General features: G+C 40.4%; 1 protein-coding gene across 4 annotated transcripts; it reads left to right on the top strand.

The window, feature by feature from the left end:
- The first annotated feature begins 58,251 nt into the window (after positions 1–58,251).
- Positions 58,252–935,373, top strand: NRG3 (neuregulin 3). 4 transcript variants are annotated; one of them, XM_074958727.1, is made up of 10 exons: positions 58,252–59,817; positions 423,945–424,074; positions 724,513–724,586; positions 809,970–809,996; positions 891,919–892,021; positions 897,564–897,690; positions 908,872–908,999; positions 923,081–923,251; positions 925,953–926,027; positions 932,213–932,311. In XM_074958727.1, the coding sequence occupies exons 1-10, from the start codon at positions 59,109–59,111 to the stop codon at positions 932,235–932,237; spliced, it is 1,569 nt and encodes a 522-aa protein (XP_074814828.1). In that variant the 5' UTR covers positions 58,252–59,108; the 3' UTR covers positions 932,238–932,311. The 4 variants fall into 4 exon arrangements, with proteins under 4 accessions (XP_074814828.1, XP_074814826.1, XP_074814827.1 ...); XM_074958725.1 differs by lacking the exons at positions 925,953–926,027; positions 932,213–932,311 and adding an exon at positions 934,671–935,373 and having other exon boundaries at positions 58,255–59,817; XM_074958726.1 differs by lacking the exons at positions 925,953–926,027; positions 932,213–932,311 and adding an exon at positions 934,671–935,373 and having other exon boundaries at positions 58,255–59,817; positions 809,973–809,996.
- Positions 935,374–1,153,433: the final 218,060 nt, after the last annotated feature.

Consider the following 1,153,433-nt stretch of genomic DNA (forward strand, 5'->3'; position numbering starts at 1 on the left):
TATCGCTCCACCTCATCAAATCTCCTCCTCTTTTCAAAGCTTATCTGAAAACATGTGTCTCTTGAAGGGTTCTCTTTTTCTGCCTCCAATGGTTATTTTAATGTTGCAACTGTATGGTTTAGTCCAAAGCATTTTGGTAAACAGTTTGTACATTGTTAAAAAAAATATGGTTTTACTGTACTTTATTAAGAGGTCACAGTTCTTCACTGGTAGCCCTTATGAATGAAATCACAAGTGGGTTAGATTTAGCCATCAAAGTGTCACTACGAATTGACAAAGTAAAGAATAGATAAATGTAAAAGAATATTAATGATGGATTATTTAACTAAACCTTTCTCTGTGATTGGAGAGAGTTGACAACTCCTTTTTATTATTTCTCTTCCCTTCTTATGAGGCATAAAAAGAAAAGAATATTGCCACCTGAGATGAAAATGACTTTCTATTGAGCAATATATAAAAGCCATTTAAATGCAATCATCCCACTACTGAAACATAATTTAAACACAAATGGAGGGACTTGTTTTGGGGAGTAATCTGTGCCATAGGAATAAAGGTGAATATAGAATATTATATGTAATATTGTAGTATTTGCATAAATATTTTAAATATATCAGGAGTTGAATATTTCAGGCCAAATTCTTATCTTATCTTTAATTTCTATGGAGGTACTCTGGTTCATGGAGCCCCATCAGTAACTTAAAGGGACAGCTCCTCAGATGCTGTAAACCAGTGTTCCCATTCTGAAGAGGAATGACTGTGGGCGACAGCTGTACAGCAACCTGGGAGGATAGAAGAATTATAGGGCACCTGACTAAGAGACTACAAAAGTGAAAACATGGGCTGCAGAATGAGAACATGAAATCCAGAGAGTAAATGGGATTGGATGGAATGAAATAGGACAAGTTTTTTAAAAGAGAACATCTGCTTTGGTTGAAACTTGGAGGGTCTGTACTAATTTATATATTACATGTACTGGAGTGAAGTATGGTAGCAAGTAGATACAGAATAGCTGTTGGCTAGAGTTCAGTTTTGAGCCTGAATCAGGACTAGGGCTCATGTTCAAATTCATATGCATCAAAATCTCTTGAGCTTATGATAGAATGTCTACCCTTTTGGATGCCTTTGTTTTATTTTTAGCAGCTACAAATTATCCCCTTCTGCTTTCAGATCTGATGTGGAATCAGTCTTACAGCTAGGCGTGGTCTACAGTACAGAAGTTAGGTTGATGCAAGGCATCTTATGTCGACTTAGCTCTGTCTACACTAAAATGTTGCTACTGATGACATAACTTGCCCACCACACCGACTACTTAACTCCACCTCTGCAAGAGGCATAGCACTTAGGGATGCACAGTGTCAGTGTAGATGCTGCATTACTTATGTCGACTTTAGTGGCCTCCAGGAGATATCCCACAATGCTACATCATGACTGCACTGGTCAGGGTTTAGAACTCAGTTGCCCAGCAGCCACGTATACAGGAACATGCCCCCTCTCCTTTTGAAGCCCTGAAAATTTTTGAAATTCCATTTCCTGTTTGCTCAGCATGGAGATCTCACCTAGCAACTGCCCAGCTGACCATGCCAGCTTCATGCTGCAGGCACGCTCCTGTCTATGCCTCAGTATGAGGATGACATCTGCCAGGGGAGAAAGTCACTGATGAGACTTAAGATGGCTGAAGAGTCCAATTCATGCTTTACAGGTTTTTCTGTATATGTGACAGGTGGTTGCCTGGAAAGAGCACAACTGCTCCTGCCTGGAATAGAAAGGGAACTCCTGGATCTGAGGGGAAAAGAGGCCATAAAAGCACAGCTCTAATCTAGCCATAGAAATATTGATATCTACAAGGCAATCACTGGGCCATGGAGGAAAAGAGCTACATGAGGGACCACAGCAGTGTCGCATGAAAGGCAAGGAGCTGCAGCAGACATACTAGTAGAAGGCAAGGGAGGCTAACAGTCGCTCTGGTGTGGAGCCAGAGAATACCACTTTTACAAAAAGCCGCATATGATCCTCAGCGGCAACCTCACCACCACGGGCCCCATAGATACTTTGGAGGAATCGGTCATGAGCCCCCAGCATGAACCCTGAGGACAAAATGTTGGCTGAGAAAGAGGAGGCGGCAATGGGAGAATGCAGTGAGCCAGGACCTCTTTTTGGTGCCTGAGCAGTCGAGCCAGTCCCTACGAGTAAGTCTGATATAGGGGAAGGAAGCTCTGGTAAATATGCAGTTTGCTTTGATATTGCAGGGACTTGTGTTCATTTACTCTTTTTTCCTTCATGCAAGAAGAGGTCGTGAAATAATCAATAGAGGTATATATGCTATCTGCTTCTTATTCCCCTGTACAGTTAGGCAGAGGTGGCCCTGCAGAACACTTTGTTTATGCACACTGGGATGTCCTGTGAATTCTCTATAAGAGATCTTAAGGAAGCTTTCCTGAAGGTAGTCTGCAAACCTTAGCCAAAGGTTTTGGGGAAAGCTGCCTTATTTTGTCCACTGCGGTAGGACACTTTCCCATGCCAATCAGCAGTCACCATTGCAGCATATGTGCTAGCAGCATACAGACCCGGTCTGCAGCCAGACACGTGCAGGAGCTGTTCCCTTTCAGCCTCTGTTACCCTCAGGAGTCAGATAACCGCTAAAATCGCCACTGCCTGTGGAAAACAGCCGATATTCAGTTTGTTCAATTGCCCTATCTGCATATACTCATGCCTGAGAGTCTCCCACCTTTATTGTCCAACTCGCCCCTCCCTACCTCCCAGGCCATACTCATCATAGCTTGAACTGTCACTGTTCTCTATCCGATGAAGTGAGCTGTAGCTCACGAAAGCTTATGCTCTAATAAATTGCTTAGTCTCTAAGGTGCCACAAGTCCTCCTTTTTCTTTTTGCAAATACAGACTAACACGGCTGCTACTCTGAAAACTGTTCTCTATGAATCCCAAGGAGAAGTGAGAATGTAGTGCTTGTAACTTTGTGTGTATCAAAGGAAGTGAATACACTCACAATAGTACCTCTGCATTTGCAACTGGAAATGTGGCCTTGAGGTTCTCTCCATCCACACCAGCAAAGTGGCTCAGCCAGATAAGGAGCAGAAAGAAAAGGATGTAGGACGATATGCTCCAAGAGATCCTGCAAGCCTCTGGTGCTGTGGATACCAAGCACAGGACTTGGAGAATCACCCTTATGGATAGGGATAATGTGGAGAGGAGAAAAGTGCAGGAAAAAAAGAGTGACATGCAGCAGGAAATGATAGTGCTTCTCAAGCAGCAAACAGATATGCTGGAGTCTCTTATTGACCTTTAGGTTCAACAGACCCATGCTTGCCTCCTTCTGTAGCCCATAGAGAACTACATTCTGGGACCTCCTTACACACGCATTACTTGTTGTGTCCAAGACAGCTGCCCTACCCTACCGCTCCATCTCAGGGGAGAGTACAGACAATCACAGCTGCACATACACAGACCTGTGAGAGACATGGTTGGTGTATGTGTTTGTGAAATCAAAATGATTGTTTTTTGCCCCTGAAAGGTTCTTTTTCCTGTACTTATAAAGTTTCATTCAGTTACAAATGTCTGTTTGCATTGGTTTAGAATAAAAGTCTGTGAAAGGAAACTTAATTCATCTTCATTAGTTCTCAACACATGGTGGCTGGGCTGAAATCATTCACAGATAATAGCAATAGATGCATTTGCAGTTTTATACCACCCCACAGACAGCACTCATCATATGGTTCAAACAAGGGTACAAAAAAACAATACCAGGCACACCACAGTACAGCAAAACACATTACTGTTGCTCATTATTAAAATGGCCTTTTGAAGCCTCCCTGAGCCATATAGCGCTCTGAGCTCTTATAGCCCTGGTAGCTGGGCAGCTCAAAGTCAGCAGACAACAATTGCTCCTGCACCCTAGCAAAAACTTCTCCCCCTTGGCTTCACAGTTGTTATGAAGCGCATAACAGTCAGCAATAGCCATAGGGATGATTTTTTTTCCCCACTGATGTCTAATCTTCATTCTGCAGCTGCTGAGCCTTTAGTCGAAGCGCTCTTTGCTGCTGTCAAGATGGCTGGTGTATGACTTCATGAGCCATGGGAGGCAGGGGTAGGCTGGATCTCCCAGGATCAATACTGGCATTTCAACATCCCCAGTGGTAACCCTCTGGAAATAAAGTCTCTGCTTGCAACTTTCTGAACAGGCCTCCGCTCTTAAAAATGCGTGCATCATGTACCCTCCCTGACCATCCCACGTTGATGTCAGTAAAACGTCCCTGGTGACGCTTGCAATATCATAGAAAAGTAACCCTTTCTTTTGCTGTACTCTGTGTAAGGCAAGGTGGTCTGGTGCTGAACTAGAGATCTGCATGCCATCTATTGCCCCTCTTTGGGAACCCCATTGCTGCAAAACCATCCACATTGCCCAGAGTCACAATCTTTCGAAGCAGGATGCGATTATTGGCCCTTCATGCTTGCATCACAGCAACCCCCACAGTGAATTTCCCAACTCCAAATTGATTCCTGATTTATCGGAAGCAATCTGGCATTGCAAGCTTCCACGCAGCAATCACCACTCGCTTCTCCACTGTAGGTGCAGCTCTTGTTTTGCTGTAATTGTGCTGGATGGCTGGAGCCAGCTCTGTGTACAGTCCCAGGAATCTGGCCTTGCACATCCAAATGTGCTGCAGCCACTGCTAGTCATGCCATACCTGCATAATGATAAAAAGAAAAGGAGGACTTGTGGCACCTTAGAGACTAACAAATTTATTAGAGCATAAGCTTTCGTGAGCATCTGATGAAGTGAGCTGTAGCTCACGAAAGCTTATGCTCTAATAAATTTGTTAGTCTCTAAGGTGCCACAAGTACTCCTTTTTCTTTTTATGGATACAGACTAACACGGCTGCTACTCTGAAACCTGCATAATGATGTGATCCAACCAGTCAATGTTTGTTTCTTGGACCCAGAACCAGTGATCCAGCATCTGCAGCTGTTCCACAACCGCCACCAACAACCTTGAATTGTTTCTTTCCATGTCACACAGCAAGTTAGTCTGTAAGGAATCCTATTTCCTGAAGCTTCTCTGGTGTGTCTAGAAATACTGCAGGATCAGGTGCATTGAGTTCATCACACTCATCACAGTAGTGCAGAGCTGTGCAGGATTCAGGCGTCTCACAGAGATGGCGGACACGCAGGCTTCTGGGGCTTGTTGAAAAGAGGTGTGAAACATTATGGGATATAGATAAAATTTATGAGATGGAGAAAACTACATCACGGGAGATTGAAACCATGTTCCCAGTCAACCCTGTGTGACTCAGCTGGTCCCATGAGGCATTGCAAATCCTTTCCCAAAACACCCTGTGATAGATGGTGGCATGTTGCACAGTTGGATACCTATCCACAGTGCACAGCTCCCTGCATCAATGCAAGAGCTGCTAGTGAGGACATGCACCACCAACAGAGTAGTGTGGACATGCAAAAATGATTTAATTACTGTGGCAGCTGTACATCGACATAACTTAGGTCAATTTAATTTTCTAGTGTAGACAAGCCCCTAGAATCTATCCACCCAATTTTAAAAAAAACAAACAAACAATCAACGTGGGGTAATCTCTAGCAGTTATTCTTTAAAAGACACAGGTTTGAGACTGCAACTGAAATGAGGGGCTAGAGTCAGAGTATATAATACTTGTTTACTGAACCTTAGTATGTTTGTATATTTATATTTTTTTAAAAGCTTACACACACTGCATAACTCAGTTAAATTCTATTACTTAAGATTACAAAGAACTCCATATAATTGTGGATTGGAACAAATGCTCGAAGGATTTCCTAGTGCAAAGTGCATAATGTACTGGATTGGGCATGTTCATTTTTATTCATGCACTGCCTTCCATAAGATGGAATGTCACATCTGTTCATAGGTGTAAGACTGGCCCACATTACACCTTATTACATTGCTAATTGATCTTTTCCTTTGGCTCAACTAGAAGGTGCTGGAGCCGAAGGTCATGAATTTCATAACTGTATTCAACCATTCAGTTGTGTGGCCATGGAAGTATAATACGAGTAAGAAAAGCATTTGTTTATGTTCACATGTGCTGTTTTAGAAAAAACATGTCTCAAACAGGTAAAGGAGTGTGTGTGTGTGTGTGTGTGTGTGTGTAGGTACGCACACACGGTGGTTGGGGGAAGTAGCAAAGACTGGATATCTTCCCAGCGGGACAGTTTTCCTACATTTCAGCTGACTATGTGCCATAACCCACCCTGTTTCTGTGACTGACTGGTATTTGAACCTATGTCATATAACTTTCCAGGGAGGAAAAGCTCACTGCAGTCCTTTGTACAACATAATCCTTGTAATCATCCCGTCAGTCCCTCAGGATCTTTTAAAAGCTCGTTGTGTTTTTTCTTTTTTATCAAAAGCAGGTTTTGTCCAGCTTCTAAACTTTTATCTGTTGAATCATCTGGATCAATACCTGGGAAGGAGGGAGAACAAGAATGAAAATGTCAAGATCAAACTGTTGTCCATCTCTCCACTACCTCCCCCTGAATTCTGGTTGGATGGACACAGCCAAATTGTTGAGTAGGCTTAAATCCTAGATCAATCCTTCAAAACTGCAGAATATGCATCTGCTTCTACTCATATGGGACTTCATAATGTTTTTAATTTTAATTCAAGTATCTGATCGAACTTTATCAGGTTCAGGAATATTAAAGGCTAAGCTAAATCACTTCTAATACTTTTAAAGTAACTTAAAATAACTCAGTAGATAACTCAGTTTTTAATGGCAATAACAAAAATTAAATTAGTTTTAGTCATGGAACTGCAGCAAGATTTAACTCATGGTAACACTTTCTGTCCAGTGTGAATCCAGTTTTAGATCAGAATTAATTACTGTATTATCTTCTAATACAGCAAGCTCTAAAAGACCAAAATCTTCCATAATTTAGACCTTTGACACATCTTCAATTTCTGCTGTCTGTTACACTGGTGTAACTGAGGGAGGAATTTGGTCCCTTGAACTAACAAAACCCCTTTATATGCATTCTTAGCATGCACTAGATAAAGGACCAATCCTGCAAGATGCTGAGCACCCTCAATGCTTACTGAAGTCACTGGGACAGATCTCTGTCTGAAATAAATGGGAATAACTCTTTTCACTTCCATGAAGCTATGTCAGTTTATACCATTTGAGGACCTGACTCAGTGAGAGGGTAGGGAGCTCAGTATCTTACAGGATCAGGTCTATAATGCAATTTATATCAATGTTGTAATTTATATTATTTCCACATTCATGTCTCTTACAAAAAATGATAAAGAAAAAATGTGTAACTGAACACACACTGGGTTACAGAATTAACTGTACAGTAGATAGAAAGCATCTTGCTGTTAAAGCACATCATATTTTATATAATAGATATCAAATTATGTTTTAAACAATATAGTGTCTAGAGTTCAAACCAACAAAAGAAAAGGCTAGCATATTTAAGGCTGACACTGCATCTCCTCCCTTCAGCATAGAGTGATTATTACAGAACATAAAGTATGTAAACTCACTCACACATTGGAATCCTGTCTGTCTATTTACTAGAGATTGGGTTTCTTCACTTCAATAGCATCTTCCTAGACTGTTGAGAGAACTTGTTGCTCACTGCCTAAAAATTTACTGTATTTAAGGCTAATATAAGCATATTAAGGATTGGCTAAATGGATAGTGAAGGATTTTAAAGGCATATATATACCCATTTAAGCACATGTTTAGACATGTGGTATTTTTCACAATAGCCTGCGATGGTTCCTAAAAAGCTGTGAGCCAGTCATCCATAAACTAAGAACTGTTTGTTTCATCTGGAGGCATTGCTTGTGCTTTTTATACACTTTCCAACCAAAATTTCAGAAGGACTTTTTAAAACACTTTAGGGAGTCCTTTAAAAAGACATGTAGAATAGCCTCTTTGAAGTATTACATTATGTTCTCCTTCTCTTTTATAGTGGAAGGATGTTTTACTTGAGGTACCTTGAAATGAATGTTCCCCTGGAGGTATTTACCTGCAAGCTTAGGACTTGTCTACACTGATATCCCTCTCATCTAACATGTCAGGGTTGCAGGAAATTTTGCAAAGAAATTCTTTTTGCAAAGAAATTCAAAAAAATTTTTAAAATTTATGAAAACAACTTTTGGGTAATCTTCCTGGACTGATGTAGTATACAAAAGCCCTGTATAGAATAAATCCTAACCTGCAGAAAATGATTTGTAAAACCTTAAATAATATAAATGTCCTGGCTGGGTATTCTGACAAAGAGAAGGATACTTCTGAATATGGGACACACAATTCCATGTGATTAAGCAGATGTTGTACTTTAATGGGAATATTTTAATTGTATAGTGAAACCTACATGTTTTTGATGTTCCTTCCAGAAGTGGTACCATGTGCATAAGAGAGTAATTTCAGAGATGGAGTGACAAATAAGCAGTTGCCAGATTACTAATATGACAATTCTTAGCTGCTCGGATAAAGATGAGTAACAGTCACCTGTCCTTACCCCTTGCCAAAAATCTGTGTTTGGCAGTACATTTCATTTTGATTCTTTGGCTTTATGTGTTTCTTGAACTAATTCAGAGGTTCTCACTCCAAGGTGCAGGGCTCCTGAGGGAGTACCAGATGAGATTAGGTGGGATGTAGGACAATGAGGAGCTATGTGCAGATAGAGGAGAGCAACATTTGGGGTGAGGGAGGAGGCGGAGAATGCTTCAAGTTGTGGAATCCACTGACTCCTTCATGCAAATGTGGTGCTATAGATGAATGATGGGTACCTCTTCCATACTGCTAAGGGTGATCCCTCTAGCCTTGCTCCTAGTTTACACACACTAGTAAAGATAAGCATGAGTATAGGTTCAGGATTGGAGCCTAATATAGTTGGCAACAGGTGCAGCTCAGGCATATCGTGTTTTAAGGCTTAGGAAGCAACTTCCTGACCTAAGCTTTTTTTTGCCTCTCCTCTAACATGCTGCCCAGCTGTAAAAGCATGTATCCCTGCTTCACAGAACTATCAATGGATGCCTTGAACAACATGTGGGCTTCTGGTGAGCTGAAGAAACAAGCAGGGGGAGAGGAACATATGAGTGAAACAAAATGGAAAGTAGCAGGGGGAAATCCAGAGCCTTGTGAAGAATGGAGATGGAAAAAGAGGCAAGAACAAGAGAGAATGAAGAGAAACACATAGAAATGGAGCAACTAACTCATTTGTGTTGCAAAGGAAAATGGGTGTGTATGAGAAGGGAGGGTAGAGAGATCTGTCCATCACACGGTTAGGAACTACAGCTCTAATCTTTAACATCATGATGATCGTGCAATGCGCTTTCGGTTTGTCACAAATTGTATAGTGTTCCAGTTTATATTTAAAGACAGTAATTCAAAACTCTACATTCTCATTCTTTACAAAAAAATCCTGTGGCAAAGTTACCAGGATTTATTAAAGCCAATGGGTGATAGGGATTTTCTCAGTATGCCACTATTAGATTCCTGCAGAGACTAACCATGCTCAGTCAAAGCCATAATACATTTGCTCTTTAAAGACATGGTTTTTCTTTTTATATTATTCTACCTGTGAAATCCATGTCAAAAACAAGAATTTTTGATTCCTCTCTCCTTATACCATTTTATTTGGTAGGTTAAAGTAAAGTAGATGGTCAATTTGTAGCTATTTTAAACCAATGGGACACTGAATGGAACTATTTTGCTTTTGTAGGTCTAGAGTTTACCAGTTGGACTGTTCATGCACCCCAGGCTACTGCTTTGTGTAGTTTTCAGTTTGTTTTTATTTTATTTTTGTTTTTTTCCAAGATGCTTTTGCATAAACCTAGGCCGAAGTGATGGACTGATCCTGGAGGATAAGACTTTGTATTTTTTATGTCAGAGTTTTGCGGTTACAGAAGAGCTCTGAAAAATGTTGCAGCAACAATGGCATATTCAATTCACTGCTTTCTGGTCTCTTTGGTAGAATCTATAGGAGGGATGCTTTTTTGAAAAACTCGTATTTCCTTTCTGACCGTCACATTCCTATCACAAATTGGGCTTTCCTACAGGGGCAGAACAAAAGCATTCTGTCACATTTTCTCTTTCTGTTGCCATGTATTGTTCACCCAAGCTTCTACTTTAGGGGCAAATCCATCTCCCACCCTTAGTTCTGAGAGTACCTTGACCTAGGTGCTTTGCATTGCTGTCCTAAGGAATCCTCCCCCTCAAGCAGTGTTGTGGAAGCGGAGGTGCTACATGGAGGTAACTCCTCGCTAATGGATGGAGTAGGCCCTGTCTTAGTACCTTCCCGCAGTGGTGTGGAAGGGACAAAAGAATCCATGTAGTGCCAGATCTTCTGGCCCCACCAATGCATTCCCAACCTCCCTAACATGCTGTAGTACAGGGAAAACCTCCGAGTATGGTATTTACCTCGCTGAGGGCATGCAGCCTCTTTCTTTCCCTCCTCTATTGTCCAGGGGAACCTAACTGATGCCACTGCCGGATGACCCTACATACACTAAGGAAGAAGAAACAGGATTTTTAGCTTAATGTGGGTCCTTCTAAACTGTGGCTCACAGCATCCTGAAACATGACCAGTGACTGTTCTGTTCTATCCGTATGAGGATTAAGCGTGTTTTTATTGTTGATAATGATAAATTACTTGCTATTTAGCTTTATCTGTCATGATAGATATAAGAAGAAGCCAGTAGAATGGCTGCGATCATCCATTTTTTAAATTTATGCAAGTATCTAAATGTAGATGCCAATATAAGGTATAGCCTCAAGCATGTGGCCTAGGTATTATCACAGCCTTCTTTGTTCTAAAGTCTGGACACCCAGGCCTTAGAGACTCACCTCATTTTCCTTTCCCTTTGATACTTCTTTCCCCTGGCCGGGCTGGCCTTACCATGAGGTGAACTGAGAAGGCCGCCTCAGGTGCCAGACTGTGTGTGGGGGGCGCCACTAGGACCCAGAGTGTAGAAAATTGTGTCTGCTGCTGGTGCATATGTATTCTCTCTGCTCTAGACGCACAGAGATGGTGGAGTGCTGTGCTGGAGGAAGGAGGGCAGAAGAGACATAACAGGCAGGCAGGAAAAAAATGAATAACAGAAAGCAGCAGGAGCTGCAGGGAGAGAGAAGAGGAGGAGCAGCAGCCTCTTATGTACCTCTCTAGCACCCCCAGGAGCCTGGACTGATTAACACCAGCTTCTCAGGGAGCTTCCTGTTTCCTGCTGCGTCCCTGAACCCACTTGAGGAGAACAGGCAGTCAACTGAAGTAGTAGGAGCCAGTTAAGCCCTTAAGATGCTGATATCTTCGCTCACTCAGGCCCTGCTTCCAGCCTGCTTATTTGTCCCCTTCAACTGAGTGTTGAGAGCCCCTCCAGCTGGCACAGAACAGCAGTCATGAGTGAAAGAAGAAAATGCCCTGGGGCAGCATTCAGAAAAAGAAAGAAAGCAAAGGAAACTTTTCTATCTAAGCAGGAAGGAGCTCTCCTGAGATATAGAGACACAAATGTTCACGGTGAGCCTTCTGGCCAGTCAGGATGTCAGTGGTGAGGAGATGCCTGATCAATCAGAGTGCAGGTGACCTGGCAGCTACTGCAGCATCCATATCTCCATCTCAAATGGATGTAACCATGCACATTCCTGAAGAAAAGTGTAGATCGGAGAAGAGTGTGGTAGAGGTGCAAAAAACTGCTGCTGCTGAGTTTAGTTCCTTAAGCCTAGAAGATCCAGGACTGTGGACCCACTTGAGCAGTAGCCTGAGGGACTTCCTTGTACTGCATGGGCCAGAGCAAGAGAAAAACTTCATGTTCCCCAAAGACAATGAAAATAGAAGTTTCCATCCAACACATTACTGGTGTGAAATCCCCAATGGTGACAAAGTGGCGAGGCCATGGCTTATGTACTCAAAAACCCAGAATGCTGCATACTGTTTTTGTTGCAAAATCTTCCAGGCTAATGTTCCAGCCACATTGAGTTCTACAGGAACAAAGGACTGGAAAGATCTGGCTAGAAATCTGGCATGCCATGAGAAGGCAGCAAATCACCAGAGAGCATTCCATAGGTGAAAAGAGCTTGAGATGAGACTAAGATTAAAGGCCACCATAGATATTCAACATCAAGAGAAGATTGCATCAGAGTCTTTTTACTGGCAAATGTTCTGAAAAGGCTCATTTGCCACTGTGAGAATGCTTGCTCCCCAAAACCTAGCACTGCGTGGCACTTCAGATCAGCTGTATGTGCCAAAAAATGGAAACTTCCTTAAAATTGTGGTGCTGATGGCTGAGTTTGATGCTGTACTCCAGGAGCATCTAAGAGTCACCACCCAAGAAATGTACACACACCACTACCTTGGAAAAACAATTCAAAATGAGATCATACAGTTATGGTAACAAAAGTCAAACAGAAGATTGTGGCAGATCTGAAGCCAGCAAGATATTCTCTGTTGTTCTGGACTGCACACCTGACATTAGCCATATGGAACAAATTACTTTAATGGTGTGTTTTGTAACAACAACAGAGCCTAGTGCAAATGTCCCTGCAATGGTGACTGTCAGAGCATTTTCTAGAATTTATTGACGATACTACAAGAGCTGGTATGACAAATGTGCTGCTTAAAAAGCTTGAAGATACGGGAATTGCGATAGCTGACATAAGAGGTCAGGTCTATGATTATCGTGCCAACGTGAGAGGAAAGAACAGAGGAATGCAGACATGGATCCGAGAGTTAAACCCTCGAGCTTTTTTTGTCCCATGCAGTTCTCATTCATTGAACTTGGTGGTCAGTGATGCAGCATCAGCTTCTAGTGAGGCTGCTGAATTTTTTTAATGTAATTCAAAGCATCTATGTATTTTTCATTCATCGGTGGCAAATTTTGAAGCAACATCTGGGAACATCCTCTCTGACACTGAAACCACTGAGTGCCACATGATGGGAAAGTCGAGTTGAGGCAATAAAGCCTATCATACACCAAATTGGGAAGATAGAAGATGCCATAGTTGCCATTATGGAGGATAATGCTAGGACAGGAACTGTTCGTGGGAGAACAGTGGTAGAGGGAAATGGAATCACCAGAAACATACATAACTTCAAATTTCTGTGTGGCTTAGTGTTGTGGCATGACATAGTGTTTGAAATAAATGTTGTAAGCAAGAGACTCCAAGGTTTTGACCTTGATATATCTGGAGCAATGGAACAACTGGACAAAGCAAAGTCATACCGACAGTCTTACCGGTCAGATGAGGGATTTCAAAACATTCTTAAGAGTGCACAGAAGTTAGCAGAAGAACTTCACACTGAAGCTATTTTCCACCCATTCAAGAATACAAGAGTCACCGAAGAAGACGACGTTTTGATTATGAGGCACAGGATAATCCCATAAGAGACTCCAAACAACAATTCAAAGTTGAATTCTTTAACCAGGTGCTAGATTGGGCAACACTCAGCTGAAGAACATTTCATGCAGCTCAGGGAACACAGCAGTATATTTGGGATGTTGTATGATATTCCAAAACTCCTCACTATACCTGAAGAAGACTTACACCAGCAATGCAGGGCACTAGAGACAGTGTTGACACATGACGACATGCGCGATATTGATGCGAGTGATTTAGGTGATGAACTGAAAGCCTTTTCAAGATACATTTCAGCAGGATCAACTCCAAAGGCTGTTCTGGAATATATGTGCACAAATAAGATGACCACACTCTTTCCAAATGCTTTTGTTGCTCAGCGCATACTTCTAATGCTTCCTGTAACGGTTGCCAGTGGAGAACACAGCTTCTCCAAGCTGAAGTTAATAAAAACACATCTATGCTCCACAACGACACAGGAGAGGCTGGTTGGCCTTGCAACCATCTCAGTAGAGCATGAGCTGGCCCAGACTGTGTACCTTCAGCAGGAAGCAGTTCAAATCTTTGCAACCTAGAAGGTACGGAAAGCACCACTTTGATTATTCAAACAGATAAAAATGCCAGTGTTTACTATGCAGAGAAGAAAAGTTACATTTGCTGTTCAGGTATTTGAAAGTGAAGTGTTACTTAAAATTTTTGAACAAGGCATTTTACTTTGTTAGTTCTCCTTTATTGGGGTAGGTAGCAGAGTGGTACCATGAGAGGAATAGAACAGGAAGAAGGCAGAACTGAGACCTTTCAAAGTTTTGGCCCAAGCGAGGGGAAATGGGGGCGTCACTTGAGCTCCCTGCCTCAAGTGCCAAAATGATGTGGGCCGGCCCTGTCCCTGGTAATACTTTGACTCAATCTTTTGTTTATACTGTATTATAAGAAAGTAGACAATGGCCAGAAACCTTGAGTTGTGATCTCTTATGTTATGGAACATAACACAAAATTTCACCATCATAGAGCCTGGCCTAAAAACACCAACTTTAGAAAGAGAAAATGGACAAACAGCCTTCTGCTAATTTGGTTTGGTGCTTTTGGTTCATATTGGCCTAAGTAGAAGCTCCTTTTCCCTGTTGCAGTTAAGGCGATAAACAGGTGAATTATACGGAACAACCCTTTCTTAAGCAAACAGTCCCACTGATTGTACTAAACCAAATAATTTTGTTTCCCTTTGGTACCCAAAGGGGCTGAATTTTTAGCAACTTTCATGGACTCAAAAATGTTTTAGTTAATTTTGATTATCTAATAACAGTATTAAAGGAATTTTGGATAGTGCATAAGGATGTTATGGTCTCATTCTTCATTGCATTACTCCACTTTTATGCTGGTGCAACTGCATTGAAATTAATGGGTCAGATCCTCAATTGATATAAATCAATGTGATTCCATTTATTTCTGTGGAGCTGCACCAATTCACCCATCCCAGGATCTGAAGAGTTATGCTATATAAAGCAGTATAGAAATTGGACCTTCTGGAGTGAAACTGTGGCCTTTGGGAGTTCTGCCATTGACTTCATTGGGGCCAGGATTTCACCCCATCTCTGTTAGGCATGCTTAACTTTCTCCCACTATTATTGTTTCACTGGTATTGTAGCTAGAGAAAGATTAATGAGGTGGCTATGGGGGTCGCGGGGCGGAACTAACACTTCTCATAAAAATCACTGATTTCATATTTTCCTTGGTATATCCATGGCTACGCAAATCTCCAAGGGGAAAGTTATTGCTTCTGCAAGCCAAGTTTGACACTCCAGGTTTCTCTATCCATCATATTCCTAGCAAAACTAGGAACATATGTTCTACGTTCTTCCATTACAATGATCTTTTAGGTTTCCCAGACTCCCAGTAAAGGATCTTTGTCTGGAAAAGTGTAATGTATCCCAGATGCAGATCTGTTTATTTTAGTGTTGGCAATAGGTTTGCTCTCTCTTATTGTATTTGTACAAGGTATTTGAAAGACTGCCCTTGATTGTAGTATTATTCATTATAGTAATATTAATATTCATATTTAGGTTCATATGGAAGCTTCTCTTTATGTAGAAGCTCAACATGGGTATGTGAACAGATTATTTTCTAGGATGTATTGAAGCCTCTTCATTTTAGGATTAGCTCTTGATTGCTGGGATGGTGGTATAAGCATTTCCTGTCTTTTTTTCTTGTTCTGATATTGTAGCATTGCTGCACTGACTCCCCCCCAGTGTTTAACAAACCGTGTTGGGGGGTGTAGTGGATGGTCACCCTGCTCTGGCCCTGAAGGGGCTAAAAGCAGCCCTGGAGAGGGCTGCAGCTGGGAAAAGCTGAGTGCGTAGCTGACCTCAGCTGTGGCCAGCTCAATCAGGGCCCAGCTGGCCCTTACAAGAGGGCTGTGGGCCAGAAGCAGGGAAGTTTCACTCTAGCCCTGGAGTGGGAAGGGCTAGATGCCTAAGAGGAAGGTACCTGAAGTGGAGCAGTGCTGGGGAAGGGCAAAGGGAGCTGGGGAGCTCCAGCCTGGTAAACCCCCAGGCTGAAGGCCTTGTTTAAGGCCAAAAGGTACTGAGCCTGTAGAGGGGCAGCCTGGGGATAGGCAGAGGCAGCTGGTCCTAACCTCTTGCCAATGATGAGTGGCCATTACACTGCAGTCTGCCCCAGTGAGCGGGGGCTAAATGATGACTGGCAGTAGCCACTGAGGCAAGGTGGGTTTAGAGGGTTGGGGGTTCCCCTGGGGGGGTTCCTCATAATCATTCAGACATTGTTAACGTACTTGTTTCTCAGAGAGTTTCCTCTGGGGGTCTGTCATATGTGGAAAATACACCTAAATGTTAATCAAATGTATCAAAACTTTGTTACATTTCAGGTTTTAGACAAATGTTCAGGTCAGTTTTAAGTTCTGGTACCTTGATATTATGATGATCGCATTTGAAATATCTAAGACAGGTAGGTAATTTGGGGCAGATTCTTGGATGGTGTAAATTCGCATATCTGCATTGAAGTCTACAGAGCTATCCTGAGTATCTGACCCTTCACATTTGATCCCAGCCATTTCACCAATCCCTAGAGAAAATATCAGTTTTCCCATGCTAATACTATACCAAAATTTTTATTCATACCTAGCCCCACGGAATAATAACTCTTCTATATACAGTGTTGTCATAAATATAAAGGGAAGGGTAAACCCCTTTAAAATCCCTCCTGGCCAGAGGAAAAATCCTCTCACCTGTAAAGGATTAAGAAGCTAAAGGTAACCTCGCTGGCACCTGACCAAAATGACCAATGAGGAGACAAGATACTTTCAAAAGCTGGGAGGAGGGAGAAAAGCAAAGGGTCTGTGTCTGTCTATATGCTGCTTTTGCCAGGGACAGAACAGGAATGGAGTCTTAGAACTTTTAGTAAGTAATCTAACTAGGTGTGTGTTAGATTATAATTTCTTTAAATGGCTGAGAAAAGAACTGTGCTGAATAGAATGACTATCCCTGTCTGTGTGTCTTTTTTGTAACTTAAGGTTTTGCCTAGAGGGATTCTCTATGTTTTGAATCTAATTACCCTGTAAGGTATCTACCATCCTGATTTTACAGGGGTGATTCCTTTACTTCTATTAAAAGTCTTCTTGTAAGAAAACTGAATGCTTTTTCATTGTTCTCAGATCCAAGGGTTTGGGTCTGTGGTCACCTATGCAAATTGGTGAGGATTTTTACCAAACCTTCCCCAGGAAGTGGGGTGCAAGGGTTGGGAGGATTTTGGGGGGAAAGACGTGTCCAAACTACGTTTCCCAGTAAACCCAGTTAGAGTTTGGTGGTGGCAGTGGAAATCCAGGGGCAAAGGATAAAATTAATTTGTACCTTGGGGAAGTTTTAACCTAAGCTGGTAAAAGTAAGCTTAGGAGGTTTTCATGCAGGTCCCCACATCTGTACCCTAGAGTTCAGAGTGGGGAAGGAAACTTGACAAGTGTGATTTAGAATACAGAAGTAAAACACAGCAATGTTGTACAAGAAAGTTGTATTCATTTGGGTTTGCTACTAATTTTGTCTTAATTGTGAACATTCTGAAAAGTTAGTATCACACATGGATCCATTTCTCTAAAGGTCTGCGTGTGTATTTGTTTGTCTCTTAACATTTGTCCAGGGTAGGGAATTTGCCTATAGCATTGTATTTCAATCAAACTCTGGAAATCATGACTCCAGAGCAGCGTTTCCCAAACTGTGTTCCATGGAACACTGGTGTTCCGCACGATGTGAATAGGTGTTCTGTGAAAGAATCGTAATTTTAAAAAAGGGTCTTTAAATTTTTTTTTATTTTAAATTTGGCATATTTGAAGCGTAGGTTACAACTCTCTTTGAATGATTATAATTTAACATAAAACTTTTTCCGTCATTATTCCTAATATTAAGCGAATTTGTGATAGAAAAATGCAGAAACACCAATCCCATTAAATCCAAATTTGTATTTCTGTTTATAAAATAGATTTTCCTAGTAAAAATCTAATTTGTTTGGTATTTGTGTATATATAAAAACAGGTTTTTTTTAAAGTAGAACACTGTTTGTTTTTAATTTTGACTCTTGCACTTGATTTTTGTACTACTTTATACGCGCTTTCCAGTTAGAAATTGTTAGTTCAAGTTATTTTAAGTTTGTATTTTTGCTTTGTTTTATAAAATAAAATATATTTGAGCATAAATAACGCAATTTTTTATTTGAAAACCAAATTACTACAAAATAATATAAGTGTTCCGTAATAGGCTAAAAAGTGTTCCGTGGCCAAAAAAGTTTGGGAAATGCTGCTCTAGAGCAGCTTCTCCTTTTACATCCAGCTCTATGCCATTTAGATGAAGCCTGCCCAACTTTATAGGGTTCTGGGATGTACAACAAGATGGCTTGGTTCTTAATCTAAAATCATCTAACTCGGTGCATTTTAGATTGTATCGCAAGCCATCTGTTCAGAAAAGTTTTAATCTGTCAATGAAAGGTATAGAAATCAAGAGGATTTTAATAGCCAGTTGTGAAGCAGAACAGTGAAACCTTCAACTATTTTATTTCATAAATGACTATTTTAAATAGCCTATTATGTTTCTGGTGACTTACCCCAGAAAAAAGAAATGAGGATAAGTTGCTTTAATTTGACAGGTATGTATTATGAATTCACCAACCTGGCTCTAAAGAAAAGCCCTGCACTATACAATCTGGCCTGACTAGGCTGTGGGTGCAGTGAAATGTGTTGATTCTAATTTGTCAAAACTGTCTGTACTGTCTTAGGCGCCTGGCTCACTTGTCACTGGACTTCAATGTTGGTGTTTAACAAAGCATTTGTCAGTACCATAGCTCTGGATTTTCTTTAAACCAATTATACAATGACGTTCCTGGAGATGGAATACATAATGTTGCATGCATGAAGGCTCTACTATGTAAGCAAACAGGATTGATATGGAATAGCTAATCCATAAGAATATCTCTTCAAAAGGGCACAAGAGCTTTTCTTTTCTTTTTCCTACTAATGCATAACGCAGCACACTTCAAAGGTATGATGAGCATGTGAGTGCTTTTTCCACGGAGCAACTTTTCACATCTTAAAAGTGGTTTACAAACCTATGGTCCAAATGTGCAATTATTAGAATTTAATGAAGCAGCAAATAATTGCTATGTAAATATCAAACATTGTACTGCAGCTTTTAAGAATGAACAGGGAAGTAATAAATACAAATCTATTTCACCATTACTTAACCTCAAATATTCAGTTGGCCTATATCAAACAAACTGTATGCTCTTTTAAATTCAAAACACTTCTACTGAAGCAATGCATATTTTTATCACATTCTGATCTGTGATATTAAGTTGCATATATCACTGCATATATTGTTTAATCAGCTAATTTATATGTGTATGCATGAGCAGCAGTGGCTTTTGAAGATACAAGGGGATGCAACTATACATCTCCAAGAGTGTAACTGGGAGGGAGAATACAAAGGAATGCTCCCACAGACCTTGTGTGTTAACTTTCTTGACACATTTAGATTTTAAAAAGTATACTGGTGCATCTTCTTTTCCAGGTGCGGTAGGCTTGTTAAACTTCCCATCTCTGGTGGTGCTTTCCTGTCATCCACCCTGGATTTGTCTTCTTCAGCTGTGCTGGAAAGAATTGTTTTCTTTGAGGAAGCAGGGCTGTATTTAGATTTATAAGGGAAGGGTATATGTCATTCCCTTGCTAATGTCACTCAAACAACCCTTCCCTTGTTGGGGAGGAGGGGAGAAATTGTACTGCAATACAAAAAAAAAATCCTCTCTATCAAATCAAGTCCATTATGTAATATGTTGTATAAATGTCTATTGGTAAGTAAAACTGTATGAACATATGTATTTAAGTTGAGTGGGGGGACTTTCCTTTATCACATGAAATTCCATTCAGGTTTAGCTGAGGTATATACAATTAAAAATTACAACTTTTCTTCTCTCACTTGCATTTCTCAGAAAAAGTATGGTATCCTGCCTGTAAATGTTCTTATACAGTCTTTAATTACATGACATTATTTTTTTCCCCACAGCCTACTGCTTTATGCACAAATTGGACACAAGATAGCTATTATAAATCTACCATTTCTTAATTTTTGAGTGCTTGACTTTACAACCCAAATAACTTTCTTTGTTTGTATTTTTTAGTGTGTTCTCTCTCTCCTCTCTCTCTCTCTCTCTTTATAGTACAATTGATCCTTGCCAAATATAGTAATATAATGGGAATTAACCTACTCATTTGAATTAGCTTGTTGAAGACGTTGTCATTCATTATATTTTGGAAAGCTTTACTTTAGCAAAACACTGCAGGGAACAGAAGAAACAAGTTTATTTTTAATATCAAGAATTTCCTTCTACCTTGTTGGCGTATCACCTGCTAAAATGACAGCACAGAACATTTTCTGCCAGCTAGCAACAGGTTTTTGAAGCTTGTTGCCATTCTCTGTGCAGTACACGAATTGGTCTTTCTCCAGCTGTCAGTTTTTATTAGCCATTTCAATTCACTTTGCTTGCTCAGGGTCTTTTTTTTTTTTTCTTCCCCATTTTAGTTTTGACACTGGTCTGATTCTATTTTAAAATCACACCAAACTGTGAACTGTAGTTGCCAGTTACACTTGAAAGAAAAGATGTTAACTGTACAATGTGTGATACTGATTTATACTGTGATGGATTACAAATGGGTATATGAGTTTTTTCAAAACATGCCTTCTGTTTTATGATGCACAGAATTTCAGAAAAAAGTTCCCTGAGCATTAGTTTTACAGTGAATTCCAGCTCACCTAAAACTAAAATAAATAAAAAGGAAGCAAATTGCAGGGAAATATGCAAGAGGTATAATAATGCTGGCAGGCAACACTACAAAAAACAACTTAATGAATGTTCTTTTGAACATAGTAATAGGTGTCAGTTACACCTCTCTTCAGGAAAATTCTTCCTTCATTGTTCCTGTGTAACACTTGTTAATATAATAATTTTCCAAATTCAAAGCAGAAAGAATCTCTGATGCCAGAGGCTTCTTATGTTTCATTCTTGCACTATCAGCCATACTGAGTGAGTTACATGTTGTGACTTAGGTAACTAAAGTTTGACTGGGCAGGTAATTTAATTAACTCTATCTCCCTTTATTAACCAGAGCCAGCAGCTTGCAAAAGATCCCTGGGTGCAGTTTTTCACAGCCATAGCTATGCTGCATGCTATGACCTCTCAGACTTCACGTTCAAAGCGATGATAAAACGCCTGATCCTTCAGTTCCAAAATCACAGGCCCGTACTGTGTTAGAGCCTACTGCCCACAGCTGAGGGGTTCTCATTCCAACCAGAAGAGGATAGTCTGCTCATGGTATTAAGGCACTGAACTAGGATGTGGGAGAGTGATTTCAGTTCCCAGATCTACCACAGACTTCCCAGGTGACCTGAGATAATTAGTAAATCTCTCCGTGCCTCAGTTCCCCTTCTGTAAAATAGAGATTAAATACTGCCTAACTTCCATAGTCAGTCTGCTTTGTTTATTTAGATTATAAATTCTTTAGATTGTAAATTTTCTGACTAAGTATATGTACAGCACCTTAGCACAGTAGAACTTTGTTCTTGGTTGAGGCACTACTGTAATATAAATACTAATAATATACACACAGGCCAGTACAGTAGAAGCTGATTCAGCAATCTTCAGTGGTGTCTTCATTTGGAATCCGCTATTCATCTCCATGCTAGTTTCCAAGATCCCACCTTCAGTGTTGCCCACTCTTGCAATTTTATTGCCTGTCTTGTAATTGGTGCTTTTCTTAAAGCTCCTGGAGACGTGATCCTGTGAGAATCACCTTTCATTTTAAAAAGTACATTTCTAGTCCTCATGGTTGTGAAGAAAAGCTTGAAAATAGGAGCTGAGTGCACCCAAAAGACTCAAATTCAAATGTGAATAAAAAGTACCCAAAATGTATTTTTTTAATATCATTTTCAAGTGTATCTCGTGATTGGGGAGGAGAGTTTGCAGACGTAGAGTTATATAATGACTTTTTAAAATGCTCAGAGTTAACAACTGCTGACTTACCCCTCCTATATGGCCTGATCTCTACTCCAATCTGATCACTCACCTTCTTTTCGTCACCCATCCCATCCTTCCAAAGCGTTGCCATAGAACGCACACATTTGAAACAACTTTCTTGAATCTCTGCATTTGAGTCCATGTTAGTCTCACCACCTCAAGGCTCATCTCCTTTCTCTGACCTGTGACTCTTAATTCTCTCCCTAGTAAGGCAATCATAGGCCACCCTATTTCTAGGGGTTCAGTTGTTTTTACCAGATGTTTTTCTTAAATTTTATTTTTCTGTTATCATATTTACAGGGGCAGATGTAAGAATGAAAGGTCCAGGACAGCAAATGTAGGCAAGTCCTCTGTGTGGAAGAGGAGAGCCGAGAAGCAGATGGGAACTAGGTGAGTAATGGAGCAGAACCTTGATACCTGTTTCAGCTGGCTTGCCGTTCCAGGTGAGAAACTGGAACCCCACGTGCATGTTGCAATTTGGCAAGAAAGTCTCCTCTTCACCTGCATTGAAGAGGGACTTCACGGACTCCACACACAGACACAGAATCTAGGAGTGGATGCACGTATAGCCTGGAAAACATTGTTCTTTTCACCACAGTGGTTCCAGGGGAGGAAAGGAGAAAAGCAGAGAAAGAAGCTGCTGTAACTCTCTTCCCAGCCATACAGTTGGGAAGGAGGCAGGAAGAGGATTTGCAGAAGCAACACGTTCTCTTTAGCAGTCTGTAACAGCCCCCAGAAGGGGTTGAAGAGCTGCCTTGGAACAAGGGAATTTGGCAGTTGCTCATGCGATGGAGGGGACTGGAGAGGTTTGGGAGTAGGGAGGAGTAGCATGAGCAGCACGGCTTCAGAGAGGAGGTGTTCTATGTTCAAGAGACTGTAGCTTTGCAGGAATGCTCAACTTTATTTTACCCAGAGGGAGTGGGTCTGGCTGGCAAATGTCAACCTTGCTACTTGTTAGATCTGCCAGAAAGTGTGTGGGGGTGGGGCGGGGGTGAACTGAGTAACTCAGAGGTGCTGGTGAAACATAAAATCTAGGAATGTTGGTAGCTACAACTGGGAATCACTATATACAAACCTTCTGACTAAGAACTTTTCAGGACTTTTTGAAACTTCTTTGTTTCCCTGAGGAGATGTTGGAACAAGAGGTGCACACACTCCCGCTCATCCAGACGTATGCTGTACAATCATACTTACCCAGGAACCTGCAATGAAAGTCTGGCATACACATACAGGTGTTCTGGGAAGAAATCTGTCTAGGTGTCCAGGTTCCAGTCAGTTGACATGGGCCAGGGTTACAAAACATTAAATCCCTGCCATGCTGACCCAAATGGCAATTAAGCATCCACAGTAACACCGACTTGTGTGTAGGAAGTACCTAGCACAGTGGGGCCCTGATCAATGACTGGGGCTCCTAGGCTTTACCCAGCCACCCACACGTTCAAGGTGTGTGTATCCTCCCCTGCCCTCCCACTTAAGCAGCCTTGAATAGCACTAAGAATAAACAGGAAGAATATTGCATGATTTATCTACATATAAACAGTAGATGGTGCTCTACCATTCATTCCAAGAACTTACTCTCTTGTTTTTTCATGAGAGGATGGATTCAACTTCCTTCTTACAGTGGGCAGGCTAGTGTAATGATAAACAACATAATCAATTATCTGCTCAGTTATTTACATCTTTCGTTTAGATTTCTGCATGCTGACCAGATAATGGTCTGCTGAACCACTTTCCACCTTTTCCATGCTGTAAGGGGGGGGGGGGGGAAAGACCAAGAAAAAACAGACTTTGTTGCGGTTAGAACAAGGTTCTGAATTTTATTTTCATTTATGGTTTCCAAAACCAATAAAACTAGTATTGCAGACTCCTGAGTCAAGAGCTTTCAAGAGAGAAGAAATTAGTGTCTGTTTTCTTCAAGATTTAAACAACCGAAGAAATGCTGATTAGGCTTTGTTTCTGTGGTGTTTAGCAACAGTAGTATCCGGTGACTGGTTATAGTAGTTCAATTATCCATTCAGGATATGTCCCTATGGGTTCTGTTTCATAGTGTGGCCTTTTTTCATACTGAATGTGTTCCTGTGAACTGCAACTGCACAAGATTTAAATAAACTGAAGAGTAGCAATCACAGCCCTGTTAAGTAGCTATGTACGTAAGTGTGCTTAGACTTCCACTTAAAATCGATTGCTTTGCTTTAGCTATGGAATAGAATAGAAAACTGTAATTAGTGATTCATACGATTTGGAAGTTTTCAAAGCTTTGGATAAACATTCAGTACTTCCCATACACGTATCTAACTTCATAATAAAATTGTGCAAATGTTTTGGTTTGCACAAATGGGGTGCAAACCTCATGAAAAACTTTTGAAACACTTGCAGTTTCCATTTGGACTGGGAATACTTTACAGTATCATGGCCTTCCCATTTCCGTTTCCTGCCACAACCAGACAGTTCAGAGGCTTGTGAAAATGAAGGAAAAGGAAAACCAAATATTTTAGAAATCTTGGCAAAGGTCTAGCTACATACTTACTTACTTTATCCAAATGGATTCTCCTACGCTAAGATAATTAGTAAAACGATAGTCCAGTCATCTAATTCCCAATTCTTACCTATATTAGAAGCTGACATTAATATACTTTTTTAGGATTAGAGGGAATCCCAACTGAGTTCTTTCCCTGCTTTGTGCTAAAGTTTTTGTCCACAATATTTTTCTCTAAATAATCATTTTACTATCTTTAAAACTATCTAGTTTTGATTTCCTTACTGCTGCATGGGCTGATTCCTGTAGTCCTTACTTAGTCATTCCTTAGATCTCTTGTTAATATTTGATATTTGTATTATGCTACATGTTGAGGCCTGATTGTGCTAGATCTTTCAGGACAGACAAAGAGAGGTAGATTTAAAAATTTAAACAATTTTCCTGGAGGGTTACAGTGTAACATTACTTCATTCTTTCGAATCCAGACTACACATGAACCCAAAAGAAGAGAGAAAAAACCAGCCTGTTCCCTAAAACAGAGGCACAACTCACTTCATCTAACTCAGGCTGGTTGGCTGGCTGTGCGGACATACTCTGAGTCTGCTTGCAAGCTTTGCTACAGAGCCCCCTATTCTTCAGGTAGAACCAGGGAACCCACTACCCTTAGAGCAATGGCTTGCAGATCTAACAGTCCTCAATACGCCACATTAGACCTATATGTGTGTATATATATATTATAGTTTAAGGGTTGACTTGATCAGTCTGTTTAAGTACATACTTTAGAGAACACACATTTAATAATGGGCTCTTCAATCTAGCAGAAAAAGGTATTACATGATCCAATGGCTGTAAGTTGAAGCTAGACAAATTCACACTGAAAATAGGGTATACATTTTTGAGAGGGTAGTTAACCATTGGAACAATTGACCAAGGGTTCTGGTGGATTCTCCATCACTTACAAGTTTTAAATCAAGATTGGATGTTTTTCTAAACAATTCTAGGAATTTTGGTGAAGTTCTATGGCCTGTGTTAAACACAAGATCAGACTAGATGATCACAGTGATCCCTTCTGGCCTTGGAATCTACGAATATAGGCTGTACCTACCTGCAATGTAAATCAAGTTCACTGCTTTCCCCCATCAATTCTTTATTACTTCCTTTTAAAAAAAAAAATCTGATTTCAGTTCTGAAACACTTGTTAATTCACACTTATGATCCTTACTGCAACATAACTTTCCAGCTTTTCCTCACATTTCATTGGATCTTCCTGATAAGCCTTCTGAAACAGATGTCACATCGGTTTTCTTTGGTCCATCATTTATTTTGTTGTTTCCAGTGAGTTTTTAAACTTTAAAATGAGAGACAAAGATGTAATGCTAACCAGCAATTACTGCTTCAAACCCACTTGACAAGTGGTAATTCAATTTCTTAGTCAACACAGCGTGTTCATGTTATTGAGAGAGAGAGATCCTTATTTTAATGAAGGGAGTTTTAACCATGTATATCATTCGTGGTATGGCATGTGGGATATTTGTGCTAGAACTTCAACCCATCAAATTGATAATATATTGAATACTGTAAATGGGTGTCTGTTGTTGGGAAAACTGTAGCAGTAAGCCTTTAAAATTGAATTATCACATTGCTTTCACATTCTTTTTTTCATTTAATATTGTTTGCTTATTTTGCTTCATGTACAGAGATGTGCCAACATAAACAATACAACCCCTCCTTCACCACTGAAAAATCAGATTCATGATGAAGTTATCTCCGATTTTTCATGAAGTGAAAAGATTTTTTTTCCCCAGACAAGAAATGAAAACATTGAAAATTCCCTGTGACATTGCAAGTGCATGGAAATTCAGGCCTGTGCTCAGGAGGTGGAATTTCACAACTCTTGCAATGAATAACTGCTTTTTCTGGCAGAAATGGCAAATGTTTCACCCTGGAGCAACTTCACAAATGCCCATGAAAATATCAGTTTTCACACATGAATACTCTCAAAGTAAAAACTGGCAGATTAGTTTCAGAGTGCTAGTGGGCTGATGAACCAAACTGAAGCCACATATGGAAACATAATATGTTTTGTTGTTGGGTGGATAGAGAGGAGAATCTTTTAGACCACATTATTTTTCCAACTATCTGAATTGTAGATCAAGCCTCGACTTAAAGTGAATAACATAATTTATCTGCAAGAGTCTTTAAATAATTCAGTACCTAGAGTGAATGATGCTAATTGTTTCAACTGTGCCTGGGCTAAAAGTACAGCTTTACATCCAAAGTTCCATTGTTGTTAAACATGTCAGGAATGAAACCCCTATGTTTCACAATCAAAAGGGGATGGGGGATGAGAAAGCATTCTTTTCCTGTGTGAAGTATTGGGCTGCAATGTTTCAAACTGGAAAATGATCTTCAACAAAGTAGGAAAAAAGTCTTGGCGTGAAACCCTGTTCTCTCTAAAGTCACCTGGAGTCCTGTTATGTCCAGTAGGGCTAAGATTTTACACTGGAGCCTGAGCCTTCACCTAGAGCTGGGTGGAGAAAGGTAATTCCACTTCGTGGAGAAATTAAATATTTCAAAATTTGGTTTTATTTTGATTTGTAACAAAATCTAAACATTTTGACATTCTCTGCAAAAGGGAATGGAATCCTGTCTCCAGGGCAGTTCACCTGGTGGGCTACCCCAGAGCTGTGGATTCTTAAAGCCCTGGTTCCCTGACTCCAATGCAGTCTGTGTGGCAACCATGCAGGTTTCTGATGGAACCCTGGCTGGGTTCAGTCTGAATGTGGTTGAAATTGAACCATTTCTGCAAAATATTTGGATTTTTTTTTTAAATCTTGATTGACTAGAAACCATTTGATCAAGATTTTGTTAAGCTGGATGTTTTCTCTTATTCAGAAAACAAATATTCTCTAAAGAGTCTCATTTACTCTGATGTGCACAAGCCTTTCTGACCAATCCAATCACATGCACACAGACACCTACATGCAAGTGCCTGTCAAGATCAAGAGTGACAGTAGCTTCCTTAAAGGTTTTTTTCTGTGAGACGGATGAGCATTTTTAAGAAGCTGTCTGGCTACTCAGAGGGCTGCGTAGAGATGTGCTAGTCCATCCCTCCAATAGATTTAAACATGAGGGTTTGTCTCTATTCTTTCTATTTTGTATTGACTCTCACCCCCTCCCCACAAGAATCACAAGTGCTCCCCATTCTCTCCTTGCATTGCTCACTGTAGATCAGATTAATTTCTGAGAGCTTTTATATAGTTATATTATGCTGCTATACAAGGTTTTCTCTTCCCCCAAATTGCCAATACTTAATTACCCACCACTGCCTCTGATGTGCTTCAAGTGGCTTTTGTTTAATATAAAGCAGTTGAAAATCTTAGTGTACCTGTCCTGTTCAACAGTAATAATGTCATCAAGCAAAAGCTATTGATTAAAAGTATCATTAGGGCCCAATCCTGCTCCCAATGAAATTATTTTAAAATTACGTTCACTACACTGTATATGGTTGGTCTGAAAAATAAAACTGTGTCTGTTTTTAGACTGTCACAGTTCTCGCTGAGAAAGCAAGTCCAGTATTTATGAGGCTCCCAGTTCCCTAGTCAAGATTTATGAAAGTATGATACTGGGGGGAAAAAAACACGTAGCAAGAGTAAAAATTATGACTTTAACTTCAGTTTTCCAAAAGACTGAGCAAAAGAAACTATTGGATCTGATTCTCCTCTCTCATCAATCTTATACTAGTGTGATTCCTTTGGCTTCAGTAGAATTACTCTTGATTTACACCAGTGTTACTGAGAGGCGAACTCTACTCCCTGTCTGACAACAGTGATGTAGTGCATAATGTTGTCATAATTATTGTTTGTTTTATAGTTGTGCCTAGAAGCCCCACGAAGATGGGTATCACATTCTGCTAGGCATTATATATAATACAGTCCCCACTCTGATGAGTTTATAATCCAGGTAGACAAGTTGTTTTTTTTTAATAAGAGGGGAGGGGGAATTATTACTCCCCCTTTTTACACCTGTGGCTCTGAGGCACAAAGATTAAAGAGTTGTGCTCAAACTCAAATAGCAATGCTGTGCCAGAGCTCAGAATGGAACTCAAATTTCCTAATTCCTTGTCCAATGCCTCAACAATAAGCCATCTTCCTCCCATTTTGTGCTTAAGTGCTCTCCTCCTTCAGGAAAATCTGTGGAGTGGGGGTGGGGAAAACCAGGAAATTCTGGGAGAGCCCATAAGGTACCCTTGTGGCAGGAGGGGTGTTTACCTGATTGTGAGGGGAGCAGTAAGTCCATTTCTGAAGACACTAGGGAACTGGCACAAAGGGACACCATCCCCCAATGCCAATTTCAAGATGGTGGTTTCCCTGGGAAGGCCATTGACTGGCACTCTGCATTGTCTTTCCAAGCAGGCAGCAGTTGCAGGGGGGAATTGATACAGCTTCTAGTAGCATTAACTGAAGTACCTGGATTTCCACTGCAAATCTGCCACTGTTTGTTGTATTTGAAGGGAGTATATTCATCTAAAGCAGTTATTTCCTGGCATCATCACCAGAAGGTCAGCTCATCCTCCCCAAAGCTCACAAAGGCCCATCCAACCATTGTTGAGAGCAAGACACTCCTATGGATTTGGGAAGAGAAAGCATGTCTGTGAGCTGCAATTCTCGCCTCTCCTGTGGATTTCCAGGTATTCCTGTCTGTTCCTTACTCTTGGCCTTACATTCATGTCATGGTTTTTGTTTGTTTTGGTTTTCTTTTTGCCCCATAACATTTCCCATACAATATCTTATGGGGATGAGATGTCAGATGAAACTGAGTCAACTGATTTAAACTAAAGAGCCATCTCTAAAATAAAATCTAAAATCAGAGCTTCACCTCAGATGGTTTATCTTGCCCCTTGAGCTCCTTGTGTATATCTCTCATTTTTTATCAAAAAATATAATTGGGTCCAAGTAAATAAATAAAGCGCAGGTCCAAATACAATATTAGGTGGTTTAAATCAACTTTCTTCAAAGCCCTAACTTGGCCTGAACACTATCAGTGGGATTTTCTAAAACACTAAGTATTGGCCCACCTCTGCTCAATGGTCACTGACTTCAGTGCTTCTGTGGAGGCAAAGTTAGGCTAATGCCCAGTGCTCTAAAAAAAATATATATATATACACCAACCTACTACACCATCCTAAAGGTAACACAGAGCCTTAGCTGGCGTCTTGTACCATAAGAACTGTACTGATTTACATCTGCTGAGGAACTAGCCCTAAATCTTCCTAAATCCATCTGTGAGATACATGATAGAAATGGAGATTTCTCTCCATTTCCATGTAAAAATGGTTCTTCCATGTTCATGAAAGGGATATGAAATAGTTACACTTCCCATGCACACAAAGTGCAAAGTTTCTGGAGAAGAAAACATTATTTGGTCAAAACGAAGGGTATGTTTCATCATTACACCTCTTCTCTAGATTTTTTGATTGTAAAGCTAAGCAAAATATAGGTGATGTAAAGGTGCTAAAGTGATGAATGGAACATATGAATATATAGCCACAGACATCTGTCGGAACAAAGGTTACAAAACTAATGGTGATGGAGAACTTTAAGTGGGTGCTATCTAGTTCAAAGGAGTCAATCTTATTCTGTAAAAAGGGCCACCTTGTGAGCTAAATCCTCACCTAGGTTAAATCTGCTTATCTCCATTGAAGTCAGTGGACTGGTTTACATCAGCTGAGCATCTGGCTCAGTATTTTAAAGTATTGTATACAGTGTTTGTGTTTGGTTCCAGGATATTAGACAAGGTGGATAATGTAATGTCTTTTATTGGACCAACTTCTGCTACTGAAAGAGACAAGCTTTCACGCTTACATAGGTCTGAAGAAGAGCTCAGTGTAATCTTGAAAGTTTGTCTCTCTCACCAACAAAAGCTGGTCCAATAAAAGATATTACTTCACCCACCTTGTCTCTCTATGTTAAATTAGGGTATGTGGGCTAAATCTACAAGGTTAGGGCCACAGATGTCCTTCTAAACAATGGTATTTACACTAATAATAATGGGAGGCTTGCACAAAGGTGGATAGAGAGTAGAATATGACCATTATGTAGTTTCTAAACTGAATGGGGGGGACGGGAGAAGGGTGGAAATATCCTGACACTTCCAATACAAAGGCTATTTATGACCACTTGTGCGTCGTTACTCAGTTTTTCACACAGATGCAGTAATCTTATGCACAAATGAGGCATACAGTTGCACTTCAAAAGATATGTAAAATCTGTGATCAATTATGACAGTTTAAACATCAGTTGAGATGGAATGGAAGGCAAGTCACACCTCACAGAACAATTGTTTGTCTGCATGCTTCAGAAAGATGGTTCACATTTGGAAACCCAAAGGAATTAAAAAAAAAAAAACCACAAAAACCTGTGCATGCTGCAAAGTCTGAGGGGTGGTCTACACAGTGCCATAGTCCACACTGGTTGCAAACTAACTTGTATGTGTGGACCCTGCTTCCACACCCTAAAAGCTTCCTAATTCATGTTAATGTAGTCCCATTTGAAACAGTACAACATTAACGTGCACCAAGAAACTTTTAGCCTGTGCCATCAGAGTCCACGCATGTCCATTAGAATTACACCCCAGCCAGAGTGAGCTAAGGCATCAAGTAGACAATCCCTCAATCTACGACAAATTAGTACCTTAAACCTGCCGGGTAAGTGTTAATACCACTTTTAATACCACTGGAGGTTATGTCTCCCTACATCTCACAAACTTGTGTTGGTAACCTGTAAGGGATAACTGTTCAGATTCCATAAGTGTGCTACAAAAACTGCAGAAAAATGTATCCATACACTCCATATCAATATGATGGAATATTTAAAAAATGCATCTCTCAGGATAGAGGGGGGAAAATCCTGGAGAAATACAGCAGAAGTGTACTTGGCATCATCCGTTGAAAAAGCACACCTCACTGAAGACCCACATGGGGAAATAGTCTGTTAGTCACTGTCAACTGTGTGATGGAGCTTTCCCCGTTCCAAATATTACAAGTTTCTTCTGCATTCTGGTACGTGTGAGTGCATGGTTAAGCATGGTGACAGCTGGAGGGATTCTGAATAGGCCTAACTGATTGCAACATCATTGTGCTCTCAGCTCATTATTCTGGCTTGTTTTGTTAGAATTATAGTGTTGGACGAAGGAATCACAAGCCTATGTGCTGATGAAATAAATGTTTGTCATAAATCTCTTGCAAGATAGAAGGCACTATCTAGACATAAAATTGTTAGCCATAGTTCCACACAGCTATATATCTGGATTATTACAAGGACATTTATCTTTATTGTTGAGCAGCTTGATTACAATTACAGGGCTAAATCCTGTGCTGCTGGTCCACAGGGAGAAAAAAAGGGTGGTTGTGCAAGTGTACAACAGAATGTGTGGGCTACTGGCCTGCAGATGGAATCATGCCATGGCTCTCAAGATGGTGTTGGCAGACATGTCTGTTTAATGTGCTAGATTGTGTTAGGTGACCACAAGTGGTTTGAAAGTAAATGGGTATAGCTGGTCGAAAAATTGGCAAGCCTGTATTCTGCTGTCCTTCAAATGTAAGCCAGCATAACAACAGCAAACACGTGGATCCCGTGGAAAAGAGGAGCAAATTCTGCAGTATTTCATTATGTAGCACCCTGTCCAATGATGGCAGGATTTAGATCTTCTATACTATCTACACACTGTAGCATATCTGGGCACTGAATTGCTATTGCATTGATGTCCAGTGTGCTAACATTTAGATGTACAGGGCCGAGCTCAGCAAACAATGAGGCATATGCAGAACTTTAGGCACATATGTCTGTACCTATTCAGGAAAGCACTCAAGCGTGAGCTTACCTTTTCACAGAGGACTACAGGACTAGTGCCATTGAAGTCCAGTGGAACTAGTCACATGTTTACATTGAGGTCACTTCCAGCATTTGACCCATTGAATGCAAATAAATTGTTCAGTAATATAGCTGGGGACACTATGGTGGATTTGACTTAGTGCATTGACCATTCAAGACTATATCTATTGATTTGCTTGGTTAGCATTTACAGCTCTCATTTTGTAAGTACCTTGACAGAAAGGAAATTATATTTTATAATGTCAGATTGGGGAAATAATGTCACAATATTTAGACAAAGTCATCAGCTAAGGGTCAAGGCTCTGGGTCCATTCTCTGTTTCTAACCATGTTGCAAGCATCACGTAATACTGTGTGTTAAAAAGATCAGAATTAAAATTGAAGGAGTCTGATTTAAATATACATAGTTTGATTTATGTTCTTCTCCTCTGGAAAAAGTGTGGAACAATGTAACTTATTATTTTGGTAAAGTGACACTTGGAGCCAAGGAATGGCTTGGAATTAATTTAACTTCTGCTTTGAAACCACATATCTGCAAAATAAGAAACCTCAAAAAATCTCTGATCAATTTTTCTGTAACTAGGGTATAGTTAGTCAAAAAATTATTTTTTTCTAACACATGGATCTGCAATTTTTCATCATGCTGACAATAAACCTAATTACTTTAGGTGTTGTAAATCATGTGACAATTTCTTTTTAACATGATTGTAATGTGTATATATGTACTCCATTTTGAACGTATCATCTTAGGGTGTTCTCCTGATAGATACACTGAACTGTTTTTAAATTCAGTGAGAGATATAGATGCATCCCCTATGCATTCAATTAATTTATGCCCAGGTATGTTTTACAATACATGCTTTTTTTCAGTCATTCAGCATTCCTTTAAGAGGTTCTATAAAAATAAATAAATAGAAGTGGAGTTTTAACAGATCAGAACTAACCATTTGTGGTCCTTTACATATTTATTCTTTGGGAATTAATTTAAATGGATTTTGCTATGGGGTTTTTTTCCAGCTCAGTCATTGCTTTATAAAACATTTCTTCATAGTTTTTAGATTCTGCAGCCTTCTGCAGTAAGAATCATGATATGACTGATTAATAGGCTAAACATTTAGAAATTTTGATTGAGTATACATAAGTTTAGCAAGAGAGCTCAACTGGATTTATATATACATTCTGCGAGTAACGGTATGATGCAGGAGTCCACTCAACTCGACTTAACAGGCTGTAAGCAATGGTGCCATGTGGGTGTCCTCCGAATCCTATACCCTATAATCGCCACTCTAATTGCAATATTTGTCATACCATTAATGTGCTTTGTGGTTTGTGCTGAGTTTGAATGGAAAAACAAGCAAATAAATAGCCAGATAAAAGTGTAAACTCAGAAGATTGCCTACTCTTTATGCTTCCATCATGCCCTCTTACACCCCATCTCCCTGTTCTCCCTCCCTTCCACCAACTCCCATATTTTTCCTAATATTCCACATTTAAATCCATTTCAAAATCAAAATTCATTGTTTCCCTCATAGATTTTAAGGCAAGAAGGGATCATACTAATCATCTAGTCTGACTTTCTACATAACACAGGTCACAATATTTCACCCACTAATTCATCCTTTTAATTTGAGTCTGCTCACTTTATTCTATAATGTTTAATGAATGTTTATTCAAGTTGATGATTGTGATCGGTTTTGAATTGCTGGTCTAGCATTCCAGGTAACGTGGTAGAAGGCAGATGGGCAACTTTATAAATACAAATTCTGGATGAGTGATTAGCACTTTCTGAAAATCGAGCCTTTCCAAGGCATCTGAAATTCGGCAATTAAAAACTGAGGCTCCCAAAATCACTAGTCATTTTCTGAAAATGTAGGCTGGAGTGGCCAACCTGTGGCTCTTCAGAAGTGAATATGCGGCTCCTCGTCTAGCACCGACTTCGGGGCTGGAGCTACAGGCGCCAACTTTCCAGTGTGCTGGGGGGTGCTCACAGCTCAACCCCTGGCTCTGCCACAGGCCCTGCCCCCACTCCACCCCTTCCTGCCCCCTCCCCTGAGTCTGCCATGCCCTCACTCTTTCCCCTCCCCCCCCCCAGCCTCCTGCACGCCATGAAACAGCTGATTGGGAGGAGTGGGGAGGGAAGGGGCGGTGCTGATCGGTGGGGCTGCTGGTGGGTGGGAGGCACTGGAAGCTGGGGGGAGCTGATGTGGGGGCTGCTGACGCATTACTGTGGCTCATTGGCAATGTACATTGGTACATTCTGGCTCCTTCTCAGGCTCAGGTTGGCTACCCCTGATGTAGGCCAATGAGACTATTTCTGATCTAGGGTGCTACTCAAGATAAGTAAGGCTGTCCATAAAATAAGTCTGCCTTTTATCCTTTTGAATGTATTTAAAAAAACTTCTAAACTTTATAGAATCTATCAAAAATGCTTTGTTTGCAATCAGAAGCTTCTAAAAACAAATGACTGTTTTCTCATACATTCCATGTGTTCTATATCTGAGCATCAGCTTCTCATAAAATTACTAAGGATTGTTTTTGTTTATTCTAAACTTGGAATATTCATGGGGCTGGGGTTGTTGTTTGGTTTGTTTGTTTTTTATTTTTTTAATCGCAAAGAAGACCCAGTGGCAAAGGCAAACATCTGTTGCAGAGCTCACTCTCATAGGTGGCTTCCAGGCCAAAAATCTTCTTATAATGAGTAAATATGACAGCACAAGAGGGATATGTTTTATTTAGTGATGATTCCCCTCATTTTAATGACTTTTTTATGAAGAAAATGACTTCCAATTAAAAACCACTTTGATTTGATAAATATTGGTATGGCATATTGTGGAGACAGAAATGTGCTACCACTCAAAGAAACATGCACTGCATGTAGGGGACACTTTCTGCAGTGTGTATTGGGCTAGAGTGAGATTTGGACTGTGTGTATCCTCATGAAAGTAAGAGGGAGAAACCTTCTACCTCTTTTACCTCAGCACATTTACCTGGATCTTGGATACAGCGGTGAAATGGTAAGTAATGCTATTCTCCAACTTATGCCTTCCTTGGATCAAGAGGGCGGATGATGGGTGGAGAAAAAATTCACCTCTCCATAATAACTGGCCAGAGTACCTGAGTCAGTGAGTGGTGAGCCATAGTTCACTGCTGGTGTAGTCCAGCAGTAGATTACTTTCCTTCAGGAGCAAGGAAGATGCAAAGGAAGGCACTGTGACTCCAGTAGTGTCTCTGAGGGCTTGACTGCTTGGCAGGGTTTAGTTTGCGCTAATTCAAGTTGGTGCACATTGAAAATGCCTCTGTACACACACCGCAAACCATTAAGGTGGGCTGACTTCCTATTTGCTGAAAATTCTGTACTCTGTTCTCAAAGAGGAGTAAATTCACTTTGAATTGAGTTAGTGTGGATTATTGTTCATGCACATGCAATGCTTCTGCATATTACTTTGGCAGTCCTCCCACTGCTATCCCATGCTGCTTTGCGTCTGTGACCAAACTGTTTGCCTGTGTGCCTGCCGTTGCTCTGGAGTCAAATTGACTGAATGTCCCCTCTCACTCTTAAAACCAGGCATGGGGCCTGGATTGTTCTGTTTGTTCCTGAATTTGACACATCAGCATTGCAGTGATATTATTGCAACAGTGTTATACCATGCCTCAAGCAGCCACTTGGAGCTGTGCAGAGATCCTTGATCTCCTGACCACCTGAGGAGAGGCAACAGTATAGCAATCTCTTGCAATGAGCCACTGTGATAAGAAACTTTTTGAGGACATTGCTAAGCAGATGGCTGAGAAGGGTCACAGCCAGGACACAGACCGGTTTCATATAAAGAGCTCAAGAACTTACAAGAAAACCAGGAAAGCAGAAACTAGTCTGGTGGTGCCCATTTGTCCTGTCCACTTGATAAGATGCTGAACAGGATTTTTGGTGGCATGGCACTACAGAATCCAACACCCTCATGGACAGTGCTTCCCCTGTTACCACCAAGCAGAAGTGGTATCCAAGGATGATGATGATTCGCTGGAGGAGTAGGACAGAAAAGAGATCTTTTCGGAACTCAAAACCCTGAAGGCAGTCATGTAAGAAGCCAACTTGATTTCAGTCCAAACCCAGACTGTGACACTAGAAGAATATCTGCTCAAGGGACCCTCGACATGAGAGTACCTTTATAATTTTATTATGCTTTACAACTATGTTAATTTCTGTCTCAGCTGCCCAATGTCTACTGCTATTTTGGGAAGATGTGAGCCATTCCAAGTCTCCAGACCCTGCCTGCCTCTCTCACTCACCAAGTGTTATCAGTCTTTTTACCAACCTTCTGGACACGTTTTTAAAATGGCAGCCAGGCTGAGTAATCAGCTTCTATCTTGAGCTGATACTCAGACCACTGACTGTTTTCAAACCCATGCCACTTAGGGCACATACCCATCTTCTTATTTCCTTTTCCCTTTCTGTATCTCTCCTGCCCACTGAACACTGTCCACCTCTGTCCCATTTTCATGCTTAAAATGGCACCCACATGGGGCAGCCTCAGCCTCATTCTTCCGCCCCCTGATGCAGCAGATTCAAATAACGAAACTATGTAGTTATGCAAAATTAATAAGTTTACTGAAAAAAGAAAAGGAGTACTTGTGGCACCTCAGAGACTAACAAACTTATTAGAGCATAAGCTTTCGTGAGCTACAGCTCACTTCATCGATGAAAGGAGCTGTAGCTCACGAAAGCTTATGCTCTAATAAATTTGTTAGTCTCTAAGGTGCCACAAGTACTCCTTTTCTTTTTACGGATACAGACTAACACGGCTGCTACTCTGAAACCTAAGTTTACTGAGAGAGTTGTTACTGGAAAAGAAAAGTTGTGGCTTGTTTTCATGTTTTACCTGAGCTAATATGTCGGCATAGGAATGGCATGTTCATGCAGACAATAAGGCTAATGCTCCCAGATGAGGTATATATACCCTGTAATAGTGTTGTAAACAGAGTTTCATACAGGAAAAGAAGATTAGGTTCAGGATTGCATAACTGCACAGCTCTAAATTACTCGGCTTATGCATATCAACTACCATTCCATCATTATTGCAGTCAAGTAGACAAAGGTGGCATAATGCCTTTTCATAGGCTTACATATTTCACAGAAAAAGACTGGGAGCCATTAAGGCTTCAAACAATCAGTGCATTCTATTTTTCTCTTCACTTTCTGCATATCTACAGGAGAGTTAAAGCAGAATCTAAGGCTCAGAGATTGCTCAGTTTTAGTATGGACACTGAGTGGCAGAAAATAACTAAGCAGCTCCTGGAGGCAATGAACAGGCAGAACGCTGCTGGAGTGCATGCTGCTGTTGGACCAGTAAACAATACAGCACTCTCAACCAGGATCCAGCCATATTCATTAGCCCCTGGATAATACAGCAAACTGAGAATATCAACAGATATTCCCCACTGTAACCCCACAATTTTGCTCCCAGATGCTTTCCCCTCCTCAGCCCTGGCACAAGGCATTGAGAAGCGGGAGCTGAGCATATTTGAACCCTCCAATGCACCTGGCAACTTTGACCCTGACACTCAACCGCAGAAGGACAAGAAGCAGAGGCAAGATCTACACTCCCTGTGAACAGGAGCCCCTCCCGCTCCTTGTTGTGTGCTGCCTCCTCCATGTGGAGATCTCACTTCTTCACTTTAAAGCTGTTTCATGTTTTAATCACTTTGAGCAAAGTTTGTAATATTTTCTAGGGGTTTTTTGTTGTATAACTTGTGCAATAAAATTAGTCAAAAAGCATTGGCAATGTATGGTACACAAAACCCACCAATTTTCAACTTAACAGCAGTGTCCTAGGTTTTTACGGAGTTATAAAAGCATACACAACATAACATACAGACTAACACCCATGACATCAACTCCCGTGTTCAAAAACCAATCTGCTCCATGGGATAGCAGCTGTGTGTGCAGCTGTACGTTTTCAGACACCAGCCTCAAAGTAAAAACAAAACCATGCCTGACGGTATTGCCCCGGCAGTTTACACATTGCAGTGGACACCTTGTTGACTGGTCTCAAAGTAGCAGCCGTGTTAGTCTGTATTCGCAAAAAGAAAAGGAGTACTTGTGGCACCTTAGAGACCAACCAATTTATTTGAGCATAAGTTTTCGTGAGCTACAGCATCCGATGAAGTGAGCTGTAGCTCATGAAAGCTTATGCTCAAATAAATTGGTTAGTCTCTAAGGTGCCACAAGTCCTCCTGTTCTTTTTGCGAATACAGGCTAACATAGCTGCTACTCTGAGACCAGAAAATATCATGTAGGTTACTAACATACTGACATTGTTAAAGTCACAAGCAAGTCAGGAAATGTGAAAGTTAAGGTCAATGCTTATAGACTTGGGTGACTAAAATGAGACAATTAGATTCATGCTCAGTCTGTACAATTGACCATTAACTTCAATGGGAGCTGAAGGTGTTCAGGACCTCTGAAACCAGGTGATTTATTTAAGTGCCAGACTTCAGGCACACAAATTTTGAAAAAAATCCGGTTCCAACAGCAAATTGGCTGCATTGTGCATCCTAGCTTTTATTTATATATTTTACAACATAATGTAGGTGCCAGAAAACTAGGAACTGAAGAGATGACAGCAGAATCTCAATTATCCAAAGGTCTTGTGGGACACTCAGGCTCTTTAAATGATTGGAGCTTTGGATGCTCAGGGAAGCCAGCTCAGCAAACTTTGAAGTCTGCACTTCAGCTCCTCTGGTCCTGAATACAGATTTCACTACTTTGCTGAGCCAGATTCCCAGATTATAGACAGCTTGACGGGAGAGGTTTCCCTTTAAAAATAGGTTCTGTTCCCCAATGGAGATGGAGGGATATATGGGTAGTGAACCAGCTTTACAAAAGTTATCCAGTTCAACAGGATTTCAGGGATGGCTGCATGTGAAAGAATTAAACCTGCTTTTAAAAAGAAATCTCTATTTTGTTCAAGCGAGGGATGCAAAACCCCAGATCGCACCCCACGTTAGGGTAGTTTGCTTTACTTTGCTAACACAGCTTTGCCTTAGAGCTATTTTGTCTGGGGATTCTTCTAACAGAGGGGACCCTTCAGTGGCTCCTGCACCCTCACTTCCATTACAGTTGATTTAGCCAGTGGATTGGCCAGGCTCCCTTATAGCCCCGTGATAGCCAGAATAGCCCTTTCAGCCATAGGCAACTAATGTAAATTGGCACAACTCTTAAGAATACAATTATATTCAGTGGTTTTTGGTTTTTCATTATTAGCTTTGCTATTTTGGGAGGGGGAAAATTGAGGATTTTTTATATACTTAAAATTTATTTCATCATAGATTTAGCATAACAGATTGTGTATCAAATAAAAACACGGTGTCCAAATGAATCAGAATACAATTTAGTTTGGTTTTCATCAGAACCATAAATCTGATCTGATTATACCAGAAGACAGGGCATCTACTGGGCCAAATTTTGCACTTAGTTCTACTACCATAAATTCAGAGTAGCTCCACTGACAGGAATTATTCTCTGTGTATTCCTGAGAACAAAATTTGGCTCATTTAATGCCTGCTCTTTAGTTTGCATTGGGATTTCTATCATATCAATGCTATATTTTTTTCTATAACTCTATTATATAGATATGTAGAGAGAGCCCGTAGTGGTTATTTATAGTGGAGACATATTCAGTGAAAAAAAATGACCCATGCTAAAAGCCGGGGGCATGTGAATCTCTGCTATCAGTGCAGTTTGAAATATAGTATTGAAATTACATCTTTATCCACGGTGTCTAACATTCACAGCCATATACATTATCTTCCCTCATGTCTTTGTGGTGAAGATTAATATAAAAGATTGCATGGACTTTAAGAAATTAGAAATAGTTATATTTTTGAAATAAAGTGTTTAAAAAATTATGCCCTTCTTTTATTTGCTAGATCCTGAGCTGAGGGTTATATATTTTCCCTGAAAGAGTTGGTGCAAATAGATCAGAAAAATACAAATATATATATATATATACATTCTTTCCTTTTTCTAGAGCAAAAATTTAAAGAATTTGCTTACAAGTTATGGATCATTAAGAAGCAAAAAGGGAGGATGGTATTGTGATAAAGGAACTGGAGTGGGAAGCATGAGGCTTGAATCCAGTTCTCAGCAGTGTGTCAGACTTCCTGGATGAGTAATTTTAAACTTTCTGTGCTCAGTTCCCATTCTGAAAAATGAAGATGGGGCTACCCCTTTCTTAGAATCATAGGACTGGAAGGGACCTTGAGACATCTTCTAGTCCAGTATCCTGCACTCAAGGCAGGACTAAATACTATATAGACCATCCCTGACAGGTGTTTATCCAACCTGATTTTAAAAATTTCCAGTGACGGAGACTCCACAACCTCCCTAGGCAATTTATTCCAGTGCTTAACCACCCTGACAGTTAGGAAGTTTTTCCTAAAGTCCAATCTAATCTGCCTTTGCTGCAATTTAATTCTGTAGCTGCTTCTCCTTTCCTCAAGGAGAAAATTTTTCTCCCTACTCCTTGTAACAACCTTCCATGTACATAAGAACAGCCATACTGGGTCAAACCCAAGGTCTATGTAGCCCGGTATCCTGTCTTCCAACAGTGGCCAATGCCAGGTGACCCAGAGGGAATGAACAGAACAGGTAATCATCAAGTGAGCCATTCCCTGTCGCTCATTCCCAGCTTCTGGAAAACAGAGGCTAGGGACACCATCCCTTCCCACCCTGGCTAATAGCCATTGATGCACATATCCTCCATGAATTTATCTAGTTCTTTTTTGAACCTTGTTGTAGTCTTGTTGTTCACAACATCCTCTGGCAAAGAGTTCCACAGGTTGACTGTGCATTATTTGAAGAAATACTTCCTTTTGTTTGTTTTAAACCTGCTGCCTATTAATTTCATTTGGTGACCCCTAGTTCTTGTGTTATGAGAAGGAGTAAGTAATACTTCCTTATTTACTTTCCTCACAGCAGTCATGACTTTATAGACCTCAGTCATATTCCCCCTTAGACGTCTCTTTTCCAAGCTGAAAAGTCCCAGTCTTATTAATCTCTCCTCATACGGAAGCCGTTTCATATCCGAATCATTTTTGTTGCCCTTTTCTGAACCTTTTCCAATTCCAGTATATATTTTATGAGATGGGGCAACCACATCTGCACTTAGTATTCAAGATGTGGGCATACCATGGATTTATATAGAGGAAGTATGATATTTTCTGTCCTATTATCTATCCCTTTCTTAATGATTCCCAACATTCTGTTTGCCTTTTTGACTGCCACTGCACATTGAGTAGATGTTTTCAGAGAACTATCCACAATAACTCCAAGATCTCTTTCTTGAGTGATAACAGCTAATTTAGACCCCATCGTTTTATATGTATAGTTGGGATTATGTTTTCAGTGTGCATTAGTTTGCATTTATCAACACTGAATTTCATCTGCCATTCTGTTGCCCAGTCTGCTAGTTTTGAGAGATCCTTCTGCAGCTCTTCACAGTCTGCCTGAGACTTAACTATCTTGAGTAGTTTTGTGTCCTCTGCAATTTTTGCCACCTCACTGTTTACCCCATTTTTCAGATCATTTATGAATATGTTGAATAGGACTGATCCCAGTACAGACCCCTGGGGAACACCACTATTTACCTCTCTCCATTCTGAAAACTGACCATTTATTCCTACCCTTTGTTTCCTATCTTTTAACCAGTTACCAATCCATGAGAGGACCTTCCCTCTCATCCCATGACAGCTTACTTTGCATAAGAGCCTTTGGTCAGTGACCTTGTCAAAGGCTTTCTGAAAATCTTAGAACGCTTATCCACTGGATCCCCCTTGTCCACATGCTTGTTGACCCCCTCAAAGAATTCTAGTAGATTGGTGAGGTATGGTTTCCCTTTACAAAAACAATGTTGACTCTTCCCCATCTATACGTCTGACCATTTTCTTCTTGAAAACTGTTATGTCCCCCCTCAGTCTTCTCTCCAGAATAAAAAAAACCAAATTTTTCAATCTTCTCTCATAGATCACATTTTCTAGACCTTTAATCATTTTTGTTGCTCTCCCCTGGACTTTATCCAATTTGTCCACATTTTTGTTGAAACATGTTGCCCAGAACTGGACACAATACTCCAGTTGAGGACTAATCAGTATGGAGTAGAGGAGAAGAATTACTTCTTGTGTCTTACTTACAATACTTCAGCTAATACATCCCAGAATTATGTTTGCTTTTTTTGCAACAATGTTACACTGTTGACTCATATTTAGCTTGTGATCCACTATGACCCCTAGATCCCTTTTTGCAGTGCTCCTTCCGAGGCAGTGATTTCTGATTTTGCATCTGTGCAACTGATTTTTCCTTCCTAAGTGCAGTATTTGTATTTATCCTTATTGTCTACCTTGTCTGAACAAGGTAATCAGACTGTCACAGCTAAATACGAGATGGAACAGATTGTTAAGCATAAGGAGTTTATGCATGTTGCAAGAAACTAATCAAAATGAAGTGGACAATTAACACCTCTGCAGTCAAAGTATAAAGGAGAGTAAGTGGATTTCAGATTGTTGTAATGAGACATGATAATCAGTCTCTACTGAGTCCATAATTTTTGTTGTCTAGCAGAGTTATACCTTTAAGTTCCCAGGCTCATCTTTTGAAAGTATTGTGCAAATTTCCTGTGAGGATGAGGACTGAAAGGCTGGATGTGGAGCGATGGTTTTGTGAAAAGCATTTGCCCAGAGGTGATAGGGTGTTTTTGTCTCTTATCATTGTTCTGTGTGAGTTTGGGAGCATAGTGATTATCCAGTTTCACCCACGTAGATGGTTTGGGGCATTTGATGCACTCTGAGGTACACCACATGGGATAGACATCTATTGGACCCATGGACCTTGAAAGGTGTGTTGAGGGGTATTGATAATCGTTGCTGTGGAGATACGGCTGTAAGGTTTGCATCTGTTGTTCTGGCAGTGTCTGGTGCTGCTTTGAGTTGGTGCATCCTGATCTGTGGAGAGCTGCCTCCTGGTGGTGAGGTTTGGTGTTGTGTGTGAAGGCAGAAGAGGGGGTTCAGGAAAGATTTTTTTTCAGGATATAGTCCCCATCGAGTATGAGTTTAAAGATAACCTGGATGGCTTCCAGTATGGGGTGATAGGCAACAACCAAGGTGCACAGTCAATTTTTTCTTTTTTTCTATTGAAGCAGATTCTCTTGGGGGAACTAGGATGGCCTATTTTATGATGTGATCTACTTCTTCCATGGAGCGCCCTTGTTTGGTGAAGGTTATTTTAAGTCTGTTTTAGGTGTGTATACTGGACTTACTCCTCAGAGCATATTCTCTGGTATCTCTGAGCCTGGCTGTAGAGAACAGATTTCTTGGTGTGCCTATGGTAGATGCTGGATCAGTGGAGATAAATGTGGTGATCCGTGAATTTCTTGTATATAGTCATCTGTAGGGTTCCATTGTTGAAGATGATCGTGGTGTCCAGGAAGCTGATGCTGGTGTGAGCGTATTCTAGACAGGGTTTGGATGGGTGGAAGTTGCTGAAGTTCATCTGTCTAGAGGCTGAAAATACCTTCTCTGGTATATCATCGTTTTCATGTTGCATTTTTTCCAGAAACTTTTCCTTGCAATGGCTTATGAAGAAGTTGGCATATTGGGGAACCAGTCTAGCTGATAAATTTTGATAAATGCAAAGTAATGCACACTGGAAAACATAATTCCACCTACCGGTACAAAATTATTGGATCTAAATTAACTGTTACCATTCAAGAAACAGAACTTGGGGTCATCATGAATAATGCTTCAAAAAACATCAGCTCAGTATGCAGCAGCATTCATAAAAGCTAACAATGTTAGGAAACATTAGGAAAGAGATAGATAATAAGACTCAAAATATCATAACACCACTATATAAATCCACGGTACGCCAACACCTTGAATACTACATGCAGTTCTGGTCACCGCATTCCAAAAAAGATATATTAGAATTGGAAAAGTACGGAGAAGGGAAACAAGTGATTTAGGGGTATGGAACAGTTTCTGTCTGAGGAGAGAATAAAAGACTGGGACTGTTCAGTTTGGAAAAGAGATGACTGAGAGGGGATGTGACAGAGGTCTATAAAATCATGAACGGTATGGAGAAAGTGAATAAGGAAATGTTGTTTACTCCTTCACATAATACAAGAACCAGGCGTCACGCAATGGAATTAAAAGGTGGCATGTTTAAAACTAACATGAGGAAGTACTACTTCACGTAGTGCACAGTCAACCTGTGGAACTCATTGCCGGGGATGCTGTAAAGGCCAAAAGTATAACTGGGTTCAAAAGTAATTAGATAAGTTCAGGGAAGATGTGTCCATCAATGACTATTAGCCAAGATACTCAGGAATGCAACCCCATGCTCTGGGTTTCCCTAAGCTTCTAACTGCTAGAAGCTGGGACTGGACCACAGGGGATGAATCATTTGATAAATTGCCCCATTCTGTTCATTTGCTCTGGTACCAGCCACTGTCAAAAGATGCACCATTGATCTGACCCAGTATGGCCATTTTAATGTTCTTACCCCTGGCTGTTCCCATAGTTTGAGCAAAATGTTCATTGTTGAATGTAAAGTTGTTATGGGGTCAGGATGAAATGGATGAGTTTGGTGATGTGTTTGAGGTGGATATCTGAGTGTTGTCCATTTTCTTGTAGGTATTTGAGGCAGGCAGTGCTGCAATCACTGAGGAATATTGGTGTATAAGTGACATCCATGGTATAAAGTATGATGTTTTAAGGGAGGGTGTTACAGAGTTTCTGGAGAAAGTTGTTTGTGAGCTGGAGAAACTTGCCCTTTGTATGGAGAGTGGTTTGAGGATGGTTTCTATGAGTCCTAATATTTCTTCAGTAAGAGTGCTTTGGTCAGCTATGATGAGCCTGCTGCGTGCCCTTGTTTGTGTCTTAGGAGGCATGTAGAAGGTTTCTGGGGTGGGTTCATGGGGAATGAGGTTGCAGAGGAAACAAACAATAGGGCTGATAGTTGCTTGCTGTAATATTGAATCTTAATGAAAACATCCCAGTTTTCTGGGGCACTACTCCATCTTTAAATCTCGGGGGTTGGGAAGCAGATCTGCAGATTGACTTCAATGAAGCAAATCGATTTACACTGGCTGAAGATCTGCCCCTGAAGCTTTTATAAATGTTGTCTTCCTCTTCCTCCTTCTCAATGCAGCTATAATATGTATTATTTATATTGCATATACCAGGAAGGCAATCCCTGCCCCCAAAGACTTTGCAGCTACAGCTCAGTTTTATGAAACGATGCAATAAGTGGCTGAGCTAGACATTTTTGGGTGAAGATAAGGTGACAGTAAAACATAAGCACTTTTTCACAGTAGGTTCTATAGACATAAGAGAAGGTTTACACAGGCCAGTTAGTTGACCAACTCTCTTCAAAACTCAAAGTTGGTCACTTTTGTAAATCTCCCGCATGGGCTTTAGGTGGGTAGCCATCTAACTACAATCTTGCAAGAACTGCCCCTCAGCATTCTTTATGAACTAACGAGTACTTTTTGAATATCACTTTAAGAGGCCTCTCTTGGTGTCTGTAAATTGAGGTTTTATCTGTACATTTCCTATCCCATGTCACTGTAGGAGGCTTAAGAACCCATTGGATTTGTAGGACTCTAGAAATCTAATATTTGTCACATGAATTGGTAAGTGTATTGCTCTCTTGCATGCAGGCCCCACTAACCTTCTGTTGCTTCATATGAACATAAATATGAGAAGATACAGTTGTACATGCCATAGACAGAGATAAGCTAAAATGCCTGTCAGCTGTGTCAAACATTCATTGGTGAATGATAGTGATTTTTGTGGCAAAAAAAGCTGTTAGGAATATGTTTCTGTGATGGCTATGGGGCAACCAACACTGTGATCTCTCCCCTAGTATCTCCCATGGCATTCTTTCCATGCAATAGGCCTCTATCTGCACTTACCCCAGAGTGGACCCCACTTTAGACTGGATCACCAGGCTACAACACTACCTATTCCTGCCATGGTTACATGGTGATGAATATTTTATACCCCTTTGCAGGGCCTCACATGCACCTCTCAGGTGCCAGGTTCTGTATCTCCACCTCTCTCAGGGTAAAACCGCATGATTCTGCCACTCTTAGACTGAATCACACAGTGGCAGCTCTTCTGTTTCCACCTGTGTTTACTCAACAGGACCAAATGTAATTGGAATCTGTAAGATGCTCCTCTATGGAAGAGGCTGTTCTGAGTCACTTTAATCAGCCGTTGGTTACATGCTCCCAAACAGATATATTGTCCATTCACACAAAGGTACATAGCAAGCAGAGAAAAGAGTTAAGGCCACAAAAGTTTTGCCTGCCTTCCTCTTGCCAAAAGCTGATCATCTCTCTCAAAGGTTACACAAGCCCAGCTGCCTCAGATACATCCTGCCGAGCCCCTTCTTCAGCTCCACAGCCCTGCTGCATTTTCTGACAGCATCTCTCTCTTGAGCAGTTGCTGACCACCCACTTCCCCTTCCTGTCTTAGGCAGGGATTTTTCAACAGTTCACTATCCTTTTGATCTCCAGCCAACCCAGGAAAGTACGCCTATTACCCTGGCTGGAACCAGGTAGACAGACACTTTCCAATTAATAGCCTGACCATTGTTCCCTTAGGGATCCTTTGAAGTCTCTCCCCAAGAAGCTATCTTCTCTCTAGTAATTGTTTCGTGTCCTGCTTTCTGTCCCTAACAGTCTCATCTAACGTCATTCCATTTAGACAGACAAAATAGTATCAAGCAGGTAAACTGAGAAACACAAGTCATTAAAAAACTAGTAGCCATCTCTCTCCTTTTCTCTGCAGTCCCTTTGAGCTGTTCCTCCACAGCCAGATCAGCTGGGTGTTCTAAATTGCCAAACCCATAAAAGGCATGCAGGCAGCAAGCCAACCTAAGGAATAGACAGATTCCCCATATTCACCTGTCGTTGAACTTTCCACAAACATCCCAGACTCTCTTGTTTAACAAGTGCTGTTTTTTTGTACACTTGAGAGGCACCAAGAGGTGAACAGCTTGGGGAATTTGAATGACAATAAAGATGTCTCTAAGCTTTAAAGATGAAAGGTCTAACTTTCCCCCCCAATTAGACTGTAAGAAAGATGGGATCATGTGGACTATTACTTCAAAAGGGTCATTCGAACATAATTTTCAGAAGAGATGGCATAAAACTATTTTTATGAAGTATGATACGGTACGCTTCTTTCATATTCTAAGAAAGGCTAAATACATCCTCAGATCATTCCATCTTTGCTGTTCTCCTGGTCTTTTAGGACCACTTCTAAAAGCTTACCTCTAAGGACATATAGCAGCAAAACCTCACACAGAACTGTATTCTGACACTTTACTCACTTTGAGTGACACCTTCTTCTCAAAGTACTGCCATTGAAATCAATAGGCTACTTGGAGAGTAAGGTATTGCTCAACATGAGTAAGGGAATGAAAATCTGGCCCATTATGGGCCAAGTTTTGCCTTCAGCTGTACAGGATCAGCTCCAGGTGTCTGCAGTAAGAATTACCCCTTCACATCAGAGAAGAAACTTGGGTAAGTGTATTCAAGATTGCTACCTTGGAGCAATTCTAGGTTGCAAATATGACATCTCCAAACTCAGTGTGTATACATGGATTTCGATTTTGATCAATGATTCTGTCACTTTGTTTAAAGTGCTCTTTAAAACTCGCATCATCAAATAAAAAAAGTGCTGTTTTAGGTTTGAATCCAGCCCAGTTTTGAAATGACAAAACAAAATGATAGTGATACTTATAACTCATTTAGTGCTTTGCATTTTAGAAACGTTAACGAATTAATTCTCACAACACCCTGAATAGGCAAGTAAGTATCATTTTACATATAGGGAAATGAAGGCAAATCAGGTAGACCAGGACCACACAGTAAGTCAGTGGCTGAGCTGGCTTGATTGCTCAGGAATTCTTGGCTTCTAGTCTGTAGTTCGCTGGAATAGGCTGGTAAAATAAAATTATTGGGTTAATGGTAAGAAAAAATCATTACCATTTAACATTTCTGCAGGGGCCTATGTGATGGTATCAGTCCTGTTCTCATTGGATTGTTATCTACATGACAAAATCAGCAGCATAGTTTGGTATGAACTGACACTTCTGTTAGGTTTCAGAGTAGCAGCCGTGTTAGTCTGTATCCGCAAAAAGAAAAGGAGTACTTGTGGCACCTTAGAGACGAACAAATTTATTTGAGCGTGAGCTTTCGTGAGCTACAGCTCACTTCATCGGAATGCAGCCGATGAAGTGAACTGTAGCTCACGAAAGCTTATGCTCAAATAAATTTGTTAGTCTCTAAGGTGCCACAAGTACTCCTTTTCTTTTTGACACTTCTGTTATCATTCTCAGCAGAGGAGCCAGTTCCTTCCTGAAGAAGGATTTAATTAGAGGAGCTGGTGAGGATGTTTGCACTCTGCCTTTCCTGTTGTCAACCTGGAACTTTTCAAGAGCATTAAATACATTCTTAAACACTATTTCAGATTACACCATTGTTACTCTTGTCCTCTCTATAACATCGTTTTTTTTATTTTCAACATATACATTTAGCTCTGTTGGCTTCCTCTGTCACCTGGCCTCTCTGATGACTTGTAAGAGAGAATACAGCCCTTATACTACTTATTTTGTGCCTATCTCACCTTTTCAACACAATTGCTAAAATCACTGTGCTGTGAGACTATGACCAAGGCCAAAGGAAGTTGCCACCCAAAATTGGTGAAAACTATAGAGAAATATTTCTATTTTAGCAAATATTTGTGAGAAATGTTCCAGTGTGGGGGACTATACCTAATTTAAGGTCAAATCCTAGGTTCTGTCGACTGGATAGTGCAAAGCTTTCTGAAGCTGCACGGCTTGCCCTGTATTTATATTGTGTTCATCACTATACTATCTAAACATTTGTGTACCATGAAGGCTCTTTCCTTCTAGGCATATTTAGAACCTGATCCAACTCCCACTGACATTTAGGACCTGATCCAACTCCGCCTGAAGTTCATGTAGAGACTTCCGTAAACTTCAGTGGAAGTTGGGTTTGGGATCCTCGTGCCTGCCAGACTGTCCAACCTTCTTTCTCCTTAGTAACTCTGACATACCCATATGTTTTGAGTGATTTCCTGGAGAAACTGAGCATGGAAAGTTTCCCTCACAGTGGATGCTGAATTCACCAACCTAATGACAACAGGGATCTCCGGCCTGACATCTCTGAAATGGAGCTGTTGTCACATAGCAAAACTCTGGGGCCCACTGGCATAAAAAAGCTGGTGCCATGGCAGTCTGGGTAGGGAAGGTCACAGACCCACGGCAAACCTACCCATCTATCTTCCAGCATGGCACACTTTGAGATTTCGTTTAATTGTGAGGGACCCTATTTCTGATCTCTCTCCCCCATGATAGCAATATGTGAATTACTGCAACATCAGTAACTTCTTCAGCTCCACCAGAGAGACCAAGATCCCCCAGCGCTTCACAGAAATGATCTTTCATTCCCTCTCACATCTGTGCAACTTGTTCCCATGTAGCTGGTGCAGATCCCCTCTGCCCTCTTTTTGCACAAGACCCAGCCACCCCCAGAACCTTATGACCTCATGCTAAACCTGTTTTGTCAGCAGCATAGCACTCATGTATCCCTTACAAACAGGATCCTGGATTTTGCCCATAATGTGTAACTGGTTTTCTTTTAAACAATTTTATGCTTTAAAATTCAAAATTAGTCTATAACTGCATGACCAACAGAAATCTGCTCAACATTTTGGCAAATTCTTATGAGATTTTTCCTCATACTCAGTGGCGTTCCTTAGATCATTAACTTCACATCACCCTCAGCTTTAAGACTCCTACCCTTTTCAAGCCTATGTTGCAGAGGGATAGAACATGCAAATGACAGTATGTGTAAAACACTGCAGATTTATTGATCCAGCAATACTGAAACTAAATATTTATGCAATAATTCAAAGAATGCAACAGTATGCAGCCAGCAGAACTGGAGATATTTAAATCTAGACTCAGATTTCCCTTCTCCAGACCTGGAAGAGGTCTAGGCATTCTCAAGGTGTATTTGTTGTGTATTCAGGTCTTGTCACTGCACAGTATCCTATGCCAGGTCATTTGTGTAGTAGCAAAGGACAGGAGGCACTTATTCATTTTCAGTACTAGACATAAAGCATCATACAGCACTTACTGCCAGGGAGGGTAGATTAGGAAATAAAAAGAAATTATGCCAAGGACTAAAGGAATGGGACAACCACAATTTCCGTTGAGTCTTGGAAGTCTAGGAAGAAAGCCTTGTTCTGGAAAACAGTCTTCCTGGAAAACTGGCTGTAAAGTGATTCATGATGCTAAATAATTTAAAATGTCTTGGCTCCAGATGAGTGGTTATTTCATAGACTTCCTCACTTAGCACTATCATCAAAAGGTCTCAATGCTTGGAAATATTTGAATTTTGGCTTAGGGCCCAATCCAAAACAGATTGCAGTCAATAGAAAGACTTACTTCCATTGATTTGCACTGTACTTTGGATCAGCCCTTTTTGGGTAAGATTTTCAACAGTTATTTTATCCCTCCCTCTTCCCCGTCTCTCACACACTCTCTAAGCAGGGCATTCACACTTCTCACAGAGAGCTCGGGACTCATAAAGTTTTGGGTAGTGTATGCATTTTAGTATGGGCTGTTGCCAAGGCTGTAGTACACACCAAGGGAATAGTTAAAAGTATTCACTATAGACCCCCATCCTGAAATCCTTATTGAGCTTTTCTGTAGGGGCCAATCCTACACCACCCAAATCAATATCAAACATCTCTTTAACTTCGATATTAAAGGAAAAGGGCGTTAGTCCTTATCAAGGCACAACTGCCATTGATATAACTGAGAATTGTTATTGAGTTAAATGTAGAATTTAGCTCAGACACATCACTGAGGGCTAGTCTACATTACCTCAACCTAACTTATGCAACTTCAGTTACATGAATAATGTATCTGAAGTTGATGTAGTTAGATTCACTTACTGCAGTGGTTACACTGTGCTGTGTCAATGGAAGAGCGTCTCCCATGGACTTCCCTTACGCTTCTCGGGGAGATGGAGTACACAAATCGATGGGAGAGTACTCTCCCATTGATTTAGCATGTCTTCACCAGACCCACTACATCAACACTTGCTGCATCGACTGCAGCAGTGCCGATCTACCGGTAAGTGTAGCCATGCCCAGAGAATTCTGTTTGGATAAAAACTGAGCAAGGTTACAAGATTTGTCATATATAGTACTACATCCCTCCAAGTGATGTATTTTGCTTTATTTTTTCATGAGAGCAGCTTCTTTTGTAATTGTTAATATAGTTCTTGTTTGTTTGGGGTTTTTTGTGAACATTATGATGTATTCCAATTAGCCATTATGAAGTATTCCAAGATAGACATTTGAACAGTATATGTGCATTGGCAAGGCTTCAGTTGTAACTATAAATATTTAGAGGCAGCTCTGGCATTTACAAACAGACCTTGAATGAATTGAAATAAATGATGGCATGCTGGCTATCTAGGGACAAAAAGCATATTTACATGTTGTAAAAGGATGGGTATATTTTACCCCCATCATTTTAGCTCTAAGATTCAGTGTTTATTTCGTAGTGTGAGATTGCAGATCTCTCTCCAATCTCTGAAATGAACTGTCACTCATTTCACACCTGTACTAAACTGACATAATGCTAACTGGCAGCGTGCTAACATCCCAAATTGCCACCAAACTAGTTAGCTCAGCAGTGGAATTCTCACTCAGATTCTACTCGCAATGCTCACCACCTGCTGCCAGGGAACCTGTCAATACAGTGCAAGGTTATAATACTGAACAAGCTAGGATTTACAGAATGTTGGGGTACACAGTGCAAGTCACGTAGAACAAACTAACAGGGCAAAGCATAGTTTGTCTGCCATAGCCAATGTCCAGTCTAAGCAGCCAGGGTGGAGAGAGAAGTAGCAGTTGGGAGCACTGAGAAATGAGATCAGTAGGGGACTAAGACTAAATGTCACATTGGAAAGGAATAGAATTATTCATAGAAATTTGAATGTGGGGGTAAGTGGCAGCTAAGAACGGAGAGATCAATTCAGGTTATGAGGGATGCATTAACTGTAGCTAGGAATGGGCCATTAGGGAGCCACGTATATTAGCTGAGATGGAGAGGAAAGTAGTGGCTAAGTGGAGAAAAGGAACAGGAATATTGAGGAACCCACTAGGCTGAGGGAAACTGCCCATAAAATTTAATGTTCACATTATTGATAGCACCAGCCATAATTTCAATGCTTTTTGTTTGTGAAACTAACTTTTGTTTACAGTAGCAGGTTGTCCACACTGTCAGAATCCAGTATGACAGAAATTTATTCTAGGAACTCATGCACTACATGTTTTCAAGAGACTTTTTCATGCTATCATAGAGAGATCCATAAAGCTGAAAAACTCAAACTCATGCTGCTCACATCATCTTGTACCATTGATGGTATTCATGAACTAAAAATAGTTTCAATTGTATCTGAAGATGTCATAAATATAAAGGGAAGGGTAACCATCTTTCTGTATACAGTGCTATAAAATCTCTCCTGGCCAGAGGCAAAGTCCTTTTACCTGTAAAGGGTTAAGAAGCTCAGGTAACTTGGCTGGCACCTGACCCAAAATGACCAATGAGGGGACAAGATACTTTCAAATCTGGAGGGGGGGGAAGGGCTTTTGTCTGTCTGTGTGATACCTTTGGCGGAACAGATCAAGGATGCAAGCCCTCCAACTCCTATAAAGTTAGTAAGTAATCTAGCTAGAAAATGCATTAGGTTTTCTTTGTTTTGGCTTGTGAAATTCGCTGTGCTGGAGGAAATGTGTATTCCTGTTTTTGTGTCTTTTTGTAACTTAAGGTTTTGCCTATGTTTTGAATCTGACTGCCTGTAAGATTATCTTCCATTCTGATCTTACAGAGTTGTTCTCTTATCTTTTTTTTTTTTTTGTCCTTCTAATAAAGTTCTGTTTTTTAAGAATCTGAGTGGGTTTTTTGGGTCTTAAAAATCCAAGGCTGGTTTGTGCTCATCTTGTTTATTCTCAAGCCTCCCCAGGAAAGGGGGTGTAAGTGCTTGGGGGCATATTTTGGGGCAGTAGGAACTCCAAGTGGGCCTTTTCCTGTTCTTTGTCTAAATCACTTGGTGGTGGCAGCATCCTGTTCAAGGACAAGGCAAAATTTGTGCTTTGGGAAAGTTTTTAACCTAAATTGGTAAAAATAAGCTTAGGGGTCTTTCATTCGGGTCCCCACATCTGTATCCTAAACTTCAGAGTGGGGAGGGAACCCTGACAGAAGAGTTGGGCCAAAAGTGGAAATACAAATCTGAATCTCTTCTACCTGTGTGTTTGTTGGATCTGAATCCTTGGATATGAAATTACCACTGTTTGCTTCTGCATTGGCTCTGCTACTAGAAGGGGATTATTTGGGAATCTACTAATCTGTTTTCTAATTTTGCGTCAGACATGGCTCAATTTCATTTGTTTTATTATTAACTATGTATATCTTTGTAGCAACCAATATGGAGGCCCATTTACAATCAAAAGAAAGAAGACAAACAGCAACAGACAACCAAAATGGCTGAGATATGTTTCCTTTTCTTAAACATCAGCCTATTTAAAATAAACAAATAAAGACTCACTCCTTTTTATTTATCCCCTCTCCCAGCGGATGTTAATCTCTCCCTCTCACTCTGAACCAAAATTTTGCCTATCCAGAATTCCTCCCCCTCTCCGCCCCGGGGCACATCGTCCACATTCCAAAGAGTCCATACAACACTTTCTCAGTAAGAGCATTTTATGTGATAAAGTCACAGGAGTCTGAGCAATCAAAGCTTGTAAAGATGTGCTGACCTTGATGTTGCCATGGTTTTTTGTTCCCTTCCCAGAGGGACTTCAGAGCTTTTTAAAGCTATTCCCCAGGAAGGTAGTGGGTTGGGGACAGATCTCCTACCCACATAGTTGGGAGGCATAGGGAAATCCTACTGAGAGCTACCTCAAAACAACTGGAGTTAAGTTCAAGGTCTCAGCCTTTATCTGATTACCTAAAAGATTCCCTAAATCTCCACGATGAAGACTGTGGTTGGCAGCTCCACTCTCAGGCAGAATGGAACTTTTCACGGTAAGGATCAAGCTCAGCTGTGCAGGAGACAGCTTTCTCAGCAGATGCTATGACATGCTGGAATGTACTCCAATGAAAACTAATGGTCATCACAAACCTCCACAGTACAAACACAATCCCAAGGTCATAACACAAGGAAGAGGCCCTGTTATAATTGTCTTTAATGTGTGCATTGTCACGCACAAACAGCTAATGCCCTTGACTGCTAAAGAAACAAATCCATTGCAGAGCTATGCAGCACCACAGGTGTCACCAATGTTCCCTTTTGCATTTTCAGCAGCTTTACAGGATGTGAAGGTGTCCCTTGGCTCAGGCAGATATCATCCTCTGTCTGCCTGTTGTGCCAAGATGTGTGCACATATGTGATCACTGCTTTCCTTTGCCTGCTGGGAACTAGGACCAGCATGAATGTGCGTGGGATCTGGCTGTCTGTATAGAATTTGTAAACCAGACATGTCCTAAGGCTACGCAGTATGGAAACAACCTCTCACGGATGTTTTGCAGTGTGCAGCAGCCAATGATTACATTAACTGCATTTGCCACACTGATATCCAGATGGGTGAAGAGGCAACAGCAACAAGCTTTCACCTACCAAATGCTCACTCCATGACATTTTGCACCTACTCACCTTGTAACTGGCTTCCCTTTTCCCATGGTCAGTAATGTTGGGGTATGTTTTCCTGTTTCACAGCAGGAACAGGTATGTGAAATTTCCCAAAATAACAGTAGGCACAGACACTATACAGAATCATATAATTTCTGGAAAATTAAGTCCTTTCTTCCCTCTTCAAGTACAATCCTGCCCTTGAATCATGAATCTTTCCAGTATTTCCCTATGTTAGTATTCATGAATCTGCCTTTGTGGTCCACTAAGCTTTGCGAAATGAGCGAATAGTAAGCTTTTCAGTTCTGTTACTCATTTTCCCCTGGGGAGGGGGCAAAGTGATAGGGTATAAGTGCCAGCAGTGGCCCACACACCATTGGGAAACCCCATGCCTCACAAGCCTGCACAACTACAACCGGGACAATAGACTTTCCAACCCCACAGTGGTTTGCAATGGACCTATAGTTGCCTGGTGTAGCCACTGGCAATAACAACCCGCTTCTAAACCAGTATAGCTTCCATGAATCAAGTGTTATGGCACCAGAGGATTGTGCAAGCTCATCAGACAGCTCCATGAAGGTCTGTTTTCTCAATTCTGAAGCTACTGCTGGTCTTCCCAGGTTTCCAAAATAATGTGATCTCACCACACGGACCTGGTTCTTACACACCAGAAGTCACAGTCCATTAATGGGCATACCATGGCAATATTGGCATTCACCATCTCTCTCTCATGCAAGTTGAATGAATTGTCATTGACCCTCAAGGTCATCCACGTTTGACATGTTAGAAATTTGTACCCAAATTCCATCCAGTATCTTGTCATTCACCTACTCCACTGCATAAGTGTGTATACTGTGATCAGGAGTAGAACCAGATCATCATCCAGTTGCTCCATGTCTTCCGTCCAGTTTTTCAGGGAATAGCAGTGGGGGCAACGTTATCAGGAACTCCCAGAGGGTGGACGATACCAACACAACACAAGAAAATGGTTCCTAGTGTGGCTCCCTGTGATGCACAGAACCCTAGTATGGTAGCGTTAATGTCACATACCTATAATGGTAATGTCACATACCTATAATGTCACATACCGTTAATGTCACATACCGTTAATGTCACATACCTATAATGGTGAACATAAGGATATGTGTGTACACAGCGTTTACATGTGTCCACCACAGCATATGTGGACTCTCAGACATGAGCAGGGGAAGCAACCAGGAGCATTTACATGATCCAGTACTTGGGGATGTGCACAGGTGGAGACATAGGCTAAACGAAATATGTAGCATTTGGATATGAATTAATACAAAGTTAAAAAAAAAAACACAGTACATAGCACAATGGTCACAACTCCAGGAGAAGGGAGAACAGATAGCCTAGAATACAGAACGAGTAGGAAGAAAGTAAATAAACCTATTAAAAGTATAATTTGTGAATTTACCGAGGATGCTAATATTAATTCTTTCAGTAGATAGGTAATTAAGAAGAATTTAGAGTTTGTGTTTTGTCTAAGGATGTGAAACAACTAAGTTGTATGTAAAAAATACAAACTTTCTACTCATAGGGACCTAGTCTTCCCCTTACTTAAAGTCAATAGCAAAACCTTCATTGACTTTAGGGGAGTAGGATCAAGCTTATATTGCTTGAAAAGCATATACTGTAAAAATTATAGGTGAAATCTTGGCCCTATTGGAGTCTATGACAAAATTTCCATTGACGTCTAAGATTTCACCCTATACTATTTCTTTTATTAGAGATCCATTGCTGAAATGCCTAATCGACAATGTCTACACTCTTATTCATGGATTAATGATTTCTTCCCATTTTCTTTCTAAATGCTTTCTCATCATCATTATTTCCTACTTAACAATTGGCTAAGAATGTGAACATTCAGATTTCTCCAAGGCCAACCTTAGCTCTACTCCACAGTGCTTTCTTATTCGGAAAGATTTGAAAAGCACATCTTCCTCATATGTCACTTCTGCTGCTTTCTCAACTGTTGTCAACCCAGGAACGTCTATCCCGAGGCAGGTGTTAAACCTCTGTTGTCCTACATGAGTGTAACAAACTACCAGACCTGTTAAATCTAGTCTTAATATTTTATTTTAAATACGACTAAAATATATCATTGGGGGGGGGAATCAAGCAAGACACTGCACAGTTTTAAGGTTTTTTTTCCTATTTCCTATATTTATTTACTGCATATATATGAATAATAAATGTTTCCCTATTTTATTTCTATTATATCTGCCAAATTAACTTCCTGTATAAATTTTCTAAACATAGTCTAATAAATGGCTAGGAAATGTCAGTGATGCATCAATACTAACAAAAATTAATAAGAGAAATACTATAAAGTAAAAGATGGTAGCAAAAGCAATATTTTCAAGAGAATTTTCTTTAAAATCTGGAATTATTGATCTAGTGAAATAAAATTACCCCTTGGTCATTAACTCTTCAACTAGCTTCATGGTTACTTTAAGGTTTTCCTACTGAGAGGATGTAAAGGACACCTTGGTCTCAGCATTGGGTTTAAACTCTCTTCTGAAGGAGTAGATCAAAGAACTGCAGTAATTTCAGTCGAGAAACTTGACAGGCAGCATCTTGATAGACCATCACTTCGTTGTCTGTTTCATCAGCGGCTGCTCTGTCTTCTGAAAGGATCATCCATTTGTTGCAATTCTCTATTAATTTCATTTTCCTTTAGGGAAACCCTCTTAAACAACTACAACCCCTTACTCCTTGCTACTTTTCAGAAATTAACAGTTTCAGGAAAGTAGCTCTTGCAAACTCCGTTTATGGTCTTTCTCTAGCAATCCCCTATAAAGGTGTCTCCACCTCCCTCATACACACACCGACTCCTGATCTCCCTCACACACGTCTCTTCTACCATGCAGCAACACACCATGATCCTATTGGATTAATACACACGCAAGATAGTTTCAGGATCTGATTGGAAAACAAACCAAAAAAAAAAGAAAACCAAAAAAACACACAACCCAAAAAAACCTAGCTTGCCATACACCTCCCGGGGGGGTTGCCTGGATCATTTATTTATCTTGTGCGCATTAAGAAACCACCATTAGGCTGTGGTGGGAGGTGCTTTACTTTCTGAGTGCCAGCCTGCCTCTTTTGCACTGCAACAGGAATACACAATCGAACTGAAGCTGCAAGCTTGGCAGGAGCCGCCTGGTGTGTGCGTGCGTGTGTGGTTGTTGGTTCTGTCTATCGATCCAGCTCTCCCTCTCGCTCTCTCTGTGTTTTCTGATATATTTTTTGCTGGCGTTTTAGATTATTTTAATGACTATTTTATTTTTTAAATCCTTGCCCGACTTTGATTGCAGCTTGGACTTAAGTGCAGCTGATCTGCTGCTTGGAGGAGAAAGAGCGAGCGAGGAAGCTCGGTCTCCTTTCCCTCCGCTCTGCCTTCGGATTGGTCTCTCTCCTAAAGTGCTGTCCAAGGGTTGGCTGCAGGGCTGCTGAATAACAGGTGCATTTTGCTGCTCCGTCGCCTCTCAGAGAAGCAGCCGAGGAATGCTGGTGCATCTGATCTGTGGATAAGAAGGAGCAAAGGGGGAGGGCGGGGGGGATCCTAACCCGACCCAGAAAGAGGCGAGCTGCCAGTGTGTAGGAATGTGGCCCGTCGTTGCTGGATCCGGATGCTTGGCATAAAAAAATTCAGGACGCTGATTCTTGTGACTTCTTAAAAACAAAGGGGGATCTGAAGAAGAAAGGAAGTGGGGAATAAAAGCGAGCAGGATGCTCCGACTGCTGCTGCTCAAGGCTGGAGCGAGCCTGGCGATTTAGCTGATTCAGCAGCTGCTGGAGGAGGTTGCATGAGGAGCCGCGGGAGGTTTCTGGGGCTGGAGACATGTCCCCTGACTGACTGACAGACTGGGGGACCGATCGCTTTCCCCTCCCTTTCTCTCTCACCTGTCCGTCCGCATGCCGCTTTCCCCAGCGGCAGCTTCTCCCTGATGCCTTGTCTTTCCCTCTGGGGTGTGAAAGGCGCCTAGGATGAGTGAAGGGGCAGCCTGCGCCTCCCCACCTGGTGCTGCTGCTGCTGAGGACGGGGCGGCGGCGGCGCCTGGGGGCCCGGACGGGGATGGGGCTCCCGACCCCCCCAGGGAGCTGCGATGTAGTGACTGCATCGTCTGGAACCGGCAGCAGACGTGGTTGTGTGTGGTGCCTCTTTTCATCGGCTTCATCGGTTTGGGGCTAAGCCTCATGCTGCTCAAGTGGATCGTGGTGGGCTCCGTCAAGGATTATGTCCCCACGGAGCTGATGGATTCCAAAGGGATTGGGCAGGACCCCTTCTTCCTCTCCAAGCCCACCACCCCGCCGAAGAGCATGGAGACCACCACCACCACCACGTCAAGGACACCCAACCGGATAAGCACCCGCTTAACCACCATGACCCGGGCACCCACCCGCTTCCCGGGGACCCGGGTCCCCATCCGGGCGAGCCCCAGATCCACCACTGTGCGCCATACAGCTGCCCCCCCTACCAGCCTCTCCACCACGGTCCCCTTCAGCACCACCATCCTGACCTCCCGTCCGCTGCCCGGGACCCCCAGTACCCAGCCAGTGCCCATCTGGCCCACTGCGGCATACGCTACCTCCTCCTATAAAATCTATGTCCACGACTCTGCTCCATCCTGGACCTTATCTCCCTTCCAGGAGTCCACCACCACCACACCAGAAACTAGCCCTAGCCCCAAATTCCGTAAGTAAAGCGAAAGCTGCCTTGCCTTTGGGCACCCCCTTTTCACCGCATCCCTACACCTGGTTTAGCTTTTGCATGGCTTCAAGAGCCAAGCTGGTGGTGTTCCTAGTTTGGATGCTAATGTCTAGTATGGTCGGCAGACAAGGGTTAGCGTGCAGTTACCGACACTGCAGAAATGCTGGAAAGCTCTTAGATTAAGTTTCTGCCTCTCTGCCCCGCACCCAGGCAAGTTCCCTGTTTGTGTGATGGATGTTCGCACGGTAGCAGTCATTTGAGGTGGAGATATCTCGCTATATTGTATAGAAAAGCAGCGGACCCTCTTTCCACACAGCTTGGTCCAAGGAAGGGCTGTTGAGAAATCAGTGGTCAGGAGGGATAAATGATGATCCAAAATTTGGTAGTGGCTCTGGAGAAAGGCGCTGGCACTGATTCTGTGGCTGCTGAGATGAAGTGAACTGGTAGACTGATGTTTGGCGCTCCTCGCATAGGGTGTGCTAAGGTGTGGGCGACAATGAGTGAGTTTCCTTTAGCCTTTCAGGTGGTCGTTTAAAAAAAAAACCTTTAAATATAAAATGGGCTCCAAAGCAATCTCCCTTTCCTTGGTGCCTGGCTGTTGAAAAGACCCTTAGCCAGCGCTCTCCGAAAAGGACATGAGCCCGCCCCATGAATATGCAGAAACGCTCAAATATGATCCAGTCTTATCTATTTGCCATCCGCCACCTCGGCAGATTACTGCCATCAATGACTAGCTCTTAAGAAAGGGGGGTGTTTAATTTCCCTGAATGATGTTTGGTGGCTGACTCTTCCCACCAGCCAGATCGCAAAGCGAAGGATTCTGGTTTAATTTGAAAATTAATTTGGCTCAGGGACCTCTCCCTGCTGCCTGTGAAGGTTATCTAGGACGAACTGCAATCTCTGCCAGCGGAACTTCTGGGCAGGGCCGTTTAGTAAAACGATTAATTATACTGTATTAGAGTCTTGTGTGTTTTCTTGGCTACAGTCTAGGAAACGAGGCGCTGTGTGTCCCCCATTAGTAGCCTCTGCTAGGCAAGTCAATTCAATTGAATGTTATCAGCTGAATCGCTTTTATAGCCCGTGGCTCCCCTTTTTGCATGCTAATCTGTGGTTGTTCCGCTGGAGGATTTGGTTAGTTAGTCATTTAAACTTTTTTTTCCCCATTACATCTATTTGCTGATAAGCCCCGGGATAAAGAGTCCATATGCACAGCAAACTGAAGCCGTGCATTGGCGAACCAGGCAGAAGAAGGGGAAATCTGAACCGGGGGGGGGTTCGAACACAGCTGTCACTAAATCAGAATGGCAAACAAGGCAATAACTCGCTTCTCCAGCCTTTGATCAAGGTAGGCGAGAGAGAACCTTCCCTTAAAGGTGCAGCTGGCAAAAGGAAGTTGGAGGTTACAACCAGGAAAACCTTTTGTGGAAGAGCTTTAGGTCTGCCACTCTGTTTCTCATTTCTGCGTATAGAGCTGTATCTGAAATATACAGGTTTTTTTTTTCTTTTCCTTTTCTCCCAAGGGTGCCAGATTTTCTTCCCATGAGCCTGTGTTCAAACCTTGTATAAGGCAACAAAGCTATATATGGCTTTTCAAACAGCATTGACTTCTGTGGGGTTGAAATGCTGCAAAGTTGGCTCAGGGCTTGTTGGAAGGGATTCTGCCAATATTTAAGTGTTACCATGCCATCTTATAATCCATTTCCAGTTCTCAGTCCCATCTTTTTGGGTCTTTAAAGAGAAATCCACTGTAATTTCCGTCCCTCCATACTGCCTCCCTACTATGCACTAAAGCGGACACAAGCCTTATTAATAAATCATGATCAGCTGGCAGGACCAGTCCAAACCAAGACAAAAAATCAACAAAATCTTGAGCTGGTCTGAACACTCACACAGATTGATAAGCAATATTTGTTCCCTTAGATTGCTAATACTAGTAGACCAGGGTGTTTCCCCTTATTAAATACCACTCCCTTGCAGGATGAAATGGAAGAAGTGCAAATCCATCAGAAATTGACCCTGTTTACGTGCATTGATAGCAGATATTATAATTAACAGAAGATTAAATAGATTACATAAAAAAGGATTTGAATTTATAGGGCATGTGGATATTTTTTAAGCCCTCAGCTTCATATAATCTTTCTCTGAGGTTGCAGTATCAACTGGGGAGAAGGAAATGTAATCTCTCTTTCATGAACTACTGACAGCGTGTGACCCTATGACCCAATATCCGCATCTTCCACTTGCTTTGATTGTGATTAACAGGTCTTGTGAGAAAAGGAACTCTGGCTCTTTTTTTTTAAAAAAAATTCAGCTTCAGTTTCCAGGTTGAGCTGCCTATTCTTTCTCTGCCCATTGCCTCAGCTGCTATTAAAATGAAAGTCATGGGTCTTGTTGTATCATGTGAATACAAATATGATATGACAAGGCTGGTGCCCTGGCTTTCAAGACAAGTGCAGACCCTTGTTTGATCCTCTGCCTTGGAAAGGCACATGTGTAGTCAGGGGTCATAGATCATTTAGCATTTCACAGTTTAAAAAAAGAGCTTTATCCAGATTGTTTTGTGTTGCATTTTATTAAACCATTTTAAGATATGATAATACTGGGCTTAGAATATGACTTTGGAAAACAGAAGGCAAGTCTGGATGTATTTGTTCAGAAAGCTGGATTTATGTCCATTTAGTGTAAGTGTTGAAAAAAAGATCTTTGGGGTGGGGGCTAGGGGATGTTCATCTGCAAAGATATCAGGAAGTCTCTCTGTTTTTGTGGATGTGCAGCATGAAAATCATTCCTGGTTCGGTTTTGCTCGCAGACAAGTTATCTATTTGCTGTTTTGAAAGTTCCTGATGAAATTCCTCCAGGTTATGACCAAGCAAAAGCTAGTTGCTTATCAGTTCACAAAAACCACACTCAATTCAGTGTTCAAAATAAAAATCAGTCATTAATCTAGAATGAGCATCTAGCTTGTGGATAAGAGGAACTGACCTCCTAACTGAAACATCCATAAGGCTTCATTTTTATTAAACATTGGTTTCATGTTTAAAGTATCATGCCCTGATTTTTTTTCAATATGCCTTTTGCTTGGTGTTCTGGGTCCTTCAGAAATCTTATTATTTATATGTTGAGATGTTGTACTTGAAATTCTTCGTGCATGGATTCAGCTATGCAATGACATGGTGCTTCCTCCTGTATCCATACACCAAGAAGCTCAGGTCAGGCAGCCCTGGCTCCTATAATGCATTATAGCCAAGAAGAGAGATGATACAGAACTCCTAATCAATACCTTTTGTGAAATCCAATTGAGAGCTTTTTTTTTTTTTTAAATTGGTGCAGACTGAAACCCAAGTATATTTTGACTTCCAAAGGTCTTAATATAGGATTATAAAACTTTTTCTGCTTTACTCAGTTATGTAAAGCATGTCCTTTATCTGCTTATTTTGCACAACATGGGTTGAAGAAACAAGCCTGGCACCTGAACTAGTGCCATCACCATTGGTTTCATTTCACAATGTATTAAGTATTTTTTTCCACATTAAGGGTGGTATTTCATAAATGGCACGGGAGGGCTTTTACCAAAGAAATTCCATGTGAAAATGCTCTCCCTGCTATGTGTAGGAGATGCCAGACCCTCATGAAATGTGATCAGCTCTTTCCATGGCTCAGAAATCTTCTACCAACACTTGACCTGATCCTTGAAACACTTACCTGTGCTCTCAACTTTATTACCATGGGTAATCCCTGAAATCAATGGGACTACCCATGGTAGTAAAGTTAAGCAGGCTCACAAGGGTTTGCAGGATCAGGATCTTACTTTATTAACCAGTTTGCAATATACTGAGAGCTGATGAACCAAAGAAAACTACAGCCTGAAAGGCAGTTGCTTCCTCTACCCCTTTTACCCACACACACACACACACACACACACTTTTGTTTTCCCCCAGCTGAAACAATCAGTAGATAAAGGGAGACTGTGGTGTAAAAATCATGAATTTAAAAACTACTTAGCCACCAACTAATAATTTGGAGTAATTAAAATTTAAGTTGATTTTTACCAATTTCTCAGCCCTTCTTGTTTTTTTGTGTTTCCATCAACTTGGAGAGTGGTATAAGACTTTAATGAAATGTTAATTTCATTTTCTATTTATACATAATTTTCATTTCTGGTAGTTATGAACTAGCACATTGTCATTGTGTCTGAGTTTGATTACTCTGCAGTGGAAGGTTTAAATAAAAATATACAAATACCAACATATTAATGTTTTTAAAATATCTTTAAATTTTGATTTTAATGATACTCAAATTATAGTTTTACACTTAAATAGACACTTAAAATTAGAAGCTATATAGAGCATTTGGTGTTACAAATCCATATAAAACAGTAATCAATTATAAAGCTTTTTGGTTTTGCCATTGAATACCGTAAGAATATGTTTATAATAGTTTTCTTATAATAATTTAAACATATATTATATTAATGGATAGTAAGTGAGCATGCAATTGTGTCCAAGTGGAGTAGTTTTAAATGGTTGCGAATTATATATATTTCCTACTATACTATACAATTCTTCTTTTTACTCAAATCTTTAACAAAGGTCGTTGGAAATATCGAGATAGAGGAAGAATGCAATAACTATTGTGCAGTACATGGAAATGGAAAACAGATGACTTATGTCCTGTAGAAATTGTTTAGATTCATAAGTCAAACTAAATATTGATTCATTTGTTTGGTTCAGGATTAGTACACTGTATTTTAACCAGCTACCCTAATTATCGAAGGAAAGGGACCTTAACGTTTCAAATTATTATGCTGCCTTTTAAGATCGAAGGACATTTTTGGGGGGGAGGGGGGCTGCAAAGCTATTCATTGGGGTGATATAATCTGTGATGTTTGGTAGAAGTAAATATTTCCTTTTTTCCCCCATAGCATAAGTCTTCTTATTAGCAACTATGCAAGGATTATATATGATATATGTTGACAATATACTGTTATAAAAGTATTGACATATCACAAAATATTACCCTAAAGTAATGATAATGGTCTGTCCTAAACCACAGAAAATAGAAATTCAAAATTAAGGCAAACAAAAAATAAATCCGTCTCTACAGACCTTATTGTGTCTAGCTGTTGCAGCACATATGTGACTTTACAGCATGTAACCCATGGTTCAAAGATCTGCTGAAATACCCAATAAACATAGGGATGGTTATGATTTGGATTCAGCTTTACTTCTGAATTCTTTAGTATTTGTTGCTTTCAGGAGATATTTAACATTACATTTACATAGTTTTGTGTTGTTTAATTTTGTTTGTTTCTCTTACCATTTATTTGAAAATAAAAAAAAAGGTCAATGAAATTACATGAAGTTATTAACAATTTGGAGACTCTTATGGATCACTCACATGAAAGACTTCACTGATTACACAATAGTGGACTGTTGAGTGAGCACAGTGGCTGTATATGTGGACAACTACCTGCACTCTGTATACCTCCTGGCATTTTTTTCTTAACTCTTCTTTTGCCATAGTTTGAACATAGACTCTTAAGACATGATCTGTCTCACACCACCCTACCCGCAACCACATACACCCATATATATATATATATATAGATATATATAGATATACACACACACACACACCCATTACATATCAGCAAAGGGCCTTCAGGGTTGTTCTGAACTCAGGGTCAGTCTATGTGAAGCAAGAAAACTGTTGCAAAAACATTGATTGTATGAAATTGTTTGTTGTGCTGCTTGTCCTTGCAAAAGAGTTGATAAAAATCATCTGTGTTTTCCTGCTTACTAAGCTAATCATGGGAGGCCTTGCTGCAGCTGCAATTGGGGGCCCAAATCATTTTACATCAAGCCCCACCTTCACAGTTTGACAGTTAATGTTTAGATGTGTTGGTAAGTATAAAAATCAGTATTTCATTACAAAGGAAATGGCATATAGTGAGTAGGTGGGAAGTAGAAAACCAAGCAAAACAGTTCATGTAATGCAATCTATGTAATTCTTATTATGCTGGTACCTGATCCTTTGAACAGTCATGTGAGAGTAACAGATGTCATATCCTGTCCCTTGGTAGGGAGGCTATTCTTTAGAATTCTTCCTTACAAAACCCTGGTGACTCTCCTTGTTTAGAACTACATTTCCCAGAATTCTATTCACTCAAGCCTCTCACACTCTTTCTCCATCCCCACCCACCCACTTACTCCTTCCTTCCTTCCTAACATCCAGCCATAGAGTGGAGTGTTTGCTCAGAAGAAGAGGTCTCTTCCAGGGTGTTCTCAGATAAGTCTGCCAAAGCAGTGAGTATGTTCACACCCAGAAATGAGAAAGAATGAACACACAGACAGAATTCAAGGTAACAAATGCAGCAGTTCAAGCACAAGTGGCAGGACAATTGTTTTTGTACTTGTTGTTTAGCAACAAGCTCCTTCTCTTAGTGAAAATAAATTCTCAGGAAAAAGAGATGGGTAGCCCTCAAAGAAAAGGGATGGGAAGATGGAAAGGAGAAGTCTTTATTCATCATTCCCACTAGAAGGTGCTTGACAAATGTTGAGTTGTATTGTGCTTTTCTAGCCTAAGCTGGGCCTGGCTGGGAAGAATGCTTTTATTCATGTCATGTTTAGATATGTTCTCAGCTTTTCTGCAAAGGCACGGAGAGATTCAACTACACACTGTGCCTACCTGTTTCCTGGGATTTCATCAGTTGCTAACTTATGCCTGACCCCCATAACAGATGGAGTCAAATTGTGTTTAAAAATACAGATTGTTAAACTTTATATAATTCTAACATGGAAACGTTTGACCAAAGCTTTAGCATTTTTAAAAGAAAGTCTTCTGCCTTCAGAAATCTAGTATTATGTATACTTTCCGTAAGATATTTGGCAGCCACGGTGCTAATAAAATAATTCAAAGACTATTTGAAATTCTATTTTTATAATTTTTATTGATTCTTTGCTCCTGATTCTCTTTGTGCAAGCTCTACCTCACCTATGAATTAGCAATCAAAAATAAAAAAACAGCAAACTGTCGAAACCCAAATTGAGCACTATTTATCTGATTTCAGATTTCATTACAATTGAAACTCAGACCAACTAAAGCACAATTCACAAAACTTAAAATTCCTGAGTTGATTTTGTGATTTTTTGCTTCAGAGTAACTGAAAGTTTTGCATGAAAATAAAATTGAAACTTTAAAACAGAGATTAGACAGGGTTCGGGAGCCTAGACACTGCAATGACAGCCTAAATAAATGAGTGAATAGGTAGATATATGGAGGTGAAGTCACACCTCTCTACCTCTGGTTTTACTGAGTTTTAAGGATTCTTTGCTCTACTGAATTTAAACTGCCTGTCTGCCTGATGTAACCCCACCCCCACTTTGTATTTTGCACTCCATGATTGGTCCACAAAACACATGAGACTGGCACTTGATCCTTGATGATATGTGTGGAAAAAGATGTTCCTAGTCTACAGAAAAACGAATTAACATTTTAAAAGCTTGTCTGAACAGATCTTTCCTAGAAGCATTTTGTAACTTTGCAGTGCAATCTGGAAAAAAATATATGCAGCCAATGATCTATGGAAATTTTGTGCTTATCTGGCAAAAATATGCTGAAGGACCTCAATTTGCAGTCTTTAACATTGAGATTGATATAGCCCCGACTCCTGCAAACGTGTTTTAACTTGACGTCTGTGAGCAGCGCAATACATTTCAAAGTTACACACACACACACACAGTAAAATGTTTGCATAAACACACTTGTCTTTAAATGTAGTTTTCTTACTTTTGGTTGTTTTTAGGCAGTTGTGAGCAATACTTAAATGTGGTTATTAGTATTCAGTTTCCATTGGTGAGGTCGTCTTTATTTTGTTTAGTGCTATATTGAAAAAAAGACTCTTTCTCTTCAAACTCCCCCCTCCCCCAATAGTTTATAGTAAACTTTCATCTTTGTGTGATGTAATTGATTAGTTCTAGACCAGTGGCTCTCAACCTTTCCAGACTACTGTGCCACTTTCAGGAGTCTGACACAAAAGTGTCACAGGATACTATTACTGAAAAATTGCTTACTTTCTCATTTTTACCATATAATTACAAAATAAATCAATTGGAATATAAATATTGTACTTAAATTTCAGTGTATAGTATATAGAGCAGTATAAACCAGTCATTGTATGAAATTTTAGTTTGTACAGACTTTGCTAGTGTGTTTTATGTAGTCTGTTTTAAAACTAGGCAAATATCTAGATGAGTTGATGTGCCCCTTTGAAGACCTCTACATACCCACAGGAGTATTTATATACTTGGTTGAGAACCACCTGTTCTAGACCACCAAGTGTCATCTTAGTTGTGGATTTTTTTGCATGTTGATTTTAACCGATACCCTCAAATCCAAGCTTGGTTCTGTATTACAATGGTAAAATACCAGGTGTATGGATGCTACTGCATGCATTTATTATTATTTTATTTTTTTTAGTGTATATCTTTCTTTGATGAGTTTGCAGGCAGAAATATGTTAATACTGACTCTTTCCAAAAGCATTATAAACATGAAATGTCTTTTGAAATTTTAAAGAGGACCCGTTCCCTTGATGCATTTTCAGATTTAAGTATTTGTTAAACCTATATCATTAAACTATATTCATATTATTTCACAACATCATTGTTGTTATAAACCTCAGGATTTTAGTTCATTGTGAACTGAGACTTGATTGCTGGTTGTTACCAGATAGAGGGGCTGTAGCACTGTGTAACAGCAAACCCATTAAATTAGTATTAATAACAAAGAGCTTCTTTTCCAGATCTGATCATTCTCACTGATGTCAGAACTTGTAAAGCAAGCCATTGACATAAGATAGAGTTATTCTGTTGGAGTGTCTTCATCGGTTTGTTTTAGTGGAATGACAAAGGTTATTTCTTATTTGGTTTGCAACTGATTTATGAAACATGCAAGGAAGCCTGGAACTGCTGTTTCTAAATATAATCAGGATCTTAATGAAATCAATTGTCATATAGTTTGTATCCAGCACTGTTACTAATCTTCAAAATTACCTGGCATTGTGCAACACTAAAATTTTACTCTTTCCCATATATGCATGCAATAAAAAAAATCCATGTGCAATTTATGATAAATGATGAAATGCTATTTCCTATAATGTACTGAAAATGGCTGACTCTTGTAAAGCGCAAGTATCTCTATTAGGTCTAAGTGACTAGATAACACTCAAAACGTTAACCATAAATAAATAAAATGAAACGTCAAATGTGTTAGTATATAAATGGGCTTAGAATTATAGCTAAAATAGCAGTAAATTATTCACTTGGTTGGTTTTGAACTGTTCAGGTAATAAATAGCCTCCAATGGAATTCTCAAACGTATTCTTGGTACAGATTTTAGGGGTGTGGGGGTGTCTGTGGGAGAGTTAATGCCCTCTTTAAATCTGTGAATGACTCTGCGGTAGAGAAACAGGATTTTTGTTTGAACCTTGTGGAGATAAGCTGCACCAAAATGTTATGGTAATTTTTTCTTCATTTAATAGTATCTGAGATAAAGGTTTTGCAAGGGCAGAGTTCAATAGGTAGGAAACTTAACTGAGTGGATTATCCTGATGAAATTTCAGTGCTACTAACTCAAGCTGGAGGTGGTTTTATAATTATTCCACTGAGTGGCTGTTTCCCCAGGTTTCTATTGTGAATGGCTTATTGCTATTACAGCATACGTTTTATAAAGGGTTTAGCAAATTTTAAAAGACCAGCTGTTTGTTCATAACACTATAGTGTAACCTTTATAAGGTACCCAACTTTTTTTTTTCTACAAAATAATTATAATCAGAGGGATGCTGAACTGACACAATGTTTTCTGATGTTAAACGCAAATGGTGTGGTGGCATAATTTTTGCACAGGAAATGTTGTCTGCCTCTACTGGCCACACATATTAGCCTACTACTGCTACCTGGTAAGGAGGTTACGCTTGTAGCTCAAACAGTAGTGTTCTGAGCTATGGAGGCAAAGACCCTGGATTCAAACCTTCCCAATGACTCATATTGAGGGTCATTATTTACAACATGTGACATACATACAAAATACAGAGGATGTTCCATATGTTTACAATCTGAAGGCTCACTTTGTCTCTTCTGTATTGATGAAATGGAGGCACACTTCCTGAATCAGCGTCGTGCCTTGTATCAATATGCTGTAGAAAAGGAATGATGCATCCCAGGTAACGGAGGTGAACGGATAGCTGTGAAGCACCTCTTACTCTTACAATAAAAATAATGAATAATAAATACCTAGAGCTTCTTATCTGTAGATCTGAAAGCGCTTTACCTTGCAGTAAGTATCATTACACCCTTTTTTGTAGATAGGGAAACTGTATGTTGAAGTGAGTATTGACAGAATATCCTTAGCACAGCTCAGGGACAACGTTGCAGAGATGTAGCTTCTGCCTGGCTCTCCTGTGTTCAATTTTACCCCTTGTTTGTGTAGGTACTGAGGAGGAGAAGGGTTACTGGTACCCTCATCTCTAAAGCACCTCATAAGGGATGGCATAATTTAGCTCTAAATGAATAGAAAGAACCACAATTTAAAAAAAAATTATTTATTTTAATGAATATGAGGCAATTGTAACATCTTGCAGAATTCTAAAGGGTTTAAGTCCTTTGCATAGCTAGATTTAGGCCAAGTATACGAGTGAGATTTAAGATCAATTTACAGTATGTTTAAGAAAGAAAATATTATGCTGGCATAATGATTGTTACTTTCATGATTTTTATTTCAAATTAGGATCATCATGTCCTCTCCATTTTAATAGACTGTTTGCTGGTTAAACTACCTGTCATGGAATGTAAGCACTCTTTGGTCAATTGCTGAAATATTGCCTGTGTCTACTGAAATTTTAGTAATTGGATATGCCACATAGCATGAAAAACTCAGTGGTTACATATGTTTTGTGAGCTTGACAGATTTAGGGTTTTGTAGCCAACTGCACCTCAGTTCCTGAGAAGTGCATATATAAATGTGAAAGTAACCCAGTTCCAGGAATTGTAGAGTAATGGCTTCTGTACTCACTTCTGGCTTGCTCACAATGTATAATTTGGAAGGATGAACAGAGATATATTCATTTCTGATGATAATTTAAAATACATTTGCCCTGACTTTAGCAGCATTCTTGGATTCTGAGCTTTGTTTCTTTTTAAAATGTACTTGTAGAAAATGAAGACGGTAAGTAGGGGTCAATATCCAACAGCCTGATAATAAAGAAATTATTATAGGAGAGAGCCTTTACGATGAGGATAAAGTGTACTGGATTACAAAAAAAAAACCCAAAAAACATTCCAATGAAGTATTTAATTTGCATACTGTGAGGTTTTTGTCAGTGTAAAAGCAGTTGTGGATTTATTAGGGGGTTTATTTGTTTGTTGTTTTTTAATGACAATCCTGCAAAGAAGATACTGAAAGATTATATCCAGGTAATTAAAAAATACATTACATTTGAACTGTTTAAGAAGAAATTATTTAAAAACAAGCTCTTAATATTCTAATGGATCCTTAATTTTTTTTCTGTTTTTTATTTCTGCTTATTATTGCTGTCTATATGGTGGCATACAGTCTTGGCCATTTTTTCTTCTGTTTTAAAAAAAACCCAAATTTATTATAATTTAGGTATAGTATATTCTGAGAGCTGTAGAATTAATATTATTTAGAAATTTCTTGATATAGCAACTTAAATTTACCCAGTACTTTACACATATAGAGAATTCTTTCCTGCCCCAAAGAATTCACATTCTAAAACAGATCAGATACACAACAGAGCAATGCACCAAAGGATGAGCTAGGAAAATATATTGGCAAAGAGAATGAGGGTCAGGATCCTTGGCAGAAGTTGGCTTTGAGAGGGGACAGGAAAGAGGGAAGACAGGAACTGGGGGATTGTCCCAAATACAGCATGCTCCTGGAAAGACGTAAGCACATGTTTAACTTTACACAGCCTTGAAGTTAAGCATGTGGATAAGTCTCTGCAGGATTGTGGCTGTGGAGGAGTGGGGAGAAGTACGAAGTGGGGCATATGAGAGAGACCCTGAGAGTGTGATCTTGTGAGATTCAGAGCAGGTCCTGTGAAGTGGGCAGCAACACCTTGCTTTCAATGGGAGTTGCAGGATGCGTTAAAGGATTCCCTTAAGGAATCAGGAGATTATAGTGTGTACAGTCTCTACGTAAAAGAATAAATGGACACAAATCAGATGTCAAGAATTATAATATTCATAAACCAGTCAGAGAACACTTCAGTCTCTCTGGTCACTCGATTATAGACCGAAAGGTCGCAATATTGCAACAAAAGAAACTTCAAAAACAGACTCCAACGAGAGACTGCTGAATTGGAATTAATTTGCAAACTGGATACAATTAACTTAGGCTTGAATAGAGACTGGGAGTGGATGTGTCATTACACAAAGTAAAACTATTTCCCCAGGTTTATTCCCCCCACCCCCGCCACTGTTCCTCAGACGTTCATGTTAACTGCTGGCAATGGCCCACCTTGATTATCACTACAAAAGGTTTTCTCCCCCCCCCCCAGCCCCGCTCGCCTGCTGGTAATAGCTCATCTTAAGTGATCACTCGCCTTACAATGTGTATAACAACACCCATTTTTTCATGTTCTGTGTGTATATAAAGCTCCTCACTGTATTTTCCACTGAATGCATCCGATGAAGTGAGCTGTAGCTCACGAAAGCTTATGCTCAAATAAATTGGTTAGTCTCTAAGGTGCCACTAGTACTCCTTTTCTTTTTGCGAATACAGACTAACACGGCTGCTACTCTGAAAAGTGTGTACTGAGAGTCTGTATGGTGAGCAGAGAGACGCCAGAGCCTGAGTGCTTTAACAGAGAATTAGAGGATGTACTCCTACTCAGACGTCCTCACAGAGGCCAGGACTTGATTCAGTTCCTCCTACAATGTATTTTGGTCCAGTCTGGTAAATGGAGGACCAAGAACTCCACAAGTTCAACTCAGCTCCACATAGAGTAAGATTGTGATGTGCATAGGCAGAGAGTGGGGTAAGTAGAAAGAAACAAGATTAGAGGTGTAGGTGGGGTGAAGATGAAGCAGTTTCAGCAACTATGAGGACAGGGTGATGTGGTCAGTGTAGTGAGAATAGAAAATGAGTTTGTATAGAAGGAAGAGTTGAGAAGAAGGGGGAGTGATGTGATGACAAAACACAGCTTGCTGCTGTTTCACTGCCGTTTCTCTTATATTCGCAGTTTTCTGTAACATGAGCCAAAAAAAATTAGCATTCTCTAACCTATTGAAGATGTTGGGTCATGCATAGAACTGATAGAACTCTGTTTGGTCTAAATAATCCTCAAATTTAAAAGTGCTTTTAATTATGTTTTGACCTTTGGCCCCAATCCTCTGTTGGTGTAAATGGGTGCAGCTCCACTAACTTCAGCGTGATTTCTCCATGCAGAGGACGGATTGTCCCCGAGGCTGCAATGCTGTCGTGAAAGACTGCTAATCACCATCAAATAAATGAAGCATTTGTAGAAGAGTCTGTAATGGCTCCCAATAAGCCACTGCCATATGTTTTTCAACTCTTTTAAAGTAAAATAATTGATTTGTCTTTCCTGATATTCATCTCAAGAAAACAAAAATGAAGGAAATAGAGTTTATGAATCCAATTTTTAAACCATAAAGTATTTGAGGCTAAACATCTAATGTACTGTATAGTTAAATTTATATAATTGATTGTACCTTCTCTTGAACAATATCCTAATGGCCAGAACTATTAGACTGGGAAATAGCATCCCAAAGGAAGTGATGGAAGTCCCATTGTTTGGGCCATTTAACACTGGACTAGAAAAATCACTTGAAAACTAGGATCGATCCTGCCTTAGTGCAGGCGTTTGAAAGAGACTGTCTCTAATTCCTGTGATACTTTTGTTTCTCCTGCAGTTAGATCAGGTTACAAGTGAGGGGCCTGATTATGCCAGCAGCAGCATGCACTCAAATCCCATTGAAATCTCTCTTATCTTTATTCTGTATTCCATTGCCACGGGCGACGTACTAATTATTGCCATTAATATTGCCGCCTTATATTTTGGAGTTACAATGTTAATATAATCACACTTATTTTAACTAAGGGCTTGTCTACACTACCGCTTAAGTTGGTGTAAGTTACATTGCTAGGGGTGTGAAAAAACCACTCCCCTGAGTGACATAACTTACATCAACTTAAAGTGGTGTCAACACTGCACTATGTCAGTGGGAAATGCTCTCCCACCGACATAGCTTCCACCTCTCATTGAGGTGGACTAATTACGTCGAGGGGAGGGCGCTCTCCTGTTGATGTAATGTATCTTTGTGGTAGTGAAGACAAGTCCCAAGGAAAAATCTGTTTGAGTAGTCATCTTGTTTGTCAAGGAAGCAGTAATGTGGGCAGCCATAGTACAACTTATGGGCCTTTGCATCAGGCCCTACATGCATTCACTAATATGCTTAGTGGTGTTTCCAATAACCAAACAATTTGCTTGTATATACCAATAAAGGTGTTAACCCTGCTTGTGTGACCTTTGGGTGGGCTAGAGTTGCCCTTCTCCGGTGCCTAAATCAACCCAACTCACATAGAAAAGCACCCAGAGACCCAGAATTCAGTCATCGAGGATTTTCAGGAAGGATTGCACAGATTCAACTCCCCAAAATCATTCCCAAAAGGAAAAAAGGAATGAACTTAATTCTTAAGTACCAACTATTTTATGTTTCAATAAGATGTTATAAATAACTTAATTTTACAACATAACATGGCTACTTTATAATGCACATACATTGTCTTCACAGTTTATATATAAACATAAATAAAACAAATCTAAAAAGCTCAGTCCCCACAGAAACACCGCAAGAAGAAACTCTGAGTTCCCAAAAGCTGCGAGGTTGATTTCACCTGAGTCTCAGAGTCTTTGGTCACCAAATCTATATAATGACAGGTTTCAGAGTAACAGCCGTGTTAGTCTGTATTCGTAAAAAGAAAAAAGAAAAGGAGTACTTGTGGCACCTTAGAGACTAACCAGTTTATTTGAGCATGAGCTTTCGTGAGCTACAGCTCACTTCATCGGATGCATAGCATATCGTGGAAACTGCAGAAGACATTATATACACACAGAGACCATGAAACAAAACTTCCTCCCACCCCACTGTCCTGCTGCTAACAGCTTATCTAAAGTGATCATCAAGGAAGGCCATTTCCAGCACAAATCCAGGTATTCTCACCCTTCCCCCCCCCCCCACACACAGACACACATACAAACTCACTCTCCTGCTGGTAATAGCCCATCCCTCTTTGAAACCTCTCTTTATAATGCGCATGATAATCAAGGTGGGTCATTTCCAGCACTAATCCAGGTTTTCTCACCACCCCCCCCCCACACACACACCCCTCCAAAAACCACACACACAAACTCACTCTCCTGCTGGCAATAGCTCATCTTACAATGTGCACAGCAATAATCCAAGTTTAACCAGAACGTCTTGGGGGGGGGGGGTTTGTAGGAAAAAAACAAGTTTCCTACAAACCCCCCCCCCCCCCAAGACGTTCTGGTTAAACTTGGATTATTGCTGTGCACATTGTAAGATGAGCTATTGCCAGCAGGAGAGTGAGTTTGTGTGTGTGGTTTTTGGAGGGGTGTGTGTGTGTGGGGGGGGGGTGGTGAGAAAACCTGGATTAGTGCTGGAAATGACCCACCTTGATTATCATGCGCATTATAAAGAGAGGTTTCAAAGAGGGATGGGCTATTACCAGCAGGAGAGTGAGTTTGTATGTGTGTCTGTGTGTGGGGGGGGGGGGAAGGGTGAGAATACCTGGATTTGTGCTGGAAATGGCCTTCCTTGATGATCACTTTAGATAAGCTGTTAGCAGCAGGACAGTGGGGTGGGAGGAAGTTTTGTTTCATGGTCTCTGTGTGTATATAATGTCTTCTGCAGTTTCCACGATATGCTATGCATCCGATGAAGTGAGCTGTAGCTCACGAAAGCTCATGCTCAAATAAACTGGTTAGTCTCTAAGGTGCCACAAGTACTCCTTTTCTTTTTTCTTTTTACAAATCTATATAGTCTGCTGAATCAAAAGCAACATCTTCTCCCCCCCCTCCCCCGGCACTTGCTTGTGGGCATCTTCAGTTGGAATCCATGCAGATTCTTTCTCTTCTGAAATCACTGTTAGCCAGTCAGCTAACTGATTAACCAACCACACATTTAAGTATATAGATTCTGAGGGGAAAAAACCCTGCAGCAGAATGCTTCAGGGTTAAGGAAAACAGACAGCTTTCTGCTCCTGGGTTCAGCTTTTCCCAGCCCACACAGGGCACATGGCATTTTGCACAGCAGCTGCCCTCACTCCTTGCTCGCCTGGAGTCTGAGTCCAGCAACATGGAACCTATTGAGCATATCCAAAACTACCACACCCAATTCCAGAAACTTCTGAGTGTGGAGAGTTAATTGTGCATCTGCCTAGCAACAATGACCCAGACACAACTCATTCCACCCCCAGATAGATCTCTTAAAGAGATCTCTCCCTAGTAGGCATGTTGATTACACTTGCCTTACTCTGGTATGCTGGATTTGCACAAAGTTGTTATTTTTAAAACCTCAAAGATGTGCATTCCATGCCCCTGCAGGTCTCTAAGAAAATATTATGAATTCTAATAATAATGGAAAGCAATCCCATACAGCAGGAAGATGGAATAGGTGATAACGCTGATCCCCTCTGTACTTCCCCATACATGTATGTGTTCTTTATGATTCCATGGTTTAGAAGGCATTAGAAAGATAGTTACCAAACTCTCTTTTGAAACTGCTGGTATAAATGATTCAATGTAGGCCTTAAAGTTAATCATGGGTGAACCTCCAAAGATGGGAAAACTTTGTATTTCGTTCCAGAAATTGTACAGGGGAGTAGGCAAACTGGTTTAGAGTAAAAAGCAGTATGGAACCTATCCTTCACTCCGAACTTCAAGTGACCCCTAGCTACACTTTAAGGTTTTAAAAGAGTTTGATAACTATCATCACTTTTTGTTTGTCATTTTATTTATTTCATGTCTCCACTTCCTAGTTTCAGCTGAAATCAGAAATGTCAATTGTGCCAAAGAACACTGTGTTTTGTTGCCCGATTTTTAGGGTTTTTTTAATATTGTTTATATAATAAAAGTTATAGGCTTGCCAGTGGATCTGATCGGAAGATAATACGGCTCTTGTCCCAGAATCAGGCTACACAGTGTCTTGCCAGGACCCTCAGGATGTTGACAAGTACACTTATGCTGAGAACAAAATACAGCCTTTAAGACTTCGATTGACATAAATGGAATAGTAGTCAAATGAAAAAGTAATCAACCTGAATTAAAAAGGAAATAATACTGTTGTGTTTTAGAGGTACATGTAGTATCATTTACTATAAAACTTCCTAGATTAGCATACTCACACTCTTCCTTAATGAACTGGTGGTAAGAGAAAAAGGACCAGCCTCGTCTCTTCTGGCTGCCAAAAGAGCCCGATTGATCCAGGTTCCTCAATTCTCGAGTGGAAGATGGAAAATTTAGGAGAAGCTAGAGAGCTAGAAAGCTATAGAAAGACCCAAGAAAACCTAACCTAAAACTAGTTTAAAAATATGGTGGTTTGCCCCTCTTGTAGAGTTTGAGAACTATGTGTCCACCTTCCATGTCCACACTTAATTTCCTCACCCACATAAAATCAGGGCTCTCTAGCATGGCATATTCATACATGTTAGTGACAATTAGCTCATTCTCACATCTGTTATTTCTGGCGTGAACTGGTTTGGTGGTGGTGATTTCCATGTTCTTTGTGGTGTTCCTGTTAAGAGGGCAAGTGGTAGGCCATGTATCTATGCCAGAGAACACAAACATATATATGCTAACTTGCTTTAGCTTATACAGGATGAGGCCTGTAGGTTCCTTGTGTTACTGCCAAAAATACAGTAACCCAAAGCTATAAATCTATTAGAATAAAACAAACCACAAACCCATAAGAAAGCATATAATAAAACAAGCAAGCAGGCCACCCTATGGGCTACAGTTCCCAACCCAGCCAGAAACTAGCATTATTGACAGTCTCACTAAACTCTTCTCCTGAACTAGCCAAACCAGTTTTGCATTCACAGGGTTTTAAAAGATTTAGTTGTTAGCAATTCACATTGTGGTAGCATCTAGAGACCTGAGCCCCAAACTAAATTTTCCTATCTTGGAGGTTCACCCATCATTAATTTTAAGGCATAAACTGAATCATTTCAGTTTCAAAAAAATATTTCAGTAATCCTCTTTTTAACACCTTTATGCCAGTATTTAATGACCATTAAATGACATAATCTACCATTTGGAATGGAGAGCCAATATTATTCTTGTTGCAGATACAATAATGAAATGAATGAGAAACAAGAAGAAATAATAAATGAATGGAACCGTAGTATTAACATTTTATTTTATTACTGTTCAAGCATCGTTATGTTGAGCACTCTACAAAAGACAGAGGAAGACATGGGCATTCTGTGTTGTGCTTGACATCTTTTACCAGTGAAGCTCAAGATTAAAATTTGTCATTGACTACGAGTAGTAGGCCATCTAGGGTCTGATCTAGCTCCCATTAAAGTCAAGGGCAAAACTCCTATTGACTTTAATGGCACATGATCAAGCCCATACTTTTCCCTAAGGCCTTCATCAGCTCCTAATGAAGTCAGTGGAAATTTGGGACTTAACCTGTGTTACACCCTGATCATGTTCCCAGTGAGGTCATTTCATATTCCAGAACATAATCCAGCATAATGTGACGCAAGACTGGAATAGTAGGTGAATTATAGGTGCATCTGCATTAGTACAGCTATATGGAAAGTTTTTTCCAGTGCTTTTATGTTATGCCTGACTCCAGGCAATGCTATAAATCCTTTATTTTAAAAAGTTTTATCATTATCTTGTCACCTCAAAATAAAACTGCTAAAAATCAATGCAAAATTGCAGAGGTAGGGAATTTTTGCTACAAGTACAGTACAACATTTAAATTCTCCTCTGCTATTATTTTCCCCTTTGAAAGTGTATTAGTTATATAATGGTGTAATACATTGGCATTACACGCCTTTTGGGTCAATGACATACACGGGTTATTTAGTGTGTTATTATTTACAAGATGACCAACCTATGCATCTTTCACGCATTCAGTAAAGAAATAAAATCACTGATTTAATCACATGGAAAAAATAATGGATTGAATATTTTAAATCAGTAATTCATATGTACTAACTAGTGTCTGATCTACTATTCAAATTTTAGACCAAAATTATCATCAAGAATGATGGGCATATAGAACTAAAGTTTATTTTGTGTTCCTGTCAGTCTACTGCCAAATAATCTAAACATCTATAGTAGAAAAACTACATAATTTTTAGGCTGAAGAGTCTACACTTTCCTATTGGCTAAACCCCTATGGAAAGAGGATTCATAAGCAGAACCAAGTCGTTCCAGTGAACTTGCAAAGTTAATAAACTTTGCAAATGTAAGACTGAAAATAGTTCATACTATGGAATTTATCACTGTGGCTATATGAAACTCTCCTAATAATCTTACTGTAGATATTTTCAGCATTTCATTAATAGAGTATATAATCTGAGTAGCTGTGAGAGTGTATTCTATATAATGTGTCTACTTGATTTATATGCCTTCGTGTTAGATTTAGAGTATGTTCTTCTCCTATATGTATTCATTGCTCTGACTGATATCATTAGTAGTTTAATGGATCCAGTGAAGGAGAAATTTAGCTTTTAGCAAGCTATCAAAATTATGAGCTGTGTTAGGCTAAAGAGCTTAAATATCCAATACACTACTGTATGGGCCATATTCTGCCACGTGCTCAATGATGATCATGGTATCAGAAACTAGTCAGATTGTTGTGCATGCAGAATGCTGAAGTTCTAGCCTGGGGTTAGCATTTTTAACTTGTGCATCTTTGTTAATGAAAGCGAATATCCACAATACTGCTGCAACTTACTCTGCCTTTTCCCTATTATTACAGTTTAAGAGTAAAAGTTATCCGTTAAAAGTTGGAGTTTACCCGTGGGATATGGTAAGTCTTGTGCAGATAATATAAATTCAAAACACCAATTCCATTGGTTCAAGCCTCAGGAAGACAGAATCAAGAAAGTACACAAGGATACAGAACAACCCATGTTCTGCCTTTTTTTTTTTTTTTTTTTTTTTTTTAGTTTTCTCTTATTTATTATTTTGATTAGAGTAGCACCAGCAATTCTGCTAGGGGTTTCTAAATATATAGAAAGGTGCAGCTCTCTCATTTTATGTAAAGTCTTGGTCTCTAAGTCTTGAATCTTCCAGTTTTTCCATTTTCTGAACTTTGCAGTTCCAGAGGCCTCTTAGGCCTCCAGCTGCACCGGAGGAGCTGCTCGCATGGGGCATTGGCTCCTGGGAGCGGCGGCCCTATGTTCTGCTCCTTTTGCTGCTGTGATATCCGGGAGAACCCTGGGGTTCCATGGATACCAATTTCTATCTTCTGTTATCCGCATCCACGGTTAGAAATTTGTATCTGCACAAGACTCTAATGCTTTGGTGTTATTTCAGCTGTTGATTTTAGTGTGCAGATGCTACATGATATTGGTGGTCTATGATAAACAGAAGGTCAGAGTAGATCATCTGGTGGTTCCTTCTGGCCTTAAACTGACTCTAGGAATCTATAGTTTTGTAAGTAGGAAATCCATAGAGTATCTGTAATATTAACATATGGATGTAGTGTATGATTGTGTGGGAAAACCCTTTAAACTAAGATCTGGTATTCTATAAATGGGTTAAAATATCTATTTTAAACAAGTTTGGCTTAATTTTGTGCAGTAATAAAAGTAAAAAATTAAGTTCCATCTTTATTAGCTATGAACTATGATCCTCAAAATACACACTATTTATAATTAAATATAATCTAAATATAATCCTAATTATAACTAAATATCCTAATTATAACCGCAAAACTGCCAGAAGTCCATTTTTTTGGCTGGAGCTAGCCCAGGTTTTACAATCCCAATCAAGCCTCAGTCCCAAGAACTGTGAAGTAGCAGTTTTTAAAGACTGAAGTTCTGGCTTTCCATTACTATAGGCTGGAGGCTGCTGCTCCCTCTTTCTGCTTCAATGCGCCTTGTTGCTGCTTGGGGGAATGAGGTTTCAGTGAGCTGGGAGACAAATGAAACAGATCATCCCAATCCTCCATTACTTTGGGAGGAGAGAGAAGCATGGGAGCTACTTTGAGGCACTGGTAGAGAGAAAGACGGATTACACACCACAACTTCCCATTGCTTGAGGGGAGAAGCTCCTGAAGATGCCAGAATGACAGCAGAGCAGAACATTGCCCCCAGACAGCTGTGTGTAAGTGGATCCTGTTGAGGAACTGTTTGAAGATGTGGCAGTTGCAGGGTCTTTTGTGGTTCCTCTTCTAGATCCAGATAAACATCCAACTTTTTTTGGATGCTTATCTGAACCCTAAACCCCGTGAGCCCTTATGATAAAGAAAATAATTCTTTGGAGTGATTGTCCAAGTGATGTGTATATATATTTTTTTAAATGCTATCAGCTGTGTAACTGGTATTACAAGTGCTGGAAATGTAATTATAAACGGAAATATTCCCCTTCCCAAACCTATACAAACAACATAATCAGATGTGTTTCTCATAAAACATTAGGCACAAGTCACGAACGAAATATTTATAGCACTGGAAATGGGGACAAACTGACAAACACAAAATCCCATGGTGTACACATTGCACAGTTGGCATATTTGAGCAAAACTAACTCTTTCTGTGAGTCTAAAAAGTTCGATTAACTATTTGACAATTATTTTTCACTTTTCTGAGCCTGGTTGCCTGGTTATAACCAAGATGCACAGTCCTAAAACCACACAACCAGAGTTCCAGTCCAATTTTGTAGACCCAAGGGATTTGAATGATGTATGTAGGCTAATTATCTGAGCTCTGGGGTGCTTGTTTGATTTCACAGAATCTTAGACATTTTTGATATTTGCATGTCACTAATTTTGTTATGACTTGGAGCCCAAACCTTTGAGGTGCTGAGCACTTCCTGTAAAGTGCAGTGCACCGTAAATGTCCAGTCAGTACATTAGTGGGGTGTAGTCCATGGGAATGAAGGCTAATCATCACCACAAGGAAGCACTCATATCTGTCAGTATGGGGTCTTTAACTTTAATTCCTAGTTCTTGACACCTTAAGACTGCAGTTGCATAGAAACAAACATTATATGGTCATCCAGTATTCAACATATTTCCTCTCATAATTAAAAAACCTTCATACAGACAAAAGAGACTGAATTTCTTTGCTCACATCAAATGGAAGACATTTACTTATTCTGTATTCTATTTCATTGGAGGAATCTATGGAGTCTGCTAGGTAAGTATGCAAGACATTTCATTTTACTCATGACAAGGGCATCTAGGGTTTATTGCCAGGTGACATACGACTTAGAGTATGTGTAAATGATACCATCTAACAAAATCTTCATTTTCTCATTCCGTTTATATCTGCAATATCATTTTTGTTCTTATTATAATTTATTTGGAAAGCTGTTCAACTGGAATAACAATGAGCATTGTATTCATGCCATTCAATAGTGAACATTGTTTTCAGTGCTCCATTCTGCTGCTTCCATTGTTACAGCTCAGTTTTAAATGTCAATGGAAACAAGTACATAGAATCCTGGGTTCTTCTGTGTCTGTGACAATGCCCACTGAAAGGGAAATATTATCCTCAAACCCCCAGGTAATCCTCTTTGTGGCAGACAAAGATGGTCTGTTCCCTTTAAGTAGTGCTGGGGACTGGAGCCAGCCAAACTAGTTTGATGGCATGGTCCCTTTAAGTACAAGTAGTTGAGGGAGTGATCACCAGACAAAACTGGGAATGGGGCCAAGTGCCTGAGTCGTGTTGTCACCCACTGAGAAGTAAAAAGCAAGGAGAGGGATCTTAGAGCGTATCAACATTAGAAATTGACCAGAATAGCTATTGCAGAATAAAATGTTCAGCAATAGCTATTCCTGAATAAAAGTCCATTTATTCTGTAATAATTAGTGCAGAAGAAATTGTTCTGGAATAAAGTTGCTTATTCCAAAATAGTGTCCACAATAGATGTGGGATAAACTATTGAGCAGTAGCCACCCCACCTCCCCCACAATACCTATTCTGACTAATTTCCTCATGTACACAAGCCCTTAGAGTCAAGAGATACCTGGAGGGAGGCTCTCGTATGGTGAATCAGGATGATGATGGGCTGGGAAAGCTTGCCTAGATTCAAACACAGCCCCAAAAGGAGGGCTCTGGAGACCATGCCTCAAGGGAAGAAAAAGATTGATTCCAGGGACTGGGGTTTAAGAAGAGACCTGAGGGAAGGTCTCTCCAGAAAGGCCCAGGGGCTGGATGGGACTAGCGGACCTTCCCTGCTTAGAGGGAACTAGGGAACCCTGAACTAAGGGAAATGCGAAGCCCTGAGGAAGGAAAGTTTGAATCTGGAATCGGTAGAAGATATTATGTTGTGAGGACTTAACTTTTCCCCTTTTGGGGCCTAATTTATTATGTTAACTTGAGGCTGTGACTGAATTTATTGTAGAACCCAGGGGGGAAATGAATTGGGTACTGTAGTGCTGCACCAGGTGTGAACTCCAGCATTGCAGCCTGAAATACTCTCCCAGCAATCTGATGCATAATGGTGGCACCTCAGAAGGGGCAGGAGGCACATGCTTTAAAGCAGCGTTTCTCGATGGCTAATCCCTGAGAGCTCCCTGACGCAGTTCAGGAAGGCAGCGAGTGGGTCCTTGGTATCAAAAAGGTTGAGAAACGCTGCAAAAAAGCATGCAATAGCCATGGTCTTTTGAAGGGCGGAGAAGACTCTGTTCTTGGGCTAACATTGTGGATCCACTCAGCCTTTTCAGCCTCCCAAAACATGGCAGAATGTCTGACTGCCTCACTTACTTGCAGTTTTCACAAAAAGATGTTTTGTTTTGAACCAGCTCTGATAGCATCTTTTCTTTTTATTTCCAAAATTCAAAAAATTCCCAGAAGTTCCACTTGCTATTGTGCCATTTGTCTCTGAGATAATTACCCTTCTCTGAGGGTCTCATGCGATGACAACTGAAGTTAGTGGAAAGATTTCATAGGACAGCTCTGCCCTTAGAGATTCACCTAATGTGAAGAGCACCTCTACGTTCATGGAGGTCTAGTCCAGTGGAATTGGCATAGCAAGCTTAATGGTGGCTTTCCTTGATGGCTGTTTTTCCCCTCTGCCACTTGCTATTTTTCCAGTTTCCATATCTCTGCTTCTCTCTTACTACATGTTGGAATTAAATGTATGGGTGATGAAAATTACAAAATAGTTTCATTGTGTCTGCGTGTGTGTGTGGGGTCACCACACACAATGGTGTGCACACACACAAAGGGAGAAAGGGATGATGAGTGCTAATGTTTGTGAGGGAGGAGGGTATTGTTTGGGGGCTTAGCCTTCTGGTTTGTTAGTGAGGATCTGCTACTGGCTTTATTTTTTTTATTGGATTAAATACATTTAAATAAATTTTTGACAAAGATCTTATAGTTCAGAGTAGTTTTTTCTACATATATTAATTGTAAATCAGATAACCCTAAATTATATTGTTCTAGCTCCTCCTCTTTTGACACCTCTATTTCTGAGAGTGCTTCATCTTCATTAGCTGGAAGGAAGAAGCAGGTCTGGGGTATATATTGTGATGTTACACTTCATATTCTTCATAGAAATATGGTTATGATATGCATGTGGCATAACTAAGATATATATTTTATGCAAGATGGCTTATGTAAGGGTATCATTGGAAAGGTTGTGATTTCCGGAATGTGATTATCCAATTTGTATGCATGTATCATTTCTGTATCTAAAGTTAGGAATATTGACTATGTAACAATTACATCTGTGTATATAATTGGGAAACACCCACCAGCCAGTAAGCAATCGGCCTTAATGGGCCATTAGAAAAAGACAATGAGTCTTCAAAGATATGGATCTCCCATCTGTCTGGAGTTCCTTTCTGTGGACATTGCAATTAAATCTGGTTTCATAGTTGCTTTGACCTGCAAGCTCAGGTGATAAGATCACCTGATACAAAATATCACCTTGGACACTGCTGGTACTTTTCCTCTGTTGGAGGATGGGGATCAAACAAAGGTCTCCCGCCTTAGGTAAATCCTTTTTAAAGCTGGGGAGGAGGTTAATCTGGTCACTCTCTCCTCCATTGCCAGACTGCTGAAAGTACCTGACAGGACAAAGGAACTAACCTGAGGGGAAAGGCAGGGGTGAGTCCAGACTGAGACAGGAGTCCAGTCTGTAAGAAGAAATAACTGGAACTCTAAGCTACAGAAACTCTGCAATTTTACGGTGAGAAAACCAGTAGGAGAACACTTCAACCTCTCTGGCCACTCAGTAAAAGACTTAACAGTAGCAATTTTGCAACAGAAAAGCTTCAAAAACAGACTCCATCGAGAAACTGCTGAGCTTGAATTAATATGTAAACTAGATACCATTAACTTGGGTTTGAATAGAGACTGGGAGTGACTGGGTCATTACACATATTGAATCTATTTCCCTAAGTTAAGTATCCTCACACTGTCTTGTCAACTGTCTAAATGGGCCATCTTGATTATCACTACAAAAGTTTTTTTTCTCCTGCTGATAATAGCTCATCTTAATTAGCCTCTTACAATTTGTATGGAATTTTCTAACTTAGAGATCTTCTTACTATATGTTCCATTCTATGCATCCGATGAAGTGGTCCGTAGCCCACGGAAGCTTATACTCTAATAAATTTGTTAGTCTCTAAGGTGCTACAAGTACTTCTGTACTTTTTTTCTTGAAACCAGTCCCTTTAAAATCCTAAGCTTAGTATGCCTGTTTTGTTTTATTTGGTCAGTAATCTGCTTTGTTCTGTTTGCTATCCCTTATAGTCACTTAACATCTGGCTTTTGTGGTTAATAAATTTGTTTTGTTTATTATTAAACCCAGTTTGTGCAATTTCTAATGGGGGGGGGCAAGAAGTTGTGCATATCTCTCTTCACATTGAGGGAGAGGGTGAATTTTTCTGCAGATCTTTTTACACAGCACAAGGCAGTATTATTTTGGGTTTATTCCCCAAAAGGGATGTACATGTGATTACTGGGTGAATCCTCTCACACAGCGCTGACTTCAGTCTGTGTCTGCAACTGTGTGTGGCCCTACCTCTGTGTGTGATGCAAGAGGCTGGAGAGCCTAATTCAGTAAAACAGGGAGAGGGAATCCAGGCTGGTGGAGCAGGAAGGGCTCAGTGAAATCTCAGTACATCAGGTGGCATCTCAGAAGGGAGGTCCAACCCATCACATATATCTCTCCAACTTACTCTGGGTGAAGAGCAGTGCACAGAAATCACTTAGTTTCTTTGCAATATCCTTAATTGATTCTTTATTGCCTGAAAGTCCAGCAGACCCTCTGATTCTCTGTGTCTTCCTCCTTCTGGTGCACTTAAATGTGTTTTATATATTGTCTTTGACTAATTGCCCTTTAAATTCCCTCTTAGAACTGATCATTTTTCCTTGCCATATTGCATGTTGCTTCCTATTTGAGTTGCTTGGATATGAAAGAATCAAATTTGGCTCAAATAACTTCTTGTACCTTGTCATTTAACCACATTCCTGTCTCCCCTTTCTTGTCCTAAGTCCCTTTTTTTCCCCTTAAAGGATGCACATAACTTCTAAGATTCAATTGCAATATCCTTAAATTGTTTATATGGTTTTTTTTTTATTTTTTAAATTTTGACTTGTCTTTTTGACTAGCTTCTCTCTTCCCCTCCTCCTTTGTATCTCCCTTTCTAAATGTCAGTGTGTTAATGATAGTTTCAAAAACAGTTCATCCTCTGAGGGTGTTAACCTTCACTGTGTTGTGGTCACTATACTTCTTGAACCCACTGCCTTGTGTTAATTCGGACTAAGTCAAAAATGATCTCCCTTCTCGTGTGCTCTAGAACTAGGTATTCCAAGAATCAATTGTTTAAGAGCTGAAAAATTGTTACTCCAAATCTTGGCCCAACATGACAAGATAGTTTAATTTTCTCATTATCGTTACTGCTTTATTATGTTTTGTTGCTTCTTTGATTTCCTTTAGAATTGTGTATTCAATGGGCCGGGTTCTCCGCTTTATCTGTATGCAGGCAATAGGGCAGGCTCTCGGAGAGATGGTCACTGCCCCCTGATGTTTCTGTCTGACCCCAGCATGTTAGAGAAGCCTGAAGGGTACTCTAAACTGCACTAGTGCTCTGACCATTCCTCCTGTCTTGAGATATTCCATGTGCTGCAGGGAGTGAGGAAGGAACCAAAACCAGTGGGGCTGAGACTCTTGCCCACTATCTTTATCTTGATCTGGAAATTGGTAGTCTGGATTGTTTATGTTGTGGGATTTGTATCGACATGTCTGTCCAATGTCTAGAATTGGCAGAATACAATTTTAATATCATTTTGATGGGTAATATCGATGTTTTATTAAGCATTTTTAAAATTTTTGATTTAAATTTTTACAGTTACTGGAAATTTATGGGGAGGGTCAGACAATTTAATGACACATTAAGAATCAAAAAGGTAAAGCATTAGACCGTTAAAACACACGTTGTCTACATTACCTATAAAAATATACATGGTAAATAGCTTTAAATCAAACGCTAAGCAGCCTTTTTCTTACTTTGCCTGTCTGTAAAATTCAGTTATTATAGATGGAAATAGTTTTTGGCCAGTTTGTGTGTGTATGGTGAAATGGCCATTTACTGATAAAAATCTAACCCTTCAGTCCTATCCATGGGTGACCATTCAGAATGTTTATCTCATTAGATTGCATGGAAGCTTTTAGTAACAGTGTTTCCCCTAGTCCCTTTCTCCTTTCAGGCAATCTATCCCTCCTGTTGTATATTTTTGGCATTGCCCCGCGTCCAAGAAATACTTATATCAAGGTGTTTTTCCTTTGACAGGCATCATAGGTGACCTGTTCTTGATTTTATGCTGCTTCCATTGCTGTGTACACATTTATAATTTTCCTATGTTTACTTAACTCTTTTATCTGTGTCACATGCTGGCTCATCCTTTAAGGGGAGTTGGGTTCAGCCTTGGCTGTAGTGGATCAGCTATTGCCCTCTCCCCCCCAAGCTGATCCCAAACATCACTTGGCCACATGGCAAGTATTCATACATTCTGCGTTGCCTAGTTTACTGCACAGCTTCCATCTTGAACAGTGTGTTGCTCATCTTCTGCTTTCTTTTGTTTATACTGAATTTTTTTACTTTGGAAATGAATACTAGTTGGACCTAAGTTTTCTCCTTAAACTGGAAAGTAAAGGTTTTATACGTTACCTAATTAATTTATTGACTGGATTTTCTTTTCTTTAGACCAGCAGTTCTCCAACTGTGGGTTGGGATCCCAAATTTTAATGGGGTCACCAGGGCTGGTGTTAGACATGCTCAGGCCCAGGGCTGAAGCAGAAGCCCAAGCCCGAAGGCTTCAGCCCTGGGTGGTGTGGCTCAGGTTTCAGCTTCAGCCCTGGGGACCAGGGCTTAGGTTATAGCCTCCACATCCAGGGCTGAAGCCCTCAGGCTTTGGCTTCAAACCCCCATCCCCGCCTGGGGCAGCAAAGCTTGGGCTTGGGCTCAGGCTTCAGCCCCCCCTTCTTGGGATCATGTAATTTTTGTTGTCACAAGGGGGTCGCAGTGTAATGAAATTTGAGAACCGCTGCTTTAGACCATTAGCAATTAATTAATTGAACCAAATCAGTGTGAATTTCAAGGGGAGATGCAGTGAGTTACAAATTATAGCCTCATTCAAAACATTGTTTCCTTTCCTCCATGAGTTATATGTACACATTTACCTCTTAGAGAAAATGGATTTTCCTAATTTTCTTTTCTTCTTCCCTTTTAGAGACTTAATGCTCTGTTTTCAAAACATCTCCTTTCCTGTTTGCTATCTTTCTACAGCTTGTTTCTTGCTCTCCACGTCTGCTCTTATTTCCTCACTGTTTTCCAGAACAGGATTTAAGCAAATGCTGCAATGATCCATGAACTACTAATTCTGAACTTTAGGATAATGATTGTCTGATACTTATTTGTAAGCATTTGGACTAATCAGAAACTTTGCTCTGTAAGTTTGCAGTGACTGCAGTTTCTTTCTAAGCAGACAACGTACTTTAAAAACAGAAAATAGATAGCACAGAAGTAGTCTTTACTTTTAAAATTATGCTATCTTATTACCTTCAAAATTCAGGAAATGTTAAAGTAATATTAACCTATTTAAAGGAGCATTAAGGAATTTTAAAGAATAAAGGGATTTTTTAATTGATATTGACCTTGTCTTGTTCTCCTTAATGTGACACGCAAGCCTTTATTGTTTTGCATGAGAACTTAAAAATTATATAGTTAAACATGTACAAGATGTTCAGTAAAACCTGTCAAGAGCAACTACTCATGGGAGTTAGCAAAAGTTGTCGTTTGTAAGAGGTAGTTTGCTGCCTTCAGAGCTGGGCGGCCAGAGAGCAGGGGGTACTGGCCAGGCGCCCAGCTCTGAAGGGAGTAAGAAAATGTGGTTGCTGGTCGTAGATGACAGGTGGTTGCTCTTCACAGTTTCTTCACACTCAGAGTAGAGGGGAAAATATTCCATGGCCTCTGCAAGTAGTCGCTTGTAACAGGTGGCCTCTCTTCAGAGGTGGTCGCTAAGGCAGGTTTTACTGTATTTATCCTTTTGGATTTAGACTTGCAGTAAGGTTTGCACTGTAAAACTTATAAAAGACAATTAACCTATGTGTAAGCGGGGGAAATGGTCCTGCTATTGTGGGGAACTTTCCTGGCTTCTGCACTACCCCGGTGAAGTGGGCTAGCGAAAGGATCTGAGTCCTCGCTCCCACTTTGTTTACCCAGAGGCCTCCCTGCCCTTGAGGACTCCCCTTCCACTCTCCTGTCTGGCAGAGTCCTTGCAACCCCGACAAGGCTGGGCCCAGGATTCCTGGGGGCCCGACTCCCAATCTTGCTGTGGTCACCTAGGACAGGGGCTCGGGTGTCCCCACTCCAGGGTACTCTCTCTGCATTGGGTACTTCCCTAACCCACTGATCATTTCATACAATTTAAAGCAAATACAAAGTTGTTTAATTAACAATTTAAAAAAAGAACAAGGAAAAATGGGAAAGGTTCAAGGAAAACACATCACCCTGCTCTGTGGCAGGGAACATTGCAAACTGTGTCTCTGGAACGTCGGAGTAGTTCACAATCTGTTCCTTGTAGGTTCCAGGCCACCTTCTCAGGCCCTGGCTGTGCTGCAGGGATGCACTGGACACTTGCAATGGTGGTGGCCACACACCTCCAGGCTTTGGGTGGTGGGACCCTTCTCCCCAGCGTCAGCCCCCCGTTGGGTTAAGATCCCCCTCCTAGCTTGGCCTGCAAGGACCGTTGGCTGGGGGTGTCTTTCTGCGCTGGGCCCTTTGCCCAAGGTCCCCCCCTTGGCTGGCCCCAGTTGCTCACCACACCTGGCTCTGTGGTTGAAGCTCTGCTCCCAGCACAGGATTTGCTCTCTCCCTGGGCTGCTTCTGTGACTCTGCTCCCAACTCTGACCTGCTTCCTGGGCTGCTTTTCTGGCCCCTTTGGATCTGGCATGGCTCTGCTTCCCAACTCCGCTTGGGACCCTGTTTTCTCCTTATCTCCACCGCACTCTGTCTGACCCAGGCAATTCCAGGTCACATGGAGGACGGGACCTCCCTGGCCTCCTGACTCCCTGATTAGCCTACCCTGTCGCATTGGCCTCTCCCCATTGTTCCTGGGGACTATCAGTCTCAGGGTCCTGATTTCCCATCGACCCTTCTCCTTTTAGTACTGGAGCTAGCCAACCAAAACACCCCCACTGAATGTTAGTAAGGGGGCAACAGTCCCCTTACATATGTAAAAATCTATTTTATTCTGCACTTTTCCTGTTAGTGCAACTAAAAGTTACTATCACAGAGAAGCATAAAGATTCAACAGTAGTCTTTCAAAATAAATTGCAGGAAAGTTAGACTTGAACTTCTTAAAGTGTCTCTTTCTATTTGATTTAAGGGTTAAGGCCATGTAGGATTAAAAACAATAGGCTTATAAATCCATATTTATGCACCTAAATAAGTAGCCTGATTTTCAGAAGTTCTGAGCACCCAGTAATTCCCACTGACATCAGTGGGATCTGTAGTGCACTCAAGCCAGTTTTTAACCAATGCTAATTTTACGTTGCAATTTTAAAAAATTTGATCCAGGTAATTTATTTAGGCCACAATTTTCACAACAGAAATTAGGGGCCTGTGTACATTTCTCCAAAGCTGCTCCCAGATTGTACTTTCAGGTTTGTAATAGATTCATTGGTAGCTGTTAATGTCTCTGAGCCACAGTTTACCTATTTGGCTTTTACATGTCAGAAACTTGGATAAAAAGTGCTATGAAAATGCACACTATTAATACTGTAATCTGTTTATCTCTTTGAGTAACTATGGGTCAGTTACTGTCTGTGTTTGACAGAAAAGCTAGTATTTTCAGAATGCTTCATTCCCAGTTATATCATCTTTTTATATAACTTGTTGATAAACTGAAAATCTTATTTTTTTGAACTGCTTTGCCATTAATCAGTTACTTCAGCAGCATCTACCTCACTGAGCAGAATGCTTTCTGAGACTTTTTATTCCTCCCTTTCTTATCTCACTGGGTCCCATGCATTGCATCATTGCAATAGTTTTAATGACCTCAAAGTGAATAATTTTTCTTCACCTCTTGCCATCTCTTTTTCATGTGGACCATAAGTTGCGTGTGTATGCACACATGCAAATCTCCTTACTGTCAGCCAACATGCACCTCAGATGCAAAACTCTCATAAGTTTTCAAACGAGCACTAACCATTCCTACCTACTGCATTTGAAAACACCAAAGGGGTCTACTAGTCTCATGATACGTGGGAGAGATGTGTATGTTTTTCCATTACTCTACAGCCATACTTCAAGACTGGTTCTATTCTGTATAGGTTCTGACACTGTGCTTGTCACCGTAGTATCTGAGCGCCTTGCCCTAGTATGTTAAGCAACATGCCTACATATCTATCATGTGGTGTTTGTTTTCTCATCCTCTCCCCAGAGGGAGAAACATATGGAGTGGAATGTCTTTTTGTGTGTGTGTTTCAAATATAAAGGTATCTGTTGCTATGTGTTAAGATTAATGGCCCCACTTCTTCTTAAGCCTTTATATATTACTCCTTTTCCTTCCCTACAGTTGTTACTTCGAGTATGTCTATGCTGCAGTTGGAGGCGTGATTTCAGCACGTGTGTGTAGGCGTACAGAAGTTAGCTTTAATCTAGCTAGTTCAGATACCAATAGCAGAGAAGCCCTGGGTACATGGTTACGCACCCAGGCTGCTGGGCACATTTCTACAGCCTGTACTGAAGCCCATGCTGTCACAGCTTCAATGCTATTAGTATCTGGTAAGCTATCTTGGGTATGCCTATGTGTGCGGCGATCACCTGATTGTGGTGTAGGTTTCATCTGAGTTCAAAGCATTTTCTGAATAATAATCAAACCACCTTCTCCCGTCATTCAATTCTGAACCCATTTGCGGAGATTGCACACTGAGGTAGTGTTGGAGAATGAGCTGGAACCCTGGTGTTCGGGCTCCCATTTCTTTACCACAAAGCACTCCCTTTTCCCCATCATAACTAGTCTCTCCCTCTGCTCCTCACATTATACCTTGGTTTGCTTGTTTGTTTTGTTCAGGGAAGGGTTGGAGAGGAATATGAAATTAGAAAATTAAGTTTGAATTTAAACTTCCTGGGGAAAATATAGATATTATTTTCTAGTTTCTGTACTACCAACATTACAATAGTCTTGGGAGAAACTCAGACAATGTACATGAAAATCCTGAAAATATAATACATTTCATACCACACAGGAAGAAAGGTCAGGCTTCATAATATTAGATAATGAAAGCATGGAAGTGAATTTTTTCATCCGTATAAAAAATTTTTGTTCATATCCTTTGGTTAGGTGTGTGTTTGGCTGGGGAAAGCTGCAAAGGTCAAAGATTGAAATGGCTTGAGATACGCATTGCCTCAGCTTCACAGAAATACAAACCAGCCTTTTTTCTTTTTTTAAACGTGCATGTAGGTCATTGCTAATTTTACAGTGGGTCATTTTTGGACAGTTTTTTTTTTTGATGGCATCTGAAGCAGATGCGAGTAGTAGATCTGCAAGTGAAATTTTGTTGACTTTCCTATACTAATAGGATTTTAAAGTTTTAGTTCCTTGTACGATCTGCAATGGATTATAGCTTGAATGTCTTTGAGATTATTGAAGACCTCATTTGATGACTAGTTTAATGCTGCTTCCAACAACAGTTTGCAGAGATTAGGATTTAAACTGAGATATCATTGGAGGATTAGCGATCGCTTTTTAAGACACTCAGTTGACAGCTAATGGATGGTCTAAATTGATAGCTCTTTTGTAGTTGTGTGTAGCTGGATAAAAACATCAATGACAAAGTGAACTTAACTTTGTTTATCCATTAATTTTGACTTTAACAGATGTCTGGATACCATAGTAACCTGCTTAATTTGTTGTCTCTGTATATCATGATCTAGGTAACCTCAATTAACACACCAATTAGTACTTTAACTCTTTTCCAGTGGTTTTCCTCATGACTACACAATGTGAATGACTCTCTTCTTGGCATGCTTGAGAAGATGGAATGCATCTTCATACATCATCAGATAAACAGAATTTAATTGTAGAATACTTTACTCCTCCCTCTGTAACAGAGCACGGATTCACCACCGCAGCACCTCCTGCTGGTTGCTCCAGGAATTTAGCTCTGTCCAGCTGTGGAGCACCCTCTACAAGTGGTGTCTCACCCGTTATCTGCTCTGCTGTGGTGTCTGGGACCCACATTGCTCCCTGGCTTGCGGCGTCCTCTTCTGGACACAGCCCTCCAGCTGTGCCCCTGCTCTATTTCCCACCCCCCATTCCGGGAGTATCAGCGGTCCTCAGTGTGCACCTGCCTTTGTGGCCAGCTGCAGCCCCAGAGTCTACCCCTTTGACTAAGGGGCAAGCCACAGTCTGTATCGGACCATGCTCCTCCACAGCCAGGTGCACTGTAAGGGGGGCAGGGACCCAGGCCCGCTCACTACGCTGGATCCCGGCCCAGGGACTCTCTGGCAGCAGCCATGTCCTGCTCTCTTCCTCTCCCCAGGGCCGTCCCTAGGCATACACAGCTGCATACGGCACCAAGAAATTTGGGGCACCAAATTGCCTCAAATTTCATGGTGCCCTAGGCAGCTGCGTGGTGCATACGTGGCAGCACCAGCTCCGGCAGCTGGCGGAGTAAAGTTGGCTGGGGCCGGGCTGCTCCGCTTCCCACTGCTGCCGGTGAGTGGGGGGATCCCTTCCCCCAAACCCCCTCCCCCGAGTGACATGGCTGGGGCAAGGGAAGCCGAGCGGCCTCCTCCCAGCCCCCCGTTAATCCCCCAGGTTTAACCACGCCAGGTTTGTGGGGCCCCCCAAAGTGCCCCTCCACAGCTCCTGCCTCTCACAGACACTGGAGGGGAGAGGCCTGGGGCCCCACACAGCCCCCTCGCGGGGGGGCTGTCTAGGGCATCCAAATGGCTAGGGGTGGCCCTGCCTCTCCCCTCTACTGCTTGTACTCCCTGGGCCAGTTCCCTTTGGCCCTGGCACTTTCTCAGCCCTTTCTTTCAGGGGTTTCAGCCTGGCAGGTATCAGGCTGGAGCTTTTTCTCTGCTCCCCTGAACCTGCCCAGCACTGTTCTATCTAAGGTAATATCCCTGGGAGCCAGTCCTCCTCCCTTGCTTGTCAGGGAGATATTCCTCTCTCTTCCATTTTGCAGCCTTTTATATAGGGCCCAGCCTGGCCCTGATTGGCTGGGTTTGGCACAGCTGCTCCAAGGGCTGCTATTAACCCTTTGTCTGCAAAAGTGGGGCAACTGCCCTACTACACACTCCCAGTTCAGACTAGCCCAAACATTGTCTTTGAAATATCTACTTTTTAATGAGTAGAACAACAACGATACTTTACACTTCAATTGAACCTTCAGATCGCAAAGCACGTTGCAAATATCCATACATTAATCCTCTCAATATACATGTCCGGTAAGTATTATTATTCCCATTTGTACGGATTGGTAAATTGAGGCACAGAGAGGTTATATGACCTGCTCAGAGTCACACAGCCACTACTGTGGCAGATCCTGTAATGAATCCTGAGATTCCAGACTCCATATAATCAGTTCTAACAGTGTTCTGGAATCTTGCAGAAGAATGTTGGCTTCCAATGGCAGGTGACAGCTCAGTTAGAATCATTCACTTTTCAAGACCATCTTTTCCTTCTTCTGCTGTTCCCTGGCAGAAATCACGTTTACCTACCTTATTCCATCCCTGACTAGCAGCCAAGATTAAGCTGACTATGAACTGAGTGAGGAGAGGAGTTGGAAATAAAGATAGCTTTACCTATCTAAACACAAAACCTTGAGAATAGCAGTAATCAAAAGTAGCATCCCAGAAAGTAGTAATTGGCACATAGGATAAATAGCATTTTAAGAGAGAGAATTCTGGAGAAGATGATATAGACATAAATTTTATAAAATGGGCAAATTAATACACAGGAAAGATGTTATAGAAAACTATGAAATAAACCATTTTACACTACATAATAATCCATTTTACGCTTTAAGTAATAATGATGAACAGTCTTATTTTCTAACCCACCAAAAGCCTCCGGGCTGCCTGTTTGTCACAAGAAACATTTTCCCTTCTATTGTGCATGAGAATGAGCTGCAGCATTTTGTTAGTAGTAATGCTACATGCTGTGTGTGGGGGGGAGGGGGTGGGGGGGCGATACTTTGATAGGTTTTCATTGAATAGTTTCACTTGTACTTTTAAAGTTCTTTTACTCATACCACAGTGTACATAATATTTCTGTACAGAATGCATGGTGGTCAACTTGAACCAGTATTCATAAGATCTGAATAATACAGTGAAATTAAATTTAAATCTACCTATTCTGTTAGAATGTGTTGTCTTCCTTCTTGCTAAGCAATTATTTTCCCTGCTGGTGCTAGACTTTCACATGATAGTACACATATTCACTTAACATTTTATTGGATGTTTAAAATAAGAAAATTTTTAGTCATCTTAAACTGGTTATAGCTAATTGTCATTTAGCTTCAACTTTTACTTATTTCTCAAAGCAAACCCAAATCCTTCATGAGATTTGGTAATCTTTCCCTACCTCACTGATATTACTATAGATGGCAGGCACTCTTTAAGAGCTTGTTGACAATAGGAGACTTTGTAGCCATTTTCTGGAAGTGATGCTGGTAAGCTACTGCTACCAGTGATGCAAGCAACTCTAGTATAGGTTGGTCTCCAGTATACGCTGCTTCGTTGGTAGAGACAGCTTAGGAGGCAGAGTGGCTCTCTACAATTTTACTGGCAGCAGAAGAATTTAGTCTGGGGTCCTCTTGCAAAAGTTTTCTTTAGATTTAAAAAATCATATGTTGGGGGGAGAAAAATAACCCTTCCCGACCCCTGCAGATGTCCGGTTGAAATCTTGAAGCATGAGAACATAAGACATAAGCCAGAAGTGAGCATTAGGACTGCTGAGCCATGACAGACTCTCTCCCGCCCATGAGCACAAGCAATTCCACCATATAGTTACCTATAATAAAGTTCACAGGCAAGATGATTAATACTAATGGGAAATGATATAAACACATAGAAAATTCCATCAAAAAGAGACCCATTTTCTGTTTCATCAAATTTGTGCCTTTTAACTTCCAACAATAGAATGCCAGCAAGTTGTCTGAGTCTGATTTTTAGATCTTTACCCAAAATCCTTTGTCAACTGCTGAAACCTGCTATAAGGCATATTTAAACAAACGGTCCAAAATCTTATATGATACAAAGTATAAAGGAATGAACAATGCAGATAAGGTGAACATACACTTGTTTGCTGCAGGGGATTTATATAAGAACATAAGAATGGCCATACTGAGTTGGACCAGTTGTCCATCTAGCCCTGTGTCCTGTCTTCCAATAGTGGCTGGTGCCAGATGCTTCAAAAGGGAATGAACAGAATAAGGTAATTTATCAACTGATCCATCCCCTGTTGCCCAGTCCCAGCTTCTGGCAGTCAGAGGTTTAGGGACACCCAGGGCATGAGGTTGCATCCCTGACCCTCTTGGCTAATAGCCATTGATAGACCTATCCTCCATGAACTTGGGTAGTTCTTTTTTGTACCCAGTTATACTTTTGGCCTTTGTAGCTTCTCCTAGCAACAAGTTCCACAGGTTGACACTTTATTGTGTGAAGAAGTACTTCCTAATGTTAGTTTTAACCCTTCTGCCTATTAATTTCATTGGGTGACCACTGATTCTTGTATTATGTGAAGAAGTAAATAACACTTCCTTTGCACCATTCATGATTTTATAGACCTTGATCATATCCCTCTCTCCCTCAGTTGTTTTCTTTTCTAAACTGAACAGTCCCAGTGTTTTAGTCTCTCCTCATATGGAAGCTGTTCGTACCCCTAATCATTTTTGCCCTTCTCTGTACTTTTTCCAATGCTAATATCTTTTCCCCCCTTGAGATGGGGAGAATAGAACTGCATGCAGTATTCAAGGTGTGTGCATACCATGGATTTATATAGTGGCAATGATGGGGTGTCCACTTTGCACAAGGCAGAGAAGGTTAAACCTGATAGGCTGCACCTGGGAGAGATCCAGGGGTTGAAAGGCTGATTGATGATAGCTCAGTTGAGAAGGAACAGGCAGGGCTGGTATAAAGCAAGGAAGTTGGCAGCAGAAAGGGGTTGCAGGAGAAGCAGGCTGTAGTCATTTCCTGGCTGAAGAGAGGTGAGTTTAGGACTATGGAATGAAGTAGTCCCTAGTTATTACCTGGGAGGAGAGAGTTTGGGCTGGTAAACCTAGAGATGGGGAGCCACAAGCTGTAGGAAGGAATCTAGGGAAATAGCAACAGGGTTTGGGAGCAAGCCAAAGTTGCCAGTAATAGGTTTCCTGGACTGGAACCCAGAGTACAGGGTTGGGCCCAGGTCACCTTACCAGCCTCTGAAGAAGTGGCACAGTCTGGGCAGTGAAGGAGAGATTGCTGTTTTGGATAGAGACCTTGTCCTCCCATTTGAGGGTATCTATAGTGACCTAGTTGGAGGGCCAGACCATGAAGAGAGGGTAGTCTGAGCCACAGAGAGAGGTTTGTGAACAAGCACCCGAAGAGAGCATTGGACCTGGGAGGAGCTAATCCCCAGAGCAGCCATTGGGAGGAGCCCTAGCAGTGAGCATACCCATTACAGTGGCATTATGATATTTTCTGTTTCGTTATTGATTGCTTTCCTAATAGGTCCTAATATAGCTTTTTTGTCCTGCAGGGTGTATTATGTTGCATAACACCTGTTGGGTTTTTTCCTACCTTCAATATTATAATGGATGACTTTAAGACCTAGACTACAGGTTAGAGTCTGCATACATTTTCTTTTATTTGCTTTGGTGTAATGCCATTGATTTAGCATCTGTTTCTTAATCTATTATTTAATTTTGTAAATAAGTGCTAGCTGGTAATCAGTTTTCTATAAATCAATTAAATATAAATGCCAGATTCAGGTGATCTTGAGTTTGGCATTTTTACCTTAAATTTACTTTATGAGCTCAATCTCTTTTGCTCTATGAGTTCCAGGGACGTCTGGATGTGCTGTCTGAGTTTGGCCCCGTATAGTGATATGCTTCATGGTGAAATTCAAGAGTTCAATGGCATATTAGCTTCTGGTTTGAACTGTCTCTCTAACAAAAACACTTAACCAGATTTGAAGTAGTTGTTAGAGTGAGGTGGTATTGTATTGTGTACGTCAAGAATGTATACACTTATTCCGAGGGCCAGAAGGAGCTGAGAGGCAGACAAGTTGAAAGTCTCTGGGTGAGGATAAAAGGGGTGGGGGAAACAAAGCGATGTCCTGGTTGGGGGTCTACAAAATCAGAAGGAGGAGGTGGATGAGGCATTTCTAGAACAAACAGAAATATCTAAAACACAAGACCTGATAGTAATGAGGAACTTTAATTGCCCATCTGTTGGGAAAGTAATACAGCAAAACAAATGTTTAATAAGTTCTTAGAACATAGTGGAAACAACTTCTTGTTTCAGAAGGTAGAGGAGGTAATTGGGAGGGTAGTCATTTTAGACTTCATTATGACTAACTGGGAGGAATTGGTTGTGCATGTGAAGGTAGAAGGCAATTTCGGGTGAAAGTGATTGTGAAATGATAGACTTCATGATTCCTAAGGAAAGGAAGGCGTGAGAGCAGCAGAATAAGGTCAATGAACTTAAAAAAAAAAGCAGACTATAACAAATTCAGAGAACTAGTAGGTAAGGTCCCACAGGAAGAAAATCTAAGGGAAAAGAGTTCATGAGAGTTGGCAGTTTCTCAGAGATGGTATTTAAGAGTGAACTAGCTAAATGAAAAGGACATAGAAGAGGCCAGTATGGGTGCATCAGGAGATCTTTAATGGAATCTTTAAGGAATCCTACAAAAATGGAAATACGAACAAAATTGCTAAGGAGGAGTGCAAAAGCATTAGGGACAAAATGAGTTACACCTAGAAAAACTTCTGTCAATGCATTGGGAGCAAGAGAAAGGTGAAGGAAACTGTAGGTCCTCATTTAGCAGGGAAGGAGAGCTAAGATGGCTGAAGTGTTTGTCTATATGGCTTCAGTCTTCTCTAAAAAAGAGAATTGTTACCGGATGTTTAGCAATTAATAGTAACAAGAGGGAAGAAACAAAAGCCAGAATGGGTCAAGAACATATTAAAGAATAGTTAGAAGTATTTAGTTCAGTAAGGTGTGGTGAAATGAATCCTAGGGTACTTAAAGAAGTAGTTGAATCACTCTCTGAACCACTAGTGATTATTTTTGAGAACTCCTGGAGGATGAGTGAGACCTCAGATTGGAGAAGGGAAAATATAGTACCTATCTTTTAAAAAAGGGGAACAAAAGCAATCTGTGGCATTAGCCCAGTCAGCCTAACTTTCACACCTGGAAAGATATTGGAACAAATTGTTGATCAGTTTAAGTACCTAGAGGATAGTAATAGCCAACATAGATTTGTCAAACAAATTACACCAAACTAATTGAATTTCCTCCTTTGACAGGCTTATGGGGGAAGGGAACCAGATAAGTCTTCAAATATCTGAAGGAATGCTATAAAGAGGATTGTGATCAGTTGTTCTGTGTCCACTGATGGTAGGACAATTAGTAATCAGATTAATCTGCAATCAGGGAGATTTAGATTTGAAATTAGGGGGAAAAAATCCAGCTATAACAATAGTTATGTGTTGGTGTAATCCACCAAGGGAGGCTGTGGAATCCCTGTCTTTGAAAATTAAGAACAGGTTTGGCAAATAGCTGTCAGGGATGGTTTAGGTATACTTGGTCCTGCCTCAGATCAGGGGGATGGACTAGATCAGGGGTGGGCAAACTTTTTGGCCCGAGGGCCACATCACGGTGGAAAACTGTATGGAAGGCCTGGTAGGTAAAGCTGTGCCCCCCAAACAGCCTGGCCCCTGCCCTCTATTCACACCCTCCCACTTCCCGTCCCCTGACTGCCCCCTCCTGGAACTCCCCACCCCAGACTGCCCCCCCCCCAAGGGATCTCACCCCCTATCCAACCCCTCCTGACTGCCCCGACCTAGCCACACCCCTGCCCCCTGACAGGCCCCCCGGGACTCCCAGGCCCTATCCAAACTCCCCTGTTCCCCAGACCGCCCCAGAACCTCTGCCCCATCCAACTGCACCCCGCCCTTAACCGCTCCCTGTCCCCTGACTGCCCCCCGGGACCTGCTACCCAACCCCCCCCCACCGCCATGCGCGGCGCCGCCTCCTTACCATGCTGCTCAGAGCAGCAATTGCTTGCAGCCCTGCTGCCCGCGTGGCTGCGGGGGAGGGGCTGGGGCTAGCTTCCCCAGCCAGGAGCTCAGGGGACTGGCAGGACGGTCCCATGGGCTGTAGTTTGCCCACCTCTGGACTAGATGATCTCTCAGGGTCTCTTACAGCCCTACCTTTCTGTGATTCTGTGCAAAATATAATCCAGTGTGATGCTGAATATTAGTAATCCGTTTCTAATTTACCTTTTTATATATCTGCATTATTATTCACAGTACAGATCTATGCAACAGTAAGATTACATTAGTTGAAATAATCAGCAGGTTATTTCTACACTTAAGGGCACATCTTCTAGAGCTGTAAATGAATTGCTTACTTGTGTTTACATTAGGTAATATTGTTTCTGTCCTTGAAGGTGAAGTTTGAGATGTGTTCCCAATAAACATCTGCAAAGCTACCGTATTATCTTCCTTCAAAGTCCTGCTTAAAACTCACCTGCCATGTTGCCTACAAAAACTTGACAATAGTTAGGCTGCTGGAGTGCTGAGACCATGGCCTATCAAGTTTACCAGTATTGTCTCCCTGTTTCCTTGTACATACCTGGTTGTTTATATCCATCTATTGTCTTATACTTGGACTGTACATTCTTTTGGGCCATGGATTTTTTTTGGTTCTGTTTGTACAGTGTCTAGCAGAATGGCATCTTGATCCTTGACTGGGACTCTGAGGTGCTATCACAGTACAAATTATTACACGTATATTTTCATTGAATGTAGAAGAAAGAAAATGGACTTGGGGAAATTTGGGGCTTATTCTTTGCTGCCTTGTCCATTGCATAGTATTTTACACCAGTGCAGTGTGTGTAAATCACTATCAAGTCAAAATGGAAGTGGTTTACTCACTTTCCAGATGTACATGACTACACCTGCGGGGGTGGAGGGGGGGGACAAGTGGAGAATTAGACCCAGAATATTACTTTAAAAGAGCCAGTTTGCAGGTCACTGATATTCTTTGTATTTAATGGAAGGGATTGTGTACAGCTATGCCAGATAGGTGGCAATTTCACCCTTCCTATGGTGCATGATCTTCTCCATTTCCATGATACCCATAATTTGGTGAGCCACTTACCATTATTAGAAACTGGATTTTCTCTATCCCTGTGCCTTTTGTAACAGCCAGCCAGGGTCAATAAAGGAAAGGCTTATATCCTCCCCTCCCCCTTTTTTGAAAAATCTTTGTTTCTAATATTATGCCACTTGTAGACATAATTATTTAATATTTACATATTAATGTGAGTGCATGTTGTTGTCCATTAAAGTATTATTTATTTTTAAAGGGTGCATTTTAAAAAAACCCCAGTGTGGGAAGACACCAGTTTCCTATTACAAAATGGAATCGAAGGTGATGGTGGTTAGGCCATTTAAAAAGTAGTAGTAATGCTAGAATAAGTATTACCTATTATCTATCAGTGATGGAACTTTTAGAAGCATTTATTTTGGCTTTAGACCATAATTCTCAGGTGTTCCTCAGTTCAAGGGATGTCACCCAATTTTAGTGTCAAATTATCAACATTCCACACACAGGTTTTTTTTGTTGGTTTGTTTTTGGGTTTGGGGGTTGTTTTTCCTGAAAACTGTTCACATCCAAAGTAAATCCTAAGCCTGAGATTAGAGGTAGAAGTTATTTCTCCTGTAGGACTGCCTATAACACTGAGTGCCTTTTATGAATTATATATACTGTGACAAAGCTCTGTCCTTGCCTCCGTGGGTCCCGCGTTTCCTGGCGGATTTAGCTAGCCTCAGATGCTCACTGTGACCCTCCACGTAACCTTTCTTTCTCTAGAGACAAGGGTCACAGTCTACTGAGCCGTTTTCATCATAAGCAAACAAAGAAGGTGAGGAGAAGTTATCCTTCCTTGCACAGTCTCTGTTGTCTCCTAGTCTCAGTGATTAATCAGGGGGCAAAGGTGCAGAGGGAGCCCAGGCCCACCCTCTACTCCAGGCTCCAGCCCAGGGACCCTAAGAGTATCAGCTATGGTAGCTGACCTTTTAGAAACATGACATGTACAATTCCCTGGGCTACTTCCCCCACAGCAGCCCTCACTTCCTCAAGCTCCACTTCACTCTTACCTCAGGGCCTCCTTCCTTGTGCCTGATATGGTATGTACTACTCATCCTCTCCAACAGCGCAACTTCCTCCCACAGCTCCTGACATGCACCCCCACCTGACTGACTGGGAGGCTTTTAACTAGTTTCAGCCAGCCCCTGATTGGCTTGAGGTGTCCCAATCAACCTAGCATTCTCCCTGCCTTCTGGAAAGTTCTTAATTGGCCCCAGGTGTCTTAATTGACCTGGAGCAGCTCTCATTTCACTTAACCTGGTACCAGGAATTTGTTTAGCCTGGAGCTAATATATCTATCTCCCACTACTTTTCTATAGCCAGCTAGCCTTGCCCCGTCACAATACATATAATTATACATACATATAATTTGGTTTCCCTTATTTTGGGTGGTGTCAGTATGTTGTGTGTACCACTTTTGGGCCTTGGTGTGTATACTCTAGCCACTTCTACAAACACTAAAAATATACAGAAGGATCAGTATCCATAAATGAAAGTCTGATCTAAATTCTTTCAAATTGGTAATCTACAAATTTAAGTCATCCAATTAGTTACAACAGCACATAATAAAACCACCACATCTCCCTCAGTCCTCTCCATCAGGAAAACCTAGGAAAAAGGATGACTCTTTAGGGCCAAGTTTGTAGGTTTGATTCCTTCTTTCTTTCTTTCTTTTTTTTTAACTGGTGGTGGTGAGGGGGAAATGCTTTAAAACCATTGTCCCAACAGATACATGTATGTCAGTCAGTGACAAATGATCCCAGTTCTTAACTTTTGTTTCTCTTGACTCCTTTAGGCTGCTCAGTATTAGTGTTGATGATATAAATTCCAGTGAGTAGAATTTTTTGTTTACATACTGAAGTCCCTCAGTGTTGGTTTTTTACCCTGAGATTAGATCCAGATCATTACCACAAAGATAGTCAAACACCCACTATCTCCTTGGCAAGCTGAAGGACAAGTTTTGTCTTCTGCAGAACGCTATGTCTTGGGATTTATGATTTCCTCCTTTCCTTCACCTCTCCCCATATGGTTTCTGATTTGCCAACATTCCTCATGATTTATCTAGTTTGCTATCTATTTTGTCAGTCCTACATTATGGATTTTCAAGACAGATACAATTGTTCATCATAAAAATATTAATAAAAATATTTCACTTAAGGTGAAATATTTATAATAGTATTCATGTGTAAGTCAGACATGACCATCAAATGATTTAATTTGAATTTTTAATAGTGAGTGTCCTCTTAGAGGCATGATGCTGCAATGAATTAAATGTGTCACTATGCCCCTGGTATTTTCCATTCTGGAGTGTTCAAGAGGCATCTACCTCATGTGTCATCTCTCTTTGAAGGGGATGAGAAAGGGTGCAAGCATCTCTCTCCTGGGGGCGAGGGAGGGGTCTCAGGCTATCACTAGCAATATCAGTGGAGTTCCTTTGAAAAATAAAAAGAGAGAGAAATAACTTTCTAATACAAACAAGTATTGTAGTCCAAGATAATTCTGTATTCAACCTCATTCTGGCAGATAGTTGAATTTATCACTGAACAAAAAATTGATGGCTGTCTGCACACAATCATGGCCTAATCTCAATCGTTATGTGAAAACAGAATATAATTCCAACCAGTAATATATATTTTACACACACATGCACACAGTTGGTGCTTTAAAAGGCCAATTTCCCAAAGCTGAAAACAATCTTGAGCAAAATTAAGTGGGAGAAAAAATGGAAACACAACAATGTGAATAATAATTAATAGTTGAAGAATGCTTTATTAGATGGGGGAAGGAGAAGAAACATCATCCTGATTAAGAGGGGAAGTGAAAGCAGTAATAAAAACAATTTAAAAAAGCAAATGGAGAAGCTGAAAAGTACAAATATGCAGTTAGGAATCACAGACAATTGATGATATGGGAAGTTAAAGCTATCCGTGAAAAACTGTGGTCTGTAGGGTTATGGACAAAAAGAAAAAATATTTAAATATATTGGGAACAAACAAAATTCTAGCAAAAGTATAGGTCCAGTGCTACATATGCATCTGCCAGATGCTTGAGGTGGGAGTGGAAATATTTGGATGAACATGAATGGTGTCCGGTGGCTGAGTCTTGCCCACGTGCTCAGGATTTAGCTGATCACCATATTTGGGGTTGGGAAGGAATTTTCCTTCAGGGCAGATTGGCAGAGGCCCTGGGGTTTTTTCGCCTTCCTCTGCAGTGTGGGGCATGGGTCACTTGCTGGAGGATTCTCTGCACCCTGAAGTCTTTAAACTACTATTTTCTGTGGCCTGCATTGTGCAGGAGGTCAGACTAGACTATATAAAGGTCCCTTCTGAACTTAAAGTCTATAATTCTATTATATTTGTAGTCTAAATGTTTCCCAAATACCTGCAGATATGAGCACCATCATGTCTGAATTCTGTACATCTCTGGTTCTGTACATTCTGGACATCTGGTTCTGATGCAGCTCAGCCTGCTTAGCTAATAGAATATAAGATTATAGCCTGAGGTAGTATGGTGATAGCTTTCACTTGAGTGGAAATAGGTTTGCATTATTCCCAAAATATGCCTTTCTTCATAACTGATGTTCTAGATGTTACAATTATATGTATCTTGCTCACTGTACTCAATTGTCTTGTCACTGTGATGTACCAGAAAGATATGAGTAAAGTGTAAAGAGACTTTTTGTATAATTCAGCTAATACTTTATCATGCAGCTCCCTAATTTCCTACTGGATAATAATAATTTGTAATGGAATTATGAATTAAGACTACAATGATTATTAGTGTTAAGATGGACAATTTAATGGCAATCCATTAATCTGAGACTTTAAATGTAATTCTTGTGTGTGTGAGAGAGAGTTAAGTGATGTCAAAAGAATCTGAGTTAAACTTTTGAAAGGAGTGCAAGGTGCATTGAAAGTCAATAGGATTTATGCACCTAAATAACACTGATACCTTTTAAAATCCTACCCTCTGGTAATAAAAGTAAAATAAAAATCCATGTATGAAGGATTGGGGTTTGTTTGTTTTTAACTTACTTAATTCACTATGCATCTCTTTGCTTATTTCTTCCATCATAACCTACATCCTCCATTACCATTTATATCACTGACTTTAAATGTGGATTTTCTGCTTAGTCAAACTGCGGACCATATGGATTGAATTCGGTCAATATCCTTACAAGTGAAAAGAGTTCAGCAATCTCTAACACTTTTATTTTGCTTCATGTTGTACCTCTAAGCCTGTTGCACTGGAACTGAATAAATGTTATCCTTGTTGAACAGTACTAAGGAAAACCTTTTTCCCTGTGTAGATTGTCTTAACAGTGATACACTGATAATGGGAGAAGGGAGTGGTTGCTGTGTTTGACAGCTGGAAGTGCGGTCTGTGTACATTAGATATGTCAGTCCCTTTCAGTTGTTACCATAGGAATACAAGATAAGACAGTACTGCTACTTTATTGAACAAGGCCCCATGCAAATTGCTTCTGTAACTAAGTGATTAGTTCGCCTTAAGGAAATAGAAGATGTTCTCCCATGCTGATGTTTCCCAGTTGCATGCACCTGCAGCTTAATCAAGCCTTATTTATTTGTTTTCTTTTTAGTTTTGCTTGACTGAAACTTGAGAGCTTGCAGATCATTCCCTTGGAAATATATAAAACTGCATATGTAAAACAGGAAATTCTGTAAACCAGTAATATTTTAAAATTGGCCCATTTGATCATAGATGCAGTGGGACCTTCCAGAAGGGACCAGACTGCAAGAATACCTGAAACTCTTTATTATAGAAACATTATGCAGCTATGTTAACTGGCTAGTTTGAGCATGCCCCTCAATATAATGTATTTCTGACATTCCACTGAAATTTCACAAAAACAACAAGGAGTACTTGTGGCACCTTAGAGACTAACAAATTTATTTGGGCATAAGCTAACGCCCACTTCATCAGATGCATGGAGTGGAAAATACAGTAGGACTATATATAAACAGTACATGAAAAGATGGGAGTTGCCTTACCAAGCGCGGGGTCGAGACAATTCAATTAAAGTGGGCTATTATCAACAGGATGAAGAATCACTTGTGCAGTGGTAACCATGGTGGCTCATTTCAAACAGTTGACAAGAAGATGAGAGTAACAGCTGGGGGAAATTAGTTTAGTTCTTGTACTTACTTTCTTGTCTTGTAGTTGTACTGACAACTTTGAGTTTGTCCAGTCTGAATGAAATAGCAGGAATTGTCAGTTTCTAAGAAAATGGTTTCCATTTATTAGATAGCTGCTGAAAACCTATGGTACTCTATCAACATGCTAAGAAATAGTTACTAGATTTGGTTTTCAAGTATTTAAAGAATAGGAGATGCTGCAAAAAGTTGTCCTCTTCTCCTTGATGTAATGAAAGGCAAAGCATAGACTATTGCTCTCGTTAAATATAGCTGTTGTGGATGATTGGGTTAATAATTGCACAATTTTAAAATAAAACATTGCAGTTAACTTTCTATAAGTAGTTTATTGAACTATGTCCACTTAATGGAAATTGTATTCCAAATTATAATATCTCTGCTCATGAGGGTGAATCTGGCCTAGTATGTCAAACACCAGCACATTTTTAAACTGGGGGCCCAATTCACAATTGTGTTGCATCAATTTTACACCATGTATCTTCTCTGATATCAATGGAGTTACAAACTTGTATAAAACTGGAGTAATGATGAATCTGCCTCTATATTTGTATTTTGGTTTAATCCAGAAGTGTAATTTAGTCCTTTTGTGTTGGGTATTACACAAATAAGATGTGGTCTGTGTAGGAGTAGATATTTTGAGCATCTTTTGTATCTCTCTGCCATTACAATGTGTGATACAGCGTATTTCATTAGATCAGTATTTTCATTGAGGCATCGTCCTAGGAAGAGTTTAAAAATCGTGAAATTCAAACTGTCATGGATGAAACTCAGACCTTAAAATGTATGATGAATAATGAGCTCAGTTGGCACTGGATTGTTGGCTGGCTGGATTCTGTTCCCCATCCTGATCTGGCACTCCCTATGGTCAGTAAGGGCTAGAAGCTCTGTGAAGCCAACACATCCAACCTATGCAGAGGGGTGGGGTGGGGGGACAAAGATCACGTCGTTTCCCAGGAATCACTCCAGCTGATTAAAGAATGAGCTCTAAAGGGAATCCCTTTCATTCCTCTGCCATAATAATGATGCCTAACATTATTGGAGTTATGGGTTTAAGTTAAAGATGGGGACACTTGACTGATGACTCAGAACCAGTAAATGTGTGGGGGAACCATTGGGGTTTATTTTTAATTTTGTGTTCTAAGCATATAGTGGCTACCTGGCTTGTGACTTCTAAAGCCATCTGATAGGCATCATATTTACGCCTTTTTCTTATACTCCCCTTCATACAGTCTGCTATACCTCTGGAGGCTCAGAGAAATAAGATATAGTACTGATTTATCCACAAGAGATTTCCTCTTGTTATATCTCCCTTCTGAGCCCCAAATGTTAAATTTTTATCATTCCTACTAACAACTGCAGTATTCCAACTGAGTTGTGAGAGTTAACTAAACTGAGCCACAGCTGAGTGACTTGTCAAAGGTGTCACAGCTCAGTTGCATAGGTGAATTTGGAACTCTGAATGTCAGACACCAAGTTGTCCCCTTTAAATGGTAGCCTCAGTATCTCCTGTGCATTCACTAAGCTCCTAGACACACTAACCAAACTGCATATAGGGCAACAGTAATTCCCAGTTTATAGGTGCTAAGTTCCAACTATTTTTTGTGTTTGTAAACTTTGCTACAACAAAAAACTGAACGATGAGACAGACTTCTTGATTGCAGGTTGCATTGTACTGCATTTGAAAGATTTAGGCCTTCATATCTGGCCAGCTGGCTTCAGAAATATGACCTCACAGTTGACCAGTATTAAAGATCAGTTGTCTATCACTGCTCCTTTGAGCAACTGCCTCTACGAAGGAGTGGAGAATAAACTGCAGTAACAATTACATTGGGGTGTTCTGGAGGTTCAGTATATTTCAGTAACCTAAATCAATTTTAGAAGCAATCTGAGAATAAATTAACTAGTTTGCTAGTTTTCAAAATATCCAGTGTAATTGACAAAAAAAAAGTCCTTGTGAGCAGTGAGCCCTAAACTCAGTTGAGTTTCAGAAGTACCATTAAGGAGGAAGAAGCCAGCTGAATTAAAACAGAAATGGAGTCAAACTTGGAGCGCCTCCTTTTTCTGGCTAATGTCTTGCCTGCCTTAGGCCCTGTGTCCCACCCAGACCCTGGTGTCCCTTTACCTCAAGGTTCTGCCCCAGCAGTACCCTCACACTCTGGGTCTCCCCTCCCAGGAGGAACCTCCAACCCTCTATCCCCACCTTGCCTCAGTGGCTACTGCCAGTCATCATCTAGCCCCCTTTCACCGGGGCAGACTGCAGTCTGCCATGGCTACTCATCATTGGCAAGGAGGTGGACCAGCTGCTTTTGCCTATCCCCGGGCTGCCCCTCTGCAGCCCTAGTACCTTTCGTAGGCCTTCAAGGCCTGCAGCCTTGGGGTTTACCAGGCTGGAGCTCCCCAGCTCCCTTTGCCAGCACTGCTCCACTTTAGGTACCTTGCTCCCAGGCACCTAGGCCCTTCTCCCTCCCAGCTAGAGAGGGAGTCCTCTCAGTTCCTGGCTCACAGCTCCTTTATGGGGCCAGGTGTGGCCTGATTGGGCTGGCCACACCTGTGGTCAGCTACTTCCTCAGCTGCTTTCACTCCTTTTCCCTGCCGCAGCCCTCTTCAGGGCTGCTTTTAACCCCTGTTCTGTGGGAGTGTGGCAGCCGCCCAACTACAGCTGGATTTCCATGTACATATGCACTTTTTGATTCCAGCTGCCAATGAGGCTAGAGTGGAAGCATGTACTGTCAACATCCCATAATAGATTTTTTTCAGCCAAATTTTGTAGACTGAAGACTTTAAATAAACATCTAGGGTGAAATTCTGGTTCCATTGAAGTCAATTGCAAAAATCCCATTGACTTCAATGGAACCAAGATTTCACTCCTGAACTCTTAGATGCTCAACGTTACATTTGAACTTTCAGTTTCATTCATTGCTAATTACCACCCTGATTGTGTATGCTAACTACGCAAAATCAGTGGCTACAGCTAGAAGTGTTCTAAAGCAGCATGTTCACTTTTCAGGTATTGCAATTATGGCTCTTTCAATATTTAAACAAAATGACTACCTTAACATCAGACCAATAAACCCTTTGATACAGAATGAAAACTGAAATACATCTTGAACAATTTTTTGCAGAAAAAGAATGGTTGTTAAACTCATTTAATTCAAAAGGTGAGACAGACAGATAATCTGGGATCCCATCCATTCAGATTCAGTTTACGGGGGAGAGAGAGAGAGAGAGAAGGGCAGCCACACTGTTATATGGTTAATACAGGAGCAGCTTGAACTGTGAGGGCCTATTCTTGTGCCGGAGATGGTAAGTCAGGACTAACTGTTCCTCTGTGGCTGGCCTCAGAGAATCCACACTTCCATTTCCAGAGTATGGATGCCAGTGGAGGGACAGAAAAGGTTTTTGAAGGCCTTTTGATTCCCTGCAGCCAGATTAGAATGTCCCATCTCTAGAGACAAGAGATTGGGTTCAGGTTCTTCAAAATTGCTTGAATGTAGTCACTGGCAGAACCTGAACCAGAACATCTGTGTGTTTTTTACTACACTGTTGCCAAATCTAGTAATGCCTGCTCTTTTTTTCTTAAAAGCCCTAACTGCTACAATTGAGAAATTTGGCTTTCATTAAACAAAAAAATAGTAAGCTTCAGGAATGTGAAATGGGTGAACCCTATGGGTTCAGGAACCAGAAGGCAAGTAAAAAGGACCTTCTATTTATTATTTTTAAATAGTTGGGGTTGGCGGTGCTCCTCCTGGTAAGTCACATTGTGTGTATTCACATTCTCTTGATGTGTCATTAGCCAAGATACAGTACAGTTGAGATATTAAACTCAAAGTGAGGGACTTTGTGAGTAAACTTAAAGTGAGGGACACTCACATTTCAAATTGAAAAAATTTAACTAAAGTACACCTCTAACCCAATATAACATGATCCAATATAACACAAATTTGGATATAACGTGGTGAAGCATTTCCCCTCCTCCCCCTTCCTCCTAGGTTTGCGCAAGCCTGGGAGGGAGGGAGGAGAAGTGGAGTGGCGGCATGCTCAGGGGAGGAGGCGGAGCGGTGGTGAGCTGGGGAGGGCCCCAGCAAATAACAGGTGGGGGGGAGGCTGGTACAGAGGAACCGCTCCCCGCTCCAGCTCACCTGTGGTCCCCCTCCCCCAAGCGCGCCACCGCTCCGCTTCTTCCCCCTCCCCCAAGCGCGCCACCGCTCCGCTTCTTCCCCCTCCCTCCCAGGCTTGCCGCACCAAACAGGTGATTTGTGTCAAGCCTTGGAGGGAGAGAGGGAGGGGGGAGAAGCTGGAGCAGGGGGCCGGAGCGGGGAGCTGCCGGTGGATGCTCTGCCCCGGAGCACCCACGGAGTCGGCGCCTATGGCGGCAGCATGTCTGGCTCCGACACGCTGCTCTGAGCGGCGTGTTAAGGGGGCTGGGCTGGGGCCGGGGGGGTTGGAGAAGGAGCAGAGGGTCTCGGGGGGGCAGTCAGGGGACAGGGAGAAGGGGGGGGTTGGATGGGTTGGGGGTTCTGAGGGGTCAGTCAGGGGGCGGGTTGGATAGGGGGCAGGGCCAGACTGTTTGGGGAGGCACCACCTTCCCTGCCCGGCCCTCCATAGCAAGTTTTATATAACGTGGTTCCACATATAACGCGGTAAGATTTTTGGCTTCAGAGGACCGCATTATATCAGGATAGAGGTGTATATAATTTCAGTCAATTTCAGTTACCAACACATTAAAAGATCAGGAGGAAAGCACATGGTATAAGAGCCTGTCTATCAGAGGATGGGGGCGGGGAAGGTTTCAGACTAGATTTAGTGAAAAAGAAAGTGGTTCTTAACTTTGCACTATTTGGGGTTGATTCCCTGAAACCGTTGCTTTATTCAGGCAACAATCTCTTTAATACTTCCAAAAGATACTTTTTCACTTAATGGATTTTTTTCATTTACATGATCAAAATACATTTCAGTGGATGTGATAGCTGAAAGATTTCTTCACCAACTAGTCACTGAATCAACAAGATGTGATGCCATTTTAGATTTAGTATTGGTAAGTAGTGAGAACTGGTTGTAGAGGAAGCACTGGTTCAAGTGATCATTAGCTTATTCAGTTTAAACTAAATGGAAGTATAAACAAAAATAGGTTTGCAACTAGGGTCCTTTATTACAAAATGGCAAGTTTTAAAAAAATTAATGGAATTCCTTAGGGAAGTGGACTGGACTGAAGAACTCAAGGATCTGTTTGTGGAGGAGTTAAAACTAAGTCAAAGTTGCAGAAGCTATCTGAAGCCTGCATTCCATGTAAGGGGAAAAATTGTAGGGAAGGGTTGCAAATCAAACTGGATGAGCAAGCATCTCAAACACATTATTAAGAGAGAGCCTACAAGGAATAGAAGATGGGATAGATCTTTTTCCCTACTTGGTCAGAAAGTGTAGGAAAAAAGTGAGAATTGCCAAAAGCCAAGCAGAGTTGAACCTTGCAAAGAAAATTTAAAACAAATTGTAAAAGGTTCTGTAGCCGTATACATAAAAAGAAAACAAGGAAAAAGTGGGACAGCTAAACATTGAGGCTGGAGTAGAGAATAAAGATAATCTAGACCTGGCCCAATAACTAAACAAATATTTTGTCTCAGTTTTTAATAAGGGTAGTGAGAAGCTAAGGGGTGGTGGCAGAACAACTAATGGAAATGAGGAGATGGAAGTAGAAATTACCAAACTGGAGGTGGAAGTCAAACTCAAACAACTTAATGGGACCAAACTGGGGGCCTAGATAATATCTATCCAAGAATACTAAAGGAACTGGCACATGAAATTGTAAGCCCAAATGCAAGGATTTTTACGGGGGTTGTAGTATCTGCAAATACCATACCTTCTAAGAAAAGGGGGGTGGGGGGGATCCAGCAAACCACAGGCCCTTTAGTTTAACTTCAATTATTTGTAAGGTCTTGGAATAAATTTTGAAAGAGAAAGTAGTTAAGGCCTTGGAGGTAAATAGTAATTGGGATAAAATACAGCATGGCCTTACAAAAAGTAGATCATGCCAGACCAACCTGATCACTGCCTTTGAGAAGATAACTGATCTTTTTTTTAAGATAAAGAAAATATAGTAGATCTAATCTACCTGGATTTCAGTAAAGCATTTGATACATTTCCACATGGAAAATTATTAGTTAAATTGGAGATGATGGGGGATTAATGAGAATTGAAAAGTGGATAAGGAACTGGTTAAAGGGGAGACTATGACGGGTCATAGTGAAAGGTGAACTGTCAGGATGGAGTGGACTTCATCTTGGTCTTGGAACCAATCTTATTTAACATTTTCTTTCATGACCTTGGCACACAAAGTGGGAGTGTGCTAATAAAATGTGTGGAGGGCAGTTGTGATGTGTTGCCAATATTTTAAAGGGCCAGAATATCATACAAGAACATCTGGTGGCTGCCATTTTCTGAGAATCACAAGGGGTGTGAAATCTGTATGCAACTAAAAGGAAGTGTTGACTAAACACTACCTAAGGATTAATGATAAGGCTAGACAGGTGTAATGAACAGTTCACATTGTTCTGCATTGTTCACTTAAATACTGTCGCTGTGCTTTGCCATAATTTAATCTACTCCTACATTTTGCCGTCCCTCTCCTAGTCTGCTTCTCTTTGCCTTTTTTGGACACTCCCACACACTGGAACAAACCTTATATCATTAAACACTAGCAAGAATATATTTTATTATACAAGCATATTGAACTTCAGTGTCAGAAAGAACTGAACTACTGAATTGTGTTTATGATTCTACATCATATGTCAGATAGAAGGAGGTGAGAACTTTAAGGAAAACTGAGAATGATGATAAACTTTGAATAATGTAGACGAACTCTATTGTAACAATATTATTCTGGAAGACAAATGTATGGCTGTTGTATCTGTAAACAAAAATTTGCCCTAGCTATGCAGTATTTCTTATGTAGGGAAAAACTGAAGGTAAAGTAGTGGGAATGCAATTAAGTTTGTTTAGCTGATTTCAAGTTTTAATTAGGTACTGGGTAACACTGATACTCATTACAGTTGATACTGGATCACAATACTTGCATTAAATTGAAAAATGCATCATACAGTTGGCTTTAGGCATTATTTTACACAAATATAAATGAAAGTAACAACATAACTGGTTTACTGACTTCCTGGCCAAAAGGTTATTTGGACGTTACTTTAGTCTACTCTGAAAAGGCCTTCAATAGACATTAAAATGATTGGAGATGATGTTGTAAAGCTTCTCATACCTAGGCTGCAAACTGTTTGAGGAAGAATAACTTCATTATGTATTTATACAGTACCTGGTGCAATGGGCCCCTGAGCCTTGATTTGGGTTCCTAGATGCTACAGTTATCAAATTATAGTCTCAAAAGAGAACAGGTATAGCATAACCATGAAGACTGAAAGTACCCTTTTCCCCTTACAGTTGGCCTATCTAGACACACTGATGGGACATTGCTGTGACGCTTGGGCTATTGTTGCCAGCAAAATAGTTGTTCAATAGATAAATAAGCACTTCAGTTCAGATTTGCTAACCTGGCACCTTTCATAAACACTAATTTTTCCCTACGAAGCAAGAGCTTCTCTCCATTCTCTATCCATAGCACTATAACTGTTATGAAAAGCCTCACATTTTTAAATAAGTTTTACCAAACAAATAATTTGCATATACTATTAACTGTGATATTCTAAACATGTTTAATTAAAATGCCTAAACCTGCTAATTAATTTCATTTCACTCCTGTAGAAAAATACATTAGAATTAAAAATTAAATACACAAATAAATGACAGGGGACAGTGCAAAGCAAAAGCTATGATCAGCTGTTGCACAGTCATTACATGACTCTGTACCCCCTGCCTTTCATGGGTTATACATTTATCTCTTTAACACTCAAAAATAGAAAGTGTATGTTACTTAAAGATGACAGTGGAAAGTGTGTGTGTCTTTCACACATCAGACTTCTAAATAATTCCCTTCTTTTTCCCTTTTGGTCAAATCGAAAATACATTTAGTTATTTTTCATTTTATCTACACAAAGCAGTTGGAGAGAGAGATTTGTCTGGGGGCATTATTTGATAGCCATGGTGTCTTTCTGGAAGACCAAAGATAATGAGAAATCCAGTGCTAAGATTTTAACTGCAGGTGTCAACAGAACATGACAGTTTGGGTACTGCTTTCAGATGTGTAATGTGTATTGACTTTTATAGAGCTGTCCTTCTTCTTTTGGATGAGGTTACACATTTCATTCTATCTTTTCTGAAACTGGGCCCCCAAGTATATGAATTTCAATGTGACAGTTATTCTCTAGCCCTGAATAAAGAACCATTCTTTCACAGGAACATCATTTAAATGCTTTATCTGGTAGAGTGCTGATCAACCCACACTGATTATTTTCAGCATCTTTTCTTTTTAAGGCATAAATGATCCACAGATTTTGAAGATCACTCCAAAGCATGTGGGGGTGTGCACGGAAATAAACAATTCTTAATAAGAAGAATATTAAGAATACAAGTAATTGCTGGTGTTTTTCTGCATTCTCAGCGTAGTTGTTGGTGGACAAATATGTATGACACACTTAATATATAATTCTGTGTATGACACAAGAAATCAGGGGCATGTACTCTGTACTTTTGTCATCAGAACAATGTGTCTGGCCACAATTAAAAATGACCCTCCATAAATTTGTATAGATGTGCTACAAGTATAATACTTAAGGCTACAAAGCAACATAGTAAACATGCATTGCCACAGAATATTAGGGGTAGTGCTCTGTAAGTAAATCTCCCCTTTCTAAAAAGTAGCAATGAAGTAGATTTAGCACAAAATTCAGCTCTCTTTTGTCTGTGTGCCTCTGAATTTCCTGTATGTTTTTTATTTTTAAACTCAAAAATTGTAAAAGTTGTAAAGGGATGAAATTACTGTGCTCAATTGTTGAGAACTCAGGATTTTTATCTTGATTCTTGTGATAGTTGATCCTTTTCTCAAAATTATCAGCTCCTGAAGTCACTTAAGTGAGACTCTCAATTCTCATATTTTTAAAGTAAGTTTCTAGCCCTCATGGGTGTGGAGAAAAGTTTGAAAATGTGTCCCGTAAAAGCTCAAACTAGAAGGCAAATTAAAAGAACCCAGAATATTCTGTCATTAAATATCTAATTATTTTTTTGGGGGGGAGGTATCCAATTGGTTTATCCAGTTACCTAGAATTGCTTCACACACACACAATCCCTTTCTATTTCCTAAAAGAAATACGAGGAACAGCTGTGCTCTTTCTACTTCTCAGCAAGAGGAAATGTTAATAATTTCCCTACTAACCCCCAGATGAGATATATGCACCATAGCAGATCATACTATTACTAATGTGACTATTACACTTGAGTAACAAGTAACGGTGCTGATCTCTACAAGCTCCTGCTTGAAGTAGGGGTGGACTAAATACTATTCCTAACAATGTCATGTACAAAATGGTAGGTGAGAGGGGTATAGACCCTTCCTGGCATTGGCAGGGAGAATGCTCTCACCTAACTAAGTATTAGAAAGACAAGAGTCGCAGGGAGCCTCAGAATAGCAAGGGGGCAAGTTTGGTGAAATAATTAATCTGAGGAGTTCTTCCTGGCATAGGTGCTGGAACTAGGGCTCTGGGGGTGTAGCTGCACCTTCAGGCTCGAAGTAGTGATAACCCACATACATGGTTTCCACCTTTAGCAGCCGCACTACAAACATTGATCCAGCACCACAGCTTCCTGGCTGAGGCTAGAAACCTGCTTGTAAGTGTTAGCTAGAGAGTCATAGATTTCAGTTCACAAGGACTCGTAGGATGTTCTAGCCTGACCTTCAGTTTAACACAGGCCTGAGAAATTCACTCAGTCATTCCTCCATCAATCCTAAAACTTCTTGTTGAACCACAATATATCTTTTTAGAAGGACATACAGGATGGGATTTGTAAAAGCTCTTAAATCATTAGGTGCATGAACTTGTTAACTTTCAGAAGAACTTGTGCTCCTAAATTAGAAGTGCTTTTGAAAATACCACCCATAGTCTTTAAAGCAAGACTTTTAAATGATGGAGATTTCAACACATCCCTTGGCCAGGTTGTGCCAGTGGTTAAATTACTTCACTGCTAAACATTTGCAGCTTGTGGCCTATAAAAGCCCTCCTTTTGACCATTTTAAACTGGCTGCCCAAAGTCATTTTTTATTATTTGTGTTTAACTAAAATCAGAAGGAAGCCTTTTTGAACTCTTAATGACCCTTACTGTGTTTTAATTTCTATTTTGTTTTACCCAGGCTTTGAAAAAGGCCAGTTATTATCAAAAAAATTGTTATAGGCGAAGTTTCACTTGCACATCACTCCATTTTTTTTATGTGAGAAACTGGGTGGTTCCTGTTTTGTGTGCTAGCATATAAGGAATATTGCCAGCTGTTGCACTCTTGAGACTTGTGTTGTATTTTCAGATGGTAATTCTCAGACACTTCAAAAACAATTTAAAATATTGAATCATCATTTGAAACTAACGATTTCCAATGCTCCAGTTAAGATTTTAATGTTTCTCTCTGCATTTTAACTTACTGCCAGGCTGTCCTGCTCCCACAGTATCTTCCATGTGTCACAGAAATATAGAACATTTGGTTTCATAATATGAATATGGGAAAATCTCTTGAGTTATTATCCTAAAGTAGGTTTATAGATTGGTACCTTACACTATGTGGATAGCTGCTTTAGATCATCATTACAAAGCCAGCAGGGGGGTAGGGGTTTCACAGCAGGCACAGACACCAATCAGCATGTTAAGTGGTTTGAGAGAAGCACTTTTTTCAGTTATGGGCATGGACATTTATTTTGTCTGCTCTAGCAATATCCCTGTATATATGGTTATGTTTACAAATGTAAAACTACATGCAGCTTGTTGAACTAATTAAGAGCTTCTGTACCATATCACTTATTTCAGGGAGCAATTCTGCATTTGTACAGAGATGGACTGTACGGACTAAAATGTTGTTTTCCATCGCTAACATCTGTGGCCTTGTGATAGCAATTTAATGTCAAGTATGTAGACTTTGAACTAATCATTTTTAAATAGTGACTAGAAAACAAACATTTTACAAGTAGTATCTTAACAGAGAAAATTAATATCTGCTCCCAAACAAGTCTATTTTTAAGGATCGCTCCCCCCCTCTAATCTTTGGGAGTAGCAGGGAAGATATCAATAAACCAAATCTGTTGCATGGAGCCTCATTGTGCTTTTGTTGTCACAGATGCTTTTTAAATCCTCAATTTAGATATTGAAGTGAACTGATGAAAACCGTGGGCCACATTGGTCCCTCATACATCCATGTATGACGCCCTCTGAAGCCAGTAGGAGCTGCATACATGTAGCAAAATCCATGCTTGTATGTTTGTTTTGTTTCCTTTAATGAGCGTTTACACCTTAAATTCAGCTTCCTCGGCAATTTGAGAGGTCTTTATTCAGCCAACCATCAAAATGATCATATCAGTCTAGCCACATAATTTTCTCTTTTCTTGAGCTGAGTCATTGCTACTCAATCTTGTGTTTTATAATGATCTGTGATGATAAAACCATTTAAACACAAGCTGCAGAGATGCAGCCTTTTAGAAAAACAAGGCTGTTGCCTCTTCCCTTTCAGATTTCAAGCACAGCTTTAATCTAGGGAGGTTTCCCCCAGATTGTAGTTGGAATGACTCTTCTTCACCCTACTACCTCACACTGTACTGATTAAATCTCTCAGGGGTGAATGCAGTCTTTCTACCCTTGTTTTGTTCTGTGGTGTTTAACCAAAGCTGCTTGTCTCCTTTCTTTTTGTCACTGCTGAAAGACTCAGTCCAGTTTTGATTTTATCATTGCCGAACTGAATCACAGAACCATTCTCCATCGGTATTGTTCCTTTTACTCAGAGGGTAACCGACTGCTCTCTCCCTTTTGCATCTCCCATCCAAGTAGTGTCCAAAGCTTGCTGCTGCTTCCTCCAAAACATTTCCAAAACTGTCCCCTGGTTCTGTTCCATTTTGATTACTGTAACTTCTCACTGCCACCCTGTCAAGGTTCCTCCCCCAGTCTGAACGCTAGGGTACAGATGTGGGGACCTGCATGAAAACCTCCTAAGCTTATCTTTACCAGCTTAGGTCAAAAAGTTCCCCAAGGTACAAAATATTCTACCCTTTGTCCTTGGATTGGCCGCTACCACCACCAAACAAATACTGGTTACTGGGGAAGAGCTGTTTGGAAACGTCTTTCCCCCCAAATACTTCCCAAAACCTTGCACCCCACTTCCTGGACAAGGTTTGGTAAAAAGCCTCACCAATTTGCCTAGGTGACTACAGACCCAGACCCTTGGATCTTAAGAACAATGAACAATCCTCCCAACACTTGCACCCCCCCCTTTCCTGGGAAATGTTGGATAAAAAGCCTCACCAATTTGCATAGGTGACCACAGACCCAAACCCTTGGATCTGAGAACAATGAAAAAACATTCAGTTTTCTGACAAGAAGACTTTTAATAGAAATAGGAGTAAATAGAAGTAAAGAAATCCCCTCTGTAAAATCAGGGTAGTAGATACCTTACAGGGTAATTAGATTCAAAACATAGAGAATCCCTCTAGGCAAAAACCTTAAGTTACAAAAAAGATACACAGACAGAAATAGTTATTCTATTCAGTACAATTCTTTTCTCAGCCATTTAAAGAAATCATAATCTAACACGTACCTAGCTAGATTACTTACTAAAAGTTCTAAGGCTCCATTCCTGGTCTATCCCCAGCAAAGGCAGCATAAAGACAGATACACAGACCCTTTGTTTCTCTCCCTCCTCACAGCTTTTGAAAGTATCTTGTCTCCTCATTGGTCATTTTGGTCAGGTGCCAGCGAGGTTACCTTTAGCTTCTTAACCCTTTACAGGTGAGAGGAGTTTTCCTCTGGCCCGGAGGGATTTTAAAGGGGTTTACCCTTCCCTTTATATTTATGACACACCCATACAAACTGTTGCCAGTAATGTCCTCTTTCTTGCCCATTGATCTAACCATGACACATGCACTTTCCTTTCTTGTTTGCATTCTACTTGTCTTAGCAGTGACCTCAGGTGTGAAGAGGGTTGATGTTAGTTGTTTTGTCCTCCTGTTTTGGATCATTTATCTCCATATGTTTTAGTGGGCATCTTGTAGCAACTACCATTTATAATTAGTGTGTTGGGACTTTTATGACAACATTCATTTTTCACTGGCTTATAACTTTGTCAAGAGTTTTTGTATAGAATATTATCAATAAGCAGGTATCCTTATTTGTGTGTGCATATGTATTATATTATTTGTAATGGGGTGCCTTGGAGCCCAAGTCATGGATCAAGAAGACCCCAATGTGCTAGGCATTGTACAAACCCAGAACAAAGAGATGGTCCCTGCTCCAAAGAAGTTGCAGTTTGTGTGTGTACACTCACAAATAATAGCTCTTTACAAAAATTGACATTTTAGTCAGTCTCAGAAGTGAAGGGTTTAAAGTGCACATCACTAACATTTAAGCACCATTAAATATCCTAGTCACTTTTTTTAAATAACTCCAGCAATAGTTTGACCATCCTCCTTTGTAAGAAATATGTCATCTATCACACTTTTGTTGATGGCTTTATAATTAATATGCCACAAAGAGCTAGCAAGCTTCTATTCAAGATCACCCAGGGGAGCCACCCTAGAAGTGTGTAAAGAAAATCACATTTTGAATATGATTTCATTGTTTAGCAATACATTAAAAACATATACATTCCAGTCATGATTGTTCAACAGCTACGTTCTCATTTGGTATCTGAAAAACTGTTCTAAAAATCTGTTAGAAGAGATTAAGGGAATTATATGGGTACTCGGTGAAAGGCCTGAATACTCTTGAAATACTCTGCCTCATCACATCAATTAAGGATGCACTGTACCTTTTTCCAGTTACAAGCTTGAACAATTCCCCTATGAGCTTACAGCCATTTGCCTAGCTCACTTTTGGTATCGTAGCTGAATGCAGCTTTTTTATCCTCAATGAACAGCAGACCAAAAAGTATGAATGTAGAGGTAATGCTGAGCTGGAATCATGAGTCAGTGGAGTTTCTGAAAAGAAAGGGAAACATTCCTAATAAGTTGGCATTGTGATTGGCATAATACATTGGCATTTTGAATTGTAGATGTCATGATCAGTGCAAACCTTTCACTGCTCCTCCTTTCCTAAAAGCCGCAGAAAAGATTTTGAGAGAGAAAATATAAATTGAGTGATAAATGTCTTTGCTAATGATAACCATAATTTTGGATGTTTCTTATTTCCTTGCATTATTTTAACATTGACCTTAATCTCTCACTAGGCTCACATAAGAATATTTGGGTGAAAATATTCACGAAAAACTCATCTGTTTTTGTCAAATTTCATATTTTTGAGTTTTTTCAGTCAGCTCTACTCACAAGTCAAGTGTACTTGAAGAATATGTTAGCTTACTTCCTGAGTGAAGCTTTTTCCATTAGTGACTCTGATGGGTACAATAGTCAACCATTCTAAAACAAGAACTCCACAGTCTTTAGTTGAGATTGACCTTGCTTTGAGGTTGTTCATTCTTAGTATTCTGAATAGAGGGTAATTTTCCCCCTTTCTAGCACCTCCTCTTCTCAATACAGATCTCTCACAGACTAACTCACTCTTCCAACAGTCGATTCTTTCCCATTCTACCCATCGCTTTCCCATCACTTTCCTGATCAATCTCCTTGCCAAGTGTTGGAACATTCACTCCCATGGTAGGCTGGTAAACTTTGTGCTCCCTTCCTCCTGTATGTGTATGCTACCAGCTCCTTCTTCCACATGGTTCCCACCACATGCTTTCATGCCACTTCTGGCCTGGTGTGAACCTCCAAAATAATTCTTCTCTTCTAGGTAGAGGATCTGATAGGGAGCCATAGATGGGGAGATACGCCCTTTTGGGAGTTCAGGCCTGGAAAATAGGAAGGGATTTCTGCAGCTGGCTTCCAGGTTTGGTCTGGATTCTTAAGTTTGTTGGGACAAAACTCTCATCAGATGTTGCCAGTTCTCTTCTTCTCTGAGCCTCTAAAGGCCCATTTCTTGATGTAATCCACTTGAAAATTATCTAGCTCTTTAATCTTTAAAAAAGAGAGAGAGCAAGCCACACTATATAATGACCCATTTAATCGGCTAAATAGGGTAGAATGTGTCTGTAAAGTAGACATTTTGGCACCAAAAACAAAAGTGTTATGACTGAAGCTCCTATCAATCAAGGGGGCATTCAGGGTGGATAAAAATCAATTATTTTTTAAATCAAAATGTTTTTTTATTTAAATTGGATTTTTTTGTAGGTTTTTTTCCTCAAAGCATTATCTAAAGATAGTTTTAATTAAGATACATTATAGCTCAAAGATCTCATCATGGAATAGGGATTATAAATTCTAATTCTACAGTATGAGACAATATATTCATGTAATGTTTAAGAAAAGTTTTTTGTAAATGAGTTCCAGTAGTTGATGGATTAGGGACCCAATCTTATGGGTTCCACAGGCTTCTGTATAGATTGTTTAGGTTAATCTTTCTATCTACCCAATGTGACCCAGTGCTCAGTTTAGAAGACACCATCAGAGATGCTTAGTTTTGCAGTTCTCAAACTGTGAATTTGTGTCTCCAGAGGTAACATGCTTGTTAACAGCAAAAATGCTTTTAAATAAATAATATATAGAGGTGAGAAATAACAGACCTCAACTCTATTGTCCCTCTGCAGGTTTGTGTACACAGAGTCAATCCCTTACCTCTCTCTCTAAAAGTGAAAAGTTTCAAAGTTCAATGAATATTAGATTGTTGGGGGCGGAACAGATCTGGACAAGGAGACGAAGTCTGGAGATAAATGTGAGAAGCAAGGAACATATGCTTGTTTTGTTAAAATATTATATGTTTGCTGTTGAAGAAAAACCAGAATACTTAACGTTGTTGTTGTTGTTTTAGTTAAATAAAACAACTTAAATGCCTGTCTGGTGATATTCTCCTCCTAATACAGCATGGCAAGAAAATCCTCCAAATATTAATGATTAACCTGTCGAATTGGAGATAGTTCACCTCCCAGTGACTTCATAAATATCTGCTTCAGTTACCTTTGGTAAATGAAATAACCAAACACACATTCATTGTCTGATTAGAGCTGTAAAACTAATCTGAAAAGTTTTCAAAATAAATCACTTCTAAAATGTATAGTGTGTACCTTCTAAAAATGAAACCTACATCTATCTCTGAGTTGTGAAGAATATGTATTAAGGTTATAACAACTAGCCATGCACTTTTATGTAGAAAACCATGATTAAATTGATTCTTCCTGACGAGTGATTTAAATCATGATTTAAATCAAATCCGCCCTGGGGGCATTACCACAGAATTTGTTCAAGTCTTAACGGTCTTCCTATCATTTCTTCAAGTTGAGTAGTGGTGCCAAAGCTAAGCAGGAATGTTGACTCAATCAGAAGGCTGTTAAACTGGAAACATTGTTAAGGGTGTATAAAGGAACTGGAAATTTATTTTAGTTTTCCTATTTAATTTTGAATCGCAAACTAACATTGCGCACATTTGCTTGTTTTTGTTATTTGGAGGGAGCTGCTTCCCCCCCTGAACTTGCAGACACATTTCTAGTTGTGATTCATTTCCTAGGGGTCCCATCCCCACCAATAATATCTCCGATGATGTGAAATTTGTTGCAAGGTCAGATTTTGAACAACCATGCTAGTGAGCATGTGTAGATGGGCTAAATTCTGTTTAAAATGGCTTTTGAAACACATTTTTGATGCTTGTTTTAACAACTACATTAGAATGTGGATCGGATCTACGTACATTAAAAATGATATATAGTACAGTTCCTTTTCCCTAAAAGTTAAGAAACGTATAGCTTCTGTTGAAGTCAGTGGGTATTATGATGGTCAGCATTTCTGAAAATTAGATTCTTTATGAATTTTACTAATGAAATTGCACAGGGGTGTCCAAAGTTTTAGTTAGCATTTTTGTTGTGATTATATGAAATACAGTGAAGCACCCTTTTTTTACAAATCTTTTTCCTTATGTGAATATTGGGAGCACTGATATAAACTGTTGAAATAGATTAAATTATTTTACAGTAAGAAATCTAGACTCCATATCTTCTGACAAAACTATAAAATGAAATGTGCACCAAGAATTATTCATTCAGAAATCAGCATTGATCTTGCATTAATATAAGATTAAAAGAGTCTTTGTTGTATGAAATTTATTGATGGGCATCTATGAACAAATGACTGTCCTCACATCTGATTCCATATCAAGATTCTGTTGGTTGTTTTAGGAAGAGGTTGGACGAAAAGTCAAGTAAGCTGCAATTTCAGTTATGATTAGAATCAGTGAGACAGAGGGATGAAAATAATTTAAATATTTATCCGTTTCATTATTTCACAGTAGTTATCCCTGAAGATGAAAGCATTCTATTTACTGCTAAATATTTAAAGTACTGAGCAGAATTCTTTGATAAAACACTTCAATGTTTTAAAATTGTAATTGGAAGCAGTCTGAGATAGTTCAGATAATCTGAAGCTCTTCAAATCTAGGTCACTGATTTGAGCCCAAAAGATCAAGTGATGACTGACCCCAAGGGCACAAAGATCCTCTTTCTAGTGGGATTTAGATCAGCCCCCTAATATCTGCTTCATCTCTTTGTATATGTTGGTGATACGAATCTGAGTTCTAATGGGGAGGTGTCCGTATCACGTTTTTGGCATTAGGTGAGAATAGAAACAAGAAATACCAGATGCTAAGCACTGTACTACCCACTCACTCCAGTTCAAAACATGTTAACAGGCCATTATGGGGGAAGCAAGCACTGATGCTTTCTGTTCTACAGATAAATAAGCAGGCTTCATTCGCCATGTGTCAATACAGCTGCTTTCAAGGGCACTACATTTACTTTAAAAAATGTTTTTTAAAAAAGTGTATGTACCAGAAATGAAATACCAACTGTTCAAGGTAACTAAAATTCCTCAGCAGGAGGTGTTCTGTCTAATCTGTTATTACCTGCCAAATTTTTAGCTGTTAAACAGATTAACCAATTCTTTCAATGGATATTTGTTGTAAGGTTTTAGAGTGTGTGTGTGCACGCACACGCATGCTCTTCTAGAACTAACCCTTTTTTAGAAGTGTGGGTTTATTCTTTGAAGACCATTAATTTTACAGTACCGAGGCTAACACATCCCCCGTAAAGGGCCTGATTCAGGAAGTCTTAACTTCAATTGGACTTAAGTATGTGCTTTCTTGAATAGAGCTGTAAGTACATGCTTAAGTTCTTTCCTGAATTGGGGTCAAAATCTCTTGATGGCTAAACACAAGTTTGACTTTTTGAGGAGCTGTGCTGATTTACACCAGGGATCTATGGTTGAAATGGATTTGCCTCTCCAGAGATTTTCTAATTTTGGACAAAGATTCTTTGGCATGCAATGAACATTGAAATCTAAAGTTTGTAACAAAAATGGGGTGGGTGTGTGTGAATTTTTCTGCCCCCATTCCTGGAAAAAATCACTCCACAAGAATAGATTAGGAATGTGCTATGTTTAAAACTATCAAATCCTTGTATAAGGAAGTGACATCATATCTGTCTGTATTCTGTGGAAGAAAGTAAGCTTGTAAAAAACTTACTAAATGTATGGCTAAATCTTCTCCTTGAGCTGTGTGCTCATAATATGGCTTATGGAGCATCTGCTATTAAATGGATATGTGCATATAATTTTTTTCAAGATGTATAAAGATGCACAGCCATATACATTACTGGAAAGTTCAAATGAACACAAACATGAATCTTTTTAAATATTTTGTATTTTGACTGGCTAGCTATTCCACCTCTTTTTTTTTTGCAGGTTGTATACAGAAGAGAATAGGAATTGTCAACAAATCAAATTACAGAACACTGAAAATGTCATAGCTGTAGTGTTCATAATCCTCATTAACAGAATATCAGTTATTAAAATTCTGATGTTGGTTTCAGTGTGACTGAGTTTGTAGTGAGAATGAAAAAAAGACATAGCCTGCTCCTGGTCTTTTGACAATGATTTTTATGAAAATTAAAAACAATACAAAAATTACTCCCTATTCATTTTGCAATCTTAAGGTTGTGATCTTAAGGTTTTCCCTGTCCTAATGATGTAATGGACAAATGGTTGAACTTAACTTTTGAGTAGTTCAGTATAAAAGGCATACATTTTGGGGGGGTGAAACTTTGAGTAAAAATATTTGTAACTCTGTCATGTATTCCGTCACTATTCCTAACCCTGTCAAACTTGCTTTATTTGCAGTATTAGTGAAACCATTGTTTTTGCACAGAAAAACATGAACACTTAAATTTTAATGTTTTCAGTGTAGAAGCCATCTTTGATCCAAAACTGGGTCACTTTTACTGGGCGGCTGGTGAAATACTCATGTCCGCACAAGCCTGGGCATTTCCAGCATTTGATGAGGAGAAGAAGAGTCAATTCATGCCGGTTGCCACAGTGGTTTTATTTATTTTTAAGACCTGTTCTCCTGGAAATGGATTAACATCATCCACAAATTTCATGTAGATTATCCAACATATCTGGTTAGAAACAAGTTTTGGTAGGTAAGAGTGCTACAAAACTTGTTCAAAGGCTCCCAGATCCATGTGACGTTCATCTGGCTTTGTTTCTTTGCAAACTTTACACTCAGGCAAGGTTCAACAAAAGTTGAACCTGCGCAGTTTCCAGTGAGGCTGGAATGATATTTATGGCTTTGCTGGATGCTTTACAACAGGGGTGGGCAAACTTTTTGGCCCAATGGCCACATCGGGCTTGCAAAACTGTACGGAGGGCCAGGTAGGGAAGGCTGTGCCTCCCCAACCAACCTTGCCCCCACCCCTTCCCACTTCCCACTCCCTGACTGCCCCCCTCAGAACTCCTGACCCATCCAACCCCCCCACCGCTCCTTGTCCCCTTACTGCCCCCCGTGACCCCACCACCTATCCACCCCCCCAGCTCCCTGATTGCCCTGACCCCATCCACATCCCTGACCCCTGACAGCCCCCCCAGAACTCCCACACCTATCCAACCCCCCCATTCCCTGACCACCACCCCCAGAACCTCCGCCCCATCCAACCACCCCCTGCTCCCTGTCTGCCCCCCCCAGGAACCCCTGCCCCTTATCCAACCCCCCCTGCTCCCTGCCCCCTTACCATGCCACTCAGAGCAGCAGGAGCTCGTAGCCACACGGCCCAGCCGGAGCCAGCCCCGCTGCCCAGAGCATTGGCAGCACAGCAAGCTGAGGCTGCGGGGGAGGGGGGACAGCAGGGAGGGTCCAGGGCTAGCCTCCCTGGCCAGGAGCTCAAGGGCTGGGCAGGATGTCCCACGGGCCGGATGTGGCCCACGGGCTGTAGTTTGCCCACCTCTGCTGTAGATGGTGGGTTGGAAGCATGGGTGGAGCAGTGCCTTCTGCCAGAAGCAGCAGCCAGGATTCTCTTTGTGAAGGGTCAGTTTCTTCCTCCACTGCTGGTGGTGCTATTGCAGTCCTCTCAATCTAGATTTGTCAGACTTGGAGGTCTCCATATGCATGTTTTCAATGAATTTTTTCCTACGTATAGATGCTCCTCAGCCTAACCACCACCTCCTGTAGCTCTCCTATCTACCTTCTGAAAGAGATTCTACCAGTAGCACATCTTATACTGCATGGTCCCATTCCCCACCAGCCTGGTTTTCTACGGTGAGGAACTGCAGGGCACAGTATCTGCCAATCCACACCAGGATCTGAGGAGAGGCATCCATGGTCAAATTCTCTGTCTGGACACAGATGTAGGTGGAGGAGACAGGAGCAATGTTGGCATTGGTGATGCGGCCTTTCTGAACCATGCTGATTTTTATTCTTTCTCCCTCCTACAAACCCCAACTCTCCTGTTTGCTAGCCCCCCTTGTTTGCTTAACATCTCTCTCTTTTTTTAAGCCCACCTATCCTAGGTCAGCCCTGCCCCCTTATTAACCTTAGCCTGCAAAGGTTTGTTATAGTAATTGTAAACTGTCATTTCAAGTGGACAGAAGTTAAATTCATTGGAAAGGTTACCATTGAATAGTCATTATGTTCATGTCATTAGTCTTCACCCAAAAAGGATTTCCCAAGGAATTGATAACTAACAATGGAATGCAATTGACCACTGCTGAAACGCAACACTACCTCAGTAGCAATGGTATCAAACACAAAAATCTTTGTTTATACCATCCGAGAACTAATGGTCTGGTCAAGAGAATGAACAGACTAGTGAAAGTTTCCAACGTACTGTTTGTTAGCAAGGCCATGGAGAGAAGCCTTATGTGAAACATTGTTTACTTACAGGACTACTCCACACTCAACAACAGGAGTTGTTTGAGCAACTAAGAGGACGCCAGGCCAATACACAACTTCCTACCTGTCAAGAGCTTACACATTTTCCTACTTCAATCAAAATTTTTAATGAAACTATTAGTGAATATGTTAAGAACAAACAGGAGAAGTACATGCAATATGTAGATTGTAAGAAATGTGCTAAATCTCATAAGTTTCAAATTAGAGATTTTGTTCACATCAAGCTGTCATACAGAGTCAAAAAAGGATGCTCAAGATATTCATATTCCTTGCAGATAACAGAAATATGAGGAGATTTTGCTGTATTAATACAGGGAAAGAAATTAAACATTTCAAGATTGTCCACAGCTCTTTAAACAGTTGATGAAGAAGAGTGCTGCTTTCCACATTGGGTTAGAATACATTGATGACCCTGATAGTGATGGACAATCTATAGTAGTAGGAATTGCTTCATTGCGTAGTCTCATTCCTGACTCTCCAGGTATTAGAAGCGTGAGACAGAGGCGACTGCCTGAAAGATGGAAATTATCAGACTCAAGTGACAATTTGGAAGTGACTATTTAAAGTTTTACAATGTTTATTGTAAAGGGGAAGAGTGTGTTGTATCTTAGTTAGGTGCAGATAGCGATCAGTTTGTGATTTACATTTGTTCATAGACATTTCCTGTAGATTTGAGTCTGTGCACTACAATTTCCCAGGATGCACTGGGGGAGGCTGAGAGGGGAGAGAAGGAAATAGGAGAAGGAAAAGAAGAATGTGAACTCCATGGAAGAGTGATGGAGATACACCTCACCTTTGCTGTTATCAAGCTCCTGAGTCGTCCTCAGAGACTCAGAAAACAATCTTGAGGGATACATAAATGTAAAGGTCCAAGATTCCTATCCCTTGTGCAGAGGTTGAAGATCAACTCCCAAACTCCCCAATAGAAACTTTATTTTACTTTGTATTGTGGTAGCTCATAGAAGACCAAATCACAGACCAACACCCCACTGTTGAAGGTTCAAAAAGAATCACCTTATTGTCATATACACCTTTTCAGAAATGTGATTATACAACATACATCCATGCAGGGAAAAATAAGATACAGCGTGTGGAATGTTTTGCATGAAGTTTATCACTTTAATTTGCTGCTGGGATTATCTAGATTCACTCAGACACTTTGTATGTGCATTCTTTTGCCAGTTTTCAGTTCTTAATTCAAAAAAGCAGCGCAAGCTCTTTTCTTTCTTTTAATACAAGGTATGAAGTTTGAAACTATCTGTCTAACCAGTGGAAGGAGGATGCGGGGGGAGGGATTTGAATTTGTAGCAGCAACAAGGAAGCTTTAGTTCTTTTCCAAGCTGTATTTTGTAATCCAAATAGGTGGTAAGCCCTGTCACTGATTATACCAATCAGCCATCAGTCAGTGCTCCCTATTTCCTATTGCTAATTAACATGTCAGGGTTTGAAGAGTTTTTGAATGCCTGTTTTCACATTTTTTTTTTCTCCGCTTTACGTGGCATTGATTTGATATTTTTGTTTGTGTTTAATACAATCTGTCCCATCATACTGAGAAATGTATTAATTAAACAAGGTAATTGAAAATCAATCAATTAGCTTAATTATGGATTGCGCCACTAAGAAATTTATCTGGATAATTTTGGAGCACAGAGTATATTGGACCAAATCATCCTCTGCATAACATCACTGAAGTCGGTATTATTATATCAGGGTAAAATTGGCACTCTCTGTCTGAAGGAGATGAATCTATTCAATCATAAATATTAGCAGAAAATAGATTGGAAGGAAAAAATGAAGGGATGAATGGGATTCAGTTGGAAGGTAAAACCCTTTTTTCTAGAAATTGAATCTGTCTATAGCATCTCAATCACAAATTGTTAGGAGCGTGTTAATCCTGCCACATTCTACTGAGTTGTATGTGATATGATTTTTCAACCTGATAAGAATAGTTTTTTTTTTTCCAATTTGCAATTGAGGTTAGGCTTGAATTATGATAGCAGAAGTGAAAGGTCAGTGATCTATCTGCTCTCCTTAAAGAAACATTTCCTAGAAGACTTAACATACTTTTGCTATTTATTGTCCTTTTAGTCTCTAAATTATGTTCCTGTTAGTTGATGATTAAAGTTAAGCAGCCTTCTGTTACTACTTTACGAGAAACAATACCATATTGTAAGAACATTGACATTCAAATCATCCTAAGTTCCCAAAATATCTCCAAGCCTTTTGGGTCAATCTACATTATGTCCTTAAACAGAATCTTTCCAAGCAAAGTTCTTCCATTTCACATTTGACTTTGAGGGGGCAACACTCAGAATCCCCTACATATATTTTCATCATTGATTACACGGGTTAATATGCCTGTTGTCCTCTCTGACCATGTTTGTTAAAGTGTCTGACTTTGGTTCCATCTTCTAAAGTGAGTCTTGTGGTGCCTTTTTTAAAGCTTTCATTATTCGCTACAAACACAAAAGGAAATGCTTTACATTAATAAAAGCTGGGCTCTTTTTGGAAGCTTTGGAGGATATTTGTGGCTTATGAATTTCTGAAACTCCCCAAAGGATCTTAAATGCAATCTTTACTTGTACCGATAAAGTTAGCAGCCTCCAGTGCTTTTGAAAAGTTGAGTTCAAGCTGAAATAAAAGAAAAGCAATAACTGCAGCTCTCTATTTATTTTTTTTTCCTTATGTTTATATATAAACGGGCCATCAACTTGTTTTAGGCTTGAAATTAGACAAAGGTTTCTAACCTTTCCCCCTCTATTCTCCCCTCTATTCGACACTGGTGAGGCCTCATCTGGAGTACTGTGTCCAGTTTTGGGCCCCACACTACAAGAAGGATGTGGATAAATTGGAGAGAGTCCAGCGAAGGGCAACAAAAATGATTAGGGGTCTAGAGCACATGACTTATGAGGAGAGGCTGAGGGAGCTGGGATTGTTTAGTCTGCAGAAGAGACGAATGAGGGGGGATTTGATAGCTGCTTTCAACTACCTGAAAGGGGGTTCCAAAGAGGATGGCTCTAGACTGTTCTCAATGGTAGCAGATGACAGAACGAGGAGTAATGGTCTCAAGTTGCAATGGGGGAGGTTTAGATTGGATATTAGGAAAAACTTTTTCACTAAGAGGGTGGTGAAACACTGGAATGCGTTACCTAGGGAGGTGGTAGAATCTCCTTCCTTAGAGGTTTTTAAGGTCAGGCTTGACAAAGCCCTGGCTGGGATGATTTAACTGGGAATTGGTCCTGCTTCGAGCAGGGGGTTGGACTAGATGACCTTCTGGGGTCCCTTCCAACCCTGATATTCTATGATTCTAACCATCACTGGAGTGACGTTCTGTAAATTGCCTCCCAAGGGAGGAGCAGTAGGAGCAAAAAACCAACCTAGCTTGAAAACTGAGCTTGATAAGTTTATGGGAGGGGATGGTATGAGACTGCCTACAATGGCATTCAGCCAATCTGTGACTGCAAATATCCCCAATGGCTGGAGATGGGATATTGGATGGAGAGGGCTCTGAGTTACTAGAGAGAATTCTTTCCCAGGTGTCTGGCTGCTGCGTCTTGCCGAAATGCTCAGGGTCCAAGTGACTGCCATATTTGGGGTTGGGAAGGAATATTCCCCTAGGTCAGATGGGCAGAGACCTGGGTTTTTTTTGTTTTTTTGTTTTTTCACCTTCCTCTGCAGCTTAGGGCACGGGTCATTTGCAAGTTTAAACTCGTGTAAATAGTGGATTGTATGTAACTTGAAGTCTTACATCATGGTTTGAGGACTTCAGTAACTCAGCCAGAGGCTGTAGCTCTACTGCAGGAATGGGTGGGCGACATTCTGTGCAGGAGGTCAGACTTGATAATCATGATGGTTCCTTCTGCCCTTGAAGTCTGAGTCTATATAAACCCATATGTGTTGTATGTAAACGTACTCCTAGTTTCCTTTTATTTACATTCCTGTGGGAAAATTTGATATTCCTAGTTCTGGAATTTTGAATTTCCATTGTTTTATTCCTAATCTCCTAATTGCCATTAGGTGTATACAAAATAACTATATTGCAGATATGCTAGATTTTGCAGAAAAGAGATAGCTTTGTGATATTTGAGGATGTACATTTGGAGGCATTATTGATCAAGTAAAAATTGTACCTGTAATCCTGTCAGGGTCAACGTGAGCTTGAGTTATCAGTCTCATAAGTACAAGTTGTTCAAGATGCTCAGGACACCTGATTTTTTTTTAAAGTAAGTTTTTTAAATTAAAATACCTTTTAATCTCCTTTTTCTCATCTTTTTCATAGGCGTTTTTTTATTTGAGCAGCCCCCTCTCTGTAGAGAAACATTCATGTGGAATAGTAATATTTTCACAGGCAAATTTTCCTCTCAAATCTGCAACTGTAGAATTCCAACATTTTTGTGAATAGGTTTGTAATAGTATGTTTTAGATCGGGGCGGGCACACTTTTTTTGGCCTGGGGGCTGCATCGGGTTTCTGAAATTGTATGGAGGGCCAGTTAGGGGAGGCTGTGCCTCCCGAAACAGCCAGACATGGCCCAGCCCCCGACACTTATCCGACCCCTCTGAGGTGTGTCTCCCCTCACCCCCCCGCTCTTGGTCCCCTGACCGCCCCTGGACCCTCCACCCCTGACTGCCCCCCCAACCCCTGCTCCCTGTCTCCTGACCGCCCCCCACTGCCCCATCCAACCCCTCCTCTCCTTCCTGACTGGCCCCCTCCCCTCCCCCTGGGACCCCTGCCCCCATTCAACCCCCCTGTTCCCTGCCCTCTGACCGCCCCAACCCCATCCACGCTCCTGACCACCCCCTAAACTCCCTTACCCTCTAGCCAACCGCTCCTGCTCCTTGCCCCCTTACCGCGCTGCCTGGAGCACTGGTGGCTGGTGGCGCGGCTGTACCAGGAGAGGCAGCACAGAGCACTGGGTCAGGCCGGGCTCTGCAGCTGCACTGCCCCAGGAGCGCGCTGACCCGCCGCCCAGAGCATTGCGCCAGCGACGCAGCAAGGTGAGGCTGCAGGGGAGGGGGGCAATGCAGGATGGTCCCTCAGGGGAGAGTCCAGCGGCTAGCCTTCCAGGCCAGGAGCTCAGGGGCAGTGCAGGATGGTCCCTCAGGCTGGATGTGGCCCACGGGCCGTAGTTTGCCCACCTCTGTTTTAGAGGGTCCATATCTGGATTACTAAACTTCTCAGATTCCAGTATTCTGCTGTGTTCTGAAAATTGCAGAGCTCCATGCTCCTGGTGTTTGTGCTCGTGAGTCTCCAAAAATACGGTGCACAATGACCAAAAACCACATTACTTATATTGTGAATCTTGAAGTCATAGACATTTGTTTCCTCTTCAAAAGGAATCACTTCTGCTCGTGGTCATAATTAAAAGTATGCCAGTAGGAAGCTACCTGGTTGCATGACTGTTTAGTCACCTTTCAGTTAAAGTAAAGATCTCAATAGTGCTCATGAGGATTTTTGACACACCCTAACGTTTTTGTTCACATATCAGTGAAATAATTGCATTCACACATGCACATTTACGATAGGCTTTTGGATTGTTTTTGTGTTTTTGTTTTCTCTCCACTTATGACAAAAGGAAAATTGATGCCCATGTCTGAGGCTTAACTAAATAAATCTTGGCACAATGCAACGAAGATCAACTGAATTGCTAACACCCAGATGACTTCCAAATCAAATGGTACTGGTACTGGTTTGTGGAGAGGGAAGCCTTTGCCAGAGTTAAAAATGAAATTTACTTTCTATGGCAAGCCAGATTCTACCCTCTCAGGAATAGGTACCTGCTCTTCTATTTAGGTCCTCAGCAGCTCCTGTGGACTTTAGAAGGTTTGCATCTGGGAGGCATGGAGCAGAAGTCACTTTTTAGAATATAGCTTAACAACTCTGCAAGGTATCTTGTTCCCTGCCTCTCAATGAATACGCAGTGGGGACAAATAAAATGAAATTCTATAGAGATTCAAAGACAAAATATATAATAGATTTTAAGGCTAGAAGGGATTATGATGATATCTAGTTTGACCTCCTAGAAGTGTAGAAAAGCATAATAAAAGTCCTCCAGACATTCTTATTCTGCCCCCAGAGTAATAGTTCAGAAGAAAATAAAACCTTGGAAACTTCAGGCAAACAAATGCACCTGTAAATTATTTAATCAGCAAACACAAATCCTGCTAGGGATTCCTCTTAGCTATACAGTGGAGATACTGGCTGTAGACTACCTTATGGCCACAGGCAATGCACAGATTATGATGTGGTTTTATAAAATCCCAATTAGGCAAATAGCATACTGATAGCAGTCATTTCCCTACTATTAATGGACCTGGTAATGGCCCTCACTCATGATACCTTACTTCACACAATGAAATCAGTGGGTCTACCTACCGCAGAGCAAAGTCTACTCATTGTAAGTAAGGGTGGCAGAATCATAGCCTAAGTGTGCCCTCAATCATACAAGAGTTCATAGCTAACATATCTACTTATGCCAGACCTAGCTTCTAATGGTGTTTTTTGTTAACTACAGCATTCTTTTAAGGTTTTTACCTTGATGTGTATTGTCACCATGAATCATAGAAATGTATGGCTGGAAGTCATCAACTCCACACAGAGCAAGTATACCTAGACCATCTCAGACAGAAATGTCTCATCTGCTTTTAAACTTCAATAACTGTGATTCTGCAACCTCCCTTAACTGTCCTTATAGTTATAAAGTTTTTCCTAATACCTAATCTAAATCTCCCTTGCTCCAGATTATTTTTTATCCAACCTTCAGTGGACATGGAGTACAATGGGTCACTGTCTTGTTTGTTACAGCCCTTAACATATTTGAAGATTTATCTAGTTACCGTTCATTGTACTTTCCTCAAGATTAAACATACCTAGTTTTTTTTATACTTTCCTCATAGTTCAGGCTTTCTAAACCTTTTATCAGTTTTGCTGCTCTCCTCTGGACTCTCACCATTTTATACATATATTTTCTACAGTGTGATGCCCACAACTGGACACCATACTCCATCTGAGATCTCACCAATGTGAAGTAGAGTGGGATAATTACTGCCCATGTCTGACATATGACACCTCTGTTAATACACCTCAGAATATTAGCCTTTTTGCAACTGCATCACATTGTTGATTCATATTCAATTTGTGACCATTCTAACCCGCATATCTTTTTCAGCAGTACTACCATCTAGTCAGTTATTCCCCATTTTGTAGTTGTGCATTTGATTCTCTTCTCACCCCCCGCTTCTTCAGTGTACTATTTTATGTTTGTCTTTATTGAATTTCATGTTGTTGAATTCGGACCAGTTATCCAATTTATTAATTTATTCCTGTTGAATTCTAATCCCATCCTCCAGAGTGCTTGCAACCCCTTCTACCTGGGTGTCATCCACAAATGTCATGGTACTCTCCACTCCTTTATTCAAATCCTTAATGAAAATATTGATTACTATTGGGCCCAGGACAGACCCCTGCGGGACCCCACTAGATACATTCCCATAGCTGGATAATGAACCATGGATGATCATTGTTTAGGTATGGTCTTTCAATCACTGTACACATTATTCCAGCACCCCTGCATTTCCCTAGTTTTGAGAATGTCATGTGGGACTGTGTCAAAAGCTTTACTAAAATCAAGATGTATCACACTGCAGGGTTCTAAAGCCCGGGCTCCAGCCCAAGCCCAGAAGTCTACACTGCAATTAAACAGCCCTGCAGCCCGAGCCCCACAAGCCTGAATCAGCTGGCACAGGCCAGCCACAGGTTTTAATTACAGTGTAGACATATCCACAATGGCTTAGAGGGGGATAGAGTACAGGAATGGGACTCAAGAGACTTTGGATCTATTCCAGGCCCTACCACTGGACTGCTGCATGGCCAATGGGCAAGTCACTTCACTGCTTTGTGCCTCAGTTTCCCTATCTGGTTACTTTCCTTGCTTTGAAAAGTCTTTTGAAGTCTACAGATAAGTGTTATAAGAGCTAGGTATTTTTATTACAATACTGCCAGGTTCACAACAATATTTTAATGATCCAGCCACCTCCCTTACTTTCCATTTCCTGGCTGGTAAGTGAGAATTGTCTCCAAACAACTTTTCTCTGTAGCTTGATATTAAAATGTTAGTGTTTTGTCACCTTTTATTTAAGATGAAAAGTTAAGCTGTTGGAGAGCCCACTGGAATTGCACTAAACAAAATACAATATGCATAAGCGGGGAACCTTACAAAATGTAGCTTTGGGGTTAATGTAAACTGTATTGTTCCTCTTTAACATGATACTTATGCTCTCTGCATTAATGTGAAAGTATAGAGCTCAACTCTGCCCTGTACACACATCTTATAGTTAGGGCAATGAAAAACTTTTCCATCCCAGTTGGTGCACCAGTAAATATTCTGGGTCAGGGAGGAAGAATGCTTCCCAGAGTGCCTGGTCATCCAGAGGCTTCAGCTTCCTGGCTTGCCCCACTGACTGATGCATATGGTCATCTGTGTCATTGTCACTGAGCTCATGGGTAGTAAAGAGGGATCACTGCCAGTGTTTAGCCAAGGATAGGAGGCTTGAGTGATCATTGTGATGCACCTTATGCAGTCACAGGAATTGCTGTCAGACCAGTGGTCCAGCTAGCCTGTCTAACAGTGACCAGCTACTTTAGAGGAAGAAAATGCTACAGTAGGCAGTTATGGGATAACCTGCTCTGATACTTCCTGAGGATACCCAGGTTATGTCTCACCTCTCTATCACTTGTGCTTAATGAGAGGAAGCCTTGTCTGTACTTGCTGTGAGTCAGTCCCTGAAACCCCTAACCTCTAGCAACACATGTACTGCCTTCCAGGCCTCCGCAGGCCTCACTCTCTCTTCAAAAGTTATTGAGAGGTGCACTACAACCCCTACGTCCTCTGAGTATCCCCCTGGAGTGCCCAGACTCTGGTCCATTGCAGACACTCAGAATTCCCACCTCCTCTGGTCCCAAAGGAACAGTACACTGCAGCATACCAGTTACATTGTTGAACACAGCTCTGCTTAATGGACAGCACTTATATTAGTTTAGAGAGAAAGCAAGTATACGTTTATTTAACAAAGAACAGAGATTTTAATGATAGCAAGCTGAAATATTGGAAATAAAGGGTTACATATAAAATAAAATTGTAACATGTATAATAGAGCTTATGACGTTGTCATAAGAGCAAAAGCTCCTCCAAAATCCCTCCAGCATATTACAACCAGGCTTGACTGTGATCTTCTGTTAGTGAAACAGGTCATACTCTCTTCTTGCTTCCTCAGTGGAGAGATCCAGAGTTTTTTCTGTGTCTCTTCAGTCCACAAATCTACTGCCTGATCTTGTAAATAGGATAACCCTGCTACTTGTGTTTTTCCTATCTAGTGTCTTCCCTGGAGACTTGGCAATCACTTGATTAGCGTTTTGTTTAAACTGTAAATGAGCGCCCATTGTGAATCATACAATACTCAAGTTACATGTAAACTGACAGGTTGATAGGTTTCTTTCAGGCAAGAGATTTTTCTTCCCATTTCTGGTGACCCAGCCCCAAGTCACAGACCTTAAGAACATAAATGTCAAGTTATATATATATACATATATCTGTTTATATTATCCATCTAGGCATTGCGCAGTGGGTATGAAGACCAGTATGACACAGACTTTCATTAGAGACCTTAGTAGTTCACCAAAGAGTGTCATATATGTAGATAACAGACCCAGAGGATCCCTGTAACCTTTATGTACCCCTGTGCGTTCTGCCGGTTGGCACCAAGAGGTCCCTGGGTCACACCTGCTCCAGGAAAAGTTTTTCTCCTAACACTCAGTAGTTGCAGATTGAAACATGAAAAACTACATCTCTTCCAAAATGCATTTTTAACAAATATTTGCTCTTATAACCCTGGATGTTGTTACCATCTGTAAAAATGTCCACTCCTTTTCAGAATACAGCTAAGCTCTTGGTCTCAGTGATATCTTGTGGCAAAATGTTCCACAGGCTAATTGTGGGGTGTGTGTGTAGAGGGGGTGTTTCAATATTTTTCCTTTTTTTTTATTTGCCCCCTTTCATTATAATGAAATCAGCACAGTTGCATTTTATGCACGTTTTGCACTTGCTTTCCTCTGATTTATGATGACTGCACAAGATGTAAAATATCAGAATTGGGCCCCGGGGACTGCAATTTTGCAAGGCCCTTCACTGGGCTATGAAACAAGGATAAAGGCTCCTTGAAGTCTGTCCTTGTGCTCCTGTATGAGCTAGGCAGAATTAGATAGATTAACATACCTATGCTGTTGTTTATTTGGATCCCTGTGTGCTTATGCAATGTAAGTGATTTTATGCATACTTCAGTTTGAGTTCCTGTTACACAACCCAAAAGCTATCGACTATATTTTGAAAAAAAGAAATGAGTAGGCAACAATCATAAGAAATACTTAGCTGTCACTGTGAAGCAGCCCTTAATGCAATATAAGCACTTTTGCTGGGCTTATTATAATTGAACATCTATCTTATTTACTGTTTAAAAGACTTGCACTCAAAGCTGTAAAGCTGGAGGTGAAAGAACTCAAATTATTCATAGATGGAGCAAGGACCTGCATGACAGGTGACTTTTTAAAAGATCCCAGCTTTGGCAGACAAGAACTACATCCCTAGCAAAATCTGGTCCTGGGACTTTGCCTGTAAATATGTATGCATGTCTTGAAGCACATCATTAATGCTGCTATGTGGGTTGCATTCCCAAATTACTCATATTTTGGTTGAAACAAAAACCAAACAAGATCCTGCCTCTGGGAATCTCTCGGAGGTGTATGCTAACCAGCAACTGTTGTTACACTTTTCAGAAAGGTGGATCTTGTGCTGCCATCAGTGCTGGCCTCTGAAGCTTTCCATGAGCATAGGACCAGAGTCATATCCTCATCTTTGCTTATGCTCTCTGGTGTTCAACATTACTTGCAGTGTCTCCCTTTTGTCCTCAGGTGATACTGGCCAAAGTGTTTGGGTTGCTTCCTGCCTGCAAATGTTGCTGCCCAGCCAAACTGGAAGAAAGAAAAGGGACAATGGTTTCATTAGGTTGCAACTTCATTCATTTAAAATATCTAGGAGCACCCATGCAGTGACAAGTTGTACAGTGCAGGTCGTCATGCTTTCCTTAATCATTTCCAAACAATCCCAACCAGGTCCCAACTATCCCATTACTGGGACCTTCCCCCATTTGAAGTGAAAAGGGCCTATAAAAGGAAGGGGGTCAGCTGCCTGCTGTTCCAGATGAAGGAGCCTCAAACACCCTTCCTCAGCTCCCTTAGAGGGGGCTATGAGAAGAAAGGGGATCAACTCCTTGCTGTATGAAACGTAGGAGCCCCAGACTTCCCTCAGCTCCCATAAGGAATGCTTTCCTTTGAATCCTCAGTCTATTTTTTCCAATAACCATATTCCTTCTATACCAAGTACCTGCACTGGACATCCACCACAAGGAGGCACTACCAAAATGTTTGGCTGCCTGCCACTTGCCCGGAGGAGAAATTAACTAGGTTCAATAAATTATTTGATAGTGTTATATAATTTAATACAGGAAGTGAGACTCTAGGAAGCAGGTTAATAAAGGGTTCTCTTGGTAGATTGCAGTGGGGAGGCTATTCAGTGTGCACTGGGTGGTGTGTGGGGGGGGGGAGGGGGAAGCATTGAGATGGTTGTGTGAGAAGAAAAGATGGACTGAAGCACCAAGGCTGAGGACATCGTCAGAAAGGAGGAGGTCTGTGTAATAGGAAACAAGGTCTGTGATCTGTAGGCAAGGGCAATTGTTAAAACTGAATGGGGAGGGCGGGGGGGAGCTAAGGCAAGGCATTTAAAGAGGGAGGTGATGTGGTCAGTGAAGAAGATCAAATTATCAGCTACAGTTTGGATGAACTTGAAGTGTTTTGGTAAGGCCAGAGTCCAGTGATAACATTTATATTTGTTTTAGGATTTTGCAAGTGCCTTTGTGTAGTATAGTTAGGAGTAAAAGTATCTTTACAACCAAATGGGAAGTGATAGTCCCTTGGAAAGGTGTGTTCTAGTTAATACTCACCACAGACTTCAGTCAAAGAACAAAGCTGAGTATTTGACAAGTTTATCTCTCTTGTTTCTGCTCTGTTTCAAAGCACAGAAAATTCTTGGTCTGTAGGGAGTGAAAGATAATATTATAGTGCAGACGTTTCCTGTAAGCACTCTTTACACGGTAATTTTAATCATTTAATTACATGGCAAGTATTATGTAGAAAACAAATGTATAGTAAATACCATATAAATTGGTGCCAGAATATACAAGAGACTTGTGCAGCCTTGGAAGAGGTTATATCTCAGACAATGTGGTTGTTTTCTCTTTGACATGACTGCTGCTATTTTGAACATTTCTGGGCATTTTGTAAAAAAAAGAGGAGGGAGAGAGGTTGTTCTTTTCTGGAGAATGTGCAGTTCTGATGCTTTTTGTGAAGACTGCCTAATGGGACAAGATGACTGTTCTCTGTACGCAGTGAAATGTTAATTTGCGTAGAGTTTAAGGCCAGGAAGGGCTAACAGATCATCTAGTCTGACCACCTGTATTTCACAGACCTTTACATTTCACCTAGCTACTCCTATGTTGAGCCCAATAACTTGTTTCACTAAACTTGCAGACTTTATCTGAAGGCATCCAGAATTCATTTGAAGACATGTGATGGAGAATCTACCGCTTCTCATAGTAGTTGGTTCCTGTGGTTTAATCATCCTTACTGTTAAAAATGTGTGCCTGATTTCTCATTTGAACTTCTGTGGCTTCAATTGCCAGCCACTGATTCTTGTTATATCTTTAGCCAATAGATTGAAGAGTGCTTAGGACATAGTATTTTCTCACCTTAAGGTATTTAGGGACCATAGTCAAGTTGCTTCTCATCATCTTTTCGATAACTGAAACTCTTTAAAATTGAGCTCTTTAAATTTCTCACTGTAAGGCATTTTCTCTCACCCTCAAATAATTTTGTGGTGCTTTTCTGCACCCACCAATTTTTCAATATTGTTTTTAAAATGTGAAGTCTAGAACTGTCCTCAGTATTGTAGTATCTATCTCACAGAGGCCTTATATGGAGGGAAAATCACCTCCCTACTGCACACTCTTCCTTTATCTTATAGATCCATGGATTGCATTTTGTCAGAGCATCACATGAGGCGCACATTTGAGTTGCTTGCCCTCTGACCTTAAATCCTTTTCAGTCACTATATAGGAATGCTATTGGAAATGACTTCCAATTTAACAAGGATTAAAATGATTAGTTTATTAATTAGGAGTTTAAAAATCAAATTTCTAATGCAATGATCTCAAAACTCCAAAGACATTTATATAATATATACAAATAAGTGTTCCTCCCATTTGTTCTTTTAACTGGGCAGGGGAGGAGAGAAGGGGGAGGTTATCATGTGGGAAGAGGAGACACATATTTTGGATTAAAAATATAGAATATTCCATGCATTCTGTAACATGCCAGAGGTTTAAAGGACTGCTAGGGTCAGTGTTTTCCAAAGCCAGTAGTTATCTGGCCAGCACACTTTCTGTACTGAAAACAAGAAGCAAAGAAAAATGCTTATGAGTAAATTTTTAAAAATATAAGTAACATTACAAGAGCCTGCTCAAAAGTCCACTCAAGTCAATGGGGGTCTTTTCATTGAGTTCAATAGGCGTTGGGTCAGGCCTTACATAAACTGCAATGGGATGTAGAGGGTTTGGAGAAAGGAAATATGAACTGTATAGCAGGAACACATCCAGTGACGACCAGCTGTGTTCTGTCTTCAGCTTTATATGGAGCTCCCCATTGATTTTATTGAAGATTCTGTATAAAAGTCAAAGGTGCAACATGGCCCACTGAGATCTACTAGGCTGGGGAATAGTTTCCCAAGGGAAATTGTGAAAACTCCATTGCTTTACCCATTTGAAACCTAGACTGGACAAAGCACTTGACAAATATACTGTTAGTAACTATGTTCCACTCACTCAGGTGGACAGGATGAATTAATAGATCTTTTTCCATTTCTAATTAATATATACAAGTGCATGTATTACACTACCTTTGGTTCATGATTTTTTTTACTATGTTGTTGTAAAGCAGATAAATATATATTCTGTGCTATCAAAATGCAATTTACAAAAACTTAATACAGTTCTCCATCTTATTCAGTATAAGCCTGTAACAAAATAAGCAATGATATCTTATATTCTCGAATAGCCTTATGGGATGACTTTGAGGGGGAATCTCTTTCTAGATCTATTGGCAATAATCTTAGCTACTATAGAGACAAGGAGGTGAAATTTCCTTATCTCATATGTTGGTTTTAAAGTGTGCATCTAATGGGCTGTGCACTGAATTACAAAGGTATGCCTGGTTTGTTTAGAAACCCATTTAGAAGTTTGTCTAGCTGTCAGACCCTGTTACTTTATTCTCACGCTTCATGAGGAACATAAAATTTCATAGCACTAGGTCATGCTTAGCCCCTGTGTGCATGGGCAAGGCACAAGACAAAACATGGCTTGGTCATAACTGCAGCCACTGCACACCTCTGAGTGTAAAGTGCTGCGGACTACCATGCCTGGATGGAAAGAGGTGATGCTGTGGCTAGTCTTCACCACTGGATGGCCTGGGAAACAGACCAGCCATGGTAGAAGTGCTTGCTGCAACCACCCAAGAAGTGACACAGTGGCCACCTGCATGCTTAGAAGCTCTGAGAGGCATTGTCTGCCTTAGGTACAATGTGTCCAATACTAGGCTGTGATTCAATGACACACTTTAGTCCCATGATGATTATTGCTGTATAAAGCCTGGTCTGGCTTTTAAGTGAATTCATCCCTTTGGAATCTGGACACCGGACATAGCTCTAATGAAATCAGTTACATTTATTATAATGTTTCCTAATATTATGGTTCAATCCTATTCTTGGTTACACTAATACGGCCCCCACTGAAATCAGTGACTCTACTTTTATGTGCATTTGAGAGGTATATGTGACCTATAGTGTCCAAAAACAAAATGTGTTGGAATAATAATAAAAAAAGTCTAGTTGCATTATGGGTTTTCCTTCAGTTTACTCTGAAGTGGCACATAATGGCCATTGGTAGAAGCAAGTTAATATTGTAATTTTAGTGTAGCGTCATTTCTGAATAATGTGGCTCAAGTATAAAAACTTCAAACCCAATTCTGCTTCACTTATGATGAGCAGTATCTTACTCAATGAGTAGTCTCAACTGGAGGACTAAAGTTATTTGGAGATTTTGGGGGCTCAACACGTCCCCAAAATTTGGCTACTAACGTAGGAGACTAAATTTAAGCTGCTTTTTTATATAATCTTGGCCTATGTGGTTGAGAACATTTCTTTTTCCTCCCCACTTTCTTCTCTATTTAATAGGATCCTGCTAGTAGTTATTTAAACTACAGGTTTCAGATTATACCCTAGTTGCTTTGGTTCTACTAAAGAGACATAAAGCTCTCTGGATGGCAGAGAATTAAAACAGCACAATAGAAGTGCCCTTGTTACACTGAATAAATTGACTTTCATATTCTAAATCATTTTTAAGGGACTAAAAATGTTTTACTTGAATTTGGTGGCTTTGAAGAGTCGTCGTTTTGTGTAGGCTTTATGATGGTACTGTATATTACTGCTGATGCCTTGCTATGACAATCTTAATATCGGTAAAATTATACTAAAGTTATTTAAGTGGTAAAGCTATTAATATTATCTGTGTGTTTCTCTACCTGGTTCTTGCAGGTTTCTGTTACGTTAGGGAATTTCATTCAGCTCTTCCTCACATTTACCCTAGTATTACACTATTGTTGTGGGGGAGGAGCTGTGGGGAGACACACTCTTGGAGCGTAGACCTTCCTTCTAAAAAAAGAAAAGGAGTACTTGTGGCACCTTAGAGACTAACAAGTTTATTTGAGCATAAGCTTTCGTGAGCTACAGCTCACTACATCGGATGCATGCAGTGGAAAATACAGTGGGGAGATTTTGTATACATAGAGAACATGAAACAATGGGTGTTACCATACACACTGTAAGGAGAGTGATCAGGTAAGGTGAGCTATTACCAGCAGGAGAGGGGGAAAAAAAAACAAACCCTTTCGTAGTGATAATCAAGGTGGGCCATTTCCAGCAATTGACAAGAACATGTGAGGAACAGTGTGGGTGGGTGGGGGAGGGAATAAACCTGGGGAAATAGTTTTACTCTGTCTAATGACACATCCACTCCCAGTCTTTAGTCAAGCCGAATAAACACTGGGAGTGGATGTGTCATTACACAAAGTAAAACTATTTCCCCAGGTTTATTTCCCCCCCCCCCCGCCACCTCCCACTGTTCTTCCCAGGTTCTTGTCAACTGCTGGAAATGGCCCACCTGGATTATCACTACGAAAGGGGTTTTTTTTTTTTTCCCTTTCCTGCTGGTAATAGCTCACCTTACCCGATCACTCTCCTTACAATGTGTATGGTAACACCCATTGTTTCATGTTCTCTATGTATACAAAATCCCCCCACTGTATTTTCCACTGCATGCATCCGATGAAGTGAGCTGTAGCTCATGAAAGCTTATGCTCAAATAAATTTGTTAGTCTCTAAGGTGCCACAAGTACTCCTTTTTCTTTTTGCGGATACAGACTAACAGGGCTGCTACTCTGAAACCTGGACACTGTAAGTGGGAAACAAAGGCAAAGATAAGGTACAGTCCAGAGAATGCCAAGGGTCCTTGCAGGAACAATTGGGAGTGGGAGAGCTATTAATTAGATAATACCCCTGATTGGTTCCAACCAGGCTGTCAAGGTTTATTCTTCCCATTCCTAAGCCTAGGCTCAAAGGGGAAAAGTAAATCATTAAAGAATTCCTGGGCCTAGAAAAAGGAGGGGCGGAGGGGTTGAGTGAATTATTGGAGGACTGACCAGGAAGTGTCAGTGAGTGCTGACAGGGATGCAAGGAGCCACAAAGAGTGAGAGACAGAGCATACTTGTTGTAGTCTAGAGAGGGAGATAACTGGGTCAAAGAAGACTACTAAAGATTATGCTGTAAGGAAGACCATGCTTGTTGGCCTTTTTTTATTTTAACCTTTGGCTCTGCATGCTATGTACCTTTTGGGTGAATAAGTCATGCTTTATTTTCAAAAAGCTGTTTGAGACATTTCAATGAGGCCCGCTCGTCACAGGCTCCTGCAGGATAAAGGGTTACAGGTGCAAAACACACTTGAGTCTGTTGGGCTAACACTGTTGGTAAACGAGGGATTCCCGATCCAGTCTGAATGGTAGGTGAATGTGGTTCCACCCAGAGAATAGTGAAGGTAGAAAATCTCATTTCCCGAAAGGGTGCATTAAGAGGAACTAAAAGTTTGCGCTGTGACCATGGCAGATGCTGTGGAAATAGTCTGTCTTCAGCATGGAGCCTGATCCTTATGAAGGATTTTCCATTTGTCTGGAGCAATGGGAAAATGATGTCTCAGAATTAGCACATCCTCTTCTGTGCTCTCTTCCCGGTGTCTTCAAAATTTCTATGTATAAAATTACAAGGCTAAAAAGAAATAATTTCCAAAACAGAATTTATATAGGATTGAGACCTACCCCTACTCATTGAGATGAGTTCTTTATAATGACTAAAAATCCCATAAACTTGTGATATTTAGATGCAAACCAACCTATGACTTAAGATCGCTTAGTTAAAATCTTGTATTGTAAAGCAGAAATTAATGTAAGCACGTATACTTTGTTGTTCTATAATAACTTGTCACATAGCTCAAATGACAGAACATTATAATGCATTATTCTTTAAATATGAGATAGACCTGAGCCACAAAGTTTAAATACAAACTTTGGGCATGGGAATGTTTAGACCCAAAGTTCCAGTTTGAGACCATCTGCGTTTTAGATTATACAAAATGAGGCTACTCTCCTTCAGCGTATTGCATAGGTGCTGGAACTAAGGGTGCAGGGGATGCTGCAGCACCCCCTGGCTTAAAATGGTTTCCATTATATACAGGATTTACAGTTTGGTTCACTGGCTCTCAGCACCCCCACTATAAAAATTGTTCCAGTACTCCTGGCAGGTAGCTTGGCAAATGTTTCACTGATTTTGTGACAGGTTTCAGAGTAGCAGCCATGTTAGTCTGTATCCGCAAAAAGAAAAGGAGTACTTGTGGCACCTTAGAGACTAACGAATTTATTTGAGCATAAGCTTTCGTGAGCTACAGCTCACTTCATCGGATGGTGAGCTATTACCAGCAGGAGAGGAAAAAAACCTTTTGTAGTGATAATCAAGGTGGACCATTTCCAGCAGTTGACAAGAACTTTTGAGAAACAGTAGGCGGGGGGAAATAAACATGGGGAAATAGTTTTACTTTGTGTAATGACACATCCACTCCGTCTTTATTCAAGCCTAATTTAATGGTGTCCAGTTTGCAAATTAATTCCAATTCAGCAGTCTCTCGTTGGAGTCTGTTTTTGAAGTTTTTTTTGTTGTAATATTGCGACTTTTAGGTCTGTAATCGAGTGACCGGAGAGATTGAAGTGTTCTCCGACTGGTTTTTGAACGTTATAATTCTTGACGTCTGATTTGTGTCCATTTAGTCTTTTCCATAGACAAACTTCAGCTCAGAGGAGTGGAAATGTCCTGAATTAATACAATCTTGAATACTGTTTATCCAACCCCTGTTAACTGAAACACCCATCTGAAAAAAACCCCAAAACAAATTTCATTGCACTGTTTAAAGCTGATGTCAGGTAGCTCATACTTCTCTAATCCTTTCCTTATAATATTTAAGAAACTGCTATTTTCCTTCTAATTCACCTCCATTCCACTAGACTAAAAGCAATATTCTGTGACAGTCACATATTCAGCTCATGCAGTCATGCTCACTCACATGTTCTGTATGAATACAGTGACAATGTACAAAAGAGAATCAATAATAGATCATTCTATTTTAACAATAGAATTGTGTTTACAAATCTGTGTTCAGTTCTTCCTTAAATCTAGGGGAAAATGATGACTAAAGTAATGTAACAATAGCATTATAAAGTGCCTTATCCAATGTGCTGATGGAGAGAGAGCACCTTCTGGAACGAGCTACTTTTATATTTTTCCATTTAATGGCTATACTGAGGGAAAGAAAGCAATGTTTATATTTAATAAAATATATTTATTTTTCAGTGTTTTCCAGTTTTCCTATTTTTGTCATTCTATATTTCAGTGTTTTGTAATCAAATAGTCTGGTGCCCTGTATATGCATTATGTAGGCAATCTTGATTTAGTAGTCAGTGGAACTCAGGATCTGGTCCAAGAGGTGCATATAGCTGAACTGCACAGTAATAGCAACCATCATGTAATTTTTTAAATTTAACATTCTTGTAAGGGGGCAAATGCCAATCCCCTACAGCTGCTTTTTGAAGTTCAATGATACCACACAAAAATGAGGAAGCTGGTTAAACAGAAATTAAAAGGAACAGTCACAAGGGTGAAATACCAGCAAGCTGAATGGAGACTAATTAAAAACTCCATAATAGACTCTCAAACTATAAGTAAACTCCAAAGAGAAAAGAAAAACAGTCAGGGGACCAAAAAAATGCCACTATAGCTAAATCAGCAGAGTGAAAGAAGCAGTTCAAAAATTGGAAGTCTCATCCTACCGAGGAAAATAGGAGCATAAACTTGGCAAGTCAAGTGTAAAAATATAACAAGACAGGCACAGAAACAAGCTGAAGAGCAACTAGCTAAAGAGACAAGACTAACAGCATTTTATTTTTTCAGTGCAGCCAAGGCAAGCAGCTTGTCAAACATTCAGTGGCCCAATGGACAATCAAGGTGCTGAAGGAACACTCCAAAAAGGCAAGTCTATTGCAAAGAAGCTAAACTATTTCTTTGCATTGGTCTTCACTGTAGAAGATATGGGAGAGATCCCTGCACCCAAGCCATTCTTTTTTAGATGACAGATCTGTTCCAGACTGAGGTATCGTTAGAGGAGGTTTTGGAGCAAATTCATAAAGTAAACTGTAATAAGTCACCAGGACCAGATGGTATTCACTCAAGAATTCTGAAGGAACTCAAACATGAAATTGCAGAACTGTGGTAGGTGACCTATTACTTAAATCAGCCTCGGCACCAGGTGACTGAAGGGTAGCTAATCTAACATTTATTATCAGACTCCTAGATAAACACAATATGTTGGGGAAGAGTCAACATGGCTTTTGCAAATGGAAATCATGACTTATCAATCTATTAGAATTGTTTGAGGGTGTCAACAAACGTGGACAAAGGTGATCCAGTTGATACTGGGTACTTGGACTTTCAGAAAGCCTTTGACAAGGTCCTTCATCTTAAGCAAGATGAAGTGCTCTTAAGCAAAGTGATTAGTCCTGGGATAAGAGGGAAGGTCCTCTCATGGATCAGTAATGATTAAAAGTCAGGAAAAAAAGGGTAGGAATAAATTATCCATTTTCAGAATGGAGAGTGGTAAATCATGGGGTCCCGCAAGGATCTGCACTGGGTTGGAAAAAGGGGTCAACAATGGGGTGGCAACATTTGAAGACGATACATAATTACTCAAGATAGTTCAGTTCAAAGTTGTCTGTGAAGAATTACAAAGAGATCTCACTAAACTGGATGACAAAATGGCAGGTGACATTCAGTGCTGATAAATGAGAAGTAATGCACATCGGAAAACATAATCCCAGCTATACATACAAAATGATGGGGTAAATTAGCTCTTGCCACTCAATAAAGAGATCTTGGAGTCATCATGGATAGTTCTCTGAAAGCATCTGCTCAGTGTCCAGCGGCAGTCAAAAAAGCTATCAAATGTTAGGGAACATTAGGAAAAGGTTAGATAATGACAGAAAATATCATAATTACATGATATAAATCCATGTTATGCCCACACTTTGAATAATGAGTGCAATTCTGGTCACCATCTTAAAAAAGATGTATTAGAATTGGAAAAGGTGTGGAGAAGAGCAATGAAAATGATTCCATGGTATGGAACAAGTTCTATATGGGAGAGATTAAAAAGACGGGGACTGTTCGCTTTGGAAAAGAGACGACTAAAGGGGGATATGATAGAGGTCTACAAAATTATGCATGTTTCTGAGAGTGTTATTTACCCCTTCACATAATACAACAATCAGGGATCACCCAATGAAATTAATAGGCAGCAGGTTTAAAACAAACAAAAGGAAGCACTTCTTCATACAATGCACAGTCAACCTGTGGAACTCATTGCCATGGGATGCTGTGAAAGTTAAAAGTATTACTGGGTTAAAAAAAAGCTAGATAAGTTCATGGAAGATAGGTCCATCAATGGCTGTTAGCCAAGATGGTCTGGGGGTGCAACCACATTCTCTGGGTGTCTCTAAACGTCTCACTGTTTGAAGCTGGGCGTGGATGACAGGATGGATCACTCAGTTATTCTGTTCATTCTCTCTGAAGCATCTACTACTGGCCACTGTCAGAGACAGGATATTAGGCTAGATGGACTGTAGGTCTGATCCAGTATGGCTGTTCTTATGTTCTAGGTTATCACATTCACTTTGACAGGGGTAGCACCATTCAGCTTGGCTTTGTCCAATAGCCCAGAACTGCCTATGAGACAGATGCAAAAAACCCTTAAAAATATGAGAGAGGTGCTAGCTGACCACATATTTTTAATTGCATTTAATCTTTTTTCACAATAATAACACATGCACACTAATCAACATGTATATAATTTTGCTATTAATGACTCTCAGAGGGTCCAAGTTCTTCTTTCCATTCACATAAAATGCAATGTAAGAGCCAAATCCTACTAGCTTTTATAGGACTAGTCCTATTGCCTTCAGTGTGAATTATTTCCTGGGTAAGGCCAGCAGGATGTGGTCCCCAAAGTAACACCACAATTAGTATTAAGTATCATGTAATATTAAATATATACCATGCTATTTTGTTTTCAAGTGGTTCTGAAGCATGTCACCCTGGCTCCTAGGCAGAAAAGGTGGATTTAGAATGAGTAGGAGGATTACTTGATCAGTTTTGATCAGCAATGTTTGTGTGTTGGGCCACAGCCCTCTCTTTCTCTGCTTGAGGAATCCCTCTCATTTGCCAGGCTACAAGGACATGAATCCCATGCTGGGTGGAATGTTGTCGCAGTGTCTAATCTGCATTATGGGCCATATCCTGGCCATTGTGCTGGCCACTTTGCATAGTTCCAGTGACATAAGGGAGTACTAAACCCAGCATATCCATCCCTATAGATGGAGGCTTCACGCTCTGTAGAGGAATTTTCAGGTGGCTTAGAGCTGCTGGAAGCAGTTCCTATTCCACCTTTTCTCTTGGCAGTATAAGTGGTAGTAGAAGAGTCTTGCTGGGGCAAAGAAAATGTAGCCAGGAACTCCTAGCATCTCAGCAATCACTCGGTAACAGGGTAAGTGGCCCCTTAAAGGTAGTAAGGACTAGTGGTCAGTCAACACCTGTTCCGTGGTGTTTTTCTTAAGTCCTGGAACTTTTGGTGCAGATGGAGACCTAGGGAAGGCAAAGCTAGGTGTTCAGAGAGGAAAATGGTCTCCGAGAAATAGTTAAGGGCCTGGGCCAGTGAGCCTTGTAGAGTAGGTGGGACAAGGCTTCCTTCTCTCACAGTCAATTGGGACAAGCTCTGAGGAGAAGGCTGTATATATTTTTGTCTCCCTCTGTTCTGAGGGAAGAGACACGTCAGGGTATGTACAGCTACCTGTGGATCTTTCTCAGCCAAGGTAGGTAAGGTAAAGAATGCTAAAAAGGTTCCAGAAGAAAGTGGCTGGGGAAGCTGAGGAGAACCCAGAAACAGCCCTCCTTCTTTGGGCCTGTACAACCTCCAAAAGCCAAAGAAAGAGTGCAGGCCAGAGAGACTTTATTTTAAGCCTGTTTGGACATAAGAAAGTAGAACCCCTATCAGGGGAATTTTGTCCTTACCTTTGGACTGTGTGGTGTTATCAAGGGGCCCTGCAAGAAAGGAAACTGAGGTTGGTAGCTGAAGAGCCATGGGGGGCTACAACCTGGCTTCCCCAAAGGTCCGTTGATACTAGACATGAGTTAAAGCAACCTTGAAGCTGGGATTGGCTGGGCATCATGCACCCTAGAACTTCTCTCTCTCTCTCTGGAAATCCAATCCCACCTCCGTGGCATCTAGGTGGAGCTATGAACTACTTTCTGAGTCAGCAGAATCCAATTAACATTTCCAGCAAGGTCTGTTCCAATGGTGAGGCGTTCAGACTAGCACTGACTGCCTGTTGCCCAATAGTCTGTGCAATATAACAACCACAACATATTCATGTTTATTGGGAATGAAGTGCAATAAACATTCATGATTTCTTTTGCATGTCACTGAACAGGGCATTGTCTAAATTATCATTATATAATGTACTCCATGACCGTATTTGAAATTGTTCGTTCATGGGATTGCTGAACTTCATTCCTTATTCGTATGTTCTGACATTTATTTTAGTCCTCCACAGTTGTGGCATCTATCTTATTTCTAATACCTATAAGGTAAATATGCTCAACAAACTACACAGAAACTCCTCAGGCATAAGAGGGAAGGTGCACGAATGTCTTGCAAATATGAAAAATCTGAAGAGAATCTTTCATTTCTTCCTCTAAAAAAACCCTTAACTATGATGCCTTTTTAGATCGTAAAAACACTTTTTTAAATACACTTTTCAGCATCATGTGGACCATAATAAATATTCCTAAATTTAAGATACATCTGGAGTAAACCTGGAGAAATGCCCAAATGCATCTGAAATACGCTTATCTTGGTTTGGGAGGGGGGCAGCTCTTAGAAACCACACCTCAAGCCTTTTAATGTATTTTAATGCTGAAAGCTTTCAAAAGAGATATGGGCTTCCCAGATAATGGATTAGTTCCATCCACAGTAATAATATAGAACAGGTTAAAAGGTCTGCTTTTTTTTGTTACTTGATATTTGTTTTTATCTTATTATTCAACTCCTTAAAGAAAGTGGTTGAGAAAATTGCATTAGAAATATTTTTTGGGGGGGGGAGTGAGGGGGAACTAACATGGCTCCTGGGGTGGGGGGGGAATGCTTTTTAATTTATTCCTAGTGTATACTGAGATATTTTGGTGACTGAAATGAACATTAAGTATAATTGTATTAACTATGTAAGCATCCTATACAATATGATGGATTAGATGTTGTTGAGACGGCTAATGATAACCATTTATCAAGCAGTATCTGAAAATAATGTCCAAGTACAATATGTGTTCAGAGTTGGTGACAGGACTTCAGGGGAGGTGGGCTCCCATTCTCCATTGGCCGTGTAAAACTCCCACTCTGAGGGTATCCCTGTGAAATTCCCCCAAATCATATTATTGGAACAAAGGGGTTCATGCCCCCAAAACCTGCCTATACCCCAAGACCTGTAGGAAACCGGGGGGGGAAGCGCTGTGTGTCTGCCCTAGTTGGTAATCCTCTCTTGTACCATACCCCCAGCTGCTAAGCACATGGGCAAAGTAATAACCAAGTCCAAAGTATATTCTCCTCCTCCTTACACTGGCGTAAATCAGGAGTAAATCTATTGAAGTCACTCTGGTTTTACACTGGTGTAACTCTACTATTTGAAAAGACTTGGACCCTCAGTTTCTATGCTGTTTATTTTAGTATATATTGCCTTATCTATAAGAATAGTTTGGACTAGATCCTTGAGCCAGGTTTTCATTGTGGCGTGTTTTTCCTCAACCATTTTATTCTTAACCAATTACAGCTAATGAGAAGATTTCCCTTCCTGTCAATGCCTTTATCCTCCGAGGTATTTAGTAAGCACAGTTTGGGGATGGCTGACACAGACATGTTTGTACTATCCACCAGAATTGCTGTTCATCTTTAACTATTAGTCACACATGATGGGGGTTGGGAGCATTCCCATTTCAGCAGGAAAAATAAAAATTGTTTGTGCTGCATGGAAGACATCTGTCTGGTTTTGTTTTTAGTCTGCGCGGGTGACTTTTTTTATGTGTGTGCTGGTGGCATGTAGGATTTGTGTAAGAAGAGTATATCAAATTGGGTCTTGCACTAACAGGTATTTTTAGCATCACTGAACAGTGTCATCCAAGTTTTGTCTGCTTTCTCCATTTCTAGGTCAATCTCCTACATGGCTTTCACTTTGAGTTTACTGTCTTTTACAGCTGTGATAAATTCAGCATACATACTGGTGATCATGTCTATTCCCTCCCACTCCTCTATTCCCTTGTAAGCCTTGTTCCTAGGAGACGCTTGTTGAGCTGCAAGGTCAAAAACCACCTGAAACATTTTGGAGATCAGAAAACTAGTTTTGAGTTTGAAAAATTAATTTGAAGTAATTTATACCCCACACTATTTTCCTTCCCATGAGTTTCATTTAAAAAAAAGAAACAAAAAAACCCTATCTTTCTTGCATGTTAAGGATAAGAAGATGGATTGGGCACCCCCTTCTGCCCAGTGCCAATGTGCACTCTAGTGTGTCTCCTTTTTAAATTATAATTTTTTTCATCTCCTCTGCTCTTTTGTTCAAACTAACTGTATTTTTGCACTATTCCATTTTTTCAACTGTATTTTTTATTCTATTGTTTCTTTTTCTCTTCCACATTTTCCCCTAAGTGACTATGCAACCAGTTTAATTTTAAACTTATCATATTCAAGTGGGTCTGAAATACAGCTGGTCAAAAGTCAGAAATCCCATTCCATGGGAAATTCCCAAATTCTGGAAAATCATCAAAATACTTTATTTTGAAATTTTTGAAACAAACTCTGAGGCTACTGGCTCAACCATGACTCCCACTCATCTCTAGCCTGGGAGCCCTGAGGTCCCTGGAGCTAAGGCAGTCCACACAGTGGGGCTTCTCTAAAGCCACAGATCCTAGAAGCCCCAGCTCCTTTGCATCCCACCAGGTGAGCTGGCAGGAAAGTAGTCAAGTTTCCAGAATCCTGCCTAAGTTTCGTAGGAAGTGCAGCAAAAGTGGAACATTTTTGCCAAACATCTGTCTTGATGAATCAGCATTTTCCAATGAAAACCTGTTTTGTTGTAAAATTCCTGATCAGTTCTAGTTTGGAATTAGCCAAAAGTAAGAACAACACATAACACCCACATCACATTTTATATACTTGCAACAAATCCAGTTTCTCCATCTTGGTTTCTAGTCCTAATGGAAGTAGCTAACAAAAACTGGCTCTACCTCAGCCTGTAACTTGTATTGGATTTGCAGGGATAGCCTAACTCTACTGTTTTTGTTTATGTTCATATTCTGTTTAATTTCTTCAGCACTCCAATGCCCAAATGCTCTGTTTAACTTGAATTCTAGGAAGGCTCTTATGACTTAAGTTCAGCAATTTGGATCCTGAGCCAAATATAGCCTTGGTGTAACTGCAGAAGTCAGTGGAGTTACGCCAGAGATGTATCTGGTTAATTGTTAGTATTTCAACAGAACTTGCTTTATTGTCTAGGTCAGGGGTTCTCACAACAAAAGTTTTGGTGGCCTTGAAGTGCGGCCACCAACTCTTGCTGGTGGCCACGCTGAAAATTTTTCCTAAAATACTTAACTTTAGGAAACACAAATGTATGTGCACATACACATGTCCAAATCATTGTAATTTGTTGAATCTTTTTGCAGACTCAATAATAAAAACATACAGTTGTCTCTCTTCTTTACAGGACCTAAACAGAATAGAAACAGAAATAAGGTGCTCTGCAGGTTCTTGTCTTTTTGTTGTTGCTTCTTTTCCTTTTTTTGGTTGCTTTTTAAAAAAGACTTGCTAGCTAGTAAGTCTGCTGCTGTGAAAAGTGATATTAACAAACATACAAATATCACTTTTCACAGCAGCAGACTTACTCAGTCCTGGCAAGCCCAGGGACAAATTAAGCCTTGGATGGGGAGGTCAGTAGGGGGAAAGTGCAGGGGGGGAATGCATGACGGGCCAGTGGAGGCAGCGGGGTGGGGAGGATGAGCCCTGCAGCTGGGAGTTGGAGGCCTATGGTCATAGCCTGCTGCCTGTCACTCCAGGGCTGGAGCCCAACCCTACACCTCCAGGAAGGTGGGGAACTCACTAGCTGCCTCCTCCTCCAGCATTTGTCTCCAGAGCGGGGCAGAGACCACTGCTTTGCCCCCTCCCCCATCACTGCCCAGGAGACCGTGGCTGCAAGAAAAGCCCTTGGTGGCTGCATGCGGCCACAGTGGCTGCATTTGAGAAACACTGGACTAGGTGGCTTTTAGTTTGACGGTGGTTTCTTCAATAACTGTCTGGTCATATACTGTACATTCATCCATTTTTGATCTATTTGCATTTGTCCAAAGGCAACAAGTGGGTGGGAGCTAGGACACTTAAGGTAAGTGTACACTGCAGCTAGGAGCATGTCTCATAGCCCAGCTAGACCAACTTACACAAGTTGGCTAAAAATAATAGTGTGGATGTTGCAGCTTGAGTGGCAGTTCTAGTTAGCCACCTGTGCTTGGCTGTCCCAAACCACCGCCCAGGCTGCAATGTCTACGCTGCTTTTTCTAGCATACTAGCTTGAGCAGAGTTAGTGTCAGTCTGTCTACCACAGTTGGGAGGCATGCTTCCGGCTGCAGTGTAGACATACCCTTGGGGTGAAACTGAGGCCCCACTGAAGTCAATGGTAATCCTTCCATTAATTTCAGTGAAGCCAGGATTAAACCCCACCTCCTGGGCCTATTTCAAATCCATGGCAATATTTCATAATATGAAGTTTTAAAATTGGGATAATTTTAGCATGAACATTGATACATTTATCCAATTAGTGTTTCATCCCCAAAATGAAGTATTCATAATTGTGTTCACCTGACTATAAGGGAAGCTAGCACTAATGTCTAAAACAAAGATCCTTAGGGAAACTTTGGAGAATATCTTAACTGAACCAAATATTGTTAGTTCATACATAGCCTAGGGAAGTAGTGAATGGAAGTTCTTATAGAATTGGATTGAGATGTTCAAAACTGACTTGGGGATTTAGACACATATAGCTCCCATAGAAATGTCTGTGAACTGTGTGTCAAAATTAGAACTGGTTGGGAATTTTTCAAAGAAATGTCTGTCAGAAAATTCAGATTCATTGAAACTGAAACTTTTTCTGAGATCATATGTTTCTGTGAAAGCTTTGTCAAGAAATAATTCTTGGATCCGGATGGCATTTCTCATCAAAACAAGAGAAAGAAAGGGAGACCTCTCATTCTAAAATAGCCAATAGCCCAGGGCCTAGGACACTCACCTGAGATGGTAGACAGGTTCAAGTTACCTGTCTACCACATCCTAGGTGAGTGCCCTAACTGCCGGGTTACTGGTGCATGCTCTTGCTAGCTTGCTCATATTTTGTCTCCCCTCTCCTTCACCCCCCAAAAAAAGAAAGGCTGAAGGTTTGAGTTCCATCCTGATGTAGAATGGGTACATTCAAAACAGCACACATGGTGAAGTTGAGTGTAATTTTTTTATAGAAGTTTATCGAACACATCATTACAGTATATACCAATCGTGGATCCTTAGAATTGAAAGAAGGTCTATGCAATTAAAGTTTTATTTGTTTTTGGTTCCTACTGTAGGCAGAATAAGTAGATTAGGATTTGATAATGAAGACATTCATGCATATGCTAGTCTTTATAGTACCATAATGTCTGCAGCAAGCAACAGTATCAGACGCTTTGCCTAAGTTATTTATTTCTTTACCATCACCGCAAGAAGTCTTTTCCTACTTTTATAATAAAAAAAACTTTTAATAAAAATAAAAAAATTAACTTTCATTGCTAACTTCTAGATGAAAAATATTTTTTCTCTATGCCACCCTTAAGCTGTTATGGCTCAAAAAGCAGGTGCCATTCTTTTTTCCAATAGAAAAAGGTTTTCAGTGTTTTAAAAACTGGTATAGAGCCAAACTCTCTCTATACATCTTCCTACAAAGTAATCTGCCAATATATCTTTGTCAAGCAATGAAATGCATGAAAGTTAAAGCAGATACTGTGACATGACTGTAGATTACTATATCTGGTCACTGATACACGCACAAGCACAAACAGTGGACTTCAGCTGTCATTATTACTGGCAGCACAAATATAGTTTGAAGACATGAAATATAATAATGGTAATAATTTCCAGAGTCCATTCTCCCATCAGAGTATAAGGATAACTTTCATGTTATATGCACGCATCAAAAGAACCCATTCCTTAGGGCCATATGGTTTTCTTAGTCTGCTGTATGTATAGCATTCCTCTGGCATCATATGAAAAGTTCCAGCAAAACATATTCTGATCAAAATAAAAGACAAATATTTGCATATAAACACTGCACAGACTGAATTCATCAGTTGCTTCTGTCAAGACAGTAATTTATAGATTAATTTTAAATCTGTTTGGAAATATTTTGTTTGTTGATTAGTTATTGGTGTAAAATCACAGTAAAGGTAAGCAAAACAATGTCAGGAAAGATCAGAGGTGAAAGTAAGCTGGTATGGGCTGGTACGGCGTACTGGTGGTAAAGTGATGGCTGGTACACAGCCGACGTTAACGTGCTGCCACTGCAGGGCCTCTGTTGGGGAGGAAGGGGGGACAAAAGGGGCAGCTGCCCTGGGGCCTGGCAATTTAGAATGGCCTGGGGCACTTGGCAGCAGCCAGAGCCCTGGGCCCTTTAAATTGTGGCTGGAGCCCCAGGCCTTTTTAAATTTGCTACTGGAGCCCTGGGCAATGTGGGCTGGGCAGTGCTGAAGGGCTGGCTGAGGGGTCTGGCCCCAGCCCTGCCCCTTCTGCCTGAGTCCCCGCCCCTTCCGGGGGCCCAGAGGCTCCCCCCCTTGCCCAGGAGCCCGGCTGACCTGCATACCGGTAAGTCTTCTAAGTTACTTTCACCCCTAGGAAAGATGTAACCCAGTGTGCGTTCAGAGGAGCATACATACTGCCTCCAGGGCCTCTGAAGGGAGTGTGATCACTGTCAGCCTTTGCCACAGTTGAAGGGGGAGAGGTGTAGCATGAACTCCTCTGGTATAGTCCTCCAGGTGGTTGCTGGTGAGATGGCCGATGCACTGAAGATTGAACCATGGAGCACCCAGATCTAAAAGCATGAGATGGTACTGCTTGAGCTAAAGCTCCATCACTGGAACAGTAACAGTTGAATTCTCTGCCTATTGGACATGGGGGAAACCTATAACACACCCTCAAACTTTGGTTACACTACTGTATAGGGGATACTGGGAAAAACTGACGCATCCCACTCTCACATCTGTCATGTGGCATTATGCGCTGCTGTTCCCAGCCTTGAGTATGGGGAGTGCAGGCAGACCCACTAATGACCAGGCTCCCTTCTGTGTATGTATACTGCTTGAGAGAAGAGCACAATAATTATGGACAGCCATACATTAATTTGTCCTAGGTCTCCACTCTGCAGTTTTATATTTAGCTTTACTTTTTTTCTCCTCAACTAATCTTCTGGATAATTTCCTACACCTCCTGATCCTGACTGGGAATGAATAGAGTTTGAAGTCTTTATTTATCGTAGCATGTGCTATCTTCTAATGTTGTCTTTAGGTGTCAACAATAGCTTACCTTTTTTCTTACTGGACAGACATGTCAAGGATTTGGTCCCTGGACAGCTGTGTGTTGCAGATACCACAAAGCTGAACTATCCACTTAAAAATGTGTATAGCATACAGATGGGAGAGCTGTCAGTGTATACCTAGAGCTGGCAACTTTATATGTACGAAAAATAATGTTAGCTTTATGTCATCCTTATAAAAGTGAAATGAAGCTGAAAGAGTGAAACACAATGACAAATGATTGTGTTACATTATTTAATAAATAAATAAATTTGTTAGTCTCTAAGGTGCCACAAGTACTCCTTTTCTTTTTGCGAATACAGACTAACACGGCTGCTACTTTGAAAACTGTCATTATTTAATATTTCTCCCTCTATTCACATTCATCACAATACTATTTTTGTTTTGTTTTTATGTGGTCACTAATGTGTGATATGATTGGAAGAGTTCCTATAGGGTGCGTGTTGCAACTGTGCACATCAGGGATCCTAACTATATAATACTTTGAATAATACTGGACTTGATCTTGGGACAAGAACTTGTCATCCTTCAAAATGGGAATTCTTAAGTAATCAATATAATTAATACATAATCTATAGATCAGGTACAGATTTCATTATCTCAGTGTAATACACATAATGTTAAATTATGTCTCATCTTAGGGCCAGATTCTGTCACCCTTACTCACCTTGAGTAGAACCTCACCCTGAGTAGTTCTACTCACTACAAAGCACTTTTCAGTATAAATAAATATGGCAAAATCTGGTTTTAGATAAGTAGAACAGTTCTTTCATTTCTGCTATTGTAACAGAAAAAAACTTGGTCCATTTTGTTAACCGTTAGATGAATTATGCATTTGCTGAGGTATCTGTAGCAGCTGTCCAGCTTAATATACTGGCTTCATAATATCATAGTGGTTCTCTTGGTCTCATAAATAAAAGGAATGATTCTGATTGTTGAATCTACTTTAAAATGGAGTATGGAAGCAATATTGGTGGTCAGCTGTATGCAGTGAATAAATTGAATGTCTGAGGTTGATATTGAGTGAAGTAAGTTTTTTGGTTTTCATAAAGAAAACACTTAGCTCCATAATAGATATATGTACTGATTTGTTTGAAAATGTTGAATTTAGAGATACTGAAGTCTCTTTGAATAACAATGAGCCTTCAGTCAACCCACCTTTTCTAACTTTGCAAAAATACTGATTTGACCAAGAAATGTCACTGCAAATTACATTACATACTTAGAGTAAACAAAAAATCTTCTACCTTCCATAGTTACTTGCTCCAAGGCCCCACTCCCTCAAACAATTAATGCACTTATTAATCATGCTCATGTGAGTTAACACATTGACTTCATTGGAGCCAGGTTTTTACCCAATGGGAATCTTGCCACTGGCTTTGGTGTGGCTAATTGTTACCCAATGATTTAAAAGGGACTCTTCATATGCTTAAAGTTAGACATGTACGTTGTTTAACAGATTCTAACCCTGAAGGTTTTTCCACATGAGTGCTCCCCCGAGCCTGCACTGAGCCTTGTTGAAATCAGGGGAGGGAGGGGCACACAGGCACTGGGGTCTAACCAGCATGGAACCACATAAGGAACAGGGCCATAGTGTAGATGCATTGGGGTATAAAGTTTTGATCCTGCAAGGTGCAGAGCACCCTCAACTCTCATTAAAGTTTGTTGGAGTCAAGGGTATTTAGTGGGTCGTATGCGTGCTCAGTACATTGTGTAACCCACACACTTCCTGGGTGTGGTGTTCTGTCTCATCGAGTGGCATTGAGACCACTTAGAGAGAGATTAATGAGACTGCTCTACAGCCTTAGCTAATAGGCATATGGTTTTTAGCTCCTGCAGTACAGGCTCATGCATTTAGCTCCAGAGGTCCCAGGTTCAATCCCAACCATGGTCTGTTGGTGTTACAATTGAAGGATTGACTAAATGGAGTCAGTTTAAAATAGCCTCTTACTCCTTACAGGACAATTTTCAAGCCGATTGAATGAACTGTAAAATGTACAATTGTCCATTAACCATTCCTTATTCTTAAAAAGAAATATATATTGCTAACATAAATTTGACTAAAGCACAATAACAAAGTATTTTTGAATTATTAAAAAGGTCTTGAACTTGAGCAAAATACCTTACTGGTACTCTAAGTGGCTTACAGAGGTTTCACCTTCAAAGAGTTAAAAATGTGAAGCTGTGCAACGAAAAAGGTTATCATTGATTTATGCTTGTTTCCTTTTTCTAAATATTACCTTTAACTAACATTTTAATACTTCTCTCTCGCGCGTGCACACACACACTTATTTCTGTTCAACCCAGCCTCTTTCTGTTTACTGAATCCAATCGATTAACATTCAGAATCATCCTCAAATCCGTATAGAAAATCCATCTTTTTCACATTCGCTACTTTAATTGGAGCAAACCTATATTTTTAAATATGTCAGTTGCTTTGGTTTGAATCATTCTCCACCTTTCCCAAACTAACCACTACAGGAGCTATAACTTGTTAATCAGCATTAAATCTGTCAAATAAAAGGCAAAGAAAAATAGGGCTGAATCCTGCCCTGAGTCTATGTACAACATTTTTGAACTTATCCCTTCATCATGCTAGGAAGACTACCTACTAACACACACCAGGATGCATACATCCCAGAGAGGACACAGTCAATTCATTAGATGGCAGATGCACACATCTTTATCTGGATGGGCAGCTAAGTTTACCCCAAAGCTCCGCCTTGTGGGAACCTGTCAGTAGGATTCCTTTGGAAGAAGATGCACTAGGAAGCAATTATGTTGTTCTTTTTTCTAGCTAGAGCTAGATTTGACCTATATTTAGGTTTGCATGCCAATGACAAAACTCCTGTTGACTTCAGTGGGGCCAGAATTTCACCCTAGGCATTTATACTCATCCCAAGGTTCAGGGCATTATTATTTATGCATATCTCACACAAGACTATGTTTGATCTTTGAGCGTCAGACCTTGTATGTACTGGCCTAGTGAAATCCTAACCCTGTTGAAGTCAATAGCATTTTGCCACTGACTTTAATAGGTCCAGAATTTCATCCAAATTTTTATATATACTAGGAAAACCATCACAATCAAATTTAATTTTGATCTACAAGTGATTTCAGTAGAATTTGAGCAGATGCTCTTTCTATGTAGCCAAAGGGAACATATTTCTTCCACAGATTCTCCTTATTTGTCTGGAATATTCATTTGGGACTGTGTACTCTCTGAGCCTTTCTTTTTTGCATTTTCATTGGTTTAGTTATAACATTGAATTCCCCCACCAAGCTGTGCAAAACAACATCAAAACTCCAACACTTTATCTCCCTCAAACTTGAGTGCTCATATTAGTCAGTCCATGTGTTTAGGTCTTCAGAAGACAAATAAATGGATTTTATTCTGAAAAGCATATTATATATAATAAAGCTGGTCTAGTAAACGATACAGTTAGGACTCAGTAATGCCAAACCTAAATGTTCAAAAATCATGCGACTGGCTAAAATGCCATGAGATTTAAAAACAAATAATATTGGGTTCAATTTATTTATCTTCTGACTTTTAAAACTTTCTTTGTAACTAAGATGGCTAGAAACAAAAACAAAGCAGCTGACAGTCTCACATAGTTACATGATTCCATATACACTAGTTAGTTGTGCTGGCTGGTGCACTCAGGGAATAGAGTCCTATCACTGCCCACTTCCTGACTTATGGAAAAGGGAGTAAATGGATGAACAGCATGTTTTACCTTTGCACACCTGGACCCAGGTTCCAAGTAGCCCATGCAGCTGTTTCACTGCACCACACAGGCATACAGATTGCATCTACCCCTTATTTTCTGTACCATCGCAAACACATTGCAACAATCAACTAATATTTTGTATTTTACCATATAGGTCATTTCCTTTTACTTTTGGCATTTCAACCAGCTGGGAAGATGACACTAGACTGGTCAGTTTCACTTCACTTCGGTTTCTAATTAATTTCTGTCTCTTCATATGACATGCTGACCCAATACTCTTTAAATAATTAAAGACAAGCTTATCATTAACTTTAACTGGGAAAGCTTTTCCATGCACAATGCCCCCATTATAATTATATGCAATAAGTGGAACTGATGATGGAGGTTAGGGTTGAGGGCTCTGATCAGCAGTTTAGGTGATACTGGGGTTTTTGGATGATTAAGAAGGAATCTGGCCAGCTTTTTTCAATGTGTTGCTTCTTTCTATTTAGCTACTATTAAATAATTACTACCTCTTGCATTAAACCTCTGATTGTTAATTGGAAATTTTAAAATACCTTTAATATGATTTGAGTAGCCAAGAACAGTTTTTACTTCTTTGCCCTGAGAATATAATTATAACTTGTTCATGTTTTACTTAAATTCTTTAGGCAAATGAATGTGTCTATTTGAAAGGTCTCATTCCTGTAACATTTTTGGTCCTGTGTGCACTGGATTTTAAACAGACTGGGAACTCTGTTTACACTTGGTTTTAGTAGTTAATACTATATATCCTTATTATTGTTAGCCTAATGCTCGAAGGCTACAGCTGAGAGCAAGGGCAATTGTGCTTGCACTGAACATACACATAGCAAATTGAACTGCTCAATGTTGTTCCAATAATTTTTATGAAAAAATGGAAAAGCCTGGAAATTCTGATGAGAAAAATCACAGAATATTTTTGTTTTGTTTTTTCAACCAGCTATAGAGTTTCTCAAGATTTGAGAGGTTTCTTTTTGGGGGATCATTGACATTTTGAAAATGCAGACAAATTTAAAAATAATTGAAACATGTTTTACAATTTTTCGGTTTCTTTTTCTACCCGTTCTAAGGGCTTAGAGTTTAAACAGGTCAGACAGATGAATGGAAGGAGAAAGGAAGTATTATCATTTTCACTTTATAGATGGGGAAAATTGAGGCACAGAGGTAATCAATCACTTGCCAAAGGTTGCACAGGAAGTGTGTGGCAGAGCTTCCCCAGAGCCACAGGCAGCTGCCACCGGAGGCTTTCACAAATTAGATTCCCCAGCACAGAATTGTTCCTGAGGAAAATTAATAAATCCCAGGCTGTATTAAATTACAGGCCGGGGGGAGCTGGCCCCAGGCCTCCATAGGGGACGGGGGCTGGCCACTTCCTGCGGCAAGTGGAGTGACCCAACCCTAACCTGCTCTGCTCCCTAGGCTCGCTGGCTTCGCGGCTGGGAGCCAAGGGAGCGGAGCAGGCTGGAGCTGGGTCACTCCACTTCCCACAGGAAGTGGCCAGCCCCCATTCCCCCATGGAGGCCTGGGGCCAGCCCCGTGGAGGCCGCAGGGGCTGCATAAGGCACCAAAATAGCTAGGGAGGGCCCTGCCTGAGCTCCTGGCCTGGGAGGCTCGCCCCCGGGCCCCCGCTGTCCTCCCTCCCCCGCAGCATCAGCTCACTCCGCTGGCGCAACGCTCTGGGCGGCCGGGCCGCCCAGTTGCAGAGCCGCAGCCTGACCCGGTGCTCTGGGCGGTGCGGCTGTAGCGCCTCCAGGCAGCGCGTTAAGGGGGTGGGGGGGAGGTTGGATAGGGGGTGTGGTCGGGGCGGTCAGAGGGTGGGGAACAGGGGCGTTGGATGGGGCGGGGGGGGGTGATCAGGAATGAGAGGAGGGGTTGGATGGGGCGGTGGGGGCAGTCAGGGGTGGGAGGTCTGGGGGTGGTCAGGGCACAGGGAATGGGGGGGTTGGATGGGGCAGGATTCCCGGGGGAGCCGTCAGGGGGCGAGAAGCGGGGGGGTTGGATAGGAGGCAAGGGCTGGGCCACGCCTGGCTGTTTGTGGAGATGCAGCCTCCCCTCACCGGGCCTCCATACAATTTTGGAAACCCGATGTGGCCCTCAGGTCGAAAAGTTTGCCTGCCCCGGATTTAGCATCATGATTCTTCTTCTTTTCAACATTACCCACTGCTGCTCTATCTTCAGCTGGCATTGTTTGAAATCCTTTGCATTTCATAACCCAAATGATGACTTTGTAATAATCCCATCACTTTCCAGAACCCCATCTTCAAACCAGTGATTCCAGCAAATCACTTTATTTGCTATCTGTCCTGTGAGTTATTTCACAAGTGAGCAATTTTGGGTGAAGGAATAAATAATGAGTATCTCTTTTTTAAAAAATCTGGAAGTATGCATAGTTTATCCTACAATTGTTTAGACTTTTTCAGAGAAAATGCATAATTGAGCATTCCCTCCTGCTCCACCCACCCTAAGACCACTCCTTCTCCTATGCAGATCTCAAAAAGCGTTCATGCATTCTTAACACTACACTAAAACGAAGGTACTGTGATATAGGTTTATCAAAATCTGCGAACTTCCACTATGTCTCTAGTATATTTACCAGTAGCAATACGAATACCAATAATCCTGAAGTCAGTTGGTTTCAGTGAGCTTTGGATCTGACTGCAGGTTGTTTGCTCAAATAAAAGTAGAAATTGTTTTAATTAAATAGGGTGCAAGGGCACCATGACATACATGTTCACAAATTACTTTTGTATAACAAGCTTTATTGCTTCTAATAGTCACCAAACCACAAACACAATTCTTCATAGTGGAGAAAATTATCTTAAAACAGGCTTTCAAGTAACTTTTGTGTAAATGTAACAACTTTTACCAAATGCTTGGAAAAGTACATATATATCTATTTAATCCATGGATGCTTTCATTTCCTTTACTAAAGAGAGCCAGGTGCCTTTGATGAACCTTTTACTGTTACAAACATCCTTTGTTTCAAGGGAACACATTTCACAGTTGTCTTTGGCTAGGGCAATGAGGTGTATATCAATGCACGGCCTTTGCACTGGTAAAGATTCTTTCAAGAATACAATTCAGTAAACGACTTCTTGATTTTTTTGAAGCTTTTTGAAGTTAGTCTTGGCACTGCACAATCTCGGTTACAGCTGAAAATTAGGTAAAACAACATAGCAATTCCTGCTACTTTTCCAGAGTCTAACATATTGATGATAGTAAACATGACTTGATAAAGTGGACAGCACATGAGTTTACATGATCTCTGGCCTTTCTGTAATTTGTGACATTTCTGGAAACCATCTAGGATAATATATAATACAACAGTCTTTAAAATTTTCTGTTGTGATGCTGTTCTTCCAGCATACACACAACAATAAAACAATTCCCAGTTGGGATGCTATCCACATCCATTCAAATTAAAAAGGAACAAGTACTGGAGTACTGTGTCCAGTTTTGGGCCCCACACTACAAGAAGGATGTGGAAAAATTGGAAAGAGTCCAGCGGAGGGCAACAAAAATGATTAGGGGACTGGAACACATGACTTATGAGGAGAGGCTGAGGGAACTGAGGATGTTTAGTCTACGGAAGAGAAAAATGAGGGGGGATTTGATAGCTGCTTTCAACTACCTGAAAGGGGGTTCCAAAGAGGATGGCTCTAGACTGTTCTCAGTGGTAGCAGATGACAGAACAAGGAGTAATGGTCTCAAGTTGCAGTGGGGGAGATTTAGGTTGGTGTAGGGAGCCAGGGTGGCTCCTCTCCGAACCAGAGGGTAAAGAGCCACCCTCTGGGCCTGAGTGGGCGGTGCCAGGCCAAGCTTCCGCCAATCCCCGGAAGGGGAAGGGTGGGGCAGGAAGTACAAAGGGCGGGGCCCTCTGCCCAGTGAAGAGAGCACCAGGGAGGGAGACAGACACAGGCTGCTCCCTCACGATCCTGCTGCTGACCCAGGCGAAGCCCTGGGCAAGGAGGAGCCTTACCGGGGGGAAGGTCTGTGGCAACCAGGGCTGCCCGCAGCGGATTATCCGGAGGAACCAGGGCTGCCCGCAGCGGATTATCCGGAGGAACCGGGGCTGCCCACAGCGGATTATCCGGAGGAACTGGAGCTGCCCACAGCGGATTATCCGGAGGAACCAGAGCTGCCTGCAGCGGATTACCCGGAGGAGATGGAGGGACCGGAGCGACCCGCCTGAGAGAGACTGGGTAGGAAGTAGCCCAGGGGCCCAACTACACCGTGGGGTGGGTGTGTTTTGTCAGCGGGTGCGGATTGCCCCGCTGACCCAGTGGCGGGACCTTCGCCTCCCGCCGCTGTCAGGGCCCTGGGCTGGAACGCAGTGGAGTTGGGTGGGCCTGCGTTCCCCTACCCCGGCGCTCCCCAGCCTGAGGGGCCCGCTACTGACTCCGGCCGGCGCTCCCCGGCCTGAGGGGCCCGCTACTGACTCCGGCCGGCACACCTCCCCGCTAATTCCCCAACACCCAGGAGGTGGGGCCGAGGCCTGCCACGGAGGCCATTGCTCTCCATCGCCCCTAGGGGCTCGGAGGACCGACCGACACCTGTCACAGTTGGATATTAGGAAAAACTTTTTCACTATGAGGGTGGTGAAACACTGGAATGCATTACCTAGGGAGGTGGTGGAATCTCCTTCCCTAGAAGTTTTTAAGATCAGGCTTGACAAAGCCCTGGCTGGGATGATTTAGTCGGGGATCAGTCCTGCTTTGAGCAGGGGGTTGGACTAGATGACATCCTGAGGTCCCTTCCAACTCTGATATTCTATGATTGTGAGGCTATCTATTCATTGAATGCTGACCATATGTTTGAACAGGCCGATCTGGACGCTTGATCTTTACAAGGAGATCAGGGAGGATTTAGATGGATGATTTCCACAGACTCATTTGGAGGCTAAAGAGACAGAGTCAACTGGGAGGTCTACCCATGTGTCTCACAGACAGTAGAATGTAGCTGTTAGTGTTGTAACGTGAATGGATGTTGTAGCATAAAGAAATAATTTTGGTTAGTCGGACACTGCAATTATGAGGGATATATCATAAAAAAAAAAGAGTGAGGTGATAAAATCACTTACCACAGTAATGTGAGACTGTACACATTGTATTGCATGCAAGATTAGTTCTATGTCATCAAATAAGGGATCTCATCTAAGCAGCTTTAGTTAGTTTCGTGTTCTATAATGATTGACGGCAAATCCTCGCACATGTCCAGTCATTATGTCAGAGATTGGGTAATCAAGATTTGCAAGCTCTGAAACAAATCCCTTTAAAAAAACAAAACTAACCGCTTTTTTCCTCTGACTAGTATAAATAAATCATTTGCATTTGTTTGGATACCCAGTTCCACTAGTTCTAATGGGAAATATCTAGACTAAAAATGGGGTTTCTCATAATGTGCAGTGTTACTCAGGAAAGCGTGCCCTTATTCATATGAGCAGGAAGTGTTGGACTATTGGGCTAAAGCTGTATATAAAAATGAGTTGTTTTAAAAAGTTGCAACACAAGGGTCTACTTATGCAGCCATTTTGCACATGGAATTCCTTTTGAAATCAGTTGTGACTTTCTACACAGTTAATTGCAAGATTAGTCTGATTTCTACAGCATCTTTAATACTATGTGGTACTGAAACAGCTGAACTGAAGAAATATATTGCACATGGAAAAATATATTAGAATAAAAACTATTTGATTATTTTTCTCTTAGAGGCTTACATTATAGATGTCCTTGTAAATACCATGATTACGAGGAGGCTTTAGATACAAATCATTTTTTAAAATGATGACTGGGCTAAACCCCGAGCAACACTTTGAAAATAGACTATAGGGGCTGTACTGTTCTACACTGGCCCCAACTCAGAATGGTTCACAGTAAAGAACCAGAAATGTTGTTGAGGACAGAGCTGGAGTTTTTCACACTGGCTCATTCCATAGAATTCTTGCCTTTCATGATATGTATCAAAATACTCTGAGTAGCACCATGTGTTCCTGTGTAGTGAGAGATCAAGATTTGGGAGTTAAGGTTGGCCTTATTTCCCTAGATCAGTAGGGTGCTTGAGGTAACACCTGTATCTTCTGTGAAGAGTGAAGAAGTATAGCATTCTTCAGGAAGAATGAATGTTACTATGATGTCAAGTGCTGATTGTGGGGCAAGTCAAATGAGTAAATGGTGAAAGTCTTGGGGTTCCAATAGGGCTAGGAAAATGCAAAATGAGAGAAATAGGGGCCTGATTTAAAGCCCTCCGTAGTTAGTGGAAAAGCTCCCATTGACTTCAACCGTCTTTGGATCAGACTCAACATCCCACTTAAGAGTGCACCCGACAAGTGATGGAGGAAAAAAATGGTGTACGCTACCAAAAAGTGTGTCTCAGAAATGGCCCTCTTAAGTAAATATACCTGACTCAGATTGGGCATTTTAGGAAATTTCTCCCTTCTAAATGCTCTGGGTGTTCTTGACAAATCTAGTGATATTGGTGATGATATAATTTGATATGAATCATGATTCATTCCTTCTACAGAAACTTTTGCCATCACTGAAATATTTATGATGTCCAATAAATACTTTCCTTCTCATTTTGACGTTGAACCCAGATAGAGGTGGTTGAAAAAAATTGAATATTTTTTCGGAAAACAAGGGACACATTTGTCATGCAAAATTTTCCTCTCCACTTTCTCCCCCCACAACCATCCTTAAGTGTAGCACATACCTACACCAACAAACAATACTACTAGATATCCTTTTAAATGTAAATGAAATGTGAATGCATGCTAGTGGATTGTATGCTATCAGATAATTATATAGTTGTATCAGGTATATATTTGTCTCCCTTTTAAAATCAGGTACTGTTGCATAGTCCAATTCAGCAGTAATTTTTCTGAAAATATTTTGGCAGATTTGTGCATGGTTTTCTACATTAGTCGTAATTTCATGGTGCTAAAATAGAAATTTCTGGGGTAAAAATGCTATGCATAGACCCTGTACCACTGTATTTCTGCTTCTGAAAAGACAGAGAGGTGAACAGAATCCATTGAAAACACAATATATGTGGGATAGTGTTACAAATCTACTTATTCTTACTGGATTTTATTGGCGAGGTCTTACTTCTGTCAAGTCAAATGTCGCTTTCCAGCTGTGCTAAGTAAACATCCCACTTAAATGATTTCAGAAACATACTTCTGTCTGAAATATTTATAACTTTTTAGCTGTTATAGTTGCAAGTAATGCCTGAAGATTATTATTACTAAAAGAGATTGGAGAGAAATTAAAAAAAAATGTTTTTCTGTTTGTTTATCCATTTGACAGCACTTTATGTCCAGTAATTGTCAGTGTTCCCTTAGTCAGTTTACCCTCTTTGTGTGAGTACATAGAGGGTAAACTGACTAGCTAAGATGAGAAGTGAGAGTAATGTGTAAAATGAGGCTTTTAAAATACAAAACTGGCCTGAGGACTCATGGGAAGATACAGCAGATACAGTTCTGAACATATTTCTTTTTTTTTTTTTTTTTTTTTTTTTGGACTAGTGGTCAAATTCCCGCACCCCCAAACAAAACAACTTATTGTAAGAATGACCTACACAGAAAAATAATATTGGGCTTGACATATTACGGTTCCTGTTTTACATGTTTATCTATGTCTGAATATAGAGTGAAATATGAAAAGCAGACTCTTAGTTGGTCATTCTATGCTGGATATATGAGGAAAAATGCTATTTTCATGCTTCATTATTATTGTGCTTTTGAACTATTGAAAGTGTAAGCTTAAAAACAAAATTAAGAACGTACCAAGCCTACTGGTTTATAGCAAATCAACCACATATCCCTTTTTTTTTTCATTATACTAATACCCATCTATAAAAAAAAGAATTTTCCTTCGGAGTTCAGATGTGGTTAATTAATATCTCTTCTCTCCTTTAGAAATCTTGCATTACCTCTGTTATTTCATTCCAATGACTTTGTCAGCAAATAATGATAATGCATTACCATTGCAGGAATGTATGTGAACGCAAATCAACAACTTTTATTGATAAATACTTTTTTTTTCTATAGTGCCATATATGATGAATGCCTTTCTACTAGTTTGACAGTATATATTTTAAATTATTGGGGGGAGAAAAATATTGTAGCATAAACTTGAGATGCCCATTTTTGTCAGGCTTCAAGTCATACTCTCTGATATTCTTAGGTGAAAGAGAATAATTCTCATTTTTGGATGGCAAAGAAAGCACTGGAAACGTCATTCTAAAATTTTTCAAAACTAGGTTTCCCGCTGTTTGAATAGTAGTGCTTTATTAGTGTCCTGCCACATCTTGCATTTTGTGCAGGCACTTGTAAAGACCCTTGAAGGCAGTCAATGAAGAAGCCAGTAAGATCTTGAAAGCGAAAGGAGGGAATAAGGTGGCAGTAGGAGAATTCCATCTAAAAGTGGGGGTGGAGCACGGGAGGCTAATAGGGAAACTGTCAGCTAACTGTATTTTAGACTTTGGCTCATTAACAAAGTTTTGCTTAAAAAAGAATGTCCTGGGGTCATCTTAAGACCATTATTAGCAGAATGCAATTATGAAGTAAAGGCTTAAGAACATAAAGGACTTAGACATTAATATTAGATCAAAGCTTACTTTTGCTATATTTTAAATGGCTTTTCCAACTACAGAGCAAGAAAAGTGTTGTGGGCACAAAGAAGGTCCGGAAATTACTTTTGATCCATATTTTGGTCCATACTATATTTTACTCAAATATGAATTAAAAAGCTCTTTAATTTGCAAAGAAGATAACTTTTGTTTGATATGCCAGTGACTGTGGACTTCAGGATTGTCTAAGCCTTGGTAAGGAGCCACGCAGTAACAGTATTTAAAATTCATTCATGTGCCGCGAAGTTTTTAAGGTACATGCTTTAAAGAAACGTACTTACTACTGACTTATTGAAATAAGTAGCCAAAACGATGCTCTTATTTTGCAATATTGCAGCACAGCCACAAATGTGTTTCATTTGTATGTTCTTTACCCAGTTTGTTAGAGGATTAATAGCTGCATGATTTGGCAAGATTTTGATGTTCAGTAAGGTTTTTAAGCACTTTTATAACATGAAGCATCAGAATAATTCCATTCACATCTCACAAACATTGGGGCTGCTCATGTGCCTCAGGGTAAGCACATATTTAAGTACCTTGAGGCCATAATGATTAAACTGTGGCCTTGTATTTGTCTCTCACATGTACAGGCAATATAGACTTATCCCAGCTTGCTCTTGGAAATCTCACAGTGGTCTCTAGTATCTTGATTATGTGATCAGGAAGTTCCGTAGTGGAGGATAGTTTCTTTGTTGGAAGGTTGGAGCTGATTTCCTATATACTAAGGGAGGTGGGGAGATCTTGTGTGTTTATTTCTTATGAACGGATGGTCACTGCTCCTGTTGTTTCGAGGTAGGAATGCTCTGGTGTCAGTCACTTGGATATGGTTGCTATTCTCATAATTTTATTTTTAATTCTAGTCCAGCTGAGCCTTTTTCTTGTGTGGGTTTGGCTGTGTTTTGTTTGCATTATGTTTTTCCTTTTTTTTTTTTTTTTTTTGCATTTGGTTTTAGGGTTACTGGTAAGGTATACACATCTTTCTTTTTTTTTCTTTCTTTTTTTTTTTTTTAAGATAACTTGAAATAAAGTATTGCCAAAATCAGCACTATTTCCCCCCCATATTATTCTGGCACAAAGATATTAACTGTTTAATGCCTGTATGTAAAAGGCCATTGGTGTTACCTCATAGTGGCGGTATGAATCTGAACTGATATTACATTAAGTAGGGTAGGAGTGGCATCATGGAATGTAACTCCCAAACATAAAACTAATTACATTACAATTTGTGGGACAAATTGTGGTTCACTTAGTACAGACAGCAGCATCTTATAAGGGAATTGCCTGGAGCCTTATTACACCTTTGTGCCAGCTACGTGCTTCATGGATAGCAGTGCATAAGAGGATGCAGGCTCCACAGACATGCTACTTCGCCCTGGTGTAGGTGGGTGTGAGGGGATGGGGTATGGCTTTGCTCCTCCTCTCGCCTCAGTCACATAGCAACCATGCAGCAATATAGATCCAGTGCCATTTACTCCTCCTCTGGATGAGTGGGGGAGTTGGGAAGGAGACTGTGACACACTCTGCCAGGCTGACATTTGTTTAGGTCAGATTGTTGTTTCACAATCTAGTTTTATGTAAATTTGTTTTATTTGTAAATTGTTTTTAAAATGACTGTTGCCATGGTAGCCAAGAATGCCAATAAACATTGACCTCTAGGCCAGCATTCCATCCTAGATCTGTATAATGGATTTTTTGCTAAGAGTAGAAAATTAGGGGTTCTCTATTCTGCAGAACACTTGGGAAGAGAATGATCATCTTGTTGCCCTGCCAATTTTTCTCCTTGTTTGTCATAAAGTTAATTATCTGGACCACAGCTGATTCATTCTACAGTGTGAGAACAATTGGGTTGAGGGATGTTTTTTCATTGGGAATATTTTTCAAATTAGATTTAAATCCAAGATTCTGACTGCATGGAATCATTAAAGGCCTGATTCTACAGGGTACTAAGCACCTTTGATTCCTCTGAGAGCCTGACTCTGATGCTATGCTTTCACTTCCAAAAATGTTGGTGTTTTTTAATGCAGGATAAGGAATGTGTGTTAACTATCTGGCTGTAAATTCCTAGCTGAGACAAGATACAGGTTGTTTTTACCATGATGCACTTCGGTAAGGTCCAGTGCAGGTGGGAGTATAATGTTCACCTCACCTAGATGTATTACGATAAAAATTACCTGTGCCTTGTCTTCACTAGGATTCTATAACAGACAGGTAACTCACGTTGTTATCTTGCTGTTTTTTCTTTAAAAATAAATAAATCTTTTTTGACAGTGAAGACACAGCCTGAGAAATGCTGAATAACTCTCATTCCCATACTTCATTGGGTGGCAGGTTCCCAGTACCTCCTACAATAGTAAACTCTAAAGGTACTATGACACTTGGCTATGATTTTAGAAAGCGTTTTCTATTCTGTTTGGTTATATACTTCTATTCTTATAATCAATAACACTGTAAAACACAATGGATGTCATTTCATTAAAGTGAACAGCTGTAACTAGCTCAGTAACAAGTGTTTCAATTACTTAAATAATTTAGAAGAATATCTGAGAGTTGAATATCTGTTCTGTTTGCATGTTAAAAATTTGAAGGCGTATTCCTCTGCAATGTCACTTCAAATTAATTACATTAGAAAAGAGCATTATCTGAAGGTGTCAGTTACTGGAATCAGCAGTGAAAAGGTTAATGGTAGCATTTAAATAGTAATGATGATGATTGTGTTTGTTTTAATAACCTATTGAGATTAATGGAGTAGAGCCGGGTGGGAAATGTTTCTCTCCATCCATGAGAATTTTTGAGATGTCAACAGATTTTTGTGTCCCCAATCAGGATGAAAAGTCAAAATCTCAAAAAATGCAATGTTGGGGCGGGAAGAGAAATTGGGTCAATCCAAAACATTTGGTTTCAATAAATTGGAAATGTTTCATTTAGATTTTGACTTTTTTATATTTTACTTTTTTTATTCTCCATTAATTTTATTTCTGAAAGAAAAGTTATTTTGAATAAAAAAAAAAACCCTCAACTTTCCATTTTGAAAATGTCAAAACGGGATGTTTTGACAATGTCATTAAAAACATTGTCTCAATTTTTTCAAAACAGGAAATATATCTAAGCCAACGCTTTCCCACCAACAGTTTTGGTATCGGTGATGTGGCTTTTTCTGACCCTCGCCCCACCAAAAAAAAAAAAAAAACCCTAAAAATTGCCAACCAGCTCTAGAGTGGAGAAACTTCACACTTTTCTCAGAATTAGTGTATCACTCAGTGAATGACGTTTTATTCCCAACCAGAAGGCCAGTCAGGATCTCAAAGTGGTTTACAAATATCGGTGAATTAAGCTTTGCAACATTCCTGTGATACAGGGAGCTCTCACTATCCTCATTTTACAGATGAGGAAACTGAAGCTTAGATAGGGTAAGACATTCTCAATGCCAAACAATAAATGCGTGACAGAGTCAGGTATGTTCTCACCAAGTCATTTTGCAGTTTGGTCCAGTTCAGAGCAAACAGGTCTTCCACAGAGCCACACTGAGGTGCAGCTGTGTAATGCTCAATTACTGCGGGATAGGCATCTTCTTGTATGTTTCCAAGTTTCTGATTTTGGTGTAAACCGCAAATTTGATCATGATTAAATCCCCAGAACTAAAGAAACATAGAAAGATATTAAGTAATTGTACAAAAAGCACAAGAAATTTTTTTCTTCAGTCTATGAAAAAAATGAGGAAGCTGTAAAGGAATCCTAGGCTGGGCTACAACTAGCAGGAAATTTAATTGTGGGCATACAGACAGATGTTTCACAGTTGTGATAGATGCAGCTTTGTGGACCACCTGGTAGTACTCCACAGGGACCTCAATTTGAGAACCACTGCAGTGAGTTAAGAATATGTGGGGCTGTCAGCCAACTGTGTGCAACGTTTCTTATGTTGTCTTTATTGACTTTTCTGATCTACTTTAACAAGCATAAAAAAGTGAAAGTGTCCTCACGAGACCATCTCCAGTATACAGTGCTATCTGAATAGCATGCAGTTTCTTACACACTTGAATGTTATTAAGTTGGGAATTTCTTCTGTGATAGAGATGACAGACCAGGTCCATTTCTGACTTAGGTCCATTTGGGTGAACCTTAACAAACTAAGAATAACAAATGAATTCTAGGACTCAGTCAATGCTAGGGATTCATGATACATTTTTGCAGTAATGTTATCTATGTCAGGTTTCCTGCATCCCAAATCCTTTTGTCAGACTTTCTTGTGTTACTTATTTGATCTACTACTTATTAGAATACCAACCACGGTAGTACTATCATTACCCTTAAAACAATGTGTTTAGTTTTGCCTTTGATATAACCTCAGTATTTGCCTTCATTACCTCAGTATTTACAGTATTCTCTAGATATTCGAGTACTGCGGATACTAAGATTAATTATCGAAGGTAAATTGTAAAGCAACTACTTAGAGGCCTTAAAGTACCCAAATCATATATATCAAGTAGAAATAAGCCACCATGCAGTAAAATAAGAGCAAGTGTATGCCTGGACTCACTACTAGCCCTACTGTAGATATGCAATATCACTGTCACAGACAGTAGTGAATATATCCAACATTCATTTACTTTTATTGATTACCTGACACAATCTACAGATCATTACTGGTGTATATGTAACCCACACTCTTTCTGGGTGTGGTGTTGCGTCCCATCTAGTGGCACCGAGACCACTTAGGGAGATAAAATGAGTCTGCTCTACAGTTTTAGCTAATAGCCAGTTGGCTTTCCATTCATGTGGTAGAGGCTCATGCACTAAGCTCCAGAGGTCCCAGGTTCAATCCCACCGGCTGGCAACTGGGGTCTGTTGATGTTACATATAGGCACTATGGTTCTTCCTTCTACACAGGAGCAGTCTCCTGACATATGAGAAGGCAATCAATGCTCATTTTCCTTCTTCACTTGACACCCTTGAAAAGCAACAATTTTAATTAGTAACTGTATTAATTGTGGTAATCCAGCATTTTAAGACCATGTCTGTGAATATTCTTCAGTAGTTTCAGAGTTTCATGTCTTCTCCATTTTGGTGAATGGAGCCAAAAATAGTTGTATTTTTCCAAAAGTTTAAGTAGTTTCTTATTGTTTCTGTGGTGATCCCTAACTGTGCAGTGTATTGAGGAGAAGAGCATGAAAAATAGATATACTGTACATAGGTGTCTGTATAGAACACTACCTTTCTGCATAGTTGCTTGCATTCCTCTCAGCAAATATTCTGAGCTGTCAGACATTAGGGTGGATCAAGCAATGAGGTGAAGGGTAAGGAAACCAGGAAGAGATGCTTTGTTCCGTCTCCTTTGTGGAGGTGGCCACATGCCCACATACGCAAATTGGAGAGTAATCCATGCTATTCAAACTAGTATTAATTATCCCGGTGCATCCTTTGAGCCCCATCAGAGGCACTGTAAAGTGAAGCTGCAGATTGCCAGACAGTGTCAGCACAATGGTAAGCCGTTGCTGAGGGTAGATTTAAAACTCTTCTGCAAAGCCAAGTGTTGGAGCCAAGGATCCCCAGGCATGTCTGGCATTTATAAGCATTCTCCTGTGCATAATGTTGCCACCATTAGTTCTTCATAGAGAAGGAGATGCTGGACTTCTCCAGTCCAGTGCACCGTTGGGGTATGTACTCCCTTCCTGTGCTGATTTTATATTCATTGGAGATCTAATCCCAAGTCTATTGAAGTAAATGGGGAAATTCCCTTTGACTTCACTGGGTGCTGGATTGGACTTTAGGGGAATATATGCGGATATGCTACTTTTTTTTAAGGAAAAAACAAAAATTATTAATGTGAAACCAATGTATTTAGTGAGCCAAATAGCACACACATTTCTGTTGGCAATGTGAAAGCATTTGTGTTGGTGAAGGCAAATTTGCACGAGATAGTGTGTAGTAAGTTTGCTCCCTTTGTGGAAGGATATAATTCAGCCCTTGAGTCTCTCAAATATGTCATCAACCTACCATGTGTGCCAATAAGAGCTTTTACTCATTTCTTTGTTAAATCAGAAATCTAAATGCTAAATCTATCACACTGTGGATTTGTAACACTGCACAGAGGACTTCAGGTTCAGAAATCAATGATGGGATTACACTTCATAAATGCAGGGTTTTTTTCATCTCTAACAAATATTATATTGATCTTCTTTTTACTTAACTTTGAGAGAATACAAATTACCATACTTCCACAACATGTGAGTGAGGATTGCAACATTCCATGGCACAATCAAAGTATCGGCTTACCATATACCTTGAATTTCATTAACAAACATACCCCATAAGCATCATTGCAAAACATTGCAATAGTTGTAGTGGTGAGTTTTGGATCAGCATTGGGATTTGTCATAGTTGAGCTAAAACTATAAATGGAAGCTGTCTTTATCTCTCATACACTGTCTCTTGGTCACACTTGGATTGCCTGAGTTAGTTTTTGATCTGAGGAATGTTTAATTTTCTCACATTAAACCAATTCTAGATATTATCAGGTGTGATAATTAGAGGAAGATCATTTTAGATGGGAGAGTCAAAGAGGTACATAGATGACTAAAAGAAGAAAGTTTTGCTCTGTTACACCCATGAAGCTTTATTGGCTTCACTGTTGGTTTCACAGTTGTAAATTAGAACATTTTTTTTCCCACAAGCTGTACAGGGACATAAATGGGGTGATCTCTGATTGTATTTTTGCAGAAGCATAGAAATCCCCCACACAGCCAGACCCACAAACACAGATCCATGAAAATTAAAGACTAAGGCCCAATCTTGCAAAGACTTTTCATGTGTTTAACTTTAGTCAGATGTTAATAGGATCATGAAAGTAAAGCTAAGCACATGTGTAAGTTTCTCTCGGACTGAGGCTACCATCTCTTATAAATGCTACTGCTATGGATATGTGCAGAGAGACATGGAAATCTGCTTTAAAAATTAAAACATTGGTCCTCAGTAAGCATTCTATTTATTATTAATAATTATCAAATTCATTTGATTTAATTCATTTAACTGTTAATTATCAACATGTTTGCTACTGTATGATCAAATAATAAATTTTAAATAAAATTGCTAATTGTTCCCATGTTTGTGCATATGCAGCGTCAGATCTTGTTCACAATTATTTTCAATTTATGAATCTTCATTGAGCAAGCAATCAGATCCAGTTGATACAGCAGAGCCAGCATTTCATCTACTGGAATCTCTTTTGGTTGTTCGCATCTTGGAACCACACATTTATTGGCCTTTAAAGTCTTGGGCCATGTTCACCATTTAATGGTGACCTTTTAAAGAGTTTTATAAGAGCATAGCCATGCTTGTTATCATTAATGGAAGCTCTATACCTTTAAACTGTGCAACGCTATGAAAAAGTGGAAGTTAGCGTTAACAAATAAATCTGGTAAATACTTTGCCTTCCTCTAGACAATTCAAGGGTATTTGCTGGGGTTGCTTCAGGAAGGTTACAGAAATCCAATACAACCGGCAGGAGCCATGTAGATTATTTGCAATCATCTATTGAAAGACACAAATTGGCATTTTCTAAATGACCACATTACTTCCTTTAGTGAAGGATGTAAGGACATTAATGAAATCGTCTTTGTATTTGCACAATCTAATCTGAACTTTTGGTCGTATCGTTTTCTAATCAATTTTGGTGTGCAGTGTGTGGAACAAAAACTCTGATTACGTTTCACAGTATGATAAGCAAAAATTCCTTTTGGCTGAAGCTAAATGCAGTTTTTTTTATCATTGTCATTATTTACAAACAGATTCAAAACTTTGGTGCTGGAGTTTTATGTGTTTGTTGCCAACAAACAAGCTGCTATATGAAAACAGCCCCAAGACATGAAGAAAAAATTGAATTGAATTTTCTATAGTAAATGTATTCATTTCTTCTCAGGAAAAGAAAATCGCTAATGATAGTGCAGCATTCAATCTAGCTTTGTAATTCTGGAAACTAAAGCGATGCTACTATCTGAAAGATCCATGTCTCTGGACATGTTCTTATCATTTCAAAACAAAGGGGAAATATGAAACAAAAACCAAACAAACACACACCAGAGCACTAACTCATAAGTGTGGGACAGACCAATCAAGACCCGAAAGTGGGTCTTAGTCATAGTTTCTCCACTGCGCGGTTTCTTGATAGAAGGAAGGGACATCTTTGTGGGGAGGCAGAAGGTTAGGAACCAAATGAGTTCCCTCAGGAATTCAAGGGAAGAGAGCAGGATAGCCATGCCCAGTTCTCCAAAGCCTATATTAAAAGGAAAGAGGGCTGCTTCTCTATGGAGAAAATTGCTCTCCACCCTCTGGTGGAGACTTCTGGATGCTACAGTGATGAGAGCCAAGTAAGAACCTGAATATAACATAACAGCTGTAGAAAGAAAAGGAGTACTTGTGGCACCTTAGAGACTAACCAATTTATTTGAGCATAAGTTTTCGTGAGCTACAGCTCACTTCATCGGATGCATACTGTGGAAACTGCAGAAGACTTCTTCTTCTGCAGTTTCCACAGTATGCATCCGATGAAGTGAGCTGTAGCTCACGAAAGCTTATGCTCAAATTGGTTAGTCTCTAAGGTGCCACAAGTACTCCTTTTTGCGAATACAGACTAACACGGCTGTTACTCTGATAACAGATGTAGGTATCCTAGTCTGCTGATTTTATTTTGAGGACTTACTTTTGAATAAGCATGTTGAGGACCTTAGTGATACTGAAAATATTTTTAAAATTCAAAAAACAAACAAAAAATCTCTCTCACATTATTGGGCCTGCCAAATCAGAAACTAATTTTAGGTATAGTTCAGATTTTTAAGCAAAGTCATTATTCGTTTACTTCCATTCTCTAATATTTATATACAGTGTTTCATGGACAGTCATGGAAGTTTCACTGTGATTTAAGATTTCATAATTTTTGGTTGGGATTGAGGTGTATTCATACAATATGTACAAATGCAATTTGTACATTGATTCTAGTTTTAACAGTTATTTCAAAAACAGCCAATGTCTTGTCTTCTATCCAGGTTGCCATTACATACTGGCTTTTCCCACGGTTGTTTCACAATGTGCAGCCTGTTTCATTTTTCTCCAGTATTAAATCTGAAATCACTGCTGCTCATAGTAACAATTTCCACTTTATATTGTTTGTTGTGTGATTCATGCTGATATAATTACAGAGGAGGGGAAAGGCCCTCTAATGATTTAAAGTAGTACCTTCCTTCAGCTGTACTGCTGGAAATCACAGCATGAAGACAACAGGGACAAATGAATGTATTCCCATTATTTCTATGGGGAACTCTGAGGCATTGCATTACAAAATAATACTATTCTTGTGAAACCTGGACATCTTGTTATCTCCTAATAAATCAGAACTTATTTACCTACTAAACAGACTAAAATATCCTATCTGAATGCTGGTCAAAGAAAAACCAAATTATGTGAACTTCAGATTTGACCTCTGCAATAATTAAGAAACATAATTATTAGGTCTGGTTCCCTGGATACCTTTACAACAGGCTTGGCAATTCCCAATATGCAAGCAGCTCTAAATCTATGACGATTGAAAGTGCATTGTTAAACCCTTTCCTAGGATATACAATGTCCAAAAGTTCCTATAAGATTTCCTTCCTGTTAGTGAAAGGTGATCTACAAAGAATTTCTGCTCCTAACAGTCTGTGTGTGTGTGTGTGTGTGTGTGTGTGTGTGTGTGTGTGTGTACTCCAGTCTTAATTCCTTCAGAACCTTCCTTTACAGGGAGATAGTAATATCACTAAGAAATGCTCACAGTTTATTTACAATCTGAGCTTCTACTATCCTCATAATTCCCTCAAGTCCTCTCTTCATTGTTCTGAAGCTTGATGGGTTGGGGAACAAATAAAGTAGAAAAGAAAGAAACCCAGCCATTCTCCCCCATTTGAGCCTCCTGCCCTCTTCACCTGCTATGCTATGTGGAAAGGAAGCGCGCGCACACACACACACACACACACACTCACACTCCCTCCACTCTTGTTATCCCAGAACATCTGCTCCCCTAAATTGATACATTTCTAAGTTCAGTGCACCTGTAGTGATTGATGTATTGTTCCCCTCTCCCTGGAGTGTGCTCCCGTAATTGGAGATATGAACAGGTCTCTAATCCCTGATTTGCCACCTCCTGACAATTTCTAGTATTGTCTTCTACCAGGGAGGTTGATTGTCCCTCTAGACTCTTGTAACTCTCTCTATATGCATGTATACACAATGCATGCAGTGTATCATCCAAGCCAACCACTTCAGCACTAGCCCAAATAACATAGACATAAGATACCATCTCCCCTACTTCAGATCAACAAATAAAGCCCCACTGTAGACCTGCACCCCAACTGTGGCTTAATTTAAATTATACTGATTTCAACTGAGGTAAAGATGTTAACTAGTGAGATTGGGAAGTGTCAGTGTTGATGATGAATTCCTGGGAAGTTGCTGTTCCCGTGATGATTTGTTTTGAAGCATTTTCTGCTCATGCTGCTTCTGTTCTCTCATATTTGTTTCTTTTTCAGCCAATTCAGTATTGTTCCACTTCCCCACCCACTGAGCACTACTGTATAAGAACATAAGAATGGCCCTACTGGCTCAGATCAGTAGTCTGTCTAGCCCAGTATCCTGTCTTCCAGCAGTGGCTGGTGCCAGATGCTTCAGAGGGAATGAACAGAACAGGGCAATTACTGAATGATCCACGCCCTGTTGTCCAGTCCTAACTCCTGGCAGTTGGAGGTTTAGGGACATGGAAGATGGGATTGCATAGGTCACCTTTACAGGACTTACCACCGTGCCTAGGGAACTACTGATTGCAAGGTTCCTTTCTTCAAAAAGGTCTGAATCTTCTATGTCATTTGAAAGTTGGGAGTTTTACACTGTAAGTTGGTGTGAGTATGCTGTCATGAGGGGTTGAGGCTGTCTGATTCCTGAGGTAAGATTCAACATACATAACGTACCTATTTGCCTGTGTAGCTTCTTGGCCTTACTCTTTGAACAGGGGTGCAGTGTTTTTGTGGTGGAGCATGTGGCATGACTTTGTGAAATGGAGAACAGGATATTGGAGAACAGCTCACAGCCACCTTCTTTCCTCTGTTTTTTTGTCACAATGTTATGAACAGTATATGAAGAGATGGCCCAGGAAAAGTAGGTTAGTGGAAAGCCAAGAGTCCCAACCCCGACCCTCAACCCTAGACTCTATTTCCAGTATGGTCTTCACTCCTTAACTGCCGTCATTAAGCATGGATGGTGAGTTTTGCTACCATATTCACCCATCAAGTTACCATGTAGAAATTGTTGGGTGTAAAAGTTGGGCAATTGATTCACAAATCCACTCAATTTTGGCTTAATCAATTTTTTGCCTTTATTTATATAATTTCAGACTGAATTGTTGTCACTTATGGCATCTGGACATATATTTATGCCAGACAAATAATAATAGGCAAGACAGAAATTGATCAGTGGGCCTGAGTTACCACATTCTGGGGCACTGGGAAATTCTTCTGCCATCAATGATAGTTATGGCTTTCTCTGATCCCTTGGTCCGGTCCTTCAGTCCTGTTCTTCCATTTCTGGTCTGGTGTATCTCCAGTTTTGGCCCATGTTCACTTAGGTCTTGTATATGTTGCTACGTTATAGATTATTTAATCTTTATCCCTTTGGCTTTTAGCATATCAACTTTTGGATTTTCGGTAACCTGTACATTATACAAGCTTAAGTTACCCAACTTCTATATTTTTCCTGCTGTTTTTGCCATTTATGGACCATGTTGTTTTTATGTCACCCTGCCTTGGGTTTTCCCAGAAAAAGTGGTTTTTGTTTTTAATCATTACATGTTTGTGTTTCTTTCACTTACGTCTTTCAACATGACATTACCATTGTTCTGTCAGCAATAATGTTTTAAGTAGATTAGCAATTCTATGTAAAGGAATTGGCAAAACCACACTTCGGCCAGCAAAGGCTTAGGCTAAGTGTTACTTCATTTGCACTCATTCACTATACATAATTACAAATCATTAAAACTATAGCTTCAAAGCTCATAATTTTACTATTTAGTGGTCCTTCATTGTATATTTCCATGTTATAAATCAGGATATGTTACTCTGTGCTATGCTCTATTAAAAACGGGAGGGGGAGATATGGAAAACATTCTGGTTCTTTAATATCAACATTACTTATCTTCTTTAAACATGGTTTTTGCATTCAAAGACTAATTTTATTTGTGAATCATTACAAAGAAACTTTATTATACATTTTCTTATGAATGCATTTTGAGAGGTGTCTCAATTTTAGGGCTTTGATATTTAGTTGCTTTGGATGGTACTTCAACAAGATGATTTTGTGTGAAATTGCTTATACACGATGCAATTTTAAAATCCAGTAACTTTGCTTTCAAGCTAAGTTAATAAACATTTAAAGTAAACTGATTGTTCTAGAGCCGGTGTTTCAATATGGAAAAACAAGGGACTACAGGATCCTATATACATGGAACTTGCTATAGTCATGATATGCTCACAGCCACCTTCTCGCCTCTGTGTATTTTTGTCACAATGTTAGAGCCTGATCTGCTGAGCAATCTCAGCTCACCTTACTGGGAAAGGGGATGTTTGCTTGACAGTAATGAGGATGAGTAAATGCATCAAGTCTCAAAACACAGAATGGTGACCTAAAAGTTTAGCTGGCCCTGTCCCATTCATCATAAGCATACTGGGAGGTGGGAAAGGCTGCCCAATTATCAAGGGGTCTTCTTTTAAAAGAATCTACTATACCAGTCATGGGGTAGGTTGAAGTCAAATTTTATTATTTCTTTTGGTTCAGGAAATTAATCAGTCTCAGTAAAGATACAGGCAAAATACACATTTCCTTTTTTGTTTCATCTTTGTATCTTATTTCACTTTTGCAGTTTTTTTTTTCCCTGTAATTTTCATCATATTGTCAAAATGCCATAATCTTCTACAGGGATTGCAGAAAACAAAGAGATGCAGAAACAAGAGAATCATTTGATAAAGCTGTGCAATAACTTTAAAATGAAAATACATTCACTTTCATAAATGATTAACAAAATTTATGGCTATGAATGCACACTCCAAATATTGTAGCCTGCTACTGAAGATCACAGCTATGGATATATTATATTAACATCTTTTTTTAATTTTTTCATTATGTTGAAGCTCGTAGTAAATTATTGGATATTCAGGGAGTGTATAAATGAGTTTTACAGAAAATTAAAACAACTTTTCCTTATAGCCAATAAGTTGCAGTAGAGTCATTGGTGGGGACAGGACTTTGTGCTTTTCAGTAATAACCTAATGCATCCATTCTTAGTATTAATTACTTTGTAACAATGATCTTGTTTGTCTTTTCAGTATCCTCACTGATTATCGACCCAGCTGACTGGATTTCAGTTGGCATATAGAAATGGGGAGAGAGATTCCATTGTTTTGCACACCTCTTCAATGTGCTGCTTCACTTTGGTTGTTAAGGGCTCTTGTGGCCCTATTGGCACGGAGGTTTTGTTTCAGGTAATGAGATGGCTTACCCATTCATTTAGTAAAAGAAAAAACCCATCAATGCAAGAGGTGTTTTGTTGAGATTAGCTTTATGAGTCAGAGTTGATCATTGTCGAGAATTCGCCTTTCACTTTATGCCTTAAAATGTCAAAAGAGTCTCATAGTAGGATGGAAATCTGTATCTGAAAATAAGCACATTCAGTATCATTTGCATGAATGGGACAATACCAGTATTGTCAACAGGCTCAAACCTATATGAGGACTGAATCAAACCATCTCACAAAGAGGCAAAATTCCTTTGGCAGTGCACTGAGGCAGTTTATGAAGTAACTGAACGGAGACACTAATGTGGAGTGTAGTCTAAAAAGTAATGGGACATAGCCCTTTAGATCAACATCTCAGCTAAACACTATCTTCATTTGGAGTCATGTTACTTTTTTCCCCATCTACATTAATAGGTTTTTGTTTGTTTGTTTGTTTTTAAAGGTAATAGCACATTGGTCATGAAACTGGAAGATCTCTCTTGCCACCCCCCTCCTCCCCAACACAGACAGGGAGGAATAGGATTGCCTGCATTGCAGTGCTTTTGACACTTGGAGAGCTGCATTAAGACAAGGGCTATAATCAAATCTCATGCTTCAGGGCTTCAGCTGGTCATCTCAGAGGTCAAGAATTTTGTTCCTCTGTTCACAAGTGGCCAGATATATTTTGAGAGTTTTTTTGTTTTGTTTTATGTTAGTGAGTTTTTCTTTGCTTCCTCTGAAGCATCAGAGATTGGCCACAGCTGGAGACAAGACACTGGACCTGGTTGATCAGTGGTCTGAGATGGTGCAGAGAATCCTGCTTTGGCTGCCTGGCATGCTCAGGGACAAACTGATCACTAGATTTGGGGTCAGGAAGGTATTTTCCTCCAGATCAGAATGGCAGGGACCTAAGTGGTTTTTCACCTTCATTTGCAGTGTGGGGGAATTGTCACAGGCTGGCCAGCCTCAGCTTTGCCTGTGACCTAGCTAGCAGCTATCCCTCAGGCTTGCTGATGACCTAGCAACTTAGTGATAAATAGTGAGCTTAGCTGAATGTGATAGTGGCTTAATTATAATAACATACCCCAGCTATGGGGAATCAGAAAGAGAGGAATACTTAGAGGTATGAAATCAGCTTAAGGCACACAACAGTTGGGTTCCCTCTCTGGGAAAGACCTGGGGAAGTCAAGCCGGAAGAGACCCCCAGGAAACAGGTTAGGCTCCTGTGGGGGAAGTCCTGAGACTGGATTTGTAAAGGGCAGGGAGATCCCTGAGGTAAACTGCCAGAGGTTTTTGGGGGTGGCGGACAGTGGAGAAATCCTTCTGGGGGAAGGAGCAGCATGGGAGGAACTCTGTAGGGCTCCTGCAAAAGCAGGAGACCGTAGAGTAGCCCAAGAGGGCCAGAAGAATCATTAGCTGGAGACATATTTGTACTTACACTTTGACTTCTGGTACCATGGAAGGAGATTGATTGATTGATTGATTTAACATGGCCAGAGGACTGGACCATAGAACAGCTAGACAGAGAATCAGGAGAATGCACTGGCTGGGAAAGGGCTCAGGAAGAGGCCACCAGAAATGGGGACCCCTTGCAATGCCACCTCCAGTCACAAGGGGGCACTATGGTGGTAAGACAAACCTTAGAAGCATGGTGACATATCTCACCTAATCAATTCCCTGCCATTGTGGGGGCCTCTGCCATTGGTGGCACCTCATACTCCCCTGTTTTTTGCCTTTGGTACACAACAGTTTAGACTATTGAGGACTGAAATGCTTTAGTTTAACTAAAGTCATTGGGCTCAATATAGGGATATTTGCCTGAAATTTAATGGCCTGTAATATGAAAGTCAAACTAGATTATCTGATGATTTCTTCTGGCCTTAAACTCTATGAAACCATTGGCATTTTTAATCTCATGATTTAAAAGCATTTAAAAAAAGAAATGAGATTATAGTCTCAATAAATAAGTTTTGAGTATAAGACCTCTCCTCTTAGGTATCTCTGAGGCACCTATCGTTGTATATAAGCTCTGACTATAAAATACGTGGGGGTTACTTATGTGAGCAAATGCTCACCAATTTAAGTGTGGACTCTGAAATGGCTCCATCAACTTTCGGGCAGGGATGGGGCCACGTATTCTGTTTAGTCAAACTCCAGTACCATTCACATTGTGGCACTGCAAGGATATTAACTAACAGTAATGCTATTTTGACAATGTAGGTATTTGACTTTTCCAGAGCATGTTGAAAATCAGCTGACTGAAGAAGACAGATGCTACTGTCTTATTTCTTTTGAGCATTGCAATTTAGGGGTTAGGAATGTAACTTTTTTTAATCTCCTTCTAATGCTGCTAGTGGTTAATTGTGTCTCCTACACACTTGTTGTGCCATACTCCCTTCCTCTCCTACAGGCCCTGTTTATCCTGTGCTCTCTACGCCCACTGCTTTTCTGTAGTTTCTGTCTGTCTTTTTTTAATTCTTTGCTGCTTTCACCTTTTCCTGTGCTATCACAGTCATGTAATCTTTCTGTCATTCTTTCGTTGCCCCTAGCACATTTCCAGTATTAACTGTGTTTTTACTTCAGTCTTGTGTGTTTACCTGAGTCACTAAAGTGGCTAGAATCTGGCATTTTTTTTAACCATTTACAAACAAAACTGATTGTTCAGCATTTTTCTAGAGAAAATACTGTTTTACACATTTTTTTATATTTTAACATTTTAAGCTTAACATTTACTAATGACTTTGATTTTGGCAAATTGTTAGCCATGCACAATTTTCTGCACTGATTTATATGTGAGTTAATCAAAATGCAGCATTGTTATCATATGGTGATAACACTCTCTCCATTCCACTAGTATATTTGGAAGATGCTAAACAGAAGCTATTAAAGTTAGACACTTTAAAATCAGCAGGTCCATATAAGTTGCATCTAAGAGTTTTTGAAGAGCTGGCTGAGGAACTCACTGGAACATTAATATTGATTTTCAATAAATATTGGAGCACTGGAAGGAAGCTCCAGAAGACTGGAAGAAAACTAATATTGTGCCAGTGTTTAAAAGGGCAAACAGGATTGTGATGGGTTGGAGCCCCCCTTCTGGGATGCCCTGATGGACTGGGGTTTCACTGAGCCCCTTCTGCTCCACCAGCCTGGATTCCCTCTCCCTGTTTTACTGAATTAGGCTCTCCAGCCTCTTGGAGCAGCACACATACAGGTAGGGCCACACACAGGTACAGACACAGACTGGTGTCAGCTGTGTGTGAGAGGATTCATCCAGTACTTGCATGTACACTCCCTTTGGAGAATAACCCCCCCAAAATACTGCCTTGCGCTGTATAGAAAGATCTGCACAGTGCAAGCTCATAAAAATTCACCCTCTCCCTCAAAGTGAAGAGAGAGATGCACAACATCTTGCCCCCCCCCCAGTTAGAAATTTCACAAACTGAGTTTAATAATAAATAAACAAATGAATTAACTATAAAAGGCAGATTTTAAGTGATTATAAGGGATAGCAAACAGAACAAAGCAGATTACTGAGCAAATAAAACAAAACATTTAAGCTTAAGATCTTAGACACTGGTTTCAAGAAGTAATTTCTCACCCTAAATGTTATTTTAGGCAAGTTGCAGAGTTTTTGTAGCTTAGAGTTCCAGTTATTTCTTCTTACAGACTAGACCCCTGTCTCAGGGTTTGGACACACTTACATTTGATAGCACTCTAACGTGCTGGCTCAGGGGTGTGAAAAATCACCCCCCCAAGCACAGCAAGTCAGAGCGCTTTAAAGCACTAGTGTAAACAGGCTCCGAGCGCTCAAAGATAATCCCCTCGTGGAGGTGGATTACCAGGAGTGCTGGGAGAGCTCTCTTACAGCGCTCGCGCACGACCACACTCACACTTCAAAGCGCTGCCGCAGGAGCACTCACACGACAGCGCTTTGAAGTTTCCAGTGTAGCCATGCCCTCAGTCTGGACTGGCCCCTGCCTTTCCCCTCAGGTTAGTTCCTTTGTCCCTTCAGGTACTTTCACAGTCTGGCAATGGAGGAGAGAGTGACCAGATTACCCTCCTCCCCATCCTTAAAAAGGATTGACCTAAGGCAGGAAACCTTTGTTTGATCCCCATCCCCCTACAGAGGAAAAGTACCAGCAGTGTTCAAGGTGGTATTTTGCATCGGGTGACATTATTACCTGATCTTGTAGTGTCACAGCTACTTCCCAGGACACCTCTCAGGAAGGAGAGAGATTAGTATCCTTACAGTCTTAAAAAGAAAAGGAGTACTTGTGGCACCTTAGAGACTAACAAATTTATTTAAGCATAAGCTTTCGTGAGCTACAGCATCTGATGAAGTGAGCTGTAGCTCACGAAAGCTTATGCTCAAATAAATTTGTTAGTCTCTAAGGTGCCACAAGTACTCCTTTTCTTTTCGCGTATACAGACTAACACGGCTGCTACTCTGAAACCTTACAGTCTTATTGTTTCTTCCTAATGGCCCATCAAGGCTGTGATGGCCGGTTGTCTGGTGTGTGTCTCCCAGATATACACCCACACACCATTGTAATTGTTACATAGTCAATATTACTAACTTTAAGATACAGAAATGATACATGCATACAAATTCGATAATAACATTCATAACCAGGAAATCATAACCTTTCCAATGATACCTTACATAAGCCATCTTGCATAAAATATATCTTAGATATGCCATATGCATAACAACCATATTTCTATGAAGAATATGGGGTGTAATGTCACAAGGACGTCCCAGGTAATTATAGGCCTGTGTTCCTGATATCGATTCTGTTACAGGACTTGATTAATAATAAACTAAAAGACGGTACTGTAATTAATGAAAATCAACATGGGTTTATGGAAAGTAGATCCCATCGAGCTAACTTGATCTCTTTTTTGATGAGATTACAAGTTTGGTTGATAAAGAGTAATAGTGTTGACATAATAGACCTATGTGAGGTGTCTGATTTGGTGCTGCATGACATTTTGATTTTAAAAAGTAGAACAATATAAAATTAACATGGCACACGTTAAATGGAGTATGAACTGGATAACTGAAAGTCTCAATGTAACGGGAATCATTATTGAGAGGTTCTATTCTGATGGGGTTCTGCAGGTTTTGGTCCTTGGCTTCATGCTATAGAACATCTTTATCAATGACCTGGAACAAAACATAAAATCATCACTGATAAAGCTTGAAGTTGACACACACAGCTGGGAGTGCAGTTGGAGGGGGAAGAAATGGAATATGCAGCAATCATTAAAGGGCTGTCCCTTCCCACTTCTATCCAGACAACAGGAGATCTCTGGAGGGCACTGTGCTTCTTTGCTGCCGAATGTGATCTGCTGTGGCAGTGAGACTGACACCAGTGCCATGATTCAGCCTTCTTAACATGAGAAGGGATTGAGATATTTTCACTCTGTCCTAGAAAGTTTCAAACCCCAAGAAGCTGATCACAATAACTCCATCAGCCCATCTTGTTGGAGATGAGTTCTGTGGATTGAGAAAATGCTTCTAATGTCACCCAGTGAAAAGTATTTCTTCTTGTGTAAATGAATACTATAATCATTCTGCATTGCTTAATAAGAAACAGATTAAAATAACCAGCATTTGACTGTATTGTTAATGAAATAACCAGATATGATGACAGACAAAATTATATTTCTACTTCCTTTTGCAGCGTTAGTGAATAGTCAGCACAAAAACCAACAATACTGTGGGGGTAATCAATTGAAGTATATTAATCTTAGCAGCAAACTTTGTAAAAGGGAAATGTATTACAGAAGTTTCTTGGTTAATTTATTTTTCCATAAATTAATATGTTAACAATCAATCTGTTATATCCCATAACAGCTGGGTAATGGGAACTGGTCTAATCATTGACAGAATGATTTTTGTTCCCTGAAAGACAATACTAATCAAAAGAGCTGTTACATGCTGACTAGGGTCCTTTCTTGGTTTGGTGAATGCACAATCAATAGCTTCAAATTTAATGTACCAAGCACACAAATGCAGCGTCAATAACATACCAGTGAAAATACTAGTTATTTTTTAAAACTTGTGTCAGAACAAATGCTTTCTGCAGTCCCCATCATCTGCCAAAAATCTATACCCTAAAAGGTACATTTTGAACATTTCTTAGTTCCTGACCTTTTAGAGAGGTAATATCAACTAAACATTGTCTAGCACACATTCAAAGGGTATTTCTCATGTGCTCTATAATGAATTACCTTATAGCAAGTCAGTCTATTCACTTGTTCTGTTCATTGCAATTTTCTATTCAATAAGCGCTACCATTAAATGACCAAATCGCTATTAAACCATATCATAGTTTGTATGAATAATCCATCCCAAATCAGTATCTTATTCTATTTATAGACCACTATAATTATGTAAGTATTTGAATAAAGGCTGCAGAGGTGACCAAATTATGGAGCACAAGCACTCTGAACAAAGGGAGTCCACAGACATTGGGCCAGATGCTCTCCTCAATTAACACTAATGGTGGAGAGCACACATCACAGACTTTGCCCAGAAAGGTCCTGCAGTGGGGAGACTACCAGTACTGAGGTATGATCCTACTGTCACCACAGAGGTTCCTTGTGTGATCTCTGTGACTAGGGGGGGATTGGGTGTGTTGTGCAGAGTTCTGCCATTTCTCAAGCCCAAGGATCCCATCAGTGCACTTAATGAGGACCCCATCAATGCAGTTAATGATGACTGCATGGGTAGAGCAGCCAACTGGTTAACTGTGTGAAATCCTTAATTCAAATTCAGGTTTAATCTCCTTTAAAATAAAAGTAGTGAACAAGGGTGTTGACTGTAAATTACTGTGTCCTTGTATTGATTTCACATCAATGGGGAAAGAGCACAGGGGTGGGCAAACTTTTTGGCCTGAGGGCCGCATCTGGGTATGGAAATTGTATGGTGGGCCATGAACGCTCATGAAATTGGGGGTTGGAGTGCGGGAGAGGGTGAGGGCTCTGGCTGGGGGGTGAGGGCTCTGGGGGGTGGCCAGAAATGAGGAGTTCAGGGTGCGCGAGTGGTGTCTAGGTTGGGGTGTGTGGTGGGGCTGAGGATGAGAGGTTGGGGGTGCAGGATGGTGCTCTGGGCTGGGATTGAGGGATTCAGAGGGCAGGTGGGGCAGGGGTGGAAGCTCTGGGGTGCGCTTACCTCAAGCAGCTCCCAGAAGCAGTGGCATGTCCCCCCTCTGGCTCCTATGCAGAGGCGCAGCCAGGCGGGTCTGTGTGCTGCCCCATCCACAGGCGCCACCCCTGCAACTCCCTTTGGCCGTGGCTCTCGGCCAATGAGAGCTACAGGAGTGGCTCTTGGGGCGGGGGCAGTGTACAGAGCCCCCTGTTGCTCCTATGCGTAGGAGCCAAAAGGGGGACAAGCTGCTGCTTTTGGGAGCTGCACAGAGCGAGTCAAGCCCCCAACCTCGCTCTGCTGCTGGAGTAGGGCAAGCCCCGCAACCCGCTCCCCAGCGGGAGCTCGAGGGCTGGATTAAAACATCTGGAGGGCCAGATGCAGTCCCCAGGCTGTAGTTTGCCCACCCCTGACCTAGCAAGAATGTGTGATGTTTTGTCCTACACCTCCAAGTGTCATAAGTCCTGTCACTCCGATACTAGCTCAGTCACGGTGAACATACTTTTAAGATGCTAGGGATATATCTCATTCAGCAGTCCTGGTTAGCAAATTGCTCAGACAAACGATAGTCCTAGTAACCATAGCAAGGGAAGACAAAAAACTGATTTTCTCTGGTGTTACTAGAACTGGCATTTCTGCACCCGTGTTCTACAGCACACTGTTGTAAATATAGCTTTCTCACTCCCGTGCCCACCTTTATTAGTGTTAAATCATATAGGAGAAGAAAGCATAGTTATTCTCCACCCAATGTTAGCTGGACAGGAGATTTTAATTGAATATCTGCATGGCTGTATTGTGGGTACTCTCCGGAAAGCACTTGTCAAGGTTAATATTGTACAAATTGGCCTTGCTTCCATCAACTCTTAATTATTCCCATATTACAAAGCATTGGAAACTTCTCAGTTGCTGCTGTTTGGCAATAGACAGTGCTAAAAAGAATTATCTTTTTTTGGCTAACTATATTAACCTATTATCTCTGCTTATCAGGCTCAAGCGAATTTTTCTACATAGTACTATTTTTCTTTGCCATTTCCATTTGATTACTGAATGAGAGTGCACATTCCAGTCAAGATAATTTCTTTATTCATTTATCTAGTTTGGATAGACTTTTATGTGATTAGTATAACTGTACATGTTTTTCTTAAGTATGTGTTCTAATTTCATGTGTGTATTAATTTCAGATGTATTTGGGGAATCTGGCAACAGGTGTTGTATCTATTGAGTGATAATGGATTGCTATCAAACATTAGATACAAGGTATTTGAGAAAGAAATGTTGTTACAGAATTGACAGCAGGGTTTTTAAATCTTTCCATGTTCCTCTGCACCACCAGCTTGTGCTGCACTTGTATGATCTTTCGTAGAGTGGATATGTGTGTGCTGTTAAAGAGGGTACAAGCAGTGCAGTTCATTATATTTCACAGAGGCCCCAATCTAAGAAAGCATTGAAGCATTTGTTCAACTTTAAGCATGTGAACAGTGCCATTAATTTCAAGTTAAGCGTGTGCTTAAGTGTTTTGCTGGATCAGAGCCAAGTGCGAGAGCTACTTTACAGACATGTAAGAAAAATCTATAGCCAGTAGAGCTGCGTACTGAAAGTACCAGTAATTTGTGGCTGAAACTTTCAGGACACCTAGGGGTATCTGGACATTGAATTTCCATTAATTTCAGGGAACTAGGTGTCCAGATCTCTTAGGCAGCTTTGAAAATCTCAGACTAGATGTTTAAGTATCTGATCTGCATGTTCAGCTAATATTGTTATTGCCTCGAGTTTAGGTGGCTAGATATCTATAGTCTATGAACTGTGCTTTTACAACAATGGGGGAAAAATCTTTAGCCTTCTACCCTTAATCAAGTCAATCACTCTGTGTCCCCATGCCCCTGGATAAATTTAATTTCCATTGAAGTTAATGGGAGTTTTGTTTGCATGTTCAATGATAGTATTTGATTTCTCACCCCTACCCCAGGCCTCTTAGTTATATTGTCTCTTGAATCCTTTAATTCTATGTGATCCAAATTTTTTTTAAAGGATAATTTATTTTCCAAAAAACTGAAGCCTACTGGATTTGAAAAGCAGAACCGAATCTTGCAGTTTAATACTTGTAGAAGAGTTCTAATTATTTTTACATGCACAACAATATTCCGGTGAAAGTGCTGTCGATACGAGAGAGATAAGTAGTGTGCCAAAACAGCGGTGACAAGTGAGAGGTTGCAGTGAAACGTTCCAACTTCCATTACAAAATAATGACCTTCTTGGCTGAGTAAAATTTTTTTAATTAAATACCAACAATTTCTAGTAATCAGTGAACCTATTAGCCATGAAATTTGATTCCCTTATCATGGACTGTTCACTTATCAAATGCAGGCAGAAATGCATGTGCATACCATTTGCAGTCTAATGTTTATAGTTTTAAAATACTATTGCAATATTTCTGTAGCTTAGGGAAAGTGTAGCATTTATTCTTCTGCAAGAGTTGCTAAATGACTAACAAGAAGAGGTAGCTAATATTTCTGTTCCTTTTTGTCAACAATCTGATGCTTCAATGAAAAATGGATTGACACTGATCTGTATTATGAGTCAGGTCAGCTGATCATCGCTAGCAATGTGCTTTCTTTCCCTCCAGTTGGATTTCTTTAATCTCCTAGTGACTTTATTAACAGGAAAACTACGCATTCGGAGAATACAGTCTGCAACAGTATTTCCAAATGCAGACAACATTTGCATGAATTGCACTACAATCTTGTTAACAATATTTTGAAAGCCATTAATAATTGGTTGTTCTGCTTTATTAGCAAATGGAAATACAAGTAATGTGGCGTTTTATGGAGCCAGAATGGTAATAAGAAAATACATTGTTGGTTTATACAATTGCAGCTTATATACTAATATTTCTAGTTTATTTTTGCTTTCTGCAAACCCAACAGGACTATTAGTTAAGGAGGCACATCTCTTAGTCCGCCTCAGAATCACTGCAAGATCTAATTGATACACGTAACTCTCATGGCAGAGTTAAACTCATGAAAACCACAAGTATTCCATTTTAAATCTCTGCTGTGAGGTTTTTACACGATTCCTAAATTTTTTCAGACATGAAACAGAGGAGTCCTGTGCATAAGTGGGTTGTTGTAAAGCCCTTCCATTGGTTAATAGAGAAGTATGGCCTGAGGCACATCTATGGTTGAGCAATTTTGGGCCTAATCCTATTCCCTTCCATTCAGTGGAAAATTTGTCATTCACCTAGATGAGAGAAAGATTCGGTCCTTTGGACATGGAGCATATTAACTATTTTGCTTGCCGTTACAATCATAAGGAGGTGTTAGGAGAAGCTGCAAATACACCCTGTACCTCTGCAGCTTTCCATACTATATTGGTTGATGTCACTCCAGCTTCTGGTATTGGAACCTTCAGTGTGTTGTAACCCCCTTTTCCCCGTCTGACTAACCTCTTTGGCCATTTGTTTTCTTGCTGCTTCTTCTTCTGCACAAGAGACTTGTTTTACCACTTCCTAGGTTTTCTTTATAATTAATTTTGCTAGCTCTTTGGTTCTCATTTGTTTTAGCCAGGCTGGTAATTTACTCATTTAATTTGCTATTCTAAACTATTTATTAACCCTATGCTTTTCTGACTCCCTTCCCTAGCCACTATGCAAACCACACTTATTCACTGCTTTCTTTTCTCCTTATACCTCCACATATTTCCCTTTATTTTCTGTTCTCCTTCACTCATCAGCTCTTCCCCCTTTTATCTGCACTCTGCCTTCACATGCTTCTTTGCCATCTCCCCCTTGCCTGTGGTGACATTTCTCTCGGTCCTGGCAGTCCTTGCACTTTCTTTGTCAGTAACAACCACACCTTTCCCTCCCACCAAATCCCATCCCTTTAATTCCATACATTAGGACTGGGTAGAAATGTCACTCTTCTCTCAGTACAGTTCTGCTTTTCCTGCTTCTTCTGCTATGCTCATGTGTTCAACTCCTTCTCCTGGCACTTACAGAACTCTGGATCTCCCTGTCTCACACAGCCTCTGCAGCTGTGCAATATTATGGTGGCTGTTCATTATTACACATGCCACACCTCAAATCATTCCCAAGGGACCATGGTGAAACATTGGATGACTCCTCTCCCATTTCTGCTGGTTCCAGGTCTTTTACACTGACCTCTGGCTCCTTTACTTTTCAATGCAAACATTCTCCCGGCTCCCTATTCTCAAAAAGCTTCCCTTCCACCTTAAGCTTTCCCTTGATCTCTTCAACTATTGCCACAACTCTGCTGTTCTCCAACTCTAAACTCAATTAACATGACAAATAACCGTTGCCTGGAGTTCCTCTCCTCCAAAATGGTTTCCACACTCTTAACATCAGTGAACCACTTTCACTAATGCTTCTAATGACCTTTTCTTGGCCATATCCTAATGTTGTACTCCTCTCTACTGTGTCTGTTTGGCTTTAGATGGTGAACTTCTTAACACAAAAAGAAAAGGAGTACTTGTGGCACCTTAGAGACTAACCAATTTATTTGAGCATGAGCTGTCGTGAGCTACAGCTCACTTCATCGGATGTATACTGTGGAAAGTATGCATCCGATGAAGTGAGCTGTAGCTCACGAAAGCTCATGCTCAAATAAATTGGTTAGTCTCTAAGGTGCCACAAGTACTCCTTTTCTTTTTGCGAATACAGACTAACACGGCTGTTACTCTGAAACCTTCTTAACACAGGCAGCTACCTCCTTTTCTCATCAGAAAGCACCTAGCACATTGTGGACACAACTGAAAATAAATAATAATGTTAACAATTTTCTCCTTTGTTTGGTTACAGTGCATTCTGCAATACACAGAGCCACGTAATTTATATTATCAAGATTCTTTTGCAGAAAACTGCAGAATGCAACAAAAAACAGTCTGTCTCAAGCCACTCCTTCCCAATCACTGCTCCTGGCATAAGGGGTGGGTTGTATGCTGCACTCCCAATTTTTCACAGCCATTGTAGCCAGAACATGATTTAGAGCCTCAAAACTGATGTAACTTCTCCCTAGGTCCGGGCAGGCTCCTAGACAATCTGAAAATATTAAAAATCTGAAGGTGCTTAAATTTACTTTTGACACCTCCTTCCACCTCATAGCAATCAGGCCCATTGGTTTGCAAATGTGGTCTATGTATCTTGTGTCTGTTAGGATTTGTTTTCTGTGTATTTTGCCTTTACATGGAGAGAAAAGTCCCCTTCCCAGGTAGAAAGGCAGCTACCAATTGAGAGTCAGACTCAGCTTGCTAGAGAAGAGAGAGACACATTCACTGTAAGCTTTGTGGTGGAATCCAACTTTTCTCCTTGCTTCTTTTTGTGGTTGATTTTTTGGGGTGGGGAAATTTCTCTAGCCTCACCATTTTTACATCCTTCTTTGCATTGCTCCCTGCCTCAAAGACTCCTGCATGATTTATAACACCTACATCACATTTAGCACCTGCTTGCTTAGAGAAAGGGGGCTTGATCTAGAGATGCAGCACCATCAATTCAAAAATAGTAGTTTGCTGTTCTAATTGACAAAGAAAAAAATACTGCAACTTGGTATCTAAGTGCAAGACAGGAATTTCTTAACTAGAACACCGTTTGCATGGGGAATGCTGCCTGCCTTCTTCTGGGTGAATGACTTTCATTTTGTTTTTCATAGCTAGCTTATTAGAGTAATTAAGGAGGAGCCTCGAGAACTAGACATCTCTTCTTATTTTTCAGCTTTGCTTTGTTTTAAGTATCAAGGGAGAATGGATTCTAGGTCAAAAAATATGTTGAATAAAATTACAGACAAGAAAAAAATAGTCTTGTATGGTAATTATATTCATGAATGCCCACTGATGCCTAATGACAACCTTTGAAAAACATTCTATTTGGAGACAGTTCTGCTGTATTTAAAGTATATGTTATGTAATCCTTCCCTACCTTCTGTATGTTTTATTATTCAATATTAAATTTCATTTACAGGATCTTTGTTGTTAAGAATGCAGCTATTCTCTCAGTCCTTAGCTTTGTTCATTATGATTAAATTAACCTGCTGTGAAGTCACAATATGAGATTGTACTCATGATATAAGCCCCATACAAGGGGTGTATGATGGTGATATCCAGAGGCTATGCAGCTATCTGAGGTGTTTGTACTATAGAAAAAGTCTCTGTTGGCATTAGCTCTTGGTTGAGCTAGATGAGGGGTCTCAGGTCCATGTTGAGACGGTTCTAGTCACCCCATCAGTCTGTGCAACTGGTACACAAGGGCTCTAGCAGTGGCCACAGGGGGCTATACAGCCTTGAGTTGGATTTCATCTCCCTACCAGCTTTGTGCTTCACTTCCATATGGCCTGATCCAAAACCCATTGAAGCCAAAGGTTGTTTTTTCCATTGACTTCAGTGAGCTCTGTATCACACTCAGAAAACCTAAGTACATAGCTTTCTGGAGGTGTAGTGAATTTTACTCTGAGTTTAGGTCATGATTCTAAAGTTACTTAAACGTGTGCCTAAAGTTAGCAACATGAATAGTGTCAAAGAAGTCATTGGTCTCAATGGGACGACAGATGCCAAAATACTTTGCTGAATCAGGGCTGTAGCAAATAGCTAATTGAAAATGTCCTGTGCATTTTCAGTTTGCAATTCTCTGACTTTCACACATTCGTTAAATCAAAACCGATCTTCTCCAGAAAACTCAAACTCCTCCTGATATCGCTAATTCCATGTCATATTTCACTTTAGAATTCCCAGCTTTTTATCCATAAAAAGGTGGTGGTGGTGGTTGTTTTTAATAATGGGGAAGATATACTTTTTTTTACACTTACTCAAAAACAGTTAAACTGGTTTGTTCAGGTTCCAATTCACCTTTAAGCAGATACTAATCCTGGAAAGTTTTGGTTGTTAAATTGAAGATTCAGGAAGTTATGAGTCACAGAAAAGAGTGGGTTAGAATGGAAACTCTTATGGAACTTTAGCATTGGCATTGCTGCAGCTTACCCCACAATCATGTATTAACAATGTATTAACATTACATAATCCACTGAAGATGAATCCACTGAAAATTTGTGGTGACTTGAACTCACCATATTAGTAAATTTTTCTTAGTAGAAACTCCGTGAAACTGTTAGTGGAATTACTGCAGGGTTCAAATGTGATTGAGGGTATATTATTCCTTATTATTTAGTATTCTATTTTCACCCTCTGAATAATCCTTCTGTTTTTATATTTAAATTATTTCCCCCCAAGGATGGTGTGTTGATGACAGGGAAATGTAGTACTATTGGACCATATTAAGTCCTAACAGGAAAATTAGAGCTGCATCTAATGAAGTCCCCAATGTAGCTTATACATTTCTGATTAATACCACCACTTTGAATTTACGGCACTGTTTAATATAATAAATCTACTCTCCTTATGAATACTAATCTTGAATGGCTAAGAATGGTCTGGAAATGCAGCGCTGAAAACTGTAAGTATAGCAGTAAATAAGGTTAGCTTGTCCTTTGTGCTTTGATTAGTGATATTGTATTGATCAAGACCTCTTCTATGTTGTGGATTGCATAGACTTGCATTTACCACATCTAAGAGTTGAAATGGTTACTGTGATGCTTGCAATATACTTAGAATCAGGAATTCACACAAATACCATAAACAAATTTTTTTTTGCCATTTATTATTTTTAAAGGTTACCAGTCCATATTGAGTGTAATGGATACATGGTTTATAAATTAACAGTTCCCTTAAAGAATAATACAAGAGAATGATGGAAATACCTTTAAACAGTGCTTAATTTGTGCCCTGGCATCTCTAGGCTTGGCAATTCATAGCCCCAAGACCTCTTTCATTATGTTAAGGAATATGGAGCTTATGTATTGAGAAAACAGCAGGAATGTTTGAAAATTTTTAATTTACACTTCAGAAATACCACATGGATTTTACTACTACTTTAAAAACAAACAAACAAAAAACATGGGCCTTTTGTTGAAAAATTCGGTGATATTCATATTTAGCTCCCTGTCCATATCACTAGAAATGGATTTGTTCTTCATCATCCTTTCCTATTGTGAATCTTAGGTTTCTCATAGTTGGGCCAAAGTGAAAAGTGAAAAACAAATCTAAATGTTGAAAAATATCATGGTGACAAGGAACAGCATGGAAAGAAATTGAAAATAACTCTAGCTGGAAAGGTGTAAACATGCTGCTAACAAAATGTATACTGCATTAGACGAAGCTATATTTGGAATGACTATCCTTTATTCCTCAAGACCACTAAATCCTAAGGACAAAATGGTGATTTGGCTTCTGACATGAAGTCATCAAACTTCAATATCAGTGATTGATTTCATCATCTTTTTTGGGAGGATTTAGAAAAAGCTAGACTCCAGATCCTGATTTAGGATTCTAAATGGATGGCCAGAGTTTCAAACATTCTGGACACCCAGCATTTCCCACTTATCCAGGTAGGAGTTGCTGAGTACTTAGCACTATGTAAATATAGCGCACTTATTTAGTTTTGTAAAGAAGGATGTTCAAGAGCATGACACACTATGGACAGGTGGGTATATACATCACCCCACCTGGGAAGAGCTCACAGTCTAAATACTAAATGAGTACTTAGATACAGGATTAAGAACCAGCACATTTTAGAAGATGGGTGTGGGATGGAAGGGGAGCAAACACAATTCAGAGGAGAAAAACATGTTTTAACATTGTTGTTTTACCTTTTATCGTCTTCCAATCTTTGCAGCTAAATCAATGGAGACATTTTTTTCCTATGATAAATAATACCAAGGATATTTGAGTACTGTAAGGACAGGCTGTATCTGAATTTAGGCCTGAGTGACTTTGGTTGGCCACATGTATAACAAGAGTTAGCATTTCTAAGAGATGCTTAAAGCAGCTTTTTGTATGTGGGCAAAGGGTTAGTAGGATAAAGGCTATATGCTTGTTCTAGCAACTACCTGACTTCTTAGTGTCATAATAAACTCAGTGTCATGAAAATGTGTGGAAATGAGTGAATGTATGACTTTGAGTAAGTCCTGAATTATATTTAAACAAGCAAGACATTTGAGTCTGGAGCCTAAAGGAGAAACTTGCCTTACCTTTCATATCACATGACAACTTAAGTCCTGTTTTCAAGAGATGTACGTTTACAGTTCATAACAAATCAGGTTACAATACCGCCACCCTAGCCTGGAACCTTCGATGTAGCTCCTAGACCAAGGCGTCAGTCAGACAGAGAAGGAGAAGTGAAGAAGAATGCTGACACCAACTAAGCCAAGCCTGAGGTGTAACGGAGAAAGAGGTATAGATCAAAGCCCCACTGCACATGGAACCGCAGACCACATCTTACCAAGAAAGATAGTAGTAAATATCAACTGTTAAGTCAGAGGTAGGACCATCCCTTGAGTTAGAGGCTTTAAAGAGAAGAAGGTCTGAAGATCCTTCTGTAGAGCAATCTGAAAATGTGTGAATCGTTCCAACGCCCACTAGAGTTTATGCTCACACAGGTGTCTCTCTCTCTTTGTATATTACTAACTATTCCTCAAAGTAGATATGAAACTCTCAAGTCTGGTAATGAAACAGTGAGGGATCCCTGGATTAAATCCATGTTCTAAAGCTGTTATAAATGTGGAATTTTAGAAATCCTCGTTTGTTCCAGATTGTCAGAAAACTACAGACATTGTATAACCTAGGGAGGGAACTATATTAGACAAACCAAGCTTAGTATCATCTTCATGAACAGCAAATCTTAATGGGAGAAGCTACCAGGAAATCAAGCTTCCTGCCAAAAGGAAGCTACCAGAAAATCATTTTGTGAGTTGTAGTTCATTAAAATCAAGATGTAGTAAAAGCTTCTGCTTTCAGCAGACTTTGAGTTAAATTAATCAAGTTAAAGGAAAATTGATTCTCCCATCAACCTTTCTGTAAAACCTTAAGAAGGATTGTTTTTCTTAACTTACTCAGTATGATTTAATTACTAATTGTAGTAAGTGGCGAGCCAGAAAAATCAAACCATTGACTTACTCATTGTATTTCAACTGTAATATCAATTTGACCATGATAATGTATTTCCTGTAAATAAAGTCAGGAGAACTAAATTCACCTAGCTAGTGGCATATTTCACTTAAACTTAAATTTGGTTTATAACTACAGTACCTGTTTAATCTTCTAATAAATGTATAAAATCCCCCACACTGAACTGGTTTATTTCCCAGATCTTTAATGCAAAGTAATCTACATAGAAGAAAAAGGTAAAATCCTTAACAGTCATTTCTGGTCCCATTCTATATTTCAGTAACTTAAAATATAGGTCTATTATTCCTACAACTCTATTCAGCACAAGAAAAGAATACAGCTTGCTAGGGAGATTAGAAACATTATCTAACCTAACAAAATGAGAGTCAACTTTAAAAACTGCAAGCTGATACATTTGGGGGAAAATAATCTGAAACACATACTCCCTGGCAGGGAGAAATATAGGAAGCTGTAAAGCTGAATGATACGATTGGACAGCATATTAGACATGAGACTGCAGTACAAAAAGGCATCATAAAAAGGCCAATATAATTTGGGTCTACATCATTCCAGAGCAAGGAGATAATAGTCTGCTGCATACTGCTCTGAGTCAACTACACCTGGAACATTGTATTAATTTCTGGGCACTGCACCAACAGACAGATATTGACAATTTGGAAGGTGTTAAGAGAAGAGCAACAAAAGGAACAGAAGTACGGAGGGACTGACTTATGATGAACAACTAAAAACTAATCTGTATAATATGAGAGAAGTTTTAAAATGTTTGGGGCAAGTCCTATCTTTTTGTTATGTGTTTATACACCTAAAACAGTCGGCTCCTGGTCCATGACTGGGGCTGTTGGATTCTATCACAGTATAAATAATAACAATAAGAGCATAACAGCAAAGAAAGAGCAAAGGTAGTCAGATTGTTTGGGGAAGGATAGGGCAACATAGCTTTCTACGAACAGTGGAAAGGTGTAATGCCAAGGGAGTATTTTATATGGAGGTATAACTACGAATAATGTGATGAAATTAAGAGAGGGGAAACACTAGGCTGAATATCAAGAAATGCTTCCAGAGAGGAAGGGGTGTTAGGCTGTTGGATAGTCTCCCTAGGATAGTGATGTATTTCCCATGATCTCTTAAGACATTTAAGATTCAAAACATTTTCTGTATGGAATGATGCATAGATACGGAGATGGACCTGTATCAACGCCCTTTCCAGCCCAAACATTTATGATAACATGATAAGTAAAATCACTACCACTGTTTGTCCTCCTCTACCACATGGCTGGTCTTCCTGTCCTTCATCATATACTTGGTAGTAGAAAAAAAATGTTATTTGTACTGCTTCCATAGTGCTGAGAGGAACCTACTATATTGCTAACTCCAATATACGTTACACCTGATTCATTAAGAAAAAATGTCAAATATAGGTGAATAGGATGTGAAAGGATTTTAGTTGAGTACAGTTCGAAAAACCGAAGATCAAAGAAGCAGTTACTGCACATTCAGCTCTCAGAAATGCTGTAGTGTTTACACATGTGTATGAAAGTGACAAAATGACAACACGACACAAAACAGAGTAGTAAAAAATACATGTTCTCCTTTTTAATTACTACAAATATATATATTTTTAAAAGGATAACCAAGAAAAACTGAAAAACTATAACACTTGGCTATAAAATAAGCCTTAGAAATTTGGGTAGCAGGGAGAAGGGAAATCATCTTAATGTCTGGATAGAACTACAATTATCTTTCAACATTCAGCCTTACTTTCAGGCTGTGAACATCATCCTCAGATGCAATGCGAGAATTGGTTTCAACTTTTTGGACTTTTTAAAAAGGATTTTCTAAGAACATAAGAACAGCCATATTGGGTTAGACCAGGGGTCAGCAACCTACAGCACGCATGCCAAAGATGGCACAGGAGCCGATTTTTAATGGAACGCTGCTGCCTGCCGGGTCCCAGCCGCCGGCCCCGCTCAGCCCGCTGCCGAACCCCGGCAGGCAGCAGTGTGCCATTAAAAATCCTTCCCGCCCCGGCCCACTCTTCTCCACCCTCTGTGCCCCCTCCCTGCAGGGGCAGGGTGAAGAAGCTTGGTCTGCGGCTGCTGCTGCAGGGCAGGCAAGCTCCCTCTTCCCCCGCCTTTTCCCCTAGCATGCTGGGTTCCTGCCCCTCCTCCTCTCCGTCCCTGCCGCTGATCCACTGATGGCCCTTGTGAGGCGGGGCAGAAGTGGAGCTGCAGCGAGCTCGCTGCTCCAGGGAGGAGGCGGAGAAGAGGTGTGGGCGGGGCCTTGGGGAAGGGGCGTGGAATCAGGGCATAACCCCTCCAGCCCCCTGCTGTGACAGGGGGCTGGGAGCACACCCGTGACCCTAGCCCACACCCCCAGTCCTCTGCCCTGACCCCTACACCCCTGCACACACACACTCCCAGGCCTGGGCCCTGACCCCTGCATCCCCCACACACCCCAGCCCTGACTCCACCGCCCCCACACATGCCCCCAGCCCTCTGTCCTCCCTCCTCACACACACCCAGCCCTCCCCACTCCATGCCCTGACTCTTGCACCCCCCACATTCCCACCCCCCACCCTGAGCACCAAACGGGAGCTCCTGCACCCCCCTCCCCACCTGCACCCCTTGCACCAAATGGGAACTGCCCAGGTAAGCACTCCACACCCAAACCTCCTGCCCCAACGGACGGAACCCCAGACCAGCAGCGGGCTGAGTGGCAGCAGGCTGCCTGCTGCTGGTCTGGGGTTCTGGCTGCCAGCCCCTTGCCAGCCGGGGTCCCAGCCGCAGGCCCTGCTCAGCCTGCTGCTAGCCTAGGTGAACGGAACCCCAGGCTGGCAGCAAGCTGAGCGGCCTGGCAGCGTAAGATCAGCATTTTAATTTAATTTTAAATGAAGCTTCTTAAACATTTTGAAAACCTTGTTTACATACGATAATAATTTAGTTATATAATATATAGACTTATAGTGAGAGAGAGACCTTCTAAAAAGGTTTAAATGCATTACTGGCACGCGAAACCTTAAATTAAAGTGAATAAATGAAGACTCAGCACACCACTTCTGAAAGGTTGCTGACCCCTGGGTTAGACCAATGGTCCATCTACCCCAGTATCCTGTCTTCCAACAGTGGCCAACGCCAGGTGCCCCAGAGAGAATGAACAGAACATGCAATCATTGAGTGATCCGTTCCCTGTCGCCCATTCCCAGCTTCTGGCAAAAAAAGAGGCTAAGGACCCTTCAGAGCATGGTTTTGCATCCATGACCATCCTGGTTAAAGGCCATTTATGGACCGATCCTCCATGAATTTATCTAGTTCTTTTTTGAACCCTGTTATAGTCTTGGGCTTCACAACATCCTTTGGCAAAGAGTTCCACAGGTTGACTGTGCATTGTGTGAAGAAATACTTCCTTTTGTTTGATTTAAACCTGTTGCCTATTCATTTAATTTGGTGACCCCTAGTTTTTGCGTTTATGAGAAGGAGTAAATAACACTTCCTTATGTGCTTTTTCCACAGCAGTCATGATTTTATAGATTTCTATCATATCCCCCGCCCCTTAGTCGCCTCTATTCCAAGCTGAAAATCCTCAGTCTTGTTAATCTCTCCTCACGTGGAAGCTGTTCCATACCCCTAATCATTTTTGTTGCCCTCTTTTTTGCAACCACCTCTTCACTCAGTATTCAGATGTGTGTACACAATGGATTTATGGAGCGGCAGTATGATATTTTCTGTTTTATTATCTAATCCTTTCCTAATGATCTCAACATTCTGTTAGCTGTTTTTGACTGATGCTGCACATTGAATGGTTCAGAGAAATATACACAGTGACTCCAAGATCTTTCTTCAGTGGTAACAGCTAATTTAGACACATTATGTTGCATTTATCAACATTAAATTTCATCTACCATTTTGTTGCCCCGTCATCTAGTTTTGCGAGGTCCTTTTGTAACTCTTCGCAGTCTGCTTTGGACTTAACTATCTTGAGTAGTTTTGTATCACCTGCAAATGTTGCCACCTGTTTCCCCCTTTTTCCAGATCATTTATGAATATGTTGAATAGGACTGGTCCCAGTACAGACCCCTGGGGGACACAACTATTTACCTCTCTCCATTGTGAAAACTGATCATTTATTCCTACCCTTTATTTCCCCTCTTTTAACAAGTTACTGATCCAGGAGAGGAACTTCCCTCTTATCCCATGACAGCTTACTTGGCTTATGAGCCTTTGGTGAGGGACCTTGTCAAAGGCTTTCTGAAAAGCTAAGTACACTATATCCACTGGATCTCCCTTGTCCACATGCTTGTTGACCCCCTAATAGATTGCTGAGGCATGATTTCCCTTTACAGAAAACAGGTTGACTCTTTCCCAACAAATGGCGTTCCTCTATGTGTCTGATAATTCCGTTCTTTACTATAGTTTCAACCAGTTTATTTGGTACTGAAGCTAGCCTTACTGGCCTGCAATTGCTGGGATCACCTTTTTTAAAAATTGGTGTCACATTAACTGTCCTCCAGTCGCCTGGTACAGAAGCTGATATTTAAATGTTAGGTTATATACCACAGTTAGTACTTCTTCAATTTCACATTTGAGTTCCTTCAGAACTCTTGGGTGAATACCATCCTGTCCTGCCGACTTATTGCTGTTTAATTTATTTAATCAATTTGTTCACAAACCACCAATAATGACACTTCAATCTAGGACAGTTCCTCAGATTTGTCACCTAAAAGAATGGCTCAGGTTTGGAAATCTCCCTCACATTCTCAGCAGGATTCCCTCTAAGCCTCGCATCTGTGCAGTTGTGCAACAGTCCATCAAGGGCCACACACTTGATTATTACAGACGCGCACATCCTCAGCAATGGCGACTTGCAGTGGCACTGGAACATTTTGAATAGTGAGGATGCTGAAAGCCAGCTCCCTTATGTTACCTATTAGCTCTGTGTTCTTGGGAACCAGGGCTCAGTACCCAGCCTGTCTGACTCACAACCCCCCCCCCCCCGGCTCTGCTTGAACCAAAGCTGATCAGAAGGAAGACTTACAAAAAGCAATGTAAAGGCAGTGGAAGACACATCTAAACCCCTCAGGACATGGGGGACAGGATTAAGGAAACTCCCCTAGCCTCATTTGCATCACAGATGGGAGGGAGGCATCTCCATTAGCATACAGAATGTAGAACAGAGATTCCAACACAAGAACCGCACTGAACGATGGACCAGAAAAGCCGGGAAGCACTGCATGCTGGGGGTTCTCTGCTCCAGCTGTTAATGAACCCACGCCTGCACACACCCTGCTCAGTAGTTATCAGACCAATTCTAGTAATAAATCCTTTATTGGTATCCAAAATACTGAAGCTGCCTAATTGCATTGTGACCTCCCTCAGAAGAACACTGCCCATAGCCAGGAATAATCAGTTCCTATTGTCGAGCCTGAACAAAACAACTTTGGTAAACTCCCTTGAGCCATCAGTTTACCCACAAACAAATCAAGATTTCTCCCTTGAACCACTGTTCTTTCCCTATAAAAACCCCTACCCATGCTCAAGTAAGTGCTCTGATGCCTGCATCCAAAATCTGCATCAGTTCCATTGGGACTTCATCTTCCCCTGACTGATCATGCTGGGGGCTCTGCCTGTCTTCAGCACTCCGGACCCTCAGCTACCACCACCTCCTGGGAATCCCGATCAATTCAAGCTTCACGGAGTGGTGAGAACCCAGCTCTTTCTCGGTATAGCCTTCTGACCCTGACTTGTGTGATCAATTATAGTTTTCTAAACCTGACGTTTTTGTAATCAATTTTAAGTTAGATTTAATAATATAATGGCGTTGTTTGTTTGGCTCCCCTTGTATGGTTATTACTTGGCAATAAATAACTTTCATGGTTAAGCTGGTTGCATCTCTCTCTCTCTGCAGCAACGCTCCTCGTACTTAAGCTAAAAGATCCCTGCAGCACCCAAAAATCCTGTGAGGTTTGCTCATCAAGTGGGTTACTACCAGAACAATTGTAACATGAAAGTGGCAATAAGGACGTGCTGAACCTGGGGCCTATGAGCGTGGCAGCTTGGAAGTGCTGCTCAACCCAGCCTGATGAATCCAGGGGCTTATAAAAGTGACGCTCAACCCAGCCTGTTCAGGCGTACTCTATTCCAGTGTGGCACCCATGGCATAGGAGGGTGACAGCTTTGAGGTGCTGTTCGACCCAGCCTACTTAGGCCAGGGACATATAAGAAGTCAGCTTAGGAGTGCTGATTAACCCGGTCCTCTCAGACTTGTGTGTGTGTGTGTGTGAGAGAGAGAGAGATTCTGGGGCTGGGAGAACCCAGCCCTGGGGAACCTAGGTCCTGCAGGATAGCTCCATTGGGAGGGGACTTGCAGAAGGAAGAAGTAGAGCTCCGCATAAGAACATAAGTGACACAAGCAGTACATTGATAGAATTACGGAACCCATCTCCCCAGAAGAGTAACCCTAATGAATGAGCATATTCCCAAAGTAATGGGCAAATCTAGTAACACTTACCCCTGTCCATGCCCTCCCAGAGCAGAGGTTGGGAGCAGGGCCGTGTCTCCAGGAGTGGGGAACCCAGACAAGGCTGGGGCCATATCTGAGGGTAGGTGTGGGGCCAGGAATGGAAATCCGGGTGTGGAGCTGGGGCATGCGGGTCAGGAGCAGAGCACGGACACGAGGCCAGCAGCTGCTGCCCTCCAACCTTCCCCTTTGTACCCACTGCCCTCCACCTTCCCTTCAGTAGCTGCTGCCCCTACCTTCCCTGCTACCCCCTGCATCCACGGCCCCTACCTGTGTCCTGTGCTTCCCCCCACCTTTCCCTCTGTAATCATGGACAGTTGCCCTCACCTAGACCCTCTGCTCCCCTTGACCATCCTCTCTGTAATCACTGCCCCCACTTGTAGTTTCTCTGCGGCCACCCTTCCTCACTATAAGTGCTGCCCCAACCTGGACCCTCTGCTCCATCTTCTCAGTTTTCCCACTCGTCTCTTTATATCCACTGCCTTCCATACCTTCCCCGCTGCCCCCCACCTTCCTCTCTATCCCCACCTGTACCCTCTCCACCTTTCTATCTATACTCACTGCCCCAACCTGTACCTTTCTTGCTGTTGTCTTCCTTCCTCTCTGACTGCCCGTACTTTCCTCTTTGTACCCTCGTCCTCCTCTGTTTCCTAGGGCCCCCAATGTCTTCCTTTCTGCCTCCACGTCATTCCCTTCTGTCCCGTCACCTGGTTCCTCCACTTGCCTCCAAATGCCTTCCATTCTGCTCTTACTTGTCCCCCCAGGATTTCACCCTCTCACCGTATCTTTCTCTTTCCCACCTGTCCGCAGAGCTTTTTTCTCTATGTAAACTACTGTCTTCTCCTTTCCTTAGATCAATGTTCCCTCTAATATTTTCCATCCATGTGCAGAATGAATGTTTTAATATCTTTCTTTTCTTCTTCCATACCTCTGGTAACTTTTAAAAATATATATTATACATAGGATTTTTGTTTCTACTGGTGGCGCACATTGGCACATTACCTCAATATTGGTGCACATAACAAAATCCATTCCACAGATGGATGGAAAAAATTAGAGGGAACATTGATCCTCAACCGTAACGACCGATGCAAAGAATTCATTTAGTTTCTCCGCAATAGCCTTACCTTCCTTGAGTGCTCCTTTAGCATCTCGATCATCCAGTGGGCCCACTAGTTGTTTAGCAGGCTTCCTGCTTCGGCGGTACTTAATTTTTTTTGTGCTGTCTCTCTTCTCTCTTCTTTCATGTTAGTTGAAATCATCCCAAAGGGGGATCTGGTGTTCAGCCAGCAAATTACTTTATTGAGGTCTCTGCTTTAAACCAAGGACGTACTGTTGGTGGCAATAGATCAGAACTGTTGGAACTGAATTAAAATTTCATTTAATACAATGTGCTGCAGAGGACTATTAGGACATTGGATTTCTTATTTTAAGCATGCCAACATTCAATGCTTGTGATTTTCTTTGACTATCACTTTGTGAATTTCACTTGACATATGGCAGGGGGTTTAGGGAGGTTGCTTTGCTACAAGCAAGCAGTACTGATATGCAAAATAAAAGGAAAATCAAATTTCCATTCTAGTTCATTGCAGTGAATTTGTTTAACGTTAACTTATCACAGTAGCCAAGTAAGTAAATTCCCCTTTAATGTCTGTTTCACTTTTCTGAAAGATGACTTGAAACACACTGACACAGTTAAAAAGAGCATTAGTTTTATTTTGTGTGCTATGCCTTTTGGGGCTGGCACAAAGAGTCCAAACAATGTTGCATGTCTCTATTTGTCTAGTATAGTCTGCATTAACTGGATCAATAAGGAAATCCATCCTTTGGGGGTTTATGCTTTTTTCCCCTAAATAATTGACAATACAAAACACTTGATTTTCTTTTCTAACCTGCAAGTCCTTTTACTGTGTGATTTTTTTTTATGCCAGTCATTTTATAGGACACATGATTTCTATCTTTATAAAAACATAAAAGGCGAAATGTGGCTTTCATGTATGTACCAACATTGATGCAGGTCCACTGAAGTCTAAGGAGTAGTATAAAAAGCAGCAGTATAACTGGGAGCAGAATTAGTCCCTCTAACAACTGAGATACTATCATAATACAAAGAGAATGCTGGATAAATTTATTTTTCCAAATGTGTAACTGTCTTATTAATATACACCACTGGATTACAGTCAGATAAAGTAGACATGCTCTTGACTTGCTAGTTTCCTATTTTTGAAGTGTATGGTGGTTCTGACCCATATATGAATAACAAAATCCAACATGAATAAATAAACTTTCTATTTTAAAAAAAAATTAAGCTTGAAACAAGATAGGAATAGAACTGAGATATGTGTGTCACAAGGTTTAGGCTGCAGTTTACTGCAAAGTACAAAACCTGTAAAAATAAGGGTTCATAATGGCAACTTTTCACAGCCTCAACTCAAGCAGCACAAACAGACCGCTACCTAAAGGATATCATTGTACCTGCTCCTCTAATTATATTATTTATTACTGTAATTACCCTCATTAAAACACCCCAGGGCTGATCCTCTTCTTAGATCCCTGAGTTCCAGTGCAGTTACTCGAGACTTGTACTGCTATAAGTGAGAGGTGACTCAGGCATTGTCCCTTTCTAACATAGAAAATACTTGAGCCTGATTCTGGTTTCATTGTACTCTATAGAAGTTTAGCTTCCAACAAAAATAGATGCTGCAGTGATTTACAGGGTATAATTGATCTAGTTATTTAGAATTATAATTGATCTAGTTATTTAGAATTATTCAACATGTTTGCTTCCCTTCTGACCACCCAAGGGGAGAATGGAGAATCAACTCCACATGAGGAATCTGCCTTCATCTATTTTGGTTTTGGAGGTGGAGGAGAGGAAGGAGAAGAAGGGGGAGAAGAATCTCCCCATTTTCCTTTTCATTCTGCAGCATGTTGAGTCAATCTGTTATTTCTTCTGAGGAAAGTCCAAGGCAGACTTCTCCAGGTTGTGAAGGCCCCGTCTCTTCACTCTGACCACATAGCTCAATTCTGTTCCAAGCCCCAGACTGTTAACGCTGGAACCTAGACATGTGTGGCAGGTGAACCCCCGTTTGGGGAGGCTAGCCTACCGGCCCCCATCCCCCCCCACCTCCTATGGCTAGAGCCCCGAGCATGCATGCGCACACACACACACCCCTTGGCCGGAGAAGCCCCAGCCACCCTGAGCTGCCTGCCGGCCTGAGTAGCAGCCTGCGACGCTGTCTGGAGCTCAGCCGTTGCCAGCTTCAGGGGAGAGGGAGGGAGGAGGGGTGGAGCATGTAACCCAGGCCATGGCCCTGCCCGAGAGGCTTACTCTTCCCTAGCCTACGATATCTGCCGCCCATGAACCTAGATTCCATTCCACCTCATGTGATCAACACAATGATTAGACCATCAGACTGGTTGAATTATACTTAAAACTATGTCACTTTATATAGATTTTGGCAAGTGTTCAGTATTCTATTTCAAAAGAGAAGAGGGTGAGTGACAGAGTAACAACTAATGGTCCCTTGTGTCTCTGATGCCCTCTAACTAGAAAGCCAGGATTCAAAAGTAAAAAGTCTGATTTGCTGTTCCTGACCATCTTATCAAAGCCCAGCCTTTCTGTTTGAGTAGAGAAGGTCCTCTGCCTAGCGTTGCCTCCATCTTGCAGCCTGATAAATTCTATGTTCAGACTATTACATCTGTAAGCGTCTGAACGTCAGCCATTTTGGACAGAGGCAACCCTGGTGTGATAGATCAGTTCAGTTTTGGATGAATCAGCCTGTCTGAACAGGTCCATCTGGAGTATTCCCATCAAAAGTTAAGTTCCAGTCCTATACTTGGGATTGCCATTACATGACATTGCTAGAAATAGGAAAATAGTCCGTCCAAGAAAGAAATACTCATACACTACAAGCCATAAATTTTAAAGAGAAATAGCCAGGTGAACTCGGAAAACAAGAAAGAAGTTGCACAGCTTATTGTACACTATTTAACATTATGAAAATAAGCAGCTTTTATAGTCACAAATATGTCAATCTTATGAAAAAAGAACTGGTAGTTGGGAAACTTTTTTTATTAGTCAAGTGAATGTATTTGATTAAGTGACGATCTGGTTAGATCCTCATTACCAGCAAAACCACTGAATCTTGAATATTGCATAGTTTGTGTATGTGCCAAGTAAAATGTTGATAAAAGTTGTTGCTGGGAAAACCCATTGAACAGTAATTGGACCTTAAACCTACCACACAGATCTTGAACATTTTCCTTCTCATAGAAGTGTAGCTCAAGAGTAATTCCATCGAGTTGCATGTGTACAATTGGCATAAAGGAAGGAAGACTGTGTATTTGGATCAGCAGATATATTGAAGAAGCATTGGTTTCTGCCAACACAGATCATCATGCTGATTTCTGCTGCATGCCCATACTGTGTAATTTCAATGGCCTCAAAGATATTTTAAGAGTATGGTAATGTTCTGCAAGCACAGTGAAAGCACATCAGTGTGAGAATGTCCTTTGTTATTACCTTAGGCCTTTAAAGTATTACAGTAAAAGCTGTGTTGTCCGACACTTTATCAATGTGATGTGGCCGTGAAAAAAGCTAATGCGGTCATGGGATGCATCAGGAGAGGTATTTCCAGTAGAGATAAGGAGGTGTTAGTACCGTTATACAAGGCACTGGTGAGACCTCACCTGGAATACTGTGTGCAGTTCTGGTCTCCCATGTTTAAGAAGGATGAATTCAAACTGGAACAGGTACAGAGAAGGGCTACTAGGATGATCCCAGGAATGGAAAACTTGTCTTAGGAAAGGAGACTCAAGGAGCTTGGCTTGTTTAGCCTAACTAAAAGAAGGTTGAGGGGAGATATGATTGTTCTCTATAAATATATCAGAGGGATAAATACTGGAGAGGGAGAGGAATTATTTAAGCTCAGTACCAATGTGGACACAAGAACAAATGTAATAAACTGGTCATTGGGAAGTTTAGACTTGAAATTAGACGAAGGTTTCTAACCATCAGAGGAGTGAAGTTTTGGAATAGCCTTCCAAGGGAAGCAGTGGGGGCAAAAGATCTATCTGGCTTTAAGATTAAACTCGATAAGTTTATGGAGGAGATGGTATGATGGGATAACATGATTTTGGTAATTTAATTGATCTTTAAATATTCATGGTAAATAGGCCCAATGGCCTGTGATGGGATGTTAGATGGGGTGGGATCTGAGTTACCCAGGAAAGAATTTTCTGTAGTATCTGGCTGGTGAATCTTGCCCATATGCTCAGGGTTTAGCTATCGCCATATTTGGGGTTGGGAAGGAATTTTCCTCCAGGGCAGATTGGAAGAGGCCCTGGAGATTTTTCACCTTCCTCTGTAGCATGGGGCACGGGTCACTTGCTGGAGGATTCTCTGCTCCTTGAAGTCTTTAAACCACAATTTGAGGACTTCAATAGCTCAGACATAGGTGAGAGGTTTGGGTGGGTGAGATTCTGTGGCCTGCGTTGTGCAGGAGGTTGGACTAGATGATCATAGTGGTCCCTTCTGACCTTAGTATCTATGAGTCTATGAAACGGAAAGCTCTATTAACCGGCATTTCTGATATCTCCCAATACAAATCTTGAATATAGTAACTGGGACTAGTGTACTGCCCAGAATGTTATGGAATTGCTCATTCTGCACTCTCCTTTAATGCAAAAGACGCAGAAGACAAGTAAGCAAGCTGGTATCAGGGTTTTATTCAGAAAAGCAGCTTCCAGGGTGTGTCATAGGGTCATTACAGATTCAGCCCAATCTCCTACATCTAGAATGATAATTGATGTTGATAAATAGGACCCTTAGGAACTGCAAGATCCTGAAGTGCCTTCTGAATCATCAAAGATAGATTAAATTATGTTCAGTATAGTTTTAGTGTTAAGTGTATTTTTAGTGATCTGGGTGTCTGCCGTGTGCTGCCCATAGTGATATGTAGTGTCATAAGATAACCTACTGTATAGAAAACTTTACCTGTATACACCTAAGTGCTTCAAGAAACCAATCGCTCTGCAGTGCAGTACTACTACTGGATTGATGAGTACCTGTATACTATTTTATACTTTATTCATTTTATTGTATTCTAATTCTTTGAAATTGGTATTCCATTGGTAAGTATAACTCTTAGTTAACTAACCGGTGCCTCTCCCCCCTTCCCCCCCTGCACCCCCAATTCCCCCAACATGCTGGATAACAAAGCTTTTACTGTATTAATAAATTATAGGAATTTCAAAATCCATGAGTGATGTGACTTTCTCCTGCGAGCTTTTATTTTACATATTAACAGTGAGCACATTGACATCCCTGTGTTTATCAGATTCTAAAAAAGATGTTTGGGGCAAATTTATTTTTTCCTCTCTCTCTCTCTCTACCTTTTTGGCATGAACACAAAACGTATTTGGCTCCTATGGGCAAGTATCTTACAATAACAAATGATCTCTTCTGTGGAGGCAAGGAGGAAGGCTGGGAATGGAGGATTAATTCTGGAGGCAGACTGGTGCTATGGGATGTCATGGGGGTGGGATGTAGAAGGAAGGCAGAATGAGTCTTTGAGGTATATCTGGTCGAGCACAATGTTGGGATTGCTAGGGAAGCAAGAGGCTTCTGTGGAGGTGTGGGGCCTGAGTGTAGGTGGGAGGAGAATGTGTGGCTAGACAGGATGCTTGGAATAGGTGAGGAGTCCTGGCTTCTATACCAAGGCATTAGCACTTGAAGGACTCCCATGGCATTGCTGCCTTGGTTCCCTGACACGTTGAAGCAGCAGCAACATGGGGAGACTGTGCTCCTCCAGCAATGCAATTTAGGCTTTTTAGCTCACTGGGCAGCATGGGAGCCTAGTATCACTGCATTCAGATGTCAGTGCCTCAAGAGCATCCCATAATGCAGCTCATTCATGTTTTGTTCAGTATCTTCATTAATGATCTGGAGGATGGCGTGGATTGCACCCTCAGCAAGTTTGCAGATGACACTAAATTGGGAGGAGAGGTAGATGTGCTGGAGGGTAGGGATAGGATACAGAGGGACCTAGACAAATTAGAGGATTGGGCCAAAAGAAATCTGATGAGGTTCAACAAGGACAAGTGCAGAGTCCTGTACTTAGGATGGAAGCATCCCACGCACCGCTACAGACTAGGGACCGAATGGCTAGGCAGCAGTTCTGCAGAAAAGGACCTAGGGGTGACAGTGGACGAGAAGCTGGATATGAGTCAACAGTGTACCCTTGTTGCCAAGAAGGCCAATGGCATTTGGGGATGTATAAGTAGGGGCATTGATAGCAGATCGAGGGACGTGATCGTTCCCCTCTATTCGACATTGGTGAGACCTCATCTGGAGTACTGTGTCCAGTTTTGGGCCCCACACAACAAGGAGGATGTGGAAAAATGGGAAAGCGTCCAGCAGAGGGCAACAAAATGATTAGGGGACTGGAACACATGACATATGAGGAGAGGCTGAGGGAACTGGGATTGTTTAGTCTGCGGAAGAGAAGAATGAGGAGGGATTTGATAGCTGCTTTCAACTACCTGAAAGGGGGTTCCAAAGAAGATGGATCTAGACTGTTCTCAGTGGTAGCAGATGACAGAACAAGGAGTAATGGTCTCAAGTTGCAGTGGGGGAGGTTTAGGTTGGATATTAGGAAAAACTTTTTCACTAGGAGGATGGTGAAGCGCTGGAATTCGTTACCTAGGGAGGTGGTGGAATCTCCTTCCTTTGAGGTTTTTAAGGTCAGGCTTGACAAAGCCCTGGCTGGGATGATTTAGTTGGGGATTGGCCCTGCTTTGAGCAGGGGGTTGGACTAGATGACCTCCTGAGGTCCCTTCCAATGCTGATATTCTATGATTCTATGTTAAAACATCCAGAGCTTCCGTACACTTCCAAGCATATATCAGGGCTTTTTTGGCAGATATCAGTGTTAAGGCTTGAGAGTGTCCACCATCTAGTGATTGCTGAAGTATTGTACTGCTGATGCTGCCTTGCTCCCAAGGAAATATTTCCTATGCCAGCAGAAAGGGAGTTGGCTATGCTAGCCGTATGCAATCCAGGGATTCTGTCCCACCTAGGAAATCCCCAGCTAGGGAGATCTGCCAGTTTTCTGGATCACTGCAGGGCTCAAAATTGAGCTACTTGTATTTTGTATCCAGATTAGATTTCCTAAATTCAAGTAATGCACCTCTTTTGTGATGACAATTCCTGTGCATAGGGCAGGCAGCTGTAACATTCCCTCTAACGGAACTTTCTTCCTTTCATGTCCTGGACAGGGTCTGTACACATTGTACACAGGTAAGATATTTGTAATATAAGCAGAACCTTGTATGCTCTTTGAGCTCTCATTTAAAAAGGTAAATATAATTCTTAACAAGTGAACAGCTATGATTTAAATATAAACATTTAATGCAATGTGCATTTAACCTTTAAAGCTTTAAATAGTCGGGGAGCCAGTTATCTAAGAAACCACCTCTCGCTGCATACCCCATAGCAACAGTCAAGACAGCCTTGTAAAACTGTTGTCATGAAAATTTACTAGCTGCAGCACAATGCCTGCTTGCAGCCCATTACCATGATTGATGCAGGGCATTCTCAGCAGAGAGACCCTTCATTTACTCCAGGGCTGGATTCCCATAGGCCTAAGAACAATCACTAGATTCTGACACAACGTGGGCAGGTATTGTGAAAGCGTCTCTTAATAACTATGCTAGTTCAACTCAGTTCTGACCTGAACTAGTCTTACATTGCCACAGCAGAGAGAACCACCTAATATGTGGAGTTGTACACAAGTGTGTGTTCCTTTGAGGAAATGGACTGATGCCTGTCAAGACTCTGATGCAGCAACAATACTAATTATTACTTGTGACTCCCAACCAGGACTGAACTGTGACTACCAAAGATGAAGTGTAAGCTACTAGTAGGTAATTGTAGGTAATCAGGTAATTGTAGTGCCATTTTTTCTCTTCACCAGATATCACATACTTCTCCATGCCTTAATTGTGTATGTCCTGGGAGTGAGTCATGAAGTGGTGGGTACTTTATAACTCCATCTTCTTTTCCATGACATTAAATATGGATGCTACAGTGACTCTTCTTTGAGGGTTATGGCAGAAGGGGCTCAGTAAGGAGAACTCTATTTTTGTTATGTTTTAATACTCAAAACATTGCTCTACTAAATATGAAATAACCAAAAGAGAAAAATGCAAAATCCTGTTGATTCTTCTTTTAAATTATGACAAAGCTAAAGTTTCATGGCATTTGTATTCCATAGTAAATACAGTCCTCTTGGGGCTCAATTGTGATACTTGAGCTAATTCTAATGAAATATGCTGGAAAGAGTAGTTTGCAGTTATTGCATTACCTAGCCCCCATTTAAAATGAATAGTGCCCTGATCAAATATGAAACAAGCTGAAGAGAAGCTGCTGTCATGTGACTTCTCTTGACAAACATTTTTACCTCTCTGAGAAAGAGCATAGGAATAATTAATTCTTTATATTTACCGGTGCTGGAAATCCAATTGATGTTCTCATAGAAGGAGCTTCAGCAGTTTATAAGCTCTGTCATCTTTCAAAGTAGAAGTCAAAGGTCAGTTCCTCTGTCTTTTTTAAATTTAATTTAATTTTATTTATTTTATTGTAGTTCTTCTACTATAATTTCAAGTTTATGGAGTCCTTAGTGGTTCAATTCAACATAGCTTCATGGAGCAATGCTTGTTTACATTCTCTGGGGATCTTGCCCGGGGTATTTTGTCTTGAACACTTACAAAAATTTTGCTGCATGCAAAATACCACAGAAGTGCATTGTTTGGTGTAAACAGACAGACAACAACAAGAGTATCTAACAGCATGTTTTGTACGCTGCTAGTGCACTGCACACAGAATGAATATATAGTTAGAGGTTGGTTTGAGTACACTGTATTCATAATGAAGAACATATTACAACCATCAAATCATGCTCTATTCAGCTATGCGTGCAAAGCCAGCATAGAAGTCTGGTTGGCATTTTTTCCCACATGATCTCTGAAAACAAAAGGTGTGTGTGTGTGTGTGGCTGTGGCTGTGTGTATAAATGTACTAATTTAATACAAGGGGAAAAACCTGCTAAAGCCATCACCTGTCCTTTTCACTGCGATGAGGAGCCATGACAGGAGTGGTGGGGTTACGGTGTGTGTTAGGGAAACAGCACAACGCACCAATCAGCCTGCCAGTCTCAGGCCATGATTTTTCAATAGAGTCATTTTACCCCATTTGTCCCAAAGGATGACTTCAGTTGGTCATTTGGCTCATGGACGGCTACCTTTTTACTAGAGCTGTTGGGGAATCTTCTGTGAGAATAACTTTTTGCAAAATCAAAATTTTTCATGGGAAAATTTCAGTTTTTCCATTTTAGTTTAAATTTTTCCATTGAGAAAATCAAAATTAAATATTTTGTTTTGAGTTGGTTCAACCTGGATCACAATATTTTGTTTTATTAAATTGGCCTGAAAAATGTAGTTTCAAATCAGTTTAAAAAAACAACTTAAACTTGATTGTTTAGTGTATGGCTTTATGGGAGTTGTAGTTCAGTCTTTCACTATATTGTATAAGCCAGGCTCTCCTGATACTCCAGGCAGCTTGAGTTTGCATTGCATTGTGGGAGATGTAAAGGAATAATGAGATCCAGTGGTTGGACTATTAAGCTAGACAAATTCAGTTGAGAAATAAGGTGCAATTTTTTCAGTGAAGGTATTGCCATCGTTTTCAATTTCTAAAATTAAGACTAGACATTGTTCTAAAAGATATGCTGTTCCTCAAATGGAGGCAATGGGTCTGAAGCAGAGATTACTAGGTGAAATTCTTTGGCCTGTGCTATGCAGGAGGGGAGACTAGATGATCATAACGATCCCTTCCAGCCTTAAAATCTATGAACTCTTTGACAGCTAAATAAATAAATAATGAGTGAGTGATACCGCCACCATCTAGCAACTAACACTATTATACTTAATGTTTCTTTTAAAAAATCAATTTTGAAAACGTTATTGCTTATGAATAGCATATTTAGATTTGAAAAGCTCATAAAGTGGCAAGGCAATCTGGCTGGTGAAGAGGCTTTTCAATTCAAATGCGTACAGTTTTTGAGATAATTGCATAGGTGGAAAATCACTTCATCTCCATTCATCCAGACAGTTTTATAAACATACAACTGTTTTCCCCAAATAGTATGACATACAGAAAATACTCATTTCGAGGTGGACACCACAGATATTTTCAGTTGAGATGGGGATGTTTTTCCGTTTTGCACTCAGTTGAGAATAAGTTAGGAGCGGCACCACATAGTCAAGATGAGTCATGTTGTAAAGTACAATTTATGTAATCATTACCCACATATGCAATACAGTATGGGCGGATGATGTTTCACAGAATTCAGTGTATCAAATGTATGAGAATGAAAACTACTGTGATAAAGTTTTTGAGGAGAAATAAATTTGCTTTAATAAGGTCCAAGGTATCTGTCATTGAAAGATGTTAATATGTCAATGGGATTTCAGTTAAAAATGGTGTAACAATTGAAGGTGCAGTCTCATTTTTGTTTGACCTGGCAATGCTCTGTACTGACAATAAAATCCAGATGATAATTAATAGTATTTAAGAGCTTCTCTAATTTATGAAAATAGCACATCATACAATAATGTCTGATTGAGTAAGTATGCATAATAAACCAGTGTAAATGTAAAAAGACAAAAGGTATAAAGTAATCAAAATAAATATCAATTAAAATAATAGTTTATATGTACCAACATTCAATTGACACAAAAAAATAAATCACCCTAAGTTTTACATACTACTGTTACACATTTGTTGCTTATAAGAATACAGGACTCAAATATAAAGGAAATGGTAAACAAACAAACAAAAAAACTCAGCAACAACAAACCAAAATTCTGCCATTTTATTTAGAAAAGTTAGTTAACACACTGATAACTGTAAACGAAGTTTTACGACTAGTGGAATCTGTGATCTCTTGTCTGACCAAGAAGGAAGGCTTTTAACCTAACTAAACTGGAAGCTGGTCACTCAAAATCCCCCATTCAATATTTGAGCCATAGGCAGAGGTGAAAGTAAGCCGGTCCAGTCCGGTACGGCGTACCGGCAAGAGCCAGTATGCCGTGCTGGACCGGACCGGCTTCCCCAGACTGGCAATTTAAAGGGCCTGGGGCTCCCCACCGCTGGAACCCCAGGCCCTTTAAATCACCACCAAGCCCCACTGCCGGAGCCCCGGGGTAGCAGCGGCAGGGGTCCGGTGGTGCTTTAAAGGGCCAGGGGCTCCGGCCGCTGCGGGGAACCCCGGGCCCTTTAAAGCACTGCTCAAGCCCTGCTGCCGGAACCCTGGGGTAGCGGTGGAAGGTCTCCGGTGGTGATTTAAAGGGCCTGGGGCTCCGGCTACTGCGGGGAGCCCCAGGCCCTTTAAAGTGCCACCCGAGCGCCGCTGCCGAAGCCCTGGGGTAGTGGTGGCAGGGCTCCGACGGTGATTTAAAGGGCTGGGGCTCCAGCCACTGTGAGGAGTCCTGGGCCCTTTAAATTGCCCTTGAGCCCCGGGGCTCCCAGCCCCCTCTGCAGCTGGTAGCTCCGGGGGTGATTTTAAGGCCCTGGGGCTCCCAGCCGCAGCCCCGGGGCCTTTAAATCTTGATTTAAAGGGCCTGGGTATTTAAAGGCCACGCCTCCTCCGGTTAAGGCCACGCCCCCATGCTCAGGACTCCGGAGTACCATTAAATCCTTTAAGTTACTTTCACCCTGGCCATAGGCCATCTAGCCCAGATAATTCATTAGATACTGTGCTATCTCCATGAAGAGTTAGAACTACCCATTATGGAAAACTGCAGGCACACTCTACTAGCCTGTTTCAAAACATCTCATGGTTTGGAATAATAATTCCTCACTTCCCAATAAGGCTGGTTGGGAAACATAAACCACTTCTTCTAAGTCATCCACAAAATCAGTGCAATCATTTGTCATCTGCTAAGTACCACTTTAACTCTTCAATGAAATAAACAAGTTGTGATAAAAGGTTCATGCACATGACAAGAACCAAACCCATAAAGAAATACTGTACCTCTGACTGTATGATAATCAGGCATTCCTATAACTGAATAACAGAATGGTTAGTGTAACAACAACAACATGCAATATAGGTGTCAGTATTGCAAACACAGCAGCATACTGAAACACATTGTCCTCATTAACACTAAACCACTGTGTGTTATGATGGAGGTGCTTAGAATGCTTCCTAACAAGGAGAATGACCCCAACTCATGCAGTTTCTTCTATATGAGGAGTAGAGCTGAGCTAAATTAGGAATTTCTGACCAAATTCTGATATTTCAAAATTGGTTTTCATTCCAAAACAGGACCGAAATTTCAAAAAAATGTGCAGAATTTTTAAATGTTTAACCATTTTTGTTTCCATCAAAACATTTTGACATTCCTGTAGTTTAAGTGTTTAGTTTTGTTTAGCTAAATTGATCTGAAATATTTCCTTAGAGTCACATCAACATTAAACTGCATGTCTTTTGCCTTATGGGAGCTTTAGATTATCATGACTGGTGGACCAAGCGCCCCAGAGGACTACATCTCCTGCAGTGCAATGCAGATCTAGTGAATGAGCTGTGTGATGCATCAGAAACGTCATTATCACTGAAGATATGAATATTTTAACCTGCTTCTTTCCAGATATAGAACAGAAATATTTCTTGACTACTACTCCCTTTTCTATAGCATGATTGACAGTTTTACAGTTGGTGATGCTTTACTAATTTGAGAGCCTACATATCATGTTCTGCAGATGTCGACCTTTCTTCTTCAATTTCCTAGTAAATAAAACAAGTTTATGTGACTAGAAAACAACTGCAGCAAAGTAGATTTTTTTTTTACTTTCCTGCAGGTCTTTAGGAACAGAAATGTGGGATGAAGCCCTTTTTTCCTAAGGAAAAAAACAAACACACATTCCCTTGATATGATATATGTTTAAATGTAACCATTTAAGAAGTATATCTATGTATGACCCGCGAAGATCCATAAATGTAAGCATGTAAGTACTACTATTTACATACTTAAAGTTAGGCATATGAGTAAGTCTTTTATAAACTCTAAGGGCTGTAGGGCCTGATTCTTCATTGCACTGCATCTTGTGTAAAGTGGGCACAGAATACTACCAAATCAGAATAATGTTTGTAGCGCTTGTCTTGAAAAACTTTTTTCTCAAGAAATATTCACAATAATGAGTAACTTCCTCAAAATTGTTGTGGTTTCTGTCAGAAAACAACAAAAACTGGCATTTTTGGAGGGCTTCGATGTTTGTTTTAAATGAAAACATGAACATTTTTGAGGAAAATGTACATTTTCTGTTAATTTTCATTTTTATAAAAACAAATTGAAAGACAAAATTTCAGACAGTTCTAGTGTTTTGCATCCACTTTGCACAGGTATATATGACTACACAAGATGCAGGACAAGGAAGAATTGCACCCTCACTTTGTTGAGGAATTAAACCTTCTTTCCACCTGTAGTGGGGCAGTTGGCCCAAACTGGGAAGAGGAAGGGTTAAAGCAGGCCAGAGGGAGCCTGTGCAGAACCCTCCAATTAGAAAAGGGCTCACTAAGCGAGCCAACGGGGAGGTTGCTTGTTGCAGCAGCCAATCAGGGCCAGCAGGGGCCATATGTAAAGGGCTGCTCAAAAGAGCAGAGGGCAGTCTCTCCCTGGCCTGCTAGGGAGATGGACTGGTGGCTTAGGAGCACAATGGCAAGAGCAGTGCTGGGCAGGGTAGCAGAGCAGAAGGAATTTCTGGCTGACTACTGCCAAACTGAGGCCCTGGAGGAAGGGTTGATAAGGTGCTAGAGCTGCCCCCACTTGCCCTGAGGGAAGTGGCCAACACAGACTGCAGTTTTCCCCTGGAGCAAGAGACGAGACTGGTGACTGCAGCAGGCCACCGAGGTGAGTGTCTGGACTACAGACTGCTGGTTCCCCCAAAAGTGAGGGAGTTGTGTGTAGAAGAGGGAGACGCAGGTCCCAGAGAGGTGGAGACAGCAAAGCGGGAGTAATGGTGAGTGAGACACCACCAGAGGAAGGTGCCCTGCGGAAGGACATGAGCTAATCCCAAAATGGGCAGCAGGAGGTGCCACGTTGGTGAGTCTCACTCTGCTACACCATGCCAGCAGGTGCCTTTGAAAATAGTGGAATCCTTTGAAATCCTGTCATGCTGGGTGGAGTGCCCAGAGTGGGTGCTGTCCAGGCATTTCCTTTTATTAATTTATTCATTTTTGAGGTTCTGCATGCACCCATCTAACACATTAAATTCTTTTTTGAACTCTGAGAAGCACTCTAATAACACATTAACTCAAACTGAACCTTGTAACAACTTCCCCAGTAAGCTGCACACTGCACATTGCAAAGAGTACATTATTACAATACTTTAGAATTATGTCTCCATTCCCCGCTTCATAGGGAGAGGGGAGGAGAAGTCAGTGAGGTTGCATGGGTGTAAGAGAGGAGAGAATTTGGCTCATAGTGCTTTGGGATCTCCCTGGATCACAAGTACATTATGAGTATAAGCTATGCTACAAAGATATCAGACTAAAAATATAGTTATGTAAATAATATATTTTGTGAGAGAAGGGACTGAGTAACTCACCTGGGGCTTCCTAGGTCACAAGTTATGATCTTTCAGATCACTGAAGAAATACAACTTAAGTGCAGTGCTTGTCTCCACTGGAATGCTCTGTTTGTTGGCAGTGAATACACCTTTTAGCTTTCCTTCATGAAAAGGCATTTTCTTTGCCTACACATAGTGTATTCCGTTTGTGCCAGATAATATATATATAATATATATTTTGTACAGTACTTTAAACTTCAGTTTTATAACCAGGCTTCCTAACAGGGCTATGACATAACTCATCAGTGTAACAGTTAGAGTGGGAAAATATCAACTGCAGTTGCCTTCAATAAACAATGCTCATATACAAGGACCTTTGTATTTAGCTTGTTATAACAATCAATGAAATGTTAAAATAACACAGTATAAATGAGTGGGATTTCCAAGGGAAAGGTCTCCAAATGTGAATATTTTCCAGCAAGTATTTTCTCCAGCTTCCTGTAGGAGGTTTAAGGTGAGTACCTTTTCATGACCCTTCAAAGACTGACTCTGAAGTGGAGACAAGGTAACCCTTTTTTTATAAATATCAAATCTCTAGATAGTCGGTGTTTGAAATGACAAAAATAAGAGCCCAATTCAATAAAAAAAGATGTCCAATCTGCCTCACTGCAAAGTCCATGCAAGAAAGGAAAAGGAAATTGATTTCTTGTGTGTGTGGCTGCTTTAGCTTGGGCTTCTCAAGCATGGACGGAGGACATACTTCTTTATTGATTTGGCTCTGAACTTCTCTAATCCTTGATAAACACAAATTGAAAGAGCCACCAGAATAGTAGTTCTAAAGATAGAGAGGAAACTACTTGATACAGTTACATTTATGAGACTCCCTTTTATTCCCTCATACTATGACTTATCCATTTGATCACAAGCATAGTAATTACACCAAGGCCCAAATATTCATATATGGCATACAGTCAAAGGGTTGTTCTTGGGGTGACTGATGCCTGCAGTATAGTGATAGCAGAGGAAGAAGTTTATAATTTAAGTGCAGAGTAAGGTTGACAGGAGTGAAGCCTTTAACAGTTCTAGAAGCTTTTTGTGTATCCAGGGAATGTTGCACTAGTTCTTACTGTGAGAAGAGTAAATGGAAAAGAACTTGGGGGGAAAAACAAAGCTTTAAGAATCATCTTGTTTTAATTTTAAGTCACATTAGGCTAGATTTACAAAGGCACTCTGTACACAGCAACTCGCATTGTTCTGCATGGGAGCAGTTTGGGTGTGGAGTGCTTTTGAAAATCTGGACGCCTCACTTAGGTGCCTAAATGGGAGCTGAGCACTTGTGGCACTGATGGGTTGATATTCAAAAGGTTTGGAACTTTAGCTCATGGAAGTGCCAAGCACCCTCAGTTCTCATTGACACCTTGCAGGAGTGGGAGCTAAACCTCTTGTAGAAAAGAATTATGGTTTCCATTTGCACTTTCACAGTTAAATAAACAGAGTCCACTTCTCCTCTCAGTTTTATCAGCTTCACAATAGTATTGGTCCTTTGTATTCAGTGAGTTGCTCCTGATTTACCTTAGTGTGTAAATGGTAGGAGAAATTGGGCCCATCTAATATATTTTTAAGCTTGTTTTGCTCAGGAGAGGAGGATACTGTGTCATTCTCCAAACCACAGTCTTCCAGGAACGCTGCTGTTCTCTCTGCATATGCTAGCAGATAAGTTGGACTTATTATTTCAACTTTATCATAAACTGGATTTACTCGTTGGTTTGAAGCAATCTAAATCACATTGTCAGCATGCTGCTTTGTACTATCGTCCTTAAAAAATCTTTATAGCTTTGCTGTACCCAGCCAAAGGCAGAGATAACGTTGAGCCATTTCTAGTAGTACGTAATTTAAAAATCAGCAGAGAATATTTCTTGCGCAGGAATCAATAAAGTATGAATATAAACTTGCCAGGTGATGAGAACATGATGCAGGGGATCAGTGAGTTGTCCTTTTATTATCAGGGACCTGAGTTCAAACCCAGACACAACAGCTCGGAAAGATTATCATGCCCCAGAGGCTTTAGTAGTCTCAAGGGAAATAAGGTAATATTGGTAAAGGACCCCAGTCTAGCTGGGTAATGTTAAACATTGTACTTATTTTTTATTTCTTCTTGGTAAAATAATCTTTGCGGAAGAGAAGCTCAGCATTCTAAGAGACAAGTCCTGCTTGTTGATCACCTTACACTCACTCCTTCCTGTCAAAGTGAAGCCCACTCCATAGTAAAGCTAATATCATTTTAGCATATTCAAGATTTTGTTTTGTTTGCATATGCTCACAAGACAGCATTTTTGCTCTTAGATGCAGTGCCAGGCAGGATTTAGTCATATGCATTAGTAATGAAGGGAATAAGGTCTGAGCAACCTTTTGCTGGAAATGGGGGCGGGAGGGGGGAGAATAGTGTGACTGGTTCCCATTTATTAGGAAAAGAGATCAACCAACACCTTTTTTTTCAGTCTACGCCAGAGCTGGTTGCTATGGGAACCCTCCTAGCAGTGACCTCCTTTAGTGCTTAAATAAACAAGCTGAAAATCTGTGGTTTAAAAAAAAAAAACTGCTTCTCTTTAAGACAAACCGGCTACAAGCTGATTCAACATTTTATCGATCCAACTCTCGGAAATGATATTAAATAAAGATTGCCTGCTGGGTGCATTTAAATATGCTGTTTTACCTCTAGGGCAAGGCCTGGGAATCCTAGCTCACTTCGCAGCTATAGTTTGAATTGCACCTCTGAAAAAGTCATGGATTAGTTTGAGACATCAGTTAAGTTATATTTTGGAATTCGCTTGTTAGAGCATAAATTGCTGCTTCTGCATTATCTTGGGTACTGCATGGTACTCGATAAGCAGTAACATCATACATCATAATTGCAATACGAAAAAAAGTGAGAAACTCGGTTTTTCATTAAAATTGGCTATTTTAGCTCAGTTGATTGCAAGAGAAATGATGCATTCTCAGTCACTTTGTACTAACCATCGATCCTTATGCTAATGTCAGCATTATTGCAGTTTTACTGAATTCCAGTTTCTTTTGTATGTAAATCTCAAGAATAACAAAATAGCAGCTATCATATTAGTTGGGAAAACACCCTCCAATGGACATGAAATGTGTCTCTCGTGGCCAGCCATGCTTTATCAAGACTTGGAATGTGGTGGATACTGCCTCAGTCTCCCCTTGTGTTATAATTTTCACCCAAAGACCTAGGGTTTACTACTTCGGAACAAACTGGTGGCCCTAGCCAGTTATTCTACCTTCAGTAGAGGCCTATAACAGATACTGCAGAGGTTGTCAGAATCAACCCCTCTGCCCAATAATGCACAATACTATACCAGGAGAGAGAAGGATTTATTCTTGATCCCAGGTAGTGATCAGCCTGATGCCTAAGGCTGATACTATATTCTCAAGCATTAAAATACTCAATGAAGTTCTTAAATGTCTATTCCGACCCGTCAAGAGAGATGCTAGTAAGAGGGACTTTGACAGAGCTGGGCTTACACACAATGTTTCCCCCCCTCCAAGCAGGTTTTTTTTTCCCACTTAAGCAGGGTTTCCCAAGCTTTGAGAGCTGCTGACCCACTTCTAGAGTAAGAATATTTTCTCATCCTCCTTCCCAAAGACCACTTACTCATGGTTGGAGCTAGAGAAGTTTTGTCATAACATGAGGTTGAACTGAGAAAATATATAGTCGTAGGTCAGTTTTGATTGACAAGCAGTAGGGATACTTCATTTTTTACTGCCACCAAAGCGAAACCAGACTTTCAGAGATACAAGTTTTAAATCTGGTGTTGTTTTAATTTTCCTTTTAAATACTGTCATGGCAACATTGATACATTGTCCTCCCCAAAGACTATGGTAGCACCACATACTTCACTGTAGAAATATGATAGATTGGATACATTCCCAAACACATGTACAACTTATGCATGGGAATCACTTCACCTGCCACTGAAATGCAAAAATCTTTCCAGTGAAACACAGCAATGATCAAAGAGGTTCCAATTCATTTGTATTTATTAAAGCGAATTATTTAAGATGTTAACCAGGACTGTCAATTAATCGCAGTTAAGTCATGTGATTAAATTTTAAAAATTAATCACAATAAAAAAAATTAATCATGATTAATCACACAGTTAAACAATAGACTACCAATTGAAATTTATTAAATGTTTTGGATGTTTTTCTACATTTTCATATGTATTGTATTCTGTGTTGTAATTCAAATCAAAGTGTGTATTTTTTATTTCAAATATTTTACCCTGTAAAATGATAAACAAAATAAATCATATGTTTCAGTTCACCTCATTCAAGTACTGTCGTGCAATCTCTTTATCATGAAAGTTGAACTTACAAATGTACAATAAAACCTGCCTTCAAAACTAAAAGAACTTAAAAATTTAGAGCCTACAAGTCCACTCAGTCCTACTTCTTGTTCAGCCGATTGCTAAGACAAATAAGTTTGTTTACTTTTACAGGCCCTCGTCGTACAATATTGCCCTCTTCTTATTTATGATGTCACCAGAAAGTGAGAACAGGCATTTACATGGCACTTTTGTAGCCAGCTTTGCGAGGTATTAACGTGCCAGATATGTTAACATTTGTGTGCCCCTTCATGCTTCGGCCACCGTTCCAGAGGACATGCTTCCATGCTGATGACACTCATTTAAAAAAAATGCGTTAATTAAATTTATGACTGAACTCCTTGGGGGAGAATGTATGTTCCCTGCTCTGTTTTACCCGCATCTGCAATATATTTCATGTTATAGCAGTCTCAGATGATGACCCAGCACATGTTGTTTGTTTTAAGAACACTTTCACTGCAGATTTGACAAAACACAAAGAAGGAACCAATGTGAGATTTCTAAAGATAGCTACAGCACTCACCCAAGGTTTAAGAATCTGAAGTGCCTTCCAAAATCTGAGAGGGATGAGGTGGGGAGAAGCATGCTTTCAGAAGTCTTAAAAGAGCAACACTCCGATGTGGAAACTAAAGAACCTGAACCACCAAAAAAGAAAGTCAACCTTCTGCTGGTGGCATCTGATTCAGATAATGAAAATGAACATGCATCAGTTTGCAGTGCTTTGGGTTGTTACCTAGCCGAACCCGTCATCAGCATGTCCCCTGAAGTGGTGGTTGAAGCATGAAGGGACATATGAATCTTTAGTGCATCTGGCACATAAATATCTTGCAATGCCGGCTACAACAGTGCCATGAGAATGCCTGTTCTCACTTTCAGGTGACATTGTGAACAAGAAGTGGGCAGCATTATCTCCTGCAAATGTAAACAAATTTGTTTGTCTGAGCGATTGGCTGAACAAGAAGTAGGACTGAGTGGACTTGCAGGCTCTAAAATTTTACATTGTTTTATTTTTGAAGGCAGGTTTTTTGTACATAATTCTACATTTGTAAGTTCAACTTTCATGATAGAGAGATTGCACGACAGTACTTGTATTAGGTGAATTGAAAAATACGATTTTGTTTGTTTTTTTTTAGAGTGCAAGTACTTGTAATAAAATATAATGTGAGCACTGTACACTTTGTATTCTGTGTTGTAATTGAAATCAATATATTTGAAAATGGAGAAAACATCCAAAAATATTTAAATAAATGTATTCTATTGTTTAACCATGCGATTAACCGTGATTAATTTTTTTATTTGCTTGACAGCACCACTTTATGCCAATAGTAGTCTGCTGACTGGAATGCTAAGGGAGAAAGTATTTCCAAAATGTAGGTGACATGATTGTTTTACATAGCATTCTCTTCCCATAGTTCAGTAACTTGTCAGAACTCTGCAAACCTATTAAAGTCTGTGTCTGTAGTCAAAAGATCTACAAATTGGAATCCTGGGATTAGTAAGGGTGACAACCTTTTTATGGGATTTGTGATGTTTCTGTCATAATTATGCACCTTCTTTGTCCACCTGAGAGCAAAATGTTTTACGGAATGTTTATAATTTTTACCTGCAAAAGCTGCCACAGCTATATGTATCAAATCAGGGGAAACAATTGTTCTATCTACATCTCAGTTGAAAGATTTGCTCTAGTTTTGTTCATTCGTACCTTTAAAAATGTAATGAAAAGCATGCACTATTAAATCAAGCCTCTACATGTCTCTGAGGCTGTGGTTCCGCTATGAGAGGCAGATACAGGATGTTGGATTCCTGCTCAGAGTCCATGCTCAAAAATGCTGGGGAGCATAGGAAAATAGGAAATGTCATACTGGATTGGACCCGAGGTCTGCCTAGTCCTGTATCTTTTCTCCAACAGTGGGTGGCAGGAGATGCTTCAGAGCAAGGTGAAATAAATTCCACAATAAAAACAGTGGTGGGATAATCTCCTCCCCACCCCCGATGGTCTCAACCTAATTCATAATAGTTAGAGATTGGTTTAAGGCCTGCTGTGTGAGATTTTATATCCCATGCAAAACTCTTTGTGTTTTGATAGCTGCTGATATGGAGCTGTGTGCCCCAGGAATCAACTCCAACCTGGTACACCATGGCCCATTACTGGATGGAATGTCACACCTACGCTGTATTCAGTTGTAACTTCCTTGCTATCTCGTGGTGAGACTGACATATTGGAAAGAAAACTTGACTTACCAGGTTTCATGTTTTGTTACAAAAGCCAAATTCAAAGGGGGTTAAAATCTCTACACATGTAGAGCTTCACAGCAGACCAGGACTCTATATGTTGAGCGAACCGAGGCTGTTTTATGCATTGAAACCAGGAGAAATTGTATCATTCCTCCACTAGTAGCAACAGCCTGAGCAGGAATTAGAGAACAATTTCAGTCACACAGATGAAGTTTGTGGGATGAAGTCCTGATGCTGACGATCAATTGGGTGGAGTGGGTTGTGATAAGAGCAGAAGAAGCACTGATCAAAGCAGAAATTGGACTAAGATGTTTTAATTTTTGGAAACTGTCCCTTGCCCCATCATTGTCAAGAAAGAAAATGCCAGCTACTTTCCTTTTTTAAGGCTATTTGGAATTTGAAAAATGAAAACAGATCAGAATATATTTTAATTGTTTTACATGAATATTGTTCAATAAGTGATGGTCTGAAGTGTTGTACTGACCTGCTTGGTGTAGGAGCTCTGTAGCTATCCTTGCATAAAGTAGTTAAATGGGTTGAAAGCCTTTTAGACAGTCAAATCACATCTTACATCAAAGCCCAATTCAAACTCTGTGTTGCGCTTTTTCATTTTATTTCATTACTGGGGTTTTCATCCTGATATCCTGACACCTTTCTGTGAATGTGGTGGCAGTTACTTTTGGGTTTGGGGATAATTCTGGATATTATATGCTCTAAATAAATTGTACATTCAATATAAATATTTATGTTCATATTCTTTTCCTCTTCCCCACCACTCCACACACACCTTTTATTCATATTGATTAGCATCTTAGTCTGCTATTAGTTACACTGACTTCAAATCATTATTGAACCTGTGTAAGGTTGAAAAGTCTGACCCATAGCTTGCACAGGTTGCTGGGACTTTTTGATTTTAGGTAAAGTAAGAAGTTATCCATCTAATTGTTCTTCTATTCTTTACTTTATCTGCACCAAGTAGAAACACTTTAACAGTGTTAAGGTTAAACAATTAAATAGGTCCCTTTATCTTTCTGGTTTGATAGGCTCTTTTATGTTCTGTTTTACTTTTTGAGTTTTAAGAGAAAATTTGTTAAGGGATAGCTTAGAAAGCAAAAACATGTTATATGAAATGTTTAATCTCTCTTCTTTCTTTGAAAAATCAGGAACTCCAAAAGAACCTGTAATACAAGTGTCAATATTTGGGCTTCCAAATTTTATAGGCTTCATCTGTAGTTGATAATTTAGTTAAATTAGGAGCATGTTTAAACTGCACACGTAAAGAAATTTAGTGAAAATGGTTAGCAACTATTCACAGTGGATAATTTGCTCATTCCATTTCTGGAAGCTCCGCTTAATTTAGAAAAGTAACAGAACTTGCAGCCACCTGCTTGTGAGTAATTGCTACCTATGCAAACTTGGATAAGCTCGAAGGTCAGAATCTCTCTTTTTATTCGTAGCATGTAAAAGAAGCCTCATCTTGTAAGGTCTATTTATGCGCTGTGGAACAAGATATCTCATTAGATGTAGGCAAGAACTGGAGCAAGTACTTGATAGGTCAGTAGGTGATATTTAATTTAAAAATATTAAACCACATATCTGGCAAAAAAAAAAAAAAGAAGTAAGGAATGTGTATTAGAGAGAGGGAAAGAAAAAAGATAGATCCATTAATCTGTTTTGAATTAAAAATGAGAAATTAAGATGTGCACAATTGTGCATCTTTTTTGTGTGCACGTAAAATTTATGTGCACAAATGCTGGATGAATGCATGAATGCCAAATTAGGTACTGGTGTATATTTGTGCATGACTGTGGGTGTCTGAATGCATAAATTGTGTGTGTAATTGTCTGTGCTTAATGTTAGGAAAAAACATAGCTCATGATATATATTTCTTTTCTTTGCAGAGGAATATGTTAATAGTTATATTTGGGGCCTGATTTTCAAAACAGTTACTTGTTGTTTTCAAAGCAACCCACACCATCAGATAGGCCAGATTATGAAAATGACACAACACTTATAAAAGGGAGTAGTGCCCCAGCAGGAATATTGTGAGGAATTCTCCCTGGGGCAGGAAGAAAAGCTCTTGGAGCTTCTAGGTGCCCAGCTCTGTTTGCCTGCTAATATACCCTCTAGCAGCATGCAGCTGTCTCCTTCCCTCATAGCTGGCTGGTTTCACTGGCCAGCATACAGGGTTGGAAGTTATGGTCCCACCCCTTCTGCCCCTTAACACACCATGATTCCTAAGGGAAGAGGGACAGGACAGTCCCTGGCTTCACAAGAAACAGGAGACTAAAATACTGTCCAGTGGAATTTTTCTTGGGAGAGGCTCCTTAGGCGCTCTCCCCTTACCAAGCATTCATGATAAGGACCAGGCACATTCTGGAACTTAGTTAAAAGTTGCTTTGCAGTTATAACTGTAATGCTTTGCAATTTTTGTGTGTGGCTTTATTGAATTTTGGTGGTGTTGAAAAAGTGGAAAATGATGCTGGGTATATGTGCCTTGGTCACAGGGATGAGGTCTTTAGAATGAGGATTGGAAGGTGAGAGAGATGTAGAAAATCTAGGAGAGAGAACATATGTGTCAGACTCATTAATTTCTGGTTTACTGCCATTCCCCACTACACCCTCTGGTATTCTGGAAGAACTTAAATGATTATAATACTCTTCTTATCGGTGAACCAGTTGGTGATGACTATAGATTTGGAGACTGATTCGTTACCTTGAGGATTGAACATGCATTTCAGTTTCCAGCTGAAATACTGATGATTTGGACGCAGCTGGAGATTTTAACAGGGGGCATGTTTCTGTTGCAATAAGGACAATGTGCAAAGTTTTCAGTTCTCTTTCACATACAGCATCAACCTCTTGCAGAGTTTGAACATCACATGCTATCTTTTCTTCATTGCTTTGGCCCCAAAAGTAACCAATTATGTTAAATATGTTGCGTTTACAGTGCAACGAGATCCTATCTGGGGTCCTTAGGCACTTCTGCTGTAGAAATAATAATCCATAATAAAGTACGTGGTGAGTCCGTCCCAGGGATTCAGCCTGACTTATCAATTAATTTTACTTGTAGTATCAATTATTCTGTTATTGGAGCAGCTGAGAACCTGCCCCTCCTGCCAGACAAATAATAATAATTTTTAAAAAAACAACAAAAAACAGAGTGAAACTAAAGAAAATGACCTCTGCCTTACCTAAAATACTAATTGCTGCTGATTTGTTATGTCAACCAGAGTTGAACTGTTAATTATTTTTTTTATTACTGTGTGTTTCATTCCTGCTGATCTTCCTAGTTACTTTCCTGGAAGCACTGAGACATTGCAAGAAGGCTTGTTCTTATTGTATTTCTAGGCTGACTGTGTAAGCAGAAAAACCAAAGCATGTGTCAAAAGAGCCTGTCCTCAGCCCAGTATTACAGACTCGGGTAACTAGGATAAGAACTGCATAAGCATCCAAGTGAACCGGGAGCTCTAGTCAGTTTGAGATTCAGTCATCACTAATAGACACACTTTGCTGTTCATAGATACCTCTTGGATTCAAAGGGGATGTCTGAAAGACAGAAGTGCTATAATCTTCACTTGCTGCTTTAACTGTTGGGAAGAAAAAATGCACTGAGCAACAGTAAGATAACAAATATTGTAAAAATCAGCTGAAAAATTTCATCCAACTCTATTCACACCTCACTCCCCCATCCTGCATGTATTGGGTACCCAAAACTTCCAGTGATCTCCCATTGCACAGATGAGGCAACTGCAACAAAAATTTCCCCAAAGTCAGAGAAGAGTCAAAATTAGAGCTAAGATTAGAATTTAGGAGTTCATGGCTCTTAGTCCTGTGCTTCCAAGCCACTTCTCTTAGGGTCTGATCTGATGTCCATTGAATTCAATGGAAAGACTCCCATAAACTTCACTGGACGTTACCAATCAGTATTCTGAGGTTTTTTTGGGTTTTGTTTTGTTGTTTTTTAAAGCAGCCAAGATTCTCAAAAAGTATTAGTGATTTTGGGTCTCAATGTGAGACTTTTATAGGTGCCTGATTATGAGAAATTTCTGACCCTTTCAAGGTGTCCCAAGTTGGGCAACCAAAATTGTTTAGAAAATCTTAGCCGATTGATTGAAAACATGTAGCTGAACTGGAATATGCGTTTACCTTTGTGCTCTTCTGGTTTTTTAGGTAAGTAATCTGTACTCCATATCCTTCTATGACAGGGTTTTGTTTTGTTATGTTTTTTAAACAATGTTGCATCCAGGGAAATTTTATGCTAGATTTACTATTTTAAGGGAATTATGGTTGGTTACTTGCAGTAATCATCCACAGATGATAAAACTGGTTGTCAATTTGAATGCCACGTAATTTTATAGAATAATTACCAACATTACCCAGGTATTAAAGGTGAGTTACCAGGAGTTATGAAATTTGAATAGTCACTAGCCTGTTGACCTAATATCAAATTTTAAATCTGATTTATCACTAGCTAACCACCCTTCTAGACCACTGATTCCAAGCTAAAAGCTTTTCAGGCTGTTTCCTTTTTAGGCTTTAAAAACTTTTTAGTCACACACAATTTCAACCTTTATAGCTGTCTCTTTTGGTTAGGAAACGATATATTTTTTTGCTTTAAAAAATGTGACAGTTAACAATACTTGTTACCATGACCAGTGCTTTTTTTTAACATGTATCTGAGTATTCATTTCTCCAAATAAACAAGCAATTATTACACAACAAAACACCTATTTACAAATATCTGTATTCCATTAACTAAAATGAAAGTGTTTACCCCCTCTTTGTTTCTCACAGGATTGATACATTTCGTACCCAAGAATTATTCTGAAATAATCCCAAGACTTTCACAATTTACAATCAGCAAATTGCCTCTGTCACCAGATTTTATTATCCTAATCTGATTATTTCAGAAAAGATAATTGCAAATCATTTTACTATGAATTAACATCTGAACTCCCATATTATTCCCAAATAATTACTCGATATTGTTCCAAAATGATATGCACTGGCTTTAAAACTGATTTCTGTGAGTTTGGAAAATTTGATATGAGGCAAGACTCTTCCCCCCTCCCCACCTCAAAAAAACAGAATGAACCGTAAGGAATTTTAGTTATTTTATTTACCTTTGCTGCAATCTGTTGCAAAGGGTGGGTACTAAGGCTGTCCCAAAGCATCACAGGAGTGTTCATTTACAAGCCTTTCTGTAATTTTTACAAAGTGCTCTGAGTTCACTTGGCCATTATGACTAAAATGGCATGTAGTCTTGAGATTTTTATGTTAGATGCACAAGCTTAATCGTTGGCAAAATACTCATGTGATCTCCCTGGTCTCCCAAACCCAATCCCCCTCTTTTGTCTGTCTCCAGGTGGTTGCCGACAGCATTCACAACCTCCACAGTGTGGGAACATACTGTGTCATGATTCCAATCTGCTTCGCAGCACATGCTGCTGTGTGCTGTGTTGCCTTCTATTCTCATTTCAGCCACATTCAGAGAACTCCCAATTGTGTTCAGTATTCCTCTCAGAGAATTAAATTCCTTTCCTAGTGGTTTAGCACCCTCTAGCAGGGTTTTGCAATGGCATTTTATTGTATTCCATCCATTTTACCCCCTACCAACCATCTCTTAAAGGGGCAATGATAGTGTGTGATCCCCATTTCCTTAGTCAATGTCAGTTCTTTCTTTATATTTAGCATCTAACCCAAATCATCCGCTCCTGAGGTCCTATCTCTATTCACAGAATTGCAACCTGCTGTGAAGCTAAAGACAACTCAGGCTTTCCCGGACTGTGTTTTGGACAGATGAATGCTAGGTCGAAAAGATAATTCAGTTTCCATGTTTATTCAGTGCTTGATTTCTTTGCTGAGATTGCCAACGATTCCACACACAATTGTGTTAGCTTTAAATAAACAAAATGGTAATGTTGTGACCCAAAGTGAAAGTAGCCTGCTCTTTTAAAAGTAAGACTGACAGATTGTTGTTTCCATACCACACAATTTAGGGGTGAAGTGTCAGCCTTAACTTCAAATATGTGGCCCTTTTATTGATTTTTGTCACCACCTTCACACTATACTTTAGTTTTTTCTCCCTCATGAATTAGTTTGGTTTACTTGCTCAAAATGAAAGAACACATTTTCCTTCCACTTCCAAGCCATTTAATCCTCTCCATTAAATTTCTTCTCTTGGGATTACGTTGTGGGTTGATAATTCTTCTTTAACTGTGACTGTTCCTAGAATGCAAAGTGACAGAGGGCACAATTAAGGAGTTGGTGTTTGCTTATTTAGAATTAAATTGTGTGTATTTTGCTTATTTTCTATTTAACAAACAATTCTGAAAATAACATGACATTTTGGATTGCACCCTTGTTTTGTGGCTTAGCACCACAACTGATGTCAGCCCAGCTCTTGAAGTACTACATTATTAACAGGTACTGCACATGAGCAACATGTCATAGATGGAGCACATAAATAAAGATTTTTCAAGCCATTGTTTTGTGTAGGTGCAGTTTAATAACAATTACTGTTTGAGGTATTTATTCAGCTTTTAAAGATAAATATTCAAAATGTTCCTTGGTTTATAACAGTTTTTTGAGACAGATTTGTTGGTTCTGTTGCTTGACCGACAAACATGTTTTGAGATCATCAGATGAAAGGAGAAATATTATAAAGTAGTTAGTGTTGTGCAGTAAATAATAATGATGTATGTGTCAGAGGCAGTAGATACTAAATCAGTCTGTGTTGGGTGAAAGGCTCAGTACACAGTTATTGTTTTCAAGACAAGTGATATCGTTTCCTTTCATACCTGGTGGTAGCAAGGCTTTGTACTTGTCCAACTGCCAAAAATCATAACAGTCAACAAAGGATTGAATTACAGTGTTCAATAGGCGAGTCAATGATCCAATTTAAATGTGTACTTGGGTAAGTGTATGAACAGCTATGACAAGTGGGTTATACACTTAAGCAGAATGTACTGTAAGTGGCTAGAAACCAAAACATCTGCATTGTTATTTTGAACCCAGTTGGTTTTACAGACACCATTTTACTCTGAATATTCACATTATGCTCTTGTTAATTCATAGCTCTGCAGCTTAATGACCTTTTTATTTATTAAACAATTTGACATGATTGAATATAAAAAGACTGGGGGCTTAAAAGAAATGCTTTGTCCTTTTGTACTGTCATTTTTATTCTCAGAAGTATGACTTATTTATACTTGTTGTTTATTGTTCCCTGTGGCTGGCTTTTGTCATGCAATGGTGAGCCCTGTGTATTCATATTGCTTTTAAAAAAACCCCAAAAAACTCTTAGAAGGAAATCAGATGCTACAATGATTGGAGGTGGTGGTGGTGGTCGTGGGGGGGGAGGGCGGGGGTTGGTCATGTAATTATCTAGTTAGATAAAGGAGAATTAATGTAAAGGCTGGATTTCCATTAATATTTCTGTGTCCTTCTGTAGCAGTAGTTTGGACTCTGTGAAAAATATGCTTGATGTTTAACAGGGTCTGATTCTGCCAATCCGTACAGTACCTGACTCAAGTGAGCATTCCCATGGACTGGGATCGGGGTTACTTATGCCAGGATGCTACTCATCATTCCCATGGACTGGGATCATGGCTGTAAATTGGGGCCCCAATTACTAGCTGTTCTACAGAGCTAGATCATCACAAGGCTATGTGGTCACATAAAACAGTAAGGGGGTATAAGGCACCCATTGACACTCTTGTGCGGGCAACCTATACCGCAGGTTAAAGTTGTGATGGTAGACAGAATTGCCTCCCCCCCTGACACCGCCCTGAGCAGAGTAGGCTGAGTAGAGCCTTGGCTTCATTAGGTATAAACTGGGTTCAAATTGCTTTGTTTCCAGACCAGGCAGGAGACTAGAATGCAGATTGCAACTCTCCAATGAACAATCTTCTTTTTGGGCTGTTCCTGGGGCAGCACAACTTGCTGCCCCTTGCTCAGGGCTGATCATAAAATGAGGGATCTAGCCTGCATTGAGGTGCCCATTCAGCAAAGCATTGAAGCACATGTGTGACCTGAAGCATGTGAGTAATCCCATCTTGCTCAGCAAAGCATTAATGCTTAATGAAGTCTCACCCTTATTTTGACATCACCGTGCACCATTCTGCCGTGACATCACTCGTTGCCCAGTCTGACAGGCTGAGAATACTTCTACACTGCAAAGAAAACCCTGCAGAAGCAAATCTCAGAATCCAAGTCAACTGACTCGTGCTTGTGAGGCTCACACAATGGGGCTAATTATAGCAGGGTAGATGTCCCGGCTCAGGCTTGAGCCTGGACTCTGAGACCTGGTTAGAGGGGAGGGTCTCAGAGCCTGGGTTCTAGCACAAGTGGGAATATCTACTCTTTTTAGCACTGTAGGGTGAGCCCCTCCCAGCCAGAGTCAGTTGACCCAGGATCTGAGGCTTATTCCCACAGGGTTGTGCTGCTTTTTATGCGTAAACATTCCCTAAGAGTCTACTGCTTGGCAGTTGCTAATAGGATAAATTGCATGAAATGATTGTAAATGGTTAATTAAACCATATGTGGCACATTCTTCCAGAAATGGCTGCCCTAACGTCAGCAAAAGAAGAAAACTCTGCTTCTGAAAAACTGCAGGTCACACAGTTTTAGTGTTCAAACACATTATTTTGCTGTTTATTGTAGCAATATTCCACATATTTTTGAACTTTTTTTGTGTTTTATAATCTTATGCATTGTTTGGAGTTTTTTTGTTGAATATTATTATTATTATTTATTACATCTTCTCTTCCTTTCTGGATGACATTAGAGAATTGGAGTAGAAGCTTTCTTAGCCCTTTTGTGAAAGAGCAGGGATGTCTGAGTCTTCATCAAATAACTTTTCTCCTCATTATTTTTCTCCAGACAAACAAAAGCAGAAGAGAAGATGTGAACTTACTCTAGCCCCATGAACCATATTTACTTAAATACAAAACTTAATTAAGCAGAGCTATTGTTTTTCCTCTCGTCCTTTTAAAAATACAAACAATTATCTAAAACATAATTATTTTAAATTATTTTAATTAAATAATTAAATTATGCCACCTTAATATTACATTAAGTCAAGGTTCCTTCATCAAACTCAACTCAGCCCTATTCCCCATCCTGTAGGTTTTATGGCATGCATTTGAAATATAAACAGAAATATATTAAATTAGATGTGAACAAGACAAATAGAATGTCACCAAGTTAAAATTTTTGTAAAAGCTTCTTTCATTTCCTTACTTATTAAACTCCCTATGTGAAAGGTTAACATTGGAATAATGAGTTTGGTTTTTTTAACAGTGCCTTTGTTTTTTTTTGTTGCTTTTTGCATTACTCCAGATTATAACAGTGTGTTCCCCGGCTACCTAGGGGCTGCAGCACTGTCTGGGTCCTTCATAGCACCACCTTCAGAGGAGGTCCCATTTCCCCATCCTTGGCATGCCACCCACAACAGAGCTTGAAAGGGGCATGGCTGACTTCCTGTCAGAATCATCTCCTGGCTGCTTTTACCTGGCATACAGGAGCCAAGCAGGGGTAATGATCTCACCTTTTGGTGTTTTATTTTTGAAGGACCATCTGGTGCACCTCAAATCTCAGCAAGTACTTTATGTAATAATAAATAGTAGTGAGATCCACCTTCCAATTACTAAAAAGATTCACTTTCTGGAATCTTCAAAATGTTCCTATCACACAATTAGAAAACTTTCTTTTAAAGTCAGGCTAGTTACTGGCTTGGTAAGTGCAATGTTTTCATTCCTTGACGTTTTCTATTATATTCAGCTGACCTTTAAACTTTTTTTTCTTCCTTTTAGTTAATATGTTGTCACCTCTCCAGCATTTGTAACTCCTAGCAGTTTAATTGGCCTAAACTGAAGAAGAATTCTAAGTGTGTGGAAACTTTCCAGAAATGAAATATTTCTGTTCCTGGGAGAGGTTCAAATTTTCCTACAGGGTACTTGCTTACTAGTTGGTAGAGATGGGCCCAGTCTCATACCCTGGATCTGGACAACCCAAACTCTGGGGCTCTTTGAAATCTGGATCTGAATTTTCTTTAAGAGTGGAATCTTAATTCCAGCTCTAAATTTTAGGATATGAATAATCTAAATTTTGCTGCTTGACCATCTTTCTGTTGATAATTTGGGGGAGGAACAAATCTTTCTTAGAAAAAAAATCAAGAATGAAACCGAGCCTTGTGTGTGCTAAAGAGAACTCCAGAATTTTCCTAGATTATCCTTCTGGAAGTGTGAGGGATTGTTTATATGTAATGAACAAGCATTTGGACTCTCAGTACTAGCAGATCTTCCAGAATTTGCTAGAAACCAAGACTATGTATACAGAGAGATCCTTTATCCCCACACTGGTTCCTGCTTTTTAACAGCGTAGCTCCATTGGCACCATCTCCTGGTTGTGGCTTTTTGTGGTACCTTTTCCCAAAGGGGGTTTGGGAAGCGGAGGGTGGGAATTAAAGACACACAATCAATTTGAATTCTTTTATATTAACTAGTATATGTAATTTTAAATAGAGGGTTTATTTATATGTATGTATGTGTATATATAGTATTTTACTTCTCCTGCCAGTTACCTATACTATAGGTAGCAGCATGGAGAGGAGAGAAGTCTCTCGGGGGCTGCTGCACATCTCTCTCCCATGCCCATGTAGATGGGGAATGAGTGGCAAAAGGCAGGGAATTAGTAAGACCTTGGCTCTACTCTGACAACATGCCAGCCAACATTGCTGTGCTGGTGCACTGGGGAACACACACTACACTAGGGGTGGTGCAGGGAATGTCCCCATCCTGGAGTAGGGGGAATCTAGGAGGCAGATTATGGTTAAATGCCTCCTGTGCTTCTCCCCAAGCTGTGAAGCAATACACAGAGCTTGTGGCAAAGTCACAATTGATCTGCACATCAATAATGCATTTTAAGGTCCTATTGGATGTTTATACACTGTCACTTATACAGAGATCCTTTTCTGCTGTATCTAGAATTTTAGAGTATGGATACTTACATTGCTGCTGTTTCCTGGAGCTAATGATTTACCATGGAAACCAAGATTTTTATCTTCATCTTATGATGAGTTTTGAAACTTTAATGATGCTACAAATGACTCATCTTTAAGAAACAACTGTAAATACTAAAAATTAATTTATTGTAGGGAAATTAAAATGGAGAATGCACTGGTGGTTCAAATGGAGAGTGCCCAGTGCACACTGTTTTCTTTGAACATTTTGTCCTCTTTTTTCCTAAAGGGCAAACCCTTCCACAAATATGCAGCTCAGATAAACAAAGAGGCTAGGGAAATAGAGTAAGGAATCTTCCGCAAGGTCATGAAGTGACACTAAGTCTAATCCACAGCTTCTAAAGCCATCCTGAGGTTCCTGTAGATTCCCTGATTCCTGTGGGAGACTGTCCGGTGGACCCATGTAGTGAGTTATCATGGATTAGGGCTCCAGGGCATACAAGAGGTGCAAATCTCACCCTCCCCCTCCCCCCCGGCTTTAAATTGAGCTGAGAACCAAGCTGCTGTTTCTTCACTGCTATTCTAACATGAATTAGCTAATGTGGGTTCGATAAAGTGTGGTTCTTAATCAGGTTTGCAGTATAGATGTACCCTAAGAATCTCCATCCTATGTGCAGTATGAGGTGAGAAATTTCTTAGTGAATTTTGGAGATAGATTCTCCTTCAGATAGCATGATGACAAATTGACATATGGCTATATTGTAGTATCCTGGCATTAAAAAAATGCCACTTTTCTAACTGAGCTATGCTGTTTCATTGCTGATTTTGAAACCTGTTATAAGCTTGTATTTTAGGGCTGTTTATATGTGATAGTTATTTGCAGACACACACGATAAAAACATTAGATACAAGTAAGTGATGTTAGCAAGCTCTATTCTCCTTGTGTTTACAAATCGAGACTGTCTAGAAAATTTTACAATTAAAATGCAGACATGAAGTTCTTCAGCTTCCACCCTTTAAATGAAATTTCAAATTCTGATAATAAAAATTGTATTCCCGTGCTCTTAATCAAATCAGCATCATTTACAACACAGGTTTATTGGCAGCTGGGGAAGATAACTGAAGAGATGTTTAAAGCAAGTGGTGAAAGTCTCCAGACTTTCCTTGTGTTTTTGGGTAGGATATGGAAGGAAGAAAAGAACCCAACCCCATGGAAGACAGACGTTTTATCGTACAATTGCCAAAGAAGGGTGATCGCACCAATTGCAGTAACTGGCAGGGAATCCCATAACTCTCAGTGCCTGGGAAAATCATGTGCAAACACCATCCTGGAAAATATCAAGAAACAAACAGACCTTCAACTTAAAGAGGAATAAGCAGGTTCTTTAGACCACTGAGATGATGTGTTGACCATTTTGCTGTTGTCCAGCTATGCTGGAAAAAGTACAGGAGACACTGGATGTGCTTTAATTAGGCTGCAACTTTGTTAAATGTCTGGGAGTACCCGGCAGATAACAGTGTATGGTGCAGGTAATTCCATAATCATTTCACTATATACCTGGGAGGCTTGCTCTGCTTGCTCTGTCCCGGCTGACTGTCAACACCTCCCTATGCAACAATGATTAATATGTCTAAATATTCGCTGCTCAATATTTTATCTTTAGTAGTACTGAGAAGGTGAACTCCCATGGGTCAGTTACCCAGCATAACCATACTTGTGACTGACCATTGGGGCACCCTCAGTGCTCTGTTGCCCCCCAGATGCCCTCGGGGCAGCAATTCTATACCACAGATTTACATTCCCTGTCAATGGATGAGTTGTAATGTCCCCAGAAATCACATACCCCTTCTTAAGGTCCCCCACCCTGTGGTGAGGGGTTTGCCCCACCTATTGCCTGTCTCCCAAACTTGAGCTCATGCTCAAACCATCCTATGTGGTTTATTTAAAACTCCCTAATCTGCACATGCAATCCTAGCATGCTGTGTGTATGCTGAATGACAACATTTAGTGTAATGAAGGCTTTCTGTGTCAGATAAACAGGATGGAACCAGAGAGAGGAGATGAGGGGACACATGAGGGAGGATGAGAGTTGGAAGGGAATAGATGTGTGGGGCTGGTGAACAGGCCAGAGAAAAACAGAAGGAAGGAGACTTTAATATTAGATCTAGGAGTCAAGAAGGAGAGGGAAATACAGGAGAAAAAGATTTTAATGTAATTTTGGTTTCCCATTTTCTCTTATCCTACTAATCAGGTCACAAATAACACACAAAGTAGGGAAAGGAGAATTGTATAGAACTCAACCTAATTTCAGTTCCTACTAATGCAGGTTTTCCATTTTTTTAACTATAATATATTAATTGTTGCATTATTGGATATGATTGCCTGAACTTTAGGTTACTCCCACTAAATATTCTTAAAACACTCTCTTTATATGATAGAAAGAAAAACAGTTGGAGAGGATATCTTGCATGACCTTTGGATACTAATTATGATTACAACACGGATGGTAACAGCAAATGTTGTTACATTTAAAGCACAGAAAGCATTTCTGTATATTTCAACCAATTCATAACTTTATCAACAAGTTTCTCTTGAGATTGGAACCTCCCATAATTGGTCTTTAGAATAGTGGTTGGTTGGTTTTGTGGTTTTTTTCCCAGATTGAGTCAAATCATTGTAGTTGTTTTACAGTTAGCTTAGCATTAACAGATAAATATATTCTTTTAAACAATATTTTATAACCCCCAGAAAACTAAAAAATGGTTAATTGTGAGAACTCTGAAGTGTACATATTCATAGTCCACGGGGAGGAATAACCATAACTTTTAATCAGCTACAGAATATCAATTGAAAGCATTTACTGTGCTTACACAAATGTCACCTGAGACTGTATGGCACACACAATTAATATGAAGTGAGAGGTGGATATTATTAACCTGCAAGTCATTTCCCTCCCTTTATTGTTGTCAAGAACATCCTTGCATAATTTATTCTGTATTTTGTCATGTGCCTTAATATTTGCTGATAAATGTGGTTAATTTCTCCTGAACAGCAGTGCATCCATACATAACTAAGCTTAACTCTACCTTACTTTGCTTTTTCAAATAGTGTCAATTTTATGTATAAAATTTGGGTTTGGGTGTGTGTGTGTACGTTTGTGTTTTTCCCCCAAATTAGAGAGATTCTGACCTCAAATCAGGAAGTATATTTGTGATTTTCTTTTCAGATTTTTAATACGTAGGAATCCATAATAAAGGAGTTAGACCAGCAGGCATACGAGGTAATCATGATATTTTTCCTATATTTAAAATAGAAAATATGATGGCTCAACAATTCTTAAATATATGTTGAGTTTTAAATGTTGCTTACTCTATTTTACAAAAGGGGCTGCTTTTATTTTGGGGGACAGAAGTGTGGGTAAAAAAAAAAGCTCATACTGAAGCACAGCATAAGCTACTTGGTTGGTTTTCCCCTTCTGTTCTATGTTGAGGTTTTATGCGTGTCATTACTGTAAGTGGAGAATACAGAGTCTAGGAAATATTTCCTAGCCACAGAGTCTAGGAAATATTTCCAAATATTTTTGAGATGCCTAGTTGTGTTTATTCCTTTGGAAGCAATGACTATATGTTGCCTGAACTCCCCCCTAATCAGCAGACTTAAAATTTGATTTCTCAGGAAACAAAACATCTGTTTAATGTAGTATTACATTTTCAGCAGGACTTTTTTGTATCCAAATATTAATTTACATATTAAATTGCTCAGAAGTCATTAATTTACTGAGCTAACATGAGAAAGTATAGTTGAAAAGAGCTTTTTGGTTTATAAGTGATACCATCAAATCTCAGTGTAGTGCTGTTTAATGGCATTATAATATATTAAAGACAAAGCATGCCAGGAAATTAGTAACTGATTGTATTAGAAACGTTAAGTCACTAGGAATATTTGCAGCATTAATTGTAGTATACTCGATAAATGTGAATTGGCAGTGTAGATAACAATGACAGTGAACCACATCAACCCAGTTCAAAGTTAGTCACCCAGGTAAATCTGAACAATAGTAATGAACCCAATGTTAATACAGCTATGAAGTACAGACTCATTATGATCTATATCGGGGGTCGGCAACCTGAAGCACGGGTGCCAAAGGCGGCACACGAGCTGATTTTTAGTGGAACTCTGCTGCCAGCCAGCGTCGTGGCTGCCAGCCCCACTCAGCCCGCTTCCGGCCTGGATGGACGGAACCCCGGGCTGAGCTGGGCCGGCGGCCGGGACCCCAGCTGGCAGCGGGCTGAGTGGCGCAGCACGCTGCTGGTCTGGGGTTCCGTCTGCCACCTGAGCTACCAGTCTGGGGTTCTGTCCACGGGCCTCTGCCAGCCGGGGTCCCAGCCATCGGTCCCGCTCAGCCCGCTGCCAGCCCGGGGTTCCGTCCATCCAGGCCAGCAGCAGGATGAGTGCGTCTGGCAGCCGGGACCCCAGACCGGCAGCATGGGTGGCAGATGGAACCCCAGACCGGCAGGTTCCGTCTGCCACCTACGCTGCCGGTCTGGGGTTCCATCCGCTGGCCCCTGCCAGCTGGGGTCCCGGCCGCTGGCACCGCTCAGCCCACTGCCAGTCTGGGGTTCCGTCGGGGGGCCCCTGTAAATGTGAAATTTATTACTGGCACGTGAAACCTTAAATTAATGAAATTTAATGAAAACTTGGCACGTCTCTTCTCAAAGGTTGCCAACCCCTGAACTATATAGATATAAACTAATTGCAAATATCATATATATAAACTGATTGAAAAAGTGATAGTAATGAAGCCTGGATTTGCTTTGATTATTCCTAAAGTCAAGACATTCAGTGCATTTTTAAAATTTAGTTTTCTGCAACTCTGTTGCAACTTCAGTAAATTAGGATATCCAAATAAATTAACCCCACTAATAAACATAACCTGCCCATCTAGTTGTAACTCATTTGCTCCTGCTTGTTTTACCTACCTCTCCTATCTGGGTGCTTCATGTGTATTACAAGAATTTATTTATTTACTTGTGCTTGGGCCTGTCACAGAGCACAGCAGGGCCCCCTTGGCTCCCGCCTCTGCTAGGTTCACAAAGTCATTTTGAGACCCTGGGGTTAGTAACCACTGGTGCAGTTTATTCACAGTCTCATTCACACCACCATTTCAGTTGACCCTTTACCGTATGCAGGCAGGCGGGAGGGAGGGAGGGAAGAGCTACCTCCCTACTTCCGCTCCCTGCCTTTTCCCTTTCTTTCTGCTCCCTCCCCTGGCTTCCTTCCTCTGAGGCTTTTATAGAGCCACAGGCTAATTAGGCGGCAGCTGTCTCTGCTTCCCCAATTAGGGCCAGGTTACCTCCAGTCAGCTCTAATTTATTCCCCTAAATGGGAGCAGCAACCCTGTCACAGGGCCAAATAATGAGTTTGATGGGTGAGCAGATTATCAATGGTAGTTCATTTTTAACTGTTGTCATGGTAAACAGAAGAAGAGTAGAGTGAAATCCTGGTCCCATTGCAGCCTATGGCAGAATTTCTGTGGGGGAAAGGATTTCACCCTAAATGTTTTTGCCTGAGTTTATGGGGCTTTGAGAGTTTACCATGTTTATCAAGACTACCAAGCACTTTGCCCATTGAAGCCACCAAGTTTCTCACATATTCACTTATCACTAATCTAGTTCTCAGACTATCTTTTAACCTTCTACGGGGAGGGAGTATGATCTGGTGATTAAAATGGAATCAGGAATTCTCGGTTCTGACTGTGCCACAAACATCCTCTGTGGCCTTTGGCAAATAACATAACCTCTCAGTTTCTTCACAGTTCTCCACATTGTTGGAGAGTTGTGAGGATTGGTTCATTAACATTTGTAATGCTTTAAGAACCTTAGATGAAAAGTGCTATAGAAAGGCAAAGTGTTGTTGTTGTAACTTGAAATGTAAAACAGTTTGCATTCATTTATTAGAATAAACATTTCCTTCAATTTCTCAATATTGTAATTTGTTATTTATTTGTACTGTCCTAGCACCTATGAGCCCCAGTCATGGACCAGGACTTTGGTAGGTGCTGTACAAATACAGAACAAAAAAGACAGTTCCTGTCCCAGGGAGCTTACAGTCCAAGTATTACACAAGAGACAACAGATGGATACAGACAGACAGAGAGGGGTACAAGGAAACAATGAGTTAATATTATTTAAGCAGATATTTCAGACAGGGTGAGGAAAGGGTGAATGCACACACAAGCAGAGTGAACAATTCGATGGTGGTAAACATTGTGCTAGTTCCACAATTTTTTTGGGTGGCAGAGGACGAAGAGGTAGGTAGGTTTATTTAGTAAGTGATCAGCTAAAGGGAAAGAATGGAGAGGAAGGGGATAACAATATCATTCCCCTTTATTTCTAATGTGGTTACAAGTCTCTGTTGTGGCTGTTGATAAAGGGATAGAATGGCTAGAAATCTTCCAGTGACTGTTCCCTAAATTCTTTGTTTAGTTTCAGTTGTTGAGTAGAAGTGCTAATCTACATGCTCTTTCAAGAGATGCACTCTTTCATGACATGTACAGGTTAATACAGAAATGTAAGGATCCTCATTACCCTAAAGTTATTGTTACTCTTACTAGTTTTGCAGGAATCAGTTGTGAAGGTAATTTCTTGGTTTGTTGAAGATTTAATTTGGTTTGTGTAATGGGAAGGATGTCTGTGCAAGTCTCAAAAGATGTCTGAATGGTGGTGGGGGAAAATCTCATAGTACCAGACAGCACACAGAATAAAGAGAAAGCATTCAGTATTGATAATACTTCTTGCAAGGCTAATTAAAAGCACTGAATCACATATAGAGCTTACAAATGCTAAATGTTTCAGGAACATTGCATTTGATTCAGTTTCTTCTGAGGCTTCATAAATAGATTTATCCTCCCAAATCACATTATTAAGAAATCTGTTTCAAGCTCAAATTATCTGTCATTTCTATATTTTTGTGCCAAATATGGAGCATCAGATATCTGGGGTCCATTAAATCCATGAAGATATATATTTTAATGAGTTTATCCCTGACAATATGTACAGGATTGGCATATCTCATTTCTGCCACACAGATTCACTAAGGAGTCCCTAGATACGTATGAATGAATAGCTCTTCAGAAGTTAGAAATAGGGATTCTGATTTTGAAGACATGGAGTCATGTGATTATTTTGTTACAATACCAATGGGAGTGAGGAACATAATCTGTATTTTAAATGATACAGCTATCAATTTTAGATGTTCTAGATTTATTTGAAGAAAATGTGATGACTTTGATCAGCCAAAGCACTAACACTCAAGCTCAAGGAATTGTTTCATCACTATACCTTGTCAACTAAAATTAGAACCAAAAGTATGGCATTTTGTCTGCAGCTTCATTATCACTGCAACATAGAAAACGAAGGGAGAGACTATTTTATCCTGTAAATCCATACTCATCATGTGAGTAAGTGTTTGAAGGATAAAATGAGCAAGTGATTTTTGTTTGTGAATAATCCAAGGAGTGCCCCCACTGGAGCACTGTTCTGTCATTTTCTCACCTTAATTTGCCAAATGTATGCCCAGGCATTAAGGAAATGTTTTCTGGAAGAGGAAGTGAGTCTTTTGTAAGATACCCTGAAGGTGATATACCAGGGTATATGTGTGAAAGTCATATTGAGCTTCTCCTGCCACTTTTCCCTGACTGACGTTTGCACTGGATGGGGCCATGTGAGTTTTGGAATACGATACTATTTACTATTACATTTTAGGACTCATTCACTTACACCACTACTTTTTAAGATTGTTACAGTGTGAGAGCCTTTTAGTTATTCTTCCTGCATGTTTCTGATGGGCAGTCATCGGAACATCTCCAAATCTATCCATTATGGAAAGTTTATAACTAAATATGGGCATAAGGCTAATTCTTTAATCAGCTATCAAAGTGCAACATCCTCAATTGGTGTCTGTCTGCATGCTTTCCCTTCTGAACATACAATAGCCCCATTGACTTAAATGGCGTTTGTCACATAATTAAAGTTAAGCATGTACGTAAGTGCCTGCCTGGATTGGGAATCCATGTATGCTTGAGGATCTGGCTTTCAAACTGGTTGTACAGACTTGTTTCTGAATGCACTATTAAGATGACCTCATTGTTGTATCATTGTGCACTTTTTTTAAAACAAATTAACCGTGTTTTTATTTGACTGCCTGAGTCTTTGCTATAAGAGAGCATCTGTCTAGATTTTTTCAGGTTATTATCTCTGATTATTAGAGACAGAGATAAAGCATTGTAAAAAGTGCTTTATTCCCCTTGCAAGGGTTAACCATCCTCACCAGGATCAGTGTGTTCCTACTGGTTAGGAAGGACCTACTATGACATTTCCTTTTACAATGAAACCTCTATATTATTCATCTGCCGGTGTGAAAAACTAATAAGGTAATCTAGAGAATTTTTTTTTCTGGATCCATGCAGCACACCTTTGTTTTGAATAGCTACTTCTTTTTGAGGAGTTATTTCTATGGCTGCTAATTTTTTTCACAATATTCCTGTAAACCACTGAAGGTAGCCTCAATTAGTGATGAACAAAAAGTTCTCTTATGGCTACATACCCAATGAGAGAATACCAGATAATGATGTTTTCATATAAACAACTGTTTCTTTATTTTTCAATGAATGAGGATGAGCAGAACTGAACAGAACAATATACACCTACCTCCTACAGACTCTTTATCCTACCTTGTTGTTAGCATGGGACTGTGAGGTCCAAGTATCTTCTAAATGGCTACAAATGGGGAGAGACCCCCTAATGTCTCATTTTCTTCAGTTAAAACTCTAATATGTAGATTTATTTGGTCATACAGTAACTGCAACTTGTAAACCCTGAAGGATCAGTTTACCTAGTCAGAATGAAGGTACTGTACTTAAGGTACTTCACAACGAAAGCATTTCTCCTACTAGAGAGAGATTATTTCCATTGTGGATAGATTACTCCTTTAAGCATCCAGTTGTTCTACCAGCCTGTTAAAAAGTTTGAACATATGTATATAGGGCTTACATCCAGAGTATTTCACAGCTTTCATTTTACGTAAATGAAGTTTATATCTTTATTATTGTCACCTCATGTGCCTTATAGCACTAGTCTACTCCAATAAGCTAATGCCACATTGGGATCTTTTCAAAATTCTGGAGCTCTCAGCTGTGAAGTTCCAGGGACCAGTAGCTGCTAAGGAGAAACACTTTACAATACAGTACTTGTGGTTGTTGCTGGGTGCAGTGCACACTACCACTGGCTTTGCCAATTGTGTTGTCAGTATAATGAAGGAAAACATTGCAGGTAACATACTGAATATAGACAGGGAGAAGAGCTATGGAGTTAAGATGGTGCCATTTTTACGAAGGCCATAACCATACATTCCTTAGAACAATGTTTTGAAGGACTAATGTAAAAGATTTTAAGTGGGTAAGAGAATTGACTGTGAGTTTAATCCTAGAATTCAGTGAACCCATGGAGTGAATTAATTGTTGAGGTATGTTTTATGAAAAGAGACTTGTAAAGCCAAATCACTGTATATTATTATTCTTTTGTTTAGCTCTATTCAGCATTCTTTACATGCAAAGGGTCTCCTCAAAGTCAATGAAACTGTTCATATTTGAAAAGGATACAGAATCAGGACTACAATTTAAGGTCTCGCTTGTCTTAAAGTATGGCCTGGAGCAGGGCGCTGTGCAAACAGCACCAACCCAGGAGTAGCCCTATGAAGAATTCTGACAAAGAAATACTCTTTCCCTGCTTTTTCCATGCCATGGTGGTGAATATGGTAATTTGCTAGTAGACTAGATTCACAACTAATTATTTCCTGCCAGCTCAGTGTTGCTGACCAGCAAGTAAGAGAGCCAAGGCTCTGCCCATTCCCCACCCACATATTGTAAGTGTGAGGGAGTAGGCAGACAGGTAGATCCTGATTACTCCTTCCTACATACCTGGACTCAAGATCTGGGTAATCTTGTATTGTGGTGTAGGAAGAGTTCTTCCTACTTGAGAGTCACAGGTTAGTTTATTAAATGTAGTGTTCTCCAACTCGAGACCCCTAAGGTTAGAACATGGAGTCTCAAGGATCAAACAAGGACACATTGCATGAACTGAAAAATGAGGATTATTTATCTAAAGTTTGGAGTTCTTAAGCAATTTAAGCTTGCAAAATGCAATCACTGAATGAATTTAATCTTTCTGTCAGTTTCTATGAATTCTCAAAACCAGTTAATATTTTTGCATATTTTTAACCAATGCACAAAAATAAAATTCCTCCTGGAGAGTGAAGATAATATCCTAATAAATGTCTCTAATATCCTGCTTTGTTCACAATATATCACTGTAATTATTAAATAGACAGAAGTGAATGCCCTAAGAAACCATCTACCATGCCCCACGCTTCACTACATCTCATAAGCCTGTCTTGTAAACTCTAATTAAAAATATATTGCAATAAAAAGAGACATGACTCAATGCTAATAAGTACCTGTTAATTTTGCTTCTTGTTTATGATGGAGCTGCTTGAATCAGAATCTGATGTAATGTCTAAACTGTTAAACACATCCAGCAGGGGGCATCCATGTTTTTTATAGATTAGAGGTATGAGAAATGAGCAGTTAACTCATATGCAATGTTATTGAGAATGGATACCATACAAGTTAACTTTATCCTTTCCTCACAATGAGAATTGGTATATGTAGATCCAAGCCTGGAGGATTGAATATCAACACTGATATATTTTGATGCCTGTGGTGTTTTATTTTGAAATATTCAAGTACTGAGTCTATTCTAAAGTGGTGATTCAGGTTAGAGAGTCACCTTGAGATTATTTACTCAGAGGAATGAAGACTGGGTGAACTGCTTAGGTAACATATTAGAGACTCGGCTGTGGAATCTGTTGGCTGTACAACCATTTAGTTTTTCTCATTTCAAATTTGCCTAAATTTGGTTAGTTATAAAGAAACTGCAACTTCTGGTGCTATAAAAATGAGGTTAGCATTTCTGGTACTGCAATTTAAGCACTGTTTTTCGCAATTGCAATCCACAGAACTTCTAAGTAGCGGTAGTTTACACGTGCACACACAAAAAATTGCCCCTGCCTTTTTTTCATCAAAACCTTTTGAAACTTAAATTTTGTGCCCAGCTCTACTTCTAAGTTCACATTTTTATGTTGTCTCACAGGTTTTTCACGTGCTATCACATCTTGTATTCCTTTCTGTTTCCTGTGAGGCTTCTGATTTGTTGCTGAGTGGGGCTGTGTATTTTTTTTTCTTTTGAATGTTAGCCGAGGCCCTCCTGTTTCCTTCATTATGATAGCTAATTTAAAAAAAAAATGCTGCCCAGTTAATCTAACTCCATATGGGAGGCTTCCTTTTATTTGTCACCAGCAAATGCTCTCGTTTTTCTGAAGGCCCTTTTAGAGTAGTCTCCAAAAATAGTATGTCAGGACTAGAGATGCGTGAATTAGCTATTAAAACCAAACCAGTCCAAATCTCAGCATGTTACGTAAATCAAAGTGAACCTGAAACTTTTATAATGTTCAAATCAGTTCGACTTCATACTCCCAAAACTCCATTTTGTTGACCTTCAAAAAGCCCTCTCTCTAACCTTCAGTGTGTTTCTCTCCGCCCCTTCTCCTACTGAATGTCTCAAACTTTAGTCTCTTTGACCTTCCTGAATAACTGTTACTGTCCCAGTTAAAACCTTGGCATAAAGTTGCTAGCCCATTGGGGTTGGTGCTGTACATATATGACAAAGACACTTTTCCTGTCTCAGAGAGCTTATGATCTAAGAAAAATAGTTTTCTCTTTATCCACTTCTTCTATGTCTATAGAACCATAATTGTAATGTTTCTGCTTCTTCTATTTATTCCTTTATAAGGAAACTTCAAAACCCAGAATAATCATTGGCCAACTGGCTAAAAGAAACCAATTAAAATAATAATTGTCATAGTGTAGTCAACTTATTAAAATATTACAGTATTATTTCCTCCACAAATTGATAAATATCTAAAGTGAAATCACAATAGTTCCAGATACAGAGCCGTTAGAAAAAGGTAAATAAGTTTGATGTTAATCATGTCTTATTTATGCTCTTTTCTATCATTTTTAATGCACCATGTTCAGAAAAATATACTTATAACTGAACAGTGTGTACATTTGTGATGAAAAATCCTCCCACAGCCTCCTTCAAAAACTCTAACACAATTAGTTTTTTGCAGCCTCCCGTGTTTACTCCCTGTTTGCTGCTGTATTGTTTTATTTTTATTTCATTGAGTCTCCACACTGGAGTCTGCACATTTGGATCGGTTTGCACCATCAGGGACGAACAAAGTTTGTAAGCTCATCCATGAATATTTTGTCCATGGTAACATGCCATGCATATAGCTGGTGGTTATATGAATAATTATGTTAAGAATTATCGTTGCATAGTTTAAAATGTTTATATCCAATATAGAGAGAGATGCTTATAACTAACTAGACTAACAAAAATCATGCAACAAGAGAGGAAGGCTGATCTTGTCTTGAACCATAGGACTTGAAGTCAAATATAGGCTCTGCTCTCCCTTTGAGCAAGTCACTTAAGCTCTTGTGCCTGTTTCTACCCTTTGTGTAAAACAGGGATAAAAATATCTATCAGATTGGGGTATTCTGCTGCTGAATTTATTAATGGCTCTATTAATCTCTTTTTGAGATTCACTGTTGAAGTTCAAAGTTAATATTTGTTCATGGATTTTAGTCCTATCTAATTATACACATTTTAAAGTTATTGCATGGTAGAAATGGGACAGCACCAAAACCTTGGCTCTGCACACCACTGGGCAATTCAGTTTGCACTCTGATGCTGATTGGGACCATTACTGTTAAACAGCAAAGGCTCCATTTAGGTCAACAGGAATGTTACCATTGTCTTCCGTAGACTGTAAGCTCTGTGGGGGAGGAACTGTCTTTTTTTCTGGGTTTGTACCTACCACAATGTGGTCCTGGTCTGTGACAGGCTCCTAGCTACTATTGTAATACAAACAAACAATAATAATCATAGAAATCATATAGGGCCAGGATTTCACCTTAAATGTTTAAAATTGGAATTTTTGGGGCTATCCTATTGTTGCTAGGAATATTCTTTCAATAACTATTGCAGTCATAGTTAAAATGCCAACAGAATCAAGCTGTGTTGTTTTTCCATGACTTTCTTTGAGAGTTCCAGTGATGACAAAGATAGTAATAAGGACTGCTGTGGATTACACTTATATTCTGTTACATTTCAGGCTACGTCTACACTACAAGCCAGGGTTGTGATCTCCTTCTTTGTGTACACAAACCCTCATTGACTTGCATCTAGCTAGCACAAGCATACATAGCACTGTAGCCACAGTAGCACGGGTAGTGGCAGTGACAGTGGCAGCATGGCTCAGTCTTGCTGAGTACAAACCCACCTGAGTACAAACACCTATGCCCTACTGCCACTACCCATGGCTACACGTATATTCATGCTAGCTCAATGAGTATGTTTACACGAGCAGGGGAATCATACCCCTGGCTCATAGTGTAGGCATAGCCTTAAATGAAAAGGTGGCAAGGATCTAGCTTCAGAAGTTAATTAAATGCTATAAACAATGTACTTCTGTTTATGACTTGAATTAAGGTCATTAGCATTCCACATGGGGAAAATATTTTGAACTTCTAAGGACAGCTGCCTAGCATACCCAGGTAGCCATGGCAATAATTGAAATCTGTCCTTCTAGAAAATTTTGTCTTTCATTTTGCTTAAACTCTTTTTTTTTTTTTTTTTTTTTTTTGCGGGGGGGTCACTATATCTGTAGCAATTGCAGCCTGAGATCTATAATGCTTTGATCTGCAGTTCATTTTGAGACAGTCTTTCTAGCATTTTGCTGGAAAATACATTAACTTATTATCTTTATATAGTCTGTTCAGTTAATTCCCTATGAGCATGTTTAGAATTAGCAGATAAAAGTGCATGAGAAGGAATTTTCTCATTCCTGTATTCCACAACTTAATGCACTGGTGGGGAGTTGTCAAAAGCTGAACTCAGATGTAACCCATGAGCCATCTGACTAATAGCAATATTGAGCTAGGACTAAGCAAATTGTTTTTGGATAGAAGATCCTAATTTAATAGAAGTTAGATTTTTCTAACTGAAAGTCAGAAATTGCTGACTTGTTAAGAAATATAAATGAATTGTATTTCATCCACAGTTCATTTGTCTTTCTACCAAGTTTACATCAAAAAAGACAAAGTATTATGTTAAATATAGATACAGTCTGACTCTGTTTCATGAATGTTATTCAGGATTATATCAGAGGAACATCGAAGACCTTTTTTATGTCTACTTATATACAAGAAGAAAGCACATTTTACTTTTGACTGACATTTTTTTTCAGAAGACTAAATAAGGGAGAACTGTGCCAAAGAAGGTTCTTTGCCCATAAGAACTTGTTACTTTAGACCCTGATCCAGTGTTTAATTTAATGCAGTACTAAGTGTGTGAAGTTAGTGAAATGAATCACCATGGGTAAAGTTAAAAATGTATTTTTTTAAAAAAGTCTTTGCACAATTGAGGCTTTAGTGCACAGCCTAGAATGGTAAAGTACAATACACATTTGAGATGGAGAGGAGGGTGGAATGGGTCATAGAAAAGAGGTGCTTTAAATAGTTTTTGAAGAGGAGAGGTTGGAGTCTGGGGGGAGGATGTTCCATGAATTGGGGGCAGTATGGGGAAGCAGAGAGACAGTCAATGTGGGGATTTAAGAAAAAGGTGAAATCTGGCCAGATGGATGGGAGTGCAGGATGATGGTGGCATACATTTGAATGGACCTGGACGAATGAGAGATGAAACGGAAGGAGGATGGTGAGTGTGAGGCTGCCATAGATAAAGCAGATAACTCTGGAATGTATTAGTGTTTTAGCAATAAGGATTGAGAGGAAGAAATGAATTTTGGAGATACTGTAAAATTGGAGATAGCAAGGTCTGGTGAATACTAGAATGTGTGCGGAAAGAAAACAGAAGCTGATATTTAGGTGATGAGAGGATGGAAGATTACAGGATGGGTAATGAAAGGATGAAACTTACAGTAAAGGAGCAGAATAGATGAAAGGATAAGAAGCTTATATTTAGAAAGTGTCAATTTTAGACATGCAGGACCAACTTTTGTGCTAACTTGCACCCTATGAAAAAAGAAAATCAAAAGGGTTGCAAGAGAGTAAGTGAGCACGGAATTTTCCCTGTTGAGTATGAAATGATGAGAAAACATCAAGAAGAAAATATCAGATAGAAATGTGGGACTGGACAGAGGGTGAGAGGTTGGGAGTGTAGAGAAAGATTTGGAAGTCCTTAGCAAAGAAGTGCAATAGTGGTGTCCCTTACAAACTTGCCAGTGTTACCTACGGAGAATAGATAAAACTACTTTGGGTATTTTCAGTATTCTTCATGAATGCTGAAAATACTGATGCTGTCTAACATTGAATACGTATTTAGTTCTCTAAGGCAACTGGCAAGTGTTTAGGAGCCATGCTGCAGTAGAGGGCACAAGAATGAATGAGTACCCCTAAGCAGTGAGAAGGCTGACCCCTGCTAGACTGCTTGTCTGTTGGGACAGTGCTAGACTACAGTCAGTTTTAGAAAATCAACCACACCCTATTAGTAGGAAGACAAAACGAGTGGGTTGGGGTGCGGGAGGAAGGTTTGGGTGTTGGGTGCGGGCTCTGGGAAGGGGCATGGGTGCTAGGTGCGGGTTCTGGGCTGGGCCAGAGGGTTGGGGTGCAGAAGGAGGTGTGGGGCATGAGGCTGGGCCAGGGATGAGCAGTTTGGGGTGCAGCAGGCAGGCTGCCCCAGGGCTGGAGCAGGGGGGCAGAGAGGAGGACTCTCCCCAGCCCTCTCCCCGCTAGCAGCAGCAAGCCCCGGGGTAGAGGGGGAGGCCCCCCCCCAGCATGACGCTCACCCAAGCCTCCCCAGGCTGCTGCTCAGGAGGTCCAGCCAGGATAAGCCCTCCCCGCCCTCAGAGTCGACTCAGAATTGCCTGCTGGGGGATGGCGGGTCTGCCGTGCACCTCCTCCCCTCCTCCCTCCATGGGTGCAGCAGTCACCTCAGCCTGCCCCCCAGTGCCGCTCCCTTGTAGCCGGTCTTGACAGTGGCCAGCGAGGGAGCCCAGGGTGGAGCTGCAGGGAGCAGCCACCCACTGCCCAGGGCAGGCAGGGACGTTCAGGGGAGGCACGCAGGGGCGGTCGGCAGGGCTGGGGGATGCTCCAGGGGAGGTGTGCGGGGCGGGGGGAAGCTCCAGGGGAGGCACACTGGGTGGCAGACAGAGCCAGGAGGGAGACCCTGGCCCGAACACTGGTGGAGCTGGGCCCCTTGGAGCCTGGGCACCATGAGCCCATATAACTTGCCGCTCCTGATTACAGATTAATAATAAATGAGAGAGCAAGAGAGATGATACACAGTACCTAAGATGAAACTTTGAGCAGCAGTCAGGAGAAGGATTACAACAGGCAGAAGGAAGAGAGAAGAAAGATACGGTCATATATACTAGTTTTTGGCAAGGGAAACAATCCTATGAGATGTGAGACTTTGTACATATAATTTCATCCACAAGTCTTATTCTATCTACTTCATTGTAACCTGGGGCATATTAGTAGAAATTAAGCAGGAAGTTGGTTTATGGCAGGCCAGAAACATCTCAAGTTCGTGCAGCTAGGGACTCAACAGTGAAATCAGACTATAAAGTAGATAAGGTTTCCATGATCTCATGAGGGTGCAATAATCTTTGTTTTGATGTATGCCTGGAGGGGAGGGGGAGCTGTATGACTTCACATCAGCTTTCTTTTTTCTTGCAAGTTTAAGAGATCAAAATAATCCTTCCTGTGTTTTTTTCATTTCTAAAACCATCTGTCTATATTAGTAACTTGTATTGCTCCCATTGCCATCGCAGCAGAACACCTCAGTCTTTAATGTGTTTGTCCTGTGAGGCTGGGAAGTGTTCTTAGCTTAATTGGAGAGATGCCAAACTGAGATGAAGGGAAATAGTGACGTGTCAGTGGTCAGACAGAAAGTCTGTGTCAGATCAAGCTACTGAACTTGGGTCTTGTGAATCCTAAACTAGCACTCTAACCTCTCGGCCGATTGGAGAGATGAGACAGTTTAATTTTCAGTTAGACTTAAAATGAGACCAGAAACTATGTTCAGGAAAGTCTTTACAAATATCCTTAGTTTTGTGGGATTCTGTTTGTTTTGATTTTATAGTAGCAATAACTATATTGTCTCAAGACGTTTCCTGGGGAATAATGAAAAACTAGGGTCAATGACAATGTGCTTATATCTTGGGCCATCAATTCCCTCATCCATTCATTAATCACCAACCAAGGCCCTGTGTCTCCATCATTATTGCTTAATGAATGTGTACCCAAGAGTTATGCAAGTTACCTAACAATAAACACAGTGGAAGCTATCCAAGCTCAAGCACGGTGAATAAGGAAATACCAATAGTTTTTTTTTTTTAATTGAAATGCTAGCAAGATTAAAGAATAACTAAAAATCCATAACAGGAAATGAAAGGGAGGACTGCAGAATTTAAATTAGACACACAAATTTGAATTTTGAGAACCATTCTATTTAATAACAGTTTTTTTTCTCCCTTGTATTCTATGCTGGAACGGGTTGAATAATGAACAAACAAATTTGTGAATAAATTACTTTAATTCAATGTGCCTTCATTTGCAGTGGGATCTTAATATTTATTTTTGAATTATTACAATGCAATTCTCTCTCTTCTACACAATTGATCTCTGACAGGTAGAAAACAAGGAACATAATTAAACATACCACAATTACAACTCGGTGTCACGAAAATATAGAACAGGGATTGGCAACCTTTGGCATGCGGCCCGCCAGGGTAAGCCTCCGGGTGGGCCAGGCTGGTTTGTTTACCTGCCGCGTCCGTAGGTTCGGCCGATCGCAGCTCCCACTGGCTGTGGTTCGCCGCTCCAGGCCAATGGGGGCTGCGGGAAGTGGCGCAGGCTGAGGGATGTGCTGGCCGCCGCTTTCTGCAGCCCCCATTGGCCTGGAGTGGCGAACCGCGGCCAGTGGGAGCTGTGATTGGCCGAACCTGCAGATGCGGCAGGTAAACAAACCGGCCCGGCCTGCCAGGGGGCTTACCCTGGTGGGCAGCATGCCAAAGGTTGCCGATCCCCGATATAGAAGATCCAAACAGTAGCCAATCAAACAAAACAAATTATAAATCTGTGGGTGTGTGATGGAGTATACAAATCCCACATTGGGCCAAATGGGTTAAAAGGCAATACTGGGACCAGGTAGCCCTGCCCCTCTGGGCCTTCTGAGCATGCTCCAGCTGAAGAAGGTTAAAAGGAGCTCAGCAGCCCAGGCAAGGGGTGATGGACAGGTTGTAGGAGAGAAGAATCTTTCTCTGGAAAGACAGACAGAAGATGGAGATTGAGAGGGGACCACGGAGCGGGGAAGGCCCAGGCAGTGCCTTCTCTTTGAGAACCAGCAGGCCTTGCAGAGACCTGCTCATTTAGACTTTTTGTGAAGCTATTGATTGTTTGAACTATAGGGACCGTGCCCCAAACTGAAGGCGCACACATGTAGGAAGTAGCCCTAAGTGGTAGACTTAGCCTTCTATAAGCAGGAATCTGCTGGTGTTATTACACAGGGCTATGGTCTGGGACCTGGTAAAGAGGGAGGGTCTGGGTGAGGGACCATGTGCCATGTAAGGACCAAGGCCCTGATGGAGGGGGAAGGCCCAAACACGCCCAGCCTGGGGTCAGGAATAAAACACTACTACCGTGACCTGACAGAAGCGAGGGGTTGGAGGTCAGGTGTAGTAACCACTAGATCACCTGGCCCTCTGAGCACCCTATCACAGGGTGTTTTGGCTTCTGCTTTCTTTCATCGGTAAAACATACATCTTGCTGGCTACGTTACAGAAGGATCTGTAATTGGTTTTCAAAGAACAACACTTACCCATGTAGTGGTGGTTTGAACAAGGGGAAGTATTATTCTTAGTGTTCAGTACATCACAGAACAATGGGCCGTATCCTGCCTTACTCATAAGAGTAGCACCAGTGATTAGCTGAGATGACCCATATGGGTAAGGCAAGTAGGATTTGGTTCAATCTATACAGCAGTTCTCTTTTTAATAAATAGTTTAGGTCTTGACAGTGTTTCAATGGAGGAAATTTTAATTATCCAATGGACTGTGATTGCTGCTTATTTGCAGTGTTTGGCCATTGGTTGATTTGATTTACCAATAATTATAGCTGACTTTAAATTTTTAACTTGTGCATGGAAAGTATCTGTTTGAGCTTTAGTATTTTGTGGGGAAGAATGTGTCAATCACTACTGATCTGTACAGCTAATACTGGATTACAAATTATTTAGGAATGAGTAGCACACCTAAACATCAGGAACACTTGAAAGAACACTTGCTTAAAATGCTAGATGTTATTTTTTAACTGAAAAATGATACTTCCTCTAACTGATATGGATTTTTGAAGATAAGAATCATTGATTTGAGTTACATAAATCAATCCTTATTTCAGTTGACTTTTGAAATTATGTGTTAGCTTTAAGTTTGGCACAAATAAACATTGATTTTTCAAGACTGGTTCAGTAGCTAGAATATTATACATAATGCAACAGTACTTGTAAATTAACACTGAAAGCAAAGGAAATCTGAAATTCTCCATTTTCCCTATATGATTATTGTATATTTAACAAGGTTATATTTTTAATTCTCAAGTGTTCTTAATAATTATAACTGAAAGCCTACCTCCTTCAATATACTTCTTTATTAAGAGGATGTAGAAAGGAGGAAGTTTAATCATTTTGATTCATAAATTCACATTGCTCTGCAATTGCAAGGGAGCAACTTTCCATAAATTATAACAATATGGGACTGGGGCAGAAGGAAGTGAACTGATGGGAGTGTGAGCAACACTCTTTGTTCTTATTGCATTGTCTTATTACCAGTACCCCATATGGTGCCTTCTACACAAGGTTTTGGTAGCATGTAAAATAAGGGCATTACTTGCTGTGGGAGAGGGAGTCAGGAAGAGCTAGAAAAGAGTCATTTTATGAAGTTTGTGCTCATTTGAAAGAAATTAATGTTATGTGGTTGACCGCTGCATATATTAATGCTTCTATATGTAGTGTTAATTCTGCTTTCTGTGACTAACAGCAATCACAGAATTAAAGGCACCTCTTCGACTGGAGGAACCAATAGCAGCATTAAAGTTGATCCGGATATACTTCTGTTGCTGGGCTGGAGGTGCAGGTAGAGGAACGTGCTATGAACAAATGTCCTGAGATTAGTTAAGTTTTATCTAGATTCCCCCTCCCATGAATTCTGAGGACAGTCTCCCTCCCATTATGCAATGACATCAACCTTCATCTTTTGAGAGCACAAGGTCACTCAGTGTGGGCTACCTGGAAATTGCACTATTTTTTGAGTCAAGAGGTTCACCTTCTGTGGCTTTTGTGATGAATATTTAAAAGATATGATGAACTGACTAGTTTTGTGTACCACTGTGCTCTATTGGTCAGAATCTGAAGTGTGCAACTGTCATAAATTCTCCTTTTGCTCAAGTGGTAGCGTCTTGTGGTTTTGGAGCAGAAAGATTTCAGTTCATTGTTCAGTCCACACAGCAATGCAAACACTAAGATACAACAATACACTTGCACTTCCATAACTTTAAGTTAACAAAGTTTTTGTGAAGGAATTACCAATGGGAAGAAGGGGGAAGCAAACAATAATTCACGTATGTGAACATGGGGGCTAAGGCTTATGGGTTGGAGACTGACTGAAAGGCTGCAAAGTGGGACTGCAAAGAAATAATCATAGCTTATTTATTTAATACTTAGCTTCCAGTGTTCCAGGTTCATCTTTCTCTGCCAGGTGTGCAATCTGTTGCTCAAAGCTACAGGAAGCTGGTAATCTAAACAAAAAAACAACTTTGAGTGCTGGACAGAGGAAGCTTGGGTTTCAATTCTATTTCCTCCCAGTTCCAAAAGCTTTAATTTTCTCTGGCTCCCCAGTTTCCTTTGCCCTGTACCCTGACCAGCTGCACTCAGGAAAGGCAGTTTCCAGTTCCTGCACCCTTTGCCTCTTATTCACTGTGCCTGGTCCATTGCTCTGTCTAGTTTTCTTCTTGCAACTACTAATGCTTAATTCACAACCGTTTCTGAAGACTTGCAATATTTTGACTCCCCAACAGTATTTTACTATTTTTATTAATTCAGATTAAATGAAAGAATTCTGAGGTGATAACTTTTTAATTATTACAGTAGAACCTCAGAGTTACGAACTGACTGGTCAGCTACACACCTCATTTATAACTGGAAGTATGCAATCAGACAGTAGTGCACGCGCACACACACAAAGCAAATACAGTACAGCATTGTGTTAAATGTGAACTACTAAAAAAATAAAGGGAAAGTTTAAAAAAAATTGTCAAGGTTTCTATGCTCATTTAATTTAAATTAAGATGGTTAAAAGCAGCATTTTTCTTCTGCATAGTAAAGTTTCAAAATTGTATAAAGTCAATGTTCAGTTGTAAACCTTTGATAGAACCATAATGTTTTGAACATAAGAACGGCCATACTGGGTCAGACCAAAGATCCATCTAGCCCAGTATCCTGTCTTTTGATAGTGGCCAATGCCAGGTGCCCCAGAGTGAATGAATAGAATAGGTAATCATCAAGCGGTCCATCCCCTGTCTCCCGTTTGTTCAGAGTTACAAACATTTTAGAGTTACAAACAACCTCCATTCCTGAGGTGTTCGTGGCTCTAAGGTTCTACTGTATTTTATTTCAGAAAAGTGGAATAATTGTATCTGTACCTTGATAGGTTACCTGATCCTTCACTGTTTACTTAAGCAAAAGAGTACAGGATTGGGTTGATATGATACACTGTAATAGGCAATCCGTTGTCTCATAGAAAATAATCTAGAGCAGGGGTCGGCAACCTTTGAGAAGTGACATGCCAAGTCTTCATTAATTTAAGGTTTTGTTTGCCAGTAATAATTTCACATTTACAGGAGCCCCCCAACGGAACCCCAGACTGGAAGCAGGCTGAGCGGTGCCGGCGGCCGGGACCCCGGCTGGCAAGGGCCAGTGGCCGGAACCCCAGACCGGCAGCACGGGCGGCAGACGGAACCCCAGACCGGTAGTGCAGGCGGCAGACGGAACCACAGACCAGCAGCGTGCTGAGCTGCTCAGCCCCCTGCCAGTCTGGGGTTCTGTCCATCCAGGCTGGCAGCAGGCTGAGCGGGGTCGGCGGCCGGGACCCTGGCTGGCAGCAGAGTGCCACTAAAAATCAGCTCGTGTGCCGCCTTTGGCACACGTGCTGCAGGTTGCCGACCTCTGGTCTGGCGTAACATGTCAAATTGTGGGTTGCTGTATTAATATTTTAAGACCCTTTTTTAGCTTTATTTTAGTTACAACACTGAACCCTCTGACGCTGCAGTATTGAAAAAGTAATATGATATGTAACACCATCACAAGCGTCAGGTAAATAGATGCAACGTTTCCTAAAGTATCTCATTATAGACCTTTGAGACCAAAGAAATATGTAGGTCTCAATCCCTTGCCACATTCACCTCTCATAACAGACTTTTTGAAAGGCACTAAACAGGGATTGGAGGAATGTGATTAACCATTCATTTCTTGGACAGAGTGCAAAACTGCAGAACAGACTCTTTGCACCAATCGTGGCAACCCGTGGTGTAAAACAGCAGTCATTGTAACACTCCGTGCTTTACATGAAATGTTAGGATCACTGAATCATATAGTGACAATTCTTATGCACCCTCCCTCCAGCCCACCTTTAAGCCTCCTTTACAATCTTCTGTTTGGGGCTGCTGCAGAAACCCATTATACACAATGTAAGGGTGAATATTTCTCCTGGCATGGCCAGTGACTCCCTCCCGTATGCTTCTTCACTATAGAACAGAGGTGGACAAACTACTGGCCCCGCGGGACCGTCCTGCCCGGCCCTTGAGCTCACAGCTCCCCCCGCTGTTCCCCTTCCCCCACAGCCTCAACTTGCTGCACCGCGCCACCAGTGCTCTGGGCAGCATGGCTGGCTCCAGCCGGGCTGCGTGGCTGCGAGCTCCTGCCGCTCTGAGCAGCATGGTAAGGGGACGGAGGGGTTGGATAAGGGTCAGGGAGTCCCAGGGGACTGGGAGCAGGGGGGGTTGGATAGGAGGTAGGGCGGTTAGGGGTGGGGGTGTGGATAGGGGTCGGGGCAGTCAGGGGACAGGGAACGGGGGGGTTGGATAGGTGAGGATAGGGATTGGGGCAGTCGTGGTCCTGGGAGGGGGCAGTCAGGGGACAAGGAGTGGAGGGGTAGTTGGATGGGTTGGGCATTCTGAAGGGGACAATCAAGGGGTGGGAAATGGGAAGGGGTAGATTGGGCGCAGGGGCCAGGCTGTTCGGGGCAGCACAGCCTTCCCTACCCGGCCCGCCATATAGTTTTGCAACCCCGATGTGGCCCTCGGGCCAAAAAGTTTGCCCACCCCTGCTATAGAACTTCAGTGGTTTAAAGGGCCTTGTTGAATCCCTTTGCAGCACAGGAGAATTTCACCCATAATGATATAACAGGTTAAAAATATTTAGGTGAGTTTGATGTATTCTAGTTGGCAGTCCTGATGAAATTCACTCTAGGGTACTTAAGGAACACGTTGAAACAATCTTGGAACACTGAAATCATTGAGAATTCATGGGGGATGGGAGAGCTATCTCTCTACAGGACTAGAGAAGGGCAAACGTAGTACCTATCCTTAAAAGGGGAAACAAATCAGACTCAGGGAATTATAGACCAGTCAGCCTAGCTTTGATACCTGGAAAGATTGGAACAAATTATTAAACAGTCAGTTTGTAAGCACCCAGAGGCTAATAGGGCTATCAGGAATAGTTAGCATGGATTTGTCAAAGAACAAATCATGCCAAACCAACCTAAGTTCCTTCTTTGACAGGGATACTGGGCTAGTGGATGGGGGAAGCGCTCTCTCTCTCTCTCTATATATATATATATATAGTGGATGGGGGAAGCTATATATATATGATATATCTTGATTTTAGTAATGCTTTTGGCATGGTCTTTTGTGACATTCTCATAAGCAAATGAGGAATATCTGGTCTAGCTGAAATAACTATAAGGTGGGTGCACAACTAGTTGAAAGACCATACTCAAATAGTTATCTCTGGTTCACTGTCAAACTGTGGGGTTGTATCTAGCAGGGTTCAACAGTGGTCTGTCCTCAACCCAGTACTAGTCAATATTTTAATTAATGACTTGGATAATAGAATGGAGAGTGTGCTTAAATATTTGTGGCTGGCTCCAAATTGGAAGGGATTGCTAGCACTTCGGAGGACAGAGTTAGAATTCAATATGACCTTGACAAACTGGAGAACTGATCTCAATGCAACAAGATGAAAATCAACAGAGATGGATGCAAAGTACTACACTTAGGAAGGAAAAATCAAATGGATAACTGCAAAATGAGGAATAAGTGGCTAGGCGGTAATACTGCTGAAAAGATATGGGGATTGTAGTGGATCACTCACTGAATATGAGCCTACAATATGATGCAGTTGCAAAAAAGGCTAATATCATTCTGAGGAGTATTAACTGGAGTGTCAGACGTGGGAGGTAATTGTCCCACTCTGTTTGCAGTGGTTAGGCCTCAGCTGGAGTACTGTGTCCAGTTCTGGGCACCACACTCCAAGAAAGATGAAGGTAAATTGGAAAGCGTCCAGAGCAGAGCAATAAAAATTATAAACCTGGCCCATGAGTAAAGGTTTCATAAACTAGGGATCCTCAGTCTTGAGGAAAGAAGTCTGAGGAAGGACTTATAGTCTTCAAGTACATTAAGGGCTGTTATAACATATGGTGATGAATGATTCTCCATGTCCTCCACGGGTAGGACAAGAAGTAATCAGCTTAATCTGCAGCAAGGGAGATTTAGGTTAGATATTAGAAAAAGCTTTCTAACTGTAAGGATAGTTAAGCACTGGAACAGGCTTCCAAGGGTTGTGGAATCCCCATCATTAGAAGCTTTTTAAGAACCAGTGACTCAAACCCCTGTCAGGGATGGTCTAGGTATACTTGGTCCTGCTTCAGCACAGGGGGCTGGACTAAATGACCTCTCGAGGTCCCTTCCACCCTAACATTTCTATGAATCTGTGTAAGGATGAAAGGTGATATCTGTGTAAATCCACTGCAGCAAAAATGTCTTGGAATAAATATTATAATCCTTTCAAAATACCATTTTTGTAGAGATGAGGTAAAAACAAGTGCAAATAATAGCTACAGCCCATAAGGTTGGAACACAGTTGCCAATACATTTCAAACCTGCTCAGTGGCTTGTGCTGCTTTTCCAACACTCAGTCTTCCAAAGCAAAGATTAGTTGTGCCAAAAGACTAGTTACTGGTAGAACTCGTTAGTTTTCATTTGAATAAATGTTAGAGTACATATTGGAGTATCCCAACTGTTTTAGAGCTTGTTCCAAATGTTGTTTTCAAAGCTTTGAACCATGTTGAGTTTCTGCAGTCTGACTGAGCCTGATGGTTGATATGAGTCACAGGTAGAAACTGGAGAGATTGTGGAAGGTAGCAGGAAGTGTGTGTGTGTGTGTGTGTGTGTGTGTCTCTCTCTCTCTCTCAAACACACACAAACTCACTTTGCTCCCCCATTATCTTAACAAGAAATAGCCCATATGTCCTTCATGAGTTAGACTATGACAAGCATGCAGGTTATTCTGACTAAAATATGTCATGCAGCCTTCTGAAGTGCTATAGTGAATGTCTTGGGTAAGCTAGAATGAGGTGATGCCAGAGCAGTCCACATCTGGAACCCTTTCCAGAAATTCTAAACTCCACAAGCTTAGAAATACTGGTATTACAGTCAAAGCATGTCTCCCTGGTTCTACTGCTGCAGCACTAGGACACACTTTAATGCTTAGGCAAAATAATAATTTTTCTTTTTTAAAAGTATTATTTCAAATTATGTTCTTCAGAAGAGAGGAGGGTTGGTCTTGTGGTTCAGGTGCAGGACTGGGGCTCGGGCAGACTTCCCATGTGACCTTGGGCATGTCATTTAATTTCTGTGAACCTCAATTACCCGACTGTCAAATTGGGATAATGATATGTCCTTCCTCCCACCCTTTCTCCGTAGTATCGATTTAGACAGTACCTTCCCTGAAGAGATTACAAGCTATTATGTGTAAAGCCTGGCATAATGAGCCCCTGATCTTGGCTATAACCTACGGCTTTGGCCTACTGACATTATTATGACTGATCAGCCAACCTTATTTGAAGAAGTAGGCTGGTTAAGGTCAGCTATGTTCTGGAGCCTGGTGAATGTCTGCTTCATGTGTGTAGAAAATTATTAGCCAAATGACTACTCTCTCTTCTTTTTGTTTGTTTGTTTGTTTGTTTAACTTATTTGAGAGAAGATAAAATAAGTCATCATGTACTATTGTATTATGATCCCAATAACCCAGTCTGAACTGTCGCATTTTTCACTTTTCAACTCAAGTGATCATAAATTTGTGACCAGTGTGATCCATTGAAGAGTGTACAGTAAGCGATACAACTACATTTTAATTCCTACTTGGTCCCTCCAATTCACCCTTGCTCTGTTAAACTTCAGTTTTCAGAATGGAGAGAAGTAAATAGTGGTGTTTCCCAGGGGTCTGTACTGGGACAAGTACTATTCAGCATATTCACAGATGATCTGGAAAAAGGGGTAAACAGTGAGATGGCAAAATTTGCAGAAGATACAAAACTACTCAAGATAGTTAAGTCCCGGGCAGACTGCGAAGAGCTAAAAGGGATCTCACAAAAGTGGGTGACTGAGCAACAAAATGGTAGATGAAAGTAAATGTTGATAAATGCAAAGTAATGCATATTGGAAAACATAATCCCAACTATCTATATAAAATTATGGGCTCTATATTAGTCGTTACTATTCAAGAGGGAGATCTTGGCATCATTGTGGATAGTTCTCTGAAAACATCCACTCAATGTGCAGCAGCAGTCAAAAAACTAACAGAATGTTGGGAATCATTAAGAAAGGGATAGATAATAGGACAGAAAATATCATGTTGCCTCTATATAAACCCATGGTATGCCCACATCTTGAATACTGCGTGCAGATGTGATCACCCCATCTCAAAAATGATATATTGGAATTAGAAAAGGTTCAGAAAAGGACACCAAAAATTATTAGGGTTATGGAACAGCTTCCATATGAGGAGAGATTAATAAGATTGGGACTTTTCAGCTTGGAAAAGAGACAGTCCTAAGGAGAGATATGATAGAGGTCTATACAATCATGTCTGATGTGGAGAGAGTAAATAAGGATGTGTTATTTACTCCTTCTCAAAACACAAGAACTAGGGGTCACCAAATGAAATTAATAGGCAGCAGGTGGAACTCTTTGCCAGAGGATGTTGTGAATGCCAAGACTATAACAGGGTTAAAAAAAGAACTAGATAAATTCATGAAGGATAGGTTCATCAACGGCTATTAGCCAGGATTGGCAGGGATGGTGTCCCTACCCTGTTTGCCAGAAGCTGGGATTGGGCGTTAGGGAATGGATCACTTGATGACTACCTGCTCTGTTAATTTCCTCTGAGTCATCTGGCATTGGCCGCTGTCAGAAGACAGGCTACTGGGCTGGATGGACATTTGGTCTGACCCAGTATGGCCATTCTTATGTTCACTAAACACTGGTGTCTTTTCCCTTATCTGACCACCACTAACAGGAATTAAACTGCAGGCTTTTGAATAACAGGATACATATATAGTAGTTCTGGCTTACTGAGGCATCTTACAGCCATGAACACTTCAGCGTTTATTGTTTTTGGTGTTAACAGTCTGATAGCATCAGTGTTCTATGGTTAGAACCTGTGAGTACTGTTGCTTGATTATTGGTTCTCATTACATGTTCTCACGGTGTAGACACAAAAGAAAGTGTAGAGTTTCTCAGAAGAGAAACTGTAGGAGAAATGTCAAACCTGAGACTGTCTCCAGACATCTGAGAATAAGTGGGACTACACAGCTAGACAAGCTGCTACTGGACAGAAAGTGTTGTTTTGTGATCCTCAGATTAGTTACTCTTTGAGTCAGTAGTATTTTCTGTACCCCTTAATATATAATTTCACCACCACAGATGGATGTATACACTGATAGAGCAGCCCAAGGATTGGACTGAGTCACAAAACAGCGAAACATGTTTCTGAAAGCAGATAAATCTAACCACATCTTCTCCCTCTTACACCTGTTTGTTCTGTCCACATGAAGGACTAAGTTTGCCTCTGATAAATGTGTCCATTCCCAAGCGACTTCAAAGAGAACCCAAGTGAGCATGAAGGACCAAATTTTGGCCTGACACTGGCAACAAATGAGTAATATTTGCTACCAACAAATATCAAGGAAGGGGAAGAAGGAGAAAATCTTTTTTGTTGATATTTTCAGTCCACTGCACTTTTCTGAATGTGGTTCATACATCAAGCATCTTCGATGGAGAGCAGATCGTTATACTTCAAAAAAATGGAGGAAAACTGGTATAATTGCACAGTGTGAGAGCTGCAATATAGACAGATGAATGCAGGGACCTAGTACTTTATTAGGACTATTAAATTAAAGTATTAAACAGACTTTAGCCTTACTATCCTTTGGACTTCTCTCTCTCCCAGTCTCACAAACAATTTATATCACTGCCTTGTATGTCAAGCACCACTAAGCTTTTATTGCTTCCCAAAACGAATGATTAGTGGATATATAGCAGAAATAAGGCCCATGAAGATTCTACATACCACTTTTAATACCACAGTATATTACTGAGAGTTCACTTTGCACTCAAGTTGTACAGATTGTGATTCTTTTTGCTTAAAGTGGAGCTTACTTTTGTATGATGCTGAATCCAAGAACTTAAAAAACCCTAAGACACCTGAAACAATCAAAGATACTAAAGAAGCTAATGCACATAAAGCTTATTACCTAGACTCTCAGATAATTAATATAAAATATTAAACAGGGAAAAAAGCATTGACTAGTGGTAAATCCACTTACCATATTTTTCTCTTAAATCAAGGTGTTAGTGAAACTGGATCTTGTCTGTGCATCGTAGTTAGGTCATACTGTCGTGCTTTTGTAAAGATGTGTGTGCATATAACAGCACATTTTTGGTGTACAGTAATAAAATGTACACTCTTTTGGAAACTTGGATAAAAAGGATTTGATGGCACTTCATGCCTAGCTCTCTTGCAACTCATCCTCATGCGACTGACAGAAATCAATGAGGGCCAATTTAATTATTACTTAGTGGCAGAAAATCATGCTTGCTGCAGATTACCCACTAAAGTTAGGATTCAGAATAGCAATTCACATTTACTACTTTTGTCCTCTAGAAGTTCATTCCTAGCTAAATCCCACAACTTTCTACTGGTTCTCACTCAGCTTTACCACCTTCCTTGGTACCTTCTCTTTTACTTTGTGACGAAACAAAGAAACAACCAACCACCTCTATTTTGTTCAAATCAAATTGTAAATTCAAATGCACAAATAGTTATGGACATCACATAGACACCATGGTTCTTGAAATCTGACAGTTACCTGGGGTGAAATCCTGGCTTCATTGCAGTCGATGGTAAAACTCCCATTTACTTCACTAGGGCCAGGATTTCACCCTAAGGGTATGTCTACACTACGAAATTAGGTCGAATTTATAGAAGTCGTTTTTTTAGAAATCGGTTTTATATATTCGAGTGTGTGTGTCCCCACAGAAAATGCTCTAAGTGCATTAAGTGCATTAACTTGGCGGAGTGCTTCCACAGTACCAAGGCTAGAGTCGACTTCCGGAGCGTTGCACTGTGGGTAGCTATCCCACAGTTCCCGCAGTCTCCGCTGTCCATTGGAATTCTGGGTTGAGATCCCAATGCCTGATGGGGCTAAAACATTGTCACGGGTGGTTCTGGGTACATATCGTCAGGCCCCCGTTCCCTCCCTCCCTCCGTGAAAGCAAGGGCAGACAATCGTTTCGCGCCTTTTTTCCTGAGTTACCTGTGCAGACGCCATTCCACGGCAAGCATGGAGCCCGCTCAGCTCACTGTCACTGTATGTCTCCTGGGTGCTGGCAGACACGGTACTACATTGCTACACAGCAGCAGCAACCCATTGCCTTGTGGCAGCAGACGGTGCAATAGGACTGGTAGCTGTCATCGTTATGTCTGAGGTGCTCCTGGTCGCCTGTGTGAGGTCAATCAGGAGCGCCTGGGCAGACATGGGCGCAGAGACTAAATTTGGAGTGACTTGATCAAGTCATTCTCTTTAGTCCTGCAGTCAGTCCTATTGAACCATCTTATGGTGAGCAGGCAGGTGATACGGATTGCTAGCAGTCCTATTGCATCATCTTCTGCCGGACAGGCAAGAGATGAGGATGGCTAGCAGTCCTATTGTACCATCTTCTGCCGAGCAGCCATGAGATGTGGATGGCATGCAGTCCTTCTGCACCGTCTGCTGCCAGCCAAAGATGTAAAAGATAGATGGAGTGTATCAAAACAAGAAATAGACCAGATTTGTTTTGTACTCATTTGCAACCCCCCCCCCCCGCCCCCCGTCTAGGGGACTCATTCCTCTAGGTCACACTGCAGTCACTCACAGAGAAGGTGCAGCGAGGTAAATCTAGCCATGTATCAATCAGAGGCCAGACTAACCTCCTTGTTCCAATAAGAATAATAACTTAGGTGCACCATTTCTTATTGGAACCCTCTGTGAAGTCCTGCTTGAAATACTCCTTGATGTAAAGCCACCCCCTTTGTTGATTTTAGGTCCCTGTAAGCCGTGTCGTCAGTCGCCCCTCCCTGCGTCAGAGCAACGGCAAACAATCATGCATCTGAGTTGAGAGTGCTGTCCAGAGCAGTCACAATGGAGCACTCTGGGATAGCTCCCAGAGGCCAATACCGTCGAATTGTGTCCACATTACCCCAAATTCGACTCGGCAAGGCCGATTTAAGCGCTAATTCACTTGTCGGGGTGGAGTAAGGAAATCGATTTTAAGAGCCCTTTAAGTCGAAATAAAGGGCTTCATCGTGTGGACAGGTGCAGGTTTACATCAATTTAACGCTGCTAAATTCGACCTAACGTCCTAGTGTAGACCAGGGCTAAGTTAGATAAAATATGATATACTGTTACAGAGGATATGCTAGGAGTTATTTTGTTTTCTAAGTCAAAATAGTGCAATTCAATGTGTTAATCAGGTTATAATCAGAGGGTACAGTTATTTCTGACATTTGGTTGCTTAATCTGCAAGAAAAAAAACTTTATATGGAAAAGTGTTGTTTGGCAGAAAGTCAGCATGAGCCAGCTAAGTTTATTTCTTTAGGTTTCTAGTATGCCTATCTCACGCTCCAGGTTCACATTCAAAAGCACAGGGTTTAACTACATTAAATCCACCTTAGACAAGCCGACTGACCTTCCTGGACCCAACACCATGTCTCTGATTATAGCAACATACCTGATATGACACAAGGGGAGGTAGTCAGGGACCAAAACACTTTTAAGTAGTGATTTTTAATTCTACATCTTGAACTTTTGCTGTGAAACACAACATGGTGCTGGTGGGAAATGTTACTTAATGGGTTGATCTTTATATCTTGTAGTATCTGCAATTTCCAAATGGTTTCAAGGTGTAGTCCAACATTGCAGAGCATGAGACAGGCTTGATGTCTATATCGCAATAGAAAGGATAAAACCTTTGTGCCAAAAGTCAATAAGGACAACATTTGGCAATGTCTGGACTTCTGGGAGCAGACAAGAATCTAACAGGACTAGCAGATCATAAACCTTAGACACTAACAATCCAACCCCACCTATCAGGGATGTAGCTAGAGGTCTGACCTTTTCCTGTAATTGTCTTGCCTCTGTATGCATTATCTTGTTCTCTTTTGGATTGAATCTTGTGCTGAGTCTCATGTAGCTAGCTCAGTGGATACAGTTGGAAAATGTTGGACCAAGGATGATTTCAGTTTAAAAAAAAATCTTAATGAACTGGCAAATGATCTTAAAGCAGGAAGGACAATGAAAGGACTACTGTCTCTATGTATATACGTTATATAATGATTTAATGAAAGGTAGTAGGTTCCAGTGGCTAGCACATTGGACTGGAGCTCTGGAGACCTGGTTTGTATTCCCAGCTCTTCCACTGACTTGCTGCGTAACCTTGAGTAAGTCACTTCACTTCTCTGTGGCTCTTTTTCACTTCTGACCCTTTTTCTGCTCTTGTCTATTTAGATTGTAAATTCTTTGGGGCAGGGCCTGTTTCATGCTAGGTGCATTTATGGTATGTAGTACAAAACCCAGGAAAGAATTTTCTGTAGTATCTGGCTGATGAATCTTGCCCATATGCTCAGGGTTTAGCTGATCGCCATATTTGGGGTCGGGAAGGAATTTTCCTCCAGGACAGATTGGAAGAGGCCCTGGAGGTTTTTTGCCTTCCTCTGTAGCATGGGGCACGGGTCACTTGCTGGAGGATTCTCTGCTCCTTGAAGTCTTTAAACTACGATTTGAGGACTTCAATAGCACAGATATAGGTGTGAGGTTTTTTGCAGGAGTGGAGGGTGAAATTCTGTGGCCTGTGTTGTGCAGGAGGTCAGACTAGATGATCATAATGGTCCCTTCTGATCTAAATATCTATGAATCTATGAAAAAACAGCATCAATGGTGGTTGGGGCCTCTCAGTGTTACCATAATACAAATAAATACTAACAATAATAGCTGTATCCGAATAGTGGGATATATGAATCCTGGAGTCATCAGTGTGCAGAGTAACTTCAAGATGGTATATTTCAGACCCAGTTCCAGAATATGGCTATGCTTGTAGAATGAAAAAGATTTCTTCTAGAATCTGGTTTAATTAAGAAAAAGGTAATTCTAAAATAACACTAGCCAAATTCAGCCGAAACCTTTCCCTCCCTACACGTGGTAGGGGTGGGGTTTCTTACCTTGGGAGACATTTGTTTATCCCAGGGGGTGTTGGAGCAGAATAGTGGTAAACACTGCTTGGTATCTTTCAGAATAAGAGATGAGCATGCCATGGAGAGAGGTAGCTTCTGCTCCCTCATGATATGCTGACCCTCAAGCATATGACTTAAGATAGAGAAGCTTGGGTAAGCTCAGGGTTGAGTCAGGAATATGCAGCAGAGCCTCTTCTTCATCTTTCCATTCCCAATCTATTTCTCCAGGTTTCTGATCCTTTGCTCCAGCTACTGGGCAGGGCAAGATAGGCCTATATAAAGATGTACATAAATAGTTCTCTACCAACATGGAGTTGTTGGTGGGTTTTTTTTGTTTGTTTGTTTGTTTTTACTTCCTAAATACTAGTAGCATTATCTTCCTTTTAAAAATCCTTTAAATCCTCCAGTGTAGTCATCCTCATCCTAACTGCTATGCTCTGTGCATTTTTGAGAGAAGATACATTAAAGTCACTTTATTCCCCCTCCTTCATCCATGAATTATTTTTGGTGCATTGTTCAGAATTATGGAATATTCTCTCTAAGATCCAATGAAATCTTTCTGCAAGAACAGTTAATGAAACTAAACTCTTTGAACTAGTATCCTTAATCTAAATAAACCTAAATACTTTGAATTACTCTCTTTTGAAGTCTGTCAACAAGTACTTTGTATGAATGAATCACAAGTAAAACGATTTTGATATTGAGTTAGAGGGAGGGGCAAAATTCTTGTATTTTATGTTGAAATACAATAGCAGCAGTATGTAGCAAAAGGCACAGTCTCAAATTGAGAGAGACACTGTGGAGAGTGCTGCAGATGCAACGTGCACATGGGAGTTCGGCACTGAGGGCAGTAAGCTGCTATATAATTAGTTTTTGGAATGAAGTATCATAAATGCAATGGGAGAACCAAAATGGAATTTTTCAAAAATGTCCAGGCTGGCAAGCTGGCCAGCCAGACTGCTAGGGAGCATGGGAACCTTGGGGGAGGGGGCGCAGAGGGGGACTGTTATATTAATTAGATGGAATATATGGACTAAAGGTGTTAAGATAATGCAATCAGTGTCGGACATGAAACTGTTAAACAAAGTCTGGGGTTTGCCATACAGAGATCTCAACCTATTAAGTACCATGGCAAACACACCCGTTAAAACCTTTTATTAAAGATACAGAAAAGAAGGAAACACAGTTAAAAGCATTTGAAATGTAAAGTATTAAATAGGGTTTTCACTTTAACAACATTGCTTGTTCCCTTTCCCTTTAGCTGGAGAGAGTCTTTAGAAGGAAAGAAAGCCCTGTTTGACAGTCTCTTCAATGGTAACTGTCCTTTTGGGGAAAAGAGAAGTTAGTTGAGATGGGACGGAGCCATTGCTGCTGCTGTTAAAGGCCAATCCCATTTCATCCCAGGTGGTAGTCAGGTTTCAGCTAGAGCCGGTGATGTCATCTCACCCCTCTCTCTGGCCCAGTCTGGTCAGGACATCTCTCCGGATCAGGACAGCAAAGGTCCCAGGAGATGATGTGAATGGCAACTATGATGGGGAAGTTTGCTCCAGTGGCTATTTTTTCTTCCCAAAGACTTTCTTTAAGAACCCGCAAAGGAAATGGTGTGTGGAATAGCCCCACCTATCATCATTTCATTCACCAATTAAGCCTAATTTCCAACACAACAATTCTGGTTCTCTGATTTCTGGTTCAATACTTTTATCGTTTACTAAGCATGATCTTAACACAGCCTTGAGTTATGCCAGTAGGCCTTTTTTGTTTGGACTAATTCAGTCTGTCTCCCTTTCATTTCTTTTATCAAAATTAGTTTTTATAAGTTACTGTGGCATCTTATGAACTTTACTTAATTTTTACAGTTGATCTCACAATTAGGGTATAATCGTACCCCCATTATTAAGGCTGGCCTGTCTGCCTAGTTTCCTTAAAGAGTTTCAGTGGAATCAACAAATCCCCATGGAATGTTTAGGTTCCACTGAATCAGCATTTTCAGAGTGAAAACTTCTCTTGGAAAATTTTCAGCCAGCTCTACTAGTAACACGTGACACAGTAAAGTCCTAGTAGAGTGTTAATTAGGGTGAAAGCAGCGGTAGATGAATCAAGGTGGGAGCAATCCAGTTTACTGCAGAATGTATGACTACTGGCCATGTAGTGTAAGTTTGCACCAAAGACAATAGTTCAGGGCCCTAGGAGTCCATTTATTGCATCTTAAGACCAGTGTTGCTAGCTGCAGGAGCAGAGAGAGAGAGAGAATTATTTACAGAGACAGCAAATAGAAACATTTTAGAGCAGATCCACTGGCTACTCAGATTTGCTGTCAAAGAAGCTGGTGTCAAGACATGCCAATTTTTGTGTTTCCATGTTCTTTACATTTTCCTTCAAAATGCTGCTTGCATTAATGTATTTTGTCAAAATAAACATGATTTTAGTGTCTGCAGCACCTGCTAAGACAAAATAAGTGTAAATAATTCTCAGCTGGAAGATAAAACTTTAATTTTCCTAAAAACATTCTGTGACTGAGAATTTGCAGAACTGGTTTAGTGAAGTTATTTAAAAAATAAAATAGACGATACCTAGGAGGCTGGCAAACCTGTTTGTAGGTGGAGTTGTTCCTGATTGACTTCTGATAACATTAAACAGAAGGAAACACATCGATTTTCCTTATTACCACAGCATACGCTAGACTGATGAAAGAAATGTAAGAGTAATTATTTTCTAACATTGTAACAAAATATGCACGCACACACACGAAAGAAAGGCAGAGCGAGCGAGATTAGGGAAACAATAGACCCATAGGGCCTGGCACTGGTTCTTTCATTTTCCTTCTACATGCAGACATGGATTTTCTGCTAATATACTTTAACTGCTGACAGTAAAATGCATGCTGCTGGATTTGCTTCTCTTAGAAATAGAGCTTTCTATTTCTCCAAGCTTTGTGTCTGCATAACTCATGCTAAGAAAATGTGGGCCTTCGTCTCCCTGTATTTAATGAGTGAACAAGTCTGCTGCAGCTACAAAGTAGAAGCGGTAGGGACATGGGATTTTTTTTTTCTGCTCTAAAGGTGGCAGGTTCAAATCTTGCTGTTGGTCTTTGGCCTCTGTTTCAGTATCAAATTATATTTCAGTACAAGAACTGTCATCTTGGGTACCAACCCCAGCCAATAACAAGGCAATGACGGAGATCTTTCCTGACACCAATTCACAATGCTGGTGGTTCTGTTCTTACTGGACCCCATACCTTATGTTCTCCCTCAGTGGCCATTTTGGAATCCCTGAGGTGTCTTCCATTCCCCTGTTTCAATCACCAGCCCAGTCTAGGGTAAGGTTGCCAGAGCATATGACAGATCAGCTTCTAGAGCCACCTACGTTGTAAGGAACAACCATTGCAAGGACAAAAACACCTCTTGGCCACAGTGACAGGACTCCTCTTTGCCCAAGAAAAGTTCTTATACTGCATTGGTCAGGCTTCAGTCATCTCTTCTCCAATTTTTCCTGAACTACTTCTGTAATACCATATGTTATGTTATTACTTTGAGGAGATTCCTAGGCAAGTAAAACTTGTCTTACTAAGTTTTCTGTGATATTGCTTGCAACTTGGTAATTGCTTTTAATAAGTAAAACATTAAAAGGCCTTTGATGTACTAAAATCATGTATAAACTGATTTTTAAGATTGGATCACGCATTTTCATTTTGTTTAATTTGCTTTATTATCTTAAAGTACTCTCTGCTCTAGATGCAATACAGAGACCAATATGTAAAATGATAGATAATGGCAAAGTTGTGCCTATTACCCAATATCTCTAGCGATGATGTTGGATTTTCAGTTTTAGTAACTTTACTGAGATGCTGCATCTTCAGTGCATAACCCGTCAAAACATAATATTTACCTTAAGTATACACTCCTTTAAAGAAATACAGTGTGTGAAACCATCAACCTTGTTGCATCCTGCAGGGTTCAGGCACATTTATAACAATTTTATCTCTATACAGTTACAACAAATCTCGCTTTGATGCTGAGAAAAGTGAAAGACCCAGGGTCTTATTCTGATCTCACACCAGTTTCCAGCTGGAGCAATATCACTGATTTCTATGGAGTTACTTCTGATTTACATGCACTTGGGTGCAGCAGCAAACCAATAGTGTTCATAGACAGCTTAAGTTGAAAATGCTATTCTGATGCAGAATTAATATCTCCAAGTTGCCTGCACTATGCTTCATTCTGATAATGATTGTTTGCTACTGTATGTGCTGTATTCAGCTTAGACTAGCATGAAAAGTCTTTTTCTGAGTTCTCTTTTCGTTAAACTGTCTGCCAGAAAAGTCAATATGTGCTGGCTTTATTCACTACTGTAAATTTGGCTGCAAGCAAAAAAATTGAAAACAGTCTGTGTAACCTGAAGAGGTGAGCTGTTCAGAACTTTCATGTAATATACCAAATAAAAGCAGCACTAAAATATTTTAAGTCTTAAAATTATAGACTAGAAGCTGATAAAGAGGGTTCCCTGTGTTCAGTTGCATCAAAAATTGGAGGAACGTTTAATGTTCTGCTGAGGGGTATGATTTACTCACATTTCTTTTTTCTGTGCATGTGTGTTTTTTTTTGGGGGGGGGGGGGGGTTGGTTCCTTTGAGATGAATCCAGCTCACTCCTCTTGTAGGAAAAAAGAATCCTGGAAAATTTTAGGTTAAATTACATAAAAACAGGATGGTGGTGGTTTTAAGAAGCCAGATGGATTCTAAAATATAACTTCAATAAAAGACCATGGGCCAGATATTCTGGAGCAGTGCCACTGCTTTGTGCTACTCTGCTGCCTTAAGCTGGTCCAGAGGAGATCACTTTGGGATATCATTGGCGACATGGAGGTTGTGACTGTTTATTATGGATTTTGACTTTGTAGCCATCATCTATTGCCTTTATCACCTCCAAAATAGACTACAGCAGTGTGGTCTACAAGGAACTGCATCTTAAATCTATTCCAGAACTAAAGGCGGTGTGGAGTTCAGTGTGATTGGGTATATCCTGCTGTGAGCATATTACAACAGTGCTTTTGGATCTTTACTGGCAACCTATTAAGTGCAAGGTAGAATTTCAGGTGTTGGTTTTGATGTATAAATTTTAGGGCTGTAGATTAATCACAGTTAATTCACATGATTAACTCAAAAAAAATCACGCTTAATCAAAAATAGTGTTAATTAAATTTGTGACTGAACTTCTGGGGGAAGAATTGTATGTCTCCTGTTCTGTTTTACCCACATTCTGCCATAGATTTCATGTTATAGCAGTCTCGGATGATGACCCAGCACATGTTCATTTTAAGAACACTTTCACAGCTGATTTGACAAAATGCAAAGAAGGTATCGATGTGAGATTTCTAAGGATAGATGCAGCACTCGACCCAAAGTTTAAGAATCGGAGTGCCTTCCAAAATCTGAGAGGGATGAGGTGTAGAGAATGCTTTTAGAGGTCTTAAAAGAGCAACACTCTGATGCAGAAGCTACAGAATCCGAATCACCAAAAAAGAAAATCAACCTTCTGCTGGTGGCATCTGACTCAGATGATGAAAGTGAACATGCATCAATCTGCTCTGCTTTGTATCGTTATTGAGCAGAACCCGTCATCAGCATGGACGCATATATTTTGAAATGGTGGTTGAAGCATGATGGGACATATGAATCTTTAGAGCATCTGGCACGTAAATATCTTGCGATGCCAGCTACAACAGTGCCACGTGAATGCCTGTTCTCACTTTCAGGTGACATTGTAAACAAGACATGGGCAGCATTATCTCCTGCAAATTGTCGTCAAACTTGGTTGTCTGTGCGATTGGATGAATTAGGACTGAGTGGATTAAGTTCTAAAGTTTCACATTGCTTGATATTTTTAATGCAGTTTTTTTTGTACATAATTCTACATTTGTAAATTCAACTTTCGTGATAGAGATTGAATTAAAGTACTTGTATTAGGTGAATTGAATTATACTATTTTTTTAACAGTGCAAATATTTGTAATAAAAATATAAAGTGAGCACTATACACTTTGTATTGTGTGTAATTGAAATCAATGTATTTGAAAATGTAGAAAACATCCAAAAAGATTTAAATAAATGGAATTCTATTGTTTAATCGCACGATTAATTTGTTTAATCGCTTGACAGCCCTAATAAATTTCTAAATGGGCTGGGATCTTTTTAACTTAGAGACCAAGGGTGAAACCCTGGCCCTGCTGAAGTCAATGGGAATTTTGCTATTGACTTCAGGGGGTGAAGAACTTTTTCCCAATTCTCTCCTCATATCGTACCTATAAAAGGGCATACCTGGGCCCTTTCCGGGTGGGGGTTCCCTGGCCTTTCTCTTTGCCTCCAAGTCTCTATATGGCCATCCCTCTTTCTGGGGAACTCTGTCACTGTGAATTCCTCCATCAGCTTCACGGCCCCCTCCACTGTACTGGGTTGATGATCCTCACCCATATTCGTATGGTTTCAGGCAGACCCTGTAAAAACTGTTCAAGGAACAGCGCGTTCATAATCTCCCCCAGAGTCTGGGTGCTGGGTCTCAGCCAGCAGGTGGCCCAGTCCATCAACTTCTGGGAAAATGCCTGGGGCCGCAAACCCCCCACCCCGCGATCCACCTTGCCAAATGGAACTTCTGCCATTATTTTTCTGATGACAACCCCACCCGATCCAGGATGGTCTCCTTAACTGCATTGTAGTTCCTGGCCTGCTCTTCACTCAGGGCCATGTAGGTTGCTTGAGCTTCTCCTGTGAGGTAGGGAGCCAGTCTCAGGGCCCGTGTTGCCCTATCCTATCCAGCTCCCATGGCTACCCACTCAAAAGTACAGAGGAACGCATTGGGGTCACTTGCCTGGCCCATCTTACATAGTCCTTGGCCCAACGCCCAGGTGCCATCCCCTCCCACAGGACTCACCGTCCTCTGCAGGGGCTGTTGTTGTATGCTGGCCTGCTCCCATATGAAGTCCTGCACGGTTTTCTGCTGCTCAGCCTGCCAGGTAAGCAAGGCCTGACTCTCCACTTGGTGGACTTGCTGAAAGCCTTGCATAGCCTTCTGCATCTCCTCCTGCTGTTTCACCAGCCATTTCAGGGTCTCTTCCATCTCCAGGCCTCCAAACTCTAGCATTGGCTGAGGCTCCAGGACAAGCCCCCACATGTAACAGGGCATAGCAGGGCCCCCCTAGGTCCTGCCTCTGCTCCAAAAACCACTCAAAGACCTTCTGGCTCAGCAGTTACCAGTGCAGTTTATTTGCATAGTGCATTCCCACCCCCTTCTCACCACGTACAGCTTGGAGGTTCCAGCCTTGAGAACTCCTTAGGCTCAGGACCCAGGAGGGCAAAGCTACTCCACTCCTTCCCTTGGCTTCTCCTTGTCTGTCGACTTCCCTAGCTTCCTTCCTCTGAGGCTTGTATGCAGCCCCAGGCTAATCTGGCTGGCAGCTGTTTCCCCTTTTTCAATCAGGGACAGGTCTCTCTAGCCAGCTCCAATTTACCTCCCTTAATAGGAGCTGGAGTGGCAGAGGACTGGCTCAGCAGTCCCTGTCCAGCACTCTGTCACAGTGCCCCATTCGAACAGTGGGGCACCTGATCTGGAGCTGTACATAAGAGTGGAATCAGCTGGCAGGGTGTTCTCTGAAGTCCCTTCAGCTTTGGAATTCGCTCTTTCCACCTTCTGGGCAATAGTAGCCCTCATTTATTATTGTTTTTCAGGGGATGATAAGGCCCCCTGGGTTTCCCTAGCTTCAGGGGAATGGGAAGATTCTGGTGGGAGAGACTTAAGTTCTTTCTTGTTTAGTTGTTGCTGGATTACTGTTGTGGATAAATTGACTAATAGTTGTAGGGGCGTTACAGACATTTAAATCTTAGAAGGAGTTGTATAGGAGTTTCACTGAATGCATCTTTCTCCGTAACTGGCTTGGAACTCATATGGTAAAAATGGAGTTACCAGGCTGGTTTATTCTTATTCAGATAAAGCAACAAAAAGTACTTAGCACTAATTTTTTTTTTTTGCCTGTACCAGCAGAAAGGCCAAGAACTGTAGAGTCTTGTATATTTTTATTGTATGACTTCAAATTTTTAAAACACAGCTATAGATCTGGGTAGCTATCTCTGTGTAAAATCCTCTTATCCCTGAAGGCAGCTTCTCAGTTAGCGTTTTAGTATCTTAACAGGACCGTGTAATGAGAACAATTTTGTGTTTTTTCTAAAATCCGCACATAAGAGAACCTTCCAGTTTACAGGGTTGTCAACCCAGCACAAGACACAGGCACTAAAAATTACGCTGAAATAAAAATAATAGTTGAGAACGCTGGGTTAAAGAAACAAAACATAAAATTTGTCTCCATATTTTCCACCCTTCTCAGCAGTTCTATTTCTATACGACCTGCCTGATTTGGTTAGCCACTTTCTTATACTCAAAAGAGAAATACAGTGCTGCAAAAAAAACCCAAAAAACCATGATTTAATAATAACTGCTCTAATCTCCTCCATGTTGAATTATACAGCAACTCTATCACCACAGAATGAAAATGTAATTGATGTATTAGTCATCTTGTTGAATAATTAATACGATTAATTTGTTTAAATACCTTCTCTATGCGCAGAACAATAGAGCATATCGAGTCAGAAAATCAGCTGTGAAAATATAAATGGAATTTGACTTTAAAGTAAATAGTAAGATTCTCCTAATCCTCATTTTTTATTGATGTTGTCTTTAAGACTGTAATTTATCATCTGAGCATAGCATAGTGTATAACTGAAGGCTGCAAACAATCTCAGAGTTAATCATCAGAATAAATGAAAAAGTAGTAACATTGTTAACAATTAGTATTTATATTACAGTAGGGCCAGTGGTTTATTATTAGGGACTTATTGTGCTCGCCACTCTACAAGCATAGAAGTAGACATGATTCCTGCCCCAAAAGAGATGACTGTCTAAGGCCTGATCCTGAGTTAAATGGGAGTGTTCATGATTTTAAAGGTATGCATCTGCAAAAATCTTTGTGGGATTAGGGCCTAAGAAAGTAGCTCATATTTTATAATGCCCCATGTAAAGTTTTGAATTCTATTTCTAACAGAAAAAATTATTGGAATTATTAAAAAATGATTGCTCCTACACTACCACCTCTTTGGAAAGTGGAGGCACAAACCAGGATCGCTCTGCAGCCCCCTGATTTGTATTGGTCCATCTGGTATCTTGTTAGAGCGCATTAGATATATCTGCATTGCAATCCGGGTATTTAGCTTTAATCTCGTGATATTACCCACTGATAGTAGTGAAGATGGGGCAGCAGACGCTTCGGTTCAGGTCCTGGTCAGGTTTGTATAGTTTGTGCTGATGTGGCTTCACTGCTATCAGTATGTGAAATAGCTCAAGCTAGCTCAGGTATGTTTACATGTGCTGCAGGTGCATTCACACACACATGAAGTGAAGTGTTGACATACCCTTAGTGCAGCTATATTGCAGCTGTGCTTTCAGCCTTTAGTAGTCTTCCTGACCCAGGATGGAGGAGATACGAAGGGAAGCATTGTGCCACCAATCCTCAAGTATGCTATGTAATCCTTAGTTTTGGCTGAGGATTGGCCATTCGCTATCTAAATCTGAGGATCTGTGAACACTCCGGAGAGAAAAAAAGACTTAGTTCTTTCTTTAGGTTCATTTGTTTTTCTTTTTCAAATGCACATCTCAGATGTCCTCTTCCTCCAAGAAATGCATAATACCCATGAATAGAGCAGAACAGAATACATTTGCTTGAGCATAACTGTTCATTCTGATTAAACAAAGTGTCTGGAACCATCAAACAGTTTTTCAAACAGTGCAGGATATCTCAAGATATTGCATTCAGTGTATTTTGAGATAATGGGTAGGATTTTAAAATACAAGCATACTAATCATGCAAAAGTTATATATCTCAGAATCTTTGAGACATAATAGCAAATTATGGTGGGATTAATTATGGAGGGATAAAAATCCCTTTTAGTCTTTGTAATGCAAGCCCAGAGAGTGAGTGTGTGTGTGTGCGTGTGTGTGTTTTTTAAATAGTAACGGAATTAGTTACCTATTACTTCATAGTTGATGGCTAATCTCAAAGAAAACATTATGTAAAAGTTATGTAAAAATAACTTACTGCAATAAACAGAGAATTATGTTGTTTTGTTTGTTTTTAAAGATGCAATATGGAAAGAAAGTACATTTATAACCACGCAGTGTTGTCAAAATGAGGAATGGGAATACTATAACAGAATAAGGTTATCTTGACCAAAGTGATCAGAAAATACAGTGATAAATTAGTTTCTAAAGAGCCTGTAAAATAATTAATTCAGTGTTCAGAGTTTATTAATATGAGAATTGAGAAACTTCATACAAGAAAAATATTAAAATGGCTGAAACTTGGGTCCTTATGAAGCCAGTTTCTAGTTTGGAGTTCCGTACAATTAGTGATGAATCATGTTTCTGATAACTTAGTCTTTTTTAAAATGTTTTTTCTTCCATGTGGCCATTCTTCTACACAAACCAGAGTCTAAATCTCAATTGCACAAGGTTCAGGGTCCTGATAGATGATAGCTGATTAGCTGTAGCGCTCATTATGAGCTATCAGAGCCTGACACCTCTCAGGATTGAGCCCTTAGCCACACAACTTGCACTCTCTTTAGTAGGCATTGTATGGCTAACTCCTGTTCAGCATTTTGTAACTATAGATATACTTTTATTTAGATTGTCTAACTCTTCTGTTCAGAAGTCAAATAGCTCATCATTCTCACAGTAATAAAGACCTAATATTTGGTTGTTACTACATGGTAATATTGGGTGAAATTCAACTCTGTGAAGAGGGCCAGCATAATGACTGTGCCTCACTTGAATCTTGCTTAAACCTTATTGTAAAGGCTTAAGGCACTTAATTAGCACATAGGTCTTGTGCTATGCTTCTGCTCAGTCCTGAATTTCACCAACTGTTAGGAGAAGGAGGAAGGTCAACATGTATCCTAATTTCATGAGGCTCCCTCTTTACAGTAATTTACATCAGAAGCACTGAGCCCAGGAATTAAAAAGTTCAGTAGAGCACAGAGGGCAAGTGACTTAGAGATAATTTGATCCAAAGTCTTGTAGCAGCAGCTCAGTGGACTGAAACGGACAAAATAACTTTTCATAACAAACACTTCAATTGGATTAGAAATGTTTTTTTTTTAAAAGTTACTTTCTAGGTCAGTTGATATTCGTAAATTGAGCCTGGATGTCAACAGGAATAAAACTTATTTACCTGCCTCACAGGAGTTGTATAAGAATTAATTTATAAACAAATCTGAAGATGAAAAGCACTAAGCAGTATTATTGTGGAAGTATTGTATCTGCTTCTTAAAAGATGGATTGTAAAATTATTTCCTTTGTATTTCTTAAAGTGGTATTTACACTTTAGCTACACTGAAATATTTATGTAATCCTCTCTGTGCAGTAATTACATTTCAGAGACAACGTTTCTAGTAGAATGGAAGTCATTAAGTATCCTTCTCACTGAGTTCAATATTTTTTTCTCAGTTAAGTTTTAATGCAGTAACTAGAAAGAGAATGATTTTGAAAAAAGATTCTCTGGAGCGGAGATGTGTGGGAAGTGAAATTTCTGCTTTGTGAACTATTCATAAATGATAAAATTACCCACAGTATGGGTTGCCCAAATGAGATCCAATTTAGTCCTTATACAGAAAGATAATCACGTCAGAAATGGTCAGAAAACCCTGCCAAAAGGAAAGATGAACTCCACAGTGTATTTGTAGTTTTAAATACCAGCAAACATATATATTAGTAAATTTAGGACCATCAAAGGGACAAGAATTGTCATACAGAAACTGACCAAAGGAACATCAAGAATGATGAGACTACTTAAATGAATACGTTTTCAGGACTGGGCTTTTAAGGACTATAGCATCTAGACTTTTATGACAATAATCTGATCTGGATCAGGATCCAGTTCCAATTGCCTGCACAGTTCCAATATCCCATGTGCTTTTAATTTCAACTCAGACTTTGAGGGAAGAAAATAATTTAAACTAAAATCTAATTACCTGATTTTGAGAGCGCATTTGCAGTTTCCATTGACTTTTGGGCACTTACCCTCTGAAAATCAGGCCGTATATATCTGGGTGCACTGGCCCAAAAACAAACTCCATTTTGGGGGGAAAAAGAGGTTTTGAAATGTGGTGGTGTTCCAAATTGGAACAAAAATGAGACTTTTTTTGGGTGGTGGTGGTGGTGGTTGGGTGACCTATCAACAGCACCTCAAGAGTCTGGAGAGGTGCCACCAATGATGCTTCTGGAAGATCCTTCACATCTAATGGGAAGATCACTGCACTAATGCCAGCATCCTTACTGAAGCCAATGTTGCCAGCACTGAAGCAATGATTCTCATGCACCAACTCCACTGGGCTGGACATTGTATGCGGATGCCAGACTCTTGCCTCTCAAAACAAGTCCTCTACTCTCAGCTCACCCATGGTCAGAGATCCTGTCGTGGTCAGAGGAAATCCTACACAGACACACTGAAAGCCTACGTCAAGAAAACTGATGTGGACGTCACAAACTGGGAGGAGCAAGCCACCAACCAACCTCAATGGCACCACATTCTCCATTAGGCAGTGGCTTGCTTGGAGGAGAAGTGCCTTGCCCTCAAAACTGAAGAGAGAGAGAAGGAAGGAAAAAGAAAACTTTCTACCAGCAGGCAGCTGACCTGCCAGAAAATGTCTGTACATACTGTGGACGGATCTGTGTTTCCAGTATCTGACTCCTGAGACGTCTCAAGACCCATGTGTAAATCTGTGGTAGAGATCATCTTTGAATTGAGGAATCACTGTTGATGAGGAGAGATTACCATACATGAGCATGTTGATTAGCTCATTCCAGTAATCTGTCAGAGGGAAGGGCTCCAAATTTAAAGAAGCAGATTAGAATGCAAAAATGAAGATTATTTGTCCACTTCATGCTTAGTTTAAAATTGACTTCATACAACAGACATAATAGTTATTAAGATAAAATCAACTCTTTTGCCAACTAACATAGATGTAAAATTAATATTAGCTGGACTTGTCATAGACTCCTAGACCTACAAATCCACATCATAGATCTCCCTGCCACTGCTGGATTGATTTCTTATTGTACATTTAATGAGGACAATGTTCAGTCTACTTTTGAAGACAATTTGATAAAATTGTCTCTTACAGCATTTTAAAACCAGAATACTACAACTGAATTAGTCTAGATTTATGAAGGTGTGACAGAGATCAGAATTTACCCCAATAACTCAGAATTTTCATCACTTCTATGCAATGACTACTGTATAGTCAAATTAGACATTTTGTTAAGACATTTTTCTTAATGTCTCTCTCCCGACATGGAATTAGAATAGCCAGTGTGACAACTGTTATCAAATTTTGACTTTTAATGGCTTGAACTCTAGAATCTCTGGTCTGTGCTATGCAAGAGGTCAAACTAGATGATCATAATTGTCCTTCTGGACTTAAAATCGATTAATCTAGATTCAGAATTGATGCTGCTTAAAAAGTCACTGTAAGACTTTTGTGTTTTATGTTAAATACTGCTATAGAAGTAGAATTTCAGACATTTTGCACAAACAAAACAAATCATCTGTAACAAGATATTGGATAGCTAAACATCTAACCTTCCACTCCTTGTTTGAAAGAGAAAAAGACACCGTTTCATGCCTCATAACAATTTAATAAATATCGCTAGAATGTAGCAGTTGCCACAATGGCTCGTTAGCAATCTGCCAGTATAATTTAAAGAAATCTGAAATTGTTTTGGGGGAGTCAGCCGGTAGATATAAGACACAGTAATCTCTGAAGAAAGCAAGAAACATATGGTGTGCTCTCATCAGCTAACCCCAGGGGACTGCACCAAACTCTCTCATCTTACAACTTCATGACATTGAAAGGAGAGATGGGAGGAAAGATTTGAAGGCGGGGGATAGAAGATTGACCACAAAAACAAGCAAGTAATAGATGGAACAGTAAGGTGAAGACCACAAAGTTTAAATAGTTAGAGAAGAGGTATATCACAGACTGACATACTAAAAGACTACTAGTACAATTTCTTCCCCAGCCTGTCTAACCCATGAGCCTTGTAATGTTGTTTTAAATATTTGGAATTCTCCTTGCTGATTTCCTAAAACAAATGTCCTGCACTTACAAAACTCAAACATAACTGACACTTTTTAGTTCCTGTTTAATACAGCCATACACAATTTTCACTAGTTTTTTTTCTGAAGATTACCACTGTATTTTGGTTTCTTCTTAAAACATAAACTAGTTACTCACATTACATAGTGCAGAATACTTATGTGTTGCCTTCCCTATACATAAGGTGACTTGTATCTCAGGTGTTTTAATTTAATGAGTACAAGCCTCATTTGGAATGTAAACTAGTTAGTTAATCAGCTGTTTATTCCAGGTTGAATCAAGGTTTGATTATGTGAATCAAATGCAGTTGTTTCTAGGGCTCACATTAGGTATAGCACTGGCTAACTGAGGGGTACATTTCCTAAGAATGTTAGTGGGCATTGCATGATAAACAGTCCATGTATCTCAGACCTCAGATACATCAAACTTCAGGTGAACTTGGGTCCCCTATGTGGTAAATTAGTTATTCTTTAGATGAAATGGCCGTGGTTCTCTTTTCATTTATGCATGTTTTACACTAGTATAATTTCCACTGATTTCAGTCATTTGCACAAGTGTAAGTGACAGGAGAATCAAACTCTGTAATTTTTGACCCCAAGGGGGCATAATGCTTACTTTTGCAGTTCCCCCGTCCTGGACTGGCTCTGTGCTGAGCCAGCACCCTGTCATAAGTTGGAGTAAAATAAAGGCTGCTCGGCTGCTCTATGTTATGTTGGCTTCCAACAGCTCCAAGGGGCTGATAAAGCCTCTGAGAATTGGCGGGGTATACGTATGCACCATACATTGGCAGCAGGGAGAATGGTGATGTAGGAGCCAGTTTTGCACCACTTATAAATCTCCCTTGGCTATTTTGTATTTCATTTTATCTGGGGGGGTGGAGGGGAGAATTGGGTCCTGATCCTAGGGGGGATGGGAGACTCTGGGGTGTGTATCAGGTCCTGCCTTTGTGGGTGGGGTAAGGCCCAATGGGGGAAGGGCAGGTTGCAGAGTGAGACTGCAGTGGTGGGTCCTGCCGTATGGCGCTGGGCCCAGTTTCCTGCTCTGTTTTTTGTGACAGAAGGGTAGCTGGGCTAAATATGAGTGAGTGGTGCTGTGACCCTGTGCTCCAGTTTGCAACACCACACACTCCAACTTGCCCATTCCGCCCCCTCCCCGTCATGAAGGAGGAGTGGCCAGGCCAAACCTGAGTGGTGCTCTGACTCCAGTCAGCAGGTCACAATGTCTGGAGCATGTACTTTTGCTCCACCCTGCAGGACAGGAGAGGCAGGAGCTGGTGCAGTGGGGTAAGTTTTATTTTCTGTTAATTGTATTTGCAAAAAAGACAGGACTCTAAATATGTTCTATGCGGTAAAGGTGTCTCTGATAAACGGGTACTCCGTGTAAGAGTAACCAGAGTGATCAATAATATTTAAAGAGGTGCTGATGCTACACAGAAGTCTTAGAAAAGCAGCCCATTTAGAAACAATTTGCTTTCTACATCAGATTTCCTTTGTTTTCTCTTCCCTTATTCATTTGCTTGAAACAGGATCTTTATTTTTAAAAAAGTTAATCTGCTCCTGTTTTTTGTTCCCTGGTAAAAATCCTAAACATGTGTATGTGACTTTAAAATCTTTTCTGACACTGAATTTTGTGCACCACAGTTGGTGATGGGGAAACTTCAGATGATTTGGCTAAGCAGTCAAAAGTGAATCTCTGAGCTGCCCACCATGGCCCACATTTCTGGTTCCTACCTCCTTTCATACTGTCGCTGGTGCAGAGGGAGGATAGGATGAGGTAGAAGCTAGCAGTCTATAAACTTGTTCTTGTTTTAAGAACTTGTTTTAAGGTGGCTTGCAAGTCCTAATTACAGTGCCAGCCACACCTGGGCTGAATCAAGTGATCCCAGTATCAAAAATAGCAGACAGCTGGGTGCCTGGTTGAGAGAGGAGCTGAGACTGACAGAGTCAGGAAGCCTGATAGTAAGCTGTAGAAGCCTAGGAAACTGCAGTTAGGTCTGTAGAGAGCAAGAAGGTTCTGGAAAAGGGTAAGAAGCAGGAGTGAATGAAGAGAGCTGTTCAGGCAGGGAGGCTTGGGAGAGACCCTGCCCAAGTAACAGAGGAGACATGGCAAAGGCTTACTTAGAAAGACCTGTGGAGAAGGATAAATGCCATTATTCCAGGTACTGGGAAGTAGACACACCTGCAGGGGGGAAGGGTGGGCGTGTGATACACTTTATATAGAGAGTGTGAATATAATGTAACTAGAATATGCTTCGTGCAAAAGGTCTCTTGTAAGGTATCATTACAAAGCTTATCATCTACTGAGTGTGGTCATCATCCTATTTGTATACATGTATCACTCTTCTATCTGAAACTAGAAATATGAAATATAACTCTGAGGGCTTATTGTAGTTATGCAAAGTGTGGGCTATTAATGGTGGTTTGGAATCTTGATGGCTCCCATCAACCTGGACAATTGACTGTGGATGGCTCTGTTTGCAGGCAGGCCTTCCTGTGAGTCAGGCTGGGAGGACTGAAGACTTGGACATGTGATCATGTCATCTGAACTGGAATCTATCTTTAACCTGGTGCTTTTCCACTGAGAAGGAGGAGGGGTGGGAACCCAGAGGGACAAAGGATTCCTGCCTTTTGCAAAAGATATATAAGTGGGTGGAACAGAACAAGGGAGGCAGCCATCATGAGGAATCCCCTAGCTACCACCTGAGCTGGAACAAGGGCTGTACCAGGGGAAAGGATTGTGCCCAGACTAGGAAGTTGTCCAGCTCCAGTCTGTGAAAGAAACGTATTGAAACATCTCTAAGGGTGAGATTTTATCTGTATTCAGTTTTTATTACTGAACTAGACTTAAACTGGTGTGTTTTGTTTTATTTTGCTTGGTAATTCACTTTGTTCTGTCTGTTACTACTTGGAACCACTTAAATCCTACTTTCTGTATTTAATAAAATCACTTTTTACTTATTAATTAATCCAGAGTATATATTAATACTTGGGGGGGTGGGGGGGCAAACAGCGGTGCATATCTCTCAGTGTTATAGAGGGTGAACAATTTATGAGTTTACCCTGTATAACCTTTATACAGGGTAAAACGGATTTATTTAGGGTTTGGACCCCATTGGGAGTTGGGCATCTGAGTGTCAAAGACGGGAACACTTCTGTAAGCTGCTTTCAGTTAAGTCTACAGCTGTTAGGGGACGTGGTTCAGACCTGGGCCTGGGTTTGCAGCAGGCTAGCGGGTCTGGCTCAAACCAGGCTGGACACTGAAGTCCTAAGCTGACTGGGCAGGAAAGCAGGAGCAGATGTAGTCTTGGCACATCAGGTGGCAGCTCCCCAGGGGGTTTCTGTGATCCAACCCGTCATAGGCTGTGCCCATCTGAAACTGTTGTGAAGATAGTGATAGTGTGTGTTCTGTTTTGCAAGACTGTTCTTTAGACTACTAGGGAATAGAGACTGAACTGAAGTTGGGAGCCTACAGGACCAGTGTGCACCCAGTGGACTACATAAACGGGATGCCTTGTGGGGATTGTTTGAACTCCTGTTGAACTCTGAGTTCTTCGGGGTGGGGTGGGGGGTTAACACAGAGGCTGGGTGCTGCAGAGTGACCTCTGACAACAAGTGGGCACTCAGGAGGTGGCTGCATAGTATTGTAGTCCTGTATTATTGAATGCCCCGCTCACGCATTCAGGAATCCCATCATCTCTTCAGCACCTGCTCCCAATGGTATAGAGAGAAAGATTCCTGTTATGGAGGCAGTCAGGTAGCCCAATTCCCCACTCTGATACAAGGAACTCTTTATTCTCTCTAACTGTACTACTGAATTTCCACTTTAAAATTTAAGCCAATCTGGAGTTTGTGGCCCATATGGCACTGCCAAATTGAGACAGTTTGTGAGACTAATAATTCTTGTGGAGCATGAGGTGAGAGTGTCTGCATGTCAGGATATCCCAACACAGCCATCCACACCTGGAGGAAAATTCCAGAGTGCCTTTCACATTTTAATGTGGCAGATATGTAGACCCAGTTGATCTGCCTCCAAAAATGTTTTTCGATTGGACTGGCAGGAGAAGTTTGCTTGGCCATCCCTTGAAGGAGACAGGGAATGTAAGTCAAAATGCTGAACAAAGAAGAATGTTTAGAGGTAAGAGTGAGAGAGAGAGATATTGAATAATGTTTCATATGGGAAGAGAGATACAGACTGATTGGGAGGGTGTGGATATAAGAACAGAGAAGATTTAGCAAGCCTGTGGAGGGTTCTGGAAATCAAGGGCTTGATCCTACTATGCTTATTAATGTCAATGGCAGAACTACCACTGAACTCAGTGGTGCAGGATTGAGCCCCAGGAAAGCAATTCTGAATTGATAAGAAGGAAATAAATCTCTTACCATAAAGAGCATTTCTAGTGTTAAAAATAGATCATGAATTTAAGTTACAGAAGGGGGCATGGTTTTTGTTCTGATTAATTTGTTAAGAAACAGGCTCCCTGTCTGGTGCAAATTGCACTCCTACAATGTACACTTGCATGTTTACACCTGCAGTTCAGTTAAGTTTTATATACACAAAATCATGGACCCATTTACATGTGCAGGCAGGGACACTGGGCCTAAAAAAAAATCTAGCACTCAGTTCTTAGGTTTGAAAACATCTGTTGCCTCCAGGAAATTACTAAAAAAAGACACTTAATTTAGAAGTAATTCTCCTTTCATAACTAATTTCTTCAGTTAAGCAAGTGGGCATTGTAAAAATAGGGTTGCCAACTTTGGTTGGATGAATTCCTGGAGATTTCATCACATGACAATCTTTAATTAAAGATATCTTTCATTCCTAGAGACTCCAGGACAATCCTTGATAGTTGGCAAACCTATGTAAAAATAACATGTATCCAATCAGATGGCATGATGCAAGCAGTCTGTGTTCCATATGGGGAAAGTAGGGTATTGTAGAAGGGAATGTATTCAGCCTTTTGGTATGGAAGAGTGTATATTGCATCACTAAGGGATGTCCGATTCAATAATTCATGATGCAGCACTAATTCTGACTCCAGAGGAAATTGCTTTTTCACAGTGCCTATATTTGAAGTGTGGGACGCTATCGAAGAATAAACTTAGAGAGCATGTTTGGGGGGGAGGGGGAGATGCAATTAAACTGCATAATATTTTCAATGTGTTTGTCAACCAAATAAATTCTGAATTAGGAGTTGATTATTATGTAAGTTCTCCTAACCATTTAGTTTGTTTAAAATATGGTCACTTACAGCCTTGCTGGGTGATATCTTTCATTATAAAGTATGCAAATTAGGCTTGCTACAACTCTTAAAATTTTCAAAGGTTTTTTATGCAATGTCTCTCTACAATGTTAGAGACTACTGGCATTTCTGAGTAAACTTGAGGGCGAAGCTTAAAAAAAAATAGGGCCAGATTTTTAAAGATATGTGGTAGATGCTGTGGTCAGTGTTGCAACACCTAACTGATTTAGGTGCCTGTCTCTTTCAAAAGTGATTTAGGCACTTAGGAGCCAAAATCCCACCAACTGTCAATGAGATTTAGAGCACTAAATGCCTTTGGCTCCTAAATCTGTTAGATGTTGTAGCACTGACCACAGTATCTACTTAAAATTCTGGACCATAGTGTTCCATCTTAATCATGTAATGCACAAGCAAATTACATGTGTTGTGGCCTGTTGATAGCACAATTGGAATCATCCACATACAATTTAATAGGTACAACAGAGTCTCATAAGGAGTTAAATGATTTCATTTTGTTAGCTCTGCTGCTCTGTTTGCATTTCATCCAAGTTAAGTTAATTTTATTTGAAAACATATTAGGATACATATTAAAGGTGATCAAAATACAGGCACAAAGGAAGGGAGTTGTCTGTATTAAGTATCACCTTATTCCTTTTATGGTTGAGTTCAGACATGTAGTATGATGTTTCCTTTTTTTACATCTGCTTCCAAACATAGGCTAAATTCATCCCTGGAGTTAAACTAAGGAAGAGGCTTTCCTATCACATTGCCTTTGAGGATCGGACAGCTGGTAATTTAATTGTTGGGAAGTTTTTCATCTCTTTAAAATATCCATCCATCCATTCATTCACGTACCTATACTTTGGGGTCTATGCACTTTTACAGTCCCCACTAATGCCAATGGGAGTTGTGGTCATGCGCTCGTATCAAGAGAATTCCCTAGTAATTAGTGGGAAAGTAGGAATGGAGAAAATATTATCCATTCACTATCACTATAGTGCATGGGGATTGGATTTGTTTTATTGTGTGTTTTGCTATGTTGTGCTGAAGCCTGAACATAAGCTTCTGGCAGGGGAGGTGTGATGCTACTGAGGGCACAAGCTGTTTGGACTATATATACACAGGTTTCAGAGTAGCACCCATGTTAGTCTGTATTCTCAAAAAGAAAAGGAGGACTTGTGGCACCTTAGAGACTAACAAATTTATTTGAGCATAAGCTTTCGTGAGCTGCAGCTCACTTCAGTATGCCAGGGACTCTAACTGTATGTGTATTTCAGTGATCTGCTTACATCGCACGTATCTGTTGAATATTTATGAAAAATGAATTCCCAATCACTTGTATCAAGGATCAGAAAATAGCGTAAATCAATGACTGGGAAACCCACTAAGGCCACTTTGGGTATCAAAAGATATGTAACAAGAGCACTACCTGCAGGTAAATTGTGACAGTAGTGTAATAATAAACAATGGTGCTGAGGCACAAATTAAACCACAAAGCTGCAGCTCAAATAAATTCCTGGGAACAGATGGTGTATTAAGGGCTTGTCTACATGGGGCTTTAGTTGACACGAGAGGAGTGTAAATTTGAGTTCACCCTGGGAGTTGCCACACTAACTAGCCCGTGTGGACACTGCTGGTGTGCATTAAAAGTTCCTTTGTGCATGTTAACACAGTCAGTGCTGCCAACCTCAAAGCTTGAATTTTTTGCCAATCACATGTGAAAAGTAGCATCAAGACTGGCAACATTGCAACTGCAGCAACCACCAGGCTCAGCCTGTCTGTGGGTCCTGAAGGCACAATGGACCCTAGGCACACTATGCCCCTCCCTTCGCCCCCCCCCCCCCATATAGGCTGTTGTCAAGGATCCTTCCCCACTCTGAACTCTAGGGTACAGATGTGGGGACCTGCATGAAAGACCTCCTAAGCGTATTCTTACCAGCTTAGGTTAAAATTTCCCCAAGGTACAAACTTTTTTTTTTTTTTACCTTTTGTCCTTGAACCTTTATGCTGCCACCACCAAAGTGTCTAATAAAAAATAACACGGGAAGTGCCCACTTGGAAACGTCTTCCCCCCCCCCCCCCCCAAAAAAAAAATCCCCTCAAGCACTACACCCCCTTTCCTGGGGAAGCCTTGATAAAAATCCTCACCAATTTCCATAGGTGAACACAGACCCAAACCCTTGGATCTTAAGAACAATGAAAAAGCAATCTTCTTAAAAGAATTTTAATTAAAGAAAAAGTGAAAGAATCACTTCTGTAAGATCAGGATGGTAAATACCTTACAGGATAATCAGATTCAGAACATAGAGAATCCCTCTAGGCTAAACCTTAAGTTACAAAAAGACACAAAAACAGGAATATACATCCCATTCAGCACAACTTATTTTATCTTCCATTTAAACAAAACAGACTCTAACGCATATCTAACTAGATTGCTTACTAACTCGTTACAGGAGTTCTGACCTGCATTCCTGCTCTGGTCCCGGCAAAAGCATCACCCAGACAGAGAGGACCCTTTGTTGTCCCCCCCCCCCCCCGCTTTGAAAGTATCTTGTCACTTCATTGGTCATTTTGGTCAGGTGCCAGTGAGGTTATCCTAGCTTCTTAACCCTTTACAGGTGAAAGAGTTTTTCCTCTGGCCAGGAGGGATTTAAAGGTGTTTACCCTTCCCTTTATATTTATGACAGCTGCTCAGCCTCTTTCTCCCCCCCCCCCCAAAACCTCACCATTGCTGCGCTTGTTCTCTACATAGGTCATGTCTATACTGGAGTAGGGGTGTGATTCTCCACTTGAGGAGACATACTTGTGGTAGCTGTCAGGCACACAAAACAGCATGTAGCTGTGGCAGTGCTAGCTGCCCTGAATATGTGCCTGTCAGAGACCCTAAGTACATACTCGGGGGAGGGGGGGGGTCTAGATCATCCTGCAGCTTGTGCGGCGATGGCTACGTTCTGTTTTTAGTACATGAGCAAATATCCCTCAAGGTGGGATTCACATCCCAGCTCCAAATGTAGATATTCCTGTGTATCCCTATCTGGATCTTGCCCAAGTAAGCTGCTGCCATTGCAAGACACCTAGACAGAAGACTAAGGGGGAAAAAGGCAAGCCCCTCCCCCCACTGTGTGGGCTATATGTCCTTCATTCAAAGCACAGAGAGCAGCCTCCCCAGGGCCATTGCAGGTTGGCAGGAGTTGGGGATGGTGAAGCCTTGACTCAGTCCCTTCATTATAATCCTCCATCCAGCACAGCATGGAGGGGGAAGTAGATATCTACTAGTATAGGCCAGTAAAACATTACCTTCTACAATAAAGAGAAAACCAATAAATGAATTGTGATGCTCACAATTAGTACCCTGGCAAGAGGTCCACAACTTTCCTGAATAAACCCTGCTCTTGCAAGTTTTATAGGCTAGTTCTGCAGTGTGGAGAGACTTAACTAAAAAGCCAAATCTTTGTGTGGTTATGGGATCCAAAATCAACCTCCAAACCTCTTGAGCTTTGTCCATAACAATTATAAACTGCTTCACTTGTAAGTTATCTGTAAAGATGCTCAAGTGAAGAGAAAATTAGTTTTGGTTTTTATTATAAATCATCAGAAAGGACTATCTTTTGATTAATGAATTGAGCTGCATGAATGACCATCAAATTTAGAGTGATCTATTTTTTAAGATTTAGAGAACTGCTTTCCAAATGTTGGTGAGTAAATTTGTTCACGGTATGAGGTATTTATAATTACAGCAATATGTTCTAGAGCTGTTGCACTGGTAAGTGCCATTGCTAACTTTACAAATAGAACTGCTCTGAGCTGTAACTTAGTTTTCCGAGGTCAGAGACTGTTCGTAGCTATTATGAAAAAGGCCTTTTGAAATTATTGGGGTGTCAATGATGTATAATAGAAATGATTGTACCATGTATTTATTCTGCCATACCAAACAATTCTGAGTTTTGGACTGAAAATTTGCAATATACATTGTCAGTCCCCTTTGCTCCAACAACGAATGTGAATAAGGGTTGCAGAATCTGTTCCAAGAGCAATTAATTTAAAGATGAATGACACAAAATAGAGTATAACATATGTATTTGGGCACCCAGTGTAGAGAAGGGGGGGGGAAATGGAATTAATGGGATTTTAATATATGAATATATTCAATATTCTTAAAATCCTTTAAATCTCCTATGCATATTAGAATAGATAGTCAAATGTACAAAGATGTTAATATTCCTATTTTAACTTGCAAAAAACAGTTAGTTACAGTAATGAACGTAATGTCAAAGATATGAAACTTTCATGTATTTAAATTATTGTTTTTTGTCCTGTTATTCTGAGGCCAGATCTTGGGCTCGGCAGATCTCCACATAACAGAGGTTGGGATGAGGGTTGAAGGAAGATGCATAAGTGCCATAAAGCTCATCTTTGTGCATTCTGGGCCATTGCCTGCTGGGATGTTCCCATGGCATAATTTGGAGCATCCTAAAAGTGCTATAATTAGACCTGGCACCCAACGACTGAAAAACAGTTGAGGATTGGCATACTCTCCCACCAGTCAGGATTCCTCTGTGGACCGCAGGGTGTGGGCTAGATGTGATGGTCACTGGAACCTTGACACCACCAGAGGAAGCCCTGTAGTTTAATCCTTTCCAGAACCAGTTATGCTGGCACTATATACAGGTTCTGCTGTTGGTGTGGCACAAAGCATCTGCACTCTACTGTAGGATCTAGGCCCTCATCTTCCTGGTGTGTTTTTTTAAATTATTTATTATTTTGATTTATTTTTTTAAAGTATGCCCAACCTACATTCCTGTTCTGGGATATCAGAGCGTTCCCATCAGTGCCCAGACCGGGGAAGATAATGATCCAACCAGCAGACCAAATTAGGTGATGAATCCTGGTCACATGCCACCTGAGGCACATTGCACATATGCTAAGAAAATACTGTCAGACTAGCTGGCCTTTTAAGGGGAAATCTCGTTCAGTCTTGCCTGTGACCGACCAGTTAATGCACAGCTGATCCTTCTTTAAGTAATTTTCACTGATCCTTCCACAGCTGGGATCACTAACTGTAATTGAATCAGGCAGAGAACTCAGTAAGAGGGTAGACCAAGGAGAAAGAAAGTAGGGAATTCCCTCTCTGGTAAGGGCAAGCTGGAGAGAACTAGAGGGAGTAGCTTAGCATCCTTGGGGATGCTCTGAGATTCAACCTGTTAAGCAAGGGCACAACTAGAATTTTCCTAATGAGGGGGCCCAGATTGCCTTTCAACTTGGTCTCTGCTATTGAGCTCTGCTCGCTCCTTTCTGACCCTTTATACTACAGATTCAAGAACCTTCTCCTCCCCAGATCCTTTGGGACAGGGCTCTTCTCTCCCTGCTTCACTAACTCTCTATCTGAGTCCGGACTCACCTGAGCTGCCCCACTGAGGGCCACTCCTTCTCCCCTTCAAAGGCCTCTCAGTGAGGATTGCTCAGGGGACATACTCTGCAGGCACAGTGGGGCACAGCCCTATTGCACAGGCTACCCCACTCCCACCAGGGTCAGATTCCCATGGGACCATGGCTGGCCCCCTCATGAGGGGGCCATTCTGGTTGGGTGAGGAGTCTGACCCCCACTCCATCATGAAGCAATGATGGATGGTCTGAGCCCTGACAAGACAGGCTGGCACTCAGGAACTTTCTGTGGGGCTCCTTCCCACAGCTCCGTTCTGTACATCCCCATACAATCAAAAAGGGGAGGCCTAGGCCCTTGTAGCCTCAGCTTACAAGATGCCTCCTGACTTTCAGCGTTCTGAGTCCCTGCCCTGCAGAGAGGGAGCAAGGACACCCGCCTTCCCTGAGGACAGCGATCTTGACCCATGTGAATTTGAAGTAGTATTTATGTCTACAAAGCAGTTGTTGGGCCTTCTGTTTCTTTCTCCCCCTGCACCACTCCACTTTCATTGTACCTCTGCTGTGAGAAGCTTCCAGAGTCTTTGGGGAGGGGAAATGTGCTAAGAAGGAAAGACCTGGGAGAAAGCTCTGGGATGCAGTCCCCACCAAAGGAACAAAGAAGGGACTCTGCAGTCCTCAGAAGTAATAGTGAGGAGTATGGAATTTTAGCATAGCCCAAGGGGCTGTGGGGGCAGAAGGATTTTCTGTTTTTATGTTAGTCTGGAAGGTGACAGAACTGGAAAGAGTTGGCCAGGCAATAGAAGATGTAGACAGGCCATCACAGTGCCAATAAATGGTTGTCAGGGGATGCTGGAGATGATGAACCCCTGCAATGAAACATTCTGTCACCAGGGGATGCTTTGGTGAATGGAACCACTTATACTTACTGAATTACCTCTCCCAATCTGAATAACCATATCAATAAGTGAGCTCTCATTCATCTCTCTCAGCATGAGAGTTGGGCCACAGTGACTTACAGGATAACAGGTGATAGAGACTTACTAGATCTCCTGGTCCAAACTTTTGCCAGTGCCAGAATGTTCCTCCTAATATACCTGATTCTGCCCCATTTGAAGTGAATGGTAGATTTAGCATCAACTTCAGTGGGTGAAGGATCGCACCCATTGTCCCCAGTGCTTTTTTCCAATCCAATTTTATATAACTCAAACTATCAAGCTTCCACTGCTTTGGCTAAGTGTGGTTTATTACGCAAATGTATCTTAATATCCAGTTTAAATTTTGCTTTGCTTAATTTTCATTTCACAATTTCTATTTACACCTCATAGTGCCTGCTCTTCCTAGATATTGCCACATGTTCTTGGAGATGGTTATCATATCCTCTTTGTCATTTGGACAAAATATGTACTTTGTTCTTTTAATCCTCCCCCACCCCCGCCCCCTAAATATCCATCCCATTAAACCCGTGATCACTTTTTGTTTTTGTCTGAATTCCTTCCAGTTTGTTGACCTTTCTGTTCAGGTGTCTATAAATGGGTATAGTGGTCTAGCTCTAGTCCTAAATTTAGTATAAAGAGCTTCCCTGGTCTTTGGTATGTTGTGACTTGTTTGTACAGCCTAAAGTCATTGAATTTTTTTTGCTCCATAATTACATTCTATAGTTTATATCTCATTTGCTATTTTGTAATATATAAAAAAATATTTTCCAATACTACCTCAATAATTTTACCTTCCTCTCTTTGGAAATCTGTGCTTCAGATTTTTTTTTTCTGGGTATATTTCATTTTCTTTTTCTTCCCCGAGGCTTAAACTTTGCTGTTTCCTGCCTCCATTTCTTATCTCTGTAAGTTATGTCTCTGTTCATCTCTGTTACAGGCATTTGCTTTTGTGCAAGTAAATATGTAATTGGAAAGATGTTGTCAATTCTATTTTTATTGTACCTTTAAAAGTCTGAGAATTTCTTTACCTGTTTACTGGGATCAGCTCCTAGCTACTGTCACACAAAATGCGGTGTTAGATAGTATCTTCAATGGGACTACTCACACATCACCAAGAAAGATGATGAATTCAGATTGGAACAGGTGCAGAAAAAGAGCTGCTAAGATCAGCAGAATAGAGGGCCTGCCTTTTGAGAGGAGACTAGAAGAGTATGGCTTGTGTAGCCTTGCAAAATGAAGGCTGAGGGGGTTATGACTGCTCTCCGTAAATACAACAGGGGGTAAGCACTAAGGGGGGGGGGGGTAAAGAACAATGTCGGAAGAAGAACAAATGGGTATAAATTGGCTATGAACAAATTCAGGCTGGAAATTAGTAGACGTCTAACCATACGGGGTGATGAATAGGAGTTGTGGGGGCAAACAATTTTATTAGTTTAAAAGAGCAAGCTAGACAAATTTATGAGTGGGATTGTATGACAGGGTTGCTTGTGATGCTGGGGTAGCCAGGGGAGAAGAGACAGAGCTCAGCAGCCTTGGGGTCTTGTCTTTTTTTTATGTTCCTAAAATCTCATGCCTCAGAGCTTCAGCCAGTCACCTGTCAGACTCGGGAAGGGATTTCACCCTCTCTCCCCCTGCTTGCCCCAAAATGGACGTTCCATATGGAGCTGGATCTTGGGCTCTCAGCCTAAGGGGTCATGTAGGCTTGAAAGTCTGAGCCAGAATGTCCATGCTGCTGTTTTTTGCATGCTAGCTTGAGCCCTGGTAACACCCATCTGTCCACCCATGCTGGGAGATTTACTCCCAGCTGCAGTGTAGACATGCCCCTAGGCTTGAAAATTTTGACCAATATTTTCAATACACTATCTGTTTTTAGGCTTCATTCTTAACTTCACATTTAGTATAATCCATGGATTGGTATGGGCCACTGAATCACCTTGAATGCTCTAAGCTTTGAGAAATCTGCTGCCTTTTAATCACATATCAGGAATGTCATGGCAGTTGCCAGTCGTCATTGCCCATATCTGGATAGTTACAATTTTGCAAGGCAGTACATCTGGGAATGATGCCAGCATCTTGGTTGGCATCATTCAGCCATCATTTTGATAACCGGTTGTATAGGCGAAAGACACATCATGTCTGATCCTCTAATATTATCCTGGTCACGGAGATCCCATTCAAGCAGGAATGAATTTTTGCTCATGTCTCCTCCACATATTAGCCTCTCGTGAGCTATTGGGTCTAAGTAATATTCAGATAAATATTAAGCCTGATTTAATATTTGTACACTGGACAAAATCATTGGTTAATCATTGCTTTCAGTGTATAAATCCTATGGTTGGTTTTTTTTAGTAGGCATCTAATTTGACTGAAATTACTCTCACCATTGCCAAAAAAATTCTTGGCCCAAAATGGGGGTTGGGGGAAATAATTAGATCTTTAAATATAATTTAAAAATTTAATTAATTTTAAAAATACTGCAGCTCCATCCATGTATTCCATGAATTTTCCTTTGTATTTGCCTCCTTTTTTTTTTTTTTGTCATTCAACAAATTGCAGTGGCTATATCATCAATGTTGTTTACACCTCAAAAATAATCAGTAGAATGCAGCTGTCTTGCTTCTCCTAATGCATCATTTGAATTCAAATGTCCTTTAATGATGTGTTCACACCCCTCCAGAGCAACAGCCAGGCACACCTAATAAGAAAAATTCACCATGTGAACAGAGCAGTAAGTGCTTGGAGTTGCCCACCTAGTGAGAAAGCACACTAGTTTATTTAATAGAAAACCTCAAAAGCTCAGAATGTGCTTAATTAAAGTCTATGGAGGAATAAAAGTGAAATTAATAACTTAGAATGAAGAAAAGGGAAAGTTTAAAAAAAAAATAAAACAAAAACAGTGAAAAGTATGTGTTGTGGATTCTTTGTGAACACTTTTTTTTTTTTTTTAACAAAGTCTGCCATGTGACACATTTTGCCCATGCAGTAACATATCTGCAGCTGAGCAAATTTCACCCTCCTATGCCTGATTGTCTTGATCAGCAGGTCTACCTGTCTCAGAGTAGAAGCCGTGTTAGTCTGTATCCGCAAAAAGAAAAGGAGTACTTGTGGCACCTTAGAGACTAGCCAATTTATTTGAGCATAAGCTTTTGTGCATGCATCCGATGAAGTGAGCTGTAGCTCACAAAAGCTTATGCTCAAATAAATTGGTTAGTCTCTAAGGTGCCACAAGCCCTCCTTTTCCTTTTGAGGTCTACCATGTATATGCTTTCTTTAATCACATCTGAGTAAAATATCATTCTCTGTATTTTCCCTGTATTTTCAAACCTGGGTGCCTAAAGTTTGCCTCCTAAATTCTGAGGGGGAAGCACTTCAGAAAAATCAGGCTGCTTTTATTCCATTGCACCCACAAATCTGACTGAAGTCAATGGGAAGTCAGCAGGGTTTGGTTTGGTTTTGTTTTTTGAAAAGCAGTCCACTTTGTATTTTGATGCCCCAGTGTGGGAGAACTGCTGGGACAACCTAGAACCCCTCTGAAGTCCACAAAGCTCTGTGTAATTGCTGCTCTCCTCCCATGAGCAATGAAATGCAGGATCGGGGCTTGATTTTGGAGGGGAGAAAATAAAACCACACCACGCAGAAAAAACAAGAGCCAATAAAATGGACCAAAACCAACAAATATAGAAGGCTTGTTTAAAGATAAAATATTTATATAGCCATCATGCCAAGAAATATAGTAGTGATACTGAACCTTTTCTAATAATCTGATGATGCAAAGTGTTGATTTTTCAATTTTTTTGGTATGTTAAATTTTTAAAGCTGGTTCAATATACTGGAATTGCTCCTTGACTCCCTTCTTAAATTGAAGTGGTTATGAAAAAAAAATGAAGCTTCTCAGTTATTTTAAATTATTTTACACTGCCCACAGCATTTGTAAAATGATTGGAGTGCTTCACATTTTTATAAGCTTTTGACTCTGATTGGGGTTATGGGTATCAGCAGTGTTTAAAGTGACTTAAGTTACTGGAGCACTCCTAGTTTTTATAGGTGCTGCTTCGATTTGGTGCTTAGAGTTCTGAATTGAATGGAGAAGGGGAAGAGTAGCAATGGGAAGCTTTTATACGCTGTCGGAGAGAGAAAAAGAAAGAGAGGATTGCAGAACTGGTTTGAGGAGTTATCTGTGTAATTAAGAGGATTAGTTAAATGAATCTGGAAGGCTTTGGACACCAGTTAGTCCTCAGTCATGATCAGAAACACTAAGGTGTTCTGTTAGAAATTTGGATGGTCTGTGTTCTCTGTGGCTAGAACAATCTAGAACCTTTTTCGTTTGGTGTGTTCCATTGTTTGAGGAATGTTTGAGAAATGGGGGCGGAGCGTGGACCGTGAATAGATATTTGTTCTCTGTATTTTACTGAAGTATTTGGTTTTTAATGAGAATATTAGAAATCAAAAATAAGACACTCCACCCAGAATCTGTGTAGTTTAGGGTAAAAGCACACATCAGATTTCATGGGGGAAGACCAGATTTCACAGTCTGAGATGCATTTTTCATGGTGGTGAATTTGGTAGGGCCTTATTTATTATAGTAAAAGCATTACAAGTAAAAAAAACCCACATACAAAACACTATAAAAGTTCCTACTTGCTTACCTATAGCTTTTCAGAGATCACCTCAACTCCAAAGTAGGACTCTGGTAGGTGTCAATCTTTTCAACTCTTCAGCAAAGGTTGGGGGGGGAGGAAAAGGCCTGGACCCAAGGTCCTATCAGTTTGTTGAATCAAAAGGAAGATAATAGACAATTTCATTCTTTTATATGAAAAGCCCCTTCTTTGTTTCCTAGTATCTGGAAAAAACCAGCCTGAATGAATATACGTAAACCACCAGAGGAGGTGGAAAGTCTTTGGTGTTTACAATCTCTACGGTAATTATCCCCTAGTTTTATAGCTGTAGGAGCTGTGATAACCCTCCCCATGGAGTAGAACACAATCAATATATATAAACTATTCCTAAAGTTAATACAATAGTTCCCCCACTAACCCAAAGATACTGCTTGGGAGGGCAATATCTGCACAAGTTTTGGCTGAAAAATTTTGCTCAGCTGTAGTTTTAAATTCAAAGTCATGATCTACACATGTGGCTTGCAGTTGATACATCCGTTAACGGTCAGATTCTGTTACAGTGAGTACTACCTCACCTAGCAGGGTCTCCTGCAAATAAGGAGAGATTACATGATCTCAGGGATCAAGATTCACAAAGACAATAATATTGAAATAGTTTGGTTTTGCAGCCAGTTACTTACTGACTTAAAAAAAAATTGAATGGCTGAGACTGTCTCTTAAACTGCTTGCTATGATGCTAGTGCTTATTTAAAGTGATCTTGTAATCTTTGCTCAGTCTGTAGTGCTAGCTAATTATATTAAATAGTATCAACTAATTATCTTAACTAATGATAGTTAATTTCCTCATGTCCCAAGTTTAAGATGAGTTGTATAGTCCTGTTAGTACTAAAGAACTGTATTGTGTACTGAAAGGTTTCCAGAAACATCTGTGGAAAATATCTGAATTACAAGTAAGTTTATTTTGGTCATGCAAAGGGTTGAAATAAATATAGAAAGTTAAAGGATCCTAGAGAAGATAAATTTCAGAGAGGTTGCTGTGTTAGTCTGAATCAGTAAAAACGAGGAGATTTTTTTTTTTTTCAAATAGTTTGGCATTTCGTCTCTTGGAATGGAGTTCTGATAGCATGGATTCATCTCCCCATACGGCGATCGGATCCTGTACCTCCCATTCGGTCCATGCCGGAGCTCTTTTGCGATTCTGGGACTCCATGGTCACCTGTGCTGAAGACAGGTTTCAGAGTAACAGCCGTGTTAGTCTGTATTCGCAAAAAGAAAAGGAGTACTTGTGGCACCTTAGAGACTAACCAATTTATTTGAGCATAAGCTTTCATGAGCTGTAAATTGGTTAGTCTCTAAGGTGCCACAAGTACTCCTTTTCTTTGTGCTGAAGAGCTCGCCACACTGGCCAAACCGGAAATGAAATTCAAAAGTTTGCGGGGCTTTTCCTGTCTACCTGGCCAGTGCATCTGAGTTGAGAGTGCTGTCCAGAACGGTCACAATGGAGGACTCTGGGATAGCTCCCAGAGGCCAATACTGTCTAATTGTGTCCACATTACCCCAAATTCAACCCAGCGAGGTAGATTTCAGCGCTAATCCACTCATCGGGGAGGAGTACAGAAACTGGTTTTAAGAGCCCTTAAAGTCAGGGGAAAATGGCTTTGTAGTGTGGGTGGGTGCAGGGCTAAACCGATCTAAAGCTGCTAAATCCGACCTAAACTCATAGTGTAGACCAGGGCTAAGATGCTGGAGAGCCGTAACTTGAGAACCTGAGGGAGGCGGAAGGTAAGGGAGCAGGGTAGGAGCTTTACTGCTGATATCTCTAGGGACTGAAGGCTGGACCAGAAGGGAAAAGTGAGAGGGCATGAGAGAGTGAGGGATCCTCCCCTAGCCAGAATGCTCCCAGCAGGAAGGCTGTTGGGGCTCATGCTGGGTAGAGTGGGGTTGTACTCCAGTTGGAGAGCTGGGGTGGCTGTCCTGGTACAAAGACAGGAGAGGACTGACAGAGTTGAGGAACAGTTGAAGGCACTCATGTGTAGTGTGTGGGGCATCAAAGGATGAGGAATCTTGAGTTTTAATGACTGCTTGCACTGGAGTGAAACATGGACTATGTTTGGGACATTTTGTTATGGACTGACTTGCACTTTGGTTTTAATAACAAATTGCCTCCAAGGCCAGAGAGCTGTAACGAAGTTACTGGGTTACCTGAGAGGGAAAACTGAGGCAGGGTGCATGTGTCATACCATGGTTTGCCACAGAGAAGTTGCTGTGAGCGGGGCTACCCTATGATCCTGCACCCTGTAGGAAGTCATGAAGCAGCAGGCATGTGCCCCTGTACATCAGGTTGTTTGCAGAAGAAATTTAGTGCTCCAGTTAACTCTGCCTTGCCCCTTGGTCTTCCCCTACAGGCCTAGTATATTCCCTGGGAACCCTGCATAAAAGTCCTCACTGACTCTCTCATGATTTTATCATGAGTCTCACAACGTTTGGTTTCAGAGTAGCAGCCGTGTTAGTCTGTATCCGCAAAAAGAAAAGGAGGACTTGTGGCACCTTGGTGTTTTATTTGAAGCCCTGAAAGAGATGTGAGACTGTTTACCTCTATAAAATCTAGTCCTCATAGTTTCAGAGAAGCTTGAAAGTGGTGAGCTAGATGAATATAACATAAGAACAGTTATACAGGTTTAGACCAATGGTCCATCTAGCTCAGTGCCCTGTCTTCCAACAGTGGCCAATGCCAGATGCTTCAGAGGGAGTGAACAGTACATGGCATTTATCAAGTGATCCATCCACTGTCCTCCAGATCCAGCATTTGGCAGTCAGAGGCTTAGGGATACCTGGAATATAGGGTTGCATTTCTGACCATTTTGGCTAATGGCAATTGATGGAACTATGCTCCAGGCACTTACCCAATTCTTTTTCTGAACCCAGTTACACTTTTGGCAACATCCCTTGACAGTGAGTTTCACCGGTAGACTGTGCTTTGTAGGCAGAAGTACCTCCTTATGTATACTTAAACCTGCTGCCTATTTTTTATTGGGCAACTCTGGGCTCTTCTGATTTTATGTAGAGGTAAATAATGCCGCCTTATTCACTTTCTCTGCACCCATTTTTAAAGGATGCCTTTGCCTCCAACTGTGTCTTACTCTGTTTAGCCATGGTGGCATTTTTTTTGAGGGGGGGCCTCTGACTGTTTGTTTTTAATTTGGGGTATACATTTAATTTGGGCATCTAGTATGGTGTTTTAAAAAAAGTTTTCCATACAGTTTACAGCAGAGGTGGGCAAACTATGGCCTGTGGGCCACATCCGGCCTGCGGGACCCTTCTGTCCAGCCCCTGAGCTTCTGGCCCGGGAGGCTCGCCTCCAGCCCCTCCGCTGCTGTTCCCCCTCCCCCTCCGCTGGCGCAATGCTCTGAGTGGCAGGGCCACAGGCTCCTGGGGCAGTGCAGCTGCAGAGCCGTGGCCTGACCTGGTGCTCTGTGCTGCACGGTGCATGGCTGGCTCCAGCCGGGCGGCGCGGCTTCCTGTCCTGGTGCAGACAGGCCGCCAGGCAGCATGGTAAGGGGGCGGGGAGGGTTGGATAGAGGGCAGGAGAGTTTGGGCGGTGGTCAGGGGCCAGGGTGTGGATAGGGGTCGGGGCGGTCGGAGGGTGGGGAACAGGGAGGTTGAATGGGGGCGGGGTCCTGGGGGCAGTCAGGAAGGAGGGGAGGGGTTGGGTGGAGCAGCAGGGGGCAGTTAGGGGCAGGGGGGTTGGGGATGGTCAGGGAGAAGGGATGATTGGATGGGGCAGGAGTCCTGGGAGAGGGGTGTTAGGGGGGCGAGAAGCAGGTGGGGTCAGATGGGGGCGGGGGCCAGGCACAGCCTCCCCTAACCGGCCCTCCATACAGTTTCAGAAACCTGATGTGGCCCTCAGGCCAAAAAGTTTGCCCGCCCCTGGTTTACAGGCATTTCATTCTTGTGACTGTTCCTTTTCATTTCTGTCTAACTAGCTTCCTCACTTTTTTGTGTAATTGCCCTTTTAAAGTCAAATGCTACTATTGTAGGCTTCTTTGGTAATTTCCCCCGAACCCCCAAGGATGTTAGAATTACCATAACATAATTTTTACTGAGCAATTCAGGAATATTCACCTCCTGCACCAGATCCTGTATGCCACTTAAATCTATATCAAGAATTGCATCTCCTCTTGTAGGTTTCAGGAGTAGCTGTTCCAAGAAGCAGTCATTAATGGTGTCTAGAAACTTCATCTCTGCATCCTGCCCTGAGGAGACATGTACCTAGTCAATATGGGGATAGTTGCTATCCCCCATTATTGAGTTTTATGTTTTTTATAGTCTCTCTAATCTCCCTGAGCATTTCATAAACACCCTCACCATCCTGGTCAGGTGGTGGTGGTTAGTATATTCTTACTGTTGTATTCTTATTATTCAAGCATAGAACTTCTATCCACAGAGATTCTATGGTACAGTTTGCTTCATTTAAAGATTTTTACTCTATGCTTTCTTTCACATATAGTGCTTCCTCCTCCTCCTCCTCCACCAGCACAACCTTCTCTGTCATTCCTATATATTGTGAGCCCTAATGTTGCTGTATTCCATTGATTATAATCGTTCCACCAAATTTCTGTGATGCCTATTATATCAACCTACTCATTCAATATCAGGCACTCAAGTTCACTTAGCTTAGTATTTAGTCGTCTTGCATTTGTATACAAGCAATTATACAATTTGTCACGTTTTAGTATTCTGTCATCATGTGATACAATTCAGTGGGACTTTTTTCATTTGACTGTGTCTCTTCAGCTCCATACCCTGTACTTTATCAACTTTGATCATCTTCTCTTTACTAGAATATAAAGAATCCATATTAATAGCTCCTCCCCCAAAGGATGTCTCCGTTCTAACTGTATGCTCCTCCTGACCTGTGGGCTTTCCCCCAGCACTTACTTTAAAAACTCCTCTACAATCTGAATATTACGTGCCAGCAATCTGGTTCTGTTTTAATTTAGGTGGAGCCCATCATTCCTATATAGGCTCTTCCTTTCCCAAAAGGTTCCCTACTTCCTAATCAGCCTAAAACCCTCTTCCTTACAATCATTGTCTGATCCATGCTTTGAGACCCTGCAGTTCTACCTGTGTACCTGGCCCAGTGTGTGGAACTGGAAGCATTTCAGAGAATACTGCCATGGAGGTCTTGGACTTCAATCGTTTACCGAGCAGCCTAAATTTGGTTCCAGAACCTCTCTCCTACATTTCCCTGTGTCATTGGTATCTACATGTACCACTCCCAGTGCTGTACATAAGTCTGACTACATGTCTCGAGATCCATAAACTTTGCACCCAGCAGGCAATTTACCATGTGGTTCTTCCAGTCATCACAAACCCAGTTTTCTATATTTCTAATAATCAAATCCCTCATTACTGTTACCTGTCTCTTCCAGATAACTGGAGTCTCCTCCCCCGGATGGGTATCTTCAGTGTGAGAGAATACCATGACATCTGGAAGGAAGGTCCCAATTATGGGATCGTTCCCCTTTGCTCCAGCTCAATGTTCTCCTTCCATGAGATTTTCACCCTCCCCAGCACAGAGGCTGTAAGAGTGGGGATCAGACTGCTCTACTGTGTTCCAGACAGTCTTGTCTATTTTCCCTTCCCTCCTCCTGTTCAGCCACCCTGGCCTCAAAAGCCTGTTCGTGGTGACCTTCTTGCATCAAATGCACATGCGTGCCCCCTGCCCACAAGGCTGGTAATCATACGTGATGAATTCAGTGCAATAAACTGGATAGCTCCCACTATGCTGCTGGTCTTCTACCTGCATTCTTTTTACCCTTGCGGTGCTTTTGTTTTGTGGGATTGGGGGGGGGGAGGGGAGGAAGGGGTAGATGGGTCTTTGGCCTAGGTTTAGACAATATTAGGTATATCTGTCTCTTGCTCACTCTGGAAACTCCCCTGTTCGGAGGTGCTCTTTGCTAGCTCCTCTTAGGAGCAGGAATTTTTAAACCTCTGTTCAACCCGAATAGCCCTGTCCCTTGGTTAAGGGCTCCTAAAGGAATTGACCATCAAAGCCTCATTAAGAAGTTCTCAACCTTGCCTAGCAAGCTGCTAGACTCACCACACTAACCCCTTCTCTCCAGCAAAACAGACCATGCTATAAACTTCAGTCAAGCAGGCATACAGCAAGCACACCACAAACTCACCTCAACAGTTACGAAGTCGCTCCTCCTTCACCTGGAGAATTCCCTCGCAAAACTCCCTTGTTTGCATCTCTGTAAAAACCTGAAGGCAAATAAAAAGAACCCAAATTATTATTATATTTAAATGATTTTGGGGGTCCTCGCTCATTACTTCTGAATGTTGTTGGGATTGGCCAGTATTGTGTATGAAGGAATTGCACTGAGAAGATGGTTTTAGAAAATGAACCCCTCATAATACACAGGAGTGTTTTTTTGTACACAAAAAGTTTACATATTTTCATTAAAAATTCTGATATACACATCGTTCTGTGCCCTTGCTGCTTAACACCACAGGCAAATCTGCAACAGCCAAGGAAATACTTTTGTGGTTACATTTTACACTCAGCTATACTGCTATGTAGATTTCTAGGTTGGTCAGGGATAGCAGTTTAATAATATCAGATTTCAATAATGTTTTATGTTAGCACATGCTTAAATACAAAAGTAATCACTTGAAGTATCAGCGTTCATTCTGTTCACACAGTTACTAAGATTTCTTTAATTAAACTTTCAAAACTTTCACTGGCAATTAGGTCTGAATTCACATATGGTAGCTTTTCATGGAAAATAGTGTCTCCCTTGTTGGCAATGCCAATAGCTATCCAAATGAAGAGAATTTTTTTGGTTCTGTTTTACAGTTGTTTAGTGATCCTTTTAAAATTGCATATTTAAACCAAGATATTTTAAAATAAAGATTTTTAGCTTGTTGTATTGCACAATGTTTACTGTGATTGAAAACAATTTTACTGTATTGTATCTCAATCATACAGAAATAGCAATACAGTCATGGCAGTCACTTGAGATGGAAGATATGATTTGCTAAAAATCTTTTTATGAATGGCCTAGATGAATCAGTCTGCCTGTCTGAAATTATGCAATGTCATTTGATACTTCTAGCTGAATCATGATATGCAGTGGTCAGAAACTATAAAAAAAAAAAAAAAAAAAAAAAGTCTCTACATTGCACTGCAAATATACTTCATTCCTGATCAGTCTTGAGCTTAACCAGAAGTAGCCTTTTGCACAGAATGCCAGTCCTGCCATATTTTTTGCCATGAACAGATGTCCACTGAGGATTACGTTGGCAGTGCTAAACTCATTTCATTTGTCACCTGCAGCATGCCACACTTTATTCCAGGTCACCAAAGGCAAACTGCTATTGTGATAAATCCCTGCCTCACCACATCTCTGTGCGCAGGTCTGCCTCTGCTGTTGCTTTACCATCACTTCTTCAGACACACATTCTGGGCTGTTTTTAGATGTCAGACTCAATAAGCGTCAGTGGGGTAGACGTGTTAGTCTGGATCTGTAAAATCGGAAAAGAGTCCTGTGGCACCTTATAGACTAACAGACGTATTGGAGCATAAGCTTTCATGGGTGAATGCCTACTTCGTCGGATGTAACAAAGTGGGCATTCACCCATGAAAGCTTATGCTCCAATACGTCTGTTAGTCTATAAGGTGCCACAGGACTCTTTGCCCCTTTTACAGACTCAATAAGGTGACAACTGTGAATCCAAACAGAAGTAAATAAAAAAAACTGAAGAGGTGGGGTGGGGACACCTTTGTTGCCTTTTTTTGAAATGAAAGGGTATCCCAGATAAACATGAGTGCGCAGTCTAAACACAGTACCTCAAAATACCTAACAGCATGGAATACACAACATGTTGCTTCATCACGAGACAGCATAGCTGTCCTGGCTTGAAGGTTTTAAAATACAAAATGAACAGCAAGAGCAAAAAACAAACTGCTCCCTCCACGATACCAGAAATAAGCATGAGACAAAGTTAAGAGCACGATGAATGGGGAAATACATTAGCTTGTAAGGGAGACTTAGCCATGTCTGCTACAATTCCGGCTACTTCAGGGGCTTTTATTATAATCGCCAGTTTTCATTTGCATCATCTTCCTCTTCATTTTTTTAATCCCTTGGAGATGAGATTTTTTTGCAGTCTTCAACAAAGAGAACATGTTAAAGCACAGTGGTGGTTGTTTGTTTGTTTTTTTTTTCTTTTTTTTTTTTTTGAATGGGGGATGGGAGATGGATGAGTAGATGAGGTGGGGAAATGTGAACAATTTTTTAGCTAGCCATTGAGGGATGGTTTGTGATCCCCAAACTGGAAAAGAAGTGTGAAAATGTGAAAAACGGCATTTAAGTATAGACATTTTGCTTATTTGCAAAAAATAAAATGAATACCTGAAGTCTAACTCGGTTTTCATGCATGCACCAGTAACATGTAACCAGAGGTAAGTGAACGGTTTGTGACATATTGTGTATTTCGTATCTGGTTGGTTTTGTGTTTTCTGTACACAAACTTTGTGTTTTCTTTGTATATGCTGTCATTTGCTATGGCTCTTTAAAGAGGCTATACAGATATATTTCTGCCTATGGAGTGTACATGAACTGTTCATTTCCCTTTGCTGTCTAACTGTTCGATCATTTTCGCCACTTGGTATTCTTTCTGTTCTCTGATTGGATGAGCATAACTGTAATGAATAGTGGGGAGGGTATAATCCGTTAACTGCATCTTTGTTTCTCCAAGGAGAGTATGAGCCATTTGTGGAGTTAGAGGATCAGGAACACAAGGATTTGAGAAGTTCTAGGACATTAAATCTTTTCTCTTTCACACAAAGCAAATTTTGTTTAATCACAACTCATGTGTCTTTAATCATGAAATGCAGAGCAAATTCATCTGTTTGGAGCTTATCAGCATCAAAGGATGGAGCCATCCTGCTGTTTATCTCAGGTATGCAAGGTGAGTTTAGAGCAGCTTTGTGCTGGAACTGTCCCAGAACGGTTTTTTAGTTTGTGTTACATATCACCTGTATTCCTTGTATGGATAAGGAAACGGAGGCAGAGAAACGAAGTGATTTGTCCAGCGCCTGGAGCAAATCAGGGTGGGATTTGTAGTTAGGATTTACTGACTCTAAGCTTTGAGTTCATTCCTTACAGACCACATTGTCTCTAAAGCATGTAAATATCTCAAATAAAGCTGCTGCTACTTAGAGTGCTCACTCATGTCCATTCCAATGTAGGTGTGTGCTCTCCCTGAGCACCGCTCCTGGAAAGTTTTTCCCTCAGAGGTATCCGTTGGGTTTGCTCCGGTGCCCAGTGGAGTCGTGCCCCATAGTACCGGTATATAGGGCCCAGTTGCCTCCTTCTTACAGGCCATGATGGTTATTGGATTTGTTTCTTGTCCTTTGTGTTTTCCCGCAAGTACCTCTCTGTGGACTTTGCTTATTTGTAAATAGTTTTTTTTTTTTCTAGAGAGTTTTTCCCCCAGTGAGTTAGTAGCAGATCCCGCTCAGTGGGTTTGGCCCTTCCCCAGCACTAGGGTATGCCTTGGTACCTGGTTTTCAAGCCATGTGCATTGTGCCATAAGCCAATGCTGGTAGGTGACCCACATTCAAGCTGCCTCAAGTGTCTGGGGGAGGCCCACGTGCAGGAGCATTGCAGGATTTGGAAGGGCTTTAGTATCCCTGTCCTCCTTTATTCTGGGCCTGGAGTCCTCTGGCAGGAGGGAGGCAGCGGAGAAAGGCTTCCTGCTGCTGGAGCCTTTCCCTATAGCAGGGAAAGACTCAGGCAGTGGGGACACTATACTGCTAAAAATAACAGTGCAGCTGTGGGAGGCACTGCTTGGGCATATGGAGAGCCATGTAGGGTTCAGGCTTGTCTTTATTTGCCTAAGCAGTGCCTCCTTGTCTACACTGCTATTTATACTCATGTTAGTGGGGGCATGCAGTGTCTGTACTCTACACACTGTTGTAAGGAGTGTGCAGCCTAGACATACCCCTAAGTCATTTTTATCATCTCTAACCTTTTCGACATGCATGTAGGAATTGGTTCTCACTGAAGGTAGTTTGACATAAGTGCAGGCAACACCAGAGCCACTGTATGTACTTGAATTCTTATTTATGCTGCAGTTATTTTCCTTTTTCATGAAACAGTTATGAGGACAAGACAGGAGGTCTCTGGGGTGGCTTGTTGGACTTGCCATATTACATGCCACTTTGATATCAGGTTGTCTTTAGGAATTTAAGGAAGTAGGTTTTTGCTTTGGTTTGGTTTGGGTATTTTTTGCGTTTCTTGCTTGACCATTTTTTTTTTTGACCGAGAAAATGGCACAGCTTAAATAGAAGAAATATAATGCCTTTTAAACAAACCAGATAAAATTCTGATTTAAATTCACTGTAAAAACAGTAATGAAGATGCTCTGGTTCTTTTTTTTTTTTTTAAACCTGTCTGCATTTAAAGAAAACACCAGTTAATTAGCTTGCACTTAAATATGACCTTCATCAGGAATCTCTAAGTGTTTTACACAACATTTAATTAACCTCCCCATGCTCCTTGTCTGACTAGAAGTACAATGTATATACAACACGTGTAAGCTCCAGTTCTGCAAGGTACTTAAGCATGTGCATAACTTTGAATCGGTTTGTCTGTACAAATATTCCATTTTTCAATCGTCCAAAAATGCTTTAGGTGATTGTTCCTTTTGTGACCCTCTGTGGTTGTTTTCAGCTGTTTTTACAAGATGCCATTCATCTCAAACTGAAGACTGTCATCTAGTTTAACTGAAATTATAGTTGTTAGATAACCTGTAATTTCATTTCTAAAAGTAATGACCCAATCTAGGTGGGAGTGAGAGCTTTTTTCTAACCAACAGCCTCTCGTTTGATTTCTTTTACTGGGAAGTGTCTAAATAAGTTCATGCAAACTATCTGACTTCACAGCTATCCTATACTGTACAATACATGAGCATCCTCTTTTCCTTTCACTTAATTTTGTTTCTAGCATGAAACCCACTGAGCATCGTAAATCTGTACCAATTCTAGCTTTAATTGACTATTTTTCTTTGTGATCAAAATTCTTAAATTATTTATTTTATTTTGTATCTAGTGCCAGCAGTCTGCTAGATGCTGAACAGAGTGGTAAGAAGACACAGCAGGAAGAAAAATAAACCAGCAAAACAGAAACTTAGACATATTTAAAGAAATATAGACATAGGGCTCTCCATCCACAGAACTTCCTTTTGAATTGTTGGGAGTCTTACACATTCCCAGCTTTAGAAGGTGAAATCATGGCCTCACTGAAGTCAATGGCAAAATTCCATTATATGCTGATAAGGCTCGAGTTTCACTCATAGAATTGGGCCAAGAAACAGGTAAACAAAACAGGGCCAAAAATGACCGAGCAGGTCCCCGTTTCACCCTGACTTCATTGGGACTCTGTAGGGAAAGTGCTTACAGATAGCATTGTGCTTAAGTACATTCCTGACCTTGAACCATAAAGAACATCCCATGTACAAAGAAAATTGTGAATTTTCTAGGGAAATTCATGCATTTATTTCAAATGTGTGATCAACTTCAACAAGAAGAAAAGGCAACCAGTTGTTCATAATATAGACTCAGGGTAATTGTCCAGTGTGTTTTTGTTGCAGTGGTACTCATTTCAAACAATTCTATGTTGCAATGTTAGAAACACTCAAGATAGAATTTTAACTCTTTACTATATGTACAGATTCATGAAGAAACAAGAAATGCAGTGAAATTAAAATAGCATTCCACATTAAATTCTCCTCTGAATCTACTAAATCATTCACATCCTCTACCCTTAACTTTTCCAGTTCTCGCCTGCAGGCATTCAAAAATTGTTTTGCATTGTCGTAACCATAAAATAAAAAAAAAGGCTTCTTGGAGATAATATGACGTTTTTCCAGAAACAATACAGAGACTCAGTTTAAAATCTACATAATCTATTTCTGAAGAAATAAGTCTCTTCTTATGAGCCTGGATAGCTGTAGCAGTGTCTGGATTGCCAAATACAGGGCAACATTGTTGCAAAGGCCTTTTATTTTATTTTCTACAACTTAAGGTTTGATTTATTTATAATATCAGTAAAACAAATTATCGCCCATCAAAACATGAGCCTGTAGAATGATCGAATTCAGGTGAGATGGGCTTGAATCAAAACCGTAGGTTGTGTTTAGGATTTTGGTATCAGTTTTCACCTTGAACTCAGTTCTATGTTGGGCTGAACAAACGGTCTGATTTTGATCATGGTACATTACTATAAACCCCCACAGAGTTAGACCAGTTAAAAACTAAATATTAGAGTGAGGAGAATCAGGCCCCCTGAATCTTAGTGCAGAGTGTAATCTAGTTTTTGAATCACCAAGTGTGGATGGGATTATTGAGATCTGTGATTTTGGTTCTGCCTGTTTATAAATTTATGGGGGAAAATCCTCTTGCAAGCTACACAAGTGTAAATCACTTCCTTGTAGTTACCGTAGATTTACAAAGGTGAGCAGAACTAACCTCATGAAATTTTGGACCTGAAAGTGAAATCTCAAATTTGGGTTTGGGGACCTTTCTAATTCAGACGGTTGAGCTGGAAGTGGCTCTTCTTTTCACCATCTTTCCAGATATACATTTTCCTCCAGTTTAAATATATGAGGAAGGTTGGGATCCGTTTTGGCCTTTAGTGCCTGAGTGGCATGTAAAACACCGAGAAGCAGCTTCCGTATCCTTAGAACACTGTATTAATGAATGCCTTGTCCGTGAAACATAGGCATTTGCACTTGCTGCCATAAACATAAAGCTGTTGGCATTGTGAGGTGAGATGCAGGTTCGGAGCCTCAATCTGAATACATTTAGGCTTCTGTTTAATGTAACTCACATGAATGGTTCTGGTGCCTTGGGATTCTCCTCATCAGTTAAATTAAGAATGTGCTTAAATGCTTGCAGGGTCAGAGCCTTAGCCTAGTCTCCTCATATCCCAACCCTTACCGGCTGCAGTCACAGAGATATAAATAAGATTAAATACAGCCACAATCAATTGTTGTCTTATCTCTAGAGTAGCTTTTTGGAAGTACATTTGGTAGCAGGGTGATTAGATACAGTTAAAATAAAAATATAGATAATCTTCAGTGGAGAGGAGAGGGGAGGAAAAGACCCTTATAAATGACACTGACCTCGTTTTATTTTGAAATTCATCCTTCTACTTTTATTGTGATAAACCATTGTCGTAACAGAGACAGCCCTATTACATGAAGCCAGTAGACAAACATTGTTCGAAATGCATGCTGCCAGAACCTCACAAGTATATGCATCTGCTGATGGATGTGATTTTTACCCTTCTCCCATCCTCCTCCTTGAAGCTAAAGAACTGGTGGATGCAGGGGAAGAAGCAGCTCAGTCAGTGTGGACTTTAAGCTCCTGTAAGCAGCACTGTGTGCAGCTAGATCACAGGTTGCTTTGGCAAAAGCTGCAGCAGCAAACTAAGCTCACTTTTGATTTGATTTGAAATCTCTGGGGACTGCTGATTAATTCACTTTTCTGTAAGCTCTGTGAATATTTTCTCTGTACCAACCAGCGTTCTTCAGTTCAGGTTTTCTTATTTTCCCTGAGAATCACTGAAATCTCTTAGGGATTTTTGCTTTTTGACAGCCCCACAGCAATTATCAGTGTCAGGGAAAATCTCTCGAACAGTCCCACTCCTCCACCATTTAATTGTTGCTCAGGCCAAGCTGCCAGGGAGGTCAATGGGATTTGCTTCATGCATGTAAAAGTAGTCATGTACTTAAATATCTCAATGAATTGGGGCCTAAGAGCTCCCCCATAGAAGTTGCTGAGCACCTAAATCTCTTGTCTACTTAGCATCTGGCAGAAATGGGCCCTGAAGGACTGGGCACATGGTTACAGATTCAGATATTCATTTAAAAGAATTCAGATACTGTACTTGTCTACATATTATTCAAATCTCTTAGGGTAAGAAATAAGACTGAAGCTGCTGTGAAGAAGCAGATGTTCCTGTCTGGATTTCTAGTAGTTTCTTGCTTCAGTTATGTTGGAAATTGAGGTAGTAGATTAGTTCATGGTATTAATGGTACTGGTTGTGACCCAAACCAATATCAAAATTAAATATAGTCTAAAACTTGTTTGGAGACCCTTCCCTCATCCCCCACCCTGTGGGGAAAAAAGACTGAATTCAGGTCAAGTTGTAGGTGAAAGCAGCTTGGGTTTGGTTTCTGTTTTATCTGTAATGTTTTCCCCCTACATTAGTTGTTCCTAAATCACTAGTAAATCAGTATACCCTTTTGACATTAGAAAGCCTCTTTCTTTTTGTACATCCTCCCTCTGTGTACGTAAGAGTGAATATCTGAATTATTGTCATCCAGTTAACCATTACCTAGCTGTGAAAATTAAAATGAGAACATCTTTCTTCAAAATCTCTATTGGTATCCAACTCCTTAAACTTCAGTGTGAACTTTAATTCAGGCAGATACAGTACTATGGTACATATAAATAATGAGCTTCATTCAAATTCCATACATACTCATCTCACATTTAGATATGATTCATTGTTAACTTGAGGTTTTTTAAAGTATTTTGGAATAAATTGTTGTGGACACTTGATGTTAGGTTATTGCATCTAGTGTGCTTGAGCAGTAGTTAATTTTTCCATAGATTGGGATATACTAGAATCATCGTTGTATCAATAGTTCATTATATACTCTATTAGTGTTATACCCAGAAAGAGAAGATACTGTGAAATCTCCCCTTCAGTGATTGTACATGTTAAATTTATGCCTTCTGCTTGACTCATTTAGTAACTTGTGGCAGTATATAACCCTGCATAATCTGTATTAAAAAATTCTGTGCAGTCAAAGTAATATATCAAAGTTTAGTCGTTGAGCTCCTGTTAAAGAATATAGGGAGTTGTGCACCAAATAACCTTCATACAGGCAATAATATCAGGGGGTAAAGTTCCTTGCTGCTTACTATAAAGAAATTAAAGATTACTATCATTCAATACACAGAATTAAAAGGTAAGACTATATAGAGAAAGCACATAACTATTCCATTAGGAAAATTGTTTGGAATTGTAGTTGATATAATTTAGGATCAGAGAAGCAACTGGCTTCCAGAAAAGAAAACCTTACCTCAGAAACCTCTGCGTTGTCTTTTGTTATGGATGTACTTTGGGAAGGCTACAAGAAAACTTCTTATGACTAAAACAATATCCATTGTTTTAATAGAAGAGTGAAAATGTTGAATCAGGGTTATCGTGACAAGGACTTCAAGGGTTTAACTTCCTTTCCCCCCACTTCAAAGAAGTTTTCTCCTTCACTTGTACGCCCAGGGAAGTGGAATCTTGTCCAAAAATTGGTCTGTACAGCTCATTTAAAATAGGAGTAGAACTAATTTCTGGGAGACATGACAGTCATGTGTCTAATGACAAAAGATGCAGTCTCTCCATCCTGGGTTGGCAATTTATGGATTGCTGGGCAATTGGATTGCTGGGCAATTTTTGCAGATCATGGCTCCAAGTCCAGTAAAGCACTTAAGCTTGTGCTTAACTTACGTTCGCTTCAGTTGGGTGAAGCACATGCTTAAAGTTTGCTGAACCATTCTCCTTACTTCTCCCTACATGTCGCTCTTCAGTGTCACTTCATTAAATCAAAGATGCAAGTATGCCTCCTCCAAAAATTAAATTATGGATCAACTCTTAACACAGAGGAGATAATAAGTTGTTTTCTGGGGTTCCTTGATCTGGGTAGCATACATAACTTTACATATTTTGTTGTTTGAATACATTCTTTGTTCTATGAGCAAATGATTACACAAACTACGTCAAACTTCTATTTTAAATCTGTCAAGTACAGAAATGTCTAATGTGCTGCTTTCAAAAGAGGGTTGTAAATAACATATTTGTGAGGAAAAAAACAACAAAACTGCCACTATTTCTTTTTCTTAGACTAATTTTTTATCTCTTTAACTATTTACGTTACAGTTATACCAGCCAGGGTGGTTGATAGATTCATCTTGGATTACACTTCCAAAGCACAATCATTACCAAACAAGAGGTGGCCAAATCAGGACACTCTGCCTACTCTTGAGTACATCTCGATATAGCACAATATCCAATGGGTAATGTTACCTTCGTTTAAAAAAAAAAAAAATCTTGGTGAAAGTTTGAAAGATTATTTCAGTAGCCAGCACAGATTGCTGAAACTAGATACTGCTGCCTGTCTAGGTGATATACGCAAAGCTAGTGCCCAGTCCTCAACACTAAAATTCTGTATAGTTTGGCCTGTTGTTTAAACCAGAGATGGAACCAAAGGCAGAGAGAGTGATTTCCCCAAGCTCCAGCAAAAATGATGAATTTCTGCTCAGGTACAGGAGAGAGCCACATTTTGTCCAGAATCAAACCAATATTTGTGGAAAATATCATGCCCACTGTATGAAGGCAAAATAATAGTAGTTGACTGGCCCTAGCCTTGTCTTGCCTCTGTGAAGCCCTAATTCAGCAAAGCACTTAAGCAAAAAACTAATTTTAAGCACATGAGTAGTCCAATGGGATTAGTTACCTGCTTAAAGGTTAAGCATATGCATGAAGTGATTTGCTGGATAAGAACCTATTAGCCTACATGCTCAGGTGCCTATCCAGTTAGAGAGAAAATCACTCAGAATGGACAATTGGGGGACTTGCACTCTGCAGCATTCTCTGGAAAAGGGAAGTACTGCAGCAAATTAAACAGCAATATAGCGTGAATTTTGCTGCATGAGCTATCAGATTGCCTTCAATTTCAGACCCTGAGAATTTATAAACTTCAGTATCTATCTGAATACATAAAATGTATGTAATTTATGGGCCTGGCAATATTAGACATCTGTTTTTCATATTTAGTTTTTGTCAAAACTGTTAGGGTTATGAATTAAAAAAAAAACAATTAAGCATTCTTTAAAGTTTTGTATAGAACATGCATTATGCTCTGTTTCCCAGCTTTTTGTGTGTATATATTTTATATTGTATATGACATGGCATTCACCCTATTTTATTGGGCTACATTACTGGTTGGTTACGAAGTGAAGTGGATCCAGCTACCCTGATGACTAGACAGGTATGCCCACATTGGGTCTAATGAGGGGTGGGATGACACCTGAGTTAGAATGTAGAAAGACAGCTGTAGAGAGGTATTCCACAGTGGAGGAAGCTGCAGAAGGGCAGAAAGGGGCTGCTGGAGGGGCCTCAGAAAAGGCCTTGAAGAGAGCTGCAGGAAGGGAGTGAGCTCTTGTAGGAACTGCCCTGGAATGGAGGCTAGAAAGAGTGGCTGGGAAATGGCTTGAAGCCCTTTGGAAAGAAGATGAGTGGATGTGGAATATGAAAGGACTGTGATTAACCTGGGGCAGACGGGTATCATTTTGATGGAATGTTTGTTTTTATTTATGAAGGAAAGCTGAGGGCCTGTGCCTGGGGAAAAAGGGGTTGAGTACCTGAAGAACCTGGCACAGAGGAGAAAGAGTTGATTGACAACTTTAAATTGGGACATTGATGTCTGCTGTAAGACTGTGGGCATAGTTATTTTAAAAAAAAAATAGTAAATATACCTGCAACAAGGGTGCTTGCTAGCTTAAGAGGGGTTGCTGAAATAATTTCCGAGACCCTCACAGAGAGGGTATAATTGTGGCCATCTCCTATTGGCCCACAGGGTTCTCGGAGACCATGTTCTTTGTAACAGGTTTGTATAGAAAGCTGAGATGCAGTCCTATGGAACTACTTTATTCCCTGTGAAGGGGTGGGGGAGTATATAATTGTGGTATATAATGTGTACACACTTGTCATTTGTTTTTATGGTAAACAGCATGCAGGTACTAAATTTATAGCGGAGGAAATAGGAAAATGAGCATGCACCCTGAAACACTTTACAATAATACAATGCTATGTCTGGGTCAATGAGTGCTCAAGTTAACCAGAGTCCTTGAAGCTGTACTACTGCCAGAGGTAATTAGCTCCCAGGAAATGTACATGGTACATCCAACACTGTGAAGCCACTCTCGTATAATTTGTAAGCAAAGAATAAATGAATGAAAAAATATGATAATACAAGCCATGTAACAACACTTGAGGAATATAGGTTATCGGAAGGTTATGGCTGTGATTGATTATGCAACAAGAAGCTTTTAGTAAAGTAAAGGTATATTACGTTGGAACCCTTAAGATCTAAATAGATTAGGTAGCACATAACAGTTCTTCCTTTGAGTTAAGTTGTATTACGTAGTATTGACCCGACACCTTCCCCCCCCCCCCAAAAAAGGGTCAGTCCACTAACCCCTACTTGAAGATAAGACTACTAAGTGTGTATATACTTATGAGAGAACGCTGCATGATCAAACCATATCTTGCTAAGTAGCTGTAGTTGCGTCTTATAGAACTTGGATATGTATTACACAAGCATACATTCTTGGCTGGTGTTTATTTTTAATCTCTATGTAAATGTAGGTGCCAAATCTTAAAAACACCCAGAAGTCAATGAACTTTACAACCTGTGAGTGCTCCTACTGAAGTCAAGGAGGCCACTCACAATATGTGAAGTTACACAAGATTAAAGTCATGTTTATCATTTTACTCTTGTGAGTAATTTTCATTGACGTTTGGTATGACTATGCACATGTTCTTAGGTGTGTTTGGGACCAAAACTTTTAGATTATAAACCCTTCATGGGTGCACAGGCACTTATAATGCAGTTTTACTAGCACAGCAGGGTCCCTGTCCTGAGTGAAACCTCCAGACACTACAATGATTGAAATAATAATTGGTATACCTTGAATTTTTTGTTCTATCTTAAATTCTGTCATTTCAACATAATACTGATCCCTTTTTTCCTAGTCTTTTTGAAACGCTTATGATCAAATTGCTGTGTCACTGTTTCCCTTAATTAGACTTTTTTTTTTTTTTTTAAAAAGGGCAAAGTTATGAGTCACATGCATTCCATAGGTTTACTCTCTGGTCATTTTTCACATGCATAACTCTACTTTTTATTGAAATAAGTTATACATAACACACAGATTTGATCCAGTACTTCCAATGTTCTTAAAAAATGCACTTGTATTTTCTTTTCTCTACACAATCAGATTTCCTCATGGAAGAAAAATGACTGTGGTGAAGTTGATCACTCAATTTTGCATTGTGGGGATTTTTTTAAAGAATGGGACCTTAACAATCTGATTTACTGCAGTTTATCAAATTCCTGTTTTTCTTTGTACACACTGTAAATCATCACCCTTCATTTTAACATTGTCCTTCACACCACGGGGGGTGCAATTCCAAAAGGTTGAACTCAGTTATACTATGATGGACCCATTTGTTTCAAATACAAAATGTACTCCGGGAGAGGGGGACAAACTGGAAAATGAGAATCAGTGTTTTATTATAGAATAGACTAACAGTTCCATATTGTACTTGCTGTTTACTTATACTAAGTTTACCTACCCATTTTCTCAAGCTTTAACTGAAAGTCTATTGTAACATTTGCACCACAGTTGCTGCAATTAAGTAAAATATTTACTAACAAACCCACATACATAATATAAATAACCTATTTCCTGTACCACTCTTTGGGAACTGATCTATTGCAATCCTTTTTATATACTTCACTTCTTACTCGGGTGGTGGTTGATGTTTAGGGTACTGCCTTACAGAGAAAGCGTGCAGACTTGTCGTATTATAGTAAATGCAAGAGGGACACAGGTAAACAGACTGCTTCACACATTTAAAGAGAAGCATTTTTGTGGTTGCCAGCAAAAATGCTGGGAGATGCCGTCTTGGTGAAATCTGTAAAGCACTGTTGTTGTTGGCCTAGAATTTCAAAGGGTGCAGAAAATGCCTGGGTGTGCTTTCACATTCTAAATGCCTTTTCATAAGGCAGAAACCCAAACATGTTTAAATCCAGTAAATAAAAAAATCCATCTGAATATTTAGGGGTGGGGAAATTCATTATTTCAGAAGCATTATCAAGGCTGAGTTTGTTCCTGTATTTCTGGGGTACATTCACTATAAACAAATCAAGTTAACCATATAAAATAGATTGTTTTAATCGATTCACTGCTCTCTCATTTTCTCTAATTACTGTAATTTCAGTGATGATTGGAGGGGATTAATAATTAACTACTGCAGAAATTCATGTTTCATTTTATTCCTCAGATTAAAGATTTATATAGTTAGCAAAATGCAGTCAGTCGATTTACCATAAATTAATTAACCCTTTCATGATTAATAAAATACTTTTACACACAAGACGCAATTCTCTTTGTTCCTTAGATTGAGAGAGATCATGGAAACAAATTACAAAGAGATGGTCAGGGAGTGAGTGAGTGCTGTTAATTGGTCCATAGGTTTATTCTTTGCCAATACTGAAGATGCCTGGCCAAGATTTTAAAATAAATAAATGACACCACATTTTATTAATCCATCATAAATTTTATACTGGGCCCAGAGCATGCTGAGAGAGAGACCGCTTTGGAGACCATTTATTTATTTAAATAAATGTTATAGAACACGAATCCCTGGCTGTAGGCACCCTCACAATCAATAATAAAATTCAAAAATATTTTTCAGAACTCCATATAGTAACACCTTTTCCCCTTCTCCTACACTATGTTAGGAGGGCATCTCTTTATACCCACCTTTTCCTGTGGTACGCCTTTTCTTATAAGAGTGTATAATCTGTCTTTTTTTTTTTTTTTTTTTTTTTAGTACAGAGTCTCTCAGACATGGATCAGGTTTGAACTAGTGCAGTGGTTCTCAAACTGTGGGTTGGGACCCGAAAGTGGATTGTGACCCCATTTTAATGTGGTTGCCAGGGCTGGCTTAGACTTGCTGGGGCCCGGGGCTGAAGCCCAAGCCCCACCGCCTGGGGCAGAAGCTCTAGGGCTTCAGCCCTGGGTGTCAGGGCTCAGGTTGCAGCTGCCCTGCCTGGGGCTGAAGCCCTTGGGCTTCAGCTTTGTACCCCTGCACCCGGAGTGGTGGGGCTCAGGCCTTGCCCCTCCTCCCCCCTGGCCCCCAGGGCAGCGGGGCTTGGGCAGGCTCAGGCTTCTGTCCCCCCTCCTGGGTTGTGCAGTAATTTTTGTTGTCAGAAGGGGGTTGCAGTGCAATGAAGTATGAGAACCCCTGAAGTAGTGGGTCAGCTTTAGTTTAGGATAATCTATTCAATTTTTGAAAGATTAGTTTTAAACTCAGGCTTACATAATACAATACCCTTTGTTATATAGCATCCTTCCTACACGGTCTCACAAATAACACTTTACTGAAAAAAATCATTCATAAGCTACAGAGAAAAAGAGTGTGAAACTGGCTTTTGAAGGATGGAGGGAAGAGTTCCAGTTAGTGAAGCCCTAGTAAGTGTGGCCATTCAGCTATGGAGAGCTTTAAGGCAAGGGCAGAGACAATGCCAGCTTTGATGGAGTAGAATTGAATGAGTGGGACAATAGGGGTCTAAAAGGGCAAAGAGCTCACATGGAGCTAGCTCATATATGGCAACACTAATAATATGAGACAAGATGTTTTCTGGAGTGGAAAGATGGTTGTTTAGTTCAGGTATCGGACTGTGTCTCAGCACCTCAATTCCTGGCTCCACCACAGACTTGGGGTTGTCTGCATAGTATGGCAAAATGTGCATCAGAGGGGTGTGATCTGTAAGGCAAACTGATGTGTTATGCTCTAGCTGTCCTGCTGGCCTGCTTGAAAAGGTACCTTATTTGCACTGATGTCCCATTTCTAACAGGGTTGTTTTAACGCATAGTAGGTATGTTAAAGAGCATGCCAGCAGCATCTACATGGGGCAGTTAGAGTGTAATGCATTAGAGCACTCTACAGATAACGCCAATCTAGTGTGCTTTGCTGTGCCTGTAGACAAACTAGTCGTGTGTGAGTCTGGATGAGTCATTTGATCTCACTGTACTTTTACTTCTCTATCTCTAAAATGGAGATGGTGGTGCTACTATTCTCCCTCCCTTTGTTTTGTCTGTTTAGCCTCTGTAAATTCTTTGGATCAGGGAATATGACTTTTTTATAATGGTTTTGCAGTGCCTAAATCTATGGTTTCCTAATCTCAGTTGGGGTCTTTGTGTGCTCCTGTAATTCAAATCAGTAATATGGAGGACCAAATTGTTCACAAATGTCATAATGGGAAGAAACTGTTACAGTAATAAGAGAAGAAATGAGATGTGCAAATACTTTAATAGGGCAAATTTGAAGCTGCACCTATATTTTGATGTAGCAGGTGAGGCAACAAATAGTTTCCACCATTTTGCTATCCCTTTCCATAATGGAGTGAATTTTGCAATATGACCATGTCCATTTCTTTATTTTCTTTGAGTCCCAACTGAGACAATGTGGGTCCTGGACCAAGGTATTGGGTTAGGTTTGCAGTGTGAGTACAAATGAGTCGTATGGCATTCTGTCATGATGGCAGCGAGGACTGCTTCATAGAATGTGTCCTGTATGAGACAGGGTAAGTCACAGGGGACTGAAGTTTAATTGGAGTATACGCTGGTTATAAAATAAAAACAAAATAAAGCTCATCCACTCACCCTTCAGCTGACTACCTGATTGTCTGCATGTTGTTAAGCCATTTAAAAATGGTACAGTTATTTCCAAAACACATTGACCGCCATGTGTGTTTTTGGTTTGGGGGTTTTGGATGTGTTTTTTTGTTTGTATTTCTTAAAGGCATTGTTGTGGACATTTTAGATACTGAGAAGCAGTTATTAATTTTGACATTGAACTATGCATATAATAGTTTATAAAACAATAATTGAAAGAGCAAGCATATGTGGGGAATAATATTAATTCTCTACTGCTATTTACCTTCCAAAATGTCAAATTATTACTCAAGGACACAATTATGGCATAGACTGAGTGCTGAAAGTCAAATTTAGAGAAAAAACTCAAATTGATAAATTTCAGATTTTCGAAATGCAACCAGTATTTAGAATCAGATCCTCCCCAGGTATAAACTGGTGTAACTCCCTTGAATTAATAATACAAATTTATGCTATCTGAGGGCATGGCTCTCAAATGTAAGTTGAATGGTGTAAAATAGAGTATGATGTTCCAATTTAAAATTTAACCCATATGTACATTCTGCTAGAAATGGGACATCAGTGCAAATTGCAGTCTATCCTATATAAGTGGAGGTGCGCTCCCCAGGAGCAGAATGGGTCAAAATTCATTCTGCAGAGTTACAATTGTTCTCTGTTGGTTTTGCAAATTACTTCACACCTTTTAAATGAGCAGTTTATTCTGTTCTGTGTGCCTAGTCAGCTAGTCTGCCCAATGAATGGGGGCAGTGGACCAGAGCTCTGTCCATTCTTCCCATCCTTCCAGTGCCCTTCTCTGCCCATTTCCTTGCATCATGGTGTATTGGGTGAGAAGCTCCTGCTGTTGTCACCACAGGGGGAATCACACTCTGAACAAGGGCGATCAGGGAAGCCTTACTCCATCTTTCTTTACTATTGCTGTTGATGATTGTCATGCATTCATATTACAATAGTGCCTGGAGGTGTCCCATTGTGCTAGGGACTGTATAAACAAAAGTGAGCGATGGTTCTTACCCCCAAGGGCTGACAGTCTCATTAAAGGTTTCAGAGTAACAGCCGTGTTAGTCTGTATTCGCAAAAAGAAAAGGAGTACTTGTGACACCTTAGAGACTAACCAATTTATTTGAGCATAAGCTTTCGTGAGCTACAGCATCGGATGAAGTGAGCTGTAGCTCACGAAAGCTTATGCTCAAATAAATTGGTTAGTCTCTAAGGTGCCACAAGTACTCCTAGTATCATTAAACTACATAGATAATGGAGAAGGGGGAGCAGAGGAGTCCACACCTCTTAGAAGGCTTTGCAAATACTAGCCTTGATTTTTAAACAGACCTATTTTATGAACCCGATTTATTTAAATTCAGGCTAAGGTCTGAGTCCCCAAGAAGAATTTCTGTCTATTGGTTTCAAGTTTAAAAATGCACACCCAGCTATGTTCATAATCAGAGTAGTTAGTATTTTTTTCCTTTAGGAAATTGTATTTTTTACCTCTACAAATTGAGAAGTGACATAATAGATTCTGACTAACTTAAATAAATGTGAACACACAAATAACATTTTGGGCAGAGACAACACCAAGAAAATTCTGCACAAAAGGCAATCTTCAGAAACAATTCAACAATGAGAACATAGTTTTATAAATGAAGCCACTTTGAAACCTTGAGATAATTGCTCAACTCTTACTATGTAATTATTTTTAAATGTTGTCAGTGGTCATCTACAATTGAGCACACATATTTTGAACATGGAAACTCAGGAAAACAAAATATACGTGAGGAAAAGTTGACGGTCTTATCCAAAACCCGTGGAAGTCCATTGAAAGGCTTTCATTGACTTGAATGGACTTTGGATGTTTATCTGAACCCTATTTAAATCTTTCACATGAGCATAATTATGTAAACCCCAACTACGGGGCACAGTGTTTACACTCTTTCTTGTATAAGTGTGTGTAAAGTTGAGCCATTTGTCTGGAAAACTCATGCTTTTGGTGAAAGTGGAAAATACTGGATCATTTCAGAAGATCATGAATATGACTCTAAAAATGGTTGACAGTTTAGTATGGCAGGAGGAGGAGGAGAAAGGTTCTTATTTTACCTGAATAGATTTGTACAACCCTAATGAAAACCAACATTTAATTTCAATACATAAATGTATAATGCCCATCAGAATCCCTAAACAACATGCTTCAACAGACTGAGAAACCACAAAAATCCACTTGTTCTTGAAAGGGAAAGTCTACTGATTCCAGTGAGGGATTTTCGTAGAATGCAAAATCAGACCAACCTTCGGTTCTCTAATTGGTCCACGATGAATGCATTTCACTGAGATTTTCAGATTGATTGAGAATAGGTTTTGAAACATCATATTTGGCTTCCTCTCCAAGCAAGTTTGGAGAGACATGGATGGAAATCAGCCTTTTGTAAATTAAAAATAATGAGAGAGTCCGAGATGTAAACTTAACGAATACTATAGCTTTTCTGATGTCAGCAAAGGAAGGGGGTGATATGGATTTGTTTCTCATATACTTTCACAATACAATAGCTGGAACAAGCAAATCATACAAATGCTTGTTTGGATTAATGAAGGTGAAGATAGAAACCTCCATGTTTTAAAGCCACAGGTGCCTTATGTTTTACCTCCCCTCACTGGCATTGTCTTATGTTTTATGCTTACTCTTGTTTTTGATTGCTATAGACCTTAAAAGCTAGGCCAGTCTGCCAGTTTTACTGCCTTTTCCAGTAGTTTACTTTCCCCCACCATCTTTCTTGGGGAAACTAAACCAAACTACTGATCTTTATTTTTCAGGTGTCAGGCTGTAGCTCAATAAAGGGAGACTTCATAAGAAATAAATTAATTTCAGGCAATAACTGCAGCACCAAACTCTTCTTAAAAACTAAACAAAATAAAACAAACTTGTGTTACTAACTTCTCATAATTCAGATTCCTTAGATGCTTTTTGAAGACATCATTCTAAGGCACATACTTCTCATTCCTTGTCTGAATGTATGACAGTTTATCCATATTTATATTCTACTACCTTTTTGGGCAGAGGATGTTGTCAGGCATGTAAGTTACATCATACTTGGAAAAGCAAAGATGTGTAACCAGGGCATGTAAAATATCTTTCTATAATGTGATGGTATTTTCTTTATTCTCTACAGAACCCACTTAATTGTGTCTCTTACTGTTGTTCTTCCTCTTTGTCTGTGAAAGGCTTCCAGTGGTTTTAATCTAATGCTGACATCTCCTGATGTTTTGTCTGTTTCTTTGCTCCAGATGGAAGGTGGCAAGATATCCTCAATAAACAGAAATTTACAATTTCTAGTCCTACCACATAGAAAGTAATCAATTTCCCTTCTGGAAGAGGAAAACAAATCACACTTATTTTCTGCAGTGCCTTGGGCCTGATTCTTCTTTCGTACACTAGCTTTATACCTGTATAACTCCATTCGTTGCCTTTAATGGATTTATGCTGTTTTTGTTAGCAATTAGTTTTTATTGGCTAGATAATTTAACAAAGATCTATGGTTTCATGACTGACAAAGAACTGAGTTCCAATCAGTGGAAAAACAGAATCAAATATTAGAGTAGCTACTGATTATTCAAAAATAAGTTCACATGTGTTTTTGACTGCAGTGTCCTTACAAAGCAACAAAACACAACAGCAAGACTGGAGATTTCTAGGAAGGATCATAAATCCAGTTTTATTAATGTAGCAGAACACAGCAGTTATCACTCAACAGCAGAAGTGAAAGCTTGGGGCTAAGTAGAACTCATAATTATTTTTAGATTTCTAAAATCTTTAAAACTTTAAGCTCAGACACCTAGCACAGATTGTGTCCTTGGTTACACATGTATACAGCTCCTGTTGGGCCTCAATGAGAGCTAAACATACCTAATCAAAGACCAGGATTTTACTCAATTTTCATAAAATACGTGACCAAATGAATTTATGTTGACAGTATTGTATTTTATAGTTCTGAAAAGTATGCTAGGAGTTTGGGGTGGAGACTCCAACTGGGCTGCGCTTACCTCAGGCGGCTCCTCGTCCATGGTGCAGTGGGGCTAAGGCAGGCTCCCTGGCTCTGTGCAGCTCCCAGAAGTGTCCAGCTAGGACTAGGGGTAGGGGTGGCTAGGAGGCTCTGTGCAGTGCGCTCTGCCTTCACCACAGACACTGGCCCCGGAGCTCCCATTGACCGTGGTTCCCGTGGGCAGTACATGGAGCTTCCGTGATCACCATGCCAGCTGCTTCTGGGAGCCACAGGGAGCCTGCCTTAGCTCAACTGCGCCGCCGACCAGACTTTTAACGTCTCTTCAACTAGACACCTGGCAACCCTAGTCAGTTTCCTTGTTCAGAAATCCAAGTCTGCCTTTTCAACAGACACTCTGTCTGACCAAAAGGAAGCTTGGTCTCTTGGCTTCCTCCCAGGATGATGTACACTGCTTCTCCCCCCTGTCTGCTGGCTTTCTCGTTCCCGTCTCTCATGCACACATACAGCCGCAGCTGCTTCCAGTCAATGCCTCAGCCCCTGCGTTTGCAATTGGTCTCCAGAGAAATCCTTTGGGGCACCAGACTTAGTATGAAGAGGCCTTTTCAGAAACTGGCCCATGCCTTGGGTGATGGTATCTGTTTAGTGATAGCTGGCATAACAAAGGGGCATTTAATTGCTCCCTCACTTCACCTGAATTAAGAGTGTTTAGTAAATCCATTCACTTTTTCCAGGTCTGTGGCTGATGGCTGCTGTTAACATCTTCCAGTATAACAATGTTAAGTGAGGGTTTGTCTGGTCTAAAAACGATTTATGTAATGGAGACATTTAACTTTCATAAAGATATGCAAACCTTATGCTTGGTGGGCATACACCAACCACTAATTGAAGGGTGTAAGGAAAAAAGCTTCCTGTGAAGGTTAGCTGATCCATAATTATCCGCTATAGGATTTATTTATTGTGCTTTCATCTGAAGTAACCTCTGTGATTGCTTACATATATAAATACTTGTTTTTTATGAGGGTACTTTCTTGTCTGTGTGCTACAGTACCTGTGATGTACCTTTTTGTGGATAAATAGAGGACTTCAATTTCAGTGTTCTCAAATCTGAAATCGGTCACTTTTTTCCACAGCACTAAAATTTTCTTTAGAAAAAAGAGACAAGTAACCTTGTTTTCTGCAGTGTATTGCCATAGTTTTCTCATCACAGCGATAACAGTAGATTTAAGATTTCTGCCACATAGAAATGAAGGTCAAATATTGCTGGGAGTTTTGTTTTTTTAACTACATTCCATTAATGCAGTATGAGGAGTACTTCTATAGATCTGCATATAAGGTTGTTTAAAAATTTCACTATTTCACACTATCGATTTGATTTTAAAAGTAATTTGCTTCCAGAGAAGCACAGTACATATTTTTTCCTATTACAGTGCAGACAACTGGGATTGATGACAAGATCTGATGCAACTCTAACTCTCAATTTATGGAGATTAAGTAGTCGTTGGAGAAAAAACATTGGAGGCAAAAGGAATATTTTTCTGGAAGCAGTGTGAAGAGTTGACTAATACACAGTTCTGTCGGTAGTTCCTTTTAATGGTACACGCTACCATATTAAATGAATATCAACCTCTCAACAGTCCAGATTGGTTTTTCTACCGTAGAAACTTCTACTGAACAACATCAATGTAAGTGTCGCTGGATAATGTTATGGAGATAACCTCAATTAGCAAACCGATTGGTATGTTTTATAATTGCATTCCTGTACTTTTCCACCATCTTTTGAAACTGATAAATTCTAATGCCTACACCATGGTGTCTCTAAATAAGAAGTAGTAAATATCAAAGTAGTTACATTGTTCACACCAGTATTCTATGCTCTATGGGTGGTGGTAAAATCTTGAAGAAATAAAAGAATGGTTTAGTGCTTAGAGCATTAGCCTAGGACTTGGGTGACCTGTGTGTGGCAGCGAAGGGGCTTGAAGACTTCCTGTGACACCTTATGCAACTCACTTAGCCTCTCTGTGCTTCACTTCCCCATCTGTAAAATGGGGATAATGCCACTTCCCTACTTGACTGGTATGTTATGAGGATAAATACATTAAAGATTGTGAGGCTCTCAGTTATTATGGAGAAGGGGGTGTGAGGATGGTAAAGCAGGTGCCAGCTCATGCCAAGGCTTAGGGTCTCAGTGAACGCTGACAAATGCAGGGCTGGAAACCAGTCTGGCTTAGTGATTTTTGGTGTAAAAAGACTGTTACTTGCGTGGCAAGATGGACTGGAATGCCCAAGAGGACTGATACTCCATGATAAGGCTGTTGTAATGCTTTAGGAGTTCACACTTTTTTTACTGGGTTGGTGAAATCTAATTATAGAACGCGCAACTAGTTTCTGGGTTTCTACCCTGCTTTTTTGAAAGTATACCCTGAGGTAGGCAATCATGACTGTGAGCCATTCTAGACCGCATGACGGGGCGGAAAAGTACTCCATGTAAGTTGAAATATTATGTATTTTAATACTTACAGGGGTTTGGTTAATGTATAATTTCCAGTAAGTTGGCATATAGATTATGTGCTTGATTTCCCTGTATTCTGTCTGTGAATGTTCCTTCCAGCTAAGGGTATGTCTACACTACGGAATTAGGTCGAATTTATAGAAGTCGGTTTTTTAGAAATCTGTTTTATATATTCGAGTGTGTGTGTCCCCACAGAAAATGCTTTAAGTGCATTAACTCGGCGGAGTGCTTCCACAGTACCGAGGCAAGCTTCGACTTCAGGAGCGTTGCACTGTGGGTAGCCATCCCACAGTTCCCACAGTCTCCGCCGCCAATTGGAATTCTGGGTTGAGATCCCAATGCCTGATGGAGCTAAAACATTGTCGCGGGTGGTTCTGGGTACATATCGTCAGGCCCCCATTCCCTCCCTCCCTCCGTGAAAGCAAGGGCAGACAATCATTTGGCTCCTTTTTTCCTGAGTTACCTGTGCAGACGCCATACCATGGCAAGCATGGAGCCTGCTCAGCTCACTTTGGCAATTAGGAGCATTAAACACCACACGCATTATCCAGCAGTATATGCAGCACCAGAACCTGGCAGAGCGATACCGCACGAGGAGGCGACGTCAGCGCGGTCACGTGGGTGATGAGGACATGGACACAGATTTCTCTGAAAGCATGGGCCCTGCCAATGCATGCATCATGGTGCTATTGGGGCAGGTTCATGCTGTGGAACGCCGATTCTGGGCTCGGGAAACAAGCACAGACTGGTGGGACCGCATAGTGTTGCAGGTCTGCGATGATTCCCAGTGGCTGCGAAACTTGCGCATGCGTAAGGGCACTTTCATGGAACTTTGTGACTTGCTTTCCCCTGCCCTGAAGCGCATGAATACCAAGATGAGAGCAGCCCTCACAGTTGAGGAGCGAGTGGCGATAGTCCTGTGGAAGCTTGCAACGCCAGACAGCTACCCGTCAGTTGGGAATCCATTTGGAGTGGGCAAATCTACTGTTGGGGCTGCTGTGATGCAAGTAGCCCACGCAATCAAAGATCTGCTGATATCAAGGATAGTGACCCTGGGAAATGTGCAGGTCATAGTGGATGGCTTTGCTGCAATGGGATTCCCTAACTGTGGTGGGGCCATAGACGGAACCCATATCCCTATCTTGGCACCGGAGCACCAAGCCGCCGAGTACATAAACCGCAAGGGGTACTTTTCAATAGTGCTGCAAGCTCTGGTGGATCACAAGGGACGTTTCACCAACATCCACGTGGGATGGCCAGGAAAGGTACATGACGCTAGCATCTTCAGGAACTCTGGTCTGTTTCAAAAGCTGCAGGAAGGGACTTTATTCCCAGACCAGAAAATAACCCTTGGGGATGTTGAAATGCCTATATGTATCCTAGGGGACCCAGCCTACCCCTTAATGCCGTGGCTCATGAAGCCGTACACAGGCAGCCTGGACAGCAGTCAGGAGCTGTTCAACTACAGGCTGAGCAAGTGCAGAATGGTGGTAGAATGTGCATTTGGATGTTTAAAGGCACGCTGGCGCAGCTTACTGACTCGCTTAGACCTCAGCGAAACCAATATTCCCACTGTTATTACTGCTTGCTGTGTGCTCCACAATATCTGTGAGAGTAAGAGGGAGATGTTTATGGCGGGGTGGGACGTTGAGGCAAATCGCCTGGCTGCTGGTTAAGCGCAGCTAGACACCAGGGCGGTTAGAAGAGCACAGGAGGGCGCGGTACGCATCAGAGAAGCTTTGAAAACCAGTTTCATGACTGGCTAGGCTACGGTGTGAAAGTTCTCTTTGTTTCTCCTTGATGAAACCCCCTGCCCCTTGGTTCACTCTACTTCCCTGTGAGCTAACCACCCTCCCCTGCTCCCTTCAATCATTGCTTGCAGAGGCAATAAAGTCATTGTTGCTTCACATTCATGCATTCTTTATTCATTCATCGCACAAATAGGGGGATGACTACCAGGGTAGCCAGGGAGGGGTGGTGGAGGAGGGAAGGAAAATGCCACACAGCACTTTAAAAGTTTACAACTTTAAAATTTATTGAATGCCAGCCTTCTTTTTTTTGGGGCAATCTTCTGTGGCGGAGTGGCTGGTTGGCCGGTGGCCCCCCCACCGCGTTCTTGGGCGTCTGGGTGAGGAGGCTATGGAACTTGGGGAGGAGGGCTGTTGGTTACGCAGGGGCTGTAGTGGCAGTCTGTGCTCCAGCTGCCTTTGCTGCAGCTCAACCATACACTGGAGCATACTGGTTTGGTCCTCCAGCAGCCTCAGCATTGAATCCTGCCTCCTCTCATCACGCTGCAGCCACATTTGAGCTTCAGCCCTCTCTTCAGCCCACCATTTACTCTCTTCAGCCCGCCACCTCTCCTCCCAGTCATTTTGTGCTTTCCTGCACTCTGACATTGTCTGCCTCCACGCATTCGTCTGTGCTCTGTCAGTGTTGGAGGACAGCATGAGCTCAGAGAACATTTCATCATGAGTGCGTTTTTTTTCTTTCTAATCTTCACTAGCCTCTGGGAAGGAGAAGATCCTGTGATCATTGAAACACATGCAGCTGGTGGAGAAAAAAAAGGGACAGCAGTATTTAAAAAGACACATTTTATAAAACAGTGGCTACACTTTTTCAGGGTAAACCTTGCTGTTAACATTACATACATAGCACATGTGCTTTCGTTACAAGGTCGCATTTTGCCTCCCCCCACTGCGTGGCTAACCCCTCAACCCTCCCCCCTCCCCGTGGCTAACAGTGGGGAACATTTCTGTTCAGCCACAGGCAAACTGCCCAGCAGGAATGGGCTCCTCTGAGTGTCCCCTGAAGAAAAGCACCCTATTTCAACCAGGTGACCATGAATGATCTCACTCTCCTGAGGATAACACAGAGAGATAAAGAACGGATGTTGCTTGAACGCCAGCAAACATACACTGCAATGCTTTGTTGTACAATGATTCCCGAGTATGTGTTACTGGCCTGGAGTGGTAAAGTGTCCTACCATGAAGGACGCAATAAGTCTGCCCTCCCCAGAAACCTTTTGCAAAGGCTTTGGGAGTATATCCAGGAGAGCCACGAATGCCAGGGCAAAGTAATCCTTTCACATGCTTGCTTTTAAACCATGTACAGTCTTTTAAAAGGTACACTCTCCGGAGGTCCTTTCTCTGCCTGCCGGGTCCAGGAAGCAGCCTTGGGTGGGTTCGGGGGATACTGGCTTCAGGTCCAGGGTGAGAAACAGTTCCTGGCTGTCGGGAAAACCGGTTTCTCTGCTTGCTTGCTGTGAGCTATCTACAACCTCATCATCTTCTTCTTCTTCTTCTTCGTCCCCAAAACCTGCTTTCGTGTTGCCTCCATCTCCATTGAAGGAGTCAAACAAGACGGCTGGGGTAGTGGTGGCTGAACCCCCTAAAATGGCATGCAGCTCATCATAGAAGTGGCATGTTTGGGGCTCTGACCTGGAGCGGCCATTCGCCTCTCTGGTTTTCTGGTAGGCTTGCCTCAGCTCCTTAAGTTTCATGCGGCACTGCTTCGGGTCCCTGTTATGGCCTCTGTCCTTCAGGCCCTGGGAGATTTTGACTAAGGTTTTGGTATTTCGAAAACTGGAACGGAGTTCTGATAGCACGGATTCCTCTCCCCATACAGCGATCAGATCCCGTACCTCCCGTTCGGTCCATGCTGGAGCTCTTTTGCGATTCTGAGACTCCATCATGGTCACGTCTGCTGATGAGCTCTGCATGGTCACCTGCAGCTTGCCATGCTGGCCAAACAGGAAATGAGATTCAAAACTTTGCAGCTCTTTTCCTGTCTACCTGGCCAGTGCATCTGAGTTGAGAGTGCTGTCCAGAGCGGACACAATGGAGCACTCTGGGATAGCTCCCGGAGGCCAATATCGTCGAATTGTGTCCACAGTACCCCAAATTCGACCCGGCAAGGCCGATTTAAGCACTAATCCACTTGTCAGGGGTGGAGTAAGGAAATCGATTTTAAGAGCCCTTTAAGTCGAAATAAAGGGTTTCATCGTGTGGACGGGTGCAGGTTTACATCGATTTAATGCTGCTAAATTCGACCTAAAGTCCTAGTGTAGACCAGGGCTAAGACTTGACAGAGGGAAAGTGCTGTGTGTTGTGAGTTTTTACAGTACTTAACATATTGGCCATTTTGCTTTTGTTGTAGAGTTTGACCACAAAGTAGTGGGCAGTAGGTGTGTGATAGGGTGTATAGAATGTGAAGTGCTTCTTCCTAGGTCAAGGCTTCAGAGGTCCCAAAACCAGGAATGTCAGCTGCCGTGCTGAGTTTGTTTTAGGCAGAGAAGGAGGGGGTCCCACTTTTTTGCTTTCTGCTGATAGAATGGGGACAGTTACTCAGGGCTAGTCTACACTGGCAACACTAAAGTGCTGCTGGGGCAGCGCTTTGACGTACCTTGTGTAGAGAGCTCTCCCAGCACTCTAAAAAAAAAAAAAACCCACCTCCACAAGGGGCACAGCTCCCAGTTGTCATAAATAGAAAGGGAAGGGTAAACCCCTTTAAAATCCCTCCTGGCCAGAGGAAATCTCCTCTCACCTGTAAAGGGTTAAGAAGCTAAAGGTAACCTCGCTGGCACCTGACCAAAATGACCAATGAGGAGACAAGATACTTTCAAAAGCTGGTAGGAGGGAGAGAAACAAAGGGTTTGTGTGTCTGTCTACATTTTGTCTTTGCCGGGGATAGACCAGGAATGAAGCCTTAGAACTTTTAGTAAGTAATCTAGCTAGGTATGTGTTAGATTATGATTTCTTTAAATGGCTGAGAAAAGAATTGTGCTGAATAGAATAACTATTTCTGTCTGTGTATCTTTTTTGTAACTTAAGGTTTTTGCCTAGAGGGGTTCTCTATGTTTTGAATCTAATTACCCTGTAAGGTATTTACCATCCTGATTTTACAGGGGGGATTTCTTATTTCTAATTCTATTTTTATTAAAAGTCTTCTTGTAAGAAAACTGAATGCTTTTTCATTGTTCTCAGATCCAGGGGTTTGGGTCTGTGGTCACCTATGCAAATTGGTGAGGCTTTTTATCCAACATTTCCCAGGAAAGGGAGGGTGCAAGTGTTGGGAGGATTGTTCATTGTTCTTAAGATCCAAGGGTCTGGGTCTGTAGTCACCTAGGCAAATTGGTGAGGCTTTTTACCAAACCTTGTCCAGGAAGTAGGGTGCAAGGTTTTTGGGAAGTATTTTGGGGGGAAAGACGTGTCCAAACAGCTCTTCCCCAGTAACCAGTATTTGTTTGGTGGTGGTAGCGGCCAATCCAAGGACAAAAGGGTGGAATATTTTGTACCTTGGGGAAGTTTTGACCTAAGCTGGTAAAGATAAGCTGAGGAGGTTTTTCATGCAGGTCCCCACATCTGTACCCTAGAGTTCAGAGTGGGGGAGGAACCTTGACAGACGTACCTTGTGTAGAGAGCTCTCCCAGCACTCTAAAAAAAACCCACCTCCACAAGGGGCACAGCTCCCAGTGCTAAGGGTGCTGTCTACACTGGCGCTTTACAGCACTGAAACTTGCTGCGTTCAGGGGTGTGGGTTTTTTTTTCACACCCTTGAGTGAGAAAGTTGCAGCACTGTAAATTGCCAGTGTAGACACGCCCTCAGTCTGTCACTTGCTTCTCATTGGTGGAAGCAGATTCTATGGCTTTTAAAGAGGTGTAGTAGTTTGTGAGGTCATCTGTTTGTGGAAGCTGCTCCTGTAGAGAGGAGTAGAGCAAGGACAGTACAAAGCAGCCTCTTTGTCTCTCATTCGGGTGTGAATTGCTATTCTGTTCCTGCGAGAAAGGAAGGAGGAGAGAAATGGTCCTTGTTTATTGGTTAAAGCACAGGGTTGCAAGTTGGAAGATATGGGTATCATTTTCTTCTTTGATGCAGACTTTTATTATAGGCCACTGTGAAGGTAATATATTTTCTCCCTAACTCAGCTATCCCATCTATAGGATGAGGCTAATACTTCATTCGCTCAAAGAAATGGTTAGTTCATTGATGTTTGTAAAATACTTTGCACTTCTCTAACGCTTTCCTATTGAAGAATCTCAGACTATCATTATTAATAAATCAAGAGGGGAAATGTCCATTTCAGTGTGTCCAATTATTCTTTAGACTCTAAATAGCATGCTCAGCAGGCCTCTGGCATACAATTCACATGCAATTGCATTTACAATGGCATCTGCAAGAAATGCACGCTAATCAATATCCACTGAAATGCTCCCAGTTTCACTACACCGTAAATGAGAAACACATCTGTTACATTAAACAGACCCATAAATAATATTAAATCTGCCATTTTGAAGTTCTATTGACATTATTTTGGTTTTGAGCAGCCAAGGAAGGTGGGGCAGTGGTTGGTGCAGGTATCTCCTCTAAAGCTTTTCCTTGAACAGATACCAAAGTTTTAGGATTCTGAAGAATTTGCTGACTACATGTAGAGGCAACTTTCCCTTAATTCAAGAGAAATTCAAAATGTCCAACTCTCAGGAAATTTCAACATTTTAACACTTGTTTTTCACCCAAATTGGGATGAAAAGTTGAAATTTCAAAATATTTCTTGGAATGGAAAGTCTAAACACTTCACTTCAATTTGGAAATTTCAAAATACTTTGTTTACACATGTTTGATCAAAGCGAAACAGTTCAACATTTCTGAAATGAGAATCTTTGGAGTTTTTTGGTTTATTGAACTAATCAAAAATGCTTCATTTTGAGTCACTTTAATATTCACCTTCATTTTCCTTCAGTGGTACGCTGCCTCCTCTGGGTTTTAATTCAGGACCTGATGTCCCAATTCTCCTGGCCAAATTACACTCCCATATCGTAATGCACCTCGTAGGCGCCAACTCTGTGGGTGTACCAGGCCTGGAGCACTCACGAAAAAAAAATTAGCAGGTACTTAGTACCCACTGGCAGCCACACTCTCCCCTCCCCCCTTCCAGCGCCTACTGCGATCAGCTGTTCTGTGGCATGCAGGAGGCATTCGGGGGAGGGAGGGGGACGGAATAGGCAGGACAATCTCGGAGAAGGGGTCTGAAAGAGGCATGGCAGGGGCAGAGTGGGGATGGGAAGAGACAGGGCAGGGAAAGGGAAAGGGGAAGAGTGGAGGTGCAGCCTAGGGCAGAGGGGGTCAGAGCCCATGATGCACCTAGTCATGTGATTCCCATTATGCATCACACAGGAAGGTCAGAGGAAAACTTGCATTACATCATGGGAAAATGTAGTTCTCCCTAGAGCCTGACCAAAGGAGAAAATGTGAACTTGAATTACAACTCTCATAAGGCAATGATAGGAAAATGTGGTTTAATGTCTTGTTGAATTGATTCAAAACGAAATTGCGATTTAGGTGAAATATACTTGATTTTCAGTTTCCCAATGTAAAATCAAAATATTTTGGCAAAATCAAAATTTTCCACTTAAAATTTGGAAAATAATTACATAAGAGCATAAGTATAGATAGCCTGGATCTGGTGGGGGAAAAAAAGGGATGATCAGAAATGGCCTTCCTTGTTAGGGATTATGTAGTCAGTAATGTCTGGGAAGCACCTCTTTCCACAGCTGCATAATCCAGAGGCCTGATCTTAGATTAATAGAACCCTGAAATTTTACAGCGTACAGTAAAAGCTGTGTTATCTTTACTAACTTGGAAAGCTCTATAAACTGGCATTTCTGATCTGCATTGAGAGTCTGGTTTATTGTCTGGTTGGCGTAGGGCCAGCAGGCTCCCTACCTGGCTCTGTGTGGATCCCTGGAAGCAGTGACATGTCCCTGCTACTCCTAAGCAGAGGAACGACCAGGAGGAGTTCGGAGTGCATTAGAGGGTGTGGGTTGCAGGCTCTGGGAGGGAGTTTGGGGTGGGAGGGAGATCAAGGCAGGGAATTGGGAGACAGGAAGGGGGCGGGATGCCAGATGTGTGTGGTGCTCACCTTGGGCAGCTCCCCGCAAGTGGCAACAGGTCTCTGCTGCTCCTAGGCAGACACGCAGCTAGGTGGCTCTGCGCGCTGCCCCTGCCCTCCCCACCCCAAGCGCTGGCTGCGTGGCTCTCCTTGGCTGGAAACTGCAGCCATTGGGTGCTGCGGGGGTGGTGCCTGTGGGCATAGGCGGCCTGATGGCTTTTTCTTTTCTAATCACTTTAAAAAAACTAAACCACCAGAAATCCCCTCATGTTAAAAAATAAATAAAATATAATAATCAAATGGAAAAATAATAAAAGGCCTACTTATTTAAATTAACACAGTTTGTAAACGGTTGAGGAGAATTAGTACATTTAAAATGCATTTGTGTTTTATTTGAAGCTGGAAGAAGTTGATTTAAGTTCTAATTAACACTGACATTTTACTTCTCGTTTATAAAACTAACACTTGTTACACTGAAAAGCAAAAAAAAAAAGTTCATTTTGTAGAAGATCTAATTCATATACACTACCAATTTTCATCAAGCTGGGTTGACAAGTGGAAATGTACAACATTTGACAAATCTCACTTTTGAACACGGGGAAACTGATTCATTGGAATATCACATGTCTTATACTTAGATGGTAAGCTCTTTGGGGCCAGGCATAGTCTTTTATCTGTGCTTGTACAGTGCCTAGCACAAGTCCTAGTTAATGACTAGGTGCCTAAGTGCTGTTGTAATAAAAGAAATAACTCACTCAGTGCAGGTAAGTGGGTCTTCTGTTTTTTGTTTTTTTTTAAATTTACACTAATTTAACTTGTTTTAAGTTAGAATTTTTCAGAACTTTTGACTACTTAAACCTGGAGTGAAATTGTGATGTAACTATTGCAGTAAGTGGGTGTTTTTATTTAATCATGGCAGAAGGCTTGGGGTGAAATCCTGATTCCTTAAATACATATAAACAATGCTTCGATACTAATCAAGTGGAAAGTTGCATCTTTTACTGATTCTAATGTTGTTGACCAAACGGCAGCAACAAGGTCATAAAAGGTTTGGTCTGAAAGATAACAAACATTGAATGTGCACTACCAGTGGGTCAGATTTTCCAAATTTTTACACATCACAAGTAATTTTAGGAGCCTAGGAATTGCATATTGGATCATGCCAGTGGTCGATCTAGTTTAGTGTCCTGTGTCTGGCAATGAGCAGTACCACGTACTTGATTGGAAAGTACAAGATACCATGAAGCGAAAAACCTATGGAATTAATCTCTCTATAGAGGAAATGCCTCCCTACCTCATTCTAGATAGTAGTTGGCTTTTGGCGCAAAATGAGAGAGTTTATATATCTATTTTTATTGTGTTTTATATGATGTAACTTGCAGACATTTTCATTATTCAGAAATGTCTGATTCATATTTGAATCCTAGTAGGTTCTTGAATCAGTATTCTACATGATGATTATGCATTGCAGAATATAAATGTACTTTTATCAGTTTTGAAAATGATTTCTAATTTAATTGAATCTGACCTATTTTTTTTTTTTTTTTTGCATTTTGAACCAGTGTAAATAGGAGCACTGGATCTGCTTTATAGTATTAATTATTTTGCATACATCTGTCTCTTTTAGTCCTCTCCTTCCTGCACTAAACAAACAAAAACAAAAAAACAAGGAATCCGGTGTCACCTTAAAGACTAACAGATTTATTAGGGCATAAGCTTTCATGGGTAAAAAAACCCCACTTAGATGCATGGAGTGAAAATTACAGCTATAGGCATAAATATACTGACACATGAAGAGAAGGGAGTTACCTTACAAGTGGAGAGCCAGTGTTGACAAGGCCAATTCAGTCAGGGTGGATGTGGTCCACTCCCAAAACTTTGAGGAGGTGTCAATACCAAGAGAGGGAGAATGGCTTTTGTAGTGAGCCAGCCACTCCCAGTCCCTATTCAAGCCCAAATTAATGGTGTTAAGTCTGCAAAGGAATTGTAGCTCTGCAGTTTCTCTTTGAAGTCTGTTTTTTGAAGTTTGTTGTTGTTGTTGAAGGATGGCTACTTTTAAACCTGTTGTTGAATGTCCAGAGAGATTGAAGTGTTCTCCTACTGGCTTTTGTATGTTACCTTTCCTGATGTCTGATTTGTGTCCATTTATTCTTTTACGTAGGGAGTGTCTGGTTTGGCCAATGTACAGGCAGAGGGGCATTGCTGGCACATGATGGCATATATCACATTAGTAGATGTGTAGGTGAATGAGCCCCTGATAATGTGGCTGATGTGGTTGAGTCCTCTGATGTTGCTAGAATTGATCTGGGGACAGAATAGGCAACAGGGTTTGTTATAGGGATTGGTTTCTGGGTTAGTTTTTCTGTGGTGTGGTGTGTAGTTGCTGGTGAGTATTTGCTTCAGGCTGGGGGGGAGGGCTGTCTGTAAGCGAGGACTGGCCTGCCTCCCAAGGTCTGTGAGAGAGGGATCATTTTCCAGGATAGGTTCTACATCGTTGATTTGCTAGAGAGGTTTTAGTTGGGGGCTGTACATGATTGCCAGTGGTGGTCTGTTTTCCTTGTTGGGACTGTCCTGTAGTAGGTGACTTCTGGGTACCCCGTCTTGCTCTGTCAATCTATTTCCTCACTTCTCCAGGTGGGTATTATAGTTTTAAGAATGCTTGATAAATATCTTGTAGGTGTTTTGTCTCTGTCTGAGAGAATGGAGTAAATGCTCCAGTTTTTCGGCGTGGACCACATCTACCCTGACTGAATTGGCCTTGTCAACACTGGTTCTCCACTTGTAAGGTAACTCCCTTCTCTTCATGTGCCAGTATATTTATGCCTGTATCTCTAATGTTCATTCCATGCATCTGAAAAAGTGTTTGTGGTTTTTTTTTTTTTTTTTAACCCACAAAAGCTTATTCCTTAATAAATTGTTTAGTCTTTAAGGTGACACCGGACTCCTCATTGTTTTTTGTGGATACAGACTAACACAGCTACCCTTCTGATACTGTGCACTAAACAGTCATCTCAGTTTTTTCAATCCTCCTAATGCAGAAGTTTTCCATGACTATTATTGTTGCCTCTCTCTGAACTCCCTTCAGAGATTTTTATTTTCTGTCCCAATTTGGGGGAACATGCAATTTCAAAATCTGTTTTCCCCTAGTATAGGAATTCCATTTTTTCAACTAGCTCTAATAATTTAGTTTGAGGGCAACTGAACCTACACCACCCTATATGTGTTTCTACTGTGTGACTTGGTAGGAAAGTCAGCATGCACCATATAAAATGTTTGATACCTGAAAACATGGCTCTTAATTAAAAACAAACTCCCCCATGTCAAAGTTGTGTGAACCTTTTAAAATCTGGCAACCCTAAGTGTACTTCCAACCTGCTACTTGCATAAAACCAAACACCTTTGCTCCACCCCTCACTCCCTCTGTTGCTCACTCTCCCCACCCTCACTCACTCGCTTATTTTCTCCAGGCTGGATCAGGAGGTTGTGGTGCGGGAGGGGGTGTGGGCTCTGGGGTGGGCTGGGGATGAGGGATTTGGGGCTCTGGGCTGAGACTGAGGGGTTCGGAGCGCAGTAGGGGGTCAGAGGTGCAGGCTTTAAGGTAAATGCCACCCAAGCAGCTTCCAGAAGCAGCAGCACGTTTCCCCCTCTGACTCCTATGCAGAGGTGCACTCAGGTGGCTTTGCATGCTGCCCCGTCCACAAGTGCCACCCCCACAGCTCCCATTGGTCACAGTTCCTGGCCAGTGGGAGTTACAGAGCCGGCACTTGGGGGGGTGGGGGGGCAGCACACAGAGCGACCTGACTGCCCCCACATATAGGAGCTGTAGTGGGGACATGTCGCTGCTTCCAGGAGCCACGCGGAGCCAGGGCAGGCAGGGAGTCTGCCTTAGCCTCACTGTGCCGATTGGACTTTTAACGGCCCAGTCAGCAGTGCTTACCGGAGCTGCCAGGGTCCCTTTTCAACCGGGCGTTCCGGTCGAAAACCAGATACCTGGCAACCTCAAGAACACACAAATTTCCAGCTATTTATTAATTACAGAAAAAAACCTTTGTTTATGAATCTTATAGCAATAACAGAGCTATATTAACTGAAATATAGACTGGGCTCAGACATGACTGTTAAGGATTTTACCTTTTTCGCCTACATAGGTTACTTGGTTCACGTTAAAGATTTGGGAAATAAACCATTTCTTTGTCTTTTATATGTTTGTTAAAAGATTAAGCAGGCACGTATAAAATAAATATGTTTAAGCAAATTATGCTGCAAGCGAAGTGAACTTAATTCTCCTGACCTAATTACAAGAAATACATTACAATGGTCAAACTGATATTACAGTTTGAATACAATTGATAAGTCAATGGTTCGATCTCACCACATACCACAATTAGTGATTAAATCATACTGAGTAAGTTAAGAAAAAGAATCCTTAAGGTTTTAGAAGAGGATGATGGTTCCTTACATTTAATTAAACTCAGTCTGCTGAAAGCAGCAGCTGTTCCTTCATCTTGATTTTTAAGGAAGTACAACTCTCAAAACCATTTCCCTGTACCTTCCTTTTGGCTACCTCTCTCAAGCTTTGCTGGTCACAAAGTTTATCTCAAGCTTGGTTTGCCAATTATATTTCCCACCCCATGTTACACGGTGCCTAGAGTTTTCTGACAGTCTGGCACAAACACAATGATTTCTAAAACTCCAGGCTTACAGCAACTTTAGAATGACACAGGTTTAACCCTGGGGTCCTTTACTGTTTTAGTAAGGCTATGGCTACAGCTACACTATGCAGCTTTTGTCGCTACAGCCGTGTCGCTAAAAGGCGTGTTTGTTGGCTCTCTTGCTGACAAAAAGCTTCCATACCCAACGAGCGGTGTTAGCACTGTCGGCAGGAGAGCACTCCTGTCGACGACCAGCTGTTCACACCAGCACTGCTTGTGAGCAAAATTTTTGTCTTTGGGGGGGGAAAGGGGTTAAACACCTTTGAAAGATACAAGTTTTGTCATTCAGTTGCCAGTGTAGACACAGCCTAAGATTTGAGGATTTAGTGTCTGCTTTGGGGGACAGTTAATAACATACCTACCCCAGCTTTGGAGAACATTAAGTGTTCCTCAGATTGCTGTACAGAGGGATCTTCACACCCTCTTCTCTTCAAAGTCTCTAACTCGCAAGATTGGTCCTAGCTTGAATTTGAATTGAATATTTACTGGTATCATTGTCAGTGATAAGAGATTATATGGAATTTTGCAAGCAGTGAAGCTTTGGTCTTTACTCCTCTTTGGTTACACTTCAGGCATGACATAGTCAGTGTCCGCATTTTTCTGTTCTCCTTCATTACATCCAGGGAATGGAGCAGAATAGAGCTTCAGGTGTCTTGTAGGTATGAGACACCCCTGCTCTTTCTCACATGGTGCCATTTTTTGTAGGGATTAGTAATTCCTCTGCTACTCTCCAAGGGATACTCTTGTCCAATTAGGGGTTGTTGATATGTCTTCAGGGACCAATGACTTGATGTCTTTGAGTTACATTGAAGGATCCAGGCTAGCATGGACATGTTGTAACCAAGTTCATTACTAACCAGAAACAGATACCTCTTGAAAATAAGATGCAGGAAGTTGTTGTGTGATATGGAATTGTAAGGCAAGTTTCTGCTTTAGGCTCAAGGCTCCTGTCAGGATTCCTTCCCCACTCTGAACTCTGCGGTAGAGATGTGGGAACCCTCATGAAAGACCCCCTAAGCTTATTTCTACCAGCTTTGGTTAAAACTTTCCCAAGGCACAAATCCCTTTCCTTGTCCTTGGATGGTATTGCTGCCACCACCAAGTGAATGTAGACAAAGATTCAGGAAAAGAGCCACTGGAGTCCCTGTTGCCCCAAAATATTCCCCCAAGCCCCTTCACCCCCTTTCCTGGGAAGGCTTGAGAATAATATCCTCACCAATTGGCACAATGTGAGCACAGATGAAACCCGTGGGTTTTTAGGTCACTGAAAATCAATCAGGTTCTTAAAAGAAGAATTTTTAATTTAAAAAAAAAAAGTAAAAGAATCACACCTGCAAAATCAGGATGGAAGGTAACTTTTACAGGGTAAATAAAAAGATTTAAAACACAGAGGATTCCCCTCTAGGCTTAGCTTCAAAGTTACAAAAAACAAGAATAAAACTTCCTCTTATGGGGAAAATTCACAAGCTAAAACAAAAGATAATCTAATGCTTTTCCATGCCTTTACATACAATTTTTGTAATCTTAGATTCCCATTTCAGGTAGGTTTTTAGGAGATTTTTTTTTTCCCCTGCCTGGTCCCCCTCTCATCCTGAGAGAGAACAAGCAAAGAGAGCACAAACAAAACCTCCCCCCAAGATTTGAAAATATCTTCTTTTCTTATTGGTCCTTTTGGGTCAGGTGCCAACCAGGTTATTTGAGCTTCTTAACCCCTTGAGGTAAAGGAGGGATTTTATGCTACCCTTAGCTGTATGTTTATGACAACTCCAATGTCTTGATGTCTAAATTATAATTCATGACTTATTCCAGGTTATAAGAGCATTTGCTCTTTTCCACACATTCTCATGGCAATGAGTTAATCTGGACACTGGGAAAATAGCCTAAGGATTAGAATAATGGCTAGGACAAGTATCTAGGTTTTCTCCTTGTAAGTGTGCCTACATACAAAAAGCTGCCTTAAGCATCTCTTAGCACTGTTAACTTTAGTTATACATTTGTCCGAAGTCGCTCAGGCCTGAATCAAGATATGGCCTATGTTCCTTACAATAATTTTTGCTTTAATTTAAATCTAGAAGCATCATGTTTTCAAATTCACTTTATCTCACAACAGCAGGTCCTTGCCCAGACTGTCAAGAAAATGGAATTTTCGTGGGTCATTGGTAGGGGGGCATCTGCCTCCATTGCAGCAACTGTTTGCAAGTAGGATGAAGCACACGTTGTGAATGGGATGGATTGTTTCCCATCACTTTCTGCAGCTTAGCCCTATTTCTCCCACCCCCCTTTCCTGTGGGTATGCTATGGGCACTTCCAAAATGCTGCTTAGGGTGGGGATGGCACTTTATCACCCTACTGATTTGTCCTGAGCAGAATGGGATTTCTACCTTCCTCATGACCCCTTGGATGCCTCGTTGTGGTGTACGAGGAGAGCTTTGGGTTGAAAGAACCCTGGGTAACAGTGGGCTTTCTTACTCCATAATTTGTCATAACTTTGCTGAAATCCAGTGTGGACCCAAGACCGGGAGGCAGTTTCTCTGCAGGATTGTGCAGGGGTAGTAAGATGGCGCAGTGGGGATAGGTGACACAGATGCAAGGTATTGATAATGATTATTAGGCTACATACTTAAAGAAGACAGACAGAAGGAATGGACTGATATGAAGGGCTGTCACTTCTGTTAGTACAGCTAAAGCTATTTTATAACTCTCCTAACTCTGCCATTCAGTACCACCCTCAATGTGTAATAACCTTCAAATTAACAAAGTGTTTAGATACTGAAATCACTGTACAGTCCAAAGCATCTGTAGAATGTTCACGCACCATGAAAATAATTTCATACCCAACTCATGATGTGATTTGTTTTTCTTTGACATTAGTGGATAAATGGAGATGCTGACTGAGAATTAAGTGAGGAGGGAGATTGTTCCCTTATTGTTTGTCTGTGTGTTTATTCTATGCACTTCTCATTTAGATTTAATACAGGATTCTTCATATGTAAACCATTAACCAGTGCATTTTTGCTGGGCAAGATAAGTCAGTTTAAGTTTAGCTATTTTCAAAGTCTACGGAGAATCTTTTTAGTTTGTGTGGCTATGTTGATTTTTATAACACCTCATTGGATCTTGGTATGCATTCTGTGGTAATTTACTAAAAAGTTAACATTTACTAACCATTGCCAAACAGTTACCACATCTATCTATTAATGTAATTACAATTTTGGTACTTAAAAACCTGTTAATTGTCTTGGTTAACTATGATTTGCAGTTAGCTAGCCTCAATACATAATGTATTTTCTATACCAAAGTATAACTAAGCACAAGAGAAGATTATGTACTTTGGGAAAATATTCTCTATTGTATAGAGAGGAATATCAGATCACTTGGTAGTTCTTGGGAGACACTGATTTTATAATGGCCATCACTCTAAGTGACTAATGCTGATTTCTGTCTGTATGGGTTTGCAATTAGAGTTTTATGGTTTTGCGTGAGAACTGGTAGTCACAACCAAGTACAGGTGAAATTGCTGTATTTTACATGATTTTTTTTTTTTAAATGTCAAAACAGATGAAACCTGGTGTTTCACACAAACTTCAGTATGATTCAGGATCACTCCAAACCAGGCCCATATGATCATGAAAGGTTCAATATCTTCTATGACCCTTTAAGCAAATGTAAAAATGATGAGTTTTTGTGTTGTATAATGAAAAGTAAAACCTAGCTGAGTTTCTTGTTCTTTGATTTCATAAGTTTTTTTTTTTTCCTTTTTTTGTCTTCATAGCTATAGCTAGTGGCCATGGCCCTTATAGTAGCTGAGTTTTACACAATGATATATCTAGTCAAATTTCTGTGACCTACATTCTTCTCTGTCAATGAACATGTTTTCCAAGAATTAATAGGTATTGCTACTGGGCGCCTTTTCCTGGCTTTTACAACATCCTGCTATAGTAGGAGTTCTTGGCAAAATTGCTCCACAAAGGCTTTGGCAATTCTTGCCTATACAGGTGGGGGAGCTGAGTTGAAAAAATGAAGTGGCTCATGCAAGACCACTCACTGAATCAGTGGCAGATCTCATATTAGAACTCATAGCCTCTTGACCCTCTAGTTCCTCCAGATTACACTGCTGTACAGTTCAGTCTGCTCATTCCTGGGTCTTTATGTTGAGACTGTAATTTGTGACCGTTCTATCTGATGTGATCATGTACCCACTAGAAGCTGGATTGAAAGCATCAACTCATGGAATTTCACCATTTTTGTGGCTATTCGGTCACTGATTTAGATGTGGGTCAGATGTGAAATGGGGACCTAGAGATTAAAGTCTGACTTTATTACCAATCCGAGGAATTATCTAGCCCTGATGATATGGCCATTTTCTGGTAAACAGAAAATTTTCAGAAATTTTATTTGAATTAATCCAAAATCAGACCCAGTGTTATCTGGCCTAATTGTAACTGAAGCTCAACTAATAGGATTTTTTTTCTTTTCAATTTTAGAAATGATATATTTTTTCCAATTATATAGCTTATTAACAGAGGGCTCTGTTTATGTGATAAGGTTGAGAAGCAAAGTCTCTTGGGGAAAATATACTGAAGTCAGAATACCAGTAAGAATCTCTGTTTTCAGAGTTTTCATAACAAAAAGCTGACTATTATTAGATAATGAGGAATGGGACTTACACTTCTCTGCCATATGCCTCTTTTGATTCCCTAAATGTATCCCCTGTTCTTGAAAATGAGAAGTTTTTACTGTGCCTAAGGTGATTTTTGTTGAAACATTTCATTCTATATCACTGATAACTATATCCAATATGTAATTAGAATATTTTATTTTAGCCACTGGCATTTGTGAATGCCTCTTGGAGCAGCTGATTGCTTTGCTATGTAAGGAGATCACAGTGGACCGGAACATGTTGCTACATCAACTGTGGCCAGCTGTGAGCCAGCCATTTGAGTTAATGGAAGGCCAGTGATTATAACATTTAATGAAATGGTGTGATCTGTGTCAGATTTAGCTGATTATTTGTTATTGGAAAAGCTGCCTAATGCTCCTAGTACATCAGACACATCCTTATGTTGATATGCAGTGTACATTACCTATATAATAAGGGACAAAACATCAGTACGACCAGGAGTCTCTCTGTTTTTGTGAATTCCATCAGTTAGATTAATTAGGATTGAACAGAATATAGACTAAAGTGCATTGTAAATGGAATTCATAAAGCCATACAAGCACAAGAAACAAATGATCCTGTGGACAACACATCTATTTTTTGTACTATTCCTTTCATAATATCAGCTTAATCTTTCTCACCAAAAATAAAAATAATTCTAATTTATATATTAAATAATGAGGAATTAACACATAGATTCCAGATTCTTGTTCAGCTGGAGTAAAGTAGTATAGCTCTTTTAACCAATTTTTCAATGCCACTCAGAACAAGAGGACCATGCCCAATGTGTTGCAGCTTTTTGTACATGCAATCCACTGTAGCTTTGCACTTCCAAATGGAATAGTTGCACATGTAAAGAGTACTTGCACATGCAGTTACCTGATTTGTGTGCAGTAGATGTTTATGCATAATGCATTTAGTAAAGCTCATCTTTTCCCAGAGCTTTAGAAGTATGTCCCACCATACATACATTTAAGAAGCAAACCATAGGATATAACATGAATAGTGATTGCTTGTATTTTCTGTGGTGCAGTGTATTCATGGCTCTTATTCTCTAACTGCAGTGTGAGCCTTTTTTTTTTCTGTTATGTTACCTTTGCACAAATGTAATTGACCTGTCTGAATTAGTGCCAAAGGATTTTTGACAATTTTTGTAAGATTATATATAGCATGAAATTTCTGGCGGGACACTAAATCATTCTTTCATCTGTAACCTGCTGTTTTTAGCCAGTCATTTAGGCTTTGCTATGTTATCCATTTTAGCTTAAATGAATGTTGCCTAAATACAGGGGAAGGGAGAAAAACAAAAAGCAAACTAAGGGTGGAAATGAAGATTGTCCTGTAGTAGTCAGAGAGACTGGAACAAGGGAGAATAAATAAATCAATCACATCTAAATGACTCTGCAGATCAAATGCTAAAGTTTATTAACCTAGTTGAGCTGACCTGAATCAGATTAAAACTTAAACACATTTGCCAGATGGACGGTGTCAGTGGGAATGGTGTGTTCAAACCGAAGTACTTCCATCATCTCTTCTCCTACTGACCAAGGAAAACTGGTGGAAGATCTGTGTTGGAGGTCTTGAACAGTAATCAACTTGAACTTTAGAAGGAAATTACTGAGGGCTTTTTTTTTTCCCCTCCAAATGGCGTACTCCACACAACCTGTTTGCCTGCCATTCTCAGCAGCCAAACATGAGCACGCAATCAGTTGTATTTCTACTTTAATAGTAATGGTGCCTACTGCAGATGTGTTTTTTTTTCTTTCTTTGACCAGAGTCCTTTGGAAGGTGAAGCAAGACAGTGCCTCTCTGATTCTTCGTATTCCCAGTTTTTATCCCCTTGAAAGCCTGAGTAACTAATCTTTCTCACATCGCCTTCTCTAGGATTGGGGAATCGTCTGATGTAAATTATGAAGGAGAAACTTGCAGTGTTTCAGTAATAAAATACATTTTTACCCCTCCAACATGTGTTTTACAGCTGAAAAGGAGCAATATAATAATTTCTAGACTGGAACATGAAACTTTAGTCTGCTCTCTGAGACTGCTAGGAAGGGCCAAGTTAGTGCTTTTGATAGTTCTCAGAAGGGGCTGTGCAGGTTTGTCATTCGTGCTGGAAGTAGAAGAGAGGAGATGGAATCACAAGCTGCACAAGACAGAGGCAAACCACCTCACCATTACATGGGCATGCCCAGGGCCAATGCCAAAGCAGCCTACAGGGTTTCAGGGTCCTCACTTGATCAGTTCCATCGGAACCTGCCAAAGCTGCTACAATTGTAATTTAACCCTTGCTGAAATCAGATGTTCTAGATGCCAAGTGGAAGGTGAAAAAAATTCACTCAGCAGTTTGCCAATTTTGTCAAAATCCCTTTCAGACCCCAAGCTGATGATGAGCCTAGCTCTCAGGATGATGTGAGGAAGAAGCTACAGGATGATAAGGGTGGGGTTGGAAAGCCCCTCCCTCACCACCAGTGGAAATGAAGCAATCACCAAACCCCATGCTGCTCCCAAAAACCAATGCCAGTGCTTGTGGGCAGGAGAAGTCTCAGAGCCTGGACCCTAAATGCAGCGTGTGACACATCCATTCGTGTCCAGCACGAGGAAAGAGGGGAGGGAAAGCAAAGGATCAGCCCTCTGCCACCTTTGGTGAGGGGTCGACAAGGGGAAAGAAAAGCCATATGGTACTCTGGCCTCAGCTGCTCCAAGCTAAAATTTTCTCTCCTCCCCTCTCAAAAGTAGTGAAGACACCATGGGGGGTGGGGGTGGGGGCGGGGGAAAATCTTCTGTTCAACAATAACTGGCTAATTTTGTGTGGCACATAGGTCACTATATACAGTAAGTGCTAAGAAGTATTGCTTATTCCTGAGCTCTAGTTTCCCCTTCCTTCGAGTTGCTTTGAGTAGGGATAATTTATGCGGAATTACATTGTTTTGGTTTTGCTTCTTTGATGTGGATAAATACCAGTCAGTGACTCATCAAGCCATAATAATCTATTATTGATGTGTCCCTAATGCAATCTTAGCAACTCTCTTAAAACTGCTTTTTTTTTCCAATTATTTTGTCCATTTTTGAGTCCTTTGTGAGGAATACAAATTCATCTATTGGTCTAGGTGTCTCTATATTCCTTCTCAATGAAAGAAAAGGATATCAAAGCTTTCTTCTCTACCTGCAGCAGTAGCCTAAAAGATAGCTTCTCCACAATAGCTCTTTAAACACCCAGGCAGGGGGAAAATTCTGTTAAGTCAAAGGAATATGAGCCCCAGGAGGATACAGGATGGGTTGAAGAGGATTACAAGGGAGAAGAGGAATGGAAAGAACTTGCAGCCAGAGGGAACAGGGGATAGACTGGAGAATAGCACCATCACCAGGAAAAGGCAGGTCTATGTGATCGGGGACTCTTTACTGAGAAGAATAGACAGGCCTGTAACCAGAGCTGATCCAGAGAATAGAAGGGGGTGCTGTCTTCCTGGTGCTAAGATACGGGATGTAGACGTGAGGTTGAAAAGGATCCTAAAGGGAGCAGGAAAGAATCCCCTAATTATCCTTCATGTGGGAACAAATGATACGGCTAGATTCTCCCTGGAAAGTATTAAGGGAGACTATGCTAGGCTGGGGAAGACGCTTAAGGAAATCGAGGCTCAGATGATCTTTAGTGGGATTCTGCCTGTTCCTAGAGAAGGGCAACAAAGGTGTGACAAGATTATGACTATCAACAGATGGCTTAGGCAGTGGTGCTGTAAGGAGGGCTTTGGGATGTATGGCCACTGGGAGGCATTCACGGACAGAGGACAGTTCTCTCGGGATGGACTTCATCTGAGTAGGGAAGGAAATAGACTTCTAGGATGGACGCTGGCACAATTGATTAAGAGAGCTTTAAACTAGGAATCTGGGGGAGATGGTTGGGGGATGTCCAGGTAATCTCCACGCCGGATTTTAGCATTGAGAGGGAAGAAAACAAAGTAAGAAAGGATACAGCCGTGGGTAGGAGAATGTATATAAGGAGGAAGGGCAGTGTGGATTCCAGTCTAATAGGTTATACTGGCTGTAGAATGACCGTGCCTAATAGGGTACAGAATGTGAGCGAGGCCAAACAGTAAAAAATTAAGATGTTTGTACACCAATGTGAGGAGCCTAGGTAACAAAATGGGGGAACTAGAGCTACTGGTGCAGGAAGTGAAACCAGATATTATAGGGATAACAGAAACATGGTAGAATAGTAGTCATGACTGGACTACAGGTATTGAAGGGTGTGTGCTGTTTAGGAAAGACCGAAATAAAGGTAAAGGTGGTGGAGTAGCATTGTATATCAATGATAAGGTAGAATGTAAAGAAATAAGAAGCGATGGAATGGATAAGACAGAGTCAGTCTGGGTTAGAATTACATTGGGGAAGAAAACTACTAGAGCCTCCCTTGGTATAGTGCTTGGGGTGTGCTATAGACCGCCGGGATCTAATTTGGATATGGATAGAGCCCTCTTTAATGTTTTTAATGAAGTAAATACTAATGGAAACTACATGATCATGGGAGACTTTAACTTCCCAGATACAGACTGGAGGATGAGTGCTACTAATAACAATAGGGCTCAGATTTTCCTAGATGCGATAGCTGATGGATTCCTTCATCAAGTAGTTGCTGAACCGACTAGAGGGGATGCCATTTTAGATTTGGTTTTGGTGAGTAGTGAGGACCTCATAGAAGAAATGGTTGTAGGGGACAATCTTGGTTCAAGTGATCATGAGCTAATTCAGTGCAAACTGAACAGAAGGATTAACAAAAATAAATCTGCAACTAGGGTTTTTGATTTCAAAAGGGCTGACTTTCAAAAATTAAGGAACTTAGTTAGGGAAGTGGATTGGACTGAAGAACTTTTGGATCTAAAGGCAGAGGAGTCCTGGGATTACTTTAAATCAAAGTTGCAGAAGCTAGCGGAAGCCTGCATCCCAAGAAAGGGGAAAAAATTCATAGGCAGGAGTTGTAGACCAAGCTGGATGAGCAAGCATCTCATAGAGGTGATTAAGAAAAAGCAGAAAGCATACAGGGAGTGGAAGATGGGAGGGATCAGCAAGGAAAGCTACCTTATTGAGGTCAGAACACGTAGGGATAAAGTGAGACAAGCTAAAAGTCAAGTAGAGTTGGACCTTGCAAAGGGAATTAAAACCAATAGTAAAAGGTTCTATAGCCATATAAATAAGAAGAAAACAAAGAAAGAAGTGGGACCGCTAAACACTGAGGATGGAGTGGAGGTCAAGGATAATCTAGGCATGGCCCAATATCTAAACAAATACTTTGCCTCAGTCTTTAATAAGGCTAAAGAGGATCTTAGGGATAATGGTAGCATGGCAAATGGGAATGAGGATATGGAGGTAGATATTACCATATCTGAGGTAGAAGCAAAACTCAAACAGCTTAATGGGACTAAATCGGAGGGCCCAGATAATCTTCATCCAAGAATATTAAAGGAATTGGCACATGGAATTGCAAGCCCATTAGCAAGAATTTTTAATGAATCTGTAAACTCAGGGGTTGTACCGTATGATTAGAGAATTGCTAACATAGTTCCTATTTTTAAGAAAGCGGGAAAAAAAAGTGATCTGGGTAACTACAGGCCTGTTAGTTTGACATCTGTAGTATGCAAAATCTTGGAAAAAATTTTGAAGGAGAAAGTAGTTAAGGACATTGAGGTCAATGGTAAATGGGACAAAATACAACATAGCTTTACAAAAGGTAGATCGTGCCAAACCAACCTGATCTCCTTTGAGAAAGTAACAGATTTTTTAGACAAAGGAAACGCAGTGGATCTAATTTACCTAGATTTCAGTAAGGCGTTTGATACTGTGCCACATAGGGAATTATTAGTTAAATTGGAAAAGATGGGGATCAATATGAAAATTGAAAGGTGGATAAGGAATTGGTTAACAGGGAGACTACAGCGGGTCATACTGAAAGGTGAACTGTCAAGCTGGAGGGAGGTTACCAGTGGAGTTCCTCAGGTATCAGTTTGGGGACCAATCTTATTTAATCTTTTTATTACCGACCTCAGCACAAAAAGTGGGAGTGTGCTAATAAAGTTTGCGGAGGATACAAAGCTGGGAGTTAGTGCCAATGTGGAGAGAGACTGGGATATCATACAGAAAGATTTGGATGACCTTGTAAACTAGAGTAATAGTAATAGGATGAAATTTAATAGTGAGACGTGTAAGGTTATGCATTTAGGGATTAATAACAAGAATTTTAGTTATAAGCTGGGGATGCATCAATTAGAAGTAACGGAGGAGGAGAAGGACCTTGGAGTATTGGTTGATGATAGGATGACTCTGAGCTGCCAATGTGATATGGCCATGAAAAAAGCTAATTCGGTCTTGGGATGCATCAGGTGAGGTATTTCCAGTAGAGATAAGGAGGAGTTAGTACCGTTATACAAGGCACTGGTGAGACCTCATCTGGAATACTGTGCGCAGTTCTGGTCTCCCATGTTTAAGAAGGATGAATTCAAACTGGAACAGGTACAGAGAAGGGCTACTAGGATGATCCGAGGAATGGAAAACTTGTCTTATGAAAGGAGACTCAAGGAGCTTGGCTTGTTTAGCCTAACTAAAAGAAGGTTGAGGGGAGATATGATTGCTCTCTCTAAATATATCAGAGGGATAAATACCAGAGAGGGAGAGGAATTATTTAAGCTCAGTACCAGTGTGGACACAAGAACAAATGGATATAAACTGGTCATTGGGAAGTTTAGACTTGAAATTAGATGAAGGTTTCTAACCATCAGAGGAGTGAAGTTTTGGAATAGCCTTCCAAGGGAAGCAGTGGGGGCAAAAGACCTATCTGGCTTTAAGATTAAATTTGATAAGTTTACAGAGGAGATGGTATGGTGGGATAGCATTATTTTGGTAATTAATTGATCTTTAAATATTTATGGTAAATAGGCCCAATAGTCTGTGATGGGATGTTAGATGGGGTGGGATCTGAGTTACTACAGAAAATTCTTTCCTGGGTACCTGGCTGGTGAATCTTGCCCATATGCTCAGGGTTTAGCTGATTGCCATATTTGGGGTCAGGAAGGAATTTTCCTCCAGGGCAGATTGGAAGAGGCCCTGGAGGTTTTTCGTCTTCCTCTGTAGCATGGGGCACGGGCCACTTGCTGGAGGATTCTCTGCTCCTTGAAGTCTTTAAACCACGATTTGAAGACTTCAATAGCTCAGACATAGGTGAGAGGTTTTTCGCAGGAGTGGGTGGGTGAGATTCTGTAGCCTGTGTTGTGCAGGAGGTCGGACTAGATCATAATGGTCCCTTCTGACCTTAGTGTCTATGAATTAATTTTGCTATTAGTTCTGAAAGTCATGACACCTGTGGTAATTCTGGTCTCTTTTGAGTATAAATTGTATAGTCTAGATCCAGAATTTCAGAAACGTTCTATCTACACATACACAGGTCTCCTCCTATTGGATGCCTATCTCATAGTTATGGTGCAGTGCATCTGTTGCTGGAAATTTTATAGTTGTAGGTGGAGAGGTGATTTTACCTGGTAACACGGCAGTTCCCTTGAAGGCATAAGATATCAGGACAAGGACTTTGGCTCTTTTTCATTCGGTGGAGGCTCAGCATCAACAGAGGAACTGAGGTAATGTTTTCAGGGTGACCCATGCTGCTCAGCAAACAGGCTGCTTCATTTTGTATCAGCTGAATCTTTTTAAAAATTTGTTTGGGAGGGTGGAGGTTGTTTTTGTTGTTTTGTTTTGAAGCTGTTGGCATCATTCCCAGATGAAGAGAGAGAGTTGCAGGTTTGGAGGTCATCTGTGCATGGATCACTGGCCAGATATGTGTCGGAGAGCATTTTGTCTAGCTGTCGTCAGGAGTGTAGTGTTCTTCGCAGCTGTGGCACTTGGAGCATTCCAAAGTATTGAGGAGTTCAAAAAGAATTCAAGTCTGCACAGTGATTTTACGATTGGTGGGTGGATGTCTTTGATCTATGGGGATGTTAAGGAGGAGATGAGCTTCTCAGAGTGCCTCCTCTTTTCTTCTGGTATCGCTTCTGTCTTCCTGAGTTCAGTTTCTGCCAGATCTTTTCCAGCCTTGTGCTAATCTTCTCTAGAAAAGCTGGGAGATGGGAATAAATTCACCACCATCTTATTGATGACTTATTCATGAGCTTGTCTCATCACAGCTTTGGCAAAAGATTCTCTTTGTCATTTCAGAGTGTCTTCAAACCCTGCATCATAAACCTCTTGTACAGGTTCCTTTTGCACTTCCCTGTAGGAGCCCCGGAAGCAAGCTGTAGTATTTTCAATATGGTCTACAATAATTCCTTTAAGGTCCAGCCCTTTTTTTTTTTTTTTGGCCCATTCTTCTGTGGTGTTAAATGCTTCTGTGACATTCTATTCCTTGGGGGAGCACCCTGTAATCCCCATATTCGTCGTTTTACATATAATTGTGATAATGCATATAAAACATGTCATGTGAGGTATCATGGGAAAGGTTATGATCTGCTAAAACCCATTGTTCCATCTAAATATGTATATCAATGTATATGAAGTTATGAGAATGTGCTGTATGGTTGTCACTAAAATATGCTGTAGGTTTGGGAAGCACCCAGAGACAAGGAAAGTAACCAGCACCTGGGTGGGTGTCAAACAACCCATCGACAGCCATTGTCCAGCAAGGGAGCTACAATTCAATGACTCACCTCCCGAAGGCCACACCAGGGGAATTGCTCAACCTTGCCTGGGGACTCAGCAATGCCCACCAGATATGCCAGGACTTGTGTTCTCCCAGGACATAGGACTTAGGTTATAACACAGAACACAGGGGCCCAATGCTTGGCCTTTCCTGCCCCCATCTATGCTGCAAGCAACAAAGACACTCAAAAGAAGACTGAAGACTCCAATAGAGGAGACTGGCCCAGGCTTAAGGGACAAACTTGTATATTAAGGACTGCAATATCCAGTGGGGTGAGAAGTTGCCCAGTCTAATCAAGTGTAATAGAGTTTAGACTGTGTGCTTATATTTTCTTTTCTTTTTGGTAACCATTTTGATTTTTTGCATATCACTTATAATCACTGAAAGTCAATAAACTTTTTACTGCTTATCTTTACCAGTGAGTTCTCCTGAAGTGTGTGGTAAATCTGCTCAGGTTTGCAAATCCTGGTGTATATCCACTTTCCATTGATGAAGTGGTGAACCAATTAATAAATTTTGCACTGGTTATCTTGAGCAATGCAAGTGTGGTACAAGGCTGGGACCTGGGGGGGATTTGGCTGGTGCCTTACTCTGTGTGATTCATGAGTGGCTCTGGGAGGATTCATGCAGTCTAGTTGGGTTGGGGCTCGATATGCCGTTGGGCTGAGTGATCACAGTGCCGGAGGGGTTTGCTCCTTGTCACTAGCAAAGCATTGTGAGAGGCTGTCCAGGCGGGAGAGTTAAGGGGGCACAGCAGTCTCATGGGCCCAGACTGCATCCTGGGGAGCCTGTCACAGCCTCCTGTGCACCCTCAACTGTCATTTATCATAGGAGTGGACTGCTAGTTTTGAACCAGTTATGACACATTCCTAGGGTCTTAATATGCTGCATTTAATTCCCATTGCTGTAAACAGTGCAGTATCAAGCCTTCACCGAGTGATATGGTATTTATCCTTTGCAATGCCCATTAGAAATAGTTTGTATTTCATTTCTTAATCTCATATAATGTAAACTTTGGTTCCCTAACCCCCGTGCATAAGTACAGCATGAGTTGATTTTCAATTCTTATTCTAATCTTTCAAGTTTTTATTATCTCTACATAATGTAGCCTATAAAATTATGCCAGTTGTCAGGTTGCAATCTTACGATCTATTTATGCATCTCTTCCAATTTGTCTTATTCACATTTATATATTTCACTGTTTTCCTACCTGCCCCACACCGTAATTCTGTATGCATATGACTATATGTGGCACTTGTCGTTGCTGCTTGTGTATCCTGTGAAACTGCAGCTTGTCAGGCTCCATAACAAATTTACTTTAGATGTATGGAATTTGGGAAAGATTGTCTTCCTCTTTTTTAATAGCACTGAGGGCAAGGACAGTGTGCTAGATCCATAATGATCTAGATCAAGAAGATCCACTTTCCCATGGTATTAGAGATTAATGTCATCTGCAGATTTATGTGCTTTTATTATTTCCTCTTCCAGGCCGTTGATTTACAGTGTAAAATTAACAAAGCTGATTAAAAACCAGAACTTTTCATTCTTTGGGAAATTCTGATTGTTAAATGTTTGGTTTTGACTCAAATCATGACAATCTCAAAATATTGAATTTTCTCATGCACAGTAAGTTGTGCAAAAAAACCCCAAACAGTGTATTATATATCAGATGTATTCTAGCCAGGGAGCTTGGCCCATAGGGAAGAATGGGGGAATGAGACATCTGAACTACAACTCCCTTGAGACATAATTGCCGCTTAGGCAGACAGATTAATGTTGATCTAACCCGAAATCAAACCATTTTTGATTTGGCACAACAAACTGAAATATTTTGATGGTTTTTAGGTCAAAGACTTGAAACAAAATATTTCATTTTAGATTTTCCCAAAAAACTGGGGGGGAAAAAACAAGATTCAAAATTTTCCATAGGAAAATTGATTTTGCAGACACAGCTCTTTCCATTTTAAAAAAACCAAGCACAACCTTCAACAAATAATTCCTGACCAGTTTTACTAACTCAAGTTTCAGAGAGGTTTTTTATATCCTTTCTTACAAGCTCCTTAGCCTATAATAAGCTGTGCTTGCTCAAAAGAAACCTACTCTTTTTTTTTTTTATTTCAAAGCAAGAATGCCTGCTGCCTTTTCAGCCCTGATTATCATTTAAATAATTTAATCAGGTTTATTAAGATTGACTTCCCCTTTATTAATCTATGCTGACTGTATGGGACCAGTCTTTGTCGAAGTGAGTCTTATTTGGTCTCTCATCAATAACCAGCGTCTTTCACAAAGCTTAGGTTTAATTTTTAAGTTTGTAGTTTCCCTCAATCAAGTCTTAAATGTGTATTTTACGTAATTCTATTTCTAATCATAAGTATATCTTCAACTGTCAATGAGATGGTAAAAATCTCCATAACACTGTTTTATTTTTCTCTTAACTTAGTTGTAAATGTAAGCAAATATTGTTGAAGAGATGCTCTTGAACAAACTACTAGAGACTATTGTAGGTGCATGGAGATTCATAGGCTTGTTTATTTACCATTCTGTGCTTATGTTTTGTTATACAATGGTTATAAAGAATAAGAGTAATAGACATCGATGTGCTCTCCTGGATAATTTCAATGGCACTACAATGGTTTACACCAACTGAAGATCTAGCCAATGAATTTTAAATTCCAGTGGAGCTATTTGGGTAATAGTAAGTATATAAGACTTGCAGTTATACTATATTCTGTATTGTTGAATGGAATCAGAAGGCTTATTTATGGCCTGATTTTTACACTTACTCTCACTGAGAAGTGATTATGTGAGTAATCCCATTCAAGTCAATGGGATTATGTGTGTGACTATGTAACTCTTAACCTAAGGGTTGCAGAATTGTCATTGGGCCCTTGCAAAGCCCTTAAACACATGCTTAATTGTAAATGCACAAATAATATCATTGACTTCAACAGGACTACTCACATACTTAAGGCATTTGCGAACATGGTTGGATCAGCACCGTAAAATGTCTAGCCCTATGCTAGCATTATAAACATAATAATGAAGTTTTAATATTTATTTAAGTATATATGCAAGAATGAAATTATCTGGGTCAATTCCTTTTTTTTTTTTTATTCTGCAGGGTCCTGGAGCTTATTTCCTCCTGCTACTTCCCTTAACTTTTTTTTTCCACAACAGAATGAGTGAAATTCAGTCAGTACATATGAAAGAAATCAAAGCTATACACTGAGGACAGAAAAATATAAAGACTTACATGGGATAAGCTGTTTATTGAAAGGCTAGGGCCATGTGCTCAGATACCTAAGCACAAGGAGATGAGCCTAGTAAGAATGAAGCTTTTTATCCAGAAAACATTTGCTTTTGCATATTTTTGTGCGGACATTAAAAAGTATATTGTACTAATTACTTTCAAGACCTTTGGTTGAAGATAGATGTGCCAATCACTCCTCCCCACTTTGTACATAAATTCAGTTTAAGATATATATAATATAAAGAAAACCTGTTTTGGTTTAGTGCACTGTTTTACATAAAAAGGTAAATAACCATTACACAGCCCCCAAAAAACAGGTTCTAACCTGCAGCTCTAGCCCTAGAAATCATAAATTGCCACAAATGAAAACATTTGTCCATAAGGACATTCAACTAATGGTGAATCAAAGTCAATCTTTTTCCAGTGCCAAAGATTTTTAGGTTCCCTGAGACCCCTTCCACACAGTTCCTCAAGAGCTCAGACTCCAGTCTCTTCACTTAGGGCACGTCTACACCTGCAAAGTTACAGTGCCGGCAGTTACAGCACCACTCTGAGAGTGCAGAAATAAAAACTCTGTTGTGTGTTCACACTGACAGCTGCCTGCGCAATAGCGTGTTCACACTTGCAGCAGTATTCGGAGCGGTGCACTCTGGACAGCTGTCCCACAGAGCACCTCTTTCTCTTTTGCCACTAAGAGTTGTGGGAAGGTAGAGTGGGTTGTGGGGCATCCTGGGTCCTGTCCCAGTGCTCAGTGATGCATTGCTTCACATCCCAGCAATCCCTGCGCTTCCATCCACATTTGGCGCCATCTTTCAACGGTTTGTGTACTGCGTCCCCTGCCTCTTTTGGGCTGCAGGAATGGATCCCGAACTGCTGACCAGTATGCTGCTCGCTCTGACCAACACGTCATGAGTGGCAGTGGAGTTATTCCTTAAACTACAAAGGCAAAGGGAGTGCGACATTGATCTCGCCACACGTAGCAGCTATGACATGAGATTGCTTGTGGCATTCCTGGAGGTGCTGACCACAGTGGAACTCCGCTTTTGGGCTTCGGAAACAGCACTGAGTGGTGGGATCACATCATGATGCATGTCTGGGATGACAAGCAGTGGCTGCAGAACTTTCACATGAGGAAAGCCACATTCATGGGACTGTGTGATGAGCTCGCCCCAGCCTTGCAGCGCAAGGACTCAAGAATGAGAGCTGCCCTGCCGGTGGAGAAGCATGTGGTGATTGCACTGTGGAAGCTGGCTACTCCAGACTGCTTTTGATTGGTTGCCCCTCCGCAATTAGAGAAGCCCATTTGTGCAAAGCCATCCACAATGTCACGTATGCTGCCCACTTACCAGGGGCCTCCTCTCCTGTTCGGGCTTCACCAAGATCTGACATCTGTGACTGGCTAGCCTCCTCTGGGGTAGAAAAGAGCTCCTGACTGCATGCATCTCTGACTTCCAAGTCATCCTCTGCCTCTGGGTCCCCATCCCCCTCCAAATCCTCGTGCAAGATTTCCTTCTCCTGGCTCGGTCCACTCTTGACTGGCATGCGAGCCACCGAAATAGCGACAGTGGAGGTGGGGTCACCACAGAGTATTGTGTTCAGCTCTTTGTAGAACCAGCAACTTGTGGGCGCAGCACCAGAGCAGCAGTTTGCCTCCCATGCCTTGTGGTAGGCGTTCCGCAGCTCCTTCACTTTGACCCTGCACTCCAGTGTGTCTTGGTCATGGCCCCTTTCTGTCGTGCATCGTGAAATCTGTGCGTAGGTATCATCATTCCTACGGCTGGAGCGCAGCTGGTACTGGACAGCCTCCTCTCCCCAAATGCTGATGAGGTCCAGCAGCTCAGCATTGCTCCAAGTGGAGGATTGCCTGGTGGATGGAGCAGGCATGGACACCTGGAAAGATGCGCTGAGACCACTGAACACATCACAGAGCAAACAGGAAGGGGACTTTCAAAATTCCAAAGAAATTTATGGGGTGGGGATGACTGTTGGTCACCTGAGAGCAGTGCAGTAGAGTTCAAACCGATGACCAGAGAGGCAAGAACAGGCATTGTGGGATACTTCCTGGAGGCCAGTTGCAGCCCAGATGGGAGTTCCCTTCCCTTCCCTTCCCTTCCCTTCCCTTTATGTGTCAGTATAATAATGCCTGCATCTGTAATTTTCACTCCATGCATCTGAAGAAGTGGGTTTTTTACCAACGAAAGCTTATGCCCAAATAAATGTGTTAGTCTTCAAGGGGCTATCAGACTCCTTGTTGTTTCTTAGCTAGTACAGACATTGTGTTCAGCCTGCTGATCTATCTCCCAGTAATTAAAGCCTCACCCATGTTTAATTACTCATGTCAAGAGTCCTTCAAAAGGGTACTTTTTTTCAAAAACTGGCCTCTGATGAGCCTAATCTCGTGTATGAATTTTGTGTCTGAAGAGGAGTTGGTTCTGCAATAGACCATTTGTTTTATAAGCATGTTAAATATGGTTTGAGAAAAGGCTTCCTTCTATTTCTTGGGAACTTGCCCACTAAATAAGACCATGTTTGTTGTGCCACAGGGCAGGACAGCCTGTGCAATATTTTAAATGTTCAGAGCAGCATGAAAAAAAAGACCTTGAAAAGGCCAGCGGTTTTATCACTGATCTTAGTGCTTTTGATTCCACGTTTCCCAATTCAATCCATACTGCTTTGCTTCATTTAGCAAAGTATACTGAGGTTCTGCAGTGTCAAAACACCTAACAGTACCTTTGGAGCAGCACAACGTTGATCTTATAATGGTTTCAAAGGAGTGGTTATGGTGTGTAATGATCCATGGCTGCGTACATACACACAACACTGTCAGCCAACTGCGTTCTGCCAGTATGGGGAATAGAACTAATGACATTCAGGTCTCTACCCAACTGCTCCACTAGCCCAGCCAGTAGGAATGATGAGCTGCAGGAACACATTACATCCAGGAAAGGGCAATTGTACAGGTATAAGCTGCACATAAACCAGTTCATCACAATGGTGCTAGGGCTGTTCAGCATGTACATAGCATGTCTAACTCGTTTCCAAAATTGGGACTAGTGATGCCTACCTACTTTACAAATTGAAACTGAGTTACAGAGTTAAATGAAAAGCCCAGCACAGGCTGGGGGTTAGAAACCGGGTCTTCTGATTGCTAGTCCACTGGGAGAAGTTGCCTCCGCTACTATATAAGTATGATATATCATATTAAGATGCACTGGGGCATTAACAGGTGATCTTTGTAGGTATGCCAAATTAAGATGTTATATTTGTGCATAACTTTAAGCGCATGCTTAATTGCTTTGCCGGATAGGGATGGACTGAAGCACTGGCTTGAAAGTTGAGCACACACTTAAGTGCTTTGCTGAAACAAGATGTGAGATACCAAAAGCTATTGACAAATAATTCCATAATCCTGCACCTTTTTTTTTAAAGGGGGGGGCAATTTTCCTGTATTTTTTTTTTCCACAATAGTCTTCTAAAGATTTGAGCTGAGATTTACAAAAGCTCTGTGTGGACCTAACACCACTCACGTTGAAATCAATTCAGCTTATTTCTACTGGTGTCAATGGTAAGATTTTGGCGAATGCTGAGTGCTTTTTAAAATCTTCCCCTGGTGTGTTGACTGACATAGAAACATTAACTTTACATATGGTGGGACTATCCGCTTTAAAGAATACATCTGTTCTGATCTTACAGTTCACATCTGCTCTTCATGTACATGTCATGTTTCCATATCAGAGATGCTGGTGCTCAGTTGCTGTAGGAAAAACAATACCATTTTTCATGCAATTATCCACACAATCAAAATATCAAACCACTTCTAAAATGCATGAGGGCAGCCTGTGAATTCAAGCAGATTTGTATCAATTTACATGATGCTGTACAGTAATGGAACAATAGTATGATACTACTTATATTTTTTTTAATCTAGGGTTTTGAGTAGAAATGAAAACAAATTAAAGTGCCAGAAAAGTGATTTCTAAATCATATTAGCACATGTAATATGTGGCATTTTTGTTACAGTATTTCCATAAATCAGTAATATATACTGAGTATCGCTCATCTGTAGACTACTTTAGATTGTCTTGCATTCCATTAAAACTCAGCTGATACCAATTTAATTACATGTTGATAGGATAACTTAATTTCTAGAACTGTGGGTTCTTACAAAAAAGATGAGTAAACACTGTCATTTGCTATTCATTTAAGAAGCCAATAGTCCCAGCTGTGTTCTTCTAGTGCTAGTTGAAGATATGAGAGATCTATTTGTTTAATAAAAACTAAACGCAAGCCCCACTATTTAGACTGAGAATCATCTCTCTCACACTCCAATTAAATTACCATGCAAGTGTTCCCAGCACTGAAATATGTTGCAGATTTTAAACTGCAGTTACGGGTGCTTCCATACTAAGCCTCATAGAAGTTCTATGTTCCATTTGGAAACACAGTATTGTGACCTTGCACTCCATATGTTTTATGGAAATATGCTTGTAAGTGTGAATATGGTGTAACTGGAATATGCTTTATGCAAAAGATCTCTTGTAAGGTATCATTACAAACCTTATAATCTACTGAATATTTTCCTCCTATTTGTATGTATGTATCATTCTTGTATCTGAAGCTAGAAATATGAAGTATAACTCTGAGGTCCTATTGTAATTCTGCAAAGTGTGGGCCATTAATGGTGGTTTGGAAGCTTGATGGCTCCCATTGACTAGGACAATTGGTTGTAAATGGTCTGTTTACTTGCAAATCTTCTGGGGTATGTGCGGGCCAGACCTGGAAGAAGGGAGGCTGGGGTCTCACAGGACATGTGAAAAAGTCACCTGATACTGGAATCCATCTTAAACCTGGTGCTTTTCCACTGAGAAGGAGCAGTGGGGACCCAGAGAGACAAAAGATTCCCGCCTTGTGCCAAAGATATAAAAGGGGATGGAACAGAACAAAGGGGGCTACCTATCATGAGAACACCCCTGTTTTCCACATAAGATGTCTGCTGGAACTAACAAGGACTGTACCAGGGGAAAGGATTGGGTCCAGACTATGAAGGAGTCTAGTCTGTGAAAGAAGCTTATTGGAACATCTGAGGGTGAGATTTTACCTGCAAACAGATTCTTAATGTATTAGGCTTAGATTTGTGTGATTTTGCTTATTTTGCTTGGTAACTTACTTTGTTCTGTCTGTCATTATTTGAAACCACTTAACTCCTACTTTTTATTCTTAATAAAATCACTTCTGTTTATTATTGAACCCAGAATAAGTGATTGATACCTAGGGGAGCGAACAGCTGTGCATATCTCTCTATCAGTGATATAGAGGGCGAACAATTTGATAATTGTTTTATAAGCTTTATACAGAGTAAAACAGATTTATTTGGGGTTTGGATCCCATTGGGAACTGGGTGTCTGGGTGCTGGAGATAAGTGACCTGCTGAGCAGTTTTCAGTTAGTCTGCAGCTTTGGGGGTGTGGACCAGACCTGGGTCTGTGTTGCAGCAGGCTAGCGTGTCAGGCTCAGCAAGGTAGGGTAGGGTTCTGGAGTCCCAATCTGGTAGGGAAAACTGAGGCTCAGAGGTAACTTTCAGCACGTCGGGTAATAGTCCCAAAGGGGTCTCTGTGACCAAACCTGTCACAAGTATGTGTTATACCATACTGCTATGCACACTCTCAACGGTACCTCTTTGAGAAGACAATTTAAACTGTAAACAGTATTAAAGCATGTATACTCCAGTTTGCTATTTCAGTAGTTTGGGAACAGTAAATACTATGTATCTGCTGAGTGCCTGGAAGCCAAGAGTATCTCATTTTCATTTGCTGAAATTAAACCTTTTATTATCCCCACTACCACCTGTCCCCCCAGAATAGTCATTAACTTTGATCTCAGTTTACGCAAGCATATGTCATTTTAATACTGCAAACAACAAAAATAAATCACAAGGCAACAGTCATTCCCCAAATGACAGCAATAGCCAGGCCTTGCTCCTTTGCTGCCTTGATACTCAACCATATTAACACCCTAACTGTCTGACAATGCAGCCATGTAAAGAAAGAAATGTAAAGAAATAAACCAAAGAACTGAGGATCACACTGCAACACACGTTCTTAACTCTGACAACTGTGAATTGAGAAGTTGAGACACAGCATGGTCTGGTAAAGAACATAAATAATATAATGGGCTAGGAGTCAGGATACCCGAGTTTGTTTCTGGCTTTGTTACTGATCTGCTGTGCAGCTTTGGGCAAGTCCTTGCTGCTTCTCCTCCCACCTTTTTGTCTGTGTTGTCTAATTAGATTGGAAGCTCTTTGTGGGAGTGACTATTCTTTAACAATGTGTTTTTTCCCATTTATGTGAATCCATGCTAGCTCAGGGCCTCTCCCAAATACTTCTCGCTAGGGCTGCAGCCTTCTGACCATACAAAGTAGAAATAACTTGCATGTATTTTTGTTTGTTTGTGAGGAATCGCAAGTCACCTCAATGAAGCTGCGAGAAAACCATCCAGTAAACAGCACAACCTAAGAAGGCATGCCAGTCCCTGCAGTCCTTTAGCAAACCAAAATATATCTACAGATTAGATGAATAATTGTTCACTACACTAGCACAGTACAGAGGTGCAGGGTTAGGATGAAAAATAAACTTATTTTTAAAATATAAATCATGTAGGCTAACATTTTCAGGCTTGGACAGTTAAAGCTAAACATCCTCATCTGTAATTAGGCACCTAAATTAAATTATTCCCATGGACTTCAATGGTATTGTGGATGCCAAGCACTCTTGAAAATCAGGCCAATTGGCATAAATTCAAGTTTTTAAGCATTCAAGTTTGCAAATACTGACACTATTATACAAAAGGAGGAGATGGGTATATGACTGTTTACCTTGTATTTGTGGATATGGTTTTTATTAAGAGAAACATTTTCCTTTGGTTTACAGTGTAAAAGAAATCGACCATTTACTCTACTCTAGTTTAAACCAGTAAGCGACCCAGGCCCCCATGCTGCAGAAGAAAGTGATTTCCCCACCCCCGGGTCTCTGCTAATCTGACGTGGGGGGAAATTCCTTCCCAACCCCAAATATGGTGTTCAGTTGGACCCTAATGTATCAGCAAGGCCCACCACCCAGACATTTGGAAAGAATTCTCTGTAGTAACTCAGACTCCTTCCTATCTAGTGCCTCATCTCCCGCTGTTGGGGATATTTGCTAATAGCAGTCGCAGATTGTCTACGATGACATATGGCCCATCTCCTCATACCATCACCTCCATAAGTCTATCAAGCTCAGTCTTTGAAGCCAGTTACGTTTTTTTGCCCCCACTACTCTTCTTGGAAGGCAGTTCCAGAACTTCACTCCTCTGATAGTTAGAAACCTTCATCTAATTTCAAGCCTAAAGTTATTCATGACCAGTTTATATCCATTTGTTCTTGTGTCACATTGGCAGTTAACTTAAACTCCTAGACTTCAAGGGCAGAAGGGACCATTGTGATCATCTGTTCTAACCTCCTACACATTGCAGGCTATAGAATGTCACTCACCCACTCCTGTAATAGATGCATAATTTCTGGCTGAGTTATTGAAGTCCTCGTATCAAGTTACAGAGAATCCACCATTTACATTAATTTAAACCTGCAAGTGACCCATGGTCCATGTTGCAGAAGAAGGCAAAAAAACCCCAGGGTCTCTGCCAATCTGCCCTGGGGGGAAAGTCCTTCCCAACCCCAAATACAGAACTCAGTTGGACCCTGAGAATGTTGGCAAGACCTGCCAGTCAGACACCTGGGGAAGAATTATCTGTAGTAACTCAGAGCCCTCCCAGTCTGGTGTCCCATCACCAGCTGTTGGGGATATTTGTTATTAGCCGTGGAGAAATCAGCTATATGCCAGTGTAGGCACTTATCATACCGTCTGCTCCATAAGCTTATCAAATTGAGGCTTGAATTTAGTTAGTGTTTGGTTTGGTTTGGTTTTTTTGGCTCTACTGTTCCCTCCTTGGTATTTATCCCTCTGATGTATTTATAAAGAGCAATTCTATCTCCCCTCAGCCTTTGTTTGGTTAGGCTCCACAAACCAAGCTCTTTGAATCTCCTCTCATAAGTTAGGTTTTCCATTCCTCTGATCATCTTAGTAGCCCTTCTCTGCACCTGTCCCAGTTTGAATTCATCCTTCTTAAACATGGAAGACCAGAACTGCACACATTTCACCTGAGCTCTCTTTCCTGTCTATATTGGCAATACCTTATCTTACCTGATGCACCGTAGGATTGCATTTGCCTTTTTTCACAGCCACATCACGTTGGTGGCTCAGTCATAGAACCGTAGGATTAGAAGGGATCACAAGGGTAATCTACTCTAACCTCCTGCTAAGATGCAGAATTTGTTGTCAGCCATCTGTCTTTTTGAAAACCTCCAGTGAAGACGCTTCCACAACTTCCCTAAGCAGTTTGTTCCATTGTCGTACTATTCTTATAGTTCAGATGTTTTTCTTGATTCTTAATCGTCCTGTGATCATCCAGTACACCCAAGTCTTTTTCCTCCTTTGTTGCTTCTTATTGATGTTGTCACACTGTCTGGACTGGGTAGTGATTGTGAGTGCCTACCTCAGGGCAGACTGTGGAAAAACAGGGCAGGCACCCTGAAGTGGTGGTATGTTCTATAATTAGGTTTCACCAAGCCAGTGACAAATGTGAACTCCTGGATCACTTAACAGTCTTACCATGGAGTCACAGACAGTCCCCTTAGACTCTCCAGTCTAGCTTGCTACCTAGGCAAGCTGGACTTAGTGATGATATGGTTCCTTACACCAAAAATCACACCACATTCAGGTTGTTTCCGGTCCCAAGAGACCAGTCACCTACCCCAGATCAATTAGTACCTTAGATCATCCACCAAAAAGAATGCCTGTAGCCAATCCTGTAATAAACTACCATATTTAAAGGTTTATTAGCTAGGAAAAAGGAATGAGTTATTTACATGTTCAAGCAAACCTGTACACGCAAATTAATTGCAATCTAAATGCTAAGAGTGACAGTGTTTGTTGTAATGACCTATCAATTCAAAATGTCTTTCAGGGTGGACCCAGCATTCACCTTTTGGGGATCTCTGGCTTCAAGTTAGTGTTTCTGACCGAGTGGGAGGTCAAACAGCAAAGAAATGGAAAATTTTCCTGCCTGTTTTATTTCCATTATTTAGTCTCCAAATCCATCGGAGAAGCTTACTTGCACGCAATAGGCAATAATAATGTAATATGCCCACTCACCAGTCTTTTGAGTTGCAATGCTCCTTGCTGGCCCATCTGATGTTGATAGTTCTTTTTGGAGAAGAGGACTTTTCCCATCTGAGTTCACAAGTTTAGGGCAAATGTTCCCAAAGTTATAATGCACAACTTACATATTTCCTCATAGGATGGCATACAGACATTACAAATAAGAGTAATTCTTGCAGCACCTTACAAATATTCTATAGAGTCTAAACACTCAAGTCTAAATACATTCTTATAAGACTCATACATATTTTGAGCAACACTAACACATAAGTGAACAGATCTGGTTTCCAGGTATGAGTTTGTCAGATCTTAGCTAATGCCTATAGCCTTGACCAGAGCTGGCACTTGGTTTATCAGTGTCACAGATATGTCCACACTCCATAGCAAAAATTCTTGCTGTTAGTCCCTAGGTGTATGATTTTACACTATAAAATTTCATCCCATTTCTAGTACTGCAATTTTCAAGGCCTTCCAGATCTTTTTTGTATGATATTCCAGTCCTCCTCTATACTGGAAATGCCTCCTATGTTTAACTGATGGGAGACAACTGAAGAGAAAAAGGATGGCTACATTTGCATTGCTTTTATGTCAAAATTTCAGAAAAGTAGCAGTGATTTGGAACTCAAAGGTGATTCTTTGTAACATTTTAGCTTTCAAAATTTCTTGGCAGTGGCTGTGTCTGTGGTGGGGGAGTGGAGGGGAAAAACATTTTTGTAAGAGCGAATGATGTTATACATTTCTGATTAAACCAATGTGTGTGTGAGTATAAATATGAATTGATTACTGCAACTACTCGTATTGGTAGATGAAGGTCCCTTAAGTACATGTTTTTAACTTTAAGCATGTGAGTAGTCCCATTGAAGTCAATGGGACTAGAAGTCAAGGGCACTTTGCATGCAGATAAACTAATGTGTAGGCTTGGCACCTTAGTAAAGAATAAGAATAATCTAGGATTTGACCTACGTGATCAATAGTTAATTACTTTTTGCTGCTTCCTCACTTCTGAATACTTTGAGTTAAGGAGCTCCTAAATAACCTGTGACATACAAACCAAACCAACATTTTTAAAAAAGTCTCCTACTTACTTATTTTAATTCTGTACAGTCTGGATTAGGAAGGAAGGAGAAGAAATTTTGTTTATTAATTGGAAAGTAGGAAATGGTACGACTAGGATTTTTTTCACCAAAGAACCTCTAAATATTATAACCAACCTGAATCGTGCTAAACCATTTTGAAGGATAAAAAAAATTGTTTTAGAACTGACACTGTTGGTTATTTCAGATACTTCAAATATTTCACTTAGAATGCTTTCTGACAAGCAGATTGGTCTAGTTTATGTTATCTAGCAGTGATATGTGGTAGGTGAGAGATTACTTGTACCAGTGAAAAGCATAAGTAAGCTTTAAAATACTTGACAATGTATCTTTTAAGCGTCACTGGCTGCTTGTCCTGTACTCAGAAGTCTGACTTGGATTCATCCTGTAAACAAACATTCTCTGGTCCTTTCAATACCCTCCCTGATGTGGCACGTATGCGTGAGCAACAGACCGGCTCACAGATCTGAACCAGCTGACTGTAAGCTGTTATGCTTGACAACATGTGGTAATGTATAGGTTCTGTCTGAGAGCCAACTCCACTAGAACTTAAACAGAATAACAGAAATATTGAATACACTAGTGAGGGTAGTGTATTACTTTTTTATATAATGCACAGAAATCTAAGATGCATAAACTACAAAGATTCCTAGGGAGAGTGTTCCACAATAGATGCATATTAAAAAGTTTACAGAAAACTACAATTATGCTTGTTTGTCTCCTGCATATATTCCTCAGAGATGAAGCTTTTTGCAAGATAGAAATATTTTTCTTCTTGTGAATAAAATGCAACAAGAACTTTTTCTCTCTCTGGGGAGGAAAAAAAGAAACGGGGGAGAAATGCACACCACACTGTAACAATATTTGGAAGAATTTTCTTACTGAAATAACCCTTTTTAATGTGAACCAACTATGTACACATGGAATAATGAATCTTAAATAAAAAATTAGGCCCCAATCATTCTGCACTGTGCTGTATCCCTGGTAATCATTATTTCAACTAGTCAATTTGCTTCATCCTTCCAGTATGAGCATCTGAAAAGTTTTCCACAGATAGAACCATGTTGTTAGTTATGTGAATTTGATGATGTGGTTGGGAAGAACTTCTGTATTTTGTCTTCAGTTCCCTCTCTGAAAACAACAGTGTGGTAAATTAATTTCTTGAATGCATAATTTAACATTAGAATATCTAACCTCCAACTACAAAGCCAACTGATACTTGGAGGAATGTAATTGGATTTCATGACACCTACTGCCTTTTGTCCCTAGTGTTCTTAATGCTTTCCCTTTCCCTCATTCTACATATAGACGAGTCAATTATTTTAACAAGATAATAGGTCCAGCACCACATAACTACTTAATATCAGGTAATGAAATACATATGTTGATCAGCTGACTTTTTGACTGGGTTCTTGGGGAAGTTGTATTGTTGTTTGCCATGGGTGACTAACTATGGAACTGTTTGAGGGTCAAATTTCTAATGGGATGTCCATTCAGGATACTTTAAAGTTTCTTCCCATTTTTACTCATTTATTTGTGGTGGTGGTTTTTGCTCCTAATTGAAAGTTGAAGCTATAAATACCTCCTGAGTGCGATGCAGAAATACTTTGGTAGTTCCAGGAATTTCTGTAGTTAAATGATTTTTCAAAGAAACAAATGGCACCTAGGTGCCCGATTCCAATTGGCTTTGTGTGCCTTTTTAAGATCTTCCTAATAGTCCAGCTACATCCTGAAAATTGAGATAGAATGGTGTTGTGACTTGCAATGGATGTGCCATGTTCTCTTTCCTGCCTGAAGCCAGAAGTCCTGTATGTGAAGTGTAAATTGTTGGCTGTGCTGGAGTAAAAGATTCTTGGTTTGGACGAGCACTGTGAGATGCTCCTAAGAATCAGAGAAGCTAAAGAGCTTCTAGAAAACCATGTTTTGGAAACATCAGTACCCCAGTGTAGTGGGTAGAATCGCCTCCCACGGACCCAGAAGGGGCGGAACCCCTCACTGAGCCCTAGTGGGTAGAGCCAGGCCATTTCACCTCTCCTGCTGGAAGTCAGTGGGCTGGACAGGAAGTAGAAAAGGCGGGTCTGGGAGCTCAGTTGGGCTGCAGCTGCCAGAGCCAGATGCCTCCTGCTTACTCCCAAGCTGGGAGACTGCTGCAGGCCCCTGGTGAGCTGAGGCCTGGCCTGGGCCGCCAGAGCCATATGCGGACCAGCCCACGGAAGGGTTGCCAGGACTGCTGCAGGCCTTCTACGCTGATGATTGGAGAGCCCTTGACAGACACAGGTACAACCTGAGGGGGATTTAGAAAGTGGCCCGGGGCAGCTGAATCTAGTCTGGCTGCAGCACCGCCTGAGCATAGGTCAGCGTGTTGCGGTCAGGATCCTCGCTGACCCCATGGCAGACCTTCTTTTCTTCTATACCCCCTTTGAGAAGCATTTCCAGCTGGGAGCAAGGTGACAGGAAGTCTGTGTGAAAGGAAACTCAATGCTGTTTCTTTGTATATTTTTGCCCCTCCTCCCTTTCTTGACCAAGAATGGCCCCTTAGCAAGTAATGGCCCATCAGCCTTGTTTACACTTGACTGAGACATCAGCTTACCCTTCGTTTTTGAGGAACTGGTCTGGCCGCTCCCCAGACTTATCTGGAAAAAGTATTTTTTGTCATGATTTCAGCTTATGTTTATAACCTCACATACAATGCTGCTATGTGCACTTTGCCATGCTATTATAGATGTGAACATGGGTGTATTCTGCTACATGGTTTGACAGGATCTAGGTTTTCCCTAACTTTATCTTCTTCTGTTGAGATTACAAATTTGGTTAATAAAGGTAATAGTGTTGACTTAATGGACTTTGACTTTGACGTGGTACCACCTGAAACTAAGAAACTGGACAGATGTAAAATTAACATGACACACGTTAAATGGAATATAAACTGGCTAAGTGATACGTCTAAAAATTTTACTGTAAATGGGGAATCGTCATTGGGTGAGTCTGCTGCCAGTGGGGTCCTGCAGGGATAAGTTCTTGGCCCTACTCTATTTCAGTTTGCAGATGACACAATAATTGGGGGACTGGTAAATAATGAAGAGGATTGGTCACCTAAGTTTCCACTAAGCTGCACGGCTGCGCAACATCCTCTTAAGCGCCGTGCAGGTGCTCAGGGCTGCGGTTGGGAGAAATTCGTCTTCCCCAGCCCTAGACCCAACCCAGCCTGACCCGGACCTGCCATGGCTGGGGGAGATGCACCTCTCCCCCAGCCCCAACCCAGCCCCAGCACGGACCTACCATGGCCAGAGGAGAGGCGCCTATCTCGCAGCCCCAGCCCCGGAGCTGCTGCAGTGGGCAGAGGCGCCCCTCTCTCCCCACGTGCTGCTGTGGGGAGAGAGAGATCTGTGAGGAGTTCTCTCTCCCTGTCACAGCCCTGGGGAAGCCTCCACCCCAGAGCCCTCACCCTAGCCAGAGCCCGCACCCCAGCCCTGAGCCTCCTCCCACAATCAGAACCACTCGGTCCCCACCCCCGCCACATGAATTTTGTTATGTGCATCAATGTGGAATGATGTCTCACACACCACCTCCATATTAGTGAACATAACCAAATTTATTCCACGCATGCGTAGGGAACACTGCTGGTCGCTGATTCAGAACGATCTCGGTCACTTGGTAAACTGGGTACCAGAAAATAATGTGTTATAATATAGTTAAATGTATTCATCTGGGCACAAAGAAAGTAGGTATATATTTATAGGATGGGGGGGAAGGCAGTGATTCTGAAAAAGATTTGGAGGCAGTGTGTATAATCAGCTGAACGTAACGTAATGCTGAGACCAAAAGAGCTGATGTGAAACTAGGATGTATATACAAGGAAATCTTCTGTAGAGAGGTTATTTTACCTCTTTATTTGGCACTGGAATACTGTGTCCAGATCTGGTGCCCACAACTTAAGAAGGATGTTGATAAATTGGAGAAGGTTCAGAGAAGAGTCACGAGTGATTAAAAGATTAGGAAACGTGCCTTATAACAATAGACTCAAGGAACTCAGTCTATTTAGCTTAAAAAAGCTAAGGTTAAAGGGTGATTAGTCTGTTACTATCTGCATGGGGAACAAATATTTAATAATGGGCCATTCAGCCTAACAAAGGAAGGTATGACATGATCCAATGGGTGGAAGTTGAAGGTTGACAAATTCAGATTGGAAATTACATGGAAGTTTAATGGTGCAAATAAGCACTGGGGTGGTTGTGGATTCTCCATCTCTGACCATTCTAAAAATCAAGATTTAATGTTTTTCTAAAAGTTATTTTGGGGAAGTTCTATGGTCTGCTAGACAGGAAAACAGACTAGGTGATCATAGTACTTAGAACGGACAGTGTAGCAATTAAAAAGAGCAGATGTGAGTCAGAAATGGTGGTGGGGAAAGATTTGTTTTTCTTCCCCATAGTTATTTGTGCACAGTTACTTATGACATGTTTATTTTATTTTGGCTATTAATACAGGGAGTCCTTGGACTTACGATGCCCGACTTACGTCGGACGTCACTTACAGTGCTTTTCAGTTGACTGCCCATTTTGCCCCTACAATGCTTGTTTTGCCCTTACCACACTCGATTTGCATAAAGTTCTTTTGAAATCACTTCCCGGTTGCTTCTGATTGGCTTTGAGGCAGCAGGGTAGCTTGTTGCCGGGTGGGGTTGCCGCAAGTTTTTGATTGGCTTCTGGCCCAGGGCTCAGCCAGTCAAAAGCTTGAACAGTGATTGGCTGAGGCTCAGCATGTGTGCGCCGTTCTCCCTGGCTTTCAAAGCCTGTGTTGCCGGCATTCTGAGCAGCATATGTGAGTTTATATGTTTGTTTTGAACGCTGTTTACAAAATATAGTGTACAGTAAATACATTGATGTTGCAACATTAGTCATCTATAATTCATTTAGTACAAAAATCTGGGTTATTGTGGTGAAAATAGTGTATCAAGCCTTGGTTCAGGAACCAATCCCCCTTCATACCATTGATTCCTATGGGAAAAGCAGTTTCCACTTACAACATTTTGACTTACAATTCGTTCCTCAGAATTGCATTGTGTCGTAAGTCCGAGGACACCCTGTATTAGCATAGTGTCCAGCAGGTATCTCCTATGTGACTAAGCAATAAGAATAGTTTGAAATACAAGGGTTTACAGTAAGGGATATATTCTGATGGGCCAGTTGTCTGAGCACTGGACTGGGAACAAGGCCCTCTTGTTCTAACTCTACCTTTCACCCTGACACACACTGTGTTTGGGCAATTCTTTTAACCTTTTGCCTTAGTTTCTCTCTCTGTGAACTGGTGCCAACAATCAGTGGCACTTTGATCTCCTCTAAGCAATGTTGCAAAAACAGATGAATGTCTTAATACACCTCTACCCCGATATAACGCTGTCCTCTGGAGCCAAAAAACCTTACCGCATTATAGGTGAAACTGCGTTATATCGAACTTGCTTTGATCCACCGGCGTGCCCAGCCCCGCCCCCCTGGAGTGCTGCTTTACCGCGTTATATCTGAATTCGTGTTATATTGCGTCATGTTATATCGGGGTAGAGGTGTACTAGTGCAGCCATGTAAGATGAAAAGTACTGTGAAGGTGCCAAGCAGATTTATTTATTTATGTATTAAAATAGCTTTGGAGAGGTTGGGAATAGTATGCTCATAAATCACTACGTTTGTAATATTGGTTTATTCAGTGTATAATGGGTAGATTTTTGTTTCCCATCTTGTAAATATTGGGCAGCAGGGGGAAGGAGATAATCTTCCACCTACTGGGGTGCATTTTTATCTAGTTGTAATACCTTCTGTTCTTGGGTTTAAGGTTTTGTCTATAGGTCTTAATGCTGCAGTCATGCTCGCATACTAATTCTGAATCTTTAGTCTAGTAAATCCTGCTCTGAAGATTTACGTGTGGGTGGACTATGATAGAGGTCTCTAGAGCTGCCCTACTCAAGAATATTCTTGTGATCAACAGTTTCTCCTCCCAAGTCTAAGCATAAAATTAAGTATTTGTGGTTGGTTTAAGGTGCTTTATTCTAGTTGCCAAACATAGCAGTTTATGTAGTTATGGTGTAAACTGAATATCATTCTAACAGGTACCAATGGCTCCTCAAGTACATCTGTGGTTGTACATGAAGATCCAGGTCACAACAGATAAACCTGAAGTATGTTTGATGATAGATTGTTGCAGACAATGGTTTTCAAAATGTCATATATCATTAAAAAGACTAAAGATCTTTAAGTAATGTGCTTGAATGCTCTGTCAAACCATATTTACTGCTATGAGGTTAGGCTCCAGAATAATGAAGTACCTTTTTTGTAATAGTTTGCAGTACATAAATGTGAGAAAGTAGGCAGAATTTTTTTTTGAAACACTGATCTTAGTAGATGTATGTGATATGTTATTTCTCCACCTGAAAGAATCAATCGTTTTTTTCACACAATAATCTACCTTTAAATCCAGTTTAGCCATGCACTGTGCTAAAAATTCCTACACATTCTTCTGCTTGGGGCTTCCTTAACTACAGAATGAAAATGATGAGATTGGGTATAAAGCATTGTCTGAAGCATGGAATAATCTTTCTAGGTTTTCAGCCTCCTCTCCACCTCCCCTGAACCCTAAATATTTAGTTATGCTGTTTATCTGAGATCTGCCCTACAGATCTGGTAGAAGAATCTGATCCTCACTATGTGATTATTTATTAGCAAACAAGCATGTGTGTGAGTGACTAAAAATGATTAACAATCATATAGATGCTAGCTTTGGTTATCCGATTTATAACCTTAGTTTAGCAAACACAAATCCTGCAAATGGCTGTCAGCTGTCAAAAGGCATAACTAATAGCACCTACATGGCACTATCAGCAATCAAGTACAGGCGAGATCATGCACTTGTCTCAATTTTGGCAACACTTTTAGCATTTCAAACAAGTGACAAACCATGTCAGTTATAACTGAGTCCTGGTCACAGTGGGTAATGCTCAGAATGAGATTTCACTGAACCAGGATCTCATTCTGGATGTAGTATTTTAATTTTGTGTGTGAGTGAATGAAGCCTCTGGATAGACTCTGAACTATGCCAATGATATAAGATGGAGCAAGGACAGGGATATTTGTAGCCTGGCAGGGAGAACCGTGTCTTATTCCAGTTTTTACTGTGAGTTTTGGTTTGGATCCCATGAAAATATGCTTGTTCATTGGCAATCGCTTTTTAAGGTCTTGTACTCTAAACATTGTTTTATATATTTTTCTTCTAATCCATCTCTGACATTTTTTTTTTAACAACCACTCGTGAAACTGATGGCTTAGGGAATTTGATTATGCAGTATAAAGCCTTTTAAAATGTCCTCAAAACGTCTTCTCCTTACTTCTGACCAGACCGTTGGAATGGTTTGTGGGTGGGTATTCTTCGGTCTTCCTAAATTTCACAGAATAGCCAGTGTGTGCACAGACAGGACTGTGGGACTTGCTAGGTACCACTGAGCTGCAGCTCACCTACCATGGATGGACTTAAAATTACTGATTTTTCTTCATTACTGGGATTTTGGGATTCTGAGAGCTTAATTCACTGACATCGCAATTTTTCATCTCCAGACTACAAGTTCAGATTTGGCCGAGGTCAAGGTGATAGCTTTCAGTCACAATCTGTTTGCTTCTTGGTGGCTTGTTTGAAATGTGCTGATATTTTGAGTCAAGTTCCTAGTGGTGCCCATGCATCTATCGTGCCCACGCAGGCTCGGCACTAGTTGCACCGACATTTACCTGTTCTGTTGCCAAGTAGTTACCATCTGCCTTGCTGGCATGTTGCCAACTAGTAAGAACATCACATGCTGTGTGAGTGTGAGTGAGAGAAAAAAGAACCCAAAAAACTTAGGTATCCAGTAGGAGAAACACAAATTATTCAACACAACTCATCACTGGAAATGTTTGTGTACAATGTGATAAACATGGAGGTAAAATAATAAACAAATGAAAAGCATGTGCAGCACTAGAAACACAGGGAGAAAATGTAATGAGTGGCAAATAGAAAGGGACAAGGTACTTGGGAATGAGCATTTTCAGGCTTATAAGAAGGCATAACTAATGAAATACAGTATAATTAAAAACAAAACAACTCCCCACACCTGTCCATTAATTGGTGCTGATTTTCAGTTTTTCCGAATCCGCTTCCAAAAAGATACTGGACCAGATATACTGCTCTCAGAGTAAGTTCAAAAAGGTGTGCAATGATGGCATTAATTCTACTCTTGCACCTCTTCAGTCTTGGGACCACTAGACCCCAGCCAGGTACTGATATAACCTGAGAACTGCTTTATCTTACATTGGCTGTCCGTAGCCCACAGGGATCAGCCAAGCAGAGGGGAGCCCTGATTACACATTATCACCAATGTTAATGGCTCAAGGTGTAGCGCTGTAGCAGCTATGCTGACATGTGCTAATGGATTATTCCCAGGTGGAAGAATCCTCCTCTGCTGGCTAATGAGGCTGCGTGCGCTGCTAAAGCCAGTCTGACCCACTGTACTCAGGACTCAGGGGGCTAGTGAAGTTAAATAAGCTTGGTGGCTAGGCATTTTTTTCATGTTTTCCTAGTTCTGCTAAGGCTTTAATTAAGCCTGAACTATCAAACCATCCGTTAAATGCTGCTGACAGTGTTACCTGGGATGTGTTCCCAGTTTATCATTGCTGAACACCAATACACGCTGACACAAATACAAATTACCTATAATTCTGCTTGAATTAAGAGGAATGACACTAATGTTAAACAAAATTACCCCCTTTTGTATTGTTTCCAGGGATTACCATGGCTGGAGAACTGCCAGGGGTAACCAAAACAAAATGTGATTTATTTATTTTTTTAAAATCTCTAAGGGAGCCATTGTTATCATTTTACCAGCCTTGAGTTTCCTGTGCCTCAGAGAGGCATTATCACACCTCATATGATTTTGGGAGAGAGGGGTTGGTGATGTTTAACAAATGACTTTGTGTCTATTCTTTTCTTTAGTTCTGCCAACATAGGCGCATAATGCATGGCATGTTATTTCTGAAACTTAAAGCAAATGAGGATTTAAGGGATGAATAACTTAAACATCCACCTCATTTATTAAACTTATAAACACACACACACACTCTTAAGCGTGCACATTCTGTTGCAAAGCTTCACCAAAGCCAATGAAAATGAATACACTGTTCTGCAATCTTTGGACAATATCAACTATAAATTTAGTAGATAACATGTAGCTTTAACAGGGACTTTTGTCTTCCTTAAGCTTCAAGTATACCCTTCCTGAAATGAACAATTGTACCCACTTTCCTCAAGAGTGAACTTTCTTTGACCGTAGTGCATCTCCCTACTAGCTTAGCTGCTACCTCACATACCTTTTCTGACTCATGTAAAGCTTTCCAAAACTAGTATCACCAACCTCCCTCCAAAGGTGTGGTATCCATAAACTTGCAGAACTGACATAGTTTTATTTTATTTTTGTGTGTATGTTCCTCTCTCCCAGTTTGTGTTGCCGGTAATCAAACAGCTGCTGCTTATATACATGTTCTGGCAAAAATAGATCAATATTTGCCTTGGAAATGTTTTAAATGGGAAATCAATAGGATAGTCAGCTTGTATAGTAAATGTTCTGGATGGTATTTGTGCAAAACTTGAGAAAGGAATGCATATCAATAGGAGTAAGCATTTATCTCAGGTCATTATTACATAACAGTGGGGGGAAGACCAGCCTGCCTGGGCTGCATGATAAATTAGTAAAAGGGCCTATCCTTTATTCAATGTCTCAGACATTATTGTATGTGTGTTTGTGTGAGAACTAACTTTCATGTCCTGTTATAGCCATGATGTTTCAGACCCAAAGTATTAGCTAACATTGTCTGGAAAACAATGAATAAGTCAGTTATTTGCTGAGGGGTGGAAAAGGGACAATATTGTAGCAGGGCACAATTTGTCGACCTGGATGGCATTACTGCAGTCCACAAACTTATAATGGGATTGTGGCGGTGTGTGCCTGCCCTGTAGTGATTCCTGCTGACGTAGCATGGCATTATCAGTGCTCCCTGCCTCAGTTTCCTTCCCCAAGGAGGGTCTCCTCACTCACAGGTCTGTGCTGGAGATGTGACTTAGCCCTCCAGCCAAGTCACAAACAAAACTTTAACTCCCTTCCAGGATAGCAAGAGTCCAACTAAAAAGAGCCAGCGAACTAAAAGGTTCTTTGGGGCTTCTTTTCAGCCCACCCTCTGGGGCCTGTTCCCAGTCCCTTTTTCAGGCTACCTTGGAGTATCTTTCTGGATATGGGATAGAGCACCTGGCCTCCAGGCTGATTCCCCTGCTGGTCTGACCTTGCATCTTTCCCTGCTCCGGTATACTTCACTGGGCCCCCACACTGATTCTCTGGAGCACCCAACCTTTTACAGACTCTGGCTCAGAGCCTTCTGCAGGAACCTACCTGCTTGTGTGTCTGCTCCAGACAGATCTCATTCAGGCCTTTTATAAGGTCCTGGTGTCCATTAACTATCTCTTGACCCTCCTTAGTCCTGCACCCTCAGGCTGGGAAGCACATAATTAATTATGCTACAGGTGGTGCTGCCCCAACTTCCTGTAAAGGGGCCAGTCACGTTGTGATTAAGACATTATTGAGGGAATTCAAAAGCAAAAAGCCCCATGTATTCCTATTACTCATTATTAACAACTTCTGGAACCAGCTCTAATTCAGAGTTCACAGCATTCTTTCATATCACCAAAACTGGCAATTCTTTTCTCAGTGGAGATATCACTAGAATTTTTTTTGCTACTCCCAAAAATCCTCGGGCACAGATTCACTATCTGAGTCATTGTCTAATGACACAACAAGGTCCGTGACAGCTGCAGCAGTGATATGTTGGCAGGCCTTTGGGCAATTTTGGAATTAAGAATTTCCTATTTCTTAAAAAGTCCCACTAATGAATAGCCTAACATAATACGAGTTGGTGGGATATTACCTTTATCCTCTCCCTGTCAGAAGGAGAGAAAAGAGATGATAATGGATGCAAGTTAGAGCAGTTTTTGAGCTGTGCAGTGTGTGGCTATGTATGTTGCTTAGTTTAAAAGTATTGTTAGTAGTAATGTCTTGTCAGGATTATAACAGTTCACAAGTACATTTTACAAAAAAGTAGTAATGATGCATTTTCGGCCATATCTTGCAATTTCAGTTGATATGATTATCAGAGTTGTTGGTTCTATGTGCTATATCTGCCCAGTGATCCATTACTCTCGTATCAAATTGTTCTGTAGGTGGTTCATTTTACGGTTCAAGGATTTTTATGTGTACGATGAAACAACTCTGCTTATGGTGTGCTCAGTGTTACGTTTTCAGAAATTTTCCATTTCTAATGTCCTAGTTCATGAATAATAGTCATGTTACACTTTTATAAGTTAAAGTAAATGTAGGGGGGGATTTGATAGCTGCTTTCAACTACCTGAAAGGGGGTTCCAAAGAGGATGGATCTAGACTGTTCTCAGTGGTAGAAGATGACAGAACAAGGAGTAATGGTCTCAAGTTGCAGTGGGGGAGGTTGAGGTTGGATATTAGGAAAAACTTTTTCACTAGGAGGGTGGTGAAGCGCTGGAATGGGTTACCTAGGGAGGTGGTGGAATCTCCTTCCTTAGAGGTTTTTAAGGTCAGGCTTGACAAAGCCCTGGCTGGGATAATTTAACTGGGGATTGGTCCTGCTTTGAGCAGGGGTTGGACTAGATGACCTCCTGAGGTCCCTTCCAACCCTGATATTCTAGGATTCTATACTTCCTTTGTAAATATACTTTTCTCAGCCTTTCATCCATCTCTGCAATTAGTATCCTAAATCCTATTTTCTTGTATCTAAGTGTAGCATCTCGCACCAATTATTTGGATATCAAGAGGTGGAATTAGGCTGTTAGTTCTGTCTCCCAAATACATCCTGCACCTTATTTTATGTACATCACATGCCAAATTTACTGATTTGGTGAACGTTAAGATATTTTGTCCAGCACTGGCAACAGGTATTGGCACAGCGAGATGCAATTCAGTGTATATGATAGACTGAATTTCTCATGAGTAAAAGTAGGAGATATCATTTTGATTTTAATTACAGTACAAAAATAATCTAAACAAGAAAATAGGGATGGATTAACATAATATATAGTCTGGGTTGACTTTGAAATGGCAACTATTAAGAAAAAGGGGTTTGCTTGCCACTAAAGGAAGTGCTAGTATTACTGGGCCAAACGCCAGTACTTTAAGAAAAAGAAAGAGAGAGCGAGAAAACGGGGAGAATGTAATGTTACTCTTATGGGAAAAATACCCACCAATGACACTCGTGTCTTGTGAGAACTTGAACTTGAACAGCACGAGCTACTGAGACTAGAGTACTCTCATACTAAAACAGAAGTTTTGGGGATTCCATTCCTCTTCCTCCCCAGTAAGAAATTTATAATAACTAATGATTTTGCCAGAATATAAGAGGAAACGCAATTGGCTGGTTTTTAGAAAAAAAACAAATATTTGTGAATTCATTTCATATCACTGACACTATTTTATTCTACTAGTTGATGGCTTCCGAGAGCCTACTGAAAGCTGTTCATGTTTAGAATTTTATGGGTTTCTTTTCTTTCTTTCACTCTCTTGTTTGTTCAGTGATATTACTGGGTTGAATTTAATTTAACCTTCTCAATTTTTTTTTTAATATGCCATGCAAGCAATTGTGGCCTTATGCTGTTATCCCTTTTCAATAACACAGGTGTGATGAAGAGTGAATGATAAAAATTATTGAGAACTAAAGCCTTGTGTGTTTCCAGAGGTTTTTCTTTTTTGAAGTTTTTTGTCCTTGTTTTATTTTAGAGCACCTCCTCTTTTTTCTATACTAAACTTGAAGGGCACCAAGCTGTAGAACGGGTTTTTTGTTTGTTTTTTTGTTTTAAAGCATCCGTTCCGAAGAGATAAATACTCAAGTTAATTTTGTATTCATTAGTAACTGATTTACTCTTGAAGGACTTATGGTTCATTATGATTTTTAAGCAATAATACTTAGTAACTATAATTCTTAAGGGATTTTTTTCTGCATGGACTATAATGGTGGTAAATAATTACTTGGATACTGTTAATTAAGATTTTTACAATTATTTTATTAAAGGATCACACTGTTAAGAATCAGACTGGGACATATATAAACAAAAAATCTTGGCTCACATACAGAAAGTTATATTAAGTTTCAAAAGCTAATAGAGAATATTAGTGAATAATATATTTGCCAAGTACAAAATAGTCCTTCAGTATTTGGGGCCAATCCAAAGCCCACTGAAAAGTCAGTGGAAGGACTCCTGGATAGATAGCTAGCATGAATATTTAATAACCTCATAAGGTGTGATGGCAGCAACATTCGGTGTCTGGAATAGTATTGTGCCTCTACCAGCAAACAGGGTTGCCAGAGTGTGGAAAGGATGGCTGGATGAGAGATGTGAGCTCTGTATCCACTGTAGTTGCTGTTGGAATTCTACTACAGTATTGTCTCAGAAACTCCCCAGGCATGCAGCATATATTTATGACAGGGAGCTTCATACTAATTTAATCATGTTGTCAGTGTTAATCATGATTTGCTCGCAATACTTTTGAGGTGGCTATCTGGCATCAGTTTGAGAGCGGAAAGAATAGAATTTAATAATACTTTAGAATTTTTTTCTTCAAAGCATTTTACAAAATTAATTATCCGCACAACACCCGGTGAGGAAGTGTAGAGGACAAGTACTGCCATAACCGTATTTAGGTGGGAAATTGAGACAGAGATTGTGACTTTCATAAAAGTCAATGGCAGAAGCTGGGTCTGGAACTCAGAGAATATGACTAGCAGGTTTATTTTCCTTCCTCTAGCCCAGGGGTCTCAAACATGCAGCCCGCGGAGCTATTTCCTACGGCCCGCCATAGGCGCCGACTCCCACCCCTCTGCTCCTCCCCCCAGCGCGCTGCATCCCTGTTCCTCCACCTAGCTCCCAGTGCTTCCTGCCGCCAAACAGGTGTTTGGCAGCACTTAGGACTTTCCAGGAGGGAGGGGGGAGGAGCGGGGATGTGGTGTGCTCAGGGGAAGAGGTGGGGCCGGGGTGGGGATTTGGGGAAGGGGTTGGAATGGGGCAGGGAGGGGGAGCATGAGCTGTATGCTATTCTGGTTTATGCATCCTCAACAGAACTTTTGACTAAGAGTCTAATCCAACCTCCATTGAAGTCAATGGCATTCTTTCCAATGATTTCAATGGGAGTTAAACAAGATCCTAAATTCCATTTGCAGAATATAGTACTGGTGAAGAAGCATAAGTGAGAAAGAACACTGCTGGACTGAAATTACAAGGTACATTTGCAGACCTGTCTAAAGGGGTCCACTCACCGCAGGCGCACCTCCTTGTGGGTACTCCACCCTTTTAGGCATCTTGTAAGAATCCCTAATCCAGGACAGAACCACAGGGTTCACTCTCCTCTTGACCACCTCATTGTCTCTAGCCAACTCCCTTTCCCTCTAGGGAGTTGTTGCAGACCTCCACCCTGCAGCCTCCTTCCTGCTGTCACTTCCTGGCTTTATCATCCTAGCCCTGGTCTTCCCCCTGTTGGGCTTCATCTTCCATTAGTTCTTATCAATCCCTGGCTTCCCTCCAGGTGCAACATATAAGGTTAACTGGCCCTTTCTTGCCCACATTTACCCACTCAGGGCTTGTGTGGGATGGACACCCCATCACAGGCTGACAGAAAAATATTTTAACTCATACAGTTAACAAATTAACTCTGCCAGCTAAGTGGCCAAAAATGAAATGACTGTCAAAATTAGCACTGACTTTTCACATTAGTTTTAAAAAAATTAATACATTGACTTTTAATAGCATACTATATTACTCTTCGTTTTTGGCTATATTTTTGTATCGTATGAAAAGTTTTCAGTGATGCGGCCCTCAGGCCAATGTACTAGTCCTCCTGTGACCCTGGTGGTGATTTGAGTTCCCTGCTCTAGCCAATGTTACATAGTGTATTTTTGCTGTCAGAGTTGCAGTGTCTGCTACAGATGATCACAATATTGCTCCTGAGAATTGCAGATATCCTTTTAATTTTGTTACTGCATACCCTCCGCCCACCCGTTTGTCTCATTCACCTATGTTGTGTCTTTCAGACTGTAGGTTCTTTGGACTCCTATTAACTTTCTGAACTATGCTTACCATAATAGTGTCCCCTTCGTTTGGCCTCTTGGTGCTGTCCCCCATAAATGCTAAATCGTCATCATCATCTGGTGTTCTGTTCATAAGCATCAGGATGTCCAAAAGACTCAATGCTGTTGCAGTGAACAATTTCAAATTTGGTATATAAACTATTTCTATTGTATACACTTACAATACTACAGTTTGCAAACTTTTATTTGAATTCTGTGGTCTGTGTCCAAGCCCCTTGAGTTTTTCCTGTTTGTGAACATTTGTGTCAATGGGTTTATGTTAGGGCTGTTGATTCATCGCAGTTAACTCCCACAATTAATTCAAAAAGATTAATCACAGTTTTAATTGCACTGTTAAACAGTAAATACCAGTTAAAATTTATTAACCATTTTGGATTTTTTTTACATTTTCAAATATATTGATTTCAGTTACAACACAGAATACAAAGTGTACAGTACTCACTTTATATTATTTTATTACAAATATTTTCACTGTAAAAATGATAGAGGAAATAGTATTTTTCAATTCACCTCATACAAGTACTGTAGTGCAATCTCTTTATCATGAAAATGCAACTTACAAATGTAGATTTTTTTTGTTACACAACTGCACTCAAAAACAAAGCAATGTAAAAGTTTAGCACCTACAAGTCCCCTCAGTCCTACTTCTTGTTCAGCCAATCTCTAAGAGAAACAAATTTGTTTACATTTATGGGAGATAATTCTGCCTGCTTCTTATTTAAAATGTCACCTGAAAGTGAGAACAGACGTTCACATGGCATGTTTGTAGCTGGCATTGCAAGGTATTTACGTGCCAGATGCACTTAAGATTCATATGTCCCTTCATGCTTCTGCCACCATTCCAGACGACGTGCTTCCATGCTGATGTTCATTTAAAAAAATGTGTTAATTAAATTTGTGACTGAACTCCTTGGGGGAGAATTGTATGTCCCCTGGTCTGTTTTACACCTGCATTCTGCCATATATTTCATGTTATAGCAGTTTCCGATGATGACCCTGCACATCTTGTTCATTTTAAGAACACTCTCACTGCAGATTTGACAAAACACAAAGAAGGTACCAAGAAAGTGAGATTTCTAAAGATAGTTGTGACGGGTTAGATCACAGAACCCACCTTGGAAATTGCCAACTGATGTGCTGAGACTACCTCTAAGCCCATTTTCCCTGGCAGCTTGGGACTTTAGTGCCCTGCCTGGTTTGAGCCAGACACGCTAGCCTGCTACAAACACAGAACCAGGTCTGAACAACATCCCCCCCAAAGCTGCAGGCTTAACTGAAAACAGCTTAAGTGCTCCTGTCTACAGCACTCAGATGCCCAGCTCCTAATAGGGTCCAAACCCCAAATAAATCACTTATACCCAGTATAAAGCTTATACAGGGTAAACTCCCCCGGTATTAATACATATGCTGGGTTAATTAATAAGTAAAAAGTCATTTTATTAAATACAAAAAGTAGGATTTAAGTGGTTCCAAGTAATAACAGAACAAAGTGAATTACCAAGCAAAATAAAACAAAACATGCAAGTCTAAGCCTAATACAGTAAAAAAGTGATTATAGCTGAAATCTCACCCTCAGAGATGTTCCAGTACGTTTCTATCACAGACTGGGCGTCTTCCTAGTCTGGGCACAATTCTTTCCCCTGCTACAGCTCTTGTTCCAGCTCAGGTGGTAGCTAGGGGATTTCTCATGATTGCAGCCCCCTTTGTTCGGTTCCACCCCCTTATATATCTTTTGCACAAGGCAGGAATCCTTTGTACCTCTCTGGGTTCCCACCCCTCCTTCTAAATGGAAAAGCACCAGGTTAAAGATGGATTCCAGTTCAGCTGACAAGATCACGTCACTGTAAGAATTCATTACCCACTTGCCAGCACAGAGGTACACAGGAAGACTCACAAGTAAACATAGACATCTACAGTCAATTGTCGTAGTTGATGGGAGCCATCAAGATTCCAAACCACCATTAATGGCCCACACTTTGCATAATTACAATAGGCCCTCAGAGTTATATTTCATATTTCTAGTTTCAGAAACAAGAGTGATACATTTATACAAATAGGATGACCACACTCGGTAGATTATAAGCTTTGTAATGATACCTTACAAGAGCCCTTTTGCATGAAGCATATTCTAGTTACATTATATTCACACTCATTAGCATATTTTCATAAAATCCTATAGAGTGCAACGTCACAATAGTTACAGCACTCAACCCAAGATTTAAGAATCTGAAGTGCCTTCCAAAATCTGATCAGGATGGGGTGTGGAGCGTGCTTTTAGAAGTCTTAAGAGAGCAACACTCCGATGCAGAAACTACAGAACCCAAACCACCAAAAAAAAAAAATCAGTCTTCTGCTGGTGGCATCTGACTCAGATGATGAAAATGAACATGCATTGGTCTGCCCTGCTTTGGATCATTATCAAGCAGAACCCATGATCAGCATGGATGCATGTCCCCTGGAATGGTGGTTGAAGCATGAAGGGACATACGAATCTTTAGCACATCTGGCATGTAAATATCTTGTAGCACTGCTAGAACAGTGCCATGTGAACGCCTGTTCTCACTTTCAGGTGACATTGTAAACAAAAAGCAGGCATTATCTCCTGCAAAAGTAGCCAGTGGAAAAAATAGGAATAACAAATGCAATTACAAAATTCAGGATAATTTAAAATACTCCCCAAACACAAAAACAGCTTAATTTGTAACACATGTTATGAACAGTTCAGCTAATTCTAATGATGACCTAAAAATGTATACTGGGTGTATGATATGCTGTGTTTTATGTGATGCATAGAAACCTATAAAAATATGTAGGCCGTATAAAAATAAACATCCATATTCCTCATAACTTAGATATATTTGTGGTATTTGTATGCTTTCATTTAAAGCCATTTTCTGTTCATATATATTCTCTCATCTTTCTCTCTTCTTTTCTTGTTTTAAAAAAACCCAGACAAACACAACAAACAAACAAATATTTAGCTAAGATTCTGATAACCTTATATTGAGTTAGCACCTTCTTCTATGGTGGTCCCATTAGTTACTAAAGGAGTAAGGTACAGCAAATGTGTTCCTTGCGCAAGGTACTATTCATCTATCCGGTCTTTTAAAACTGGTAAATGTAAATGTTTGGCCCTTCTAACCCCTGGTAATTGTAGAAATGTTTAGGATTTTGTTTTTTTGTTAGTTCTTTCCAAGATGATGTATATTGGCCATTGTTTAAAAGTCGTGGAGAATTGGAAATCCAAGATTCGGGAAATGCTGCAGCTAGAAATCACTTCTGAAGAGTAGTAATTAATTAAGAATATAAATATTTTTACACTAAAAACATGTTGTTTTGTGGGAAAGGAAGAGATTCTGCTTAGGAAAACATGCAGTGCAGATCTAGACTGTCAGTAGAAGAAAGATTTGAAAATGGTTGACTGGTTTTCATATCAAAACTGTTCAATGTTGGGACTCTCTTCCGTAAGGAAATAATTGAATAAGGATATTATTTATTTTAGTATCTATTTGCATATAAATTATTCACAAATAATTCAAAGTGCCTGCTGTGAAAGTATAAAAAATGGATCATTGAACAGGGATCCTCTGTTGGGCTCAGGTAAGTCAATTTCCTTCGATTACAGAGCATTGCAGCCATTGCTGGAACTAAGTCCTTCCTGTCTTATATTTCTGTTTCTAAATAGATGTTTGTTTTGGCTATGTGAATCAGTGTGTTAATGGAAGGCAGTGGTGAGGCAAGGCTATATGGCAAGATGTACAAGACAGGACATGAAGACAAACATTTAATTGGGGGGAAATTCCATATATTAGATATCTTTTGTTGTTTGCAGTGTTGTAGCCTTGTTGGTCCCCAGATATTAAGAGACAAAGTGGGTGAGGTAATATGTTTTACTGGACCAACTTCTGTTGGTGAAAGAGAGAAGCTTTTGAGTTACACAGAACTCTTCCTCGGTTCTGGGAAAGGTGTTCAAAGTGTCATAGCTAAATACAAGGTGGAACAACTTGTTTAGCATAAGTATCGAACACTTATTCTGAGGTATCATTCAGGCTGAAGTAGCCTATTAACACCACTGCAGCCATAAGACAGAAAAAAAAGGGGGGTGGGGAGTTAGTGGGTTACAGATTGTTGTAATAAGACACAAATGCCGTGCCTTTATTAAGACCAAAAAGAAAAGGAGGACTTGTGGCACCTTAGAGACTAACCAATTTATTTGAGCATGAGCTTTCGTGAGCTACAGCTCACTTCATCGGATGCATACTTAAGACCATGATTTTTAGAGTCTAGCAAAGTTATGATTTTAAGCTTGCAGGCTGATCTTTTGAAGGTGGTGTTCATATTTGCTTTGAGGACCAGGACAGAGAGGTCAGATATGGAATGATCATTTTCTGAAAAATTGTTTGCCCATAGGTGATATGATGATTTTACCTATGTATTAGTATGCATGTATAAAATTATTAAATGGTACATAAATGCTGGAGTACAATGTTCTGTTTTTGCTGCAAATGAAGAGGGATGAACATAGCAATATAAATGATTATTAGAGTTGTTTGATGTAGGGATTAATTGCTTGTCAGTGGAGTTGTATATAGAGGACTGAACAGTCTATGAATAATTATTCTGAAGCAGAGATCTAAGAGATTTTTTTCAATAATATAAGGAACATCTGGCAAAGTGCACTGTAAGCTTTTCTGCCCATATCGTCAATATTTGTACATCTTTTTATTGCCGTGGGGGTGTTGGTGGGGAGGTAAGACTCTTCTAAAAGAGACATGCAGTGTGCATCAATAATAGACAGCATGGGGTAGTGTGGTGTGGTTGTTAAATTTTTTTTTCACCTCTTATTTCCTATACAAAGTTGAAAATTGTACTGATACTTCTAGATGACAAGATGCCTATTTCTATTTAAATAAGTGAGCAAAACTGTGAAGGGTGTAGATCGGGGTGGGCAAACTACAGCCCATGGGCCACATCTGGCCTACCAGTGGTTTTAATCTAGCCCTCGAGCTCCCGCTGGGGAACGGGGTCTTGGGCTTGCCCCGCTCCTGTGTTCCAGCCGAGCAGCTGGGTCTGGGGCCGCTCTGCGCGGCTCCTGGAAGCAGCGGCATGTCCCCGCTTCAGCTCCTACGGATAGGGGCAGCATAGCCTAAGCCCAAGTGCTGCCCCCGCAGCTCCCATTGGCTGGGAACTGCAGCCAATGGGAGCTGCGGGGCGGAGCCTGTGGACGGGGCAGAGTCACCTGGCGTGCCTCCACGTGGGAGCCAGAGGGGGGACATGCTGCTGCTTCCGGGAGCTGCTTGAGGTAAGCACCATCCGGAGCCTGGACCTCTGAGCCACCGCCCTGCGCACCAGCCCCCTGACACATCCCTGATCCCCCTCCAAACCCTCGGTCCCAATCCTGAGCACTCTCCTGCACCCAAACCCCTGAACCTCAGTCCCACCCAAGAACCTGCACCCCCAAACGGAGCCCTCACCCCCCCTGCCCCAGCCTGGAGCCCCCTCCTGCACCCTGAAATCATTTCTGGCCCCACCCTGGAGCCCGCACCCCCAGCCAGAGCCCGCACCCCCTTCCATACCCCAACCCCAATTTCATGAGCATTCATGGCCCACCATACAATTTCTATACCCAGATGTGGCCCTTGGGCCAAAAAGTTTGCCCACCCCTGGTGTAGATGAACCATCGCACACTGAGTAGAAAAAAAAATCACTATTACTAAAAAAAATAAAAAAAAATTACTAGAATCCTTTATTCTTCTGACCATCTGAATATATGTCTCAAGATGTAGATGTTTTTGTTCTTCAGTTTTCTTATAGTTTGCCAGTATCTGGAACTTTTGCATACGATATTTGAAAGTAATTCAGTGATTGTCAACAATACATGTTATTCAGAGTGAAATTTGATTTGTTAACTATGCTAATAGTGATAATGATCTAGTTGGATTTTAACTGTTGGTGGGCCCAAACGGGAATGTCTTATCCAAAACTCTTCCAATTATTTAATTTTTTGACAGGTGGTAGGAAGGAGGTGAATTTGTATCCCAGAGCACCCTTACGAGTTTGATTCACTAGTTTCTGTAACCAGAAGGGACTTATGTAAGGGAATCCAATTTGAATGTGATCCAAAGGCAGTAATCTTGTGGAAATGGCTGAGATGACATTTCTATTTAAGCTATGAAAATCTTATAAAATAATCATATACCACTTCTGCCATTAGGGATCAATATCTCCTGAGAACGTCTTGCCAGATTTTTGAACCCAAACTCTAGTCCTTCAGTTAGGCCATGAATTCAGAAACCAGATTCCTAATCCAAATCTGAATATTGTTGCCATGGGTCATCTCTAATAAAGTTTAATAATAATCTACTAGGTTGAGTCTCATGATGAGGATAAAGTAGAGAGTCTTCTATTCTAGAGCAAATTGCGATTTATTGTTGTGTGCTGGCAGTAAGGCAAAGACAGTTTATAGCAGTGAATGTCTTATAGCACCATGCTGATCAGTGGCAGGCAGAGAAATGTCCTCATAACTCAGGGGTGGCCAACCTGAGCCTGAGAAGGAGCCAGAATTTACCAATGTACGTTACCAAAGAGCCACAATATTATGTAATGATTATATAGGGTGTGTGTGTGTGTATGTATGTATGTATATATATATATAGCAGCAGGGCTGTCCTGAGGATTTATGGGGCCCTATGCAGTAGTATTAAACTGGTGCCCCAATGCCTGACAGCAGCCTGGGCTTGCATGTATATTTTAGATAAGGGTGGTCTTTTGAAGGATTTATTTAAAATACTATATCTGAAGATCCAAGCATTTAAGGCTAAAGATGAATACTCAGATTGTGCATTTAAAAATCTATACAAGGATTTTTTTAGAGATGTGATTTTATAATCTTCAGCAACACACTAATGAAATATTTTTAAAGCAAATTTTAAACTTAAGTCCTGTAGACTAACATGTTCTGAGTATATTACAATAATGCACAACTGTTTTTGTCAGTAAATATAGAAACTGACAGTATATACCTGGGGGTTGGCAAATGCCTGTTAAATGGCTTCATTATCACTTGAATGGCTCTTTAACAGTTTCAATGTTGTGCTAATAGGTCTAGCAGGCTGGAAGGCTTTTTCACTTTTAAGTACTAAATCCCCTCCTGAGGAAGACTCACCAGGCTGCAGCAGCCAGCTGTGGTGGGAGCTTGCAGGAAGGGTCAGAACAAGGATAGGAAGAGGCGGGAGGATGGACACAAAGACCCGGGGTGCCCCACATTTTCGGGTGCGCTACGCAGCCGCGTATGCTGCTTAAGCCTAAGGATGGCTCTGTGCAGCAGCATGTCTGCAAGACATGCCAAGTCTAGAACCCCCCCAGGATCTGTAAGCTCAGAGTGTATTCCATAAACAATTTTATTGGTTCCAGGAGCTCGAAAAAATGGGAAATACCTCTACCTCTCGGGATCCATTGAACTGTGCAGTGAAATGGAAAATCGGCAGAGAAGTAGTCTTCATCCGGTTCTTCGATTTAGATTTTGAAATTGTCTGTAATTGAGTGCATTTGAGTGAATGAAATTCACAATGTGCAAGACAGGTTTCATGATGTGATCAAATTTGAGATTTTTAGATGTCAGTTGCTCCCGATTAATAATACAGTGAAATGTCCAAAATTCGAGAAAGATCTCGTCAGAATTACAAAGCCCTACTAAACCATTCACAGATCACCACGTGGACCGAGCCCCGTCCGTTGCAATGGTAGTGAGCTTCTGTAAAGGGAAGTGGTGTTTTGCAACATCTATGCCTCCTTTAGATCTTGTCCATGAGTTCTGTCCTTTAGTGGCATGATATCGAGGAGTCAGACACAGTCTGGACAAATGCCAATAACTGAGGTTTATTCTGTACATCGCACAACTCCTCCATAGTGATGCTCAAATATTCATACTGCTGAAGTTGCAAGTGCGGTTGTGATTTGATGTCTCTGTTCAGGTCGGAGATTCTGCATTCTATTGTGTGGCATGAAAGCTGCAGGCCAGAAATTTTCTTCAGTAGATTCTTATTCTCTGGTAACAGGATTGAAATCACATCAGTGAGGCACATTTTTATAAACTCGCCTTCAGAGTAGGACTTTTTTGCACGGGCTATTTGCCAGGCCATGTAATAGGAGGCTAACGTTACAGTCTGCGATTGGTTGGCAAATCTGGTGAAGAACTGGGCTTCTACATCTGTTTGTTTTTTTCAGAGTTTTCAGTTTTAAAGTGCGGAGTTCAGAACCTTGTGGGAATTCTTGATCCATATGTGTATGGCTAGAAGTGAAATGATGCTACAAGTTTGAAGATTTGAACTGAGATACACAAATCATGCAAAGAAGACACATGGCCTTACCATTACATTCAGTGGAAAAGTACTTATTCTCCCACTCCTGTTGAAAGCCTCAATTTTCATCTGTGTATTTTCTTTCTGTTTGCAGTTGCCTTCCATTAGTGGTGTAAGAAAAATTGTGATTAAAAATTTCCACACCAGCTAGTCACCGTGTACTTTATTCAAGGAGACACAGGCCCTAGCCAAGGGTTGCTGGACCCCTGGCTCTGCCCCAGGCTCTGCCTCCCACTCCAGCTCTTTCACTAAGTCCCCACCCCCACCCTGCCTCTTCTCGCCCCATTCTGCCCCCTCCCCCAGTGAGCTGTGTCCTCACTGCTCCTGCTCCCCCTCCCAGGGCATCCTGCGGGTGTGAAACAGCTGATGGTAGCAGGCGGGAGGCAAGGGGACGGAAGAGGCGGCACTGGGGAAGGGGAAGGGGGAGGCTGTGCACTGGGTCCTCGCTCCTCCCTCCTCCCTCCCCCAGCGCCTCTCACCTGCCGGAATCAGCTGATTTGCAGCGTTGAGGAGGCTCTGCGGTGAAGGGAGGGGGGCTGGGTGCCTTGTCCTTGCTCCTCCCTCTCCTCCCCCCCCCCCCCCGAGCTGCCTCAATGCCGTGAAACGGCTGATCGCGGCGTCTGGGAGGGAGGGGGAGGCGCTGGTGGGGGGTGCGGCGGGGGTGTGGGAGGGTGACAGTGATCCCAGTGCGTGCTGAGCACCCACCATTTTCCCCCAGAGTCGGCTCCTGGCCTGCGCTGCATATTATCTTCTGAAGAGCTGCATGCAGCTCTGGAGCCGCCGATTGGCCACCTCTGTCATAACCAATGCATGTTACAAGGACAGAAATAAACATTAACAGAGCAGTAGAGTGAGGGCAGAGGTTGGGGGGTGGGGTAGGTGAGCTGTGATAGTAATGCTTTAGACCCTCTCCCTCTCCCTTTTTGGGATACTGAAGTAAAAGATCCAAACAGCCAGTAAGAAGATTAAAGGAGAGAAAATGAGATTAAAAAATAAAATAAAATGAATGATATATAGGTCTCTTTATGTGAAGGGAGTCTGAGAATAATGTAAATGTTTCATAGCCTGATTGTATATCCCCTGACCATGAGAGTGTCAGAATGATAGATGCTATAGTGAATAATAACTTTTAGATTGTCTGCCTTGGAAGCATGTACCAGTTTAGGGTTAAAATTGCATTATTTATTTCCTGCATTTTTATTCAGGACTTTCTAGCTGTTTGGAACAAGAATATAATGCTGCCAGTGAGAGGAACTAGCAACAGCCCTTTGACAATATCTCTACATTATAAAATATTGCATCTTTGGTGTTAGATTGTATATATGGCCATCTTATTTTCCCATCTTATAATGTCTTACCCACAGATATAATGTCTTACCCACAGAGATTTGACCCAGCCATGCAGAAAGAATGACAAGATGCAAGGAAAGTGGTTTAATTAGGCCACAACTCTGTTAACTCATCTGGGAACTATTTGGCAAAAACTCATACAGTGCAGGTCATTGCTCCTTCCTTAATCATTTTCACTTATTTGAGGGCTGCCATCTTCCCTCCAAACCTGGTCCCAGACAGTTGCTGGGATCCTACTGTCCTCCCTTTGTATGAGTGCTAAGGGGCTGGAGAAAGGGGATTCTCTCCTCACTGTACTAGACATTAGGAGCCCCACCTCCATTCCTCATCTTCTTTAGGAGGATATCTTCCCCCTAAGTCTGCTTCCAACTCTGGTTTATTAGGGGACCATACCCCCTATGGAACATCTGTCTGTACTGAACATCTGTTGTCTGCCAAGTTGACAGCTCGAACCTAACCTCCTATCAGCTCAACTGGTCACTCAGCTGCTGTGTGGAAGGAGATGGTGGGGAGGAGCAAACCCATCTTGGCCTACCTGGCTGTTGGGAAAAAATTATTTCCCAGTACCTAAGCAGGCAACTAGAACAATGCCCACAGCAGACCACAAAACCCTGTCTTATCCTGATCCCATGGGTGTGAGTTGTTGATCCAGGCAAGAAGAGAGAACTCTGTCTGGAGGAATGGGGTATATATACTCGCTTCCAGGTAAGCAGATCCAGTGGCTAGCCTAAGCCCTTTCTGATCAGCCCCACGCTCACTGATGTCACTCCTCCTCACGGAAGTGTGTGTGTGGGAACCCTTGAAGGAGCCAAAATCCCTTTCTTACTACTGACCAGACAAATTCCTCTGACTTCAAAATGGAAGAATAATTTGTCCATTAAGACACTAAAATGTACAACTGGATGATTTAATGCCCACCTCCACTTTAAGGAATTTTACTGTATTTAGCAGTAAGGTGGCCTTAACTATAAAACAAAAGACAATCTTTATACGTGTTTTCACTTGAACTTTCCTATGAGACAATATTTGCAACTTTGAAAATGTAGATTATTTTAGTTACATGACTTAAATAAGCTGCCTTGCTAGTAGGTCTGTCAGCTACCACTGAAGATAAGCCCATGGTTGGCATCAGATTTAGAATTTCCCTCTACAAAAATAGGTTGATTAAACTAAAGTAGATAAGCCCCTGAAGTCTCTGGAGGTTACAGTGGACTGATTTTTCTGCTGAATGTTTTCCAGCAATGATTTGTGGTTGCAGATCCTGGAGGATATTTTTCCTGACCCTAGGGAGACCTTAGTGCAAGCCTTTTAAAATCATAGCATACAAGCTTCTGGAATAATGTCCAATCATTTCAAGAATGCCAGGGCTGGCTTGGACTGGAAGTGCTGTACATCAGTGGTTGTCAACTTAGGGGTCTGATGCCCCGTAGGGGGGCTGCGAGCAGGTTTCAGGGGGGTTGCCAAGCAGGGCCAGCTTTAGTCGCTGGGGCCGAAGACAGAAATCTGCGCCCTGCGGCATGGGGTTGAAGCCAGGGACCTGAGTCACAGAGCCTGGGGCTGAAGTCGAATCCTGAACAATGTAGCTTCGAGGGAGCCCCTGTGGCATGGGGCCCCAGGCAATTGTCCTGCTTGCTACCCCCTAATGCCAGCCCTGGCTTTTATATGCAGAAAACCAGTTATTGTGTGCAGGTGGGCTGTGGAGTTTTTATAGCATGTTGGTGGGGGCCTCAGAAAGAAAAAAGGTTGAAAAACCTCGCTGTACATTTTTTATGAGAAAAGCCTAATTGCAGTCTTGTATAGCTTACATTGTACAGAAGGGGTGGAGGGATACAAATCAATGAGGTTTGTTGTTCTTAACGGTCTGGACCACTTAAACTATTTTCCTTGAAGAACTTAACCAGAATTAAGGCTTGTCATGTTAAAGATAAGTTTATATAAATTGAGATAATCTCTCTACAGTTAGTCTTCCTAACATTTCATAGCCATAAAATGGCTTGTTGTGAACTGTAATTTTAGGAAAATTATTAATTCCTTAGACAAACGTGGATACCTGGTTATATGATAACTTTCTAAGTGATTTGAAATATTCTTTATGGGTAAAGATGATTTACTATCCCAGACCCCAGATTGTTTTCAGGAGAAGAGAGCTCATTTTACCACAATGGCATGCTAACTCATTGTGATAGTCCATAAATACCCACCATTGTTCAGCTAGCTGCTACCCATAATCTGAATGCTGTGGAAGAACAAAAGCATTGGAGATGCTTGAGCAGTCAGAAGAGGCATTAATATCAGTGACTCTCTGCTCAGGTTCATCAATGTTTGTTTAACAAAAACATCCCCTTTGAGGAAATTCAACCAAACTGAGTAGGAGGGTTAAGGTTCTAAAATCTAGTTGGTGCTGGAAACTAAAAGAAAAAAGTGTCTTTGGGCCACAAAATTGAAGAGTTTTCGGAGGGAAAAATATAAATGATATACTCGGAAAGCAGTGTTCATTTTATGTCCATTTCAGATGACAGTGAGGCATCCTTGCCAGTTGTATCCTCTGATGCAAATACAGCATTGACTTCACTTCAGAGAAGAAATAATATAAATATTTAAAGTATTCTTTGCATATGTACCATAACTTTAAATGTTAGGAAGACCAGCATCTGAGAGGACCTGAAGAAAGGAAGGTGCTACTTCTGTTGAAAGCCTGGCAGAAGTAGCTTGCTGTATACCTTCAGAGTTTGTTTTGGATTGACATTCCAGGGAGCAAAATTAGGTTGAATTAGCTCCATTTTCACCTCAGGGATGGAGATGATAAAGTCAGGATTGTGCTCAAAAACTGGAGAAACTTTTTTTTTGGTCTGAATATTTGTTTTTAAAAACTTGTTTTACATCTCAAATCAAGTTAGCTGTCACTCCTATTTCACAAGCACCTTCATGTTTTCTCTATTGCCCCTAGGGATAGGAAAATCTCCCAGGCAAAATTCATAAAGCCAACACCTTGTGTTTCTTCGAATTGCTCCTTCAAACTTACCTCTGCCATGTTGTCTGCAAAAACATTTTGCCATTTGACAATGGCTTAGCAAGTGGTGAATGGAAACTACTGATTCCTTAAAAACCAACCACGCAACATGGCTTCAGGATCAGGGTTTTAAATATTATCTAGGCTTTATTGGTATTTGAGCCTAAATAGATCATTTCTTTTCTATCAGATGCATTGAGGTTGCTTCAAGATACTGCTTGGATCTATAATTAAACCTTACTGTTCAGCATGGTAACTGTCAACTATTTTTATTGTAAATAGTGCCATACACCCACAGATTATTACAAGTGCTACATTGATAATCAAATATTATGACTGTTAATACTGATATGGAAATATGGCAGCAGTCCAGTCCTATCACTTATACACAACGTTAATGGTAAATGATTATAAAGTATTGATTTCGTTGCTTTGAAATATGGATGGGCTACACTGAGAATGCCACACTTGAGGCAATCACCCATATAAGGTGTTTTATTTTATAATGATTCACCAAACCAGTATTAAAAGAGCTTCTGTAAGACCACACTGGTTAACAAGAAGCCAACATAGTCCCCTTTAGGCAGTCCAGCCCTTGGCAAACAAAACAGTGAGAGGTTTGAAAGCAAAATTCCAAGATGCACTCTCCATTATTTTTAAACTGATGAGCACAAATTTTAAAGCTGCGTATCTCTGCTGCCAGGAGGAAGGTAAAATGAACAAGCAGCAAGGTGACTTACACTGGGCACTGTAAAGAAAAGCATGTGTCTACTTTTTCATTCATGGTATATTGGGATCAAATTATTCCATCTATATGGGCATGACTGCCACATTTTCAAGGGTTAAATTCCACCCTCAGCTGTGTGTGCACAGCTCCCACTGATTTCAATGGGAATTATAGACGCATAACAACCAGCTGAATTTGGCCCCGAATCACACCCATATCTCGCAAATGGATACTTATGGGCAGACCTGCTGAAGGCTTTGGAACTTTCTCCAGTGCTAGGAGGAATTAAACGTTAGAGCCTGATTCTAGAATAAGTTCTGTATGGCCAAACTCTTGGGCCATACACAGCGCCATTAAATTGAATGGAATTCCACGTGCATGCAAGGGTTTGCTGAACAGTTCTGATTGCAGAATCAGCCGCATTTGGCCCAGTTTTATTGCTGGGTAAATAAAATGTTAATGTAAAATCTGTCTGTTTTTTTTAGAAGCAAATCAGGTATAAAGTCCTGTGTAAAAATTATTTTAAATTCAGACTCCTAAAATTTCCATTAAACAAATCCGTTTATATAGAATATTCACTGTTTGTAAAGACTTCATTTCAGGAAGCACAAATTCTTTATCTGTTTTCTTTTTAAAGTTCACTTATTTCAATAACTGTAAGCATTCTTTGTTTTGTGACAGCTTGCCATTTTAATTAATAGAGAAAAGCTTCTAATGAAGTTTTTCTTCTCTTTTAAGAGACAGAATTGGGTATGAAGCTCTGCTGTGCTATGGGGGGAGGGAAAAAGAGGGGGAGAGAGAGAGAGAAACAAATCCAATCCCTTTCTGAAACAATGTTTTTGCCAACAAGGTACCATCTAGTACCCCTTACACTGCCCATAGTAGTGATTCTCACCCTTTTCATACTTCAGATCAACCTTGGTATCATCAGTGTCCGCTAAATATTGTTTGTAAGACTGACTGAAAGCTCATTGGAATCAGTGGGAAAACTCCTGTTGACTTCAGCGAGCTTTGGATCAGGCCCCAGAGAAGTTTAAAAGGTAAAGAAATTGCTTTGCCCTCCTTAAAGCTGTGTCTTAGGTTGGTTTCTTTTTACCATTCCATAACTAGTAAGTTAATTTTTTTTGTAATATTTGTATTCGAGTGTGACAACTTGTCTTGATGGCAGGGCTGTATTTGTGGGAGTGGTAACCTTTTTTTAATTATTTTTAAGCACGGGTCTTGGGATCATAACAGTTGTTGGACCAACAACTAAATGAGTGAAGTATATTTTTTTTCCCATCAACACTGGGAATTTGGTCGGTATATCTACGTCACTCGGGGGTGTGGAAAATCCCTGCTTCTGAGCGATGCGGTTATACTGACATAAATTCATAGTGTCGACTAGGGCTTATTCTTTTCATGGAGTATTCCAGTTTTGACAAAATTTTCATTGGGAAGTTTTCTCAGGTCCTGGATGGGCTTCTGAGAGAGCAAAAATAGCCAGTAATCCAGTAGCCAATCCTTTGAATCAGAGAGGAGGGACTTGAACTTGGATCTCCCTCATCCCACGTTCATGCTCTTAGCTGTTGGCTATTCTGAAGTGTCTCTCTCTCTCTCTCTCTCTCTCTCTTTTTTGCAAATAATTTTGAAAGGTTTAGTTGTTCTTCTGATGTGGAAGATAAATAAATAAATATAACCTATGAAAAATTTCTAACATAATTTCCTTGAAACACCATACTACCAATTTCAAAGTGTTCTTGAATTAGAGGCAGGCAAGTTCAGATATGTTCAGGGAATTCTTCTTGCCTAGTTATCTTGAAGTTAGTGCCAAATAATTCTTCCCCTGTAGTTAGTTACCTGTTCTTCGGTATTTCCCATCTTTGGATCTGGGTTAAACACAAAAAGGATATATATTGTCTTCAGAAGTTTATAGGTAAAGTTCTGGCCTGTTCTATGTCCCACAGATCCCTGCTTGCCATGACATGGGAAACCTCTAGTAAGCATGGGGTAGTTCAATTTGTCCACCAAATAATAACTGTTAATATTCATCTTATTATGAATATTTATTTTGATTTATTAGGCATAATAGATGTGCCCATGTAGTACTGTGAGTGCCTTTTAATGTTTTTAAAGAAAGCAATATAATACTAGCAGCAAACGCTGAGGGCTAGTCTACACTGGCAACGTTAAAGCGCGGCTGCGGCAGCGCTTTAATATGGCTTGTGTAGTTGCGGCAGAGTGCTGGGAGAGAGCTCTCCCAGAGCTCTAAAAAGACCACCTCCACGAGGGGCGAAGCTAGCAGCTCTGGTGCATGGTCTACACTGGTGCTTTACGGTGCTGAAACTTGCTGCGCTCAAGGGGATGGTTTTTCATGCCCCCTGAATGAAAAAGTTGCAGTGCTGTAAAGTGCTAGTGTAGACAAGCCCTGAGAAAAATCCTCCCTGATGCAACAGAATATAGGCATTTCCCTTCCAACAGCCTTGTGCCGTAGGAAGCATTACATCTCACAAGGCCTCACCCAATCCAAAAGCTGAAGCCAAAAAGTGGGCCTTACAGTATATTCTTTAGGTCAAAAATTCACATTTTTGGAGGCCAAGGAAAGAAGCATGTCTCAAAACACAGATCCTCTCTGGAGAGCATTCTTTCACCAGCCCCTTCTCTTTCAAATATTTACTGTGAATAGCCAATATTCTGTGGACCTCTGGAAATGAGACTCTATGGAGAGAAAATATGAAGTCAGAGATGTGTAGTCCTCATTCTCAAAGAGAATGACTAGAAGATTTGCACGGGTGAACTTGATGGCTTGTAATACCCACTTCAAGGGTTCTTATACTGTAGCTGTTAAAAAGTAATGTGAAAATATCACTTATAATTTGTTACTACCATGTTGTTACTTGCTTGTGTTGTACGCTTGAGTATGACATTGACGGTCCATTGAAGTCAATAGTTTATTTTTATCATTTTACTTTAGTTGGAGTAGGAACGGGCTTCTCAATTTACTTATTCTCTCCTCTTCTTCTCCCCTAACCCCACCAAAAAATCCCACTTTGTCATATCAATAAAAGCAGTAGAGTCATAACCTGGAATTCTCTGTTTTCCAAAAGGAGTCCTTGAAATAATAATGAAATTGTTAGGACAAAATTCAAAGTATTTTGTGCCATGGAAATATTACTTGTAGGTATGTATATTGAGTTTCTTCATGGACAAGTGAGATTTGCTGATGATGCTGATAAACAAAAAGGGAGATAACATAATTTTCAAATCATTAAAAGCACATCAGTCTTATTCACTTGTACACTGTTACAAACATGCTCTTCTGCAATGGCAATCTGGATTTAAATAGAAGCTTAAATGTAAAGGGAAAAATCATTTTGAAAAATGTTCTTGAATATTTACCTCATTAGTATATTATATATAATACTCTCTTAATATATCAGGGTGATGAGCAAATACAATTGTTTTATATTACTGGCACTAATAATTTACGTAGCTTTAAGGTAAGACAGCATTCTTATCCCAATTTCTTAGGTGCCTGCAGCCATTAAAGAAGGATACTTTTCTTTTCTGTACTTTTTTTAATTTTTGTTTTTCAGATTCAGAATTTTTAAAAAAAAAAACTTCAGGCATGGCAATGCTAATAAAATGTCTGTCAATTATTGGCAGATTTTTTTCCCCTTTAGTTCTTCATTGTGTGTGTGTGAGCGCGATCCCACAGATACCAACTTATATAGAATATTATATAATATTCCTCAGAAATCAAAACTAAGATTTTTAAAAAAGTACTTATCTTAATTTGTTAGTTAAAGGCCTTGCAAGAACGTTGAAGTTCATAATAATTAAATAATTAAAAATCAGACATAAGGTCACAGATCAGACATACTAATTTTCTAGGCAGAAACGTAGAAGGAAACCACACACAGATTTAGAATAGAAGATGAGTTCTTCAATTAGCTTCCATTCCAGCAAAGTGCTCAAGTACACTTGGGAATATATAATACTAAGGTATCTACCATAGTCCTCTGGAAGGGAGTGTGGCTTAGTGGATAGAGCACTGGACTGGGACTTCATGGACAATGGGTTATGTTCCTGCCTCTGCCACTGACCTGCAAGTCGTTTCACCAATCTGTGCCTCAGTTTTCCCATCTGTAAAATGGGATATGATACCTCTTTGTGCTTTACCAGTAGGTCTCAAAAATACGTAAGAACTTTGTAATTACTACTGTCTAGTTTCAGTATTATCAACTGTGTAAATCAATTTTCATTATACTTGATTTTGTGAGAAAGTATGTGATCATGAAACTAAAATCTCTATAATATTGCACAAGACTATTGTGAATAGTGTGCCCTTCACTGGAGTTACTCTTTATTTACAAGTGCAAATGAGAAGAGAATTGGGCTGTGTGTGTATATAGTCAGATAACTAAAATGTGTCTGTACTTATTCATTTTTGGTAAATCAACACTGTTTAGGTGGCCATTTTATTGAGGTGTGATGAGACTTGTTTAGATATGGAAAAAGTATTCTTATAATAGAAAAAGCCAAACTTCGTTGTGACAGATGTGACTAGGTGCCTGGGATGGGCCACACTGAGAATGCCACACTCAAGGCAGACTGCAAGAAAAAGGGCAGGCAATCCCCCATCTAAGGTGTTTTATTTTATAATGAGTCACCAAACCAGTATCAAAAGAGCTTCTGTAAGACCACACTGGTTCACAAGAAGCCAGCATAGTCCTCTTTAGTCATTCCAGTCCTTAGCAAACAAAACAGTGAGAGGTTATAGTGAGAGGTTACGGAAAACCCAGTTCACCATATGTGAGGTTCTACTAATCCCAAAGGATCAGACACTTAACCCCCTGGTCAATATGTGTTTCAGATCTTCCCTTGGTAAACTAAATTTTTTTTATTTATTGAATGGTTAAAATATTATATACATTACAAAAACTTTCAAGGTCCTTTAGATCAGATTTGTAGCAGTGATGGATGAATCTGCTGGCTTGTAAGAGTTTCTCTAGAATCATCCCAAAAGGTTAGAATCCAAATCCAGCTTTGTTGTAGAGTCTGTTAGTCTTTCCATGCATTTTCCTGGGTGTTCAAGTAACTACTTAGGAGTTCTCAGTCTCATGGCTTAAACTTTTCTCTGTTCAGCAGACTAGAGATGCCGCATCGTACCCAAGGTCCACTATTTATAGATCTCTAGCAAGCTGACAAGCCTCCTCACAGAAATAGTCACAGCAGGGCTTTTCTCCAAGCAAGAATAGGCAAAGCAGATAGTCTGTAGGACCTTCATTGTTAAACTGACCCTTGGGTTGAAATTAATCTTCTATTTCTTATGCATACACAGGTAAACTAGTTACAGTCGTTTACATAAGGCAATTAGCTGGTCCTTCATTATAACAGGGATAGATAAGCTGAAGAAAATATAAGTAATTATTTCATGCAGTGTCTCACATCTGTGATCTTAAGGTTAACTGAATACAGTCACATACATAATGTGAAGGCAATTAAGACATTAAAAGTATTAAGCATCTAAAAGGTAATTTGGTTATATTGGTAAACTTCTAACAGGATATAGGTAAACACACACAAATACATAGAATCATAGAATATCAGGGTTGGAAGGGACCTCAGGAGGTCGTCTAGTCCAACCCCCTGCTCAAAGCAGGACCAATCCCCAATCAAATCATCCCAGCCAAGGCTTTGTCAAGCCTGACCTTAAAAACTTCCAAGGAAGGAGATTCTACCACCTCCCTAGGTAACGCATTCCAGTGTTTCACCACCCTCCTAGTGAAAAAGTTTTTCCTAATAGCCAACCTAAACCTCCCCCACTGCAACTTGAGACCATTACTCCTTGTCCTGTCCTCTTCTACCACTGAGAATAGTCTAGAACCATCCTCTCTGGAACCACCTCTCAGGTAGTTGAAAGCAGCTATCAAATCCCCCCTCATTCTTCTCTTCTGCAGACTAAACAATCCCAGTTCCCTCAGCCTCTCCTCATAAGTCATGTGTTCCAGACCCCTAATCATTTTTGTTGCCCTTCGCTGGACTCTCTCCAATTTATCCACGTCCTTCTTGTAGTGTGGGGCCCAAAACTGGACACAGTACTCCAGATGAGGCCTCACCAATGTTGAATAGAGGGGAACGATCACGTCCCTCGATCTGCTCGCTATGCCCCTACTTATACATCCCAAAATGCCATTGGCCTTCTTGGCAACAAGGGCACACTGCTGACTCATATCCAGCTTCTCGTCCACTGTAACCCCTAGGTCCTTTTCCGCGAAACTGCTGCCTAGCCATTCGGTCCCTAGTCTGTAGCTGTGCATTGGGTTCTTCCGTCCTAAGTGCAGGACCCTGCACTTATCCTTATTGAACCTCATCAGGTTTCTTTTGGCCCAATCCTCCAATTTGTCTAGGTCCCTCTGTATCCTATCCCTGCCCTCCAGCGTATCTACCACTCCTCCCAGTTTAGTATCATCCACAAATTTGCTGAGAGTGCAATCCACACCATCCTCCAGATCATTTATGAAGATATTGAACAAACCCGGCCCCAGGACCGACCCCTGGGGCACTCCACTTGACACCGGCTGCCAACTAGACATGGAGCCATTGATCACTACCCATTGAGCCCGACAATCTAGCCAACTTTCTATCCACCTTATAGTGCATTCATCCAGCCCATACTTCTTTAACTTGCTGACAAGAATACTGTGGGAGACCGTGTCAAAAGCTTTGCTAAAGTCAAGAAACAATACATCGACTGCTTTCCCTTCATCCACAGAACCAGTAATCTCATCATAGAAGGCGATTAGATTAGTCAGGCATGACCTACCCTTGGTGAATCCATGCTGACTGTTCCTGATCACTTTCCTCTCGTGTAAGTGCTTCAGGATTGATTCCTTGAGGACCTGCTCCATGATTTTTCTGGGGACTGAGGTGAGGCTGACTGGCCTGTAGTTCCCAGGATCCTCCTCCTTCCCTTTTTTAAAGATTGGCACTACATTAGCCTTTTTTCAGTCATCTGGGACTTCCCCCGTTCCCCACGAGTTTTCAAAGATAATGGCCAATGGCTCTGCAATCACATCCGCCAATTCCTTTAGCACTCTCGGATGCAACTCGTCCGGCCCCATGGACCTGTGCACTTCCAGCTTTTCTAAATAGTCCCTAACCACCTCTTTCTCCACAGAGGGCTGGCCATCTACTCCCCATGTTGTGATGCCCAGCGCAGCAGTCTGGGAGCTGTCCTTGTTAGTGAAGACAGAGGCAAAAAAAGCATTGAGCACATTAGCTTTTTCCACATCCTCTGTCACTAGGTTGCCTCCCTCATTCAGTAAGGGGCCCACACTTTCCTTGGCTTTCTTCTTGTTGCCAACGTACCTGAAGAAACCCTTCTTGTTACTCTTGACATCTCTTGCTAGCTGCAGCTCCAGGTACGATTTGGCCCTCCTGATTTCATTCCTACATGCCCGAGCAATATTTTTATACTCTTCCCTGGTCATATGTCCAACCTTCCACTTCTACATGTAGCAACTATTCTTTGGTTTTTATCAATATGAAGTGAATGAGTTGTGGATTGCTAGACGAATTAACATTTCTTTGATACCTGTATGTAAGTGCATTGTCTTGATTACAATTGCAATTCCTCTTGTTAAGTTATGGGTCAGACACAGGTTAGTTGGTTTGCCAGCACCACAACAGACACATACTACCAATTTTAAAACCAGCAGCTGTACTGCACAAATGGATTCAGTAAAATCCTTCAACTCTCACAATAGCTATTTGACTCAATTGGATTTTCAAATGCTGTGTAGGAGACTGTCCGCTTCTCCCATAACAGAAGAGTACAGACTGTCTGTTCTTAAGCAGCTGTGCTGAAGAGAAGACACATCTTGTAGTGCCAAGGACAGATTGCCTCTCTTTTTATACCTTTCTTCTGGACTGTTTAAACCTTTTTTTATAATTACATTTATAGTTTTTTCTGACAAAGTGGATGCTCCAATAGCAGCAGGCTGCAAAGATACATTGGCAGACCATCCTGCACTTTCAATAACATTTTAGACCAGATTTTCAGAAGAACTCAGGGCCAGTTTTCAGGTTATTAGCACCCTTGGGGACAGGTTTTCAAGAACTTGGCTCCCAGGTAGTCACCTAAATTAGAGTTTGGTTGTCAAAAGTACTCAGCACCCAGAAGCTCCCATTGTGACTTTCCTGGCTGGATTTTCAAAATAACGTGGCCCATTGGATGCTCAGAACTTCTGGAATTTTAATGACTTATTTTGGTGCATGCATCAGAACTGAGCTCTTCTCAAAATCTGACCCTAATTATGGGTGCTGAACTCTTTAAATAGTCTGGTCAATTATGTCCACTGGGGGCCTTTTCCTAACTCCTGCACATGAAACTTCTCTTGGTATCAATGGGAGTTCTGTGTAAAGGTACAGTCAAGAACATGGCCTAAAGTGCCGAATTTTGTACTCTTAAAAATCAATCACTGAGAATTTGCTATATTTAAATATCCATGCCATAACATATTCTGAAGTGATAGTTTTATTTCTCATTTCTTCCTGATACTTTCATATTGTGAGACGTTGTTGTTGGACAGACATTTATATGTATTCACTTGTTTCTCAAAATAGGAAAACAGTATTTGGAAGGCCTATGCCTAGTCTAGGAATGTGTAAGTGGACCTGTAATTTAGTCTGTGGCAGCCTGTTCTCTGACAGCATGTAGTAGTTTGCACCCAGAAAAATGTAGAACTGGCTTGAGACTCCATTAATGTGTTTCATTGATTCGAATCAACTCTACTCATAAGTTATGTTAAATTGGGAAATGTTATGAAAACATCAACATCTCTTTTTTGGAACAAGGTCACATTCTATTTTAAGTATTTGATTCTGGCATCAGGCTCTTGGGGGCGGGGGGAGGAGGAGGAGTGGGCTGATTTAAAGAGATGACTCAAATTTATCAACATGCCTGGGTCGCTTTGATTTCCTGCAAACAATGCAGTAGCTGTTGCTTCCAGGCAATATTACATAAGTGGTGGTATGGTGCTTGTGTGTTCTGAAGATGAGAGAAATGTATTCTGCTGTGACTGTGATTGTTCTTTCATTTTCTGCATTTCAGTATGATTGTGTTAAGTGATAATATCATGTGAGCCTCCTTATCACAGAAGGCAAAATTAAAGACAGGTGCATAATTCATACATTCTCTCTCCCACTGTAAATATATATAACTTCCCCACACAATCTGGATATTAAGCAAATTAGTATAATTGCTGATTCTGTGATACATCTTGTGGTTATCACCTTGCTCCCTAACTTATACATTGTGTTTAGACCTAAAATAAAGCAGTGGTTTGTGAGTTCCAAGCATTTCTAGATCTATGCTTCAGTATTACTGTAGTTTTACCTCATATCACAATTTTTTAAACAAAGTGTTAATATGTTGGTACTGATGGGGGAAGAATCTTTGCAGCAGTTGAGATGTGCTGAGGCAAGGAGGGGTGGGATAGTCATCTTTGTACATATCCCTAATTATCTGCTTCATTTGGGTAGAACCGTAAGTTCCTTGGTCTTGGGCTGACTCTGGACAAGGTTCCTGTGAACAGAAGTCTTCCCCTAATGTTTGACAGTTGTGACATACCAGGGTACAATCCAGGCTAATGAGCAGTTGTCACCCCTACCCAGCAACCCTGGGTGCCTTATAGTGATTTGGTTGAAGCAGCTCCCATCTGGGCTGCTCACAAACAGCCTTTCAGCATCCAAGCCACACCCTGCATGTTTGTGTGTAACTGCAGCGGGCCAGCCACAACTGGGTTACACTCTGGCTCTCACCAGCCTCGGTTATACTGCAGGGTGATCCCAACACACTCCTACTCTTAGATTTTCCCCTAGAGATGTATGTCCTGTTCTGCCCAGCCCTCTCCTGGACAATACAAGTTTATGTAAAGTCCGTTCTTTTTTTTAAAAAGGAATAATATGCACACAACTTGCCACCCCAAATAGAATTTCCCAAACACTTAAATTAAAACACACTGGATTACATAAAACAAACAAGTTTATTAACTAAAAAGAGATTTTAACTGAGTACAAGTAATGAGGCATAAAACTCAGAAATGGTTACAAGAAAAAGAAAGATAAAATGCAACAGATGCCTAACAAACTGTTAAATTCAAAACAATGTCTTCTCTCCACATGCTTTCATCAGTCTTACTGACCAAACTTCTTAGGTCAGGATCTCTCTTCTCCCAGAATCCAATGAATGCTTCCTTTGTTGCTTCAGGTGCGGAGAGAGAGAGAGAGAGAGGGGAGGGCCTTGGGATGTTCGTCCCTCCTTTTTATAGTTTGTCTCTCTCTTGAAAAAACATTTCCAGCTGGGGTACCAGAAGGCAAAGTGTAGGGGAAAGGGTATTCCCTGCTGCTTTTTTCCTCATATGTTAAAGCTTCATTTCCCTTCCTGCTTGATGACTGACTGTTTAATGCTTAAATGCAAATTAAGCAGAGCACACATGGCAAACAGGTCAGTCTTAAAGGCAACTTCAGTTGGGAACATGTGTTAACACCATACCATGGAATCACAATGATGCCACACACATTTTACTAGGACAATAATGACCAGAAAATGAGTATTCAAATGAAATCCTCACAAGTCATATTTTGTACAAAAGATCATTACCATAGGGTGTAGACATGGGGTATTCTGTCACAACCACAACCGTGGTTCTATGCATCATAGCTTTCATTGTAGGCCTGATGGACTTTCAGATAGCTGTGACCAGATCCATTTAGAATTTTGAAAATCAGCAGAAACCTTGAACTGAATTCTCTTTTCAAAAGGGAGCCAATGTAGGGAGCAGAGCATTGGGGTGATGTGTTCCTGGTGACCTGTATTTCTGAGCAGGCAAGCTGCTTTGTTTAAGGTGGAGCTTTTTCAGGGCATTTGGAATTCATAATGATATAGAGAATAGTAGTAGAGCCTATGTGTTACAGAAATGTGGATTGCCGTGGCCAGATTTGAGTCCCATAGAGTCAGGGTCTGATGAAATCTTCTGGGCAATCACAGATGACAGTGAATTATTTTTGCCTCCACTGTTGTTTGAGCATCCAATGCAGAGCCCAAGATAACCCCCAAGACTACAGACTAATTTAACAACATAAGGACAGATGTCTTTGATGGATGGGATTCCAGTGAAGGAATGGAGTTTTTCAAAGGACATCTCTGTCCCACGGGCATCATGTCAGTCTTTTTTCCAGGGACAATATACCTAATTCTAGAATGATGTAGATGCAAACATAATGTTTAATATATACACTGATTTTTAGCTGTTGTATTTCTAATGAAAGATGCATGTACTTTGCTATGATGTTCTGTATAGATCAAGATATATGGAGCTGTGTGATCACAAAGATTACTGGTCTCCCACTGACAATATTTGATGCTCAATCTTCACTTTTTTTTCCCCCCAAATGAAGGTATATCTGTTTGATGATCATTACAAAAAGTCAATACCAGATTCAGGATACACGTGGAATATAGAAGCTCTCATATTAGCATGATAGTCTTCAAGAAGTATCATATGTTACAATAACTTTATCAGCCATACAAACCAGGCTTTTTAATAATTTCCAATAAAGTTTCATGGCATATCTGAATTCAGAGTTTAATGCTATTACATTAAAATGTGATCATTTGTCTGAGACCCTTATGTCTAGGCGATGTGTGTTGAAATCTCCAACTTTCATGGTTTGATTGCTAGCTAATACACTGCTGCCTTTCTAGAGAGACACATTTTTAATATTGTTGTTACAGTAGGAGTGATTTTTTTTGCATTTTTGCAGGTATTAAGAAATTTAGCTCAAAGAAGCTAATTAAACCAAATACAACTCTTGACTGTTTTCCAGCAGAAGCTTAATTTGTAGAATGCTGTGTTTAGCTTTTATCTGTAATTTATCACTGCAGCGTTGGGGGATTTTTTTTTAATTAACAGAGCTGTTTTTCACCTCCTGTAATGCCACCAACGGAATGTGTTGCCAAAGAGAGAGAATCTCTCCTTTTCATGGCATTTTTTTCTGGCCTATGATAATTGCATCAAAATCACTTTTTTTTTTGAATATTTTTCTTCTTCATAACTGATTTATTAAACATGGACTCACTCTCATTCAGTAGAATGAGGCTAAACCTTAAACATAGGTCCTTAAAAGGCATTTAAACTTGTTAAAAAAAAAAAAAAAGATGCCAGGTACTTGCTGTCTTTCCCCCCGCATCCCCCGCATAACTCAAATCTCACTATTGTAGAAGTATTCATATATTTTTATCGAACATACGGAGCATGTGAAGAAACAGAATAATATGTACGCTGTTCTATTTCTCTTGTATGAAACGTAGGCCACAGCAGAGGGTCTGCTTACCTGGAAATGATTACAGGATTGGGGGAATTGTATGCTCCCCCCAAAGTACATGATCATAAAAGTTCTGGGTGAAATCCGGGTCCCCTTATGTCAATGGGAGTTTTGCCATTGGCTTCAGTGGGCCCAGGATTTAACCCAGTTTTAATTTTTGTGTTTTCTAGTGGTTTCAAATTAGGTACAGTTTGTTTGTGTGGCAGTCTTCATGTCTCACTACTCATTTTCTTATTTTAAAAATTGTTGTAGTTGAGAAACTTCCAAGCTTCCTATTGGAATTTCTTCTGGGGGAAATATGTTTTAGGATTGTGAATATTATTTTTGCCCTGTTTTGTTGTTTACTTTTCTACTGTCTTGACTACAGTATTTTACAAAGTTCCCAATGTGCTTCGTGCAGCAAACATCCTGTTGCAGCTGAACAGACACTGCAACACACATTGCTGAATACTTTATAATGCTGGGTTGCAGGTGGGTGTGTTTTAAGATAGAGGCTGGGGGTCTTGATTTGAAAGTGGTTTTTTGGTTGAGGTTTGCTGTCTTTCATTGGTTCTAGAGGTAGGTGCGGCTGTGTTAGGGCTGGGGCTGCATTTAAAAAGTTGGCTGATTTTTTGCAATTGTGGACTTGCCTCAGTCCTTCAGGTACTCCAAGTATTACAGTTTTTTTAAAAAAATGCGAAGTAATGTAATGATCTGCTTTCTGCTTACTACTTTCCACTGGCTAATCTAAAGATTTCAGTTCCACATATGAGTGAGTGGAGATCTGACATATGGTATTTTTAATTACTTGATAACTATGAGAGGGGTTAGTTGTTTACAACAGCATTAATGGAACAAGTATCTTAGCTTTATGCCACTTTCTTTGCAAACTTACAAACAGAAGTGTTAAAAAGTATTTGTGTATGCCTGTATGTTGGAGGATGAGGGGCACAGGTGTATTAGCCCAGTCTTTCACTACAGTATGTATGGTTTTTAATTCAGCACTTCAGGAGTAATCTGTATTTATTTGAATTTTAAAATATAAAAAAGGCAGACAACCAGTACTCCAGATGTCTATCTCAGAAATTACAATCAAAAATATAAACCAAGAACCATACATAAATTCAGTCACTCCAGCCCACCCCCTTCTCCGCATCCTTAGAGAAAAGAGGAAAAACATAGGCTTTGCCATGTGTCTGGAAGGTTAACAAATCTGGTCTGTGGCAGACCAAAAGAGGGGGAGTGACTTTCAAAACTGGCACACTGTATGCATGGGATACATGGGGAATTCCTAGAACACTGTGGGGTTTTTTTCTTAAATTCACCTATAACTAAAGTGGTCTCTCTGGAAAACATTCCTAATGGTGAGCTCTATGCACTGCAGAACAGTCTCCCACAGCAAATGATGGAAGACCTTGCATTTCATTCATTTTAAAACTGGCTTAGATACCAAGCCTGTACTGTTGGATATGGACCCAAGAGATATTTTCCTTTTCCAAGAAAGGAAAGCAACTGATCTGCTTTCCATAACAGATATGTAGACATGTAATGCTGCCTTCCACTGCAGTGTATGCATTTAGAATACCAGCGGTCCATCAATACTATGCTTTTCCACTGATACTGTAAATCTTAGCATCTGTTTTACATCAGACCGCCTCATAAGAACATAAGAATAGCCATACTGGATCAGACCAAAGGTCCATCCAGCCCAGTATCCTGTCTGCTGACAGTGGTCAATGCCAGTTGCCCCAGAGGGAGTGAACCTAACAGGTAATGATCAAGTGATCTTTCTCCTGCCATCGATCTCCACCCTCTGACAAACAGAGGCTAGAGGCACCATTCCTTACCCATCCTGGCTAATAGCCATTAATGGACTTAACCTCCATGAATTTATCCAGTTCTCTTTTAAACCCTGTTATAGTCCTAACCTTCACAACTTCCTCAGGCAAGGAGTTCCACAGGTTGACCATGCACTGTGTAAAGAACTTTCTTTTATTTGTTTTAAACCTGCTGCCCATTAATTTCATTTGGTGGCCCCTAGTTCTTATATTATGGGAACAAGTAAATAACTTTTCCTTATTCATTTTCTCCACACCACTCATGATTTTCTATACCTCTATCATATCCCCCCTTAGTCTCTCCTTTTCCAAAATGAAAAGTCCGAGCCTCTTCAATCTCTCCTCATATGGGATGCGTTCCAAACCCCTAACCATTTTAGTTGCCCTTTTCTGAACCTTTTCTAATGCCAGTATATCCTTTTTGAGATAAGGGGACCACATCTGTAAGCAGTATTCAAGATGTGGGTGTACCATGGATTTATATAAGGGCAATAAGATATTCTCGGTCTTATTCTCTATCCCTTTTTTAATGATTCCTAACATCCGGTTTGCTTTTTTGACTGCCGCTGCACACTGCGTGGAGGTGTTCAGAGAACTATCCACCATGACTCCAAGATCTCTTTCCTGAGTAGTTGTAGCTAAATTAGCCCCCCATCATATCGTATGTAGAGTTGGGGTTATTTTTTCCAAATGTGCATTACTTTACATTTATCCACATTAAATTTCATTTGCCATTTTCGTGCCCAATCACTTAGTTTGGTGAGATCTTTTTGAAGTTCTTCACAGTCTACTTTGGTCTTAACTATCATCTGCAAACTTTGCCACGTCACTGTTTACCCCTTTCTCCAGATCATTTATAAATAAGTTGAATAGGATTGGTCCTAGGACTGACCCGCGGGGAACACCACTAGTTACCCCTCTTCATTCTGAAAATTTACCATTTATTCCTTCCCTTTGTTCCCTGTCTTTTAACCAGTTCTCAATCCATGAAAGGATCTTCCCTCTTATCCCATGACAACTTAATTTATTTAAGAGCCTTTGGTGAGGGACCTTGTCAAAGGCTTTCTGGAAATCTAAGTACACTATGTCCACAGGATCCCCCTTGTCAACATGTTTGTTGACCCCTTCAGAGAACTCTAATAGATTAGTAAGACATGATTTCCCTTTACAGAAACTGTGTTGCCTTTTGCCCAACAATTTATGTTCTTCTATGTATCTGACAATTTTATTCTTTACTATTGTTTCAACTAATTTGCCCAGTACTGACATTAGACTTACTGATCTGTAATTGCTGGGATCACCTCTACAGCCCTTTTTAAATATTGGCATTAGATTAGCTATCTTCCAGTCATTGGGTACAGAAGCTGATTTAAAGGACAGGTTACAAACCATAGTTAATAGTTCCGCAATTTCACATTTGAGTTCTTTCAGAACTCTTGGGTGAATGCCATCTGGTTCTGGTGACTTGTTACTGTTAAGTTTATCAATTAATTCCAAAACCTCCTAATGACACTTCAATCTGTGACAATTCCTCAGATTTGTCACTTACAAAGGATGGCTCAGGTTTGGGAATCTCCCTAACATCCTCAGCCGTGAAGGCTGAAGCAAAGAATTCATTCAGTTTCTCCGCAATGACTTTATCGTCTTTAAGTGCTCCTTTTTTATCTCTATCGTCCAGGGGCCCCACTGGTTGTTTAGCAGGCTTCCTGCTTCTGGTGTACTTAAACATTTTGTTATTACCTTTTTGAGTTTTTGGCTAGCTGTCCTTCAAACTCCTTTTTGGCTTTTCTTACTACATTTTTACACTTAATTTGGCAGTGTTTATGCTCCTTTCTATTTACCTCACTAGGATTTGACTTCCACTTCTTAAAAGATGCCTTTTTATCTCTCACTGATTCTTCTACATGGTTGTTAAGCCATGGTGGCTCTTTTTTAGTTTTTACTGTGTTTTTTAATTTGGGGTATACATTTAAGTTGGGCCTCTATTATGGTGTCTTTGAAAAGTGTCCATGCAGCTTGCAGGAATTTCACTCTAGTCACTGTACCTTTTTAATTTCTGTTTAACCTCCTCATTTTTGCATAGTTCCCCTTTCTGAAATTAAATGTCAGTGTTGGGCTGCTGAGGCGCCACAAGAATGTTAAATATTATACTATGGTCACTATTTCCAAGCGGTCCTGTTATAGTTACCTCTTGGAGCAGATCCTGCGCTCCACTCAGGACTAAATCAAGAATTGCCTCTCCCCTTGTGGGTTCCTGTACCAGCTGCTCCAAGAAGCAGTCATTTAAAGTATCGAAGTTTTGTCTTTGCATTTCGTCCGGAGGTGACATGTACCCAGTCAATATGTGGATAATTGAAATCCCCCACTATTCTTGAGTTCTTTATTTTGATAGCCTCTCTAATCTCCTTCAGCATTTTGTAGTCACTATCACTGTCCTGGTCAGGTGGTCGATAATAGATCCCTACTGTCGTATTCTTATTAGAGCATGGCATTACTATCCATAGAGATTCTATGGAACATGTGGATTCATTTAAGATTTCATTTGATTCTACATTTTCTTTCACATTTAGTGCCATTCTCCCCCTCCCCCGCATGAGCTGTTCTGTCCTTGCAATATATTTTGTACCCCGGAATGATGGTCATATTGATTGTCCTCACTCCACCAGGTTTCTGTGATGCCTATTATATCAATATCCTCCTTCTTATTATTTAGACTTCTAGCATTTGTGTACAAGCACTTTAAAAACTTGTCACTGGTTGTTTGTCTGCCCTTTTCTGATGTGTCAGATTCTTTGTGAATGTTTCTTGTCTGATCTGGCCCATACTTTATCCTCTTCCATCCTCTCTTCCTGACTAAAACCTAGAGAATCTCTATCAATAGACTCTCCTCTCAGAGAAGTTTCTGTCCGATCCACATGCTCCTCTGCAGCAATCTGCTTCCGCCCATCTCTTAGTTTAAAAACTGCTCTGCAACCTTTTTAATGTTAAGTGCCAGAAGTCTGGATCCACTTTGGTTTAGGTAGAGCCCTGTAGGCTCCCCCTATCCCAAAAGTTTCCCCAGTTCCTAATAAATCTAAACCCCTCCTCCCTACCATCTTCTCATCCATGCATTGAGACTCTGAAGCTCTGCCTGCCTACCTGGTCCTGTGCGTGGAAGTGGAAGCATTTCTGAGAATGCCACCATAAAGGTCCTGGATTTCAGTCTCTTTCCTAGCAGCCTAAATTTGGCCTCCAGGATGTCTCTCCTACCCTTCCCTGCATCATTGGTACCTACATGTACCACGACCACCGGCTCTTCCCCAGCACTACACATAAGTCTATCTAGATGTCTCCACAATCAAAACTACGTTACTACCAGCACACAAAATAGCAAATTGGAAATGCTGAGCACAGAACTTGGGGAATATTTAGTGTACCCAAATTCTGACCATAGCAAAAGCAGCTGATCTCTCTGAGGAACATTCAAGAAATAAGCTGTTTTGGTAGGTGACAGAGGAGGAGATTGAATAATTCAAGGTTTAGGAGAGAAAAGATAATAAGAGGAATATAATGAATACTTTTAGACCGAAACACTGTACAAAAATACTTCAATTTTAAAAAAGCCTACTAAATGTTTCACTCATTTTTATATTTCAGACAACTTAAGTTTTGAACTAAGGTCCTAAAATCCAAACTGCTAAATGAAGGATCTGAAATTTGTCCATGAAACTTAAACCCAATTCTGCTTCCCCTTGCTAATCAATGACCTCTGAAAACAGGTTGTTCAAGCTGGGACCACGAGAATCATTCATGCTGCTCCTTGACTTGCTTTGCAGAGAACATGAGACAAAAAAGGAAAGTGAGAAACGAACCGAGAAATTCTGCACCCTAACTTAGCAGGAAGGGTTCCAGCAGAAATCCATGATCCCTGGCATTTGACATTCTCTGAATGAAATAGTTCTGTTGGAGATTGACTCTACTTGCAAAGGGTTTGTTCAAGAGGCCACAGACTGGCCTTAGCATTAGGAGCTCAGCTTACCCACCACTAGATTACTTTATACTTAATATAAAATAGACATGAATTAAGTCCAAAGGGGATTAGAAGGATGGAGCTATAGGGAAGAACAGCTACATTTACTAATCTTATCAGTAACTAAGGGGGGTGGCAGCTCAGCAAAATAGAGGAACCAAGCCATGGGTTATTGGCATTTATATATCCCTTTTGAGAACATATGGGCCTGCATGAGAGCCTTCCAACCCCAACAGTTAAATATTTTTGAATAAAATGAGGAGTCCTTGTGGCAACTTAGAGATTAACAAATTTATTTGGGCATAAGTTTTCGTGGGCTATAACCCACTTCATCAGCTGCATAAAGTGGAAAATACAGTAGATAGGTATAAATACACAGCACATGAAAAGATGGGAGTTGCCTTACCAAATGGGGGCTCAGTGCTAATGAGGCCAATTCAATTAGGGTAGATGTTACCCATTTCCAAGTTGACAAGAAGATGAGAATATCGACAGAGGGAAAATTATTTTTTGTAGTGATCCAGCCACTCCCAGTCTTTATTCAGGCCTAATTTGATGGTGTCATGTCAGCTGCCCACAAGAACTTGAGCTAAACCAAGAGTAGGGAACTTCAGAGGCAATTCATTCAGGGGAAGGGAACTTTAGTATTGACAGTAGGGTGGAGAGTGGTAGCGATCAGTTACAAAAGAAGGATCCTTCAAAGTAATCAGCTTAAGGAAGAGTCCAGTTAGGAAGAGTTCAAACATATATTTGTAGCCCCTATAATACTTTCCCATTTCCCCCCTAAATTCCTGGCTATGGTTCTAAACACTTATTTTAAATATATAATGAATCTGCAACAAAAGCATGTAACATCGTGGGGAAACAAGATAACTAAAATTCTAATCTCTTAGAAACCCAGTCATCCTTCATATCTGCAGCTGAAAACATTGAACGGAGAACTCAAGGGACATGATTCCAATTTCCAAAACAGATGCAAAATTCTTTACACATTAAGGAGCCAGACTGTTCCTGCCCCTTGTGCATGGGGATGTGGAAGATACAGAGATCTTCTTTATGTTAACCTTCCCCATACAAGGAATTTACACATTTGCAGGGACTGCTCCCAGGTGGCACCTCATAGAGCATGAGCAAACCCAATATAGAGAAGAAGAGGTGAGATGATATTCATGAAAGTGGTATATTGTGTATACTTCCACGGCCTTCAGTGCAATCCTGTTCCTCAGACACACAATTTGTCCCAATTAATGTTGCATATGCCAACCATATTGTCAGCTTTCTCTGGTTTTCCCCATGAATATCTCCACCTTTGGGCCTTGTTGCAGAGCAGCTGGAGCTGAAGGTCATTGTTCCATGAGTCTTGCCTCTTCCTCGCTATCAATTCAATTAGCATGTTAATCATAATTATTGTGGAGCCTTATATGTAAATTTAAAAAACAAACTACTCTGACCATGAACTTATTGTTGCTCGTTATATGAATTCTGGTAGAACCTGCAGCGCGCGCGCGCACACACACAGTTTACAGTCTTGAAGATCCTATTTAAGTTGGGGCAAAGATCTGAATATAAAATGTTTGTACCTAAACAAGGAATGGGTTTCTGAGCAGGAAGATTTTGCTTTGCAATGAAAATGAACACTGGTCTCACTTGAATTTGGCAAACTGAGAGGGTACAGGATTAGAGCAAGATGTACTACTTTCTATATATCTCTTTGGAAAAAGTGCATATCCGACTTTTACATGGGGTTTATGTTGGTGCAGCTTCCCCATATTTCCTTTGAGCACTATATGTGGGGTTTGCATAAGTGTCACTACACTGGTATAAGTATTTCTAATGCAGACACAGCCATATGGTTAAAGCTGACTTCTGTGTACAGTAAACTGCATTAAAATACAAATTAACCGCATAGTGCATTTAAACTTCGACAGTACTTCCCCAAAATGACAGTCATAGTGATATTTCTCAGTACTTCCCTAGAAAGTAGTCAAGACTGTAGTATAAAGTCAATTTTTTTTCTTTCTTGTGCTTCCTGTACTTCTGAGCAGTTGAATTTAAGTGAATAAATGCTTCAAACTGTCTTTTCTCACAAAGGGGGAAAATAAAGAAAGCTAATGAAGCAGTTTGCTGCCAGCTGTAGAATGTTATTAAATGAAAGTTTTTTTGAGCATGGCCAATCTGGAGGGTGGTGGTGGTGGAGGGAGGGGCGGTTAGAGTGAGGGATAAGAAATGTGTTTAAATTGCAAGGGACTTCATTTGTTTTTGGTCTTAACCTTTTGCAGCAGCGTATTGTAATCAGAAATGCCAAACCTGTGAAAAAAATTGCAGAAATTGGGCTTGGTTTTTGTTTTTTTGGGGGGCGGAGGGGTGGGTTCTTAAATGGATCCGGCAGCAGAAAGGGAGGCCGAATTTTAAGACTATATTCAATTGTCTACTTCCATGTTTTTCCTTCTATAGCTTAAACTAAGTTTTGTGTTCCTCTAAAACTTAGTCATTACATGTTTCCCATACAGCTGGAAGACTATATCCCTGAAAATGACACAGCTTAGGTGAAAGGGGTCTGAAATCCAGGCCCTTTCTGAATGAGAATCTTGAGTAGACTCTTTTTACCTCTTCTTCTTAATGGTTGAAGATTGTTTGACTTGTACTGGAATTTTTTTGAAAATAAAAATGGCCATTTTTCAGAAGAAAATAAGTTGAATTCAAAAAATTTAACCAGCTCTAACTGGAAATAAACTGTGCCTGTTGTTCTCTCCATAAATGTGGATGGTCTAAGGATGAAACATTGCTATTTCTGTGATACTTTGCTGCAGAAGCCACAGGTCAAATATGACACATTTCTGAAAGTATAGCAACAAAGGGAAAATTTAATGGAAATTGATCAATGCAGTAGACAGTGCAACATCATTTTGTCATTTAACATGGATTTAAATTGGCACTTCTGTATGTAAACATGGTTGTTGGACTAGATTCCAAAGGTCTTTAAAGCAATTTTTAATGGCATCCTACATTTTGATGGTAGTCTAATGGCATTTCTTTTCCTATGTTTTGTCCACAGATACCACAACGTATTCCACTGAGCGATCTGAGCACTTTAAGCCATGCAAAGATAAGGATCTTGCATACTGTCTCAATGATGGGGAATGCTTTGTGATTGAAACCTTAACAGGATCACACAAACACTGCCGGTAAGTCACTGCACCAAATGTTTTGGCAAAAAACTTGCCAAAAGATTTGGTAATATCCAAGGATACAACATTCACAAAATAAATATTGACCTAGAAATCACATGAACATATACAAACTAGTGGAAAGTACAGATGATTGGGTCTGTCTTGCTTGATTTTTCTAATCCGTAGTGTTATTTTTGTAGGACTAAGTAGGGAAAGAAGCAGCAATGCTTTGATTGGCTGCATTGATGAGAATAATTCTTAATATCCTAGTGTTTTCCAAAATGACAATCCAGCAGAGATACAGAAATTTATTTTTATTTGGACAATTTTAAGCAATTACCTTAACTTGATGTTTTAAATGATCAGTTTCCATGTATTTGCATAGTCAGATCAGCATTTTGATGCTAGTGCTCAACGAGGGAAAAAAGCTTTAGTCATGGATCTAAAGGATTAACAGTGGTTATATCTGACACACTGCACTGGAGAAAAGGGTTGTGGAGCCTTTGTGAAGCTTATGTGCATTTTGACTCCTTTACTCTTATTTGTCTGTTAATTTCTATATAACACCAGAAAGGTATGTAATTTTTGAAGTAGGAAGCGATTTTAAAGATTGCTGAAAAAGTGATTCATCATAATAAATATCAGAGATTCTGGCCAATACAAGTGGGGCAGAGGGAAGAGAAGGAATCCTTTAACTCTGTCCTCAAAATGAAAACAAATGAGAAAATAATGCAGACAGCTGTGTTTGTTTTTAAATATCCAAGTATTTTAAAAATAGAACCCATCTGAAACAGGATCAGATAACAAGAACATTCAAATCCTCCTTTTTGCGCACTTTAATTGGCATACAGTACAGGCATATAAAATGGATAGTTACAAGTGTAAATGCCAAACTGAGACATCCATATATGAGAGAAAGCTGTGGTAAAATTTTCAAAAGCACCTACATAACTTGGAGACCTAAGGCTCAGATTTTTAAAAGTATTTAGGCATTCCTGCACTTAGCATTGCAACACCTAGCTAATTTAGGAGCCTAAATATAACTTAGGCACTTAAGGTCTTAAGTCCCACTGACTTTCAATGAGATTTAGGCTTGTAAGGTCCTAAATCATCTAGGCGCTTTAGAAAATTTCACCCCTCTTCTTTGAGTGCCCATGTTTGAAAGTTGGGCTGTTAAAGGTTAATGCACCAATCAAATTATCAGAAAGATATCCCTCAAAGCTTTTTATTTTTAGTGTTGTGCTGGTAATTTGTTTTCCCTTTCAATTTGTATATGCTTCAGTGATCATTCATCTCTCTCCATTATTTACTCTTCTCCTATGACACACTTATTAAATTAATTCTTCTGAATCATGCATCATTAAAAAGGATGCCATCTCCTAACCAAACCATCATGAAATTGTATACCTATTTTTAAAAATTGTTTTATTAAGGCAGGTAAGCAATTTGTAGCCTTCATTTGGACATTAAGAAAACTACAGTGTAGGGAATCTGTCAAATATTTGGGTACTTTTCTGTGGAGGCAGATTAAACAAAAACAACAGAAAATAAGCAAGTGGAAGTTAATATGGTCCTTGTTAGCCAGCTCATTTCTGTCAGTGGATATTTGGCACAGTCTATTTTTGTAATTGTATATGGGTTATATTGATTAAATACCATCAGGAATAAATATTGACAATGAACTGCTATTTTCTTTGTTTCACTTTCAAGGTCTTTCACTTGGCTTGTCCTCCCCAAGTTCCTGCTTATTCACTGTGGCCATAATGTCACTTAAATGGTGGTTCTCTCAGAATAACGATATGGCATTGGTACTGCAGTTTTCCTGATACTGGTACTCCATTACAGAAAACCACTATTTCATGTTGTTGTTTCTCACGTGAATAAGAATCACTGGCGGGTCCATTCAGGCTTCTGGCCATGACATATGAGAGAGAGAATATTGAGTTATCCATCATTGTGTGGGTGAGATATCTTCACCTTCCTTCTTCTCCTGCATTGCTTTGCCCACAGAAAAAAGATGCGTCACACAGTTATAAGACTCAAGGGAAATGCTGTAATAAGATTCTGTAGAAATTACGCTAAAACGTACAAAATTTAAGAACGAACAAGGTCTTTTATACATGCTTGGATCTTCTAAAAAAATTCGATAGCATAATAGAATTCTTCACAGTAATCTGTAAAAGGTGGTTTAAAAAAAAAACCTGGAGAAAGGTTAGCATGTTCTGTTAAATTCTGTACCTTTTCCATAAGGTTACGAGGTACCCAAAGTATATAAGGAGGCATCTCTCACTGAATATCTGAGAAAACAACATCATCTTTGCCCGAATAAACTGAATTTATTATAACATAGCATCCGATATGGACTCCCTATTTGAACGGGGCAATAATTACTTTGTCCTCTAAATTTTGAGGCTAGGATTCAGGTTTCCTGACATGACTACACTAGGAAAATTTGTACCTTTTCCCCCCAGCACCAGTGCCATCAATGGTGTCAGCACTAGTGTGGATGGGGTATAGGCATTTTTTCCTGCTGTGTCACATTAGTCTGCTCTGAGACAGTAGTAAACACAACTTCATTAGCACTTATGCCATTGGTAACATTAGTACAGCTGACGGGTACGGAAAAATAGTTAGCAATTTTTCTGGTTTATGAGAGTATTATGTGACTCGCATTGATGTTAGTCATTCTGTTATATCACCATACACCATCTTCAAGATTTAGAGATAAAACTAAGTTATATAATACATTCTCATTAGGGTTTGATTCTGCATCTGATCCATGAGTAGACCTGTTTATTTCAACGGGAGTTAAGCAAGCAGAACATCTGAATTTTGCAGACCTTGATGTTGACACAATCGCTGGGCTCACATTGCTCAGGTCACAACAATGTTAATTAAATATTTCATCTGATAACTTTTTTGTGAGAGTGTATAAGTATAGGAGTGCTGTTTCCATAGAAACAAATTGTAATAGTTCTTTCAGCAATTATTAAAGATTTTGAGCAAGATGCTTGACCATCCAAGCTCTGCCATTATGCCACTGGCAGCACAAAGGGAGTTTAAAGCTTTCCTATATGGGTGGCTGGGGATTCCATCAGCATGGGGGAATCCATGAGCTGAGAAAAGCCATTATAGCTCCTCTGTGCCACCCCTCCCAATCCCCACTGGATTAGGGAGCAAAAGAATGCATGGCTAGGGAATGATACACGCTGCCAATCCCTGCTGACATAACTTTTCCTTTGGGATCTGCTCCAAACTGGCAAATTTAAAGCAGCATTTGGGCTGCTCTAAATTGCCAGGGACTGATCTGAACTCCCAGAAATGGGGTACAAAGGTGGCTGAAAGCCACTGTTGCTGTGATACGCACATGGAGTTCTGTGTCCAGTTCCTCTAGTGTATCTTATACTTGGAGAATGATCTAAAAAAAAGCCCCTATCCTGTTTGGCACCCCAAGGTATGAAAGTATTTGGGCTCATTCGTAGTTACAAGCTATTAGCTCATTCTTCAACTAAAATAGAGAATGGTAGAAAACAGTAGTTTCAATAGCCATGTTTGGTTGAAATTCTAACTTGTGCCAATACTTAGAGATAGAAATGTGTATAAGGAGGAAAACCACCAAGTTTCTCTTGGATTCTCACATCCATTCATAAACAAGGATGCCCTTTGTGCTGATTTTGCATTCTATTTTCAAATGTGTGTGTTTAGTGTTCAGAAATATTAAGGTATGATAGCATTAGCCTGCCCATAAATTGTGTAGATTGGCACTAGAAAAAACTTCTTGGACATAGCTATTCCCTGGGCTGAAGTTCGCTTACTGAATAGGGATGCTTTTTCTTAAAACTGAAGTCTTAAGTTGTAAATTTAGAGGTAGCACAAACATATGTTGTCTGATTTTTTGTAACTGATTTTTGCAAACAGCTTCATTTGCTGAATCTGTGAAAAGGTTATCTGTATATCAGTTTATAAAATAATGGGTCAATTGTTGAGCAACGAACATGCTAGTATCTGACTATATACAAACCAAGTTAAATGTAGATTCTGGTGTCTGAAATAACGTTTTCTGTGTCTTCCTTTTAAATAAGGTTTTATTTTAGAGCAGGGGTCAGCAACCTTTCAGAAGGGGTGTGCCAAGTCTTCATTTATTCACTTTAATTTAAGGTTTTGCGTGCCAGTAATGCATTTAAATGTTTTTAGAAGGTCTCACTACAAGTCTATATATTATATAACTAAAGTATTGTAAAGTAAACAAGGTTTTCAAAATGTTTAAGAAGCTTCATTTAAAAATAAATTTAAAATGCTGATCTTACCCTGTTCACCCAGGGTTCTGTTCACCCAGGCCAGCAGCAGGCTGAGCAGGGCCTGCAGCCAGGACCCCGGTTGGCAAGGGGCCGGCAGTGAGAACCCCAGACTGGCAGTGGGCTGAGCAGCTCAGCCTGCTGCCACTCAGCCCGCTGCCGGTCTGGGGTTCTGTCTGCCGGCTCCTGCCAGCCAGGGTCCCGGCTGCCGGCCCCACTCAGCCCGCTGCCACTCTGGGATCCCAGCGCTGCCCAGACAGAGTGGGTACCTACCTTCTCCCTGGTTCTAGCCCATTCTCTTCCTCTCTCTCTGCACTGAGCTGAGAGTGGGGGTGCACAGAGCACAGGGCTGGGGGTGAAGGAGCAGGCTGGGGGTTGGGGTGCAGGATCTGGCCAGAAGCTAGAATGAGGGAGGGGTCTCAGGGTTGGGGCAGGAGGTTTGGGTGTGGAGTGCTTACCTGGGCAGCTCCCATTTGGTGCGAGGGGTGCAGGTGGGAATGTGGGGAGGGGCGTGCAGGAGGTCCCGTTTGGTGCTCAGGGTGGAGGTGAGAATATAGGGGGTGCAAGAGTCAGGGCATGGAGTGTGGGGGGGCTGGGTGTGTGAGGAGGTGCAGGAGTCAGGGCAGAGGGCTCAGGGTGTGGGTGCTGGAGTCAGGGCAGAGGGCTGGGGTTGTGGGGGTGCTTCCAGCCCCCTGCTCGGAGTGGCTCATGGCAGGGGGCTGGAGGGGATTGCTCTGATTCCACCCCCCTTCCCCAAGGCCCCGTACCCACCTCTTCTCCGCCTCCTCCCCAGAGCAGCGAGCTCGCTGCGGCTCCGCTTCTCCCCCTCCTCGCAGGGGCCATTAGCGGATCGGGGGCAGGGAGGGAGAGGAGGAGGGGCAGGAACCCAGCATGCTGGGGGACGAGGCCGGGGAGGGGGGAGATTGCCTGCCCTGCAGCAGCTGCTGCAGACCAAGCTTCTTCACCCTGTCCCTGCGGGGATGGGCCACAGGGGGTTGAGAAGAGCGGGCAGGGGTGGGAAGGATTTTTAATGGCATGCTGCTGCCTGCTGGGGTCCAGGCCTGGGTTCGGCAGCAGGCTGGTGGCTGGGACCCAGCAGCGTGCCATTTAAAGAAAAAAAAAATCTGCTCGCGTGCTGTCTTTGGCACGCGTGCTATAGGTTGCCGACCCCTGTTTTAGAGAATATTTGTAGCTTTCAAGCCCCTATCTTCTGGGTTACGTTATTTTGCTCTGCCTTTTCTTTTGCTCAACTCTCAGTAAGGACTGGAAAAAGGAAAGGTCCTCATGGTTCCTTTCCATAGAACATAAACACAAGGAGGAGAGGAACCCCCAAAACCCAACAAAGGAAAAGGTTTGACCCTTTATAGAATGGGCTGAGGTTGTTGGCTAGAACCGTGCAGAAACTAAGGATCCGGGGGAGAGAATTCTAGTGCCATCTTTGTGATAAAGGCATTTTCAAAGAGATGTAGTCCTTGTGCACTGTCTCCTTCCCAACCTCTGTTTTGGTTCGCTCTCCAGATTTGCACACTTCCTCTTTTTAAATATAGAAGAAGCTGCTGTATTATCTCCAGTACACAGGTATCATGGTGGGGTGGGTGAGTGTGTAAAAATATAAACCTAGGCAGTCTGCAAAATCTGCCTGGTCCTCATGTGTGTGCCACCCAGTTACTGCTCTTCATCTTGATTATACAGCAGTCATTACCGAGCACCAACATTAGGATAACTTTTTTCTGTGGAGAATAAAGAGGCTGTCTAAATTAGGTGACGACATTGTATTGAATGTTAAATTTCTAGTGTGTTAATATTTCAGTTGTATGTTAACATTATTTTCATATTGATTCTCTGTATTTTGAAGGTTATGTGAATGGGGGGGGAGAAGAATTGACAAAGACAGTTGATATGACAACTAGCTTAAATTCAAATATTTTAAATATAGTATAAAGCTAGAATTGGCTCTTCATAATTGTTGTACATTTTATAACAGCTGGGAGCCCATGAAGGAAAAGCATTCTCCAATGCACAGAAATGGCATGCAACTGTAATAGCCATATGGAGTTAAATGGAAGCAAAATAATACTGTACAACTAAATTCAATTTTTAAAAAGTCCATCTTTATCACTATTAAAGCTCAGAAGAGGATTTAAAGCCCCTGGAATAGTGTTTTTATAAGCCTTACAATGTGCAGATGTGTTATATTGGACAATCTCTGATCATTTTGGAAATAAACTAGGATCTAGGCTATTATAAAACTGCAGCTTAGAGAGACTTTTTTAAAAGTGGGATAGACTATGTACAATCCGTACAACTTAAAATTGGTTAGTTGTACATGTGAATGTACAGACAGAAAAGTACTGCAAAATACAAGGGGTCAGTTTGGATTTCCCAGGTGGTCTTTCCTAGCCACTACTAACTTTGATTGTGTGAGGATCTTCAAAGCAAATTAACATGAGTGATCTAGTCTAGCTGTATTGTATCAGAGGTAGAAATTCTGTGGCATAGGTAGAAGCATGGTCATTTTCCTTTTTACACTGATTTTATGAAAATTTGGTTTTGAACAAGATGTTCTCGCGCCCCTTCCACCCCACATTAAATTTAGATTGTGAGTTTCAGGTTCCATCTCATCCACAATCTCCAGGAACTTCCATCTAAATTGGAAATTGCACCTGGTTTTGATCTAACACAATAATTAGCACGTGTTAACTCGAAAGTGAGCCCAGGGTTGCCCAAAGGTTCACTGGAAAGGTTTGAAACCTGCAGGTGATAGACTTAAATTCCATGTTGAAACAACTCGGAACTAGGTGAGTGTTAAGTTTCATTGTGAATTTTTTGCACTGCTACAATTGTGATCCAGCTGTATTCTTTGCTATTGACAAGTTAGCAGAAAAAAGATCCAAAAGACAATGGTTTAAACAAGTACTGAGCATGATGTGGCAAGTGTACTTCAGCATGAACTGAAAAACTAGAAGGATAAAGAGAAGTCTGTGTGAAAAAACTGTTTCTTAGTTTTTGTTAAACAACTTGTCATCTGAGCGAGGATTTTAGTGTCTAACTTAATGGTCTTTTACAATATCTGCTACCCTTTTCTGTATGACTCCCATCGTATATTACACACCATAAAATTAAACTAGATTTTTCCAACATAAGTAAAGTGAAATCTGAAAATATATTATTGAATAGCATTGAGTAAACAAATATTTTATTGGTGTCACAATATTGCAAGGTTAGTTTCATTCAAGCAAAATACATTCTATTAAGTCGACAACCTTAAGTAAAACTGCAAGGATTTAGAAAAGAAAGCAAGCTATGCCATGAAAACCAAGGGTTAGTGAACATATCTGTAGCACATTGCTTAAATGTAAGTAGTTACAAACATCATCAGCTTGAATGTTTCAGTGTTTACTTTAGAAAAACTCACATGGACTTGAAATATCATAAGTTTCTCCAGACTATTGTTATGCCACTTGTAATATGATTATATTACATCAGTGTGGCCCCCATTCTGCAAAGCTCCTAAGCATGTGTTTAACTTTAAAATTAAAATTGACTTCAGTGGAGCCACTTATGTGCTTAAAGCTAATCATGCCCTTAAATGCTTTGCTGAACTGGGGTCTAAGAACCAGATTCTGTCCAGAACTTCATATGTGCATATGACTCAAACAGAAGTCATGAGTGCTGTGCGCGCCTATCCAAGAGCAGAATTATTTCTGAAATGATATCACCAAGACTGTCAGTAAAACAACCCAAACAAAAACCTGATCAAAGGCATGTAAACAGATTATGTTCATAACCACACTGTGATGGGTTTGGGACTCACCACCGCAGCACCTCCTGCTGTTCACCCTGGGAATTATTTCCGTTCATGCAGAGTGCCCTCTGCTGGTGGTGTCCCATAGAATATCAGGGTTGGAAGGAACCCCCTGTTCAAAGCAGGACCAATCCCCAATTTTACCCCAGATCCCTAAATGGCCCCTGCAAGGATTGAAGTCCCAACCCTGGGTTTAGTAGGCCAATGCTCAAACCACTGAGCTATCCCTCCCCCCATTTTTTCTTTTTTTTTAAGCCAATGCGTGTCTCGCCCTAGATTGGTGTCTTGACCTGCATTGCTCCCCGCTTGCAGTGCCCACTGCTCCCAGCTTGCAGTGCCCACTGCTCCGGTCTCAGCCCCTTCCGGGGGTTTGGTGTTATCAGCAGTCCTTCTCTTCACCCCAGCCACAATGGCAACCACACCCCAAAGTCTAACCCCTTTTGGCAGGGGTCTGGTGCAGTCCATGATGGCCACTCCAAACGGTCAGGTGGAAGTGCAAGGGGATGGGGGGGACCCGGCCCACTCTCTACTCTGGGTCCTGACCCAGGGACCCTTTGGCGGCAGCCTTCCTGCCTGCCCTCCTTCTCTCCCTTTGTCTGTCTCTCTCCCCGGGGCCGTTTCCCCTTCGGCCCCTTTGCACCGGCTAGACCCTTTTTCTCAGGGCCTGCAGCCCAGCAGGTACTGGGTGGGAGTTCCCTTCTGCTCCCCCAACCTGCCCAGCACTGCACTGTCCCTGGTGCTAGTCTCCTCACACAGGAGACAAACCTTCACCCTCTGAAGGCCTGAGAGAGACTGCCTGCTTCCTTCCTGGGCAGCCTTTATAGAGGGCCTAGCCTTGATTGGCTGGCTGTAATACTGGTCCTGATTGAGCTACCACAGGCCAGAGCAGCTGCACAAGGCATCAGCCAATCAGGGAGGGCCTGCTAGAGAGCCAATCTGGCATGGGGGTGAGGCACCACCCCACCACACCCACCTACTTTTTTGATTTTCTAAATTCATGCAATTCTGTGAGTTTGTGTGTTGACAGATGTTTTATTTAGAGTTGGGTTTGAACCAGAATCTCAATTCCAGAATCCTCACTTCTGCTCTCTTCTCCAGCTTCTTGCCCTTGAATTTTTGATTTGGAGTTAGAAAGCTTTAACTCTATAGATCTATCATAAAATTTTTGTCCAGCGTAGATATGAATTAGGAAGGAACCTGATTTCTAGACCCAGTTATGATGGGATTTAAGAAGGTAGAAATCTCCAAACACACTCAACCTTGTGAGTTTTCTGTTATTCAAGAGGGTGGAAATAACTTCTGCTCTCATCAAATCTTACAAGATTGTTGCCATTTGGGGCAGTAATTTCACTAGATCAGCATGTGGGATTTGGAGATCATTTGACCAGAACCTAGGCCTAGTTCAGATTTGAAACCAAATTCTGTACCCATACCTAAATTTGACCTGGTTAGTAACGCTGCCTCCTGAGCACCTTATGTTTTCAATATCTTTTTCTTAGTATTAAATTAAAACAAAATAAACAAAGCCAGCAGACTAACTCTTGCAAGTAAACTTACAAAATCAACAAATACATGTGGTCGGGGGAAAAAAGAACAGTAACAAATTTCATTTCAGGCTTAAATATATGTATTAAACAGTAAAAATGACTGAAATTATAAAAAATGTCTTGACTATCCTTTTTGAAACAGTAATGCAGACATGCATTTTGCATATATTTAAGCAGCATCATGGATAAAATGCACTCCATTTATGCTGTTATATTAGCTATCTTAATTTAGCATGTTCTTAATATAGAGACACCTGAGAATTTAGATATGTGTATAATTGTAACAATTCTTCATCCTGGAGGAGTTCCTCCTGAATTACTCCATTTACATGGTGTTTGGTTCCCTCAGTATCTACTATAAGATATTTCTGTTTGAAAAAATATGTATCCGAGCTGGAGAAGAGCATGACATATGGAATCATGTTCAAGCTCCTCCCACAAGTCCACTGTTCAATTCAGGACCATATGTATGCATCTTTATGCTCCAATTCAGGAAGCAATTGGGGGAAATATTCAAAGATATAAATTTGAGTTAGGTGCTTATCTGCCCTCTGTGCAATTTGAAAAACTCACTCTTAAGCACATGGCTAAGACCCAGTGATGGTAATGGGACTTAAAATGTGATTAAAGTTCAGCATATGCTTAAGCAGTTTCCTGAATCATGGCCATAAACAAGGGGCAAGTGATAATTACTGATACTGATGCTAAAACTTCCTGCTAACTGTCCACTACTTCCTCCTTCACACCCTCTTACTCTGGTCTTTGTTTCACTCATGAACATACCACTCTCCCTATTACATCTTAAGTGAGATGCTGGCTCCGCTGAAATCAGTGGCAAAATGCCCATTGATTGCAGAGGGGCCAGAATTTTGTCCAACATTAATATTGTTTGAAAGGAAAAACCTGACTCACATCAGTCTCAGTATTTTGGGGCAAAACCACAACTTTTTCACTTTAGAAAGAGCAGCAAAATTGCTGCCTTTTACAAAAAGATATTTCCTTCCTCCCAGGTAGTACACTCAGTATTCATAGTGTCTAGCGCTTTATGTAATGGAGTAATTTTACTTTCCACTGAGCACCTTCAGCAGATCAGATTTTGTTAATGATTTCCCTTTGGACAACTTTGTTTACTAAACTGTTTAATTTTCTGAATCCCTTCCTATTTTTGTAAGCGCTGAAGCTTGCACACATGGTTCATCTTATGAATCACCAATGAAGGTGCAATCAAAGGATTAAAGATACAGCATTGTACAAATAAAATGGATGCCTACATATTTTAATTCCTCATTTGGATAGTTCAATTGATTTAAACAGTGCCCCACACAGACAGGGGAAATAAAAGTCAAAGTCCATTATTATTATTTGAAATATTCAAATTAATATTCCCCAAAGCCCTGATGAACATATAGATGAGGAAATAAATGCTGTATACACATAATGATCCAAAGTTATTGTTGGGATCCAGACCAGATATAGCGATTATAAATTTGAACCAGTATACATAAATGGAGAGAGACAGTGATATGAGTTACTTTTCTTTTTAAAAGGGCTCCATTTTATTAAAGCACACAATGGGAACATGTGTGTGTATATAATAGTTGCCAAATGAAATCATCATATGCTTACTACCCGAACAGAGTATTTTTCCCAGACTATCAGCGTCCAGGACAATTAATAATCCAATCCAATGAGTTCATGAATAGTTTGACTGAAACCTGCAAGGACACCATATGTAACATTTTGAAGGGGCCTGATCCAATTCACACTGAAGTCACTGTGAGCCTTTGGATTGAAATAAGATATGGATCAGCTGCCCTGATGCTTCAACCTGGTCTTACAGGGGAGGGCAGAGGAGACATCCCACAAGCATACCTGCCAACTGAGTAGGTGAGGGAGGCTTCCCTGTGAATGCTAATGATCCCTGGTTCTCCTGGCTGTGGATGTGACTGGGGAGGTAAGAAAACAATACTACTTTAAAATTGGCTCATCCCACATTGGCAGGGACTTCTGCTGCTGGTATAAATCCTTCTCTGACCTTATCCTCACATCTGCAGGGACTGAAGGAATTTCTTTATCCATCTGCCAGTAATCCAAGTCTGAGCATTGGTTAAAGCCATTGTGTCTGAGTGACACATGCCTACTGATAGAGATGAATCAAGCTCATGCTGTAGAACATATCAACTTTCTTTTTAAAATGCTGGGTCTAGATCCAGTTTGTTTATGAAAGAAACTAACTGCCTTGTAATTGCAATCCTTCCCTCAAACTTAAAGGAAAAATACAATTACAAAAACCTACAAAAAGAAACTACCATTCAGTAGATGCTGTCTGTAACATGAATGGAGAATTAAGAGGTGGGAGACTAGGAATTACCAAGATACAAACAAATGCCAAAAAAGGGCTCCCAAAGATCTTCTTTCCCTGACAAAGATTATCATAACAGCCCAGAAGAGCCCCATTCACACATACCTTCCAAAGCCTATAATTAAAAGACAAAGCACTCAGTATAGACTCTTTTATGTACAAAAATTAAACATGTTTCTAGAAACAAAATCCTGAAGAAATCACAGCTGCAAATATCAAGTACACATACTAAGCACACACTTTACTAAACAAGAAACCAATCACACTGCAGCTATGTTCAGCTGAACATGTCCAAATGATCAATCAGTAACACATGGAGAAAAAAAACCCACACTTCCATAGGATCCTAGGATGAGGCAGCCTTTTCTTTTTCTTTTTATTCCCCTCTATCTCCCTTAGGCAATGAAGGACTTTGCAGTGTGTGTCAATCAGACATTTTGAAATCTCTCATTTAAATTCTCCTCTTCATCTGCATTATAAGCACATTAAAACTGGTAGCAATGCCAAATCTAGTCATTTTCCCACAGACGTTGTCCCAGAATCCTTAGAGGTAAAAGGTTAGCAGGAGATGAAATCTAATTCTCTGCCAATCAAACTGACTAATTAAAAAAAACAAACAAAAAAACAACCAATACTAACTACATGGAACAACCAACAGAAAATGCATCTGAATCAGCCATACACTGAAATTAATTTGGAAGTGAAAACAAACAATATTTTTACTCTCAGTTTAAAAATGAAGAAAATGATGCACACTTGGGTGCAGTGACTCCCCACTGTCACACAGAGACAGTCAAAGCTCTAATCTCCCCCAGTCCACTAACCTAACCACTCAGCTGTTTCCCGATGCGTGCGTGTACGTGTGTGTGTATGTGTGTATATATATAATATATTCACAGTGAATAATTTCATATATAAAGATGCTATATAGTGAAAATAAAAAAGGGAGATTATCAGCTGATATAAGGTGACCGCTCAATTGTAGTCAATGATTGTGGATTATTGAACATTGTTTTATCAGGTTCTTATACATCTGTGGTAAACGAGTGCCTGGTCTGTTATTGCATGTCGTAACAAACTCCTCACAAGCATTGTAGAGGCCTCGGCCTGTGACTTTAAGAGACTTGGTAGAGGTACCCACCAAGAACATCTAGTTCAGGCGGAGTGATCACAGAACAATTGCAAAAAAGGTCTTTGTTGTTTCAACGTCTTGGCCTGTATCTCTGCCTTAGCTTGCCCCTTTGTCCAATGGCAAACCAGGGACTTTACAAGTATACTGCATTTCTAAAAAGCTAGCGTCAAAAGTTTTGCATCATAAGACTTGCCTATTAGTCTCGTGAGATGGCTGTGGAAGGTACAGCATGTAGTTACTAAATGTAGACATTATAATGAACCGCAGTGTTGGTTCAGTATTGTTAGTTGCATTATTAAAATGTAAATCAGATACAACACTAGATGCAGAAGATAGCAAGTGATATCTGGAAATTATTCTCAGAAGACCAGCCGATTTGATGTAACAGAGAAAAGATACATAGGTACTTTAGTTTGAATTCCTGTACTCACTTGCAATAATTATTATTGCACATTTTTTTATGGCCTGGAGTATAATGGCAATCAGATGGTTATCTTCAGGTGACAGTTTGGAAAGACATGTGAATGTTTTCAAGCTTGTTGAGAAAAGGCATGTTTCTTTGTGTGTGGGTGTAGTTGTATTTACAAATTGCATTCCGTTTAGACCTCCCACCTCCTACGTTGTAAGATGTTGACTCAACAGTATGAACATTTCCAGATTTTGAAGCAAACACCTGAGTCGCTTCAAAACCTTACTAAGGCAAGGGAATAGACGTTGATCCTAATCAGAATGCATGGCAGTGTCTCAAAACACTCTCATTTTTGCTGTTTCAAGTTTGGTCTTACCTTGTAGTTCAGACTTGTGATGTCACTTAGCTGAACTACTGTTGGGGGAAACTACGGGGTCTCTGGGAATTGTAAGATTTATGTGGAGACATTATTTAAATGCATTTCAGCAAAGAAGACGAAAAATATGTTGTCCTTTTGCCTCCCCCCACCCAAAAAGTCCCTGGTGATGGTCTGTATTTTGAAAACTCTGGCAGATTCAATCCACAGTAGTCAATTTCCATACAGTAAATACATTATGGTAATCTGTTCCTTACTTCAGAAACTCTTCCCTTATTTCTCCCCTGAATGTATTGTTCAGTATCATCTCGGACAGAGTCATGTTCAAATGTATCTTTTGTGAGCTCTGCTTTTATAAAAACAATGGGACAAAGCTAAAAGAATTACTTTAGATATCTAAACATTTGCAACCTTCCTCATTATGAAATATTAGTTCTTCTTGAAATCATATTCTTAAATATATTTAACTTAAGAGCAACTGAGAAAAATCTAGAGTTCAGGTTTAAATGTGCACTTTCAATATAAAGGAAAAGTTTGACAAAGCTAAAATGTAATATTTCAAAATTTAAGTCTTTTTGGAATAAATTAAATAGAAACCTCACTGAGTTAGGAATTGATTGGTTACAGAATAATGCTTACTTCCATGAATCCTTCCCAGTGTATTTATTAATGTATTATCAAATTGAGAAGAGCTATTTACAGGGTCCTATATGTGTAACAGGCAAAGTAGGATCGGGCCAAGTTTGCCTTTGACAATGAAAAATACCATGGTTGTGGTAATTTCAGCATGTGGCGCCTCGAGTGATGCTAGGGAGCACTATGCTGCTGGAGGTAAAGGACACATTTCCGGTCTCAGACAAGCTTTACACTTTTGTAATTTATTGCATTGTATTGGTTTTACATTGAAGACAGATCAGAACCAGGCTCAGTTTTCTAGATTAGAGATAAAACTGAGATCCTGGCCGTTTCTGGTTGTTAAACCTCCCAGGGCCTTTCTTGAAAGGATAGGTTTGTTACCAGTTGTTCTGTTCGAGCCTGATTTCAATAGGAATATTATAACTGAATGAAAATCAGAATTTCCATCTCATGGGAAATTCCCATATTTCAAGATTTTGTTTTCATCCCAATTTGGGACAAAAAGTGAAATAACCATATTTTTCAAGGAAAGTAAAGTTCAGAGTAATTACAGTTTGAAAAAGGTGAATTTTTTTAAAAAAATATTTTTAATTGAAAGAAAAGATTTTGTGATTCTTGAATCAAAATGTTTCTTTTCAAGTCAGTTCAACATTTAATTTGCATCTAAGATACTGTGATCGCTCATGGGGGTTGTAGTATGTCTGCCTCATGCTCTTGTAACCCCTTATGGTCTGGTCTCCCTGGCCAGATTACTCCTAATATAAAATCATTGGATTGGAAAATTCCCAACCAGCTTTAATAAGTATCTGTTCTGCCCATGTCAGTTCCTGCTGCAGTGATAATTGTATATGGTATTGTTGTTGGTTAATTTCAGTAAGCAGGCATTAGGATTTAAATGGATCTTTTATTTAAGCACACTCATAAAAGGTAGGCACGCACACCATAATCTTACTTTGTCTCCACTCCTTCCCTGGGCTGCTCCTACTATTCTCAATTATGTGTTGCATCCATGTACGTAGTTAGTGTTACAGACAACAGATATTCTTCACTTCTTGCCCAAGGAAATAATATTTGAGCTACAGTAAGCAAAATGGTTAGGCAGGAATAGACGAAAAATTATCTTTTTTTCCCTATATAATACTTCCTTTTGCTCCCTCCATCCCCCAGATTAGCAAGAGGAAGCAGGGACAGAGTTGTCATCCCTCCTCCCACAAATATGTTTAAAGATATGTCTGGATAATTCAATATTAAAGTCCCTCCTACATCCAGGTTTAGGCTGATGGACCAAGGGTAAGGGAAGGAACTAGTACTTCTTTGTAATGCTTCATCTTCTCATAGCATCCACATGCCTTCAGCTATAGGGAGCAGAAGCAGACATCAGGAGTTTAATATGCTTCTGATTAAACCATACAGGTCAGATACCCCAACTCTGGCAGTAGTAACTTCAGTTAGATTACTTTTTAAACACTGCTTTTCTCTTCATTCTCCCTACTGCCTTTCCTTATGCTATCTTTCTCCAGATAATTGGTGGGTTGTGGAGCATGGAGAGTTGTTAGCCCTGCTCAGATGACTCTTGTAGGTCTTCAAAGAAGGACCTTTCTGTTAAATGAAAGAAGTGAGGTTGCTGGCTTCTTTGGGCATGTCTACATTAGGATACTTAAGAAAGTTAAGGTAAATCAACTAAATGTGGTAAATCAAGGAGCATAAATTAAAGCACATTACCACCTGTGTGGATGCTTTCATTCAGCAGTAAAGTTTCCTTAGTTCACTGTAACTTTATCCTCCAAGACCATTTTACTCCTGAGGGAGATCATCCACACGCGGGTTTAATGCACATTGACTTCTCACCTTTAGTCATTTTGCCTTTGCTTTCCTGAGTGTCCCCATGCAGAAAATCCCCATTTTATTCCCACCCCCATTGCCTTGAAACACAAGTAGGTAGAAAGGGATGAGAAAAGGAAAGAAGTTGTGCAGAAGTGGCCAGTGCCCCAGGTTGGGATATAGTATAGTGATCTGGTTGATAAAGAATGTTTGTAGCTCTAGTGTGTGAGTTCATTGGGAGATAATTGCATGGATTCTATGTAGAGATGGGCCCAAATTAAAATTCCTGTGTCTGAATGCCCCTCCAACGTTGGGAGGGTTCAAAATCCAGGCCTGAGTTCTAGAAATGGCTCCTATCTTTAAAACAGGCCAAACAAAAACCTGTATATGGACCCTAAATCCAGGCCAGGATCTCAATGTTGTGGCATGGTACCATTTCTATTTGAAATCCTCTTCAGCAAAGATGAATGCAACTTTCATTTAGACTATCTTATGATCTACTGCAAACTTATCAATTGCTTGTTTTTTCTATTTTTTAAATTCCGTTTAAATTTGACTGATATACATATATTAATGCTGAATTATATTGCACACGTTTGTACTGCTACAGCAGAGCTATTAGTAAAAGACAACTTGAAAATGCACCAATAACAAATACTCTGGAAGGCAATTCTCTTAAGCATCCATGACATTAATATTGTATCATCAGTTTTAAAAAGGAAGGATGTCATGCTGTTAGAATTGCTTTTGTGTGAAAATAAAAATAAATTGATGACATGCATAAAACAAACCATATATGTAGAATATGGTGAAGGGAAATTACCCACCTCGCAACCCCTCCCTTCCCCCCTCAAAAACCCACTAAATAACAACCATGCTTTTTGCATTGTAAATTTTCTCTGGCCCTCTTCATTGCTGCTTCCAACCTACTACCTTTAGTTGCATCTTATTCTTTTTTTACAGTTATGCTGTCTCTGTAGTGGTGAATTGTCTGAAAGTAAAAACTCATAATACTTATTAATGGATTTTAAAGTTAGGAAGGACCATTATGATCATAACACAGGCCATAGAACTTCACCCAGTGAGTGAAATAGTGAGACCCTAATGTTCTGCTGTTCTTTGCTTGAAAGCTTTGGTGTGTGAGATCGTTTAAGTTATGAAACATTGCTTCTTGCAGCGGCATCATTTTTGCTGTGCATATGCACTGCGTGGTGTATATAATTCCAGCATACCTTTTCTTTGTAAATTGTTCACTGTCAGGAAAAGCTAGTGATGGAAATAGAAAGTTGTATCCATCCGATGGATGTTCAATGGTCGATGTAAAATGAGCTTAGTTGTCCATAGGCAGGTAGGCTGTCCGTATCACAATATCAACACTGCAGTTTGCACCATGAATTGGCAGACCTTGGCAAAGAGGCCAAGGTCTGAATGGGATTGGAAAATCAACTACTCTTTGTGCATGTAGTGGTGGTCTTCATAGACACTTTTCATTTAAAAAATGAACACTTTTGGCTGAAAATTTTCAGTTTCCTTGATGAAAACTGGAAAAGAAAAACCAGTTTCTTTTTTCAGTTTGATTGAAATACAGAAATTTTCTGCAACAGCAAAGAAATATTTCAATAAAAGCTATTATAACTGTTACATAAAGCACCTTTGTACTTTCTCTCAAGCTGTCCCACACCCTTCGGAAGCATTCCCCATAAACATCCATACAGATATCTCATTATCCACCTCCTACCTACTGTGAGGCCTACAAAATACTTAACAGGTTAGCTGTTGTTGTGCAAAGACCACTGCCTATCATGCTAAGCAATATTCTCTAATTATTCACTTGGACTTCCCCATCTGTCTATATCCTTATGTTGTCTTTTGTCTGATAGTTAGATTATACGTTTTTTGGTGAAGGGACCATGTTGTTGTTGTGTGTTTTTTACAGTGCCAAGCACAAACGGGGTCTTGGTCCATGACTGGGGCTCCATAGGTGCTACAGTAGTACAAATATTAAATGATAGGGAACATTTAACAGAAATAGTTAAACAATTTTTTGCCTATTGTTCAAAATGTATCTTTAGATGATGATATCCTGATGCTTTAAAATTCCCTTTGTCTTGATGAACAGGTTATCCTGCTGTGCACTTCCTCAGAATAACATTAGCAAATAACTAAAACATGTTATTTTCCTCAGGAGATGTGAAAATGTTAAGACTCCAGGTCTGTTTGCATAAATTAAAACAAAAACAGCTACAAGTAGATGGAAGGAAAGCAAGTGGAGGAAGGAAATGTCTTCTCTTCTTAACTTCCCCTTAAACCTTTAGAGGTACATTGGTATGTGATCCCATCTCTCTTGTTCACTGTAGTATGATTGGTGTTCTATCCAAAAAGGTATTTTACATATAAGAGCAGGTGGATTTATCTACAGGGATTCTTTAGAAAGTGATGGATGCAACACGTACACCCTACATCTAGTTTCTTAAGAAGAAGGTTCATGAAACAGAACAAAGGACCTCTTTCTTGTGTTTTAAATCTGGACACAGAATAGAGTGAATGCAGAAACATTTCCATCAAACACAAGTTCCTGAACTGAAATCTGAACTTTTAAGGTTACAAATGAGGGCCACAAGTAAATAGTCAGACTGTGTTTTACACCACACAGTATACTGTAGGCATACAATGACAGGCATCATGGTCCATATCTTTCTCTTTATTTTCATGTGAAAGAACGATTCACATAAAAGAAGAAATCTGCAAGTGGATTGATGGCAAGATAAGCTGTAGCCCTATTAAAATTTAAAGCATGTCAAAAAATTTCCATACTACAAAGTTATCAATGATTCTTTTGTCCAAATGGGTAGTATCATAAAATTCCTGTTAACTTTGATTTGGTTTAATCAACCTGTCCTTTTGGGACTCCTGCCAGGATATTTTATGTAATATATTTGTGTGTGTTTAAAGCTCTGAAAAATATCACAATCAAGGTGATTTAAATTACTTTCTCTTAGTATCAGGAAATTTCTTTGAAAGCTAGATTTCAACTGATTCAAAATGCTGCTCTTAAAATCTCTTAATCATTTATAGAATATATCACCATTAAATGTCTGTTGCTTATTAATCATACTCATATTATGGAAGAAGCACTGATACCATTGGGTATTAAATGTAATACATGATCCCAAATTGATTATTAAACTTTTCAATTTAATCACACATTCTGCTAGAGAGAAAAATTAATATGAACAAGTCTTGGGAATAAAATATAGACTATCAAGACTAGACTATTCAGTCTAGAACTGACTTGTAGTTCAGATTTTCATTTCTACAGCTACTATCATCATTATTATCCAGGAGAAAAAAGACTAAGGACCCAATTTTGCAATCAGATGCATGGGACAGAAGTTTATTCCTGCCACGAGTCCCCTTGAAATCAGTGATGATCTTCTCAAGTACAAAGATCTCCCTATGGAGATCTGATTACAGGCTTAGGATAGGATAGTTAGTTGTACTACAGACAGTCTAATATTGCTTTTAGTCCATGTCTTGATAAGGGATTGTGGACTTTATTCCTCTGACGTGCATCTGGCGAATCCATCTAAATTATTTTAGGAATGCCCATAATGCTCATCACTGTAGCATGTAAGTGCAGAAAAGTACGGAAGATGATAGCCTCAGAATTATGTGCAGTTTGCATGGCTAAGGTAAGTCACAAGTGTAGGTGATGGAAATTTCAGAATGGAGGGGGGGTGTCTGCGTGCACATGCTCCTTTGGTTCTCCCCCTCCCCCTTTTTACTCCTAAAGGTAGTGTATTCTGTAACAAAAACCCAATCTCAAATGGTTCAGAGATTTAATTAAGTGAGGCTCCCAAATGTTCAGGTGATTCTAGAACTTCTCGGGTTTGGAATAAAAGAGCTTAGGGTCCTATGAAACCACAATATTTACAAGAAACCTAATTTCCTGTTTCCAGTTGTCTCAAAACAGAACTCACGTGTAGAGGTAGGACACACATACGCACAAAAAAGCAGCCCACTAAAAGTAAAAATAATAATCTGGGAAGCATTAGTCTGTCTTTTAAAAAAACTTACAAAGAAGTTTCTATTCAGGTTTCATTCAGACTCCAAATAATTCTAATTTTTTTTTAACCAGTTCACCTATTCTGAACAGGAAAACTAACGTAACAGTAGTATTTTTCATTCTTATCCTCTGAGAGACATTATATAAGCTCTTATGAAGGTAAGTACTTACGTGGTGTAAAGTGAACTTCAGCCTGAGGTTACCTCTTGAGAATTCTCCACTGGGTAAGTTAAAGCTAACTCCCTGCAGCTTTAATGTGGGCTAGAGATAGGCAGCTAAGAACCAGTCAGTCTGTGCAACAGTACCATTCAGCAGGGAACCCTCCTGCTGACTCTCTAGCTTCCAGCCTGCCCCAGCCTTGTTCCTGCTCGCTTCGGCCTTGCCCATGTCCTAGTCTCACTCTGCTCCAGCCCTGTTCCTGCCTTCTGACCCCCCGCTCTTGGATTAACTCTAACCTAACTTTGACCTTCGGCGGGCTTCCAGACTCTGACTATGACACTGATTTGGCTTGTCTACAGACTCTGACCCCAGTTCTGACCTACAGGCTGTCCTCAGACCCTGGTTCTGTGCTGCATTCAACCCAGTCCTGATTCTGTCCAGCTTCGACCCTTGGTACCTGTTCTTGACCGCTGTTCTAATGACCTGACCGGACTGCTTATATCCTAAATCCTCACAGTGTCTAGTTCATACCCATTATACCCTTTCCTCAGATTTCCAATCATGTCTTAGATTAGACATATGATTCTGATGTTCGAATAAAGTGGGTAATTTTAATAAAACCATTCTTCAAACAAGTACCTGATCTAATAGCAAATAAGACCAAAGTGGTGACTTTTTGTTTTTAACTATTTATTCAGGCTGTAGGGAAATAAAATAAAAAGAGCATTTGGTTTCCACGTCAAAATTGAGTAGTGTTTTGATCAAGCTTTTGGGAATTGGAAGTGAACTGTGAAACCTGATTTATTCTGTATCTTCTCCTCAATAATTGTTCTCTACACCATTCACAAACATTAAAAGCCTATCCCAAAAGGTCACTGAAGATTTAGAGTGCACGCAAGTTTCATCGGGTCTAAATATAAAACTTTCAAGTCTGTTATCAGTAGTCTAATATTTTGTCCTTGTGAGTACATTTTTCTGATTTCAACACACGTCTATTGTGCATCTTCAGAAGTATGTGCGTTTCCCCTTTATTCTGCTCTTTCAACATCGTGGATGGGGTGAGAAGCAACCTATTATCCTAGGATACACTAGACAATTAAAAATAATGGTCACAAAGTGATATTCATTTGTGGTAAAGGGAATACATTCCTGTGTAATTTAAATAAATCTCTTCTCCTACCAAACATGCTGTATGACCTTGTGCAAGGCATTTAACTTTGCTAAGCCTCAGGGCTCAATTTCCACTGCTCTGCTTGGGTACAGAGTGCAAAGGTCTGAAAGGGTGCTTGTGGCTCTGTCAGTGAAATACCTGTTCTTGGGGGTCCTCTGACCCAGGCCCTGCCCAGTGATTAGCCTCTGTAGAAAACGTGAGAGATGAGTCACAACAGGCTATGTTGCATGGGTGAGTCATAGCTGAATGAGCAGCCCTGGTCCAGAAGTGGGTTTGGCTCACAGGCATGAATACATTTAGGCTTGAAATTAAGGGAAGGTATTTAACCACCAGAGGAGTGTGGTTTTGGAACAGCCTCCCAATAGGAGCAGTGGAGGTAAACAGCCTAACTAGTTTTAAGGTAGAATTTGATATATTTACGAAAGAGATTGTATGACGGAGTTGCCTGCAATAGCGGGGATTGGGCTCAGTAGCCCAGGAGGTCCCCACTAGGCCTATGTTTCTGTGAAAATTACTTCACTGATGGTACATTTGTACAGTGCCCCTACACCCATCAAGTCTGAGATCGTTGGACACTATTGCAATTCACATTATAATGATAATACGGCACTCTCGTAATATTCTAGAGGGAATTCCAACCTAATGATGATTCATGTATCCAGAATGGCAAAATTTTCATGACACTGAGGTCATATTGTAGGTTCGATGATGGATATAAAAGAATAATTTCCAAAGTTCATACACGACTTTCAGCTCCTAATGCTAGTTTAGGAGTTCTTGTCTGGCTGTTCAAGGTTATTCAAATCCAATCTGAGATATTAGTGAAAATCAATAAGAAATTTACCTTTGCAATGATGTATTTTTTTAATTTTTATTCTAAAGAGTTAGGAGGAATTAATTCAGAATTAGTGAGTTATGAGACTGGTCTGCACACACAACTCCAGATTACTCCAGTGGAAGTTTTATGTAGGTGTAGTAATCCATCCCTGTGCAGGGAGGTCACATTAAAACCTATGCATTCCTTAAATACCACTTATGTCTTGGTTTGAAAATTTAAGTAGAACCTAAATGGTGTATAGATCTTATGTTACGCTCTGCATGAGATGCAATATTTGACTTATGCTGTTCTTTCAGGTGCAGGTCTTACATTGAGAAATACAATTTCTCTAAATCCCGGTCTTCAGTTTGAAAGATGTTACAGAATTCCACAGATAGATTAAGACAGTTGCCTTTGATCTAGAAAAGGGCCGCTGATTTGGCATTGCAGCATTCTTAGATGTTTTTACTTATTGTGTCTGTAGCACTAATCTTTTGAAAGGGGGAGCAAACAAAGAATATGTGCATTTATATACAAAGCACAAAAAGGACAACACACAGAAAAGGGTAAGAAACAAACAAACAAAAAGTATCAACCTAGCAATTGTTAGAGGATCACACATCCAACAAAAATGGCTGGGAATAGTTGTATTCTTCAGTTTGATTTGATGAGGTAACAAAGATTAATTCAGAGGTCAAAGTGGTGAAAGCTGGTATTGCTAGTTAGACTAATGTTGGAAGTGCAATGCTAACTCAGGGACACATCGATTTGATGTTGTCTAGCTGTTTTTGTATGTGTGCGCACACAGTGGACATTTTCTCAGTTACTGACACTAATACAGGCTGCTTTCTTAGCAAAAAAAGATAGTCCTGTCTCCAAGACTTCTTTCCTCTCAAAAGACATCTGAGGTTCTCAGTTTTATTAGTACTATGCGATTTAAAAGCAAACAAACTACAAATAAGAGCAATATCATCAGGCAAAAAGATAGTTCTCTTGGAATGAAAGGTTACTGAATTTCCTCTGACATGGCATGAAAAAGATCTGTTGCTAGAGTGGAAAGAGTGATATATTGCAATGAGAATAGACAAGCAACTGAGCATTTCACAAGATAAATTATGTGAAGTCTGACATCTGAACTGGGTAACTTTTCCAGGCCCTGTGGGATTTTTCTCAGTTTTAATTGAGCATGCCGTAAATCATGTATTTGTAACAAGGTTATCTGTATTGAAGGTCTTGTGGATGAAATCCTCTTATGATCTAAGGAAAGTATATTTCGTCATGGAGGCACTGTTAAGGTTACACTGCAAATTACAGTTAAAGGAATAATATCCTCCTTTTTCACATTGTTGATTTGAATTTAGTCTCCAAATTTGTCCCAATATCTAGGCAACTAATTTTTCAATACAACTTTTTTTGGTTAAAATATTATTTTACTAGCTTTTGCAGAGGAAACATCTCACTTTGATTAGAAATCTCTAGCTAAATAACCACAGTCCCTGCACAAATACTCATAACACCTCAGATACAGGTCACCTTTAAATTTTAATACATAACAGAGTTATTCCTCATAACTGCGGTGGTCCCTGCCAAGAAAAATGGATGGATCTTTGAAGTCCCATTTCTGAGACAATAGGGGCAGCTCTTTGTAGTAGAGCACAAAGCTTTGAACGTCTGACAACTCGAACTTCAAGTCAGTCAGTCTCTCTCTCTCTCTCTCTCTTTTTGTCCCATCATAACCTGTCTCAGCCCTGTTGATTTTTAAAAAAAAAAAAAAGATACGGAAGAGGTCAGGAGCTGGGATGTGGGGGAGGAAGTCCAAATTCTCAGGAGGCCTAGAGCTTGCAGCTCGGATATAAGACAGCAACCCCACTGCGGAGAACCTGGTTTGTTAGAACTGGGGCTCAACCAGAGTGATATGAATAAATCTGTCCAATTAACTTTGTGCTGAAAGGATTGAGGGATGGGGTGGGAGGGATGGGTAACGGAAAAGGCAAGTACATTGGCAGTGAGGCTAGAGAGCAGAGCTGGAGAATTGGGGTGCCCAGTACTGCTCTACAGACCTGGTCTTCCCCACAATATGTATCATTGATTGCTTGTGCCACACTCCTGTAACCCCATTCCAACTGGGAAATCGTATTTCTATAAAAACAAACAAAGAAGGGGGGAAAATCAGTTTGGCATGTTGGTTAAGAACAGCCCTACTGGGTCAGACCAAAGGTCCATCCAGCCCAGTATCCTGTCTACCAACAATGGCCAATGACAGGTGCCCCAGAGGGAGTGAACCTAACACGTAATGATCAAGTGATCTCTCTCCTACCATCCATCTCCACCCTCTGACAAACAGAGGCTAGAGGCACCATTCATTACCCATCCTGGCTAATAGCCATTAATGGACTTAACCTCCATGAATTTCTCTAGTTCTCTTTTAAACCCTGTTATAGTCCTAGCCATCACAACCTCCTCAGGCAAGGAGTTCCACAGGTTGACCATGCACTGTGTAAAGAAGAACTTCCTTCTATTTGTTTTAAACCTGCTGCCCATTAATTTCATTTGGTGGCCCCCAGTTCTTATATTATGGGAACAAGTAAACAACTTTTCCTTGTTCACTTTCTCCACACCACTCATGATTTTCTATACCTCTATCATATCCCCCCCTAGTCTCTTCTTTTCCAAGCTGAAAAGTCCTAGCTTCTTTAATCTCTCCTCGTATGGGATGCGTTCCAAACCCCTAATCATTTTAGTTGCCCTTTTCTGAACCTTTTCTAATGCTAGTATATCTTTTTTGAGATGAGCGGACCACATCTGTACACAATATTCAAGATGTGGGCATACCATGGATTTATATAAGGGCAAGAAGATATTTTCCTTCTTATTCTCTATCCCATTTTTAATGATTCCGAACATCCTGTTTGCTTTTTTGACTACTGCTGCACACTGCATGGATGTCTTCAGAGAACTATTAGTGGAAAAGATGAAAGAGAGGCCATGAGAATGCTAACATAAGCCAGGGAATTGGGGTCTGCAGTTGGGCTGGGGTCAAGGAGTCAGTTGGGACCTCTGCTTTTCAGCCCCGCTCCTGACATCATCTCATCTCCCTTTGTCCATGTTCCACTTATTATTTCCTCCTCCAGCCCTACATCTCCAATCTCTGCACACACTTGCTTATGTACAGAGACTTGCCCCAGTCTGACAGAGACTTCACACCCAGATTGTAACTCCCCTTTTGTGAACCAGTGGAGAAGCTGCATCTGGAGCAGAGTTGGTAGCTGCAATTCCTCAGGCATCTTCAGCAGCAAGTTCTCCCCTTATCCCCCTCCACCTTTTCTCCTCTCACCATATTGCAGCCCCTATTACTGGGAGGTGGCAGGAAGAAGGGAATCTTGCAACTCAAATGGCTATATAGCAGATCCACCAGTTCCATAGTGGAGGCAGCTTCTGCCTCTCATGAGCCTTCTGTGATTCAGTCATTAGTCACTGAAACATACGCCTATAGGTTGGAGCTGAAGAGTTTTGAATAGAGAGTGGGAGAAGGAGGAAGCAGTTGTGACTGAGAAAGGAGTTTGAATGGCTTGCTGTGGGCTGTTTGTTTACGTTTTGGGCTATACAGTCTACTCACCTTAACTCTAAGTTAGCAAATTTCTTTGTGTGGGAATATAATGGTTTCCAGTGATAAATATGAAATGCCATTGAATTTCATTTCAGTTCACTTTTTTGACAAACGGGGGAGATATTTTTTTATTTATTACATCAATTCTTTGAAAACAAAATAAAAATTTTAACATGAAAAATAGTGAGATTTTCAGACATAAAACTATTGTTTCTCATATCAAGCGAGCTCAAATCTGAGATAATTAACAGTGATGGGTGGGTGATTTTATTTTTTTTGCATAAATACAGCAGCATAAGGTTAGAGAAAATACATGTTATCTGGTGATCATTATGAAGGTTTTTTCCCCAAAACTTTTCTGTGAAAAAGTGGTGTGTAGCCATGTGTGGCAGGCTGAATTAGTGGTAGATGCAGCTAGAATTTTTGGCTTTCTACATAGCATTTAATTATCAAATGAATATTGCAGATTTTCTCGGAAAAAAAAGTTACCCAGCCAGCATGTCATGGTGAAACCTTAGCACAGATTTCATTCACATCTTCCCTGTGTATGTATATGTATATTTACACAATGACTATAAAACCATGCATTAAGATCATCTGTTTTATGAGCACAAGTGTGGTAGCACTTGATAAGTAATATGAAGCACTGGTCTCTTCTTGCCCCTCCCTCCCAAAAAGTCATTCTCAATACAGGGATTTGAATGTTGATTTCTGCCAGAAGATGGTGTTTTATGTCTAAACTTCAGAACGAAAAAAGAATCTATGATAGATTTTTATTTTAGGTACTTTTATATCCACCATTATCATAGTATCTGAGCATGTTACAATCTTTAATGGAGTTAACTTCACAACACCCCAGTGAGGTACATTTTACAGGTGCAGAACTGAGAGCACAAAGATTCAGACCAGATTAAGTGTCCACTAGTTTTGGGTGCCTACCTTGTGACAGCTAGGGCCTAATTTTTCAGAGTACTTAAGATTTTTATAGCAATGTATTTGTTCAAAGCACAGCTCCAGTTGACTTCAGTTGCAGTTGCTCAACGCTTATGCAAATCTAACCCCAAGTGTCTCATGTCTAGGAACATGAGGAATACATAAGCAGGGGAGCCTGTCTTCACTGCAAAGTTAACTCAAAGTATAATTAGTGTTCCCCTAACTTAAATGCTGTCCACATTTTAAAAAAACCACCACCACCAAAAAAACCCACCCTTAACGCACATGAGATGGTGTTATTAACTCACATTATCCTGCCTGTCAGGGAGAATAGGCTAAAGCTTGAATTAGCACAACTTGTCAGCTGCGAACACAACCACTCTGTAGTGTGGATGCAGGCTAGCTCTACTCCAGTTCCACTAGTCCTCCAATGCCTTCCCACAATTCCCCAAACAAAGGAGAGACAAGTACTCCTACTGGGAAAGAATGAATAACATGGCTCAGTGTATTACACTGCAAAGTACCATGGGGTATGCCCCCAGAAGTCTTAACACCAAAGACAAATGAGTATAGCATCACGAGCGGCTAGGCAGCAGTTCTACAGAAAAGGACCTAGGGGTTACAGTGGATGAGAAGTTGGATATGAGTCAACAGTGTGCCCTTGTTGCGAAGAAGGCTAATGGCATTTTGGGCTGTATAAATAGGAGCATTGCCTTCTATTCAGCATTGGAGTACTGTGACCAGTTTTGGGCCCCACACTACAAGAAGGATGTGGAAAAATTGGAAAAAGTCCAGCAGAGGGCAACAAAAATGATTAGGGGGCTGGAGCACATGACTTATGAGGAGAGGCTGAGGGAACTGGGATTATTTAGTCTGCAGAAGAGAAGAATGAGGGGGGATTTGATAGCTGCTTTCAACTGCCTGGAAGGGGGTTCCAAAGAGGATGGATCTAGACTGTTCTCAGTGGTAACAGATGACAGAACAAGGAGTAATGGTCTTAAGTTGCAGTGGGGGAGTAGGCTGGATATTAGGAAAAACTTTTTTCACTAGGAGGTTGATGAAGCACTGGGATGGGTTACTTAGGGAGGTGGTGGAATCTCCTTCCTTACAGGTTTTTAAGGTCAGGCTTGACAAAGCCCTGGCTGGGATGATTTAGTTGGGATTGGTGCTGCTTTGAGCAGGGGGTGGGACTAGATGACCTCCTGAGGTCCCTTCCAACCCTGATATTCTATAATTCTATAATTCTTTTGGTTGAATGAGTTTACAAATCAACATAAGTTTAGAAAATAATGATTTACTAAGCCAATAAATATGTGAACAGTTGACTGAGTATAGAGAGTGCCCAAATGGTAAACTTTTGGTATATGGACACAGTCAAAAATCATTGTGCAGTTAAGGAAATTATGTATAAGGGAATGTTGGACATAAATTCCTGCTGCTACTTTTGTGCTAAATCACTTTTGTATCCACATGACTTGCTAGCCATAAAATAGAGCAAAAGGCATTAAAACTTTGCCTAACTGTATTTCCCAGGGTCTGTATAATTTTTAACTTGTTTAGGACAATTGCCCATCTATTTTATAAATCACTTGTGTTTGTTGCAATAGCTTTCAAGCTAAGAACACTAAATCATTTTATATTACTCAACAGTGAAAGAATGTAGCATTACAGCTGTGCTGGCAGAACATGTATCAATGAGATATTGATCTAGCCGTGATAAAGAAAAGTCAAGCTGAATGGACTCAAAACTAAGAGTGTTATCTCCATACTGCAGTGTTTGTTCAAGTAATACACATTCATGGAAAAATAGTAGTATGCCTTTTTATTCTCTTTCTTATCTTTACATAAAGTCTTTTTTGACAGTACTGACCATTTTACAAATCTGGTATGATGGCTATTTGCGGACCTTTTTGGACTGACAGCAAAAAAAAGAAAAGAAAAAAAAAAGAAAGAAAAGAAAAGAAAAAAACAACTTATGAGTATGCCCACCTAAATAAAATAGCCCAGAAATCAGATAGAATTAAAATACTTCATTAATTACCTTTGACAGTGCAGAATTCAGCCTTGTGTATTACAGCTGTGAAATCCTGGCCCCACTGAAGTCAATGGCAAAACGCTCATTAACTTCAATACGATTTCACTCTGTATCTGCAGGGAGACCTATATATTTTTTTACACCCCTGTAGTAACAAATACCCATGAGATTCAAAATTATGGTGATTCCTGCCATGTAAACACAGTGTGATATTTTGCCTTTACTAAATCACAGAAGACCTAGTAGAGTATTGTATCAAATTTGCTGTGAAGACCGTAGTAAAGACAAAGTAGTTGTGGGATTGTGGGTTTACTTCATTTTGCTGGTTCCCTTTATAAATCTACAGTAGCATCTGTTCTTCCAGCTCCCACAACGCGCTGTCTGTGCCAATGCTTGTGTGACATGAATACACAGAGGTTGAACAAAATCCCTCAGACAAAAAACAAGTCATTGAAGGAAGTATAATGCGGATGCTTAGAAATCTACAGACGCTGACAATAGGTTGGTTTGTAAAATCATACAATATTTTGCAGATCACTTTTTTTTAGAGTGGAAGTCTGGGGACAAAAAGAATGATAGGAATAAATGGGTCTTGTAAAAGATGAGTTAGGTGTAAACTTATTTTAAACAAATGTTCACTTAAAACTGGGGAAGGCAACTAATCTGTCCAAAAATACCATACATGAATATATAATTTCTGAGAAAAGAAAGCCCAATAAATAGAACACAGTTATGAATAAGAATAAATCTTTTGAAATGTAGGGAATATGATTAACTCTGTGCTTTTATTTTAAATAGGGAACATTTCCTCTCAAAGAAATGTGTTGCTGATGTAGCTGACAAACTGCCTTTCAGACATTTAACGAGAGCCATCTTGCTTTAAAGATAAAAGCCACCATCTGATAGAGGTGAACTAAAAGGCCAAGTGAAGCCACCTGCTGCCAATTTTAAAGAACCTGTTGCTATACTAAACTTAGAAGGGCATCTTTGAGAGCATTGTATCTATAATCAGATGAACTATGTTATTCATTGGAAGGCATCACTACCTTGTTTTGCTTTGTTTCTAAGACAGCAAAGTTATTCAACTTCCTTTACGGCTACTGAAGTGTGATTAACACTTCAACTCTTACTGAACTTGTCAGCTTGCATATTGAATGGACATTCATAATTGGGAACTGATAGCTTATTGATTTTTTTTTTTTTTAGTAGGAAAAGTCGATGCTGAGTATTTTCTGGGATATCTATCAAAAATGCATTCCTGTGATTAATCTTCTAGCAGGCCAATAGATTCTCATGATGATTGAATTGAGAAAAACGCTTTTGTCTGGAGGCAAACATAGTGACCAAAAGAAGCAGAACACTTCCAGTTCTCAGAGATGTCAAGCATGTTTTAAGTTGAAGATCAGGTTCAGTTTGGACGACAAATGATAATACTTAACATTTATCCTTTAGAGTGCTTTTTATCTGCGAATCTCAAAGTGATCTACCAAGCAGGTCAAGTATCATTGCTCTACTTTATAGATGGGGAAGCTAAGATATAGAGAGGTTAAGGGAGCTTTTCAAAGGCACAAATGAGTTAGAGACACAACCAATTTCTCAAGTTCTCTTTTATGCTTTTTGCAAAATGTCTCCAAAGTGACTTGCCTGACACTACAGAATGATTCTGGCCCTGATTGGACCCTGGAAGTGCAGAAACACATGGAGATGATTGGGGATGAGGATTGGAATAGCCAGATTTTTTCATAACTTCATCTGAAATGGTTCACCATTTCCTAATGTTGAGGTCCTGTCAATTTTATTGGGTAACAAGCAGAATACTCCAGGACAGGTATTGAAATCAAGAACCATCAGAAAAGTGCATGAAGTGCAAAATTCTAATTTGGAGACCATTTGAGGATATCTTTTAATGTTTCCATAGTTCTACTGCAGATAACAACATATATTTTAAAATGTGTAGATATCAATACATAAAGTATATTTAATCCTACTGCTGAGAAAATGAATATAGAAATCTCCTTAGCAATCTTAAGAATATCCCTTTCTCTCAGACATCAGACAAGCATGATGTAGAGTTTTGACATTGATGCCTATTTGGCTTATTTTAAATATTTTGAATTGTTTGTATTTGTTTAGCACCAGGTGTACTATACCATCTTTTTTGCACTTGTATGTATGTAAGTTTTCAGCATTAGATTCCAAAACACGTAAGTGAAATGTTTTTTTAAAATGTTGTTAAACATTAACTTACATTTTAACTTTCAGTGATAAAAATATCAAAGTGAAGCATATTTTCATATTGGGTATCTTACAGATCAATAAATTACACATACGGACAAGATAAATCCACTGCATTTAGACTTTTCCAGGAAGTGTCACGAACCCACAGGATGTCCTGGAATGTTGGATTTTATGTTTGGATCACTGATTTAGCAGAGATGTATCAAAAGGTCACATGTCCTAGCGTTGTTCCTCTGGTTTCTGCCTTGCTGCTGAAATCTAGCAGTAGAGAGTATGCTCACCCATTGCTGCTTGCCTCCCTGTCCAAGGATAGTGGGATCCTGTTGTCATCCACCATTTTTTCTTTTCAGTTTCCAGGTCTCCTCACCCATTCCTACAATGTCTGCCTTTCTCCCTCCCTCTATTCCTTGCCAGCACACATACCTTTAGTTTCCAGATGCTTACATCCCCAAATGAAAGTCTAGTACTTCTCAGGGGTTCCAGCCCCATTACGTGTTTCGTATTATGGAAACGGTCTTCTCAGCTCTTAAAGACAAGTCCACTATACTAGAGGAAAATTCTCCCAGAAACCATCAGAGCACAGACATCACATTTGGATAATCTTATTAGGGTGTGGTAAAACCAGAACAGAATCTCTCACTAATGGTTACATTTAGATATACAGAATAGTTTATAACTTAAGTATGACCTTCTCCAAAACTTCCAGTGTATTAACCCCAGCAACATGCATCTGTAGTGTTAAGTAATGATCTCCCAATCTGGTCAAATTTAACTACTATTCTTATGTACTCATCTCTCTGTACCCAAGCAATAATTAGCAATCACTTTCTGGACTTGTATTTTCCAATTCTCCATAGAGATCGCACAGTCATTCATGCTGACAGTTGAAATTCCTTAAATTGTATCTTCTGCAGTTTGCCGTCAAAGTTTCTTCTACTGCAATATAGAAAGAGAAGCAGATGCATGCAGTATCTTTTATCTGTCTTTGAAAATAATAAATTAATTAATCCTGTGCCATCATTATATTATTCTCACTTTAGTTGAACACCTTTTAACCCATTTTTACTTGCATTTCATACATCTGTAATTAACATTTGGTCATCTAGGGTTACAATAATAAAATAAATTGCAAATTGTAACTCAGGTTTTTCTTTCTGATTTAGGGCTAAGGCCAGATTTTTGAAGATATTTAAGCACCTCGTTCCCTTTGAATGAATGGGAGTTAGGTGCCTATATGCTTTTGAAAATCCCACTTAATTGACCAGAGAATATTATGCTGTCATTTCTAGAAGTATTCTTAGATCTTTTTGGTAGCTTACGTGTTCATTAAGATTTAATGTTGAATACACACATCAGTGATTTGATAGCCAATTTCTAGGGGATGGATTTGAAGCTACATTTAAGCATTTTTAGAAGATATCAAAGGACACACGCTGTCTTCAAATGCATGTGGCTATCATTGATTTCAAAATCCTCACTCAGAAGCTGATCAGAAATACAAAGAGAAAAAAGAGCAAGCAAGAATAGATACAATAAGTGGTAGGAAAAGAATCAATGTTTACGAGGCTCAGTGTAGGGAATATTTTTAGTGACACCATTTAAGGGACAAAGCAGAGCCAAAGAATTATAGGACTGGAAGGGATCTCGATAAGTCATCTGGTCCAGTTCCCTGCAGTGAGGCAGGACTAAGTATTACCTTAGACCATACCTGACAGGTGTTTGTCTACCATGTTCTTAGAAACCTCCAATGATGGAGATTCCACAACCTCCCTAGGTAATTTGTTCCAGTACTTAACTACCCTTACAATTAGGATTTTTTTCCTAATGTCTATTCTAAATCTTCCTTGCTGCAGTTTAAATCCTTTACTTTTTATCCTGTCTTCAGTAGTTAAGCAGAACAATTTATCACCCTTCTCGTTTATTGCCTTTTACATACTTGAAGACTGTTATGTTGCCCCGTAATCGTCTCTTCTCCAAACTCAGTTTTTTTCTATCTTTCCGTGTAGGTTGTTTTCTAGACCTTTAATCATTTGTGTTGCATTCCTCTGTACTTTTTCCAGTTTGTCCAAATCTTTTCTGAAGTTCTGTGTTAAGATCTCATCTGGACTACTGTGTCTAGTTCTGATCAGTGCTGCATAGAGTGGAAGAATTACTTCTGGTGTTTTGCTTTAACACTCCTGCTAATACATCCCAGAATGATGTTAGCTTTTTTTGCAACAGTATTTCATTGTTGACCTATATTTTAGTTTATAATCCACTATCTCTCGTGGATTCTTTTCAGAGGTACTCCTTCCTAGGCAGTCATTTCCCACTTTGTATTTGTGCAATTGATTATTCCTTTCTAAGTGTAGTACTTTACATTTGTCCTTATTGAACTTCATCCTATTTAATTCAGAACATTTCTCCAGGTGGTCAAAATAATTTTGAATTTTTATCCTGTCCTCCAAAGTGCTTACAACCCCTCCCAGCTTGGTATCACCTGCAAATTTAAAAGTGTATTCTCTATGCCATTATTCAAACTATTTATGAAAATATTGAATAGAACCAGACCCAGAACAGATCTCTGCAGGACACAACTTGATATATGCTTCCAGCTCAATTGTGAGCCCTTGATTACACTTTGAGTACTTTTTTCCCAGCCAGTTGTGCACCCTCCTTACAGTAGGTTTGCCTAGGCTATATTTATCTAGTTTGTTTGAGAGAAGGCCATGTGAGATAGTATCAAAAGCCTTACTAAAGTCAAGATGTGACATCTACTGCTTCACCCTATCCACAAGCTTGTTACACTGTCAGAGAAGGATATATGAGGCTGGTTTGGCATGAGTTGTTCTTGAAAAGTGCCTAGTGAGTGTTACTTATCGCTTCATTTTCTTCTAGGTACTTACAAATTGATTTTGTTTGATTATTTGCTCCGTTGTCTTTCTGGGTACCAAAGTTAAATTGACTGGTCTATAATTTCCTGGGTTGTCCTTAGTCCCCTTTTTATAGATACTATATTTGTCCTTTACTAGTCCTCTGGTATCTCTCCTGTGCTCCACGAGTTCTAAAAGATGGCTAATGGCTCAGAGATCTCTTCTGCCAGTCCCTTAAGTATGCTGGGATTAATTTTATCAGGCCCTTCTGACTTGAAGTCACCTGACTTGTCTAAGTAATTCTTAACTTGTTCTTTTCCTATTTTAGCCTCAGATCCTACCTCATTTACTCTGATGTTAACTGTGTTAGTCCTCTAATCACTGTTAACCTTTTTGGTAAAAACTAAAACAAAAAAGTCATTTAACACTTCTCCTACTGCTGCATTTTCTGTTATTGTCTTTCCCTCCTCCTTTAGTAATAGGCCTACCCTGAACCTGGTCTTCCTCTTGCTTGTCATGTATTTGTAAAATGCTTTCTTGTTACCCTTTATATCTCACGCTAGTATAATCTTGATTTAGGCCTTGCCCTTACTAATACTGGTCCTACATGCTTGAGTATGTGGATGGGTATTTGTTTGTTTTTCATCCTTTGTAATTGTACCTAGTTTCCACTTCTTTTTTGAGTCTCAGATCATTGAAGATGTCTTGTTTTAAGCCAGAGAGGTCTCTTAGCATACTTCCTATCTTTCCTATACATTGGTATAATTTGCCCTCAATAATGTCTTCTAAAAAAACTGCCAACTGTCCTGAACTCTCCCTCGACTTAGACTTGCCTCTTCCTTTTCCTTACAAAAATTAACTGTATCATATCACGATCACATTCACCAAGCTGCCTTCCACCTTCATATTCTCAGCTAGTTCCTCCTTGTTTGTCAGAATCAAATCCAGAATACCTCTACCCTAGACTCTTTCTCCACCTTTTGTAGTAACAAGTTGTTGACAATACACTCCAAGAATTTGTTGGATAACCTGTGCCCTACTGCATTATTTTCCCAGTGGATGTCTGGGTAGTTGAAGTCCCCACCAAATCATGTGTTTTGGATGTTTTTGTTAGTTCTTTATAGAAAGTTCATCCACCTCTTCTTCCTGGTTATGCAATCCATGGTACACCCCTGCCTTGACATCACTCTTGTTTTTTACTCCTTTTATCCTTATCTAGAGAGTTTCAAAGGGTCTGCCTCCCACTTCTATCTCAACCCCAGTACAAGTGTAAACATTTTTGATATATAAGGCAACACCTTCTTCCTTTTTTCCGAGGCAGTCCTTCCTCAACTAGCTGTATCCTCCATTACCAATATTCCAGTCATGTGCTGTGATGCCAAGTATGTCATAATTGTGATTATTCACTAGTATTTCTAGATCTTCCTCTTTATTCCACGTACTACTTGCATTAGTCTATAGACATCTACAATTTTTATTTGATTTTTATTAGATTTCCCCTCTATATTATTTTGTCTCCACTCAAGAAATTGTTAGCAACTGTGCAAAATTACCAGGATAGTAGACTGTGTTAGTGATGTTTTGTGGTACTTTCTCTGTAACTGAAAATGTAGAACAAATATATCCCATAGATTTGTAACTGCCAAAGAGTGGCGCTGCATAAATGGGTTACAAGAAAAACTAAAAATCCCTTTTGTGCGGCAATGACAACTACACCTTCTTTATGACTCAAGGTCTTGTAGCTACAGCCAAAACAAGAGCATCGGAAGAGCAAACTGAAAATTGTTGCCTTGCAGTGTGATTGATAAAGATGATGGTGGTGTTCGAGTGGTTGATCCTGCAAAATGCTGAGTATGCCTGACTCTGACTTTCAGTGGCTTTGGATTGCAGTTGAGGGTACTCAGCACTTTGAAGGATCAAGCTCTCTATATATACTGAGCCACCTAGTCTCTGAGGTTAGTGCACAGTGGAATATTCCTGAATGAGAAAAAAAATGTCTGAGATAGCAGTGATGTATGCAACATATTCCTTTAAACCAGACTTCATGAATTTTAGGTAAAGTGCAAAGTTAAAGCCGTTCATTCCTCATTCATGATGGATAACTATGTAAAATCAGCAAAGATAAAGTTGCCAATAAATCATATAATAAGGTGAATTTTAGTCAGCAAGATATTCATATTCTTCTCTGGAGCAACCTTGTTCCATTTTCTTTCCTTGCTTTCTTTATTTTGTCAAAACATGTCTGAAAATATATGCTGTGTTTTGGGAAAATGGTATTTCTGAATATTTCAGGTTACAGCTCTGGAACTGTCCCAAATTCTGCAGTTTGTGGACTTAACTAGTAAAAGAACACTATGGTTTCATAGGCACCCTGTGGTGGTGTTGGATTGCTACTATGTTGGAAAATGTATCTGATTCTGCACTAGTTTCCAAATGTTTAGAATTTAAGGATAGGTGTTGAAGAATGATGGCATTGTTTTTTGAGAGAACTGAGAGAGAAAATAAACATAAAAGCCTGGCTAATTTCTTGCCCTGTTAGCTATGCATTTTTATAATAATCATAGAAGAAGAATCAGTACTATTCCTAAGGACTGATCCAAAGCCTATTGAGATCACTGAGAGTTTTTCCATTGACTTCAGTGGGCTTTGGATCAGGCCCATTGAAAACAAAATGATTTATGTAACCTGGGTACCGAACACCCTCTGATCTAACTTATTTGGTATTGCATGTTTGTGTTTTGTGTTTTTACATATATTTCCATTGAGATACACAATTTATTAAACAAATATTTAAGATATTATAGTGTTTGTGGGAAGAATATTAAACCTCAAAGCAGGGGTGAAAGTAAGTTAAAGGACTTACCTGTATGCTGGAGTCCTGAGCAGGGGGCATGGCCTCAACCGGAAGAGGCAGGGCCTTAAATCCCCGGGCCCTTTAAATCTTGATTTAAAGGGCCCGGGGCTCCAGCTGCGGTAGTGGTGGCTGGGAGCCCCAGGCCCTGTAAATCACCCCAAGCTACCAGATGCAGAGGCGACTGGGAGCCCCGGGGCTCAGGGGTGATTTAAAGGGCCCAGGGCTCCAGCTGCCACTGCCACAGCGGAGCACCGCGCCCTTTAAATCACTGAGGAGCCCTGCGGATTCTCGGCTGCCACCACTACCCCGGGTCTCTGGGCTCTGGCAGAGTTTTAAAGGGCCTGGGGCTCTGCTATGGTAGCGGCTGCTGGAGCCCCGAGTCCTTTAAATCCCCGTCTGAGCCGGGCCCTGGGGCTCCAGCAGCTGCTACCACCACCAGGGCCCTTAAATGTCTGCCGGAGCCCCGCCGCCGCTACCCCAGGGCTCAGGCAGCAGGGCTCAGGTGGGGATTTAAAGGGCTTGGGGCTCCGGCAGCTGCTGCTGCCCCGGCCCTTTAAATCCCCTCTGGAGCCCTGTTGCTGCTACCCTAGGGCTTCAGCAGCAGGGCTCCAGCAGGGATTTAAAGTGCCGGGGTGGTAGCGGCAGCTGGAGCTCTGGGGCCCTTTAAATCCCCGCCGGAGCCCCGCCGCCGCTACCCCAGGGCTTTAAATTGCCGTCTGGGAAAGCCAGTCCTGGTACGGCACACCGGCTCTTGTCGGTATGCCGTACCGGGGCGTACTGGCTTACTTTCACCACATAGCAAGGGACATCCATTTAGACACGAGAGAACATTTTTTTTGGTTTATGTGGCTAAAGAGTTACTGATCCAACTGATTTAATTAAAACACTCAGAGTCATGACCTGAGCTAGTGGTTGGAGCAGGAGTCAACAGGCGGTCAGATACCAGGAGGCCAGAGTCTAAGACAGGTCAGGGGCAAACCAGGAGTCAGGTGCAGGTGTCATGTTACCAGGAGATCAGCAGCAGGTAATAGGAGCTGGGGTCACTGCCCGAGCTGGGGTCACTGCTCAGGGGGAGCCTCAGAGGGGGGACTTGGGGTGGAGCATGGGTGGGGCCATCCCTGGCTGATTGGGGAGGCACAACCTCCCCTAGCCTATGATAACCGCCGCTCATGGGCTTCTGCCCTGTGGCGGGGTGGTCGGACTTGAGGCTTCTGTTCTGCCGGGACAGAGGTCTAAGGGCTTTAGCCTGAGAGGGCGGGGGACATCGGGGCAGAAGCCCCGCACCCTAGTAGGCGCCCCGCACCCTTGTAGGCACCCTGCACCCTGGTAGGCGCCACCCTATGAGGCAAGTTGTGCGTGTTATTGTATGTGAAGGTTATTGTATGTGGTTCAGAGGGTCAGTAAGTTTTGCCACTCCCACTACGAATATTTACAGTTAATAATTGGGCCACACCATTTGCAGTGCATACACTGAACTCCATCCCCTTTCTCCTGTTTTTGTTTTTTTAAGCTTTCAAATACTTCCTTGCATTGTGAAACGTGTGCTGATATAGATTTTTGTTTTCTTCCTATTTTAGTGTGTCAAATCTTTAAACCATTATCTGCTAACAGCTTGATATTTGTACATGGTAGGCCTGAGATTCATCAGTACGTTCAGATGTGCATGCACTTCAGAGGTTGCGTCCATCTTCTAGACTAATATATAGACTTACTTCAACAGGCATCTTTGCATATACATACAGACTAATGTATTATTGTAGTAATACATACATCTTGTGCAATGTATTGTATTTTCCTAATAAAACAAGTGGTTTTTTATTTAGTTGAATGATACAAAAATAGGGTGAAAATCAGAAAAAAAATGAATAATACTCTTTGTAAAATCTGGGAATTTTTCAGTAAAAATCAGTTTAAACTGAAAACAAAGGGACTTATGGATATTCCAAGCAAATTCACAGGGGGTGCTGTAAGGAGCATTAATGAAAGGTAACTAGTTATTTTTAGAGCTGTCAATTTAATCAGTTAACTCATGCAATGAACTCAAGAAAATTAATTGAAATTAAAAAAATTAATCACAAATAATCAGTTTTAATCACACTGTTAAACAATAGAATACCAATTGAAAAGTATTAAATATTTTGGATGTTTTTCTACATTTTCAAATCCGTTGATTTCAGTTACAACACAGAATACAAAGTGTACAGTGCTCACTTTATATTATTTGTATTACAAATATTTGCATTGTAAAAATAACAGAAATAGTATTTTTCAGTTCACCTCATAAAGTACCATAGTGCAATCTCTGTATTGTGAAAACACAACTTACATATGTAGATTTTTTTTTATGTAACTGAACTAAAAAAACCCAGTGTAAAACTTCAGAGCCTACAACTCCACTCAGTCCTACTTCTTGTGCAACCAATCGCTAAGAGAAACAAGTTTGTTTACATTTACAGGAGATAATGCTGCCTGTTTCTTATTTACAATGTCACCTGAAAGTGAGAACAGATGTTGGCATGGCACTTTTGTAGCTGGCATTGCAAGGTATTTACATGTCAGAAATCATAAACATTCGTGTGCCCCTTCATGCTTTGGCCACCATTCCAGAGGACATGTTTCCATGCTGATGACGCTTGTTAAAAAAATAATGCGTTAATTAAATTTGTGAATGAACTCCTTGGGGGAGAATTGTATGTCTCCTGCTCTGTGTTTTACCCACATGCTGCCATATATTTCATGTTACAGCAGTCTTGGACGATGACCTAGCACATGCTGTTTGTTTTAAGAACACTTTCGCTGTAGATTTGACAAGACTCAAAGAAGGTACCAATGTGAGATTTCTAAAGATAGTTCTTCTTCAAGTAGTGTCCCTATGGATGCCCCACTGTAGGTGTGTGTGTGCCGCTGTGCCTCTAATCCGAGATTTTTGGTAGCAGTGTTTGTTGAGCCTGCACATGTGCTCTTCCCCCCTCCCCCCGCCCAACACTGTCTCAACTGCCTTTAGCCTTGAACAGAGTGAGCAGTCTTCCCTTCCTTATCTGTGTTATTAGCATAAATAGTAGTTGTTTTTGTCCCTCCCACACCTTTTTTTTTTTACTTCTTTGGGATTAAAAAAAAAAGGGAGAAAGAAAGAAAGAAAAATAACTTTAGTTTCCTGCCCTGTCTGCGGGCATTCCCCTCCCCTCCCCCAGGTGTTTAGTCGACTCTAAGTTTTTTTCAGTTGGGGAGGGGAGGAAGGAAAAGAAGAGGAGTAACTGCTAGAGGATGATAGCCCCCCACCCTGAGGCATGCCTGGTTCTCCCTGTCCAAGAGTGCCTCTCCTGCAAGGAGTGGATTCCTGTAGTGGCCAGACACTCTCACTGTGCACTCACAGAAGTGCTTCACCTGTCACAGCTAAAACGTCAGTCTGAGGAACTGAGAGCTGAAGTTACAATTCCTCCTTATGGAGAAGGCACTTCTGTCTCCAGGGGACTCCGGTGCTGACCCCGGACCATCCCTGGAGCCTTTAACTTCAGAGGAAGTAGAATCATGGGAAGAACCAGCAGACTCCCCCTGTAAAGGTTCATAAAAAGGGCTCTGAGAAGTTGGCCAGCCAGAGGGGCTCCCCAGTGCGGCCACCTTGGTACTCATGGTACCAGCAGCTCTGAAGCACGGTACCCAGAAGGGGGCCTGTGCTGTGAGCTCTGCTTTATGGCACCAGCTGCCCCACTTGGAGAAGTCAGCGGCTCCAGCAGTCAGGCTCTGAGGCAACGGTACCGCCCCTTAAGGAGACAGACAGTTATGGTACTGTCTCTAAAAGAGTGGCACAGAGAAACCCTTTGGTACCAGGTGCGACAAAACTCCCATCTAAGGAGTGCTCCACACCTTCCCAACAATACTAACAACATACCACAGACACTTCACTGCGGTACCAAGTGAGCCCATGATACCACATGAGTTCTGGTACTCTGGAGACCTGATGGTTGGGGAGGAACCGCAATCCCCATTATCCGGTACCAGGACCCAGGTACTGAGCACATCCCAGTACCCAGAATCGCTCTTGACACTGGGACGTGTACTGCCAATACCCCAGTCCGAGCCATCCATACCCAGTGATGAGTCTGACAGTGGCCACGAGGAGCTCATTTCCTTGGGGGTAAGCCCAACACGCATCCTCCCCCCCCCACGCCTTCCCTACCTTATCCAGATGCTATTTCTTATGGTAAAGAAGCAGTTGCATGCTCTATAGCTGGCCTTAAATAGAATTTGCCCAAAGGTCCCTGCCTTGAGGAACTTACTTTTTAAATTAGACAAATAACCTAAAATGACGAGACTGCTGATAATGATAAAGCGAGGACAGCAGAGACAGCAGAAATCAAGGCAAAAGAATTGCTCTTGGGAGAGCATTATTAACAACAAAAACGTTATTCACAAAGATTCAGATAATCAATTTTGTTTTCCTTGTTCTTTCACATCAAGCACTAGAGAGAGATTGGATGGACCCAGAGTGTATAAATATGCAAATTTTGTGGCAACATTGCATTTAGAGCAGGGATCCTTGACACTATATATACAATTTTTTTTTCACAAACCCCTTCAAAGCTTTATCATACGTCACTTGGTCTAATAGCTTTTATATGCCTGTATTTTCATGGTGTTGACTTAAAAGTATGTATTGAATGGATTGTAGTGAAAGTCTTAAGAAATATATAGCTTGTCTTCCTATGAATTTTGATCTGGTAAACCTCAAAAATGCTATGTTAAAATGTTTTAATTGTGTTTCTGATATGGATAGCCTTATAATTTATTAAGTGGTAAACATTAAAAAGGGCAATATCATCTTATGGTGATGTATATATCCCACTGTGAGGTATGTATGTATATATTATATGAATTCCATATTTATGCATTAACTGAAAACTTAGCATTGTTTTTGTTTTACTTTTTAATCTGATTGCAGCAGAAAAGGCATTTATTCTGAATAAATATGGATATCCTAGAGTAATTTTACTATTTCAAGGCTTTATTCATTATCTAGAGCTCTCAGCTGTTGTTTGTATCACTGGGTTAGCCACCCAAGCACAAGCTCAGCTGACCCCTTAGTCATGAGTAAGGTTAAGATTTAGTCATGAGTATTTTTACTAAAAGTCGTGGACAGATCATGACAATAAACAAAAATTCTTGGCCCTGTGACCTGTCCATGACTTTTACTATAAATCCCCCTGACTAAATCTTAGCTGCTCCTAGGGTGCTGGTGCTCTGGGGGGTCCCGGGGGCCAAAAGCTGGCCCCTGATCTGACGGTGGGGGCTGACTGCCTCTGATCACCTGCTGCTCCGTGGCTCCCGGGGACCACTCTCCTACAGCCTCAGAAGCTGCCTACCGGCGGCTGCTCGGCCTTGGGGTCAGCTGCACTGGCCACTGCAGCTGGGGAAATCACAGGATCTGTGACCTCCGTGACAGACTTGCGGCCTTAGTCATGAGCTCCAATGGCTAGCTGGAATCTCCGCCGGAGCCGCAATGTCCACATTGCTATTTTTAACGTGCTATCTTGAGCTTCACTAGTACGAGTCAGTCTCCCCACACTGTGATTCTCACTCCCAGCTGCAGTGTAGCCTCAGGCATTAGGCTAGAAGGAGGAAGATGAACATGTGGACTAAACAGGTGGACAGGGAGTCAGGAGTCCCCTTCCCTTGGCTTTATTGACATCTGAGTTTTCCTGTATAAATCATTCAAGGGCTAATCATGTAACCCATTTAAATGAAATGTGTTTTAATACAACAAAATTATAAATCTAGGAAGAAGGAATGCCACCTATAGCTGCAGAATGCAGGACTGTATCCTGAAAAGCTCTGAAAAGCGGCTAGAGGCATGGTGGACAAACCACTCAACATGAGCTCTCGTGTGATGCTGTGGGAAAAGGGGCTAATGTGATCCTTTGAGGAATAAATAGGGGAGTAGTGAATAGGAGGAGAAAGAGGTGATTTTTACCTCTATATACAGCATTAGTGAGACTGATACAGGAATATTGCAAAGCATTCTGGTGTCCACATTGTTTAAAAGATAATGAAAAATTGGAGAAAGTGCAGAAGAGAACCACTAAGATGATGCAAGGGTTGGAGAAAATACCTTAGAGAGAATGACTTAAAGAGCTCAATCTCTTTAGCTAAAAAGGAAGATTGAGAGGTGACTTGATTACAATGTATAAATACCTTTGTGGGGAGGTAATACTGGGTATTAAAAAGCTCTTTAATCTAGTGGAGAAAGGCATAACAAAAAACATTGTCTGGAAGCTGAAGCCAGATACATTCACATTTAGAAATAAGGCACACATTTTAACAGTGAGGGTGATTAACCACTGGAAAAAGCAAGGGAAATGGTGGATTCTCTATGTTTTGATCTCTTCAAGACTGAATAGCTTTCTGGAAGTTATGCTTTAGCCAACCACAAGTTGTTGGACTGAATATCAAGGTAAATGAATGAAATGAAATGGCATGTGGTGTACAGGAGAGTAGATTAGATATTCCAATGGTCCTTTCAGGCTTTAAATTCTATGAATCTGTGAATTAACTTGCTTTGCCTCAGGTTCCTTATGCTTTACGGGGTAATACTACTTCCTTACCTCTAGCAGTGCTGTGTGATTTGTTACAGTTTCTATTGATTGTTATTTTACCCCTACAAACTCATCAGTATAGGTATCTTGGGGACTGGTGACAGCTTTAGCCTCTCCACCCTAAAATGGGGATTGAACTACCAGTAATAAATACAGAAAACACTGAGTTTGGAACAAAAGATCATTTATCTCACTTGATTAAAAGTGGACTGATTTAGTCATACATAGTCACTCATTAAAGCAATGTTACCCACATTTTATTTTTGACTCTAGCCTCCCGCAATTTAAAAAAAAAAAATTGTCTATACCCCTGAAGCATTCCAATGTTTATTTGCTCGGAAGAGCATTTCAAATTTTTTTTCTAGGTGATTGAACATCACTTTGTTCATAGTCAACAAGGCTGGAATAATACAGGTTTATATGTTTCAAAATACTATTCGCATTTATAAACACAGAGGAATCTCTTATTCTCCTCAGTTTCCATTGGCTATACCTGTAACACTTACTTTGGTCCTTTCCTTAAAATGAACAAAAATATTCTACAGAGAAGCAATAGTGAGGACAAAGTGTGAATGTATTGAAGAAATGTATGAAGTTATTTAAAAATTAGAGATGAAAATCTAGCCAATGCCCAGTACTGCATTTAGGTATAATTCACCACTAAGAAGAGGACCAGCACAGGTGTGTGTATGCTATGTAAGCTCTTAAAATAGGGTATAGGTGGAAGTTAGGTGGTGAAAAGTCCTTTTGCTGGCCCTCTACACAGGGATGAATATCATCCTTTGTGAATAACAAAGGTGCACTCCTGTACTATGAAAAATAGTCTCTTCCTGGTTCTCGTTTTAATGATAGTTTGTTTCCAGCTTGGTGAATACTCTGTAAATCCTTCTGTGAAGTATGACGTCTCACTATGCAGGCTCTCTGTACTTAGTCCGTAACTTTCTCGGTTTAGGTAAGATATTAATATTCATATATTCAGTCATCCCCAGTCATCTCTAGAAATAGATTCACAAAACCAGTGGAGATTTCAGCTACTGTTGATGCCCAGAGTAGATCTTTGGCACCTGTGAGCATGATGAGAACACGACACCCAGGCCACATGTGTGCACAGGGAAACACCTCTAAGTGCCCTTTGAGTCACTGTTACTTTCCAAAGGTGTTTGGCTGATCCACATGCTGCCTAATAATTCATGTTTAGCATATTTCTGGCTGTGTCCTTCCCTTGATCACATCTTCAGCAATCACAAAGATCACACTGCGTGTTGCGCATTAAAATTGCGCACAGCATATGGCCCATAGCACAGATTATATGTAACTTCATTTTCACTTTATAGTCCATGTGAGTGAGAATTTACTTGTTTACTTCAGCACACTACTGAATGTAATTTGATACTTTATAAATCTGTTCACTTTTGATGAGACCCTCAAATAATATGGAGAGAGGCATTTACTGTTACTGAGAAGGCACCATTGATAAAGGTAGAATTATTGTCTTGTAGAGCTCTGATTTATCTAAAGATATATATCCACAGCATTCTTGGGCTATTTCTTGTCACAGAAAAGACCTTTGTAGCTTCCTCATCTCTCAGCAGCAAGCTCTCCTAGGCAGATTTCCAGAATTCCCTCTTTAGAGCACTAGTAATAGCCAGAAAAATAACTAAAGCACCTATCCATTATAACCAATTACAGATATACAGTGTGGCAGGAACTTCTGTTTCGGGGTCCATTGGCTGCCTCACTTCCTCTTGGTGTCACAGCTCAGTTTCCCCTCTCAGATGGTGAAACAGTAGGTGCCAATGCTTTTTAGGTCACTGAGGTGAATTATCCCTCTGGCTAAATCACAAAAGTCCACTCTTTCCAGAGTTAACGTGAGTCCAAAAGGTGTGTCTGAACTCCCTCACATGACAGCATAGAGGGAACCCACACTATCCTCAACTACACTATCCTCAACTACAGGTCTCCAGCTCTGGCACCCTAACAAATGGACTCTCTCTTTCTTGCAGTGGAAACTGCCCTGGGCCTCTTCCTTTTTTCTTCTCAGAGCCTCTTCCTGTGTGGTGGCTTTATGTCTCCTCGCTTGCCTCTTCCTGGCTGGTCTCACACTCTTTAAAAGAGTACATTCTTCCTGGTGTCTCCCCTTGAACTGAACTCAGACTTCCTTCTGGTGCCCCAGGAGGCCTGGGTCATAGTCAGTTTCCCCATCACGTAAGCCTTATGTTCATTCTCTTCATGTGGGGAGGAGGACTAAACCTGGAACAGGTGAGGTTCAGCACCAACCCCCTTCAAGGGCTCCCCAGTAACATGCTGTTGTTGAATTCATTATTGGGCCTGAGAATCCAGCAGATTTATATCTGGCTATTACACACAACTTACTTGTGAGACCAATAATGAGCTTCTTGCCACCCAAATGAAATCGGTGAACATGTATCCCATTCATCTCTTAGTGCCCCATGGGTTCTGTGCTAGCCCCACTTTGACGCCTTTGTGCTGCTCAAGCAATGCAAGGGAGCCATATAGCTGTTTTAAACAGCCAACTGCTAGTTCTCCACAAAATCGCCCAAGACCTTAATGGTCCTTAAGGTGCCATCTCTCAACCAGGGATTGTTAGAGCTTGGCACCCCCTTCCTAGTCCCATGTGTCGGGGTGTTTGGCAAGACCATGCTGAATTCTGGCAATCCCTAGTTAGCAGATGCCCCTTTGGTGGGCTGTTACAGCCAGTCATGGTTGGGACTGGAACTGGACACCAGCTGCTCCAAGGATTGCGGAGCGGCAAGCAGCTCCTTGTCAGCTCTCCCACCCGTTTGCTCCAATGGGTGTTGGGCACAGCAGAGGGTTGAACAATCACTACCTCAGCATGGAACAGCATGCTATCAGTCTGGGTCTGTGTAATCATCAGATCACAAAATAACAACGCAAGTCCACTTTTACTTATGTCAGAGATATGTCCGTGGATTCCCGCTTCCTATGGCTGACTCTCTTGGTAATCTCTGCCTCCCACTAGTTGCAATATATCACTGAGCTCGGTATGGGTGCTTTCATTGATATGTGATGTGGTTTCTTAAATAAACTGGGAGAAGAATGGAAACATGTGACTAAGATCAGGAATTGTAAATATTGACTAGCTTATAGAAGTACAGGGACAGATTCTAATTATGCCATGAGAAGAACTCAGCACATGTTTCCAGTCTTACTTCAAATTCTCGTGTTGAATTTGTTTCCTCACATTGTTTCCCTGTTATTGTGGTATTGTCTGTCTGTGATGAAAGAAAAAAACATTCAATGGCATAATTATTGGATATTTACAAAGGAGAATATGCATAGTTTAAGATGATCACTGCAAATTTATCATAGGGCTTACGCTTGAGGAAGAGGTACCAATTTGGCAAGCTTATGCAGCTGTGCAGGAGTTAGTTATATTTGTTCCTAGAGTGAATACTTCCTAATGCATCAGACTCCCAGAATGCCTGTAAACAACAAATAAGTTTATAAGCTGGATGTAAAATGCTACCAGCTTTCCTGCTTAACTCTATCTGTCAAGACTTCTGAAGTGGAAATAAATGTTCAGTATTTCAGCAGTTTATTGTCACTGTATAAACCACTGGAAGAAAAGGAATAAGCAAAATACAACTTCTGGTTTAGCTGTCAGCTCACAAATTGCATTTGATTATCAGCAGGATGTACTGAAGCTTGCTTTTAGCAATAAGAATCACTAAAACCTGTTAGACAAAGGGTGAAGGGGAAAGATGGGCAAAGGAAAAGGAGTTAAACACAATTCAAGAAAATATTTGTTAGACATTATGTTAGGCTGGTGTGTGTATATTTGGTTTCAGAATGTGCAAGATGAGATGGCAAAAGATACAACTAATTCAATTACTACAGTGTTGTGCATCTCAACCTGGTACCAGCTGAGAAAGTCATAATATGTGATCAATACTCTCTGAGTAGATTGGATATGGCTGCTGTTCTAATTAATCTAAAATCATAAGTATACAGACATTTGTTCCATAGATATAAAATGTTCTTCTCATAGCTGACATTTTGCAAAAGATTCCATACAACTGTGTGATGCATATCTTACAAGTATCACATATTTATTAGGCAGTATCATCCACAGGTTAGAGCAGGGGACTGGAAGTCCAGACATATCCAATGACTTCCTGGTTCTGCTAGTAAGGTATGGGGAAGTTATTTAGATCCCAGCCCTGTGAGCCCTGTGCTCAGTTTGTTGCAGGGAAGAGCTTGACACATCTCAGAATCAGGCTAAAATGGCAGTTTGTTTTACCGGTGTGAAAACTGAGGCACAGTTATAATATAGCTGCATCGCAGGTGTGATTATAATTTGTTCAAGGTCTTTGAAATCCTAAGGTGAGAGGTGCTGTATAAATGCACAGTGTTAGATAAAAATCATGATTAAGGTCTTTTGTTTTTCACCAAGGGCATTTTTCATAGGACAGGGTTTAAGGCACCGTAGTTCAGCAAGTATGTAATCATGTGCATGATGTTCAGCATGTGAGTCATATGCTTGAAGTTAGGCACATACTTGGTTTTAACAGGACCTAATCAAACAGGTTGTATTTGTTTTAATTTGGAAGACTAGATAATTGACTTAATATGATGGGTATTTTTTTGCTCACCTAGAGTCTTAGGGCTGATCCAAAGCCCATTTAAGGGATTAGAAATACTTGCACTGACTCACCTCAAAGGGTTTTTAATCAATCCTCTTGTGAGGTATAAATCCAATGCTCAGCCTGGATAGCCAAGTCAGCTACTTGGGTGATGACTGAGGGAAGTAGGAGGAGAGATCTTCCCTCTCTCCTGGTCTATCAAATGGCCAAAGAGACTAACGCAGCACTATGGCTGAAGTAGTCTGTCGTATACTTACATACCCTTTAACATGGTGGGAGTTGGGAGCTCTGTACTGCCATACAGAGGACTTGCATAGAGAGGAGCTCTGTGCTGTTCAGAGGGTATGTACCCTTTCTGTGTGGCCTACTCACTACTTCTGTGGAACCATACCAATTCCACTTTGCAAAGCTGTGGAGCAAGGCCCTGGATTTTTTCCTCCACTTGCAGTTTTTCAGCATGTTGTCAAACTACCTAATGGCCATTTTTTTTTATTGGTGGTACAAAGCTGTGGAGAGGATTGTGGATTAACCTTTGGAAAATATTTGTGTGTGGGGGGGGGGGCGGGGCGGGGTATTTGTTCCATGTGATGTATAATGTGTGGATTTTAATTCAGTTTGCAGTTCCTGGAAGTAAACACAAGAGAGGTCAAAATATGACAATATGTTTTAAAAACACACAAAAAACCCCACAACCTCCTTAGGATTGTGACTTGAGACATAATTCCTGTTCTGTAATGTGCACCATCCATGGGGTCGCCCTAGAAGACACACTGACTCACAATCACAATTCCGCCCCAGTTTTATCCTTGCTCCCAGGGAGTAGTAATGCGTTGTTAGTATATATACCATCCTGCACTTGCCCAATCACCTTTTGACTATTGACTAGTTCCAAAACTGTACCCATTTTCCTCCCAGTGACCACCCTCCTTGTTCTAGGAAAGTATTAAACACATTACTCCTGTGGGAGTTCTGCACCGCTGCAAGTGCCCATAATTAATGAGCCATGAATAATTTTAATTTGTTGCACAGAAAAAAGCTTCTGCTGAAAAGTTGCTGCAGTTCCACCTTTTGCCCACCAGAGGGTGATAGAACACAGCAGCTGCTCCCAGCCAGCTAGAGAAGAGAGAGAGCCTGCAGAGCCTTCTTCACAATGTCTGTAGGGCCAGGTCAGGAGACTGGGGCGATGGTGAGACAGACAGCGTGGTGTGCTGGCGGGTCAGACAGGGGCTCATAAGGGCTAGTTTGGGAGAACAGATATGGGGCTGGGGCTGAATGGGAGTAAAAGCATAGGGCCATGGGGGGAGGGAGGTGCAGGGGTACAAGGTGATGGGAGGGGGTGCAGGCCCACATGGGGATGGGGGAATGAGTGTCTGAGTGGGGGTGGAGGGACACGTGTCTGAATGAATGGGAGAGACTAGGGTCAGCCAGGCTCTGCATGGGGGAAGCTCCCTAACAAATCCCTCGCCACCCCTGCCCCCTCCCAACCTGTTCCATACTTTTCTCATCCATACCCAACAACCCTCCAAGTTCATACCCAAGCTCCTTCCTAGCAATTATTTCCCTCTCCCTCAGCTCCTCCATTACCCTTGATTTCCCCCCAGCCTTTGCTCTGCTTCTGGGGGGTGTGGGAAATATGGTTCTGTATTGTACTTTAAATGAATTATTAGTCAGAGTTCTGTATTAATATGCCTAGTAAGAAATATGCTGGATATGAGTCAACAGTGTGCCCTTGTTGCCAAGAAGGCCAATGGCATTTTGGGATGTATAAGTAGGGGCATAGCGAGCAGATCGAGGGATGTGATCGTTCCCCTCTATTCGACACTGGTGAGGCCTCATCTGGAGTACTGTGTCCAGTTTTGGGCCCCACACTACAAGAAGGATGTGGATAAATTGGAGAGAGTCCAGCGAAGGGCAACAAAAATGATTAGGGGTCTAGAGCACATGACTTATGAAGAGAGGCTGAGGGAGCTGGGATTGTTTAGTCTGCAGAAGAGAAGAATGAGGGGGGATTTGATAGCTGCTTTCAACTACCTGAAAGGGGGTTCCAAAGAGGATGGCTCTAGACTGTTCTCAATGGTAGCAGATGACAGAACGAGGAGTAATGGTCTCAAGTTGCAATGGGGGAGGTTTAGATTGGATATTAGGAAAAACTTTTTTCACTAAGAGGGTGGTGAAACACTGGAATGCGTTACCTAGGGAGGTGGTAGAATCTCCTTCCTTAGAGGTTTTTAAGGTCAGGCTTGACAAAGCCCTGGCTGGGATGATTTAACTGGGAATTGGTCCTGCTTCGAGCAGGGGGTTGGACTAGATGACCTTCTGGGGTCCCTTCCAACCCTGATATTCTATGATTCTATGAAATCTATTTGTCAAAAAACATTTTCTGAAATTTTTTTGTTGTCTGTATTGTTACAGACATAGTTGCTGACAGGTATTTTGAAATAAATGACCAAAAATAATTGAAGCTGCTGTGATTATATTGTGTTATTTTGACAACTAAATTATGCAGAGTTTTGCAGAATTTGAAAATATTGTGCACAGAATTTTTATGTTTTTATTGCAGAATTTTTAATTTTTTTGGCCTAGAATTCCCCCCGGGAGTAACACATAAGTATGCAAGTGTCTGTGTAGCCTGTGTGGGAGGGGTAAAGTAGGGTAGTTCTTATTCAGTGGAAGGATGTGAAGTGCTAAGTTCTCATGAACTCACTTTTACAGTTTTGCACTATTTCCCTTTCAAGATAATATCTGGAATTTTCAGAGAGCAAGAAAAAGTGAGACACATTCACTGTAAGTTTGGGAACTATGACAGACCCTCCAAAGAGTTTCAGGAACTCTTTGCATGAGAAATTACTAATGGAAGATTAAGAGAGTTCTCAGATTTATAACAACCACCTGCCATAGTTTCTTAGCCGGTGATTATATTGTTTAATCATATACTGAGAGTATTGTGAGCTCCAGCATAAATGAAGGTGAGCTGTAGCTCTTTCTCTACCTCATCCAGAAAATTTAAGCCCTTTGAAAAATTAACCTGAGACCAAACACTGGAGGAGAGGGAGAATTGTAAATCATATAGGAAAAATATTTCCCCTCAGACACAACACATTGTTAATATGTATATGTGTACAACCTATAATGTGTATAGGTGACACATAAGAGACTGTTGCCAATTATTTATGGAGTGTATATATACTCGTCATTTCTTGAAATCAATGGAATTACTTGTGTGAGTAAAGTTACTTATGTGCCTGGATCTTTGCAGGATCAGATTACTGGTCTTGGATATCAATCTTTGCCTGAGAGAAGTATCTCTGAATGGCAGTATTAATGACAGCTTTATCACTCAGAACTCTCATTTTCAGAACCTATGGGAAAGTATTCCCTTCCCTGAACACAGGCTTTCTCTTTTCTTTATGTTCCCAAATTCCGCTCTAAAATTATTGCTGAACTAACTAAAGGAGCTCAGAGTATCGAAGTGTTACAGAGAAAATTAGAAATGCAGCTAGTCTGGAGTTGACTGCATGTGGCATGTGTTTTCAACAGTGCGCAAAATATTTATCCAGAAAAATCCAATTTAATTTTATATTTTTCTCTTCAATGAAGAAGCAATGCAATTATAAAATGAAGAAGCAATGCAATGATAAATATTTTAAAAAATTATCAGTTTAGTGTTCTTAAACTAAGACAGTAGGTGGCCTTAATATATTTAAATGTTTTGTTTTGGCACCAATCTAGAGAACAAGATTATATTACTTCAGTATTTATTTCCTTTCACTTCATATTTAGAATACCGCAATGCCAACATAGCATTTGGTTATCTGGGCACTAAAAGGTTTTTAAAGGGGACAACTCTAGAATTGGCAGGAGTAGAATAAGCTTTTCTTAAACAATTTATTCTAAGTTAGCCATCGTTTATATATGTGTATGTGTATATGTATGTGTGTGTGTTGTGGCCTATGTCGGGTAATTATGCATTTTTTTTTTATTTTCCAAAGTAGATTAATTTAAAATGAGGCTAAAGTGTATACTCTGTGTCTCACATTGGACTGATAGTTGTATTAATTAAGACATATTATTATGCCGATGATGGATTTTTAGAACACATATGATATTCTAAAAAGCAATTCAGTGCACATCCAAATCCGACCATGGTTATGGATAGAATTAGTGCAACAGCCTCAGCAAAATGAACTGAAGATTTTCACATAAAGCCAACACAGCATTCTACCAACACTATGTAGAAATCGGGGCTAAATCCAAGAGAGTTCAAACTAGAATAACCCTTTTTTCACCAGAGAAGACATCAATTGCTTAGTGAGAACACTATTAATTTGTGGATCTCCACCTGCTTGCTTGATCATATAGGCAAAAATTCTGCTCTGTTACACTGTGCACATCTGGAATAAACTTACTGAAGTCAGTAGTTACTATGCATTTATACTGTTGTAGCTGAGAGCAGAATTTGCACCGTGCATTCCAGATGCTGTGCTGCATTGTCCTAATGATGTCAAATATTAAAGATTGTGAAAACACTCAGGAAATCACCTATAAGTGTCAAAAGATTATATGTGTTTTGGTTGGTAGAAATTAGCAATTTTTAGCTTTGCTAAAACCAGCACAACCTTAACTTCAATCAGCAAAATAATATTTACAAGTTAATAATAAATACCATACACTTATAAAGGATCTTTTGTCTGACAACCTGAAAGTGCTTGAAATCAGAGATCACCAAAAGTGCAGGGATAACCATAATAATTAGATGCAGGTGGTAAAAGCTGGCTATTCTTGGACTAAAGATTGCATTGTAAGAGACAAATACTATACAATAATTCAAGAGTTACAAACCCCATAGCAGACATGTCAGATGAAACCACGCAGTTATAGTAAGAGTAGCACTAGAAGCCCATGCCTTTACTGATTGTATTATCTCCATATACTTTATTATAACTAGCTGTCCATCCATTAGTGGGCAGTGGTGCACATACAACTACCTAATGTTACAAGGAGTTCTGGGGCTTGAGTGGAACCAAAACAAAAGTAGCCCATGATAGTTGTTATTACTCTTTTTTTAAAATATGGTGACACGTCAGAGGATAGACTAGTAATGCTCAAGAATAGAGACATGGCTCTCTTGTCTTTGAACATCAAAACAAAGAGCAGTGACATCTATAATGCATATATCAAATGAACAGAAGCTGTTTGGCAGTAGAAGAGATTCATGCTTGAATGAATCCTCAATCAGTCTATTTGGAAGATTACATTAGGCTTCGGAGCTCTGTGTTGTTGCATTACTGTTAGAAAGATGTAAACAGGGAAACTGCATTCCCAGGCCTCTTCACCCCATGAAAGAGAATCCGATAGCATCTCTGTGAACACATTCTTTCTCTCAAAGGTTCCCTCTCTCAATTATATGGGCAATGGGGAGGGAGAGGGATGCTGACATATTGTACTTTAGATTCATCCTGTGTCTGCTTTGGCACAAAGGTTAGTTTGTATTTTATTGCTTTGTATAGCGTAGCTGTGGCAACATTATATTTTTAATGATCTACCATAAAGCCATGCTAAAGCAGTTTTCCCCTTTCATTTGTATTCAGCTGAAAGTGAAGAAAGGACTGGTATGCAGGCAGGAGACATACAATAATGTTGCATAAAATTATTAGGCAATTTAAAGCATTGTTAGTGGAAACTGTCCATCATACATTACAACAGTCTGATGTACCAGATTTACTACAAAAGTGATTGTGGACAGAACGTAAAATTAATCTCTCCACTTCAATTATTCAGGTAGATTTGTTTTTGCAAAAGCATGTCTTAAATTACTAGTCTCTGCAGTTGGTACAGTATGTGTGTATATATAATTCAATTCAGTACCAAGAGCTTATTGCTCTGCTTTTGTGGTTAATACACATAAATGTCATTAAGAATAGTAGTAATAATTTTGTAGTTCTCTAAGATAGAAATATAATCACCTGTGATTTGCCACCTCACCTCTCCAAAATGGAACCCCAAACCATGTAACAGTTGGCGTGGCCCCTGACAAGCAACAGCCAGGTCAACACGGATCTTGATAAGATGCATTTAAAAGGCAAACAAAGGATATAATAGTTTTTTATAGCTTTATCTTCAGGGAACACAGTAGTTTAAAAAATCTCGGTTAAGAATGAGTAAAAATAGTTGTTGGTTTATTGCCCTCAGCCATTGGCTTTGGGCTGTATACACCCTTCCAGGGACTCAAAAAGAAAAGGAGTACTTGTGGCACCTTAGAGTCTAACAAATTTATTTGAGCATAAGCTTTCGTGAGCTACAGCTCACTTATAAATTTGTTAGTCTCTAAGGTGCCACAAGTACTCCTTTTCTTTTTGCAGATACAGACTAACACAGCTGCTACTCTGATTCCAGGGACTCCTAATCCCCCTTGGGTAATCAAGGCTGGTAGCAAACATTTTGTTTTCCTCCTTCCGCCATTCCAGATACAAAGCTGTGCTTGGGTGAAGGGTTATGCTGAGGTTGACTGCTCCTGGATCCGAGCCACTGTTGCTGGATGAGGGAAGGTGCCCTGAAGACATTGCACCTACAAGCTAGGGTGGGCGGGGCAAAGGTATAATTGAAAAACTGGTATTGTGAGTGGCTGCCTACATGGTCTGTTCCTAAGGTTGGCCCTTATAGCCAATACACTTAGGATTTTCAAAGGAGTCTGTGGAAGTTAGGCCACAAATCCTACTGAAATTCAGAGGGTGTTGTGTACCTAGTGCTCTTACGGCTCCTTTGAAAATCCCAGCCTGTTTTACCAGTAATGCCCTCTTTGTATATCAGTTCATACACACACGCATTCACACTCTCAAATGCATCACTGGATCTGAGGTCTATATTTTAATTTATCTATTTGTAGCAGAAAACTATTGCTGTGTGGACTTAGAATCTTGGTGTCTGTGTCTCAGCAATATGCAATTTAAAATTATTTATTTTATTTTTTTCTTTGCAAGATTGAGTCAGTGTCATTCTGACCTATATGAGAAATAGCTTTTAACTCTCTAGTACTGATTAACTGGAAGACTTTCATAGGTGCATGTCTGCCATGCCTCTGATAGCAGGAATGACTGCACATGTACGAACAGAAGGACCTAAGATTTGAGACACTTACTGTGGCATTTCTGTTTTCAGCAGCTGCTGCATTCTTGTGCTAGAAAAGAAATATCCAGAGTCAATTTGGAATGCTATTTCTCCTTTCTGAGGAGCTGTTAAGAACTAGGATGTAGATGGGGTGGCCTAATGGTCAAAGCAGGAGTTGAAGTCAAAAGTCAAGCTAAGGGTCAGAGCCAGAGTCTGAATCAAGAGCCTGACCAAGGGGCAGAGCTGGAGTCAGTAAGGAGTCGAGTTAAGCATCAGAAATGATGGCCAGAAGTGACAAACAGGGGCAGGAATCAGAGGTGAGGCAAGGATCAAGAATGGAGCAGGAGCGAGGCAGGAACCTGGAACTGGACATGAGTGGAGCAGGAATCGAGAACACAGTTATATGCATGTCATGGGAGACAAGAAAGGAAAGGGGTCCAATGTGACAGCAACAGGAAGTCTGTGCAGTTGCTCAGACAACACATACTTCCTGGCTTTAGTAGTGTGTTCAAGTCAATCAGGACCCCCTGGCTTTGGACATCCTGATAGGACTTCTTGTTGGGCCTGTCCTTCAAGAATCAGTGATCTGCTGTTTCCTCTATCTTGGTGGCAGTGAGAGAGTGTTGGAGACCTAGGGTCCTTACAGCCCTGGGTTCAAGACCCTCTGAAACTGAAGACCTTCACCATTGGATCCTTATAGGAACATATGTGCTGCTGTGAAGGCTACTGGGGCAGTCAAGGAGATAGTAACATTGAGTAGACTTCCAGTTAGTATTTAATGCAGCTTTTGAGGCTGAACCCGATAAGCTTCAAAATATCCTGGGGCTAATTATAGAAAGTCTAATTCTTTTCTCAGAAGCACACTGTTTAACACTATTAAGGGTTTAATCAAGTTTTCTCATTGAAGTAACACTGTGATCCTTTGTCTTTGTTTAAGAGTTGACAGCCATTTAAGAAAAGGTGTTGGACATTTCAACCTCCTCCTTTTAAGGAGAATGGACAAGCTGGCTGTGAACGTTTTGGCTAGGTATAGATTCTGAATGTGAAATATGTTTGGCTAACTGGGCCAGTTCTAGGGGTAGGCAAGGAGGGCAGTTGCCCTGGGTATCCACTTGTAGGAGGCGCCATACCACTGTGACGCACAGCTTTTCTTTTGCTCTCACCTGGCCAACAAAATGCTTAGGGCCATTCCTGTTGGCTAATTGTCCTTAGGCTATACTTCAGTTATTTACAAGTAATTCTGCTTTAGTTACAAAGAGTTAATTTTAATCATACTTGAATCCTATAGTTGGTTTGGTAGAATGTCCATCAACTTACATTTCTGCAGATTAGCATATCACAGTAATAGAGACATTTTTTAATACTCCTCTGGTAAGCAGTGTTGTTGTAGCCGTGTTCAGCAGTGCAAATAGGGCAGTCCAGTCTGGTATGCTGTACCAGCAAGATATTTCTAGCTGGTACAGCATACCGGAAATAGGAGCAGCAGAATGTGGGGCCAGTGGGCGGCCCCATGTCAGCAGCTCCTCCGATGCAGCTGTACCTCCAGCCCTTCCACACAGGGTCTCCTCCGTCTGTATAGCAACCCCGCCAGAGGACAGGTCTGGGGTTGGGGCTGGGAGTGGTACAGCCGTACCGGAGGAACTGCAGTCATGGGGCTGCATGGTGGCCTCACATTCTGCTTCTTTCACCGCTGTGGTTCCGAAGGTGCAGTGGGAGGAGGACAAAATGTCCCCGCCTCATGAGGGAAGGGGGGGGTGGATCATGGGGAGGGACGGGGAGAATGGGGGGCCCCAGGCTGTGGGTGGGGCGGAGAGAAGTCATGTGGATAGTTACTTGAGGAAGTTGCATGCACACTCGCCCCCCACCCCCTCCCATACCGGTAAGAAATGGATTCCAGTTGCACCACGGGCCATGTTGGTCCCAGGATACTACAGACAAGGAGGGTGAGGTAATATCTTTTATCGGACCAACTTCTGTTGGTGAGAGAGATGAGCTTTCGAGCTACACAGAGGTTTAATTCAGCAAGCTTGAAAGCTTCTCTTTCACCAACAAAAGTTGGTCCAATAAAAGATATTACCTCCCCTACCTTGTCTCTTTACGACATTTCTCTCTCTTTAAGCACCCACCTGGCGAGAAAGCCAGATTAAGCCAGAATTCACAAGAAATTAAGTATACTTTGGTCACTCACATACATAAATAAATAATCTGTTATCTTGCTTAGATTTTCTGGAACAATTTCACAGTAGCATGTAGCATTAGAACTATGAATTTGAAAGGAAAAGACATCTTCCTAATATCGGTGTTAGAGCCTACCAAGGAAACAGTTTTATAAGTTTAAATGGAGGAAAGATTTTTCAAACCAAGAAAGGTTGAAATATTTTGGGGAAAATTCCAGCTACAATTTAGTACATTCTATATGACTTACCTTCTCTGTCGTGACTCTCACAGCCTTCTATTTAAATTAGAGAGGAGACCTGGGCCAAAATCCATTGCAGAAAGTGGATGTGTACTTTAGAGTGAATTGTAAAGGACTCTCACAAGGATTTTAAACCATTTCTTATCCATATCAATTTCATAAGTAACATCAGCAAGCTGTAAAAGGAGAGCACTTTTTTTTTAGATCAAGATCCTTTCTCTCTTGATGCAATCTACTTCTTGTGAATTTCAGATCTGAAAGACTGAATTCTATTATGAAAGGAACTATTCACACAGAGATTGATGAGCATCACCAGGGTCATATCCCCACAAAACTTATTGTATTAAAATACAAAATACTTATTGTATTAAACAAATCTATAGGAAACTGAGTTTTGTTCTTGTCATCTCTGACATTTTTGTGATATGTCAGGTTTTCTCTATTTTTAGTTACCTGGTGTTCTTTGTGGCCTAACAAGCTTCAAATAAATATTTTTAATTTGGAGATTAGGGCTAAGATTTTGAATCCCCCAATTTTGTGTGTGCCTGACTGGAGACATCTTCAAAAAGGGTCTGCTTTTTGAGACTTTTGGGGCAGGATCTTACTAGATGTGAGGCCCCAGTCTCAGCTGGGTCTTGTAGATCCTACGGTAATACAAATATAGCAATAAAACAGTGTCATGGTCTAGGGCCAGCTGCACCTTTGACCCCGTCTGGTCTTTCCAAGTGCATCCATACTGATGACAGGCCCTGCAATTCTTCCACTCTTAAAGTGGGTCCCTGGGCTACAGCACCCTGTGTACCAACTGTGATCGCCTGCCAGGTCCGACTGGGTTAACCTATCCACAGGTTCTCTTCCAGAGCTGTGACCAATGGTGAATCAAGTGACTTAAAAAAGAGTATTCTTTAATCTCAAAACTAGGTACAAAACGTAACAAGAAAAAAGGATTTAACACAACAAAAGGTATGTGCAGGTATCCATCTTACCAATAGGTAGATTGGCCCTTTATTCCAGGTACCCCACTCTCTGGGGACAGGGAGTTCATTCTGCTCCCCCGCCATCTGTCTCACTCTCCCCTCTAAGAACATAAACATGGCCATGCTGAGTCAGACCAATGGTCCATCTAGCCAAGTATCCTGTCTTCTGACAGTGGCCAGTACTAGATATTTCAGAGGGAATGAACAGAACATGACAATTATGAGTGATCTGTTGTCCCCTGTCATCCATTCCCAGCTTCTCACAGTTGGAAGTTCAGGGATATCTGGAGCACAGGGTTGCATTGCTGACCCTCTTGGCTAATAGCCATTGATGGACCTATCTAATTCTTTTGTGAAACCAGTTACACATTTGGCCTTATCAACATCCAATGTCAATGAGTTCCTCAGATTGACTGTGTGTTGTGTGAAGTACTTCCCTTTGTTTGTTTTAAACCTGCTACCTATTAATTTCATTGGTTCACCCCTAGTTCATGTGTTATATGAAAGGGTAAATAACATGTCCTTATTCACTTTCTCCTTACAATTCATAATTGTATAGACCTCTATTATATTGTCCCTTAGTTTTCTCTTTTTTAAACTGAACAGTACAAGTATTTTTAACCTCTCCACATATGGAAGTTATTTGGTACCCCTATTAATTTTTGTTGCCTTTCTCTGTACTTTTTCCAATTCCAATATGCCTTTATTTGAGATGGGGTGACCAGAACTTCACTCACAGTTCAAGGTGTGGGTGTACTGTAGATTTAGATGTTGGGATTGTGAATATTTTCTGCCTTATTATCTATCCCTTTCCTAACAATTCCTAACATTGTTAGCTTGTTTTGACTCCTGCTGCACTTTGAGCAGATGTTTTCAGAGAACCGTCCACAATGAATCCAAGATCTTTCTTGAGTTGTAATTGCTAATTTAGACCCCATCATTTTGTATATATAGTTGGGATTATTTTTTCCAATGTGCATCACTTTGCACTTATCAACGTTGAATGTCAACTACAATTTTGTTGCCCAATCACCCAGTTTAGTGAGATCCCTTTGTAACTCTTTGCAGTAGTCTTTCAACTTAACTAACCTGAGTAATTTTGTATCATTGGCAGATTTTGCTATTTCACTGTTTGCCCCTTTTTCAGATCATTTATAAATATGTTGATCAGCACAGGTCCCAATACAGATCCTTGGGAGACCCAGCTATTTACCCTTCTCCGTTGTGAAAACTGACCATTTATTCCTAGCCTTTGTTTCCTATATTTCAACCATTACTGATCCATGAGAGTAACTTTCCTCTTCTCCCGTGACTGCTTACTCTGCTTAAGAGCCTTTGGTGAGGGATCTTGTCAAAGCCTTTCTGAAAGTCAGAGTACACCATATCCACTGGATCACTCTTGTCCATATACTTGTCAAGATCCTCAAAGAATTCTAATAGATTGATGAGGCATGATTTCTCTTTAGAAAAGCCCTGTTGACTCTTCCCTGACATACCATGTTTATTTATGTGTCTGATGGTTCTGTTTCTTACTATCATTTCAGCCAGTTTGCGTGGTCCTGAAGTTAGGCTTACTGGTCTGTAATTGCCAGGATCAGTTCTGGAGCCTTTTAAAAAAAAATGTTACATTAGCTATCCTCCAGTTATCGGATACAGAGGATGTTTTAAGCAATAGGGTACATACCAAAGCCAGTAGTTCTGTACTTTAATGAGTTCCTTCAGAACTCTTGAGTGACCGTCTGGTCCTGGTGATTTATTACTGTTAAATTTATTTGTTCCAAAACCTGCATTACTGACACCTCAATCTGGGATAGTTCCTCATATTTGAAACCTAAAAAGAATGGTTCGGGTGTGGGGATCTTTCCCACATCCTTTGCAGTGAGGATTGATGCAAAGAATTCATTTAGTTTCTACGCAAGGACCTTGTCTTCCTTGAGTGTTCTTTTAGCATCCTGATTATCCACAAGCCCCACTGATTGTTGGGCAGGCTTCCTACTTCTTATGTACTTTAAAAAAATGCTGTTAGTTTGTGTCTTTGGCTAGTTGCTCTTCAAATTCTTTCTTGTTCTTCCTTATTATACTTGTCAGAGTTTATGCTCCTTTCTTCAAAGGCTTTCCCTTTATCCACCCAAAAAGTCTTTTGTTCCAGTTTCCTGTCAGGATCGCCTACTCCTGGGGTTATAAGCCAGATTGTTGAACTCAGCAGGATCAGAGGTAACAGTTCAAATTGACTGACACCCACACTGTCCTCTAAGTATCTATAAATGGGGGTTATCTGAAGCGTCCCTGTGTACATGCCATCAGCTTCTGCTGGGTTTAACCCCCTGAACTTATATTGCAAACAACACAATAACAGTCAGGCAAGCAGAACATATAGTATTCATAGAAATATTACAGGCAGCTCCCACAACCTTCAAAACAGAGTAAATTTGTTCCTGTCAGTTCTCTGCTATTTCACTTATGTATACCAGGATTTGGTCACAAAAACGGACAGAAGTGAAAAATGGGGAAATCCTTACTTGTCTCTGCATTTAAGATTAAGAAATAGAGTAGAGGAGTGTACTTAATAACAATTTTTGCCCAACCACTGAAAGATTCATTGCAGTCATAGTTCCTTTACCATTTTAATTAGATATGTCCATTCCATGATCAAATGCCTTCCTAATGCTGAGTGAATTTTCTACACGTGAGTTCATATTACTCCCAGATGAATAATACTGAGAACATTCTTGTTTTATCTGCAAAGTCACATTCCTTTAAATCCCACTGGCCTATATATACCAAGCAATAAAATATTTTCTCAGTCTTAACCCAAAGACCTTGACTTGGATTTTTAAAACCCCATTCTTTGCAGACTTTGGCTGATAAGTCAGTTAGTCAATAAGGCTCATTTCCTCTCCTGAACCGTGGTAAAAAGAAAAGGAGTACTTGTGGCACCTTAGAGACTAACAAATTTATTTGAGCATAAGCTTTTGTGAGCTACAGCTCACTTCATCGGATGAATGGATCCGATGAAGTGAGCTGTAGCTCACGAAAGTTTATGCTCAAATAAATTTGTTAGTCTCTAAGGTGCCACAAGTACTCCTTTTCTTTTTGTGAATACAGACTAATGCGACTGCTACTCTGAAACCTGAACGGTGGTAGTAATAACACAGTGCATTGTTTAAAGTAGGATTCTGGAGTCATATGAAAAATTGGGCTTCTTAAGTAGCACACAAGCAAATGAATGGGAGCATGTATTTATATGGGGACAAAGACCTGCCCTGCAGATTTTGCCCTACCTTAAAAATTTAATTATCTTCATTCCTTCTCTCTAGGCCCCTTTTGTTCAGTTTAAAGAGTAGCCCCATCAAATGGAACTTCGTGGGCAAAACGTGTCATCGGAGATAACAGTCCTTGTAGTCTCTGATTTTACTTCCAGTGAAAATTATTTCTCCTTATTTATATAGGGAAGGTGTGGAGTGAGACTCATTAAAGGAAGTTGTGGCTCACAAATTTCCATATCCATTTTTAAATATATATATTTTGGTGGCATTTAATGAAAAATGGCATTTCCATTTGTTCAAATTTAAAAATAGATAAGCAATGAATGGTTCTAGTGGTAATTAGTAATTTTGGCATGTATAGAAAATCAGCTACACATGCAGATAATAGTATAAATTAATAATTATGAAGTAATTAATTCCTACAATTATCAAAATTAGATCATTATAATTAGAACTATTCGTTACTTACACATTTTTGTTTTTTAAATTATATGGCCTTTTTATTTTTTTACTGTAATTTAAACCCGGAAAATCCCTCTTTGTTTTCCTCATAATAAATCCATCTAGGTTAGTGAACCTGTTTCCTCTGCCAGAGTCCATCTTTCCCCCTGCCTTATCTCTCTATACAATACCTTGGATAAAGCGGGGCGGGGGGCGGGCTTGCTCTGACAGAGGAAACAGATTGCAAAACAGCATACAAATTCTTCCTCTACAGATGCAATAATATTGAACTCATTGCTCAAATTTCAAATGTGGACACCTATGTTAGGGGGTCCTACTCTGTATCAGGGTTCTAAACTCAGTGCTTAGGTACTGTTTATTTTAAGTGGCTGTTTCAGATGCTTAAATACCAGTTAGGGCAACCAAGTTCAATATATAGGTGCTTCATAATCTGTCAATCCTGTGTTGACAAATTATCCCCAATAACTGGGAACACAAAGGTATATGCTGTAGACTAGCTCATCCCAAGGCCTGTATTCATCCCTAGTTGTGCTGACGGGTATAAATTGCATCTATGTGCTACTTGGGGCCACTGAGCTTCAGGGTATCTCTACACTATGAAATTAGGTCAATTTTATAGAAATCGATTTTATACAGTCGATTGTGTATGTCCCCACTAAGCGCATTAAGTCGGCGGAATGCGTCCTCACTACCATGGCTAGCATTGACTTTCAGAGCGGTGCACTGTGGGAAGCTATCACACATTCCCGCAGTCTTCGCTGCCCATTGGAATTCTGAATTAAGCTCCCAATGACAGATGGGGCAAAAACATTGTCACGGGTGGTTTTGGGTACATGTTGTCAGTCACCCCTCCCTCCCTCCAGTCACTGACATTCTGCTATCAAGGGTAATGACTTTGGGAAATGTGCATGTCATAGTGGATGGCTTTGCTGCAATGGGGTTCCCTAACTGTGGTAGGGCGATAGATGGAACGCATATCCCTATCTTGGCACCGGACCACCTTGCCAACCAGTACATAAACTGCAAGGGGTACTTCTCAATGGTGCTGCAAACACTGGTGGATCACAAGGGACGTTTCACCGACATCCGTGTGGGATGGCCGGGAAAGGAGCATGATGCTCGCATCTTTAGGAACTCTGGGCTGTTTGAGCAGTTGCAAGAGGAGACTTACTTCCCAGACCAGAAAATTACTGTTGGGGATGTTGAAATGCCAATAGTTATCCTTTGGGACCCAGCCTACCCCTTGCTCCCATGGCTCATGAAGCTGAACACAGGCAGCCTGGACAGTAGTAAGGAGCAGTTCAACTATAGGCTTAGCAAGTGCAGAATGGTGGTAGAATGTGCCCATTGTTATTGCTGCTTGCTGTGTGCTCCATAATATCTGTGAGAGGAAGGGGGAGATGTTTATGGCGAGGTGGGAGGTTGAGGCAAATCACCTGGTGGCCAATTTTGAGCAGCCAGACACCAGGGCAAACAGAAGAGCACAGCTAGGTGCGCAACGCATCAGAGAGGCTTTGAAGACCAGTTTAATGACTGGCCAGGCTACAGTGTGACAGTTGTGTGTGTTTCTCCTTGCTCCAAACCCACCCCCTTTGTTGATTTTAATTCCCTGTAAGCCAACCACCCTCCCCACTTCAATCACAGCTGGCAAAGGAAATAAAGTAACTATTGTTTTGAAACCATGCATTCTTTCTTTATTAATTAAAAAAAAAAGTGAGATAACTGACAAGGTAGCCCGGGTGGGGTGGGGTGGGGGAGGAGGGAAGGACAAGGCCACGTTGCTGCTTGTAGCCACACTACAAATCAAAACTGTTTGAATGACAGCCTTCTATTGCTTGGGCCATCCTCTGGAGTGGAGTGGCTGGGGTGAGGAGGATATGGAACTTGGGGAGGAGGGCAGGCAGTTATATAATGTATGCAGTGGCGGTCTGTGCTCTTGTTGGCTTTCTTGTAGCTCTGACAGATGCTTCATCATGTCAGTTTGCTCCCGCATTAGCCTCAGCATCGCCTCCTGCCTCTGCTCTTCGCGCTCACTTAATGCTTTCCTGGCCTCTGTCACTAAATGCCTCCATGCGTTAAGCTGTGCCCTATCAGTGCAGGAGGACTGCATGAGCTCGGAAAACATGTCATCACGAGTGTGGTTTTTTTCACCTTCTAATCTGTGATAACCTCAGGGATGGAGATGATAGGGGGAGCCTAGAAACTGGGGGAAGATAAAAAGGGGGAGTAAAATTTAAGATGATACATTTCTGAGAACAAAAGGGAGACTCTTTCACAGTGAATCAAGCAATTCACAGGAGACAGCACATGTGCTTTAGGTACAAGGTCGCATTTTGCCTTTTATATTGAGTGCCTGCTGGTATGGTGACACATCACAAACAGCTGGGCAACAGAATTCGGTTTCCAGGCAGCCATGATAAGCCTTTTGGTATGTGGGGTTGGCTTCTTCCGCCTTCATAACATGTGGGAATGGTTTCAAACTGCAGCACCCTCCTTTCCCATAGCAAGCAATGCCGGTTGGGTTTCACAGTTAAAAGGAGGGGCTGCGGTTTTTGGGTGGATGTGCAGCACATTCCTCCGCCCACCCCACCACGTGGCTATTCTCAGGGATGATCCCTTCACCCTTCCCCCTGCCGTGTGACTATTCTCCGGGATGATCCCTTTTAGCCAAACGCAAACAGCCCAGCATGAATGGATCCTTTTACTGTTCCCTTACAAAAATTCCCCTATTTCAACCAGGTAACCATGAATGATATCACTCTCCTGAGGCTAACACAGAAAGACCAAAACCCAGGACCACTCGCTGCCATGCTTTGTGCTGCATTGATTCCAGTTTACTTGCTGCTGGCTTGGCGTGGGAAAGTGTTCTACCGTGGAGGACGAAATAAGGCAGCCCTCCCCAGAAACCTTCTGCAAAGGCATTAGAGTACCTCCAGAAGAGCTTCATGGAGATGCCCCTGGAGGATTCCCGCTCCATCCCCAGACACATTAACAGACTTTTCCAGTAGCTGTACTAGCCGCGAATGCATCCCAATTCTTCAGGGCAAATCAAACATTAAACACTATCGCTTTTAAACCCTGTACTGTAGTTACAATTGTGCACTCACCAGAGCTGCCTTCTCTGGCTTCATGGTCGGGGATCCCTCCTTGGGAGGGTATTGGCTCCAGGGTGATGAAAAAGTCCTGGCTGCCAGGGAGAACAGATTCACTGCTTGCCTGCTGTACACTCCCCTCCTCCTCCTTCTCCTCATCCACAAAATCCTCCTCCCTGTTGCATGAGACTCCCCCCTTGCAGGTGTCCATGGACAGTGGTGGGGTAGTGGTAGGGTCCCCCCGCAGAATGCTGATCATAGAAGCGCATGTATGGTGCTCTGACCTGGAGTGACCGTTTGCCTACTTTGTCTTTTAGTAGACTTGCCTGAGTTCCTTAACTTTCACACGGCACTGCTGTGTCCCCGTTGTAGCCTCTCTCCACCGTGCCCTGTGCGATTTTGGCATATATATTAGCATTTCTTCTTTTTGATCGGAGTTCGGCCTGCACAGATTCTTCTCCCCATACAGCAATCAGATCCAGTGTCTCCCTTTTGTTGCTCCCATGCTGGAGCTCATTTGCAATTCTGGGGGGACCGCATGGTCACCTGTTGTCAGGGTTCCCTCCTCACTCTGAACTCTAGGGTACAGATGTGGGGACCTGCATGAAAGACCCCCAAGCTTATTTCTACCAGGTTAGGGTAAAACTTCCCCAAGTCACAAACTCTTTGCCCTTGGAGGGTACGCTGCCACCACCAAGTGATTTAACAAAGAATCAGGGAAAGGACCACTTGGAGTTCCTATTCCCAAAAAAATATGCCCCCAAACCCTTACAGACCCTTTCCTGTGGAGGCTTGAGAATAATATCCTAACCAATTGGTTACAAAGTGACCATAGAGAAATCAGTCAGGCTCTTAAAAGAAACAGAACTTTATTAGAAAGAAAAAAGGTAAAATAAGCACCTCTGTAAAATTAGAAGGGAATCTCACAGGGCAATCAGATTTAAAACAGAGGATTTCCCTCTGGGCAAAAACTTTAAAATTACAAAAAGAAAACCAGGAATACACCTTCCTCTCAGCACCGAGAAAATCACAAGCCAAAACAAAAGTAAACTAACGCATTTCCTTGCTAGTACTTACTAATTCTAATGGAGTTGGATTGCTTACTTTCTTGATCTCTCTCCGGCAAGCACACAGAACAGACAGACAAAAGCCTTCCCCCCCCCCACCCTAGATTTGAAAGTATCTTGTCCCCTTATTGGTCCTTTTGGTCAGGTGCCAGCCAGGTTATCTGAGCTTCTTAACCCTTTACAGGTAAAAGGATTTTGTGCCTCTGGCCAGGAGGGATTTTATAGTACTGTATAAAGGAATGTTGTTACTCTTCCCTTTATATTTGACACGTACGCTGCTGAGCTCGCCACACTGACCAAACAGGAAACGAAATTCAGAATTTCCCAGGGCTTTTCCTGTGTACCTGGCTTGTATATCGGAGTTCAAAATGCTGTCCAGAGCAGTCACATTGGAGCACTCTGGGATAGCTCCCGGAGGCCAATATTGCTGAATTGCGTCTGCACTACCCCAAATTCGACCCAGCAAGTTTGATTTTAGCGCTACTCCCCTCGCCGGGGAGGAGTACAAAAGTCGATTTTAAGAGCCCTTTAGGTCGACGGAACGGGGTTGGTTGTGTAGACACATTCATTTTAAAATCAATGTAACGCGGATAAATTCAACCGAACCCCATAGTGTAGACCAGGGCTCAGAAAGAGGTTGGGAATAATCCTTGGGGGGGAGAGACAGCACTGTTGGCTTCCTGTCTGAGTTCTGATAGGTGGTGGCAGCTTTAGACAGTGGTTGAGACACCTTTATCTATGCATTGGCCATCCCCACCCTAAACAATACCCACCCACCTTTTGGTTGGCATTGGTTTGGTGAGAGGCCTACTGAGAGAGTGCCAGTAGCAGTGACTCTGACTGAAAGCATCAAGTATGTGTCTTACTTGAAGACATGTTACTGAGAACTGGGGCCGGGGAGGGATGTCCCAATTTGGAGAGTAAATCTGTAAAACTTATTGCTTTAGTCTTCTGTGCCCAAGTGCAGACCAAAAGGTCTAGGCAAATTACTAGCACTCATAATATTTACTGTCTCACTGTGATGGGGTATACCAGACCCTCTAAGGCCACTCCTGAAGCAGAAAGGGGCTGCAGGGAGCAGCCAATAAGGGCCCAGCAGGCCAGCATAAGAAGAGGTGCAGGGCCAAAGTGAGATCAGTTTCTTGTTGGAGGAGCCTGAATGGTAGGCGGATGACTAAATGAGCTATCAGACCTTGGACAGAGCAGTGCTGGCAGAAGCCGGTGTGAGGGGAGTGAGAAGACGCTCTGGGCAGGTTTCTGGGACTGCATCAGGACAAAGCCTTGAAGAAAAGGTGAAGAAGGTGTGCGGCCATGAGAAAGTGGAAAGGATGTTCCCTGCTGCTTTTTCCTTACCTGTTTGAAACTTTTCTGTTTTCCTTCCTGCTTGATGACTCTGTTTACTGCTTAAATGCAAATCTAAGACCTGTTTGCCAACCTCAGTTTGGAATCTTATAACTTCAGATACAATGTTGCCACACATTTTATTAGGACAGTATTGACCAGCAAATCATGAGTTTTCTGGTGATACTTTTTAAGGCATACTTTGTATAAAAATTATTACAACAATATGTAAGGTGTGGACACGGGTACATTTTGTCACAGCCTTGATAAAGCACAATTTAATAAATGACCATAAAATGCTTAAAGTAAGTTTCAGAGGGGTAGCCATGTTAGTCTGGATCTGTAAAAGCAGTAAAGAGTCTTGTGGCATCTTATAGACTAACAGACGTATTGGAGCATAGGCTTTTGTGGGTGAATACCCACTTCGTCAGATGCATATGCCCACGAAAGCTTATGCCACAGGACTCTTTGCTGCTTTTAAAGTAAGTTTGGAGCTATAAAATACATCAGGTGACTCCAATCAAAGGAGGGTAAAAGGCTCCCTTGCCCTTTTTTGAGTGGAGTCACCTGGTGTATTTTATTGCTCCAAACTTATTTTAAATGTTCTGTGTGCAAATAAAGGTGATTGAAATTTTGATTCACTGCTTTTGCCTTATGAAAAAGATGTCTCTAGAGCTGCTTGACATTTTTTAAAAAATAACATATTACAAATTTACAAAATTGTCAATATTTAATTTCTCATTTGAAAAATATTGTGCCTTTTCAAAATATGTTGTATATCAGTCTTGTTGGATGTAAATATGATCTTTTGTACTTGATACCTGATACTTTTTGATACTTCAGATATATAAGTGGTACAGCTGGTCAAAAATAGGAATCTCCATCCCATGGGAAAAAACTGATGTTACAAATGTTTTCATCACAAATTAGGAAGGAAATGGAAAGTTTAAAAAGTCATTTAACTATATTGCAGCATTTTGTTTTAGCTTACTTCAAGATTGTGTCCCCATAACTACTGTGGTGACTCACAGGAGTTGTAGTTTGGGTGTTGCATGTGTGACCTACACACCTCCTGGGTGTAGAGTTCTGTCCCATCTAGTAGCACCAAGACCACTTAGAGAACAATTAATGAGTCTGCTCTACAGCCTTAGCTAAGAAGCAGTTGGCTTTTAGCTCATGTGGCAGAGGCTCATGCACTAAGCTTCAGAGGTCCTTGGTTCAATCCCAACGACCGGGGTCTGTTGGCAATACACATGCTCCTATTTTCCTTTAAGGGCCAAGTTCTCTGGCCAGACAATAAGCTGGCTGATGAGAGATAAGGAATAATATAGGTTTTCAGATACTATAATGATGGGGCCATATAAATACATACATGTGTGTGTCAAATGCACCAATCATAAACGCAAATCCATCTATTCAGTTTTGGGGTTTTTTTTCTTTTTTTTTCTTTTGGGTTGGTTTTTCCCCCCCTCATTTGGGTCCTGGGTCCTGATCCAGTGACCTTGAAATCAGTGGGAGTATTTCCGTTCACTTCATCAAACCCATTATGCACTCATTTATTAAACTTTGGCTTCTTTGGCTATCTTGAAAATCAGTCTAGATCTGCAGTGTAACTATGGCTTACCTTTTCAGTGTGGTATCAACAGTGGCTGAGTTGCTCTTGAACAAATGAGTCAGGGATGCTATAATTCAAGATGCTGAGTGCTTATTGTATTATATATAATTTTCTGTTATGGATCATCATCCAGTGCTCTGTATCCCACCAAATCTTCTACTTCTTGGAAACAGGCAGTCAAAGATCTTAGTAGCTATTAGAGAGGGGAAAAGGCTTTTGTATGGTTCAAACTGAGGCCTCCCTCTTCCACATATGTGAAAACAGGGTAAAAGGCACTCAGCTGGAGAAGCACAGGAAGGCAATCGTATCTCATCCCTGGCTTCCAAAAAACACATGTGTGGTGAGCATTCTGACCTCCTGTGGTCAGAGCTCCAAAGGGGGCTGGGCCTGGTTTCAAAAGAAGTGGCCATCACACATCTTCTTGATCTTGACAATGGGCAGACCTTAAGGGCGGAGTGGTCTGCTAGGGAAGCCGCATGCAACCTAGATATTGACTCACCAGCAGTGGTGTTTTATAAACATTAACTGAGCTCTCCTTCTGAGGAACATTTGATTTTTGTCCCCATAAACACTGGTGGGAAATTCAGCCTCTTTGTTACTATCTGCAAATGCAAAAAGGGAAAAAAATACACCTGCTTCTTCTGCCTTTTAACACCCCATAATTTCTTACCTTGCTATAAATCACCATATTTTTGCTTTTTGCCAATCAGCAACGAATTATTTGATTGCTAGATGGCAAATGGAAAAAAAAATTAAGAAATGCAGGCAATTTTTTTATGTTGAACAGGCATTCACACAGAGTTTAACCTGCTTTTATACCTGCATCTGAGACTTTTAAATTAAGGGGGAATATCTGAGGCAAATAAATGACAAACAACAAAAGGGACAAGTATTATATCCATCTTTGCCATTTATTTTCCCGGGAGATTTTATTTATGTGTATGCATGTATACATTCTCTTTTGACAGTTGTAGAATGAGTTTTTGAGGACAATGGAGATGTTAAGAATGTTACTGGACAAAGGGGAGGGAGAAGATGTCGGGAAAGAGCAGTGAAGGAGATTAGGCTGATGTCAGGGAGAAAGTTAAAGGATCAGAGAAACAGGAGTCTAAATTTCTTTGGGCCAGTTCCTAACCTTGGAGTTCTGTGATTAAGAAACTTGTTAACTGCCTTAGTTGTTAACACAGAACAAATGAACAGATATTGGGTAGCTTCTTCCTTTAAAAAAGACACTGGAAAGAATATCAAAACCTTATCTGAACAACAGATTCAATTTGTCACTTTTTCATTCATTTACTTAACATGTTGGAGGGCTTTTAGAATGATTTTCAGACAAAGAAATTAATAGGCATCAGGTTTAAAACAAATAAAAGGAAGTATTTCTTCACACAACGCACAGTCAACCTGTGGAACTCCTTGCCAGAGGATGTGGTGATGTCCAAGACCATAACGGTTAAAAAAAGAACTAGATAAATTCATGGAGGATAGGTCCATCAATGGCTATTAGCCAGGATGGGCGGGAATGGTGTCCCTAGCCTCTGTTTGACAGAAGCTGGGAATGAGCAACAGGGGATGGATCATTTGATGATTACTTGTTCTGTTTATTCCCTCTGGGGCACCTGGCACTGGCCACTGTTGGAAAACAGGATACTGGGCTAGATGGACCTTTGGTCTGACCCAGTAGAGCCAGTCTAATGTTCTTATCATTATTTTGTAAAGCAATCAATGATTAAATTATGCAGACAAACTAAAAAATCTGTGTGTGGAAAACATGAACACCAGACTTCTAAAATGTTCAGCTGAAATGATACACCATCCTCTATCATGTTAGTAAATTATCCGTTTCAGAATGCTGTTCTGTTTTGGAATATAAAAGAAGTCTGTTTGTCCTTTGTTCAAATCAAGAGGTGTTTCTTAAGTGAATAACTACCATCCATCAAGGTTTACCAGTGGTTTTAAAAACTGTCAGACCTTATTGTCCATAATTGATATTTACAATTCAAAAAAATGTTTTCCAGCCATAACTCTATAAAAATGCTTTGTTTCCTTTATGGATCTTTACTCACCTTATGTGGTACTCTCATGGGTCAGAAAATGGTTAAAGGATAGGAAACGAAGTGTAGGAATAAATAGAAAGTTTTTGCACAAAGAAGAGAGGTAAATAATGGGGCACCCAAGGATCTGTATTGGGACCTGTGCTGTTCAACATATTCATAACTGATCTGAAAAAGGGGATGAACAGTGAGGTGGCAAAACTTGCAAACAATACAAAATCAAGATAGTTAAGTCAACAGTTCTCTGCAAAGAGTTACAAAGGGATCTCACTAAACTGGGTGACTAGGCAACAATATGGCAGATGAAATTCAATGATGGTAAGTGCAAACACTGCAGAGCAATGGTAATTGGAAACAGTATCTCAACTATAGATACAGAATGATGGGTTCTAAATTAACTGTGCAACTCAAGAAAAAGGTTGTGGATAGTTCTCTGAAGACATCTGCTTGATGTTCAGTGGCAGTTAAAAAAGTGAACAGTATACTAGGACCCATTAGGAAAGGGATAAATAATAAGACAGAAAATATCATAATCCCACTATATAAATCCATAATATGACCAAACCTTGACTACTGCATGCAGATGTGGTCTCCCCATCTCAAAAAAGATACATTCGAATTGGAAAAAGTATAGAGAAAGGCAGCAAAAATGATCAGGAGTATTTTCATAAATATAAAGGGAAGGGTAACCACCTTTCTGTATACAGTGTTATAAAATCCCTCCTAGCCAGAGGCAAAGCCCTTTTACCTGTAAAGGGTTAAGAAGCTCAGGTAACCTGGCTGGCATCTGACCCAAAATGACCAATGAGGGGACAAGATATTTTCAAATCTGGGGGCGGGGCGGGGGGTGGAGGGGAGTCTTTTGTCTGTCTGTGTGATACCTCTGCTGGGAACAGATCAAGGATGCAAACCCTCCAACTCCTGTAAAGTTAGTAAGTAATCTAGCTAGAAAATGCATTAGGTTTTCTTTGTTTTGGCTTGTGAAATTTGCTGTGCTGGAGGAAATGTGTATTCCTGTTTTTGTGTCTTTTAGTAACTTAAGGTTTTGCCTAGAGGGATTTGCTATGTTTTGAATCTGACTGCCTGTAAGATTCTTCCATTCTGATCTTACAGAGTTGTTCTCTTCTCTTTTTTTGTTCTTCTAACAAAGTTATGTTTTTTAAGAATCTGATTGGGTTTTGGGGTCTTAAAAATCCACTGCTGGTTTGTGCTCATCTTGTTTATTCTCAAACCTCCCCATGAAAGGGGGTGTAAGGGCTTGGGGGAATATTTTGGGGAAATAGGAACTCCAAGTGGTCCTTTCCCTGTTCTTTGTCTGAATCATTTGGTGGTGGCAGCGTACTGTTCAAGGACAAGGCAAAATTTGTGCCTTGGGAAAGTTTTTAACCTAAGCTGGTAAAAATAACTTTAGGAGGCCTTTCATGCAGGTCCCCACATCTGTACCCTAGAGTTCAGAGTGGGGAGGGAACCCTGACAAGTATGGAATAGCTTCTGTATGAGGAGAGATTAAAAAGACTGGGACTGCTCATCTTATAATAGAGACGACTAAGAGAAGATATGATAGAGGTCTATAAACTCATGAATTATATGAGAAAGTGAATAAGTAAGTGTAAATGTACCCTTTCATATAACCCAAGAAACACAGGCGCCAACTTCTACTGGTGCCAGTGGGTACTCGACCCCCCCCCCCGTCTCCGGCCCCACCCTGACTCCACCCATGCCCTGCACCCTCCTACCCCCATTCCAACCCTTTCCCCAAAGTCCCTGCCCCAACTCTGCCCCCATTCCAACTCCTGGTGCCGCGTTCCTGGTCCTGAGGTGGGGCAGGGCAGGGAGCTTGGCTGCTGATGGGTGCAGAGCATCCACTAATTTTTCCCTGAGGGTGCTCCAGCCCCAGAGCATGCACAGAGTCAGCGCCTATGACAAGAACTAGGGGTCACCCAATGAAATTAATAGGCAGCAGATGTAAAACAAACCAAAGGAAATATTTCTTCAGACAGTGCACAGTTATCTGTGAAACGTGTTGCCATGGCATGTGTGAAGGCCAGCAGTATAACTGGTTGAAAAAAGAATTAGATACATTAATGGAGGATATGTCTATGTATGGTTATTAGCCAAGATGGTCAGGGATGCAATCACACATTGCAGTGTCCCGGAACCTCCAACTGCCAAAAGCTGGGAATGGACAACAGGAGACAGATCACTCGAAATTGCCCTTGTCAGAGGACAGGAGACTGGGCTAGATGGACCATTGGTCTGACTCAGTAAGGCTGCTCTTATTTAACCATACATTTGATATCAGACTATGGTCCAGACATCAGTTCCTTTTTTGCCCTCCTAAATGGACTTGCTAACTTTTGGCTCTGATTCCCATGTGCAGTTGGGTGAGTGGCTTCATGTGATAGTGAGACTCTGAACTTGTGGATCTTTTTGCCATATCAAGTGTTTGTAATATTTGGTGTTTTTTGTAAACTCCCAACTCACTGTTTAGTTATTATGCATAAGAAACTCCTCTTTTTTCTTTTAATTAATTTTCTAGTCCTTATGATTGTGGAGAAAAGCTTGAAAATGTAACTCCTAAAGTCTCAAAAAATCCAGAAAGCAAATAAAAATAATCCACCACTTGTTTTTGAATTCTCATGATTTATTTTAGAAAGTTTAGGATTAGTCATGCTGCTTACATTAAATTAATTTAAAAGTGCAGTAAACAGCAATGTTTGATATACTTGATATGCAGGATTAACTTTAAAATACAATGGTTTTTTTAAAAGGATTCCGTGAAGAATTAAGGAATAGTTTAGCTCCCTCAGTTGTCCCTTACGGAAGATACTTGCTTTTGGCTGATTTATAGTTACTAAAAGATACACAAACATTTCATTAAGAAATTGTAACCAGTTCAACTAGCTTGACTTAATGTACAAGAAAATTATTTTGATCAAAAAGATGATTTGTAATATACAAAGCAATAAATACTGACTTTGGTTTGGAAGAAACACTGAAGCAAAGCTTAGATGTGAAATCAATCTAAAATGTTATTTATTGTATTTATGCTACAAAGCAACAAATTATTGAGAATGTCATTGTTGCACATTAATAATTTGTTCTCCCCGTGAACCGTGGGATGAAATGCTGTGATCTTCCTTTATCAGACTTTCCTCTGACACTATACAGACCATGGCCTAAATGAGTAACTTAGTTAATTACTTCTTACTAGTGTAGTTACTGGGAAATGGAATTATATAATGGTACATGACAGTTTGAAGGTGTTTCTTCAAAGGAAATAACTGCTAGAGAGTGTCATGTGGTGTGTAAAGAAAGCTACATGGCTGGACAATTATTGCACTAAAAAGGATACCATAGATACTTGTGAGGTGGTGATTGATCTTTCTGGGTTATTCTGCCCTTATGTAACATGCAAGAAATAAATCAAGCACAAAACAAATATCTGTTCTCTGTTACTTACAGTGTAACCTGATTTACACAAAGGGTTCAAATTTACCCTGATTGCTGAGTTTGAGATCATGGATGAAGCTGGCTGGGCATCTTACAAAATATTGTGTTCTGGGTCTTGAACCCAGATCAACATCTTTGCCAGCTCCACACCATTGACTTCAACTCAGGCAGTACTCCACAGCTGTCTCCCTAGACTAGAGCACAAGGAGGGCTTGAAAGCTACACCTGAAGAAGAGCTCTGTGTAGCTTGAAAGCTACTGTCTTTCATCAACAGAAGTTCTGACATTCTTGGATCAGCATGGCTTACAACAGACATGTCAACTCTTGCAAATTTATGGCAAGAGATGTGATTTCCATGTAAAATTAAGCCTCACTTGTGATCCCATAATAAAACTCTCAAATTGCAGGATATTTTTTTTTCTACCAGCATGATTCGTATTAAGCTTCTAATAAGTTGACAGGAACAAATCTCATGGAGCGTCCCACTGTGCAGCAGACACAATCTGTTGCATGAGCAGTGAAGGCTCCTAGTGGCTTAACTGAGTAAGAGTCCCGTGTATAGTCAGCTTTTGTGTTGGACCCAGCGGGATCATAATTGTTGACTCCCTGCTTGTGTCCCCATAGCTGGGGGTGGGGCTGAGATGCTTGGGAGGGGGCAACATGGGTGACCCCCCATACACACACACACACGCTGTGGTCAAGGGGGTGGGGTGAGGTGCTGTCTGCATGCTGCAAGTTGCTGGGCCTGGGCTTCTGGAGTGGGGGTGAGAGTGGCTAGCCCTGGCCAGCTGAGCAGGGTCGGACTATGCTGCCCAGAGCTTCCAGCCTGGCAGGGAGGTGCAGGCAGCAAGGCTCAGACGTGGGTCCCCCCTTCCCACGGGCATGGTGGTCAGGGGCTGTATGGCCAGGGGAGCCCCTGGGCTCAGAAACTCCTCCCTGTGCAGCCCATCTGGAGAATGCCAGCTGCCCAACTCTGAAGGCAGCACTGCCTCCAGCAACAGTGCAAAAGGAAGGGTGGCGGTGATACCATAACATGCCACCCTTCCTTCTGCACTGCTGCTGACAGTGGTGCTGCCTTCACAGCTGAGCACCCAGCCAGCAGCTACTGCTCTCCGACGGCCCAGGAGTGCTGTGGTCAAGAGACAGGGATCTTGGGACAACAGTGCCTGAGGGCAATGGATGAGGAGCCTAGGGAGGTAGTAGGGGCCAGGGGTGATGTGTTGATGGATGTGGAGGAGAGAAATGAGAAAAAACTCATGTGTTAACAAGGACTTCATATATGCAGATATCAGTCATTCTGACATTGTAACATTAATGTAGCACTGAAATAATTACATTCTGTTTCTATCAAGTACTTATGTGCGTTGGTCTCTGTTTGCTATCCTCTTTTCATCAAGTGTTCTGAATAGATTTGTCTTAGAATTATTTTGCCATCATGATTCTTGGTATCTTGGAATGTACAGTTGCCTTACTATTGGAACAGTATCTTAACAGATGTGAATTGACTTAGTCATGGGAAGTTCTAATAGTTATATCTCATTCAATGACAAGGGGGAAATTAAAATTAAAATGTAAGTTATGGTTTTTAGATTCCAGGTAATGGAAAGCTTTAGATCCCAGATTTTAGATCCAGTGATCTTGCTCAGTTGGAGATGAAGTACATTAAATAGGATATCAGGTTGGTGTATTAAAATAGATCTGCTATGCCAAGTGCAAGTTTTAATGTTTAGAAAGGATGAATGTAGTGCTCACGAAGGTGAGAATGTGCCAGTACAGCTCCATTTCATTTCACCACACTCCTGCTATACTAGTCCTCACCTGTTCATGAGCAAAGGCCACCATCTGTACCCAACCATGAGGAAGCTTATAGTGGCTTCTGGACAAGTGGTGACTAGAATTCTAATGCCAAAGTGATGTTCACTGGTGTGACTTAAGACAGACTTCTTAACCCATGCATATGCAGCTGAAGGACTAGTGCACTGGGACTCCTAATCTCCTCTGAGCAGGAGGAAATCAAGGCAATAATAGGAAATGGATGGCAGCTCTCCTGTCTCAGGGGTGAGAAGGAAAGTGAAGTCTCCAGCTGAGCAGCCAGGGAGGTGTTTTTTTGTACATTAGTGAATGATATTTCAAACTGAAATTATCACACCCGTAGCCAGAAGAGTAGAGGTAGGTCAGCAGTAAAAAAAAAAAGAATGATAATGTTAAATCTCATGATTTGTGGGGCTAATCTCATGATGCTTGTTGGCTTGTGGTTGGCAATCCTGCTACAACAATACTGCAAACAGTTGGCTTTGCTGACCAACTTGCATTTTAAAAGGGCAGCATTACATCCCTGGGGACATGACATAAAACAGGTTAACCTGAGTTTTGTTACATAGGGTTACAGTGTAGAGTTAAACAGTGTTTCAGCTTTGACTAATTGCCAGAGGATGATTCCTGCAGAGTTCTGTTTGATTTTGGGAATCATGCATCTCAAAACAAAATTTGTTAAGGAAGATGCAGATTGTCAGTGGTATGTCCTGTGACTAGAAGTCACAATAAACCATACTTACTGAATTCTTATGTCAGCAGAGCACCTGTTCAAACGTGGGGTAGGGTGGGGATGGAAATTATATGGGGATAAATGGGTTGGAGAAATGATTTCAAAAGCTACTGGCAGATAAATCTATTTCCCCATATGGTGAAAATCAGTTACAAAGGTTCAATATCATGACCACTGTGACATTTTTAGGTGGGGAGCTAAACAAGAGCTAAAGAAGAAAACAAATAGTTGACAAAGGGTTTTTTGGTTTTGTTTTGTGTGTGTGTTTGGCAGTTTCTTGGAAATAATAAATTTCTTGATCCTTTTTACCAATGTTTCATTACCTCTTGCCTTAAACTGATGAAAATAAGCAGTCTAAGATAGTATAATGAAGAAAATTATAATAAAAAAGCCTGTAACTTATCCTTTTGCATATGTTATAATGTACATTCTGCAGTGTATTATCTAACCCTAGCATCATTTTGCTCACCACAGATATGAGAGAGAGAGAGTGTGTGAGCGAGACAGGCAGGCAGGGTGAAAAAGCTGCTGTTAGATAACAAGGAAATTGTATATGATTAACTGTAAAATACATGCACAAGGTTATACAGTCTTAAGATTGAAAAGAAGCACAGACTGATGTACACTCTGCAGCTTGCCATCATGATTGCAGTGCCATCTTCACAGAACTGGTGGGTTCCTATGAAGTATAGTATACTGGCAACAGTCAGCACCATTTTACCAGTAGTGTAAATTTACTGAAATGTGTAGCATTACCATAAACACTGATATAAAAGGAAAATAACTATTTGGAGATGGGATTGTTTTTATCTGTTTATCTGCTCTCATATTTTACACTGTAGCTAATACGGTATCACAGAGCCAAAGAGCTTGCCTGCACAGGAACATCCAGGAAAATGAATCCAAATTAACTAAAGGTGTGTATTAGAAGTTGATTAGCTAAACCATGTTAAACCTGTGTGAACACTCCAGTTTAGAATTTAAGTGGCCTTAATTTGCTTTATTATACTTTTCTTTCAAAGTGAATTATGTCAGACTGAATTAAGGACACTTAAATTTGGAATAAGAATGTTGATAGAGGGGTTTAATGCAGTTGAGCTAATCCACTTCAAATTCACATCTTTAGTTAATTTGGATCAATTTTCCTGGATGTCCCTGTGCAGACAAGCCCAAAGACCTCATTTTGGACAATCCACTTCAAATATATTCAGTGCATGCTGTTTCCAACCAATAATTATATCCTGAAAATAGTCAGATGTTGGCTGGAGATAAAATAAATAACTGTGTTGTACAAAGGAATAAGTGACATCCTTTTCTTTCCAAATATGTAAAGTAGTGAGGCCTTAATTACAAAACAGAAGATAGTGCCCATTTCTAAAAGCAGCTATTTGCTCAAAATCTCAGCCAGGCCATATGAATTGAACAGATACAAAGATTTTAATTAAAATACAGTTAGAGCCAGGATCTCTTTGGATCTCTTTGGATTATACCTCTTTGAATCTGGTGTAAATTCACGTGTGATTTTGACAAGGATAGTTTGCCTCTCTAGTTCCATTGACTACGCAATTGGGATAACAACATTTAGGGACCTCGTAGTCTGCAAAGTTTGATTAAGTAAGTTTGGGAGATGTGAGGTAGGTTAACTGACGTTTATAAACATTTTGAGACCAAGTAGAAAATACTATAAATGTGCAAATTTTGTGATTTGTGATTTAGGGTATATATACAGATAAAAATTAATTCAGACTCAGTTAGTGGGAGTTTAAAGCAGAGCAGCTATTCTGGAATAACTCCATGTGTAGACCAACTCTAAAAGTGTCAATGCTCCTTTATTTAAGTCTTGTTTATAGTCCTTTGAATATGAAAGTTTAAACATAATTGGTTTATGAAGTCACAAGCAGAATTAGAGATGATTTTATGATCACTTGTATATTCCAAAAGTTTTTTTTATTATATGCCATAAACTGTAAGCCAAAATTGCAGAAAGTGATGAGTAGAATATTGCCAATTAAAACTAATTGTAACATTTGTGTTAAAAATGACAGAAATCTTGTTGAACTATCATTTTTAATACCTTTTAATGTTACTTGTTTTGTAATTTTGTAGCATATATAAATGCACTTCACGACCAAAAAATTGCACCCAATGAACAAAGAAAGAAGCTGTTACACAGAATTGTTATTGCTCATAGAAGTGCTAGAAATGCACTGTGCTAAATTTCTTACAAAGGAACTGAGAAGAGACATTGCTGTAACCTGCAATCATGCAGGCAGTCTTTGAGCTGCGGGTAGGCCCTATAAGGTTGGGGAAGGGTCCAGGGAATGTATATCAGTAACAGTAACCAGTTGTATGGGAACAGCTATATTTTCTGACACATATTTCCAACGTACTTATTGTCTGTGGGACTGTTACAAAGTCTATTAATGACAATGTAGGGGGATTCTCTTTGGATCAGGCCCTGGTTTTTTCATTTATTACAAATATAATAACAATAGTGGGGCTTTGATCATGAGGGGTGAAACATGGCCCTATTGAAGTCCTGGTCCATTGAGTTCATGGGGTGGGGAGAGAGAGAGAGAGTGAGTGTGGTGTGCGTGTGTGTATGTATGTATGTGAGCTCGCGAGATGGAGACTGACTTGCTTTTTCCTAGGAGCGGGTCCTATTGTTCTTCAGAAGTGGCAAGATTATTTTCAGTGTCTGTTTTTCTTTTGTTGAATACCAATATGATTCAGCAAGAAGGAAAATACATGGATTCCCTACGTTTTTAAAGAAGATAGGATGTGAAATGAAGTATTTGTTTCAAGTAGTTTGGTTTTTTTGTTTGTTTTGTGGGTGTTATTTGTAGGGGTTGATTTTGTTTTTGTGTTGTTTCTTTTCAGGAGTCTTTCACCATTGCAATTTTTTTGGTAAGGGGGCGGGGGGGAATCCAAAAAACATTTTCCTCAGGAGAAGTCCAGATAAGACAGAGTTCTTGTGTTTGTTTTTTTATGAGCCTTGTGAACTGACCGACCAACCAGTGTTTTTGTGACACTCAAGACAAAGAGTAAAACTCTTGATCCTAAACTTACTTCTTCAAAGTAGTAGTATTCCATAAATGTCACTATCATAAACCACGTCAGTAATTTTCTGTGGGGCATATCCCTCAAGTAACAGCAATAGTCACCTACTTCTAGCTATTAATAGCATATTTAAAAGCATTGCAAGGTTTAACTTCCTCCTTTACATCGCCTATGCTTAATTGACTTTTCTACCATTCTCTGATTGCCATCAGCACTAGGAATTCAGCATTTCCTGGGATGAGGTAAATTTTTCTCCACACTAGACATGCTGGCTTAAAGCTTTGTTCTGAAGTAGATTTTAGTGTTACCAAATGCACATCAACTTCAATTTATAGGTAGTTTTTTTTAAAAAATGAGAATGTTAAAATAACAATAGAGACCATGTCATACTTTCCTTCTGTTGCAATTAGTTCATCAGTTCACTTACTGTCTATAATGCTGTACTTATTGGACCAGATCAGCAGCTGGTGTAAATCAGCACAGCTCCATTAAGGTCTCTATGTATACCACAACATGGCACAGTGCAATAATATATTATAAGAAAATGATGTAACGATGTCTCATAGTGAAGATATGCATAATAAAATTACAAGCATCTTGAACAGAAAAATGGATTCCTTGCTTTGCTATCCATGTTAATCATAAAGGAATATTGGCTATTGCACGTCAGCAGTGATCCAAGGAGGAAGAAATTACAGTTTGTCACTTTTCCACTAAATTCTTAACAGCTTACAGCTCATATTGGAGGATGACATTTATTCTCTTGTCATTTTCCACATTCAAGAAATTAAATCAGGGTTCAGTTCCACTTAATCTGTCCCCATCAAAATGAATAATGAATTTCTAATGTATATAACATACTGTTACTTATGTAGCTCATATAAATAGATCTATGATCACTTGCTGTATCATTTGGATTAAGACGAATATTTTATGGGGCATCTTTTTAAGTTCAAGGGGCATTTATTTTGATACTCATTTTATAAATGTGTGGAGGGTCTCTTTTTTTTTTTTTTTTTTTTTTAATAAAGTGTATTGTGAATTCCCACATGAAGCCAGGAAGAAAGTTTTCTATGTAGGACAAAAGTTTCTCCAAGGCAGCCTTTGACACGCTAAAGCAGATTAATTGCTCTTCATTAACATGATGAATCATCACTATCTGAGTGGCATCTTTTGGCTGTCAGAGTAATTCCTAGGATCCAGGTTATTTACATTACAATGATGTGACATCGTATTAATAATTTCATTGATATTTGAATATTTTATCCTGAAGAAAGCTTTGGAGCATTTTCTACCCTGCTTTAAATTTTTTAGACAGATGGCAGGTGCTTATTTTCCAGCCTGTCACTTTTTCATAAAATATCTAAAGATTCGAGAACAGATTTTCAAAGATCATCATTTATTCAAATCACAGTGGTTGTATTTTGTTTTATAATACCTTCCTGTTAGTCCTAAATAGAAAAAGAAATGATTATGGTAGCTATAATATTTGTCCAAAATAGCTTAAGAACACAACTGGAGTCTAATATAATGTTGCAGTATTGACTGGAATTAGGGGAATTCTAGAGCTACTACAAAACATTTCTTACTTTCATATTCATGTTTTGTTTATGTGTGTAAGACAGACAGACAATAACTTTAAAAGATTAATTATATTATTCTTGTTCCTTCAAGTCCAAAATCAATATAGGGCTTAGAGGAATCAGAGCTCTGTCTATTATCAACCTATCAAAGGACACTTCTGTAGCACTTTTTATGCCATGACCAGTATTGCAGGGGTGGTGGGAGAGGGCAGGAAGGGGTTAGAGCAAAATTAGCAGCTCCAATAATTATGTTTCTGTTAGATCGAATAAATAAGCAGTGAGTCTGGAGTTGAAAATTTAAAGGTTGTCAGCCTAGTTGTAACAAATTGTAGATCTGACATACATAACAGCTAAAAGCTCAAAACCCAGAGCTCTTACATCAGTAGGGAAATCCACTAAAATCAGCTTTGCTGAGTGTATGATTGAACCAGATCACAAGCCAGATGAAAAAGACAAATTTAGACTTGATATTTAAGATCCTTTATAGATTAAAAAAGCAAAATGTACAAGATTCAATCAGTAGCTAATTTTCTGGCAAAAAAGGGGTGTGGAAATGACTGTTTGGAATGACCTTTGTGTCAGTGCTCAGCAGAAGCTGTAAAATATATGCAAAGGCCAAAGAGCAGTCAGAAAGTCAATAAAATAAAGCACTTCAGTAGTCCAATATGGAAGTGCAACACATAAATTGTTGCTTTAATGTTCAATCAATATAGTGAACAGATATCCCTAGTGTGGTAAAACATGATCCGAACACAGATGTACAGGACAAAATGGAGTTGAGTGTTCTACATAACTCCGCATGAAGTTTCCAACCTAATTCTCTAAGGTTTGTTTGTTATATGTAAACTAAACTGTACATCATAATGAGTGACAGTGGTCCAGATACCTTTAGAACCTAGGTCCTGAGATAAGAAACTTGCTTCAAAACTTGAGGTTTTACAGAGCGCTAAAGCTGACCAGTTGGGAAGTTTCTTAGGAGACAGCATAGGTCAGATCAGCATCCAGTAGATTTGTCATACTCTGTCCATACTGTCAGAAAAACTGATGTCAAAAAAGACAATACGAACACCAGCTAGGGGAACTTAGATGGCTCAGGAGTTTTTGTCTCCAATCACAAGTTTAAATGTATCCCAGGCTGGGAAATTACTAAAACTCATTACTATCTGATGAATTTTCAATGGCCTGTTTGAATGAGATGGGTGGTTTCGGGACAGGTCTTTGAACAGGCATAGGTTTGGAAAAAAAATCACCATAACAACTGGCTCTGTTTGTCATTCTCAGAATGGAAGTGAATGAGTTTGGAAATCCAACCCAGTGAAGTGATTCCTCCAAGTTAGCTTTGAGGCCCATTGTTGGGTAATATGGGGAAACTTGCACTGCTGGTGCCCCTGCCTACAGCTGTTCAGCGAATAAATCTTAGGACTTTAGTTCCCTGAATAATTAAAAGGCACCTATGGGTACTAAATGTAGTTTTTTTTTTTAATTTAAGTAACAGTGAGGAGTCGAGCAAAGCTGCAGAGAACTGTAATTGAGAGGGATTTTTGTAGAGTTCATTCTATAAATAGAAACTGGAAGCAAATCAAATTATTCCACAGTATCTGACAATCTCATCTGTTTGTTCTTGAATCATCCATTGACTCATATTGTAATAAACCACAGATACATGCAAGAGCATGGTAAACCCACAGGAAAAAATAATTTCAGTCATTCTTAGTGGTTAACATAGGGCTTGTCTACACGGCGGGATAATGTGCTCTGTGGGGGTGTTATTTCTAAAGTGTACTAACCGGCATTAATTGGTCCCTGTATACCTTGCTAGTACACACAGTAAAGGTTCCCTAGTGCAGAGATGGTGCAACTGGGGATCCCAACCCAAAATGGGGTTGTGAGGTCAGGGCTGTAACCTGGGTGGGGCAAGAGGGGCAGTCACCCAGGGCACAGAGCCAAAGGGACGGAAAAATGGGGTGGAAAAAAACAGTAGGGGCGAGAGCCCCGCAGTAGGCATGGTGTTGCCACCCTTACTCCTACACTGCTGCCTTCAGAACTGGGCACCTGGCCAGCAGTTGCTGCTCTCCAGCTGCCCAGCTCTGATGGCAGTGCTGCTGCCAGCAGCAGCGCAGGAATAAAGCTGGCAATACCACAGTAATTTGCTATCACTTAGGAGGAAGGATTAAGGATCAGATTCTCTCCTGTGCCTAGATTTGCACAGCATGGGCCAGAAGGGGAGGGTTCCCCAATGCTTATTTGGCTGCTCCTGCTCCGGTGTTGGATGGAGCAATCTAACAGATGATGTAATCAAGGGCAACGGGCAGCAGGTCCATCTATCAGTTGAGAACGGCAAAGCGTACCAGCACTCCAGCCATGCTCCCTTCCATCGCTGACACTCCTCTACTCCATGCAAGTTGGGGACACGTTGCATAGATGCTGGCTACAATAGCTTTGCTCCGTACTCTTCTTCCCCACTGGAGAATCTTCAGCTGACCAAGTATGGCCAGTATCTGGCTCCTTTTTGCTGCATGTGGGCTAGATCATGGGAGATAATCTAGCCTTTGTTACCCGGGGTTTTTCAGAACCCCCAGCAGTGGTAACTGAACTATTTCACTCCAGGCGGTGCCAGAAATAAAGCAGTCGGAACACAGCAATTCTGTCTGTTCAGGGATTAAATACAAGTAAGTGTGCTCTTGTCTAACATTGTAGTTTATTGGATTTAAGCATACACAATCATAAGCAATAGGTTTAGAATATCCCAGATATTTACCGAGCATCTGGAACTGTGTCCCAAATCGTGGGCTGTTGCCCTAGCTCCTGAACCATTCGGCTGATATATAATTTTTATCATCAGAATCTGGGAAGGTGATTGATTTTCTGCCCTTAATACAGTTTGTATTCTACCTCCTCAAAAATAAGGTACTGTAATAAAAGCTAAAATAATACTAAGTAGGAACAATCTATTAACATGATTGATTTGTCTGTTGGAGCTTTATTGTATTATACTTCTCAGGCAAAGTAAAGTAAATTATCATTTCAATATAATTTTACTTGTCTCTGGTGAAACTTTCTTGCCTAATGATGATTGATTTAGGAAACTGTTTTTGTTTCTTTCTTGACCCTACTTTTCAAAATTTAGAAAAGAGACATTAGTTATTAAAGCAGATGTTGGAGAGCATAATTTTAGCCAGTGTGGTACTGCCATCCATTTGCTGTGTTAATACATTGTCTTTATAACTTTCAACATTGGATTATTACTAATAATCACATTTATTATGGTCGTGCCTACGGATCAACAAAGAACAGGACCCTATTGTGCTTGGCACTTTACAGACACTGAGTAGCAGTCAGACACCGCCCAGAAGGGTTTCCAATCTGAATAGACAAGTCTGGGGAATGTGTATGATACACAAACAAGGTGAATAATGTGTTGGCATCAAATGCCCTGTTAGTTCCCTGATTTTTGCTGGTATTTTTAATGCGGGGAGGGCAGCTGAATGGAAAAGAAATGTAAAGGGAAAGGGAATGAGGGGGACAGGGCAGGGGAGAAAAGGGTTAGATGTGGAGTGAAGGTGAAGAGGTGTGGAGTGAGGTGAAGAGACTACAAGGGAGAGGAAAGGAGAGGGTTGGAAATAACAGATGGTTTTCAATCAGTAGAGGGCAGAGAAAGTGCAGGCAAGTCTAGAAAGTTCTCTGAATGTCTGGAAGGTCCCTACTTTGGCTGTTTCAGCAGCTGCCCTTATCAGCTGGAGACTCTCTGTTTGGTTCCTCCCTGCTTTGCTTCCCAGAAGTATAGGTAGTCTGAACTTGTATGTTCACTAGAAAAGCACTGTCGCCCTAACATATTACTCATGAGAGAGTAACATTTGTTGTTTATTTTTTAAGGAATAGAAAAATGATATGTTCCCCAAGTCTCCACTAACAAGTTCCTAATACTTGAAACAGGTGGACAAACCAGTTTGAATGTATTAAGACCCATCTCTTCTCACTCCCACTACAACTCACACTAAAGCTTTTTTTTGAGTGAGAAAACTTTGTTTAACTTTTTGTTTTCATTAGTTGCCATGGTCATGCATCTACAACTTTGGGAGCAGAAGCAAAAGTTGCTCGTCCTGCGGGATTTCTTACCAGACTGGAAACAAAGTACTGGAAATCCAATTACAGAAATTGTGTTCTATGTAGATTTAAGTATCTAGGGTGAAATCCTGGCTTCATTGAATTCAGTCACAAAAGAACCAGGATTTCACCCCTAATCTTTTGCCTGCTTTTTAGCTCAAGACCCTCAAAGGAGCATTAGGTTATATTCAGCTTTTGTATTTTGGGAAAAGGGGAAAGACAAGCAATGAAAGTTGATGTTTTTCAATATAAACGCGCTGCCGCCTCCTTCTGATTTCTGTTCTAAAATTGTTCAGGGTCTAGTCTTTCCACTTCGGTAAACAGGATCCTCTTTGCAGTGTTGACTTCACATCTGGACCTCACTTTATCACTTGCCTTGCCAAACTGATTTCCATAAATAAGAAGTTGTTCTGCATTGTTTACTGCATTCTCTTTAAATTGAAATAAACCTTAACGGATTGTTCCAATCCAGTTTCTCCAAGCCATCAACCATCAAGGTTCTTCCTACATTATTTCTAGGTTGTATTCGTGCATGCATTAAAATTCTCTTCATTCTCTGAGCAACTGACTGGTTGACAGTTACTATCAGGAGAGGAGCAACAAGGGCTAGCAAGTAATATTATGTTAGAAGGGGAGACCATTTTTATTTATTTATTTATTTATTTATTTATTTTTCATTTTGAAGATATGCAGGGTGAATGGTCAGAATGAAATTTGCACTTTTAAAGGACTCAGTTCAGCAAACCATTTATGCAGTTGTTTGCGTTTAAGCATGTACAGTTTTGCTTTGTGGAATCACGGTCTATGAAATGAAAGTCACATCTGGCTAAACTTGGAGTCAACAGAGTAATCTTGATCGAGTGTGTTACTAGAGAAGAATAGTACAGTTACAGGGTCAGACAAAGCAGCATTCATTTTGAAATAACTTTTTATTTGCTGTAAATGTCCCCAAATCCTGGATTTTGGTTTAATTTAGGGTCAATCCTGCAAAATACTGAAGACCTGAGCTACCAACGACCTCATACCAGGCTATGATCTCAAAGGAAATTGGGAGGGTGCAGCACCTTGGAGGATCAGACTCTTAAGAAGCTGTGAGTTTCCTTACTTTATCCAACAGTATCTTCTTAGTTTGCCTGCAGCTGAAAAAGCGGAGGTTTCGGGGGGTGGGTTGTTTTTTTTTCAGTAAGTGCAAAGTAACTGAGATACGTAAATTGCATTAGCTGTTTAATGTTCAGTTCTTGGATCAATGAACTGAGATGGCATAGAGGAAGGATTAGAGAAAAATGATTTAATATACTAACTATTCAGCAAAATCTGGAATACATTATGAAAATCCAAGTCAAGAATGGGTGAAGGAATTTTATCAAGGAAAAAAGCAGAAGTGTAGAAAATAAATGTGACCCTACTGATTTTTTGTGAAGTATTATATTTAGTGAGGATAGCTTTATAGGCTAATATCCATTAATTAAAGATATATACTGGAATAGAGGGGACTCCCTAACGACCTCTAAAACACATGGGGAAAAGAGCTACCTGAAAGAAATAGGATAGTCTCCCACCCTGCCTTTCCCTGCCACCTTCCTGATCCATCCTCTACTGTACTTATTCCAGTTAGTAACATCTAAGGAGTTGGTTGGAATTTTAGGGAAAATGCCAGTTCATCCAAAAATGGTTTCTCAGAACCAGGATGGAACTTCTGGTCAAAACGAGAGCGAGAGAGAGAGAGACCCCAGTAAATAGCACAGCTGATAGGGTTAAAGTACAATGACCTTTTCATGATGAGGTGTAGGAGGCTATGTCTGGGGGATGGGGGAAAAAGACTTCATTGTATGAAATTTCAGGGACAACAGAAGAACACCTTAAAGGTGAAGTAAGGGGATAAAGACTGACTTACATGGTTTCTGACTTACTAAATAGCTTAATTGTTTTTCTTTTTTTTCTTTTCTTTTTTTCAAGTATTGTACTCTATTTTTATTTTGGTACCATCTAAAGGCACCAATCCTGACTGGGGCCACATTACACTAAGAGATGTACAATGCACACAGGAAGAGACAATCCCAACCCCAAGTAGTTAACAAACTGAAACGAAACAAGATTCAACAAGTCAAAGTTACAAGCAAGCTCCCTTTTGGATTCTATTGGATAACAATAGAAATAGTAAAAAATATATTTTGCTAAGATATGATTATATAAATTATTTGTATTATGTAGAATTTTTAGCCCATATTTGTTTTGAATATAGTTGTTGAGTTGGGCAGAATTGTTTCCCCATTTGGACATTTCCCTCAGTCTTTGCGGAGTATCTAAGGACCTAGGGGTGACAGTGGACGAGAAGCTGGATATGAGTCAACAGTGTGCCCTTGTTGCCAAGAAGGCCAATGGCATTATGGGATGTATAAGTAGGGGCATAGCGAGCAGATCGAGGGACGTGATCGTTCCCCTCTATTCGACACTGGTGAGGCCTCATCTGGAGTACTGTGTCCAGTTTTGGGCCCCACACTACAAGAAGGATGTGGATAAATTGGAGAGAGTCCAGTGAAGGGCAACAAAAATGATTAGGGGTCTAGAGCACATGACTTATGAAGAGAGGCTGAGGGAGCTGGGATTGTTTAGTCTGCAGAAGAGAAGAATGAGGGGGGATTTGATAGCTGCTTTCAACTACCTGAAAGGGGGTTCCAAAGAGGATGGCTCTAGACTGTTCTCAATGGTAGCAGATGACAGAACGAGGAGTAATGGTCTCAAGTTGCAATGGGGGAGGTTTAGATTGGATATTAGGAAAAACTTTTTCACTAAGAGGGTGGTGAAACACTGGAATGCGTTACCTAGGGAGGTGGTAGAATCTCCTTCCTTAGAGGTTTTTAAGGTCAGGCTTGACAAAGCCCTGGCTGGGATGATTTAACTGGGAATTGGTCCTGCTTCGAGCAGGGGGTTGGACTAGATGACCTTCTGGGGTCCCTTCCAACCCTGATATTCTATGATTCTATGATCTCAGTTTTTTAATATGCTTAGGCTAAATCCTGCAGTCCTTCCTCTCGCAAAACACCTATTGGGCTTTAATAGGAATGTTGCTAGATTAAGTACTTGTGGATTTTATCCCATAACAATATATTTTAATTCTATATTTCTTTATGTTAAATGTTATGCATATAAATTAAAAAATGTGTAATATATTATATTGTCTGTGTGTGTGTGAGTGTAAGTGTATATGTAATATAGACACACACACACACACACTTTTCACAGGTGGGGTAATATAGAATACACTCACAAGGTATATGAGTGGATTATAATGTGTAGAATATCACTAATAGTGGAAGGGCAGCTGAATGATGGTTTCCAACCAGGACATTCATGCTGTGGTCAAGTTGCAAACCTAATTCAATACTAAAAAAAATGGATTGCCCTGGTTGTTTAATATCTACACAATGACTAACCAGAATTTCCTGACTTGGAAAGGTTCATTTATTCAAGTGATCTTTGTATTGCCATCCCCTCAAAAGATTTGAGGGCATTGAGCTTGTAACTGCACTGGCTGCCTCCTGTGTGCCCCCTTGTTGTGTATGATCAGAGTCTAGCAGTGTGCTTCAGTTTCCTCTCTTGGACTGTTCAAATATACTTCCCATTTATTGATCAAAAACACCCCTCATCGCAGACTAGGTTTATTAATTTAAAATAAACTGTAAATAAAACCTCCCTAAACAAAGTCTATTCATAATTCTGCACTTCTCCCTCCAGGCACTGACCTTGAGCAAAGGCCCAAGCAAACATTTGAACATTGTCAACATCCTTTATTCCCAACAAACTATTGGAGATAAGTGATAGCCCCAGATCTTGGCTGCTCTTTTGGAACAATAATTATGTGATTTATGATCTCACAGGCAGGATACATAGTTATATTTAAGATGTCTTGTATTATCAACTCTCTTTGCTGCACTGTGACCTGCTATACAGCCACTAGGCTACCCTGGTATGGATAAACCAAGACAAATGTCGAGGGCTATCAAACACTGCCCATTTTGACTTTGGATAAAGACAAAATTATTTGTCATGCCTTTTTTTTTTTCTTCCCAATTGTCATGCCCTGATATTTCTGCATTCAATGGTCTTCCAGCTCCTGTTGGCCTGATAGTATGTTGTGCTCTAATGTGTTTGCAAGGACACTGGATGCCTTGTCTCCTGCTTAAAGGTGTTTTTATAAATACACACTCAAGGAAAATTATCTTTTCAATTCTGTGTGACACAATTCAACTTTGATTTTTCTCACTGGGCTGTTTTATGCATGTAGGGAGAACAGAGAATGGCAGTCAAAACCCACTATGTGGATCTGAATGTAGATTTGTACTCTTTACAATGTTTTAGAAGATGGAAGTTTTCCGGGTATCAACTCAGCACTTTGTATCTAACAAAGGAAAAACACAAAATAAATTGTTCATGCAATAAATACAATTAATTCGCTAAGGTTTTGTGGATGCATTCAAATCTTGTGAGGTTTGCTTTCTCCTTTTGTTCAACCTCCTTGAGATTTGCTTAGCTTCATTCCTATAGTTCTCCTGGGGTTCTTTTGGACCCTTCCATACCCCATTGGACTGTGGGGTCACTACATCCTAAATCAGGGGTGGGCAATCTTTTTGGCCTGGGGGCCACATCGGGATATGGAAATTGTATGGCAGACCATGAATGCTCATGAAATTGGGGGTAGGGGTGCGGGAGTGGGTGAGGGCTCCGGCTGCGGGAGCAAGCTCTAGGGTGGGACCAGAAATGAGGAGTTCAGGGTGCGGGAAGGGGCTCCTGGCTGGGTGCAGGGGGGTGGGTGAGGGCTCTAAGGTGGAGCTGGGGATGAGATTTTCGGGTGCAGGAAGGGGTTCCAGGCTGGGCCTGAGGGGTTTGGAGGGTGGGAGGGGGATCGGGGCATGGGGAAGGGGTGTGAGGGCTCCGGCTGGGGGTGGGGCTGGGGATGAGGGGTTTGGGGTGCAGGAGGGTACTCTGGGCTGGGACAATTGGTATAGAGGGCAGGAGGGGGATCAGGGATGGGGCAGGCTGTTGGGGCACAGAGTGGGGGGAGGGCTCTGGCAGGGGGTGCGGGCTTTGGGGTGGGCTGGGGCTGAAGGGCTTTGGGTACAAGAAGGGGCTCTGGGATGGGATTGAGGGGTTCAGAGGGCAGTAGGGGGATCAGGGCTGTGGCAGGGGACTGGGGCATGGCTGGTGGGAGCTGAAGGCCAGATTAAATGATTTGATGGGCCAGATGTGGCCCACGGGCCATAGTTTGCTCACCCCTTTCCTAAATCTGTGCACATCTTGATTAATCTTGGCTCAGTCCAGTTGCTATTAATGGGACTCCCCATGAAGCATTCCAAGTGTGTGTGAGGTTTGTAAATGGAAATATAAGATGATATATACTTTCTGGTCTTCTATTCAGACTTGTTTAGTCTCTTTCTCTGTGTTAGATTGTTCATGAACAGCAAGATGAGCTGGATAGTTTAGCCTAAGTGTAAAATCACTGGTGCTGAATGTTCAATTACATGGGGAAAACAACCAAACATTTTTAAAAAATTCCACATTAATAATGGCCTATCTTAGCCCTGATTCAATCAGACTTAGTTTATGGTACAAATAGCCTGAGTCAGCCTTACACTTTTTAACACAGCTGAGATTTGAACGAAGTCCAAGCACATCCTCAGGGTATGTTGATTCTTGGCCACAGACTCAAAAGCAGTGGTAATCGAGATCATTCAGACAAACAATAATGTATAATAAAAAAGAGATCTGGTTATAGTGTGTTGCAACAAAAATAAATCGCTTTACTGTAGTATCCAGAACACACTTTCATTGACAATTTAAACAAACAAGCCAGGAAATGTATCTAATGTAAAATATATTAACCTCCGTGGATGTTTCAGTGTGCCTGTTCTGAGTCTTGAATTTATAACAATACCTGAAACAAGTGACAGAGATACATGTGATTTCATTTTGAACATTCCGTATAATTCTAGCTATAATGGTTTCATAGGGTACTGTCGCGGGGCTGATACACCCCATCACCCCATGGGGGCGGGGGGAGGGCTTCCCCATGTCTCGGGGTGCACGGCTTTGTGGCATTAGTCCTTGCTCTCAGGGCAGTGTGGCCCAATGGCCAGAGTCAGTACTACAGCCCTTACAGTCAGGGCAGTGCAGCCTACCGGCCTGAGTCACAGGGTGGGTGGTGGCCAGGATAGTGGGACCCGGGCCTCCCTCTCCATTGGGTCCCAACCCAGGGTCATAGGGGTTGTCCACCACCAGCTCCACAGAGCTCCAACCAAAACACTCAGAGCCTTACTCCAGTTCTATAACTGTTTCCTTGCAACCTTCCCTGGGTTTTTTCCTACCCAAGTCTTGGGGGTTCTCCATCTCTGAGACTCTCCAGTCTCTCCACAATGTCCCGATCCAGTGTGTTGGGGTCCATCTCAAACTGGCTGGCCTTCGCATCCTGGAGTGCAGGCAGTCTTTCCTCAGGAGCTAGTGACACACCTCCTTTCCTGCTGATGGTCAGCCCAGACTGAGCTGCTCTGCTGGCATTTATATCCTGCTTCCAGCTGGAGCATGCCCAGCGGAGCCCGGGTATGTGTCGCCTCCTCTGCTAAAGAGAAGGGTTGGCCCTTGCTGTACTAGTGCAGGGCTAATACGCCCCATCACAGGTACATAGCAAATCCGCTCCTCCTTCGGAAAAAAAAATCCTTGGGGGATGTTCACATGCTCATTTTTCAGAAGGACTATGAACATTTCTGCATAGCAGAATGCATCTTCTAACTTTACTTGGTAAGAACTGATTTCTGCCAAGGGCATGCAGTGTGATCACCCTGCCACATAATTTATCTTGGTGATTATTTCTTCCCCGGTAAGTTTCCTAAGAAGATTTCTGAATATAATTTCTGAATATGGTGCTTGAGAAAGCAAAATGAAAAACAAATAATGGCTAATACAACAAATCCAAAACAGAAAGGAAAGTTTGCAAATCCTAAAATGTGCTACAGTTTTGAATTGAAGTGACTATTGGTAGGAGACTGGAAAAGAAAATGAAGGGACAGTTTTCCTGCGATTTCTTTTCTTTGGTTATTGCAAGGGTAATTTTCAATACATTAAAGACTCAAACCAACTCCCATTGCAGTAAATGTGGGTCTTTCCCCTGATTTCAGTGAGATTTGGATTGGGACTTAAATGAATGATTTGGCTATTTGTACATAGATTGCTTCAGTTTGTATGGTCATGATGATTACAACCTATTTTAAAAGGAATAACACTCTTAGAAGATATTTTCAATAAACTGAAAGGAAAATAATAAAAACATTTTGCTTTTTTTTTCTCCTTGTGCTTTCATTCTTAGAGGAAGAAATAGATCTTTCATATACTGTAAAACTGCTTCAAAGTACTTGTGGCTTATATAATAGTTTGCAAAACACAAACGTTAAATATTTGAATTGGGAAAGAAGTAACTTGTAAAATGAATTCATATTACGTATATTATTGTAATTTTAAATAGAAATTAGTAACATATCTACCTACAGTAAGCAACTCAAAACAGTTTGTTTATGGAATAATGTATGCTTAGTGAATTATTGTGGCTTGGAGTTACCATTTCACTTAGGAAAATTCAGACTTGTAAAGGTAGGTAGGGGTGCGTGTGTGTGTGTAAAACACCCAGTAATATCGCTTCATAGTTGGTTGGGAAACTATTTTTATTTTGTTTCAAGCTATGAGAGTTCACATGTGCAGCTTTGAATTTGGTGTTCAAAGTCTGACTTTCATGTGGATTAAGGTTGAATTTGCACTTTATTTTGATGCAAACCCATAAATGATTGCAGGTTTGCTAGAGGGGCTCATAAACCTTAGTGAAGTTTTTGACTAGTATGGTCTAGGATTCAAGTCTGTAACAAAATCAAATGAGTCTCGTGTGGTTTCTATTTTTATTGCAAACACTTTGTACTGTTTCATCAGGCCTGGATGACACTTATGACTTGTACCATCATAGCTATGTATACTAGCAATGTGAAAAAAATCACACCCCTTAGCAACATAGGTATGCCAAAAAATCCTTAGTGTAGATACAACTATGCTGATAGAAGAGGACTTCTGTTGGCATAGCTAACTTCATTTGAGGAGGTGGTATCTACTATTCCAGGAGAACTTTTAAACTCAGGGGCTATGATGGCATAGGCTCTGTAAAATTGCCGTACATGAGTGTAGCCCTACATCTAGCAAACATCCAGGGGCAAATTCAGTCCTGTTGTAGTTCCATTGTCCTCAGTGGAGTTTCACCTGTTAGCATTGGTGCTGAAGTTGGTACTTTTTCTCAAATGAGAGGACAGCCACCTATTTGCTGCTGTCTTTCTCACTTAATAAAGGTTCCTCCATGTCAGAGGCCAGTTAATAAATATTTTCAAACTGATTAGCTCACATCTCTGCTTTCACATACATTTTCCTTCAGGGTGTCATGTCCAAATAATACATATTTCTGGTTGCCTACTATGTATGTGAGGACAACAGTATCCTCAGGGGAGACATTTAGATTTCTCCATTAAAAGCTTACTCTATGGGATATGCAGGCATGCTTTTTGCTGTAAACTCTCAACATCACTTCCCTTTTCATTCTCCCTCCCAGGGCCTAAGAGCTTCTATGATTTTATTTCTTTGTTTCAAGTACTTGCTATCGATTCTGTCTGGCATTTTAAAACAAGTTACAATAAACAATTTAATAAATTAGTCCTTCAGTAAAGCTTACAAACTTAAGGGTATTTCTGGGTTTTACTGTCCATGACTGTACACATACAGTTAAACATTTCCCTTCTGTGTTTCAATTTATTTAAGGACATGGGCATATTTCTTCAGATAAGTACTGTAAAGACTTTTACCCAATTATACTTAATATAGTTCTCATTAAATTTCTACAGCATTGTTTATGGAAAAAAGAAGCAAATAAAGGAAACACAGCTTTGGCCCAATTCCGTATAAATGTCACAATTTTGTTCAGTAAATAAAATGCACAGTGTGTATTTCTTCTGCATTTAAATAATTCTACTTGCATGTAAACAGCTTTTCCCCTTATAAGCACAGACTTCCTGGATGCATGTTGTTTAGTGTAATCCCCTCTCTTTACACCCCAGCCTATCCTGGGGATGGGGATGGGGAGGAAGCAGTAGCAAATCAAACCATAGGGATAGGCTACGTACACCACCTTCAGCTACATAATGTTAGACTGCCTGGAAATATTCTTCACATATAGCCTGTTGTTACTACTCAAGCAGAATCTGATTTAAAGACTAACTGATCTAATAAAAAGAAAAGGAGGACTTGTGGCACCTTAGAGACTAACCAATTTATTTGAGCATGAGCTTTCATGAGCTACAGCTCACTTCATTGGATGTATCCGATGAAGTGAACTGTAGCTCACGAAAGTTTATGCTCAAATAAATTGGTTAGTCTCTAAGGTGCCACAAGTACTCCTTTTCTTTTTGCGAATACAGACTAACATGGCTGCTACTCTGATCTAATAAACTAATTTGTATGTCAAATATAATCACATAGATGCGTACCTTCCTTATCTTTTTCAAAAAAAGTTACAGTGCCCATAGTATGTAATGTAATATACATTTCACAATACAAATAAAAGTAACTAAAAGTGCAGTATGAGTGATATGCTTCCTTATAAAAATGCAAACATATATGCTAGTAAAAATGGGGATGTCTGAGTGAACATAGGTATCTATGGCTCAAATTTTTAAAAGTAACTGGCGGTGTTGGGTATCTCAATGTTTGTATGCCCAGCTGGAGACAGCATCTGAAAGCATCTGATCTTCGGAGGGCAGGGTGCTCAGCGCTTTCTGAAAATCAAGCCCCATTAAGATATCTCAAGTTGAAAACCCAGAAATTGACACCACCAAAATCCATTGTGCCGTCACCCAACTCTATCTGTAGAGTCTCTGTACGACATAAAGGTCAGTGTCTTGGAGTATGACCCCAATGAACAGAAGTTGGTAGCCAGGCTGGTGAATCTAGTATCTATTATTATTTATTGAAATGTATAAATACGTAGTAAATATTTTGTGAGCTGGGGATTGTTAAACAGTTGCCAGTAGCCAGACTAATACTGAAAACTAGTTTCATATAGGCATTTGAACTTTTGGATGCTTATGCAAACTGAACCTGACATTCATCCATCACTAATATATACTGTTATATGAAAAAGGGTAATTCTAAATGTACTCAACTGTGTGATATATTAGCTTTTTGTGTGTATTCATTTGAGGAAATGCACTTGTCATTTAAAATCAGAATGACAGTGCTATATATCAGTAGCAGTTCTGGCTGTCGAGAAAATAAGTTGAAGGACTTTGACTTTTTATAGTTTGTACTAGTGTCAGCCAAGGCCATAATTAAAAATAATGGAGAAGCACCTTCTAATCTTTGATGTTGTTTTATGTCAAGAATAATTGATTAGCTGAAGAGGTTTTAGCTGAAGGTTTACATTTCAATATTCAAACTGCTTACATTGACAAGAGCTTTTAAAAATCTACCTTTATTATCACTTCAGACTTCTTTTTCCTATTTTTTTAAATTAATTTCACTCTTCCTAAAGAGGAATTGTGGTTCTTTTGATTTTCTTTTTTTCCAGTGCACAATGTAAGAAGAATCATGGTGCAAAGTTGATGGTTATTCCATTTTAGTTCCTTAGATGAAAGACCTAGCTAAACTGCTTTTGAAGTTAATGAACCTAGATACATGAGACAAAAGTAACAATTTTTTTTGTTTTTTTGGGGGGGGGGAGGGGGCATTTGTTTTGTTTGTTTTTACTAGGATGGCACAGTGAAGTTTCAGAGAAATCAATGATATCCAGGCTTGGTTAAGCCTTTAATATAATTAAGACTCTGGCTATCAGAGTTTGCAACATACTTTTGTGAGTATTCACAATAGATGAGACCTGCTCAAGCCTTCATCAGTTGTCTCTTCTGGATGAACTTCTATTACAGATGCCCTCTTAGCACACAATATAGAGGCTTGTTTTTCTGGAGTCAAATACAATTAATTATCTCTTTTTTATGTGCTGGGATTAATTCAGGAAGGTTTTATTTTGTTTTTTTGGTCTATATTCTGATTGTTCAGGATGCTGAGCACCTCCTTTAGGTTCTGAGCACAGTCAACTCATACTGAGTTGAGGGCATTCATCTGACACACATCAGAACCTATGTAAGTCCCTTCACAAGCTCTGCAAACATTTATCATTTAAAAAGAACCCTAGGAAGCATTTGTTTTTCTCTTCCAATGCCTTTTTCTTTCTCAAAATGTTTGAAGAAATCTATTTTCACAGCACACTTTGTTTTTTCAGCTAACAATCTTTTGGTTCCCTTTCTGTAAATCCAAAAGAAAAGAAAAAATGCAGCGTCATCTGGATAACTTTTGTTCCAATTTGCTATACAAAGTTATGGGGGAACAAAAAGAAATGTTGTGTAAACAGCAATTTTCCTAACCCCCTCTCATGCATTTTTAAGGGCTACCCTAATGTGATAAAACCATTAAAAATGGTTAATTTTAAGTATGGAGATGTGGCCCTTTAGATGGGTTAATGTGTTCAAGTAGCTTCAGAAATCACAGAAGAAGAAACATCCATTCTGCTGGCACGAGAGCTGCATTAATTATCAACTTCCATTTAGAGGAAGACAGGTGGCTGATATAGCTCTTTGGGGAGTTTCCCATCTGTCTGTCCATCTTTCTGTGACTTGCCAAGTGACGTTTAAAGAAAGTTGAAAGGCTATGATGATGATGTACTGTTTTCTACTATATCCATTTTGGAAATTAATGCATAGATTTTTCTGCTGCTCATTTGTTCAAAGACAAACCTCTATGCCCAGACACACCTGAGGCATTTATTTTGTTATAAGCAACAAGTACGCCTTTCTGAGGAAAAAGTGTGTGTAGATGGTACATATTCATTCTTTAAATCTGTGTTGTGGTTGTTTCCATAGTGGCACTCAGAAAAATTAATCTGAATTAACTAAATATGTGAATTGAATGTGAATTAGTTATACAGCATTAAACCTCTATGGGGATACTTTTGTTCAGAATTGAAGTGAACTTAATTTAATTTAGTTTAATTCACTTTGGAAGTTACAGGGAAATGTTTTTTTCTCTCCCACTGCCCTAACTGGGAAGAGTCCGAGACATCATCTGTTTCAGAAGAATCTGGACACTGGGAGCAGACAGTAGCCCTGTTTGCTTACTTCCAAAGGTACACGATGAAGGGAGCAACAACTCTTGAGGCTTTATCACCAAAGAGTCAGCAGCAGGAGGGGAGGAAAGAAGGCCACTGGCCTCATTCCTGCAAAAGACAGCAACACTAATTGGAGAACACAATGTTGTCTTTTCAGCGAGAGGGGAGGCTGGAGGTAGAAAGAGAGTTGTGTGGCAGGAGAGTGTGCCATTGTATGATTGCATTAACGGAGTTTAAACTGTAAGCAATCTGCTGCGGTAGCTTTGTTTCCAACTTTGAGTGCCCCAAACAGCGTGTCATTTGAGACCTCCCCATAATACAGTTTTTGCAGGAACAGACACCTCTGTGTTGTTGTTTCTGTTTCTGGTTGGAACAAGGCAGGTGAGAAGCATCTTAAAATTAAAATATAAACATAGTTGTAAAGTTGTGTTTTAAAACTCACAAATGTTTGATTTGTCTTCTACAAATTTTGGGCAAACTTCCAAGTTCATTCTTACTTTATCTCAGCCACACCTACACCTGACATGCAAAAAGCTTATCTGTGGCTTTGAGGCATCTGGCATTACCATTTTGAGATAGTACATTGGGTCTCATCTTGTATATGGCAGTGAATCAGATAAGCAACGCGGAATGACAATGAGAATTGCCCAGGTGTTCTTTATAATACTTAAATGTAAAGGCCAATTTTGAAATGAAGGAATTAAATTTTAGTGCTTAGCATGAGGTAGGGAATGAGTCATTCAGGTATGTCTGAATATTAGAATATCTCCTTTTGCCTTGTACCCAAAACAATGGGAGCTTGATGTTTGAGAGCTAATCCTATTAAATTGGGTGGGAGCATGGTGAAACTTCTCTGAAATGGAAGAAGAGGGAGGATTAATTAAGCTTTGTAAAAGTAAATAATTAAAGATGCAGACAGAGGTGTAGAGAGAGACACACGCAATATCGTGTGTGTGTTCATTGAAAATACACATTTTTCAACTTTGATAGGTTTTGCTTTCAATTAAACAAATACAGGGCTGAACGTATGTACCTACTTCTTCCATGGTCCCCATTACCAAGTGATCCAAACACCTGTGTTTCCTACCACTTTTATTGATATCAGCAATATGCCCTTTCTCTCTCAAAAAGTCAGTAAAGAGTATGTTTATTAGAACCAAAAATAGATTACACTCATAGAAAGTAGTAAGTATGGGAGTAGAAATTACGGGATAGTTCTTTTGAGGGTTGAAGATCCGTTTTTACACATCTGTTAATGTGCATGGCACAATGATTTTTCCATATTCTATTCATCCCAAAACTGCAGCATCAGCATGAAATTTTAGTGCAGTATTTAAGAAGTGGCTCTTTTTTTTTTTTCAACTAATGAGCATATTGTTGGGTAAAATAGATAAATACTGCCATACATTTGTGACTTCATAGTAACTGGGAGAGTAAGATTTAATGCATGTATGCATGTCAAGTGTTGTTAGATTTCACACACATTCCTCCAACCTCTGTCTTCAGTTTCCGAAATCCCCATGAAGGTAGAAACGAATGAGATGAAAAGTTCCCATTGGATTCAACTTTTGCCCTGCAGCAAAAATAGATTTTGCACTCCTTTTCAACTTGATGGCCATTGAACATACATGTCTAAAATAGTCTTTTTTGTTGTTGTTGGGTTATCTGTTAGATCATGGATTTTCAAAATCTGTTGTCACTGACTGACTGTAATTTAGCGTTTTCATGCAGACAGTGAAGTATAGAATATACTTCAGAGAGAGATGCAGAAACTTTAGAGGTTAAAGGTTTGTTAACAGGTTATTAATCACTGTGGGTTATGTTTCATAATTCAATATGATTTTTGTGATTTTGCTTTAATTCAGTTTCAGCCTCTTTCTCTGTTATAAATGAGTGTGAGAATCATTGATCCCAGGTGCACAAAGTCAACTTATATATTGTGTCCATATGTTGAGCATTTTCTCTGTAATTATTTAATTGTTCTACTAGATGACGTGATGGTTGAAAAATCTTTAAAAATATAGAGGATCACATCTGAGCACACGCTGTTATTTATCACGTTGTCGTAATATACTCATTCTTTGTTCAGTAACATCATTTCTGTGATAGTGTTTGCAACGAGGCATTGGAATGTAGAATGCTGCCACCAGGTTGTGTTTAATTATGTTTTAAAGATTAACCCCAGATCCTGCAAATCGTTCCATAAGGGTGCAGAGGTTCATCCATTCAGAGCATTTGCCGGATTAGGGCCATGATGAAGCCAGCTTGTTGATTTCTGTAGGTATACCATTGCACTATCATGCAATTGTAGAATGAGGGTTGGTAGTGACAACTGGTTTCTTATGCATGTCATGACCAGCAATGGGAGAATCAGTGAGGTGATGTGCTTTGTCTCTGAGCCAGAAAGGCATATTCTCCTTCATGAGATTGTTCACATAAGCATTCCACTGGAGGTGTATGTATAATGCACTTGAGTCAGAGACTTTTACTAGCCATACCAGCAGGCATTGCATGTGCCCCAGCTATCCTTGTGTGCCAAATCTAGGGCATAAAGAGGAGTGTCGCAGTCTCCCTCTGTTTCTTCTTAGTGCCTGTGCAGAAAGTTTACATTCCCTGTCACTGTTTGAGCTTCAGTTAGCCAGTTTTTAGAAAAATTCTATTTCTGTGTAGCTTAGGGTTAGTTAGTAGTTTAGTGGGGTTCAATACGCAGAAATCCCCAAGTTTTAAACAATGTGCCACCTGCAGGTACGTGATATCTGTTAGTGATGAGCACAAAATCTGCTTAGGCAAGGGGCATGTGAGGGACAAATGTCCTATTTGTACCTCCTTCTCAACAAGCACAAAAAAGAACATTGTCTTGAGAAGTCACTGTGTCCCTCCTCAGAGCCCGACTCTGACCCTGAGCGAATGGAGAGTTTGTCGACGGGGTGTTCTCTGGTTGCCCAGTTTCTAAGCTGAAGTCAGGTGAGAAACATTGTTCATCTTCTTCTCCAGTGGCCTACTGAAAGTGCTCAAACCCTTTCTCATCCTCCGAGACTGATACATGTTTGAAGTCTTATTCTTCCTCTCACAAAAAGCCTTTGAGGAAGTTCTCGGGTGCTGAATCAAGGCCTGGTTGTAAATATTGATGCTCATTGGTATTCTAGGAGGTGTAGCACCATTGATTTCAGCATCAGTGGGATCATTGAGACTGGTGCCTTCACCCCTACCAGAGAGAGCATTGCTCTGGCACTGTTGGGTCCAACACCACCAGCATTAGTGGACAAACACTTACCTTCACTATAGGTTCCATGGATGCTGCAGGCATTCTTTCTGTCAAAAAACCTTCTGTCTCCCTCTCCCAGACTCTTCTTTGTTTCATCATCTTGTCCCCGTGGCTCTTACTTACTTACCATGGTATTGGCAGTTCCATTCACTTTGCCAGTATGTACTGCATCAGCTCCATTGATATAGGCTCTTTTATCTGCATTCTGACCACTTCATCCACTGGCACTGTTGGACACATTGTCAACTTCAGTTCCTCTGGGACAGCATTAGGTGTTCCCAGTGTTGAGACCTCCTCTAAAACCTGCTAGGACTGCTCCTCCATTTACTGAGGAGAGTTATCTTCTCCTAATCTGACTTCGACCATGATAGACCTTTATCTCCATCAAGGTCATTCAGATCTCCATACGATCAACAATCTGGAGATTCCCAAACTCTAGAGCAAAATCTTTATTGTAGTAATCTCCTCAATATACTCAAAAAAGTAAAGATTATAAGAAACTATCTGTAGAGCAGAAAGGCATATGCCACCTTGAACCTTCAGCTGAGGGTATCAAATTATCTGGTGGTATTGTTCAAATATACTTTCATTAACTGGTCAGCAATTTCAAAATTTGTGGCCAAGCGCTCAAGGAGTACCAGGATCAGTTTTGGGGCACAGTGTTGGAGGGTCATCTTACTGCTTGCATGTCCATCCAAGCAGGGGTGAAAGTAATATTCAATTCTTACCGGTATGGGGTCTGGCTTCAGCCCCTGGAATGGGCGGGGCAGGAAGGTCAGCTTCCCCCAGCCAGCCCATCCACACTGCCTGGCCCCTGCTGCCCGGGGCTCTGGTGACAATTTGAAAGAGCCCAGGACTCTGGCTGCTGGTGCGGTAGCGGTGGCAGCAGCCAGGAGCCCTGGGCCCTTTTAAATCGCCAGCCCCGGGGTAGCTGCGCCTTTCACCCCCCGGGGGGCACAAGAGGCAATGACGTTAAAGCGCTGCTGTGGCAGTGCTTAAACGTGGGCTGCGTACAGGTCGGTACCAGCTTCTTATACCCAAATTAGGGATCTGGTTGTCTTTTTGGAGGCCCCACATTTGAAAATTAGGCATGTGTTGTCTTTTGTGGGCAACAGATCCTTATTACGTTATTACAGTGTTACTAGACTGAAGGATTAAAAGTGGGAATCTAACAACACAAGATACTTAGAGTGAGTTAATATCCTCTTCAAGGGTAATTGCATTAAGAGCTGCACAGTATAGTGATAGAGTGATGGACATAACTGTGAAGTGGCCATTGACTCTCTTTTTATGTGGCAGGTTTTTTTGCCCTCCCACTCTAAATGCTTCAGCTATGGCAGCTCACTGAAAGTGTTTAATTGCATTGGCCCCAGAAATTACTTAGTTTTCACTTATATAAATTCAGGTAGTCAAAAGAATGAACTATAAAGTAATGCATAGACCAGAAATTTTCTTTTCATCTTTGCTTTTTCTCACACATTTGATTTTTTTGTCTATTTAGCTAGCCCTCTGCTTCCAATAACATCCATTACTTAATATGTAATCACTATATATAGGTATAGATCTCTACTGAGAGAGAGAGAGAGAGATCCATTGTGTGTGTGTGTTACATATAAGTAACTCACTAATAGGGCTTGGTGGGAAATGGGTTTCCCATCACATGACGATTTTTGACACTTCATGTTTTTTCTCATCTTGAATCAGAACAAAAGCTCAAAATATTTCATGAACTGATATAGATATAGATATGTAGATAGATATAGGTGTGTGTGTGTGTATACTATATATATAAAATCAGTTTGGGTCAATTGAAATGTTTCATTTTGATTCCCCTCACTTCCCCACCCCCATTTACAGCTACTTTTCGTCTAAATTTATTAAAATTTCTAAACAAAATGTCTGTTTTGACTCAAAAAACTAAAACTTTTCATTTCAAAAACATTGAATTGGGTCAGTTCAACCATTTGAAAACTTTTTGCCAAAATTATTTCGTCAGGAGATTTGTCAAAATGGAGTCCGTTTCACAAACAGTTTCAGTTTTGACAAAGCTACATTTTCTGTTGAAAAACATGTAGTCAAAAAATTCCAGACCAGTTCTATTCACCGTTGATGTCAGTGAGACTATTCCCATGTTTATAGTTAAGTAAATGCTGAATCAGGACCTAAGAGAACATAAAAAAAGATGGTGGATTATCAAAGAACTGACAGACTTATCTTTCCATGAACTGGAGTATGTGTCTAATAAATTCTGTATACATGTATTTTCTCAACTCATCCGTTTTATACCTGGCATATTACTTGAAGATATCTCTATTATCTTTCTGTTTCTTTGTCTCTTCGTATTTCATCTGATCTTTTTCTCCTGTGATTTAAATATTTGTGTAATGTAAATGTGTGTTAAAGAAGTCATAATACTCCAGTTTGAGTGATGTGGAGTATACACTTTAGGAACACTATATCTCATTTTGTTTGATCCACTATGGCAAGACAGAGAAACGAAAGACATAAGAGGAGTGAATGGAAAAGTGAGTTCATAAACTAGCACTGCTCTCCAAAGAACGTAAACCTTTTGGCAAGATGAGTAGTAGCAGGAACTCTGGATTCAATTCCATAGGCAGTTGTATCCTGCTGATCATTGATGCATGAAGAGAACTCTAATTGAAGGCTGTGGAGACTTACATAAAAATCAGTGGTAAGATGTGTCTCTTATGCATAGTACTAGGCCAGGAGATTGAAGATCAGAGGCATTTTGTGATAGGAGGTGATTGCCACAACCTACCCACTCTCTTTTCAGAAGCAAAACAGGAAAATGAAAGATTAAAGAGGGCATAGATATGAACTGTTCTGATTCACTATTCAATTAATTTAATCAGAAATAATTCTGGCATTGCTGATCAGTTGAAATTCCCTGAAGTAAGCTTTAAAAGAATGCCATGTCTATAAAAGGTGATTGCTGCCTAGTAACTGAGCAGACTTGTCCATTCTGTTGTACAACTTGTATCCCTCTATACTTGGATAGACAATTGTGCATGATTGACCTTGAAATCTCCCTTTCTTGGTAGTGTTTTGATATGGTGATTGTAGCCCCATCCTGCTAATTTAGCAATATTTATTAAATGAGAAGCAATATGTTTGCTGATTAATGTGAATTGAAATTAAAAAAACAATTTAGTAAAAAAAAAATCACTGCAATGACACTTTTGTCTCTACGATAAATAAATAGAGATCTATCTGGGCATATCATATAGACCTTGTAAAATGGATTTAAAAATTCCTTTTTTATTGTCCTGAGTTACATTTTATTTTATTACATATTTCTGTCAATACTTTGATTGCAGCCACTTGGTTTATGATAATTAGAGACTGAAAAATTACTAGAGTATTCTGAACACTGTATGTTTCAAAACACTTACCATTTACGTATAATGATATAGCTCCTGTTCTGTTGTATTGAGCATGCATTGAATCAATAGAAAATAATAAGAGTTAATTAAAATTTGTATGAGCCCATTTAACTTTGCCCAATGGGAGCAGGGGACATGATTATAAGCTTTATTCTTGGCTCCGTAATGAACAGTAAGTATCGCTAGATACAGAGCCAGAGCTGTTGCAGATCACTGTCATTTTGCTTAAGATTAGTTTTGAATCAGAAGGTACTTCAAAAGTTTGAAAAGACTAAATGCAAACAACAGATGATAATGTATATCATCGCAGGATATCAGGTTGATAACTGTGTTTGGCGTAACAACAGATTAATTTATTCAAGGTCATGCTCAGCACTGTGTGTCATAGTCTTACTATCCTATTGCTTCTGGATTATTTTTAGCAAGAACTCATAAAATCTCTCAGAATTCTCCTTATCACAGCATTACATTGACTTTTTCATATTTGCTTTTCTCTTTCCATTCATTAGATGCAATTAGTCACAGATAGCTATACTGTGTAGCCCCACTAGCCAGGGAATGAGGGTCATTCAGCCCAGAAATATCCTTTTCCCCACATTATACATTCTAGTTCACTGAAGATTTCCCAAAGGCAAAATCATACATCACCGAAGTCTGGTTGCGGTCCATGAGAGTCATGATGTCACAGAAAAGATGCGTTCTGGAATATCTTTTCTGAATCAAGAAATAATAAGGGATTTCACAGAGGGGAATGATTTTTTTAAATTGATTTTTTAAGTTAAAGTAAAAGTATATCCAGAAATGGGTTTAGGGTACATAGTATGAATCCATATCTGATTTTGGAACTCACTCGGTATTGGACTAAAAAATTAAGGGTGTCTAGTTCCAGAGTTCTGGTTCACCCGACTGTGGAAAGAGGAGTCAGGTGTGAAATTTGGATGCAAACGCAGATTTAGCTTCTGACCCCCAGGCTCTCACCAAAGTTCAGATCCAGGTTTTAGGTTATGAATGTGCCAGTTTCTGCTTCTATATTTCATTCTTACATTCAACGCTGTACCTTAGATAGTGGGAATGTTCAGCATAGGAATTTGTGCTTAACTCCATGCTCATTTTTGCTTTACATCTTACCTTGAATTCTGAAGAAAAAGTGTGATCAAATGCCATTTACTTTCCTGGAAGTCATGTATGTTTAAGCAAGGTCAGGATGTTTCCCAAATTGTTGACTACAAAAGGAGCTGAATAATTTATTTTAAAAAAATACAGAATTACATATTAATGAATTAATTTGCAGGGAAAAAAAGAATCATTTCCCAGACACGTATAATAAAAATCTCTGAACCTGTCTGACAGAGTGCACTTCAGAAAGTCAGTTGAATTTTTTATGAAATCCTGAGGGGTCCATTTTATTATAGATCTATAGATGGCTGATAAGGCTAATGTTTATTAATCAGTTGCACCTGCACACAACAGATAGAGTGCAATGTTCATGGTTTAAGGCTGTTTACCACACTAGACTAGGATTCAAGTTTACCTTGGCTGGCCAATAGACTGACCTTTGGATTCACTCTGGTAGCTAGCCAATGTCAGAACCCCTGAGACACTAAGGTAAATGAGAACCACACAAATTGGAAGCTCAGGTTCTATATTAATCTCTCAGCCAACTCCTCACCACCTCCTAGCCTGAACGATCCATATAGTGGGTGAGAATCAAATGACCAGATTAAACCAGGAGCATGCTCGTGCTAGCCATATAAAAGGCAACACATGTTTAGTGATTACAGGGGGGACTCAAGAAGACAGGTTGTTTAGCATGGAACAGAAGCTGACTCATCAGACACTAGAGGGGGGCATAGCTTTTCACTGTTAGTTTACATAGCATGCTTCTCCTGATTCAGGAAGTTCATCCCTAGCATCACAGGTCCCAAATAGTTCAAGTCCCTTATTGTCACGATTTATAACAACACCCCAGATTGATCATCTGGGAGCTGGACATCTGTGACCTCCAGATCTAAAACCATGCACCTATACTGATTAAGTTAAAGGGACAAGTCCATTAGCTTGAAGATAGAAGCTGACGCATACACTTTCATATGCGGCCCCTAAAGGGGGAACAAGTGCCACCCTGTGTTAGCACTCGTTCTGTAAATACAAAGTATTCTTATTGCAATGGTCTGTTCAATCTGGAGATTAGCAAATTACTTTAAAAATGTATATGCTTCAGTGGTGGTATTGAAAAGCTTGCAGATAGTTACATCAGGTACTGCAGTATTCTCTTGGTACTTTCCTATACTTAACATAATAAATGACTTGAATGCTACAAATTCTGAGGTTAACTAACAGCAAATCGTATTCACTTACCTACAAAAATTGACACAGTATTAAGTACAACAAACATATTTTTAAACTATGGCTTTTTCACACAGGCATTGTGTGCTTTCCATCTTGTAGGTGCAACACCAACAGACCATGGTTGTCAGTGGGATAGAAACTGGGACCTCTGGAGCTAAATGCATGAGTGGCTACTGCATGATCTAAAAAGCCACATGGCTCTTAGCTAAGGTTGTAGCAGACTCATTAATCTCTATGTCAGGGGTCCTCAACGCAGTGCCCGCGGGCGCAATGGAGCCCACCGGGGCAGCTGTGTGCGCCCGCAGGACACCGTGCCGCCAAAAGGCCTCTTCCAAGCGCGGCTGCCAGAGAACCGCAGTATGTCAGCGGCAAAGCTTCTTGCTGTTGCCGCTTCTCAGTGGCATTTCAGCAGCGGAGTGTTTGGCGCCCACCACAGTTTTCTGGGAATAGGAATATGCTATTCCCACAGAAAGGTTGGGGACCACTGCTCTATGTGGTCTTGGTGCCACTAGATAGGACAGAACACCACACTCAGGAGGTGTGTGGGTTACATAAAAATGACATCCTACTTTGTATAGTTTTGTGCCACTCTCCTGTGCATGTATGTAATACTGTGCATATTTCTGTAGATGAAATTGTCTCTTATAGCCAAGCAGATAGCTACTGCAGACACAACAAGATTCAGAGAAAGAGATTCTAGGTCAGGTAACTTGCATTTTCAGCTACACAAATGCAGTGTGAGTTAAAGGGAATACCCTACACCAGAAATAGTCTCACTCCTCAGAAGATGAGGAATGCATTTTGAGACCAAGATATGTTGTCAGCCAGCTCATCTGACGCAGTAATTAACAATGCATTGAAGAAATGTCAAGGTTTGTATCCATTTCACTGATCAGAGCTTGTGCTATCAGAGGCAGAAGTCAATCTTCTTCAGTGCTGGATTTAAGCTGTAGTTTCAGTTCTCTAGATGAACCAAGAACTTTATTGGCTTATCCAAACTTCTTGAGGTCTGCCAAGTTGAGCTGGAAAAAATTTGAGAAAACAAGCAATATCCTAAGCTTCCTGCTATCAAGACTTAAATGCCTCTTGAACAATCAGTTTCACAGCATTTTGGCATCTCTGCTTTTGATACCATATAGAAACTGGAAATATAGAGTGTGTGAAAATGAAAAATAACACGGGCTTCAGAGATGAGGAAATATGGTTCCTGTATAAAATTATAATGGATAGGTTCCAGTTCTGTGTGAAGGTGTGTGTTGTTTCTTCTGTCTAAACCTCTAAATCTAATCCAAATAAAACAGGGAGTAGGGAACACCTAACTTAAATTCCTACAGCTACACAAGTATCCTGTTTGATATTTTTCTTCTGGAAATACTGGTAACTTTTAGAGTTTAAATATTTTTTCATCATGATAAACAAACATTAACCGATATGCTACTTTTGCTGCTTATGTTTCTTTGTGTGCTTCCAATATGGAGTTGTACTATTATGTTTCCACTTTTCTTTATGCTTCACATTGGCCATTAATTGCTTACTAGCTGTTTTGCTGCTGCCGGTTACACCAACTCATTCTGTAATACAATAAGTTAGAAAACAGGCTTTGGTATGTTGGTTTTGGTTGAAACTGGACATGACCCAGAGGTAACTGACTAGGCCATTAAGGCGAGCACATTTGTCTGCTGAAACCAGCAAGTCTGATTGACCTTTTATTTAGTTTTAGACAACAGTAGCTCATCCTGCACTGGTAAGAACTGATTAGCTGTGACTTGCCTACCTTGAGGCTTTTGGTTTCATAGCTTCAGCAGTAACAATCACTGTGGGGTTTTTATTTATTTATTTATTTATTTATTAATAAAAAAAGATGCTCGGCTTGTTGCAAACCTTCACCAAGTGACTAGTTAGTTTCAGGGAGAAAAATTAGGCCACATATAGGAACATTAATTTGTGGCAGACAACTAATTACAAAGTAGTATCAAAATTTCCATTATAATTTTTGGTGCAGTTTCAACCAAGTATTTTTCAGCCACTGTTTAATGAAGCCTCATTAAGTTTTTGATACGGTTTTCCACAGTATTCTTGCCAGCAAGTTAAAGAAGTATGGATTGGATGAATGGACTATAAGGTGGACAGAAAGCTGGCTAGATCATTGGGCTCAATGGGTAGTGATCATGGCTCGATGTGTAGTTGGCAACCGGTATCAGAGTGCCGCAGGGGTCGGTCCTGGGGCCATTTTTTCCAACATCTTCATTAATGATCTGGATGATGGGATAGATTGCACCCTCAGAAAGTTTGCAGATGACACTAAACTGTGGGGAGAGGTAGGTAGGCTGGAGGGTAGGGATAGGGTCCAGAGTGACCTTGACAAATTGGAGGATTGGGCCAGAAGAAATCTGATGAGGTTCAACAAGGACAAGTGCAAAGTCCAGCACTTATGATGGAAGAATCCCATGCACTGCTACAGGCTGGGGACTGAGTGGCTAAGAAGCAGTTCTGCAGAAAAGGACCTGGGGATGACAGTGGACAAGAAGCTGGATATGAGTCAACAGTGTGCCCTTGTTGCCAAGAAGGCTGATGGCACATTGGGCTGCATTAGTAGGAGCGTTGGCAGCAGATCGAGGGAAGTGATTATTCCCATCTATTCAGCACTGGTGAGGCCACATCTGGAGTATTGCGTCCAGTTTTGGTCCTCCCACTACACAAAGGATGTGGACAAATTAAAGCGAGTCCAGCAGAGGGCAACGAAAATGATCAGGGGTTGGGGCACATGACTTACGAGGAGAGGCTGAAGGAACTGGGCTTGTTTAGTCTGCAGAAGAGAAGAGTGAGGTGGGATTTGATAGCAGCCTACAACTACCTGAAGGGGGGTTCCAAAGAGGATGGAGCTCGGCTGCTCTCAGTGGTGGCAGAGCACACAGCAAGGAGCACTGGTCTCAAGTTGCATCGGGAAGGTCTAGCTTGGATATTAGGGAAAACTATTTCACTAGGAATAGGTTATCTAGGGCGGTAGAGGAATCTCCATCCTTAGAGGTTTTTAAGGCCCGTCTTGACAAAGCCCTGGCTGGGATGATTTAGTTGGAATTGGTTCTGCTTTGAGCAGGGGGTTGGACTAGATGACCTCCTGAGGTCTCTTCCAACCCTAATAATTCTATGGCATGGTAGTCGTATGAACATTTTTCTGAAGGGTAATTTGAGGCATAGAGAGTGAGAATGATTTATCACGGTTGCAAAGCAAGTTAGTGACAGGGCCTAGAATAGAACCCAGAGGCTGGATTGCCTTTCTTGGAGAAATCTAGGAGAATGAAGCAGAAGGGCCATTTAAAAAAAACAAACAGTGATTTTCTCCTTGAGTGGGAGGAGGTGTTTTGGGGTATGTGGCCTGCCAATGCTGAAGAGACTTGTGACCTTGGGAAAATCAACACCCAGACCCACAAAGGTAGAGACCATGGAAGAGCTGTGGGGGGAGTCTGAAGGAGCTGGACATCTTTGACTCCTGCTGGTACATCAGCTGATTAGCTGGTGATAATGCCATGAAAAATAGCTAGTTGCTGGATCTGCTTTTTCTTACTCCCACCCCTTCTGCAAAAAAAAAATAGTAGAGCACAGTGTCCACAGTGCAGCCATGGGGATGGGCTTCCACAAAGTTTAAAAGGAGAATGATGCAATAGAGGTGCTGTCCCCCATTCCATGCTTCTTGTAATCAGTACTGACCAGAAGTCCATCACTCTGTTCACTCCTTTGGGTAATCTAGCCCCAGGAATCCCAATTCCCTATCCTCTGTTCTACCATTCCCTAATATGCGTAAAAGGATTAAAATTTCCAGGAGCTTTAGCTCTGTACCCAGTTTATTTCCTATATTGCAATTGAGAGAGTACTGTATCCAGTGTGTACTTACACCCTATTGATTTTAGTACAGCGTCCATTAATAATGATGCCATAGGAGTATGCCTGTGGGCCCAGCTATGAAGAGGTTAAACAAACACACCCAACAGACTTATTCAGAAATATTTTCAATAAAAGCCTGTGGGTTTCTTTACCATGATGGGTTGCCATCTTGTCAAAAGAATCCTTGTTAATATATTCCTCCTGAAATGACAAACAATTCTATCTGGAATCGTGTAGATTGAGGAGGGAACATTGTCTGGATAAATTGCATTCTCTATATGAAATACTGAGATATATCTCAACTGGTGGTTTTTATATAAAATTGTCTCCAGACTCCCAGAAAAGAATTATTCAATGTGCTATTCATTTTCATCTACAATAGTCAGAAACTCAAATTGCATTGTAAAGAAGGACCTGTGTTTGTTTACCAATAGTGAACGTCAGAAAGCTGCAATTTAATGTAAGTTAACAAAAATACACAAATTCATTTCTGATTCCCTTAATGAGCCAATAATGTCAGGGATTGACTCGTTACTATACTCACTTATGTTTTATTAACTCTTATCAAAACCTGTCTTCTCCTTAGGATCTTACCTCAGGGATTCGTCTCATGTTGGTTTTCTGATCAGAGATCCATCTTTTCCGTCTGAGATTTTTAGTAACCATGGACCTTGATTGTTCTAAACCTTGGACATGCCACGTAAAGGAGATTAAGAACATCCTCAATTCTTCTTGATCAATGCCCTGTCATTTTCTGGAATTCAGATAAATTATTCTCCACATATTTGAGCCGATACATCTTGGGACAGAGTTAAGGTAGTCTGAGGGCATGGCTACACTTGCAGATGTAGAGTGCTGTGAGTTACCAACCAGTCTTCGGAGAGCACATTAGGGAAAACACTGCAGTGTGTCCACACTGACAGCTGCAAGCGCACTGGCGTGGCCACATTTGTGGCACTTGTAGCAGCATTGGGAGTGGTGCATTATGGGCAGCTATCACAGAAACACCTCTTCCAGTTCTGACACTGTGGCTTGTGGGAAGGGGGCGGGGAGTGCGGGGCATTCTGGGTCCTGTCCCAATGCCCCGTGATGCATTGCTTTGCATCCCAACAGTCCCTGTGCTTCCGTCCACATTTGGCGCCATCTTTCAACGTTTTTTTGTACTACGCGCTCTGTCTTCCCTTTCGGTCTGCGGGAATGGAGCCTGAACTGCTAAGGAATAAGCTGACAAGTCTCGCCAGCACATCACATTTGGCAGTCGAGTTACTCCTTAACATCCAAACTGACAGTGAGGACTCCGATGATGATATCGATGCGAGTAACGCATACGACACGAGACTGCTTGTGGCATTCATGGACATGCTCGCCACCATGGAACAGCGCTTTGGGCTCAGGAAACAAGCACTGAGTGGTGGGATCACATCGTCCTGCAAGTCTGGGATGACGAGCAGTGGCTGAAGAACTTTTGGATGAGAAAAGCCACTTTCACAGGACTGTGTGAGGAGCTCGCTCCAACCCTGCGGCGCAAGGACACGAGATTGAGAGCTGCCCTGCCGGTGAAGAAATGGGTGGCTATTGCAGTCTGGAAGCTGGCAACTCCAGACAGCTACCAATTGGTCGCTTACCAGTTTGGAGGGGGAAAGTCAACCACTGGAATCATGTTGATGTAAGTTTGCAGGGCCATTAATCGCATCCTGCTCAGAAGAACTGTGACTTTGAGTAACGTGCATGACGTTGTGGCTGGCTTTGCACAAATGGGTTTCCCTAACTGCGGAGGGGCAATAGATGGGATGCATATTCTAATTCTGGGACCAGCCTACCTAGCCTCCAAGTACGTTAATTGGAAGGGGTATTTCTCTACAGTTCTCCAGGTACTTGTGGATCACCGTGGGCGTTTCATTGACATTAACACAGACTGGCCTGGAAAGGTGCATGACGCATGCATCTTTTGGAACACTAGCCTGTTCAGGAAGCTGCAAGCCGGGACTTTTTTCCCAGACCGGAAGATCGCCATAGGGGAAGTTAAAATGGCCATTGTGATCCTTGGAGACCCCACTTACCCTTTAATGGCGGTTTGCCTTGCAGGCTTTGCAGTAGGCATTCCGCAGCTCCTTCACTTTAACCCTGGACTGCAGTACATCCCGGTCATGGCCCCTTTCCATCATGTCCCTTGATATCTGCCTGAAGGTATCGTAATCCCTACGGCTGGAGCGCGGCTGGGACTGGACAGCTTCCTCCCCCCAAATGCTGATGAGGTCCAGCACCTCGCCATTGCTCCATACTGGGGATTGCCTGGCACGTGGAGGCATCGTCACCTGAAAAGATGTACTGAGAGCACTCCACGCCTGGCTGAGCTAACAGGAAGGGGATTTTCAAAATTCCCAGAGAATTTAAAGAGTGGGTCTGATGGTTTGTCACCTGAGGGCAGGGCAGTAGACTTCAAAAAGTGATGATCAGGGTGTCTAGAACAGGCATTGTGGGACACTTCTGGAGGCTGATCAGAGCGCATTAACAGAGCAGGGCTTCCACACTGGCGCTGCAGCGCTCCAGCAGGGGTGCATCAAGTGTTGTTCCACTCGCCGAGGTGGGTTACCAGAAGTGCTCTAGCCACAGAGTCTGGGCACTCTGTGCCTTGCCAGTGTGGACATGCCATGAGTTAGGGCGCCTGGGGCTGCTTTAATGCGCTCTAACTTGCAAATGTAGCCAAGCCGTGAGTGGCTCATGAGATGAGTAACTTTAATTATGCATCACTTGGGACACTAACATTTGGATTTTTTTATTTAACATTTTTGAAAGGTATTATGTACCCAAGCCCCTTATGTATATCTGTAACCTTCTTCATAAATGATCTGGAGGATGGTGTGGATTGCACTCTCAGCAAATTTGCGGATGATACTAAACTGGGAGGAGTTGTAGATACGCTGGAGGGCAGTGATAGGATACAGAGGGACCTAGACAAATTAGAGGATTGGGCCAAAAGAAACCTGATGAGGTTCAATAAGGATAATTGCAGGGTCCTGCACTTAGGACGGAAGAACCCAATGCACAGCTACAGACTAGGGACCGAATGGCTAGGCAGCAGTTCTGCGGAAAAGGACCTAGGGGTTACAGTGGACGAGAAGCTGGATATGAGTCAGCAGTGTGCCCTTGTTGCCAAGAAGGCCAATGGCATTTTGGGATGTATAAGTAGGGGCATAGCGAGCAGATCGAGGGACGTGATCGTTCCCCTCTATTCGACATTGGTGAAGCCTCATCTGGAGTATTGTGTCCAGTTTTGGGCCCCACACTACAAGAAGGATGTGGATAAATTGGAGAGAGTCCAGCGAAGGGCAACAAAAATGATTAGGGGTCTGGAACACATGACTTATGAGGAGAGGCTGAGGGAACTGGGATTGTTTAGTCTACAGAAGAGAAGAATGAGGGGGGATTAGATAGCTGCTTTCAGCTACCTGAGAGGTGGTTCCAGAGAGGATGGTTCTAGACTATTCTCAGTGGTAGAAGAGGACAGGACAAGGAGTAATGGTCTCAAGTTGCAGTGGGGGAGGTTTAGGTTGGATATTAGGAAAAACTTTTTCACTAGGAGGGTGGTGAAACACTGGAATGCGTTACCTAGGGAGGTGGTAGAATCTCCTTCTTTGATAGTTTTTAAGGTCAGGCTTGACAAAGCCTTGGCTGGGATGATTTGATTGGGGATTGGTCCTGCTTTGAGCAGGGGGTTGGACTAGATGACCTCCTGAGGTCCCTTCCAACCCTGATATTCTATGATTCTATGAACCTTGACTTTACTTGAATGGAGTCTTCTTTTTTAAAGAAATATTTATATATTGGAAACCTTCTATACCATGGGCTGGACCCTCAGCCTAGCTCCATTCACTTCAATAAAAATTTCCCAATTTTACACAAGTTCAGGATCTGGCCTGGCTTTTTAATATTTAAAATCCATATTAAACCATAAACCCAAAGTAACCTGCCCTCACAGAATGGTGGTGGGAGGTGGGGAGGAGAAAAGGTTTTGACTGTTTCTTCCGTTTTATTTATTTTTGTCCAACACTTGCATTCATTTAACCATTCCTCATGACCATCAGTCTGATGATCTATAACCTTTCCTTTCTTGCACCATTGGACAGCAGGCAAATATTTTTTAATCTTGTGTATTTTTCCTTCCCCACTGTGGTTTTTCTACAGACAATGCCTATTAGGACTTTACACTTCTCTCAGTTTTAGTGTGTTCTGCTAACAGATGAGGAATGTGGGACCAGCAAACACTTTGGGTGACCAAAACTTCTGGTGATTAATCTTAAAACAAAAATGATAACTTGCTAGTGGATGGACTACTGTCTATAAAAAGAGAAAAGGTTTAATACTGATTAACTTGTGGTTTACCATTGTCAGTCATATATTGCGCGCACACACACACACTGCCATGTGAGATGTGCTATTTTATGTGGTTCCCAGTTAGATGGGGACTATGAACTCTTATATAGGATCAGTCAATACCTTAATTCCAAACCATACCTATGAAGTAGGAGCCCCCCCTACTTCAGTGGGGTTTTATAATGAGGTTTGAATGCATAATATAGTGTAACACAGCAAAAAATATAAAACAAAGCCTATTTGAAGGTGTAAGCTCAGGGAAGTTCTGGCCTCTTTATAGCTTTGAAGGTTAAACATTATCCAGGGCTGTCAAAGCCTCTCATCAGCCTGAAGTAAAATAATCTTATTTGTAAATTCCCTTGGTAGATGCTGCTATCTTAGGTTTTTTTTTAAGGCTTGATGCCTTCCTTCTGAATAGTTCAAGCCTCTTGTGACCCACATTTCTAACAACACCTCTGCACATTTGTATCTGCAGTTCAAAGACTGAGCTGTCAATCAGACTTTTTGCTGACATTCAGAGTCAGTTAGCAGATATTTCAATGCTGGGAATGTGGCTTTAAAATTCATATTGAATCTTGTTTCTATAATATATATTTCTTTTTTACTTTTATTTTTTTGTGTATTAATATCTGTTGCAGGATATATAGATTAACAATATATAAACTATAGAAGTGTAGAGTGTGTGCTGAGCTCCATGTGTGGAGCTCCCATTAAAGCCAGTTGGAGTTCTTACAGAAATCTATCCATATTTGTCAGAAACATTTTCTTTTTTAAACAGATTTAATGTATGTTTATTTCAAACCGAAGTTTATACACAAGAGATTCTCAAGTTGTGTCTCAAACTACATGGAGCCATCAGCAACTGCTCCCATACCACATCCCCTTTTTGGAAAAATAAACTGGATTCTCCTCTTATGCCTTCTCCAGTATAGCTGATGCTGATGTCTTTGTCCCCATAAAAGAACCCAACATCTTCTGGCAACTCTGTTCCTTCAGACAACAACAATATTTTTTCCACAGGCAGAAATGAAATAGTCCATGAAATGGGATATTTTGCAAAATCCCCCTCCCCCCACAATTTTTTATGTTTCATATAGACCTAGGAAGATTATCCATCTGCTCAACTGAAAAAAGATACTGTGATAAGAAGCGTGAATTTATAAAATGATACCTTACATTCATTGTGATAGGGAAAGCTCAAGTGATTTAGTGCTCGATAAGATAAGCAAGCATCCAAAAGATCAGATGCTAATTACAACTTCCTGGACCCACCTAGGTTTACAAAAATGTCCTCCAAGTGTCACAAGAAACTGGATTTCCTCTGAGAATTTCCTACTTTTGCACAGGTTGGAAACACCACAAAAAAGCTGTCTTCTAACTTTGCATGGGGGAGGGTGGATGAAAGGGATGTTTAACTTTGGTTGGCATTAAGACATGAAGGTGAAAGTAAAAATTAAAATTAAGGGCTGTATGAGGGATGTTACTGAAATTTTTTCAAGCCTCAAAACATTTTTGTTTGTCCTGTAGGCAAAAGTTTGGGATTGTTTTTCCTTACCAAAACCAAATTTGCTCATCTCTATCATAATTTAACGACCAGTGGTTGTGGGTGACAAATTCAAGATTTGCAACTGGAATCAAATGATTATTGTAAATGGTATCAAATAGTTACACCTATGGCCATGATGAGAGATCAGGCCCATGGTGGTAGGCACTGTAAATATGCATATTAAGAGACAGTCTCTGTCCCAGAGAGCTCACAGTCTAAATAGAAAAGACACGCAAAAGACGGGAGAAAGTGATTTTTTATTACCTCTATTTTACAGATGAGAAACTGAGGCACAGTGAAGCCAAGTGCCCAAGTTCACACAAGAAGCTTGTGGACAAGGTTGGAATTGAACTAAATCCCAGTGCACTGCCACCCTAACCACAATGCAATGCTTCCCCTCCATTATTTATTTGATTTATTTTTGTTACTTAATAGCATCTTCCTAAAATGCATTTAAAAATAACTTAATTGAATATATATTTGTATGTTTGTTTATTAATCCTCAATGATTTTATTTACTTATTTTAGTGTGCATACTGAACAAAGTTGTGTATGCATGTATGAATATGTGGGTATTTATATCTTTGTCTCATATACACAGAGTACGAGGCATTGTCTTCAGAAATAACAAACGCATCTTGTCTTTGTAACGTTCACCATATCAGGGTCTTTTATTTCAGTTGTTTTAATGTGTGCTAATTTAGGAACGGGGACCAGTGTCATTCTCATTTTGTGTCTCAACATCTGTCAGTAATCCTTACTTTCATGAAGATTAACTGCTGTTCGTGATGTGGTTAACACATCACTAAATTGTAGTAAAATAGGCCAGTACTTTTTTTCAAACAAAACATTATGGGATGCTTAACACTTCGTAAAAATAACAGCTTTCATCTAGGATCTAGGGGCTTGCTTTATTTTTAACAATGCAAATATCAGCTGGTATTTGATGTTGAACAGCAGTAAATTAAGTTGTGAAATGGGACTAAATTATTTCTTGTAACTTAAACTCACTCCCATTGTGTTTTGACTGAAAGCTACGTTTGTACAGGTTACATGTATGAAATAGCTGAAAATGTCTAAACAGTCTGAATTAGCTTCTGAATACAAGGAGACTTTTAGAGGACAGTGGATTGAAGATTTAAGAATAGCCTGACTAGTCTTCAGCAGAGAGAGTGGCAATTTTAATGTTCGGTTTTGGACCTTTAGAGACAGTAGTACAGGATGTAATTTATTCATTTGTACTCTCTCCCCAATAAAGTTTTATGATGTAGTCTGCGAATAATTACTCAAACATTTTACAGCTGCTCAGGTAAGTGTTCAGATATGTATTGATAAAGCTAAAAAAGGAAATTCCTCCTTTAAATTGCACACATTTCTTTTCTGGTCACCTAAACACATTAATACAATACAGCATTTTGTTTAAGGTTGCCTGAACATTACCGTCAATGGACTAGTCAAGAAAAGTCCTATGATGATAGAAACTCATTCTAATAAGAAACTATGCTAAATTCTGTCTTCATATTTACAAACACAACTACCAACAGGAGTTAATGGAAACTGTGTGTATATCTGAGAATAGATTTTAGCTCTTGTACATTAAAGGCTTTGTAAGGAGGTACCAAGACTATTTAAAAGTGATGACAGAAGTCTCAGGAGCCCTGCAACTCCATTCAGGGATAATCCTGTGGGACAAGGAAAACAGCCATTGAAAGAGAGGAAGTAGTCTGGGGGAGACAGTAAGAGAGGAAGCAAAACCAGAGCCAAATTGCTGTGAGTATTCAGGGCCCAAGAATGGAGCATCTAGGAAGGGTGGGTAAAGGCCTCCCTGTATCTTTTGGCTTTGAAGGAAAGCTGGGTTGCAAGAGTATGGTCTCCAATAATCTTCAGGACTATAATCATAACAACCAAAAGGCCATTTCAGTAATACCAGGACTTTGGTTGGTTGGATTTAACTTCATGCCTTTTTTAGCATGGGATTTTCATAGATTCATAGATATTTTTTTTGAAGACCAGGCCAAACCATTGTGATAATCTCGTCTGACATCCTGTATAATATGGGGCATGGGCCTTTCCTATATTAATTCCTGCTTCAAGCACAGCTATTCAATCAGAACTACAGCACATCTTTCAGAAAAATATCAAATCATGATTTAAAAATTGCCGGTGATCGAGAATCTACCACAACCTTTGGTAAATTGTTCCAGTGATTAATTGCCTTTACTTTTAAAAATTTGCACCTTATTTCTAGTCTGAATTTGTCTAGGTTTCAACTTTGAGCCATGTGTGTATAGATAAAGCATAATACAGATCCCTGGCTCAGCGGAAGATTTAGTTGTATTTATTTTTCTGCAAATACAATACAATTTCCAATGTTTCTAATTGTGCCACACTTCATAGGGTTAGAGACTAATATTCTTCAGGGGCTTCCTGAGAGAGCAGCATATATGTTTTTACTTAAGATCTCAGGTTCAGCAAGCAGTGTTTGGAGTGAGAAGCTATGGCTTTCTACATTAACCTACACAACCACTCCTGGTCTGATGTGTGTAGGTTGAGCAGATGTGGAAGTCTTTTAGATGTTATGCTTTCCTACTTTGGCGTGCGTTCTTTAGTTTACCCAACTTAAATAGTTGTAGGTCAAACACTATAAATAAAGCTGGGAGGAGAAAGGAGCAGCACACTGTCTCTTAATTGCTGTGAAAATTGATGTTATATTAGAAAGTGTCCTAACAATATAAGTACATAGCTCTCATAAGATTAATCTTGCAAAGGACTATATATATCTTTTTTTATTTGCAACGTTAATTTGTTTTCATTGTGATAAAACTAATACCATATGCAATGTGAAAGTAAAAAAGTAATACAAAGGAAGAACAAATAATTTGAATTATTTTTAAAATAATAATAGCAAAACCATTACACAGTCCAAAATCTGTTTTTCTGCCACACAATTTCACAGCGCCCCTTTTTCCTCTTGTTCTGCTTCTCTCATCATATCATATGTGCATTGGATTGTGGCGTAGCATGCCATTTTAAAGTTTCTTTTAGAACTGAAGTAGTGGCAGAACTATAATATTTTTGATGTAACTGTTAATTTTTGTTCAGTGACCCATGCAATTGGGGTGAATAAGCACTGCACGAAAAATCCATGTCCTTGTCAGATCTCCCATAATGTTCACTTATCCCACCTTCAGCGATGCAAGAAGTTTGAAAGGGAACTATTAGCAAGTTTATCCATGGATGACCTAAAAGAGATTATGTAAAGAGGAAGAGGCCAGCATAAATCTGCTTCTGAAGTCCTGATAACTTTTCATGCATCTTCCCAGGGGTCAGGATTAATGTGAGTATAGATCTAAATAGGATCTTCCAAAGTCAGGTCAGTATCTTTTCATAGTTGGACTCTATTTCCATAATGAACGAAACCTAAATGTGAGATCTACCTTCTTTCTGAATATTTGGATGCTAGAAACTGAATACTAATCTTGTAGCAAGATACATTTCTCATCACAGCCATAGAAAGGCTATACTTGTGTTTTACCGTGAAATCTGGAGTGTCATGGCAAAACTACTTCTGACTTCAGTAGGTCCAGGATTTCACCCTGGTATTTAAATATGAGGAGTGATAGGTAGGATCAAGAGGAATGTGTGTATGTGAGAGAAGAAAACATTCTTTCAGCAATTCAGCAGATTTGGGGGAAAAGAAACTCTGGAGATTTTTGTCTAAATACTTCACAGAGCCTGAAATTCCGGCCATCCATGCACATGACGAGAAATAATTAGCTTTTATGTGAATGACCTGCATAGTAAGTAGCAAAGGGAAATTCACACCTGCACCCTAGAGCTAGCACTGCCCAACATCTCCCAGGCATTTGTAAATTTCATTGAACGTCGATCCTTCTCTGGGTGGTACTATCCCATCTTTCTCCTATAGCTATTATCTCTGACTGATTTAGGGTATGTCAGTGCTGCAATTAGACACCCTCATCTGGACCATGCCAGTTGACTCAGGCTTGGGCTAAGAGGCTGTTTGATTGTGGTGTAGATGTTCATCCTCACACTGGAGCCCAGGTGCTAGGGCCCTGCAAAATGGAAAGGTTCTAGAACTCCGCCTGCAGCCTGAGCCCCAGCATCTACACTGAAATTAAATAGCCCTTTAGCCCAGGCCTGAATCAGCTGGCATAAGCCAGCCACAGGTATCTTATTGCTGTGTATACATACCCACAGAGACCATGGTGCAAAGGGGCCATACAGAATTGCCATTCATGTTGCTCCAGCATGAGGCGTAAATTGTTAAGCAGGCCTTGTGCTGACTCTTCACACCAGGGCAAATTTTAACTGGATTATTATTGTCTTTTTCTCTACATTTTATTCAAAATAGCAATAGCAGTGGGCCCATCCCTGAAGCTGCTTACTGTAGGGCACTTTGATACTATGTTTTATAGTTACTTTATAGTTACTTTGATACTAGTTTTATAACTACTTGAAAAAAGCAAAGTTTGTTTTTCCTTTTTCTTTTTTTGTAATTAAGTTAGGCTACTATAAGATTTAAGAGTAGAATATTGCATTTTTCAGGTTCATTTGTTATGGCTGTGCCTACCAAAGCAATTACATAGAACCCTGTCTTACTTCCCTATAAGATAATAAAAATGATAATTAGCAATCTGCTACTTCATTCCTCCCCTACCCCATCTTTTGACCTTGCTTTAGTATTTTAGATCTTAATCATTTTCTATATGATTTTTAGAACGTTAGCTGAGATTCTTTTTTCAATTATTAACCTATTTTTGCTATCTTAATTTTTTTTTAAAATAGTATTTCTAACACTCTTCATATATGTAGTGCCAGATTCAAGACTAGTGTGAATTATCCTGAGCTCGGCCGATTTTCAGCAGCCAAGTATCTTTCTTACAGAATTCAAAGTGATCTCAGGGTTTGTGAGCACATACTACTTCTTAAGAAGGAAAACACTGTCTGAGGTGACCCAGTGGTAAAAACAGAAGTAATGTAATGAAGCCGAATAAAGGAGAATTTAGTCTCAACAACAGGAAAATTCCTAATGGTGAGATTAATTCATCTATGGAAGAGTCAGTCTCCCTATGATGCAGTGGAGGCCCAAGCCTTGAAACATTATAAACCAGACTGGACAAAGCACTGGCCTATACAGGAAAAGGACTATTTCTTCATTGGCACGGAGATGTGCTATTCAACCCAAGAGGACTTCTAGATTTCTAAATTCTAAGGTCTGATGCTATGGATTGATCTTTATTCTGATGTTTTTATTGTAATCTACTCCTCAACAGAAGCAAAGGTGCTATGGTGCTATACTCTCAATATCAGAAATTGCTCTGCCTTGATAGCAAGTGCTCTTTGGTGCTCTTTTCTGCTGATTAACCCCCCCCCCCCAAAAAAAAAAAAAGACCAAACACCCGTGCACAGAAGAAGTAATCTTTCCTCCATGCCAACACGTGGAGACAGAGCACTCTGCTAAAATTATTTGCCGCATTAGCTTCTGCCTAATGTCTTCTGCTTCAAAAAGTGCTTGTTCTGCAATTTGGAGAACAATTTCTGCACATGAATGGATATTATTCAATGATATATTATTAGATATTGATTAAAAACTTATTTTAAAAAGAGAAAATGGATTCCTAAAGACTAAAAATAATTTGATTTAGAAAGATCATCTAAGCTATTAACATAACCTACTGTCCACAGCTTAAAATCTAAATTCTAAACCCACATCAATGAACAGGTTGTCATTCAAAGGTAGGGTTGCCAACATTGTATTTAAAAAATAAGGGACTGTTTTCTCAACTCCCACCTCTTCTTTATGTATGTATTATTTATTTATTTATTATTATTTTATTAAGAAGACGAAGCAGTACTCACCTATATTCGCCAGGGGTATTTCTTGCTGCTTTTTGCAGTACTCAGCAACTCCTGATCTTGTTGTACAGAGATGAAAAAATAAAGGACGTCCCTTTGTAATAAGGGACTGTTGTCAAGGGGTCAGGAGATCACTCTGTCATGTAGTATGTATATTTAAATGTGTTTTTCCAAATTATTAGAAATTGTCTCAGCACATATGGGTTAATGTGGTATCTTTTAAATCAGTATATTTTAATCTTTGTCTTTATAATCATTTAACTCTTTTAATCATTTAGGGTTATATTGTAGCTTCTGAAATAGGCTAGTATATAGCAAATCCTAATGTTATAACAGTCTAGCTTTATGATACCTTTGTGATACAAAGATTTCAGTCTTGTTCTGGTAACCCTTGGTGTTTAATACCCCAGACAAGACCCACTCTTCCACAACCTATGTTAGTGCTTAGGCAGGTCCTGAGAGGAGAGAGAAAAGTTTTGTCCTTTTTGTCCAGCTTCTGAATGACTTGTAGGCATAGTAGTGATATTTCTCTGCTCCTCACCTCCCATCCGTCCCACAGCCTGACTAGCGATTAAGCTCACTTTAAACTTACAGGTTTGATGAAAATGTAGCATGAACATTTTGAAGCTCCTAAACTGAGCTTGAAGCCCAAGTCTCATTGAAAGTTAAAGGGACTTCTAAGTACCTAAATTCTTTTTTCAGAATAAGAATACTTAGGCTCCTAACTCACATAGGCACCATTGAAAATTTTATTTGTATGCCTTAGCATTAGTCTTTTCCTGGCAAATCTCAGCTGTTTTGTTCTCATAGCCTCCCAGAAGTCTAAAGGCCTTGAAAAAGATTGTTGTGCAGGCTTCTTTTAAAAAAAAATCATCATGTAAGTCGTGCTTTCAAAAAGAATATTCCAGCCAGTCTGCTGGCATTGGTGCTAATTATGTCTCAGCGCTTTAGTAAGATTTTGTGATGGGAATCTTGCTGCAACTGTATATTTATTGGTTTACTCTTCCTGATGTTTTAGCGCATGAGTCTAATTATGATGCCAGCTAAGCAGAACAGCAGGCAAACTTTTCCAAAGAATGAATAAAACGGGACAGTAAATAATAGTCTGTTATGAATGGAATGTGGTTTCCTATTGCAAACAGATTTACTGAGTTAATTGGGAGGGGGGAGAAAAAGAAATCCTTGTGTTTTATCTCATCAGCCTTTGGCACAGGCTCTTTTTTAATATATGTTTTTGTCTAAACTTCTAAACTGCTTTCTGTATGTCAAGTACCATAATATAATTATGAATAAGCCCATCCAGCAGATTATAGTAGCAAATAAAGGATAAAGGCAGACTTATTACTTGGGGGTTATTTTCTTCAGTCACTGGTTAGTAACAGCTTGGTTTTTTTATAAGCAAATTACTGTGTGAGACTATAGAATATAAAACACGTTGCTATATTCTGGCCAGATTTGAAAATATAATGCTGCTTTTTACATTAGTATAATTCCATTTGGATGCTTTGTGTATAATAGTTTTGGACTAGAGGTACACGGCTATTAAATTATGTGTGGATTTAAATGCTTGTAGCTCTATGGAAGTGACAATGCTGTCATTTAGCAGAGCTGTAGCCTCAAAGTATTTCTGGGAATGGACCAGATAATACGTGCTCTCTTGAGTCCAGAATAGTGTCTGCTTTAGAATATAATTAGAAGTTTAGAAAAAGTACTTAAAGATGTTTATTGGAGGCACAGATCTTGCCCATACACTACATTGTTATTTTTGGGGCTAGTAGCACCACGTATTTTTAAGGTTGTCCAATCGTTCCCATTATAAGAGCCTGTCTTCAGTTGTTTAGACATTTGCCCCACTTTAATTGTTTTGGCTGAAATTTTTCAAGTCAAATGCCTGCCTCAAGCTGATTATTTTGGTTGGTCTTTTTTCTTTTAATCCCAGCCAAGATGTTTTCAGCCATTTCTGAGAATAAGGCTAAGGGAAAATACATTGTTATTCCTGTGTTAAAAAATTCTGGTGACCTTTTCTCTGAGAAATGCTGGTGCCCCCACACTTTGGAGCAGGGACTTGGAAATTGGCAGGAGGGTGGCCTTTTGATATTCCCATGACAATCTGCCTGAATCTGGCCCTATTATATACCATTGAAAAATCTCAGTTCTTTCAAGCACAATAGAGACTTGCTAGACCTACTCAGCTACATTCCCTGAAGATTGCATACTCGCTGGGCATGCTGCAGCCTGAGGATGGGCAGAATTTTCCCCACAAATAGTTTCTAGCTCCTGTGGGCTGTTCCAGGTCCAAGCACTAGAACTGAGTAGGGTTGCCAGGTGCCCGGTTTTCGACTGGAAAGTCCAGTTGAAGGGGCACTTGTAGGGTGTCCGGTCAGAAGTACTGACCGGACACAAAAATCCGGTTTCCTCCTGCAGGGGTGCTGAAATGGGGAGGAGGGGTGCTGCCTGCAAACACCACTGCCATCCTGCTCCCTGCCAGCCTGGCCCTGGGCATGGGGATAGGGAGGGGCCAGGATGGGGGGCACCATGTCATCAATCTGCACCAGCCCCTTCTCAGCCAGCGCTACTTCCTACCTGCATCTTGTGGGCAGTCAGGCAGGTACTGTGTCAGCTCACAGCCCAGCTCTGTAGGTGAGTCCTGGGGAAGAGGGGAATGGGCGAGCAACCAGAGAAAGGAGGGGAGTGAGTGACGGGGAGGGGTGGGGGAGAGGCTGTAGTGTTCGGTTTTAAGAAATTTGAAAGTTGGCAACCCTAGAACTTCTCTCCACTGCTTGCATTCCCCTTGCTGCTGAGTCCAGGCAGTGTGAAGGAAAAAGCTGCGTCATAGACATACAAAGGGGACAAGGATTGGTCTTCAGAGGATGTTTGGGGAGATGAGACTGAAACAAGGAAGCCTGGTGTTGGGGAGGAGATTGAGTCTGGAGGAAAAAGGAAAACTAACATTGGGAGTTGAGAGGAGACTGGGAATGGGAACCATGGGAAGGGGAGGAGGAGGAAGTTGGAACTGTTCGGGCAAGGAGACCAGGACTGAGAGCCAGGGAGCAAAACAAGTGGGGGATTTGGAGCCAGTGGGTGTGGGCATCTCAGATTAGATGAGAAGCCAATTGGGGAGACTACTACTGTCTTGAAAAGGAGACTGGAAACCAATGGTACTGGGGGAAGTGGAGACAGATCTGATGAGGACCCAGGTTGCAGGAAGAAAACTGGAACTTGCTAGACAAAGAAACTGGAACAAGGAGCTGGGGGGAACACACTGAGATTGGACAAGGAGCCTGCAGGTGGGAGGTTGAGATGAAGTCAGAGGAGATAGGGAGTTTGGGCTTGGGGGAGAGGCACATCAAACAAAGAGCTGGGAGGGGGGGAATTTCAAACTGGCTGGGCAATTAGACCATGACTGATAGTGGTGGGACAGGGAAACTGAAGGGGTAGAGTAGGATTGGTGGGGCAAAGAGGCTGGCAATGGGATGAAAAGCCTGAGGATTAGAAACTTGGACTAGCTAAGTGAGGACAAATGGGCTGGGATGAAGAGCCCAGGGATAGGAAAGACAGGATGGAAACAGGGAGAAGTTGGAAGGGGTGGGGCAGGAGGGGTCTAGTGTTGGGGGAAAGGTGAAGAAGAGTTTGTATTCACTAGAGCAGTGTCACCTTCAGAGTCTGGAATGGAACCTATTCTACCACTTCTTTGCTGTCAGCAAATACCTGTGAACCTCGCTGGCAAAGTGTGTGTCTCATCCCCCTCTAGTGATGGTCCACATAGGGGATGACAGCTGGCTCTGTTACTCCATTAGTTCAAGTGGCAGAGGTGTGTTCAGTGGATCTAAAGGATCTAACCCTGCTGATGACCCATTTGAGAGTCAATATGATGCCACATGGTGAACTTTCTCTTTTGTTGTTTGTTGAAAACTAGGAAATCACACACACATACTCTTTATGTGAAGAGAACATCATTAACATTGCAAAGTAAGCATTTTGCAGAATTAAGGTTGCCTATGAAACCTGTATTTGGCCCCCTTGTATGTATTCATTATGGCAGTCTTTAATTAAATGATCACATACTGTTTTTTTCCCCCACAGAACCCCTATCTTATTCAATGCACAGGATGGATGGCACTCATTCACTGAGCAGCTATTGAGTATTTTCTTTCTCCTCATTGGTCAATGCATGTCCCCATTCCTTGTTTGCTGCACACTATTCAACCTCTGCTTTACAAATAGAATTATTAATTTCCTCAAAGGCTTTTCTTATGGACCTTATCACTATAATATCTGAGTGCTTCTCAAATATTAATGAAGTTATTTTGAATGAAAATATTGAATGAGCGCCATCCTGTGCACTGACTGAGACAGGGGTCCTGTTGGAAAAAAGTATGATATGATCATATAATTAAAGACTGTATCATAATACATATGCACAAGGAGATGACTTAAGGTTGCTCTGGCAACCTTCGATTTGGTGTTTCCTAACTTTGGGGTGCTTAACTTTGTAGCCTTAGTAATGTTCTTTTAACCTAGCATTTTTGTGGATACTGTATTATATTGTATTTGAATTAATGATCTAGACTTCCTTCCCGTCCTCCAGAAAAGCACATTTTCAAGAGAAAATTTGGTTCTCTTAGACAATCTACTGCTCATCACAGCAGCAATGTAGTTGGTTTAGTTTGGCTGGGGGATTTTGGGAAAGAGGCTCTTTTCTCTCCTGGGCACCTCACCTGGTGTTTTTCAGTTCTGCCAACTCTCTCCTCCCCATCTCAGCAATAACATCTTCATTGATGGAGCAAGAGAGTCAAACATCCCTGGCACACTGTCTGATGGGGTTTGCTGCAATTGGATTCAGATTTCACATGCTGTGAGGCTTCATTCCTCAGAGTCCCTTTTTTGTGTGTAAGAGCATGAGTGATTTGGGTTAAGTATCCTTTTACCACCTGATTAGATATAAGGAAATGTCTGTAATGCTTTGATTGGAAAATGAAGTCTATGGGCATAAGTGAAATGAGGGGTTAAGTATCCATAGTCTGAAATATTACAACTGGCAGCTAAGCAGGATACTGCATAGCAGTCAGATGGGGCTCTTCCTTAGATCACTTCCCTTTTAATTAGCATGTGTTTATAGAGGATAACCTAGCAGGATTTGAAAGCTAAGTGAGACAGATACCTTTGTGATTCTAAAAAGCACCCCAATCCAGTTGGCACATTGTTTTCATGATATATACACAAGTGGTGGCATGTAATATATGATTGGAAAACTAATAACTCACTGATCATTAATATTATTGCACGATGTACCTACGGTAAAAACCCACAAAGGACTTTATAGATATGTGCTAGAGATATGGCCTTAAAATGTATTTGGTAAGCGGTGCCTAAGCCACATGCTGTTCCAGACAAACAAATATGGGTCTACCTTCTTGACTGTGTCTCCAATATAAATTAATCAAGGTGTGACCAAAGAAAGACAAAAGCATTTTTACATGCAAGATGTATAAAGCCATCAGGAGAGCAAGTGGGGAAAGTTGACCGCTTAATCTGTACTGGGGATGGAGACTGCACCCCTCCCCCAGGAAGTCTTCCTGCCTCTTGAACCAGGGTCAGTGAACTTTGGGAAGATATAAGCAGAGAGAGAGAGAGAGAGAGGAGCCATCTTCGCATCCTTCACCTGAGAAGATAGAAGAACTAAGCACTTTGAGATCTGTGAAGGGTCCTGGCATGATAGTCTGGTTAGCCATACTGGAAAAGAGACTTGATGAGAAACATTTTTTTGAACAAGACACACTAGTTTGTTAAACTAGGTTTTAGTCTTAAAAGGGTATTTTTACTTTTGTTTGCTTGTAATCCTTTCTATTTTTATTCCTTACACTTGGTGTCACTTAAACCTATTACTTTTTGTTTAATGAACTTGTTTTACTTTTACTATAAACCAATTCAGTGCTTTGATTAAAACTGAGTGTTTGTTAATCCCAGTTAAGGTAATAAGCTGCTGGGTACTGTCTCTTTACGGGAAAAGTGAACTTGGTGGGTGCTCAGTGAGAGCACTGGACATTGCATAGAGACATCTCTGAAGAACTCGGGAGTTGGGGTTCACTGACTGTTACCTGCTAGCCAAGGTTTGGACTGGCAGTGTCCTGAAGAGCTGGCAGGGAAGACAAGCTGGTGTGGGAGCTGATACGTAGCTTAGCAGCAGCAAAACTCTCACCACCTGAAAGGAGTGACACAGTAACTCACAATTTTAGCAACCCCAGCAGATTGTCACAATGAGCTATTAGAAAATGAATTTTTTGGACTCAAAGGGGAAGCCTTAAAGCAATGCTTAGCCTGGTTGTCAGAATTCAAGATTTCCCAGCACAGAAGGTTGTGCCAGCTGTGTTCTATTTACCAGGTCCAAAGGCCTTCCGTGAAATTTAGAAGAAACATGTAGCATACGATTCCCTGACTGAAGGCTTTATTGGCAGGGGGGAACTGAAAATAAGAAAGTCTTCCTTAAACATAGAGAGGGAGGTACATTATAATTTCCTGCAGGTATTTTTTCTGTCTGGAAGAACAGTAACACTAAGTGGAATGTCAAAATCTGTGTTTAAATTGAGATTCTTTACATGAGAAAGTATGGCATAGAGATGCTTTAAAATTTAGTTAGTGGAATAATTTAATTTCATATGCATAATGCACAATTATGATACTGCATGATATCTGGAGATATGATTTAAGAAAATCACTGGAGTGTGTACTAAAGATATGCCTTAATTCATGATTATAAATAAATTAGGTGGGAATGGTGAATAAGAAAGAGAACTCGGATGGAAAGTTCAGTGAAGAATGGATTCTGTAGGCAAACAAATACTATTATTATTATTTTCTTTAATAGCCATGCCCAAGGTAAGCTAAACTTGTTTACTTAAAAAATTATGACATCTCTTGCCTTGAGTGTAAAATAAATAAATGAATTTCACCTTAGATACATTTTTTTCCCTAGATGAATTTAAAGGAATCATTAAGTTATTCTTTAGTGTACTTTGTTTCTGTAAAATATTTGACTGTATGACATGGTACGTATAGGACATATGTCATATTTCCAATTTTGCTAAATTAAATGTCAGTTTTACTTGTTCTCCTAATGCAAAACAAAGAAATTTTGCACATTTTGTAGATTTGAAGATGGGACCATTGTTGTTATCTACTCTGTATTCCGCTTGGTGCATCCACACAATCTTAAGTTAGACTTCAAATGCTTGAATACCCACCTCGTCCTTGTATGCTATTCCAATTGGCAATTATTCTTACTGTTAACAATGTGCACCCTATTTTCAGTTTGAGTTTGTTTCACTTCAGCATGTAATCATGGGATTTTGTTATGACTTTATTTGCTATCTTAAACAGCCTTTTACTCTGAGGTGTCTTCTACTCATACGGTTACTTACAGACCTTGACCAAGTCATCTTTTAACTTCCTTTCTAATTATAGGCAGTGTTGGTAGCACCATCTATTATTAAGATTGCCACTTCGCTTTGCAAGACCCTACTTTCAATTGTGATGTCAAACTTTAACCATTTGGGTTGAAATTTTGTGTTGTGTCTGCATCAGACTTTTTTTTTTAATGTCATCCAGAAAGGTTATGCTGCTTCCAAGAATAGAGCTAGGGAAAAATGTTAAAAAAAATGTGGCAACCTTTGATTTGAAGTGCTAGAGCCACCCTCATGCTTTGTGGGAGGGACTTGACTTTTTGCCATCCTCGTAAGAACCTCTAAATTTGACCGAGTTATTAATCTTTGAAAAATCACAGTTGACACACGTTCTTTAGAGATGTGATAGAGTTTAACAGCTAAAATTTCCTCTACAGCATGCCTGAGGGTCTCATAGCAACTAATGCTGACCAAACGCTGCATGTATCATCCCTACAGAGAGACTGAGCAGGTTCCAAACCAGAGCTATGGAGCACAGAAGGACTGTCCTTGTAAAATGGCTTATCCTTGTTTCTCTGGGGTGGGGGCAGTCCAGGACCAGAACTGAGAATAGACAACCTCTCTCTCATTGCCTTCCCATCCGCTGGCATCCAGACACCATGGAGGAGGAAGGCCATCAGAGGTAAATGAAAACCAGACCAGGATGTGGTAGATGGAAATGAATAGATTCAGACAAGGAGTCTGATGAAAAAGAGAGTGCATGGGGGAGAGAAGTGTTACTGGAAGATAGATTGGGATTAGATGAACAAGGAGAATGGGACTGGGAGCCAGTAGGGGAAAAAGGCCGGGACTGGCACCCATGGTGGAGACAAGAACAGGAAGTCAGTAAGGGGAAATAGCAAAGGGACTGGGTGCCAGTTGGCTGAGGTAGGACATTGATACTGATTAAAGAGCTTGGGGTGGGACCTATCTGGATAAGGAGACTGGTGGGATAGGAAGGGTCAACCATGAGACCCTCCATTCTTTTTGCAATCCCTGCCTCATAAACTACACACTTTCCAACTTCTGCAACAGCTGTGGTGGGGACCTTACAGACAATATCTTCCTTTACTACACAACCCTGGATCATAGTCAGAGCAGGTCAATCCTGAGCACTATGTGATTATGTAATTAAAGGTATATTGTAATGTATAAACATAAGGGGGTGTATTAATGTTAGCCTTGGTCTACACTAGGAGTTGAGGTCGAATTTAGCATCGTTAAATTGATTTAACCCTGCACCCGTCCACACGACGAAGCCCTTTTTCTCGACTTAAAGGGCTCTTAAAATCGATTTCCTTACTCCACCCCCGACAAGGGGATTAGTGCTGAAATCGGCCTTGCCGGGTCGAATTTGGGGTACTGTGGACACAATTAGACGGTATTGGTTTCCGGGAGCTATTCCAGAGTGCTCCATTGTGACCACTCTGGACAGCACTCTCAACTCAGATGCACTGGCCAGGTAGGCAGGAAAAGGCCCGGGAACTTTTGAATTTCAATTTCCTGTTTGTCCAGCGTGACAAGCTGCAGGTGAGTGCAGAGCTCATCAGCAGAGGTGACCGTGCAGAGCTCATCAGCAGAGGTGACCATGATGGAGTCCCAGAATCGCAAAAGAGCTCCAGCATGGACCGAACGGGAAGTACGGGATCTGATCGCTGTATGGGGAGAGGAATCTGTGCTATCAGAACTCCGTTCCAGTTTTTGAAATGCCAAAACATTTGTCAAAATCTCCCAGGGCATGAAGGACAGAGGCCATAACAGGGACCCGAAGCAGTGCCGCGTGAAACTTAAGGAGCTGAGGCAAGCCTACCAGAAAACCAGAGAGGCGAACGGCCGCTCGGGGTCAGAGCTCCATGATGATGCCGCTTCTATGATGAGCTGCATGCCATTTTAGGGGGTTCAGCCACCACTACCCCAGCCGTGTTGTTTGACTCCTTCAATGGAGATAGAGGCAACACGGAAGTAGGTTTTGGGGACGAGGAAGATGATGATGATGATGAGGTTGTAGACAGCTCACAGCAAGCAAGCGGAGAAACCAGTTTTCCCGACAGCCAGGAACTGTTCCTCACCCTGGACCTGGAGCCAGTACCCCCCGAACCCACCCAAGGCTGCCTCCCAGACCCACCAGGGGGAGAAGGGACCTCTGATGAGTGTACCTTTTAAAATAGTATACATGGTTTAAAAGCAAGCATGTTTAATGATTAATTTGCCCTGGCATTTGCGGCTCTCCTGGATGTACTCCCAAAGCCTTTGCAAAAGGTTTCTGGGGAGGGCAGCCTTATTCCATCCACCATGGTAGGACACTTTACCACTCCAGGCCAGTAGCACGTACTCGGGAATCATTGTGGAACAAAGCATTGCAGTGTATGCTTGCTGCCATTCAAACAACATCCGTTCTTTATCTCTCTGTGTTATCCTCAGGAGAGTGATATCATTCATGGTCACCTGGCTGAAATAGGGTGCTTTTCTTAAGGGGACATTCGGAGGTGTCCGTTCCTGCTGGGCTGTTCGCCCGTGGCTGAACAGAAATGTTCTCCACTGTTAGCCACGGGGAGGAGAGAGGGGTTAGCCACGTGGTGGGGGGAGGCAAAATGCGACCTTGGAACGAAAACACATGTGCTATGTATGTAATGTTAACAGCAAGGTTTACCGTGAAAGAGTGTACCCATTGTTCTATAAAATATGTCTTTTTAAATACCACTGTCCCTTTTTTTCCCTCCACCAGCTGCATGTGTTTCAAGGATCACAGGATCTTCTCCTTCCCAGAGGCTAGCAAAGATTAGAAGGCGAAAAAAATGCACTCGCGATGAAATGTTCTCTGAGCTATGTTGTCCTCCCACACTGACAGAGCACAGACGAATGAGTGGAGGCAGACAATGTCAGAGTGCAGGAAAGCACAAAATGACTGGGAGGAGAGGTGGCAGGCTGAAGAGAGTAAGTGGCGGGCTGAAGAGAGGGCTGAAGCTGAAAGGTGGCAGCAGCGTGATGAGAGGAGGCAGGATTCAATGCTGAGGCTGCTGGAGGATCAAACTAATATGCTCCAGCATATGGCTGAGCTGCAGGAAAGGCAGCTGGAGCAAAGACCGCCGCTACAGCCCCTGTGTAACCAACCACCCTCCTCCCCAAATTCCATAGCCTCCTCACCCAGATGCCCAAGAACGCGGTGGGGGGGCCTCCGGCCACCCAGACACTCCACCCCAGAGGATTGCCCAAGCAACAGAAGGCTGGCATTCAATAAGTTTTAAAGTTTTAAACTTTTAAAGTGCTGTAAGGCCTTGTCCTTCCCTCCTCCACCACCCCTCCCGGGCTACCTTGGCAGTGATCCCCCTATTTGTGTGATGAATGAATAAAGAATGCATGAATGTGAAGCAACGATGACTTTATTGCCTCTGCAAGTGGTGATCGAAGGGAGGGGGGAGGGTGGTTAGCTTACAAGGAAGTAGAGTGAACCAAGGGGCGGGAAGTTTTGTCAAGGAGAAACAAACAGAACTTTCACACCGTAGTCTGGCCAGTCATGAAACTGGTTTTCAAAGCTTCTCTGATGTGCACCACACCCTCCTGTGCTCTTCTAACTGCCCTGATGTCTGGCTGTGTGTAACCAGTGGCCAGGCGATTTGCCTTAACCTCCCATCCCACCATAAACGTCTCACCCTTACTCTCACGGATATTGTGGAGCGCACAGCAAGTAGTAATAACAGTGAGAATATTGGTTTTGCTGAGGTCTAACCAAGTCAGTAAACTGCGCCAGCGCACTTTTAAACGTCCAAGTGCACATTCTACCACCATTCTGCACTTGCTCAGCCTGCAGTTGAACAGCTCCTGACTACTGTCCAGGCTGCCTGTGTACGGCTTCATGAACCATGGCATAAGGGGTAGGCTGGGTCCCCAAGGATAACTATAGGCATTTCAACATCCCCAACGGTTATTTTCTGGTCTGGGAATAAAGTCCCTTCCTGCAGCTTTTGAAACAGACCAGAGCTCCTGAAGATGCAAGCGTCATGTACCTTTCCCGGCCATCCCACATTGATGTTCGTGAAACGTCCCTTGTGATCCACCAGTGCTTGCAGCACCATTGAAAAATACCCCTTGCGGTTTATGCACTCGCCGGCTTGGTGCTCTGGTGCCAAGATAGGGATATGGGTTCCGTCTGTGGCCCCACCACAGTTAGGGAATCCCATTGCAGCAAAGCCATCCACTATGACCTGCACATTTCCCAGGGTGACTACCCTTGATAACAGCAGATCTTTGATTGTATTGGCTACTTGCATCACAGCAGCCCCCACAGTAGATTTGCCCACTCCAAGTTGATTCCTGACTGATCGGTAGCTGTCTGGCATTGCAAGCTTCCACAGGGCTATTGCCACTTGCTTCTCAACTGTGAGGGCTGCACTCATCTTGGTATTCTTGCACCTCAGGGCAGGGGAAAGCAAGTCACAAAGTTCCATGAAAGTGCCCTTACACATGCGAAAGTTTCGCAGCCACTGGGAATTGTCCCAGACCTGCAACACTATGTGGTCCCACCAGTCTGTGCTTGTTTCCCGAGCCCAGAATCGGCGTTCCACTGCATGAACTTGCCCCATTAGCACCATGATGCCCACATTGCCAGGGCCCGTGTTTTGAGAGAAGTCTGTGTCCTTGTCCTCATCAGTCTCATTGCCACGCTGACGTCACCTACTCGCCCGGTATCGCTCTGCCAGGTTCTGGTGCTGCGTATACTGTTGGATAATGCGTGTGGTGTTTAATGTGCTCCTAATTGCCAAAGTGATCTGAGCGGGCTCCATGCTTACCTTGTTATGGCGTCTGCACAGAAAAAAGGCGCGGAACGATTGTCTGCCGTTGCTCTGACGGAGGGCGGGGCGACTGACGACTTGGCTTACAGGGAATTAAAATCAACAAAGGGGGCGGCTTTGCGAGAAACAGAATGGCCCCCTCAAGGATAGAACTCAAAACCTCAAGGATAGAACTGAAAACTGGGTTTAGCAGGCTGTTGATTTCATGGCGGGAGGAAGGAGAAAATGAATACAAAACAAATTTGATCTATTTCTTGTTTTGATCCACTTCATCTATCTTTATACATCTTGCTGGCAGCAGACTGTGCAGTACGACCGCTCACCATCGTCATCTCCTGGGTGCTCGGCAGAAGACAGTGCAGTATGACTACTGGCCATCGTCTTCTGCTGGCTGCAGATTAAAAGACAGTACGCTGCCAGTAGGACTGAATCGCCATGAAACGAAACTTAAAAGGGAAATGACCTGGCTGAGTCACTCCCATGTTTGCCCAGGCGCCCCTGAGCTCATCAAGGTTGGTTAAAAGAGCACCCTGGACTACGTCGACAATGGTTACCAGTCATACTGCACTATCTGCTGCCAAAAGGCAATAAACTGCTGCTGTGTAGCAATGCAGTACCGCGTCTGCCAGCACCCAGGAGACATACGGTGATGTTTAGCTGAGCAGGCTCCATGCTTGCCATGGTATGGCGTCTGCACAGGTAACTCAAGAAAAAAGGTGCAAAACGATTGTCTGCCCTTGCTTTCACGGAGGGAGGGAGGGAAGGAAGGGGGGCCTGACAATATGTACCCAGAACCACCTGCGACAGTGTTTTAGCCCCATCAGGCATTGGGATTTCTACCCAGAATTCAAATGGGCGGCAGAGACTATGGGAACTGTGGGATAGCTACCCACAGTGCAATGCTCCGGAAGTCGATGATTGCCTCGGTCCTGTGGACACACTCCACCGACTACATGCACTTAGAGCATTTGTGTGGGGGGACACACAATCGACTGTATAAAAACGCTTTGTACAAAATCGACTTCTATAAATTCGACCTAATTTCATAGTGTAGACATACTCTTACACAGGTCACCTTAATTCTGGCATACCTTAACTTTTGCGTGTTTGACGTTGCAACCTTAATCACGTTATCTTAATATGTGTGCATTTGTGTGTGTAAAATCATCTAAATAGAGTGAGCTCCTTAAATCCCTTGCTCTCAAACATTTTTTCCAGTTAAAGTATTCTTTTGATTCTTCTCTGCAATCTCTCTGATTTTTCAGAATTCTATTCTGGATCAGAAGGAATGTCTACAAGTACAAAAACCATTTGTATAATTACCTTTCAGGAAACTTTGTATTGCTACCTTGCTTTTTTATTAAGCATTAACACAAACTCTTAAAGAAAAGATCTGTATGCTTCTGGAGCATGAAGGAATGATTTTTTGGTTAGAATGGCACAGGATAAAATATTTTAGACATAATGAAGAGGATACAAAGAGCAGTTACACTTTTAAAACATGGCGCACTTATATTGGTCACCACAGAAACCTTGGATTTAGGCTAATATATTACTCTTCATACACATAGAGTTTGGGTATTTTTAAGATTCTAAAACAAATCTGCTCGAAGTCGAGATTATTGGACTGGCAGATACTTTCAGTGAATTGTTATATGGTAGAGTTCTCAGAATTAGTGATGGAAGAGACGTACTAGCTCTATGTACCTTATGGCAAGATGGACCTACATCGTTTGGCATGATTCCCTTGTTTGGCAGGCTAGAAATTCTGCAGCAGCTTGAGAGGTTTTTTTTTAAAAAACAGGTTTGTACTGAATTAGATAAGAAAATGAATTCACACCAATGGAGTATTCATCATGTTACTGATTTTTAGATTAGATTGTCAGACCACAGTAATGGGCAGCATGATGTTGCCCTAATCCTGGAGCAGTTCAAGAGGAAGATTGTGACTCGGAATGAGTTGCTTTGGGGCGGAATTTACTGGGACTCATCACATTGTATGCTCGCCAACAGACTCACATAACTTGTGATTCTGGTGCACAGGTTGGGTGGAGTGAAGGCTCTGTCCGCTCCCTGCCCTCTCCTAGCCAGCTGCATGAGGCAGGGCCATAGCAGAACTGCAGAGCCTACTTCCTGCTGCAGACAGGAAGAAGGAGTATAGCACTTCAGTGCAAAGAAGTAAGGGGGTACCGTAAACCCTCTCTGCTCCCTTGTGCTGGTCTGCAGAATAAGCCACAATCTGGCCTTTAGATGTTATATTCAGTTGATGCTACACTGTCACCGATTTTTAAAGTTCAATGGATTTTTTTTTATTGGAAATGTAACTTCACCAAACTGTCTTTAATATTCATGAGCTGTGTTACTGGAATACATTGATGGAAAGACTTTCATCCAGAAAAATCCCTAAACACATCAATAGCTGAGTCACAAACTCTAGGAATCATTAAACCCTTCCTTACTAAAATGTAGCTGAAATAGACCATCTGTTAGAGCCCAGACATTAACCTGTAAAATACAGGGACTGACGGCCAGAAAAGAGTATTTATCAAGCTATGCATACCTAACTATTTTAATTACGTTATTTGTGTTGGTGTATATAAATCTATTTAATAAACACCTGATACTGATTTGGCTACATGTACTAATCAGACTTTTAAAATCCCTGTTCTTTTAATGTCTACATCAACTTTCAAAGAAACACAATAAAAAAAAAAGTAAAATAAGATAGAGCCTTTACAACTGAATTAAAACAATCATGTCAGTGCTATGACTATTCTATCAGCATGTGACTCTCACTGAAGGCAGGTCTACACTAGAAGCACTAGATCTGTGCAGCTGCACCAATGCAGCTGTGCTGCTGAAGCGTGTCCAGTGAAGACCTCTAAGCCAATGGGAGAGTGTTCTCCCATCGGTATAATTACTCCACTTCTGCGAGTATTGACATAGCACTGGTGTGAACAACACTTAGGTCACTGTAACTTGTGTCGCTCGAGGGTGTCTTTTTCACACTCCTCAACGAAGTAAGTTACATCAACTTAAGCGGTAATGTAGACCAGCCCTGAGATGTGCTCATTTCCTGCTTCTTGTACATCCATAATCATGACTGGTCTTTTTTCAAGTGAGGGTATATGAACAAAAGTTCCTTTTGCCTTTCTTACCTGGCAATGTTATAGGTGTTCCAAAACCCAATCCAGAAGCTGTGCGTGTATTCTTTTTGAAGTGAATATGCCTATTCTTTCATTTCTAATGCTTGCCATATATTATTAAACTAGTCATCAAATGAAGGGGTAATACAGATTTGCATTTGCATATATTCCTTTTCCTTCTATATTATTATTATTGTACAAGAACAGACTATACTAGTAAGCTTCATTTTTCTCCAGATGGTCTTTTTGGCCTTGCTAGAATGACAGATTATCTAGATTCTTCTTAAAGCACCATCTCAGACTATTCTAATTTACAGTAAACAAAACATCAAGTTTTTGGTTCATCAGCCATACTGTTTTGATTTGCTTCTCTCTGGGATATACAAGACAAGCCAGACAGAAAGAAGAGCTATTTTAAAAAGCCTATATGAATATTTTAATGATCCAGGGTGGTCAAGAGAGTAGCTTGTCAGCTTAGAAAACAACCTGTACAAACCACAGCCTTTTCTGTTGTTGTTGTTGTTGAGAAAAATCCAAATCCCCTTCACTGAGATGCAACTGAGTATTCTGACAAATAAAAATAAATAAATAAAATGTGGAGGTAGAATCTGCCTTAATTCATGTTCTGGATGATTTAACTATTTTACACTGCCTTTTAATCATATTTTATCATCTGCAGTAAGAGCATCTGTGGATGAATTTTATGCTTATTAGTGTAGATACAAACTCTGTGGTTCCATCCTAAATTCATCGAATGCCTCTTACCTTACAGTTTCTGCTAGCTTAAAGTTTGGGTGATTTTGTCCGCTTTCTGTTCTTAGGTCTTAATGGCATTTTTTTTAAGACACCAGCTGGCCTAATGAGATTCTAACAGTTTTTGTTAAACCACACATCTTTCTCTATATTATGTGTCTTTCTTAACAGAATTATGGCCAGTTTAGTATTTGGGAATGAAGTATGACATAGTTCAGAAAATAAGTGCTCATTTACTAATGTTCTTAATATTTCTAGTACTAGCCCTTCAAGTGGGGAGTCAGATCTTAGATGAGCTAAAGAGCTTGATTTGCTAAATGAATTGTGAAACAGAAGACAACACAGATCATGCTGCATTAGTTATTGGATCCAAACCTGTTCCTATGCACTTATAGAATCATAGGACTGAAAGGGACCTCAAGAGGTCATCTAGTCCAGTCCCCTGCACTCATGACAGGACTAAGTATTATGTAAACCGGGGTTCTCAAATTTCATTGCACCACAACCCCCTTCTGACAAAAAAATGAGTACGCGACCCCAGGAGCGGAGACCGAAGCCTGAGCCTGACCAGCCCTGCTGCCCCGGGTTGGGGGGCGGGCAAGGGGGGGGGGTGTCAAAGCTGAAGCCCAAGGGCTTCAGCCCCAGACAAAGACCTGTAACCTGAGGACTGCCACCTGGGGCTGAAGCTCTCGGGCTTCAGCCCTGGGTGGTGGGGTTCAGGCTTTGGTCTTGGGCTCCAGCAAGTATAAGCCAGCCCCGGCAACCCCATTAAAACGGGGTTGCAACCCATTTTGGGGTCATGACCCACAGTTTGTAAATCGCTGATCTAGTCCATCCCTGAGAGGTGTTTGTCTAACCTGGTCTTAAAAATTTCCAATAATGGAGATTCCATAACCTCCCTAGGCAAATTATTCCAGTGCTTAACCACCCTGACAGTTAGGATGTTTTTCCTAATGTCCAACCTAAACCTTCCCTGCTACAATTTAAGCCCATTGCTTCTTGTCATATCTGCAGAGGTTAAGAAGAACATTTTTTTTCTCCCTCCTCCTTGTAAGTACCTTTTATGTACTTGAAAACTATTATCATGTCCCCTCTCAGTCTTCTCTTTTCCAGACTAAACAAATCCAGTTTGTCCACATCTTTCCTGAAATGTGGCACCCAGAACTGGACACAATACTCCAGTTGATGCCTAATCAGCACGGAGTAGAGTGGAAGAATTACTTCTTGTGTCTTGCTTATAACGCTCTTGCTTATACATCCCAGAATGATGTTTGTTGTTTTTTTTTAAACAGTGTTACACTGTTGACTCATATTTAGCTTGTAGTCCACTATGACCCCCAGATCCCTTTCTGCAGTACTCCTTCCTAGGCAGTCATTTCTCATTTTTTGTGTGTGCAAACTGATTTGTTCCTTCCTAGTTTACATACCTATAAAATGGTCACTAAAAGAACACAGATGACTGATATGAAAAACACTGTTGCAATATATTCTCAATAAACATTATAGCTAATGTTCTTTATTATCCTTCAGAAAGAACCCCTGATAGTATAATAGTCCACTAAAAAGTAATTGTAAATCAAAGGGCATCTTTTGTGACAAAATTATTGTGAAGGAAATACATTGTTCATCAGCTCTTCAGTCAGTAAATTAATCTGCCAGCTGTTCTGAAAAAAATAATGTATGTAAATATCAATTAATTATATTGATAGCTGTATGGGGAAGGTTAGACTCTGGTATATAGGATCCACAGAGAGTCTGCTTTTATTTTTTAACTAAAAATACAAACAGAGAAATACATTACATGTATTTCTATAGTTTCCTTGTCAGCAGTACTGGTCTCTTTTGTCTCTAAATTAAAAATTATTTTCAGCAATACACACATTTTCCGAAAAAAGAGCTTCTGCCACTTTCTGCTATTCTAAATTGCAGGCAAAGCTTCTGCTAGAGAAAAAGTGCCCACAGTCTGCTGGGCCTGCAGTGGAGAATTGCCAGGATCTCTGAAGGCGATGGCAGAGCAGGTACTTCTGCCTCAACACCACCACCGCTCAACACACACACTCACTCACTAATCCGATGCACAGGGCTCAGTGCTAGAGTATGCCTTCCATCCTGCCCAAGAATCCAAGGAGAAGACATGCCCTAGTTTTCTCATCCATCTCTCTCTGGGCCCTGACTGTCACCTGTGGTGGTATTCTTCATGCCCTTTTCTGTCCTGTGTTCCCCGACTCTGAAACTTAAAAAAATTGAAAGTTTTGATAATCCAATAGTTTTGTAGCCTGTCCAGATTTGGAGAGAACTTCCAGAGAGCCATATGTTCTGCATGGTTCTATCCTGTTTATTCATATGGGAGGGTGTACTAACATGCCATAATTTTGGTCTCATATTTGTACAATGATATCACCATTATAGTATCAATACCTATGATGTAGATAAAAAGGTACAAAAGTACTGTAAAGGTACCAAGTACCCTGTTGTGGATCTATTTTTAAATGTTAATTTCCTTGCTCTTCCAGATTTCTGAGAGATTCTTGAATGTTTCTCTGGGAATATTCTGGCCTTTCTCACTTTTTTTTTGTTATAAAATATGTTGGTGAATTATATTTGCACATAAATGTACATTAATATGTGGGATTTATTAATTAACAAAATCTGTCTTTGTGATTTGATAGTTAACACAGAAAACGATTTGATAATTAATTCTGCAAACTTTACTCACATGAGAAATTCCAGAGTCAATGGATTATTCATGCTGGAGTGTCACTTATTTGCATAAGGAAGGATAATTCATGTGGGTAAATGTTGGCAGGATTGTGCACTGTAATCTGATCCTGTGTTTGATTACAGTAGTTTTCTGTGATTAACTATGTGAGTTAGCATACAAGGGCATCAAGATTGAGTTGCATCTCAATAATGGTTAATGGAATCCGTTGCCTAATGTATTCTCATAGAGGTCAGTAAGGTTCAGTTGCTGTTTTATACATCTAATATGGGGAAAAGATAGCTAAAGCATCACCTTGCTTCCATATGCATGCAGTGAAATGTCATAAAAATCTATGCAGTATAGTTGCAAAAGTGTCGGTCCCAGGATATCAGAGAGACAAGATGGGTGAGGTAATATCTTTTATTGGACCAACTTCTGTTGGCGAGAGAGACAATCTGTTCCTCCTTGCATTTAGCTGTGCTCAGAGTACCTTTCCCAGACAATGAGCTCGCTGTGGCTTGAAAGCTTCTCTGTCACCAACAGAAATTGGGCCAATGACATCAAATTTCACAGATTTTAAGGCACAGTTATGTAATTATGTGCCCAAATGTTCAGTGATCGTTGTTTAAACATGAATGTCTTAACAATATAGTCGCACTATTCCTGATTATGTAGGAAAGATGAATTTCACCCCCTGTACAGAGGGGAAGCAAAAGACTGTGTCACTTTAATCCCATAAAAGCCTCTGGTTTTGTGCCAGGGATGAATTCCACCCTAAATGCCTGCTAAAGTATTGATATTTTAAAAATAATTTCCCCCTCCTATGTAGCCAAAAAGAAATTATTTGAAACTACCAAATATATAGACCAAATACTTATTTAGTGGAGTAGTCCCTATATATTTTAGGCAACTGTACTTTTTGAAACTTTTTTTCTTTTGTTTGATTGAATTTTTAGAAAACATCTTTTTCAAACTTCCATCCTCTTAAGAGGGAGTAATAGTGGCAGTTACAGAATCTTCACTGAAATGCAACACTATTGTACTTATACTGTGTGTGATAATTTTCTTTCTATTAGTGGATCCATTTTTCAACACAGTGGACAAAATTCTGCTATCCTTACACACAGTGAGTAGCCATACTCTGTGAGTAGTCCTATTGAATTCCCTAAGGTTATTCAGAGTAAGGTACTACTAATTGTGTATACAGGTGGTAGAATCTTAATAGGATTAATAAAATTATTATTATATCATATCGATAGTCTAGGTTTTTGATTGGGGGGCAGTTGGGAGGGAAGAGAGGGTGGATGAAAAAAGTCAGATATTGAGAGATGCATTACTTTTGGAACTGGATTCCGGTTATCAATTTACATAATAGGCATTCAATCCAAAATACACAAAGCATGTTTTAGTAGAGCAGATGATAGGTAATATTGTGGTTCACTGGCTTTCCAAATTAGATTTGCGTGTCTCTTGTGACTAGATATAATAAATAAATGAGACAAACAGGAGCTTTAGTTTGGATAAATGGATTTCGTAATTAAAATTCATAATAAGGACCCTGGGACTTGTTCCCCTACTCCAGACCTTAACCTCCACATTTTCTCCCTTTGGTCCAAAACAGGCCATACTTAATGACTTCTGTAGCATCCCTAGAAAGCTGTTTGTTTGACATGGTTTGAGGAAGGTTGAAAGTATGTTCCAGGAGGTAGTGGGGATGGAAAGGAGCTTTCCTGTGGCTTTGATTTATTGACTGGTTGTGTAAATTTATTATCGCTTATGATTGTTGGATGCACTTGTCAGGCTAAGTTTGTATGTGTTATTCATGTATAATTTTATAATGCCACTGGGTGGTCATAATTGTGTTTTGAAAAAAAAAATAGTGGCCCGTGCACCTGGAGATTTTGAACATGGCATATGATCAACTCCAAAATTTACAGAAGTGGTACAGGCATCAGTGACCAGAATCCTATTGATTTTGGGAAAATCACAGAAATCAAACAGGGGGAAAATGTGGGACACGGAGCCCCTGTCATTTATTTAGCGCAGCCACAGCTTCAAATACCTCTATAGTTTTGTTTATAGCTCAAACAACTGGTTGATGTTGGCCTTCCAGCATAACAATAGCCTTGCTCATCTTCTTGATAGAGTTTACACTCTGAGTGACTTTATCTTCCTGACTGTTAATAATGGTGAGAGGAATGGTTGGGCATGGGGGAAAGGGGGTAATGGAGGTATGCACAGAGCTCTGAGAATGAGGGACGGAGGCTAGGCTGGGCACACAGAAACTAGCAGGGGAGAAATTTGGGGTATGGGTTAAGGGGACACATGAAGCCCCAAGCATGGAGGGAAAGGGAGGGATGAGGGGCAAAAAGGAGGGAAGGGGCACACCCAAAATCCTTGGCAGAGGAGTGGGGAATGGGGGCATCCCAGAACCTTTGCTGAGGGCAGGGGAGATTGGGGGAACTTGGTATGAGGGGCCTGGAGGAAAGAGGATAATCGAAGTGCACACAGAGCCCCTGCCATCGGGGAGAATGAAGGACCCTGGGATGGGGGGACGGGGGAAAAGGAGGGACATAGAACTTCTGTGGGAGAGTCTGGGGAAATCTAGCATAGAGTTGGGGGGGCACACAGAGCCCCTGGCATGGGGGGAAGATGGGTCAATAGGAATGGAGATGCACACAACTGCTGTCATGGACAGAGAATGTGGGGCCCTTGTATGGGAGGAAGTGGAATTGGCGGAGAAGGAAACACAGGTAGAGGGAAGATTAGGGGGAATTGCAGGGAGTCCCTGAAATAGAGGGGGAAAGGAAGAGCGTTCATGGAGTGAAATGGAAGAAGACAAGGAGCATGGTGTGTGCAATGAGCTTGACCTACGCAAACTACAAAGTGCTTGACCCCCTATTTGTAGGCATGCACATCATAAAATTTGTAAAGGCTTTCCTATATAGAGGTGCAATATTTCTCTTCACTATAGGGGAATCCTTCCTCCCACTACCCGTCTATTGGAGAGGAGATGGCCATTATTAGACTAATTATAGTCTGTAAGGACCTGATCCTTGAGATTGCTGATAACCCCAAGGCGGGGAATGCCACAGTGTAAAATGTAGGGGGCAGTGAGATGTCCAATGTGGTGGCTGCAAAAACCCATCAAGAACCACATCTTCTTAGTTTGAACAGGTCTATACAGTATGTCCCTGGGATAAGAGTGGCCTTTGGCAAGCTTACTTCATAATAAATAATTGAGCACTCTTTCAGATATTCTTACTGAGCCAATGAAAATTCAAATATTGTATGAGATAGACTTCATTTAATTAGTATTACTCTAATTTGGTAAAGGTGGGATTGATTTAGAGGTATAAGTTAGATATTGTGTTGGTTTGGATTCTTCCCCCCCCCCGCCCCGCTTCTCTCTAAAAATTATTTTTAGAGGCATTCTCCCCCACCCAAAAATAAACTGATTAATAAAACAGATGTTGGCTCTTTATTTAGTCAGCCAAACACACCACTACTCTCCAAAATGTATCACATTATTCATATTATGTCATCAGGATGGCTAGGATATTCTTAAACTGCTTCAGAATCCCCAGAAAAATGAAATGCTAAGTACCATGCAGACTTAATTAATGTAGTTTTAATGAATGATGCTAAAAAATTGAAGCAGGCAAACATTTCCCTGCTGTGTTTTCACCTTTAATCTCCTGCTTATGAGAAGGTTTGCTCTTAGGGCTATCTAGTTCAATCTAATGTCTTAATGGAAGGCTACACTTAGGGGTGGGGTTAGCCCCCAATTTCCCACAATAGCTCAAACTGGTACAGATGCAATGGTGGGAGCGTTTGTGCAGGCGACCACCAGCATTTTAATGTTGTGAGTTGTGTAATAAAAGTCTGACACACTGTCTTTAAATATCCCTGTGACTTTGTCCAGCGGTTTGTGGTCTCCTTCATGCTGCCGATGGAACATGTGGTAGTTCTCTGGTCCTGCTTCGTGTAGCAATGTGGAGGATTTGGCACACTCCTGTTTCTCTCCAATGCCACTTGCTTCCAGGATGATGGGGATGTGCTGCAGTGACCTTCCCCAATTTTCTTCCAGGTACCCTTCTGTACCTCAACTGTTCAGGTGGCTCTTAGTCCATTTTTGTAGGAAACATTGTGACACTGTTTAATAAGGGTCTGACACACAGGCCACTCATAGGAGAATGTATTCTATATGCTGGCCCTGGTCATGTGATATAGGTCAGGGTTATAAAGATGAATACCTCTGTCAGCAATGACTCCAGTGACTACCTTCAAACAGGTATAGAAGATATGGTGCTTAAAATGACACAGGCCATCTGGTCCCCTTTTGCTACTGCTGGGGAGAAATTTTAGAAAGATAAGTCTAGTATAGACAAGGCCTATGTAATGATAGTATCACTCCCCCCTCCTACGAAAAGTGAATCTACATTGAGTGGAATGACAATTATACCACTCATATCAGAGAACTGAAAATCTGACCATTATCACATTACATTTCTCTTCTTCTAAACGAATTTTATACTGGTATGTATTCCCCCCACACAGAATGTCATCAGTATTGCAACGGTGTCTTTTTTGAAAAGATACTGAGGGTTCAGTTGTGCCCTGTAATGCACAAGAGGAGAATGAGCAGAGCAAGCCTTCCCGTGCCATTGCACACAGTGTCTGTCTTTGCAATTTCCTGAGCAAAAGGTCTGCTCCAGGTTAGAGCTGCTCCTTGTGCTACCTTACAGAGATCTATCCCTGGGGTGGACTCTACATCAAGTCAATAGGTGGCACCGTGGCTGCACTCCCCTTCAGTCTAGCAGGCATGTGGCAGTTTAAGGCACAATTCCTCGAGGATTTCCTGCTGGGCTAATGCAGCTCCACTCCATTACTAGTGTATGCTCTGTTGTAATGCAAAGAAAATGAGTCCTATATATTTTTGTATGCTTTGTAATAGAAACATTCATCATATTTTGGTTTTTTTAAGTAGCTTTGCTACCATGATTAAGCATTGTCCCTTTATAATCCCACAGTAATCTCATTTACAAACGCCAGTCCAGAAGGGGTGCCTTTAGGAATGTGGTGTGGCTGAAGCAGTAAATCAAGGCTTTGACAAAGTGATTCATATACTAAAAGAAGGTGATTTGGAATTCTGATCTGACAGGCTAGCCAGAAACTGATGGATGTTTAAAGTCAATGAAGGTGGTAGGCAGTTCTTATATTCGACTGCCTCTCAAAAACCTTGCACCAGCTGAGGCAGCAAAAGGATTTCTTCAGCAAGCAGAATTATTGAAATGCCTGTATTGAGGTTTGAAGATACTGAGGGGTGCAATCAACATATTTCATTTTTGAAAAAAATCTATTTTAATGCAAGGCCTCTAGTGTATTATTGTCATTGCAATGGGGTCAGCACCACCTCTTGTGAGTTCCCCCTCTGGTTGGATGTGTCTGCATTCTTTAAACCAGTCCAGCCCTGGTATGGGGCTGTATATCCAGGGCTTCCTCCCTGGAGACACTATTCTTCTGCAGCCCTCCCCAGGCACAGTCTCTACTCAGTTCCTGCGGCCAGCCAGGAGCTCCTTCAATGCTCCCCCAGTCCCTGCTAGCAAATTGTCTTTGGCTTGGTCCTAGCAGCCAGCCAGGAGCCTCTCACTCCCCCGGTGCCTGCCCCCATTTAGCTGTCCATTGTGCTGCAGTTCCCTCAGCCAGACATGCAGTCCTTTCTTCTCCAGCTCCAAGCAGCAACTAACTGCTGCTCTGCTCTTCAGCTCCTTTTATATGGCCCTCCTGGGCCCTGATTGTCTGCTTCCCCTGCAGCCTCTCCACTGCTTCTTACCTGGGATGAGTGTGGCAGGACCCTGAGGTCTCCAACAGGGGGCCTTTAGGCCTAGTCCACCCCATCTCAGCCATACATTTCAAAAATGTAAAATAGCTTATGATTTACAACATTTCAGTAAATTGAACAGAAAGTACATTCGTACCATAGCAAAATTTTCCCTCCCTTCATTCCCCTACCCAAAACCGATACTGTAAGTCAGAAGAAAACTGTTGTTCTTGGCTTTGACAGGCTCAATCTATTTTGCTTTATTTCTGTGAAAAATAACTCTTGGCAGTCCAAGTAATTTTAAAAAAGGCCATTTATTTTTCCTATGAAAACAAGCAAGATGAGAAACATTAAAATTAGAAATAGCCTTTCCCAGGGGAAAGAGCATTATGTGAAGAAGTTAAGCTGGTTTGTTGAGACTGGTACCCAGTTTTTCTGTTTAAAATCTAGCTGTATTCTTCTTTCTGGATCCTTGGATTTGTAAAATAAAAAAGTTGTTTGCAGTCTGTACAACCTGTGCCTAGTGTTGTATAAACCAGGCAAAGTACAAACAACCTTCAACATGACTTTATTTTCAAAGTGGAAACCTCTTTACCAAGCTGCTGCTGCACCCTCTGTAGCTTTCCCCCAGCCTCTCAACTCCTCCCCACCTCCTTTCTGTTCCCTGTCCTTTCAGACTCCCAACAGCCAGTGCTCCCAATTCTAATAATTACAAGCAACATCTAAACACCACAATTAAACTCTCCCAATTAAAATAAACATTATTGTTCCAACCACAGGAACAATTATGAAACAAGACACTATACTGTTGGCAGAAATGTTACACTGAAAACACTGTAGATACTACATAACATAGTCTCTAGTCCAGACAGGTGGTCGTCTGGGTCTGACCGGCCGTCTCTCAAGCCCCGGTTCCAGTGCAATGTCTTGTTGTGTTGGTACTATGGTGAAGTCATCCAATCCAGACTGGGTGTTGGCATAATCTTCTCTTGGTGCATATGCAGGTGCAAGATAAGAAGCATTCCATACCCGCCCATCAGAAAGTCGATAAGTGTAAGGTCCCTTCTTCTCTATGATTTTAAGAGGAGCTGTGAATTTATGGTCCCCTTTGGTTAAATTCCAGGTTTTCATATTCTAACGAAGGAACCACACTCAAACTTTGGTTCCTTAGCTCCCCGCCACTTGCTGTGAAAGCCTTAGACTTTGCTTGGTTCTGTTCAACTGTTTTTCTCACATCATCCCCGGTTGGGGCATCAGGTCGTGCCTTTAACAATCCAGCAATGTTCAGTTTAGTATTCATCTGTTTCCCATGCAGTAACTCTGCGGGTAACCTTTGCGTTGTGGCATGTCGTGTAGCCTGGTATACTTGCAGGAAATCAGTAATGAAGGGTATTGTCAAAGTCAGATTCAGGACTCACGTAATTTGTCAGACCACTCTGTTTATTAGCAAAGCACTTTGCTAATGCACCCATATGTGAGCCCCTCTCTGAGGCTCAAGATAACTTATTTATACAGCTTAGCCAAAGCCAATTTAACATAAGAGACAAAAGAAAGCAGAAACTGACAAATATACATACATATCTTATTTGCATACTAACGTTTACCAATCTCCTAGCTCAGTAGGAGCTCTAAGTTAATTAGTTTGAGGACCCATTGTCTCACACTCCTTAGTGTTTCTCTTTCTGACAACTATATTTCAACAAACCCTTCAAGTAGCATTTCTTTAATGAATTATAATTTCAATATAATTCATTCTACTTTCACAGTATCCACAATTGCCCTTCCAGTTTAGCCATTTGCAAACTCTCTTTCAAACTTCTGTTAAACTGTTCGATTTCCCCATTGGCTTGAGGGTAATATAGGGATGACCTTCTGTGTAAAATGTTCCTCTGTGCTAGAAAAGTTTAAAACTCCAGGGAAGTAAATGACTACCATTATCTGAAACCAGTTCTTTTGGGTTACCTTCCCTGCTAAAAACTGAAGAGAGGAACTTAATTACTGTAGCAGAAGAGATTTGCAATGTAAACGCTACCTTGGGCCATTTACTGAAATAGTCTATTAAAGTGATGGCATAACGGCAGTCAATTGGAGCAGTATCAAAGGGTCCTGCAATGTCCATTGCCACTTTTTCCCATGCAGATTCAGGAAGAGGAACAGGCTGTAATGGAGGGGTACATGTCACTGCTGTCTTATCATGCATTTGGTAAGCGACACAGGATTTTATGAGTGCTTCAGTTTGAGAGTCCATCTCTGGCCACCAACACAGATCCCGTAGTCGTTGTTTGGGTTGGACAATTCCTTGATGAATATTGTGTGCCAGGTGTATGAGTTTTGACTGTAATTCTTCTGGCACAAGGAGCCAGTGTGTACCTTGTAGCACACAGCCATCAAACAAAGAAAGTTAATCCTGAGCTCTAAAATAAGGCAGCAAAACTGCGTCAAGTTTTTAGGGTGACTGGGCCATCTCTTTGTCAGAAATTCCCGTAGTTTTTGTTGAATTGGACACACTGAACAAGCAGCCTGAAATTATTCTCTTGTAACTGCAGCGAGGGTGCTTGTAATAAGTGCAACCACTACATCCTCATCCTCTTGTGAAGGCAAAGGCAGGCGAGAAAGGCAATCAGCGACAACATTTTGGTTTCCAGGCTTATATTCCAGTTCATAATTGAAAGAGAGTAGTCTTGCAGACCATCTAGCAATACGGTATCCTGCTCTTCCCAGTCCTTTCATAGTGAGCAACGTCGTGAAAGGGCTGTGGTCTGTGCGCTACTTGAACGTGCGGCCCCACAGGTAAGTTCTCCATTTTTCAGTAGCCCAGACACAAGCAAGTGCTTCTTTTTCGATTGTAGAATATTTTCTGTCAGCATTACTTGGTGTCCTTGGAGCAAATGCAACAGTCCTCTCTGTGTTGTCCTCATGCAGTTGTGTGAGAACAGCCCCAAGTCCAAAATCAGAAGCATCAGTAGTTACAATTGTGGGCAATGCAGGACTGAATAGTGCAAGTACTGGATTATGTACAATCAAGTCTTTCACCGTTTCTAAACTAGCTTGTGCATCCATTGTTCACACTAAGGTGGAACTTCTCCGTAGTAATTCCCGTAACAGTTCAATGACAGAAGCATAATTGGGAATGAATTTTGCATACCAGGAGGTAAGACCCAAGAAGGAACGTCAGGTTTGCAAATCTGTTGGAAGAGGAGCATTTCAAATTGCCAGGGTATGATCTGGATCAGGTTTTAGTCCAGCCTGTGAAATTGTATGCCCCAGAAAGAAGAGTTCAGTTTGTCTAAATTTGCATTTGGACCTATTGAGCTGGAGGCTTGCTGTGCTGATGCAGTTTAGTACAGACTGCAGGTTATTACCACAGCTGGTAAACTGATAGGCTTTACATCATCTTACATGCAGGCATTGGGAACAAATCACACCACAATCCAAGTGAATGAAATATGGTCAGAGCAATGCTTAGAGAAAGTAAAGCTTTTTTAAAAAAAACAAAACAAAACTATTTTCCACCCAGTGAATCTTGCAGCTAACAGAATAATTATAATATGCAAATAAAAATGTTTGACCTTTCAGTCTGCGTGTCTAACAAAAAGAGAGCACAGACATCATAAAGAAACAAACTCTAAGATGACTATTCTGTAATTCAAAAAGAAGTACATTCTTTATTGACTTTTTTAACTGAGAAAATAGGTGATATGGAGAAACAGCCTCACTGGTTGAAGAGCATGATAATAAATAACCCTGAAAATCTGAAGGTAGAGATTGTGACACTGTTCCAGAAAATCTACTTAAAGAATTATTCAGTAAAGAAAAATCTACCTTCTGGAGGCTCAGAGGAGAGACTTCATTAGGGCCTGATGAGCCCATATAAACCTGGACACTGACCCCTGGACTATACTGGTGAAATTCCTAAAATAATCTGTTAATTTACCAAAAGTCAACCAAATGTGTTAAAGTATATTCGAATAAAACCAGGATTCGTTTTAGCAAGGCTTCAGGGGAGAACATTTGAACAGATGACAGAACTGTACAGATATGAAACATAAACACTTCAATAACACATAACATCAGTTGATCAAAGAGAATTAGGGTCTTCTGAATGTTTTGCTTTCCTTAAAAGATAAGGGACCAAATTTATTACTGTTGTAATTCAGGTAGGTTGTCAAGGCTGACTTTGGTCCAATAACTTGTTATAGTCTCAAGGCATGTGTCATTTTTGAGGTAGGAGTTTACATCTGCTTGCCATTGTTTTACAAGTCTGTGTCCCCACAACCATCGGGTTCCTGGCTCTAACACTCCATTAGGAAATTTGGTGAAAGTGCTTTTGGTGAGGGTTTGACAAAGTGGGAATTTTTTGTAATATTTTTATGATCCCTATATGTTCCATTGTTACCCACTGAGGGAAAAGGGAATTGAGTTTGCTGTCAGGGCAGACTACTACATAGGTGGTAAGCGTTACCTCAGTGTTTGGGTGGGAGAGTTACTAAGAAACTCGTTGAAACTGAACCAGATCAATAAGGGGGCCAGAGAGACAATGTAAGCTCCAGTAAATCATGGAATTTCCCCACCTCTTATCAGGGAAGCTGTGTGGAGACCCCTGCTTGAAAGTAAAGACTGAGAGGTTGGGGGATAAGTGCTGGATTCTGGACTCTGGAGGAAGCTGGCAGCTCTCTCACCTGTGAATTGACCAAGGAGGTCAGATTGAGAGAGAGAGCTAGAGCCTGAAAATGAAGTTTGTCTTGAGCTCTGGGCTGACCAGAATGGACTATGCTGTACCTTTCATTTATCTATGCTAAGCTAAGGACTTCCAGTGCTGTGCTGCAGTTGACTAATAAACCCCACTGCTTTGACAACGCTGCCTGAGTGTCACTGTAAATACTTGGTGAGGTGCATTAATCCCTGAAGAGTGTCCAAGTCTCTACCAGGGGTCTATCTCAGTTGGACTTGCTGAACAGAGCCCAGAGGTTCAGTCTCAGGAGGTGGTGAGGCAGCGTGGCCTACCCTGAAGAAAGAGTGAGACACACTGGGGGGTCAGCACATTGAAGGGATCATTCCAAAGGTGGGGGCATAGCACCAATTGTGTGGATCTGTCACAAGGAGGAACTATTTGTGTCTCTTTTCAGTTTTCAAGTAAATGATTTCCTGTGCCTGAAATACCAATTTCAAACTTCACTTAACTACCCCCCTTTACCTCCTACCTCTTTCATTCATGCTCAGCCACTCTCTTGCTTGGCTGTGTCCCTTCAGCATTCAGATGTGCCACCTCCCTTTTATTCTATTTGCCTTGACCATCTTTTCTCCCTCCTGCCCTTAGCCGCCAACACCAAGATTGTCATTCATAGGAATCTAAGTCCATATTTTCAGAAGTGCTGAGCACCAAGCATCTCCCACTGTTCGGGCCTCAGTACTTCTAAGGCACATGCCCAAATATGGATTTAAAAGCCTAATGCAAGTCTCCTATTGTTGAATATTTTGGGCCAGCCTTCTGAAAGCTGTGGCCTATTCCTTGGTCCCCTCTCGTCTGTCTTTTGAATCCTGTGCAATCCTATATTTGTCTCTTTTGCTTCCAGGTCACCAGGGATCATCTTCAGGCCAAAGTGAATAGCCTTTATTTTTTAACTCTCAGCTTTTTTTTTTTTTAATCTGTTGCTACTGACTGTGTTGATCACTACCTTCTCCTGGATTCCCTTTCCTTTGTGGATTTTTTGAGACATCTCTTTCCTGGCTCATCTTCCTAACTTTTTTCCTAAGCCCTTTTTTTGTCCACACTTTCTGTCAGCATCCCTCAGGGTTCTATGCTTGGTCCTTTCCTCTCCTCCCTTTAGGTTGACCTCAGCTGCTATGACATGTTCAGTTTCCATATCTACACTGATAACTGCCAAATGTAACTCTTCATGGCAGCAACTCAACATGGCAAAGTGTAGCCCTTGTCTAACCTTATAAACTGTCACTTCTTGTCCCATTTCCATTAGTTGATAATTCTTCCTGTTCCTGCGGTTTGAAACCTCGGTGGCATATCTGTCCCCGTCTCCTTCTTACACTCCCCTTTGTATGAAGCATTTCACCGACTTTGTCTTACTGTCGTATTCATCTAGTTCAAGTTTCTCATTCCTGCCTTTGCTCCATTCTTGTAAATCTGGCTGATCCTACACAAGTCTGAAACAATGCTGGTCAATTTGGTCCAGTAAGATCTGGGAATACCTATTACTATGATTTCATTTGACACTTACATTTTTGTCCAAATAGCACCATCTTAGAAGGTATAAGTGAGCACAATTTAATTATTCCTGTGAACTAAGTCTGAATTTTAGAATATACTCAAGGAGATGAGTTAGTATAATAGATCTGAATTTCTTTTGAATGTATTCACACAATTTTTAAATGCAATAAAAAGATGAAAGTTTTCACAATCCTTATATAATTAGGGTGCTACTGGGTCAGCTAATTTACTTTCCTTGATCCTACATTGGAAGAATTTTGGGGTTTTTTTATTACTCTTACTTTCATTCCAGAAAATGTGATACGGTATATAAAATACCATAATTTTATATGCATAAATTGTCATTTGGGCTGCTCTTTTTGTACAACCTATCTACCCAAAACAATTATGTAGTGTATTTTGTTTATAGCTATCAAAATTAAATGGAAAAATCAGCACTTTTAATTTAAGGTTGGGATTATATTTGCTTGTGGGTTTATTTGCAAAATTAAAGGCTCATGAGGCTGAGTATTTAGGCCAACAAACATGATAATGAGAAGAACTGTTTGTATCTTCAAAGTTGATGAAATACTCGCTATAAAATCCCTTGTTCTATACAGACTTTTCCTAACAGTGTCATGCCTTAACAGTTTCTACAAACTAATGAAACAAAAGCTTCATTAACAGATGTTAAGGTGAAAAGAAATCTACCAAAAATTCATGGTTAAAGGGAAACACAGTAAATTATTGCTGTTTGGTAATCACTAAACATGGCAGTATTCCTTTCATTGGAATTCCCTGTTTCAGAACTTTTACTTAAGTATATTCTCAGCAATAAACCAGTGGAATTTCTAAGCAATGATGGTACATGGCAGTGTTTCTGAAATATCCACTTCCTTGAAACTTGAAGGGGTTCTATGTTTTATAGATCTCTCATTAACTACTGCACTTATGCAAAACTCATTTTCAGGAAGTTATGACCCTTCTCTATCATTTTGCTGTGGTTCTCTTCCATCTCTAAATAATGAATCAAATATAACTGCATAGAAATGTCTTCTTGCGTTCCATAATCACTTTGTGGTAAACATAATCAAAGAGTGCAGTGGTAATCTCTAATAACTTGACTATTTTGGTTACTGAAATATTCAGTGTTGGTCTTTGATTCTTCTGTGCCTCATTTGGAATAAACATTATAAAACTGATTGCTGTATAGACATTAGTGGGGGCAATATACTATGATTTTATTTATGGCACTTACATTTTTTATAGCAGCAGCATGGGGCCAAGGTTTAGGTGAAGCCCATTTGATTACTCCTATAAGCAAGTCTGAATTTAGAATATACTCAAGGAAATGCAGCTAGTACTATAGATCTGAGTTTATTTTAAATGTGTTCACATACAGCAGCCATCTCAGCCTGATGCAGAATGATGCTATAGAGCTACTTAGGTACATCATGCTGTAGGGTTTGAAGGTGGGCACTCTATTTTGCCTGTCTTTGCTAGTGAGCATGTGACAATGCAGACTACACTACCTCTCCCCAGCCATCCTTACCATCATAGCTGTATCTGACTGAGGCTGTTGCTTTTATTAGTGATGTTCAGAGGCTGATCTTGAGGCTTATTGTTGCTGACTTTGTGTCTCTGGCTTCAGGATCAGAATTTTGCATTTGTCTCCTCTCATGCTGACAAAACGGGTATTTTTAAAAATAAATTTTGAAACAGAGCAATACCTATGTACTACTGTCATTTAAACAAACTTATATTCATGCTTTCTTCACTTTGGCATCTTGATTAACAGATCAGCATGTGCCTTACTGCCTTGAAAAGGACAAATTAAGGGGCATGTCAAGGAAGGCAGGAGATGTTATTGAAACCAATGAGACTATTTTCCCCCCTAAAGTGGATCAATATTTATGTTTGTCTGGTTCAAGGGACATTGGGTGTGAAATAAAGGACAGAAGTTAAACCTCTTCGGCCAAGTGCTATATGGGACATTAATTAATTACTAACTTACTTGGTAGTAAGTTCATGGCAGTATGATCTGTTTGGTGTATTGTTTTCAATTTTTACTTTTAATGTTAGGGTGGTGCTACTGGTCACATGAAAGTTACAAGGACATACAAGAATATTAATGTTATATAGATTTATATAACATTAATATTCTTTATATAGAATATTTATATAGATACTTTAATCCCAAAAGATCTTAAAGTGCTTTGCAAACTACTATCTATACGTATGTGTGTGTATGTATGTATGTATATATAAAATGTGTGTGTGACTTAATTTACCTGCCACTGAAGGTCACACTCCTCCAAGGTTCATCACTAAACAGGGTTTGACAACATAGCACAGAATTGTAGAAAAAGAAGAGGAGAACATTATAGGGTAGAATTTAAGCAGGCAGAATATAACTAGTGCCTGCCACACAGATGGCATGATTTAAATGATCCGTTCTAATACTTAAATTCCAAAGGTGATAAATTATGTCATGATTCCTGCAAAAATTGCCATAGCTTCTTTACAGTCTTTGTTCAATCATTATCGTAGTTTCATAGATGTCAGGGCCAGAAGGAACATTAGGTCTTCTAGTATGATCTCCTGTAGAACACAGACTATAGAATTTCACCCACTTATCCCTGAATACAGCCAAATAAGTTGTTTGACTAAAGCATACCTTCCAGGAAGGCATCCAAGCTTGATCTGAAGATTTTGAGATTGACAGTCCACCATCTCCCTTGGTGGTTTGTCTTAAGGCTTTATCACCCTTATAGTAAAAAACGTGTGCCTTCTTTCTAATTTGAATTTATATGGCTCTAACTTCCAGCCATTAGTCCTCTTTTTGCCTTTCTCTGCTAGATTAAAGATCCCCTGCTTTCACAGGACAACATTCTGTCTTGTTCTCAGACAAAGAGGGGGAAACAACCAAGGAAAATAATACCAAAAGGGCCTGCAGGCCTGATCTCAGTCAGCTCACCAGTTCCAGCAGTAGACGAGGTGAAGTCTGCATGCCAATAATGCCATAGGAAACGGCAGGCATTTTTCTACAAGTGAGTTTGAGATTGTCAGTTTCCTGGTAACATATATAAGTGGCTGATTTTTAATGAGTTATTTTACCTATCTATAGAATCTCCATTTTTTGGAGAATGTTAAATATAGGTGTTTTCCAGCTGCAGATACCCCAATAGCTTACAACGTCATGGGGACAGTTACCTACTCTGAGGTAGTGCTTCCCCCTCAATTCATGTCATATTAAGTTGGTGCTTCAGATTCCTGCTATTATAAATAGTGGGGGGAAATGATGTTCTTCAGAACATACAGAAAAGCCTAATTTCTCTAGTATCACATTCACTTTCCATGTTAAGGCCCAACACTACAAATCCATATGAATGTGCTTAACTTGTTAAATATGAGTAGCCCCATTGAAGTCAGCCTGGCTACTCATGTTCATAAAGTTAAGCATGTGTATAAATCTTTGTAGGATCAGAACCTAATTGTATTTAGTTGTTGGTTTTGTTTTTAAAGAGGCTCCTTTGGGAGCCATCTTATTCCCATTTCAGGTTCTTTATTACAGAAATCTAACACTGAAACCAGCAACTGGAGAAGTGTTTTTGATACCTGGGAAAGGACTTCAGCGTCCATGCTACTGCCTTTCTCTGGTCTCATTGTTCTAGTTGTTGACATTGAACACCGAACTGCAATCTGTGTTACCAAAGGCCATAAGAACATAACAATTGCCACACTGGGTCAGATCGATGCTCCATCTAGCGCAGTATCTTGTCTTCTGATAATGGCCAATGCCAGGTGAATGCACAGAACAGGCAATTATCAAGTGTTCCATCCCCTGTCCTCCATTCCCAGCTTCTGGCAATCAGAGGCTAGACCAGGGGTTGGCAACCTATGGCACGCATGCCAAAGACAGCACGCGAGTCAATTTTTAATGGCACGCTGCTGCTTGCCGGGTCCCAGACGCCGGCCCCGCTCAGCCCACTGCCGAACCCAGGCCGGGACCCCGGCAGGCAGCAGTTTGCCATTAAAACTCCTGCCCGCCTCCGCCCGCTCTTCTCTGCCGCCCCCCCCCGCACCCGGGGGCAAGGTGAAGAAGCTTGGTCTGCGGCTTCTGCTGCAGGGCAGGCAAGGTCCCCCCTCCCCCGCCTCTTCCCCAAGCGTGCTGGGTTCCTGCCCCACCTCCTCTCCCTCCCTGCCGCGGATCAGCTGATGGCCCTTGCGAGGGAAGGGGAGAAGTAGAGCCGTAGTGCGCTCGCTGCTCTGGGGAGGAGGCGGAGAAGAGGTGGGGATGTGACCTTGGGGAAGGGGGGTGGAATCAGGGCATATCCCCTCCAGCCCCCTGCCGTGAGCCGCTCTGAGCAGGGGGCTGGGACCACCCCCACGACCCTAGCCCACACCCCCAGTCCTTTGCCCTGACCCCACATACACACACCCCCTGCCCTGACTCCTGCACCCCCCACATACCCAGCCCCGCCACACCCCATGCCCTGACTCCTGCACCCCCCTCACACGTCCCCAACCCTCTGCCTTGACTCCTGCACCCCCCTCACACGCCCCCAGCTCTCTGCCCTGATCCCAGCACCCCTCATCCTCCCCGAGCTCTCTGCCCTGACCCCTGCACCCCCCTACAACCCCACCCCTCTTCCCTGACTCCTGCACCCTCCTCACACACCCCCAGCCCCCTGCCCTGACTCCTGCACCCCCCCACATACCCAGCCCCCCCCACCCCATGCCCTGACTCCTGCACCCCCTCACACGCTCCCAGCCCTCTGCCCTGACTCCTGCACCCCCCTCACATGGCCCCAGCCCTCTGCCCTGATCCTGGCACCCCTCATCCCCCCCCCCGAGCCCTCTGCCCTGACTCCTGCACACCTCCCCACAACCCTAGCCCTCTGCCCTGACTCCTGCACCCTCCTCACACACCCCGAGTCCCCTGCCCTGACTCCTGCACCCCCCACACATACCCAGCCCCCCCACACCCTCTGCCCTGACTCTTGCACCCCCCACATTCTCACCTCCACCCTGAGCACCAAACGGGAGCTCCTGCACCACCCCCCCACATTCCTACCTGCACCCCTCACACCAAATGGGAGCTGCCCAGGTAAGCACTCCACACCCAAACCTCCTGCCCCAACCCTGAGCCCCTTCCCTCATTCTAGTTCCTGGCCAGACCCTACACCCCAACCCCCAGCCTGCTCCTTCACCCCCAGCCCTGTGCTCAGTGCACTCCCACCCTCAGCTCAGTGCAGAGAGAGAGGAAGAGAATGGGCTAGAACCAGGGAGAAGGTAGGTACCCACTCTGTGTGGGCAGGGCCGGGATTCTAGACTGGCAGCGGGCTGAGCAGGTCCGGTAGCCGGGACCCTGGCTGGCAGGAGCCGGCGGACGGAAACCCAGACTGGCAGCGGGCTGAGTGGCAGCGGGGTGAGCTGCTCAGCCCACTGCCAGTCTGGGGTCCCAGCCGCCGGCCCCGCTCTGCCCACTGCCGGCCTAGGTGAATGGAACCACAGGCTGGCAACAATCTGAGCGGGCCGACGGCATAAGATCAGCATTTTAATTTAATTTTAAATGAAGCTTCTTAAACATTTTGAAAACCTTGTTTACTTTACATACGACAATTGTTTAATTATATAATATATAGACTTATAGAGAGAGACCTTCTAAAAAACGTTAAAATGTATTACTGGCACGCGAAACCTTAAATTAAAGTGAATAAATGAAGACTTGGCACACCACTTCTGAAAGGTTGCCGACCCCTGGGCTAGAGACACCCAGAGCATGGGGTAGCATCCCTGACCATCTTGACTGTTAACCGTTGATGGACCTATTCTCCATGAACTTATCTAATTCTTTTTTGAACTTTGTCATAGTTTTGGCCTTCACAACATCCCCTGCAATGACTTCCATAGGTTGACTGCACATTGTGTGAAGAAGTGCTTCCCTTTGTTTTAAACCTGCTGCCTGTTAATTTCATTGAGTGACCCCTAGTTCTTGGGTTATGTGAGGGAGTAAATAACAGTTCCTTATTTACTTTATCCAAAACAGTCATGATTTCATAGACCTATATCATATCCCCCCTTAGTCATCTCTTTTCCAAGATGAAAAGTCCCAGTCTTTTTAATCTCTCATCCCATGGAAGCTGTTCCATACCCTTAATCATTTTTGTTGCCTTTCTTGTGCCTTTCTTGTGGTGGAGTCTCCATCACTGGCAATTTTTAAATCAAGATTGGATGTTTTTCTAAAAAATCTGCTCTAGGAATTTTTTTTCGGGGGGGGGGAGTTCTATTGTCTGCATTGTACAGGACATCAGACTAGATCATTATAGTGGTCCCTTCTGCCCGGAATCTCTGAATCTATAATTGTTTCCAACTTGCATTTTCTAAAACTTTCAATGCATCAGGTAAGCCTTCTTGAGAGATGGTGGTGAGAAAGGAGGTAGGTACAACTCGATCCATACATAGCTTCAAAGAGTTTTAGCTTTTAACTACATATAAAGCCCAATTCAGTGACTGTTGAAGTCAAAGGGAATCTTTTGAGCTTTAAATCTTTAAATCAGCTTTGGATCAAGCTTTAAAAGCCACATAAGTGAACAAGTTTGCAGTTGCTCTTAAACAGCTCAATATTTATTAGCTTCCCTAGTCTAAATTCATTATCATAACCCTATTGACTTCAGTGAAGTAATACGAGAGGTGATTTTAGACCCATATATCACTGTTGTTCATTTAAATCCCTTTTATATTAGAAACAAATAATGGTGAGACCAGTCAAACAGATGACAATTCTGAGTCCAAAACCCAAGCATTACACTTGAGTTACTTAGATTTTTTTTCTTAGAAATAACTCAGTTTACAGTAATGATGTTGTTCCCCAGCTTGCAAACTTGGAGAGCTATAGAAAAGAAAGAGAGAGAGCACTAAGTCAAATGGCTCTTTGTTCAGACTGTTTTATTTAACATCCTCTAAATGCACAGGTACAAAAATAGTAAATGGGCTGTTTCATCCCTGAACTAAACAAGATGTTTAAACAACAACCTAAATGTCTAAAATGATCAAATCCAATTAGTCAGCACCATCACCGGCTGATGGTGAGTTTGGCATATAGGCAGTAATGTTAATGATAGTGCAAACATGCAAAATCATGCTGCATTGGAAAGTTTCCCACTTTGCCCTTAACAGATTGCTTCAATGGCTTTACCCTAAGAAGATTGTTGTTGTTATTATTAATAATAATAAATAATTAAAAAGCATGTTAAAGGACTGGAAGTGAGTGGTGGTTTCCATAAAGGGTTTTCGTACATTTTCATGGGTCCTCCCACTATTTAGCGTTTGACTTTTTATGATGTTTTGTTGTGTGTATTGATACTGAGGTTCTCACTGCTCTCATTTGCGCTGTTGCAAATCAGGAATGACTTCAATGAAGTCAATAGAGTTACACAAGTATAAAACTTCAGTGAGATTAGAATCAGACCATGAACCTTTACTTCAATGTCTCCTATTCAGTATTCATCCAGTCATTGATGTCAGTTCAAGAATTACATATTTTTATTCCTCTCTCCATTTTTTTGCACTCTCCTGTATTTCTGTTCGTTGAGAAGAGAACCTATTTTCCTTCTGACAGTTGAAATAAACCAACACTGACTGATTTTTCTCATCCCCAGCCCCACTTGCTTACCCCATTTCCCCCAATTTTCAGCCCAGCAGCTAGGGAAATGAATGGAAACTCAGCCTCTCCTGTGTACTACAGCTATATACACTAATTTGTGCTGACAGACCGTTGACAAGAGTACTTTGGTTATAACAGAATCAAATTCCAAAGCTCCTTCTTGGAACAGTAGTCCAGGCATATCATTAAATCAAAGTTGTTTGGGGGAAGGTATGGGAATGGTGGAGGGGAAGGGTTGAGGAGAACAGATATGTAAAGGGTTGCAGGGAGATAAATTCAGTACAAGATTGGGAATACATTATTTTTGTAATGTCTTCCTCTGGAAGAAAACAAAGAGATTCAACAGAGAATTCAAACAAGCTACCAGGTCAGAAAGTGTAGAAATAAACAGACTACTTATTTGAGAAGGTAGCTTTCCCAGTAAAATGTCCACTCATACAGAATGTCAGCATGACTGGCAGTGAGTTTTAAACCAGGTCTATTTAGAGATTAGATAAATATTCCATGAGTTAACGATGCCGCTCTTCTTCTAGGCATTGCATAGTGGAATGCACAAGGCGGTATTCCTGGGATCACTTGGAATCATAAACTAGCTAATAATTTATGATTTATTTCTTTTAACTAAAGCAATGTGATAAAACTGCAGTGCTAGCTGCATTGTTATGCAGAGAAAGCTTCAGGAGTACTGGAATCCTTGCTAAAGGAAGAGAAGAATGGAAGTGGATCAACATGAAATAGGGTTTGCCAGAGATTTTCATCATAGAGGAGGAGAAAAACAGTGAAGAGGTTATTACACGTATTACTAAAAATGAAAGTAGACCCTTAAAGGAAGAGAAATGAAATGGAAAGAGAAAATTATGAATGATTGAAGGATAGATTATACCTTTAAGGATGGCCCTGCAAAAGGAATATATATATAAACTGCACCACCCTGTATGGCATTGCATCATCTCTAAATTGTATTGACTCTTCCCCTACCCACCTGTTCCAGGAGTGAATAGCCATCACGCAGTGCCCACTTACCACTGCATGCCCAGGCCTCAGGTACAAGAGTGTATTGTTTGGCTCATGATCCAGCTCTAAAAGAACAAGTCCCACAGAAATGTTGACCCTATTTCTACCTGAACAGATGTCTTCCTGATCCCACCTATGGCCCTCCCAACAACTTTGGACCTATTCAATCCAATAAGTGTTCGGAGGATGGTGTGGGGGGAGGAAATGAGGGTGTGTGTGACAGTGCTACAGAGGTAGCTGACCCCTGCATAACACACAGATATGTGCAACTCTGTGCACAGATCTAAGGGGCGCAATCTGTCCCTCAGCTGCTATTATGCCTGACAGTATCATGATGAGATCTTAAAACATACATAATGGTATTTATTATTTCAGCTGTTCAGTAGCTTTGACACACACATGGCTCAATATAATACTGCTCCCACTGAAGACAATGGCAAAGGCCCCATTGGTTTGAAGAGAGCAGGATCAGTCTCAAAGCTACTGAACAGCTGAAATAATAAAAATGTTAACATTTTGCAATATGTATGTGTGTGTGTGTGTATTTACACACATACATATTGTAAAATGTTATCTGTTTTATCATTGTAGTTTGTTAGAATATTGTCTTAACTTTATAAATATAAGGAAACATACTTAGCTGGTGTTTATAGCAGAGGGATAGCTAGTTATTTGAGCTGTCTGAGTAGTGCAAAGTCAATGTTTGCAAACGTATGTTCTAATTCTGAATAGTTATTTAAGGGTATGTCTACACTACGGAATAAGGTCGAATTTATAGAAGTCGGTTTTTTAGAAATCGGTTTTACATATTCGAGTGTGTGTGTCCCCACAGAAGTGCATTAAGTGCATTAACTCGGTGGAGTGCTTCCACAGTACCGAGGCTAGAGTCGACTTCCAGAGCGTTGCACTGTGGGTAGCTATCCCACAGTTCCCGCAGTCTCCGCTGCCCATTGGAATTCTGGGTTGAGATCCCAATGCCTGATGGGGCTGAAACATTGTCGCGGGTGGTTCTGGGTACATATCGTCAGTCCCCCCTTCCCTCCCTCCCTCCCTCCGTGAAAGCAAGGGCAGACAATCGTTTCGCGCCTTTTTTCCTGAGTTACCTGTGCGGACGCCATACCACCGCAAGCATGGAGCCCGCTCAGGTAACCGTCACCGTATGTCTCCTGGGTGCTGGCAGACGCGGCACGGCATTGCTACACAGTAGCAGCAACCCATTGCCTTGTGGCAGCAGACCGGTACAATACGACTGGTAGCCGTCCTTGTCATGTCCGAGGTACTCCTGGTTGCCTGTGTGAGGTCGATCAGGAGCGCCTGGGCAGACATGGGCGCAGGGACTAAATTTTTAGTGACTTGACCAGGTCATTCTCTTAAGTCCGGCAGTCAGTCCTATTGAACCGTCTTATGGTGAGCAGGTAGGCAATATGTCCTTCTGCACCGTCTGCTGCCAGCCAAAGATGTAAAAGATAGATGGAGTGGATCAAAACAAGAAATAGACCAGATTTGTTTTGTACTCATTTGCCTCCTCCCCTGTCTAGGGGACTCATTCCTCTAGGTCACACTGCAGTCACTCACAGAGAAGGTGCAGCGAGGTAAATCTAGCCATGTATCAATCAGAGGCCAGACTAACCTCCTTGTTCCAATAAGAACAATAACTTAGGTGCACCATTTCTTATTGGAACCCTCTGTGAAGTCCTGCCTGAACTACTCCTTGATGTAAAGCCACCCCCTTTGTGGATTTTAGCCCCCTGAAGCCAACCCTGTAAGCCGTGTCGTCAGTCGCCCCTCCCTCCGTCAGAGCAACGGCAGACAATCATTCTGCGCCTTTTTTCTGTGCGGACGCCATACCAAGGCAAGCATGGAGTCCGCTCAGCTCACTTTGGCAATTAGGAGCACATTAAACACCACACGCATTATCCAGCAGTATATGCAGCACCAGAACCTGGCAAAGCGCTACCGGGCGAGGAGGCGACGTCAGCGCGGTCACGTGAGTGATCAGGACATGGACACAGATTTCTCTGAAAACATGGGCCCTGCCAATGCATGCATCGTGGTGCTAATGGGGCAGGTTCATGCTGTGGAATGCCGATTCTGGGCTCGGGAAACAAGCACAGACTGGTGGGACCGCATAGTGTTGCAGGTCTGGGACGATTCCCAGTGGCTGCGAAACTTTCGCATGCGTAAGGGCACTTTCATGGAACTTTGTGACTTGCTTTCCCCTGCCCTGAAGCGCATGAATACCAAGATGAGTGCAGCCCTCACAGTTGAGAAGCGAGTGGCAATAGCCCTGTGGAAGCTTGCAACGCCAGACAGCTACCGGTCAGTTGGGAATCAATTTGGAGTGGGCAAATCTACTGTGGGGGCTGCTGTGATGCAAGTAGCCCACGCAATCAAACATCTGCTGATATCAAGGGTAGTGACCCTGGGAAATGTGCAGGTCATAGTGGATGGCTTTGCTGCAATGGGATTCCCTAACTGTGGTGGGGCCACAGACGGAACCCATATCCCTATCTTGGCACCGGAGCACCAAGCTGGCGAGTACATAAACCTCAAGGGGTACTTTTCAATAGTGCTGCAAGCTCTGGTGGATCACAAGGGACGTTTCACCAACATCAACGTGGGATGGCCGGGAAAGTTACATGACGCTCGCATCTTCAGGAACTCTGGTCTGTTTCAAAAGCTTCAAGAAGGGACTTTATTCCCAGACCAGAAAATAACTGTTGGTGATGTTGAAATGCCTATATGTATCCTTGGGGACCCAGCCTACCCCTTAATGCCATGGCTCATGAAGCCGTACACAGGCAGCCTGGACAGCAGTCAGGAGCTGTTCAACTACAGGCTGAGCAAGTGCAGAATGGTGGTAGAATGTGCATTTGGACGTTTAAAGGCGCGCTGGCGCAGTTTACTGACTCGCTTAGACCTCAGCGAAACCAATATTCCCACTGTTATTACTGCTTGCTGTGTGCTCCACAATATCTGTGAGAGTAAGGGGGAGACGTTTATGGCGGGGTGGGAGGTTGAGGCAAATCGCCTGGCTGCTGGTTACACGCAGCCAGACACCAGGGCAGTTAGAAGAGCACAGGAGGGCGCGGTACGCATCAGAGAGGCTTTGAAAACCAGTTTCGTGACTGGCCAGGCTACGGTGTGAAAGTTCTGTTTGTTTCTCCTTGATGAAACCCCCCGCCCCTTGGTTCACTCTACTTCCCTGTAAGCTAACCACCCTCCCCTCCTCCCTTTGATCACCGCTTGCAGAGGCAATAAAGTCATTGTTGCTTCACATTCATGCATTCTTTATTCATTCATCACACTAATAGGGGGATGACTACCAAAGTAGCCCTGGAGGGGTGGTGGAGGAGGGAAGGAAAATGCCACACAGCACTTTAAAAGTTTACAACTTTAAAATTTATTGAATGACAGCCTTCTTTTTTTTGGGCAATCCTCTGTGGTGGAGTGGCTGGTTGGCCGGAGGCCCCCCCACCGCGTTCTTGGGCGTCTGGGTGTGGAGGCTATGGAACTTGGGGAGGAGGGCGGTTGGTTACACAGGGGCTGTAGTGGCAGTCTGTGCTCCAGCTGCCTTTGCTGCAGCTCAACCATACACTGGAGCATACTGGTTTGGTCCTCCAGCAGCCTCAGCATTGAATCCTGCCTCCTCTCATCACGCTGCCGCCACATTTGAGCTTCAGCCCTCTCTTCAGCCCGCCACTTACTCTCTTCAGCCCGCCACCTCTCCTCCTGGTCATTTTGTGCTTTCCTGCAGTCTGACATTATTTGCCTCCACGCATTCATCTGTGCTCTGTCAGTGTGGGAGGACAGCATGAGCTCGGAGAACATTTCATCTCGAGTGCGTTTTTTTTTCTTTCTAATCTTCACTAGCCTCTGGGAAGGAGAAGATCCTGTGATCATTGAAACACATGCAGCTGGTGGAGAAAAAAAAAGGGACAGCGGTATTTAAAAAGACACATTTTATAAAACACTGGCTACACTCTTTCAGGGTAAACCTTGCTGTTAACATTACATACATAGCACATGTGCTTTCGTTACAAGGTCGCATTTTGCCTCCCCCCACCGCGTGGCTACCCCCTCAACCCTCCCCCCTCCCTGTGGCTAACAGCGGGGAACATTTCTGTTCTGCCGCAGGCAAACAGCCCAGCAGGAATGGGCTCCTCTGAGTGTCCCCTGAAGAAAAGCACCCTATTTCAACCAGGTGACCATGGATTATATCTCACTCTCCTGAGGATAACACAGAGAGATAAAGAACGGATGTTGCTTGAACGCCAGCAAACATACACTGCAATGCTTTGTTGTACAATGATTCCCGAGTATGTGTTACTGGCCTGGAGTGGTAAAGTGTCCTACCATGAAGGACGCAATAAGTCTGCCCTCCCCAGAAACCTTTTGCAAAGGCTTTGGGAGTATATCCAGGAGAGCCGCGAATGCCAGGGCAAAGTAATCCTTTCACATGCTTGCTTTTAAACCATGTATAGTATTTTAAAAGGTACACTCACCGGAGGTCCCTTCTCCGCCTGCTGGGTCCAGGAGGCAGCCTTGGGTGGGTTCAGGGGGTACTGGCTCCAGGTCCAGGGTGAGAAACAGTTCCTGGCTGTCGGGAAAACTGGTTTCTCCGCTTGCTTGCTGTGAGCTATCTACAACCTCGTCATCATCATCATCATCTTCTTCGTCCCCAAAACCTGCTTCCGTATTGCCTCCATCTCCATTGAAGGAGTCAAACAAGACGGCTGGGGTAGTGGTGGCTGAACCCCCTAAAATGGCATGCAGCTCATCATAGAAGCGGCATGTTTGGGGCTCTGACCCGGAGCGGCCGTTCGCCTCTCTGGTTTTCTGGTAGGCTTGCCTCAGTTCCTTCAGTTTCACGCGGCACTGCTTCGGGTCCCTGTTATGGCCTCTGTCCTTCATGCCCTGGGAGATTTTGACAAAGGTTTTGGCATTTTGAAAACTGGAACGGAGTTCTGATAGCACGGATTCCTCTCCCCATACAGCGATCAGATCCCGTACCTCCGTTCGGTCCATGCTGGAGCTCTTTTGCGATTCTGAGACTCCATCATGGTCACCTCTGCTGATGAGCTCTGCATGGTCACCTGCAGCTTGCCACGCTGGCCAAACAGGAAATGAGATTCAAAAGTTCGCGGTTCTTTTCCTGTCTACCTGGCCAGTGCATCTGAGTTGAGAGTGCTGTCCAGAGCGGTCAAAATGGAGCACTCTGGGATAGCTCCCGGAGGCCAATACCGTTGAATTGTGTCCACAGTACCCCAAATTCGACCCGGCAAGGCCGATTTAAGCGCTAATCCACTTGTCAGGGGTGGAGTAAGGAAATCGATTTTAAGAGCCCTTTAAGTCGAAATAAAGGGCTTCATCGTGTGGACGGGTGCAGGTTTACATCGATTTAATGCTGCTAAATTCGACCTAAAGTCCTAGTGTAGACCAGGGCTAATTCAACCATGTTCGTGCCCCTTATTATTTGCTAATCACAAGTGTCAAGGTTCCTCCCCCACTCTGAACTCTAGGGTACAGATGTGGGGACCTGCATGAAAAACCTCCTAAGCTTATCTTTACCAGCTTAGGTCAAAACTTCCCCAAGGTACAAAATATTCCATCCTTTGTCCTTGTTTGGTGGTGGTAGCGGCCAATCCAAATACTAGTTACTGGGGAAGAGCTGTTTGGACACGTCTTTCCCCCCAAAATACTTCCCAAAACCTTGCACCCCACTTTCTGGAGAAGGTTTGGTAAAAAGCCTCACCAATTTGCCTAGGTGACTACAGACCCAGACCCTTGGATCCTAAGAACAATGAACAATCCTCCCAACACTTGCACCCCCCCTTTCCTGGGAAATGTTGGATAAAAAGCCTCACCAATTTGCATAGGTGACCACAGACCCAAACCCTTGGATCTGAGAACAATGAAAAAGCATTCAGTTTTCTTACAAGAAGACTTTTAATAAAAATAGAAGTAATTAGAAATAAGAAATCCCCCCTGTAAAATCAGGATGGTAGATACCTTACACGGTAATTAGATTCAAAACATAGAGAACCCCTCTAGGCAAAAACCTTAAGTTACAAAAAAGATACACAGACAGAAATAGTTATTCTATTCAGCACAATTCTTTTCTCAGCCATTTAAAGAAATCATAATCTAACACGTACCTAGCTAGATTACTTACTAAAAGTTCTAAGACCCCATTCCTGGTCTATCCCCGGCAAAGACAGAATATAGACAGACACACAGAGCCTTTGTTTCTCTCCCTCCTCCCAGCTTTTGAAAGTATCTTGTCTCCTCATTGGTCATTTTGGTCAGGTGCCAGCGAGGTTACCTTTAGCTTCTTAACCCTTTACAGGTGAGAGGAGATTTCCTCTGGCCAGGAGGGATTTTAAAGGGGTTTACCCTTCCCTTTATATTTACGACAACAAGCATTCACATTTTTTTTCATGTCATGAATGTTTGGAGAATGGCTATGCACTAAAAACTTGTATACATTTGCACAATAATTTGAGAGGCTTTTTGTGTATGAGCAAGAAAATTTACTGGCATTGTTCATTATTCGCTATTTCTTGTTTGACTGGTTCATCATTTATTCTCTTCTTCAAAACAGTTTATTTTTAATCAGTAAGTAGATATGACACATGCCTTAGGTGACTAATTACACACCACAAATAATAAATAGTCAAAATAAACAGCTTGCCAGCACCCTGTAGGCTAAAATTATTTCACTTAAGTTACTGGGCAGATGCTTGTGATTAACAAATGCATTTGCAGTTTGTGGGGTTGATTCATAAACACTTTGCTAATAGGAAAAGACGCTAAATTTGTGGGATAATTTATTCCAGACAAATCATTTGACACACTTTAGGAATCATGTAGTGACTTAGCAACATAAAATCTCACAAATATCAAAATCCAGCAGATATCAAGGAATAGTCTACATGCAGTGCCTGTAAAAGTAATTTATACTGTCCGTTCTAGTAGCCTAATGGAATGAAACCTCCGTTTATGAAAACGAGGCTTATTGAGCTCTTCACACTCAATAAACATCATTAAGAATGTTCATCTAAAGTAGAAGTGTGAAACAGCTAATCAATTACTAATCAGTGTAAGTAATTTAAGAAACTCTTTTTGTCACAGCTTTCTTGTTTAATAAAAGAGAGTAAAATGTATCATGGTTACACTGAACTATACAAAATAATCTGAATGGCTGATTGGTGGACTAGCAAATCCTCCAGTATATGTATTGTAGCTGTCATGTAGATTTCTGCCATTTCTCAGTTCACTTGGCATTAAAGAACACTGCTACTGCTTATCTGACATGAACATAACAATGATGTCGATGTTGATAATATATTGTATTATATTCTGTCATCCTTTATATCATTGTATCAGAGTTTAATACCAAATAGCCTTGATTAAAGTGTAAAGTGATTTGAACATGGCAAGTACAATAGAAGTGCTTAGCATTATTATTAATTATTAAGTAATGCTGCTGTCTCTAAGGTGCATATCATGCAAATATCTTCAGCAATCTAGCTATTCAACAAAACAAAGTGGAAGAGGCAATGCTTGTCTCTATAAAGAATATTTAGGACTGGTGATTCTTGTTGCTACCTTATTGCCTTGACTTATGGCAACAATACTGAATATATGCTCTTACTAAGCAGGAGATTGAGGGAGGAAAAAATGATATTGGGTGGGAGGTGATGATCATCAAAAAGGAAAAGATCAGTTCAAATCATGATCCAAGCAAATGCAATATTGTGACCTCACCAAAATTGAGATTCATTCTTCTATAGCTGGTTTTCCAGGGAGAATTGCTCTTTGTGCTGTAGCTTTGTTCTTTTCTATTTCCTGGTTTGGAAGGAATATGAGTACGTTTGTTGTCTTTAACCTTTCTGTGTTTTTGAAGAAGGAGTGTGCGTGTAAGTAAAACAGGATTGTAAATGTGAGCCTGCAAACAAAACATGGAAATAAACATTAAGGATATAAAGATGATTATGGAGAGTATAGAAGAGATGCCATTCTGTTAGCACAAACCGTTTCTGAGGCTATTTTTAATTTAACTGCCGCTAAGCGTTCCAGAAGAACTCACCTGCTATTCTGCTGTATGTACCAGGGATTTCATCAATTTCAATAGAACGTTAATAGAATGATAGTGGCAAAGCAGATGACATGAAGAGCCACTGGCCAAGGGTTATGAATGGAAGAGGCAGACCAGCAGCTAGATTCATATGCTTCAATTAGGCAGTAGCAGAAATAAAGCATGTCGTCTTGCTGAATTATTGAGAGCTAGTTGGAGCTAACTCTCCAGTCTTCTCAACAACAACAACAAGCAGTCAGACTGTTGTAGTCCAACTGCATCAACTAAATTACTCTCCCCGCCCCCTGTTTTAGAATGCACACATTAGAAAAAACTCACAAATCGTATCATTATGATAACATTTTTGGCAGGTTCTCAGATGCCTCTTCTAGGTTGGGTGAGCGTCAGTAAGAGTCAGCCCCTGCATTCTCTTGATTTTCCAAAAAGCTCATAAAAAGTCAGAAATTAATGCTCTTATATAGCTTTTCATGAGTACATCTTCAAGTGCTTTACAAAGTGCTTTACAATTATCCCCATCAAAATAGTGAATAGACATAATAATCATTCTTATGCAGGCATAGACATTCTTGATAAGACTAGTGTTTGTTCATCAGAATTTAATCTGAATGGAGAAAACAACTTTAAAAAAAATGGTAAATGTTAACATGTTCATGAATAGCATCAATGAAATACACACAAAAGCATGCAGGTGAACATGAAAAACATGGTTAGCTATATTCTGTCACTTTCCACATACAGGAATCAAACGGGAAAATCCTATTTTCTTCTGTTGCTGCCTTCACTTTCCCCTTTTATGTCTGTCATGTTTCACCATCCTCATCTTCCAACATCTTTTAAAGAAGGTCTCAGATTGGTCACAGAGGAAGGAGTGCCCATAGGTGATGGTGCCACTTATGTGGTGATGAAGTGGTGTTTGGGTTTGATATTAGGTGTTACCAGAAACATTTTTGGCTTTGCTTTGTTACTGTTACATAGCAACCACACCACAGTAAACAGTTTCAAACATTTTACTAGGTGTACAACAAGAAAATCATAAAAGGGAAAAAATAAAATATTTGGAATTCGAAAGTTAAATGGCTGTTCTGGCAATGTTCCCCTTCTCTCTTTTTTACAAGCAGTAAAATCCATGGAAACATGGGGGTGGGAGAGATCTAAAAGTCTCTTGCTGGTACTAAAACCCCTTCTTGGAGGAAAAAGACTCAGTCCACTGCTGGATTTTGGCTCAAGAATTAATTCTTAAGATTATTTCTGATCTTCACACAAACATGAAAAACATAGCGAAGATGGGAAGGCAGGAGGGGCAGTAAAGAAAAGAAGATGTCTGTCTCACCAATAAAAAGAACAGGAGTGCTTGTGGCACATTAGAGACTAACAAATTTATTAGAGCATAAACTTTCGTGGGCTACAGCCCACTTCATCGGATGCATAGAATGGAACATATAGTAATACAGAGAAGTTAGAAAATTCCATACAAATTGTAAGAGGCTAATTAATTAAGATGAGCTATTATCAGCAGGAGAAAAAAACTTTTGTAGTGATAATCAAGATGGCCCATTTGGACAGTTGACAAGAAGGTGTGAGGATACTTAACTTATGGAAATAGATTCAATATGTGTAATGACCCAGCCACTCCCAGTCTCTATTCAAACCCAAGTTAATGGTACCTAGTTTGCATATTAATTCAAGCTCAGCAGTTTCTCCTTGGGGTCTGTTTTTGAAGCTTTTCTGTTGCAAAATTGCCACCCTTAAATCTTTTACTGAGTGGTCAGAGAGGCTGAAGTGTTCTCCTACCAGTTTTTGAATGTTATGATTCCTGATGTCAGATTTGTGTCCATTTATTCTTGTGCATAGAGACTGTCCGGTCTGGCCAATGTACATGGCAGGGGGGCATTGCTGGCACATGATGGCATATATCACATTGGTAGATGTGTTGGCACATTAGCCATGCCATCAGAGGCTCGTTCACTTGCACATCTTGATTATCACTACAAAAGTTTTTTTTCTCCTGCTGATAATAGCTCATCTTAACTAATTAGCCTCTGTTTGTATGGCAATTTCCATACAAACTATGTTTGTATGGCAACTTCCACCTTCTCTGTATGTGTGTGTGTGTGTATATATATATACACAATCTTCTTACTATATGTTCCATTCTATGCATCTGATGAAGTGGGCTGTAACCCACGAAAGCTTATGCTCTAATAAATTTGTTAGTCTCTAAGGTGCCACAAGTACCCCTGTTCTTTTTGCGGATAGAGACTAACACGGCTGCTACTTTGAAATCTGTCTCACCAATGCTTGCTTCATTCCTGCTCTGTAGTCATACACAGATAGGTCTGTCATGACCCTGAGCTTTAGAATTTGGACCTTGGTTCTCTTCCCCTGTTTGGGAACTTATCTGGCTGCCATGCTCTTGTCTTAATCCTAGAAGACCTGTCAGATCCTTTGCAATAAACATTCATCTCTTTTTTAACATTCATGGGGGATCCCTTCCATACATAGAGAACCAGGAAAGGCAGTATTACTTTACTTATGTGATCTGTAGAGCACTAATGTGTACCTCACCTGCCCAACCCCTGCCTGCCCACTGAGGAGCGTTCATTACCAGCCCAACCAGTTCCTACCTTTCCTCTTTTTGCCATTCCCAGAAGAAATGGAGGATGCTTTCATTGAGGCAGTTGAACCTGCTACCATGTGGAGGTGGGGGAGATCTAGGTGAAGATTGGGAGAGAAGGGGGCACAGTGCGGCACAGATGTTGAGGTTTGAGCTTAGTGGTAAAATGACTAAACAAGGTGTGATTTGGCCCAAAGACACTTGTTTTGCGAATGCTAAGAACTTAGAGTTTTATAGCACCTGCTGGACAAGTCTGCCAGGTACCTGAGACAGATACTGTTTTGTGAAATCCTCGAAGTCATAAGCTGCACTTTGCTTCTGCCATCTAATACCTGTTTTTAAAAACGTGGTCATGTAAATACATTGATACAATATCTTGTGTTCATTCCTGGTCTCCAGCCGTATATATTTTAAAAAGCTGAATGAAAAAAAAGATAGCATTTGAATTGAGTTTCTATGAATTCAGTGTGATGCACAACTCTATGCCTGAGAATTCAGCCAAAGGAATACATTGCTAAACTTAGTATTTTGTTTCTGGGTGCTAGGATATAGCTATGCACATGATCCAGATGAATGGATTAATCTTCCCAGCTCCACAGAAGTGAAATTTCATGAACATTGCCTTGTTCTTCATTGCTTTTTACATTATAGCTTCTCCATAACATTCTTCATTAAAATAAAAGAGATGTACGTTGGACATTTCATCAGCTTATCTTTTATGCATTTTTATTTTTTTAAAGATGATCGGCCTTCACAGTTAATTCCAAAGCAGCACAGCTGTTAACTCCTGTTCCTTCTGCCCTTCCCCCCATTCTAGTTAGCTGCATTGTCATTTGGAATATGATGTGACTATAGAACGTACTTGGTAGAAATGGAATTCCCCAAATAAGCTGGTTATATGTTGTGTGTCTGTACAAGATGATTATGTGAGTGTGTGTGTCTGTGTGTGTGGGGAAGTGGGGAGTGTTTCTGAGACAAATTGCTGAGTCATGTGATGAATGTCACTTATTGTGCACTTTTGACAACTTCACCTGATCTCTGCCCACCAAGCCATCTCCTTCAGGGCTTGTGTTAGTAAAACCTCTGCACAACTTCCTATTCTCAAAATATTTTAGAAAGTTTGAGTACAATTTTATTTGTAGGGTTTTTTTGTACTTTTTCCTTCCTCCTGTAAAACCAGGCCCCATTAGAATCCAGTCATATTGGCCTCAGAGGGAATGGGGAAAATATAGAGGTTTCTAAAATATTAGTTCTAAAAATTGCTAAAAATAGCCTCTTCATACATATTAATGAGTCCATGTTAAGGTCTAACCAATATAGGTTAGAAACAAGGGCCTTGTCCCAGTGGAAAAAGCAATATTGCTGATTTTCTAGTGGCATAAAGATATCAAACCTTAAAAATGGCTAAAGTTGCTCAAAGGTTTGGAATGTTAAAAATGATTGAATGAACAGAGCTTATGGGAGGCAGGCAAGGTATGTGACAAACACCACTTTCCACCAGGCCCTATAATATGTCATGTGGTAAGCAGCACCAAATATATACAGTATGTATATATTATTTGTTTATATTATCTCGCCTGCTAATATGAAGTCAGGAAAGATGAGCTATGTTGGAATTCAGTAATAAAAATAATTTGCAATATATTTCATTTCTGGACAGCTAGATATGGTAAATAAACTACAGTTGAGTACATTATATAGCTATTTGTTCTTTATGGAAAAGCAGTTCTGAAAGAGCACTGAAGCTCCATACTGAAGTGATTAAAGGAACACGGCAAAATACAGTTTCTTTCTGTTGGGCAAAGTGAAATTCTGCCACGTACAATAGTTCCCATTTCCAGCATACACACTGGCTTCTTGAATGTCACATGATTTTTCAGATGAGAGCGAGAGAATGCTAAACCATAAGGGGGGAATCCTGAGCTCAGCACTTAGCCTGAATAGCTGGGTTTACACCAGGTTGCCCCACCAGGAGATGGGAGATGTAATCCTCCCATGCAGGATGCTGCCGTGCAGCCACTACTGCAGTAATGAGGCTGTAGTACAGAGGTGGGCAAACTACGGCCGGCGGGCCACATCCAGCCCGCGGGACCGTCCTGTCCGGCCCTTGAGCTCCCAGTTGGGGAGGCTCGTGCCCAGTCCCTCCCTAGCTGTCCCCCCTCCCCCGCAGCCTCAGCTCACCATGCTGCCAGTGCTCTTGGCTGCGGGGCTGCGAGCTTCTACCGGGCAGCACAGCTGCAAGAGCCACCAGCCTGCCCCAGTGCTCTAGACTGCGCTGCGGCGTGGTTTGCTCAGGCCGGGCGATGCGGCGTGGCTGCTAGTCCTGGTGCTCTGAGCAGCATGGTAAGGGGGCGAGGTGTGGGGGGGTTGGATAAGGGGCAGAGGGTCCCAGGGGCAGACAGGGGACAGGGAGCAGCAGGCGGTTGGATAGGCAAGGGAGTCCTGGGGAGCCTGTCAGGGAGCAGGGGTGTGGATATGGGTCAAGGCAGTCAGGGGACAAGGAGCAGGGGTGGTTGGATGGGTCAAGGGTTCTGAGGGGGACGGTCGGGGCAGGAAGTGGGAGGGGGATGGATGGGGGCAGGGGCCAGTCTGTTTGGGGAGGCACAGCCTTCCCTACCCGGCCTTCCATATAGTTTCGGAACCCCTATGTGGCCCTCAGGCCAAAAAGTTTGCCCACTCCTGCTGTAGTACCTGGTGGGCTTTCACCTGACCTGTTCTCCAGGCCCAACCCCTGACTTGTCCCGGCTAACTTCCTCCTGCAGATTCTTTTTTTCCATCCAGAAAGATTGTACTGGTTCTGCTACCAAACCAGTCTCCATAGCTAAAGAACATACAGGATTTGTTCCAACCTCTTTTTGAAAGTTTAAAATACAATGTGCTATAGAGGTGGCAAAGTATTATTTATTCCTGCACTGGACAAATTATACCATCAGTTGCACCTATGAAAACCCTTTGTGGTACATAAAATTCTGTTCTCATTTAATGTATGCATTAATGTCAGTGGAGGTCACCTGTTTATACTAAATATGAATTTGAACAAGGGACTTCAGTGGGCTAAGATCCACCTTCATTTAGCCCATTGAGTCCTAGGAGCTGCATGTAAAAAATTATATATGAATATATACCCTTTGTTAAAAATAGTATTCATTAGTGATGGGTGAACCTGAAATATTCAGCAGTTTGATTTTTTTATCCAAATACCTTATTAGATTGTCTTTGGCCTAGAAATCTCCTGAGAACAGCTTATTTCTTGAAAATCCATTCCTGCACAGTTTCTAATGCATAGTGTGTATATGCTCATTTCACTCTTCACAGGAATAATAAATCTGTACGAGGGGAGAATATGTTATACATTTGCCTCCATCTGCAGCATTATTCAGGATAATACTCTGACCCTCTGCAAGACTACTGGGGATCCTGGTGTTCCCCTACTCTGACTCTTAGATAGTGTCGCAGCACTGGAAACCTCTGAGGAAACACACTTTATAAGTTCAGAGCCTCTTTATTAGTATAGTTAGGGCGCTACCAAATTCACGGCCGTGAAAAACACATCATGGACCGTGAAATCTGGTCTTTTGTATACTTTTACCCTATACTATACAGATTTCACAGGGGAGACCAGCATTTCTTAAAATGGGGGTCCCGACCCAAAAGGAGGTTGTGGGGGGTTGCAAGGTTATTGTAGGGGGGGTGTAGTAGTGCCACCTTTACTTCTGCACTGCCTTCAGAGCTGCATGGCTGGAGAGTGGAGGCTGATGGAGGAGGGCTCAGCTCTGAAGGCAGCAGCCCAGAAGTAAGGGTAGCAATACCATACCATGCCATGCCATCCTCACTTCTGCACCGCACGCTGGTAGCAGTGCTGCCTTCTGACCTAGGCTCCTGGCCAGCAGCTGCCACTCTCTGGCAGCCCAGGTCTGAAGGCAGCGTCACTGCCAGCAGCAGTACAGAAGTAAGGGTGGCAATACCCCCAACCCCTCTACAATAACCTTGCGACCCCTCCTCCCCCCACTACCCACTTTTGGGTCAGGACCCCTACAGTTACAACACCGTAAAATTTCAGATTTAAATATCTGAAATCATGAAACTTATGATTTTTAAAATCCTATGACCATAAAATTGACCAAAATGTAACATGAATTTGGTAGGGCCATAGTTATAGTGTTTTCTCAGTTACAAACATTCATTAAGCCTCAGAATGCTCCTGTGTGATAAATAATTATTGACATAAACATTTTACAAATGGACAGAGTGATCCCTGGAGAGGTTAAGTGATTGGATTGAAGACATATAGCAGGTCAGTGGAAGAGCTGGGAGTAGATGGCCTGGGCCTGACTCCCAACCCACGGCTCTGTCTAGATGCCCTGCCTCTAGTGACAGTCAGCCTCCACACAAAATGTCACCCCAGGTCAATTTTAGAATCTTCTGTTTCAAAGTCAGTTTCACGTTCATCCCAACATTGCATAATATTGTCTTTTTGCCAATGATCTTCAGCATTTGTCTTGAAGAAAACGTCTTGGTGTTCACACAGATTTCCTCTCTCTGTGTACGCTCTTTCCATTTTCAACCTGAGAAAATGGTTTTACTTGGTAGTTCATTTAGCTGTCAGACACAGCGATAATCTCTCCACTCCCTTTTTCTTTATATACTTACCATGTTTCCCCAGAATCCTTGGATTGTTATTGAGAATTTACTTTTCAATCCCAATTTGGTGTTCATTATTCTGGGCTATTCTATACTAGGATCATTTAGGGGGTGCCAGTTTTCACGGGCTTCTCAATATTGCAGGACTTAAATTGGTTGTAGGTTTCATGATCCTAGGGAGGCTATGCTAAAGTCTGATGTTTGCAAAAATTATTCAGAATTTGGAACCAGAACAATCCTCCAGTTGCAGTAGATTTTTGTGCACTGAATTTTCTGAATTGGTTTTACCCATGTTTTCTGGTCTGGGTTCGACTGTGTTCTGGATCTTAAGCCATGTGTTCCTTATGGCAGTTTGTTTTAGCATTTTCTGGACTTTTGCACACTATTTTCATCCCGGCTTTCAAGCAAAACTTGATTTTTGAAAACTAATGATTCACCCAAACAGATTTCTTGTGTCCTAATATCTAAGCATTTATTTTAAAATATTAAACTCTTCTCTGGGAAAAATAACATATCTGAAGGGGCTGTTTATTTTTTTCACATTTCATTAGCTCCAGTTTGTTTTTCTTAGCTTTTCCCCTTCTCCCTTTTAAACATTTTATTGCCATTAATATTATAGATCCTTAGAGAAATATCTGAAAGACAGAAGAAAATCCAAAAGGTAATTAAAGAAAAGAATCTCAAGATCAGAGCAGTAAAACATACCGGAAGAGCCTGCTTAAAAGTCACAGGTAAAAGGGACTGAAAGTGAAGAAAGACCATTTCTGTATGGATTATTCAACAAAATATGACAGCCAGCTTCTTTCTTGAGTCATTTTTAATTTTATGTGTATGATTTTTGATTATCTGGCATTAGAAATGATGGAAAGGTTTCCAATGAGTCTGCTGAGAAAGTAGGTAAAAATGATCTGATTAGATGAGCAGATGTCATCTGGTGCATTAAGGAACAAGTACATGTGTGTGGAAAGAAAACAGAAAAGGTGACTATAGCTGGTAACGGAATAATGTGTCATATTTCCACCAGTGAGATGACCCTTTTAACTCACATCTACAAGTGTATTGTAGTAATAACACCAATTGCTGTGCAACCATTAAAAACATGTATTACATTTAAAATGTTGCTTTATTTCTTCTATTACAAGCATTGTTAAAGTTCACATCTGGCTCACAGATGACAAGGTCATTGTGATTGAAAGCCGAAAGATCCTTGCTATTGTGCTGCATGAGTTATTTAATTTTAAAGTTTATCAACGTTTAGTGCTGATTTGACATCCTTGGAGGTTTTACTCCTCCATTTACATATCGAATAAATCACATTTCCTGCATGCTGATACAGCATCGAATCTCACATCTTTCTGAAGAGACCACTTTATGTCAGGACATGGTCATTCATTGTCTATGCTCATTCACTTCTTGGAACCTGTGCTGAAATTTCCAACAAAGCCATCAAGTGTAGTTTGAGCCCATTGCCAACTGTGTCCACATATCTATTCAGGGGACACCATCATAGGGCCTAATCACATCAGCCACACTATCAGAAGCTCGTTCACCTGCACATCTACCAGTGTGATATATGCCATCATGCCAGCAATACCCCTCTGCCATGTACATTGGCCAAACTGGACAGTCTCTACGTAAAAGAATAAATGGATACAAATCAGACGTCGAGAATTATAATATTCAAAAACCAGTCGGAGAACACTTCAATCTCTTTGGTCACTCAATTACAGACCTAAAAGTGGCAATTCTTCAACAAAAAAACTTCAAAAACAGACTCCAATGAGAGACGGCTGAATTGGAATTAATTTGCAAACTGGATACAATTAATTTAGGCTTGAATAAAGACTGGGAGTGGATGTGTCATTACACAAAGTAAAACTATTTCCCCATGTTTATCCCCCCCACATACAACCCACACGCTGTTCCTCAGACGTTCTTGTCAACTGCTGGAAATGGCCCACCTTGATTATCACTGCAAAAGGTTTTTTTCTCTCTCTCCTGCTGGTAATAGCTCACCTTACCTGATCACTCTTGTTAAAGTGTGTATGGTAACACCCATTGTTTCATGTTCTCTGTGTAAATAAATCTCCCCACTGTATTTTCTACTGCATGCATCCGATGATGTGATCTGTAGCTCACGAAAGCATATGCTCAAATAAATTTGTTAGTCTCTAAGGTGCCACAAGTACTCCTTTTCTTTTTGAGCAAAAATGTAGATGCTCATCCAAAGTAATCGAATGTAGAGGACCTGAGTTAAGGAACTCCCCTCCTAATTTTTCAATTTGCATCAGGCTCCTGTTCCTTTTCCTTACTTTGCTTTCTTGAAGGGGAAGTATCTGATGGAACATTTATGTGAATATGGCCATGGGAGACACGAATGTGAGGACACGCCTTTCAAATCCTACTTTAGTTTTCATTCTCAATATTACCAAACTCAAGTATTCAAAAATAATGAAATTTGCTTAAAAATCATAAATTTTTAATTTTAACCCCCCCCTTCTAGTCTTCAAACAATACCCCAACCTCTCCAATCTTATCATCACACAGGCTCCCCACAGACCTGGACACATCAGCCCAAAGTGGTGCCAGACCCTGCCAGAAAAACAGATGCAAAACCTGCAAACATATCTCCATTTTTACAATGATCAATACACCCCACAACACATCTTTCCAAGATTCATGAGTCCTATACATGCCTATCACATGTGGTATACCTCATCCAGTGCATTATTTGCCCCAATAAAAGCTATATGGGTGAAACCAGACAATCAGTACACTCTCAGATAGGCTGACACAGAAAAATGATAAAAGACAAACACACCATATCACCTGTGGGCGAACACTTTTCACAAAGTGATCAACCCATATCTGATCTTTCAGTACTTGTCCTCAAGGGAAACCTGCACAACACCTTCTAAAGGGGAGCCTGGGAACTTAAATTTGTAACTCTGCTAGATGTCAAAAGCCAGGGATTTAACAGGTTTTATGGCTCATTATGACAAGTTTTAACACACTTCACTGCTTGCTACCCTTAATGGCCCACTTCAGACCCTTTATACATAACAGTTTAATCCCCAGTTGCCCACTTCATTTCAAGTGACCACCTCTCATATGTTACCCTTTGTTCCTAACCATATGTTTCAACTTGTGTTTGGTGCAGATACTCTCCTTTCTTCCACAGACCTGAAGGAGAGGTCTCTGTAGCTCAAAAGCTTGTACCTTCCACCAACAGAAGTTGATTCAATAAAAGATATTACCTCACCTAATTTGTGTCTCTCACATCCTGGGACCAACATGGCTACAACATTCAGCAAGCATGAAATTAAAGAGAGATGGTTCTTATTTGTTTTTGGGTGTTGAAACATTTAGGGTTGCACTTTCAAGCTTTTCTTTGCAACCACCCGGGCTAGAAACTAACTTTTCTTTTAAAAAAAGTCAAGATTTTTAGGTAATAACCTGATCCCAGGAGCTGAGGTTTTAAGAAAAAAAGAAAAATTGGGATAAAATCATAACTGGAAACACTGATGATAGCCTGCATGGATTTATACTTAGATGTTATATAACATTTCTTTCCCACATACCTCACAGTTTAAAAGTGTGTAAATACGATTACCCTCAGTTTATGGATCCAGAAATTGAACCATACAGAGGCAAAATAATTTGGCCAAAGACACAGTCAAGAAACAGTCCTAGAACCTAGGATCCTGTTAGTTCTTTATGATGTGCTGAATTTAATGCAAATTAAGCATTTGTCTGACTATCTTTCAATGGGAGGGGGTAGAAATAATTGTTTCCTTTGTTCCAGAACATTCAGAGTTAAATTATGGAGCTGATCCAGAGAAGTGGGAATGAGTTTGCTACTCTACTACTACTTGTAAATTCTTTCTGGGGTACAGAGAACATATGGTGGTGGCCATATCCACAATCAATCCAGACGTATGCCACTCGCCACTCCAACACCACTGAGTTCAGGAAGTGCTGGCATCTGCATGATAGTCCCTTTCTTTCTGCCCAGAGTGATGGGGTGGGATCCTCCCATAGAGGCACAGGTCAGAGATTGGAATATGGAATTCTCGTGCCTCCCTCCACCCCCATTTCAATTCTGAATTGCTACCCCTAGGAATTTTGGGTTTGCTTTAAACTAGTAGCATTATTCTTACATTGGGCCTGATTCTGCAACATTCTGATGTCCTCAACTCCTATTTTCTTAAATAGGAGTTGAGAATGCAAAAGATGTTGTCAAATTGGGTTTCACTGTTTTGTTTTTTCCTGTGAGATAAATTTGGTTGAAGAAGAACCAACAGCTGGAAGTTAAAGCCAGAGATTTCTAATTGAATATAAGACTCAAATTGTAAAAGTGAGGATGGTTAACCATTGGAACAAACTACCAAGGGATGTGGTGGATTCTTCAGATCTAGATTAGATGTCCTTGTAGAAGATATTTTTTTGCTAAACACAAGCTGTTAGGTTCAATATACGGGTAACTGGGTTAAATGTTTTGCCTGCAATATACAGGATGTCAGACTAGATAATCCAGTGATTACTTCTGGCTTTACAATCTATGAATCCAGAAATGTTCAGAGCTTTCAGGAGGCATTTGTCAGCTTATAAGGATCGAGTTTATTGTGAATGTATCTGTTCCTTCATTTTTAGTGATACCCCTTATTAATGAAAACATAAAAATTTACTGACTAGCAGCACAGTTAGACAATGTTGAAATCCTGGGTAGTTGACTGTATTTTTTAGGTCATGGGAAGTATTTTTTGCTAGTTTTAGGTAAGTCACCTGGGCATTTTGGTCATTCTAACCTTTCAGCAGCTTTTTACATAATTTATCATGGACTCTTACTTTTGTATCTGCAAATGCCCTTTCTAGCTATGTTTAGAGAAGAGGAGTTTACTGGTAATACAGAACAATACTTATTATGATCAAGGGATTTGATATGAGGAGTCTTTTATTGACCTGCCCTTTCTTTCATATTGTTCAATCTGTATATGAGGCCTCTTGAGAAGTATATGTGAAGTATCATCTGTATGCAGATTATCAACATTATGTAATATGTCTCTTGTCTTGTGGACTTTGTCTCTGCTGGAGAGTACTTGGGCAGTATCTGGCAATTGGTTAAATCACAGCTATTTCATCCTCCCTGCCTTAAAATACACAAGTGTTGGTGACTGGTAGAGGTAGCCCTGCATGAGGATGCTTTCTCATCCCTTGTGTTACCGCTCATGAAGGGGACTCAGAAGTAGTGGGTTAAGAGAGAAATCATGATATCACGTGTGACTGTGCTTTTTCTTCGGGGAGCCATGTCATATATAATGCAAAAGTATTTGTATATGTGTGTGTTTTAATCATGCAATTTGTGCTCGTTGTGTTTTTATTTATCATGTGATGGTCTTGCAGTTGTAATGATGACCATGTGGATTGATCATTGCCATTGCTTCTACAGACGACTCTGAGCCGTGCTCTCCTTTTTCCTTGTTCAGCATGCTTGCTCACTAAATCGAACAACAATGCTCACATTAAGCTTGCCCTGCATTCTCTGTGTTGGCTGCTTATAAAAATGCAGATTGATTGTAAATGTACATTGTTGAATTTTAAAGCCTAAATAATGAGATGATCTTCTGGAATCTTTTCCTGATTGGTTACTGAATTCTGACACCACCACTCTTAAGAGATACTACCATTTAGAAGAGATCTTAAAACATGTTGGCTGTAAGTTTGGATTTAATTCCCTCTTGCTATCCATCTTAGCTCCTGACTCGTCACTTTCAAATAACACATTGGCCATGATTTTCAGAAGTGATAGTGATATTATTTTTGGCTATGCAACTTTGAAAAAGGCCTGATTTCCAGAGCATGGGTTCTCAGCAATTTCTGAAAATAAGTTCTCTTTAACGTAGCTCTAATTGGTCCCTAAGGATGTGGGCACCCAAAATCACTAGTTTTATTTGAAAATCTGTGTTTTCTTTATTTCCAAAATTGTTTTTATGGCTCGTAGTTTATCTCCTTTCCCCTCCTTGTGCATTTTGGGGCACCTTATAAAATTGTTATTTACTAATGTGGTGAGTTAAACTTAAAACTATTTTTAGAAGAGCCAGTACTGTGGGTAGTTGTGCCTAGACACCATATGTAGAATGATAGGTACGGTTGGAAAAAAAATATTTTGCACCATATGAGCATTGGGGATAGATGCTTCTAATATTTCCACTGTCAGAGTCCCTGATCTTACAAAGACTTACATACATGCTTATCTTTGGGACCACTGACGGTGCATCTTCACTTTGGTAAGTCTACTCACAGTGTGAGGTTGAGCATGTATGTAAATCTTGGTGAAATCAGGGACATATGCAGGACAAGAACAGTCATTTAAACATCTTAAGACAATGTTAATCAAAACCAGAAATTAACACTTCTTTTTATAAGTGCTGCATAATTTTCTTATGAATTATAAAGATATAAAGGTTACTAAATCAGTCAGGATTAAGAGGTACAGTTGAATTCATGAGAGAGAAAAAAACATCTTTAACTCAAATTTTAGTGAACACTAAAGGCATTTCTGCGGGGAAAGACTTTGTTTCATCAAAAAAAGCTTTTTTTTTTTTTATTCTGAAGAAACAGTTCTCTCGAGCCAAATGAGCAGCTACATATAAAATACCATCTTTTGCATGCACATCTTGTATTTTTAAAGTAATAATTGAAAGCTTCCCAAAGCTGTTTACATATGAAAAAAACTTTTAGTTCTTTCCAAAGAACCTGAGTCCTGCAAAAAAAAGCATGAAGAAAAAGTTGACTAAAGAACATGATGAAGTACAAATGGTTTGTGGTTTTCTAAGGAAAGAATACATAGATCAACAGTAAACAACAGCCAGGACAGGGTTGTCAATGGGAATCAGTTTCACATTATAGCATTCAGCTTGTTTTGACACCCACAGTGAGTTATTAGCTGGCTGTTCTTGTTGTGCATGGTTTGTATTTTCATATCTGGCTTTAGAGATCTATAAAACCTCTCAAAATAGGAATCCCTGGTCTAAAGTTAGTGGGCATTTCAAGTGTCTAGCATTTCACTGTCCATCTTGCTTTCTGACCGACTGGAGGAGGGGCATGTTGCCCTCCAGATGATCTGACACTCTTCTCCCCTACTCAGTGCTCCGTGTGTGCTAGAAGCCAAGCCCTTGGTATAAGTGTAGTTTTAGTGCTGCTGATGTGCTCATCAGCCACTGACACAAAGAATGGGTTTCCCCTGCCTCTGCCCACACTACTCATATCTCATCCTCTCTTCTTCTTTCCCCTACCCTTCAGTAGAGGCAGGAAGAAGGGAAATTACTAGAGTTTCTAAAGCACCGGGATTATCCATAAACCAATCCTGATCACTGAGGCCCTTATCCAAGCCCTCTGAATTTAATGGAAAGACTCTGACTTTAATGAGCTCTGGGTTGGGCCCTGAGAAAGATACATCCTGGGGAAAGGAAACTCATTAATGTATGATTTGCTGGGGTTGCCTAGAAACTTTACTGCCTGGCTCAGAAATTGGCAGTAGGGGGTTTCAAGGCACATCCCAGTGATAAAGATATGGGGAAGAGTAAGAAGAAATGGAGTTGACTAATCAGTCAAATGATCTCCCCGAGTGTGTGACTCATTGCAGGAATCAGCATCCCAGCTTGTCCTTTACGTATGGGATCTATACTCTCATACAGAAAACTCAGCTTGCCTCTCTGATGGGGTACAAATGTCATAGGGTAGAATCTGATGCTCTTATTCACATTGACTACGAGTAGTCTCATTGACAAGTAAACCCTTGTCAAGCGAGATGTACTAAACCAGGTTAATAGTATCAGACTCTGGCCCATGGTGTTTTAGGTTGTCAGTCACAGGGAGCTGTCCTATGGGAACTGATGGAATTTTCTGAGACACTGGGAATTCTCACAGAATTTTCTTACTCAACCAATTACCCCCCAACAGTCAATATATTTCCTCATAATATTATGCTGAAACAAAGAAAGCAATGCCACTGGACAGTGGGCACTGAGCAGCCAGGAAGACTGCTTTGGCCTCAAACCTTTTCACCACCTGAGGCCATCACTGATTTTCCTTTAAGTCTGATATGCAATATAAGCTCTTCAGGATATAGGAACAGTGTTGTGCAAAGTTATGATGCTACATAAATATTTAATAATAATAAATAAATAATAGCTTTCTAAAAGTCGTAGCACTGAGAGACCTTTAGTTGGAAGTCTGTGGAATATATGGTCTGTTTAGTTATCAGAGCCCCATTCTTACTTTTCAGGTCAGTAAATACAGACCTTCTTTACTGAATTAGCTTGTTAGTTTCAGCTCAGTGCTTGTAGTCCTCCTTACAGAACAATGCATTTGACCTTATAGGACTGCTCTCTATTATCAAAACAGATGTACAGAATTAAATAACTATTTAAAGGGGAGATCTTCCAATTTAGGATTAGGGTAAAAAAATGCCAGAAATGGTATAATGTTTAATAATTAGAGTAGCTGTCAGAAAAGTAATATTCAGAGAGTATTTTTGGTCTGGGTTATCAATGTAGTAATTTGTCATTTTTGAAAGAGAGAATCACATTGCTTACCTCTACTCTCCATTGCACTTCCCCTCCCATTGGTTCTCTTCCTCTCTCTCCCCACAAGCAAGTGCTATGCATTTTGGAAATCGCTGAATTATATTTTGACATTCAGCTATTTGAAATGCAGAGGAAAAGTGTAAAGGGGAGCAACAGAGCTATTTCAACCCAATCTTCTATGCACTCAAAAATATTTTAACATTCCACCACTGTTTTGGAAACAAATGCATAAATGAACCAAAATGAAGCAATCCAGCTGTTACAAAATATTCCATTTGGTATTTTTTAATAATGAAAATTCACTTGGAGTTTGAACTTTTCAAAAAAGTTATTTTACAGCAAATAATACAGTTTGGATAAATTCATCATTTGTTATGCCATATTTAGGAATAGAAAGTATCCATTGATAAAGGCAGTAAGAATGGTAAAAGATCTATTTTATTATTATTTATTATGAATTACAGTAGTATCTAGAGGCCCTAATTGAAATGGAGTTTGTATTGTGATTGGTGTTCTACACACACAAAGTAAGAGAAGATCATAGACTTCATAGACATAGCAGCAAAGTGTGGCTATAGCTGTTCTCCTACACTTTGTCCCAGATGGCAGATCTTGAGGTCAAAATGGTTACAAAATGGTTAGACAGTGATGCCATACCCCCACGTAAGCCAGTACACATACATGACTTGGAATACAAGCCGCCACCCCTTAATCCCCATAGAGAGTGACACGGCCATCAGCGAGACAAGCTCCAGTCAGTCTCTGACAATGAGTCTCTGTGTCACAGGTACACACTGAATCTCACAATTCTAAGACATGCGTGTTCCAACCTACAGTTCTGGAGCAAACAGTGGAATAAATTTGCCACCCTGTAGCAAATACATTCACCCCAACGTTGTGACCTAACATACTGGAACAGCGCCCAAACAGAAGAGAACGTGTTATGGTGAGTCAACATAACATGTACATTACAATTAAATACCAAGGATCAGGACCAACCATTTCCCGAGAACCCAGCCCCTCACTACCAGTGAAGTGAAGAGCAAGAGTATAATATGATGTATTTATTTAGAAAAGATTCTTACAGTATGAAATTCATCAAAAACTATAGAAACATTTTATTAATATATCACTTCTCCATATAAGCAAGTGTGAAGGGAAGAGGTCCACACATTGGCAAATGGGTGAGAAGGTGACTACTTACATAATCTTCTATTATCACTTGGCTCACACTATACAAAGCTTCATAATGCCTGTCCCACTGTATGGTCTCATAATTTAGACACATGCCAAATGTCACTGCAGAGAAACTATATCCCAGAATGTATTTTTGGCAGAAATACGTGAGTAATCATCTCAAAGCACAAATGGTTTTCTCGCTCCTGGTGCATTGGAGATAATAGTAAATCTTGTTATTGCCTTGTTTATTTCTCTTCTGTTGTTATGTGAACTGCATCCACACAAACAACTACTGTAGCTTTTTTTCCCTCCATGATCAGCAACTGATCCAACCATCTTAGGGGACCAAGCTTACACTTCTCTTCACTTCTTTGAAGAAGCTTAACATACTACTTTAGCCAAACCACCAGGAATAATGAAAAAAATGCTAAAAAATTAATGCACGCAACAAATCTCCTAAGAATAACTAACGCTAGCAATTGTGAACATTTTATTTTTCTTATGTTGTGTATTTTAAGCTGCTGTGCCCCAAATGGCTAAGGTTTTATCCCTTAATTTGTTAGAAAATATATGTGTATATCAATAAGTGCTCAATATGATGCCAAAGAAAGACCAGTCCATTAACAAGTGTTACAAATGTGAAGTATTTCTTCACACCTCTTTGTATGTGTTCCCCTTTTCTGCTTTTTAATATGGGGGATTATTTTTTTCTTTTAGTTCAGTAGACTACAACTGTTATGTATCTTCAGGGATGCTAGATGCATGCTTTTGGCATAGAAAGATTTATTTCATGACAGCAACTTGGCATTTAAGCAAAATGTTCTTGGAGAGCCCAGCACCTCATACATACTGCCTTATTGTGTTAAAACATTATTATCAGCTTATTGTGATTCTAGAGGTTTAAGCATCTTAATGTTAAATTTGCCTCCAAATCTTGATCAGATACAGTACATACCTGTTAAAGTTGGCTTTCAATTCATATAGGTGCAGATTGCACTTTCAAAGGGCCTTCAGGTATGGATATTCAGCAGAACATTCACCAGTGCATTGAACCACAAGGCACCTGCTGCCCCTTATCTGGTTCACTTATTACACATTGCTCTATAAAATTGAAGGCAGACATTTTATACCAAATGACAAATACCGTCTCAGAATAAAATACATTTCCAAAAGTTTGCTTGGGGGAGGAAATAATTTTTCACTCAACTAAATTTTACTGTCTTGTCACTGTTATTCTGTTCAACTCACACCAGAGAAGGAACAATACAGACATTCCTAAAATATTCAAAATATGTATTATTTTGCTGGTAATTGCTGCAGTGGCATTTTGCTGAATATATATATTCTTCAAAAGAGTCCATATTTAGAATATTTATGCAGTCACTGATGTTTATATAAAATATGCACTCACCCCTATGAATTCTTCTCTACTGATGTGAGTCAGAGGTACTGTAATAAAGGGTTACCGTGCTACTGTGCTGTCTTAGGAACCTTTGCGGAGGGGTTGCAGACGTTTCAAGCTGTCCTTTATTGACTTTGGTATCCCCAGCGTAGACACTGGTACATCAACATAGCTAACCTCATTCAGGAAGGTGGTGTTCCTATACCAATAGAAAAACCCCTCCATTGGTATAGATTGCATCTACACTAAAGAGTTATGCTGGCATAACCACGCTGGCACAGCTGTGCTGATATAGTCTCCATATTGTAGAGACAGCCTCAATGCCATTTGTGTTATAGTGCATAGTAATCAAGCAGTGAAGACTTGTGTTAAAAGTCCCAGTCTTGGGTAACTAGGTGTCCCGATTTTATAGGGACAGTCCCGATATTTGGGGCTTTGTCTTATATAGGCGCCTATTACCCCCCACCCCCGTCCTGATTTTTCACTCTTGCTGTCTGGTCACCCTAGTCCTGTCTGAAGAGCTTCACACCAGAAGCCATTTGCAGTGCACAACATTATCTCATTTAGTCCTATTAAACCTGTGAACAATGCTGCATATTCTTCAGTGCCATCTAGTGGCACATTATCTTTTAACTATTTAGCTATATACAATCATCTTTTTTGTAGAGTGCCCTCATAACAACGTAACCTTTGATTCATATGGTAGCTGTTGAGAAACCTAGGTATCTTTCAAGTACAGGAATTTAAAGATTCAGTTATTGAGGACTCCTTCAAAAAATGAACATTGAATTCAATTTAGAGCAAATTAGTACAGAATTTTGCTTTTGGATCTGCAATGTGGGGCCTCTATTATACATTTTGCCCTTGATCCCTGCACAAAACTTTGACAACAAATGCAAATTCCCATGCAATCTCCAGCTGTTAAGAATGTGGATATGGATTTGCAGCAATACAGTAAGAAGTTTGCTCCCTTAAAAATGATATTGTCAGCTTTTGACAGACATAATCTGCTCTAATGCTGTATGTCTCATGTTATTCATAGGGAAACTTTCCTTTTTTCCTCTGAGCTGCAGTGTGAAATTTAAAAAGATAAGAGGTACATCTCAGAAAACATAAATTCAGAAATGTACATGAAAACTAACTTAGCATCATCTTTTGAAACTTTAAACTTCAGGAATGAACCAAAATGGAAACAGTCATCAGTTACCTATTTTATATCACCGTGTGTGAGGAAAATATAGCAGAACACAAACTGTTGGTCAGTTTTTCATTTCCAGTCGGACACTATTTGTGCTGCCAGGCAGTGCAAAAGAGCTAAAACCTAGCTATATCTGGCCAGCCAATTATTCCCCTGGTGGTGAGAAGTTTTCACCTGGCATAAATTAGAGAAGCCACCCTTCTGGGCTGCCTTCTTCCTCCCTTCTTCTCATTCCAGCACCAGTGGGGCTCTGCTCTGCCCTTTCCCAAATGGCATATGGTCCCTTCCTTAGGACCATATGCAGCAGTCACTGACTCACTTTAGGGCTGACACAGACTAGCTTACAGAATCAGAGAGCCGCTCCTGCAAACCCTCCCCCCCTTACTTTCTCCACTCTGTTTCATGTGTCCCTGTGTCTCTAGAAAGTGAGGATGTTTGAAGCTTTTTATGGTATACAGCATATTTCTCACTGAAATTAGAAGGCTGTCACACACTGGCTTTTTGGCTGTACTTTTCACTTAACAGCCATATCCTTTAAAATTATGCAATTCAGCTGCTTGATTTTGGAAGTGATAATGATGACAGTAAGTATGTTTTGATGCAGAAAGTTCAGCAGAGGAGTTCATATATTTGGCTTATGAAACTGTGGATAAATATTTTCTGGGACAATTCACTGTATAATAATAATAATCCATATTATCTATTTGGACTCCAATCTTTCAGCACAATTCCGAAATATGCTTTAAGTAAAAAGATGATTGATTCCCTGGATCTTTTTAGCCTGTGGAATGCTTTCCCAAGGTCACTGGTGGATTCTTCAACACTTGGAACATTTAAAAACAGGAATAGATTTCAGCTGCGGAGCGTACACCAGGATCTAAATTAGGTGGGAAAATTAGGAACAGTTCATTTAACTAATTTAGCCACTTTTTCTCCTCCTGAATTATCTACAAACAGACTCAGATATTTACAAATGTATTAATTTGTCAGAAATTAGCAAGTTGTTTACAAAAGTATTCAGAAGAACTGCTGTTTTAAGTGTTCAGTATTAGCCGATCAATCACACAGCACAAACTGCAATCTAGATAACTTGATAGTGCTTCTACTACTCAACTGGATGACAAGCAGACCCATAAAAAAGATTTCAAAATGGCTACACAAACAATGCTGTTGTGAGTGCTCCAGCAAACGTTTCTTCAAACATTATGGCAAACAGAACTTTGATCACATAAATATTTGCGGAAAGTGAACGGAAGGGGTTGAGAATACAATCAAAGGGAATATGTGACAGGGTGTGTGTGTTTGAATGAATGTTGATAAATCATTAGTTTCAATATAAATCCAGTTCCAATCCAGATTCATGCATTCTCAAAGTTTATGATGGGTTTTAGTACTATTGACTAAACATAGACATTGTAAAGGAACAACTTGGGAGAGAAAAGGAAATGGATCACCTTATATTCAGTTGCCAAGGTTTGTTAGGAATACAAGTAAGAACTGTCATGTGAAAGCATGTGGGGATTATTCCTTGAAAGAGCAGCTTTTGAATTGAAGTCTCCATTGATGAGTCAAGGAGTATTTTTGATGAGATAATCAAACATCAGGAACTTCATCTATTACCATTATTATGCTGATACACCACTTTACTCCACTGAGGCACCCAAGAAGGAAAGTCTGCCTTACATAGCTTTTGATTGACAGAAATGTTACGTTTAGTCCAAAATAGATAAGCAAAGCATAGGCTTCAGTTGCTGAAGCAGTAAAACTAGCGTATTGATGGCAATAGGAAACATGAACAATGCCTGCATGATGTAGGAGATAAATAATTACTGTGTGTTTATATGGCTGAATATAACCTTCTCCTGGATTATGTGTAGGTAAAAGGAAAAGCACAGGTTAGCTGCTATTTTCCTTGTGAAGATTTTATTGGCACATGTGTATTTATCTGAATACTAGAGTTGCCACTACTGATCTGTTGGTAGAGAATATTTGGATTACAAAATACAGCTTTCATTTGATCAAGGTGTACAGAGCAGCCTTGATGGCAGGGCAGCTGCTGCCATTGGGAGCCCTTTGGTACAGCGCCAGAAGTGTTGTGCTGCAGGGAGCAAGTTTCTGTGTGGGCATGCCAGTTCCATCCTCCTGCTGATCCCCTCAGATCTGCAGGTCTTGGCACTGGCCCTGAGGCTCATTCCAGGGGATGCAACTGCTGACCCCCAGTGGTGCTGCTAGGTAAGAACTCTCATAATCTAATAGGCTCCCTTACACTAATCATGACATTTGCTTTCAGTTTAATACCCGAAATTCAGAGCCTCACAGAGTACTCTGCTTTCCTTTTGCTTCATTCTCTGGGATTCTCTCTCTTTTTTGTGGAGTAAAATATTTGCTGTCTCGTTATCAAACATTGCTACTAATGCATAACCCCAACATGCCTTCAAATTGAAGTAACAAGTAAGATTGTGTATTTCTGGATGATCTTGTATGGGTAGGATTTGGCAAGGTGGGAAAAGAAAGGCTAGATAAAAGGATGCTACTATCACACATGCACAAACCTGTCTAAAAAAGCAACGGTGTATCTTTCTACATATAGTATGTCTGCACTGCATATAGAGGTAGCATGCAGCATCCTGTACACCCAAGCAAGCTTTGATCTTGCTAGCTTGAATATCAGTAGCAGTAAAACCATGGCAGCATGGGCTAGTTGCTCAGCTACACAGCCAGGGTCCTAGGTGGGGTTGTACAGCTCATGCTGCTATTGTTGTTTGAACTAGCTAGATCAAAGCTAACTTAAGTATGTTTACATGTTGCAGTCACATCTGATTGCAGTGTAGACACACACTTAGAAAAGTTATTTTCTTCCTAAACACCTAAGATGACCAATTGCCAAAATAATGATCATTATATTTATTTATCAAAATTACAAAGGGCCAATCTATTATTTGTACAGTGCCTAGCACAGTGGGCCCACATTCTTGGTGGGTCCTGAGGCACTATTGTAATAAACACAATTAATAATAATTTATGTCCAAATCTTTTGCACCTATTTTTTAAATTTATGCCTCTGGACCTGATCTTTTATGTATATTATAGATTTTCATATTCAGCATTTAGTTTCCAATATATCAATATACCATTGCTAAATTGGGAAGATCTCTGGGTTGTGGGGTGAATCTGACAGTTTGATTTCTCCATTCATAACCAATTAGAGAGCTGCACTGGAGCAATGTAAGGGAAATGATCATCTTAAGAAGTGAACATTCCACAGAACATGATCACTACATCCACTATAATTCACAGATAATATAGACAGAACACATCATATATTGAAAAAAAAAGTAATACACAATAATCATTTTTAAACAGAGCTATTTAATAGCAAATGTTAGGGCTTTTATTAATACATATTAGTATTCAGCTGCACATGATAAAACCATGAATGATCCTAACGATTTGTGTAAATGGAAGAGGATTTCTCAATAATGTTATGGAAGACAAGCTTACTTGAAAGCAAAAGCCAAGGTGGTACATTTTATGGATCAGTCAGTTGAACATGGTCAAGATGCAAATTTGGGACATGGATCTAAATTAATGTGGAAAGGTTAAATACCGTGGGGTTAATTTTGTTAGTATATAAATCACATGTGCTGTAACCTCAGATCTGCTTTGCAATGTGTTATAAGAAATTAAGCTGTTGCCTGGTCTTTGTAGGATAGAGGTAAATGTGAGTCCAAGCTGAGGGACATTTCTCATAGGGCCAAATTCTGACACAGTGAGCAATATTATACTTCAGTAGCATGAGGGGTGGGGCGCGGGGGAAAGGACATTCCATATTAAGGCCTTACTCTCCATGAGTAAAAGGGAAGAAGGAGGCAGCACATGGTAACACAATTGGGAGGTATATCATATAAAGCTCAGTTGACTAGAGGTATAAATCCGTTGTGAAATATCAGCTTTGACTGCTGAGTTTTCTACTATAACTGAGTTTTACAGGCTGGCCCTTTTACTTTCATGCATTTAGACTGGATAACGCAAGGCAGCATTAAAAATGTAACACAATGTGCATGTGGTGTACTTACTTTTAAGGGGCAAGTGAAGTTAGATTCCCCAACTTCCCCAACAGTGACTTCAGACACACTTTAGTCACACCTTAATGTAGTTTGGAATGGTATCTACCTTCTCATTCCCTTTCTGTTTCCTATGTTGTTGTTGTTTTTTTAAAGCTAGAAGTGGTGCTAACTAAAATATCCTGTGTCTGACTGACTTGACCTTTTTTCACTCACTTAGCACTCAAAACAAAGATTGTCTGCACTTGACACATACAGATCGAAGGCTTGCTGATGCCCTTACACTAAAAAGAAATAGGCATCTCTCTCTTCATTATTGGAAGAAACTTAGGAAAAAACAGACCACTTGAAAACTGACAGTATGACAATGGAATTAAGATGAGTATTATTACATCATTTATTGATGATAAAAGGCTGGGAACTTCATACCAGAATCCCTCAGCTGAATCTGAGCAGGTCTTCAGGAGGCTGGGAGAAGGGGACGTAGAAGAGTTGTTTGGAGGGCCAGAGTGGTGAAGATGGGGGTGCTGACAGCTGTATGGTGAAGATGGGGCCAGTGGTGAGCTGGAGCCAGTTCGCGTGAACCGGTTGTTAAATTTTGAAGCCGGTTTAAAACCAGTTGTTAAAGGGGTGGGCAAACTCCAGCCCGCAGGCCACATCCAGCCCGCGGGACTGTCCTGTGCGGCCCCCCCTTAGCTCTCGGCTGGGGAGGCTCCCCTGAGAATCCCTTTTTAATTTTTACTCACCCGGCGTTCACCAAAGACCTGGAGCGACTGAAGGACCTGCCGCCGAAGTGCCACGAAGACCCGGAGCGACTGAAGGAATCGGTTCTTCAGCTTTTGCCAGCTCATCACTGGATGGGACTACCAGAACATTTGTATTTTCTACCTTTATATCATAAAAGTCTGTTTACTTTGTTTCTTTGGATCAGGTGTCTAGTTTTTCACCTTCTGTCCCTTGCATCTTCACTGATCCCAAAACTGTCTTTCACTCCTCCCTTGTGCTATTAAAAGCTATTTGCTTTAATCTACTGCAATGACCTTACAATGTAAAATATAAAGCACACAGCTGGATGACAAGACATGATTTACCGGGTCTTCCCGGGCTGAAACACGAATCTCAAAAAGCTATACTGTGTCTTTTTTCTGAGTTTTTATTATTGCATGAAAAGCACCTCTCCTGAAATTGTTTAAATATATCATTATTCTATGAGGCCTAGGAGATCAGGCAGCATGAATTTCTTGATTTTTTTACTCAGAATTAAAGACCATTCTTTAAAAGTTATCAGTGTACTGAGATAGCCACCAGACACTCCATTGATTTTTTCTTTTTAGAAGACAAATTAGTATAGGTCTGCAGTGAGGATATCAATGCAAATTTCTGTGTGCTGAAATAAAATTACTTCCAGTGAATATTACAGCAGTGAAAAATGTTTAGGAATTGGATTCCTTAAATAGAATCTCGGGTGTGTGGTGAGGTTATGGGTTTGCATGTGCATTAGGGTGAGTTGGTCTGTATGTGATGGGTATTAGACTCTGTGAATGACATACTCTGAACACCATATTTTTCTCTTTCAAATGTTTTCAGAGCTTTGACGAAACTTCTTTCCTTTCCCACTACCTCGTTGTCAGTGATGGACAGTGGGCCACGTGGAGGATATCCTTCCATAGAGGTTCTGTTCTATAGACTGCCCTCAGTAATGTAGAATATGAGTGCCTTCCAGAAGTGCATTAAGAGATGTGACTAACATCTGTCATGTGTGGCTCATTCTTTCTCTCATCCTCTCTCCAGGTGGAAAACTGCCTGCAGCGTAATGTTTTGGTAGGATAGTTAGCTGAGGTAACTGTTGACCTGGAACAACCTACCAAATTCAGGTCCTGAACTCTCATCCTATTGTCAACAAAACATTAAGGTGGTACTAAATTTTTGAGTGCAACCCTTTGGTAGAGTTTTTTTAACAAGGTAATAAGGCACAGAGATGTGCCTGGTTGGAAGGAACATTCTGTCACTGGGTAACCTAAATGCCAAGGTGAATTACTGATATTTTGGGACAAATTCATGGCTGGCAGAAGTAGGCACAACTCCATTGACATCAGTGGAGTTTTGCCTGCAGTGGTGAATTTGGTCCTACGTCTTCAAATGCAGTACATTCAAATTCCAGGACCTTCTGACTTTGCATGATGAAATACTGACAATCTGAAAACTTTCATTTAGATAGAGGTCTTAATGGGAGAGCTACAGCTACATTACATGACTAAAAAGGCCAACAGGCATGGCATTTATTAATAGTAATAAATTATTTGTATTATATTTTTGCCTATAACCCCCAAGTGATATCAGAGCCTCACTGTGCACTGTAGAAGCACGTAGTAAGAGACAGTCCCTGTTCCAAAGAGCTTACACTCTAAATAGACAAGGGGAAGGGAGGGGAAACAGCCACAGGAAAGCGAAGCCCAAGGTCACACAGCAGGACAGTTTGAGAGCCAAGAATAGAACCCAGGTCTCCAGAATTTTAGGCCTTGTCTAGATGGCAAGTGAGTGTACAGCAAGGTGAGATGTAAATGACTTTGAGTCATTCAGATACTTTTTCGGCCCTCATCACAGTAGAGTGTGCATACATTTTAACATAGTGGGAGCAGGAATTAGAACCCTTGAATGCCAGTGTTTCGTTGTGTATCTAGGAATATCTCTACAATTGCACAGAAAAAGCTGTTCATTCTCTCACTTAAGCTATCATTAATGCCAGTTTTGCTCCTGGCTTCACATGTATGTTTGGGAACTTCTAATCACTTCCCTCCAGCATTTCCCCACTCCTGTATGAGAAATATGGGTGTCAGCTATCTTTGTGGTGTGAGCCACTTCTGTTCCCAGCAATGCAGAGAGATAACTGCTGTGGGGTCTGCATGGGAAGAGACAGATAATCTGTCTTGTTATTGCACATAGTTTCTCTCCCATGCAAATTATTATTAAATGCAAATTTATCCAATATCTCCCTTCTACTGACTGTCAACCTGTAAGAATTTTGAAATGATGCTTTAAAACTATTTTAAATTTACCCCATTGGCTACTCCTAAATTTGAATCTTCTAACTCCCTTAACTAACCTCCAGGTAGGTTTTAAATTGTAATAAATATCCTTTTGAGGTATTTATAGAGTTTAATTGCAACCATACAATGCCTGTTTTATATATACTGTGTGTTTTTGTGTTTTTTGTGTGAGTGTGTATTATTTCATAATCATCAATAATTCTTATAATCCCACTATGATGGTTAAAAACCTTTTAAACTGCTACCAAAGACTTGATTAATGAGGCTAGGGAATTAAAACCTAGTTTTAAAGATGATCATTGGGTAAAACCGGACCAGTACAAACACTGCTGCTTACAATCAAATATCACGCCTTAAATAAAATGGACAGGTTTTTGCTTCATGACAGTGTCATCATTGAACCTTATTTTCTTTATTTTTAAAATGCCTTGAAAGTATTTTAAATTTGCATGTCACTGCATGTTTTACAAAGAGACAGAATATACATCCATGTAAAATATTCTCTGTGACTTTTTCAATGATTTTGGAAGGAAGAAATTATGTGTTTCCATATGGTCAAAAACTATTCTTTGCGAAAGAGAAGTGCAGATGTAAGCTATTAGCATATCAGTTACAAAGAAGTGGAGAACATTAAACCACAAAACTGTAAATTGGCTTTTTTAAAAAAACGATGGTTAAAACTATGATCAAAATCATTTAATGTGTTTTGTCTAGAGGAAGGTAGTTTGGTGACAAAAATGCATGAATTTTTAGCAGTTTTGAACTTTGTTGAGTTGAATTTAAAAATTGTGGGATAGGGAAGATTAATTCCAAAACCAAAACAAAAACTCTTGGTTTCTTAAGACTGATTTAGACAGTTGGTAATCATAATTAAGGATCCTTTATGATTCAGTACACCTGTACTAGTTACATCAGAATTTGGAAATCTGTGAGTCCAGATGTCATTGATTTGAAGATGGTGATAAATATTCTAGTACCTTCATAAAGATTTTGTTAATTACCTATCACATGAAAGTCCTAATTGACTAATTTATTATTCATTACTCTTGCTGGTAGAGCTGCTTTACTCTAAGTGTGACTAGTGAATTTAGAAATGCATCTGGAGGAACTCTGTAAGACTAATACAGTACCTGCACATTACGAACATGATTAGAAATTATATCTTAGCTAATTATATGCCCCCTACTACTATAGTGTCTGGGTGCCAAACAATGTTTAATGTATTTATCGTCATAATGCCTCCTTGATGTGGGCAAGTGCTATTATCTGATTTTCCAAATGGGGAAACAGAGAGACAGAGAAATAAAAGCTGTATTTTCAAAGTCGTTTAGGCACCTAAAGATGCTGGTATGTGCCTAGAGGGATTTTTGAGTACGCCTAAGTGAGTTGTGCATCGTCACACAGGAAGCTTGGTGGAGCAAGGACTGATCTTAGCTGTCCTGAATCCCAGGCAAGCACCATATCCCCTGGACCATCTTTCCTCTATTTCAGCTTTCTTTTCTTGTGTACTCACAGAACGGAAGGTCATCTAAGTCCATCTGTGGTGTCTGAAGGCTGTGATACTACAGTTCTAAGAAGTCATAACTAGTTATGGCCTTAGTCCTGCAAACCAATCATGCAGGTGGACTTCTGTGCCAATATAGAGCCCTGCTGGTTCAATCCATCTTAAGGCTTGAGGGATCAGGGCTCATGTTTGTTTCTAAATGCTTGCCTCATCTTATCCATATTATGTATGAACTGAGTCATTTATCCTTAACTAGAACTTAAATTATTGTGATTTTTAACAATTAATATTGCAACAGTACTGTTGGCTTCATGACATTTGAAGCCTTGCACATCTATATTTTATCCTTTTTTTTAGTTTTGAGACACAAAGTAGTACTTGCACAAGGGTCTGTAGTGCACAGGTTTATAGTTCTGTAAGTGGTATAGCACAGGCACATTTCTAGATCAGATTGACTTAACTCTCTCATTATTATTTACGTTTTTATTATTTATTTGCATGGTAATATCTTTGAGGGGCCTCAACAGGAGAGCAGGGCTGGATTGTGCTAGACATGGTACAAACGTATAACACAACGATGGTACCTGCCCCAAAGAATTTACAATCTAGATAGTCCCCTTCCCCCATAATTTAGCTAGTGCAATGGCTGATAACCAAATGCCTTTTGCTTTACAGCAAGGCTTCCTTCCTCCCCTCCTCTCCCCCCCCCCACATATACACACTAAGGACTTAGTTCAGGAGCCTATATGAGCATGTACTTAACATTAAGCAGTGGACAGACAGTGGAACTATTCACATGACTAAAATGAGACACACAATTAAGTACCTAACTGAACTGGGACCTAAGGTGCTGTTCCAAACATTTATGCACATGAGTAACTTTACTCATGTGAGTAGTTTGTTTCATGGGACTGCCCAGGTGAGTAAACTTACTCACAGATTTAAGTATTTGCAGGATGAGGGGCTTAGATTTAAACAGAAAGATATAAAAATAAACACATTCTACAGTGGTGTAGCTGCTTTTATCGTACCTTGTGTAACTGTGGATGTTCTTATCCATATAATACCCTTTAGAATTCTACTAAGCTCCTGGCCTCAATGATATCATGTGGCAATGAGTTCCACCGTTTATTTACATGCCATATTAAACAAAAAGAAAAGGAGAATCTATAGATTTTTGAATGTGTTACTTTTCAGTCTCATTGAATGTTCCCTTGTTGTTGTCATATTATGAGAAAAGGTAAAGAGGAACATTCCTTCATTGCTATTACTTCCAAATTATATGTCTAAAATGGATTTCCAACCACAAGACATTTGATTGTCCAAGAGTGATCGCTTTGCAGAAATCTACAGGGGTGATCACTTTGTTATGAATTACAGAGATGTTCATAAAAGTAAGGCTTGTAATTAGAAAGTAAGGCTATGCCTCTGTAATTTGCAACAGTGTAATTAAAGAATGCCATGAGGAAACAAACAAATCAACATGCTGCAAAATCACAGTAACGTTCCTGGCATATTTAAATTTCACTTTCCTTCTACTATTTCTCTGGATTTGTATCAGAGAAAGGAATTTGTAGTCCTCTGTTTATTACAACAATATTTCCATTACAACAGAAATATAATGATCAATAAAAGTGAAAGCAGTAGGAAGCATATTTTCTTTATACCATGAGTAACCATATGATTTGAGCATGAATCCCTTTTTATTTTTGACTAACGGGCAACAACAAAAAGGAATAAAAGAAAAATCCCTGTAAGAAAGCATGGTGAGTGTGTTTTTCCAGCCTGCTAAAACTCTTGTTTCTCAAAATAGTTGCCCGTTTATGTACTTCACCACCGCTAAGGTATATAAGGTACATAGCTGATGTATATACATCACAAAAATCTGTGCAGAATCAGTATTGGTGCTTTAATTTAAGGAAAGGTGGAATAAAGGAAGCAACAACTGGATGATGGGGGGGGGTGATGGTGTGATGGGGACTGGTCCACTCACCACTCAGTGGTGCCTCCTTGTGACTTATCTGGGGAATTAGCCCTGCCACCTGGTCTGACACCGCTTCTGTGATTACTCAGTCTGTCGTTCTCCTCAGGTACTCCATGGCCTCTCATGCACCAGCAGCGGCAGCACTGTCCTCTTCATGGCTTAGCCCTCCAGCTAAGTCACATTAAAGTTCACCCCCTCCCCTTTTCTGGGATTTCATCAAAGTCTGCTTCCAGACTGCTGCAAGCCAGCCCAATGGGCTAACCCTAGTGTGTCACTCCAGCAGTGACTTGTAAGGGAACCCAGGCCTGCTGTCTACATTGGGTTGCAGTCCAGGGACCCTCAACCCAATAGCTCTGGGCTTTCTCTCACAGCCCTAACTGCACCTTCCCTGGACTGCTTCCTACTCTGTCCTTACAGTGCCCTGCTCTTCGCCCTTGTATCAGGAAGTATGACTGCAGGTTCCCCCCTTGCAGCATACCAACTTCCTCTCTTTATAGATCCTGCCCAGTTCCTCCCCCTATCTGGACTTCATCAGCAGTTAGGCCCTAGCGCTCCCTAGGTTTCCTCCAGGTGCAGCCTAAGGTTAATTGGCCTAATTTACCCCTTCAGGCCTTGTGCGGGGTGGACACCCCATCACAGATAAACTGTGTGTATATACTGGATTATAAACAATGCTATTAAGGGATTGTAAGATTGAGGCAACTAATTTAAATAGTAACCATCAAATATTCAAAGAGCTGCAGATTTAATGTATGTACACTCCAAAGGGCATGTGTGAGTTGGGTTCATACCTTTGTGTGTGATGTGGTGTTTCTGTGCCTAACTCAGGTATATACAGAAGTGTACCTTCAACTCTTGGAAAATTTCTGTCTGGATGACTCTCACTCATGCACAATACTCGTAGAAGGCCCTCATAGGCACAGTCTCAGAATTAGATCTGGTTGGTAAATTTTGTTGGTGGTGTCATTTTTTCCACGGTAAATTTTAACCGCTCGTCAAAAAACTGAAAATGTTCAGACACAAACTGTAGATGACTAGAAAATGTTTGGTTTTCCAAAGAAAAATAAAAACTTTTCAAGGAAAACAAACTTTCTGCAAACAAATGTGTTTGGTTGAAAGCTCAATATAGTGGAAGCTCCATCACTGGAAGTTTTTCAAAAAGAGTCTGGATAGCTATCTCTTTTGGATGGTTTAGACACATCAACTCCTGCATCTTGGCAGGGGGGTAGACTAGACGACCCTTGTGGTCCCTTCTAATCTTATGGTTCTATGATTCCACTGAAAACAAATTGCAATGTAAAATATTTGACCAGCCCTATTCAGAATGTCCATAAGAAGAAAATGCGTATATTCAGTGTTTAAAACACTGGAAGAACTTGGAGAAGAACAAATAGATAGAAAGCTATTGTGGATAGAAATCTAGCTAGATTGTCGGGCTCAACAGGTAGTGATTAACGGCTCGATGTCTAGTTGACAGACGGTATCAAGCGGAGTGCCCCAGGGTTTGGTCCTGGGGCCGGTTTTATTCAACATCTTTATTAATTATCTGGACGATGGGATAGATTGCACTCTCAGCAAGTTTGCGGATGACACTAAGCTGGGGGGAGAGGTAGATACGCTGGAGGGTAGGGATAGAGTCCAGAGTGACCTAGACAAATTGGAGGATTGGGCCAAAAGAAATCTGATGAGGTTCACTGAGGACAGAAACATCCCATGCCCTGCTACAGGCTGGGGACCAACTGGCTAAGCAGCAGTTCTGCAGAAAAGGACCTTGGGATTACAGTGGATGAGAAGTTAGATATGAGTCAGCAGTGTACCCTGGTTGCCAAGAAGGCTAACAGCATATTGGGCTGCATTGCCAGCAGATCGAGGGAAGTGATTATTCCCCTTTATTCAGCACTGATGGGGCCACACCTGGAGTATTGTGTCCAGTTTTGGGTCCCCCACTACAGAAAGGATGTGGACAAATTGGAGAGAGTCCAGCGAAGGGCAACGACAATGATCAGGGGGCTGGGGCACATGACTTACGAGGAGAGGCTGAGGGAACTGGGCTTGTTTAGTCTGCAGAAGAGAAGAATGAGGTGGGATTTGATAGCAGCCTACAACTACCTGAAGGGGGGTTCCAAAGAGGATGGAGCTCAGCTGCTCTCAGTGGTGACAGAGGACACAACAAGAAGCAGTGGTCTCAAGGTGCAGTGGGGGAGGTCTAGGTTGGATATTAGATAACCTTATTTCACTAGGAGGGTGGAGAAGCTCTGGAATGGGTTACTTAGGGAGATGGTGGAATTTCCATCCTTAGAGGTTTTTAAGGCCCGGCTTGACAAAGCCCTGGCTGGGATGATTTAGTTGGGGTTGGTCCTGCTTTGAGCAGGGGTTTGGACTAGATGACCTCCTGAGGTCTCTTCCAACCCCAATCTTCTATGATTCTAAATGATTTGTTTGTATATTATGATTATTTTCCAGATACATAACTTTATATGGTGCTTTATAAATAAGATCCCTGCCCTCACAGGTTTATAGTATAAATTAAAGTGAAAAGGAAGAAAAACAGACAAGGGAGAAGATAGGGCTAGCAGGGATGGAGAAGGCTGAACAATAAAGACAATGGGAATCGTGAATTAATGTTAAGTACTAGTCTTTTTTTAAAAAATGGGGGCTGGGGAGAATAAAAACAGGAGCAGCAGGAAGCACAGGAATGAGAGTAATGGGTGGCAAGTTAAACATAAGAAGTGGGATTTGAAGAATGATCTAAAGGAGCAAGTGAAGATTCATAGGAATAGAGACATAGTTTCACGCATAGTTATCCAGGGCTGGACTTACCAGGAGGCGAACTGAGGCGGCCGCCTCAGGTGTCAGACTGTGCGGGGGGGGGGGACCGCCACTAGGACCCAGAGTGTAGAAAATTGTGTCTGCTGCTGGTGCATGTGTATTTTCTCTGCTCTAGATGCACAGAGGTGATGGAGTGCTGTTCTGGAGGAAGGAGGGCACAAGAGACTTAACAGGCAGGCAGGAGAAAAGGTGAGAGGGAATAACAGAAAGCGGCAGGAGCTGCAGGGAAAGAGAGGAGGAGGAGCCTCTTATGTACCTCTCGGAGCACCGCCAGGAGCCTGGACTGATTAACACCAATTTCTCAGGAAGCTTCCTGTTTCCTTCTGGTTCCCTGAACCCACTTGAGGAGAACAGGCAGTCAACTGAAGTAGTAGGAGCCAGTTAGGCCCTTAAGACGCTGATATCTTCTCTCACTCAGGCCCTGCTACCAGCCTGCTTATTTGTCCCCTTCAATTGAATGTTGAGAGCCACTCTAGCTGGCACAGAACGGCAGTCATCAGTGAAAGAAGAAAATGCCCCTCTGGGGCAGCATTAAGAAAAAGAAAGAAAGCAAAGGAAGCTTTTCTATCTAAGTAGGAAGGAGCTCTCCTGAGATACATAGACACAAATGTTCACGGTGAGCCTTCCAGTCCCAGTGAGGGTGTGAGTGGTGAAGAGATGCCAGATCTTCCAGTTAGTGAGAGTGCAGGTGACCTGGCAGCTATTGCAGCATCCATATCTCCATTTCAAATGGATGTAAGCATGCACATTCCTGAAGAAAAGTGTAGATCAGAGTAAAGTGTGGTGGAGGTGCAAGAAACTGCTGCTGCTGAGTTTAGTTCCTTAAGTCTAGAAGATCCAGGACTGTGGAGCCACTTGAGCAGTAGCCTGAAGGACTTCCTTGTACTGCATGGGCCACAGCAAGTGAAAAACTTCATGTTCCCCAAAGACAATGAAAATAGAAGTTTCCATCCAACACATTACTGGCGTGAAATCCCCAATGGTGACAAAGTGGCGAGGCCATGGCTTATGTACTCAAAAACCCAGAATGCTGCATGCTGTTTTTGTTGCAAACTCTTCCAGTCTAATGTTCCAGCCACATTGAATTCTACAGGAACAAAGGACTGGAAAAATCTGGCTAGAAATCTGGCATGCCATGAGAAGGCAGCAAATCACCAGAGAACATTCCATAGGTGGAAAGAGCTTGAGATGAGACTAAGGTTAAAGGTCACCGTAGATGATCAGCATCAAGAGAAGATTGCATCAGAGTCTTTTTACTGGCAAATGTTCTGAAAAGGCTCATTTGCCACTGTGAGAATGCTTGCTCCCCAAAACCTAGCACTGCGTGGCACTTCAGATCAGCTGTATGTGCCAAACAATGGAAACTTCCTTAAAATTGTGGTGCTGATGGCTGAGTTTGATGCTGTACTCCAGGAACATCTAAGAAGAGTCACCACCCAAGAAATGTACACATAGATTCATAGATATTTAGGTCAGAAGGGACCATTATGATCATCTAGTATGACCTCCTGCACAGCGCAGGCCACAGAATTTCACCCACCACTCCTGTAAAAAACCTCACACCTATATCTGTGCTATTGAAGTTCTCAAATCGTAGTTTAAAGACTTCAAGGAGGACAGAATCCTCCAGCAAGTGACTCGTGCCCCGTGCTACAGAGGAAGGCGAAAAACCTCCAGGGCCTCTTCCAATCTGCCCTGGAGGAAAATTCCTTCCCGACCCCAAATATGGCGATCAGCTAAACCCTGAGCATATGGGCAAGATTCATCAGCCAGATACTACAGAAAATTCTTTCCTGGGTAACTCAGATACCACCCCATCTAACATCCCATCACAGGCCATTGGGCCTATTTACCATGAATATTTAATTACCAAAACCATATTATCCCATCATACCATCTCCTCCAAAAACTTATCGAGTTTAATCTTAAAGCCAGATAGATCTTTTGCCCACACTGCTTCCCTTGGAAGGCTATTCCAAAACTTCAGTCCTCTGATGGTCAGAAACCTTCGTCTAATTTCTAGTCTAAATTTCCTGGTGGCCAGTTTATATCCATTTGTTCTTGTGTCCACATTGGTATTGAGCTTAAATAATTCCTCTCCCTCTCCGGTATTTATCCCTCTGATATATTTATAGAGAGCAATCATATCTCCCCTCAACCTTCTTTTAGTTAGGCTAAACAAGCCAAGCTCCTTGAGTCTCCTTTCATAAGACAAGTTTTCCATTCCTCGGATCATCCTAGTAGCCCACACGCCACTACCTTGGAAAAACAATTCAAAATGAGATCATACAGTTACTGGCAACAAAAGTCAAACAGAAGATTGTGGCAGATCTGAAGTCAGCAAGATATTACTCTGTTATTCTGGATTGCACACCTGACATCCGTCATACGGAACAAATGACTTTAATGGTGCGTTTTGTAACAACGACAGAGCCTAGTGAAAATGTCCCTGCAATGGTGCCTGTCAGAGAACATTTTCTAGAATTTATTAACATTGATGATACTACGGGAGCTGGTGTGACAAATGGGCTTCTTAAAAAGCTGGAAGATCTGGGAATTGCGATAGCTGACATGAGAGGTCAGGGCTATGATGATGGTGCCAACATGAGAGGAAAGAACAGAGGAGTTAAACCCTTGAGCTTTTTTTGTCCCATGCAGTTCTCATTCATTGAACTTGGTGGTCAATGATGCAGCATCAGCTTCTAGTGAGGCTGCTGATTTTTTTAATGTAACTCAAAGCATCTGTGTATTTTTCTCTGCATCAATTCATCAATGGCGAATTTTGAAGCAACACCTGGGAACATCCTCTCTGACACTGAAACCACTGAGTGCCACACGATGGGAAAGTCGAGTGGAGGCAATAAAGCCTATCAAACACCAAATTGGGAAGATAGATGATGCCATAGTTGCCATTATGGAGGATAATGCTAGGACAGGAACTGTTCACGGGAGAACAGTGGCAGAGGAAAATGGAATCACCGGAAACATACATAACTTCAAATTTCTGTGTGGCTTAGTGTTGCGGCATGACATACTGTTTGAAATAAATGTTGTAAGCAACAGACTCCAAGGTGTTGACCTTTATATATGTGGAGGAATGGAACAAACTGGACAAAGCAAAGTCCTATCTACAGTCTTACCGGTCAGATGAGGGATTTCAAAATGTTCTGAAGAGTGCCCAGAAGTTGGCAGAGGAACTTCACAGTGAAGCTATTTTCCACCCATTCAAGAATACAAGTCACCAAAGAAGAAGGAATTTTGATTATGAGGCATGGGATAATCCCATAAGAGACCCCAAACAACAATTCAAAGTTGAATTCTTTAACCAGGTGCTAGATTGGGCAACACTCAGCTGAAGAACATTTCATGCAGCTCAGGGAACACAGCAGTATATTTGGGATGTTGTATGATATTCCAAAACTCCTCGCTATACCTGAAGAAGACCTACACCAGCAGTGCAGGGCACTAGAGACAGTGTTGACACATGTCGATATGCGCGATATTGATGCAAGTGATTTAGGTGATGACCTGAAAGCCCTTTCAAGATACATTTCAGCAGGATCAACTGCAAAGGCTGTTCTGGAATATATGTGCACAAATAAGATGACCACACTCTTTCCAAATGCTTTTGTTGCTCTGCGCATACTTCTAACACCACCTGTAACAGTTGCCAGTGGAGAATGCAGCTTCTCCAAGATGAAGTTAATAAAAACACATCTACGCTCCACAATGACACAGGAGAGGCTGTCCAGCCTTGCAACCATCTCAGTAGAGAATGAGCTGGCCCAGACTGTGGACCTTCAGCAGGAAGCAGTTCAAATCTTTGCAACCAAGAAGGCACGGAAAGCACGACTTTGATTATTCAAACAGAAAAAAATGTCAGTGTTTACTATTGCAGACAAGAAAAGTTACATTTGCTGTTCAGGCATTTGAAAGTTAAGTGTTTCTTAAAATTTTTGAACAAGGCATTTTAAGTTGTTAGTTCTCCTTTATTGGGGTAGGTAGCAGAACGGTACCATGAGAGGAGTAGAACAGGAAGAAGGCAGAATTGAGACCTTTCAAAGTTTTGGCCCAAGCGAGGGGACATGGGGGCGTCCTTTGAGCTCCCCGCCTCAGGTGCCAAAATGTTGTGGGCCGGCCCTGTAGTTATCAATTTGAAAAAAAGATGTGAAGTTGAGAGCAGGAGGAGGAGCATAGGGAGAAACAAGGTGAAATGAGCAGACAGAATAGAGGGGGAACTGAAGTGCAGTAGGAGAGAAGATGCAGATCTTGAAAAATGAGGATGGGGAATTTGAATTTCACATGAAAATAGGCAGGGACTATTGGATGGAATTAAGTAAGAAGGTGACAGTGTCAAAGGAGCAGCAGTGGAAGCTTGTTTCAGTTGAGAGACAAGGTTATAGTAGTAAGTGAAATGGTAGAAGTTACAGTAGTCAGGGAAAGTGAACCACTGCATGAACCTGCATTTTGACAATGGAAATTATGGGTGAAATCCTGGCCCCGCTGAGGTCAATTGGAATTTGCCATTTACTTCAGTGGGGTGAAGATTTCACCCTGTAATAGGCATGAAGTGAGAGTCTGGATGTGAGGAGAAAAGGACCTGGAGAAGTCAGAGATTACCCTGAGTACGTGATCTCAAGTGCCAGGGAGAATGATGAGTGGTCAAGGGTTATAGAGAAAGGAGGAGAAAAGAGATGGTGTGTGAGGAGAGACAAAGATTAAAACATTTGCCATATTAAATGGAAAAAAAAAAGTAGGAGGAGGCTCAAGATGATACTAGAGCAAGAAGAATGGATGCAAAACTGGACATAGGTCACAAAGGCAAGGGTGGAAAGCTAGGTTTGAGTTGCTGGCATAGAAGATGTAAGAGGCCGCAGGAGCAGGTGAAGTTAATTTCAGTGGGTGAGTGGAGAAGGGGAAAATAGAAAAGAACAAGGATGGACCTCTAGGGACACCAGTAGATTGGGGGAGAAGGAGGGACATATGCACAGTGCCTCTAAACGTCTAGGGAAGGTATACACATTTCATCGTTAATTATACTTGTGCAACTACTGGTTTATTTGGATTGGTTTTCCTCTTGAAAACTTCTGGTTTCCGTGGGAGTGCAGGACTGACACATAATGGGAAAGTTTATTGACCAAGGTAGTTGATTAGACTGTACGTTTAATATTCTATGGCAACAAAATATAATTACCATTGTTTTAATACTTATATTCACCTGACTTTGTAACCTGAGTTTAACAAACTAAAAGTACTGAAACAAAATATTAAATGAAGAATAAAAATATATTTAGAATGAAATTCCTTTGACACTATAATAGCACTTAATTGACATTAAATAGCGCCTTAGGAGCCATTATGAATATGATGTGACTGCAAATGTATGAAACACTGACATTATATTGGATCAACATCTAGAGACGATGTTATATCAGCGGAACCACAAAGAGACGTACTTTAGAAAGCGAGTATAGTGCTTAGGAATAGTGCCAGGCTGCCAGCTCTGAAGGCTGAGGTCCCCTTGATCTGCAGAACTGGAACATCATGAGCAAAATCTATTGTTTTGTCAGTGATGTTGAAATGATTTGCTCTGGAAAGAACCCTGCCCAGCATTCCATGATCTGTCCTGTCTTTCTGATGTCCCAAGACGGCAATTGATCCAGTTTCTTCACATATATAAAGATCCCTTATCTAGACCCCTCAGCTCTATAGCGCATGAGGAGAACAGCACAGAGGTTGTCAAATCCCCATATGCTGAGTCTCCAAACCATGAAGAAGTGGACAAAGAGAGCGAAGGAGGAAGAAAAGTAGCTCTAGGGATCCAAAACGAGCCCCCTATGATCCATCATGCACCCCTCTAATGTGCATCATACCAATTTAGTGCTCATATAGGAAACTCCCTGTAATCAACACACTACTTTCATTCTGTGCATCTGTTTTCAAGAAAAAGCATAGTCCTACACATCATGCAAAAGCCTTTGTTGCACTTTATACTGTAATTATCTATGGAATGCTAAGAGCCTGCATGACTTCAACAGGCTTCAGAAGCTTTCACGCTCTCTGATATGTAATTATTGTCTGGACTCTTGTACATGTGCTTTCAGTCAAGTGACTCAGTTGCAAGCATGCAACAGAATGCATGTGAGAGAGAGAGAGAGAGAGAGAGAGGGGGGAGGCCAGAAGGTGGAGAGACGATTTCCTCAGTAGCTCAAGTCAACCTGAGATACAAGAGCACCAACATGGAACAGAATAAAACTTCAGCTGAGCAAGCTGTTGGTGTTTAAGGTTTCCTTAATTTAGAGTTAACAGCAGAGGCTGTAAGGCACTATCTTTATTTGTTAAGCAAGTTACTGTGTATGGTCCTTGTCTGGATTTTTCCATAATTTGTTCACTAATAAGCTAGCACATGTGGTACAACAGATTAAGGTATTAGATCTGTTAATTCTGACAAGGTATTTTCCTTCTAACAAGCAGATTAAGCCATACCCTTCCACTGATTAGCATAATGGGAAACAGCTCTTGTTTGTACTCTGTAAATTTTGGATGCTTATTGAATTTACATATTATGCTTAATTGGAAGAGATTTTTAATACAAGACACAAGCCACTTACCCCACTGTCCAGTTCTGGTACCTTATCAGCAAATACTAGATTTCATTTGATTTCTCCACATAAAATAATTATTAGATAATTATACAGAAACTTTTCCTGTAAAAAAATGTTCAGATATTAAAGCAGTGCTCCTTTCAGTTAATCTACAGCATTGAGTCCTTATTTGTGGCACACAGTCTGCTGCAGATGCACATAGTGTTTTAGGAAGAAAAAAATAAATATACCATCAATAGCAGATGGAGGGTTTCTTTACCTATGTTTTCATATAAAGCAGAAGTTATATATCTTCACAATACATTTACTGAGCTAGATTAAACTATGCCATGTCAAATTGAATTATGTGATACAATCCTTGTTTTAATAAATGCTGAGCATTCACAAATCCTTCTGAAGATAATGGGAACTGAAGATGCTCAGCACCTTTGAAAACACTATTGGGGGGCCTAGATATAGGATTTAAGGCTAATCCTAAATCCTGAAATTCTGTGGGATTTGGGTGCCTAATTTCCCTAGGCTCCTTTGAAAATCCCAATCCAGGAACATAATTTTAGGTACCCTTGTTTGAAAACTGTCCTTAATCATCCTTGAAAATAAAATAGTCTGATTTCTTGCTGAAGAAAATCAAGTTGAGTAGTCACCTAATTGTGTGTCTCTGTGTATCAAAAGACCATGTTTTTCTAGATGAAAACTGCTTTTCATTTTAGCTATAGGGTTACTTTCCTGTTGTGCAAGCTAAAAACCAGATTCCCTCCGTTGCGGTGATGCTGAGGTGGGGTATCATGCTGTAATGTCATCTCACGTTCTCAGGGGAGCAAGCGCCTCTATGTTCACTGCTGCTCTAGCACTTCTTGTGGAAAGGTGTTTTGAGTCTTTATAGGCGTTATTGTGGCCATGACATTTTCAGTAAAACAGATGACCTATATTTATTTATTGGGCTTTCACCGTGTGGATACATCTTATTGGGTTTATAAGCATCATGATAACCATGTGAAATAAGTTGTGAACTAATTTTAATATAGGTTTCAGAGTAGCAGCCGTGTTAGTCTGTATCCGCAACAAGAACAGGAGGACTCGTGGCACCTTAGAGACTAACAAATTTACATACACTTCAGAAGTTATTTCCTCAGCATCAGTTTTTCTCTCAATGCAGAATAATTAACTGTATGGCAGTATTTTTACAGGCATAGGTATTAAAATGCTTAGTGGGAAGCTGACATGCTTATTGACCCTTGGTCTATCTCACTAGTCAAAAAGAATATGAAATGGAAGTTGTACTGTAGTAAGAAACAGATTATAGAGTGTGGCAAGGGCACCAGGCCTAGGAAATAGATTGCCACTATTATGTTAGCTCTCAACGCATGCTAGGTTTTGGCTTCCTGAATAAGAAAACTATAACTGCAGTATGAATCCACCGGAGTATCTGGATAGATGTAGTGCCCTTGAGAAGAACTGATGGCTATAAAATACACAGCGCTCTCTAGGCCAGACAACATGGTAACAAACTGGTATATTTCAGGAACTACAGGATTCATTTTCTTCTGAAAGATTTCCTTTAAACAGTTAATGGCACTTTGCAGAGAAGAAAAAAAAATCCAGATGGTTAATCCAGCATAAATGCCTCTAGCCACTAATTTACAAAGTTTTTTGTAAAAATAAAATCTTTTCTCAGGGAGTTTGAAGGGACCAGCTTAGGTATTTGCTTAGCCAAGCTGACCTGTGTAAGATTTTTTAGTTCAGAAGGCGGTTAGGACATTGGTAAGTGAGATCTAATGATAAATGGCAATACAATTGAAAGTGTCATGGTGAGCAACACTAGAGACATAGTCACTTCTATAGTAACAGATTTATGGGACAAAGGATGAAAGTATTTTAAAAGGATAATATTTATCTTCAGCCCTTAGCACCAGCAGTTCATGTTCATAATGATTAGGCTTCATGTCATAAACTAGTTTGATTCTTATAAATGTGTAGACCACATAAAAGCTCTAGTCACAGTGTTCAATTTGCAGGACAAACAGACTTGTCAGTTTTCTTCAGAGCACAAAGTAGCCACTTAGATATTTGTAAAGAGAAGAGTAAGTTGTTTGTGTGTTTGAATCCATCTTTCTTCTACATAGTACTATGGGACTAGTATTATAGGCTATTGGAACAACATTTCAAAAATGGGTATCTAAATTGGTTCCCCAAAGTACTTATCTAGCTCCCGTTCACTTTGCTAGGATGACTGGGAGCTGCACCAAGGAACTCATTTAGGTACCTAAATAAAGATTTAGGTTAACTTGTCCTGGCTGCCTTGAGTTAGGCACTTGAAAAACATATTGACTTCATTGGGACCTGTGGTTGCTCAATACTTCTGAAAAGCAAATAATTTTTATTTGGGTGCCTAAAAAATAATTTAGGTGCTCAACCTTAGGCACCCATATTTGAAAACTTTGGCAAAGATATCAGCCTCTTTCTGCAAAAGAACTGTAAGTAGCTTTGGCAAAGATACTGTATGAAGAAGGAATACATTAGCTGTAGATACAAAAATGCACTTTTGCATCTTTCCTGATTTGAATTCACCAGTCCTAAGTAATCTCCATGTATAACTATATTTTAAGATGATAAAAAAAAAACATTAAAACAGTAGCAGCTGCTGTTTTGGGATGAGGCTGCATATAGTTACAAATATGCCCTCAGAAAGCTAGTCTGTCCACACTAAACACACTTTTAGCAGGTGCATCATTCACCTAACGTCAACATATAGCACACCAAAGGATGTAGGGGTGTTCTTTAAATTTCTGCAGTACTTATCCTGGCTCAGCCACTAGTCTGTCCATTTAGCTTGGGCAGGTCACTTCACCTCTCTCTGTGCCTCAGTTTCCTCATCTGTAAAATAAGAATAGTGATACTTGACCTTCTTTGTAAACTGCTGTGAGATTTAAGAGCTAGCTACCAAGCTATTATTTTTAGGGCTGTTGATTAATTGCAGTTAACTCACACAATTAACTCAAAAAAATTAATCGCACTGTTAAACAATAGAATACCAACTGAAATTTATTAATTATTTTTGGATGTTTTTCTACATTTTCAAATATATTGATTTCTATTACAACACAGAATACAAAGTGCACATTGCTCCCTTTAGATTACTATTTTTGGTTACAAATATTTGCATTGTAAAAACAAAAGAAATAGTATTTTTCAATTCACCTCATACAAGTACTGTAGTGCAATCTCTTTATCATGAAAGTGTAACTTACAAATGTACATTTTTTTTGTTATATAACTGCACTCAAAAACAAAAAAAAGTAAAACTTTAGAGCCTACAAGTCCACTCGAAGCTACTTCTTGTTCAGACAATCTTTAAGACAAACAAGTTTCTTTACATTTATGGGAGATACTGTTTCCTGCTTCTTATTTACAATGTCACCTGAAAGTGAGAACAGGCATTCGCATGCCACTTTTGTAGCCAGCATTGCAAGGTATTTACATGCCAGATATGCTAAACATTCATATGCCCCTTCATGCTTCGGCCACCATTCCAGAGGACATGCTTCCATGCTGATGATGCCTGTTAAAAAAAATCATGTGTTGATTAAATTTGTGACTGAACTCCTTGGGGGAGAATTGTATGTCTCCTCTTCTGTTTTACCCGCATTCTGCCATATATTTCATGTTATAGGAGTCTCAGATGATGACCCAGCACATTTCCGTTTTAAGAACACTTTCACTGTAGATTGGACAAAACACAAAGAAGATACTAATGTGAGATTTCTAAAAATAGCTACAGCACTCAACCCAAGTTTTAATAATCTGAAGTGCCATCCAAAATCTGAGAGGGATGAGGTGTGAAGCATGCTTTTAAAGTCTTAAAAGAGCAACACTCCAATGTGGAAACTACAGAACTCAAGCCACCAAAAAAGGAAATCAACCTTCTGCTGGTGGCATCTGACTCAAATGATGGAAATGAATGTGCATCAGTCCGGTCTGCTTTGGATCATTGTTGAGCAGAACCGATCATCAACATGGATGGATGTCTCGTGGAATGGTGGCTGAAGTATGAAGACACATATGCATCTTTAGCCATCTGGCATGTAAATATCTTGCGACACCAGCTACCACAGTGCCATGCTAATGCCTGTTCTCACTTTCAGGTGACATTGTAAACAAAATATCTTGAGTGGCTCTTAAGTTTCTGATTAGCAAGAGTAGCCAGAAATGTCATTATTCAGCTAAAATTGTCCAAGAGATTGGGTTCTCCCATTTAAATGGGGATCTAGCCACAGTCGCTTTTGTAAAACATGTTTCCTCAAGGCTGGACTACCAGAATGTTCTCTGCCTAGGGGTAACCTTGAGGTCCTCTGAGAAGGTACACCTAGTGCAACATATAACTCCCTCACTGTCCAACAAGGGCAGACCAGAAGGAGTATATAACATATGTTCTAGTCTCTGCAGTAGCTGCCTATTTACTTCAGGTGAAATTCAAGTTTTTTAATGCCATCTGCAAAATCCTAAGTAGTCCACACTGCTTCTTCTTCAGTGTCCTTTCCATGACAACTGTGTCCGGCAGGATGGGTCCCAGCAGTAGGCCATGCTCTGTAGGAAGCCTTCATCTCTAGAATTTTCTCCTGCAGAGAATACATCTGGTTCTGAGTATGTCACATGATTTTGTCCAGGCCGCCTCATAATGGAAAGTTGTGGTATTCCCATGTATATGATTGATGGCCAATATCTTCAGCTGGTGTAAATTGGCATAGCTCTCTTGATATTTACCAGTGATTTACACCATTCTTCCAAGGATTTTGATGTATCTAAACCAGTGGTGGGCAACCTGCGGCCCCCCAGGCCACACACAGCCCATCAGGGTAATCCGCTGGTGGGACAAAAGACAATGTTTACATTGACCACCCGCAGGCATGGCTGCTCGCAGCTCCCAGGTGCTACAGTTCACTGTTCCCAGCCACTGGGAGCTGCGGATGGCTGTGGCTGCAGATGGTCAATGTAAACACTGTCTTGCGGCCCGCCAGCGGATTACCCTGACAGGCTGTAGATTGTCCACCATGGATTTCTAAACTATGAAAGTGCTCCCAGATGCTACAGCAGAGCACTCCTCGTAAAGGCTTGTAATAAGATAAATAATACATTGGAAAAAGTTGTTCATTTTTATTGAATCATTATATGAACATACAGTCATTTTTCATGTCCTTTAATGCTCTAAAAAGTCCCTGTGTTCGATCTTGTGAAAACCTTATTATGAGCTATATCTGTAATATAGTTAAGCTGTGTTAAGGCTTAATATAAGCAAAGCCAATGGGTTTAATGCTATGCTATTCTCACTGTAGGCTTTTGTCCACATGGCTGGCTCAGTTAAATTTTTAAGTGTAATTCCATTCTTAAAAAGTTAACACAATAACCCTAATGCACAGCTGCAGTTGAGGTTGTGTTCCTAGAGGATGGGACAATATTGTAATTAGATGGAAAGTAAATTAAAGTTTTATGCAGTTTTCAGTTAGGAAGCAGATATTTGTTAACTTAGTTAAGTGTCCTCCTGTTCAAAGTAATTAATAAAGAATCCCTCCAATTCACCCATGCTGGTCTGGGAATGGAAATGTGTTTCCAGGTGTTAACAAGTAAAGTATTCATAAAGTAATGAGGTGGAACACATATATGCTAGCTTTGAAGGAGATCTTTCCAAATACTTGGTATGCAAATTTCCACAGATCAAGCTGTTTCGTAAGCAATATTATTAGCTAGCAGTTTTCATTAGAAAACTAGGTTTCAGAGTAGCAGCCGTGTTAGTCTGTATCCGCAAAAAGAACAGGAGTACTTGTGGCACCTTAGAGACTAACAAATTTATTTGAGCATAAGCTTTCGTGGGCTACAGCCCACTCCATCAGATGCATGCAGTGGAAAATACAGTAGGAAGATTTTATATACACAAACAACATGAAACAATGGGTATTACCATACACACTATAATGAGAGTGATCAGTTAAGGTGAGCTATTACCGGGAGAGAAAAAAACCTTTTGTAGTGATAATCAAGATGGGCCATTTCCAGCAGTTGACAAGAACATGTGAGGAACAGTGGGGGGGGGGGGAAATAAACATGGGGAAATAGTTTTACTTTGAGCAATGACCCATCCACTCCCAGTCTTTATTCAAGCCTAAGTTAATTTTATCCAGTTTACAAATTAATTCCAATTCAGCAGTCTCTCATTGGAGTCTGTTTTCGAAGGTTTTTTTGTTGTAATATTGCCACTTTTAGGTCTGTAATTGAGTGATCAGAGAGATTGAAGTGTTCTCCGACTGGTTTTTGAATGTTATAATTACTGACAGCTGATTTGTGTCCATTTATTCTTTTACGTAGAGACTGTCCGGTTTGGCCAATGTACATGGCAGAGGGGCATTGCTGGCACATGATGGCATATATCACATTGGTAGATGTGCAGGTGAACGAGCCTCTGATAGTGTGGCTGATGTGATTAGGCCCTATGTTGGTGTCCCTGAATAGATATGTGGACACAGTTGGCAAGGGCTTTGTTGCAAGGATAGGTTCCTGGGTTAGTGTTTTTGTTGTGTGGTGTGTGCTTGCTGATGAGTATTTGCTTCAGGTTGGGGGGCTGTCTGTAAGCAAGGACTGGCCTGTCTCCCAAGATCTGTGAGAGTGATGGGTCATCCTTCAGGATAGGTTCTAGATCCTTGATGATGCGCTGGAGAGGTTTTAGTTGGGGCTGAAGGTAATGGCTAGTGGCATTCTGTTAGTTTCTTTGTTGGCTCTGTTCTGTAGTAGGTGACTTCTGGGTACTCTTCTGGCTTTGTCAATCTGTTTCTTCACTTCAGCAGGTGGGTACTGTAGTTGTAAGAACGCCTGATAGAGATCTTGTAGGTGTTTGTCTCTGTCTGAGGGGTTGGAGCAAATGTGGTTGTATCGTACAGCTTGGCTGCAGACAATGGATCATGTGATGTGGTCTGGATGAAAGCTGGAGGCATGTAGGTAAGTATAGCGGTCAGTAGGTTTCCGGTATGGGGTGGTGTTTTTGTGGCCATCGCTTATTAGCACTGTAGTGTCCAGGAAGTGGATCTCTTGTGTAGACTGGTCTAGGCTGAAGTTGATGGTGGGATGGAAAACTAGTAGGTTTCTTAAAGGTATATATGTTTTGCTTGCCTACGTTATTGTTGCCAGTGCTAGGAAAAGCCACATTTTAACCTACTCTCACTCATGCAGGACCCTGCTTTGCCATCGTTTTTATCATTAAATGAGGGGCAACTGTATTAAATGATTACTCTTGTGCACCAGAATAACATGAGCAAAAAGGAGGGATATCTCAAACAAAGTGCCCTTAATTCTACCTTAATTCCAAACTGGATAGATAAACCAAATTAAGATCACTTTAATTTTGAATGAGAGCATCCACACTGGGGTTAATGTGGTTTAAATAATGCACTTTACAAGTTAGTTTAGATTAATTTTCTTGAGTGTTCCCCAGTAAGGAAGAAGGGCAACATCCACCTGCAAACAAATAAGTCCAACCCTGAAAAGATTGACCACATGTTTAACTTTACACAGTTGAATAATCCTAATCAATTGTTGTAGCAACCAGGCAAGGTACTAACAAACTTCAACAGGACTTTATTTTTAAAGTGGAAAGCTTTTTACCAAGCTGCTGCTACACCCTCGGTAGCTTTCTCCCAGCCTCTCAACTCCTCCCCACCTCCTTCCTGTTTCCTGTCCTTTCGACTCCCGACAGCCAGTGCTCCCAATTCTAATAATTACAAGCAGCATCTAAACATCACATTCCCTCCTCTCTGCAGAAACTCTCCCAATTAAAATAAACATTATTGTTCCAACCACAGGAACAAATATGAAACAAGACACTATACTGTTGGCAGAAATATTACTCTGAAAACACTGTAGATACTACATAACATAGTGTCTAGTCCAGACAGGTGGTTGTCTGGGTCTGACAGGCTGTCTCTCAAGCCCCGGTTCCAGTGCAATGTCTTGTTGTGTTGGTACTACGGTGAAGTCATCCAATCCAGACTGGGTGTTGGCATAATCTCCTCTTGGTGCACAGGCAGGTGCAAGATACGAAGCATTCCATACCCGCCCATCAGAAAGTCGATAAGTGTAAGGTCCCTTCTTCTCTATGATTTTAAGAGGAGCTGTGAATTTATGGTCCCCTTTGGTTAAATTCCAGGTTTTCATATTCTAACGAAGGAACCACACTCAAACTTTGGTTCCTTAGCACCCCGCCGCTTGCTGTGAAAGCCTTAGACTTTGCTTGGTTCTGTTCAACTGTTTTTCTCACATCATCCCCGGTTGGGGCATCAGGTCGTGCCTTTAACAATCCAGCAATGTTCAGTTTAGTATTCATCTGTTTCCCATGCAGTAACTCTGCGGGTAACCTTTGCATTGTGACATGTTGTGTAGCCCGGTATACTTGCAAGAAATCAGTAGTATAGGGTATCCGCAGTCGCCCTTCCAGTTTAGCCGTTTGCAAACTCTCTTTCAAACTTCTGTTAAACCGTTCGATTTCCCCATTGGCTTGTGGGTAATATAGGGATGACCTTCTGTGTAAAATGTTCCTCTGTGCTAGAAAAGTTTCAAACTCCAGGGAAGTAAATTGACTACCATTATCTGAAACCAGTTCTTTTGGGTTACCTGCCCTGCTAAAAACTGAAGAGAGGAACTTAATTACTGTAGCAGAAGAGATTTGCAATGTAAACGCTACCTCGGGCCATTTACTGAAATAGTCTATTAAAGTGATGGCATAACGGCAGTCAATTGGAGCAGTATCAAAGGGTCCTGCAATGTCCATTGACACTTTTTCCCATGCAGATTCAGGAAGAGGAACAGGCTGTAATGGAGGGGTACATGTCACTGCTGTCTTATCATGCATTTGGCAAGTGACACAAGATTTTGAGTACTTCAGTTTGAGAGTCCATCCCTGGCCACCAATACAGATCCCATAGTCGTCGTTTGGTTTGGACAATTCCTTGATGAGTATCGTGTGCCAGGTGTATGAGTTTCGACTGTAATTCTTCCGGCACAAGGAGCCGGTGTGTACCTCGTAGCACACAGCCATCGAGCAAAGAAAGTTCATCCCGAACTCTAAAATAAGGCAGTAAAACTGGGTCAAGGTTTTTAGGGTGACTGGGCCGTCTCTTTTTCAGAAATTCCCATAGTTTTTGTTGAATTGGACACGCTGAACAAGCAGCTTAAAATTGTTCTCTTGTAACTGCAGTGAGATGTAATAAGTGCAACTACTACATCCTCATCCTCTGGTGGACCATCTAGTGAAGGTAAAGGCAGGCGAGAAAGGCAATCAGCGACCACATTTTGGTTTCCAGGCTTATATTCCAGTTCATAATTGAAAGAGAGTAGTTTTGCAGACCATCTAGCAATACGATATCCTGCTCTTCAGAGTCCTTTCGTAGTGAGCAATGTCGTCAAAGGGCTGTGGTCTGTGTGCAACTTGAACATGCGGCCCCACAGGTAAGTTCTCCATTTTTCAGTAGCCCAGACACAAGCAAGTCCTTCTTTTTCGACTGTAGAATATTTTCTGTCAGCATTACTTAGTGTCCTTGAAGCAAATGCAACAGTCCTCTCTGTGTTGTCCTCATGCAGTTGTGTGAGAACAGCCCAAAGTCCATAATAAGAAGCATCAGTAGTTAAAATTGTGGGCAATGCAGGACTGAATAGTGCAAGTACTGAACTATGTACAATCAAGTCATTCACTGTTTCGAAACTAGCTTGTGCATCTGTTTTCCACACTAAGGTTGAACTTCTCTGTAGTAATTCTCATAACGGTTGAATGACAGAAGCATAACTGGGAATTAATTTTGCATACCAGGAGGTAAGACCCAAGAAGGAATGTAAGGTTTGCAAATCTGTTGGAGGAGGAGCATTTGAAATGGCCAGGATATGATCTGGATCAGGTTTTAGTCCAGCCTGTGAAATTGTATGCCCCAGAAAGCAGAGTTCAGTTTGTCTAAATTTGCATTTGGACCTATTGAGCTGGAGGCCTGCTGTGCTGATGCAGTTTAGTACAGACTGCAGGTTATTGCCATGCTCCTCAGAAGTATTTCCAAACATGATAATATCATCCAGATAGCACTGAACTCCATGTTGATTCTTCAGAATCAATGACATCATTTTTGGGAAGGCACTTGGGCCAGATGCAAGACCATATGGAACACGTTTAAAATGAAATAGTCCCTCATGTGTAATAAATGCTGTGAGGTCTCTATCTTCATAACCTGGTGGCATGCGCTCTGCAAATCAAGAGTAGAAAACATCTTTGCTCCAGAGAGTTCTGCAAATACTTCTTCTATGTGAGGAAGAGGATGGCTGTCAATCACAATAGCTTTATTTGGCTCCCTTAAGTCCACACAAAGGCGAATGCCTCCACCCTTCTTCTGCTTCACTACTATAGGTGAAACCCATTCCGAGGAGTCGATCTGTTCAATAATGTCCTTTTGAACAAGTTTTCTAAGTTCCTCTGAAACAACTTCCCTTACTGAAAATGGTAAGTGCCGTAACTTCTGTCGTATAGGCATTACATTATTCCGCATTTTAATTTTATGCAGAAACCCATAAGCACAGCCGAGTTTCTCCTCAACCTGGTGTTGGGTCCCATCCGAAACTGGTGTGTCTACCGCAAGAGTGCTTTGCTGAGGAAGATCAATTCGTCCATTAACTTACCCTGAGATTTAAAGCAGGCAATAAATCTCTGCCAAGGATAGGAGTGCCTTTGTGGACAATGTAGAACTCTTCAGTACATAGCAATCACCAAAAGTAACTATTACTGGCAGGCAGCCATATACTGGAATATGTTTTTTCAAATAGCCCACCAAGTGAAGTTTGGGTTCAGTTAGAGGCACATCTCTAAAGTAATGCAGATAGATGGAATCCGGTAGTATAGATACTGCTGAGCCAGTGTCCAGCATCAGCTGAATAGAGTGTGGTTTGCCTGGGGGTATGGCGGAAATGTTTACAGTGCACTTTATCTGTTCTGGAATATGTGCAGTAGTGATTTTGTCCACGCTCAGCATAGTAACAACTGATATTGTAACTGCATGCACCTGTTGATTGAACTAGCTACTGTGACATACTTTAGCAAAATGTCCAATCTTTTTTGCAATGATTGCACTGAGCTACTTTTGCCGGATATCCTGTGTAGCTTGCAAGGTGTTGTGGGGATCCACAGCGAAAGCATGCTTTTACTGTATTTTGAATTTGCTGATTCAGTGGTTTTTCATTAGTTTTCCTCTTGCAATTGTGTGTCTGCAGGGGTAGTGAACTTTTCTGCAAAGGAGTCACAGCCTGGACTGTGCCGCTGTATCCACGCTCGTTATTTTGGCTTCAGCTGTAGCTGTCTCAATCTGAGTAGCAATGGTTATTGCTTTTTCTTGTGTAAGTTGTGGTTCTAGAAGTAAGCATTCTCTTACACGAAGCATGGTTGTTTTCTTAATGAGCTGGTCTCTAATCATCTCATCTGCCATATTCCCAAAGTCACAAGTTACAATCAGACTCCTCAGGGAAGCAATATACTGCATTATAGTCTCCCCTGTTTTCTGCTCACGCTGGTGAAATCTGTAGCGATTAGCTACTACATTCACTTTTGGCACAAAAAAGTTCTTTAATGCAGTGAGTGCAGTCTTTTATATTTATCATCTGCAAGGGGAAAAGTGTAAAATATACGCTGCCCTTCTGCTCCAAGTCAGTGGATTAGCAGAGCACACTTTCTTACTTCAGAAATCTCTGTAACACTGATTACAAGCAGATAAGTCTCAGACATATGGATCCAGGCAGTAAAAGCAATTGGAGGCTCACCTGGGCTTTGCAGAAAGTGTGCAGGTGGGTTTAGAGGCAGAAGATCCATCCTCATCGCCAAAATGTTGTAGCAAGCAGGAAAGGTACTAACAAACTTCAAGAGGACTTCATTTTCAAAGTGGAAACCTCTTTACCAAGATGCTGCTGCACCCTTGGTAGCTCTCACTCAGCCTCCTCAACTTCCCCCCCTCCTTCCTGTTTCCTGTCCTTTCAGACTCCCGGCAGCCAGTGCTCCCAGTTCTAATGATTACAAGCAGCATATAAACACCACATCAATTTATACATTTGTGTAAGTGTTTGCAGATTTAGGGTCTCAAAGCATATTCCTAAGTATTCAAATAGAATAATTTGCAGAGGGTTAGAATGTGGTTGAAATGTTTGTTAAGGGGTACCCTTTCCTGGGAAAATATTTTGAAAAGGCCTTTACCTGGTATTTTCCTACACACCCAACACATTTGGCTGTTTCACAACTGCATGCCCTTGGCACCAGTCAAGAATATTAGCGGTGGAATTCTAAGGAACATACATCTTTCTCAATTATCTGTATTAACTGCTTAATCATGTCTGAGTGCAATTCAAAGTGATTAACTTGATCTCTAATGCTCTGTATGATTTAGGTCTTGTCTACAAAAAAGATTTATTCTCTCTCTCTGTGTTTGAGTCACTTTCATTAGCAGCTTGTAGATTCGAACACCTAAGAACTTAGAAGAGGGTTTTTTTTCCAGTGGAAAACCATCAACTCTGGAACTTACTTCTCCAGTAGTGCTAGATTCTATTGATCTTCAGGGCATGGCATAAAGCTTGTCTGTTCATGATGGCTTTTTTCCTTGTGAGGTGGGGATAGTCTTTTAAGCAAGCTATTTGGGGGAGGCTCCATTTAGCGTGATACTGTTAATGAGTTGTTTATCATTTTGGGACTATTTTTACATGTGCTTCGAACTTGCCAGATAAGCACATTTTATAAAATGAGAATGAATTTAACACTCATGAAAAATTATTAATCCATTGCATAGATAAATAGGGTTCACATCTCCACCAATACCTGTAATGGGCCTGAAAAAAGCCTGGAAAAAAATAGCATCTCTGAGTAAAGAATTGTTGCAGTCACTAACCCAAAGTGTAACTTGAACCAATGTACAATTAAACATTTGTTATCCTCTACACTTGTGTGTGAGCACTACAAAATATTGTCCCTGTGAGGGAAAGTCTTTGGCCATTTGACCTCATGAAGCACAGCCCAGTAAATTGTCTAGTTCTTGCAAGCAGCCTAAAGGACTAGACTGCTTCATACTCTGAAGGCATGGGCAGTTGACTGTACTCTGTCAAATCACAGGGAAAGTCAGGGTTGTCTCTCTCTCTCAGTATCATGACATACAAAGCTACAACCTAGCTCCCCCTCCTCAAAAACCTATTGGCCCTCCAAAATAACCTATTGTAAAAGTAATAATTGGTCTAGTAAGTGAACTGTTGCAACTACAGGGGTTTCTCAACAATACTGAGAGAACAATGCCGAGAGGATGGGGGGAGTCGTCGGGGGTAGGAAATCAGCTACATTGCATTCCAATTACACCAACTCACTCAGTCATGTGAAATTAGATATGAATGTAAGGTAAGAGAAAATAGCTCTGACACCCACAAATTGAGTTATTTAAATAGAGAGTCATTGACTGAGATTATTGTGAATAATAACTATCAATGTGTGTTATCCATCCATGCACATTTTTCAGTTGGCATGTCCAGTAATGAGTTTCAAGCTTCTCATTTATTATATACATTATAGAAGGCCTGTAAACCCTAATCTCCTATCAAAGAAGTGTTAAGAATTTAAGACTATAGAAAAAATATACAAATAAATAAAAATTTAAAAGTCCCCAAACCCTGGACCTAACAATATGTGTATTCATTTTAACAGTGCTCAGGCACTTTGCATTTTGTTGAATCCTTTTTAGCATCCTTCAGCCACACATTTCCTATCTAGATCTTTTGGAGCAAGGACCACATCTTTGCATTCTATATAGCACCTATCACACCTTTGGGATGATAAAGATAAGTGTAACAGTTCATAGAGCTGTCTCTGTCATCTTTTAATTATTTTTAATGCATCCTATTAATTTCTTTACCATTGCATGCATTATTGAAAATGGTTTCCTTGTTTCTGATTCAATATTCTACTTCCAAGCAGCTGATTTTGTTTTTAGCTGAATATATAAACTTCTGTACCCAGAGTCCCAAATAAAAATGTGCACTTCCAATCTGGTGATTTAGCTTTCTTACTTAGACTCAGGGAATTCTTAATCAGTGATTGCTTGTTCGCATTCTAAAACCAATCACCTGTAACAGACCACAGCAGTTACTTCAGGAAGAGTTAGAGAAGAGCCGATGAGAAAAGAACCTCAAACCAAAAACAGCTAAGCAGAACAAAGCAAAGCTGTCTTCCATGACGTACCTTTCTTCTACAATAAGAATTCCTACGTGCATCCTTAGGTTATTGCAAAGGTGAAATTGTGCATGGCAGTGTTCCCGTACAAAAAGAAATAATTTAGTAGTAGGTATTGTATATGGGATGAATAATTGGCCACTGGGTGCCACTGCTCAGTTTCATGTCACCAGATGAGGCAGAGATTCTGTGGCAGCAAAAATGTGTATCTGGAAAGGCCTGTGCATATAGTAGTTATACAACAGAAATAAATGTCTGCAGTTTTAGGTTTTGGAAAACAGAACCACAAACAACACTTTCTTTTCTGTGTTTCTCCAGATATTATCATATATGACAGACATCATTGTGACAGGTCCAACATGCCTTTCTTCTTCATGTCCTTGCAGGCAGCACACAGCAGAGACTATGTTAAATGAGAGCGGATTATAAACTCACTTTATTATTGTGAAGCATTTTCTCTCTCATTGCAAGCTCTTTGGAAAATACAGCTCATCTGGCCACAAGTTTTTCTAAAATAAAACATTTGCTTGTTAGAGTTATGCTGAGACATGGGAGACCCCATTTTTGCAATGGCTTCAGGTGTCACATTTTCTCAATCAGCAGAACTTAAATATGGCTTGCCTAGGTCTGGGGGGATGGGAAAAGAAGGGCGAAGGCCACTCGCTGCATGATTGCTTAGAGAGAGAAAATACTTCAAATGATTTACTTTAAGAAAAAATTGCAAAGCTTTTCCAATAGCATCCAAATCTTATAGGTATGAAAATTAGGCAGAAAATCTCATGAAATAGTTCTCTCATCATATTTCCTGTGTGTCCTGATTTTGTCCAGGATAGAAATATTGTGAGACCTGTTTTTCTTGAAATATTGTAATATTTGCCTTTTAGCCAAAATAGTTAACTAAACTTTTTTATAGTTTAAGATATGAGCATACTTTGAATTTTGGGGTAGGCATTCAGGTTTTAGGCCTCATTCAATATCTTATGACAACTTTCTATGATGAGGTGATAGGCAATAGTAGTTTTTAAACACTGTTTATATTCTAACACATTCTGTCTATGTTTATATCCTTTTCATTAATCTACTTTTATGTAATATGTTTATGGTGATCTTCATTTTTTAATTGAACAGACAATTTTTGAAGCAGCTCACATGTTTCAGATAATCATGTTAACTCTTGCAGTTTATCAGGCATATGTTCTAATGTATTTGTGGTACTAGAAGATAAACATTTGTGACAGGTTTAGATAAAAATCAGTTAATCAAATGGGAAAGAAGGGGAAATCCATGAAATATGTTCCTTATCAACATGTTATACTATTATGAAATAAAAATTAAACAGAAAAATAACATTTCACCCTACATGGTATAAAGGAGAATGAATTGAAGTCAATGGAAAGACTCCCATTGACCTGAATGAGCATTAGATCAGGCCTATAGGGATAGATGTATTTCATATATATATATATATATGAAATGCCATATTATAGGTGTGTAAATATAGGGTGTACTCTCATGCTTAGAGCTAGAAGTAGGAGTAGTATTCTTGCATTTTATTCGCGTTTCTCTCAATGGCCCTGTGCGAATTTGTACAAATCATTTAAACACTGTGGTACAAGTTTCTGCTGAAATAAGTAGATAACACCCCTAAATTTGGCCAAGAGACTTCATTGGGTGTTGTATAAGTTCAATGACTACCGTCCGTTAGTCACACGAGTGCAAGTGGCAAAGAAATACACTCTTAATTTGGCATTTAGATGCTCTCCTCAACAGACCTGATAATATTGACTTCGAAGGACTTGCTCCTGATTTACACTGCTGTTAGTGAAAGTGAAATCAGACACAGCCATGTTATCTAGATAAGGAACATAAGGATCAGAACCGTCAAAGGAAGTGTAACATAAAGCAGGCTCCATGCTTAGTTACAGTACACCTATGTGCCCCAACATAAATAGATACAGATTCTACTGATGTTTCTGAGAGTTGAACCACAAGAGCTGAATATGGTCCCCACGGAACACTGAATACTGTCCTATGCTGTAAATGGCATTTTGCGCCCCTATTGAGTGGCAAATTAGTGGAAATTTTTCTGTTTTGCTACTAATTGTGCATATATTCATACCTGTTTTCTGACCAATTTACACTTCCATTTGCGTTACATTTAAATGTGTTCCTCTGACACCAATCAAGTTACTCCAGATTTACACCAGTATAGCACAGATCAGAATATCTGTCCCTGCATAAAATATCTCACCGTGATTAATAAATATTTGATGTTCTGTGACACCCTTAAATGAAAATTACTATATATGGCAGAAAAGATATTTATTAACACACTAAGGATAGAAGCAGTTCACTTGTACAGAAAATAAAAGTAGGGAAAATCATTATTCCTTTCACAGATATTATTGTCCAGATCTCCCAGTGATAGTGTTTTGGCTGAATATTGCTGATTGTGCTTTGTTCTGAAGCTAGACAGGTCTTGTGTCATTTTATCTTCCAGTCAAGTACACTACTTAAACTTCAAAATCAATCTATCATGTTCATTAATTTTTCAAAATAAATGTTAAACAGAATAATATGTTTTTACCAAAAGCATTCCTCACAGTTAATGAATTCAGCATAATCAACTGGAATTAAATAAAGTAGTTGACTGGTTTCTCTTTCTACCTATTCATAAATTGCATATTAATATATTTTAATGATGTATTTGAGTATTTGGGCTCAGCTCTGAGTTTGTGTAATTGCTCTGTTTCTGGAAGAAACTGAATCACAATTCATAGGAAATGAGTTTTTCCTGGTTTTTTTTTTTTGTTTGTTTTTTGTTTTGGTTGAGAATCAACACGTGTTTTCTCATGTATTGTTCGTAATTCAGAATACACCTATATTCCTGTGCTTTGGTTTTGTGGCAGGATCTGAATGGGTTAAACAATATTATATACTTCATGGTATTTACTACTATTCTACGTATTACTATTATGAGTTGTGAAAAAAATGCTTTCTGGGATGTTAAATTTGTAGTTATGTTGATTTTATTTACATTTAGTTAATGAAATCCCACCCCTTAGCTGTTTTTATGCCTGAGCCTGTGAGTTCTATTTTATTTCTTCATGGCATCTTACAAAGTTAAATGATAGCTGTAACAGATCCTTATCCCTGTCTATTAGTATTATCTACCCAGTGCTCATTCACAGGATGCATCATGAAGCTCTAAAGGACACCCAAGAATACACTTTGTACAGTCTCCCCGGCCCATCTTGGAATGAATCAATAGTTTTATTATGCTTTATACTTGTTTCTGTTTGAAATACTCCCCCATGTGTGTCTCTTCTGAGATTAGACAGCTCTTCGCACAATGTATCAGTATGGATTCACTCTGTAGACTCATTACATCCCTTGTTAACTCAACTTAAAAATCATACAGCACAAACCCAAAGAAACACAAAATAGAAACAAAATATGAAGTAACCAACTGAGCTGTAACTATATAGCAGATAATATTTGTGCTACGAGAAACCTTTGTTGTGAGAATGTTAATTCTAATAAAAAGTGGTCAACATATGTGCTTTGATGTCTTTGCCTTGACCTTTGTCTCTCACACTTTGACAGACATCACGATTGGCTTGTGATAGTGAATGTTCCCGTCTGATTCCATTACACCACTTCATCCCCAGCTAACATAATGATTTTTTCCCCCACTGATCTTTTCTAGAGGACAAATCTCAGATTACCTAAATTTCAGTGTTCCCATTTTATCCTTGGAGCACTGAGATCCATAGTCTGAATATCTCAAAGGTGATTCTGATAGGTTCATTTACAATGACTCATGCAAGATAAGATGACAAGTAACTGAATTTTGCAATGTACTTGGTGTGACAGTGCCCCCCATAAGGCTTTATGGAAATATACTTATCAATGTATATATGACATAACTAGAATGTCTTTTATTCTACATATGCCTCTGCAAAGGTTATGATCTACTGAATCTATTAATCCTATTTGCATGCATGTATCATTTTTGTATTTGAAGTTATGAATATTGGCTGCATACTTGTTTGATTCTCAGTAGGTTTTAGTGAAGCAGTTGGTCAGCTTCCTGAGAAAAGACTATTCTCAGTAAGTGCCCAATCAAGAAGCCCTTAAGCCAACAATGAACTTGGATACGCCAGTCCACATCTGGGCTTTCCCAGGAATGTGGCTTGGCTGGTAAGGAACTCAGTCATGCATGGACATGTGACTTGCCCAGGTGACTCCAAAACTCCATTTTGTAGCTGGACTTTGCATAGGAGAGAGGAGGGGGTCTCCACCCACAAGAGAAAGTCTATTTAATGGAGACCCCTCCATTTTTGTCTTCAGCTGGCTAAAGAGAGAGTCTCTCCATCCCCAAGGATACCTGAAAGAAACTGGAACAAAGGACAGTAACTACAGGGGGTGTGCGTGATTGCTGGACCCAGACTAGAAGGAGACTAGTCTGTAAAAGAAAGCTTACTGGAACTGGTGAGGTTTTATCTGTATTAGGTTTGATTAGCTTTATACAGGGTAAAACGGATTTATTTAGGGTTTGGACTCCATTGGGAGTTGGGCATCTGAGTGTTAAAGACAGAAACGCTTCTGTAAACTGCTTTCAGTTAAGTCTACAACTGTTAGGGGACGTGGTTCAGACCTAGGTCTGGGTTTGCAGCAGGCTAGCGGGTCTGGCTCAAACCAGGCAGGGCACTGAAGTCCTAAGCTGACAGGGCAGGAAAGCAGGAGCAGAAGTAGTCTTGGCACATCAGGTGGCAGTCCCAAGGGGGTTTCTGTGATCCAACCTGTCACACTTGGTTTTATACCAACTAGGCAAAAATACCAAATCTGGGGCTCTACTGAGCTCTTTTGCCTGTAAATTACAAATGTTTTTCTCCTTCTTGAGGTTACGCAGGTCATTGAGGTCATATTTCTTCAACAAAAAACTGCTATGAACAGTTAATGAAAATCTTCCTGTCAGAATCAAATGGATGTTTATTCTATTTAATTCTCCTACTATAGACAGCAGAACAAATACTAAATAAAAAAATCATAGGGATAATCTTGGGCACATGAGCACACACTCTGATACACAGTACACAACCTATTGGTATCACTTGCAAGAATATCCTCTGTAGTAATGAAAATGGTGCTTATTGCAAGGATTCTTTAACAACTTGTTCTGTACTGCAAGGATAAATGCAGATAACATTGCACAGTTTATCTGAATTTTTCACTGACATGAGAATGGAACAACTTGATCTTTCCTGCTTGGTTCACAACCTGATAGCAGATTTTTATGTACCTGTTTGAAATATTTGTTGATTGTGCTGGCTGAAATTAGAAAAAAATGAGTATTAGTGGCAGTCTAATTCCAAAAGAGTTTCTATGCGATAAATGGGAATACAGTCTTACACTGGCTCTTTTGAGAGGTGTTCTCTTGTTAAAGGAGCGTTCTTTTAAATAAGTGTGTTACAGGGCATGGCTTCTCCCCAGGCTTTCAAATATACTCTGCAACACCCTCTCTCCTCTAAAACGGTTTATTGTGCAAATATAAGAAATATCACAAACAGAAATAGTCCCTTAACTCACCCTTTGTCCTGGGTTTCACAGCCTCCCTTTCCAAGGTCTCTGGTGATCCTGTTTCTTGCAGCTTTCCAGTCAGTCAGCTCTGCTTTCTGGAACACTGACCTCAGGTCTACCATTTTGAGCACCTGGCCCCTTGCTCCAGGGACACACAACAGGAGTTAGCTCCAATCCTCTGTGCTTCTGTCCCCCAGGCACACTCTGTCCCAATAACAGCTCCTCTTCCTCCATTCTGACAGGTCTTTATAGCCCTAGGTGTAGTCATGTCCCTTTTAATTGGCTCAGTTGGGCCCACCTGCTGACATGGGAGCTGGGCCTTGTCTACTCACAGAGACTAGCTACCCTGTAACATTGTGCTTTTAATGTAAATGGAGGAATACAGATTGGTCTAGGATGTAATCATGGTCCAAATTCTGCTCTGAGTTATAGCTGCTTAAATCAGAGTCACACCCACAAATTGAATAATGTTACTCTGATAAACACTAAAGCAACTGTGACCTGAAGTTGACCCAAGTATATTCAATCCAGCAATACAAATTACAGAAAGTGTATGTCAAAATGTTTGCTCTTATTATAGCCAGATGCTGGTTAACCAAACCATAGTTAAAAAAACATGGACACATGGGTATTTAAAAATTCATAGCTTTGAACTAACAAAGTAAGACATGTTGAAGCCTCATCAGCTATATTTTCTGTTCACTGTGCAAGGCATTACCCACAGATTTCCCATGGAGAGCTTTGTGGTTAATTCCCCTATGCAATAGAATAAAAATGCGCCCCTAAAGTCAATAAGTGAAAAGAACAGTACAAACCAGCAGCATGATACTTTTCAGCATTACTGAGCTGATGGTTTTTGAACTTTACATGTTACCTTTCTTTTCAAAATAATACCTTGTATTAAAATGCAACCTTTAAAAATATGCTTTGATGAAAGAATACAAAGAGAGAACGAGAGGATGAATGGTACGGAGGCTGCTCATGGTCACAGTCAAACATGATCAAATTCTGTTCTGTTGAAAATTATCAAAGCAAAACACCGAGGCTTGGAAGTGTTTCTCATGTGACCACAGTAAATCTATCACTCCCTCCCCCGCCCCGGTTGTTTATAAGGGTATATGAATTTCAACCAAAGGATGTTTAGGTACCAGGTAAACCATTCAAAGCATCTAACTGTGGTGTCATTAGAGGAAGAACCTAGAATATAAACATCATTGCACAGACAATAATATTGAAATAAAGTGGTTTTATTTGTTTTTAAATAGTAATACCTTTCTGGAGATTGAGGTGCTAATCACAATTTTCCTTACGCTTCTGAGATTCTAATGAGGTGAAGTTAGATTCCTTTGGCACATTCTCTGAGACATGGTCATAGTTTGAGTTGAGCATGAGACACAAATTTCAGATCTCAATTTTGGACTCTCCAAACTTTGTGAGAGTTTAAATCTGATATTTGGTTCAGTGCACTGTAAAAATAGAAGCCAGCTTTCAAATTTGGATTCATATGCAAGTTCTGATTCTAAAGCCTCCCCAAAGTTTGAGTGTATTAAGGTACAGGGTTTTGTTTCCCCTTGCATGCTGAATCTCTAATAGTATGCAGCGTTTATTATATCTGATTATAAAGAGCTAACCCTGTGAGACTGAGGGCCTGAGATACTGTTGAATCAATGAAATTCTGCTGCACAAGTGGGAGAAAGATGGAAATTTCTGAAGTTCATGATTCACGTACAGCATCCACCTGGGCTCCAATGGGGAACCATCTGTGACCATACTCGGAAGTATTTCACAAATGCATAGATTCAGAGATTATAAAGCCAGAAGGGACCACTGTGGTAATCTAATCTGATCTCCTGTATATTTGGAGGATTGAGCCAATAGATCTGCTGGCACAAAGATCCATCTGCTCTTGCACCATGTGCTGAAGGCACAGAAGCAGTGAGAGCTTCAATTAGCTGTTGCAGAGTGACTCCATAGTTGTTTCATAGTCTGCGGAAGAAAATGGCTTTCTTAATTTCCACAGAACTCTGCCAAGCCTCTTTAATCAGGGCTGGCACAGGAGGCAGGATTTGAGCATGTGAAAGCACATTTACATCTCTTCAGTGAGCAGTGCCTTGTCAGTGCTTCCAAAAAAAACCAAACCCCACCTTATTCAAAGGAGGGACATCCTTTGTATCTAGTCACCTGCTGCTGCTGCTGTTTGCTATTATGGACACCCAGAAATGTGTATGTTCCCTTCAAAGCTATTAATCAATATGAATGGGGTAGATATACTGTCTTTTTTGTTTGCATGAAGGGACCATTATGATGATCTTGTCTAACCTTCTGCATGACATAGGTGTTGTGTATTTGGTTGTCGTGGTAATAGCACCTTGTTGCTATGGCAACTGGGTTAGATTATTAGGGGATAGCCCAGCCCCTTTTGGCTAGTTTGGTTAGTTCAGTGTGTGAAAATAAATGGCTTCTTTCATGGCTCACAGCTCTCTGTGTCTCAAGTGATTTCTTCCTAAAACTTCTGCCCCCAAGGATACAACAAAGTGGCGACGAGGGTGGGATCCCTGTGCTGCCTCAGCAACAGAAGGAAGTAGAAGTCAAGGTAGAAAAAAAAAACCCTACCAAAATCTTTTAGCTGTTGGAAGGGGGTGAGAACTGGCTTGGTTGCACTGACTGTGCTGGCTTGTTGGCACTGACTGTGAAACCTGAAACTAAAACCATGGCTACACTTACAGGGCCACTGGAACCTTTTGAGGAAAATATAGTGCAATGGCATGTATATACTGAGCGTTTTGAGCTTTTTGTTGTTGCAAATGACATTACAGAAGAGAAGAAGGTGCCAATATTCTTAAATGTTGTGGGGGCTAAAACCTACTCCCTGCTACGCAGCTTACTACACCCTGTTAAGTCGGAGACCAAATCTTAGAGTGACATCGTGGAAATCCTGGGGTCCCACTTTTCCCCAAAACCACTGGTAATTGCTGAAAGATATAGGTTCCACAAAAGAGACCAAAAAGAAGATGAAAAAGCTGTACAATTTTTAGCAACTTTAAAAAGGCTAGCAGAACACTGTGACTTTAAGGAGATGTTAAATGACGCCCTGTGTGACAGGTTAGTGTGTGGCCTGTACAGTGAAGCTATACGGAAGCGCCTATTGACAGAGGCTCAGCTTACCTTACAGAGGGCTGTTGATATTGAAGTCTCCATGTGACTGGCTACAAAGGAGGTGCAGTACATGGGTGCATCCCCTAGGGTGCATAAAGTGTCACAAGAACCTACCCACAAAACTGTGCAGAGTCAGGAATGTTACCACTGTGGTAAGCCGGGTCACCAGGCATCAGAATGCTGGTGTAAGGACCTGGTGTGTCGATACTGTGGCAAAAAGGGACACATTGAGTGTGTCTGTAAACAAAAGAAAGAGACCTGTGGTCTGGCTGACCAAAAAGGGGAACCTGTATACCCTAAAGCAGACCCAGGATGACCGAGGTGACACCTCATCACAAGAAGAAGTGCGACAGCACATTTTGTCTTTGGCAGTGGGCTCACATGAATACTGGGTAACCCCATTGTTGGATGGCAAACCTATACGCATGGAACTGGACACTGGTGCAGCCGTCTCGCTGGTCTCCGAGACTGTGTATAAAGAAAAACTACAGCATCTGCCGCTTACGGCAAGAAAAACTGTTCTGAAGACATGCTCAGGAGAAGCTGTGCCCATGTTGGACACTATTGATGTTAAGGTGAAGCTCAATGGACAGGCTGCTAAATTGCCACTCTTTGTGGTGAGAGGTAATTACCCAGCCTTAATGGGTAGGTCTTAGCTTGGGAAGATTCTGCTGAACTGGGCCCTAGAGAAGAAGGAAAGACTAAAGAAAAAACCGGTCTGACCACTATACGAAGGAAACATGCTGCTGTTTTTGGAGAGGATCTGGGAAGTATGAAGGAAATCACTGTGACATTGAACATTAAACCTGACAGTCAACCAAAATATCTGAAAGCCCGAACTGTGTCATATGCCATCAGGCCAAAAGTTGAAGCGGACCTGGAGCACCTGGTCACCAATGGAGTCCTAATACCAGTTACCCATAGCCCATGGGCCACTTCTATCGTTCCAATAGCGTAGAAAGATGGCTCCCTCTGGATTTGTGGTGATTTTAAAGTCACTGTCAACCCGGTGTTGTGTACAGAGCAATACCCGCTTCCCCACATTGATGAGCTCTTCACGGGCCTGGCTGGGGGAAAAAAGTTCAGTAAGATTGATCTGAGTCAAGCGCATTTACAGATGCACGTTGATGAAAAGTCCCAAAACCTGTTGACTACTGTGACTCATAAGGGGTTTTATCGATACTGTCGCCTACCCTTCAGAATAACATCTGCTCCTGCCCTGTTCCAGAGGGCTATGGACCAGATCTTGTGTGGCTTGCCAGGAGTTCAGTGCTATCTGGATGACATCCTGGTCATGGAAAGGAATGAAGAGGATCACTTAAAGATTTTAGAGGCTACCCTACAAAAACTGGAAGAGTATGGCCTACGAGTCTGCAAAGACAAATGTGAATTCTTCCAGCCCTCTGTTGAATATTTGGGATACATCATTGACGCTGCGGGTCTTCATAAGGCCCCTGCAAAAGTTAAGGCTATAGTGGAGGCTCTCCCACCTCGAAATGTTAGCCAGCTGTGCTTGTTTCTAGGAGTATTGAACTACTATGGAAAGTTCATCTCACAGTTAGCCACACTGCTAAAACCACTTCACGAACTCCTTGGGAAGAACAAGACCTGGAAGTGGACTGAAGCCTGTAATGCTGCATTTAACAAAGCTAAGGATGCACTGCTAAATTCTGAAGTTCTAATGCACTTTGATCCTTCCTTACCCCTACAATTGGCCTGCAATGCCTCCCCTTATAGAGTGGGAGCAGTCGTGTCACACATTATGCCTTTGGGAGAAAACAGACCTATTGCTTTTGCTTCACGCAGTCTAAGCAAAGCAGAAACTAACTATGCCCAAATTGAATGTGAGGCATTGGGAATCGTTTTTGGAATTTGGAAGTTTCATCAGTGCCTGTTTGGGCGGAAGTTTACTCTTCTTGCAGATGATTGACCTCTGATGTCAATTTTTGGACCCTGCCCAGGCATACCCCCATTAGCTGCTAGTCGTATGCAATGTTGGGCATTGTTACTTTCAGCGCGCACATATGAAATCAAATATCGGAAATCCACTCTGCACGGCAGTGCAGATGGTCTCTCAAGGTTGCCTTTGCTAGTCAAACATCAAGATACTGCCCAAAAGGAAATCTTCTACTTTGAACACGTAGAGGATACACCTATCACTGCTACTCAGATAAAGAAGGCAACTCTCGTTGACCCAGTATTGTCCCAAGTTATGGACCTGGTGATGCATGGAAAATCTCGATGAACCTCTCCAGTCTGACCTGACCTTGTTACCTACATGTCCAGAAGGACGGAGTTATTGATCCAGTCTGGTTGTTTGTCGTGTGGGAGACATGTCATTATCCCACCACCACTGAGATCACAGCTACATTCTGGTCACTGTGGAATAGTACGCATGAAGGAAATTGCATGAAGCTATTTTTGGTGGCCTAGATTGTACAGTGCTATTGAAGAGAAGACGAGCTTGTATGTCATGTCAGGAATGCACCCCAGTGGGCATCCCTACATCCATGGGACTGACCTGAAAACCCGTGGCAACGTATTCATGTTGACTTCTCTGGCCCCTTGAAGGAAGCATGTTCTTGGCGGTGGTAGATGCCCATTCTAAATGTCCAGAAGTCTCTATAATGCAGTCCACTACTGTACAGAGTACTATTCAAAAACTACGGGGACTCTTTAGTTGTTTTGGTCTGCCAGAACAACTTGTGAGCAACAACGGACCACAGTTAGTCTCTCAGGAGTTTCAAAATTTTATGAAGGCAAATGGGATACACCACATCACTTCAGCACCATATCATCCATCCACCAATGAATTAGCTGAAAGATTTGTGCAGATAGTAAAACAAGCTTTGAAATCAGCAAGTGGACAACACTCCATTCAAAAGCGTCTGGACACCTTCTTACCTTCCTACAGAAACACACCTCATGCTAAGACCAAGGCATCCCCGGCCTTTCTAATGATGGGATGACAGCTGCACTTGCTTTGATCTGCTGAAACCTTCTGAACCCAGAAAAATTGTGCAATGTCAGCAGCAATATCAAATCAATAAATGTGCACCCAGAGGAAAAGACCGAACCTTTAGCCCGGGACAGCCAGTTTTGCCTTGGAATTATACTTCTGGAGCTAAATGGGTCCCTGCCACGATCATCACTCAAACAGGACCTGTTTCCTACACAGTCCGGACTGCAGAGAATCTCACCTGGTGGCGACATGCAGATCAGCTGTTGCCAGGTCATGCCAGTCCTCAGGACACATCTTCAGTTGAGTTGTCTGACTTCACCTCTTCTGGCAAGACACCAAATCAAGAATCACCTGTTCCTGACTGTTCTCCTCCATTACTGCTGGCGGCTGAGACACCCCCTTGCCTGGAACAAGCTGATACCACCTCCTCACCCATTCGCGCTACGAACCATGAGCCCATTGTCAGGCCTGCGCCCAAGGTACTTTCGGGTGCAACAACACCAGAAGTTCGCCGTAATCCACCTAGAGACAGAAGACCTCCTCAATGGCTGAATCTTTAGCTAGGGCTAACCCATGGTTATGGGGCAAAATAATCCCTGGAGTTTAGCCGGGAATGGAGGCAGTCTACCCTCCTTCTCTAGTTTAGTGTTTGTTTTATTTAGGGGATGTTCTTATTAAGGGGGGAGGAATATGTTGTGTATTTGGTTGTCGTGGTATTAGCACCTTGTTGCTATGGCAACTGAGTTAGATTATTAGGGGATAGCCCAGCCAGTTTTGGCTGGTTTGGTTAGTTCAGTGTGTGAAAATAAATGGCTGCTTTCATGGCTCACAGCTCTCTGTGTCTCAAGTGATTTCTTCCTAAAACTGCTGCCCTCAAGGATACAACACTAGGCCATAGAATTTGACCCATTAATTCCTGAATAAAACCCATATCTTGTGGTTGAACTAGAGCATATATTTTTTGAAAGACATCTATTGCCAGTTTAAAGGCTTGAGATGATGGGGAATCCACCACAAATCTTAGTAAATTGCTCCAATGACTAATCACTGTAATTTGAGAAAAGGAAAGTGCCTTATTTCTATCCTGCTATCATTTCAATCTAGCCTCAGCTTCCAGCCATTAGACCTTGCTATTCCTTTGTCTGCTAGATTAAAGAGCCCTCTACTATTAAAAATCTTCTAGCCATGAAGATACTTATAGAACATGGTCACGCTAATCCTTTCAGATTTGGGGACAACTTATACCTTCAAGTCAGTGGCACTGCTATGGGTACCTGCATGGTCCCACAGTATGCCAACATCTTTATGGCTGACTTAGAGCAATGCTTCCTCAGCTCTCGTCCCCTAGCGCCCCTCCTCTACTTGTGCTACATTGATGCCATCTTCATCATATGGACCCAAGGGAAGGAGGCTCTTGAAGAATTCCACCTGGATTTCAACAATTTCCACCCCAACATCAACCTCAGCCTGGACCAGTCCACACAAGAGATCCTCTTCCTGGACACTACAGTGCAAATAAGTGATGGTCACATAAACACTACTCTATACTGGAAACCTACTGACCGCTATACTTACCTACATGCCTCCCTTCCATCCAGGACACATCACACGATCCATTGTCTACAGCCAAGCCCTAAGATACAACCGAATTTACTCCAGTCCCTCAGACAAACACCTATAAGATCTTTATCAAGCATTCTTAAAACTACAATACCCACCTGGGGAAGTGAGGAAACAGATTGACAGAGCGAGACGGGTACCCAGGAATCACCTACTACAGGACAGGCCCCACAAGGAAAATAATAGAACACCACTGGCCATCACGTACAGCCCCCAGCGAAAACCTCTCCAGCACATTATCAATGATCTATAACCTATCTTGAAAAATGATCCCTCACTCTCACAGACCTTGGGAGACAGGCCAATCCTCACTTACAGACAGCCCCCCAACCTGAAGCAAATACCAGCAACTACACACCACATCACAGAAACACTAACCCAGGAACCAATCCCTGTAGCAAACCTCGTTGCCTATTCTGTCCCTGTATCTACTGTAGTGACACCATCAGAGGACCCAACCACATCAGCCACACCATCACAGGCTCGTTCACCCGCATGTCTACTAATGTTATAGATGCCATCATGTGCCAGCAATGCCCCTCTGACATGTACATTGGCCAAACTGGACAGTTCCTATGTAAAAGAATAAATGGACACAAATCGGACATCAGGAATGGTAACATACAAAAGCCAGTGGGAGAACACTTAAATCTTCCTGGACATTCGATAACAGATTTGAAAGTAGCTATACTTGAAAATAAACTTCAGAAACAGACTTCAAAGAGAAACAGCAGAACTAAACTTCATTTGCAAATTTAACACCATTAATTTGGGCTTGAATAGGGACTGGGAGTGGCTGGCTCATTACAGAAGCAGCTTTGCCTCTCCTGGAATTGACACCTCCTCATCTATTGTTGGGAGTGGACTACATCCACTCTGGTCGAATTGGCCCTGTCGGCACTGGTTCTCCACTTGTGAGGTAACTCCCTTCTCTTCATGGGTCAGTATATTTATGTCTGCATCTGTAACTTTCACTCCATGCATCTGAAGAAGTGAGGTTTTTACCCACAAAAGCTTATGCTCAAATAAATCTGTTAGTCTCTAAATTGCCACCGGAATCCTTGAAGCTGATCCTTAACACTCTCTTTGGAAGAGATTAGGCTGGGATTTTCAAAGGAGCCTAAGGAAGTTACGCATTGAATTCCCACATAAAAATCAGTCAGATTTAGGTACCTAACCCCCTTAGGTTCCTTTGAAAATCCCAGTCTTACAGTGTAATAAAGATATGATACCACAAGTGAGCATTGTAAACTAAAAAGTGGAGGGACTAGAAGCAAGAGTTACAGTGAAAAGATTTTGTAGTTTCTCAGTAAGGTATGTACATATCTTAATGACCACTGCATTCAATTTTTAACAACTAATATTAACTCACTTAACTGTTTTGATAACAGTTTCTGTTCCTTACCATGGCATATCATTAATAATTTTAACAACACAATGTTTTGAATTTTTTGAACTGGCGCAGAAGCTATTTTAATGCTGCTGGAGATGTTGGGCTTCATTCTCATTTATATCCAGGCCCCTTTACACTGTCAGAGCATTTTAAAAGGGCTGTAGCGTAAATGAGAATCTCCAGGCTTCTTATGTATAATACACACATTGTATACTTTCATGTCTAAGCACAGGAATATTGTGCAGACTTTGAAATCACATTCCAAAGGTGCTACGCCACTCCAGTTTTGCAAGGTTATTAACCAAGAAGAATAGAATATCATGACCTTATTTTAGCTTTATATTCATAGTCACTCTCGCAATGATGTTACTTGATGGAAAAGTAGCGTAGAACATATGTACATGTGACACAAATTTTAGAAAAAGACAAAATAAGAGACACTTGTTGGAAATTGGATCCTAGGGGCACTAACTAAACAATTATGGGGCATGAAATAACCCATTTTGAGTATTTTTCCAGTAACACTTACCAACCCTGATTGATTAATGGATCTTTCTAACTGCAATCAATTCAAAACAAGTTCTAGAAAGAAGTGGTTAACAAGGGTTTATGGTTCCTAAATTTAATTTAGCCCACCTTCTCAATTACTTTTTAATCTGCCTCCAAACTCCAGAGCACCCTAGTAATTTGTACTGGTGTTATTACCAGGTGGCTGCCAGCAGGCAAATTCCAAGCCATAAAAAAGTGTTGCTATTGACAAAAACAGCCCCACAGGGACTTATTCATCAGAAACTTGAAAGCAGATTTAGAAGCTTGAAACATATGGTCTGTTGCTTTTTTCTGGACCCAGCTGACAAAAGGGGGACTTTTCTAATAAAGAGTTGCTCTTTTTCTATATTCACTTTGTCTCAGTTGTTAAGGTTATATTTGTCCTTTGTCACTTGTATTGAAAGAGGTCAGGGCTGACGTGAGCATGAATCGCTAATTTGTTTTGTTTAGTTCATGGTGGCAGTAAGTCACACGTAATTACATCTGAGGTAATGAATCCGTCAGAATCTGGCCAAATTAGGAGCCCATTTTCCTCTATTGTTTTTTTTTTTTGGGGGGGGGGGGGAGTTGAAAGATTTTTGGAACCGAGCTTAAGTTTTGAGTAGAATATTATTGGAGTTGAACATGATTTTTTTTCAGGTACAGAGTAAAACAAATATTTAATGAATAATTCATTTTCTGAGTGAAATTCACCCCTGTGCAGAGGGCCAGCAAAAAAGCCTATGCTCCACTTAATTTGTGTTTTGAGGCCAAAAGTGGGATTTAAGTGATGCATCGACCAAGTGTTGACCCCCCCAGAGCTGAATTTCATCCCCACAGCCCTCTGTTGTCTGCTCATCTCTATTTTTGAGGAAACCCTTCCAAAAATATACAATAGTTCCCTTCAGTTTAACTGTGTAGCTAACAGAATGGTGTGATCATGAAAATCATTTCAAAATGTTATGTTATTCTAGGAAATATTGACATAATTGCATGTATTTCAGTGAAAAGGAGCATTGGCTCTTATTTTCAATAGTATTTATGCCATGATAGGACTCTCAGCACTGAATACACCCTAAAGAAAAAAAAAATACCCCCCCCCCCCTTTCGGAAGGATTATGATGCATTATTACAATCAAAGAAAATGAAGTAGCTGAACTGAGGCAAAAACTCATCAGCGTGGCTAAAAAGATAAGATGTCCATTTTGTCAGCAGGGATGCAGTGAAGGAAATAAATAGACCTGGGTAATGACACAAACCAACACAAGTCACAACATTCAAAGCTTAAGCTGATCCTCTTATACTTACAGTCATGGGGGATGTAGCAGAGAGAGGGAAGATCATTTTAACTGAGGCAAACATCAGACAAACAGAATTGATTTATATTTCATAAATTATCTCACCATTGACTTAAACCAGAGAGCTAGCTGGCTATAGCTTCCTGAGTTTCAGCGCTGACTCCTGCTACAATAGCTTCTGGGCTACTCTAAATCATGCCACTGGACTAGGGCTCTTCATGAACAGTATACTGGAGGAGATTTGGCTCAACTCCTCAAAGACCCTGCCCATATTTTGAATGTCTCCTCTTATTCTTCCATGACACACCCTCTATGCCATGCCCACTTGGGGTGGAGTTAGAGTTGCAGGACCTGATTATGATACACTGACATCAACCGGGTCTTGCCTTCTGACAAGGGAACTCTCTGCAAAGCATTTATGTCCAGATTGTATACCCTTAGACCCACCTGATTGGTGCACCAGGGATGTACCACAGTAGAACAGGAGGCCTAGAACTTTATAAAGTAGCTCTCCTATAAATAGATATTAGTCATTTGTGTTGTTTGAATTCACCAGCTATCACTAAATCTGTCCTTGTTTCTTTAACACATCAACCAGAAAGTAATTGGAAGCAGACATAAATAGTTGCTAAAAGTAAAAATAATCACATCAACACTGAGCACATTGTATGAGTCGCTGTCCCACGTGACACCAGTAAATGTCAGCCTGACAAGTGGAGCATATATGTGCTGTACTGTAAACTTTTGGTTAAATAATATATGAGCTGTTTTATTTTAGGAATATTACTTCCTGAAATATTGTCGTTTCTGTGGAAAAAATAAGAGAACAGTAGCATATATACAAAACTAACAACAAATGGAAAATTAACATGCACATTAGATTAGAGGCATTTGTAGTGTAGTAAGGTTGCCTAAAGGGTCCTAAAACTCGTTGGTCCTGATTCACACCACAACATATCAGTAGTGAATGAGGCTCTTGAGTTGTTAAATATGGCCAAACATACTTGGAACATATAACATTACAAGAAAATTTAGATTCAGGAATTGGACTAAGGAAAATGAAAGGTATTTAAAAGGTATTAAAATGCCCCTTTTGCTCTCACAACAATAAATTTTGCAGCGCGTAGTATCTTGCAGTCCACCATCAATTTCCTTTCTCTTTCAAATGTACTCCTCGGTGTTGTATCGGGACACCTGAATTGTCTGTCACTTTGATTTTGTTTGTATGGGGGAAGAATTGTCTGAGGAGCAAGGTTTCCCATCTTCTTTGAGGAGGATCATTGATAAAAGAGGTTCACAGCAGAACTTTAGATGATAAAGGTTCAAGACTTCTGTTATCCATTGTGAAGTGCTATTTTTCTCTAGGGAACTCTCAGGGTGCTATAATAAACAGAAGAGTTTATAGAAAGTTAACATCTACTTGTTAATATCCCAACCTATTTTATTCTAGGGGAGACACCTCCAAAACTACCAAACATCAAGAAAACATATTTATTCACATTTTTAATAATAGCATTAAGAAAATGCATCAGTATGCATTGGTTTAGAAAGAAAAAAAAATCAACAATCACAATGCGGCTACACAAAATAAATGACACTGTGACAGACAAACAATATCCAGTAATCTCCAGAATTAACTTTATTGAATTAAGTTTAGCATTTTTGGAGTTCACTGTATTAAAAATTCAGTGAGATAGTGCTACTATGAGATTATATGGAGTTTCTTTAGCAGGAGGACAAGATTAATGCAATCTCTGGAAGGCATTAGGAATCTCAAAGGGCTTTTTGGAACAATATGTGTGATGTTCATTTCCTAGGAAGTCCCTGAGATGAGGGGAATGCAAATTCTCCCCTCCAAAGCCAACCTTTTGAAGCCCTGGGGGAGAGACCATTGTATACTAATTACCTGCTTCTGAAAACTCCAGATCAAAGACCCCTGATCTGTATAAAAGGGTGGACTAAACTTGTCATGAGTGTGCTTGTTCTGAGCTGAAGCTGTGATGAACTGGTAATCGGAAGGACTCCCCTTGGGTGGGGGAATGAAGGACTGATCCTGCCAGAATCCATGTTAAGATGGGGTTTCCTGGTAAGCTTATTAGCATGTGTGTAGGTTATTTTATTGTTTTTAATACTGTTTTCTCTATATTGCTTTTTACCTTAATAATAAAGTAGGCTTGCTTAGAAAACTCTGTGTGGCACTTCTATTTGTTGACCATCACTCTGTCATCAGTCTCTGAAGAGAAAGCAAGTGTCACTGGGCAACATGGCTGTGCTGGGAAATACATGGTGAAGGTAGGGAACTGTGAAACCTGGGATTACTCCTGTAAGAAGGGTGAGATATGCAGGTCTGCACCCAGAAAGGTGATGGTTGGGGAGCTGGAAGCCAAGAATGCATGCCCTTGCTGAACCACTGAGTGGAAATAAGGAGGAGTCCTTGTGGCACCTTAGAGACTAACAAATGTATTTGGGCATAAGCGTTCGTGGGCTAAAACCCACTTCATCAGATGCATGGAGTGGAAAATACAGTAGGTAGGTATAAATACACAGTACATGAAAAGATTGGAGTTGCCTTACCGAGTCGGGGGGTCAGTGCTAACGAGGCCAATTCAATTAGGGTGGATGTGGCCCATTTCCAACAGTTGACAAGAAGGTGTGAGTATCAACAGAGGGAAAATTATTTATAGTGACACAGCCACTTATTCAGGCCTAATTTGATGGTGTCAAGTTTGCAAATTAATTCCAATTCAGCAGTCTCTCATTGGAGTCTGTTTCTGAAGTTTTCTTGTTGAAGAATTGCCGCTTTTATGTCTGTTGTTGAGTATCCAGGGAAATTGAAGTGCTCTTCTTCTGGTTTTTGAATGTTACAGTTCTTGATGTCTGATTTGTGTCCATTTATTCTTTTACGTAGAGACTGCCCAGTTTGTCCAATATACATGGCAGAGAGGCATTGCTGGCACATGATGGCAAATCACATTGGTAGATGTGCAGGTGAATGAGCCCCTGATGGTGTGCTGTGTATTTATACCTGCCTACCATATTTTCCACTCCATGCATGTGATGAAGTGGGCTATAGCTAAGGTGACCAGACAGCAAGTGTGAAAAATCGGGATGGGGGAGGGGGAAAATAGGCTCCTATAAAAGAAAATGCCCCAAATATCAGGACTGTCCCTATAAAATAGGGACATCTGATCACCCTAGTTATAGCCCACGAAAGCTTATGCCCAAATAAATGTGTTGGTCTCTAAGATGTCACAAGGACTCCTCGTTGTTTTTGCTGATACAGACTAACACAGCTACCCTCTGAAACCTGTCATCATGAATGGAAATACAGGTTTAGTTGTCCTGAACTGCGACAAACAAGTTTCAGATCAAGTTACCATTCACTTACAAATGAAATGAGTCCATTGGATGCTGCAGCTGAAACCTCAAGTGAGTGATGGATCAAAACCCACCTAGTTAGCTTCTGGGTCAAGGAGTGTGTCATACATGGCTGATATTGCTGAAGATCAACCTAATAAACAGATATTTATCTGAGACAGTAGCATGTGAATGAGAAATAATTACTAGTATTTTGCTGTGTAGAAGAGAGCAAATTGCCCAAGTTCTGACAGCCTGGCAGAATGGAAGTTCTCATTCACTGTGATCTGCATTCTTTCACAGACCAGTGTGAATGGATGCAGTTTAATTGCTAGACCAATGTTTAACAATCTGAGGCCCCAAGGCTTCAATGTAAACTAACCATGGAAGAAGTCCCATCGATTTCAGGATCTGGGCCAGTGTTGTGTTTGTGTAAGATCCCAAAGGTGGTTAAAGGCAATAAACTGAGTTAACTGATAGTTTGGGTTAAACTACAAAGTATAATGCTGACAGAATGACAAAATTGCCTGATTCATTGTGTAAGAAAGATAGGGTATAAAATGAACCTTAGTTAAGCAATTGCTTAATCATACCTGCTGCCTCCTTTCTTAGGATTCTTTTAGTTTTGATTGTCAACTAAAGAAAAGGACTTGAGAGTTGAATTTAGTTTTTTTAACTATCCTTATAACAAGGGCAAGTATAGTTTAGAATATAAGAAAATAAAAACAATGGACTGTGATTTGGCAAACATAAACTAGAAAATTGGTCGATATAACCATTCAGGCTTTCAGAATCAAATCATACAACCACAAGAGAAAATACTTTATACTCAATTATTATCTTGGAAAAATGGCTTTGTTTAGATTTTTGACAGAGTCCCTCCGAATAGGGCCTCACTTGTACCAATGGGTTATCAGCTCTGGTGTAATACAACAGAGGAAAAATAATCCAAAAATTGTTCCTAGATCACAAGATAATTTGGTCAGTTACTTACATGCCGGGGGGGGGGGGGGGGAGGGGAGGGTCAGTGCTAACAAGGCTAGTTTAATTAGGGTGGATGTGGCCTATTTCCAACAGGTGACAAGAAGGCCTCCTTCCCAATAGACCTGTAGTAATCAACTACTTGTTGCCTATTTCTCAGTGACTGATATTAACCCTCAGGATCTGATTATTTATGACAGACTGCACAGATAGAATGCACTTCAAAAGTTTGTACTCTTGGTCTCCTTTTATGTCTATATATGCCTAGAAGTTGAAAGGCAGGTAAGCAGTCATTAAAGTTTACAATATTTTGCTCAAAGCTGTATCACATATATTTGATTTTCATTTTATAAATATTTTTATTACATTAGATTTCATCATGTTCCCTATTTTACTACTGTATCTGGCACATTCTGTAATATCAGTGTTTGATATTAGTTTAATATGATTTTAATTCATTTACTTATTCACAGACAGGGGAAAAGGGGAAACCTCTGTCACAGTTCAGGGTCACTGCATCTGTATTCCCCCTCTATTGTTCACCTTTGTAAAGGTTTCTGGCATCCAGCCATCACCTCTCTTGAGCAGAGACCTGCGTCTTTCTTTCCCTCTCCTGACTAGAGTGTTAAGATTGCACAGCACCCTGATTTACACTCTGATATTCCCAGCAAGCCAGACTGCCTAAACAGGCCAGTGTCTATAGAATCATAGAATTGTAGGACTGGAAGGAATGTCAAGAGGTCTTCTAGTCCAATTTTTTGTATTCAAGGCAGGACTAAGTATTATCTAGACAAGTGGTTCTCAACCTTTACTGCAGACTGCACCCCTTTGATTCTCAAAATACGTTCTCGCACCCCTTTCTTTCTCCTTTACGTACCGCACAAACACTAACAGCTGACTGCAGCCATCAACATCAGTTGACTCGTCAAACTGAATACCCACTTTAAGAGGGCTAGCTTTGATATCTTCTATAACTTGCTGCAAGATATCCTGGCTCATCTCATGAATTTGAGAATGGATCACGTCATTTGACAAGGGAACCTGCTGAAGCTTCTTTTGTGCATCTGGTTCCAATACTATTTTTGCCATTTCCAATGAACAAGGTTTCACTAATTCCTCAGCTGTATAAGGCTTCTTTTCCTTGGCACATAAAAATATGCAACTTGATAGGATGCTTGTAACAAGGGCTTCTCAAGTGACATAAACTCAAACGTCCTCAAGGTTCCACTAAAATCAAATCGAGCCCTCATAGACTTCAGGGTGTCAACGTCATGTCCAGCAGCTGCACCACCATGCTGTTCGTTGAAATGTTCAGACAGCTTCGATGGTTTGAGACTGGCGTTTGAAAATAACGAGCTGCACAGTACACATTGCAGTTGTTGATTTCCATCCTTCTCTGTCATACAAGTGAACCCGTAATGAACATAGTCTTCGTTCCATTTGCGTTTCTTCGACATGGCAAGGGTTACTGAAATGAAAAAAATATATAAATGGAGATGGGGGGGCCTATACACTTTTAAATACATAATAAATATATGTAAAATAGTTTTGCTATTACTCCCCACAAATAATAGTACAGTAGGCACACAAAAATACGCAAGTACTATCCAGAGATGTTGAGGAGTTTTGCTGTGGAAGTAAACTGTAACCGATGCGCTAATAGTTAGCGGCTAACTGAATTCACACAAAGCCGCAGCGCTGCCATATCATCATCTGCGCATCCGTCAAGAAATACCCCACAATGTTGGCAATATGCTATATTTTGTAGCGGGATAATTTCACTACAATTAGCTTAAAAACTTGGAAATAAATTTTTTGTTTGTATATTACAGTAATAGTTAAAAATGTATCATGTTAATAAATACATAGCTTTGATTAAACAAAGTAGTTGTACTTACGTACCTGTGCTTAATTTGTGTTTTGGATTATTTACCTTTTAAAAAAATCTGGCATGTCTCGCACCCCCAGAAAGGGCATCTCGCAACCCAGGTTAAGAACCATTGATCTAGACCATCCTTGAAAGGTATTTGTCTAAAAATCTCCAGTGACTGAGATCTCCAATGACAACCTCTCTAGCAATTTATTTCAGTGCTTAACTACCCTGACAGTTAGGAAGTATTTCCTAATGTCCAACCTAAACCACTCTTGCTGCAATTTAAGACCACTGCATCTTCTCCTATTCTCAGAGGTTAATGAGAACATTTTTTCTCCCTCCTCTAACAACATTTATGTACTTGAAAACTGTTATCATGTCCCCTTCCCCCACCCTCAGTCTTCTCTTCTCCAGACTAAACAAATCAATTTTTTTCAATCTTCCTTCATAGGTCATGTTTTCTACACCTTTAATCTTTTTTTTTCTTTGCTCTTTTCTGGACTTTCTCCAATTTGTCCCCATCCTTCCTGAAATGTGGCACCTGGAACAGGACACGATATTCCAGCTGAGGCCTAACCAGTGTGGAGTAGAGTGGAAGAATTACTTCTTGTGTCTTGCATACAATGTCCAACCTAAACCTCCTTTGCTGCAATTTAAGCCCATTGCTTTTGTCCTATCCTCAGAAGTTAAGAAAAACAATTTTTCTTCCTTCTCTTTGTAACAACTTGAACTTGTAACTTCCTTCTCTTTTACATACTTGAAAACTGTTATCATGTTCCCTCTCAGTCTTCTCTTTTCCAGACTAAACAAACCCAGTTTTTTCAATCTTCCCTCATAGGCCATGTTTTCTAGAACTTTAATCATTTTTGTTGCTCGTCTCTGGACTTTCCCCAGTTTGTCCACATCCTTCCTGAAATGTGGCGCCCAGAACTGGACACAATACTCCAGTTGAGGCCTAATCAGCATGTCTTGCTGACAACACTCCTGCTAATACATCCCAGAATTATGTTTGCTTTTTTTGCAACAGTTTTACACTGTTGACTCATATTTACCTTGTGATCCACTATGAACCCCAGATCCCTTTCCACAGTACTCCTTCCTAGGCAGTCATTTTCCATTTTATGTGTGCGCAACTGATTGTTCCTTTGTAAGTGGAGTATTTTGCATTTGTCCTTAACGAATGTCATCCTATTTACTTCAGGCCATTTCTCCAGTTTGTCCAGATCATTTTGAATTTTAATCCTATTCTCCAAAGCTCTTGCAACCTCTCCCAGCTTTGTATCATCTGCAAACTTTATATGTATTCTCTATACCATTATCTGAATAATTGATGAAGATATTAAACAGAACTGGACGCAGAACTGATCCCTGTGGGACCCCACTCAATATGCCCTTCACGCTTGACTGTGAACTACTGATAGCTACTCTCTCGGAATCGTTTTCCAACCAGTTATGCTCCCACCTTCTAGTAGCTCCATCTAGGCTATATTTCCCTAGTTTTATTATGAGAAAGTCATGCAAGACAGTAGCAAAAGCCTTACTAAAGTCAAGCTATTCCACATCTACCGCTTCCTCTGTATTCACAAGGCCTATACCTCATCAAAGAAAGCTATTAGGTTGGTTTGGCATGATTTGTTCTTGTCCAATGTCCAATCACTACTAAACTTTTTGGTGAGAACTAAAACAAAAGTGTCATTTAGCATTTCTGCCATTTCCATATTTTCTGTTATTGTTTTTCCTCCCTAGTAGAATAATGGGCCAACCCTGTCCTGGGTCTTCCTCTTGCTTCTAATGCACTTGTAGAATGTTTTCTTGTTATCTTTTATGTCTCTAGCTAGTTTAATCTTATTTTCTGCCTTGGCCTATCTAATTTTGTCCCTACATACTTGTGTTATTTCTATATATTCATCCTTTGTAATGTGGCCTAGTTTCCACTTTGTGTAGGACTCTTTTTTGAGTTTCAGATTATTGAAGCATGTCTTGCCATGCTTCCTATATTTCCTGTACCCTGGGATACTTTTCTTATGTGCCCTCAATAATGTCTCTTTGAAAAACTGCCAACTCTCTTGGACTGTTTTCCTCCTTAGACTTGCTTACCATGGGATCTTCCCTACCAACTCCTTGAGTTTGCTAAAGCCTTCCTTCTTGAAATACATTATCTTTATTGTGCTGTTTTCCCTCCTACCATTGCTTAGAATCATGAATTTATAATTTCATGATCCCTTTCATCCAAGCTGCCTTCCATTTTCAAATTCTCAATCAGTTCCTCCCAAATTGTCAAAATCAAATCCAAAACAGTCTCTTCCCTAGTAGCTTTCTCCGCCTTCTGAAATAAAAACATATCTGCAATACATTCCAAGAATTTGTTGGATAATCTGTGCCCTGGTGTGTGGTTTTTCTCCACAGATATCTGGGTAGTTGAAGTCCCCCTCCTCACCAAGTCCTGTAGGCTTTGAATGATTTTGTTATTTGTTTAAAAAAAAGCCTCATCCAGCTCTTCTACCTGGTTAGGTGGTCTTTAGTAGACCCAACCAAGACACCCTTGATTTTTGCCCCTTTTTATCCTTGTCCCAGAACTTTGCTTCCTCTCAAAAACTAGAAACAGGGTAATTGCCTGCAGTTACATGTTACTCCCAGCTCTTTCTTAGCAAACATAGTTTTTTTTTCCTCAGGGTGAAAGTATTATAGAGACAACATATTAAAAACTGTAAAATAACCCTATATGCATGCTAAAAAGCTTACAAGAGGTCATCCCAAATCCATCCTTGGGCTCTGGTAGGTGTCAGTCTTTCAGAACCTATAAACTGGTTTTTTCCCATGATTACACATATGTAACTGTCTCAGATTCAGAACCAGAACCCTGACTGGGCAGATCAACCTGTTTCTTTAAACAGCTCAGGCCTTTGATCTCCAACCTCTGGGAACAAGTAATCATCACTCACCCTCTCCTCAGGGCACAGCTTCAAAAGGCTGGGTTTTTGCATACCAGATGAAGGGGAATTTGCATCAACTTCTCACAGGAAATGCACTTCACATGTATTGTCCCAAAAGTCCATTCTTGTCTGGCACCATTTCAATATAGTTTTTAGAACTCCCAAGCCTCATCTCACACCTCCCCCTAGCGAGGTTACATACAATCCCAGCACACAGTAATACGTAAAGTTTGTACTTAATACAATAAGGCTTTTCAAGGATATTGCAGGAAATTGCCTGTCATAGTCTGTTTAGCTGTACCAGCAGTGCAGTGCAGTACCAGCAAAAGGCTGCAGCAACTGTGAATTTCCTCAGACAATTGAATAAATCTAGCACGTGGTCATGGATTTGTATTCTTAGTCCTTTGGTCTTTCATTTTCTAAAAGACCTTGATTCCAGGGAAATTCTTAAAAAGTAATATCCCATCATTTTGGTCCTTAGTTACTACAGCTGTGAGGTGCTCAAATTATGGGACCACAAGAAATAAAGATGGTCTTGAACTAATCAGTCATGTTTTGTACACTCCTTATGGCCACAGTCTTGGTGTCATGTGACAAATAAAGTAAGACCTACCAGGGCCTTGTATACATGTTTATAACCTTATGTGCGAACACACTTATTCCAATGTAAGAATGTTTTTTTTTCAGTCTAGTTTCACAACAGTTCGGAATCTTGACCAAAAAAAGGCACACTTTCACTGGAATAAGTTTGTCCACAAAGGGGGTTATATTAGTGTAAGTGGTAACACTTCCCCATGTAGGTAAGGCCAGATAGCAGTAAGAGATCATGTAGGAGCCAGACTACTTTTTTTTAAAAAATCCAGATTCCTGAACGTGCAATGGGAGGGAAAGAGTGCATGCTGAGATAGGCATTGCTCATTTGGTATTTGAAACCCCATTCCATGCCCTAACTGGCCCCTGAAAGTGTGTGTCGTATCTGTATGACAAAATCCGCCCCAAAATAAGAGGCAGAGACTCCAGAAGTCCACTAGGGAGTTGGCTATTGCTAGTGTATTCAGCATGGAAGGTGCTTATATACTTTGGTGATGGAGGAATGTAGAAACCCTAAGGGTGTGTCTATAATTAGAAAACTTGCTCTGGAGTAACTACATCCATATAGATGATCACCATTGGTACAAAATGTGGATTACATCACATTCAATTTAATTCAGATTAATCTGCACTGGTGTAAACCCTCTACATTAGGAATTTGCAACTGTGTAACTAGTAGTTACACAGTGCAAGTTTCCTCATTATAGACAACCACTTAAATTCAATACAGCCAGAATAGAGTGTTCTTTTTTACCTACATTTGAAAATTCCTTCTTCTCATCTATTTACTGTGTCTGTTCCAATGCTGGGGTGGGGTTTCTTTATTCTTTTTCTTTCAGTTACGTTTTCAGTCCCTTGAACCTCCTCCTTCAGGCTTTTCTCTTTATATTTTCTATTAGCTCTCATTTCCCTGACACAGTGCTTCTTACATACTTTTCATGGCCTCTTTTGAAATTATGTACAGAATATCTGTGTCTGAGGATGTTCAAGTAAATATTGTGTTTAACATTTTTGTTCATTAATGTGTTTCTTGGATTATATTCCTCTTTGAAAACAATTAACTTTGTAGATGTGGGGCTCCTTTCATCGTGTTTAAATATGTTTTCAGCTTTCCAAGGCATTCAGGATCAGTAGTGGTTGACTTTGAACAATGACTTTTGTTTTTTTATAGTTTGATCCAATTTGTGTGCTGTTTGGCTCTCACACCTCAGAACAAAACAAAAACTTCCATTTTTCCTGTTTGAATCCATTTCTCTTGTTTCTGGGTTTTCCTATGTTGTGGAGTTAACTGCTTTTCAAGGTACTAGTAATGGGTTTTGTTTCTTTTGTAATTTTCACTTAAAGGAAAACCTATTCACTGAGAAGAGCTTGAACCTTAAATACAATCCCTTTGTTCTTGTTTTCTATCTTTTCATACAATCATAGAATATCAGGGTTGGAAGGGACCTCAGGAGGTCATCTAGTCCAACCCCCTGCTCAAAGCAGGACCAATCCCCAACTAAATCATCCCAGCCAGGGCTTTGTCAAGCCTGACCTTGAAAACCTCTAAGGAAGGAGATTCCACCACCTCCCTAGGTAACCCATTCCAGTGTTTCACCACCCTCCTAGTGAAAAAGCTTTTCCTAACATCCAATCTAAACCTCCCTCACTGCAACTTGAGACGATTACTCCTTGTTCTGTCATCTGCTACCACTGAGAACAGTCTAGATCCATCTTCTTTGGAACCCCCCTTCAGGTAGTTGAAAGCAGCTATCAAATCCCCCCTCATTCTTCTCTTCTGCAGACTAAATAATCCCAGTTCCCTCAGCCTCTCCTCATAAGTCATATGCTCCAGCCCCCTAATAATTTTTATTGCCCTCCGCTGGACTCTTTCCAATTTTTACACATCCTTCTTGTAGTGTGGGGCCCAAAACTGGACACAGTACTCCAGATGAGGCTTCACCAATGTCGAATAGAGGGGAACGATCACGTCCCTCAATCTGCTGGCAATGCCCCTACTTATACAGCCCAAAATGCCATTAGCGTTCCTGGCAAAAAGGGCACACTGTTGACTCATATCCAGCTTCTCGTCCACTGTAACCCCTAGGTCCTTTTCTACAGAACTGCTGCCTAACCATTTGGTCCCTAGCTGTAGCAGTGCATGGGATTCTTCCGTCCTAAGTGCAGGACTCTGCACTTGTCCTTGTTGAACCTCATCAGATTTCTTTTGGCCCAATCCTCTAATTTGTCTATCCCCCTCTATATCCTATCCCTACCTTCCAGCGTGCCTACCACTCCTCCCAGTTTAGTGTCATCTGCAAACTTGCTGAGGGTGCGGTCCACACCATCCTCCAGATCATTAATGAAGATATTGAACAAAACCGGACCCAGGACCGACCCTTGGGGCACTCCGTTTGATACCGGCTGCCAACTAGATATGGAGTCATTGATCACTACCTGTTGAGCCCGCCAATCTAGTCAGCTTTCTATCCACCTTATAGTCCATTCATCCAGTCCATACTTCTTTAACTTGCTGGCAAGAATACTGTGAGAGACCATATCAAAAGCTTTGCTAAAGTCAAGGAATAACACATCCACTGTTTTCCCCTCATCCACAGAGCCATTTATCTCATCATAGAAGGCAATTAGGTTAGTCAGGCATGACTTGCCCTTGGTGAATCCATGCTGACTGTTCCTGATCACTTTCCTCTGCTCTAAGTGCTTCAGAATTGGTTTCTTGAGGACCTACTCCATGGTTTTTCCAGGGACTGAAGTGAGGCTGACTGGCCTGTAGTTCCCCGGATCCTCCTCCTTCCCTTGTTTAAAGATGGGCACTACATTAGCCTTTTTCCAGTCTTCTGGGACTTCCCCCGATCGCCATGAGTTTTCAAAGATAATGGCCAATCGCTCTGCAATCACATCCGCCAACTCCTTTAGCACCCTCGAATGCAGTGCATCCAGTCCCATGGACTTGTGCTCATCCAGCTTTTATAAATATTCCCGAACCACTTCTGTCTCCACAGAGGGCTGGTCACCTCCTCCCCACGCTGTGCTGCCCAGTGCAGCAGTCTAGGAGCTGACCTTGTTCGTGAAGACAGAGGCAAAAAAAGCATCGAGTACATTAGCTTTTTTCACATCCTCTGTCACTAGGTTGCCTCTCTCATTCAGTAAGGGGTCCACACTTCCCTTGCCTTTTTTCTTGTTGCTAACATGCCTGAAGAAACCCTTCTTGTTACTCTTAACATCTCTTGCTAGCTGCAACTAGCACTCCTGCATGCCTGAGCAATATTTTTATACTCCTCCCTGGTCATTTGTCCAATCTTCCACTTGTAAGCTTCTTTTTTGTGTTTAAGATCAGCAAGGATTTCACTGTTAAGCCAAGCTGGTCACCTGCCATATTTACTATTCTTTCTACATATCGGGATGGTTTGTTCCTGCAACCTCAATAAGGATTCTTTAAAATACAGACAGCTCTCCTGGACTCGTTTCCCCCTCATGTTATTCTCCCAGGGGATCCTACCCATCAGTCCCCTGAAGGAGTAAAAGTCTGCTTTTCTGAAGTCCAGGGTCCGTATTCTGCTGTTCTCCTTTCTTCATTGTGTCAGGATCCTGAACTCGACCATCTCATGGTCACTGCCTCCTAGGTTCCCATCCACTTTTGCTTCCCATACTAATTCTTCTCGGTTTGTGAGCAGCAGGTCAAGAAGAGCTCGTCCCTAGTTGGTTCCTCCAGCACTTGCACCAGGAAATTTTCCCCTACACTTTCCAAAAACTTCCTGGATTGTCTGTGCACTGCTGTATTTCTCTCCCAGCAGATATCAGGGTGATTGAAGTCTCCCATGAGAACTAGGGCCTGTGATCTAGTAACTTCTGTTAGTTGCTGGAAGAAAGCCTTGTCCACCTCATCCCCCTGGTCCGGTGGTCTATAGAAGATTCCCACCATGACATCACCCTTGTTGCTCACACTTCTAAACTAAATCCAGAGACTCTCAGGTTTTTCTGCAGTTTCATACCAGAGCTCTGAGCAGTCATACTGCTCTCTTACATACAATGCAACTCCCCTACCTTTTCTGCCCTGCCTGTCCTTCCTGAACAGTTTATATCCATCCATGACAGTACTCCAGTCTAGTGAGTTATCCCACCATTTTCCTTGATTTCCTCTGATCATTATTAATTTTTTATTTTTTTAAATCATAATGCTAATTTGGGAATCTGTCACTTTCATAGTATCAGATTATAATATTAAAAATACAGTTCTTTGACTTCACGAAAGGATCAAATAAAAGGAGAAATTAGGTTGTGAAGAATGATGCTCTCCTTTAATCACTTGGGCTAGCATTTCCCAAAGTATAGGGCATGCTCCCACAGGGGGAAGGGCAAAAAGGACTACCCATGGGAGCACAGAAGATATATCAGTTAAGATGAATTGGCCCTTTAATAACATATGCTGTTGTGGAAGGCGGGGTGAAATTGTTTTAATTTTCCTGAAGGGAAAAAAGTTTAAGAAATGCTGATTTAGGCCTTAATCTAGTAAAATAAATAATCACATGCTTGTTTTTAAAATTCTTGAATAATCCCATTGATTACTCAAGTGTTTAATATTGAGCGTGTGCTATGTGGTTTGCTGGATAGGATCATTTATTTATTTATTTATTTATTTATTTATTTTAAAATTTCAATAGTAAAACGAAACCTATCCAATAAATTAGGTACATGGCTGATCTAATTTAAAACCAATAAGAGAGAATCAACTTCAATTATATTGTCTGTTGATATATATACATATATTCAGGAATAGTAGATGACCCAGAAAATTGTGAACCACCAAGCTCCTGTGGCTGCTGTGTTGGGGGAGAGACCCACCTCCTTCCCAGCCCCAGTTTGGGGGCTGCTGCAGTGCGGGAGAGAAGGAGAGACTTTCACTATGGCAAGAAAAGGTTGCATTGGGGGGCAGCAGTGGGGAACTGCTCCCTACTGCCGGAGCCTTTATCTATTGCTGGAGCCTTTCACTGTGCTTTCACTCTGGCGCCAGGACACTACACAGCTAAAAATAGCTGTGTAGACAGAGGAGGCATTTTTGGGGTGTGCAGAGATCCAAGTAAGACAGGCAGATACGTTGGGGATTTAGGACATTCCACTCTATTCACATAAGCCATGCCTCACCGTATACGCAGTTGTTTATACTCGTGCTAGCTGGACATGCATTGCCTGTACAGTCCACGCTATCCCAAGTGTAGATATTCCCCAAGAGGTAAAATGTTCCATATTTTGTTTATTTGCGCAGGGGGGTTTTTTGGCGGTTGATCTGTTTTTTGTTTTTTCCCCTCTCCCTGTCTATTCTCTGTATTGTATGAGATGACTGCATATACTAGATATATATATATATGTAGGGAACAACTGTTCTGGGCTCAAAGTGCAGCAATTTTAAATTCACCTCTAAAGGTTTCAGTCCATGTATTTAAAAATTGCATGTTTATTTGTGTGATTTGTTATTACTGTACATTGCCAACTGAGAATTGCTGAAAATGCATAGCCCATAGGCAACTACTTTGAGTTCAAAATACCACCAAATGAAATACATATAAAAGCAAATAAGATGTTCCTGTTTATATGTGCATTAATATTTACATAAATTGTTCCTGTCTTCATTGTTTATAATATTAGGTTAGAGATTTCACCAAGCAATAAAAAGGTATTAACTTGACGCTGGCTGATAATGATATTATGATTAGATGCAATGTTATAATTTATAAAGTACAACAACATATATGAACATATGTGGGGTGAGAAAAATCCCAATCCTTCAGGTATAACTGATGATGCAATCTAGATCTCCTACCAAGGGAATACATTTCATACTCTGTGTTATGGCTGAATAGGTTTGTCCCAGACTTCTGATTCTGGGTACAATGGTCATGACATGCCCATTGTAAGATACTTTGAGAATACTGATATGATATTTTCTATACTGTGAGAATGTATAAAAGTTAGAAAAACAGGCAAAGATATCCAGACTTGAGGTTTTTACCAAGCACTTTCCCTTAACTAAATATAGTCAAAAACATTTTTAAAGTAATCTTAGATTCTTTATCAGATTCCCTCTCTAACCCAATGAGGACTCCATTGGATCCCAACTATGATATTTAATTATTGAAACCTCCTGTGGAGCCCTGCTCCTAGAGTATTCTGTATAGGTGGCTGCCCCTAAAACTCCCCACAAAGTGAGGGTCCACAGTGCAGAGCCTTGGCCTGTTTAACTTTTGTGTGGGTTCCCTGTTGGTCCTGAGTTGGGTAATGCATATTAGCCAGCCACCCTCTTTACTACGCAAGGAAAGGCCTCTGTGGCGTAGGTGAGAGAGAATGGTGCCACAGAGGTGGTTGTGTCCTCATTTTTAGCTGAGAGGGGAGACAGAAAATTGACTCCCCCCCACTGATGGATTCTGTCTGAAAATTCCAAACAATGAATATTGCATTAGGTATTAGAGGATATTTTACAACATGCTATATGTGTACCTAAGAATGAAGAAAAGTCGACCTCTATGGAAGGAACAGTATGTCACAACGTTAAAGGCTGTTTTGTAGCTAGTACATAGAAGGGAGCCAATATAAGGTCGTGCGTGGCGTGGGTGAATTCTCACTAGTGAAGGAAAAGAGGCCATGGAATTTTAATCCTTCACATTCTTGAACAAATTAATTCACAACATTTGTTTATTTTAAAAAAAAGAGTAAAATATGCACATCAAGTTAAGGCTGACAAATGAAAAATTTAAATGCAAACAGATGAAATGCTCTTTGCATATTTAATGTATATGAAGCTGAACCAATCAGCTTCATACAGTCATCATCTTCATGTGTTGTAACACATATTATGATTGAGTTTTCTATAAATGGACTTAATTGGTAAGCTATTTTTGTCATGCTAAAACTACCCAAGTTTAACAATGGGCGTCAAAAGTAAGAATTTGCTGGTTCTGTTAAGTGACGTGTCCATAGAAATTGCTCACAGCAGCAAAGAGAAAACCATCAATTATTTACATTACTATCATATTATAAAGTGTCTATTTATATTGATCTTAGCCTTTTTTTTCTTTTATTGAGGACTTAACAATTACTCTGAAACCAGTGTTGTATTTTATCAGCTTCACTTTGCAAAAACACTAAAATCTAATCAATAAACCCGGCAGTTCTTTACGCATAACCATATCATCCACAGAGATTTATGCTTCTGGCAGCTGATGGTCAATAATCTCTTAAATCTTCTGGGAAACATAAACATAAATAAGCAAGCAGCAAGAGACTGGGAGGTAATCCCTAGGGTACCATGAGACAGGCACAGCAGTCACAGTTATTTGCCAGCAAACGTGAGTAATGGCTTCCTATCAGGGCAATATGAGCACATTCAATTTAACACACCTGCTGACAAACCCAAACATTTCATCTTCTCAGTAAGTAAACCATGATCAACTCTCAGTCAGCTGTCTTAGACAAATCAATAAGTGTGGTCCTGTGAAGGAATCTCTGTCTATCTCATGGCACCATTATTAACAGCCTTCCTTTTATTTTTTAAATAAAGTTTAAAAACACAGCTCCAACTTGATTGTTGTACCGTGTTATACTGTAATATCTTGTGAAGTAATATCCTTGTGAAGTATTTTCTGAAAAAGTCTATTCAAAAGAAAAATTATGCATGGAGTAGTATATTCCTTTGTATGGCTTAACAGATGAAAATGATACTGTAAGATTTCCTAACCAGTTTATTTCCCTTTTGGTCACTGTGTGTGGAATTTGCTCCTGTACGATAGGCCAGCACAAGTCCTATGAACTACTTATATTTTACTTTAAAGGCTTGAGCACCGAATACATCCTGAGGTGGCTCTCTGCACAAAGGTTAATTTCATTCTTTGTTCCTTAATTCCCATGATTAAATAGCAACAAGTGGTTGAAAGTTTCACTTGACAATCTTGTCATCAGAATTTCCATTCTCACCACAGGAAAACATATCTGTCCAAATTTAACTGTTCAACCTTACCTTAGATCCTTATTGATGAGCCCTTACAGATTTTTTTTCTCTGAGCCTAGCATTGATTTTCAATCTTATAACCTACACATTTATGACTTGCCCATGAATTAGGTGCAGTACAACCAGGACATAATTCTCATCATAATCCCGCATTTAGAGCAAGGGTGGGCAAACTTTTTGGCCTGAGGGCTACATCGGGTTTCGGTAATTATATGGAGGGCCAGTTAGGGGAGGCTGTGCCTCCCCAAACAGCCAGGCGTGGCCAGGTCCCTGCCCCCATCTTCCCCCCCCCCACTTCTCGCCCCCGACGGCCCCCCCCAGGACTCCTGCCCCATCCAACCCCCCCCGTTACCTGACAGCCCCACCCCGGGACCCCTGCCCCATCCACCCCCCCCGCTCCCTGTCCCCTGACCACTCCCGGACCCCCCACCCGTGACTGCCCCCCGCTGCCCCATCCAACCCCTCCTCTCATTCCTGACGGCCCCCCTGGGACCTCTGCCACATCCAACCACCCCTTCTCCCTGTCCCCTGACTACCCCCGGAACTCCCAGCCCTGACTGCCCCCTGCCATTGCATCCAACCCCTCTTTCTTCCTGACTGCCGCCCTGGAACCCCTGCCCCCATTCAAGCCCCCTGTTCCCTGCCCTCTGACCACCCTAACCCCTGTCCACCCCTCCCCGAACTCCCCTGCTTCCTGCCCCTTTACCGCGCTGCCTGGAGCACCGGTGGCTGGTGGCATTACAGCCACGCCGCCGCACAGCACAGAGCACCAGGTCAGGCCGGGATCTGCAGCTGCGCTGCCCCAGGAGCTCGCAGCCCTGCTGCCCAGAGCATTGCACCGGCAGCGCAGTGAGCTGAGGTTGCGGGGGAGGGGGAACAGCAGAGGAGGGGCTGGGGGTTAGCCTGCCAGGCAAGACGGGCCCGTAGGCCGTAGTTTGCCCACCTCTGGTTTAGACCCTGATCCAAACCCCACTGAAGTGAAGCCCACTGATCCTAAAAGTATATTATTTAAAATACCTTCTTATCCCACTAATGGTTTGATTCTACTGTCCTTTCTATTTTGATTTGTACTTTAACTTTGTCTCTTGTCAGAAAAACATGGCGTTTCTCTACTTGCAATCCATTGCTGGGTGTGGATGATGGAAAAAGAAATTTGGCCAAACAAGCTAGTTACTTTTATTTTCCTTTCCTAAGGTACAATTTATCACTTGATGCATGTGTTACAAATGCCCAGAGCCAAGCCAAATCTAAATATATATTCCTACCCTGGTTCTCCTATTAAGGCTGTTAATTCATATATTCTGTAAATGGAGTTAAAAAACCACATATTCTTCCTCAAACCTGCAAATTTGCAGTAATCAAACTAGAAATAAAGTGGATGTAAAAGATACAGATGCTACAGTAAAATGTTAGTATAATTTTAATAAGGAACTTACTATCCATTTTCTAGCAATGTTCATTCATATCAGGAGATCTGTGATTTTACACAGTAATTTGGGGAAGATCAGAGCTGATCTGCCAAAAGCAACCACCAAAATCGTAGGAAAACTATTACTGGGAAAAGTGTTTACATTGGGTATCTGATTATCTTAGTGCCAGAACCAATGCCCATTGGTGTAGTCTTTGTCTTCAGTGGACATTGGATCAGGCTCCAAGAGAGGCAGCATTGTTCATGGTTAAAATAGGGACTGAGTCATAAGATCTGTGTTCTGTCCCTGATTCTGCTGCTTGCTCATTTGGACGATGTACTTATGGCTAGGTTGTGGACGTAAACCCATTGTTGCATTGGAGTAAAGTGCAGAGAGATTGTGCTCCACCCAAGTGCTATTCTGGACTTGGAATGTCCAGCTCAAAGCCAACCCCATGGTAAGTGTTCTCCCCCCCACCCCAGTACAGAAATACATCTTAAATGATTTAGTTCTAGCTCTGTTGCTTGCGCACATAAATTCCACAAATGATTTTTTTAAAATCATAACAAAATGTATTTACTTATTAATGTTAGTAAGAGAATTTTGACACTGACAAAAGCTTTGTTCAAAAGCTTGTCCCTGTTGTCATGGACAACGTGTGGAACTCATTGCATGGGATGTTGTAAAGGACAAAAGTATAAATGGGTTCAAAGTAGAATTAGATGAAAATCATGGAGCATAGGTCCATCAATAGCTATTAGTCAAGACAGTCAGGGATGCAACCACGTGCTCTGGATGTCCTTAAACCTACAAATGCCAGAAGCATCTGGCACTGGCTGGTATCAGAGACAGGATACTGGGCTAGAAGGACCATGGGTCTGACCGAGTATGGCTGTTCTTATGTTCGTAAGGACAACTGCCTGGTTGAGATGAGATAACAGGTGTTTTATTTGGAAATGGGAGTGACTTCAGGGGTTTTTATCTACAGACAAGGTAGTTTTTTCCCCTCGAATAGAACAACATATAGCATTTCAATATAGTATTTTTCAGCATGTGTATTCAGGGCATTGCTCTCCACATTAAGACTAGACAAACTGGTAGGTGTGTGTGGGAAAGTGCCATACTACAGATCATATTGCACCTGTCTCTGTGCATTATCAGGGGACTTTGTTTGCCAAGACTGACTCCCATAAGGGCATGGAATTAACATTAAAATAATTAATAATATGGAAGATAAATGGCATCCCTGTATAAGATGAAAGTAACTGGAGAGAAAATCACTACTAGATAAGAGAGGAAAGTTTCCCACGTTCCACTTATGCAAAAAGTAACCCTCTTTCTTGATTACCTAAGTTATGGCAGATATTTTCCCCCTGTAATTCAAAGTTAATGAAAGAACAGTAAGTATTTTAGTATCATGAAAAACCAACCAACCAAAGAATCCCTCTGTAGTCATTATTAATTATGTTTTCATTTTAAGAAGCATAACTGCTTTTTTTCATTTAACCGAAAAATAAATATGTTTGAATATGAATTGGAATGGTTGGGTAACCAGTTCGCAATCAAGTGAATTATCAAGGTGGCCACCCAGAACAGATCCAGATGGTCCTTTCTCTATATAGAAAGGAGAACGCTCAACCATGCCTCAGGTGTTTTTAGATAGGATTTTTTATGCGAATAACAGTTTTATTATTCTACCAACTGTGCAAAGCTTTTCGAATTGTACCTGAAGTGATACTATAAGCTTTCACCATGGATTATGTCTGCTACCTGGGATGACTAACATTCAGTACAATACATCTCTTCACGCTGTTGTGTTGGGCAGTGTCTGACTCAAAGAGTGCAATTGGATACTGACATAAACACGAATCCTGCATCAGGATTCACTATAATTGTTCCCGGAACCTATTAAATATCCCATTGACTTCAGTTGCATTGTGGTTGGTGTTGGAGTCCATGCTAATAGAATCCAATACATGATCAGAGCTGTAAATTGCCAGCATGTGAAACTTAATATTACAAGTACCAAGCACAAAAATGGAGTGTTTTATGTTCATTAAGAAAGGGCCTTAGTGTGAGAGAACCAGAAAGCAAAACTGGTTAGTCTATAAATAAGAAATAAGATTCTCTGTTTCAATTATCTAAGCTAAATAAAACGCTAAAAGTAAACAAACAGTAGAAATGGTGAAAAGTATATTAGAATTTTAAAGTTATTTCCCCTTTACTCATGTAGAAAGTATTTAGGACTTAAGTATAACTAAAATGGTAACATGGACTTAATGGAACTTAAGTGGTAACACAGGTATTGTGCTAGCCCTCTGAACAAGGGGACAGATCCGCGGTTGGTGTAAATTGTTATAGTTCTAGTGCAGAGAACGGAACTATTACAATTTATGCCAATTGAGCACCTACTCCCAGTTACGAGGGGTGAATTTCATAATTCCATAATTAGCTATTAGTTGAACGAGTAAAAACTTTTCAAAATTACTGAGTTAAAATTCAGGTTAGGCCACTGACTCACGATCCTGAGTGAGCTGTGGCCGCTCTCTGCCTCAGTTTCCCAAGTTATAAAGTGAGCTCAATAATACTTACCTGCATGTCACAAAGGTGTTGTATGGATTAACTAGTTAATGTCTGCACGGTGCTGCAAACATCTCAAGTGCTACATGAATAGTCAGTATTGTTATTTTTTTTTATTTAGTTTTGATTTCTAGCACTTTTGCAAATCGAACCACATCATTTAGGAGTCTGAATAGAAATTAAGTTGTTTTGAAAACTAGCTAAGAATGTTCAAAACTGCTGAGTAAATTTTATTCAAACTTTACAAAATATTTGCTTTTGGGCAGAATACAAATATTTAAAAAAAAAATCAGCCTCAAAGAAATTTGTTTAATAAATTACATGCAACTGATAGCTGGCAGCCAGTTTAATGATGGCTGTATTCAGAAAGCCTTCTTTAGGGACAGCTGTGTTCAGGAGCTCCAGATCAAGGAATTTAGAATCCCTGAAACCATAACAGGTCTTAAGTTATGAAATTACAAATAAATCTTCCAATTTTTTTCTTTGTTCTTACTGAAAATATATTGAAATTCAGCTTTAAAGTTCAGTAATCAAGTTCTCAAAAGTCAGACATTTCCTAAAGTTAAATACTCAGCCTGATCTCAGCCTTGCTGTTTATTGTCTTTAAAACATAATTTAACAAATATTATCTGTTAATACAATGTACATTGTAAAGCATGTATACAAAATTTAATTTAAGATAAAGCAGGGGTCGGCAACCTATGGCACTCGTGCCGAAGGCGGCACGCAAGTTGATTTTCAGTGGCACTCATACTGCCCGGGTCCTGGCCACCGGTCCAGGGGGCTCTGCTGTCAGCCTGGGGTCCTGGCTGCCAGCCTGGGGCTCTACAGCCACCCCCCAGCTGTAGCCCACTGGCCCCAGCCTGGGGCAGTAAGGTGTGCAGACAGGAGCAAGAGGGGGCACAGCTCAGCACCCCCACCTTAAAAATTGTTCCAGCACCACTGTACTGGGATATTTTAAAGTCTTGATTTGCTGCTTACATCACTGTCACGCCACGTGGAACAACGCGCTGCATTTGACTTTGAGATTAGAATGTACATGCAAGAACTGGAATCAGAATTTTCTGACAGATTTCAAGATTTCCAGCTATTTGGCCCAATGCTTTCTTTTCTAATTAAACCTGAAAAGTTCAATGAAAGCGACTTGGATTTGTCTGTATTTCAGTGAATGGGTGTTGAAGATTTCGAAATGCAGCTCATTCAGTTAAAAAGCTCAGAATTGTGGGCATCAGAGTTTGGAGATCTGCGGAGTGCACTTGAAGCTACTGAGAGATATCATGGGGCCTCTATTCTGACCTGCTGGACATCTCTGCCAGTGAAATTTAACTGTTTGAAGAAAATGGCGTGTGCAATGCTTTCAGCATTTGGATTCACATACCTGTGTGAACAGGTATTTTCACACATGAAATCTGTCCTCTTGTCCCTCTCGGAGCCGGTTAACAACTGATCACGCGGAAGCCTGTGTGCAGATTAAAGTATCCAAATACGTCCCAGATATTGGAAAACTCAGCAAGGAAAAGCAAGGACAAGGATCACACTAAATTGATAAGATTTGCATTTTAATTTAAATGTAAATGAAGCTTCTTAAACATTTTAAAAACTTTATTTACTTTACGTACAACAGTAGTTTAGTTATATATTATAGACTTATAGAAAGATACCTTCTAAAAACGTTAAAATGTATTACTGGCACGCGAAACCTTAAATTAGAGTGAATAAATGAAGACTCGGCACACCAATTCTGAAAGGTTGCCAACCCCTGAGATAAAGCCTTACATGCATTACACATACTGTTAGTACCGTGTTACGTTGCTGGGTAATGTGGGGAATTAGGAAACTCTTTTGATTAAGGAACAAGACTGGAAGTTGGAAGTCTTGTTTCCTAGTTCCATTCCCATTACATATTTCCTTAATAAGGTTCTGAAATCCACTTAATCCAAATTTTCAAAAGGGATCTTTTATTTTGGGTGCCTCAATTTTGCATGCCCAAACTGAGAAACCTGGTAGAAATTCTGTCCTGAACTCAGTGGGAGTTTTGCCATTGTTTTCAATAGGGCCAAGATTTCACCCTTAGAAACTTATTTTGAATGGGCTCAGTCCTACAAGGTATTAAACATTCCAGCTTTTGATCTAGTGAAGCACTTAAGCATATGCTTATCTTTAGGCACGTGAGTAGGCTGATTCAAGCCAGTGCAACTGCGCACACACTTGAAATTAAGCATGCATTTAGGTGCTTTGCTGGATGAAGGCCAGTGTGCCCAGCACCAAACAGAATCGACCCCAGAGGTGCTAAGTACCAGCAACTCCCATTGACTATTGTTGCAGTTTCAAGTGCTCTATCTGCTAAATCTGGATTTTGGTCCCTAGATGTGAACTAGAAAATGTTTCAGAAAAGTCTGCATGTGATGCTAGTTTGCAGTCTTTGCAATGTTGCAAAGTCTGACATCTGTTCAGTGTTTTAGAATAGTTTGAAAAGACAGCTGTTCTCTTCTGCAGGAGTACTCACAAGTGTATTAAAATGCCATAGGATCTGTATTTACAAAACATAGGTATATAAAAAGAGAAAAGTGAAGTAAAATTGTATACTGCAGAGTAATTTATATTTTTATTTACATATATGAAATATATGTTTACCAAGGTCTAAAATTAGATCATAATAAAAAACAATAACAACCCAAAAGCCCTACCGCCTCTACTAAAAACAAAAGAAAACAACAAAAGACAAACATGCCTTTCACTTTCCTCTGTTGTTTTAATTATTTCTCTTAGGTTTTTCATCGTGCTTGCCGAGAGCTAGTATTTATGTGAAATACAGAGAGTGATGTGATGTATCCTGCAAACACATAAGCAATTGTAATTGAATAGATGCAACTGAGTTGGGCACTGGTGACCTCTTCAGGGGAAAAGGGGAAAGGAATCTGGCTTTAGAGTGGGACTCGAATTGCAGAGGTTAATCCATCCTAGTGGTTGAACTAACCTTTGTGGCTTTAATATTTCCCATTAAAGCTGTGTGGGAAAGGGGACCTGAGGATTTTCATATAGCATCTATTTGATTTCACCTTTGCTCCTCTCCCCTCCCCCCAGTACCACCGGTGTGTGGCTATTCATGGAGGCCATACAGAACCCTGCTGTGCATGCTCACAGAATCCTGTCTCCTTCCATGAGCAATGGAACTGCACCGTTTTTACTGCCACATAATCTTGAAAATGCATGGAGGAGGAAGCAGGATTTTCCCCTATGAGAAGATTAAGAATAGATCATGTTGTAAGTGTTGCTCTTTATTTCATCAGTAGAGTCTCATACCTTTAATTATAGACTCTTTTTAGGAGCAGTAGAATTGGCTTGGCTTGCCAAAGAGTCAGCCCTAAAGGAGACTGTGGGCTGAATTCAGCCCATGTTATGATGTTTTCATTGCCTCTGGCTGATAGCAAATATTTAGGAAAGGATTGTTAGACTGTTTGCCAAGGGTGCTTCAAGTGTGCCCCTCTAGCTTCATTCAAGATGCAGCCCACTCCCAAATACAAGCAGTTTAGTCTTGCAGATTTTCCTCTTAGTGTAGAAAGGGAATTTCTAACATCTTACCAGATGGTAAGAGGTCTTGAAATACTGATTTAATTAATGGAAATCCTATCGCCAGATGACAGCTTTTGTGGAATGTCAACCAGTTCTGTCATAGGGGCAATACTGTCCTTCTAAACTGAATTTAATAAGAGTCAACCCAGTTATTTAAAAATAGGTGATCATCTTGGATGGGAGAAGAAAAAGACTAAAAAAACCCAAGTGCATTTAAATTCAGAACGTCATCAGAAAGTGATTAGTAAGAGCCTTGTCGGGATTGCTGCAACTGGGATATGTTGTGTAATATCAGTTTAAGCTTTCAAAGGTCAATATGTAGTTTTAAGGAATTTTCTGAGAGCATAGCAAAGTTGGGCATGGGTGAGAAAACATCCGTTGTATTTAATACAATGCAGAGGGCTTACATAGACTATTTATGTGACATATTAACACTCAAATGTTATGATACTTTTATTTTAACAAGAACAAACAGTAATTAATTGTTCAAATTGTTTTATAATCTCAATTGAAAGTTTTCCTTCCTTACTCATCAGCCACGACTAAGGAGGGATACCAGAATAAATATATTGGCCCATATCATCCTTCTCCCCCTGCCTCCTCCACCTGCTTATGACCGTCCATGTATGGAAGGGACCCCTTGCACAAATATCCCCCTCCCATGCAAAAGGAGAGGTCAGTCACTTCTGCGGCACTGCCCCCTTCCAATGTTGTAGATCCAGGATCGACCCAGAGAGAGGGGGTGTGAAGACTGAGGTGGCTGGAAGGAGTGGGGAGGGGAGGTTAGGAAATAAGTATAATTCTCCCTCCAACCCCAGTCCTCTGGCCCTGTGGAGTTCAGATGAATAAGGTGATGCTGGATGAATGTCATTGGAGGTCAAGCTATGGGATCTGCCAGGTTTGGGGGCAAGCTCAAGTCAATTCTCCAAGAGGCCAAACCCTTTCCCACTTCGGAATTATAGGGAAGAAACTGCAAGACAATCCACTTTGAAATTCCCCCTGCCTCAGTCTCTCTCTACCCCCTCATTTCTCCCAGCCTTTGGCATGACAGCTTCTGGTCACCTGTGGGGTAGCGGTAGAAAAGTTAATACAATCTGGGCCTGTTTTCTGCCCAATGCAACAACGCTGCCAAATTTTACATAATCTATACTGTCTTCTCGAGGGAGGTTTAGGACTCAAATACCAAGTGTGTTGCAAACTCGGATTGAAATGTATGAGAACAGATGTTTGAGATGAAGTATGCAAATTTCCCTGCTCTACTCTCTCTTCTAGCTAGTGTTGCTTCACTTCTATGATTTTTTTAAGCCTCCCAACCCCTTTTCTTGTACTGAAGCTAACAAATGCACATCCTGAGCCAGCTGGGAGATGCAAAAGAAGTTATGGCTATATTTTTTGAAAGAAAAATTCTCTTGTTTGATGAATAAATTTACACTAAGCTTTTGACAGAGGCTGTTGAAAAGTAGAAGCCAACATAATGTTTTACAAATGCTAGTATTGTAATGAAATCATTTTCTGTAGGTGCCGTCTGATAGTCTAATTAGTGTAACGTCAGCCACGCTTGAGAACATTCTCTTTTTTATAACCATCTGTTTTGTTGTAAAGTTCTCTTTTTTGAAGCCATATGCATTCCTAACATTTATCCTTTGTCTCTGATTTCTCTTTTGTTTTCACTTTTTCATCTTTCCTTGGTATAATTGACCATAGCAATTAAACCAGGATAAAAGGGTCAACAATCCCACATGCTATCATACAGAAGTAGGACATGGAGGAGATTTTCTGTGAAATAATTGATAGGTAGAAAACTTACTGGTGGGGATAAAGCAATCAGACATTTCTAGAACGCCAGCAGCTCACAAATGACATTTTGTTTTAAACTCCTCACCGCTCAAAAGGCCCTGTTGCCTAAACAATCAAATATATTCACCGTTGACAACTTTTCTGAATGTCATGCACCGTCAGCAAGAACCACATACAAATGGTCTGGCATTCAGCTATCAAAGGCAAACATTTTGTAATGCAATATAAAAATAATCCCTATTCTTGTGTATCTTAATCATTTCTCCTTGATCATCACATAGGAATATTCTGATCGTGAACTGCTGCTGTTGTTAGTAGTTAGAGTTGTTAGTTCTTTACATTTTCAGTAGCACCTAGTCTCATGGAGTGTTGGGGAGTCAAGGCCCTGCACCCCCCACTTCCTGCGATTCACTGTGACTCTCAGCCAGCCAGTAAAACAGAAGGTTTATTTGACGACAGGAATACAGTCCAAAGCAGAGCTTGTAAGTACAGAAAACAGGACCCCTCAGTCAGGTCCATCTTGGGGGATAGGGAGCCCAGACCCCGGTGGGGGCCTCCCTCCATTTCCCCAGCCAGCTCCAAACTGAAACTCCCTCCAGCCCCTCCTCTGGCTTTTGTCTCTTTCCCAGGCCAGGAGGCCACCTGATCTCTTTGTTCTCCAATACCTTTAGTTGGCACCTTGCAAGGGGCCCAAGCCACCAGTTGCGAGGAGACAGGGTGTAGGCCATTTTCTGTGCAGACAGCATCACTCCTGCCCTCTAGGGCTCTGTAACAATCATACCCCCTTATCCCACCACCTAGATACTTAAGAAAGGCATAGGGGAAACTGGGGCACCCACACAGTATTCAGAGAAAACATTAAGAACATTCCCACTTCATCACACCTTGTGGCCCCAATTGAAACTGTGGCCTAGTTGTGTTAGGCACTGTACAAACTTGTGCTTAGTCCCTGTCTTGATGGGCAAAAAGCGGTGTGGTTTTTAATCTGTTTGCTCCATGGAGTTAGCAAAATGTGGTTAAAAAATCCCCATCAAGACAAGGCTAATACATTTGACAACATGTTAGCTGGCTCTAAGAGCGACTAGCCTAAATCATGGCCAGCTAACAAGGCTTCAGTCATATTTGCCTGCATCTTGGCATTGCTTTTCAATTGCATCGAAGTAATTTGATTAAACTAATATGATTGAAAAACAGTTCCTTTTTGCCCTCAAGATAGGGCCTCGGAGAGAGTCCCTGTACCAAAGAGCTTATAATCTAAGTAGCCAAGACAGAAAAAGGGTAGGAGGAAAGGAACCCTTATTATTATAATCCCAACTGCATTACAGATGGGGAACCGAGGAACAGAAAGATGGTGAGGTGATATGCACAAAGGAGACTGTGGCAGAAGTGAGAGTTGAACCCAGATGTCCTGTGTCAGTGCAATTTCTTAACCATCCTACCTGTTGTGGGTTTTGTGTAGCAAAAAATAAGTCACTAAAAAGGTAATGGGGTCAATTAAACCCCTTTAGGTTAGTCAATGGGGAAAATGAAAGCACTTCCAAGGTATTTGAGGGTGCCTCAGACTCCAAACACACACACAAATTTACGTGAAACATGATAGGCAAACCATTGCCTCTTCTTTCTTTAAGTAGTCTCAAACTATAATGAGGACAACCTGTTAGCATTGGTTTTGTCTGCATACCTATTGTGGTTTTAGTGTAACAGAAAAAGTCACCCCAAATTAATTATGCAGGCATTCCAGGTTCAGATTGTTTTCGGTCTTTTTTAATTTTGAAGCCGCAATTATGGCATGATTATATGAATCTTTCAGAACTGTTTTTATCATCCTAGTTTTAGTGGTTTTTGTTTTTCAAAAAAATGCACTTAAAGGGTCTTGAAGACCCTAGATAACATGTTCCTCACGTATTATCACAATTGTCCAGCAAATTGAGTTTCTTTGAAGATAACACTATCAAATTGATTTTCTGGGAAGCCTCCACTAGAAAGAGTTTCTGGGGAAGCTGCAGTTGTCAGATACCGTTTCTAGCAAGCCCACACTTGACAGATACTATTGCTGGGGCAAAGACTTGCTGTTGCTGGGGAAAAGAAGTGTGCAAATTATAACAGTGTTTGTATGTTCCTTGTGTGTGTCGTCTATTTGTTCCATTTGATCAAAGTAGTAGACCACTTACTGCCACTTTGATGTGTTTGTGCCTTTTATATTGTTGCTGTTGCTATCTATTTTCATTGTCTAACGATGGGGTCAGTTAGACACGGACATCTTTATAGCACGCGGCTTTTTTTTAAATGTGTTTGATCATGGGGTGGACTAGAATCCAACGCAAGTACTGCATAGTGTGAATTTGGATCTAGGAAAGTTTTAACTTGTTCCTAGTTTTAAAGTTCACTGGTTACAATAAAGACCTTTTAAAATGCATTGCTCGTGGGCTTTTTCCAATTTGGACATACTAGGCATCTCCAAGACCCCAGTACAGAAACACTTGAGTGATTTTTGGTCCAACGCAAGAGTAAACACTGAGTGTTCTTCCTACTATTTTATTTCTTAAATTCTTATTTAATTATTTATTACAAGTTTAACCAGGCTCTGAATGCTCACAAAACTCTGGCCTGTTTTGATTAAACCTGTTTTAAAATTGATTTCTCAAGTTTGGGTAAGAGCTGAAGTAATATACTGATTCTACTGGATAGGGAATATTTTCCCCCATGCCTTATCACCAGTTGTTGTGAAGTTGTTGTGCTATGGATAAATTGCCTAGTGAGACTGTGGAATCTTCATTGTTGGAGATTTATAAGAGTAGGTTAGACAAACACCTGTCAGGGAAGGTATAGGTATGACATAGTCCTGCCATGAGTGCAGAGGATTGGATTAGATGACCTCTAAAAGACCCTTTGAGTCTTACAATTCTGTGGTTCTATGTAGAAGTTGTTATGGGTGGTGTTGAGGAGAAAAATATCAGAGCTGCCTGGGTAAGTATCAGAAATAAGGGAATTGCTGCTTCTGGAGTGCATAGCCTGGTCTTGCCCCCACTGATGTCACCTACATGGTTGATTTAGGTTTAAATGTAATATTTGTCACCAAGGCTGTTGCTCTTTGAGAATGTTACCAAGAAGTGAAATAGCTTAAGTTAAATGTCCTAGTATTTATAAGCCTCCACCATTTTTCAAGGCCATTTTTTGGCTCCTGAATGTTCCATCCCTGAAGACCTCATTCATTGAGTGATTTAGCACTGATGGACTCAACCTTTATTGTGTGTGCTGTATTGATTTTTAGGCAGGATGTGTTCCTTTGAAATCACAGGAGACAAAGCTGGAATTCAAGCTGTGGGGAAGCCTGCTTATTTGTATTTCAGGATTATAGTTCTTTTCTTTAATAAATACCTCTTGAGTTACTAGTATGGTTTCTTTGGCATCTGGTGAGGAAGTTATTGCATTAAACATCATGTAAAAAACAGGATTAGAAATTGGACATTATTTTCGCTAAGACTTTAAGACTTCTGTGGAACAGATGGGTTGGGGGGAAAGAGAAAATCAAACTGGAATTAAATAGTTCCAAAGTATTGCCCAATATATTGGTGTGGGATAATGTCACAACAGGTTGGAGACTCTGGAGAATAGTCCAGGGTCTCCAACCTCTAAGTAATTAACTTTAAAGTAGGACACAACTATTAGAAGAAGTGTTGAGTGAGACAGTCAAACAGAAGCCATTTTAATTGGCTGCCTTTCATGTCATTTGATCTAAGAGAGTGCTGAGCTGCATAAGATGTGTAGAACTTTTAAAAATTACTTTTAACTTTCTCCATGACTCTGATAGAATTTTCAGAATCGATTAAAAAAGAATTACTTATCAGAATTGATGGGTTTAATTTTTTCCAGATATGGCTCAAGAGACAAACATTTGTATATTAAGATTTAAATCTCTTCAGGCTGAGTTTGTTAAAATGAAAGTACAATTCAATATTTTTCATCCAGCAAAACTTTACATTATACCTGAAACCAAAAAGTACATTTTCTTAGAACATGATGAGGTTTTCAGTTTTGTACTTTTAAAAATTGCCTATGCTATTACCATCAGTGTATCAGGCACTTGAAAAATCTATTGATTTTGAGCGAAGTCTTACCTTCCTGACTTGTAAATTAGCCAAGCATACATATAAAGTCTATTAGGTAGTATAATTGTTGAAGATTGTAGATCCTACGTGCTTTGGAATATGCTTAATATGTTCTAAAGGCATTTTGACTAGCTGCTGCTGCTTCTTTATTATTTATTTATTTATGTGTGTGTTTGTTTGTTTATTTATTTATAACTCCATTTAGTTAGGCACCTAAATGCAGTGCTCATATTTTTCATCAGAACCATAACAGCTATTGGGTGCTGAGCAATTTTGAAAATGAGATCACTCATTTAGATGCCCAAATATGGAGTTAAGGGCTTTAGGTACCCATTTTTTAAATTTTGGTCTTGAGATTTTATTATGCTACTATATTCTATGTTGGATCAGGGTGTAAAATTGGCTCTTGGCCTATGTAATATTTTGTGCCTTCTTAAAAAATATTTTAAAATACCATGGTAAAGGATGAATTTCTGTTAAAGCAGAGTAAGTTAATGAGATACATGCATTCGTTTAAAATATTGATAGCATAGTCTGTGACAAGTTCATTAAGCCCATAAAGGGGGGGAAACATTGTTATGAGAATACTTGCATAGTGTTATATTTTAATATGCTTAATAAAGGGTTCGTTATAAGAACTAGCTTCTAAGATGGTTACACTGCTGTTTTGATCTCCGCCACATATGGTGGTAACTTGTGTGTCAAATCAAACTTATCCATTTTATTAAGGTATCTCAAGTGAGTATTTAGTGGCTATTCAGTACAAAGTATAGGAGCACCAGTTCTCGGTGTTTTTTGCATACAAATCCTGATCAATCCCAAACTCTCAATTAAGTTAAAAAAAAAAAACCTACTTTATTTTCCCCGCCCCTTTAAACTTTATTTATTTATTTTTCAGCTTCCTTAAAGCAACATTCAGTGTCTGCTGATTTTCCCGTTTCCACCATTGGGAACATTAGGACAAAATCTCAGTCCCCTCCATCCGTTAAACTCCACCCCTCCCCCCTCATTGGGACACCTGTGAGGCTGAAGGACTATTCCTCCTTCCTCCTCATGTGGACATGATGACACATTGCATTATCTTATCTTATCCCCCTTCCTTAGCTTTCTCTAAAGAACAGTGTGTCATAGTGCTAAAAATCAGGTTGCATTATTCTTTCTCTCCCATTACCACCATAACTGTAGCTTTGTGTTTGAAATATATAAGACCAAGTTAGACAAACACCTGTCAAGGATGGTCTGAGTGTACTTTGTTCTTTGTCAGCGCAGAGGTTTAACTAGATGACCTCTCAAGGTCCCTTCCAGCCCTACATTTCTATGATTCTATGATCTGTAGTGCCAGGAAGATTAAATCAACTATTTAAATAAAATAAACATGTGATTTACACAGAAACACATGTTTTCCAAAGGCTATTTCCAATTTTTTAAATAAAGAATTATATCTTCCTTTCAATAGCATGTTTGGCTGGGGAAAGTGTTGTTTGTGGAAGTCCCTTGCTGCCAGTAAACTTTTGTAAAGGGAGGTGGGGGAACAAAAGAGTTAAGATGATAGTTATTATATAGAAGACAACAAAAACAAGCTGTAAATTACTATTTACAAGAGCAAGCCAGGAAGCAAGTTGGGTTTACTGATCTCTTTATTAGCGTTTAGGGGAATTCATGAATTATTTCACAGCAATATAATTAGCATGCTGACATAGGGCTATCTAGGCTTAGAACAACAATTAATCTTTAGAATAATGACTGCTGACACGATGTAGTTGATATACAGTGCGATTTATATTCCATTTACAGATGCATGGACTCATAGACTTTATGCTATCAGGGACCACCATGATCATCTAGTCTGACCACCTACACATTGCAGGACACTGAACCTCACCTACTCACTCCTGTAATAGACCCATTACTTCTGGCTGAGTTACTGAAGTTCTCAAATCGTGATTTAAAGACTTCAAGTTACAGATAATCCACCATTTACACTAGTTTAAACCTGCAAGTGGCCCAGGCCCCATGCTACAGAGGAAGGCAAAAACAAAACCCAGGTCTCTGCCAATCTGACCCAGGGTAAAAGTCATTCTTGCCCTCAAGTATGGAACTCAGTTGAACCATGAGCACATCATCGAGATCCATCAGCTTGATACTTGGGAAATAATTCTCTGTCGTAACTCAGAGCCCTCCCTATCTGGTGTCCCATAATGAGCCATTGGGGATATTTGTTAGTAGTAGTCACAGGTCGGTTACATGCCATTGTAGGCAGTCTCATCATATCCCTTATCAAGCTCCGGCTTGAAGTTAGTTGGGATTTTTCCCCCACTGCTCCCCTTGGACGGCTGTTCCAGAACTTAACTCCTCTGATCATTAGAAACTTTCATCTAATTTCAAGCCTAAACATGTTGATGGCCAGTTTATATCCATTTGTTCTTGTGTCAATGTTGGCGCTTAACTTAAACAATTTCAATAACTCCTTCCCTCCCTCCCTGGTTATTTATCCCTCTGATGTATTTAAGTTTTCTAATAGTACTGATCTAACTTCTTGAACAATCAATTTATGTGAAAATGAAGTGTCTTATGAAATAACATGATAAATGTCTGAATACACTGATTGGGTGAAAACATTTAGGCTGGAGACAAAATATTTAGGGTGGCCCAGAATCATGAAGCCTCAACAGTGGCAATAGGATGAAATTTTAGCAGGTTATCAGGACAGACTTCCTGACAGTGAAAGATCATTGTAGAATTACCTCACAGGGTTTCATTGCCACCCTCTGTGTCTGGCTCAAATAGAGGATAAGTAACCTACTAGTAAGGGAGAGCTCTTTTTGCTTCCACGTGACAAAGGCTTGCATATTTTGAGCCAATGGGACTGTGGGGAATGTTTCACATATATGGTTTACTTGGTCACCAATGTTAAGCACATGGGTTTATTCCAAATGACCTGAGAGGTCTTCTCAGTTGCTAATTACTCTAATGCATTGAACTATGCAGAGCCTTTCCATCACTGAACAAGCAAAGAATCTTCTGCTTCTGAGGAACTTGTGTCCTAATTAAAGTGGGCAGAAATGTAGATCTTCACTTTGCTATATAAAGTTGGCAAAATTTTAGAAAGTTTTGTTAAAAAATAAGAGGTTACTGCAAACTTAACTGAGCACACTAACCTTCCTTTCCTGCCCTATATTTAATTCATAGCCTAGACATTTTTGCATAGGGAAAAATGGAAGAAAAGTGTCCCATACTTTTCCTTCCCTCCAGAGAAACTGTGCTAAATGAACTGTGATTTGCTTTGTCTTTCTGCAACAAAAGTGTGTGCGTCTGTGTGTGATATCTATGTACTTTAGACACTTACATGGCCCGCATTATTGCAATATCTGAACACCTGTTACACTTATGTTACCCCAGAATCACAATCTCAAAACACCAAAACAAAACAAAAAAACAAAGGGAGACTTGCAGGTAAGCTGTCAATCAAAATGTGCAATAACCATGAACCGGTTAAGTCAGCAACAGTCTGAGCAAAACATAACCATCCAAAAGTCAGATATGTAGCATCAGACCCTGAGTAGCTGTGCACAAACGATGCTACATACACACAGGAATAGGTACTGGAACACTGAGCAGGAAGCAGGAAGGCACATACACCAGACATCATAGCACCTCACATTCTCTAATGTGTTTATCCCCAGAACGTTCCTATGGCAGTAAAGTGCTATTATTTCCATTTTATAGATGGGAGACTGAGGCCCACTGAGGCTAAGAGACTTCCCCAGGATCTCAAAGCAAATCTGTGACAGAAAAGAGACTTGAACCCACTTGCCCTGAGTCCTTTCTTCTCCACTAGAGAGTCCTTTCTTCTTTATATCCTTCTTCCAATGTATTACAAGTATTTGTCCCTTCTAAAGCAGAGCTTTACTCTGTGGCAGAAAGCAATTGCTTTGTTTTAAATTCACTGAAAATTTTGTGAATTAAATTATAACTAAAAGGTCCTGATAGAAGAAAAGAAAATTGCTCTAAAAAGTGATTTCTCTTGGCCATAGAGTACCGAAATATAATACACAGATAACTGGGTAATCGGCATTGTAATGTTTAACAGTGTTCCTAGTACATCAAAACCTCACTTGTCTTGCAGGGTGAATTCCACTGAATAATAGTGAATTTCTTTTAAGAAATAATCCTTTCTTGCAAAAGGGATTTTAAGTCCTCAGAGCCATCCTAATTTAGCAATATAATTTGAGTTTTCTCTCACTAAGATCAAGTTTGACATAAAAGTAGTATAAAAAGCTATAATTCAGTTTTCTGTGTCCTGCACCTTTAAATGTGAGTCTTCTCCCTGACTACCAGGGGGCAGAGTTGAGCAAGGGAGACCCTCTTTCTCGCCATGAAGGTTTTATGTTTGTTTTTCTTTGTTTATTATTTTCTTTGAACTAAAAGTGAGTGAGACTGTAAGTACCTGTCTTGATCTTTGTGTATAGAGGCCACAACAGGAATCAATATCACTACCTAGAAGACGTGCAATCTCTGTGGCTTTTTTTTTTAGCCTGGACTTCATAAGCAGAGACTTTCATATACACTTAACTCAGTTTAGTGGATTATGAATAGAAACTCAGGTGAAACCAACACATTTATTTCTCTTAGGCCTCAATGCCAATCTACAGATTTTTATCTCAAATGTAAGGCAAGTGGGTTTTTTTTTGGGGGGGGGGGTCTGATTATCACTCTCAGCCCTCATTATTTTACAAATGGAATCAGTCAAGCATCTATTCCTATAAAACTGGCATGATATAACAACACTCAGATCTAATCAGTGCTAGTTGTTAGAATGAACTAGTAATTTTAAGAATCTTCTGACACTTCTTTTCTATGTAGGTCAATTTTTTGATGAATTACAGGTCACTACAGCTGCATTTAGTATAAAAACAAGAGCTGGCAAAGGATGCATTTTGTCAGCTACCAGCCAGATGGTGGGAAGTCATGCGTGGATAGAACTTTTTTGATATTTTTGTTTTTCTCCATCTAGCGCTCAGCCCCAATCCAGCATAGAACATAAACATGTGTTTAAGTGCATATGTACGGGGAGATGTCAGCAAACCAGTAAGGTGCTGAAACCACTATGGCTTATTGCTAAAAGCAGCCAAGTCAGCAGGCTGTAAATTGGCCATGTCGCAGCCTCAGCTTGACTAAGGCAGGAGGGGTGGGCTGCCGCTGTGCCACTTGAGAGCCACACGCAGCTTTGGTAATTATTGAGGGTTGGGGGTGTTTTACTCATCTCTTGCAGATGTGTGTGAGTGCTTGAGACTAAGTAAAGTGTAGCTTTAAGTGAAAGCACTCCTGTGTTGTCCTGTTTGTGCCAGCCATCTATCGGTCGGACAGCCAGTGTCTCCCTTGATTTATTTCCTGACACCACCTCGCACAGCGTAAAAGTTACCAAGAGCTTTGGGTTGAAAGAACCCCGGGTAACACATGAGTAGTCCTAATGAAGTCAATAGGACTATTCACATGTTTAATGTTAAATATGTGCTTAAGCTCTTTGATGGATCAGGACCAGATAGCTCAGGAACTTGCAGAATTGAGCCTCTCAGGAGGAATTCATCCTTGTATCCCTTGATGCAGGCACTAAGGGGAAATGGCTTTTAGTTCCCCAGTTCTGGGGCTACTGGAGGCTATTTGGGCCCCTGGTGCAGGCTAAGGCTGCTCTTAGTTGTGGTTCAGTTGCTATGGCCCCCTATGAGCCTTCCAGTCTCAGCAAGAAAGCCAGAGAACAGGAGTGACCCAGCTATACTTCCCCCCAGCCCCATTTAATTACAGAATATCCTCTTCACTACGGGGTAGTATATAACCAGCAAGAGAACTTTGGACCTGCACTGGAGGTATTTCTTATGAGGTGAAACCTTTGAGTGTCTATGGAGCAACAGAGAATTTGGCCCCTGATCTCCACATGTGATGGAGTTTGATTACCTTAGATTCATGCACAGCATATGTTAAAGACAGTCTTAGATATAAAAGCAACCAAATATATATACAGTACTTTCTACTTTTCTATACACTTTTGAAAACCTCAATTTTTCTACCTATATTATCACAAAATATCTTTAACAATAATATTTTTCATAATTAATAATAATTTAGATTTTTAAGTGAATGAATAAAAATACAAAATATAATGGGTGAGATTCTCAGCTGGTATAAATTGGCATGGCTCCACTGGCTTCTATGGAATTATGTTGATTTAGACTTGTTGAGAAGCTGGGAAAATGTTGTAAATAAATGTTATCTTGGTCATGAAAGTTTTGGTCTTTGGGAATGGGTCAGTTCTTTGCTAGGAGGGAAATATATATGCACAAAGCATGCAAATTATACACAGTATAGATAATACATGTTACTTAAATGTAGTAAGTACTCTAGAAATGTGGTGTTTTGAAAACTGATAGCCAGTGGGGAAGTGTCCAATTTGATAACAAGGTAATTGAATAGTAATAATAATAATAAATCTTGAATGCATTTACAAAAAAAGTAGCTTCAATGCAGTTCAGTGCTTGAATTGTGTTATTCACTAGCTGAATTCAATATTTGGCATTCCTTATTCTTCTGTTGAAAAGTTCCATTCTTCCAATCATAGACTCATAGACTTTAAGGTCAGAAGGAACCATCATGATCATCTAGTCTGAACTCCTGCATATTGCAGGCCACAGAACCACATGCATGCACTCCTGTAAAATAGACCTATGGCTGTATTACTGAAGTCCTCAGATCATAATTCAAAGACTTCAAGTTACAGAGAATCCACCATTTACACTAGAAGATCTACAGAAGCGTAATAATGCATTATGATTAATCAAACTGATCCACTCACAAAGAGTTAGTAAAAACCCTTTAGTCTACAAATTATTTGTCTGAAATGTTTGGCAAATATTTACAAATCATGAATATGCTTGGGACTGATGTACGAATGATTTGTGAACCAAGATGTCAGAATTCGTAGGCTTTGTGTTTTTATTGATGTTTTTATTTTATTTTCTTTAAATCAGCAGCAGGGAGTTAAGTAGCCAGGTCTTGGGAAGATTCTAGGCAGAAGCTCTCTACAGCAAAGCAGAGAAACAAAGACATCAGAGAATCTATAGGGACAATTCTGTTTACATTATTCTAATAAAAGTATTTGTTCCGTAAAAGAATAAAATCACTCTTTTTCCTTTTATGTGTTAATTCTGCTTCAATCAATTACTTTCCCTTGCAACTTATTTTATGGGTTGCATATAGTTGCAGGAGCTGTCTCACTATTTCATGAGGATGAAGTGGTAACTGGCTCCTGCTGCCGTAGCCAGCTTCTGCTCCTGAGCTGCTCTTGGTGCTCCTCCCACTATTAAATAAGCTTCTCCAGTCCCATTCCTCTGCAGAGAAAACTCCTCACCCCAAAATTTAACAGGAAAGAGTAAAGCAAAAAACTAAAATGGTGAACATTATTCCCCAAAACATCACTGTATTACACTGCTGCTGTAACTCCATTAACTTCAATTAACTGGAGTAATGCAGGGGTGATTCCAGCTCTTTGCCTCCAGCTGAACCCTCTAGTCTCAGCTAATTGATCCCCAGAACTAGCTAAAAGGGCAATTCATCTGTAAGAATTCTCTGGGCAGATTATTATAATGGTAGCTCTAGTCTAGAGCCACTCTTACAATAGATCCATGCTTGTATCAGGTGCTGCTGCTGGCACATAATTACCATCCATATAGTTATATCTTCATATGAAATAATTCTACCCAAGATCCCTTATTTTCTGGTTCTTCCTCTATAGAGTCTGGTAACGTTAAAGAACCTTTAGCCATTGGGTCTAAATACCTGAAATGAATGACTTGCTCTGTTTTTAACACACTGCATTTTCTGTGTTCTTAGTTATATTTAATATGCTAAGTTAATATTATTTTGAAAATATATCTCTAATTGGTCTTTGTTAGGTAATTACTTTGCATGTAAAATTATTCTTATATAAAAAGTGAGATATGTGCTAAATCTGTAAAATATGGTGGTAGAGGATAACTATCTGAGGGCCTATATGAAATGAGTTAATGATGACAGCTAAGTTCCTAGTATGTAAGTGCCCAGGCTACGGTTAGCACTAAGAGGCTAATCCAGTTCCCCTAAAATCAATGGGTCTCTTTAGATTGGCTTCAATGGGAACAAATTGACCTTTTTGGTGGTAGTCTCAGCAGGCTAAGGGTTGAATGGACATCAATGCAAAATGAACTAACCGTGGGGTGCTTGGGCCCAGATTTTTTTTAAATGGGTGCCTAAAGTATTCCTAAATCCATATTTCAGCACGTAAGTCTGTGGCTCATTTTCAAAAGTGCTGAGCACTCCTTCACATCACAGCAGCGTTCTGTTTACAATGCTTATCATCTTATATCAGATCATCCCATTTTGTGTGGAAAAAATAGTAACTGAAGACTACATATCACAATGCACATGCATAAAGGGCAAGGATTAAGTTTCTCCAGGCAACTTTGATTCTTACCATTCCTAACTTTTGGGTGCTTGACTTTACAACCTTAACATTCTTATAACCTAGCTTTTTGTTTGTATGTTTGCTTGCAATTTATTATTTATATTGTGGTAGCACCCAGAATGTGCTAGATATTTTTAGAAACAGAGGAACTCATACTCTCTGCTCTGAGTTTCTCAGAAGCTTGTTTGTCTCTTGGAGCTTTGTATGGATGAATACTGAATGGATACAGCATTGAAGCACCTTGAAGAAGACAGAATAACGACGACTTTTCTGGTAGACTGGATAGATATCCGTGATGAATAAAACTCTAAACCTTGCATTTGCATTGTACAGATTATCTGAAACTTATCTCAAGTGCTTGAATATGGAAAACTGGGCTGGAAATCTTGCGTGAACAGATTTTCTCCTTGTACCTTGTGTACTTACATCTGGGCCAGAAAAATCAGAGGAACAGCCTTTCACAAAGTATTTTAGTGGTTCTTCAAATCTCAGCAAGTACCATGAAGTACAGAAGCAAGCAAAATGAAAAACATTTAAAAAAAAAACACTTTATTTCAAGATTTGGTTGAAGATTTGGGGCTGTCTCTTTCTTTAAATACCACGGAGCCGGCAAATTCAAATAAAGGCACATGACAGATAAATGGGAAGGGTTGGACAAGTATTATACACACTCAGTTCCAGTTATATAGGCACCCACAGAATCTAATTGTTCTACTTGTTCAGTGGTACAGTTTTGCATCTCTCTATTTCATCTGCATGTCTCTTAGGACTAGTTCTTTTTTATCATAATCCCTAGCTTTAACATGGCCACTTGACGATCAGACAGATCACCATTCAACACTGATAGTGTCTACGTATCTGACTGCATTTAGCCCTTTCTCAATTGATTTTCAGACATTTTTCTTCAAAGTCCAGTGCCTGGAAAATATTTTCAATAAGAGTTTTGAAGAGCTTGTATAGAGATGGTAATCTTGAGTAGACATCATATAAAGCAAACTTTTCATTTTCATTTATGTTTTTCAAGTACTGAATGTTGCTTTCATCTATGCCTTAGCCATATAAGGCTTTTAATATGAAATCATTTTCCATTAAGTCAGAAGCTTTCTCATAGCTGATGAATGCCATACATAATGCAAGACTATATTCATTTTATCATCCATAGTAAATCATTTCTCACACAGCAGAGATATATTGTAGAAAAACCTAATCAGAGCATTTCCGTTCTTCTGGTTGGTTAAAATCCAGCATAAGAAGGAGATTGCTCAGTAACTAGGTTAAAAGTTTTAGACATAGAAATTGGATTTATTAGATGATACTCAAGTAGAGTTGGTGCCTTCATATTACTGTGATTAGTGCATTGGAATTGAGATAGACTAGAATGTTATTGTTTGGGTTTTTAAATCCTTTTGTGTCTCTCTGTGTGTGGAACAGTTCTACAAACCTGCAGTGTGAACAATGAAAATCTCTCTTGGCTTTTCTGTTTAATTAAGTTTGAAAGCTGCAGGACTTTGGTTTTGGTAGATGCTTGGCCAGTATGCTATGATTAGAGCTGAACAACTGTTGACAGTGACAAATGTATTCATTGTGACTCTCTGATGTGAAGTGATCTGAGATAGCACAGAGAGTAGGAAGTTGCAATTTACGGCTGGTATAGGTCAGCAGTAAATTTTTGCCCCCTGCATCAAAGGAGGACCAGAGAGGGAATTGTGTCTCTGAGGATTACATGCTATGCCTTGCCCGTATCTACTCAAATTCTTTTAGCTTTTGGTCACTGTGAGCACTGTTCCCTCTAAGCTGTGCGTGTGTGCACGCGTACACAGATCCTAAACTCCGCGCACACAGGGAAACACCGCGTGCACAAAAATTTGCACAGAAGCACAAAAATTTGCACAGAAGAAATTTTTTGCACACACGGCCTGTCAAAAATTAGAAGGAACATTGACAGTGAGGATATCTAAATCACGGTAAATATTTCTTCGGCTTGAATTTTGTGCATGTGTCCTGTAAATTTCATCAGATGTGTCTTATTTCTTTTCTGGCACTGACATACTTATGGCTAAATCCCAACTCAGTTTTTGCCTAATCTTTATTCTGACTTCGCTTGATGTTTCCCTGAATAAGGACCTCAGGATTTGGCTCTTAGTAAGTTATATAGATCTCATAGTGAAGAAAAATGACTTCAACTTTGTTTTGGTGCAAACCTTTCATAATTACAAACAGACTTTCTGATACAAAGTCACAGCTTACTTTTTGTTCTGGGCCAATAGTTGCAGCTGTCTCTTGACTGGCATTGAATCAGGTTTTAATTCTCAACAAGTGGTATTGGATTTTCAGTGTTTTATATGCCCACCGTCAAACTAAGAAGACAAGACATGAGATGGTTCATCCAAAGTTCCTCATACCTACACTCTTCCTGCCCAACAGAATGAGAAGGTGGAGAAGAGTTGCTTATTCTGCTTGCATAATTATTATATTATAATTAAAGGATTACCTAAATAGAACTATCTTTTGGAGCTGGTTGGGATAGGAATACTGTTTCCTCTGAGAATTTTCAAGAATGTGTCCTTTTAAACATTTCATTCCAATAATTTTGAACCATTTTGTTTCAATTTTAACCTTTATTATTTTTTTTTACATTTTTTACTTTAACTTATTTCTAAACAAAGTTTGCGTTACACAAAAAATGAACTTTTTTCTTGAGAAAATATCAACTTCAAAACTTGAAAAAAAAATTTAACTGGAATATTTATTGAAACTGACCCTTTCCTGCAAACTGTTTTTGGTTTTAACGAATCAGTATTTTCCAATGAAAGAAATTTTTCATTGAAAAACTCCCAACTGTCTCTAACAGATAGATAGTTGATTATTCTGCTACATGGTCAGACTAACTGGTACAAAGAGTTACCTCAGGAAAACTATCAGACTAATGAAAATTAAATCAGCAGCACACTATGTATTACCTGTTTAAATGAATAAGACTACTCAATGCCTGTTTTCTGTACAACATTTTATCATATTAGAATATAGCCAAGAAGAATAGAATTAGCTAACATGATGCTGTCCATGACTTTGCAGTGAATGTAGACAAGGGCAAGATACATTCAATGTCATGTCAGCTAGTCATGGTTAAAACCTACTGGGGCCAGGAGTTATCCATGAGTAACTAACATAAAGCTGAATATGATTTGTCCTTGCCTATACTGCCTGCAAAGTCACAGTTAACACTGTGTCAGTTAATTACACCTTTGGAATCATGTTGTGATATAGTTTTGTAGTCAAGTCAAGTCCTAAGGCGCTTTCTTTATGGACAAGGTGTTCACAATCGGTAGTTATTAGCTAGCTGTTTGTTCTTTCATTTCCCTTTCAGTTCCTAGCTTTTATTTCAGAATGATGTGTTGCAATGATTTTGCCCTTTTTAACCTATTTATCTATTGAGATGTATTGTGAGCTAATAACTGATCTTCCTGAAGTTGGCCAGTTTGTTCACACAGCTCTTACCATTTCTTCTACAGATAACTTATTGTTGACATTTTAAATACTATCCAGTCTTGGCATATACTTCCCCATTTCATTCATTTTTTTATGATGACTTGCCAAGTGCCCAGTTCTGTCTGTGATACTTTTAATTTTCATATTTCCAGTCATGTTTTTGTAGCAGATAAATTCAGTTCTATTCATTTTGAAGTCTTCTGCTTGACAGCACACTAAATTACCACTCTCTAATTATTGAACTTTTTCTTTTCATCCTCACTTCACTACTACCAATTACTATACATCCCAGCTGACCTATGTCAGGTCTTCTTTTCTAATCATTTTAATCTGCTATACTTTCTGCATTGATAGTGCTTGAGTGTAGTCTTCCAGAAAGAGCATTCTGCAGCAGAGCGGAGGCAATGTCAAAAAATCATTACATTTTTTTCCTCTCAGACTGTGAAATTAGAGTTTTCATTGATAAAATATCTGATGGAAAAGAAAGGATAGAGTGAAAAGGAATTCATACCTTGAAATCACAGCATGAGGTGGTTCCAGAGCTTGGATATAGTATGTGGAGTCTTTCATTTCTAGGTCACTAGTTCAAAATCCAGCCTAATTCATCTGGAACCGAAAGTTTAGTTTTGTTTTTGTTTTGAGGTTTTTTTAACCAGCTAATCGGCATTCAGTTCATACAATAAATGAGTTGATGGTCACAGAGAATCTCCTATAGATGGATGTAATATCCCAATTCTGCAAGTTACTTGAGCAGCTGCCTAATTTTAAGCATGTAAGTAATCACATTGATTTTAATAGGACAACTAATGTGAATAGCCCTATTGACTTCAGTTGAGCAACTCAGATGCTTAAGTATCATGCTGAGCTATCCTGAAACACCATCTCATTTGGCATTAATTATCAATCTTTTTATTTGGTTATTTATAATAATTTATAAATGTGTGAACTGGTCCATAGTCACCCATCCTGTAATCTAGGCACCCTGACTGAACAACACTTCATTTTCCCACCCCCCCACCCCAAAATTAATGTAATAGAATAACCTAATGTGACACGTTTGTCAGTCTCATAAGACACGCTAAGAATTTAATGGATATTGAGCCTGGATTACATAGGTACCTATGTAGATCACCATTTCAAAATAGGGGTGAGACATAATGGAAGAGTAGTGTGGGGAATCTTGTCCTCTTGCTTCCCCCAATTGTACCTGTTCAGAGGACTAAGGAAGGACTTCATTCATCAGGGTTCACAATCATGCACTTTCATGACTTCTTGAGGTGAAATTAACTCCTTGTTCAGATGGCCAGCCTAAAGCCTATACACTTAAATCCCCAAAATAGGGCATAAGTGCTGGCCCTCTCTGCAGGGATATTTTTCATCTTATGAGAAATTTGATAGCAAAAAATGAATATCCTGCAATAGATGAGATCACTGTACCACTGAGTTTGTTTCTCAGTATACAAATAATAATTTTAGGGTTAAAGGAACACAGGCACCATTCCCATTGTCTATTATTATTGTGTATTATTAATTATTATTTATATTACCATAGCACCTAGGAATACTAATCATGGGCCAGGACCTCATTGTGTGATGTTCTATACCAACACAGAACAATGAGAAAATTTGTGCCTTAAAGAGTTTATAGTCTAAGTACGAGACAGGACAAAACAAATGTTCACAGCTGGGAGAGTACAAGTAAACAATGAGGCAGTATTGGTCAGCATGACAGGCACTAGTCTCTGCACATCAGCAGCTTAACCGTTCTCAGGTGTTTTTGTAGGCAGCGTGGCAAAGGAGAGTTTTAAGGTGGAATTTGAACATGAATACTGAGGTAGCTTTGCGGATGTTTACAAGGAACACTTCCCAAGTGTGCTAGGGAGTATGGGAGTGTAGGAGATTGTGGCCGTCCCTCTCCATCAGTCTTGGAAGGAGGCCACACTCCCTTGCTACTGGCCGTGCTTACTGGGGAATTAGCAGTCTTTGAGGCCCTGGCCCTCTAGGCAGGGACAAGGAGCAAGTAGTCCACGGCTCTGGCCTTGGGCAGGGCAGAGCACCAAACACTCTAGGGTCTCAGGCCCTCAGGCAGGGTGGAGCACCAGTCAGTCAGATTCAGAGGGAGTCCACGCCCCCTCACTACAGGGAGAAAACACAAAGTTCCTTGTCTGAAAATCTAACAAGTGTAAAATGGAGGCTGGCATCCTGAACTGATTAGAGGCAAACATCAACAGCTCGCCAACGAATGAGCAATATGTGCAGTGGGAATTGGCCATGAAAGGTCTTGAAAGTGAATACAAACAGTTTGTGTTTCATGCTATAGAGAAAAGGGAACCAGTGGAGGGATAGTCTGGAAGCACGTTAAGCAAACACTCTTCAGGCCAGCAGTGCACTTTGTGGGCTGTGCATACTGAAAGCTGTACATCCAACCAAAAGAATGAAGCCTTTCCTTAAGGGAGCACCATCAATTTGAGATCTAGTCAATTTGAAAAATTAACGTAGTTTCAGGTACTGCCCCGGCCAGCTTTTATGGTTTCACAAACATATTTTCTATTTGTCTCACCCCTATCCTTGTGTGAAAGACAGAAAGAGAAGCATTGTGTACAGAGCAAGAGAGGAAGGATAATCCAGTCATTCAGGAGGCTAACCTGGGATTTGGGAGAGAGATGTTCAATTCCCTGCTCTACCACAGGCTTCCTGTATGACTGTGGGCAGGACATTTAGTCTCTCTGTGCCTTGGTTCCCCCATCAGTGTCAGAGGGATTACAGAGCTCCCCTGTCTAATGGGTTTTGGAGAATAAATACATTTTTTAAAAAATATTCAGAGGCCCTCATTGCTAATCAGAGCCATGTAAGGGAGTGGTGGAATCTCCTTCCTTAGAGGTTTCTAAAGCCCAGCTTGACAAAGCCCTGGATGGGATGATTTAGTTGGGGATTGGTCCTGCTTTGAGCAGGGGGTTGGACTACATGACCTCCTGAGGTCCCTTCCAACCCTGATATTCTATGATTCTAAGTATAACAGATGAAAATACCTAATCGAATGTCTGTTGAATCCAACAAAAGGGTTTATATTGACTTCAGTGGGTATTGGACCCACAATACACAAAATAAACAGGATTAGTTGCTCAAGTTACTTTTAAGAATAGTACCTCTTACGAGGAAAATGAGAGATGAGTGATTTTTAAGTTGATAATGTCCATTTGGTAGCATTGTAATATTACCGTAAATAACAGCAAAAGCATATTCCTATAAACAAAAAAGGTGGGAGTCTGTCCTTGTGGCAGATTCCTGAAAAATCCTAAAATCAGACCTTTGTATACTAATGCTATAGCTCTTATTGACATTGATGTTATATTGCACTTTTTTATTTGTAGAGATGCTCTATGACAGGAGCGGGCAAACTTTTTGGCCTGAGGGCCACATCGGGTTTCCAAAATTGTACGGAGGTCCGGTTAGGGGAGGCTGTGCCTCCCCAAACAGCCAGGCATGGCCCGCCCTCTGACCCCTATCGGATCCCCCCTGCTTCTTGCCCTCTGACGGTGTCCCCCACTCCCCCCCCGGGACTCCTAACACATCTAACCCCCCTGTTCCCTGTCCCCTGACTGCCCCCAGACCCTCCGCCCCTGACTGCCCCCCACCGCCCCATCCAACCCCCCACTCATTCCTGACTGCCCTCCCGGGACCCCTGCCCCCATTCAATCCCCCTGTTTCCCACCCTCTGACCGCCCTGACTCCTATCCACACCCCCGGCCCCTGACCACCTCCTCGAACTCTCCTGCCCTCTATCAAGCCCTCCCTGCCCCTTTACTACACTGCCTGGAGCACCGGTGGCTGGCGGGGCTACAGCCAGCTATTAACTGTGGTTTGTAACCTGTCCTTTAAATCAGCTACTGTACCCAATGCCTGGAAGACAGCTAATGTAACGCCAATATTTAAGAAGGGCTCTAGATCCTGGCAATTACAGACCAGTAAGTCTTCCGTCAGTACCGGGCAAATTAGTTGATAGATGTGCATTTGTTTTATTGGCCTTATCCCAAACCACTGAAATCAATGGGAGTCTTTTTAGTTATTTTAATAGGTATTTGACCAGGCCTTGTGCATGGGAGTTTCATAGGAGCACACTAGTTATTATTGGATATCTAATACTAATCTCTCAGTCCTACAAAAAGCTATATATTGTAGTTTGGATAGTATACAGATGTACTCTGATGTAATTCCTTAATTACATTTTTTTCTTAAAGTAAACCGTATAATTTTATACCCAACATAACTAAACATAGAAGCATCTGAACTGATCTAGTAAATGGTCTCTAAATCTAGACTAATTCAAGTGTTGGAATTTGGCATCAGTGACCATTTGCTGAAGTTCAGCATCTAGTTTTGTAAAAATCAAAAGTCCTTTTGCCAGTTTTAACACATTCATAACCAGATTCTACTGAAATCTTTTTAAAACTGATTCTGCTGCTAATGATCACATTGGAGTAGCATGTTGAAATCATTGTGGCACTTTAGTAGTACGTCCAATGTGAGTAAGGGTGGCAAAATATGCCATTTAACAAGTAATGTCTCTTTGTTAGGGCTAGCTGCTATCTTCAGAATACGTACCTTTTTGCAGTTTCATTCTGCTGGGAACAAGAGAGTGTTCTCTCCTCTAGGGAGAGTTCACAATCAGAGATTATCTGACTTTTAAAAAAAAAAATCTAAACAAAACAAATAAGTTTTTTTCCCCATCAAAACAAAATTATGTAAGAATCTTACTGTCTTGTCTTTATTTCTTAATATTTCAGAAAAATATAGTAATTTAATTAATGGATGTGTAATGGTACACTGCCAATACATTTAATATAAGATTGAGAGTCCTTGATTAGCTAAAATGCACCACTGTGATGTTTTGGGGATCACCCAGCCCAGTAAGGAGGTCTGTCACTGACAGCCCTGTAAGATTAGTGACCGTCATGCTGTGTAGCTGTGGTTCAGATGCCAGCCCATAACCATAAGATCTCATCAGCTGGGTTACTCCTTATAGGGGGATACCAATGACCCCTCTAGTCCCGAGTATCCCCAAATCTGTCCTCCCTGAGTTCTTAGCTATCGGACACTTGGACCATTCCCCGTGGTTTGTTTCCTCTGAAGGCAGGAAACCAGAGGAAAGCCTTTTTAATAGAAAAGCCACAGATTCCAAGATGAAATAGTAAGGGGAAAGCAAACATACACAAGTAATGCAATAAATAAACATAAAGACACAACCTCAGACTTTACACTTGCCGATTAGATAAAATCCCTTTTCTCATCCAAGTTACCTGTTGCCTTTGAACGGTTTCCCGCATATGCCCTTAGCTATAGGGGGGAATCTACCATTCCTGGACAGCTTCCCACCCAGAGGCGGTCCCTCAGTTTCTGGATGAAAACCTCGGCTTCAAGGCTCTTTTTAAAAAGGCTTTTTCCTTTTTTTTTCCCTTAGTTTTTTCTATTTTCCTGGCATGGCAACTCATGGCTATTCAAACTGGGGAAGTGCCCTTTTCACTTGATAGCTGGGATGTTCATTTCATTAAGTTTAATGGTTCACCCCGTCCTTTCCTGGGCTGCACAATGAGTGGGCAATTGAAGTTGGTTTTGGATAAACTACTGACTTGGGAGGTGCCCCTCCATGCCTGACTGCTCACTGCCCTGCTGTGAAGTGGAGCTAAAGTTTATGAGCATTGTTTCTAAGTACACAAATACATACATTCAGAGTCATTATGCAATATGTACATAGACTATGGCTATCCAGTTCTGAACATTACAAGCTTTCATAAAAGATTTTCCTCAGTACACTTTTGTGGTACAATAACACAGCATGCAATCAGATGGTTCAACTGCTCATTTGGGGGGCAGTTAAACCTTCTGTTCTCCTTTGAGGTGCCTGGACCCTGATTATCACAACCACATATCTGTTTAAAATATGTATATCCTGTGTTCAAAGAGAATGTGGAAATAATTGTATATAAAACCACATGCAAAAACAAATCAAATGGGGCTCCTGTATAATAGGTATTCCCTCCCGTGCAGTACTGCAGAAATACAGAGAAAGATCTCCACACAATCATTTCACCCCACTTATTTTCACCTCCATTATCTCAAAGGAAGGCTGGAATGTAGAATAAGCTTGGCAGCATGCCTTGAAAGTTGTCAAAATTGTGCTGTGTCAAGTCAAAGAGTTAAGTGAGTTCTTGGGTCATCTGCCTCGTTTGCCTCCTGTTTAACCCAAGGAGCGGTTAGGTTGAATGCCTCAAGTGAACTTAGCTGCCATGATGTAGCCGGGTCCAAAGACAGTGTAGTTACAGCTTTCCTGCCAAGAACAAATGGAGGTGGGGTGGGGGAAGGGAACTGGGCTGCTGCTGAGATGTTGACATCCAGCCACGAAGTAGTGATTGTGAACTTAAATAACAGAAAGGTGGGAAAACTCCCTCAATGAAGGCGGCTGATCTCAACTCCATTTTCTTCAATTGCTTCCAGCCAAGATTACTTCAGTTTTGTCTGGGTTGAGCTTTATCCAGCTGGCTGTCATCCAAACCACAATCTCCATTAGACCCTGAAAGAGCTAGTCAACCGCACCGTCTGAGTCTGAATAAATAGAGACATAGAGCTGTGTGTCATCCGCAGGCTGGATGCACTGCAGTCTGCAGTTCACTATTTCCTCTAACAGCCTCATTATACTTTGAACCAGAGGGGTGACAAAATGGTACCCAAACATAAAAGAATACACAGAGTATATGAGCAATCTTCCAATAACACCTTCTCAGTACTCAAAGAGAAAAAAAAGGAATGTTAAAGACATTATTAGAAATATAGTAGACTCAAATACTATATTCATAGCACTTATCGACTAATGTATTTTAGCCTGTGCAAATGTTAGCTAGACTAGGGTCCAGATCCTCAGCTGGCGTAAATCAGCGGAGCTCAGCTGATGGCAATGGAGCTATGCTAACTTACGCTAGCTGAGGAGCTGGCCCTAAGTGGCCAAAGGCAGACCTGAAGGAAGATAGGCCCTTCAGAAACACAGCAACTGGAATCCTATAAATAAACTATATATTTAGATAATTTGACTGAGCTCTAATGGGCTGTTGACTTTGTGTTCCCCTCTCTCATCTTGGGTACAAATGTAGCAACTATGTACTACATTCATACAAAACTTCAACAAGGTCAGCAATGTTTCTATTCTCAAATCCAGCAAGCAAAGTAATTCACAATATATATCTCTCCCCCCCCCCACTCCCCCGGGCCAAAATCAATAGCAATTCAAGCAATAAGAAAACACACCCCACTTCAGGTCTATTTATTTAAAATACGTAATGACATCAAGCAGGACAGCATTGTGTCCACATTCACAAGACAAAAATAATAAGAATATCTACCTCTGATGTAGCACTTTTAATTAGTAGATCATCTTCTTCTTTCATATGGCTGGTGTAGAGTAGCAACTACAATTCCATCAGTAGATCTCAAAGCATGTTACAATGGAGGTCAGTATCAAACAAATGGGGAAACTGAGACAGGGAGCGGTGAAATGACTTGCCTAAGGTTACCCAGCAGGCCAGTGGCAGAGCTGGCAATAGTATCCTGAATCCCAGGCTAGTGTTCGGTTCACTATAACACTCTGCTTCCCTTGAGAAGGGCTTGTCTACATGAGGAAATGTATTGGCCTAGAAGAGCACTCTTATTCTGGGATCAGTGTGTCTACACAGGTAGTTATACCAGAATATCTATAGCAGTAGAATTATACTGCTATTGTTATGCTGGTAAATTTTCCTGTGTATAGAAAAACCCTAAAACACTGAAGTCTCTTCAAACAAAACCATACCAAGTAACTCTTTCTTGCAGACTTTATCTGTTCTTCTCTACAGATACAGGGTTATAGTTTGCACCATGATGTGGCCATTTTGTACTGCAGTTACAATGCAGGGTAGCCCTACAGGTGAGGTATCTGGCCACAAGAGGCTCATCACCGAGACTTTCCAGTGGTGTAGAGGCAGTGTATCAATTCCTGTTCCTGCCACTGGAGTAGCTGTAGGAAAAATGGGCTTCCCTTTCATGTTGGCGGATGCAAAGCAGCCTGCCTATCTTGGTCACCTGCTGAATAACATCCACCATAAAGTCAGGAAGGGCTGGTGCTCCCAAAGTATTGTCTCTTCATCAGTCTCCCTACAGAACTCTTCTGTTTTTTTCAAATGTGTCATGTTCATCTGTGATTTTTCTGTGTGCACCACCGAGACTATAGTAACTAACTTTAGAATTTGTTTGTCTGCCAGCAATGCCAAGAGATTGACATTCATAAAAAAACAAACGTGTTTAACCTACAGACTGTGTGGTGGGGAATTCCCTGGACCATCCACAATGAGGCACTGGTGGAAGGGATTGACTCTGAGGAAAGCTTCAAGAGAGTTTATTTTGTCAATAATCAGAAACACTAGAAGAGGTAAAAGTTCTAAACAAACAAAATGCTATTGCCTATGGCAGGTTTTTTCCTGTTGTAATTTGGTTCATTGAACTGATTCAATAAATTTTTGAGTACTGCATATGAATCATGGCAGACTATGTTTCTGAAAATTAGTTATGTGAAGAAAGACACTCTTTAGTGTTAGTAAAGTAACAAATCCACCAAATTTGTTGAGACCCTGTGACTAGCATATTCTGCTACTTAAGAAGCCAGCCGACAGCAGTTCTATTTGTTGTAGTTATTTACCCCGTTGGTATGTGGGCTTCTTTTTTTGTTCCTTGTTTTTCTTGATGCTAAGTCATGTTAAAATGTGGGTCTTGTGACCAAGGTCTTATCCTGGGCCCAGATTCACTGGTGCACTCTGGCTTCTTTGTGCTGTTCTAGTGACATCGGAGCTCCATACATTCAGTTTAACTGACTGTTTAGCCGGAGTGTATGGCTATTTTGCATCGTTGGCGTGGTAGAAAGCAGCTGAGTCATACAGGTTAATCTGGTCCATGGTTCCTCTGGCAAGTGTAGAAAGGATCTAACTATGACAAACTGATTCCTGAGATTGTGCAATCAACTAGAGTCTTGATTCGCCCCTTTGGTGAAGACTCTACAGTTTGCACAGCTGACATCTGTAGGAATAGTATCACAAGGGAGTTAATCGCTGCTGGAAAAGGGCAGTATTGCTACTGTAAAGAACAGCTTTAGTTTTTGTCTGAGGCCTTTGGAACCTGCTCAGATGGTGCATTAAATCAGCGTATCTCTTGGGAACTCTGAGCCCTGCCCCTCTCTGCCAAGCCCTGCTCATTTTTCTGACCCTAGCTGGCTCTGTGTCCCTGTGATGGAGTGGGGGATGTTGGTAACTTTGCCATTCATCCCTGTCTCACAGAATGTATCACAACTGGTTGCCTGCAACCTTGATTTAGCTGTACACAGTGAATTAAATGCTATGTCTCACTTAGCTATAGCACGTTATAAGCTGATTTATAAAAGAGTTCAGCCGTACCTACACTGGCCAGGGAAGCGTGATGTCTCCATGCTAGCAAGAAACACATTTACAAATATGGTTCCAGCTAGGGAGGATGGACAGTAATGCCGCAGACCTGGCCCAACTGCAACAGCAGCCTTATTTGAAAACTGATGGGTTTTTTTGTAACTGCTCGTTAAAGCCCAAAGTTTCCTCTCAGGAAGAGAATAAGACTTACTCCATGTCTGTATTCAATTATATATATTGTGGTCTGATATTAAGATCAAGAGAGAGGATTAACCCAGGTCAGCATCCTTCATTGCTATGGTGGCACTCTCTCCTAACTGTTATTGTTTTTGGTGCTGTCACCCTTCCTCCTACTTCTTTTCATTTCTCTTTGCTTTCTGCCATACATACACAGCGAGAACAGACTGTCTGCTGTCTGAGCTCCCACAGCCCAATGCCCACGCTCATTCCCACAATTAAGAAAAACAATACTTTTTTCTTTTAACAATTTGCTTGTTAAATTTGGTTACATGAGCCCTTTATAAAAGAATCTCATTAATTCTGAGACTTGAGTGAGCATCTGTATCACAATGACGAGATGTTTCTGCAGTCTCATGAAAGGAAACATGCCATTTCCATCCACCCTGCTTGATATACACTTTGTGATGAGACCCCTATAATTTCTGGCAAGCCAGCTATAATAATTATCTGATGTGGAGTTTAAATAGTATATTTATGTTGTAATTCTGTAAGGATGGTAGTGGGTGTAAACCTAATTTTATGAGTGCTAACTCCTTCACAGATTTTGACATAACTTAGCATTGCTCATACAAATCACTCATGATACAATGCTATCATCTCAGAAAAAGCCACCCACAGCCAAAAATATGGGTATGCAATCTGTTATAATGAGTCAAATTCTTACAGCACTCTATCAGTCCTAACTGTTTTAGAAACCCTTTCCCTTTCTTAATCCCTTAAATATTGGCCCCACTGAAGTCAATGGTGAAATCCAGGGCCAGGATTTCTCCCCATTTCTTAAAGTAGTAGCAACAGGGGATTCTAGCTTTCAGACTATGTGCAAAATAGGAAACTATGCTTTCTGGTTTATGTCCTAACCCAGGGTAGATTTCTTTGGCACAACCCAATGGCTGCATAGAATTGTAGTTCACTACATCTTATTTATTCTACTTAATTCATGTTCTCTCAAGCCAGAGATGAGATATTCTGTGTGGTGAATAAAACATTGATCAAATCTTATAGACGACCGGGACATTTCCTCACCTAGATTTGTGATTCTTGGCTTTGCGAATAAATACGTATCCCATTATAACTACTACTGTTTAGGTTTCCATGATGTAATGGCTATAAGTGCTGTCGTGAAATTAATTAATGTGATATACCATATCCAGCAGAAATTCTAACGTGGTTTTTTTCTCATTAAGACTACTGCTGAGTGTGTTGTTTTTGATACTTTTGAAGGTATGAGGAAGCTTACGCTGGCTTGGCTATCCTGGGTATATTCAGCCTTTGCTTTTCACTAGGAGTATGTACTACTAATTCACTCTTTTAAATAAGGATGCTTCCAATTAATGAGGTAATAACCTTGTCATTGGTTTATAAAAGTCCAGCCCTTTGGCACTGCCTCTTAGAGATTCCCATTAATGCTCATATGTATGTCTTTGGCTCAAGCTATGGTTATTACTTCATTAACAGGGAGCATGCTTAAATTGTTATACAGAAATGTGTATTCTGTCCTCCACATTCTGATTGGCTGCTAAAATTTCCTTTGATTTGACTGAATACTATTTTCAAAATTCTCCTTTTCTATGCTTAAAATAAATATGTCTGCCTCAACTTCTGACCCCTTTCCCACATCTCTCAAACCCAGTCTTCAGAATATCTTTCCCTGTTCCTCCTTGATTCTTTAGGTCCTTTCTTTAGGAAAGCTTAGGTGTGCATCTTACCTCCACACAGGGTAATTCTTCTTTTTAAATTACATTGTTTCCAGTGCCTGGGTTAGGTGGGGGATAAGGTCAGAAATCAGTTTAACACAGACATGTTTCTTGTGGTCATAGAGATGGGGATTTCTGAGGGCAGTAGCTGATTAAAGGGTAGGATTTTCAGAATATACTTTCACTTTGTCTAATAATGGCTATCATTCGGAATTCAGGGATTTGCATATTGCACCATTACTAAGAAATAACTAGAATTATTTTAGTAAATGAAGCCCTCTCAGCCAATAATAGTAGAGGGAGTAACATATTTGAGAAATATCTATAACAAATTCCTGTGCTAAACATTGAGTGACATATATATTTCAGTATCATTTAATATTAATCTTAATAATCGATTAAATGGGGAAGGTAGCCCAAACAGGAGAATAAGCATGAGTATCTCTTTTGTCCTATAACATTTATGCATATGTGGGTGAGTATGTACAGGGAGAATACAGAGGAAAACAACTGATACTCATACCATAGTGGGAAATATATTTTAGCTGTAAAGGATTAGCAATAGAAACTTTGACAACCTTTTAGCGCGCTTGTATTTTCACACAGTGAATATCTTGGGTGACCTCCATAACAATATAATGTAGGACCTGGAGGACATGATCGTAGAGAAAGAAAACTGCCAAAAGAAGGGTGCAACAGCTAACCTGCTGAATCTTGCCTGAATTAAACAAAATTATGCTTATTTTAAAAGAAGAAGGGAGAGGGACTGGGGGTATTATTTGCAAGATTTTCAATACTTTGCCAGATAGTTTTACTTGTTGTTCTTTTTTCATAGTATTCTGAATGTAAGTCATTCTATTTTCAATTTTTGTTTTTGTTTTCTTCTAATTTCTAGGCATACACAATTACTTTGGATGAAATCCAGAATGCAAAAATAGATAAATTCATTTCCTTAGTTTACTTCAGGGAACACAAGATGAAAACTGAACTAGGTGTTGTTTAGTAAGGCCCTAATTCACCAAAGCACTTAAGCATTTGCTCAAGTCCATTCATATACAGCAAAGCTCCTTAGACTATACATTAAGTGATTTGCTGAATAGGGATGGAGTTTAGCATATGTTCTAACTGCTCTGCTGACCTGAGTCTTACATACAGATCTGTACTTTTAGGTCTGTGTAATCAATTTCTTCTGCCGCCTCCATTTTTTTTATAAAGGCATGCTTAACAAACCCTTGCTTGTTACATAATAAAATAGTCACCATTGGAACAGTCTATTTCATCTAAGTATTTTCAAGATTTCTCTCCTTAATCATGGCTTTCAAATACAGACATAAATATAATTTTGATCATTTCCACAGCTTGCTGGCAATATTCAGCCAGCTCATTTAGATTTATTTGAACTTATTAATGTGATATGTGTGTGATTTTTAAATGGAACCTTTCATTTATCACTTTCTTAAAGGCATACTGCCAATTAAGAGTGTTATATGCAGGCATAGCAAAGATGATGGGCACAGCTACCAGTTTAGAAGCACAGTGGCTGTTTTAGCACGGATTAGAGTGCCACAACATCATCAAGTTTCGTTATCTTTTACTACTCTAACTGTCAAATGAGAGTATAAAGTGTGTCCGCAAATGCTTACTACTTTTTCTGCCATCCCACGAGACATGACTGCAAAGGTTTCAAGATTGGTGTAGTATTCATTGTAGATCAGATCTCATTGCAGTTTGCAACATGACAAATCTTAAATTAAGCATTTTAAATAATTTGTAAGACATAAGCTACAGCTAATAATTCCTTCTTAAATATTGTTTACTTTCTGTAAGGCTATTTTTGTGTGTGTTAAATAAACCAATATATTCTCACTGTGATATGCCTATGAACAATATTTTTTTAAATTAAGAAAGTATTGAAAATACATGAATAATTTGATATGTTATATCACAGGAAAGTGAAAATGAAATGGCTAGTCCCTGTAAATTCAATCAAGTTAAGAGCGTTGCACTTCTCTGTTCCTCAGAGCCCAATGGAGTTGCATATTAATCCTGACACAGAAACAATGAGAAATGTGCACTATAGAATCATTATATGTGGAGGCTGCACCTTTATTAAAGCAATTATCCAATGGGGAGCCCCCACCACCACCTTCTCAAACTACCAAGCATTGCTGTTCCAGTGTGGACTTCAATTGGGCACCAATGGCCCTGGATTCTACCAACCTGAAAATGGTATGAGGGCAATGCCCCCTCTCAACACCCTCAGGTCTAGCCAGGCTCCCAACCCTTCCTCTCCAATATGCAGGAGGTAAGACACATGAGATGAGGTGAGCCACATGCTGCATGAAACACCACCTCACCACAATGTTGTGCTCACCACAATGTTGTTCCTCCTCACAGGGAGGAGGAATCAGTGGATGGAGTATATACAGTGTTTGCTCCAGCTGCTTCTGGCTGAGTTTTCCCTCTCTGTCCCATTGTGCCCAAGAAGCCCATTGGACTCTTTTCTAACCCACCAACTATAATGGTAGCCACCCAAAGTTCCAGCTAATGTATATAAAACCCCCAAACCAGACCTCTGGGATGGAAAGTGAAAGAAAAAATTGATTGATTGCCAATTTTGCCATATTGAAAAAATCCTTTCCAGACCACAAATGAAAGATTGGCGATCAGCCTAGCCACCCAGAATCACAGGATGTCCAGTATACGTGATAAGACTGGGAAAGGATAGTCCTGGAACAGAGACCCCAAAATGGCTATCTGCTTCAACACCAAGCAATAGCCAACCACTACCCTCCTGCTCTGGCAAGAGCCAATCATCTGGCCCATCTCAAACCCCTGTCCAACAGCAGCAAGAATGGGGTGGGACAGGCTCCATTGCCCTAATGCAACGTGAGGTATAGTCTCTCCCACTTCCCAAACAGAATGGTTAAGAAGGGGGATGTGGGAAGAGGAAAAAAGAAAGAAGGAACACCTTCCCCTCTTTCTTACACCCCCACAGACTGAAGGCCATCAGGAGGGGACAGGGAGGAGGAATCAGTGGATGGAGTATATACAGTGTTTGCTCCAGCTGCTCCTGGCTGAGATTTCCCTCTCTGTCCCACTGGGAGCAGTTGCATCTCCATTGCTTTGGGCCTCAACAAAGACTCACCCTAGCTAGTGAGGTGAGTATTTGGAGAATATGGCCATGCTAAATATAATTTTGCAACTTTCAGAGAACAGATTTTCAATTTAATAAAATGTGTATTTTTGCTATGTAACATGACTACATTTACTATCATAGAATGACAGTCAGAGTGGCAAATAAAAATGATTTTCAAAAGGCTAATAGAACATGTTGCCACCAGTAGAAAACCAGCACCCCTTCTGTGGGTTATTTTGGTACTTGGATAGGAGACATGCCAAATAAACAAGTTCAAGAGTGCAGTGTTTGTAAAGGTGTTAGCCTGTTGTTCTCTTACATGAGTCACTTTTTGGTCCCTCAGGGTTGGAGGTGAAAAACAAAATACTCTGAGTCCTCTCTCTTCTGTTCTTAGGAACAGTGGTCATTATTCAATTATTTGTGACTCAGCAATAGCATTCTACCTTACAAAATTTTAGCATGTTTGAACACAGTTGAGAAGAATCCAGATCGTTAACACAATTAATAGATTCTTAGATTTTGAAGTCAAAAGGGATCATTGTGATTGTCTAGTCTGACTTCCTGCATAACACTAGCCATAGCAGGATTCTGATACCCTTATTCAAATTGAATAGTAACCTATTCCACAAATAGTCACACTGAAGTCAATGGGATTAATGTGGAGTAAGGACTTATTCCGTCTGAATAACAGTATTAGAATCTGACTATAAAATAAATAAGTGTGTGGAGGCAGCGGACATTTTGGTTTACGTGTGCCAGATTGGTGAGAGATAAATATTGCCCAAAGACATGCTACCCTTTAGGCATGGCAAGAAAGGACCTTAAAATTAATGGCAAGATAAATATTCACTCTTTATTAGGATAACTAAAGACTGAGAAGTTGTAAATGTGCCATCTGGTACAGGACCGAGGCTCTATAAACCTGTAACAAAATGTAATGATAATTTATTTTATTACATATAATTGCTTTTTTACTGAAGTTAAGAAAATCACATTTAAACAGTTTCTTTTGATATAAAATGGTCAAGAACTATTCAGAGGAAGCTTTCTTGAAACGGGGACTATTTTATATCACCCGATTTACTTACAGCAATAAGCTGCTTCTGTAATGGCTCAAATTATTAGAGACATGTAAGTCCTTTGCAGCATTGCCAACAATGTTTCCAGTTAATGTGATGTTTTGAAATTCACTTTTTACTTCCACATGCATATGTTTGTCATTTATCCCCTTTTTCTCAGATGCAAAGAGGGCTACCAAGGAGTCCGCTGTGACCAATTTTTGCCGAAAACCGACTCAATCTTGTCAGATCCAAGTATGTCAAATATTTTTCTACTATCTTGATCACATGCTGGAGGCAACTCTTGCCATAAGAGATGACCCTTTGCCTATTGTTGGAATTCTATTATGGCCAATTTCACTTGCTTTTAAAGAATGGTATCCCTTTAGTATAAGACTTATAAATCTTGTTGATCAGGTAATTTTTGCTGGAAAAAAGTACATACCCCTATAAGCGATTTTAAAAAGAAAAGGGGGATCTATAGCAATAAAACATATTGGATCAAAATCGGAATAGTTCCATTGATTTTGATGGAATTGTGTCTATATTAACCAGCTAAGGATCCTAATCTTTATTTTCTGTACTCTTTTGCTTTGTGCTACTAGTAAAACAATATGATTCCAAAGGAACAAAAAAAATGAACTGAAAAGTACAAAATTTTATGTTCCTTAAAGTGCAACATTAAACATTTAGCGAAAATATGGTCTCTTTATTTCTTTTAAACATTCTGGACAAGAATGTGTCCCCAGGCTCACATGAAGTTCTACTTTACTTGTGGGGTAAGGCTCTACTTCCCATGAGCAAAATGGACAGAATGTAGCACTATATTACACCTCCTCTTGTATGTAAAAGCACCATACGGGCACAAGTTCATTTTTTTGTTTTGTTACTGATTTTCATTCTGTTTGAATAAGAATGTATGTAAAATATCTTAGCAGAACAAGGCATATTTCCTAAAAAGGGATCCCATTTAACAAATAGCACCAAAGTATTCATTTAATTTTCTTAGCTGCTTTTTCTTTAAGAAAAATAAAAAAGGCATAAAACAAAGGGTCATGTCCAATCCCTTATTACTTTCTTGTACCTTGAAAAAGTAATATATTTCCAGAGTGATTTTTTTTAAATGATGCTTATTTCTTTCTATTTTCATGGTTGCTGGTTATTTTTGTTGTTTTCTTCCTTTGCTAGGTGTCGAAAAGGCTATTTGGATGACTGCTGCCAGAGATACCTGTTGCTCTGCAGTATTGTATGTCTGGCTCACTCACATTATAGATTGCTTTGTGTTTGGTCTAGCTTTTCTTTTAGCCTGCCCTTTAATTGTAGTAATATAGTCTACAATGAATAGTCTGATTCTAGCCCACTAAGTTGTGTGCATTAGGGTCACTAGCTGTCAGGCAGGCAGGTTCAATGGATTTTAAAAGCAAGGGGCAGAAAAATCAATTATTAACATTAAGATGATGTGATGCTTATTTGACTTGGTTCTATCAGAAGACTGTAGTCTAGTATTTCTGGGCTAGAGGTGAGATATTGCAATGAAATCCTGTCAAGACATGATTCAAACCCCATGAAGTAAATGGAAAGACTCTCATAAAGGTGCAGTTAGGCCAAACACCACACAGAATTTATATTTTGAATGTGTGTAATGTTTCCTCAGATCTTTAAGCATGTTTTCCTGTTGATTTTTGACATTGTGTTGATTGTTCATACTTATTTCCATTAACATGGGAGCAACTGTTACTCCAGTTGGCTTATGTTGGTACTGACTAAAAATAATTATGCAGCCAGCAGAGCCTATCCTGTGTTTTAAATCTCTGCTGAAATCTTCTTGTGATTCTTCTTGATCATAAAGGATAATTTAATTTTGCTCAGTATGGGTTGTGTTTAGAAATCTACTACTGTGTTGACTTACAAGCAAGCAGCTAGATCCTCATCTGATATGAATTGCCATAGCATCCAGAGCTGAATTTTGTGGCTTGGGCCCATCTCTGAAGGGAAGGGTTTTAATCACTTCCGTGGTAATTACATTATAGAAAAAATGCCATCTGTTTATAGGATCAGAGCCTTACTGTCCACAAAATGAGCCCTCAGAGCAGCTGTATGCAAATTTTATCTGGAGTTTGTCATTTTCTTTGGCCATATCAATGTCATTTTCAAGACTAATGCCACACCACACATAATATCATAAAGTAAAAGTCTCAAGGGTCACTGAGGTGAAACGGGTTAACCATAAAACATGTGTTATCAAATGTTTGTGTCCCAGAGGCCAGTAGGATTAGAAGTAGGAGCTGCATTGACCCAAAAAGATCAGGTGGAGTCCTTGAAATGACAGGACAAGATTAGATTTGTGGATGTGGGGCAAGTGGGCTTGACATTTCTGTTAGCAATAAGTTGTAGGGTTATATAAACAGTGTGCTCCTAAGGTACATGACAGACACCACAAATCAGCCTTGCAAAGCGATGAGAGGGCCCCAGGAGCAAATTGTGTGTATTAAAAAAGAAATCCTGATCAGGTATGTGGAAAAAAAGAAGTAGAATCACTTTAGAGATTTTACTGAATTTGACAACAGACAAGAAAAGGCACATCACATGGGAAGTACAACATTGAGCATTGGATTGCCAGTTCTCCATGTAGACTTATAAGTATTGTCCCCTGTTCTCGTCATCGGGTTCCATGTAAAACTCCATATAAAGACAGTGTTCCCCTTCCTCCTCCATTTTTAAAGGTATTGCATCACAAGACAATGAGGAAGTTGTGGGTATTTATTTTGTTTTGCTTTTATTTTTAAGGGTGGGGGTGGAAAGAGAGGAAATCCAAATGGGAAGTGGGGGACGCATTTTCTTGCTCCTCATGATAACATTCCCAGGATGCATGTAGTAAAAGACAAGACAAAGGCCCAGATTTTAAAGGTATTTAGCCATTCCTGTGCTCAGTGTCGCAATGCCTAACTGATTTTGGAACCTAAATCTCATTTTCAAAAAAGATTTAGCCACTTTGGAGCCTAAATTCTGTCAACAGAACACAGCAATACTTACATACTTTTAAAAATCTGGGCCGAGGTGCTTTCACACTGAGGCAGTCCTGGAGCTTTACAATTTCACCTTCCTGGTAGGAAAGGAGACTCTTTTTAGACAGGAATTCTGTAGACTTTATTTTGCAAAACAAGAGTTTTGCTGCTAAAGAGGTGGAATTGTAAGGCTCCAGAACTGTATTACCATGAGAACAAGCATTTAATATGATGTGCCAGCTGTGTGTTGAAACACTATAACCAGGATATGACAGAACATATTGAAAAGCCAAGGCCCAAGAAAGGAAAGGGGAAATCATAACTACACTGCCTTCTCAGGAGAGAAGAGAGGAATTCAGAATCAATAGTCTTTCAGCTCAGGTAGCCAAATTGTTCCTCAATTGCTTTAAAAAGAAATTAAAATACAAAAATATTTGGACCTTATAATTTTACAGTTTTACCATCATAGGGCCTAATCACATCAGCCACACTATCAGAGGCTCGTTCACTTGCACATCTACCAATGTGATATATGCCATCATGTGCCAGCAATGCCCCTCTGCCATGTACATTGGCCAAACTGGACAGTCTCTACGTAAAAGAATAAATGGACACAAATCAGACGTCAAGAATTATAACATTCAAAAACCATTCGGAGAACACTTCAATCTCTTTGGTCACTCGATTACAGACCTAAAAGTGACAATTCTTCAACAAAAAAACTTCCGAAACAGACTCCAATGAGAGACTGCTGAATTGGAATTAATTTGCAAACTGGATACAATTAACTTAGGCTTGAATAAAGACTGGGAGTGGATGTGTCATTACACCAAATAAAACTATTTCCCCATGTTTATTGTTTACTGTTCCTCAGACGTTCTTGTCAACTGCTGGAAATGGCCCACCCTGATTATCACTACAAAATGTTTTTCTCCTCCCCGCTCTCCTGCTGGTAATAACTCACTGTACCTGATCACTCTCCTTACAGTGTATATGGTAACACCCATTGTTTCATGTTCTCTGTGTATATAAATCTCCCCACTGTATTTTCCACTGAATGCATCCGATGAAGTGAGCTGTAGCTCACAAAAGCTTATGCTCAAATTTGTTAGTCTCTAAAGTGCCACAAGTCCTCCTTTTCTTTTTGCGGATACAGACTAACATGGCTGCTACTCTGAAACCAGTTTTGGAGGTAAGCTAATTGAGACCCTAACAGGGTATCTAAAAACACCTAGCTCTAATATAACACTGAATACAGCATAGCTGACAGTGCATTATAGGTATCATTTAGTGATTTTTCTATCAGCATCATCAAGCACAAAACAAGGTTATGGTGATGTGCTCCAAACTAATGTGCAGGGTAAAAAATGTAAACGACGAACATGCTTCTCAAATCTGAAAGTGAAAAAGCTAGCGAGAGAACAGTTTCCAAATACCATTAAGATCAAGCCTCTTGTATTGCTTTTATGGATAACAGCAGGTTTTTTCTTTCATTTTCATCATCAAGTTCCCAAACCATGGATGGAGAGACAGAGGCTTCATTTTTGTGCCAAACATTTCCCTTGGTTTTGGATCACAGGGATTTACATCTGCTCTTCATTTTGAGTTTCAGGTTTGAACAAACCATCAAGCTCAGCTGAAAACCTGAAACTATAAATCATGCCAGGTTCACAGGAAAGGATAGAAAATGCCAGCAAATCTTGCAGTAGCTCTGGCACAAGTTTTAGATTTGTAACAAATGTTTTTCACAGTGTTGCTGCATGGAATATGTATGAGACTGAATAAAAATATGGATTTGAATCAAGTATGTTGGATTTTATCTAAAAGTTCTTACACATTAGCGGCTAGATTGTGCATTTAGGCATATCCCTTAGCAAAGAGTTACACTAACCCTGAGGAAAGTGGGCAGAATGACTCTTGGAGCTTCTAGGTGTGGAGTGCATGTGCGCCTGCTACAACACCCAATTGTGAAGTGCAGCTTACTTCCCCACCATGTAGCTGGCCAGTTTGGCTCATGGTGTATGGGGTGTGCCAGGGTCCTGCTTCACCCCTGCACTCACTGAGGTGTCCTGCACCACTGGGGGACTAGGGAAGGAGCTAGTATAGACTGCAGGTTGCAATTTTGCAGGCCTTTATACAGACCACGGAAGTGAAGGGGAAGCCTCCTTAAGCTCTTCCCCACATTTTGCATCTACAAGTACTAGCAGAATCTAAATTAATTGGCTAATCTGAGCAAAATGTGTGACTATAACAAAACATTTTGAAAAGTCAGCAGTAAGGCAAAAGGCATTGCTATAATTCTCTCTCCTTCCTTCAAAAGACCCAGTTGTGGTGGTGATGGTAGTTTTTAAATCACACATTCAGTGATTAGCTTCAAGAAAGCTATATCCAGTCTATGAAATTCTACTATAATCACAAGAGCACATTACAGTATGTGTAGATAGTTATTCTGATGACCCAATCCAGATTGAAACCAGTGCACACTTAGAGTTGCCAGGTGTCTGGTTTTCGACCAGAACGTCCAGTTGAAAAGAGACCCTAGTGGCTCTGGTCAGCGCTGCTGACCAGGCCATTAAAAGTCCAGTTGGCAGGCCTGGCATTCTCCCTACCTGGCTCCACGTGGCTCCCAGAAGCAGCGACATGTCCCTCTGGCTCCTAGGCAGAGGGATGGCTGGAGGGCTCTGTGCACTACCCCTGCCCCATGCACCGGCTCCGCAGCTCCAGTTGGCCAGGAACCACATCTAATGGCGCTCGTGGGCAGAGGCAACAGGCACCATGTAGAGCCGCCTGGCCACCCCTCCGCCTAGGAGCCAGAGAGATACTTCACTGCTTCTGGGGAGCCCTCTAAGGTAACTGCCACCCAGAACCTGCTCCCTGCACCCCCTCCCATACCCCAACCCCCTGCCCCAGCCCTGAGTCCCCTCCCACACCCAAACTCCCTCCCAGAGCCCAAACCCTGCAAACACACCTGCACCCCAACCGCCTGCCTCAGTCCAGAGCCCCCTCCCATACTCCACCCCCCAGCCTGGAGCCCCTCCTGCACCCCAAACCTCTCATCCCTTGCTCCACCCCAGAGCCTGCACCCCCACCTCCTGACCCAACCCAGAGCCCCCTCCCACACCCTGGAATCCTTATTTCTGGCCCCATCCTGGAGCCTGCACCCCTGGCCAGAGCCCTCACTCTGTCTTGCACCCCTACCCCAGCCTGGTGAAAATGAGTGAGTGAGTGAGGGTGGGGGAGAGGGAGCAACAGACAGGGGTTGTGGAGGGGCTGGGGCATCTGAAAAAGGGTGGGGCCTTGGAGAAGGGGCAGGGCAAGGGTGTTTGGTTTTGTGCGATTAGAAAGTTGGCAACCTCCGCAAACTGTCACCAGATCACACTAGATTGTAATTTGACTCCAAATCGTTTAAAAACTTGGAAAGGATTTTTTCCCCTTTTTCCATCTTCACCTCTATCCTGGAAGATTGGATAGTGTGAAGCTTGGAACCCCAAGAGTTGTTTTCTAGTTTCTTTTCACTATGAGGGAGTCATATATAAGTAAAAGGAGTGGTTTGTCCAGTCTCTCTCTCTCTCTGTGTGTGCATCCCCACCCGCATTCTGTCAGGCTTGCAGCTAATGAAGACTGCATGTCAGTGGAAGACCATGGAGAGAGAAGACTTGGGAGAAAGAAGATACTTTTGGGGAGCAGAGAGAAATCTGCTTCCTCAGCTTTCCTTTTTAAAACTGATTATTCCAGAGAGAGGCCAGTCTGAGCAAGGACAGCAATGGAGGTAAGGAGCTTTGAGACTTTTAGTGGTATATAAATCCCCACAAGCAAGCAGAATGGAGAAATCAAACTGTACAAATTCCAGCCAGCAAGTGAAGAGAAACTTTAATCAATAAATCTTCTTATAAGCCATAGACAATAGAAGGCCGGGAAAAAATCATCTGTAAGGAAAGATATGGGCTTTCAGACCAAACTACTTTCTGTTTGTTGGCAGCTTGTAAAGGGATTTGGGACCTGCACCTACATAAAGAATCTCTGGAACTTTATATTGCTTTCCTTGTTGTGCGCCTTCATTTAAAGGATTTTTCCCCCCGTGTGGCTGCAGAGAGACATGTCTACTGTTCATTATACAATGATCACAACAGATGGCTGTGAATAAATAGATAGTGCAATATTACATAAGGTAGCCAGTTGTGAAACACTTACTCACACTGGTGAGCATTTACTCCCACGAGTACTCCTGTTGATTTCAGTGTGAATAAAGAGGCAGTTCAATACAGTGTTTTGGTAAATAGAAAGACCTTTAGAAGTACTGAGGTTTTGTAACGCTACTTTTTCTCCATGAAATTTTGAAAACAAATTCACAATTTTTCTGATTCTGTTTTTGCCCGCTCCAAGTTTTTTGTTTCTGAGAAAGATAGTGAATATAAATCACAGCTGGAAGCATAACTTCTGTGAAATTTGGGAACCGGTTATTTTTGTATGGTGGTCCTCTCTGGAGGTAACTACTCTAACTTCTAATCATACATGCATGTATAACATGGTATCTTACTATCAATGTCACTCTCCTAGTCCCTTCCTAGTAAATTCTTCTCTGATTCTGCTTGACTGGACAAGGTGAAATTGTTTCTGTAACATGACAGATCACATTTACAGGCCTCAAAGCAGGAAAGTTCAGCACTGCAGCAGCCATAATTCTTGATGCTCAGGGAAACAGATGAGCAAAATGGGTCAACTGGAGATGGTTTTTGGGATATTGCAAAAAGCACATTGTCCAAAGTGATTAAGCTGAAGAGTGTTATCCACATTTGTTACATCAGTTTCTTTCTTAATCTATAGATTAGCCACTCAGCTGCCTGAATGGTGATGCCATTTTTCTTTATCTCTGTGATTTATACAAGTCTCTTGAGAGAGTAAAGGCTTCAGTATTGATTAAGATGGCATTGATTTCACAAAGGTGTCGTGATATTATGGCATCTTAGCCAGCGAGAGCGTGAATACCTGGAAGAAAACCTACGAGTCTCCCTTATTTCTAACTGATACCAGATATTGGAATGCTGCCCATTGAATTTAGATATTAAACAGAGTATGTTGTCTTCTTTCTATTCCAGTTACATTCTAAAAGCTATGCCAGTACTAACCCAATAGAGTCTTAGTGACCCAGTGGTCAGTTGTCAATAAATAGGTGCTGGATCTCACAGTAGCGGTGGTCTCTCATCCATCAGGACTGGTGGCAGATTTAGGGTCTTGTTTTGGTTTTGAATTGTATTTGACCATACTGACAAGGAATCAGGGACAAATCTGAATCTGCAAATTCACCTGTAGAGAACAGATGCTATTTTTCTACCATAAGATTTGGGTGGAGTCTCTTGGAAAAATCCAAGAAGGAAATTCAGAGGACGAACTTTGGTGGTGATAGTGCTTGACGTTTCGGGGCATACAGTTAGCTGCAATAACAATGATACTATTGACAGAACTAGTCTGTGTACTGAGTCACTGCTCTGTCTTCACAGGCATTGCATTAAAATGGCTCAGGAAAGAGCCAGCATGTTTCACTTTCTTGTCATGTGCTTTCATAATAGGCCTCAGTATTGAGCACACTACGTAAATGGAAGGAATGGAATGGCTTTATTTTCTCAGGAAGCATCGATTTACAATAATTCTGTCTGGCACCTTGTGCAGTTATGTTGGGATAACAATGGCCAACAGACAGCCATTAATGACTCAAATTTTAGTCCATCCTTCTGAAAGTTTCCAGAAATCCTCTAGCAACACTGGCAAGAAAAAAGCCAAATTAATTCACATTCTGATGCATAGTGACAGCATTGTGCTGGAAGGATGGTGATGATTATCAATGAATTAATACAAGCCTCTGGATGATTATGAGAAGGCTTGTATTACTAGCAATAGAGAGTGCCACACAGGCGGTGAAGTGCTCTGATATTTAACAAACAGGCAGAGTGATAATACCACCCACGGAAGTAGCCTATAAGGAAGTACAAAAATGACTGATCCTTGAAAGTCAAACTACGGCATTCTCTAAACTTATTCTGGCCATGCTAGTCCTGTTTCCACTTCAATCATGCTAGATTATCACCAGAGGCTTGATCCTGCTCCAGTTGGTTTCAGTGGTGAAACGCAGGACCAAGCACCGTGTATCTTCGGAATCAATAAGCTCACTTCATAGATGGCACATCGGCCGTTTGGCATCACTTGAATCCGATCAGTGATGAGTTATACAGTATAATTTATGTTCTGTGGGGAGAATGCATGCTGGTTATAGATGAGCCTGCACTCTGTTGGAAGATATGTGCAAGTTCTGCCAATGAACGGTAGCATAGCAGAGCTAGGACTAAAAAATAGAAAGAGCACCAAGGAGAAGAGGAATTCCTTATACTTTGCTTTGAACTTGTCAAAGCTCCACAGCATCCACTTTTACCAGGACAACTAGCATCAAGCACCGTAAATGCCTTCCACCAGTATATTGCATAGAGTCAGAGAAGAGATTAATAAAAAGATTAAGGTAAGAAGTCAAGCAGACAGAAAAGTCAGATGGGATGCGAGACTGAGGTATTGGGATTCAGGAAATCTGGGTTCCATTCCTGAGTCTACCACAGACCGTGTGGAAATCCTGATCCTACTGAAGTCAATTGGAGTTTTGCCATTGATTTCAATTAGACCATGATTTTTGTGGGCCAGATTTTTAAAGGTATTGTTGGGATTTTAAAGGTATATGTTGGGATTTTCAGAAGCACCTAGGTATCTGTCATCCATTGATTTCAATGGGTGTTAGGTGCCTACGTGATTTTGTTCCTTTGTTTCCCCAGCTGTAAAACTGGAATGTTAATACTTCTGTACTTCAGAAAGGTACTTTGAGGCATAATTCATCAATGTTTGTAGCACCTTGGGGTCTTCAGATGGAAACTGTTGTAGGAGTGTGAAAGTATACTAATGATTATTTATTATTATTAAGCTTGTTTGGCAATTTGACCAACAAATAAAAATCTGGGAGCCCGGGAATAAGAGCTCCATTCTTTAGACTGTTGCTTATTCGTACTTTTCTTTAGACCATTGCTTCAGGGATAGAGAGATCTCTGCTGACACCAGAAAGCTAATTAGCAGAATTTTAGACTGACATAAAGGATAATCCCTTGGCCAATTAGTTTGAAGAAAAGCATTTAGTCAACACTTTTTAGTTATGGCCATTTCTTATCTTGGGTGGCCCACCCTTAAAAGTGGACATAAAGATAAGCATGTGCTTAAGTACCTCATTGAATCAGGACCTATGGTTTTATCATTAAAATAATTGATTCTGGTTAAGACTGCATTGTAGTGCTTCGGATGTTTTCCAAATACACTTCATTCTGAGTTTATTTTTAGCTTGACTGATCATCAGGCCTTCTAACCAGACTGCTTCCTGAGAATCCTTACATGTTAGCATTTCTCTAACTGTAATGAGTCAGCTATAAACATGATTTCGACTCCGATATTGACACCGCTGCCAACAGTGCAGCACTGCCTACTCCAAGTTTCTAGAAAAAAAAAACATTTGAAAGTGTTAGTGGCATTGACCTTTCCCTATAGAGAGCTCCTCAGCTACTTATAGTTACCTAAATTGAATGTTTGGAGATGGGGGGTGTATGTGGATATGAATCCTGTAGGATTATGCATTGTATTTATCTGTATTTGTATGGAATGTTATTAAATTTTTTTATTTATTGCATTTAATTTTTTTAGAGACAAAAAGCAAAGTAGAAAACTAAAGTGAATTAGAGTGGTTTAAATTCTTTTGTTACTGAGACTTAGAAATCAAATATTATTGGGCAAAGCAGTCATTGCGTTGACTGTCACAATTCCAAAGCATTCAAAGTTTGGTAATACCCCACTGCAGTGGTGGCAATTGTACCATTACAGATCCACTGTTTGTTTCTGAACCATGCTAATATCAATCCATCTAGTATGCAGTTGTGACACTATCAAACTCAGTCACCAAAGCCACATATTTTGAATTACTTAAGGACAGGTGTCTCAACTTCACATGCTATGGATCACCTTAAAATATGTTTATTAAATTTATGTACTTAGCTTGTATGGAAGGCAGATATCTGTTTTCTATTTACAATTTCAAAGCACTTTGCAGACTTTAATAATATGTACAGACCTCAGGGTTTTATGTGGATTAGCTGATTAATCACTGATTTAAATATGTAAATGAGGAAAATTATGAAGAAAAATGTAGTAGCTATGGTCAAGTCAAAATAGAGGAAAAAGAGTCTCCATAGAAGCAAGCAATTAGGCAAATATGAACAGTGATGATAACGCTTGTAATATATTTATGATTCAGATTGTGGCTAAGATTCTTTCATCACGTAATCCACTAGAAACATCAGAAAAGAGAAATGGAACAAACATATCACTAACAAATTGTAGGTTGCCATCAAGCATGTTTGTAATTGTTTGTTTCTGATTGATCATTGTCCTCCAGCATGCAGGTGGTTGGTACATTGCTGGCTGCATTGTAGCTGGAGCTGTCAGGGAACTTCCAGACATCACCCACACAAGTGGTACCTAGAGTTTAAAGTAATAGGAGGTGAATACCATTCCTCCTCCTCTGGTAAAAGCAGAGGGAGAGTTCCCCCTTCTCTCCCTGCCTTCAGTAAGAAGCATTCCCCTACAGTTCCTCCTCTTCTTTGGGGTAGTGAAAGTTCCCTCTCCTATTTCATCTATGGTAATGGTAGCTCCACCACCCTTTGAGATGATGGAGTATTTTGCCTGTTCCATGCCCAGCCAGCTCTTCTGGTCAGTGTGGAGGAGGGCCAGAGGCATGATCTGGTCTTCAGACTGCTTCTCCTTACCTATCTTTAGGCAGCTAGCCAGAAGCAAGAACTACAAATTCCCTAACAAGATTCTGGCCAGCCTTAGCACAAGTGACAGGAAATTCCTTGCACTATGTTCTACTTGTACATCTGGTCAAAATCTGGCGTTTCAATGTGACTTCCTTAAAGGTGTCATACAAAGCTTTTGCAAATTCTCTCCCCTGAACAGTAAGTGCTGGAAGCCTCCAATAACCATGTTACAGTTGGTGGTGATCAAGAATGGGAACCAACTGAGAAGCCAGGAAAAGGATGAGTCAGCAGCCAACCAGATTGCCACCTCAGGAGTAAGAATGGCAATCACAGTGAATAAAGGGCCAACTAAGATAATTTCAGTAACTCAGCTGGAACACCAAAGGTTTAACTGGAGGGCTACAGAAACTCAGCAAAAGCCTGAGAGCCAAACTCTCCTCCCAGTTACCCCAGCACATTCCCACTGACCTCAGTGAGACTGCACTGGAGTAAGTGAAAGTTGAGTTTGGATCTAAGTCTCTAACCAAAATGGGGAGAGTTAGGCAAGTCCAGTCTCTCATAAGAACAGCCATACTTGGTCAGACCAAAGGTCCATCTAGCCCAGTATCCTGTCTTCCAACAGTGGCCAATGCCAGGTTCTCCAGAGGGATTGAACAGAACAGGTAATCATCAAGAGATCCATCCACTGTTGCCCATTCCCAGCTTCTCTCTTGTCCCTTGACAAAGGCTGGATAACTTTTCAGACTTTTTAAACATTGTCTTGTGTTTGTAAGAAGAGTTAAGAGTCTTCAGGTAAACTAGAAAGAGATAGGGCCCAAAGCTCTGTCATCCTGTTCTTTATGCAGTCATTTACACTAGTCCAAAGTGGGTGTTTAGCAGTGCTGTCTTGCCACTGTGGCTCCAGGCGAGGTAATGCTGGTTTTCCCTCACTCCGGTTAAATATCCTGCCTTCGTGGGAAGGACCCACTGCCATGCCCAAGTTTCCTTCCAGGCACAGTTTTACTCTTCATACATAAAACTTAGGCAAAACACTATGGGGAAAAAAAGGGGGCACAGTTCCCCTGCTCAAGTTGGGTTACCGCTCCCAAGGCTTTCCTCTTGCCTCTCTTAGTGCTGAAATGAGGATGCATCCTTCCCTGCAATCCGTCTGCTTTAGGGACTACTGAAGGAGCCCATCTCCCACCTGCAGCTCCTTTAGCTGAGCTCTCTCAGTCCTTTATAGGGAACAACTGGCCCCTTCCCAGTTGGGTCTGATAGCTGAGGAGGGCTGACTGGCCCCAGGCCTCCTGATCCTTGAAGAGGTGAGCCATCCTGTACAGAGGGCAGTGCATTACAAAATCAGAATGGTAGCATTTTACATCCATTCTGCTCTGATGTACATAACTACACAGGGCAAAGAAGGAGGAAGAAGGGAAGAAGGAGGATCCTGGGAACTACAGGCCAGTCAGCCTCACCTCAGTCCCTGGAAAAAACTCATGGAGCAGATCCTCAAGGAATCAATTCTGAAGCACTTAGAGGAGTGGAAAGTGATCAGGAAGAGTCAGCATGGATTCACCAAGGGCAAGTCATGCCTGACTAATCTAATTGCCTTCTATGACGAGATAACTGGCTCTGTGGATGAGGGGAAAGCGGTGGACGTGTTGTTCCTTGACTTTAGCAAAGCTTTTGACACAGTCTTCCACAGTATTCTTGCCAGCAAGTTAAAGAAGTATGGGCTGGATGAATGGACTATAAGGTGGATAGAAAGTTGGCTAGATTGTCGGGCTCAATGGGTAGTGATCAATGGCTCCATGTCTAGTTGGCAGCCGGTATCAAGTGGAGTGCCCCAAAGGTCGGTCCTCAGGCCGGTTTTGTTCAATATCTTCATAAATGATCTGGAGGATGGTGTGGATTGCAAGTTTGCAGATGACACTAAACTGGGAGGAGAGGTAGATACGCTGGAGGGTAGGGATAGGATACAGAGGGCCCTAGACAAATTAGAGGATTGGGCGAAAAGAAATCTGATGAGGTTCAACAAGGACAAGTGCAGAGTCCTGCACTTAGGATGGAAGAACCCCATGTACCGCTACAGACTAGGGACCGAATGGCTCGGCAGCAGTTCTGCAGAAAAGGACCTAGGGGTGACAGTGGACGAGAAGCTGGATATGAGTCAACAGTGTGCCCTTGTTGCCAAGAAGGCCAATGGCATTTTGGGCTGTATAAGTAGGGGCATTGCCAGCAGATCGAGGGACGTGATCGTTCCCCTCTATTTGACATTGGTGAGGCCTCATCTGGAATACTGTGTCCAGTTTTGGGCCTCACACTACAAGAAGGATGTGGAAAAATTGGAAAGAGTCCAGCAGAGGAGGGCAACAAAAATGATTAGGGGACTGGAACACATGACTTATGAGGAGAGGCTGAGGGAACTGGGATTGTTTAGTCCGCGGAAGAGAAGAATGTGGGGGGATTTGATAGCTGCTTTCAACTACCTGAAAGGGGGTTCCAAAGAGGATGGATCTAGACTGTTCTCAGAGGTAGCTGATGACAGAACAAGGAGTAATGGTCTCAAATTGCAGTGGGGGAGGTTTAGGTTGGATATTAGGAAAAACTTTTTCACTAGGAGGGTGGTGAAACACTGGAATGGGTTACCTAGGGAGGTGGTGGAATCTCCTTCCTTAGAGGTTTTCAAGGTCAGGCTTGACAAAGCCCTGGCTGGGATGATTTAGTTGGGGATTGGTCCTGCTTTGAGCAGGGGGTTGGACTAGATGACCTCCTGAGGTCCCTTCCAACCCTGATATTCTATGATTCTATTTTATGAAAGGTGGAGATTCAGGCCCATGATAACTATTGCTTTATTATCAAACCTTATTTCAGCTGCCCAAGCAGGAGAGGCAAAGTGCTCTCCAAATTTCACAGACAATCCTATGAGCAGCTCCCTGAATCAGAGCTAGAACATTTTACAAGTCTCTGCACTTCCAACTTAAGCTTTACTCTTAATATTAAGCCCATTTGTTGCTAAAAAGATGCTTATTAAGGCATTTTATGTTGTTAGACTGCTTACGTCACATGAGGCTTATGTTAGATGTTCATTCAGTTCATCTCAATAATGTTTGTTCATTAAGAAAATCCTGGAATAAGTGCATAATACAATTTTAATATATGTGCTCTTTGCTATTATGAATAAACAGTACTTTAGGTTCAATGTATACATACCTCCTGCTTTCTAAGATGATAATCTTACTGAAAACATTAGATATCAGCATTATTGTGAAAATTAATTACCTCACTGATGTAATTAGTTGTCTGTAAAGGGAGAAGGAAAAGGGTTTTCATAATGGTATAATGTAGCAACACGTGACGGAAAGCAGCTATGTTAAAAATGCCTCTCCAGTGGCCATTTACAAAATATTTCTCCATGCATCCAGACGATCACAAGTGAATTCTTGGCCTTAGTGAACTCAGTGGGAGATTTGTCACTGACTGACTTGGGGTTAGGATTTCACTGCATGAAATTAAAGCTCATTTTTTGAGAAATGCTTTTGCTATAGATTTGAGGACCACTGCTTGAGGGCTAGATGGGAGGAGTAAGAGGCAGTATATAGCTGCATTGTCCCAGGAGCAGACCAAAGAACAAATTGTGATTCAGCGACAAACCGTTCCTCCCCAGCTCCCCGACTGCTTTGGGGGGGAGGAGTAAATTACATCACCCCTTTTCGCGGAGCAGCTTACTCCCACCTGAGCTATGAGTGGAGTGGGAGGCACCAGGGCTTCTCCCACTCCCTGCCCTCTGCCCACCTACTTGCTTTCAGTTGGGGGAATTCAGCAAATAGCCCCCATTCTTCCTACTGCAGCCAATAGCACAATCTGAGTAGGGAAGTAAGGAGGGTCCATGCTCCTATGCATGGTCTATTAAGAGCGGTGACTGTCTTGCCCCTAGTGGTTTGTTTAACAGCTTTATATGAGAAAAAATGCAACCTGCTAATTATATTGGTCAAACTCCACCTGTCATGGTTGTCTATTTCTTTTTCTAAGGCCAAGCCTGTTTTTTTGGTAGCAACTCTTTCCCTTTCTCTCTCTCCACTTTATAATTTACCCCCATTTTTCCCTCTCAGATAATTTCCTGATTCACATCCGCTCCCTGACCCAGGACTCTCTTCTCGTGCTTCCGCCCTCTTCTCGACTCCCTCCCCACTGCCATATTCCCCTTTTCCTTCACCTCTGAGGTCTCTCCACCTACCCTTTGAGATTTCCCCCTTTGCCATGTTTCTTCTGGTAGTCTCTCTTCTCTGTGGGGTTCCCTCCTCTCCTTTCCGATGCTCCTCACACCTAGTCTGTTCTCTTTATCAGTTATGCCTCCCCTTCTGCTCTCCTGTCTCTCTATCTGTGATTGAGCTTTTGCCACATAATATCAGAATAAACACGATTTCTTTTGGAAATGTTTGATGCACAGTCTGTCCATGAGAATGTAACAATGGTTATACTGAGTCAGACCAATGGGTCATCTAGCTCAGTATCCTGTCTTCTGATAGTGGCCAATGCCAGATGCTTCACAGGTAATGAACAGAACAGGACAATTATTAAGTGATTCATCCGCTGCTGTCCAGTCCCAGCTTCTGACAATCAGAAGTTTAGGCACACCGGAGCATGGGGTTGCATCCCTGGCCATTTTAGCTAATAGCCATTGATGGACCTGTCCTCCATGAATTTATCTAGTTCTTTTTTTAATTCAGTTCCAAGTATAACTCAGTTATACTTTTGGCCCTGGCAATGAATTTCACAGGTTGACCGTGCACTATGTGAAGGACTTCTTTATGTTTGTTTTAAACCTGCTGCCTACTAATTTCATTGGGTGACCTCTGGTTCTTGTGTTATGTGAAGGGGTAAATAACACTTCCTTATTCATGTTCTTTGCACCATTCATGATTTGTATAAACCTCTACCAGATCCCCTCCTTAGTCATCACTTTTCTAAGCTGAATAGTCCCAGTCTTTTTCCTTTCTTCGCATATGGAAGCTGTTCTATGCCCCTCACCCTTTTTCTTGCCCTTCTCTGTATTTTTTCCAATTCTAATATATCTTTGTTGAGCAGGGGAAACCAGAACTGCATGTTATATTCAAGGTGTGGGCATACCAGGGATTTATATAGTGGCATTATGATATTTTTTCTCTTTATTATCTATCCCTTCCCTAATGGTTCCTCATATTCTGTTAACTTTTTTGACTGCCACTGGACTCCGAGCAGGGTACCCTCCACAATGAGTCCAAGGTCTTTCTCTTGGATGTGAACATCATTTTGTATGTATAATTGGGATTATTTTTTCCAGTGTGCATTACTTTTCATTTACCAACATTGAATTTCATTTGCTGTTTCATTGCCCAGGCACCCAGTTTTGTGAAAACCTATTGTAACTCTTTGCAGTCAACTTTCAACTTAATTATCTTGAATAATTTAGTATCCTGTGCAAACTTTGTCACCTCACTCTTTTTGCCCTTTTTTTCAGATCATTTAGGAATATGTTCAACAGCACAGGTCCCACTACAGAGCCTTCTGGCCCCAGCTATTTACCTCTTTCCATTGTGAAAACTGGCCATGTATTCATACTCTTTGTTTCTTATCTTTTAACCAGTTCCTGATCCAAGAGAGAACCTTCCCTCTTATTCCATGACTGCTTACTTTGCTTAAGAGCCTTGTCAAAGGCTTTCTGAAAGTCTAAGTACACTAAATACATTGGATCACGCTTGTCCACATGCTTGTTGACTGCCTCAGAGAATCCTAATAGAATGCTGAGGCATGATTTCCCTTTATAAAAGCCACATTGATTCATCCCCAGCATATCGTGTTCGTCTATGTGTCTAATAATTCTGTTCTTTACTATAGTTTCTACCAATTTGCCTGATATTGACATTAGGCTTACTGGCCTGTAACTGCCAGGTTCACTTCTTGAACCTTTTTAAAAAATTGGCATGACATCCACTATTTGGCACAAAGGCTGATTTAAGTGATAGGTTACATACCACAGTTAGTTCTGCAATTTCATATTTGAGTACCTTCAGAACTCTTGGGTGAATACCAGCTGGTCCTGGTGACTTACTACTGTTTAATTTATCAGTTTATTCCAAAACCACCTCTACTGACACCTCAGTCTGGGACAGTTATTCACATTTGTCACCTACAAAGATTAGCTCAGGTGTGGCAGTCTCCCTCTTATCACTACAGTGAAGACTGATGCAAAGAATTCATTTAACATCTCTGCAACAGCTTTGCCTTCCTTGAGTGTTCCTTTAGTACCTCGATCATCTAGTGGACCAACTGATCGTTTGGTGGGCTTCCTGCTTCTGATATACTTTACAAAAAATGTTAATTTTTGTCTTTTGCTAGTTGCTCTTCAAATTCTTTTTTGGCCTGCCTTATTATACTTTTGCACTTGCACTTTGATTTGCCATCGTTTATGCTCTTTTCTGTTTTCCACAGTTGGATTTGACTTCCAATTTCTAAAGGATTTTTTAAACTTTTGCCTCTGAGCACCTCTTTTATTCTTCTGTTTAACCACACTGGCATATTTTTTTTTGGTCTGCTTACTGGCTTTTTTTTATTGTTGTTGTCGTTGCTGTTTGGGATACATTTAGGTTGAGCCTCCCTTGTGGTGTTTTGAAATAGTCTCCATGCAGCATGCAGACATTTCACTCTTGTGACTGTTCCTTTTAATTTCCATTTAACTAGCTTTGTCATTTGTGTGTAGTTCCCCTTTTTGAAGTGAAATACTACTGTGGTGTGTTTCTTTGGTGTTCTTCCTGACCCCCCCCCAACCCCAAGGATGTTAAATTTAATTACATTATGGTCACTCTTACCAAGTAGTTCAGCTATATTCACCTCTTGGACCAGATCCTCTACTGCACTTAGGACTAAATCAAGAATTGTCTCTTCCCTTGTGGGTTCCAGGAGTAGCTGTTCCAAGAAGCAGTCATTAATGGTGTCTAGAAATTTTATCTCTGCATCCCATCTTATAAGGTGACATGGACCCAGTCAATCTGGGAATAGTTGAAATCTCCTATTATTATTGGGGTTTACTGTTTCTGCAGCGTCTCTAATCTCCCTGATCACTTCACAGTCACCATCACCATCCTGATCAAATGGTTGGTAGTATATTCCTGCTGCTATGCTATTTTTATGCAAGCATGGAATCTCCATCATAGAGATTCTGTGTTATACTCTGATTCATTTAAAATGTTTACTGTAGTTGTAGCTATGCTTTCTTTCACAAATATTCCCACTCCCCCGCCCCCAGCATGACACACTCTTTCATTCCTTTATATTTTGAACCCTGTTGTATTTTATTCCTTTATATTTTGAACCAGGTCCTATTATTTATCATAATTCCACCAAGTTTTTGTGATACTTATTATATCGATATCCTCATTTAATACCAAGCACTTAAGTTTACCCATCTTAGTATTTACACTTCTAGCATTTGTATACAAACACTGATATAATTTGCCAATATTTAGTTGTTTGCCTTCATGTGATGTGATTAAATGGACTGTAAACAGTCCTTTGCATGGTAAACTTCAATAGATGTCCAAAAGGCTATTTTATTTTCAAAGGACATGACTCAAGTGGGTAGGGCGGTTGTGCTGGGAAGTTAATTAAAAAAACATTCACCAAGTTTGGTGTTTGTCAAAGGTGCTGCCAAGGGAAGCCCTGGAGACTGAAGTCCATAGAACATGTGCAGCAGCAGAACAGGCTGCCCTACCGATGTGCCTTTGCCTCCCCCTGGAGGGACCATGTTCAGATATGACAAGATCATTTAGAATCCGTGCCCATTCATATTTGGAGAAGGTGCCAGTCTCCATACGTTAGTGTGGTGCTGGTTTAGGCCTTGTCCCTGCATTGGCTACTTATTGCTACTATTCAATAGAACTACTTACATGAGGAAAATTAAGCACATAAAATCATAGAACCATAGAACTGGAAGGGACCTTGAGAGGTCATCTAGTCTAGTCCCCTGCACTTGTGGCAGGACTAAGTATTCTCTAGACCAGGGATCGGCAACCTTTGGTATGCAGCCCATCAGGGAAATCCGCTGGTGGATTTCTCTACCTGCAGCATCTGCAGGTTCGGCCGATTGCAGCTCCCACTGGCCACAGTTCACCGTTTCAGGCCAATGGGGGCTGCGGGAAGCGGGTGGGCTGAGGGATGTGCTGGCTGCCACTTCTCGCAGCCCCCATTGGCCTGGAACTGCGAACCGCGGCCAGTGGGAGCTGCGATTGACTGAACCGGAAGACGCTGCAGGTAAACAAACTGTCCCGGTCTGCCTGCAGATTTCCCTGACAGGCCATGTGCCAAAGGTTGCCGATCCCTGATCTAGACCATTCCTGACAGGTGTTTGTCTAACCTACTCTTAAAAATCTCCAATGATGGAGATTCCACAACCTCCCTTGGCAATTTATTCCAGTGCTTAACCACCCTGACAGTTAGGAAGTTTTTCCTCATGTCCAACCTAAACCTCCCTTGCTGCAATTTAAGCCCATTGCTTCTTGTCCTATCCTCAGAAGTTAAGAAAAACAATTTTTCTTCCTCCTCCTTGTAACAACCTTTTATGTATTTTAAAATTATCAGGTCCCCTCTCAGTCTTCTCCTTTCCAGACTAAACAAACCCATTTTTTTCATCTTCCCTCATAGGTCATGTTTTCTAGATCTTTAATCATTTTTGTCACTCTTCTCTGGACTCTTTCCAATTTGTCCACATCCTTCTTGAAATGTGGCACCCAGAACTAGACATAATACTCCAGTTGAGGCCTAATCAGCGCAGAGTAGAACAGAAGAATTACTGCTCGTGTCTTGCTTACAGCACTCCTGCTTGCTTTTTTTGCAACAGGTGTTACACTTTTGACTCATATTTAGCTTGTGGTCCACTGTGACCTCCAGATCCCTTTCTACAGTACTCCTTCCTAGGCAGTCATTTCCCATTTTGTATGTGTGCAACTGATTGTTCCTTCCTAAGTGGAGTACTTTGCATTTGTCCTTATTGAATTTCATTGTATTGACTTCAGACCATTTCTCCAGTTTGTCCAGATCATTTTGAAGTTTAATCCTGTCTTCCAAAGCACTTCAACCCCTCCCATCTTGGAATTATCTGCAAACTTTATAAGAGTACTCTGTATGCCATTATCTAAATCATTGATGAAGATATTGAACAGAACTGGACCCAGAATTGATCCCTGCGGGATACCACTCATTATGCCCTTCCAGTGTGACTGTGAGCCACTGATAACTACTCTTTGGGAATGGTTTTCCAACCAGTTTTGCACCCACTTATAGTAGCTCCATCTAGGTTGCATTTCCCTAGTTTATCAGAAGGTCATGCGAGACAGTATCAAAAGCTTTACTAAAGTCAAGATATACCACGTCTGCTTCTTCCCCCTCTATCCACAAGGCTTGTTACCCTGCCAAAGAAAGCTATCAGGTTGGTTTGATGCAATTTGTTTTGACAAATCCATGCTGACTGTTACTTATCACCTTATTATCTTCTAGATGTTTGCAAATTGAGTGCTTAATTACTTTCTCCATTATCTTTCTTGGTACAGAAATTAAGCTGACTGGTCTGTAATTCCCTGGGTTGTCCTTATTACCCTTTTTATAGATTGGCACTAAATTTGCCCTTTTCTAGTCTTCTGGAATCTCTCCCGTCTTCCATGACTTTTCAAAGATAATCGCTAATGGTTCTGATATCTCCTCAGTCAGCTTCTTGAGTATTCTAGGATGCATTTCATCAGGCCCTGGTGACTTGAAGACATCTAATTTGTCCAAGTAATTTTTAACTTGTTCTTTCCCTATTTTAGCCTTTTCTGATTCTACCTCATTTTCACTGGCATTCGCTATGTTAGATGTCCAATCACCACCAACCTTCTTGGTGAAAAACGAAACAAAGAAGTCATTAAGCACCTCTGCCATTTCCACATTTTCTGTTATTATTTCCCCCCCCCTTATTGAGTAATGCACCTACCCTGTCCTTAGCTTTCCTCCCGCTTCTAATGTATTTTTAGAATGTTTTCTTGTTACCCTTTATGTCTCTAGCTAGTTTGATCTCATTTTGTGCCTTGGCCTTTCTGATTTTGTCCCTACATACTTGTGTTATTTCTTCATATTCATCCTTTGTAATTCAACCTAGTTTCCACTTTTTGTAGGACTCTGTTTTGATTTTTAGATCATTGAAGATCTCCTGGTTAAACCAGGGTGGTCTCTTGCCCTACTTCCTATCTTTCTTATACAGTGGGATAGTTTGCTCTTCTGCCCTTAATAATGCATAAGTCTTTGAGGGGCTGAGGCCTTAAATAATATTTTATTGACCTAATGAGTAATATTAGATTTACCCTAAAACTAGTAATTCAGTCAATAATTCAATCAGGATGAACACATAAGTGTTATTTTTTGCCGTTAACAGGGTGCTTGAAGAAAGACTCAGAAGCTGAACATTTCTAATGTAGGAATTTACTTTCTATGGCCAAAATAGCTCTTTTCCAGCCAAAAGAAATCAGTCTTTTACTGACGATTCAGTGCACAGTAGGAAAGAGGTTACTGGGCTTGGAGATTGACATTTGTATTCAGAAAAAACACCATAGCACATAACTTATTTTACAAAACTATTAGAAATTAAGGTCATCTTATTGTTGTAAAGGCTAATAAAAGTGGCCACTTAAGTAAACTGCAATACAGAAAGTAATCTGAATATGAGTTTTTGTAACATTTCCCTTGCTCTTCTCACCCTACACCAAAAATTGTAGTGATTGGGAAAACTGAAATTAAGTTTAATAAAATATGGTCTCAGTTTGAGAGTACCATTGTCACTGACATGTTAATAGATATTATTGTGTCAAAAATATTTTAATATATGTTAGGAATGAGATCTTCCAAAATGTGCCCTAACTTCCTTTGTTTAAATTATTATTATTTGTATTACATTGCAGCTAGAAGTCCCAGTTGAGATCAAGACTCTATTAGGAGACAGTCCCTGCGCTAAAGAGTTTACCATCTAAATAGTTGAGAGAAGGAAAGGTTAGGAGAAGGAAAATATTACTTTATGGAGGGGAACTGAGGCACAGAAAAGTTAGGTGACTTGCTTCAGGTCACATAAGAATTATGTGGTGGAGCCAGCAATTTACTCCAGATTGTCTCTGTCTAGTGTTTTAACCACAAGACCATCCTTTTCCACATTTTTAAGCTATGGAATATCTACAGAACGGGAAACAGCTTTCAAACAGAACTATTCAAGTGTGCCTATTATATATCTACAATAGAACTTCGACTTTACAAACGCCAGTCATACCGACTAGTTACAGGAAACTTTTTTTCATGACAGAAAAAAAAAATCACATAACAGAAGTGATGTAGATGGAAAAACTAACTGACATCCCTTCACATTCCAACTGCAATGCCCTGGAATTCACTTTGCAGTTATTTGACAGACAAGACAAAAGTGATGCAGTTCACTATACTGCAACTTCTGCACCATATCTATTGTGACTTTGGGATGTTAAATTTTATAAACTCTTTGATTTTATGAACTCTTCATTCCCCAGTTTATTGGTAAAATAGAGCTCTACTGTAATTTCACTTTATGCTGGAATATAAAACTTTGGGTTCTGCATTCTGTTAGAATTCACCTGGAGATTGCTAAAGATGTGGTTTGTTAAACCCAACTAGGAGATTTAACCACACAACTCCCATTAATTTCAATGAGAGTTATGAATAAGTCCTTTACTCATCTTTGAAAATCCGAGTCTTTTTGCCCATTCTAGTTGTTTTTTCATCTCTTAAATATCATCACAGGAAGTTTGGTCTCTTCATTTAAGGCATTGGACTGGCATCCACTAATGCTAAATTTTGTTCCCGGTTCTGCCACTGGCTTATTACAGAACTTTAATCTCTTTCTGTTTGTTTACCCATTTGTAAAAGAGACATGATGTTTATGAATTTCACAGGAGTTTAATAAATTCATATGTATAAAATGGTTGGAGATGTTGGGACTAGGGTATGGGACATCATGCCTAATGGTTAGAGGCAGGCACCTGGAACTGGAGCCAGGGTCAGAGTCAGGTGCCAAGCCAAAGATCAGAGACGGAGTCAGGAGTCAAGCCAAGGGTCGAAGCTGGAGTCAGCATAAGGGGTAGGGCATAGGAGCAGGAACCTGGAGTGAGGCAGGAAAGCAGCAACTGGGAACAGACAGGGGTCTGGGATAAGGAGAACAGGAACTGGCTGGGAGACAGTGCTCAGAAGCCAGGCAAGTAGGCAGGGTCCATAGTAGCAGCCAGCCAAGGGTTCACCTAATTACTTGCACAACTTCCTCTGCCTCTTTCTGGTTTAAGTAGAACTTCTCAGACAATTGGTGGGGCTGGACATCTCCCACAGTCAGGAGCTTTGTGGGTGGGCCCCTTTGCAAGCTAGAGTTTTGCTGGCCTCCTTTTCTACCGGTTCAGGTGATCTCCTGGGTGGTGACCATAATATGAGCACTGCCTGGGGACGTGCAATCCCTCATAGGAGATCTGTAAATGAGAAGTGCTATATACCAATGTATTACACTAACACATTCAAAAACTCACTGTTAATTCCCTATTCATAACAAGTAAATCCTCCCGCAATTGCAAAGTCCAAGGAAATGAGTTGTTTGGTGACTTAGCTGAAATGGGTTTGTGGATGGTCTCATTCCAGTACCGTATAAGTGTGTCTAATTCAACAAGAAACCAAGAAAGCATGGTGGTCTAAACAGTCAAGGCACAGACAGTATAAATTCATAGATTTTAAGGCCAGAAGGACTATTACGATCATTTTGTCTGACCTCTGCCATAACCCAGACCAAAGAATCTCACCAATAATTTCTGCATCAAGCCCATAATTTCTGTTTGAGCTCTAGCATACCTTTTAAAAAAGAGATCTAGTCTTAATTTAGACAGTAAGGACTTTCTGATAGGTAGGCTTATGATTATGACCTTAATATGTTCTATGGGGTTATATACAAAATAAGATACTACTCATCATGAGCCAGGTTGTCACAATTTGACTCTTCCCCTTTGACTTAATCCCTCAGGTCATGATCAGTGCAGTGAAGGAAGATTGCATGGCCACTGCCCATGCTGTAGCTGTTTTGTGGGATTACCTGAGGAATCCAAGTTTTGCATGAGGACCAATAATTGCCTTAGAGCCAAACATCTGTATTTGGGTTTTGAATTTTATGATGTGGATTGCTGTTCAAAAGTTACTGAAATAAGGCCATCCAACTTATTTCATTTGTTACTTGAAGCAAACAGTGAAGTGCACTTTTGTTAAATTTACAAAAAAGTAATATCAGATGGGCACCACACTACCTGCAGAATAGACCAAGGCAACATTTTTTTTATGAAAGGCCAGTGTTTTTTGACCTACCATATGTTTTTAGTACCCTGAAATAAGAGAGATTGATGGGTCATCAAAGTTTATTTATAGCTTTGGAATTTGTTCTCATTAGTAACTCTAAATTGGGTTCTTATGCAGCTGAGCAGTGCAGGTTTTCTGTTTAATAAAAGCCTAATCTTCTCATTTGTTTTCAATGTTTATTCCCTAAAAGCCAAAGATACTTTTAAAAGATACTTCTAAAAACTGCATGGAAGTGAATTCCAAATGAGTATTTGCCTCCACGCAAATGAAACTAGGCAGATCTGCTGTATATTTTAACTCCTCATCTGACCTTGTCCTGAAAATGAGAAATACTCCAGTGGAAAACCTGCAGAGGGGAATGAAAGGAAAGTTAAGTATTGTCTGATCATCCAGTCCTCTAACACTGTATATGAAGCTCTTGTAATGGTGTGCTTGTGTGTGCGTGCATGTGCACATGTGATACTATTGACAGTCTCTTGTGTTTGGTTTTTCGTTTGTTTGTTTTTTTTAATTCTCTTCTGGTGTAAGGCCATTAGAACATAAAGAGAATCTAGAGCAGACCTCAGGCCTGCCATAGACTGTGCTGGGTCTGAACCATCCCCTGAAAAACTGTCTTCCTTGTATCCCTGCACTGATACTGAGATTTTTGTCCTCCCTTGTCTTCCAAGACTCTTAACCTCCTCTGGTTCTCCTCCATCTCTTGTCGTCTTTCGGGAAGTGGGGGAAAGGGGGAATAGGGCTGTCATAAATATAAAGGGAAGGGTAAACACCTTTAAAATCCCTCCTGGCCAGAGGAAAAACCCTTTCACCTGTAAAGGGTTAAGAAGCTAGGATAACCTCGCTGGCACCTGACCAAAATGACCAATGAGGAGACAAGATACTTTCAAAACTGGAGGGGGGAGGAGAAACAAAGGCTCTCTCTGTCTGTGTGATGCTTTTGCCAGGAACAGAAAAGGAATGGAGTCTTAGAACTTAGTAAGTAATCTAGCTAGATATGCGTTAGATTCTGTTTTGTTTAAATGGCTGATAAAATAGCTGTGCTGAATGGAATGGATATTCCTGTTGCTGTGTCTTTTTGTAAATTAAGGTTTTGCCTAGAGGGATTCTCTGTTTTGAATCTGATTACCCTGCAAGGTATTTACCATCCTGATTTTACAGAGGTGATTCTATTACTTTTTCTTCCATTAAAATTCTTCTTTTAAGAACCTGATTGCTTTTTCATTGTTCTTAAGATCCAAGGTTTGGGGTCTGTGTTCACCTATGCAAATTGGTGAGGATTTTTATCAAGCCTTCCCCAGGAAAGGGGGTGTAGGGTTTGGGGAGGATTTTGCAGGGAAAGACATTTCCAAGCAGGCTCTTTCCCAGTTATATATCTGTTAGACACTTGGTGGTGGCAGCAATAAAGTACAAGGGCAAAAGGTAAAATAGTTTGTACCTTGGGGAAATTTTAACCTAAGCTGGTAAAAATAAGCTTAGGGGGTTTTCATGCAGGTCCCCACATCTGTACCCTAGAGTTCAGAGTGGGGAAGGAACCTTGACAAGGGCTTTTTCCATTCTATTCTCTCTCTAGCTCTAGGTGATGTCTTCTGTTGTCATGGACTCAAAAATCTGCCTCTGCACTCCTGACCAGCCCAGTTTCTCAGCCTCTCTCTCTGACATCATCTGGATGTCTTGCTGTCTGTCAAATGAAACTTAACATGACTCAAACTGAACTTGTAATTTTTTCTCAAGCCCTCCCCATTCTCTTTATCCCTCCTTACCATGGACCACTGTTTCCTCTAAGCTGTGTGTGTGTGCGCGCACACACAGATCTTAAACCCCGTGCACACAGCGACACACCGCGCGCACTCCAGCTTCAGCAGCGGCTTTTTTTTTTTTTTTTTGCTTCAGCAGCGGCACAGAAGAAATTTTTTGCGCACATGGCCTGTTAAAAATTAAAGGGAACATTGCCATGGTCAAGGCCACACATTCGTCTGGTAACCCAGACTTGAAATTTGGGGATAATTGTTGACTCCCTCTTCACCCCCAGCCCATACCTCTAGGAAACTTTTAAGAATTGGTACTTCTTCCTCCCTAATGTTTCTAGATTCTGCCCCACACAGCCACTTTCATTTTGGCTACTGAAACCTCCTCTCCAATATCTACATCCAATACCTTCACTAGCCACTCCAATATCCACATCACTCCTCCATTCCCACATCCATATAAAACATAACTGCTAAAATAATCTGTCATGACATTCACTCAGATTATATATCTGTCTCTCAATGCATGCATGCACACACGTACTTTGAATTAGTCCATTGCCTTCACATATTCCCTGATATCAAATTCAAGCTTCTTGTCCTTAGGTTCAAGGCTCTCCACAATCCTGCCTATTCTTTCTGACCTGTTGTGATGTTTCCTGGGGGAACCCAGCATTGTGAGGCACTTCGCTAGTGCCTGCCCTTAGTACAAGGAAGTCTTGTCTGTGCCTGCCACGGGTCAGCTCTCCTACCTCCACCAATTACAAGCACTTCCCTCCAGGCCTATACAAGCCCAGCTCTCTCTCTACAGGTTAGTGATAGGCACACTCCAAGCCCCAAGCCTTCTGAGCATCCTCATGCAGTGTTCAGCCCCAAGTCCACTGGACACTCACAGTATTCACAGATTCACTGCTCCCAAAGGAACAGTACACTGTAGCTTACCAGTTACACCTCAGATCACTGCTCCACTTAACACACAGCAGATAGCTACATTTATAGTGAGAACAAGTAAAAGCATATAGAGATTTGAGTGATAGCCAATATTGGAAACAAATGGAAACAAAATAAAAACATAACATATTCTAGAACCTTGGCTTACTTAACTAATTATTGTCCTGTCTTATAAAGCAAAAGCTCACACAAAAGTCTTAGAGCATTGCAGCCAGGCTTGGCCGTGATCATCTTTTCATGGGACAAGTCACATTGTCAGCTTGTTGCCTCAGTGGAAAAGATACAGGATATCTCTCTGTACCCGCAGTTATACGCCCCCAATCCATTGTCTCTACTAGTAAACAGGACAGCTGCATGCTGGTTGTTTTATCCTGATCAGCTCTTGATCAACATTTAGCTCAGACTGTAGATAGGTCTCTGTTGTGAAGCAATCAATATACAACACACACCTGACCAGCCAGCGAGACATAAGCATCTCTTCCCTCTTACCTGACAGGAGCACATTTATCACCTTCAAGTGACCTGCCTTAATTTACATACTTTAAGAACATCATTTTCAATACAGATATGTAATTCCTTAAATATTATCTGTACATCGATGTCACAATGTTTATGATCATGAATGGGATACTGGCTCTTGGCAGAGACCGTATATACGTTTTGATGAATTATTGTGCATATAAACTCTATGGCCATGTCAGTTGGCACCAAGAGCTCCCTGGGTCACATCTGCTGTTGAGACTTGTGAATTGTCCCTCTCTCCCAACTCTACTAATGATGGCAGCTTCATCCTCGCCTTTCTCTACTGCTTCACCAGTTGTTTTCATTCTTTCTTCTGTTCCATTTCTTCTGACCATAATGCTTCCCAGGAACTTCTGTACAAGGACCTTTCCTCTCCTTTTTCAGTTTCCCCCTCAAGTCCCAACTCTACCATGATATCTATCAGAAATCAACAAATGAATAGTGGGGTAGGTCAAGAGATGATTCGTTTTAATTTGGCAAACAAACAAAAACTCCCTCTCATCCCTCTCTCTCATTTGTCACATCTTAGATTGTGAGAACGTTGGGAGACAGTGGGGCAGATCCTCAGCTGGTTTAAACAGGTGTAGTTCCACTAAAGTCAATAGAGCTAGCCGAATTTACACAATTTGAAGGCCTGGTTTAGTCTCTCAGAGTTTTCTTGGACAGCACCTAGCACAAATAAACATTAATTCTGACACGTTTCTGTAAGTTTAATTCTTAAAAGGCATCCCTAGCCATTTCTCATCATAACTGGAATTAAACAAACAAATCTAGTAAGTTCTGATTTTCAATATTTATTTGACCTTCATAATATTGTCTTTATCAATTTTCCTATGAATACAGAAATTACTGTGAAATTAGGCCTACACACATTTGTTAGATGTTTGATATAGGTAAACAGGTATTCCATTTTTCTATTCAAATTCTACAAATGAAAAAAATGTTCTTTCTTGAAGCTGGCATAGATTTTGCACTTTAGAGATGGGCCAGCATCAAAGTACGAGGTTTTCACAAAAAGGACCTAAGCAATTTTTGAAATATGCATGTTTTGCTAATGTTTTCCTGGAAAGTTTTTCAAATCACAGTCACAGCTCCACTATGTTTAAATGTTTGCATGTATGAATGCCATGTTTGGAATGCTCGGAAGTGAGCGTTCATACTGGAAAATGGATTGCGAGAGTTACATGGACCTGTGTGACCTATGTATCTGTGAATTGGCTGAGTCCCTAGCCTTTCTTCAACAAAGCAAATAGGGCCTGATTTTAAAGGTATATAGATTCTGATTAGGATTTTCAAAACTATCTAGACACTTAGCACCCAATAATGGGAGACAGGCACCTAGGTGCTCTTGAAAATTGCAGTAGGCACCTAAATACCATTAAAAATCTGACCCATGGTCCCTGATTTAGGGTGAAAACTTAACCCTTCCCTGGCATTTGACTTTATAGGTAACGTAAAAACAATACAACTTATAACCTTAGCCTAAACTTCCTCACTGAAGTTCACTGTTCTAGGTGTTCCCTCCAGAATCAATTCTGACCTAGTTTCTTCTGTCCCTAAAATATATTTGCACACACTGTTCTATTTTATTTCTCTGTTCCACTTGTTGAGTACCTCAATGCCATGCTTTGTAATGCAATTCCTAAGTAGACCTTTACAGTTATTCCCATTTGGGGTGCTTTCCTGTATTCATTGCCTCACCGAAGAGGTGCCTAAGCAGGTGAGTGCTCATGCCTGTAGATTTACAACTTTAGGCATCAAAATACTGTACATTAATTTAACTTTATACCCTATAATGACTTATTTTCTTCAAGAAAAAACAATAAATCATTTGTAAAATACTCTATTTTCTTAAGAAATCTAATTGATCACACACTATTAACTTAAATATAGCAAAGATCATTAAAATGTTTCCTGTTGTCTGAAATTCTTAACAGAGTAAGAGTACCATGATTAACTAGACTACTGTGCTTTAATGAATATTGCATTGATTTCCTATAAGTTACTGTGAGGCATGGTAACAGACACATTTTGAACAACTTTTGCTGTTATATATTGTATGGTTCTAAGCCCCTGTGAATGGAAAACGTTTTTGGTTTTTTTACAGTGGTTAAGGATGCTATAAAAAAAGTAGTAGGGGCCAGGTTTTTAAAGGTATTTAGGCATCTAAAGGTGCAGATAGGGCCTAGTGCGATTTTTCAACGGGGCCTAACTCTCACTGAAATCAATTGTATTACATTGATGTGAACACACCATAGTAGAGCAGAGAATCAGGCCCCCTAAAATTAAACTTGGATAGATTTATGTAGGCTCTTAGGTGATAAGGCTAGAAAACACTTTCTGGATCATTTAGTTTGTCACCTTGTACTATTCCAGGAGTTTGAAACAGTAAGTTCCCAAAGGAAGTCAGTGAGGCACCTTCACAAGAGTACATTATTGTCTCTGCTTTTCTGGTCATGTTGTCTGGTTTTTCTTCGTGTTTCATAAGAGTATTATGAATTCTATCAAGTTGATACAAATAGAAGAGAAATGGAAACTTGTAACAATATAGATTTAAAGAGTCAGAAGTCATTCAAGATTTCTAATGAATTAGCAAGGCCCGATGACATTCATCCTAGGGTACTTAAGGAACTAGCTGAAGTAATCTCAGAGTCATTAGCAATTATCTTTGAGAACTCATGGACAATGGGTGAGGTCCCAGAGGATTGGAGAAGGGCAAACTTAGTACCTATCTTTAGGAAGCAGGAACAAAGAGGTTCTGGGGCACTATAGGCCAATCAGCCTAACTTTGAACCTGGAAAGATACTGGAACAGAGCAATAAACAATCAATTCACAAACATCTAGAGGATAATTGGGTTATAAAGAATACCCAGCATGGATTTGTCAGGAGCACATCACACCAAATCAACCCAATTTCCTTGTTTGACAGGATTACTGATCTAGTGGATAACAGGGAAAGAGGAGATGTGATAGACCTTGATTTTAGTAAGGCTTTTGACATAGCCCCACATGAGACTCATAAACAAACTAGGGAAATGTTGTCTTGATGAAATTACTGGCTTGGTGAAATCTACTTATGGAACACACTGCTAGTTTGGGCTCTCTGCCCTGTTTTCTAACAGTCTGCCCTAAGGTAGGCACTCATGGTCATGAGCCACTCCAGACAGCGTGACACCACCTATGGACAAAATACACACTCCATTTTTATATAGGTTGGGTTGTTTGTTTTTTTTGGAGGGTGGGGGACTCATTTTATAGATGGTGCAGGGCAATATAGCCACGGCCATTTTATAAGGAGTGCTGTAATGCACAGGAGAGGTACATAAGGCTATTAATTGTGGAGTCCCATCCCATACTTACAACAATCAGTGAGTAACTAGTAAAAATTTCATATCTGCTTGTTTAACTTTTTTCCTCTCTTGTGGTGTCCATTTTGAATCCCACATAGGGTCAGAGGGAAGAAGTGGGGGCTCTAGGGGAACGGTTCCGCATGAATGGAAGCCTCGGCTTATATTATAATTTAATAGGGTCATAAACTGGAAATCCCTCCTATTCATAGATTAATAAATCTAAACATGGTAACAGAAATTTACCAGGCCCCAGCGCTTGCTCTGATGCCCATCCTGCCCACCCGCAAATCCCCAAGGCCAGCTCCTATGAGTATGGCCCCAGGATGTGCTATAGCTGCACTGGCAGATAAGCCTGTTTGATTACCAACCTCAGCATCAGGGTCACTTCTTGCCTTTCATCAAGCAGCTTGTTCTCCTCTGCGGTGCCTGTGACTGGGGGGTTATTAGGGTGATATTCCCCACTCAGCAGATTTTCATGCACTACAGTGGGCTCTGCTCATCAAAGAGGCAAATTCCTCAAAAAGAGCAGGAAAAGAGGGAGTTACCAGAGGTGCTGTTAGCATCCTTGACTTCGCAGGAATCTGTCTTCACTCACTTGATTCACTCTCTGCATTATTCTGCTGTCCAGTTGCCTCCAACAGTTTAGATATAGGTTTGTAGACATGACCATTTTTTATACCCTTGCTAAAGTAAAACGTCTTGCTCACCTTGCCCTAGAGATTAACCAGAATGCAGTTCTGTTCCTCTGGCCAGCTAATAGTGAACCTTGATGCAGGGTGACTTGTTGGTGCTGGCCATAGCTAAACCTATAAGGGTTAATTGTGTTTCCAGTTGAGCAAGTCAAAAAAAAAAAAAAAAAAAAAGGAAGAAGTGTTACGTGCCAAGCAGCTGCATTTGAACCAGGAAGTTGCTTCCAGTTCTTGGGAAGCAAGTGGGAAATTTGGGGATGGAATCGCTGAGAAGCACAGTCCCAGGGTATTGTGGGATAACATAGAACTGTCAAGAACTGAGTCAGGTGACCAGGACATGAGCTGCATCCACACTGCAAAATTCCTGGGCTTTGACGCACACTCTGACATGGTCCGTGGGCCTGAGTCCAGAGGAGTTCCAGGCCCAAGTCACACTGATTTCTGTGCGGAAGGAAGCAGAGATTGGGTTTAAACCTGAGTCAGAGCCAGGGCTTAATGGGCTGTGTAGCCATACCCCTACATCTCGAAGGAAGCTGCTGGTTGAAGGCCCAGTTCAGAAGTCTGTTCCTAGTTGGTTGTTTTTGTAGTTACTCAAACAGTGGAAGTTTTGTATGAATTAGGTCTGAATAATAGCCATATTCAGAGTTTGACCCATGGATAAGAAGCAGCACATTCTTCAAGGAGTCTATTTTGTTCATTAAAAAGACATATACAGTATTTGTATTGTTTTCATTTGTACAGAGCGTGGTACTTACACCAGCAAAAATACACAGATTAGACATCAAAGTAAATGATGTAACTAGACAAAAAGAGATGTGTGTGCACTGCATGACAACCAATGGTGAGATGTAGTAAAATTGTTTCCAAAGTTGGATGTGCTCATACGGTGACAACATTCTGTCATGTACTTTTATTTCTGTGACACCAAGTGATTGATGTAGGTGCCATATTTCTTGGATTGATGCCAGTGCTAAAGGATGACCATTCATCACTATATGTTGTGCTTTAACAGATGCTTTGACTTAGAAAACAGATTTGTACAGGATGCTTTGGCCAATCAGGAGAATACCTTATCCATGTAAGTATGAGGGGGTGTAATGTGTAATTTACTTTTATGAAGTCGTCTGTGTCTGTTTAACTGGAGAGTTTTTATGTTCTACATTATCAGAAAATTTGGATCAACTGTCCAGTGAGTGACACATATTCCATTTGAGAGACAGGCAAACTTTCTTGTTAATAGCACATTCCCTTTATTATCCATAAATCTCCGAACCACTGGGCATTAACAATTACAGTGCTGACTGGACATTGAACATGTCATACACTAAGGAGAAAAATTTTCACAAGTACCTAAGTAACTCAGACTTAAGTGCCTAAATCCCATTTTCAAAAGTGGCTTGGTGGCATAAATCCCATTGACATTCAATGATACGTAGGCAGTGTCTAAGTCACTTTCGGAAGTGGGATATAGACACTTAAATCATTTAGGAACTTATGAAAACTTCATCCTAAGGGTTTTTTTTAAAAGTGTATAAATGGTTTATGAAATGAATTAATATCAGCAATTTCCAATCTGGTTTTGGAAATATATGCTTTTATTTTATTCCATAGTACATTAGACTGAAATAATATAGTTAAGTTTTGGGTAAACTGATGACCATCTCAGACTTTCACATCCAGTATGACTCTTAAATTATGCAAACACACCTGTCTTTATGGTTACCTTGTCTTCCCATCCTTCTCCTTCTCCATTGGTCTATTTATTTATCTGTTTCATACTATCTACATCCTAGACTGTGAATTTCCTGGGATAAGGACTGTCTTTGTGCTCTTAGTTTATACAGCACCTAGCACAATGAGGCCCTAATAATACTTATTTGCAGTCATTAAACACTACTGCTATAGGATGTTCTTTTGGAATAATCTCTTTACAAGAGTTCATGTTTGAAATATTGGTTAAAATTCCTTCCTGTTGTAAATTCATTGTCTTCCATGAATTTTCCTGAGGGATTAATTTCTTGTGCTATTTTTAATTGAGTAGTCTATTCAATGTGCATAGAAAGTAGTAATTATCTTGTTTGTTGCATCTTCAGGCATAGTTGGTACGTAGTGAGAAAACGTTGAGACAGAGAAGGAGGGGGCTTAGGCCTGTTGCAAACAGGAGGAGCATATCTGAAAAACACACAAAGCAATTGTGGTTCCATAGGTGTAGAACAACAAGAGCCCTGGGATTATAAGAGGTCAGTTATTTCCTTTACAGAATAAGAGGACCAGAAGGGAGTTGGAGTTGAACCATGAAAGTTAATCTCTGCGCAGAGCATAAACCATCTGTTGAGGAAATTGCCGTTTTCTCTCCTTTCTGTATGACGGCTGGAAATTTGCAGGTATCATCCCCAGGTTCTTCAAGTCTTCTGTCCCTAAATTTTCTCAAATTCGTGAGTATCCCATCATATTGGATAGATGAGGTTATTCTAGAAATTCTGTGGGAAGAGTCTATTTCAAGGTATTTCTTTACTGCCAGGAACTGCAGGGTACACCAAAATGTACGGTAATTTGGTTTTCAAAAGTGAATCTAAATAAATTATCCTAGAAAAGTATTCACTTATGGTTTGGTGAATATTTCTGGTGAAGGTTTGGGTTGGTTCTTATTTTATCTGAACCAGTTTGTCTATCCCTAATCTCACCTCTACGTGTGACCTGAAAAATTATATTGCTTAATTTGAGACAGACAAGTAAAGCAGAGTCAGGATCCAAAATGTAATACAGCTGGTGTAGCACAGGAAGTCCTCTCATCCATTGATTACTACCTTCCTTTTCTCAACAAAGGTTTTTCATACTGCTAGAGGATACCTCATCTCTTTTTTCACTTCCATTCAATTTCTGGAATAGATCCCATCTGGCTCTGAAATGTTATCAGACTTTGCACATTTCTCTAGCACCTTTGTTCCGATGTTAACTATGGGTTCCTTTCTGTGTTTACTTCCCTTATACTCTTGAAAAAAACATGTCAGTTACTGGCATCTAATTTCCATCCCTTTGTATTTATTTATTTAATTTTTGATTTATGAAATGGGCCTCTCCTGTCCCCCACTTTCTGTCTTAGATAAGTGTATAAAGCACTAATGACGAGGATTTTCAGGAGGGAGGGGGCATTGTTTTGCAACAGCAGTATCGTTTATCAGTGTTACCCATTTCAGTAGTGGCATTGTCTCCTTGTCTTACTACTGACCTCTTTCATTTGTTATGTACTTTACAAAACCCTAGTTTTCAAAGGAGCAGAATATGCCTTTCCAACCCCAGCCCTTGGAAGTGGATGATATGGATCCATACTGCTCAAGGAGAGCACCAGAGAGATGTGCCTCAGAGATGCATGACCTCTACCTGTACAGCTCTTTTCACATGGGAGTTGTGCAATCTGCACAAGTAGAATGGAGTCAATTTCTCTCCTCCCACCCTCTTCACAATGCCTCAGTGCACAAGCACTGCTCTATTCAGTGGTAAGGCCAAGCTCCTGCACCTCCTTACTTCCTTTTCAGCAGCTTGCTCTCCAGAGCAGAGGGCTGCTCTTGTGAAGGGCCCACAAAATGAATGGCTCACTACTGAATAATGCAAGCTCATGGAAAGTCTGTCATTTCATCAAAGGAAAATTGAGTTTCCCACACACTTTAATCCAAACACACACTGGTTATGATAAAACAATAAGATAAGTTTATTAACTACAGAAATATTTTAAGTGATTACAAGTGATAATGCATAACGGTCAGGATTGGTTACAAAAGAAAATAAAAGAGTAATATGCAAGCTAATACCTAACTTCACAAGTTAAGTGAACTTAAAAGCAAAGATTTTGTCTCACCATATACTATTGTACATTTCACAGTCTGGGTCTCCTTCTGGTCTGGGACCACTCTCACCTTAGTTCAGTTCTTTGGGAGTTAATGTCATGAGCAGAGAGATGGGAGGAGGAGACGTGAACTCGAGTGTTTTTCTCTTCCTTTGTAACTCAATTTCTTGTGCTAGAAACATCCTTGCTGAGTCATAGTGACATGTAGTCCATTGTGGACGTGAGGTTTGAAATGATCCTGTGATGCAATGTACGTTTCTTGTTTACACCTTCCCATTGCTGAAGCCTGGCTGCTTAAGCAGGTGATCGCTCTTTAACACCTGTTTGGGGTGCTAGCTTGTCTGTGTCTCTGAAATACTGGTTTGGACATGCTTGTCTTAACCTTGGAGCATGTTATAACAATGATACATTGGAGAATCTAATAACTTCTCATACAGTGTTGATACACACATTTTATCAGGACAACAATATTCAACAGAGTATGAGTTTTCAAATGATATCTCACAAGGCATATGTCAAGGTTCCTTCCCCATTCTGAACTCTAGGGTACAGATGTGGGGACCTGCATGAAAGACCCCCTAAGCTTATTCTTACCAGCTTAGGTTAAATGCTGCCACCATCAAAGTGCTACACAAAGAACAGGGAAAGAGCCCACTTGGAAACGTCTTTCCCCGCAAAATATCCCCCCCCAAGCACTACACCCCCTTTCCTGGGGAAGGCTTGATAAAAATCCTCACCAATTTGCATAGGTGAACACAGACCCAAACCCTTGGATCTTAAGAACAATGAAAAGCAATCAGGTTCTTAAAAGAGAATTTTAATTAAAGAAAAAGTAAAAGAATCACCTCTGTAAAATCAGGATGGTAAATACCTTACAGGGTAATCGGATTCGGAACATAGAGAATCCCTCTAGGCTAAACCTTAAGTTACAAAAAGACACAAAACCAGGAATATACATCCCATTCAGCACAACTTATTTTATCAGACATTTAAACAAAATAGAATCTAACGCATATCTAACTAGATTGCTTGCTAACTCTTTACAGGAGTTCTGACCTGCATTCCTGCTCTGGTCCTGGCAAAAACATCACACAGACAGAGAGAACCCTTTGTTCCCCTGCCGCCCCTCCAGCTTTGAAAGTATCTTGTCTCGTCGTTGGTCATTATGGTCAGGTGCCAGTGAGATTATCTTAGCTTCTTAACCCTTGATAGGTGAAAGGGTTTCTCCTCTGGCCAGGAGGGATTTAAAGGTGTTTACCCTTCCTTTTATATTTATGACAGCATACTTTGAACAACTTTTATAATAGTCTTTTAAAAGTGGTGACCATAATAGTGTAGACCTCACAGTGTCCCACTTTGATCATTGATAAGGTTTGTTTTAGCACAGAATAGAACATCCTGGCAGTGAAACATGAAACTGTTACAGAACTTTAAGCCAAGATATTTTTTTCCCCCAAAACAATTCAGTGAATTCAACTCAAATTTGATACATGTTTCGGTCAATCCAAATCTGCATTTTTCAGCCGACAAAGGTTTTTGCAGAAAAATTTCATCCAGCTGTAGAAGCAAAGTATTTTTCCTGTTCATTTTTTTGATAGATTAGACCCCCTCCTCCCCAATTTGTTCTCTGTTGGCTTAGATTGCATAGTAGAAGAGGGGATGTCTTCCAATGCTGGTCAACTTAAGGAATTGCACTATCGCTGATGTCATTACCTTCAAAGAAAAAGAATGTTGATATCATTTGAAGGAATAGAGCAGAAACTGAACTGAATATTTTCTAATTTACACAAGACATCCATAAAATCTGTTATTTCTTTCAGTTTCAGAATTGTGATTTCTGATTAAAATATTTGTAAACAGGATACTTTTTTATTTACTCTGCCCTGGAATGTATTTGGTGTGATTAAAATAAGTCAACATAAATGGTTGCAAGAAAATGGAGTCCTTCAAATGTACAACAGCTAATGAGACTCCATCATAATGTATAATAATCCTCATTTATATCAGATCAGACCAGAGTTGTTCATACAATTCCTTTTCTATTAGTTAGTACTATTTAAAGTGTATAAAGGGCTTAGTTGTTTTGGTTAGGGTGGTGTTGATCTGCTTTGTGGTGTTGACTTTTTAGTGGCAATTGGCTCTGTTGCAATAAATTAGTATGGTGGTTGTGTGATGGCTCCTGTCCCATGAGTATCTATCTACTCTGTTGAAAATGTCTGTCAAATTTATATTGGCATCGATAGCCATACATTCTGAACACCTTTCAAGAGTGATGTGTACACACAGTGGGTGCCATCTTTCCTCCAAGAACCATTTTAATATACTGTACAATATAGCTGTCTTAGTGTTCTTTTGGGGGGAAACTATTGTGTGTGTTATACAAGAGATCAAACTAGATCATCACAATGGGTCCCTTCTGGCCTTGGAATCTATGAATCAGGAGTCAATGAACCAGTTATGAAAGTTATGGATCACCTTCATTGTCTGTCTGTGCACTTAGGGGATATGGAAGTCAATCTGCCTTTCACTCTAGGTGTTGTATATCATCCTCTTAATAAGTAATTTCCTTTTCTCTTCTGTAACTCATAGTACATTTGGAGTGTGGTCACAAATATTTCTTCAACTGTTACTGTGATTGAGAGACACCAGTATTTTACATCTCTTCTGTCTAGTTGCTACTGTACCTATTAAACGTAAATTAATTTGCATTTGCTTGAACAGCATTGTGCATAGAGAAGAGAATAACCAGTAATTTGGCATTATTATTATTGAGTTGTTCAAACATTCTGTGTACCATCCACAAAAAACAAAAAAACCCTCCAAATAAAAATTAAACAAAACTAAACAAAAAACCCACAACACACTATATATTAATATTATTCAATCATTGTGTTATCTAATAGTGTAATGTACCTATACAGTAGACAAATAGGGAAAAGCACAGTGTATATTTATGTATGCATATGGGGTAATGTAACTAAATATTTCACAATGTGATCATTTCAGTTACTGTAAATAGGTATTTTCAAATAAAAGATTTTTATATACAGCAGAATTTTTTCATGAAAATTGCTCCTCTATACTAAATTTTATTTGAAAAAATGAGTAAATATACTTGAAATGGATCAGGTTTCATTCTTTTGCAAAGTCATCAGATGAATATGATGTAGGATTTGTGTAGTTTCAAGAGAGTAAACTGTAAATTGGGCTACAGGGGAGACACTTTCAGTCCTAATGCACCATTAAATACATCCTAAAGTAACTTTAATAAAAAAGCAAACTTGGATATCTTCATCTGAAGGGGGAAAAATAAAAAAAAAAGAAATCAAATTTTGGTGGCACCATCACGGAAAACATTCTTCTGACACATATTTTATGGGCACATCCACTAGTGAATCTACTGAGCAATGAGAAGAATTAAAAATTTAGTCAGCAAAATATATTAGTGGGCAAGTTAAACTTTATAGTAAAATAGTCATCTCAGTTTAATAATTGTAGGCAAAATCAGTTCACTGGGGCTTGATTTTTTTCCTAGCAGACTTGGATTTTAGGAACATTTTTCAGATTTTCTTACAACCACATCAGAAATGGTGTGATTTCTCATTGGTGAGAGTATAGTATATATCCCACATATTCGGCTGAAATTGTGCCTTTAGGCACAGCTTGAGCTGTGGTGTGTAATATGCACCTCCCTTGGAGCATGCTTGCAAAACACCCCTCTGAGGTACAGGTCTCTACCGGTGTTCCTCTTGCTCCAGAGGGTATTTGTCTTCCTATAGTTGCAGTAATTTACAACCCCCACTCCCTCCACGGGGGATTAAATATATTGGCCGGCGTGTCGGGAAGTGAAGGAAATGTTCAGCCCATTCCTTTCCCCACCCTCCTGCTCCAGATGAAGTAGCATGTAGGTAAAGTCTAACCGAGGGGGATAATGTGGTTCTTCCTTCCTATCACTCCCTTGTTTTGACATTTATTCCAAGTCACAATGTGGTCCATTGCAGGTATGTTTCTCATAATGCAGAGCTTCTTTAGGTTTCCAGCATTTAGAAAGTTGAATATTTGAGTGACCTTTTAAGCATACATGAAACTCTCTCCAATATAAAGATTGTGATAATAATACCATGTGAGTTTTTGTATCAAAGACAAATGGCCGGTTATACGTGCCTGTTTCTGGTATTACTAGATTCACGGAAAAAAAAACAAGATAATGGGCCAGATCATCAGCTGGTGCAAATAAGTGAACTTCTAATATGAGTCAGTGGAGCTGTGCTAATTTACACTGGCTGAAAATCTCACCCGTATTTTAACAAGGTTTGGATCTTAGTTTGGATCCTAGCTTTGCAAAGTCCCAAGATGTGCATCTATTTCCTTTAGTCTTTTTAGTGGCTTTTGTTAGAGTACGCACATGAGTAGAAAAATAGTTTCTCCTTACTAGCATGTGTGTGCATGTGTTTATATATAGTATATTTTATCATTTGTTTTGCCCCTTTTCTCCTTCAGGACAGTTTGAAGGAAGGATTCTGCTCCCCCCCCCCTTTTTTCATATATTTATTTCCACTCAGGTTACAAAACCATGTGACAGTTTTAAAAAATTAAAAACTCCATTGCAACTATCATAGTCCTGAACTGAGCTTCTGTTCATTCATCACCACCTACAAGCTTAGGACATCAACTTTGTGCTTGGCATGTCCTTGGCATGTCCCTGGAAGCTGAGATATATTATTTAAGCATTATTGCTTTGGCACATGTCATGTACATCTATTGTCATGCCAGCAATGTTAATTGGTAGATGCTGTGATGCTTCTTTGGAAGTTACAGTCATACCAAATGATGGTCTGGAAATGATGGGATCCTGAAGTTAGATACTGCTGTGTTCCCATTCATTTGGAGCCTACAGGATAGTTAATACACTAGTGGCAAAATATATGGCTGACATAAATAGAATGATGGTACAAGTGATATATTGATTTAAACGATCCAAATTATTATTTGAAAGTGCCTGAAGGTGTCAGTGAGTGAGATGCACTGCCAGTGAGGGCTGTTGTGCCCCAAGGGGAATTTGCCCCATGGGTGAGGGTAGGCACTAGCAAGCTGTGCCAGGCTTTAAATTGTGCCAGGCTCCATGGAACCCCTATAGGGTTGGAGAAGAGAGATTCTGAATCAGAGCTTTCTGTTTACATAATTGTTTGATATGACTAATTGCTAGCATTTTCAAAAGTTTCTAAGTAACTAAATCCCCTGTTCAAACGTGACTTTGGAACAGATTTTCATAAGTATTTCGGTCCCTAATGATGCAGATAAATGCATTGACATCAATGGAAGTTAGCACCCTGGGTGTGTTTGAAAATCTTAGTATGTGCCTGTCTGCATCATTAGATGCCTTAATACCTTTTGAAAATCTGTTCATAAGAGACTTTTGTAAATGGGATTAGGTTGCTAAGTCACATAGGTATTTTGAAAATTTTTCCCAATATCTACTGTGTTACGTAGACTTACAGAGACAAATTCTGCTGTCAGTTATGTCCACTGAGCTTCACTGAGATTAAGATTCAGTTGGTTGCACTGCTGTAAGTGAGGGCACCATTTGGACCCCTGTTCTCTTATTACTCTTATTCTACTACAAACAATTTAATTGCAATTTATAGGTAAGTATGTGCATATATATGCATATGCACATACATGTATCAATTTCCGCCAGTTACCAGTGATTTTGGTGCCTCCATTTTTTGACTGCCCAACCTAAGAAAGGTCTGATTTTTAGAAAGTGTTTAGCATCCATCCTCTGAAAATCAGATCCTTTTAAAGTGCCCCAAGTTGGGCACTCAAAATTTATAGTTTTGAAAATTTAGAAATATATCAGCATCCATATTTGTGTCTCTCTATATATCTGTGCAAAGGAGCTGGCAAGTCTGTTAAGGGTAAACAAGGGAAGGCCTTAACAACAGAAAAAGAAGAGAGTAATGGGCAGGGCACTTTCAAGAGGTGTTAACTAGACCCACATAAAAAATTATTGGTTTGACAAAGAACTTAAACTGGAGCTAGACATCTCCCATCACAAACAGGTGAAAGATGCAAAAAAAAACCCCGTAAAATCCAGGAAAGTGGCAAGTCACAAGGGAAATATTGAAAGCTTGTGATGATGAGACCATCAATAAAATCACCAAACTTTTCAGCAAAGTATGGGACCAGGAAAAGCCAGCAGTACAATGGAAAAATGGCTTTATCGTCACAATACCAAAGAAAGGTCACCTAGCTGACAGGCAAAGCCTTCTGTAGTGTCATCTTAAGAAGAATGAAGAAAGTTGTTGAGACAAAGGGGGGAGCAGGTGATTTCAACCTGGAAAGATCTTGTGTCAACCACATATTTACTCTAACTATAATCATCCAAGAAAGCATCCATTGGGAAAAACCACTCATCACAAACTTCATAGCTTTTAAGAAAGCATTTGATAGCGCCTCCATTACAATTCAATCTGGCACATCTTGGAAGTGTTATGGTATGCTAATAAAATTAATTAACATACTCAAGGTGCAGATTGCTATGTTAAAATAAACATAGACTTGAGTGAATGGTTTATTATAAACACTGGTGTCAAACAAGGGTGCACTTTCTCACCTCTCGTTTGACATTGTCATTGACTTCATTATGAGAAAAAGTGTAGGGAGGGGCAATACTAGCATCAGTTGGCTTAACAAAGTACACTAGAACAGTGGTACTCAAACTTTTCCTGTCCCCACCCTCCCACCAGTAGCAGAATCTGTCTGTGCCCCCGCTCCATTACTGCACAGCCAAGGCTTCCTCAGCAATGGAGCTTGGGCTGAAAGTGAAGCTGCAGATGGAACTGGGGATGGGGGAGGAGCTGACAGGCAGAGACAGACCTCTAAATGCCTTTGAAAACAAATGCCTTGGGGGAAATATTAGGTGTTAAATCTCAGTGTTTATTATAAATTGATTCTATTTATCAGACTTCAATGACCTCTTATCTCTAAAATTGTCCATAAAAGAAGATGGAAATATCTGAGATGTGTTAAGAATGAAGCCAGACCATCTGCCTTGGCAGGTGGAAGAACCTCGGAAAGAGGCCAACCAAAACAATCCATTTCTCAAACAGTACTTAGGGAAAAAATATGGACTTTAGCAATGTGGAGGACATGCAAAGAGCAGCCCAGTATAGACAGGGATGGCAGAGGCTTGTTCATGGCCAATGTGAAGTTTGATGATGCAGGAAGGATTCAGATATTATGTATAAAATACACACACACAAACGCACAGAGACATCATTTCTGATATTGGGTAAAAGTGGCAGTGTCAAAGATTTTGTGGCAAGTAACATGAATGCTATTAAATGAAAACTGAAAAATCAAAGGATGAAGAAGCATCTTTGAGTACACGGAGATAATAATCACAGCTTCAGTTTAATGAGAACAGTTAGAGAATGTGCCTTGTATTTAAACTCTGTTAGTCCCCTGTGATACTTCTGTCACCTGTATTTAACTGTGAGTGGCCCCTCTCTATTGTAACTCATTCAAGCTAAACTGTCATAATCCCATCGTGTGGGAGTAAAAAAAAAGCCATGATGAATCCTTCATGGCAGATATATATGGCAAACAAAAATATAGAGACAGCTGCTTCTGTAACTTAAAATATTTTCAGTGGGTGATTCTGTATAGTGCACAGCTGCTGAAAGAAAGAAGAGGACTACAAATTGCCATGGTCACCCTTTGGGGAAAGGAACAGTATTACTGCAGATGACAGGATTCACTGGTGCTGAAGCACAGATTTTAAATCCATTTCAGAAACCTAGCCAGAGGCCTGCTGATCGTACTGGGAGAGGTCTTAAGGGCGCCATTGTAGCCAGGGGTGAAAGTAACATTAAACACTTACCGGTTTGGGGGACGGCTCTGGGCCCCCGGAAAGGGTGGGTCCTCTTGCGGAAGGGCTGGAGCCTTGGGCAGAAGGGGCGGGGCTGGGGGGTCAGCATCCCCCAGCCAGCCCATCCGCGCTGCCTGGTCTGTGCCGCCTGGGGCGCCGATGGCGATTTAAAGGACCCGGGGCTCCGGCCACTGCCACAGTATTAGCAGCAGGAGCCGTGGGACCTTTTAAATCATCAGCCCCAGGGCAGCTGCCCCTTTTGGCCCCCTATCGGTGGCCCTGCTGGTAGGGACCCAGGAGGGCCACCGACGGAGTGGCGGGGGTGTGCAAAAGGGGCAGCAACGTTCAAGCGCTGCCACGGCAGCACTTTTGCATTGGCTGCGTATGGGCCAGTACCAGCGGCCAGTTTTCCTGGTACCCTGTACCAGCCCGTACCAGCCCAAGTTCACCCCTGATTGTAGCACACGTGTTGAGAACTGGAAAAAGTGAACTTTACTTTTGTTTTAGAACCCAGGGCCTGGGTGAGAGGACACAACTGTGGAGGGCTTTCCTTGAACTCAGTTAAAAGCTGATTTGTTTTATCTTCAGCGTTAAATTGAATAGCGTTTGTATACTCCTATTCTCTGTTGAAAGTAGTGTTGGGAGGCTGATCATCAACTGGTACAAACTGTCATAACTCCTGATGTCAATGGAGCTATGCCAGTTTATGCCAACTGTGGATCTGGTCCCTGTGTATTTAGTTACATCAACAATAAAAAGGAAAAATAAGTTGGACTCTCTTGTTCAACAAAATGAAACTTGGATCTGTTTAAATTCCAAGCATTTAGGTTTAGGATCAGCATTTGCTTTCAGCACGAAAGCTGTCAAGGCTGATTCCCCACTCTGCACTTTGAGTGCAGAAGGTCGGGGCCTGTAAGGATTTTAAAAATTAATACTGGCCACTCCCAAGGTTAGAGCTTTTCTCTGACCTTGGCTTGGTAAATGCCACCACCCAAATGCAAACCCTCTGGAACCCAGGAAGGCGTACTTGGGAATTCCTTCCTGTGAGGTACGCTAAAGCCCTTTCACCCCCTCCACCCGCCCCGTGGGAGAGCTGAGAAAAAAAAACAAAGAAAATTAGCTGTTGCCCGCAGCTAATTAAACAACATATGCACAAAATCCAACCCTATCCTTTAAAAGGGTAAATTTTATTACGAACAAAAAGAAAAAGAAAAAATCTGGAATTTAGGCTTTTGCTAGATTTTAAAAGAGCAATTCCAAAATTTAAGCACCCAAAATAGCTTTCTTGGGGGTTCAGCTTAAAGGTTACAAACAAACAAAAGCATCCGGAGTTAGCACAGAGGAGTCCACAAGCCTTACAGAAAATAAAAGAAATAAACCTAATCACGTCTATAAACATTCCCTGTCCCAGTGAATCCTTCTAGGTATGGACGATGAATTTTCATACCTGGTCCAAACTTTACACAGCATTCCAGCATCCACCATCTCTTCAGCCCAGAGAGAACAACAGAGACAAAGGGAACGCTTTTTCCCCATTTTAAAAAGTTCTAGCCTTCCCATTGGCTCTTTTGGTCAGGTGCCCACTCCTTTCCTTTTACCTGTGGGCTTGTTAACCCTTTACAGTTAAAGCAAGCAGCCGTCAAGAGGGACTTTATAGCTAACTGGCTGGCTGGGTGTCCATAAAAGGGAGCTCTCTCCACCTCCTTCCCCTCCCCCTCCCCCGCCCTTCATTTATCACAAAAGCAATCAGAGTACACATTATGTGTAGCATTTGTTGTAGAGTAACATGCAATTAAATGTTACAAGTATGTATCTGTTGTAGGGGAGACAGATACAATTATGATGGTACCAGGCTGTAAAAGTACTAACTTCCTACATATTGTATATTAATGGACAGGATGGAAGCTATTTTCACTTGTTTGTTTTTCATAAAAAATGCTAATGAGTATATTATGCATAAATTCTTTGGGCTTGATGATGATGGGATGATTGCCATTGCCATGTCAAACCACAGTTGGTTAGTTCATTGTTTTATGCTTTCTAATCTCCTGTTGGAATAGATATATTCTAAACACGGGGGAGATTAACACCAAACTTTGTGTTTAAAAGCTTCCCTGTTTTTGTTGGTTCTTACTTTTTCTACTTCATGCTTAAGCATTTTCCTTTAGTTTACAGAAAAGAAGCCTTTGACATTTAAAGTCGAGCTTTAATTTTGCCAACTTCTTGAGTCAAATCAATAGGGCTACTCCTGTTATTAAAGAAGTCAGGATTTTCCCTTCCTATTTTTAGATGGTTCCTGTAACCTAAAAGAATGTTCCACTAGTAAGAAAACTAAATTTCTTGACAGTCCCTTGAAACTCCACACCACTGGGGGTGAAATTCACCCCAAATCAGAGCATTTATACTAGGCCCTGTGTCTTATTTACTACTTTAATATGAACCTTAAATGGGACAGAAGGACTTTAGCAGCCCACTTCACTGGGATGAATTTCATCTTTCAAGAATATTGTAAGAGTTAGCACTTACATGAAAATTGTTATCTTTAAACTATTTTACAAACTTTTTTTTTAAAAAAATAGTCCTTCTCTGTGGGAAGGAATTAAGTAAATATTATCCTCCCCATTTTATGAAAGGGGAACAGAGGAAGGCCAGTTATAGGCCTAATCCTATTTATTAAAGTCAGTGGCTCTGATCCTGGCCAAGCTATACCCATTTCCCCTCAAAACTGGTGCAAGTCAGAGCATCCCCGAACTGGATGAATTTTACCCCAGTGAACCCAGAGCTGTTCTAACTTGAGAAGGTTGGTCGCATTCAGAGCTGAGACATAATTGCAAACATTACTGGCCTCTCACACCACTAGATCATGTCTTTTTACACAATTAATTGCCCAGAATTATACTCCTCTCAATATAGTCATATTTTAAAGCTTGAGGAAGCCAAGCTGAATGCTTGGCGAAAGAGATTTATATCACTAAGTACAGAATCCTTTAAGTTTATAGAATTTGCATCACCGCAGAAATATGTACTGTAGTAATTGTTCATACATTTTTGAACAGAACCTTAGATATGCTTTCTTGTATAATTCAGTCCCTCATCCCCCATTGTTCCACTGGAACAGACCTCTAGGAGATTCTTTCCCCCACTGTGCCAGCTCAGTTCTGCTGACCAGTGATGCACCCGTTCTTCACCCTTGTCTGGCCGCTCCTGGCTACTTGCATTGGAGAGAGAGAAACAGCCCTTGGAGGTTGCTGTCCATTCCCCAATCACACTATGACCCATAGACACCTTGTACCCCCTTTACTCCATTGCATGGGTATGTATGGCCAGGACAATCTTGCCCTAAGCCTAATATAGAAAATGTTTTGTAGAAATATGTCTAAAGACATGAACATGTTATTTGCAAGGAAAACAGACACACAAAATTGATCCTTCAGACAAAACTTTTGAAGGCAATAGGATAAGAAAGAAAAAACAAATCCAAGTCTTGGATTTATTCATGGCCCTCTTGGAATGCTGTATCTTGGATGGAAAGCAGAAAAGCATCAACCTTGTGTAAATATAATGTTACAAGAAAAAAATTAGTAAACAGTTAATACTACAGATGAAAAATTACGCTTAGGTAAATTAATCTGAGCAAATGTTATTCCATTTTTGATAATTGAAGTGTGTGTATATGGTGATATGAGAGCTAGGGAGCTGCCAGGCAGTAGGAACTTTAGACTGTAAATAATTTACTCATGGATAACTTACTGTCTCCACAAACTCCAGCTTTTATGTGACTTCACCATGAATATTTTAGTCAGCTGGTTCCTTCTAAGCCATCTATTGTAAATCTTTATACTCATATTTGGATAGACAATTATGTCTCACAGCTCTTCTCTATATCATATTTTCACAGTTAGGTACGACCCTCTTGCCCTAGGTATTATTATACCTACCTCTTCTTCCCTTTGTTTTACAAGGATTTGAAGGCTAGTTCCTGAAAAGAAGGTAGCCTAGTTTTCTTTTCCAAAAAGCAGGATGGGATTTAACATGACACGATGATCAGGTTAGTGCTGTGACATATTTATGTCTGGGAAGCACTGTCACACTATCCTGTTTAAAACTGTTGATCCCTGACAACATAATTGATGAGGCTGTAATATATTTAACCCTTTCCCCATCCCCCAGCTGAAATTCTTTTCTTATGAATTTGTACCTTTAGAGAGTATAGTAAGATGGTCTGATTCAATGGGGATTCAACCTTCTCAGCCTGAGTATCGAATGTGCTATTTCAGATTAATAGAATCAAGGCCCCAACAGGCACAGAGCAGGCATAGCTGTGCTTCCCTCCCGCAGCTCCCTGCTCTTTTGGTGGTGGTAAAAAGGAGTGCCTGGAGCATGCTGCATTCCAACTATTCCCAATTAGCAAATGGTCCTTTTGGGGCATGTCAGAGCAGCATCCAGTCTCTTTTTATGGCTCTGGGGCTGGGGAAGAGAATCAGAGAGCTGTAATTGGTTGTTGGTTCTCAGCTTTTCCTCCTTTCCCCTCTTATAGAACTGCTTGAGTGACTGTCTGGGGATAGAAGAGCAGAACCAGCCTTTGCTAGGCACTTCCCTGGGCTCAGGCAGACCCAGTCAAGCTCCTACTCCGCTCTCTCTCAGGTTTCTGGTCCATTGATAATTAGCGTAACGTGTACAAAACTAATTACCTTATTAAATATAGTGGGCTTCCAACTGATTACAGTAGATGATGATAATTATGTAACAGACAATGATCACATATCTACAAACACCGCAGTCATCAGCATGATTTGAACCAAAAAGAACCAACAGCAAAAGGACATGCCTCAGCCACTTGAGCTAAAGGAGTTAACTCGTTTATTGGATTTTAGTAGTCGGCTTTATCCTCAATGGGATCAGCCATAAGAGAGGCATCATGATCATGTGAGCTAAGCCAATATTTTACACATTCATGTGTGTCTGTCTTTAAAATCCTATTTTTATCTGGTAAAAATTACTTATTTCTACAGTTTAAAATATGCTGACATTAGCAGATCTAAACTTTCATTTCTTATTAGCAGGGTATGGGTGTGAGTTGCTGCAGAGTGGAATAACTAGTCAATACTGATGACTCCTTTCAGCATGAATTAACATTAATAGCAAGACAAATAAGCACAAACAGGTGATGGAATATTTGCCAGAGCAGTGTGACCTAGATCGAGACCCAGAAGCATAAAAAGAGGTGTGGCAGATGAATGGTTGACTGAGACATGTTTCCTCTTTCACTTCTGATATTGTTCATCATTTAAATGTCAATTCTTCCTTTCTTTCACCTCAGCTGGACAATCTTTTGTTCAAAGGCTACCAATATGTTGAAACCCTTGATTGTTATAGTAAGTATATTGATTGAGGGAAATCAACACATGATCAAATATATGTTTAGGAAGTACATCTCCTCTATCACTTCCTTTTACTCTAAATATTTTCCATTTATTCAAAGAGATACCCAATGTGTGCCTCAAATGTATGGTGGTAATTCATTCAGTCCATTTCCAACTCTAGTGTTGGCCTCATGTAGTGATTTAAAAAGTTATAATGAACCCCCACATCATCTTATGTTTTGCTGTCATACGAAGGAAATTGGCATTAGCAAGACAACAGTATCAGCCTGAATATTTTCTGTATGCTCAGGAGCAGATAAGAAATACATTATGACAGTGACCACTGTATTCCTATCTCTCAGCAGGTATCACGATAGAGCATGAATGTTAAGCATGTCTGGGTAAGAATTCTTTGTGTTGCTGATGTTTTAAATTAGGGAGAACACACAGGTAATTTTAATCTCATAACTTTGCACATACCAAGGATAGACTACCAGCTATCTCATCATACAGTTCTAAAGTTCACAGGGGACTGCACAAACTTTAAATCAAGTGCTGCAGAAAGAAGCAAGATAAATTATTATTATCCCAATTACAGGGTCCCACAATTTACCTGCCCTTTCAATAGTTCACTAGATTCCAAAAAGTTTTGTTTCGCTGAGCAAGGTAATTACAGATAGAGAAAGTTAAACTCAAGAGGTCATACCATTATGCACAGTTTTGTGGTGATGTGGGTGATTACTCAGCAACATCTGACATCATCGATTTGTAAAAGTAAAGGGCTGGATTCTTGGGTGCAACATGGCTACTCTGAAGTACAGCATCTGTGGAAACTGACTCAGAACTTCAGATTGAATGGAAGTAATCTGGGTTCCTTTTCCTAAAAGCATGTTGAGTCTGTTGACTATGGACTCCATAATGTTGTGTTGATTAGTAACTGTCTGTGAAGCCTTGACCCCTGTCCTGTTACAAGCAATTGACCACCTATAACATTTTATATTGTGGGGTTTTAGTCTGTGTGTGTGTTGGTTTGAACTCCTTCCCCAGTTGAAATTATGGAGTGAAATTTTCAAAGGCATCTATGTCCCATTTTCAACAATGAATTAGGCACCTAGAAGATTTCATCTTGTTAAAAGTAAATGAGACTTGGACTCTGAGGTGAGACTGAGATTCCTAAAACAAGAAATTTTTCTTTATGCTGTTTGACTATTTCTGTTCAGGACTGGTATGTATGCATAGATTTAGATTATACCGACACTCCATCTCACTGATTTCTTCTTTACCCAGAAGCTTGTGTCCAAATCCCTGGACATCTACTACTGTTCAATAGAGGGGTGACACTGGTGTAACAACAGGACACTGGTGTCAGAAGAAATGATACACTATCTTCAATATAATCAATTCTTGGCAAAGCAGTGGGAAAAATTCATACAACATTCAATTAATAAAGAATTAAAAGATAGCAGTATAATTAATAATAAAGATAACTAGGTAGACAAGCTTTTGTAAGAAGTTTGACTTAGTAACGCATGACATTCTACTTTAAAAATTAGCATTATACAATATCAATAAAGCACAATCCATTAAGAACTGGGTAGTGACAGTCTCATAAAGTAGTCATCAATGGGGAATCATCATCACATGGGAGTATTTCTAGTGGGGTTCCTCAGTGATTGGTACTAGGCATGCTCCTATTCAAAATTTCCATCGCTGCTGACAAAATTTAAGGATGACATGAATATTGGTGGAATGATAAATAATGATGAGGACAGAACAGCCATACAGAGCAATTTGGATTTGATAAGCTGAGCCCATTTAAACAAAATGTATATGGTCAGATTGAGGATAGAGGAACACAGACCATGCCAACAGAATGGTGGATTGTATCCTGGAAAACAGTGACTCTGAAAAGTATTTAGGGATCATAGTGGACAAGCAACTCAACATGAGCTCCCAGTATTGTGCTGTGGCAAAATTGGCCCATACAATCTTTGGATGTATAAACAGAGGAGTAATGAGTAACGGTAGGGTTATTTTACCTTTGTACATGGCATTGTTAAGTCTGAGATTAGAATATTGCAAACGTTTTGAGAATCCCAATTTTTTAAACAGATGTTTTAAAAAATTGGAGAAGGTTCAGAAAAGAGTCTTAAAATAATTTGGGGTCTGGAGAAAATGCCCTAGAGTTCTATTTGTTCATCTTATCAAAAAGATTGAGAGGCAGCTTGATTACAGTCCATAAGTGCCATCATGAGGAGAAAATACTGGGTATCTAGGTCTCCTTAAACCAACGGAGAAAGGCATAACAAGAAACAATGGCTGGAAACTGAAGCCAGACAAATTCAAATCAGAAATAAGGCACAATTTTTTAACCACTAAAACAGATTACCAAGGTAAGTGATGGATTTTCCATCCCTCGATGTCTTCAGATTAGGACTAGATGTCTTTCTGGAAGAAGCACTTTCGTCAAAACACGAGTTATACATTTGTCAAACACAAGCTATTAGACTTAATAAAAGGGTAACTGGGTGATATTTAATGGCTTGTGATATACAGGAGGTCATACTAGATTATTTAATGGCCCTTTTGGCCTTAAAATCTATAGCTCTATAAAGCTCTTGGATAATTAGACTTTTTTTTTCTGTACTCACCCCGGTGAGTTGAATGAGTATATTCCAAATATTGAATCAACCCAGTCCTTTCCAAGGCATAATTGAAATCTTATTCCGTTACTTTAATATGAGGTTTCCATAAATCTGTGTATATAAAATAGATATGTCATACCCTCTTTTTGGAAGATACCAAACAGATGGAGAATTAATTCTGCCACTATACAGCAGGAAAGTTAGAAGACAGCCTTATAGGGAATGACCAAGGGTCTCATCAAAATCCCACAAAAGTAAATGGAAAGACTCCCATTTACTTCAGTGGGCTCTGGATCAGACCCGAAGACAATATGGAGAGGACATATCATATAAGCAGCTTTGTGGTATCTAACAATTTCAATTTTATGTTTTTCTAAATTTTCTCATGCTTCAGACATACTAATCTGCAATAACTTTGCTAGCTGAATAAATTAGCATCACCTAAATTCATTTAAAGTGAGTTTCTCAAAATGCTGTAATGAAAAATTTTAACTTTTGCTTATTTTGCAAACATTGGTAAAAAAATGTACATGTCATCAATTTGGGAAACTATCCTGAAGAAGAACTCTGTGTAAGCTTGAAAGTTGCTCTTTCATCAAGATATTAGCTCCCCACTAGTCCCTCTAATATGCTTGTAACTACCTTTTTATTTAGTTTTCAGAAAATATTATTTATAATGTATGTCCATTGAAATGACATTTCATCAATTAAACATTTTATGATATATTGGATGTTTTTTCACATCCAAACTCATTGAAATTAATAGAAATGTCCTGCTCGTTTATTCCTAAAAACGTTTAGACACTAAACCCTTGACTGGAAATGTTTGCTTTGTTTTTAAAAAGATAATTAGCCTTCTGGTAGCTAATAAAAATGCATGGGTTTGGTACCCAGGTTTTGAGCTGTGGAGTGGGTGCTGAATTTTATTACCCACCCATTTCTAATTATTTTACAGGTCAAAATGATTCTGTATGTCAAGAAATGAAGAATGGCAGGAATTTCTTTGTGCAACTACTAAAAGAAGTGGTAGGAGATTGGCGGAAAAGAATATATCTAAAATAACAGTAAAAGGAAAATATAAATCAAAATAAAATTAGCATATTTATTCAGAAAAATGTAGGCTCAGGTTCTCACAGGGAGTACAGCCACTGTGCTGGTGGGTACTAGACTTAATGACAGTGTAGTCAGCCATGAGAGGACTGGCACTGTCTGGAACATACCTGAGACTTTCCTGTGTCCCAGTGATTCCCCAGAGGCCATAGTGCCCCTTTGGGTATGTGGGAGCTGAAACAAGGTAGAAGGGCCCCTCAAACTACTCTAACAACAGTTAATCATATGTGAAAGACATGGTAGCTGCCTGTAATATTTTTGACTATTTTCTTAGAGAGGTTATTTAAAGGTTACTGTGTTGCTTGCTAAAGGATAACTAGGGGTTTAGTCAATCTTAGTCTGCAGGAACCAAAGTTTTGCCTCCACCATGCTCTGACCAGCAAGCTGACTGGTAACCCCAATGAGGCGTGCAAGCAGGGAAAATAAAATGAACAACTTTGGAGGGACTAAAAACTTAAACTCTGAAGCTGAGAGAGAAAGAAGGATGCAGTGACTGCTGGGGAGTAGACTGGCCCTCCACTTCCAGAAACTGCGGTTTCTGGGATAGGTTCGCTACTTAAGATGGAGCAGACTGGCCCTCCACTTCCAGAAACTGCGGTTTCTGGGATAGGTTCGCTACTTAAGATGGATGAATGCATGTAGGCTGTTCGTTGTTTTAGTCTTTTTCTCCAATTGTTGTGTTCCTATGGATGTAAATAAATAATACTTTGTTTTGGAGATGCTATTCTGAGTTGCTGTATCACCTAGAGATCATAGATTCCCAAGGGAATCATGCAGGTGGCCCAACACAGTTGGGCTAATGGAGTTTCAGGGTTGGTACACAGAAGGGCTGTAGCCAAACACCTGGTCTAAAAGTGGGATGAATTGCAGGGATTCCACCCTGAAAGAAGTGAAGATGCGGGCCATGTACGTTGGAAAGGTGCCCACAGAGAGAGCTCACAGGTACAGCTGGTCCTGAATTATGACACTGTTTATGTTATGGTGGTAGGCCTGGGCTTGGGAATGTTCCTGGCTTTCTGAAAAATGAGACACAACTGAAGGCTTCAGCCCCAGTCTGATCCATAGCCCTTCACTGAAGCAATCAGGCTAGGTGCTGGGCCTAATTGTTGAAACAGCCTACACAAGACAGTTGCATGTCCCTCCCCATGGTGAATGAAAGGATCTTGTCAATGGCAGATTCCTGGCCTCTCCTTTGCTAAGTGCAGTATATTGTGCAAGTGTGCATGGGTCTGATGCCCCGTTAAACAATTTACTTCACAAAAAGTGAAGTTAAGATTTTATTTTAGATTTCAAATTTACTGTGGTGGGATCGTTGTCCCTCTGAACTCAATGCAAAGGTTATGCTTGATCCTCCACTGGGATGTAGCCACTTTTCACTACAAGCACAAAAGGGCTATGAAGCCTGACTGGCCAAGGGAGTATCTGAAAATGTGATCCTCACATGATTTAGGGGCTGCCACTTCGTAATGCTGCTGCCAGCATAATGGGATAAGTGGAGTGTGACGCAAGGAGAGGAGTCTGACTGAACTTCTCCCATGCCATTTCAGCCCCATGGGGCTATTTACACATACATGGTGTACATTAGAATAGTTCACAGCTTGCTCTGTTTTAATATGGGGCACGCTCACTGTTCATTGGCTGCAGCAAGCTGATCTAAAGCCAGCTGAAGCCATTGGGGGGTCTTCCAATTTACTTCATTGAGGTTTGGATTAGGCCCTATGAGAGGCAACTGGTGAGCTTTCTCACCTTTTCAGGCCTCCCCTTACTTGTCCTGTGTGGTCTTTTCCTATAGCTGAATTTCTGGTCTTTGTATGAGCCAAGTAGAGGTGCCCCCAGACATTTTTCTTATGGTTTGCACCATACACTGGGTTTGGGCTTCTGGTCCAAAACTCCTGACTGGAGCAAGGAAACAAAATGGAGTCACCCACAAAGAGTGGCGGCCATCAAGCCTAGCACAGGCAGAGCTGGGGAGATCCCAGGCATCACTACCAATTTCTGTGGAACCATCGCTTTTGCAGCTGCTGGCCCATCCCCTCATCCAAAGAGACATGCTCAGCCCCCACCTTCCAGCCTGGCTCACCCAGGTGCAGTGTCATTCCCAACCTAAGGTCCCTTGCAGCCATTGAGCATTGCCCAGGAGCAGCTGAAAGCTGCTTCTCTCCCTAGCTCTGTCCTGCCAATAATATGCACCATGTGTAGCGTGCATAGGGCTGCAAGTGCCACTGAAGCCAAGCACAAATACATTGATGGCCAGAACGAAGGTGTTTTTTCCCTCACCCCTAATTTTTTCCCACTGTAGTCATGTTTTTTGTTTGTTTCATACATTTTACAAAAGCCTGCCACTTTAATAACTACCTGCTCCATAATATTGCCAGTCTGGAGAATTGAATTTTCCATTTAGGCTTACAGCCCAGTAGCTACAATATTGCTATCTGAGGTCCTCTCTACCAATTTGTGTCTCAGTCCAGTTAAGCAGAGTATGAGGAAAGAGGTCCATCTGAAAATCCATAGCTTTTCCCACTTAAGTATTTTTAATATCATTGTGTTTTTAATGTGATTGGTAGGGAGCTGCTGCTTTCAACATGGCAGTTGTATGAGAGTAAAAATAAAAGGAAAATACCAACAGGTAACTGGATTGTTTACCTTTTTTCTTGCTATGCAGTTTGATGTATTATTTATTTCTGCTGTAATTTTAAATCACTTTCTTCTGTGTGGGTCATATGTGCCACTGACATTACAGCTTGTTGAAAACGGGGAGAGCTTGCTGAAGTAAGATAGGCAGAATTTCTGCTAGGATGCAGTATTTCTACCTAGGAGGAAATTATTCTTTTCTTACTCCTTGGTCATATGGTCTCATTTTCCCTCTCTGTTTTGTGTCAAGGAGTTAAGCTTGATTCAGCTTCTTCTGAAAGGCAGAAAACTAAGGAATGTTTTAGCTGGGCATGAAGCGGTGCTAGTTGATCTCTTCTTTCTCAAAACCTGGATTCAAAATGTATTTAGACCACACATCAAACTCAATATATAATCCTAGCCCTAATTCTGTGTAGTCTCCATAGTGTAAACAAACATACATAGTCCAGAGCTTAATTTGTAATGAAAGAGGTGTGAGGGCTCATGCAATTTTTTTTTTTACATTCATAACTGATGTAGCAAGCCCAGTGGTGCCAGGACTGTGAACTGCCAAGCCTAGAGGTATCAGGGCTCAGCCCTGGCGAATCCTGGCAGAAGTTAAGCACTGCATTAGTCCTAGCTTTAGACTCCACTGCGATCCACAAAATTGTTGCTTGGATGCAACAAAACCTTGTAGGCATCTAAATTCACTCAGTGTCTGAGTTTTCAGGGTAAAAGTCCCCTAGGCATCTAAGTTTGTGTCTCTCAATATATGCACTTCTGCCTCAGGCTAGACATCTGGGCACCTATTACCCACGGAAGCCCCAGTGTGATCCAGGAACTGGTGAAAGAGAGGTACTCTCCAGCTATGGTGCCTGATTTAGTAGATATGAGTACAGGGTCAGGTCCTATTCAAGATCTGTCCGGAGTTCATACCATCCACCTATAACTTTTACTCCAGTAGTTAGAGCAATCATCTTGTATGTGTGAGACATGTTCAATTCCCCCTCTCTGAGGATTTGAACCAGGGGCTTCTACTCCTCAGGACGGTGCCTCAACCACTGAACTATGGATATGCTTGGGAGGCTTAGACTTTTATCTGTAAATGTCAATTTTACTGTATGTGCACAAACCAAAGAAAAAAATTTCCACTAGTAATAATCAAAATGTACAGATAGGCACAGTAAGAAAAATGCTGTTTGATAACTTAAGAGTTTGATTTAAGGATATTTATTTTGACATACAGTGTTGACAATTGGTATTTTAACTGCTATAAAGCTTTAGCTTTGTAAATCTCAAAGTCTACGATCATTAGATAATTATTGGATGATCCCCGAAACTCCCAATTTCCCACAACTATGAAAAACTTAAAAATTAACATTGATCCTATCTGCCAAAATTATGAAAAAAAAAATGAAAATTGAATTCTCCCAAACCTAGCCATGGGATATTGTGATGTGGGACTCCTACAGGAGAGACTGAAGTCTTTCCACTGTGTATAAATAAGTCATTGGAGAAGGGGGACTATACCCAGGGTCTCCCACCTCCTCTGTGGGTGCCCTATCCACAAGTCTATTCTGAGTGACTCTCTAGTGCAATGATTCATTACATACACAAAGTGAAGCAGCTTCAAAAGGAGAAGCTGAGGGAATCCTACATATCATTATCCCATAGCTCAGTGGTTAGAGCATTTACCTGGGAGGTAGGAGACCCCCTGTTCAAATCCTATTTCCACCTTCAGGCAGAGGGATGGAACTGAAGCCAGGTCTTTCCCATCCCAGGAGAGCGCTCTAACCCTGGGTTAGAATTTATAAAATCACTGTTACCATCTCCTGCTCCTTCCATCATGGGTGGAACGGGGCAGGTGCTTAACTTATTCTCACAAGAAATGACCTAGGTGCCTAAGCTGCCTAACTTCAGGAGGGGGTTTCCATTTGTAGATCTCAAAAAAAGATAGGTGCCTCTCTGCAGCCTGGCTTTAGGCAACTATTTCTGTGAGAGGGGTGGGGCTTAGGAGCCCTCCTCCCCCTCCTTTGGTATCTCCCCTTGGTTAGCTTAGGTGGCTCCCTGCCTTGTGTGCTGGCTTTTGTGGATTGAATTGTAAGGCACCTATCTCTTCTCATGCATTGTATAGGGAGTTTAGGCACCTAACTCAGGCTTTGTGAGTCCCATTATTTTTCTTGTGATTTTTCTAGGCACCTAGGTGTTGCAACTATTTTTCAGTTCTTTTGTGGATCCAGGCCTTAGTTACTTACTAGTGGACCATGATGGCTCATTCTCCTTAAAGAAGTCCATCACATATAGACTGGGCCTGACTCCTTGTAAAGGGGCCAGCCACCTTGTGACACAGCCCTTCAGCCTGAAAGTTATAGTAACTAACAAACTCCATTAAACTCAGAAAACAAATTCAGATGTGGTGTGGATACAGAAGTCACATATTGGTATGTGGTTCTTAGTTTAAGGGAGTCAAGGTCAAGGTTCTTAGTTTAAGGGAGTATAAGAAAGTCTAAGTTTGTATAATTTATGCAGGCAATAGGTTAAAAGAAGATGTTAAAACACCAGTTATACTCCTGTACATTCATTTCCTCTGAATTTGGCCCTTAAACAGATTTTTTTCCCCGTAGCTGGTATGCCATTGTTGTGGTGACAAGAACAGCTATGGTAGGGCATGAGGATGTGTTTTAATGCTGTAGCTATTGAGAATTTAGTCACCATTAACATGTATATTCACTCAGATCTGCAATGAAAATCCCAGGAATATGGCAAAATATGCTCCAAAGAAAAAAAATGCATTAAGCAAGTGATTATTTCTTATTTCTTTTAACAGAATCATATTCTAAAACTCATTTACCCATCCAGCACAGATTGGAAAAAATAAAATCCCCTCTTTCTCCTTTTTTGTCAACCTTACAGATATATGCCTATAATAGAAAATTAGAACCTCTCTCTCTATTTTTAAAACATCCTATAGAATTTAATAGAAAGTTATATACTAGTTATGGAACAATATAAGGTTTAAAAAAATAAATAAATAACCTATGAAAGTGCCTGTCACAGGGTGACCCCACCTGGAACGCTTGCCTATGACAAGCCATGACATGACACGCATGCCTGTCTCAGTTTCCTCTCTCAGGTGACCCAAAAGCTTCACTTCAGGCTTTCTTGTCTCAGTACTCTCTCTCTTGTCTTTGCTCTTTGGATCTGTCTTATTACGACAGCATAGTCCAAATAGTCCATAACAAGAGTCCCAAACGTGTAGTCCATTTCTCATGTCAGTGCAAGTAGCCCGCATCTCATGTCATCCCTTGATGCCCCACATACCAGCACCATTGACCACACCTGTACTCAGTCAATCCTTTCCTATCCTTCTACCAGGACAGCCACACAGACTTTCCATCTGAAGCTGGGCCAACCACATTGTGAAAGGGCCCATTCTTTATTACATTATATGGGTTTTAGAATAATATCTATACCTTCCTATACGTTTTATCCCTATCGTATTCTATAGGGATTTTCCATAACAGTGGAATGCAATTGGGTGGTGAGGCACTCACTGTTTTCTAGTTAGGTTAGAGCAGAGGACTGCACACTGGGGCTCTCGGTTCTGTTACTGACTCTGCCACTGACTTGCTGTGTAACCAAACTCAAGTCACCAAACTTAAAATGGGTGTAACCCTCACAGGCCCCAATTCAGGACAGCACTTGAGCATCTGTTTAATATTAAGCATGTGATTATATCCCACTGACTTCAACATATGCTTTAAAGTTAAACCTGGGTTTAAGTGCTGTTTTAAATGGGGATAATTTCTTGAATCATGTCCATAGAGAGGTGTTGTGAGGCTTATCAAGGAGCATAGAATACTTTGAGCTTTCTTGGAGAAGCAAGAAGAAGAGAGAAAGAAGTGTTGCTTTGAGACGTTTAAAACAGAAGCTTAAATGAGATTTCTTATAAAGAGCAGCTGACTTTTTGTTTCCTTTTTCTTCTGAAGTCTCTTGACAAATTACCTTTACATTGCTTATATTTGCTTTGCTTTTAAATAAAAGGGTAAGATTTATGAAGGTTGTGGAAAGAATTCTCTTCCTTTTTTCTCCTTTTAAATATACTGATCCTGCCAGGTTATTTGTTGCAATAAATGGTAATTTGACATGGGGCTGTCATGCAAAATGTCAGTGCTGCAGGTACCGGCATGTGGGAACACTTTGATTTGCTTCCATTTGTATCTGAATCTGTGCACAAGCAACACACTTGCAGCTCTTCAATTTACTTACTTTAATAATTTGTATGTGAGGTTTTTTGGCACAGTCCTCACATTAGATTCATAGACATTAATTGCAGTGTATGGGGGAAATTTAGGGCAAACATTAGCTTTTTGTTGTTCCAGATTGTGACTGCAGCATGTGACTTTGTTGCAGTTCATTCTCATTATTCTCTCTGTCTACTGCAAGATGATAGGGACTAGAGGTACTTTTTATCTGTAGCCACTGAATTTTAGAGTCTCATATCAGTGTGATCCTAGTTTTCCAGGCCATAAAGATTACTAGAGACCTCCTTTGTTTTTTAAAGACAAATATAATCACTCATTTTGCTCAATCACTATATAATAATACTTTGAAAAAGTTGTTGGGTATTTTGAATGATGACAGTGAAATTACAGGATGGTAACTATTCTTATTATGTGTTATTAATCATGTTGATTACTGTAGTGCCCAAGAGCCAACTAAGAAGAGGGCCCCTTTCTGCTAGGCACTGGACAAACACTGTCCTGTCTGTGAGAAGCTTATGTAATGCCCACAGAACCCGGTTGGCGGCAGGCGGGATCGAACTGGGGAACTCTGGAGCTTAGTGTCGGAGCCTCTACAACATAAGCTAAAAGCCAACTCCTTCTTAGCTAAGGTTGTAGAACAGACTCATTTTAGCTCTCTCTATAAGTGGTCTCGATGCCACTAGATGCCACAGAACACCACACACAGGACGTGTGTGGGTTATATACTTCCCCTAGCTGAGGAAGCACATCCTGAGCTTCAGAGATTTCTCAGTTGAATCCCAGACGAGCCCCCACTTGTAATGCTGACAGACCCCGGTTATCAGTGGGCAGGATTGAACCAGGGACCTTTGGAGCTTAGTGCATGAGCCTCTACACCGCTTGAGCTAAAAGCCAACTGGCTCTTAGCTAAGGCTGTAGAGCAGACTCATTTAACTCTCTCTACGTGGTCTTGGTGCCACTAGATGGGACAGAACACCACACCAAGGAGGTGTGTGGGTTACACTTACAATCTGATGTGATGGAAGCATATGTCATGTTTGCTCCAATATTTATTTATTTATTGGGTGGGTTTACTGAGGTGAGGATAAGCTAAAAGTAAAGGGGAGAAGAGAGTAAGAGAGGCAGGCATAGCATGAAGCTGTATTTTATTTAAAACTCTGCCTTATTCCTTATTACCTCATTAATTCGTATTAGAACTTTTGAAGGAAGAGTATTCATTATTTAAATGCAATTCAAATGTTTTTAAGGGTTACCAGTGTAGATCAAACCAAATACCATAAGTTCTATCAGTGCATCCGAAACTACAATTACTTCATTCAGTTTTATACTGATTTTCTTGAGATAATGACATCTGCTTAGGTTGCATTAAAGAGTATTTCTTAGTGATCCATTTTATTATCCTTTTTAAGCTGTTTGCTGACAGCTTCTGATGTTGCAACATTACTTTACATCTGAATAGAAATCCATTCTCTTTTAAGTATTTTAAGGCGCGTTAGGCATAGGTGAGTTAGACATAAACCCCATTATTTCATTTGCATATAGTATACATGAGTTCATGGTGCATGACATTATTTAATTTAATACCATGGACATTGAGGTTCCTGTGGATCCCAGACACTAAAGACTGATAGTACGTTGCAGGAGCAGGGACAGCAGGCATGCATGCTAAATCTGACAATTAAATTTGAGTTCCAAATTTTTTGCAACTCTAGATATGGTGCACATTTTCATGTTGAACCACTTCAGATAATAGGTGCCACACCACATATCTTTCATTTCTTCCACAAATAACTCCTCTCAGCCCAGTCAAAGACCCTTTCCATGGCTAACATTTTTGTAAGATTCACCTGGATCACAGTCCAAACGCTGTCTCTTTGTGCAGTTCAATGTGCTTCTTTTACATACCCACTTAGCGAATTGATTAGCTTGGGCAAAATAGCTTCCAAATTATGAGAGGATTTTTAAATCAGATAATAATAGAGCATTTGTGCTCCTTTCTATTTTAAGTCATTCGTTTTTAGGGTCGGGAAAATTTCTAAGAGAAGTCCTGGGAATTCTTTTGCAAACCATATGTTGATATTATATTTTTGACAATAATTTTGCATTAACTATTTATACCGTATACTAAATGCAGGATTTTGAGGGTTGATAATTCTTTACTTGTTCTTTTTCTCAGTCATTTAAAGTAAGTATTTGGGGTAAGGATAGCTCAGTGGCTTGAGCATTGGCCTGCTAAACCCAGGATTGTGAGTTCAATCCTTGAGGGGGCCGTTTAGGGATCTGGGGCAAAAATTGGGGATTGGTCCTGCTTTGAGCAGGGGGCTGGACTAGATGACCTCCTGAGGTCCCTTCCAACCCTGACATTCTAAGGAATCTGTAGTAGAAGTGGGATTGGACTCAGATCTCCTTGGCTTCTACACAAGATCTCTCAGTTGGGAAGAAAGAACAACTAGCATCATATGGTATACCTGTGTCTTGGGGGGGAGGGATAGCTCAGTGGTTTGAGCATTGGCCTGCTAAACTCAGGGTTGTGAGTTCAATCCTTGAGGGGGCCATTTCGGGATCCAGGGCAAAAATTGGGGATTGGTCCTGCTTTGAGCAGGGGGTTGGACTAGATGATCTTCTGAGGTCCCTTCCAACCCTGATATTCTATGATTCTAAGTGTACGTGTGTTTCTTGGATGCTAGTCGTGGTAATGCTCTAAAATTGTATGTGGAGCCAATCATGCAAGGTGCAGAGCTCTTCCTGTGATTCTGAGCATCCCCATAGTCCCCAATACATTAATCATTTAAAGGCATGCTTAAGTGACTAGGTGCTACACACTTGCTTAACTGTAAGTGTTTTGTTGGATCAGGGCCTTAGTTTGCAAAGGAATTCCCAGGAGTTCTCATAGAAATTGTCCATACTCGTTAAAAACAAACAACCCCCCACAACAAGACAGCACCCTATCAGTTTCTACAGTAACCTGATGACTTCTCTGTAAGCTTTTATCCTGCAAATATTTGCACATGCTTAACATTACACCTGTGAGTAGTCCCAATGACTTTTATGCATAAAGTTATGCACACACTTAAGAGTTTGCAGGCCACAATGCATATGTTGGCCAATAAGGTAGATTCTTTATTTTTAAACAACACATTGTATAGTAAAATCTGTAGTGGGGGATTAGCATTGCAGTAGCACAGGTAGGCTGGAATTCTGAATCAAAGGACTTACTACATGTTTTTCAGTAGTTCAGCCAAGAGATGTTTGTGCAGTACTGGAGTATTTTTGTGAACTGATCATAAGGAAGGAATATACTATTTGGGTGATTGTCCATAAGATCATATAAATTGTCCCAGCTATAGAAGGAATATTATCATTTCATACTGAGTCCAAGACAGTTATAAGTCTTCAAAGCTTTCTGGCTTATGGCTCTGTGAAGTTTTAATAAAAAAATGAGGCCACTCCTCTTTTTCTTCTTCTCTAACACAGGGAAAAATCCCTTCCTAAGAAGAGGATGATCTTCTCTCTTTCATGGGCCATGTCTACACTACCTGCCACATTGGCGGGTAGTGATCGATCTATCGGGGATTGATTTATCTCGTCTAGTGTAGACATGACAAATCGATCCCCGATCACTCTGCCGTCGACTCCAGAACTCCACCATGGCAAGAGGCGGAAGTGGAGTCGACGGGGGAGGGGCTGCTGTTGATCCCGCTCCATGAGGACGCGAAGTAAGTGATTCTAAGTCGATCTAAGATATGTCGACTTCAGCTACGCTATTCTCATAGCCGAGGTTGCGTATCTTAGATCGATTCCCCCCCCTCCCCCCAGTGTAGACCAGGCCTAAGAAGAGTTAAAATCCTTTCAGGGAGCCCTATTACAAACTTGCCGGTTATCCCACTGCAGTAGGTTTTGGAGTGTGCAATTTTCATATAAGTGAGGATCTCACAACCAAACCCCGATTAATGTGTTTCAGTTCTATCTTCAAATAATTCTATCTCCACATAATATGATATAAAACCCCAACATTATATGGTTTTTACTAATACCATCAATGCAATAAATGACCAACATTTTCAAAATTGTAGGCCTAAAGCTAATCTCCTTAGTTCACAATTAGGCAGATAAATAAATGGCCTGATTTCCAAAAGAGCTGAGTACTCAGTGGCTCCAGAAGTTGAGGAAATTAATTAGGATTTGTGATGTTGATAAAAACCTACCCAATTTCCTGTGCCCTTGCAGAATAGCAAACATGATTCCATCTGAACATTTTTGTGTAGGCAAGAGAAGGACTGATTAATGAGCTGTGAAAGGTGTAAAGTAACATTTAGCATGAAAAATATTCATTAAATATCATATGTTTCTAATATGGGAAACTATTAGCGATCCCTTCAGTGTTGCTCTGGAAGCTGGTTATATTTTACACAGCCATGTTATCAAATGCTCATTCAGAAATTATGGTGCAAAAGCCCCTATAGATACAGTATTTTGAAGATACTCGAAGGCTTGCTGTGTCTTAATAGACATTTTGTGTTACCCCCGTTCCCCCTCCAAAAAAATACTGCATTCCAGTTTAATTTTTTAGCCTGTGGCAAGGTAAATGATCTCATTCATACATGCTTCCAGCAACATTTCAGACAATATATTGTTAAAATGGCTGTATGTTACTTTAGGGTATGTTTCACAACTTTTACTAGTTTCTTGATAGCCAAGTAGGCTGCCTCTCCTCACCCCAAACCCCTATCTAATCTTAGGAAACTTCACTATCATATACTGGAAAAGGGACCAATTTCTGTAACCTTAAGGCTGGGATTTTCAAAGGAGCTTAAGGGAAGTAGGTACCCAAATATTTTTGAAATTCAGTGGGAAGTTGGTGTCTAATTCCCTCAGGTGCCCTTGAAAAGCTCAGGGGGCAAGATCTGAGGAGCAGCACAGGGGCCTTGCCCAGAGCAGAGCTCAGCTTTGTGGGAGCCCTTAGAGTGGAAGGACAGAGGAAGGGGTAGAGAATTGACCAGTCCTCCTGTCGGCTCCCCAGCAGCTACACTGCGATTAAGCAATTATGGTAACTCTGAGCATAGTCTCATAGATTTTAAGGTCAGAAGGAACCATCATGATCATCTAGTTTGACCTCCTGCACATTGCAGGCCACAGAACCTCACACACCCACTCCTGTAATAGATCCCTAACCTCTGGCTCAGTTACTGAAGTCCTCATATCATGATTTAAAGACTTCAAATCCACCATTTACACTGTGTCTCCTTTCCTATCTGCCCCATGTATTTCAAAGAATTGATAGAAAGGGAATATAGTCTGAAGATCAGACAACAGGATTGAGCATTGGGTCTCTCTATCACTGATTCATATCACAACCTTGAGCAAGTCACCTTACTGTATCTTACTTCCCCCATATGTACAACAATGTAAAGATACTTTTGTACCTCAGGTCTTAATTGAAGTGCTTTGTGAGAATCAGATATGTCAGTGGCTGATTTGGGCCAGTATAATGCTATATGGCTCTCTGAGCAATATTATGAGCTGTAATTGATGGGAGGTTTCAATTCTGTAATGTATGTTTGTTTGTTTTAATGAGGAGAAAAAAAGGCAAGTGATCATCCTTACAGTGGTTGTAACATGGTGAAAAGTAAATAGGAACTAAGCCAAAAGGCATTTTACTGTATCACATTTATCAACTTATGCAACTATTATATAATTTATATTTCTGAATGAGTGGTGAAAGGCCTCCTGCAGTTCTCTGTCCTTTATATATCACTTACCATCTAAATATAGGTTTGTTAGAAAGGAAAATTACTGGATACAAATAGGTTTCAGAGTAACAGCCGTGTTAGTCTGTATTTGCAAAAAGAAAAGGAGTACTTGTGGCACCTTAGAGACTAACCAATTTATTTGAGCATAAGCTTTTGTGAGCTACAGCTCACTTCATCGGATGCATACTGTGGAAAATACAGAAGACATTTTTATACACACAAACCATGAAAAAATGGGTGATTATCACTACAAAAGGTTTTCTCTCCCCCCACCCCACTCTCCTGCTGGTAATAGCTTATGTAAAGTGATCACTCTCCTTACAATGTGTATGATAATCAAGGTGGGCCATTTCCAGCACAAATCCAGGTTTTCTCCCCCCCCACACCCCCCTCCCAAAAAAAACCCCCACTCTCATGTTGGTAATAGCTTATCTAAAGTGATCACTCTCCTTACAATGTGTATGATAATCATGCCACAAGGGGCCACAGCAATGGTTCCCTCAACCCACCCAGCAATATTGTTAACCTATCCAACTATACTCTTAGCCCCGCAGAAGCAGCTGTCCTATCTCGGGGCCTCTCCTTCTGCTTCTCCACCCCCACGAACATGATACAGTTCTGTGGTGACCTAGAATCCTATTTTCGACGTCTCCGACTCAAGGAATATTTCCAACACACCTCTGAACAACATACTAATCCACAGAGACCTCCCTACCAACACTACAAAAAGAAGGATTCTAGGTGGACTCCTCCTGAAGGTCGAGACAGCAGACTGGACTTCTACATAGAGTGCTTCCGCCGACATGCACAGGCTGAAATTGTGGAAAAGCAGCATCACTTGCCCCACAACCTCAGCCGTGCGGAACACAATGCCATTCACAGCCTCAGAAACAACTCTGACATCATAATCGAAAAGGCTGACAAAGGAGGTGCTGTTGTCATCATGAATTGGTTGGAATATGAACAAGAGGCTGCTCGGCAGCTCTCCAACACCACTTTCTACAAGCCATTACCCTCTGATCCCACTGAGAGTTACCAAAAGAAACTACAGCATTTGCTCAAGAAACTCCCTGAAAAAGCACAAGATCAAATCCGCACAGACACACCCCTGGAACCGCAACCTGGGATATTCTATCTGCTACCCAAGATCCATAAACCTGGAAATCCTGGGCGCCCCATCATCTCAGGCATTGGCACCCTGACAGCAGGATTGTCTGGCTATGTAGACTCCCTCCTCAGGCCCTGCGCTACCGGCACTCCCGGCTACCTTCGAGACACCACTGACTTCCTGAGGAAACTACAATCCATCGGTGATCTTCCTGATAACACCATCCTGGCCACTATGGATGTAGAAGTCCTCTACACCAACATTCCACACAAAGATGGACTACAAGCCATCAGGAACAGTATCCCCAATAATGTCACGGCTAACCTGATGGCTGAACTTTGTGACTTTGTCCTTACCCATAACTATTTTACATTTGGGGACAATGTATACCTTCAAATCAACAGCACTGCTATGGGTACCCGCATGGCCCCACAGTATGCCAACATTTTTATGGCTGACTTAGAAGAACGCTTCCTCAGCTCTCGTCCCCTAACGCCCCTACTCTACTTGCGCTACATTCATGACATCTTCATCATCTGGACCCATGGAAAAGAGGTCCTTGAGGAATTCCACCATGATTTCAACAATTTCCATCCCACCATCAACCTCAGCCTGGACCAGTCCACACAAGAGATCCACTTCCTGGACACTACAGTGCTAATAAACGATGGTCACATAAACACTACCCTATACCGGAAACCCACTGACCACTATTCCTACCTACATGTCTCCAGCTTTCACCCTGACCACACCACACGATCCATTGTCTACAGCCAATCTCTGCGATACAACCGCATTTGCACCAACCCCTCAGACAGAGACAAACACCTACAAGATCTCTATCAAGCATTCTTACAACTACAATACCCACCTGCAGAAGTGAAGAAACAGATTGATAGAGCCAGAAGAGTTCCCAGAAGTCACCTACTACAGAACAGGCCTAACAAAGAAAATAACAGAACGCCACTAGCCGTCACCTTCAGCCCCCAACTAAAACCCCTCCAACGCATTATCAAGGATCTACAACCTATCCTGAAGGATGACCCAACACTCTCACAAATCTTGGGAGACAGGCCAGTCCTTGCCTACAGACAGCCCCCCAACCTGAAGCGAATACTCACCAGCAACCACATACCACACAACAGAACCACTAACCCAGGAACCTATCCGTGCAACAAAGCCCGTTGCCAACTGTGCCCACATATCTATTCAGGGGACACCATCCCAGGGCCTAATAACATGAGCCACACTATCAGAGGTTCGTTCACCTGCACATCTACCAATGTGATATATGCCATCATGTGCCAGCAATGCCCCTCTGCCATGTACATTGGTCAAATTGGACAGTCTCTACGTAAAAGAATAAATGGACACAAATCAGATGTCAAGAATTATAACATTCATAAACCAGTCGGAGAACACTTCAATCTCTCTGGTCACGCGATTACAGACATGAAAGTTGCGATATTACAACAGAAAAACTTCAAATCCAGACTCCAGCGAGAGACTGCTGAATTGGAATTCATTTGCAAATTGGATACAATTAACTTAGGCTTGAATAGAGAGTGGGAGTGGCTAAGTCATTATGCAAGGTAACCTATTTCCCCTTGTTTTTTCCTACCCCCCCCCCCTTCCTTAAACATTCTTGTTAAACCCTGGATTTGTGCTGGAAATGGCCCACCTTGATTATCATACACATTGTAAGGAGAGTGATCACTTTACATAAGCTCTTACCAACAGGAGAGTGGGATGTTTGGGGGGGGGGGAGGGAAAACCTGGATTTGTGCTGGAAATGGCCCACCTTGATTATCATACACATTGTAAGGAGAGTGATCACTTTACATAAGCTGTTACCAGCAGGAGAGTGGGGTGGGGGGAGAGAAAACCTTTTGTAGTGATAATCACCCATTTTTTCATGGTTTGTGTGTATAAAAATGTCTTCTGTATTTTCCACAGTATGCATCTGATGAAGTGAGCTGTACCTCACGAAAGCTTATGCTCAAATAAATTGGTTAGTCTCTAAGGTGCCACAAGTACTCCTTTTCTTTCTGGATACAAATACTTAAAATAATTTGTCATCGGCTTTAGCTAAATGAACTATTTGCATTCTGTAATCTAATTCACATGTACCAATGGGAAAATCCACATCTGTAGAATATACAGTATTTGATTTTAGCTGTACGATGATGATGATGATTTTTACTTGGTCCATCTTAACTAGTCTCTGCAATTCCCCCCCACCCGACACACACACATTTCATCTAGGTTTCTATTGTTCCTATGACAATATCATCAGTCACACTTCTCTTGGGGGAAAATAGCCCCCTGAATAGCTTAGAATTTAGCTTGCTACGGACCACATTCTTAGCTGGTATAAATCAGAATAGCACCATTGGGTTCATTGCAGCTATGCTGACTTACATGATCTTAGACCAAGACTTACACCATCTTAGACCAAGACTGACACCAGATTTGGTCCTCTGTTTTTAAAATATAGCCTGTGAATTTGAGTCTTGTGAAATTGGCGAATTAAATGAAAAAAAAACAGTTTTCTGACAGAACATCTTTTAAATAGTATATCCTGATTTTTTTCTGCTTTCTTTCTGATGTTCTTGTGACAGTCTTTTTGGCAAGGGAAAAGTTGACTGACTAAGATCCCAATCCTGGAAAGAATATGTGTGTGCGCTTAATTTTCCTCAAATGAGTTTGCTCCATTGAATGTAAAGGGGACTACTCATGGGCATAAAGTTACTCATAAAGATGCTTGCAGTGTGAGTTCCTAATTGAGTACACAGAGAACGTTGAAACTGGCTATACACACAGTGCTGTCAAATTATCATTATTATTATTATTATTATTTACTTGTATTGCCATAACCTAGGAGCCCTCGTCATTCACCAGGACCTCTTTGTGCTAAGTGCTGTACAAACATGGAACAAACAGACAGTTCACACCCCAAAGAGTTTACAATCCAAATATAAGACAAGAGACAACAAACAGATACAGACAGACATGGGAATACCAAGCAAACAATGAGCCAGTATTGGCCAGCATGACAGGCAGTGGTCTCTCCGTACTAGCAGCCTCACTGCTGTTAGGTTTTTTGTAAGCATCATTAAAAAGAGAAGTTATAAGGAGGGATTTAGAAGGATAATGCATTAGCTTTACAGATGTTTAGAGGGAGCTCCTTCCAAGAGTGAGAAGCCGCATGAGAGAAAGCATTAAGGTGCTTGTTTGAAAATATAATAAGTGGGTGATAGAGGCTGGCATCGTTAGCCAGTCAGAGGTGGGAGATGACAGTGATGATTATGTTATACCAGAAGATTCATTGGCTGTGATTAGGTGAGGTTAAGCAGGCTATTGGTTGTTGGACAAGTGGAAAAAAGCATAGGAGCAAATGGGTAACTGCTCAATTTTATACGCTATTGGTAAATATAATACTTGATTGTAAGGTCTTTGGGGTAGGAACTGCCTTTTTGTTACATGCATCTACAGTTCCTAGCACAATGGGGTACTGGTCCATGACTGGGGCCACTCGATGCTGATGCAATAGAAGTAATAATAGAGTGGTTTTTGTAAATACTGAATGAAGCCAAAAACCCAAGACCTACCAGAGATGATGAGTGGACTCAGTAATGATACTGAATAAGGAAGGAAGTTTTCATTTGTTCTGCCAATTATAAACCAATATAGTTGATACGCCGAGACTGCAAAATCTCAGGGAAAATCTTGGCATCCCAGTTAGAAAAATGCCTGCTTTATTAGATGCATATTGATGAGTGGGGTTTAATTTGAAAGAAGCTTTCAGCAAAGGCTATTGAATTCCATTAATCAAGCTAGTAAACTAGATGCACTATTTGCTGCATGCTCAGATGCAAAAGAGGGATCTGGTCATATAAAGTGGTCACATTAGTTTTAAGTTTTTGATAGATACATTTAGAAAGAGCTTCAACATCTCTGTGAATCTTGTTTTTTAATGAACCACATGCAGTGGTACAGATCAATGGTCGGTATATGGATGGCTTCAATTTTGGATAATGCACTTGCGAGTTTGTTCATTTTCATGCAATTCTATTTGTGTAAGCTGAAACTATTAGCAATTAAAATTCAAGAACATCTTTAAATTGTGTGGATTCAGACGAAGCATGGCATGGAGCCAAATCTTGAAGGTCTTGCTCAGTCCTTACTCATGTGGACAAGTTTGTGACCATTTCTGGGTATCACATATGAAATAAATCAGAAGTAATATGTTTCCATTTTCTCTTCTTTCACAGTGTCCAGAAAAAAAAAAGATGTATCATTACATTTGGTTGACACCTAATCTTAAGGATTTTGGCCTGGATGCGGGAAAGCTCTTCAGCGCATGCGTAGCTTTTATCATGTGAAAAGTTCCATTGGCTAACTTCAGTGGGACTATATACATATTAAAAATTAAGTACAAGCACAAGTGCTGTGCTAAATCAAGAACTATTAAACAAAACCTAGAGTGATTTAGTTTATTTTGGTGTGTGTGTGTGTGTATGTATATATATACAGTAGAACCCCTGAGTTACGAACACCAGAGTTATGAACTGACCGGTCAACCACACACCTCATTTGGAACCAGAAGTACACAATCAGATGGCAGCAGAGATGAAAAAAAAAAGACAAAAAAAAAAGGCAAATACAGCCCAGTGCTTGTTAAACAAAAACTACTAAAAAAATTAAGAGAAAGTTAAAAAAAAAATTTGACAAGGTAAGGAAACTGTTTCTGTGCTTGTTTCATTTAAATTAATATGGTTAAAATAGCATTTTTCTTCTGCAGAGTAAAGTTTCAAAGCTGTATTAAGTCGATGTTCAGTTGTAAACTTTTGAAAGAACCATAACATTTGTTCACAGTTGTGAACATTTCAGAGTTTCGAATAACATCCATTCCCGAGGTGTTTGGAACTCTGAGGTTCTACTGTACATAAATACACACACAAATAGTTAATAGCATAGGGCCAAATTCTGTACTGATTTGCAATCCTAAACACTTCTGTGAGGATTACTTGGGTGTAAGTCAAGGGCAGATCTAGCCATTAAAGGTCAACACAGCAGCCATAAAAAATTACTTATTAGCCTTGCTACCTGTAGAAATAACGTGATGGTATTAAATGTAGATGATTTATTTGAGGCATCCTTCTAGGATGGTGGAAAGGCAAGATTATCCTGGTTGAAATTGCAGGCTCCAGATGGTGCAGTTGTTTGTATTTCTAGTTTACATAATTCTCTGAAGAGTGGAACATTATTATTTATTTTCACAGATAATCTTTCAGTTCTGGTGGCAGAGTAAAGCAGTGCCACAAGCAAGTTCTGCTTTGTCATCCAAAGGGAAAGAAAATCAATAGTTTATTCCATTCTTCAGCACTGTATATTATTTATACCTCATAAGAACAGTTTTTGTTGGACGTTTGTCAAATCTGAAGTGTTCCTTTGGCACTGGATCGATGGTATTTCAGGACTCCATTTTGCAGCTATGCCAGGGTCAGCCCTTAGGGCACTACAAACAGCTTTGCTTGCAAAGCAAATCCAGCTGATATTTTTCCCCTTCACCAATTTTTCTCACAAAAGTGGGGAAAAAAACAATTAACCTTTTGATGGTATCTTCAATCTAATTTTGTGGTTTTGAGGATTGCTGTACAATATAGAAAAACAGAATCCTTAGAAATGTCGGGCTGGAAAGGGCCTAACAAGGTTATCTAGTCCACCTCCTACCCCCCACCAGTGCTGAGTCAGGACGAAGACCATTCCTGCCAGCTGTTTGTCTAACCTGTTCTTAAAACCATTCAACGACAGCAATTCTACAACCTCCCTTGGTAACCTATTCCAATACTTAATTATCCTTAAGGTTTTTCTTAACCTCTAACCTAAATCTCCCTTGCAGCAGATTAAGCCAATTACTTCTTATCCTATTATCAGTGACCATAAAAACAGCATATCTCGGATGTCATAGATGTGATCACTAGTGACTGTTCCAAAAAAATGAAATGAAATACAAGGTTTACACATTACAGTGAAAATGGTCCAGTGTATGACATCTAAATTTAGGCTCCTAAAAAAATGGCCTGATTTTCAAGAGAGTGCTAAGTGCACCCACTACTGCCACTGATTTCAACAGAAGCCACCTGAGAAATCAGCCAATTTATGTAGCATCCAAAGTGTGGATTTAGGACCTTAACTTTAGGAACTTATTTTTGAAAATCTTGTATTATGAAATTTTGATTGAAAGAATAGCTGTACCTGTTTACCCACAGAAAGGTGTTTTTTTTAAAACAATCAGATTGCAAAACATCTTTTATTGGTTTACCCTGAAAGCACAGCAAATTTTGAATGGTTTGATATGAAATGGCTATTTAAAAAAAAAATGGATAAATAATGAACGTTTGTTTTACGAAATGACCAAGCACAGCAGGGAGGATACTTGGATGTACGTTATTTTTCTTGCTTTTATATGGATTGAATGACATATGGGGAACAGGTGAGCTAGCTTGTTGATGTACATAGTGTAATTTAAAGCAGTCTGGGAGTGGTAATGTATGAAATTGTTATACACCATGTAGAACTTCCCCTATTGCCAGAAAATCCCCAGACGGGGAGATCCTGATGCTATCCAAACCCCTTCTGCTACCTGAGAGGTACAAAGTGGTCAGGTAACAACAGAGAATCTGACTCTTGGTATCTTTATGTTCAGAGAACCATATACCGTCGAGAAAGAGTAAAAGCTTACAGATAGCCATGTAGTCACTCCTAAGACATAGTGCAATTATTCCTTACGATATTTCTTATTCTTTGTCCTATCCAGTTTTAACTGTCTCAAATAATATTTCCACCAGTTCTTTGAATGGTAATCTTCTGAAATTTAAATTGTGTCTTTTCATTCCAATTGAATAAATAAGGCAATGGACCATCCAAAGCAATTTTCCCACTGGAAAAAAAGTAGCACTGAGTGTTTTGTGTATAAATACATTACAAAAACAAATTAACATAATCTCTAAAAAGATGTATTGTGCCTCTTAACCCGGATACAAGAAAAAAATAGCATGTATTGGAGATGTAAAAAGTCAAGTGTGTTTCTTGCTGATGGGATAGGGTGGAGAGGATAGGGAACAAAACCAATCAAAATCTCTCAAAATGGTTGAGTGGTTTAATAAGTTAATCCTGATAACTCCCTATAGACTTTTGGGGGGAGAAGCTTGGACAATGAGACTCCCTATTGAAATGGAGTAATATCCTTGTCCCAAAACACCCTGGGCTCCATTTAAATCAACAGACACCAATCTGGTTCAATAAGCCAGTTGCTTTGGTGTAGATATATAACTTGTCATATTGCTAAACATTGTTAAATATACTAAGAGGGTGAACACTATCTAATACCAACCATCATAAAGCATAATAGAAAAAGAAATAGAAAATACTCAGAGAAGATGCTGTTCTTATCCAAGCATCTGTGAATTCTTATTCACTTGAGTGTGAGACAGGTTAGACAGGGGCTATACCTATAAAGTAAACTTCACCTTCATCCCTCCTTCCACATGTGGCTACAGCATTTTAGCTGCCCCACAGTAATGCACCACAGATTTGCGATCACATTTCCTCCACCTAGGACAATTTAACTAATCCTATGAGTTAGTTGGTGGGATTCGTTGGGGAGGAAAGTACTCTGCTCTAGCACTGAGAGTTGTCTCCTCTTTGCCAAAGTCAGCCTAACCTTAGAACAGATTATAATGGCCACAGCAGCCCCTGGAGAGTATTTTCTATTCTCGTTCTGTCTTTTATTGGCCAGTGCCATTTAGAGATGTACTTTATATTCTCATTTACTTGGTGGATTAGGGGGCAGCTGGGACAATAAACCCTCTCTTTTGAATTGGGGAAAGTATCATTTCAATATGAATGTCAGGAAAAAAGCTCTGCAACTCAGACACAGTGTCACATTTTGTCTTCAAGGTAGTAATAAATTAATCCATTAGTGAGCCCAAGTGTATCCTCTGTTATGCTCATTAGTAGGTATTCCCATGTGCCTATGTATTTATAAAGTGTAAATTAAAGCGACTTTAAGACTAGCAACAAATACAACAGTGGAAGGACCTTAAAGTACAGAATTTTCCACACATCAGCAACTATCTGTTTAGAAAGGAACACGTAACATTAAATATTAAAATGAATAACCTTCCCATCTTAAAAAGAAAAGGAGGACTTGTGGCACCTTAGAGACTAACAAATTTATTTGAGCATAAGCTTTCGTGAGCTATAGCTCACTGCATCCGATGAAGTGAGCTATAGCTCACGAAAGCTTATGCTCAAATAAATTTGTTAGTCTCTAAGGTGCCACAAGTCCTCCTTTTCTTTTTGCGGATACAGACTAACACGGCTGCTACTCTGAAACTTCCCATCTTAGTAATATGTTAGGTCTTCAGAACATAATGATTCAAAACAGAGCAGAAATCACAATAATAAACTGTGATACAGTCACATTATTTAGTTAATGACCCACTCTTGTGGCATGATGCCTGGACTTCAGCAATATAAAAGCTGTTGTATAAATTTTTTTGTTGATTTGGGGCCTTAAAGTAACTACATTATTTGATGGTGAATTACAAAAACATTCCTGTGGATGCCTCTAGATTTATATCAATCTACGTTAGCATCAGATTAGGTGGATAAAAAAGAATGTTATAAATGTTGAGAATCTCAGGCATTGCAAACCAACAAAGGCTAAGGAATTCAAAGTTGAGTCTGACAGCTTTCCTTAACTTATATTTCAAGGGGGGTAAATATAAATATTTCAAACAGTATTGGGACTCTTTTCATTCATTTTTCACACATTTGTCCCTGTAATTTTTAGCGTGCAATATGTTTGCATAAAATATTCTACAACTAATGAACCATTCCATGAACATCCTAATCTCATTGTGGATGAATAACCTGTGAATGAAAAAATTCCTTGCAAATAGTCCACCCAGTTCTGCTCATGCCATTGTGGGCAGAAATATCTAATGAATGTAATTTTAGCCTGCTATCATTCCATCATTTTACCTGCTCTTTGATTCTTCTTTCCCCTCCCCCCTTTCTCATTTCACTTTTATTCCTTTCTCTCTAGATCAAATGTATATATATTATTCTTAGGAAAGAAGCTCTCTAGTATATCCTTTATTAGTACTGAAACAAAAGAGCAAAGAATGAGGGGACAATAAGACACTGATATAAGAAAGCATGATGAGATGCTAATAACAACATTTAACATACTGTTAAAATAAAAATATACACATCTAAAGTAACCTATTCAGAGTATGATTCAGCTTCCACTAAATAAACAGAAAGACTCTAATCAACCTAACTGAGAATTGGATCAGGCCCGATGTGCAAATTCTAGATCAAAGTGCATTGTTTTACATCCTTTCCCTTTCATTCAGCTCACTAAATCCTGGTAACAACACAAAACACCCTCAAAAATCTATGGAATAAATTATGTGCTCAGTTACACTATGCATTGAAGTCACTGCAGTTTCACAGGTTTAACTGAGAGCAGGAATTTAGCCCTGTATTTCAAATATAAAGTCTGTGGCACATCCACAATTCCTAATGTTTTTATTAATATTGTCCTTGCAAGCATCAGGTGAAATTCTGCTCTTGGTTACTACCATCCTGTATCATTGACTTTCAAAAAGCCTTTGACAAAGTATCTCACAAGAGGCTATTAAGGAAACTAAGTAGTCATGGAGAGACAAAGTACTGTCATGGATTAGAAACTGGATAAGAGACAGAAAACAGAACAGGAATAAATGGTCAGTTTTCAACATGGCAAGTCTTGAAGTCAATGAGACTACTTATGAGCTTAAAGTTAAATATTTGCATAAGTGCTTTGCTGGAACAGGACCTGGGACCAGCATTGTTTAATATATTTATTAATGAAAGAGGAAGTGAGCAGTTAGGTGGGAAAATTTGCAGATGACACACAATCATTTAGGTTATTCAAGACTGGAAAAAAATCCAAGGAAGTCAGAGGGATCTAACAAAGCCAAGTGAATGGAGAGCATAATGATAAAATTCAGTGTTGATAAAGTAAAGGATAACATAAGAAATAATCAAAACTACTCATAAATGTTGCTGGGTTCTAAAACAAATGTAACCATTCAGGGAGAAGCCGTCAATATCCAGGTGGACGGCGCAATGTAAAGGAGCACCCCACTACCCAGTAAAACCTGCACGTGGGAGACCTAAGGGATGAAATCTCTATGAAAAATCCCCTGACACAGATGTTCCCACATGGTTCTCTCAGGAGGAAGGGGATTCAGAAAATTTCTGCTGGGCTCCCAGGGAATCCATGGGATGCCTGCACCCAAAGCTGCATTGTCTAGAGTAGGGGGCTGAGGGTTGAAATTGTAAATTGCCATTCCTCTCCCTTTCGTGCCCTTTTTTTACCCCCCTCCCTCAGTATGAACCTTGGACTCTCAGAAAACACTCTGTAGCTTCCACGGGGTGGGTAGGTGTGTGCAGATGTGGTTAAGTGCCCCCCTTCCATGTGGGAGGGGAGAGCTCTGTGTAAAAAGGGGAGAGTTTTCCGGGCCATTGAAATGAATACAATGGTTAACATTTTCCAAACCATCTGAGGGACTTACAAGTCTAAGTGCTATTGAAAATCTATGAGATTTAGACACTTAGAAAATTGGACTTAGGAACATCATATGGAGGCTTTTGAAAAAGTTACCCAATATCATTATAATACATGTATGCCTCATCTGGAATACTGTGTTCATTTGTGCTCAATCTATCGCTAAAATGACATAACACAGAACTGAAAAAGGATACAGGGACAGTTTGAAAAGAATGGGACATTTCCTGCAGCACAGTATTTACCATTCGTATAGTATTATCAATATTCCCTGTACTGAAAATGAGAGAAACCTACAATGTTGCCGTATATTTAACTGTGGGTGGTAAATGTCTGCTAGCAAAGTAATAACGCATTTATACTGTCCTGTGTACATGCAATCATTTTACAGCAGCCAGTTATTTCATAAGAAATATGTTTCCTTTCAGGCATTCCGAAGGTTCCCCAAAAGCAGAACATTTTGGCATTACTTTAAATAAATTGACAATTCAAGAAGCTAACAACATTTTTCAAAAAAGGACCCACTCTGAGAGGAAATCACAGCATTGTTATTATTGCCTTTGAAATCTGCTTTTGCATTTTTTGTGCTATGAATGCTTTGGCTGCTGTGAAGAGAGAGAGAGTATGATGTAGATATGAGCACAGGGCCAGTATCTCTTAAGCTGCAAATTAATTTCTATCATTAATATTTTATAGGGTATGTCTGTGTTGCATTGCAGCTGAAGATTGATTTCAATATGTGAGGAGTGTCTCTCTGGTAGGATCATCTACCCACCAGAGCGAAACTGCTGACACTCTATGTGTGCGCATGCCTTCATGCGCGCACGCACACCACTTTGTATCCATATTGTTGTTGTAGCATACTACTGTCATAAAGCAGCCATTATATAAGACTTACCTTTTGGCTCACAATCAGATGCTCTAGGTTGTTTACAAAATGAAATTCAACAGTACCCTTATGTTCACTTCTGTTTTCTGGAACTTGGCTTTTTTCTCTTGTGTTCCATGGATGCAGAGAATGAAGAATATTCAGAATAGTTTACAATTGTACATTTGGTTATTTTGTGACTGAAACAGCAGAGAGTCTAGCCCTCACTTGCCCTCCTCCATCCCTCACCCTAATTTTTGTCCCTTTCTGCATTTCACTTTGTTGTGTGATATCTAAATTTAGAATGTAAGCTGTTGGGGGCCAACACTGAGGTCCGGCTTCCCTACCATCTCCCACCTTGTTGTCATTTATAGTTATGCAAAGTGGGTGAAGAATGCTTCCAAAACAGAATAGTAGCATTCCTCCCTTCCCCAACCCAGCCTCTGCATCCTTGTACAGGTGTAAAAGACCACCAAAAGGGTAGGGCAGTGGAGAATGAGGTTCTGTGACTCCGCTAGTTCTTATGATGTGTCCAGCACACTTTGAGTGCTCAGAAATCATAAATACAAATACTATTTACTTTCTAACGGTCAGATTGGCCCTTGTCTATCATGGCCTCATAAGGAACAGGCGGGAGTAAGGACTCCCACACATATTGCATGTACTGTGTTAGGGCTGCCTGAATCAGTCATGATATTTGGTGGAGTGCTAAGTTTGCTCTTCAGATTTTATTTCCTCCCAAGGGCAAAACTGGGTGGGGAGGGGCAGGAAATAGGTGGAGTCATGGCTCCACTTTCCATGCATTCACCGGTTGGCTGGACATGTAGAAGGAAAGGGAATATGGTGCACCCCATAGAGGGGTCTTACAAAATTGGTCCTTCCTCATTAAACATGGGGAGCGCCCCTTACTATGGGCTGCATGGTGAAAGCCTGATCCAAGCCTAGGTTCCCATTGTGACATGGACTCTCAAGGTGTAAGTTACAGTTCCCTGATTCTTTGCCCTGGTCAAAGCACAAGTAAGAGCTGCCTGGGGGTGACAGCTACTGATGGCTGGCGATTACCAGAGCTCATTATGTTTGAGCTACTGCCTCCCTCATGCTCCTCCGTCCCTCTACTATGCCCCATGGTATAGGTTGGTTACACTTCTCTACATATGCTGGGAACGCCCACAGACAAAGGGTTTCCCAGCAGAGGATTTAAGGAAAGTTTCCACTTCCTTATATCACGTGAGACTCTAGTCGTATGTTTGCTAGTAGTTAGAAAATACAGTATATTGACTTTATTTCAGTAGAGTCAGTATTTGCCCTGAGCTTTTCAAAAGAGTTATTTGTCCTCTCTTGTATCTATTCCAAACAAAGCCAACCTGAGAAACAACCATTTTGTCTTTTCTTTTCTGGTGTTGGCAACTACACCTCTTTTCCTTTAGAATGTAAAAGTGCTATGGGGTGAACAGTGGGACTGATTAGTTTACTGAATGACTGCTAACATTCCTGAACTCCTACCCATCTAATGAGTTATTTCATATCCTCAAAACCACAGATTGCACTTCTAGTAAACACCACTGCTGCTGGGGCAGCATTGATATTAAGGAAAATAAGTCCTTAATGTTAGCTGTTGGAGGAGATTTTGTATATAGTCAAATCCCTTATAATGAGGCTTAGAGGGAAGAAGAGTGTGTGCATTGGGGGGTGGAGGAGATCTGGTTATATTCAGACTTATGTAAATTGTAGCCTAGATTTTCTTATCTGCTTGTGAAGATTTATGATGGATAAAGAAACCCTTCAAGGCCCAGCAATCAGGAGATTCTGCTACTATTTACAGGTTTCAGAGTAACAGCCGTGTTAGTCTGTATTCGCAAAAAGAAAAGGAGTACTTGTGGCACCTTAGAGACTAACCAATTTATTTGAGCATAAGCTTTCATGAGCTACAGCTCACTTCATCGGATGCATACTGTGGAAAGTATAGAAGATCTTTTTATACACACAAAGCATGAAAAAATGGGTGTTTACCACTACAAAAGGTTTTCTCTCCCCCCACCCACTCTCCTGCTGGTAATAGCTTATCTAAAGTGATCACTCTCCTTACAATGTGTATGATAATCGAGTTATGGGTGTTACCATACAGACTGTAACAAGAGTGATCAGGAAAGGTGAGAGCTATTACCAGCAGGAGAGAGGGGGGGGCTGGGGGGGGAGAGGAGGAGGGAACGTTTTGTAGTGATAATCAAGGTGGGAAATGGCCCACTTTGATTATCACTACAAAAGGTCCCCCCCTCCCCCGCTCTCTCCTGCTGGTTATAGCTCACCTTTCCTGATCACTCTTGTTACAGTCTGTATGGTAACACCCATTGTTTCATGTTCTCTGTGTATATAAAATCTCCCCACTATATTTTCCACTGTATGCATCTGATGAAGTGAGCTGTAGCTCACGAAAGCTTATGCTCAAATAAATTTGTTAGTCTCTAAGGTGCCACAAGTACTCCTTTTCTTGCTACTATTTATTAATTCAGGAGTGCATGGCTGCTGCTGCTATCAAGGGGGTTAGTAAAATGGGGCTCCTTTAAATCATTAATCCAGAAATGTAAACAGAGTGATTATGTTAGAGTATTCAAGAAATATCATTGAAAAAATTATTGTAAATGCTAAAATGTATCCCAGCAGGGGATATGAATGTTTCTGCATTCACACTTAAAAAAGGGAACACCTGATTTATAGACAGAAAAAGTACAAATAAAAATTGGTGCATTGCAGAAGCATTTCAGCATTGCTTCTGTGATGTCTAGCAGCCTCCTAGGTCAATTGAAAACATGTAGTCCTTAGGGCTATATCAGCTATCATCGACAGCAGTTCTCACTTTAGATAGCAGCTAGAATTAGTCTGGGTATCAACTAACCTGCCCTGAATGACTTATCCTTGTAAATACCCAGACAATTCCAGTTCTCTGTGCCTAATTTACCCATTTACAAAAAAATGATTTTAAAAAGAAAAGGGGTACTAGTGGAGGTGCCACAAGTCCTCCTTTTCTTTTTGCGGATACAGACCAACACAGCTGCTACTCGGAAACCAATGATTTTAAAGAGGCTATCAAGTGACATATTAATCATCCTACAAAAAGGACTGGTATCCTGTGCTTACGTCCTGGGGGTTGGGGAGGGAAGAGGGATTCATCAAATGCATATTCCAGTGTGGGTAGAACATCTTATGTGCATTGAGTCAGCAAGAGGTTTGCTTTGTTTGTTCTTTGGGTTTTTTTTTTCATACCCAGATACCTTCTTCTAATTTCTTGTAGAACTAGGAATAAGAATATCATTTGGCAGCTGGGATACTGGTCTGTGAATGCTTATTTCAGATAGACTCCTTTTCCTCATAATCTGCAGAAAAAAGCTTTGTCAACAGTAGATAATGCCAGTAGCTGATGTTGCTTTTTAGGCCTATGGGATATATAAAATGCCACTACCTAACATTTCTCCACCTCTGTTTCCCACCCCTCACACACGCCACTAAAAGTTAGTCCTTCAAACCAATCCTCCATTTCACCACATTTTGAAGTAGCCTAAATATTTATAATAATAGCTTCTTACTGATATATAGAGAGCCTCTCACAATGTTAGAAAAATCTTTCTACCTCTTCATGGAAGGGTGGATATATCACATGCACTTTTTTAAAAAAAACCATACCAGCAGACTCTTGAAGGAGACTGCAGATTGCTGATGAAAAACATTGGGTTTTTTTTATGCAATATGTTTGACCCAGTTTGGGAAAGATAATTTTTTTTCAACTGTTCTGCCATAGACTTAAAGACAATATGTCTTGATCTTTTTTTATAACTTAGTCCCTTGGAGACCAGACTAGAGCGTTAGATTTCCACTATAGTTTTTTAAAGTAAGCAGACAATACCTTTATAAATACCTTGATTTAATTTACAGTGTTTAAGGATGAATATAAAATAAATATTGTGTGATTTGCAGGCAAATAATATATGCAAATTGCATATGTACGTGTGTAATGTCACATAATTAAAAGTGAAAATTCCGGAAGGAAACTAATCTTATTTCTATTAATATAATATATGATGAGATTACTGTCCACTCTTGTAGTTTATGATCCCATATTCATTCATACATTTATACCTTTGCAAATAATATACCCTATCTATGATGTAAATGGCAGTATATAGCACTATAAAATATAAGATGTGTATGTGCATGTGTGACATATGTATTTCATGCCAATAATGAAAGAAGAGTGTTTGGGATTATCTGCATAAACCATCTGTGGATTCACCAATCCTGAGTAATGCATCCATCCCAAACTCATTCCGATAAGACTATACCACATGATACTATCCAATGTTCTTTCTCCTAACTATACCACATAACACTATCCTGTGTTCTTTCTTTATAAAATGTATGTTGTGCATTTTGCATAACCATGCTTGTTCTCTATAGCAGATACTGTAAAGAAGATGTGATCGTAAATGAATTCAACAAACTGGAGTTTAACACATTTTCCAAGAAGTAATGTAGCAAAACTAGCAGTTCCCAACTATACATATAAAATGGTGGGGTCTAAATTAGCTGTTACCACTCAAGAGAGAGATCTTGGAGTGGATAGTTCTCTGAAAACATCCACTCAATGTGCAGCCACCGTCAAAAAAGCAAACAGAATGTTGGGAATCATTAAGAAAGGGGTAGATAATAAGACAGAAAATATCATACTTCCTCTATATAAATCCATGGTACACCCACATCTTGAATACTGCATGCAGATGTGGTCACCCCATCTCAAAAAAGATATATTGGAATTGGAAAAGGTTCAGAAAAGGGCAACAAAAATGGTTAGGGGGATGGAATGGCTCCCGTATGAGGAGAGGTTAATAAGACTGGGACTTTTCAGCTTGGAAAAGAGATGGCTAAGGAGGGATATGATTGAGGTCTATAAAATCATGACTGGTGTGGAGAAAGTAAATAAGGAAGTGTTATTTACTCCTTCTCCTATCACAAGAACTAGGGATCACTAATGAAATTAATAGGCAGCAGGTTTAAAACAAACAAAAGAGTATTTCTTCACACAACACACAATCAACCTGTGGAACTCTTTGCCAGAGGACATTGTGAATGCCAAGACTATAACAGGGTTCAAAAAAGAACTAGTTAAATTTATGGAGCATAGGTCCATCCGTGGCTATTAGCCAGAATGGGCAGGAATGGTTTCCTTAGTCTCTGTTTGCCAGAAGCTGGGAATGGGCGACAGGGAATGGATCACTTGATGATTACCTGTTCTATTCATTCCCTCTGAGGCACCTGGCATTGTCAACCTGTCGGAAGACGGGATACTGGGTTAGATGGACCTTTGGTCTGATCCAGTATGGCCGTTCTTATGTTCTTAGTGTGTTGGATGATTGGCTCCCTGGTTTTTCAGTAAGCACCACGTAATTTCACATCACATTCAAAGATATGAAATCTAGCATTGATGTGACAGAGACAGAGGCTGAACTTAGCTGGTTTTGCTTTTGGAAAAAAACCGGTGCTTGACTTCATTGTGTATAAACACTTCAAGATCAGATTCTTAACAGTTTTCAATTCCTTCTTGTGCTATGATATTTATTTTTAGTTAAATGTGAAAGTTCAGTACATTCAGAACCTTTTAAAAGGTCTTGTGAAGTACCCTACTAAACATATCTGAGAGAGATTTGAAAGCTTACAGGAAACCCAGTATTTTTATTCACGATATTCTGTACATTGCTGCTGTCACTCTGGATAGAAAAGAAAGAAAACACAATGCACAGCTAACTGGAGTAGAGGCCAAGGCCACAACTTTTACTGAAGTACAATAACGCACATTGCAGTGCTACCTGGCAGAAGCAGTGCCTGTAGGAGTCAGAGTCTGAGCGCATCCAGCATGTGCTCTGGATCCAAGAAGATGTAATCTCCAAGCACAACTTCCAAGCCATATATATCTAAATCTTGAACCTGTAAGCGAGTTTCAACCTGATCCATTTTAGGATTGTGAATGCAATTATTTTTAATTCCATTTTTCCTACGTATTGTACTTGCTAAACTACAAACCTTGCCAAATACCCAGTGGGTCCCTCTGTATTGTGATTATTTGCATATACAATGAAAAGAAGCAGGCAGCAGTTAAAATGCCTTCCTTTCACATCTCCAGGAGAAGGACAGTGAGATGATTTTCCAGCAGCGTGTGTTATCTCTGTGCATATTTATAGCACACTGTTGTCTAGAGGTGGTCAGAATTTTTCCATCAAACTGTCATGTGGTGGAAATTTGAGTTTTCAACAAAATGGTGGGTTTTTTTTATGAAAAGGGTGTGCTTTCTGCAGAAAATTGCTATTTTTCATACAAATAAAACAAACCAACTAAACAGATGGGGGGGGGACACCCTGAAAACCTCCAATTTAAAAAATTTGAGGCCAAAACCTAAAAACATTTGGTTTTTGGACAAAAATTTTTAGTTTTTGCCATTTCAATGACAAGTTGAAATTTTCCATTGGAGAAAAAAATTCAGATGATCTCTACAACTGGGAGTTGCACATGTGTAGTAACTGAAAACCTGACCCTCTTTTTTCACCTTTTTGTTTTAATTTAATGCTAAATATGGTTTTTGGAGATTAATTTTAGATACCCAGTTTTGAAACTGTTGGTTATAACTTTCTGGGTCTGATTTCCTGTTGCTCTGCACCTAGCATAGTCATTTATATCACCATAAAGTGAATGTAAATATTACCACATCAGAATGGTAGCATTTTAAATCTACTTTGCTAAGTATGAAAGAAACTATAATGAACAAAACTGTGTCACTTCTTCACCACATTCCTTTGCTTGTATGTTGTAGCTCCATCCCCTTCTGTCTAGATGCTTCTCTCTTTAGATTGTAAGCCCTAACTGGCAGAGATTGTCCCTTTTTTGTATCTATACAGCACCCAGAACAGTGGGACCATGCTCCCATTGGGGGCCCTAGGACGTAAACATAATATAAACATTTAATGATGATGATTTGTGTGTTATATGGGCCCAATTCTGACATTTTCCTGTCTTTCTTTGTTCTTCTTTTCCATGCTTTCCTTGGTATAGCAGACCACTTAGGAATTGAATTCATGGGTAAGTTTTCACTTTTCTTCCTTCTACTTACTAATGGCGATCTCTTGGGACTTAGTTCATTGCCAGTTGAAGCCAGTGGAGAGGCTGCCATTGACTTCAATGGGCTTTGGAGCGGTCACTCAGGGCCAGATTTTTAAGGATATTATTGTGCCTAGAGGGGTTTTTAAAAACACCTAGGTGCCTAACACTCAATGATTTCAGTGGTTGTTAGGCTCCTGGATCTTTTCTGAAAATCCTTGTAACAGCTACTGAGATCAGAGTGTTAGGCACTAAGATGCCTTTGAAAATTCAGCTAGGCACCTGAATCCTTTTAAAATCTGGCCCTGCGTGTTTACATTTGCAACACGAGTTAGATTTGTTTATTAAATTTTGGATTATCTCACAATTTCAGCCTCATGCTCCCTGAGTATTGTGGGGGTTAAAAATTCCATAATTTATTTCTGTGTCCTCTAGCACAACATAGTGTGGAAAATCTGCTGTGTCATGGCCATTGAGAAGATAATACTCTATATAAGATTTTAGACACTGGAAAAGATTCAGTAGTAACATATCTGTCTTGCTGAAAGAGTACTGTAAATGTTAAAATGCTTTTAAACTTGATGTTTTACATAGAATTAGTGTTGTAATAAAATGGTAAAATTTAACTGAGGCTGAAACAGGCTATTGATATTTCAGGAAGATAGTCTGAAGCGAAATGATAAGTGAACTATAACCTTTATTTTTCAGACAAAACCCTTTATTCAAAGTAGGGGAAAATATTGAATCATGGAAATCACTACACGTAGGTTTAGAAACTGAAAGAAGCACATCCTTTTGACTCCGATGCTTAAACTGTAAAAGAGCCACCAGTCTGAGGGAGTGTTGAGTTCACCCGGTCAAAGCCTCACCTGACAGCTGATGTTCAGCAGATAGCACAGAAAGAAAAGGAGTACTTGTGGCACCTTAGAGACTAACCAATTTATTTGAGCATCAGCTTTCGTGAGCTACAGCTCACTTCATCGGTTGCATACTGTATGCATCCGATGAAGTGAGCTGTAGCTCACGAAAGCTTATGCTCAAATAAATTGGTTAGTCTCTAAGGTGCCACAAGTACTCCTTTTCTTTTTGCGAATACAGACTAACACGGCTGTTACTCTGAAACCTGTCAGATAGCACAGACACTTTCTTTAAGAATTTCAGGCTAATCCTTTGCAGAGTTAGAGAACAAACTCATCATTTGTGCAAGGCATTTTGCCTAAGCCAGTAAGTAAGGTAGCTAATATCTGAAATATAAATTTTATACAGTATTCCTTAACTAATCTGTCACTTGCTCAGATTATGCAGCTATGCCTTCAGTTTGTCTTGCTCTAGATTCATATTACAAGTACTATGAAACAAAATATTATTTTGACATAATCATGAGGGAGCTTTATTTAAAACGCACGCTCACATGCACAAACCACACACTAACCCAAGTCCAAATAGCAGTAAACGCAGGATTTGGGGGTTCAGAAGGGCTTTAAGATAAAATCTGGCCACTGCTTTAGCTTTGTCATTTAATTATCTCATGATTTGGAACTTCTATCAAGACACATTCCTATTATTTAAAATAAAAAATGTATTTAAGCAGTAACAGGAGGTAAGTTTTTTTAAAAAAGAATTTGTGTATATTTTTACATCTACATGTCAGTAATTAATAAAACTCCATATTGATAAACTGACAAAAGAAGGGCCCTGCCCAGCAAACTCTATCTCCATTTCATAGAATCATAGAATATCAGGATTGGAAGGGACCTCAGGAGGTCATCTAGTCCAATCCCCTGCTCAAAGCAGGACCAATCCCCAATTTTTGCCCCAAATCCCTAAATGGCCCCCTCAAGGATTGAACTCACAACCCTGGGTTTAGCAGGCCAATGCTCAAACCACTGAGGTGAGCAGCTCTGCTTACGTTAGTGCTGTCACTCTCACCTGCATAATGGTTTGCAGGATCTGGCCACATAGTGGGAAAATGTAACTATTTCAAGTCTTCTCAGTTTTTCAAGCCTTCTAAACACCTTAACCAATTTAGATAAGACTTAAGCAAAGGTAATTTAGTATTTAATCAGGTCACAGAAAGGCACAATGTGACTCTGTAAAAATCAAGAAACTCATAGTGCTGGATGAAACTCAGGGCTCAGTTCCCTGCTGCACCTGAGCAGAACTAAGGCACAGTAGAGAGTGGGATCTGATAGGCTGATAACTACCAGTCCAGTCCCAACATAAGTTAAACTACAGTGTGTGTGTGGGGAGGGGTGGGGGGCAGTGTTAACTTCAGAAGACCTTCTGCTTGCAGAGAGTCAGGTGTGGTGGAATCTTGCTCTTCCACACCTCGTCTGCTATTATCTCCTCACTGACATACCCTCTCCACTTTTCTAAGTGACCCCCTGCCTCCTCCCCTGGCCCTCGAAACACCTGTCCTATCCTAACCCTTAATCAGGGTGGTGGATCACCAAATGAGTGGTGGTGGTAGAGATGATGTAGGACATAGAGACCCACCTTCTCCAGCTTTTCATAAGGCTGATTCCAGGGGAAATCTCCAGCTCGTGTGGTCCCACTGTGCTTTGCATAAGCAGTCCTAAGGGAACTTAAAGGACCAGAGAATTCAAAACCCTGTTCTTAACTCATTCCCTCCCAGAGTAACAGATTCTTTGAGCCATATAAGCAAGAAAGCATGAGTGAAACATTATATATATATGTATACCTATAATATGGTTTGCAACTCATGATTATTAATCGATAAAGACTGGTGGTTCAGTTCATTCAAAAATTTGGATGCTTAAGAGCCCAGTGGAATTAATAGAAGTATCTCCACTGAGTTCTAGGTATGAAAAAATCATCAGTATCATACCTAGAAACTTCTCATTTAAAACCCCAGATATGTAAGTAGATCAGGAAATGTCTAGGAAGACGCGATTAGATTTATCCCTTTTATTTCGTTATGGCTTGTGGATTCCTCTGTGTTAACCCAGGTGCTTTTGTTTTGCTTGTAACCTTTAAACTGGACCTCAAGAAAGCTATTCTTGGTGCTTAATTTTGTAGTGGCTCTTTTAAAATCTAGCAATAGCCTGAGTTCCCAGATGTATTTTCTTTCTTTTTTTTTATTAATAAAATGTACTTTTATTTTTAAGAACAGAATTGGATTTTTGTGTCTTAAGAGGTTTGTGCACATGTTGTTTAATTAGTTGGTGGCAACAGCTGATTTCCTTAGTTTTTCTTTCTCAGCTTTTCCCCGGGGTGTGTGTGTGTGTGTGTGTGTGTGAGGGTACCCCAAAGGAAGGAATTCTAAAGTGCACCTTCGTGGGCTGTCAAAGGGGTTCTGCGCTTGGGTGGTGGCAGCATCTACCAATGCAAGATCAGAGAAAAGCTGTAACCTTGGGAGTTTAATACAAGCCTGGAGTGGAAAGTATTAATGTTTAGAGTCATTGTAGGCCCCCACCTTCTGCACTTGATGTGCCAGAGTGGGGAATTATCCTTGATAGCCTTAATGTGGTTCCAGTCAGTATAGAACCAGGAAGAAAAGGAGTACTTGTGGCACCTTAGAGACTAACCAATTTATTTGAGCATAAGCTTTCGTGAGCTACAGCTCACTTCATCGGATGCATCAATTTAACTAATAAATTGGTTAGTCTCTAAGGTGCTACAAGTACTCCTTTTCTTTTTGCGAATACAGACTAACACGGCTGTTACTCTGAAACCTATAGAACCAGGAACTTCAAAGTGCATGCAAGAAAAGTAAAGTATTTTTTAGAAAGGTTGCCTACATTTTTATAGTTCTTTATTTATAAAGTATAAACAATTTTACAAATCTTTACCATAAGTATATAAAAATACTATATTAATAATTATAAAAAGGAACTTTCCACTTTGTTTGTAGTGACATGTGCTGATACAGTAGTGAAGCGTAAAACCTCGACTCGGTCATTCAAAGCTTTTTGCGTGTGTTTAACTTTATTTCCAGAAGAAGAAACCAATTTAATCAGTGCATTTGCATCCATTAGTAAAGTTAAACATCTACATAAGTCTTTGCAGCATTCATTCTTCACTGTACAATCCTTTCTACATAATCCAACATTGTTTCTGGGTATTCTTTGTGTATGTGAGTACAGGTATGTTAGGGACCTAGCTCTTTGATCTTCAACTCCATAGAAAGATTTATTTCAAAAGTTTATTTGTATTTAAGAGGAAATATTAGTACCTCCAGGTATGTGAACATTTTCACTGCTATAGCAAAACTCTCACACTTGACATCTTCACTGTGATTTAGTAAAATTGGTAGCATGTGGGAGGCCAGAAAAGGTGTGATTTTGCTTTATTAATACCATTTCATGAGAATTTAGCTGGAAAATCACAAAAATGATGCCACATAAAGGACACTGAGTGAAATTTCTCACTGTGTTACAATTTTGAGAATGGTTTAATAGTTTTGCCACTAATCTGTCATAAAATGAAATGTGGGATTTGTACACAACATTAATAGTGACCCAGTCAAAAAACCAAGAATGAAAGAAGCAACATATAAGCAAGAGCATGACAGGGAAAGTTGGTTTGCATGAGAGATAAAGATCAAGTCCCATTTTTGGTATTAGCTATTTTCTGTTTTCTAGATGATATTACCTGTACAGATATGCTGAACGTCTGAATGTCTGGACTTCAACAGTGTTGCTGGCTTCACTTTACAGGGTTAATATCACTACATATACTTTTAGAATCAAGAGAAATCTTTGTCTAAAAATTGTTAAAATGAGGAAAATTGTGTTTAACAACCTTGACGTATTCCTTTACATGTTCACAATAGAAACAAAATTCTGTTCCTCCATGCACACACGTGCAGCTTCTATTAAATTCAATGGAAGTCATGTGAGCACAAGAGAATAGAGGTTGGCTTTGAAAATGGGCACTTTTCTACTGTGATCAGAAGTACCAGTTTTTGTGAAACTCCAAATGATGATGAAATTCTTTATGTTCCTCTAACACCTAAAAAGTGGAAGTATGATCTTGTGATTGAGACACTCGACTGGGACTCGAGATCTAAATTCAGTTCCCAACTCTGCTATAGACTTCATGTATGGCCTTGGCCAAGTCAGTTAATCTGTGTGCCTGAGTTCCACATATGTAAAGTTGGATAATAATGTTGCCTTTCTCTCGCCTTTTGTTTGGCTTGTCTATTTAGACTGCCAGCTCTTTGGGACAGATGCTGTTTCTTACCAGGTGTTTGCACAGTGCATAGCACAATGGTGATCTGATCTCAGTTCGGGTCTCTGGGGGTGCTACAGTAATACAAATATATAGTAATAGTCTTCCATCTGAGGATCTCAAAGCACCTAGAAATGGTACTAAATAAATTTCTTAGAACTTCTGCAGGTAGGAAAGCTGGTAAGCAAAGATTAACATGATGAACCACAAACAATTTTGATCAAAATATAGTCTGCATAAGTGTAAATTACATTAAAGCGTTCATGTCAAGGAAGGGCGGGGTGTTTTTTTGTGGTGGTCAGTAGGATATAAAGTGGTAGATGAATGTTGGCGCTCAGAGAGCAGGTATCATTCACCTAATAGCAAACCTTAGAGGTTCATTAATAGTACTGAGTAGAGGTGGAATATGGGTATCATTGTTACATAATACAAATTTAAAATATCGAAGTGAACCAAAGATTCTCCCACAGGAACAACAGGAGACTGACTGCTAATGGAAACAGACTCATGCAGTTGTTTATTGCCACCATTGCTAATACAATAAGTTACAGTGGGTTACAGAATCAAGATCTTCAGAAATAAACAACATACTGAGCCACAGTTATCTGCATTGGTGATTGTGATGTCCTATATAGGGACGAATAGGGTAGAGCCAAACTAAGGTGTTCATGCTCTTGATCATATTGTACAGGAGAAAAGGACCAAAGGAAACAGCAGTGAATTAAAGAATCCCTGCAAAGGCAAAGAGAAAGCCAGCCACTGCTGGAAATGCTGTATGACCACCATAACTAATGTCCCATCGTGCAGAGAAGAAAAATTAAGGACAAAGGATGGAGTAGTGGTTGGATGGAGGAACAAATAAGCTGTGTCAATACTTGAAGAACCAATACCTTACAACAATAAGGCCTTAGCACCTAGTGAGAATACCCACGTGTCCAGACTCCTCAACTCTTGTTATGCCACAGCAGTATGTGATGGGATACAGAGGTAAAATAAAAAGCCTCATGCAGGGACAAGAAGAAATCCATTGGACTACTGATGAAAACATAGTTGTTATGCAAGAGGAGTCCTCCTGCTGGGGCTGTTAGGAGCCAAGCCAACATCAACTGTATAAACAAAAATTATGAAATAATAACAGAAACCTACTCATGTGTAACTGCAAAATAAATATTGCAGCTGCAGAGGACTGTGCGGCAGTGTGTATCTGCAAAACAAATTGGCAACTGGCATTTCTAGTCTGTTATGATTACTCCTTTATTTACACTGGTGTGAAATGTGAATCAGCCCCAAGAACCATTTAATTAGGGCCTTGTCCAAAGTAAATGTTCTTCTTTAGGACTGATTCACATTTCACACCTCTGTAGATCAGGAGTAACTCCATTTCAGTCGGTGGAGTTACACCACAGTAAAACCAAAGTGAGGGCAGAATCAGGCTCTTAATTAATCAGGCATAACAACTCACAGGAGTGAACTAAGTAGAGCAACAAACTAAAACAGGCATGAGATACCACTAAAATTATTCTTTGTGGATCTTGTAATTGTGAATATGTGTAAAGAATTTTAATTGTTCATATTCTAAGTATTTAAAAAATTGTCTGTATCAGAAAAGCTGGTGCTTTCATTTGGTTTCTTTAGCTGACACCTATGTAACAGTCCTCTCTGTCTTCAATTTAGGGAAAACATGATGTGGTTAGCTAATCTATTCTCTGACCTTGAATTTTATCATCCACTGTAACAGGCACATTTTGATTCACAACGCCAATACAAAACAGGTTGTATTTGCTGATGGGCAGTATCAGCTAAACTAAAAACGGAATATTTTTGCTGTTTTGCCCAAATAAATAAAAGGCAAAATGTACTAGTTTCAGCACAGCTCACAATCTATACAGTTTGTTGGCTGGGCTCTACACATGCAGTTTAAAGCAGCAAATAAACAAATGAAAATAAATACCTGGGATAGCATAGAAGGACTTTGCTATCATTGAACATTATCACCCAGATTCTCAGCTGGTGTAAATTGGCATAGTGTTATTGATTTTAGTGGAGTGACATTGATTTACATCAGCTGAGAACCTAGCTGTATGTACTCTAAAGAGAATATATTCCAAAGATAAAGTTCAGATTTTCCTGGATTCCAGTTTTTACAAATAAGCATATAGATCCTTTTTTGATAGTAATTTCTTTAGCATGTTTGCTAAAGAACCATGTTTGCTTCTCTGTTTGTACAGTGTCTATCACATCAGGGCTTTGATGTTGGTTGGTCCACTGAGCATTACAACAATATAAATCTTAAATAATTATTTCATCCACAATTGCGAAGTATAACAATTAACACTTTTTATGATACAATTGTATTGATTTTACTAAGTTGCTAAAGAACTAGTAAATCAGAATGGGACATCACAGAACAAGTTACAAGTTCCAGGAGAAGGAAGAAATCCAATCTTTAATTGAACCATCAAGGTGTGCATCTGTTTAAATTGAATATCCATGTGACAACTGTAATGCTTTGGGGTTGAACCCAGACCAGTGAAGGGATGTGTCACCTCCTGCCCTGCAACTCTGGGTGCCTTAAATGCTATGTTTCTGTGGTTTACAGCCATGACACCAACAGCCAAAATATAAGCATGTAGGTCACACCCTGGCTTCCGTTGCCCAGTTACTTTTTGCAGTAATCTCCCAGTCATGAATTTCCCCAGAAATGTCTGCCCTGCAGGGTTCAGCCCTCACAATGAACACTCAGTGAAGTTAAATCTGCTGCTCTTTTAAGGAGCCAGTACACTACAGTTTATTAACTTAACTGGGGTAAACACCCCTTCCCTTCAAACACAGCATTGAGTTGGTTTGTAGTAAAAATAAAACAAGTTTTATAAACAAAAGAACACTGGGCAAGTGATACCAGGTAGAAGAAATAAAGATAGAAGTAATTACAAACAAAAGGAAAACATGCTTCTAAAACTAAAATTTAATCAGCTATTGTTCTTGTTCAAGATGATTTCTTTACTTACAACAACTTCTCCAGTGTTGATTGTGATAAGATCCACCCTTACAGGATCAAAATGTTGGTGTCTTAGATCACTCAAGAGATGGATATCCCAAAGTCTTTCAGCAATTCCTTAAATCCCCAAACTTTATCTTTGACTTCCAAGTCAGAAAGTCCTCCTGGGGCTCAGCTTTGTTCTGCTTACTGTACCTTTCAGGGAGCTAACACCAGTCACTTTTGCAGTTTCCTGTGATTTTACGATGCAAATGATGGTCCTATAATCTCTGATGCAAATGAATAGTCCATTGTCCAGGTCTCTGGTCACACCTGGCTTGGTTTGTCAGTGAAACAGAGATATTTGCCTTTCAGTTTGTCTGAAAAAAGTACCCATTTAATCTCTTTCATCTGTTTAGTCTCCAAAAGATAATATCAGAGAGTATCCATAATTTCACTCAAACCACTGTTACAGACATTTCACTGTGATATTAACAATCAATGTGGTGTTAGCTTTCAACTGACAAGATGACACCCAACTAACTATGATGACAGCAACATGTGAGGTGTATTGAGCGGGTCAGGCCTGCTGAGTTTCACTGTACCTACCAGGGATCCCTTTGCCATCTGGCATTGGGGTACTCTGAGGTCACAACCATATTGCTCCGTAAGCCTTCTGCTTCCTTACTCAATCCCACCCTATCGTTTGTGATCCTTACTCATTGTACCTTTTCTAAAATTAGCACAGAAGCTTTGTTGTAGAGACCTTGTCTTTCTCTGTGCTTTGTGACATACTCAGCACTTTTATGGGTATTCCAAAATAATAATAAATAACAATAACAATAATAATTAATAATAATAAATAATAGCATGCTGAGGCATGGCATAACTTTGGAATTTTAGCCCAAACATGTTCATAAGGGTGGGGTGAGACTTATGGCAGTCTCTCCAAAAGCTTTATGCTGAGCAAAATGGCCACCTAGCACCTTTGGAGACCAGAGGAATGGGCATCCACAGCTCAGGAGAGAATAAGATTGAAATGGTTGATGGAAGCAGCGGGGTCTTCAGGGACTGTGAGAAACTGGTGATAGTATGTATGGGGCTGAGGTGAAAGGGAGGCCCCTGTGAGTTGAGTGATAAACAACAGAGATTGCATCAGGCTAGGTCGACAAAATGTTTAAACTGGTGTTCAAGGCTGATGCCCGATTGGGGGAAAATGTAGTCCTGTGTGTGTGACTTGCAACCTGTTGTGAGCCTTTTGTTCAGAATTACTCTCTCTATTTGTCTCCATGTGTTATTTTTCCAGTTTGTTTCCATTTTCCCAACAAATGATCTTCAATTACCTTAAAGTGCTTGTGAAGAACAAGAAAGGGATTTACATTCTATTTAGTGTAGGTGGATTATGATAATATATAGCAACTATTTCCCCTACTGACGATTTCACCAATAAAACTGTCACTTTGTGGATTACATGGGCAAAATTATTCTAATACATTTAATTTACCTTGATGACCTTCCTCTCCCACTTCTGACGTGACAATATATTCAGCTTTCTTCAGGAGAAAAACTCTGTGTGGGTGTGGTTGTTCCTTCCTCCCACCCCTGACATATTTATATATATTTTCTTTTATGGTAAAATTTCTGGAAATACAGAAAGTTTGTGTATATAAAAAAGCCAAAGTTTGTTAGTTTTGATGTTTGTAAAATGGGTATAAGTCCAAAAACATAAAACAATATGTCATAATTGATGCTGCATATAGCTCTTACTATTGTATCATTTTCCATGGGCAAAATGAATGTGTGGGGGGGGGGTGGAGGGAGGGAGCATGGGGGTTTGTATTGAGAACAACATATTGTCTGTGGATAGGAAGGAATATTTGTGGGGCCTTAAACAGTTGGATAATTCATATAAAGTTCCAGGTAAGTGTTTTCATGTTCCTCCTACTCCAAACCTCTTGGCAGTTGTGTCCAACGCTGTGCATTAGAACATGCAATCCCATGTTGTCACACCCAGATAAAAAGGAATATGTACATCTGAGACCAGATTGTGCGAAAAGTACAGAAGGAATAATGCATGCCTAATGTGTGTGCACGGTTTATGCGATTGATCGTGTAATTATGTGCACATATATGTAGACATTTTGTGGATATTTTTTGTTTTGGGCTCAGGACTGTGCCCATTGGGCTTCTGCGTGGCTGGTACATCTCAGTGCTGAATACTGTTTATCTCAAAATCCAGATCATTCGATTCCATGAACCGTGAATGCACAGTTGTGCATTAAATATGACCTTTTATGCAGAAACAAGGTGGATGAGGTAATATCTTCTATGATACCTCACCCACCTTGTCTCTCTAATATCCTGGGACCAACACAGCTACAACAACCTTTAATGCAGTGAGTTTCACAACTCACAATAGTTGATTTAGCCTGAGAAATCACTGACACAGACAGTCAGACACCACAAGACAATATTGATGACATCAGATGGCTTATTATCGGAAGGTTCTACTCCAAGCTTTGCAAACAGTATGTGAAAGTAGCTCATGTATTTTAAGCATCATTGTAAAATGGCCAGCAGGAAAGACGCTAAATCCTCTTACCAAACCGGATGGCATGGCAGAAGTAGAACTGTTCTTGGGTGAGACTGCCTGGCTTTTCTATTCATTGGTACCAAGGGCCTGGGAAGCAGCCTTGGAGGTGGTAAGTACAGCACATTCCACATGTGAATCCAGAGCTCATTGTTACTCAAGTTACTTATTACCTGTTTCACTTTCCTCTAGCTGTAAATTTGCCCCTTACCATGCATTGAAGTGTTTCCTACAGGAAGCCGTGATCCAAAGTTCTGCCAAATTTGTGTAAGTATGAGGGCGTTGGTGCCACTTTGCCCCTTCTCCCAATCACAGGTGCCACAGCACATGCATCCAGCAGACCATACCAACATGGTGGGTAATCAAGCCTGGGGGCATCTACCTACCACACAATGGTAAGTACCACAATAAATGTTCCCGTGACACTGATGCATTTGTAATATATGTAAAAATGTGTAACACTACTGATGTTTCTGAAAGTGAACTGAATCTTTCTGTGTCCTCTGTGCCTAGAATGAGTAAAGAGGCTGTTCCTCCACTAGTTACTGGAAGAGGAAGAGAAGGGTAAGCAGTGTGAAAATGTTGCCAGTGCACTGTAGATGCCTTTGAATTATTACTTTTATGTACACTTTCTTTTCTTTTTCAGGAGCAGCTGAATATGAAAAGGTGGAAAAAGCGCTGAGTGGTGGCTGCTGCTGCTTGTTGTTAATACAGTTATTTGCACATGCATTCTGTAACTGTGTTTCATGATACCTTTCTCCTGCACTTGAATGTGACTTCATCTGTGTTTTGAAACTAAACTGATCTAGGCTGGAGGCCATTGTCATTCTATAACCATTGAATGGTTTCATGACAACAGCCTTTGCCTCTGATTAGAAACAAGTGAGTGATGGTACTACAGTTGCCCATGTAATATACAAATTAGTCATGCTAAGCATCAACCCAGGGAGGAAATATGGTATCTGCAGAATACTTAACCAAAGCTTTAGTAATGATGTTGTCAGTATCACAGCCTTCCTGCATGTTCAGATTATGGAAGTGTGCTTGTGTTCTGTAATGTAAATCTTCTCATCTTTGTTACGTGCCGTTGATGACAATCAGGAATTTTCCTCAAAAAGTATGGATACAGCATTTTACAAGTATCATCTGGTGATGCCTATATACTTTGTTCTTTCTGGCCATAGCCGTTAAATCAGAAATCCCTTCACTCTTAGATTGTTTTAATGTTGCCTCCCAATATCTTCTAATAATTTTTTCTCTTCACCAGGCATAAGGTGATGTTCTTGATATCTTCTTGTGACAGATTCTTTAGGTTTGAATACTTTGGTTAGACGGTGTGAAGGCATTTTGTCTTTAGTTTTACTACAAATTATTAATTGTCTTGTCATCTCTACTGGTGATTATAAAGTAAAAATAAAAAAAATAAATGGGGAGACAGAAAATATAACCAGTTTGAAAGCTCCTTTCCCCCCAAGAGTTAATCAAATTATATATAAAACATTTTTAGCATCTGTGACAGTATGATACAATCCAAACCATCTTTAAGGTGTCCGAGACAGGGGGGTTATGAACAAAATCAATTAAAGGACAGAATCCACTGACAGAGGAAAAGAAAGGGGATAAGAAAAAAAATGAAGGAGAAGGGGTCCCTTTGTGATTTATGATACTGTATATCAACACGATGCCTATAGCATTAGTAACTGAAGTAAAGAACCTTGGTCTTCAAAAGCACTTGCTTCTCTGTTGAGGTATAGAGCACTGTGCCTGATCCAAAGCCCACAGAAGTCAATGGGAAACTTTTCACTGGGTTTTAATACAGTTTGGATCAGTCCAGTAGGGGCTCATCCATCTCTCATTGAAACCAATGGAAGACCTTCCATTGACTCTAATAGGCATTAGATCAGGCTTCACACCGATTAGAACTGGGAAACTGATACAGAGCAGAGTAACTCTGACACATCCTCTCCTGTATAGGATGCTAATGGTCATTACAAATGTGCACAAGCCAGGCAGCCACAGCCTCTCGTTATTGTAACTTCCTTTCTCTTCTGTTCCCTGGCCAGCCTTCCTCAATTTGTCCTGTCTTTTCTGTGCTAATATGTCATCTCCTGCAGTTTTGTAAGTTTATTTATCAGTTGGGTAATTTTATTATTGAAATGATGAGTATGAACTATTAGTAGGGTAACTGGAAATCGTTCCTAAATAACACAACTGTTCTAGCTCTTTTTAATGTAGAGAGAGAGAGACACACACACACACACATTTGGAAGTGTTGCTCATTTTAGTTATAATGGCTCCTCTTGTCACCACAAATGATACACTATTTGAAAAACTGGAGTTTCAATGTGATTTAGATTGCTGGGTTCATAAAATATGGATGCTTGGAAAATGAATACAGCAATGTTAACTGAGTTAATCAGCTTTAGAGAAACAAAAGTGCATTTTAGTTACTATAAGATGCAGTGGCATGGGATATTAATGAAGTAATACGAACTGCATCTTTTTCTGTGTGCTGCCCTTTAATTTGTCCATTATTTTCATTCAGCTAACTTAAATTTTGTATGCGATCTTGCAACAATGGAGGTTTGTTTCTGACAGGAGAAATTTAGACACATCTCTTGTATGCAGATTTAAAAGGAAAAAAATGATGTTTTCTTGAGTCTGAAGAAAGGGTTCAGCCTTTCCATACACCACACATGATGTCTCTGTTTTTCTGCATGTTACAAAGAATATGTAAGGACTTTTCAGGATCAAGGAGGTCTATACTTGTAAACACTTAGAGTGGGATTCTCTGGACAATTAAGGCCACCGCACAGTGCTCAAGCAGTGCAAAGGAGAGATGAAGTGGCTAGAAATGGCCAGGAGAGAATTTCCTAACCATATTCACTACAGTGAAGAATTAGGCATACAGTTACTAAGGGATCCTGTTCCAGTGGTGTAGATTAGAACTGTTCCTAACCATCTGTACATAAAGACTGAACCAGACAGCATTGGCTTTTCACTTGGACATGGATAAAAATCTATCCCTTAAGTGCAAATGTTGTTGATTTTATTTATGGGCAATTATTTTAGACCCGTTTCTGCTTCCAGTGGCATCAGTGGCAAAATTCATGTTCAGCCCTTAATGTTTTATAAGTCTGAAGAAGAGGAGACTCTACCCTTTATGTACTCTATGGTGATGAACATATTGCTGCCAGTCAACAAATGTTGCATGATGAATTTGTGGACACCTGTATTCATGTTGCTTATAGGATAGTGTTAGCATGTGCATTATCTTTGCAATATGCAGAAAAATCTACTACATATTTAACATTGTTCATGTCAATAAAGTCAGTTGGACTTTGTGCAGGGATAAGGTTCTGCTTATGTGCATCCCTTTGTAGCACTGGAGTTTTAATTATCATCAACTATTTGGATTTTTCTCTCATTTTTGCCCTTTCTGTGAAAGGTTTTTGTAATGCATTCCATTGTCCTCATGGCCAGGTCAGGTGTTGGGGAGGTGTTGTGGCAGCCCATGCTGTGTGTTAGTGTTAGCTACTATACTGATTGGGTATGTAGACAAATAGTTCCAAGTCCCTTTCTGTACCCAGTTGCCTCCATAAAGAATCCCCTTTTTACCACTCCAGTTGAGCACAGTCTTTCTACTACTATAACTGACAAAGCGTGAAATCCTAGATCTATTTAAGTTAGTGGCAAAACTCCCACTGATTTCAATAGGGACAAGATTTCACTGTATATATTTGATATTTATATTTATTTTTAAGTGCGATGGTATATGGGACTAGGTGGTTACAGGTACCTTTTCTACCTCCCATAGTACTTTTTTGGGTGATTTCTGATGTTGATTCCCAGAAGGTGAAACACTAGTTTTAGCTCTGTCATATTATTTGTATTTCCAAAGTGTTGACATTCAGTAATGTATGTTGCTATATAACCATTCACACATCCCATAAGGGTTGATTTGGCTGCAATCCACATATTTTGTGTGTAGTAATGGAGCTTAAAACAAGATCTTGACAGAATTTACTCGCGATCTCTTGAAATGCACACAGTTAGTACATCTGTCACGACTGTTTTATAGCAATGATGGGTTTACAGAGAGAAAAACCCTGTTAGTTTACTGAATAGTACATTAAATATTACATTCTACTTTTCATTTTACTTGATTCTTATTCATTGTCAATACTGATTTTATGGCTGTATGAGACTAAAAAGGAATCTGTTGAAAAATTAGTGTGCTCTGCCATACTTTTTTCAGAAGAGACTGTGAATCATGGTGAACTGTGCCTGATTTCTGATAGTTTTGTGATGATAAATAAGAACTCGTATGACAATATGAAACTCAGTTTCACTCATGGCCTAAGCCAACGTTTCAACCTAGCTTTTCACAGGATAAACCTAGTCTACCAAGATGGCAACCCATTATAGCCACTCCATAAAATGAGTGAGTTTATCAATGGATTGTGGTATATGCTTTGTGAAAATGTGACATGGCCTATATTAAACATCTCTCCTTGAATGTCTTAGAGCCAATACCATTTGAATCTTTAAATATCCCTTCTACTAACTGAACCATTTCATGCTGTTCCTGCTTTCTTGTGTCTTAAAAGTCATCACATTCATGTTGTCCCACTGATTTTTTTCTATTTTATTTCTCCATTGCACATTCTTTAATTTACAATTTTTTGTATTTTCTAATTTTGGTATCTTCTGAATCTGAATTCTTCTCGCATCATCAAAAATCAATTAGGCACAAAGAAGGCTTCCTGTCTATCATGCTGTTTGCTGGCATGGTGACCTTGTATTTCTATCACTTAACTTTTTTATCAGAATAGATTCTTGACCTATCACTCAGTCCTCAACCAGTCGACTGCTTTTTTTCTGGTCCCTACACTTTGACCTGTCCAGTGTGGATGGCCCCATTGGGAGTTAAAACTCCAACCAGCATAGCTCTCTGGGTCATTGGAACACATGGACCTTTCCACCACATCAAGATGAAGTCCACAAGGAAGGTTTGGTATCTTGGGGATAGATTGATATATTTTTTCTTTTTATTGTCATGTGTATTGCGTGTATACACATATATAAAATATACACACATACAGTAATAGAGTGGAAAAGCTCCTCCATATTTAAAATGGAACCTGTTTGTCCAATTTTATTGAAGCAACATATAGGACCCAGTGGGGTCCAAGAACCAAGCACAAAGTTATCCATAGGTATTCTGTGAGGTCGTGACATGGGGACAGAATCTGTGTGGCGGTTTTCTGAATGGGACATGTCCTTTTTTGGATGTAATTCCCAATGTTTGTGAAATTGCCCTAGAATCCAGTGAGGACTGATGGGACAATCTGAAAAGGGGTATAATGTTATGGGAAAGGTGTTAATGAACTGCATGTTATGAATTACTAGTATGAAACACTCTGTAGAAAGAATTAAGTTGAGGGGACAAAAGGACTCCATGAGAATCAGTAAATCAACCACATCCACATTCTGTTCCCATGTCACTTCCTCACAGGATACCTATGGATAACTTTGTGCTTGGTTCTTGGACCCCACTGCATCCTATATGTTGCTTCAATAAAATTGGACAAACAGGTTCCATTTTAAATATGGAGGAGCTTTTCCACTCTATTACTGCATGTGTGTATATTTTATATATGTGTATACACATGACAATAAAAAGAAAAAACATATCAATGTAGCCCCAAGATACCAAACCTTCCCTGTGGATTTCATCTTGATGTGGTGGAAAGGTCCATGTGTTCCAATGACCCAGAGAGCTATGCTGGTTGGAGTTTTAACTCCCAGTGGGGCCATCCACACTGGACAGGTTAAAGGGATTGTTTGAGTTAAGTACTCTCTGGCATCTGGATGGAGACTAGCAGGGGAGCCAACTCCACTAGACACTTGGTATAGTCAAATCCGTCTGAAATTTCTTTCTGTTGTAAAGCAGCTGCACAAAAGTAGAGTTATTACCAAGGCCTGCCTCAATTAGTGTGTTCAGGGTTTTAGAACCTTGCTTTCCATGCTACCAAGGGCAGTGACTTGGGTTGTAGGTGAAAAGTACAGGGCATGGGCAGGCGAGAAAACCTGTGCTAAAAGCAAAGGGACTGAGACCAAGGATGAAAGAGAGAAGAAAGTTGTTTCTGCCAACAGACTTGAAGAAGAACTCTGTGTAAACTCAAAAGCTTGTCTCTCTTACCAACAGAAGTTGGTCTAATAAAAGACCTCACCCACCTTGTCTCTCTAATATCCTGGGACTGACACAGCTGCAACAACACTGCATACAACAGGGCTTTACTCAGCTTTGTCCTAGCTGGAGTATCTGCAGATGGAATTATCAAGATACAGGTTCCTCTTTTCAGGATAAGCAAGAACTATGTGCATTTTGTAAATAAATACATTACACTAAAAATACCCTAACCTGGGTTTGCCACCAATTCCTCTTCCAGTTGAAAACCAATAGCAATGCCCAAAAGTGATACCACTTAGCAAAGAGCAAATATACATATAGTTGTAGATGAATAAAATATGTATTTCCCCATGTAGAACTCATTGTTACTTTCACTTTTGGATCATTTTAGCAGAATCCTTTTTAAAATATGGTGTCCAGAGAAAAGATCTCCTATGAATCAATTATGTCCTTGAGTAATATATGGTAGCTATAAGATGGATGTGGTCTAATATTGGGACTGTTGATTATATATAACCCAATGACATTTTCTATTCTGGTTAATTGAATGCAGAGAATACACTGTACTCATACTATTGAGCAACACTGAAAAAGACTGTTTTGGCTTTTCCGGTAGCTTTTGCCACTAAATCCTACCTGACTCTCTCATCTCTATATGGCAATAGGTTGTAGCACTGTTAAAGTCTGTTTAGCTGCAGGATATAAAAAAGCTGAAACATTTTACAAGTTTCATATATTTAGAGTAAGCTGTTAGGACTGCTTTATACACGCTGCACAAATGTAGTCTCTGATCCTGTAAAGACTTAGGCCAGGGGTGGCCAACCTGAGCTTGAGAAGGAGCCAGAATTTACCAATGTACATTGCCAAAGAGCCACAGTAATAAGTCAGCAGCCCCCACATCAGCTCCCCAACCCCGCTCCCAGCGCCTCCCAACCACCGGCAGCCCCGCCGATCAGCACCTCCCCCTCCCTCTCCCGATCAGCTGTTTTGTGGGGTGCAAGAGTCGGGGGGGGGGAAAGGAGCGCAGGCACTACAGGTTCAGGGAAGGGGGCAGGAAGGGGTGGAGTGGGGGCAGGGCCTTTGGCAGAGCCAGGGGTTGAGCTGTGAGCACCCCCCAGCACATTGGAAAGTTGGCGCCTGTAGCTCCCGCCACGGAGTCGGTGCCTAGACAAGAAGCCGCATATTCACTTCTGAAGAGCCACATATGGCTCCGGAGCCACAGGTTGGCCATCTCTGACTTAGGTGCATGTTTAACTGTAGACATTTAGGGCTCCATACTGCAAAGTGTTTAGCAGTCTCTCTCTAATCAAGGGAAGCATTTGAGCATGTGCTTAACTTTAAGCACATGAGGTGTTAAAGAGTTTCATTGACTTCCCTAATGTGCTTAAAATTAAGCATGCTAGTTTGGGGACAGAGTGTTCAGCACCTTGCAGGCTCAAACCTGTGTGTGGGCCCTACTCACGTGTACGAGTTTTCAGGATTGGAGCCTTATTTTGCAACCATATTGTAGATTCTTTATAAAATAAAAATGGTCTAAAATATATTTCCCAACTGTTTTGTAAATTGAAGGCTCTGGAATAGTTTATTATCCTCCTCCTCAGCCCCCCAATTAAGTATGTTAATAAAAATTCATGAAACTAGAATTCCAAAGGAAATCACGTGTTGTTTTTCTCATAAATACATTCAATGACATGACATTACTAGAGTCTCTCATACTTCATTCTTTATGGCATCAGGGGTGTACACCATCCATCAACTGCTTTATCCTTTTGTTGTCTTTATTACTTGCTCAATCTCCTCTCTTTGATACTTTCATTTCCTCCTTCATTCTTTTGCTCATGGTGTTCCAAAAATATTGATGGTTGTGTTGATAGTCTAGATGTGCTGATAGAGATGCCTGTGAAGTCTTCTGCTGTTCAAAGGATGTTATCTCTTGCTGTCATTACTCTTCCATTATTGTTCTTGAGGAAACATCTTTTTAGATATTTACTTCCCTGTATGGTTTTCCTTTTATTTTTCATTGCTTTGCACAGCTCTGTGTATTCAGCCATTTCTTATTCATTGCTCAAGTTGGTATCACCCTTGCTTTCTCTGTCAGTCTTTTTCTAATCTTACCAAAAATCCTACTACTTATATCCCTCCTTATTCATAAGTGCATGCAGAAGCACCTTGCATCTATTATTGAAACTTCCTTGTTTTATTTCTTTTATGTTAGAGCTCAGAACCTGTTATATAGTCCAATAATACATTCTAGTCTTCCAACATTTTTCAGCTTTATTTCTGCTGGTCTCTTCTTCATGTTTTTTTCTGTCTCTAGCAAGATGACCCAACCCAATATGGTCATTCGTGATACTGATCTTCTTGACATGAGTACATTGAGCTATGTACTTTATACAGGACTTGTTAGCAGTGGCGTAGCTAGGTGGAGCGAACAGGGGGAACAGACATAAAGAAAGGTGCCACCCGCTTGAACTCACCGGGTGGCGCTCTGGGTCCTCGGCAGCACTGAAAGCCCTCGCCGCTGAAATGCCGGACCGGCTGGCGAAGGCCCGGAGCGCCACTGGGTGAGTAAAAATTAAAAAAGGCACCAAAAATTAAAAAGGTGCCACTTGTGCTCAGTGGGGGAGCAGCTGCTCCCTCCCCTAGCTACGCTACAGCTTGTTAGAATAAAATCAAACTCAGTCTTTGTTTCACCAACTTTATTTTCTCTGCATATACTTGAATTCCTGTCAAATCTGTTTGGAGTGCTCTATGGTCTGTAATGTGGACATTATTTATTTGCAACATGCAAACCTGTTTCCTCTAATTTCTAACTCTGCATCCAAGATGATTGCTCTTTGTTTATTGTCCTTTTAATGTGCATTGGCACTGTAGCTTCCAAAACAGTTTTCTCTTGCTTTACACCAGTTGTTCTTTTAGTTTTGTCATCAAATGCTTCTTTTCATTTCTTCTCTGTGACTGTCTTAAGTCTTGATCCTGAAAAGACATATGGATGTCAGCAATTAGTAGTGCCATTTACTTAAATGTGCACAAGTGTTTGCAGGATTAGGGTCATTTGTATGGAAATCTGAAATCATTTCAAATTATATACTTGTATTGTTTGCTATGTATTTGTAATTTATTATTTCTGTAAATACATATATTCATACTCAGACCTCGGCCTATCTATAGGGCTTTTACCCTTGATTTTTGAAAATGTGCTCACTTAATTTCTGATGTCCTGCCATAACTGTACTAGTCCTGATTTATTTCTGTTGTTATACTGCAAAAAGAGATTGTGATATACTATATTGCTAAAATAAAGTTCCCTCTGCAGTCTCCAATATATCCAAAACCACAGGTTTTTTTTTTTTAAACTTTAATCAAAAGTGGGTTTCTAAAATGAATGGACTATACTTTTTAGTCAGTTCATAACAGAAAAGTTAGAAAGCTCCCTACTTCTGACATCTTTATTTACACAGTGTAGCACTAATGTAAGGGGTTTCCTATCCATTGCCTGATTTCATGCTTAGTGTTAAATTCTGCATTTAGATGTGGAACTCAAGAGAACCTGCGAATATTCCTCCAAGGTCAGAATTCAGTTCTTCATTGGGAAAGTGAGACAGGCTTAAGATAAATACATCAGCGAGCACTATAATTGTCACAAATAAGGAAGGAAGGAAGTAGGGCTGTCAAGCAATTAAAAAAATTAATCGCCATTAATCATGCAATTAATCACACTGTTAAACAATAATAGAATACCATTTTTATTCCATATGTTTGCACTCTAAAAAGATAAAATAAATAGTATTTTTCTATTCACCTAATACAAATACTGTAATGCAATCTCTTTATCATGAAAGTTAAATTTACAAATATAGAATTATGTACAAAAATACTGCATTCAAAAATAAAACAATGTAAAATTTTAGAGCTTGCAAGTCCACTCAGTTCTACTTCTTGTTGTTTACATTTTCAGGAGATAATGCTGCCCACTTCTTATTTACAATGTCACCTGAAAGTGAGAACAGGCATTCTCATGGCACTGTTATAGCCGGCGTCGCAAAATATTTACGTGCCAGATGTGCATGCTTCAACCACCATTCTAGGGAATATGCATCCATGTCGATGACTGCCTAGGCACCAACTTCCCCTCTCCTTGGTGGATGCTCGACCCCCTTCACCACTTCCCGCCCCTGCACCGCCCTAGCCCTGCCCCCATTCCACCCCTTCCCCCAAACCCCCTCCCTTTTCTGCCTCTTCCCCTGAACGCACCACATCCCCGTTCCTCCTGCTCTCTCTGGGAAAGTCCTAAGTGCAGCCAAACAGCTGTTAGGGCGTGGGGGGTGGGAAGCGCTGGGAGGGAGGGGGAGGAGCAGGGACACGGCACGCTTGGGAGGGAGGGAGGAGATGAGATGGAGGCAGGGGGAGCTTGGCTGCTGGTGGGTGCTGAGCACCTGCTCGTTTTTCCCCATGGGTGCTTCAGCCATCAGGTGCTTGGCGCCTATTGATGACAGGTTCTGCTCAAAAACCATCCAAAGCAATGCGGACTGACACATGCTCGTTTTCATTATCTGAGTCAGATGCCACCGGCAGAAGGTTTATTTTCTTTTTTGGTGGTTCGGGTTCTGTAGTTTCTGCATGTGAGTGTTGCTCTTTTAAGACTTCTGAAAGTATGCTCCCTACCTCATCCCTCTCAGATTTTGAAAGGCACTACAGATTCTTAAATCTTGGGTTGAGTGCTGTGGCTATCTTTAGAAATCTCACATTGATACCTTCTTTGCATTTTATCAAATCTGCAGTTAAAGTGTTCTTAAAACGAACAACAGCGTGTTCTGGGTCATCATCCGAAACTGCCGTAACATGAAATATATGGCAGAATGCGGGTAAAACAAAGCAGGGGATGTACAATTCTCCCCCAACGAGTTCAGTCACAAATTTGATTAACACATTATTTTTTTAGCGAGTGTCATCAGCATGGAAGCATGTACTCTGGAACGGTGGCCAAAGCATGAAGGGGCATATGAATGTTTAGCATATCTGGCATGTAAATACATAGCAATGCTGGCCAAAGAAGTGCCATGCAAATGCCTGTTCTGACTTTCTGGAGACATTGTAAATAAGAAGAGGGCAGCATTATCTCCTGTAAATGTAAACAAACTTGTTTGTCTTAGTGATTGGCTGAACAAGAAGTAGGACTGAGTAGACTTGTAGCCTCTGAAATTTTACATTGTTTTGTTTTTGCATGCAGTTATGTAACAAAAAAGAATCTACATTTGTAAATTGTACTTTCAGGAAAAAGAGATTGCACTACAGTACTTGTATGAGGTTAATAGAAAAATACTGTTTCTTCTGTTTATCATTTTTACAGTGCAAATATTTGTAATCAAAATATACACTTTGATTTCAGTTACAACACAGAATACAAGATATATATATATATATATAAATATAAATGTAGATATATATATATATATATAAATGTAGAAAAACATCCAAAATATTTAATACATTTCAAATGGTAGTCTCTTGTTTAACAGTGTGATTAAAGCTGTGATTAATCGTGATTAATTTTTTTAATGGCAATTAATTTTTTTGAGTTAATCGCGTGAGTTAACTGCAATTAATTGACAGCACATGCCTGCCTTTGAGTAGTCCCATGAATACTTACAGTTAGGTACATGCCTGGGTGCTATGCTAAATCAGGACCATAATCATGAAGATGGATAGACATTTAAGAAAGAATTACAAAAATGTATCTGGGACCATATAAATGCAATGCACTCGGGTCTCAACATTGCTAAGAGATAGCAGTAAAAATCTATTTGACATTAAAAGTGATATACTCACCACCCCCATTTGAACATTCACTCAAATTAAAAGACCTGCTTTGTACAGTATATTCCAAATCTCTGAAATCTAGTGATTTTTAATAAATGCTTTAAGAAATAAGTAAAATGGCTCCTTAGACAGTTATGCTACACTCATCATTCAAGAGCTCTATTTACAAATTAACAAAAACAGTATTGTGTCCTAGTATTTCTGAGATTTATTTTACCCAAGATGTTTTATGACATCATTTTTTTAGACTAAGGTGCATCTATTCCACTCGTATGGTGACAGTGAAGAAGCAACTCAATAAATCCAAGTGAAGTTAAAAGACTATTCCTTTTCTTCTGCTGTTGCTATGCCAACCCTATCAGCTAAAGGAAGAAAATACTAATGATGTCCCTTTAGGGACAACTTTTCCTTTGCATTCTCATTTTACAGATTGGCCAAACTTCCTTTTAAAATACTTTTATACAGTGAATCACTTAAAATATATATTTAAGATGCCATGTGATGTATTATTAATTATGATTATATTTTTATTATGCTTTCCAAACAAAAAAGGAAGCATGGTCCCTGTCCCAAAAAAATGTACAATCTGAAAAAAAGAAAATAAACAAAGTGATAGAGGACATGGTCAACGTGGTAAAATAGTGAAGACAATAATTAGGCTGATTTCAGCTGAGGATCTGTCTCATAATATTTTAAAAGCAGTGGGTTCTTGGTTATTTTAGTAAGTGGAATTCATTATCGTATGTACCCACGACTTTGGCATGAACAGCTGTTTAGTGTCTAATGGACATCCTGGGTTTTCAGGAAGGATTTGAATACAGAGAGAGTAGTGGTTAAGGACTACCTCAGGAAAGCATGTTCTAGTCCTTGGGAGTGGCACAGAAGAAAGAATAGAGGAAGAACAAGGGGACATGCTGGAAGTACAACAAGAGACAAGGGTGGGTGAGTGCAAAAGAGTTGTGAAGAGCCTTGAAGTTGAGGAAAAGAACCTTGACTTTGATGTGGTGTAGGAGCAGGAACCAGAAGAGGGATTCAAATATGAAAGTGAGTCGGTAGTCAGCAAAGGAAGATGATCCTGATAGTTGTTTTGAATAGACTGGAGGGAAACATTATGTGGGTCAATGAAGCGAGACGTGGAAAATGCAATAAAGATAATGAGAACATAGACAAGAATGTGAGCTACAGGGAAACAGAGAGAAGGATCGATGTTGGAAATGACTTGAAGGAAGAAGCAGCAGTATTTAGATGTAGTTCGGATGTGGGGGGCAAGGGCAAGGAAAGAATTCTAGGATTATCTGGTTATGGGCCTGGATGATAGAGAAGAATGTGATGGCATAACAGAGAATGAGGAGAGTGGAGAGAGTCTGGGAAGGCACATATAATAGATAAGCTTGTAACAATGAATAAGGGCTCTCTTAAGTTTGCAGACAGTACAAAGCAGGTATTTTAAAACTAAGAATATCTTGCAACAGAACTCAGGATGATATTTGCTGCTGAGAAAAACTACATTAAAAAACTAAGTGCTTGAATAGGTTTATATTTATACTATGAATTGAATTAATCAATAAAATTGTATCATTTCCCAAACAAATACTCATGGAAATCAGTGGGCAAGATGATGATCCACATCAGCTGCTGTCTTATTTGCATGACAATACAGTTTTTGAGTTTGGAATTTGTAACACGTAAAAAAGCACAATATGTGGGTAACTGGGCAGCTAATTGAATGGCTGGAAGGATAATGCAGCTTTCAGGGAATGATCAGTGTTAATAAGTAAGATCAAGGAAGGATAAAACACAAACCTATAGGGGTGAAGTAAGTCTTGAGGTCACACTTTATAGTAAGGATACATTTATAAATATTTTAAAGGGTTAATCAATGAATCAATCAATAGATATTTTAATAAATAGTTAATAAATTGCTGGATTGTTGACCAATAATTCAATATATTGCTTAGAACCATCTAAAGCACCTTCTGTTGGTGTGCTTATAACATCTATTAATAATTTATTAACTCCTTATACACTATTCATAAATGTATCCTTAATAATAAATGTGACCCAGTTGGGATTACATTTTTGTTATTTTCTATTTCCTTTTCCCACCCCAAAGCTATTTTAATTTTCTGAAAAAATCTGCTGGAAATTCCCAGTGAAAATACCCAAGAAGGTTTTATGAAAAGAAAACCACACAGCATGTACTGCATGATTCGGTTCATTAGTACATTTTCTCCAGAAACATAAACAGACACACACACATTGTTTGAAATACAATATTGGCAATGTTGTAAATAAAACATAAAAGCAGAATAATTGAACTGATAAACTTCTACCAATATATTTGGTTTTTCAGCCTTTCCGATTACAAAGATTCTACTAAGCAAATCCAACTTTGCTCAAAATGGATCTGATTGATCCTGAGCTGTATGGAAAGGGGTATAGGTCTTCTAAAAATGGACAGAATTCTGAAGTCAACTGACATGTCTTCCTTGATTTTACTTCCAAAATTTCCCACCATTTTGATTCAGTGACCATAATATAATTTGTAAACACGGATTTGGGGTAGAAACCTGGATCTTTGGTTTTAGATTCTAGAAGTGAAAGAAGGAACAGAGACCACATTCCTCAGTCATGCTTCAGTCTCTTTTCTCTGTTCTGGGTTCAATGTATGACTTTAAAATTTGGGATCAGTCATACTGGCAGGTAATGGATTGATTCTCTAAATATTTTTTTTTTATTTTGTCCTTTTGTGGTTCCGGCTTCATTGCTAATTAGTTCACGTTCCTCTGAGACTACGTCAGTAGTGTCACTGGCCTGTAGTTTGCCAAGTCCCTCCAAAACCTTTTTTCAAATGTAAGTGTACTGCTTCTCTGTAGTGATCCTTGTTGTGCAAAAGAAGTGCTCTGCTTCATGCAAATTTCAACATACTTATTGCAGCTGTATGCAGTATAGAGACACAGTGAACCAAACCTGAGGCTAATATTTTTTTCTGAAGTTCCACAATGCGCTTTAAGGATTGAATGACTTTCCTTCTCATTAAGATTAAATGGTGTGTTGAATACTCTGATGCCAAAAGTTTATGGAGGGTGCACCTGAGCCGTTCTGTGTCATTTTCTTCCTTTTCCTTTTTGGCTAAGACCTTTGTGATGCTTTTCTCTGTATTTTGGATGGTATCTTCTGCAACTTGGACACAACAGTCTGCTGTTTTATGAATATTCCCATGGCCTGCCTCTTCCCTAGGAGCGGACTCTGTGGCATTTCTGCTGGCGCTATGGAACAAGCTGATCCTCCCCTCTGCAATGGGCGGGGGAGGGGGGTCTTCTTGCAGATCATAGAATATCAGGGTTGGAAGGGACCTCAGGAGGTCATCTAGTCCAACCCCCTAATAATATTGGCTAGATGTTTATTATTTTATTTGTTTACTTATTATGCAGATGGCTCTGTCACTGCATATGTCAAAGAACAGAGACCTTGCCCCAGAAATCTTGCAGACTAAAGGCATGATTGGATGTAATGGACACAACAATTTGGACTGGTACCACATAACTAAACAAGAAAAGGGATGTGGTCACATAATAGGCTTTTGGAAGAAGTAGTTTTTGAGAGGGATTTGAAGGAGGAGAGAGAAGGCACTGAATATATGGGGAATAGGAAGCTTTTTCAAGTATGTTTTAATTGTTCAAGGGGGACAGCTGGTCTGAATAGAACTTCAAAAGTTTTAAAGGATGCTATCAAATAATCTTAATATATTTTAAATGTACTTTCCCTTATCTATAATAGTCACTTTAAAGTATGAAAATAAGACTGTTTTGCTCCCTATTTTGTTTTTGTTTTTTCTGTTTGATAAGCATTTTTTTTCCTCTGTCATTTGAGCGGGACCTAAACTGACATGGCCAATTTTGTTTAGCATTATCTTCAGTTTCTCTAATTTGTTATCATGCCATAAAACCTTTCTATGTGCAACACCATCAGTTAGCATCAATGAAGTGCTATAGTTTTGATTTAGGTGTCTGCTGGGGTGCTGCCAACAAAGTTTATGAAACTCTCATTTTTAATGACTGTACATTGTGTAGGTTTTTTTTTTAAACCTGAGAATAAAGAAAAATTTTCCTTTCAGTTTATTATAACTATTTTACGGTTTAGGTTATGATTTGTCCCTTAAAGCTAAGAATACCTCTTCCAGAATATAATAGCCCGAGGTGTAATGTACAAAAGGTCAGCTTAGTCCACATGATATGGATCTACAAAGCAGTGGCCCATGTGTTGATGCTGTTTTAAGAAGGGATGAGCCCATATGATGAACATGGACAATGAAAGAAATAGGGTCATTCTTATCACTCCCTGAATGAATTCATTGCAAGCATTGATTCACTTGAGGAAGAGAGAAAATGTAATGGCAGCAAAAAAGACCTATTCCTATGAACTGGAAAAAAAGAACCTCGTATAACAATTTGACTTAATGACTTAATGCTTATATTGCATATAAGCCAATGTGAGAAGGTTTCCCTTGTGGAGAATGACAAAATGAATTATTACAACTCACTTGGAGCCATTCTTACATTTGGAGAGTGAATCAAGGTCATGTCAGGTAACAGTGGGTAATGTCTGCTCTGGTTCTGTATGTGACTGAGTTGTGTCTGGAATTAGTGGTGAGCAGCATTTTCTCCACCTTGTGCATTGTTTTCTAAATTGCCTTAATCAGTAACAAAATACCCATAATTCAAACTGCTTTAAACAAGTGCAGTAAGTATAGATCTGATGTTAATATACCTTACCATTACTTCCATGTAGCTTCTGCTGATATAAAGGAAAACTGAAAATAATTTTGTGTGACTGTATATTTAAATTTTTGTCAACATTTACTAAATTATTAATTATATACAACAATATATTAGATGAAAATAAGAATGAAAGAAATTTAGTGCATGGTGGAGTACATCAGAGGGGTTTGTACTAGAATCAGAAACTTTATTAGTAGTAGTTTAAAATATAAATTCTATCAGATCAATGTAAAGGATGAAGCTTAATTGCTAAACTCTTATGTGTTGATTGTATAAATTGTTGATTGTATATTCTTGATTGTATAAATTGCTGGAAGTGTTAGTTAGAATCTTGTCTCTCTTGACCTGGAGAGTCTGTTTTGTATTCTCCACCCATTAAAGCATCCATTCCATACATGCATTTTCATTTTAAGTCACACAGTTTCCAGACACATTCTGCTTATGCTTCCCATGCACAGAAAAGCCAGTGAGTTGTAATTCTAATTGGAACTGGTTGAAAGGGGAGCTTTCCTAATTTACCCAGACACAATTAGGGCAAGTCAGCAAAAGGAAATTGTCCTCTCCTGCAAGAAAATCATGTGGCGTCTATTCATAGATTTTGTCAGAAATGGATGGTCTACTCCTGCTTTTGGTATTCTGTGAACCAGTAAAGAGTTACACTTCTTCTATTGTCAGGACTGTATTGTTATAAGAAATATTATAATATTTCTTAGTATTATAATATATATTAATATATTAATATATTATATTATATTATTTAATATAATATAATATTAATATAATATTAAGAATATTAATTTCTTATTCATAAATCCAATATGTTTACCTTTCTTTGTTCATATGTTGTTATTCTACAAATCTAAGAGGCCCCTCAGCCCTCCTGCTAAAATAAAATATTATAAATAATTAAAATATAAATAGATTTCCATTTATTCAAATAGTTCAGAGTGAAGTGCTCCCCTTGTGGTAAAAGGTTTTGTGGTTTGCTATTATTATCTCGCTGATGTGGAAGTAGAAGTCACAGTCAGCAAAGTGAAGGACTGGCATTCCAGGGAGAAGGTAGGACAGAAGAGACTGTAATAATTCATGGTACAAATTAGGGAAGGATGAAAGAATTTGTGTCTGATTACAAAAACACATGAGTCTCATGGGTTCAAAATTGGTCCACAAACTCAAAAATTTTCAGACTGAGAGTCTAAGTTTGAAAAAGATATACAATTATTTCCTCACTGACAGCTTGTATTTTACTTACTGGTCTAAATGTAAGTTACATACAGGGTTAAAATACATATGCCTACCCCTACTTTATTCCCTAAACGGTTTATCTTTCCTGAGTTATATTCTCCCTGCAAAGACAGCCCTCCCATTTCATTAGCTGTTCCACTTTCGCAACAGTGGAGGAATAATATGAGTGGTCACCTTAATGTGTATAACACTGAACTCTTTGGAAATGATCACATGGCTATGCATTGTGGGCAATTATACTATCTGTGCCATTTGTACATTTCTCTGTTTGCTGTTCTGCTGTGTTGTGGCTTGATCTGAAACCCTGATCTGAAAAGTTGACAGAAAGTTGCCCATTGACTTCAGAGGGCTTTGGAACAGGCCCTTGTAGAACTGCTGCTAGCAGGTTTAGAGTCATTCACTTAATAAAGGCACCCGATTGATCTTGGCTGTGTGTGTGTGATTATATTCCTCTGCCCCTCCCTAAGGTGAACTATACATGTGCTCTGCCACCTGTGGTTTTCGTCTGCCCAGTGCTGCCCAGACAGATTATACATTTTCTGTATCAAATAAGGGCCACTTTTATAACTTCAGAGGGTGTGATTGTATTCCTCTATCTCTCCCTAAAACGATGCATGAGCTGTCAGTCTGTGTGGCCAGCTGCTGCTCTGCCGTCTGTTCGCTGTTAGTGAGCTATGCTCAGTTTGACAAGGGCATGCACTGCTTTTTCAGGCGGTTGCGGGGAGGAATGATGCTTTGTTATCCAAAACACCACATTCCCTGTGCCTGACATCCCTCTCTTAGCTGCTGTGCTGTTAAACAGCTACTGCTAAGTCACTCGGGTAGAAAGGGCTACAATCACTGCTTTTTAGGAAGGAGGAAAGTGCCATCACAAGTGCACTGGCACATGCTGCATTACTTTGCTGTGTTTGCTCAATGTGCAGAATGATGAAGCAGTGGTGATAAAAAGCAGCAGCTCCTGCTGTCGACCTGCAATTTTGGGCCAAGCAGATTCAGTAAGTGTCTGACGGTGGAGATGGTTGTGACAGGATAATGGCTGTTAAAATCTCCATAGCCAACGTAAAGCCTAGCACCTCATTAGGAAAACAAAAAGAAACTAGTTCTGTGGTGGATAGGAGGCACCGAGCACCAAGTTGGCCAGACATGCAGCTACTCATGCTGTTGTAGATAAAAAAGGCATGCTACTACATGTGGAAATGCTGGAAAGGAAGACAGTACAGGGCAGGCATCTACTTTTACTGATGATAAGTTTTCCAAGGATGACATCAGCAAGCATTGTTGCTGAATTGGTTTCTGAAAGTCAGAAAAGTTACAGGAAAAAAAACAGTAACACCTGCTATTGCACTTGCTAAAAACAAAGTTGGTAGCTGCTGTGATTGGTTGACTTAGATTCTGCTAATGTTGGGCAAGGAGGAATCTTAATTAATTAGCAATTCAAACTATCAGCGCTTCTCACATGAGTGTGGGGGTAGAGTTACCTGTGGATGAAACAAGTACTCTTTGGCCCAGATTCTGGGCTACCTCCTAGTTATTCTCAACACACATCAGGGAAGAGGTGGTATTAAGTACCCCAGTCATGTGACCCGTTGGCTCAATGCCAGTGCTTGGTGTAAACAGCTTCTACTTTGCCCCAGATGCCAAGAGCACCTTCGGGCCAGGATCTGGCCCATGAGCTATACAAATGACAGGTTAACAATAAATATCTTGGTGCAGATGAAACAATTAGAGCCATCTCTGATAGCTGCCATAGGCCTTTTCCATGAAGAAACACATAGAGAAACTCTGGGTCATAAAAATGCATTATTGTAAGAAAAAATGCACCAGCATTGTCATGGCTGGCAACAATAAATAATCCCCCTGCTGCCAGTTTAGTTGTACAGTGGAGTGGGTGACACCCGTAGCCCTGATTGTTTAATTTTATGTATATTCTGTGTGATGCAGCTGTAACCAGGTGGCTGGGTTCTTCTGTTGACCCACCTTGATGGCAGGTGCTGGATCACTGCAGGGAGATGCAAACTGAGCCCTGCTGCTGCCTCACTGGGGCAAGTGCAGCTTGTTGATCCACACTGGGTATAATGGAGGTGCTTTGCTTTGTCTGCTCAGAACATAAGAACACCCATATTGGGTCAGACCAAAGGTCCATCCAGCCCAGTATCCTGTCTACCGACAGTGGCCAATGCCAGGTGCCCAGAGGGAGTGAACCTAACAGGTAATGATCCAGTGATCTCTCTCCTGCCATCCATCTTCACCCCCTGACAAACAGAGGCTAGGGACACCATTCCTTACCCATCCTGGCTAATAGCCACAAATGGACGTAACCTCCATGAATTTATCCAGTTCTCTTTTAAACCCTGTTATAGTCCTAGCCTTCACAACCTCCTCAGGCAAGGAGTTCCACTGGTTGACACTGCGCTGAGTGAAGAAGAACTTCCTTTTATTTGTGTTAAACCTGCTACCCATTAATTTCATTTGGTGGCCCCTAGTTCTTATATTATGGGAACAAGTAAATAACTTTTCCTTATTCACTTTCTCCACACCACTCATGATTTTATAAACCTCTATCATATCCCTCCTTAGTCTCCTCTTTTCCAAGCTGAAAAGCTTTGGCCTCTTTAATCTCTCCTCAGATGGGACCTGTTCCAAACCCCTAATCATTTTTAGTTGCCCTTTTCTGAACCTTTTCTAATGTCAGTATATCTTTTTTGAAATGAGGGGACCACATCTGTACGCAGTATTCAAGATGTGGGCGTACCATGTTTTTATATTAGGGCAGTAAGATATTCTCCATTTTCTTCTCTATCCCTTTTTTAATGATTCCTAATATCCGGTTTGCTTTTTTGACTGCCGCTGCACACTGCGTGGAAGTCTTCAGAGAACTATCCACGATGACTGCAAGATCTTTCTCCTGATTAGTTGTAGCTAAATTAGCTAAATTAGAATCTAATATTCCTGTGGGAGAAACCATTAAACCCTAAAGAGAAAGACTGGGCCAGAGTGAGTTTTTCGGTTAGTTTGTTAACAGGACCAAGACTAAAGGATGGGGCCACTTGTGGGCTGTTTCTTGTAGAAGTGGGGTAAACCACCTACCCATAGGAACACTAGCATAGTTAAGATTGTAAGCCTCTTGGGGCAGGTACTGTCTTTTTGTTCTGTGTTTGTAGAGCACTTAGCACAGTGGGGCCCTGCTCCATAACTAGGGCCCGTAGGCAACATCATAATAACATCCAGCACACTCAGGTAGCTACCCTGTCTCTGAGGGTATGTCTACACTGCAATTAGACGTCTGTGGCTGGCTTGTACTGTGGCTGATTTGGGCTTGTGGGGCTTGCACTAAGCAGCTGTTTAATTGTAGAGTAGACACTGGGGCTCCAGCTGCAGCCCGGGGCTCTGGAACTTTCCCACATCACAGGGTTCTAGGGCCTGGGCTCCAGCCCTAGCCTGAACATCTATTCCACAATGAGAGAGCCCCTGGCCCTGCGAGCCCAAGTCAGTTGGCACAGGTCAGCTGTGGGTTTTTAATTACAGTTTAGAAATACCCTAAGAGTTCTGGTCAGGACTTTATTGGCTGGGAGAGGAGAACAGGCAGTAGAAAAGGCTTATTGCCTTTTGTTCAGAAAATAGGGTTTTTAACCGAATGGTCATGAGAAGAAACATGGGTTTAATGTGTTGGGGGAGATGGTGAAATTTTACAAAACTTGAACTTGGCTTGTGAATTGGAAAACATTTTTAAAGTTTGTGAAATCCACTGCTTTTGGCCTTCCCTTGATGAAATAGGAGCATGTAAGTCACTGCAGTCAAATTACACATCTCTGTAAGTGTGGGTACAGACAAGTGCCACATTAGGGCCCTCTATTAGGATTTAATCCATTTGCATCTTTGCTTTGGATAAAATTTCCTATTCATGAACAAATTGACTAATCTGCAGCTATTGTGCAGACCATAATCATTTCATTGTTATCTTCTCCTCCCCTGTCTGTCTGCTACAGGTTGTCTCTCACCTTATATTTAGACTGTAAATCTTTGGGAAGGGACTGTCTTTTTTGTGTGTGTTTGAACAGCACCAACCACAATAGGGCTGGAGTTTCTCAGTGCTGCCACAATTCAAATAAGTTATTCTTTATTTAACAGAATAATTATGTGGAGCATCCATCAGACGTCATACATCTGTTGAGTCACAACAAATGAAATAGACTATGTTTGGCCAATTCTTAGGCACAACACAGGGCCACTTCTAAGAGAAAATGTAATTTTGAATGTTATTCATCCCTTGTCACATCTCTTCTTTGAAGAAAACAATTGCTGTTGTATAGAGGGATTTTTTTATGCATATCAATAGCTCATCAAACATTTAGGGGCTGACCCTGAACTACTTATCCAGACAAAACTTCCAAGCAGACAATGAATTCATTGGGAGTTTTGCATATATAAGGAGTATGGTACCACAGTGGTACTAATGGCAGAAAAATGAGGAACATTACAGAAAAATCAGGTAGCCTTATTTTCACTTATTCATCATGCATTACTTGTATCATGAAAGCATGCTGTGGGGAATATACTATGTACTTTACTTGTAGCATGAAAGAACATCAAAACAAAGGCAAAAAGAGAAATGCCTCTATGAAATGTTTTGTGCTAAAAGATGCTGACTAATAAAATGAATACCACAGAGTTTACCCATATAGCTTTAAGTTACCATATACAGGCTTGGCACAATTTGATTGCTATTTTTTTATCATTTCAATTGATAATATTGATGTATATTTTAAAACATTTTTTTCAATGTTTATCAATTTAAATTTTCACAGTTGTGCAAAATTATGCAGGGATCAACATCACATATCAAAATACACAAACTAAATATTCTTTAATCAGACTCTCATAAGTTCTCAAGCAGCATTTTTCTTTGCCTATCAATAAGCTTTGATTACTATCGAAGGATATATTTTTGTCAGTTTATTTGTGTATCGTGATACTGACTCTTACCAACAGCTACCAATACAAATCTAATCCTTCTAAGCCTAGCCATATAGTATGTAACTTGAATTAAAGAGGGAATTTTGCCATTGATGTCAATTGAAGAAGGATTGTGCCCTAAGTGAAACTTTGTTGATTTACACCAGCTGAAGATATGGTTCTGTAGCATTAATTATATAAAATCAGAGAAACAGACAAAACCTGATCATGCAAAGGTCCTTTGGCCTCCTGCCAGACAACATGATCATTGCAGATATCTGGTATTAAAATTAAGTATGTGAACTTAGCTGTAATAGTTGCAGAGAGGAGGCATGTTATATACTCAGATCTTGCTGCGTAGGGCACTCTGAGCGGTAATATCACGGGAAGAGCATCTCAGAAGCTTGTGAAGAGGCTGCAAGTGAAGCAATTACAGCATTCATTTCCCCCATTTGTTGTCTGAGTAATAGCAGAAATGTTGTTAGTGAACAACATTTAATTAAACTGTTATCAACTTAACTTCAGAGTATTTCATAATCTTACCCTTGGCAACGCTTCTTTATTAGGAAAAGGTTTAAGTAACTGTACAATGTAATGAAAAGCCAGGGAGAGATTTTTGCACATAGTGAAGATGCTAATCCATTCGAGACCAGCCTGTGAAACTTTCGTTATTCAGGGATGTAATAAAACTTTGAAAGTGATCTGGAAACTTTACGCTCTTTCCAATGTATCTATTCTGTTCATGTCAACTTAAAATAGTATCTATGAAAAGTATAGATATGCACATAGTTGGAGTCAGCATGTATTAGATAGAAGGGCTTTTTTCTTAATTGTTTTTGAATCTTTATTAATATTTATTTGTAATGAGGGAGTATGTAGGAGCACAAGTCATGGTTCATGTTATAAGCATTGTGCAAATCACACAAAAAAGGAAGTCTCAGCTCAATAATCTTTCCTTAGGCTGTTTGCAAGTTATTTTTATGTGGGGGGAAATGTTTATCTATTGGTCACAGCAGGAGTCAGGATGTACAAGTTCAATTTCTGACTAAGCCAATGACTGTATGGCTCTATGCACTGCCATTGTAGACAAGGCCTATGTGTATCTGGAGATTACTTAACCGCTCTGATCCTCAGTTTATCAGTGTCTAAAATGTGTGGTATAATAATACTACTTGCCGTACAGGGGTTGTGCTAGGTCAGTCTAATGTGTGTGACGAGCCTTTGAGATCCTCAGATGAAAGGTACAATATGAATGCAACATATTATTATTCATTTCTTTTATTGTTCTTGTTCGTTATCTTGAGTTTGGGGTCAATTTGGAAAATATTTAAACCACCACAAGCTACCCTCCACCCTCTTGAGATGCTAAAATGAGAAGCTATTCACAGTAGATTGTGCAGTGTCTCATGTGATCATCCCTCTCCATTGCTGTGCACGTTGACCAGCAATGACATAATATAAGTAGAAACATTATTGGTGATCAGTGTTAGGCTTCACAGGTAATGCCCTATTTATAGGAATGGGTCAATTCACTTCTCTCGGCTATTTTGTTTTGGGCTCTCTGCTGACTCAGCCAGTTATTACTACCATTAGTTCATATCTGGCTTATATTTTGAAGGTCCTCTCTTCAGCAGCCAGTCACACTTTAGTTTAGTTTAAAATGGAAGCTTTGATTCTGGAGCACAAAATGGCAGCCTTCAGAAATTGATCCCTGACTTGAATGCTTCTTTTTTCTGTCTTTCTGCTGAAATAAGAACAACCATTCTGTGGTACATTCAACAAAGCGCTTGCGTGGCAGTTCAGTGTATTCCTTATAACCACTTGACGTTTATTCTAATGTTGCTTTCTTCCATCGTGCTTTTGCAGTTTTCAGTCACTGAAGAGAATAAGTTAGTTTGCGTGTTCTGAAAGCATGTACTAAGCTTGGGTGTGATGATCCTAATCAGAGCAGTCCGTACCTGTCCAGATGTGAACACGGCATTAGTTACTAACGCCAAGAGACAAAGGTAAATAAAGCTGAGTGAAATGAGCTTTCTTGTCTTGAATTATTATGGAAAATGTCCCTGGGGCTCTTCTGCAAAAGAAACCGAGAATGGAGGCATATTTTTGTTCAGTTAAAAAGGGAAACCATTTGTTAGAGATGTGCAGAGCAACTGCAGTTAATACAAATAGATTTCGAGAGTAAAAACAAATCACCTGATGGAAGCTGAAGCCAACTAATCTGCAAACATAAAGCAGTTTATTAGTTGCCCAGAAAAGAGATATTCGGTCAAGAATCTCAAATATTGAAATTCCTTAATAGTGGTGGTTTTTCCTTTCTCCTTCCAATTTTGGCCCCTAACTGTCTTGGGAATTGTCACGTTAAAGGTGAGAGATGTGCTGTCACATCTGCCTCACTTTAATTGTTATGACTTGTTGCTCAAGGCTGCTTGAAAGCAATAGTGGAGAGTGCCTTAGAACAGCAATTCTTTGTGTTTGTGTGTGTTTGAGTTCAGAGCACTTCTGAATGTGAAGGAGTTTGAAATGAGCATTGTGGAGCGCTCAGAGCTACCACCATTCATTTACTTTCTCCGCCCCACCATTTTTATTTATTTATTGCGCAGCGAGGAACCTGATCCAAAGCCCATTGCCGAAAACAAGGTGCCCGTGAAACTGCTATTTGGCTTTGACAAGGGTCAAGCCAGTGTCAGCCTGGTTTCATGGAGCCATACTTGTGATGCAGCGTAGGGGAGTGTATTTGCTGGGACTAGGGAGATATTAACCCCACTGGCATTTCATTAGATTACAATAAATGGATCTACGCTTTCTAAAAATGCATTGCAGGTGCTGGAGTTTTCTATTGCTGAAAGGAGCTACAAATACAGCTTAAGACTTACAATTTACAGTCACACCCCCCTGAGTGACTTAGCCAAGAATTGCAGCTTATTAATTGAAAATTCACATATCAGACACTTCAGTAGTGCTGCAGAGAAGTAAGTGAAAACAAAGTTTGGCTCTCTATCCCAACTTCATTTATTGGTGGAAAAGCAAGTAAAAGTAAACAAGGAGATCTGGTACATTTTTCAGTACTTAACAATATTTTTGTGTTCAGCTACAATCTCAAGAAAAATGCAGCACACACAGATCTTTCACAATTCAGACAGTTACCTATGACACTGAGATAACATAGTGTTACCCACCTTAAGAAAACCTAAGATATTAGTCCTATACTAATGTAAATGTCCCTTTTTTTAGTTTATGAGAGATGAGTCCTAAAGCAGATTTTGAACTGTCAATGACACTCAGCAATAAAGAGACAGACTGCATCGTAATAGAGAATCTGAGTCAATAAAAAAGCTCCCGTTGACTTCCCTGGTGCAGGACCAGGGCCAGAGAGCACATAGCATCATAGAACAAAGGAAATGTGGGGCTGGGAGGGACCTCAAGAAGTCATCAAATTCAGGCCTCTGTGCTGAGCCAGGACCAAGTAAACCTAAACCATCCCCCCATACACTGGTTGGTTTCATGTTACATCTATTTGATCTATACTTATAGATTGTTTCTTGTAGAAAAAAGCCACCCTTGGAGCATTTCCCATTTCAGTGATAAAATCCTATTCTAATAAAATGTTCTGTTTTGTTCTACAGTCAGTGTTTTGCAATCAAAATCATTTATCAGAGAGAGAGAAAGAGGTTTTCTAAAGTGCTGTGTAAAAGCTTCACAGTAAATCGACTAGCTGGTACATTGGGTTAATCTGTGATATTTCATGTATGGAAACTTTGATTCAGATTCTGGCACAGGTGAATTTGGTGGTCTCCCACCTCAGCCTTATCTACAGTGGTGTTGTCATGTGGTACATGTGCTAAAGGCTGCAGTCAAAAGCAGGCTGCATCCAAACTGCGGTGTGTCACTACACGCGGCAAGGAAAGGCTCCAACACTGCCCTGCGTACTGTTCCCCACTACTAGAGCCTTTCCTCGCTGCAGGGAGCATCTGGAACCTTTCACTGCTGCGGGGAAAGGCTCTGGCAGATCCCTCTGGTGTGGAAAGGCTCCAGCAATGGGGAGTTGCTGGAGTGTTTCCACACTGTCTCCTCCCGTCAGAGCTTTTTCCCACTGCCAGAGCTTTCCCTGGAGGCATGGAAAAGCTCTGGCAGCAGGACACTACATTGCTAAAAATAGCAGTGTAGATGTGGGAGGCACTGGCTGGTCTTATAGAGAATATACCCTCAGATTCTGATGTCTTTAATCACTTAAGAGATGCCTCATCATCTATACTGGTATTTATACCTGTGCTAAGGGGACATGTGTCGTCTGTACCCTACACACTGTCATAACCACCTAGAGATCTGTTGGGCACTTCAGAAAACTGATACGTATTTCTCAGTACTATTTGTTGGAGGGAGACTAGTGCACAGGAAAGGCTATGTGTCTGCCTGTAGGGTTCAAGTCAATGCTCTGATTCTCTTTATTTGTGAGTGTTATTGCCATCATAATCACTCATATTTTATTAAAATAGAAAAGAAAGCCCTTGAGTCATTCTAAGTTCCAGAGGCAAATGCGCAAGGAGCAGGATAGAGGCTTGCTCTTGAGGCTGTAATTTTTAAATCTTCACCTGCTGAGAGAGTGCGCTCTATTTGGCAGTATTAACACAAACATTAAGATATTAATAATTCTCACAGCACCATGCTAGGGTGAAGAGTATCCACAGTCTATACAATGAGGGAAATAGGTAGAAATGTTTGTGACTTGCCCACCAGTAGAGAATGAATCATTATCCGAACCCAGATTACAGTTCAGAGATCCTGGCCTCATTGAAGTCAATGGGAGTTTTGCCAATGACTCCAACAGCTACAGGGTTTCTCTCCTTTTCTGTGTGTCCACCTGGAAGCATTTGGTTGCAGATTAGGGGCTTGGCTGAATGAAGCTCACATATTCCACATACCGGAGAAGAGCTTCATAAAGAATCACTATTGTTTTCAGTATGTCCATAGGGACAGAGTTTTGTGTTGTGAAGATCGGTATTTTTCCTCAGTTGAAAAGTCACGTCTTTTACGGTCATGTCTGTTTACAGTCTGATTAAGTGGAAACAATATTGATTCTTAATGCCACAGTTTGCAATGATAGGATGCTGAAGATTCATTTGTTGAGGAGAAAACTTATCCCTTACTTTCAGTAGAAAGATTAACAAACTTTACAATATCTTACTCTCTGATGGGTAAACGATAAATACTTCTTAGGGGAGGCCTACACTGCAAATAAGCACCTGGTGGCTGGCTGGCTGTCAGATGTCTCAGGGCTCAGGCTATGGGGCTGTAAAACTGTGGTGTAGACCAATGTTCCCTCTAATTTTTGACAGGTCGTGTGCGCAAAAAATTTCTTCTGTGCAAATTTTTGAAGCAGAGTTGAAATTTGTGAGCCATGACGCAAATGTGCCCAAGCGAGTAAAATGCTTATACATTTAAAAAAAATTAATTTGCAATTTGTGTCAATTTATATGGGTTTTCAGATACAGACATCATAAGTAAAAAAAGAAAAGGAAGAGTTTGTGTTTTAAATTTAAAAATTTCCTAAAAAATATCAATAAGTGATTATCAGCCAAGAATAAGATATGTAATTACAAATGCATTTTAATTTCCTTATTGGTCGAAATGTCAAAAACTGCTAAACTAACCTTACTGTTTTTCCCTGTGATCTTGTTCATTTGTCCATTCAATATAAACTCTGTCCAGATCTATCAGTCCTCCATCCAGCTGGTAACTCTTAATACACATCAGCATGTCCAAAAGATCCACTGCCCAGCACCCTCCACACCCTCACAGCCTTGCACCCCACCACAGACCTCCCAAACACACACTCCATCATGCCCTGCCCCCTTCACTGCCCGCATTCACCAGCCCTGCTGGGAGGTCTCTGGCTCCTAGGGTCAGAGTGGCGGGGAGGTGTCTCCAGACTCTCCATGAGCTGTGCCCGCCACCAGCGTGAGCTCCATGGCTCCCATTGGCCGGGAAAAGTGCCAAAGGGAGCTGCCTGAGCCATGGAGCGGGGCTTGCAGGCGCCAGCAGCGCGCAGAGACCCTAAGAGCCAGCAGGTCCCTCTGGCTCCTAGGGTCAGGTTGGGTCCGGTCGGGGGGGCGGAGGGCTCTCTGCCCGCTGCTGGCTCCTGCAAGCCCCGCTCCCACAGCTCTGATTGAGCAGGAGGGAGCTGGTGCAGCACATGGAGACCACTTCTGCCTCTGTGCCTAGGCTCCTGCCAGCGTGCGGGTGTGCCACCGGGAGCTGCCCCAGGAAGCACCACCACGCCAGCCCCGGGACTTTGGTGGTGATGGTGAGCGGTCCCCGATATTGGGACAAAGGGCATCCCGGTTGACGTGCAGTTGGAACGTGGGACAAATGTGCACGTGGTGTTTTGCCTTGTGCGCGGGGTTTAGGATCTGTGTGCACGCGCACAGCTTAGAGGGAACAGTGGTGTAGATGCTAGCAGGGAGGGTCTCAGAGCCAGGGCACCAGCCCAAGCTTGAATGTCTACCCCACAGTTTTACAGCTCCACAGTCCAAGTCACGTGAGCCTGAGTTAGCTGATAAGGGCCAGCTGCAGGTTTTTAGTTGAAGTGTAGACATACCCTTAGAATATGTCTTCACATTTGCTCTGAAAATGGTTTTGGTGTGAATTCTGCTTACTGTACCCTAGTAATTTCAGAAATATTTCAAATGGAAAATTAATTATGTCAGACGTCTGTGGTTTTTTGTCTGCCAGTATTTTTAACTTTTCGCAGAAGATAAGTCTTTATTTTTAACCTAGTCCAGCTTACTTATAACTTCTGTGTCAGGACCGTACCTTATTAAAGAAGGTAAGCATCTAAAGTAATACTATTTATATTGGGGGAAAATTGAGTGACAATTGTTATGTCTTATTAATTGCACAAAAATTATATGTACCTTTTCATTTCAAAACAATAATTGAAAATGCCATGGATCTGAAAAACAGTTTGTGTCATATCTGTAAATACTAATATGAAAAATACCTTTCTGTTTGGGGCTAATATATGTTAACTCCTGTAATATTACATAACATTAGGCTTGAAAATTTCAAAATTTGAAAAATTTCAACCAACTCCATATTTGGTTGGGAAAAAAGGGGATATTTTGTGGTGAAAATTTAATCATATTTCGACTGATTATTTTAAATTTTAAAATGTAATTTAAAAATCAAAATTATTATTATTTTTATTGCCAATTCTACATACTGTAAATAGCAAGGTTCATTGTAAGCATTTTCAAATTATGGTCTATACATTTGAGATGCCTTCTTTTATTGTGTATAATTGTGTAGCAACAAGTTTGAGGCCATTTAACCTAAAGATTACCATAATACAGATTTTCTTTATTCTTGTGTATTTTTATTTTAAAAGGCCTTTTCTACAATTAAAAAAATTTGCCTCTCTAACTAAGTCAGAATAGTTAAAGTGGCCAAAACAAACAAAATTAGAGTAGACACAATTAGACCACTCTAAAAGTGTTTGAGCCAGAATAGCTTATTCCAGAACGGCAAAGTGAACTAAATTACACCAGTATAAAAAAAACTGTGTACCATAACTGTGTTGGTAGAAAAATCACATCCTTTGTGAGCATAGTTATACTGGTAAATCTTTTTAAGTGTGGACCGAAAGAGAAAGTCTGCTTTTCTTCTATGTTAGAGCCTGACCCAAACCTGTTGAAATCGGTGGGACTTTTCTTTTGATTTCAGTAGGCTTTGGATAGGGCCCTTAGGCTGTGATTTAGAAAGGAGCCTAAGGGAATTTGATACCTAAGTCCTAATGAAATGCCTTGGCACCTAAACCTCTTAGCTTCAGAATTATCCAAAAATACTTTTATTAGTCATATATTTTCTTATAGTTGAAAGTACTGGTTCTGAGGCCTTAATTGTACTTTACCATTTATATTACATCTAAGAATAAGGCTTTTTCCTTTGTTGAAAAATTCAGTATCCCTCTTGTTTGAACAATGCTAAAATCCATTGATTTGCACTGCTTACATAAATGTCAGTTCTATTTTTAACTCTTACCACTGTCCCCTCCATCATAGCATCTAAATGTTGTTGTCATTTTTATCAGACATATATTAATCATGAGAGTTAATGCTGATCCAACTCCTTGGAAGCTATTGGAAAGCACAAATAGACTGCAAGGAATGTGTGTGTTTCATTTATTATTTATCTGGCATTATTCTCCAATAATAAAGATACATATTTTAACATCTTTCTGAACTCAATTTAACAAATTTGGAGTTATTAGGATTGGTATCTATTATGTTACTACCAAATTGTTTATCACACTAACTAAAGGTGAGTGAATAATGTGTAGGAAGTATTTTACTTTTTTTTTTTTTTTTAATTCTGTGTTACTCTATGGGCTGAGTATGAACAATTAGCCACAAAAATTCAGTACATTCAAATTCAGGCGTGAGAAATCTAAGTTATCTCAGTTAGGCCTGGCCTACACTAGGGGGGGAGAATCGATCGAAGTTACGCAACTTCAGCTACGTGAATAACGTAGCTGAAGTTGACGTACTTAGGTCTACTCACTGCGATGTCTTCACTGCGGTGAGTCAACTGCTGCCGCTCCCCCATTGACTCTGCCTGTGCCTCTCGCGGTGGTGGAGTACAGGAGTCAACGGGAGAACGCTCAGGGTTTGATTTATCATGTCTAGACTAGACACGATAAATCGACCCCTGCTGGGTCAATCGCTGCCCGCCGATCCGGCGGGTAGTATCGACATACACTTAGATGTGATTGATCACATAAGTCATATGGTTTCTGTTCCCTGATTACATAAATATAATTTTTGTAAGACCCCATGCGTCCCTGTATAAGTAGAGGGAAGCCAGTGTTAATAGAATGGATAGCTTCTCCACTGCATACACTCTACCATCTTCTTCTCTTTCCCCTCTTCCTCTTCTGTTCCTCTTTGGAGGGCTGCATAGTCACAGAGATCAAGGAAGGGACATTCCAGGATTGGCCAGAATATCCAAGAGCAGGATTTAGCCACCTGTAAAGTCTGTCTCTCTGAAACCAAAACCCAGAGGGCAAACCAGTTCACCTCAAAACAGTTCTGGGAAATATGCACTCCCCATTCCTCTTCTTTTTGGGTGGGTGCGTAGGTGTGATAGGAGAACCAATAGAAACTGCTCCTGCAGGAACTGTGATTTAGGGGACAGTAGGAGCGGTGGAGCACAGTAGTCTGGATTATCAAAGGGGAAACAAATCGCCCTTTAGATCTGGGGTTAAGGGAACAGAAATCCAACTTCTTCCGCAGAGGGAGGAGAAGGATGGCAAACCAGATTCCTACTCTTTATGGAAGTATCGAATCCAAGGAAACCCTGCAAGATATTACTCATTTTCTTCTCTCTTAGGCAAGAATCACATGCCTTGCAGAGAGAAGGACCTATAATAGTAAGAGGGCTTAAAGAAGACACTGAAGCTTTACATGTGCATCGAAAAACATATCAGTATAAGGAAAGGCACCAGATATATTGGGGTATTGGGAATTTTCAAAAATGTTAAACCTTTTTTTTCAGCCACACAGGCCTTACCTCAAAAACACATGTTGGCCCTTCATGAAGCCATGCTAAATAATTTCATGATCACATGCAGTACCATTTGCCAAGGATGTGGTCACATTTGTCTGTGGCTTGTTCAATTACTTCTAAGTTTGTCAAAGGGATCCTTCAAGGGTATTTCAGAAACCTGGTCCATGCATCCCATGAAAAATACCACTTCCAGTGTGAATCCACCATGTACACGAGAGTTTAAAATTCACTAACTTCAGGTACTTGCAAAAGCTGGAAATTCTCTTTCTGCAAGCATCCAAGCAAGTAAAGTCCACTTACTTTGGTGTTTGAAAACACAAAAGTGGATGAGTGCAGATGAAGTTAATTCATTTCTCAGTTCAATCAAATACTTGGAGATAATTTTCAGTATTCACCCAACTCTTTTTTTTTAAATTAAAAATAGTCTAATACAAATTTACATCCAACTTTGAAAGTGTATCTGCATTAAAATAAAATAGTAGAAGGGAGGTATGGTTCCTAATAAAAATAGAGTACAAGAATTGTTGAATTAAACAAAATAAAGTGGCTTAACAATCAGGGCCAGCACTAGACCAAATGGCACCCCAGGCGAGGAGCATCTTTGGCGCCCCCGCTCCATTTGTTACACTTTTTAATACCTTATTTTTATTGCATTTGTAGCCCATTTCACAACTTTGATGCATGACTTACATGCGTGATTTATCCCTGTCATATAAGACAGTAAATTTGCACGCTAGGTTCTGTAAATCTGTATTTATTCATGCTATATATAAGCAAATAAAAAATTAGTTTCCTCTAAGCTTATAGAAACATTTTAATTTTAAGAATAACTGAAATATACCAACATTGGGTGGACCAATATTAAAAAGTGTTACAGTAGGTCACAGCCTTAGAATGTTAACCCTTACACTCTTCAAGTCTTAAAAGAAAAGTACACTTTCACAATTATACAATAAAACAAGGTTCACAATATTACAGCTGGGCTCTCACTTCACTTTGTTTTTATATCTCACTGGCTGACGGGTGATGCCCCACCCCTTATATATAGGCGAGGGCATGGCTGAGCCTGAAAACATTCTAGGGGTTCAAGGAAAATGTAGTTCTCAAAAGGTCTGGAAGGTTCCATGAGATTCCACAAAGGTCCAGAACATTCTAGGAGGTTAGTGAAATATAAATCTACAAACAGAATACATGAACCATTGTACTTCAGACATTCTATTTTCCCTTCTGTGGCTAACAACAAAAACAGCACACTGAGCACAGCACCCCCCCAAGCCCGGCACCACAGGCAATCAGCTGTGTCGCCTGCCCCTAAATCTGACTCTACTTCCAATCATGAAATAGACTTATGGGAAGTGGCCTGAGTTATGTACAGGAGGTCAGACTAGCTGATCACAATGATCCCTTCTGGCCTAATAACATATGAATCTATGCATGTATTTTAGTACGTTTCTCAGTGAGGCGCACTTATTTGGTTTCTTTCTTTTTTGTACTTTAATGTTAAAAATATTACAATACAAAATATCAACCATCTAAAGGAAAGCCATCCAATACATTCCAAGCGATTAACACCTTTCATTATATGGGAAAGCAAATAAACTAGTAATCTACAGTTCCCAGTTAGCTTATTTGTTCCTCATTAGTGGTAATTATTGTTCATTAATAAAATAAGACGTAATCAATGTTTAAAATAGAAAAAAAACTAGAGTGTCTAGTGTGGTGTTAATCTACAATTTTATTCCCTTGACAACTAATTTAAGCAGATTCTTCCACCCAGCAAAGTCTCTATGCCTGACAGCACATATTATAGTTAAACTGCAAAACAGTTTTCTTTATACCCTGTGTTATTTCACATGCTCATAACTTTTTGAAACATTCACTTTCAGAGCAGAAGTTGTCCATGTTTGTTCTCTGAAAACTAATCCTTTTGCAACGCTTAAGGACCACCAGTGGTCCATACAGCACAGTTTGGGAGCTTCAGTTTTAAAAATATTATGGCCATTTAAAACTGCTCACAGGTTTAGAATGTTATAGGGATCCCCAGCAAAGATGGTTTAATAAGGCACGGTAGCGTGAGGAGTTCAAATTTATTAAGATGGAATTTATTCTTATATTTTTTCCATTCCTTCATTGTAATTTCTATGAAGGCCTGGCCAGCAGAGCTATTGCTGGCAGTGGGCTATCTGATTAAGAGGAATTGTTTTTCCTTAGTTTCATAGATTAATATGTTTCAATATCAGAAGCTTTCATTTCCTTTTACAGAAAAGATTGAGCATATTTGGTTCAGACTGATAAGGATGCATCTACTGAAGACCTTCCATAGCATTTGACAATGGGTATTGCTGAAACATCTTCGGATTCTTTCAGTGGTAGAAAGAGTTAGGATATGTCTACACTATGAAATTAGGTTGAATTTATAGAAGTTGTTTTTTTAGAAATAGTTTTTATATAGTCAATTGTGTGTGTCCCCACACAAAATGCTCTAAGTGCATTAAGTGCATTAACTCAGCGGAGTGCTTCCACAGTACCGAGGCTAGCGTCGACTTCCAGAGTGTTGCACTGTGCGTAGCTATCCCACAGTTCCCGCAGTCTCCGCTGCCCATTGGAATTCTGGGTTGAGATACCAATACCTGATGGGGCAAAAAACATTGTCACGGGTGGTTCTGGGTACATGTCATCAGGCCCTCCCTCCCTCCATCTGTGAAAGCAATGGCAGACAATCATTTCGCACCTTTTTTCCTGAGTTGCCTGTGCAGACGCCATACCACGGCAACCACGGAGCTCGCTCAGCTCACTGTCACCGTATGTCTCCTGGGTGCTGGCAGACGCGGTACTGCATTGCTACACAGCAGCAGCAACCCATTGCCTTGTGGCAGCAGACAGTACAATAGGCCTGAAAACCATCCTCATCATGTCCGAGGTGCTTCTGGCCGCCTCAGTAAGGTTGGTCAGGAGTGCCTGGGCAGATATGGGTACAGGGACTAAATTAGGAGTGACTCAACCAGGTCATTCTCTTTAGTCCTGCAGGCAGTCCCATTGTACCATCTTATGGTGAGCAGGCAGGAGATGTGGATGGCTAACATTCCTATTGTACCATCTTCTGCCGAGCAGCCAGGAGATGTGGATCGCTTGCAGTCCTTCTGCACCATCTGCTGCCAGCCAAAGATGTAAAAGATAGATGGAGTGGATCAAAACAAGAAATAGACCAGATTTGTTTTGTATTCATTTGCTCCCCCCCCTCCCTCCCTCCCTCCATGAAGTCCTGCCTGAAATACCAGAGGGAGGGATAGCTTAGTGGGTTGAGCATTGGCCTGCTAAACCCAGGGGTTTGAATTCAATCCTTGAGGGGGCCATTCTGTGTGACAGTTGTTTTTGTTTCTCCTTGATGTAAAGCCACCCCCTTTGTTGATTTTAATTCCCTGTAAGCCAACCCTGTAAGCCATGTCGTCAGTCGCCCCTCCCTCCGTTAGAGCAACGGCAGACAATCGTTCCGTGCCTTTTTTCTGTGCAGACGCCATACCACGGCAAGCATGGAGCCCGCTCAGATCACTCTGGCAATTAGGAGCACATTAAACACCACGCGCATTATCCAGCAGTATATGCAGCACCAGAACCTGGCAAAGCAAAACCGGGTGAGTAGGCGACGTCAGCGCAGTGATGAGAGTGATGAGGACATGGATGCAGACTTCTCTCAAAGCATGGGCCCTGGCAATGCAGGCATCATGGTGCTAATGGGGTAGGTTCATGCCATGGAACGCCAATTCTGGGCCCAGGAAACAAGCACAGACTGGCATAGTGTTACAGGTCTGGGACGATTCCCAGTGGCTGCGAAACTTTCACATGCATAAGGGCACTTTCATGGAACTTTGTGACTTGCTTTCCCCTGCCCTGAGGCGCAAGAATACCAAGATGAGAGCAGCCCTCACAGTTGAGAAGCGAGTGGCAAAAGCCCTGTGGAAGCTTGCAATGCCAGACAGCTACTGGTCAGTCGGGAATCAATTTGGAGTGGGCAACTCTACTGGGGGGGCTGCTGTGATGCAAGCAGCCAACGCAATCAAAGATCTGCTGATATCAAGGGTAGTGACCCTGGGAAATGTGCAGGTCATAGTGGATGGCTTTGCTGCAATGGGATTCCCTAACTGTGGTGGGGCCATAGATGGAACCCATATCCCTATCTTGGCACCAGAGCACCAAGCCGGCACGTACATAAACCGCAAGGGGTACTTTTCAATAGTGCTGCAAGCACTGGTGGATCACAAAGGACGTTTCACCAACATCAACGTGGGATGGCCGGGAAAGGTACATAATGCTTGCATCTTCAGGAACTCTGGTCTGTTTCAAAAGCTGCAGGAAGGGACTTTATTCCCAGACCAGAAAACTGTTGAGGATGTTGAAATGCCTATAGTTATACCTGGGGACCTAGCCTACCCCTAAATGCCCTGGCTCATGAAGCCGTACACAGGCAGCCTGGACAGTAGTCAGGAGCTGTTCAACTGCAGGCTGAGCAAGTGCAGAATGGTGGTAGAATGTGCATTTGGATGTTTAAAAGCGCGCTGGTGCAGTTTACTGACTCGGTTTGACCTCAGCGAAACCAATATTCCCACTGTTATTACTGCTTGCTGTGCGCTCCACAATATCTGTGAGAGTAAGGGGGCGATGTTTATGGCAGGGTGGGAGGTTGAGGCAAATCGCCTGGCCGCTGGTTACGCGCAGCCAGACACCAGGGCGGTTAGAGGAGCACAGGAGGGCGTGGTGCGCATCAGAGAAGCTTAAAACCAGTTTCATGACTGGCCAGGCTACGATGTGAAAGTTCTGTTTGTTTCTCCTTGATGAAACCCCCCACCCCTTGGTTCACTCTACTTCCCTGTAAGCTAACCACCCTCCCCTCCTCCCTTCGATCACCGCTTGCAGAGGCAATAAAGTCATTGTTGCTTCATATTCATGCATTCTTTATTAATTCATCACACAAATAGAGGGATAACTGCCAAGGTAGACTGGGAGGGGTGGTGGTGGAGGAGGGAAGGACAAGGCCACACAGCACTTTAAAAGTTTAAAACTTTAAAATTTATTGAATGCCAGCCTTCTGTCGCTTGGGCAATCCTCTGTGGTGGAGTGGCTGGGTGGCCAGAGGCCCCCCCACCGCATTCTTGGGCATCTGGGTGAGGAGGCTATGGAACTTGGGGAGGAGGGCAGTTGGTTACACAGGGGCTGTAGCGGTGGTCTGTGCTCCTGCTGCCTTTCCTGCAGCTCAACCATACACTGGAGCATATTAGTTTGATCCTCCAGCATCCTCAGCATTGAATCCTGCCTCCTCTCATCATGCTGCCGCCACCTTTCAGCTTCAGCCCTCTCTTCAGCCCGCCACCTCTCCTCCCAGTCACGTTGGGCTTTCCTGCACTCTGACATAGTTTGCCTCCACGCATTCATCTGTGCTCTGTCAGTGTGGGAGGACAGCATGAGCTCAGAGAACATTTCATCGCGAGTGCGTTTTTTTCACCTTCTGGGAAGGAGAAGATCCTGTGATCCTTGAAACACATGCAGCTGGAGGAGAAAAAAAAGGGACAGTGGTATTTAAAAAGACACATTTTATAGAACAATGGGTACACTTTTTCACAGTAAACCTTGCTGTTAACATTACATATATAGCACATGTGCTTTCGTTCCAAGGTCACATTTTTCCTCCCCCCACCACGTGGCTAGCCCCTTCCCCCTCCCGCCTCCCCGTGGCTAACAGCGGGGAACATTTCTGTTCAGCCACAGGCAAACAGCCCAGCAGGAACGGGCACCTCCGAATGTCCCCTTAAGAAAAGCACCCTATTTCAACCAGGTGACCATGAATGATATCACTCTCCTGAGGATAACACAGAGAGATAAAGAACGGATGTTGTTTGAATGCCAGCAAACATACACACAATGCTTTGTTCTACAGTGATTCCCAAGTATGTGCTACTGGCCTGGAGTGGTAAAGTGTCCTACCATGGTGGATGGAATAAGGCTGCCCTCCCCAGAAACCTTTTGCAAAGGCTTTGGGAGTACATCCAGGAGAGCTGCAAATGCCAGGGCAAATGAATCATTAAACATGCTTGCTTTTAAACCATGTATAGTATTTTAAAAGGTATACTCACCAGAGGTCCCTTCTCCGCCTGGCGGGTCTGGGAGGCAGCCTTGGGTGGGTTCGGGGGGGTACTGGCTCCAGGTCCAGGGTGAGAAACAGTTCCTGGCTGTCGGGAAAACTGGTTTCTCTGCTTGCTTGCTGTGAGCTATCTACAACTTCATCATCATCATCTTCCGTGTCCCCAAAACCTGATTCCGTGTTGCCTCCATCTCTATTGAAGGAGTCAAACAACACGGCTGGGGTAGTGGTGGGTGAACTCCCTAAAATGGCATGCAGCTCATCATAGAAGTGGCATGTTTGGAGCTCTGACCCGGAGCGGCTATTTGCCTCTCTGGTTTTCTGGTAGGCTTGCCTCAGCTCCTTAAGTTTCACGTGGCACTGCTTCGGGTCCCTGTTATGGCCTCTGTCCTTCATGCCCTGGGAGATTTTGACAAATGTTTTGGCATTTCGAAAACTGGAACGGAGTTCTGATAGCACGGATTCCTCTCCCCATACAGCGATCAGATCCCGTACCTCCCATTTGGTCCATGCTGGTGCTCTCTTGCGATTCTGGGACTCCATCATGGTCACCTCTGCTGATGAGCTCTGCACTCACCTGCAGCTTGCCACGCTGGCCAAACAGGAAATTGAAATTCAAAAGTTTGCGGGCCTTTTCCTGTCTACCTGGCCAGTGCATCTGAGTTGAGAGTGCTGTCCAGAGCGGTCACAATGGAGTACTCTGGGATAGCTCCCAGAGGCCAATACCGTCTAATTGCGTCCACAGTACCCCAAATTCGACCTGGCAAGGCCGATTTCAGTGCTAATCCCCTTGTCGGGGGTGGAGTAAGGATTTTAAGAGCCCTTTAAGTCGAAAAAAAGGGCTTCATCGTGTGGACGGGTGCAGGGTTAATCGATTTAACACTGCTAAATTTGACCTCAACTCCTAGTGTAGACCAGGGCTAAGATGGTATTGTTTATTTCTTTTGAAGAGATCACACAGGGTGATGGGAGCTTGTTGCTCTTTTGCCTTGAGGATTCTTCAGGTGTGGCTGGTTTGGAATCAGCATTTTTCACTGGGGACAGTAGTGCTGGTGCAATTTTTATAGTGGGGGGTGCTGAAGGCAGAAACCATGTATTTGTGTTGTTGTTACTACTTCAAGCTAGGGGCCACAGCAGCACCCTTAGTTCCAGCACATATGATTGGGGATATTGCTTTTATCTTTGAGTAAAACTCTTGCCCATTAGAGAGTAAAGCAAGCAATCTAGAACGTCCTTTAGCAATGATTTTCTAACGGTCCTGATTACGAAAGAATGATGTAATTTTATTTCAGAACAATGAGGAGTACTGAGACAAGTATTCAGAATAGTGTGCTAAACTCAAAAGCAATCCTAAAAGTTTTGGAAATGTGTTCATGCATTGGATTAAGCCAAGGCTGATCTTTACAAAACAGCATTAGGAGTTATGTTTCAAATACATTTCCAGATAGGGAGGTTAACAGAATATTACAGAATCATAGAAATCAGATTTGTCAGTTAAAGAAAGATACCTGGGTGTAAATATGAAATGAATTTGTTAATACAACTCTATAGTGGGATTTTCAAAAGTGCCTAGTAGCCTAGGTGCCTTACCTGCTTAACTTCCTTTGAAATCACTGGGATTTGGGCAACTAACTTGCATAGACATTTCTGAAATTCTCACTACTAGCTCCTATTTTGGCTGTCTTTGTGTACTGGCTTGTGTTCTGGACAGTGGGTGGCTGGAATTGTAGTCTGTGGTGGGTTGTTCTGTTATCTTGATTGCACAGTCTGAAAACTGGATGATTAGCTGTTTGCTTAATTTGAGCAACTGAAAATCTGTATTGTTTGTCCTAAAACTTTCTAAAGTGGTTGTGTTTTAGGTTATAGGGAGCTACAAGGGATAAGCATTTGATAAATGGAAATAAATAAGTACTATATTCTCAGTAGTGGCATTTTCTCAAAGCTGTTTACTAAGTAGGACTTTACTGATCAGATCAACAAGAGCCAAGGGAAAACAATGCTGTAATGGTCTGAGTAACCAGCCAGAAAGAATCTACAAAGATAGAAGATAAACAATTTTGTTGTATCTGATTCTGCCACTCCTTTTTATACAGGTTATAAAAGTGAACCCCAAATATCTGTGTTGTCTGATTTTAATTTTATGTATTTATTTTGTTTTACAACAAAAAGGGAAAGAGTGTCTGTCTATCCCTATTTGCATTATTTACAAGCTAACTATTCTATTCAGTTTTATGCATTTCTACACTTCAACATAATATTTGAGTGCCTTGCAAAGGAACGTTAAGTGATATGACTAGCACCTCTTACATGCTGTTCTTTCTCTTTTTCTCTATCCCAGGATAAATTGTATTGGTTTTTTTGAATTTTTTAAAATAATTGAATATATGTACACTGTAGTATGTGCAAAAGCAAAGGTGAAGTACTCCTTATACTTGCAGGGGAAGGCAGTACTGGTTTTTGTGGGAGTTCATTCCCAACTCTTCGACTGGCCTTTAAGAAATCTGTCTCCTGCACAGACAAGCTTTACCCTTACTGTGGACAGTTCCATTGTGCCTGAGGAGCAGAGTTGTCATCTGTAGTCCTCATTCACAAGTGTTAGGTTTTATTTTAGGTATCCTGGGCCAAAACCATTGAGAACTTTGAAAATCAAGGCCAAAACCTTGAATTCAACATGGTGTTTTCTGGGGAGGAACTATAAGGAGTAGAGGACAGGTTTGATGTGTTTTCGGTAGCCCATGCTTTGAGGAGACCGATTGTAGTGTTCTATATGACTGGAGTTTCCTGAGGGCTGATTTTTACGCCCACGTGTAAGTAGCATTGATATAGTCTAGTCAGAAGGTAACAAAAATATATATAATTGAAGTCAGATCTTCATCCACAAGGATAGGACACAGTCTCCTAGCCAACTGGAGATGGTAAAAGTGTTGCTTACAGATATGGCTGAGTGCTTAGCGTCAGTGAAGAATCCAGTAGCATTTCTAAAATGCAGACTGAATGAACCAGTTATGGTATATCTTCAACCAAAGGAGAGTGCAAGATGGCTGAAAACTCCTCACAATGCTTTTCTCAGCCAATCAGTATAACCCCATCTAGCTCTGGTTCAGCTTCATCGAACTGTGCTTCAACTGTGAGCAGAATTAATCAAAACCCTTGGCCAGCTTTGTTATAATGGTTTTGTTATGGGTTGTGAAGGATTAGTATCATTACAGTATATGACACTCTTTACCCAAAAAAACAGCCCTTACTTGGATTTCTCCCTCTTTAAAAGCCTTGATAAAGAGGTGATCTCTGTAGTGTTCCCTGAAGATCAAAAGACAATTTCAAATTGGGTTAAAGTGTGGTGTTAGTTCCAAAGCTGAGGTTCCCTCGTGGAGAATGTAACACCCCCTCAATAGCCCTCCCTTGAAAGCCACTTGAACCACTTAGATCAATTTACTGGTACAATTAGATCAATGTTAAATTGGTTTCAGCCATGTTTACTTTACCACTTATGTCAGCAAAATTTATGCTGCTCAGGGATATGAAAAAACACAACTCTGAGCGACATAGGTTTAGCCTGCATAAGTGGTAGTGCGCACAGTGCTATATCGTGGGAGAGCTTCTCCCACCCACATAGCTACTGCCGCTCCTGGGAGTGGTTTAATTATGTCAACTGAAGAGCTCTCTCCTGTTGACATAGAGCAGCTACACGAGAGATCTTACAGTGGCGCAGCTGCATTGGTATAGCTGTGCTGCTGTAAGGTCTCTGGTGTAGACATTGCCTTAGTTACACTGGTGCATCTTTTCTAATATAGACCAGGTCTAAGTGAGAGGAGATCAAGCCCTTCTATTGTAACACAAAAGAAACTAATTGAAAAACATCCCTAAGGGATTGGTGGAAGAGTTGAAAAAGAACTGCAGTATGAGATGTGAAAGAGCTATGGCTAAATGGGAGGTAGAGACAGTAGGAGAAGGGCAGTGATTAAAGTGGATTGAAACAGAAGAGGAGTTCACACTGCACCAGCCAATGAGTGGGATGGTGTAAGAGAGTGCTGTGCTCTCAAACTCAAGAGATTTCTCCTTTCCTTTAATCACTTCAGTAGAGAGCTGGGATGTGCAGAAAAGAATTATAGAAAGAAATGAAATGGGATCTTCCAGAAGATCTGAGAATCAGTGAGAAAGTCTTCCCTACATCTTTTCTCAGTGTAGATGTTAAACTGGGATATTGTCATGAGTTGAGAAATTGCAGAGGATTTTTTTTTATTTAGCCAAGCTAAATATTTTGTCATAACAAAATTCTTAAATAAATTGATTGTTAATCTAATTGTTGGTTGATTTCCCATGGATTATAAACTATAATCAATAGAGTGTTGTAGTGATAAAATATTAAATATGTGCCCACAAAGGAATATCACTTACTTCCTGGTGGTTTACCAGCCAATAGTCAGATCATATAAGCCAGTGGTTTAGATTTGCAATTTACACTATATATATTTTAAGCTAAGTGAGAACTGCCAAAATTCTGAACAATGGTCAAAGAATAGGAAACAATGTAGAACCTCTAATCGGGATGATGATGACATTTTTTGCTAAGGCAATGTGATTCATTTTTCTTCTGAAACACATGTGATTTATGATTTATGATTACCCAAATTTAGCCAAGATATAAGACTCTAAAACATCTTGGTTTGCACATGTTCAGTAGAGACATTTTAGAGTTTGGCAGCTAAATTATCTAAAGATTCCATATGCACTGAGCATGCTCCATCTGCTCAAAGCTTCTATGTGCGAACCACACAGTACATGCCCTAGTACCAGAGAGTGAGTGTTTGTGCTTCATCCGGGGCTGAGAAGGACTTTCCCTGCAGTTGATCCTCTCAAGCTTCTAGGAATGAAATGTGCTGGGCACAGGAACTAGCAGGGAGACTCTCTCTCCTGTGCTTTCAATGCTTGCCCTGCTGGCACCCAGGTAAAATTAGGGAGAAGGAGGAACAGCCTGACTCAAATGTAGAGGGTGAGGAATAATGTGGTGGGATGGAGAGGGAAGAGCTCTGGGACAGAAATTTGGGGAAACTGTAGCCTGGGGTTGGGGGTTACAGGCAGGAGCAGAAGAGGGCAGAAGATGGGGGTTACAGGAGCAAGGGGTGGGACTGGGGATGGGGGAGGATACAGAAAGAGGAACATAAGCAGTGGCATGAACCAGGAGGTGGAGAAGCTAGGAGCTGAGGGAGGATGGGGCAGAAGTCCATCCAAAGGGGGACAGACATGAGCTGGGAGGAAAGGAACAGAAATGAGAGACTGAGGGGAAGGTAAGGACAGGGGGCAGAAGGTTCTGTAACCACTAGAGTTCACTCCCGTGATGAACCTGGAGTTGAACCTATTATTCCTGTGTCTCATCATACCTTTGCTGTCCAACAAATAGCTGTGAAACCCATTGGCAAAGTGTGTCTCTCCATTCTCTTTCTAGTGGCAGGTCAACATACAAGAGAACAGTCTCCTAGTGCTTCCTGTTACTGTGTTAGCTCAAGTGGCAGTGGTGCTCTGTGCTGTAGAGCTAAAGGTCCCAACCTAGTTGATGACTAGGGTGGAGTACCAACAGGGTCCCACATGGTGAAACTTTTGTTCGTTTATTTTTAATAACACTCTGGAAATTACATGATATATTAAGGTTGCAAAGTCAAGCACTCAAAAAATAAGAAATGCTAGAATTAAGGTTACTCAGGCAAGCTTTGTTTGCCCCCCCCTAGTGCATATGCATTAAAATACAATCTTTAATTATGTGGGTACTTTTTTTTTCCACAGGACCCCATTCAGTGAATTAAGGCTGCCATCTCCTAAACTTTGAGTACTTGAGCTTGCAACATTGATAGGTGGTTGCAACGTTGATAGGTTGTTGGGGTTTTTTTTGATGTAATGTGAAATAAATATACACATACCAAAATCCCACTGATGTCAAGGATTCTATGTTGCGATGGGTGGTACAGACATTCTAGGACTTTGGAAGGAGCTTTCATGTTCTTGGTCCCCCTGCCTCAACTTCTTGGCAGAGTGATTCAACATTAAACTAGAAGGAATGGGGGAAGGGGGCTTAAACTCTTTCAGGTGGTCGAGGAGCAATAAGCTTCAGCCTTACATAAGGCAGCCCATATGATATTAGAGGCGGCTGCGGCTGCTGCTGTTTTGAGAAACAGCTCTCCACAGGGAAGGTTTTTGACAGGAACATGTATAGAGTTTATTTTCCTTGTTTGGATTGTGGTGTCTGTGTAACAGCCAAATGCTGATCATCTCGATTGACGTGTGCATTGTGTTAGCTGGCTGAGGAATGAATCATCAGACCTCTTTCTGAAAAGAGTTTTTTTTTCTTTTCCTTATAAAGTGTTTGTCTGTTCTGTGAAATCGACTTCTGTGAGAAGAACTGATCTCGGCTGCATGTTGCTAATATGCTCTGAACTCACTTTTCGCTACTGAACTGGTTTTGTTGTTGGTGATTTGGCTTATGTTCCTAAAAATGGTTCCACACATGCATAGCTTTACTTAGATCAGTAAAGTTATGCATGGGCCTGATAGAAAGCCCATTCAACACAATGGGAAGATTCCCATTGACTTCAGTGAGTTTTAGATGAAGCCCCGGGTTCATAAGTACCTGCAGGATTATAGTCTGGGACTCTGTTTTAAATATTTACTAAAAACACCAAGAACTCTGGATAGGTACTTAGTTAGATGTACACGTTTAAATAAGTAAACAAATACATATTATGTAATAGAGTTTGTTGTAAACCATGAAAACAATGTCAATGAAAAAAATTGAAGTTGTTTCCATTCCACAGGATTTGAAGTGGACTCACTTTGCATTTTTTGCAGAATTTTCTGGGATATTTGTATTAACATTTTTATGAAAATTGTTTTTGAAACTTTCCATTTACTGAAAACTCAGTTTTCCATAAGAAAGAAAAACAAATGTTGAGTCCTTGGTACAGTCTAATGAGTTTGTGTATATGTGAATTTTAGGATGAGGCCAACCAAAATATTTCAGAGAGCATTACATTCAAACTGAATGTGATTGAATAACAGATTAATTGACCTTAATTTTTGGCAAAGATTATTAAAATCCTTGATTCAAAATTCAAACTATCCAAGTATTATCCTTAGGGTAAAATCACACAAATGTTCACACTTTTACAGATAAAAATCCCAAAGATAAGTAAACTGATAGATCATAAATATATTACAGGTACAGAATATACCCATAAATCATTTCCTGGTGATTGGCTTGTGCTAGTGAATTTATTGAAGCAAAAATACACACTTTGGAGCATTCTTCTACTGAGGCTTATGTCTCATAAGTGATCTCAATGAGTCAATGAATTTGGAGACATCCATAAAATTTGATTGAGGTGTCAGTCAGTTATGATTATCTCTATAAATTTGAATAAGATAGGTCAGGAATGACTGCTATCTCATGATACTCTACCATAGGTTCTTTGGCTCCTTGGTGTGTAGTGTCATGATAAATTGGATGAAGTTTTTAATGCATTTAAACCAAAACAAGATGCAGCTTGGAAGCAGAAAAAAAATGTAATTTTAGTCAGTGAATTAATAAATCAGAATGTTGTTATAGTAAGAGGATGCTGAAGTTAAAGGGGAGGAGCAGGAACTAGGATGAAGGCAGATAGGCACTAAGTTCAGTGCACAGAAGAGTCCAATTTTCCAAAATGTTATGATATAGAGTTCAAAAATCTTTGTCTAGGCAAATATATGGTTTATTTCAAACACTGCACTGTCTTCTGTGAAAATATTCCTAATAGGAGGATATTTGGCATCACTTAATAGGGGACATGCTGAATGAAGTATTTGCTTAATCAGGCCACATGACTGGTAATTGATTTCCTGTGTTATACTTGGTAAGAATTGACTCCTGCGTTGTTGGAACACTTCAGATTCTATGTGGCAGACATCAGGAACATCTTGGATAATCAGTTCACAAAGAAACAGTTAATACAAAGTATATGAGCAGAGCTCAAGTATAGATGATTGATCTTGCTCCAGGCAACATATGGTGACATGTTGTTCTGATTCTGGTTTCTCACTGGTTTTGCAGAGTAAATCTATAAATTTCAATGAAGTTCCTCTTACACTATTACAAATGAGACCAGAATCATTTCACTAGCTCCATCTTCTCTCTTGCAGTACTCTCCAAGTGGAACAAAGCTTCTACTAATTTAGAAAATGTGGGTCCTAGATAAACATGGCTCAGCTGTAACTAACATCATTTGGAGTAAATTTCAATCTCAAAAACTGAGATGAAGAAAATGAGTCTCAGAAGAGAGAAAATCCTAACACAGCAAATAACCAAATGAAAACGCTAAATGGAAGGACTAAGAATTAGTCTTCTTACCTGTTTCTGTCAGGCCCCTACTAAAGAGGCCAAGAACTTCACTGAGAGAAAAGGCAGAAGATCTTGCCACACAGATGAAAATACAAGCTGTTCACACAGATGGAGAACTGAATATCACCAAGGAAGTTGCACCATGTTGTATTAAAGGAGGAACATAGTGAGAGGAAGAATACTGATTTTCATGCTGAGTTTAGTTGGTTATCTAACATATTTCCAATATTGCTTGCCAAGATTATGGGCCACATTTTGTCTGGATTAACACGACTAAAATCAATGGAAATACAGCAGCAGAGAATTTGTCCTTGTGTGTTTTGTTGCAAACCAGACAAAAACAGTCTGTGTTTTCATGGGTTCTCTGGCTATGGTCACATATCAAAAAAGAAACTGGTGTCAATGGTTTGTTAGATTGTTTGGAGGATAAACTTCTTGGGGCAGAGACCTTGTCTCTTCCATGTTCTTTGCAATATTGAGACCACTACTAGCGCTTATCTTCTGGTAGAACATTTTAATCCCACCCACTTTATTATACAGGTTTTGGGGGAAGGTTGGTGTGTTTTTATTGTTGTTGTCCAGTAGGAAACAAATTGATATTTCTACTTGCCATTTCTCTACTTTTTGATGGTCATGGTGAAAATTATATAATGATTATGGCAAGGATCTTGGATCAATACTGTAATTGGTCCTATCTTTTTAGCATCATCAGTATACTAGAGATCTGTTTTGGGTTCCAAAGAGGATAATGATTCATGTCAATTTCCTCCATGCAAAAATGTCACATGGAAACCTGCACTGCAAAAACTCTCCAACAATTTAGTCTATCATGAGCTAACGAATATACCTATTCTTTTTCATTTCTTTCCAGAGCTTAGACATCCTCAGTGATGTTAAACAGCTGTAAACTTGGAAGAGCATTGTGAGATTGGCATGGAAATGAATCGATCATGCTGTCCAGAAATTAACTGGACAGCAATGGTCACTATTTTAAAAGGGGGAAACAAAACCTGATTTTAAAAGAAATCTGAGTTTATTGTATAGGTAACCATTGTGAAGAGGTTGATTCTGGAATGTAGCAGCGTTTTATTTTTCCTGTTCATTCATTTTTCCTGGGAAACAATTTAATGGTGAATAGGTCAAAGTTTGAATAGTAGGAAGACTCTCCCTTACCTAGCGCTACCCTCTTGGTTTTAGAGATCTCTTTCTGGTGACATTAGCAACAGGAATAACTGACATATTGTTGACACACAAGAAAAAAAGTATTATTAGACTGTGCATTTTCAGTGGCTTGTACGATACCAGTATCAGAGAGACTATATTGTGTGAACAGTTTACACTGTGTAGACTGCTGGAACCTGCAGAGCATACAGTAGATGTCAAAGTGTAATAGATTATATGTTCAGAGTCCAAGCTCTGATTATATGATTATATGATTATTAGATGATTATTATATGATTATACGATTATATGATTATTAGATTATAATCATATAATCTATCAGAGCTTGGACTCTGCTCCTGTCCTTCATCACAAAGAACACTTTCACCCTTGTGCACTATAAGAAGTAAAACACAGCTTTAAAAAAAACTGACATATTTAAATGTATCTTCTGGCAATGTTTGGATGTCTGAAAGAAGTAGGTTAGGCATTGTGGGCCTGACACAAAGCCCTTTGAGGTCACAAGAAGTGCTTTATTGCCTTCGGTTGATTTGGATCAGACCCTATTTTACTAAACATGATGCTAAGAATTTTAGAATGATTAAAACACTTTTTAAAAAAATGCTAGAAAAGGAATGAGACCAACATCCATTTCCGCACTACATAGTTTACAATGCTGCAAAGTGGATTCTGCTTGAATAAAAATGAGCAGTTGGGAAGGATGGGGGAGGAATTAATCTTAAATATTGAAAGCTATTGAATGAAATGTGAAGAGATATACCTTTCACTCAAAAGATCCACATTTAACAGAGACTAGCAAACTACTAACAGCCATATGCAACTGGTCAATCAGAAAGGGAAACATTTTTGACGTTATTTAAATTGCATTTCAGAATGTTTCTTCCCAACCTCCCAGCTGTTCCATTGGACTAAAATGGCTCATTGTCTGCTAATGTCGTTTGTGATGCCTTCCCTTCTCATTTCCTCTCACCCTTTCCCTCTGTACCATGGCAACTGTAGCAGATGTCAGCAACTGCCTATCTGCTCTGCCCTCCATTAACTTAGACCTTCATCTGGGTGTAGTGGCTTTTAAAAGAACTGTATCTTTTCAAATTTTGACACAAAGCTAGGTCAAAGAGATGCCTATGAGCCACATTATTATTTGCTACTCAGCCTTCTTCTGTGTGAGTTGTCTTACTCCAGATTATTGGACCTCTCCTAATTGAGTTAGTTTTTCGGTTAGACATGTCCATTAAGCTGTACACAGCCCCAAAATGTACTAGCAATGTTTGTTTGAGGCTCAGCACTCATATGACTCTATAGACACAGACTGTACATAAAACTCTGCCACACAAAGTCATGGGGGAAATTAATATTTCTGTGTGTTATCTGTCCACCACAGCCCTTCCAGATATGGGTATTTACCTTTAGTATGCTACGTAGACAAGTAATTGTTTGGTTAAAAATACACAGTTTATACTGAATGGATACTTCAAACTGTATCTTGAACAACGTCTAATCTACAAACAAAGAAAATCAAGAGGCAATCCTAATGCTGCAAGTGTAACAAGCCATGGCATGTGCAGCCCACTCAGCATGATATCTGGAACTTGTGGTTACTTGTGATACAGGTCAGAATCCACTTGGAAACCGGCCTTACGCTGGGGTAGTGCATCCTTCAGCTTGTTCATGCAGTTACTGTGAAAAGCAGTTTCCTTCTGTGGCACCTTGAGCCAAGATATTTTCCAGACATTTTGAGGAGAGGACATAGACAGAGAGGAGAGTATGCAAGCCAGCAGAAGGGCAGGCGCTTTCCCAAATGGTTGCATGAAATGTTCAGTTAACATGCATGTTTTTTTAACAACAGCAATAACAAATAATTTAGGTGGAAGCCTTGATACAGGCTTTTCACAAGTCTTATATAGGAAAAGAAGAGAAATAGAATGAATGTTAACTGTATCAGGGTCCAGCAAAACACTTAAGCATTTATTTAACTCTAAGCACATAAACAGTCCTGATGATTTCACTGCTTCTAGGCTTAATGTTAAGCACATGCACAGGTGCTTTGCTGGATCACAGCCTTAATGTTTGCGAGGCAGCCTGTATTAAAAATGTTGGAGTAAATCAGATAAAACAAAACAAAATACCAAGTCTAAGACCAAAGTGTCTATTGGAATTAATTTTATAGGCTTGAGCTTTAGTCACAGCTCAGGAACTCATTATAAACCAATAAAGTTCAAATGATTCTCTCAGTAGCTCATAATTTAAAGTGATCGATGTTCCAAAGAGTTGTGGTCAGTGGTTTTAACTGTTTGAGCCATTGTGAGAGAGTTATTTTCTTACCTCTCCAAGGAGGGTCCTTAGCATTGGCTGTGATTTTTGTGATAGACCCAAAGTTTTAGCATATTACAGATGAGAATGGAATAACCAATAAGAAAGGAGGTGGTTTGTAAGAAAGAGGTGTCCTTTGTAAAAAGGAAATATGAAATCACCATTTAAAATATTTTAAGAAGTGATGTTTTTAGAGAAAGATACCAATTATTAAGATCCCAATGACACCCAGTTCTCAAGTGCTCTCTGTGCTCATGGGAGTATGGGGAAGGAGCTACCTCTGGAGCAATGGAGTTCCACACCACACCATCATTAAGAGCTGTTTCTATCCAGCACAGTGATGGCTGCTCCTATCTGGCACAAGATGGCCTTAATCTTCTTTTCTGTAGATCAGTCACTTCAGCCCTCTAGCAGTTTCTCTTGATTTCTGTTTGTCCTGGTCCTATAATGTGTTTCCTTTGTGTGTGGAGCCCAAAGACCATTTTGAGGTAGGCATAATTCATTATTTAAATAGTTTTGTTTATGCAAAGGTGGGTATATAGTGAGTCAACATGGTATTAATAGGAGTGATGGAGGAGCTCATATTCATGACAAGTAAATTACTAATGAGGGTAAATGATCTGCCTATCACTTAAAATATTTGTGTCAGTATGGCCCAATTGTAATAAAGCAAGAAATGTTTAACATTTAAAGCTGTGGTTTCTTCAACATCCGTAGATACTGATTTAGGCCCCAGTCCTGCAAGTTACCCAACATGGGAAGACCCTGAGCCAACAGAAAGCCCCCTGGATTTATGGGGTTTCCTATGGGAGCAGGGGCCTATCCACATACAGATCCCCCAGTTCAGCCTGTGGTTAGATCTAAAGCAAAGCACTTAAAGCAAAGAGCTCAATGTTGCTTATTTTATCGAAAAGAAGATTGAGAGGCAGCTTGATTACAGTGTCTAAATATCTTCACAGAGAGAAAAAAACCAGGTACTAATGGGCTCTTTAATCTAGGAATGGGCTCTTTAATTGAGGAATTGCATAACAAGAACCAATGGCTGGAAGCTGAAGCCAGCCAGATGTATTCAAATCAGGAAATAGGTACACTTTTTTTTTTTTTTTTTAACAGTGAGGGTGATTAACCACTGGAACAAACTATCATGAGCACTGGTGGATTCTCCATCTCTTGATGTCTTCAAATCAAGACTGGAATTTCTTTAAACAAACACAAGTTATTGGACTCAATACAGTGGTAACTGGGTGAAATTTAATGGCCTGTGATCTACGGAGGTCACACTACATGGTTCCTTCTGCCTTTAAGTGTATGAAGCTGTGAAAATTTAACGCTGAAGTTAAACATATGCTTAAGTGCTTTGCTGAATCAGGGCCAGAGGAGCTTGCCAGGACAGGAATTTAGACATTACAAGGAAGTCTTATATCCTTGATTTTGAATTAATGGCATTTTTTTCTGTATTTTTTTTAAGTGTAAGGCTTTTGGGGTGGGGTAGCGGGTACTGCAATTGACCTATCGTTGTTTTTGTAATTTAGCAAAAGTTTCATGCAGTTTTGACCAAGCAAGTATGTTTTTGTTGGTTTTTTTTTAATTTATCTTCATGGGGGTTTTTTTTCCAATAGGGTATGTGCTGCACCTAGTGGTGGTTCACGTGTAGTCTGTGCTGTAACTGACGCACCAGGGTATGCACACAGACATTGACACTAAAGTAACGGTGTGTTTGGTAGCTTGCTCTCTGTAGTCACTGCCAAATGCTTTCAGTAGCTCTCTCAGTGTGGGTGAATAGAGAATGTTACCGGCTGGTCATTCTCACAGACTAAGGGCTTAATTGTGTCTTAAAGCCACCACCCATGTTAATGGACTTATGGTGCTACTGCCAAAGCTCAGCATAAACTCCTGGGTGCATTATCCCTCAACAGGCACAACACCTCCAGGGCTAAAGGAGGAGCTTGGTTTGTGAGAGTTACCCTATGAGCTTAAATATTCTCTCTGCCAGTGTAGGATTGTTTCATTTTGCCCATTGTCTAGTGTTTTGTCCTGTCTAGATTTAAATGTGCCAAGCAATGAATGGGGTTTCCACCACTTTCTTTGAGATGTTAGTTGATAAACTTCTTGTCAGTAGTACATACTAGGCTTTCTTCTGATATTTGTCCCAAACTGTGACTAGCCCTGTGCTAAGAGCTGCAAGTGTGGGGGAGGCCCAGGGACAATCACGGTCCTGGATACTGCTCCCTTTGTGTGCCCCAAAGGGGGCAGGGAGGAGGCAATGCTTCTGACATACTCTGCAGCCCTCAGAACCCAGTTGCACTGGTTCACAAAGTGAGCTGGCCTCACCAGTGGAGCAGGCTGCATACATACACACACACACACCTGGGAGCTTAGGAAGGGAATGGCCTCTGGAGGAGTGCAATTCCACAATAGCTTATATGCAGTATGGCGACTCTTTGGCACAATCTAGCACTAATCTTCCATTGCAATTCAGTCTCTTCAGCCCCTAATCACATTTTGATTCCCATGCTATGGAAGAAAGGGTTAGGGTAAGGAGTTGGGATTTGGAATAAGAGAGCAGCTAATTAGATAGGTTTCAGAGTAACAGCTGTGTTAGTCTGTATTTGCAAAAAGAAAAGGAGTACTTGTGGCACCTTAGAGACTAACCAATTTATTTGAGCATAAGCTTTCGTGAGCTACAGCTCACTTCATCGGATGCATACTGTGGAAAGTGTAGAAGATCTTTTTATACACACACTAACCATGAAAAAATGGGCGTTTATCACTACAAAAGGTTTTCTCTCCCCCTACCTTACTCTCCTGCTGGTAATAGCTTATCTAAAGGGATCACTCTCCTTACAATGTGTATGATAATCAAGGTGGGGGGGGGAAGAAAACCTGGATTTGTGCTGGAAATGGCCCACCTTGATTATCATACACATTGTAAGGAGAGTGATCCCTTTAGATAAGCTATTACCAGCAGGAGAGTAGGGTGGGGGGAGAGAAAACCTTTTGTAGTGATAAACACCCATTTTTTCATGGTTAGTGTGTATAAAAACATCTTCTGTATTTTCCACAGTATGCATCCGATGAAGTGAGCTGTAGCTCATGAAAGCTTATGCTCAAATAAATTGGTTAGTCTCTAAGGTGCCACAAGTGCTCCTTTTCTTTTTGCTAATTAGATATTAGATATTAGATATGCCTTCCTGATGCATGTAGAGTCCTGTTTAGAACTAGCTGTGTCTAAATAATATAAATTTGCTGGTTTACCTACAACAGTGCCCCTTAGGGAATTAAACAGAATGTGATCCAACAGAAATCTGCGTTGGAGGAATTAATCACACCTCCTCTTTTGTTTTTCCTGAGACTATAAAAGGCACGCTCAGGTAGTGCAATATGCTTCTGTTTTAGTGGGGGAGGAGGAGGAGGAAAGACAAAGGGACATAGACATTTTTCAGTGGTAGCAGAGTCAACTTCACAGGTTCCCATACAGTGCTAACACTGTGTTTTCATTAACTATTTTGTTGAACACCAACTCAGGCATCCTAGGTATAACAGCAATAGTAGAACTAAAGACAGCAGCAGGGGAATATTGTAGCTTGACTTGATAGGTCAGTGACAGCATAACCATCAGCAATATCTGTCACATTTATTTTTGGCATCTTTCTTTTTGTTGGTAGTAGTAGATTTGAGTCAACTGTTGCATATTAGCAATCTGTAGCAAATGGGCTAGTGGGGTGAGACTTCCATAAGATATATTGGTGAGGTTTGTATTAATGTATTCTCTTACAACTTGCAGTGGCACAACTTTGTGGGTAACATGCATTGTGACATTTGGAAATAAAACCAAATACCAACACGGCAACACAGGCCATGATATGCTAGATGTTAGCCGGTCTGATGGCTATCTTGGGGCTTACAATCACAAAACAAGCACCACCAGTTAAGGCAGCATTCAAATACCAAACCTCATATGTCAAAATAAATATAAGTTTATTCTTATACATATACAGTATTTTCCTAATTATCCAGCTAGCAAGGGGGATACGGATTTTATATGGGTAATCAGGAGTTCAGATAATAGGGCAGCAGCCATTCAGCAGTGGGAAGGCCTCCCCCATTGCTGGGGCTCATCCTTCCTTCTCATCCTCACAGTCTCGGCCAAGGGACTGCTCTGCCTTGCAGGACTACAGCCTCCCTTCCAACCCTTGGGCCTGCACGGATTGGGTGTCACTGGCCCTGCAGCAGCTCTGTGTCCCCTCTGCAGCTCCGCTGTTACAGTCCTGCTCACTCACTTCTACAACACTGGAGCAGTGGAGGGATCCCTGAAATGCTGCAGGAGCCGTTAAGCAACAGGGTGGCCTTCCCTGCGGCCAGTGGCTCATCCTCCACCACCTCCTTACCTCCACATTATCTGAATCCCTTCCTTGTTCTCCAGTATGAGATACAAGGAAAGGATTCCGATAATGTGGAGATTGAGATAAAAGAGTTCTGGATAAAAGGGATTGTATCAGGTAGTATCTTTTATATAACAAAGGTATCACAAAACACTTTTAAAGTGTTTTTTAAAAATACTAAGAATGTAATGATTGTCACCTGAGCCAAAACCCGTTGAAGTCATGAAAAAAGTACCATTAACTTCAACGGGATTTGTATTAGACCTTAAATAGGTAAATAAAACAATCATAATATGTTCAGCAATAACACAAACAGGAAGTGAAGAGCATCTGTATGAATCAGTAAAATGTACCTAAATGGCGCTCTCACTGCTTATTCCTTTTCTCACCATAGCAGCAGAGCTGAGCAACACAGGGCCTAGACAAAGTTGCAGGCCCAGCTGAGCCTTTGTGTATAGAATTTTCAGAGAGAAACTGGTTAAACTAAATTTCAGTTTGATGCAGAAAAAAAATGAATATTGCAAGTAAGTTTCTCTAATTTAAATGTTTATGTGCTGATCCTGGCCAGAAAAAGGGGAAAGAAAATTTTAAAAAGGAAGATTTTCAAAGACAGAAATAGCAGTTGGGTACCTAATTCCCTTTGTCTTTGTGGATGTTTGGTTCTAACTGCCATTTGTGCCTTTGATCATCTCTCCCAGAGGATTAGGGAAATGGCAGGAAGATAAAAGGGAATTGGAAGCGCAATATAAAAAAGCAGAAGAGCACAAATAAAATAAAATAAAAATGAAAGAGGCTGGATGGAAGAGAGATGGTGGGGAGGCAAAAAAGAGCTGCTGAGAGACAGCCAAAAAAAGAGGGGAGGGGAGGCTGGTCGATTGACAGTTCCAGTGGAAGAGTAAAACCATAGTTTCCCACACAGGAAATATACCGAGCGTTGGACTTCACAACCGTCTGCTGAGAGAACAAGGGATAACTCGTTGTCTTTGAAGAAAGCTCAGTTTGAAAGGGCTGAAAGATCAGGCAAATAGTGTGTGTGTCTACGTGTGCATGTGTGTCTGTGTATAGGCTATTGCCAACCACAGCCATTTCCAAAATCATGAGTCAATCCCCAGGAACCATGAAATTGACTTAAAATTATGAAACTTAAAAGAAAAAAAAAAGGTTGGTTCATTTTTTATTTTTCTTCTGGTTTTTGAGCCTTTATGGTTCATGTTTTCAAACTTTTCTCCATGACTGTGGAGGCTAGTGAAGGATCAGAAATGGACACCATGTAGAGTCAAGCACAGGAGTTTATTACGCACAACGCTGGCGGAGTGTCACTTTGCTTATTAGGCTCAGAGACACTGAAGAACAATTGATTAAAATATATTATATAGGGTGCTCATTGGGCAGAAAGAAGCGACAGGGATGGGTTTTCCCAAGCCCCTGGATAGGTTTTAGCAGCAAGACAAGATAAGCACAATAAGCCAATGGTCTAAAACAGTGGTTCTCAAACAAGGGCTGCTGCTTGTTTAGGGAAAGCCCCTGGCAGGCCGGGCCGGTTTGTTTACCTGCTGCGTCTGCAGGTTTAGCCAATTGCAGCTCCTGCTGGCCATGGTTTGCCACTCCAGGCCAATGGGGGCTGCGGGAAGTGATGCAGGCCGAGGGATGTGCTGGCCGCCACTTCCCGCAGCCCCCATTGGCCTGGGAGCGGTGAACCGCGGCCAGTGGGAGCCGCGATTGGCCGAACCTGCGGATGTGGCAGGTAAACAAACTGGCCTGGCCCTCCAGTGGCTTTCCCTGAACAAGCGGCGGCCCTAGTTTGAGAAACACTGGTCTAAAAGATTACATAATAGCTCCGCCCATGGTTCAAATTAACATATTGCTAACACACAGGTAATTACCCTTAAACTGTTTCTATTAAAGTATATAGGTTAAATTCTAATTTTGGGGTCCAGGGGAATGAGGTAGAAGCTCTCCTGGTTGGCCAACAGGTATATTCCTGGAGATTTAAAGCAAAAAAGCAGTAATTAGTATCTAAAAATAACAATTGTTTATAGTTTTACCCATGCAAGTTTGTGAACTGGATTGGCATACATCTATGAGGGGAGGGTGTCATTACTCATGTCAGTCATGTTAGACCTTTCCCTGAACTCTGTTCTGGCATCAGTACCAGGGAGTTACCTTGGAGGCCCTTCTCAGTGCTTCGTGTGTCTATAACTTGTGATAAGGACACCCAGTTACAACTCACCATCTGGAGTCATGCTGACTCCGCTCATTGACTTGAAACACACAAGGTTATCTGTTTACTCCAGCTTTCTCTTAGCCGTGTATTGTCCTTTGTTAGTTAGTCCTCATCCGAGCATATATGAAAAGTTCTCAGCAGAAACTAGTTAAGATCTTACATCCACAGCAAATGGATTTTGGCCTTTCAGCTAGAAACTTCCTGTCGTTTTCTTTTTAAATGTAAACTGAGATTGTGATGTAATCACATGATTTCAGCAACTGGGGCTTTAAGAAAAAGAAATCACAATAACTGGAATAACTTAATGAAAGCTGATAACGTGTGTGCATGCACACACAGGCGCAGATGGAGTTCTTTGTAAAGAAAAGCTTTCATGACCTTTTGCAGATCTACATTCCAAGTAGATCCTAATGTATGGTTATGGCTGAGGGAATCCTGTAAATTCTCTCTCTCTCAATGAGAGCTGTGTGAAACCTTCACAATTCACTCAGAGTGACAATATTGTGGAAGTGTCTGCCAAAACCATTTCAGATGTTTTCAAAGCCTCTGGATGACAATGGTCAAGGATGCCACACAAGGGAAATGTTGAAATGCTAGCTGGCTGGTTTGACTTGTTGCATGCTGTGAAAACTGATTTAACATCAGAAGATTCCTTCCACATTTTCTTCATTTTCTCTGTCCTGCACACTCTTTCACCTCACTACAGGCACCGTTATCACTCAGAGTGATCACGTGATTCTCTCCGTGGCATTCACAGAGTCAGACCTTTGCCTGTCAGTCACAGTTACATCTACTATGCTAAAAACTGCCTGCGGCAGATGCTAGAGGGCAGGTAATAAACAACTGTGATAATAAACAACTATTTGTGAGCCTGATTCTGCATTCTCATCTGAGTAAGGATGAGTGATTCAGGCTATGTGATAGTAAACACTCCACAAAGTACTTTTTAGCTGTTCTACCCTGGCTGGTATAGCAGTAGGGTATGGTGAGACCCTTTCACCGTACCATCTGGAATTCTAGGGGGTTGAACATGAGTCCCAAGTCCTCCAGCTGTCCCACAGAGATGCTTTCTCATGTGTGCTCCTGCTGTCGACTTTACTGTAACTGGGGCATTGCCATCGTTCAGCCTCTGCCGGGTGGATGACTCATTGCCATTGATGCTGATGATGCTGAGGGGCTTTTGTCTATCTTAGGCTTTCCACACAGCTAAGGACCCTGATGATGCTGATTGCCTAAGGGAGGTGTGAGAGGGATCAGTCCTTGTAGCCTTTCTGCTCCGAGTTTCAACATCATCATCATTCTCTTTCCTGCAACATGAGTCCTTTGTGAGTGTGGAGAAGGGAATTCAGGTGTTAAAGTGGAAGCTTCCTTTCACAGCCACCAAAGGACAAGGGTTTTTGTTCCTTATCTTAGCCACTAAGATTTCAATGTCCCTGTTCATCAGTGACTATGCCCTCCTCTTCCACTCCCTACATGTCATCATCCCAGCCATCTTAGGCAAAGAGTGGAAGGAAACAGTATTTCAAAAAATGGCAATCAGGAGCATTCACTCTGTCGGCCTGAACCCCAATCTCTATCTCCAATGTTTGTCTCCCTGATAACTGATTAGCGAAGGTTAGTTTGGGTAAGTTAAATATGAACTTTTGGTCAGCATTCTTCTGCTGGTGCATCTGGTGGGAGTTGACAAATGCTGTAGAATCTGTGCAGCCTTTGTTCTTGACTCCCCCCGTTCCAGTTATACGGCTGCCCCTTTGGGAGAAATGTGTTGCTTCTTTCGGAATGTTGGGAATATCTCTGATTCTGCTCCCAACACCTTACCCTGTCTGAGGAATGTGTGATGATGAAACTGAAGTAAGATAGACTGTGCATACCCTGAGATGATGCTAATATAAATGAATCAGCTTCCAGGTAGAAACAGCAGCAATTCCAGCAGGTAGCACATATTTTCCAGTGTAACCTTAGTTCCTGTCCTTGATGGTGGCTGAGGTATCATAAATTAAAATGGTTACCAGTGTCTTAGAGCAGATAAAAATATAGGTGATTTGCCAGACCTGTTAGGTATCTCTTAGCATATCAGGTTTCCAGGGCCAGTCTATCCCTCTCAACTCAGGCTCATTCAGATCACTGTGCACATTGGCTAAAAAAAGCTCTGTAGCTGCTGGTACTAGTTATAAAATCATAGGACTGGAAGAGACCTCGAGAGGTCTTCTAGTCCAGTCCCCTGCACTCATGCCAGGACTAAGTATTCTCTAGACCATTCCTGACAGGTGTTTGTCTAACCTGCTCAAAAAATCTCCAGTGACTAAGATTCCACAACCTCCCTAGGCAATTTATTCCACCCTGACAGTTATGAAGTTTTTCCCTAATGTCCAACCTAATAGTTGGACATTAGGAAAAATAGTTAGTCTCTGCCAGCCATTTATCTTTTTTTTTCTCACGGGCAGCAGGCAGTGTCCTGTTTAGCTGGAAGTTAGCTGGGCTTTTTTCTTCAGATTATTTTGTAACTCACCTCACATTTAAACAAATCAAAAGACCATTTGTACGGGTGATGGCAGGTATTTGTTTGCTGGTACATGGAATCTGCATGACAAACGTTAAGATTGAATTTTTCATGAAGGAAAACAACAAACTAAAACAAGCCTGATGGGACTCAGATAATGAATTTCACTGATAAGTGAATGACATTATCACTCTTAGCAAAAATGGAATGCGAATGGATAAGCCTGATAATGGAATCATGTTGTCTTAGTGATGGAATGTCAATACATGAAAACTCCTAATCAGTAATATCAGCCATTTTTTTTTGTAAAGAACGAGTCACCCTTTGATCCCATTAACTGTCTATGAAGCTATTTCAGATCTAAGATTTAATGAATTTATTGTATTGAAACTACCTAATTAAGACTTATAATGATAGTTAGATTTGAGTGCCGATTATACCTGACACAAATTCTAAACTTGCCCTGAGACCAAAGGAAATCATTAGTTTATAGGGAACCAAATTTAAAATCAATGTAGCTTCAGAATCACAACTTTGGTGTTTAAAAAAGGGTAAATCAAAATACCATGTTACAGTAAGCAGCTGCTCTTGCCATTGTGGTGCTGCTGGGACTGTCGGCATTTCACTCCTAGCATACCTATATTTCAGAGATACAGTAGAACCTCAGAGTTAGGAACACCTCGGGAATGGAGCTTATTCATGACTCTGAAATGTTCGTAACTCTGAACAAAACATGGCTGTTCTTTCAAAAGTATACAATTGAACATGGACTTAATACAACTTTGAAACTTTACTCTGCAGAAGAAAAATTCTGTTTTCCCTTTTTTTTTTGTAGTTTACATTTAACACAGTACTACTGTATTGCCTTTTTTTTTTTTTTTTTTTTGGTCTCTGCTGCTGCCTGATTGTGTACTTCCAGATCCAAAGGAGGTGTGTGGTTGACTGGTCAGTTTGTAACTCTGGTGTTCATAACTCTGAGGTTCTACTGTATATCAAATTTGCCTCTTTATCTTTCTACATTTAAAAGGAGAGGGGAAAACAAAAGAAAGGTGGAAATTGTTTAGGGGACAAGTTTGATAGAAATAATTTAATAGAGGAATACTTTTTGGTACATCCATGCACAGAATACTATTTTTCAGCTCACTAGCCTGTGCCTGAAATAGCTGAGACGCTAAGGTCTTGAAAGAAAGTGTGCATCTTTGCATTATTTTTCCATGATGATGACTTTCCACCATACTTAATTTATAGTCATATTTAGTATTACACACAAAACATTAGTTCTAATGCAACAGTTATATTGTGAAATTTTGCACTCAAAATTTAAGGCATCCCAAAAGTAAAGGTAAAACACGCATCTTTTCTTTTGCTGTCTTCTGCATATACACAATATGGTCTCTTTGCTATTTTAGGTAGAGGCCACTCTATCTAGTAATATGGTCTCATTAATATTGTGAAGTATTGGTTGTCAGACATAATATATGAGGACATTATCATGATACAATTACAATATACAGTGGACCCGATCTACTTCATCTTATAAATTCAGGTTCAGACTGTGACATTTACTCATTGGTCCATATTGAGGGTGAATGGTGCCTCACCATTCCAGGGAGAGTGCGGAGACAGTTTGTTACATAAGAAGCACAGTAACTTCCATAGTTCTCCAGCACTAAGTTGAGAGTGTGCAAGGGTTCAGATGTTGCCACAGTCTCCCACTTGTGCCTCCAGATACCTCTGCAGGTTGGTGCAGAGGAAGGGGGTACTGTAGCAGAGCTTTTTCCATCCCCGCAAAAGCACAAAGGTAGAACTGCCCCGGCATTTTCCTGAACAGGGGGCCTTAAATTATTTTTAGTGTTTATATAGTGATGAGGAGTCTGGCTGCCTGTATCATGTCCTCCTCCCTGCATACCCATAAAAGGGACAGAGAATCAGCCCACAATTTATTAATACAATCTAGAATTTCTTATGGGCTATCCACTATACCATGCTGCTTCTTCTATTCTGAGTCACACTTCTTAGGAGTGAAGATAGAATAAGCTCTGAATTTCCTGGCATTTATGTGAAGACTAAAACATAGAATTATTTTAACATAGTTTGCTTTGGCGTTTATATGAGAAAAAACACTTGGGAAGCAAGTTCATGTCAGACATAACAATGAGAAGATATGGGGCTTTTACGGGTTTTTTAAAATTTGTCTTACAGCATGCAGTTATCTTCAGCAAACCCCAGCATGTCTGTTTAGGATGGGAGTGAGGAATATAACAGATCGCATAAGGTTTAATATTTCTAGGAGAAATTACAGTGTGAATATAAATGTACATGTATATTTAAAATTAAAGACCAAATCTTAGGTAAATACTACCTAACATATTTTATTTTAAAATGAATAAATAAAACAAATATCTTTATTTTTCAATTCTCTTATTTTATTAGTTAATTACTCTGTTGGATATTTGTGGGCCTATTTGATTTTAATTTGATCACCATTGAAGTAGGAAGTCCAAGGGGAATACTTTGATGAGTTATTGTTTCTCTATAATTTTATGAGCTCATATGCACAAGGTGGTTCTCCATAGTTATTTTGTGGAAAGTTTTCCAAAGATATTCCAGTAAGTTCCTAAACATGCAAGAGAATAAGAGCATCTCACAGTCATGGGCAGCAAGGCCCATATTGGTTTAATTACTTACAAATGCGGCACAATCTGTTTTAATTAAATGAGTCACAGTACATCTATTTTTGTCCCAGTCACACAGTTAGTATCATGTATGGTGTTCTCTAAGACCTTGCAACAATGTTCTTTCTTTTCATTACAAAGTACTTGTATAATTTGTCTCATTTACACAACAGAAACAATATATTTTAGAACTGACAATATTGAGAAAAATAGGTTGTCAGTCTTAGACCCTGGTCCTGCAAAGACTTAAGCATGTACTCCATTTGCACACACTCAGTAGCCTAAATGAAATCAGTGAGTCTACTCACAGAGCAAAAAGTTAGTGCATGCATAAGTTTTGATCAGAATCTTTAAGAGTGAATTTAACATAGCAGAAAAGACTCAGGAACAAGACTACTTTCTGGGATGTTATATGCACTTTGTTCAGTACCGGGTAGGATGAAATGTGACTACATGGCGTGCTAGTGAGTATTGGAAGAAGAGTTACTTTTATGGATCACTGGCAATCGTTTTTAAGTTTGATGGCAATAGTAATAGTATGGGATAAGTTCAGAAAAGATCAGTAGCCTTGTAAGCACTTTAAAGTCAGGCTGAGTGGGATGAGGGGACAGAAGGTGAGGAGAAAGACATGCATCTTCTCTGGGAATTAAAGGGAGAAAGAGTAGATAACATAAAAACAGAGACACTGATTTAATGTTCATATGCTGAGCAGGATTTGGTCTCCAGGACCCAAAGTACCAATTGCCCTCAGTGGTTTTGTCTGGTTCTTATATTTTAGGAAATGCCTTCTTTCCATACTTTTCATTAAACAAAATGCTCTGAATCACAATGCTTTCCTATTTTGGTCTGGCAAGGGTGTATTTTCTTGAGTATTTTGGAATACTATTTTAATACTATGTAACCCCTAAATGGACTTCTTATTATAACTTTTTAGCAGAGATATTTATGTTGGTTGATGTGTTGGTTTATAGCTTATGAATCTTTTCTTGTTTGCTAATTAGATGATGTGGCAACTGCTTAGAGTATTTCTTTTAAGAGTATAATTACTGTAGTTTATTTAACAAGGTGTGTAAATACGGAAATACAGAGGGAAGCACCATATTTTGAGTCACACTTTCAATTGAGATGAATTATTAGGTAAAAGAGTGATAAAGAAGAAATACAATAGCTGCCATCCATTTTGCATCCACAGATAAGGTAACCTCAGGGTATATTTATTATTGTTTATTAATGATACATGGATCAAGCCCCAGCTACATTAAAGACGGAATTTCAATTTATGAACTACCATGAAAGCTGTGCTTCTCTGGGACAATGTAGATCACAAAGCCGAGAAGGTAGCATGTCTGAGCTGGGGACAAAGCAGTCTCAGTTGAGGGGATCAGCCTATGGAACCATCTTCCAGAGGAGATCACGGTGATCCAGAGTCTGGCCATCTTTAGGAAATGCTGCAAAACCTTCCTCTTTGAAAAGGCCCTTCCATTATAAGAATGACACTCAAAAACTGAACACACACTCTTCTCTGCTAAAGAAGTGAATTAATAAAATGTAAACAATCATAACGAAAACTCCATTTTCCGGAAGAATTTCTACCCTGAACAGGGAGAAGTTTAGCAGAAACTCCATGAAATTTACTGGAGACTTAGCTATTGCTGTAGATTTTACATGCAAGGTATTCCAATACTGCAGTGGCAGTAGTTTAACATTTTTGTATAGAGGTGTGTGTCTGTCTGTATTTGAATTATAGTAGCACCTAGAGGCCCCAGCCATGACTGGGGCCCCATTCTTCCAGACACTGTGAAAACATATAGTAAGTAGATCTGTTAAAAATTGTGGGGCTTTTCACAAAAAAAATGTTTTCATTCAAAATTGTGTGTGAAAATTTTCATTTTTCTCACTTAGAATGTTACTTTCTCTTACTTTAAACTTTTTTATTTTCCTCTAACTGTTCTAGTGAGGTAGGTTAAAAAAGAGAGAGAGAGAGAGAGAGAGAGAGAGAGAGATGTGCTATAAATGAAAAAATTCATGTTTCCCCATTTTTTATTTCGATAATTTTAAAAGCAAAAAAAAAAAGTTGACAAAACCCCATTTTTAAATTGAAAAAATTATCATTGCAACTTTTTTTGATGAGGACAGATGTTACAATCTCAAATGACACGACAAGGGTAGGAAAGAAAACAGAAATGAGGTGACTTGTCCAAGGTCACATAGCAGGTCCATAATAGAGCTTAGACTAGAAGCCCAAAGCTTTGATTCTCAGTCTAGTTTCCTGTCCACTAGATCATGCTGCCTCTTAAATATTTTCAGTATTCCCTGTAATTTCCTAAACTTACTATAGGAAATACTGAAAATTCTTAAGATAAGTACTTTAACTATCTGAGGCAATTAATAAACTTTTAAGGATGACCACTGCAGAAATGTATATACAAAGGTTCTATGAACCTCTTCCTTTTTAAGGTATTGGGTGTTTTCAGTTTCTGTTCACTGACTCTCAGTTTCAGCTTGTTTTTTTCCTCTGGGGGAGTGGAATGGTGCTTTGCATTATTCAGTCTTAATCCATCCAGAAGATTAAAGTAGCTATTTGTTGGGTTCTTATGGGAACCCTATTCAATACTGAACCAGGAAGGATGATGACATACCTGCTGTGGATGATGATGAGGGTTCAGCCAAGACAACAGTAAGAAGGTCCTCAAGACTCATAAAGAAATGCAGATTAACCCTATATCAATAAAAAAGGGTGTTAAAACAAGGCCTATGACAGAGAATAGAATACTTATTTATTTAACTAAATATATTAAGACATTAGAGAAATGAGTTGAAGTATGTAAATAAAGATTTAATGAATGTACCAAAAAAGTAGCTAAGAAAATGTAGTAGCACTAATCAATAAGCAGTCTTTAAACACATACTGTAGAAAGCAAACAACAACAGCAAAAAGAAAACATTGATCAGCATGAGTAGAAATCAGAGGTTAAGGGGATTAAGTTTACTATGCAAAGGTCTTAAACATTTTCACTTAGTTATTTCAGCAAGGTGATACTGTTCAGTCCCTGGAATGCCTTTTCTTTAGAGAGAAAACTGCCTTTGACAAAAGAAGAAAAGGAGTACTTGTGGCACCTTAGAGACTAACGAATTTATTTGAGCATAAGCTTTCATGAGCGACAGCTCACTTCATTGGATGCATGCAGTGGAAAATACAGTAAGGGGATTTTATATACACAAAGAACATGAAACAATGGGTGTTACCATACACACTCTAATGAGAGCGATCAGGTAAGGTAAGCTATTACCAGCAGGAGAGGAAAAAAAACCTGTTGTAGTGATAATCAAGGGTAATCCAGAACCAATAATATACTATATCCATATGAAACACACAATTTCTGAAACAAGTAGCGAAAGAAACAGAAAAGTTCTCTGTGAGGATTTTAAGATTAGCACATTAATGGCAAACAAGTTTATCACTACAGAACTGCAGAGTGCCTAATATTGTTGTGATTCCTGTATTTCAAAAATGAACAAGAAAGGGGGCTAAGGAATTTGTATATTTGTGAACTGTGTCTGGGTAAGATATTAGAACCTAATGCCCAGTTCCACAGACTTCTATGGGTTTGGATAAGCGTTAAGGAGACACTGGCAAAACAGTTTGGTTCAAAGAAATACAGAGTTGAACCTTGACTCAAAATGTGAGTTAGATCTGCCCCTGTGACAGCCATATCTGGAGATGTTGTTATAATATTTTATTACATTTCTAAACTTACTGTAATAGGGTATGTCTGCACAGCACACTCCTTTTGGTGGTGTGTAGAGTGCTTACATAGCTAGCTCCCATAGCACAGGTGTAAGTAACACTGTAGAGGCACTGTTTAGGTGAGTAAACTGGGGATATATACCTGTCATAAATATAAAGGGAAGGGTAACCACCTTTCTGTATACAGTGCGGTAAAATCCCTCCTGGTCCAGAGACAAAATCCTTTCACCTGTAAAGGGTTAAGAAGCTAAGGTAACCTCACTGGCACCTGACCCAAAATGACCAATGAGGGGACAAGATACTTTCAAATTTGGAAGGGGGAGGGGAGTTTTTTGTCTGTCTGTGTGATACCTTTGCCAGGAACAGATCAAGGATGCAAGCCCTTCAACTCCTGTGAAGTTAGTAAATAATCTAGCTGGACAATGCACTAGGTTTTTCTTTGTTTTGGCTTGTAAATTCGCTGTGCTGGAGGAAATGTGTATTCCTGTTTTTGTGTCTTTTTGTAATTTAAGGTTTTGCCTAGAGGGATTCTCTGTGTTTTGAATCTGACTGCCTGTGAGATTATCTTCCATTCTGATCTTACAGAGTTGTTCTCTTATCTTTTTTTGTTCTTCTAATAAAATTCTTCTTTTAAGAACCGGATTGATTTTTCATTATTCTTAAGATCCAAGGGTTTGGGTCTGTGTTCACCTGTACAAATTGGTGAGAATATTATTATCAAGTCTTCCCCAGAAAAGGGGGTATAGGGCTTAGGGGAATATTTTGGGGGAACAGGACTCCAAGTGGTCTTTTCCCTGTTCTTTGTCTAAAACACTTGGTGGTGGCAGCGTTTTACCTAATCCAAGGGCAAAGACTTTGTGCCTTGGGGAAGTTTTAACCTAAGCTGGTAGAAATAAGCTTAGGGGGTCTTTCATGCGGGTCCCCACATCTGTACCCTGGAGTTCAGAGTGGGGAGGGAACCCTGACAGTACCCGACACAGCTTTCTACTAGCCCAAGCTATGCCTCCCTTTCTACTTTTCCCTCCAGTGGGGAAAGGCTCCTATAGTTCCCCACTGTGAACCGGCAGCTGCCCACTGCAGAAGTCTTTCTTTGCAGTGGGAAAAGGCTCTGGCAGCTCCCTGCTACAAGAGCCTTTCACTGACACATGTAGCTACATACTGCAGCATGGACACAGCCTGCTTTTCAGCAAAATCTACCAGAGCTGGTATTTACTCAAAAGCAGTATGACTGGGAGTCATTATACTGAAAACCTCTGTAATGACTATAGCCTCGCTCTTGTAAAATGATCCATCTGGCCAAAAAAGGTCTGCCTGTATGGATCACTTTGCAGGATTAGACCTATGTAAGCAACCGTGGGAATGGGTAATAAAAGAGAACACTGCTTCAATGTTCATGTATATTTGCACCAGTAAAACACATAGTTTGGCTCAGCAACATCTAATGCAGATCTGGAGTTTACCCAAGCCTGTTTGGAAATTGGCCAAAACAAAAACCAAAAAAATCTGATGAGAACAGGGTTTACTGCAATTTTCCAGTGTCCTCCTGTCTAAGTCAGTCAATTTCTTATGGAACTTTAGTATTTCCAGGGCGAGTTTAGATGAATAAAGAGGGTATATGTGGACACGTGCTTGTGTAAAAATCATTGTTCCTTTTTGAATCTCAGATTTCAGTGGGAGAGAAGTCTATGGGAGTTAACAGTATCTGACTAAATCACTTTATTAATTGTCATTGAATGAGCAATAGAAGTAGTAGAAGAGAATAAATATTTGCATTTGTATTTATATTACAATTAGGGCTGTTGATTAATTGCAGTTAAGTCATGCGATTAACTCAAAAAATTAATTGCAATTGATGGCACTGCTAAACAATAGAATACCAATTGAAATTTATTAATTTTGTGGATATTTTTCTACATTTTCAAATATATTGATTTCACTTACAACACGGAATACAAAGTGTGCAATGCTCACTTTATATTCTTTTATATTACAAAAATTTGTACTGTAAAAATGACAAATCAAAGAAATAGTATTTTTCACTTCACCTCATACAAGTACTATAGTGCAATCTCTTTATCATGAAATTGCAACTAACAAATATAGATTTTTTGTTACATAACTGCACTCAAAAACAAAACAATGTAAAACTTTAGCGCCTACAAGTCCATTCAGTCCTACTTCTTGTTCACCTAAGACAAACAAGTTTGCTTACATTTACAGGAGAATGCTGCTCGCTTTTTCTTTACAATGTCACCTGATAGTGAGAACAGACATTCGCATGGCACTTTTGTAGCTGGCATTGTAAGGTATTTATGTGCCAGATATGGTAAACATTCGGATGCTCCTTCATGCTTTGGCCACCATGCCTGAGGACATGCTTCCATGCTGATGGCGCTCATTAAAAAAACAGTGTTAACCAATTTTGTGACTGAACTGCTGGGGAGAGTTGTATGTCTCCTGCTCTATTTTACCCAAATTCTGCCATATATTTAATGTTACAGCAGTCTCGGATGATGACCCAGCACATGGTGTTCATTTTAAGAACACTTTCACTGCAGATTTCACAAAACGCAAAGAAGGTACGAATATGAGATTCCTAAAGCTAGCTACAGCACTCAGACCGAGATTTAAGAATCTGAAGAACCTTCCAAAATCTGATCAGGATGGGGTGTGGAGCATGTTTTCAGATGTCTTAAGAGAACAACACTCCAAAGTGGAAACTACAGAACCTGAACCACTGAAAAAGAAAATCAACCTTCTGCTGATGGCATTTGACTCAGATGATGAAAATGAACATGCTTTGGTCCGCACTACTTTGGATCGTCATCGAGCAGAACCCATCATCAGCATGGGCACATGTCTTCTGGAATGGTGATTGAAGCAGCAAGGGACATATGAATCTTGTTTGTCTGAACGATTGGCTGAACAAGAAGTAGGACTGAGTGGACTTGTACATGCTAAAGTTTTACATTGTTTTATTTTTGAATGCAGGTTTTTTTTGCATATAATTCTACATTTGTAAGTTCAACTTTCATGATAATACTTGTATTAGGTAAATTGAAAAATACTATTTCTTTTGTTTTTATAGTGCAAATACTTGTAATAAAAATAAATATAAAGTGATCACTATACACTTTGTACTGTGTGTTGTAATTGAAATGAATATATTTGAAAATGTTGAAAGAGCCAAAAATATTTAGATAAATGGTATTCAATTATTGTTTAACAGCATGATTAATCCTGATTAATTTTTGTAATCGCTTGATAGCCCTAATTACAATATATTATTTCCAGGAGGAAAAGGACCCAGGCAAAGACCTTTAAAGTAATAGATGGCCATGTTTAAGATTTAAGGTGGTTAGTAATAGTACAATAGAGTTGCCAAGGAGGGGAAGTGTTAAAATTCTGACCGCTGCATAACTAGCAATCTATACTGTGAGGAATGCTGTCTGTGTGCAGTCCTCAATAGTTAGCAATGCTCTGTCAATTCTACATAATATATCACTAAGCTGATATTATGTACAAGTCATGGATCTAGGGTTTTACTTTTAGGTATGTACTGTCTCGAAAGAGAATCACTTTTATGTTTTTTAAACTCCCATTCTCCCGATTCTGATACTCCTTGCATGGTTTAGTACACCTTACTCAACACATGTAAGGGTAGCATGATTGAGACCGTTATTAGTAACTCACACTGCTGTTAGTCTGCACTGAACGACTCTAATCCCAGAAAGAAAAGCAGGGTTTGTCTATGGATCACACGTTGCTTGTAGTATGCCTTACTGAGCATCCATAATACTTACAATTTCAACCAGAGGTATAAAATGACAGAGGAACTTATTCTTCCAAGGCAAAATATAAGTAACTTCCATTAAACGCTGACATTATTAAATGTGTCTATGGAGATAAGCTGGTCAGAAAATTAAAAAAAAATCTTCTTGAAAAAAATCAGAATATCACACTTGTTTCTATTTTGCAGATTTTAAAAGAGACACGGTGTATTGAAAACGTTATCAAAACAGTTATTGAAGTGTTTCATTTACCAAAAGTCACGTTCTCTGTAAAGGAAAAAATTCTCCCCAATATGCATCAGAAAACTTATTTTAGCATTTAGATATTTCTGTATCTGCATATTTTCCTGTAGGCTTGTGCCCTTATCTTCTCTTGCAGTATGTTAAGGGAGAATGATATGAACCAAGCTATTTGACACCTTGCCAGCCTGGAGGAGGAAAGCCAGGAGAGGGGAAGCCTTAACTTTTAAGGATCAACCTCAATATGTGGAGCTCCAGTTGTATATTAACCAGCTGATGTTTGCACTCATGGATGTGTGTTGGTTTTTTTTTTCTTGTTTTGCTAGTTTGTTTATTTCAATGCAGTTTCTGCTTTCAAATAAATTAGAAAATGATAAAGTTTATCAAGTATTACTTTAAGAAGCTTCCATGGAAGTAATGCCCTGTGCAATGTAGCATAGCAGTCTTTGGATTTCATCCAACTCTATTGATTTTTTTTTTAAAAATAGCACTGTAAATCACTCAGTGTTTTATGTTGTTTGTAAGCTTGGAATCCAGGGCATGACATGGGGAGCAAGAGATAGTAGTACCACTTAGTCAAAACAGAAAACTAACTTCATTTTTCGTTTAGAAAAATGCTTGAATTCTAGTGAGCCTTGTGAAACTTAACAAGTTTTGCTCAGTCCTGGCTATGTCTTTAGGCCCAGGTTCTTTAACCACTGAGATATTCAGAATGATTCCTACAAGACTGGAAATTACTACTTACGCTGCAGATAAAATTAAATGTCCTTGGTCTTTCTAATTCTATGTTTTGCGGTGTCTTTGAGAACCATTAGCAAGAAATCTCATGAGAGGCCACGTTACTGTAAATTTTCTTAACTGTTTTCTAGACCACAGATTCAGAGGAGCATCAAAACTGTTGAGTGCTTAGCTGAACAAACTCCCAAATCTCTGAGATTTGTTTGTTATTTGTTAAAATAATAAAATATTGACAACCATTTTTTTCACAAATATTGTTTTTGATGCTATCATAATTCTCAATTTTACTGTCCACAGAGAGTGAAGAGGTGTACCAACGGCAGGTGCTGTCTATTTCCTGTATCGTCTTTGGCATAGTCATAGTGGGCATGCTCTGTGCTGCATTCTACTTCAAAACAAAGTAAGAGCCTTCATCTAGCATGTTTGTTGTCTAGTCTGTCTTATTCCATGGCTTTCCAGCATGTTATAAACTGGTAATGTCTCTAAAGAGAGTCTAGAACAGCAAGTTTCTCCATGGTGATCTCAGAAGGCCCTGTCCCCGGGTCTACACACAAAATTAGGCTTTACAAGTGCTACATGTTCTTTTTTCCGATATCAGCAAAGGACAGACTTTGTCTCCCTTGAAGTAGCAGGAAATGCTCTCTTCCTTGAATTTTCAGTATTAAGATGTTTATAGCCGTATTCTGATTTCAGTTATACCAATGTAAATCCAGTGCAATATTATAGGGCAATAAATGTTTTGTCCTTTTGGAGAAAAAAAAAGGTTAATTATACTGCCTCCTTTTGTGCTTCATTTCATCTCCCCTCCCTTCACTCCCCTTCTGTTTCTGTCAGCTGGAAACAAGGAGCATAATTAGCAGACATATACAGCTACATCTTCGCAGCCCACCAACAAGTGTCGATAGATCATGAGCATTCTGTGGACAATAGTTTGTGAACAGTTCATCTAACTAAATAACATAGTAACAAGAAAGAAAATATATAAAAGCAGCCTATACAATGTCCATCCCTGCTAATAAAATGCTTTCCAAACAGCTGTATTCTCTTTTCCATTGTTTAATTTTTTTCTCTCCTCCCCTCTCGACCATCATCTTTTAATATTGTTTGTTGTGTGTCTAATTTAAGTTGTAACCACCTCAGAGCATGTACCTGGATGCTTATCCAAACCTCTTGTGTTTGCAAAATCTCATCAAAACTGCCTCCTTTATGATGTTTTGTCATTTCTGTTTTCAGATGAAATCAGGAAGTGCACGAGCATTGTATGAAAATAGAAAAAATAATAATAGTAAAGATTAATAAAGGTTTTTCAAACCTCAAGAAAGTTTTGGTTTGAGTTTCAGGTGAAGGCTGAGGTTGGTTCAAATTTCATCGAAGCCCATTCACTCTGATTTACTGCCTTAATTTTTCCAAAGTACGCCTTGAACCCAAAGTCTGAATGTAGTGTTGGTCAGATGGATATAGTGGGAGAAGAAATGGAATTTTTCTCTCCCAGCTCCTCTTTTCATATGGAACTTCTTCCTCGTGAAAATTGTGAGTGCATGTAGCCTTGCCATAGAAAGCAAGGTTTAGCTCGTATTTCAGATCTGCAAGGAATTGCCATCTCTCCAAGGTGGGATTGAGAATTCAGCTCGATCATGGAATGGATGCTGAGAGAAAGAGGAATTAAATGCTGAGTTGGAAGGACATACATACAGCCAATGGGAACAATGAAAGAAACATGCCTCGCTCCTCAAAAAACAAAACAAAACACATGAACAGTTAGTTAACTGTGTGTGTGCCCCTTTGCAGCACTGTGGAAGGATGGTGGGAATCTAGATCAGACAGCACTCCAATCCATTACAGTTCATGGGGAAGAGCGGGGATGGTGACTTATGTGTGGGAGCTGTGGTTGCTACAATTTGTCCACAGACTTGCGAATCTGAATCATGATTCAGGGGATTGGGAAGGGCAAAGCTGGGATGGGGAAGGAACAGGTGTCTGTGCCAGGATCTGGGATCTGAACTTTGGAGAGAATTGGGAAGATGGAATAGTACTGTTACTGCTGATTGCAGGTGAATGAACTTAATTCTTCGTTGGTGTCCAGAGCAAGTTGCTCCAGTGGGGCCCTTATATACCTTACATGGAATTTGTTGTTGTAAATCCTATGTAAATGGTGTGTCTATCTACAGTCTCATTTCCCAGAGGCCTTATACACCACACAAACAAACCAAGCCCACCAGCCAGAGTGCCATCCCTAATTCCCCAAAGACCTGGTCAGAGTTGGAGAAGCTGGATGGAGCCCTGTATGTTTTGGAGTCCTTGCAGAGTGTTGTCCAAACCCTTCCCTTGATGGCTGGAAGCACTGTGGATTTGACTCCTTCCTCCAAAACCAGCATATCCTGGAGGATTCACTCTAGCCACAGGGACATATACATGGAAGCAGCCAACACCCTGATTCTTCACTTCCTGTGGATCTGTTCTTACTCCCTGTTCGCCTGGCTCTGTTGAAGTCACACTGTCAGCTTCACCTCCATTAGTGGTAACCCAAGGGACCCCCTCCTCTGAAAGGGCCGTTCCCAGTCACAGCAGAGGCGCTCCCTTGTTTTGCCCTCCCCACACATTCAGAGCCCTAGGACCATATATCATTGTATGTAGGGTAATATTTAGATTTAAATATGGCATGTCCAAAAAATTAAAATGTCCCTAAAAGTTAGAGAATTTCTGATCTGACCTGAAGAAGAGCTCTGTGAAGCTCAATAGCTTGTCTCTTTTACCAATAGAAGTAGGTCTTATAAAAGATACTACCTCACCTCTTATGTCTCAGAGAATCTCTGATAGTGTTAGAAAAAATAATATTTCCTTGAATAAAATCTAGAGTTACTTAACCTGACTATTACACAGTTCCTGCTGCTGGCTTCATATGATATTTCTCCATGTATTTTCAATATAGATATTTAAAAACAAAACAAAATCTTTAAAATACATTGCCAGAGGAATTAAAGGACTCTCATTTGCCAATCTGTCCTTCCAAGTCTTCATTTGGGGGTTATCAAAGAAGTATTTTAAGGGTTAAACATAGAGGGAGACTACTGCAAACAGAACCTGGACTGTTCTGTATCATTTTGATTTGTAAGGACACTGATGATTCGAATGATCATTTCTTACTGAAGGGCAGAAATAACGGCAGTTTATACCATCTATTAGCAGAACATCTGAAAAATAGAAAGAAGACCCATTTGTTTTGCAAATAAAAACTTCAAAATAAATATTTTAATTATCTAATGACTTTGAAGTAGTAACCAACCAAGGCCAGCTGTTTCTGGCTTTTATAGTTTCTAGTACATCTTACAACTTGTTACTGGAATTTAATATACACAAACCCATAATTAACTCTAGGTTCCATATCCATAAAATAGGATGAAAATGTCAAATAGTAGAGAATTTTTGATTGGTGAATAAGCTTTAGACTCCCAATTAAGTTTATTCCAAATGTTAAATGTTACAAGAGCTTAGCTGAATATCCCTGTGTGTTTAGATAACTGAGAGTGATGAAACATGGCCATACAGAAAGAAAGCACCAGATTTTCTTTCTTTCTCTCTTTCTCTCTCTGTAAATATAAAAATGAAAATTTTATTATTTTTGTTTATTATTATTACAATTATATATTTTTATCCAAACGTTTAATCATATTGTGCTACTTTTGGTAAGTGGTTTGGCTATCATTATTTAGGTCACATTTTATATGACTATAAATATATGAATATATTTATAAATAGTTTATAAAAAGTTAACAAATCATATTAATGTTTTAATAAATGGTTATTGATGGTTATAGAGTCCAACAAGCGAGTAGGTGGCTTCTGACCCTGGCTTGTAAGAAATTGAAATGTTTGTCCATTGGAATATGTTGATTCATCAAAATCCAAATCATTTGTAGGAAAGGGTTGGTTTTCATGAAAATTCTGTTTTGAAATTTTTTTGAAAAAAAATTCAAAATCATTGGACCATCCCATTTTGATGTTATCAGAATTAAAAATTTCCATTTTTTTGGTTCAATACAACTTTTTGTTTGGGAAATGAAGTAAAAGAAAAACAAATGAAAAAGGTCAAAATAGAAATGAAACATTTAGAATTGATCAAAACATTATGATCGATCCGGTCTGAATTTTTTTCAGATTTTCAGTTTGTAAAAAAAATTGAGATTTCAACTTTTCATCCCATTTGGGATGGTAAAAATGTCAAAGTCTCAAAAATTCTCACGGTATGGGAAATCCAGGTTTATAACCTCTTCTACTAATGAGCTTAACTTACCTACCACACATACTACTCACATTTGTAAAATGTTTATAGTGTCTGTTAATAAATTTTTAACCCTTTGTACACTATTTAAAGCTGGACCTTTAATGTAAAATGTTGGCATCAGAGGGCACTGAGTAGTAGATTTGTGGAACATTTTCAAAATGTGATGGAGTTTTTCATTGAAACGTCATATTTCAACACAAACAGGGAAGAAAATCGTATTTCCTCCCCTCTGGGTTTTCTATTTCAGTTCAGCACCTTACTGAAAATACTTAGCTTCTTCCAAATTTGGGGTTACAGTCAGCTGCTGTCACAAAGCTATTGCTGGTGTGAAGGACGGTTCTTGCTCTTAGACAGGCTTGGTCTACACTTAACCATTATGTCAACTTAGCCACGACTGTCAGGGATGTGGAAAAACACACCCCTGACTAACACAGCTGTGCTGACAAAACCCCAGTGTAGACGCAGCTCTGTTGATGGAAGAGAGCTTCTGTTGATGTTGCTAACGTTGTTGGGGGAGGTGGTGTTCCTACACTGGCAGAAAAAAACTCCTTCTGTTGGTGTCAACTGCATCTGCACAAGGGGCCTATGCCGGCATAGCTGTCTCAATGTAGGTGTTGTAAGGCCACCCATAGAATGCTGCCTGCAGCTGTGTATACTATTTTCTGCAGCAAAAAAAGAAATGTAATTAGTTTTTATGGGTAATTTAAAGTCTGATGGAGTCACTCTGTAGCTTATCAAGACTGAATGAACAGTCACAGAGATAAAAGGCCAAATGTGTCCAGCTAATAATCATTGCCCAGCTGGGCTGTCTGCATTCGAAAGATAAAAGAAATATTTAAAATGCAGATTATTGCATTCCATCCTCAGTGATGTACTGACTTTTAGGACTCAGATTGATGGTACAGTATGGCACTAGATGTAGAAATTCAGTAATAAAATCTGTAATTGTATGCTGAACATTGCTTGTCATTATGGCTCAGCTAGTAGCGTCCTGCATCTCTAGCACATAGGGTTGTAAGTTTAAGTCCCGCCCAAGAGTTTGTCTTGTTGCCAGTTGGGCTCATACCCAGTGCTTTTCCTGGGTGTATGGGGAAAACTGGACTGTTAAAGCCATGAAACCAGGATCAAATCTATAATGCTTTTCAGGTAAAAGTCAAAGATCCTATGACAGTTTTCATAATAAATCGGCAGTAGCAGTGGTTCCTTGGCCAAAAATCTCTGCTACAAATGAAAACATGTTCTTCAGTCTTTCAAAGCTATTTGTGAGCTATGTTGAATGCACAGTGGATGTCTATTTTTTTACAAAAATACTACAATACCAGTATCTAGTTTAATATTATAATGCAGTATTATAATATACTTTTATACATTTATATACATTTAAAATCAGGATCCGTTTTCTTCCCTGCTTTAAAATTCATTGGATAATGTTTGCTGCATTGAAATATATGGAGACACTGGTAGATTAGCTACCAGATTGACATGTTTGTTAATCCACTAGGAGCTATCTGTATTTAATTACCTAAAGTTCTTAGAATCACTGATGAAAGACAAGATGAGGCGGGGGCTAGGGGTGAGGGAGAATGGCTATAAGAGTATCATAGTTATTGTAATGGAGAAAACAAGTGCATTTCTATACGAACTGTATTTCTGCCTGCAGGAAACAAACTAAACAAATTCAGGAACAGCTGAAAGAGACAGAGAATGGGAAAACCTATAGCCTTAATGCTTCCAGCATGATGGCAAAATCAGAAACCATGGCACAAAGCCGAGTCCAGCTGCAAAATGTAAGTAATTTTGCCAACTGCAATACTTAATTGTCTGGCTGAGTTTGTGGTGTCGATAGCATCAGACTTGCATATTGCTATTACTGTGAACCTTAGTTCACACCCATGATTGGTAGAAGAATGGGGAAAAGATATTTTAGTTTACTTTCAACTGATTTTAAACTCTTCAGTATAATGTGTTAAGAATCAAATTGTTCGGCATATGAAGATTTTATGGATTTGTTGTTGTAAACTCCAGTTTCTAAATAATTCCAAAAGCTGGAACTAATGTATGCATGTAGGCCAAATAAAAAAAAAATAGAAAGATTATGCTCCAATGAAGAAACTCCAGATCATTCTGTGAACTTGACCTTAGATGAAATAATATTAGACCACAACCAAAAGAGGTTAGTTGTCCATAAATAGGATTGTACATAGCTATCATCTGAATCCAGTGACATGTAATTTTACATGCAATCCCACAAGCATCAGATATATAAAACAAACAAAGATTGAAACAAGGAAATCATGTGTGGTAAATTCCAAAGTATTTATCTTCCATTCCTAGTCACTTTCCAAAGGATGTCTTCCCCCTTCGTCCCCCCCGCCCACTTCCCACAAATCGCACACTATTAGTACTGTCCACTTTTAATGAGCAAAGATATGCGAAGAAAGGAACAAAGACATTGGAATAAGGGAACAAAGACCCTGCTAGCATACCCAGAATTACAGCATAATGGGCAATCACATGAGATGCATTAAAGCCTCTCCAAATTCTTAAATCTTTTGGAGTTTGTATTTTATTTGTGAATCTAAGAAATCATCATACAAAATGCAATTTACACTCTGCTGAACAGATGTACCAAGACAATGAAATGTAAAACCCATAAATGAGAATCCTGTCTCTCTCTCAAATACTGTTAAGATTCATTTTACCACAGTAGTGGATTTGTTTCTTTTTCTTTGTGATAGATGAAAGAAACAATAGGCTTTCATCATGGATCACAATTCAGTATTCAATAAATTAAGGTTACCTCTTAACCTCTCACTTTCCACATCAGTTCCAGCTGAGGGTTTGTCAGACCTTACAAGATTTGAGGGGTTTCAGTCTAGCCAGATTCCCCCCCAAAACTGAGATGCAGCAGGAAATAGGGAAGAACATTTGTACCTCTGAGTCAATATTAAAACAATATTAAAACAACCCTCCCCACAGGTTGCTAAGCTCATACTGTAGCCTCATCCATGCTTTGGCTGAAACTTGTTTGCTGAACTGGTTCAAAGGCCTGATCCAAAGCCCAGTGAAGTCAATGGAAATCTTTTCAGTGACCTCCATGGACTTTGAATAAGGTCCTAAAATATGGGTCCAGATTCATCAATACACTCTAGTTGCTTTTGTGTTGCCTGGGTGATACAGAGCACCAATTCAACAGCTAAGCACCTGTCTCATAACTGTGAATATGATGCTCATTTTTAACCAGTTCGTGCTAACTTACTTCATATATAGTTTGGCTAAGCAGAGGAGATAGGGTCAACTTTGTTTAGATCAAGTTAGCCTTAAACAGTATAAGACTGTTTAGAACCAGTGCAGCAAATGCAGATTGAATACAAGTCTAGACAGAACCTCCATTGCTGAAGGAAGGACTTTTGGATGATCACACAATGTGCATTAAAGGTATGGCTCCTTTTTTATGAAGAGTAGCTCCAGTAAACTGACCTACTTCCAACTCATGATACCTATCAAATTTCCTCCTGGTTTAATTTCATCTGGTTCAGGTACTCTTCACTTTTCCCTTTCTTCTTCTTCTCGAGTCCTTGTCACAGAAGTGTGCACAAGCAATGGCTCTTTATATTGCTTCATTGAGGTCTTCATACAGGTCTCCCCAAAGAATTGGCAAATGAGCAGGTGCTCCATGGTCTGCATCTTGCATATATTCCTGTCATTAGAGTGCACCCCATTTGATCATATTAGTCTTTGATCTGCTAGTTTGCCTGTGCAAGCAGTTCAGGCAGCACCTCGTTGACCAGTCTGTACTGGCCTCTCTGGAAAGATCCTCTTGGGGTTCCAGATCTATTTCAGTGCATCCTACAATGCATAGTCTTTCATTCCATAACCTCATCGTGCTTGCCAGCTGTCGTATCCAAAGGCACAACATTGGTTATAAAATTCTTTCACAATTTAAGTCATTTGATTATTCCTGTGTGACAATATAATGGATGCCTTGGATCTTCCATCTGCTGTGATCTTTCCCTTTGGCTTGCTACCTTCCTCCTGATATCAGGTGGTTCAATGACAGCCAGTAAGTACAGGCTGTCCTTTGGTGTTGGCTTTAGACATCCTATTATTCCATGACAACTGTCATTTAAAACAGGGTCTAATTTCTTAGAATGGACAGATCATTCCTACACTGGACAGGCATACTGTACTATGGAGTAGCACAAGGCAATAGCAGTGGTTGGCAAAGTAGCTGGATTGGCTCCCCACTTTGAGGTAACCAACTTTCAGAGGTTGTTGTTATGGATGATAACTTTCCCTTTCGTCTTCTCTACATGGACTTTGAAGGAAAGTGTCCAGGCCAATGTCGCCACTAGGGTTTCATCCCAGCTGATGTTTAATTTCCTCTTGGCTTCTCGATGGCAAAGATGAAAAGCCGTGTCTTGGTCGGGTTGACACGAAACCGTTTCTTATTCCCCCTAACAAAAGCTAGAGTGAAGGTTGCTGATTCAGAATAGCTATCATCTGTGTTTCCAGCACATTAGCTGGTGAAGTGAAGTCTGTAAAGTGTTTTTTGTGATCCTTTGCTCGAACATATGCTGTATACACCAGGTCTCAAATATTACTATGTATATTGTCTCTTTCCCTTTCTTTTTAATTCAGTCAAATATATTTTGCTACAACTTTGTAAATAATTATTTAGTGTCTTTTGAGCATTTGATAAACACACCATAAGCTTCACTAATGTCCTATTCTCTTGTCGTCATAATAATACTTATTATGTCCCTTATAATGGTCATGATGGCTGAAGTGGTAGTTTGTGGATTCCAGTTTTGGGGGATTTGAAATAATAAACAATAACAATGGTTTTCAGCCAAAGTTTGCTTACCAGACAGTGCTGTTCAGAATGGTGAATACCAATTATGATAATTAACACACAGTTTTCCAGATCTTGTTGCTGCTGGCAGGGAGATGTTCTAGCCTTGCTTTTAATGCATTTTCCCTTTGGGAGCAAGGACATTAAGGAAGAAAAAAATAGAATGACCTTGCACGGTTAAGGATGTAGCATAACATTGCGGGGTAATCATGGTTTCTATTGTTGGAAAGACTTAGTGCAGGAAGGCACTTCATTAAATATTCATAAACCATTACAGTAAAACGACGACGACAAAAAAAGACTTTCAAACTAGTTCCAAAACTGGGAAAGTGCAAAATATCAATCCTTAGGGGGCAAATCCTGCCTCCTCCTCAAAAGCTGTAATGGGGTTCTGGTGTGAAAGGACTGGGAACAGGACATTGATGGGGAGGCAGAGCATTCCCGTGAGGAAACAGAAGTATATTCAGCAGTATTTCAGTCACTGAGCTGTAGTAATCTCCATGGAACTTTGCCTCAGCAGCTCACAATCTGTTGATGATGGGAAGGATTCCACACCCAGCCCAGAAACTTCTCTCCAGGACCCAGCCCAGCTGGTTAGACAGGGCGCTAGGCTGAGCATTTGGCCCCCTAAGTGCATATTGTTACCCTGATCCTTCTCCAGTTGAAGTCAAAGGCAAAAGTCAAAGTGACTTTAATGGGAGTATGATAAAGCCTGTGCCATGGCAAAAGATGGATGATGAAGATCCATCCTCCTTCAAAAAATTAGAAGTGCTTACATGGCATCCCTGAAAAGTGTTCATTGGGGATATTTAGCAACTACTGAACCCTGCTAACTGACAATGGGGCAACCTCAAAAGGCTTAGATATTTGATTTTCACATGTCCCCCAAAAGTGTGCTTCTATAAATCTTTGAAGTCTTTTCCTTGCCTACCTCTTTGAGTGGATCCCAAAAATCTACCTCCCTCTTTCCTACCTCACAAGCTCTTCCTCTCTTCCTTCCCAGCAAATGTTCCCAGACTTAACTCCTCCTTCTCTAAACTGGGTCTGGTGACTCCAAAGTTTACACCCAGATTATTTTCCCTCCTGTTCTCTGTAATAGTTGTGAAATGGGTAAGGTAGACACTGTTTGTGCAAGAATTATGAGTTTAATAAAGTCAAATGGCTGTGGTATTTCAGGCCACTGTTAAACATCTGCCGCCTGCTAATCTAGAGGTTGGTACATTTCATTCGTGGGTAAAGTGAACCCAATGCACAGATTCTTCCAGACATCCTATCCTCGCTCTCCCCTTTGGAAGAGGTTGCACTCTGGGTGTCCAGAACACAATTAGTGGTACTCAGCTGACTTTGCAAAGAGGCTGGCTTTAAAGGAGCTTGACCAATTACAGTGCAGGGGTGCCAACCCCCCTTTTTAAAATTGGAGATTGGTAAATCAGGGTTGTATTGTTTATACTTAGAAAGGCACTTTGGGTTTCTGTTAATGAGAGGTACTATGTTAATGTAAAAAAAATTACTATTGTAGGTAGACCCTCTATTTCATTTTGAACCAAGCATTCAAATGGATTACAAACTTGCATTTCACTCTAGCCTAACTCATCATATTTGCAGCTGTTGCAGGAAAATATGGATTAATAAATCTCAATCCTTCTGGTAGCCCACCTCCGTGCCAATTAAAGATTTCTTTACAACAACTTGATTATGAAAATCACAAAGAAGGTTAAAAACTCTGGATGTTTGCTTTCAAAATACTTTCCATTTGTAATGCAGTTTCTTGCTGCATCCTGAACTAAATGTTATCTAGTTGGAATTCGTGTTTCAAATTGCGGTGTGGGATGTTCCCCTAAATTCATTAAACATTCATATGGAAGGGTTGCTTTTACAGTCATTTAATGAGATGTGAAATAGATGCTCAAGTTAAGCAACATGATATTCAGAAAGCAACAGGGATTGCTGATAGTATGAAATGTAGAAACATTAGAATTCAGATTGTTCACATCCTTTATTTTTGTGTGTCCCTTCAGGAGAATATCCACAGCTAGGAACGGAAGGCTACCTAGCAATATGTGGAGTTGTATTGCCTGGGCAGATCCACATTGTAGGAGTCATGTGCCAGGCATGTGAGCTACAGAACATTTGGTATTAAATCTGTTGGGAGGGGGGCTCAAGTCACCCTGCGATCCATATGTTCCAGAAGTTACCCCACCCTATACTTCTCAGTTTCTTAATGCTTAATGAAAATGTTCCAATAATGTCTCTGGAGAAGGGAGAATAAGTGTGGATTTGCAGCTGCAATACACTTGGAGAGCTCCATTTACCAGTAGATTACATGCATTTTTTCTTTATGCAAGTCTGCCCCTTTCCTCCCCCATAGACTAAACATCATCGACGAATTCTGTAATTCTATCAAACAAATCAGCATCTTGTTTGTTAGGGAAGAATTATTATTTATAAACTCCTGCTACTTATGGCTTTCGATTCTATTACCCCCCAGGTGTTTGTTGAGCTTTCTCCTCTTAACACTGCTTTTATTATTTTGTTAGGGATATAGTCTGGATTTATATGATAGTAATGGCCAGGATTACTCTAATTTTCTTGTTTGAACAGTGTTACTACATTTATTATTTCCTGTTTCGTTCCCATTTGTCTGTCACTTTTCAAAAATAACCTCCAACAATACAGTCAGCTAATTCCTGGGTGTCTTGAACCTGGATCAGTTTGTGTATCTATATATATTTTATAAGTGTTGTAATATTTGACTTGTTATTTATCAATAGTTATTTTTACTTCCTTACTAGTCATTCAAACTTCTTTTGTGATTTTTTTTGTTAAAGACATATTTAAAGAAAGCAGTAGTGCCGTTATTATTGAGTCGTCATTGATTTAAATTCCATCCTACTGCTTGTCTAGTACTACTACTTTTCCCATGATATAGTTGTAAAATCACCTTATTCTCCCCCCCCTCCCCTAACCCTTAACATTCACTCATAAAGGGCCAGATTGTGTCTGTTCTTAATGCAGCTACTTTGGGGAGCCCTCTGCACTTTATGTGGCCACATTAGGGGTCCCTAGATTTTAAGGAGTACAGATGCTCACCTGCTATTCCACCCTTGCCCAGGCAAGTGACAGAGACAGGTGGAGACATGCAAAGAGAATGCTCCACCTTTCTTATCCTCAGAAGAAAAAGCTTTTTGTTGTCTGTGTCTACGTACCCTGCAAGACTTTTTATACTCAGAGATTTCCTTTAACTCTCATAATTTTGAGTAGCCCTTTGTGAAGCAAACTGGCCAAATTCTTGCATTCACCTTGATCAGAGAAACTGTGGGTTGTCAACCTAATTAAAATGCCTTTTAGGAATTCCTGGCCTCTTTTAACACCTGTGGATTTTAAAACTTCCTGCTACTGCACCTTACTCAGTAGATCTCTTAATTCCCCATCACCTTCTTTCCTGATGTCCAGTACTCTTGTTTTGCTGCATTTTGTGGTCACATTCTTCACCATGCTTGGTTCAAGTACTTGTGGTCACTGGTTCCAAACCTTCCTATCATTCTCAATTCCTCACTATCAGGGATAAAAATGCCTTTTCTCAGTCTTGTCACTTTTTGCTGGAGAGTGTAATAAATTATTTATTGGACTATTCTGTAGAAATACAGAGTAATGTGTTGCACAGCAAGATAGTGACATTTAAATGTCTTTTAAAAAATGTCTTTTTTAATTTGTTGGGGGAAGGGAAACGAAATATGTTTTGGCCTATGAGATGATCAGAACCGTCAGAAAGTTCAACAGCAAATTTTCCACTTCCATTTAACCCCCTGAGTGTTTGGGACATACACTGTAGTTTTGGCAGAGCTGTCAAAATAGACACATCTGATTTAAACGAACTGTCATGGGAATACTGGCAGTTAAATATTGACCACACTAGACCAGCAGTAATGAGAGAGAGACTGTAAGCGAGTTAGAAATTCCTACTCTTATAGTGGGTAGTTCTAAATGTGGGGCTATTCAAGGGGGTTCCTGAGAAGAAACTAGGTTTCTGACTTTGGAACATCCCATGGAAGCAGTTTGCACCAACCTATCTAGTTAAAGAAGTAAAATCATAGGGTCAACTGATGCTCTTTGACTCACACTGTAAGACTACGTCTACACTACAAGCTAGGGGTGTGATTCCCCTGTTTATGTACCCTCACAGTAGCTTGATGAGAACTAGCATAAGTATAAAGTAAAGTATAGCCATCACAGCATGGGCAGCTGCTGTGCTGAGCATGTACCCACTGGTTTCAGGTGGGTTTGTAGCTGTCTTCCCCCTGCCCTCCCTTTCTGGCATTGTTGCCCCACAGGAGTAGATGGTTGCAAATTGTACTCCCTGTTTCTGCAAGTGGTGAAGCTGACCCTCATTTCACCGTCCTTTGAATGGTGTAGTCAGAAAGCAGCTCCTTGCTTTTTGTGTAACCCCATAATAATAATAATGCTCAGCAGTTGTATAGCACTTGTCATCCAGAGATCTCAAAGCACTTTACAAAGGCTGGTACCATTATCCTAATCTTACAATTGGTGAAATCCAGGCACAGAGAGATTAAATGATTTGCTCAAAGTCACACAAGTGAGGTGGCAAAGCCATGAATAGAATTAAGATTTCCCGACTCCGAGGCCAGTATTCTGCATATTAGACCATGCTGCGTCCTCAGATTTTAATAGCATATCTAGGAAAGGGGTGGAATATTACTCATGAGGAGCTGAAAGGATGGGTAATTGCCTATAACAGTTTATTTTCACCATGAAACTGTGAGTAATTGAAAATTTGCACAAAGGTTTATTTTTAAACTCTACCATTATTCATTAATTTATCTAGCCACATGTATCAAAGGACTTTTCAGAAAACTGCTCAAACAAGAAGCACAAATAGTCAACCAAGAGACAGTAAAAACCTAAAAATAAATAGCATAAATAAATCTTCAGCTGTGTTTTAAATCTACCCGAAGAGCCTGCCTCAAATAACTCTACCAAACTGGGCGACTAGCTTAATTGTTCAGGTTTATTGAGCATCCACAACTCATTGCAGCCAGAGGAAGCTGTGGTTGCTCAGCACTTGTGAAAATCACTTGTGAAAAAAGTGTGTATAGGAATGGTATCTGGGAAATGGAAAGAGAAGGGACATGGAAAGTATGGTCAATCTTAAGGAGCAATAAATACAGCAGTGAGTATAAATATACATAAATATGTGACAAGGGACATGAATACAAACAAATTCCTACAGACAAGATGATATTAAAATTCTCAAGACAAAAAAAAATGTAAACCTGATTCTTAGCTTCAAAGGCAACCATTGTAATTGCACAAAACTGTTTAGAGGCTTGTGAAAAGTGCTTATAAACTGTTATCTGACCCATCACAACTGGAGTCCTTGTGAGTTTTGCTCTTGACTTCAAGGAATGTGGAATCAGGCCACATGAGTCTTTTATTATTTTCTGGGTGAATTAGCGTCATGATTATGGGCAAGCTGTAAATTTAATAATGAAGAAATAAATCTGTCAGCTGAAGAACACCAACAAAAAACCCCACTAACCTGCAGAGAGTGCCTGTTGAGGAATTTGCTAAATGGGCTGGTATTTTATCCAACCTTCTAGGGCACTTTGAAGGGATCGTGCTTCTCTTCATGTGTGGGGAGAACAGATGAATTGTGCCCTCTTCTGCCCCAATCCACAGCAATTTTTCACACCAGTCCAGAGGGCAGGACTGAGCCCTAACTATCATTTATGGTTCACTTCAGACTCATGATCTTACAGGCCATTTGGATCTTCAATTTAATCTCATGTAAAATACAAGAAGGGACAGGAATAATTTTCTCGAATTAACACTTCATTCTTTTTGTAGATCAAATTGATTTATTCAGGTCAAAAATCAAAGGCAGTTTCCTTTCTGTGTCTGGCAGAGAAACCATTAAAGTTTGAAACCTTTGGGAAAGCTGGCACCTTAAAAATCATACTTCTGTCTGAAAATGTTGTTACCAATGATAACTAAGCTCCCTATGACTGAAAGAGATAAGAACATAATACATTTACTCTATTTTACCAGTGTATTTACTTTGTGCATTTGACAGCACTTTGCATATATTCAGTTTCATTGTCATATCTCCCCCAACCTTAGTCATTTTACCCTGTTGTTTGTAGAAAGAACAGGAGTACTTGTGGCACCTTAGAGACTAACAAATTTTTTTGAGAATAAGCTTTCGTGGGCTACAGCCCACTTCATCGGAATGCATAGAATGGAACATATAGTAAGAAGATATATATATACACACAGAGAATTGAAAAGGTGGAGTAAGAGGCTAATTAATTAAGATGAGCTATTATCAGCAGGAGAATTTTCTCTTGCTGATAATGGCTCATCTTAATTAATTAGCCTCTTACTCCATCTTTTCATGTTCTCAGTATGTATATATATACTGACTTATTATATGTTCCAGTCTATGCATCCGATGAAGCGTGCTGTAGCCCACGAAAGCTTATGCTCAAATAAATCTGTTAGTCTCTAAAGTGCCACAAGTACTCCTGTTGTTTTTGCGGATACAGACTAACATGTCTGCTACTCTGAAACCTGTTGTTTTGTGTGGATGTTTCACACAGCAAGCAGGGAGAGGAAAAACACAGGGGGAACATGTGTTTGTTTAGCCACAGAAAATGGCCAGGTGAATCAAGGGTGGATGTAATAACTAAAACTATATTTAACTCATTTTTTAAATTGACTAGATCTCAGGTTTCTGTCATCCATTTCTGATTTTGTTGAAGATGGTAGTATGTATGATTAAACCTAAGAAAGGGGATATTTTAGTTTTTATGTGCACTAAATGTTGGGCCTTTTCTATTAGGCTACAAAATAACTATGACAAAGAGATGCATTGTGACAGAAATTGTACCAGTTCTTCACCATGGACAGTTTATATTGAATCACTGTTACCCTTTTTACTATAACGGTTGTTTAATAATATCAGCTGTGACTTTCTAGGGAGCGTAAGTGATTTAGGCATCCTTGAGTTAACTTGTATCATGTCCTATCTTGCACAATATTTTGTTTATTGCAAAAGAAATGGAAATATTGGTGATATAGAGCAACCCAAATCTGGAAAACATAGGGCCAACCAGGCTAACTTTAGGTAATTGTCAGGTAGCCTAAGAAAGCTGCCAACTGCACTACTTTTTAAAATCTACATGAAAAGGCAGATCCATTTCTCATATCTCTGGGATATTACCCAATGAACATTATGGATGAGCAAACTGGTTTGATAAAATAAGAATCAGACTGCACATTCATCCATCCCTGACATCATACTGAAATGGAATTTATTTTGAGTTTTTAAATGTTCTGTTATTCATTTGTTAATATTTACATATCTCTGCACTTTCTGGTTCCACTTGGAGCCAGATCAGAGAAGCGCTCACTGTATATTCAAAGCAAGACCAAGTATGTAATTAGAAGAAAGTCTGTTCTTGTTTCATTTCCATTTCCAAATTTATAGACTCTAGAGGTTCCTATGAGGATCAGTACTCAAATAGAGAACACCATACCCATAGTACCACTGGAATGCCAATTGCTTTCAGACTGTAAATGTAGACCCCAGATAGGCCTGAGTCACAAATTGCAAATCGGGATGTAGACTTTCCCCAAAGGATGTTTGGATCCACCATTTCTTATTTATTTCAATCCAAGTGTGTTTTTTTCTTTTGGGTTTGCTGGTTCCATCTGTTAATGAAAGGAGACACAGCCCTGCCAGGTCCTAAGGATCTTCTGAGATAGACCATCTTGCAGGGGCAGTTCTAAAATCAGGCATGTGACTAAAGGATTCAATATTATAGCATTCCCTAATACTAAGGGTAGAGGTACCTGTATGATACTGCAATAACACTAAATACTTTCAAATGGTAAATGTCAATATTTTAACAGTGAGCACTGTATTTGTGCTTTCCAATATGCACGGGTTATTTAATTCACTCTTTTTCTCCCAGTGACATTTTTACTTTAAAAAAACCACCCATCCTCCTCCTTTTTCATCTCAGATATTGATAACATGCATAATGTATTCTGCTTTTAATGTATTAATTGCTTTTTATTCTCTGTACCACAGTATTCAAAGACAGACAGGCATCCTGGGCCTGTGGTGGGAAAAGTTATGGAGTCTAGTTTTTCAGGCACTCAATCTTTCCCTGAAGCCTTGTCTCCTGACAGAGGAAGCCAGCCTATCAAGCAACATAGGTAAGGAAATGGATCTCAGACCAGAAAATTGGCAGGCAGAGATGTCACTGGTTTAGTGATACATATACAAGATTATTGTTCTTTGTGATGGGGAGACACTCAAGACAGTATGTACTAACAGAGACCTGATCCAATCATTAAGCGGATGACCAAGCGTTTCCTTAGCTTTAGAAATAAAAAGGCATTAAAGATGCTCACAGACTATATCTACCCTCTGTAAAGAGCCTGGAGGAACTATTAAGAGACACTATCAAAGCTGCAGACAGAGACTAGTGAATTAAACAATTGTATTCTGAGAAACCATTGAAAAACAAGATTCTTCCTCTCCTGCCCTATCTTAGTTCATGAAGTTAATGACTCATGCTCCCCTAGGCAGGCTCTGTTGCAAACTTTCAACCTTTCTCAATGTTTCTTTAAACAAATAATACTCTAAATGAAAAATGATTGGTTTTGGTGTATATTCATGAGTCGTAACAGCCAGCAGTGCTTTTGAAGACTAACATTTTTAAAGTTTGGATACATAATGCTTCCAAGAGTTGGGGTGTGTGGGAGGAGTCAATTTTTAACATCGAAAGTGATGCCATTTTAGATCAATTTTTTTTTAAGTTCTGGGTTTTCATATGACAAGTGTGTATGATGGGTTGAGATATTAGGGGTCAAATTCATACCTGTGTAAACAGCTTTATTTAGCATCACTGAAGTTGTGGTGATAACCTCTTGCACAAAGAATATGGATGATTTGATAAGGGGAACAACTAAAGATCTCAAAAACAATGGCAGAAAAAATGAGGTCAGAATGATGTCCATCATGCAAGTCTAGGGAGAAAAACATAATGATAATGAATAAGGTCTATTCCTTAAGACTATTATACTTAATTAAGTCTTCCTTTGCCCTACTTTACTGTAACTGTTCTATTATTTGTTTGAATCCCAAAAGGACATTTCATTCTAGCCACTTAGATCAGCCACAGTTTCTCCTTTTTATATTTTAATAGATTGGAAGGCTAAGAAAATCAATCAAAGTACAGTGTTCAGCCAATAAGGTACCATTGAGTACCATTACATTTGCCTTAGTTAAGCCTTTTAACTTGGCAAAAAATGCCAACTCTCATGTAAAATTCACTCACTAGAGCCCCAGTTTCACAAAGTGTTTATGCACATTCTCCAAGTGCTTTGCTGAATAGAGATGGACTACTAAATTTGGTGCCTAGAACATTTTCCATTAAAAGTTTTTAATATTTTAGTTAAATGGAAAAGATATGTTATAACCCTTTAAAAGGAAAATATTTCAAATGAAAGGAATGTCCATATTTATGATCTCTCTCTCTCTATGTACAAAATCATGTTATAAAGTTTCATTGGGAAATGTCTCCTGAATCTTAATTACATAACATATCATGAAATAATAAAAGCCCCAAATATTTTTAAACCTCCCAAAGATTACCCTAATATACAAATGCTGTTTAAAATAAAAATCTAATAAGAACTTCCAAATACATTCATTTTTCTTCTACAAGGAAGTCACTATATAAGCCACATTTAGTTAAACTCTTCTAGAGTAGAAGAATTCCTATAAATTTGACAATAGAGTATCCAGTCCAATATTCTGCACTGCTAATGCTGCCTTCTTTGCTGAAAGAAAAACAGGATCAAGTGCCTTATTTATAGGGTGCCAGCAATAAATTATATTAATATTACTTGCGTCAAAGATGCGTTTGCACTGATTGATGAGCTTGCCTTGATTTATAAATAATTTCTTTCGTAATTTTATAATTTGCAATTTAATATATCAAGCCTTTGTTGTATAAAACATGCAATAGACTTCAAACTGTCAGTGATTTATAAGCCTATCATTGATTTATGCATCATGCAACTGCTTCATAAGTTACTCTGTGTCACTGGTTTACAAGTACTGCACCACTGATTGATTAGTCATCTGTCTTTTTTTTTTTTTTTTTTAGTTTGGGCCCTTTCTTTATAAGGCTTATGTTACAGATTTCAAACTAGTTATAATTAACTTTTGTTTCTATATTGTACATGTGACCAATTTAGGAAAGTAATTTGAATTATTAGTGCTAAATGTTGCCCTAAAATATTACTTGTGTCAAGCAGTTGAGGTCCCTGGGCCAAACTGAGCAGTGACGTAGAACTCAAGTTAGCAGATCACTTAAGCATATGATGAACTTTACATACCAGCTGCTGGTAGATGAAAGCCAAGATTTTACTCCAGGAGGTGCAGCCCAAGGGGAGATGGACCAAAGGTGGGTTTACCCCAACTATGTGCTCTCGGGACTTTAGGCTGCTCTGGTGTTGAAATGCCCCCCAGAGTAAATTAGAGCAGCCTAATTTACAGCAGCTTCTCTGGGCCTGCCTATGCGCTTCTCCACACTCTTCAACAACAACTACTGTTGCTCAAGATCTAGAGCAAGATCTATATAGATGGAAGCTCAAGATCTATATAGATGGAACAAATGACCACTTTGCAACTCATGAGTCTAGAGTCTGATCCACTTACTCTTGTTGAGCAGCAGTTTGCTCTGCAATTAATCCTAGTGATTTCAATTCATTGATTTAATTGGTATTTACTGAAGAGTATACTACTGCTAAATGCAAATTAGGAAGTCAGAAATCCACCGTAAAGTAATTATATTTTCCTATGAAGATGGCAAAATAGTACCCTACTTTAATGTCTAAACTTGCCTGTGTTCTGGCATTTTTATTTATTTATTCTTATTAGAGCTGGAAAAAAATTCTGGAAAAAGTAAGCTCTTTCTTTGTAGGTTCAGTAAACATTTCATATGCCTGACCAGCCGAAACTAGGATGGCAAGTCACTTATCTGATACCTTTAGCCTCTAGGGGGTTGTGCATGTGTGTAGTGTATGGGTCATGAGCCAAATCTTAATTATCATATTCAAATAGCATATGAGTCCCAGGGCTAGACAGCTGGACCTCTTGGATATAGGTTGGGTGCTGTAAAGGAACTGCAACATATGCAAGAGGATGAGAAAAATGCATGGCCAGTTCTGGAAAAGTGGCCAGATTGCATTCCCTTTCCATCACTCAGATTGAGAATCTGGCTCATGATGTTAGACATAACAGTTCAAGAAATAAATGCTAGGGGAAAACTTCATCACCCATGCTTAGATTAGACACAGTCCTGAAATTCTTCTGGTGCCCAGATACTACCTCTAGCACAGTGGCTCCTCAACCTTTCCAGACTACTGTACCTCTTTCAGGAGTCTGATTTGGCTTGTGTACCCCCAAGTTTCATCTCACTTGAAAACTACTTGCTTACAAAACCAAACGTAAAAATACAAAAGTGTCACAGCACACTATTACTGAAAACTTGCTTACTTTCTCATTTTTACCATATAATTATAAAATAAATCAATTGGAAAATAAATATTGTACTTACATTTCAGTGTATAGCATGTAGAGCAGTATAAACAAGTCATTGTCCATATGCAATTTTAGTTTGTACTGACTTCGCTAGTGCTTTTTATGTAGCCTGTGGTAAAACTAGGAAAATAGTTAGATGAACTGATGTACCTACCCCCTGGAAGACCTCTGCGTACCACCGGGGCTATACATACTCCTGACTGAGAACCTCTGCTCTAGCAAAAACACAGGAGGAAAAAGTGTTCAGATGCTTAAAATTTACCTCACTACAAATATTGTAAAGAAAGAAAAAAACCCTGCTAAATACACATGAGCTTTTTGTTATAGTAATGTATCTGATTTTTGTATACCATGGCTCCGTGATATACTAAATGTCATTATAATCACACTGTTCTTTTCATAACATTCACAATTTTGTTCAGGTCCCAAGGATGCTGTTAATATTCTCTTAGTGGCAAATATTATAAAGAGTGTTGTTATTATTTGATTTTTGTGGCAAGCCCATTTCAATATATACAAAACCCAATCTGTCTCTGAATTAGAACTAGCAAGACATACAAATGCAGAACCAAGAGTTTTAAATTTTCATGTTTACCAACAGACTGGAATATGTTTTCAATGTGAATCAAAGGGAAATCAGATCACAGCTCATATTATATGTACTTAATCTGCTCTATGCCTGGATGAAGATTTATCCAAGTCTCTTCTTTGGGGGAACCGTGTATAGCACAGACTAGTCTGGAGGCTGATTCACTCTGTGTCATCATTCATAAACAGTCTGACAAAGGTCTTGTTGTACAATATTACATCATCACACAATATTTATTCTGACAGACACTCATGTTAGCAGATATAGCAGATCCTTAATTATTAAAATACTGAAAACTGATCTAAAGTGCATCCCATTGATCAGAATAAATGTTAGCAGCAGATTGTCTAAACGTACTAAGGCTAAAAATTTGGCTGGCTCTTAAGATACATCAGGAGACAATGTCTGGCAACTAACTGTCATTGGGGTATATGTTTGCTCCTGCTGCCAACAGGGCAAGAAACATACATTTCAGTCTTAAACAGCAGAATATGTATGTTTTTGTCAGTACACAACATAGTATATACATCCTGTAGCAATACTACTGAGCTATCAACTATGTAAAATAAATAAATGTGCATAGCACCATCCAGCAAATTATGTGAAAATATACAATTTTTGCAACTTGTCTTCTGAAAATAGACATATCAGGCTTACAACTGTGTGGGCTTCTCATTTTTGCAACTTTAAATCTTTACCTTTTTTTCCTAATTAACATTCCCTATCCCTTTAGTGGTGTAGGAAATATTGTTTTTATATTGTAGAAAAGCCAGTTACTTGCCAAACAGCAATTGTTAAAGTTTTATTTTGAACTGGTCAAAAGTGATAAGCAGTTTTTGCAAAAAAAAAAAAAAAAAAACCCAAAAAATCAAAAAAAAATTTTTATTCTGATTGTTTTAAAATGAGCATTTTTTGTTTATTTGAAATTGTTCACAGAAGTTTTTAGAGAGAATTTTCAGGGTTTTGTTGTCTTGTCCCATTTGCTCCTCTCTCTGTTTTTTGTTTTTTCTCTTTCCCCACTTTCTTTTTTCTATTTTGTCATGGGGAAAGGGGAAAAAATGAAAACTGAAAAAACAAAAATATTTCTTTTTCAGGTTCAGGAATAAAAAACATGTTTTCAATAAAAGACTAATGTTCAGTGACCAAAAATTTACTTTTCTTTTTGCAAATTCCCAAACAAGAGCAAACAAAGGCTTCTAAATGCAGTGGGCTCCATTTCAGGCTTCTGTCTGTGCAGTTCTTGCAGGTTTGGCACTAAAGAGTTTCGCAAACCTCTTACAGGCAGTAACTCTGCTCTGTCCTGTAGTACTCTCCTGTTGAGCTGCCGCTCTGGGTCTTACCCATGGAAGGCCAAAGAAACCAAGCAGAGAAGGCAGCCCTCATATCAAAGAGCATAAGTAACTGGTCTCTGACTTCATCAGGAGTGTTGGAGCAGAAGATTCATCCTTCTCTTACCTACCTCACTCAGAGCTACTACCTAGGGCATAGGGAGTAGAGAAAGGGGGCTAGAAGGAAAAGAATAAAGGCTGGAAGTGGAGGGAAAAGTTGTTGGGGAAACTAGAGCAGGGGAAGGAAAATATGAGGTGGAGGAAAGGTGAGAGAAGACCAGCAGTATGCAAAGACAAGTAACGAGCTCTGGTAGACCCAGGAAATGAAAGTAGATCCTGTGGGTCAGAGAGAGAAAATGGGGGATCAGGAGAAAAGAAAAAGATATTGAGGCTAAGGGATGCAGAGGAGGAAAAAAGGAAATGGGGGCCAAGGAGAAGGACTGAGGGAAAGGGAAGCATGGCAATGATACTGTTAAAAAGGGGAATGGGAAATGGGGCTGAGGAGACAGAAGAAAATGGCACAGAATATTAATAAGCTGACTAAACAACAGTCAAAAAAAAGGGAAATGAAGTGAAGGAGAGCAAAGTATTACTGAGAGATGGAAGGCGAGAAAGAGGGGAGGAAAGAAATGAGGACAGTAAACCAGGACACCCTTCTCTTTACACACTCACACACATTTAAGAACAAAATGTTGTTTGTGCAGCTACATTTTGTTTGTGATGTGACAAAGAGAGTGAAGAGATGGGATTCCTGGGATGTACAGGGACAAAAGGAGGGACAGTCATGATCGTATATTAGGGGAATCAGAAGAACTAGAGCCAGATTGTGTGTCTGTACACCTAGTGTTTCCACTCAGGAAAAAAAAATGCAGAGGGAAACTTGTCTTGTTCTGTTAAACAGTGTCTGAATTCAATCCTGGAAGTGTATGAAGTATCCCTGTCTTCCAGATTTTCTATCAGTTTATGAAGCACTTTAGGATCCATTACACCAGTTGTGATTCTTTTCTGCACAGCTGTAATCAGGTGATCTGCTGAAAAAATCAGGATGGTGGAAGTTCTAATGCCTTCCTATGGATCTCTGCAGTCAGATTAATGTTGCTGCTTCTGAGCCAGTATATACCAGATGAATAGTTGGCACTTTATGCCTGAATCACTTTCGAGGTGCTTAACTGCCTATTGCAATAAAGTAACCTTTGATTTTTATCTCAAGTTTTCTTACTTAAATTGTGTCCCTCCTGTTAATGCTTTCCATGTTTCAGTAAACAAAGGTACTTCTGAATGTGCTCATCCATCATGAGATGTATAATCAGTTTTGTTTGGTAATAAACTAAAACAAAAAAGAGCAAGATGGTTCCCAGAATTATTGTAAATTCAATGCAGTGCAATTTTCCACCTTACACACAAGTTTAACTCTTCTGGGAACTGTGCATGTGTACTGAGAAGGCAATACGCCACCTGCTGAGTAGGGTTTGGTTCTATTCAGTTGTTTAACCTGAAGAAAAATTCCACACAAAACAACTTGCAAATATGCATTGGTAATTCATCATTAAGGTTAGAGATGTTTGAACTATTTCTTCTAAGACATTCATTGATCAGGGCTGTATCTCCTTCTGACTTGTGAATTGTTCATAACCCAGGCATTATTTATATGGATTTGTTTATTAATCATAATTGACTAATAGTTTTTGTTTACTGACATATTAGGTGCATCTTTGAATATTTTGCAATCAGTCTTGTTATTGTTCATCTAAGTCCCCTCAGCATGTTTCCCCCCTCTGATTGGATGATATAACCTTTATAAATAGGAACAGTGCCTAAAGAAATCTGAACTGTCTTAGGGAGAAGAGCACTTTATAGGAGAAAGAAAGCAGGAGATAGTCTTAGAAAAGTTTCCTGATGTATTTTGGACCAGATGGAATATTCTATCTAGCTACATACATTCAGTCCAGATATTAAAATAGTTTGATTCCCTCCTGTTTGAAGGAAAGACAAAAGACATATAGGTCTGATTTATTATTGGCTCTCTAGCAGATTTTACATTTAAATTTGTCTTGCCAAATTCTCACAAATCATTGTATGAATACGTAGAGTGGCCAGGTGAGCAATTTCTGTGCAAATGTGTTTGTGCACATGTTTTTGTATATTCATAGTTGTCTGTGTTCACACAATAAAAGCTTCTCATGGCTATGTTAGGAGACTTACCATTAGCACTATTGACGAAAAAGAGTTTTGACCTATAATTCAGTACAGTTTAAGCTTTATGGATGTGCAAAACGTATTATATTGTTTTTAGGACTGTTAGCAAGTTGTCACTGAACTGTTGTCAGTACCTAAAGAAATCAAGTGATGTACACATAAGTCTGCAACTTCTAGCCTGACCTACAGCAACAATTGGGCAGCTCATGTAAATAATGTTCTGCAAATATTTGATGGAATTTGTTTATGAATTTGCTTTTCCTGTGTTCATATTCATTTTTTGTGTACATCCCATAAAGACTTGATCAATCAACTTTTACTGGCAAAAATGTTCTAGGAAACAAAATTTCACATGCACATTTGAAAACATTCCCAGAAACAAAATGTTAAATTTTCATATGTAGGTCTTCGCGTGGAAAATCCTGCATTCTCACCCAATCAGAGAAGAGAAAAAATACTGTGTAACTTATGAGATCACTCACTACTAAGTGAGACAGCCCCCATTTCAAATATCTGAGATCAGTTTGGAGAATAAAATATTCCACAAAGAGCTAAAAAAAAAAGAATAACAAATTTGTGGACAAAGTAATATGCTTGTGGATTTCCACAGGCAGTAAAAGTAGAGGTTTCAGTCCACTGTGTATTATCCAGTCAGCTGCACCTTTTCAGACTCCCTCGTCAGAATCCAAGCACAGATTGTTGATTGTTTTGTGGTGTTGTACGGTGAATAAATTTTCACAAAGGAGGAGGCTGAGATCATAAAACTCATTTCTCAGAGAATAAATTTCAAGAGCTAAACCCCAGTCTTTAGAATCAAAAGTATAGTACTTCAATCCACACAACACTCTTTTAAAAAAAAATGTTTCTCTAGAGTTCTAAACAGCTGAGGAAAAATACATTTAAAGAGGTCATTGAAAACCCCTTACTATCACAACATGTTATTGATCTTTCGAATTAAAAAGTTAAAGCTGTGTAGAGTCTGGGATGGAGAACAATATAAGATGTTTGTGAAGAACGGGGACAGAGTTCTTGAAGAGAAAATAAGACAGATGACTTTAGGAGGCAACACCTGTTTTATTTTAGGGAGAAAAAGTTGATTTGATGGTAGAGCATATGGGGAGTCTGTCCAAGATACTTAGTCCAGGTGAGAGCTGCTTAGGAAGGAAGTGTGGCCCTAGCAACAAATAAAGATCACATTTTGTACAAAATGAAGCCCACTTTTAATGCAAGTACTGTAAAAGGAAGAACAAACACATCAGCAGTTGACTGGATTGCAAAAGAGACTGGGTTTATGCATGTAATCAAAGGTAATCCTTCTTACAAATATATGCACACACAAAAACTATATTAAAGTATAAGAACACAAGAATAGCCATACTGGGTCAGACCAATGATCCATCTAGCCCAGTATTCGGTCTTCCAACCGTGGCCGATGCCAGATACTTGAGAGGGAATGAACTGCCCTGTTATCTAGTCCCAGCTTCTGACTGTCAGAGGATTAGGGACACCTGGAACATGGGATTGTGTTTCTGACCATCTTGGCTAATAGCCATTGATGGACGTATTCTCCATGAATTTATGTAATTCTTTTTCAAAACCAGTTATAATTTTGGCCTTCACAATATTCCCTGACAATAAGGTTCCACAGGTTGACTGTGCATTGTGTGAAGTAGTACTTCCTTCTGTTTGTTTTAAACCTGCTGCCTATTAATTTCATTGGGTGTCCCCTGGTTCTTCCTGTGATGCCCTCCCCCCCATGGGTACAACCTGGAACTGGGGTACCACTGAGCCCTCTGTCTCAGAAGGCTGGGATGCCTCTAACACTGTTTTGCCTTGACAAGCTGCAGACCGCTCCCGGTCCTGCACTCACACAAACCTTTATGGAGGCAGGGACACACCCAGCTGCAGTCACATGAAGGCTCCTCCACAGCCTAGGACCCAGAGCGTACTGTCTTGCCATGGTAAAAAGCCTGATCAATATAAGTTTATTACTGAGTCCGCCCATCCCTCAAAGTGGAGAAGACAGTGCACCAGTTTTTGTTCCTGAGCAGATTCCCCAAGCAATTCTAACAAAACACACTACAGAAAGATAGATTTTAAGTGATTATAAGTAGTGAGCCTACAGATCAAAGCAGATTACCTAAGAAATAAACAAAAACACAATCTGTGCTTTAGAAACTAGATAGGATTTGAATCAAGCAGTGCCTCAGCCTGTTAACTAGTATAAGCAGGTTACTGCTTTTGCATACACAGACAGGAATTCTTCTGTCTTGCCTGGTACCCCCCTTCTCCCAGTTCAGTCTTTGTTTCTCAGGTGTTGTAGGGGGAGTAAGGCCAACTGATGATGTGACTTCTCCTTTTATATCTTCTTCCAGCTTGCTGGAAAAATCTTTTGCTGTGACATGAGTCAAACAGTCTCCATTGGGTACATGCTATCTCTGAGAGGTTTCCATTGTACACAGTTCCTGGGGTAATCCTTGTGAGTGTTTTGTATTCTCCTCAACATTGTTTGGTCTTTTTAGTATTGTACCTGAAAGGCTGCTCACAACATGTTTCAGTGGCACATATATAGCAAAACTTCCTATACAATGATAGCACAGAAAATTAAGAAGATATTAATGTTCAACAGATTAAGACTTTTAAAATTATATCTCACAAGGCATACTTTGTACAAGATGGTCATATTATAACCATATCATAATTGTAGCACTATAGTGACTATGGGGTGCAGAGTATCACATTTGTATTATGGGAAGAGAATGAATCACACTCTTAGGCACTTTCTCCACATCATATCCACTTTCATATGCACTTTCTCCATCTCTATCCTATCCCCCTTTAGTCTCTTTTCTAAGATGAACAGTCCCAGTCTTTTTAATCTCTCCTTCTGTGGAAGCTGTTCCATACCCCTAATCATTTTTGTTGCCCTTCTCTGTACCGTTTCCAATTCTAATATACTTTTTTTTTTGAGATGGGTGACTGCATGCAGTATTCAAGGTGTGGGCGTACCATGGATTTATATAGTGGCATTATGATATTTCCTGACATATTTTTTACTCCTTTCCTAATGGTTCCCAGTATTCTATTAGATCTTTTGACTGCTATTGCACATTGAGCAGCTGTTTTCAGGGAACTATCCACAATGACTTCAAGATCTCTTTCTTGAGTTGTGACAGCTGGTTTAGACTCCATCACTGTGCATGTATAGCAGGTATTATGTTTTCCAATGTGCATTGCTTTGCATTTAAAAACACTGAATTTCATGTGCCATTTTCTTGCCCAGTCACCAACTTTTGTGAGATTCCTTTATAACTTTTTGCAGACATCTTTGGACTTAACTAAGTTGAGTAACTTTTTTATTGTCTGCAAACTTTGCCACCACATTTTTACCCCTTTTTCCAGATAATTTATGAATATGTTGAACAGCAGAGGTCCCAGTACAGATCCTTGGGGGACCACTCTGTTTATTCTCTGCACTGTGAAAATTGATCATTTATTCCTACCCTTTGTTTCCTAGCTTTTAACCAGTTACTGACCCATGAGAGGACCTTCCCTCTTATTCCATGACTGCTTCCTTTACTTAAAAGCCTTTGTTGAGGGACGTTGTCAAAGACTTTCTGAAAATCCAAGTACACTGTATCTTCTAGATCACCCATATACACATGCTTGTTGATTCCCTCAAAGAATTCTAATAGATTGGTGAGGCATGATTTACCTTTACAAAAACCATGTTTAGTTTTCTCCAACATATTGTATTCATGGTCTGGTTCTGACATTAGGTTTACTGGTCTATAATTGTGAGGTTGTCTTTGGAGCTTTTTTTAAAAATTGGGATTACGTTAGCTATCCTCCAAACATCTGATAGAGAGGCCAACTGAAATGATAGGTTACGTACCACAGTCAGTACTTCTGCAATTTCATGTTCCTTCAGAACTCTTGAGTGAATGCAATCTAATCTTAGTGACTTATGACCATTTAATTTATCAATTTGTTCCAAGACCACCTCTAATGACACCTCAATCTGCAAAAGTTCCTTAGATGTGTGACCTAAAAAAATGGATTGGGTGTGGGAATCTCCCTCCAATACTCTGCAGTAAAGACTGATGCAATTAACACATACAGTTTCCCTGCAGTGGGCTTGTCTTCCTTATATGCTCCTTTATCACATTGATTGTTCAGTGGCCTCACTGATTGTTTGCAGGCTTCCTGCTTCTGATGTATTTTTTAAAAAATACTGTTAGTTTTTGTGCCTTTTATTAGTTGGTCTTCATAATTTTTTTTGGCCTGCCTAATTATACGTTTACACTTGACTTGCCAGAGTTTTTGCTCCTTTCTATTTTTCTCAGGAGAATTTTCCAGTACTTAAAGGATGCTTTTTTACCTCTTACTGCCTCTTTTACTTATCTGTTTAGCCATGGTGGCATTTTTGGTCTTCTTGCTGCTGTTGCTGCTGTTTCTTCTTGTTTATTTATTTATTTAGGATATATATTTAGTTATGATGTTTTTTTAAAAATGTCATGCAGCTTGCAGGCATTTCACTTTTGTTCATTTTAATTTCTATTTAATTACCTTTCTCATTTTTGTATAGTTTGCCTATTTGAAGTTAAATGCTACTGTGGTGGGTTTCTTTGGTATTTCCCCCTCTACAAGGATGTTCAATTTAATTACATTATTGTTGCTCGTGGTTTCCAAGACTAGCTGCTCCAAGAAGCATTTGTTAATGCTAGAAATTTTATCTTTGCATCTCATCCTGAGGTGACATATACCAAGTCAATATGGTTGTCAAGGTTCCTTCCCCACTCTGAACTCTAGGGTACAGATGTGGGGACCCTGCATGAAAACCTCCTAAGCTTACTTTTACCAGCTTAGGTTAAAATTTACCCAAGGTACAAACTATTTTACCCTTTGCCCTTGGACTTCCACTGCCACCACCAAACTTTATCTGGGTTCCTGAGAAAACATCGTTTGGACACGTCTTTCCCCCCAAAATCCTCCCAACCCTTGCACCCCACTTCCTGGGGAAGGTTTGGTAAAAATCCTCACCAATTTGCATAGGTGACCACAGACCCAAACCTTTGGATCTTAAGAACAATGAAAAAGCATTCAGTTTTCTTACAAGAAGACTTTTAATAGAAGTAAAAAAAGAATCACCTCTGTAAAATCAGGATGGTAAATACCTTACAGGGTAATTAGATTCAAAACATAGAGAATCCCTCTAGGCAAAACCTTTAAGTTACAAAAAAGACACACAGACAGGAATATTCATTCTATTCAGCACAGCTATTTTCTCAGCCATTTAAAGAAATCATAATCTAATGCATCTCTAGCTAGATTACTTACTAAGTTCTAAGACTCCATTCCTGTTCTGTCCCCGGCAAAAGCATCACACAGGCAGACACAGACCCTTTGTTTTTCTCCCTCCTCCCAGCTTTTGAAAGTATCTTGTCTCCTCATTGGTCATTTTGGTCAGGTGCCAGCGAGTTAGCTTCTTAACCCTTTACAGGATTTTTCCTCTGGCCAGGAGGGATTTTAAAGGTGATTACCCTTCCCTTTATATTTATGACAATGGTGATAGTTGAAATCCCCCATTATTATTGGGTTTTTTGTAGCCTCTCTAATCTCCTTGAGCCTTTCGCAATCACCATCACCATCCTGGTCAGGTGGTTGGTAGTACATTTCTATTGCTATACTCTTATTATTCAAGCATGGAATTTCTACCAATAGAGATTCTTTGGTACTGTTTGATTCATTTAAGATTTTTACTATGTTTGACTCTATGCTTTATCATTAAGATTATGCCACAGACTAATAGATAATAAAGGAAATGCACAGATGACATACTGCAAAAGAAGAATAGCTGGAAAACAAACAAGTCAGTGATGCTATGCACCTTTGTAACCAGTTATTTATAGAAATAGGTTATGATTCTGCCTTAATCGTGTGTTTCCTTACTTTTGCATTAGCAGCAACTGAATTCAACTCTAACATAAAATAACTTTATGTGGATTCCAGATCCCTTATGATTCCTGCAGTAAATGGAAACAATTCCTAGCTCCCTTAAAATATAAAAATAATTTTCAGAAGGTGGCACTTTTCTGAAATAGGTAAAACTTATTTAAAAATTACTCAAATTTTGTGCAACCTTACCACAATAAAAAAAGAAAGTACAACTGATTGTTACTAAAAATGTACAGTGCAGGTTGATAAAGCTGTGGTAGATATGCCTAAAACCTAAGGTCCAGATCCTCAGCTGTTGATCTGACCCTAAGTACCAGGATGATAATGATGGGGAATAGAAGGACATCTGACCAAATACAAGAGAATTACCAATGTACCTTTCATTTATTTCTATTTTTCCAGGAGAGACTGACATTTAAACATGGAATAAACAGCCAAGTAAGAATTACAGCATTATATTTCCATGGAGAACTACTGCTGACATCACAAATGACCGCAGCAAAATTATAATACCACAGTCCATGTATTATTAATTCTGTAATCTTTACTTTATACATATTTATGTTGGGGGTTCTGGTAATTTTTACCGTACTCTTGTTCTTGTCCCCAGAAGTCTCTCTTCATGCTGCAGCCCAGGACAAAGAAGTGGAATGCTACACAAGAATGCCTTTCGGAGGACTCCACCCTTACCTCGGGGTAGGTTCAATGGAATTACAGGACCAGCATATCAACAGCTAGAAGAGTCAAGGATCACAGATCAGGACACAATGCCTTGTCAAGGGTATGTAATAAAAACAACTGAAGCAAACAAGTACATTATCAGCTGCAAAATAAAATAAATAAAAATCCCTTATCTGGAAAATCTGCTTTGCTATTACAGTACTTGCTAGTTTTGAGACAATTATGCATCCAATGTATAATGTTAAAAGCAAAAATACATTTTCAACATATTGGCCTTTGAGGATATTATATTTTTACTTGGATGTCTGCTTTTTATTTTAATCCCTTCAAAGTCTGAAGAAGAAATGATCAGCACAGACTGCAAATGATTGCCTGCTTGGCATCTTTTACAGATATTGTTTTTTCTCATTTACTGATATCATGATCTGTAATTCTAGTGAGTAGTACACAGCATTGTCTTCACCATCAGTACTGGACAAATATGGGAAAACAAATAGTGCAAAGCTCACATTTTGTTTACAATTACAAAATATGCTACCTTAAATACATTTGGAGTAGACGTAAAATGACCTTGTCAGTTACCTTTTCCCTTTAAAATGCACAAAAAAAGTTGTGGAGTTATTTTTCTTTTTCAACTCATCTTCAGTAAAAGATACAGCAATTGAATGCAAGTGCCACTTACTCTTCAGGCTTGACTTTCAGAAGTGCAGCTTCCTTTGAAGTCAGTTGTTGTTGCAGCCGCTGAGCGCCTCTGAAAGCCAATCCCATAATATTTAAATATTCCACAGTTTTCCAAAAGAGCCTTCAGATCTTATACAAATATAATTCTTGTTGAATGAGGAGGAAATGTCTGGGATGTAATGGGTCTGGCACTTATTTCACATAAACTGTTAGAAATCAAGATTAACTGCACTGAAATCAATGGAGTTACACTGATATAAAATGGGCATAAGTTAGAATAGAATCAGCCTCCAATATTTCCGAATTGGCTATGTGCAACACCTGAAATAAATAAAATAAACTGAAGAGACAAGATGGGCTTGTGTATGTGTTTTTAGTTTTGAAGGTCAGAAGCAACCATTGTGCCCTTCTGCTTTTACCTCCTGGATAACACAGACCACAGCTGTTAATTGGAATATATATATATATATAATATAATATATATATAATATATATATAATTATAATAATAATATATATATATATAATAATATATATATATATTTTTATACAGTGCTTTTCACCCCCAAAAGATTCCTGAACACTTGACAGACTGCATTATGTATATGTAGCACTATGGACTTACCTTTGGGTTGGAGGCTACCATCTTAGTGGCATATGGTATACTGCATAGCAGGAGGGGAAGATGATATTTTAAACATGGACACTTGGGCAAGCCACAGCTCTAATAAAAGCCTGTATCAAATCTTTAATATCACGGCAGATCATAGAGAAACCTATTCTGAACCACATTCAGATAATTGTATCACTAAGGGCTATTGAGAACAGTCAAACAGATTTATTTTAATTGTCTTTTGGGTTTTATTATTTTAATTTATTTTTTACCTAAGTCATTACAATAATCTCTTTAAATTACTTAACGGATTCATTGGTTAACAAATACAATATCCATTGTGAGGCAGTTTTATTGTACTTCTTTAAAGTATGGCATATTTAAGGAGAATCAGTTGCCATAATTTATCAGAGCTTTCAGAGAGTGTTTGACAAGGTTCCTCATTAGAGTCTGCCAAAGAAATTAAGTTGTCATGGGGAAAAGTATTGTCATGGTTCAAAAAAAAAGGGGGCAAAAACAGGAAGCAAAGTGTAGGAATAAATAGTCAATTTTCATCATGACAAAAGTTTAACAGCAGGGTGCACTGAGGTTCCATACCAGTGAAGCTTCAATATATTTATTAGAGTCCCGTAAAGGGGAATGAGTAGTGAGGTAACAAAAGTTACAGATGACACAAAGTTATTTAGGTTAGTCAAGTTCAGAGATGACTGAGCGACTTCAGAAGGAATTAGCCAAGCTAGATGAATTGGCAACACAATGGCAGATAAAGTACAGTGATGATAAATGCAAAGTAATAAAATTGGCACTGTGGACAGCTTAATGTGCTACTTGCTAGTCAAAAAAGCAAACATGAATGATGTTAGGATGCATAAGGAACAGTGTGGAGAATAATACAGAAATTATTATAAAGATAATATATAAATCAGTGGTTGGGCCTCTTCTGTAATGTGCGAACAGTACTGGTCAACGCATCTCAAAATAATATTTCAGAATTAGAGAGGTTCAAAAGACAGATGATGAAATTGATTATGGATATAGAAAATCTCTCATATGAAGAAACACTGAAAAGACTGTGCTTGTCTGCCTTAGAAAGAAGACAAATAAATGGGGGCATGATAGAAGTATGTAAAATAATGATAGTTTAGAGAAGGTAGGTTGGGAGATTCTGCTCTACCTGTCTCATTACTCAAGAATGAGGGGACATTCAATGAAATTAAAAGGTGTCAACTTCAAAAATGAAAAAAAAAATATGAGATTTTTTTTTCAAACAATGCATATTTAGACCATAGAACTCATTGCCATAAGGTATTGCTGAGGCCAAGAACTTAGCAAGATTCAGAAAAGGGATTGGATAGTTAGATGGATAACACAGATATATAGATTTATAATAGTCAATGCTAACAACTTTGGAAGGATGTGAAATCACATGGTCCAGGATATAAACAAATCTCTGATTATGAGGATGAGATCTTCCTGGGGGAAGATTATCACACATCTGTCTACTGCAGGAAATCCTACACCACCTCTGAAGCAGTTGGTGCTGGCCATTGCAGAGACGTGATACTGAACTACATGGAACTCAGGTTTGATATAATCTGGCAATTCCTATGTTTCGATAAAAAAAAATGGAGATATGTGGGTGACATTAGCAGGTTTTTGTTATGTATTTTGATACTTTACTGTTTTCCATTGACTACTGTTGGGTACTGCATGTGAGTTTGAGAAAGTCTATGGGGAGCATTAATTTACCTCAGTAGCCTTTGGTTCAGGCCATGTACCAAGAGTGTCTTTCTTCCAGCTGTTGTCTGGTGACTATTGTTGTCAGCAAAACATGAACAGCCGCTCGATGTACCTGTAGTAGCTCTAGCTTTTAAGTGCATGCACATGCTAGAATGCTAGGACAGAGCTTCCCAGATAAGCATAGCTGGACCCATGGACACAGTCACAGAGACAGTCCTAGCCAAACAGTAGCCAAAATTTGCACTGGAAAATGACAGCAGGATGAAATCTTTTTATAGACAGACGATTCTGAAATCCCATGGTGCAAGTTTCAGAAGGTTCAGTTACTGAAGGTCTGAACAGCAAAGTCCCAGACCTAAGGTTTCTCTTCTCTTGAGGTGATTTAATCCCAACTACATGAATATAAATGCCACTGTCAGAGCAAATCACTGGGGCAGTCACAAAAAGCACAGATTGACAGAGGGAGGTTGTTTGGATAGCCTGCAGGAGATAAGCAGTGACTCTGAAGTGTGAACACACTGGTCAGTTTAGCAGGTAGACCAGTACGTTGTGTCCCCCTTTCACTGGGCTAAATAGTTTCTTGTTGAAGTAAATAAAGACAAATAGGTTTAAAGTTAAGGCTCTCATATAGACAGAGATCCAGATGCTTACACAACACACAGTCAAATTTCAAATAGTGCTGGGGTTCTCAAGATGTGGTGGCCTTAAAAGGACAATTTAAGTACCGGTTGTTTATTGCATGATGAGAACAAAGCCCCCCAGACGCTCAGAACAGAGATTTTTCTATTTTGCAGCATCTTTGAAAGGCAACACCATGCTAAATCAGAAACTGCTATTAGAGCAGGGCAAACGCAAAAGGGGGCAGAGGGTCACACAACGCACAATCCCCACCTCAAATAATCTGATATGAGTCAGTAGCACGTCGAATCTCATTATAAATGTATTTAAATAAGCTCTCTGAGCATTCAAATTTTGTTACAAATTAATGAAAATCCATCACTAGATTTTGGGAGATGCAGCCCTCATTTAAGACAAATTCATATCCTTAGCAGGGCAAGAGTAACTAGGAGACCAAAAAAAAAGTGCACTAGTAGAAGTAATTGTCTTAGAAGGCTGTACCATTGTACATGAATTACTCTGCCTTCCACCAGGTAAACAACTTCAGAGCCACCCAGCTGTATTAATTATTTTATTTGCTCCATGCAATACCTCAAACAAAAAGTCAGGTGAATCTGACCAACTCTGATCCCTGTGAGTTCATGTCACCTCTATCTCTGGGCATCCTCAGGCAACAGAAGGCTTTTCTTTTACTGAGGGCTATCAACCAGAAAGAAATAAGGAAATCCATAATCACCCAGGTGTACATATGAACAACTGAAATTCCAGTAAAGTAGCATTTAATGACCATTCTCATAAGGACAAATTCAAAAGTTGTAACTAAGCACAAATGTTCGATGGACTCCAAAGGGAGATCAATTTTCTGGTTTGAGGCACTACAAATAATGGTACAAATAGTACCAATGACAGTCTATCTCTTGTTGCCCAACTTAACAAGAATACATCCTTATGTCCTCTGTGGTGCAGGGAAGAATTGTCAATGCACTTTGATAAAAATAATCTAGCAATGCATTAAAAAAAGTCTTCATTTCAAGGCAGGTTTCAGAGCGGTAGCCGTGTTAGTCTGTATCAGCAAAAACAATGAGGAGTCCTTATGGCATCGTAGAGACTAGCACATTTATTTGGGCATAAGCTTTCATGGGCTAGAACCCACGAAAGCTTATGCCCAAATAAATTTGTTTGTCTCTACGGTGCCACAAGGCCTCCTCGTTATTTCAAAGCAGGTGTTCCTTCAACCTTGTAATCCCAAAGATAATTCCTTTATTACTCCTGCTTCCTTTCCTGTGCCCAAAATGTATGGTACAGTCTAGTCTTAAAGCATCAAAACAGATAAAACTGTAGGTCCCCCTTTGAAGCCCACCACTCTTTCTTAACCCGCTTCAGTTAATAGGTGAATTTCCTGTGACACTTTATGAATTCCTACCACATTCTCACTATTCAGTACAAATGTAGGGCCAGATTTTGATCTCCCTTACATGGTTGTAAATCTGGAGTAACTCAGTGAAAAAAAAACGTTCTGATAATTTTTCACTGAAAATGTGGATGCAATTGATATGTTGTTGCTAAACTTTTTGATTTTGCCAAATCATTTTTGTCAGAAAATGCTGATTTGACAAAACCAAAGAATTTTGCAAGAAATTTATTGATCAACTCTCTGTTAAAGCAACTTAGCTAGGGATGTGATGGATTCTCTGTCACTAGGCAACTTTTAATCAAAATTGGATGTCTTTCTAAAATATATGCTGTTGTCTAATTCATCCAGAAGTTAGTGGCCTTGACACAAAAATTAGTGGGTGAACTTCTATAGACTGTTTTATGTGAGAATTCAGACTGGAAAGATTATCACAGGGGGCTGCTCTGGCCTTAAAATCTTTTGAGTCAGTGAAAAACTCCTTGGGTATCTTTCAGGCCACAGAGCTGAGGGGGCCACTTGGGCCATAGCCCGACCACTTTTTGTCTGAGTAGCACAGGGTCACAACATAACTCACTCAAATTTGGCATGACCTCCCCTCTGTCATGACAGAAGGATGGCCAGGCCAAACCTGAGTGGTGCTCTGACCATGTGAGCCTGATCCCAATACCACTCACTCAAATTTGAAAGAAGTGGGAGTAGGAGCTTATGGACCAAGGGAATCAGGCTGCTAGGGGGCAGGAGGAGGTAGCCCTGAGAGAGGAAGAGGAGGATCAGCAGTGGGTAGGCAAACCAACCGCTCCCCGCCCCTTTAAGCAGCCTCTGGGATCTCTGGCACATGTCTTATGACTGAGACCAGGTAAGAAAGACCAGATTTTCACTAGCACTACTGTGTGTGACACTTATTATTTAAGGCAGAGTCAGTTTACTATCTATATACGTGTGTGGTTCAAGTGTTGAATTCTATCATGAAACCCAGATACCATAGGAGTGAGTGCTTAAGAATTCCTTGTATTGAATAAAGAAAAGGAGTACTTGTGACATAGCTATTACCAGCAGGAGAGTGGGGTGGGGGGAGAGAAAACCTTTTGTAGTGATAAACACCCATTTTTTCATGGTCTGTGTGTATAAAAACATCTTCTGTATTTTCCATAGTATGCATCTGATGAAGTGAGCTGTAGCTCACGAAAGCTTATGCTCAAATAAATTGGTTAGTCTCTAAGGTGTCACAAGTACTCCTTTTCTTTTTGCAAATACAGACTAACACAGCTGTTACTCTGAAACTTGTATTGAATAATCAGCTAGTACCAGCGTGTCAGGGTTCCTTCCCCACTCTGAACTCTAGGGTACAGATGTGAGGGCCTGCATGAAAGACCCCCTAAGCTTATTCTTACCAGCTTAGGTTAAAAACTTCCCCAAGGTACAAACTTTGCCTTGGCCTTGAACAGTATGCTGCCACCACCAAGCGTTTTAAACAAAGAACAGGCAAAGACACCACTTGGAGACGTCTTCCCCCAAAATATCCTCCCAAGCCCTACACCCCCTTTCCTGGGGAAGGCTTGGTAAGAATCCTCACCAATTTGTACAGGTGAACACAGACCCAAACCCTTGGATCTTAAGAACAATGAAAAATCAATCAGGTTCTTAAAAGAAGAATTTTAATTAAAGAAAAGGTAAAAGAATCACCTCTGTAAAATCAGGATGGAAAATACTTTACAGGGTATTATCTATACAGGGTATTCAGATCATTCCCTTTTTGAAGGGGAAGAGCAGTTTTACGTTTTAATCTTGAAAGCTAATTTGATACCAGAATTCTTAAAAGAGAGTCCTTAAAAAGGAGTTGCAATAATGGTTCAGTGTTAGGTGTGATGATACATGTGTTTCTTTGATTTCCTTTCTATTATACAGTTTTGTTTGTTAATCTGATTTTATTAAAATGAAGTCTTCAAAAAACAACGTACCAGGTCTTTGCAAAGCATGGTGCAGTCTACTGATGGGTTGATATGTTTGGTTGAAAAAAGTGGGGTTGTTGTTTTTTTGGAGCAAAACCATACAAAAGGTTTACGTTTTAAAAAACGACATTTTTTGCATGATGCGTTTTGATTTTTTAGTGTTTTGTTTTGTTTTATTTTTAAATCTCTTGTTCTCTGGAGTTTCAGCCTGGACCAAACACAAAGTGACAGAAACCCATTTCTGATCCCCAAAAAAGATACCAGAAATCTCACAGTATGGCTATTCCCTTGAGATTTCCAGTCCAATTGACTGTAGCTCTCACAAGGAAGTCGATTTCTGCAAAAATGTTTAAGTTCAACCCCCCCCGCAATTTTTCCAGATAAATATCTGAACTTTTGATTGCATAGCTAAACCTACAATGTACTCTGCATCGTCTGGGGCTCATTCATCAGCAGTTCCGACTACAGGTTAGACAGAAATTGCGCATTCATCTTTGGCAAAGGAGAGCTTTTATAATTATTTATTCTGGGCTACACAAATGTACTCCATCTTCTGAATTTTCTTCTCTTTTCTTGCTTGGGGGAAAGTGTTTGCTGCTTTCAAGAAATGCCAGGTTTCATGGTTTGAAATAGGGCCCGACAGTTTAGAGTTTGTTGAGCAGAGTTAATATCGGTTGATTAATTAGTGCACCCCGCTAATTAAATAGTAGAGAAACCTGTTCTAAATTAGATCCATAAACAAACAAAGCATCTCCGGGCCATTCACATCCCCAGAGACAGACTGTGGTCTGAGGGTGACAGTTTATTTTTGATTAAGTGGCCAGCATTTTGACTGCAGGTTATTTAGGTGACAGCTGTTTACCTTTCAGCATATTAACTTTTACGAGATGTATGGAGTCCTGTTGTGTGTCTGTATATGTGTGTAAATATGCATGCACACAAAGACACATCAGGTTTGTGTGTGTGTATATTATATATATTATAACACAAACCTGATGCACACACACACACACAAGCACATGCACACACAAGGCAGCATTTCTCTGTGTGTGTGTGTGTGTGTATATATATATGATACAGAGAAATGGTGCCTTGTGTGTGCATATTTATAATGCCTAATCCAAAGACGACTAAAGTCAATGGAAATATTCTCCTTCATCTCCCCGGGTTTTGGCTCAAATCCATACTTTGAAGATCTAGAGTTAGTTTGCTATAAAGTTATTTGTACTGTGCTGAGATAACCCATTTCAAATGTAGTTCTGCCCAACTTATTTTGTCCATCTTAAAATGTGTCAGGATTTGGAGAGGGTAGCATACTATGTTTTGTTCAATTTTATTCTCACTCAGCACCCTGAGAATTACACAAATAAAACACGTAATTATTATTACTTATTCTAAATGTTTATTAGTTTCTTCTTTTGTCTCTGTTTAAGCAAAGGAGGTGAGGAGAAGAAGGGAGTTGCATTCCAGAAGGACAAAAAAAGGAAATGTAAAATGAGTTTATTTAGGAAGAAAATAATTATTTTCTTTAAGGAAAAGTTGTTTAAAATGTATTTGTTCTGTATCTTTATAATAATGCCCCATTTTCTGTGATCGCTCTGGGTCTAGTTCTGCTCCCAATTAAATCAGTAAAATTCTGTTTGCTGTTTCAAGAGCAGGATCCAGCCCCTACACAAATGAAAGTTGAGCCTCACTTGTTCAAATCTGATTTCCCTGCTATTTCCCTTCATCTGCTCACCCACAAATTGAATGCTTTAGTCCAGCTTTGATCCTTGATTGAAAACCACATGGACACAAGGGTGGAAATGCACAATTCCCAGTGCAGGATTAGGACATCTGATTGTACTTAAGGAGGATTCATGGGAATGTGCTGAGCATTAAACATGTTTGCCGTTTTGGGGTTCGAAATATCATGACCTGAGTCCATATTATGTCCATATTATTTTAACATTTTCATATCAATATCTGAGTTCATACTTGCTTATGCTAGTGTATCATCACTAGACATGTGAAATTCGTTAAAAGAATTCACTCGCTTCATTTGCAGGGTGCAGCCCAGAAAGTATATTTAGGGGCTGAATTATCAATACAAATGAATAATGCAACTGATGAGACCACTCCGGCTGTAGTGATTTGAAAATTATTATATAAACAAATGCAAAGGAAGCAAGAGTGGGCACAAGCCAACAGGTCTGCACTGTTTTGTTTTTATTTTATTTATTTATTTATTTATTTAAGATGTCCTCTCTACAGATGTATTTCTTTGATCCATATTTAATATTGATTCTTTGAAATGTGCCCTACGAGTGATTTTGATAAATGGACTTGGAAGATGTCTAATTTCATTCTGTTTTTGCGTGTTTCTTCATCATTTGCCCAAAAGTTGTTTTGCAACTTTCTTTAATACTTCCACTGTGAAACACAAGAGATATCACATCTCTTCAAGCAGCATCAGAGTTTGGTCCTTTCTCCCATAATTCCCTGGGCATACACAAGGTATCTCAAAAGGCCTTTCAAAATCACCCAGAATGCACTGCTGCTGGGAGTAGGGCAGGAACCTTTGGGATACAGACCAGAAAGCACTATTGCTAAATCCATTCAATGTGGTATTAGTGTAGAGAAAGGGTAGAATTGCAGGTCCACTGAACATAACACATGCCGAAGGTGGATGTGCTGAATTGTATGTACAACTATCAATGTGCAATAATCAAGCTGACTGCAATCAATGGAACGCTAGTGAACATGTGCTTTAGGGAATCTGTTCTTCTTCTTTATTCGTTCTCTATCTACCCATACCAAATGATGGACGTAAGCCCAAAAAGTGACATGAGTTAGTTAAGTACAGGGATTAGTCCTCTTCAAGTCAAGATGGCAACTTTTTTTACTTAAGTACCCAGCTGAATCTGAGCCTTGAAGTGGAAACTCAGAAACCTAGTAAGATTAAATTACATTAGGGCCAAATCTTGCTTTCCTTGGTCTTGTGTAAAGCATGTAAGATTTAGCCTTTATCTTGTCTAGTTAAATAGTGATGTGATAATGTGACAAATGAAAATGAACTTTCAATAAAGATGTGGGGCCTGAGTCTGATCTCACTTTCACTGATTTCACTTTAGTTACTCTTGATTTGCCATGCTGTAACTGAGATCAGAATCAAACCCATAGTCCCTGATAACCATGGCTAATAGGAATATTAACTTATTGTACAAGCAGATTTGTATTAATGTTTCTTATTAAAAAGGGAGCTGCTGAATTTTGGCATGTTGTAAGTTTCCAAAGTGATTCAAAATGCACATATTTTCAGTGATGATTTTGAAGTATTTGCCGCAATTGAAGCTATGTTTACACTGCACTCTACTGATGGCAGCATATAAGGTATGTATAGCTATATACCACAGTAAAAAGCAAGCGGCGTCCATGCTGTGGTGTGTAGCTACATTTGTCACTGGACGGCTCTGGCAGGGGAGAAGTGATGGGGAAAGGCTCCAGGAACGGGGAGACAGCAGGACACTACACTACTAAAAGTAGCACTACTTAGATGCGTAGACAGATGTATAGGATAGGGTTCAGGTGTGTCTTTATTCGCCTAAGCAGTACCTCGCCCCCTACATTGCTATTTATACCCATGCCAGGGGTGTGTGCAGTGTACGTATGCTGCTTACTGCCGTGAGGTTTGTGCAGCGTAGATGTACCTTGAAAGTCAGTTTTCGTCAGCGCAACTGTATCCAACTTCTAAACAAAATGGAAATGTTGGTGAAATTAATGCAAATTGATGCAATTTGATGAATTCCATCAAAATTTGAATTAATGGAGGATCTAGGATGTCTTTTCTTAACTGGAATATTTCCCAGAACCCCACCAGCCTTGTGCCATATATGACCGAAAAAAGGGCCAACTTTAGAACCTTGGGTGCTTGAATAAGTGATCTGATTTTCAGAGGTACTGAGATCCTGTAACTCTCACGGATGTCAACGGGAGTGCAGATCATAAAAACACCTGGGTACAGAGTGTAGGATTGGACTCAGAACACGTTTATTGAAGTTAATTTCTCTGCACATTTCAGAACACTACCAAATTCTAATTCATACCAAAATATCCACATTTTAAAATATTGATGCTTGAGGAAGGTGGGAATCCGCTTGCCAGATTAGGAATGTAATAATAAAACTACACATTTTATTATAAGGAAATAATAATAAAAATAATAATACTTAGCTCTCAAAGCACTTTACAAAGGGAGGTAAGTAAGATTATCCTCATTTTATACCTGGGGAAACTGAGGCAGATAGGGAAGTAACTTGCCCAAGGTCACCAAACAGGTCAGTGGCAGAGCTGGGTATAGAAAGGAGCTCTGCTGAATTCCAGTCAAGTTCTCTATCCACTAGACCATCCTGCTAGTGACTATTCCTTGCTTCAGGAAGATATTTTTTCAGCAGATGTTTCCTCTCATGTCTGGCTGTCTCACACAAAATGCAAAAGCTAATTATTTCTTTTATTATTATTTTTAGGTATTCATCCACTGGTTTAAAAACTCCTCAGAATACTTCAATAAATATGCAACTGCCTTCACGAGAGACCACCCCATATTTTAATAGTGTGGATCAGAAGGACTTGGTTGGATATTCCGCATCAAGGGCCAACTCAGTTCCCATCATCCCATCGGTGGGCTTGGATGAAGCCTGCATGCAAATGCAAAATGTTTCTGAAGTAACAGGCATCAAATGGTGCAAAAACTCCTATTCAGCTGAACTTGTCAATGTCAGTGCCCCAGTCAGCAATTGTCTTATAGCAGAACAACAGGAAGTGAAAATATTGCTAGAAACTGTCCAGGAGCAGATTCGAATTCTGACTGATGCAAGGAGGTCAGAGGACTATGAACTGGCAAGCACAGAATCAGAGAACAGTGCAAGTGAAAACACAGCTTTTCTGCCCATGAGTCCCATGGCAAAATCGGAACGAGAGGCAAAATTTGTCTTAAAAAGCAAAACACACAGAGACTCGGCATTGACCAAGTGACTTTGAGGAGAGTGGGGGTGGGGAAATAAAGGATCTCTGCAATGCTTTGCTAAACAGGAAAGGAAGGAAATTAAATACAAATTATTTATATGCATTAATTTAAAAGCATCTACTTAGAAGAAACCAAATAGTCAATCGCCCTCATATCATAGTGGTTTTTAACAAAATATTTTTTTAAGGGAAAGACAAGTTCCAGGAGGGATAAAGCATACATCTAAAGTGTTTTTGGTTTGGGGGTGTTTTTTTTTGTGGGGTGGGGGGGTATTGTTGTTTTTCTTTTTCAGAGTTGCACATTCAGTTGCAGTTACAGTATGTTTTAAAACTGTCCTGTTTGGCTGTTAGAAGGCTTGGGATATGCATATTTTTCAAAATGGCCAAATTCATTCTTAGACTCTTTGGTTTCAAAGTAGAGCTGTGTTGAACTGTCCACCAGGAATTCATTCTCTGGTGAGCAAGTTCTTCTTGAGTAGCCTCAGATAATACAGGCCCATAATTAGCCATCCATTGTACCAGTAGCTTGGTCCCAGATTCATAATTTTAAACCAAACCAACACACATACAAAGTCAATCTTTCCTGTCTAAATTCTGAAGTATGGTTCCAAGCCACCTAAAATCTGAAGCAACTGTAAAGCCCTGATTCAGCCAGATGCTTAAGCATGTGGCTTCTTTTAAGTACATGAATAGTCTTAGTGAAGTCAGTGGGATGACCCATGACCTTTAAATTAGCATGTGATTAAGTATCTTGTTAAATCAGGACATAAGAGCAGGAGATGCAATGATCGGGTGTTGCTCAGAAACACTGAGCAGCCCTATCTTGTGACCTGTGCTTTTGAAGTTTGGATTTTCAGTGAGAAAGGAAAAGAAGAAGAAAAAGGTAGCGTGTGTGTGTGTTTCTGCCAATGGGAACTTCAACCACATTATTTTGTCACAAAAATCACAGTATTCTGATAACGTTATACTTTGAAGACATTTTTGAGCACTCCAAAAGAACACGTTTAAAATATATTTTTAGTATGGTTTGTTCAGAGATCAGTCTGGGAGATACAAGATGATCAATATTCAGCATATATTTGTTCATGCTGTCCTAATTTGTTTCCACATTCAGTTTTTCCAGTCATTTTAATTAAGCATGACTTATGCTTGTGAACGTTTAAGGCCCCTTTTCTGGAGCTGGTTTGGTATGGGTGGGTCCATGCATTTGTAAAAACCTGTCTTGACTTTAATGAGCAAAGGCACATGGGCTCCACCAAATAGATCCATTTGGCGGCTCAAGGTTTTAGAGAAGAAAGATCATTTGCTGATTGCAGTGTCCCAAGCACTTGCTTTCTTACATTTTCTTTTCTGTTTTCTTCTGTATCCACAGCACATGATACGCCACTAATACAGTGGGCTAAATTCAGCAATGACATATGAACTACTATTTTAAAATACAGTCTGTTTAAATTATTTGTTTAAAAAATTAATGAACTATAGTAAATAATTACCAAACAGCCTTCCCTGTTCAATGCTGGAAGACTGGTCGATTTATTAACAAAATCTACAGTATACACAAAATGTATTCAAATACGTACTCCTTTTACAGCAAGGTAATTGCTAAAGTTATTAGATGTGCTCCAGAGTTTCCAGTTCACCATTCTCAAGAGTGAGTTTCCAAAATAGAACAATCGATCGGTCTAGTGCTGTTGTATGTTGAGTCGGAATAAAGCAATATTTCAACTTCTGTCTAGTGAACTGAAGAAAAGGAAAAAAAAGCTGAAGGCATATGCCATTTATTTTCCCCCCAGTTAGGGCATTAAGGAAAAATTCGTATTCACATAAAAAGTCTTTTTTCTAAAAAAAGCAAAGTTGATGGAATTGTCTCATTTACACAACTTTCTATGGCTGTAATCTTTGCTGTGTGTTTTCAATAAAAATATATATGAGATCAAATTATGATTTATGCCCCTGAATGGAGCATCATTGCTTTGATTCCCTTCTTCAAATGTTACTTTGATACGGCTGGATTTAAGGAACGAGTTCCCTGAGGGGTCATAGAATCATAGAATATCAGGGTTGGAAGGGACCCCAGAAGGTCATCTAGTCCAACCCCCTGCTCGAAGCAGGACCAATTCCCAGTTAAATCATCCCAGCCAGGGCTTTGTCAAGCCTGACCTTAAAAACCTCTAAGGAAGGAGATTCTACCACCTCCCTAGGTAACGCATTCCAGTGTTTCACCACCCTCTTAGTGAAAAAGTTTTTCCTAATATCCAATCTAAACCTCCCCCATTGCAACTTGAACAATAAGGTGTACCTTACTGTTGATGAAAGCTCCAATCCTGCAATTAGATATGTGTGGGCAGTGCCCTGTTCACTTCAGCAGGGCTCCAAGTGGGTGCAGCAGGCTGCCTCCACTCAGTGAACTACAGGATCAGTACCTAAGATACATATTTCAAAATGAAACCTTTTTAAACTAACAGAAGTCTGGCCTTATTGCCCACAAATCCAACTACATCTTGCAATCAGAAAATTCATCCTTTGAAATGTATTGGAAACACACTGCAGGATTTCTGTTGAAGAAAGAGGCAATGCCTTTCTTAAAAGAAAGTGTTAGTTTAACACCCTCAAAAGCAGAAATAGTGGAAGAGCAATGTATTAAAAAGCGATGGCGTGTCTGATTGAATAATAGATGAATATCTGAAATGGTGAGAAATCTTCAGCTCATGTTAGAGATGCTATCTTGTACTCAGCAAAGGATATGTGACTGTTATATGTTACCTGTTCTATTCAGTTTCAGCATGTTTGAATAGAGAGACATTAATACTAACCTTATGATAGACTAGTGTATTATTTATTAAGAATATCATTTCAGCACTTATAGAAAGTTCCATTGTTTCAAGAGGAAAAAGTTAAAGAAGATCTAGACAGGTCACTGTAATATGTATTGTATGTTTCTCTAATGTAAGTATTTTCCCCTGACCTGCTATATTTTACAGTGAATGAAACAAAAATTTCTCTGAGTTCTGACACTTTAATTATGTAGGCCGCAGAAAAGACTTCATAAAATTTCACTTACACTACTGAAATACTAGCTCATATTTTTGTTCCATACAATCCCATTGAACCCAAGTTGCTTAGAAGGGATGTAAATCAGTGTAGAATATAGTTCATGCTAATAAAATTACATCTGTTACTCAGCTGGGAAACCAACTAATAATCCTCCATGGAAGAAGCTCTGAACTCATCAATGTACTCATAAGATAACTGAAATTTACAGCTGACCTGTAAAGATCAAGTTTAGTTAGGTGTGAAAATTCACACGGGTTGTTACACTTCACCAAACTGTGAAAATAGCTAATTAAATGGTTTAAAATTGACCAAGGGAAATCAACATCTCTTAAGCATACTACTATTGAACAGAATTATAAAATATGGCTATTGTGCGTCCTAGATTTCTTGCTTCTTAATAGGTTTTCTTCAGAACAACCCAACAACCTCTTCCCTACCCCCTATGAGTAGAGGGCTCCCAGATATCTTAAGTGGGAAATGTGGTGAATATAGACCACACTTTGCTTAAAAGTTATTAACCATTGAAAAACACTTTATAATTCAGTAGAGCTATACTGTGGTGTACTAATTCATGTTCAATATTCCCTTCTTGAATAGTCCCATTAAGTTCAATGAGTCTATTCATGGATAAGGTAGTATTCAAGGTGAGTAAGGCTATCAGAATCTGGCCCTCAAGTAGGGAAAAATCTTAGATAGGTGGCCAGACTCCCCCCAACTGATGTGTATTCATCTAGCTCCATTGAAATCAGTGGAGTGATGGCAATTTACATCAGCTGAGAATCTGGTCCAAAACATCTAAAACAAAACTGAACTGTCCAATACAACACCCAAAAAAGTAATCTCTCATGTGATATAAAGAATTCTGCTTTGATTCATGGAGCTACATTTTTTTTAATGTGGCAATCCTATTTATGCCAATGGGAGTCTTGTTCAAACATCATGAATAGAATGTGGTTCACAGTGTTTGACTGAATGGAATGATTAGATTATTGTTAGGGCTGTCGATTAATCGCAGTTAACTCACACGATTAACTAAAAAAAATAACTGTGATTAAAAAAATTAACTGGGATTAATCACACTGTTAAACAATAGAATACCAATTGAAATTTATTAGGGCTGTCAAGTGATTAAAACATTCATCGTGATTAATTGTGCGATTAAAAATGATTCACTATTAATTATGTGATTAATCACTCTATTAATAATAGAATACCATTTAAATATTTTGGGGTGTTTTCTACATTTTCAAATATATTGATTTCAATTACAAAACAGAATACAAAGTGTACAGTGCTCACTTTATATTTATTTTTGATTACAAGTATTTTCACTATAAAAAACCAAAAGAAATAGTATTTTTCTATTCACCTAGTACAATTGCTGTAGTGCAATCTCTTTCTCAGGAAAGTTGAACTTACACATGTAGAATTATGTACAAAGAACTGCATTCAAAAATAAAACAATGTAAAATGTAGAGCCTACAAGTCCACTCAGTCCTACTTTTTGTTCAGCCAATAGCTCAGACAAACAAATTTGTTTACATTTGCAGGAGATAATGCTGCCCACTTCTTGTATACAGTGTCACCTGAAAGTGAGAACAGGCATTCTCATGGCACCGTTGTAGCTGGCTTTGCAAGATATTTACATGCCAGATGTGCTAAAGATTCATATGTCCCTTCCTGCTTCAACCACATTCCAGGTGACATGCATCCATGCTGATGACAGGTTCTGCTCAATAACAATCCAAAGCAGTGAGTCATGCTGTGAGTCAGACGCCATCAGTAGAAGGTTGATTTTCTTTTCTGATGGTTCAGGTTCTGTAGTTTCCACATCTTAGTATTGCTCTTTTAAGACTTCTGAAAGCATGCTCCACAAAACCCCATCCCTCTCAGATTTAGGAAGGCACTTCAGATTCTTAAACTTTGGGTTGAGTGCTGTAGCAATCTTTAGAAACTCACATTGGTACCTTCTTTGCGTTTTGTCAAATCTGCAGTGAAAGTGTTCTTAAAATGAACATGAGCTAGGTAATCATCCAAGACTACTATAACATGAAATATATGGCAGAATGTGGGTAAAACAGAGCAAGGGACATATAATTCTTCCCCCAAGGAGTTCAGTCACAAATTTAATTAACATATTATTTTTTTAACCAGTGTCATCAGCATGGAAGCATGTCCTCTGCAATGGTGGCCAAAGTAGGACTGAGTGGACTCGTAGCTCTGAAGTTTTACATTGTTTTGTTTTTTAGTGCAGCTATGTAACAAAAAATATCTACATTTGTAAGTTACACTTTCACGACAAAGAGATTGCTACTACTTGTATGAGGTGAATTGAAAACTACTATTTATTTTGTTTATCATTTTGACCAGTGCAAATATTTGTAAGAAAAATAATATACACTTTGATTTCAATTACAACACAGAATGCAATATATATGAAAATGTAGAAAAATATGCAAAATATTAAATACATTTCATAAAACTTTAGAGCCTACAAGTCCACTCAGGCCTACTACTTGTTCAGCCAATCACTAAGACAAACAAGTTTGTTTACATTTACGGGAGATACTGCTGCCTGCTTCTCATTTACAATGTCACCTGAAAGCGAGAACATTGCATTTGCATGGCACTGTTGTAGCCGGTGTTGCAAGATATTTACATGCCAGATATGCAAAACAGTCGTATGCCCCTTCATGCTTCAACCACCATTCCAGAGGACATGCTTCCATGCTGATGATGCTTGTTAAAAAAATAGTATGTTAATTAAATTTGTGACTGAACTCCTTGGGGGAGAATGGTATGTCTCCTGTTCTGTTTTACCCACATTCTGCCATATATTTCGTGTTACAGCGATCTCGGATGATGACCAAGCACATGTTTGTTTTAAGAATTCTTTCACAGCAGATTTGACAAAATGCAAGGAAGGTGCCAATGTGAGATTTCAAAGGGTAGCTACAGCACTCCACCCAAAGTTTAAGAATCTGAAGTGCTGTCCAAAATCTGAGAGGGACGAGGTGTGGAGCATGCTTTCAGTTGTCTTAAAAGAGCAACACTCCGATGCAGAAACTACAGAACCCACACCACCAAAAAAGAAAATCAACCTTCTGCTGGTGGCATCTGACTCAGATGGTGAAAATGAATGTGCATCAGTTTGCTTTGCTTTGGATCATTATCGAGTAGAACCCATCATCATCATGAACACACATCCTTTGGAATGGTGATTGAAGCATGAAGGGACATATGAATCTTTACTGCATTTGGCACGTAAATATCTTGTGACGCCGGTTACAACAGTTCCATGCAAACTCCTGTTCTCACTTTCAGGTGACATTGTAAATAAAAAGCGGGCAGCATTATCTCCTGCAAATGTAACCAAACTTGTTTGTCAGAGCGACTGGTTGAAGTGGGACTGGGTGGACTTGTAGGCTCTAAAGTTGTACATTTTAATTTTTGAATGCAGTTATTTTTTGTACATAAATCTACCTGTGTAAGTTCAACTTTCATGATAAAGAGATTGCACTACAGTACAATGTGTGCGGTGAATTGAAATATACTATTTCTTTTGTTTTTTACAGTGCAAATATTTGTAATAAAAAATAAATATAAAGTGAGCACTGTATATTTTGTATTTTGTGTTGTAATTGAAATCAATATATTTGAAAATGTAGAAAACATCCAAAAATATTTAAATAAATGGTATTCTATTATTGTTTAACAGTGTGATTAATCGAGATTAATTTTTTTAATTGTGTGATTAATCACGATTAATTTTTTTAATAGCTTGACAGCCCTAATTATTGTGTCAATCCCCCTACAAGGGCTGGATAGTCCCCAGTGAGACCCAGTTCAGCAAAGCACTTACACGTGGGCTTAATTTTAAATTTTGAAGCCAATGAGACTTAAGCATATGCTCACAGTGACGCATGTACTTAGATGTCTTGTTGAACCATGGCCTAAAAGAAGATCTACAGAAGCTATCAGATAGGAAGTCAAATTTTGCTCTGAGTTAAACATGATAGTATAAGTAAGAATAAAATTTGGCCCCATAAAGAAATACTATATTTCATCTTGCCACAAATTCAGTTTATTAGATTTCAAAGATTCCCCTAATTTTTAAAGAAATGATAACAAATATGTACTAAGGGAGAGTTCTTCCAAAGTATTAATATTGTGATTTGGAATTCAAACTCATAGGATCAGAGCTGTAACAAAGAGTTCAAGTCTGGTCTAAAAATTGGCAGATACCAAAAACAGAGATGGTCTCATAGTAAAGCAGAAAGTCCCCTTAAATACGTATGCCTACAAGCAAAAGACTGAATAAAGAAGTTTTTAAGTTGCCCGCTCTTCCTTTCTTTTGTTGATTTTATCATTCTTTTGTACAAGTTAAAATGTTTGCTTTGTTTTATATTTTGAAAATTAGTTTCTGGCCCATCATCTTCAAAACAGCTTAAAAATGTAAGTTCTTTCCTGTTTGTATTTATTGAAATCCAGGGATTTTTTTTAAACTGCCAGGGCCAATGATGCATAAGCTACTGCGCCAAATATATGATCGTTTTTTTCAGAGTCAGCCTGGGTCCCAATTAAAAATATCAGTGCATGGAAAATCAAAAGTGGCTCTTCACCCTATCATATCGTAGGATGTTTTAGGTGCTTGTAACTGGTGCTTTGTGTGTATTGTGACCACGGCAAACTGGGAGTGAAATCCTGCTCAATTTATTCATATGAGTGTTCTCTCTGAATGCACCAATGATATGGTATTTTTGGCCCTTGGTGTGCAGGTTTTGGATTTGACATTTGCATATTAACTACATTATATTCTTTTTTGTATTTTAAATAGCAAACTTGAAAAGTTCATTCATTGAAATGTACATCAAATAGTACTGAGCTGCGTCAAAGTTCTAAAGTTCTGATTAGACAGATATTGAAGTTAATGAGTCTTTGTACTGTTGACTTGAATTAGATTGGGCATTGGATTGGACCTTATAGAGCATTATTTTCTAGTTGTTTTTTTTTTAAACTAGCTAGAAAGTGTATAAGTGAAAGTGGAAAGTTATTATTGCAACATGGAAATACACACTGGATAAGGATACAGTAGTCTGTAGTACCTGTATACTGCACACTGTTAAAATGGTGTAATCTTAACAAATGTATGAGCTATTAGAATTGTGTGTGCATTGAAATTGCCAAAACAAAATCTACCTGAACTTATCAATAATAGAGTTTGTAAATTTTAAACAAGGAGGAGAGAAAAAGCTTTTAACTCCCTGCTCTTTATTGATTGTTATTACACGTATTGATTGTATTGGAGGTAACCATCCTTTGATTCTTCATTTATTACTCAAGCATCATTTCTGAAATTCACAATCAGTTATAAAGACAGAGAGATAAAAGGACTATTGTCTTGGAGCATTTTGCTACTTCAACTTATTTGCTTCATAGAACTTGAAGAGTAATTTTCTTTGCATAAAAGCCCTGCAAAGGAGGAGATCTTTCTAATGCTCCAGATTGCTATTTTAGTGAGACTTTTTATTTTCAAATTAATAATAATAATGTAAAAAAAATCACAACAAACAGAATCTACATTTTTTCTATAAAGGGAATTATTATATTTTATATGTATAATTAATACTTTTTTACTGATTATTAAAGAGTATAAATTAAGTATAAGACATACCGTACTCATATGGCATGTATATTCTGTGTTTGTTGATATAGCCTTGAGCAATATCTAATCTAATTGCATCAGAAAGAGACTTTTGTACCATTTACCTTCTCTATTTCCATCAGCACCAACTACCGTACGTATCATGTCACAATGGATGATCATGCCTTATATAAGCTTTATCTCATCCTCTTTCTTTCCCTTTCACTTGAAGGAGCTCAGGCCCAATTCTTCACTGATTTACATCCCATGCAACATTACTGAAGTCAATGGGGTTGCAATGGCTATGAAACAACACAGAATTTAGACCACAGTGCCATATTCTGACACCCTTACTAATATTGGATATACCTTACCCACATAAGAAAGAATGTCATTCAGGACCTAGCCTTAGGGACAAGAGGATTTAAATTATAAATATAGAAACAAGTAAACCTAAGCCCCAATCCTTCAAGGACTTAAGTGCTTAACTCTATGTATTCTGTGTAATGTCAGTGGGGGTATTTCTCAGTCTTCGCAGGATCTGGGCTTAAGTGATTTTAAATGGTAGCAAATTCTTAGTATGTCTTTGTGTCATTCTTTCATGATCCCATAAATAACATTCTAACATTGCAGAAATCATGGAGTCAAAATGTCTTCCATTATTTTTCTGTCTGAAGTTATGAAACCATAAGGCTTGACAGGTTTTGATCGCTCATCTGTTTGACACCCTATTATATCTGTGCCAAGAATACCCAATATTAATATTTGCATAAAATAACAGAAATCAAAGCTGGCAAGGGTCTGACTAAATCAGAATAGATCGTCAACATGATGAACAATTGTGGTCCAAGCATACTCGATTGTTAGCTTTTCTGAGCAAACAGAGCTACTTTTGGGAGCTGATGATTCTAGACTAAAATGTATAATTTTGTGTGTACTACTGCTATCCCCAAAAGTGTGAAATGTTCTCTAGAATATACACTTAAATTAAAAAAAAAAGTCTTGAATTCCAGCTAGTTTGAGGGGTGAAATAGGACTGCAAACTCAGTCCAGTACTAGCTGAGCTGCATATTTAACTGGATGACAGAACATTTTCTTGGAAAACTAGTCCTTCTGTGTCTTCTCCTCATAAATTAATGTATTGATTGCATGTGTGTTGTTGCCTATGAAGGAATTAATTGTGTGATAGCAAGAAACCAGTGTTTATATTTGTTTAGAAATCATTAACAGTTAAAAGTGTTAGCAGTAAGATAGCTTCCAACTCTTTCAGAAGACCAAAGACCAGTATACACATCTGAAGCGACCTGAGTTTTATAACTTCTGGTTTTGCTTTTTGCCTCCCATTATTATTAAAGTTCCTCCAATGGTTAAGATTCCTAACAGATATTGAATCAAATAATTTTATGGGATTAATGTCAAAACACATGAAGGAGCTATCACAATAGATGTAGAACCATTTTAAAGTAATCCCTGCTTTGGAAGGTTAATAAACACAGTTTTATCGCAATCGGTGTCATGAATAGTTGGAAGCTACTTATGTCTGACATTTTAAAACCGTATTTTAATGTGTTTAAGACAAAACAATTAATATCTATTGCTTTCCAAAATAAATAGTGTCAGAAAAAGGTAATAAGGAAGAAATGGGGAAATGAGAAGATGACTTAATGCGGTCTTTTCTTACTTCTGATAGTGCTCATTATTAAAACAGTATCTTGTACTTCCAGAATTACATGAGAATATACTGAGACAATGTTTCTCACACTGGTCAAAATTCACTCCTGTACAAAGAGTGAGCGCAAGCCCTGTGCACCTCTTAACATCCCAATAAATCTCTCAAAATAGTGCTTAAGTGGGACGCAAGTGTGCCATAGACTTTGTGTTGGCTCTCTGCATAAGAATGAATGTTATTCACTCTGAGAGAACTCTGATCTTTTCCAAGGGAGGATCAGTGAGTATGCTCAGAAAAAAATAGTAAAGGGAATAGCTTTACTTTCTTAAAAAAAAAAAAAAAGTAAACTAAGGAATTACCAAAATCAGATCTATCAGTTAAATCATGACTATCCTAGAAACAGTTCTGATTTTGCTGATTCTTGATTGGAAATAACCAATCAGACAGAAACATTAGCAGACAACCCTGTATAGCCACTTGTTGAAAAATATGTGCACACAAGATTTCTCCTGTCTCCTTGTTAAAAAAAAAAAAAAAAAAGTTTTCACAGGTGAAGCCAGAAAGTTAGGACAAAGTCTGAGAAATTATGATTTACCATAACCTGCTACTTCATGGTCTCCTGGGCTTAAATGATGCCTCTAGTGATCTCAAGTCCTTGCCATCAGAGCTGGTTGAGATTTTATACATTTCAAAATTTCAAATTTTCAAAATTTTATAAATTTTGAATTTAAGGGGGGGAGGGGCTAGAAAAAAAAAACATTGTGACATTTCCTCCCCCACCACCATTTTTTCCATCCACCTCTGCTTGCCATATATATTTTCTGTTAAATTATTCAAAAAATACATAGGAGAAAAAAATTTTTCCTCATATAAATGTTCTATGTTTCTCACTGAGAAACCTGAAACTATAAAAGCTCAACACAGTAGTTGCTGTACATGCTAACCTACCATTTAAATCAATGGGATATTTTTGTGTAGGTTTGAGGCAGGTTTGGGCCCTACGTGAAAATTAAAAGAATCTAACAGATAGAAAAAATTCTGTTCAGAACTCCTAGACCTGAGTGTGACCTGGTGTAAACAGAAGTACCTCCACTAAAGTGAAGGGGGCTTCAATGATGCAAATGGGGCACCCAGGGAAAACATTGATGGTTTGCAGAAGTAAATCTTAGCCCAAGTGCAAAACTCTAATTGGCTGCAATGAGGCCAGGATTCCCCCCACTGTCCTCCATGTTTAAATGCAGTCTCAGATACCAACAGCGTGAGTTATTTTTTGTCCTCGTATGTTAGGCTATTTACAGAGCCCAAACTATTGTTGTTCCTCTTCTATGGCTAAAAAATGTTTCCAGTAGAGTCCAAACAGAGATTTTCTGAAGGTTTTTCTCCCTGAAAATTTAGTAATAGAGTCTAAAACGTAGGGCCAGATCCTCAGCTGGTGTGAACTGGCATTCAGACCCATGCTGGTTTAGACTGAGGATCTGGCTCATAGTTTGAATTGACCTTCTATTTTATAGTATTTTAAGTAACTGTAAGAATCCAATATTTCTAGATCTATAAGGATGGTTTCTGCATTGTATGCAGCAGTATCTTTCCAGGTACCCTCATCTTTTATACTTAATGCCATATTCCCCTTGACCTTTGTGCAGCTTCTGCTACTGTCTGCAGCCCTGTTAAAAGTGGCCATTGTAGTTCTGCAGTTAGAAGAATAACCGTTATTGATGAACTAATTTAGCTTCAATTCTGCCTTTTGTATGAGGAGCACTTACTACCCTTATCTAAGAGCTGTATTCTCTCTCTCACACACAAACATGCCTGTGTTCAAACAAAAAGAAACAATCTGTAGCAATCCTAGAAATTCAAATCCAGTCCCAGTGGGTGTGATATGTCTGCTAGGTTGGTTTTCAGATACAGAGTTGTGTTTAATAAACACAATAAAAGTATATTTTCATATTGTTTTCTAAGTAGCATTCCTGTATGTGGTATAGAGCAACAGGCCAGTGAGTACACTCACATCCAGCTACTTTTTGTTCTTAAAGAATAAGGGTGGGCTTTCCAAGAAGCCTATGGGTAACTAGATGCCTAACTCCCTTAGACTTTTTTGAAATTTCCAGCCCCAAAAGAAGCTAATGGAAGACTTTCTACAAAAATAATGATAGTCTGGAGGGAGATAATTATTCTGAGCAACCTATGTTTGTGTAGCTTTTTTTCTTTTTCTTTTCTTAATAAATTGGGTCTTATGTGAACCAATCTACATGAATAATTCTTTCCATTTTTTATTTACAAACCGGTGCCTGGCATGAAATCTGGCAGAAAGTTTAAAATTGGGTAGGGGTTCATAGTCTTTCCTTGCAGGTCCAACCTTAAAGAAATTCACCTTTCCCAATCTTCCCTGTCTTAAACTTGGAGTACAGTTTGGCTCAGTTCTACTCCATCCTGCCATGTTGATGAGTTCTGTTGTAAAGGTGCAAGGAATCTAAGAGCTAGCACTGAATACTCACCATTTGCTGGTATGTCTTTGCATAAATGGATCTACAAAGGTGTCCAGTCCTGGAATGTGCTGGGTACGTCCTGTAAGGCTGAGGGTGATCAGCACCTCATAGGGTAGGGAAATATGCAGTGTTTAGCAGCAGATGCTCTCTCACAACTCCAGCACTGAATGAGTACTGGGGTTGAATTGGGCACAGTTGCTTTCATGCAGGATTTTAAGTTACTCCTATTGCAAATGCAAGACTAGAAACTACTCATAGATGCTTAAGATTAGAGCTGGTCAAAGCGTTTTCAAAATAAAAGAATTTGTTTGTTTATTTTAATAGGATCTTTTTTCAAAAGAAAATTTTGCAAAACATGTGACCAACATTTTTTGTGAATTTTTTTCTTGACAATAGTGACTAAATTTTTCATCAAAAAGGGCACTGACTGTTGTTGAAATGGGTATTGACACTTTTTGTTTGATGCAAACTCAATTTTCCGTAAATTAAACATTTTGATAACCATTTTGATAATGTTTTCAAGAAACAAATTACCCATTTAAAAAAAATAATTAGTCTAATTCAAACCCCATGTGATCTACATCAATTTTTCTAAACTTTTGCATTCCTCCCCGCTCCCCATTTTTTAACTAGATCTACATAAGTGCTGGATTCAGAAGAACATAAGAGCCAGTTGCTGACATAAACAAGTGCCAGGGCTTTAAATAAGTACTATCTCTAGTAGTCAGCTGCTCAATATCTTATGACAGCTGCTGGGTCAACAGTGCTCTTATTGGCCTTCCCTCCTGTCATGCTTGCTCCTCTCAGCTTACTTTATTGGATCACGTGAGTAACAAAACACCATGCTCAGCAGCCCAACTGCTGCTTTCCAACCACCTCCTGCTGCGCTCCTGAGAGACCGATCACTTGAAAATTACATAAAATGGAATGAAGATTAGGAATACTTTGTTCCTTCACTGTGTATGTCCAGCTGGTATATGTGGGGGGAAACATGTTTTCAATACCCATCATTTAATCAACAGGGATATTAAGACATCCTAATAAAATCTGAATGATTTGTTCAGTTGGCTACTGATATCTGTGTTAACCCCCACCCCGTACATCAGATTTTTCTTTGAAATCTTTATTTTTTAATCACTTGGTGCGAGTCTTGCTGCATTTCAAGTTGAATTCTCTGAAATGTAGTACTATACCTGATTTAATAGATTTTCCTTCTTGATCATTGAAAATTTGCAATGTCACAACAGGATAAGAGCTAAGGTTACCAAAAATGTTCCATAAATATGCATGATATGGAAATTTGAGCATTCATATAGCACAGAGTGAGTGTTGTGAGGTCTTCTCCTTAGCAATTGAAAGCCTTGAACCATTGTTCACCTGTAGCTGAATTATGGATAATAAACTACCCTGCCAAATCACTTCTATGATTAACAATATTAGTATGGACCATTTAATTGAATTTGGGGGGCTTTTATACCAATATATTTATATAAATAGATAAAGTACTTTATTTGTAAAGAATTCCATGAATATGAATACTCCAATTTGAGGTTTAAGGACCTGGGAAATTTTCTTGGTAAAGGATATAAACACACAGCCTAAACATATTAAAGAAGGGAAAAAGCTGTTTCTTTTCAACTGTCTTTGTTTCCCCATCTTCTTTTTCCTCTATTTTTGTTTTGAGGGGAGCGGGGGGAATAATCATAGTGCCTATGACAAAGATTGTGTTTCAAGGAGTGTGCAATGTGATCATTGTTTTATTCTTTTGTTTAGTTTTTTTTAACTGCAAATGGAATCCATTCTCACACTGACAATGGCTAAAAGGAACAACCTTGGAAAAAATGTCACTCGACGTTTCAGCAAATGTTCTGATTCATTATGTTTGGCCTCCACTTTTGTGGAGATGTACATTCTTGTCCATTGTTTTAAAGGATAAAAAAAATAAGAACTGATTTTAATTATCAATATGTATTTTGACTCTTTTGTTTTTGGTTTTCAAGCATGTAGGATGGTTTTATTTATTGCAGAAACTACAGCTAATCTAAAGAAAAATCATAATTTTTGTACTTGGTTTGAGCAAATCAGTTTTGTTTTGTAAATAACGCAGCCCTTTTTCCTTAAATAGTGCGAGCCTGATTGTGCTATTTATCCGTGATCTCTATACATAAAGCAGGGGTTTTCATTTGTCAATCAGGCCACAAAGAGGGAGACAAATGTTATCTTTCTGAAAGCAAAAGCTTTGTTCATTCCAGCTGCATTAGTGCAAGGATCAACCAGGATTAGTCTGAATAGGAGACAATAAGGTTCATGACTCTCAGACATCACAAGATATACCATAACATACAGCGAAAGGGCCCAGTCCTGCTAATGAAGTCAATCTTCAAGTAATTCAATTTTTTTAAAAATAATCCAGCCTGCAAACCTTGGAGTTTTCACCAAATTGTGGCTATTATCTGAAGTTATAAAAGTTCCATTTAGAAAGGCAGAAACAGACAAAACTGCACATTCAGAGGGAAATCAATTGTGATTAAAAAGAAACACAACATACATTCAAAGATCATTGTCAATATACAAAGACCAGCAAAGGCCCTCTGTGAAATGTTCTTCTGTTACAATGAAATGAAATATCATCCAGGTGGCAACAATGCCACTTTACATAAAGGAAAAACTTCAAATATTACTAATACTTTACATGGTAACTTGTAAACTTTACATGGTGCATGTTATCCATGTCATCCTCCATTTATTTCTTATACCAGCCTTAATCACGAACAGTTGGAGTCTGTATGTCAATCTAGCTTTACATCATGTGCTAATTATTCAGCCATTGAGTTGCAGATACCATTAGGACATAACAGGTTCGAACTATTTCTTCATCAACCCAAATTGCTTCAACTATTTTCTCAAATAAAGCTCATCTTGATGAGAACAAGATGGAAAAAACCAGGGCAAGAGTGTAAGAATATAACCATGCGTTTCCACTGGGTTAATAAAAGCCTGGTGCTGCTACTCCAATTCACACAGATGGACCTTGGGCTGCACAATTGGGTCCAAAATAAACTAGTTTTTCCCCATTTAGAACCTGGAAAAGAAGCCATTACTCAGCAAGCTTTTCCACTTGGCTGGAATGGCCTTTTTAGTTTGTCATCCACTCTTCTCTGTTGTGTAAAATCTTTTGTGTTTCATTGTAGTACCTTAGAAACTTGACCATTGGTGCATCTTGAGCAGATGAACAAGGAAATAAAATCAAAGTAAAATCAGTTTTAATCCATCCAAATTTTATGAGGTTAACTGAAATCTGGACACTTTTGTTTGCATCTGAAGAAACTATTATTCTTTTGGACGAGTTTCTGGGAAGTTCCCAGCCCATTTTTCTTCCCTTGCTATGTGGATGAAATCCTGGAAGTGTTCTGCTTGTTCTTTTCTGATTCTTTTATTTAGTTGTTGTTTTTTAATTGCAAATGGAACACATTTTCACACGGACAATAGCTAAAAGGAAACAATGTCACTCTACGTTTCAGCAAATGTTCTGATTCATTATGTTTGGCCAAATTTGATGAGGTTAATATAGGTGTTACTTTAACAAAATAGCTTCCCCCTGAAGGACCATGTAGTCTGACTGCTTCAGCATGTATGGTGCACATCTACACAGTCTCGCAGATGACTCCAAAGCAGCAGGAACAGAACTTAATTTAATAACCAGGCCTCATGGGACAGAACTGTTGTCATTTAATAAGTGCACAGATAATATTTCTGAACAGCGCTTCAAAGTGGCCGCAACAACTGGAGCTATATGAATAATTGATTTCTCCAGTACACATGCAGTATCAAAATATTGCCCCGGGGGGGGGGGAATCATTTGGGGTCAAATAAACCAACTTTCTGAAGTTTTGGGAAAAAACAAAATGTAGAGAACAAACCATTTAATTCAACCCAAAATAAAATATTTCATTATATTTTTTTCAGGGAAGGGAGGTGTTTTGTACTTGTAATAAAATTGAAGTAAATTTCAAAACAGTCATTTCAAATATAAGTAAATAATATGTTTGACTTTTTTTAGACCCAAAGAATTTGGCAGAATCTACCCAAATTAACAAAATGTTATGGTCAACCCCAATCTGCATTTTTTTTGGTAAAAAAAATGTATCAAGCAAAAAATGTCACCCAGCTCTAGCAGCAACTTACACATTATTGATCTGCTTTTTAGCCACAGCACAACACTGAGACTCTTACATTGTGAAACCTAAAATGTCTGTCTAGCTGTCTGTGGCTATCTAATGATTTTCTACAATGCACATCACTATAATATGTAAGTGCTCCACCTTAATTCTTTGCTGTTCTTGCAGTGACATTAGCTTGTGTGCTGCTGAACATATAGATTGTATACTCGAGAGGCGGTGTCACCCTGTCTGCACTGGTTCACAACTGTGAGTGCCTACCTCAGGGCAGACTGTCAAAAGCAGGGCAGACACCCCAAACTGGTGGTATGGTCTGTAATTAGATTTCACCAACTCAGTAACAAATGTGACTCCTAGATCACCGTTACAGTCTTACCAGTTACAGACAGTCCCCCTGGGGCTCTCCAGTCTATCTTGCCACCCAAACAAGCTGTACTTCATGATAAATGGTCACGAACACCAAAAATCACAAAATATTCAGGTTGCTTCCAGTCCCATGGGAATAGTAATTTACCCCAGATCAAGTTGTACCCGAGATCTCACCAAAGACAACGCTGGTAGGCAATCCTGTAATAAACTATTTAAGGATTTATTAGGAAAAAGAAATGAGAGAGTTATTTACAGATTAAAGCAGGGAACATATATGCACAAATGAATTCAGGCTACATTTCCAAAAGGGTCACAGAGATGTAGTAATGTCAACACTGAATCTCTTTTCAGGGCTTAACTCAGGACAACCCTGGAGATCTCTGTTCATTTCTTAGCTCCTGCCCTTGGAAGAGTCCAAACAGCAAAGAGATGAAAAATTTTCTGGTGAGCCTGTTCTACCTTTTAGCCTTCCTGTCAATGAGACAAACTCCCTTGCATGTAGCATTTCCAAGGTGTGATAGAGCCATTCACCAATCCTTTGTATCATGTTGTTCCTTAAGAGCCTGTTAATCTTCACAGACCTCATTAATGGGGAAAGGGGCACTCTTCCCATGCCTGAGTTCACAAATTCAGAACAAACATTTTCAAAGTTATAAAACTGAACTTGCATATTTCCGTAGAGCATGGAATACAGACATTACAAGTGAGATTAATGCAAGAACGTACAAGCATTTCATAGAGTCTAGACACTAAATTCATTCTTAAAGACTAAGAACTATTTTGAACAAAACTAACATTCAGGTGAACGGCTTTGGTTTCCAGCTATGCATTTATCAGTTCTTAGCTAACATCTAAAGCCTTGGCCGGAGCCGGCACTTGGTTTACAGATAGGATGAGTTGTTTTAAAATGAGTCTACAGAGCACAATATATTTCACAAGAAATTTGGATTCAGAAATATCAAATGATGAAATCTACTGCAACAAGGTGAGTTTTTCCTGAGGCTGCGAAGAGGGCTTGGGTGAAATCTTAATATAGCTTAAAAAAGGTGCATGCAGATTTGCCTAAAGGAGTGTGTATGCTGCACATTTACTTTGGCAGAAAGAACAGTGAAACACTTTGCCATAACATAAAGTAGAAAAGAGCTGTGCGGTCTGAAAGCCCATTTCTGGACCATGGGGAGAAGCAGTTATTACATAGAGGTGGCCCAAATGAACCTGTGATCTAGTAGCTCATCACTGAAAGGGTGAAGAAGGCTTTCTGTTCAGCTTTGGCTGACCCCCAAATTCTAAAGTCCAAGAACCACCTCTGGATACAGGTGCCAGGAAGGGGGTTGGGCATATGGTCAAATGGCAAGCCAAGAAAATCCATCTTCCAGGTAGCTAGTTATGAAGTACAGTGAATGGTGGGTTTTGTTTTTTTATATATATACTGGGATGATTCAGTTCACCTCCCCATCCATTTGGTCCATGTTTGACATTTTCTTTAATGACTTTTCTATTTGTTCCTCTGCATAGTAGCCAAGCTTGGTAGGGTGGGCTGGGAAGGGGAGGAGACGTAGAACAGTATTGTAATAGCCTCCACCTAAGGCTTTCAACATTTTCACAGACTGGATTTAAAAGCACCAAGCTGGTGAAAGAATTTCTCTTTCATTTCATTTCCACATGGCAAGCTTGTTGCCTGTCACTTTCCAACTCAGAATTTTGATACTTATTTTGAGTGTGATTTGCTACATGGCAGACAGTTCCTGAGACAAACCAGCCAAGAAAACAGTTGGCATGCTGAGAGCTGTGTTAACATCAATGGGGCTATTTAAGTTTGAAGAAATAAGAATGTAGCAAGAGTGGTTCATAAAATTCCTATTAAGAATCATGTTTGACACTTGATTAAAATTGAGCTTGCTCATGGAATTGCACTTGCCATTGTTAAAAACACATTAATTATTACTGCCTTCTGAAGCAAGACTGGAGTGTGCGTGTTATATGGCTTCAAAAACTTCCTGTGACAATTTGAGCCTAATAATTCTAGCCACTTTTCTTGGGCAGTCATGTGCAGACACTAAAACTTTGCTTGGGCATTGAAAGCAATTTAGTGCCTTTAATACATATACCTAGAAATTTGGAAACAGACGTCTAAGAAATGCAAACAACTTCCTCTACAACAGAGGTGGGCAAACTATGGCCCGCCAGCCACATCTTGCCCTCTGGACCCTCCTGCCTGGCCCCTGAGCTCCTGGCCTGGGAGGCTAGCCCCCGGCCCCTCCCCCGCTGTTCCCTTTCCCCCACAGCCTCAGCTCACTGTGCTGCCAGCGCAATGCTCTGGGCAGCGGGGCTGCGAGGTTTTGCCCGGTGCTCTGTGCTGCGCGGTGGCATGGCTGGCTCCAGCCGGGCAGCACAGCTGCCTGTCCTGGTGCTCTGGGTGGCACGGCTGTAGCACCACCAGCCACCGGTGCTCCAGGCAGTGCGGTAAGGGGGCAGGGACCGGGGGAGGGGGGGTTGGATAGAGGGCAGAGGAGTTCGGGGTGGTGATTGGGGGGGGTATAGATAGGGGTCAGGGCAGTCAGAGGGTGGGGAACAGGGGGGCTGAATGGGGGCAGGGGCCCCGGTGTGGGGCAGTCAGGAAGGAGGGAGGGTTGGATGGGGTGGCGGGGGCCAGTCAGGGAGAAGGGGTGTTTGGATCTGGCAGGGGTCCTTGGGGAGCTGACAGGGAACAGGGCGTGTTTGATGGGGCAGGAGTCCTGGTGGGGGGCCATCTGGGGGCGAGAAGCAGAGGGGGTTGGATAGGAGGCAGGGGCCGGACCTCGCCTGGCTGTTTGGGGAGGCACAGCCTCCCCTAACCGGCCCTCTGTACAGTTTCGGAAACCTGATGTGGCCCTCAGGCCAAAAAGTTTGCCCGTCCCTGCTCTACAAGTAACATTTAAAGCAATATTAGTCATAATAGGAAATATTGCCATTTGCTAGCTCGAAAATCCATCTTCCAGGTAGTGCACAGCAGCTTGCCATGCAGTACCATGTGGACCCTGCTACGGTGCACTGAAAGGGACTATCCGTGATACTATACAAAATAGGTCCCTACCTACTTATTTTTAATGCCACTTTTTTTTTTTGCTGAGACAGAGAAGACAGTGTGTGTGGTGGTGGATTTTTGGTTACATGAAAAAAACAACAATATTAGCACAATTTGGAGGACCTAAAATAAGCACAAACTCACTTTTTTTGTAATGGTTGCTGCTGTCGCATAGCTACACCCTTTCACCTCCATTTTTATGACTGTGCTGTGTCGTTTCTCTCCTTGACGATGGGGTTATGTTTCTCAGAAACAAATCTCTACTCATTGCCCGCAGCTCCCATTGCGCCAATTCCCACACACCCCCCCCCCCCGAACTCATTGTCGTTAGTTTTTCTGCTCTTGTTAGCTTGCTGCTGCACTTCCAGTCTTGCTGCTGTCCACAGATATGAGAAGGAAGGGAGTGATTTACACCAAAGAGATGGCCAGTGAAGAGAAAGACATAAAGTAGCCATTCATGGTTCACAGAGGTGTGTTTTCTTGTCCAGGGACCGTAAAAGACAGACTGTAACTAGCCGGCACGTTACATAGCATCTTCATACCTGAAAAGTACTCTGCTATAGTGACAGAATCAATGCTGCAGACTTCCCAGAAATTTTCCACAGACTATAGGTTGAGAATGTTTCTTTTTGAAATGTAACCCTTAGAACAGCCTTTTGTCCACTGCACTGGTGGCTTATACGGGAGATACCGCTGGCCAGGGGAGAATTTCCTAAATGCAGGCACAGTGGCTGCCTGCATGAGTGTATACGGCAGGGCCGGATTTAGGGGCAGGCAACCACCTGGGGTGCCGGGCTCGGGGTGCAGTAAGGTATTCAAAAGTTTAAGAAATGGAGGGGGTTGCTGACGCCACTCCTCGCTTGGAGCGTCATTTGGTCTAGGACTGACCCTGTATACAGCATGTGTGTCTCTATATTGCCTTCTTTGCAAGCCCCAATGTGAGAAGTGTGCTAGGGCCATGAGGGCGCATGGCACATGCCTTATGGGGATCCTGGGTTGCTATACGTTAGATCAGCTGGGGGTACTCTGCATGCCAGGGCTTTCAGTGCACTGTAGCAGGGTCCACATGGTACTGCATGGCAAGCTGGTGTGCACTAGAGTCGCACCCTGGCTTACTAAGCAGTAACTTGCTGTGTAGACAGGCTCATACACTTGGGGCTGTTTAGCTCCCAAAGCAGTGCAGAATCCAGCTGGTGCTAAAAGTCTCCTTTCTTTCTTGGGCTGCACCTTCTGTCTTCTGCTTCCCGGACACATAGCACAGAATCAGACCTCTAGGGGATTACGCTTTGATAATAGTAACTAGCATGTCATTTATTAGATGTGCAGTGTGACTGGACCAACAAAGACAGAGCATCTTTCACACACAAGTTTTGATTCCCATAGCATTTACTGGGTATTTTTTGGCAATATATTTTCTTCGTATTGTAAACTTAAACCAGAAAGCTCTATACAGATGTTAATATTCAATTTCAAACTGAATAAGCCATTCACTCTTACCTTAGCTAGTTGAACCAATATAGTTGAAATTCTCTAATATAAACTTTCTCCCCAATAAATTAAATAGATCCATCACCCCTAGAAGGTGGTTGCTAACTATATTACCACAGACGGTCTATTAACTCCTTTTCTCATGAAGTTGTTATTTCTATATGGCTACAGTAGCCTCAAGTAATTTCAACTGGAGTATTACTTGAAGCCATTTGGTTTTGCACTCCATTGCTGAAGCTTACCACTTCTACTAATGTCTCCAAACACTATGAAGCAATAATGTCTGAGAGGAAGGATTTTTTTTTTAATTAAAAACCACCAAACAATCATTCAGGGAATGCTAGAAATGGCAGTATTGGTATCTGTTTATCCACATTATGTCAGAACTATGTCTGTGCATGTTTGAGAGAGGGTTATTAAATATATTTTAACTTGTTTTTGAACACTAAAAATCATGTTACCAATCAGCTGATAGTCCAAATTGCTCAGTTCAGTCCTGACATGATCTAATGCCTGTTGACTTCAGTGACTATTGGACAGGGTTCTCAGTTCAAAACACCATCATTTCAAAGTTTCCCCTTTTTGTACTATAGTGGATCCAAAATGTAAAACTGATATTGTATGCAAGAAGAAAAGTCATTTTTAACAACAATTTTCCAAGAACAGATGTACACCACAAAAGTGTTTGCTTTTTGCCTGTCAGTTAATTTCTCAAGATGACAAAAATCTACCTCATGCCATGCACTAGAAGTGGAAAATGGGGACAGCTGATGTAGAAATTAGTCATTGGTGGGGGTTTTTTGGCATCTACAAAAAGAATTCGTTCATGAAACTAATGAAACAAGAGAGATTATCAGGAATTATTGTGGATTAAATATCATTTTAATCAAGCAGCTGTCTTAAGTAGCCAATTTAATCATTGTCATCATCATCAAAATGATTGAACCCATCATTATTGTAGTAGTTGATTATCAAGAGGTGGAGGTGTTGCTTCAACTAATACTATAGCTGTTCATTAGGAAGGCGTCAGAAGGAGCACAGTATCTATGCTCTACCTGCAGTGGTTTTGTGTAATTTCATTTGAGGTTGTGTATTTCATTTTGTGTATTTCATGTATTTCTTAGGAAAAATTTTGTTCAGTGAACTCCCTGTGCAGGTAATTATTATGTTGCCTCATGACAGACCAGGTGCTTTTCCCAGCACCAGGTGCTATTTAAAAGACCACATGAATCCATGTCCATCGGATCGTTGTAGGTGGGTTTTTTTTTGAACTTGGGGAACACAAATCATATCATTTAATAAACATAGTTTAAAAAACATTTTAGTACAGAAAAAATGGGCCTAATTCTCTTCATATTCACACAAAGGCATATTTATGGAAGCCAACTGAGTTATCATGGTGTAAAACCAATGAAACTGGAGAGGAATCAGGCATCTTCTTGAATCTTCCAGCAGCAAAGGCAGCAGCTACTAGTGAGGCAGATGGAAACTGATCTCCATGAGCCCTGTATGTACAGACTGTGTCTAATTTGCGTGAAGGAAAAGAGGATTCTAGTCAGATTTGTCACATTTTTGAATGATTGAAAAAAATGTTAAATTCAATTTGTATAACAAGGGGAAATGGGCAATAATGAAAAACATCAGGGATGCAGTTGAGCTAAATGCTAGTACTGTGAAAAAGTCGGCCACAAAAAGGATTGTTATGAATGTAAGGCAAGCCAGGATAAAGCATCAGACGTGCCTGGTGAGATCCCCTCACCCAGTTCAGGAAATGGGGGAATACCAAGTTGAAGGGACAATAGGACTTAGGCACCTAAGGCTCAGCTCAATAAAGGGTCTTTGGTACCTAAGCCCAACATTTATGTTAGACTGCAATCTGCAAGACTCCTGCTTATCTGCTGCCTAAGTTTGTAGGCATCTAAACTTATTTAGAGCCTACATTTTCACTGTAAAAGTTCCCTAGGAGCCTACAGTTTCTGCTTCTGGGCATGCCCTCTGCTGCCCCACTCTGAGACTGGACCAGGCCCCATTCAATATCCAGTCAGAGAGCATGAGAATGATTCTATAGCTTGGTGGTTAGGGCACTCACCTGGGAACTGAGACACTTGGCTTCCAGTCCCCCTGTTCAATAATTATTTAATCCAAAATGGAACAACTTCAACAGGAGAGACTAATAGCGACCCCCCCAGAACAGAATATTCCATAGCCCAGTGGTTAAGGCATTCTCCTTAAAACAGCTCTTCAAATCATTTCTCTTTGTCAGGCAGAGGGGAGGATCAAACCCACATTCAATGTGAGCGTTTTATCCACTAGACTAAAATATATAAGGGTGGTGGTAGTGGCTCCTTTGCCAAGAATAACATAGGAGCCTGACTCCAAGAGAATGGCTCCTAGCTGTGGCTCAGTAGCAGAGACAGGGTGCTTCTCTGCAGCCTGGAGTTAGGAGCTGTACTCTGTGAGAGGGGTGGATCGGAGGACACCCCTCTTCTTGTCATCTCCTGTTGGTTAGTTTAGGCAGCTCCTTGCCTACCTTGCTGGCTTTTGTGGATTCCATCCTTAGGTGCATCTCTCTCCGTGTTCATTGTGTAAGGAGCCGAGGAGCCTAACTCAGGCTTTGTGGCTCCCAGTGATTTTCAAGGAGCCTTAAAGTTAGGTCTTTCAGTGCTCAGTATTGCAATGCCTAAGTCCCTTTCTGGATCCAGGCCTAAAACACTTAAGTGCTTTGATGATTTTGAAAATCCCACTAAGCACCTAACTACCTTTTAAAATCTGGCCCTTAGACCCATGGAAATCAATGAGTTCCAAGTGCTTCTGAAAATCCCATTAGGCACCTAGATCTGGCTTTTAAGTCAGAGCAATGCCTAAATACCTCTAAAAATCTGGACCTATGTCATTTGCCCAAGGTCACGCCATGAGTCTGATCATTAAAATGATCACCTGCCCCTAATTACTGGGTCTGGCCTGCTGAAATAGATGAAAACTTTCTGGGATTTCACAGTACAAATCTTTTCTTCCTCTCTAACCACCCAGATGAATTCCACAGTCCTCAAAAGCCAGGAAAAGAACTGCAGGCCAGACAAGTGCTTGTGCAATGAAAGTGTTTTTTTCCTAGCTTCTGCCTGCCTCCATAGCTCTAAGGACTGCTGAAGAGCTGCAGCCACAAAGGATCACTGATACATTGCTCCAAAGTCTGCAGGAGTGGGCATGTGGCTTGAGGTAACAGAGCTGTAAAAATGATTCCCCAATCTTACTCCTCGGGGTAGGTAGGTGCCATGTCCTTTGGTTTGGTTTGTAAAGACACAAGCAGGCTTTTGGGGACTTTACAAATAATAAATGATCTTGCAGTGCGATCTCGGGGCAACTGCTTTTGCTTTCTCTGTTCAAGTGACCCTTCCCCATCCAGTGATTCCAACAATAGATACCAATTCACAGATTCATTAGAGCCCCCCTGAACTTAACATTTAGCTACAGAACCCTCCCCCCAAAATATTTAGATAGAAAAACATGGGGTAGTTCAATTCAAATATTAGACACACAATCCCCAGTGGTACAGGAAAGCCTGTGATTCATAGACGTTGTTTAGGAAATGGAAGAGAGGGGGTTAACATTCTGTCTTGCTGAGTATAGGAAAGGCTGCAGCTGCATGACCTAATTAGTAGGCTTGTCAGTGTAGTGGGGTTGAGCCAGCTGTGGTGAGTTAAGTAAATCCCCCAGCACAGTATAAGGAGGATGTTCTCAGAACAGCTCAGGTTTTCTCCCCCGGGGAGGAATAGTATTGTAGCTGGGACAGACTTTTGTTAGTTAGAGTCAAAGTTTGGTTGTGCAAAGCCATCTCCCACTAAGGTGCAGGAAGCTACTGGAATTTAGTTTTAAAAGCTGGCTGGGGCAGGATTTTTTTTCTTAGTTTGTTTTTTAAGCTATCTTCAAGAACCTTAGTATACTACATCTCTGGCCTTTAGGACTCTAGGATCATGTTCCCCTGTCTGGCCTGCCATATGGGCCTTCTCTGTATATAGTTACAAAATCCTTGCATATTACAGGGGACAGCCTTTTCAGTCTCTTAGCTCACCCTGAGCTATAAAATTCCTCAGTATTACAGAGGGCTTGTTTGTGCATATTATTCACCAATTCAGCTACACGCACACACACACCAGTGTTAGGGGGAATGTGGGGGAAGGGTATTTTCTTCAGCTGTGATTCAAGCATTAGATATAAGAACCTGGTATTGCATTGTGCCTTCAGTACAATAAGGAGTGGCCCCAGTGATATCAGGGTACCTGCTTTGGCCTGGCCTTTTTAGTTATGAAATCCCTCCGTATTATGTTGTGCCCTCCGTGCCCTGTTCCAGCATTCAGTACAAATCCTCTCTCCATATTGCAGAGATGACTTCCCAGCATGTACTCACAAAATCTCCAGGCCTTTCTGAGCTTTTGATTCAAGTCTTGAATATCAGACTCCCAAGGAGAATAGAGGGGGTCTTTCCAGTATGGAGATACAAAACCCTATGTTTATGGAGGTCTTTTTGAGCCTGGGTTTCCAACACTGGGTATAAATTTCCCATCATTACAGGGTCATTTCCCAGCTTTTAGATTTAAAATCTCCCAGAACTACAGAGGAAGCCTCCTAATATTGAGGTAAAACATCCCACAGGACTGCAGAGAGTGTTTTTGAAGGCAGACATGGGAGATCCCACAGTATTATGGTGTGAGGGGGAAGGGGTATTGTGGTCCCACCGTTGGAACTAAAATTGTCCAGTGTTATCAGAGATCCCCACTGAGACTGTGATTCCTATATAGATATTTTCCTAGTGTTCTGGGGGAGCTCTGATTATGCTGGAGCTATTTGCTTCAGTGTTCTCCAATAATGTAAGCAAGGCGGGAGGGACGCTCTTAGAGCCATTGTAATGAGAATTCACCAGTGTTGTTGTACTCCTATTATATTGGAGCTCTGCTGAGTCCGATTCCAACATATACCAATAGGTCTGATTCTGATCTGACACTACTTTCATACCAACATAATTCCATTGATTCCAGTACAGTTATTCCTGCCTAGTGGAAATGAGGTAAGAGTAAAGCCCGTTATTTCCCCAATTACAGGAGAGTCTTAATGAATCTTCCATTCCAACATTGAGGTAGAAAATGTCTAGTGTCAAAGGGAAATTCCTGCTGAAGCTGCTTTTCCAGCATTTTATGTAGAAAATTTCACATTAGTGCACCTTATTGGGGACACTGTCTTTCCAGCATTTACACTGAGATACTTAATCTGAGCATAGAAATTCAACCATGACATCATCCACTCTACATTGTAATAGAAATTCCACCTGTTCCATTAGGGACATATAGGGTATAGGTAAAGAATCAGTCTTTGCTCCCATGCAAAAGGAAAACCAATGACTTCTCGATATGGCAAATGGCCATTACAGTGGACTGACAGTACAGAAAACAAACATAGTGCCAAAAGCAGCTATGAAACAAATCAAACTACTCCCAGTGGCTTGTCATCTGTTGGCGATCTTGCATGTATTTTGACAGTTGATCCCAGCTCTGATAGCGAGAGCTATGCTTACATTGACATTGATTCTGATTGGCCAGACACTCCGAAACTGAGTCTGTCCCAGAGAACACTGAAAAGAAACCAAATCCTGCTTTATATGCAGATGTTAACAAAAGTGGGGCAAATGTGAAGATGCCCAGGAAGTTCGGATCCCTTCCTAGCTGCCTCTGATCAGCAATGATGTAAGCTATCTCGTAACTCATAGTGGATCACAAGCAATGCTTGAAACAATCCACTATGCTGAACAGTGCAGTCCAGTGATATATAGTTCAGAAAGCAAAAGGACAGTGCAGTCAGCAGAACCATGCCTGTGACATAAACAAAAATTGAGTTGCTGACATAACAGAATATGCTACTTGCATTAATCTGGTGTGTTGACACCAAATTCTTCTGAACCACTTCCTGCTGTAGAGGAGGGTTGAGTGTCATAAAAAAAGAGGCCCAAGTCTTTGCTCCCATGCTTTAGTCAATCTAATTTTGGTGGTCAGAATTAGGAGATGGAAAGGGGATACAGTATTCCCCCAGAATGTTCTGTAATGCATCCATCTAGTGACTTTAGAGCACAACAGAAAATAATGGTAGGTGTCAAAAACTGCTCTCTTTAACACTATTGAGATGACTGATTTTCTTGCACATAGAATGTACTGGGAATCTGGCAACCTCCTATAACCATGAGAAAGGTTCAGAAAACTTATGAAAATGTTATATTGACCTTCAAAGCAATGTTTAAAGAAGAAAGGTGCAGCTACTTGCTTCTGTAGATTGATGCAAAAAGAGTCAATTTCTTTTTAACATGGACTATTTGTGCAGAAGATGCTAAGGTTTCTGAAAACTTCTGATATGCTAAAAGCAAATCTAATTTCAGTATAAACAAATTCCATGGAAAAATACAAGGAGCCCTAGAGGCACTTGAATAGTTTTAAATTGACTTACAGCTGTTAGTCAAAGATTGTTGCTGTGCAGACAGCTATGAAATGGTGAGAGACATCTCTGGTTCTAACACTGCTCAAGCTAGGAGAATAAGCTTGTCAATGAAGGCGCTATGTTTTCCCTAAGAAAAAAACAAAACAATGGATATAGCTGAGTATCACCAAATAATTCAAGCACAACTCAAAGCAACGACTGCAAAGTATTCAAAAAGAAATTCATGCCATGTGGGTAGCCTATGCAAATAGGGGGAAGGCCCCATGACTAAGACAAAGGAGTGCAGAAGCAGATAACCCCACTGACTAACAATAGCAGCAAAGTTCATAAGAAATGTTGTAGATATTATGGCGGAAAGACACATTAACGTTAAAGTCTACACTACAAAAGGGATGTTCCTTTGCAAAATGTAATAGATTCATTTGCAAAGCCCTGAGCTAAGGTGAGCAAAAAAACCCCAAACAAAATGGTGCATATTACTGGGCCACAGATGACAGAGAGCAAAGTTTCTGATAACAATAAGCTTGATATTAATTGTTAGTATGACAGATATGGCAATTTCCTGGAAATATCTTTGGGAAATAACACTGAATTAAATGTAAGTATCTGTGGAATCCATTGTATTACAGTCAAAGGTTATGTATTATTGTGGGGCTGCAAGATCAAAGGACTGTACTGAACACGTGGCAGATAATGAACTTTTGGGACAGTACATGTGAAGCATATTCCCTGGGAAATATCGAAGGTGAGGTGAATGCAAATTTTCCCTAATGCAAAATCCCAGCTCTTTGAAGTTATAACCTGAGGAGGCAGTAATTGTCTGCTGAGTTTGTGTTTCCAGGGTCACAAGACCAAAGGCCCAAACTATATAAAGGAGTGACTCTCATATTCATGGGGGTGTTTGTTCTGATGTACGTGAACTTAGAATCATAGAATAGAATATCAGGGTTGGAAGGGACCTCAGGAGGTGATCTAGTCCAACCTCCTGCTCAAAGCAGGACCAATCCCCAATTTTTGCCCCAGATCCCAAATGGCCCCCTCAAGGATTGAACTCACAACCCTGGGTTTAGCAAGCCAATGCTCAAACCACTGAGCTATCCCTCCCCCACCTTGTAAAACCCTTGCTGGCATTTGAGGGACTGAAGTCTTGTTGGAGTGGTGGTGATCTCCGGTAAGCTTATTAGCATGTATGTAGGTTGTTTTATGGTTTTAACGTAGTTTCTCTGTGATGCTTTCAACTTAAGAATAAATATACTTGCTTAGAAAGGGCTGTGTGGTAACTTCTAACTGTGGACAATTATGCTGTTTACGACCTCTGAGAAGAAAATAAAGTTGGCCTGCTTCGACAGCCTGATTTGCTGCTGAACTCACAATGTAAGCAGAGAACTGCACAGTCTGGAAAAACCCTGGTCAGGAGTGGGAGAGATGTAGGTCTCTACCTCAGAGAGATGATGGCTAGGAGCCGGAAGCCTGGGAGTAGGTGTCTTTGATGGACCTTGGAGGGAAAATACAGGTGCTGTTGCCCTGAAGTGTGACTGTCAGTGCTTACAATGTTCAAGATACAAACAGCCATGCATATTCCAAGCATTTGCTGATATCCAGTTAGAATCTGGTGTGAATATTGTTAGACTGGACTTGGAAAAAAAATAAACACTATATGCCAGCTCTGATGGGGCATCTTCCCCACACTGGGCCACAAGGGGTTAATAGAGCCCTAGGAAGGCTGCGCAGGAGGCAGCCAATTAGAGAAGGGCTGAGAGGAGCAGCCAATCAGGGCTGGGCAGGCCCATATAAGAAGAGCTGCAGAGCAGAGCAGTTTCAGTAGCAGCCTGCATTTCATAGAGGGAAGATCAGGTTCCTTGCAGGAGGAAGGAGCACCAGCACCCTGCACAGAGCAGTGATGCTAGCAGTGACCGGGGGGAGCTAAAGACAGCTCCTGGTTGGCTGCGACCCTGATGCAAGAGCAAAGAGGCCAGGCTGGGGGCCAGGGGGAAGTGGCCCAGGGGAATGAATTGAGAGTCAGAGGGGACTCAGCAAGTGGCGGCCATCTACAGGGTCCCTGGGCCAGGACCTGGAGTCGTGGGTGGGCCCGAGTTCCCCCTCTCACCACTGAGGGAAGTGGCTGGACAGTGGACTACAGTATCCCCTGGAAGGGGGGAAAACAGAGTGTGATACAACCAGGGGGTTATGTTATGAAGAAGACACTGCAGTCCTGGGAGTGACTTGGGTCCTGGAGCCGAAGTGCCGGTGGAGAGACACCACCCGAAGATGGTGCATAGGTTAGAAGAGCTCATGCCCAGGACAGCCAGCAGGAGGCACCGCAGTGGTGAATTAACCCTGTCGCACCAGAGTATATTTAAACTCCAAGGTGTATTATAGCACTGTAAAAAGCATCTTTCTGACTATTGTGGTGACAGTTTAAAGAGCTAGGTATATGTAAGCTAGAAAGCAGATCCAGAAAAACACCATTGGATGTATATGTTTTAGATATGAGGGCATGTCTCCATGGGGACAATCAGGAAAGTTGAGCCAAAGTAACAAAAGGTGTGAATTTAACATTCATTAGTTAAAGCTCATTAAAACACTGTGGATGCTCTCTTTCAGAAGTAGAATGATTTCAGTTCTTTTCAGCTTAATCCACTTCCACTGTCCCCAGACTAGTAGTCACTATTCCACTGGTGCTAGATGCAAGCTCATGGTACTGGGCAATTAAAATGACTGAACAATCATCATGACTAACAACTTTCCCCTGTGTTAGCCTATACAAATTCCTTCACCCACCTTTTAGCATAGTCACATGAGAAGATGAATTCCAGTGCAAGATTGTTTAGACAAGCATTGTGTCTCAGAATGTACAGTGTGCCTTGGAAAAGAAATACAGCAAATGCAAACCTAAGATCCCACCGAATGCAAACTAGCCTTAGAGATAACTAGCAATGACAACAACAAAACCATTGTTATTTATTATTTTTTTATTAATGATTTGCCTTATCATAGCACCTAGCACAATAGGTCCATGACTGAAGCCTCCTAGGTGCTGTGTAAACAGAAAACAAAAAGACAATCCATATCCCAAAGAGTTTACAAACTAAGTACTATGGCACATTTTCTAAACCATTCTCAGGGCTGATCACTGATTCTTTAGTACTTTGATCTCTGGGTAACAGAGACATACTGAAAGCACATATCATGGTTGTACCCTGCATGGATGTAAATATCATTACAATTATTATCATTTCCTTGAGACAGTAGAAAAGCATCAGGTCTTTGAATTTGCTGAGGGTATCCTTACTGTGCACAATTATAAGATGCCAGCAGAGGGTAATGATAAACCCACCAAACTGGTGCTTCCAAACCCAGTATTTCCAACTGCAATCAAATCTGGTGAACTGCTAAGATGAACTTTTGGATAATTATCCAAACTGAAACTAAACTTTCAAGTTTCACCCCATGGTAGTTAACATGAAGTTAGACAGTGCTTAAGGATTGTTTAATTAGACATTATACAGATCTTGTTTACTCACTGCACAACTCACTTACACTTTTAAGCTACATGGACTTCATTTTCCATGAAAAATTCATACATAAATACTAGCTACTGAGAGTCTTTACATTGGATATTTCAGATCTCACTGTTTGTGTGTTTTATTTTCCTCATGTTCTTATTTTGGCTTGGTTTGATTGTTGCTACCGGTTTCCCTAAAACTTTTGGAAAAAAGCCCATGACTGTTGATTATTTACATATATTTTCTAACGCGAAATCAAGAGTTTTATTAGCTTTCCATGAAATATAGACACTCCCCATAAGGCTGCACACAGATAATCTGTGTTGTGACTGATTACAACTCACATACAGATATGAACCAGCTGATCCTCTGTCTTTATCAATGCAGGCACTGACTTTCTCTGAAGTTACTATTCCTGCCTTATACCTACCACTTCAGTTTTCTAAGCTGAGGAAACTGAGGGCAGATATACATTCTTTCAGGAAACTGTGTGTCTAGAACATGGTATTTAATACCTACTGTGCAAATTATATGAGAAGGTGTGAAGTATTAATAGAAATAAAAACTAAAGAGAATAAAAATACATGGGGAAATATTTTTATAAATAAAATCCATAAACATTCATAAAATTGTGCTCCTAGTCGTTCCAAGGTGGAAGAAAATCTGTAGATTTAAAAAAATTGTTAGACAACATTTCTCTTTTTCAGCTCCCTGCTTCTAGGAGTGATAGTAATGCATTAATAAATTCTTAATACATCCTACTTACTTCTATTTCACTTTCAAAATTTACTAATTTTTAAGCCTGATTTGTAATTTAGACCTGCTTTTCATGCTTACGTGATCATTGGTGCATATAACTTAAGTGGCTACTAGTAAAAATTGAGCTCAGTGGTCTGATGATGTTACAGTTTTAAGAAAGCAACAAGAAACAAATGCCTCTTATCCAAGATAATTTGTGAGTTATTCAGAAGCAAGCTCAGAAGGGATCATGCACATTCAATGCTGATAGAAGAGTGAATTTTTAAAATCTATGTTCTGGTCATGTACTAAAAGCACCACGAAGATACAAGCTTTGAAGAGTCTTTTCCATTATTCTCTTCTTTGGGGGAGCCGGAAGGGATAATAGGGGTAGGGATAAGTACAGGTGGTGTAAAAATTAGTATGAATGATTCTAGCATGTTTCTTTTCCAGTCCAAATATGTGGTGTGGGCAGTCTTTAATTCAACAGATCGATTTGAGAAGTCCAGGCATATAATCTCAGCTCATACTGAGTATGTGTTATACAACTGCAGTCCACCCTATTGGACATCTCCTTGTTTAGTGTTAGAAACACAGAAGAGTTGTTTAATGTGTGAGGGCTTTTTTTCTTTTTTGTCCTATCATATGGGTGCTCTTGTCACACGAAGCCCGAATAGAAATATTGTGCTTTCTTTTGCTACAGAAAGAATTATTAGGAAAGCCACATGTAGTACATTAATAATTAGCTTTTGTACCCAGAGTATTAAAGATGTATTGACACAGTGGCTTCCTAAGTACCACTGGCTTCTGTGTAAGGGGATGTTTGTTCTCCATTTGCCAAAGGGTTTTCACTCTCAATCTTGCTAGGTTTCTCTCTCCTAAATCCACAGATAATATCAATAATCAGCTGGCCTAGACATTGCATGGATCTTGCCACTGTCATACATGCCTGTGCTAACTCTAGGCTTGTCTACTGCAATGCTGTATGTGGGCGGTACCCTCCAATGGGCCATCAAGCAGCTGCTGCTGGTGCACAATGGCATTGTTGACCTCTCAGGTAAGGTAGAGCAATGATAGCACACCATATCAGAGCTGCATGCCCTAAAATGGAGGTTAGTTCTTTTTAGGAGCAATTCAAGGTAATGACCGTTAGCTTTTAAAGCCCAGTTAATGTTGGCAATGGAGACAGAACTGGGATCCTGCTGTTCCAAATAGTGCAACTCTAAACCACTTTAGCGAACGAACCATCTCTGTTAGCAGTACAGGGCCAATGATAGTCTTGAGCAATGCTGAATCTAGTCAGCAAAGGGGTGTGGTGCACATATCCATAAGCCACTTCAACAGTAAGAATAAAAGAGTGTGCATAAAAGAGTAGAGCATTAGAAGAGCATTTTAAAGCATTAGAGGCTATTTGTAAAATGTTCATAAGATATAGAGCTACTGCATAAAAACATTCTCATTTAGATTGCAATTAGCAGAGATTATCAGTGACCAGAAAATCCATTTTGTTTAGGACTACAAGAAAAATTTATTAAGGAAGGGATAAATTGGAGTAATACTCAGCTGATGTTCTGAGAAACAGATGAAGCTAGTTCTATCCATGTAACACAGCATTAAGGACTTCAATACAGGCCAGTATTAAGGTTAACAAATTTTAAAAATGGACTTTATAAGACAATACACTCATCAGCACTAAAATTTTCAGGTACGTAGACAGATCAGTTCAACCCGGGTTTTTGCATTGCTTTCTAATCACTACAGAAATCTACAATTATTAAAAAATGCTTTCTAAAAATGAAATGATAATCATCATTTCTGGTGTTCCACCTCCCTGCTCTCTTAGGAAATACTAGATGCCATTAACGTCCTAAATTTTGAGAAGCCTCCCAAAGTAGACTGATTACTGCTAAAACATTGTGAATATTTTAGGGAGCAATTAACTTCTTTAAGCTCTTAACTGCGTGCCTGTTTTTTCTAGGTAGTGCAGAATAAAGCAAAAAATCACCTCAAAAAGAGAAACACTCTTTTTTTTATTGCTTATCTTGGAGCCCAATATCATCATTCATCTAATACAATGACAAGAGTACAATAGTTAGAATTCTTGGATAATATATGACAAACACCCTTGGTCAGCTAAAATTACTCCTACAAAAAGGTTGATGCCTTTGGAAATTTGTAATAAATTTTGGTCATCCCTATTTGGGCTGTAGCTCAACTAGAAGTTATTGGCTTGATGAAGTAATAACTTGGTGAGATTCTGTGGCCTGTGTTATGCAGAAGGTCAGACTAGATGATCATCATGTTCCCGCCTGGCCTCAAAATTTTTGGCTCCTCATTTTGGGGAGGGATGTTTGCCGAATATGTTTGCCCATTGAGCCCTCTCATTAATAGTATGAAATTTTCTCCTTCTCCAGCAAATTGTCTAAGTGTAATTTGACTGCAGTATATTTGTATATGGAAGGAGTGTTTTTTATATTTATCCTAAATATTTGCTTTTAAAAATGACCCATTGAACCTAGTCTGCTCAAGATTGAGGGCTTTCCTATTTCTCGTGCAGAGAGACAATGTTTCCAGGATTTGCATGGGGATCAAAAGCAAAAATAACTACCATGAGAAACCTTGTCAAATTTCAGCCAGCGGATAATTGAAAACACTCACTATTACAAATTTATTACACAAAATTATGGAAAAAGTCCAAAAAGCATTAAAAAAACCCCTAACCTTCTGTGAGATTTCATGAGGAAAGGCCATTTACACAGAGAGAGAAAAATGCAGAAATCTGTGCCAGGGCTTTGGAGCTGTGCTCCAGCTCCAGGCAAAAACCTGCAGCTCCACTGCTCCGGAGCGGCTCCGTGCTCCAGCTCCGGGCTCCACTCGAAAGCCCTGATCTGTACTCATATAAGCTTGTTTCAGAATGTAACTTCAGCTGGGGAATTATGACCAACACCTCCATAATTAACCAAATGGCAACAACCACAACAATGATCACTAGACTTTGTTGTCTGTCGGTGGAAACCAACATTTATGGCCAGATTTTCACACTCTCGATCACACCCCTAGTACCTCCAGTAACTTCACTGGTACTGCTCCTGACTTAAGGTTCTATTCAACAAGAATAATGGTATCATAATTTGGGCATTATATTCTTCTTCTCAGGATGTTTGAAAAAGGAGGGACTCTAACAGTGATAGGGTAGAGTCTGTCTGTCCACACCAAATAGGATGTCATGTCTGATATGAAAACTGAGTATAATAAAATTCATTACAAATGTAGAGAAATGATGTAGCCATGTTGGTCACAGGATATGAGACAGATAAGGTGAATGGAGCTGCTTCCTTCCCCAGACCTGAAGTAGAGCTCTGTGTAGCTCAGAAGCTTGTGCCTTCCACCAGCAGGAGTGGCACATTCTGCTCCCATAAAAGATATTGCCCCACCTACATTGTCTCTCTCAACTATAGACAGAGGTTGAATAGCCTAAAAAAATCCAATGATCCGTTTTTCTCTTCTAATAAATGAATTTAATAACAGGTTGATTTATCAAGTGATTTATGACAAATGCGATTATATGGAAGAGTTTGATAAGAAGACATCAAAACTACATTTGTAGAAGTCACAGCCTTTTGAATATATGCGTATGGAAGATTTTCACTGAGTTCCTTTACAAATCACTTGTTCTCTCCTTTTCTTTCTGAAGCGTCCAGCTGTGATACTTGCAGCTGGATCAAAACAAAAACACCCCGGCAGTTTCTTTTTTCAAAAGTCTATGGCAGATGTGTTGTATTTATTTGTTTGTTTGTTTTGTCCTTTCCATTTGGTTGAAAAAGAATAGTCAGGAAAATGAGACAAAACACAAAAAATGAAACAACTCCGTCTATTGAAGTAAAAACCTGTTAAACATAAATAGTGAATACTCTTTTATTCTTTTTTAGTTATTTATTTCTGTCTTAACTGCAAATGGCACAGCTTAAATGAAGGAAAAATGTTCAGCTTTACATTGTTAAGCTGAAAGAAGTATTACGTTTATGTCAATAGACAACGAGCTTTAAAAGGCATGGCATAGTTTCTGATTACAGGCTGTAAAGCCACCAAAGCAAACACATTCTCAAAAGTCACAAAAACAATAAATTCTAATTAATATACAACAAAGGGCTGGAATATTACCAAGAAATACATTTTAATTGTTCATGTCCCTTCCTTGTTGTTTTGCAAAGGTACATCATATGATGAGTTAGTCCTTTCTTTATGAAGTCTTCCAAGACTTCTTTGGCATGTGCAAATAATGGCTCTCCTAGATCATGTCAACCTTATATCAAAAGTGCTGGTTAGTTCTTTGCAGTTACAATCCATATTCACCCCTGTGTAAATTACATCAAGAATGACACTGTTACTGAGCTTCATCTGATGAACTGAGTTATTTTAAGCACAGGGGAAAAAAACACAGGTTGGATTTACCTGCACATTCTTTGCTAATGAGTTTACTTTACAGGCACAATTATTGAGCAGAAAATTTGTATCTCTGGAACATACTGTGGGGGGGGGGAGCAGAAGTTCATTAGAAAATGCACTCAGTCTTAATTTTCAGAGCTGCAGATATCCACCATCTTTCCCTGATTACTATCACCACCATTAGGGGAAATGGTCATATTGTTTAAGATAAAACACTGTGACACTTATGGGTTCAACCATTAACTGTGCCCTACAACTCTGGGTGCCTTAAATGCTAACTCTGCCCTACAACTCTAGGTGCCTTAAATGCTATGCTGCTCTGGCTTAGAGCCGTGACACCAAACAATTCATACCCAAGTTTCCACTGTCCAGTTACTTTTTGCAGGGTGGCCCCAAAGCCCCTGCTCATTTCCCCCAAACTGTCTGCCCTTTCCTGGAATACTCACAGAAGTTAAGTTTGCTGCTCCATTATAGATTCATAGATTCATAGATACAAAGGTCAGAAGGAACTATTATGATCATCTAGTCCGACCTCCTGCACAACACAGGCCACAGAATCTCGCCCACCCACTCCTGCGAAAAACCTCTCACCTATGTCTGAGCTATTGAAGTCCTCAAATCGTGTTTTAAAGACTTCAAGGAGCAGAGAATCCTCCAGCAAGTGACTCATGCCCCATGCTACAGAGGAAGGCGAAAAACCTCCAGGGCCTCTTCCAATTAAAGAGACAGTAAACATCAGCTCATTAATTTAACAGGGTTTTATTTCAGTCAAAGTGATTGGCTTATAGTAAACATAAAAAAAGTTTATTAAACAAGAGATCATTGGTTTAAGTGACACCAAGATAAAGCATTAAGATAGAAATGGTTACAAACAATCACAAGTAAAATATGCTTCTAAGACTAAATCTTAATTGCAACAAGTTACAATCTTTGCCTGACCAGGTGTCTCACCGATATTCCCTGAGACATTAACCCCCTTGCATGAAAGATCCAGTGTTCGGTGGGGTCAAGAGCTCTGGTCCTTTTAATCTCTCAAGTGATGGATGCAAAAATGGGGTTTTGTCGTTGCTTATATCTTCCAAACTTCAGTGACCTGACTTCAGGAGGCAGGAAGCCCTCCTGGCAGCTCAGCTTGCCATGTCCACCAGGGACCTGGTGCTGTGTTAATTGTTGCAGTCACCTCCCCTTCTGCTTCCAGTCATGGTAGTTAAGAGGCTATCTCCCCCACCTGCTGGTGATGCCCGTATGTCTGCCTCCCTCTCCTGTGCTTAGCTAGCACTATGACACAATCAGAAACTAGGCACTGTTCCCTGGAACATCTGCATCATCATATAAAGAGACACAGGCAGTGAGTAAAAGCTTGTAAAAAACACAAAAGTGTTTAACTGAAGTCACTGAGACTGAGTCAAGCAACCTTTGACCTCAAGAATGCAGTCATGTCATAGCTCAGCAACTGGGTGACATCCACATCCCTTGGCAGGAGTTGTCAGCAAATTTTGTTAATTTTTGCTATAACCATTTTTTTCATCAAAAACAATCAGGTTTCAGAGGGGTAGTCATATTAGTCTGTATCTGCAAAAACAACAAAGAGTCCTTGTGGCACCTTAGAGACTAACACATTTTTTGGTGCATAAGCTTTTGTGGGCTATAACCCACTTCACCAGATGCATGGCGTGGATAATACAGTAGGCAGGTATAAATACACAGCACATGAAAAGATGAGAGTTGCCTTACTGAGTGGGGAGGGTCAGTGCTAACGAGGCCAATTCAATTAGGGTGGAGGTGGGCCATTTCCAACAGTTGGGGTGAATATCAACAGAGGGGAAATTACTGTTTGTAGTGCTAATGAGGCCAATTCAATCATGGTAGATGTGGCCCATCCTCAACAGTTGACAAGAAGGTGTGAGTATCAACAGAGGGAAAATTATTTTTTGTAGTGACCCAGCCACTCCCAGTCTTTATTCAGGCCTAATTTGATGGTGTCAACTTTGCAAATTAATTCCAGTTCTGCAGTTTCTCACTGAAGTCTGTTTTTGATGTTTTTCTGTTGAAGAATTGCCACTTTTAAGTCTGTTATTGAATGTACAGGGAGATTGAAGTGCTCGCCTACTGGTTTTTGAATGTTACAATTCTTGGTGTCTGATTCGTGTCCATTTATTCGTTTGCGTAGAGACTGTCCAGTTTGCCTAATGTACATGGCAGAGGGGCATTGCTGGCACATGATGGCATATATCACAATGGTAGATGTGCAGGTGAATGAGCCCCTGATGGTGTGGCTGATGTGGTTAGGTCCTACGATGGTGTCCCTTGAATAGATATGGGTTCGCAACACGGTTCGCAACACGGTTTGTTGCAGCAATTGGTTCCTGGGTTAGTGATTCTGTTGTGTGGTATGTAGTTGCTGGTGAATATTTGCTTCAGGTTGGGGGGCTGTCTGTAAGTGAGGACTGGCCTGTCTCCCAAGGTCCATGAGAGGGAGGGATCGTCCTTCAGGATAGGTTGTAGATCCTTGATGATGTGCTGGAGAGGTTTTAGCTGGGGGCTGTAGGTGATGGCTAGTGGCGTTCTGTTACTTTCTTTGTTGGGCCTGTCCTGTAGTAGGTGACTTCTGGGTACCCCTCTGGCTCTGTCAATCTGTTTCTTCACTTCATCAGGTGGGTACTGCAGTTTTAAGAATGCTTAATAGAGATCCTATAGGTGTTTGTCTCTGTCTGAGGGATTGGAGCAAATGTGGTTGTATCTTAGGGCTTGGCTGTAGACAATGGATCGTGTGATGTGGTCTGGATGAAAGCTGGAGGCATGTAGGTAAGTATAGCAGTCAGTAGCTTTCTGGCATAGGGTGGTGTTTATGTGACCATCGCTTATTTGCACAGTAGTGTCCAGGAGGTGGATCTCTTGTGTGGAATGGTCCAGGCTGAGGTTGATGGTGGGGTGGAAATTCTTGAAATCCTGGTGGAATTCCTCAAGGGCCTCCTTCCCATGGATCCATATGATGAAGATGTCATCAATGTAGCACAAGTAGAGTAGGGGTGCTAGGGGACGAGAGTTGAGGAAGCATTGTTCTAAGTCAGCCATAAAAATGTTGGCATACTGTGGGGCCATGCGGGTACCCATAGCAGAGCCGCTGACTTGAAGGTATATATTGTCCCCAAATGTGAAATAGTTGTGGGTGAGGACAAAGTCACAAAGTTCAGCCACCAGGTTGGCCATGACCTTATTGGGGATACTGTTCCTGACAGCTTGTAGTCTATCTTTGTGTGGAATGTTGGTGTAGAGAGCTTCTACATCCATAGTGGCTAGGATGGTGTTTTCTGGAGATCACCAATGCATTATCTCTGGTTATGTTCAAAAAGTGTTGGCGTGCTCATTCCTTCAGCTGGTGAGTTTGGTAGTGGAATTTAATTTTTCATCCTGAAGTGGAGTAATTAATGATGGGGTTCCTTACTCTGGGGGAATCTTTGATGATAAAGAACTGGCAGATGAGAAAGGACCAAATTTGGCCTGAGGTAAGCAAGTGTAACTCTCATCAAAGCTAATAGGAGTGGCTGGCTGGTGTCACCTGTACTTCATATGCATAACATGTACCAATACCACACAGAGATGGTAAGAGATGTTCTTCAGAGCAGTGAGAGTTCTATGCGTCAATGGCTATATGTAGCTAATGAATTTAACCAAGTGGAGCATAGGCACATGACTTTATATTCTTTCATTACTTTCCTATTAGGCTCAGTTGTGGACCCTTCAGAAAAGCAGAAAACATGCCGTTGTAATCAATTGAGAGGATATTAGCTATGTAGAAAGAAAAATCCAATTCAGCTCCTAAATATCTGCATGCATTACTGTGTACAGCTGATAAATTCTGTGTTCAGAAGAGCGACAAGAGTACCTGACTTTTGCCTCCTTTAAAACTAAGGGAATTTGCTGAGATTCCAGGTCGCATTATGACAGTTCAGTCTTGCTTTTTGCTGTACCAAACACTGCCATATATTTTCTAGTATTAGCACAGTGATGTAGTTGATGGGATATGCGGCAAAGTGAATGAATAGCACCAGGCGCTTTTTTATAATCAGCTATCGACTGGTTTAATAATTTATTACTTTAATGATATTTCATTGTTCAGCTTATGGAAAAGATGAAAAAATGCAGTTTTTCCCTCATAAATTTTTTCCTTTTCTATGCTTCAGTTTTGAGCTCTGCTGAAAAAAAAATTTGTTCCTTTGCATTCCTGAAAAAAAAAAAAAAAGCATGAGATTTTCTGGTCTTGTATTGATTTGAAAATTTTATGCTGCTTATTGATGAAATCTTCTCATCACTCTGACCCCAGATTGTGCAATGTCTGGGCAAACCTGAGCAGCCATGCTTCAGTTTCACAAATTAAAACCCTCTGAATAGATTAAGATGTCTGAAAATATATATGTGAATATTAAAGTTTAACTATTAATGTATAATGAACCTTTACCCCTGGCTAACAAGCACCAACAAATAAAGACCGAAGTGATTAAATATCACAGAGACATACAAAAAAATGAAAGAGATTTCACTAACACCCACTAATTTCACAGTACCAAGGAAAGGTGGGGAAGAATAAACTGCCATTAATATGTTGTACAGAGGGTCTTTGCTATCCAGGAGTAGGCTGTGCACTGCAGCTAATGTTACCTCAGGTGTCATGTCATGCTATTAATTTACAATCCATAAACCACTGTTTTGTGTGAGAGATGTCTACTTGCAATATAACCTGGCTGTAAGTAAAAGGTAATAATTAAAGAGTTTGCTACTTAGCTTATTAGGGATGTAGACTCTTACAAAAATTAAATAAAGGATTTGATATGAATTGAAGAATTTAATAATCCACACATCAGTTCCTTCTAGAGTGCCTTGTATGTCGCTTATGCAGGAAGATTAGAGTTATCTTTGTTCAGCTTGTTTCCCACTTGTCAGACATGCAAGCTGAATGTCCCAAGAACAGATGTAAAGTTCACTGAACTGCCAGTGTGCATCTATGACTGGCCTTTTTGCCTTATTCATTCAAAGAGATCTGCTAGAGACTTCTACACATCAGGGACAAGAGGAAAAAAGTAAACTGGGCGAAATTCTGAATGTCTGCTACTAAAGCTGAGACAATTATTCATAGTGATCACTTCAGCCAAATTATCTCTCCCCCCCTTTTTTTTCAAACTGTTTTTGAACAAATTGTGCATTTTCCAAATTGATTCATTATTTGTAACTGTGCAGCATGGACTCTATGACCATGATCCAAGAAAGAACTTAACTACCTGGTTAACTTTAAAGGCAGAGGGTCTACTGTTATATGTGGACCCAGCAGAGAAGGACACAAACACAGCAGGAGCGGATCTAAATACCTTCATCTGCTGGCATGGCTTTCTTGTTCTGATACCAAACAAGAACAAACTGAAGTGAGGCTCTGCATTGAGTACGCAGTGGCCAACCATTTAAAGAGGCAGGACATTGCAACAACTCACATGCTTTTCTGGATTGGTGCTATACAAGCATATTTCAACCTATGGGTTTTTCACAAATTATTAATTACATTATTTGTTCTCATTGTGTGCTTGGTCACCTTGCTCACATGGTGTCACATTATAGAATAGTATTTTCTCAGTTCCCTTCTTGGATGAAGGGAGCATTTGACCAAGTCATTGGGTCATTAACTCTTACAGGGAGAAGATAAATAGAGTTGGGAGGAGCTGGCAAGATTGGGGAATTTATAGGATATTTAAAACTTATTTTTTTAGAACACTTTAGTTAGGCCTTGGTATAGTATAGGCTAGGACTAGATTTAAAATTAATTTTCTGCTATCATATATACACACAGTAATTCCTTTTGATGGCCATGTGTGGACCCAAGAGGAAAAATTGCAGTCAGATATTTGGTTGATTTCATTACCTCTATGCTAGGGCTCTTCCTACAAGTTTTGTACAGTCTTAATTATCAGGGTATGGCATCCTACACTTGGTTTACTCATTTCACTGTATCAGGGCCAGAGCCATGACTCAAGGTCTTGGGGACACAGTACCCAAAGTTAAGCACCTATGACCCATCTTATATTCAGCATTATTTCATATTTCTACCAAGTGCACTTAGGGCCTGATCCAAAGCCCAGTAAAGTCTATGGAAAAGCACCCATTGATTTCCATTGGTTTTGGATTATGCCCTTATGAAATTTAGTGTCCTTTTTCTTTCACTGACCATTCACCACAGTCATTGTCACAATCAAATTTTAATAGCCAAAGCAGCAGGGATGCATGTGGTGTTCAAGTTCAGAAAGGTGTGAGTGTGCTTAAGAGCTTCCATGTCTGAGATCCTGTCTGAAGGATGATGGGATTAAAGTTCTTTGATATCACAGTTGTTTTCTAAAATGCTAGAAATTTTAAACCTGGACACCTAAAGTTAGACACCTAAATACAAGCAGCCTGGTTTTCAAAGGGGCTAAACCACCCAAAATTCCCATTAAACTCCATGGAATTTGCAAGTGCCTAGCACCTTAAAAATCAGGCCACTTTATTTAGGAACCTAAAAATGGATTTAGGAGCCTAACTTTCTAACTAACTGACCATTTCAGAAGTAGTTTGATTGCAGCAAAAAGAAGTGCTTATTTGTCTATGGAAGTAGCTGGACTATACTCAGAAGAATCAGAGCTAGATCCATCTCTTGGCAGGCACAAGAAAGGATTTTACATTTCAGAAGACTACAGGAAAATGATTGCAGAGGTGAATATCAGTCTGGTTGGGGATGAATGCCCTGCCTATGAATTTCCACTTGAGCAACAATCTGTATGCTGAATCCCACCTTAATTATAAGAAAGGATCCTCTCCTAAATTTGCTGGTACCATAATCCAAGTCCCGCCCCCCAATTCCACCACCACCAGCACCTACATATACGTTATAGACACCTATCTGGTGAAGAACATCATGTTGTTACTATGTGTTTGCATGATGTTTTGAGCTCTTTGTTTAAATCAGTCACCAATCACACCAGGGTCTCTGTAAACTATTTTAAAAGAGTGTGATACTGTGTGTGTGTGGAGTTCCATTACTGTAATCTTATCTTGAGTCTGAAGGCTCATCTGGGACTAAGACTCACAGCAGCAGAGAGCCAGGGGTCAATATATTAAAGCAGAAAGCAATAATACATTCAGTTACTAGGTGTGGTGTTTAGATGTTGCTTGTAATTATTAGAATTGGGAGCACTGGCTGTTGGGAGTCTAAAAGGACAGGAAACAGGAAGGAGGGGGGAGGAGTTGAGAGGTTGGGAGAGAGTTACAGAGGGTGCAGCAGCAGCTTGGTAAAGAGGTTTCCACTATGAAAATAAAGTCCTCTTGAAGCTTGTTGGTACCTTACCTGGTTGATACAACATTCTGGTGATTAGGATGGATCTTCTGCCTCTGAACCCACCTGCACCCTTTCTGCAAAGCCCAAGTGAGCCTCCGATTGCTTTTACTACCTGAATCCATATTTTTGAGACTTATCTGCTTGCAATCAGTGCTACAGAGATTTCTGAAGTAAGAAAGCGTGTTCTGCTAATCCACTGCCTTGGAGCAGAAGGGCAGGGAATATTTTACACTTTTCCCCTTGCAGATGATAAATATGAGCCTGCATTAAAGAATTTTTTTGTGCCAAAAGTGAATGTAGTAGCTAATTGCTACAGATTTCGCCAGCGTGAGCAGAAACCAGGGGAAACTATAATGCAGTATATTGCTTCCTTGAGGAGTCTGATTGTAATTTGTGACTTTGGGAATATGGCAGATGAGATGATTAGAGACCAGCTCATTGAGAAAACAACCATGCTTCATATAAGATAAAATCTCCCCACTGTATTTTCCACTGCATGCATCTGATGAAGTGAGCTGTAGCTCACGAAAACTTATGCTCAAATAAATTTGTTAGTCTCTAAGGTGCCACAAGTACTCCTTTTCTTTTTGCGAATACAGACTAACACGGCTGCTACTCTGAAACCTATAGTAGTGACGCAGAAGAAGGGTGGAGGCATTCACCTTTGTGTGGACTTAAGGGAGACAAATAAAGCTATTGTGATTGACAGACATCCTCTTCCTCATATAGAAGAAGTATTTGCAGAACTCCGTGGAGCAAAGATGTTTTCTACTCTTGATTTGCAGAGTGCATGCCACCAGGTTATGTTGCATGAAGATAGCAGAGACCTCACAACATTTATTACACATGAAGGACTGTTTCGTTTTAAACATGTTCCATATGGTCTCGCATCTGCCCCAAGTGCCTTTCAAAAAACGATGTCATTGATTCTGAAGAAGCAACATGGAGTTCAGTGCTATCTGGATAATATTATCATGTTTGGAAATACTTCTGAGGAGCATGGCAATAACCTGCAGTCTGTACTAAACTGCATCAGCACAGCAGGCCTCCAGCTCAGTAGGTCCAAATGCAAATTTAGACAAACTGAACTCTGCTTTCTGGTGCATACAATTTCACAGGCTGGACTAAAACCTGATCCAGATCATATCCTGGCAATTTCAAATGCTCCTCCTCCAACAGGTTTGCAAACCTTACGTTCCTTCTTGGGTCTTACCTCCTGGTATGCAAAATTCATTCCCAATTATGCTTCTGTCATTGAACCGTTATGGGAATCACTACAGAGAAGTTCAACCTTAGTGTGGACACTGGATGCACAAGCTAGTTTAGAAACGGTGAAAGACTTGATTGTATATAGTCCAGTACTTGCACTATTCAGTCCTGCATTGCCCACAATTGTAACTACTGATGCTTCTTATTATGGACTTTGGGCTGTTCTCACACAACTGCATGAGGACAACACAGAGAGGACTTTTGCATTTGCTTCAAGGACACTAAGTAATGCTGAGAGAAAATATTCTACAGTCGAAAAAGAAGCACTTGCTTGTGTCCGGGCTACTGAAAAATGGAGAAATTACCTGTGGGGCCACATATTCAAGTTGCACCCAGACCACAGCCCTTTGACGACATTGCTCACCACGGAAGGACTGGGAAGAGCAGGATACCGTATTGCTCGATGGTCTGCAAGACTACTCTCTCTTTCAATTATGAACTGGAATATAAGCCTGGAAACCAAAATGTGGTTGCTGATTGCCTTTCTCGCCTGCCTTTGCCTTCACCAGATGATCCACCAGAGGATGAGGATGTAGTGGTTGTGCTTATTACAAGCACTCTCTCTACAGTTACAAGAGAACAATTTTAAGCTGCTTGTTCAGCGTGTCCAATTCAACAAAAACTATGGGAATTTCTGAAAAAGAGATGGCCCTGTCACCCGAAAAACCTTGACCCAGTTTTGCTGCCTTATTTTATAGTTTGGGATGAACTTTCTTTGTTTGATGGTTGTGTGCTACAAGGTACACACCAGCTCCTTGTGCCAGAAGAATTACAGTTAAAACTCATACACCTGGCACACAATACTCATCAAGGAATTGTCCAAACCAAACAACGACTACGGGATCTGTATTCATGGCCAGGGATGGGCTTTCAAACTGAAGTACTCATAAAATCCTGTATCACTTGCCAAATGCATGATAAGACAACAGTGACATGTACCCCTCCATTACAGCCTGTTCCTCTTCCTGAATCTGCATGGGAAAAAGTGGCGATTGACATTGTAAGACCCTTTGATACTGCTCCAATTGACTGCCGTTATGCCATCACTTTAATAGACTATTTCAGTAAATGGCCTGAGGTAGCGTTTACATCGCAAATCTCTTCTGCTACAGTAATTAAGTTCCTCTCTTCAGTTTTTAGCAGGGAAGGTAACCCCAAGGAACTGGTTTCAGATAATGGTAGTCAATTTACTTCCCTGGAGTTTGAAACTTTTCTAGCACAGAGGAACATTTTACACAGAAGGTCATCCCTATATTACCCTCAAGCCAATGGGGAAATCGAACGGTTTAACAGAAGTTTGAAAGACAGTTTGCAAATGGCTAAACTGGAAGGGCGATTGTGGATACCCTTCACTACTGATTTCTTGCAAGCATACCGGGTTACACGACATGCCACAACACAAAGATCACCCGCAGAGTTACTGCATGGGAAACAGATGAATACTAAACTGAACATTGCTGGATTGTTAAAGGCACGACCTGATGCCCCAACTGGGGATGATGTGAGAAAAACAGTTGAACAGAACCAAGCAAAGTCTAAGGCTTTCACAAGCAAGCGGCGGGGTGCTAAGGAACCAAAGTTTGAGTGTGGTTCCTTCGTTAGAATATGAAAACCTGGAATTTTACACAAAGGGGACCATAAATTCACAGCTCTTCTTAAAATCATAGAGAAGAAGGGACCTTACACTTATCGACTTTCTGATGGGCGGGTATGGAATGCTTCTTATCTTGCACCTGCCTATGCACCAAGAGGAGATTATGCCAACACCCAGTCTGCATTGGATGACTTCACCGTAGTACCAACACAACAAGACATTGCACTGGAACTGGGGCTTGAGAGACAGCCTGTCAGACCCAGACAAGCACCTGTCTGGACTAGAGACTATGTTATGTAGTATCTACAGTGTTTTCAGAGTAATATTTCTGCCAACAGTATAGTGTCTTGTTTCATATTTGTTCCTGTGGTTGGAACAATAATGTTTATTTTAATTGGGAGAGTTTCTTAAGAGAGGAGGGAATGTGATGTTTAGATGTTGCTTGTAATTATTAGAATTGGGAGCACTGGCTGCTGGGAGTCTGAAAGGACAGGAAACAGGAAGGAGTGGGGAGGAGTTGAGAGGCTGGGAGAAAACTACAGAGGGTGCAGCAGCAGCTTGGTAAAGAGGTTTCCACTTTGAAAATAAAGTCCTGTTGAAGCTTGTTAGTACCTTGCCTGGTTGATACAACACTAGGCTACCTTAATTTCCATATAAATGCAGAGCATTACAGTAGATTATGCACCTTTCATGCATGTGAAAATTTAATGGTAAAGTCATTTTTATGTCACTTATTTTTTTTCTGTTTTGATGTAGTTATTCAATTAATGGATTTCTTTCTTCAGTGTCTAATATTCTAGCCTTTCACCTTGTTATATACATGTTTGAACAATGATCATTTGTATTTCTATTCACAGTTGTGAATTTGTGGTGTTCACATAGGCCTTTGTTTGCTTAAGACAGTTGAACCCGAATGATATCATGATAAATCAGAAATCCTGGAAGCATCAGGGCTGAAAAAAAAGTTTAAAATAGCCAATGTTGGGCACCAGTATAAGAACACAGGCAGAAAAATAGCTCTGTCCTATCATATAAAAGACTCATGATTTCTCTGTGGTTCCAGCTTGTGATTCCCTAGGCCAGCAGGAGATGGCATTATGTTCAGTCTGAAGCATAGATAAAACCTTGTGCCAGACCCGGACAATGGGATTTTGCTTGTGATATCGGTGCCACTATCAGACTTTACTTGAACTCACAATCCCTTGCTGAGTCTGGTAAATGGTATGTGCTTGTATCTGAATTCCTTTGGTATTTGTGGCTCCTAATGGTGCCTGCACCTATCTCAGTATAGTCACTACACACCTCTGCTCTATCAGCAAAGCACTGCTGGACCAGATTGGTATTCAGATGAGAGACCTTCATGGAAATGCAGGTAGTGCACAGAATCAGGCTGATAATTCAGTAACTGATGCACATACCTCTGTGAGTGCACTGTGCTCCTGGAAGTGTGAACTTCAGTAGATAATCAGATTATTCCTGCCTAAATTCCCTCTGTAGTTTGAATTGGATGCAATATTCTTCATTTTCTGGCCTGAAGCCACAATGTTGCTGTGAGCCCTTAAACAGCTGGTTTGTTTCACCCCACAAGTGGCTGCATATCAATGTTATGAAAGTGATCCATCTCTTTGGGGTAAAAAGTGCTCTGTTAATGTTAAAATAAGGGATACCGCATTTGGGAAATATTATTAAACTGCTTAAACTCACTGATTCAATTCTTCTGGAAGACCACAACTTTCCAGGCATGAAGAGTTGCACTAGACCTTAATGATTATGAGTTCAATTGTTCTACAAGAATATCTGTACTGGCAAACTCTTTTTGTGTAGACAATCCCTTTTGTGTCTTGTCCTGGGGATTTTGTTGTGTTGCTTGATTATTTTACAAGTCCTGTAATTTGAGATGACCTTAGATTCATACATCCTAGATGGATGAGACTGTTAGCTTGGTGGACCTTTTATGCACTTGCATTTAGGTTAATGTGTATGGTGTCTCCAAATTACATATGTCAGTTTTTGTCTTTATGAAACAAGTGCTGTTGTTCCTACTATTGAAATGCAGGAGAGTTAATTTATTTTCCCTTTCACAGAAATGCTTAAATGCATTTACAATTCTAATTGAATTTCATGGACGAATTCCTCCACATACCCCATAGCTCTATGCAATGCTTAGAGTGAGTTCATTTTCCTTTTGTGTTCCTTTAATTGTTTGTCCAATATTTGTTCAGCTTTCTCAACATATGTTTCGTTCTAAATAAGTTCAGCCATCTTTTTCAAGGATATAATTTCATTTATCTTTTGAAGATGGGTAAATGAATGGTTTTTGAATGGGGCAATTTAAAATGGCTTGTTTGAATATGCTGCTTTGACACTTTTTTTATATTCTCGCCTTAGGAGAATTTTCACTTCCACTTTGATTTGGCAAATTGACTTTTTGCCATATTGTATTTATTCTTCTCTGCTTCCTTAGAACAGCTGTGGAATTGCCACAGTCACTTACCTCCTAAAACACAATGTCTAGAATACCCTGAAGGGACAGTGTCTCCCACTGATGTTCACAAAAGGCATTTAACCAAAAGGCATTCCCATAATTACTGATATGTGGTTCTGATTAAAATAAGTGCTGCCCACTTACAGGGCCAACCTAGCATGAGATCCTAGCTTCTCATGGCATTCCCACCATCCAGGCACAGAAATATTATACAAAGTCCTAGGTTTCATTTTATTTTAGCCCCATAAATAGCTTCCTGTGGCATTAAAATGGCTGTGAAAAACTGTTAACATACATAGAAATAAACCACAAGGGATTAAAAGACAAATCAGTGCATACCTCTGAGGACAAAGAGACTAGGGACTATGGAGTGGAAGAGATAAAGGAGAAACACTGAGAAAGAGGAGTAAAATAAAGATAAAAGAAAGGTAACAAAATCCATGCTAGATCAAGGGAGGATTTGAAAAAAGAAAACCAGAGAAGGATAGAGAGCTAGACACAAGAAAGGGGTCCTGGGTTATACCTTTGAATGATGACCCAAAACAGGTGAAATTTCATGGTTTCAGCTGAGTTTCACTTGGAGTTTTTTCAGGCTCATTCAGATTCAGGGGATGTGAATGCATCTGAACTGCAATGCAAACAACATTTCTGCAAACCCCAGTGAACTGGCCCACCTTGATTATCACTACAAAAGGTTCCCCCCCCCACCCCACCCTGCTCTCCTGCTGGTAATAGCTCATCTTAAGTGATCACTCTCCTTACAGTGTGTATGATAACACCCATTTTTTCATGTTCTGTGTGTATATAAATCTCCTCACTGTATTTTCCACTGAATGCATCCGATGAAGTGAGCTGTAGCTCACGAAAGCTTATGCTCAAATAAATTGGTTAGTCTCTAAGGTGCCACTAGTACCCTTTTCTTTTTGCTAATACAGACTAACAGGGCTGCTACTCTGAAACCTGAAACCACTGAGTTTTTCAAAGCTCTACTTCTAAGGTTTAATCCTTCTCTGCTTTTGTTGCAGTGGGGTGAGGCAGGCATTGTCAGCCCAGAAACTGAACCCAAACTTCACAAATACACGAGTCAGGAAACCAAGCCTTATTTGAGGAGTGACCCTTTCACCAAAAGTATAGATGAATATGGGTTAAAGTTGTGACCTTAGTGTATATAATCTCTGGATTTCTGCCTGGTGTCTCCACCTGGCAATCTCCAGGAAATAAAAGAGTATTGCTTAATGCAGAGGAATTGCAGAATAAGTAAAACTCTATAGGTGACCAGACTGGGTTATAACAACTGTCCCAGTAGCATCACAAAGCCTGGCACACATATTCGCTAAGGGTAGGAAGAAACTTGGGTCACAAGTTACAGCATGTGCCACAAATGAAAACAAAACACCCTTAGTGTAAACCTCAGTAATTTACTCAGTGCATGTATACAGGATATAGCCAGAGTGTGAGGAGAAATTCAGACCTCAACTAACTCCCTAGAGAAAAAGCAAATTATTGGGCTTTGTGAGGGGAGCATGGCAGGATTTGTGAGGGGGAAAATAATCTATCCTCCAGCCTCTTTGTGGCTTCTGTTTAGTCCATAGGCTAGAATAGTTGCTCTCTGTTCCTTCTGTGGGGATTTTGGGGCACTTTGCCATATAAACAGAAAGCCATGTCTTCGGGTCCCTTCCATGGGACCAGTGCAGAGACCTTCTCCACTGTGGGCAAGGGTATGTGTAAGCACTGTTATTGTTATTATTTATTTGTAATACTGTAGTGCCTTGGAGCCCTAGCCACGGACCAGGACCCCTTTGTGTGAGGTGCTGTACAAACACAGAACTAAAAACGATGGTTCCTGCCTAAAAAGCTTTCAATCTAAGTGTAAGACAGGAGACCCATAAGTGGAGTGAAGTTCATTAAAAGCAGATGAAAGTTCATTGGGATTTCACTGTAAACAAAGACCTTCATTCATTATAAGTGGATTCCTCTGAAGTGAATTCCTGACCGGTAAGCATAAGGGAGCATCAGTGACTTTACCTCTAAGGAAAGCTCATGTAACATGCTTTAAAGAGGTTTAGTATTTAGGAAATGGTGGGTGATATGTTTAAAAGAACAAGTATGAAGGGGATATCAGTCAGTACGAACACTATCTTCCTTGCAAAGCAGTGCTTTCTCAGTGCAACTGTGCTGGCAATCTACAACAAGGTTTGTTAAAGCAGTAGTCAGCTTTAATAAATGATTTCCCAGTAAAGGTTCTCTCATTATCCTGTAAGTGTTTTCCTCTGTTACAGAGGTGAGCCAACTTTCATTAGATAACGGTGATGTCAGTAAGGTATCTGTTGATGGGAGTCTCCCATGCTCTGAATGCTCAAGCAATATTTCCTTTTCTTTGTGAGTGAAGCATGAGGACTTCATTGTGATGTCACTGCTGTGCTGCAATTGTGGCTTTTGTTACCCTGCAGTCCTGTTACAACCCTCCTTTTCAAGAGTTGCTAGAATCATAGTGGAGTTTTCTTTGTGCAATAAGCAAGGTTGTTGCTGAGGATTATTAATCTGACCTGCATAGAATAGGCATTTTGATCAGCATCTCTATAAACAATGTAGGTAAATGCCAACAAAATCTGGTTAGTTAACAATTGCAGAATCAAACATCTGCATGTCATATATGCATACGCTGAAGCCAAGAACCTATGATGATGGGTGCACTAGAAATGCAAAACAGATAATGTGTTGTGGCTGCTAAGTCTGCAGAATATATCACAGGACACTTACAGCAGATTGGGATGGCACTCACTTTGAAGGTGCCAATAGCACAAGTTATACTATTTTGTTGCTTTTGTTGTTTCTTCTGACTAAGCTACTTTTTTCTTCCGGTCTTTCACCCAGAATACATGGTTGCCACTGCTAGTATTGCATAAATTGGAAAGCTTCAGATCTTAAATGTGACTGACTCTATATTAATTTATTGATACCTGGATTTTAAAAAGACAATTGTTGTTTTCTTTGTTTTTGTATTCATTAGATAACTCCAATTACTTCAGCAACTAAAAGTGTAATGGAAGGACTATGAATGGTGCTTCAAGGAATGCATTGGGATGGCTATAAACCTATTCAGATCCTTTTTAACTCCAGATAAATTATGATTTGAAGATATCTTGTGAGACCATTCTATGCATTGACTATATTCTGTATTACATAGTATTTCTTGATATTTTTTTATTTTTAACACCTTAATATCTCCCCTTCTCATATTATTGGGCAGGGTAAAAAGGAAAGAATTATCAGTTTTCATTATACAATTTTGAACATCTCAATCAAGTCCCCTTGTAGCCTTTCTCCTTTCCAAATGTCACAAGCCTTATTTTCAATCATATCTTGTGTTTTATGCCCCATGTATTTATAACCTACTGGTTACATGACCCCCCTCAGTCCCTGATCCACAGAGGATGTGAATGTGTTACCGCTCTCACTTTAAGAGCCTTTTCCTTTAGCTGAAGCTATAGAGACAGTATCATGCTTTCAGCTCTGGAGGTTTAGTCCAGTCCCTGCTGTGTCTGCCAATATGGCAGCCGTCACATCTCATGCCATGTTTATTGTCCTTTTCACTCTCTGCAACAAATATGAGTTCAATCAATGAGATGGTTGTGGCACAATATTTGAGCTCAGTCCTGAATTTCATGCTTATCCAAACTCCAAAGTAGCTCTAAAATTCCTTTTCTGATAAGAAATATTTTATATATTTTATTTGAATACAAATAAGCGAGAGCAGTTTCAAACTCGGCCTACATGCAAAACTTGTCCTGAACCACAGATGAGGTCAAATTATCCACATGCATGTTCTTATCAGACATGCCAGATCCGTGGGAAAAAATGCAGAAATTGGCCTTGTTTTTGGCTTAATTGGTTTGTTGGCTAGTTGTTGTTGTTTTTTTTTTTTTTGATCGGCTCCCGGCAAGCAGGGGCAAGGGGCAAGCAGCAGCAAAGAGGGGAGAGAGTCAGGGGTGTACAGCGGGCCCACCACAGTCCCAGACTGCACATGGGGAATGGGGGGAATCTGGTCACATAGAGTGTTGGGGTTCTTAGGGATTAGCTTGTTTTGGTCTTGTTTTGAAATGTGATTAGCTTGATTTTTGGCTTATTGTGAAAGTGGGGGTGCTTATTTAATGTGTGAAAGTTGGCAAGTGTGGTTCTCATTCTAAAGTACAATACATAAGTTTCACTTTCGGCCTTGGTATATCATCCATCATATTCTGTGCTTCATGATATTATTTTGCTAGTTTCTTTCTTCAGAGCCAGTAAAGGACGACTAGGTCACAATGGAAAGCTGTTCCTTTCCTTGTGGGCAAAAAGCTCCTTATACTCTACGAATCAATTCCCAAATAATGAGAAGTAGGCAGAAATCCTTATTTTTGCTTTGCAAAGTTGTTAATGCACAAAACTGTTCACCAATTCATGGGCCTGTGCCTTCTACTGTGAAGTGAGAAGTCCCAAACCTCTGGGTCCCACTGTCAGCTCTCCAGTGCCTAGTCATCCTGAGGTTTCTCCAGACAGAGCACTACTATCTTAGAAACCACCAACCATTTCTCAAGTCACAACTGAATAAATGTTCTGTGGACTGAGGAGGTGCAATGGGATTAGAATTGTCACCCATAAAACATGGAGAGCCACTCTGCAGCCTCAGGGCTGTTTTCACTCCACAGGCCCTGTGTCCCTTATTTGCGTGGATGGGTTTTGGGCTTTTGCTAAATAATCCACTGGCCCCATCAGACTCCACCCTCCACCCCCCTACACAATGCACTATTTGCACTAAGGTGCACTGATCTTGCTGGAGTTGTGCTCTGTGGGGCACAAAGGTACCACGTTTACAGGCTCCCCATCTCCTACCTCTCTTGCCCAGAAGAACACCTCTGATCATGGTTCTTTTAGGGCCTTTCTTGGTATTTAATTTTGCATAGCTGGGAAATCCACTGCGGATCTGTAAGAGTTTAACATTTTTGACAGTGCCAAGTTAAATGGAACTTCAACCAGTGCTGTTGAAACCCTGCCATCTTCAGTGAGGCCAATGGAAAATATTTTTGCTCATTATTCAGAAAAAAGAGAAGCAGTGGTCACAAAAATATAGGGTGACTATGATGGGGTATACCAGACACTCTGAGGCCCCCTGCTGGAGGTCTCATGGCCCTGCCACACCTCGCCCCAAAAAGCCAGTGGAGAGGGTCCTCGAAGTCACCAAGAGTGGCTATGTGGGACACAACCAATTAGGGCCCAGCCAGCAGGCTAGTATAAGAAGAGCTGCAGGGCCAGAGGGAGTTCAGTTCTTAGCTAGAACTGGAGGAGAGTGGATGGTGTGCTGGGCTGGCTGCTGGGACTCCATCAGGATAAGGCCCTGAGGTAAGGTGAAGAATGTGCTGGAGCCAGGGGGAAGTGGCCTAGGGAATTGTAGCAGCATTGCAGTTTATTTAAAGGGACATAGCAGATGATTGCTATCTATCGGGTCGCTAGGCTGGGACCCAGAGTAGAGGCCGGGCCCAAGTCCACCCCACCAGCCACTGGGAAAGTAGCCTGGAGTTTGATACATCCCAGAAGGGGAAATGAACTATTTTAGTGGCCCAGCTGAAGAACTGGGGCCAAAAGGGCCCAGAGAGACAAAGAGGGAGAGAGCCCTGGGGGATGTGCCCCACACCAGGACTGCTTGAAGAGCAGGGACAATTTGAGAGAGCCCAGAAGGTGCTGAGACAGTTCAAACCAAGCTAATGTGATAGGCCATGTTGAACTGATTGAGGAGAAAGCCCAGAGATTAGGGTGACCAGGTATCAGGTTTTCGACTGGAAAACCCAGTCAAAAAGGGATCCTGGCTGCATTGGTCAGCACCGCTGACTGGGCCGTTGACTGTCTGGTTGGTGGTGCTGTGCAGCAGGGCTGGCGGGCTCCCTGCTAGCCTTCGCTCCGTGCGGCTCCCGGGAAGCAGCTGGCACGTCCCCCACGCTGTCCCGCATGGTGCCCCTGCCCCAAGCGCTGCCCTGCAGCTGCCATTGGCCATGGTTCCCGGCCAATGGGAGCTCCGGGGGTGGTGCCTGTGGACTGGGCAGCGCGCAGGGCCACCTGGCCATACCTTCACATAGGAGCCAGAGCCCACACCCCCAGCCAGAGCCCTCACCCGCTCCTGCATCCCAACCCCCAGCCCAGAGCCTGTACCTCCTCTCGCATTCCGTCCCATTGCCTCAACCTGCAGCCCCCTCCCACACTTTGAACTCCTCATTTCTGGCCCCACCCCACCCCAAAGCCTGCACCCCCATCCAGAGCCTCACCCTCTCCCACACCCCTGACCCAGCCCAGTGAAAATGAGTGAGAGGGTGAGGAGAGGGGGGTGGAGTGAGTGGAGGCATGGTCTCAGAGAAGGGGCAGGACATGGGCAGGGCTTCAGAGGAGGGGCAGGGCAGAAGGTGGGGCAAGGGTGTTTGGTTTTGTGTGAGTAGAAAGTTGGCAAGCCTACCAGAGATAGGGCTGCAAATCAAGAGACATTACTGAGGGGTTTGAGATAGGATTGGATGGACTTATACCCCAGAAGGAGTTTGCTTTACTTTTATTACAGACAGACTGCGTGTGGCTCAGCTGGAGGCCTGAGTCACTCAAGAGCCACCACAAACACACAGAGAGACTGCAACACATGCTTGGCCAGGGGGTGCTCGCGAAAGGTGAGCATTACAGGGACAGTTATCACTGGCACAAGGGACAGTTGGGTGTCTAACTCCCAGGGGAGATGGGCATTTAGCTCCTATTTGTGTAATTGAAAATCACCCCCTAAAGACATCAATGCATGTCAAAGATAACCAAGTGCTGATTCTAGGCAGTCGTGTTGAGAGCTTTGGGATTTTTTTTATTTTCAGTACGCAGTTTGTTTCCTAAAAGGTCATCACTTGTTTCATTGTACATGTATGAATCTCTGGTGAGTTTGTGTAGCTCTTGGACATCTTAGCTTTCTACTAATTTATTTTGCAAAGAATATTCCATTGTGAAAAGACTTCCAAAGGATATTTATACACTATGACAACAAATTTGAGTTCATGGGAGGAATTTGTGTGGTCAGTCTTCTTTGAAAGTCAGCTCGTACAGAGTGTCTTTGTGCATGATCAAAACAGTGTACATTGATTATTTTAGGAATGTGGAGATGGGTACGACTGAGGGTACATCATGACAGACAGACAGTCCATGTCAGCCATTTATAGTGCATAGGGTGATGGTAAGTGAGTCATCACAGACTGGTGGGAAATGACTAGAGCTGTTCAAAGTCTTCCAGTCTTATTCAAAACAGTTTTGTAATTTTTTGTGTGCCATAATAGAGTCTCATAAGCTCACAGGCCCTGAAGATGGGTTCAAATGAATAAATTTTTCCCATAGTCAGTTTTGCTGTTAATTAATAGTTAAGGCTCAAGGTTTTATATACGTTCACATCAGTTCACGCTGGGTTTGCAGAGAGCTCACTAGAAACAGCAGTGGGACTAATGGCAATTCCAAGAACCCTGAGTGAGTTATCCTGGAATGGGGATGGGTTAGCAATATTCAGAGAGTGGGATGAACCCTACCAGATACTTTCCTGTGACCACATTTCCAATTTAACCATGAAACAAAAGGATCCCTCCTTCAGTCTCCCTGTTTAGAAAGACATCAGCTTTTCTCACACCCATTTCTACAACCATTGCTCACACTGAATATTACTTACTCATTCCCGTGATTGCAGTGAGGTCAATTGGTTATTCACGTGAGTGAGTACTACCTCATGTGAATAAAAGTTGCACAGTTGGGCTCCTTGCAAATGACTCTCTAACATCTGTACACCTCATTTCCTAGCCAGAAGTTCAGGATGTACTATGTTCAAATCTGATTTCCAAGTAATACGTAAGTGCTGACCACTGACTGATCATCCTTGAAAGTTTATATGCTGTTGGAGTTAAGGATGTGATGATTAATGTTTCCCCTGTCCTTGACTATGAACCATTATCTAATGTCCTGATTTTTTTCTTTTTAAATCCCTGCTTGAGGAAATGTAGCCTTGCTTTCAGTATACATGCAAGAAATAAGCTTCGTCTTGTGGGGTGGAGCGGGGGAGAATTTTTCCTACGAGTTTGCATCCATCTTTTGAACTGTGGTGAAGAGCAGGTTTGTCATCTATAGTATTTAGACAACTTTTGAAAATAAATATATAATCTTAGGTGCAGAGCAACAGTCCAAACTAGCAAGTGAAAGTTTTATCACACTATATTTTAAAGTTGTATTTTGAGAGCAGATAACCCCATAAAACATTTCAGAGGTCTCAAATGCTCTCTTGGTTTGGACAGTGGGTAACTTAATGGGGGGAGCACCTGCTGTTGTTCAGCTTCCACCAGTTGACAACAATGTTTGGCAAATTTGCAGTTCTTGAAGCTTTGCAGTTTCTTCTCTTTGCTCCAGGGATGGGTTTCTGGAGTGAGAACACTTGTGTGTCAGCCACTTGATCTAGCCTTCTATTTTTTTCTGAGAACTTAGGGGGATGCGTTCCCTAAGGACAATGGCAAAAAGCCCACTGAAGTTAATGAAAAGACTCCCATTGACTAAAATGAACTTTGGATCAGATTTAGAGTACATCAGTCATCAATCCCGTTTGCACAGAAATGTAGTCCTAGTCCCTGATTCAGTATTCATTGAAGTCAATAAGTGTCCTTCCATTGACTTCTAAGAGTACTGTCCCAAGTTTGCATCTCTCTATGGTTCCTGTTTGGGGTATAGGAGGGGACATGTTCTGTTCTGTTCCTTGCCAATGCTTATATCTGTTGTGGAAACAAAAGATGACTTTGATGTTGATGGGTATTGGATCAATACTGTGTACTATAAACTCCTCTTCACAGGCCACAGAGACTTGTTAAGCGTCCTTCTACAGCCTAGGCTATGTGGAGGGGATCCATTTGGGAGCAATGCCAAGTGTGACGGGGGCCCTGCGTGTTGAGTTGGGGCCCAGTGCGGGGTTGATACACTCTGTCATACCGTCGTTGGGATTCCCCATTAAGCGGGTGGTTCCAGTTGAGTGGGTCCTGGTTCCCTGATGGGGTCACTTAGACAAATAGGCTGTGGGTTCCATGGCAGGCAAAACAAACAAGCAGTTTAGAGCCCTGGGGCAGGCAATATGACTGGAGGGAATAGCCCTCTGGGCAGGGCAAAACATCAGTCAGTCTCTGGCCCCTGGGTGGGGCAAAATAAACAGTCTATGGGTGTTACGTCCCTCTGGGCTGGGACATAGAGCAGGCAGCAGCCTCCTCAGCAGGTGGCAGCTTGGCTTCCCCAGCAGTCTCTGCCATCAGCAAGTCTCCTGGAGCACAGTCTGGGTCTTTGGCCTCAACCACCAGGAGTGTCACAGGAACCAGCAGCGTACGTCCTTCCTCCTCTGTTGACCGCTCCAACTGAGCTGGGCTGCATCCTTTTATCTGGCTTCTCCACCTGGAGCATGTACAGCAGGGGAAAAGAGCTGTGGCCACCTAGGCCTACAATGATTAGTCCGCTCCCCGTGGACCAGTGTAGGGTTGGTACACACCGTCACACCATGAAAAAGCAAGAAAGTAGAATAGAAGTAGAATATCTAGGGGCTAGTCTACACTAGAAGAGCTACACTGGCACAGCTGCAGCACGTCTGGTGAAGACGCTCTATGCCAATGGAAGAGAGCTCTCCCTTTGGCATAATAAATCCACTTCTGCAAGAAGTGGTAACTATGTCAGTGAGAGAAGCTCTCCCGTCGACACATGGCCATCCACACTGGCACTTAGATTGTTGAAACTTACGTCACTGGCGGGGTCACTTAGACACACCCCTGAGCAACATAAGATATACTGAAGTGAGTGGCAGACCTGGCCTAATAAAAGTAAGTTTAAAAAAAAACCCATTTAGAACAGACATTAAAGGAAAAATCTCCCCTCCTCCCCAAAAAAGTAGACTCTGCACTTCTAGGACGGGAACTCCTCCCTTGAAAGTTTGCTGTCCTAATGTTTGTTCTTTTTAAAAAAAATTCTGAGAGGACACTTCATCCCTCTGTACACCTTTTGTGATAAACTCTTTAACACCAATCCCCTGACTTTCAGGGAGTCAGGCAGTATGATTTGGGCCCTTTCAGTTGTGTTGATAAAAACATGCTTAAGCCCAGTTTAAATTCATTTATCACCTGACAAGTTTCTAAAATGGTTTCGTACGGCTTCAGGGAATGTGACAAATCTGTGTTAAAACTAGCATTCAAAAACCTTGCAGGAGCATGTTTTTTAATATAGCTGAAAAGCCATATAGATGGAGCGGCAGAGAAAAGAGACAAGATGATAGCTGAAATGGCTACACAAGCAAAGGAAAATGTTTTCCTACATCACAGTTAGGATAGCTACTGTACCTGGGTTAAATGATAAATTCTATGTCTGAGTCAAATCACAGTAAACGTGGTGCCCTTCAATACCACACAGGTTTCCGTCTGAACTGTGTTTGATAGAGAAACTGTAAGCCTAGCTCTGGAAATATCCTCTTCTCTGTCTGCTTCTTACTGAGTCTGTTCTTGACAAAGCTGTCTGAAGATACTATATAATCATGTCATACATGCGTTAGACAGGTATTATGTAGAATATTCTTGAAGGCATTGCATTAGCTGTCTTTTCAATGCTAATACATCCTACCTGCCATATTATTTCAGTAAAGCAGATAAGCTGTTTGTCTTTTTTGTCTGTGGGGAAAGGCTTTTTAATTTGATGCTGTTTTCATCCTAAATATTGAATGAGAGAGAACGTTACTTCAGAAAACATAGTTCTCAGTTCTCTTCTGTGATTAATCTACTTTGTTGAACTGCTTTGGACTAAACTTTGCACATAGAACAGTGTTCAAAATAATATGTAAAGCAGTGATCTTTGTCACTGAAGATGAATTGGGTAGTATTAATCAAAGAAAATCAAACTTTTCTATCTTGCTTTGTGTAGGCCTACTTTATTTAAAATCCTGCACTCCCATTACTGTGGGAGCTTCTGGTACAAGAATGTATGTTTCTCTTCACTTACATTTGCTAGCATTCAGTCACAGACTAGCTTAAGTCCCCAAAAACTGTTCTGAGAAGCCTAAGTATTTTCATGCCAAAGGGTAATTTGAAAAGATGTAAAAAACTGAAGATAAGTTTAGGGCTAGATTTACAAGGTGGATTTAGGTTTTGCAGTGCTAAGCATTGGAATGCCTAACTTTTAGGCACCCTCCATATGTAGCTGAATTTTCAGCCTCAAACTAGGTGCCTGGGTTCCCCATACAATGCATAGGGAAAGTTATATCTGAACAGGTGATTCAGAGAAGTCACCACACCGAAAAGGGAGACACCTACATTTCTGTTTAAAATTCTTTTCAAATTTGCTAGAATAATAGATATCATGAAAGATACTAGCGCAACCCATCAGGAAGGACTTCGCACATTTCTTTCACTTTTAACATGTTGTAGTCACTTTTCTTTCTAATTGAATTCATGGTGCATTTAAAATGTACTTGCAAAGGTTTTTATTATTGTAATGCCGTAAGATTCTGCAGTAATTCTAAGCGTCCATATTTATAACTTTCTAAGACTTATTTTGCAGGAAAATAGTTCATATCCCATAGGGGCCATTTGCTCCATCTATTTGTATACCTTAGCACTTTCCCTTAAAACAGAGTTCAGTATGTTACAAGAAAGGGGAAATTATAATTTTACACAAAACTGCATAAAACATATTTAATTAACATGAGCAATTTCAAAATTCATTTAGGAACCAACAATGAAATGTTTTATGGACAACATAGGCAGTAAATTATTGATTGGCTAATCAAATTCTCTTCATACTCATTTACTGACCAACTGATAAATCGTCATTCCTTCAATAACGGATATTCTCCAAATGCTTTGTCATGGCTAAGTAACTTGCCCACCATCCATTGCATTTTCTAACAAATTAAAAACTTCTTAATACTATTGTATGTCAGTCAAATTTACCCTTTTCCAATCCTTTCGTGCATACCTTTACTGTCTGTCTGTCTGTCTTGTCTCTATCTAGATTAATCCTATCATGCACAACTTTGTCCACCTTGCTTTAAAATGTCCTGTCTGAAAAAAGTTTTCAATTAGGCAGTTTCACTGTGAGCCAAATACAGCCCCTTTGGTAATCATTGATTTTTGTCACCATTTACTCAATGGTTATAGATACACCCAGCACTAACCAGTTTATCTTAAAAGGTTCAGCTATTGAATTCCAGTAAGTTCTCCCTCTCCAAAAAGTTCAGAAGCTTATCTGAAGCATTTATCTATTGTAGAAATCGGGCCAGCAATCTCATGAAGTGAGGTGGTTGTTTTGTTTTTCTAAGACTTCTACTAACTCTTGGCATTAGTTTGGATAGTGCAGCACTTTCTAGTTATAGTGTGGTGATTTAACTTCTATTTCCAGGAACCAAATAAAAGAGCAAATAATAAAAAAATATTAACATCTTTTCTGACCCTCAAAGAAAGATCCAATTCATTTCTACCTTGGTAAAGGTTCAGGCTATTTTATATTTTCACTTTGACCAGTCTTCCCCTTTTAGATGGCCATTTTAAGCAACAAATATGAAGGTTAGTGCCAACTTTGGTATTTTCAATTGATCAGTGAATGGAGAGTAGTTGGAACGTAGTATGCTCTCAAGGATGAGGTGCTTGGCTCTTGTTCTGAAGGGGGCATTGTAATGCAACTGCAGTTTAAATATAATATATAAAACTTGCATTCTGTAAGATAAGTAGTACCTGGGATATCTCTGTAACCTTCACATAGCATCCCTTGCAAATTGTCTTAGAAACATACAGTAATAGATCTGATCTTAAGATGATTTCCTTCGTTACCTTTTCATGTGAAAAATATACATCAGTGCAAGAAAGAACCTGGTTTCCATATCACATTGACTGATCTGTTATTAGCCATTATGTTGATAGAATTGTAATGATTTCACAGCAAACTCACTGATATTAATATTAGAGAGACAAGGTGGGTGAGGTAATATCTTTTTTTGGACTGTCCTCTGTTGGTGAGAGAGACAAGCTTTTGAGCTCACACAGAGCCCTTGGAAGCTTGTTTCTCTCGCCAACAGAAGTTGGTCTAATAAAAGATATTACCTCTCCCACCTTGTCTGTCTAATATCCTGGGACCAACATAGCTACAACAACATTGCATAAAAATATTAATATTGGTATCTTGAGATTCAATGAACAGATTTAGGACTTAATGTAGAAGTGACCGTGAGCTAAATTCTTCTGTGCATTTAGGATGGCAGTTGTAATGGTATAGATTTTAAATATGGGAAATACATATTTGATCATCCAGTCCATCCCTTCCCACTGCAAGATTGTTCCCTACAGTCTGGCTCTTTTCTAGTGATTTGTGCAGCCTAATTTTAAAGGTCTCATGTAATGAGTGTTCTACCACTTGCCCTGAGAGACTGTTCTGTTGCCTAATTCATCTAAATCAGGAAGCTTTTCTGATCATTTACATTTTCACTTCCTTAATTTTATCCAGTTTCTTCTCACAAATCTATGCACCACCCTAAATAGTCACTTTAAGATTCTTGGTGTTAATACCCTATGATCAAAAGTAATCTGTTATTCTGTCCCTTGTTAGTTGTTGTTTTTAGCTAATCTACATATATTCAGCTCTCTTAGGCCTAATTTTTAGACACTGACTTACATTTGTGCAGGAGCCAATAATAAGGGGTGCAATTTTCTGCATTTTTGTGTCTTAATTTAGGCCTGTAAGACCCTAGTCCTGCAAAGCATATGCTTAACTATATGCCTGGTAGGTCGTCGTCCTCTTGAATTCAATAGGACTACTGTTCTGATTGGACACTGCTAAAAGTGGGTGGAGAGTCAGGTTTGGACAGTTTTACAACATAGCTTATTATACAAGGAATTTTGTATTTTTAAGTACTAAAATATCTCAACAAGCGAAGAAGAAAGTAATAGCTAATTCACTGGTATGGAGACACACATTAAATATTACATCTTTAAAATTTCAACACATGGTTTAGTTTAAACCAATACGTACACCAACAAAAGGCCAAATAATGATAATTGTGTTGACTTTACCATCATGCTTTTATCATACCTGTCCAATGTCCATTTTGTGAGAAGTCACTCACTTAAATCCCAAAATTTCCTCTGTTCTATACATATTTGGCATCCCCTCACTTGTATAATGGAAAATGATTTTCCGTCAGTAATAAAGAATCTCAAAATTGAGGTTAGGAAGGGAGTTATTTACAATTCAGGATTTTTAAATTTCCTGCAACAATTATTTATTTGTGTTGCCACTTTTGGATTGTTGTGGCCCATTGTGTTCCCATATTTGGGCTTGGTAGGTTAAGGGAAATAAGTTTTATGGAGACCAACTCTCTAAATATCAAGAGTCATAGCTGATAAAGCTCTTTGTAAACCAAGAATATAATAACTAAGAAATTGCACTCTTACAATTTGAAACAATATTCACTTTTTAAATTCAAGATTTTTTTAGGCGGTGGGGGGGCAAAGAAAGCCAAAGATAGTCAGATCACAATCTTTTCTTCTCTTTTTATTATATAACACTATAAATTCTTTTTTTTTAATAACTCTAACAATCATTTTTCTTCGCATTCTACTAATAGTAGTCTCTTGGCTAACAACTACCTGAAGCCTGTCCATTTCGTACCACAGGTATTATTCAGTCTGATCTCCATTATGAAAAGAACAACGATGCATGGTTTTGTTGTTCCAAACAATTGGAGTCTCTAGTGAGAAACCTTCCTATGGAATAATGGAATTGAGGTTGTATGAGAAGCTTCAGAAGCACCACTCACATTTACTGTCCATCTGAACAGTACTCTGGAAATCTTACAGAGCCATAGAAGTGAATAGGAGTCTTTGAATTAACTTCAGTGGAAGCTGGATGTGGACCATTATCATGATGTTGTATACAGATTAGAGCTACTTAATAGTTACTCGGGTGTTGTTTAGGTTTCCTTTCCCTCTTTCTCTTTGCACTGGACATGTAAAGTTATCTAGGGAGGCACAGCTGTTTGGTATGACCTGCAGAGACCAGTCAGAGTGCAGCTGTTACCTTTGCCAGTTTATATCAGCTTAAGTGTAGAGATAGACTCAGTCCTTCATATCTTTTGCACATGTCCAAGACGGAGCCCAGACATTTCTCATGCTATTGTGAAAGAACCGACATACTCCATGTTGACTGTGTTGTTCTTGTAGATACTGATTAACGATATTAAGTTCTTATCTGTATTTATCTATTAAAGTTCTGCTCACAGACATTTTCCCTTGCGCTAAAGACAGAATGTGAAGGGGAAGAAATTCTGTGATCACTGTCCTCTTTCATAATACAAAGTGCTTTCTTAATTTATAATATTTAACTGGGAAGAACTAGAGAAGTTTTGGGAGCTAATTTATGTAGATGGTCCTACAAATTAAATTCTAACGGTACCTGGGGACATATGTATAAGAACTGGAATTTTATTACATATTTAAATGGGCTCTTCTGGATTATTTATGGCTATGTGTTTTTAAGTAGGGCTTAAAATGAAGGAACAAAGTGATTAACAAGCCTATTCTGTCTGCATAATAGACGCCTCCAAACAAAAACGTCATTGGCTTTAACAGTTAATGTTGCTCAAGTGCACATCTTACCAAGACAAACAATAAAAAGACAAGGAAACACTTATTGTTATTTATTAATTTGTGTTATAGCAGAACCTCCGGGCATCAAACAGGATGTGCTGGATCCTGCATAAACACATTATAAGACGGTTCCTGCCACAGAAAGCTTACAATTTGAGGCTTCCACACCTGAAAGTTGCTCCTCATAGGAGGATCTCTCTCCACTCGTGGAGCAATGGGGCTGTATGTAGGCACAGAGGGATAGCCCATGTGCAGAGCAGCTTGTAGGATCAGGGTCTAAATCACAAGTTTATTTACCGCTTCACAAACCATAGGAATGTAATACTTATGATGCATTATGTAGACCGCCACCTAGTGTTTTCCATGAATGTTATTTACAAAACTACGCCTGACCAAATGGAGTACATTACCATGAGCTGCATAGATGCCTTACAAAGTTCAACTGTTTATTTTGAACTATGAGATATGATGACATTGAGTTCACTAAACCATGGACATCCAAATATTTGAGCCAGGAGAAGAGAGAAATTCTTGGGTCTTGTAACATGAGTGGAATGACTATGAATCCCACCCAATCCAGAAATATGCTGACAGGCCAAGTCATGGATAAATACAACAAACTCTTGTGCAACTAAGAGACATTCAAAATGAATTTCAAATAAGTCACAGGTAATGATATTTGTGGGTAAATGAAAGCTGTCTTTAAAGTTACTCCCAGGATTTTAGTCCTTTGGGAGAGTTCCTTCAAACACACACATACTTTCAGCCAGCATAATTTATTCCTTGGCAGATGGGGTAGCTTTAATTCTGCAGAAAAAGTGCCCCCTTGTGGTAAAAATGGCACAAGTACAAAAATGTCAAAATGACTCACTCTCTAACCCTGGCACTATGACAAATGTGGGATTGCACATTTCACCCTTAGTATCTGTCTGGGTAGCAGAAGGGAAAAAGGTCTTTTCTAAAAGTCATTGAACAACTTATGCTTAAAGATCCTTGAGAGACAATGCCAAAATGAGTAGCATTAATGATTGTACCTCTGTTTCTGGGGAGTATCAAAACAGTCTGAATAAGGTGGGATACAGCGAGAGCCATTCAAGGTTTGTCTTCACTGCAGTGTTAACCGAGGGTCTTTCTTGGGTGTTGCCCCTAGCTCCCTTCCCATCCATAAACAGAAATCTCTCACTGGATGTGGTGGTAGTTTCAAGCCAAGTTAGCAGTCAAGAGCTGATTTAACCCAGGTTGGTAACCCATTCACTTTGCAATGAGGGGGCAGACTAAATTACTTGAATGCTGATAGCCCTCCAATGTCTTCTGACAATCCCGCCCACCCTGCTCATGTGCCCAGAAAGACAGACAACTTCTCCCAGAATTCACTGGGAAAGACTCATGGGGCAGCTTATCTTACTGCTGTAGAAATAGCCATGAGATATGCCTCTAGAAGTCCTAGCAACACACACAGATGAATGAAGCACTAGGGAGGATGCAGTAACTTGGGTAGGGCTTTGCAGTGTGGCTTCTCACTCTTAGGCTAGGCTAATCTCAGTGCTCAGACCCTGGTGGTGGTCACCCGAGAAAACTCTGCAGTAAAGACATGTCCTCAGTGAAGGATCTGGGTTGGCTAGGGGAATGTATGCTGTTCTGATCTTTTCCTAAAACTTAAGGGGAAAGCCTGTCTGTCTAAACTTGCAGGGAAGTGTAAGATTAGATGAGACTAACTATTCATGCAGGCTGTTTGTGGTTGTTTTAAAATCTTGTTTGCTCTCATGCTTTATCCCACCTGCTAAATAAAAACACTTTGTTTTAAGAAGGCTGTTGGCCAAAATCACCTGAGGTTCCCAAAAGTAGGGAACACAGGTGTCTGAAGCCCAGTGGGATGTGCAAGTTAATAAGCATTTGGGATAGGCGGTGTGGTGGAGCCATATCCCAGTGTAAGAGCAGAAGAATCATGAGATTCCATGTTGAGAGATTTAAGGGCAAGAGGCCTAATACCTGAAAGGTGCATTCAGAGAGACCAGAAAGAGCACAGCAGTGCTGCTAGCCTCACTACTATCACTGGTATACTAGGGGGCCGAGCCTCTGCTAGTAAAATCAGTAGATCTATGCCAATTTATACTCGCTAAGAACCTGGCCCCAAGATACCACTTTAGCTCTTGAACAAGTAGTCAGAGTAGCTGATCATGGAATTATTTCCAAATACCAGACTAGATTTAAACATAAACATACTCTTAACGATCAGGAATACCTCTGGCACAGAGGTACTGTGCTGTCACTCAGAAGACATTTAAAATGCATTGACAGTTTTAATCGAAGTGCAATGAAAAATCTTGAAAGAAAGAGATATGAGAAGAAATTAGCCATGTCAAGCTGGATCATAGCAAAGTCACAACAGCACATGATATTGCTCTTCCAGCGATCTTTGTCAGCAGTAGAGAAGTCTAATTCTATCAAGCAAATCATCAATATATACCATGAGTTTCGAAAACTTATTAAAACTTAAAACATGTTAATTAAACATTTATGTGGGTTAAATATCTATACAGTACAGTAAAACAGTGGTCCCATAAAAAGATACCACTAATCTTACAAAATTTCAGCCAATACACTGGGACCTTCATGTCTGGAAAAAGAGGAGACTGATTCTCAACTGTGTGATCATGTACACCTGCACCAAATGCTACCATCTGTTTGTTTGTCTTCCTCCACAAGAACGTCCATAGAAAGCAAAAGTGTAGTGAATTCTAGAAGAATAACATCCATCAAGCTTACCCACTTGGAAGTGCTCCTATCATTAGTGTGACTGTTCTTTGTGGGTTGGGATTTCGAAAGGGGAAGGCAGGTGTGATGTTTTTAAAGAAGAGCAGGAGGGGCAACCCGTCCCAGCTTGGTATCGTCCACAAACTTTATAACTGTACTCTCTATGCCATTATCATAATCATAATCATTGATGAAGATATTGAACAGAACCGGACTCAGAACTGATCCCTGCAGGACCCCACTTGTAATGCCCTTCTAGTATGACTGTGAACCACTGATAACTACTCTCTGGGAATGGTTTTCCAACCACTTACGCGTCCATCTTATTGTAGTTCCATCTAGGCTGCATTTCCCTAGTTTGTTTATGAGAAGGAGATGCGAGACCATATCAAAAGATTTACTAAAGTCAAGATATACATTCACTGTTATTTACATACAGACTTCCCGCCACAGATTATATATCCTGCAGTATATGTTGTAGGCAATGCAGGTAGTACAGGTTGCTTAATATTTTCCATTAAAAGACTCTGTTTTCAGATACTTATGAGTTTGCTGAAATTAAATTGTTTGGGCTGAAATTTTCCATTCTGGGTTTTTGAGTCAGAATGGCTGAACTCTCTCTCTTTTCTTTGTCTTTATTTTTTTTTTTAGCTCTTAATTAAAACAGTTACATTAAGGAAAATATCTATGTAAATTACAAATGGTTTGATGCCGGCCTGCACAGCTACATACACTTGTATTTGTACAAAGATACAAATTAATATAATGGTGATATAGTAAATTCAGCCCCTAAACCCACTACAGCAGATTCATGGTTTGGAGACTATTAAATGTGCCAGGCAAGGATTTTTATGTCACTAGGACCACGTATGTTCATGCTCACAGATGTTGTGACTACAAACAATTGTGAATGTAGTCTCTTAAACAGCCAACATATCTAGCTTATATCTTTCTAGTTTGCTCAATAAGGCAAAAAAACAAGTTATTTTAAAGTCTGGAGTACATGCAAATTGTAAAATATAAAACCCTTTCTTATATAAAAGAAGACAGGAAAATGATTTAAAGATTTAAAAGTCCCCAGGCCTGCTTACTGCCTTCAATCTATCTTTCCTGAGCGAATGACTTCTTCAAACACTGCTCCAGTTTATAAATCTTAGGTCGTCCCATAATGAAGCACACATACAATCTCATGTTGCTTACGGAAATAATCACACAGACCTATTAGTGAATCCTCAACCCTGACAATGATAAGTTCATAACATAAGAACATAAGAATGGCCCTACTGGGTCAGATCAAGGGTCCATCTAGCCCAGTATCCTGTCTTCCAACAATGGCCAGTGCCTGGTGCCCCAGAGGGAATGAACAGAACAGGTAATCATCAAGTGATCTGTCCCCTGTCGCTCATTCCCAGCTTCTGGCAAACAGAGGCTAGGGACACTATTCCTGTCCATCCTGGCTAATAGCCATTGATGGACCTAGCCACCATGAATTTATCTAGTTCTTTTTTTAACCCTGTTATGATCTTGGCCTTCACAACATCCTCTGGCAAGGAGGTCCACAGGTTGACTGTGCGTTGTGTGAATAGATACTTCCTTTTATTTGTTTTAAATCTGCTCCCTATTAATTTCATTTGGTGAACCCTTGTGTTATGAGAAGTAGTAAACAACATTTCCTTATCTACTCTCTCTACACCAGTCATGATTTTATAGACCTCAATCATAGCTCACCTTAGCCATCACTTTTCCAAGCTGAAAAGTCCCAGTCTTATTAATCTCTCCTCATACAGAAGCCATTCCATACCCCTAATAATTTTTGTTGCCCTTTTCTGAACTTTCTCCAATTCTAATATATCTTTTTTGAGATGGGGTGACCACATTTTATACTTTACAAATAAAGTATACATAAAGTACAAATAAATAATCCATCGGTTAAAATTAGATCACACATGCAATTCATTAAACAATTATGAATAGCAAACAATTCTGTAAAAAGTCACTTCCTGTCCTGACACACTTTACGAAAAGGACCAGGGACTAAATTTGCTGAATATATCAGTTAGTGTTAATTATTCTGCCAGCTGTACTGGAGTTTGCAGTGTGATTCCATAGGATCTCATTTAGATCTCCGATATAATCTGAGTGGGCCACATAATGAATTCAGTCCCATAAAATGAAGTTCATGATTCCGTTAGTTGTAAAGTATAAAATGCTGAGTAAGTTTCCATCACAAAACTCAGATGTCAGGCACAGTTTAAATCTAAAGGCTTATTGCAGATAAATGTTTTAGACTGGGATTTTCAGCAGAGACTAAGGAGTTAGGTGTCTTTGTATGCCGAATTCTCTTAGGCAAAATAGAAAAACCGAGCCTCAGGCATTTCTCCCAACTTCAAAAGCTGAGTGAAACAAAGTCTGTGGAGTTCCATTCTCCAGTCAGATATTCACAGTACACAAAGGAACTTCAAAAAAGTTAAGTGCTTTATATTACTATCCATTTATAATAGTCAGATAAATGTATCTGAATGAGTACTAAGCCCCTGTGCATAAGACAGTGTGTATCTAATGGTTATGAGAGCGATAGACCTCGTTAAAAATAGTGAACTAGCCTAAATGGATTGATGGATTGTAAAAACCAATGGTGAATTGTTGTATGATCCGATCAACAACTCTACCTGCATAACTGCCTATGTCAAATGACCAAAATGTTTCATCAGCCCAAGAAGCATTCATATTTGTAACATTAATGGATGGTGCTGTTTTCTTTGAAAGAGATTGCTAAACTAAACTGTGTCATCTTTCAGAAAACAGGAAGTCTTTATGTATTGACCAAAATGTGGGGGGAAATAAATAACTTAATATCCTAAGAGGAGTCAAATATCCATTCAGCTGTAGATTTGGCAAGGCATGGGCTAAAGGTTTTTTATCTCTTACTTGTGAATTTGCTTTGCAATATTATATCTCTCAAAAGAAAGCAGGACAGTATAATATATTATCCAGGATACTGCATGTGGAAATATTGTAGTTTGGTGCCCTATCTAGTGATACAGCAAAAGAAATACCTTAACGTGTAACTTATGAGATAGAACATACATTCAGGGGATGCTCTTGAGGTGACTGCATGCAAGAGACAAGCACATTGGATATAAATACAGGAAATAAAAGCAAATAGAGTGGTGTAACTATTACAAGCAACGTATACACTTACATCCTCTTTATAAAATAGACATTGATTTAATTTCTTATAAACTTGCTACCCATGCAAGCATTTTTGGTATTGAGCAAAGAAATCATTTTAAGGGCAAGAATTGTTGTATTTAAATAAAAAATCCTCCACTAGCGTTATTTCATGTGTCAGTCAAGTGCTCTTGCATAAGCCTGTCTTTTCCATCACCCATTTGTGGGACTTGCTGATTACATTGCATAAGCACCATTGTGCTCCATTGGCTGGATCTTTTACTAAAAATGATAAAAAAATGACGTACTTAAATCATGACATCCAAATTGGTATCTGTCTGCAGAGAGATGGATTCACATTCCTCAGAGCTACTATTTTGGGCCATCTGCCTGCAGACTCTATATGATCTCATTGCAGACCCTGTCAACATGGATATTAGTTTCCCAGGATGATGAGCCCTCAATTATGGTCACCTTTTTTTATACCTACTTGTGGGCTTTTGTTACCTGGCCTCTTTGAGCCTAGTTTAAAGCCCCCCCTCACTGGGTTGGCAAGTCAGTGTCCAAAGATGTTCTTCCCCTTCTTGGTCAGGTGGATCCCGTATCTTCTCAGTGGTCTTCCTTCCCAGAACAGCTTCCCATGGTCGATGAAGCCAAAGCTCCTCCCATTGGTACCATTAGTGCAGCCATGCATTCACCTGCAGGATGCATATGTCCCTGTCTATGTTTAACAGAGGCACCTGGTGACTCTTGGCATAACAGATTCTCCCAATGAATTATAAATGGCACACAAACATGCAGCGTGTTATGTATGGTAACAGTTAGTCTACCAGCATAGAAAACAACATTAAATGAGAAAAAAAATTGACTTTTCAGATGCATTTCCCATTCAGCAAAAGATCTGTACAAAAATCTGGATCCTTCAAAATAAACAGCAGATTCAAAATTATTTAACCAGACTGGAAGACCTTTATTCTGTGTAGTGAAAAACATTTGTTACAGCATACATTTTTACATGGTATTTGGAATGGCAAATACCATGTAAATAATAAATATCAATTAGAAGCAGCATAGAGATCAGTTATTTTCTCATATAGTATTGATTTATACTCATACAGTACAGTATTGCTTTACATACATTATTACATTTTTCATACTATATTAATTTATATGCATTTATATTTTTGAAGATTACACTTCCAGTTTGTTCAAGACGTTTAATGAGGGTTTCCACAACAGCCATTTGATTTAACCATTAGAGGTCTGAGCTTTTCCCAAAACTAACACAGAACACAATTGCTTAAGCTCTTATCTACTCTGCTTTACTTTTTATTATTATTTTGAGTTAAAGCTGTTCTCTTAGTTCTACAGTATCGGAAGGAACAATCATTTTGTTGCAATAGAACACAGTTATGGGGAAATATTAGGGCTGTCAATCACAGTTAACTTACACGATTAACCCCCCAAAATTAATCATGATTGAAATTTATTAAATATTTTTGGATGTTTTTCTACATTTTCAACTATATTGACTTCAATTACAACATAGAATACAAAGTGTACAGTGCTCACTTTATATTATTATTTTATTACAAATATTTGCACTGTAAAAATGATAAAAGAAATAGTATTTTTCAGTGCATCTTATACAAGTACCATAGTGCAATCTCTTTATCATGAAAGTGCAACTTACAAAGGTAGATTTTTTGTTGTTACATAACTGCACTCAAAACCAAAACAATGTAAAACTTTAGCATCTACAAGTCCATTCAGTCCTACCTCTTGTTCAGCCAACTGTTAAAACAAACAAGTTTGTATACGTTTATGGGAGATAATGCTGCCCGCTTCTTATTTACAATGTCACCTGAGAGTAAGAACAGGCATTCGCATGCCACTTTTGTAGCCAGCATTGCAAGGTATTTACGAGACAGATATGCTAAATATCATATGCCCCTTCATGCTTTGGCCACCATTCCAGGGGACATGCTTCCATGCTGATGACGCTTGTTAAAAAAAAAAAAGTGTGAATTAAATTTGTGACTGAACTCCTTGGGGAAGAATTGTATGATTTCTGCCCTTTTACCCACATTCTGCCTTATATTTCATGTTACAGCAGTCTCGGATGATGACCCAGCATGTTGTTTTATTTTAAGAACACTTTTTCACTGCAGATTTCACAAAACGCAAATAAGGTACCAATGTAAGATTTCTAAAGATAGCTATAGCACTCGACCCAAGGTTTAAGAATCTGAAGTGCCGTCCAAACTCTGAGAGGAATGAGATGTGGAGCATGCTTTCAGATGTTGTAAAAGAGCAACACTCCAATGCAGAAACTACAGAACCCGAACCACCAAAAAAGGAAATCAACCATCTGCTGGTGGCATCTGACTCAGATGATGAAAATGAACATGCATTGGTCCGCACTGGTGTGAATCATTACCAAGCAGAACCTGTCATCAGCATGGATGCGTGTCCTCTGTCATCAGCATGTCCTCTGGAATGGTGGTTGAAGTATGAAGGGAAATATGAATCATTAGCACATCTGGCACATAAATACCTTGCGATGCCAGCTACAACAGTGCCATGCGAACACCTGTTCTCACTTTCAGGTGACATTGTAAACAAGAAACGGGCAGCATTATATCCTGCAAATGTAAACAAACTTGTTTTTTTGAGTGATTGGCTGAACAAGAAGTAGGACTGAGTAGACTTGTAGGCTGTAAAGTTTTACATTGTTTTATTTTTGAATACAGATTTTTTTGTACACAATTCTACATTTGTAAGTTCAACTTTCATGACAAAGAGATTGCACTACAGTACTTGTAATGGGGGAACTGAAAAATACTATTTCTTTTGTTTTTTTACAGTGCAAATATTTGTAATAAAAATAGATGTACAGTAAGCACTGGACATTTTGTATTCTGTGTTGCAATTGAAATCAATATATTTGAAAATATAAAAAAATCCCAAAATATTAAAATAAATGGTATTCTATTGTTTAATCACGTGATTAATCACAATTAATTTTTTCATCACTTGACAGCCCTAGAAAATATAATGCACTATGCAGACACAACATAACCACATGTTTGCAGATGGAATTATTATACAATCAGAACTAGGGCCATTGTCCACTATGTTTTTGCTTCAAGAGCACACGATGGTGCAAAAAAGGTGTGGGAAGAAGTTACAAATCTTGGCCATGTGTGTGGTTTTACTGATTTCAGTACTCTAGGCACACAGGAGAAATAACTTTATATTTTTTCTCCCCAGACAAAGCAATGCAGTGTAGTACATGATGTGATCTTTAAGAATCTACCAGTCAATCAGTCCACAATTTTTAGCAAATCCATGCTGCTCTAAATTAAGTCGGAATTTAATTGAATGGTATAGAAATAACAGTTCTGAAAGAAATTATGCCTAGGTCCCTGCAATAGCATTAATACAGCTTTGATTAGCACATTTCATTGAGAGAATTTTCATTAAGAGGGAACCTCAGTTTGCCAATACGTCAGACTCCCAGGACATCTGTAATTGCATCCACAACATTTATGATTCCATCCATTTTCCCTCTCTCTGCCTGTATTATAAGCATTTTAAAGGGCCTGTCTCTGTAGTATTCTAGCAGTGAACATTGATTATAAAAAATGGAGTAAGACATTTTTGGAAGGACAATCAGTTCTTTAATCTACTCTTGACCTAATCATATGCTTAAGCATATTGTCAGATTTCTTTACTTTGCTTCTTTGGTACTGTGGTGAAGATGTGACTTATAATGTGCCCTGAGAATGGTGAAGATAAGTGTCTTCCTGAGGTCCTTTAGCAAGTTCCAGAGTCTTGGATCTGCTTTTGAGAAGATGTTGCTTTCTGTTTCCTCAAATCTACAGCTGATCTCTGTTAAATGTTGTATATCAGATGATCTCAGGTACTCTGAAGAGTCTCAGGTAGTAGGATCCTATTCAATGTGGGCTGTGTAAATCAGTAGCAGAAACTTGAAATTGATCTAGTAATGACTAGGTAGCAAGTAAAGGTTAAAGAGAATCAACATATGTACTGAAGGGGTGTATGTGTGTGTTTTCTTTGTCTTAGGTCACTTAGGAGTCTGAAGACCTTGCATTTCAAAATACTAAACAGCTGTGCTACCTAGAACGTTTGTGTGAACTTACCATTTTGTGTGCACATCTATAGTTTTATTCTTAGCATTGTGATGGGGTATCCTCCCCACATTTTGCCTGAAAGGGTTAAGGCAGGAGGCCAGAGGGGCCAATTAGTCTACTAGGCAGCAAGATGGGGGGGTGGAATTAAGACTGTGAGAGAAGCCTTAATTAGAAGAAGTGCACCTGTGCAGGAACAGGCAGGGCCTATATAAGCCAGGAAGCTGACAACAGAAAGGGTTGCTGGGAAAAGCATTTTGTGACTGCAGAGACATAGGCTGCAGTTTCTGCCTGGGAGAAGAGAGTGGTGAAACTGACAGACCCAGAGAAGAAAGGGAGAGCCCGAAGGTTAGGAAAGGGCTCAGGGAAAAGGTGTTGTGTGAAACAGACCTTGACTGCTGACTAGAGAGTCCCTGAGCTGGAACCTGAAGTAAAGTGCAGGCCTGGGTTCCCCAGCCAGCCACTTGGGAAGTGGCACTGGTGGGGCAGTGTATAGGAAGACTGCCTGAGCCTGTTTGGGGATAAGATACTTCCACTCTCCTCCCCCCATCTGAAGGGGAAACCATAATAGTAACCTAGCTGGAGAGCTGAGTCACAAAGCAGAGTCTGCATTTCCTACAGCAAAAGGGGCCATGGACAGGACAGGTGAAGACACCATCAGAGGAGGGTACAACACTTGGAAGAACTAATCCCCAGGATGGCCAGGAGGAGACACCACCAGTGGTGAGTGGACCCTGGCATAAGCATGCTAAATGGTTTACCTCTCAAATTCGATAGGCACCATTAAGGCCTGTTTAAAAAATTGGCCTTGAAAGTTCATAAGATGCTGTAACACAATGACTCTTGTGGTAGGTTTTCACTTTCTGATAATTCAATCAAAAGACCATTGTTTTCTATTTGCTCTAGACTCACTAATTCAAGTGAACTTTCCTCATTTCTCAACCTCTATACTCTCTACACTGGAAAGCACAATTAGGTTTCCTAAAATATAGTGTGTCAGGTTTCAATGACTCTGGCTGTCTTAGCCTGTATATTTATTTCTCTTCCAAATAAATAGTTTTCTGTAACCTTCATTTCTTTCCATTTTCTCTTACGTTTGCCTCATGCCTAAAATATAGCCTTGGTTTTTCACTCATCTTGTGAAGTTTGTTGTGACATGTTCACAGCAATTTGATCAGAATCAGCACAGGCCCACATTCTGTGCATCACAGGCACCTTGCAAAGGTTTATACTGAATTCAAAGTGAGCCCAACATGGGTAATCACAGTATTTGGTTTGCATATTAGTACTAGTAGGTTACTAGCACTAGAAAAAGGTATGAAAAGTTGTAACATCTTAATCACTAGAAGATATTATTTGATCCTTCCTATTCAAACAATGCTTTCATGGTTATGGCATGAAAATAGTTAATTTCTAGAAATCATGAATTTATTTATCTGAGATTGGCTTGTCTAAACTAATTGTTATATTGAAATAATTATTAAAGTGAGTCTCAAACTCTTATCTAAAAACATCTTAATCCTTAAATTTGGTGTTATGCCACCGTTAGGAACAAATTCTGATATCATTAACACTCTTGTAAACTCTGTTGAAATTAATTGAATAGGATTGAGAATGTGTGGTTGAAAAGTTTAAACCACACATTTAAACTGGTTGGGTTTTCCGCTACACAATTTTTCCCCCTTAGCGTGTCTTCTTGTCACAGAAAAGTTTGAGGCTTTTATATAAAAGTTCTGTATAGAAGGAAAAACTCATTCTCTGGCCGCTCAAGTATTGAGGGATGAATTAAAAAACACTATTTGTTAGTGAACGAGGATTTAATTCATCTGCATTCTATGGAATCAAGTTGTGGGTTTTTTTGTTTTGTTTTGTTTGATTTGGGTTTTTTTAGACAATATATGATCATCATTAAAAGATGGATACTTGTGGTGGTTAGTTTGACAGGATATTTGCCTGAAATTCCAAAATGAAAAAAGTACAAAATTTATAGTATATTTGATTTTCGCAGGTTGGAAATGCCTACATTTTTAATGGTATCCACTTTGTATTTTTATTATGAAATAAACCCTCCACAAAAATATCTTTCAGTTTCTGAATAATACATGTAGAACAAGCAATTACAAGAGAATAATTTATAATGTAACAAACAGATCACCCTTGAATAAAAAGTTGTAGGATCAAACCTAATTAGAATTCTCACATGTGAGATCAGTACGTTTTTGGTATGCAAAATGTCAGGAGGGTTACAAAACCAAGCATCAGCAAAGTAAATCCAATTAAACTTCAAGTTGGGGTTATGTGGTTTGTCATAGTCAGAAAATGTCTCATAAAAGTGTTAATTGTTTTATTTCTTTGGTGTCAAAGGCCCATTGTAGGCAGATCTATTAAGAGAAATTGCCACAGCAGGAAATATGTCGTTCAAGTAACAAAGCCAGGGAAATTATAGATAGAAAAGACCTGTTAGGTCATTGAGCCCATCACCCCTCCAGTACAGGATTGCTCTGTACAGTATATTTTCTAGGGCTTTATTCCATTCAGTATGAAATGTCTCAAATGTTTCTTCAGCCCACTTCCCTTCAAAGACTAAGAAATGTAGTCTTATGCTGCAGAGATAAATTCTGAAATGTCAAGGAACACTTATTACAGCAATCATCTCTTAGCCCAGGAGTCTTCCCTAAAAAGAATGGCATAGAATTTAAGAAGTGTCACAGCTCAAATCCCAGTTCCACTAACTTAACAGGGAACTGACAATTTATATCATGTCTTCCTTTTTCCCACACCAAGGTTGGGAGAGCTGAGGATATGAGCTGATTCCATCCATATCTATTTTAAGCCATCATTTGAGCCTGTTGAGTGCTGCCTGGATGGTATTATGTATCCTGTTATACCACTTTCTCCTTGGATGTCCATGGCCTCTCTCTCCTGCAATTCTTCCACAGAGAACAATTTTAGACAGTTGATATGGGGTCATTCTAGCAATATGGTCAAACCATTGTCGTTTGCACCTTTTGTTGACTGTAGTCACTCACTGCACTTTCAGTCTTCTTAAGATGTCGTAATTTCTTAGTCTGTCTAGCCTTGTCATGCCTAGGATACCATGCAGGCACCTTGGTTCAAATGTTTGCAGCTTTTGCTTCAGATGCTTTGTCAATACCCATGTGTCACAACCATGAAGTAATATGGTCACAATCTGCATCATATATAATCTAGTTTTATCTGCCATGTAAGGTTCTAAGCATTTTTATTTAGGCACACATATGTTCTGCTGGCAGTACTTCTCCCCTTGTCAGTCGTCTTCATAGTTGTTGTCATGGTATGATGGAAACCAAGTAGCAGAAACTGTCTACTTGTTTAGTGTCTACATTGGTAATGACTAGTTTAACCTGTTTCTTGATATTACCTTTAGTTTGGTCTTTTCATTCATTCATTTTTAATCCCTGTTCTGTCTGTTGTATATAGGTTAGTTGCTGCTTCATGGTTATATTCTTAAATAGTCATTTTCATTACAATATTGTCTAATGACCGATAATTTGCCCTGATGTCATGCAGCTTCCTCAGTATTACTAGGGAAATGGGACAAGATATTTTCTAAGTATAGAGCAAAAAATATTGCACAGAGAAGGCATCCAGTTTTCATTTCAAACCACTATGTCAACTCACCACTGACTCATACTGCATGCCAAGCTACAGCGTAGAGACTCTGCAGTATTTTAATCAACTTGCTGATAAAAGCATACCACTTGAGTACCTTCCACAGAGCCTTTCTGTTAACAGTCAAATGCTCTTAAAGTCAATCAATATGCAAAACATATTAAACTCTGTCTCTCTCTCTCCAAAATTTGACAAACATATCTCATCTATGGTGGAACATCCAGGTCTACAGCCAGCTTGTGACTTGAGCAGATTAAATCCTTTCTTTCTTTTCATTCGGCTGAGAATCACTCTACAGCTATTCCTTAGTAGTTATCGCAATCTGTCAGGTCACTTTTCCTTAAGGAGTGGTATAATGATTGAACATTTGCCAGTCTTCAGGGACTTCACCCTTCATCCAAATGAAGTTAAATAGTTTGCAAAGGAACATAACTATGCCTCTTTCACCATGTTTTAACACTTCAGGCAGTATACTATCTGGAGCAGGTGCCTTGTGTTTTTCAGGTACTTGATTTTGGCATCAGTTTCTGCTTCCAATGTTTGTTGCCTTCAATGCTGACAGCCTCAAGGACAGCTGGGTCAAACTGACTATATATGACACTTTTTTAAAATTCCAAAACATCTATATTCTTGAAACTTTCAGAGATTTGAATTCTCCTTGAATATCTGTGTTTGTGTGAACATTGCATCATAGGTAAGTGAAGGGAGATTTTTGCTGATGTCAATCTAAATAAAAATGTGGTATTTTTCAGATGGCATATTAGCCTGTCATTATGCTTAATGCTCTGGGGGTCCATCCTGCAAAATGCTGAGATCCTGAGAGGTGCTGAGGGGCCTCCAATGACATTAACTAAGGCTCCAGTCCAGCAAAGACCTAAGCATGTGCCTAACTTAAAGCATTTGAATAGTCCTATTGAAGTTGATGGGACTGCTCATGTACTTGAAGTTAAAAACATGCATCACTCTTTGCAGGATCGGGACCTTATCCCATAATATTTCTTTCTACTACATTAGAGTTTTAGCATGTAAAGGTATTCATTCACTTTAATCTCATTATCTTTTTTAAAGGTTAAGTTGTGATCTCTGCATTCATTCGCTCAGTGTAATATTTGTGTTTCTTTGTGAAATCAAGAAGACCACTGTACACTGAACATACATTATTTGGAACTTTGCAAATACTATGACAAATTTTGTTAAGAATGAAAAAGCTACTCAAAAAGCCCCAGATCAACAAGTTGTTTTTCCACCACCACATCCTAAAAGCATATTGGATTAATACAATCTCTATTTCAGCCTGAGTTTGTTTTTTCTTTCACAGATGTTGATTCATTAATAATTCAGTGATAAAAACAGTACTAAAAACAAACACACTTGACACTGAAAGCTGAATAAGACCAGCATGAAATTATTTCCTTTGGTTTAATGGCATTCAGTGAATATAAACATCAATTAAATTACAGCGTGTACACACGCACGAACAGATACAAACTCACTGGTAGGCAATTTGGACTACAGCGTGTTTCCATGAAAGATCACAGGGAAAGAGCATTCAGTTCTCGGCTTGTCTTATGAATAACATCTTTGGAAATATCCATTTAAAATTAAATACAAGGGAGACTGATCCTCAGCTGGTGCAAACTTGCATAGTTTTATTGACTTCCCCTCTCCAGCCCAAACTTGCTATATTTTTTGAGCCATTCTATGGTGAATCCTTTTATAACCTCCTGCTCTATCATCTCTCTCATTGTCCTGGTTGGGGAATTTTCTTTCTCCATTTCCCCCCCCCACACACACACACACATACTCCATTCAGACATAGGAAGAACTATCTTCTCCCAGCTCAACCAAACTCCCAAATTGCTTCACCCTGAATAGGTGGCCATTGAGTTCTAATGGCCTACCATTGTCCCTAGTCTGGAAGGTTCCATTTTTAATGCAATGGTGACTACACACAGAGGGGCTTTTTTTAAGCAAGGACTGGCCTGTCTCCCAAGATCTGTGAGAGTGATGGGTCGTCCTTCAGGATAGGTTGTAGATCCTTGATGCGTTGGAGAGGTTTTAGTTGGGGGCTGAAGGTCATGGCTAGTGGCATTCTGTTATTTTCTTTGTTGGGCCTGTCCTGTAGTAGGTGACTTCTGGGTACTCTTCTGGCTCTGTCAGTCTGTTTCTTCACTTCAGCAGGGGGGTATTGTAGTTGTAAGAACGCTTGATAGAGATCTTGTAGGTGTTTGCCCCTGTCTGAGGGGTTGGAGCAAATGCGGTTGTATCGTAGAGCTTGGCTGTAGACAATGGATCATGTGCTGTGGTCTGGATGAAAGCTGGAGGCATGTAGGTAGGAACAGCGGTCAGTAGGTTTCCGGTATAGGGTGGTGTTTATGTGACCATCGCTTATTAGCACCGTAGTGTCCAGGAAGTGGATCTCTTGTGTGGACTGGTCCTGGCTGAGGTTGATGGTGGGATGGAAATTGTTGTAATCATGGTGGAATTTCTCAAGGGCTTCTTTTCCATGGGTCCAGATGATGAAGCTGTCATGAATATAGCGCAAGTAGAGTAGGGGCATTAGGGGACAAGAGCTGAGGAAGTGTTGTTTTAAGTCAGCCATAAAAATATTGGCATACTGTGGGGCCATGCAGGTACCCATAGCAGTGCTGCTGATTTGAAGGTATACATTGTCCCCAAATGCGACATAGTTATGGGTGAGGACAAAGTCACAAAGTTCAGCTAATGTTGTCCCTGTGTGGAATGACATACTGGACAATACTAAATCCCTTTGGGTCCTGATTTTCCCAGCCCTCCCTTAGGAGCTCTAATATTCTATGCTGATGCTCCTAAAAGCACAGCACAGGCTCCCCCTTCTCCTCCCCCATCATGCATAAGTTTAGAGGATCCGTTCTTCTAAGGCTTAATTTCAGTGGGAACAGGGCACATAGCTCCCGTAGGCTCCTTTGACAATCCCAGCCTTCACCTCTGACATCTAAGTTTTTGAGGTAACTTTTTAAAATAAACATGAAACCTCAGAAGTTATATTCCTCTCCCCAGGCCTACCACTAAGAAATCAGCAACTGGATTAAAAACACATTTGATGAAAGAATGCTACCAGGGTTGGAATGCCAAACACTGCTCTTCAAAACAGCACTCCACAGCTGAATTTCAAACTGCTTAAAGACAGGATTTATAGCAGAAATGACTGCAGTTGATCCCATGCAAAAAGTGTGTGTGTTTATCAAAATTTTAATTTCCACTCCTCCCCCTAATACAAATCAACATGTTACATGCATCATTTCTCACATGCAGAGGGAACCGTATCATTCCTTTCAATCTGAAAAGCACCATCTGTTCAGAGAGCGGTAAGGAAGGGGCATTGGGATTTAATGCACAAATTATTAGAAACCAAGATACTTAAAGTTAGGATTAAATAACAGGTTTTTATATATATAAATCCTAACTCTATCTTGGTTTCTAATAATTTGTTATATATAAAAAATAAGCAAATAAAGCATTTTCTCATCAGAACTGTACATTAATCCAGTTTGGGGAATATGACATGGTGGTTTGCCCCATGGGCTGGAAAGCTTGAGACTAAGCTGACCTTGATTACAGCACAAGCTCCACCTGGGAGGAATCAAGAGATTCCAGTATTAAAGGAACAGGAAGTTACAATAAAGGGGAGAAAGCTCAGGAAGCTGCAGGAATCTGTAGAGGGTAGGAACTTTCTCCAGGTGGAGAGACTCTGACCAAACATAGGAGGGATAGCAAAGCTGTCCAGGGATGGAGGCCTCAGAGACCCTGTCCAAGCAGGGGAGAGACTACAAAAGTCCCAGACAGGAAGGCCTGGGAGGAGGAAGAGAAACCTTTGGTTCTGTGGGCTTATGAATGGACTTCGTTGAGCAGGGTTGAAACTTATTTACAGTTTCTTATATTAATAAACCCAGCCCTCAAGAAGGAGTGTTTTCTGAGTGTGAAGAAAGGAAAAAAAAGCCTGAAGTGCAGTTTATTTGAAGAGTCCAAGAGGAGAAACCGAGGCAAGCTGACTCTCACATGATCCTAGGCTATGGGAAGGTGTACAGGAGGTAGCCAGTGCAGCTACAGAGGACTACAAAGAGCCATTATGTTGTACAAGATATGGATCTTGTTAAAGTCATCAGTCTTGGAATGAAGAAAGCTTATTTTGAAGAGCAATTTTTATGAAAATGGAATGGAAGCTGGATATGAAGATTTGTAATCCAAATAATAAAAGGTGTCATTTGGATAAGGTGACTTTTTTTTCTATATGCACCATGCTACAAAAATCTGAAGATAAAGAATAAAGGAAAGGTCTTCAAAAAGATTAATTGGCATCACTGGTTGAGAGATGCTATAGCATTTGGGTTAACACTTTTGATCAAAGTCCTTCACTATATTGTGTATGTATCTGTATTTTTTTCATATTTCAATAATTTAGTTCTTTACAGAGTTTGTGAACGTTGACTAATTGAGCCAAATTATGTAGAATGCCTTATATCCCAGATGAGCAAATTGTGCTATTTTTTACACTTTTAATGCTATACTGTAGGTAATGTAAACTGCATTGTAAATCCTACTTAATTTAGAATCTCTTAATATTTCAATATTTGTTGTTTGGCAAACAAACTCCAACCCCACTGTCATCCAACAATTACAAAATGTTGAACCAAAATTTACAGAATGGCAAAGGAGGGGGTAAGGTGAGGAGGGAATTCATGTTCTATATTTTTAACTGTATGGTAAATTAGTGTTGAGCTACCCCATTTAAAGAGCTGCTAAAATCTCTGGCGAGAGAGTTTTAAGGAATATACTGGTAAAACTTAGTTTTATAACACAGTGAATTCTAGGCACTGAACTTTACATGTCTCTAGTGCAGAGTTATAGAAATGTATATATGAAAGTAAGGAACTGGTTTGTTCTGAGCATATGGCTCAATGGAGGAATTTAAAATATCTATTTACTTACATGCTGAGATGGGGTAGGGCCATCTAGGGAGCCCTATGTCACCCTTGTGTATGGGAATTTCCATGTAGTCCAATCCAGCCTTTTTATGCTGCAGGAACAATAAGAAGAGGCCACAGCAACAGCCAGATTCTGACCCAAAGATTTTTATCTTGAAGGAGACTAGGGAGTTACAGCACACACTGAATTTGGGGGGGGGGGGGGGCGGAAATCTCTATTTACCTGGACTTAAGACTGGAGACTCTTCGGCAATATAGAGCACAGAAGTGGTTTTGTGCTGAGCGAGCCAAGAAAAACATTTATTGCTCAGCATGGCATGCAGCTAAACTACTCTGTTTTACAGAGGAGATGCCTTTTCAATGTTTTCCAAGAGTTAAAGGACTTCAGTCATCCAGGTCTCTCTCTACAACAAAAACCCCTCCTGCAAAGTTATAAAGGTTCATTGGTTCATCATTATCTATTCTAACATGGCGAGAAGAAAATTTGTCATTTAAAAAACTTGATATGTGATTAAATTTATTTATTAAATAACCTAATTTTTAAAATTTAACTGTTTTGCGTAATTAAAATAAAGGTAAGCATTACATTTCTTTCTTAAAAGCCATCTTATAATATTGGCTTAATTCATTATTATCATTAAAAAGTTTCTGTAAGTTCTTTTTATTCAGACCTTGTTCCACTCTGCTGAGAAGTTAAATGAGGCTAACTTTTAACTGGCTAATTTAACGCTAAGCAGAAGTGACGATAATCTTGTTTCATGTGCTTGTTCCTTTAATTCTTAATTCTAAACTTGTTTAATGTACTAATTTAGCCCCCAAACTTGGAAACAAGATACCAACCAAAAGTTGTTCTCATTGTTTAAAAGAGCAAAGTTCAGGGAAAGCTAAACGGAAATTTGGTTAACGGTGCCAGTTAAATGGAAATTATGTTCATTTCTTTTAATATAAATATATACAATTCTGGTAATCCCATTCTGCATGATCTTGGCAGCCATCTGTCTTATCTCAATTTACCTAGATTTAATGAGCAACAGTTAAACTATGGCAGGACCCCATTAGGCTGTAAATTTGTTAAAACTATGCCTGGTTTTTAAACATGATTTTTTAGGATCTGTTGGACTTCTTGCCCAACCCCCCCACCCCCCTGAGATCTGTCAATGGTGTTGACCTCAATTCCCAGTTTCTCTGTTTTGATTCCCTATAGCCCTCTAACCACAGAACATCCTTCTTGAGCTTTTCTGCAAGGATATATCACTTCTCTTCATTCAAATCCTTCCTTAAGACCCACTTCTTCCATGGTGCTTATAAGAAACTAGCCAACTAAAGGCTTGATTCAACACCCCTTGGAGTCAGAGGTGGGTGGGAGGTCTCCCCATTGTTTTTAATGAGCTTTGGATCAGACACTGTCATCACTTTTTAATCACTTTAAAAAAAAAAGGAAAAGCCTACTTTATGGTGTCTTGCATCAGCCTCTGCTGAATGTCTGTATTCTTATTTGTCATTTCCATCCTCCTCCCTAGATCCCTCCCTACCCATTTGTTACCCACTTCTTGCATCAGTGTCCTATATTAGGACTCCTACTCCTTGTGCAGATTACCTTACACAGAACTGGATCTTCTGAAATGCTGTATTACATTTGTTATTGATCTACTCCAATAATAGTGCCACCTACCTTTTGTATAGGAAGTGCATGTATTTACACATAGTACAGATTTAAACGGAGACATGAGTGTCTTCATCATTGTCATAAATATAAAGGGAAGGGTAAACCCCTTTAAAATCCCTCCTGGCCAGAGGAAAAATCCTCTCACCTGTAAAGGGTTAAGAAGCTAAAGGTAACCTCGCTGGCACCTGACCAAAATGACCAATGAGGAGACAAGATACTTTCAAAAGCTGGGAGGAGGGAGAGAAACAAAGGGTCTGTGTCTGTCGGTATGCTGCTTTTGCCGGGGATAGAACAGGAATGGAGTCTTAGAACTTTTAGTAAGTAATCTAGCTAGGTATGTGTTAGATTATCATTTCTTTAAATGGCTGGGAAAAGAACTGTGCTGAATAGAATGACTATTTCTGTCTGTGTGTCTTTTTTGTAACTTAAGGTTTTGCCTAGAGGGATTCTCTATGTTTTGAATCTAATTACCCTGTAAGGTATCTACCATCCTGATTTTACAGGGGTGATTCCTTTACTTCTATTTACTTCTATTTCTATTAAAAGTCTTCTTGTAAGAAAACTGAATGCTTTTTCATTGTTCTCAGATCCAAGGGTTTGGGTCTGTGGTCACCTATGCAAATTGGTGAGGATTTTTACCAAACCTTTCCCAGGAAGTGGGGTGCAAGGGTTGGGAGAATTTTGGGGGGAAAGACGTGTCCAAACTACATTTCCCAGTAAACCCAGTTAGAGTTTGGTGGTGGCAGTGGATATTCCAAGGACAAAGGATAAAATTAATTTGTACCTTGGGGAAGTTTTAACCTAAGCTGGTAAAAGTAAGCTTAGGAGGTTTTCATGCAGGTCCCCACATCTGTACCCTGGAGTTCAGAGTGGGGGAGGAACCTTGACAATCATATTACACTTGCTTTCTCCTGGCAGATTCTATAATGTCTTAGAAAGATAACGGGAGAAGAAAGGGCAGTTTAGGGATTCAGCACCGTTGGTCATTTTTGGTCTGTGCTATGAAGCTGACACTTAATGCTTGTGGTCCTTGAGCTCTGGTTTTAAGAGGAATGAAGTCACTTGGATTCCCATATCACTGATTTTTTCCCCCTCGATTAATCTCATTTTGCTACCTCTCATTCTCCATTTGCCATTACCTGGTTCAGCCTTCTAATCTCTAGGCTTCTGGCAGCAGTATCTTTTGCAATGACAAGGCAGCAAACTCTTCAGTGTGACAGAACTTGTTCTCCACTTTGCTTCTCTAGCACTGCTGCATGTCCTCTTGCTTAACTAACCTGTCTCCAGAGCCCTGGTAATGCAGCTCCTGACTGATCAGTACAGGTAACTGTAGAATGACTCTGGTGAAGATGCTCTGTGCTGATGGCAGAGAACTCTTCCATTGGCATTAAAAAAACCACCTCTGCGAGCCGTAGAAGGTATATCCATGGGAGAAGCGTTCCAGCCGACACAGCACTGCGCTCACAAGCACTTATGCCATTGTAACTATGTCTCTTGGGGTGGGGGTGGGGATTCACACCCCTGAGTAACCTAAGTTATGCCGACATAGCCTTAGTCATTAGTATTTTGTTTCTCTCCACAAAGATTCTGTTTATCTTCAATGCTGGCTATAAGATATTACCATAACCTCACTGGACACGTACTGGAATAACTCCCCCCCATCAGCTATTTATAGTGAAAATTTTATTTGAATATGCAAATAAAAATACGGTGTGCTCATTAATTTAAATGTTTCTCATTAAGTAAATGAAGTACTCATTGCATATGGTACAGGTTTAAATGCAAGATAATGTTAACAGCAAAAAGCAGTTTGGAAAGTATATTATCTTGATTTTTCTCAAAGAATGAAAAAAGGCCACATTTTATGGGATTGTTTCCCTAGAGAGTAATTTTTGCTTCGTAGCACAGTGCCTTTTTCATACTTGGAGAAGTTGGAATTATGCCTTTTTAATAATGACAGAGGACAGATGGCCTTGCGGGTAAGCTGCTCAATTGGGGGGTTGGGTTAAGTTTTTGGCTCCACCCCTTTCTGCAGAGGTTTCGCTAATTTTTGAGTTATTTTTCTTTGCTTTTTGGATAATCCCCAATACACATCCTTGTTTTGGCCAGCACTAGAATGGTGCAAATAGTGAAAGGTCAGAAGAGAGCCTATTATTTTGGTATTTGCAGGGCTGGATTTCCAATTGGGCACAGTAGGCAAGTGCCTAGGAATGCCTAGTGGCATTCTAGGAACACCTTACCTCTCTAAAAATGTGTGCAACACAAAGGTCAGCTGTACGCTGGGTGAGGGGGAGGGCACTGAAGATGCTGTGCCTATGGGTGCGTAAGGTGGAAATCCAGCCCTGGATATTTCTGATCCTATATGAAAGCAAAAACTACAAGAAATCTCTAAAGACAGCTCACACTCGATTCTCATTTTCCACAGGATCGTATACCGTTTTGGAGACCAAAGAGATTGTGAATGGGTTAGGTACACTTTTGATAGAGTATCCCAATGTTAGTGCCATGCCCCCTTTTCTGTGGCCACGCTTCCAGCAATACCAGGTGACACTAGCGTGACTTATTACAGTATTACCATTTACTGATTGTTACAGCATTTTGGGGAGGCCACAGTCAAGAGAGGATTAAAGTATATAACTTTCAATTTAGAAGAGTTCCAACACCTCTCAAATGCTAATAACCCAGAATATATTAGCCCCAAATTACATTATTTCTTAATCATTAATTTTAAGTTATTGAAATCCAGCACTGAAACTAATTTTTGCTATTTTCCATTTTCAGGGGCTATGCAATTATAGTCAAGTTCATACAATTTTTCAGATCAGTAATCCATACTTTCAAGGTTGGAATGCATTTATCTATCCACTGGGTCATAATTTGTTTCTTTGCAATCAAATAAATTACCTGGAATTTCATAATTGTTCATGTGTCAACTGCTTTTACCACCATTTCCCAAACTACAGAACTCTGGAATCAGCTAAATGTATCTCTTATCTAAAAGATACATGGTAAACTAATAGCGTTGTTTCCAAAACCCCTGCATCTTCTCACTGTTCTACAAATAATGAACTAACATTGCATATTCATCTCCATACGTTACATTTCTGGATGCTTTGCTTACAGAAAGTTGTGGATCAGAGAAGGTGAATAATGACTTTGGCCCTGAGCCTGGGTGGGGATGGATCTCTAAGCCTAGGAGGACACTTACGAAGTCAATTGTTTGTAACTATTATGTATGTAATATACAAGGCGGAAATCTGACCACTTATGTAGTTTTCTACTTATATATGGACATTAACAGGACCGAAATCATTTGCAGCAAATACATTTTCTGCTCAGTTGCTACAGCAAAAGGCCTTAGATAAAAATATAATTTTTAAGGATATGTTCTGTGACTTGAATAACCTTATTTAATTCATATTCTGTCCAGTCTGTAAATCAGAGTCCTCAAATGCTTATATGCAAGATAGGTTGCAGGGGAAGTGGGAATGAAAGTCCTGGCTATGGAGCAATGTGTTGGCTTTGTCTGCTGCTCCTTTGTACCTATCTTGGAAAGTAAATTGGCTCACTCTTTTGGGTTCCTAGGTTTCCTATTAATCAAACATAATTCTGATTTGCAGGATCCATCCTTGAGAAGATAAAAACAAAGCGAAGTAGGTCACAGATGGAGATTCCATTAGTAGGTACAGCTATTAAGCTTTATGTTTTGAAGTAGATTCATAGATTTTTAAGGCCAGAAGGGACCACTAAGATCTGTATTACACAGACCATATAACTTCACCCACTAATTCCTGCCCCAAGCCCAGAACTTCTGGCTGAGCTACATCATATGTTTTAGAAAGACATCCACTCTTGATTTAAAGACTTCAAGTTAAAGAGACTCTACCACATCCCTAAGTAAGTTGTTCCAAAGGTAAATCACCCTTATTGTTAAACATTTGCACCATATTTCTAATTTTCATGTGTTTAGCCTCAACTTCCAGTCATTGGATTTTGTATGCTTTTGTCTGCTAAATTAAAGATCCCCGTTGTGATGGGTTGGATCACAGAAACCCCCTTGGAACTGCCGTGATGTGTTGGGACCATCTCAGAGCCCATTTTCCCTGGCAGCTTGGGACTTTAGAACCCGGCCTGGTTGTGTCAGACACGCTAGCCTGCTACAAACACAGCCAAGGTCTGAACCACGTCCCACACAAGCTGCAGGCTTAACGTGTTCCTGTCTCTAACACTCAGATGCCCAGCTCCCAATGGGGTCCAAACTCCAAATAAATAAATCTTATACAGGATGAACTCATAAATTGTGCACCCTCTACAACACTGATAGATATGCACAGGAGCTGTCAATTCCAGGAAAGGCAAAACTGCTTTTGTAATGGGAGCCAGCCACTCCCAGTCCCTATTCAAGCCCAAATTAATGGTGTTAAATTTGCAAATGAATTTTAGTTCTACTGTTTTTCTTTGAAGTCTGTTTCTGAAGTTTTTTGTTCAAGTATAGCTACTTTCAAATCTGTTAAAGAATGTACAGGAAGATTGAAGTGTTCTCCTACTGGCTTTTGTGTGTTACCATTCCTGATGTCCAATTTGTGTCCATTTATTCTTTTATGTAGGGACTGTCTGGTTTGGCCAATGTATATGGCAGAGGGGCATTGCTGGCACATGATGGCATATATAACATTAGTAGACATGCAGGTGAATGAACCTCTGATGGTGTGGCTGATGTGATTGGGTCCTCTGATGGTGTCATTAGAGTAGATATGGGGACAGAGTAGGCAACAAGGTTTGCTACAGGGATTGGTTCCTGGGTTCGTGTTTCTGTGGTGTGTAGTTGCTGGTGAGAATTTGCTTGAGGTTGGGGGGCTGTCTGTAAGCGAGGACTGGCCTGCCTCCCAGGGTCTGGGAGAGACCTTGGGAGGCAGGCAGGTCCTCACAGACAGCCGCCCAACCTGAAGCAAATACTCGCAATGCCCCTCTGCCATGTACATTGGTCTCTGGGAGAGACCTTGAGAGGCAGGCCAGTCCTTGCTTACAGACATCATTTGGGGTTGAGAGGCTATCTCTTGAGCCAGCAGAAGACCAAAATGGAGGAGTCTCCCAAGGGCTTAAATAGACTTTCTGGTTGTGGGTGGAGATCCCCTCCTCTCTCCTTTGCAGAATCCATCTCCAAGATGGAGTTTTGGAGTCACATGTGCAAGTCACATGTCCATGCATGACTGAATTCCTTACCAGCCAGGCCACATTCCGGGGAAAGCTCAGATGTGGATTGGGATTTCCAAGTTCATTGTAAACTTAAGTGTTTCTTGATTGGGCACTTACTGAGAATAGTCTTTTCTCAGGAAGCTGACCAACTGCTTCATTGAGGCTACTTAAAATTAAACAAGTACAAAGCCAATATTAATAACTTTGAATACAAAAATGATACATGCATACAAATAGGATGAATATATCCAGTAGAGCATAACCTTTGCAGAGATATGTTACATGGCATATCTAGCACAAAACGTATTCTAGTTATGTCTTATTTACTTTTGTAAGCATATTTCCATAAAGCACTATGGGGTGCAACATCACACCTGTACTATCGGAAATCTCTCCATGTATACTTATAGACTAATCAAGTAATTTCTTAACCTGCTGTTAGACAGACTGAATAATTTGAGCCTCTTTAATTTGTCAGAGTAAGGCAATTTTTCCAGAGCTTGAATCATTGTAGTAGCACTTTTCTGAACTCCTATTTCTTTTTTTTTTTTTTGAGTGTGGACAGCAGACCTGTGCACAATATTCCAATAAATGTCTCACTAATGCCATACATCTGTAATAACACCTGTCTACCTCTACTCAGTATTCCCCTGGATTTTCCTTCTATGCCAAAAGAAAAACAGTAAAAAATACAATGAAAAAATAAAATAGAAAAATACAGTAGTGAGTGGGGTGATTAAAACACAAATGCAGGCTGTGATTGTGGATCACAAAGGAGATGGAGAGAAACATTCCAATGGAAAAGTAAACAGAGTAACCGAAATATATTATGTTGGGTGTCCACCAGAGAGCATTGTTACATCTAGTCTTACAGGTTCTTTCTTTTAGCCCTGTAGTGTCTGAAGAAATCCTTGTAGTCTTGCTGTTGTGTGGTGTACTTTCTTTGTCAGCAAGCAGTTGCAAATAGTTCACACTCTACCTTAATCTCTCTACCCTAAGTTAACTTGGGTGGTAGTGGGGGGGAGGCATTTTTGCTTCCTGCGAATCAGGCATGAGCGTTTTGGCTGAGAGCTCTAAAAGAGGAGATTGCCTCCATGCTGCTTCACTGACTCAGTTCAATGACTAGTGTGTACAGGGTAAATCAAACAAGTTACACTAAGAAAATATCTGACTCACATTAGTGATTTCTTCTCTGTCAGAAAATTGACCAACAAGGCCCTGAAATCTATTACCTCTCAGTAGAGAGGTGACAATAGATATTTACTGTATACAGAGAACCTACTTTGTGCCAACTTAGCTTTAGAAAGTTCTTCTCTCTCTAGTACAGTTAATAGCAGAGGCATCCCCTTGAGATGAGAATAGTATTGTTGCCCAGTAAATGGAATCATGCAGGGGAAAAATATAGGTTTAAAATTAAACTCCTCAGAAATAACTAGAGAGGTTTACAATATTTCAAATTCCATAAGTTTTCTTCATGACCCCATTGCTAGGAAGGACTTTCTATTTAGTGTTGGTAATGAGAACAGGACATTGCCTAAAATTAGCTGTTACTATCTGAAATATGAGTCTCCATTTTTGTGAACCTGATCTGTATATATAATTTCCACTATTAATCTCCTTTAGTATCTTTGTCTAGAATGTTTCTAACAGATTCCCTATGCCCGTTGTGTAACCCAAAGCTATTTGTAATATCACTGAACTGCCAAATTTTTCGCTGAAGTTTGGATTCTTTCTAAGAAATTAAGAGTATCAGTCCAGGGTCACAGTAATTACTTTCTTTATAGACCAAGGTGAACAGGAAAGAAAATGGAGTCACAATCGGCAGACCTGATGCAAACATTACCGTCTTTATTATTCAGAACACAACTTGAAGTTCTATATAATCCAGGTAGAATTTCTCCAAAGCTGCCATTGTTCACAAAAAGTAGGTAGCCCTTATAAAATCATTGTACTGCGCCCTTGTCTGGTTACTTTATCCACCTTCAAATCTTTCTTGGTGATTTGACCCAGGGTAAGCAGGTGAATGGCTCAGACACATTGGATAAGTTTAAATGCCAGGAGGGAACTCGATTTATTATGCCTTTGGAGTGGTACTACACCTCCCCCACCCCTTCTCTCTCTCACACACACATATACCATGCATTTAATTAGCCCAATGAGGGTTACAGGGCTTTAGCCACAAATCAAACAATAACAATGACCCTCCCCACTCTATCTCACAAACTCAGCTCTATTGTGAAACCTCACCCACTACCCTGCCCACAACAGAAGACTTTAAAACTTCATGCAGCTAGATGAATGAAAAACATTTTTTCCAAATTTTCATACTTATGCAAATCACACATGTCAAAATTCAAATTTGTTATCTGAAATTTGACTCAATAGGAAATGACAATATGCCCAGAAGCCAATCAACAATACCTTACTATGTCTTTGTCACTGCTTTCATGGGAGTTGATTCACTTAGGGTTCAGTTCTAATTTTCAGAAATCTTGACTCCTCATCTGAAAAATGTGACGGACCAATGTATGGCATGGGTACGGCTGGCTATTTCTTTAACCAATTTAGATTATTCTATGCAAATTTAAAATTATCTCAAACCTGAACTTCATAGAAAGGTCCATTTTGCACAGTGCTAAAACATGTTCAGGAATGTGTTTTCAAAGCAGAATAAACACATGGCCCACAAAGACTATTAATGAATTTTTAAAAACAAATTTGCCCTTCAGCAAGAATGGAAAACTGTATTTCTTTTTTTCTTTTTTTAATGCAGGATTCTTCTTTACAATATATGTGCCAAACAAATGTGCTGAGTTGGATAACAGTTTTTTCCTCCAGTGTTCCAGCATAAATCGGACAATTTAGAATATATAGAGTAATTCACCAACTCCCATTTTCTCTTCAAATAAGCAATCATCTGTTGTGCAAATCTCAGAAGAAATGTCAAACTATGAAGGGTCATGCAACAATAAATGCAGGCAGTTGTGGGAGCTAGGGGTATGGAAGAGAGAAGTAGTTTCCTGTCTGCTAATAAAGTGCCATCAAACCACTCTTAAGACGAGGATGTGCTACTGAGCAGTGAAAGGTATGAGAAATGATTTAGATCAGTTTTAGATTATGTGCTTAAAAACACTGCTTTTATTTTGAGCTTTATATTTTTGTTAACAACTGGCTTAGAGCATCTTATTAATAGTCATGCGTATTCCAGTAGCTCAAAGAAGTGCCAACCAAGATCAAGGCTCCATTGTGCTGGACACTGTACAAAGATACAGTAAGAGAAAATCCCTCTAGAGCAGGCAGGAGGCTTGACCCTTCAAGCTCCGAAGTTTTCTCAGCTACTTAAGGAAGCATACATTGCTCTCTGGAACCCATCCATACCTGTGTAAGCAAGGCTCCTTCAGGAGCTATATTCCCACGTGTTTCCTGCTGGCAGCTGCACCAGCCTGCTCCAAGTGCAGAGTGGGATGAAGGATAAAATATTGCTGACATTCTCAGCAATTTTTTTTAAGATGAAGAATTGCCATGGTTTTGGGGGAGCTGCTGCTGCTAAGGGAGCCCATGTGCCAAATAGGTGAACCCAGATGCTGTGAATTTAAATTAAATTTGAGAAAATAATAGTAGAACATTTGTTTAAGCCATTTGCTCAGTTCTGCTTGGTAACTAGATATAGGTAATATGAACTTAATCTTGGCATGTGTTGAACACTCTGGCCCCAATCAAGCAAAATACTTTTCCATTGAAGTTGAGCTTCTGTTGAGTTCAATGGACTTTGGATCAGGTCCTCTGGTCTGCTTATGAGTAGTATTATTAATGTCACAATTAAGCACATATTTAATGGCTTAGCTGGATCAGCTCCTAGCTGCTCAGATCTTGCAGGATCAAACTACTCTACCAGGTACTGACAACAGTCTCCAGTGCCGTTAAAAGCAGGATGCATGGGAAAGGTATGATACAGTGCTAATACCGTCACCCAACTGGAAAGGATTGCAATTCCTCATTTCAGATGATTCTCATCTGACTGTAAATAGTTCACTTAAGAGATAAAGAAGTTCCCAAAAGCATCTATAAGCTGCAGGCAAAAATAATAATCATAAAAAAGATAGAAAAAGCGAAATACCTTTCTGGAGCTGCAAGAGAGACACGAGGTGGTACAAAGAGAGTAATGTATTAACTGGTGAGGGACCCACTTGACTCCTTCATACCTGGTTCTGCTCATTAACTCACCACCTGTGTTATCAGCCAGCACAATAATATATTTTGATTGGTGATGCCTTCAGAAATGAAGGCATATTATGGGAACAGGCATGTGTACAACATATAATTTTCTGTGCACTTAACCATAAGCTCTGCTAAAAGACAATGGATCTCAATTTGTGGAGTAGCTGTTCAAATACTAAAATTTTTGGGCACTGTGAGATAAATTAAAATAGGCTTCCTAAAAGACAGTTTCAGATATCAAATCAAAGCATTTATAGTAATAACTGGGAGAGTCCTCTTAAAAGTAAGAGGCTCTCCAAAACTAGCTTACTTGCTATGAGAATAAACTTTCTATGCATCAAAATTATGCATTCTTCTACACTTTGGCCTAGATTCAGCAAAACACTTTGACACGTGCTTATGTCCATCCCTATTCTGCAAAGCACTTTAGTACATTATTATATTCCATTGATTTCAATGTGATTTAAACCAGGAATTTTGACCTTTGACATCCGTGGAAAGAGTCCTAGCTATGTCAAATAGCTTTAAATAAGGCCTTTAAATCCTATTTATGAAACTAAACCCTTATTGTTGTTTTTTTCTTTAAAAAATAATGATTTGAGGAATGTGGTTAAGGCCTACTGAACTCAGTTACATGCTTTCCTGAACAGGGATAAAGTTAGACGCTCATAAAGTTTCTGAATTGGTAGGAAATCAATGGGTCACTATTGATTGCACTACACTCAGTATTGTATGCAGGATCAGTCCTTTCATTATTGACAAGAGAAAGTAAACTGGCAGATCCACTAAGATTCAGCCACCCGTCCTTTCACCTACAGTACTTAATGGAACCCAGAGAAACTCTTCATCATGGTCTGGCAGTATTTATTGATGGGCCATAATGAAGACTAATTCAATGAGATCTAGTGTGTGCCCTTGGTTCAGTTGAGAGGAAGGTCTAGAATTAAGTGAATGTGTGCATGCTTCTTTTAAAGATGAAAATATACCCTGTCAACCCGCAGAACCAGACTAGAGTAATAAACCATGAATAATAAATAACCAAAAGAGCTTATCCTTTCTCATTGGATAAGGAACAAGAAATGTGGAAGAAAAGTCTTTTGCTTTTGTGTTTGAAAAACAGTGAAACCTGCTCATTCAGATTATTTGAAAATGTGGATGAACAGTTATTGGTTCTAACTTGAAAGTTCCCAAATTGACTGAGCAGTAAAGACCTGTAATATCTTGTTCTTGCGTCTCCACTCCCCCGCCCCCAGTTATCAGAATGCATTTTTTCAGTCATTGGGATCTAACGACATCACCTACATCGCTGTTATGACAATAAGCTGTGGCCTTTCCTTTACACCAATTACAGCAAAACAAACCTGTCTTCAATTCCTTGTTATTAAATAGTTCAAATCTCCCTATGTTGCATTAATTGTTTTATCTTCTGTCACACCAGTCATAAATGTCTGTTGGGAAATGCACTGTATTTGAAGATACCACCATTTCCTGTTCTAAGGTACTCAGTATTAGAACATCAAACCAAAGCTCTGAAAGTTAATCTTATTTCCTCATTGAATTTTACTTTTGACCTACAAGTCCCTCAAACAAAGTAATTAGGTAAATCATGTCCTGAGACCAAAAACTTTTTGAGGACATCATATGGAAAACACATCCAATACAAAAAAACAAGTGAAGTACTTCCTGTCTAGACATAGGGGCTTAAACATTCCCCCAGAGATACACCAGAATAGAAGCACTGAGTTCTAATCACATGTAACAAAATAATGTACAGGCACAACATTTTCAAATCAATAGGAGCAGTCATCTTTATAGAGAATATTGAGCATAACCAGCATCAATTCAGACTGTTGGGAAATGAGAAGTAAATAATCATTCCAGCGGCAGCCCAGAAGTGATTACAAATCCTTAAAAATTACTAAAAGCTCTTTGATTACTTGAATATTATTTGCAGCAGTAAAAAGCAAAGTATTGTTTAGAGATCACCACTGCTATTATAAGTGTTAAACAAATTACTTGTTAATTGTTGGTAAATAATGGTTTCTGTGTGGTTAATGCTTAATCATCAGCAAGGCTTTTCCTTGGTAAAAAAATGTGAGACTGGCTGCTTGTGCTTTTCAAATATCCAAGGGAATGCCATTTAATTTCACCAATATATCACACAGCCATAATCTTAATGCTGTATTTTACTCTTCTGTTTATTGAAGCCATGGGGCCTAGTGAACTGGGCATGGGAGTAGGTAGGGTGACCAGACAGCAAGTGTGAAAAATTGGGATGGGGGTGGGGAGTAATAGGAGCCTAAATAAGAAAAAGACCCAAAAATCGGGACATCTGGTCACCCTAGGAGCAGGAGCCAAGAATGTTGTTTAGTTTTAATGCTGTCTCTGCCACCAGCAAGCTGTCTTTACCTCTAGCCATTTAACCTCTGTCTTGATTTGGTCACCTGAATAATACTTAACTTCATCCAAAGGGGATTTTTTAATTAATGGGTTAATGTCAATACAGTACTTGACAATTATTAATGATAATACTATTTGTAGAGGATCTCAGATGTGCCCACAAGTGAATGGAAAGGTTCCAGGAATCCCTTCTCATTTTCCACTACACAGAGGCCAATTCCAATCACAATACCTGATCTTGTCCTCCTCTCATGCATATGGTACTAGCTTGTCTAAAGGGCCACACGGTCATTTAAGAGTGTTGAATAACTGTTAAGAAATAAACTGAGTATTATAAACATTGAATTGCTTGTGCTATGGATGACACAGATACAACTTTATTAACAGAACAAATTCTCAAACAAAACAAAAAAATCTCTCTTCACCTGAGCAATGCTCCCATGAAGTCAAAGGGAGTTTTGCCACAAGGCACTGGAACCCAGATGGCTAGTTACTGTGAAACTTCCTCTGCTATCCGTTATGAAATACTCTGTCTCTTCTGCAGGGTATGGAAAGGACACAGCATGTTTTGGCAAGAATGAAGGTACTGGCTTTCTCTCCCTATGTTTGGAAAGTAATTCAAAGAGGTTTAAGATGACTCTCCTCTCCAATGAATGTACAATACTGCTTCATTTCCACACCCTGCACCTCGAGTTTATATCTCATATCTTTCTCTTCTATTTCTTATTTTCAGCTATGTTGAATGCTGAAAAAGGCATAACTGTTTGCTAACGTCTGTAATAGGCCAATGCTATTGCAGTGTCCCTTATCGTTCTATACGTCTGAGTTGTTTGTATTAATTGTATTAATATCTCCGAGGGAAGCAAAGGCATCAATGAATGAGCCTATATTCAATAAGACTGTATGAGTAAGTGTATATATGAGAGAATGTGTATTATGTTGGTAATATCAGGTATTGTGGCCAGGTACTATGGCCAATATGAATCACCTGAAAGGGGCTTGATTTTTAGAACTTTGAACACTCATCAAGAGAAAATCAGGTCTCTTTGAGATGCTTCCAAAAAACTCAGGTCACTTTTGAAAATTTAGGTCTCCTAGGCATATATATGGTGAGGTGCAACTGCCTTTGCAGCTCTGCAACATTTTCTTGCTGTCAGTGTTTTTACCAAGTTTCCTTCTTACTTATTAAGAAGTCCTTGACAAACAGGTGTGATGTTTCTTCTAATATTACTCCAAGTGGGCAGGGAGATATTGTCATGAAGTATGACTTTCGGACTAAAATGTTTGTTAGTCAAGTTGCTCAAAGTGTCCTAATTTAAATGAGGATGCCCATCAGAATGAATCCACATGTATGGTGAATTTCACATCCCATTCCCAGTTTAATCTTTTTGGCCTACTACACACAGCTGGTGCAACATTTTAGATTGTCAACTTGTCTGTTTTTCTCTTTGGTTAAGTGCCATGATTGGAATTAACACCTGCCAGTTATCGATCTGTGCTGATACTTTTGTCTCATTGTTTGAATGTTGTTGTTTAAGACTGTGTCCTGTCTTTTCTTACAACTCTCACTTCCTCTAGTTCAGACACCTCTGTTTTTTGAAATAACTAGCAGTTCTTAGCCATAGTTTATGCTCCCTAAGTGTTGAGCTTCTTGACATTGGGGGGGGGAGGGGAGAAGAAGCAGCTTCTCATAACGTTCTTGATAAGGGGTCAAAAGATCTTAGAGAGGGGGAATGACTTAAATGACTGGGTGGAGGAAAGAAACATTTCTTAGCACACTTGGGAAGACCTGGGGAGTGTCTGGAGCATTCCTACATGCCAGCAATCCCTGGCTGCTGGACTCCTTTCAGGCTGCTTTTATTTATACCGGGGATTGTCCCAGTCACCAAATTTGGGGAGCATAATAAGGTATCTTAAATGTGTTTTTTTACTCCATCCTTCTGAGCTGTTCTCAGTGAAGCTTGCACGCAACCCAGGTTGTGGGTCTGCTGCATGGCAGAGCAAAGAATTGTCCACAGGACTGATGGACGCTGAGAGGTGGCTTTAAGTAATATAAGTGGAGACTTATGCAATGCAAAAATATTTGCAAGCAACTCGCTACAGGTAGCATTACAGCGTAAACAGATAGATCCATTCTATTTCTGTGTTAATTATAAGTTCAAGGAGCTGGTCTCTTCTCAGTCATGTAAACTATAAAAATTCTGAGAAGTGCAGTACAGACTAGAAACTTGTGTCTGCTGAGCCATTTTTTTTTTCCGTTCAGATGTGGCCATTCTAAGAGGTTTTGTTTGAATTGGATGATTATGTTTGCTCCTGCTGGATATGGGAACATAGTTAAGATCTTACTTTGCTTTAGGATATTGTTCTTCTATTATCAAAGAATGCATTCAACAAACTAGTGGAGATTCTCTGGCAAGATGTGGGGAAAATAATACAAAACAAGCAGTGAGCCATGTCTCTTAAACCCTCTGCAGTTAAAGTGATTATAAAACCCCAGGGCAGGTTTAAGGATACTCCATATGAATATTGTTTTCATCAAAGCAATAGGTCTTTTGTGGGGTGAAGGCATCTACTTTCTGTTGCCTGAGGACTGACTTTAAAAAGGCATACCATCAAGTGAAATTGGAATTATTTTCCTCCAATTCCCTTAAAGTTCAATTTTGATCAGACACTGCTTTTAGGCATCTTATGTAAGTAAGAGTGCACACTTTTCTGAACATTCTGTTGCTGATAGATTTTTTTTTCCCTTTTCAGTTGGGGTTTTAGAAACAGCCTGTCTTTGTATCTAAAATACAGCACAAGGTTAAAATGATTTGTTCATTTCCAATATTATATGTAAGTTAGAACCATATACAAAATAACAATATGAAGTAATTTTGAAAGACACACGTCAACAAAGTACTGTGAAACCACAGAATAGCTAGGAGAAGAACCTCATGCATTAGGGAATCTGCTGAAATCTTGTGTCTTAGGGATAAACCCTCCGCATCTCTTATGGGTGTGGTTGTAAATTTGTCAGCAGAACCAGTGTGGTTCCATTGCAGAGGAGGAGAAGACGTGATGAGGTAGCTGGGGGTTGGGATTGGGATGGAGGATTAGCTGAATAGCTGCTGTGTAGCCCGGGAAAGTGTGTGTATATTTGTGTGAGGAGAAGGGTAGCTATCCCTTCTCCTTGTCTAAACTCTGGCAATACTCAGTCCAGTATCCAGGCTGGACACTGAATAAAATAACGTAGTAGCTGATTTCTCTATTTTTTGGATGCCAATGGGACTCCCAGGTGCTCAGACAATATGGTGACAGGTACCACATAAAAACCTAGAAAGTTAGATAAATAAATAGTTGATCTACAGGTTCCTGGAGTGTGGAGAGTAAATATATCACTGGCTGTGAGCCAGCAAACAGAAGATGTCTGTGTAGTGGGTGAGGGAATTGAGGCTGTCTTTCTGTGTCATGGTACACTCCAGAATAAGGCTGAAGGTTTCAAAGGCCACACATGAAACCAAACAATGCATGGGCATTTTATTACCATGGTCCTCCCTTCCAAAGACAATCTCAATGGACAAAATTCCCTGGGGTGAACTGCGAGCAGCTAGTATAGTATCAACACCTAACTCTCTTACATAGCACTTTTCAACAATTTATCTCCATGCACTCTTGATGTTTCTATTTAGTCAGGAGCAGCACTGCCTTACATGCCCTCCCAGCTCAAATGCATCATTAAATGACTGATAACATATAGAACATTCCCTCCCAACCCTAAGTCCTCTGCATGCTGGGACAGAGAGAAACCCATGATGCATAGGGTGGTGGGACCACTGCAAAGACTGCATCCTGCTTCCTCTTGGACAGAAAGCCTGCCATTGTGTATTGGGTCTTACATATCTTCCCATATACTGTGGGGAGGGATTAACTCTAGACCCTGGATAGCTCCGAAATAATACTATATTGTGTTGAATGGAGGTAGGAAGCTAAGAGATTAAAGAACTAGGCAGTGAAGAATTGAGGAGGTATCTACTTATACACAGATGCTTAGAACTGTACATAGAATACAATATCAGATACATACAATAATGCATGTTCAGAAGTAAATATGATTTCAAATGAGATTAATATTTGGTGCTGGATGACATGAAATACCTTTGGGTAGGACTCAAAAGTGTGAATGGCTATCAATTTTCTGCTCTCTATTTTGTCCATAATATCAATGTTGTCATTCACATGAGTACAAAATGGGAGTAAAATGCTGCTAAATCAGACTGGTGATGACAAAGATATTTTTCACTGGTGTAAATAACTGCACAAGTTGCAGGTCAAAGGAGCATCTGACCCCTTGTGTTCCTCATACATATTTAATTTTGAGGACATAGCTGAGGAGAGGAAATGTAGGTGCTCAAAGTTAGATCAGATAATGATGACAGCAGTTCAACTGGGAGATGTTTATTATCCATACAAATAGAATCAGTTCAGCTAATTTAACTCCATTCACTGTTACTTCAGCTTTGTCCCTGTTACAGCGATCAGCTTAACAGCTTTCCTACTGGAGACAGCATTCCTAGTTTAGGTTTTTTGGTGTTAATCACCTTTCTCTTCCTTACATAGCTTCCTTCAATGCTGTTGTCAGCAAGATGATGCCGAAGTCCCAATTAGAAATGCAATCAATATTCACATAATGAGGGTGCCAGCAAATCTGTGTCATTTAGTTCAAAGACATGGATATATTACTGTAGCTGTTCAGAACTCAAGCAATTTAGGGCACCTTGGTGAAAAAATAAAAAAGATGAAAAGCTTAAAACTAATTGTTACTGTAGCAGCTTCCTAAATAAGCTTTAGATCCTCGCCTTTATTAAATTTATTTAGAGGCAGAACAGAACCATAAAGAATAAAACCTGATTGAAGATTCAAAATAAGGGTGAAGCTTTAACAACTATTCCTGATCCTTATACAGCTGCAGAAAGTTTGTCCGGTTCAAATATGAACTCTTTCTGAGAGCTGGAGCCCACCCTTATAGATACAGACGTGCACATATAGCAATGGTCTGATTTTCATTACACCTCAGCTTTTGCATATGCTTTTACCCTTAGGTGCACTACTGAAAGTTTAGGCAAAGTGGTGTGCCCACAGGTTGAAAATCACACCCCGGAGGGGGAAAACAATACTGTTCCCCACAGTGTGAGTGCAGTCATCAGTAAGCACCGTCCCTTTCCCAGCCAAGAAACTCAGCATCCCAACTTTGCAAATTGGGTTAGCGTCAAGGACAGATTCTGAGCACCACTAAAGTCGGAAGTGTGGATTTGGATGTAGGCAATGTTTGGGGCTCTTGCTGTAGAATTTTATTTTATATAAAATAATGCCATAGCCAATGATTCCAGGAAACAATCATGCCTTAGGGGCTCCATTAGTCCCTAGGCCCTATGGTAATAAGCATAATAATAAAAGTGTGGAACAAGGCTGCCACTTTGTAATCTCATTTTACTGATCATTTTCAATTTCCCTGTTCATGTTCATGCTCACATCAGGAACCAAGAGGAAAAACCCAACTTCAGCAGCAGTAGAGGACACTTTAAGTGATTCTTCTTCTTTTTCTGTGTGCTCAAAGTGTACATGAATTTGTTACCAACAGCCTTATCAGTATACAGGGAGGAGAAAGGCAAATCCTGTATATGGGAATGGATGACAGTTCAGCTGGGCTATGAACGATCCAAACCTCAATGGAATGCTGGTCCAAACCCACCTGAACCTATTGAAGATTTGAATCAGTTTAGAGAATATAGCTGTATCCCTTCATAACCCCACTATTTGAGTTAAATTGGCCGAGGCCCATTAGATATAATACTGCCTCTATGGGAGCCACCACAGTAGTGGCTAAGTAGAAGTGACTTTGTAGCCCCACACCAGTACTCTTGGTAATGCATGGTGGGGTTCCGTGCACATCATGTCCTGCTCAAATTATTTTAACTGGTGCTTTGCACACATGTTGTGCAGGATCAAGCTCTAAATCAGTGGTTCCCAAACTGGAAGCAGCGGCCAGTACATCCCTTGGCCCCCACTACTTCCAGCAGCTCCCATTGGGCTGGAGCAGCGAACCGCAGCCACTGGGAGCTGCGATCGGCCTAACCTGCGGACGCGGCAGGTAAACAAACCGGCCCGGCCCGCCAGGGGCTTTCCCCGCACAAGAGGCGGAACAAGTTTGGGAACCACTGCTCTAAATCATACTTTAAAAGCTAGCTGAATCAGGTTAATCTTTAAAACAGAATAGGAAAGTAAACTAACCTTTCAATTTCCATTTCATTCTGGCTTTTATAAAACTGAACATATTCAGTTGTTGCAGGTGGATTGAGTTGTTCCAAATTCCAACTGTCCATCAAAACAAGCACCATGATTTTGATCTCCCCTTCACACCCTGCTATTCTGTCCCAACAGAGAGACCCCGGATTGAAATACACGATGGAGACAAGAGCTGGTTGAGATTTTTTTTGACAAAACATTTTGGGGGGAATATGCCAATTTGTCAAAACTGAAACTTTTCATGGAATGGGGTTTGTTTCTGAAAAAAATATGAAAAACTTTTCTGGTTCAAAATGATTTTTGTTTCAAAATTTAAGCTAATCACAGTAAAAAATAATTAAAATAAACAAAATGATCAAAATTGATATTAAACATTTTGAAATGATCAAAATAAAACACTTCAATGAAACCAAACTGATTTTTCCCCATATTTGTGGTTCATGGAAGTTTTTGAGATTTGGACTTTGTTCATGGTTCAAGATGGAATTTTTTTTTTTTTTTTGGAAATCTCAAAAATATTCATGGGATGGAGAAACCATTTGACACTGTGACGCTTCCTCGGGCTGCCCAGAGTTGTGAGGCACATAACCCTACCTGTCCTAGCATGAAGCTGTCTTGTCTGTTCCTGCTGTACCTCAGCTCCCTGAAATCAGCAGTCTCTGGCAACACAAGCCCTACCGCCTCAGATCTTGTTCTCTCTGTGCAGGCTAACAATAGGCAAACGCCAATCCAAGAGTCCTTGGAATGCTTCCTGCTGTGTTCAGTCTTTAGCCACTGGACATGCACAGAAATGACCAGGTTCGCTGTCCGCAAGGGGACGGTGTACACACTAACTTGTTTGATTCAGCTGAGGGTCAGCTCCTGTATAACATCACAGCACTGAGATATATTTATAGTGAAAGCAATCATAGGTGTAATATCAAAGCCAAAGATTTAAGAGACAGGGGGTAAGGATAATAATGGAAACAGAAATGGTTACATATAAAACAAAAAGCATAACATGCTTCTTCAAATCTAAACCTAACTTCAACAGACTAAACCCTTGTCTAAAGTAGTTTACCTCATCTAAAGCAATCTCCTAGCATCTCCAACATGGTTAGAGAATTTTTTTTATTAATGCAAGAAGTGCTGTCTTTTTTGCTTCCTCAGTGAAGGATGACAAGGTATTCTTTTTCCTTCGCCTTATGCTCAGTTTACATGTGAACTGAGGTAGGCAAGTCAAAACACATCCCTATGTCTGACAAAAACCTATTTGTCAACCCTGCGTTGATACAGACTTTAAAACATATTTTCCAATATATATACATAACTTCTTACATGGTAGTCGTACATACATTTCACAACAATATTTATGACCAGTGTGATCCTGGCTTTCATTCAAGATCTCAATACCACTTTCACAGTATTTATCCATAAAAAATGGCATGCTAGATACAGTGAGTATGTCAGGCCTGGTAGGACTTTCTGTTACAGAACAGTGAACACTTTGCCATTTGGCACTGAGGGGTTCTTAGGGTTGCAGTCCAGCAGCTATAATGCAGACTGAATTATCCTCTCACATCTTAGAGGGTTGTGCAACATGGGGGAAGCTTGCACTGCCCATTGCCTGTATTATATTTGTTCTGTCAATAGCTAGATGGCTTTAGTCTCTAGGTCTATAATTTTGGGATCTTTCATGAGCACTAAATTCACTTATTGAGGGGGCAAAAAGAGGGACAGAGAAAAGCCCATGATGCCTTGCAGAGGAAGAAGCAAGAGAGAATGTGGTCTAAACCAAATGTTTTTTGTTAAATCAATGAAACCATTATTTATTGCATTCAAAAATCCTCCTTTTTATTTCTTCAGGTTATACAACCACTGTACTATTCTATTCACACTATGGCACAGGGCGGTATTTTCAAGGTTACTATGCATATTCATATTAAAACACGTTCTGACAAAGCACATAAAGAGAAATATGCAATTTAAATATAGACTGCAACAGGAAATGGAGACATTAAACAAAAATTTAGATTGCGAAAAATACATGTTATTTACTTAGGTAAATACACAGCATAATGTGTGTGATTGTTTACTTTGTTTTTAAAAGGGATTGATTTAACCGTCTTTTAAAAATGTTTCATTTTGAAGATAAAAATGGAACAAAGAAGACCAGGTGCTGATACGAGAAACTGAACCTTCATCAGTCAGCCTGTAGCTACACCAGCTTGTGTTATGGGTTCCAAAGCCAAATGAAATCAACCTGGGCCTTTAATTGGATGGAAGGCTGCCTAGTTGCTGCAAGAATTAGCTTTGGTGATTCAGTAGATGGCACTCTTTTTCATGGCCTAGTCCACGGGGTTCTCAAACTTCATTGCACCGTGACCCCCTTCTGACAACAAACATTACTAGACAACTAGGGGAGAATGAAGCCTGACTCCATCCAAGCCCTGCCATTCCGGGTAGAGTGGGGCCAAAGCCGAAGGCCTAGGGCTTCAGCCCCAGGCACGGTGCCTGTAACTTGAGCCTTGCTGTCCAGGACTGAAGCCCTCAGACTTTGGCTTTGGCACTGGGACTCAGGCTTTAGCCTTGGGTAGCAGGGGTTGGGCCTCAGCCCCAGGCCCCAGCGAGTCTAAGCCAGCCATTAAAAGGGGGTCGTGACCCACTTTGGGGTCCTGATCCACAGTTTGAGAACCACTGGCTAGTCCGTTTAACTAACTCTATTTGGGATAACAGTGAGTTGTGAACATTGGGAACTGAAGTGCGAGCCTCTGTTGCTTGAACTAAAGGATTCAGCCATTCAGGTGGCAAGTGTAGCTAGGGTGACCAGATGTCCCGATTTTATAGGGACAGTCCTGATTTTTGGGTCTTTTTCTTATATAGGCTCCTATTACCCCCCCACCCCCATCCCGATTTTTCACATTTGCTGTCTGGTCACCCTAACTGTAGCAGACCCTTGAGCTTCTTATGTGTAAAGCCAGTAGACGGAAACAAAGACACTCTCCTGACAGGGGTTACATCTCTGTAACACATTTATTACATTTTTCTTCTGTTGCTTGCAATGGTAGAATCGTATCTCTAGACTAGGTGCTTTGGTTCAACCACTGTGTCATTCAATCCTGTTCAGATAGAGTCTAGTTAAAACATTAGCTGTGGGTAAAGTACAGTAACACAGTGATTCCCAAACTTTCTATTACAACAACCCACCCGACTGCATTTTGTTTTTTTGTTGTTGTTGTGACCCACCCAGATTCCAAATTTGTGAGGGGCCTAAAGTCATAGGTCTGTGTCATCCTGCACCACCAAGGGGGCACTGGCCACCCACAGCAATGCCCTCTGCCCTGGCACCACAACCATAATCGCAGTCCAATAGGGAGAGGAGGCCACAGGAGGCCAGGGATGGAGAATGAGCCCACCCCGCACCCACCTCAGAGCAGTGGCTTCTGTTCCCTGGGGCTGGGCCCAGCTCCTTGTTCTGGGCATTACAACTGGATGCACAGGGTCACTGCACCATTCAGGTTTGGCTCAGCTTCGGGCACATCACTGAGGAGCATCACATCTTCTTCCATTATGGAAGGGCAGCTGGGCCAAAGCTGCACGTCAATGTGACCCCATACATCATGTCAAAATGCCTGGGGCAGGGAGACAGGCTAATCCCCATGGGCCACTACTCTGGGGTGAGTGCAAGATGGACTTGCTCTCCAGTCCCCATACCTTTCCCGTGTCCCACTGTTTGGGAAACAGTGCCATAGCATTCCCACCTTTGCAAGTGCAAATAAAGCTGTATTGGTGGTAATGCAACAGTGGGCTATTGAAGAAAAACAAGAGGTTGGACAAGCTTCTGAGTCCGTACTGAACGAATGCCCCTGCCTGGTATGAGGGGTGCTGTTCTTCAGTTGGTGCCACATTTTGTAGGAGATGGAAAACTAAGGTTTTTACCTCTGATGATGTGATTGCTGCATGAATAAATATGTTAATCCTGATGTCCTGGCCAAAATCCAGGTTGGGCAGGTTCTGCATACCTTGAAAATTCCACATCCAGCTTAAATTGTATAAGGTACTCTTATTCACTCCTGTGTTAAACTGCAGGATTTGGATCTCATTGTTTAAAGTAGGTTTTCGTTAGATTTGTAAAGTGCTTTGAGAACTTGTGGAATGAAAGAAGCTATATTTTGAGATAGGAAATCATTATTTATGATTCATTACTCCAGATACATTTGATTGCTCATTTTAATGATTGGAGCATTGTGTGATGTGAGAAAGAAATCATACAGGGGTTAAGCTAAGAAGCTTGCAGCATGTATTCACAATGCTTTGCGGCATTCATAATGCAATGATATCCCAAACAAATAACTAACTCTGCTGATACAGAGCATTTATAACATAATTCTACAAGAATGGAAGCAATTCTGTAACAAAATGTCATGGAAAGAAGTGCCTGATTTAAATCAAAAGGGTAGTGAAAAGAGCCCTTGGAGAGGCCAACATTCTCATTGGAAATAGAGCCAGCAGAAGTAGTTTTCATCCCTGTGTGCCAAGTAATGCAGACATATATCATTTAAAGCACCGAGAGGCAATATAGTTGATGAAATGAAAGCAAGTCTAGTCTCATTGCAGGAAACTAGACATTTTGCAAAACCAAGTGGAGCAGAGAGAACCGTGGATGTCCGTGACTGAAATGACCATGACAAGACAATACCTCAATAGGTCAGCTGGATAAAGTAACAATGGATTTGTCTGATGTGGAAATCTGATTGAAATTCTGTCGTATAAGGATTCTGGGATTTCCCAAGAGAATGGAAATTAAGAATACAACAGTTTTCCTAAACCTGCTATTTCACTCCCAAACCTTCCCCCCATCCCCCCCTCCCTTTTTTTTTTTTTTTTGGAAATGGTGATAAAGAGAGGATTTGATTTGGTGGCCTTGATCTGAACCTGTTCTGTTGCTTTTAGACCCAAGTCAGATCCAAGATTACAGGTGTGTGTGTGTGAATTTGCATTTCCAGTGTGAATCTTTCAGGAATTCCAAAATGAGCAACTGTCCTTGTGGTATTGCTTCCAGCGTGGGCTGAAATCCATTTCAGTCCCATAGAAGGCATGGGCACCACACAACCAATTCCATCACAGCAGCAGAGAGACACTGGGACAGAAATCTTTTGGTTCCAATTTACCCTCAGGCAGGAACTTGTAGACAGAGGGAGGTAAGAGCAAAAGATCAATCCCAGTCTTTTACTCACACCTCTTTAATGTAAAAAGTGTCAAGTTTAGAGTGAAGCCCAAAGAATTATCTTGCTGACTCGTAAAATCTGCAAGCTGGCTCTGTGTCTAGTGGTGTTGTAGAGGAGGACAGGACTGGATTATGTTTGTGGAAGAGCACCAAAAAATTGTTTTGGAGGCTTGCCCCAAAATGCTGTGTCTGGCTCTGTGAATCATAAACATTTGTGAAAAAAATATTAGATCATTGAGCTCATCTGCTGGCACTGCAGGCCAGAGTACCTTTTCTATGTGGGACAGTTTAAAAAGCAACAACATGTAAGGTTTTTTTTTTCCATGTCTTGGGGAGAAATAAAGGTCTTGTGGTTAAGATACTGCACTAAACCTCAGAAGCTCTGGGTCTAGTACTTGGCTCTGCCACATTTTTCCTGTGTGACCTTGACATTTTGTGACCATGTCACTTAAGGCCAGGTTTGTAAAAGTATTTAGGTGCCTAAATATGCAGATAGGTATTTAGTGTCAGGGACCCAACCAGCAGCTGGCCTGCTCCCTCACTAACTTGGCTGCAGGGCAACCAATGAGCCAAGCTGCACTGCCTTGGAACTGACACAGTGACCCCAGCCCCTGATTGACTTCTGGTTTAGCAGCTCTGCTTATAAACCAGGCCCCCACAGCAGCTTGCCTGCTATTCAATGACTATCATGTCAGTAGCTGTGCTTACCCTTATTGCAATCCCTGCTTCAGCTTGCTTCTAGTCTCTGCTCCTGCTGTGCTCAAACCCCTGCTCCCCTCTGACTTTGGACTTCCAGCTTCAGTCCCTATCTTTGACTCGGTTTGACCCTCCAGCTCTGGCATTTGGCTTTGTCCCTCTGTTACTGACCCTCAGCTAGTTTCCTGGACCCAGCTGTGACTGGTAGGCTGGATTCTTGCTTCCCCCACTAGGCCTGAGTGCTTGCAGCCTGGTCAGCTACACCTAGTGGAATTTTCAAATAAGACTATACATACCATTATGCTCATGGCCAGCCTTTAAAAATCTGGCTCTTAATCCTCAAACAAGATTTAAGTTCCTAAATACCTTTGAGGGTCTGGATGTTTGTGGAGGATAATACTTCCTTTCTCCTTCCCTTTCTCTGTCTTCTTTATTTAGACTAAGTTCTTCAAGGCAGGGACTGTCTCTTCTTATGTGTTTATATGGTGCCTGACATAATGGGGTCCTGATCTCAGCTGGTGCTTTAGGTGCTACTATAATACACATACTAATTCTCTATTTCCCAGCTACTTCTGATTGTTCTCACTTTCTTAGTGTATTCCACTTCTGCTCTGTCTGCTAATTTTTAGCTCTCAAGAGTTTTCAAGCATTTTTTTTTAAAGATCTTAATGCATGCTTGCCAGCTTGGCTTTCCTAAACTCACTGACTTCTAGTCCTGAGGAAATTTGCATTCAGCAAAAATTTTGGCCCAAAGACTTAAGATCACTGATGTGGGCAATTGATTTCTCTCCTTGCAGCCTAAAACAGTGCCATCACTGTCCCAGAAACATTAGTCCAGATGAGAAAAATCAAGCCTTGCACTAGAGAACATAGAAAATATCCTGATAAACTTTTTGGTACAGAAACACAATATCTCTAGGTATTTGTGTACAACATTTGATTTATATAAATGACATTTTACTGGTAAATATACAGCCAGCCATTTCATTTCCTGCCAGGAGGCATTTGCACTAAACACAATGAAACCCCAGTTAATGCAAAATGTCATGTTCTCATGTGCAGCTAGTACAAAGGTTATCACACACATCAGAAAGTAAACAAAATTTAAATTGTTTGCCAAATAATTAGCTCCACTAATTTTGAAACTTGTCTTGCTGATGCTGAGCTAATTATTTTAAAGAAAATGATCGCTGACTAAGGGTCAAAATATTGGGACTAACTTCAGACTCTCTGGGCTTGATTTTTCAGAAAATGCTGAACATCCAATCTCTAATGGAAGCTATGAATGCTCAGTACCTCTGAAAATCAGGTGCAAGCCGTCTGGGTTAGCTCCTGCCACAAGATCTGCCTGGGTGTACCCCTGCTTGACTTCAATGCAACATTGACTGATCTAGTTTGCTTAATCTAGCCTTACAACTCTGCACTTAATGACTGAGTCACACACAAAGTTTCAAAAGTGGCCTCAAACGTCGACTATCTATTGGAGATTGGATTTTTTTTCCAGGGCAAGATAAGAGGAAATAATGTCTTTATTGAGAGTCTCACTGTCCCTTCCCCTGCAGAAGAAACATAGAGTTCAGTCCAAAGGAATCTCAGAACTTCCAAGTTCTGCTGGAGGTCAGGGATGTCCCTGTGCCTCCAAATGGATTCCAAGGATTTGTGTCCGTCTTCAACTACCTGGCAGTGTGATTCTCCTGGAAAGGCCCTGCCTCAGTTTCCCCTTCCTCAAGGAGTTCCCCACAGTGTAGACCATGTAACACTTAATATATCCCACAGCTTTTGATTCCACATGGCATTGGTGTATGAATGGTGCAGTAATGTGTATCTACTGCCCCTACATCCTCCCCATCTGTAGATTCCCTTCCCATGTAAACAGATGCTGAAAGTATGATCTGGGCCTCCATTACTAGGCAAATTTCTAGCCAGTTGTGCATTCAGATATGCAAATTCAATTAATATTCAAAATGTCAATCCTCTCATTTTCTGGGGTTTTAAAAAGGAATCAAATGCTCAGTTGGTGGTGTCCCCTCTTGCTACGGAACCCTGAGATACAGGCTTATCTGTGCCAATCATACAGACAGTACTGTATGGTGTGATGTGGCCTACAGTTCACAGAATAACTTTGTTTTTACTTCTAGAGAGTCGAATGGGAAGCCAAAGAGTGATTTGTGTTCTCTCTCTGCTAAGTACATTTCCTGGCAGATTTTGGATGGGTAGATTTTGTTTTGTCAAAAAAATACAGGACAATATTGCAGCCTTCCAACACAGCTATGTCGATTAGCTCTTTTTTCCTTCCCTCCCCCATAAAAACCTACTATCCACAAGAATGAAAAAAAGAGGACTGCATTTTTCTTTGTCTCAGGAAATACACTCTGTTCACTTAAAAAAAATTAGAAAGAAGGCAGGACCAAAGGGATTTTTCCTTTCATTTTTTCCCTTTCTATATTTTGAACCTCTTATTTTAAAAATCACAACAAAAAAGATTTAAAGGAAACATAAAAGGGAAATGTTCTTTCATTTGAAAATGACAATGGAATTAATGTCTCATTTCACTACAGGTACCATATTTCCATCCTACACAAATTGGTAGTATATCTGCCACAAACTGAGGAACACTATACAAAGATACTATTGTCCAAAGCATAGTAATTTATTTTTCCAGACGTACCAACTAACCCTTTCCTCTGATCCTTCCCCAGTTTTTAGCTATAGGTTAAATGCTGACATCTTGACTCATTTTCTACTCAGGCATACTCCCACTCATATCAATGGGAGTTTGGGTAAAGACTGAATAATAACAGAATAAGGATGTAAAGTTAGGGGTCTGGAAGAGTATATCCGATAGTCTAACTGCTTGACAGAGATAAGGTCTTGGATCGAAGCCCCACACCAACACTTAGGCTCATAGGGATTCACCTATTATCAGAGGTGAAAGTAAGCTGGTACGCCCCGGTACGGTATACCGGTAAGAGCCGGTGTGCCGTACCGGGACCGGCTTTCCCAGACGGCAATTTAAAGCCCTGGGGTAGCAGTGGTGGGGCTGCGGCAGGGATTTAAAGGGCCCCGGAGCTCCAGCCACTGCTATTGCCCCGGCCCTTCAAATCCCTGCCAGAGCCCTGCTACCAAAGCCCTAGGGTAGCGGCGGCGGGGCTCCGGAGGGGATTTAAAGGGCTGGGGCGGTAGCAGCTGCCGGAGCCCCAAGACCTTTAAATCTCTGCCTGAGCCCTGCTGCTGAAGCCCTCGGCTAGTGGCGGCGGGGTCTGGCGGGATTTAAAGGGCCCCGGAGGTCCGGCCCCCGCTACCACCCTGGGGCCCTTTAAATCCCCACCTAGCCCTGGTGTTCTCAATTTACATCATTTTTTTTCTTAAAACTATTAAAGAGATTCTTGCATGAAATGTATTTCTTATAATACACAATTGATCTGTGGAAATCACTACCACAGAATATCATTCATGCCAAGAGTCTAGTAGGAGTCAGTAATAATAATAAAAAGGATTACACATTTATATGGATATTTACATTAGAAACCTCCATTAAGATTACAAAGTCAAGCACCCAAAAGTTAGGAAATGCCAGAATTTGTTTGTACTACCTTAATTCAGCTTCTTTTTCTTTTTTTCTTTTTTCCATACTACTTTTTCCATTTATAGTTGGAGGTACTCACTTCTACAGACAAGGCCCCCAGGTGTCTCAAGTTAGGCATCCAGAAAATGAATTTGGTTAATGGCCACCTATGAAAAGTTTTCGTTTAGGTGACTTGCTCAGCCTCAGATAGGAAGTACGTGGGAAAAACAGAAGAGAATCTAATTTTGCATGGTTGCATTCAGCTGCCTAGATAAGACTGTCCTTTCTTTTTCTGCAGTCCCCTGCCTCCTTCACAGCACACCTTCTAACTTCCTCAACAAATGAGGCAGGAAGACTATAGACAATAATGTATTTCATTACACAGCCCTGATTCATTCCCAGAACACAGTCCATCCTGTGCACTGAAAAAGGCAGAGATCAAATGGAAAAAAAGAATGGTTCAAATTAAGGTCATGTCTTGTTGGGTGGATTTTCACAGCAAAAGGCACTTCTCTAACACCAGAATGAACTCCTTGCCAAATTTCAAGCCTGTGCTCAAAATCATGGAGGTGTTAGAACTCCTCAAGGAAACAGGATTAAGAATTTAAGATGGGAGAAACCATGTAATTTTGGTCTAACCTCATGCTTTTAAATGGCTGAACTGTTTTTGCTGAAAATTTTCAAGAAAAACAAGCCCAAGGCAGACATCCAAAATGGGAAATTTCAGCCTGGATGTTTAAAGTCAGGCAAAACAATAAGCAACTCAAAATAGAGACTTATAACCTTAATGAAGGGCTGGGTAAGGGATGAAAACCCACTTGCTTTAAAGTATAAATCAAGATGTGGTAAGAAAAAAGCTTTCTCTGGGGATAGTTCATTCTTTAACTGTCTGGATGGAGATTCTTGCATCTTTCTGAAGCTTGTGGTATGGGCCATCGTTAGAGAGAGAAATGCTGGACTAGAATGACTTGGTGTGATGCTGTATGGCAATGTCATTGCCCCATGTGGTGTTCAGTGCAAAAATCTTGGTTTTTTTAATTTTCTTTTTCAATTGGACAAATCTTCATTGTTGAATATATTTCAGTGTTTATCAGTGTTAAGTATTGTCCATGACTTTATGTCAATAAGAAGACATTGTACTTTTTTGAATTTTTAAATAGGATACTCAGTTGACCTTTGGGTTAAAAAAAAATCTCCAAATGTTTGTTTAGCTAATTTCACAGAATGGCAGAGTAGCATTGACATGCTTTCAAAAAAAGTATGTGAAAGCAATATTACAGTAATAATACTTGGTTCAAAGTAATTAACAATCCTAATTTCCCATTTAATTAAATCAACTATTCACTGGAAAAAAAGACATTCAGAAATAGTTCAAGGCAACTCAATATAAAATCCAGGTGAAAGCTAGTAAAATGTAAGCCTTCTCTTCCTCTTTTGTGTGTCTAAACGTACACTGGTATGTTCAAATGTATGTGTATATCAGTAACTGAGCCGAGAACAACTTGATTGGTTTAAAGTATAGCCTTAGGAAATGAACTAGAAAAGTGGCTGAGATTTTAACATAATTTCAAATCCTGATAGCATTATTTCACAAAGTACCTTTTTTTTTAACTTAAAGCAATATCATAGAATGCTTCCCTAAAAATAGTTACCCTTCAATGTATTGCGTGTGTGTATTTTTATGTAATACAATATATGTTGGGTATAGCTTGTTATTTATATAGGATAATGTAATGTAATCTTACTAAAGAGTGCTCTTGGAGGCAGGATATGTACGCTCTGTCATCAGCCACGGTGATTTTTTTTTACAGCATTGTAAGCAGAACTTTCTTTCCTGTGAAATCCCATTGGTAGCTGAGCTAGTGCCTGCTTTTCCAGGGTGTCATAAAATATGAGGGATCACATATTTCAACCAGTCAGAACTGAGGGGAATGAGGAAAGCATGATAATTCGTTTGTAATGTGTAATAATACTGGGTACAATCTGTGTCTCACATGTATTTTTCTATATCAGAATGGTTTAGGAGAAGGGACTTATAGGATCACTGTTATCACCTTATTGTCTTTTGGATGTTTGCAAACTGATTGCTTGATTATTTGCTCCATTATCTTTCCAGGTACTGAGGTTAAGTTGACTGGTCTGCAATTCCCCAGGTTGTCCTTATCCCCCTTTTTTTAGATTGGCACTGTATTTGCCCTCTTCCAGTCCTCTGGAATCTCTCCCATCTTCCATGAATTTTTGAAGATAATTGCTAATGACTCGGAGATCTCCTTAGTCAGCTCCTTAAGTATTCTGGGATGTATTTCATCAGGCCTTGCTGACTTGAAGACATCTAAGTTGTCTAAATAATTTTTAACTTGTTCTTTCCCTATGTTAGCCTCAGAGCCTACCTCATTTTCACTGGCTATGAATGACATGTGACACTCTCAGCATGGGAAGATCAAAGTATCCTAGTGCTCACTCAAACAAAAATGAGACAGAAGAGAAGTAGAAGGTCATACTTGCATAAACATACCATTGCACAAGTTAACTGTGCTAAATGTAAGGGCAAAATCAAATTTTCCTTTCATGCGAGCTGGTATGAAAGGAAATGCAGAAGTACTTTTGTCATTTCTGAATGCCAGGAGTATCTGAAATGGAATTTGAGTCTGCCATGGTGTCTCTTTCACAACAAAGAGCAGAAAGAGCTTTGTAGATTTTTTTTTTTCGTCCTACATCTAAAGAAGTCAAACATAAATAATTTCTCTTCTTTCTGGTTTCATCAATAAGGACCTAAATTTGTTAGTACTGTTGGGGATCGAATAAACTGCAACCATTTTTGCAAGTATCCCACTTGCTGATAAGGATGAAAATTGTCAGCTCTTTGACTAGAAATCCTGAATTTCAGCTGTAGTGTATTTCTAAACTTGATGTTAGATAATAATGGAGCGAAATTCAGTCTCTACCTGGTCGTCTTTGAAAGAGCTGTTTCCAGTTCATGCACATGTGTATATATATTTGTAAATTGGATGTCTATTTTTTTTAAATGAGATTGTTCAGACAGTCTATAAAGACACAAAATATAAAAATTCTGACTTGCAAAATGGAACTTTGAGATAATCTCAGAGTAGAGTGTACAGTCAAAAGTTTTTTTTTTTAAGTTTGATATATTTTCTTGATGGGTTGAATTAAAATATTCCACTTGTTTCTTATGTAATTTATTTGGAACACTCTGGGAGAAGAAAACTGATATCTTTCTATCTTGCTGTAACCATCAGTGGTGTAGTGGCAATCTTTAAATTTATGTAACTGGAAAATAAGTGCAGTACATCGGCTTGAAGTGAGCCATGTTTCACTTGACAAATTCTCCAATGAATCATTACTGGATTGGAATTAGAATAGGGAACAATTCCAATAGCTGTCTACCCCACTATAAATGCTTACCCCAAATTTGAACTATTAATGTGTTTTGGTCATCAAAGATTGATGTTTTCTCCATATATATTATCGTTTTTCCTGTTGCTTCTACACTTCCAGATCCTGTTGGAAGTGAAAATTGTGATATACCAAGAAAAAAAGGTTATTTTTCTGGTATTTTTCCACTGGAATATATAGGAGTAGAAAAAATGTTGCATATTCTTACAATGTTTGCATCCTGATTTAACCAGAAGATTTTGATAGTTATGTACATTCTGGACTGAGATGCAAATTGAACAGAGCCTTCTGATTTTTGGAGGCTTGGTTATCACTAGAGGGGACCCACCCACACACAAAAAAACCCAGTTTCCGACAACTTTGAGGAAGTCTGTATGTTTGTAATGAGGCCAACCAAAACCTACAGGATCCAAAAGAATAATAAGCATTGGAAGAATTGGGATTTGGAACATAAACACATAGAACATAGGACTGGAAGGGACCTCTTGGATCATCAACTCCATTCCCCTGCTACCACAGGCACCCACATCACATAATTCTTTTTAGAAATGTATCAAGCTCTCTCTTAAAACTAGTTAGGCTATTTGCTCCTCCAGCTCCTATTGCAAGGCTATTAGAGAACATCACTCAGATCCAAATGTTTCAGCTTAGGCTCATCTTTAAATATCACTAACCATATTTTACAATTTGGGGTCCATTGTGTGTAATCATTCTATTCTATTCCTCTTCTTGTATGTGGTTGGAATATGCACTGAGTCTGTGAAATCGTGAATTTCACTTGTTTCTCTGGACAACTTTATATGTCTTTTGTAGAACTGATCAATGAAATTGTTTTTAATTGTTCACTTTATTAATATAACTTCATAAGTAAAGTTTTATGAATGAAACTACATTCATTCATAAAACCAGGTACCCCAATAACTGGCTAATTGAGTTTCACTTTCAATCCAATTGCTGCTTAAATCACTGAAACTTGCACTGCTTCAACATTGTAACTTCTGTTCACTGTTTGCCATTCCTTACACTTGTCCATGTTGTAACCCAAACTCCATTTTAACTTGTCCCAAACTCCATTTTAAAATGCTCACTTCATTTTTGCAAAACCCTGCTGTAATCTTATTTGTTTAGTTTAGATGTGTGAATGAGGTATGGGTGGATGATGGAACCAACCTCCAGCCCCAGTCTGTCCTGAATGAAATGAAGTGTAAACACCAACAGCTGAAGATGCGGACAACAGCCCTAACAAAGCAAGAAGAGTCCACCCTAAAAAGAAAAGAACAAAAGTACAATTGAAGAAACATCAAAACCAGGTCCTAGGCTGAAAGGTCATGTCTGCAATTGATGGGTGATCAATCACACCGAACCCAGAGGCAGTGTGACACAGCAAGACCTATAGGCTCTGGATTCAAACTAAAGCCTACAAAAAGGATGGGTGAGATGGAAGACTTTGGAGGGTAACATTCTGCTGCCAACATGGAAAGGCATCGGTGCACGCCCAATAGAGACCTAGTTCTTCCTTGTGCTTGGCTTTCCTGGCCAGTTAGCCACCACAAGCTACGAACCCAAGCCACAAACTCAAGCTACATTCAGGACTGGTAACTATCTAGCAGCTGCAGAACATTTGATGTGTGTGTGTGTGTGCGTGTGTGTATACATAGGTATTAGATATTAGTTATTGGTCTTAAATCAAATTGTGTTATTATAATAAACGTGACATCTTGTCTTGTCCGCTGAAACGATCCTGTGCAGTTTTCTCTGTATAACACTTTCTGTGGTGATTATAAAATGTAACAAAGTTCACCTTTCTGATTCTGCCATTCTACTCTTTTATGGTTTTGGATTTTTTGCCTTTGAGATTCAAAATGTATTGGTCTCTCCTATCCGGTAGCAATGCTCAATGTTCTCATTTGTACTGATTGCCAAAACATCTGCGGGAATTCCAAACTACTAGAGTTGCCCATGTTCCTACCCATTTTGTACACGCTTCGTGCCCATCAGCGCAATTGGGCTTTTCTTCCCAGGAATCTTTGTGGAACAGTTATTCTTCTTACCAATAGCCATATTCCTACGAACAGAGGGCAAACCAGAATCATCATAATTAATTATTTACTAATTATTAAATTGTAGATTAACAAATAATAAACGTTTCAATCATCCAATCAGGAAGCAGAAATTATTCTATATAACTTAGCTGACCAGTCACATATTATGAATACTGGATAATGAATAGTTAGTTTACATTTCACAAACAACCCAGATGACTAAAATGAACTTGCACCAATTATTTGAGCAATTACAAATGATGAAGATTTGTACATATCTTAGTCTGTTAATGATTTGTGAAGATAAAAAGTGGCTGACAGTCCTAGACTGGGACGTAGGTGGTCAGGTCTAGTGGTCAGAGGAGTGCTGGTGAATCCTAATGATCAGCACAGGACCCAGGAACCAGAGGTTAGAGACAAGGTCAGAACTGGTGTCAGAGCTAGGAATCAAGTTCAGGGCCGGCCCCGCAGTTAGTAACCAGGGTGGGGAATAGAAGCAGGGATCAGGAACAGGACGGGAAGACAGGGCTCAAGGAGTCAGACAAGAAGGCAGGGTCTAATGTAGCAGCCAGTCAGAGACTCACCTCGTTGCTTAGACAACTTACTGTGCTGCTTCCTGGCTTAAATCATGAGTCTGAGCCAATTGGGGAGGTTCCAGCTGGGAGCTTCAGGGGCAGTGCCAGTATGTTCGCATGAGTCCACCAGCTCACACTGCCTGCTAGTACCAGAAAGCTACAGGTGGTGGCTGCAGTCTGAGGACTGCCTGGGGACCTGTGGATCCCTGTTTGATATCTGCAATCCGTCATGCTGACTTGGTTAGATAATTAATTTACCACTAACAATTTGATTAGCTCCATTGGGCGTCCTGCCCATAACTGCAATGAGACATGAACCAAAATACTCCAAGCCCATAAAGAGCCTCCTTAGTGCTCAAGTCAATAAGAACTGCAAAATTTGTGTTGGGAGTTCTTTTCAACTCTTTATCTCTCATCCACAAGACCTGTCTTCTCCACTGTGGCCTGCTGCTCCCAGTTTCAACTTTGTCATTCTTTCTGCTGCTTCCTGAACTCAATGCTCTCTTATGTTACCTTCTTCTGATGATGCCAAGTACCCAAGCCTATTTCCAGTTCCAGGGAAACACCTTTTGCTGTACTCAAGGTTAGACAGGGACCCTTGTGTCCATATGATACCACAGGACCAAAGCGGGTCTCATTGAGTTCAATGCCATAATGCCCAGTGACGCTTAGTGGGACCAGGGTTTGGCTGTATGATACAAAGATGATGTGATGTTAGAACCTGGATATTGTCTCAAGGTTCAATTCATGACTAAATTTGGAACTGCTGTTCAAGCATTAGGATTTGCAAGTTTTAGGAAATGCTCATATTGTCATGTAAAAGATTTATTTTCATTACATCATTTGCAGTTTTGCTCTGTGTTGCTTCACTCATTAGTATATGTTTCTACTTGTACACAGCACATTTTTGGTAGGAGATAAATTAACTAAATATACATATATGTTTCTTTCTACTGGTCCCTCTTGCACTATTTTATTAAATGCTTCTTGGCATTTTGATTATGTAGGTGCCATCATTAATATGATTAAAGTATAGGGAGAAGTACATAATATGAAATTATGTTGCAGCCATGGAATGTACCTGAAACAATAAAGCTATTTTCACAATTAATATAACCAAGTGCTCTATTGTGTGGGGTTTTTTTAAAGCTTTTTAATTTCACTTGTCTCTAGTGCTTCAAAACTAGTAGTTCTTCCATTACTGATAACATGAAACATCTACTAGTTTGTGGGACACCGTTTCTGTTTCTGTAGTAATGCTAAGAGGCGACTGGATGGATCAAGTTATTCATAATTTGCTGCAAGCCTCTCTAGGTCACTAGTTTGAATCCAGCCTAAGGTAAAAGGCATCATCATCTACGCAAAAGAATAAATGGGACACAAATCAGACATCAAGAATTATAACATTCAAAAACCAGTACGAGAACACTTCAGTCTCCCTGGTCACTCAATAACAGACTTAAAAGTGGCAATTCTTCAACAAAAAAACTTCAGAAACAACTCCAATGAGAAACTGAAGAACTGGAATTAATTTTCAAACTGGACACCATCAAATTAGGTCTGAATAAAGATTGGGAGTGGATGGATCACTACAAAAAATAATTTCCCTCTGCTGATACTTCTTGTCAACTGTTTGAAATGGGCCACCTTGATTTCATTGGCCTCATTAGCACTACAAAAGTGATTTTCCCTTGGTAGTCACCTCTTCTTGTCAACTGTTGAGAATAGGCCACTTCCACCTTAATTGAACTGGCTCGTTAGCACTGACCCCCCACTTGGTAAGGCAACTCGCATCTTTTTATGTGCAGTGTATTTATACCTGCCTACTGTATTTTCCACTCCATGCATCTGATTAAGCGGGTTTTAGCCCACAAAAGCTTATACCCAAATAAATTTGTTAGTCTCTAACGTGCCACAAGGACTCCTTGTTGTTTTTGCTGATAGACTTAACACGGCTACCACTCTGAAACCTGTCACTACTTAAAAAAAAAGTGCATGTTAAAGAAAAATCAACCCACAAGGGCCATGTTTCTGTTTTAGTTCATCCATACCAGGTGCAGGGCTCCTGAACTGCACTTCAGAATTGGTCAGTAGATTCTGCCATGTAATCTTAGGGGTACTGTGATCACATGGTTAGATCAGTGAGACTGAAAACTAGGTCATCTGGGTTCTATTCTTAATTCTGACACTGTCTTGGTATGTGGAAATGTGTGGAATCATTTAAACTTTCTGGGACTTGGCTTATCCATCTAAAAAATGAATATCATTATACCCGATCATGAAGTTTTGTAAGGTCTGTTTATTATTTAAATAGCTTTGAGATTTTTTGTCTTCATGAAAAGGTGCTAGGTATATGCCCAATATTTTTATATAAAATCATAGAAGTGTAGGACTGGAAGGGACCTCAGTAGTCATCTAGTCCAGTCCCCTGCTCTCAAGACAGGACTAAGTAATAACTAGATCTTTCCTGACAGGTGTTTGTCTAAGCTGTTCTTAAACCTCCGGTGACACAGATTCCACAACCTTCCTACATAATTTGTTCCTGTGCTTAACTACCCTGACAGTTAGGAATTTTTTTCTATTGTCCAACCTAAACCACCCTTATTGCAATTTAAACCCATTGCTGCTTTTCCCACCTCTTTCTTCTAACAACCCTTTATGTACTTGAAAACTGTTATCATATTCCTCCCCACTGCCCCAGTCTTCTCTTCTCCAGACTAAACAAACACATTTTTTTCAATATTTCCTAATAGGTAATATTTTCTAGACCTTTAATCATTTTTGTTGCTCTCCTTTGGACTTTCTCCAATTTGTCCACATCTTTTCTGAAATATGGCACCCAGAACTGAGGCCTTATCAGCGTGGAGTCAAGCGGAAGAATTACTTCTCATCTCTTGCTTACAACACTCCTTTCTGGGATGTATTAGCAGATTTTTTTTTTTTGCAAGTGTTACACTGTTGACTTATATTTAGCTTGTAATCCGCTATAACCCAGAGATCCCTTTCTGCAGTACTCCTTCCTAGGCAATCATTTCCCATTTTCTATGTGTTCAGTTAATTGTTCCTTCCTAAGTGGAGTATGTTGCATTTGTCCTTATGGAATTTCATCCTATTGACTTCAGACTATTTCTCCAGTTTGTCCAGATCATTTTGAATGATAATCCTATCCTCCAAAGCACTTGCAACCCCTTCCAACTTGTATCGTCCAGAAACTTTATAAGTGTACTCTCTATGCCAGTATCTAAATAATTTATAAAGATATTGAACAGAACTGAACCCAGGACCAATCCCTGCAGGACCCCACTCAATATGCCCTTCCAGCCTGACTGTGAACCAGTGATGACTATTCTCTGAGAATAGTTTTCTAACCAGTTATGCCCCCACCTTACAGTAACTCCATCTAGGCTATATTTCCTAGTTTGTTTATGGGAAGGTCATGCATGACAGTATCAAAAGCCTTACTAAAGTCAAGGTATATCACATCTACCACTTCACCCCACCACAAGGCTTGTCACCCTGTCAAAGAAAGCTGTTAGATTGGTTTGACATGATTTTTGATAAATCCATGTTGACGGTTATCACCTTATTGTCTTTGAGATGTTTGCAAACTGATTGCTTGATTATTTGCTCCATTATCTTTCCAGGTACTGAGGTTAAGTTGACTGGTCTGCAATTCCCCAGGTTGTCCTTATCCCCCTTTTTATAGATTGGCACTGTATTTGCCCTCTTCCAGTCCTCTGGACTCTCTCCCATCTTCCATGAATTTTTGAAGATAATTGCTAATGACTCGGAGATCTCCTTAGTCAGCTCCTTAAGTATTCTGGGATGTATTTCATCAGGTCTTGCTGACATCTAAGTTGTCTAAATAATTTTTAACTTGTTCTTTCCCTATGTTAGCCTCAGAGCCTACCTCATTTTCACTGGCTATGAATGACATGTGAAGTGAGCCATCCACTCTGGCTGGTTCTAGGCTGGCTTCATTAACCAGGAGGGCCATCTTGCTTGGTCCCTGAGGTTGCAAAATATTCACTATGTTTGACATCCAATCGCTATTAATCTTCTTGGTAAGAACTGAAACAAAAAAGTGATTTAGCACTTCTGCCATTTCCACATTTTCTGTTATTGTCTCCCACCGCCCCATTGAGTAATGGGCCTACCCTGTCCTTGATCTTCCTCTTGCTTCTAATGAATCTGAAGCATGTTTTCTCGTTACCCTTTATCGCTCTTGATAGTTTAATCTCATTCCGTACCTTGGCCTTTCTAATTTTGTCCCTGCATGCTTGAGTTGTTTGTTTATATTCATCCTTTGTAATTTGACCTAGTTTCCAATTTTTGTAGGACTCTTTTTTAAGTTTCAGATTATTGAAGATCTCCTGGTTAAGACAGGGTGGTCTCTTGCCATACTCCCTGTCTTTCCAACAACTGGGTTTGTTTTCTCTTGTGCCCTTAATAATGTCTCTGAAATACTGCCAACTCTCTCAAACTGTTTTCCCCTTAGACTTGCTTCCCATGGGATCTTACCTACCAACTCTCTGAGTTTGCTAAAGTCTGCCTTCTTGAAATCCATTATCTTTATTGTGCTGTTTTGCCTCCTACTGTTCCTTATAATCATGAACTCATCATTTCATGATCACTTCCACCCAAGCGGCCTTCCACTCTCAAATTCTCAACCAGTTCTTCCCTGTCTTTCAAAATCAAATCTGGAACAGCTTCTCCCATAGTTGCTTTCCTCACCTTCTGAAATAAAAAAATTGTCTCCATTGTATTCCAAGAACTTGTTGGATAACCTGTGCCCTGTTGTGTTGTTTTCCCAGCAGATGTCTTGGTAGCTGAAGTCCCCCATCACCACCAAGGCCTGTGCTTTGGATGATTTTGTTAGTTGTTTAAAAAAAAGCCTCATCCACCCCTTTTTCCTACTCAGGTTGTCTACAGTAGACTCCTAACATGACATCACCCTTGTTTTTTCCACTTTTATCCTTAAGCAGAGACTTAAAACAAGTCTGTCTCCTCTTTCCATCTCAATCTCAGTCCAAGCATATATATCTTTGATATACAAGGCAATGCCTCTTCCCTTCTTTCCCTACCTGGCCTTCCTAAGCAAGCAGTACCTTCTATGACAATATTCCAGTCATGTGTATTATCCCACCAAGTCTCTGTGAGGCCAACTGTGTCATAGTTGTGTTTATTCACTAGTATTTCTAGTTCTCCCTGTTTGTTCCTGTGACAAAGTTCGTCCCCTGCTTTGGTGGGTCCTGTGCTTATTGGCAGATTTGCTCACCTCAGAGATTCACGGCAGCCCTCAATTTTGCCACTTTTACCAGTGGCTCAAATCTGCCATTCACTCAACTAACCTTATCACTGGCCAGCATGGGGAAAAGGAGGAGAACAATCTCCGCAGTCTCTGCTGATCCACCTAGTGGGTTGGGGGACAGGCCAGAGACTTTCCCCTCTGGTGGGACCCACAGTCCAGGTCAACTCCTCTTATATCAAATAGGGAGTTAGGGGGATGGGAGGAACCCAGGCCCGCCCTCTACTCCGGGTTCCCGCCCAGGGCCCTGTGGATTGCAGCTGTCTACAGTGGCTCCTGTAACAGCTGCGTGACAGCTACAACTCCCTGGGCTACTTCCCCACGGCCTCCTCCCAACAATTCTTTGTCCTCACCACAGGACCTTCCTCCTGATATCTGATAACGCTTGTACTTCTCAGTCCTTCAGCAATATGCCTACTGCCTCTCAGCTTCTTGCGCCTCTTGCTCCCAGCTCCTCACACAGGCCTCACTAACTGAAGTGAGGTCCTTTTTAAAACCAGGTGCCCTTATTAGCCTGCCTATCCTAATTGATTCTAGTGGCTTCTTAATTGGCTCCAGGTGTCCTAATTAGCCTGCCGGCCTTAATTGGTTCCAGCAACTTCCTGATTGTTCTGGAACAGCCCATTTTCTTACTCAGGGAAAAGGGACCTGCTTAATCTGGGGCTAATATATTTACTTTCTTTCACTCTCCTGTAACCATCTGGCCTGACCTGTCACAATCCCCCATACCTCTTGCATTAGTATACAGACATCTAAGATACTGATTTGATTTCTTCTCTATGTTCCCTCTTGTCTCTCCTTTATCCCTGCTATAATGACCCATGTTCCACCAGTTTCCAACCCTTCTCGTAGGTCTCCATATTTTTGACTTACCTGTGGGCTTTTGTCTCCTGGCCCCGTCAAACCTAGTTTAAAGCCCTCCTCACTAGGTTAGCTAGTCTGTATCTGAAGATACTCCTCCCCTTCCTCAATAGGTGGACCCCATCTCTTCTCAGCAATCCTTCTTCCTAAAATAGCATGACATGGTCAAGGAAGCCATATATTTTTGTGTGTATTACAGTCACCAGCAACTAAGGGATTAGTGTTTCTCTAGGCTTTTCTGTCTTCTTCTATTAAATAGCATCCTATTTTGTGATACTGAAACACTGGTTATTGAAATAAGGGTTACATATCCATGACAATTAGTGTGAATTGAGCAAAAAGACGTATAAATGTGCTTTTTTCTCCTTAACTTAGTTTACTGTGTGTACAGGAATAAGAAATACTTGTACATGCTCTATTTAGTCTCTCCTGATGGGAAGCAAGTGAAAAATTAGAACATCTCTTAATCTCTCTGACATCTTAAAGCATACAGGAAACAGTTCTTTCTGTCAGTCACTATTAAGTGTCGCCAAGCTGCCTTTAGAGGTCAGATAAGAGAACCCAGTGTGTGACTGTCATTCAAAAAAACAAAATCCCAAACAACCTCATGGGCTACCTGGCTGAAAGGCTGAAATGTGACACAGCAGGAGAGGAGAAATGGGGAGGAGGGCCGAAACAAAAAATGCCGAGGATGGCTAACAGATGTTTGTTATACCTGAATTCAAGTAGCTTCATTTATACCAAAAAACCAGACTAGTTGTGGTTAGTGCATGTGTTAGATGAATAGAGTCACAAACTGCCATTCAGTGCTTAGAGTACTCACTAGGTACAACTGCAGAGAGGCCACTGACACTACATTTTTGAGTTGAGATTATTATCAATCATCTTTATTGTGGTAGTGTTCAGGGACTAACAAAGAATGGGGCTGCGTTGTGCTAGGCACTATACAAACTCTCAGTAGCAGAAGTCGCTGCTCCAAAGATCTTACAATCTAAATAGACACTGGGTGGAGGAAAGGGGTATGACACAGACAGAATGAATAATATGTTGGTGGCAAATGTCACTTGAATTCCATTATTTTTGGAGAACTGTGGTGGGCTGTAGTTAGGTGGGGATAAGCTAAGGAAAGAAAAATGAAAAGAATGAGGGGGACAGGGTGGGGAAGAAGATAAGAAAGGCAGGTTGTCATGACCACAATGGAGAAGAGAAACAAATAACACTGGAAACCACTCAGTGTCAGTGAATCTAATGAGGATTTTTTTTCTATAAGAAGCTAATAGGAAGGTATTCTGGGAAAAGTATCACCTATCTCTCGAGAAGAGTGAGCAGTATAGATACAGAATGTAATAAATAAAAATATGACCTTCTCACAAATAGTAGAAATGCTTTGGAGTGTGATTGTCAGAAAAAGTGATTGTGTAAAAATGGCACTTTCTTATTCAGCAATAGAGCTCTTCGCACTTTTTCAGATTTTCAAATTATAACAAAAACTGTACAGGGAGACTTTGGCAAACCAGTACAGTGCCTGAAACCACTGTAACCACTGTAAATTGGCCAAGTCAGCAGGCTTAGCTTAACCAAGGCAGGAGGGGGGGGCTCGGTCTTTGGGTGCCATAGAGAGGGCAGCTTGACCCCATGTCCTTCCTGATAAGAATTGTGTTGTAGTGGCTGATACATGCATTTTAGAAGAGCAGGATGTGCCCCAGGAATGCCTATTGGCAGCCTCAAGGCTGCAAACTCTGGAAAAATCCACACCTGGTTAATCAATAATCAGAAGAAACCTTTTGCTGGACCACTGAAACTGCTTGTAACAAGTTTTCTTTAAGGGACATGTCTAAGGTATAAATAAGGGGGAAAAGTTTGAGGTAGTTGGACTCTTTTTGGACTCTCCCTCTGGATACATCTTGCAGTCCCCACCAGCAGACGGAAGATTTGGCCACCGGAAGCCTGCTTCTGAGAGCCACACTCAGCTCTGGTAATTATCAAGGGTTGGGGATGTTTTACTAACCTTTTGCAGATGTGTGTATGTGCTTGAGAATAAGTAAAGTTTAGCTTTAAGTGAAAGCACTCTTGTGTTGTCCTGTTTGTGCCAGCCATCTATCGGTCGGACGGCTGTATCTCCCCTGATTTATTTCCTGACACCACCTCGCACAGAATAAAAGTTACCAAGTGCTTTGGGTTGAAAGAACCCCAGCTAACAAAAGGGGGAAAATAAAGTAATACTTTCAGATTTCTCAACAAGTTCTATAAATTATTTGTATTGCCTTTGTGTCTAGGAGCCCCAGTTGAAGATCAGGATCCTACTGTGCTAGATACTGTACAAACACTCAACAGAGCAGACCAGGTACACAATAGGAATAACAAATAATTAGGAGCAAATATTTTGCTTACATCATAAAAATCATTGTGTAGTATGCTACTGCAGAAGCTGGCTGACAGCCATTGCTCAGATGCGGATACAGGATGAGTTGTTTCGGCAAAGCTTTGTGAGACCCTTGAACACTGCTTGCCTGTGGTAGGTCTAGCTGTAATCAGTGCTATCATTCCTTCACTGTCATGGAGAAACAGGCATTCCCAGTATTTAAAACAACAACAAACCACAAAGAGAAGCTATACTGGAGAATGTACAACAGTGAAGAAGCCACTGCGAAGTGCATTTTGTTTGCTTCACTGGAACTTCTTTGCTCACAATCCCATCCTGAATTATTTCCTTTTCCTTCCACTGAGATTGTAACATTGATTTTGTTTGGCGTGTTCCATTCACTGCTCGGTAACAAAATTCCATCTATCAAAGGTACATATATCTGTCCCCCATTACTCTAGTTCAGAGGTTCTCAAACTGCGGTCCGTGAGCTCCATTCAGGTGGTCTGCGGATAGTTCCCTCTAAGGTGTGTACCTGGGCAGCCGCACACGAGAGAATGAAGGGACACCCACCTAATTAGTGGAGCCATGCAGGCATGGCTCCACTAAGTAGGTGCCTGGACCCTGGAGAAGATGCACATATAAGGAGAGGTGGTGGACTTGGGGGGAATAAGGGGTAGGTGGGAGGAGGCATTGGGGTGAGAAGAGGGGATGGGAGGAATTTGAGACATGCAGGGCTGTGGCTGCCAGGGAGAGATGTTCCTCCTTCCCAGCCCCAGCTCTGTGGCTGCTGTGGTGGGGGGAGAGAGGGCACATCCATAGCATTAGAAAGGTAAGGCTACTGATATTAAAATATGAGTTGTGTGCTTTTATTTATAGGACAAAAAAGTTAATTATTATTAAGGGTTTTTTTTATATAGCGCTTTTATCCAAAGTGCTTTACAATAGTTAGCTAATGGTACTAACAACTTTTAAGAGGTCCGCCAAAACCCTCAGCAATTTTCAAGTGGTCCACGAATAAAAAGTTTGAGAACCACTGCCCTAGGATCAGTCTTTAATGCATTTATTCTTACAACACCTCTGTGATCTCCTGTGTCTCTGGCTAAGCAAGGTACTATCTTTCCTCAAGTCAGTGTAATAACAAAATGTTTTGCTAAGGATACATTATTAACAACATTAGGTGAAATCACTATACAATACCTAGTACTATTCTAGTGCGAGCAAGAGGGATGGGCCCTGGAGGCTTCCCCCAGACTGAACAGTGGGTACCAGAGCAGGCTCTGTGGCTGCTACAGTATGCTCAGAGCTTCAGTAGTCCTTATGTTTCTTGCATACATGTTCTGTGAGGGTAGCGAGAGAGGCTGGTGGATCTGTGTATTGGCAGGCTCCTTTCCCCACCCATAAACCACCTCTAGGTGACAGAGTGCAGTGAGCATATAGGGAGCATGAAGGCAATTTATATCAACCGTGTGGGATCCCAGCATCCTGCCCAGGAGCTCTGCTTCTATCAGGACCTTTGTGTCTCCAGAGCTGAGTGAGCAGGAGTTTCCCCATTTTTTAGATTAGTGCTTCATTTTTAGATTGATGGACACTTAATAGTATATAAAATGCAGTGGCTTTGTGCAATAAAATCTACAAATGGGGTTCTACTCAAAGCTCAATAGAATATGTCTGTTACAACTCAAAGGGAATTTAGATCTAAGATTTGCCTTATCTGGACATTATGATAACAAGAATGAAAATACATCCACTGAATTCTAAATCATACTGTTTGTGTTTTATAGCAATATAGTTCTTTATGACAGAGATATTTAAATATACAGGCTTAAGTGTTGAAATGTAGGTTGCTAAACTTGGATACCAAAACCCATTCACAGGCTAAAAAGTGGCCTACTCTACAGAAGCACTGAACATTTGCAGCTATCACTGAAGTCAGTGAGAGCTGTGGATACTTGGTACCCTTTGAAAATCTGATCCAACTTTTATTTATGGGTCCCAATGTGACTGGACACTAAGGGTATGTCTACACTACAAAATTAGGTTGATATTATAGAAGTCGATTTTTAGAAATTGATTTTATACTGTCGATTGCGTATGTCCACACTAAGTGCATTAAGTTGGCGGAGTGCATCCTCACTACCGGGGTAGCATTGACTTATGGAGTGGTGCACTGTGGGTAGCTATCTCACAGTTCCCGCAGTCTTTGCTACCCTTGGAATTCTGGGTAAAGCTCCCAATGCCTGATGGGGCAAAAATATTGTCGCAGGTGGTTTTGGGTACATGTCATCAGTCGTCCCTCCCTCTGTGAAAGCAACAACAGACAATCGTTTGCTCCTTTTTTCCATGCAGATGCCATACTGCTTCAGCAGATGGTGCAGTAGGACTGCTAACTGTCATCATTCACCGCTTCCGCTGCAACTCTGCTCCGCTGCTATTGTCTCAGTAGCGAATTTCTCCATGTTGTCTGTCATGGGCTCCCGGGTACGTGTGTTCTTCCTCGAGAAATGTGCATGGTGCTAACCGTTGTCATCCACTGCTTCCGCTGCAACTCTGCTCTCATGAATCCACCTTGCAGGTCCTCTCGTCGTTCTCTATAAATATCTATTCTCGCGGCATCCGTTGTCAGCCACCGCTTCCACTGCAACTCCGCTCTCCTGCAGACTCCACACCACGGCAAGCATGGAGCCCGCTTAGATCACCACGGCAGTTATGAGCATTGTAAAGACCTCGTGCATTATGCTGCAGTATGTGCAAAACCAGAACCTGCAAAAGCAGGCGAGGAGGCGACTGCAGCACGGTGACAAGAGTGATGAGGACATGGACACAGACTTCTCTCAAAGCACGGGCCCTGGCAATTTGGACATCCTGGTGGCAATGCGGCAGGCTCATGCCATGGAATGCCGATTCTGGGCCCAGGAAACAAGCACAGACTGATGGGACCGCATATTGTTGCAGGTCTGGGATGATTCCCAGTGGCTGAGAAACTTTTGCATGCATAAGGGCACTTTTATGGAACTTTGTGACTTGCTTTCCCCTGCCCTGAAGCACAAGAATACCAAGATGAGAGCAGCCCTCACGGTTCACAAGCATGTGGCGATAGCCCTCTGGAAGCTTGCAATGCCAGACAGCTACCGGTCAGTTGGGCATCAATTTGGAGTGGGCAAATCTACTGTGGGGACTGCTGTGATCCAAGTGGCCAACGCTGAGCTGCTGCTATCAAGGATAGTGACTCTGGGAAATGTGCAGGTCATAGTGGATGGCTTTGCTGCAATGGGATTCCCTAACTGTAGTGGGGCGATAGACTGAATGCATATCCCTATCTTGGGACCGGACCACGTTGGCAGCCAGTATGTAAACCACAAGGGATACTTTTCAATGGTGCTACAAGCACTCATGGATCACAAGGGACATTTCACCAACATCAACGTGGGAGGGCCGGGAAAGGTACATGACTCTCGCATCTTCAGAAACTCTGGTCTGTTTGAATAGCTGCAGGAAGGGACTTACTTCCCAGACCAGAAAATAACTGTTGGGGATGTTGAAATGCCTACAGTTATCCTTGGGAACCCAACCTACCCCTTAATGCCATGGCTCATAAAACCATACACAGGCACCATACACATGCACAGTAGTAAGGAGCTGTTCAGCTATAGGCTGAGCAAGTGAAGAATGGTGGTAGAATGTGCCTTTGGATGTTTAAAAGTGCACTGGTGCAGTTTACTGACTCAGTTAGACCTCGGCGAAACCAATATTCACATTGTTATAGTTCTTGCTCTGTGCTCCACAATATCTGTGAGAGTAAGAGGGAGACATTTATGGCGGGGTGAGAGGTTGAGGCAAATCGCCTAGCCACTGATTACGTGCAGCCAGACACCAGGGCGGTTAGAAGAGCACAGCAGGGTGCGCTGCACATCAGAGAAGCTTTGAAAACCAGTTTCATGACTGGCTAGGCTATGGTGTGACAGTTCTGTTTGTTTCTCCTTGATGAAAACCCGCCCCCTTGGTTCACTTTACTTCCCTGTAAGCCAACTGCCCTCCCCCCTTCGATCAGCACTTGCAGAGGCAATAAAGTCATTGTTGTTTCAAAATCATGCATTCTTTATTAATTCATCACACAAATAGTGGGATAGTGCCAAGGTAGCCCAGGAGAAGGGAAGCACCAGGAGGGGTGGTGGATGAGGGAAGGAGCGAAGGACAAGGCCACGCTGCACTTCAAAACTTATTGAATGCCAGCCTTCTGTTGCTTGGGCAATCCTCTGGGGTGGAGTGGTTGGGTGCGCGGAGCCCACCACCATCCCACGTTCTTGGGCATCTGGGTGAGGAGGCTATGGAATGTGGGAGGAGGGTGGGTGGTTACACAGGGACTGCAGTGGTGGTCTGTGCTCCTGCTGCCTTTCCTGTAGCTCCACCAGACACTGGAACATATCAGTTTGATCCCCCAATAGCCTCAGCATTGCATCCTGCCTCCTCTCATCACGCTGCCGCCACCTCTCCTCTTGCTCCTGCAACCTCTCATCTTGCTCATCCCTCCTGTTCTCACGTTCATTTTCTGCTTTCCTGGACTCTGCCATTGTTTGCCTCCATGCATTCTGCTGAGTTCTTTCAATGCAGGAGTACTGCATGAGCTCAGTGACCATTTCATCGCGAGTGCGTTTTTTTCGCCTTCTTATCTGTGCTAGCCTCTGGGATGGAGATGATAGGGGGAGTGTTAAAACATTTGCAGCTGCAGAAGGAAAAAAAGGGAGAGTAGTATTTAAAGAGACACATTTTAGAGAACAATGGGTAGACTCTTTCATGGTGAACCAAGCTGATAATATTACATAGCACATGTGCTTTCGGTACAAGGTCGCATTTGGCCTCTTATATTGAGGGCCTGCCAGTTTGGTGTGAGAGATCTGGTGCAGGACAGGGCAACAGAATTTGGCTTGCAGGCAGCCATGGTAAGCCACAGTCTTTCGGCTTCTTCAACCTTCATAACATGTGGGAATGGTTTCAAAGAGCAGCGCCCTCCTTTCCCATACCAAGCACTCGTTGGATTGGCCACTTAAAAGGAGGGGCTGCGGTTTTTGGGTTAACATGCAGCACAAACCCAACTAACGCCCCCCCCAATTCTCTGGGAGGATGGCTTCACCCCTCCTCCCACCACGTGACTAGTATCAGGGAAGATCCCTGCCAGCCAAATGCGAACAGCTCAGGGTGAATGGGCCCCCTGCCACCATGTGGCTAAAAGTGGGGATGATATCTTTTCAGCCACAGGCAATGCGAACAGCCCAGCAGGAACTGCCGCCTCTGAATGTCCCCTTAATAACGTCCCTGGAAGATTTCTGCTCCATCCCCAGACATGTTAACAGACTTTTCCAGTAGCTGTACTGGCTGTGAATGCATCCCAAGTCTTCAGGGCAAATTAATCATTAAACACTCTTGCTTTTAAACCATGTATTATATTTACAAAGGTACACTTGCCAGAGATGCCTTCTCCGGCTTCACGGTCCGGGAGCCCACCTTGGGAGAGTATTGGCTCCAGGGTGATAAACAGTTCCTGGCTGTCGGGGAGAACAGTTTCTCCGCTTGCCTGTGGTGCGCTATCCTCCTCATCATCATCTTCCTCATCCCCAAAATCCTCATCCCTGTTGCGTGAGACTCCCCCCTTGCAGGTGTTCATGGACAGGGGTGAGGTAGTGATAGGGGCACCCCCTAGAATTGCATGCAGCTCATCATAGAAGCGGCATGTCTGGGGCTCTGACCCGGAGTGGCTGTTTGCCTCTTTGGTTTTTTTGGTAGGCTTGCCTGAGCTCCTTAATTTTCACGCTGTGGGTCCCTGTTATAGCCTCTGTCCATCACGCCCTTGGAGATTTTTTCAAATATTTTGGCATTTTGTCTTTTGGAACGGAGTTCTGATAGCACGGATTTGTCTCCCCATACAGTGATCAGATCCAGTACCTCCTGTTCAGTCCATGCTGGAGTTCTTTTGCGATTCTGGGACTACATGGTCACCTCTGCTGATGAGCTTGCCACACTGGCCAAACAGGAAATGAAATTCAAAAGTTCCCGGTGCTTTTCCTGTGTACCTGGCTAGTGCATCTGAGTTGAAAGTGCTGTCCAGAGTGGTCACAATGGTGCACTCTGAGATAGCTCCCGGGGGCCAACACTGTCGAATTGCGTCCACACGACCCCAAATTCAACCCAGCGATGTCGATTTCAGTGCTAATCCCCTCGTCAGGGAGGAGTACAGAAATCGATTTTAAGAGTCCTTTAAGTTGACAAAAATGGCTTTGTTGTGTGGACGGGTGCAGGGTTAAATTGCTCTAATGCTGCTAAATTCGACCAAAATGCATAGTGTAGACCAGGGCTAAGTCTGAAAATTCTGGCCCTGATCAAAGGTGCAGTTCTTCTTGGGAGCATGAAAAAAAAAGTGCGCGTGGGCTCCACAGATAAGTCTTAGCTACCAAACATAATCCTCTGAGCTGTGTGACAGAGTGCTAAGAGAAAGTCTTGAGCCAGCACTCTGGTCACTATCCTCACCAATTAGGTTCCCTCAGAGACAGCCTAACTGATCAGGAGTTTGCCTGATTACTAGGCCAGACTGGGTTTAGGAAGGTAGTGACCCAGTTAGCCTGTTAACATGCAGTGGTTTGTAGAGAACACAAAAAGGAATTGTTTGAGGAGAAGGAGGAAGCCAGCCAGTCATCAGGGAGCTAGGATAAATGGAGAGCTTTGCATGGAGAGAGCTCATTCCTCTCGCAAAAGGGGTTGATGATTGTCTGACCCTGTAAATAGAATTGCTGCACTGTATGACTGGGACTGCAGGAGGGTGGTGATTGATATAACACAAAGTGCACAGTGGTGGTTCCAAACCCAGGGTGTCAGAGCCATTTGTGCAGGCAGACAGGAGAAGAGGGTCACTCACCCTGCCACAAATTGACATTCATTGAAGATGCTGGCACTAAATAAGCCCATCAGCGTAACAAGAAGCCATGTAAATTGGAGAAGCTATTCTTGTTTAACAACAGTGTCATGTTAATTTCAGCTGTGTTGAAAACGTGGGAAAATAAATAATCTTTATCTTCATGTAGAAAAAGTCTACATTGGTACAGATTTTAAAATATCAAAATTTTGAGAACTAAAATATAGAGCAAAAATGACTAATATGACTTAATTATATTCACTGAATGTAGATACTTGTAGTGTGAATTATTAAATGCATAACCACAATCAATACAGTATGTATAAGCAAATAATTGAATTTTTCATCAAAAGCTAATGAGGAATGAGCTGCATCTAAGTGGCATATGCATGTAAATTTTAATAAAAAAATTACTACAGTTTCCAAATGATACTTTGAGAAATCATTTCCTATATTCACCTTCTCCATTAGACTAAGAATTGGTTATGTATTAAATACTGTTTTGTACAGTTAATTTTAAACATTTAATTCCAACTATAATATGGGGGGTGGGGGGAATAACCAAATGCAGCTGGACTATTCAAATATTATAGTTTCTGCCAGTGAGAAAAAGAAGAGTGATAGCCTTGTGGGTAAGAATATTAATTCCCATAAGAATATTAACTCCCTCTTGCCTAAGTTCTGCTCAAATTCTAACCCAAGAAGATTCTCTTTATCATTGTTACTGCTTATTACCACTACTGATTATGAAATCAATCCTAAGGTACTTAAGGAACTAGCTGACTCAATTTTGGAACCATTAGTAATAATCTATGAGAACGCATGGATGGGTCAAATCCCAGAAGACAGGAGAAGGGAAAACATAGTCCCTATCTTTAAAGGGGGAAACAGAGGACTGGTGGAGTTATAGACTACATGGAAAGATACTGGAATAAATTATTAAGCAAGACATTTTTACAGGATTATAGAGTTATAAGGAATAGCCAGCATAGATTTGTCAAAAACAAATCATGCCAAACCAACCTAATTTCCTTCTTTGATGGGGAACTGGCCTAGTGGATGGGGATGCTGTAGATTTGATATATCTTGATTTTAGTTAGGCTTCAGACACAATCCTATGTGACATTCTCGTAAACAAAGGAAATGTTATCTAGATGAAATTACTGTAAAGTGGGTGCACAACTAGTTGAAAGATCATACTCAAAGAGCATAGGTGCCAACTCTGTGGGTGCTCTGGTCAACTCCACCGCCTCTCGCCCACCGTGATCAGCTGTTCAGTGGCAGGCAGGAGGCATGGTGGTGGTGGGGGGATGGAGCGAGAGTGGGGCATGCTCATGGGAGGGGGTGGGAAGAGGCGGGGGTCGGGCAGAACGGGGTCAGGAAGGGGTGGAGTGGGGGTGAGGCCTGGAGTGGAATGGGGGTCAAGCACCCCCTGGGAACTGACAAAGTCAATGCCTGTGTCAAAGCAGAATTTTCAGTGGTTTGCCCAACTGGGAGGGTGTATCTAGTGGGGTCCTGCAGGGATCTTTTTGGGCCCAGTTCTATTCAGTAGTTTCATTAATGACTTGGATAATGAAATGGAGAGTGTGCTTATTAAATTTGCAGAAGACACCAAGCTGGGAAGTGTGGCAAAACTTTGGAGAACAGAATGAGAATTCAAAATGACCTTGACAAATTGGAGAACTGGTCTAAAATCAACTAAATTCAATAAAGACAAGTACAAAGTATTACACTTAGGGAGGGAAAAACAAATGCACAACTACAAAATGGGGAATAACTGGCTAGGTGGTCATACTGTTGAAAAGGCTCTGGGGATTATAGTGGATCATACTTTGATATGCATCAACAAAGTGATGCAGTTGCAAAAAAGGCTAATCTTTTCAGGTGTATTAACAGGAGTGTCATATGTAAAACATGGGAGGTAATTGTACCATTCTACTTGAAGCTGAGGCCTGAGCTGGAGTACTGTGTCTAATTCTGGGCAGCATGCTTCAGGAAAGATGTGGTAAAATTGGAAAGGGTCCAGAAGAAAGCCACAAAAATGATAAAAGGTTTAGAAAACTTGACCTATAAGAAAAGGTTTTAAAAACTGGGTCTGTTTAGTCTGAAGAAAAGAAAGCTGACGGGGGGACTTGATGAGTCTTTCAATATATTAAGGACTATTGTAAAGGGGGCTGTGATCAATTGTTTTCTACATCCACTAAAGGTAGGACAAAACTTTCTAACTATAAGGGTAGTGTGACAGATGGCTACAGGAGAGTGATCCCCCCGCAGCCTAAGAGGGGAATCCACAGGACCTGGACACCAAATAAATACGGGGGACAACTAATGAAATAACAGGAACAGGAGTGTGGTCAAAGGGTCAAATGAAGGGAACCAGATGGGGACACCGAGCAGAGAACCCCGGACAGTGCCCACTGCTCCTCAAAGGCGTCAAGGGAGTCAGTGGACGCCGCCCAGAGGAACTCTGCCCAGATACGTGAACGGACAGAGGATTGGAAATAGGCCCCACAGTCACAGGAGACTCCATCGGCCAACCTCCTCACCCTGGTTTTATAGATGGCCATTTTAGCTAGGGCCAGGAGGGCTCGGGGGTTGCATAACTAGTTAGCATGTCAGAGTGTCATTCGTTATCGGAATTAACCAGACAAATCGCTCCATCAACTAAGAACGGCCATGCACCATCACCCACAGAATCGAGAAAGAGCTATCAATCTGTCAGTCCTTTTCGTGTCTGGGTCAGGTGAGGTTTCCTGGCTACAGGAGAGTGATAGAAGGCAGATATATTAGCCCCAGGTTAAGTAGGTTCCTTTTCCCTGGGTAAGGTAACAGGGAAGGTTCCAGAACAATCAGGAACTTTCTGGAAACAATTAAGGCAGACAGGCTGATTAGAACACCTGCAGCCAATCAGAAGCTGCTAAAATCAATTAAGGCAGGCTAATCAGGGCACCTGGATTTAAAAGGAGCTCACTTCAGTTTGTGGTGTGCATGCGAGGAGCTGGAAGCAAGAGGTGCAAGAAGCTGAGAGTGAGAAGGCGTACTACTGGAAGACTGAGAAGTACAAGCATTATCAGACATCAGGAGGGAGGTCCTGTGGTGACAATAAAGAAGGTGTTGGGAGGAGGCCATGGGGAAGTAGCCCAGGGAGTTGTAGCTGTCACGCAGCTGTTACAGGAGCCACTGTAGACAGCTGCAATCCACAGGGCCCTGGGCTGGAACCCAGAGTAGAGGGCAGGCCTGGGTTCCCCCCATCCCTCCATCCCCCCAACTCCCTACTTGATACCGGAGGAGTTGATCTGGACTGCGGCTTCCACCAGAGGGGAAGGTCTCTGGCCTGTTCCCCAATCCACTAGGTGGATCAGTAGAGACTGCGAGGATTGTTCTTCTTCCTTTCCCCATGCTGGCCAGTGATGAGGCTAACTGAGTGGATGGCAGATTTGACCCACTCAAGTGGCCAAACTGAGGGCTGCCGTGAACCTCTGAGGCGAGGAAAACCCGCCAATAAGCTCAGGACCCACCAAGGCAGAGGAGGAACTTTGTCACAGTAGTTAAACTCTGGAATAGACTTCCAAGGAAGTTTGTGAAATCCCTATGTGTTGGGGTGTACCAGGAGGCCCCATAGTCCTACTACACCCTGCCCCAAGAAAAGAGCAGTGAAGGTGGGTCCTTGAGGCCTGCCTAGAGAGGCTGTAGGGAAGTAGAACCAATCAGAACCCAGCAGGCTCAGCTAAAAGGAGCTGCAGGGCCTTAGCAGGTTAGTTTCTGGTTGGGACAAGAGGAACAGTGATGTATGCTCCTCACTGGCCAAAGGAGCTTGAGGGATAACCAGAGTTTGCTTCTAGCTCTGTTTGCTTAAGCTGGGAGAGAGAAGACCTGAGAACTTTAACCCTAAAGTAGGGGGTGAAGATAAAAGGACAGGCAGGAAGCGGCCCAGGGAAATAGCTGCAACAAATTGAAATGAGCACTATATGATTGCTGTTTATATGGTCCCTGGGATGGAAACCAGGGCAGTGGGCAGGTCTGGGTTCCCCTGTTGGTCACTGGTGAAGTGGTATAAACCCCAAGAAAGTGGAGACAAGCCTACCCTAAGTCCTGAGAAGAGAACGGGCTTGTTTAGCAGCTTGAGCAAAGGGCTGAATTTAAAAGGGACAAGAGCTGGGGCTGAAGAGTCTGGTGATGGCAGACACAGTTTTGTTGGATTCTTTGCTACCCCAGAAGGGGTTCATTTTGACTGTGACTTGGCTGTAGGGCTGAGCCTCTGATGATCCACCAAGTGAGATCAACTTACAAGGCCAGGAGCAGGACAGGTCTGCAGAGCAGCACTCAGCAGCAGGAGGTGCTCAAGAGGTGAGTGTCCCCTGTTACACCCTATCAGTAGGTTTACTTGGCTCTTCCCCACCACAGGGGCTAGACTGGGATGACCTCTCAAGTCCCTTCCAGCCTTACATTTCTATGATTTGTATTACAGTAGCACCTACAAGCCCCAACATAAATTGGTGATCATTTGTGCTGGGAGCAGTACATACATGAAGTATGAGACAGTCCCTGCCCCAAAGAGCTTACGGTCTATGTAGAAGAACCAGACAAAGGGTAGGAGAGAGGACATTTTATTATCTCCCTTTCACAGAGGGTACCTGAGGTACAGCACTATTAATGGACTTACCCAAGGTCAGACAGGAAGTCTGCAGTAAGCCATGGCCCTGAGCCCGAGTTCACAGCCTTAACCAGCCTTTCTCCCAGTGAAGAAATGGGCTGGTCATAGAGAAATTCCTTGCAGGTTGAGGGGAAAGGAAAACCTTCCTCTAGTTTGGGCTCTATAAGGCTGCTCAAGGCACCCTCAGATTGGGCTCTTGAAACGGTGTTTCACCTTGCACACTGAGAGCACATGGTTCTCTCGCTATCCTGGCATTCCCTACCACAAGAAGAGGGACAGCATTTTCCTCTAGAATGTTTGTTTGCCTGTGTGACCAGTCATGTAAATTTCAATAGTCAAGTGCCTGTCACTGTTTTCTTGTGTAGTCCTCTAAGTTGGATAAGTAGAGTTATTTCCATCTTACAGCAGGGAACTAGGGCATGGATCAATTAACTGACTTGTCCAAGGTCACATGCTGAGTCAGTGGCAGAACTCAGAATACAACCTGAGTCACCTGACTCCCTAATCCACTGCTTTCATGGGTGTATGTCAGGAGTCATCCTGCAGCCTGAAATGTCCGTACATCTCAAATAGGCCTAACAAAATAGTAAGCATTGTGCCCCTTGTTTTAAACTGCATTCAGACTAGTGAGAGAAGCTTCTGTGAATCATAGTGAATAGTAATGTATATTTCCTCCCTCGCATGAAAAATATAGAAATGGCAAGTATAAAAGTATTTAATGAGAACAGATTTTGGTTTCCCTTTTTATTGTGACCAAGTGGGTAGCTACATGGGGAATTGTGGGAGCCCAGAGCTCTGGCACTTCTTTTTTACTGTGCTGTGCATCAAAAAAAAAGAAGTGAAAGCAGTAAGGGGAGGGCCAGTAGTAACTGTAGGAAGCACACGAGCAGCTTTCGTGGACAAATAGAAACCACAGAAAGCAAGTGGGTATCTGCTGTCTGAAGCACAGTAAGGCAGTAACAGCTATGTCTTTCTGAAGTTGGGTGTATTTTGGTGGGGGGGGGGGTGGATAAAGGTCCCCGGAGATTCACAGGTGATGGAAACAGATCTGCCAGAGCTGAGGTAGAAGCAATACCAGAGAAACACGCACAAGAACATTGAATCAACGAAGTTATACATGAACAAACAGTTTAAAAACAAAGTGCCATGGTATGACTTCCCCTGGGCAGGTAGCCTTGGAAAGGTATGAGACAGAAAGAGCGACATCTACTACAGCTCTCTGCACAGGAGAGAGTCAGAATGTGGTTGGGTATAATCCCTGACCTCAAGGTGTGGGAAGAAGCTGCTAGCAAAGCCAAGGGCACTGAGTGGGCCCAAGCGGATGCGCTGGGAAGCAGCTGGCATGCTATGCTGTTCTTCCCCTTTCCTAAAGCTGTAACAAACTTGCGTGGAATTATAACATCGGCTCCTGCCTAGGTAGGCATAATGCCTTCAGCGGCCAAGGTTCAGGCAATGCACCTACTCACATCAGGGCTTGATGTGGCTCTAGCTCCAGAACCCAATGCATCAAACTTCGTGGTAAACAAAATAGTCTCTACATTTTGAAATCTCCGAAAAACTTTCGAGTACCTAGTGCTGTGCTTTTCCCTACACAGACAGCAACCATGTGCTCTCAGCATAAATTGTTTTTACTTTAGATCGAAGGAAACAAAACAAGAAAAGAACAACAGTTGTCTCCATAAGAAACATGTGTGTGTCTCCACTTGAGTGTGCTGCATCTACTCTGCTTCAGAAAATGACAGCTGCCCTTTCAGGAGGCAGACTGCTCTGAAATGACAGGGTGCAGGACAGGGAAAGCAATGTCATAACAGCTTCCTAGCTACCGATATTGTACATAGAATGATCTCTCTTGCTGTTGCTTAGTTTACAGCTACAGTTTAGTGGGTTAATGTACCCGAGCTTCATGGTCCCATGCTTGTTTTCCCCTAGCAGCTTCAGCGACTTGCTATTTATCTTTTCATTTTCTCATTTTAACATCTTTGGGCCAAATTCATCAGAATGAACTTCCACTGACTTCAGAAGAGTTATACGAGGGGTGGAGATGGCTCTTCATGTTTGTGTGCACAGTTTTATGTTAGAAGTTATATCCACCCCTTTGAGTGTCATTTTCCTTTTGTATTTACTGGCTGACATACTGGCTGATTTGGCTTTTAAATGCATTTGGAGGACAGTAGGTGTTCTGTTTGGATTTGGTTACCAGTGAGTGTGCTTGCCCTAATATGAGTTTAAAATATTATTTCATCATATAATAAGGCAAAATCAGAATTCTGTAGAGGATGCACATTAAAAAGTTGACAGAAAGATCAAAGAGTTTTATTCTTAATCATCCTAGAAACATAAACAATCTCAGTAAAACTTGAGCTCTTCTGGCACTTGCTGCCAGGTGAAAAAAATGTTAGCACATCAGTTGATTTTTATTTTACTACATGGGACAGAACTGGCTCAAGATGGGCCAGAAATAGACTATTAGCACCCAGAGGATACTCTCTACTAGGGGTATGCTGAGAAATACTTGTAGGACTGCTAGCACTCTGACACCCGGTCAGCACATACAAATCAATGACATCACTTTGGAAAGTACATATGTCGTTGGATTAAGGGGAATTCTTACAAGAATCGTGTCAAAAGAATGGCAAGTCCAACTCCCTGTTCTGATGGGGGTTGGGACCTGTGAAAGGGTTAAATGGGCAGGAGATGGTCAAGGCCTGCCTGTCTATCACATGACCTGGCAGGATATTTAAGGGAAGGGTGTGGCCTCCTTCCCTAAGAGAGGCAAGGAAAAGAAACTGGGGCTTGCAGCCCATGTTAGGCATGGAAATTGCTTTGTTCTGGTGTTATGCTTGAGTTTCCTGTGTAAATAGCACATTGTGCCCTGAGAGAAGGTCCTGAAATAGACACATCATTGGTTCCTCCCCAGCCTAATGAGAGAGCTCACCAGTTTATGCAGCTTTATCTTCCTAGATATCGAGCACTGTGAACTCTCACTGAAGCCAATGGTTAAGAGCACCTCACAGGACTCAGCTTGTGTATGGTCCTGTTCCCGTGTGTGTGCGTGTGTGTGTGTATGTATATATATATATATATATATATATATATATATATATAGCCAAAGAAGTCAGAGACACTCCTGTTGACTTCAGTTGCCATTTAGTCATGCAGTAAGCTATTTTGGAGAATATGTAATTATTTACACTATATTTCTACAAAATTATTCATAATGCATTTGAGAGAATACAGCTGTCCCAGATATCACAGAAAGGAAACAGATTAAGTATATGCAACCTTAGATTATAAAGGAAAATTAAAAAAGCCAAACTCTTCTTCAAGATTTCTCTGTCAGTTGTATCCCAAGCAAGCTAGCAGCTCAAATTCATGGCTAGACTTAAGATTCTCCTTTATGTTCCTCTAGCAGTGCCTGAAGTCTATTGGAAGATGTAAGTGGAACATAATTCCCTTTTCAGGTCAACCTATTGTATTGAAGGAATTTACCTGTAATCCATCACCTGAAAGAGCCAAAACTTTTAGCAGATAATTTGTCACCCCATCTGGGTACACATAAATGGTTCTTAAAATCATATTCTTTAACTGAACCAAACTGGAAAAAAAAAGAGGCACTGGGCATAAAATGGCCACCTGAAAAAGAATAAAACTACATGTGCTCATTTACATATGAACATGCCAGCCATACTGTAGTGGCCTCTATGTCCTGTTGTGTACAACTCTACTATCTGTAGTACAGACAATTACTGCACATAATCAATATAGACTCCAAGTCTCACAGTGCGCTAACTAGATGTTTCCATGCCTCACAATTTCATTACACATTTCTCTTAGCACAAAGCCTAAATATGGGCTCTTTTATTTTGTCAGGTGGTGGAGGCTTTAGTTGTTTTTTGTTGTTTTCCTAATGTGCTGCTACTTCAACTAAGTCTTCATAGTTTTGAATACAAAAGTAACATCTGGTTTGGTTTCAATAACATTTCATGCAGCAAATGCAAATTAAATTTTGTATTCCAACAAAAGAATCTCTGATTGTCATTCTAATGGAAGTTGATGCCTACATTCCAATCACCTTAATGTCATGGATTTGAAGATCTTTCTTTTGCCTGGAAAGAAACATAAATCTGCAAAACATTCAGTCCAAAACTTATCCCTTAGGATGGCTTTCATTTTTAATACCACTGACTAATCTGTAACTTTCAACTTCTTCCATTTATCATATTTTTAAAGTCTCTAGGCAACATGTAAAATCTCTTTGCAAGTCTCCAATACAGATCCTTTCAGGCATGGACTATTATTGATAAAGTGATACCAGACATTCTAAGTTCACATGCATGCATGTATAAACACACACACACACACACACATGCACAATGTCCTGAAAAAATGGTGTGGGAAGGAATTTTTAACATGGAATTATTGGGAGGATATTTAGTATTGCAGTGATTTGTGTGTCGAGAAGGGCAAAGGGGTCTTTCAAGCCTTACATATTTTATTTGATAGCCAGTTAGTATATTCTCAAAAAGCAATTTCCACACAGTGAAACATATACTGCCAGTTTTTGTTGGATTTGCTACTTGAATTTGCAGATTTACTATTTGAATTTATATATATGTTATATTCGCTGCTTTGTATATGGTAATTTACTTGGCAATTTCTAATGCATTATTCCCGCCATCCTCCATTTCAGATCAGTGTTATATTTCATTACCTTCCAAATACACCCATAAAGAGATGTTAAAAGTGCCTTCATTCTGACTGGGAACCATCCACAATACTCTAATTATCCATAAACATCTTTGGTGAACAACAGGGATGGTGCGTGCTGGTAAAGCAAATTGAGGTTTTATTTGGAAGACTATTTGTGAATACATTTTTGTTGGGTTTTTTTTCATCTTAACTGGAGAATAATACTATTTTATTCATATATCACTTGAATCTTACAAAACCAAACCTAACCTGATATGTACATGGAATTGTATCACACCTAACTGTTTAATCACAGCAAGACGCTTATTCTGTAACTATTGAAACAAGATCTGCCTACAATCTAGCCGTGTCTAACCATCCCAAAAAACTAGTGTGTTCTTAACTCAGATTACCTAATTGAGGCTAAGAGAGCAAATTTCCCTGGCTAGGGGAACCTGGGGTTGAGCTCAAGCTGCTAACCTGAGTTGAAAACAGAGCTGCTATGTCTTCACTCCTATTCTAATGCAGGTTAGCTAAACCAAGTTAAGAACACACTTCTTTTTCAGTGTACATATCCTAAGTGAGCTGGTAGCACCAGCTTTTGTGGCTGAACTAATTATTGGCTAATAGCTTTGGCTGTTGTTTGCGACTTGCTCTCTTTCCATCTTACTACCCTATGTTTGAATTACTTTAAGATGGTCCAGTACTGCTCTCACATACATTAGAGGAAAATGTCTGAAAATCATTAATAAAACCAAATCTAGCCTAAGAGTGTATGTGAAGCCGCAACTTGACCCAATCTAATATTGGCCTGCCTTATCCATTTTAGTTATTAATAAAACCAAATCTAGCCTAAGAGTGTATGTGAAGCCGCAACTTGACCCAATCTAATATTGGCCTGCCTTATCCATTTTAGTTTTTAAGATCGCCTTGTGTGCTTTACTAATTAGAAATCAGGATTACCTCCTCAATCCCTGTGAAGTACCTTCTGCTGTACAGTGTATTTATGTAAGTGAAAAAGGGTTTCTATGGAATGGACATCTTCAAATTGCATATGGCTAGATTTATACTTGCAAATCACAATCAGCTTTAAAATACGCACTTTCAAATGTGCTGTAGTTTCTGCTTAGCACATCATCATTCTTTCCTACCTTAATGCAAACATTAGTTCTGTAGTTGGCTACAACCCTTTTCCACTTGCACTTAAATCCATGGCACTCAAACATACTAAAGAGTGGCTAGTTTCTCTGTAGAGAGTACACAGCAGGCCTATTCTTGGTTGCAAACCTCATGCTGATCTGCCTGAGTACCAATTTGTACTTTCCTAGTGTTCATTTTGTAAAGGTTCAAGGTGTAGCTCCCCCTCATGGGCCATATTTTTCCCACAGCAACGGAGCAGCCCTGCTGATGAGCTGTTTGAAGGGAGCCCATTATAAACACAAACACATTAGTACCACAGGGATGTGTTATAGGTGGCCTAACATGGGGCTCTGTCACAGATTACATGTGAATTAATTGCATTTGCTGTTTTCAGTTTGTTTGAGTGTTACAGTGAGAACTGGTGCAAGCTGTTGGAAAACTGGCAGGATTCTTTTCTCTGAAAGCAAACTAACGGAATATATTTTGGTCCTGGAGATAAGAGGCTAAAAATATTTTGTCCCCCATTGGCAAACTGTATTTTCACTAGAAATAGCTGCTCATCATTTTGTGGAAACTGCATGGCCTAGCTGAGTGCTACAAAGCATGAGCTTGCTTAAATTAAATCAAGCTGTAGAGATGCTCAGTTTCTTATGGGCCCCCAGCGGGCTTGTCCCTTGAGAATCAGGCTCAAAAAATGTATTCGGTTCCCATTCAAAACTCATTTTATTGAAACACTTCTCAGAGCAGTTCTGCAGACCTGATCAGGGCCATGGCATGACAGCATCTAACAAAAGCCTCAATAATGCTTGAATTACATGTCCATCTATGTTACAGCTCTGTGAATAACTGATTGGAGAAACCATTATCTATGACCTTCAGCCCCTCTACATGGCTAAAATCTTAGACTTCAGAAAACTTCACACCCAAATACGGAATTTCATCTCCAGTCTCTCTTTCTTGATATATATATATAATATTCACTACCATGCACTGGAAATAACTTTGAAACTGGCTGAAGAGAGGATTGACCGTTATAGACATGGTAATGAGAGAACCCTGAGAAAGCTTTTAGGAGTGAGCCATAGTACACAAAAGACGAATGAATATCCACTGCTAAAGAATACCAAAAACGTTCTATCCTAAACTCTCCATGTGGAACTATCTACCTTTGGAAAGAGGAAGGTGTGAGTTTTTGAGGCTGCTAACTCGAATCTCTCAATGCCAAGAATATTATAAACATTTCAGATATAAATGTTTCTGGGGCTCATGATGTTTCCATAGATAAAGGAAAACGTATAAACGTTCAATCTAAAATCATTTATTATTTTAGATTCAACAAATGTGACTGATGCCCAGCACTGTATTAAAGCTGCTTTGTGCAAATGGCGGGAGCTGACTCCAGTTCTTTGTGATAAAAAGATGTCAATAAAGTTAAAAGGTAGAGTGTCTAAAATGGTAATTCTAACAATTCTATCTATGGAACAGAGACTTGCCCAGCCACTAGACAAGAAATCAATATGCTCTCCACCACAGAAATGAAGATGTTGAGACAGTCGAATGACTGGACAATGATCAGAAATGAAATGAGATTGTAAAGGGCCTAATGCAGATTGCTCCAAATGAAGACAAGTTGAGGGGGAGATAGGCTATGGTGGTATGGGCATATCCAGCAGAGATCAGAGAGTTAAATCGATTGAATGGCTCCTTTAATGATCGTAGTTGGAAGATGACCAAGGAGGAGACCAAAGACATCAGCAGATCTCAAAGAAACCAATCTACATGATAGACTGGCATACAATCATGAATTTTGGAAGAAGGTTATAAAAGTCACTAAACCCAAATAGAGAAGAGGCAAGAAAGAAAAACAAAAAAGAACAAAAGTTATGTCTCCACAAGAGAGAACAGTGCGTGTCTCCCTTTTGTAACAGGCTGCATCTGCTCTGGTGTTGCTTTGAGCTGCCTCCAATACAGCTATGCTATCATTCTCTGCTCTTAAGGCTTAGTTGTGGCTCCCGGAAGCAGAGTGATGAACATTATAGTAGGGAGGAGTTGCTTTCCATGAAGCTGGAGAGATGACCTTGTGCTTGCATGAGGCAGGAGCAGGCAAAAACCCTCCATGGAGTTGCATGCTAACTAGAAGCTCTTGGTGCACCTTTAGGGACAGTGTAGCTTTCACTTTGCCCCACACTAGCCTCCTGGCACTGAGGAAAGTCCATAGCTTCACACCCCAATTCCACTCAGATGTTCAGTCAACACTGCTGGCTATATTAGCAACCCCTTTAACATTGGCAGTTGGAGGCAGCTTTCAGTGTAAGCATGTTCCTGGGAGCACTGGGTGAGGGATGGGAGGCACTTGCCAAGTTGGAAGGACTGTTGCATTACTTCACTGTACTGGCTACCAGCTGTACTTCACTGTACCCTTTCAATCCTTATTTTCCCAGACACTAAGCATTGTAGGGGTCTGTAGCAGCTGTTCTGTTTACCTCTCAGGCTTGATGGCTATTTATGGCTTTGTGAAAAGTATACGTGCACCCCTCCACCTTTACGTTCAGCAGTTACCTTGTTCCCTTGGTACTTTGTTACACTTGAACATCATTTGCCTCTCACCTTGTCCTTTCTGAGTCAGTTGTTGCCTGCCACTGGTCACTGTTCCCTTTCACTGCAATGAGAATGGCATTTCTTTGTTTTTCTTGCCCATCTGAAATAGCAGTGACAGAAGTTATGTTACTTTTTCCAGCTCTGAGAGTTCTGACTGATAACTGTGAGCATGCCCGAGGCTTCTATAATTGGTGCTATGTTTAAATCATCCTAACTCCTCTCCAGCATGAGGCAGTGGATTGCAGTCTGGTTGTGCACTTCACAATCCTTTTGAACTGCCTGACTGTTAGCATAGTTAATGGCGAGCCCTACACCAAGAAATTATGTCAGTATTACCATGTCGCTCAACAGTGGGGAAAAATCCATACCCCTGAGGCACAGTTAAGCTGACCTTACCCTGGTGTAGACAGTCCTAAGTCAATGGGAGAACTCTCCTGTCGACATAGCTACCATCACTCAGGGAGGGGGAGTACCACCATGCCACTGCAGTGTTTTAGGCATAAACCTGTCCAAAGTCAGAGTTCTAGGCTGTTCTGTCTGTTTATTCATTTGCTAACTTTCTGCACCCAGGATATTTCTTTCTGAAGATGTCTCCAAGAACGCTTGACTGCAACTACCAGAGTAGCATCCTAATTTCTGATTGGTTCTGATCCATATAGCACCTGTGAAGGAAAATCCTAGCAAATTCCTGAAAATGTTTTCTACCTTATAAACACAAATCAGCTGAAGCATCTGTTACTGGCGATTGTCAGAGACTGGTTATTTGACTACATATTGCGCTGGTATGATCCAGTATCGCAATTTCTATGTTCCTATCAGGTTTTTTATTTTATTTTATTTAGTGGCACTCAACATCTATTATAAGTAAAAAGAATTGCATTTTTAATGTAATTCTTGTGTCTGTATGAAAGATTTACCAACGTTCTTCTCAAAGAGAGTACAAGGGTTAAATTTATCACCATATTGGTGTGTCCGCTCTGATTCCTTCTGCTTGTAAAGAGTGATAGGCCTAAAGGAACAACAGTTATTAATGTTTATATATTAATAACTACTGTAATTAAACAATAGAAACTTCAGATTAACAGTAGAAAATTTGCCGCGCTTGGTAAAAAATCTGACCATTCTGAAGGGCACATGAATAACAAACTATCGTGAACTGTTCTCATTCTTTACTACAACAATGATATTTTTTCTCAATGGCAAAAGAGGCTTAGACATGTCAGTACTGATTCTTCAAAGGCTTCTTCCATACCCAAAATTACACATACCCTTTGAAGAGAACTAATTGTTCTCAATAGAATGCTACAATTCTTTGTCAGCTATAGCTTTTTCACAAGACTCATGTAGGACAAAGGCAATCAAAACCAAGCCAATAGTACTCCTACACATATGAAAAATAAGGCATTTGTTCTGTATTCCTATTTTAGGCATAACTGCTATCTGTAATGATGCACTGAAGAAAGGTAAAGCGGAAAGGGATACCAGTGTCTAATAGTACAGTAGAGGTGGTCTGTCTTTCTCCAATAAGAAACCAACTCCTTGTAAAAGGGCAGCTTGTTCCCTCATTTCAAGAGGACTTCTATAGAAAAATCTCTAGGACTGCCAATAAGTAGCTGAATTTTTAAAACCTGTGTTCAGAAACAGTCTCCCAATTTCTCCCAGTGCTGTCTGAGTGGCCAGTTAGAGAGAATGAGTTCTCATTAAAACAATTTTGAAGAAGATGTTAAAAACATAGCACCACTGTTTGAAGAAGCCTGCTCCCTTTTTAATCTCTTTCCCCACTATTGCCAGACCTGTAGAGGATCCAACACTTGAAAGTAAGTGATGGCTCCATTTCTGATGCACTGAAGAAGGTTTTTTATTTATTTATTTTACTTATTTATTAGTTTTTTTCTGGAGTTAGAGCACCCCATGATATCCCAAACATCTCATGGTACTGAATAACCAAGAAAGTGGTTGCCATGAGAGTTGAATCACAAGAGATTAGTTTGGAGATGGGCAGAATGGCAAAGTATCACTAAGGAGATACATTGAGTAATCATCTATTACTTTTAACTGCTCTCTAAATTGTTAATTCTTGAAGCTTCCATTTTCTTTTTCTGTTGAAACGAGACAGGATATTTTAAAGATCTACCTTTCCAGGAAGTACCAAACCAAGTGGTAGTTCTGGGCTGTGCTTTGATTATGCTAAAATTAACATGGTTCCCATTTCAATACACACTTCTGTGGCATGAAACTAAGATATATAAGAGGGGGCAGGAGAAAAAAGGAGAGTAGGAAGAAGAGTATTTGCAGGAGCATATTTGTATGAGCAAAAGACAAGTGTAACTGTTTGGATAGCAAGTGAAATACGTTGAAGCTCATTGAGCATAGTGATGAAAACGTTGAAGCTCAGGTTAAGCAGGACATCTGCAGCTCATAAACGATTATACACTTCACAAATGACCAGTTGAAAGTGGAAATTGCTTTTTTGTATTTTAACTCTTCTTTTAACTGTATTTTAATCAATTCATGGCCGTTATCTGAAGTTCTTGTTGAAGGAGAATAGCGACTAAATTCGTAGGACAAAATCAATCTGCTGTGGAATTGGCAGACATCATCACAGCAGTGGATGCAGTATTCTTACTGAATGCAAATTAGTTGCTTTGACATTTTAGGACCCCTGGAACATTGTCTGAAGATTTTGAAGGAGACAAAACAGAATTTCAAGTGTGGAGTAGGATCATAAATGCCAAGTGCCTCTTCTTTGTTTTAAAATTAACAATATCTACTCAGCCATGTGAGTATTCTTACTCTCTACAAATGATCACATGGACTATGCTCCCACTCAGGAATAAGGACCCATCTCACCTCCTGCTTGCGAAGGATTATAAGTGGCACTGAGCAGGTGGGAAGGGGTAAGAAATGAACAGAACTTTTGTCTCAAATTCCATACCATGACAGCCAGCACAGATGAGTTGGCATGGAGAGTATTCTAAATTGCTGCTACTCTGCAGCAACAAAGGGAGGGAATTGCACTTCGGAGGTTGTCTCTGGCAGAATGGCTCCTGGAGGTATTCATGGGGTGGTGAAACTTACCCACCCTTTCTTGCTTAGGGCTGGGTACCTCATCCCCAAATCCTTGTCTCCTGATTTGTGATTTGATCTCTCTCCTTTTGTTCACTGACCACAGCCTGATGGTAATACAACTCACTAGGATAGAACATCTTAGTCCGGTCCTCTTGACCAAGGCTGAGTGGACGATGAACTCTTTACCTGTCCTTGAAGGTTCTGGGTTTCTGTATACTCCTTGAGAACATCTGGGTGAAATTGCCCATACAATGGGAATTTTAGCAAAATGGGGTTTATTACAAACAAAGATATAAAATGAAATTAAAAGAAAAATGGACTGCTTAATCTCTCTAGATTTATGTCTTACAATAGCTAAACTCAATAAGGCTTTTTCATCTTGTTACAAAGAATAGCTTACATGCCTGCAAGCAATTGCCTCTCTCTGGGCGCTTGCACCCGTCAGCTTTTCTCGCTGACTAGATATATCTCACCACTGTATCCAGGGATCTATCTCACCAAGCCACCCCACCTGAGTCCCCTTACATTTCCAGACAAGCTTCCCCTGATTACGATATCCACCTCTGTTATCCACACCAGGTTTTTTTTTCTAATAACCTGTATACACAATAGGGCTTGCAGTTCTCTGCTTTCTCAAAGAAGTGACCCATTGAGGGTATAAAGACCCTGATTAATAGCTGCTTTTCAAAGGCTTAATGGCTTGGTTTATGTACTGCACCTCACAGGCTGGTCTATGCTTGTCTGTCCCAGTCTGTTTTTGTAGTGTCTTTTCAAATAGGCAGCTTGGGATTTTCCTCAGTGCCCATGTCCTTGCCCCAGTCAGTTTCTGTTTTTCTGAACTATGAGTTAGAGACAGAAGTCCAGACCCTCTCTCATAAGAAAACTAAAAAGCATGTTGACTAAACATGCAGAATTGTCATAACTGCTTGTAACCATAATCACTGGAGTCCATGGTTTTGGATTTTTGTCATGCAACAAGAGTACTGAGCTTTTGTCTTCTGTCTCAACTCACCTGAGCCCTGTGTGATGATGCTGGGGCAGAAATAACGCAGCTTGACTTTCAAGCCCAGTTTACAGCACTAGTAACTAAGAATTGTAAACTATGGGTTTGGTCAACCTGACCACAGGACTCAATCTACAAATGGTGCAGCTGAGGAAATGGCGAGTTTGCAGCCAGGTTCTGTGGTGGCATCTTCACTATCCACTGCCACCCCAGGATACAGTGCAGCAAGAGGCAGCCAATTATCCCCCAGAAATAGTAGAGGCATCCCAGCAAGAAAAAGAAAGTAACCAAACTGCTTGCCTAGTGCAGATGCAGAGGCAATAAATGAATAAAACTGTGGCCATCAATTCTAGTAAAGAATCATTTGCAGCTACTGTCATATCTTTGCCATTTAAGGATCCCAACTTTGGCATTGTTGGAGGAGCAGCTGCCAAGATAAACAGAACCTGGAAGAACCTCAAACAAAGTTGTATTCCTAGAAGGGCATTGCCATGGCAACTAAGTAATTTTAGCTACAATTAGATCAACACTTCTCTTGCCTTTACATATGTCAAGATTTCCTGCAGTTATATAGATCCACAGAGCAAGCTGAATTTTTAAACCAGTTGCTTACAATTGGATGCTCCTTCCAGATTTTCTTGTCCTTAGAGAAGAACAAGGATTGGTTTGCTAAGATCACTAAAACACTGTTGAATGACCAGTCACTGGAATGAAACACAGGCTCTTGTCTGAAACTGAGAAGGTAGAATTGAGATTCTGGTGGTGTAAGACTGGTTTTGCAGAAAATTGGTATTAGTTACTGAACAATGGGTCTGAAAGAATACTTGCTGGTGGTTGTTGTTTGTGTTGTGGTAATGATTAGGAGCCCCAGTCATGCATGTACCAGGACCCCTTTGTGGTAGGTGCTGTACAAACACAAAACCAAAAAGAGCCTATTATCTGAAGATTTATTTAAGTCCATTTGCTGATTCTTAACCATTCTAGAATTTTCAGTATAATTACATGTAAATCTTATTTTGAAAGTTTTATAGTGATAACAGCATTGGCTAGAAAGGCTGCAGTATGAGTATAGAATTGATATTCAAGAACTCCTGAGCTCTAACCCAGTCTGACACTGACTGCCTCTGTGGGGTTGGCTAAGTCACTTAGCTTCTCTATTGCAGTTCCCTGTCTTTAAAATTGAGAAGTGTTTTATCTCTGAGTTGTCCTGAGGATTAATTGGTAATGTGGTATGTGTAAACATTAATCTTATTTAACTATTAATACATTGAGTGAATGTGATATGACAACCACTGGGAAAGGAAAAGAATTGGGGGGGAAGATTCTCTGCTTTGAAATGAATGGAGCTACACAAGCATAAAGCAAGTATAACGTGGAATCTGTTATAGTCATTTTAAAGGAGCCCCTTTTGCTCACTGTAACCTCACTTTAAAACTGAATAAACTTAGCATTTACTCTCCGCCTAGGGAGCTACCACAGTAAACAGAGGTAGAGTGTCAAGGCTGTGCAGAAACAGGAACTCTGGAAGCTTCTCAGATCGCTCTGATGATTAGTAACTAACAACATCCCTTGCAAAATCAGACTTGGGCCTTTTGTGAGCAGAGCCAGCCATTGTCATTGAATTGTGCCAAGACGTGGTATTTTTTGCGATGTTATGAATGAAAATACTCACATGTATTAAACTAGGGAAAATTATTATATTACAATATCTTCAGCAACAGTGTAGGTAATTAAAACACCAGAACAAGAGTTCTACTGACATTATAAAACAGCTGTTACCAAACTGTGGGTTGGGATCCCAAAGTGGGTCACAACCCTCTTTTAATGTGGTTGCCAGGGCTGGCATTAGACTTGCTGGGGCTTGGGACTGAAGCTGAAGCCAGAGCCCAGGTGTGTGTGTGTGGGGGGGGGACGGGACGGTGAAGCCCAAGGGCTTCAGCCCTGGGTGGTAGGGCTCAGGTAACAGTCCCCCACCCCACCTGGGGCTGAAGCCCTTGGGCTTTGGCTTCCCCCCACCCCCACACACACACCCAGCGTGGAAGGGCAGGCTTCAGTCCCACCACCCAGGACAGTGGGGCTTGGGCAGGCTCAGGCTTTGATCCCCCTTCCTGGGGTTGTGTGGTAATTTTTGTAGTCAGAAGGGGTTGCAGTGCAATGAAGTTTGGGAACCCCTGCTATAAACTAAAGCAACGCTTAGGCCATATCTACACTCGAGAGCTTATATAGCACAGCTGTACTGATACAGCTGAGCAGCTCCTGTGTAGCCCCCTCTATGCTGATGGGAGAGCACTCTCCCACCGACATAGCGCAGTCGGCACTGGCACTTCTGTGGTGTAACTTATGTTGCTCAGGGGTGTGGTTTCTTCATACCCCTGAGCAACATAAGTTGTACTAACAAAAGTGCTAGTGTAGACATAGCCTGATATGGCTTATTGCTAGAGTCCCAGGACAAAGGCCAAGATTTTCAAAAGTGATTAAAGCTTTTAGTGTGCCTCAATTTTGGGGTGTCTAACTAGACTCCTGATTTTCAAAGGGGAAAAGCCAGACCCCTTTGAAGTGGCTCAAGCTAGGCCCCTAAAATCACTAGTCACTTTTTGACATCTTGGCTTGAGGAACAAAGGAACGTCAGCCAACTTTCCTTATTTCAAAGTATTATCAAGTTCTAAAGTTTTCCCATTTAAGGATCTGCCTAAAATGTGCAACTGGGAGTCTTCAAAACATTTCCTAAAAAGGAAGAGTTGGGGAGCTTTGAATCTAAATTTCCCCCACCCAACAAGTGCCCCCACTAGCCATTCCCATCCAGCAATGTTTTTTGTCTGATTGCCACCATGCTGTTTCCATCCCCCTTTTCACCTCTGTTTTGTGACAGATGGTATGATATCACAGAGAGTTAAGGCCAGAAGAGACCATCAGTTCATCTAGTCTGACCTCCTGTCTATCACAGATCATCACCACCACTCACCATCCACACGAAAACCCAACAACCGAAACTAGACCAAAGTATTACAGCCTGTAGGAGACTAGACTGTTACGTGTACCAGTGCCTGAGGCCCCTGGAATGGCTGGGAAATTATTAAATTATATATATTTATATAACCAGATAATCCCAGCAAGTGATCTGCACCTCGTGAACACAACAGAGAAAGGCAAAAAAACCTGAGGTCCACTGTAAATCTGATCATGGGAAAAATTCCTTTCTGACTCTACATGTGGCAGTCAGTTACATCCTGAACATGTGAGCAAGGACCAGCCAGCCAAGCACCTGAGAATGCTTGATGCCACCAGTCCTGGCCCAGCCCAATGTCCTATCTCTGGCTGTGGCCATCAGAGATTCTTCAGAAGAAAGAGACACTCTCCTCAATCTCCCACCAAAAAAGAACATATTTGGGGAAGGAGAGGAAATCTCCTCCTGACCCTTGTAGGAGGCTTGATGAAACCCTGATGCATGAGTTTTTAGGAATATAAGACACAAACCGGAAATGAGACCCACGGCTGCTGAGCCTTTCCATTTACCATCACAAGCAACCCTGTCATATTCTCACACTCATAAATTTGTCCAGTTCTTTCTTAAAATTAATTAAGTTGTTTGCCCTCACAACTGTATTGGGAGGCTGTTCCAGAACCTCTTACCCCTCTACTGGTAAAAAATCTTCTAATTTCAACCCTGAAATTGTTGCTGGCCAGATTTATATCTATTTGTTCTTGTGCCAACATTGTCCTTGAGCTTAAATAGCTCTTCCCCCTCCTTGGTATTTACCCCCTTAATGTATTTATAGAGAGCCATCACCTCCCCTACTCAGTCTTTTCTTTTTTTTTCTAGACTAAACAAACCAAGATGACCCCAGTAGTATTTAGTGCTCAGTTCATTTACTCTAAATGAAATATTGAAACCTCTGTGATCCCTGCTTATGAATAACCTTGTACTTTTTTTCTCCTTCTTTCATTTGAGGGCAGTGCTGTCTCTTTTATTAAACAGAACTTCAATGAAGTACAAGGCTTCTTCCTCTTTTATTGTTCAGAGGCTCACATCTTGAATAGTCTTGAAGCCTCCTGATTGATTATTCAGGTTACGTGCATTCCCCATTCAGAAAATCACCATGGTCATTTCAGTATTACAAATGGTGAATCCCTCCCCACTCTCAGTGGAGCATTCAGGCCATTAGCATCACTCCCTCTTCGGTAACTGGCTGTATCTGTAACTCAAAACAACAACACATAAATCTGAGCCATGGTTTCCTTACTGGTCTCATCCCAAGAGATTCCCTTCCAGAATTTCCTTTGTTGCCTCACCTCAGAGAGCCCTTACCACCTCCCTCACATCCATTTTGGAGGTAATAAATCACAGTTGCACAATGTCATCAGATCTTTAGCAGTTCTTAAGCAGGGGTCTCACACATGTAAATGAGGTAGATTAACAGAAGAGCCCTGTTATTATATTACAGGTATCGCAACTTTTCTTTAGTGCTCTGAGTTGCTTCATTTTCGTTTTTAACAAATATTTGGACTGGAGGATCAAGAAACAATTCTTTTCTCCCTACAAAAGTGAGTATTAGCCAACAGAAACCAACAATGAAACGTTTTTATAACATAGCAATAAGACACAACATGGTGTGGGCCTACATAGATATTTACAAATGTCATCAACTGACAGGTGACTTAAATGTAAGGGATTTTCTTTAAAATTTGAATTCTGAGTGTTCTCCGTATAGCATATTCTTATCTGATCAAGTATCCACCATACCTTAATGCTGTTAAAATTACTCTGTGTGTGGTGGTGGTGGGGACTTGGTAGGGCGTTAAGCAATACAACTTTAGCTTAGGGTACCTCAAAGGAACTTTGTTAGAAAGGTATAAATGAAGCTAACTGTCCATCAACACAAGAAGTTTCCGCTATCTTTGCCAGTGGTGAGGTTAAAGAGGTCTATTTCCCCTCAGTTTTGCTGGAGCGGTGGTGTTTTCTTTAACACTTCAGGCCAACAGATTTTCCCCCCTGTTTTCTCCATAATAACTTGAAGTCTATATTTGTTTCTCGAGCCCACCAGGGATCCAACTGTCTTCTTTTTCGTACAACAGAAGCCAGTTTTATTTCCTTCATTACTGTGGGTCACTTAGCAACACCAGATGCCTGATTCTGTTGCTTGCCCTTGTACCTCCATTGGTCCAGCCTAGACCTCTGGTAAATACACTTTCCCTGAGTGATAGTGAGTATCTCTGAACCGCTATAGAATGAGAGAGTCTGTACCTCATTTCGTTTGAATCAATCATCTTTAGTTTCTGGAATTTAATGTAGCCTGCTGTACAGAAAAATAATGGGATTGTTTGTTTTTAATTGGGTGCGTGCTCCTAAATTATTGTTCTACTCTGTGTTTAATGTGTTGGGCAGATATAGCAAGAGAAAAAAACACGTAATTTAATGTGACAGTGACAAGAAAGCCTTCTGATTTGAACAAACTTCCACCAGCACAATCCAGATTTCTTCAATTAGTAGAGACCATTCAGTATGGCAGCAATTTTTCTCCCCAGTAATCTTGTCTGTTTATCTGATCTGCTGCAGATAATTGTCTCTTCCCCCGACTGCCTCTGCACTCCCCTCTTCTCCCCCCCACCCCCCGCCCCACCAGCAAAAGCAGCAGAGCTCTGCTCTACAGCAACTAAAACATTACAAATTTTGTACAATCACTGGAGCACAAGAAAAGAATGTACTGACATGTTTTTATTACTACTGGTAAAACAACTCATTGAGTTAGACTCCTAAGTATAATTGGAGCTTGAGTTAGTCTCAGCTTCTATTTCTTAAGTAGCTAAGCTTTAGGAAAGTGTCTTTTTAAGAGATATGTGTCTGATCATTTGACATGAAAGGCAAGCACTTCTTAAATATAATGGAAAATCACTCACATTCAGTGTGATTATTTTATAGAGGGCCAAAATTCTTCTGTTATTTACTCTAGCACAATCACACTGACTTCAGTGGAGAGGAACAAATTTGGCTGAAGGCAGAATTTAGTCTACTACAGCTGTGTCTGAGTATGTAATTTAAGTTTGTTTTCTTATAATACCCGGCTGTCAGCTGACAGGGATGATGGGAAATCACTCAGAACACTATGCATTTCTAAAATCCCCACAATCGACAACATATTGCTCCAATTTGACTGCTCTGTCCTGCCATTCTACGACAAGTTTGAGAAATAGTTGTTAAGATGCCCATATATGGGCATCTTGGATTGTTCCATCTGTGCTTCCTTGTTCTGAGGATGAATGGAGGACTTCAATTCTTGTCAATCGGGAGTGTTTCTTGATTCCTACATTCATGCTAACTTTTTTTTTTGTAATTTGAAAGAGAAGTGAATATTGCTACATGTTAAGTTATTGTTCCAAATCTCCTGAGCTCTCTTAAGCACATAAATATATAACAATTATATTCCTTTGTTTTAGCCAGCCATTTGATTTTTCAGCCATAAAGCACAGTCAGTGATTTCATTTAACATGCAAGTTATTATATTTCATTATTTGATTCACTATTTTCCCCTCAAGGTGCAGTTTTTCATCATATAGCTGTTTATAAAGTCTCACATTAAGCATAATATTTGCAAGAATTGTTCTGCAGGATAACATTTACATGAAATTCATTCATACACTAAGCTATTTCCACAGAATTCCATCTGGACCATTAGCATACAAGTCACATTCCCTTTCTATACTCACCCACAAAATCCTTTATTAATGGGAGAATGTCATTTTAATTTATTTTCTTCATTTTTACGAGATCTGCTGAGATTTATTTTGTCATCAGCATATGTGAGAGGTTCTCAGACCCTTGATGATAGGCAACCTTATACAAACCCAGATAGAAATTGAAGCAGTGAAGGTCTGGAGCATATTGGATAGCAGTTGTCAAAGAATTTGTCTTGTCATCTGCACTGCTTAAGCTTGGACACTGTGTCTGGTTAAAATATTTTGGAGAGTGCTGGAATTCACTCAGGGTTGGATTTGCTATTTTCCCATTTTGGTTTTCCAGTGAAAGTGGTTAATTGGTTTATGGAAAAGACTGAATATACAAAAAAGGCCTTGAAATGGCAACACCATAACAATGAGTGTGAACCAGATCCTGCTGTCACTGAAGTCCTTGGCTTAACTGGGACTCAGAACAGAAACTACCTCTTCTTTCTTACCCTGTTTTGGTGATACGTAACATATTGATTAGAGGCATATTACAAAAGGAAGATACTGATTCTAAATCCTCTCCTGGCATAGTTCCATCACAAAATAGCTATTGACAGATTCTGCCTATACTTTTTATTCTCTCCTTTCAGTGCTCACTGTAGAAAGGAAACAGCAATGTGTATCATTTTTGAGATATATGCTAAAGCAGATTCAAAGAGCTCTGGGAGTCAGGTGACAATATCAGGTCTTCATTAGATAGTCTGTGATCCTGGCACTTGAAGAAGGAGGCTGTGGGAAATCCTACAAATAGTTTCTTGATAAGTTTCCCACTGCAGTGTTAAGATACTGTAGCAGCATAGCAAGTCTACAAACACCAATGTGATAACATTAGTAGAGCTTTGTCTTCAGGGATTTGCAGTTGTTGAATTTTAATTCTTGCAGATTCTTTTGGGTCACAAATTTCAATCATGTAGAGATGCTAGGAGAAAAAAACCCAGCCTTGAATATTCTTAGTATTTTCATTATTTTGTATTTAGTGTAATTGCTAATGTTTTCTTCATTCAGATATGAGCCTTATGTTTACTGATGGTGGAGGATTAACTTTCGTATTGATATTCTGTACATGAATTCATGCTTTTCACCCCCCGTACAAATAGCTCCATGTTTCCCTCCACCTAGCTTGATACATTCTTCTTGAAACTATGAATCCCCTTTTACCTCAACCACACACAAATTTAGGAAGGATTTAAAGGATGGGTCTTTGATTCTATAGAACACTTTGGGTCCAAAAAGGCAATATAAGTTATTCTTATTTATTTTTTATATTCCAGTAGCACACAGAGGTCCCAATCAGGATATGGGGCTTCACTGTGTTGTGTGCTGTACAAATAAACAAGAAGTATCCCTGCCTAAAGAGCTAATCTACAGGCAAGCCAGGCAATATGTGGACAAAAGGGAAATACTATCTCATGTAGGCAAAAGGGCAGAACTACACCCTAGGGAAGATGAATAACAGTCTTTCCAGTGGCAGAGATTGCAGCCCTTGCCTCAAGGCTTCCTTTAATTGACTTATAAACCATTGATTCCACATACAAATAAGCCATTTGGAAGAGTGGGTTGCAACTGCCAGAGATAGGCCAGCTTCTCAGCTAGCTGAAAGGGAATTTGGAATACCCTTTCTTATAGGTAACCACCGTCACAGCTACGTCCCCTCTACCTTTCATATTCCTTACCTCCTGATGGGACATATGGCAGGCAAAAGTCTGAGCTAACACCTCATGCACTGGGGCTTGTGGAGTACCTTTCTACCTTGTCACAATCCCATTTTACAGATGAAGAACTGTGGCACCAAGTGACAAAGGTCACAAGGAAATATGTAGCAGAGATGATGATTGAACCCAGATCTCCTGATACTCAGTTTAGTGGCTTAACTTCAAGATCAGACTTCCTCCTATATAGTTTATTTAGTCTGGACATTACTAATAAAGACAGGTCATTAAGAAGCTTTTAACAGAAAAAAAAATTAAAAAAAGACTTACAAAAGAATAAGCATGGCAGAATAAAAAAACCAAAATTTTAGAGAGAATAAATTTCCCATCATTTGATGCGGGATAAAAAATAAAATCTTAATCACTATTGTGGGAAAAGAAGGGGATTCAATCAATTAAATCTCGGCAGCATAAGTAGTTAAAAACAATTCCAATTAGGTTTGTGTCCAGTCAGGGGTCTACCAAGGTGTGAATTATATTTGTGTTCAATTCATACTGGAATTGGGAGAGGAGAAGAGGACAGATTTATCATGAATATCATGCAGATTGGAGTATATAAGTTGTCCTGATTCACCAGTTCTATTTTTTTAACTTCTGGTTCAAGGCAAATTGCCCAGAGCCAAAAACTTAATAATAATAAAAAAGTTTCCCTCCGTAATTCACAGAAAAATCAACAACCTAAGGACATGCTGATTTATACTGTATGCTTTTGATCCTGTTTAATACCATCTACCATCATGGCCTTGTCTCTCTTACACTAAGCCTTGGAATGATCTGTATATAACATAGGACCCTAAAACATATTCTCTCAATTTTACAAAACTACATGGAATACTGGGAATATAGGTCAGAAAATATTATAAATAGCCCTGCTTTGGGGTTTGGTTTTAGCTGAATCCCAAATTTCTATCAATATTTAAATGGTCTTAAAAATTTAGGGGTCCCTTAAAGAGGTACTTTAGTTTCAATTATGCAGTTTCTGAAGAAAACTATTACCAATTACATAGTAGTGGTTTCATACTCTGAAATATCTTGGTTTTGCCCTGCAGTTATTCTGATCTGGCCCATAGAAATTCAGTGGGACACAGTGATGCTCAGCACCACACAACGTTGTCCTGAGTGATTTTAATTTAGTGATTTATTTAGCAACTTAAATGAATAATTAACATGTACAACTGAACTCATCTAAACCCCTCTCCTCTTCTTTCTCTGTCACTGTTGACACACACCACTATCCTCCCTCTCATGGAACCCCAGAGCTTTTTGCAACTCTCCCCTTGCTTTTGCTCTGCATATCCAGGCTATCACCAAACCTTGCTGTTTCTTTCTCCATGTCATTTCTAATCTGCTCATTTCTTTTTTCCCCTCTCCCAGCCTGCTAAGACCCTCATCATTATCTGCCCTGATTATTCTAACCACCTCCTCTCCAGTCTCCCTGACACACACACACAAAAAAACCATCAGTCCACGGAGAAGAGGGCTGCTAACACAATCTTCTTTAGCTATCACTTTGACCACATGCCCCTTGTGCTGGTCACCCCTGAATCAAGCTTAAGCTTCTTAGCCTCAACTTCAAGGCCCCTAACAACTCTTCACCTCCCAATTTACCTACTCTTGTCTCTAGCCCCTCCCCCAGCGCACACACCTCCTCCACTCCAGCAACAATGCTGCCAGCCTTATCCACCTCTTTGTCACCATTTTCGCAAACAGGTATATCCATGCCTTCTTCAGCACTGCTGTTGTGTGTGTAATATTCTCTTATAATTGATTAGTAATGCCACTTGTCTTTTCTCCTTCATATGTAGCTCTCTTCAGAACACTCATTTTACAGGCATCAGAGCAGAAATCAGACAATCAGTGATGGCTAGATTGAGTAGCAACTAGGGATAATTGTCTCTCCCTTATCTAGTTATATCTAGTTATAACAACAACAAGCAACCCTCTCACACCCACCCAAAGGAGAGGAATAATTCCCTAAGCGTCTTACTCGTTGTATGTTGTTTTTTCTTTGAAGACTCTGATCCTGTAATTAAAAGCATGTGAGTAGATTCCTGGGCCTGCACAGAGACCTACTGATGTTGACAAGGTCACCAATCCTTCAATAGATTGGGGCTAAGACTGTAAACATCTCAAGGCATGGTTTGTCTCTTATGATGTGTGTTTACAATAGCACAATGAGTAACAAATCCTGCTTGAGACCCTTTGGGGCTACTATAGTTTGAAAGTTGAATAACGATAATAAATTGATGTATCTAGGTAATATAAACAGAAAAAAAGTTTTGGACAGAATCTATGGACATGTTAGATTTGCTCACTAGTTTATACCAGGATTGCATCTTTCCAATAGATTCACATGCTCCCTGGACTAATTTAATATTTAGGGGCAGTACTCTAGAGTGCTGCTACACATTTCAAGAACATCTCAAGGACTCTTAGCACTTTCAGGAGATGGATCTCCCTACTCTACAGAGTTCTCTACTACAATATCAATACATCATCTCTCTCAGGAAAAATGAGATGGGCCTCACAAATAATAAGTTTTTAGCTCAACTTAGTTCACTGTTTTCAAAAGATTGAAAGCTAGGTGCAACAAATGGACAAGCCTTGTAGAAAGAATTTTACTTCATAGAGCCGAGGTATTGTATTTGAAAAATCACAACTTATATTATCAAAATATATAGGGTTAGCTCACATAAGAGAATAGAACCGACAGAGTTGAAAGTACAACATAGTTGGGAGCATAATAATACGCTATAGAGTATCTATAATATTATTGTGAGACATTTAATAGAAAACATTGAATGCTACCAGTAAAATATCCAGATTACTAAAAGAGGCTGAAAAGGCATAATAAAAGCCAGAGATTTGGTATGAGTGAGAACTCAAGTAGCACCATTTTGAAGCAAATATATTCTCTAAACAACACATTCTGGGAGCCCTCCTGTAAGAGAACTCTAATAGTAATATAAAAAGAAAAGGAGTACTTGTGGCACCTTAGAGACTAACCAATTTTTTTGAGCATAAGCTTTCGTGAGCTACATCGGATGCATTCCGATGAAGTGAGCTGTAGCTCACGAAAGCTCACGAAAGCTTATGCTCAAATAAATTTTTGTTAAATAAAGTACTCCTTTTCTTTTTGCGAATACAGACTAACACGGCTGTTACTCTGAAATAGTAATGTAAGTATTTCCCAAAAAGGGGGGGGGATCAGTGAAATGTTTAGTTTATTTCTTGGTTGTTGTTTTTTTTACTAGCCATACTTATTAGCTGTGTTTAAATATAGTTACTAGGTAGTTACTGAAGAAATGCTTTCTGTTGTGGGGCAGGTTTTATATTTCAACAACTAAGCAAAAATTAGTCCTGTCTGACGAGACTCATTTGCAGGTACAGAGCTGCTGCAACCAGGATATACTTTGACAAGCAAACAGAAATGTATTGTATGGACAATATTACATTTTATCTTGCCAAATTCTGCTCTCAGTTATTCCCTTACAATACCGTTGGTCTCAATGCAAGTCTTGTTTACATATCTAAATGCAGCACTGGACTTTCAGAATCTAAAAGAGTTGATAGAAACATAAAAGAAAGTGGGTGGAACATGACAAACAAAGAAGAAGAGCACTGGATACCTAAGGGAATATTGGAAATAAAGAACTTTTAATTTCTTAGACACCATTTGAATCTAGCCGGCATTGGCAGTGAATAAAAGGTGTTGCTGTTACCAATAGTGAGTCTGTTTGTTTGTTTGTTTTTGCCAAACTTCAAGCCCACTTGAGCATTGGGCTTTGACAGTTCATCTCTAACGTCAACATTGGTAGCTATTTCCTTGTAGAAGAGAGTGTGAATAAAAGGGGGGGGGAGTTAAAAATACAGGTTATGTATTGTGTATAGATCATCCAAATGCGCCAGCCTCACTATTAGAGGATTTCTTTTGTCCCTAAGACACAGCCAACACTTCCATTAGCTCAGAAATTTTATTTAAAACTTGAATTTACCTTGGAGAGAAAAGATGAGTTGTGGAGATAGTGAAAGAGACTCACAGCTCATAATCCAAAAATTATCCCGGGGTTTGTGAATCCTATCACTCCACAAAGCTCTCCCATCATATCCAATCCCATTTCACCAAAACTGCAATCATAGTGTCACCCCTTAGACATTTTTATTGGCAGGCTCAGTGGACAAGCCCAGGACAGATTAGGATAGATGGAGGCTGAGTGACAGTGAGAGGGCAGTGCGAAGGAAGCTTTTCCTGCTGGCTTACTATGTTTTGCGTACTTTGTGGCTAGATAGAGGACCCAGAGTTCCAGAACTCTGAATTCTTCAGCAGCACTAAATTTACCACACCCCACTAAATTCACACTACACCAAAGTCAATGCAAAATGTAAAAAGAGCAGTAGGACCATTAACAGTGGCTGATCATACAGACAACTTAATATATTAAGGAAAATTCAGTCATGGGCTTGTGTGTGTAGAACACTTACTTTAAATGTTCACATTGCCTTACAGACATTGACTAATGAAAGAGAAATCCATTAATCTTTAGCTGCCCCAATGAAAGATGTAATCACACTCACCAATGAGTCTTTTTTCCTCTATTAGCTGAGCTTTAAATTTTCTTACTCTGCTTACATTGCATCACATAAGCTGGGGCAAAGAGATATCTAAAGGAAATCACTTCCTCTTGCTCTCAAGGGGCCCAGTATCAATATGCATAAGAAGTATTCTGTCATTATGGCTGTAGATTTTTAGTGGACTTTGGCAACAGGTAATTCCAATTATCCTAGGAACACAGGAACCCGTGAATTATTCATTGCCTGCTCACCTTGAATAAAATGATACATTATAAATATTTCACAAATAACTTAAAGGGCAATAGCAGGAAGGTGTATGGCATTTCAGCTTGGGAAAATACTGTCATGGGAAAACTGGGGGTCAAAACTGATTTGTGAAATGTTTTATCTGATAAAGATTCAATGAATTTTGACAAATTATGAAGGGCTAGAGGTCCTGAAGGGGACTGTCTGTGGCTCCATAATAACTAGTATCGGATTTTGGAAGAACACATTTGTTACTGGCTTGGTGAAATCTTCTAAGTATACCACCTCTTTGGGGTACATGATCTGTTTTCTGTCAATCTGGCCTGAGACTGGCACTTTTAAATGTGTCCCACAACAGGCAGCGTGACTATGCTTTGTATACTAAAGCCCGTGATTTTAAAACTCTCCATTTCTCACTCAGTTCCTCATTCTTCCAAACACAAAGTCAGTATATGGAGTTTGTCTTCAGTGAGCAATTCCATTGCAGCCATAATTATATAAGTAAGAAAATACATTTGTTGGCATGAGAATACTGTGTGCTCGGATACCTATATTTGCGCATCTAAAATAATCCGCCTCCACCACTCCTGTCAACCAAAATATATGACAAACAAACAAAAGTGGTCTGTGAAAATGGCCAAAAAGAAGAGAAAACATTCATAATTCACTTTACACTCTATTTACCCAGCTCTAATATCAATATAATTAAAATCAAGTAAGAGAAATGTTCTATTTAAAAGATATCATTGGCTTATTTAGTTCTACTCACACACTCAAACGAGAAAGGCAGGAGATGCATATAACAGTAATTCATCTGGCAGTATATTTGTCTGTGACAGTGGCCAAGACATGATTTTTCAAAGGAAAGCATGCAACACACCATAATGGACTTAACCAGTTGCAAGAAACTATGCCATGGAAAGGTGGTGAGGAGGTGTATTTTTAGATCCTTGCACTGGGTCATTTTATACTAGGATTGGTTGAGCAATGGGAGGGGAAAAAGAATAAACCTTATCATTGCATGGTCAAATTCTGCCTTAGTTACCCAGCTCCACTGAAGACTTATTTTAACCCATTCTCCAATCATTTTGAGATTCACCCCTGGCTACATGACTCCCTGTAGAGAAAGGACAGCTTGGCCTTGCAATTTTTTAGTCTTGCTAATGTAATTGCATATGTTTTGCATTACCATTAGACTGTTAGATTAGCTCTGCCAACTACCACTTGGGAATAAGAGTTTCTTGCAACAAGACTGATGTGCAGTTTAATGAGTTTTATGCAGGGAGAACTCACTCACCAGGCAGGTTTATTCAAGGATTTCCAGACTCTAGACAGAAATATCCCTTTCTGAGGTAAAAAGATTGCAAAATGACTTGAAACATTGTGCAAGAATAATATAAAGCCATGTACAGCAAAATCTAGAGGATAAGCCCACAAAGTTCTGTTCAGACAAAGTTCTTAATGTAATTTCAAATGTATTGGAAATTCCAGCAAATGTCAGACTAGCATTCCTTGCTTTCATATTACACTCTTTCAGATACTGGATTAAATGACCTAGAAGTTACTTCATGATGAATTGCAAACACTCTCCCAATTGGTATGCAACAATGGTGCCTGGCAGTTTCAGAATGAAAGAGAGTAACTAACCACAAATCAAAGTCAGTCTCTGAATGTTAACTTTAAAACTCTGACATGCTTGTAAATGCATTTGATCTGCTGAAACTTAAGTAAGACCAGGTGAAAGGTTTTGCTATGACATCTGTCAAGGTTGCAGACAGTAAACTTCACCACTCCTTGTGTTTCCTTTCAAAACTATATATATCAAAACTATTTATATCAAATTTTGTATATATAGTATGGCATTATTAACTCATATAAATTGTGTGCAAAATTATTTTTTAATGCAGTGTCTTTTTTCCTCAAACTATATTTGTCTGGTAATGGACGTTGATTTTAATGCTGTACATAACTTGTTTGAATGTGTTCTTTACTGTGGTTTGTTTTATATTTTTTGGGAATTCACATAATTTTACAATACAGAGAAAATCAGCATTCATATTAAGTAATATATAAAACATTTCTTGGCTCTCTGAGAGGCTTAAAAAGGAAATGCTGATGCATACTTAACTATAGCATCATGAAAGGTGACACTATATACAAGCGTGTCTGTCAGTCTACATTTATCTAAAATACATACACTCAAATGCAGTCCCTAATTTTACCTTCCCACCATTTTCTTTGTTCATAAAGGTATTGATTGTCTTTATGGTCACCAATGAATTCTTACATATCCATTGAGGAAAATTTGAACTAATGAGGTCAAGTATTGAGTTAAAATTGATTAAAGTTAAAATGTATTCCATTCATTTTAAAACAAGTGTCCATAACAAAATGATCATCATCTGTTTATTTACAATTAAGAACTAGTTTGTGTCTATTGCTTCCTTTCTTATAGTGTCTCTATATATTTCTATAACTAAAGTGTAAATGGTTTATGTGATATAATTTTATATCCATTCTGAGAAGTTTGGGGCTCCTGAACATACATATTGAGACACTCATAGGTTCCTATTAAAAAATTATTCCAAATTTTTCTTTTACTATTTTATCAGAAATATATTTACGAATGTCATCAATGTTGCTTGCACTGTTTCCTTTTTAAAAATATTGCACCAGATCCTCAGATGGTACACATTGGTATAGTTCTAGTGAAGTCAATTTAGCCATGCCAATTTATGAGCATATGGTCCATTGTGGCCTTGATTCAGTGAAAAGCACTTAAGCATTTGTTTACATCTATCCTATTCAGGAAAGCACTTAAGCACTATTTATTGGTCTCCTGTCATTGAGTGTCCTGTATGCTGGACAATTTTACAAGGATTAAGAGTGATAAAACAGTGAGACAAGCAGGTATTCTAGCATTTTGTAACTGGAAATAGAAGTTATTGATGGATACAGAAAAACAGGAATGGAATTATATCCAGATATGGACAGACAGGATTGGGATTTGCCATTCTAGGCACCAAAAGCACTATTGACAAAATAAGAAATATCTATGCACTTATAAAAGCCTTCTTCATACATCTGATTGGCTCGCCATAATAAAGTGGTGTAAAATACCACAACTGTTACTGCATGAGCACCCTGGGAAAAATGCCCTTCCAGCTATGGTACAGTGGAAACTAATTTTTTTAATGTTCCCATATAATTAAGATTAACGTAGCATTATCATCAAGCTTATTATATTATGAGTGAATTCGTCAATGGTTGTTGGTTTTTCTTTCTAGTGGAGCCTATTATTCATGCTCTTGTAGCATGTCACCCATTTAACACTGTCAGTAGAGGTACTGTACACCATTCAATATATTTGTGCCTTACCATTGGCTAATAGACAACAAACCAGGGAACGATAAACTGATAAGTGTTTTTTAATCCTTGGCATTTTTTCAAGCAGTTTTATAAGCAATGTTATGTATGGGCAGAAACTTGTGCAGAAAGACAGTGATGAAGACAGAAGAGGAGAGTTCAGTTACAATGACTGATCCTAACTCATAGTGGCTTTCAGGAATATTCCAATAGGTTAGTGATCTGTATTCATTTTGAGTCTAAGATAAATGTGAGGGAATTAATGGACCTACACCAAGGTCAGGACTAAAGCCTTTCTCTGTCTTTGACTTGAATCACCTGAATGTCATATGTTCTCTCTCGCTCTCGTGGGTTTTTTTTTTTTGACTTCACCAAGAGTATTCTATTCTTTTCCTAGTTATTTATTTCTTGTGCTCACGATGTAGAGGCCACCTTGGCTGCTTTTTTGGATATCCAAGTAGGAACACTGAAACACTTGTTACCTGGGGTTCTTTCAACCCAAAACTCTTGTTTCGGAGTAACAGCCGTGTTAGTCTGTATTCGCAAAAAGAAAAGGAGTACTTGTGGCAACTTAGAGACTAACAAATTTATTTGAGCATAAGCTTTCGTGAGCTACAGCTCACTTAGGAAATAAATCAGGGGTGACACGGCCGTCCGACCGATAGATGGCTGGCACAAACAGGACAACACAAGAGTGCTTCCACTTAAAGCTAAACTTTACTTCGTCTCAAGCACTTATACACCTGTCTGCAACAGGTTAGTAAAATACCTCCAACCCTTGATAATTAACAAAGCTGACTGTGGCTCTCGAGTGGCACAGTGGCAGCCCATCTGTTGGTGGGGAACACAAGATGCATCCAGAGGGAGAATCCAGTCCTGAAGACTCCCACTACCTCAGACTTTTCCCCCTAATTTATACATTAGTTATAGAATGACATGTCCCTTAAAGAAAACTTGTTAAGTAAGCAGTTCCAATGGTCAAGCAAGAGGCTCCTTCTGATTGATTCACCAGGTGTGGGTTTTTCCAGAGTTTGCAGCCCTGAGGCCCCAATAGACATTCCTGGGGCACATCCTGCTCTTCTAAAATGCATGTATCAGCAACTTCAACAAAATTCTTATCAGGAAGGACACGCGGTCAAGCTGCCCTTTCTGTGGCACCCAAACCCCCCTCCCCTCCTTCCTTGGTCAAGCTGAGTTTGCTACATGGCCATTTTAGGGCCTGCTGACTTGGCAGCTTTTAGCAATAAGCCATAGTGGTTTCAGGCACTTTACTGGTTTGCTGACATCTCCCCGTACACACTGACCATCAGGTAAGGCAGTGTCTGCTGAAAAAATTGACCTCACAATAATATGCTTCTCCATACATAATCGTGTGTGGTAGCAGTAAGGCATCATTTGTATCTTATCTGTATTGAAGTCAGTTTAGGTCTTTTGTGTGGTTACAGCTTCACTCTATAAACTCATCAGTGAGCAGTGTTGTAGCAGTTAATCTGGTTTTCTCAATCTCTTCTCTGTAAAACAATCTCATTAATTCCCCTTGCCTTTCTGTAATCTGTTCTGGTTAATGCAAGAGTGCTTTATAGAGCTGGTTGGAAAACAGAAACAACATTTCATGAGCCGTCTCTTATTTGTCAAAATTTCATTTGGACAAAAAATCTTTTCATCATATCGACATGTCCATTGACATCCTAGCTACCTCCAGCCTTAAGGAAATGTGGGTTCAGCACTACACGCAATAAAACTCTCTCTCCAAAAGTCAGGTATTCCCGAAAGGACTGGTTAAAATCCATAGCGGTGCATGGCTGTTTGTTTCTGCTGCCTCTGTTGAATTTAGAGTGAGTTATCTTCCCAGGCATTTCAGTTTTACTAAGTGATACATTATTATGCTATTTTCTTTTTCGTAGAGAACGACCTGAGCTATGAGGCTAAGATCCAAATCTGAACTTTCACCAGATTCAGAATTGGGATTTTGGTGAGAGGAGACACGGGTGTAAAGTTTGGATCTGGATGTGGACTCATCTCTATTTTTTACATAGCAGCCTTTATATTAACCATCACAAAATATTTACAATGAGACGTGGACTAGAGAAATCACTTAACACAGCAGGATATCTCTACCTTCAGACAGGCAGATTGGAGAAGTGAATTAAAAAGATGGGAGATGTTAAAAAGAAAGGTGTCTGAGATGTAAAAGTGATAAAGATATGAAAGAAAGTATTCTAGTATACTAAATATAGTGATATAAGAAGAGAGAAGAATATAGAGATGAGGGACAAAAAGGTGATAGTAATAAAATGCTATTGTACACTGTAAACGGTGAGGACTTCTCTACCTTTAGGCAGATAAAACCTGGTTAACAGTCCTAATTAGACATTCCTAATTAGAGATGTAATTGTGACCACAAAATTATGCTGTTACAATACCTCATTTAAATTATAGGGTCATTGTAACTTTTATTAGCTGCACTTGCTCAGGCAAAAATTGTGAGTGGCAGCTTCTAAGATGTAAGTTATGTTGGCCTGTGTCTTCTGCTAATTCTTAACCTGTTAGTAAAGAAATACATAAGTATAATACCAGAGCTTGTGATTTCTTTTATTTTACAAGGTGTGTTCTTTGAGATCATTGTAAATAAAAATTTCCTTCATTCTAGTTGCATAGCACAGTCACGTCACTGAAGTAAAGAGCAGCAGCTCAGCTTGAAACTCCTGAGAGATAGTATTTCATATATCATAGCAGCTCACAGGCACTAGTTGTCATTGCTACCTCAGGAAATCTTCTCCCCACAATAATCAAAAGAGCAACAGGTAGATAATTTATTCATCCTCTCATTCATCTACCTTTGAATTATGATGAAGTGCTAATTATTGTATTTCCATAGTTATAGGGACATATGGCGATACCAGCTCAAGATGATATTTATAAAGTACTAGATTTATATAAAGAAATGTGGCTATTGGAACTAAAATTATTTTCTAAAAATTGAAAATAGAGTGGGGAATTGGATGCTCAGAGGTGTGGTAAGGGAATACTGAGCCTTTCCCTTCTAGATTTCTGGTTCGTATGCTGCCTAGATGGTAGTGGTAATGACAAATTTCATTACTTAGTAAGCGCTCAGGAGACAGGGTGGTGGGACATAAGACAGAGTAATTCTACTGAGTGCTCAAGCACTCAGCTCAAACAGAATCTTCCTAGGCTATTTTATGCTGGACTTACCACACTTATTAATATAGCCACTCCCATGCTTACAATGTGATACCTAGCTTTGCACTTACCATCTGATAGCTGTTCGGCAGGCTATATGGAGTAAGCTTGAGATCTTAGTCCACTTCCTAGTGGGTAGGTTTCAACATCACAACTGTTATCCTTACTGCAAGTCTTAGAGAAGAGGCCAAAGATTTGCATAGAAACTGCGCTACCCTCACTGTGCCCTAGACCAGTGAGTGTCTCTCTGGAATACACCAAGGCACACTAGCGGGAGCAGTGCAAGGACAATTGTGCTGCTGCCTTGGTTTAAATTAAAAGAGCAAATTTCTGGTGGCCTTTCCAGAATGCTAACTTCACTTCTAATAATTCTACCATAAAAAAAAATAACCAACACTACAATCAAAACTTCCACAGTATTACAGAAATGTACTCCTGATGAGAGTGAAGGTAATTTGTGGTTTTGCTGTAAGTTGTATTCTGACTTTGTTGCCATATTGATCTTTTTTAACTTTCACCCACACAGCAGAGAGAGGAAAAAAATGTATTTAACACAGAGGTACAATAACAAAGAGGTAGATATTCAGAGGTATGCTTTCAGAGGTGTTCTAAAGAGACCAACTTTCTGTGGGGAATACTAATTGACAGTTCTGCTCAAAATTATTCCACCACTTTTTTGTCCTTTCAATTTATTTTGAATAACTGTGAGGGGCATGACATTTAATGGCAAAGTAGGTAAAATATTTCATTACTTTTCACATGCCTATTAAGAAATGAGAGAGATATCGTTAATCCTTTACTGCCACTGGCTTGACTATTCATGCCTGTGAACTGGGGTTAGGGATTTTTTTTAGTATTATTTATATTTTCCCAGTGGATTCCGTTTGCAATATTCTGGAAAGAAGGGAGTTTTGAATGATGGAATCTATTTACTCAGCATGTTCTCTTCAACTTATTTGGAGAAGGTAGCATATGTTTCTAAGAAACCAATTATCAGCTTTGCTCAATATAGCGCCTAACATTACTGCACACCCAGAAATTAGGATGGTAAGATACTGAAATTTCTCTCCATCACAATTTCAGATCTGAGGTCCTTCTGTTTATAATGCTGTGCAAGCTTCCTAGGGCTGTATTTCCAGCCTGTTAGGTACTGTATATACGAGAGTGGTAAACTTTTATAAAGGGGCTTCCACACTGGAGCAAACTGAAAAATATAATGTTGATATAAACAAGAATGGACTTGTCCATCTTCGTTTAATGTTCTCTTTACTATTATTTCTGCTTTATGTATTCATTACTATAGTCGATGAGCCTATGTGCTCAAGGTGAAATTCATACAAGTGTTGGACCTGTCTAATATTTTCTGCACCACTCAAACCTCATGGGAACGTGAAAAGGGCTCAGTCACAGCAGACAGGATTCCTCTGCCTCCCCAGCACTTCTCTTGATCTGGTGTGGATGAGTCTGTTCGGTGAAGGCTGTGAGGGAGCCAGAGGATCTGTGCTTATGCCCCAAAACAACTTGCAAAGTCTTGCAGCTCAGTGGCATCTGCAAGCTGTTCCCTCTCTCCTCCTGCTTCCAATGGGGACAGAGCTCACACAATTCTCCCTGTAGGGAGAAGGTGAGAGAATGAACCACATGTGACAGATGTTAATCACATCACTTAATGCTCTACCAGAAGGTGTTCAGATGCTGTGGTGAGGAGGATGGAATAGGAACCTAAATAGATTGCAGTAGAATTCCAGTGCCATATACTGACACAGCTTGTGAGAAGGGGCCTATGTTTCAGTTCTTTTGCATGTCCGTAGGTTAGGGTTTGAATATGAGGTTTGTAAACTTAATGGGAACCCTGTTGGAGATGGATTAGTGGGCAGAGTTTAGCTGAGGTGATCAGATACATGATAAAGGCAAGGTTTTACATGGATACATCACTACACCATGCGAAAGGCACAATGTTATGAAATTTGGGGAAGAGTAAACTAAATCAAATTTACTATCTAAATAAATAACAGGGGTACTGTCCTGCCTCAACTGTGCTGGGCAAAGGAATGGGTGAGAGGTCATGGAGGGCATTGCTACAAAATGTAGGGGTCTTGGCTAAATAATTTAGGTCTAACATCCTACATAGAACACAGGACTTTGTTCGTTGTTTGAAATGTATGCCATAAGCTGGCACAGAGCCACTTTCCAATGCAATGCTGAGTTAGCACTTTGGAAAGCTGTAACACCTCACAGCATTTTGGAGAAGCAAGGCTTTTAAAGCATTGGTTTAGCACTCAGGAGGGAATATGTCCTTCTAAGGAACTATTTTTGACCTACACTCTGACTCTCAAGCTGAAGAATTGTGGTGTTACTATACAAGAACAATAATGGAATATATTATTCTATTTCATCTGTGATTTTCCCAAGCTGCTACCTGCTTGTGGGTATGTAAAAAGAGCCTCTGATCCTTGATGTAATTATTATTATTATTATTTATTTTGCTATTACCTTTGTGTGTGTTTAGCAAAGATTTATATATTTTATTGAGTACGTACGAATTAAATGAATGACAGACTAGCATTTACCAAGGTTTGTTTGCTGGGTTTAGGGCTTAAACCCTCTATACATTGCAGCTTTGTGTAGGGAAAAAATGATGCTGAAATGTCAGCAGCTCAGCTTGAAACTCCTGGGAGACAGGATTTACAATCCTTACCTGAATGCATGCAAACTCTCTGGATTCTGGATTAGCAAAGTGCTGTGTTGTCAGTATAAAAGAGCTGTGTTATATCAGTATGCCAACAGCAATAAAGATGTACGCCTTATGCATACCAAATTCCCATGAAAAGTGAAGACAGAGGAAGTTTCACACACATCCCTCGCATTAATCATTCCAGTAGCTCGCTCTTGGCTCCATCTGTAAACATTTCAACATGTCCCGCTAATGTCCAAACTGTGTAGAACAAATTAACATCAGGGAGGAAAGCTCGCATAAGTTAATGTGACGTTGTGTGGAAACTTCTCATTGCTTGATCCTAGGCTGACATAGGCAGAAATAGTTGTAGAAGCTGTGTGAGTGGCTAAGATCATCTAGAGCGAAGGCATACAGGGGCAAGAGGAAAAGGCCAAGGGCAGTGCCCTGCAGCACACTGGTGGAAGAGGAACAAATGCAAGGGAGACTCACCGAATGACCAGATAGGTTGGAGGAGAATCAGGAGAGGATCAATACTCCAGGGAAAACAAAGTGGGGAGGTGTGTGAGTGTCAAAGGCACGGAAAAAAGATTGAAGATGGAGGAGAGGAGCTGAGATTTGGTCATTAGTAGCCTTGTGAAGAGCAGTTTCAGTGGAGTTTAGCCATTTTAAAACAAATCAAAACTGCTAAAACCTGCCTTCAGAAAGAAAACTATCAGATGAATCGCTACTTCTAATTAAATTCGAGTCTGTTGGACTCTTACAGGGGTATCAAAAACCCTGCCTAATCACATAATTAGCCAATACAACAGAAATGTTCTTTTCTATCAGGTGCATACAGCAATATGGATTTTAAAAAGCCCTGGCAAATTACATAATGCTAATTACCTAATCAAATGCCTTAGATACATAATATAGTGTTTAAAAATAATGGTATTATGCCTTTAAAGAAGTAAAACGAAACCTATTCTGAATGATAGGGGGAATAATTCCAGTGTCCTATTGTCTCATCCCTATTGTCTCAAACCACTCATTAGGGTTTGTACAATCATACATTCTCTCAACTTGTTTTGGATAAAGTTAATTTTTTTTAATCTTAATTTTCTTTTCTTTTTAAAACCGCATTACTCTTAGAAGCTTCATTTTAGTGCATACCAATGGTAGTGCTTCAAAAAAGCACAGTCTGCTAAACTTGCTGGTTTGAAGTTCAAAAACAAAGGCTCTGCTCAAAAAAGCAGAGGGGGGAAAATGATCAGGTGCATGGCTAAAAAGCCACAAGTAGTGTACACAGCAGGGCTAGGTGGAAATATGATTCTGAGGAGAGCAACAGACTTGAGTGGCTGTAACACATTCATCCTCAGGGTGAAATGATGATGCTGTTCCATAATGGTGGGGAGGGGGGAAAGGGATGGGAAGGAAATACATTTGCATAGATTGGCCCTGATTCTGAGTTACACCAGTAGAAACCAGAAGTAACTGTATTCAAGTCAGGAGAGTTACACTGATGTAAAAACAGTGTACATGAGATCACATTTCTGCTCTTAAAGTGATATTTGACCCTGTGCAAAGGGCCAGCAATTGGGTCTTCAGTGAGACCCAAGTGTTGCATAGGACTTGTGCTGGGTGTCTGCAAAGGGGAGATTTTCATCCTCAGAGAATTAAGTCTCCCTAGCAAACTAATGAAATGATTCTTTACTTACTGATGTGGATTAACAGACCAGAGCATGGCAAAAGTGGGGTGAAGTGGAAGTGGGTGATGAGTTGTGTGGAACTTGGTTACACATGTACCTTTTGTAAAGTTTTAGTTCACCTGAAATCCCACCCTTGGAGCTTCACTTGAGTTCTGGGTTTACAAACCCCTCAAGCTTTCAAACAGAAACTTTCTCTAAACTACCAAGTTTTATTCTGTTTTCTTTCAAATCATGCAAAACCATTGAGTTTGTTGCATGATTCCTAAATCAGGCCAGGTTTACTCAAAACTGATGCTAAGTCCATGAAACGTAATGGTCCTCTGCCCGGCAGAAGAGTCTGTCCTATCTGGGGGCCTCTCCTTTTGTCCCTCCAGGCCCATGAACATAATACAGTTCTGTGGTGACCTAGAATCCTACTTTCGACGTCTCCGACTCAAAGAATATTTGCAACACACCTCTGAACAACATACTAACCCACAGAATCCTTCCTACCAACACTACAAAAAGAAGGATTCTGGGTGGACTCCTCCTGAAGGTCGAAACAACAGACTGGACTTCTAAATAGAGTGCTTCTGCCAACTTGCACGGGCTGTAATTGTGGAAAAGCAGCATCACTTGCCCCATAACCTCAGCCGTGCAGAACACAATGCCATCCGCAGCCTCAGAAACAACTCTGACATCATAATCTAAAAGGCTGACAAAGGAGGTGCTGTCGTGATCATAAATAAGTTTGAATATGAACAAGAGGCTGCTAGGCAGCTCTCTAACTCCACATTCTACAGGCCATTATCCTCTGATCCCACTGAGGGTTACCAAAAGAAACTACACCATCTGCTCGAGAAACTCCCTAAAAAAGCACAGGAACAGATCTGTGCAGACACATGCCTAGAACCCTGATCAGGGGTATTTTATTTGCTACCCAAGATTCATAAACCTGGAAATCCTGCATGCCCCATCATCTTAGGCATTGGCACCCTGACAGCAGGATTGTCTGGCTATGTGGACTGTCTCCTCAGGCCCTACGCTACCAGCACTCCCAGCTATCTTCAAGACACCACTGACTTCCTGAGGAAACTACAATCCATTGGTGATCTTCCTGATAACACCATCCTGGCCACTATGGATGTAGAAGTCCCCGACACCAACATTCCACACAAAGATGGACTACAAGCTATCAGGAACAGTATCCCCAATAATGTCATGGCAAACCTGGTGGCTGGACTTTGTTCTCACCCACAACTATTTCACATTTGGGGACAATATATACCTTCAAGTCAGTGGCTCTGCTATGGGTACCCTCATGGCCCCACAGTATGCCAACATTTTTATGGCTGACTTAGAACATCGCTTCCTTAGCTCTCGTCCCCTAATGCCCCTATTCTACTTGCACGACATTGATGACATCTTCATCATCTGGACCCATGGAAAAGAAGCCCTTGAGGAATTCCACCATGATTACAACAATTTCCATCCCACCATCAACCTCAGCCTAGACCAATCCACACAAGCGGTCCATTTCCTGGACACTACTGTGCTAATAAGCGATGGTCACATAAACACCACCCTATACCGGAAACCTACTGACCGCTATACTCACCTACATGCCTCCAACTTCCATCCAGGACACACCATACGATCCATTGTCTACAGCCAAGCTCTAAGATACAACCGCATTTGCTCCAATCCCTCAGACAGAGACAAACACCTACAAGATCTCTCTCAAGCATTCTTAAAACTACAATACCCACCTGCTGAAGTGAAAAAACAGATTGACAGAGCCAGAAGAGTACCCAGAAGTCACCTACTACAAGACAGGCCCAACAAAGAAAATAACAGAACGCCACTAGCCATCACGTTCAGCCCCCAACTAAAACCTCTCCAGCACATCATCAAAGATCTACAACTTATCCTGAAAAATGATCCCTCACTCTCGCAGATCTTGGGAGACAGACCAGTCCTCACTTACAGATAGCCCCCAAACCTGAAGCAAATACTCTCCAGCAACCACACACTACACAACAAAAACACTAACCCAGGAACCTATCCTTGCAACAAAGCCCGATGCCAACTCTGTCCACATATTTATTCAAGTGACACCATCATAGGACCTAATCACATTAGCCAAGCCATCAGAGGCTTGTTCACCTGCACATCTACCAATGTGATATATCCCATCATGTGCCAGCACTGCCCCTCTACCATGTACACTGGCCAAACCGGACAGTCTCTACGCAAAAGAATAAATGAACACAGATCTGACATCAGGAATCATAACATTCAAAAACCGGTAGGAGAACACTTCAACCTGTCTGGCCACTCAGTAAAAGAATTCCGCAACAGAAAACCTTCAAAAACAGACTCCAACGAGAAACTGCTGAGCTTGAATTAATATGCAAACAAGATACCATTAACTTGGGTTTGAATAGAGACTAGGAGTGGCTGCGTCATTACACATATTGAATCTACTTCCCTATGTTAAGTATCCTCACACCTTCTTGTCAACTGTCTAAATGGGCCATCTTGATTATCACTACAAAAGTTTTTTTTTCTCCTGCTGATAATAGCTCATCTTAATTAATTAGCCTCTTACAGTTTGTATGGCAACTTCCACCTTCTCTGTATGTGTGTGTGTATATATATATATATAGTCTCCTTACTATATGTTCCATTCTATGTATCCGATGAAGTGGGCTGTAGCCCACGAAAGATTATGCTCTAATAAATTTGGTCGTCTCTAGGGTGCCACAAGTACTCCTGTTCTTTTTGCAGATACAGACTAACACGGCTGCTACTCTGAAACCTAAAAAAAATGAGACATTTCAGTGGACATTGAGAGCATCCACCATCACATAAAATATGGTAAATATATGTATTTTGAAAGGCTGTAATCTCTCATGCTTTAGAGCATAAGTGAACTACTAACGGATGAGGGTTAGAAGAAACTTCCCCTATAGGAAATTTATTCTATTAATGTCCAGTATGGGGCTCCTTCTACATTCCTATGAAGCATCTAGCAGTAAGTGCTATCAAATACAAAATACTGACTAGATGGACTAGACTGATGTGGCATGGCAATTCTTGTGTTTTTGTGCTCCAGGGTTAGATAGGCTTAAGTTTGATGGTTATACTCAGAAGCTTTTAACAGAGAAAAGCTGTGGATAAAATCAGACCCATCCTAAGTAACAGCAGACAGTAAGGATTCTCTGGTGGATCCCTTCTGATCCGTATTGTACTGCATTTGTGTAAAATTGAAGAAACTTAGCTTGTCTAATGATTCTGCTTGCCAGTAACACCACTGAGTAAATCTCATGGGATATTATACAACCCAAATTTCACAATTATTTTTATATCTTACATCTTAAACTTAATAAAGGACAAATGACTCCTGAGTTCAGATAAACACACATTATACTCCTTGGTATAGCAAATGCATAAGGGGAGGATAAACTATCTATATGTAGAGACCATTTGAATAAAAGCAAATATAAACCTGAAAGAATCAAATTTTAATGTACAAATTTCCAGACACATAGTGTCCAAGGCTTTCTCTGTAAATTCTAGCGAAGGCAATAGGGTATTTAAATAAATACAGAAAAATAAACCCATGCCATTTGGAGGAGGAATGGTGAAGATAATTAGATTTTTTTATATTAATTTGTTCTGTGCAATTTCTTTCATAGCCATATTTTCTATTCAGATTTTTTAAAAAACCAAATAGGTAAAAGCATCCTTGGACATTGCATTTAAATTATGCATCACTCTCAGCCATATTATTTCATTTAAACTGTTGTAAATTCAGAGTAGCTCCACTGAACTCCAAAGTATTGCTTTTGAAACCATGTTCTGACTTTTTTAAATGCATGTGCCAGCTTTAACTTTGCATTAGTTTAGCATTTTGCATTTAATGAATACTTTTTTATTCTCCCTTGAGGGATTCCCAAGTGGCAGCTAGTCCATTAAGTGCAGAGTAGTGCGAGATGTTAGTCTAGAATGAACACCTAAGCAGGATGCTAAGCACATGAAGTGTTGTATTTTGGACTCACTGTACACTGGGCCTTCAATATTATAGGCAAAGTTAGAGTTAAGCTTGCCTGACACTTCCCGTTGTAAGACCCTGTTTTCAATTGCTTATAGCTTTGGCAAAGTTTAACTTGGTCTGATATTTTCTATGCTGGATATCTGCCACAGGCTGATTGATTGATTGAAAAACTGTATGTGATCATGTAATTAAAGACTCTGTTATAATGTGATTGAATATGATTGAATACCAGCGTTGAGTTAAGGTTACATGGCTCATCTTAATTCTGACTTTCCTAATTTAACTTTGTAGCCGTAAAATTCTTTTTAGCACAGGCTTGGTGCCTAAAGTAATAACCACATATCCTGAAGCCCAGCCCACTTCTCTCTTGCTTTCACTTCTGTTTCTATATGACCTTTCTGTCGCCCTCCTTATCTCAGCACTAGTATGAAATGACCAACCTCAAGGGATGAGGAGAGAGCGATGTTTTGCTTTCCCCAAAATCCTAACCCTAACCTGTAATTCAGCCTTTATTCAAACCATCCCCATAAATGCAAATCCTTTTTACTTAGTAAAACCCTGTTTCCCCATGCCTTCCGACATCTCCTCCTCCTCCTCCTCGATCAGCTTCCCTGGCCTCCACCACAAGTTACTTCCTCTTTGATTCTATATCGGCCATTTCCACATCCATGTTGAGAAGTCCTGTCCCATGCAAGAAGCAGATAAAATTATATGTCTTTGATTCTCCACCCATTTCTTCCTGGGATTTGGCCTGTCCCAACCCATAGGTAAGATAATACATCCTTACATCCCAGTGAGTCCCACTCCAGTCTCTACCCATCACCCTACTCCTTCATTTCTCCTAGACCATATAGATGGGGAAGTGGTATTGTGGTGCAGAAGTGGTTGAGGTCTATGCTGGAGAATCATCTTTGAATGTAGAACTAGAAGGCACAATATGGGCTATAGTTAGCATCATTGCAACTTCATACAGTGTCTGTTAGGGCTGTTTGAAGAGCACTCCACTAGCATAGGAAAGGTGACTGAGATGGCACTTTGGGATTCAAAATGTCTGAGTTAATTTCAAGTGCTCCCAGAAATAGCTGAACTATCAAAAGCCCCCATGGGCATGGGGAAGACACAACAATGCGTTAGCTTTCTGGTGGTGAACAATTCATCAGTACAAGGTGACTGTAAACCACATCTGTACAATTCAGATTTCTATGAGTATGAGGAAGAGGAATAAACAAGAATTATTATTCTCCAGGAGTCTGTAGCCTCTGAAATTATTCTCTTCTGTTTCTTGATGGTGCTGGGTTGGGTTATAAGTTGGTTCTACGTGGAAAGAATTTGCTTGTATTTTTCCCCCCAGATATAATATGTGCTAAAAGTGGAGGACTCCAAGCATGGATGTGTGCTGGAGAAATGACTCATGTCAGGTAAAGGTGTCCATCTCACCTTAATATATTATTTTAGCACAGTACATTAGGTGTGCTTCCTAAAGAGAAAAATACCAGAGGGATGAAACTTCCTTGATCTTTTTTATTTGATTCTTCATGGCAGTGAAATATAGTCAATTAAGTCAGATATTTGTAAAATTCTGCATGCCTGCAGAGATGATAGGAATTATAGAATAAACATTTTCAACTCTGCAGCCCCTTTATAAAATACAAATTAATTTTCCTTTGTCAGTTTCCATTCACAGAGCGGGATGTATTTGTTTTTAAGACTAATTTAACACCTGAAAAATCTTGGTCCCTACTAATCAAGGGCTCTGTGCAGTCTGAGGGAGATATTAACTGCCTTTGCTTTCAAAGGCAGTGGGTTTTGCCCCGTTAAGGTTCAGTTTTCATGACAAACATTTTTTTTATTTATATAAGCCTTTCACTCAGTATGATGTGGATAAATACATTTCCCCACTTAACAGATTTTTTTTAATGTACGACAAAACACAAATGAAATATCCCATTAATGTTTTTAACCTGGTTAGAAAGAGAGAAGGGGTGGAACAGGGGAATAGTATGGTATACAACACTGCAGTTCATGAGAAATCTGACACAATGCCTGCTCATTTTCAAATATGGCAACTTTAATCCATTTTAATTCAGACCTAACTTGCATTAACAGCAAATGCAATAATATATGTTGATAGGATATGTTAGTTCCATAGTCATATGGAATTTAGGCTGAGGTAGGAAGAAAGGTGGTCTTGTGGTTAAGATACTGCATTTAGCCTAAGGAGATGTGGACTCAACTTCTGACTCTACTATAGACTTCCTGATGACTTCATTCTAGTCTCTTACTCATGGTGTCTCTGAGTTTCCCATCTGTAAATAAGGACAATAATGTTCTCTTTGTCTCTCAATTTAGATTGCAAACTCTGTGGGACAAGGATGATTTCTTACTATGTGTATGTACATTCTGCTGGGGGCCAGACACCCAAACCTCCTCCCCTCCAGAGATCAGTCACTGGGCCTTCCCAACCCAGATACCTGCACTCTCCCACTGAGGCCAGTCACACCCCCCTGACCCAGATACCTGCACCCTGTTCCCCACCCCACCCCCAGAGCCCAGCCACAGGGCCCCCCTTGCCCAGATACTTGCACACACACCCCCAGAGCCCAGCTGTGCCCCCCTTCCCCCAAGCCCAGGGATCCAGAGGGAGAAACAGCCTGATGCCATCTCCTTCCCTCGGGACATGCTGGGAACTGTAGCTTCCTCCCCCTTCCCCTGGCAGTGACTTCTAAGTGCGAGCTGGGCTCTGCCGGGTCCAGCAGCCCCTAGTGACAGCCAACAGCACTGCAGCCCATTTCTATGGGGAAAGGAAATTCTGCGCACACATCAGTAATTTCTGAAAAAGTCTGCATTGCGCAGTGGCACAGAATTCCTCCAGGAGTAACATACGGCACCAAACACAATGAATCCCCAACTAAAGATGGCTGGAAAATGGTACTTTCCTCCTGTGGAAAATTTTGATTTTGGGGGGAGTGGGGCAGAATTGTCCTGAATCAGAATGAAAAGTTTTTTTAAAAAATTCTGAAAAATTCCATTTCAGGAGAACTGAAATAGATTTTTTTAGCTTACTTCCAGTTGCCCAACTCCCCAGACAGTTGCCTCCTGGGGCTGCCTGTTCCCCATGGAGCTGGGGTTCTGCGGAGTGGACAGGCCTGGGAAGCGGCTGCTTGGGCTGTCAGGGAACCAGTTCCCAAAGCAGGTCCCTTTTCAGGCTGCCTGACTCCCCAGGGAACTGTCTACTTAGAGAGCAGGGAAGCTAAGGGACCCCAGGCTGGCCAGAAACCAGGATTGTCTTGCTTTCATCAGAAGTTTTGCTGGAATCGACAAGTTCCTGCATAGAATCATAGAATCATAGAATCATAGAATATCAGGGTTGGAAGGGACCTCAGGAGGTCATCTAGTCCAACCCCCTGCTCAAAGCAGGACCAGTCCCCAATCAAATCATCCCAGCCAAGGCTTTGTCAAGCCTGACCTTAAAAACTTCGAAGGAAGGAGATTCTACCACCTCCCTAGGTAACGCATTCCAGTGTTTCACCACCCTCCTAGTGAAAAAGTTTTTCCTAATATCCAACCTAAACCTCCTCCACTGCAACGTGAGACCATTACTCCTTGTCCTGTCCTCTTCTACCACTGAGAATAGTCTAGAACCATCCTCTCTGGAACCACCTCTCAGGTAGTTGAAAGCAGCTATCAAATCCCCCCTCATTCTTCTCTTCCGCAGACTAAACAATCCCAGTTCCCTCAGCCTCTCCTCATAAGTCATGTGTTCCAGACCCCTAATCATTTTTGTTGCCCTTCGCTGGACTCTCTCCAATTTATCCACATCCTTCTTGTAGTGTGGGGCCCAAAACTGGACACAGTACTCCAGATGAGGCCTCACCAATGTTGAATAGAGGGGAACGATCACGTCCCTCGATCTGCTCCCAAAATGCCGTTGGCCTTCTTGGCAACAAGGGCACACTGCTGACACATATCCAGCTTCTCGTCCACTGTAACCCCTAGGTCCTTTTCTGTAGAACTGCTGCCTAGCCATTCGGTCCCTAGTCTGTAGCTGTGCATTGGGTTCTTCCGTCCTAAGTGCAGGACCCTGCACTTATCCTTATTGAACCTCATCAGGTTTCTTTTGGCCCAATCCTCCAATTTGTCTAGGTCCCTCTGTATCCTATCTCTGCCCTCCAGCGTATCTACCACTCCTCCCAGTTTAGTATCATCCGCAGATTTGCTGAGAGTGCAATCCACACGATCCTCCAGATCATTTATGAAGATATTGAACAAAACCGGCCCCAGGACCGACCCCTGGGGCACTCCACTTGACACCGGCTGCCAACTAGACATGGAGCCATTGATCACTACCCGTTGAGCCCGACAATCTAGCCAACTTTCTACCCACCTTATAGTACATTCATCCAGCCCATACTTCTTTAACTTGCTGACAAGAATACTGTGGGAGACCGTGTCAAAAGCTTTACTAAAGTCAAGAAACAATACATCCACTGCTTTCCCTTCATCCACAGAATCAGTAATCTCATCATAGAAGGCGATTAGATTATGACCTTGGTGAATCCATGCTGACTGTTCCTGATCACTTTCCTCTCGTGTAAGTGCTTCAGGATTGATTCTTTGAGGACCTGCTCCATGATTTTTCCGGGGACTGAGGTGAGGCTGACTGACCTGTAGTTCCCAGGATCCTCCTTCTTCCCTTTTTTAAAGATTGGCACTACATTAGCCTTTTTCCAGTCATCTGGGACTTCCCCCGTTCGCCACGAGTTTTCAAAGATAATGGCCAATGGCTCTGCAATCACATCCGCCAATTCCTTTAGCACTCTCGGATGCAACTCGTCCGGCCCCATGGACTTGTGCATGTCCAGCTTTTCTAAATAGTCCCTAACCACCTCTTTCTCCACAGAGGGCTGGCCATCTACTCCCCATGTTGCGATGCCCAGCGCAGCAGTCTGGGAGCTGTCCTAGTTAGTGAAGACAGAGGCAAAAAAAGCATTGAGCACATTAGCTTTTTCCACATCCTCTGTCACTAGGTTGCCTCCCTCATTCAGTAAGGGGCCCACACTTTCCTTGGCTTTCTTCTTGTTGCCAACATACCTGAAGAAACCCTTCTTGTTACTCAGAATGTTTTGATTCTGTAGAATCACCATTTTCCAACAGAAAAGTGTACTGTCAGAAAATTTCCAACCACCTTTAGGCCCAGCCTTAGCTGGGGTCTCTAGGTGCTGCCGTGATACATTATTGTTGCTTTCTTTTTTCTCTTCCTTTTAAGACATCAAAACACATAGAGCCAAATCCTGCACACTCATACCAGTGCAACTTTATCCCTTTCTTTAGACCAACCTGTGTGTAAATGAGAGCAGAATGTGGCCCTTTGTATGTGAAAGTTGATTTTCATACCACTTCTCCTGTATGGAGGGCTTGCTGTGAAGTGCCGAATGCATTTCCTTTTAACTTTGTTGCCCTTATATACATTTTAATGTATCATAATTAATGAATTATTCTGGTGCTGACAGTGTCAACATGTTTCTCTTCATTGTAATGTCTGAGTCCTCTCTAGTGGCTAATTAAACATCTGGAAAATCTTGTTATTTTTTGACCTAAAAAATTTGTCAAGCCTGGGGTTAAATGTGTCTGAAGTGACTAGAAAGTCATCTATAAATCCTACTCAAATCCTCCCCACTTTAAGACAGGCAGCTAGAGCTCCCTTTCTAACGGATAAAATCAGGCAGTGGAACTTTGGGTGTAAGAAAGCTCTCTAAAGGAAACCTTGCAGGGCTTTTGCCTTGATAGTGGCACCATGGGGGCCACTCCCTATTGCATCCCCATGTTGAATAAGCCGGGGCTTCAGTCCTGAAACAATAAATATCCAAGATAGCCAATGTCCTGGATGGCCAGGAGAGAACAGACTGGCACTCTGCTCCATATATTCCCCACATCAACACAGCTGCCTGAGCTGTGCCAACAGGGCTTTCCCTTCCTTAAAAGCTTTTCTTGGTGAGAAGGGGCTTTGAAGACAGTCTGAGGTCGTATTACCTTTTCAGCAGACTCTATATAGGCTGAAGGGACAATGCACATGGAAAACACAAGTTCTCCCTACTCATTCTTGTGCACTGATCCCAAACCCTACAGAGGGGTGGCTCTGCATAGGTTTGGGGACAGGAGTGGATGGTATTAAAGCAGGTGTCCTCCTTTTCCCTGCAGGCTTCAGGAGCTCTGTTAATGAAAATATCTCCCTGAATGTGGCTCTGTGTGGACATTCTAGGCCAAGGTCCTTGTGTAGGTTTTAAAACAATCATTTCACTGGCTGCTGCTAATAATGGGACTTTTGAGGATTGACATTAAAATCTGTTTCCCAAATTAACTTTCTCCTCCATTGGGCATGCAGACTAGCTGGTTATTTTGGGGTTGTTCAGAAGGCCTGGGTTTGCTGCCATTGATTTTTGTTTGAGGGGAAAAAAATCTTTTGAAGCACTTGTGTAGAAAGCCCTCATTGCCTAAAGAAGAGTGATAGCTGATCAAAACCAGTTAATAGCTACACCAAAAGTCAAGTAAGACAAAGTAAGTGCTAGCCAGGAAAGGAACCACATTAAAAACAGATTGAATCGATATCTAGCTAATGGTTTCTTTCTTCTTATTGGACATCCTGGCACTGGTTTCAGCCCAGAAGGGATGTGGGTTTCTTGTTGTTGTTTCTTCTTCTTCTTCTACTTCTTCCTTTCAATTTGCCTATCAATTGGGCCACGTGTCTTTATTTTCACACAGCTGAAAACAAATCATTTTACAGAAATCTTTGCCTCCTCACTCCTCGTTCCCCTGCTCTCCCACTCCCCAAAATCAACTACATTCTATAATAAATTGATGGTAAAACATTTTTTTTTAAAAAGAAGGGACACAGTCAGAGTGATCTCAATATTATGCTTAAGAACGCTTCTGCATTCCAAAATGTCATTAAAGTTTATACTTTCTGCATTTGCAGGTTGGTATTTTATACTTATAGGATACACAAAACATGACATCCAGCTAAAGAAGCAAAGCATAGTTCCTATTGGTACAGCTAGAGGGAGGAACCACTTTGGTTCAATGGAGCAATGAAGATATTCCCCTGGTGTATTGTTGCTGTAGCAGTGATATCTGGTTTCAGCCTCTGAATGTTGTGAGAGAGGACAACAGTTCAATAATGGATACACAAGTTTGTACAGAGAAACTGGAAGATATCTCACTTGCGTTTAGTAAGACACGTACCATACTCATTCCAGAGCTATTAAAACAATAACAAAGATTTTGTAATTATATGTTTAGCCAGAGCATTTTAATTAAATAAAGAAATCTGTGTACCCACTTATTTTCACATTTGGTTATAACTATCATGGTGTGAAACATTTGACTACAAGTGCATTCAAAATCACTCTAGTTCAACCAATAGTCACATAACAGGGTTTTATGTATGTTGGCAAACATTTTCTCAAAGGTGGCTGTGAATATTTTGGCTCTGTTTGGACTTTTGTTATCATAGTGAGGCTGCCACTTTTCATGCTTATTGGGAAAGACTGTATGAGCAAAATAGTGCAGAATTTTCCAGTTTGGCTACTAGCCCCACTCAGTTCCAGCAACTCCATTAAAATGGGATTATGGTAAAAGTAGAGTGTTAGGGCACCAAGTTTCCTGTTCCTGATAAAAGCAGAGTGTGCTGTCCCTTGCTATCCTTTCCCCAGACTGCTGTGAGAATTGCTCCCTATCCCAATGAACTTGCACCTATCTGCATTGGAGGTTGCTATTTTTCCTTCCAGGTAACTCATTCTCCATAGTGTGGGATGCAGCTTCATGCAGCTGGGTTCAGGCAAGAGGAATAAACAAGAGGCTCTGCTGGTGCTTTCCATGTCCTAGTTTTTTCTGACCCAAGTTCTCCCCAAATCCTGCAAATGGATAAGAATCCCCACACTGCACATCCCACCCTCCAGTCAGGCAGGTTATTCAGGTTGAGGGCTGGCACCTTGGGTGCTCCAAGAGGCCAAACTCCATTAGGCCGAACCATTAGCCTCCACTTATATCTGGCTGGTGGATGCCACCCCTATGCCTCACCCCCAGGTGAGTGACAGAGGGCATCAGTGGGAGGTGGGAAAGGAATAGGGGAGAGTAGTGATTGGGAAGAAGGTAGGAAGGAGTTAGGAAGTTATGTTTTGATCGGACCTCATCTGAAACACTGGTTTCAATGTGGGCAGAAAGAAACTGGGACTTCAGTGAAGTGTGACAATACTGAGCAAGGAGCGAGAGGGATTCACTTACTAAGAAATATTATTAAAAACTAAATATGTGTAGCTTGACTAAGAGACAACAAATAGAGGACATAAAAGCAAGGAGGGAGAGGAATTGTTGAGGATAATACCTGGGGTATAACTACTAATCGGATGGAATTAAGAAAGGAATGCTTGGTACCAGAGAAAAACTTCCTGAAACTACCCTGTGGAGTAGCCTCCATTTCTCTTCCCTTTATTGGGTCCCTGTGACATGGTGGACTAGGCCCCCTGATGGAGGCCTCAGGGTCCTGCCACACTTGTCCCAGGTAAGGAGCAGTGGAGAGGTCCTCCAAGCAGGCTAGAGTGGCTTCAGGGGAAGAAGCTAATCAGGGCCTCGGAGGGCCCTATAAAAAGGAGCTACAGAGACAGTGCAGTTCCTCACTAGAGCTGGAGGAGCGTGGATGGTGTGGCTGGCTGAAGGAACTGCAGCAAAATGGACAGCCCAGTACTAATAGGGACCGGGGGAGCAAGGAAGAGCCCCGGGCTGGCTACTGGCCCTGAGCTAATGTTAAGACATTGGTGAAGGCTCGGGCCCAGAGTAGTGGGCAGGCCCGGATCCCCCACGTAGACCACTGGGGAAGGGCCTACAACTGAACATCAGTAAACCCCCAGAAGGGGACTGAACTGTCTGAAGGCCCAGCTGAAGACTGAGCCAAAACAGACGAAGAGGGCAAAACCATTGCCTCCAGGGAGGAAGTGCTAGGGGAATGGCCCAATAGCAGGGCTGGGACTGGTTTAAAGATTATGGACACACCCAACCGAGGTGGGCGCTCGCAAGAGTGGGCACCCGCATCCTGACTGGATCTAGTTTAACCACTGCAAATGAACCCCATGCAAGTCCATCCAAATGTACATGCACACCTACAATTCAAATCTTATTGGAAAATTGAGTTCGTTATTTGAACTCAAACCTGTTCCATTTACAGGGCCTGCAAAAGGGTTGTGATACGAAAAATTTACAAGCTTGTTTTGAACCTATCTTGAAAGGTTTTTATACAACTCTAGTTATAAACCATCCACTCCTCCCACTCCTTCTAAGATACTTCAGACATTGTGAGCCTTCTTTTTTTTGTTTATTCCTATAGAATTTCTGTGCTTCAGCTTACTGAAATACACTGGCTTTGCTCTGCTGTTTTGTCACTGAGAAATAACTAGAGTGAGACATAAATGGTCTCTGGACAATAATTTATTTCAGTAAAGTTCTTCCCACCCTCTTATACATTTCTTCAGTTCTTGTTTTTAGGAAAAAGCAAATAGTTTAGCATTATTACCCTTTGAACACAACTTCAGAAGTGTGTTAGCTTTCATCAGATTTTGCTGTGTTTGTCATTCCTGTGCATTTCTTAGGACTAAGCAGAAAGCGGCAATGAAAATGGTCCAATAAAACCTCAGGAAAACTGTGTCCTTTCTATGACATTGTGTAATTTTTACTCCAGTCAGTACGAAGGCAATTCAAATCCTCCTTGACTATGTTCTAACTCCCTCCCTTGACCAGTCTAAAGATTTCCACGTCTGGCTTTATCTTGCCATAGAGCTCTGCTGTAATATTTGCAATCGTGTATCTTTTATTTTAGTACAAATTGGCTATGCTGCTGTAGTCAGTCTGCATACACCATTTCTTTCTTCTGCCATCAACTCCTCCTCCTCCAGCATACTCACACACGCCCTTTCCTTTCTGTTGGAACCTGCCCTTTGTATATGCTCTGTGTTCTGGAAGCTAAATAGCTCTGCCAGTTTCTGATTAGACCAACTCTCTCACATTCCCATTTACTTCACATTTCTTTCTAAATTCACATGCTTGCCGTTCTTTCCTTCTTATTATTATGTTCCTTGCATTCATGGTGTTGACCTCTGAACCAGGCTTTTATAAGGCCTACAGCTCTCTCATGAACCAGATTCTCATAAACCTCAATGGTCATGCTAAGAAGGGAAGAATACAAGCTTGCCAAAAAATTTTAAGAAAGATATACTGACATTTTAACACAGTGCCCTGCTCTTTTGACTGAGCAAGCAAGTTCTCAAATCGCAGACAGGAATATATATAAACATAACATACCAATAACAAAATGATGAGTAATCAAACAGAAGTCCAAACATGTGCTTGAAAATTTATGAAATCTACCAGACAAATATTTTTATCCAGGATGTGGAAAGAGGAACAAATGGGATTTTAAATAACCTTATTGTAAGTATTAGCAAGGGATAAGCAATTACCAGAACCAGACAGCACTGAAATCCGCCTGTCATATTTGTCAGCATCTGCAAAGTTTAGTTCAGCAGACTTGGTAACATATGTACCTTTCTATTATGAGCCGTACTAATAATTAGTGTATACATACCAATCAGGCTTGGGTACTAGAGATCTCTTTAATTACTAAGATTGACCCTGAATTAGTAACAATAGAGAAAGAACAGAGGGTACATTGCTCAGTGTGTCATTCTATTTTAAATGATCATTCGTAATACCATCTTTTGCCTTGCTACCTGTGGCCTCATTATTTCTTTCTGGTTCAATAACACTTATCCATCAGAGGCTTTTTTCCTGAATCTGCAGGCCTCCTTTTTATCCTTCTAAATCCCTTTGGTTTATTTCAGATTCCATTTGTATAGAATTAATTGTGAATAGCTGATGTTTCCACTCTTCTTCACAACTTTCCTCTTTGCCTTTTGCTTCACATATTAAAATATTTATGCATTATTTGAATATCCTTTCATGTTCCCTATCATTAGGGCTGTTACCAACCCAAGGTGAAAATTGCCATTTTTCTGTAGCAAAAGGGCCAGTTTTATAAACATATATTTTAATGACCAGTATCAACCATGCAGAGCTTTATAAGGAGCTAGAAATGTTTCAAGACATAACTGGAGTGAGAAACAAAGAATTTCTACTGATACATCGTATTGGAGTATTGAGATTACTCTGAAAAGTGGCGAGAAAAAAAAGATAATTCAACTTAAATATGCTAGAACTATACCCCTGAAAAGTCTATTATTTTATGCATCAATGTTTATCATTTACCAATGCAGCATACCAGGAAAAGGGTGTTTTAGTACTTGCAATGTAGACTGACACACTAAGGCAACCACTTTGGGTAAATATGCAGCCTGCAAACCAGTGAGATGTTAGCAAGACCCAAGTAGGTATTACGTTTCTTTCCCATTAACAGTGCAGAGATAGGCTAGAATAGGACATCAGCTGATGAAAATTCTTCCTCCTCATTAGACAAGATTAATTTTCTTGTTTCTTTTGTTTTCAGTGAAACATACTGCAGAAGAACCAGTCTCTCTCTTCTTCCAGGTATGATGATTGCTCATAGCTTTAGTTTTATGATCAACTGGAACATTCCAAATAATGGTAGCCATGGGCAAAACTATTTCCTACTTTGGAACCAGATTCTGACCCCTTTACTCATATTTCACAGCAAATAGTCCCACTGAAATAAAAAACTAATAGCCCCAAGGACCTATTACATAGCCAGAGCTCAACAGTGAATATTGACATCTGGCCATTCCTCCTCCCTCCTCAAGCTTATCCCCATGCACCAGTGGCTATGCCATCTCCAGGCACAGACTGCCACATGCAGGGGGATTCCCCCCCTCATTGTTTAAATAGAGCAAAGGGGTCAGAGTGGGAACCAGGATCAAGCACTCTGTATTTCCTATTTCACTGTCTTTGGGTTAGTTTACGCTCAGTGATTTTTACAACTGCAACAAGACCCTCCCTAGATTTCCATTTGTGAATGTCTCACTACTAGTGATGGCTGGTGGTAATTACTCTGAAAGTCATGGGATCCACAGTCGAGTTGACTAAATCTATTGTTCCTTTTACTTGTCATTCTTGGACAGGCTTTATAATCTTTTTCATTACTTCCCCCCATCTTTGGTGTTCCTCTTCATGCACAGAGCTCACTCTTGGGCATATCCACTAGCAGTCTATTCTGATACCTACCATATGCTGCATGTGGAGACTCACACTGGGGTGGGGGGGTGAGGGAGGTCATAGTGATGGTGATGGGTAATACTGCAAATAGCTTCTTCTATGCTCCCTCCATAGGTACTCCTCAAATGCTTGCTTGGGAAATAAGAAAGCCTGTAGTTTCTCCTAAACACGCTTCTGAGTTCAACAATTATACGGGGACGGAAAAAAATCAAACAAAACTACCTGAGCCTTTAGGAAAAATAATTGCAAATGTATCCCATGTGAGGAGCAAAGACCACCTTAACACGATATGGAGTGCAATGGAGCTTATGAAGACCCTCTTGGTATACAACCATGGGTCAGGAAGATCTAAAAATAATTAACAGTCTGGGGTTCCAGTATTTTTATAACCCTTATTAGATAGCAGTGTCTGTCTAATAAAATGTAATATTTACATGACAATCTGAGAACTGATGTGCTTCCTGGCAATTGTTTAGAAGATTTCCCCTGCTCCCTAAGTTGATTTCTGCTGAAATGTTAGTTAAAAGCATAATTGCATAATCCATCTAATTGCATGTTACCCTCTCATATGCATTCAGATCTGATTAAAATAATCTTTCCTGCCATCCTGTTTGTATATTCATAAAGGGCAAATATATTATTAGACTTGACTATTCAGCTACAGGGTACAGAAGACTCTGTGCAGCAGTTGTAATGTGATACACACAGAATGCCTTGCTACTTGCTAAATGCCACCGACTGATCTCAGGGGTCAAAGGCACTCTTTTCTTATCTAGTTGATGGAAAGTTACAGTGCTGATTCTAGCTAAACTAGGGAACAGAGTGCTGACCTTGACTGAATTCTGGAGTATTACCTTGATGATACCAAGTATTGAAATGCTGTTTGTTTTGAGGAGCATTTTTCTTTTTTAAACCTTATTCTCTAATCACATGCAAAAAACTCATTTCAATAGTGCCCAATTTATGGGGAAATATATATAAGGAGAACTCTTGTTCTCCATCTGCTCCCTTTTTTTTGCTGAAGAAGCACAACACACAATAAATCAAGCCTTATTGTCATGATATTTTGCACACAGGATGAATCAGGGAGCAGTTTGATCTCTGTCATTTGTGTCTTCAGTTTTTAAAGTGCAAATTTCCTCATAATTCTCTGTATATATCTGTTTTTCTTGAAGAATATTAGCTCCCACTGACAGCCAGCATAGCACCTGGATGTATGTATTTGCCAGTAAGCAGAGAGCATCTAGAGCACTGTGTATCAGATAGAAATATATTTAAGTAATGTTGAGAAATGCTTACTGTGTTCCAGAGAGATCAGAGAGTCTCATTTTAATCTCTTGGAGAACTGTAATAACACAAATACATATTCTGTCAATTTTACATGAAACATACCTTTAGTAAAAAAACCCAACCAAACATTAAGGTTGTGGCAAATCAACAAAAGGTCGGATAGCCAAAGTTGTTCAGAAATACTATCCTGGATACCCACTTTTGTTCCTCTTCTGGGTATTGCAGGCATTTCAAGAACTGTGTTAACAATCCTGCAAGATCCAGAGTACCTAGGGTAATAATGCACTGGGCAGGAACTCAGGTGATCTAATGCTAATAAAACATTGCTTTTGTTATAATTAGCAACAGCTTTCTTTATTCTAACTATATATGAATATATCCATTGATATTTTTAAACTCCTTCACTCTGGCATGAATCAGAATAACTCTGCTGAAGTCAATAGAGATACACTGGTGTAAGTGAAAGCAGAATCAGACCCTTTTCCATCTACTGCCATTGTATCCCTTCTTAATCAAAGACCTTTGCAGAGCACAATTCATCCAATGTCAGAAAAATTCAGAGTGTGTCAACCTCGCTCCTGTCCTCACCACCAAAACTCATTAGATCTTTATATAGAATTTTTCAAATTGAAATAAACTTTCCTTGTTGGGCATTGGCTTAGATTTACTCCTGTCTTCATCCAGCACCTTTTACATCTTTCAGGTGTTATATCTCAGTGCTTTAAAAATTAATGAAATGAGAAAATTGAGTGGCATTCCATTCTTCGCCACTCTTGGCAGATAATCTGTTGCATGGCTGCACCAATGACAAACCATAAGATTCTGCTTTTTTACAGATCTGTGAGTTCCACCTCACCCCTGGAGACAAAATGTGTTCTACTTTCCCCTCCAAAGTCCTACACATTTTCCTTCCCATCTAGACACATCACTGATGCACTAGGGCCAGATTCTGTACTTTATCCTGAACATAACTTTACTACCGTAAATAGTTCCATTGACTTCAAGTGTTTGCAGAATCAGGGCCTAATGTATTAGTAATTACTTCAGTGGGATTAATCACTTGAGAAAAATGATGCACATGTCTAAGTGTTTGTAAGGCTAGAGCCGTAGTTCATCCCTCACTATTATAGTTTGTGTGCTTACAAGCCGATGTAAGGAACTGTACACTGGAAGCCATTTTCATGACACAACAGCTTTTATTGTTCCTAGAGAACATATGAGCAATACTGTATCTTCCCGAGTGCCATCTACTGGCACATTATCTATTAACTAACTAGATATCTACAGACAAACATATCGATTTTAGAGAATTCTAATGGCAAAATGCCCAGGTTATCTCATGGAAATATTAGCAGTAATGATACACTGAGATTATTAATAATAATTATTATTATTTATTTATTTTATTTATTTATTTAAAGTCAAGCCTTAGTGATTCCCAAAAGTCTCTTTTTTTTTCCTTTCTTTTTTTTTAAAAATTAGATAGCTCGGAAATGACCCCAATGACAATGATTTGCCATGTTCCTGGTAATACAGCCATTCAGCACCTGATGAACAAAAAATTCCATCAAAGGTTATAAACAAAATAGAGACTTTAAGAAAGAAAATAGTGTAAATACTTCAAGGTTTAAGACAGGATGAGACCGAACTGGAGGGGAGGGGGAGAGGGAAGGAGGCAGATTTTCCCACATCTGCCTACAATGGGGTTCTTATCCTTTTCTCTGAAGCATCTTGCACTAACTGCGGTCAGAGACAAGATTCTTGGCTAGATGGACCTGACATCTGACCCAGTAGGGCAATTCTTATGTTCCTAAGTACATGAACTAGTATAACACAGTATAAACCCCATCAGGACCTATGACTGAATCTCATCAACGAGGTAGAAATATGGCTGAAATGTTGGAAAGTGGATGAGTCAGAGAGCTGAAAGGAGATGGATCCAGGGGTTCAGACAGGTTAGCATCTAGCTGCAACTGTATGATGGGACTGAGGCAGCAGTTCTTTCCCTTCTTAAAAACTCAGCGTGGGTATTTGTTTCGTTGTTTTGTGTATCGGAACAACTGTACACAACAGCGGCTCTGATTCGTAAACACATTTGCAGGTTGCATTTCTAAAAGAAAAATCAATCCATTCTGATCTCTTAAGAAGACAGAGAGATCCCCAAGAAACTCTCTGCCTAGTTATGCCAGCCTTCCAACCCTGAAAAGGGGAGGATTCTTCCATGATGGTTCTTCCCTTGCTTATCACCTTTTCAGCCTTTCCGCTGTCTGTCTGTCTGTTATTGATCATTAACTTTGAGGAATTCAATCTCACTACCTCAAGTCATGTAAACACTATGAAATCATAATCCTTGATTCTTAAAATCTTGCAACTGCATCTCCTGCAACTGTTTTCAGGAGAAACTGTCACAGGGTTATTTTTTATGCTTGTTTTCTTCATTTATTTGGGGTTTTTCTTCCTCTCTGTGCATTTTTCACTAGAACCTTCACTAGATTATAGGAGGAGTTCCTTGGTGATCATTGTGGACTGAATCTTCCCCTCTGTTGTTCTGCAGGGGAGAAAATTCATGATAATCACATGAAACCTGGCCAACAGTCACTGAAGGTGGCAAGCAGTGACTGTACTGCATTCTTTCCCCCTTTCACAAGCTTCTCATCTTAGCACTCATGGTCCTTTGTGACTTGGCTGGACCCTACCTCAGTGGTTTGTTATCCTATTGGGATATTGACTGCTATCTTTGCTCCAACACCATTCTCAGTCTTTATGGCCCACCAGTCTGCTTCTTTCTCAAATTAACTGGTGCTCTCTCTCATTGACACCCCCTTATGCATAGGAAAAAACTCCCTGAAAAATATTAGTAAAGTCACTTCCTTATTCTCCTTCAAATCCCACCTTAAAACTCACTTCTGCCCCAATATCTACAAACATCTGCCAGATTACCATAGTTAGGCAAGTCATCAGCTGCTTCTATCACTTACTGTGAAAAACTTATTCATTTCACTGTTATCTTGTCTTCTCTCTTCTGTCCCTTTCATCTGTTCTATCCATCTGTTGCATTTTGTCATAAACTTAGGCTGGAAGCTTTTTGGAGCAAGGACTTTTGTTTCATTTCCTGACCATACAGGGCTGAAAACATTTGAGACCTGATACCCAATTGGAACCCTTAGTCATGACTATAATACAAAAAAAAAAAAAAAGCTTTTTGTTTTCAATTGCATCCATCTATCTAGTTATCTAGCTATTTATCGTTTGATTTTCTGTATCTAACAGACCCATATCCTGTGTAGATTGGGCTCAGCGAGAAACATGCAACACTCACTGACTATGCCTTGTAGATGATGGGAAAACAGACAGAGTGACAGGAAAGACAATGGTAATGAATCAATAGAGTGTATATACCATACCTAGAGGACTAGGTTTCTGTCAGCCTAACTTCGTGGTTGTTCTGCAATCATTAATACATAGCACAGGCTTCCCTTCAGTTAGAAAAGAGTGTCACTGGTTTGTTTGTTTGTTTTTTAAACAAATCTGCCCGGGAAGAAAAATGGATCTGAATCTCCTCTCAGCAACATGGGTTTTAAACTCCTGTAACTCCATTGGCTTTAGTTACACCCAATCTACACAAGTCTAAGGACAAATCAAACTGAAACAGTGTAAATTACAGGAAGAAAAAGTTTATGAACTTGAATTATTTCTGAGAACCCCCAAAATGCATTGCGGGTTTTGCAGAAACTTGAATTCCAATTGGAAGGACAAACCTGGCTCAGGTAAGTTCATATGAACAAAAAGAGGATCATTAAAATGTCCAAGTTTTGGTGGAGTTGCTTGACAAGTAATTGTTATATCCCATTTTTTTCTTAATAGATATTCTGAAAAGTGGGGGAAATGTCTGAACTTAACCAATCAAATACATTCAATACAATTGAATTATGTGAACTCTGGTATTCTGCAACTGAACAAAATTCTACTGTTTCTTTGGATAGTCAGTTTCCCAGAAGCTCTAGATATTGCAGTATGACAAACCTACCTATGTTATGTAAGACAGGTTGTGTGTTTTCCAAAGAACATCCGGAGCTTCAAGGGTATCTGTCAGGCTTTAGAAACAGTGCCCTCTGCTGATAACAAAAGTGCATTGTAAGTTGTTGAGGATGTTATTCTAAAAGGCATCTGAGGTATTTTATATTTATGACTTTATTACTTCGAGCCTGTTGGGGATTTTAATTTTGTGGTTACCCCACCTGCTGTTTCTTTATTAAAACCTTAGGTCTAATTAATCACAAAATGTGTTCTGCAGTCAGATCACATAGGTTCTATAAAATTTGTATTCATGAGTATAGTGTGGAGTATATTGTGCATGACCAATATATTTATTTTAATTCCTGATATGTGTGTTTAACAGCCTTGTTGGGAAACATGGCTAGTGGGAATGGGGAATGTTAAACCTCGATTTTAGCTATGGAGATACTGTAATGAAAAATTCCCATTCCTTTAAGATGATACACATACACACACACACAGGTGTACATACATACACACAGATTCAGTGCAGAACTCATAATATGTATTTTCTTGGGTACTTAGAGATTTACCAAAATTTATAGGAGGTGAAATGTAGAGTGTTTGTCCAACAAGAAAATAAAGGCAAATTCAAAGCTAGAATTTCATGGCTTACCAAGGCTTTCCTAATTTTAAGGAAATTATTTTTGTGCTAGTCACATTTTTACACACACTATGCATGATGGGAGGATTACTGAGTAATTTAGTATTTAGATTGCACTTTGAGACACAGGAAGGTTGGTTCACCTTTAACCTATTCGCAGCCATACTTGAAACTTGTTCTATTTCTAGGAATGGAATGTGTGATAGGAACCTTTCGTGCTTGCAGTCAATATGTTCATAAAGTTCTTCATCCATTGCATGAAAAATGAGGCTTTCACGCTTTCATGTAACCTAGTGGTAATTTAATTCTCCAGTTAACATGCACATTTTAGATTATAATCTTTTTGGGCAGGGATTGTCTTTTTGTTCTTTGTTTGTATAGTGCCTAGCACAATAGGGTTCTGGTGCATGACTGGGGGCTCCTAGGGTGTTACTGCAACACAAATGATAAATAATTATAAAAACAGAACCACAGTTCCCGTATACGTGCATTTAGAGAGCACTGTAAATCACTGCTTTCTCAGGGTTAGACTGTCTATTTTGCAGTCCTCTTACGTAGACACCATAGAAAAATTACCTAAATGGTGCATGAAGAAAAACTCATAAAAATTGTTAATATGCATTCATGGGGAATGTAGCCTGATTCCTGAATAGTTAATAATTGTATTGGTTGCTAATTAATACTGATTTAATTAACTGGGGGTAATAGGTTTCTAGTCCCAGAATCAGACACAACTGAATTAAAACTAACAAGTTCTATATTTTATAGGAAATTCTGGGTTGTATGGCAAAGACATGCACATTGAGGGCAAAGTGAAGCCTTAGCGGTTTTTTATTAACACAAAGAGTAAAGACAGAAAACTCCAAACCACATAAACAAATAGCCGTAATATAATATTGGGGATATCTTTGGTATCATTCCTTGTATATGCTCATACTCTTATGTACTCTCACACTTGCTTGGGATCTGGTGGTAAGAAATAACTTATAGTTTTTACAATGCTATCTCTCAATAATGAGGTGTTCAAGTCTTGGTTTATCTCACAATCCCATCAGTCAACAATGAGCTATTTATATGACAGCAGCTGAGAGTGAAAAAGGAAGAAAAAGGGAGCACAATGATGCCTGATTTTAGGAGGTTAATATTATTATTTTGGATAATATTGGCTATAGGCTTACCAATTAATCTGATCAGAAGATAATAAGGTTCTTGTCACAGAAACAGGCTACCCAGAGTTTGCACAGGGACCCTTGCGGTGTATGACAAGGACACTCACACTGAGACAAATGTAGCCTTAAAGACTTTTATTGGGATAAATGGAACAGTAATAAAATAGTACTCAAATGGTAAAATAATCAGAGTTACAAATGCAATAGTACCGTTCTAGAGGTACATGTGATGTTATACTATATAAAGCTTTTGATTAGTATACTCACACCCTCCCTTGATAACCTGGAGGTAAGAGACGAAGGACCAGCCTCGCCTCTGGCATGCCAAAAGAGTTCAGGTCCAGGTTCCTCAGTTCTTGAGTGGGAGGTGCAGAGCTTAGGAGAAACTAAAGAACTCAGAGCTAAAGAAGCAAGCTAACTTAAGAATATAAGAAAATTGCACTGCTGAACAATGAGCAACAATACTTAGATCATCAGAAGATGGTTGGGATGGGGAGAAAAGCAGAAGTCATACTACTGAATTTTGTCCTGGGTACGAGGCTGTTACATAACATGCATCTTAACTAACTAACTTAAAACTTACAATTAAGAACTAACAGACTAATAGACTAATAAACAAAGAAGCCTTGACACTTGAAGCTCAAAGCTTAGAAACTTAGAAGCTTCCTTGGCATGGTGGGTTTTCTAGAGCTTGGGCACTTGAGCCCTTCTATGTCCAAACTTAGTTGTCTCACCCACAAAGTGTTAGGGTACACTTACTCCATAGGCTGGTATGTTTGTATGTATTGATGACATATACATACATATTAGTGACATTAGATCATTCTCACATTTGTTATTTCTGTCCTACCCGGTTATTTCAGTTCTTTCCTTGTGTGGTGTACCTATTAAGTTTACAGTGGGCATGAACTTAGGAATCCTGCTTCTATGCATCCTTTATCTATCTGTGTTAAAGGCTGCAGCCATATATGGACCTTATGCTTTAGCTCATCACCACGTATCTAGGTGAAAAGTCCCGAACATATGTATGCTAACTTTGCCTGTAGGTCCCTTGTGTTACAGCAAAAAGATACTGTAATATAAACCTATTATAATAAAACAAATAATCAAACCCATAAGAAAATAAGGAATCTATAAGAAAATGTATATAGACAAGCAAGCAGGCTAGCCCTATAGGCTACAGCTAAGAGTAGCACTGATCGTGTTTGTCTTGTGATTGGCTAAGATATCTCTGATGTCAAAATTGCACTGCTGAACAATGAGCAACAATACTTAGATCATCAGAAGATGGTTGGGATGGGGAGAAAAGCAGAAGTCATACTACTGAATTTTGTCCTGGGTACCAGGCTGTTACATAACATGCATCACTCTCCGCTGCTCTCTTTCTTGCTAGCGTGGCTGGTTTCTCAACAGAATTTCTGATGAAGCAAAATTGAAAACAGACTGTTTTAGCCTTTGAAACTGAAATTCAGTCTCATCTCATTCAAACTGAATGGGATGATAAAAAGAGATTGAATCTGAAGCTTATAGCAATACACTTCCGAATGAGGCAACTCAGAAGGTTTTGATCTTTGAAAATGCATATTTTTAAATAAAAATCTAACTAATATAGATGTAGGAGACATCATTTCTGGGGAAAGCTAGCAGTGATGCTGCCCATATGATACCTGTGCAAAAAGAGGGGATGGTAATATGCTGGAATAAAATCCTGGCTCCAATTAAGTCAATAGAGGCTTTGTCACTGACTTCAATGGGGCCAGGATTTTACCCCAGGGTGTCTATAAAGCACCTTTCCCCTGAATAAATTCATTGAGAGAGAGAGAGAGAGAGAGAGAGTTGAAAAGAAGAGATGATTTTAGACCTGTGTTTTAGAAGCCCACACAGTATTTCAGGCCCTGATCTTGCAATAAACGCCATTTGAGCAGTCCCATGCACCATAACAGAGCCCTACCAAAGTCCATGGGGCTAAGCGTAGGTGAAGGGTTGCCTTCATTTGGAGCTCATTGCAGGATCAGAGCTTAAGGTAGCCAACATCACACACACAACCTTTTGCTATTGGTGGTGGCCAATGAATTGCTGTCACAGGAACGGTAATAGTAACAGCAGGTTATTTTCACAGGCAGCCATATGTCCTTTTAGAACCCTCAAAACCATATTTTCTGGCTTTGAAAAAGGTTCATTCATGCCTGGATTATTCTGAAAAATTATCGTTTGACGTCAAGCTGTATAAAATGACCTGGAGAATTATAATATTAAATTCTGGACAGGTTCACAAAGAACTTGGAATTGCCCACTGATATACAAGCATGCAGCAGGCATCAGAGCTTTCAGCTTGTATCATTTCAAAGAGCATTATTTCAGCCAGTCTGTGCTCTTCTGTATTTTGCTTTGGGATTTTTTAAAGAAAGGACAGAAATAAACAATCTTTAAAGGAAACACCTCTTTTCTTGTATTAAAAACAAAATAAATATGCCTAGTGCCTCCCTAACAAGTGAATTAGTTGTCCTGCTCCTTTGCCATCTCCTTTGGTTAAATAATTAATCATGGCCAGGTGCAGCTTGTTGGATTTGTTGTTCCGCAGAAATACAGTAGCATAAAAAAGACAGGGGAAAGCTGATTTGGGAAAATGTTATGGAAAGGCAGCTGACTACAAGGGCTGTTGATCTTTTGATTTCTCCTATGACTGTTTAGTGTTACATCCTGTAGAAATTTCTAGTTTTACCAAGTGTGTTCCCTGTGGGGGAATTTCTCTTTAATTTATTCTCTGAGCTTGTACGTATATGCCTGTCCTGAGAATAACTTTTAATGCCTGTGGTGATAGGTTCTGCTCTTTCTGAGATGATGAAGAGGCAGGAATAAGGGGAAGAATACGTTAATTTAAAAAACGAGGCATGTAATGACCCACAGGAGAACACACTGGGATTTTCTGAAGAGAGGCTGTTAAAACCCAAAACCTATTGGCCTCTCTTGGTAGGACCACACTTAACTACTCAAGGTGAAGCAGTATCTTTTATAACCTCCTCCGATGGTATGAGTGAAGTCAGGTGAAGCAGCTGGTGCTGAGAATAAAGAGAAAGTAGGCCTGATTCTGTCCTCACACTGGTGTCCATTTATTCTTTTACGTAGAGACTTGCAACAAAGCCCGTTGCCAACTGTGTCCACATATCTATTCAGGGGACACCATCATAGGGCTTAATCACATCAGCCACAATATCAGAGGCTCGTTCACCTGCACATCTACCAATGTGATATATGCCATCGTGTGCCAGCAATGCCCCTCTGCCATGTACATTGGTCAAACTGGACAGTCTCTACGTAAAAGAATAAATGGACACAAATCAGACGTCAAGAATTATAACATTCAAAAACCAGTTGGAGAACACTTCAATCTCTCTGGTCACTTGATTACAGACCTAAAAGTGGCAATACTTCAACAAAAAAACTTCAAAAACAGACTCCAACGAGAGACTGCTGAATTGGAATTAATTTGCAAACTGGATACAATTAACTTAGGCTTGAATAGAGACTGGGAGTGGATGGGTCATTACACAAAGCAAAACTATTTCCCCATGTTTATCCCAGCCCACACTGTTCCACAGACGTTTTTGTCAACTGCTGGAAATGGCCCACCTTGATTATCACTACAAAAGGTCCCCGTCCCCCTCCCCCCTGCTCTCCTGTTGGTAATAGCTCACCTTAAGTGATCACTCTGGTTACAGTGTGTATGGTAACACCCATTGTTTCATGTTCTCTATGTATATAAATCTCCCCACTGCATTTTCCACTGAATGCATACGATGAAGTGAGCTGTAGCTCAAGAAAGCTCACGCTCAAATAAATTTGTTAGTCTCTAAGGTGCCACAAGTCCTCCTTTTCTTTTTTGCGAATACAGACTAACACGGCTGCTACTCTAAAATTGAAATCAGTGGAATTATTCAGGAGCAGAGCTGGCATAAATGAGGTCTGAATCAGGCCCTGACTCTTGTCTCAAACTAGACACCCATTATGAGTTTGTCTGCCTTTAGATACATGGGTACAGCTCTAATTGAAGCCTAATTGAGAGTTTGTATCCGAGGGCATGTCTATACTACAAAATTATGTCGACCTAAATTACATCAGTATAGAGCTGCCACAGTAATGAAATTGCTTTTGCACACTACGCTCCTTGTGGTGATGGTGCACATCCCCACCAAGAGCATTTGCACTGACTGTACTGTCAGTGCGGGGCATTGTGGGATGGCTTCTGAAAGCCAGTAATAGTTAATGTAAGTGACGCAGTATCTACACTGATACTATGTCGCCCTAACTACATCGACATTGACTCTACACCTCTCGTGGAGGTGGAGTTATTAAGTTGCCAGTTATGTTGTCAGGAGTGAAATTTTAGTGTAGACACTTAGATAGTTAGGTCAAAGTAACCTGACTTGCGTTGACCTAACTCTAGTGAAGACCAGGCTTCAATGACACATGAAGAGAAGGGAAGTATTTGTCTCAGTCTGAAGGATTGGAGCAAATTCGGTTGTATCTAAGATACAATCCCTCAGAGAGAGACAAACACCTACAAGATCTTTATTAAAACTACAATACCCACCTGGGGAAGTGAGGAAACAGATTGACAGAGTGAGACGGGTACCCAGAAATCACCTACTACAGGACAGGCCCCACAAGGAAAATAGCAGAACACCACTGGCCATCATGTACAGCCCCTAGCTAAAACCTCTCCAGCACATTATCAACGATCTACAACCTATCCTGGAAAACAATCCCTCACTCTCATAGACCTTGGGAGACAGGCCAGTCCTTGCTTACAGACAGTCCCCCAACCTGAAACAAATACTCACCAGCAACTACACACGACACCACAGAAACACTAACCCAGGAACCAATCCCTGTAGCAAACCTCTTTGCCTATTCTGTCCCCATATCTACTCTAGTGACACCATCAAAGGACCCAACCACATCAGCCACACCATCAGAGGCTCATTCACCTGCATGTCTACTAATGTTATATATGCCATCATGTGCCAGCAATGCCCCTCTGCCATGTACATTGGCCAAACCGGACAGTCCCTATGTAAAAGAATAAATGGACACAAATCAGACATCAGGAATGGTAACACACTAAAGCCAGTGGGAGAACACTTCAATCTTCCTGGACATTCGATAACAGATTTGAAAGTAGCTATACTTGAACAAAAAAACTTCAGAAACAGACGTCAAAGAGAGACAGCAGAACCAAAATTCATTTGCAAATTTAACACCATTAATTTGGGCTTAAATAGGGACTGGGAGTGGCTGGCTCATTACAGAAGCAGCTTTGCCTCTCCTGGAATTGACACCTCCTCATCTATTGTTGGGAGTGGACTACATCCACCCTGCTCAAATTGGCCCTGTCAACCCTGGTTCTCCACTTGTGAGGTAACTCCGTTCTCTTCATCTGTCAGTATATTTAAGTCTGCATCTGTAACTTTCACTCCATGCATCTGAAGAAGTGGTGTTTTTACCCAGAAAAGCTTATGTTCAATTAAAGCTTATGCTCCCTGTTGATTTTATGCATGTGTTTTCAAGATCTTTCACTTGATGGCCTATCTGGAAACTATCATTTTGCTTTCCTTTTTAGTCTCTGACTTGTCTGTGTTTAAAGCTTTATGGCAGAAATGTTTTTAAGGAGTAGATTGTGGTCAAATGGCACTGGGAGCCTGATTTGCCTCTCACTGAAATCAGTGTAAATCAGAAGTAGCGCCATTGCTTTCAATGGCATTAAACATATATACTTAGTGTGAGAGGAGAAGCAGGCCTGAAGTTGGGAAGACAGTTCCAGTCATAAGGGGCAAGGAAGCGTTTCAGGTGTTTAGGAGAATAATTCTGCTAATATTTTCTGTCCACAGGAAATAAAATATCACTCTGCTTTTCTTGCACATCCAACATAATACAGCCTGGGTTAAACATAATGAATTGGAGGGAAAAACTCAAGTTTCAGGAGAAAGCAGTTAATTAATAACAACTCTCTGAAAGTAGTGTGAGAATAACGAGTATTGTGAGAATAATAACAGTGAGTAGCCTGACTAATCTAATTGCCTTCTATGACGAGATAACTGGCTCTGTGGATGAGGGGAAAGCAGTGGACGTGTTGTTCCTTGACTTTAGCAAAGCTTTTGACACGGTCTCCCACAGTATACTTGCCAGCAAGTTAAAGAAGTATGGGCTGGATGAATGGACTATAAGGTGGATAGAAAGTTGGCTAGATTGTCGGGCTCAACGGGTAGTGATCAATGGCTCCATGTCTAGTTGGCAGCCGGTATCAAGTGGAGTGCCCCAAAGGTCAGTCCTCGGGCCGGTTTTGTTCAATATCTTGATAAATGATCTGGAGGATGGTGTGGATTGCACCCTCAGCAAGTTTGCAGATGACACTAAACTGGGAGGAGAGGTAGATACACTGGAGGGTAGGGATAGGATACAGAGGGACCTAGACAAATTGGAGGATTGGGCGAAAAGAAATCTGATGAGGTTCAACAAGGACAAGTGCAGAGTCCTGCACTTAGGACGGAAGAACCCCATACACCGCTACAGACTAGGGACCGAATGGCTCAGCAGCAGTTCTACAGAAAAGGACCTAGGGGTTACAGTGGACGAGAAGCTGGATATGAGTCAACAGTGTGCCCTTGTTGCCAAGAAGGCCAATGGCATTTTGGGATGTATACGTAGGGGCATTGCCAGCAGATCGAGGGACGTGATCGTTCCCCTCTATTCAACATTGATGAGGCCTCATCTGGAGTACTGTGTCCAGTTTTGGGCCCCACACTACAAGAAGGATGTGGAAAAATTGTAAAACCTCCAGCGGAGGGCAACAAAAATGATTAGGGGACTGGAACACATGACTTATGAGGAGAGGCTGAGGGAACTGGGATTGTTTAGTCTGCGGAAGAGAAGAATGAGGGGGGATTTGATAGCTGCTTTCAACTACCTGAAAGGGGGTTCCAAAGAGGATGGATCGAGACTGTTCTCAGTGGTAGCAGATGACAGAACAAGGAGTAATGGTCTCAAGTTGCAGTGGGGAAGGTTTAGGTTGGATATTAGGAAAAACTTGTTCACTAGGAGGCTGGTGAAACACTGGAATGCATTACCTAGGGAGGTGGTGGAATCTCCTTCCTTAGATATTTTTAAGGTCAGGCTTGACAAAGCCCTGGCTGGAATGATTTAGTTGGGGATTGGTCCTGCTTTGAGCAGGGGGTTGGACTAGATGACCTCCTGAGGTCCCTTCCAACCATGATATTCTATTCTATGATTCTATTCTATTCTATGAATAATCATATTCTGTATATTTCAAATTCAACAGCTTGTCCACTTTTCCTCTGCCTAATTTCCATTTACTGCTCATGCCTTGATGATTGGAGCCAAAGGTTGCATATTTCTGAGAAATAGCAGTTTCCATAAGGTATATAGTTTAGAGCAGTGGTTTTCAACCAGGGGTATGCAGAGGTCTTCCAGGGGGTACATCAACTCATCTTAATATTTGCCTAGTTTTACAACAGGCTACATAAAAAGCACTAGCAAAGTTGATACAAACTAAAATTGCATATAGACAATGACTTATTTATACTCCTGTATATACTATACACTGAAATGTAAGTACAATATTTATATTTCAATTGATTTATTTTATAATTATATGGTAAAAATGTGAAAGAAAGCAATTGTTCAGTAATAGCGTGATGCGACACTTTTGTATTTTTATGTCTGGGTTTGTAAACAAGTAGTTTTTGAGTGAGGGGTAACTTGTGGGTACAAAAGACAAATCAGACTCCTGAATGGGTAGTCTGGAAAGGTTGAGAGCCACTGGTTTAGAGCATTGATTCCTGTGTACATTATAGCCACGATACACCTCTCTCTGACAGTGTAATAGTATACCCTAAACAGAGCATAAATGTATTTTACGCTCATTTAAAGATCCCTTTACACTACTAGAATCATTCAAAGTGGATTTGATATAAGTGAGAATCAGGGACTAGCTGTGAAAAACTCCACTGTTTTGTGTACATTTCATTTGTTTAGACTTCTGTGGGTTCACCCATCTTCTGCTTCAGCTTTGGGTATGTGGTGAATTTTTATATTTAAGTTCCATGTGGTTTCTAGTTCATAGGCACTGTGAACCACAATGGACCTATGAGTGAGCCTGCCCTAAATACACATGTGGATAGAAACAAAGTTTTCCCTACTTTTGGGTGTTGTTACACAAGCTTTACCAACCACTAGTACACAGTGGGTAAAACCAGTTGACGGGGATTCCTAACCTGCTGTATCTTTGTGAGAATTCTCCTTTTGCCTGACCCCTTGCATAACGTCTCATAACACTGGAAAGGGCTTGTACTGCTCCTTTACACAACGTGATTATTGCTGTTCTTCCACTTGTTCCACAAGGACAAGTTCCACATGGCCAAGGCAATGCTATCCTTCCAAAAGTGCAGATCTCCCACTTCAGCAAGGCTTCTCCTGCTCCTCACAGCCCTAACATGTGACATCCAGTTCCTAGAGATAATATTCCCCCCTAACACAACTCGCCTCCCAAACCAAGGGTTGCACACAGATTCAACGACAAAACACACATTTGCATATACGTTTGGAATGTTGTTTCAGCTGGCACCTTCAGTAATCTGAAACACAAAGACCAATTTACAACTGAAGTCACACAATTCTCAAGTTCAGGCTTCATTATTTTGGGGTAAATCTATAGGGCAAAATGGATGAGTTTTAAAAAATAAAATCTGCAATTCAAAGTGCCTGGCTTTTAGAAATGCAGAACGTTCTGCATGTATATTAATATTCTTAGCATGCAAAGTATTGAGAAATATGAATAACATGTCCATCTTTATTATGCTCTGGGATTACAATACCTATTTCTTTAAAATATGCATGCAAAGGTCATGTCTGTGTTATCAGCTTCATGCTGGCAAAAGCTTATTATTCAAAATTCAGATATATTAGCCTTATAGGTTTGGATTAAAAGTACTTAAATATGAATCCATTGTGTGATATCCCTAATTTCATAAAATCCTTGGCCAGACAGACATCATACCCTGCAGTGCTACGTGGGACATAATGGTTTGGTTCTGCTCTGAGTCGTTTGCTCCCCAGGCTTGTCATGGGAGATGATACATCTCATGAACTCCCCATATGGGACCCCTATGCCTTGGGTCCCACGAGCCCTTGGCTTGTGGGGGCTTAGTGGAGTTTGCATACTGGCTTCTAGGTACACTCTCCAGGCACAGAACCTGTGTCTGACACCCGTCTCGGTAGTGGGGATGCCACAGTCCAATTGCCTAGGCCCTGTAACTAGTGCTGACTCTCCCAAGCTTATCCAGTAGCTGGCGAATGCTCTGAGTTCCACCAAAGCTGTGAACCCTCTAGTTTAGTGTTTTTCTAGGTCAGGGAGAGCAGATGGAGCATGCAAGGGAAGGAGTGGATAGCCCATATGCATGCATAACACCCTCAGGCTTACTTTTTCTACATATCCCCTTGGGTTGCTAGGGAATCACTGTGGCACAGGGGGAGTTCCTGTTGTTCTGGCTCCAATGAAACCATGTTGCTATGGAGCTGGGGGTAGATGTATGCTTGGGGCCAGAGCCAGTACAGAGGCACAGGAACTCTCTTTAATATCTGAGGATCTGCTGAGCCTGGAGCTTGGCCCCACAGTCTTTTCTGTGGGACGGGGGAAAGGAGAGACAAACTTCCTCTTCACCCCCTCCCCTAGGATGCTATGGGATAGCGTCCATGAGGAAATCTTTGTAAGATTCCCACTGAAAATGCCCCCCGCACACACACGTGGTTTTTACCACAGCTGTGGACAATCTGAACCAACAGATTTGTTGTATGAACAAATTGTAAGCACCAAATTGTTACATGAAATTTAATACTTGTTAGTCCTATTGCTTACAGGAGAATCTGTTTAATGTAGAGGCATAGTGTGAGCAATAGATTTCCATACAGAATCTATTCTGGCTCTTTCACCACAGAATTCAGGGATATTTGGAGCCAGGGTTCCTGTTCTGACCCATTTCTATTTTTAAAAGTGTCCTCAAGGAAAAAAATCTATAATATTTTTAGGTGCAGCTCAATTGGGGAATAAAGAAAGCACATGTGAGTCATGGAGTGTAGATATAGATTTGTGATTCAAGAAAAAGGGAGCATCTGAGAGAAAGAGCAATGAAACACATGGGAGAGACTCAAAGGAGCAGGAGGAACAAACAGAAACCTGCTGGTGATGAAATTGTCATCAGAGGAATAGAGCAGGGAGGAAATTTCATTTACTTCACTGTGGAATATGGTGAAGCTAGGAAACAAGTGATATCTTGACAAGGATACTTTGACAAGTAAGACATGGTGGAAGAGGAAGGAGAAATATCAACATTAGGGGGCTTGGCAGTACATATTCCCACAAGGGATCTACAGCACAGTTAGAGGGATTCAGAAGAAAACAAAAAATAATATTGAAAGGTGTTCTGGCCTGAAGAGCATACAGCTTGCTTGCCTTAAAAAAAATCAAATTACATTTTCTGTCTAATGACAAAGTTAAAATGTTGAAGTGTTTGTAAATGCAAGACCCATCCCACTGTACAACGAATTGCCTTCTCCCTTTGAGCCTCCCTCATTTTAGTCATCATGTTCTTATCTCTGCAACACCACCACAAAGGCTTACCTTTTACTTTTAAATAGCTTTAAAAAGACAAGTGAAAATATGGAGGATGTGATGAGGGGGGAAATCGCTGCAGCTTGCCAATAATGATAATTTAACAGAGATGAAGGTGTTTTGTTTAACTGTGTGCATACACTTAGCAATGAAAAAAGGGGCTGATGAAAGTTTTCTACTAGTGGATCTCAATTATTATGGGGCACATTTTGACATGTTATTATTGATGTTCCATTAAACATGCTAACTGTACAGTTGATCAGGATGATGGGAGAGGTAATAAATTGAAATCGTTTTTGCCATCTGGTAGGTTGGAAGATTCTCTCAAAAATACAATATACAGGATGAAGGCGTAAATTGGACATGTAGGCTTGATCAGAATTGACATAACACTGTGTGTTTGCTTTGGAAAGAGAGCAAAATCTTAATATTTTGGTACTTTGTCAGTCTAACTCAGTGGTTCTCAATCTTTTGTATTGGTGACCCCTTTCATACAGCAAACTTCTGAGAGCAACCCTCCCCCCCATATATTAAAAATACTTTTAAAAATATTTAGCACTATTATAAATGCAGGAGGTGAAGCAAGGCTTGGGGTGCAGTCTGACAGCTTGTGACCCCCTACATAATAACTTTGTGACCCCCTGAGGGGTCATGACCCCCAGTTTGAGAACCCATGGTCTAACTCAAATTCTAATCCATTGCTAATTGTTTTGAAAGAGACAAGGAGGCTGAGGTAATATCTCTTATTGGGACAACATCTGATAGTGGAAGGGACAAGCTTTCACACTTCACAGAGCTCTTCTTCAAGTCTGCAGAAGGAAACTAGAATGTCCATGCTAAATATAAGATGAGACAGATTGTTAAACATAAGAGGCTCACACATGTTTTAGGAGACCACTGAAAATGGCTTGGTCAATTAACACCTCTGTAGTTGTAGGACAATGCAGGGTTAATTGGCAGCAGGGTTTGTTACAAGTTGTTATAATAGGCTATAAAACCAGTGTCTCTGTTAAATCAGTGTTTTTTAGGGTTTGTCTACACATATAGCTCTGCCCATGAAGCATGTCTGGTGAAGATACTCTATGCTGATGGGAGAGAGAGCTCTCCCGTCAGCAAAATAAAACAACCTCCGTGAGAGGCGGTAGCTATGTCAGCTGGAAGCTATGTCGGCTGGAGAAGTTCTCCCACCAACATAGCGCTGTTCATACTGGTACTTATGTCTGTGTAACTTACGTCGCTCAGGGAGATTATTTATTCACCCTCCCAGAGTGACATAAGCTATTTCTACATTACAGCTTATGTCAACATAACTTCAATATCCAGCAGCATTATGAGTTTAAGTTCCTGGGCTCATCTTTTGAAGGTGTTCTGCAGATTTCCTTTGAAGACACAAACTGACTGGTCAGATATAGCGTGATCACTTTGTGAAAAGTGTTTTTTCATGGGAGACAGGGTATTTTGGTCTTTTATAATTTATCTGTGGGAGTTCTTTTGAGAGCATAGTGATTGTCTGGTTTCACCCACATAATTGTTGTTGGGGTATTTGATGCACTGGATGAGGTACACTACATGTTGTGATAGGCAAGTATAAGGCTTATGGATCTTGAAAGGTGTGTTGCGGGGTGTATTAATCATTGGAGCAGTGGAGATGTCTCTCCAGGTTTTGCATCTGTTGTTCCGGCAGGGTCTGGTGATGCTTTCAGTTGGTTTATTCTGGTCTCTGGGAATCTTGCTTCTGAGGAGAAATTTGGTGATGTTGGGGGGTTGTTTGAAGGCCACAAGAGGGTATTTGGGAAAGATTTCTTTCAAGCTGTGGTCCCCATCAAGCATAGGTTGTAACTGATGATAAAACACAGCAAACACTCATTGTTTTGCAATTTGATTAAAGTGAGAGAGGAAGCTAAAGTTTTTACGGTGAGAGCCACAGTATAGAAACCTACAGAGAAAGGTTGTCACAAGTTAATTTCTGACAGGTACTCCAAATATTAGAAGTTTTTGAAGACAGACTCCCAACTCCTCCATGAAATCTCCTTGACTTATTTTCCCAATTTTATCCTTGACTCTTGAGCATGCCTCAGCCATGATTCTTCCCCTAGGCCTTTACTTCTCTCATCAAGCAAAATCTTGTGGAGATTCACAGCCTTCTCTCTACTGCCTGATGAGCTATCTAAGGAGGAATGAAACTCTTTCGCCAGCTACCAATAACCTGAAAATATCTGGGGGGATATGGACCACATTACCTTCTCTCACCTGGCTCAGAACCAGGATCCAAGAACTTCTATTCTGGTCCTATTGCTGCTCTTTTAAATTTATTGGTATTCTTAGGCTTTTCCATTTAGTCATGTCCTAGAGTGCATCATTTCAGAGACTATGAGATATAATTGGCTTTTCCCAGCTGTAAATTATCCTACCACCACTGAAGTCAACGGAGCTATTGCAACTTACACCAGCTGAGGATCTGCCGCATAGGAAATAATTAGCTCATAACATAGATGTCGCCACTTTCATAAGAGATATATTAAGAAGTGAAGGACGTCCTAATTGTAAAAAGGAGAGAAATGAGAACTGAAACCCAGTAGATTAGGTTATCACTTGCAATATCTGTCTGAAATCTAAAACTCCATGTAAAGATAAGGAGCTAGCAGATATTTGGGGGTAGATATTTGTCGTAGATTGTCATGTTGATTATCTTCTGGTATCATGTAGGCTGGTGTGGAATATATTTAGTTGTCTTAATCATCATCATCCTGTAGATTTATGGCCAGATCCTCAGCTGGTATAAATTGGCACAACTCCATTGACTTCAATGGACTTAGACAGATTCTCACCAGCTGAAGATCTAGCCATTAATGTTCAAAAGAGATTGCTAAACAGAAAGCCATGCATTTTGGAGCCTTAAATATTCATTCATGAAAGACAACATGATAGTAGCAAATATTCTAAATGAATTGCAAAACTTCTTTAAAGTTAATAAGATTTCCCTAGCAACAGAGGGCTTTGAGATGCTGGAAAGTATTTTCTAAAGATTTTGCAAAGAGAAAAAATATGATAGGAATCATGAAAAGGAGAATTGCGAGGGAAAACACAAATGTTATAAAGACAATGGAGCTGTATTATCAGGTATCTCTGTCTCTCTGTGAAGGAAGAAAATGCTGAAACAGAATAAAAATAAATCCAAACTAAATCAAATATTACTGTAGGGAGGGGGGAACTAAGTACACACATTTCTGACAATGGAATGATTATAATTCAGGAAATAAAGTGGTGAAGTTGTTAGCCTGACAGTTAAAAGAGCTGGAAAGCTCTTAAATCTGTTTTGAGCATACAAAGGGAAACAAGGGAATTCTCACAGATCCCTCAAAGATTAAGATTTTTTTTAAAAATCAAAAATAGAAATACTCCAGGTAATACAAAAAGATAAACAGAAACTAGGTGTGCACCCCTTAGTGGTCAAGGGTAGCTAAGGGATTTACTTGGGAAGTTTAGAAAAATTATTGGCTGACTAGAGGCTTGCAATCTTTCACTCAGTTCACCGGATGAAACCTACCCAATCAAGAGTTATTACTGACCTGAAGGCTGTCTAGTGGTCTTGCTATATGCAATGAGTTGATTACCTTTGTCCTTGGTGTGGTGGCCTGTAATAGGGTCCTTGGTGGACTGTGAGGCCTAGTGATTAGCATGAGGCATTGGTAGGGGAGCCCAGGCCTGCCCACTCCACTGGGCTCCAAGCCAGGGCCCTAGGAGGGTTGGCAGTATTGGATCTCCATAGTGTGGGGGGACCCTCTGAGTTACCCTCCTTGGATCACTTCCTACCACTGCTTCCCTCCACTTCTGCTCCCAGATAAGGAAAAGGAAACCAGACTATCAGCCCCAATGTGGCTCAGCACACAGCACTGGCATTTCAGGGAGGCATGTCTAGCTCCTTTTGGCAAGAGCCTTCAAGGTAGGTATATACTCCACCTTCTGACCTGGGTTGTTCCCTTTTCAACCCTGTCTCCAGTTGGAGCATGCTCTGCAGGGTTGAGGGCGGGACTAATTGGGTCCAGCACTGTCCTTTAACCCCTTCCATCCCAGTGTGGGATTTGTATACCTCATCACATAACTTAATCATCGTACATAGGAGCCATAGTCATGGAGCAGGAATCATTGTGCTAGGTGCTGTAAAACACAGATCAAAAAGATGGTCCTTCCCCAAAGAGCTTACAGTCTAAATGTAAGATGAGATATTAAAGGGATACACACAGATGAACGTGGGATTACAAGGAAGCCATGATAGGCAGTGGACTCAGCACACCCAGAGTCTAACCATTGTCAAGGTTTTTTTTTGTAGGCATCATAGCAAAAGAGAGTTTTAAGGAGGGTTTGGAAAGTGGGTAATGAGGTAGCTTTCCAAATGTTTATGGGGTGTTTCTCCCAAGTGTGAGGGGCAGCTTGGGAGAAAGCACAAAAGTGCTTGTTTGAAAATTTAACATGTAGGCTCAGTGGAGAGGTTAAGGGCTGGATTAGCATGGAGACTGTTATACTCTCTCAACTCTCTATTGGATCCTTCAAGTTCTAAGTTGAACTCCAACTGGGAATTGCTTTCTGAGCCGTACTTGTTCTGTGGATAAAGCATTGAAATCCATGTCGCTGCCGTTATGCCATTTGTGGTCAATTGTTTTTTCTATGCAGGAAACAACAAGTAACTCATAAGGAAAGTTCACTTTCTCTTAATGTTCCAGAGAACAAAGCAGTGGCAATTAATTGGCTGAAGATCAGGTGCAGCTGGGAATTATTAGCATTCCAGGCCCACCTGACAGGAATAAAAAGAGGAAGGGGAAAGGTTTGGTGGAAAATGGAGGTTTGGGTTGAGGAGGTTGTAGTGTGTATTTTAATACTTGGAAAGGAGGAGACCTTTGATTTTTCTTGTTACTCTCAGTGCTGGGCAGGAAGAGTTTGATGTGATAGTTAGATAGAATGTCTGTTATGAATCAGTCACTGAGTTGTAGTAAAATTGTCTTACCTAGTGAAACCTTGGTCTGAGGACAACTACCACCCATAGTAAACAGAGCAAAGAACTTCTTTGTACACAGAAAGGGGAAGATATTACATTATAGTGCAGTTAGGATCCCTATTACACCTGAACACTAAAATAACTCAAATTAGACTAATTGTAAGTAATAAACAAAACACTTATGTGGTATTTACCCACTAAGAATTAGTTCTAGAACACCTTAGAAGAATGAACTTTTGGGGGGTTGGGAGAGTATTAAAAAGCCAGTTATCAGAATAGCTTTATCTCCAGTAGTATTGTAGTTTTTAAGTTTGATAGAAGCTTACCATTGGTATAGAATGATACATGATCTAGCTATAATCAGATCATTCATATAGATAAAATATTACAACATTTTTCATACTCCGCTCATATAGGTGATTGGTGACCATGCATGGTACAGTGAGGTTAATGAAACAGATGCTAAAACTTGAGATCAAAAGATACTGTGTTTGAACGAAGTACAAGAGGTGTTAAGGGGAAACAGACGAGTGAGGGATCCTGCCTTAGGCTACTCTGCTTGTGGGGGAACATGATCTATAGTATTCCTTACTGCTGCTCCAAACAGGAGTAGCATGCACCCTATCTCCTCCCAACAGCTAATGGAAATGGCATCAGGAAGCCTGCAAAATGGTTGAGTGTACCCCCTTAATGGGGCTCCCTGACTTTGCAGCAGTAGTCCCATATTCTGTTTTTCTGTTGTATAGGTATGACATATAGTGAATAGCTGTGTCTCCTCAATTCTCTAGCCTGGGATGCCAATGTGTCTTTGTCTCTGAAAAACTGGTCTGTGGATGTTACCCAGAATTATAGCATATTTTAGTATCATTCATACAATAGAATCTCACAGCTTCACATATAGTGTTGCTGTACATATTTCAATGGGATAATGATACAATGGGAGCAGATTATGACTTTCCAAATGATACCTCTCAGGGCACACTTTGTACAAAATTTATCATGGGCTTTACAAAATTTACAAGTGGTGACCATAATAGGAGAGAGTCCCTACTGTTTCACTCAATGTTTGGCTCATGCAAGATGGACCAGAACTTTGCTCATAATCTAAAGCTAAACTCCAGCCTCTGGTAAATTTCTTTCGTCCTTTTGTGAGCAGTGGGCTAACTTCTGTCCTAGTTCCCTCCTAATTTTAGAAAGGATCACAGCTGGAATTCAGGCAAGAAATTCAATTCCCATCTCCTTATCTACCTTCATGTTTGTTCACAGGGGACTTCTGCTGGTTGAGGTGATGAAAAAGAAAAACCTTTTTAGAGAAGCAGTTGACAGCATTCTGGATTAGCGTTTCCAGATGGAAAACAAACTGGCAGATTGAAGCTGTCTATCAAAGTGTAGCTGGAGCAGCTGTTTTCACCTTGCTTGTTCTGCTACAAGCATGTGTCAGGTTTTCTTTTGTGACCTACCCTTTAAATCTACAAGGTTGGGAAGAATTTGTAGCTCTCCCCCTTTTCCCTTTACATTTAGAAAGAGAAAGCACGCCAGCTGGTGACAAAAATTTACAACTGACCCTGGTGAGGAGCACCTTGAATCTATTCACAGGTGCCAACTCCATGAGTGCTGTGGGGCTGGAACACCCAAGGGGGAAAAAAATGATGGGTGGTCAGCACCCACCGTCAACCCTCCCATCAATGCCTCTCCCTTCCCCCAGTGTGTTCTGCCTGCCAGTGGGTCCCGCCAATAAGCTCCTCCTACTCCTTCCCAGCGCCTACTGCCTGCCACTGATCAGCTGTTTCATGGCATCAGGAGGCACTGGGGGAGGGATGAGCGAGCTTGGGGGAGGGGGCAGAACTGGGCGAGGAAGAGGTGCAATGGGGGTGGAGCGGGGGTGGGAAGAAGCAGGGTAGGGGTGGAGCATTGGCGAAAGGGGTGGAGTGGGGGTGGGGTCTGGGCAGGGCCGGGAGGGAGCATCCCCCTGGCAGATTAGAAACTCGTTGCCTCTGAATCTATTGTCAAAACAAAAAGTGCTGGTGCGAAGAATGGCAGATTTCAGTTCCATATCCCCTCTACACTTACCCTATCGCACTACACAATACTAGGAACACTGATGGTGTAAGATAGAAACTCAAATTAGGAATGAATAAATTGGAGTTCTGATGCATAAAGAGCACCTGGCTTTAAGAGTTGAGTAAGTTTTATAAAAGTAGTGCTGACCAATGAAAAATGAAGCCCCATCGTTTCCATTCATGCACCAGTCATCCCCAACCAAGTGCTTAGCAAGCTGCTATCTGGACCAGTAGAAGAAGGTTTAAATTCTTCCCAGTATGAGATTACCTTCTCTCCCCAGGGGCAGAGGAAGGTGCCTTCTAATTCCTCACATTCCTGCTTTTAATTTCCCTAGTCCTTAAGGCCCCAGTGTCACAGCAGCTTTCTCTCTTCAGGATTGGATTCTGCCTCTTTGGTCCAGCAGAAGGGTTGCTAGAGAACCAGCTGTGCAATTTACCATCACCATAGTGCTTTCTGCCCAGGTAGCAATGGACTGAGCTATAATCAGCTTTGGACACGTGCTTGTACTCTCCTTATGGCAGTACATGGTGCTGCTGCTAGTCAGTCAGGCTACCTCAGAGAATTGTATTCTAATTAGACTTCTACCCCCTGGAATGGAGAGGTGCTTCTGAGTCCCCATCCTCACAAAGCCCCATCTTTCTATAACAACTACATGCAGGAAAACAAGTACTTCCTCCCCATTAAGCATTTTCTGATTCTTTCCTAACTGTACTGCCCCATGCTAAAACAAAAACCCACAACATAGGATTTGGTTTCCTTCCAGAGATCCCCATTTCTAGTCCCCTCCTCACATGTTAATAAAGACAGGGACGGGAAAATAAGAACCCTGTGACTATTGTTTCTGTTCCACTGACATGAATTTAAATTACTCCTTAAGCTTTTAAAAATAAATAAATAGAGGGATGTATAGCCCCTTTT

Source organism: Natator depressus, chromosome 7 (assembly GCF_965152275.1).
Source record: "Natator depressus isolate rNatDep1 chromosome 7, rNatDep2.hap1, whole genome shotgun sequence".
Classification (NCBI taxonomy): Eukaryota; Metazoa; Chordata; order Testudines; family Cheloniidae; genus Natator; species Natator depressus.

Bases quoted from the DNA above. Each gene is read 5' to 3' on its own strand.
- NRG3 (XM_074958725.1), top strand. From the start codon at position 59,109: ATGAGTGAAGGGGCAGCCTGCGCCTCCCCACCTGGTGCTGCTGCTGCT. The intron at 809,997-891,918 runs GTAAGTTTTCAC...TACTGTCCACAG, and splicing joins CTTAGGAATTGAATTCATGG to AGAGTGAAGAGGTGTACCAA. The intron at 892,022-897,563 runs GTAAGAGCCTTC...TTCTGCCTGCAG, and splicing joins GCATTCTACTTCAAAACAAA to GAAACAAACTAAACAAATTC.